General features: G+C 37.0%; 10 protein-coding genes, 1 long non-coding RNA gene, 3 other non-coding genes and 5 pseudogenes across 27 annotated transcripts; 7 read left to right on the top strand and 12 right to left on the bottom strand.

The window, feature by feature from the left end:
* The first annotated feature begins 30,250 nt into the window (after positions 1-30,250).
* LOC122481656 lies at positions 30,251-30,696 on the top strand (annotated as a pseudogene).
* A 19,722-nt stretch (positions 30,697-50,418) lies between these two features.
* BMPR2 (bone morphogenetic protein receptor type 2) lies at positions 50,419-252,329 on the top strand. The gene is made up of 13 exons (XM_043577513.1): positions 50,419-51,536; positions 165,818-165,988; positions 167,353-167,523; positions 207,814-207,924; positions 208,939-209,030; positions 210,887-211,117; positions 211,851-211,965; positions 216,252-216,412; positions 217,651-217,798; positions 224,109-224,245; positions 238,869-239,041; positions 241,249-242,528; positions 244,875-252,329. Exons 1-13 carry the CDS (start codon positions 51,461-51,463, stop codon positions 245,123-245,125), a joined length of 3,117 nt encoding a protein of 1,038 aa, XP_043433448.1. The 5' UTR covers positions 50,419-51,460; the 3' UTR covers positions 245,126-252,329.
* On the bottom strand, positions 175,511-175,634 carry LOC122482375. Its single transcript, XR_006297160.1, has one exon. It is a non-coding gene; the product is annotated as a U6atac minor spliceosomal RNA (small nuclear RNA).
* A 55,957-nt stretch (positions 252,330-308,286) lies between the features above and the next one.
* Positions 308,287-411,098, top strand: FAM117B (family with sequence similarity 117 member B). The gene is made up of 8 exons (XM_043577514.1): positions 308,287-309,119; positions 370,547-370,698; positions 384,596-384,688; positions 385,914-386,027; positions 397,141-397,284; positions 398,599-398,824; positions 400,876-400,996; positions 407,199-411,098. Exons 1-8 carry the CDS (start codon positions 308,528-308,530, stop codon positions 407,515-407,517), a joined length of 1,761 nt encoding a protein of 586 aa, XP_043433449.1. The 5' UTR covers positions 308,287-308,527; the 3' UTR covers positions 407,518-411,098.
* Positions 411,099-422,742: 11,644 nt separating this feature from the next.
* Positions 422,743-513,508, bottom strand: ICA1L (islet cell autoantigen 1 like). Its single transcript, XM_043577515.1, has 13 exons — positions 512,850-513,508; positions 501,647-501,814; positions 486,442-486,610; positions 483,182-483,254; positions 481,785-481,908; positions 481,034-481,232; positions 478,274-478,399; positions 476,803-476,901; positions 475,450-475,535; positions 473,195-473,238; positions 454,047-454,301; positions 444,253-444,342; positions 422,743-425,894 (listed from the first exon to the last, which is right to left on the bottom strand). Exons 2-13 carry the CDS (start codon positions 501,670-501,672, stop codon positions 425,779-425,781), a joined length of 1,407 nt encoding a protein of 468 aa, XP_043433450.1. The 5' UTR covers positions 501,673-501,814; positions 512,850-513,508; the 3' UTR covers positions 422,743-425,778.
* LOC122482413 lies at positions 450,767-450,870 on the bottom strand (annotated as a pseudogene).
* Positions 513,509-514,027: 519 nt separating the features above from the next.
* On the top strand, positions 514,028-516,842 carry LOC122481660. Its single transcript, XR_006296908.1, has 2 exons — positions 514,028-514,462; positions 516,647-516,842. It is a non-coding gene; the product is annotated as an uncharacterized LOC122481660 (long non-coding RNA).
* A 6,512-nt stretch (positions 516,843-523,354) lies between these two features.
* On the bottom strand, positions 523,355-549,079 carry WDR12 (WD repeat domain 12). Of its 3 annotated transcripts, none has more exons than XM_043577533.1 (14): positions 548,518-549,079; positions 547,848-547,961; positions 544,374-544,468; positions 540,976-541,070; positions 539,796-539,902; positions 538,598-538,713; positions 538,002-538,156; positions 536,246-536,291; positions 533,971-534,056; positions 527,597-527,737; positions 527,390-527,495; positions 527,093-527,225; positions 524,944-525,016; positions 523,355-523,966 (listed from the first exon to the last, which is right to left on the bottom strand). In XM_043577533.1, exons 2-14 carry the CDS (start codon positions 547,886-547,888, stop codon positions 523,889-523,891), a joined length of 1,272 nt encoding a protein of 423 aa, XP_043433468.1. In that variant the 5' UTR covers positions 547,889-547,961; positions 548,518-549,079; the 3' UTR covers positions 523,355-523,888. The 3 variants fall into 3 exon arrangements, with proteins under 3 accessions (XP_043433468.1, XP_043433467.1, XP_043433466.1); XM_043577532.1 differs by having other exon boundaries at positions 548,497-548,700; XM_043577531.1 differs by having other exon boundaries at positions 548,452-548,700.
* CARF (calcium responsive transcription factor) lies at positions 548,621-648,821 on the top strand. Of its 10 annotated transcripts, none has more exons than XM_043577523.1 (20): positions 549,292-549,565; positions 552,826-552,986; positions 565,775-565,892; positions 567,135-567,362; positions 571,170-571,290; positions 572,292-572,421; positions 573,689-573,773; positions 577,964-578,153; positions 582,747-582,867; positions 587,030-587,173; positions 590,160-590,393; positions 592,805-592,967; positions 593,947-594,010; positions 598,347-598,477; positions 598,851-599,223; positions 602,180-602,357; positions 604,464-604,492; positions 615,289-615,428; positions 647,268-647,702; positions 648,642-648,821. In XM_043577523.1, the coding sequence occupies exons 3-16, from the start codon at positions 565,815-565,817 to the stop codon at positions 602,296-602,298; spliced, it is 2,181 nt and encodes a 726-aa protein (XP_043433458.1). In that variant the 5' UTR covers positions 549,292-549,565; positions 552,826-552,986; positions 565,775-565,814; the 3' UTR covers positions 602,299-602,357; positions 604,464-604,492; positions 615,289-615,428; positions 647,268-647,702; positions 648,642-648,821. The 10 variants fall into 10 exon arrangements, with proteins under 10 accessions (XP_043433456.1, XP_043433458.1, XP_043433459.1 ...); XM_043577524.1 differs by lacking the exons at positions 647,268-647,702; positions 648,642-648,821 and adding exons at positions 630,259-630,312; positions 630,520-630,742; XM_043577526.1 differs by lacking the exon at positions 602,180-602,357.
* LOC122482219 lies at positions 562,629-562,734 on the bottom strand. The gene has a single exon (XR_006297025.1). It is a non-coding gene; the product is annotated as a U6 spliceosomal RNA (small nuclear RNA).
* Positions 576,370-576,828, bottom strand: LOC122482042 (annotated as a pseudogene).
* On the bottom strand, positions 585,599-587,017 carry LOC122481665 (annotated as a pseudogene).
* On the bottom strand, positions 635,417-637,438 carry LOC122481664 (annotated as a pseudogene).
* Positions 648,822-820,024, top strand: NBEAL1 (neurobeachin like 1). Of its 3 annotated transcripts, XM_043577516.1 has the most exons (55): positions 648,822-648,924; positions 673,048-673,139; positions 677,496-677,657; positions 679,108-679,189; positions 679,749-679,876; positions 686,710-686,792; positions 691,985-692,070; positions 695,406-695,712; positions 697,415-697,521; positions 703,949-704,035; positions 706,076-706,159; positions 709,260-709,358; positions 709,446-710,026; positions 710,746-710,878; positions 711,504-711,623; positions 713,239-713,542; positions 718,586-718,671; positions 724,025-724,114; positions 726,620-726,788; positions 727,247-727,380; positions 727,847-728,006; positions 728,116-728,218; positions 728,973-729,129; positions 731,073-731,231; positions 732,711-732,870; positions 735,955-736,043; positions 738,760-739,335; positions 739,683-739,858; positions 740,594-740,747; positions 741,040-741,168; positions 745,542-745,847; positions 745,939-746,088; positions 749,822-749,979; positions 752,530-752,654; positions 757,989-758,115; positions 763,722-763,870; positions 764,469-764,602; positions 766,876-766,977; positions 769,183-769,278; positions 769,674-769,798; positions 772,700-772,840; positions 776,134-776,264; positions 778,991-779,100; positions 783,077-783,194; positions 788,181-788,278; positions 790,617-790,733; positions 794,952-795,041; positions 800,855-800,964; positions 802,041-802,213; positions 803,211-803,305; positions 806,220-806,336; positions 806,775-806,936; positions 808,085-808,233; positions 809,878-810,013; positions 812,466-820,024. In XM_043577516.1, the coding sequence occupies exons 1-55, from the start codon at positions 648,874-648,876 to the stop codon at positions 812,565-812,567; spliced, it is 8,169 nt and encodes a 2,722-aa protein (XP_043433451.1). In that variant the 5' UTR covers positions 648,822-648,873; the 3' UTR covers positions 812,568-820,024. The 3 variants fall into 3 exon arrangements, with proteins under 3 accessions (XP_043433451.1, XP_043433452.1, XP_043433453.1); XM_043577517.1 differs by lacking the exon at positions 703,949-704,035; XM_043577518.1 differs by lacking the exons at positions 648,822-648,924; positions 673,048-673,139; positions 677,496-677,657; positions 691,985-692,070; positions 812,466-820,024 and having other exon boundaries at positions 809,878-812,143.
* Positions 666,660-667,540, bottom strand: LOC122481666 (60S ribosomal protein L17-like). Its single transcript, XM_043577534.1, has one exon. The coding sequence runs from the start codon at positions 667,188-667,190 to the stop codon at positions 666,735-666,737; it is 456 nt and encodes a 151-aa protein (XP_043433469.1). The 5' UTR covers positions 667,191-667,540; the 3' UTR covers positions 666,660-666,734.
* Positions 820,025-824,945: 4,921 nt separating the features above from the next.
* On the bottom strand, positions 824,946-825,050 carry LOC122482246. Its single transcript, XR_006297051.1, has one exon. It is a non-coding gene; the product is annotated as a U6 spliceosomal RNA (small nuclear RNA).
* A 682-nt stretch (positions 825,051-825,732) lies between these two features.
* LOC122479515 lies at positions 825,733-830,672 on the bottom strand (the record flags this gene model as incomplete). The annotated part of the gene is given in 2 exon segments (XM_043573370.1): positions 825,733-827,250; positions 827,253-830,672. Coding segments are annotated over 2 exon segments (3,732 nt in total), but the record flags the coding sequence as incomplete, so codon positions are not given.
* LOC122481667 lies at positions 827,025-833,442 on the bottom strand. Its single transcript, XM_043577535.1, has one exon. The coding sequence runs from the start codon at positions 832,150-832,152 to the stop codon at positions 830,809-830,811; it is 1,344 nt and encodes a 447-aa protein (XP_043433470.1). The 5' UTR covers positions 832,153-833,442; the 3' UTR covers positions 827,025-830,808.
* Positions 833,443-836,807: 3,365 nt separating this feature from the next.
* LOC122481668 (cytochrome P450 20A1) lies at positions 836,808-918,993 on the top strand. Its single transcript, XM_043577537.1, has 13 exons — positions 836,808-837,016; positions 844,317-844,366; positions 845,413-845,579; positions 847,923-848,065; positions 880,298-880,465; positions 884,249-884,327; positions 889,436-889,551; positions 890,594-890,648; positions 893,806-893,926; positions 899,167-899,278; positions 901,289-901,353; positions 918,505-918,594; positions 918,758-918,993. The coding sequence occupies exons 1-13, from the start codon at positions 836,945-836,947 to the stop codon at positions 918,906-918,908; spliced, it is 1,389 nt and encodes a 462-aa protein (XP_043433472.1). The 5' UTR covers positions 836,808-836,944; the 3' UTR covers positions 918,909-918,993.
* Positions 918,994-941,246: the final 22,253 nt, after the last annotated feature.

A 941,246-nucleotide genomic window follows, 5' to 3' on the forward strand; every position in this document is an offset into this window, starting at 1 on the left:
TCTGTTGAAATCATATGGTTCTTATCCTTTCTCTTATTGATGTGATGAATCACATTGATTGATTTGCAAATATTGAACCATCCCTGCAACCCAGGAATGAATCTCACTTGATGGTGGCAAATGATTTTTTTTTTAATGTATTGTTGGATTTGGTTTGCTAGTATTTTGTTGAGGATTTTTGCATTTATGTTCATGAGAGGTATTGGCCTGTAGTCTCTTTTTGTGGTGTCTTTATCTGATTTTGGTATCAGAGTAATGATGGCTTCATGTATGAATTTGAAAGTTTTCCTTCCTTTTCTATTTTCTGTAATAGTTTGTGAATAGATATTAACTCTTTTTATTCTTTCAATGTTTCTTTATTTTTGAGAGAAAGACAGAACACAAGCGGGGGAGGGGCATAGAGAGAGGGAGACACTGAATGCTAAGCAGGCTCCAGCTCCAGGCTGTCAGCACGGAGCCCGATGCAGGGCACAAGGAACTTGAGATCATGACCTGAACTGAAGTTGGACGCTTAACCAACTGAGCCACGCAGGCACACCAGTATTAACTCTTTAAATGTTTGGTAGAATTCACCTGCGAAGCCATCTGGTCCTGGACTTAATTTGTTGGGAGATTTTTTTTATTACTGATTCAATTTCTTTGCTGGTTATGGGTCTGTTCAAATTTTCTATTTCTTTCTGTTTCAGTTTTGGTAGTTTATATGTTTCTAGGAATTTATCCATTCTAGATTGTGCAGTTTGTTGGCATATAGTTTTTCATAGTCTCTTATAATTGTTTGTATTTCTGTGGTGTTGATTGTTATTTCTCCTTTCTTATTTATGATTTTATTTATTTTAGTCCTTTTTCTTGGAAAGTCTGGCTAAAGGTTTATCACTTTTATTGATTTTTTTCTTCAAAGAAATAGCTCCTAGTTTTATTGATCTGTTCTATTGTGTTTTTTAGTTTTTCTATCATTTATTTCTGCTCTAATCATTATTTCCTTCCTTCTGCTGGTTTTAGGTTTGTTTATTCTTTTTCAAGTTGTTTTAGGTGTAAGGTTAAGTTGTTTAAGGTTTTTCTTGCTTCTTGATGTATGCCTGAATTGCCATAAACTTTACTTTTAAAACTGTTCTTGCTGTGTCCCAAAGGTTTTAAACCATTGTGTTTTCATCTTTATTTGTTTCCATGTACTTCTTTATTTCTTTCCTTATTTCCTGGTTGAACATTCATTATTTAGTAGCATGTTATTTAACCTCCATGCATTTGTGGTCTTTCTAGATTTTTCTTGTGGTTAGGTTATATATAGTTGCATAGCGTGTGGTCAGAAAGATGCATAGTATGGACTTCCATCTTCTTTAATTTGTTGGGGCTTGTTTTGTGATTTTTTTCTTTCTTTATGAAAATGCTTTAAGAAGACCACTAAATATAAGAGCCTAAATGATAAACTCATGTTTTTTGGGCCTTGAGCTCAGTTTTCTATTATGTCCTATGGCCATCAACTGTAAACTTTATTGCTTTCAAATACAACTTTATAGATTATTTTTTAATAATTTTTCCATTAAAAACATTTCTTGTAGCAAATGTCAAATGGTGATTCTTCTCAAGTATTTATAGTTGTGCTGGGTTTGGTTTTAAGAAGAAATTAGAAGTAATGAGAAGTGGTTTTCAAAACTTGTGGGAATTACAGATACCTGGAGGACTTTTTAATTTTTTTAAATTTATTTTGAGAGAATATTTTTTTTCTCTTTAAGTTTATTTATTTATTTTGAGAGAGAGCACACAGGGAGGGGAGGGGCAGGGAGAGAGAATTCCAAGCAAGCTCTGCACTGATGGTGCAGAGCCGGATGCATGGCTCAATCCCAGGAACCATGAGATCATGACCTGAGTCAAAATCAATAGTCAGAAGCTTAACTGACTGAGCTACCCAGGTGGCCCGAGAACTTTTAAAAAGGTACATTGCTGATTTGGTAGATCTAGGATATAGGGCTCAAGAATATGCACTTTGGGGGCACCTAGGTGGCTCAGGTGATTGAACATCTAACTTTGGCTCCTGTCATGATCTCACAGGTTGTGAGTTCAAGCCCTGCATTGGACTCACTGCTGTCAGCCTGTCAGCTCTGAGCCAACTTCGGATCCTTTGTCCCTCCCCTCCTTCTCAAAATAAAAATTTTAAAACATTTTTTTAAAAAAGAAAAGGGGTGCCTGGGTGGCCTAGTCAGTTAAATGTCTTGACTTTGGCTCAAGCCCAGCATCAGGCTCTGTGCTGACAGCTCAGAGGCTGGGGCCTGCTTCAGATCTTGTGTTACCCTCTCTCTCTGCCCCACTTGTGCTCTGTCTCTCAAAAATAAATAAAAACATTTTTTTTTTTTTAATATGCACTTTGGAGGCTCCTGGGTGGCTCAGTCGGTTAAGCATCTGACTCGATTTCAGCTCAGGTCATGATGTCATAATTCGTGAGATCAAGGCCCCCAGTCAGGGTCTGTGCTGACATTGTGGAGCCTGCTTGGGATTCTCTCTCTCTGCCCCTCCCCTGCTTGCTCGCTCACTTTCTTGCTTTCTCGCTCTCGCTCTCTCTCTCTCAAAATAAATATAACTTTAAAAAAATAAGGAATATGCACTTTGACAAGCTGATGATGTTTATACATTGACCACTATACTAGGAGGATTCCCTTATATTGCAAACTAATACCTACTTTGATGGCCAAGAAGTCAAGCCTGTGCCTCTTATTAAAATGAGCACCACTGCAATACTGTCATTGGGCAGCAGTTGTGCTATTTCACTAGTTAATTTTGAGGAAGCTCCTGGGGCTGGGGACTTAATGTGTACAGTGCTTTTCCCACATGAAAGAGGCAAACTTTGGTTGGGTACAAGAAATAAAATTATCAACCTTCTTTCCTGTCTTAAGAGTTTGATTTTGAAGGAATCTAATTGTTGATTTTATAAGTGTTCTGTACATATTTACTATAAAAGTGAAAAAACTTAGCCTCTGTTTTATTAAGTTTGTGAGAATAAAACAGATTTAAAGCAGTACAGGGATGCCTGGGTGGCTCAGTTAAGCCTCCAACTTTGGCTTGGGTCATGATCTCACGGTTTGTGGGTTCGAGCCCCAAGTGGAGCCTGCTTGGGATTCTCCCTCTCTCTCTTTGCTTCTCTCTCTATCTGCCCCTCCCCCACTTGCACTCATGTGCTCTCTCTCTCGCTCTCTCTCTGTCTCTCAAATAAGTAAACAAAGCAGCACACACAGAGGAAAAAGCACACAAAAGCATCTCTGAAAGAAACATCAATGAGATCAATTTATGGACTAACCCCATATATGCAAGTGGCTGAGATTTCTCGGTCTTCCTTTGGTTGATTATAACCTTAAAAAGAACGCAAAATCAACGTTCATACTAGCATCATTATTTTATCATCTCCAAGTGTCTACTATTTAGTATTTTTCTTTGGAGTAGTTCTAGATTTTGGTTTTGTTTTTTCTGGCTGTTTCATTACAAAGCTGCAATGAATGTCTTTATACATTTGTCTTTATGTACTTGTGTTTCCTTAGGATAAATTTCTAGATGTAGAATTACTATATCAAAGATATACAAGTGTAAAATGGTATCCAGTTTGTGGGGCTGGCTGGCTCCATAGAGCATGTAGCTGATGATCTCAGGGTTGTGAGTTACAAGCCCCATGTTGGGTGTGGAGTCTACTTAAAACAAAAATGACTTAAAACATAGTGCCAGTTTGCCTTCAAAATATTCCAGTAAATTTATACTCCAACCAATAGGGTTAAGAGAAAGCCTTTTCATGAACTGTCTCATAATTGTCTATTAGCATCTACCGTAACCCCTTACTCGCTAACATAGTTTTTTACATAGTTAACTTTTTAAAAATACTAACATGAGGGTCTCCTGAGTGACTCAGTCGTTTAAGTATCCAACTTTGGCTTGGTCATGATCTCACAGTTTGTGGATTCAAGCCCCGCATCAGGCCCTGCTTTTACGGTGTGCAGAGCCTGCTTCGGATCCTCTGTCTCTCTGACCCTTCCCCACTGGCACTCTCTCAAAAATAAACGTTTAAAAAATATACTAACTTGAATTAAGTGGTTTAAAATCAGGTAATTTTCCCTTTCTGCCTCTTAAAATTCTGTAGTCAAGATGTACAAGAGGATTTATCAGTACAGAACTGAAATCACATTCAAGGTTTATACACTCCCACCCAATCTTGTGCTATTGACCCAAAGTGGGAATTTGTGTGGATAGAAAATTAACCCCTTCTTCAGAACACTGTACCACTAGGTGCCAGAAAATTGGCCTATGATTCAATGACTAGAACATGAATGCCCACCACCGACCCCAGATTTGTGTAAAGAATAACTTGCACAGTTGTAAGCACAGCCCTGCACTGCTTCTGTGGTTCTTAATTAAAGACTTTTTTTTTTTTTTTAAGATTTTATTAAGTAATCTCTATACCCAACATGGTAAACCTGCATCCCTGAGATCAAGAGTTGGGGTGTTTGGGTGGTTCAGTCGGTTAAGCATCTATCTCTTGATTTCTGCTCAGGTCATTATCTGATAGGTTTGTGAGTTCAAGCCCCACATCAGGTTCCTCGGGCTGTGGAGCCTGCTTGGGACTCTGCCTCTCCCCCACTCACATGTGCATGTGCTCTCTCTCTCTCAAAATAAATAAACGCTAAAAAAAAAAAAAAAAAGTCACACTCTACCCACTGAGCCAGGCTGGTGGCCCTTAATTCTGGTCTTTTATCATTTGTTGGAAAGTATAAAGTAGTAGGCTTAAAATAATTAACATTCACTGAGCACTTACCATGTGTCAGGTGCTATTGACTTCTAGTCTAACAACCCTTTCTAACAAATACTATTATTATGCCCACTTCACATATGAGGAAGCTGATGCATAGAGAGCTTAAGGAAAGGAACTTAGTCAATTCCACTTGAGTCGTTAGGAATGCCTCTTAATTTCTAATGCCTCTAAAGCTCTGTGATTCTGAAAAGCACAAGCTACTCTATGTTGGAACACTTTCTAAATAGCCTGGTGATAATTCAAATCTTGTTGAAATATCTGGCAGGTATATAGATTTTCATCATTTTCTCTTTTTTTTCCTGTATGCTTGAAAATGATCATAATTGGGCGCCTGGGTGGCGCAGTCGGTTAAGCGTCCGACTTCAGCCAGGTCACGATCTCGCGGTCCGTGAGTTCGAGCCCTGCATCAGGCTCTGGGCTGATGGCTCAGAGCCTGGAGCCTGCTTCCGATTCTGTGTCTCCCTCTCTCTCTGCCCCTCCCCCGTTCATGCTCTGTCTCTCTCTGTCCCAAAAATAAATAAACGTTGAAAAAAGAAAATGATCATAATTAAAAATCTTATTCTTTTTTTTTTTAACGTATATTTATTTTTGAGACAGAGAGAGACAGAGCATGAACGGGGGGAGGGTCAGAGAGAGAGGGAGACCCAGAATCAGAAGTAGGCTCCAGGTTCTGAGCTGTCAGCACAGAGCCCGACATGGGGCTCAAACTCACGGACCGCAAGATCACGACCTGAGCCGAAGTCGGACGCTTAACCAACTGAGCCACCCAGGCGCCCAAAAAATCTTATTCTTTAAAGCAGTAGCATTCTATTTATTTTTGCTTTAATTCTAAATAACTCTGAAAACTTCATTTTTATTTTTATTTTTTTAAGTTTATTGAGAGAGCAAGTTGAGGAGGGGTGAGAGAGAGGGAGACAGAATCCCAAGCAGGCTCTGTGCTGTCAGCACAGAGTCCAATGCAGGGCTCAAACTCATAACCTGAGCCGAAATCAAGAGTCTGACGCTTAACCAACTGAACCACCCAGGTGCCCCTAAGACAACAAAAACTTGTAAATTGGAACTTTACAACATTCTTGGTTAACACACATTTGCAGACACCCACCGTGGGCCAGGTGCTTGTTCGATAGAACTCAAGGAAGCAGAAGATGCAGCTGCTCTGCCCTCATAGTTCACAAAGTGAACCTCAAACGTTAGACCCTCCTGCTGAAGTCAGGTTATCATTTAAGTCCTTTCTTGCTTAAGTAAGGGGGAGCTCAGGGAAGCAACAAATAGAGCAAGAGCATGAGAGATGATGAAGACAAAAGCTGCAAAGTGGAATTTGAGTTTATGGAAGAGAAATCGCTCTCCCTTCCTCTGCTAGCTACACACTGAAGAAAGTAGAAAACAGAAATAACAGCAGCAAAGACCTATCCCTTGGCAGGTAATCGAGTTGTAAGTATAGCTGCATCCCTTTGTACCCCATATCTCCACCCTAAAATCACTTCCCAAGATCTTTTGAGCTCTGGCAGGTTGGTACCTGGAGCGCTGTGCTATGCTATAGAAGTGCACAGAAGCCATATGTGAGTCCTTGGGACCTCAAAACTGCTTTCCTAACCTTAGCCAAGAAGCAGAGAAGGCCTTGGTTTCTCGCAGAGGTGGATGTACCTGACTCCAGGAAAAGAATTGGTCAGACAACAAATGCATCTATTTATAACCTATAATCTGCTGGGCCAGCAACATGCTAATAACCAGCTGGATATGATGGAGAGGCCACAAGCCAACTGTCAGAATAGGAAGATCCTTGCACTAGTGGTCGGAGAAAAGGATATACATGAAAGGGCTGCATGAGCCAAAAAGCACTATAAAAAAAAGTCCTTGCTGTTATGAGCTGGTTTCACTACTCACTACTTCATGTCCTTGGGCATGCCCTCTCTGAGCCTCCATGTCTTCACCTATAAACTGAGCCTGAGTGGCTCAGTTAAGTGTCTGACTCTTGATTCATGGATTTGTGAGTTCCAGTGCCTCATCAGCATCCTCATGCACTGTCCTCACACTGACAGTGCAAATCCAGTCACACTTGGAATTCTCCTTCTCTCTCTGCCCCTCCTGTGCACGCTCTCTCTCAAAATAAATAAGTCAGTGTAAACAAAATGAAATGGAAATAATTCTCTATCTTACAGAGTACTTGGAAACTGAGGTAATTTATGCAAAAATTCCTTATAAACTGAACAAATACATTATTACTCAGAATCTGTTCTACTTAAAAACAAGAAGATCCAACAGCTAAGTATTCCAGAGCAGTCAGGAGGAGGGATTAGGGAAACTTCCCTGAAAGCCACTTAGCCAACCATTTACTGGACCCATTTTCTGTTAGTTCTGGGCACACAGCTAGACTATATTCCTCAGCTTTACCTGCAGTTAGATGTGGCCATGTAACTGAGTTCTAGCCAGTGGAATGGTAGTGATGTGCTGACGTACATCTCTTGAAGGCCTGCTCTGTAAAAATCCCCACTGCACCCAATGCCCTATCCCTGCTGCTACTGGCTCCATGCAGACAAATGGTAACTTTGGAGGCCTGGTGTTGAGATACAGAAGCTACAAGGTAAAAGAAGCTTGGGGCCCTGAGTCACCACCAGTGGCTTGGAGGCCAGCTACCCACTGAACTTTATAGAGGAAGAAATAAACTTACTACATTTGGGCCAGCTTGAACCATATGAACTTGCCAATATTTGACTTTATGAAGTAAAAAAAATAGGGATGTCTGACTGGCTCAGTTGGTAGAGCATATGACTCCTGATCTTGGGTTTTAAGTTCAAGCCCCACGTTGGATGTAGAGTTTATTTTATTTAATTAATTAATTTATTTATTTATTTATTGTTTATTCATTTTTGAGAGACAGAGTGTGAGCAGGGGAGGGGCAGCGAGACAGAGAAAGACACAGAATCTGAAGAGGCTCTAGGCTCTGAGCTGTCAGCACAGAGCCCGACGCGGGGCTCGAACTCACAGGCCGTGAGATCATGACCTGAGCTAAAGTCGGACACTTAACTGACTGAGCCACCCAAGTGCCCCAGAGTTTATTTTAAATAAGCCCTACATTGGGTGTAGAGTTTCCTTTAAATACATACATACATACATACATTTTTTAAAATTAATTTCATATGATTCTCCCTAATAGATCATTTGATTTGCTTTGGCAGCCACTGTAACAATATGCCATTTTAAAGGAAGTCTTTTTGACAGCCACATTTTCAAAGGTGAGAAGGAAAATTATTATTATTGAGCTCATGGAACAAAGATTATAAACTGCTTGCCTTTGATCCAGCTTTGGATGCAAAAATACATGATTTGCTCCACAAAATGTTGGCCCACATAGTTTTCAAAGGTTGAATTCAGAGCCAAATCATGCAAAAGTCAAAAATGTATTTTCTATGTCATTTGTTTTTTGACCTTCAGAATCAATGTAGCAAAAGACAAAACAAAACAAAGCAAAAAACCTAAAACCAAAAACTAAGGAAGACAAAAGGACAAAACCTCTTTAATAAACAAAGAATTAAACTATTTAGATCTTAAAAGAAAGACAGAAAAATTTATAATTAAGAGGTGAGGAAGGGAGCCTGGTTGGTTCATTGGTGGAACATGTGACTCATCATCTCAGGGTCATGTGTTCAAGCCCCACGTTGGGCATAGAGCTTACTTTAAAAAAAAAAAAAAAAAAAAAGGGAAAGAGGGGTGCCTGAATGTCTCAGTTGATAAGTGTCCAACTCCTGGTTTCAGCTCAGGTCATGATCTCACAGCTGGAGTTTGAGCCCCGCATCAGGCTCTATGCTGGCAGTGCAGAACCTGCTTGGGATTCTCTCTCTCTCCCTCTCTCTGCCCCTCCCTTCCTCTTGCTCTCTCTGTCTCTCTCAAAAATAAACATTTTTTTAAAAAGAGGTAAGGAATTTTTTCTAAAGTATATGAAATTCAGGGGTGCCTGGCTGGCTCAGTCAGTAGAGCATGCAGCTCTTGATCTCAGGGTCCTGAGTTCAGGCCCTACATTGGGCATAGAAATTACTTAATAAAAAAATTATAGGGAATTCAGAAAACATAAAGGAAATGATTGACAAAATTGACCACATAGAAACTTGTATGGCAAAAATAGTGTAAAATAGTCAAAATGTGACAAAGAGATGGTTTCTTTAATATATAAAGAGGTTGAATTAATAAGAAAAAGATAGAAGAAAAGACTGGGGCGCCTGGGTAGTTCAGTTGGTTGAGCGACCCACTCTTGATTTCAGCTCAGGTCATGATCTCACAGTCGTGAGATGAGCCTTGAGTCAGGCTGTGCACTGATCATGGAGCCTGCTTGGGATTGTCTCTCTCTTTCCCTCTGCCCCTCCCCTCTGTTCACGCTCTGTCTCTTTCTAAAAAAGAAAAAAGAAAATACAAATAATACATAATCTTACAAAAAGAGTGTACAAGGGGGGCACCTGAGTGGCTCAGTTAAGCGTCCGACTTCAGCTCAGGTCTTGATCTCACAATTTGTGTGCTGACAGCTCAGAGCCCAGAGCCTGCTTCAGATTCTGTGTCTCCCTCTCTCTCTCTCTGCCTCTCCCCTGCTTGTGCATTCTCTCTCTCTCTCAAAAATAAATAAATATTGGGGCGCCTGGGTGGCGCAGTCGGTTAAGCGTCCGACTTCAGCCAGGTCACGATCTCGCGGTCCGTGAGTTCGAGCCCCGCGTCAGGCTCTGGGCTGATGGCTTGGAGCCTGGAGCCTGTTTCCGATTCTGTGTCTCCCTCTCTCTCTGCCCCTCCCCCGTTCATGCTCTGTCTCTCTCTGTCCCAAAAATAAATAAACGTTGAAAAAAAAATTTTTTTTTAATAAATAAATAAATAAATAAAATAAACAAATATTAAAAATAAATTAAAACTAAAACAAATAAAGAGTGTACAAGGAACACCTAGCTGGCTTAGTCAGTGGAGCATGTGACTCTTGATCTCAGGGTTGTTAGTTTGAGCCCCACATTAGGTGTAGAGTTTACTTAAAAAAATAAACAAACTTAAAAAAATTGAAATAAAAATGTAAAATAATTGAACCTGTAGTCAAAAAGTATCACAATGTGGGGCACCTGGGTGGCTCAGTCAGTTAAGCATCCAACTCATGGTTGGACAGTGCAGAGCCTACTTGGAATTCTCTCTCTCCCTCTCTCTCTCTGCCCCTTCCCTGTTCACTCTGTCAAAATAAATAAATAAACGTAAAAAAAATGTTAATTAAAAATAAAACTATCATGATGTATGTTTTATCTGAAGCTATGACACTGGCTATTTGGTTTTTTGTGTATTGATTTGGTTTTTTTCTCTGCAGAGATCATGAGGGGTACATATTTTTTGATAGTATTGTGGTTTCATCAGTGTAATCATCAAGACTTTTCCAGTAAAGAACAAAGTGGAAAGTGGGAGGATAAATGAACAAATTATTTGAGATTCATCATTTCCCCACACTTGCCCTTACTTAATCCCCAATTACCAGTCTTTATACTTGAGGCTGAGAAATCACTCCATGATTTTGAAGGTTTTGAATGTCTCATCCCCATTTTGTAGAACTAGAATCATAGAAGAATTAAGGTAGGAGAATTATAACTCCAGCTTCTACCTGTTTAATGTATTTGAGAAACATGTTTGTGAAATGCTAGATCGAGGACCAAAGGGTTGTAAATATAAGTTAATACAAATGATCTGATTTCATCTTAAGTGATCTATAATGATTTGGAAGAGCACAAATAGATATTAAGATTTTGCTTCATTTTCTCCTTGTTCTAGATGTGCTTTTCTCTTTCCCATAGTCTTCCGTGGAGGCTTCCTCCATCTCTCATCAATTCTTCTCAAATCACAAATGTTTTCCCAGCCTGTGAAATCTAGTGACTGGCTGGCCAGAGCATTACGGCAATTGTGTTCTTCTGAAGGAAATCCTTTTTTTAACTGCCAGGAATTTCAGGCTCCAAACTTGGGGGGGCGGGGTGGGGGGGGGGAGACTTTTTGGCATAATGCCAGGTAATTGCCTTCTTTCCCTTTAGCCAACTGAAGGCGACTGGCTGGAGCCCAAGGGTAAAACCACAGTCTCCCATGGCTGCAAGGGACAGACTTTCAGGGATCCTGGGAGATTGAGACCAGTCATTTCTCCTTCCATACAGACAAGACCTCTTTCAAACCACAGCCTGGCAGAACTTGAATGCTTTCCAAGGAGAAATCATACGACTCTATTCATCACAACAGCATTAAAAACAATACAATAAAGCATTGTTTTTCGTCTAAAACAGAGCTTGGCAAACTTTTTCTGCTAAGGACCAGTAAATATTTTAGGCTTCACAGACTATATGCTTTCTATTGCAACTACAGCAAAAATAGCTGTAGACAATACCTAAGCAAATGAGCATGCTTTCCAACAAAACTTTGCAGGCACTTACCTGAAACTAATGTAACTACATTAGTGTATCAACTACAATAAAACAAAAACAAACAAACAAACAAACAAAAAACGGGTGTCTCAGTGGTTCAGCAGTTAAGCGTCTGACTTTGGCTCGGGTCATGATCTTACAGTTCGTGGGTTTGAGCCCCGCCTCAGACTCTACGCTGACAGCTGAGTCTGGAGCCTGCTTCCAATCTGTTTCCCTCTCTCTCTGCCCCTCCCCTACTCCCATTATGTCTCTGTCTTTCAAAAATGAATAAAGGTTAAAAATAAATAAATAAACAAACAAAACTTTGTGGACACTGAAATTTGAATTTCATTTAATTTTCATATCACATAAAATAATTCTTTTTTTCCCCAGCCATTTACAAATGAAAATTTTTTAGCTCATGGTCCATATAAAAACAAGCCTATAGTTTATTGACCCTTGATCTAAATTACTGGTTTTAAACTGCTTTGGCAAGTCCTCTGAGGGGAAAAAAGAGTTGGTTGGACTTGGCAATTCGCATTCAGGCTTTCATTATTGTAGCCATCCCCCTTTTTCCTGTTTTACAATTGGGGCTCCCAGGTTTGGGGGATTTTTTGTTTGTTTGTTTGTTTGTTTTGGGAGTTCTTAACTTTTTTTTAAATTGAAGTATAGTTGACATACAATATTATATTTGTTTCAGGTTTAAAACATAGTGATATGACATTTACATACATTATGAATGATCACCACAGGAAGTCTAGTTACCATCTGTCACCACAGAAAGTTATTACAATATTGCTGACTCTCCCCTACATTGTACTTACATCCCTGTGACTTATTTATTTTATAACTGTAAGTTTGTACCTTCCCAGGTTTTGTTTTATATATGGAGAGGTTTCCATAAAAAAACCAGAATCTCCTTTTTGCAATTTCAGCCCATTTTCTTTTGGTCTTCCCTCTGTGAAGATAGAAAATAGTAGCTAGCTTACTTTAAGGGCCTTTCAAAAAATGATCAGCAGGGGTGCCTGGGTGGCTCAGTTGATTAAGCATCCAACTTCAGCTCAGGTCATGATCTTGCAGTCTGTGAGTTCAAGCCCACATCAGGCTCTGTGCTGATGGCTCAGAGCCTGGAGCCTGCTTTGGATTCTGTGTCTCCCTCTCTCTCTGCCCCTCCTCCACTCACACTGTTTCTTTCTCTCAAAAGTAAACATTAAAAATTAAGAAAAAAAAATCAACAATTCAATCTTAAATAAGTCTTGTTCTTTCATCTGCCTTGTAAGTCAGTCACATTTTGCCAATGCTTTAGTTTGTATTTGAGATCTTTCTTTTTAAAAAAAAATTTTTTTAACATTTATTTATTTTTGAGAGAGAGAGAGAGACAGAGCATGAGTGGGGGAGGGGCAGGGAGAGAGAGGGAGACACAGAATCTGAAGCAGTCTCCAGGCTCCGAGCTGTCAGCCCCCGATGGGGGCTCAAACTCACAAACTGTGAGATCATGACCCGAGCCAAAGTCGGTCATCCAACCAACTGAGCCATCCAGGAACCCCTGTGTTTGTGATCTTTCTCTCCAAGTTCTCAAAATCCCTCAGAATTCCACAGACTGAAATAATATCTCACAGGGAAGAGCACCTTGCTGTGCATCCCCGCCATCTTTTCTCTATGAGTCAGGGTGTCCAACAGCACCCTGGCTGGAGGGAGAGCCCCCATTGTGCTTAGAAGGAAGAAACAAGTGGCAAGGCTAAGAAGACTGCTTGGGCTTGGAGTCTGGTCTGAGATCTAAGAGAGGTTTTTTTTTGTTGTTTTTTTATTTTTTATTTTTTTAAAGTTTATTTATCCTGAGTGAGACAGAGATGTGAGTGGGGGAGGGGCAGAGAGAGGAGACAGAATCCCAAGCAGCTCTGCACTGCCAGCACAGAGCCTGATGCAGGACTCCAACTCATGGAACTGTGAAATCATGTCCTGAGCCAAAACCAAGAGTCGAATGTTTAACTGACTGAGCCACCTAGGTGCCCCTAAGAGAGTACTTATGTGGGAAAAAAAGGCCTGAGGTCAGAATCCAGGAAAATTTTGAATAGACAAGAAACAAAGTGGGCAGTAAATGAGAACAAGCAATTTAGGATAGGTGCCATGAGTAACACAGATGTGCTTCAATATCATCTCCTATGCTGCATGTTTGTATGTATGTATGTATGTATGTATGTATGGAATAAATTCTACCCCTAATGTGGGGCTCAAACTCATGACCCAGAGATCAAGAACCACATACCCTACTGACTGAGGCAGCCAGGAGCCCCTCCTATGCCTCTTTTATACAAAAATAATGCATGTTCATCACAGAAAAAAAAAATTATATACTGGGGCACCTGGCTGGCTCAGTCGGTGGAGCATTCAACTCTTGATCACGAGGTTGTAAGTTCAGGCCCCACATTGGGTGTAGAGATTACTTAAAGATAAAATTTATAAATGAATGAATGAATGAATGAATGATTACTTAAAGATAAAATATATAAATGAATGAATGAATAAAATCTTTTGAAAAATTATATACCAGGGGCACCTGGGTGGCTCAGTCGGTTGGGCACCTGACTCTTGATTTCGGCTCAGGTCATGACCTTGAGGTTCATGGGTTTGAGCCCTGCATCAGGCTCTTCACTGACGGTGGGGAGCCTGCTTTGGGGTTCCCTCTCTCTTGCTCTGCCCATTCCCCAACTTGTGCACTCTCTGTCTCAAAATAAATAAATAAACAAAAAATTATATACTAGGGGCACCTGGGTGGCTCAGTCCGTTGACTGTCTGACTTTAGCTCAGGTCATGATCTTGCAGTCAGTGGGTTCAAGTCCGGCATCAGGCTCTGTGCTGACAGCTCAGAGTCTGGAGCCTGCTTCAGATTCTGTGTCTACCTCTCTTTTTTCCCCTCCCCTGCCTATGCTGTCTCTCTCAAAATAAATAAACATTAAAAAAATGAAAAAAAATTATATACTAAAGAATTAAAATCACCCATAATTCTGTCACTCAGAGATAATAACTGTTAACAATTTGGTGTGTGTCTTCCTAGAATTTTTTCTATGACCATACATATTTATAAATTAAAAAAAATTTTTTTTCAACGTTTATTTATTTTTGGGACAGAGAGAGACAGAGCATGAACGGGGAGGGCCAGAGAGAGAGGGAGACACAGAATCGGAAACAGGCTCCAGGCTCTGAGCCATCAGCCCAGAGCCCGACGCGGGGCTCGAACTCACGGACCGCGAGATCGTGACCTGGCTGAAGTCGGACGCTTAACCAACTGCACCACCCAGGCGCCCCTTATAAATTTTAAATTCTCAGTTGTGTCATTTGAATGTCTCATGAGCAATTCAGATTCACTGTGTGCCATAAAAGTTTCTTCATCTCTAAGCCTGTTTTACTGATACCCACTGCCCATTTCAAAACTTTGAAGTTCCTGGTCCTGGTTCTCCCTCACCACCATCCCATGGATCATTAACTCTCCCGGTTAGCTCTTCTTTTCCAAAGGTCAGAATAGTCACACTTTTACCCGTTCTTTCTAAAACATAAATCTGATTTTTTATTCTTAATATAAAACATTTTTATTTCAAAAGAGAGTCTTTGTATTTGCATAACTAAAAAACAGACTCCCTGGTGTAGAGTGGGCAGTACCTCTGCCAACTAATATCCTGTTATCTGCTGGACATTTGAAAATTATCCATTGTCAGGGATACCAGTAAAAGCTGGTGCAAAATAAATTCATTAATTAATTAAAATAAAAGCTGATGCAAAGCCATCGTTGGTCCCTACAAAGTCAGGCATCAGTACCTGAAAGGTGAGTTCTAGAGACAGAAGAGGTACCTTTGGATCCTAGCTCTAAAATGAGTTGGTGGAGCACCTGGGTGCCTCAGTGGGTTAAGCATCTTACTCTTGATCTCAGCTCAGGTCTTGATGTCAAGATTGTAAGTTCAAGCCCCATGTTGGGCTCCATGCTAGACATGGAGCCTACTTATAAGTAAGTAAATAAGAAAAAAAGTAAATAAATAAAGTTTTATTTATTATATTTATTACATTATGAGGGTTCCTGGTGGGCCCAGTTGGTAGGGTATGCAACTCTTGATCTCAAGGTTGTAAGTTTGAGCCCCAAGTTGGGTATAGAGATTTCTTAAAAATAAAATATTTAAAGTGAGTTGATTATGGAAGTGGAGGTGTCTGATGCTGAGTAAACCTGGTAATTCAGAATCTAAGGACTATTTGGAAGTGGGTAATTAATCTCAATTAACAGGAGTGCCTTCTCCTTAGGGTCTGAGAAACTCTGGAGAGAGGAGGTATCCCCAGATGGCAGGTATGCTCTCACAGTCTGCCATATTAATAACAGATAACACTGAGCACTTACTGTGTACCAGGCACTGCGCTAAGAGCTTTGTTTTCATGTTCTCTTATTCCTCACCCCAGCACTCTGAATGAGACATGTTTATCAGAAGAGGAAAGAGAGGCTTAGATGCTATGTTAAATAATTGGTCCAAGGCTAGAAAGTACAAGAGCTGAGATTGGAGCCCTGGCTAAGTGACTTCAGAGTCCTGACTTTTATGTCATTTGGCTGCTGCTGTCCATACTCAGGACTCCACAGTGAGGACTAGTGTCAGACAGAAGAGGAGGTTACCCAGGAGGACAACCCCTATGGTCTAGTAGAAGCTAGGGCCAGGGTATAAACCCGGACTCTGAAGGGAGTGAAATTCCTCAGGCCAAACTGTTACCCCAAAGCTTCTGTGTTTGAGCAAAGGCCTGAAACAGAGAGACATCCACAGTAAAACAAGCCTGTTTTAGGCTGTTGAAGAGACTCTGGGTGGGGAATTAGCTACCCTGGAGAATGAGGCCAGAAATCTGCCGTTATCCAGTCTGCTGTGTCCACTGCTGTCAGTGCAAATTCTTTACCTGCTGCTCATCCAATTTAACAATCCATAGACAGAGTTAACAGAAACCTTTGGGATTCCAAAACACACTTGTCACATTGTAGCTCTCACTTCAACAATATATGGCCCTTGCAAGTACTAGACACCTGAAGATCAGCTGTACATTCACTAGCAAGTATTGCTTGAGTACTAGCTTTGTTTTAGGCACTGTGTCAGATGCTAGGGATATGGCAGTGAACAAGAAAAATGGTCTCAGGGCACCTGGCTGGCTCTGTCAGTAGAGCATACAACTCTTGATGTCAGGTTTGTGAGTTCAAGCCCCATGTTGGGTGCAGATCCAATAAGTAAATAAGTAAATAAATAAATAAATAAATAAAAAGAAAGAAAATCTAAAAAAAAAAAAAAGATAAACAGTCTCTCTATTCATGGAGCATAGGGCAGAAAGCAGGTGACAGGTGGGTAATTTGTAACAAGGTGTGAGGAATGATGTGATGGGACAGTACAGTACTCTAGGAAAATACAGAGCAAAGAGATTTTCCAGCTTCGAGGTTAAGGAATGTCTCCTTGAGGAAATAACTTTTAAGGTGAGACCTAAAGAAATAGGTGTTAGCCAAGTGAAACGTGAGCCACCTAGGCAGAGGTAAGGTAGCCTAGTGGAAGGAGATGGAGAAGCTGCCAGAGAAGAGTGAGGTCAGCAGTTGGAAAGGGAAGTGGAGTTCAGGGAGGGGCTTTGGTTGTTGTTGATACGTTTATTTTGCAAGATAGGAGAGGTTTTACAAGATGGGAGAGAAAAAAAATGAGGGTAAAAATATAAACAATTGGTGGATTTGTGTAAAGGGTAAAGGGTAAATGGGAAAAGTTACCCCCTCCAAAGACAAGTGAGCAAATCATGTTCATTCCCTGCTTGTAACTAAGTCTCTAATGACTCCCCATGACCTGGAAATCAAAATTCATTAGGACTTCCAAGGTTTCTGAGATGTGGGCCCTGCTTATCTGTCTGGCCTTATCTCCTTTCATTCTGTTCTTCATCACAGCCTTCCAGCCACATGGATCCTGGAGCACTTTAAGCTCATTCCTGCCTCAGGGTCTTAGGACTTCCAGTTACCTTTGTCTGAAATACTCTTCCTCCAACTCAGCACAGCACGGATTTCTCATTCAGGTTGTAGTACATAGATTTCTTCCTCTAAGAAGCTTTCCCCAACCACATTTCTAACATTTTCTCATCCGTCTACCCCAGACTTTTCAGTCTCAGTTATGTCTGCCTCCTCCAGTAGACCGAAAATCCCCAGAGAGCAGGATCTACTTTGTCTTGAGCATCACCCCACCTCCTGCACCGAATTCAGTAGAAAAGGATCTACTCAATAAATAGTTTTTGAATGAATAAATTAACAAATGAGGAAGGAGATTGTTGCCAGAGAGCACATTAGTGAAGGAAGTGGAACAGTGTTGATGATGAGGTTCGGGTGTAAAAGTGGGTGTGAATCCCTCAGTGCACTGGAGGCAGCTCACTGAATAAATGATGAATGAAGAAAGTAGATATCTATGGAGCACAGAAAAATAATGTTGCATAGGAGGAAAAGACAGTTCCTATTGTTTCCCTATTTCCTTCCCGTCCTTGGTCCTTGGAAGCTGGAAAAGGGGCTGCCATGGATTAAGGCATTTGCTTCTACTCATCATTTGAATCTTTACTGCACTCCTGTGGTATAGAAGCTGGAAAGTAGCCCAAGGGAGTCAAAATCTTGACTTTGATTTATAAACATGTTTAAAAAAAAGAAAGAAAGAAAAAGAAATTGTGGTATGACCTACCCATAGTCAAGAAATCTCTTTGACTTCCATGGGTTTGGTATTAATGGAAGCCTTTTATCTCCAGAACTTTGTACTTGTGCTGCCAAGCGGAGGAGGGGAAAATGCAGAAAGCTCTGTCTGCATAATCACCCCCCTGCTGGCCCTCCCCAAATTCAGAGCTTGCTTGAAGGCTCACCCCCCGCCCCGCCCTGGTTCTCAGAGGCCCCAGGCTAGCATGAGAAATCAGTGGGAAAATGTTCCTTTAGATGTCAAAGCCACAGCTTCTACCAAAAAACTGGGGACAGATGAATAAAGCCCCGGGCAAGGACAGGCAGGTCCTTATGTTGCTTATGTGAACATTCTAAAAATTTCCTCATAAATGCTGAGCCTGGAGTTCTTAGACAAAATGCTAATAAGTTCTGCCGTAAAACACATTTATAAAATTAAAGGCACTTCACCCTCTCCCTCATGGCCTCTGTCTTTTGACAAGGCCACTTTCAAGGGGGAAATAGCTTATTTTAAAGTGTATTTTGCAATCCATGGCTCCCTCCAAAGAATTATCTTTTCTCCCATTTTCTATAAGAATTTTAATTTATTTTAATTTATCTTATTTTTTTTAACTGTTTATTTTTGAGAGAGAGAGATAAAGAGAGAGAGAGAGAAGGAGCGGGGGTAGGGCAGAGAGAGAGGGAGACAAAGGATCCAAAGCAGGCTCTGTGCTGTCAGTGCAGAGCTCAATGTGGGCTCCAACTCAAGAATCCTGAGATCACAACCTGAGCCGAAGTTGATGCTTAACCGACTGAGCCACTCAGATACCCTAAGAATTTTTAAATAAAAGTTTTAATTTTGGAATAATTTTAGACTTAGAGAAAAGTTGCACAGTTAGTACAGAGTGCCCATAAAATCCTCTTCAGTTTCCTCTATTGTTAACATCTTTTCTTAATTACTACAGTACATTTGTCACAACTAAGGAATCGATATTGGCCCATTACTGTTAATTGAACTCCACACTTTATTTGGATTTCATTAGTTTTTTTCCCTGATGTCCTTTTTCCATTCCAGATTCCATCCACAATATCATAGTATGCATCTTTTGGCTCCTCTGGGCTGTGACAGTTTCTCAGATTGTCCTATTTATTTATTTATTTATTTAATAAGCACTGTACCTGACTCAGGGCTGAAACTCACGAACCATGAGATTTTGACCTGAGCCAAAATCAAGAGTTGACGCCTAATCTTAACTGACTGAGCCACCTAGGCACCCAGAGCATGCAACTTTTGATCTCTAGTCAGGAATCTGAGCCCCACGTTGTGGGTAGAGGCCATCCTCCCCGGAAAAACCAGTGGAGGAGGAATGGGGTAGGACAAAGCATGGAGATCAAGCTCACCTCCTGGAAGAGGGAGCATTTACATATATTAAATGGAATTCTTTTGTCAGGAAGATTTGTTTCTTCTTCCCCATTTATTTATTCATTAATTCATTTTTATCTAAAAGACTCATACGAATTTTTACTTTGAGTTGTAAACCAACATGTATTAACTTTATTACTCAAATTGTTCTCATTTTGGCCATCTGGAGTTCTTTCAGGTTGGTCTTTGTGTCCCTTTGACATGTTCCTGTCTTATAAAAATTTTTAAATTTATTTATTTATTTTGAGAGAGACAGAACAAGCAGGGGAGAGGGGTAGAGGGAAGGAGAGACAGAATCCCAAGCAGGATCCATGCTATCAGCTCAGAGCCCGATACCAGGCTAGAATGACCTGAGCCAAGATCAAGAGTAGGCCACCTAACTAATTAAGCCACCCAGGTGCCCCTGTCCTTATAAAACTTTTAAAATATACAAATGAAAGCTGATCACTTATATTTTGAGGCAGTTTTTTCTTAACATTACATACAAGGTCTTGGCAATCCCCTAGTGACTCTAGAAGAGATTTCACTTTAAAAGGTAATGTTTTCCTAATCTGATTGTGCTGATATTATGAGTCATGGTTTAACTACTTTGATTTGTTTTTTTTTTCCTTGTTAAAAAATGTTACACTAGTAATCTGAGTTCATTGTAGAGAAATTGGAAAATTCAGATAAGAAATAGAAGAAATTAGCCATTATCTCATTATATCTTGCTGTATTTTTTTCCTTCCCAGGATGTGTATGTATTCATGTGCATATACCTCCAACCAGTATATTAATATCTTTCTTACATCATTAGATACATTTAATGGATATTTAACTTGTTTTCTACTTCTTTGCTATTATAAAATCCTTGTATATATTTTATTTTTATTTTTTACTTTTATTTTTTTTTAAATCAGAAAACATTTGCTTTTACTTGGAATACAAAGAAAAATTCATTTTTCACTTCTTGCTTTACTAAGGTAGTGGGAAATGGCCCACTTGATGGGGCACCTGGCTGACTGGGTTCTTCTCTTCCTAGCCCAAGCCAGAATTCATTTGATAGTCTCCAATACAGTTGGGTGGCCATGTGACTGTGTTCTGGCCAACAGAATGTGAGCAGGACTGAAAGGCACCACTTCTAGGTCCATAAAAACCTCACAAGCACACTCCTCACTCTTTGGCTATCCATTTTCCTGCTGAATGGAGAGGACTTTGAAGACAAAGAGAAGGGCGGAGCCACAAGATGGAAAAAGCCAGTGTTCTTGAATGATTATATGGGGCAGAGCCCCTTCCCCTCCTTGTCCTACCTCCTCCTTCCCCTCTCTTTCCTTCCCCTCTCTTTTCCTTCTGATTCTTCCTTTCTTTTTTCCTTCTTCTCTCCAGCCCCTCCACCAACCCATATTGGACTGTAAACAAGAGAAACAAACTTTTATTATGTCAAACCACTAGACTCTCAGGGTTCATTTATTATGACAGCTGAATTGTTTCTCTATGCAATACACAATGAACACCTGTTGGGATGAGCACTGGGTGTTGTATGGAAACCAATTTGACAATAAATTTCATATTAAAAAAAAAAAGAAATATACCTTTTGGGATATTTCCTTAACTGAGATGTCCTACTCTGAGAACATTTTCTCCTTCTGCACAAATGGGAGTGAGCCTGCATAGTGAAGAATTAACCAAACAGAAGTCTGGCCTTTGCACTGAGCTATCGGGAGCTAATTGCTAGGCTATCTTTACAATAAACTACCCTCTGGGAAGGTTTCTCCTGCTTGCAGTAGAAAGAACATTGGCTAAGATGCTATGTATATTTTTAAATATTTTGCATAAAATGAGGCAATGAAGTCTAGAGGGGAAAAGTGCCACACTGTCAGATCTGTGTTCTAGACCTCTTCAGCCACATCTGTGTCCTTAAACTTTCTTTCTTTTTTTTAAGTGTTTATTTATTTTTGAGAGAGAGAGAGAGCAGGGGAGGGGAGAGAGAGAGGGAGACAGGATCCAAAGTAGACTCCATGACCACAGACAACCCGATACAGGCCTCGAACTCATAAACCATGAGATCATGACCTGAGCCGAAGTCGGCCTCTTAACTGACTGAGCCCCCATGTCCTTAAGCTTTCAACATGTCCTAAGTTCTCGAGACCTCAGTTTTGTTATCTGTAAAATGTATGGTGGGACTAGACAGCTTTAATATTCTTTGGTTCTATTTCTTTCTTTTCTTTTCTTTTCTTTTTTTAATGTTTATTTACTTTTGAGAGACAGAGAGAGAGCAGGGAGGTGCAGAGGGGCGGGGGGATAAAGGATCTGAAGCAGGCTCAGTGCTGACAGCAAAGAGCCAATGCGGGGCTTAAACTCATGAACTGTGAGATTATGATCTGAGCTAAAATCAGATGCTCAACCGAGTGAGCCACTCAGGTGCCCCACCTTTGATTCTATTTCATGTGGTTCTCACACAAACTACATGCAGCAAGGCAGGTAAAAGAGAAAGGTTTAAATATTCATCTAAAGTTTTTGGTCCTAAATATCCTAACTTTTCCCCAGAGAAGACCCAAAGGATACCAGAGGTGTCATTTTATAGAGACAGTCCTCAGAAATGTGATTTGAAGAGCACCAGATATCCTTTTTTTTTTTTTTAATGTTTATTTTTGACACAGAAGAGACACTAGCATGAGCCAGGGAGGACAGAGAGAGAGGGGGACACAGAATCCAAAGCAGGTTCCAGGCTCTAAGCTGTCAGCACAGAGCCCAATGCAGGACTCAAACTCACAGACTGCAAGATCATGACCTGAGCGGAAGTCGGATGCTCAACCGACTGAGCCACCCAGGCGCCCCCAGATATCCTTTTTTATCTAAAAGTATCTCTTTTACCTGCCTCACACCTCTGCACTAAACTTGACTGCAAGCTCCTTTCCTTGTATCTGCCTTTCCTTGTATCTTTCCTTTCCTTGTTATGCCTGCCCCTCAAAGTCTTACCTGCTAACACCTCTACTCTTCACCTCTAAGAACACCAGTGCAGCTGTTTTCATATACAAATGTTTCCATCATAACATATGTGCTAACCCTTAAAGTGACAAGCATAATGGAAGCATGTGCAAAGGGTGATGGGATTCACAGGAGGGAGTAGCAACTCTTTAAGGAAAATTTGGAAAGGTTTCACTAGGAAGCTTGCAGGATTCTATCCATCCATTTCGTGGATGGATAGAATTTTGCCTGGTAAACACAAAGGTTTTTCCAGGTGAAGAGAATAGCATGCGCTTTTTTAAAAATTAAGTTTATTCATTTATTCTGAGAGAGAGAGAAAGAATGTGACTGGGGGAGAGGGAGAGAGAGAATCCCAAGCAGGGTCCATGTTGTCAGCACAGAGCCCAACTTGGGGCTTGAACTCACAAACCGTGAGATCATGACCGTGAGATCAAGGGTCAGATGCTCAGCTGACAGAGCCACCCAGGCACCCCAGCATGCACTTTAATTATAAGATACTTCTTTTGAAATAGAAATACACCACTAGAGATAACACATTAGAGATAACACTATCATCCTACTCTAAGTTAGTCTATTGACTTATTTTCCCAATTATTTGAAGGTTCCAGGGTAACATAAGAATTCTGGGTTCCTGGAAAAATGGGAAAAAAGATTAGAACTAGAAGTGTTCAAATCATTTTTGCAATCATTAATTTATTTAACTCTGACTGAGGTAGTGAGGAATAAGGACACTAAGGCTCAGAAAGAGTGTTTTGATCACTAGCTGAAGGATCACTTTCCTAACTAGCAGAGCTGGACTAGAATCCAGGCATCTTGACTATGTCTAGCATGCTTTTCATTGCACTTCTGGAACAAATATGGCCCTCAGGGCGACATGATGAGAGACCTTCAAAAGAATCCACAGGAAGGGATATATTCAATAATAGCAAGTTCAAGGCAAACATTGTGAAAAATTATAGTGTTCTGAAAAACAAAGGCTGAAACCATGTAATGTTGGATGATTGTTTTTGAATTCCCTTGATTCCCCATCAAGTTGGGTCCTGCACAGACATCAAATTCACTCTTTGTTTATTACTTGGCTTGAGTTACTAAAGTCAGTTGATCACATGCTATGGGATGCAGCCCAAACACCTGAGGGCTGATTTCTTCCCACCTCTGCTTTGTGATGAAAATTTCTCAAGTAAGTAGGTGTTATTTGCCAAGAGAGAACTTTACTTTAAAATGCTTAACAGGAAGCAAAGAGTCCTGGTTTCTTTTTCTTAAGAAACTTTTGAGTAAATAAGTGGGAAAATTTACCTGAAACGTTTTTTGTTGTTTTTTTTTATAACTCATTTGGGATTAACTTACTATTTAAGCATGTGATACTTCCTTTTACCATAGCTTTTTTTTTTTTTTTTTTTTTTTTTTTTTTTTGAGAGAGAGAGAGAGAGAGAGAGAGTGCATGAGGGGGGAAGAGGGTCAGAGGGAGAGAGAGAACCTGCGTGGAGCCTGATGTGGGACTAGATCTCATGACCCTGGGATCATGACCTGAGACAAAACCAAGAGTCAGACACTCAACCAACTGAGCCACCCAGGTGCCCCCATAGCTTTTTCTAAGCTAAATTATTTGAAGGTGAGCTAGGGTACTTCCCTCAGTAATATAGTTCTACAAAATGTACACATACAGAATATTTAAAGGGTCCTTGAAAGAATGAAGAATATATGAGAATACTTCCTGGTGTAGTACATATGAAGAACAGCTTAGCTGGGTATAGGATTCTTGGCTCAGAATCATTTTCCCTCCTCACATTTGTGGCTAATTTTTCCTGTCTTCTAGTACTTGGTGTTAAAGAGAAGTGTGATAAAATTTTATTCTTTTTTTTTCGAGGTAGATTTTTTAATAAAATGTCTCAATTTTTGTCAGATTTGTTTTTTCTATCCTTAAAATTGTATTAAATTCTGATTACAAAACCAAGATTGGAGATTTCAGAAAATTTGGAAAGTAAAGAAAATTTAAAGAAGAAAATAAAAAAATAAATGAAACTACTACCTCAAGAGAACTATTGCTAATATTTTTTTATATATTTCCTTCTCATCTGTATTTTCCCTTCTAAGGGGTGCCTAGGTGACACATTCTGTTGAGCATCTGACTCTTGATTTCAGCTCAGGTCATGATCTCATTGTCTGTGAGATATAGCCCCACGCTTGGCTGCACCTGACAGTTTGGAGCCAGCTTGGGATCCTCTCTCCCCCACTATCTCCTAAAATAAATAAACATTTGAAAATAAATAAATAAATTACACTAAAAGTAAGGTAAGATAATAATATATGGTTGACCTTTGAGCAACACAGGTTTGAACTGTGCAGATGCCCTTGTACATGGAATTTTTTTTTATAAATACAGTACAGTACTGTAAATGTATTTTCTCTTCCTTATGATTTTTTAAACATTTTCTTTTACTTTATTGTAAGAATACAGTATAGAATACATATACCATGCAAAATATGTGTTAATCCACTATTTGTGTTATCAGTAAGGCTTCCAGTGAACAGTAAGCTATTAGTAAAGTTTTGGGGCAGTTAAGAGTTACATGCAAATTTTTGAGCAAGGTTGGTACCCCTAATCCTTGTCTTGTTCAAGAGTCAGCTGAACTTATAATTTTACGTACAGTAGAGAAACTTTTAAAATTATGTGAATTTGTAAACAATTCTAGGATATTTAATTGAAAGACAATGGTTCTTAAGACTTACACCCATGGAAACTCATTGAGAATGTGATAAAATATGAACCCTCCAGACAATGCAGTATACATATACTTCCAATATTCTGTACAGAATTTCAAAGAGTTCATGAAGTTCCTCTATATATTACAAATTAAGACACCTTGATAATAATGTCTAATAGGCCAACATTTATTAAGTAATCTTTATATGCTAGGCACTCTTCCAAATGTTTTATATATATTAACTAATTTAGAGTTTGTTATAACTCCATGAGGAAGGCAATATTATTATTCCTACTTTTCATATAAGGAACTCAAGGCATAGACAGATTAGTTAACTGACTCAAGGTTACACAATTAGAAAGTGGCAGAGCTGAGATTTTAATCCAGGTAATTTTGGGGCGCCTGGGTGGCTTAGTCGGTTAGGTGTCTGACTTTGGCTCAGGTCATGATCTCACAGCTCCTGAGTTCGAGCCCCAGGTTGGGCTCTGTGCTGACAGCTTGGAGACTGGAGCCTGCTTCGGATTCTGTCTCCCTCTCTGCCCACCCCCCGTTGTGCTCAGTCTCTCTGTCTCTCAAAAATGAATAAATGTAAAAAAAAAAAAAAATTAAAAAAAAATCCAGGTAATTTAACTTTAGAGCCCATACTCTTAACAATGAATCTGTTATTAATCTATGTTGTCTCAACAGATTTGTGAAAGTACAATTGAAACAACTTTTAAATTCAGTTGAGAAAGCTCAACACCATGCCGTTACACTGAAGCTGACCAGGACATCTAGGAATCTGGATTTAATAGTGGCCACAAGTTTAAGGACCATTGTTCTGTACTATGTAGCAACCTTCTGCCTGACTCTGCCAGGTTACTGTTGGATCTGTTTCTGAAGTTTGAAGATGTTCGTTCATGTTGATTTTCTGGCTAGTTAAAAAGTTTATGTTTCTCTTTCCACCATCTTGGAACCTATGGAGGCCTGCTGGGAACAGGACTCCTAAAAAAACAAATATGTTTGGAAAGCTGTGGTCCAAGGCCATTTTTGCTGGCTATAAATGGGGTCTCTGGAACCAGAGGGAGCACATAGCTCCTCTTGAAACTGAATGTGTTTATGCTCAAGATGAAACTGAATTCTATCTAGACAAGAGATACGCTTATGTGTACAAAGCAAAGGATAGATAATACAGTGACTCCTGGTGGCAAACCAAGCAAAACCACAGTGATCTGGGAAAAAGTAATTTGTGCTCGTGGAACAGTGGCATGTTTCTTGTATTCCAAAGCAACCTTCCTGCTAAAGCCATTGGCTACAGAATCTGTGTGATGCTATACCCCTCAAGGATTTAAATGTACTAAAAAGTAAATAAATAAGGTGTAGACTTAAAAAAAAATTTTTTTTAATGTTTATTTATTTTTCGAGAGAGGGAGACAGAGTGTGAGCAGGGAGGGGCAGAGAGAGAGAGGAAGACACAGAAGTCGAAGCAGGCTCCAGGCTCTGAGCTGTCAGCACAGAGCCTGACATGGGGCTCGAACCCACAAGCCGTGAGATCATGACCTGAGCTGAAGTCAGACGCTTAACTGACTGAGCCACCCAGGCACCCATGTAGATTTTTTTTTTAAGTTTATGGCTTGGAAGACAAAGTACAATGAAGTAGAAGATTGAATTAACTTTTAGTTTTTGATACTATTGGGTAGAAACCTACATTATTAATGGTAATATGGGAAGACTTACACTAATTGAGCAAATAAACATACATGGTAGAGCAGTTTGCAAAGAAAGGGAAAACTTGTCACAAAAAGGTATTGTCAGCTAACTCCAGCTAACCCTAGCAGATGAATATCCAAATGCTAATTTTGACAAGGACACTAAGATACAACTCATATAATGTATTATAGTGTTTAATGCAAGTATCCTAGAATGAGTTCTACATGCATGGTCTACATTTTGTATTAGAACATATAATAGAGAGTAATTCTCAGAATTATAATTTTGGCCAGGGCAGTTAAAGCTAAATCAAATCGATGATTAATTAATTTTTGTAAAACATTAAGAGATGTTTTACAAAATAAGATATAGAATTTGCTTGCTAGTCAAAGTGTCTCACTTTTTGACTTCATGCCATACTATCAGGCATAAATAAGCAGGAATTAATAGGGTACTAATAGGCATGAATGAAAGTTGCAGTCATTTGGCACATAGACATAAAATGGGAGGAAAGTTTTCAAGGTAGTGATGGTAAACCAAGTGCTAATACATCTGATTCACAATCTGGTTTCTGGATGTGGGCATAACACTAAGTTGAAACTTATACTTGAAACTAATGATTCCCTATAGGTAGCAATCAAATATTACGGTGTTTGGCATCTTTTATGCCTAATTAGAGAAGGCAAGTATTCAGAGAGTCTGAAAATTCTATATCTTTTTGCATCCTGTTTCTAGACCACAAGACTGAAGTCAGTAAATAAAGTGCCTTTGAGAGGGATTTATTGATAATACTGCCATAGCAAAAGTCCTTAAAAAAAAAATCATGGGAGGGTTGCCTGGGTGGCTCAGTCAGTTGAGCATCTGACTCTTGATTTTGGCTCAGTCCATGATCCCAAGGTCATAGGATCGAGCTCCACGTCTCCTCCATGCTGAGCATGGAACCTGCTTGGGATTCTCTCTCTCTCTCTCTCTCTCTCTCTCAATCTCTCTCTCTCTCTCTCTTTCTGCCCCTCTCCCCTGTTAGCACTCTCTCACTCTCTCTGAAAAGAAAGAAAGAAGAAAGAAAGAAGAAAGAAAGAAAGAAAGAAAGAAAGCCAGGAAAGCCAAAATAACCTTGAAAAAGAACAAAGGGGTAGGAATCACACTTCTTGATTTCAAAACATACTACAAAGTGACAGTGAATTGGGGTGCCTGTGTGGCTCATTTGGGTGAGTGTCCAACTCTTGATTTCGGCTCAGTTCATGATCCCAGGGTGATGGGATCAAGCCCCATGTCAGGCTCCACACTGAGTGTGGATCCTACTTGGAACTCAGGGCACCTGGCTTGTTCAGTTGGTAAGCATGTGACTCTTGCCATCCTGAAGTTGAGCCCCACTTTTGGCATAGAGATTACTTTAAAAAAAAAACTCAAAGAAAAATTAAAACAAAACAAACAAAAGTGATGACTGGGCAACATCAAAAGACAAAATGACAGAAAATAAATCAGGGAAAATATATTTTCAAAATGTATTTAGAAAAAAAAGACTAGAAAGACTAAAGACTAAAAAGATTACTTTACAAAGATATTATAAATTTCAAGAAAAAAATAATGTTGAGAAGAAATTGCCAAAGAGCAAGAAAGAACATGCAGTTCTCAAAAGGAATAATACCAGTAGTTAATTAAGAGGAAGAAATGCCTATATCATTTAAAGAAATCCAAGTTAGGGGTACCTGTCTGGCTCAGTTGGTGGAGCATGGGATTCTTGATCTCAGCATTGTAAGTTCAAGCACCACACTGGATGTAGAGATTACTTAAAAATAAAATCTTTAAAAATGAAAAAGAAATGCAAGATAAAAAAATAAAGAAATGCAGGTTAAAACCAAAACAACCTATTATTTTTACCTTTTTACCTATTATTATTACAATTATTTTTTTTTACCTGTTTTACCTATTATTTTATCCACTTCCAAAGCTCTTAAAAATTCATAATACCGAGGGTTGGTCAGAGTGTTAGGGACCAAGCATTTATTTAAAAAGATTTTGTTTATTTATTTGAGAGAGAGAGAAAGCGGGGAAAGGGCAGAAAGACAGAGAGAGAATCCCAAGTAGGCTCCACACTCTAGTGTGAAGCCTGAACCCATGAACCTCGAGATCGTGACCTGAGCTGAGGTCAGATGCTTAACCGACTGAGTCACCCAGGCACCCCAGGGAATAGGCATTTTTTTTTAATGTTTATTTGTTTTTGAGAGAGAGAGAGACAGAGTGTGAGCAAGGGAGGAGCAGAGAGAGAGGGAGACACGGAATCCGAAGCAGGCTCCAGGCTCTGAGCTGTCAGCATAGAGCCCGACGTGGGGCTCGAACTCATGAACTGTGAGATCATGACCTGAGCCGAAGTCAGACACTCAACTGACTGAACCACCCAGGCACCATGGAATAGGCATTTTTGATGGGAGTAGAAATTAGAACAAATATTCTTCAGGGCAAAATGCCTTTAGTTATATAAAAAAAAAGTGCATCCTAGACTTTCACCCAGTTATTCTCTTTTAGAAATTTAACACAGAAATTCTAACACAAATAGGCACAGAGGTATATAACACAGATGCTCACTAGAAAATTAGAAACTAATGTCGTTCAAAGGATGTTTGGAGTTATGATCTATTCATTAAAGGAGATTATGCAGCCACTGAAAAAAGATAGTTCTATATGGGAGGATAAATTAATTGGGAAAAATAAAAAGCAAGTTGCAGGAGGAACTGGGACTAGGTGAGGCAAGGCCTAGGCCTCAAGCAGAACACCTAAGGAGATACTCTTAGAGTAGTAGGAATGCAGGGCTGGACCCTGAGAGTGAGTGCCTCCTTCAATTTTACATCCTAGTCTTTCTCTTCTCTTGCCTTATTCTAGTCTCAGCCCTGCACTACAGACTGCATAATATTGTCCTGTATCTGTTAATAACAATAATTGTGTATATAAATGAATATTTATAATTGTGTGTATTTGGTACAAACTTTTTAGAGGGCATATGTATGTGTGTTTTATTTTATTTATTATTATTTAAATTTTTTTCTTTAATGTTTATTTTTGAGAGAGAGAGAAAGGGAGACAGACCGTGAGCAGGGGAGGGGCAGAGAGAGAGGGAGACACAGAATCTGAAGCAGGCTCCAGGTTCTGAGCTGTCAGTACAGAGCCTGACGTGGGGGTCCAACCCACGAACCGTGAGATCATGATCTGAGCTGAAGTCAGATGTTTAACTGACTGAGCCACTCAGGCGCCCTCATTTATGTTTTAAAGTAATCTCTAGCCCAACATGGGGCTGGAACTCAGGACCCGGAGATCAAGATTTGGATCCTTTTCTGACCAAGCCAGCCCGGGGCCCCTATATATAAGTGTGTATATACACAGTATATATATTAGTGTGTGTGTGCATGTGTGTGATAGTTAAAGGGAAAAAACATTGAAGAATATATATCAAACTATTACCAGTGTTTTTTCTGGGGCATGGGATTTTGGGAGATTTTCACTTTCTCAGTCACATATTTCTGAAATCTTGTGTTAAAAAACAATTAACAGGTTTTGGCTTTTTTGGCTCAGAGGAGGTGAAGGTGCAACTGTCTTTGGTCATCCTGAATCCAGGTTCATCCATCACCAGCTGTCTCTACCATGCTGCCTGAGTTTGACCCCAGCGAAATCAAAGTTGTATATCTGAGGTGCACTGATGGTGAAGTAGGTGCCATGTCTGCCCTGGCCCTCAAGGTTGGCCCGCTGGATCCGTCTCCAAAAAAAGGTTGGTGATGACATCGCCAAGGCAACTGGTGATTGGATGGGTCTGAGGATTACAGTGAAAGTGACCATTCAGAACTGACAGGCCCAGACTGAAGTGCTACCTTCTGCTTCTGCCTCTGCCCTGATTATCAAAGCCTTCAACATTGCCCCACAGATGCAGCACCGATATTTAGTCAGACAACTCTCTGGAAACAATAAAGAGATCCTGGGGACTGTCCAGTCTGTGGGCTGCAGTGTTGATGGCCACCACCTTCATGACATCATAGATGACATCAATAATGGTACAGAGGAATGTCCAGCTAGTTAGGAACTACAGAGGAAAATATTTTTTTTTTAATTTTTTAAGTGTTTATTTTTGAGAGAGAGAGAGAGAGAGAGACAAAATGCAAGCAAGGGAGGGACAGAGAGAGAGGGAGACACAGAATCTGAAGCAGGCTCCAGGCTCTGAGCTGTCAGCACAGAGCCCTACGCGGGGCTCAAACCCACGAACTGTGAGATCGTGACCTCAGCCGAAGTTAGACATGTTTAACCGACTGAGCCACCCAGGTGCCCCAAGGAAAATATTTCAATATAAGATCATTTGACAACTAACCAACCAACCAACAAACAAACAACAGCAATCAATTAACAATTGCATATTTTTGGTTACAGAAAAAGCAAGGAGGATTTTCAAAAATAATAGGGTAATCACACAGAGTTCCATGTGCTATATGTGTTTGAATACTGAATTGAGCATTTTGTGTATCTGTGGTTGGTATCACATTGCTACTACGCGAAAAATGAAATAATGAAAAAATGAATGAGTATCATATGTTTCTGAAACATGTATTTAGAAAGTTGTATGGGGCACCTGGGTGGCTCAGTCAGTTAAGCGTCCAACTTCAGCTCAGGTCACGATCTCACAGTCTGTGAGTTTGAGCCCCGTGACTGGCTCTGTGCTGACAGCTCAGAGCCTGGAGCCTGCTTCAGATTCTGTGTCTCCCTCTCTCTCTCTGCCCCTCCCGTGCTCATGCTCTGTCTGTCTCTGTCTCAAAAATAAATAAAAACTTAAAAAAGAAAGAAAGAAAGAAAGAAAGAAAGAAAGAAAGAAAGAAAGAAAGAAAGAAAGTTGTATGACAGGGACCCCTGGCTGGCTCAGTTGGGAGAGCATGTGATTCTTAATCTCGGGTCGTGAGTTTGAGACCCATGTTGGGTGTAAAGATTACTTAAAAATAAACTTTAAAAAAAGTGTCAGCATTCCCTCTGCTAAATTACATTCTCGGCAAGTAGAAATTCAAGTTACACAAGCAAGAGCCAATTTTAGCTTCTATGTGAATAGTGTCTTCCCATGCATGCCGTACCCTTCTCCCTAGATAAAGATCAGATTAGGTGTCTTTCATATGGGAATTTCAAAGCAGTTTAAAGATATTAATTAGCTCTCACAACTCTGAAGTGGGTGTATATTATCATGTCTGTTTTCCATATGATAAGACTGATAGACTGTATGATTTCCCAGTATTCCATACCTCATATTGTTAGTGAAACTGAGAAAGCCATTCTTAATTGGCAATTTTTTATTTCTTGAAAAGAAATAAAGCAATTTGGGGGTGGATAAGTCAAACCAAAATAGCTATTTATGCACCAAACATTTTTAAGACACATAGGTATTTTTATTTTTATATTTTTTAAACAATCTGGAGCATTTTAAATTTATATTCCAATAGTTGGTTGGAATAATATTTTCTAAATTAACATTTCTACTTTAAAATATATAGACAGCCAGAGGTAAAGCTTTGTTGATCAGAGATCTGCTTTGGGTATTTTGTCAATTATAAGAAATGTACTTACAGATGATGTGTTTACAGATCACATCTGTAAATGTACTTACAGATAATGAATGTGGTTTAGTGACTTGGAGATCTACTTTTAAAGATCCTGGCCTGGCACACTGAAAGGGTACAATGAATTCTTGGAAAAGGGAGGATTAAAATACACTTCACTTGTGCCACTCCTATGCTAACAACTTTATTCACAGTATCTCATTTAATCCACAACATTGTACTTCTCATTTTACAGGTAGGGAGAGAGCCTGATTGTGAGACTTACCTAACATGAGTCATGTTAAAGAAGATAAGAAGGCAGGCAGGATTCCAAAAGTCAAGTCAATAACGCCAATTTGAAAAAAAAAAAATGCCTATTTGATCCTGCCATCTTCTCCTTTTTGTTTTTTATTCCCCCACTTGAATGAGGTGCACGATTTTAACCTACCATTTTGAACTCTGTATTTATGAATACACCCATTTAAACAATAGTTGTAATCTATTTAATTCTTGGTCAAATTTTTATGCAGTAATAGTGAAACTATTTCCAATTTTTTTTCTATTCTCATTTTTTATTTTACTGAAATGATTATGTCCAGGAGCAACTTTTTCCATGCACATTTTACATTGAGATTCATTTCAGTCATCAGCTTTTTATTCTCATCAAAATCTGTCCATTTAAACTACTGCTATAGTGACCTTTCTTTTGTAGCTATTATTTCCGTGAAACTTTATTTTTCCCTCTCATCCAAAGTATTTATTAGGTTAAAGAGGTAGGGTCAAAACATCCCTTTTTGCCTGGGATACAGGAATTCAATATAGGTCATTTCTTATGATAGTAATGATGAGACAAGTATTACCTGCTCCAGCCACCTCATCAGAGGGAGGCTCAAATGCAAAAATAGATGTGAAGGTGCTTTGTAATGTGTTAAAGTTAAGTAAATGTCACTTTAATTTTTGTTAAAACAAGTCATATAATTCATCTCCTGGAACTGTTCTAGAAGGCACACACCTTCCTATTCCTTGCTGTAATGTTATTTGCAAAATTGCTTTCAGACTTCAGCTGATTTTCTAAGTATATCCCAGTGAGCTAGTGACTTCACTCACTGTTCTCTTGTCGTTTGTTTTCCATTCTGACCTCATTAATTTTTCTTTCTCTAGCCCTTGTACTGAAATCCTCTGTGATGTAGAAACCAGCTTTGGTATTGTAATGGATTTGTACCATTGGTTATCAGTTTCATCATCCTGGTTGCTGTAATTGTTGCATGGAATTGAATGATAGTGTTACTGGCTAGCAGTTGTTTGAGAAAAATTAAAACAAACCTGTGACCAAATAGATGATATCTCAGCAGAGGTTGGAGGTACACTGTTATTATAAGAAATTCTCCTCTTATGACACCTCTGTCTCTTGCCTAATATACTACTTGCTTGTACAAGAGTTTTGAAGGAAGTAGAAAGGCTGCTGTTAATCTAAGCAAAGCTTAAAAATGTATTTACTTTAAGGTGTAAAGTTTATGGGTTCAGGGTTTTTCCCCTTTCTATATCATAAAACAGCTTAACATTTCACCATTGTTTTCAACAAGCCACATTATTTATAAATATACTGATAATATTAGGTAAAAATCCATGAGAAGTGATCCAATTTCATCATATTGATTTTATCCTGCTCCTAGTGTTAGTATAAGGACTAAGAGATTTTTTCCTTTAAGAATCTGCTGCATTTCTTGTGTATAGTTTTATTCTTAAAAGGTATCCTGCAAAAGAAGTAAAAGTTTGAGTGTTAGCAATGTAATTGTTACTGGCAAAATGCCTTTCAGTTCCTTTTTTTTTAAACCAGTTTCATTGAGATATAATTCACAATACAATTCATCCAAAGTGGACAATTCAATTTTTTTTAGTGTATTCATAGAGTTGGGCAACTATCACAATCCATTTTGAGACATTTTCATCACCCTAGCAGGAAACTCCTTACCTAGTACTTGTCTGTTCACATTTATTCCCAAGTCCCCTTTCCCTCCAACCCCAGGCAACCACTAATCCACCTTCTGTCTCTAGATTTGCCTGTTCTGGACATTTCATATAAATGGAATCATACAATATGTGGTCTTCTGTGACTGGCTTCTTTCACTCAACATATTGATTTCAAGGTTCATTCATGTTGTAGCATGTATTAGTACTTAATTACTTTTTATGGGTAGATAATATTACGTTGCATGGATATGTCATATTTATTTACCCATTTATCAGTTAATGGACATTTGAGTTGTTTCCTTTTTATGGTTATTATGAACAATGCTGCTGTGAATGTTTGTGTAGAGGTTTTCTCATTTCTCTTGGGTATATACCTAGGATTGGAATTATTGGATCATATGGTAAGTCAATGCTTAACTTTTGAAGAACTGCCAAACCTGTTTTCGAAAGTAAATGCACCATTTTATATTCTCATCAGCAATATCTCAGGGTTCCAATTTTTTCACATCCTTTCTGACACTTTTATCTATCTTTTTTATCTTAGCCACCTTAGTGAGTGTGAAGTGGTACCTCACTTAGATTTTGATTCGCATTTCCCTAATGGTTAATGATAATGAACATCTTTTCATATTTTTATTGGTCATTTGTATATCTTCTTTGGAGAAATGTGTATTTAGAGTCCTTGCCATTCCTAAGTTGGGTTTTCACTTTTAGTTTAGGAAATTCCTTTCATATCTTAAATTTCTTTGAAAATTTCTCCTGATGTTTTCTCTGCTACTTAAAAAATATGTTTGGGACTACTAGGTGGCTCAGTTGGTGAAGTGTCCAGCTCTTGATTTCCCCTCAGGTCATGATCTCATGGCTGTGAGATGGAACCCTGTGCTGGGCTCCATGCAGGGCATTAAGCCTGTTTAAGATTCTCTCTTCCTTTCCTTCTGCCCCTCCCCCATTTGCTCGGTCTCTCTTTGTCTCTCTCTCAAAAAGAGTGTGCTTTATGTCCATTCATTTATTTATTCAAATAAGTTCTGCATTTATTGAGGACCTAATATGTGTCAGATTTATACTAAATCCTGAGTCTAAAGTCCCAGGCCTTGGGTGGGTGTCTCAGTTGGTTAAGTGTCCAACTTCGGCTCAGGTCATGATCTTGCAGTTTGTGGGTTCAAGCCCTGCATTGGGCTCTGTACTGTTAGCTCAGAGCCTGAAGCCTGCTTCAGATTCTGTGTCTCCATCTTTCTCTGCCCCCTCCCTACTCATGCACAGTCTCTTTCTGTCAAAAATGAATAAACATTTTAAAAAATTAAAAAAAAAAAAAGTCCCAGGCCTTAAGGAATTCATAATCTCCTGGCTTCCTAAAGAGATAATATGCAATACAATGGTGTAAATGCTGTGTAGACCTCAACAGTAAAACCCTTGCAGGGATGTAAATAAGAAGGTTTTAGGTAATGCTACCGATGAAATATAATGGAGATCATGCTTTTTGCAATGAAAAAAGTCAAAGCATACAAATTATACATCTCATCAGTCAATATACTACTGAAATGCTGATTATGCCAAGTGTGAAGATAGCTGAGTGAGAGAAGCAGGCATGGAGCAGAACTTGCAAGGCAGAGGAGTGCCTGGGTGGCTCAGTCAGTTAAGCATCTAACTTCAGCTCAGGTAATGATCTCATGGTCCATGAGTTCAAGCTCTATGTTGGGCTCTGTGCTGACAGCTCAGAGTCTGAAGCCTGCTTCAAATTCTATGCCTCCCTCTTTCTCTGCCCCTCACCCACTCATGCTCTCTCTCTCTCTCTCTCAAAAATAAATAAACATTAAAAAAAAAAAGGGGAGGGGCGCCTGGGTGGCGCAGTCGGTTAAGCGTCCGACTTCAGCCAGGTCACGATCTCGCGGTCCGGGAGTTCGAGCCCCGAGTCAGGCTCTGGGCTGATGGTTCGGAGCCTGGAGCCTGTTTCTGATTCTGTGTCTCCCTCTCTCTCTGCCCCTCCCCCGTTCATGCTTTGTCTCTCTCTGTCCCAAAAATAAATAAAAAACGTTGAAAAAAAATTAAAAAAAAAAAAGTGGATCACTTTCCACCTTTAAAAAAAAACTAAAAAAAAAAAAGAACTTGCAGGGCAGAGCACAAGCCTCTTTGGCAATACAATTGATAATATTTGAGCATATCATTCAGAAATTACAGGTTATAGAAAATATCACTGATCTCAAAAGCCATCTTGCATGTCAGCCAGATCTGCATGGTTCAAGAACACATAAGACACATAAAATAGGAGCTGGCTCAGTCAGTAGACCATGCTAATCTTGATCTCAAGGTTGTGAGTTCAAGTCCCACATTGGGCATGGAGCCTACTTAATTAAAATAATAATAATAATAATAATAATAAGTGAAACAGATAAAAACACATAACACATAAAAGAAAATCAGCATTGGACTACACAAGAAAATAAATCAAAACAGAAAACATGACTTAGCCATTTGTAGCTAAGGGTTTTCACAAGTCGTATAAAGAAGAGGAGATAGAAATAAATATCAGAATCTTCTGCATTTCATTTGTGGTTTGTTGCACATAGACATACTTATGTTGACTGTGTATGGGAGCTCTTTTATACCATGCATTTTAGCCACTTGGTAAGTTGTTTCGCTGTCTTCGTGATCCCTTGCTCAGAGAAAGCACTCCCATCCCAGCTAAATATGTGGATCTGGTGGAACCCAGCAGGGACAATTAAAATTCTAGTGCCAGAATGGTTTATTTACATTGTTTCTATTTATATCCCATCAAGGGCTTGAGGAAGCTTACATAGATGATATAATACAATAAAATAGAAAAAAATTAAAATAAGAAAGATTGTCATAATCTAACCAGTAGTAAACCAGAGTACTAAATATAATATTAGCATATCCAGAATATTTAAATAAATATTAGGATATGATGCTGATGATAAAGTGTCATCTGTAAAATAATTTGTTTTATCATAATGTTCAGAGAGTTTGCTTAATTTTTTTTTCATTTCCTTACCATGAGTATAATATTTACTCTGGATACCAAAGACTACTTGTTTTGTTTTTTTACTTTTCTTTGTCTAGAACTACTATTTGAAATAATATTTTTTCTAATTAAAAAAATAATACATTGTAGGAGGTCAAAATGTATCAAAAAGTGTAAGAAAGAAAATAAAATAAAAAATCACCCATAATCTCCTCCCTTCCCAAATCAAAACCAGCAACAATAAAAACAGAAGAGGAATGTTATACTACTCCAGAGTGTGAACAAAGCTTTTTGTGAACTCAGAGGACAAGGCAGGTAAATGATGATCTGGGGATTGGAGAATGCTTAACCTTCCAATTATGCTATGTGTGTGGGTTGTTGTTTTTTTTTTTTAAGCTTATTCATTTATTTTGAGTGAGCTGGGAAGAGGGGCCGAGAGAGAGGAGAGAGAGAATCCCAAGCAGGCTCTGCACTGTCAGCGTATAGCCTGACCTGGGGCTCAGATTCACAAAGCATGAGATCAGGACCTGAGCCAAAACCAAGTCAGATGCTTACCTGACTGAGTCACCCAGGTGCCCCTGAAGAAAGAATAGAAGGTGCCTGGAGCAGGGACAAGGAAAGGCATTGAATGTAGAGGGAAAGATCTGTAGGAAATGACAGAGCCAGGGGCACCTGACTGTCCCAGTCAGTAGGGCATCTGACTCTTGATTTCAAGGTTGAGTTCAAGCCCCATGTTGGGCGTGGAGCCCACTTAAAAAAAACAAAAAACAAAATAAATAAAAGTAAAATATTAAAAAAAAAAAAAGACAAGAAAATGAGAGAGACGCTTCTCCCTTTTCCTTTTCATTAGAAAGAAGGTAAGTTTGGGGAAAGGCCCGGTATATTCAGTGAACTGTAAGAGGTTTAAGAGGGGTAAAAAAAGAGAGATAAAGCTTGTGAAGGAAAGATGGTGAAGGCCTTTGTTCATAAAGCTAAGAAGTTAGGGGGCACTTGGATGGCTCAGTCAGTTAAGTGTCTGACTTCATTCAGCTCAGGTCATGATCTCGCGGTTCACGGGTTTGATCCCCACATTGGGCTCTGTACTGACAGCTCAGAGCCTGGAGCCTGCTTCAGAATCTGCCCCTCCCTGTCCCTCTGCCCCTCCCCTACTGGCTCTCTCTCTCAAAAATAAATAAGCATTTAAAAAAAAAAAGAAAGAAAGAAAGCTAAGAAGTTAGGCTTTGTACCATAAGGATTGTCCTTAGCTATACTGAAATAGGGGAGGTAATGGATAACTGGAAATGTGATGTTGGTCATTAAACTTTTTTAAAAAAGATTTTATTATATTATATTTTATTTATTTATTTATAGATTTTATTTTTAAATGTTTAAAAAAAATTTTAATGTTTATTCTTGAGAGAGAGAGAGAGAGTGCAAGCGAGGAAGGGGCAGAGAGAGGGAGACAGAATCTGAAGCAGGCTCCAGGCTCTGAGCTGTCGGCACAGAGTGCGACACAGGGCTCGAACTCATGAACTGTGAAATCAGGACCTGAGCCAAAGTCTGACACTTAACCACTGAGCCATCCAAGTGCCCCCTAGATTTCATTTTTCAGTAATCTCTACAGCCAACATGGAGCTCCAACTCACAACCCTGAGATCAAGAGTTGCATGCTCCACCAAATGAGCCAGGCTCCCCTGGTCATGAAACTTTTAACTAGAAAATTGTTACTTGGCCTAATCATCCCATCATATTGTCCTCTATTTCCCTATTTTTCTATTACTAAAGCCTTGTGGCCAAGATAAAACAATCCTTATAGGGAGATGTAGGAAGGCAAGACAATGGCAAACATTTCTTACAGATGTTCTACATAAAAACTTGGCAAACAGAATGCATATGAGTAATCCTTAGCTGTGAAACCATTCTGGTAATAGTCTGTGTTTGGTATATTTTCTTAAAGGCACTTATTTTTGGAAATTTGGAAAGATTATTCAGTAATATTTGAAAGAGGAAAACCCCCCACAAGTCTGATAGTTCTCCTTTTTTATTCTGTGCTTTAAGAAGAATAAATGTGTACAGCCTATTTTTGGATAATAGCAGATACACACTGAGAAAATTGATTAATATGAGAATCATATAATGGAAAACAATCCCCCCTCAACCTCCAAGAGCAATGAGTTAGCCAGTAGTAGGCAATGATGGTTCTGAAGTAAAAGAAAAAACAGATATGCCCTGGGATGAACAGCTATAACCAGTCCACTTTTGAATTGTTATTTGTATAACTGAAGCTTGGATTTCTCCCCATAAAAAAAGAGTAGGTGGTCATCTTGCTTTTTGAACATTTAGACAAAGATTTTATCCTAAATTTTATTGTATGATTTGATTTCCTAGCACAAAAGAGATTTGGAAATTGGTCTTTTAGTTGAAGGGAAAGGGAACCCTTTTAAGTGGAGGAAGTTCAAAGATTAAAGCATGATTAGTTTTGTGTTTGGAAAATAAAATCATTACATTTTAGGTCTAAATATCTAATCAGTTCTAACCAGAGAAAATTCTAGATTAAGGAAGAAAAAGTAAGTTTTGATGTAGATATTTCTGTGTTCTAGAGTCCTCTAAAAAGGATGAATAAATATTTATCTTGGAGGAAGGTTGTGAGGATGAGTATTACAGTAGCTTCAGCCGCTCTTGAAGTTATTTGTGTAATTTCTACAAGAAGATAGTCTAGTGCAGTTATGTGGAGGTCATTATGAAAGGGCAGATAAATATTTATTAAAAGCCAGAAAAATGAAAATGCAAGGCCATAAGACAGTCTTACTTCAGTACATTTCAAATGCTTATGCAACAGCCTCAGCATCCAAGTGAGAAAAATGTTGACATGCTTAATAACTGGAAAAAGTATTGAAAAAGTTTTAGCGGTGCCTGGGTGGCTCAGTTGGTTAAGCATCTGACTCTTGATTTCGGCTCAGGTCATGATCTCACGGTTGTGAGTTTTAGCTCTACATTGGGCTCTCTGCTGTCAGCACGGATCGTCTATTCTCTTCTCTCTGCCCTTCCCCTGCTCAGTCTCTCTCCCTCTGTCTCTCTCAAAAATAAATAAACTTTAAAAAAGCAAATGTATCAAACATTTGTAGAAAGTACAGTAAAAAAATATATTCTATTATGCCTTTTTTTCTAATCCTTGAGATACAAATAAGCCTATGTAGGATCAAAATTTTTTCCTTGTTTTGTGTCCTCAGTTGGCTGACTTTTCATTTCAGTGACTACTAAACATTTTCTAGGTGTGCAGCAGCATATGATTTAGTCACTGTTCTCCGATATTATAAATCTTTCTGGAGAAATAAGATTTTTACACATTACAGGGCACCTGCCTGGCTCTACCAGTTGGTAGAGCATGCAATCTTTGATCTTAGGGCTATGAATTCAGTGTCCACATTGGGCACAGAGTTTACTTAAGGAAAAAAAAAAAGATTTTCACAATTAAGTAATTGTATGTGAAATAATTAAAGAGAAATAACTTTGCTTTTCCTCTTCTTATTTTATTTTTTTTAAGTAGGCTCCATGCCTAGCATAAAGCCCAATTCGGGGTTTGAGCTCACCATCCTGAGATCAAGACCTGAGCTGAGATCAAGAATCTGATGCTTAACCGACTAAGCCATCCAGGCACTCCATAATTTGTGCTTTTATCACTTCTTTGACAACATTGCATAACTATGTTATGTTCATCATTCTGAAATAGAGAACTTTTAAAACTTAATACTGGGGGCACCTGGGTGGCTCAGTCGGTTAAGCGTCCAATTTCGACTCAGTCATGATCTTACAGTTCATGGGTTCATGCCCCACTTCGGGCTCTGTGCTAACGGTTCAGAGCCTGGAGCCTGCTTAGGATTCTGTGTCTCCCTCTTTCTCTGTCCCTCCCCTGCTCCCACTCTGTCTCTCTCTTTCTCTCTCTCTCAAAAACAAACATTAAAAAATTTTTAAAAAGTTAATACTGATATAGCATTTGTACAACTCCAAAAAGGATTCAGTAAATGCTTATTGATTGATTAGTAGCTTTCACAAGTCATAGTACTTCTGAATAAATTGTAAGGGGTGATTCAGACCTTTCTGAGGATTATAAAGGGTAAATTATATACTTTGATCACATATTAGGAAATAAGTAGAAAAATCACTTGCTTCTACATTCTGACTATGAATAGTGGGAATCACATACATTAAGAAGAAAAGTGAATGGGGCGCCAGACTGGCTCAGTCGATGGAGCATGAGACTCTTGATCTTGGGGTTGTGAGTTCAAGTCCCACATTTGGTGTGGCAATTACCTAACAGATAAAATCTTTTTTTCAAGTGTTTTATTTAATTTTGAGGGAGTGCAAGTAGGGAAGGGGCAGAGAGAGGAGGACAGAGAGTCTGAAGTGGGCTCTGCACTGACAGTGTGGAGCCTGGAGCCTGTTCCCCTTTCCGCCCCTTCCTTGCTTGTTTTCTTTCTCTCTCTCTTTCTCTCAAAAATAAATAAGTGTTTAAAAAAAGCAAAATAAAATCTTTAAAAAAAGAAAGAAAAATTAAAAAAATAAAAATGTAAAAAACTGATTTTTTGCTATGAAATTGTATGAACTGAGAACTCAAAATTATACAAATAGCTTCAGCCGAGGAGGGGGCAGAGGGAGAGAGAGAGAGAGAGAGAGAGAGAGAGAGAGAGAGAAAGAGAGAGAGAGAATGTTAAGTAGCCTCCATGCTCAGTGTGGAACCTGACTTGGGGCTCAATCCTACGACCCTGGGATCACAACCTGAGCTGAAATCAAGAGTCAATCACTTGACTGACTGAACCACCCAGGTGCCCCGAGATTATCCCCCTTTTTAATCTAGTAGAGGAGAAAACAAAAGCAAGGAATCAAAATGCAGCCTGATAAGAACAATATTAGAAGCTTATAAAAAGCGTATAGAAATAATGCTAAGAAGGGGTGCCTGGCTGACTCAGTTGGTAGAGCCTATGACTCTTGATCTCGGGGTTGTGAGCTCAAGCCCCATGTTGAGCCTAGAGCTTACTTAAAAAAAAAAGTAATGCAAAGAGGGAATAATTAATTCTGTTTGGGGTTTGGGGTCAGGGGAATCTTCTTAGAGGTGGTACTGTTTGAGCTGAGTGTTGTATGGTGAACAAAAATTAAGGAGACAGCCAGAAGGGAAAGGATATTCCTGACAGATAAAATAGCAAGCACAAAGGCATGTATATTTGAGGAACTGTAAATTCTTTGGTATCACAGGGCTTTGCAAGAGCAGAGACTGTTTTGCTTATTGTATCCACAGTAGCCTAATACAGAGTCTGGACCACAATGAACAATAAATATTTGCTGAACAGAAGAATAAAAGAGACGGGGCCTTGTGTCATTCTGAGGAGTTTAATTTAATCTTATAGCTCCCATAGGCTGAAGCTGACTGGAAGCCAGTGGGCAAGGGAGTCTTGGAAATTTAGTTTGTAGGAGTCAGTCCCTGAACAAAGAAGAAAAGGGAAGGAAATGGAACTGAGAGCAAATAGTCAAATGATCCACACCCTTCTTATGACCTAACAGCTTTGTATCAAGTGGAACATGCCTGCCTCTCCCATGCTCCAATAAACTGGCCTCCTTTTCTTGTTTTCTTTTTTTTCTTTCCTGTTTCAGTTGGAAAACAATATACTTTTTAATTATTTTTTTATTTGGATATAGTTGATGCACAATGTTACATTTGTTTCACATGTAAAAACTGACCTCCTTTTTATTTCTCAAATATACCAAGATTGTTCTAACCAGTTTAAGGCCTTTGCTTATTTCCTAAGACAAAAAGAGTCTTCTACCAGATCTCTGCCTAGCAGAGATCGATACCTCAGGGGTCAAGTGATACCTCCCTAAACAGGACTTCCTGAAAAATCCTTTTAAGATAGAACAGCTGTTCCTCTCATATTGTCTCCCCTTTCTAAAAGGTAATGTGGTGAAATAACCTAAGGTCATCTCCAATTATCTACACCCTTGTAAAATCCTTTCCCCTTGAGTGTGGGTAGAACGCGTGGCTTGCTTCTAAATGACTGAATGTGGAAAAGGTGATGGGATGCCACTCCTATGATTATGTTATATAAGATTCTGTCTTAACACACTGGAATAAGAGAAACTCTCTGTTGACTTTGACTAAATAAGTTATGTTGTGAGAACACCTATGGAGAAGGCTACACGGCAAGGAAATTTAGGGGCCTCCAGGGAGCTGAGAGTAGCCCCTGGCACCTGAATAAGATTAAAAGAAGATTCTTCCTTAGTCAACCCTCCAGATGAGAATAGCAACTGGCTGATGTCAACCTTGATTACAACTTTGGGAGACCCTGAGCAGAGGACTCTGCTAAATCAAGGCTGGACTCTAGATGCATAGAAACTGTGAGATAATAAATATGTGTGGTTTTGAGCTGCTAAGTTTGTGGTAATTTGTTAAACAGCATTAGAAAATGAATACAGGTTGGAGCACTCAGTTGAGTGTCTGACTTGATTTCGGCTCAGGTCATGATCCCAGGGTTGTGGGATTGAGCCCTGCATCAGGCTCCATGCTGAGCGTGGAGGCTGCTTAAGACTCTCTCTCTCTCTCTCTCTCTCTCTCTCTCTCTCTTTATCTCTCTCTCTCTCTCCCTCTGCTCCTCTCCCCTGCTTGTGCTCTCACTAAAAAAGAAAAAGAAACAAAAAAGAAAAGAAAAAATTTGAATACAGATAAATACCATGAGAGGATGAGAGGAAGGAACTTGGCTGTCTTGTTCTTGCTATATCACTATACCTAGAATAGTGATTGGCACATAGTTTAATAAACATTTGTTGGTTATATAAATGAATAAAAAGAAGGTGGATTAATGTATGAATTTCAGCTGGATGGGAGAGAGGATAGGACTGAATCCTTGGAACATGGCTAGTGACCATCAGCTAAGGAATACTATTTTCAGAGATGGGGTTGGGGGGATCCATCAAGCAGGTATATATATGGTTCAAAGACTTCAGGGGCAGTGATAGGTGATATACTGTTTTAAGATTTCCTTTACTATATTATAGAGTTGACCCCTGAACAATATGGATTTGAACTATGCAAATCCACTTACACATGAATTACTTTTGATAACTATAGTATAGTACTATAAATGTATTTTCTCTTCTTTATAATTTTCTTTTTTAAAAAAATATTTTATTTTTTAAGTAATCTCTACACCCAACGTGGAGCTCGAATTCGTAACTCCAAGATCAAGGGTCATATGCTCTACTGACTGAGCCAGCCAGGTAGGTGCCCAGTTTTGTTTTTGTGGTTTTCTTTTTTTTTTTTTTCATGTTTTTAAATTTTATTTTTGAGTGAGAGAGAGAGCTCATGCATGTGCACACAAGTGGGGGAGGGGCAGAGAGAGAGGGAGACACAGAATCTGAAGCAGGCTCCAAGCTCTGAGCTGTCATCACAGAGCCCCACTTGGGGCTTGAACTCCTGAACTGCAGATCATGACCTGAGCTGAAGTTGAACACTTAACCAACTGAGCCACCCAGACACCCCTGTTTTTGTGTTTTTTAAAGTAAGTTCTATGCCCAATGTGGGACTGGAACTCATGACCTGGAGATCAAGGGTCATGGGGGCGGTCTACCAACTGAGCAGTCAGTTGCCCCATTTTCCTTATTATTTTCTTCTTCTTTCTTTGTTTTGAATTTTATTTGTTTATTTTGAGAGAGAGAGAGAGCATGAATGGGGGAGAACACACACACAGAGAGAGAGAGAGAGAGAGAGAGAGAAAGATTCGAAGCAGGCTCTGAGCTGTCAGGGCAGAGCCCCACATGGGGCTTGATCCCATAAACTGAGAGATCATGACCCGAGCTGAAATCAAGAGTCAGACACTTAACTGACTGAGCCACCCAGGCACCCCTCCCCCCCTTATGATTTCTTTAACATTTTCTTTTCTCTAGTTTACTTTATTGTGATAGTGTATATAATACATATATCATACCAAATATGTGCTAATCAACTGTTTATGGTGTTTATAAGGCTTCCAGTCAACAGTAGGCTATTAGTAATTAAGTTTTGGGGGAGTTGAAAGTTACATGTGACAAAAAAGTTATATGCACATTTTCAACTGCCTGGAGGTTGGCACCCCTAAACCCTGCATTGTTCAAGGCTTACTATAATTTTCCTCCTCCATCTCCTCCTCCATCTTCTTCCAATGTGTAAACCTTAGTAGAAAATTTAACCATATTTTGGGGTAGCTTTGAGAATAAATAAAGGATCTTTTTGTTTGGTGGAAAGCAGAGCTCAGTGTCTGGCACCACCAAGGAAAAGCTCTGATGAAGCATTAAGGAATCTACTCCCGAAATCATTGTTGCACTATATGCCAACTAACTTGGATGTAAATTTAAAAAATAAATTAAAAAAAAAAAAAAGATGTCAGTAGAAAAGTCCAGAGCAAATGAGGTAAACTTGTGGAAAATATAGTCTTCCTCTGGGATTATTTATTTATTTATTTATTTATTTATTTTTAAAGGAAGGATTTCTTCTTCTTCTTCTTTTTAATGTTTAGTCATTTATTGAGAGAGAGAAAGAGCATGCATGTGGGGCAGAGAGAGAGAGAGAGAGAGAAACAGAGGCTCCAAAGTGGGCTCTGGGCTGACAGCAGAGAGCCTGACACAGAGCTCAGACTCACAAACCATGAAATCATGACCTGAGTCAAAGTTCGATGCTTAAGCAACTGAGCCACCAAGGTGCCGCCCCCCCCTCCCCCCTCACTCCAGGGTCTTTTAATGCTTGGGGAGAAACTGGGTTTTCTTGCTGTCAGTCACTCAGAATGCGAAGTTCAGATGATTTTATTTCATTCTAAATGGAAGGAAAGGGAAGGGTGATTCCAGATACTAGGCTAACTAAAATTTCAAAAGTTAGACAAAAGGAGAAGGAAAGAAATGGGACAATAGATCTAGGTTCCAAAAGCAAAGCTTTATTATTATTATTATTGTTGTTGTTGTTGTTATTTTATTTTTAAATTTTTTTTTATTTTTTAAGCTTTTCTTGTTTTAGAAAGAGAGAAATTTAAGGTTACTTTTAGGTCCAGAGAATGTCAAGTTGGAGGTGTGGGTTTGTCAGTTTCCAACCTCATTTTCCTTGTACACCACAACTGGGTTTTCCCCTCTCCCCACAACTACACCTTAATGTTCCAAAAGGAACATTATGCCATGTCCCACTCCTCATTTTAGTCCTAAAGATTAAGTCCTAAATTTTCTAAACTGTTTTAAGTTGCTTTTCATTATTTTGACCCTGAAGTATGTCCCAGTGCTAACTTCTGGGTGTCTGTATTATTTTTTTTTCTAGAGTTGAGAGTTTTTATTGTATTTTTCTTTGACAACATCCTTTATAATGATAAAGCTTTTTCTTAGAAGTATTCAGTATCTGGGCACTTGGGTGATTTGGTCTCTTGAATGTCCAACTTCAGCTCTGGTTGTGATCTGAGTTCAAGCCCCATATAGGGCTCACTGCCATCAGTGTAGAGCCCACTTCAGATCCTCTGTCCCCCTCTTTTTGCCCCTCTCCTGCTTGCACTCTCTCTCACAAAAATAAGTAAACATTGAAAATAAAAGAAGTACTCAGTATCTCTGAGCTCAGGTAACTCCTATTTGTCCTTATTCATATAACAGGGATTCTGCCTTGGTCCTTATTCAAATGCTTGTTCTAATAATCTGCTTAGTCCTCTACATCTCTCTTAAGACCAGGGCTTTGCTTTTACAAATCTTCCACCTCAGAGGAAAGCTATAATCCATGAGGGGCCATAATACATAGTGAAGATCCATCAGTCTTATAGACACTATTGTTCCCTTGGATTTCTCTGTTGGCTCCCTTCATTTCTGAATTCTTACCCCGGAATTTTTCTCATATGTTAGAAGACTCTCCTCTCTCCTGCTTGGGCTTTGGTGACTAGAGTACTGTTGATTATTTTCCCCTCACACACACCATTGTAGTATTAAGGTTGTTCACAAAGTTTTATGTACCTCTTTTAGTAACATTGTATAGTATTACATTTCCCTGCAGTACTAGCAATTAAATTTTATGATGCCTACTGTAGCAATCTTTTTTTTTTTTTTCTAAGTAGGCTTATGCTCAATGTGGGGCTTAAATTCAAGGCCCCAATATCCAGAGTCACATGCTCTACCCACTGAGCCAGCCAGGTGCTCCCCTAATGTAGGAATCTAGAATGTATCTCAGTGAAGCCTCCAATAGTCTGGTGACCTCAGTGACTAAAATCAGCAGAATCCATGTAGTGGATGTTGTACTGAGCTCCCCAGATCCACCCTTTAGGACTGAAGGCACAACCTCTCTCAACTGCTGCACATGCTGGTGGCTGACAACTTTCAGCTGGGGCCCTCTCTGAGGGTTGCTCTTGACTTAAGAGAGCTCCTCTCGTCCCTTCCCTGGGTGCAGCCCATATCCAATGACAGGTTGATAGGAGGATAGAAGACCTAGCCTCCTCTCTCAATTTAGGACAATGTTAAAGGGCCATCCCAACTCCAGGGCTCCCTGCAGAACTGGCTGAAGCCTCAGTTGCAGTTGTGTTGCAGTTCAAGCTTTCCCCTTCCAGAGACTTTGTGACCCTTGGTCTCCAGAGATTGTTCTTGAGAGAACTACCCAATAACCTCCTGCATTTAAATCTCATGGTTTCCCAGTGAATCCTACTTGTAACAGGCTTCCTGATGACTTGTATCAAACATGTAACATGTATGAGAAATAAACCCTTGTTGCTATAAGCTGCTGAGATGTTTGCTACAAACTAGCCTATCCTGGTTTACAGATACCAAACCTTGGCTGCCCTGCCAATCCTTTGTTTTCACTAGAGCTTGACTTGTATTGTCTGTCTTGTCTTTGTGGACCGATTGATGGCCACGTTCTAGTTCTTCTCTGATGGTTTTTCTCATAGTGAGTGAACAGCCATGTCCCAACTGAGATATTACAAGGAGCAATACAAAAGGGAAGAGGGTTGCCTATCTAGTTGTCTACTAATTATTCCTACCAGGTCAGTGGCATATATTTTTTTCACATGAACTTCCTAGGACCCTTTCTTCTTTTTTATATATTTTACCACACATTTATAATATGTATAAGGGTACTTAATTTTTTTAAATGTTTATTCATTTTTAAGACAGAGGTGGGGGGAGGTGCAGAGAAAGAGGAGGATGTAAGATCTGAACCTAGCTCCATGGTGACAGCAGAGAGCCCAATGCGGGGTTGGAACTCACAAACTGTGAGATCATGACCTGAGTCAAAGTCCCATGCTCAACCGACTGAGCCACTCAGACACCCTGGTACTTAATGTTTCTTAGGAAAAATTTTATGCAAATAAAAATAGAATAACCAAGTAGTTGATCCCAATTTGAGAAAGAATAGTATACTACTAATTAATAAACTTTCTGCACTTCTAACTTACTAAAATCCAATTTCTTTGAGTGCTAGTTCTTATTTCTTGAAAGTCAAACAGTAAAACAATACCAGTTTCTTATTTTAGGCCTTTGGGGCAAAACAAAATATAGTAATAAAGCTAATGAATTAAAGCATATGCTCCTCCTAATTTATTTTTTTTTCCTTTTTAAGGGATCTTACTATAAGAAAAATTTCTTTCTGCCTGAAGGGTAAACAGTATAAAAATATTTCCACTAAAAAGTCTGAGAATCCTGGGTTGCTATTATCAAAACCCATAATTATACTAGATACTTAGTATGATAACAGCAACTAGTTTAAGGAATGTGGAGGTTTATTCACATCAAGTTCAGATAAAGAGATAAAAGGGGACTTGAGCAAGCAAAGAGTATAACTTCAGGAGTCTATCTGTTAATGTGTCTTTGGAACTGCCCTTATCCACAATGAAAGACCAGCAAAGCCAGCTTTCAGAATAGCCCTTCTGCTTGGTAGAAGGAAAGCTAGACTTCACTTCTAAGATCGCCCACCCACGCAAATTTTTCCACCTCGCAGCTGAGAATTAAACACAGACTTCCGATCATGGCGCCACGCACGTCACTTTCTCCCTTTTCCCCCAGCAAAATCCCACCCAAGTCGACCTGATCCCGCAGGAGGTGTGTAAAGGCTGCAGGGAGTGGGGGAGGAATTCCTTCCCCTATCCTGGTTGCTTAGGTTTCTGCAATTCAAAAAACCGACTAAACAGATCCTTTCCAGGAAGCTTGAGTACCAACAGGACCTCTTCATTTCCTTGGGTTCGAAGTCATTCTTTACCCTTAGGCAACAACTCCTCACCGAAATTTTCCTTTCACAGGCCCTAAAAAAAAGCCCCTTAGGCCCTCAGCCTTTGTGAATAAAGGCCCACCCTGGAAGTGGAAACCGAGCGGCATAGACAGATAGGCACATACAGTTGAACAATGCATAGGATTTTAAAAGAAAGTGTTTCCTTTCTGGCTTCGCATCCTTTCAAATGTTAAATATTTCTGTCAGCTAAGAAGGGCTACGGTAATGGGCGCTTGAGAGAAGCAGGACACCGATAAGACCAAAAATATCAATTTAGAGGTGGTCTTTCCAATTTCTGCTTTTGTTTGAGTCAGGGAGGGGAGCCCGAGGAGGCCAAGGTCTCCAGTTCTGGGAAAGGAGAGTTCTTCTGGATTCTTTGAGCTACGGAGAGGCAGGCGCTGGCCCCAGGAAACAACGAAGGCAGTTCTGCCCCTCAAGGCTTTACTCCAGGAGTCCCGGAGGAGACCGCGACGCCCCAGTCCAAGTCTAAATCAGCCAGCTCAGAACAGTTTGCCAAGGCTGGACAAAAGATGTGGCCGCTCTCTCTTAAACAGACACACACACACACACACACACACACACACACCCCGAGTGTGCCCGTATGGAAGGTATGTGTGTGTTAAGGAGAATGGCCATTGCCGCCCACTGCGGGCTGCCGGCCCCACCCTGCCCTCGGCGGCTCCACGGAGACACACCGCGCGAGGGCCGCGGAGTCCTTCTCAGCAAGCCCCGGAGTGAGGGGCGGGGCCGGGCGGGGCCGCGAGCGCGCAGGCGCGGTGTAGGCTTCCTCGCGCCGCCGCCGCTGTTGCCGCCGCCGCCCGCGCTGCACCACAGGCCCGAGACAGACGGGGCCGGGAAGAGCCGGAGACTGAGGAGGAGGCGGAGGCGGCGGCGGCGGCGGAGGCGGGGCGACTCCGGTGACCGGGAGCGCCGCAGACTGGCAGCTGCGGCGACTCCCCCCTTTGTGTCTGGTCTGCTCGGAACCACTGGAAGTGCTTCCCGGAGGGGTGCGGGGTGTCTCGCCGCCTCGCTGCCCACCCTTTTCCCCAACCAGCCACCTACCTCCGCCCTCCCGCCGCCCCCCGCCCTCGGCCCGCGACGCCCGAGCTCCGCCCGGAGCCCAGAGCTGCGGGAGAACGAGGCGGCGGCGGCGGCGGCGGCGGCGGCGGCGGCGGCTTCTTCAGAGGGGTTGTGATTCGCTCACAGGAGCCATTGACGGGAGAAGAGGCTTTTATTCGTGGAATTTACCTCAGGCAAGATCGAACGGCTGCAATAAAAGAGAGAGAGGAGCGAATCCAGGAGGGCTGGAAAGGGCAGCTCCCCGCACCTCCCCTCCGCCCGCCGTCTCGGGGAGCTCCGGGCCCTGCCTGCTGACCCCTCCCCTCCCCCCGCCTCGCTTCCTACTGCCCCTCAGCCCTCCGGCGGGGCCCTGGCAGAACCTCGAAGGATTGTTCGGCGAAGGCTTGAATTGAAGGCTGTGGTTTGACCATGGAGGCAGGCACCTTTTTCGATCCAGTCGATGAACAGGGTTTGTTGTTCTCGAAATCCGAGTGAAGGAAGCACCGAAGCGAAACTTAAAAAGGAATCCTGCCCTCCTGGAGCCACGGGCGATGCGACTTGTGCCGCCGGGTGCCGCCGCCGCCGCCCGCCCGGCTTCGCCCTTCCAGGCAGTCGGGAACTTGTTCTGACCCTCAGCCCCGCCATCGAATCTCCGCTCTCCATCCCCCTACACCCTGGATATGTTTTCTCCCAGACCTGGATATTTTTTTGACATCGTGAAACTACGAGGGAAATAACTGCGGCGCTTCTTTCTGTCTCCCTGCTTCTCCACACGGACATGCCTTCAGTTTGGGTGGCCGAGACACCCGCTTCTAGGCGAATGAACCTCTCCAGCCGCCAGGGAGAGAAATGAAGGGAATTTCTGCAGCGGAATGAAAGCTCTGCAGCTAGGTCCTCTCATCTGCCATTTGTCCTTTCAGACTGCATTGTAATACCGGGCCGGACAAGTCGGACGAGAGCGAGGACCAGCCTCCCGGCCGTATCTCTCGGCCCGTGTTTACTTTCCATATTTCTTTTCTCTGCTCTCCTGCTTCTCGGCTGGCCCAGGGATGACTTCCTCGCTGCCGCGGTCCCGGCGGATGCCGTCGCTCGTGTGGACCGTCCTGCTGGTCAGCACTGCGGCCGGTGAGTAGCCCCCGGCGGCGCGTCGGGCCACTGCCCCTGCCTGCGGGTGGCGGGCGGGGAGCCCGCAGAGGCCAAGGCCTGAGCTCGCCCTTCGCGACGCGTCCAGCGATCGCTGTGGAGGGAACCGCGTCCCGTACCTGCGCGCCTTCCCCGTTCCTTCTAGGGAAATAACCTTGCATGTTTTTGTAGTTTCGAATCCCTACTTCCATATCCCCCCTCACCCCCCACGGGGGGAGGGGAAAGACATACTGGGTGTGGTATCTTGACATTTTTAGCTGTGAGGTAATGCAAGGATTAAAAATAATATTTTAATCGCCAGTGAACAGTGTCTATTATGAGATCTTTGCAAACACAGCTGTAGATTTTTATTTTAATGTAAAGAAGCGGATTTGGCTTACATGAAAAAGAACATCAACTGTAGAACGCACGCTTGAACCTTATTTTTAGATTTAGATCACTCTTTGGGAGTCCATGTTACTTTCATTATTCAGAAATGTTACGGAATGAATTGAATAAATGTTGAGTAAACCAGAACTTTGAGATTCTTAATACATTGTATAAGAATGTTAATTATTATCATTGGTATTGTTTTGTCCCAAAGTATTTTAGTAATTATATTTCCATTTTTCAACCTAGATACACTCGTATTTTATATGCTTTTGGAATTACTCTTGGCCTTAAAAGCATTTTCGATAACTTTACATTTTAGTCCTCTGGCATCAATTGGCTTTCCTGTCATTGAGACAACTTTGACCTCACATTAGAGGTGTAGATTTGAGTCCTAAAAGTTCTTTGACATTTTACTAAGCTTAAAGGGAAACAGTAGTCATCCTTTCCTTAGGATTTTTTTTTTTTTAAGTTCTCAGATACCTGAGAGAAAGCGTCATGTTTCATCTGCAATTATTTTTCAAGCGGTCTTTTGGTGATACGCTCTTAGAAATTTTTGGGAGTGAACTGTACATATAATTCTTAAGTTTGGTGTAGGATGGCCAAATAGATTATGCATTTAAAAATGAGTGAAGGACAATATAACAGCTTTCCAGTTACTTTTTTATTTTTATAAGTGTATTTTTAACATTCACATTTCTCATTGCTATGTTAAACACAGAGGTTGCTTGCTTATTTCCATTTTAAGAGTCTGCATTGGGAAAATTCTGAAAGAAAATTTGAAGTTTCCTTTAGTGCCTTTGATATTGTTGATTAATGTCTTATGTCTGTGATAAATCTGTGTAGTTGTATTAAAAGAATTTGAACTTTTGAATTGAATATATTTTGAAACTGGTATTTTAAATTCTTAATCATCACAATTCCTTTGGGGATTAAAACAAACAGTTTTTCTCTAGATTTCTTCAAATTGTATTAGTTGTTTAAATTCTCTAGCTGTAAGTCTTGTGATTCCTGTAAAATATGAAGAGAATAAAAGGCCTTAGGCTTAAGCAGTCATTCTATGATCAGAGATCTCAGAACATAGACTTTTTATGTTCTTTGTTATTCTTGACCTTTTTAGAATGTAGATTCTCATTTATAGTTGACAGGCTTATCATTTTGTGATCAGAACTGATAACATTATTTAAAAATAATTTGTATTTGGTAAATAAAATATTAGAATAATGTCCTTTAAAAAGGAGGGATTGAAAGAATCACTACTTTAAAGTGGTTTTAGTCTTCATTAGTATTACATAGTAGCAGATGCCAAAATTTGTAAGCTATAACAATAATAGTAATAATAATAATGTAATAATAATAGTGTTTATTGAATGCTTGCTCTGTGCCAGCAACTATTCTAACAGCTTTCCATGTGTTTTCTCATTTGATCCTTATGACAATTCCATACTCCAGCTGTAATTATGTTCCTTTTACAGAGAGGGCATGTGAAGTGCAGAGAATTTAAATAACTCACCACACAGTAAACTGTGGAGCCAGGATTATAGCCTGTACCCTTACCTATCACATTAATGATAACAACAGTTCACTCTAATTGGGAACATAAGATAGAGTAGTGCCTTCACTAAATCAGCCTTTGAAAAGAAGTAGGGACACTTGACAGGTTCTTCATTCAGCACTGGTTATTGCGGATGTTATTCTAAATGTGAAAACTTTGCCTAATATTGGAGTGGCGAGTTCAGTTTCATTAGGTACAAGGTGACTAGAGTGGGCCTACGTGGACTTGGGTTACATAGATGTAATGATGTAACCAGACAGGTGCAAATAGTACTGCTGAACAGGAAAAAAATACTAGAAGACCTGCTGATATCACATCCCTCTTTGGGGCCATAGGTGAATCCTTTATTTCTTTTGAATCCCTCTTTTCCATTTAGTGTATCTAGTTCTTGGATTCCTTAATTCTAAGAACATTTTGTATGCAAAAAATTAGAATTTATTAAAAAAATGTGTTTGGTTTATAAATGAATTCTTAATTTTAATCAAAGGATAAAATACAATGCAATACTTACCGCAGACCCAGCTTCTATTAAAAAAATTCGGGGGGCACCAGGGTGGCTCAGTCTGTTAAGCATTCTGCTTGATTTCAGCTCAGGTCGTGATCTCACAGTTCATGAGTTTGAACCCAGCAAAAGGCTCTATGCTGTCAGCACTGTCAGTTTGGGATTCTCTCTCTCTCTCCCTTTCTCTCTGCCTCTCCCCTGATTGTACTTGTGTGTGTTCTCTCTTTCCTTCTTCTCTCAAAATAAATAAATATTAACAAAATAAATTTTTGAAAAAAAGTCTTCATTCTTCATTTAGGTTGTAATGGTTACATAGCTAACCCTATATCCCACCCTACCCCCCTGTGCTTGAGCAGGCTCAGCTACCTTTTCCTCCAGTCTTCTTCTCTTCTTTCTTGCCATCCTTGGTGGCCTGGGAGGCCAGGGAACCCATGGCATTTCAAATAGCCTTATTGTTGGGATTCACTCCTCGAAGGTTCTCCAGGACAACTAAGAAACTCAGGATTCTGCATCACATCATAATCCTCCTCCTCCTTGGCTGGCTTAGATGTGTCCAATGGCTGTCTGACATCAATGTTAGCTGAATCTTTATGCATTTGAAATAATTCACTTGATTGGATTTCTTTCTTTAAAAAATTTTTTTTTGTTGTTTTTTGAGTAAGCTCTATGCCCAACCTGGGACTTGAACTCACAACCTTGAGGTTAAGAGTCATGTGCTCTACTGACTGAGCCAGCCATGGTGCCACACTTAATTAGATTTCAGTCTTATATCTCTATAGGAGTACATTGTCTACAGGAAGATGCACCTATTTAGTGTTCTTGAGCATTGAAGTTAATAAATATTGTTGAGGAATTAGAAATTTAGTAATCTTTACTTTTGTGTTTCTTGCCATGTGAGCACTGCAACAGGGTCACCTGCGGTTTTTGATAAAATACGTATTTCTGGCACTATAGCGTAGATGTACTGAATGGATCTCTCTGGGATCTATACATTTTTTAAAACTTAAACCCTGAAAGATTCTCCCTTAGGCAAGTTTATATAATCAGTCGTGATTGTTTGGATTTTTAAAGTATTGTGATTTAGTCAGCTTTTGGTGCATAATAGCTGGTAGCCATAAAAATATAGTGGCATACAACAGTAAGCATTTATTCTGCTCCATTTGTCTCATTCTTGGGCCCAGGCTGGAGGTCAGGGTAACATCTCTCTGCAGGGAAGCTTGTCTTATGGCAATGGCAGAAGTACAAGAGGATAAGTTCAGTCCCTAGCCATTTTTAGACTCTTGTTCTTTTAACATCTTATTTGGCCAAGACTAAAGACAAGGAGTAGTGAAGTACACTTTGGCTATAATGAGGCCATGGTAATATATGGACATGTGGTACTATTGCTGGAGAATGAAGAATTGGGATCGTCAGTCTACCACATATGGTCGGGAAGATAGTCCAAACTCTTACTGTTTGAGCAGGGCCAGACTCTTTTTTTGTTTGTTTGTTTACTTTTTAAATAAGTTTTTAAAAAAATCTTTATCTATTTTGAGAGAGAGAGAGAGAGAGAGAGAGAGAGAGAGAGCTCAGGAGGGGCACAGAGAGAGGGAGAGAAAGAGTCCCAAGCAGGGTCTGTGCTGTCTGTACAGAGCCCAGTGTGGGACTTAATCCCACAAACCTTGAAATCATGACCTGAGCTGAAATCAAGAGTTGGATGCTCAATCAACTGAGCCACCCAGGAGCCCTTATTTATTTAAGAGAGAAAGAGAGAGGGGGGAGGGGCAGAGAGAGAGAATCCCAAGCAGGCTGCATGCCCAGTGCACAGCCTGACACAAGGCTCGATCTCAAGACTGTGAGATCATGACCTGAGCCAAAATTAGGAGTCCAGTGCTAAACCAGTTGAGCCACCCAGGTGCCCCAGGGCCAGACTTTTAATTAGGCCTTTGCATAAAAATTATACCAGCTTTGATCTCTCCACAAGCCTACCCTGGCATGTGGGGTGATGTGGTAGTAGTGGCGTTGGTGTTCCTGTAATATGAAAAGTGGGAATAGAGAGATTAATTTCAAATGAGGACAACTCTCATTAAAGACCAACTTTTCTTTTAAAAAAAATATTTTGGGTGCACCTAGGTAGCTCAGTCGGTTGAACATCAGACTCTTGATATTGGCTCAGGTTGTGATCCCACAGTTGTGGGAATGAGCCCGAGTAGGGCTCTACGCACAGTGTGGGGGTTTCTCTCTCTCACCCTCTGTCTCTGCCCTTCCCACTCTTGTGTGTGCATTCTCTCTCTCTCTCTTTCAAAATAAATGAATATTTTTAAAAACAGGATTTTATTTTTAAGTAATCTCTACACCCAGCATGGGGCTCAAACTCATGACCCTGAGATCAAGAATTGCATGCTCCACTGACTGAGCCAGCCAGGAGCCCTTAAAGGCTAACTTTAACACAGAAAGAGAAGAAATTGAATATTGATTTCTGATGGGTAAATTCTAACTAGAAAAGGTACAGAATGAAGTCAGAGTAAATCAGTCAATTTTATAAATGACCATACCACTTATTTTGGTACTTATTCACATATTTGTTGAATGTCAGTTTATGTATTTGCTTTGTCCTCCAAATTACTTTTTGAGGACAGGGTTCCTACCTTAAACTGTTTTGCAATCTATCATATTGTTGTGCAGATAAAAGATGTTTAAGAAATACTAAATGAGGGGTGCCTGGGTGGCTCATTTGGTTGAGCGTCTGACTTTGGCTTAGGTCATGATCTTAGCAGTTCATGGGTTCAGGCCCCGTGTCCAGCTCTGTGCTGACAGCTCAGAGCCTGGAGCCTGCTTCAGATTCTGTGTCTCTCTCACAGCCCCTCTCACACTTGTGCTCACTGTCTCTGAAAAATAAGTAAACATTAAAAGAAAATTAAAAAAGAAATACTACATGAATGAATAATAAAAAGAAATTGGAGCCAGGAAGTGTTCTAAGATTGCTCACTTATTCAAATGATGTATTAATTTATTCTTTCTTTGTTTTAATTCCTTCAACTATAAAGTAGTTTAAGTGGTGTTGTAAGAAGACCCCTGTCTTGAGTTAATGAGACCTGAATTCCGTGTGATTCTGGACAGATTACACAACTTAGTTTTCTCAATTGTAATACTATGGGATTGGACCAGATTATGTTTGAAATGCAGATTCCAGGCAACTACCCCAGACCTACTTAATCTGAATATCTGGACAGTGAGTTTGGGAATCTGCATTTTATTTATTTATTTTTAAAATTTTATTTATTTTTGAAAGAGAGAGAGAGGGAGGGAGAACGAGTGGGGGAGGGGCAGAGAGAGAGAGGGAGACACAGAATCCAAAGCAGGCTCCGGGGTCTGAGCTGTCAGCACAGAGCCTGATGCAGGGCTCTAACTCATGAAGTGTGAGATCATGGCCTGAGCTGAAGTCTGACGCTTAGCAGACTGAGCCACCCAGGTGCCCTGGGAATCTGCATTTTATTATTTTTTTTTTTATTAAAAAAAAAATTTTTTTTCCCTCGTTTTTATTTATTTTTGGGACAGAGAGAGACAGAGCATGAATGGGGGAGGGGCAGAGAGAGAGGGAGACACAGAATCTGAAACAGGCTCCAGGCTCCGAGCTATCAGCCCAGAGCCCGACGCAGGGCTCGAACTCACGGACCGCGAGATCGTGACCTGGCTGAAGTCGGATGCTTAACCGACTGCGCCACCCAGGCGCCCCCCGGGAATCTGCATTTTAAACAAACATTTCCCCAGGTAAATTTTATGTACCCTGATGTTTGAGAAGTATAGGATCTAAGATTTCTTTTAACTCTCAGATTTTACTTTATTTAATTTTTTGTGCCTTTCTGGATCTTTTATTCGGTCACATTAGTACAAACATTTCTTATTTTAAGCTTTAAGTAATTATCTAAAACCTTTTTCTTTTTTAAAATTAAAAAAATGCTATTTGTTTGTTTAATCTTGGTCTTAAAGGTGGTTTGCTCTTTAATAAAAAGTGCTTTGCTCACCTAATATTGTATATGTTCATTTAGCTTGTATTTTGACCATTTTATTTTCCTTTTCCTTCTTCCAAAAAGAAAAACTACTTGTTAGTAGAAATAAATGGTTTTACTTTTAGTAAATTTACATGAGAACGGTTGATGAAACATTTACAATAGAAATAGTGTTAAATTAGACTAGATAACATTGATTTGGTTTTAGTTACAAATTAGTATTCCATGGAGTAAGTACTCCAACTGGATAAATTGCATTTTTTAAATTTCTGTCCACCAAAGAATTATATTCTGATTTAATTGATGTCTGCTAGAAAAAAATTAAATATGAATGCTGTGATATCTCAAAATTCACTATTTTTTACCATCTTGCATAGTACTTACACATGTTGAAGAGACTCCCATATTACCAGACTATTTCCCCCTTGTAGTTAAATGGTCTAGTCTGTGAATCCTTTCTAGAAGCAATAAAGATGGCTTTAGTAGAATTTTGAGGGCAGTAGACTTGATTTGTTTTTGTTTTTTTTTAAGCTTTTTTTATTTTTAAAAATTTTTAAAGATTTTTTTTAAGTTTATTTATTTAGAGACAGTGCCTGCATGAGATCAGGTGGGGGAGGGGCAGTGAGAGAGAGGGAGAGAGAGAGAATCCCAAGCACTGTCAGTGCAGACCCCAATTCAGGGCTTGAACCCGCGAACAGTGAGATCGTGACCTGAGCTGAAGTCTGTTGCTTAACCAACTGAGCCACCCAGCTGCCCCTTTAACTTTTTTAGATCTGTGCGATGGATATGACAGTTAAGGCTGCTGGATTACAATAATACAGTTATAATTTATGTATGGTCTATGTGACATTAGAAATAAGGCTGTGGGTAAATGACATGAACATTTTATTTAAAAAAAATTTTATTTTTAAGATTTTATTTTTAAGTAATCTTTACACTCAATGTGGGGCCCGAGCTCACAGCCCCGAGATCAGTAGTCACATGCTCTACTTACTGAGCTAGCCAGGTGCCCCTGACATGAACATTTTAGAATACATTGTATTATCAGAACTATTAGAACACAACATTTATTTCTTGCTGTTAGTTGTACTTAATACGGTACGTGTTTAACTAGATGTAGTTTCTATTCCAATATGCACCTATGGGACCAGGGAGAGGGGTACGGGGGCATGAATAGGATAGATAACATGTGGAAGGAGAACTAAAATGTCCAGTCAACAAACATTTATTAGTGCTTCCTTTGTGCAGGGTTCTTTTCAAAATATTGGTGGATATAAAGAAAAATAAGGGCCTCCTCTCCTCCCCCAAACATTTTATGCCATACCCTATATCACTTTCTGAAAGAGAATTAGATTTCATGCTATTTGGCAAGAGTAGGTATTTTGCAAATCTTACTAGCATTGTATTATTTCTTCTCTGCCTTTCTTTCAGGATGAGAAATTCCTGAAGGTATTCTGCAACGCAGGAAAAGAGACTGTGTTCCTGTGTGTCTTCTAGCTGATCTCTACCCTCCTTTTATTTCTCTCTTCTCTGCCAGCCTTCTTGAAAGAGGAGTGAACACCTATGGACTTCTATATCCTCAACTCCTTACTTGTCCCATGTTGTATATTAAATCATCAGTGACTTTCTAATTGCCTTATCCAAGTGACTTTTCAATCTTGTTTTCTTTGACTTTTCTACAGAATTTGAGAATTTTGGTCACCCCTTCCTTCTAACTCTCCTCATCTGACTTTATTAACTTTGCATTTCCCTGGTTATATATCATCTCCATCTTCTCTTCTCCATAAATGTTTTCTTCTTCTTTTTTAAATCTCCCTTAGATTGTCTTAAGTATACTTTTTTCTTATTGCAACTCCTCTTCCTTGTTGATTTTCTTTTATTGTTACTCTTCTCCTAAGCTTTAATTATTCTGGAAAGTAGATGACTTCTAAGTCAAACAGGCAACCAGAATTGGAAGCTAGAAAGGTTTGAGTTCCTTCCTAATGGTACCATCAACTATTTACTTTGGGCATATCACTTCTTTTGGTCTCAATATCCTCATTGTAAAGTGAAGGAGTTCACCTGTATGATGTGTATAGTATTTATAGCACTTTTGCTTATGGTATGAGAAAAGAAAATATATTTAGTTAGTAGTAAGTGTATAGCATTTTGAATGTTATATTTTGTTATTATTGAGTATATATATATATATATATGTATATAGTACTTTGAATTTAGCTTAGATTGGGGAAATCTGTGGGATATTCTGAAATGGTAAAAGTACTGCTTTGAAAGAAATTTAATTTTTTGCAAATACATTTTATATGTTGGTTGTCTATGTTGAGTTAGGATCACCAAAGTGTTCTAAAGAAAGGCTGTATAAAGAACAATCCATAACTAAGAATAATCTATAAATATAAAGGATGCTTTATTTATTTATTTATTTATTTATTTATTTATTTATTAAAGGGTGCTTTTAAAATAGTTGGAATCCTAGAATTTTAGAGTTGGAAAGGACTTTAGGGTAGACTTTAAATAGTTTCAAGTTTAGTTAAGAAGTTTAGTTAGAAGTTAGTCTAAGAAAGTTAACTTTTATACAATGTCTTTTGTTTTAATTTAATTTTTTATTTTAATTTCAATATAGTTAACTTGAAGTGTTACATTAGCTTAGGTGTACAATATAGTAATGTGACAGTTCTATTCATTACTCAGTGTTCATCATGATAAGTGTACTCTTAATCCTGTTCACCTAGTTCATCCATCCCCCCCCCCCATGGTGACCTCCCCTCTGGTAACCATCTGTTCTCTACAGTTAAGTGTCGGTTTTTTGGTTGATCTCTTTCTCCTTTGTTTGTTTTTTTTGTTTCTTAAATTCCCTATATGAGTGAAATCATGATATTTGTCTTTCTCTGACTTTACTTAGCATTATACTCTCTAGATCCATCCATGTTGTAAATGGCAAGATTTCATTGTTTTGTGTGTGTGTGTGTATATGTACATGTATACATATACATATACATATGTATGCCACATATTTTTTAGAACTTTTTTAAATTTTTTATTAAAAAAATTTTTTTAATGTTATATTTATTCTTGAGAGAGAGACAGAGCACAGCAGGGGAGGGGCAGAGCAAGAGAGGGACACAGAATCTGAAGCAGGCTCCAGGCTCTGAGCTGTCAGCACAGAGCCCAAAGTGGGGCTTGAACTCACAAGCCGTGAGATGACCTGAGCCGAAGTTGAATGCTTTACCAACTGAGCCCACCCCGGTGCCCCTGTTTTTTTTAAATTTATTTAGTTAATTTTGCCACATCTTCTTTATCCATTCATCTATGGATGGACACTTGGACTGCTTCCATAATTTGGAAATAATGCTGCAGTAAACATAGGGGTGCATATATCTTTCTGAATTATTGTTTTTGTATTCTTTGGGTAAATACCCAATAGCAGAATTACTGGATCACATGGCAATTCTGTTTTTAATTTTTTGAGGAACCCCATACTGTTTTCTACAGTGGCTGCACCAGTTTGCATTTCCAAGCAGTGCACAAGGGTTCCTTTTTCTCCACATTCTCAGCACACCACATTCTTACCAATTACTGAATCTGTTGACTTGCATCTTTCTGATTATGAGTGATAATGAGTATTTTTTCACATGTCTGTTGGCCATTTGTATGTTTTTGAAGAAATGTTTGTTCATGTCTTTTGCCTATTTTTAATTGGATTATTTGGTTCTTTTGGTGTTTGAGTTGTGTAACTTTTTTATATATTTTGGAAACTAACCCTTTATCAGATATGTCATTTATAAATATCTTCTCCCATTCAGTAGGCTGTCTTTTAGTTTTGTTGATTGTTTCCTTTGCTGTTCAGAAGCTTTTTATTTGATGTAGTCCCAATAGTTTATTTTTGCTTTTGTTTCCCTTGACTCAGGAGACCTATCTAGAAAAATGTTTCTGTGGCTGATGTCAGAGAAGTTACTGCCTATGCTCTATTCAAAGATTTATAAGGTTTCAGGTCTCACATTTATGTCTTTAATTCATTTTGAATTTATTTTTGTGAATGGTGTAAGAAATTATTTTAATTTTAAGATAAATAATGCCAGGGGCGCCTGGGTGGCTCAGTCAGTTAAGTGTCCGACTTCGGCTCAGGTCATGATGTCACAGTTCGTGGGTTCAAGCCCTGTGTCAGGCTCTGTGCTGACAGCTCAGAGCCTGGAGCCTGTTTCAGATTCTGTGTCTCCCTCTCTCTCTGCCTGTTCACGCTCTGTCTCTGTCTCAAGAATAAATAAACAATAAAAAGAAAAAAGATAAACAATGCCAAAGTCAATTTCAGCGTAGCTTTTGACTCAGTTATCACACATTCTAAATCAGTTGAGATCTAATTAATGCCATTTTAACTTCTGGTAAGTAAATTTTGTAAAACAGCTTTATTGAGAGGTAATTCCCATACCATACAATTTACTCCTTTAAAACATACATGGGACGCCTGGGGGGCTCAGTCAGTTAAGTGTCTGACTTCGGCTCAGGTCATGATCTCACTGCTTGTGAGGTCAAGCCCTGTGTCAGGCTCTGTGCTGATGGCTCAGAACATGGAGCTGCTTTGGATTCTGTCTCCCTCTCTCTCTGCCCCTCCCCTGCGCGCGCACACTCTCTCTCTCTCTCTCTCTCTCTCTCTCTCTCTCTCTCTCTCAGAAATAAATAATAAAACATTAAAAAATAAAATGTGCAATTCATTGTTTTGGTATATTATTAAGTTAAAAATTATGGTAAAACAGGGGCGTCTGGGTGGCTCAGTTGGTTAAGTGTCTGACTTCAGCTCAGGTCATGATCTCACAGTTTGTGAGTTTGTGAGTTTGAGCCCCAAGTCAGGCTCTGTGTGGAGGGCTCAGAGCTAGTAGCCTGCTTTGGATTCTGTCTCCTTTCTCTCTGTTCCTCTCCCACTCCCTCTCCCTCTCTCTCAAAAATAAATAAATGTTAAAAAAAAATTATGGTAAAACATATATAGCATAAAATTTGCCATTTTAACCATTTTCCAGTAGACGATTTGGTGGCATTAATTGCATTCACAGTGTTGTGTAACACACATTGAAAGTGTGTCACCAAAATGTTTTCATCACCCCAAACAGAAACTTTAACAATTAAGCAATAACTCCTATTTCCGCCCTCCTCCCAGCCCCTGGTAACCTCTAATCTACTTTCTGTCTCTGAATTTGCCTACTCTAAGGTATTTCATATGAGTAGAATCATACAATATTTGTCCTTTTGGTACTGGCTCATTTTGCTTAGCATAATGTTTTTAAGTTTATCCATGTTATAGCATGTGTCCAAATTTCATTACTTTATAGGGCTGAATAATAGTCCATTGTGTGTATATGTCACATTTTGTTTATCCATTTATCTGTTGATGGACACTTGAGTTTTCCCCTTTTGGCTATTGTGAACAATGTTGCAGTGAACATTATTATACAGTATCTGTTCTAGTCTCTGTTTTAAATTCCTATGGATGTATACCCACAAGTGTAAATTGCTGGATCATATGGTAATTCTATGTTTAGTTTTTTTTGAGGAACCGCCAAACTATTTTCAATAGTGGCTGTACCATTTCACATTCCTACCAGTAATGAACAAGTATTCCAGTTTCTCTACATTCTTGCCAACACTCATTGCTTTCTGTTTTATTTTTGTGAAAAATTATTTATTAGAGCCATCATAATGGGTGTGAAGTGGTATCTCATTATGGTTTTGATTTTATTTGATTTTCCTAATGATAAATCATGTTGAGCATCTTTTTATGTGCTTATAGACAATTTGCATATCTTTTGTTTTAAGCTTATTTTGAGAGAGAGAGCATGCAGGGGAGGGGCAGAGAGAGAGGGAGAGAGAATTTCAAGCAGGCTCCACATCATCAGCGCAGAGCCCCAGCTTCAGGCTTGAACCCACCAACCGGTGAGATCATGACCTGAGCTGAAACCAAGAGCCAGACACTCAACCTGACTGAGCCACCCAGGTACCCCTATATATCTTCTTTGAGTAAATGTCTACTCAACTCCTCTGTCTACCTTTTTTTCTTTTGAATTTGTTTTTATTGAGATATAATTGATACATAACATTTATAAGTTTAAGGTGTACCACATATTGATTTGATACATTTCTATATCACATTATGATTACCTACATAATATTAGCTAACACCTCTATTACGTCGTGTAATTATCATTTTTGTGTCTGTGGTGGGAATAGTTACGATCTAGTCTCTTAGCAACTTTGAAATTTATAATATATTTGTCTATAATCACTGTGCATTGTATCCAGGATTTATCATCTACTAGCTGCAAGTTTGTACCCTTAAATAACATTTGTCTATTTTTTTAAAAAAATTTTATGTTTTATTTTAATATTTGAGGGAGAGAGAGACAGAGAGTGAGCAAGGGAGGTGCAGAGAAATAGAGACAGAATCTGAAGCAAGCTCCAGGCTCTGAGATGTTAGCACAGAGCCCAACGTGGGGCTCGACCTGAGCTGATGTCGGATGCTTAACCAACTGAGCCACCCAGGTGCCCCTGTCTATTTTTTTAATTGGATTGTCTTTTTGTTGTTGAGTGGTAAGAGTTCTTTTATATTATGAATGTTAACTTTCTATCAGGTAGATGGTTTCTGTATGTTATGGGCTGAATGTGTCCCCTCAAATTTCATGTTGAAATCATAACCCCCAAGGTGATGTATTATAAGGTGAAGCTTTTGGGAGTTGATTAGGTCATTAGGGTGGAGCCCTCATTAATGGGATTAGTGTTCTTATTAAAGAGACCCCAGAGAGATCTTTTCCTTTTACTGCTATGTGAGGTTACGCAAAAAGATGGCCATCTAGGAAATAGATTCTTACCAGTTACTGAATCTGCTGGCACCATGATCTTGGATTTCCCATATTCTAGAGCTGTGAGAAATGTTGTTTAGAAGACATCCAGTCTCCGGTATTCTGTTATAGCAGCCTGAATGGATTAGGGCACCAATGTTTTCTCCTATTTTCTAGGTTTCTTTGCTATTTTTTAAAATTGTCTTAATAATATTTTTTGATGTACAAAATTTTTTAATTTTGATGGAGTCCAATTTATCTATATTTTGTTGTTGGTGGTATGCATAATTTTGGTGTCATAGTTTAGAATCCATTGCCCAATCCGAGGCTGTGAAGATTTACTCCAATTTTTTCTTCTAAGAGCTTTATGATTTTAGCCCTTATGTCATTGATCCATTTTTATTTTTTTTATTTTTTATTTATTATTATTATTTTTTTAGATGTGGAAAGTTTTTATTTCATTATAAATAAAATTATAGCATCTGATATCAACCTGAAATTTGACAATCACTTGAAGAAGTGTCCTTGTATTAAAAAACAATCTCATAATGATTTTGTTTCTTTCCTTTTTTACATTAATGCTACGGGTCCATTCTGAACGATAGCTATGCTTTTTAGGAAGAATCTGGAAACTGCTGTTAGGATGCCATCTTAATAATGTGGGAAACTACTTGGTCTTATTCTTTTTTTTTTTTTTTTTATGAAATTTATTGACAAATTGGTTTCCATACAACACCCAGTGCTCATCCCAAAAGGTGCCCTCCTCAATACCCATCACCCACCCTCTCCTCCCTCCCACCCCCCATCAACCCTCAGTTTGTTCTCAGTTTTTAACAGTCTCTTATGCTTTGGCTCTCTCCCATTCTAACCTCTTTTTTTTTTTTTCCTTCCCCTCCCCCATGGGTTCCTGTTAAGTTTCTCAGGATCCACATAAGAGTGAAACCATATGGTATCTGTCTTTCTCTGTATGGCTTATTTCACTTAGCATCACACTCTCCAGTTCCATCCACGTTGCTACAAAAGGCCATATTTCATTTTTTCTCATTGCCACGTAATATTCCATTGTGTATATAAACCACAATTTCTTTATCCATTCATCAGTTGATGGACATTTAGGCTCTTTCCATAATTTGGCTATTGTTGAGAGTGCTGCTATGAACATTGGGGTACAAGTGGCCCTATGCATCAGTACTCCTGTATCCCTTGGATAAATTCCTAGCAGTGCTATTGCTGGGTCATAGGGTAGGTCTATTTTTAATTTTCTGAGGAACCTCCACACTCCTTTCCAGAGCGGCTGCACCAATTTGCATTCCCATCAACAGTGCAAGAGGGTTCCCGTTTCTCCACATCCTCTCCAGCATCTATAGTCTCCTGATTTGTTCATTTTGGCCACTCTGACTGGCGTGAGGTGATACCTGAGTGTGGTTTTGATTTGTATTTCCCTGATAAGGAGCGACGCTGAACATCTTTTCATGTGCCTGTTGGCCATCCGGATGTCTTCTTTAGAGAAGTGTCTATTCATGTTTTCTGCCCATTTCTTCACTGGGTTATTTGTTTTTCGGGTGTGGAGTTTGGTGAGCTCTTTATAGATTTTGGATACTAGCCCTTTGTCCGATATGTCATTTGCGAATATCTTTTCCCATTCCGTTGGTTGCCTTTTAGTTTTGTTGGTTGTTTCCTTTGCTGTGCAGAAGCTTTTTATCTTCATAAGGTCCCAGTAATTCACTTTTGCTTTTAATTCCCTTGCCTTTGGGGATGTGTCGAGTAAGAGATTGCTACGGCTGAGGTCAGAGACGTCTTTTTCTGCTTTCTCCTCTAAGGTTTTGATGGTTTCCTGTCTCACATTTAGGTCCTTTATCCATTTTGAGTTTATTTTTGTGAATGGTGTGAGAAAGTGGTCTAGTTTCAACCTTCTGCATGTTGCTGTCCAGTTCTCCCAGCACCATTTGTTAAAGAGACTGTCTTTTTTCCATTGGATGTTCTTTCCTGCTTTGTCAAAGATGAGTTGGCCATATGTTTGTGGGTCTAGTTCTGGGGTTTCTATTCTATTCCATTGGTCTATGTGTCTGTTTTTGTGCCACATTGATCCATTTTTAAATGTTTATTTATTTATTTTGTGAGAGAGAAAGAGAGAGAGGCATGGGCAGAGAGAGAGGAAGACAGAATTGCAAATAGGCTCTGCACACATCATGGGGCTTGATCCCACATACCGTGAGATCATGACCTGAATGGAAATCATGAGTCAGACTTGACTCTTTTTTTTTTTTTTAAAAGCCGTATTAAATTTTTTTTTTTTCTTAACGTTTATTCATCTTTGAGAGACAGAGAGAGAGACAGAGCATGAGCGGGGAAGGGGCAAAGAGAGGGAGACACGGAATCCAAAGCAGGCTCCAGGCTCTGAGCTGTCAGCACAGAGCCTGATGTGAGGCTTGAACTCACAAACTGCGAGATCATGACCTGAGTCAAAGTCGGGCACTCAACCAACTGAACCACCCAGGCACTCCAGGAGTCAGACTTGACTCTTATCTGACTGAGCTACCTGGTGCCCCATGCCATTAATCTATTTTTTGAGTTAAATTTTATATATGGTCTGAGACAGGGATCCAGCTTCATTCGTTGCACATGGGAATCCAGTTGTGCCAGTGCCATTTGTTAAAGAGACTGCTCTCCCCATTGAATGGAATGCCCACTCTTAAAAAGTCAGTTGGGCACAGATGTATAGATTTATTTCTGGACTTTCAGTTCAGTTCTATGGTCAGTCTTTGGACCTTTGCTTTTCTCTGTCTATACTTTGGTGATCTCATCCATTCTAATTTTTTTTTTAATGTTTATTTATATTTGAGAGAGAGACAGAGTGTGAGTGGGGGAAGGGAAGAGGGAGAGGGAGACACAGAATCCGAAGCAGGCTCCAGGCTCTGAGCTGTCAGCACAGAGCCTGATGTGGGGCTCAAACCCATGAACTGTGTGATCATGACTTAAGCCAAAGTCAGATGCTCAACTGACTGAGCCACTCAATCTTCCTGCTCTCATCCATTCTCATGGCTTTAAAAATAGCTTGTAGAGGGACACCTGGGTAGCTCAGTCAGTTAAGCATCTGACTCTTAGTTTTGGTTCTGGTCATGATCTCATGGTTCATGAATTCGAGCCCCACATTGGGCTCTGTGCTGTCAGTGCAGAGCCTACTTGGGATTCTCTCTCTCCCTCTTTCTGACCCTCCCCCAATTGTGCTCTCTCTCTCTCTCAAAATAAATAATTAAACTTAAAAAAAGTTACACTTTCCCTATGAAAGAAAATAGCATGTAGAGGTGAACAAATTTCAAATTTATTTCCATCCCAAACCTCTTTTCTTGAAATCCTGTTGTGTGTAGCCATCTGTGTATTCAGCATCTCTGCTTAGATGTTTGATAGTTATCTCACACTTAATATGTCCTAAAACAAACTCCTTTAGTTTCTTCTGTAGGTCTGTTCTTCCTGTATTCTTACCCAACTCAGCAAATGGCAATTCTGTCATTCTAGTTGTTTAGGCCAAAAATTGAAGATATTTTTTTCTTTTCTTTTCTTTTCTTTTCTTTTCTTTTCTTTTCTCTTCTTTTCTTTTCCTCTTTTTTTTTTTTTTAAGTGGACTTCAAGCTCAGTGTGGAGCCCAATGTGGGGCTTCAACTCACAAACCTGAGATCAAGGCCTGAGCTGAGATAAGGAGCCAGATGCTTAACTGCCTCAGCCACTCAGGAGGCCCTCAAAAATTGAAGATATTCTTGGGGGCGCCTGGGTAGCTCAGTCAGTTGTGCAGCCGACTTCGGCTTAGGTCATGATCTCGCGGTCCGTGAGTTCGAGCCCTGCGTCGGGCTCTGTGCTGACAGCTCAGAGCCTGGAGCCTGTTTCGGATTCGGTGTCTCCCTCTCTCTGACCCTCCCCCATTCATGCTCTGTCTCTCTTTGTCTCAAAAATAAATAAACGTTAAAAAAAAATTTTTTAAAAATTGAAGATATTCTTGTCTCTTTCTTTTTTTACACTCATATCCACTCTGATACCAAAAACTCGTGGTTCTACCTTCAAAATATATTTAGAATCTGACTACTTCTTAACACTTCTGTTGGTACCACATTAGTTTAAAGGCCACCATCTTTTCTTACTTGTAATTTTTCAGTGGCCTTTGTTTTCTCCAACACAGTCACTTTTATTATATTCGCTTTTCAATATAGTATCCTGGGTCACCTTTTCAAACAGAAGTCAGATCATGACGTTTCTCTGCTTAAAACTCTCCAAAACCTCTGCCTGTCATTCAGAATAAAAGTCACAATCATTTGATTCTACATAATCTGGCCCCTACTTCTTATGACTGCATCTGCTGATCTCTGCATGCTCAACTTTTATTGTGCTTTTAACTTTACACAGAAGAAAACATTTAGAAAATCAAATGTTTTAGAAGAGGTTAGATTTAAGATACTTTATTCTGTATAATTTGACAGTGGCTACATGTAATGAATAAATCTATACATTGGGAGAATAAAGGAGGAGTCAAATGAACATTTCTTGAGCCTCTAACATAGCCACTAAGTGCCTTACATATTTATTGTGTGATCTCATCCTTTAAACAAGCTAATCAGTACCATTATTCTTCCTTATTTTATAAATGAGTAAACTGAGTAAGTGGGAGACCTGGGATTCAAGCTTAGGCCTCTATAACTCCAAAGCAAAGCATTCATGAAATATATATCGTGTTAGCCTGAAGGTATAAAATACTTGAACAGTATTTTAGGCATCTGAATATCTTACTGGATTTTAATCATTCAGGAATAATTTCTCAGGCTGAACTATGCCTTGGTTATGGTCTCTTATTTTGCAGTAAATGATAACAGATGTTTTAGGTTTTGGTTTTGTGTGTAGCATTCAAATGTTGATGGATAGTAAACATTTTCATTAACGATTCAAAGCTTCAGTTTTGGAAAGGAACACTAGTTAGATCAGAAGAATAACGATGACATATTTAGTTGAGGATAAGTTTTTAAGGTTTCCATCTGTTGTTAGTGATTAGAATCCTTAGGGGCCGGTCTAGTGTAAAGAGCAACTTTTAAATTTAGTTACTACACAAAGGGCCATATTGTGATGACATGAAAGGCAAGATTAAAAACAGCCAAATGATAACAAGAGATGAATTTATTCATGTTACTTATTGAAATAAAGTTTTTTTTGTGAGAGATAACTTTTCTGGGATATTTATTTTTCCTTTGGCTAAACCAATGTGTTAGCTTGATGAAATGGTGTTAAGAATGTTAATCTCTAAATGAAGTTTAGTTTTTCGCACTAGTTATTATCCAGCTCTTCTGTAGGAATCATTGTTTTGTCCATTTACTTAGGTTTATGAAAAATTCAGTTTTACTGATCCTTGCTGCTAAGTCCCTCTACTAAGAGCAAGACAGTAGTCTTAGTTTATACTAACCTCAGATTTGTACACTAAGCAACTAATAGGCTGTATATTAATGAAGTGATATAGATTAATGAAAATAGATTAAATTCATTACCTGAAAATAGATTAAATTCTAGTTATTTGGAATTAAAAGCCAGTGTGTTAATGCGTGGTTTTGGAAGAATATCACTTGGATAGGCTAGGTTATTCTAAAACAGCAGTGGTTATTTCTTGCTCATACTGTATGTCCATTGAAGACTGGCAGGAGTATTCTGCTCATCATTCAGGAATCTGGTTTGATGGAATGCTACCATCTTGAAAGTTGATGGTTGCAGTGCTAGAGGTAAAAGAACGTATAAGAAGGTCTTTCATGGCAGTTTATATGCTCTGCCTAGAAGACCGTCCCATCGCTTTCACTTAAAACTCACTATTTAGTCTCCCCTAACCTCTAGATCTTTCCAAGTATCTAGAAAAGGAATTTGGGAAACAGGACCAATGATGACTATAAGGAAGTAATAAGACAAAGATGTGTTGGCTTTGCTTTGTATTTTAAGACTTGTTTTGGCTTTTAGATTTTGACTTTATATCTTTTAACAATCTTTCTTGTTTTTCAGAATCCTAAAGTTGTAATAGAAGATCACTGTAGGGGTATGTGGATGGCTTAGTTGGTTAGCGTCCCATTCTTGATCTTGGCTCAGGTCATGATCTCACAGTTCGTGAGTTTGAGCTCCGTATCAGACTATACACTGTCAGTGTGGAGCCTGCTTTGGATTCTCTCTCATCTTATCTCTCTGTCCCTCCCCTGCTTGCTTGCTCTCTCTCTCTCAGAATAAATAAGTAAAATAAAAAAAAAAAAATTTAAATATTGTAAAAACGATGTTAAATGATAATGAAATATAGAAAATTAAAAAAAAATTCATTTCCATTTTACTTTTTATCAAATTCTGTTCCCTAGATGTAACCACTGTTAATAGTTTGGTGGATAATTTTTCATACTTTTTTGTATGCACTATAAATAAACATCTGTGTAATTAGAGTTTGTTTTTTAAGTTTATTATTATTTTTATTTGTTTTGATAGAGATGGCATGAGTTGGGGAGGCACAGAGAGAGAATCCCAAGCAGACTTTGTGCTGTCAGCGCAGAGCCCGACGTGGGGCTCGAACCCACAAAACTATGAGACCATGGTCTGAGCCAAAACCAAGAGTCAGACACTTAACCGACTAAGCCACCCAGGTGCCCCTAGAGTTTGTTTTTTATTTTATTTATTTTTTATTTTTTATTTATTTTTTTAAATGTTTATTTTTTTTTTTTGAGAGAGAGACAGAACGTGAGTGGGGGAGGGGCAGAGAGAAGAGGGAGACACAGAATTCGAGGTAGGCTCCAGGCTCCGGGCTGTCAGCGCAGAGCCCAAAGTGGGGCTTGAACTCACGAACTGTGAGATCATGACCTGAGCCAAAGTCAGACATGTAACTGACTGAGCCACCCAGGCACCCCTTGTTTTTTAAATAAAGGTAGAATTATATTATATATCTTATGTACAAGTTTTTGTTATTAATCATGAAGGAGAGTTGTAGAAGTAAGATCATTTGGTCATAGTTTGCACATTTAAAATTTAGATATGATGTGAACTTCCAAATTTCCCCCCCAAAAGATTGTACCAGTTTCCATTTCTACTAGTAGTATATCAGTGTCAGAATTTTCGTTTTCTTTTGTTTTTTTTAAGGTTTTTCTTTTTTTAAGGTTTTATTTTATTATTTTTGCAAATGTTTACTTACTTGTGAGAGTGAGAGTGTGCCTTCACACGAGTCAGGGAGGGGCAGAGAGAAGGAAAGAGAGAATCCCAAGCATGCTGCATGCTGTCAGTGCAGAGCCCAATGAGGGGTTTGAACTGATGAACTGTGAGATATGATCTGAGCATAAATCAAGAGTTGGATGCTTAACCGACTGTGCCACTCTGGTGCCCCAAGATTTTATTTTATTTTTTTGTTTTTAACGTTTATTTATTTTTGAGACAGAGAGAGACAGAGCATGAACAGGGGAGGGTCAGAGAGAGGGAGACACAGAATCTGAAACAGGCTCCAGGCTCTGAGCTGTCAGCACAGAGCCCGACGCGGGGCTCGAACTCACGGACCGCAAAATCATGACCTGAGCTGAAGTCGGCTGCTTGACTGACTGAGCCACCCAGGCGCTCCCCCAAGATTTTGTTTTTAAGTAATCTGTACACCCAATATGGAGCTCAAACCCACAACCTGAGATCAAGAGTCGCATGCTCCCCCAACTGAAACAGCCAGGCACTCACAGAACTTTCATTTTCTTCTACCTTTTCCAAATGTTATATAATATCTTTTCAATTTTTGCCAAAGCCAAAGCATCATATAGTAAGACCTTGGTTTGCAAGCATAATTCGTTCTGGAAACATGCTTGTAATCCAAAGCAGTCATATATTAGAGCAAGTTTCAAGGACCATTGGCTCAGTTCTGATCATGTGACATTCAGCCTCACATACTACTCATATTGCAAGACATTTCTCATTTATCAAATTAAAATTTACTGGAAATGTTTGCTCATTTTGTGGAATACTCACAGAGCAAGTTACTTGCAATCCAGGGTTTTACTGTATTTTGTTTCCATTTGCAGTGCTTTAGTTGTTAGTGAAGCTGAACTTCTTTTCATATGGCTATTGTTCAGTTGTATTTCTCCGAATTACCTGTTTATATATCAGATTAATTTTTCTAATGATTTTTTTCTTTTTCTTATTGATTTAAAGGTAATATTTATATGATTTTATGCAATTAGAATTGTTTATTTTTTCCTTTATGACTTCTGGATTTTGTGTTATCTTAGAAAAGCTTTCTCTATATCCACAAGTACCAATTTAGTAGGTAGGTCTATAGTTTTTTTTTGTTTTTTGGTTTTTTTTAATGTTTAGATGATTTAATGCACCTTGAACTATTCAGTTGTATATATATTAACTCATAATAGTAGTATGAGACAGATAGTATTATTATCTTCATTTACAGATGAGGATTTTTAGGCATAGAGATATTAAGAAACTTGCCCAAGGCAACGTAACTAATAAAGCTGTAATATAGACATAGATAGCCTATGCTCTTAACTGCTGTGCTTTACTACTTCCTATATAGCCAAGTTGTCTTTTAGTTACTGAATTCCATTTGAATTCACTGAATTGTCTTTTAATGACCAAATTGTCTTTTAATCACTGAATTCCACTGAAAGGCACTATTTGGGGAAGTTAATTTGAAATGCATAAAATATACTTCTGTTAACATGTCATAATAGATTTTTTTGTTTGTCATGGTAAATAGATGTCTAATATCAATTGCTTGAAATGCCTGAGCATGGAACCCAGACATTTTTAGCTCTCAATTAGAGCCTTACCTATTACTTAAATTTAAAAATTTCTTAGAACCTTAGATGTTTGGGTTTCTAGCTTATAAAAATTGAGGGAATATCAAATAAATCAATAGATGATTAATATGAGTGGCTTAAAATGCATGCGCACGTACATACATTTAATGTATGTAGAATATTTTTGAGTTAGAACCTATTTTCTGTGGGGTGCCTGGGTGGCTCATTTGGTTAAGTGTCCAACTCTTGATCTCAGCTCAGGTCTTGATCTCAATCAAGCCCTGCCCTGAGTTGTGCTCTGCACTGGATGTGAATCCTACATAAACAACAACAACAACACCTATTCTCTGGAGTTGGTGTATGGAAATACATAGCATTAACTGGAACATTTTTGTAATCCTAGTTGTGTAGTCTAGTGGTTATATTTCATAGGATGTATATAGAGGTAGGAAAGAAGAATAGTAGCAAAAGGTAAAAGGGCAGAGTTGGAGGAAGTCTCAGGGAGAAGGGAGAAAAAGTAATTTACTTAATTTCCTCTTATATTGTGTGTCATTTTCCACCCAAATTCTCCCAGCTTGGTGTGGCTTTGCCTTTTTCTTTTTTTTTTTTTTTAATGCTTATTTATTTTTGAGAGAGAGAGAGATTGAGTACAAGCAGGGGAGGGGGACAGTGAGAGAGAGAGGCCCAGAATCTGAAGCAGACTTCAGGCTCTGTGCTATTAGCACAGAGCCTGATGCAGGGCTCAAACTCATGAACCGTGAGACCATGACCTGAGCTGAAGTCAGACGTTTAACCAATGGAGCCCCCAGGCCTCCTGTGGCCTTGCCTTTCTTTGATCTTTGTACTGGTGTAGGCTCCAAAGAAGCATACTATTCTTCATTGGGTAAGCTCTTGCAGAGTTTGTGAATTCAGACATTTTTAAACAGTAGCTATGAAATTGTAAAGTTTGGGGGCTATTACTTAAAGTGAAGAATTATAGTTCAAGTTCAGCTCAGGCCATGATCGTGTGGTTTGGGCTTGAGTCCTGTATTGGGCTCTGTGCTGACAGCTCAGAGCCTGGAGTCAGCTTTGGATTCTGTATTTCCCTCTCTCTTTCTGCCCCTCTCCAGTTCTCTCTCTCTCTCAAAAGAAAATAAACATTAAAAAAATTAGGGGTGCCTGGGTGGCTCAGTCAGTTAAGCGCCCAACATCGGCTCAGGTCGTGATCTTGCGGCTCGTGAGTTCAAGCCCCGCGACAGGGCTCTGTGCTGACAGCTTACAGCCTGGAACCTGCTTTGGATTCTGTGTCTCCCTCTCTCTCTGCCCCTTCCCAGTTCTCACTGTCTCTCTCTCCTTCAAAAATAAATAAACAATAAAAAAACTTTTTTAAATTAAAAAAATGGACTTTATAAAGCAAGAAATTATATTTGAAAAGAGAACTTTGAATAATTAAATAAGTGACTATCAGAAGGAAGTTAATATGGTTAAGAGTACTAAAATTACTGTGGGTTGCATTTATCATCCGGTTGATGAGCTGATTCCTGAAATCTTTTCAGCCCATTTTACTTACTTAGGTCACTAATTAGAGACTTTTGTTGTTTAAAACATGGCATCTAGTTAAGGTGTTTGGAAAGAGATTCCTGTGAGATTCAACTGAGTCATGACCTCAGTAATTATCTTGAAAATTGTGTTGGAGAAACAGTGAATTTCTGCAGCTAATGAATACTTCATTATTGTTTAAAAGAATCTGTTGTATAAAAGATATATCAAAAAATGTTACATAAGTAATACTTGAATACAGAGAACTATACTAGATAACTACTGAGAATAACAAAGAGAAAGAGAAATAGCTGTTGTTTAATAACTAACATCCCTCTTTATGAATGTCAAATGCATGTCCAGTGCAATGTTTTTATGTATATTTTTCCCTAATCAAAATAGCTGAAAGGTATTTTTCTTATTTTTGAATTAGGGAAAAGACTAACAGATTAAGTAGTTTGTTTAATTGTATGTACTTCTAATAATTACTGATTGCTTATTAAATTATTTATTGAGTATTTCTTTTTGACAGGTATTATGCTAAGGTTTTTACTTTATTTCATACGATTCTGATATCACTTTTGTGATACAGGTACTATTATTACTATTATCTTAATGTTTATTTATCTAGGGGGAGAGAGAGAGCATGAGCAGGGGAGGGGCAGAGACAGAGGAAGAGAGAATCCCAAGCAGGATCCGGGACTGCCAATGCAGAGCCTGACACGGGGCCCAAACCCACAAACCTGAGATCATGACCTGAGCCAAAATCAAGAGTTTGGCACTCAACAACTGAGCCATCCAGGCACCCCTAGGTATTATTTTTTTAATAGATAAAGAAACTGAGGTGGACAGAGGTTAAATAAATCACCCCAAACCATACACCTAGAAAGTGGAAGAGCTGGAATTCAGGCTAAGGACTTGATTTCTCAAAATCTCTGCTCTTAACCATATTTCCTTTTAAGATGTTCTCATGCTGTTAAAAAGAATCCATAGCAATGGGTGTTTTATGGAAACCAATTTGAAAATAAATTTCATATTAAAAAGAAAAAGACAAAAAAAGGCAACCGACAGAATGGGAGAAGATATTTGCAAATGACATATCAGATAAAGGGTTAGTATCCAAATCTATAAAGAACTTAGGAAACTCAACACCCAAAAAACAAATAATCCAGTGAAGAAATGGGCAAAAGATATGAATAGACACTTCTCCAAGGAAGACATCCAGATGGCCAACTGACACATGAAAAAATGCTCAACATCACTCATCATCAGGGAAATACAAATCAAAACCACAATGAGATACCACCTTACACCTGTCAGAATGGCTAACATTAACAACTCAGACAACAGATGTTGGCAAGGATGCGGAGAAAGAGGATCTCTTTTGCATTGTTGGTGGGAATGCAAGCTGGTGCAGCCACTCTGGAAAACAGTATGGAGGTTCCTCAAAAAACTAAAAATAGAACTACCCTACAAGCCAGCAATTGCACTACTAGGCATTTATCCATGGGATACAGGTGTGGTGTTTCGAAGGGACACATGCACCCCCATGTTTATAGCAGTACTATGGACAATAGCCAAAGTATGGAAAGAGCCCAAATGTCCATCGATGGATGAATGGATAAAGAAGATGTGGTATATATATACACAATGGGGTATTACTTGGCAATCAAAAAGAATGAAATCTTGCCATTTGCAACTATGTGGATGGAACTGGAGGGTATTATGCTAAGTGAAATTAGAGAAAGACAAAAATCATATGACTTCACTCATATGAGGACTTTAAGAGACAAAACGGATGAACATAAGGGAAAGGAAACAAAAATAATATAAAAACAGGGAGGGGGACAAAACATAAGAAACTCATAAATATGGAGAACAAACTGAGGGTTACTGGAGGGGTTTTGGGAGGGAGGATGGGCTAAATGGGTAAGGGGCATTAAAGGATCTACTCCCGAAATCATTGTTTCACTATATGCTAACTAATTTGGATGTAAATTTTTTAAAAATAAAAAATAAAATTAAAAAAAATCCGGGGCGCCTGGGTGGCGCAGTCGGTTAAGCGTCCGACTTCAGCCAGGTCATGATCTCGCGGTCCGTGGGTTCGAGCCCCGCGTCAGGCTCTGGGCTGATGGCTCAGAGCCTGGAGCCTGTTTCCGATTCTTTGTCTCCCTCTCTCTCTGCCCCTCCCCCGTTCGTGCTCTGTCTCTCTCTGTCCCAAAAGTAAATAAACGTTGAAAAAAAAAATTAAAAAAAAAAATTAAAAAAAAATCCATCACATTGAGATGCTTTTCAATTTTGAAATTCTATGAATTGTTCTCCTTAAAGCAGTAAAGTTAGGATAAATTAACATCTTCACATCAGCTGTATAATAAGAATATTTGATTCATTAGCAGAAAGACTATTACTACTGCTTGATCAGTTCTGCTTCTAAGTTAGCATGTATTCATTGAAAAAACAGTATATATGTATCTATATATCATAACTGTTTTAGGGTCTAGAGTAGTATGAATTGTGGTCCTAATATTTAACATACTTATTACTTACCCTATTATAGGACAAGAGCGTAAATACAATTGTGTATGCTCAACTGCTGATTGGATTTAAAAATCTAAATTTGAAATAAGATATACAGAATGTATATAGACAGTTATTTAAAAAATGTATGGTAACAATTTGGGCAGTGGATAGGTCATTGTGACTGGACAAGAGTGTAATAGAGTTAACAGTTCCCTTGAGGTTGGGCTAAGAGAATTGGCTTGATTATGAATTTATTCCATAGAAGAGCAGCCAGGTGGCCAAGGCATAGTGACCAAATGTGTGTAAACATAGGTGTAAGCCATCCTAAGGAGCAGGGACAGAGGCTGAGAGGTCTAGTCAAGTGGGCTGAACTGTACAAAAAGAAGGGGAAAATTCAGCAACCTGAGTTATCCTTTATCATTCCTGTGGCCACTGAGTTTTAGATCTGATTGACAGTCATCCTACTGAGTCCCTGGATGAGCTGGATGGTGATGAAGGCTGAAGTTATTTGTTATGTATTCTGCTTTATTTAAGTTGGCTTAGCTGTTGTACTCTGCTCTGAAGAGTTGAGATCTGGCTAATAGCATCATCCTTTGTGGGGGAAGGCTGTGAGGAGGTATAGATGGGCTAAGGAGGTAACAATAAAAGTAGCAGTCCAGGATAGAGACATGCATGCAAGAGCTCACTGATACTGTTTAGGGTTGCATTTACAGCCGCATTTGTCCCTCTACATTTATTCTTTTTTTTTTTTTTAACTTCTATTTATTGAGAGACAGAGCATGAGCATGGGAGGGGCAGAGAGAGGGGGAGACACAGAATCCAAAGCAGGCTCCAGGCTCTGAGCTGTCAGCACAGAGCCTGATGCGGGGCTCGAACTCACAAACCTCAAGATCTTGACCTGAGCCGAAGTCAAACGCTTAACCGACTGAGCCACCCAGGCGCCCCCTCTACATTTATTCTTGACAGTTGGAGTTTTGGGGATATCTAGTCACATCTATTTTATTTGACTACAAAATTTAAATCAGGTGAGAGGAAACACTTGAACTGAGATATAAATAATAAAAGAAGACAGAGAATGTCAAAGAGAGATGTGAGGGAAAAAACCCTATTTTAATTATTAGGTAATATATATATTAAATGGTTCATCATAGATACAGTCTGCTTGAATTTTGGGGGTTTTACAGATGCAGCAACAATATATTTCCTTGATGTGAGTGCTTTATCGTTTTCTTCAGCAAGACTTTTTAATGATATCTTACATCTTTAGCATACTAACGTTGGGATCAAGGTCACTAAGTTATTTTTCCCCTAAAAAACAACATGTTTCACTAAACCTATGAATTTTTTAAATCTATAATCTCATGTGTTTTAAGTTTATTTATCTTAGAGAATAAGCACGAGAGGGGGAGAGACAGAGAGGGAGAGAGAATCTCAAGCAGGTTCTGGCCTGCCAGCAGAGAGTCCCATGCAGGGCTCTCATGAACCGTGAGACCATGATCTGAGCCAAGCAATCTAGAGTTAGATGCTTAACCAACTGAGCCACCCAGGCACCCCTATATCTATAATCTCATTTAAATAGATCACAGTAGTAGGAGAAAATGATTCTCTGGTTTCAGTATTTTATGAGTACATTTCTAAGGAGAAAAGTATAGATAACTTAAAAATGCTTCTTCATATTGTCATCTTCAGAGATTTTCTTTTCCAGTGTTTTTGGGAAAATTTCTCATTCAGCTCTTTTCTAATTACATATGAAAAAAACTGGCTGTATAAGAAAAAGGGCTGTATGTGAAGCAAATTATATACTGTAATGCACCTAATGTTGCCAAGTATGCTTAATGAAGGAGGCAAGGCTAAATGGCCATCCCAGGGAGGCATAGTGCTTTTCTATAGGGAAGCAGTTAAAATAAGTGTGAAGACATCATGAGTTTAAGGATAAGAAGGCAAGTTTGTAACACTCATGAAATGAGATAAAGCACTCCCCTGCTCGTTTTAAAAATATTCCTTTCGGGGCGCCTGGGTGGTGCAGTCGGTTAAGCGTCCGACTTCAGCCAGGTCACGATCTCGCGGTCGGTGAGTTCGAGCCCCACGTCAGGCTCTGGGCCGATGGCTCAGAGCCTGGAGCCTGTTTCCGATTCTGTGTCTCCCTCTCTCTCTGCCCCTCCCCCGTTCATGCTCTGTCTCTCTCTGTCCCAAAAATAAATAAATGTTGAAAAAAAAATTAAAAAAAAATTCCTTTCTATGTTTTCTAGTATTTGAACACTATTTATTTTTCAACGTTTATTTATTTTTGGGACAGAGAGAGACAGAGCATGAACGGGGGAGGGGCAGAGAGAGAGGGAGACACAGAATCGGAAACAGGCTCCAGGCTCCGAGCCATCGGCCCAGAGCCTGACGCGGGGCTCGAACTCACGGACTGTGAGATCATGACCTGGCTGAAGTCGGACGCTTAACCGACTGCGCCACCCAGGTGCCCCTGAACACTATTTAATAGTGTTGTAAGGAGATATTGAGCAAAAGAGTAGGAACACTTACATTCTGTAATCTAGCTTTTAGATGTTATATTTATGAAGATTAAAAGAATGTCATAGTGTCTTAGAGCTAAGAACAAGGTGTTTGGATCCCTGCCTCAAATGGCACTTACATATTTGTTGAGAAGACAGATCATAGGTGGTAAATACGTAAATGCACAAGATAATTAGAGATTATGATAAATGCCACAGGGCTGTATTAGAGGGTAAATAGGAAGGCCACTTTAATTAAGGTGGTCAATAAAGCCTTCCTTGCAAGGTGATGTTTGAAGAATTTAAATGAGCCAGATATGTGACTAATTGCAGAAAGAACATTCCAGGTAGAGGAACAGAAAGTACAAAGGATGGGAGGTGGGAGAGGTTGGTATTTTATAAGATTAGAGAGGAGACTGGTGTGACTGAAGTATAGTGATGTAGGAAGAGAGATGCATTTCTAAAGTTTAGATAGGTGGGCCAGAGCCAAATCATGTGACGCCTTTTAGGCGATAGTATAAAGATGAAGAGTTTGAATTTTATTCTAAGATAATAAAAAATGCTTTTGAAAGATTTTAAGCAGGGTAATTTCATGATCTAATTTTCATTAAAAAAATACTTATTTACTTTGAGAGAGAGTGCAAATGCAAGCAGGGGAGGGGCAGAGAGAGAGAGAGAGGTGGGATGAGGAGGGAGAGAGAGAATCCCAAGCAGGCTCTGCTCTGTTAGCACTGAGCTTGACGAGGGGTTGAACTCACGAGCTGTCAGCACAGAGCCTGACTTGGGGCTCGAACTCACATACCATGAGATCATGACCTGAGCCTAAGTTGGATGCTTACCCGACTGAGCCACCCAGGTGCCCCTCAAGGACTCTACAAATATGTGTTAGTGTTATCTATACTTTTTTATTTATTTATGTCAACATAGAAAGTATTTTGCCTCAGGTAATAATTCAAAGAATAAGGGTAGAATCCATCCCCCTACATACCCTTTATGATGCAGAGAATACAGACTACAAGAATAATTCCTAGTTACACGGCCCTTTGTAAGTGAGGACTTTCCTGTTCATCCTGTTCTTAAAAGGCTTATTATTGCATTGTTTGAAGACTTGGGTCATGTCTCATTTGTATTCTCATTTAAAGTACAGGTAATGTTCAGTGTATCACTTTGAGATTTTTGTTGTTTTTTGTTGATGGTCTTCTACCCCACCCTCTCTGCCCCCATATCATCAGGAAGTCCTCATTCATATATCCTTAGTAGTTTTTTGTCTGTGAAACTTTTTCTCATCCTTAGGTACTTTCAAATTGGAGGCTGCTAGTTTTCATACTTGGACTCTGGAATAAAGTTGGCACGACTGCAGTCTCTAATGTCTCATCAAAAAACAAAACAAAACAAAACAAAATAAAACAAAACAAAACAAAACACCTTTTTTTCCCCCCAAAGTAAGCACACCACTCAATTAGGGCCTCGAACTCATGACCCCAAGATCAAGAGTTGCATGGTCTACTGACTGAGCTAGCCAAGTGCCCCCCACTAAAAATCTTCTAAGTAGACCTCAGATTATGAGCAATAACAGATTTTGACCAATGAAGATGTCTTATATTCCTATAAGTGATAGGAGTGATATGAAGTGATAGCTCCATAAGGAAATGGAATAATTGGGGGTAAAATTAGGGTGGAATTTAAATGAAATAAAGATTTTATGTCAATGAGTAAATGAAATATTGTCATCTCTGTTTTAAAAAGTACTGGAAACACACATAAGAATACACAGTGGTCAATAAGATCCCATACAAATATGTTACATTTAACAAATACGAAAACAAAATTATAATAATGGCTAACTGCAAGAAGACCTAACATAGCTAGCAAAGTCTGTTTTGCGAATCTGATACCTCAACAGCAGAATTTTACACAGTTTACTATTTTAATTTGTAGATACTTAAACATTCACAAGATATGTAGAATTAGTGGCTTTTTTTTCTTCTGTTATTTAAAAACTAGCAGATATACAGAGTATATATTTAAAAAAAGGTTTTCTATCAGTTTTCCTTTTTAGTCTCAGAAGAAGCTTTTCTACTCTGCAATATCCTAATATATTAAAATTCTTTTCGAAATAGTTTTCTCTATGGCAAGTTTTCCTATACTTTAAAAAATTGTCTTGAATTGGGGTACCTGGCTGACTCAGTTGGTAGAGCATATGACTCTTGATTTCAGGTTGTGGTCTCAAGCCCCACGTTGGGTATAGAGATTACTTAAAAATAAAATCTTTTTAAAAATATCTTGAATTAAGAGAATTATTTATAAGTTAGCACTTTTTTTGTGTGCAGCAGCAGCATTATTCATTTCTAAAGCCTTTAATTTAGAAAAATACAAGATTATAGACTCATAAAGAAAAACAAGTCTAAATAAATTGGAGATTAGCTATTAAGAGCCAAATTCTATCCATATTTGAATTTTTAAGGTATATGGTAAGTGCATAAACTTTAAGTACTTAGCATAATGAATTTTCATAGAGTTAATTTTTACAAAGTAAAAATGTGCATATAACCAGCATCCCATACATTAACTCTGGGAGCCCTATTGCACTTTTTTTTGTGTGTCACCATTCTGACTAAGCTGTAGCTTAGTATTGAATATAGGCTGAATTTTTTAAAAATATAATTTATTGGGGCTCCTGGGTGGCTCAGTCGCTTAAGTGACTGACTTCGGCTCAGGTCACAATCTCCTGGTTGGTGAGTTCAAGCCCCGCATTGGGCTCTGTGCTCACAGCTCAGAGCCCGGAGCCTGCTTCGGATTCTGTGTCTCCCTCTCTCTCTGCCCCTCCTCTGGTCACACTCTGTCTCTCTCTCTCTCTCAAAAATAAATAAACATTAAAAAAAAAAAAGTTAGATGCTCACCACTTCTGTTAATGTGTGTGTGTGTGTGTGTGTGTGTGTGTGTGTGTGTGTATAAATTTATTGTTGAATTGGCTAACCTATAGTGTGTACAGTGTGCTCTTGGTTTTGGGGGTAGATTCCTGTGGTTCATCACTTACATATAGCACCCAGTGCTCCTCCCAACAAGTGCCCTCTTCAATGCCCATCACCCATTTGCCTCTCTCCCCCACACCCCCATCAACCCTCAGTTCTCAGTATTTAAGAGTCTCTCATGGTTTGCCTCCTTCCCTCTCTGTTTGTAACTATTTTTTCCCCTTCCCTTCCCCCGTGGTTTTCTGTTAAGTTTCTCAAGTTCCACATATGAGTGAAAACATACTTGTTTTTCTCTGACTTATTTCACTCGGCATACCTTCCAGTTCCACCCATGTTGCTGCAAATGGCCAGATTTCATTCTTTTTCGTTGCCAAGTAGTATTCCATTGTATATATAAACCACATCTTCTTTAGCCATTCATCAGTTGATGGACATTTAGGCTCTTTCCATAATTTGGGTCTTGTTGAAAGTGCTGCTATAAACAGTGGGGTACATGTGCCCCTATGAATCAGCACTCCTGTATCCTTTGGATAAATTTCTAGTAGTGCTATTGCTAGGTCATAAAGTAGTTCTATTTTTGATTTTTTGAGGAACCTCCACACTCTTTTCCAGAGTGGCTGCACAGTTTGCATTCCCACCAACAATGCAAGAGGCTTCCTGTTTCTCCACATCCTTGCCAGCATCTGTTTCTTGAGTTGTTAGTTTTAGCCACTCTGGCAGGTGTGAAGTGGTATCTCAGTGTGGTTTTGATTTGTATTTCCCTGATGATGAGTGACGTTGAGCATCTTTTCATGTGTCTGTTGGCCATGTGGATGCCTTCTTTGGAAAAGTGGCTATTCGTGTTTTCTGTTATAGACTGAATGTTAATTCTTTGTTGTTGTTGTTGTGTGAGTAGTCTCTACCCTCAACATGAGGCTTGAACTCATGACTCCAAGATTAAGAGTCTCATGTTCTACTGACTGAACCAGCCAGGCATCCCTGAATGTTAATTCTTAAGTTTGATGTTCATCATGCTGGATTGCATTTACTGTAGTATTACTGTGTATCTTTTCTACTAATTTAGTCTAATTAAAAAAAATTTTTTTAGGGTTTGTTTTTGGCTTTTTTTGACAGAGAGAGATAGAGCAGGCTGGGGAGAGGCAGAGAGAGAGAGAGAGGGAGAGAGAATCCCAAGCAGGCTCCATGCTGTTAGTGCAGAGCCTAATGTGGGGCTTCATCCCAGGAACCATGAGATTGTGAGCTGGGCCAAAATCAAGAGTCCGATGCTTAACTGACTGAGTCACCCAGGTGTCCCTAATAATTAAAATTTGATGTGAATTTGTCTTAATAGGGAAAAGCAACTACTTTTTTCTCTTAATTTTCAGAGAATATTGACTATCCAACTTTTTTTTTTTCCCTGATAGCTTCCTTTTCTTTATTTTTCTGTTAGTCCTGCAGTTACTGTGGTTATTACTGTGCCTAGTTAAAGGTTGAACTTATCACTTAGCCTTCTTCCTGGTAATGAGGGACACAATACTTTAGTGAGATGACTTTTCCTTAATCCTGTTTTAAAAAGATCTCAGGGGGCACCTGGGTGGCTCAGTCAGTTGGGTGTCCGACGTCGGCTCAGGTCATGATCTCACAGTCCGTGAGTTCAAGCCCCGCGTCAGGCTCTGTGCTGTCAGTTCGGAGCCTGGAGCCTGCTTTGGATTCTGTGTCTCCCTCTCTCTCTGCCCCTCCCCCACTCATGCTCTGTCTCTCTCTATCAAAAAATGAATAAACGTTAAAAAAAATTTTTAAAAGATCTCAGACTCCAAGGTACAATAATTATTTCCAGTCTCAAAATGATATTTCATTATGATTATGTAGCTCATTAATTCACTCCATACTTATAGTGCTCACCAAAGAACCTTTGGGTTTCAGTCAAACAAGGTTTAGTGAAGTATAATTGCTAAAAAAGCCATACAGTGTTATTGATGTTCTCTGAAGAAATATATTTGGTATATATACCAAAATACCAATATATCGATACACCCAACATAGGGCTCAAACTCACAACCCTGAGATAAAGAGCCAGCCAGGTGCCCCCCCTATTTGGTATATTTTATATGCAATTTGGTTTATAATAAGTTATCAAAAGTTTGAAATATTTTATAAAGGACTGAAATGCTTGTGAAGTTGAGAGGATTTCCTGTAAGTTACTGGTTTTTTTTCCATCAGCAAGAGATGTTGAATTATTACTATACTTGTATCAGAACAAGACATCTGCATAATATACATAAAGGTTTTGGAGAATAATTGGTGCATCAAACTCATTTTTTCATAAACATTCTCACTATAGTATATACTCTTTTTGACTGCTTATTCTTCTGCTGGTCATCTGGAGTCACTGTATTCTTCTATCTCCTTTCCCCTGTTATCAACAGAATCATAACCAGGTCTCCCCATCCTTAAAAACATAAAAGCAAGGAAACAAAATAAACCAACACCAGACATATACACGTTAACTGTGTGGCCCCTTGTTTTATTGTCATTTTTACTACTAGATTTCTTAACCCTTTGCAATTACTTTTATAATTTTATTAAGACTATTTCTAGAAGTTACAAAATTTAATAGCCTTTATATTTTAAATTTACTTTTTACCAGAGTAATATTAGAGAAAATAGCCATCCCTTAAAACAAATACTTAAATTTAAAAGATTTTGATGAATATATCATGTTTAAAATAAAACAGACCTATGTCTATTTGAATTTCAAGCTTTTTCGTAATGGATGTAGATTTTAAATTTAATAACCAACTTTAGACCACCTTAGCTAGATTAGCCTAAGAAGTTTGAAATATTGGGCCATGCCATTGATTTAATTTTCACTTTCTCCTTTTCTTTTGTAGGCTTTTCTAGTTATTTTATTTTATTTCAGTTTTGTAAATGTTTATTTTGAGAGAGAGATAAAGCTTGAGAGGGGTAGAGGCAGAGAGAGAGGGAGACAGAGAATCCCAAGCAGGCTCTGTGCTGGTAGATGAGGGGCTCGAACCCACTAACCGGGAGATCACGACCTGAGCCAAAATCAAGAGTCAGAAGCTTAACTGACAGAGCCATCCAGGCACCCCTCTAGTTATTGTCATTAAAATTAACCTGTCCAAAAGGGGAAAGAGCTCTTTTTCTCTGTACATGTTATAAATTAGTGTTAAATGTTAGATTTGAAAAACTAACAACATATTAGCTGTCATTTTTTGAGTACTTAATACGTGTGAGATATTGTGCCAATTTTGTTATTTTAAAAAATCTTTTCAACCTCTATGACGTATAGAATCTTATTTAAGAAACCACAGCCTTAGGGGCTCCTCGGTGGCTCAGTCAGTTAAGTGTCTGACTTCAGCTCAGGTCATGATCTCATGCTGGGCTGGTGAGTTCGAGCCTCCTGGTGTCAGGCTCTGTGCTGACAGCTCAGAGCCTGGAGCCTGTTTAAGATTCTGTGTCTCTCTCTCTCTCTCTGCTCCTCCCCCACTCATGCTCTGTCTCTGTCTCTGTCTCTCTCTCTCAAAAATAAACATTAAAAAAAATTAAAAAAAAAAAGAAACCACAGCCTTAGAAAAATTATGTAATTCTCCATGGTACTTTAGCTAGTGATAGTGCAAGGGTTTGAATTCAGGTAGTCTGGTTCCTGAGCTCACCCTGTCATTGACAGTATATCAATGAGATTTTTCTTCTTCGTTCTTATAAAGGGTCTATGGGTCTAAGTTAAAAGAAACCAATACTTGGCTTTGATGGCTCAGTAGTACTGTTTTATGCTCAAGACCTGCCAATAATAATTTCCTTTCTTCTGGTAAGGTATCTTTGAAGAATAGGAAATAAATGAGTTGGGTCTGTTTTCCAGAGAAGAGCAGGGTCATATAAAAAATCTTTATCTGTGTGTTTATCTCCATCCAATAACCTGGATCTGGGGTAGGAACAGAGTAAGGTACCCACATGACTGGTGCTGCCCTTTACCGAGGTGGATAGAAGCAGGTGGAGCAGGACAAGTTGCAACCTGACCTCCACACGTCTTTTAAAATACATTTCTGATGCCCAGGACAATTTAAAAATGAAAAGATAGTATCCAAAACGTCAAGAATGTACCATTCATAAACTATGTGAAATAATTCCATGAAACACATCTCTGCTATAATTTTCATGAAAAGATGTAATTAAAAATTTTAATGAAAATTTTGCTTCACAAATGAGACTTAGTAGTGGTTTTAATTAATTAATTAATTAATTAATTAATTTTAAGTAAGTTCTACACCCCGGACACCTGGGTGGCTCAGTTGGTTAAGTGTCTGACTTCGGCTCAGGTCATGACATTATTCATTCATGATATTCACTGTTTGTGGGTTTGAGCCCCACATTGGGCTCTGTTCTGACAGCTCAGAGCCTGGAGTCTGCTTCCCATTCTGTGTTTCCCTTTCTCTCTCTGTGCCTACCCTGCTCATGCTCTGTCTCTCTCTCCCCAAAATAAATAAACAAAAAAAAATTAAAAATAAAATAAAAATTAAAGTAAGCCATACACCCAAATAGGGCTTGAACTCATGACCCTGAGATAAAGAGTTGGATGCTCTACTGACTGAGTCTGCCAGGTGCTCCATTAAGTTTCTTTTGTTTTTGTTTTTTTTAAAAGAGAATAAAGGTTGTGTTTCATTTTCAGATATTAACATTGCCTAAGTGTGGATTTATAAGAAATACTTAAAAATGTTTTCTCTAAAGTGACTCTACTTCTGTATGTTTGCTAAATTATGTAGGTAAAAATTTCATCATCTAAAAATTATGAGGATGATTTATAGGAAATGCTTAGTTTACATCATTTTTTCTCATAATGTTTTTCTCTGTGTTGATGGAGTTTCCCAGTTTCCTTTGATTAAAAAAGAAATGAGCTGTGGACACCTGAGTGTCTCAGTTGGTTAAGTATCCAACTTTGGCTCAGGCCATGATCTTGCAGTTCTTGAGTTTGAGCCTGGCATTGGGCTCTCTGTTGTTGTCTGCTGTCATTGCAGAGGCCCCTTCAGATCCTGTCTCCCTCTCTCTACCCCTGCTTCCCTCTCTCTCCGCCCCTTCCCTGCTTGTGCTGTGTCTCTCTCTCTCTCTCAAAAATAAATAAACATTAAAAAAATTAAAAACAAAAGAAATTAACATGAACATAATACCATTTTTTAAGAGACCTTCAAGTATCATTAATTGTTCCAATAATGTTCTTTATAGCCAAAGAAAAAAAATTTTCGGGTCCAGGAGACCAATTCAGGATCGTGTCTTACATTTAGTTGTTATGTTTATTTATACTTCCTTAATTTGTGACATTTCCTCAGTCTTTATCTTTTATGACCTTGACATTTTGAAAGAGTACAGATCGGTTATTTTGTAGAATGCCTCTCAATCTGAATTTGTCTGATGTTTCCTCATGATTAGAGTCAAGTAATGGATTTTTAGCAGAAATATCAGAGAAGTAATGTTGGGTTCTTCTCAGTGCATCATATCAAGGAGCACATGACATCAGTTTGCCTCATTACTGTTGTTGGTAACTTTTGTCACTTGGTTTAAATGGTATCTGCCAGATAAAGTTACTGTTTTTCCCTTTGTAATTAAAAGGCAACTTGTGAAGAGATATTTGAGACTCTGTGAATATTCTGTTTCTCATCGGACTAATCTGGGCATTCATAGATGATGCAGATGTTGCAAGTGGACATTGTGTGTTGTTATACAATTTTGCATGAGTAAAAGATCCTTTCAAAGGGCAAGATAAATGAGTGAATTTTATAGCAGTATAAAAAGTTCATCAATATATGGTTTTCTGATTCCATTTTGTAATTATTAAGAAATTGCTACTTGCTGAGTTTTGGTGTAATATCAAAAGAGAGTATCCAGGGGTTCCTGCCTGGCTCAGGTTTTGAACTACTGAAATGTAAAATTCTGCATTGAGACCAACAGCTTGAAAATACTTGTGGGTTTTTTTTTTTTAAGTTTATTTATTTATTTTGAGAGAGAGAGAGCATGTGTGCATGCATGCATGCACAGAGGCATGGACAAACAGGGAAGGAGCAGAGATAGAGGGAAAGAGATAATCCCAAGCATGCCCCGCTCTCACAACCACTGAGATCACGACCTGAGCTGAAATCAAGAGTCAGATGCTTAACTGACTGGCACCCTGAAAGTAACTTTGAATAGTTATGGTTGTTCTAGTGCCCACATGATTACAATTTGAAATGATTAGATTGAATGACTCAGGAGAGTATTTTACTCAGTCTTGATTGGTTTCCATCTCTTTTTGGCATACCTAGCTTAAAATAAAACAACTCCTGGATGTCTGAAAAGTCTTAAAAATTCATAATATTCTTAAATTTATGCCAAGACTGGGGAAAGTTATATAGTTAAAGTTACAGTTTGCCAAATTCCATGGGTAAAGTCCTTGAATATGGAAATGAACAAAACTGCCTTTGCTCTCAGGAGGTTTATAGTTTTGTAGAAAAGTCTCACATAGATGGATGAATGATGAGAACTGGGATCCAGATCTTCTAGAAGGTAATGATCCTATCTCATCAGTTAAAGATAATGGGAAGCCTAGAATTTTCTAAGCCCTTAATACAGTGATCTTTTGCTTATGCCAATGATGCTTACCTTTTTATTAAAAGTCATGTATTCCTGGGATGCCTGGGTGGCTCAGTTGTTTGAGTGGCTGACTCTTGGTTTCGGCTCAGGTCATGATCCCAGGGTTGTGGGATCAAGCCCCATGTGGAGCTATGGGCTGAGTGTGGAGCCTGCTTAAGATTCTCTCTCAGGGCACCTGGGTGGCTCAGTTGGTTAAGCATCAACTTCAGCTCGGGTCATGATCTTGAAGTTCAAGAGTTCAAACCCCACATCAGGGTCCTTGCTGTCAGCTTGGAGCCTGCTTTGGATCTCTTTCTCCCTCTCTCTCCACACCCTCCTCTCAAAAATAAACAAACATTAGAAAAAAAAAAGATTCTTTCTTTCTCCCTCTGCCCCTCTCCCCTGCTCATGCTCTCTCTTAAAAAAAAGTTTATGCATTAACATAAAATGGATAAAAACAACACAATTAAAAAAAAAGTCCTGTATTCCTCTAAGAATCTGATGAAATCTATGTACCCTCTCAACACATGACCTATATATGTGTACTTACATACACAGTCATACAAATAGACACTCAGAGTGGTGTCTAATAGGATTGATGTCCTTGTAAAAAGGGAAAATTTGAACACAGACATGCACACAGGGAGAGCACCATGTGAAAATGAAGGTAGAGATCTATAAGCCAAGGAATGCTAGATTGCCAGGAAATCACCAGAAGCTAAGACCGGACATGGAACAGATTTAACCCTCATAGTCTTTAGAAGGAACCACCCTGCTGACACCTTGATCTCAGATTTTTAGCCTCCTGAGCTGAGAGACAATGAATTTCTGTTGCTTAAGCCACCCAGTTTGTGGTACTTTTGTTTCACCATTCCTACCAAACTAATGCAGACCTCCTGACCTGGGTTGTAATTTTCACCCTGCCTTTTAAACACTGGTTGAAGCGGTTTTCATGTGATCTTTTTTTTTTTTTTAAGTTTTTATTTATGTTGGGAGAGAGAGAGTGTCAGTGAGAGTGTGCTTGCGTGCATAAGTGGGGGAGGGGCAGAGAGAAGGAGAGAATTCCAAGCAGGCTCTGCACTATCATCACAGAGCCCAATGCAGGGCTTGAACTCACTAACCGTGAAATCATGACCTGAGCTGAGATCAAGAGTTGGCTGCTTAACCGATCATGCCACCCAGGTGCCCATGATATCTTTTTTTTTAAGTTTATTTTAGAGAGAGAAAGAATGGGGGGAGGGGCAGAAAGACAGGGAGAGAGAGAATCCAAAGCAGGTTCCAGGCTAGGCTGTCAGCTTGGAGCCCAATATGGGGCTCCATTCTATGACCCTCGGATCACGACCTGAGCCAAAATCAAGAGTTGGACACTCAACTGACTGAGCCACCCAGGTGCCTCTCATATCTTTTTTTTATTTTAATTTTAAAAAAATGTTTGTTTATTTTTGAGAGAGAGTGAACAAGGAAGGGAGGGGCAGAGAGAGAGAGGGACAGAAGATCTAAAGCAGAGGATCCAAAGTTGGTTATTTTTTTAAGTTTATTTATTTTGAGGGGGGGTGGATAGCAGGGGCAGAGAGGGAGGAGAGAGAGAATCCCAGGAGGCTCCACACTGCCAGTGAGGAACCCAGTGTAGGGCTTGAACAATGAGATCATAAGCTGAGCTAAAATCAAGGGTCAGACCCTTAACCAACTGAGCCACCCAGGCCCCCCCCCCCCCCCCCCACCGCCCCCCGGTTAAGTGTCTGACCCTTGATTTCAGCTCAGGTCATGATCACACAGTTTGTGGGATCCAACCCCACGTGGGGTTCTGTGCTGATGGCGGGGTGACTTCTTGGGATTCTCTCTCTCCCTCACTCTCTGCCCCTCCCGTGCTTATGCATGTACACTCTCTCTCTCAAATTAAATAAACTTAAAAAAAAAAAAAAAAGTGGTTGAGGCCAGGTCCTTTCCTGTTTCTCAGAGGCCCACCATCTTCACCCCAGGTAGTCTGTGCTTGTCCTGGGCTGGTGAGGGGAGAGTGGAACTTTGTCAGGAATAAACTTCGTTCTGTGGAAAAAAAAATAAAAAAAAAAAAAAAAATAAAATATAAAAATAAAATAAAATAAAATAAAATGTAAAAATAAAATAAAAGTAAAGTATAGTAAAATAAAATAAAAATAAAGCAAAAATAAAAATAAAAATAAAATAAGTAGTTGAACTTGAAGGCCCTTTCTAACTCTAAAAGATACTTACTCCTATCTGACTTGATGAATTCCTTGGATAGTATTTTAACTTAGCCTCAGAAGCTTTAATGATTCTGTTTTTACATGGTTAGGCATGTATTTCATAGAATTGCTTATGGGAGTATATTTCATAGAACTTAACTTTTGGTCAAAATTTTTATTTTAATAGTACTAATTAAGTATAAAAGACTATTATGATTCAAGCTGTGTCAAGGCTGTCACCTTTCCTGACTGACAACCTTTTATCATGGTCAGACTATGTCTGGATACTTAACTCCATTTAGAGCATTGGTTCCCAGATTTTTCCTATTAGACTATAAATTGACAGTAATGAAGTTTTGTTTTCCTGAAGCCCGAAGAGAAAACCAGATACAGTAGTTAGTACTGTTTTCTGTCATTTCCTCTGCTATCATGTTTTTATTCATTCATAAGAAGTCCAGATATGGAAAGGTTGACTGTTGGCAGGGCAGTACATAATTGTGGGACCTAGGGCAAAATGAAAATGTGGGCCCTTTTGTTCAGAAAGCAAGAAGAAAGTGCTGTTAAAAATACTAAAATGTAGGCAGCTCTTCCTGCCCATGAGTCCTGTCCCCATGCTTTAATCAAACCACCTTTTTGCACCCTTCCCCCCCAAAAGATACTAAAATACACAACTTTTCCCTTTCTTTTGCAGTCTTTCTTTTGACTTATCATAAGGTATTTTTATCATTTAATATCATTCTAAGTAAAGAATAATTAAAAATTTAAATCATTAGCTTGACTTTTACCATTCTTTTTTGCATTGTGCAGTGTCCATTTAAAATGCAAATATGGGGGTGCCTGGTTGGTTCAGTCAGAAGAGCATGAGACTCTTGTTCTTGGGGTTGTGAGTTCAAGCCCCTCTTTGGATACAGAGATTACTTAAATAAAAACTTAATTTTTTTTAACATTTATTTATTTTTGAGAGAGAGAGAGAGCAGGGGAGGGGCAGAGAGAGAGGGAGACCCAGAATCCAAAAGTAGGCTCAAGGCTCCGAGCTGTCAGCACAGAGCCCGATGTGGGGCTTGAACCCACAAACCGCAAGATCATGATCTGAGCCAAAGTTGGACACCCCACCAACTGAGCCACCCAGGTGCCCCTAAAATAAATAAAAACTTAAAAAATAAAATAAAACAAGATGCAAATATAAGAATAATTAACTCATTTGTGCAATCACTGAAATTATACAATCATATTTTGTAGCTGTATTTGTATGTATAGTTTGTTTTAGAACAGTAGAAGCACTGTACAAAACTAATTCAGCTGCTTTTATTTTAATTTTTGATAAATGCATATTCTTCCGACATTCTGCCTTTGGCTGACTGATGAGTAAGGAAGGACTGAGAGGAAAAGGAATTATGGGTTGCCCTATCTTTACCTTTTCTTCTGTGTATCAAATTCAGCATAAGTAGTTGTCTAAGATGGGCAAGTAATAGGAGTAAGAAGGGATATGATAGAAGTTTTTTTGGTTGTTCATGTTTCATGTTGCCTTCTGGATTCCAAGTAAGTTGTATACTCTCAGAGCTGTGAGCACCCTCCTCCCCGGATGAGAAGTAACATAATTTTTTTTGTACTCTGTGGCTGGGTGAGAGACTATTATTTTTCTGAGGATCCTTGCTAGCTCTTTTGTATTGTCAGAAGGATCTCAGGTTATAACCAATGAGTTAAGGAAATTGATTATATACTATTAACCATTTGTACAGAATTAAATTGTTTAATAGGAATTTAAGAATCAGGTCAGAAGTCTAACTGTTCTGTTAGGAGTCTGTTCTGTTCAGGAGTCTAACTGTTCTGTTTTCCGGGACATGAACATCGTTTCATGAGTGTGAAATATTTTTAGCAAATTAAAATTGCTCTCTGGGTACACCTAACCAGTCCATTATGGTTGGACCCTGCTTTTTAGGGGAAACCATACCAAGTTGAATATCAGTGAATAAATAAACCTCTGTGCCAGAGACTGGCAAACTTTTTGGGTTGTGGTGTCATTCCAGGTTAGGCACATGTGAAAAGTTGTGAACTTGGTTAATTCACATGTTTCACCCTATCACTACTGTGCCCTGGCTGCTATGCAGGGATGGCAAGAATAGTCTAATAAACTTGAAGCTGTGGTGATGGTGTAATCAATGTTAGTAGTGACTGAGGTCTCGGTTAGTATGCCTGAGCAATCTGTTCAGGCATCATTCTCCATGCTTATATTTGTTCTGTCCATTTGAGGTACCTTGTTGGTTATTATAAATATTGGTGTGATCTAGTTAAGGTACTGCTTCTTAATAATGTATTCACATTGTATTCTGCATAAATATTATGCTCTGAAGGTCTGCAACTAGTGTTCTTTTGTTTTTTAAGTAGGCTCTATGCCCAACATGGGGCTCAAACTCATGACCCCAAGATCAAGAGTGCATGCTCTACTGACTTTGCCAGACAGGTGCCCATAGTGGTTTTTTTTTTTTTTAAAAGAAGTTCTTTTAACTTGGAATTTAATAAAACAGAGAGGGTTGATTGAGAAAAATTAAATTTACTTATTATATAAAAATAGTGTATAATTCTCAAATATAATTGTATATGAGATGATGTGTAAAAAGCTAAGATATAGTATATGGCTTGGATGTGATGTCCAAAAATTTTTGGGTTATTTTATATAAAACATCTTCAGTGAAGTGCTTTTTAAAAACTGTGCAGTTTTAAGTGGCAAAATAATTTTTTTAAGTTTATTTATTTATTTGGGGTGGGGTGGGGGGAGTTGGGGTAGAGAAAGGGAGGGAGGGAGGGAGGGAGAGAGAGAATTCCAAGCAGGCTCTGCGCTGTCGGCACACAGTCCCTGACAGAGTGCTCGGACCCACAAATCATGAGATCATGACCTGAGCCGCATGCTCAACTAACTAAGTTACCCAGGCACTCAAAGTGGCAAAATAATTTCATATGTTCGTTTCCTCTCAGAAACCATATATCTATGGTTGTTTCTTAGCTCTATCAAATATCCACCCATATGCACTATTGGTTAAACTGCTTCTCGCAAAAAAATTGGTCTTGACAAAATTTTTGCTGTTAGCTTTTCATTATCACCAGATGTACTGGCACAACAGTATATAAAATCTAGGGAGAAAACAAATGGTTGTGAACCATAGCAGAGTTAATGGGTCTTCCTTAAAGCTCTCATTTAAAGATAAAGGTGTATAAAGCACACAGAGGATGCTTCTAACAAGTGTTTTTAAAATAGATAAAAATTTAGATTCTTGTAAGCATTAGTATTAATTATAGTAAGGATTTTCAGTCACTGTAATCAGTCTTCTGATTTGAAAGAGCAGGAAATAGGGCGTAGGGCCTACAAGGAAACAGGAAGTCTGCCCATATTTTTATTTCACATTCCACTTGAACTATCTTGGAAACACAGGGTAAAGCATCAAACAATGGTTGTATAAGGTTTTTTTTTCTTTTTTATCTGTTTCTTTATCTACTTTGTATTATATTTTGATTTTAGTATAGTGGGATGGAGTGTCCTGTGTCTAGACATGTCTGGAATGTCTTGAATGGATTCATTAATACGAGGAACATTGTGAATGTTTCTTTGTCAAGGAGATAATGTTTTCTTCCCATTCTCATTCATTAGTCAAAGAAACAAAATAAAATATTCTTCTTAAGTGTTCCTTTAAACAGATTCATGATTCCAAAAATAAATAAATCAGATCAAACAGAATGTGGAAAGAACTCAAGAAGATATATAAATAATAACAAATGAACCTAATTATGTTATAAATGAATAATATCATACTGAAGGGGTGGAGAAAAAAAGAACTAGCTTAAGTTACTTTGAAAAACCATAAAAGACAAAAATATTATAAACAAATATTGTACTCTAATTAGTACATTTATTTTTCATAGAGGCATGGTTAATATTTCTTAATTGCTTTTAGCAATTCTACTTTAAGTGTATACTTGTCTTGAACTAATAACTAAAAATATTGTAATGACATCTAGGCTCTTAAGTCTCCACAGAGACAGCCTAGAAGTAATGATGCTACAGTAGCAATCTGTTGCTCAGATCTTGGTTTCTGAATAACACTCTCCAATAAAAGGAACTCAGAGGGAAAGGATTGATTCCAGGGCTGGAGCAAGGAAATCAAGATGAACTTGGAACATTTAATGGTACCAGAAAGTAAGGAGGTGCTCAAAAAATGGTAATGGGGGGGCGCCTGGGTGGCGCAGTCGGTTAAGCGTCCGACTTCAGCCAGGTCACGATCTCGCGGTCCGTGGGTTCGAGCCCCGCGTCGGGCTCTGGGCTGATGGCTCAGAGCCTGGAGCCTGTTTCCGATTCTGTGTCTCCCTCTCTCTCTGCCCCTCCCCCGTTCATGCTCTGTCTCTCTCTGTCCCAAAAATAAATAAACGTTGAAAAAAAAAAAAATGGTAATGGGTATGTTGGAAAGATACAGCCTGCTTGAAGCTACTTCTGCTAGCTAAAGCTGAGACCAAAAAAAAAAAAAAAAAAAAAAAATAGTATTGGATCAGAATCCATAGAATAAAATAAATATCTACGAGTCTATACTAACATAAACAAGGGAGAAGGGACAGCTTTTAAAATTAAATTTATTTTTTAATTAATAAACTTTATATTTTAGAGCAGTTTGTTTCATAACAACATTGAGGGACATCTCTTTTTTACGGTAGAATTCCAGTTAATAAATGGAGAATGAATGGGGAAATAAATAAGAAATTAGGTAAATACCACACAGGTTCTTGTTGCAGTCAAGAATCAGTCATTGGATGTTAAAATTAGTGGGTGAGAGTATGGTGAGAAACAGGATACTTGCATAGTCTCAAAGTATCTTCCCACAAGATATTTTTTAATTACAAAGAGAAACCCTAATTATAGTGGAGAAATCTGGAGACACCACCCTCACAGACACATTATCATCTCATATTCTTCCTGATAACGTATACTGAGAAGGATACAGCATCACCTCTTTGATATTCTTTTTTTAAAATGTTTTTTGAAGTTTATTTATTTTTGAGAGAGAGACAGAGCGTGAGCTGGGGAGGGGCAGAGAGAGAGGGGGATGCAATCTGAAGCGGGCTCCAGACTCTGAGCTGTCAACACAGAGCTGGATGTGGGGCTCGAACCCATAAGCTGTGAGGTCATGACCTGAGCCGAAGTCAGACGCTTAACCAACTAAGCCACCCACATGCCCCATCACCTTTTTGGTATTCTTGCTAGAAAAGCTTTCTCAATTTAATCATGAGAAAACAGTGACAAACCCAAATTGAGGAACGTTCTATAAAATAACTTACTATTTCTTTTAAAAAGTCTCAAGGTCATGGAAAAAAACATCAATCCAAGGAACTACATTTATTGGAGGAGACTAGGAAACATGACAATTTTTCAGATTTGGATTGAATCCTTGGACCAGAAAAAGGACACATTGGTGGGAAAATTAATGAAATTTGAATAAGGTCTGTAGATTAGTTAATTGTATTGTATCAGTATTAATTTTCTGGTCTCCATAATTTTACTCTGGTTGTATAAGGTATTGTATTAGGAGAAGCTGAGTTACGGTTATGCAAAAAGTGTACTATTTTGGCACATTTTCTGTGAGTTTAAAATATTTTCTTTTATTTTTTTAAGTTTATTTATTTTGAGAGAGAGAGAGAGTGAGGGAGGGACAGAGAAACAGGGGAGATAGAATCCCAAGCAGGCTTCGCACTGCCAGCACAGAGCCTGACATGAGCCCCACGTGACCTGGGGGAAAATCACTAGTTGGACGCTTACCCGACTGAGCCACCCAGGTGCCCCTAAAGTATATTCAAAATATAATGTTGAAAAGACAGATAGTGTCCCTTATAATTCTAAAAATATTTAAGGTGGTAGAAGGAGTTCTTGAGGTAAGAAAATGATGAAGTCACCAAAACTTAAGACTAAATTTCTATTAATTCTTTAGGCAGATTCTTTCATATTTGATAAATTTTATTTTAAAATTGTTATGAAAAGTATCCTTTCTTTTGGTGAAGTATTTTGTCCATGTAGTTATTATCTTAAGTTTTTTTGCACCATTAGAATTAAGAATTAGAAATAAAAAAGTTTTTTAATATAATTTATTGTCAAATTGGCTAACATACAGTGTGTACAGCATGCTCTTGGTTTTGGGGGTAGATTCCCGTGATTCATCACTTACATACAGTATACATACCCCGTGCTTCTCCCAACAAGTGCCCTCCTCAATGTCCATCACCCATTTGCCCCTCTCCCCCACCCCGCCATCAACCCTCAGTTCTCTGTATTTAAGAGTCTCTTATGGTTTGCCTCCCTCCCTCTCTGTTTGTAAATATTTTTTTCCCTTTCCCCATGGTCTTCTGTTAAGTTGCTCAAGTTCCACATAAATGAAAACATATGATATCTGTCTTTCTCTGACTTATTTCACTTAGCGTAATACCCTCCAGTTCTATCCACATTTCAAAAAGTTAAAAATAGAGCTACCTTATGACCCAGCAATAGAACTACAAAAAAAATTTTTTTAATGTTTGTTCATTTTTGAGGGACAGAGAAAGAGCATGAACAGGGAGGGGCAGAGAGAGAGAGAGAACCATAGAATCTGAAGCAGGCTCTAGGCTCTGAGCTGTCAGCACAGATCCCGATGCGGAACTTGAACCCATGAACTGTGAGATCATGTCCTGAGCTGAAGTCAGATGCCTAACCGACTGAGTCACCCAGGGACCCCAGGAATTAAAAATTTTGAATCTAAAATAAGTAACTCCTGGGGTACCTGGCTGGCTAAGTTGGTAGAGCATGCAACTCTTGATCTCGGTGTTGTAGATTTGTGCCCCATGTTGGGTGGTGAGATTACTTAAAAATAGAATCATAAATACATATAAAAATAAAATCATACATACATATAAACAAACAAACAAAATGAAAAACAAGGAACTCCCTCACCTGAGAAAAAATCATAGACATATGAAAGGTAATTTCAGTGGTGTCTGGTTGGCTCAGTCAGTGGAGCATGCTACTCTTGATCTTGGGGTTGTGGGTTCGAGCCCCACATTGGATGAAGAGATTACTTAAAAATCAAATCTTAGGAAAAAAAAGATAATTCCAGTTTTGGATTGACTCTTTACATTTGAGTCAAAAATTAAAACAAACCCTCTGTCCAAAATCATTGTGAATCGAGGTTATTTTCATCCCAGGGAGGAGGGGTGCTGTATTTGAGTAGAGAAAGGAAATAGTTGAGAAATGTCTGAATGGTTGAATTTCATACATGAAAGAGATTAATGACTAGGATCTAGTATAGATAGAATGATTTCAGGTTATGAGGAAAAAAGTAGGAACCTTTAACTTGTAGAGATTGCAGGATGGTAAGACGGGGAGTCAGTTAAGCTGTTGGGAAAGTTTTAAAATAAGACATGGAGAGGAGAGAGCAAGCTATAGGGGACTTCTGTGGTATGTGTTCATCAAGATGGAAAGAGTTAGCTTAGAGAAGTGGAATATATGTTTCTGTATTCTCTGTATATAATAGAAGCTAGTCAGGAAATTTCTAGGGGAATTGTCAGAAGTTTTTGCAATGGAAGTTTTGACTTTTGAGCCTGAATAGACTTGGTTCTTTTTTTCTGTCTTTTTTTTTTTTAATGTTTATTTTTGAGAGAGAGACAGAGTGTGAGTAGGGGAGGGGCAGAGAGTGAGAGAAACACAGAATCTGAAGCAGGCTCTAGGCTCTGAGCTGTCAGCACAGAGCCCGATGGTGGGGCTCGAAGTCACAAACCGTGAGATCATGACATGAGCTGAAGTCAGACGCTTACCCAACTGAGCCCCAATAGACTTGGTTCTATGTGAATCCTCAAATAGTTTTTCAGCCCTCAGGTTTAATCTAAAATATTAAGCATTACATCAGGAAATTAGATGTAACATAACTCTACCTAGGTGAACATGTCATACTTTATATATGGCTTCCCTTGTACTTGAACATACAGGTGTTTTTGTGCTGCCACTATGTCATTTTAGAATGGTTAAAATGAAAGCTTTCAAAAAATGTACTTTGGTATGGTATCTCTGCATAGAAGGAGAGGAAGCTTCCCAGTATAGTTAAGATTTTAAGAGCTTCCTTTTTGGTGCTCAGTTTCATAAATCTTGGTATCCCAAATGTTATTGATTTAATAGTTTCTAAAACTATTTGGTACGAGATTCATTATAAATACTGAATTTTCAGTTTATTTTTCATTCCTCCCCCACCTTTTTTTTTTAACATGGGTTTATTTTCAGTTCCATTTGAAATTTTACATTGAGATTCAGACTGTCACAAACATAGAATGATATTGTAGGGAAGAAAACTTCCTTCTACCCTTCTAGGTTCTCAGCTGGGGCTCTCTGACAAAAAATAGATTAATAAGAGAAAAGCATACAAATCTATTTAATATAAGTTTTACATGACACGAGAGCCTTCATAAGGAAATGAAGGCCCAAAGTGGATAAGCCTGAGCATTTTTTATACTAGGTTTGTCGAAGAGTAGAAAATCATGGAAAAATGTAATAAAACAAAAGGATATGAGCTAAAGGTAATAAACTGGGAGAAATGAAGCAAGGCCTGTTTGTTTGGATTCATGTTTATGGTAAGTTAGAACAACTCTTCACCTTGGAGTATGGGTCCAAAGATAGGTCATTTGAGTATAGCTGTTCTTCCATAATTTATGTATTATGAATTTAATATTATATGAAATAAAATTGCCCTATGTTGGTACCTTTCTTTTGAATACCTTTGGCTGCAGTTTTAAAGAGTTGAATTTTGGGGTGCCTGGGTGGCTCAGTCGGGTGTCTGACTTTGGCTCAGGTCATAATCTCGCAGTTTGTGGATTCCAGCTCTACAACAGGGCTCTGTGCTGACAGCTCAGAGCCTGGAGCCTGCTTCGGATTCTGTCTCCCACTCTCTCTGCCCCTCCCCTGCTCACATTTTGTCTCTCTCTCCTTCGAAAATAAACACTTTTTAAAAAATTTAGAAAAGTTGAATTTTGTTAGAGCTTGCGTAGAAATGCAAATGATAGTTTCTGAATATTCTTCATGGTGGGCCAACATATTCTGTTTGTTAAAATGTTATTTAAGTGTCTGTGAAAAAGGACAACAGCATATTTCAGGCTCCCCCATTACCTACTAACCTTGTTTTGAAATGGCTAATTTGTAACAGTGCTATTGTCCTATGGCTTTGTGCCAAATGGAATGAATTTTTTTCCCTTTAGCCTAGAATGTGTTCTGAGTTTTTACTATTTTTTTTGAAGTCATATAAAGAAAATACATATTATATCCAGGAGAACTTTACCAAGATCAAAGATTATCACTTTGAATTTTAGTTGTATTGTATTCAGAATGTTCTCACATGCATTTTCTCATTTGCTAGAGGTTATATCATTATTTTTCCTATGATGGGAATAGTAGCCCAATCTGTTATCACTTATGAGTTATGCTCTGTTATACTTTTAAGATATAACTTATATTTTGGTACCTAGAATTCTCAATAAAAATACAGGCAAGAATTGTTAGTTTTGTGAATTTTATAATCAGGTGATAATAAACCTTAAAAACTAGAGTTTATATAATCATTAACCACACTATTAAAAATTTTTTGGCATGCACACTTATTTTCCTATGTTTATACCTATGGTTGGTCCAATGTCTTCAGAAATTATTTCATTGGTAGCTCTGAAGTTATATCATTTAAGCAGAAAGAGGAAAAATATTCTTTGCATGTGTACTATATGTTGTGTTTGCGTATGTGTGTATATGTACATACACACAGTTGATCATTATTTATGGATTCCATATATGCAAATTTGCCTACTCACTAAAATTTATTTGTAACCCCAGAACTGATACTCATGGCAGTTTTGTGCTCATTTATGGACATATGCCATGCTGCAAAGAATCTGAGTCATCTGATACCCATGTTCCCAGTTGAGGTTGAACAAGGTGATACTCTGCCTTCATATTTCAATTTTCATATTATGAACAAGTGTCCTTTACATGGTCTGTTTAGTGCCACCTTTTTATCATTTTTATGCTTTTTGTTGGTTGTTTCACTGTTTAAAATGGCCCACAAAGTGCTGAAGTGTTATCTTGTGTGTCTCAATGCAGGAAGGCTTTTTTCCTTATGGAGAAAATACCTATGTTAGACAAGCTTCATTCTTATGAGTTATAATGCTGTTGGCCATGAGTTCAGTGTTAATGAATTAACAACATATATTAAATAAGGCATCTTTAAACTGAGACACACATAAAACAGTGTTATATATTGATTAGTTGATGAAATCAACTGTAGGAACCTAACTGTATTATCTCCTAAATGTTCAGTATTTGCTAATTTATTGTTTGCAACGACTTTGTAGAAAATACAAGAATCAACTGAAAAAAATCAACTGTGTGTATGATAACCTATTTGTATATTATATGTTAAACATTATATATTATTGATGATATTACATATGTTGTATATTAATTATATATGTTTAATATATATCCCTTCCTTATCTAAATCTGCAAAAACATCCATAACCTTATAGATGAAGAAAAGGAAGATAGATACAATTAGGTGAGTGATTTGTCCAATATAATAACCAGATTTCAGGATCTGGCTCCAAAGTCTATATTCATTTTAGATTATACTATCTGCTTTGCCTAAGAAATATAAAAGCACGTGTCTGGAGGCACCTGGATGGTTCAGTCAGTTGAACTGCTGACTCTTGATTTTAGCTCAGGTGGTTGGTGGGTTTGAGCCCGTGTTGGTTTCCATGCTGACAGTGTAGAGCCTGCTTGGGATTCTCTCTCACTTTCTCTCTGTCCCGCCCCCACTTTCTCTCTCTCTCTCTCTCTCTCTCTCTCTCTCTCTCTCTCTCAAAAATAAACATTAAAAAATATATAAAAGCACATATAAATATATTTTGACATTCATTGAGATTTCAGGAAGAGTAAGTTTTCCCCTCATCTATTTGAAAATTAAATTGTTTTCATTTTAAAATTCAACATACTTTTTTAGCAATTAAAAAATTTTTTTCTTTAGTGATTGATTTAAAAACCTTTTCCAGGTAGTTTTGTTGATTCTCATTTGGATTTATGTTTAAGTACAGTCTTGCCTGGGAAATGTGAAATAGAGTTTTAGTGTTTGTTTTTTTTTAATTTATTTTAGAGAGAGAGAGAGTGCACGAGTGTCCAGGGGAGGGACAGAGAGAGAGAGAGAGAGAGAGAGAGAGAGAGAGAGAGAGGGAGAGAGAGGGAGAAAGAGAATCTTAGGCAAGCTGTGTGCTGAGCTCAGACCCACGCAGGGCTCATCTGAGGACTGTGAGATCATGACCTGAGCCAAAATCAAGAGTGGGTCACTTAACCAACTGAGCCACCCAGGTGCCACTAGAGCTTTAGTTTCCTTGAGTATGATCTTATACGCTTAGAATGTCTACTGTCTCCAGAAGAAACAGTACCCTGTTAATTCTTGAGCTTTTCACTACTTTTTTTTCCCTCCGAAAAGCACATTGAGAAATTAGAAAAAAACTTTATTAAAAAAATAAAAGTACAGGGATGCCTGGTTGGCTCAGTCAGGAGAGCATGCAACTGTTTATCTTGGGGTTGTGAGTTTGAGCCCCATATTGGGGGTAGAGATTACTTAAAAATAAAATCTTTAAAAAAATACATATATCCAAAGAAATATTGAGCAATTGCAAAATTAAGTTTGAAGGGAATATCTTTACTAAATAGGACAGTAGAGTTAATTAGACTAATTTATATACAGAAACTCAGTGAATTTTATTGCTTTGCTTTACATAACCAGACCCCTTTCAAATATTGCTTCCAATTAAAGCTTCTTGATTTAAGTTGGAGGATGAGACCTGCTGGTATTCCTGAATATGCATTTGTTACCTATACACACATCCTGCCTGGGGTCTGAAAACACCTGTAGAAGGGTGAAGAGTTTTTAAGGCAATGCTTAGCAGTTGTGCTTTATATATGAGATCCAATTTAGGAGAAAAATATTACAAGCTTCATTAAAAAAAAAGCTGCATTTGTTTTTTAAACTAGGAAATTATGTATTTGCAGACCTACAGTTACCTATCACTGAAGGTTTTTCCTTCCTAGAATCTTAAGTCTGTGTAACTAGTACTCTTGCCATTTTCTATAGCATTTGGTAGCAAATCTGTCCCTATTTAACATGTTTCTAAACAAGTTTTTCATGATTTAGGATGGAGAGGTGCTTAGAGGAGAGGAATTTTAGGAATTTGGAGATAGTTGAATAGCATCAGAGTTCAGCCATAGGTAAGAAATTTCCCCCCTTCCCCCAACAACAACAAAAGTTCCACTAAAATTCATAGATGTTAGAAAAGCAGAAGTGGGGTAACTGTTGATTTTTTTTTTTGTACATGAAGGAGAATGCAGGAATTTGAAAAGTGAGTGTACACTAAATTACATGTACTGTCATTTTAAAGTTTATTAAATGCTTTTCTTGAGTTCACTTCAAAAAGCAGAAAATATTTCAAGAGAAACTTGTGAATGACAGCTGCTATTTATCTTATTCTTTAGCTAATTTGAAGTGCTCACTACAGAGTTCTTCAAGTTGCCATTTTCAGTATCTGATTGTCAGTGAAGTTTGCATATTGTGTTAAAAAACAAAATTCAGCTGAGTGAATTTGAAGATCTACTTGGTGTCATTCAGTGATTTATTAATCAGGACCATCCCATCTAGCAACAGGAAGGAGCTCTGAAGAACAAATGGGAGACTTTAATAGGCCAAAGGAGGCAGAAACAAAGAGATTACCTCATGTTTCTTTGAGGGACAGAGTCTATCAGGCAGATTACCTCACTAGTGCTGATCAGGAAATTCCAGATTTACTGGTTTAACATTGCATTCTTGGGAAAAGTTGAAACTGCAGTCAGGTTGTGTATTAGGTCTTGGTTTTGCTCATGTGGGGCTTGGCATAAGTGACTTCAGTTTGGGCGTGTGTGTGTGTGTGTGTGTGTGTGTGTGTGTGTGTCTTTTTTTTTTTTTTAAGTTTATTTATTTTTTACTAATCTCCACACCCAACATGGGGCTTGAACTAACGACCCCAAGATTAAGAGTTGCATGCTCCACCACTGAGCCAGCCGGGTGCTATTGTCTCTTTCTCTCTTTCTCTTTCTCTTTCTCTTTCTCTTTCTCTTTCTCTTTCTCTTTCTCTTTCTCTTTCTCTTTCTCTTTTAATGTTTGTTTATTTTTGAGAGAGAGCACATGAGCAGGGGAGAGGCAGAGAGAGAGAGGGAGAGAATCCCAAGCAGAGTCCTCATTGTCAGTGCAGACCTCAGTGCGAGGCTCAATCCCACAAACTGTGAGATATGATCTGAGCCGAAATCAAGAGTTGGATACTTAACTGACTGAGGCACCCAGGTGCACCTTGTCTCTCTCTTTTTAACAATTATTATAAAATCATAAAGATATTTGCACAAAAGTATCAACAAAGATATGAGTGTTATAGCAAATACTCAGCACCCAGGAAGGGACAAGCAACACGCACTCGGGGAATCAGGAAAGACTGTTTTTTACTGGTTTCGGCCCAGCAGAGTTACCTCCAAAGGCTGAGCATCTGGCTCAGTTTTACTGGTCTTTTATACATATGTGCTTCCCGGTTGGGTGGGACTAGTACAGTCAAGCTTCTGGTTCCTGGCTGCAGGCTGATACAAGAGGCAAGCAAGATTGCAGAAGGCAAAAGCATGCAAGGGGAATATCTGGCCTTGGACATCTGGCTGGCCCTTAAATCTGCTTTTTATCAGCTTTCCTTCTCATTCCTGCCTCTTGATTCTTAAGCTGCTGTAGCAGACTTAGAGAAGATCAGTTTGTGGGGGACAGGGAACCCTTTGCTGCCACAGGAAGAGGGGCAAAGACCCTTCTGGCTTCTTCCTGCTAGACAAGGATGTCGAAGGGAGGAATGTGACAGCTAGGGTTCTTTGCCATCAAAAGGAGAGTAGCGACAGCTGGAAAGGTCCAGCTGGAGCATCATCTGGAATTTTATAGCTTCTAGGTGAGAGGAAACAAATCTGGTTAGCATATTAAGAATACAAGGACCAAACAGGAGGGCTATGAAAAGCGTTAGGAGAGGACCAGCTAAAGGGAGGAATCAGGTTGCGCCAAGAGTTCCATGGGTCTGCTGATTCATGCCTCCATTTGATTATCTGTTCCTTTATCTCTAATTATCCCTAATTGGTTAACATAGAAGCAGCATTCCTCATTTAGGAAGAGACATATCTCCCCCCGCCCCCTTCTCAGCAGTTAATAGGTTTAGCCCTCTTCTATGTTGTAATACTACTGCTGCTGAAGAGTCTACCTGGGCTTGTAGGGTTACCAAGGAGTTTGCAACTTGTTCTATGTCATCTGTCGGATCTTGGGATAGTTTTGGTAAAAGGAAATAGATGAGGCTACTCCCCTGACTCCAGTACTTACTCTGGCAGTGATTCCCAGCCCAATTAGTAGAGGTATAGCTTGGATAGCTCATTTAGACCAGGTATGTGCAGCCAAGGGAGCTATAAGGGATTGGTTGTTGGGGAGAATATTTATTTGGGGGTTAGGAATGCAAAAGGTGCAAATTCCCATCCAGTTAGCAGGCATGCACAAATAAACATTAGTTACACAAACAAAGAATATTCTCGCAGGGAGAAGTCACCAGCATGACTCTTAGTTTTTACCTGTTTGATTGTATATCTCAGTTTGGTTGCATTGGTTGTTAGTTAAGTTACCTACAGGGGTTGTTCCCCATTGGCCCTTAAAACATAAGGAGGCCCGCCCTATTAGTTTTATATCAGTAACCACGGGGCCCTATTGTGACAGTTATGTTATCTGTTGACATGTTGTGGGGATAGCCATATTGGTTACGTTATCTGGGACTGCAGTGGCCTCATAATATAAGGGGGTTAGAGAGAGACAAAGCCAACAGTCCTTGGGTAATTTAGGGTTAGAGGAGTTGAAGAGGTGATGTGTTGAATTTAGAATCTGGTATAAGTGAGAGTTAAAGTCATAAGGCCCACTGCGTCTGATTTTTGGAAGCTTGGGTCTACTGGGCAGACTTCCAGAAGTCTGCTTTATGGAATTTTATGCCTCCTATTGGGTTGTCTCCTTACGGGCCTGGTCTTGGACTCCCCCTTCATCAGACAATCCAAAGTGGGTTTGTTGTGTCCAGCAGGCATATTTGTCTGGGGTTCCATGACATGATGTTTCCTGCCAATTCTTCCTTGCCAATAAGTTTTTCTGTCATGGGAACAGAGCAAGGCAGATTGATAACATTTTGCATGTTGATATGTGTATGTGATGAAAGCCTTGTTAGTTCCCTGTCCTAGGAGTTGTTTTAGGCAATTCAGGGCAGGGAAAAGGGAGGAGCTCATGTGATAGGTCTTGAAACAGTCATCATTACATTGAGGAGGGCCATCATTTCTTACGAGAGTATTTAGCATTAACAGGAGAAATTTCTTTTTTTTTTTTTTTTTTTTTTTAAGGGTAGGTTTCCAACAATTTCTTATTCCAAGTCGGGACAGCAATCATAATTCAGATCATCTACATCTAAGGAGAATAAGGCATCATGACACTAGTAGAGGAAGGCTAACAAGAGTTCATTACTGAGGCATCAGTCTGTGGAAGTAATTTGGGTAAGCCCTACAGCAAACAGTATAGCAACAAGTATGGAAAGAGAAATAGGTAGAGGATGACAATGAAATTTGAGAGAGAATGATTTGTTATAGTTAAGTTGCTTGGTGATTTCCTCAAGCTTTTGGTTTACAGAGAGTTTTCAGTTGTTGGCTACAGGCTGCTTATTGTCTGCTATCTTCTTCTTTTTTTTTTTTTTTTTTTTTTTTTAGTGTTTTTACTTATTTTTGAGACAGAGAGAAACAGAGCATGAGCAGGGGAGGAGCAGAGAGAAAGGGAGACACAGAATCCGGAGTAGGCTCCAGGCTCTGAGCTGTCAGCACAGAGCCCAACCTAGGGCTCGAACTCATGGACTGTGAGATCATGACCTGAGCTGAAGTTGGATGCCCAACTGAATGAGCCACCCAGGCGCCCCACAATGAATCTAGTTTCTTTTTAATGTTATTTATTTTTGAGAGAGAGAGAGAGAGAGAGCGAGCGAGCAGGGGAGGGGCAGAGAGAGAGATACAGAATCCGAAGCAGGCTCCAGGCTCTGAGCTGTCAGCACAGAGCTGGACGTGGGGCTTGCACCCACAAACTGTGAGATCATGACTTGAGCCAAAGTTGGACGCTTAACCGATTGAACCACTCAAGTGACCCTCATCTGCTATCTTCTTAAGGGTGATCTGTAAAGGATTATTCTGGTTAGCAGTTACTTTCCATTCCAAGTGGTTGTCAGGTGACAGGTGGGCTGCCTTTAATCGATAATGGATCCAGGCGGTTAGTCCTGCAACCTTGAGGACTGTGGGTGTGGTTAGCACAAGTAAATAGGATCCCTTCCAGGTAGGTTTGAGTGGTTCCCTTTTCCAATCTTTTATCCAGACCTGATCCCCAGGTTTGTGAGGGTGTACAGTTATTCCTAGGGAAATAGATATCCCATCTGTTACCCATCTATATATCTCAAATACAGTTTTTCCTAATCCTTTTTGTATTACTAAATTTTGTATTTCTAAATTCCCTACTGTCAGGTCCCCCTTGAATTTGACTAGTGGAGGGGGCCTTCCATATAGGATCTTGAATGGGGAGAATCCTATTTTTGCCCGGGGTGTACAGCATATTCAGAAGAGAGCTAGGGGTAGCCTATCTGGCCAGGGCAAGTTAGTTTCCTGACATAGTTTTGCCATGGCTGATTTAAGGGTCTGATTCATATGTTACACTTTTCTCGAACTCTCAGGCCGGGAGGCTGCATGTAAGTTCCATTGGATACCTAGGGATTTGGCTACTTGTTGCACCACGTTGGCCACAAAAGCTGGGCCATTGTCTGAGCCTATGGTTAATGGCATTCCGTGTCTGGGAATGATGTCCCTTAGCAAGGCCTTGGTTACTTTTCCTGCCTTGTTGGTGTGTGTGGGGTAGGCCTCAACCTTGGCCCAAAAACATGCAGATGAATACCAAAAGATATTTGCATCCTCTGCTGGGTCTTATTCCAGTAAAGTATACCTCCAGATAATCGAATGGTGCCTGTCCATAGCGTTGGATTCCCATGGGCCCAGTGGGGCCTTGTTTGGCATTATTTTGAGCACAGAGGAGGCAGCATTGAGAGACCGAGGCACAGAGGGACAGGAGTCGAGCAATTACATAGTAACAGGAGTCGAGCAATTACATAATAACCTCAATAAGGTGTCAAGGGCAGTTTTTCCTAGGTGGGTGAGCTGTTGGAGAACCACCTGGTCGGCTAGCTGCTCTGGTATGTAGACTCTTTGGTTTGGAAGTACTCACCACCCTTCTTTTGTCTGCCCTCCTTTTTCCTTTTTTGCCCATTTTGTTTCTTGGATTATGTACCTTGTGGAAGTTGGCAGTTCCAGGGCCAGCCTGATTTTTGAGGGTGTTGTTTGTTTTCCCGTTGCTTGTTTAGCTGCAGTGTCTACCTTTTGGTTACCTTCTGACACTGAGCTTTTTCCTCTTTGGTGTCCCTTGCAATGGATGACTGCTACTTCCGATTCCTTGACTGCCCTTAATAGTTTTAGGATTTCTTCCCCTCCTGTGGTCAAAAGTCCACTCTCCTTATATAGAGCCCCATGTACATGTAGAGTGGCAAAGGCATAGCATGAGTCAGTGTATATGTTGGCCCGTTTGTCTTTACTGAATTCTAGTCCTCTCGTTAGGGTCCACAGTTCTGCTTTTTGGGCTAACTATCCTTGTGGAAGGGCCTTTGCTTCTATGACCTCACAGTCAGAGACTACTGCATAACAGGCATATCTTTTGCCTATGTTCATGAAGCTGCTGCTGTTGGTGTACAGGATGAGGTCAGGATTTTGTAAGGGTCTGTCTGATAGATTGGGTTGGCTAGAATAGACTTCATCAAGTACCTCTAGACAATCATGCTTTGGGGCCCCTGCCACTGCAGGCAAGAAACTGGCAGGGTTTAGAGTTTTTATGGCTTTCCTTCTTATTTGTGGGTTCTCACATAGCAGTCCCTGATACTGTGTCATCCAAGCATGAGTTAGCCAGGGTTGCCCTCTGGCATCCATCAAGGTAATAACAGAACGGGGAACCTTAACGTTTAGGTTTTGCACCAATGTGAGTTTGTCTGCTTCCTTGATAAAAATATGGTGGCTGCCAGGGCCCTAACACGGGGGCCATCCTGCCACATCTGAGTCAATGAGCTTTGAAAGGTATGCCACCGGTCTTTGCCAAGGTCCGAATTCCTGGATGAGAATCCCCAGGGCCACCCCATTCCTTTTGTGTGTGAACATGTTGAAATCTTGTGATGTATCTGTGAGTTCCAAGGCTGGTGTTTCTGTGAGTTTTGTTTTTATGGTTTTGAATGCCTTTTCTTGATTAGAGCCCCAGAAAAGGGGTGCCCTTTCTTCCCCCTTTAGTGCCTGGTATAGCAGTCTGGCCAACTCTGAAAACCCTGGGATCTGTATCCGACAGAGTCCTGCTGCTCCTAGGAACTCTCGGACCTGCTGGAGGGTAGTGAGAACTGGAATGGCATAGACTGCCTGTTTCCTTTCAGCTTCCAGCTTCCATTTGTCTTGGGTAATTTTGAAGTCCAAATATTTAACTTCCCATTGGCAAATCTGTGCCATTTTCTTTGACACCCAGTATCCTGCCTCTGCTAGTAACCTGAATAGGGCCCTGGTTCCCTCCGGCACTGGATCCACATGGGACTGGCTAGCAGGAGATCATCCACATATTGGAGGAGGACACATCCTAGGTCCCATCCCAGAAACCTGGCTAAGTCAGATAACAGCGCCCCACCGAATAAGGTTGGTGAATTTTTGAATCCTTGCAGCAGTCTAGTCCAAGTGAATTGTTCCTTTGCCCCTGTGGTAGGGTTTTCCCCATTCAAAGTCAAATTGGGGTTGACTATTAGCCAGTAGCTGGAGGCAGAAGAAGGCATCCTTTAAATCTAGACATGTGAACCATCCTGCTTCAGAGGGTATGAGTCTAGTAGAGTGTATGGGCTAGGCAACGCTGAAAGCAGTGTGACGACTGCCTCTTTAATGTCTCTTAGGTCCTGTATAGAGCGGTAATTATTTGTCCCAGGCTTTTTCACAGGCAGCAGGGAAGTATTCCATGTGGACTGGCATTGTTTTAGAAGTCCCCATTGAGTAGCCTGTCCAAGTGTGTCTGGATCCCCAGGAGTGCCTCCAGTGGGACCATATGTTGGTGTATTTTGACAGGTTGGGCCCCAGGCTTTAAGTCAATTAATATTGGGGGTGGGGGTGCCAGACCAGGGGGATTTCCTTCTGCCCAAACTGAAGGTTCAGCTTCTAGCTCAGGGGCCATGATTGGCTCACCATGAGGGGAAGTATATAGTCTCCATTCCTCTTACTGTGGAATTGTTAGGGACAAAATCATGAGTTGGGCCTTTTTGTTTAGGTGCAGTTGAGTCTGTCCATCAGAAGTGACAGCTGTTTCTGGGCCCAACTTGGCTAGGAGTTCCCTACATAACAGTGAGACCGGGCTGTCAGGTAGATACAGGAATTCTTGAACTACTTTGTGACATCCCCCCCCCGCCCCCCCCACAGCCAGCATTGTTGGGGACCACAAAATAGCCTTTGGGTTTATGTCCCAGGGGCTCTTACGATGGTGGCTTCTCTACTGGAAAGATCTGGCCCCTACCTTAATTTTGACCATGGGCTCATGGGGGCATAGTTGGATAGAGCCCAGTCTTTCCTAATCAGAGTCCACTCCTCCCAGTCTGATCAGGTCAGCCTCAGGTGGTTCTGGTTGGTAGTAGCTGGTTGGAGCAGAGGTTTTTGGTTTTCCTTTTTGGTTGTTGGGGTATTCATTTTTCCAGTGTCCAAATTCTTTGCAATAGGTGCATTGATCCCATCCCAGTGGTGCCCTTCTTTTTTGTTTTGAATCCCTCGTGGTTTCCATGGAGGCCTTTCTGGAGGGTGTGGTCGCCCAAAACCGCAGCCAAGAGAGCTGCCTTTTGTTTCATTCTTCGGTTTGCCTCCTTTCTGGCAGCTCGATCCTGATTTACAAAAATCTTGTTGGCGATTTCCAGTAGTTCAGTGGCATTCTGTCCAGGGAATCCTTCCAATTTTTGGAGCTTCTGTCTAATGTCACCATGGGCCTGTCCCATGAAGGCAGCATTGACCATGCACTGGTTTTTGGGGGCCTCTAGGTCGAACGGAGTATGAACTCTGAAGGCTTTACATAATCTTTCATAGAAGTCAGCGGGACTCTCTTCTGGATTTTGTAGGACCTTAGATACCTTTTGCCATGTTGGGCTTTTGGCCCCTGCTTTTACCCCGTGGAGGAAGGCAAGTCTGTGTCTTTATAATCTGACCCTTCCTGCTTCTGTGTTAGGGTCCCAGTGGGCCTCCTCTTCAGGAGGAGCCGTACCCAAGCCTCAATGTCTGGTTGTCCATTTGGTACCTGAGTCTGGAGCCATTTTCTGTCTTTGGTGACAATTCGTCAACGCTCTTCTGTGTTGAAAAGGGTAAGCAAGAGCTGCTTACAGTGGGCCCAGGCAGGGCAGTGAGTCTGGATTCTGGATTCTAGGAGATCTGTCATCGCCTGCAGCTTCTCAAGAGTAGAGCGGCATGTGGTGCTTCTAGCCTAGGAGGTCAGTATTGGAGAACAGTTGCTAGTAGAAAACTGATCCCACCTCCTGTAGGGTCCCATCAGGGCCTATTCTCTGGCGACCCCTAATCATCTCCCACAGTGGCATCTTCATCGCTGTTGGGGGTCTTGAGCCGTGGACCTACCAGTTCAGGTGTCCCTGGTTGGGGCCGACTAGCTGCTGGCTGAAGCAAGACCGTCAGAGTGGACTATCAGGAAGGCAAAGTTCCCCTCCCTTGATTGATGGGGTACTGGGGGCATATGGTGGAGGAAATGGAAGGATTTCTAAATTTTCTTGGAGGATGGGGGGCGGTTTTATCTGCTCGAGGTCTCTTCTTGGCCCATGCCACTAAAACCCTACATTGTCCCTTACTGTTAAGGCAGAACTGGACCCAAGGAGGCTTGACTTGGACTATTTCCAGCCACTGATCCATGTATGGGAATTGATCCGGGTGGCTGGGGTCTCCACTATTTTATAAACAGCTCGGACTGTGGGGACAGCTAGGGTGCCCTCAGGGGCCAGCCTACACCAAACATAAGCCATTCTAATTCACAGAGGGTATGTAATTTCCTTGGGGTCAATTTGACCCCATAATCACCTGCAAATTCCTTTTTAAAATTCTTACTCATATCCTCCAAAACCTTGGTTTGAGGAATTTAACCTCCACCCCCCCCCCCCCCCCCCAATCCTGGTATCCTAGATGGATCCCTTCCAATGTATGGTCACAGGACAAACGCGAGGGAAGAGGCCACTTCATCTGTCTAGCTGCTCCCCTTGCAGGGACTTAGATGCCTCTTAGCACTGGCAGGTCAGTATAAACCCATGACTTGGATCAAGCCTCTGTGGACCTGATTCTGCTTGAGCCATAGGAGATCGTTACAGAATCTCAGGGTAGGATGCACTCAGGCTCCATAGCCGAACCGTGAAGTACAAGCACTCAAACACACATGCAGACAGATTGCAGACTTCCACCCAGGACTTCCGTGTCCTATTCGGCAAATATGTCACCTGGGAGGTGAGCAAGCTCCCCTTCTGCCTCTAGGGAGGACCTGAACTTGGTCCTGGAACCCCGGATACACTCACCAGATCCGAAGTCCTATTCTGGCAGAATTTTCTGATTCCCCCTAGGGTCCATTAGAATGAGGCAGCAGCTGTTTATTACCGGCCAGTGAGTGTCAGGGTTCAGTGAAACCACTGGTGGCAGGCCTTCCTTCCTGTCATGGTGCTTGAAATGCCGGTGCTCCACAGCTTCCCGACCAGTGCACCAAAATGTTACAGCAAATACTTGGCACTCAGGAAGAGACAAGCAATATGCACTCAGGGAATCAGAAAAGACTATTTTTCACCAGTTCTGGCCCGGCAGAGTTACCTCCAAAGACTGAGCATCTGGCTCAGTTTTACTGGTCTTTTATACATATGTGCTTCCCGGTTGGGTGGGACTAGTACAGTCAAGCTTCTGGTTCCTGGCTGCAGGCTGATACAAGAGGCAAGCAAGATTGCAGAAGGCAAAAGCATGCAAGGTAAGTATCCGGTCTTGGACATCTGGCTGGCCCTTTTTATCTGCTTTTTACCAGCTTGCCTTCTCATGAGGACCAGATGATGACTCAGGGACTGTTAGTGAAAGTGTTTCTTTGTGATTTGATATGTGATGCCTATTCCAAAAACAGCATTAACAGGAGTAATATTAAGAGATAACATCTAAGGTCAAAAACAAGTTAACATCTTCTTGGGATAGTAAAGCAAAGTATTGTGCATAACCAAATTATGGGGCTAGAAGTTAGCAATGATGAGCACAAACTAGATTCCTGTAGGGTTACTGGGTCCAAAAATGACCATGTAGGAAGATCAGAACCAAGGTCCCAGCTTGAAACTTTCTCCTTGAAAGGAAGCAAAAACAGTCTCCCCTCCCCCCTGACACCCCCCCCCCCAAAAAAAAACCAGGGGCTTAAGAATTTTTTAATAAATTGTGGACCTAAGGAATATGAGAATGAAGACACTCATCCGTATACCAGGAACTTAGCCAGGGTCACTGAATCCGTGACAAGATCTGCAATACTCCATGAATCTTTGCAGAGTTTGAATGTCAAAATGCCATTATAGGAACTAGTTCTGTACTAAGGGAAACACTTGAAAATATGCTGGAGAGGAGTTAGTGAGTGGGAATTGGAGAGAGCAAACAGAAACTCTGAGCCTGCAAACTCACATTCCAAAACATATGAAAAAAAAAAAAAAACATCTGATACTGAGGAAGGTCATTAGAAATGATCCAAAAGTGACATCTGTATTTATATGTGGGGGAAGAAAATCTGTGTAAAACTTAAAGAAGACATATGTTATAACCTTGGCTTAGGAAAAGATTTCTTTTAAAAGTTACAAAAAAATCAAAGAATAAAGGAAAATTTAATTGCATTAAATTTTAAAATTCTGTGCAACAGGAGATACTGCAGTGAAAAAGGAGCTACAGATTGAGAAAATAATTTGTAACAAATATAACCAATTAAGTATTATCTAAAATATGAAAAACACCTTTAAAAAAAGTAACAAGTTGGGGCGCCTGGGTGGCGCAGCCGGTTAAGCGTCCGACTTCAGCCAGGTCACAATCTTGCCGTCCGTGAGTTCGAGCCCCGTGTCGGGCTCTGGGCTGATGGCTCAGAGCCTGGAGCCTGTTTCCGATTCTGTGTCTCCCTCTCTCTCTGCCCTTCCCCCGTTCATGCTCTGTCTCTCTCTGTCCCAAAAATAAATAAACGTTGAAAAAAAAAAAAATTAAAAAAAAAAAAAGTAACAAGTTAAAGGGAAAGTGGGAAATTATTTGAATAGGCAATTCACAAAATAGGCAACCTGGATGGTTAATAAACATCTGAACAGATGCATCATTAAGCAAGGAAATGCCAGAAGGAGGATAAAAAAAATTCTGGAAGGTCTGACATTAACAATTAAATACCGTGGCTGGAATTAACACATCTCTTAAGTTCTGAGTCATCAGGATGAACAGAGCTTGCCTGTTGACCAGTAGGATATCGAACAAGATAAGAAATAAACCTTTGTTTTTTTTTGTTTTTTAAACTTTTGTTGTTTAAAATCATTGAGATTTTGTGATTATTACAGTATATAATCTAGTTTATTTTGATTGATAACAGAGAGGAAGTAAATGGCTTTAGGACTAGGATGAAGGGGGGAGACTTTTAAATATATTCCTGGTGTACCTTTAAATTATTTTGTGTATATATTACTTTTAAAAAGTAAAATTATTCTGGTTAGTGCATAGAGACTGGATTATGAGAGGATGTAGAGAAATCAGTAAAGAGGCTATCAATGTTTGTTCAGGCAAGAAATGATAACAGCCTAGACTAGGATCGTGCATTGGGTAGAGATTAGTATCTGTTATGTAGATGAAGTCTAGAGATACTTTGGAGGTAAAATTCATTGTATTTGGTGATTAACTGGATGTTATATATTTCTGCAATAGAATTTTGTGGTGAGCATGCAATACTTTTGCAGGCCAAAATAAAGTTACTAAGTAAAAAAGTAAAAAAAAAAAAAAAAAGAGGCCTATAACAGGAGCCTTAAAACTTTTTCATTCCTCAGGCACCTGGGTAGTTCAGTCGGTTGAGCATCTGATTCTTGATTTTGCTCAGGTGATGATCCCAGGGTCATGAGATGGAGCCCCACATCAGGCTCTGCACTGAGCTTGGAGCCTGCTTTGGATTCTCCCTCTCCCTCCTCTGCCTCTCTCCCTCTCTCTCCCTCTTTCTCTTCCTCCTTCTCTTCCTCCTTCTCCCTCTCCCTCCCTCCCTCCCTCCCTCCCTCTCCCTCTCCCTCTCCCTCTCCCTCTCCCTCTCCCCCCCTCTCTCTCTCCCTCCCTCCCTCCCTCCCTCTCCCCCCACCTTCTGCCTCTCCCCTGTGTGTACATGTGCTCTTTCTCTCTCTCTCTCCCCCCCCAAAAAACACAACAAAACAAAACCTTTTCATTCCTATATTATTTCTCTGAGGTACTTTGATTTCTTCACTTCACTTGCATCTTTATTTCCATTCTTACAGCACTTTTCTAATTAAAATTTTTATATGCCTCCATTGCATTATTATGAGAAACGCTTTTTATCGGGGTGCTTGAATGGCTGATTTCTTTAAGTGTCAGACTCTTGATTTTGGCTTAGGTCTGATTGCATGGTTTGTGAGTTCGAGCCCCACATCAGGCTCTGTGCTGACAGCATAGAGCCTTCTTGGGATTCTCTCTCTCTCTCTCTCTCTCTCTCTCTCTCTCTCTCCCTCCCTCCCTCCCTCCCTCCCTCCCTCCCTCCCTCCCCCACTTCTCTGCCCTCCCCCACATGCTCTCTCCTCCTCTCTCTCTCTTAAATAAATAAATTTAATAAAAAAAAAAGGAAACGCTTTTTATTGTTTCACCCACTCCCTATCTATTCATACTACACTTCTTCCACATTTTGAGCAATTGAATCTTCCCCAGGTGCAGTTGCAGTGTCATTTTTTACAGGCTCCAAGAACTGTAGCAGCTTCCTATCTACAGACCAAAGTTTATAGGACACACTGTAACATTCTACATTATTAACTTTGCGTTTTCCTGTTACTCCTTCCCTAACACACACACACACACACACACACACACACACACACACACACACTCTCTCTCTCTCTCTCTCTCTCTCTCTCTCTCTCTCTCTCTCTCTCTCTCTCACACACACACACATTCAGTCTCTGTAGTCATCAGAACTTAATAATTCATAGTTCCTATTCATTTGGTTCTGTTCATATTGTTCTTGAATGCCTTTGTATCTCTCAACATCTTACTTGGCGTTTTTGGGTGCATCATAAATTCTCCATCTTTCCTCATGCCTCTAGCTAGAAGTTTTTGCATGTGCCCATAGCATCTTATTTACTTCTGTCAGGGCACTTTCCTCTCAAAATTTTTCTTCCTTTATTTCCTGGCTAACTTATTGACACCAGTATTTACCCTCTTGCCCAGGCCACAAATACAGGGTGATCTTTGGTTCTTGATTATTCTTCTAACTTCCATGCCTATTTCCACCAGAGCATCCAACTAGATACCAAGGTAATCCTATCATTTCTAAGGAAATTAACATTATCTAGAAACAACTATAGCATACAGAAATTATTTTCTTAACACTTACAATAAGCCTTGAGTGATTTTTCTTATTCCCATTATATAGGTAAGGGAACAAAGTTCAAAGAGGCTAAGTAACTTGTGCAAAGTTAACTGTTAATTATTTGTGTGTTACTTCAAAGTCTGTGCTAGTAGTTCCATTTGGCCTCACAAATATTTCTTTAATCTCTTCCCTTCTTATTTCTCTCTGTTCCTGCCTTTATAATTTTTCTCTCTGGCTTACTGCATTAGCTTTCTCACTGGTATAATGCCTCTTCCTCTCTCCTCTCCCCCCCACCCGAATCTCTTTTTCATACTCTGCCAGAGTACTTCTCTAAAATACAAATCTTCATTTTGTTCTCCTGCTTAAAATTCTTCAGTGGTTCCCTGTGGCTCACAAAATGAAGTTCAAACTCCTTATCATGGCACATCCATCATCTAGTTCCTGCTTACATTTTCAGCATCATTTCCTACTACTCTCCCAGTCTGCATTCCAGCAACACAGAACTGTTGTTGGTTACTGGAACTTAACATGTTCTTTCTAAGCTTTTTGTTTTTGGAATTTTCCCCTTGCTTGGAATTTCCTTCTCTCCTGGCCTCCCTTGTAAATCCTTACTTATCTATCACAATTCAGCTCAAGCTACAGGTCTATGATGAGAATATTTAAAAATATTCCTTGACATTCTCTAGAGAGATGAATCAGTGTTAGGCTTTTCTTTCTTTTTCTTTTTCTTTTTCTTTTTTTTAATGTTTATTTATTTTTGAGTGAGAGAGAGAGCGTGAATGGGTGAGGGGCAGAGAGAGACACACACACACAGAATCTGAAGCAGACTCCAGGCTCTGAGCTGTCCGCACAGAGCCCAATGTGGGGCTTGAACCCACGAGCCATTGAGATCATGACCTGAGCCAAAGTCGGACACTTAACCAACTGAGCTACCCAGGCACCCCTGTATTTGGCTTTTCTAAGTCCTCTTAGTTTGCTTCTAGTAGAGCATTTACCACATTGTATTTTGTTTTTCTCACCTGTTAAACAGTGGAGTCCTTGAAAGGTAGAATTCTCTCTCTCTCTCTTTTTTATTTAGTAAACTCTACCTTCAGTGTGGGGCTTGAACTCATGATCCCAAGCTCAAGACTTGCATGCTCTACTGACTGAGCTAGTCAGGTGCCCCATGGGTAGAATTTTTTTTCTTGATTTTATAATGAATATCTTTTTTCTTTTTCTTTTTCTTTTTCTTTTTCTTTTTTTTTCTTTTTTCTTTCTTTTTCTTTTTCTTTTCTTTTCTTTTCTTTTCTTTTCTTTTCTTTTCTTTTCTTTTCTTTTCTTTTCTTTTCTTTTCTTTTCTTTTCTTTTCTTTGAGTGACAGTGTGTGAGCAGGGGAAAGTGGCAGAGAGAGAGACAGAGAGAATCTTAAGCAGGAACACAGAGCGTGGAGCCTGATGTGGGGCTTAATCCCACAACCTGAGGTCGTGACATGTGCCAAAATCAAGAGTCGGATGCTCAGCCAACTGAGCCATCCAGGTGCCCCCTAGAATGAGTATCTTTTTTATTCTAGTCTTAGTATAGTGTCTGGCTTAGTACATATTTGTGTTAATCTGCCTGGGATTCCATAACAAAGTGCCATAGACCTGGTGGTTTTAACAACAGAAATTTATTTTCTCTTAGTTCTGGAAGATAGAAGTCCAAAACCGTGTACCAGGATGGTTGAGTTCTAGTATGGGCTGTCTTCCTGACTTTTAGACAGCTACCTTACCTTCTCGTTGTGTGCCCCCATGGGTTTTCTTTGATATGTACATGTGGAGAGAAAGAGAAATCTCTCTCTTCCTCTTCTTATGAGACCACCATTGCTATTGGATTAGGACCCTATGACCCACCTCATTTATTATTTTTTTCTGTGGCCTCATTTAAATTAATTACCTCCTAGGAGGATCTGGGTGGCTCTGAGCCCTGCTGTGCATGGACAGCATGAAGCCTGCCTGAGATTCTCTCTCTCTCTCTCTCTCTCTCTCTCTCTCTCTGCCCCTCCCGCACTCACTCTTTCTCTCTCAAAATACATAAATAAACATTAAAAAAAATTACCTCCTACAAGCCATATCTCCAAATACAGTCACTTTGGGAGGTTACACTTAATTTGGAGGGATACAGTGAATTTGGGGGTATGCATCAATCCATAGCAGTATTTAGTATTTGGTAAAAGAACTGTTAAATTTTTTTTATGATTCACTGTTTACATGATTGTTTTTGCCATTAGATTATATATTTCTTTCTTTTCTTTTTAAAATAAACTTTAAAGCTTATTTACTTATTTTGAGAGAGATAGAGCATGAGCAGGGGAGGGGCAGAGAGAGAGGGAGACAGAGAATTCTAAGCAGGTTCCATGTGGTACCCCACACAGAGCCCAATGTGGGGCTCGAACCCAAGAACCATGAGATCATGACCTGAGCCAAAATCAGGAGTTGGACAGTTAACTGACTGAGCCACCCAGGTGCCCTTCTTTCTTTCTTTTGAAGTAGCCTCCACACCCAACGTGGGGCTTGAACACATCACCCTGAGATCAAGAGTCACATGTTCTACCAGCTGAGCCAGCCAGGCACCCTACATTATACATTTCTTTTGTTGTTGTTGTTTTAAGATATTATTTTTAAACAATCTCTACACCCAATTTGGGGCTCAAACTTACAACCCTGAGATAAAGAATCACACACTCTACTGACTGAACTAGCCGGATGCCCCTAGATTATACATTTCTTGAGAGTAGGGACTATTTCTATTTTTGTATTTCTTGGATTTTGAATATATGGATTTTGAAGAGTTGAATGAGCTAAGGTAATTGAATTATAGAATGAGATTGATGATGTGTTATTTAAGTCAGATAGATGCCTAAGCAGGGTTTCTGGACTATTGTGATTGATTTTTTGTCTACTGCATGTCTCATATTCTTTGTCTTCATATTTCAAGGCAACCATTATTACCAGTTTCTTATATATTTTTTCTTACACATTCTATTTACATGTGAATGTTATATATATTTATCACTGTAGGGTTTTTGTCATTACAGATAATAAATTCTATAAAAATAACTAGCTTGATGCAACACAATATAGATTTTAAGTCACAAATCTTAGTTTCTTTCCTCTTCTTTTCAGGAAGAGATGGCTTCTTAAGAGGTCATGCAGTCAGAAAATCCTTTTAGGTTTTGTTTTCGTTTTATAGTTTAAAATACTTTTAATTTTCAGGTCACAGTGGTTTCCCCATATTCACATATAAGTAGAAAAATAATTCATTATCTAACTATAGGTAATGAATTATTTCTTACTAGTTATTTGAGATTAGTCTCTATCATCATGTTTCCTTCCTTAGCATAGTGGTACTTAACCAGGGGCAATTTTTTTACCCAGGACATTTGGCAATGTCTGGAGACATTTTTGGTTGTTAACAACTAGAGGGTGTTACTAGGATTTACTTGATAGAAGTCAGGGATGTTGCCAAATATCCTACAATGCACAGGACAGCCCCCACAATGATTATCTGGCCCCAAATGCCAGTAGTGCTGATGTTGGAAAATAGTAGCATAAATAATAATGAATTGAGTATAAATCATGGCCTCTTTCATTCTTTCTGAAATTACAGTCTATGTTCACTCTTTACTTCATGATTTTCTAATTTTAAATCTCAAGTCATCCCTGATTAAGATGTTATCTAATGTGCAACAGATGTGTACATCTGTTTTTTTCTTAGATTCTAATCTTAAAATATTTAAAATGATTTCATCAAATACTGTTGGCATTTGCTTTGTAAGTTTTAACCTTAATTAAAAACATGCCAAAGACAGCGGAAGATAAAATTTTCTTAAACTAAAATGATAAAGTGATTCATTGTATGTTGCCGCTTTGAAGTTTGACCTGACCCTATTCCGTGATCCACTGAGGCTGAAGTTATAAAGTCATCTGCCAGCTGGTAAGGTAGCAAGCAACTGTCTAGGTTGTTTAAAAGTATCGTTTGCCAGATTGGAGGCAAGCAAGGTCTATGTCTAAACTTCATCTTTACTGGATACCCAGGCTCTTTAGGGATATTAATAATGTAATTTTTCTTTGGATATCGGCAATTTGACAGTGAAGGTGGTTCCTGATGGAAGTCAAATCATGAGGAGTAGGTGACATGAACATCTCTGGATTGAGTGATAATTTCAAGAAGATGCGTATTTCATAGGGAAGATAAGAGAATGTTTTAAGTCACTCATAACCTTCCCACTGTACTGTTAGTTACCATCTTCCCTCTATGCCCCCTATAACCTTCTTCACTTTTCCCATGCAAGAGGAGGAACAGATTAGAAACTGGAGAGAGAAGAGAAATGATTAATTGATTTTGGGAAATTCTTCATGTGAGATGGTTATGAATTACTAAGTTAAAATGTCTGGAACATTATTTGATACACTAATTGGGAGCTGAAGAAAAAGATTTCAGTTTGAGATTTGTAAGTCATTAGTGAACAGCTGGTAATGAGGCTGTTGAAGTTAATGAATTGTTCAGAGAAGTTTAGAGTGAATAGAAAACAGTTCAGAATAGAACACTGGAGATTACCAATATTTAGGAAGTCTATAGAGGTCAAGGGGCTTGCAACATAGCTAAGAACTGACCAGAGAGATAGGAAAACCAGAAGTAAAAATTAAGGTTAGGGGCACTTGGATGGCTCAGTCAGTTAAGCGTCCAACTCTTGATTTCAGCTCAGGTCATGATCTTACAGTTCATGAGATAGAGCCTGCTTGGGGTTCTCTGTCCCTTGCTCTGTCTGCCCCTTCCCTGCTCATTTTTTCTCTGTCTCAAAATAAATAAACTTAAAAAAAAAATTCAAAGCCTTTAGATTTAGAACCCCTGGGACAGATATTAAGATTAAGTCTCAGTTCATAAGAAGCAGTGTCTAATTATAGTGATTGTGGTAGAGCAGAGGACAGTAATCAACTTTTGGAGGAAAGAGTAAAGATGCTTTTGGGTGTAACATTCTCCGGATTGAGACCATGGCCTTGATCCTAAGTGTTTCTATGCTAGGGTCCAGGCAAAATTAATGTCTTGGTCTTTTCAATTGTCACTGTTAATTTTTTTTTTTTCTGATTAGGATAGATTATTGAATTTTTAGCAAAGGCCTAAATTTGTTATTTTCTGAAGAAAAGTAACATGGTGAAAGAGATAACATGTTGCAACTATGGAGAAAGAGTATAATTTAAGGGAAATTATTTATAAGTGATTGTGTTTCCCTACTGATAACTGGTTGTATTCATTCCCAAGAACATTTTCAGAAGTGGTTACACAAAGTTTATAGCTATGATCATAGACAACAGATATGTACAAATTAATTGAATGAAGTATCAATTCTAGGAAATAAATATCCATCCATCTATCCTCTGTGTATGGGTATAGGTGCCCGTATTGTACGTGTGTCGGGAATGGAAGATCACCTTCCACACCCTCACTTGTCCCAACAATTTTCTTTGGTATAAAAACGAATGCAGAGTGGTGCCTGAGTGGCTCAGTCAGTTGAGCATCTGGCTTTTGATTTCGGCTCAGGTCATGATCTCATGGTCAGGCTCGGTGTTGACAGGGCAGAGCCTGCTTGGGATTCTCTGTCTCCCTCTCTCGCTTGCTTGCTCTCTCTCAAAATAAATAAATAAACATTTAAAAAAATTGAATGCAGTGATAGGAGTTAATTTTAATTTGATACAAAACACAGCCACCTGGCAAAAGAGGGGAAGTGCAAAATCAGTTGCAAACAACCCAGCCAATAAATTGGGAGGAATAAGAATCCATGTTTACTACTGTGTTTTCATTCAAAAACATAATTTATACTAAGCTGTACTTCCATTGTGATTCAGGAGAGTTTTATCTTCTGTACTTCTGATTTGATTTGTGGGCTGTGACTAGCATTAAAAAAAAAAAGAATAGAAAATAAGAGTATATTGCACACAGTAAAAAAATTTTATGAAATTTTTGTTTCACATATATGTGTGTGTATGTGTGTATTAGGTGATGACTCAAAAGCATTTCTTATGCTGTTTTAAGTTAACTATATAATGACACATCATTGGTAATAGTGATAATAAATTGGCCATTTTCATGAAAAAACTATTTTGATAAAGAGATCTTATTTGCTTCTTGACCTTGTGATTTGAATTACAGTTTACCCTTGTACAACAGGGGTTTGAACTATGTGGGTCTACTTATATGTGGATTTTTAAAAATAAATACAGTATAGTATGGTAAATGTACTTTCTCTTCCTTATTATGATTGATTTCCTTAATTTTTTTTTTTTTTTTTTTTTTTTTTTTTTTTTTTTTTTTTGTCATCAGGGCACCTGTGTGGCTCAGTCGAACATCTGGCTCTTGATCTCAGCTCAGGTCATGATCTCATGGTTCATGAGTTCAAGCCCGGCTTTAGGCTCTGCACTGACAGTGTGGAGCCTGCTTAGGATTCTGTCTCTTCCTCTTTCTGCCCCTCTCCTGCTCATTCGTATGTGCTTTCTCATGCATGCATGTGTGCGATGTCTCTCTCTCAAATAAACTTAAAAAACATTTTTTTTGGTCTAACTTACTTTATTGCGAGATACAATATATAATACACATAATACAAAATATGTGTTAATCAAATGTTTACGTTACTGGTAATGAGTAGGAGGCCGCTACTTAAGTTTTCAGGGTCAAAAGTTACATGTGGAATTTTGACTGCACCTCTAACCTCCATCTTGTTCAAGGGTCATCTGTAGTAAGCTCCTGAAAAATTTAAGTAGATCATCTATTAGAGATGTTACATATAGGATGAATCTTATCTATCTATCTATCTATCTATCCATCTATCTATCTATCTATCTATCTACCTATCTATCTATCTATCTAGAGTACAAGTGGGGAAAAAAGGCAGAGAGAGAGAGAAAATCCCAAGTAGGCTCTATGTTCAGCACAGAGCCCAACACAGGGCTCAATCCCACCACCCTGGGATCATGACCTGAGCTGAAATCAAGTGTCAGATGCTCAACCAACTGAGCCCCAAATTCCAGCTTTTTAACAGAAAATTTGTCTTCCCTGGTTCTTTTCAAGTAATAGTTCATATTTCTAACTTATTTATGGTCCTATTCCTAGAAAATGATGTATTCTTTTTGTACAGCCTGGATCTGTGGGTGTGTTTTGCTTTTTATAGTTTTCTGTGTTTGCAGTTTTTCTAAGTTCAGTGTAGGGGAAAAAACAACATGGAAAAATGTAAAGCAAAGCTCTTTGGGCTTTAAGGATGAATTAGAGTTTAAGAAAACTTGCTGTGGCCAAGGAACATTAAAAGATTTGTCTCATCTCCCGCCACCCCCTACAATGATACACTCCTCCCCCCCCCCCCCCCGCCAAAGTGTTTCTCCAGCAGTACTGAAAATAACCTCAGCCTGAGTTGGCTTTGTCAGACTTGGCAGTTTTGCAAGACACAGAGCTATAGAATTTTTTACTAAATCTTTGCAAAAATATATTGTTTGCAGTAGGAATTGTGCTTCAGACTTTGCTTTTTCTTATTTCCATGCTTTACCATGTTATTGAAAATTCTTTTTTTTTTTTAAAAAAAAAAAGGTTTTTTTTTAATGTTTATTTATTTTTGACAGAGAGAGAGACAGAGCATGAGCAGGGGAGGGGCAGAGAGAGAGGGAGACACAAAATCCAAAGCAGACTCCAGGCTCTGAGCTGTCAGCGCAGAGCCCGACGTGGGGCTCGAACTCACAGACCGCGAGATCATGACCTGAGCCAAAGTTGGACACTCAACCGACTGAGCCACCCAGGCACCCCTGAAAATTCTTCTTTGTAGTAAATTAAAATCTCTTTTTGGGCTTCCCTCAAAAGCCTTAAATTTACCACTTTCAGGAATTTTAAATGATTTTTTTATATCTTTTCCTTGTCTATTTTCAGTTGTTGCAAATAAATTTTAACATGTTATGTATCGTTTAATAAAAGTGTAACATTTGCAGGTAATATTCTTTTCTGTAACAACTTTATGAGAAATAATTTACGTGCCATATAAGTTACCCAAATAAGAATTCAGCAATTCTTAGCATAGAGTTGTTCAGCTGTCACCACAGTCAATTTTAGAGTGTTTTTATCACCCCCAAAAGAAGCCCTGTACCCATTAGCAGGAATTCTTCATTCATTCCTTCCTCCAGCTCCTGGCAACTGTTAATCTACTTTCTGTCTTTAAGAACTTCCCTGTTCCGGGGGCACCTGGCTCAGTCAGTCAGTTAAGCGTCCAACTCTTTGTGTTGGCTCAGATCATGATCTCATGGTTTGTGAGTTTGAATCCCGCACATGGCTCTGTGCTGACGGTGTGGAGCTTGCTTGGGATTCTCTCCCCCCCACCCCACCCCCCACCCTACATATGCTCCTGCTCTCTCGCTCTCTCTCTCAAAATAAATAAATAAACTTAAAAAAAAAAAAAAGAATTTGCCTATTCCAGACATTTCATATAAATGGAATCATAAAGTATGTGACCTTTTTTGTCTGGCTTCTTTTGTTTAGCATAATGTTTTCAAGGTTTATCCATGTTGCAGTAAATATCATTGATTCACTTGTTTTTATTGCCTAGTATTCTGTTATGGATATGCCATATTTTATTTATCCACTCATCAATTGATAGACATGTAGGTTATTCATACTTTTTCACTATTATGAGTAATGTGGTCATGAATATTTGTGTACAGGTTTTTGTGTGAGTATATGTTTTTATATCTCTTGGGTATATACTTGGGAGTAGAAGTGTGGGGTCATAATTGACTGAAGTGTAAGAGATCTTTTTATATATATGTTTTTAATTTTTTTAACATTTTTAGAGAGAGCGAGTGGGGGAGGGGCAGAGAGAGAGGGAGACACAGAATCCGAAGCAGGCTCCAGGCTGTGAACTGATAGCACAGAGCCCAACACGGGGCTTGAACTCACGGACCGGGAGATCATGACCTGAGCTGAAGTTAAGATGCCTGACTGACTGAGCCACCCAGGTGCCCCAAGATCTTTTTATATTCTGAATACTAGCCTTTGATGAGATCTATAATGTGCAGTTTTCCCCCTCATTCTCTGAATTGTCTTTTCACTTTCTACATGGTGCACTTTGAAGCATTAAAGTTTTTAATTTTAATTAAGTCCAAATTACCTATTTTTGCTTTTATTATAATTTTTTGGTGTCATATTTAAGAAACTTGCCTAATTCAAGGCCACAAAGATGTATGCTTATGTTTTCTTTTTCTGAGAATTTTATAGTTTTTCTTAATATTTAAAGTCTGTGATCCATTTTGAATTAATTCTTGTATATGGTGTGAGGTGAGGGATCCAGCTTTATTTTTTTGGAATGTCCAGTTGCCTGGATATCCAGTTCAATCATTGTTGGAAAGGCTGTTTCCTCTGTTGAGTTTTTGACACTGTTGTCAACAATCATTTGGCCATTAATATGAGGGTTTATTTCTGATCTCTCAGTTCTCTATAATTGATATATATCTGTTTTTATGTCATTACCACACTGTCTTGATTATTTTTGCTTTGTAGTAAATTTTGAAATCAGGAAATGCAAGTCCTCCAACTTTGTTTTTTTCCAAGATTGTTTTGCCTATTCTGAGTTCTTTTCATTTCCATATGTATTTCAGAAGCAGCTTGTCAATTCTGCAAGAAAGGCAGCTAATGTTATGTAAGGATTGCACTGAACATGTTGGTCAATTTGGAGAGTGTTGCCATTTTAACAATGTTAAGCCTCCCAATCCATGAGCGTGGGATGTCTTTCTGTTTAGTGCTTCTTCAATATCTTTCAGCATTATCTTGTACTTTTCAGTGTACAAATCATGCATTTTTTGTTATATTTATTCCTAATAATTTTATTCTTTTTGATGCTTTTGTAAATGGAATTGTCTTAATTGCACTTTTGGATCATTCATTGCTAGTGTTACAAATATAATTGATTTTTGTATATTGATCTTGTATTCTGCAACCTTGCTGAACTCACATATTTGCTCTAATATTTCATCCATGTTAAGTAGCATGTATCAAGAGCTTTTTGCTTTCTTTTTTCCTTCCTACATCTTCCTTCCTTCCTTCCTTCCTTCCTTCCTTCCTTCCTCCTCCCCCCCCCTTTCTTTCTTACTTTCTTCCTTTTCTTGGCAAAAACATAACATGAAATTCACCCTCCCAACATTTTGCAAGTGTGCAAGTAGATGCAAATTGTTGTTCAGCCCTCTTTCCACTTTCCATTTCTATGAGTTTGCTTTACATACCTCATATAAGTGGTTGCCAGGGGCTAGGTGGAGGGGTGCAGAGGTGTTATTTCCCGGGTTTAGAGTTTCCGTCACGAAGGATGGGAGGGTCTGGGGATCTATTGCGCACTTGCAATAAGCATGCCAACCAATTGGATTTGAGCCCCACCCTAACAGTCTTTTTGTGACTGCTTTATTTCTGTTAGCTTAATGTCCTCAAGGCTGATCCATGTGATAGTATATGACAATATTTCCTTCTTTTTTAAAGGCTGAGTAATATTTCATTGTATGTATTTACCATGTTTTCTTTACCCATTCATGTATTGATGAACATTTAGATTGCTTCTACCTCTTAGCAACTATGAATAATGCTGCAGTGAATAATGGGTGGTATGGACTGAATTATGTTTTCCCCAAATTCACATTTGAAGCCCAATGCTTCAATGTGACTGTATTTTAAAAAAATTAAAACAAAATTTTTAATTAGTTTTCTTTATTTTTGAGAGGCAGAGAGAGACAGAGTGTGTGTGGGGGAGGGGCAGAGAGAGAGGGAGACACAGAATCTGAAGCAGGCTCCAGGCTCTGAGCTGTCAGCACAGAGCCCGATGCGGGCCGAACTCACGAACCGTGAGATCATGACCTGAGCCAAAGTCGGATGCTCAACCGACTGAGCCACCCAGGTGCCCCTTTTTTAAAAAATTTTTTAATGTTTATTCATTTTTGATGGGGGGGGAGGGGCAGAGAGGGAGACACAGAATCTGAAGCAGGCACCAGGCTCTGAGCTGTCAGTACAGAGCCCACTGTGGGGCTCAAACCCATGGATGTGATATCATGACCTGAGCTGCAGTCAGATGCTTAACCGGCTGAGCCACCCAGGTGCCCTCCATTGTGACTGTATTTGAAGACAGGGCCAGTAAGGAGGTGATAAAGGTTAGGGTGGGGCCCTTAATCCAATAGGTTAGTGTCCTTATAAGAAGAGGAAGAGCTACCAGAGCGTGCTCTCAAGTGCATGCGCTTCATCATGTGTTTCTCTCTCTCTCTTTCTGTCTCTGTCTCTGTCTCTCTCTCCACCCCCCTCTCTGCCACTCTGCCATGTGTGTACATGATGAGAAGGTGACTGTCTCAAGCCAAGAAAGAGAGAACTAAATTGCCTAGCACCTTGAGTTTGGACGTCCAGCATCCAGAACTGTGAGAAATAAGTTTCTATTGTTTAAGTCACACAGTCTGTGTATTCTGTTACAACAGCCTTAGCTGACTAATATAATGGTGTGTACATATCTCTTTGAGATTCTGTTTTCAGTTCTCCTGGATATATATTCAGAAGTGAGATTGGTGGATCATATGGTAGTTCTATTTTAAATTTTTTGAGGAACCTCCATATTGTTTTCATAGCATCTGCTCCATTTTACATTCCCATCAACAGTGCCCAAGAGTTCCAATTTTCCAGATCCTTAGTAACACTTTTTAACTTTCTTTTTCTTTTTTCTTTTTTCTTTTCTTTAGTTTCTTTGTTTCTTTCTCTTTCTTTCTTTCTTTCTTTCTTTCTTTCTTTCTTTCTTTCTTTCTTTCTTTGTTATAGTAGCCATTTTAATGGGCATGAGGTGATACCTTGTGGTTTTGATTTGCGTTTCCCTCCTAATTAGTGATGTTGAGCATCTTTTCATGTGCTTATTGTCCATTCCTGTATCTTCTTTTGAGGAATGTCTATTCGGATCCATTTCCCATTTTTAAATTGGTTAGTTGTGTTTTTTGGCTTTATGCATGTGTGTGTATGTGTGTGTGCTTGAGTTGTAGGAGTTCTTTACATACTGCAGATATTGATCCCTTATCAGAGATGTGATTTGCAAATATTTTCTCCTATTCCATAGGTTGCCTTTTTAGTCTCAATAGTTTCCTTTGCTGGGCAGAAGTTTTGAAGTTTAACATAGCCCCTTTGTATTTGCTTTTGTTGTCTATTCGTTTTGTGTCATACTCACGAAATTATTGACAAATCACATGTCATGAAGTTTTCCCCCTATGTTTGATTCTAGGATTTTTATAGTTTCAGGACTTATATTTAGGTCTTTACTTCATTTTGAGTTAGTTTTTTTATATGGTGTAAGGTAAGGAAGGGTCCAACTTTTTTCTTATGCATTTGGATATCCAGTTTTCCTAGCACCATTTATTTGAAGAGACTGTTTTTTCCCCATTGTGTTGTCTTGGCATGCTTGTTGCAGATCATTTGACCATATATGTGAGGGTTTGTTTCTGGGTGCTGTATTCCTATTCTTTTGGTCTATAAGTATGTCTTCATGCCAGCACCATACTGTTTTCATTACTGTAGCTTTGTAATGTTTCATAATCAGGAAGTGTGAGAATTCCAGATTTGTTCTTTCTTAGGATTGTTTTGGCTCTTAAGGGCCTTTTGAGATTCCACATGAATGCTTTTTTTTTTAAACCAAAAATCGATTGTATGGCCATATCACATTTTATTGATGCATTCATTAGTTGATAAAAATTTGAGTGGTTTGCAAGTTTTTATTTTCCTCTTATGACTATTGCTGCTGTGAACATTTGTGTACAAGTTTTTATGTGGATATATGTTTTCAGTCTTTTAGGTACATATCTAGGAGAGTAATTGCTGGGTCATGTGGTAATTCTATGTTTATCCTTTTGAGGATCTGCCAGACTGTTTCTCAGTGTGGTTGTGCCATTTTATATTCCCACCAGCAGTATATGAGGATTCCAGTTTCTCTGCATCCTTGCCAACATTTTTATTGCTTATAGCTATCCTAGTGGGTGCTGGAAGTATCACATAAAAAGGTTTTTCAGGATTGGTACAAGAAAGAACATGCCTTTTTGTCTGCTTTCCACATGGGATATTTCTATTGATATATCTCTGCCCACTAACTGAGAAGATATATTACATGTAATAATCTTGGAGCAAGGTTTTTCTACCTTGGCACTATTGACATCTTGTGCTGGATAATTTTTGTGTGTGTGCATGGGGGGGTGGGGGAACATATGTGCATTGTAAAATTTTTAGCAGCATTCCAGGCCTCTACCCACAGATGTCAGTGTCACCACCACCTGCAGTTGTGACAACTAAAATGGTCTCCAAACATTGTCAAATGTCCTCTGGGGAGTAAAATTGCCCCTAGTTGAGGACTTTACTGGCTTAGAGAAAGAAATACAATCATATCCTTTTTTGTCAGTCTAGATTTTGCTGTTTTTTGTCATTCACAGGAATGTTTAACTTTGCTCTGTAAAATTTTACAAAACTTTAATTTTTCTAGTAGGAAAACTCAGTTCCTGCCTTAAAATTTTGCTAAATAATTCTCAGGGAAGTTTTTCCTTAGTGAGTTTAAACTTAGATTCATAGAATAGAGAGAAAATTTTTTCATTTATTTTAATTTTTTTTAGAAAGTTTACTTTTGAAATAAAGTGATTTGGGCACATTTGCTTGTAAGGAAATTTTTAGAATTATATAAGCCAAGATGTTGAGTTAGATGGGGCCTTGAAGAAAGCTTAACATATTTTTTTGATTTTTAGATCGAAACCTAAAAAAATAATGTAATTTGTTTCAAGTAACCTTCTGATTGGTGACAGAGATAGAACCAAAACACAGAGGGGAGGTGGATTGAGGGTTAAACAGATGGTGGTGATTAAGGAGTGCACTTGTGCACTTGTGATAAGCACTGGGTATTGTGTGGAAGTGTTGAATCACTATATTGCACAGCTGAAATTGATATTACACTGTGTTAACTGGAATTTAAGTAAAAACTTAAAAAAAAAAAGACCTATGGTGGGGTTTTTTGGGACAGGGGAGGTTTGCTTGTTTTTTGTTTTTGTCCTTTAAGTGGTAAAGGTAAGTTCATTTGATATGTAGGAATGGAACGATTAGTTTGCTTTGGGGTAAAAGTCAATTTATAGTCTTATTTCAAATTATACATACAAGTAAGTGACAGATGGATTATAGTGATAAACAGTAAAAAAAAAAAAAGTTTAAAAAAAGTCAGGCAATGAAAATAGAGTAAGATAGAAGTCAACATTTTAGAGCAGTGAAAATATTCTGTATGATACTGTAATGATAGAGACATGTCATTATATATTTGTCTAAACCCATAGAATATACGACACCAAAAGTGAACTGTAGACTTTGGGTGATTATGATGTGTCAATGTAGGTTCATCATATGTAAGAAATGCACCTCTCTGCTAAAGCATATTGATAATAAGGGAGGCTATGCATGTGTGAGGGCTGATGTCTGCAGGAAATATCTGTACTTCCTCAATTTTGCTGTCAGCTTAAAACTGCCCTAAAAAAAAAAAAAAAAAAAAAAAGAAAGAAAAAAGCCTTAAAAAAAAGGAAGAACCAAGCAAATTAAAAAAAAAAAAAAAAAAGAAGCTAACACATATAAAATCTCTGGAAAGAAAAGGCCTTTCTGTATTTAATGTGATGGGAAAATAAAAGATCCTGATAGATTGATAATATAGAAAGTTGGGCCTTTTGCTTTTTGACAAAATAAAACTTTTGTATTCCATTAAATCCTTGGAAAGACCTGTTCTTTTGATTCCCAGGTTAGCACTTTCTCCATTACACTGTTTTACTGAGAGCATAAGTTTTCCCCACCCAATTTAATTTGCTCTGTTCTTTCTGGGATAGATTATACTATAAAAGACATAGTTGTTTATATAAATAAGTAGTTTGATATTAATTTACATATGAACGAATATCTGGGCAAAGTGAAAGCCTAGAACTTGGTTTTAAGAATTTGTATTCTGGCATGCCTGGGTGGCTCAGTCATTAAGTGTCAGGTTAAGTGTCCCACTCTTGATTTCAGCTCAGGTCATGATCTCCCTATTCATGAGATGGAACCCCATGTCACTCTCTGCGCTGACAGCTCAGAGCCTGCTTGGGATTCTCTCTCTCTCTCTCTCTCTCTCTCTCTCTCTCTCTCTGCCCCCTTCCCCCCACCAGTGTGCACATGCTGTTTCTCTGTCACTGTCTCTCAAAACAAAGAAATAAACTTTAAAAAAGGGAGGGGCTCCTGGGTGGTTCAGTTGGTTAAGCATCTGACTGGCTCAGGTCATGATCTCATGGCTCGTGGGTCAAGCCCCAAGTTGGGCTCTCTGCTGACAGCTCAGAGCCTGGAGCCTGCTTTGGATTCTGTGTCTCTGTCCCTCTCCACCCCTCCCCTGCTCACACTCTGTCTCTCTGTGTCTCTCAAAAATAAATAAACATAAAAAAATGGGGAGTGACAGGGTGCCTGGGTGGTTCAGTTGGTTGAGCATCCAACTTTGGCTCAGGTCATGATCTCATGGTTCATGAGTTTGAGCCCTTCAATGGAGCCTACTTCGGATCTTCTCTCCTTCTCTCTTTGTACCTCCCCTACTCATGCTCTCTCTCAAAAATAAATAAACATTAAAAAAAAAGAATTTATATTCTTAGATATTTGGGAGCAGATACATATACTTGTATGTCCATGTGAATATATGTATTATTGTAATGACATTTGACCAAATAGCATGCATATTTTACCTAAGACTTTGGAGATGTTTTTAGCGAGGTTTGTTTTGGTGGGTATTGGATAGTAGGTTATGGCTGGGTTGTTGGCTTGGTGTTTTGTTTTTGTTTTTTCTGTACAGTGTTGATGAAATTTAAGTAAAATAACATTCACCCTTTTAAGTATTCAGCTTGTTAAGTTTTGGCAAATGAGTATCATTGTGTAACCACTGCCATAATCATTAAGAACATTTTCATCCTCAGAATTTTTCCTCTTGCCTGTTTACCATTGCTTCCTGCTTTCACTCCTTGCTCCAAACTATCATCAGTGTCTGTCTCTATAATTTTGTCTCAATAATTTTATTTTTAGTATTTCATATATGTGAAATTGATTTATTAATTAGTATAATAAATTAACTTATATGGAACTAACTGTTCATTTAGAAGTATGCCTTATTGGGGCACCTGGATGGCTCAATCAGTTAAGCATCTGCCTTCAGCTCAGGTCATGATCTCACGGTTCATGAGCTCTAGCCCCGCATCAGGTGAGGTCAAGCCTCACTTCAGGCGAGTCTGAGCCCTGCTTTGAATGAGCCTGCTTCTCCCCCCCCCCCCCCCCCCCCCCGCTTCTCATGGGATTTTCTCTCTCTCTCCCTCTCTCTCTGCCCCTTGCTCACTTGCACCCTCTCTCTCTCTCTCTCTCTCACAAAAAAAAAAAGGTATGCCTCATCCTTTTCGTTTTTAAATTTTTTTTAAATGTTTATTTATTTTTGAGAGAGACAGAGACAGAATGCGAGTGGGTTAGGGGCAGAGAGAGAGGGAGACACAGAATCCGAAGCAGGCTCCACGCTCTGAGCTATCAGCACAGAGCCTGACGCGGGGCTTGAACTCATGAGCTGTGAGATCATGACCTGAGCTGAAATCAGACACTGAACCAACTGAGCCACCCAGGCGTGCCCCTATCCGTTTCATTAAAAAAAAAAAACAAAAAAAGACTTTCAATTTCATATTAAATTAGACATTTTTGTATTTGTGATATTCCACATATATGTATATGTACATTTAAAAAAATTTTTATTACATTTATTTATTTTTGATAGAGAGAGACAGAGCACAAGTTGGGGAGGGGCAGAGAGAGAAGGAGACACAGAATCTGAAGCAGGCTTCAGGCTCTGAGCTGTCAGCACAGAGCCTGACGTGGGGCTCACACTCACAAACTGCGAGATCATGACCTGAGCCGAAGTTGGACGCTCAACCAACTGAGCCACCCAGGCGCCCCTGTATATGTACATTTGTATATGAAGTTATACTATGCATAGTCTTTTGTGTCTGACTTATTTCATTAGTATGTTTTTTAGATTCAACCATGTTACATGTATCGGTAGTTCATTCCTTTTTATTGCTGAGTAGTATTCTTATGGCTATTTTGAAGTATTGTTATAAATGAATATCTTGTATACTGGTCTTTGTGTGAACATATGTTTTCATTTCATAGAGTACATAGAAGGGAAACTGCTAAGTAACATGGGAACTATATGTTTACTTTTATAAGGAACTGCCCAACTTTTCCAAAGTGGCTGTACTGTTTAGCATTGTCACCAGCAATGTATGAGAGCTCTGATTGCTCCACATGATTGTTCGGGTTGTTTTTTGTGTTTGTTTATATATGTAGTTATATCGTGATTTTTAGAGAGTTTAGTAAGTCTATTCTGTACGTGAGACTTTTTTGGGTAGAAATATTTTTTGTGGAGGTTGCCAGGTTTTTTGTTGTTTTTGTTTTTTTGTTTTTTGTTTTTTGTTTTCTTAGAGCACTAGACATGTGATCAACTTTGAATCAAACAATGCACTCTTTTATTTACCTTTTTTTACCTATAGAATTAACTCTCCATTATCTTATTATTATCTTATTATTAACTCTCCATATCTTACGCTTCTTAATCTTTAAAAAACTGAACCAAATAACTTCCTTGGGAATTAGACTTTTTCTTTTTTTAAAGAATAGTAAATATGTGAGATTCTTGCTACATTCCATCACCATAAACTTCAGGGTAGTGTGTCAGTCCTTTTATTACAGATAACTTCCAAAATATACAAACATAATTGTATATAAACAACTTAAAACTTGAAAATTAATATGCTAGTGAGAATTCTATATAATTAATTATGCACAATAACTTGTAGTTTCTAAACTTTTACATTTGCTTCTGTTTTTACTACTTGATCTGTCTGTAAACCATGGTGATGGGCCCATTAGTTGTGTATAATAAAGACTGTACCAGCAATGACAACTCATAATCTCACCACTTTTTGGAATATATCCTCCCAGATCTTTTACACACACACACACACACACACACACACACACACACACACACACTTTCTTCTCCCTTCCTGTCTCTCTCATACATAATGAACAAAAATGAAATTATGTTGTCAGTGTTTAATATGGTCTTTTCTATTAAAAAATATATTATAGTTATCAAATCTAAACAACTTTCCATGGCTTCATAGTGTTTTGTTTTGGAATATACTATGATTTTGATAGCCTAAATATTTATTTGAGAGAACTGATTATTTCCAATTTTTACTGTTATAAATGATGTTCCAATAAGTACACTCATACATATTTATGTATTCTTTTTTTTTCGTATAAAAATTTAAAAGAGAATTTGGGGCCTAAGGTCATTTACATTTAAAGTTTTTATGTAATGGGGTGCCTGGCTTGCTTAGTCTATGGAGCATGTGAATCTTGATCTCATGATTGTAAACTTGAGCCCCACATTGGGTATAGAGATTACTTAAAAATAAAATCCTTAAAAAAATTATGGAAAACACTAAGTTGCTCTCCAGGAAAGCTGTGGCAAATTATGTAGATAAAGGATATTTTTAGGATATTCTAAAATTTATTCTTTTTTTTTTTTATTTAAGAATAGCTACTGAGAATGACCACTGATTACAACATGGGAAGAAAAACTGAGTCATCCAAAGCCTTCTTATGAAATTCTTATGTATTTGTTTACAGTTTTTTGACTTGTTTATTTGTATGGGTACTATTATGTTGTATATGTATACTGTATCTTATTCTCACCATATCTCCAGACTTAGAACATTGCCTAGCATAGAACAGGCACTTAATAAATAGTTGACTGAATCATTAATGAGTGATTGTTTTGTCGGCCCCAGGATATATAAACCTCTTGGTGGTTTGAGCCTGGCTTATCTGTTGTTGTTGTTGTTATTTGTGGTTTACTGTTGTTGTGAATTAGGGGAGAACAATGTATCTCATTGCTGTTTGAGAGTGCTTGGATTACCTAACAGATTTTGTCAGCTCACAGTTGTTGAGTGTGTATGTATTTGTGTGTTTTAATCAGCTTTTGATTGCCTTTCTCTTTAGACATCTATGCAGAAAAGAGTTCATAACTGATAAGAGTGATTTATTATACTTAAACTGTTTATACGAATAGTATGGTTTATGTTGAGTACCTCCATTTCTTCTGGGAGTTTGGCATTTTGGTTTGTGCTAAGTAGAGGGTGCCTGCATGACGAGTCCCCCGATAAAAACTTCGGACACTGAATCTCTAGTAAGCTTCCTTGTTTAGACAGTATTTTATACATATTGTCATAATTCACTGCTGGAGGAATTAAGTGCCTCTTGTATGATTCCATGGGGAAAAGACTCTTGAAGCTTGTACCTCGTTTTCTCAGATTGTGCTTCACAGGGCTTTTCCCTTTGCTGATTTTGGTTTGTATTATTTTACTGGAAAAAATTACAGCTGTTGAGTATGAGTTCTGTGAGTCCTGTCAGTGAATCACTGAACCCATCTTAAAGATGCATCTTATGAAGATTATAATCTTCTTCCCACTCTGCTCTCTCTTTGACGTTATGGGAATGTCAGAATGACAGTTTAATCTGTTATAATCTGGATGCAGAAATATAAATTAAGGGATAATTGTTTAATTCTTGAAAGGATTGGAATAATAAAAGACTTCTGTACTTGATTATAATCAAATTTTAGAAATTTTTATACCAGATTTTATAGGGACATTTCTGTTACGTTAAGCCACTATTTCCCTTGGGTATTTTTTAATAGAATTGTAATGATACTCTGAAATCCCAGTTTTGTTTGTCCTAAGAAATTTGTGTTCTAGGAAAGGGATATTGTTGCTTCAACTATTCCATTATTTGCCCCATTACTGCAAGGTTCTTGTGTTGTTTATTTTAGATAGTTCATTTTGACAGTTAGATAAACAGAAGCCAAAAACACAAACATACCCAGAATTAGTCCCTGAACTTTGTTCCAGGGTAAAGATAAGACATTTAGACTTCTCCAGTACAGATAAATATTGTTACAGCTACTGAAAAATGGGTGTTATGTGACTCTTGGGTTGTTTGGACAGACAGTGAAGGTCTTAAAAAAAATCCTGCCAACAAAAACTAAAATGAGAATTTACGTTTATCCGCAGAACCCGTTTTTAAAAGGACTATAGACTTGACTCAATAAAACATCTCTATATATTAGTTATTTGCAACATGCAAAAAAAAATTTCTCTGAACTATGTTATCCTGTTCTTGTTCAGCTTTTTACTGTGTTTCTGCCTTTTAAAAAATGGACTGGAGTGCCTGGGTTTCTATTAAGCATTGGACTCTTAATTTCAACTCAGGTCATGAGATTGTGCTCTGTGTCTGGGCATCGAGCCTGCTTAAGATTCTCTCTCTCTCTCTCTCTCTGTCTCTCTCTCTCTGTCTCTCTGTCTCTCTCTCTCTCTGTCTCTCTCCCTCTCCCTCTCTCTCCCTCTCCCTCTGTCTCTCTCCCTCTCCCTCTGTCTCCCTTCCCTCTCCCTCTCTCTCCCTCTCCCTCTTTCTCTTGCTCTCTCTCTCCCTCTTCCTCTCCCTCTCTCTCTGCCCCTCCCTCGCTTGCTCACTCGAATGCTGTCTCTCTCTGTCAAAAAAAAAGTGAATAAAAAATGGACTTAGTTGAGGTATAAACTGCATGTGTTTAAACTGTACAGTTCGATGAATTTTTGTAGTTGTATACTCATGAAAGCCTCCCACCACAATCGGCATACAAAATATTTTCATCATCTCCCCAAAGATTCTGCATGTCCCTCTATATTCTGTTTTTACCTTTGCCCCTAGCACCAGCCAACCACTGATCTGCTTTAGATTACTCTGTATTTTCTAGGATTTCATATAAATGGAATTTTCATATTAATGAAATTCTAGGATATGTTCTCATACATAGTGTTATTCACAGTGATATCATTTTCACAAAGATATTGAGATTCATCCTTATTTGTTGCATGTATCAATAGTTTATTCCTTTTACTGTTTAGTAGTATTATATGAATATGTTACACTTTATTGACCCATTCACCAATTTATGGACTTGGGTTGCTTCCAGTTTGGGGGCTATTTTAAATAAAGCTACTATTATACTAGTTTTTGCATAGACATATGGTTTCATTTTGCTTGTATGCTCTTCCTTTTGTTCATTTGGAAAAGAAAAAATGGTTCTCATAATACTTTTTGTCCTTGGCAAAAAAATAGGGGAAGGAAACACATCAATCATTTACTCATTAAATAAACATATATTGAATGCTAGGCATAGTGTCATGTGCTAAAGACACAGTGTTGTACAAGAACTCAGACTCTGCTGTCATAGAGTTTATAATTTGATGAATTAAGCCAGGCACATTACAATAATAAGTGTGGAGATTTTGTGAAGAATCCAATCCTATAGAGCATATAATATGAGTTCCCCTTTCACTTGTCTAGGGTGATTAGGGAAAGATTGTTTGAAGAAGAAAAGTTAAAGTGAATAGGACTTAAGTAAGTGATACATTCTAGGTAGAGGGAGTAGAATTCATGAAGGCTTTCACGTGAGAAAGAATGGTACTCTGTGGCTTCTGTTGGGATGAAGGTAGAGGGAAGGATTTGCAGCTGCTAGATCATGCAGGCCCTTATACACCATCTTAAGGATTTGGGAAATGAAAATCAAGCAAAGCAATAACATGGTCCAGCTGTGGATCTCAGCTAAATTTATACTGTGGTCAGGTTTTTTGAATAAGTACTTTATAGTCAATTTATTTCCCCAAATTCTATCTTTCATCTTTAATTCTGCTGATTACCTTTAATCATAAATTTTAGTAAGGAATGCTGTTAATTTTAAGTTTTGGTAAAGAATGTCAAGAAGATGAGCAGAACATTGGAGTAAGACTGAGACCATTCCTCATGTTATTTTCTTATTTATTTCTGATTAAGCAGAATTTATTTATTTTTTGATTAAGTAGAATTTATCCTGGGTTTCCACCAAAAAACTGCTAGAACTGATCCATGAATTCAGCTAAGTGGCAGGATATAAAATCAATGCACAGAAATTGGTTGCATTCCTATATGCCAACAATGAAGCAACAGAAAGAGAAATCAAAGAATCGATCCCATTTACAATTGCACCAAAACCCATAAAATACCTGGGAATAAATCTAACCAAAGAAGTGAAAAATCTATACACTGAAAACTATAGAAAGCTTATGAAAGAAATTGAAGAAGATACTAAAAAATGGAAAAGTATTTCATGCTCCTGGATAGGAAGAACAAATATTGTGGAAATGTCAATACTACCCAAGCAATCTGCATATTCAATGCAATCCCTATCAAAATAACACCAGCATTCTTCACACAGAACAAACCATCCTAAAATTTGTATGGAACCAGAAAAGACCCCGAATAGCCGAAGCAATCTTGAAAAAGTAAACCAAAGCAGGAGGCATCATAATCCCAGACTTCAAGCTATACTACAAAGCTGTAATCATCAAGACAGTATGGTACTGGCACAAGAACAGACATTCAGATCGATGGAACTGAATAGAGAACCCAGAAATGGACCCACAGACATATGGCCAACTAATCTTTGACAAAGCAGGAAAGAATATCCAGTGGAATAAAGACAGTCTCGTCAGCAAGTGGTGCTGGGAAAACTGGACAGTGACATACAGAAAAATGAACCTGGACCACTTTCTTACACCATACACAAAAATAAACTCAAAATGGATGAAAGACCTAAATGTAAGACAGGAAGCCATCAAAATCCTCAAGGAGAAAGCTGGCAAAAACCTCTTTGACCTTGGCCTCAGCAACTTCTTACTCAGTACATCTCCAGAGGCACGGGAAAAAAAGCAAAAATGAACTCTTGAGACCTCATCAAAATTAAAATCTTCTGCACAGCAAAGGAAACAATCAGCAAAACTAAAAGGCAACCAACAGAATGGGAGAAGATATTTACAAATGATTATCAGATAAAAGGTTAGTATCCAAAATCTATAAAGAACATATCAAACTCAGGGGCGCCTGGGTGGCGCAGTCAGTTAAACGTCCGACTTCAGCCAGGTCACGATCTCGCGGTCTGTGAGTTCGAGCCCCGCGTCAGGCTCTGGGCTGATGGCTCAGAGCCTGGAGCCTGTTTCCGATTCTGTGTCTCCCTCTCTCTCTGCCCCACCCCCGTCCATGCTGTGTCTCTCTCTGTCCCAAAAATAAATAAACGTTGAAAAAAAAAAAAAGAACATATCAAACTCAACACTCAAAAAACAAATAATCCAGTGAAGAAATGGGGAAAAGACATGAATAGACACTTCTCCAAAGAAGGCATCCAGATGGCCAACTAACACATGAAAAAATGCTCAACATCACTCATCATCAGGGAAATACAAATCAAAACCACCAGGAGATACCACCTCACACCTGTCAGAATGGCTAACATTAACAACTCAGGCAACAACAGATGTTGGCGAGGATGCTGAGAAAGAGGATCTCTTTTGCACTGTTGGTGGGAATGCAAACTGGTGCAGCCGCTCTGGAAAACAGTATGGAGGTTCCTCAAAAAACTAAAAATAGAACTACCCTACAAGCCAGCAATTGCACTACTGGGTATTTATCCGAGGGATATAGGTATGCTGCTTTGAAGGGGCACGTGCACCCAATGTTTATAGCAGCACTATGGACAATAGCCAAAGTAGGGAAAGAGCCCAAATGTCCATCAATGGATGAATGGAGAAAGAAGATGTGGTATGTGTGTGTGTGTGTGTGTGTATATATGTGTGTGTGTGTATACATATATATATACATATATATATATGTATGTATATATACATACAGAGGGTTACTGGAGGGGTTGTGGGAGGGGCGATGGGTTAAATGGGTAAGGAACATTAAGGAATCTACTCCCGAAATCATTGTTGCACTATATGCTAGCTAACTTGGATGTAAATAAATAAATAAATAAATAAATTAATTAATTAAAATAAATATCCTGGCTAAGCCTGGCTGGCTCAGTCAGTGGAGCATGTGACTTTTAATCCTCGGGGGGCCATGAGTTCAAGCCCTGTGTTGAGCATGGAGCTTACTTAATTTAAAAAAAAAATTGTTGGGGCGCCTGGGTGGCGCAGTCGGTTAAGCGTCCTACTTCAGCCAGGTCACGATCTCACGGTCCGTGAGTTCGAGCCCCGCATCAGGCTCTGGGCTGATGGCTCAGAGCCTGGAGCCTGTTTCCGATTCTGTGTCTCCCTCTCTCTCTGCCCCACCCCCGTTCATGCTCTGTCTCTCTCTGTCCCAAAAATAAATAAATGTTAAAAAAAAAAATTGTTTTTGAGAATTTAAATATCAGGGGTGCCTGAGTGGCTCAGTCGGTTGAGCGTCTGACTTCAGCTCAGGTCATGATCTCACAGTTTGTGAGTTCGAGCCCTGTGTCGGGCTCTGTACTGACAGCTTGGGGCCTGGAGCCTGCTTCAGATTCTGTGCGTGTGGGTCTCTCTCTCTGCTCCTCCCCTGCTCACACACTGTCTCTCTCTCAAAAATAAATAAAGATGAAAACATTTTTTTTAATAAAAAATAAAAAAATAAAGAATTTAAATATCAAAATACTACTGGAATACTGGTGTTTTAAACTTCCATTTAGCTAAGAAAAGGCTATTTGCAGGAAACAAATTTGGCAAGAGGCCTGATATATAATGCTTGGTTATAGTCTGATGACCTTTTGTAACTTAGTAACACGTTATGATATTAAGAACTCTTTTATAGTATTTGATCTGAGGAAAAGGAAATTTTTATGGAGGATCAGGGTTGTTAAAATTGTGACAATTGTAACAGTTTACAATTGTACTTTAAAGAGTGGTGCCATGGGGCGCCTGGGTGGCTCGGTCGGTTAAGCGTCCGACTTCTGCTCAGGTCATGATCTCACGGTCCGTGAGTTCAAGCCCCGCGTCGGGCTCTGTGCTGACAGCTCAGAGCCTGGAGCCTGTTTCAAATTCTGTGTCTCCCTCTCTCTCTGCCCCTCCCCTGTTCATGCTCTGTCTCTCTCTGTCTCAAAAATAAATAAACGTTAAAAAAAAATTTTTTTTTAAAAATAAAGAGTGGTACCTGGGTAGCTTAATCTGTTGGGCATCCAACTTTGGCTTAGGTCCATGATCCCACAATTTGTGGGTTCAAGCCCCACATCCTCTGTGCTCACAGCTCTGAGCCTGGAGTCTGCTTCAGATTCTGCATCTCGCTCTTTCTCTGAGCAACCTTCCCCTGCTTGTGCTCTGTATCTCTCAAAAATAAATAAATAAACGTTAAGAAAAAAAATTGTACTTTAAAGAATAAAAACAAAAAGTGAGTATAATCTCATGCTATTTTTGTTTATATGTGGTGCCTTGTGTATATATTATATAAACTACTAGAGCTGCAGTATGTAATATGTACTAATATAGCCACTAAGCTGTATTAGTGAACTTGAGCTGTCAAAACACAATACCTTGATTGAATGGCTTAAACAACAGGAATTTCTTTCTCATGGTTCTGGAGGCTTGGAAGTCCAAGTTCAAGATACTGGCTCATTCTGTTCTCTGGTAAGCACTGTCTTCCTCATTTGCAGATGCCATCTTCTGGCTGTGTTCTCACATGGTAGAGAGGGATGAGTGAGAGACAGGAAGCCAGCTGTCTCGTTTCTCTTGTTATTAGGGTGTGAATTCCATCATGAGGTTCCCACCCTCAGGTTACAACTCAACCTGATTACCTCCCAAAGGCTCCATCTCTAAACACTTGAAGTTAGGGCTTCAACATGAATTTTGAGTGAGACATAAGTCCATAGCAGTATCTGTTTAAATTTACATTTAGGTGCACCTGGGTGGCTTAGTCAGTTAGGCATCCCAACTTCAGCCCTAGGTCATGATCTCGCTGTTCCTGAGTTCTAGCCTTCCACCAGTCTCTGTGCTGACAGCTCAGAGCCTGGAATCTGTTTCCAATTCTGTGTCTCCTCTCTCTCTGTGCACCTTCCTCATTCATACTCTGTCTCTCTAAAAAAATAAACGTTAAAAAATTTTTTTAAATTTACATTTAAATTAACTGAAGCTTAAAAAATATTAATTAAAATAAACAATAAAAAAATTCAGTGGCTTAGTTGTATTAACCATATTTCAGGTGTTGAATAGCCATATATATATCTATTGACTGTTTTATTGTACAGAACAGATTATAGAATATTTCTGTACTTGCAGAAAATTATATTGGATAGTACTGATTTAGAGAATATTTGGAGGCCTTTCAAGATCATTACAGATCATAAGAAAGATGTTAGTCCCATTTTGGGTAAGAGGCAAAGCTCTGATTGCTTCTGACTTGGAGTCTGCTGTCCTTCCTGAAAAACTATTATAATGAACTCTTTTAAAAAGTAGAGTTTTTTGTTTCGGTGCAATGATTAGTTTCATTTTAACGTTTTTGTTTTTTTAAACCTGCTTGCTGTATTATCATCATAGTGTATTCTTTTGTATAATTTTTACTTTAAAGGAGTATTGCTAATTACTTGTTTCAGATCTTATCAGAAAGATTGTTTCTATATGTATAGCACTTTTCAAAGCCCTTTCATATATCGCTGCAAGTCATGGTGAACCTGAGTTTGGAGATGGCATACAGTGTATGTAACTTCACTTGTGGGTATCTCCTAGATGGTGCAGTGTAGTATGAACTGTTCTTTCTGATAACAACAGGTGTATCAGGTCATTGATATTCTTTCTTCCCTCCCTTCCTTCATTTATTTCTTTAAAGTGCCAAATACCAATTTGTTCATTTTAGAGGGAGGGGATATACCATTCTAGTAACCCATATACCGGTGGTCTGCCACATTGCCCCTATTTTCAAAATAGATGTATCATCTAACTGTCTGTCTGTCTACACTAGTATTATTATTGATCCAAAATAATAAGTGAGATTTTCTTTTAAGTTGTATTTATTCATTTATTTAGGTAGTCTCTGTACCCAACATGAGGCTCGAACTCAGGACCCTGAAATCAAGAGTTGCATACTCTTTAGACCAAACCAGCAAGGTGCTCCAAAATAATGAATGAGATTACACTTCCTTATATATGTTGGGGTTTTGTATTTGTCGTGGTCACATCTAGTTCAGTTAATTATTGCTTTGTACTATGAAGGATTTTGTTCGTTGCTTCATTCCCAGTCACTGTGAAGGTGCTCTATAATTATTCATTGAACAAACTTAGAACCAATGACAACTGTCTTATAAATACTTTACAGTCTCATATAGCATCTAACACAATACTGTGTATGTATTGGCCACTGAGTCAGTTCTTGTTTATTAATGTGTGCTCCTTATATGTACTAAGACATCCATTTCAAGATTTTTCATAAGTGGAGATCTGGTTAAAATAGAGAATACTTTAAAAACTTTAGCCATTTCTTATAAACTGTCAAATAATAAAATTCTATAATAAAGTCCCATGTAATAGATCTTGATATTGGCTCTATTATAGGAATCTGTATTAGCATAACTTATTTATAGGGATATGAGTGAATAGTTTCTCATAACAAATTTTCTGGTGATTTCTTCAGCAATATACATTTATAATGATTTTTTTAGAATAAAAGAGTAAATAGAAAAATAATAAAGTGAGATATCAATTTATTTTTAGAAAGCAGCTTCATATTAAAAAAAATTACTACAGATAAGCCATTGAGATCTTTGGAAACATATGCTAATTCTCCTCTGTCAATCTTTCATTACTGCCCGCCCCCCCCCCCCCCCCCAGTATCAAACAGTGGAATGAGGCATTGCTACTCAACAACAAAAACATAGGTTACAAAGGGGGGCCTGGCTGGCTCAGTCAGTAGAGCATGCAACTCTTAATCTCAGGGTTCAAGCCCCCTGCTGGGCATGGAGCCTACTTAAAATAAAATTTTAAAAATGAAAACATGGATTACAAAGTTTCTTTGTTTTGTTTTTTTTTAAATAAATGACTGGACATCTTCAGCTTAAATGGCATATTAACACATTGCCAATTTTATATACTGATTCTTTTTTGCTGAAAACATTCATTTACCACATCTATAAAAATGATTTTTTTAAAAATTTGAATGCTTCATTCTCTTATTTTCTTTGTCAGTGTCTTGTGTTAGACTTTGGCCTCTATTATTGCAATCTCTCCTTTTTTACCCCTTCTATATCTCTGATTTTAACAGATATTCAAAGTAGATGCCAGCCAAGACATAATCATTTCTTTCCTCTTCACATTTTTCTTTATTTTAAAAAGTTGCCTTCATTTTGACATATGAATTTTTTATATTCTTTGAACCAATTTTCTTATTTATTTTGTTCTTCAGTATGTATCTGCCTATAAGTAAACTGATACTTATAACTACAATTTTCATGTCTGCCAAATCTCTCTAAAGTATAAATTGGTATTTATTTATTTATTTATTTATTTATTTATTTATTTATTTATTTAGAGGGGAAGAGAGAGCAGGAGTGGGGCAGGGGCAGAGGGAGAGAGTGTCCCAAGCAGGCTCCATCCATGCTCAGCACGGATCACTACTCCAGGCTCGATCTCCAGACCTTTAAGATCATGACCTGAGCCAAGATCAAGAGTTGGATACTTAACCAACTGAGCCACCCAGGCACCCCAGTTATCACTAAGTTTTAAAAAGCTTTTGTAGAGTTAGTTTGAAAAATCTGTTCTCTATAATTGTGTACAATTTCTAGAGTTTTACATTTATAGGCCTAGCTTGTGTGCTATATCTTGAAGATAGAAAAAGTGTAGGCTGTTCTCAAAATGTTGGACTGAGAAAGTAAGATGTCCTATTGCCAAAAATAAGGTTGTTTTCATACTGTCTTTGCTAGAATCCTTGCTTTTTTTCTTTAAGCATTTCCATTTGACTAAGTGAACTCTCTTCCTTTGCTTTCTAAAGTTCTAGTTTTTTGGAATCTTATCACTGTTTTTGTCAGCTACTACCTGGATACTCAGATCTAGAATGTTCACACCCCTTCTTTTAACCCATTTTTAGTTATTTGGCAAACATGATTTATTCAATAGAATTTTACTTAATTCTGTTAAGTAAAAGTAATGAAAATTGCATATCATGGAGAAATAGAACATTATTTAGAATTCTTAGAAATTGATTCTACATTTGAAAAATATATGAAGTTAAAGAGGCCAAAAAAAAAAAAAAGCCACAGTGTTTAAATTGGCATTAGAATACTCATGCTATTAAGAATCCTAAGAGTACTTTTTTCTTTCTTTCAAGTAGGTTTCACATCCAACATGGGGCTCAAATTTATGACCCTGAGATCAAGAGTCACATGCTCTACTAACTGAATCAAACAGGAGCCCAAGAGTACTGTTAAACAGAGAGGAAGAACATCCTTGTACTTACTTACATCTTGAAGGATGTAATTAAAAATTCAATAAACTTTGATGAATCTTACAAACAATAATATTTAAATTTAAAAAGTTCCAGGATTCTGTGAACTACTTTTCATGCAGATTTCTTTTTAAAGTAAACTCTACACCCAATGTGGGGCTTGAGCTCATGACCCCAAGATCAAGAGTTGCATGCTCTACCAACTGAGCCAGCCAGGCATCCCAATTTTATGCATATTTTAGTAAACACCCTCAAACAATGCCAAATGCTGTTTATGGATACATATATATATGTAGTAAAAATATGAAACCATAGATTTAAAGGTTAAATACAAATTTCATGAGTGCAGTTTCTTCTCAGGAAACAGGATCAGGGAAGGGTCCAGAGAAATTTCCAGGTGTACATGTAACATTTAGAGTGGATTCAAGCTATTTAAGCCAAAGTATTAACATTTGTTTTATTTGGATGGTGGGTGATGTGGTTTATGTCATACTTTTCTGTGGTTTGAAAATTTGTTTTATTAAAAGGAGAAAAAAATCAATAGGAAAAATAAAATTAGTATTAAAAGAAGTAAAAAAAAAAAAAAAAAACCCCAGACATGGTACATACTATAAGGACTGAATAATGGCCTGGAAGAATACTTCAACAAGCTCTCACAGGAGCAGAGGAAAAAATGAAAATAGTGAAATAGAATGTACTGATTTTGGAGACTATGGATTCATAATATTACTGTCATTTCTGAAGCAGAGATAAGAAAAAGGAATGAAAACTGTTACCAAAGCATAAATCAGTATTGTTTTCCTATTCTGAAAGAAGACCAAACTCTTTGCATTGAAAGGATTCAGGATATCAACAAACATATGATAAAAAGAGAACAGTACTTAGCTGATGCTAATAAATTGGTTGGATTAAAAAAAGAAGGAAAATCTATAAACATTTGTAATTAGTCCACCATTCCCAGGTTGGTGAAGAGGAACTAAAATCTAGCTTCACCTCTGAAAGTCTAATGCTCATTATGAGTTGTGCTAACAGTTCTGACACAAAAATGATTCCAGGATAGAGAGGAAGCAAGAAAATCTGAGTTGTTTTTTTTTTTAATTTTTTTTTAACGTTTATTTTTGAGACAGAGAGAGACAGAGCATGAACGAGGGTGGGGGCAGAGAGAGAGGGAGACACAGAATCCGAAGCAGGCTCCAGGCTCTGAGCCATCAGCCCAGAGTCCAACACGGGGCTCGAACTCAGACCGTGAGATCGTGACCTGAGTTGAAGTCGGACGCTTAACCGACTGAGCCACCCAGGCGCCCCAAAAATCTGAGTTTTAAATCAGAAGCAGCAGTTCATTTGGCAGAGAATTGATTGGATTCAGTTGACTACCTAATCTAAGGAAAATTAAAAATCACATTTTTTTTACATTCTCTTATTTGACAAACATATTCACATAATTGAATTAATTATGTATATTATATTTTCCTGTCTTCCTTTTAAAAATCAAGAATCATATCATAAATTTCCTTTGTACCTCCCTACTGTGGGGGTGAGATAGCATTTTGGAGAGGATGTTTCTTTTACCAGCAAAGCTTTTTTGCGTATTGCAGAATATTTAGTACCACTGACCATGGGCTTAAAGCTTAATGAAGACCCCCCCCAGTCATGTGACAATCAAAACAAAACAACAAACAAAATAAATGCGTACCTCAGAAATACTGTGGATTGGTTCCAGACCACTACAGTAAAGTGAATATCACAGTTAAGTGAGTCAAATGGGGGGGCACCTGGGTGGCTCAGTTAGTTAAGTATCTGACTCTTGGTTTCGGCTCAGGTATCTCATGGTTTTGTGAGTTTGAACCCCACATCGGGCTCTGTGCTGGCAGCACAGAGCTTGCATGGGATTCTCTCTCTCTCTCTCTCTCTCTCTCTCTCTCTCTCTCTCTCTCTCCCTTTCTCTTTGCCCCTCCCCCACTTGCCCTGCCTCTGTCTCTCTCAAAATAAACTTTAAAAAAATGAGTTAAATGAATTTCTTGGTTTCCCAGTGCATATAAAAGTTATGTTTACACTATATTGTAGTCTACTAAGTGTGCAATAGCATCATATCTAAAAACAATGTACCTACCTTAATTTAAAAATACTTTATTGCTGGGGCACCTGGGTAGCTCAGTCAGTTAAGCATCTAACTCTTGATTTTGGCTCAGGTCATGATCTCACGGTTGGTGAGATCCAGCCCAGTATTGGGCTCTGTGCTGACCATATGGAGCCTGCTTAGGATTCTCTCTCTCCTCTTTCTGTCCCTCTTTCCCCCGCCCCCACCAAATAAATAAATAAGCTTCAAAAAATAAAAATATTTTATTGCTAAAAAATACTGACCCTCTTCTGAACTTTCAGTGAGTTATCATCTTTTTGCTAATGGGGGGTCAGAGTGTCTTATCTTGATGTTGGTTGCTTTTGACTGATCAGGGTGGTGGTTGTTGAAGTTTGGGGTACCTGTGGCAATTTCTTAAAATAAGACAACAGTTTGTCTCATCAATTGACTCTGCCTTTCAAGGAAAAATTCTCTGTAGCACATAATACTTCTGATAGCATTTTAATCCACAGTAGAACACTTTCAAAAATGGAATCAATCCTCTCAAAATCTGCCACTCCTTTATCAGCTAAGTTTATGTAATGTTCTAAATCTTTTGTTGTCATTTCAATAGTCCTTATAGTGTCTTCATCAGGAGTAGATCTGTCTTAAGAAACCACTTTCTTTGCTCATCTGTAAGAAGCAGCTCCTCATCTGTGCAAGTTTTATCATGAGATTGCAACAATTTAGTCATATCTTCAGACTCTCCTAATTCTAGTTCTGTTGTATTTTTCACCATATTTGCAATTACTTACTCCGTTGAAGTCTTGAACTCCTCAGTTATCCATGAGAGTTGGAATCAGCATCTTCCAAACTCCTGTTCATTTTGATACTTTGACCTCTTTCCATGAATCATTAATGTTTTTAATGGCAACCTGAATGGCAAATCCTTTCCAGAAGGTTTTCAATTTACTTTGCCCAGATCCATCAGAGGAATCACTGTTTATGGCAGCTATAGCCATACACATGTATTTCTTTTTTTGTTTGTTTGTTTATTTATTTTGAGAGAGAGAGAGAGAGAGAGAGAGAGAGAATGAGCTTGGGAGGGGCAGGAAGGGAGAGAGAGAGAGAGAATCCCAAGCAGGCATTGCACTGTCAGCGCAGGCCCCTCCTTGGGGCTCAAACCCACGAATCGTGAGATCATGACCTAAGCCCAAAACACTGGTCAGACAGTTAACCAACTGAGCCACCCAGGCGCTCCACAATGTATTTCTTAAATAATAAGACTAGAGGGGTGCCTGGGTGGCATAGTCAGTTGAGTGTCTGACTCTTGATTTCAACTCAGGTCCTGATCTCACAGTTTGTGAGATCGAGCCCTGCAGTACAGAGCCTGCTTGGGATTCTCTCTTCCTCTCTCTGCCCTTTCCCTGCTTGTGCGTGCTGTCTCTCTAAAAATAAATAAATAAAGTTAAAAGAAATAATAAGACTTGAAAGTCAAAATGACTCCTGGATCTATGGGGTGTAGAATAGATGTTACGTTAGCAGGCATGAAAGCAACATTAATCTCTTTGTCCATCTTGATCAGAACTCTTGAGTGACAAGGTGCATTTTCAGTGAGCAGTAATATTTGGAAAGGTTTTTTTGTTTTGTTTTTTTCTGAGCAGCAGGTCTCAACAGTGCACTTAAAATATTCAGTAAACCATGTTGTAAACAGATGTGCTGTCATCTAGTTTTCTTGTTCTTTTATGGAATATAAGAAGATAGATTTAGCATAATTCTTAGGGACCATAGGATTTGGGGATTAGTCAATGAACATTGGTTTCATTTTGGTTACCAGCTGCATTAATTTCTAACAAACAAGAGAGCCAGCCTGTGCTTTGAAGCTTTGAAGCCAGTCATTGACTTCTCTCTAGCTATGAAAGTCTTAGGTGGCATCTTTTTCCTATATAAGGCTGTGTCATCCACATCGAAAATCTCTCTTTTTTAAAAAAGTTCACTTATTTATTTATTTATTTATTTATTTATTTATTTATTTAGAGCAGACATTAGCAGGGGAGGGGCAAAGGGGGGGAGTGAGAAACAGAGAAAGAGAGAGAGAGAGAGAGAGAGAGAGAGAGAGAGAGAGAGAGAAAGAAAGAATATACCAAGCAGGCTCGGCACTGTCCCTGCAGGGCTCAAATCCATGTACCATGAGATCATAACCTGAACTGAAATCAAGAGTCAGATGCCTGACTGGCTGAGCCACACAGGTGCCCTTGAAAATCTGTTGTTTGGTATAACCACTTACATTAATTATCTTAGCTAGATCTTTTGGATAAGTTGCAGCAGCTTCTACATCAGTACTTGCTGCTTCATCTTGCCCTTCTTTGTTATAGTGATGGCTTCTTTTCTTAAACTTCATGAACCAACCTCTGCTAACTTCCAGCTTTTCTGTAGCTTCCTCACCTCTCTCAGCCTTCATAGAATTAAAGAAAGCTAGAGCTTTGCTCTGGATTAGGCTTCGACTTAAGGGAATGCTGTGACTGGTTTGATTTTCTATCCAGACCACTAAAACTTTCTCCATATCAGCAATAGGGCCATTTGGCTTTCTTATCATTCATATGTTCAGTGGAATAGCACTTTTAATTTCCTTCAAGAAATTTTCCTTTGTATTCACAACTTGGCTAACTGGCATAAGAGGCCTGACTTTTAGCCTATTTAGGCTCTGGATACGGAGGGTAAATAAATGCTTAAGCATTTCTAGCTTTTGATTGAAAGTGAGAGATGTGTGACTCTTCTTTTCACTTGATCATGTAGAGGCTATTGTAAGGTTATTAACTGCCCTAATTTCAATATTGTTGTGTCACAGAAAATAGGAAGGTCCAAGGAGAGGAAGAGAGATGGGGGAACTGTTGGTCAGTAGAGGAATCAGAACACACACAACATTTATCAATTAAATTATCCGTCTTATATGGTTGCAGTTTATGGCAACTCAAAACAATTACAATAGTAAAAGCAAAGATCACTATTCAAAGTTCACCATAATGATTATATAATAAGAAAGTTTGAAATATTGTGAGAATTATCAAAATAAGACACACAGACATAAAGCGAGCCAGTGCTGTTGGAAAAATGGTGCTGAGAGCCTTGCATGATGCGAGTTTGCCACAAACCTTCAGTATGTCAAAAATCCAATATCTGCAAAGCTCAATGAAACAAGGTATGTCTTTATTGCTTCCACATATTTCCAATTAATTCTTCTGGACAAGTGGTCCTGCCTAAGTTAGAAACTGCTGTTCATGTGTTGATTTGTACTCAGGGTGTCGACCAGCATGTACCAATCAAAATACAAAGTGTAACTGTCTAAATCTTTTTAAAAATGTAATCATTGCAGTAATTCCATCTTTTACCTAGTTTTTCATCATACCTCTTCATCTCCCCCCATATATATATTTAAAGAGTGTCTATATTATTAATAGTTCTATGTTACCTGTAAAATTGAATGGAAAGTACAGAGAATTCTAATATACCCCCTGCCCAGACATGCCATCTTCACTATCAAAATCAAGTTGAGGATGTTTCCCTCTATTCCTAGTTTGCTGAGAGTTTTCATCATGAATGGGTATTGGATTTTTTCAAGTGCTTTTTCTGCATCTGTTGATTTTATCATGATTTTCTTCTTAGCCCAAGATTTAACAAGTGGTACATTTTGTCATATTTGCACTTGATTTGTTTAAAAAATGTTTGTGTGCATGTATTAGGTTAGTGAAAGCTCCACTCCCTAATTTCATTTCCTGTAGTCCTTACCAAAACTGATCACTGTCCTGAAGTTGGTATGAATCCTTTTTTTTTTCATTATACCTATAATTTCAGCACATATATGCATCCATAAACAATCTACATTATTATTTTGGGTTATTTTATTTTTCATAAATGATATCATACTGTATAATGTTTTTAAAAACCATTTTTAAAAAAATTACATGGAGAGTAAGATTAATATTACTCCCATATTTTGCACAAATTGATTTACACAAATATCCTACCAACCATCCATCAAATTAGGATATTTATTTTTATTTTTATTTAAAATTTTTAAAGTTTATTTATTTATTTTGAGAGAGAGAGAGAGAGAGAGAGAGAGAGAGAGAGCTCACCAGTGGGGCAGAGAAAGAGAGGGAGAGAGTGAATCCCAAGCAGGCTCCATACCATCAGTGTAGAGCCTGACACAGAGCCCATACTCATGAACTGCAAAATCATGACCTGAGGGAAACGAAGAGTTTATGCTTAACTGATTGAGCCACTCAGGTGCCCCTATTTTTATTTTTATTTTTTTTGGGTACTAATTAAGAAACTGAAGCAAGTAGGGAAATTGGGATTTGAATTCTGATTCACCCAACTCTGAAGCCCATGATTTATCATATACCAGGCTACTTACATTCCATTCTTTGATGATGCCAGGATTGAATGGCTACTGAAGCTTCTCAGTTATATATTTGCCTTAATTTGGGGCATTGTCAAAGTAATAAAAAATAGTTTTTCTTTTTAACATCAGCCTTTTAGAATCTGTTGATTTAGAAAATATGTAATGATAAAGAAACTTTGGAAGGATGCCTAAGTAACTTAGTTAAGAATAGTTGTTTCCTGAGGTGGAATGAAGGGACCATTTGAATAGGCAACTGGCAACAAAGGTATGAGTGAAACTTTTCACTATGTATCTTTATATTTCTGTATTTTAAACCATGCAGCGCATTGCCTATTTAAAAAAGATTTTAGAGGGGTGCCTGGGTGGCTCAGTCGGTTAAGCGTCTGACTTCGGCTCAGGCCATGATCTCACAGTTTGTGGGTTCGAGGCCACCTTCAGGCTCTGTGCTGACAATTCAGAGCCTGGATCCTGCTTTAGATTCTGTCTCTCTCTTTCTGTGCGCTTCCCCTACTCATGCTCTGTGTCTCTCTCAAAAATAAACATTAAAAAAATTTTTTTTAAAGATTTTAGAGAGAAAAAAGAAATATGTAATCACTGAATTTATCCATATTTTAAAATGGCATTTATTACTGGGCGCGTGGGTGGCTCAGTCAGTTGGGCATCCGACTTCAGCTCAGGTTGTGATCTCGTGGCTTGTGGGTTCAAACCCCATTCTGGCTCTGTGCTGACGACTCAGAGCCTGGAGCCTGCTTCAGATTCTGTGTCTCTCTTTCTCTCTGTCCCTCCCCTGCTCACACTCTGTCTCTCTCTCTCAACAATAAATAAACAATTAAAAAAAATTTTTTTTAAATGGCATTTATGACTCATAATGGCATCTAGTGTATTTGCAAATCAGTAATGCCTTTATTGTGGACAACATACTTATTCAGTTCACAGATGATGCTTGAGGAGCAGTTGCACCTGCTACAGACCCATTGGAACAATTCTGGAGTACCCCCCTGGTTGTAATCTGTCTAGCAGGCTGGTAACTTTGGTTCTAGGCCCACCTAGAGTCAAACTTATTTAATGATTCTTATCATTTATTAAATTTGACCTTCGGGGCGCCTGGGTGGCTCAGTCATTTGAGCATCCGACTTCAGCTCAGGTCATGATCTCATGGTTTGTGGGTTCAAGCCCCGCATTGGGCTCTGTGCTGACAGCTCAGAGCCTGGAGCCTGCTTCGGATTCTGTGTCTCCTTCTCTCTCTGCCCCTCCCCTGCTGGTGCTCTGTCTCTCAAAAATAAATAAATGTATAAAAAAAAATTTTTTTTAAATTTGACCTTCCATGATATATGATGAAAAGCAACTTACTGAGAAATGAGTTGTTTGTGTTTATCAAAATAACAAAATAATTGAAGGATAATTTTTCTAGTTATGATTTCATGGTGCAACAAGGCTGTTTGGAAGGCATTTCTTTGGGTATTTTATCTTTTGTGTTTCTTTGGGCATTTTATCTTTTTTAGTCTTGTATTGCTAGAAATATAAATTGATACTTGAAAATACTTTTTAACCAAATATCCATCAAAACATTACTATAAGTAGAGTATAATCATTACAATTTAAGAAGAAAAAGAGCCCTTTTAAAATTTTAGACCCTTTTAATTTTTTTGTTAAATTAGTTTTAAAATTCATTATAGAAATAATGCATGGTCTTCATTATAGAAAAAGAATTCAAAAGGGCACAGAAATCAAAAGAACATTCAGTTCTCTCCATCCAGAGATTACTGCTTATACCTTTGGTTTTTGCTATGTAAACAGTTTAAAATACAACAAATTGAATGAAAATAATTAGAAATTCAAAAGAAAAAATAATGAAAATAAAAATCTAAGTTTCACCTTAAACTAATATTACACTGAATTTTAACTAACTGGAATTCAAATAAAAACTTGAAACTGCATCAGAGAAAGATAAATATGTGATTTCATTCATGTGGAATTTAAGAAACAAAACGGATGAAATTAGGGGAAGGGAAGCAAAAGTAAGATAAAAAGAGAGGGAGGCAAACCACAAGAGACTCTTAAATACAGAGAACAAACTGAGGGTTGCTGGAAGGGAGGTAGGTAGGGAGATGGGCTAAATGTGTGATGAGCATTAAGGAGGGCACTTGCTGGGATGACCACTTGGTGTTATATGTAAGTGATGAATCACTAAATTCTCCTGAAATTTAAAAAAAAACAAACTTGAAACTACAAAAAAAATGAAATACATCAAATAAAATTATGAAACAATTAAAAAAACCCTAAAATTTCTGATAAGTTAGCCTAATATCTATTTGGCAGACATTCTGGAATCAGACAAACATGAGTTTGAAACTTTACCCTGATACTTAGCAGCTGGGTGATTTGGGATAACTTCTTTATTCCTCTGTATGTTTTAGTATCCTTCTTTGTAAAATTGAAATGATAATGCTCATAGGATTATTGGGAATATCGCAAAGATTCCAATTATAATTTCCATTTAATAGTTAAATGTATGTTTTTCTGTCTCAAGGTAACAAATATTTGCTATTAATTGAAGGAAGTTAGTTTGTTTTTGCAAAGGATGAAATGTTTGACCAAAGCTACGGGAAGATTTATACTTAGCATGTTTTATATTTTGAAATGTAATATCTATTAGGTGAGAATTGATTTTGACATTGTAGGATTATCATTGACTAGATTTTTTTTTTTTTACCACCTTGCCAATTTTCAGGAAGGAATTGATTGAAGGTAGTAGACAAATCTTCATTATTGTATTATAACTGTTCCTATTGATCCTAGCTAGAGAGGCAGATGAGGGAAAGTGGCAGTTCTTCCACTAGAAATAAAGTGGTTGTACATTTTAATGGCTGATGAGGGCAGAATTGGTTGAACATAAGCTGGAGACTGGTATTTATGGTGGTATTCTTCTCAACTTCTGATATAGCCATTGAGGTTTTTAGGTTAGGGATAAATACTTCATGACATTGACTTCCTCAGAAAATATATTCGGTATATTTCCTCAGAAATATATTCAGTATCACTATCTTGGAAATACTGAATATGAGCCAGCTAATTTTCAGAACTAAATTTAATTTGATTTGTTAAAGGGAACACACACAAAAAAATCCTCTTTAATTTGACATAAATAAATGGATAGATGTAAACACAATACGGGGTCACATGTTCCATTCATTAGATTTACTTTGTAGACATGACTGTTGAAGACTAAGCCTGGTTTATGTTAAGAAGAAGAATGTTTTATAGGAGATTTCTCTATCTGTGCTTCAGGTTTTACTTTTGTGATACTAAGTAGGGCTTGTATAGTAGAATTAAAAATTTATGTGATGCATCTCTCTGAGGAAATTGGCATGTTGAATATTTGTGGTTATGAGAAAAAGGTTGATGTGAGGAAGAGGTAAAACAAATAAATGGAGTGTGAGAAGGATAATGTATATAGTCTGATATTTTGGCTTGTTGTCTATCACTGAACGTTACAAAATTAAAAATGTTTTAAAATGCATGTAATTCTGCAGCTAGTGAACGGAACAAGCACTTAGTGTTGATTGCATTTGTTCTTTTCCCTTATAAATTATAGGTAAACTAATGAAAATTATCCTAAGTATAAAATCTGAATTTTCCTTATATGAACTATTGATAATTCTTTTATGTGCTAAAAAATAATATTCCACCATCAATAGGTTACACCATTCAGTCACCTTTTAGGTATAATTTGAGATGTGTGGCCACAAGAACCCTCACCCTCCTCTCACATCCTTGAAAATCATCCATACCAAGTTACTTTATATCTGAATTTTATGCATCAGAAATTTCTTTTTGAGATAAAGCATTGCATTTCTCAAAAGTACCATTTTTTTAAAATAAACTTAAAAAAATTTTTTTAATGTTTATTTATTTTTGAGAGAGAGAGAGAGAGAGAGAGAGAGAGAATCCAAAGCAGACTCCAGGCTCCGAGCTATTAGCACAGAGCCTGATGAGGGGCTTGCACTCATGACCTGAGCTGAAGTCTGACACTCAACCAACTAAGCCAACCGGGTGCCCTAAATAAACTTTATTTTTTAGAGCAGCCTTAGGTTCACAGCAAAATGAAGTGGAAAAGTACAGGCACAGCTGCCCCCACTATTGATATCCTGAACCTCTGTGATACATTTGTTAGAATTAATGAACCTACAGATAACACATAATTACTTAGAGTCCACAGTTTAATCTTGGGTTCATTCTTGGTATCGTACATTCTGTGGACAAATGTATAATGACATGCATCCATCATTACAGTATCATACAGAAGAATTGCACTGACCTAAAAATACTCTGTGTTCTGCCCATTCATCCCTCCCTTCCCCCAACCCCTGGCAACCACTGATCTTTTTACTGTCACCATAGTTTTGCCTTTTCCAGAATGTCATATAGTTGGAATAATACAGTATGTAGCCTTTCAGACTGGTTTCTTTCACTTAATAATATGCTTTCAAGTTCTCCATGTCTTTGTTTATCCATTCTTAAGTTGAGAGACATTTGGGTTATAAATAGTTTTGGGTGGCTACAAATAAAGTCATTATAAGTATTTACATGTAAGTTTTTGTGTGAACATAGATTTTCATTACATTTAGGTCAACACCTAGGAGTGGGGTTAATGAGTTAAATGTTAAATGTTTAACTTATAAGAAAATATCAAACTATTTTCCACAGTGGCTGTACTGTTTTACATTTTTATTAGAATTGTTTCCCCATCTGTGTCAACATCCTTGGCACTACTTGATATTGTCAAGAGGTTTCTGTTTTGTTTTATTTTTAACTTTTAGTCATTCTAATAGATGGTAGTACTGTTGTTTCATTGTAGTTTTGAGTATTTTAATGTGAAATTCACATTTATTATGTGAAAACTTATTTGCCAAATGCCTATTTACTTTTAATGTAGGGGAAAGAAAATAGAGATAAAGATTGATGGATCAATCTTGTCCTTGGCATGCTTCTAGGAAAAGCTGGCCAGCAGAGGTTTCCACATTAAACGGCCTTTGGTGTCCAGGCATCAGAAGGGAAAGAGGGCATACTTGGCCTGTTTGACCTCATTACAAAGGACCAGTCTTTGTTTAAACAACAAAAAAACACCCCGTAACTGGAGTCTCTCATTTCAGATATTTAATGCCATAATTAGCTGTTATTTATTTTGCCACATTTTACTTTGTTTATATGTAAGGACTACTACTTGCATGACTCTTTAAACCAAGATTTTGTAATACAAGCCAATTACTGACAGTGCTACAAGTACTTGGTCTGAGAAAGGGGATTTGAATGCTATGTAAGTTTTTAGTGCACAAAATGTATATGATGGGGCATAATGTATTCTGTTGGTAGAGCAAATGGTCTAATGTCAAGTTCCTTTTTGTAGACATCATACTTTATAGAATATTATTCTCGTTTTACTTTAAATAAAATTTCTGTTAAAATTGAACATGTACACAAATGTTCGTAGCAGTTTTATTTCTGGTAGCCAAAACCTGGATACTACCCAAATGACCTTTTGAAGGGTGAAAAGTTAGACAGATTGTGGTACATCCATACAATGGAATATGACTCCATAAAAAGTAATAAACTGTTGATACAGGCAGCAACTTGGATGACCCTTAAGGAAATTTTGCTTAGTGAAAAAAGCCAATCTCAAATGGATATGTATTGCATGATTCTCTTTATATAACAATCAAGAAATAACAATATCAAGCTGGATAACAGATTAGTAGTTGCTATTTTTTAGGAATGGAAACAGATGGTGATTATAAATGGTTAACATGAAGGAATCTTGGGATAGTAGAGTATTGTGATTTTGATAGAATGTAACAGAATCGCATAGATTTACACTCATACACATAGATTATTGCATGCATAACTGGTGAAATCTGAATAAACTGTATGAATTATCTTAATGTCAATTTCCTTTTTTTTTAATTTTTTTTTAATTTTTTTTTTAATGTTTTATTTATTTTTGGGACAGAGAGAGACAGAGCATGAACGGGGGGAGGGGCAGAGAGAGAGGGAGACACAGAATCGGAAGCAGGCTCCAGGCTCCGAGCCATCAGCCTAGAGCCTGACGCGGGGCTCGAACTCACGGACCGCGAGATCGTGACCTGGCTGAAGTCGGACGCTCAACCGACTGTGCCACCCAGGCGCCCCTTAATGTCAATTTCTTGATTTTGGTATTGTGTAGTGATTATGTGGAATGTTTGCACTGAGGAGGGAGGCATTAGACTTCAAAAAAAACCCCTCAAAACCTTCAAAATAAAATGGAGGGGCCTCTTGGCTGACTGAGTCAGAAGAGCATATGATGTTTGATCACACGGTTGTCAGTTTGAGCCCCATGTTGGGTGTAGAGATTACTAAAAAAATAATAAAAATTTTTTTAACGAGATGGGATAGGAAAAAGCAATTATGCCATATAGATATGCTTTTTTATATGTGCATTACAGAGTTTTTGTTTATAGTTCAAAACTTTTAAGTATGAATCTTTTGCTGTATCTACTTTACATCTAGAAATATGTTTGATTTTAACCTTTGCAATCATTTGTAAAGTTTGCACATTAGGATAGCTTAAAGAAATACTGGTATTAAATGTGCGAGATAACCTAGTAACTATAATTAAACTTGTCATTAAATGACTTTGAATATGTGGCTACATGTTGCAGAAATATGGTAGAATCATAATTACACTGATGTCCTAGAATTGGTTTTTATAAATAGGCTGTACTTTATTTTCTGGCTCTTTAGTTGATATTAGTAATATTTCATAGAAGACTGCCTAAATGGTTTTAAATGTGGAAATCAAGTTACATTTATTTTTAGTAATTATTCTTTGTGATTACTGAAATCAGTAATTACTGTGTATCTCCAAACAGATCATGTAAGATGCTTGAAGGGTAGAACTCTATATTACCTACTTGTGAATATCTTATTTGCCTTGCCTAATACTTTGATGGTGCTTCTCTTATGATAAATATGGCAGGTCTATGTGTCTAAATGGATTTGGGTATACAGTTCTTGGCTCTTTTATTTTTTGTTCAGAGTTTGGTGCTTAGTTTTGTAGGTTCAGAAAACATTATTTTCACAGATTATTTCCAGTGCTAAGGTGCTAGTGAATTAAGCCATAGTATATAAAATAAGATACACCCTTATCTTCATGTGTATCTTACCTCACTTATTTCTTCTTCTGAATAAGTCAGAAGCCCATGAGTAATAAATATATTGGTCATGTGTATTAGACTGTTATTCTGACTAGTCAAACATATTAGGAAAGTCAACTTTAAGAAACCAAATAAAGATTAGCTGTTGCTTTTGATAACCTTTTACTTCTTTGGTATTCTCAGCAATGTTGATAAATATTTGTTAACTGATAAGTTATGTGGCAAATATTCTATTAGAATTAGTTAAATCAGATTATGTATATGGAAAAAGATTAACTAGCATTGAAATAGATTGGTTGTTCCTTCAGCAAAAGGTGTGATTGAACATTTCTGTTTCTGGCTTTATATTGATTAAAAAAATTTTTTTTAAATATTTTACATTTAGGTTATTTCCAAAGTTTCCTTTTTTTTTTTTTAGTGTTTATTTATTTTTGAAAGAGAGACAGAGACAGAGCACGAGTGGGGGAGGGGCAGAGAGAAAGGGAGACACAGATTCCAAAGCAGGTTCCAGGCTCTGAGCTGTCAGCACAGAGCCTGATGCAGGGCTTGAACTCATGAACTGTGAGATGATGATCTGAGCCGAAGTCAGACACTCAACTGACTGAACTATCCAGGCATCCCTAAAAAAAATTTTTTTAAATTTAAATCCAGGTTAGTTATCATATAGTATAATAATGATTTCAGGAATAGAATTTAGTGATTCATCATTAAATATAACATCAAGTGCCCATCCCAACAAGTGCCCTCCTTAATGTCCATCACCCATTTAGCCCATCCCCCCACCCACACCCTGCCAACAACCCTCAGTTTGTTCTCTGTATTAAGAGGCTTTCATGGTTTGCCTCACTTTCAGTTTTTATCTTATTTTTGCTTCCCTTCCCCTTTGTTCATCTGTTTTGTTTCTTAAATTCCACATATGAATGAAATCATGATATTTGTCTTTGTCTTATTTTGCTTAGTGTAATACACTCTAGTTCCATCCACATTGTTGAAAATGGCAAGATTTCATTTTTTTGATTGCTGAATAATATTCCATTGTATATATAAACCACATCTTCTTTATCTATTCATCAGTTGATGGGCATTTATACTCTTTCCATAATTTGGCTCTTGTTGAAAGCGCTGCTATAACATTGGAGTACATGTGCTCCTATGAATCAGCATTCCTGTATCCTTTGGATAAATTCCTAGTAATGCTATTGCTGGGTTGAAGGGTAGTTCCATTGTTAATTTTTTGAGGAACCTCCACACTCTTTTCCAGAGCAGCTGCACCAGTTTGCATTCCCACCAACAGTGCAATAGAGTTCCTGTTTGTCCACATCCTCACCAGCATCTGTTGTTTCCTGAGTTGTTAATTTAGCCACTCTGACTATTGTGAGGTGGTATCTCAGTGTGGTTTTGATTTGTATTTCCCTGATTAATCCATTTACATTTAGAATGTGTACTGAAATATATGAATTTAGTGCCATTGTGTTCCCTGTAGAGTTGGTGTTTCTGGTGACGTTCACTGTCTTTGTTGCTTTAGGTCTTTTTGTTTTGTTTTGTCTTTTTGCCACTCAAAGAGTCCCCCCTTAAAATTTCTTGCAGGGCCGGTTTAGTGGTCATGAATTCCTTTAGTTTTTGTTTATCTGGGAAACTCTTTATCTATTCTTCTATTTTGAATGATAGCCTTGCTGGATAAAGAATTCTTGACTGCATATTTTCCTGATTCAGCACACTGGAGTATATCCTGCCACTCCTTTCTGGGCTGCCCCATTTTTGTGGATAGATATGCTGTGAATCTGATTTGTCTTCCCTTATAGGTTCAGGACTTTTTTTCCCTTGCTGCTTTCATAATTCTTTTCTTGTCTGTTTTGTGAATTTGACTATGATATGCCTTGGTGATGGTCGGTTCTTGTTGAATCTAATGGGAGTTCTCTGTGCGTCTTGAATTTTGATGTCTGTGTACTTCACCAGATTAGGAAAGTTTTCCACTATAATTTGCTCATGTAAACCTTCTGCCCCCTTTTCTCTCTCTTCATCTTCTGGGACTCCTATGATTTGGATGTTTTTCCTTTTTAATAAGTCACTGAGTTCTCTAAGTCTTGAATCGTGATCTTTTGCCTTGGTTGGCCTCTTTTTTTTCTGTTTCATTATTCCCCATAATTTTATCTTCTTTTTTTTTGTTGATGTTTATTTATTTTTGAGAGAGAGAGAGAGAACGAGAGAGAGAGCGAGAGAGAGAGAGAGCACAATTGGGAGGGCAGAGAGAGAGGGAGACACAGAATCCAAAGCAGTCTCCAGGTTCCGAGCATGAGTACAGAACCTGATGTGGGGCTCAAACTCACGGACCACAAGATCATGACCTGAGCTGAAGTTGGGAGCTCAACCAACTGAGCCACTCAGGTACCCCCATAATTTTATCTTCTACATCACTGATTCACTGCTCTACTTTGCCCATCCTTGATGTCATGACATCCATTCAAGATTGCATCTCAGTTACATCATTTTAATTTCAGCCTTATTAGATTTTGTTTCTTGTGTCTCCACAGAAAGGGATTCTCTGGTGTCTTTTACGCTTTTTTCAACCTCAGCTAGTATTCTTATTATCCTGGTTCCAAATTCTAGTTCAGACATCTTACTTATATCTGTTTGATTAAGTCTCTGGCTGTCATTTCTTGCTGTTCTTTCTTTTTGGGTAAATTCCTTTGGTTTGTCATTTTTGAGGAAGAAAAAAATGTATTAATAAAAAATTAAAATTAAAAAATTAAAAACAGTACAAAAATCAAATAAAGGAAGCTAGATCCTGGATATGTTTCAGTCTGCTTATTGAAAGAAGCTTGATAGAGTAGAGAAAGAAGGGAAAGGATAGGAAAAAAAGGCAAGATAAAACTTAAAAATTAAAAAAATTATATAATAGAATAAAATAAAAGAAAATGAAATAGAAGAAAACAACTTAAGCAAAAACAGAAGCAAAGAAAATGAACAAATAAGTGAACCATCAAACAGAATGAAAACTGAATGAACTTATATCCAGTTTCTCCTGGAACTGAAACTATGAATCACTCTATAGTCCATACACTAAGCAGGTGGAGTGACTTCTGTTGGTCTTCTGGGGATGTGCTTGGAGGGTGTAGTTGGGCAGGTGTTGATGTAATGGCTCCGTTCTCCATTGAAGTGGTGCTGCTTAGCTTACTGGGATGGATCCGTGTGGTGCGCTTATGGATGTGTGCATGCACATCATGGGAGAGGTGGTAATGGCTCACCCAGCTTCCTAGTCTCTGGTGCAGGAACTTCACACTCTCACTGAGCCTTGATCAGGCAGGCGCCTCTCCTTTGTCTTAGGCCTCCATCCACTTCCTGCTTCTATCCTGTCTGTGTCCAAGCTGTCCATTTGTCAGGTGGCACCTTCCTCCAGAGTTTTATGCCAGAAGGGGTTGTGTCTAAAAATCCCACACTTCAGAGGCCCAGCAGCTTGGACCTGTGCAGACTTTCTTGGGGACAGTCTCTCACTGGACAATGGCCGGGTTCCAGCTTGTCTCAGAAAATGTTCAGCATTTTCAGTGATTGTGCAGCAGCAAAGGTTCAGAGATTATGGCAAATCATAACACACAGCTAGTATCAGGTGTTGCCACAATCTGGCGTCTTTGTCCCAATATCAGTAAATATGGCAGTTTTCTGGGGTCCACTGGGACTTTTGCCTGTGGGGAGACCATAACACCTCTACCAGATGCACTCTAAGCAAGGAAACTGCTTCTCCCCTCTGTGGCACATGGACCCCACAGACCGGCACTGCCTGCTCTTGATGATTCACCCTACTTCCTCACCGGAGCACCACCAGGCACTGAGATCCTGAACTTCACACTTTGTGCTCCACTGTTTATAGAATCCTGGTGGTATTGAAAACCTCTCTTTTCTCCCTGTCAATGATTGTTGGGAACGGATTTCCTAGTCAGTCTCCTGCAAGTGTTTTCACTCTTTCTCTTTCTTTCTGTCCAGCTGCTTTTTGGGGGGATGCTTTTCTTGCACAGATCCCGATGCCCTGCACTCTTCCCCTTTCTCCTCTTTCCCTGTTCAGTCTCTGCGAAAGCAGCTTCCTTTTCTCTGCAGCTTTTCTATCCCCCAGTTCGTTCACTTCTCTGCACTGCGTACCTGCCACCCAGGTGCCCCAGTAAATTTGTTTTAAAAACTAAGGATATTAGGGGCGCCTGGGTGGCTTAAGTTAGTTAAGTGTCTGATTTCAGCTCAGGTCATGATCCCACGGCTCATGAGTTCGAGCCCTGTGTCACTGTGTGCTGACAGCTTGGGGCCTGGAGCCTGCTTCAGATTCTGTCTCTGTCTCTCTCTGCCCCTCCTCCACTCTCTCCCTCTCCCTCTCCCTCTCCCTCTCCCTCTCCCTCTCCCTCCCCCCCTCAAAAATAAATAAACGTTACAAAAAATTTTTTTAACAAATTTACTAAGGTATAATTTGTATACTATTTTAAGTGATGGATTATTTTTTTGTAAATTTACAGAATTGTGCAACCATTATCACAATCTAATTTTAGAACGTTTCCATCTGCCTAAAAAGAAACCCTGTACTCCACTGGTAGTCACTCTCCTTATCCATAGTTTACTGTGCCCAATGATGTATGTTTAGCTTTCTACAAATGACTTTAAACTATGATAAATGTGAGTCCTGCAGAATTTTACAAGATTATTTAGCCCTCTAGTTTATTAAATTGTTTGTTTTTATGTTTTAAAGTTTTGATAATTTAAACCATGAACTTTTAAAATGATATTTCTTTACTCACATACCTAAATTGTTTAATAGGAGAGTGGTGAGAATAATTTGTGTAAGAAGGGATTGATTTTGAGAAATCAGTTTTCAGGTTTGATTCTTCTTTGGTGCTAGTTAATGAACAGGAAGAAGTTATTGAATAAATATAATATTACAAATTTATTCAAGCCTTGATAGGGATTTAGTGGAAAATTTATTATGCCTTTCAAAATGACTAAGATTTCATAAAAGAATGCTTTGCTAAGATTGTCATAAAAATAAATTTGTCATTCTTTTATTTATTTTAGCTTCTCAGAACCAAGAACGTCTATGTGCATTTAAAGATCCCTATCAACAAGACCTTGGCATAGGTGAGAGTCGAATCTCTCATGAAAATGGAACAATATTATGTTCAAAAGGTAGCACTTGCTATGGCCTTTGGGAGAAATCAAAAGGGGATATAAACCTCGTAAAACAAGGCAAGTAATACTTTTCTTACCTGAAATAACTTTGTGTTTCATATCATTGAAATTTATCTAACAAGGACATGGACATAGATTAAAACCCTCTCTAGGAAAACAGTTTTAAAATATATATCCATGTATATATTCATCCATAAACTCCATATTTGTGAAAGGTAGTTAGATTTTAGCTTATTTTTATAATATTTTTCCTATTATAATGTTAACAATGTATTTTCTTTCTATGAAGTTTAGAAAATATAGAAAACTAGAAGAAAAACAAATGTCTACAATTCCATCCTCTTACAAGCTTTTTTACCATATTAGTTTATTCCCTGCAGGTATATTTTTTATGTACCTCTATGTTTATTATATGTGCGTATACTTATTTTTCAAAATTAGAATGATGTAGTATGTATAAACAATTTCATACCCAGTTTTCCCTATCTTAAATTATAGTATGAACATTTTCCCATATCTTTAAATATTCTTTGAGAACATTTTTAACCTCTGTACAATATTTCATTGTATACACACATATTGTGTACACACAATTTACTTACACATTACTCTGTTGTTGGACATTTTACTGTTTTTCAGTTTTACTATAATACATACGCTTCAGTAGATATCTTTGAACTTAAATCTTTGATTATATCTGATTATTTGCTTGGAATAGATTGCTAGAAGTAGACTTATTAAGTTATAAAGCATGAATATTTTAAAGGCTCTTTATAAAAATTGCCATATGGCTTTCTAGAAATGCTATATACATTTACATTCCCTCCAGGAGTATATGGGAGTGTTACTGAAACCTTGTTACAATTGTATATTATTTTTTTAAGCCTAGAACAATTTAATAGATAAAAATGAAATATTAATGTTACTTTAATAGTAATTCTTAGATTAATGATGAGGTCAAACCATTATTAGTGGCTTTTCTCCCCGTGAAATGCTTATTAATACTTTGCCATTTTTTTGTTATTTAAACAATGTGTATTTCCTATTGATTTCCAGGAGTGTTTTATAACATGTGTATATGTTATATGTGTATATGTATAACGTGTATGTTATACATATATATATGTTATATGTATATATGTGTATATGTTATATGTGTATATGTATAACATGTATATGTTATATGTATAACATGTGTATATGTTATAAGTGTATATGCTATATGTGTATATGTTATATGTGTATATGTATAACATGTATATGTTATACATATATATGTTATATGTATAACATGTGAATATGTTATAAGTGTATATGCACTTATTCTGTCACATTGATTATAATTATTAATTTGTTATTTTTCTTTAAATTTTATATATTGTATTAATCCCTAACTTGTTTACGTTAATATCAATTTGTAGGATGTTGGTCTCACATTGGAGATCCCCAGGAATGTCACTATGAAGAATGTGTAGTAACTACTACCCCTCCCTCAATTCAGAATGGAACATACCGTTTCTGCTGCTGTAGCACAGACTTGTGTAATGTCAACTTTACTGAGAATTTTCCACCTCCAGACACAACACCACTCAGTAAGTACTTTAAGTATCTTACTTTTCCTTGTTAATTCCTTTCTGCAAAGATTTGCAAAATTTAAAAATATATAAAATCATCAGTTTGGGCAGGAGTGAGAGGGAGAGTTCAAAACTTCATGAGACTACTCTAACTACCACCTGAAATCCAAAAGAGGTGCACCAGGATTTCTAAGGTATCAGTAGATTACCAAATAATTTTGAATCAAAATATGGTACTTTTCCAACACCTGTGGAGGAGAATTTGGCAATATTAAGAAAACTACATGTGTGCTTTCTTACTCTTTCATCCAGCACCCCCATCTGTAGGATTTTATCTTGAAGATATATTTCTAACAGTACAAAAATACATATGCATAGAGGTACCTGGCTGGTTCACTTGGTAGAGTATGCAACTCTTGATCTCAGGGTCATGTTCAAGCTCCACATTGGGCATAGAGCTTACTTAAAATATATATGCATAGAGTTATCCATTGCAGTATTATTTGTAACTGCAAAATATTGGAAAATATCTAAAGGTTCAGGAATAGGAGATTAGTTAAAATATACTCTGGTATATACATATAATGGAGAACTACCTATACATCTATAACAAAAAATGAGTAAGATCCCTGTGAATTGATATGGAGTGATTTCTAGAGATAATGTTAGGTGAATAAAAAGCATATATACTATGCTGTCTTTGGTGTAAAACAGAGCTTACCATAATTTACAAAAACAAAAAACAAAAACAAAAGATAAACCAGAAAATAATGAAGTTGGCTACTAACAATGGAAGGAGAGAGTAGAGTGGAAAATATACAAAAAAGAATGAAAGAACTTATGTAAGGATTTTGCAAACACAGTGTTTGATTATATATACTCTTTTGGACAAGATGGGATATAAGAGATGGAGGAGAATTGCAAACAAGTACTGAACTCTTTTAGGTTTGCTTTTTGGTAGTGTGGAACACAGCAATTCTGAAACAACTGTAGATGTATAATAGGATTAAGAAAAAATGAGTAAATGGTGTTGTTCTTGGGAGCTGGTGCTGTTACTGAGGGAATATGCACATACAATTATAGATGGGAAGACGAGAATATTATGTGAGTAGATTATAATTCAAGGTGTAAGTATGGATTTATGACTTTAAAAACATACATATGTATGTGTTACATGCATGGATAGGTGGCCATATAAATATGTGTATATATTTGTATGTGTATATATTTATATTCATGTGTGTAGTATACCCATACACATACCTATGTAGATTTCTTAGCTCTATTTGTTGAAAAGGACAAGAAGCATTAGCACCCCAGTAGCAGTAAGCAAATGTAATGCCCAGATTTAGACTTTATTTATTTGTTTCTATTTCTTTATTTTTTAATTCGTTTTTAAGTTTATTTATTTTTTGAGAGAGGGAGATACAGAGCATGAGCAGGGGAGGGCAGAAAGAGAGGGAGACAGAATCCAAAGCAGGCTCTAGGCTCCGAGCTGTCAGCACAGAGCCCAATGCGGGGCTTGAACCCACAAACCGTGAGATCATGACCTGAGCTGAAGCTTGACGCTTAATCCAATGAGCCACCCAGGCGTCCCTAGTTATGTACGTATGTATGTATGTATGTATGTATGTATGTATGTATGTTTATTTTTGAGAGAGAGAGAACGAGAGCATGAGCAGGGGAGGGGCAGAGAGAGGGAGACACAGAATCCAAAGCAGGCTCCAGCCTCTGAGGTGTCAGCACACAGCCCGATGTGGGGCTCGAACTCAGGAACATATGAGATCATGACCTGAGCCAAAGTTGGATGTTTGACTGAGCCAACCAGGTGCTCCATATTTAAAAAAAAAAAAAAAAACATCGGGGCGCCTGGGTGGCACAGTCGGTTAAGCGTCCGGCTTCAGCCAGGTCACGATCTCGCGGTCCGTGAGTTTGAGCCCCGCGTCAGGCTCTGGGCTGATGGCTCAGAGCCTGGAGCCTGTTTCCGATTCTGTGTCTCCCTCTCTCTCTGCCCCTCCCCCGTCCATGCTCTGTCTCTCTGTGTCCCACAAATAAATAAACGTTGAAAAAAAAATTAAAAATAAATAAATAAATAAAAAATTAAAAAAACCCCATTTTTTAAAATGTTTATTTTTTTTGAGAGAGAGAAAGAGCGTAAGCAGGGAAGGGGCAGAGAGAGAGACACACAGAACCCGAAGCAGGCTCCAGGCTCTGAGTTGTCAGCACAGAGCCTGATGCAGGTCTCGAACTCACGAGCTGTGAGATCGTGACCTGAGCTGAAGTCTGACGCTCAGCCGACTGAGCCACCCAGGTGCCCCAAGGTGCCCCATATTTTTAAAGTGTATTTATTTATTTTGAGAGACAGCGCACACATGCATGTGAGAAGGGGAGGGGCAGAGACAGAGAGAGAATCCCAAGTAGTCTCTGCACTGTCAGCCCAGAGCCCAATGTGGGGCTTGATCTCGGGAACTATGAGATCATGACCCGAGTCATGTCAAGAATCAGATGTTTAACCAACTTATCCACCCAGGCGCACCCAGATTTAGACTTTTATACCACTTCCCACTGAAAGGAAGTTGGGCTCCTTGGAAAAATGACTTATTCTAGGACGGGAGCAGGATAGGTACAAGATAAGCCCAAAGTGTCTTATAACACTAGAAAGTAAGAAAAGAAATGCCCCCAAATAGGTGGAGACTTGTTACAAAGGAGCTAGCTTGAAGTAACTCCTACTGGCTAAATTTGGGACAATTTGAATGCTAAAAAAGTACAGTAGCAAATTGCAAACCATTGGAGGGAAAATGAACTCATGCATCTATGCTGAAAGCAGAGAAGGTAGAAGAGAGGGTACTTGTTTATAATAGAATGCCAGGTTTCCAACTGGTAAATGAAGGAGTTGGAAATTATCCTGCAGCTATCATGGTAAAGATTGGATCAGACAAGAATAATAAAAATATCCTAAATCTAAGGGCATTTTCAATATGTAACCAGGATATTTGCATTGTTTTAAAGTCTCTCCCACATATTGCAAGGGAGAAATTAGTAATTATAAAGTGAGGGAATTGGATAACACCTTGACAAGGTCATTAAAATTAATATTATTAGTGAAGATGGTAGATGGACATCCATGATACCCTGAGAAGGACACAGTTTCACTAATAGAATACTATATTTCAGGTAAGATTTGCGTAACTGGAATCTAATCATGAGGCATCATCAGAAAAACCATGAACTAGGAATGCTCTGTTACAAAAAGGAGATTTGTCAAAAATGTCAGTGTCATAAAAGCCAAAGAGACTGTGGTAAAGATCTAGATCAAAGGAGGCTAAGGAAACTTGACAACTAAGCCATACCTAACTCTCCTATACTGGATATAAAAAACTGTGATAAAGAACATCGTTAGACCAGTTGACAAAAGAGACGATTAAAGAATTATTTCCTTTTTTTTTTAATGTTAATTTTTATTTTTGAGAGAGTTTGAGCCCAGGAGGGGCAGAGAGAGAGGGGGACAGAGGATCTGAATGAAGTAGGGGCTCTTGACCTGAACCGAAGTCAGATGCTTAACCAACCTAGCCACCCAGGTGCCCTAATTAAAGAATTATTTCAATGTTAAATGTACTGAAGCTGATATCAGTACTCTGGTTATGTAAGAGAATATCCATATTCTTAGGAAACATTCTAAGATATGTTTAGAAACATGGAGCTAGAATGTATATATATTAACTTTTCTGAAATACTTTTAAAAAAAGCGTGTGTGTGTGTGTGTGTGTGTGTGTGTGTGTGTATGTATGTGTGTATTCTAGAAAGAGAATGGTAAAACAAGTAAATGGGGTAAAATGGTAACAATAATTAAATATGGGTAAAGGTAAATATGTGGGTATACTTTATACTATTCTTATTCTTATAACTGTTCTGAAAGTCTTAAATTTTTTCTGAATAAAAAATTAATTTTAAGAAATATTTTTGAGATGTAACACATTTCAAGAATTCTCAGTCAATAGCTTTTATCAGTCCATACCCTGAGATCTTCATTTTGGGATTATTTCCTTTAATGTTTTGATGAAACACTAACTAAACTGAGAGCAATAGGAAGTTTTTTCATGTAGTTCCTATCTACTCAAAGTCATTAGCTTTTATTAAGAAATTATACTCTGGGGCGCCTGGGTGGCTCAGTTGGTTAAGCGGCCGACTTCGGCTCAGGTCATGATCTTGCGGTCCGTGAGTTCAAGCCCCGCGTCGGGCTCTGTGCTTACAGCTCAGAGCCTGGAGCCTGTTTCAGATTCTGTGTCTCCCTCTCTCTGACCCTCCCCGGAATTCATGCTCCGTCTCTCTCTGTCTCAAAAATAAATAAACGTTAAAAAAAGAAATTAAAAAAAAAAGAAATTGTACTCAATTGACTACATTTATTTTCCACAAAGAAATAAACAAAACAGGGTCTCTAAATTTCACTTTTACATCTAGGTAGTTGTAAGAAAAGTAAATAAGTTCTCAAGATTTTTATGGCCCATTTTAGATTTTTACCTAGATTTTGGTCTGCTGTAACCTTTTGAGCCAAAAGCAGAAGTGTTGCCAACAAAGAATCAATAATGTTAGCCCAATAAAAAGGGAAAATGTTTTAATTAAATGCTCTAATTTGGGAGCATTAACCCATTTGTATATTTTGTGGTAAACAAAGCAAGTAAATTTGAAGTTAGTGAATAAAATGGATATTATTTTTTTCATTAATCTCAAGAAAAATAATCATTATTATATAGAATATCTAACATTTAGTCTATAAATAATAGGTGCTTGATCAAAATAAAAAATCTGTAAGTGTTGAAGTTTAAAGAAATTAAAATATAGAATTAAGCAGAACTTTTTGTTCATGGTTATATAATAATACATCAGTAGAAAATTTGGTGATGGTGATTTTTTTTCTCCTTTAAAATTTTCTGTTATAAAAATATCATTTATTGAATATTTAACATAAATATTTGTTAAAAACATTTATATATGTTTAATTACTAGAAACACAGTGCAAACTTATCAGAGATGGAAAAGGGGGATAGTGCCGGGTGACTGTTGATGGGGAAGGTTACATATTATTCTCATACTCTTGTAGTCTTTTAATCTTTAACCTGTTCATATATTTGTGTACTACTTGTGTAAGACAATATTAGGGATACCTGGGTGGCTCATTCAGTTGAACAACGAACCCTTGATTTGGCTCAGGTCATGATCCCAGGGTTGTGGGATTGAGCCCTGTATCAGTCTCCTTGCTGAGTGTAGAGCCTGCTTGAGATTCTTTCTCTCTCCTTCTGCCCCTGTCCCCCACTTGCTCTCTCTCTTTCACTAAAATTTGAAAAAATAAATAAGGAAAATATTAAAGGAATACCTGCTTGTTAAATTAGAAAAATAGAAAAATGAGATAATTGATAAGGAGAGAAATTACCTATATCCAAATATAACCATTATTAATATTTTGAATGTTTGTTTTCTAGTGTTTCTCTTTAATCTTTGTATAGTTGTATTAGTGATAAAAACACATTTTAGGGGTGCCTGGTTGACTCAGTTGGTGGAGGATGTGACTCTTTGTTTTGGGGTCAGGAGTTAGAGCCCCATGTTGGGGGTAGTCTACTTAAAAAAGAAAAAGAAAAAAGAATAAGAAAAAAATGCATTTTAGATCCTGTTTTTTGTTTAGTAGACTAGTATTTCCTAGGTTATTGTGTATGTTTCATAGTCATCAGTTTTAATAGCTGTATAATATTTCATCAACTAGATATTTTCCTTATGCATTCCCCTGGTTTTGGACATTTAGACGGTTTCTGGTTTTTTATTACAATAGGCATCCTTGTATATGTAATATTATTAAATTACAGTTACCAGAATTATAATTTTTTATTAAAAATTTTTTTAATGTTTATTTAATTTTGAGAGAGAGAGAGTATGAGCAGAGAAGGGGCAGAGAGAGAGGGAGACACAATCCAAAGCAGGCTCCAGGCTCTGAGCTGTCAGCAGAGTGCGATGTGGGGCTGTAACTCAGGGACTGTGAGATCATGACCTGAGCCAAAGTCAGACGCTCAACTGACTGAGCCACCCAGGCACCCCCCCAGAATTTATAATTTCTATATCCAGTGGCATCAGTATTAAAATTCTTCGTTTATTGTCAGAATGCGTTTCCATTGGTGGAAACAGTTCACATTCTTCCATCAGTGATATACTAGAATGCATATTTCATCATATCTTTATCAGCACTAGTATTGCTAAATAAAACTTTGCTGAGATCATTTTGAAAAATGATTTGGATTGTTTTTATCAATGAGGTTCACATGCGTTGTTTTTTTTTTTTTTATGTTTTTATTTTTTTTTGAGGGAGAGAGGGAGAGGGAGAGACACAGAGTGGGGGAGGGGCAGAGAGAGCCGGAGACAGAATCTGAAGCAGGCTCCACGCTCTGAGCTGTCAGCGCAGAGCCTGACATGGGGCTTGAACTCACAGACTGTGAGATCATGACCTGAGCTGAAGTCAGATGCCCAACTGACTGAGCCACCCAGGCACCCCTGTTTTTACTGTTTTAATTTCCTATATTTGTTGTTCATTTGTAATACTTTCTCAATAATGAAACTAATTAGTTTTGAGAAAAATGATTTAGAATCATTGGAAATCTAGTCATTTCATCCCTTCTCAGTTTGTCTTGATACCATAGGGATGACAGGAGCTACATTTTAAGTAGTAATTTAACATGCATTTGTAACATTAAAAAAAAATTTCTTTTGAACCTTGGCCCTTTCTAAGGAAACACCCTTAATAGCTTTCATTAAAAGTTCAATGCTCATTTTATAGCGCCAAGTTGTACATTAATCAAGGTGTTAAAATAAAACTTACACTGAAACAGTATCTCCATACCTCACATGACATTTTTGTGATGGCTATTAAAGCCTTGCATTTGCATAATATTTTTAAATTTCATAGTGCTGTCACATCTATAAATTCTTTGAAGATGTCTCCTTAATATTTGGGTAGTTCAGTCAAAAATAAACCCTTTTGGGGGAGCCTGGGTGGCTCAGTCAGTTGAGTGTCCAACTTTGGCTCACATCATGATCTCATGGTTTGTGAGTTGGAGACTCCCATCAGGTTCGCTGCTATCAGTGCAGAGCCCACTTCTCTTCCCCTCTCTCTCTGCCTCTCCCCTGCTCATGCTTTCTCCCTCAAAAGTAAATTTTAAACATTAGATAATAATAATTAAAAAAACCCCTTTGTCCTATTGAGTAACGATGCCTAATACTCAGGTTGAATGGTCATTCATTGAAATGGTTGTCTTTAGCAGATTTGATTTACAGCTTATCTTTTTTTCTTTTTTTTTTAACTTTTTGCCTATTATTGTATTGACAGTAAATGTCAGATGTTACTATTTGGGGCCCAAACAAAAAAAATGTTTTAAACTTTTATATTTGAAGTTATTTCAAACTTATAAAAACTTCCATATACCTTTTATCCACAGATTCATCAGTTATTAAACACACTGGTATATTTGCCTTATTATTTTCCCTTTCTCTATATACATATGGATATCACTATTTTTTTTCTGAACCTTTTACGCAGAAGTTACAGGCATCATACCTAAATTTTCACATATTTTGTAATTGTCCCCTTGTCTCTTTTACTAGATTCATTTTTTAAAACATTTTATTATAGTTGACACATAATGTTATGTTTGTTTTAGGTGTACGACATAGTAATTCAATATCTCTATTTAATGTTCACCACAAGTGTAACTACCATCTGTTGCCATACAACGTTATTACAGTATCATTGACTCTATTCCCTATGCTGTACCTTTTATTCCCATGACTTAGTCATTCCATAATTGGAAACCTGTATCTCTTTCTCTCCTTCACCCATTTTGCCCATTTCCTTACTCCCTTTGTTCTGGTACCCATCACTTTGTTCTCTGTATTTGTAGGACTGAATCTTTTTTTGCTTGTTTATTCATTTGGTTTGTTTTTTAGATTCCACACATAAGTGAAATCATAAAGACGATAGTTTGGTGCCACAAAGTACATGGCAATGCCTTAAACTATATGTGTATTGTCAGGCCTGAGGGCCTCTTACATCTTTGTTAAGGAGAGTGCTAACTTATCCTTTCATACAACACTCTTCTATGAGATTCTAAAGTCTTTGGTGATAAGGACTTTTTATTAATGCCCCTTTGTCTCCATAGTGACTCATGCAGTGTTAGGTATGTAGTAGCAGAAGTGCAGTAAATGTTTGTTAAATAATAATTTAATAAACAAAGGGATATATGCTAATGTATAAGTTTGGAAATATTTTCAAATGCTTGAAAGGAATAGGATTTGTTATTATTTGTAATCTGGCAATAGTGAATTCAGTGGATTCACTCACGAATGGACAGTTATTTATGAAAGCTGGTTGCTACTTTCAAAAAGGACAAATAGTTCATGAGATACCAAGTGCAGACAAAAAACAATTATTAACTCCCTTATTTTAGATTCATCATGGTAAAGTACAAAAAAGCCCTACTTTTTCCTGTTCTTCTTTGCCATCCCAAAAATGAAACACCAGATTTTAATTTTTAAAATAATTCAGGAATATAGAAAATTTTTCCTAAATAGATGCTGTTACATGATCTTATATTCAGAGACCCTTACTCAAAACGTGCAATTGTGGCATATTTTAATACTGGTAAAGAAAATGATGCACAAGTAAGTTACGGCTTTTTAAAAGGTTATGTTCTAGGGAACAACAGAAGGTACTTAATGTTCTCTGTTTAGCTTATTCATTTCTCTCTCGATTGTTTTCAGCTGAACAGTTTACTTCCTGACATCAAACTATTCATTGCTCTTACTGGAATTATATCTTTCTCATCAAGTATGCATTTACACAATATCCAGAACCATGTTTACTTGCCCTCTTACTGCTTTACCTCATACACGGAGTAGGGTTAGATCTGGTGGCAGTGAAGAAATAAATATATGGGTGACTGAGAATAACAAAATATAGCTCTAGCTCTCTTTCCTTAGAAAAAGCTTGTTTTTTGTACCAACCTCAGTTGAAGCTGAAGACCATAAGGTACTTAGTGATAGAAACTAAAGCATATGAGAGCAGGGAATCTTTAAGGTGGGGCAGGAGTTGTCAGGGAAAATATGACAGACTAACCCATGGCCATAAGTGAATATCTGTAATTTTGCTGAGCCACAGAGTCTTATAATCATTTCAAGATTACTTTGATGTGGAGTTAGGGGAGTGGAGAAAAGTTATTCCACTTAACCTTTAGTTCTTAATTTTTTTTTTTTTTTTTACAGATTAAAGATTTTATGTAGCCTTATAAAACTGCCCTATATATATTTTTGGAGACAATGAGATAGGGCACAAATTAATTATTTAATGAGTTTTGCATCATAAGATACTTGCAGTAAACTTAAGATTCTTATAAAATGTTGTTCCAGATGGGATACATGTGGTAGTGAAATTTTAATTGACTTTATCAGGATTATAGACTTACTAGACTGAGCAGTCTCTTTACAATAAAAATATAAAAGAAATTCAGGCATTTAGCATATAGTGAAATCAAAACTAGCTAAATAATACTTTGAAATATTTATTATGTGTCAGATGTTGTTCTAAGTGTCGTCTATGCATTAAACTTTTACAATTAACCTTTACAGAAACATATGAAATGGTTACTGTTACATTCTTACTTTAAGTTGAGAACACAGATACCTAATTTACCAAGTCACACAGCTAGTAAGTGGAAGAGCCAAGATTCAAACCTAGGTGTTTTGACTCCAGAATATTTGTTATTAACCATTACTTTCTAGTGTTTTTACCTGGTACTCTTCATAATCAGTTGTTATTAATCATTACTCTTACACTCAAACGGGGGGGCCAGTTTATATTTGTTTGCTCATTCATTTGGAAGGAAGAGAGGTAAGATCATTTTGAAAATACTTGGTTACATTTCTTAAAATTTAAGGACTCTTCATGATTTTTTCACCATATCTCTGTACCACTGAGTATCATAACATGTTTTCTATATTCACATGACATATTACTTTATTATTTAATATTTTTCTTCAAATGATCTCATTAAAAATTTTATGTCCTTTAAAGGGAAACTTTCCGTTACTACTATAAATGGAAAGCCAATGTCATAAGTAAAGGTAACTTTAATTATTTACCTAAAAATAAAATAAGAAAACTAAACCATATTATATATACTAGGTAGCTGGATGTTGTTGTTTGCCAAATGGTCTGAAACTTGAAGCTTACTTTCTGTGTTAAAAGAGAATAGCAAATGTTTGAGAGGTAATAGAGATACATTGTCACCAAGTTGAGGTTTTCTTCTTTTATAATTAGAAGAAAGGAAGCTAACTTTCATTATTACATGTCCATGTACCACCTAAACCCAGAAGTCTGACACTTCAGCAAAGTGAACTGTATTATTCTGAGTCTCTTCAAACCATAAGAGACTTTGTAGTATTCATTTTGTTTAAAAAGAAAATCAGTCTTTAAGTAAATTAATGTATATTTATAGTATTTTACTTTCTTATCCCCTTAATTCATGCTTATGTGTTTGCAAATTCCCAGAGTTTGAAAGAAGTGTATAATTACTGTAAGGTTTGAACACTTATTTTAGAACAGCTTCTTGATAAGTTTTCTGGAATTAGTGTAATTAACCTCCCTAACTACAAAGTAAACAAAGTAATTAAGTTAGTAGAAAAGCAGACAAAAACTTGTCATTTTCTAAAAAATTAAATAGACTTAAGTTGTTGTATTTGATGTTCGAAGTTCTCCGATAAAAGTCAGTATAAAGATATAGAATACTTTTATTTTCTTTTATTTAAATCATTCATTAAGTTGATGGTTATATCAAATTGATGAGAAACAAAGATTGAATAAAGGTTTAAGAAGTCACATTCTAATTTATGCTGTGTGGTTCAGATTAAGTATTTTAACTTCAGTGTCTGGCAGCAAATGTCTTTATCTCACACCAAGCTAGAAAATAGAAAAGAAAGCCTACATTTGAAGAAGCTGACATATGGCATAGAGCCACAGATAGGTTTTTAGCTGTTGTGAATTTATAATGATTTTTCAGTTTTTACTGCTTCTATGACAGCATTAAAGTGATTAAATAGACAAAAGGGAAATAAGGATGGCTAGAAGTCTTTGCTTAGTACTTCATGAAGCATTTTAGCAAGAGACAAAACAAAATATGTTGTTCTTTTTTATACTTACTAAAATATTAGTGGGGTGCTTGGTGGCTCAATTGGTTAAGCGATCTATTCTTGATTTTGGCTCAGGTCATGATCTCATGGTTCATGAGTTCGAGCCCCACATCGGGCTCCGTGCTGACAGTGCAGAGCCTGCTTGGGATTCTCTCGCTTTCTCTCTCTGCCCCTCCTGTGCTTGCTCTCTCTCTCTCTCTCTCTCTCTCTCAAAATAAATAAAATAAACCTTAAAATTTTTTAAATAAAATAAATAAAAAATAAAAATATTAGTTGAGGGGCGCCTGGGTGTCTCAGTTGATAAAGCATCCAATTCTTGATTTTGGCGTAGGTCATGATCTATGTTTGTGAATTTGAGCTCTGCATCGGGCTCTGTGCTGACAGTGTGGGGCCTGCTTGGGATTCTGTCTCTCTCTCTGCCCCTTCTCCACTAGCATGCACTCTCTCTCTCTCTCTCTCTCTCTCTCTGTCTCTCTCTGTCTCTCAAAAATAAATAAACTTAAAAAAAATGAGTGGAGAAAGGGTGGTTCAAGAGAAGTAAAGTATGTATCTTTCAGAAAATATTAGTTTTTTAATGCAATAGTAACAAGATTTTCTCTTTCTTTCTTTCTTTCTTTCTTTCTTTCTTTCTTAATGTTTATTTTTTGAGAGAGAGACAGAAGCAAGAGGGTGAGCAGGGTAGGGGCAGAAGAGAAGGGAGACACAGGATCTGAGGCAGGTCCCAGGATCTGAACTGTCAGCACAGAGCCCATTGAGGGGCTCGAACTCACTGCCCATGAGATCGTGATCTGGCCCAAAGTAGGATGCTTAACCCACTGAGCCACCCAGGTGCTCCACAAGATTTTTTCACATATTATGTGGTGTTGGTCAGTTTTCATTCTAAAGTTTTGCTAGCTCTGCCCTATTGAATCTCACTTCTAATCCATACTTACATATTTCGTCCCTATTCTCTCTCTCGCAAAACAAAACAAAACAAAACAAAACAAAACAAAACGTAATCCTCCATGTTGGTGTTTTCAAAATTTTTATTATTACTTGATTGTCCTGATGAGCAAGGCAAAACCTGTGACTAATCTGGCTTTACTGACAAACTCAGTGGAAACATTTGATCTGTAAAATCTAAGACCCAAGCCTGTATGATGGAATTAACTGGTATTTAAAAATAAATGTCTTCTGAAATACTAGACAAATTTGGATGTAGAAGCAAGATATAATTTACGTGTGTGTATTTTAACATATGTAATTTTTCTTGCCTTTTATTTCCAATTCATGTGTGTTCCTCTCTACCTGCCTTAACTGTTTCTCATTTCCTTGTAGTATCTCTCTGATCACCGACAATTTTCTGTATATGTTCATGTAGAAAAACTGATTATCCATTTAATAAATATTTAGTGGTTTCATCTTCCAACATAACATAAGAAGTAGAGTCACAAAAACATGAAAATACTTCAAAAACATTCAAAACCAAGATGAAACTAGGCTTGATTTGAATAGCAACTGGCTTTATAGTAGTATGTTGTTTTTTTTTTAAGTTAAAATACAATTGGCATGTAACATTCTATTGGTTTCAGGTGTTCAATATAATGAGTCACTATTTGTATGTATTGCAAAATGATTACAGTAAGTCTAGTTAACATCTCTCATTGTGTGTAATTATAAAATTTTTTGTTCTCGTAATGAGAACTTTTAATATATACTCTCTTAGCAACTTCCAAATACGGAGTGCAGCATTATTAACTACAGTTTCCATGCTGTACATTTTATCCCCATGCCTTTTTTATTTTATAAATGGAAGTTTGTTCCTTTTGACCCTCTTCACCGCTTTCACCCACTCCTTTCCTCTGACAACCACCAATCTGTTCTCTGTATCTATGAGCTTGGGTTTTGTTTTGTTTTGCATTCCACGTGTAAGCGAGATTATATGGTACTAGTCTCTGTCTGACTTATTTCATATAGCGTAATGCCCTCAGGATCTGTCCATGTTGTAAATAGCAAGATTTCTTTCTATTTTATAGCTGAATAATATTCCTATGCACGCACACATGTGCACACACACACACACACACACACACTCACACACACACTCACCCATTGATGGGACATGTAGGTTTTTTCCAAATCTTGGCTATTGTAAATAATGCTGCAGTGAACATAGGGGTGCATACGTCTTTTTGAGTTACTGTTTTTGTTTTCTTCAAATACCCAAATCGAAATTGCTGGATCATGTTGTAGTTCTATTTTAAAACTGTTGAGGAACCTCCATAGTTTTTTCCATAGTTGGTCACACCAATTTACATTCCCACCAGCAGTGCACAAGGGTTTCCGTTCCCACATCCTCACCAACACTCGTTATTTCTTGTCTTTTTGATAAATAATATTTAATAGTAGTTGAACAGATACAGTTTTGGTTGGAAATGCATTGGCAACTCAAATACTGTTATAAGCTCTTCTCAAATTGTCTCTGTAAAAAAAGTACATTATGCTCTAGCTATAGTATAAAATAAGTTAGCCTGATCAGCTGCTAAAAAAAACAAGATCATCTAAGGGGGGGGGGGGAGTGCATTGTTTCAGAAATATTCACTTGATTCTTTGGGAGGTATATAGCATAATGATTAAGAGCTTTGGCTCTCAGTCTCAGTGCATGGGTTAAAAACCTTGCTGTTCTACTTGCTAAACATATCTTTAAACCGGTTACTTAGCCTCTTTCTATATCAGGTACCTCATATACAGAGTTATACTACCTATTTTATATGATTGTTGTATAGAACAAATGAGGTAGTGCATATAAAAAGTGCCTACCACATACTAAACATTTAATAAGTAATAGTTATGATTAGGATAGAACTGTCCTTAAGTCTTTCTAAAAACCAGCTGTTACAAACATCATTCCTCATTTAATTTTCCTTTTACCATTAAGGACATTTTTTTGCTCATTTTTATTTATTATATGAGAGCCTATATTCTGTGACCTTTTTTTATTTGAAGAAAGGATTGTTTTTTGAGTTTCTTGTGAAATGTATTCAGGTTCCTATGTCTTTCTCAGTTGAGAAAAAGAACAAAGATAATATTTTCTCATCTTTCATTAACTCCAGCCTCCACTAAAAAAAGAGCCATAAGGAGTTATCTCTGAAACAATGAATTATTCTGCTTTATTTTTCTGAGGTATATACTTTTTTTTCAGGGTTTTTAGCAATGAATAAAATAGTCTTCATTATTCTTGGATTCCATGTCTATGACTTCTCTTACTTGCTAAAAATTTATTTGTAACTCCAAAGTCCATACTCATGGCGCTTTCTTGGTCATTCACAGACATGCACATAATAACAAAAACTTGCCTGACATTCCTGTTCCCAGCTGAGGTTGATCATGGACATGTTCTTGCCTTCTTGCTTCAGCTTTCATACTGGAAACAAGTGTCCTTTTCAGCCTATTTAATGGATTTTTTTGCATTTTTGTTGGTGATTTTTCAGTCTAAAATGGCCCCCAAGTGTAGGGCTGAAGTGCTGCCCTAGTGTTTCTAAGCACAAGAAGGTTGTGATGTATCTTACAGAGAAAATAAATGTGTTAGGTAAGCTTCTTTTGGGCATGAGCTATAGTGCTGTTGGCTGTGAGTTCAATGTTAATGAATCAACAATATACAGTATATTAAAGAAAGCATCTTTAAATAGAAGCACATATAAGAGAAGGTTATGTATTGATGGGATTGGTGAATATGTTTTGACCAGAGGCTGACAGGACCCTAACCCTGTATTTCCTATAAGCACATTGGTTCAGTATATGCTAATTGAGTGTATGCAATGACTTTATATAACATAACTACCATAAATAATGAGAAACAAATATATATATACAGTTTTCCCCACTTTGTGAAAGTAGTATGTTCCTATGAAACTTTGCTAAGTTGAAATTTTTTGAGCATTCCAAGACCCCCAAAAATAACATCTCTTAGGCTTTCCTAGTATCTTAGGACACATCTTGCTAATGGATACACAGAATAAATCAAGATAAAGAACAAATGCTCATAAACACAGTTCACAGCTATGGCAGCTTGATGCTGAGATGCTGAGCGTATTTCCGGGGGAAAGAGCTTTTGGTGGAACCACTCTCACTGCTCAGGTTGTGTACTGTTCCTGTAACAGCAAATGCTGAATGCTATTTTCACTCTTTGACGTTTTTTATTTAAAAAAAATCCTCTCCAGATTTAATTTGGCTAGTGAAAACAGGTACTGTGTCTTTCATGAAGCAAAGTGATGTAATTCAAACTTTCAAAAAGTGGAGGATACCAGTATATTGTGGTAGGCAGCTTCTGACGTGGCTCCCAGTGATCTTGCCTCCTGGTATTCCCACCTCTGTATAATCCTGTCTCCCTGAATGTAGGCAGGGCTGAGTAACTTGATTCTAACAAAAAGAATATGACAACGGTGATAGGATATCACTTTTATAATTAGATTTTAAAAGGCTGTGAGTTCTCTCTTGCTGGTATCTTGCTCTGATGAAGAGGGCTGCTTGTCAAAGAATTGAGGTCTACTTTCTGCCAAAAGTCAGAGAGGAACTGGAGCCCAAAGTCCAGCAACCTGCAAGGAACTGAATCCTACCAACAACCACTGAGTGAGCTCAGATACTTGCCCACTTAAACATTGAAATAACTTTGGCACTGACCTAAACCTTGACTGCAGCCTTGTGAAAGATCCTGAAGCAGAGTACAGTTAAGCAGTGTGTGGATTCCTGAGACACACAGAAACTGAGATAATAGATGTATATTAAGTCAGTATGTGTTGGGGTAGTTTGTTATGTAACAATAGATAATTAATACATATGTAGTTAAATATTTATAGTTATGTATTAAGACCTCTGAACATAATATATGTTTATTGCATGTGATGGAGCATGCAATAAAAGGTAATACTTTTTAAATAAAAAGTGTTTTGACTTTTGTCAGCTTCTATTCTTGCCCCTCAATGTTAAATTATTATTTTCTTTTCACTTCCAAGTTTTTGACAGCAGTGACCACAATTCCTTTTTTTATTACTGCTTTTTCCTCTGAAATTTTTCATATGAATTTTCATATGAAAATTTCTGTATGTAGAGAAAAAAAATTAAGGCTATTACAAGTGTTATCTGATGTTTCCCTGTAGATTCAATAATAATTAACATTTTCAAGTTTGCATGGCCAAGGATATTTTTTAGTAGGGCTGCTATTTTGCATTTTGGATAATAGCTTAGTTGTGCAAGACTGTTCCAAATTTGAAGGATTTTATTTATCTATCTATCTATCTATTTATCTATTTATTTATTTTTAAATATTTCGAGAGAGAGAGAGGTTGGGGGCAGACAGAGAGAAGAGAGAGAGAATCGCAAGCAGGCTCCATGCTATCAGCACAGAGCCTGACAACCTGGGGGTTCGATCTTCTGAACTGTTAATCTCATGAACTGTGAGATCATGACCTGAGCTGCAATCAAGAGTCAGACGCCTAACCAACTGAGCCACCCAGGTGCCCCTAAATCTTGAAGGATTTTAAAGTCCCTGGTCTAAGACTCACTAAAGGCTATAGTCCTCCCATCCTAGTCATGTGGCTGCAGTGTCACTTGAGGTCTTCTCTGTCTGGCCTCAGTATCAAGGAGTAACATCTACTCAGAATAAGTTATTCTCATAGTGGATTACTTGATCACAAGGAGTACAAACACAATGAAAAAAGAGTTACTTTCAGAATTTAAAAGGCAAATTTCGGGGTGCCTGGGTGGCTTGGTCGGTTAAGCGTCCGACTTCGGCTCAGGTCATGATCTCACGGTCCGTGAGTTCGAGCCCCGCGTCGGGCTCTGTGCTGACAGCTCAGAGCCTGGAGCCTGTTTCAGATTCTGTGTCTCCCTCTCTCTCTGCTCCTCCCTTGTTCATGCTCTGTCTCTGTCTCAAAAATAAATAAACGTTAAAAAAATTAAAAAAATAAAATAAAAGGCAAATTTCTTTTAACACCTATTTATTTGTAGCAGGATTCTCACACAGAGAGTCGTGACACCAAGGCTTTTCTTTCTAGGAAACAACTTTATTTGTGCCGGCACTGCTCAGTTGGGTTCGTACCCAAAGAACTGAGCCCCGAACGCCACATGGAGTAGATTTTTTTTCTTTTTACTTTTTTGTCTCCCATATATGGTAACACACACAAACATGCAGTCTGATTAAGTGGTCTCATGTTATAAAGTCCTGAGGGATGTTGTCACGTATGCACATAGCCAGGTTACCTTGAGGGTTTTTTTTTTTTTCCTTAGTGAGGGGACCCTACCACATATTTAGTATTAACTCTGTTTTGTATGTTAAAAAGTGCTCACTCCTTTTAAAATAAAAATTGTTGTATATTAGAATGGACATCCAAAATGTACTGCAAATGATATAAATAAAAATTATTTTTCACTCTGCTAGCTTTTAATGCAAATGTCTTAGTTATGTAATTTTCTACATTGTTTAATATAGCCTGTCAGTTATTGAGGATCAATACATTTTTTTTGTTAAGTCAGTGTTTTTAGTTGATAACTTTTGAAGTGTTGGATCTATCAAAGGATTAGAGAGAGCTACATAACAATCATTTAAAAAGCTTACTGTGGTTTGTTTTGCAATTTGATGAAATACTAAGAGAGTTCATTTTAAACTTAAATTGCTTTTATCTCATCTTTATCATATAGACATCATAAGATCAGTAAGGCTTCTTTGTTTGAAAAGTTATATAAATTTGGATTAAAAATAGAACTTCCTACATTGTACAGAATGTCACCAGTGCTGCTTTTTTTTCATTAAAAAAATTTTTTAATGTTTATTTTTGAGAGAGAGAGAGAGCAAGCAGGGGAGGGACGGAGAGAGAGGGAGACACAGAATCCGAAGCAGGCTCCAGGCTCTGAGCTGTCAGCACAGAGCCCAACATGGGGCTCGAACTCACTAACTGTGAGATCATGACCAGAGCCGAAGTCAGATGTTTAACTGATCGAGCCACCCAGGCTCCCCATCCATTGCGTGCCTCTAAGGTAGGTTTGCAGACAGGAATATGTAAAGGGACAAAGAAAGGGACATAAAAGAGAAGGAAGGGTAAAAACAGAAGTGTCTGTGTTGGAGAAAGATACAGTACCAGCAAGAATTACCCTAACTCCCCTTTGGCCTTACCAGTGTCTCGGTATTTGTCACTTTACCTCCCTGTTCTCACCATCTAAGGAGTGGGGGTTAATAGGAACTGGATAAACATTCAGGGACAGTTTGGGTGAGAATATCAATAATGGTCTGATGAAGACCCTATTCCTTTTACTGTCCTTTTAAGAAAGACCAGATGTGCATGTTTAGAAAGGTCCCTTTAAAGAATTGTCAAATAAGATACTGTAGATATTTTGAGGGTAAGGGATGAGGGAACAATCTGAGAAATATGGAAAGGATGAATTAAGGGTTTCAGTGGTTTTAAATGTGGATTAAGAATGGTCTTCTGCAGGCACCTGGTGGCTCTGTTGGTTAAGTGTCCAATTCTTGATTTCGGCTCAGGTCATCATCTCATGGTTTTGTGGGTTTGGGCCCCGCATTGGGCTTGCACTGACTGCGCGCAGCCTGCTTGGGATTCTCCCTCTCTCCCTCCCTCTCTAACCCCTCCCTCACGTATGCTCTCTCTGTCTCTCTCAAAATAAATAAATAAACTTTAAAAAACAAAAGAATGATCTTCTGAACAGTGCTGATTTCATAAAGCCTTGTCTAAAAAGACACATTTTCCTCTGTCCTATCTCCCTATCTGTAAGCTTTTTTTTCTGCTCTGTTCCTACACTAGTGCATCTTTTAATAACTCTGGCCTTCTTGGCTGCTAGCTATTGCCTCTGCTGCCAAAACATTAGAAACAGCAAGAGGATACGCAGCTTTTCATTTGTCTACTTTGTTTAATATTTTTCTCTTGCCAACAGAATTGGGTACTTTAAAAGTATTAAATATAACTTAAATCCCAATGTATACATTTGTGGAATGTTTCTATGAGCGTAATAGAGATTAGCTACAATAATCTCCTAATTATCATTTTAAGTCACAGACTCATTACAAGGAAAAATAACTGCATTTGTTATATAGAAAAGCAACCCTGAATTAATTTCATGTGCATCAACAACATGGTTAAATCTTTAAAACATATTGAAAACAAGAAGCAAGACATAAAAATTCCATTTATATAAAATTCAAAAATAGGCACAATAAAACCCAAAACCTAAGCATACAGAGAATGTAATACTATTAAGAAGGGCAAGGAAATGATTACCACAAAAGTCAGAGTAGTGCCTGTTACTGGAAAAAGAAAGGCTGTTATGAACAAGAAGGAGCAAGTAGGAGGTTTTTATGATCCTAAATATTCTATTTCTTGTCATAGCTACATGCATGTTTACTTCATACTAATTCACTGAACTGGACATTTGTATTATAAACACTATTGTGTATATGGGATTTGTTTCATAATAAAAATGGTTAAAACATAAGAAAACATGGGAAAAACTAGAAAACAAATTTAATAGGCAAAAAGCTATTTTTCTGTACACGTCTTTCTTGCTTTCCTTATAATATTGAGCACATTACTATCATAATTAAAAGAACATCAAATGGGGGAAGTTATATGTACAATGCAACTCATATTTTGTTTTCTAGTAATCAAATGACTGGAAGATAAATTTCCACTTTTATACTTGGATTATTTCATGGTCATTTTCTGAGAACAAGAGTCTTTAGCATGAATTCTGGATTTAGAAGTATCATTTGTAGACCAGTTAGGAATTGAGTAGGGATCTCTGAGTGATTCACCTCTTTGGTTTCATTCTGTATTGTGAGATTTTAATTTTTTATTTGTTTTTGTTTTATTTTAAATACCAGATATTGTAATAGTTACATTTCCATGTTAATTTAGGCTTGAATTGACAATTCTTACTTATTTAGGTTACTGATGTTTTCTAAGAAGTATTAAATAATTATTTTCCAAAGTTGTTGCATAGAGTAACAACCCTTTTGTTTTATCATATCTATGTATAAAGTTAAAAAATAAAATATCAATAGAAAAAGGCAATTTGGCCTGGTGGAATTATATCAAAGATATTTTGAGAGCATTTTAAATGTTGTTTTCTTTATACTCTAATGAATCTTTTTTATGGTAGCATAGTGTAGAGATTAATCTTTATCTTCTGTTTTCTTGTATTTACTAAAAATTATTAATCTGTTTACCTAAATGCTATTTTATCCTTCTGTTATTTAATGACTATTCTAAGAAATATAATTAATTTTGTTAGTTTTAATTCATTCTTTAATGAAGGAAATAAAATACTAAAATTCAGTCTCTTCTAACCACAAAACAGCTATTTTAAAGAAATTAGAATCATAAATACTTACAAAGTTAAAAAAAAAAAGTTAAGAAGAATAGGCATTGAATGTCTTTTCTGTGTTTTCTTGTCAAATCTCTCTCCCCCCTTTTTTGGTTTAACTTGGATTGTTTCTCTTTTTCTTTCCTTTAGTTTTCCATTATTCCTTTTATAATTCAGCCGTAAAATGCCCGGACTCAGCAGAACATGAACTGTTTTTGTTTTTGTTGTTATTTATTGTGTTTGTTTCTTACAAGCTAGGTCTATTCACAGTGATTAAAGAGACAAGTTAAATTTAAAGTAGTCTTAAATATTCAGTATTACATACCAACTTGGAAAAGAAATAAACAAGAAATCTGCTTCCTCTTTGTTTTTTTAGACGTTAAACATAAACACTAATCTGATTATGATTACTATATAATTACCATTCCAAACATATTAGAATAAATCAACATTGTTTATTCCTTGTAAAAATATTTGTTCAAAACATTGAGCTGCAGAGTATATCATCATTACAGAAATGATATTTAGGAATCTGAATTATTTTGTTAAGGAGTTCATTTAACTGATCACATTGATTGTTTTGATTTTAAATGTTTTTCTGTTTTTATGAATAAGTACCTTGCTTTAAAAAAATGTTTTTAAACCTAATCCCTAATTTGCCTTTCCACACAGAGTTGTAAAAGATTAAGGAGCCAACAAAACCACCAGTGTGTTATAGTTAGGATTTCCTTTGTTGCTTGCTGCACATGCAACAATGTTGTTCTTTCTTTGACACAGACCCAGACAAAGGCTGAGTGTAGCAAGGAAGCAGACAGCACGCCTCCAGTAGTAGCCCCTGCCTGGCTCCAGGATTTGTAAACAGAAACATCCCAGACTCCAATAAGGCAGACAGCGGTTCCCTGTCTGTTCTGCATTCAGGAAGCGCTTGCTTGCATAAGCCCAGCCATTGCACACAGGCATACATAGCAGTATTTACATTTGGCTGAGTATTTAATTGAGAAAGCTAATAGGGAGGAAATAGAGGGTTTATTAGAGCTAGGGGAACAAAACAATTTAGGGTATAGCATATATGTTTAAAAGAGAAAGATTTTTAAAGAAACAAAAAACAAAAGTTATGAGTTTTCTAGTCAAAGGCCTCTTTTATTTCACGCATATATGAATGCACATATTGAAATATTTTTCCTGGCAGTTTTTCAGGGATCTCATATTTTTAGACCATATGACATATCCTGGAAAGTTTTTTATTTGAAATATTAACCATTGGCATGGTTTTTTAACATATTTAAAACAATTTTTAACACTTTTTTCATCTTCACTATTCTATAAATTAGTAATTCCTATTTCAGATTTTGGATGAATGAATATTTTTATGTAAAAGCTATATTGCATTTTCTTTTGTAAATTTGAGAATAAAAGCAAAGAGAATGCTAAACCTTCAGAAAAAGATTAGAAGATTCATACAGAATTTTGGAATTTGAAAGACCTTAAAAGTTACCTGTGTAACCACTTTTTAAAAACTAGTTTAATTCATTTTAATAGCAAACTTACAGGAAAAGTACAGAAGACAGACAACATTAAAAACATGTACTTACTTGTATGTAGGACAACTCAGAAAAGTGTAATGAATGGATGGAATCTACTGTATGATAAAAATGCTGCAAACACTACTTAGTTTCTGTCGGTAAGAAATTTACCTGTTTTTAGAAAATCCAAATGCTAGGGTTGTCCAGAAACATTTGCAGGTTTATTTATAATTGTTATAAACTGCTGAAACTTGTTCACTGAAACATTTAGACTGTGCCAATGCTTTCTGTCCCCTCATTTACATAAATTAACATACAGGGATGCCTGGGTGGCTCAGTTGGTTAGCGTCTCACATCATGATCCCAGGGTTGTGGGATTGAGTCCTGTGTTGGGCTTTCCACTGAGCATGGAGCCTACTTGGGATTCTCCCCCTCCCCCTCCCCCTCCCCTTCTCCCTCTCCCTCCCCTTTTCCCCACTCACACATACTCTCTCTCTTTTTTAAAAAAAAATCACATACAAATGAAAATGGAAAAACTACCAGTACCTGATTTTTGTCCCCTATTTTTCCCCTTTCAATTATATACTTAGGTAGGTACTGTTTTGTTTTATTTGTTTTTAAGGTAGGTACCTGTTGACCTTATGGGGGAAAATGTCTAACATTCAGAACTACCAATAACAGGAAGAAAGAAAAAAGTGGGTTTTTGTTGGTGTCTAAAAATGAAATGTTTCCGGGGCGCCTGGGTGGCTCCGTGGGTTAAGCATTGGACTTTGGCTCAGGTCATGATCTCACAGTTTGTGAGTTCAAGCCCCGCGTAGGGCTCTGTGCTGACAGATAGGAACCTGAAGCCTGCTTCAGATTCTGTGACTCCCTCGCTCTCTGCCCCTCCCCCGCTTGCACTCTGTCTCTGTCTCTCTCAAAAATAAAAAGAATGTCAAAAAAATTTTTTCAATGAAATGTTTCCTGTCATAGTGGATTCTTAAGCACATTCTCCACATGTGTGGTGTGCTACTTTGGCATAATTGTTACACATTTGGCATGGATAATACCCAGGCTGGTGTCTTCAAAAAAAGGACAACCAAACAGGCCTCACTTACCTCCTGCAAAGCACCAATGGCTACACGCTCTGGAAGTGCAGATCTGTTTTGACATGGTGAGCAATTTCTCACAGCAAATGCTGGAAAGGAATACTGGGAATCAGAATTTCATTGGATTCTGATAACATCTTAATTTCATGGACTATAACTGTATCAAGACTGTAATGATGAGGTCTCTTTAAGCAGCAAAGATGCTACAAAATTTTTGTATTAAAACTCACATAATTTTTAGAAAAATCTCTTTAGTCTATTTTCTTATACTTTACATTCCTTTATAACAAGTTAGTCCAGATTATAAAAAACATTGTCAAGTACATTGACAACATCAAAAAGAGCAGAAAAAGGATGAGATGGAAAAATTGGAAATCAGATGTAATAATTTAGAAAAACTCAGTGGTCCAAGAGTCCCTAATAGATTCTAAGAGTATCACTGTAGACCAAGTGCTATTCAGCATTATAAACCCAGTCATATAAAAAGAAATTTGCTTTAATATGTCTACTTTAAGAAGGCAGGAAAAATGTACATTGTATTTTTAAGAGTATTTTATACAAAGTGGTTCAAGTTTAAAAACATATTTAATTGCAGATACTCATTGGCTTCTTTTTCCAGCAGTTTTGTATCTTGTACTAATCATTTTTCAGTGACATTAATAGTCAAGGGAAATTGCCCCTTTTGGGGGATGGGTTGAAATAATGAGCTTAGTTTTGAGTATGTTGTATATATATCTCTCTAAAATATTCAATGAGAAACAAAGTATATTTGTTAAAGAAGCTCTGTACGTACATGAATTGATTCACGCAGTATTTAATCCATATATTTCAGAAATCAGTCCAGCTGCTGTATTTCCAAATCAAAGAGCTTTTCCTGGTACACACGTTTCTTCTTCCTTAGCTGAACAGTTGAGTCAGGTGGAAGGCAGAGACTTGTTTTCTTTGTTCCCTGTTAAAAATTATTCAGAGCTTTTGGGCGCCTGGGTGGCTCAGTCGGTTGGGTGTCTGACTTCCGCTCAGTTCATGATCTCATGGTTTGTGGGTTCGAGCCTCATGTCGGGCTCTGTGCTGACAGCTCAGAGCCTGGAGTCTGCTTCGGATTCTGTGTCTCCCTCACTCTCTGCCCCTCCCATGTTCTCACTCTGTCTCTGTCTCTCAGTAATAAATAAACATTAAAAATTTTTTTAAAATAAAATAAAATAAAAATTATTCAAAGCTTTTTAAGTTCCAGCTCCTCACTGTTGGTTTAGGTAATCAATATTTGACTCTCCTCTAGTTCCCTACTTAAGAATATCTTTTGTTAGACAAAATGTAAAATGTAGTACCTCACATTTCTATTCTAGTAGTTTTTCTCAAGGATTGTCTGTATATGACATGCAGAGGAGAAGATACCACTCAAGGCTATCTTGCCTTTTATTCCAAGTAAAACCAGCACTTACGTTCTTACGAAGCATGTTTAAATCACACCTTCTATGAGGTGCTGGGTGGCTCAGTCAGTTGAGTTCTGACTTTTGATTTGGCTCAGGTCACGATCTCACAGTTCATGGGATCAAGCCCCAGGTTGGGCTTAGTGCTGACAGTGTGGAGCCTCTTTGGGATTCTGTCTTTCCCCCTGCCCCTCTGCCGCTCCACTGCACGCACGCACTCTCTCTCTCTCTCTCTCTCTCTCTCAAAACAAATAAATACACTTTAAAAATACACTTAAAAGTAATCACACCCTCTACAACCTTTGTTTATGGAGAATAAGATGTCTTTTTTTTAGTGTTCATTTATTTTTTTTTAGTGTTCGTTTATTTTTTTTTTTTGAGAGAGAGAGAGCACGCTTACACACAGGGGAGGGGCAGAGACAGATGAAGACACAGAATCCCAAGCAGGCTTTTTGCACTGTCAGCATTGAGCCTGATGCAGGGGTTGAACCCACGAACTATGAGATCATGACCCAAGCCAACATCAAGAGACTGAGCCACCCAGGCATCCCAGGATGGCTTTTTAATTTAGATTGCTGGCCCCTGTTTTTTTTTTTGTTTGTTTGTTTGTTTTTTCAATGTTTATTTATTTGTGGGCCAGAGAGAGACAGCATGAACGGGGGAGGGGCAGAGAGAGAGGGAGACACAGAATCGGAAACAGGCTCCAGGCTCTGAGCCATCAGCCCAGAGCCTGACGCGGGGCTCGAACCCACGGACCGCGAGATCGTGACCTGGCTGAAGTCGGACACTTAACCGACCGCGCCACCCAGGCGCCCCCCTGTTTTTTTTTTTTTATGGGTGTTATCCATAAAGAGTTTGATACCATAATTTATTTTAAAGATAGTACCATGCTTGTTAATTTTGCTGAATAAAATATGGATCGTTTGCAGAAGAAAAGGGACCTAACTGTATATTTTGGATGTCTGTCATTGCTTTGTAATCTGGGGATGTTGTTAACAAAGCCCTTTCTTTACATATAGATAAATGCTGAAAAGGGTGCTATTTGAAAAGGCACACACATATGAGGAACATTCCTTGATTTACAAAAGCATTTATTCCTTTTGGAATCTGTTTGCAGTATTCTTGTTGGCCTCATGATCATCCCCAAGCTTCTGCTCATAAACAGCATTCCAGACCTTTTTTTTCATATCAGGCTGATCTATCTGCCTCATGGTTTTTCAATAGCCCATAATTACACACAACAGTTTAAGTGTACTTAAGAACATCTTTTAAGTGGTTTTTTCTCCCTTATTTACTTTTGTGGTTCATTCTAAAGAAATCATTTGATTATCTTACGTTGATGATTCTTCTAAGATTTAGATAGCCCAGTGCATTTGATTTATTATATGCCTGTTTCAGTAATCTTACCTTTTTAAAAAAACTTTTAATGTTTATTTTTGAGAGACAGAGATACAGAACATGAGTGGGGGAGGGTAGAGAGAGGGAGACACAGAACCTGGAACAGGCTCCAGGCTCTGAGCTGTCAACACGGAGCCTGATGTGGTGCTTGAACTCACAAACCGCAAGATCATGACCTGAGCTGAAGTTAGACGCTTAACTGACTGAGCCACCCAGGGACCCCAGTAATCTTATCTTTGAATATTTTGGAATAAGGAGCGAGCAGAGGATAATAGCTTCTCTTTGGGTAAACTTCCTGGCCATTTAATATGAACTAGGATTCAAAGGTAACAGTATGAAATTGCTGTGAAGTTGATAAGATGCCCGTAGTAAGCTTACATTTTGTAGACAAAGGAAAATAGGTTGAAAACTACCATTTTATTATGCAGTTTGTTTGGCATAGAGGGTAAGGAGGATTTGTATTTCTTCAGTAAATCTTATGTTATCATATACTAGAATTTCTAAACTCAGACTTTAAGAGAAGCTGGGACACTAAAAGTAAGATGTTGGAGGATAATTCTTTTTTTTATTTTAATTTTTTTTATTTGAGTGTAGTTCATGTACAATGTTATATTAGTTTCAGGTGTACAACATAGTAATTCAGATAATTCTTCATTGATAACAAAACAGGCACACTCTGTATCCCACTAATGAAAAGGACAACTCATGCACAAAAACTGGTATGACACTGTGAACCCCTAGAAAGCAAGAAGTGAGCTCTTTTAAAATGATGGCTGTTGGTTTTTGGTTTTTTGGTGTTTTTTTGTTTTTTTTTTCTGCTTAGAATAAAAATAGGGCAGGGTCATCTGGGTGGCTCAGTCGGTTAAGTGTCCAACTAAGGTCAGGTCATGATCTCACCATCTGTGAGCATCTATGAGTTCAAGCCCCACGTTGGGCTCTATGCTGACAGCTCAGAGCCTAGAGCCTGCTTCGGATTCTGTGTCCCTCCCTTTCTGTGCTCCTTCTCCACTCACCCTCTCTCAATCTCTCAAAAATAAATAAACATTTAAAAAATTTTAAAAAAGAATAAAAATAGTGCATATTATTGTAGAAAATTTAGAAAGTACATTTATAAAAATTGCTCAAAATCTTTGTTAACAGGGGCGCCTGGGTGGCTCAGTTCGTTGAGCGTCTGACTTCAGCTCAGGTCATGATCTCACAGCTCGTGGGTTCAAGCCCAGTGACAGGGTCTGTGCTGACAGCTCGGAGCCTGGGGCCTGCTTCGGATTCTGTGTCTCCTTCTCTCTCTGCTCCTCCCCTGCTCATGCTCTGTCTCTGTCTCTCTCAAAAATAAATAAACATAAAAAAAAATCTTTGTTAACATTTAGGTGCATTTTATTTTAGTCTTTTTTTCTGTGTGTGTTTTATAGTAAAACATATCATGTAAAACATAGTTTAACATGAAGTATCATCAAACCTGTGTCAAGGAGAATATCCCAGATGACCCCTGTATTTTATCTCTTCTTAATCACAACTCATAATTCCTTCCTAAGGATAGCTATTATTCTGACTCTTATGATAATCATTTCCTTGCTTTTCATAGCTTTTCTATGTTCTGATATATGCCCAAGTTTAATGTAGTTTAATTGTGTCAGCTTTTGAATTTTATATAAATTAAATCATAGCATCTTCTTTGGTGTCTTGCTTCACACAATATGATGTTTTAAAATTTTGTACTATTGAGGGGTGCCTGGGTGGCTTACTTATTTAAGTGACTCTTTTTACATTTTTTTAAGTTACTTATTTTGGGAGAGACCGAGTACCAGCAGGGGGAGGGGCAGAGAGAGAGAATCTCAAGCAGGCTGTCAGGGCTTGAATCCACAAACTGTGAGATCATGACGTGAGCTGAAGTCAAGAGTCGGAAGCTTAATCAGCTGAGCCACCCAGGTATCCTGATACTGACTCTTGATTTTGGCTTACAGCATAATCTCACAGTTCATGAGATCGGGTCCTGGTTCGTGAGATCGAGCCCCGTTTCATGAAATTGAGTCCTGCATCGGGCTGTTAACACAGAGCCTAGTTGGTATTCCCTCCCTCCTTTCTCTTTCTTTCTCTGCCCATACCCCACTTGTGCACACTCTCCCTCAAAATAAGTAAGCTTTAAAAAAATTGTGCTATTGAGAAAACTATAGTTCTTCTGGTATTTTTTGTTTGCGTTTTGTCTTTTTAAAAATATAATGAATACAAGTCAGTTCTGCTGTATAATAGTCTATTGTATGGCTATACCACAATTTACTTTTCTATTCTCTTGTTGATAGATATTTTTTTTTCTAATTTTTGTATACTATGAATGATTCAGTTATCAACATTCTTGAACATATGTCCTGGTTCACATATGCACAAAATTCAACAAAGTATATAACTAGGAGTAGAATTGCTTAGTCATTGTGTGTATGTATCTTCAGCTCTAGTAAATAAAGCTGAACTGTTTCCAAAACAGTTGTACCAATTTGGACTACAAGCAGAAGTATATTAAAGTTCTGTATGCCAATACTTTTGCTCTTAATAATTTTTTATGAGGTTTAAAAAAGGTATTAAAATATAAAACATCACCAGCAAATAATTGAGAGGGTTGGAAAAGTATTCTAAAGTCTTTCTATTGCCCAGAAAACAGATGGGCAAAGGCAAATTGTCTAAAATAAGATAATAGAAATAAACACAAAAATGTCACTAATTATCTTAAATGTAAATGAATTTAACACTCCAGTTGAAAGACAAAGAGTGTTTGGATTGATTTTAAAGCACTAGCATCCACTTGCAAAAGAATGGAGTTGATCCCTTACCTCACACCATGTACAAAAATTAACTCAAAATGGATCAGTAACCTAAATATAAAAGCCAAAACCATAGAACTTTTAGAACTTCATGGCCTTGGATTTAGCAGTGATTTCTTACCTATGACACCAAAAACACAAGCAAGAAAAGTAAAAATAGACAAATATGGACATCATCACATTTAAAAACTTTTGTGCCTCAAAGCATGTATCAAAAAATGAAAAGATAGCTCACATACTACAACATGGATGAACCTTGAAAGCACTGTGCTATGCTAAATGAAATAAACCAGACACAAAATAACAAATATTACATGATTCCACTTATATGAAATATTAGGAGTAGGCAGATTCATAGAAACAGAAAGTAGTTTGAGGTTACCAGGGGCTGGGAGAAGGGGAGCATAGGGATTTATTCTTTAATGGTTACAAAGTTTTTCACTGGAGTGATAAAAATGTTGTGAAAACAGGTAGTGTTAATGATTGCACAACATTGTCACTGTAATTAATGCCACTCCCTTTTACAATCATGAATGGTTAAGAAGGCAAACTTTATATATTCATCACAAGTTTTAAAAATTAGTAATGTAATATACCAAAAACCATTAAATTGTACACTTTAAATGAATGAATTGTATGCTATGTGAATTATATGTCAACAAAGCTTTTTAAAAAAAAACAAAAATTAAAAACACTAATAATCCTGTTTAGTTTATTTACAAGAGATACATATAAATCATAAGGATACAGAAAGATAAACAATAAATTGGTGGGGAAAATATATGAATATTAGATATATTAATATCAGATCAAATGGACCTTAAGGCATCAAACATTACCAGAGACAAAGAAGGGGTTACTTTATAATGACAAATATTCATTTAACGGAAGATAGAACAATTTAAAATTTGTATGTAGTTAGTAATATAGTTTGAAATACATGCACCAAAAATGGATACAACTAAAAGAGTAGACAAATTCTGTTCTTAATTATAATGGAAGATTTTAACACAACTTTCTAGTATTGATAAGCAGTCAAATATTCAATAAACAGAAGATTTGAACAACTCAATGAACATACAGAAAGATGTTCACAAGCTTTTTTTTTGGTAAGCAGTGTAGTATAAACAACATAAATTGGAGGGTTCTTTATGATCTAGGACGATGTTAATTGAAAAGAAGCAGACCACAGGGCGCCTGGGTGGCTCAGTCGGTTAAGAGTCCGACTTCAGCTCAGGTCATGAACTCACGGTCCATGAGTTCAAGCCCCGTGTCGGGCTCAGTGCTGACAGCTCAGAGCCTGGAGCCTGCTTCAGAATGTGACTCCCTCCCTATCTGCCCCTCCCCACTCATGCTCTGTCTCTGTCTCTCAAAAAAATAAATGTTGGAAGTTGGACGCTTAACTGACTGAGCCACCCAGGCACCCCTCAAAAGAATTCTTTACATCCACTAACATTTCCATTTGGCTTTTTTATATCTCATCTGATGTTTCCCATCTGTTCATTCATGTGTCCACTTTTTCCACTATATTTTTAAACACATTTATCATAGTTATTTTTTAAGTCTGATATTTTCGTCATCAGTGATTGTTTCTGTTGATGACTTACTTTTTTTAATGTTTATTTTTTTTATTTATTTTGTTTAATTCTTTTTTGAGAGAGAGAGGAGAGAGTGGGAGAGGGGCAAGAGAGAGAGAGACACACAGAATCCAAAGCAGGCTCCAGGCTCCAAGCTATCAGCACAGAGCTCAGTGCAGGGCTCAGACTCACGAACTGCGAGACCATGACCTGAGCCAAAGACAGACACTTAACCAACTGAGCCACCCAGGTGCCCCTTAATGTTTATTTATTTACTTAGAGAGAGAGAGAGAGTATGTGTGTGTGTGTACGTGAACAGAGGAGGGACAGAGAGGGGGGGAGAGAGAATCCCAAGGAGGCTCCACACTGTCAGTGCAGAGCCCCATCTCAGGAACCTTGAGATCATGACCTGAGCCGAGGTCAAGAGTCAGACACTTAACAGACTGAACCACCCAGGTGCCCCAGATGACTTACTTTTTGAGATTGAGCCAGATTTTCTTCTTCACATCTTTTGACTTTTGGTTTAGTAATGAACATTGTGGATAAAAGAAGAGTCTAAAATATTTATGTTCAGAAAAAGATACACTGTTTTGTCAAGCTACTACGATGAAGGGCTAAATGAATGTAGTCTGTTAGCTGTATCTGGGCTTTGCTGTTGGCTTAGTTTGATTCATTTCATTATAGGTTTCAAATGATTTGAGGGCAGGATGAACATTTGCCTAAGTTTGGTTTAAGACCTCAGTGCTTATAGGATTTGTTGTAGTTCTCTTTCTATGCCTTTAGTCTTTGGTAAACCCTATACTCTGGCACTTCAGGAAAGAACTCTCACAACTTTTTCTTTTTTTAATGTTTCATTTATTTTTTGAGAGAGAGAGTGCAAGCAAAGGAGGGACTGAGAGAGAGGGTGACAGACTAGCCAAAGCTGGCTCCACGCTGATGGGCTGACAGCAGTGAGCCCAATGTAGGGCTTGAACCCACGAATCGAGAGATCATGACCTGAGCTGAAGTTGGACACTTAACCAACTGAGCCACCCAGGCACCTGAAAACTCTCTAAACTTTAATACCCCTTGGCCAACCACAGTTGGACACTGTCTTGTAATCAGTGAAAGCCAGCATTGCCCAAAAGGTTTGTCTCAGCTCTCTTGCCCTTCTCAGGCTTCAGCAGGCCTTGTGTACCCACACTTAAGAGGGTTCTCTCAGTTCTCTTGTCCTGCCTCTATTCATACTTGTGAGTACTTGGTAAAGGCCTATAGAAAAGAGTTGGCAGGTGATTGTAAGCTCTTTTTGTGTTCACAGCCCTAGATACTCTTAGCTGTCATGCTATCCAGTACTCTTATGCTTTAAGAATTTGTTAAATGTTCAGCTGTTTCTTCCTACTCACATCTATGGGAGGTGTCCTCTTCAGCTCACTGCATCATCAAGGATAAAGGCAGTTTTAGAAATCTTCTGTCTTAGAAAAGGGTTGTAACTTACTAGTTTTTTTAATATACTGGTTTCTTTGTGTCATTAGCTCTTAATGAGCTTTAGAGAAAAGATTTTTTAGGTTTATTAAGTGACTTGTTAGGTGTCTTGGCTTGTTATTAGGGTAGAAGCAAAATTTGCTTGCATCCTTTTACATCTTAAGCAGAATTGGAAATAACTTTTTCACATTTAAGCATATCTGATGTGATATTTCATCCTATCTAAACAACCAATAATTGAAAGACTTATCCTTAGGATATAAGGGGGAGGGGTGTTTTTTCCTACCACTAAGAAAAACACTATCAACTAATTGTAAAATGCTGTCAATTGCTTGATGCATCCCACCTTAAGAGATTTTTAGATGAGATCAGTGTCAAAATTGATTAAATATGGTGCTTGCCATCTGCACACATGTGAACTTATTATCCTGGTAGATTATCCACTCAACATCAACTCCCCAGTGTTTCTGCCAACAGGCCATTTGAGGAAATCATAGGAGTTCTGTTGTTTGAAAACTCTACATTGGATGGCAAAAATGTTGATATTGCTAAGGTATAGTGTTGGGTAATTGAAGATTCTATGTACTTTCTACTTTTGTGTATAGTAGGAAGTTTTTATAATGAAAAGATTAAGAATAAACAAGAAATATGAACAAGAAAGCAACTGCATTGGGGTGACTGGCTGGTTTGTTTGGTAGAACATGGAGCTCTTGATCTTGGGGTTGTGAATTCAAACCCCATGCTGGGTGTAGAGCTTACTTTAAAAAAGCAAGCAAGCAAGCAAGCACCTGCCTTAACATTTTTAGATTGGATATCAGTGGTTGGTAACAAAATTCCAGAGATGATAGTGGAAAGCTCTCTTTTAAGACATGCTGTATTTTTCTTCTCAATTATGTTTTGGGATGCCTGGGTGGCTCAGTTGGTTGAGCATCCAACTTCGGCTCAGGTCATGATTGCATGGTTTGTGGGTTCGAGCCCTGCATTGGGCTTTGTGCTAACAGCTCAGAGCCTGGAGACTGCTTCAGGTTCTGTGTCTCCCTCTCTCTCTGCCCCTCTCCTGCTCGTGCTCTGTCTCTGTTTGTCTCTTAAAAATAAATAAACATTAAAAAGAATTTTAAAAAATTGTTTTAATGTTTATTTTTGAGAGAGAGGCACACACATACAGAGTGAGAACTGGGGAGAGGCAGAGAGAGAAAAACAGAATCTGAAGCAGGCTCCAGGCTCCAAACTGTCAGCACAGAGCCTGATGTGGGGCTCAAACTCATGAGCTGTGAGATCATGACCTGAGCTGAAATCGGATACTTAACCAACTGAGCCACCCAGGCAACCCCCCCCCCCAATTATGTTTTTAATGGCACATAAGAAAGAATGTGTGTTGAGTCATTATATTGCCTACCGAAAACTAACGTAATGTTAGAAGTAAATTATATCTAAATTAAAAAAAAAGTGTATGGAAAACAGAATATAGATGTTAGATTCAAAAAGAGACTCAGAAAAATCAGACTCTGTGAAAAGGTATTAGGGATACCTAAGCCAGTTTGTTTTTATTGTCTTTTTAAAGTTCACATAAACTGATTTTTTTTTATAAACTGATTTTGAAAAATCTATGACTCACCTGCCCTTCCTCTCCAGAAAAAGAAAAAAAAAGAAAAAGAAAAATCTATGACTAGATAATCTTAAGGAGTCATTTCAATAAATAAAAAATATATATTCAAGGTTATAAGTCATAGTTTGAGTTATAGTTTAAGCAGCATAATTTTTAGTAGAGTATTCTTTTCACTAAATAAAAAAAAAGTATGTAAGTACCATATGGTTAACATTTGTAGTGTGTTCAGGATATTGCTCTTCTTCATAGGTTGTGAAATGCTTCTGTTGCTTAAATCAGTGACAAAAACAGTTTTTTTAATGGGAATATTTCTGGAAACCTTACTATTTATATTATTATTACATAATTGTATCCTTTTTCCAGAAATTTTTGTAATGCTAAAATTACTATCTAGTAACAAGAAAAATAGACTAGGAAAATTATTCCTATTTTGTAATAAAAGTTTGATAGAATTAAAATATACATCACTTTAGCAGTATACAGTGTTTTCATAATGTAGTTAAAAATAAGAATATCTAAGGGTACCTGCCTGGATGGCTCAGTTGGTTAAGCATCCAAATTCAGCCTAGGTCATGATTTCACAGTTCATGATTTCGAGCCATGTGTCCAGCTCTGTGCTGACAGTGTGGAGCCTGGAGTCTGCTTGGGATTCTGTGTCTCCCTCTCTCTGCCCCTCCCGCCGCTCTCACTCTGTCTCTCTCTCTCTCTCTCACTCTAAAAAAAAAATAAATAAACATTTTTTAAAAAGTATAAAAACAAGAATATCTAACCTAGAAGGCCAAATCTTAATGTTCTATCTTTAATAATGTTCACTTGTGTTAAACAGTCTATACTTTTTTAATATACAATGTTATTTTAGAATAGAGAATGTATGCTTTGTTACATTTTAAATTTCAGTTTGTAATGTCACATAAACTAAAGAACATTAAGTTTTAAATTCTTAAAATTTTAAAGTGTCAACATATTTCAGAAATTAAAAATAGACTTTTTAGGGGTGTTTGGGTGACTCACCTAGTTAAGTGAGTGACTTGATTTTCGCTCAGGTCATGATCTCACATTGTGTGATTGAGCCCTGCCTGGGGTTCTGGGCTCTGAACTGAGCATGGAGACTGCTTAGGATATTCTCTCACCCATTCTTTCTCTCTCTCCCTCCCTCTCTGCCCTTCCCCTGCTCTCATGCAGCCTCTCAAAATAAATAAATAAACTTAAAAATTTTTTAAAGACTTTAAAAATAAAACTAGATTTCTCATGACTTCTTATTCCTGATTGAATTTAAAATACACTTTTCATATAAGTAGTGTACTTCAATTCTTTGGGGAATTACAACATTGGCTGTTCATTTGCAGAGATGGTTTTTCCATAATGTCACATTACTATTATAATTTTCAATATTTTATTATTATTTTCTTATATATATATTATTTCTTATATAGACTTAGAGAATCTTTTTTATTAACTCATGTATTTGAATTACACAAGAAAATTAAAACCCATTTTAAAATGCAGCCTTTCTAATTTGAAAATACCAAAACTTTGTTTCATAATAGACTTGTGAATTTTTTTGATCCAGGTAAAGAACAGCCTCACTATATGAAAAATATAAGTGTATTTTGTCTGTCACATTGGTGGTAAAATTTGGGGCAGGTTTTTTTTTTTTTTTTTTAATGTTAACTGAATGAAATTGGATTTAATTGTGTATAACTGTTTTTTTGTTTGTTTGTTTGTTTTTAGATAATAAATCCTAGTGATTTCCTAAGCTTCCACCTTAGGAAGCTAGAAAAAGAGCAAATTAAATCCCAAATAAGCAGAATAAAAGATCAGAAACAATTAAATTGAGAACAAAAAGTTCATAGAGAAAAAAATCAACCATACCCAAAACTGGTTTTTTTGAAAAGAACAAAAAGATTGATAAATATCTAACCAAGCTACTAAGAAAAAAAGAGAAATAAGTTGCTAATAATCAAGAATGAAAGAAAGGTCATCACTGCAAATCACATGAGTATTAGAAGGATAATAAAAGAATATTATGAACAACTCTTTGCCCACAAGGTTGGTAACTAATGCCTTGAACATACACATCTACCAAAATTCAGAGAGAAATATAGGCATTATCTATTAAAGAAACTCAACCAATAATCAATAACCTTCTAAAACAGAAAGCACTCGGCTCAGGTGGTTTCACTGTTGAATTCTAGCAAACATTTAAAGAAGAAATGATACCTAAGTGCCTGGTGGCTCAGTGAGTTCAGCGTTCGGACTCTTGATTTCTGCTCAGGTCCTGATCTCAGTTTGTGAGTTCGAGCCCCACATCGGGCTCTGTGCTAACAGTGTAGAGCCTGCTTGGGATTCTCTCTTCCCCTCTCTCTGCCCCTCCCCTGCTCATGCTTGTGCTCTCTCCCTCTCAAAAATAAATAAATAAAAATTTAAAAAAATAATAAAGAAGAAATGATACCAATTCTCTAAATCACTTTCAGAAAATAGAAGCAGAGGGAACACTTCCTAACTCATTCTGTGAAGCCAGCATTACCCTCATACCAAGACAATGAAAAGACCAGCCATACTAGGATAGAATATTGGCAAAACACATATCAAAGATTTGTGTCCTAAAATATGCAAAGATTTGTGTCCTAAAATATGTCCTATAACAATAGGAAAACAGGGTGCCTGCGTGGCTTAGTCCTTAAGCATTTGACTTCGTCTCAGGTCATCATCTCAAGGTTTGTGAGTTCGAGTTCCACATCTGATGAGCTCATGCCCTCTTTTGGGTGAGCTTGAGCCCTGCTCTGGGTGAGCACAAGCTCCATTCTGGGTGAATGTGAACCTCGCTTTTCTCTCTCTCTCTCTCTCTCTCTCTCTTTCTCTGTCTCCCCCTCTCTCCCTCTCTTTCTCTTTCCCTTTCCCTCTCTCTCCTTCTCTCTCTTCTTCTCTCTCTCTCCATCTCCATCTGTCTCCATCTCCATCTCTCTCTCTCCCTCCCTCCATTTCCCTCTCTCTGCCCTTGGTGGGATTCTCTGTCTCTCCCTCTCTCTCTTTGCCCCTTGCTCACTAGCACTCTCTTTCTCTCTCTGTCTCTGTCTCTGTCTCTGTCTCTGTCTCTCTCTCAAAAATAGTGTCACATCCTTTCCACCTTCATTGTAAAAGACAGTATTACAGGAGAAAAACAAATAGAAGTTTAACATATATACTTCCTGCATACATGAGAGATTCCTAGGAAAATTGAGTAAATCTCTGAAGTAGCCCAAGTAACCAGGGTAAATACTGTCTCCAGCTAAGCCAAAAGAAAATGGGGAAGGGGGAGTGGGTTAAGGAAAGACCAGTAACGGATTGTTACTAGGAAAAGCACAATAAACAAGTGTATGGTTGTTATGTAGATTTAAGTCCTTGTCTTCTCTATTGATAAAAGTTTCAAGAGTTTTCGGGGCGCCTGGGTGGCTCAGTCGGTTAAGCGGCCGACTTCTGCTCAGGTCATGATCTCGCGGTACGTGAGTTCGAGCCCCGCGTCGGGCTCTGTGCTGACAGCTCAGAGCCTAGAGCCTGTTTCATATTCTGTGTCTCCCTCTCTCTGACCCTCCCCCATTCATGCTCTGTCTCTCTCTGTCTCAAAAATTAATAAACGTTAAAAAAAAATTTTTTTTTTAAGTTTCAAGAGTTTTAGTCATTTTCGTCTTCCTAGTACCGAGAGGGAGACACCTTACAAATGGAGATTTTCCTTACAAATGTAAGTGCCTTTTATAAAAGGGTAACTTCTACTTGGTTTTCAGAGCTGCTTCTGTGTCTGGTGTTCCTTTTTTCTCTTAATTTTATTTTCAGTGTTTATTTATTTTTAAGAGAGAGAGCACAAGCAAGGAAGGGGCAGAGAGAGAGGGAGAGCACAGAGCCCTACACGGGGCTCAATCTCACGAACCGGGAGATCATGACCTGAGCTGAAGTCAGATGCTTAACCGACTGAGCCACCCAGTTGCCTCTGTGTCTGGTGTTTCTTAAAAATAACCAGCTCAAGATAGTCCTTATGCCAAAGAGGCATATTATGAGGTATTATATTCTGCCACCCTCACAGCCACAATAAAACAGAATAGACTGTGTGGCTTAAACAACAGAAATCTATTTTCTCACAGTCCTAGTGGCCAGAAGTCCAAGATTAGGGTGCCAGCCTGGTTGGATTGTGTTAAGAACTCTCTGGCTTGTGGATAGCTACCTTCTCACCGTTTCCTCACATGGCAGAGAGAGAAAGTCCTCTGACATCTCTTCTTATAAGGGCACTAGTCCTATCATGAAGGCCCCACTCCCGGGGCTCATCTAAACCTAATCCCAAAGGTCCCATCTCCAAAACCCATCACATTGTGTGTTAAGTCTTCACCATATGAATTTTAAGAGAACACAGTTCAGTCTGTAATACATTTTGTTTATTCATTCATCGGTTTATTAACATTCATGTTGTTTCCACTTTGGGCTATTATGATTAGTGTGCCATGAGCATTCCTGTAGAAGTTTTTGTTTGAACACTTGTTTTCAGTTCTTTTGGGTATATGCCTATGAGGGGAATTGCTAGGTCTTATGGTAATTCTATGTCTAACTTTTTGAAGAACTTCCAGAATGTTTTCTACTGCAGCTACACTATTTACATTCCCACCAGCAATGTACAAGAGTTCTAATTTCTCCATATTCTTGCCAACACTTTTTATTTTCTGTTTTTTTTTAAATTATGGCCATCCTAGTATATGAGAAGTGATATCTGATTGTAAAATGAGTTTTTATATGTAGCTTTCTCCCTATAATTTATTCTATAGAAGAAGGTACAATTATCATTATGTTAAATGATAAGTATGTAAATATACTGCAGATTAAAAAAATTTTTTAATGTTTATTTATTTTTGGGAGAGAGACAGAGTGTGAGCAGGGGAGATGCAGAAAGAGAAGGGGAGACACAGAATCCAAAGCAGGCTCCAGGCTCTGAGCTTTTAGCACAGAGCCCAACGCGGGGCTCAAACCCAGGAACCACGAGATCATGACCTGAGCCGAAGTCAAGGCTTAACCGACTGAGCCACCCAGGCGCCCCAAATATACTGCAGATTAAATGATTGTTACATATATTGATGAGTGCTGAGAAATACATAGAATTTTTGAATCATTATATTGTGTACACCTCAAACTAATATTAACACTATATGTTATACTTGAATAAACAAATAAATAAAAATTAAAAATAATAAAGTGACTCTGGGTTTACGTACAAGCCTGGAGTTTGACTTGCTAAATGAGTAAGTATTATAGTGCACCAGAAGATTCTTCTATAGAGATATTGTTTTGACATTGTAATATTCAGTTGTGTTTAATTTGACACAAATACATTCCTTTAGAACAGGAATGCACATTGGAGGAACTCTTTGTTATAGAAGCTTCTGACTTTTTCAGAGGCTTCTAGTTTGATACAACACATAATTATAATATCCAAAGTGAGAAAGATTTAAAATAACATATGCTTGAATTTGAATGTAAAGAATTATTATTATTTTTTAATGTTTATTTATTTTTGAGAGACAGAGAGAAACAGAGCATGAGCAGGGCAGGGGCAGAGAGAGGCGGGGGGAGACACAGAATCTGAAGCAGGTTTCAGTCTCTGAGCTGTCAGCACAGAGCCCGACACAGGGCTGGAACTCATGACCCATGAGATCATGACCCAAGCCAAAGTCAGATGCCCAACCGACTGAGCCACCCAGGCGCCCCTTGAATGTAAAGAATTATTAAATAATGATGCTATCAGTCATCAAGCCTACCCTCTGGTCATTATTACCAAACAGTGAATACCTTCAATTAAAAAAAATATATGAACAGCTATTTCATAGGGTAACTCATTCCATTTTAGACAGCTCTGTTTATCAGCCATAAATTCTTGTGCATACTGAGTTAAAAACTGCTGTCCTTGAACACACACTGATTGGATCTTATGTTCTCGCTAGCTGTTAAGTCCTTTTTTCCACATAAAGACAATTATTATATCTTCTCTAGTGTTTTTCTTGTTCCACACCAGACACTTCAGTTCTTTCTACCCATCACAATTTAGAGTTCTTCACTATTCTCTTCTGAATGTGCTCCGGTTTGTGGAAATCCATCCTAAAGTGTGTTTCATCTGGTCCACAGAATGGAACTAACACATAGTATAGTTTACATGCTTGTAATGGCCCTGTAGTTTAGATATGTGTGTTCCCTATCTGCAGGTGAATAACCTTTGGCTCAGACAGGTGAAGAAATTTTCCCAAGGTCATGCAATAAGTGGAAGAACTGAGTTTTAAGTCCACTTCAGATTTTATTGCCTGTAAAGCCATGTTCTTTTCATTAATAATCATAATATCAATATTGATAAACTACCATTTATTGCATAAATAATATATACTCAACATGGTACTAAGTACTTAGACTCCCATCTAAGCCTCACAGAAGACTTTTGAGGTAGAGAGTACTGACTTTATAAATGAGAAAATTAAAGATCAGAAAAGGCAAATAATTTGCCAAATTCCACTAAGAGTGGCATAGTCAGGATTTAGAACCAAATGTGATTCCAAAGACTGTTCTCTTAATATTGTATTATTCTGCCTATGCTGTTCCATGATGTAGTTGATATTCATTAATTAGCACAGCCAACAGGTGTTTCAGTGTTGTAAATCTATAAGATCATTTGTATGATTAAAAACACATAATTTGTGACCATCACAAATTTATTATTTTTCTTTAATTTCCTTTGATGCAAAAACATTGCTGATTGACTATATATTGATATAGCCTTTCTGTCAGTTCTTAACAAAATGATAAAATAAGAAATAACTGTGTTTTAAAATTTGTCTTCTTTTAGGTCCACCTCATTCATTTAACCGAGATGAGACAATAATCATTGCTTTGGCATCAGTCTCTGTATTAGCTGTTTTGATAGTTGCCTTATGCTTTGGATACAGGATGCTGACAGGTAAAAGTATCTCCTTTTGTTCTTTTGTATCAAATATACCATTTAGTCAGAATCAGTTTTTTTCCTTTTTAAAGTTTCTATGCTAAAAAAAACTCTGTGCTACAGTAGGTCCCATCCTCTCTTCGCAAACTTTTTTTCTTAGTTTTTATGAAAAGTTACAAGCATATACAAAATATCTATCACCCAACTTCAATGATTATTACATCTATATATCATCCATAGCCCCACTCACCACACCCTTCATGGTACTGGGTATTTTGAAGTAAATTGCATATGTCATTTATCTGTAAAAACTTTAGTATTATCTCTGAAATATAAGGACTTAAAATATATGTAACCACAATACTATTTTCACACCAATAAATAAATAAATCAATAAATCTTCAGTATCATCAACTGTCCAGTCAGTTCTTTTTTTTTTTAAATATTTATTTTAATGTTTATTTATTTTTGAGAAAGAGAGAGAGACAGAGAACAAGGAGGGGAGGGGCAGAGAGAGAAGGAGACACAGAATCTGAAGCAGACTCCAGGCTCTGAGCTGTCAACACAGAGCCTGACGTGGGGCTTGAACTCACAAGCTGTGAGATCATGACCTGAGCTGAATGAAATTGACGCCCAACTGACTGAGCCACTCAAGCACCCCAGTTGTCCAGTCAGTGCTAATAAATTTTAGGTTTAATGAGCTTTTTAGAAAATCAGTACCCATTCATTCATTTGAATCACTTTTTTTAAGTTATTAAAACCTTCTTTAATGTTTTCTGCAATATTTCTTCAAATTTTAAATTAGGTCTGTTACTGGAACTATCTCCCAAAATTCAGCTTTAATGTTATTATTCATCATTCATCTTCACTTATAGATAATTCTTAGTTTAGGAAATAATTTTATTCTTGGTGACATTGGGCATAAATCTTGCTGCCTGCCTTCTGTAGTTCTTCTTTTTTAGCAATTATAAGAAAAAGTGTAATAAAGATTTTAAGAGAACCGTACATTACTTCTTTTTCCTATTGTTATAGGAGACCGTAAACAAGGTCTTCACAGTATGAACATGATGGAGGCAGCAGCATCAGAACCCTCTCTTGACCTAGATAATCTGAAACTGTTGGAGGTAAGATTGCTTTTAGAACATATGGACTGTTCTTTCTGCTCTCATAGTATATCTGAGACAGATATATATACAGATATACTTCATTCACTCACTGCATCATTCATCCATTTATTCCTTGAGCATTTATTAACTATCAGTTTGGTACCAAGGCCTATTTAAGGCACTGCGAATATAGGTAAAAACTACAGAGAGCCGCCTTGAGACTTGTATTCTAGTGGGAAAGAGTCTACAAAGAGGTGAAACAAATAAATGTATATTACTTCTAGTAGTAGTAAGTGCTATAGAGAAAAATAAAACAGATAAAAAGAAAAAGATGGAAAGCGATTTAGTAAAGAAAGTATATTTAGAAAGGAGATGGAAAGTGTATTTAGAAAGGAGATGATCTTTGAGTATAGACTGCAATAGTGTACAGGAATAAAGACATGTGAAATTCTGAGAAGAATGTGCCATTCAAGCAACCCATGGTATATGCCAAATAGATATTCCTTGTCTGTGCATATATTGCATATTTTTATAGGTACATACAACTGTTATATGGTAATATCTCAGAACCTATGTTATAGTCTTACCATGATGAATGTTTTTATGATTATTATTAGAATAAATAAACTATGATCCCCATACTAGAGACTGTTAAATAATAGATATGGTAGATTTAGTTATATAAAACATTTTAGGAACCTTCTGTTTGGGAGAAAAATACAATAAACAAAGTTAAAATATTCAAAAAAGCATTTCAACACATAAAGTAGAATTGTTAAAGAGCTAGTATAAATCAATATAGAAGCAACAATCCATAAAAAATGGACCAAAAAGATGAAGTGTCAATTCATAAAAGATTTAAAGGTAGCTTTTGAATGCATAATAAGATGTTCAATTTACTAAATTGGAAAAAAAAATACTAGTTAAAACCACAGGATTTTATTCTGGACTGAGTAAAATACTCCCAAACATTGCTGATTTAACTATATATTGATACAGCCTTTCTAAAAGGCAGTCTGTTTATTAAGTAATTAACCTAGAAATAGTTAAATATGACAAAAATATTAAATAAATGATGGTAAATCCTTAACCTGTTTCAGTAAAGTAAAATCCCCAGAAGCCAAAAATGAAGAGAATGGGTTGCATTTTGCTGATTTTATTTTTTTATTGTGTCCTGTATATTGTGAATGTTATATTGAGGAGACCTTGTGTTCTGGTAGGTTTTTCTAAAGTGTGTTTATTTCCATTATTTGTTTTAGTAGGCAGTTAACTTGGTTGGACGTACTGTGAACTCCTTGTCTCTTAGATGGAAGCTCAAATCTCACTGCAATTGTTTTATCTTTAGCTGGAATTGGTCTCAAGTATTCATTTCATTTCCCCCTCTCTCACTCTTCTTTGTGGGATTCTCCTCTCCCTTTCCAGCATTTTTGGTTGCCCTAAATTCTGTCCTCTGGCTCCTAGGGCCAGGAAGACTATAGATTTTCTATCGCAGTTCTAACTGCACTGTGCAGTGTTCGTGTCAGCCTGCTTTCAGGCTAAAAGCTATCAAAATGAGTAGTTCACCCTATGGCATTCCTTTCTTTTAAGTGTTGACTCCCCTCAGAATCTACTTCCTTTTGTTCATTCTCTAGCACTTTTAGATTTCTTTTTAAAATTTTGTTCAGAGTTCATAGTTGTTATCTATGGGAGGGCTGGGTCTGATAGGAGTTTCCTAAGCCATATGAGATGTAGAATTTATTAGTTTCTTGACAGTGGAGTAATTTAAACTATAAGCAATAGAGAACTGTGGTATACATTTGGATTTACACTTTTCTAGAAAATTGTTCAGTTGTGATATGAATTAATACCTTGCTTTCTTCAAAACAAATTTACAGCTGATTGGCCGGGGTCGATATGGAGCAGTATATAAAGGTTCCTTAGATGAACGTCCAGTTGCTGTAAAAGTGTTTTCCTTTGCAAACCGTCAGAATTTTATCAATGAGAAGAACATTTACAGAGTGCCTTTAATGGAACATGACAACATTGCTCGCTTTATAGTTGGAGATGAGAGAGTTACTGCAGATGGACGCATGGAATATTTGCTTGTGATGGAGTATTATCCCAATGTAAGTTCTTTATAAAAATTAAACTGACATTTATATTAGCTGTCAATCAGAATTTTAGGAGGACTACTGTTAATGTAGAACATTGGTGTTTGCAAACTGGTTAATAATGGTTTGCTGTGAGATAAGGATCTCACATCAGAATGTGAATCAACCAAGTCACTAGCTAACTTTTTAGTTCATCTGTCTGTCTGTCTGTCTCTCCCTCTCAGCAAAACTTTCTTGATGAAGGAAACAGTGTTTTGACTGACGTTCATTCTTGTGCAAGCTCCTTATCCCTGACTGGTAAATACTTTGTGGATGAGCACCTTGAATAGCACTGACACATACATATTTATGAAAGCTTTCTGTTTCATACTTGCAAAACATAACAATTTAATTTGTATTTGTACTGGTAAGAGATACAGTATAAAGAAAGAATGTAAAAGAGTATGTTTTCTATCTTAATTTCAGAAACAAAAGAAACATTTAATATGAAATACTCACTTATACTTTTTAACATTGGAGAAAAAAATTAATAATTTTAAATTATCCTTTCCATCATCTTCTCCCCTCTCAACTCACAGAAAAATGTCTTACTGTTTTGAGATTTTGAAATGTCATAGTTCATTAAATCTCCATGGAATCCTAACCTACTTAAATACTTTGTCAGGCTACTGCTAATTTACCTCCTTATGTACAAGTAAATTAATTCCACTTTTTTTTTTTGTATTTGTGTATTTCTTCTTTTATATAGGGATCTCTCTGCAAGTATTTGAGTCTCCATACAAGTGATTGGGTCAGTTCTTGCCGTCTGGCTCATTCTGTGACTAGAGGTCTGGCTTATCTTCATACAGAATTGCCACGAGGAGGTAAGACAATGAGTAGAAGATGAATGACACTCATGTGGGGCAAAATTCACAAAGGGAAATTGTATTCATATCTTCAAACTAAGAGTATATTTTATATAATAGCAGATTTATTATTAGCCAGTTGTTTGAAGTATCTGGCTTGAGGAAATATATTTGAAATATAACAGGAAGAATAAGAAAAAGAACTTCGAGACCCTAGAGAGGTCATGGATCCTATTGAGATTTTGATTAAAGCTCTGAACACCTCTGTAAAGATACATGTATGGCAAACTTTTAAAAATGTTCTTTTGATTCTAGGGGTTCTCAGACCCGTTAAAGTCCATCAATGAACTTGGGTTGAGAAGCTCTTAGCTAGGCTGTAGTACATTTCCTTGCATTTATTTGCTTATTTAAATGAAATACAGTGCATTACCAATTCTTTAGTTTTAACATCATATGGATTTTTATTCTATATTTGACTGGTCTTTAGTATAAAACCTACACATATCTTTTTATAACTTAGTGTTTCTCTTAGCTAGGATTAGGTTTGGTCAAATCTGTCAGGGGGAAAAAATCACAGGCTTCAATAAGAATAAATTTTTTTTCTTTCTTATGTAAGAATTTAGAGAGAGTCTAAAATTGGTTTGGTGTAGCCTAAGCCTCCAGTAATAGTTCTCCTCCATTATTCTTTTTTTTTTTTTCCATTATTCTTTACATATGGCTTGCATTTTCAAGGTCACCTCATTGTCCATCATGCTATATTCTACTCAGTAAGGGAAAGGAAGGGAAGGTAGAAGGAATTGCCCCCTTCTGCCTCCAGAAGCCCTACTCTCATACGTATATTTTATTTTATAGAACTTAGTTCACACTTAACTACCACACTTAAATACAGTTGTTGGTGTTATTATTGTTGTTGTTTTTAAGCTGGCTGTGTTGGCTGTGTTGCTATATCAAATAATATTGGATTCTGTTACTGAGTAGAAGGAGGATAATGCATGCTGGGGAGTTGATCTTCGCCAGTGTTTCAGAACTGTGGTTTGTGTTCTTTGTCATAACTACAGTTTTCTTCAGCATCTGTGCACATTTTTGGTAGTTGTTCAAGACATCTTTTTAATACATTTACTTTCTCACTTTGTTTCAAAACATACATCACAGGCACATCTAAATTAGCTTTGTTGCAAAAATCAGTCTTAGTGCTTTCTCAAGCTCTCATCCCTTATGGATTTTCTTGTCATACTACAGCCCAGAATATTGTTTTTTCAGTTTCTTTGACCCCTGTAGATAAGAGAATCTTTAATATATCAGTTTCTTAGATCTTTGTTCTATTGTATAATAGTGTGGGTCATCTTTTCTAGCTGCTGCTTCATATATAAAAAATTTCTCCTGAATAATTTATCACTTCATTTATCTTGACATCTTGCTTTTCCTGAGTACAGAATTGACCAATGTTATCGCCTATGTCAGCAGTTTGATGCACTTATTCTGGTGCTTTAGGACACTAACCATTTGGACTATGCTTCCTTACTCTTAAGTATTACTATAATTCACTTAAAAAGCTGGCTTAGCGCAGAACTTAAAATACCATCCTCATCACCCTTTTCAAGACTTGCATGACTTAGCAAGGTTTCAAAAAAATGAAAAGAATGATTGCCATCAAATAAGAGTTTATTTAGATGTAGATGTTACTTTCAAATATTAGCTAATATCACTTAAACTAGTTAACCCCCCCCTTTTTTTTAGTTAACCTTTTTTTTTTAAACTGAGTATATACATAGTATTGCAAAAAATAAATAAATACAATAGCTATTTTGGGGGTTTTGTGGGTTTTTTTTTAGTATAGTAGCTATTTGAATTTATGCTTTTACCTAATATTTTAAAGGTATTGGAAATATACAGTATTATTTCAAAATATTTAAAGTGTTATTTCACTTTTTGTCAGAGAACACTATTTTTCATAGTATCTTCATTTTTTTAAATTTCTTTTTCAACGTTTATTTATTTTTGAGAGACAGAGAGAGAGAGAGAGAGAGAGAGAGAGAGAGAACACGAGCAGAGGAAGGGCAGAGAGAGAGAAGGAGACACAGAATCCAAAGCAGGCTCCAGTCTCTGAGCTTTCAGCACAGAACCCGACACAGGGCTCAAACTCACAAACTGTGAGATCATGACCTGGGCTGAAGTCGGACACTTAACTGACTGAGCCACCCAGGCACACTCCCTACCCCACCCCCTACCCCCAGTATCTTCAAATGTAACTTTGCTGTTTGGCATAGAAATTTTATGGTAAGAAATAATACTATTATTATTTTATTTAGCTGTTTTTAGCTTCAGAATAAGGAGGAATTGAGCCTGCTTATTTATTTGTAACTGTCCTCCTTATGAATTTTTCCTGATAATGTCAGTGAAACTTATTACCATACTCCCTCCTCCCCCCGAATCTAACAAAGAAAGAACATATTATAGATCACTCAAATCTAACAGAAAATTACTATTAACTATGTACATCCTTCTAAGTCCTTTGCTGTGTGTATGTATGTGTCCACAGAGACTATTTTTTGTTCAGGTTTTATTTTTTAACACAATTAAAATAATAGTATGCCCTGCTTTTCTTTGAAATATTTGCCTAGTACAGTGCTGCTGTCCAGGGCAAAATTATTGTATGTTCTCCTTTCTCTGCACTCCCTACCCCCAAATGAAAAGGATTAAAAGGAATACCGAGGAGAACTTTAAGGGGAAAAGTCTCTCAATAGGCAGTCTATAGTTCTACCCTTTACATTGGTAATGAAACCTATCTTGTTTCCTTTCTTCTCTTCCTTTCCCTTGTTTTCTTCTTTAACCCCTTCCTTCTTTGCTCCCCACCCCTCTTCTTTCATTATTTCATGTCTTTTTTTTTTCTTATATAGTAGCAGAAGGTACTACCCTATTTTCTTCTCTGGCTGTATCATTGACTCATTGCCCATTCTCCCCATTATTTTTGCCTAATTTCCTTAAGGGTGAGATCTTTAAGTATTGATTTGGTATTAATATACAAAAATTTTCCAAATATAGAAACATTTTTATATCTCTATAAGTTTCTTATATAAATATCACCTTGAGATTATACTATACGTACTAGTATTGTGGTTTTATCCAGAATAAGAAATGCAGCTCTTTTAGGGGCTGAGTGAGCCATGTTAGTACAAGCTTTGGAAGGCTAGACCAGGAGGTGAGAGGGGAGAAAATGAACAAGAAATCAACTCTTTTTTAACTACTATTTTTGTCTTCCAATTGTGACAGGAATCATTATCTTCTGTTTTTAGTTTCATTGTTGGTGAAATTATAGTCTGATATTCATTAATGAGAGTAATGAATGTAAATACTGAGCCTATTTGGGCCTAAATATAAATACTCAATAAAGTTATCATTGACTTTGTTCTGATTGCTCTGTTTCTTTGTATATCTAGAGACTTATTTTAAATTTCAGAAATTGTATAACAATTTTTTTCAACACAGGAGCTATAGTTTTGCTTAATATAATATTTATATAAGGTTTCCTTAAAGAGAGGAAAGAAATATGTTTTTGGTAAGGCAGCTTAGGTTAGATACATTCTTTCAGTCAGCAAACATTTATTGTGTGCCAAGCCTTTTGAATTCAGGTAAAACATGTTCTCTTTCTACCTTCATGGAGCATATAGTCTAGTGATAAGTAATGTGAGTATAATAGTGCTCTGCTTCTCTGTAAAATCAGAAAACAGGTTTTCATATCTTGTGAGATACCAGCTCCTCTACTTATTCTCCAGGTCCATTGTAAAACTTTTTCTAGTTTGATTTCAATAACTGAGGTGGGCTTAGAAACAGGGCTAACCCTGAGGGCAGAACTGGGATGTTCTGTCATAGGTTTGATCAGTGAAGCCATAGGAGAATAGTATAACATACAATATACAGATTTTGGAGGCATCTTGGCAAGTTGACTTTTTTTAGTTATTTATACTAAATATTTCTTTCTCTGTTGCCTCCTTTTGCTACCCTTAGAAAAAGGGGAAAAAAACAAGTATGTTTTAAAATTAGAAGCAATAGCATGTTGGCTATTAGTTGCAGCTAAATATTTAAAGCTTAATTACACATGCACCAGTAGTTTATGTTGTAAAATATAGTGAAAATAGTGATGATTATGAGTTGAAACTGCTTTCTTGTGTCCCTTTCTGTTATTAGAAAATTAAGTGGCAGAAAAATAATACAATCATCTATATTTTTGTAGTCCCTATTACCTGCATGTTTATGTCCAACAATGCTATTTAAGCATTAATAAATATTTGAAATTATCTAAACAGATCATTATAAACCTGCGATTTCCCATCGAGATTTAAACAGCAGAAATGTCCTGGTGAAAAATGATGGAACCTGTGTTATTAGTGACTTTGGATTGTCCATGAGGCTAACTGGAAATAGACTGGTACGCCCAGGGGAAGAAGATAATGCAGCCATAAGTGAGGTGAGTGTATACAAAAGGTATCACTCTGATGTACTTCGAGAAGATAATGAAGCATTAAAAAAATCTATCCAGGACAGTTACCCTTATATGCTACCAATTACAGCATATTAGGAATTACAAAATTAAGACCTACAGAAGACCTTGCATGAAGTTTATCACTTCTTTATGGAAATCACTGCTTGTTCCAACTCATTTTTTTAAATGTTTATCTATCTATCTATCTATCTATCTATCTATCTATCTACCTACTTATGTATTTATTTTGATAGAGAGAAAGCACAGGGGAGGGAGAGAGAGAATCCCAAGCAGGCTTCGTGCCATCTGCGCAGAGCCCTATGCATGGCTTAGTCTCATGAACTGTGAGGTCATGACCTGAGCCAAAATCAAGAGTTGGATGCGTAACAGACTGAGCCACCTAGGTGCCCCCCACAACTCATTTTTGAGAGGCATTGGGAGGAGGATTGTAGGAACTGTATTTTCTTTTTTAAGAACTGATTTTTGAAGCAGGAGTAAAATTTCGAAGTTTAAGACAGGACAGGACAGTCACCTTCTGATAATCACTGTTGAAATGTGGACCACATCCTTCCTGACCTTTTTCTCTGCATCCCCATACACGTCTCTCTCTCCATGTGTATGTATTTTTTTAATTAAAAAAAATTTTTTTTAAATATTAAATTATGGGGGTGCCTGGGTGGCTTAGTGGTTGAGCATCCGACTTCAGCTCAGGTCATGATCCCATGGTTTGTGGGTTTGGCTCTCGCATCGGGCTCTGTGCTGACAGCTCACGGCCCGGAGCCTGCTTCGGATTCTGTGTCTCCTTCTCTCTTTGCCCTCCCTTGCTCATACTTTGTCTGTGTCTCTCAAAAATAAATAAACATTAAAAAATATATATATTAAATAACGTACATACTATTGTACTTTTTATATTATACTATTGTATTGCACTTTTCTCATTGTGTCTTGCAAATGTTTCTTCATTGACATACATAGGATAGTTTAGCTTATTCTTTCTGATTGATGAATAGTATTCAATAGAAAAGATTTACCACAGTTTATTCAAGAAGGGTGTTTTGTAGGTAAAAAATTAGGTATAGAAATTTTCAGTGGTATACATAAGGTCAAATAATGTGTCATTGACATATAGTTGACATGAAATTTATGTCTAACTTCTGGTCTGATGTATGCATGTCAGAATATGCTACATTATGTTTCTGAAAAATGTCACTCTAATTTATCAGGTTGGCACAATCAGATATATGGCACCAGAAGTTCTAGAAGGAGCTGTGAACTTGAGGGACTGTGAATCAGCTTTGAAACAAGTAGACATGTATGCACTTGGACTCATTTATTGGGAGATATTTATGAGATGTACAGACCTCTTCCCAGGTAAGAGAATTGCTGTCAAAAATTGATACATGTTTTGAGTGAAGCAGTTATATCCTCTTTTTCGACTTTTAAATTGAGTCAACTTTTGTTTTTACTTTCACTTAAACCTTTAGTTTATTGCCATCTAGTGTTCAGAAACATTATTAGCAGAAGGATGTCAATTAGAAATAACTTTGTAAACAGATCCCAACTTTGCATCTGAGTGCAGGTGTTTGTTTGTTTTGATATTGATTTTTGAGAGAGATGGAGAGACAGAGTGTGAGCTGGGGAGAGAAAGAGAGAAAGAGGGAGACACAGAATCCAAAACAGGCTCCAGGCTCTGAGCTGTCAACACAGAGCCTGATGCGGGGCTTGAACTCACAAACTTGGGAGATCATGTCCTGAGCCAAAGTCGGATGTTTAACCAACTGAGCCACCCAAGCACCCCTGAATGCAATTTAGTTAATTGTTCATAATAGCTTATCTATGTTTTAGTTAGATTGCTTTAGCAGTCATTGTTGTCCTTATGCACCCTCTGAACATTTGATAAGCTATACTTAAAATATTCCCTGAATTGACCCAAGAAGTTAGAAACAATGAATTTACCATTGGAACACTTTTTTCTTTCTTTCTTCCTTTATTTTTTTCATTCTTCCTTCTTGACTTCCTGATTCCTGCTTTCCTTCCTTCCTTTCAATGAAAGAACACCCATTTAATATGAATGCTTATTTAAGGCTTATTTGAATTAACCAAATGAGTTTATAGTTTTTCTCTTTTTGTTAGGATTACATTACTCTCATTATTGTCCTATAAAAACTTTAACTACCAATATGTGTGCATTGTATTCTGCTAGATGGTGTACAAAATGACTTAATATATATGGCTTCTATCTTACAGGAATAATACCATTAAAAGTATAGAAAAAGGAAAAATGGTCAATTGAACCAGCACTGGACAAACTATATAATGGAACTATTTAATAATAACAAAGATTAGTAGTGGGGTTGAGGTGGTTTTTTTTGTTTGTTTTTTTTTGTTTTTTTGCTTTAAAAACTAAACATTTAGCAGTAGTTTATAATTCTAAAAATAAAATAAATTAATAATTACTTAGATTACAGGTTGGGCAGTTATTATTTAGAAGTATATTTTCTAGTTAATTGGAAGTACAGAGTACTCAGTTGAGGTGTTTTTCTAGGCATAGCAGAATTGCAGTAGTATCACAGCATTATTAGAACTTTGAAACTTTTTATTTATATTACTGGAATTTAGACCACAGATATTTTTATATATCCTAATTCAGAATTTTTGTTTTTTTAGAAACATGACTGACTAAAATTCTTAAACCAGCATTAGTACATTACCATCAGCAATATTTTTTCAACAATTACTGCATTCAAAGAATAACTATTGCTTTTGCCCTGATAAATAATATCAGGTGTATGAAAATGGAAAGGCAATTAAATCTTATTTGCAGAAGATTAATTTAGCAGATATGTAGTTTGAATTGAAATAGAACTAGAGGTGGTTTAAAAAGGAAAAAGACAGGTGCCTGGTTGACTCAATCAGTAGAGTATGCATCTCTTGATCTCTGGGTCAGGGTCACAACTTCAGCCCCACACCGGGAGTGGAAATTACTTAAAACAACAAGAACAATAGTTTAAAAGAAAAAATATAGGTAAGGCATGCCTAGGTGGCTCAGTTGGTTAAGTGTCTGACTGTTAATTCCAGCTTAGGTCATCGTCTCATGGTTCATAGGATCAAGCTCTGTGTCAGGCTCTATGCTGACAGCTCGGAGCCTGCTTGGGATTCTCTCTCTGCCTCTCTTTCTGCCCCTCCCCCATTCGTGTGCATGCACATGCTCTCTCTCTCTCAAAATCAATAAATAAGCATCTTTTAAAAACATGTAAAAGAATAAGGTGTTACTATTTTAATGGATGCATGGTTTCAGTTTGGGAAGATGGAAAAGTTCTAGAGATGGGTAGTAGTGATTGTTGCACATTATTAACATACTTACTGCCATAGAACTTACTATATACTTAAAAATTGTTAAAATGGTAAATTTTGTGTTATGTATATTTGACCACAATGAAAATAAAAATAAAGGAAAAAAATGAGAGTTGCATTAAGAGATCTTATAATCTTGGATATGGAAATGGAGAGAAGAAATGTGTGGTTCTGCTTAGCTATTGTAAGAAAATCTAAGGAACTGAGAAATATTAGGAGATCTAAGAAATAATGAGGGTGGCAGCCAGGAACTTAGGAAAAAATATTGGTTTATATTGGAAACATGAGTTTCTCCAATTATGAAGACTTTCAGATGGGGTATTGATGGACAGCTGAAGAAAGTTTTTAAAAATAATTTTTAAGGGGCCCCGGGGTATCTCAGTCGGTTAAGCATCCGACTTCAACTCAGGTCATGATCTGAAAGTTCATGAGTTCAAGCCCTGCCTTGGGCTCTGTGCTGACAGCTCAGAGCCTGGAGCCTGCTTTGGATTCTGTGTCTCCCTCTCTCTCTGCCTCTCACCTGCTAGTTTCTCTCTCTCTCTCTCTCTCTCTCTCTCTCTCTCTCTCTCTCTCTCTTTCTCAAAAATAAATAAAACATTCTAAAAAGTTTAAAAAATAAAGAATTTTTTAAATAAAAAGGATGTTGAGAGAACTAAAAGTGAAACGATTTAGAAATTGTTTATGTAAAGATGGTAAATGGGAACTTATGAGTAGATGCACTCTGCTAAGAGAACAAATGAAGAGTGCAAAAAATTATTGTGTAAAGACTGAATATTGGGGGACCTCCCTGTACCAGTAGGTTAGTTTAGAAGACTGTTGGTCAGAAAAATAGTGAGAAAACTAAGAAATTGTTGTAGGGAGTATGGCCGGAGTCGCAAAAGATGAGTCTGCAAACAAAGTGCAGTTAAGTGAATGTCCTCATACTGGAGTCCCAACTCCAGGATGAAGCTTCTTTTTATTAGGATAATTGCTAAAGACTATGTGCATAAAGTCAGCTAAGCAAGAGTGTTAATCAGTCTAATGGTTTAGCTTTTCAAGGTTACATTTCGAGTTAATTGGTTTCTGTAACACTAGGAAGGGCCAGTTGTGAAGGAGGATCGGCCCTGGACAATGTTAATGGCTCTAGGGGTTCCTTACTGCCACAGCCATGTTCAGCTGTGTAAACATGTCCTAAGGCCTTGCACCTTCTCCAGCCCTTCCCTTTTGGAGTCTTTTGCTTTGATGCTTCTCTCCTGCATCTCCCACAAGAAATCATAGTATCTTGGAAGTCAGTGTTAGAAAATGTTAAGAACCAAGATTGATAGCAGTAGATGTAATATAAGGTGAAAAGGAAATAGAACTGAAGAATGATCTTTGAATTTAAATAACAAGAGGTCATTAGTATTCTTAGAGGAGTTTCTGTGGAATAGAGAAGATGGAAATATCAGAGTATGGGAAGGAAAAGTATTAGGAAAGCACAGGAAGAAGATACAAGATACTCTTAAAAATGTTAACAATGAAACGGGATGGAAGTTGAATAAAAAGGAACCCTTAAACATATTAATAAGCATAGAGAATAGCATGTTATAATTATAACATTTTTGGAAAACATTTTTTTCAGATTTATATGATACACCTCCAAATGCAGTACATGCTTTATTATTAAATGTAATCCCTATGTAATGTAGACTGATTCTCTCTGTAAAATATATGCAGAATAAATGAATTAGATGTTTGTATTACAAAGAAAGAGTGAAATGCTGCAATGTTTATATAAAGAAGGAATATGAAAGGAAGATAAAAAAGGAAGGCAAGAGAAAGAAAAAGGAAGAAAGAATAAGCATAATTTAAGAAGGGAACTAAAACATTCCTAACTACTTAGAGACATAATTAACAAATAGCAAATGAGGTGATAAGCAGGGAATGGTATCTGATATTCTAGATATTTGATCTATTTTGGACAATTTGAAAGAAAGTGGGATTATAAAACCTCCCTTGAGCAATCCAATGTTTATAAAGTTTTAAGGAAATCCAGTAAGACTAATATAATTCATGATGATGATGTCATTAACATTCATCTTTGTGTCCCTAGTGCCTAATACTAAGTTAGCTCTAAACAAGTATCTATTGAACAATTAGATTAAGAACCATGAAGATTTCTTAGAAATTTGCAATTCTTCTGGGGCGCCTGGGTCGCTCAGTCGGTTAGGCATCGGACTTCAGCTCGGATCATGATCTCGCAGTTTGTGAGTTCGAGCCCTGCATCGGGCTCTGTGCTGACCGCTCAGAGCCTGGAGCCTGCTTTGGATTCTGTGTGTGTGTCTCTCTATCTGCCCCTCCCCTGCTCACACTCTGTCTCTCTCTCTCAAAAATGAATAAACTTAAAAAAATAAAATAAAAAGAAATTTGCAATTCTTAATGTCATTTCATTCACAAAACAAGATTGTATATCAATTTTATTTAGTAGGTTTTCTAATTATATTTTAGACCTGCTTAAAACAAATAAGTAAAATTATGAATTTTTAGTTATTCTACTTAACCAGCATTTGAAAAAAAAGTGACTAATAAATAATACTTAGAAGACATCTATATGTGTTGTGTATATGTCTCAGAGAAACAGATATGATGTACTAGTAAATATCTTCTGGTTCATAAACATTATGGATTAAGGTTTTATTAGATGAGGTTTCATGAACAAAAGTGATATACTAACTAGCAGGATTAAAACTTCTGGTTTTGTCTTTCAAGTTCAATATTGATGGTGATTGTCAACAGTAAGTATTTGCTTAGGGGTGCCTGAGTGGCTCAATCAATTAAGCATCCAACTCTTGATTTCAGCTCAGGTCATGATCTCATGGTTCATGAGTTAGAGTCCCGCACTGGGCTCTGTGCTGACAGTATGGAGCCTGCTTATGACTCTCTCTCTCTCTCTCTCTCTCTCTCTCTCTCTCTCTCTCTTCCTCCCTCTCTCGCTCTCCCTCCTCCCCTCCCTCTCCCTCCCTCCCCCCACCCAGCTTCTGACCCTCTCCCACTTGCACTTTCTCTCTCTCTCAAAATAAATAAATAAACTTAAAAAACAATAAGTATTTGCTTAAATCTTTAGAGTTACAAAATATCATTTGTATAGATACTGCAATATTCCAAAAATTTTGGGTTATGTTGCATAAATTATAAAATTAATCTTTGTAATATAATCTTTTTTAATATTGGTGGAGGGAAAATGTTTATAGGTTTTTGAATATCCAAATTGAAAATTGAAACATAAAACTTAAATAAATGTTTTATAAAGTATTTTCTATCTGGTCATCATAACTTTTGTATTATTTCCATGTGAGTGAGATAAGGAAGACAGACATTGCCATTTTGCTGACAAGAAAACTAAAACACAGAATAGTTAAATGACTTTTCCAGGGTAGAGATGAAGACACGATTGGAGCTTAAGTGCCTTATCCTGCATTCTGGTGTTCTTCCTTCTAATTTCTCGTGTCACTCTAATGGGATGGGGGCTGGGGCCAGCAGACAGTCTCTCTCCTCTGTTCTTTGTCAAGATTTTGACTAGACCACTGGTATTCTGACCCTTGTCCCAGCAGTCTTCTGTATGGCACAGTATGTTTATTAAGTTTAATTTGATCACATTTTGTAAAAATCAAAGCTTCTTATCACAAGCAGCTGATTGTGCTTAGGGGTGATAAATAGGGTTATTAAATAGTGGTAGAATAGTTAATGATACTTAAAAATCCTTGATCTAGATATTACTTCTTAGGGATTTTTAAAAAATCAGTATATTGAGTTTTCTGTCGTGGCCATTATCATAAAAATTTTTGTGACATTTGATACAATCTGGCTGGACTATAATAGAGCCAGTGACATATTAAGACATGATGACTATACATCCTAGACACTTACATTTGGTTCTACAGACATGTGTTATACTATATCCTGGGCTTTCTCCTTATATTCACCACCCTCAATCCCTGTATGGGGTAAGAATTCAGGCATTTTCAAGTATTAAATGCACCTTATGTATGTAATAATCCCCCCCAATTTAGTAATTCTAGAAGCCATTTAAAAATAGCTATGTCCATTATTGAAACTACCACTTGATTTATCAACAGACATTTAATTTATTAAAGACTATTTTAGTTAAAACCTTTATTAATTAATATTGTATTAAACCCACAAAAGGATCTCTTTTCCATTTCCAAATAGGCCCAAAGGATTAAAAAAAAAATAAAAAAGATTGTGACATAATTTCTTTGCTTACTTAGTATCAGAAATTCTGCTCCTGTTCCATCATTTTATAATAATTGAAAATTTTACTTTATTCATTTTAAAAAAAAATACACAGGTGAATCTGTACCAGAATACCAGATGGCTTTTCAGACAGAAGTTGGAAACCATCCCACTTTTGAAGATATGCAAGTTCTGGTGTCTAGGGAAAAACAGAGACCCAAATTCCCAGAAGCTTGGAAAGAAAACAGCCTGGTAAGAAAAAAACTAAATTATTAAAAAAAGGACTTATGGCTGAATATGTTTTAATGTTGTTTGAAGCAAAAATAGACTGTTAATGTTAATAGTTTTTAGAGTTGTCTAATGCCAAAAATCCTTGCTTGACTTTTATGATGTTATACAGTTTCAAAATTTTCAATATAAAAAAGTCCTCTTTTTGGTTCAGATGTAGTTTTTTCCAAGTAAAAATACTAGAGAGACTAAATTGTGTCTGAGCTTGCCAAATTGAATAACAGCTGGAATAATTAACAGATTAATATTTTTAAACATTATTGAAATTCCATCTTACTCTCTTGAGAGTGGTACCAACAATGTTAATTAGTGCAGACTTACATATTCAATAGAAATTTAAACTACCTAAAAAAGAAACCAAGGTATGCTTTAAATTCTGCCTATTAAAAAATGCATTCTAGGGCCTTCCTGGCTTGCTCAGTTGGTGGATCATGTGACTCTTGATCTCAGGGTTGTGAGTCCAAGCCCCATGATGGGTGTAAAGATTATTTAAAAATAAAATCTCAGGGGTGCCTAGGTGGCTCAGTACATTGGGCATCCGACTTCAGCTCAGGTCATGATCTCGTAGTCCATGAGTTCGAGCCCCACATGGGGCTCTGTGCTGACAGCTCGGAACCTGGAGCCTGCTTCCGATTCTGTGGCTCCCTCTCTCTGACCCTCCCCCACTCACACTCTGTCTCACTCTCTCCAAAATAAATCAACATTTAAAAAAAATTTTTTTTAAATATAAAATCTTTAGGGGTGCCTGGGTGGCTCAGTTGGTTGAGCGTCCAACTAGGCTCAGGTCATGATCTCACAGTTCATGAGTTTGAGGCCCACGTCAGGCTCTGTGCTGACAGCTCGGAGTCTGGAGCTTGCATCGGATTCTATCTCCCTCTCTCTCTGCCCCTCCCCCACTCACACTCTGTCTCTCTCTCTCTCAAAAATAAATAAACATTAAAAAAAATAAAATATTTAAAAAACAAATGTGGTCTAAAATGCTAAAATATCTACAAAGGCTTCTGCCATTTTAGTAAATTGTTGCTACAGCACTATAAATATCTTACAAAATTTACACGCACATGCACACACATACTCTCTCTCTCTTTGTCATATAATTTCTTTTAACATAAGTAGGATCATTTCATTATCCAGTATCATTTTTTGCTTATGTACAGTTTTTCATGTCAATATCTGTCATGTATCTCTTTATCCATTTAGTCAGTATTCTATTGTATGATATATCCTAATTATTGAATTACCCTTTATTGATGGTAGTACCTATATTTCTTATTTTAAACATTTTTTAAAGAATTATAAAGTTATACCTATACATGGTAAATCAAATTAAATAGAAGGGCATAAAAAAGGAAATGCTAGCACCACTCTACAAAAGTAACTCCTGTTAACAGCATTCTGAGGTTTTGGTTTTTGTTTCTAACTTTTTCTTCTGGAGGTTACTGTTATAACTGTGACTACCATATCTATTATTATTTCTTATTATCTCTCATTTGCTCTTTCCTAGTTTTGTAATGCTGTAACTATTATTAAATAATTTGTGTTTTGTCTACAGATTCCTCTATAATTCAAAATAAAAACATCAGAAATTGTAGAATTATGATTATGTAAACATCCACTGTACAATATAGTATTGTGCTTGGACTCATAGACAAGGAAGTAAAAATCCTATGTTAGTTAATATAAGCCTCTGCTGCTTGAGAAAGAATGTTTCAAAAGTCACCATCCACTGGATTCTCTTTGATATACATGGCGCTTTTTAATTTCTTTCTTCTCTATAGATTCTACCAAGAAGCAACATTTTTAAAAAAAAATCTCATTCTTTTTCTTGTAAGTCATTATTTCTTTGATGAAGCCTCTTTAAGTGATATGTGTTAGTATGAGCATGGCTAGTATGAATACCTGCACCCTCAAAAATGTTTTTATCTTGTCCTCATGTTTGTATAATAATTTGGCCAGGTAATGATTTCAAGATCAAAATCACAAAATCCTCATAGTGGTTCCTGTGAAATCACTACTCTGTTGTCCTCAAGCATTCAGACATATTAAGAATTCCAGAGTCATCTAATCTCATTTCATTATTTTTTGTCTTTTTGTTTTATGCCCTTGTTTTCTTGTCTCTATAAGCTTTTACACTTTTACTTTATTGTTGAAATTATCAAATTTCACCTGGACATATGTAGGCGTGGATCTTTTCACACATTTTGCTTTGCAGTAGACAGGTTTTCAGTTTGAAAACTCAGAAGTTTCTTCAATTCGGAGGGATTTTCTTGTATTATTAAAAATTGGGGCGCCTGGGTGGCTTAGTCAGTTAGGCATCCAACTCTTGATTTAGGTTCAGGTCATAATCACATGGTTCATGGGTTTGAGCTCTGTGCTTACAGTGTAGAACCTGCTTGGGATTTTCTCTCTGCTCAGCGCCACCCCCTCCCGCCCCAACATGCTCTGTCTCTCTCTCTCATTCGCTCTCAAAATCAATACGTAAACTTTAAAAATAAAAAAAAATAAAAATTATTTCTCCTCTTCCATTTCTTCCTTCTCAAAATATTGGTTCACTTGACACTCCAGGTCTCAATTTGTTTTTTGTATTTTCCATTTTTTTTTGTTCTGTTTTACATTGTTCAAGATTTACTCAGCTTTAGCTTTTAAATCACTCTTTCATTTTTCACCTTCACCACACTATTGGTTATCTGTTCATTAAAATTTTACTTTCCACTCTTATATTTATAATTTCTAGAAATTCTTAGTGTTTGCTTCTTCCATAATAATCTGTTCTTGTTTTAAGACTATGACAGAAATTTGTGGGGCACGTTGGTGGCTCAGTTGGTTGAGCATCCAGCTTCGGTTCAGGTCATGGTCTCACAGTTCATGAGTTCGAGCCCCGCATCGGGCTCACAGCTATCAGTGCAGAGTCTGCTTAGGATCCTTTGTCTCCCTCTCTCTCTGCCCCTTCCCCACTCACATGTGTGTGCACTCTCTCTCTCTCTCCCTCTCTGTCTCAAAAACAAACATTAAAAAAAAGAATGTGATAGGTATTCGATTATTTCTCAAGGTGTAAATCAGAATTTTTGATACTTTGTACAAATAATTTTCTTGACTATAGTTAAAGAACAAAAATGAAAAATTCATTAAGCAATTTAAATCATATTACTGTGTATTTTTGCATTTTAATTTTAGGTTGTCTTCATAGGATTAGCGTATTTTCATTCTTGATCCCCACTTATATGGGATGGCGGCATGTCAAAGAGAGACTAGAGATGTCATATTTTTCCATACAGAGTTAGACTGAATATTTTCTCCATTGGTCATCTCCACTTGTCATCTTGTCCATTGGTCAAGGAAGGCTTCCGCTTCAGATGAGATTGACATCTTCTTCAAGGCAATTGAAGACCTATTGCCAAAAACATATGCCCAAGATTGCCTCTAAACTGCAGTCCCTGTTTGGGAACTGGGACATATCTTTAAAAAGGCCTTGGCAGAGGTGAGGCTGAGTCCCGTACCAGGATTCACTAGATATGCTAGCCTCACAGTAAAGCATCTCTTAAGGAAAAATTTCTGTATGAAATTTTATCTAGTAAAATACTTCATCTTAATATTTTATTTCACCAAAGAAATTTGACTCATTATTTTCAAGTATCTCTTAATGACCTTGCCATTACAGGATATGCATCGTATTCATATTTACCTGAAAACTTTTTGCTTCCAATTTAGAGTAGGGAAGTAGGGAATAAGTAATACTTGGTTTACTTCCAGTGAATCCATTTAAGTCTAATGTGCTATAGTCAATATAACTGCTTCTCTGTAAACAAATCCAATACTAGAGAGGAATATAACAAATGCATAGTTTATAAAAAGAGAAAGATACCTCTATATCTAAAAGAAGATATTTTTGCTTCATAATTGCATTGAAATTTAAAAATATTTTATAATAACAAAACTCAAAATCTTCCAAATATAAATGAGTGTAAAAACTAGTTTTTAAAAACTGCCAGGGACCTAAAATAGATCAGGCAATAAAAGGGGGAAGGGGACGCCTGGGTGGCTCAGTTGGTTAAGTGTCATACTTTGGCTCAGATCATGATTTCACAGTTGATGGATTTGGGCCCCGTGCTAGGCTCTGCACTGACAGCTCAGAGCCCGGAGCTTGCTTCATATTCTGTGTCGTCTTCTCTCTCTCTGCCTCTCCCCTGCTTGTGTTCACACTCTCTCTCAAAAATAAATAGGCATTTAAAAAAGGGGGAGGGGAATAGTTTTCTTATAAAAAATGGAAGTATAGAAAATAGTCTGAGGGAAATACATGAAAATGTTAACCATAGTTATCTCTGAATATTGGATTTATGAATGACTTATTTTTCCCCCTGAACTTACAGAGTTTATATTAAAAATGAACTGTTGTAACAATCACACATACACACAGTTTCAATTGGAATAATAAGAAATTATAGGCAAAATTTATTTTTTAAATAGGTTTTTTCTCATACATAAAATGTCCAGATTATAATTTGTTTAACCACACCACCATTCTTCATATTTTTCATTCTTTTCCAAATTCTGAGCCTCTGTTTCTTAATCTCTTTTGAATACTGGCTTATTCTCTTTCCCCTTTTGAAATCATTTGTCTGGCTTATCTTTATTCCTTAGTCTTATTTCTGTATAACCTTTTTTTCTCAACAGTTTTATCTCAATGTTTGTCATGTAAAAGTTTGAAAGTTCCTCAGTTGTTCTTTTTTCCTCTAATCTTTTCTTTCTCCACCCATTAAATCCAGTCTTCTAACATATACTATGTGTCCCAGAAACTATCCCTCCCTTCTTCTTTTCATACTTATTTCAGCTTTTACTATTCTCTTCTTGACAAATCAGCAAACTTTTGCTATGATCTGGAATTTAGAATTTCCCATACTTTTTTCCCTCTCACACAGTCTACATTAAGAAATACACATGCACCTCATGATCCAGTGCCTTTAGGATTATACTTAACCTTACTACATACTCTATATTTTGGTATTTTCTATTCTAGCCTAGAGTATTCAGTTTGGGGAGACTGGTATAGTTGTTTGTTTTAAATGTTGTTTCCCAACCCACTAAGCTAATTTCATGTCATGACCCATCCATGAGCCCTCACTTCCGTTTTCCTGTCATTAGGTGGGAAAGATTTTAGAGTTTCTTTTCTTTTTTTCCCTACTTTTTCTGCTTGTTTTTCTTCATCATTGTTAATAATGATAACCCCTTTATCTCATTTACCCAAATGCTGGGTATCATTTATATATATTTATATATTTTATTTATATTATATAAATTTATATATTTGCAGTTAGAGTCCCTTGTTGAAGCACTCATCTGATTTTGCCTGAATATCTATATTTTTCTCTAATCTTATTTTATCTCCTCAACAAATTTTAACATTTAAACAGAGATCATTTATATAGATTAAACTGCACATATTAAGATACATAATTTGTTGGAGCACCTGGGTGGTTCAGTTGGTTGAGCATCCGACTTTGACTCAGGTCATGATCTCGTAGTTCTTGAATTTGAGCCCCCACATTGGGCTCGCTGCTGTCAGCCTGTCAGCATAGAGCCCACCTTGGATCCTCTGTTCCCTTCTCTCTGCCCCTCTCCCACTTGTGCTCTTCCCAAAATAAGTAAATATTTTTTTTTAAAAGATATATAATTCATTAAGTTTTGACATATGTGTATACCCAAGACCATCACCACAGTCCTTATTATGAACATGTCAGTTAGCCCCCAAATTTTTCTTGTGCCCTTTCGAAGTCTCCTTCCTGCCTCTCTCTATTTTCCATGAATCACCAGGCAACTACTGATCTGCTTTCTGTCACTAGTGATTTATATACATTTTCTAGAATTTTATATAAGTGGAATCTTACAATATGTACGTACTGTTGTTATCTGGCTCCTTTCACATAGCATAATTATTTTCAGATTCATCCATGTTGATATGTGTGTCTTAGTTTATTCCTTTTTATTACTAAGTAGCATTCCTTTGAATGGTTATGCTACAATTTGTTTACCCATTCACTTGGTGGTGGATACTTGGATTATTTCCAGTTTTTGGCTAGCACAAGTAAACCTCCTATGAACATTCATATACAAGTCTTTGTATGGACATATGCTTTCAGTCTCTTGGGTAAATACCTAAGAATAGAATGTAGTACATGTCTGTGTAACCTTTTGAGAAAGTGCCAAACAGTTTTCCACAGTGGCTGTACCATTTTATATTCACACCAGCAGTACATGAGAGTTCTATCTAGTCCTCCACATCCTTACCAACACTTGGTATGGCCATTCTTCTTAATTTTAGATATTGTAATAGGTATGTAGTAGTATCTCATAATGGTTTTAATTTACATTTCCCTGGTGACTAATAATATTTAGCATCTTTTCACTTGCTTTTGCCATCCTTCTTTGAGGACATGTCTGTTCAAGTCTTTTGCCTACTTTAAATTGGATTGTTTTCTTACTGTTAAGTTTTGAAGTTCTTTATATGTTCTGAATATAAGTCCTTTATCAGATACATGATTTAAAAATATTTCTTCCCAGACCATGGTTTGTGTTATTCTCCTAACAGTTTATAGGAACAGATGGTTTTAATTATGCTGGAGTCCAATTTATCAATTTTTTCTTTCATGGATATATTTTTGTTTTCATATTTTAGAAATCCTTGTGTAACCCAATTCTTGGTTAACACTCATTTTCTTTCAGCACTTTAAATATATCATTCCTCTGCCTTTTGGCTTTCATGATTTCTGATGAGAAATTGGCTATTAACTTTTATTGAGGATCCCTTGTGTATTTCAAGTCACTTCTTTCTTGCTGCTATCAAGATTCTCTTTATCTGTGGCTTTTTATAGTTTGATTCTAGTGTGTCTCAGGATAAATCTTTTCAAGTATTTCCTATTTAGAGTTCATTGAGTTTCTTGGATGTGTAGATTCATTTCTATTATTAAATTTATTATTATTATTAAATTATTATTAAATTTAAAATGTTTTTGACCATTATTCCTTCAAATATTCTTTCTGCCCCTTTTTCTTTCATCTCTTTCTGGGGCTTCCATTATGTGTATTTGGGTAAAATTGATGGTGTCTCACAAATCTTTTAGGCTGTGTTTATTTTTCTTCATTTCTTTTTTGTTTCTGTTCCTCAGCATATTTCAACTCTTTGTCTAGTAACCCCAGTATCTTTGTATCCTCAGGGACAGTTTCTTTAATTTCTTTTTTCCTGTGAATAGGCCATACTTTCTTGGTTTTTTGTTTTTGTTTTTGTTTTTGTTTTTGTTTTGGCCTGCTTTGTAATTTTTTATTTAAGACTGGACATTTTTAACATCCTGATGGGCAAAAAGAAAAGAAAAGAAAAAAGAAAAGAAAAGACTCTTTGGGTCTTTGCAGATTGACCTTGTGTTGAGGCCCTCCTTTAACATTTATCCGGACCTTTTACGATTCTGCTTTAGCCTTCACTTTCTGCTAGTGCTGAGCCTAAAGACAGCCAGTTATGAAAGCGTATGGTCTTCTCTGAGCATGCATCCCATCCTGGATATATGCATGACTTTTCTAGGTTTCCCAGTATATGCAGGAGCTTTTCAAAACCCTCATTCCCCCAAAGTCTCAAACACCCCAGCTTTTCCTCCCTCACTTTCAGCATTTCTGTTTTGTGGCTCAGTTGTTGTATTTTATCCCACTTGTTGTATTTTAACACTTGTTCATTTGACTTTCAGTGATTTCAAGGAATGTTCTCCATTTAGTCATATCTACTTCTCTTTCCTGAGAGAGTTCTGATTTAGGCAGAATAAAGACAGGCCCCTCTCATGGGTTCTTCAAGGAATTCATAGACCTGTCAAAACAGACAACATAATTTCTTGGAAACAATATTACTTTCCTCCCTCTGGGACCAGATACCCACGTGGGGAACACAGGCTACCATCTTCATATTTTACTTGGTTGCTATAAACATTTGAGCAACTTTCAGAGCTTCAATGAGGTTGATTCTGACAGTTTTTTTTCTTAAGTTGTGGGGGGTTTTAATGTTTATTTATTTTGAGAGAGAGAGTGAGAGAGCACATGCACATGCTGGGGAGGGGAAGGGAGGGAGGGAGAGAGAGAGAGAGAGAGAGAGAGAGAGAGAGAAAGAACCCAAGCAGGCTCGGCACTTCCAGCACAGAGCGCAATGTGGGGCTCAAACTCACAAATTGCGAGATCATGACCTGAGCCAAAACCAAGAGTCAGATGCTTCACTGACTGAGCCACCGAGGCACCCCAATTCTGACAGTTTTTACCAGGATTTTTGGTACTTCCAGGGAAGAATTTTCCCTGGTCTCCTTCCTCTGCTATTTTCTCTGATACCCTTATAAGTTGGGAAATATTCTTCCCTCTTTGATTTTCTGGAAGACCTGGGTAGAATTGCCATTAACTCTTTCCTGAATGTTTGGTAGAGTTAATTAACGAAACCATCTGGGCCTGGAGTTTTCTTTATGGGAAATTTTTATTATTTTATTTTATTTTATTTTATTTTATTTTATTTTATTTTATTTTATTTTATTTTAAATATGAAATTTATTGTCAAATTGGTTTCCATACAACACCCAGTGCTCATTGCAACAGGTGCCCTCCTCAATACCCATCACCTACCCTCTCCTCCCTCCCACCCCTCATCAACCCTCAGTTTGTTCTCAGTTTTTAAGAATCTCTTATGTTTTGGCTCCCTCCCTCTCTAACCTCTTTTTTTTTTTTTTCCTTCCCCTCCCCATGGGTTTCTGTTAAGTTTCTCAGGATCCACCTAAGAGTGAAAACATATGGTATCTGTCTTTCTCTTTATGACTTATTTCACTTAGCATAACACTCTCCAGTTCCATCCATGTTGCTACAAAGGGCCATATTTCATTCTTTCTCATTGCCACGTAGTATTCCATTGTGTATATAAACCACAATTCTTTCCATTCATCAGTTGATGGACATTTAGGCTCTTTCCATAATTTGGCTATTGTTGAGAGTGCTGCTATGAACATTGGGGTACAAGTGGCCCTATGCATCAGTACTCCTGTATCCCTTGGATAAATTCCTAGCAGTGCTGTTGCTGGGTCATAGGGTAGATCTATTTTTAATTTTTTGAGGAACCTCCACACTGTTTTCCAGAGTGGCTGTACCAGTTTGCATTCCCACCAACAGTGCAAGAGGGTTCCTGTTTCTCCACATCCTCGCCAGCATCTGCAGTCTCCTGATTTGTTCATTTTAGCCACTCTGACTGGCGTGAGGTGATATCTGAGTGTGGTTTTGATTTGTATTTCCCTGATGAGGAGCAACGTTGAGCATCTTTTCATGTGCCTGTTGGCCATCTGGATGTCTTCTTTAGAGAAGTGTCTATTCATGTTTTCTGCCCATTTCTTCACTGGATTATTTGTTTTTTGGGTGTGGAGTTTGGTGAGCTCTTTATAGATTTTGGATACTAGCCCTTTGTCCTATGACATTTGTAAATATATTTTCCCATTCCGTTGGTTGCCTTTTAGTTTTGTTGATTGTTTCCTTGGCAGTGCAGAAGCTTTTATCTTCATGAGGTCCCAATAGTTCATTTTTGCTTTTACTTCAATGGGAAATTTTTAAACTACGTATTCATAGATACAGAAACCATTCAAGTCATCTATCTGTTGTTTATGTCTTGTGTCTTTGAAGGAATCTGTCCATTTCATCTAAACTGTCAAATCCTTTTTCAATATTTGTTTAAAGACCTTAAACTAACTCCCCAGTGGTGACTTAATTTTTCTGTTTCTATACAGTTTATTTCCTTAATCTTCTCTTCTCTATTTTTTTACTTACTCTGGGACATTCAGTATTGCTTTACTTACTTTTAGAACAACCATCTATGACCAAATCGTTATTCAGGACCTCAGAATCCTGTTTGTAGTCAACCTCTTTAAATTCTCAGCTATTTTTCTTATTTTTCCTTCCCCTATTTCATTATATTAATTTACTTCTAAATCTTTACTTGTGTAAATGACTTACTAACCATTATTTATACTTTGTTTAGAACTTATAAAGATTTTTCTCAAAAAAAAATCAACTTACAACTTTTATAATAGAACCCATTTATTCACTAGGAACTGGCTGTGTTCTATCAGCATAGTTTAGAGGCATTCAACATACGATAATGTATGAACTGTGGAGCTATGCAGCTTGGGCTTTGACCTTAGCTTTGCCACTTACTAGATGTGTGCCCTAATTTCTCCTCTGGGTCTCTTTTCCTGCATATGAAAAGTGGGGATGATAATTCCCACTTACTTCAAATAAGAATTAAATGAATTAGGGGCTCCTGGCTGACTCAGTCTAGTGGAGCATACAACTCTTGATTACTGGGTCATGAGTTCAAGCCCCACATTAAGCATAGAGCCTCCTTAAAATATAAAAGAATTAAATGAGTTAGAACACAGTCTAGTACATAGTAAGATCTCAGCAGTTGTTAACCACTATGTATTATTATGCATCAGTGATGATTCTATCATAAAAATGGAAACTTCATAGAGGTAGAGACCAAGGTTTCTGTTTATCAAATTTTCATTACATCCAGGACAATGCCTTGATGAGTTGTCTTGTTTTGGTGGAGGGTGGGGTCTCTTTTTGAAAAAGTTTTTTGAAAATTATTTCCCAACTGTATAATGAAAAGTAATAAATAGAGTCTCATTCCATGTTTCTCTTAACTTCAGATACAGAGAACAGTCAATATACAATTTTTAGCTGCTTGGATTTTGGTATTTCTGAGTCTTCTGGGCCAGCAATTGGTGAATGGGACTCTGTGCAATAGACAGTGCTCTGTTTGGGGAAGAACAGTCTCTTTCAGTTTTATATGGAAAGCTGTCCAAATCTTTGCTTTAGAAAGATTTCACTGTGTACACTTCACTGTGTTACACTTTATGTTTAGTAATGAATGGAGTTATAAATTTGTGTGTATGACAGGTATTTGTTTGAAGAAAAATGTCATTAAGTTTCTCTGAAAGAATACCCAAGAAACTAGTAACATTGGTTGCCTATAAATTAGGAGAACAGATGGTTGATGGATAGGAACCTTTGTTAATCTTTGTTAATGTTATAGGTGAAAATGGATCTTGTTTTAATTTGCAGCTAGTAAATAGTAGAGCCAAGATTTGAAGCCAGGTTCTTAACTGAGCTGGCACTCTTGCTACAAAACCGGAACTAATATTCTTAAATACTACACTGTACTGCCTCAACATAGTGAATAAGATTAAACATGTTTGCATATTTTATAAGGCATTTGCACTTCTCGTTTATGTGCCCTTTGTCCATATTTCTATTTTGTGTTTACTATCATTTTTTAAATGTCTTGTAACTAGCAATCATCACAGAAATTCAGCCAACAAACATCAAGATGCCAAAAATGGTGGGTGAAAAGTGTATAGAGAACATTATATTTACAGACACTTTAAGTATTCCTCCCACCCCAAAAACACTGATGAAAGTTTTTAAAAAACCCACTGGTTGAATATAAAAGGGAAAAATGGAACTTTACAATAGAGAAAGAACCCTGGCAGACACCAACTCAGACATGTGATCAAGGTTAACTTCACTAGTAATGAGACAAATCAAAATTGTGAACCACATGATAAGATGCAGTGAGAAAAACACAGCATCCCTTCTGTGATTTTTCTGTCAAAGTTTCAAACTTTGAATCTAACCATGAGATTCTAAAAAGTAATTGGCCTATAATCCTCAAAAATGTCAAGGCTGTGAAAGACAAGAAAGTAAATTTGAAATTATTTCAAAATAAAAAGAAAAAATTCTCATTTCATAACTGGAGACAAACTCATTTTATCAAACCAATATCAAAATCCACTAAGATAAATGTATAACTAGTTTTTAGAGGTGTGTTTATTTAAAAAGTTAATTAAGTTGATTTCTGAACTTCCTTTGTGGTCTTCAAATCCAAGTCAGTTTTAAATCCATTACATACAGTCTTTTCTCATGTTTACAGATTTCATATTTGGAATATGACTACCTGCTAAAATTGATTTCTAATCCCCAAATCAGTACTCTGAACGCTTTTATGGTCATTCATGGATGTACACAGAGCAGCAAAAAACTTTAGTCATCAGATGTATATTTTCCCAAATGAAATCAACAAGGCACTCTGTCTTTTTGTTTCATCTCTTATACTATAAACAAGTGTCCTTTTTGGCATTTGTTTAGCATATTTTTCACATTTGGGGCATTTTGTTAGTGATTTCTGGGCTAAAATAGCCCCACATGTAGTGCTGAAGTGCTGAGTACAGTGCTCCGAAGCATTAAAAGGCTGTGATGTGCCTTTTGAAGAAGAAAAATGTATGCTAGATTTACTTTGTTAGGCGATTATGTAGAGTGCTATTGGCCATGAGCATAGTTAATAATTAATAACTATTTTTAAAGATGTCTTTAAACAGTGGGGCGCCTGGGTGGCTCAGTTGGTTGAGCATCCAACTTTAGCTCAGGTCATGATCTCTTAGTTCATGGGTTCTAGCCTCACTGTGCATGCAGACCTGCTTGGGATTCTCTCCTCTCTCTCTGCCTCTCCTCCCCCACACTTTCTCTCTCTCAAAATAAATAAACTTTAAGAAAAAAGATGTCTTTAAACAGAAACACAAATAAAACAAGATTATGTGTTGATCAGTTGGCAAAAATCTTGTGGCCAGAGGCTCACAGGAGTCTAACCCCGTATTTTCCCCAGGAACAATGGTTCAGTGTTCACTAATTCAGCATTTACAGCAACTTCGTAGAACATAATTACCATAAATAACAGATTCAACTTTACTTCTAACATAAACACCAAACTTCTACCTCAGGGAGGTTACACAGTTGCCCTTAAACTCTGTATGATCAGTATCTATTCTTCAGGCTCTTCTAAAATTTGAGAAATAGGTAGATTATTATTTAATGAGAAGATTATTAATTGATATCTATATTGTTTGAATTTTACTCAGTAGTCAGAGCCTGGAACATATATTAAAATAGATTTCAAAATTCAGTATAAATTTCAGGACACCTGGGTGGCTCAGTTGGTTGAGCATCCAACTCTTGATTTTGGCTCAGGCTGTGATTTCATGGTTTATGGGTTTGAGCCTTGCATAGGGCTCTGCACTGACATTGCAGAGGCTACTTGGGATATATTCTCTCTCTCTCTCTCTCTCTCTCTCTCTCTCTCTCTCTCTCTCAATAAATAAATAAATAAACGTAAAAAAATTTCAATATAAATTTCAGCCTTAAAAGATATAGTCTTGGATTTGTGCTGTGGCACTGAGGCAGGCAGCTTAGAAGACCCAAGGGAACAGGAAAGATGGTGTCAGGGGTGGGCCATCGTGCAGGTATTCATTTAGCCTATGCCCAGAATAAACATTATCAAATTTCCTACATGTTCGGATCTGTTTGTCAAGAACAGAGATTATTAGGAAAACACAAAAAATGTTGCCAAGATTGCTAACAAGGATTTTAGCTTAAAATAGGCTTATGAGATAAAATGCTCAGATTAAGCATTGCATGGAATATATACTAAAAAATATTTGTCAGTTATCTGAAATTAAAATTAAGTAGTATATTTTTATTTGTTAAATCTGACAACCATTACCTTAATTTTTTTGAATGTGTTTTAAAGGCACAAGAACTATGAATATCAGCAGGTGAAAAACTTTCAAGCTTAATAACAACAAATCCAAAAACAAGTCTGAAAGGATTCTGGATGAACAGTTTGTCAAATACACAAAATCTGTTTTTTACTTTAAAAAAAATTATTTTAATGTTTATTTTTGAGAGAGAGAGAGAGAGAGAGAGAGAGAGAGAGACAGAGAGACAGCATGGACAGAGAGAGAGAGAGAGAGAGAGGGAGACACAGAATCTGAAGCAGGCTCCAGTCTCTGAGCTGTAAGCATAGAGCCCGACATGGGGCCTGAACTCACGGACCACGAGGTCATGACCTGAGTCAAAGTCGAGCCCTTAATTAACCAACTGAGCCACCCAGGCATCCAAAAATCTGTTTTTTAAAAGGAAGTTCAAACCAACTTTCCCCAAAAGGGAGACTATTGTTCACTACTGATTTGGGTGAATACTACAGAATAAGACTGCTTTAGATACTACTATTGAAACTAGTTTAAAGAATAAGAAAATGCCAACCCTTTAAATTTCATAGTTAGAATGTAGTACTCTTTACTAATAGTAAAAAAGCTCACCTAGAGATTGAAGATAGCCTCATGCCAAAATTCCATCAAATTCAAAGCTCATTTTTGAAGTGAGATTAATGGTTATTGATCGAAATAACAGTCCTGTGAATGAATAATGACATAAACCTGTGACCTTGGCGAACCATGTAACTTTTTACAACTGCTTACATTTATGGGTAATTCTTTAGGAGTTTAAGTTAAACCCTGCTTGCTTAGCTGTTCCTCATCTTTTGAGAAATGTGACCCTTTACAAATCTCTGAAGTCTAAAATATTTTATGATAGCTGTGTAAAATATTGGTTAAAGAACATTCTTTTATCTCATGTCACTCAAAATCTCAATACTTAATTTTCTTTAAAGATATACTATTTGACATATACTTTATTACAGGCAGTGAGGTCACTCAAGGAGACAATCGAAGACTGTTGGGACCAGGATGCAGAAGCTAGGCTTACTGCACAGTGTGCTGAGGAGAGGATGGCTGAACTTATGATGATTTGGGAAAGAAACAAATCTGTGAGCCCAACAGTCAATCCCATGTCTACTGCTATGCAAAATGAACGGTAAGACTTAGAGGGCTTTGGCATTCATCAGTCAATATTGAAAATTGAGACTAAACAGAGAATAGGAAAAAAATTGCTATTAAACCAGTATAATAAGGCAATGATTAACTCATATACTTTAACATTGTAATTTTTCTTTCAATATGCCTGTTTTTTCACAGAGATTTTTGCTTGGTAGAAGTACAAGATGGAATCTATGTTTTTCTGTATCTCAAAATATAATAAAAGAGACTAGTCTTTACTAATGCTCCTACTTCCCTAAAATATAAAGGCAAAACACTTTCATAGTTCCAAAAGTTTATAAGCACTTCTACATAAATTGTCTAATTTATCGTTGGTTGTTATTATCCCTCTCTCTCTTGCTTTTTAAAATTTTTTTAATTTTTAATTTTTTTTTTTAAGAGAGAATAAAACTATGAACTCGCCTGTGTATCTAACCACTGTTTCACTGGAGACTAAGGTTTCCAGCCTTCCTATCCAATGCTCTTTTGTATAGAATATACTTCTATTACTTTTACATGAAAGCAATTCATAAGGTCTTTCTATCCCATCATGAATATTACTTTATGAGACATTTCTCTGTTAGAACTATGATTTTTGGTTCTAAATAAATGGGCTTTTAAAAAAATTTCTTTAAAAAATTGGAACTTTTTTTGTTCCATGTTTGGGGGGGGGGGGATTTTCCCACAAAGTTATCATTTTATTTAATACATGTTAAAAATTTTTCAGAAAAGCACCCAGGAAAGTGTTACCAGAGAAAACTGGGATAAAAATATACTTGATTATTGAATAATTTTTTTTTGCTATTTTCTATTGTTCTAATTTCTAAGAGCAATCTGTATTATGAATTGTAGACCCAAAATTGGGTTTATACTGCTTATGTTTAGATTGAATTAGCTTCAGCATGTGAACCCTTATTCCTTATGTATCAGCAAGCCAAGGAAGGTAAAAACTAGCAATTCTAAATATAAATTTTCTCACTCTATGCATACCTGGGGATAGTCTTCTACTTCTGTCTTCCCTGATCTCTGTATTTTCTTTATACTCTAGCATGTTACTTGTACCTCTCTCAAGAGTCAGTTGCTTTTATTTTTAAGTGCTTTTGAACTTTTCCTGAATGGTAAGAAGAAATCCTTGATGCTACTCCCCCCTCCTTGTATTGCCCATTTTTTGCCCCCCACAGTCCTTTGGTTCTATGCTTTACATGCTGTTTCTCATGTCCAGTCACTTCTAAATAGTTTCCCCTAAATCATGGTTCATCCCATAGTCATTCTACTCTAGGTTTCATTATTTTGAACCTTACCCAGACGTCCTTTCCTTGTGCAGTACAGCTGCTTTTTTGTTCTTCACCTTCCTGTCATTCCCCTCATAACTTTATTAGTCTTTCTTTATAGCACCTCTTTTCCTTTAGCTGCTGCTTTTCTCCTATAACATTTTGTATCTATTAATGTTGCCATTGTTTAATTAAAGCTAGTCCTGGCTTTTATTTTAAATAACCTAAATAAGTTACAGTGTAATGCTCAAAAACCATCCCTGTCAGCGGGTGTTGATGGCTGTGAAGAACTGGAGAGCAGTTCTGAATTGTTGTTCCTTTATCTGTCTCACTTTGCATTATACTCTTAGGCTGTAGGACTTTCATTGATATGGCTCAGTTTACCCCCAGGAAGATACATTCTATTGCTAGACTGCCTCTTAATGGAAGCACTTTAGAACAACCTAAACGCTTATATTCTTTATACCATTTGGCCATTGGAACTTAACTGGTAATGTATTTGTTGAGTAGCCACAATGATGTATCTAGGATTGTAGGAGTACAAAAGAAATATACACCATGGCTCCTCCTGTCATGAAACTTTGTCCGGTTGTGCAAGAATACAATTCATAAAAATATATTTGGTAGTGTTACAAAACTATAGGGGACATTTTTAAATTAAGTCCTATAAATCAAAGTAATGAACATCTATGAAAATCATATCTAGATCGACATAAGTTTTTCAGTAGTCTTAAATAATATAAAACTATCATTTAGCAAGTTATTAATTGATACTTGATTATGCGATCAGAATTTTAAAATAACTTCTAGAATAATATGGGTTAGGAATAAAATGAAGAGCATTTTATACTTTAAAATCAGAGGTCTTAAACTTGGAGGGTCAGTTTGTCATAAATTTACATTCTCAATGTGGCACTTTTTTTCTTTCTTTAAGCAACCTGTCACACAATAGGCGCGTGCCAAAGATTGGCCCTTATCCTGATTATTCTTCTTCCTCATACATTGAAGACTCTATCCATCATACTGACAGCATTGTGAAGAATATTTCCTCTGAGCATTCAATGTCTAGCACACCTTTGACTATAGGGGAAAAGAACCGAAATTCAATTAACTATGAACGACAGCAAGCACAAGCTCGAATCCCCAGCCCTGAAACAAGCGTCACCAGCCTGTCCACCAATACAACAACCACAAACACCACTGGCCTCACTCCAAGCACTGGCATGACCACTATATCTGAGATGCCATACTCAGATGAAACAAATCTGCATGCCACAAATGTTTCACAACCAATTGGGCCAACCCCTGTCTGCTTACAACTGACAGAAGAAGACTTGGAGACCAACAAGCTGGACCCAAAAGAAGTTGATAAGAACCTCAAGGAAAGTTCTGATGAGAATCTCATGGAGCATTCTCTTAAACAGTTCAGTGGACCAGACCCACTGAGCAGTACCAGTTCCAGCTTGCTTTACCCACTCATAAAACTTGCAGTAGAAGTGACTGGACAGCAGGACTTCACTCAAGCTGCAAATGGCCAAGCATGTTTAATTCCTGATGTTCCACCCACTCAGATCTATCCTCTGCCCAAGCAACAGAATCTTCCTAAGAGACCTACTAGTTTGCCTTTAAACACCAAAAATTCAACCAAGGAGCCCCGGCTGAAATTTGGCAGCAAGCACAAATCAAACTTGAAACAAGTAGAAACTGGAGTTGCCAAGATGAATACAATCAACGCTGCAGAACCTCATGTGGTGACGGTCACAATGAATGGTGTGGCAGGTCGAAACCACAGTGTTAACTCCCACACTGCCGCTACCCAGTATGTTAATGGGACAGTACCAAATGGCCAGACAACCAACACAGTGGCACATAGGGGCCAAGAAATGCTGCAGAATCAATTCATTGGTGAGGATACCCGGCTGAATATTAATTCCAGTCCTGATGAGCATGAACCTTTACTGAGACGAGAGCAACAGGCTGGCCATGATGAAGGTGTTCTGGATCGTCTTGTGGATAGGAGGGAACGGCCACTGGAAGGTGGCCGAACTAATTCCAATAACAACAACAGTAATCCATGTTCAGAGCAAGATGATCTTACGCAGGGTGTTTCAAGCACAGTAGCGGATCCTGGACCATCAAAGCCCAGAAAAGCACAGAGGCCTAATTCTCTGGATCTTTCAGCCACAAACGTTCTTGATGGCAGCAGTTTGCAGTGTAAGTGCAGGGATCATTTAATCTCTCCTGCTTGTCTTTTGGGACCATTTAAATAATTAATTAGATAAAATTAAAATGTGTTTCAACTAGCAATTACTTATTTTTACCACTTTTGGAAATAAAATAAACTACTTGGTTGAACCTCAAAAGTGATCAGACTATTGTAAAGAAAAAAAGTAGTTTTTTGTTGCTGATAATGAAATAGTCAATGTCACAATAGTCAAAATAATTAATTACCAACTTAATACATACCTTATATAGCTCCTGGTTTATAACGCAGTTTACATACTTGTTGTGAATGGTTGAGATTAAGTAAATACAAGTTTAGAAGCTTCAGGTAACAGGCACCTGGGTGGCTCAGTCAGTTAAATGTCTGACTTCGGCTCAGGTCATAATCTCACAGTTTGTGAGTTTGAGCCCTGCATCAGGCTGTCTGCTGTCAGCACAGAGCCCGCTTCAGATCCTTTGTCTCCCTCTCTCTCTTCCCCTCCCCTGCTTATGCTCTGTTTCTCTCTCTCTCTCTCTCTCTCAAAAATAAATAAACATTAAAAAAAAAAAAAGCTCCAGGTAGAATGATGCCAGTAGAACTTTTGAAACAGTTTGTTGAGTATATTAACATCTGTTTTAGACACACGTAGATGTTATCAGACTAAACTTAATAAATCTGAGAAGTCCAGAGAAAATTCAGAAAAAGTCACTATAAAAAAAAAACAAACTTGTGCTTGTTTTTTGTTTTTTTGTGTTTTTTTAGTGTCATCTTTTTCAAGAGTTACATGTTGAGCCTCCTACATGCCTACAGCATTGTGTCGTTGGGTCCCCTAGAAATCTAAACAAATAACTTGATACTTGGTTTCTGGCTATAAAGAGGTTACAACAAGACAGGAGAGCACACCAAAATCTTTAATAGTCATCATTATACAAAACAATTTATGTTTTAGACTGACAGCACTTTATGAAAAAACTCAAAGTCATATTATATGGTTGTTGCCAAGGACTACCAAATGGGCTGAAGGGATTTAGGTCTCAAAAATTAATCAGTAGTGGGGCGCCTGGGTGGCTCCGTCGGTTAAGCGTCCGACTTCGGCTCAGGTCATGATTTCACGGTTCGTGAGTTCGAGCCCTGCATCGGGCTCTGTGCTGATAGCTTGGAGCCTGGAGCCAGCTTCACATTCTGTAACTGCCTCTCTCTCTGCCCCTCCCCCACTCACACTCTGTCTCTGTCTCTCTCAAAAATAAATAAAACGTTAAAAAAGTTAAAAAAAAATTAATCAATAGAGGGGCACCTGGCTGACTCAGTCAGTGGAACATGCAACTTGATTTTAGGGTCATGAGTTCAAGCCTCATGCTGGGCATAGAGCTTACTTAAAAAATTAATCAGTAAAGGGGTGCCTGGGTAGCTCAGTCGGTTGAGCATCCCACTTCAGCTAAGGTCATGTCTCGTGGTTCACGAGTTCAAGCCCTGCATTGGGCTCTGTGCTGACAGCTCAGAGCCTGGAGCCTGCTTCAGATTCTGTGTCTCCCTCTGTCTCTGCCCCTCTCCCACTCATGCTCTCCCTTTCTCAAGAATAAATAATAAACATTAAAACAAAATTTAAAAAAAATCAGTAGAATCTAGCCCTTTGCTTGAGTGGCTTGTATCATAGATCATTTGACACACCCTGTGGCAGGGCTTCATATCAATAAAATGTCTTGTCAGTGTGGGAAGGGGGAATTACTAGAAAATTTGTATTATAGTATTTGTGTCATTCTTCTGAAAATATTATATGCCAGGTGCCTTTAAAATTTTATCTTTTTTGGGGTGGCTCAGTCTGTTAAGTGTTTGACTCTTGATTTTGGCTCAGGTCATGATCTCACAGTTCGTGGGTTGGAGCCCCATGTGGGGCTCTGCCCTTAGAACCTCCTTAGGATTCTGTCTCTTTCTCTCTCTGCCCATCCCCCGCTCACTCACACATATTCTCTCTCTCTCTCAAAAAATTAAAAATTAAAAATAAAGTTTGATCTGCTTTGAACATTAAGTAGAGTGATTAAATGCATTTGCCAAGTTAGGATCACTACCAATAACCAAAGGATTTGAGAATACAGCTGAGAAGTTTTCATTTTCTCCTCTGTTTTTCCTTGTCCTTATATAATAATTCAACCAGTTATAAAAACTTTGGACTTGAAGAGTCTCAAAATAAGTTGGTTAAGTTTTGCCTAGAGAATAATTACCTGGCATCATGAATTTCAAGTAATATCTATTAAAATCTCCTGTAGATAATTAGTCTATTCTGTTCTTAAGTTACAACCCTAAGTTTTTATTATTTGTTTCTTTATATATAGTTTATTTTTCTGTACCTTTATTTCCAGTAGGTGAATCAACACAAGATGGCAAATCAGGATCTGGTGAAAAGATCAAGAAACGTGTGAAAACTCCCTATTCTCTTAAGCGGTGGCGCCCCTCCACCTGGGTCATCTCCACTGAACCTCTGGACTGTGAGGTCAACAACAATGGCAGTGACAGGGCAGTTCATTCCAAATCCAGCACCGCAGTTTACCTTGCAGAAGGAGGCACTGCTACTACCATGGTGTCTAAAGATATAGGAATGAACTGTCTGTGAAATATTTTCAAGCCTATGGAGTGAAATTATTTTTTGCATCATTTAAATGTGCAGAAGACATTAAAACTGCTTTATCTTCCTGTCAGTATCCCCTCTCACCCCTGCAACAGGACTTGCTTTAAATAGATTTCAGCTATGCAGAAAAATTTAGCTTATGCTTCCATATTTTTTAATTTTGTTTTTTTTTAAGTTTTGCACTTTTGTGTAGTCTCCTTAAAGTTATATTTGTCTGTTATGACCACAGAATTATATGTGTGTGTATCAAAAGTGGTCTCAAAATATTTTTTTAAGAAAAAAAGCAAAAACAATGTATTGCTGATAATCAGTTTGGACCAGTTTCTAAAGGTCATTAAAACAGAAGCAAATTAAGACAGGTTTGACTGCAGTGGTGTCTGGTATCCATGTTTTATTTCTGGGCCCAAGCTAGTTTATATGTTGAACTGTTGTGAACATATTATCTGTTGGACATTCTTTTCTCTTGTGTTTTGTTTGAACGTGCAATAGTCTATAGTCCACAAATAAGCTTTCTTATAAGTTCTCTTCCTAACAGAGCACACATTCTTCCATGAGTACATTTTTCTGCCCCACCCCCCATACTTTTGGCAGGTCAGTTCTATGACAGTGAATTTTGCACAAGAGAAAGCAGCTACCTGATTTCTTGCTTTCTCTCTCCTAATGGAGAATGCAGAAACATTGTCTCAAAGGGCTCTAGAGAAGGAACTACCAAAACCTAATTTGAAATGCCATTTATTTTAACTTTCCAAGTCCTAAATGTTTCTTTCCAGGCATTTTAACAAACATATTTGGTTCTGGTTTTTGGAAGTTCATAAGAGAGCATAGAACAAAGTAGACAAAGTCAAATATTAGCCTTTTTTCATTTTATTTTATTTTTTGTATGTATGTTCATGTTCCATATTCATTTATTTAAGAAGCACATTTTTATCAGAAAACTTATAGAGCTATGAAGTATAAGAGCTATACTTATATGGAATTTTTTTAAGTAGGTAGATGGTTAAGACTACATAATGCTATAGCCTTCATTTTCTGAATAGGCCATCTTTCACTCAAATAAAATTACATTTCCCATTTAAAATAACTTCAAAAATAATTTGTAGTTTTGAACTGGTAATATCTTTTTATTCCCTTCCTAAGCAAAGCCTGGTGACTTTATCTGAAAATGAGTCCTCTTCCCATGACCTAAAACACTGTGTGGAAAAATCATTCATCTGGCATGCCACATCCATGTGGAAGGAAGGATTGCTGCCAAACCTATCATTTTTGAGCAGACTGAGGCTTACCTCTTTTTTCATAACTGTTTCTTCACTAATCCTATTTTCATAATTTCTCTTTTTGCCAGTTTTTCATATGATCTTTGATATGTGAGAAGCATTTATTATTTACATTATAATAGAATATACCTTTTAGTGATAACATGTTATATATCCTTCAAATCATATTGTCTTTTTAAAAGCTTCCTTTGCTTCTTTCATTACTGATAACTATCTCTAAACACCTCAGCATGTTTTTTTTTTTTAAATAAAGCACTTTATGTCAAATAAGGGACTTTTTTTTTATAAGCACAGATTATTTTCTATCAATTTGCAAACAGTGATGATCTCACTTAATTTTTCCAAATTCTCTATATAGACATTATTTAAGATCTAAGATTTCTATGGGAGGTTAAAAAGCTAAGAGGAAAACACAAATCCCCATATTCTTGCTTTTAGGTTTTTATCTCTTGAACAATATTTTCTCACTCATATTCTTCTATCTTCATTTAGCTAAAGACAACCTAAATTTCCCAATTTTCTGTCCAAAATATTTATGACTTACTATATAAGCCACCTTTTTTTTTTTTTTTTTTTTTTTTTTTTTTGCCATCTGCTATGATCCTTTGAGTTAGATGTTACATCACTTAACATTTATTCTATTTTTCTAGTGCCCAGGACTTCCACCTTTTATGTTTTATTGGCCCTTCTGTTGATTCAGATCTTTAACATATTTTTCAGTCTTCTGATACAGTTATTCTTCTGTCTGTGAAACAAATTATATCTTTCCCACCAAATTTTCACTTAGTTCTCTTGCCTTTAAATGTCTTTGAACTGCATTTCAGAATATTATTTTCAAACATTTGTAGGATATCTTTGAGTCAAAGTAAATTATATTCCTTCTCCAATTGAAAGCATTGAGGATAAATAACCATTGGAGGTCTAACATCAGTTAGACCTGATCATCTTTTCCTGACAGAAGAAGAGTTATCTTACATTCTGCTTTGTGTTTAGGCTAGTTGGTTTTAATTTTTCTAGCATTTTTTTTTTGATGTTGACTAATAAAATGCTTTCAAAAATTTATATACCAAATTAGAAGAATCCTTATAAGTTTCCCATTTCATGCAAGCATATTTAAAACAAATAATTTTCTTTCCCTAGTTTTTTTAGTAGACTCTGAAAAAAATAGAAGTAGAAAGTAGATCATTTTAATAAATTTTAAATTAAATCATATATCAGACTGATTCAGAATCTATAATCTACAAGCAGGCAAAATTACTTAAAATACTTGGTAACTTTATTCATCTAATAATAAATGTTTCTTGAAGCTAATATTTAACTGCTATCACAAAATTTTGCCTGTAGAAAAGCATTTGGGTGCTTTTGAATAAAATATTGAATGAAATAATGAAATAAAATATTTAATGAATAAATATTAAAATTCATTTTGCTGGTTTTACAACCTCAAAAGCATTGTAATTGATAACCAAAGTCTAATATTAATCCCTTAACTATCCTAATTGTGTATCAGAACCAAGTCATTGAAAGAACTTGATTTGAATTGTGTTTAAACAAAAATGATTTAATTATGAATCCTAACATTGTTCCCCCTTTTTAAATTCATAATTTGGTTGGGAAAACATCAGTGCAAAATGTTATGTGAAGGCACAGGAATTAAATAATACAATTTATTATATACTGAATGCTGGGGTATATATACACAATCTCTTGTAATCTTCATAGCAACAATTTTAGGATTATAGTTAATATTCCCACTTTACAGATTGAGAAAACTGAAACTAAGAGAAGCTAAGTAATTTGCCCAAGTTCCACATCCTAGTAATAGAGAAAGCTGGATTTTAACCTGGGGTTTACCTCTCCACATCTCTTTCATCCACACCACACTGCCTACACACTGTATGGAAGGATGTGTAATATACTGACATTTTGTAAGAAATTCAGTTACAACACTCCAATACAGTTGTGGCTTGTATATAAGCCAAACCAGATACCTTAATGCCTTTAGAAGTTAGGCAAACATAAAACATGTAGACATGTCTATACTGACTATTGCTTGAGAAATAATTATTAATTCAAGATAAAATTCAATCCCACATCTGCCATCATGATTCTTAAAATTGTTTCACTTTTCTTCACTCCTAATATTCTTACATTGCAGAAATAAAGGTAAAGCAAATTTTAAGGGAAAAGTGAAGGTGGCTTGTAGGAACAGAGACTTTCCCCTAAATTGATTCCATACTTGATTTGAAGGAATTAATTTAACGTGGACTCTAAGTGTTATCAATCATTTGACTTCATCTTGAAAATTTCTGCTTATAGTGAAAATTTTATTAATCCAGAAAACTAATTGAGGAAGATGTAGGAAGGATACAAGGACAATATCTTTCTTATGAAGGAGCTTCAATAACTTCCTTATATGTACACACTTATTCCAGAAAATATACATTGGTTCTGAATGTGAAAATAACTAAAGAAAGGTAAGAACACACAAGCAGTTACGTGTTTCAGTGGGAATTGTCACAAAATTTGACAAGTATTTTTATTTAAAATATTTTCAAGTTTGGTATCTAAAGCCAAATGGAATACCTGGTAGACTGCAGTTATTTACTGAATTTTACATTCTCTATAAACCTCTCTTCATACTCATTTGCTATGGAAAAATACGTCAATACAGTTTTTGTTTCTTTTTTTATATTTATGGAAATGAATATTTTATTGGAGTTAGCTCCTAGAACTTGAGATTACATTGTATTTCTATACAACCTTTTATAAATTTATGTTGAACTTAACGACCAGTTATGTGCAGGTGATTGTGTAACTATTCACGGATTGCTTTCTCTGTTACTTTAACTTCCAAGCTAACTTGTTAGAATCTGTACACATGTAAGTTGATTATCTAGACCTGTTATTCCAGAAATTGTGTCACACTCCCACATACACCCCAGGAGTTTTTTTTTTCAGACCGAGATGTTTCTAAATATACCTTTTGCTGTCAGTTTGCTCTTCAGCAGATAAAATTGCATTTTAATTTGTAGATTCTGAACGATGCAAACTTTAGCCAAAACTACCTGATCTACTCTTAAATATATTCTTTGATTTAGTAAGTCTGGCAAATCACTGTTTGAGCTAGTTACACAAATGTTATCAAAATAAGGCTTTTCTATAGCTTCTCAGATTAAACTAACATAGAAGAAAAGAGGAAATCTCAGGGTGCTCTGGTGCACCTACCCATTACTTTCGTTCAATCACCTCTTTCTGACTTACTCTGTCTCTTGGTTATCTGATTTGCAATCTTCTGTATCAGGAAAATTTTCTTCATGTCTATTCTGCTTCCCTCCTGTTTTGTTTTAAAAGCATTTCTCTTCTCCAGCAGTAAAAAAAAAAAGTGAGTTGTTATCTTCTCCACTATTGTTATTCTTCAGTATGCTTCAGGCTTCTCAACATCTAAGCCAGTTCTTCAGACAAAATTACTTTGGCTCCCTTAGTATTTTCTTCTCAGCCCTATTTTTAGAACTATTTATGCTTAAGAACACCTAAAATTATATTTTATGTTCTATTCAAATTCATTACTTCAGTTAAGTAATAGTTCAGTAGAATAGAATTAAGAATTAGGATGTACCGTTTGACAATGGATCCAACCATCAGATTGTCAGAAAATCAGTACTTAAGTTTATATTATCTAACATTTTCTATCGCGGAGTTTTACAGTTTTATATTCTCATTAGTTACAACTAAAAAGCCATGCATACAGAATTGTATGTAATTTTGCCATTAAGAATTTTAACCTATATTGCAGCAAGCTTAGCATTATGATTGAGCCACAACATTTTACATATTTCTTTGTATCAAATATTAAACACAAAATGCAAGATTAACTTTCAAAAACAAACCTTATAATAATTAGGTATTATCCATGAACATTTCTGCAGACCACTTTTGAAATACTTATTATTTTGCAACATAAACTGGACTATAACAATTTTCATTTAACTTTTAAGTGGCTGGCTAAAATTGAGTGTGCATATAAAGCAAAATTTAGGATTTTATCTCATGACTGATACATTTGAAAATAATTCAGATTTTATGCTGTATATTAAAATTGTGCCCCAAATCTTATCAGATCTTAAAAATTTCAATTCTGTTATTATTAGTATGATGTTCATAATGCTACTACTGATTGTAGTGACATTCATTTTTAAACTTAATTTGCAACCCAGATTCTAACATTTGGGTAAGAGAGAAGGAATCTTTAGACATAAATCATATCACTAGGGCATCCAGTTCATCATTGAATTTTTAAGCAAATTACTGGATTTTAAACAACTTCTTAAAAATGTTTCAAAAGGCAACATATAGATTTTTTTTCATTTTATTTGTACTTTTAGATTTCAGAAACATCTTCATGTTTTAGACGCACACTGTAGACCTAACATTACTTAAAAACTCAGGGCCCTTTTCATCCCTTTGCACATGAGAAACTTTAATTGGTAGCAAACAAGCAATTAGTCCAGTTGAATATTTAAAGTGTTTGTTGCACACACAGTTCCTTTAATGTTTCATCTTATGATTTGACTTAATTTTAATAGACATAACATCAGATTTCATTAATCATAAAAACTTGCCCCGTTCTATAATTACTGAATAGAGGGAAATGACTCAACTAATTGGCTACATGTTGCAGCATATTTAGGCCTTAGAGCTGAAACACCATCTTAAGACCATTTCTCTTCTTTGGGCAAATGGTTATACATGATGGGACAAATCATTTAATTTTGCTTTGTTTTTTAATGGGAGAACTTAGTAAAATAGTTCCTCTGAGATAAAATTTTCTTGAGGTAATTTAACATTATAAAACTGTCTTCTAAAAGTGAAATAATGAGTTTATAGTTTTAGTAATAGTTTGGATGGTTTTAAGAAGGTAACCTATGGTAAGCTATTTATCACTTTGTCAGAAACAAATGTTCAAGCTCCAAATTGATACGCTGTATACTTAAAATCCTAGCAGTGAAGTTATTTGTAACCAGTCTCTTGTCTCAGGCTCTCCACCTTATTACCAATTCTCTTGTGTATGATAGGGAAACATATTTTTAAAGAAGCTTAATAATAAAACTAAGTTACTAAAAGATGCAATTCAAAGATAGGTTCCAGTTAAAATTGAATTGCTTGGCTTCTGTGGCTTTTCTTTTTCTCATCACATTTATTTATTTAAAGTTTTTGTATGCCTTGTCATGTTTCCATGGAAATTATATTGTATAAGTGTTTGTATAAGCTGGAATCATCCTTAATTTTCTGTTGATAATTTTTCAAATAAAGATAAGTGGATAATTGTAAAGTACACTAACTCTTAGGGTGTTGTAGTAGCTGAAACATGGAGATGTGTAGCTGCCATGCTTTTTCTGAATGGACAGGAGAAACATAAGCTACAGAGTATTCATTTCTGAGGATGCTTTTCTGGAATAAGAAAGGCTAAAAAATATTGGCAATTCCTCAGAACCCTCTTTCTTGTTAACGGGTATCTTTTGTTGGTGTGTTTTGCTCTTACATTACAGATAGAATATCATATGAATTTATGAAAAATTACTTTCAGTTATTTTGCTTTTGTAAAAGCCGTCTGAGACCTTGCTATGCTGTATAAGTTGTGTTTGATGGATCAGTGTGAGTATGAAATAAAGCAAATCACTTTTCTTTTGTATTATCTATGGATGCCACTATGAAAGCTGACATTAAGCCACTAAAGAGTTTTTTATGAATAATTGTATGTAAATGCTTTGATATATATAAACCTAAATAAAAAGATTGTATTGCTACAGAGACATTGGAGAAGGAGATTTTAAGACAGTTCTTTAGGTTTAAAAAAGGCTTGCTGTAAAATGGTGCATTATTCCATTTATTAAAGATCATATTAATGACAACAATAATTGTATCTTTTGATTTTTATGAGGTCACCAGAAATTATGACTATTAGTGTGATATTTTAGGTGTTTTGTACCAGAGTAGTAAATGTCCTAATATGACTGTCATTACTCAGCATGATAACATAAACAATTATCTAACGTTAGAATAATAGTTGCATACTTTTTATTTGCCAGGCACAGTGGTAGTTTTTCTACATAGGTTGACAATTCCCATAGTAATCCTACAAAATACATATTGTCTCCATTTTTAAAAAGTTGTTGCTAAAGAAGTTAAATATATTGTCCAAAGCCACAGAACTGGTTTGAGATTCTAATGTATTTTGCATTTTGCTTTGAAACACAGTTTTCAACCTCTGATTATGCCAAGAGAATTCAAAAATAGAAGTGAAAATGGCCCAGTGGTTAAATAGAATAGCCTGGGACATACATGAAGCAATTTGCAGTTACTGAAAACCTAGCAGGTACCAAAACATCTCTATTGGCCTAACATTGTGTTTGTGCTAAACATCATCAAGTAATCTTCTCAGATCCTTGAATTTTTATAAGTCCTTGTTAAAATGCAATATGAGTTTTTGAAGGCAACACATTGTTTTTGATTCTAGGTGAATCCAGTGTATTAGCTAAGTGTCCGGAACAGGGACAAGCATGTTTTAAAAGAGTGCTAGATTTGGGCGTGTGGTTGGCTCAGTAGAGCCATGTGAGCCTTGGTCTTGGGAGGTGAGTACAAGCCCCAAATAGAGATTACTTTAAAAAAATTAAAAAATTGGGACACCTGGGTGGCACAGTCAGTTAAGTGGCTGACTCTTGATTTCAGCTCAGGTCATGATCTCATGGTTTATGGGATTGAGCCCTGTGTCGGGCTCTGTGCTGACAGCATGGAGCCTACTTGGGATTCTCTCTCTCCCTCTCTCTGACTCTCCCATGTTCATGCTCTCTGTTTCTCAAAATAAATAAATAAATAATAGAATTAATTAATTAATTAATTAATTAAAATATTACCCAAAAAATAGAGCAAAAGAGTGTTGGCCCTGTCTTATGTAGATGCCAAGGGAGTTTTTGCTTCAGGAGAAGCATAGCCTATTCTAGGAGGTTCTGTTGTCACCATAAATAATATCTTAAGGATAATAGATTTGCATGCACAACCTTACAATATAATGTTGCAGGCACTGCTGCAATTCTCTGCAGAACATTCAGGGTGATAACTAAATGTCCTTAGAGAACATATGAATACGTTGGCTTGAGAAAAATGTGTAATAATGGCCTACTGAAACTTTTAATAAGGACTTATCACAAGTAAAATTATTTTCATTTACACCTACACCTATCTGATCCATCTTCCTAGTTTACATCCTCTGCGAGTGACTAACTTAAGCTAGTGATTAATCTTTCTTTTTAATCCTAATGATGAGTCTTCCTCTTTATTCTCTAGGGTTTTTCAAATTCAATTCTACATTTGGACAGCTTTCATTTTATTGTTATAATATTCACTTTTTTTAAATTGAATCACCGTTACTAGATACAAAAAAGTATGATCTTATTCCTTCCCCCCAGGAACTTAAACCATCTTGTGGTGGAGGGAAGGCCTACACAAGAAATAGTTACATCCAAAGAAGATGACATGTAAGTCACCAAATTAGTGGTAAACTGTATGCTCAATACGTGTTTGAAGAGCAAAAGAAGACTTTTGTGAGGAAATGATTGCTAAGCAAGGTCTTAAAAGGATGGGTGGGATTTCAATAGGAAAAATAAAGGCAGAGTATTTGAAGTGACCAGAGATAAGGGAGAATAGGGACTGGAAATTAGGCAGAAGTAGTTCCAAACATCTTTTAAAAGCCAGACCCAGATGTCTAGACTTGCTGTCATAGACAATAAGGAGATCAAATTTTCTTAGTAAGGAAGGACCTTGACAGTAATTTGAAGAAGTTTGGACTGACAGGTATGCAGGATAGATTGGAAAGGAAAGTGATTGGACTGAAGGCATGAGAGAAACTGCAAAAAAATGCAGTTTCCATTGTGACCAGAAAATTCCTTTTTCAGAAGGGCATCAAAATATATTTTGTTTTTTGTTTTTATTTTTTTTATGTTTATTTATTTTTGAGAGAGACAGCATGAGTGGGGGAGGGGCAGAGAGAAAGGAAGACACAGGCTCCAGTCTCTGAGCTGTCATCACAGAGCCCCATGCAGGGCTCGAACTCACAAACCGTGAGATCATGACCTGAGCTGAAGTGAGACGCTTAACTGACCGAGCCACCCAGTTGCCCCAAAATACGTTTTGAACACCTAATATGTAATTGTAACAAGTACCATAGTAGAAAATAAAAAACACAGCCCCACCTTCAAGTTGCTCATAGATGATTTGGAGAAAATTATAGTACAGTTTATAAGTGTTATGGCAGAGTGAAAGTCCAGTGTATTACAGAAGTACATGGCAAAGATACCTAATCCACTTTAATTGAGTCAGAGATCATTTCTCCTTTTGAGAGAACTTTCTTCATTGTCTTAAAATATGAGTAGGTATTAGGCCCTGTAGAGGCCTGAGAGGATGCTTTTCCAAGGGGATGGGAGGATATCAGATTGGAGTAGAGTTTGGGATACTACGGGAAAGTATGAAGAGAAATGGCCCAGAAGAACCCAGATGATCCAGATGGGATTACATCACAGACAGGTTAGCATGCTATGCTAAGAGTCTGGACCTATCCTAGAAATCATTGGAAGAGTTTAAGCATAGGAGGTTCAAATTAGGTAACTCAGCTGATACTATAAAGAATGAATTGAGAAGAAGGGAATTAATAAACATGGAAACCAGTGTGGCACTGGCAAGAGATCATGAGAGCCTAATCCAAAATTGAGTGATGAAGGGGAAAAGGAAGCAGATTCAGTCAGGATTAAAGATAGGCAGTGGGACCTAGTGAACCATTAGGATGATCACTGTAGAGATGAAGATTGTAACTTCAAGGTTCTAATATGGCAAAGACTGAGAGAAATTAAAAATCTCAGAGAATGTGCAACTGTCTTTATACGTTTTCTAAACAGAACAGCTTTGATACCGTATATTCAAATTTTTGGTTCCAAAAATATATGCAGACACCTTTCACCTATTACCTGTAGAAATGCTTCAAGAGCAGAGCCTTCCCTAGGTAAGTCACACGGAAGTTCAATTTTATCTTTTTGAGTGAGTGCCTTGTTGGACCAACTTGTTGCACATAGTATTGTACTAGGGCATTGGGGGTAGCCCTCCTGATAAAAATGAGTATCAAAAGCAGCTGTAAAAGGAGCAACAGCAGGAGTGCCTGGGTGGTTCAGTTGGTTAAGTGTCCAACTCTTGATTTTCGCTCAGGTCATGAGCTCAAGGTTTGTGGGATCGAGCCCCACATCAGGCTCTGTTGTCTCCCTCTCTCTCTGTCCCTTTCCTGCTCTCACTCATACTCTCTCTCTCTTAAAATAAGTAAATAAATTTAAAATAAATGAATAAATTAAAAAATTTTTAAAGGAGAAACAGCAACTGAAAGATATCCTAAGATGGTAGATGGTGGAAAGATAACATAGAAGTTGTATTGATGGTAGATGTGTGTCCTTCTCTTGCCCAGTGTTTCCTTCTCCCATCAAGTCCTCAACCTACTTAACTTCTCAACCCTAGAGCCATGTTTCCCTCTCTATATAGTTAAAAAGGAAGATGGAAAAACACAGGAACTATTTCCTATTCAAGGAAGTAAGTATCCCAAACGTGTGGTTTGTTTTTAATTGGATAAATGGAACAGATAAAAGGGGAGGTTTTCTTTTGCTTAACAACCTTTCCATAGATTGAACCAATCCATAATTTATGTAAGACATCATGGAAAATATACCTCAATTCCTAAGAAAAATATGTTCAAGAAAACAAATTATTTTCTTTAAACTTAAAAAAATGTTTTTAATGTTTATTTTTGAGGGAGAGTGACAGAGCATGAGCAGAGGAGGGACAGAGAGAGAGGGAGACACAGAATCTGAAGCAGGTTCCAGGCTTTAAACTATCAGCACATAGCCTAGTGTGGGGCTTGAACTCATGAACTGTGAGGTCGTGACCTGAGCCAGTTGGACACTCAACCAACTAAGCCACCCAGGTGCCCCAACAAATTATTCTCTTTAGATGTCATGTAGAACTTCAGAACTACTTGGGTTGTTTTGTTTTTGTTTTTGTTTTTTTTTAATGTTTATTTAGTTTTGAGATAGAGACAGAGAGACAGAGAGACAGAGCACGTGCAGGGGAGGGGTAGAGAGAGACGGAGACACAGAATCCAAAGCAGGCTCCAGGCTCTGAGCTGTCAGCACAGAGCCCGATGCAGGGCTTGAACCCACAAACCGCAAGATCATGATCTGAGGTGAAGTTGGACACTTAACCAACTGAGCTACCCAGGTGCCCCTTGGGTTTTTTAAAATAAAAATTTAGTTTTTAAAGTACAAGAAAATAAGTTTGTTAAACTTGTTTATCCATGACACTAGTGATGCCCTTTAGGAGTCATATATTCTCACATATATAAAAGTAAACATTTTCAGTAAAATTTTAAAGTAAAAACTCTTATATGTATCTCCTTAACTCCCACTGCCCTTTTTTAAATGACATTTGGAACCCCACTGTGAGCTGTTGCAATAGACATTCAGTCTTTGTTTTTTTGTTTCTCCCTACTATAAAGCAATTTTATACTCTTTTGCCAGTCATCTTGTCAATATTCTTACCAAATTACCAATAAACTTGAAATTCCAAGTTGCAGCAATTTACTTTTTTTATCTTCCACCACTCTACTAAATAGTTTCTAGTTACTTCTTTACTTTATCTCCTCACTAGATTGTCAGCTTTTGCATCATGAAGGAAGTCTTAATTTTTTTCTGTGCCTCAAGTGCTGATTTTAATTGACTAATATGCTGATACCAAAATAGCTTTGTTTTGTAATTTTTAAGAAGAATTTCATTTAACTTCTGCTAATCAGGTTTCTTTTTCTTTCTCTTTTTAAATTTATTTTCAAGTTAGTTAAGATACAATGTAGCCCTGGTTTCAGAAGTAGAACCCAGTGATTTGATGGGCATTGAGGAGGGCACTTGTTGGGATGAGTACTGGGTATTGTATGTAAGCAATGAATCATGGGAATCTACCCCGAAACCAAGAGCACACTGTATACACTGTATGTTAGCTAACTTGACAATAAATTATATTTAGAAAACAACAACAACAACAACCAGTGATTCATCTCTTACATATGACACCCAGTGCTCATCCTGAAAAGTGCTCTCCTTAATGCCTGTCACCCACTTAACTTCCCACCCACCACCCGCCTCCATCAACCCTCAGTTTGTTCTCTGTATTTAAGAGTCTCTTACGGTTTGCCTCCCTCTGTGTTTTTATCTTATTCTTCCTTCCCTTCCCCCACCTTCATCTGTTGAGTTTCTCAAATTCCACATTTGAGTGAAATCATATGATACCTGTCTTTCTTTGACTGACCTATTTCACTTAGCATAATAAATACCCTCCAATTCCATCCACATTGTTGAGAGTAGCAAGATTTCATTTTTCATCACTTAGTAGTATTCCATTGCATATATAAACCACATCTTCTTAATCCATTCATCTGTTGATGGACATTTGGGGTCTTTCCATAATTTGGCTACTGTCAATAGCGCTGCTGTAAACATTGGGGTGTATGTGCCCCTTCAAATGAGCATTTTTGTATTCTTTGGATAAATTACTAGTAGTGCAATTGCAGGGTCATAGGGTAGTTCTATTTTTAATTTTTTCAGGAACTTCCATACTGTTTCCCAGAGTGGCTGTACCAGTTTGCATTCCCACCAACAGTGCAAATGTGTTCCCCTTTCTCTGCATCCTCACTGATTTGTTGTTTCTTGAGTTGTTAATTTTAGCCATTCTGACTGGTGTGAAGTGGTATTTCATTGTGGTTTTGATTTGTATTTCCCTGATGATGAATGGTTAATCGGACTTCTTAATCTGAGCTCTCTATGTGCTTGAAAGTTACTTAACTGCAAGTCATTCAGTGAAGTTATTCTGTCAGATTTGTGGCATATCTTTAGGGTTAAAACTGAACAAAATGATAAGCACTCATAGAATGTGTAGATGTGATATATATCTGGAGAGAGAGAGGATTTTAAAATTTAAATTTTAAATAAACAAGTTCCAATATTTTCCATAAACCACTTTCAGTAAGTATGGTTTTAGAAAAAGTGAGAGTAAGTGGGTTTGGAAAACAGGCCCTTTGGTTAAATGCTTTTATCTTTTTTTTTTTTTTTTACTACAGTGTTTTGTTTGTTTGTTTGTTTTTTTACTCCTTACTTTTTCAGTTATGTTAATAAAACAGTAAAATCACTATTCCTCAGGTACCAAAGCAACAAGACCATGTACCACTTTGACCACCAGGCGGCTCCCTTATTTCATGTTCTAAGAACTGGAGCTCTCCATTCTTTTCAATGTCTAGTTGTGTTTTGTTAAATTTGGTAACAATGTTTTCTTACTGAGTTTGAATAATGAACGAACAGGCCCCATAAACACTATTTAAATTAGAAGAGTCCAATGCTTTGCATTGGCAGAGAAGGTTGGGGCTACGAGGCAAAAGTCTGCAGGTTACCCCTTCTCTCAAGAACAACACAAATACCAAAGCCAGAACTTAACAAACAAGACCTTGTTACGACTTCACTTTAGTACTGCAATGAAACATAATTTACAATTCCTGCGACACTGGCAGAGGTGTCTAATCCAGAGTTGTTCGAACATTTTCATGGAATACTAGCATTTGCCAGGATTCTATCAAAGTTTAGCAGAGTTCTATGAAGGAAGGCATTTTGTAAGCAAAGTTAGGTTTTAGATTTTTTTTTTTAATTTAACATTTATTTATTTTTGAGAGACAGAGCATGAGTAGGGGAGGGGCAGAGAGAGAGAGAAAAACAGAATCTAAAGCGGGCTCCAGGCTCTGAGCTGTCAGCACAGAATCCGACATGGGCCTCGAACTGTGAGATCATGACCTGAGCCGAGGTCAGACACATAACCGACTGAGCCAACCAGGCACCCCTAGGTTCTAGATTTTTTAAAAACCATTATTGACTTTGGCTTTCTTGATAATTCATTTTTTGAGAAAACAATTTCTGATTATTTTCTCCCATTATTTTTCTCTTTGCTGATTATTTTCTACCTTAAAATTGCATTTAAATAATATTCAGAATTGTTGAACAGCCTTCAGAATTACTCTGTGTAAACTCAGGCAACAACAGATGTTGGTGAGGATGTGGAGAAAGAGGATCTCTATTGCACTGTTGGTGGGAATGCAAACTGGTGCAGCCACTCTGGAAAACAGTATGCAGGTTCCTCAAAAAATTAAAAATAGAACTACCCTATGACCCAGCAATTGCACTACTAGGTATTTATCCAAGGGATACAGGTGTGCTGTTTCAAAGGGGCACATGCACCTCAATGTTTATAGCAGCGCTATTGACAATAGCCAAAGTATGGAAAGAGCCCAAATGTCTATTGATAAATGAAAGGATAAAGATGTGGTATATACATACAATGGACTATTACCTGGCAATAAAAAAGAATGAAATTTTGCCATTTGCAACTACGTGGATAGAACTGGAGGGTATTGTGCTAAGCTAAATTAGTCAGAAAAAGATTAATTTCATATGACTTTACTCATATGAGGACTTTAAGATACAAAACAGATGAACATAGGGAAGGGAAGCAAAGATAATATAAAAACAGGGACCAGAAGAAAATATTAGAGACTCTCGAATATAGAGAACAAACAGAGGGTTGCTGGAGGGGTTGTGGGAGGGGGATGGGCTAAATGGGTAAGGGGCATTAAGGAATCTACTGAAATCATTGTTGTACTATATGCTAACTTGGATGTAAATTTAAAAATTAATTAACTAATAAAAGAATTACTGTATATTATCATAAAAAGGAAAAAAGTATCAGTTTTTTCTATTGTTACAAAATTTTTGTGTCTTTACGTTTCCATCAAGAAGCCTTCAGATGTATAAGGGTGCCTAGCCAGAAGAGCATGTGATTATTTTTAAGTTTGTTGTGTTCTTTTTTTAAATATTTATTTATTTATTCATTTATTTTAATTTTTTTTTTCAACGTTTTTTATTTATTTTTGGGACAGAGAGAGACAGAGCATGAACGGGGGTGGGGCAGAGAGAGAGGGAGACACAGAATCGGAAACAGGCTCCAGGCTCTGAGCCATCAGCCCAGAGCCCGACGCGGGGCTCGAACTCACGGACCGTGAGATCGTGACCTGGCTGAAGTCGGACGCTTAACCGACTGCGCCACCCAGGCGCCCCTAAATATTTATTTATTTTAGAGAGCTCACAAGTGAGGGAGGGTCAGAGAGAGGGGGATAGAGGATCCGAAGCTGGCTCTGTGCTGACAGGCTGACAGCAGCAAGCCCAGTGTGGAGCTTGAACTCACAAACCGCAAGATCATGACCTGAGAGGAAGTCAGACACTCAACCAGCTGAGCCACCCAGGTGCCTAGGAGCATGTGACTCTTGATCTAGGGATCGAGAGTTCAAGCCCCATGTTGGGTGTAGAGGTTACATTACCAAAAAAATAAAGAAAAGAGAAGAAAAATAGAAAACTTCTGATTTATAAACTGACAGGAAGTTCCCCAATTATAATGTTTATTTATTTTTCAGAGAAAGAGACAGAGCACGAGTGGGGGAGGGGCAAAGAGAGAGGGAGACACAGAATCCGAAGCAGGCTCCAGGCTCTGAGCTGTCAGCACAGAGCCTGAGATGGGGCCTGAACCCATAATCCATGAGATCATAACCTGAGCTGAAGTTGGACGCCCAACCGACTGAGCCACCCAGGCACCCTGGAAGTTCCCCAATTATAAGAACTTATTTGGAGGAGGGTCTGGGTGGCTCAGTTGGTTGAGCTTCGAACACTTGATCTCAGCTCAGATCTTCATCTCAGGGTCATGAGTTCAGTCCGCACACTGGGCCCCTCATTGGGCATGAAGCCTACTTAAAAACAAAAAAAGAACTTATTTGGAATTTTAGGTGGTAAATTCAGCTACTGATATCTCCTTTACTAAAGATGAAAAAATAATAGTGAGGGATGAATGAGACATTGCTACATCTAGCCTAATAAACCAAAATATCCCAAATGATGAGGGGAATGTTGAGCAATCATAGATCATAATCTGACTTGAATATGATTTCAGATTACCTATTTCGGGAATGCTAGATAATTTTCAATATTATTTTATTACCTAAATCAGAGCTATTATTTTCTCATGTTCTCAAGAGAGAAATAATTTCCCTCCATCTTCCAAACATCTGTCCTTTTAAATTTGAAGGCCGTTTCTACTATATCACATATATCAAGTCTTCCATGTGTTTCAAACAGGACCTCTTTCAACCTGAAAATTCTTAGCAACACAAAGCTGATTTGAAGAATTAAAAAATCAGAAGTACAATTCCTTTAAATCATAGATTTACTAAAATTCTAGAAATAACCTGTCCTAAAGTAGATAGACTCTCAGCAAATTATGTTCTATCTAGATATTACTCTTAACTAGTTTAGATTCTCTGTATTATTTACATATTTAACATGTAAGAGGAGAATACTTTAATACCTATTCTCCAGGAAAGGAGTAAAATCATAATGAGCCTGGAGCTGAACTCAGCCTGTCAGCTGTGTTTTGTTCAGCCTGTATAATATAGTTTTTTAAAATATTTATTTATTTTTTTGAGACAGAGAGAGTGTGTGGGGGGAAGGGCAGAGAGAGAGGGAGACTGAGGATTCAAAGCAGGATCTGTGCTAACAGCAGCAAGTCCAACGTGGGGCTCAAACTCACAAACCGTGAGATCGTGACCTGAGCCGAAGTCAAGAGTCAGATGCTTAACAGACTGAGCCACCCAGGTGCCCCTGGCCTGTATAATATTTAACATTTGATTTTATTTGGATGCCTTTGAGGTGGGACCTGGACTCTTCCAAAACCCAGCAATTCCTAATCTTTGTAAACTTTTGGTTTGTGCCCCCTGTTCCAGGAATTTCCATCTCAGGCATTACATAGATATAAGAGCCTAGAGGAAATGCTTGCCATATGGGAATAAACTCAGGAGGAGAGGCAGCCCTGGCTAAAACTGAAGGAAGGCTGCTCGTTTGCTCTCTCCACTGGTGAGCACTTTTCTTCTTCCATAAGAAGTCAACACTTACATCTTCATCCTTTCTCCATCTCCCTTTGAAACCTGCATATAAATATTCATGGGATAAATGACTAAATTTTTTAAAAGTTTATTTATTTATTTTGAAGGGAGAGAAGGTTTAAGAGAGGGAGAGAGAGACTCCCAAGGAGGCACTGCAGAGCCCAACATGGGGCTAGATCCCACAACCATGAGATGGTGACCTGAGCCGAAATCAAGAGTGAGACACTCAACCAAGTGAGCCACCCAGGCGCCCCACGACATAATTTTTTTTAGGCTGTGTTATTATGTCCCAATATGGCTTTCTTTAAACCAAAACCAAACTTTTACTATATAAGCATCACCATGCCAAATGGAGTAATCAGCAATCACCCCAGACTTGAACACTACTTGGTTAGTTTTACAGAGGCTTCTCTTTCTTAATGCTTTCTTTTTTAACTTGGTGGGAGAGATGATCAGCAAAAGTAGAAAAGGAAGGGGCGCCTGGGTGGCGCAGTCGTTAAGCGTCTGACTTCAGCCAGGTCACGATCTCGCGGTCCCTGAGTTCGAGCCCCGCGTCGGGCTCTGGGCTGATGGCTCAGAGCCTGGAGCCTGTTTCCGATTCTGTGTCTCCCTCTCTCTCTGCCCCTCCCCCACTCATGCTCTGTCTCTCTCTGTCCCAAAAATAAATAAACGTTGAAAAAAAAAAATTAAAAAAAAAAAAAAAAAAGTAGAAAAGGAAGGCTACTTTTGAGAAAGGAAAAGGAGACAGAAAGAGTTTCAATTCCTCCTTTTAGAATGGTAAAACCAGAGAGAAGAGGCATCCAGATATCATTTGTTGGCCAAGCCTCTTGCTTCGTGGCAAATGGAACCAATGATGTATGGAACTGTGTGCTTCAGGCCTTCTCAGAAACTCACCTCAGTGTCCTTTACCGTCTCACCTAAAATCTTTTTGGTGGTAATTCTGGGTTATTTATTTTTTTAGTCGCTCATGTCAAAAGAAGCACTTGGTGATATGCTTTCAAATAGATAAATCTCAGGGCGCCTGGGTGGCGCAGTCGGTTAAGCGTCCGACTTCAGCCAGGTCACGATCTCGCGGTCCGTGAGTTTGAGCCCCGCGTCAGGCTCTGGGCTGATGGCTCGGAGTCTGGAGCCTGCTTCCGATTCTGTGTCTCCCTCTCTCTCTGCCCCTCCCCCGTTCATGCTCTGTCTCTCTCTGTCCCAAAAATAAATAAAAAACGTTGAAAAAAAATTTTTTTTAAATAAAAATAGCTAAATCTCAAAGTTAATGTAAAATCTCCCCTATAACTTTTCTTCTCTAAACTATAAAATCTCCTTCACCTTCCTGTTAGCCTTTTTCTCAAATGTCTTATTTTGAAATGCTCTCCTCATTTATTGCTAATCTTTTTCTGTTTTGTTTCCATCTAAATTGTGGGGGCCCAAATCAGACCTTTAGTACTTTGAATAACTTACAATTTCATTTTGGGGAAGATTAGTAATGCTACTAACCCTGCAAAACTGGCCTTTCTAGAACAAAACAAGCCAGATTCAAAAGGTGTATGTTTTAATATACAGCATACAGATGTACCTCTCTTTAACCAAATCTGCTACCTGAAAACCTGGTTTTAGATATTATAAAGTGATTCTTTAATTAAAAGGATTTACCATCAAAACCATAATGAGATACCACCTTACACCTGTCATAATGGCTAACATTAACAACTCAGGCAACAATAGATGTTGGCGAGGATGCAGAGAAAGAGGATCTCTTTTGCATTGTTGGTGGGAATGCAAGCTGGTGCAGCTACTCTGGAAAACAGTATGGAGGTTCCTTAAAAAACTAAAAATAGAACTACCCTACCACCCAGCAATTACACTACTAGAGATTTATCCACGGGATACAGGTGTGCTGTTTTGAAGGGACACATGCACCCCCATGTTTACAGCAGCACTATCAACAATAGCCAAAGTATGGAAAGAGCCCAAATGTCCATCGATGGATGAATGGATAAAGAAGATGTGGTGTATATATATACAATGGGGTATTACTCGGCAATCAAAAAGAATGAAATCTTGCCATTTGCAACTATGTGGATGGAACTTGAGGGTATTATGCTAAGTGAAATTAGTCAGAGAAAGACAAAAATCATATGACTTCACTCAAATGAGGACTTTGAGAGACAAAACAAATGAACATAAGGGAAGAGAAACAAAAATAATATAAAAACAGGGAGGGGGCAAAACAGAAGAGACTCATAAATATGGAGAACAAACTGAGGTTACTGGAGGGATTGTGGGAGGGGAGATGGGCTAAATGGGTAAGGGGCACTAAGGAATCTACTCCTGAAATCATTGTTGCACTATATGCTAACTAATTTGGATGTAAATTTTAAAAAATAAAAAATAAAATTAAAAAAAAACCCAGTCATTTCCCCTTTCACCATACTGACTCAATGATATTCTTGAGTTCACTTCTCTCCAACAATACTTGAGTACATTCTCATTAACACAAGCCAGTGTTTTTTGAAGTGCAGGTAGCAGTCAGTCTATTAGCTGCAAAATCAATTTAGTGTTGTTTTTTTTTTTTTTGATTAAAGGAGTAGAGTACTATAGAGAATAAAATAAAATAGAAAATATCTGAATGCATCACATAGTAAGGATGTATTTTAATTTGTAAAACTTTCATTTGCATTTTATATATGAATTATGAAATGTGTTTATGCATGTAGTGAGTTGGGATGTACAATGTAATTTTCACTGTGGACATATCTCAAAAATGTTGAAAGCGTCTAAATGTATCTAGCTTCGTGGTGGTTTGTTTACAAATTATTCAGTGATGGTGATAAAGCTCTGGCCAATGAAATGTCAAGGGAAGTCTGGTGGGAAAGGCTGGGGTACAGGTGTGGGGTATGGGAAAAGATTCTTCACTCAAATCATGGTGCATGGTATAGCTACTGTCTTTTCTTTTATTGGATATGGTTGTATCTGTACATGCTTTCTAGAACTGAGGTACCATCTTGGAACCACAAAGAGAGTTCATAAGAGATCATGTTGAATAGAGCAAAGTGGAGGGAAGATGGAGGAAATCTAGGTCTTAGGATTATTGTTAAAATGTGATATTAAATACTTCTGGAACTATTCCAGCTCTGGACCTGTTACATGAGATAATAAATCCCCTACTGTTTAAAAAAAAATAAAAAAATAAAAGGATTTACCAATACTTTTCTTTAAAATAAGCTGTCCTCTGGTACAAATAGTCATTTTATTTTTTTTTCTTTTTTAAAGTTTTTATTTTTATTTATTTTTGAGACAGAGAGAGACAGAGCGTGAACAGGGGAGGGGCAGAGAGAGAGGGAGACACAGAATCTGACACAGGCTCCAGCCTCTAAGCAGTCAGCACAGAGCCCGACGCGGGGCTCAAACTCAGGACCGTGGGACCGTGAGATCATGACCTGAGCCAAAGTCGGACACTTAACCAACCGAGCTACCCAGGCGCCCCACAAATAGTCATTTTACAAACACATTTATTATGCAGATTGACATATGCTTGTATAATTTGAGAGAGTAAGAAGAAAACTGTAAATTGAAACAATATAAAAGCTGCCAACTTTATAGAAAGCAATAGTGTGTCTTTATGTCATGTTATTCTACCCTGCTCTTTTTCACACCTTTCTTAGAAAGTCTCCGAGCAAAAGCAAAATTTAAAGGGCTTCATTTCTATAATCCTCCAGCTTAAGTAATTGAACTCTTCAATACAGATAGTAGGTAAACAAATGAAATTAACTCTTCAATTAAAAAAGGAGAAAGCAAACCTATATAATGATCATCTCTCTTCCTTTTTCAACTTCAAAATAATTAGATTGATTTGGACTCTGACTCTTTATTTTGTAAGATTACATTTTAACTAAAATAGACAAAGCAAGAACTTCCCTTATAATTCAAACAGTTCCTTGAATTTTTCAGATAAGCTCCACCCTTGGCAGCACTGACATCTGAAAGGTATGAGCCAACACCCAAATCCCTTTTGTACTTGGGATTAGGGAACAATATTTCCGTGTATGTGTGCACGTGTGTGCACGGTGGGGGGAGAGAGAGGAACAAGAGTCAGAGACAGGCAACAAATTAAAACTGAGAAAACAGAACCAGTTACTAGAATTCATAAAGCTCAAAGCCCAGAAAACTTTTGATCCTTAGAGCAGTGGAAAATCCATTTCACTTACCTTATTACCTAGAAGTTAGATGTGGCAAAACATGGGGGACTTACAGTCCTCGAAACATAGCAGGCCACCAGGGTAAAGGAAATAAGTGGTTTGAGAGGGCTGCCCATTCTTTTCTGCTGAAAAACACCCTCTTTCCACTTTTTCCCATGGAGGTAACTATAGGAAATTCAGTGCTTCTCTCTGTACTCACCAATTCTACACCTTTGGTAAACTCAGGAGTCTGTGTTTTCCAAAGTGGGTCATTTACTGCACAGAATTTATGGATTATTTTTAAATTGTTGCTTTATGACTATGGTCTAAGTCAACCCTTGACTTCCTTGTCATATTTTATCCCAATATGGCTTTCTTTAAACCAAAACCAAACTTTTACTCTATAAGCATCACCATGCAAAATGGAGTAATCAACAATCACCCCAGACTTGAACACTGTTTAATTGTTTTTGAAATTTGAAATAAATGCATTTGTCTAGTCTTTCATCTTCTGTAAGGAGATACCAGCTAGAAATAAAATCATGTCTTTAGTTAGTAAATAGGCAAGTTATTTGGGAAAGAGATTAAATCCTTACATATTAGTTACTTTTAAAATTGACTAATTCAGGGGTGCCTGGGTGGTTCAGTTGTTTAAGTGTCAACTTTGGCTCAGGTCATGATCTCACGGTTCATGGGTTCAAGCCCCATGTGGGGCCCGGTGTTGACAGCTCAGAGCCTGGAGTCTGTTAAGATTCTGTGTCTCCCTCTCCCTCTACTCTTCCTCCACTCGTGCTCTGTCTCTGTCTCTCAAAAATAAATACACATTAAAAAAATAAATAAAAATAAAATAGACTATTTCATACATTCAGCAAACAGTTTTTGATCACCTACCATTATTGTCATTTCTCTTTTTTTAAAGTTTATTTATTTATTTTGAGAGAGCATGAGCAGGATAGGGGCAGAGAGAGATGGAGAGAGAGAGAAAATCCCAAGCAGGCCCCACACTGTCAGCACAGAGCTGGACGTAGGGCTCAAATCCACAAACTGTGAGATCATGGCCTGAGCCTAAATCAAGAGTCAGATGCTTAGCCGACTGAGCCACTTAGGTTCCCCCCATTATTGTCATTTCTAACATATTTTAAACCTGGATCAGATCGGTTTTTAGCACCACTCTTCTATATAACTATTTATTATTAATAAGAATCATAAAATGAAATGAATGATAAAAATGACCAGAAAAGGAACACGAGAACATCAGGGTGAAAATTTTGTTTTATTAAACACCATATGTATGTAATCATGACATTAATAAATAAATAATAAAATGAATATTACAGGACAAAAAAGGAAAGAAATAATTGATAGTTTTTATTTACATTAATGTAGTTTTTGGAAAATATTAAAAAACTTATGCCTATATATTGATTTGTTCATGAATAATTATGTTTTAGCTTATTAAATAATAAGAACAATAATTTTAGAAGAATAAATTAAACATTTAAAGATATTATTCAAATTCAGTAAAATAGTCCAGGTATGAACTGAAATATGAACTAACTGGATAAAAAGGTTACATCCTGTAGTGTGCATTCTATTTAACTATTTTTAATTGTGACCACAAATGAAACTTGAAATGATTACATAGAATGGAGAGAATAGAAATCATCATGTATCTTAATCTCTACAATCACATACTATCATTTCTTTTGAATCTACCATTTAAATTCAAGAATATGTTGTACTACAGGAGTCTGAGATACAAACTATCCCCAAATAAGCTACAATTCTAAATTGCTGTGAATGTACTCTTAAAATGCCTCTGTAGAGATTAATCTGCATGTCTTGAGAGCCTGCTGCATAACTGGGAATTCTCTGAATTAACTTTTATATAAAAATAAAATGTTTATTGAAGCATACATAACACAGATGTGCTAATTCGAAGCTTTCATTAGTGAATCTCAGTAATAGCAACAATCAGTATAGAATTTCTATCAACAAAAGAATTTGGGAGAGAGTATTCGATCACTGGCATTATTAGAATTAAATACTAATCATTATAATAAAAAGTAAACCAACTCCTAGTTTGTTTTTGTTGTTGTTTTAAAATGCATCCCCTTATTGACTGAACCAGGAAAGCACTACCGCTACTGCTCTTCCCTTGTTACAAAGCTGCCTACCATGAGCCAGGCATGGTGTCAAGTGTTGGCATGCCATGATGGGCATAACAAATGAACTCCTGTTCTTATGACACTTCCAAGTTAGTGGGAGATCAACAGAGAATAAGTAAACAAATAAGAATTTACAAAATTCAAAGAGCTATGAAGGAATTAATCAGATCCAGAGACAGAATTATAAGAAGTCTATTAGGCAAAGTGGTGAAAGAGGGCTCATGTTCTCCGTACTTGATGAGCAAGGGGGAGAGGAGTGCAAATTGAAACTGACAGATAGGCAGACACCTGACCAACTTTGAAAAATTAGGCTTTTCTTCAAAGTGCAGAAAAAAATCCAAGGTTCAAGCAATGGAATCACATAAACTTATGTTTCCAAAAGATTACTCTGGCTACTGTGTGGAGAACAGATTGAAATCTGGCAAGAATAGATGCTAGAAGACCTGTTAGACTATTTCTAGTCCTTGAGAAAGATAATCGTGGCTTGACCTCAAAAGATGGCAACAGAGATGGAAAGAATATCAAGTTGTGTCTTTGATAAGAATGAATGATAGTGGAGAATGAAGTAAGGGACGTTGTCAAGAATGATGCCCAGGTTTTTGGCTTGTATAACTAGGAAAATGCTCATGATTTTCACTTAATGGGAAGTTTGGTAGGGGGCAGGTTTCCTAACAATGACTTGATCTAACATGCATCTTTCTGTGAGTTTTTAGTTATTTTGTTTTTAAAAGACTTTATTTTTACAGCAGTTTTAGGTTACACTAAAATTGAGTAGAAAATACAAAGAATTCCCATAGACCTCCTGTCTCTCTTCCCCCACTGCCCACCTCAACCCCAGCCTCTCCCACTGTCAACATCTCACATTGGACTGGTACATTTGTTAAAATCAATTCATCTACATTCACACATCATTATCACCCCATATTAATACTTTGCATTAGGGTTCACTCTTCTTGTATGTTCTCTGAGTTTTGACTAATGTGTGATGAAATGTATCCTCCATTATAGTATCAAACAGAATAATTTCACTGCCCTAAAAATCCTCTAGGTTCTGCCTATTTATCTCTCCTTCTTGCTAACCCTTGGTAACCACTGAGTTTTTGCTGTTTCTATTGTTTTACTTCCAGAATGTCATATCATGAGAATTATACAATATATAGCCTTTTCAGATTGGTTTGTTTCACTTAGAAATATGCATTTAAGTTTTCTCTGTCTTTTCATGGTTTGATAGCTCATTTCCTTTTAACATGGAATAATATTCCATTGTCTGGAAGTATCACAGTTTATTTATCCTTGGTTGACTTCTTGGTTGCTTCCAAGCCCTGGCAATTACGAACAAAGCTGCTGTAAACATCAAGGTGCACGTTTTTGGGTAGACATAAGTTTTCAATTCATTTGGGTAAATATCAAGGATCACAACTGCTGAGTCATATAGTAAGAGTATATTTAGTTTGTAAGAAACTGCCAAACAGCCTTCCAAAGCAGCTGTAACATTTTGCATTCCCATCAACAATGAATGTTGCTCCACATCCTTGCTAGCATTTCGTGTTGTCAGTGTTTTGGATTTTCACCATTCTACTAGGTGTCTAGTGGTATCTTGTTGTTTTAATTCAGAATTACCTAATGACATGTTGAGCATCTTTTCATATGCTTATTTGCCATCTGTATATCTTCTCTGGTGGGATATCTGTTAAGGCCTTTTGCCCATTTTTTTTTTTAAATCAAGTTGTTCATTTTTTCTTTTTTTTTTTTTTTCCTTTTTTTTTAAAGTAGGCTGCACACACAGTGTGGAGCCCAACGTGGGCTTGAATTGACAACCCTGAGATCAAGACCTGAGCTGAAATCAAGAGTTGGACACTTAACCAACTGAGCCACCCAGACACCCCATGTTGTTCATTTTCTTATTGGTGAGTTTTAAGTGTTTTTTTTTTTTTGGTATATTTATTTTTTAAAGCATTTTAAACAGTTCCTTGTATATATTTTTTTCATTTTTAAAAAATTTAATTTCACTCTAGTCAACAAAGAGTGTTATATTAGTTTCAGGTATATGATATAGTGACTCAGCAATTCTATACATTAATCAATGCTCATCATGATAAGTATACTCTTTAATCCCCTTCACCTGTTTCACCCCCATCCCCCGCCTCCCCTCTGTAACCATCAGTATAGTTAAGAGTCCATTTCTTGGTTTGTCTCCCTCTCTCTTTTTTTTTCCCCTTTGTTCATTTGCTATGTTTCTTAAATTCCACATATGAGTGAAATCATATGTATTTGTCTTTCTTTCTCTGATTTATTTTGCTTAGCATTATATTCTCTAGCTCCATCCATTTTTAGTTTATTTTTGTTTATGGTATAAGAAAGTGGTCCACTTTCATTCTTTTGTATGTAGCTGTCCAGTTTTCCCAACACCATTTGTTGAAGAGACTATCTTTTTCCCATTGGATATTCTTGCCTCCTTTGACAAAGATTAATAGACCATATAATTGTGGGTTTATTTCCAAGTGTTTTATTCTGTTGCATTGATCTATGCATCTATTTTTGTGACTCTACTATACTGCTTTGATTACTACAGCTTTGTAATACAACTTTAAGTCTGGAATTCTGATACCTCCAGTTCTGTTTTTCTTTTCCAAGACTGATTTGGCTTTTCAAGGTCTTTGGGGGTTCCATATAAATTTTAGGATTATTCGTTCTATTTCTGTGAAAAATTCTGTTGGTACTTTGATAGGGATTCCATTAAATGTAAAAGTTGCTTTGGGTAGTATGGACATTTAACAGTATTTGATCTCCCAATCCACGAACATGGATTTATTTACTTAATTTTTAAAATTAAAGATGACACATTTGTTTGTGTCATCTTTTATTTCTCTCATCAATGTTTTATAGTTTTCAAAGTATAGGTCTTTAACTTTTTTGGTTAAGTTTATTCCTGGGTATTTTATTATTTTTGATGCAATTGTAAATGGGATTATTTTCTTAATTTCTCTTTCTGCTACTTCATTATTAGTGTGTAGATATGCAACAGATTTCTGTATATTGATTTTGTATCCTGCAACTTTACTGAATTCATTGATCAGTTCTAGTAGTTTTTTGGTGGAGTCTTTAAGGCTTTCTATATATAGTATCATGTCATCTGCAAATAGTGAAAGTTTGACCTTCCTTACTAATTACGATGCTTTTTAATTCTTTTTGTTGTCTGATTGCTGTGGCTAGAACTTCCACTACTATGTTGAATAAAAGTGGTGAGAGTGGATATCCTTGTCTTGTTGCTGACCTTAGAGAAAAAGCTGTCAGTTTTTCACTATTGAGTATGATGTTAGCTGTAAAATTTTCATTTGTGGACTTTATCATATTGAGATATGTTCCCTCTAGACCTACTTTGTTGAGGGTTTTTATCATGAATGGATGTTGTACTTTGTCAAATGCTTTTTCTGCATCTATTGAAATGATCATATGGTTATCTTTTCTCTTGTTTATGTGATGTATTTCATTGATTGATTTGCAAATATTGAACTACCTTTGCATCCCAGAAATAAATCCCACTTGATTGAGATTAATGATTTTTTAAATATATTGTTGGATTTGGTTTGCTAATATTTTGTTGAGAATTTTTGCATCTATGTTCATCATAGATATCGGCCTGTAGTTCTCTTTTTTGTGGTGTCTTTATCTGGTTTTGGTATCAGGGTAATGCTAGCCTCATAGAATTAATTTGGAAGATTTCTTTCCTCTTCTATTGTTTGGAATAGTTTGAGAAGAATAGGAATTAACTCTTCTTTAAATGTTTGGTAGAATTCACCTGTGAAGTCATCTGGTCCTGGACTTTTGTTTGTTGGGAGTTTTTATTTTTTTTTTAATTTTTTTTAAATGTTTATTTATTTTTGAGACAGAGAGAGACAGAGCATGAACGGGAGAAGGTCAGAGAGAGAGGGAGACACTGAATGTGAAGCAGGCTCCAGGCTCCGAGCTGTCAGCACAGAGCCCGATGCGGGGCTCGAACTCACGGACCGTGAGATCCGAAGTCGGACGCCCAACCAACTGAGCCACCCAGGCGCCCCTGTTGGGAGTTTTTAAACTACTGATTCAATTTTGTTGCTGGCAATTAGTCTGTTCAAATTTTCTATTTCCTCCTGATTCAGTTTGGGAGATTATATGTTACTAGGAATTTATCCATTTCTTCTAGGTTGTTCAATTTGTTGGCATATAATTTTTTATAATATTCTCTTATCTCTTATAATCCTTTGTATTTCTATGGTATTAGTTGTTATTTTTCCTCTTTCATTTCTGATTTTGTTATTTGACTCTCTCTCTCTCCTCTCTCTTGAGTCTGGCTAAAGATTTATTAATTTTATGTTTTCATCTATTAATTTGATTTTTTTGATCTTTTCAAAGAAACTGCTCCTGGGTTGACTGATCTGTTCTATTAGTTTTGTGGTTTTTGTTTGTTTGTTTTAGTTTCTATGTCATTTATATTTGCTCTAATATTTATTATTTCCTGCCTTCTACTTGGTTTTGGTTCTATTTGTTCTTTCTCCAGATCCTTTAGGTGTAAAGTTAGATTATTTATTTGAGATTTTTTCTTGCTTTTGAGGTAGGCCTAAATTGCTATAAACTTCCCTCTTAGAACAACTTTTGCTGCATCCCAAAGATTTTGGACAATTGGTCTTCATTTTCATTTGTCTCCATGTATTTTTTGCTTTCCTCTTTGATTTCTAGGTTGAGCCATTCATGGTTTTGTAGCAGGTTATTTAACCTCCATGTTACTTGTGTTCTTTCCAGATCTTTTCTTGTGGTTGTTTTTTCGTTTCATAGTGCTGTGATCAGGAAAGATGCATGGTATGACCTCAATCTTTTTGAATTTGTTGAGGCTTGTTTTGTGTCCTAACATGTGATCTATTATGGAGAATGTTTCATATACACTTGAAAAGGATGTGTATTCTGCTATTTTAGGATGGAATGTTCTGAATAGGGAATCTGTTAGATCCATCTGGTCCAGTGTATTATTCAAAGCCACTATTTCCTTGTTGATTTTCTGTTTGGATGATCAATCCATTGATGTAAGTGGAAGGTTAACATCCTCTACTATTATTGTATTAGTATTGATTACTTCCTTTTATGTTTGTTGTTAGCTGCTTTATTTGGGTGCTTTCATGTTGGGTGCATGGATATTTACAATGTTCATATCTTCTTGTTAGATTTTTTTTTTAACGTTTATTTATTTTTGAGACAGAGAGAGAGCATGAACAGGGGAGGGTCAGAGAGAGGGAGACACAGAATCTGAAACAGGCTCCAGGCTCTGAGCTGTCAGCCCAGAGCCCGACGCGGGGCTCGAACTCATGGACCGTGAGATCATGACCTGAGCCGAAGTCAGCCGCTTAACCGACTGAGCCACCCAGGCGCCCTCTTCTTGTTAAAATTTTCCCTTTATGATTATATAGTGTCCTTCTTTGCCTCATGTTACAGTTTTTTTTAAGTCTATCTTAGTCCGTATAAGTATTGCTATCCCAACTTTCTTTTGACATCCATTAGTATGATAAATATTCCTTGATTCCCTCACTTTCAATCTGTATATGTGTCTTTAGGTCTGAAATGAGTCTCTCATAGGCAGCATATAGATGGGTCTTGCTTTTTTGTTCATTCAGTTACCATATGTCTTTTGACTGGAGGGTTTAAGTCCATTTACTTTCAAAGTAATTATTGATAAATATGTACTTATTGCTATTTCATTACTTGTTGTCATAGTTTTGTAGTTTTTCTGTTTTTTTCTTCACTCGCTCTGTCACAGTTTGCTAACTCTCTTTACTGATATACTTGGATTTCTTTCTTTTTATTTTTTGCATATCTATTACTGGTTTTTGATTTCTGGTTACCATTAGGTTTATATATAACATCTTATGCATTTGTAGTCTATATTAAGCTAATGGTCATTTTAGTTTGAACCCATTCTTTGTTTGATCCCCTCTTTCCCATGATTTAGGTATATGGTATCATACTCTATATCCTTTTATTTTGTGAATCCTTTAACTGATTTTTATAGATATTCTTAATTTTACTGCTTTTGTCTTCCTACTTTTCTTGTCCCTACTTATGGTCTTTCCTTTCTACTCAAAGTGTCCTTGTAAATATTTCTGGTGAGCTGGCTTAGTGGTGATGAATTCCCTTAACTTTTTTTGCCTGGGAAACTTTTATCTATCCTTCTATTCTGAATGATAGCCTTGCTGTATAGAGTATTCTTTGTTTCAGGTTTTTTTTTTCTTTCAGCACTTTGAATATATCATGCCACTCATAGCCTGTGAAGTTTCTGCTGAAAAATCAGCTGAAAGCCTTTTGGGGTTTCCCTTGCATGTAACTTTTCTCTTGTTGGTTTTGAAATTCTCTCTTTATTGCTACTATTTGCATTTTAAATACTATATGTCTTGGTGCAGACCTCCTTGGGTTGATTTTATTGGGGGCTCTCTATGGCTCCTAGATCTAGATTTCTGTTTCCTTCCACAGATTCAGGAAGTTTTCAGCTATTATTTCTTTAAATAAATTTTCTGCCCCCTGTTCTCTTTCTTCTCCTTCTGGGATCCCTGTAGTGTGAATGTTATTACACTTCATGGTGTTGCTGAGTTCCCTTAGTCTATTTTCATTATTTATTATTTTTTTCTCCCTCCTGTTCAGCTCTATTGCTTTCTATTACTTTGTCTTCCAGATCACTGATCCCTTCTTCTGCTTCCTCTAGTCCACTATTTATTCCATGTAGTGTGTATTTAATTTCAGTTATTGAGTTCTTCATCTCCGATTGGTCCCTTTTTATGTCGTCTATCTCTTTGTTGAAGATCTCACTGAGATCTTCCACTCTGTCCCCAAGTCCAGTGAGTATCTTTATGACCATTACTTTCAATTCTCTATCAGACATAGTACTTATCTCTGTTTTGTTTAGCTCTCTTGCTGTGATTTTGCCCTGTTCTTTCATTTGGAACATATTCCTCTGTCTTCTCATTTTGCCTAACTCTCTGTGTCTGTTTCTTTGTGTTAGGAAAGTCAGCTGTGTCTCCTGCTCTTAAAAGTAGTGGCCTTCTGAATAAGAGGTTCTATAGTGCACTGCAGTACAATGTATCATGTTCACCAGAACCCTGGGCTTTAGGGGTATCTGCTATGTGTGTTGCATATGCCGTACTGTTATGGCTGAGCTGCGTTTGCTTTCAGTCCTATCATCTCCAATGGTTCTCTTTGCCTCTTGTGGGTAGGGCTTAGTCCCTGTGTTGTTAGTGAGCCAGTTTGGGGCCACCTTTGGCTTGAGTTGAGTCAGACCAGGTATTTTCCAAAGATGAATAGCACTGAACTACATGGTGATTTCCTTGTGTCTTCCCCTGAGAAGTTTTCATTGGTGGGTGGTGCCTGCAGTCAGACCCAATGTCTGCTCCCAGTCCACTGCTGGGGCCAGAGCTGGACTGGTATATGTGACTATCTTCCCCTCTCCCCAGGACAGGAGTCACTTTGGAGTAGTTCTACCCTCTGTTGGAGCTGTTTGCATACTGCCAGGCTTGTGGCACTTCCCTGGATCAGCTCTGGCCAAGGGATTATTGGAGGGGAGGTCTACAAAAGAATGTGGGGATGGGGAGTGGTGTGCCCATCCATGCTGATCCGCTGCAGGAGGGGTCTACAGCCACTTGGGAAAATTCCTGCCAAGGCCAGCCAGGTTGGAGGGGAAAGATCCATTAAAGGGCAGGCAGGTGAGTGCTGCTAGCAAGCTATGTGGAGAATGTGCTGCTGTACTGGTTCCAGCAGGTATCTGTGTATCTAGGCTGGGTGGGGGCAGGGCAGGGAAATGGCACTTGCCAGCTCTTTTATTCTTAGAGAAGCCTCCCAATTATCCCTGTCCCTCATGCTTGAAGATTAGTAAATAAATATTCTTCTCATATACCCAAGACATTTTTCAAACTGCTGCATCTATGCTGTATCTCAGTGGGGCTGTTTGTTGTGCAGTTTCTTTAAGGGCAGAGACTCAGTTTCTTATTGCCCTTTGGCTCTCTCAGGTTTTAAGCCCCACTGATTGTAAGAACTCACAAGGTTAGGCCCCTCTCATTTTCAAAGCCAAATGTTATGGAGATTCACCTTCCCAGTGCAGGTCCCCCATGCCTGGGGTACCTGTTGTGGGGTTTTGCTCCTCTCCTCTCTCCACACCGACCATGTCCCTCCCTCCTGTGGACAGTCCTGTGGGTCATTTTTATTACTGACTGGGTCTCTACCCTTACGATGTGGCCTCTTTTCTACATTTAGCTCTGGAGAGAATCTGTTCTGTCAGTCATCAGGTCATTTTCTGGATTATTTATACTGATGTGGTTGTTCTCTAGTTGTATCTATGAAATGAGATAAGCTTAGTGTCTTCCTACTTAACTATCTTCCCTGGAAGTCCCTTAGGTAACAGTTCTTTATGTCTTTGCAAATATTTCTTCCCAGTCTGTGGCTTGTCTTCTCATGTTCTTGATTAGCTTTCAGTTTTATCTCTTCAAACCACTGTTTCATGTTTCATTTTAATTCAGTCAAATATGGAAATCTTTTGTATTGTAATAGGCTTTCTTTTCCTTTTAAAAAATTAGTGTATTTTGGAGTGCCTAAGTGGCTCAGTCGGTTAAGTGTGATTAAGTGGTTCAGGCCATGATCTTATAGGTTGGGAGTTCGAGCCCTTCATTGAGCTCTGTGCTGACAGCTCAGAGCCCGGAGCCTGCTTCAGATTCTGTGTCTCTCTCTCTATCTGCCCCTCCCCCACTCATGTTCTGTCTCTGTCTCTCTCTCTCTCTCTCTCTCTCAAAAATAAACAAAAAAATTTTTTAATGAATATATTTTATTATTATAAAAGCAGTATGTATTCCTAATGGAAAATTTGAAAAACACGTAATTAGGAAATAGAGGAAAAACCTGTGAAAAACTCTGGCACCTGGACGACTAGTGGCCTTGGGAGTATCTGGAAACCACACCCTTGTCCTGGGCAATTTGACAATACATGTCAGAAGCCTAAAAAAGATACCCACCCTTTGACCCAACAGTCCTTGCTTAGACTTGTATTCCAAGAAAATAATTGGACATGTGCCCAGAGAGTTAAATACAAGGATGTTCTTAATTGGAAAAAATTAGAAACAACCTATATCAGTTTGCTAGGGTTGCCATAACAAAGCACCACAGACTGAGTGGCTTAAACAACATAAATTTATTTCTCACAATTCTGGAGATTAGATTCTGAGATCAACGTAACAGCAAGTGAGTCTTCTCTGTTTGGCTTCTAGATGGCCATTTTCTCCCTGTGTCTTCATATGGTCTTCATTTTACATATATGTGTGTCCAAATGTCCTCTTCTTATAAGGGGATGAGTCCTACTGGATTAGGACCCAACCTAATGACCTCATTTTAACTTAATTACCCCTTTAAAATCTAAATTCTAAATAAAATCGCATTCTGAGAAAGTGGGTGTTAGGACTTCAACATATAAAGTTTAGGGGGATGTGATTCAGTCCATCACACAACCTAATCCAAGAATTTGGAATTAGTTAAATAAAGCATAATGCATTCACATAATGGTATATCCATACATTTTAGTTCATGTATGAATTTTTAACTGCCATTAAAAATAGCCCTAGAGGGGTGCCTGGGTGGCGCAGTCGGTTAAGTGTCCTACTTCAGCAAGGTCACGATCTCGCGGTCCATGAGTTCGAGCCCCGCGTCGGGCTCTGGGCTGATGGCTCAGAGCCTGGAGCCTGTTTCTGATTCTGTGTCTCCCTCTCTCTCTGCCCCTCCCCCGTTCATGCTCTGTCTCTCTCTGTCCGAAAAATAAATAAACATTGAAAAAAAAAATTAAAAAAAAAATAGCCCTAGAAATTATATGGCATAGAAAGAATTTCATGATATATGTTGGTCAGTGAAGATAACTGGCTACAAAATAATATAGGTAATATGATCCATATTCTTTCTATGTGAAATAAACATACAAATGCACAGAAAAATAGCTGAAAAAGTTTAATATTAATTACATTTGGGGGATAATATGGATGGTTTTCTTTGTTTTATTTCTGTTTACTTATTTGTTGCTTAACTGTGCATTTATTTTATTTTATTTTTTATTATATTTTTTAAAGTTTGTTTTTATTTTTGTTTTTTTGTTTTACAGAGAGAGACAGTGTGTGAGCAGGGGGAAGGGCAGAGAGAAAGGGAGAGAGAATCCCAGTAGGCTCTGTGCTGTCAGTGCAAGCCCAACATGGGGATTGATCTCACAAACTATGAGATCATGATCTGAGCTTACATAAAGACTCAGATATTCAGTCAACAGCCACCCAGGGGCCCCACTTAACTGTGCATTAAGGTTTTTTTTCCACAATAAGTTTGTGCAATATTTTAAAAGAACCCCCCCCCCCTCCCATGACACAAACACCTACCGGGCCCCACCAAAAAATAGAAGGGGAAAACATACCCTATGCCTAAGCATTTTTTTAGATAATAATTCACTGCCATGGAGTTGTTCTGCAGCCATTTCTGTTTTCCCGTTCCTAAGCTGAGCTTTAGTGGGATAGGAAAGCTTGCTGTTTCTATTTGCCCCTATATAGTAATGGTTTGCTCATTTAATGTGCAGTGAAGTGCTCAGTGTACTTTATTCTTTTTTGGAGATTATTTGGAAAGGTTTTTGCCTAATCATAAGGCATCACTGAAGCCAGTGATATTATGAGTAGATGATTCATCTTGGTTTAGGGCTTATGATCAGATGGCTCTGGACTCTATTTTCAAATTTATGGAGAAGATTTTAAAAAACGAAGTGGGTTCCCAAAAAGAGAGGAGGGTGAATATGTTCAGAGTCCTGAGCTCTGTGATTTTTAGCTTAGGAGGCAGAAGATACCGATTCACCTCATTCATGAGAGAATAAACTATAGTCATTTTCTTCTAAAATCTGTTATTTTTTTCAGAGGCTGAGCGTACTACTCCAATTATTTTTTTCTAGGCCTGCTCCTCATCCCCACCCCCCTGCCCATCCCACTTCTGTAGCTTGGGTAATTTACGCACAAAATAGGTAATGTTTTAATAAAAAGACAACACCTAAGTTAAGACATCAAGTAATTTGAGACTACCTGTATACATGATTCCACATGTTAAGCTTTCACTCTGCATAATATACCTATATGGCCATGAAAATTTTTGGTGAACTGAAATGTAGTTACTCCCCTGGTTATTACATGGAGTAGTGATGGATTTAGCATCACGAAACTTGTACAAGCATGTGGTATACAATAAGAGCAGAACTCAAAAATTAAGTCTTATAATAAAGAAGGTATCTTATATTGAGCACCTTGTTTATACCTCTGACAAGTATTTAAAAAAAAATTTTTTATGTTTATTTTTGAAGGAGAGAGAGACAGAGTGTGAGTGGGAGAGGGGCAGAGAGAGAGGGAGACACAGAATCTGAAGCAGGCTCCAGGCTCCGAGCTGCCAGCACAGAGCCCGGCGCAGGGCTTGAATCCACAAACTGCAAGATCATGACCTGAGCCGAAGTCAGACACCCAACCGACTGAGCCACCCAGGCGCCCCAATACCTCTGACAAGTCTTAACAATACCTCTAGAATTAAGAATCCTCTCCCAAGGCACATATTTTATAGATCACTTCTTGCCCTCACCTTATCATACAAACAGAAATGCTTTTGTTGATTTGTCCATTTTTAGAGCAGAGTAATGAGCATGTACTTCAGATTCCTAGCATTTTGCTTTGATCCAGAATAAAATTTGATTAAATGACTGTTTACATCTATTATTTACACCACTGTCAGTGAGTAGCTTGGATTACAGTGTCTGACCTCCATGCTTCTAGCCAGTAAGTATGAATTAGGAATACTCTTCAGGTGGGTTCTTGCAAGGACCCGTTAGCCCTTACTACCTTGTAATGCCTGGGAGTTGAACATGTAAGAAGGGAAAGAAACCAGGAAGTTGCCTACCAACGTGTTACTGTCAAAACCCTCCTGATTTTGTTTGATCTTTGGTCAGACCCAGATAATACTTAGATAAGAGATTATCTGTGAATACAGGGTCTTATAGGTCTTTTCCCTAGACTGTCAGCTCCTCAAGAGTATGGGCCATGTCTTCTTTGTCTTGGGAGTTCTAGGCCTGGCATAGAACAAGCACGTAATAAATATCTGTTTGACTTAATTAAAAATCAACCACCTACTTACTCATCACCTTCATTTTATATATATTGTTCTGTTACTAACCTGGGATATGATAAAATCCTATTAGTTTCATGAAACTTTGAATACTGTCCTAATATTATGTTAAATTTTGGAGATGAATGACACATCTGAAGCTAATGTAACATTGTGTGTCAACTGTACTCCAAATTAAAAAAATAAACAAAAAATTTTTAAGTAGACTCCATGCCCAACGTGGGGCTTGAACTCAACAACTCCAAGAATACAAGTCTCATGTTCTATCGATTGAGCCAGCGAGGTGCCCCAAATACATATTTTTTACAAACATTAAAGATGAGGGGCACCTGGGTGGCTCAGTCTGTTAAACATTTGACTTCGATTCAGGTTGTGATCTCACGGTTCATGAATTTGACCCCCTGTCGGGCTCTGTGCTAACAGCTCAGAGCCTGGAGCCTGCTTCAGATTCTGTCTCCCTCTTTCTCTGCCCTTCTCTGGTTCACCCTCTGTCTCTCTCTCAAAAATAAATAAATATTTAAAAAAAAAAGTTAGAGATGAAAGAGGTCTTATAGATAATTTACTGTAGAATGCCTTTATTTTATAAATGGGAAACTGAAGTCTAAAGAGGTTAAATGACTTTTCAAAGCTGGTTAGTGGCAGAGATAAAGCCAGGAAAATCCAGGTCCTCCTGGCTCCCAGTTTGCTACTAAATACCCCTTACCCACTAAGGAGACTGGTTATACACTTTTGTTTTGGTTTTTCTATCTTTTTTTTTTTTCTGTCTCTCATCACATTTTTCCCCCTCCCACTTAGACATGAGATCAACATGCAAATCATAGAACTTGGAAGTTTTTAGAAAAACTGGAAGTTTTAGAAATACTGCGTTGTGGCCCAGTAACAACACAAACTTCATCTTTCCGGAAAGATATGTTTACTCATGTTCTCTGGGCAGCAGCTGACTGTGAGAGCTTTCCCCAAGCGCAGATATCTTTACTGTTCAGTGGATGTACTTTGCACTGGAATGTAAGGAGACTTGATCTTTCATCTTGGCTCTATCACCACTCCTGTGGCCTTGGAAGGTTAATTTTCCTCAGTTCCTCATTTTATAAAACATAGAACCTGAACCATATGAACTCTAAAATCCTATGATTCTACCTGTTTCCACTTCTGATTTATAAACAATTAAAATTTTTTTCCACATTTAAAGTAAAAGCCACACCTAAGCCCCATGGAATTTGATCATGCTTACATTTTTATGTGAATGTTGACAGACCTTCTCTGATCTGTTTGGTGTAACTGAGTGATTTAATTTTCATTTCAATGGCTTCAATTTTTATCTTCCATTTGTCATTCTACCAAAGGAGTAATTGACACAATGGTTAAAGTTGTTCTATGACTCAGTTCCTTTGAGTTCTATTTCAAGCATTACTTTGAAATCTCTAAACCTCCTCTTCTAGCTATCCCTTATCTGGAGTTACATGGTATCCATGGATCCTGTCTTTTTTGCTTCTAGTAGAGTTGGGAGAAAGGGCATAGTGTCTCCTCAGGATTAGAGATCCAGGGAGGGGCCTGGAAGAGGGAACATTAAGAATAAGGGGGAAAGCTGCCACGTTGCTGACTCTACTACAGTGGGTGACAAAGAGTTAGTTGCAACCTGACTCCTCTTCCCACCGTGGGGTTACTGGCTTTGTGTTGTCTTGGTAAAGTCCCCTAGACATATCATCCCAGCCTATCCCTTGCCTTCTTCTACTTACATGTCTACATGCCCAGGAATGGAGAATCAAGAGATCAGTTTTCTGGCTGCCGTTGAAAGGATGCCCTGTTTGTCAGAGGCAAGTGGCCTGACTTATCCTGAAAATTACCCTGATGTGCAAAGCTGCAGAATGCATAGCTATTTGTTACCTGCACTTAAAGGAACATAAGGCCCAGTGTCGCATTACTTTGTTTGCCCTAACAGACCTTTCTCTTTTTCCATCAACTCTTTCACACCATCAATCACTCAATAGCATTTATGAAACCCTTCCCTTAAGAATGAAGCAAAGTTAGGAAGGAAGAGAAACCATGATCTCTGGCCTTGAGAACTAAAACAATACCGAGAGGTCTGAGAATGCATGAAAACACTAAGTACTATAGAAACAAGTACAACTGAATGTAATGGAGAGTATTTCCAGATATGTTTAGGAGTTAACTGGCATGATCAAGCCTGGGTGAAGTTAATCAGAGAAGGCCTCTAGCTTCTTAGAAGAATAATCACTGCAAATTTAATTGAATATATTAATATACTCACCTAGAAAACCCAGGGACAATTTTACAAAGGATTTAAATAATTAAAGGGGCACCTGGGTGGCTCAGTCAGTTAAGCCTCCCACTTCAGCTCAGGTCATGATCTCACAGTTCATGAGTTCAAGCCCTACATCGGGCTCTGTGCTGACAGCTCAGAGCCTGAAGCCTGTTTTGGATTCTGCGTCTCCCTCTCTCTCTGCCCCTCCCCCACACTTGCTCTCTCTCTCTCTCTCTCTCTCTTTCTCTCTCTCTCTCAAAAATAAACATTCAAAAAATTTTAAATAAATAATTAAAGAAAGGCCCACCAAGTCATATTCCAGAGAATACAAAAGACACAAATGAAAAAAAAATCACATAGCAAGCTATGTGAGAAGGGCTTGAATACAGAGTGAATGGAGAAGCTAAATAGGCAATTTGTAGAAATATAGTTGAATGCCAAGCTGAGTAATGGGATCTGATAAAGTTTGGAATGGGGAGTCAATGAAGTTTCTTGAGAATGGAAATGGCATGTGAAATGATCTAAGGAAGATGAATCTTCCTGCTGTATATAAACTAACTAGAAAAGTTAGTGGCAAGACCCAGGTTAGGGCTGCAGCTGTAGGTTTGGACAATAATAGCCAACACTCACTGATTGCTTTCTTTTTTTTAATTTTTTAAAAATTTTATTTATTTATTTTGAGAGAGAGAGCACAAGCTGGTGAGGGGCAAAGAGAAGGAGAGACAGTATCTCAAGCAGGCTCTGTATCACCACCATAGAGCCTGACACGGGGCTCAAACTCAAAAACCATGAGATCATGACCAGACCTGAGATCAGAAGTCGGATGCCTAACTGACTGCACCACCCAGGTGCTGTCACTGATGGCTTTCTATGTGCTGGTCACCGGGCTGAGGGCTGGTCACACAAATTAATGAGTTCTAACCTCAACAGAACTATATGAGAATAAATTAAATAACTTGCTCCAGGTAATACAAGTATAAGTGAGGAACTGGAATTTGAACTCAGGTACTCTTGTTCTAAAGCAACTTAACTATTATGCTAGACTGCATCTCTGAAGTCAAAAAGTACAGGAGAAAATTACCTTAGTGCAAGGGTTGACAGTTTGACCTTTAGATTCAGACTCTTTGGGATTTTATCCTGCTGTAGCCCTTATTATACACTCCCAGATAGTCCACTTAAAATTCTACCCTTCCTTTTCTTGTCTATAAAAATGGGGATAAATAGCACCTATGTATAGGACTACTGTAAAGTATAAATGTGTTGTAGTGTGTTACTACTCATCACAGTGCCTGACACACAGTGAGTGTTAAATAAAAGTTAACTACTGCAATCCTTATCAAAATAATACCAGCATTCTTCACAGAGCTAGAACAAACAATCCTAAAATTTGTATGGAACCAGAAAAGACCCCGAATAGCCAAAGCAATCTTGAAAAAGGAAACCAAAGCAGGAGACATCACAATCCCAGACTTCAAGCTATATTACAAAGCTGTAATCATCAAGACAGTATGGTACTGGCACCAGAACAGACACTCAGATCAATGGAACAGAATAGAGAACCCAGAAATGGACCCACAAACATATGGGCAACTAATCTCTGACAAAGCAGGAAAGAATACCCAATGGAATAAAGACAGCCTCTTCAGCAAGTGGTGCTGGGAAAACTGGACAGCGACATGCAGAAGAATGAACCTGGACCACTTTCTTACACCATACACAAAAATAAACTCAAAATGGATGAAAGACCTAAATGTAATACAGGAAGCCATCAAAATCCTTGAGGATAAAGCAGGCAAAAACCTCTTTGACCCTGGCCTCAGCAACTTTTTACTTAACATGTCTCCAGAGGCAAGGGAAACGAAAGCAAAAATGAACTAGGGGACCTCATCAAAATAAAAAAACTTCTGCACAACGAAGGAAACAATCAGCAAAACTAAAAGGCAACTGACGGGATAGGAGAAGATATTTGCAAATGACATATCAGATAAAAGGTTAGTATCCAAAATGTATAAAGAACTTAGGAAACTCAACATCCAAAGAACAAATAATCCAGTGAAGAAATGGGCAAAAGACATGAATAGCCACTTCTCCAAAGAAAACATCCAGATGGCCAACTGACATATGAAAACATGGTCAACATCACCATCATCAGGGAAACACAAATTAAAACCTCAATAAGATACCACCTCACACCTGTCAGAATGGCTAACATTAACAACTCAGGCAACAACAGATGTTGGTGAGGATGCGGAGAAAGAGGATCTCTTTGGCACTGCTGGTGGCAATGCAAACTGGTGCAGCCACTCTGGAAAACAGTATGGAGTTTCCTTAAAAAATTAAACTCAACACTCAAAAAACAAATAATCCAGTGAAGAAATGGGCAAAAGACATGAATAGACACTTCTCCAAAGAAGACATCCAGATGGCCAACTGACACATGAAAAAATGCTCAACATCACTCCTCATCAGGGAAATACAAATCAAAACCACAATGAGATACCACCTCACACCTGTCAGAATGGCTAACATTAACAACTCAGGCAACAACAGATGTTGGTGAGGATGTGGAGAAAGGGGAACCCTCCTGCACTTCTAGTGGGAATGCAAGCTGGTGCAGTCACTCTGGAAAACAGTATGGAGGTTCCTCAAAAAATTAAAAATAGAACTACCCTACGACCCAGCAATGTCACCAGTAGGTATCTATCCAAGGGATACAGGAGTGCTGTTTCGAAGGGACACACGCACCCCAATGTTTATAGCAGCACTATCAACAATAGCCAAAGTATGGAAAGAGCCCAAATGTCCATCGATGGATGAATGGATAAAGAAGATATGGTATAGATATGCAATGGGGTATTACTCAGCAATCAAAAAGAATGAAATCTTGCCATTTGCAACTATGTGGATAGAACTGGAGGGTATTATGCTAAGCAAAATTAGAGAAAGACAAATATCATATGACTTCACTCATATGAGGACTCTAAGATACAAAACAGATGAACATAAGAGAAGGGAAGCAAAAGTAATATAAAAGCAGGGAGGGGGACAAAACATAAGAGACACTTAAAAACAGAGAACAAACAGAGGGTTGCTGGAGGGGCTGGTGGGGGGGGGAATGGGCTAAATGGATAAGGGGCATTAAGGAATCTACTCCTGAAATCATTGTTGCACTATATGCTAATTAACTTGGATGTAAATTTTTAAAAAAAGTACAAATAAAATTGTTATCATCCTATGTCTTGGATTCTGGCAAAATAGTGCAATTATTGCCAGAATAAGAAAAAGGGGAAATTTGGTTTAAGGTTATTTTCCTCTCACAAGTCCTTTGCTCTTAAGTTACAGTTTTAGGGATCAGTAGAATCACACTGAGGGAAGTAATGAGAAATGTAGTGATGTTCCTAAGAGAATAAATTAAAAAAATGCCAGTCTTACTTGAAGAAGAATCACGCTAGAAGTTAGGGAAAGGAAGGAAGCCTGAGACTTTGGTTAGTGTAGAGCCTCTTGGGTTGTACACAGGGAGGAATGGGATTGCCATTTTATTTTATTTTTTTTTTATTTATTTTTTTTTTTTAAATTTTTTTTTTCAACGTTTATTTATTTTTGGGACAGAGAGAGACAGAGCATGAACGGGGGAGGGGCAGAGAGAGAGGGAGACACAGAATCGGAAACAGACTCCAGGCTCCGAGCCATCAGCCCAGAGCCTGACGCGGGGCTCGAACTCACGGACCGCGAGATCGTGACCTGGCTGAAGTCGGACGCTTAACCGACTGCGCCACCCAGGCGCCCCTATTTTTTTTTAATATATATATTTTTAATGTTTATTTGTTTTTGAGACAATGTGAGAGACAGAGTGCAAGCAGCGGAGAGACAGAGGGAGACACAGAATCTGAAGCCGGCTTCAGGCTCTGAGCTGTCAGCACAGAGCCCAACGCGGGGCTCGAACTCACGAACTGTGAGATCATGACCTGAGCCCAAGTCAGATGCTTAACCGACTGAGCCACTCAGGTGCCCAGGGATTGCCATTTTATTAACTTACAGATTGAACATGAATTTAACTTCCCTTTTGGTTTCCTCTTTTTCATCCTTACTATTAATAGACTATAGATATATTGAGAAGTAATCTACGCTCCAACTCCTCCTCAGAACTGCATGCACTTAAAATGCAGTTAGTAGGTGAGATTTTAAAAGGACATTTCTTAAAAATACAAAAAGCAATAATATGATAGGTGACTGCCATTGTTCATAGGTTGGTCAGAGTGTTGCTGGCCCTCTGAAATCCTTTTTCTTTCTAGAGAGATCTCCAAGAAGAGGTCTTTTGCCCCATGTGTAATGACTTCTTAGGAGCTGAGTCAAACAAGGAGTCTTATTTTAGTTTTCTAAATACCAAGTCTGGGCAGGCCTGTGTTTTCACTACATGGGTGGAGTACAGAGTTAAGCTTATTTACATGTTAGCTGCCTAAGTCATCTCACAAAGTACCATGACCAGAGATAGCATAAATGGGGGGCTAAGCTACTTCCCATGGAGTATAACAGGAAGTAGTTATTTGACACCCTCCCCTTTGAATTCATTCTGTATTCTGACATGGCTAAGTGATATTGAGAAAAGATAGAGTAATCTTTGGTGGTTTTAGTACTCTTAAAATCATTCATTTGCAAATATTTATTGACAATGGTGAGTATCTGTATAGAATACAGTATCTGGAACATAGTAGAAGTTTATATTTTGTTGACTATGAGCTAGTTCTTGGACTGCACATTTGCCAATATAAAGCATTTAATTGCATTTCTTTTTTTATGATTTTATTTTTAAATAATCTTTACATCCAATGTGGGGCTTAAACAACCCCAAGATCAAGAGTTGCATGCTCTTCCAAATGAGCCAGTCAGATGCTCCTTAACTGCATTTCTTTAAGCAAAATTCAGTGATAGCTACAGGTAAGAAAGATTAGGTACAATGTAGATTGGATATATTTTCTCACTTTTGTTTCTTTGCTAAGAAATCCCAGTTCTGGGGGCACATGGGTGGCCCAGTTGGTTAAGCATCCGACTCTTGATGTCAGCTCAGGTCATGATCTCACAGTTTGTGGGATGAAGCCTTGTGTCGGGCTCTGCACCGATGGCATGGAGCTTACCTAGGATTTTCTCTCTCCCTGTCTCTCTGCCCCTCCCCCTCTCACTTTCTCTCTCTTATTAAATAAGCATTAAAAAAGAAAAGAAAAGAAAGAAATCCCAGCTCCAGTTTAGCAATGGTAAAGTGATTGCTATTACACAGCAGTGATTGGTGTCTATGAGCTTATGTTGTTACAGAATTTGAAAAGGCAAGGCATATTTCATGTGTTAGTCCTCAACTGTCTGCATCAAGTTGTCACCATAGAGACAGAAAACTTGAAGACTTCGTTACAATCATTTTGGAAGGGAAATGTCTATTTGTGGCTGAGACTTGGCCTCTCAGAAGTAGAGTTTATGAAGAGTTTCTTATTGTCTACTATGTAGCGAGGAATTTAGCACAAATATATGGAGTACCCTTATTGGGTAAGATGATTAGCAATTTTAAAAAAGCAAAAACCTCCTTTGATTAGCATACAGCTAGGTCATACAGGTCAGTTATGACCTGAATATAATTTAGGTACTCTAGCAATAACTATCTTCATGTTCTGTGGCCTGCCTTTCTCTGGTGTGTTATTGAATAGTTTCTTGCCCTAATTATTCTCATAACCTACAGAGAAAACACTGCTTTGAGATTAAATCTCCCATAAACACTGAAGTCATAAACTCAAAATCAGTGACTAAAGATCGTGTGGTTTAAGCAGTTTTTTTTAATCTGCTATTTCCCTAGGTCCTTATAGATAAATAAGACCAAGCACTTCTTTATAGATTTCCATTTTTGTTTCTACTGCTATACCAACTAAATGTTTTTTTTTTATTTTTTGGAGAATATAATTTTGTTTTCTAGAAAGATGAAGAATTTACTCTTTCAAACAACCTATGTTAGCACTAATTCTGAAGCAAAGTAGAAAAGAAGAATTTATTTCAGTCTATTTTACCACTTGGAAGATTAATTCCATAAGGAAAACACTTTATTAAATTCTTCTGACATTTAAAGCTTATAAAATGCATTTTCTTGGTTCTTTTAAGCCATGTTGAACTTCTTTCTTTGGATGTTTCCAAAATCACATTGGAATCTATCAAACTTTAAAATGCATATCCTTGGATACCACAATTTCACTTCAAGGAATTTCTTCCAGAAAAAATATTCCCATTAAATGAAAGTCCATTTTGAACTTGACGCTGCTCAGCCTAATTTCTGCCCTTGGCTCCAAGAATGCCAGACAAGAGGTTGGCAGATTCTCTTCTGAAAAAATTTAACAGCACAAGGGAAAAGATTTTTGGAGGCCCTACAATAAAGCAGGTGGATTCCTTTTTCATGACCCCAAAGAAAAGCTCACCAAGGTCAAGCCCCATTTGAGTACACAAAACCAACAACCACCTATTATGTGAAAGTCACTTGACATTTGAGGAATGTCTCTATCATGAAAGGCAGACACCAAAACAAAGGAATTTTTGGAAAGCATAGACAACGCAGGAAGATAAATTATATCTGTCAAACATGAATAAACAACAATGGAATGCTATATTAAAAAGGAAGATCAGAGAATAAAGGGAGCTCTTAGAAATGAAAAATATGATTGATAAATATGAAATAAGAAATTCATACAAGAGTTGGAAGATGAAGACAAGGAAATTTCCCAGAAGGAAGATCCAAGAGATGACATAGAAATGGAAAATAGATGAGAAAGTTAGAGGGTTAGTCCAGGAAGCTCAATATTTCTTAGAAAAGGGAGAGACACAGAGAAAGAGAACAGGCTATAAAAGAGTCCCAATAGCAAACCCAATTCACCCTCTATGGTGCAGATAAAGAGATTTTTAGCAAGTGACTACTTAAAGAAGTATGAGCAAGAAAAATTAGGGAACATACAGGGTGCTATCGTGTCCAGAGACTAGCCACAATGGGAAACTTATATTCCCAGGGCAGAAGTGGCTAGGTCAGAGGGGGAGGTAGTATAAATGAAGCCCAGTGACAACTTGAGCCCAGGAGCAAGGGCTTCCCAGTGGGAGATATAGCTACTGTGTGAGAGATATGGTTCTACATAAGGGATACAGCAGGGAAGAAATATTTTGACTTCTCTCTCTTCCTGTGATCCCCTGTGATCTCACATCAGCCAAACCTAACCAGAAACCAGCCATTATAATTATAGTCCACAGGAATTGTTCTCTCAGGGCAGGGCCAGAGAAATAAATTATTAAAGAATAATACAACAACACTTTCCCATCTGAAAAACATCTGGTGTCCATCCCAGGGAACTTAAAAAAACAAAACAAAACGTTCTACATAAGGCTCAACACAATGAAATTTCAATACGCTATTAACAAAGAGAATATCCTAAAATCTTCCAGAGAGGAAAAAATAGATCATATATAAAGGATAAGAAATCATAATGGCATTGGATATATCAACAGCAACATTAAATGCTATATGACAATGGAAGCAATGTCTTCAAATTTCTGAGGAAATATTCTTTCCAAGCCAAATCATCAATCAAGTGTAAGGATGAAATAAAGACATTTGCAAATATGTATTGAATGTAAAAAAAATTACCTTCTATACACCATTTCTCAGGAAGCTATTACAAAACAGAGGAGTAAACAAACAGTTAAATAAAAATGGAACACCCTGGGTTGAGGGAACATTATATATGCACAACCAAGAAGTGAATGTAAAGCCTAGGGAGTCAGCTGTGCAGACATCCTAGAACATATTTAGTTTAAACAGAGCAGGAGAAAATAAACCTCCATAATATGACTTTAAGGGAAAAAGGAACCATTATTCATTTTGGGAGAGTTTTAACCATTCTTTGGAGGGTTTGGGAAGGGCAACGGAAATGAAGCAAATGACTACTTAGGAAAATCAGTCTTCTACTTCACTCATATGAGGACTTTAAGAGACAAAACAGATGAACATAAGGGAAGGGAAGCAAAATTAATATAAAAACAGGGAGGGGGACAAAACATAAGAGACTCTTAAATATGGAGAACAAACAGAGGGTTACTGGAGGGGTTGTGGGAGGGGGGATGGGCTAAATGGGAAAGGGGCATTAAGGAATCTACTCCTGAAATAATTGTTGCACTTTATGCTAACTAACTTGGATGTAAATTAAAAAATAAGTAAATTATTTAAAAAAGAAAGAAAGAACAAAAGAAAGAAGAAAGAAAGAAAGAAAGAAAGAAAGAAAGAAAGAAAGAAAAAATCAGTCTTTCAGGGGCATGTGGGTGGCTCAGTCGGTTAAGTGTTCAACGTCAGCTCAGGTCATGATCTCATGGTTTATGAGCTTGAGCCTCTGCATTGGGCTCCACACTGACAGTGAGGAGCCTCCTTGGGATTCTCTCTCTTCCCCTCTCTCTCTGCCCCTCCCCAGCTCGTGCTCTCTCTCTCAAACATAAATAAACATTTAAAAAAAAGGGTGGGGGGAGCCTGGGTAGCTCAGTAGGTTGAGTATCAGACTCCTGATTCCAGCTCAGGTCATGATCTCATGGTTTATGAGATCAAGCCTGGCAACGGGCTCTGTGTTGACAGTGTGGAGCCTGCTTGGGATTCTGTCTCTCTCCCTCTCCCCCTCTCTCTGCCTCTCCCCCACACACACTCTCTCTCTCTTTCTCAAAATACATAAATAAACATTAAAGAAAAGAATTGATTAAAAAAAGAATTGCTAAAAAAAAGAAAATCAGTGTTTCAAAGCTATTTAATTTCTTAATTTGTGTATATATATTGCTTTCATACAATATTAACTTTAAAATAATCTCACATGAATGCAAAGTATACATGCAAAGATACCATTATATTACTGTATATTGTATCACAAAATTGAAAATACTCTAAATGTCCATCAGTAGGAGAATGATTGAATTATGGTACTGCCAAATAAAAGAACATTATGCATCCTTTAGAAAGAAGGAGAGAGAATCTAGATGTGTAGTTAGTGAGACCTAGATATATGTTTAAGGAAAAAAAAAACAGGTTTCAAAACTTCTCTATAATGTGATCCTTTTTTTAAAAGTAAAAAAATTCTCATATATATTACCTTATAGATAGAAAAACTGAAGATTGAGCAACTGTGAAGTTTTACTTTCTCATTAAAATTTTTTGTATTGAACTGTTTATAATGAGGATGGACTTTGTGTACTCAGAAAAATCAACACAGATGAATTTTTAATCAGATTACTTTAGGTCTTAGAAATCAATTTTCCCATACCTTCAGTTAACAATATTCATTCATCAAACTATTGTGTTTGGTATTGGAGAGACAGAGATGAATAAAATGTATTTTCTACCTTAAATTTTATGAGAGTCTGGTGGAATGATTTTAAAACTGCCCTGTGTTTCAGGGGTGGAATAAATGTTTGATCTGAATTTCATTTTCAAAATATATTTTAACTATTAAAACATCTGTAACAAAATCAATTAATTTAATATAATAAATTTTAATATATTGAGACCACCACTTGCTAATGTCTACTGTCAGGTAAACTATTCTTTTGTCAGACATAAATTTTTCCTGTAATTTTAAAGTATATATTTGAATTTATTGTAAACATGACATTATGTAGGAAGGTTGTCTTTACATTGGTCTTTTTAAAATCCAGTCCGTGTATGTCTGCTTATATAAAAATCTACAGGTGACTGGGGGCACCTGGGTAGCTTAGTCAGTTAAGTGTCCGACTTCAGCTCAGATCTTGATTTCACAGTTCGTGAGTTCGAGCCCCACATTGAGCTCTGTGCTGACAGCTCAGTCCCTTGAGCCTGCTTTGGATTGTGTGTCTCCCTCTCTTAGTCCCTCCCCTGCTCATGCTCTGTTTCTCTCTCTCTCTCTCTCAAAAATAAATAAACATTAAGAAAAAAATCTACAGATGACTGTGACCATAGCATAAGTGCTGAGCACAATTAAATACATAGCAAAGTTCATCTGGCTGATGTACATTCTTTTCTTTTTTCTTATTAATTAATTAATTTATAAGGTTTATTTATTTATTTTGAGAGAGAGAGCACGTATGCACACCAGCAGGGGAGGGGCAGGGAGAGACCCCAAGCAGGCTTTGCACTGACAGCACAGAGCCCAATGTAGGGCTTGAACTCACGGAGCCTGAGATCATGACCTGAGCCAAAGTTGACTCAGATGCTTAACCGACTGAGCCACCCAGGATCTCCTCTTTTGTTTTTTTAAAGTAAATTCTTATGTCCAATGTGGGGTTCGAAGTCATGGCCCCCGAGATTAAGAGTCACATGTTCCACTGACTGAGACAGCCACATGCCCCTTCATGTACATTTTTACATGCAAGAACAAATAAATGGATAACGTGTCAGGTAGCATGGGTAGAGTTTTGCAGATTCTTAAATTTAGAGCTTTATAAGTTTCCAGTGTTTGTCTGACTTTTATAACTTTTATAATAAAAGATATGAACAGTTGTCTATTTTTGTGAACCAATTTTAAAAAATATTTTATTATGGACACTTTGAAACAGATACAAAGTAAACAGTAGAATAATGAACAGCTCTATACTTATCACCCAGCTTCAAAAATTATGAATATTCTGCCATTCTCATGTCATTCTGTTTCCCTACTTGGTTATTTTTTCCCAATAAACATTTCCTATTACTCCCATTTCAGGTTTCTGAATCTGCCTAGTTGAAGACCAATTAAAAGAACTGTTGCCATTTGCAATCACTTAGCTTTATTGATCAGGATTTTCTCAATATAATCCAATATAAACAAAATACAGAAATATTTTGGATACTGAAGCTTATATAAGAGTGCAATTATCATTTACAAGTCCTAATTTCAAACTTTAGTGTTCACCAAAATAACCTGAGGTTTTATGAGATTAATTTTTTTACATTACATTTTTTTTTTTAGCTAAAACTAATACATAAGCATGCTTTAAAAACTTCAAAAATTGGGGCCCCTGGGTGGCTGAGTCGGTTGAGTGTCTGACTTCAGCTTGGGTCATGATCTCGCGGTTCGTGGGTTTGGGCCATGCATTGGGCTCTGTGCCCACGATTCAGAGCCTGGAGACTGCTTTAGATTCTGTGTCTCCCTCTTTCTCTGCGCCTCCCTGTCCCGCACTCTGTCTCTCTCCCTCTCTCTCAAAAATAAACATTGAAAAAAAGTATAAAAAAATAAAAACTTCAAAAGTTGTACAAAGAGTACGCATAAAAGAAAGAACATCTTCCTTCCCCTCCCCACCCAGTTCCTATTTTCAGAGACCAATTTCCAGAAATACTCTGTGCATACACATACAAGCATGCATACAACTATAATCCCTAAAAGAAAAGCCCTGCTGGCAGTGTGCATTGTTTTATACCATGCCTTTGTTGATTAATGTATCTTTTAATACACAGATTAGATCGAAGAGTTCCTGAAAAGGTACAAAAACTGCTGGTATAGGGAACAGCATGTAATCAACAAACGGAGGAGGGAGCCAATACATTGCTTTTGGGGAATAGAAAAAGCCATATGATATTTGAATGGAATCTTTATGGAAAAGCCTACATGGCTGAAAAGTAGAAGATTGTTATAAGTGGTAATACTTATCAGTTCCAAACCTAATATATTTGGATTTTCTTTCTTTCTTCGCGTGTATGTTAATTGATAGGTACAAAATATCTAGAGCAAATGCTAGCTTGTTGAAGGTCATCCCTACTATGGTGAAAGAATATTAGAATATAAGTCAAAAGACTTGGGTTCTAGTTTTAGGCAATCCATGTAACCTCTTTAGTTTCCTCATTTATGTAATGGGATACCATGTACTTGTCTGTCTCATTTAGCTTTTGAGACTATCTGCTGAAGTAGAGTACCATCCTATGGTGAAAGCAAATTGTCTTTGGAGTCTAAGAGACATAGTTTTAAAATCACTGTTCTGCTGCTGTGAATGGTAAAATTGCCAAATCATTCATTCCATTCACAGGAAGTTATTGAGTATCTGCCATATTGCAGAAACTGTCCCAGGCATGAGGATAAAAGGGTGAACAGGATAGATAGGAACTCAGTGTGTGCCAGCACTGTGGTAAAACCAAGAAGTAGTGGCAAATCCTTAGGCTGTCTCATTTACTCACACAACTGCAAATAACATCTATATGCTGAAAATTCCCAAATTTATACCTCCTGGCCTGACCTCTCTGAAATTGAGTCTTACATATACAACTGCCTTTTTGATGACTCCTTTTAAATAATTAATAAGAAACTCAAACATAATACTTCCAAATCTACACTGATTTTTATCCCAAGGCCAGCCCTCCCTCCTCTCTTTCCTATCTTTATAAACAGACCACCATCCACCAAGGTGTTCAAGCCAGAGATCTGGGGGATATCCATGACAGCTCTTCTCCCTTACATCCCACCACCTGCGAAACAAATTAGTTCTACCTAGAAGGTAGATCTTGAAATCCATCCACTGTTTCTCTCTCTGCAATCCCCCTTGCTCAGTCTTCTTTGCAATAGGCTCCTCATTATTTTCCTTGCTACTTCTTGCTCCCCGACAAGCCATTGGCTACAGTGGCCAGAGTAGATTTCCAGCATGAAAGGAGCAGCAACAGTAATGATAACAAACACAAACAAAACAAATTAAACAAAACTGAAAATATAAGAATTCTTTTATTTCCATATCTTTCTGGGAAGAATCCCACCCCCATCCCACCCCACCCCCACCACCTGCCCCAAATCTGGGGCTTCCCTTGTGCTTATGAGGATAAATTGGTTGAGATGTAGATTTAGGTCAAAATGGATAGATTGACTTACGTTAACAAGGGCAGGGAGGGAGTTATTCAAGAGTGGAATCTTGAAGATGAGAGAATTAAGCCAAATAAAGAAGAGCCAAAACCAGGTCTGGCCTACTTTTGGGGGGTAATATTTAGAAAGAAGAGAGATCGGAGAGTGTTGTTGTGCAGTGCTGAGTAGAACTTAGGAGATAGATGAAAACAATTTTAAGTCATGTTTACTGAGACTCATACACAGAAATTTTCCTTTCATGCTTATTTCATAGACTTCAGTAAATATTAGACTGCTTTTCATTTTTATGTTCAGTATCTGTTGTTTCTTTTGAATGAGATGTTATGCCAAAACAGGCAATGAGCGGGCTCAGCTTTATTCAAAATATACCACTGCACTTAGAATAAAATCTAAATCCTTTACCAGGGCCTAAAAACTCTAAATCATCTAGCCTCTATTTACCTCTCCAATCTTATATCTGAACTACTTTCCCCTTTTCTGACACTGGTCTTCCTTTGGTTCCTTAAGCACACAAAGCCTTTTACTTTCTTAGTCTCTACACAGCTATTCCCTGTTTAAAATATTCTTTCCATGCGTAGACTATTCTTATCTTTTAGGTCTTGTCTAAAATGTCACCTTTTCAAACATGCTTTCTACCTAAGCAAATTTGGGTCTCGATTGTTGTCGTTGTTCATGGCACACTATGGTTTCCTTTATAGAACTGTGCAGGTGGTAATTTTTTCACATGTGTGGTTATGTGTGTGTGCACACATAACTGTTTTGCTCACTATCTGTCTCCCACAGATATAAGTCCAAGAGAACAAGGAGCTTATGGGTTTGTTCATTGCTGTAGATCCCATGCCTCACAGTGCTCTGCACAGAGAAGGCTGCCAATGAATATTTGTTGAGTGAAAAAATAAGCTCTTATAGAGCTTAACATCAAGAATACAGACACTGAATAGATAACTGTATTATGATGACTACAACAGTGCTACTGTAAACCTGAGGAAGCTAATTTAAGTGGGGAGCAAGACAATCCAGGCCTCCCTGATCTGAGAACTGATCCAGAATAGGCCTAGTGAGGATAGTGAAGAGTGTTCCAGGCAGAGGAAATAACAAGTGTGAAGGCCTCAGGAGGAGAGTAGGAAGTATTTGGGGGAAACCAATGAAGACCAGTATGGCTGGAGCCTAGAGAGGAAGAAGTGGGCCCAGGGAATGTGTGGTAAACCTTAGGATTGGGAGATTATTCCTAAGAGAAATGGAAAGCTTCAGGCAATAGAGTAAGGCAGTTAAGTTTGTGGTTTCAAAAGATCACTGTAGATGTATGGGGAATGGGTTAAGGTGAGGAATAGGGAGCTTGGAGAAGTAGGCTGGGGTAGAGACAAGGGTGACTGATCAGGTAAGTGTAAGAGCATAGGCCAGAGATGATAGAGACCTGGCTGGAGCAAGTGATGAGTTTGGAGAATAGTAGTATATTTGCAAAATATTTAGAAGCTAGAATAGTTAAGATATGGTGAGTCTTTGGTCTTGCCATAATGGAACATGAGAGCCACGATGACTTCCAGGGTTCCAATTTAGACCATTGAGTAGATAGTGGCACCATTTATTGAGATAAGAAAAAACTATGGGGTGCCTGGGTGACTCAGCCAGTTAAGATCTGACTTCGGCTCAGGTCATGATCTCACAGTTTAGTTTTGTGAGTTCAAGCCCCTCATTGGGCTCTCTGCTGTTAGTGCAGAGCTTGCTTCATATCCTCTGTTCCTCTCTCTTTCTGCCCCTCCCTCTCTTTACTTTCTCTCTCTCTCAAAAAAAAAAAGCATTAAAAATTTTTAAAAAAGAGAAAACTGAAAGAGGAGCCAGTCGTATGTGGGTGAATGGAGGGAAGATGACAAATTCAGCTGTGGACAAAGTTTGAGGCAGCTGTGAGGTATACAAGGAGGAATGTCAAGCAGGCAGTGAAATAGATGGCACTGTGATGCTCAGTGGAACTCTTCATACAAATGAAGCCATCTGCCTAAGGAGTGAGTCAAGTGAAAGACTTGGAATAGAGTCCCAAGGTACTCTTACCATTTAAGTGCCAGATTGAGAAGAAGCCAGGAAAAGTGACCAAGGATTAGAGAGGTAAGAGCAACATCAGAATGTGTGATGCTATGGAAGGCCTTGATGAAATGGTCTTAAACAAAACTATCCATGAAGTAGTAGTCATATTTTAAGTAGAGAACATCACTCAGCAATTAAAGTTCTGATATTTCCCCTCCTTCATTAGGAAATTGTATACAGTAGGCCCTTCTTACCAAAGTGGATACATTCCAAGACACCCAGTGGATATCTAAAACTGTGGATGGTATCAAACTCTATGTATACTATGTTTTTCCTATGATAAAACTTAATTTAGAAATTAGGCAAAGTAAGATATTAACAATAAGAACTATTAATAAAATAAAGCAATATACTGCAATGAAAGTTCTGTGAATGTGATCTTTCTCTCAAAATATATTGTACTCACACTTCTTGTGATGATGTGAAATGATAAAATGTCTACAAGATGAGATAAGGTGACATTAATGTCATAGGAATTATAGGCTATTATTGATCTGACCATTTGTCAGAAGTGGGATCATGTGCTTTCAGACTGAGGTTGACTATAGGTAACTGAAACCATGGAAAACAAAACCATGGGTAAGAGGGGCTTATTGTATCAACATTTCTTGGGGAAAAAACACCTCCTCAAATCGCAACCTTAAAAATGACTATTTTTTTTTCATATTAGTATTTTATACTTCAATATTTGTTTATTTGTTTGTCTATTAGGTAGGGTTCACACCCAGCATGGAGCCCGGCGAGGGGTTTGAACTCACAATCCTGAGATCAAGACCCAAGCTGAGATCAAGAGTCAGATATTTAACTGACTGAGCCACTCAGAACCCCCTTCAATATTTGTTTATAATGCATAACCATTATTGTACTGTTGGAGTTATAATAGATGTATTTTACTTTTCCCTTTTAAAGTGAAAGGAATTTATGACTTCATAATTATCATTTTAGTGGCTATATAATGTTCCATTTTATAGCATCTTAGAGATTTATAAAAGGATATGGCTGACTCCACTAAAACTATAGGAAGAAAAAAAACTACAGGAAGATAAAGTTTTTCTCATAACCCACTCTCCTTTACCGTAAAGATCATTTTTTTTTTCAACGTTTATTTATTTTTGGGACAGAGAGAGACAGAGCATGAACGGGGGCGGGGCAGAGAGAGAGGGAGACACAGAATCGGAAACAGGCTCCAGGCTCTGAGCCATCAGCCCAGAGCCTGACGCGCGGCTCGAACTCCTGGACCGCGAGATCGTGACCTGGCTGAAGTTGGACGCTTAACCGACTGCGCCACCCAGGCGGCCCATACCGTAAAGATCATTTTAAAGAGTTAAAAAAACACAGAAGCAAATGCGCCTATCAGTAATGTCTTCTGGAGTTTAAATACAGATAAACAAATTCCAATATGTTGCATTTTCAACTTCATACATAATTTGAATGACATCCTAAGAAGAACAGGGTTAAACCAGAGGGAGACATGTTTATTCTGTTGATCCTTGAAATACAAAGACTCGGTTCATAGCTAAACTAGGGAACTGAAGACCAATATATCACCTTGATGCACATTGTTCTGAATCTTCAACAACTGATAATGAAGTCAAGGGCAAGAGTAAATGATGCTTTTATGTAATGCCATTAAATCTTAAAAACTATTAAAAATATTTTTCTTTAATTATTTTCTACTATATTCTTTTCTTTATGTAAAATTTTCAAATTCTATTTTACTTCCATCATTTCATTTTAGTCTACTTCAGTGTATTCATTTTTTCCAAATCCTCAAATGATATCCTTCCCCCCCTTTTTTCTCTAATCTATCAAACCACTATCAACACTCAGACCAAAACACACCTAGGATCTAGCATCATTTATTTGATATTTTCTGTGTGTGTGTTTTTAATTTTTTAATTTTAATATTTTTTTAATTTTTTTTTTAATTTTTTTTTCAACGTTTATTTATTTGTGGGACAGAGAGAGACAGAGCATGAACGGGGGAGGGGCAGAGAGAGAGGGAGACACAGAATCGGAAACAGGCTCCAGGCTCTAAGCCATCAGCCCAGAGCCTGACGCGGGGCTCGAACCCACAGACCGCGAGATTGTGACCTGGCTGAAGTCGGACGCTTAACCGACTGCGCCACCCAGGCGCCCCTATATTTTTTTAATTTTAATTTTTCTACCTCATTGATTTCTTTTCTCCCTCCAAAATGATGAAACAAAGACATTCACCCCAAAAGAAAGAGCACAAAGAAACGACAGCCAGGGATTTAACCAACACAGATACAAACAAGATGTCTGAACCAGAATTTAGAATCACAATAATAAGAATACTAGCTGGAGTCTAAAATAGATTAGAATCCCTTTCTACAGAGATAAAAAAAGTAAAAAATAGCCAGAATGAAATTAAAAATGCTATGACTAAGCTGCAATCACGGATGGATGCAGCGGCGGCAAGGAGGGATGAGGCAGAACAGATTATCAGCGACATAGAGGACAAACTTATCGAGAATAATGAAGCAGAAAAAAAAAAAGAGAGATTAAGGCAAAAGAGCACGATATAAGAACTAGAGAAATCAGTGACTCATTAAAAAGGAACAATATCAGAATCATAGTGGTCCCACAAGAGGAAGAGAGAGAAATAGGGGTAGAAGGGTTATGTGAGGAAATCATAGCGGAAAACTTCCCTAACCTGGGGAAAGACACAGCCATCAAAATCCGGGAAACACAGAGGACTCCCATGGATTCAACAAAAACCAACCATCAACAAGGCACATCATAGTCAAATTCACAAAACTCAGGCAAGGAGAGAATCATGAAAGCAGCAAGGGAAAAAAGTCCCTAACCTACAAGGGAAGACAGATTAGGTTTGCAGCAGACCTATCCACAGTAACTTGGCAGGCCAGAAAGGATTGGCAGGATATATTAATGTGCTGAATCAGAAAATATGCAGCCAAGAATTCTTTATCCAGCAAGGCTGTCATTCAAAATAGAGGGATAAAAAGTTTCCTAGACAAACAAAAATTAAAGGAGTTTATGACCACTAAACCAGCCCTGCAAGAAATTTTAAGGGGGACTCTCTGAGGGGAGAAAAGATGAAAAGATAAATAAATAAATAAACACATTCATACATACATACCAAAGGCAACAAAGATTAGAAAGGACCAAAGAACACCACCAGAAACTCCAACTCTACAAGCATCGTAATGGCAATAAATTCCTATCTTTCATTACTCACTTTAAACATCAATGGACTAAATGCTCCAATCAAAAGACACAGGGTAACATAATGGATAAGAAAACAAGATCCATCTATATGCTGTTTACAAGAGACCCACTTTAGATCTAAAGATATCTCCAGTTTGAAAGTAAGGGGACAGAGAACCATCTATCATGCTAATGGTTGACAAAAGAAAGCTGGAGTAGTCATACTTATATCAGACAATCTAGACTTTAAAGACTGTATCAAGAGATACAGAAGGGCATTATATCATTATCAAGGGGTTTATCCACCAAGAAGACCTAACAATTATAAACATTGATGAGCCAAATGTGGAGCACCCAAATATATAAATCAATTAATCACAAAAATAAAGAAACTCATTGATAGTAATACCATAATAGTAGCAGACTTCAACACCCCACTCACAGCAATAGACACATCATCTAATCATCTAATCAAAAAATCAACAAGGAAAATGGCTTTGAATGAGACACTGGACCAGATGGACTTAACAGGTATGTTCAGAACATTTCATCCTAAAGCAGCAGAATATACATTTTTCTCCAGTGCACATGGAATATTCTCCAGAATAGACCATATACTGGGACACAAATCAGCCCTCAGCAAGTACAAAAAGATCAAGATCATACCATGCATATTTTCAGACCATAACGCTATGAAACTCGAAATCAACCACAAGAAAAAATTTGGAAAGATAACAAATACTTGGAGACTGAAGAAATGCTACTAAAGAATGAATGGGGGGCGCCTGGGTGGCGCAGTCGGTTAAGCGTCCGACTTCAGCCAGGTCACGATCTCGCGGTCCGTGAGTTCGAGCCCCGCGTCAGGCTCTGGGCTGACCGCCCGGAACCTGGAGCCTGTTTCGGATTCTGTGTCTCCCTCTCTCTCTGCCCCTCCCCCGTTCATGCTCTGTGTCTCCCTCTCTCTCTGCCCCTCCCCTGTTCATGCTCTGTGTCTCCCTCTCTCTCTGCCCCTCCCCCGTTCATGCTCTGTCTCTCTCTGTCCCAAAAATAAATAAACGTTGAAAAAAAAAAAAAAAAGAATGAATGGGCTAACCAAGAAGCTAAAGAGGAAATTAAAAAGTACATGGAATCAATTAAAATGATAACACTACAACCCAAAACCTCTGGGATGCAGCAAAGGCAGTCATAAGAGTAAAGTATATAGCAATCCAGGCCTTCCTAAAGAAGGAAGAAAGATCTCAGATACACAACCTAACCTTAAGCCTTAAGGAGCTAGAAAAAGAACAGCAAATAAAACCCAAAACCAGCAGAAGACAGGAAATAATAAAGATTAGAGCAGAAATTAATGCTATCGAAACCAAAAAACAAAACAAAACAACAACAAAAAAAACAGTAGAACAGATCAATGAAACCAGAAGCTGGTTCTTTGAAAGAATCAACAAAATTGATAAACGACTAGCCAGTTTGATCAAAAAGAAAAATGAAAGGACCCAAGTAAATAAACTGAAGAATGAAAGAGGAGAGATGACAACCAACACAGCAGAAATAAAAACAATAATAAGACAATATTATGAGCAATTATATGCCAATAAAATGGGCAATCTGGAAGAAATGGACAAATTTCTACAAACATATACCCTACTAAAACTGAAACAGGAAGAAATCGTAAATTTGAACAGATCCATAACCAGTAAGGAAATTGAATTAGTAATCAAAAATCTGCCAAAACACAAGAGTCCAGGGCCAGATGGATTTCCAGGGGAATTCTACCAACCATTTAAGGAAGAGTTAACACCTATTCTCTTGAAGGTGTTCCAAAAACAGAAATGGAAGGAAAACTTCCAAACTCTTTCTATGAAGCCAGCATTACCTTGATTCCAAAACCGACAGAGACCCCACTAAAAAGGAGAACTACAGACCAATTTTCCTAATGAACATGGAAGTAAAAATCCTCAAGAAGATATTAGCCAACAGGATCCAACAATACATTAAAAAAATATTCACCGTGACCAAGTGGGATTTATACCTGGGATGCAGGGCTGCTTCAATATCTGCCAAACAATCAATGTGATTCATCACATCAATAAAAAAAAGGACAAGAACCATATGATCCTCCCAATAGATGCAAAGAAAGCATTTGACAAAGTACAGCATTCTTTCTTGATAAAAACCCTCAAGAAAGGAGGGATAGAAGGAGCATACCTCGAGATCATAAAAGCCATATATGAAAGACCCAATGCTAATATCATCCTCAGTGGGGAAAAACTGAGAGCTTTCCCCCCAAGGTGAGGAACAAGACAGGGATGTCCACTCTCACCACTGTTATTCAACATACTATTGGAAGTCTTAGCCTCTGCAATCAGACAACACAAAGAAATAAAAGGCATCCACATCAGCCAGGAGGAGGTTCAAACTTTCACTCTTCACAGATAACATGACACTCTATATGGAAAACCCAAAATATTCCACCAAAAAACTGCTAAACTGATCCATGAATTCAGCAAAGTGGCAGGATATAAAATCAATGCACCAAAATCAGTTGCATTCCTATACACCAACAATGAAGCAACAGAAAGAGAAATCAAGGAATCGATCCCATTTACAATTGCACCAAAAGCCATAAAATACCTAGGAATAAATCTAACCAAAGAGGTGAAAACTCTATACACTGAAAAGTATAGAAAGCTTATGAAAGAAATTGAAGAAGACACCAAAAAATGGAAAAAGATTCCATGCTCCTGGATAGGAAGAACAAGTATTGTTAAAATGTTGATACTACCCAAAGCAATCTACATATTCAATGCAATCCCTATCAAAATAACACCAGCATTCTTCACAGAGCTAGAAAAAACAATCCTAAAATTTGTATGGAACCAGAAAAGACCCCGAATAGCCAAAGCAATCTTGAAAAAGTAAACCAAAGCAGGAGACATCACAATCCCACACTTCAAGCTATACTACAAAGCTGTAATCATCAAGACAGTATGGTACTGGCACCAGAACAGACACTCAGATCAATGGAACAGAATAGAGAACCCAGAAATGGACCCACAAACATATGGGCAACTAATCTTTGACAAAACAGGAAAGAATATCCAGTGGAATAAAGACAGTCTCTTCAGCAAGTGGTGCTGGGAAAACTGGACAGCGACATGCAGAAGAATGAACCTGGACCACTTTCTTACACCATACACAAAAATAAACTCAAAATGGATGAAAGACCTAAATGTAATACAGGAAGCCATCAAAATCCTTGAGGAGAAAGCAGGCAAAAACCTCTTTGATCTTGCCCGCAGCAACTTCTTACTCAACACGTCTCTGGAAGCAAGGGAAACCAAAGCAAAAATAAACTACTGGGATCTCATCAAAATAAAAAGCTTCTTTCTGCACAGCAAAGGAAACAATCAGCAAAACGAAAAGGCAACTGACAGAATGGGAGAAAATATTTGCAAATGACCTGTCAGTTAAAGGGTTAGTATCCAAAATCTACAAAGAACTTATCAAACTCAAGACCCAAAAAACAAATAATCCAGTGAAGAAATGGGCAAAGGACATGAATAGACACTTCTCCAAAGAAGACATCCAGATGGCCAACTGACACATGAAAAAATGCTCAACATCACTCCTCATCAGGGAAATACAAATCAAAACCACAATGAGATACCACCTTACCCCTGTCAGAATGGCTAACATTAACAACTCAGGCAACAACAGACATTGGCAAGGATGCGGAGAAAGAGGATCTCTTCGCATTGTTGGTGGGAATGCAAGCTGGTGCAGTCACTCTGGAAAACAGTATGGAGGTTCCTCAAAAAACTAAAAATAGAACTACCCTATGTCCCAGCAATTGCACTACTAGGTACTTATCCAAGGGATACAAGTATGCTGTTTCGAAGGGACACACGCACCCCAATGTTTACAGCAGCACTATCAACAACAACCAAAGTATGGAAAGAGCCCAAATGTCCATCAATGGATGTATGGATAAAGATGTGATATATATATATATATATATATATATATATATATATATATATACATACAACGGAGTATTACTCAGCAATCAAAAAGAATGAAACCTTGCCATTTGCAACTACGTGGATGGAATTGGAGGGTATTATGCTAAGCAAAATTAGTCAGAGAATGACAAATATCATATGACTTCACTCATATGAGGACTTTGAGATACAAAACAGATGAACATAAGGGAAGGGAAACAAAAATAATACAAAAACAGGGAGGGGGACAAAACAGAAAAGACCCATAAATATGGAGAACAAACTGAGGGTGGGAGGCGTTGTGGGGGGGGTGGGCTAAATGGGTAAGGGGCACTAAGGAATCTACTCCTGAAATCATTGTTGCACTATATGCTAACTAATTTGGATGTAAATTAAAAAAAAAAAAACTTAAAAACTAACTGGAGAGCTCTAAGGTATCCAAGAACCTTACACACATATGTATATATGTATAACATATATGTATATGCATATGTATGTATATAGCATTCTGTTGATTTCATACCTTCAAAGTTTTATTTACAAGCCATCACAAATACCCTTTCGTACAAAGGGGCTGAAATGGTTAATACCTGCTTCAGTTAAAGTGCTTTCATTTGTTTAAAGTTAAGCTCTAAACTGATGAGTGAGATAAGCTGAAAAATAGGCATTTTATGGAACTGTGGAGTTTTTCCTATGGGAAGCATGACTAGAAGCAAAAGGTAAACTCATAATTGAGCTAAGGACTTGTAACTCTTTGATCTAATGAAATTATGTTCTGAAATCAGTACTTTAGCTCAGAAAAGCTGAAAGTGTCTTGTCACTGACAAATAACTCTCTAGTTTGGTGACATCAAAAGTAATTTATCAGGTACGCATGAAAATAATATAACATTGTGTATCAACTAAGTCAAATAAAATTTTTTTATTTAAAAAAAGGAAAATAAATAAAAGCACTGAGGATGGAGGGATGCATTAAAAGGGTAGGCAAAAATATAATAATCTTCAACTCATAAGGAAAAGTAACTGATCAGGAAGTTCAAAACAAGAGGGCTGTTGAACTCAGTTTAATTCAGTAAGTATGTATTGAGCTCCTACTTTGTGCAGTACAAAGTGTCTAATACAGCATCCATGACATCTTTTTTTTTTAATGTTTATTTTATTTTTGATAGAGCAGGGGAGGGGCAGAGAGAGAGAGGAACAGAGAGAGGATCCCTAGCAGGCCCCATGCCAATAGCAGAGAGCCCAATGCGGGGCTTGAGCACACAAACGGAGAGATCATGACCTGAGCCAAAGTGGGATGCTTAACCAACTGAGACACCCAGGCGCCCCAACATCTTTATGTAAAGGTTTGTTCTCTCTTATGCATTAAGATGGGACTTCACTCTGCACGGATCGTGTTGGCAGTTTCCTGTGTCCTGTCTCATGAGAAGGTATTTTTGTCTTACCACAGATTGTGGGGTTGGGTAGTAATGCCAGATATATCCAGAGCACTAGTCAACTTAAGGCAGTTCATTAGCTAAGGACTTGGGTGCTTTTTGTGGTAGGGGAGAGAGGAGGAATGGGTGATAAGGAGAGATGTGGGCCTCTGAATCACATGGAGACTCTGGAATTATTGAGGATCTTACACACCATATTTTCATTTTAACCCTTGATTAAAAATCACAATTGTATGAAGGGGATGGTTCTGTATTTTTCAGATAAGGAAACTGGGTAGTGATCTATCTAAGGTCACAGAGTAAGTGGTGGGTCAGGGATCTGAATCTCGTCTCCAGGTCTTCAAAGCTTTCCTCCAAGTGCACAGGGTCCCAGTAGAATTTCAGGTCCAGAGTGAATCATATTGTGCCCTCCACTCTCACATTTTTACAAGACGAAGTCTGTCTAGAATGTACATCTAATAAAGTAGTAGAAAGTGATCACGTACCGGCAGTTTATAGCCTGAGAAGTGAATATGTGGTGTAATAAGTCTTTTTTTTTTTTTTGTCTTGATGAGGCTCTCCCAACGTTATTTCAGGCCAGTGTTACTGCCTGTCTTCCTAAATGCTTGCCCATACTACAAAGACGTGTTTCCCCCGTTAGACAAAAATACTAATGTCTGGTCCAGTTCTGTCTCAAATAACGATGTGAGGATCAAATAAAGCCCTTTGTAAACTATGGCACTTTACAAACTTGTAAGGTAGCACACATTTTTCCAAGGTATCAAGAAACTGAAGTAGCTGATTAAGGTAAATTCTTTATTACTTGAGATACAGGAGGGTAGCAATAGCATTTGGTTACTGGACTTCATAGAGACAATCTAAAACCACATTCTAACTAGCAATTTTAATCTGAGATTTGGCTTTTTGTAGAGGTTTTTAAAAAAGGAGACGAGATGTAAAATGCCAATACACTAAATTTCTCCTTTGAGCTCTGTCCAAACATTGACTTTGGACAGAACAAAAAGACGCACTTACACATCCTCTGCACGTTAAGACTGAGGTAAGGAAATGAGCTATGGGGGAAAAGACTTCAGACCTCCTTGGTGACCGTTCTCGTTCGGGACGTTCCCTTCGGCAATACTCCAGAGTATGAGTCCCTAGGGCTCCCCCCAGTGGGAAGGGAAAGACGCGCGTGGCCAGGCTCGCGTACGCGTACACTCACGTGTACACACACACACACACGCACATAGACACACGCTCGCGCGCGCGCGTACACTACACATACACACCGACTGTTTCCTCCACTCCCCCTCCCCCCCGGGGGGCGGGGTCTCTTTCTCTTTAAAGAGCAGACGGTCTTATTGCAAACCCTGGCTCTCTAAGGCCCTGGGGGCCCGGGACCCGAGCTGCTCGCAGCCAATGGACGCGGTGGAGCGGCTCGAGCGCGGCTGACGCTACACCAATGGGCGTTAGCGGGGGGCGGGGGCAGCGGAGGAGACACTATTGTTGATGAGGAGGAGCGGCGGCGGCGGCGGCTGCTGCACCACCTCGTTGCTGCCGGCCGCGGCCCGGGCGCCCCCTGCTCCACGGATTCCGGCCTCGCCACCCGTCGCGGGGACCTTCCCTCCGGCCTCGAGAATCCAACCCCTGCATCCCAACAACAACAAACCTCCCCCCGTCTCGCCCAGTCACCGGGGAGGGGGGGGACCATGTCCCAGCGGGTGAGGCGCAATGGGTCCCCCACGCCGGCCGGCTCCCTCGGGGGCGGTGCGGTCGCCACGGCTGGGGGAGCCGGGAGCCGCCTGCAACCCATGAGGGCGACGGTTCCGTTCCAGCTGAAGCAGCAGCAGCAACATGGCAGCCCCACGCGGAGCAACGGCGGCGGCGGCGGCAACAACGGCGGCTGCTGTGGTGGCGCCTCAGGCCCCTCAGGCGGCGTCGGCGGCGGGGGCCCGCGCACCGCCTCGCGCAGCACTAGCCCCACGCGCGGCGGCGGGAGTGCGGCCGCGCGCACCAGCCCCACAGTAGCTACGCAGACGGGCGCGTCCGCGACGTCCACGCGAGGAACCAGCCCCACGCGCGGCGCCGCGCCCGGGGCTCGCGGAAGCCCCCCACGGCCGCAGCCCCCGCCGCCGCTGCTGGGCACTGTTTCGTCTCCTAGCTCCTCGCCCACCCACCTGTGGACTGGCGAGGTGAGCACGGCCCCACCCCCAGCCCGCGTCCGGCACCGGAGAAGGTCCCCGGAGCAAAGCCGTAGCTCCCCAGAGAGGAGGAGCCCAAGCGCCCCGGTTTGCAAAGCAGGTACGTGCTGGGAGCCGAGCGGCTACGGGAAGGGAGTAGGAAGGGGTCCGGGGCGCGCGCCGCTTTCGTGCGGGGATTGCGGCGCTACAGCGTAGCCCGGGCGGGCGGGGGGCGGGGCGGGGGGCGGGGCCGGGGTGGTGCGGTGCCGCCTTCCCCGGGCAAGCCCCGCGCCCTCTCCACCGCTCCCTGTTTGTCTCATTCATTGCTCTGCCGACCTTGCGCGGGTCTCTGATAGTGCAGGTGCAGCTGCTAACCTTCTGCTTGGGCTGATATGTGTTAATGATAAACCTGGGATTCTGGCCACCCGTTGGTTACTGCTAACCCTTTCTTGGGGGTGAGGCTAGGAGTGGTTTGTCGCTTTGTTTTAGTGACCTGGTTAATGTTACTATAGCACATGTCTGCTGCTAAGTATTTCTTTTGTAAAACAGTTTCAGATTGTAAAGACTGAATTCATTAGCATAGCAAATTTGGATCCTTGAAGAGACGTGAGACTGGCAACGTGTTAGTATTTCCTTAGACCTGATACGTGGGTAGCAAGAAAACTCTATAAGCTTTGTCTTAGAGTCCGGGTGTATTTCTGATATACTGATTTTATTTAGATGTAAAGCCATTTATTTAAAAAAAAAAAAGATCAACGTTTTTCTCTTATTATTTTAGGGACAACTCCCCCCCCCCCCCAAAAAACAAAAAACAAAAAACAAAACAAAAAAAAACCTGTTGTTTTTCTGTGTACTTGGAAGCTTTTTTGGAAAAGGTCCTGAATGGGACTGTTGGGTTTCACTGGAGTCATTCATAAAGAGTAACTTAAAAGATTCAAATTATGAAAGTGGAAAGAAAATTTGTCATTCAGTTGTCTTTCTGTTAGAATCTAGTGTAAAAAACAAATGGATGGTTTTTGGCTTATGCAGTTATACTGATGATATATACCTTTGTTTTTCCCTTGTCTGGGGGAATTTCTTTAGAATCTTTCGTGCAGAATTGCTGTGAATTTCAGGAAATTTAGTACAGAAGTACTTCTCAACCAAATAAAACAGATTAAGTGGCTTCAAGGGTTCATTCAGAAATGCAGGGAGTAGGATGACTCTTACTGTTTATTTTATCAAAGATTTTAGATAGTGGATACATTTTTGGGAGAGATTGGCCTAAAAAATGATCAGTAGTGTTTTCTAATTAGAATGAGAATATGGTTTTAAACCCGTTTGAAAATGCATTGTTGTGTTTTCTTTAAACTTCGATTGTTAGAGGTACTAGAATCCTCCTTCCCCTCAAAATATAGTTATCACTTTACTGAGCTCCTACTGTATGGTTGGTAATTTACCTACAAGATCTCATTTTAACTTTCACAGTAGGTTTTAGAGAGATTAAGTAGCAAGTAACAAGATACTTGAATTTTGCTGGATGGTACTCCAAAACCGTGTCTTTCACATTATATCAAGGAGGTAGGTTCATGATGTATAAGACAGGATCTGGGATATATATAACATACTAAAATCACATGTGCTTTTGAAGCAACTCTTAGAGGTATCTGGTGAACGTAATTACTTCAATTTACCTTCAACCTTCTGGAGCTGGTATAGTGTGGCAAGTGGAAGGGAAGAAGGGGGTGGTGACTGCAATCTCATAACAGAATCTGGCTGCCCTCTCAACTATGTGACCCTTAAAGCAGAGCAGAAACCTGAGGAGAGCCCAGTTAAGTATTGGCAAAGAGTGGAAGAAGGTGGTCTTTTCTTTTTTGTTTAGGATTTATTTTCTCGGATCTTGGTCTCATGTGCCCACTCTTCATGTTTCCCAAAGCTCCCTTGTCTTAGGCTGTCATTCCAGTCATGCTATAAAAGTAACCTTTCTCAAAAGCTTCCCGTCCCCCACCAAAAAACTTCCCAGAAAATAAAAAAAAAAAAACATTTTCTTCTAGTATGGTATGCTCAACTATGTGTGAAAGGAATAGTGTGGGTCATTAAGTTTTACTGAAGTGAATGTCTGATAGCTTCTTTCCTTGAAATGTCTCATTTCACTCTAGTGAACTTTCATGCAGATAGGACTTCCGGATTTTATATTTCAAGTCTTAATAGCACAAACTAGATAATTTGCTATTTTTCTCAGACTAAATCTGGAAAGAGAGAAGAGGGGGAAAAAGAATCTTTTTGATCCCTGGGACTCTTTGATTAAAGGGAAATTGTCACCAGTTTGCAGCCTTAGTGAAATGTAGAAGTCCTTACTGGTAGAAGGGAATGGTCTGTAGTTCTGTAAACCTCATATGACTCAAATTCCAAGGATCATCTAGATACGGCCGCCAACTTCAAGGTGTCTATCAGATGAACTGGATGCTTTAATCTTTGTTTAGGGATCCAATATCTGAAAGCCTCTGAGTTGAAGGTCTTAGAATCTTTGGAGGGGAGTCTCTACTTTGCCAGGGTTAGATGTAATAACTGGCTAACCCAGAATTTTTTCTCGTGACTACTATTAAGGTAAACCAAGCACCTATCCCTGACATATTTTAAACTTCTCACCTTCAGGGCCTGCCATCTCCATGGCAAAGTGGCTTGCCATTAGGAACTGATCTCAGTTAGAGAAGGTAACCAGGCAACAGTGTTAACTGTAGACAAAATGAGGAAGGAGGTGAGGTTTGTTTTTGTGCTTTCTCTCCTTTTGTCTTTTTTAAAAAATTTTTTTAATGTTTATTTATCTTTGAGAGAGAGTGTGCAAGGCACGCTGCAGGCTCTGAGTTGTCAGCACAGAGCCCAGTGTGTGGCTCAGACCCATGAACTGTGAGATCATGACCTGAGCCGAAGTTGGATGCTTAACCAACTGAGCCACCCAGGCGCCCCCTACTCCTTTTGTCTTGATAAAATGACAAGTGTATTACGAATGGAGAGGTGGCATATTTGGAGCATAGGCTTTGAATAGACAGTCTAGGTTAAATATTTGTATTCCACCACTTAGAAGGCATGTGATATGGGGAAGTGAATAACTTTGTAACATTTAACTTACTTTTTAAAAAAATACTTTTTTATTGTTATTTTTAACATTTATTTATTTTTGAGAGACAGCATGAGCAGGGGGAGGGGCAGAGAGCAAGGGAGACACAGAATCCGAAGCAGGCTCCAGGCTCTGAGCTGTCAGCACAGAGCCCGATGTGGGGCTCGAACCTTACGAACTGTGAGATCGTGACCTGAGCCAAAGTTGGATGCTTAACTGACTGAGCCACCCAGGCGCCCCAGATTTTGTAATTTTTTAAAGTGACCTCTATACCCAATGCTCAGACTCAAAACCCTGAGATCAAGAGTCATATGCTCCACCAACTGAGCCAGCCAGGTGCCCCTAATCCTTAACTTTCTTATCTGTAAAATAGGTGATGATCATTATATCTGCTTCATATGGTGGTAAAGATTAAATGAAAGAAAATTGAAAAATCCTCAGCATAGTACCTCAGTATGAAAGTTAGCTATTGTATATCATATTAGTTTTGCTTCTAGTTTTAGTGGATTTAACATAAATTGCCAGTGTAGGCTTAGTTTTCATGGTTGTATGAAATTTCAAATTGGAGAGAACATTGCCTTTGAACATCCAGAACTGTAGCTCAAGTATGGTCTGTGGTTTGTCTGTATCAGAATTACTTGGGGTCCTTGATAATGCAGACTTTGAAAGCCCCCATCCTCTGATTTTGATTTTACTCTGTATTTGAAAAGCAGTCACTAGAAGCACCAAAGAAAAATAGTTTGAAAACTCATTACAGAAAAGAGTGTTACTACAGTATGTATTTTTGCAGTATGTACTTTTGCAGTGTGGCTGGTATGTAGATAGCAAGTTGTGTTTTTGCTGATTTTTCCCTTACTTGATATGTATTATGTATGAATTTGGTTGTTTATTAGGGTAGGAGACTGGCAAGAGCAGAAACAAGAAGTGGGCTTCTCTGGACTAATAATCTGGAGGTAGGTTACCAGGACTTCATATTTGTGGCATCTTAGACTTCTGCTTTCTAGTACTTTGTGAAGTACACAGCTTTAAGAACTCAGTGTTTCTCTAACATTTGGGAGATTGATGCTAGCTTCATCAGGGGAATCCTTTTGGTTTTTATGTCTGTATTTTACAGTTGGAGATGAGGCAAAGTGGAGTCTTACTATTAGTTCAGTATCTTGGTTAGCAGAATTTATATTTAATTCAGTTCTGTAAGCTGTGATTGAACTACTCTTAGTAACTGCAGTACAAAGATGTAGAAGACACAGGGAACTCCAGAGACTCACAAACCAGCTATGTAAGACATGTACAAAAGCATATAATATGATGAGTGCTCTGGGCTCATAGAGAAGTGAGTAGTTCTGTAGGGAATGGGTATAGAAGTTCAGCCAGAGGAGATGGCTTTTGATTTGGCTTGGAAGGGGAAAAACAGAACTTTATATTTGGATCATAAAGGTGTGAAAATATATATAGGATATTCAGACTTATATGTCTTAAAGTGTAGAGTATTGGATGTAGGAGAAAAGAGGGAACAGTAGAAAAGAAAGTAGAAAGGTAAGTTTTCAGAAAAGCCTTGAAGAGAATATATGAATTAGAATGTATTCCATGGTTAAAAGCTCTGGAGGCAGATTTCCAGGGTTCAAATGTTGGCATTACAACTTGTTTAATTTTAAGTAAATTCACTTCACCTTTAAAAAGGGTATACTAGATAATAGTGTTTACAGTAGAGGATTATTAGAAGGATAAAATGCTTATAATCTCTGCATGGGTATAGAAATCTCTCAGTATTAGCTGTTTTCATATCATCTTTGCATTCCTCATCATCCAAGGGTTTAGACATTCAAGGTTAATTTGTTAGTAGTGGTAGTATTTACCTTCTTAGAATGTGTAGAGTCTATAATTACTTATAATTTATTTTTATTTTTTTAGAGTGTGAGCAAGGGAGAGGGGTAGAGTGGGAGAGAAGGAATCTTAAAAAAAATTTTTTTTTAATGTTTTCTTATTTTTGAGAGAGAGAGAGAGAGACAGAGAGACAGAGAGACAGAGCATGAACTGGGAAGGGGCAGAGAGAGAAGGAGACACAGAATCCGAAGCAGGCTCCAGGCCCTCAGCTGTCAACACAGAGCCCAACGCAGGGCTCAAACTTACGAACTGCGAGGTTGTGACCTGAGCCAAAGTCAGGTGCTTAACCAACTGAGCCACCCAGGCGCCCCAAGAGAATCTTGGGAGATTCTCCCAATAAATATAAATTCTGCTAACCAAGATACTGAATCTCCCAAGATTCTTGGGAATCTTGGGAGAATCTTAAGCAGGCTCCATGCTCAGTGTGGAGCCCCCTGTGGGGCTTGATCCCACAACCCTGAGATCATGACCTGAACCGATATCAAAAGTCAGATGCTCAACCAACTGAGCCACACAGGCAACCCAGAGTTTATAATTACTTACGATGAGTAGAGCACAAATTTGAGATGAGAGAAACTGTAGGATAATAACTCACTAAGGCATAGAACACGTGAATTTAGGTGCAGTGGCAGTGGGAATGGCAAGGAAAAGAGAGAGTGAAGAGACTTTGATTTGGTAACCTGTTGGACATAGAGATTGAGAAAGGGTCAGTTGAGGGTAACAGGTTTGGTTGATGATACTAATTGTGATAAGCAACACAGTAGGGAATGCAAATATGGGAAAAGAAAATGAACAGTGTTTTAGACCTGTTTAGTTTGTACTCTCAGGAAATCCAGGTAATTCCCTAGACTGGAAAATACAGTTTTAGAACTCAGGGGTCCAGTTTGAATTGGGGGCAAGAAATTGGGACTCATTGATTTCAGTAAACATTCATTTAACATGTACTTCAGGCTAGGCATTTACATGTGGGCAATATGTGAAATGATTAGAAGGGATAAGATGATGGGGAGAATGCTGAGGATAGAACTCTGGGAGAAAACAAGCATTTTAAGGGTAGAAAGAAAAGCCAGTGAAGAAGGCTGATCGTGTGGAAGGAGGAGAAATGGTGGAATAGTGTTGAGAAAGCCAAAAGAAAGATTGGATTTCAAGGAGGGGATGATAAAGATTTTCAGATTCTGCCAAGAGAGCAAGTAGGCTGACCTTGGAGAATAGGCTTTTGAATTTGGTATTTCCATCAGTTGATGATCTCTGAGAGAGAGTAGTTTCCGGGGTACACAAGTTGGATTAAAGTGGTGGGTGAGAAAGTAGAGGTAAGGATTATAAATTACTCCTAAGAAGTGCAGGTTACTCTTATATCACTGAAAGGAAGGAAAGTGACAAAACAGGATGCAAAGTTGAGCTAAGGTTCATTTATTTATAGGATAGGAAAAACTTAAGCATGTTTCATAGGTGTGGGGAGGGGATTTATTAGGAGAATGAGACTGCAAGTGTAAGAGAAAATGGAAGTCGTAGATGGAGCAAGGTCATGGAAAATGTGAGAGGCAGTGGGATCCAGCACATGGTAGAGTCTGGAAATCTCAGAAACAACTAAGGACACTTCTTTCTCTGAGGATGGGAAGGTGGTAAGGGTGGGTTAAAATGATAGATAACTTAGCAATAGAAGGGAAGGAAGCAGAAGGGAAGGAAGTTGAGAAAGACAGCTACTTCCATTTCCAAACTACTTGAAGAAAAAAATAGCATGTTTGTCTTAATACTATATTTTTAAATTTAAATTTTGTTTTTATTAAAGTACATGTATGTAATTAAAAATATCAAAGAGCACTGGGGGCACCTGGCTAGTTCAGCTGGTAGAGGGTGCGACTCTTGATTTCAGGGTTGTGAGTTCAAGCCCCGTGTTGGGTGTAGAGATTACTTAACAGATCTTTAAAAAGAAAAATAACACTGAACTTACAATGAAATAAAATGTTTTCCTGACACATCTCTCTCCACTCCTACTTCCTGCCTCCTAGAGACAGTCACTTTCAACTCTTGGTAGTCTTTGTTTCTGGGAAATTTTTTCTATCATTTCTCCTTTCTGTTATCTTTTTTTTAAATCTTTTTGGAACCCCTGCTATATGGGACCTCTTGAATTGAGCTAGTACTTTTTAAATTTCTGCTAGTTTCCATCTCTGTACCTTTTTGTTCTTCTTTCGAGCAGATTTGTTTTATCTTCTGTCTTTTCAATTGATTTTTAAATCCTGGTCATTATAGTTTCATTTTTCAAGAGAACTTACCTTGCTGTCTTATTAGTCCTTGTCTTGTCAGGATTTTCTAAAAACGTTTATAAAAGGTATAAATACCATTAAAGTTATTATTTTTTTTGCCCTCTGCATTATCTTCAGAGCTCCTTTTGTCTTGAGCTTTGTCATGTTGAAACTGTCATTCGTTTTCTATTAATATTTAAATAAGAGACAAAAATGCTGATCAGGTGTTCTTTTTGACTAGGTTAGGCTGGTAGACTGGAGGATCTTAAAGGAGAATGATGATGCAAGGACTCTCTAATGTAGGGTTTTTCTGCCAGCTTTCCCAGGGGAGAGTCCTACAGTATCATGCCTGAGGATATGTCTGGTGTCTTCAAGTCCAGAGCCTGCCTAGTTAATCTCTCTAGAGCAGTTTTTCCCATCTTTTCGCTCTGGAGAAACCCTTGGAATAATTTTCCTTTCTCAAGAAACCTCTGCTTTTCATGATCAGTAAGTTGAGATACAGTGGTGTGGTGGTAATCAGTGATCTTCTGAGTACAGATTGATTTCTCTGTGGATCTACTTGGCCAGCGTATTATAAGCTTATTCATTTTGTGTAATTTTCCCCTCTACCTCTTCTTGGGAAAAAACATAGTTAAGCTTAGCCTCTTTTTTCTTCTCTTCTCTTCCTTTCCTTTCCTTTCCTTTCCTTTCCTTTCCTCTCCTTTCCTTTCCTTTCCTTTCCTTTCCTTTCCCTCCTGTTCCTTATGCTCTATACCTAATGTGGGGCTTGAACTCATGACCTAGAGATCAAGAGTAGCATACTCCACTGACTAAGCCAGCTGGACGCCCCAATCTCTTTCCTATGCATAGATTTTCAAAACTCATAAGGCAACCGCAACACATTTTGATTAAATACTTGGGTTAAACCAATGAGATTAATTTTTCTAAAGGTAGACTTAGTAGATTTATTTTTTTGATAAATGTTTATTTTGATAGGGAGAGAGAGAGGGAGAGAATCTCAAGTGGGCTCTGCGCTGGCAGCACAGAGCCCAGTGTGGGGCTTGATCCTACAGTGAACTGCGAGACCATGACCTGAGCTGAAATCAAGAGTCAGATGCTTAACTGACTGAGCCACTCAGGCACCCCTCAGTAGATTTAATTTAAATAAAGTTAATAAAGTTAGTTTTTTACAATATGGAAATTTATTGACAAAGTTGTATAATAAAGCTATGGAAACCATAAGCCAAGATAATATGAAAAAAATTTAGTCTGAGACAATTTGCATAATAGTTTGAAAAAATTCTGAGTAACATGATCTGTCTCAAATATAAGTTATGCAGAATTATATATGTTTGTTTCTTGGTATCTTTTATGTAGACTTATACTTAAAAAAGTGATGTTTCAAAAATAAAAACAAAATTTATCTCTTTAAGGCAAAACATTTGCTTGAGTGTTTTTATTTTGCTGTACAAATAAAACTCAATTTGGAGTTGAACTTGAAATGAGCACACTCACATTTCATTTTCAGATGAAATGAAACACTTCTTTCCTTGCTTTTGATGCTTGTTAAACAAGAAAAAGTTTGTTTATTCATATAAGAAGTTGAAAATGCAGCAAATTATTCATTGCTTTCCTTTGAATGGCAAGGCACTTTTTTTTTTGCACAGACATTTAGAACTTCTACCAGCCAGATCAAGAAACCTTGGGTTGAGCTTATAATTAGACTGCAGCTAATTTACCACAAACATTTGCTTTCAAAACTTTGTTGAAACATCTTTCCTACTGTTGTCTCTTTTCCTGTCTGTTGTCCTTCATGGGTTATACCTTTTTACTTCTTCAGTATTCTAGGAAGTCTTTGATACTCTTTCTGTTAAAGGTTTGCATGCAGTGGAGGTGAAATAACCTGTGGTTTATTCCCCACGATTTCTACATGACATTTTAAATTGACCATTCTTCTTTATTAACTAGTTAATTTTTAATATTTTTTTGGAGTTCTTGCTCTCAAAGAGCTGATTTTGTAGTTGTATGCTATAGTCTACCTACCAGCATGTATTCCTTCCCTCCTTCCATCCTTTCTTTCTCTGCAGATAATATATACACATGATAAAAATTATAAATGATAAAAGAAAATACAATAAAAAGTCTTCCCCCTACTTTAAGTTCATTATTCTCAGAGAAATCCAGGTAGCTGTTTCTTTTATATTATTCCAGAATTATTCTGTGCATATACAAATATGTAGATATGTTACTGTGCATTTAGGTTTATTATGTACCAGACATTATTTTATCAGGCTTTTGTTTGAACAGTTAGATCATTTCCAATATTTTGCTGTTAAATGGTTTACTATGTTGAATATTCTTGTTTATACTTCGTGTACTTATATATATGAGTTTATCTGTAGGATGAATTCTTAGAAATGAAATTTCTTGACCAGAGGTACACATTTTTCTTTCAGTTGTCAGATATATTTCAGGACTTGACATCAGCTCGTAGTTGACTTCCAGCCTATGTTTTTCTCTTCTATCTTTTGAGGTTTTTTTTTTTTTTTTATGATTCTGTTTTATCTCCACTATTAGTTTTTAGTTATCTCTCTTTTTACTGTGCTGTTAGTGGTTGCACTCAAGCAGTGCTGTCCCAGAGAACTCCCTGCAGTGATGGATATGTTCTGTCTGTGTTGTCTAATATTTCATTTTAGAATCTTCCGTTCCCTGCCTTTCATCCTTTGTGCTATCATTGTCAAATATTTTGCTTCTCCATTAGAAGTCCTACAATACATTATTACTGTTTTTACTTTAAATGATTAATTATCTTTTATTAAGCAATTAAAAGTAAGAAAATTTTATATTTACTCATTTTTATCATCTTGAGCACTCTGTGTGAAATAGAGTGGTTGTAGTGTGAATGAAAAAGGGCTTATTTGAGAAGCAAAGAATTGATAGGATTTGTTAACTCATTACATTTGAAGGATGAAGGAGATGAGAGAGCATAATGATGGCTGAGGTTTTGAACCTACTTGGGTGATAAAGTTAATAATGTTGTCATTAACTGGTTTCATAACTGCTTTTATATTCTGTATGCATACAGAGTAGATCATAAACTTTTGGAGCATAGTGCACTTACTTTTTTTTTTTTTTTTAATTTTTAGAGACAGTGAGAGCAAAAGCGTGTGAAGGAGAGGGGCAGAGAGAGAGAATCTTAAGCAGGCTCTGTGCTCATCATCAAGCCTGATGCAGGGCTTGAATCCCACGACCTCGGGATCATGACCTGAGCCAAAATCAAGAGTCAGACGTTCAGCTGAGCCTGAATATATTCGAAAGTAATATAATAATACAGACATTTTGAAAGATAAAGAACAACTTTTTTTTTACACATACTCTTCTAATTTACTATTCTTTTCTCTCTCTCTCTCTCTCTCTCTTTTTTTTTTTAAGTTTATTTATTTTGAGATAGAGCAAACAGGAGAGGGGCAGAGAGATTGGGAGAGAGAGAGAATCCCAAGCAGGCTCCATACAAAGCCTGATGTGGGGCCCAGCTCATGAACCATGAGATCATGAACTAAGCCAAAATCAAGAATCAGATGCTTTAAGTGACTGAGCCACTCAGGCGCCCCTCTAATTTACCATTTCTTAAAAATTATTTTACTTGGTGTTATACTAAGATTTACTGAGCTCTAGTTAGTAGTTTCTGGGAAACCATTTCACATTAATCATGTTTTCCCATTGTGCATGTACTGATATTTCTAAAGATAAGGATGAATGATGTCTGTTTATATTATTTTAGAACTCAAGCTCACTCTGTGTAGAGCAGCTTATAAGGTATTAAGAAGACATCCCTGACCTTACAGACTTTAGAATTAAAGAGAGAGGCAATGTAGAATTTTGCACACTTCAGGGGTTAGCAGTAAAGACAAGAAAATACATAAGATTAGTAAGGAGTAGTATTTAATGGTAAAAGCCTGATAATGGCCATATGGGACTCAGTTGTGAGTCAGAGTGCTTTATGTGCAGTCAGGGATTGCTAGGTGATTTGTAGGTAGACATTTTTCACTTCTCTAGAAAACAGTTGCCATTATTGATATCCCTAAGAATTCTTGGAACATCTGCTCCTGGAAATCGATTCATGTCATAGCAACACACCTGATCTACTTCAGAAATGTTATGTTTCAATTGTATAAGAAAAGCTTAGGACCCACACCTTTGGACGGTCTTTCTACCAATTAAATTTTTTTTAATACAGTATGACTCACCCAGTACCTCTATTGTAATGAATCTGTTCCTTTCTCTCTTCCATTGAGGTAGGGAGAACTTGCAAGATTTAAATGAGACCCAGTAAAAATTTTGTTCGAATGAATGGATGGATTCCTGTCTTTAAAAATATTTGTGACAACCCATGCCCCTTCCTCTATTTGTCTTTTGTCTGTTTTTTCCCTTTTGGTTTGGAAGTATTGGGTATCGGTGGATTTTACTTGACTTGAGTACTGTTGTTGTTGTTGTTGTTGTTGTTGTTTTTTGTCTAATAAATGAACTTTTTGTGTGAAGATTATACTGCTAGCTCACTGTCGAGTATAGTATCTTCTAAAATCCTTGGAGTCCCCCTGTTGGAAATCCCTTTAATACTGGAAAGTTGGCATATTTCTAGCAACAGTTGATTAGATGATTCTGGTCCATCTACGCACTCTTGCCTGATCCTTTTTTGATTAATAGTATATTTTTAATTGCCAGCTGGGTTCAAGGCTAAGTATGTATAGTAAGAGATTATGGAACAGTTTAGCCCATTGTAAAGCTTTTAAATGTAAGTCTTAAAATTTTTTTTTTTTCAACATTTATTTATTTTTGGGACAGAGAGAGACAGAGCATGAACGGGGGAGGGGCAGAGAGAGGGAGACACAGATACAGAAACAGGCTCCAGGCTCTGAGCCATCAGCCCAGAGCCCGACGCGGGGCTCGAACTCACGGACCGTGAGATCGTGACCTGGCTGAAGTCGGACGCTTAACCGACTGCGCCACCCAGGCGCCCCTAAATGTAAGTCTTAATAAAACTCTATAGAATTAGAGTCAGATTTGCATCATATTCTAACTATTTAAAAAATATTTGTAAAGTGACACAAATTTCTTGAGTCTGAACCTTCAAATAAGAGGTAAGAAAGTATAATATGTATGCTATTATATGTAAGGTTGAAATCTCTACCAAGTTTATACATTTTGGCTTAGTCATTCTCCTTTTAAGTGGACATTTGTTTCTATTTTCCTCCTTGTAAATTACTTTAGTAAAAATCTTTGTAAATGTATGTGTTTGGGTGTGGTATGAGTGCACATTTATATGTATCCTCTTTAGGAAAAAAAGTCCCAGGATTGAGGTTATTTTGTGAAGTTTTAAATGATGTGATGCTTTGTAGTATTGCTTTCCAAAAAAAGGATTGAATCACTTTACCCTGTCAAACAGAAATGAGCTTGTCTTGTCTGCCTGTTGCTGTGAAGCCTTGTCAGAATTAGAGTTCATACCTTTTCTTTAGTTTTACCACTTCAGTGTGTACAACAGAGTACATCGTAGTTTTCATTTGTATTTCCTTAGGTCATAGTATTTGAGATGATATACTTAGTCATCCTAGTATAGTAGCTAATTAATACCATTTAATAAGGAAATAATGTTACTAATAACAGGATCGATATTCTGGTTTCTCTTCAGATCGAATAAATCTTTTCGCCTTTTACTAATAACAGGACTGAATATTCTTTTAAAATGCTTATTTACTGTTTATGTGGAGTCTATTAACTCTGTGTCTGTTGACTGACGCTTTATTTTTATTTTATTTGTTTTGTTTTGTTTTGTTTTTTTAAAAGGTCTTATTTTGGGAGCACCTGGGTGGCTCAGTCTGTTGGGCGTCCGACTTCAGCTCAGGTCATGATCTCTCAGTTCATGAGTTGGAGCCCCGTGTCAGGTTCTGTGCTGACAGCTCAGAACCTGGAGCCTCCTTCAGATTCTGTCTCTATCTCTCTGCACCTCCTCTGCTCACTCTCTGTTTCTGTCTCTCTGTCTCTCAAATATAAGATAAAGCATTAAAAAAAATTGAAAATCTTAAAACATCTTATTTTTAAGTAATCTCTACACCCTGTGTGGGGCTTGAACTCACAACCCGAGATTAAGAGTTGCATGCTCTACCGACTGAGCCATCCAGACACCCCTGACCCTTTTATTCATTGAGGATGTAACTAACATTTTTAACTGTTCCTGTTTTTAAAAGGCTTGCCTCATTGGTAGGTGTGTGGAGTATTAGGTTTATTGAGGTATAATTTACATACACTAAAATTCATCCTTTTTGATACATAGCTGTATGAATTTTGATAAATAACACAGTTGCATGACCACAACCATGATAAAGGTATAGAATATTTCTGTTACCCATAAATGTTTCTCATGCCTTTTTAAGCCATTTCTCTCCTTTTACCTTTAGGCTATAGCAACCACTGATTTGTTTTGGTTTTTATAGTTTTAATTTTTTCAGAACATAATGTAAATGAGTTACACAGTAACTTGTCTCTTGGGTCTGGCTTCATTGACTTAGCATAATGCATTTGATATTCATTAATGTTATTGCATGTATCAGTAGTTTATTCCTTTTTATATCTGAGTAATATTCCTTTATATAGATGTGCCCCATTTTGTTTATTCATCCACCAGTTGAAGGATGTTTTAGGGGTTTTCATTCCTGAGACTGGAAATCTGTCTTCTCTCTCTCTCTCTCTCTCTCTCTCTCTTTTTTTTTTTGTAGTCAGTCTGAAGTTTATCATTTTTGGATCTTGTCAAAGAACCAGCTTTTGGTTTCATTTATGTTGTTATTTTTATGTTTCATTGATTGCTGCTCCTGTCTTTATTATTTTCTTTGTTCTACTTGCTTTGGGTTTAATTTGCTCTTTTTCTAGTTTCTCTGATAGAAGGTTAAATTACTAATTTGAGACCTTGTTTTCTAATAGCATTTAATGCTATACATTTTTCTCTGAGCAGCTGTTTAGTTCCACCCCACAAAATTTGATATTTTGTATTTTCATTTTAATTCAGTTCAAAATATTTTCTAGTTTCCCTGAGGTTTCTTTTTTGGCTCACGAATTATTTATAAAACTTTTGTTCAGTTTCTAAATATTTGAGGATTTTCTAGGTAGCTTTCTTATATTGATTTTTAGTTTGATTCTGTGTCAGAGAACATACTTTCTATAACTTCATTTCTTCTAAATATTTTAAGGTTTGTTTTATGTCCCTGTATGTGATCTGCCTTGACAAATGTGCCCTTGTGTATTCTGTTGTTGGGTGGAATGTTCTGTAAATGTCAGTTAGGTAAAATTGATTGATAGTTTTCAAGTCTTCTGTATTGTTGCTGATTTTCTATTTGTTTTATCAATTACGGAGAGGTGTTGAATTCTCCAAATAAAATAGTGGATTTTTCTTTCATTTCTATTAGTTTTTCATTTATTTTGACACTTTTTTTTAATGTGGAGAAACAGAATCATTATGTTTTTTGGGATTGACTTTTTATTATGCATTTTTCTTTATCTCTGATTTTCTTCTGAAATCTGCTTTGATCAATGTTTTTTTCATCCTTTCTGTATTATTCTATATTTCCATCTTACCTGTATTGTATTTGGAGGGTTTGTCTTGTAGATAGCATATAGTTGGGTCTTGGGTGTTTTTTGTTGTTTGTTGGCCTTTTTTAAGTGGGCTTTAAGCCCAGTATGGGGCTTGAACTCACAACCCTGAGATCACGGTTGCACGCTTTGCCAACTGAGCCAGCCTGGTGCCTAGGGTCCTGTTTTATTAATTCATTCTGATGATTTATGTTTTTTAATATGTTCAGATCATTTATGTTTAGTGAAATTATTATGTTTGGCTATATGTCTGTTTTATTCTCTGTTTTCCCTTTTGTTTTTTGTTCCACCTTGTTTATCTTCCTTTGGATTACTTGAATATTTTTTGATAATCCATTTTTGATTTATATATTGGCTTTTTGGCTCTCTCTTTGTATAGGTTTTTTGGTGGTGGTAGCTATGGGGATTACAATGTAGATAACTTTTTACATGCTTGAAATGAAAGGTAGCAGTTCTTTAATCAGTTGTGTCTCTATATTCTTTCTTTATGTTATAGTCGTATCTATTACATCTTTAATACATTGAAAACCTTATACAGATCATACATATGATCTTATGTATGTATCTGCACAATTTGCCCTTATAAAATTGGGTATGATAGTAATTATTGTTTCAGAAGGAAACTCTTGATAATAAAGGTTCTAATTGATTAAATTTTGATACACTCAAAAGAAGATTGAGTGTTGTAAGCTTTGTATTGAAAGCAGTTGAAATGAAAGAAAAATGGAAGCAAAATAAACAAGATTGGAAAAGCAATTTATTGTCTTTAGTAAGTTAATCAAAAAATAAGTTGACTCAGTAGAGTTTGCAATGGAAAATACTTTGTAAAAAAAATAGTGTAACTCACAAATACACATATAACACATACATACACTCATAGCTTTGGGTTAGGATGGTAGGGGCAAAAGACTTGGACTCAGAGAAGCTCTAATTGCCACATCTGTTTTTTAAAAAATATTGTATCTGCGTTTATATTCTGAAAATCATTTTTACCTGCTAGTTGGGTTTCCACTGATGGGATGGGGGAGTTTAGCACAGATAACTTGCACTTTTCTACATAAACAGTTCTGGGTTTTTTGAGTACTTTGAAATAGAGTATTTCATTTCATTAATAAAAAATTTTTTTAATGTTTATTTTTGAGAGAGAGAGAGATAGAGCCTGGGTGGAGGAGGTGCAGAGAGAGAGGGAGACACAGAATCTGAAACAGGCTTCAGGCTCTGAGCTGTCAGTACAGAGCCCGATGTGGGCCTCAAACCCACAAGCTGGTAAGTCATGACAGGAGCTGAAGTCAGATGCTTAACCAACTGAGCCACTCAGGCACCCCGAATGTTTCATTTCTATAATAAAAGGGCTAATAAAAATCTATTGGTATTATAGCAGTAATTTACAGTGTAGTTAAGTGTTTAAAAAAAGGATTAAAATACAGTATCAGTGTTATTTCCACTTGCTCCAGTCTCTATTTGGACTGTTTCTGTAAATTTTTCTCTGAGCTGGCTTAGAGAAAGTTTCTTCTGTGTATGTGTACTCTAGTTTCATAGAGGTGAAGTTCTGCAGGCGCCTGGGTGGGTCAGTTGGTTAAGCATTGAAGAGGTCTGCTGGGTGTGTTTCTGCTAGGTTTCCATCTTGCGAGGCCTTTGGTAGTGGCTAGTGAGCATATGTTGTGAAGTAGACATCTGGCATGGCTGACCCACATAATAGAGTAGTGGATGAGGTTATGGAATAATACAGAGGACAGTGGTAGAGTTAGAAGTAAAATCACTATCAGGGGTGCGTGGGTGGCTTAGTTGGTTAAGGGTCCAACTCTTGATTTCAGCTGAGATCATTAACCCAGGGTTGTGGGATTGAACTCTGCATTGGGCTCCATGAAGAGCTCTGCATGGAGCCTGCTTAAGATTCCCATTCTCTCTCTCTGTCTCTCTCTGTCTCTCCCTCTCTTTCCCTCTCTCTCCCTCTCTCTCCCTCTCTCTCCCTCTCTCTCCCTCTCTCTCCCCCTCTCTCCCTCTCTCTCCCTCCCTTTCCCTCCCTCTCCCTCTCTCTCCCTCCCTCTCCCTCCCTCTCCCTCCCTCTTCCTCCCTCCCTCTCCCTCTCTCTCCTTCTCTTTCCCTCTCTCTCCTTCTCTTTCCCTCTCTCTCCCTTTTTTCCCTCTCTCTCCCTTTTTTCCCTCTCTCTCCCTTTTTTCCTCTCTCCCTCTCCCCTCCCCTCCGCCCCTCTCCCCTGCTTGCAAAAGAGGAAAGAAAGAAAAAAGTAAAATCACTGTCAAATCAGCATACATAGGACTGACTGGTCAAAATAACTAGGTCCTAAAGATTTTATTGAGAAGCACCCATCACATCAAAGTGCAAAAACTTTAGTTTATCTAGAGTATCTAAACATTTAGGAAGTATAATTTTTAAAATACTCTTTTTTATATATGTATTTTTTTCTGTTTTATATTTTTATTTTTTTTATTTTTTTTCCTTTATTTATTTATTTTAAAAAAAAAATTTTTTTTTTCAACGTTTATTTATTTTTGGGACAGAGAGAGACAGAGCATGAACGGGGGAGGGCAGAGAGAGAGAGAGACACAGAATCGGAAACAGGCTCCAGGCTCCGAGCCATCAGCCCAGAGCCCGACGTGGGGCTCGAACTCACGGACTGCGAGATCGTGACCTGGCTGAAGTCGGACGCTTAACCGACTGCGCCACCCAGGCGCCCCATATTTTTATTTTTTAAAGTTTATTTCAAGAGAGAGAGCACAGAGGGGGAGGGGCAGAGAGAGAGATGGACAGAGGATCAGAAGCGGGCTCTGTGCTGACAGCAGAGAGCCCAGTGTGGGGCTTGAACTCACTAATGGTAAGATCATGACCTGAGCTGAAGTTGGAAGCTTAACCAACTGAAGCACCCAGGTGCCCGTCTGTTTTATATTTTTAAAGAGAGATTAGTAGTAATCCTCATCTGACATAAAGATTTATTTAAGAGCATTATCTAAAGTGTAGTACAGAGCATTGGATTTGGGGTCTTTTTTTTTTTTTTTTTAATTTTCTGTATCAGCAAAGAAAGAGGAAAGGAAGTAACATTTGAATCCATGCCTCTTGCATTGGATGCATGCCTCCAGATTAGGCTGTATTTATTCCCATTTCATAAATGAGAATTCTCTGGCCCAGGGAGTTAAGTCATTTAGTATTTCAGAATTACTAGATGTCGGATTTCAATTCCTGTCTATTTTGTTTCGAGGCCTGTGTTTTTAAATCTTGTCACAGTTTTATGTAGTATAATTTGGCTTACATTGAATATTTATTATGAATAGATATCATTGTAAGCTGAATGGTTTGAAAGAACAAAAAAATAAAGCATAATGTATACCAGAAATTCCTCCCTTCTTGCTTCTGGTTGGAGGAATGTCTAGTAGTGAGTGCCTCTAAATTGGTAAAAGAGTAGTCTTAGGGGAAACATAGAGAATAAATACACTGATAAATCAGTGGATAGAGTGAGCTGGAAAAATCTGAAGAACAGGTTGGAAAACAGGACATTTTAAGTAGAAATATTTTTCAGCATTTTAAAATCACGTCAATATTTGGTAAACACAAATATTGTACTGTAATGTTAGAAATTTCAAAACAGACAATTTCAAAAATAAAGCAATAGTAATTCAAGGAGAAAATATAATTGATAAAAGTATGGGGGCGCCTGGGTGGCTCAATTGGTTAAGTGTCCAACTTTAGCTAAGGTCATGATCTCACAGTTTGGGAGTTCAAGCCCTGCATTGGTCTCCTTGCTGACAGCTCAGAGCCTGGAGTCTGTTTCAGATTCTGTGTCTCCCTCTCTCTCAGCCCCTTCCCAGCTCACTCTCTCTCTCTCTCTCAAAAAAAAAAGTGTTTTTTGTTTTTTGTTTTTTTTAACAGTTATGATGTAATATCAGCGTGTTTAGTAAGCCAACAAGTTTGTCAGTCCCACATAGTGTGGAAATCTGAGGTTTTTTTACTTACGGGAATCTTTGTTTTTATTGCCAAAAGTGCAATAAAAAGTACCAGCTTTGCAAAATAAATAATAAAGAGAGGATAGTTTACTTACTTTGGAAAGCAGGAGAAGGGGATAGGAACTAGAAGATATTTTCCACTGAAAATATTGTGATTGTTTTTTTGAAAGTTACTTTGTTAACTGAATCAAGCCTAAATTATATAAACTATTCTTGGAGATATTTTGGCCAAGGGGCCAAAGAGAGATGTTCTTTTTTTTTTTTTTTTTTTTTTAATTTATTTTTATTTTTTTTTCTATTCTATTTTTTTTTTTTTCTGAAATTTATTGACAAATTGGTTTCCATACAACACCCAGTGCTCATCCCAAAAGGTGCCCTCCTCAATACCCATCACCCACCCTCTCCTCCCTCCCACCCCCCATCAACCCTCAGTTTGTTCTCAGTTTTTAACAGTCTCTTATGCTTTGGCTCTCTCCCATTCTAACCTCTTTTTTTTTTTTTTTTTTTTCCTTCCCCTCCCCCATGGGTTCCTGTTAAGTTTCTCAGGATCCACATAAGAGTGAGACCATATGGTATCTGTTTTTCTCTGTATGGCTTATTTCACTTAGCATCACACTCTCCAGTTCCATCCACGTTGCTACAAAAGGCCATATTTCATTTTTTCTCATTGCCATGTAATATTCCATTGTGTATATAAACCACAATTTCTTTATCCATTCATCAGTTGATGGACATTTAGGCTCTTTCCATAATTTGGCTATTGTTGAGAGTGCTGCTATGAACATTGGTGTACAAGTGGCCCTATGCATCAGTGCTCCTGTATCCCTTGGATAAATTCCTAGCAGTGCTATTGCTGGGTCATAGGGTAGGTCTATTTTTAATTTTCTGAGGAACCTCCACACTGCTTTCAAGAGCGGCTGCACCAATTTGCATTCCCACCAACAGTGCAAGAGGGTTCCCGTTTCTCCACATCCTCTCCAGCATCTATAGTCTCCTGATTTGTTCATTTTGGCCACTCTGACTGGCGTGAGGTGATACCTGAGTGTGGTTTTGATTTGTATTTCCCTGATAAGGAGCGACGCTGAACATCTTTTCATGTGCCTGTTGGCCATCCGGATGTCTTCTTTAGAGAAGTGTCTATTCATGTTTTCTGCCCATTTCTTCACTGGGTTATTTGTTTTTCGGGTGTGGAGTTTGGTGAGCTCTTTATAGATTTTGGATACTAGCCCTTTGTCCGATATGTCATTTGCGAATATCTTTTCCCATTCCGTTGGTTGCCTTTTAGTTTTGTTGGTTGTTTCCTTTGCTGTGCAGAAGCTTTTTATCTTCATAAGGTCCCAGTAATTCACTTTTGCTTTTAATTCCCTTGCCTTTGGGGATGTGTCGAGTAAGAGATTGCTACGGCTGAGGTCAGAGAGGTCTTTTCCTGCTTTCTCCTCTAAGGTTTTGATGGTTTCCTGTCTCACATTTAGGTCCTTTATCCATTTTGAGTTTATTTTTGTGAATGGTGTGAGAAAGTGGTCTAGTTTCAACCTTCTGCATGTTGCTGTCCAGTTCTCCCAGCACCATTTGTTAAAGAGGCTGTCTTTTTTCCATTGGATGTTCTTTCCTGCTTTGTCAAAGATGAGTTGGCCATACGTTTGTGGGTCTAGTTCTGGGGTTTCTATTCTATTCCATTGGTCTATGTGTCTGTTTTGGTGCCAATACCATGCTGTCTTGATGATGAAAGCTTTGTAGTAGAGGCTAAAGTCTGGGATTGTGATGCCTCCTGCTTTGGTCTTCTTCTTCAAAATTCCTTTGGCTATTCGGGGCCTTTTGTGGTTCCATATGAATTTTAGGATTGCTTGTTCTAGTTTCGAGAAGAATGCTGGTGCAATTTTGATTGGGATTGCATTGAATGTGTAGATAGCTTTGGGTAGTATTGACATTTTGACAATATTTATTTTTCCAATCCATGAGCAGGGAATGTCTTTCCATTTCTTTAAATCGTCTTCAATTTCCTTCAGAAGCTTTCTATAGTTTTCAGCATACAGATCCTTTACATCTTTGGTTAGATTTATTCCTAGGTATTTTATGCTTCTTGGTGCCATTGTGAATGGGATCAGTTTCTTTATTTGTCTTTCTGTTGCTTCATTGTTAGTGTATAAGAATGCAACTGATTTCTGTACATTGATTTTGTATCCTGCAACTTTGCTGAATTCCTGTATCAGTTCTAGCAGACTTTTGGTGGAGTCTATCGGATTTTCCATGTATAATATCATGTCATCTGCAAAAAGTGAAAGCTTGACTTCATCTTTGCCAATTTTGATGCCTTTGATTTCCTTTTTTTTTTTTTTTTTTAAATTTTTTTTTTTTTTTCAACGTTTATTTATTTTTGGGACAGAGAGAGACAGAGCATGAACAGGGGAGGGGCAGAGAGAGAGGGAGACACAGAATCGGAAACAGGCTCCAGGCTCCGAGCCATCAGCCCAGAGCCTGACGCGGGGCTCGAACTCACGGGCCGCGAGATCGTGACCTGGCTGAAGTCGGACGCTTAACCGACTGCGCCACCCAGGCGCCCCACCTTTGATTTCCTTTTGTTGTCTGATTGCTGATGCTAGAACTTCCAGCACTATGTTAAACAGCAGCGGTGAGAGTGGGCATCCTTGTCGTGTTCCTGATCTCAGGGAAAAAGCTCTCAGTTTTTCCCCGTTGAGGATGATGTTAGCTGTGGGCTTTTCATAAATGGCTTTTATGATCTTTAAGTATGTTCCTTCTATCCCGACTTTCTCAAGGGTTTTTATTAAGAAAGGGTGCTGGATTTTGTCGAAGGCCTTTTCTGCATCGATTGACAGGATCATATGGTTCTTCTCTCTTTTTTTGTTAATGTGATGTATCACGTTGATTGATTTGCGAATGTTGAACCAGCCCTGCATCCCAGGAATGAATCCCACTTGATCATGGTGAATAATTCTTTTTATATGCCGTTGAATTCGATTTGCTAGTATCTTATTGAGAATTTTTGCATCCATATTCATCAGGGATATTGGCCTGTAGTTCTCTTTTTTTACTGGGTCTCTGTCTGGTTTAGGAATCAAAGTAATACTGGCTTCATAGAATGAGTCTGGAAGTTTTCCTTCCCTTTCTATTTCTTGGAATAGCTTGAGAAGGATAGGTATTATCTCTGCTTTAAACGTCTGGTAGAACTCCCCTGGGAAGCCATCTGGTCCTGGACTCTTATTTGTTGGGAGATTTTTGATAACTGATTCAATTTCTTCGCTGGTTATGGGTCTGTTCAAGCTTTCTATTTCCTCCTGATTGAGTTTTGGAAGCATGTGGGTGTTCAGGAATTCGTCCATTTCTTCCAGGTTGTCCAATTTGTTGGCATATAAGTTTTTTTTTTTTTTTTTCTTCAACGTTTATTTATTTTTGGGACAGAGAGAGACAGAGCATGAACGAGGGAGGGGCAGAGAGAGAGGGAGACACAGAATCGGAAACAGGCTCCAGGCTCTGAGCCATCAGCCCAGAGCCCGACGCGGGGCTCGAACTCACGGACCGCGAGATCGTGACCTGGCTGAAGTCGGACGCTTAACCGACTGTGCCACCCAGGCGCCCCTATAAGTTTTCATAGTATTCCCTGATAATTGTTTGTATCTCTGAGGGATTGGTTGTAATAATTCCATTTTCATTCATGATTTTATCTATTTGGGTCATCTCCCTTTTCTTTTTGAGAAGCCTGGCTAGAGGTTTGTCAATTTTGTTTATTTTTTCAAAAAACCAACTCTTGGTTTCGTTGATCTGCTCTACAGTTTTTTTAGTTTCTATATTGTTTATTTCTGCTCTGATCTTTATTATTTCTCTTCTTCTGCTGGGCTTAGGCTGCCTTTGCTGTTCTGCTTCTAGTTCCTTTAGGTGTGCTGTTAGATTTTGTAGTTGGGATTTTTCTTGTTTCTTGAGATAGGCCTGGATTGCAATGTATTTTCCTCTCAGGACTGCCTTTGCTGCGTCCCAAAGCATTTGGATTGTTGTATTTTCATTTTCGTTTGTTTCCATATATTTTTTAATTTCTTCTCTAATTGCCTGGTTGACCCACTCATTCGTTAGTAGGGTGTTCTTTAACCTCCATGCTTTTGGAGGTTTTCCAGACTTTTTCCTGTGGTTGATTTCAAGCTTCATGGCATTGTGGTCTGAAAGTAAGCATGGTATAATTTCAATTCTTGTAAACTTATGAAGGGCTGTTTTGTGACCCAGTATATGATCTATCTTGGAGAATGTTCCATGTGCACTCGAGAAGAAAGTATATTCTGTTGCTTTGGGATGCAGAGTTCTAAATATATCTGTCAAGTCCATCTCATCCAATGTCTCATTCAGGGCCCTTGTTTCTTTATTGACCGTGTGTCTAGATGATCTATCCATTTCTGTAAGTGGTGTATTAAAGTCCCCTGCAATTACCACATTCTTATCAATAAGGTTGCTTATGTTGATGAGTAATTGTTTTATATATTTGGGGGCTCCGGTATTCGGTGCATAGACATTTATAATTGTTAGCTCTTCCTGATGGATAGACCCTGTAACTATTATATAATGTCCTTCTTCATCTCTTGTTACAGCCTTTAATTTAAAGTCTAGTTTGTCTGATATAAGTATGGCTACTCCAGCTTTCTTTTGGCTTCCAGTCGCATGATAAATAGTTCTCCATCCCCTCACTCTCAATCTAAAGGTGTCCTCAGGTCTAAAATGAGTCTCTTGTAGACAGCAAATAGATGGGTCTTGTTTTTTTATCCATTCTGATACCCTATGTCTTTTGGTTGGCGCATTTAATCCATTTACATTCAGTGTTATTATAGAAAGATACAGGTTTAGAGTCATTGTGATGTCTGTATGTTTTATGCTTATAGTGATGTCTCTGGGACTTTGTCTCACAGGCTCCCCGTTAGGATCTCTTGTAGGGCTGGTTTAGTGGTGACAAATTCCTTCAGTTTTTGTTTGTTTGGGAAGACCTTTATCTCTCCTATTCTAAATGACAGACTTGCTGGATAAAGGATTCTTGGCTGCATATTTTTTCTGTCTAGCACCCTGAAAATCTCTTGCCAATTCTTTCTGGCCTGCCAAGTTTCAAAAGAGAGATCAATCACGAGTCTTATAGGTCTCCCTTTATATGTGAGGGCACGTTTACCCCTTGCTGCTTTCAGAATTTTCTCTTTATCCTTGTATTTTGCCAGTTTCACTATGATATGTCGTGCAGAAGATCGATTCAAGTTACGTCTGAAGGGAGTTCTCTGTGCCTCTTGGATTTCAATGCCTTTTTCCTTCCCCAGTTCAGGGAAGTTCTCAGCTATGATTTCTTCAAGTACCCCTTCAGCACCTTTCCCTCTCTCTTCCTCCTCTGGGATACCAATTATGCGTATATTATTTCTTTTTAGTGTATCACTTAATTCTCTAATTTTCCCCTCATACTCCTGGATTTTTTTATCTCTCTTTTTCTCAGCTTCCTCTTTTTCCATAACTTTATCTTCTAGTTCACCTATTCTCTCCTCTGCCTCTTCAAGCCGAGCTGTGGTGGTTTCCATTTTGTTATGCATTTCTTTTAAAGCGTTTTTCAGCTCCTCGTGACTGTTCCTTAGTCCCTTGATCTCTGTAGCAAGAGATTCTCTGCTGTCCTGTATACTGTTTTCAAGCCCAGCGATTAATTTTATGACTATTATTCTAAATTCACTTTCTGTTATATTATTTAAATCCTTTTTGATCAGCTCATTAGCTGTTGTTATTTCCTGGAGATTCTTCTGAGGGGAGTTCTTCCGCTTGGTCATTTTGGATAGTCCCTGGCGTGGTGAGGACCTGCAGGGCACTTCCCCTGTGCTGTGGTGTATACCTGGAGTTGGTGGGCGGGGCCGCAGTCAGACCTGATGTCTGCCCCCAGCCCACCGCTGGGGCCACAGTCAGACTGGTGTGTGCCTTCTCTTCCCCTCTCCTAGGGGCGGGATTCACTGTGGGGTGGTGTGGCTCCTCTGGGCTACTTGCACCCTGCCAGGCTTGTGATGCTGGGGATCTGGCGTATTAGCTGGGGTGGGTAGGCAAGGTGCTCGGGGGCAGGAGGGGCAGGCTTAGATCGCTTCTCCTTAGGTGATCCACTTCAGGAGGGGCCCTGTGGCAGCGGGAGGGAGTCAGATCCGCTGCCGGAGGTTTGGCTCCGCAGAAGCGCAGAGTTGGGTGTTTGCGCGGAGCGAGCAAGTTCCCTGGCAGGAACCGGTTCCCTTTGAGATTTCGGCTGGGGGATGGGCGGGGGAAATGGCGCTGGCGAGCGCCTTTGTTCCCCACCAAACTGAGCTCTGTTGTCAGGGGGCTCAGCAGCTCTCCCTCCCTTTGTCCTCCAGCCTTCCCGCTTTCCGAGCAGAGCTGTTAATTTCTGACCTCCCAGACGCTAAGTCGCGCTTGCTGTCAGAACACAGTCCGCCCGGCCCCTCCGCTTTTGCAAGCCCGACTCGGGGGCTCTGCTTGGCCGGCGAGCCGCCCCTCCGCCCCGGCTCCCTCCCGCCAGTCCGTGGAGCGCGCACCGCCTCGCCGCCCTTCCTACCCTCTTCCGTGGGCCTCTCGTCTGCGTTTGGCTCCGGCGACTCTGTTCTGCTAATCCTCTGGCGGTTTTCTGGGTTATTTAGGCAGGTGTAGATGGAATCTAAGTGATCAGCAGGACGTGTGGTGAGCCCAGTGTCCTCCTAAGCCGCCATCTTGTCGCAACTCAGAGAGATGTTCTTCACATTGTTTCAGATGAAGTTTTCAGGCATGTCATTGTGAAAGTGTTTTCTTAAATCATCCTTCAGAAAAAACAGATGACTATTGCTTTTTTTTCCCTTTGAAATCCTTAATCTTTCAGTATTTTATTAGGCCATAAATGAAGAAATGTTAAAAGCACCAATTTGTTTTATCCATTTTCTTGAATTTTCCTTTGTTTGCTTGCAGTAACATTTTTCTAGACTCTTGGTTGCAAATAACAACCCAACTTATACTAAGTAGAATAACAATAGAGTTGAGAAAATGCTAAATAACCAATAACTTGGATAGATCTGTCTACAAGGATGGAATGTTTTCAGGATACTTTGTCACAATCCCTTAATCTTTCATCTGTGTCTGTTAGCTTCACTCTGTCCTGCTGTCTCAAACTAACAGGTATTTATTGAGTATCTGCTAGGTGCTAGACATGATTTTAGTTGCTGGGGAAACAATTGAAATAAATGAGATAAAACAGAGTAAGTCTGTGTCCTCCAGAATCGTACTTTCTAGCACAGTAACTTTCAGTACATAGCTGGGAACAAGGCCGGAGACCATTCCAGACTCATATTTTCATCTGCAAGACCCATGAAGCAAGGGGCTTCTTCCCCATCAGCACCAGCTACAGAAATTCCAAGGAAGAGTACTATGTTAGGTTTTGTGCCCATTCCAGAACCAGTTACTGCACCCAGAAGGATGAGGTACTATTACTAACCGAGTCTGGGTCATTTAGACATGCTGTACAGAGACCAGAGTCTGTTATCAAAAGAAGGAAAGGAGGGCGGAGAGAGTATATACTAGAGAGGCAAAGATGGTAGCTCTTCCTTGGTGTTTTCGTTTTGAAGTTTGAGTCCTTATATTCAGTGTTTCAAATGAACTTACCAAGTATGTCAACACTTAATTAGCTTTGAAAGCTTGAAAGTGTTGGTTTTCTCTTGGTTTCTAAATCTAGGGTAATGGTGATCTTCAGTTTGATGCCCAAAGAGCCAGACAAATAATTTAATGATACAGTGTATTATTTCCCAAACTATTTGCCATATTGACAAGCATGTTGTAATCTTATAGATTATAAAGGTATAGTTTTGAACATTAATATAACATGGTGTTTTAGTTTGGGTTCCCCAGGAGAAGATCCTGTTTGGTTTAGGAAGTAGGGAAGAGACAGGGAAGGGACAAAAGCCAACAAGGATGCATTGATAAGTACAGTGGGCAACTGGAGCTAAATCTTAATGAGCACCTCTGGAGATTATATAGAAATACCTCAGAATTGTCCCAGTGTGGGAGGAAGCTAGGGTATTTATCCACCTCCTCTTGTTCCTTAGGGGTTGAAGATTTTAAGGAGTTAACCTTAAAATCTAGGGGTTGACTCCTAGGCACTTTCTGCTTGTCCTGTTGCCAAGTTGAGTATACTCCTTCATGTTAGAGAAAGCTCTCAGAGGCATGGATGCTTAAGAAACTGGAGAATTGTCTGTGCCTCCCATAGTGGCTATGAATGAATATGGGTAGGACACTGATAAATTCAAGTATAAATGGTGAAAGATATTGTATATCCTCAAAGTAGATATATTTTTCCTATGATTTTTCATCAAAATTCCCATGTATTGCTAGAATAACATCAGTATCTACACTAACCGTGCTTCTCCCACCTGAGTCTCCCATTATTTACACTGCATTGTGGTAGTTAACACTATCTGCTGAAACATACCCCTGAAATTTCAGTGACTTAACACAACAAAGGCTTATCATGCCTCTCTCAGCTGATGACTCAGAGACCCAAGTTGAAACTCCACTGAGAGTCCTTTCTGTTCACCATGTAGACAGAAGAAAGCTTGGATACAGTACACCCATTCTTACATTGTCATTGGACGTGTCACTTTATTCATAGCTCATGGCTAAAACCAGTCATGTGGCTCCAGCCTAACTGGAAGGTAGGCATTAACTATCCCTACCCAGTTGGCAATGAAGAATTTTCACTTAGCTGTCAAGATTTCATTAATTTTAACGGTGGTCTCTGAGACCTGTAAAGTGCATTTTTTCCACTTAATTGTATATTGAGCATATATAATTACTGTTTCTTTTATTGATATATATACATCACAAACTGTAAAAATAAGAGGAGTTACTTAGTTTTTACAAAATTGAAGATTCTTACCTAACTAATTAGTCTATCTTTTAGCAAAGAAATGCAGTTGCAATTTCTTAATTTTGTCTTTAAAGTTTTGACACCACTTGGTGTATAAGTTTTCAAAAAGATTTTTCCAGTAGCTAATTTATTCTATATGATTAGAAGTACAGTTTAATATAAAACTTTTAACAATTTTCATGGATTCCAGTATGTTCTCTAATCCAATCTAAAAAAAATTTTTTAATAAGGCTTGTGTTAGTTCCATTAAATGGGGGTTAAGATAAAAGGCCTTTGTGTTTAGGATATTCAAACACACAATGCTGAGGAAGAGAACACCTCACCTTTGTCCAATATACATGAAAATCCTGCCCAGTTAAAGTTGAAAAATGATTCCAGGAAGACATCCAGTAGACTGTGTGTTGAATATGAGGCCTCAGCTCAGGATACATTTTTATGTTTCTTTATGTGAGTTCCACATTGAATCTTATTTTTAAATGAAACCTGTCCTCTTCAAAATAGAAAATATCTATAATTATGTTAAGAAAGTATGAACTGTCACGATCTTAGTAGAATTTTGGTTTCTGTAGGAGACTATAGTTATGAAAACAATATATATTGTTTTATATACCAAATAAATTATAATATTAAGTGTATATTACTACTCTGGAAATTCTGATATTCCCTGGCCTACTCAACTTTCAAATGACTGCGATTATAGAAAGGACTATAAAGAAAACTCAGGGACCTTATGCCAGATATTAGACTTACCAGGAGTGGGTAAACCTTTTCTAGAAAGGGCCAAACAGTAAATATTTTGAACTTGTGTGCCATATAGTTTTTGTCACAACAAACATCTCTGAGGTTATAGCAGAAAGCAGCTATAGGTGACATGTAAATAAATGAGTATGGTTATGTTCTAAAAAAATTTTATTTAAAGACACTGAAATTAGAATTTCACATAATTCTCACATGTCACAAAAAAATTTTTTTGGTTTTTTTTTCCCTAAATTTCTAGAAATATAAATACCAATTCTTAGCTAGGTGGTTCATGGTCATACTTTGCTGACCTGTGCTGTACTCTATAATTGACAAAGGAGACATGGATCTCTTCCTTCAAAGATCTTATAGACTAGTGTGAGAAACAAGTAGTTGAGTTTATAGAGTGTATGGCAACTGTTCAAGTGCATACTCAATTCTGATATGAACACAGAAGAAATATACTTGGCCCAGAAAGTTGGGGAAAGTTTCTTGGAGATGATACTCGAACTAGATCTTAAGAGTGGATGGGCTTTCATCAGGATAAGAAGAAAGGAAGTTAACGATACTCTTTATCTCTGTGGCCTTGCCATATGGACTGTATTTTGATTTCATGAGAAAAAAATACTCTTTTCTGTCTCATGTCCTTTGCACATTCTTTCCTCTTAGCTTGAAGAACTCTTCCTACCTAGTTAACTCATGCTAATTCTTCAGGTCTCAGATTGATGACACTTCCTGTTTCATAAGCTTTCAGAGCAATCTCTTCTTCTCCCTGCCTAAGACTCATTACACTTCTGATTGCTTGTTTAGAACATGCCTATCCCAACAGACTGTAAATGAATATAGGGCCTGGCATATGTTGGTTTCCAATATTTTTTAATTTTTATTTTTTTTTATTTTTCTTAATTTTTTTTAAATTTATATCCAAATTAGTTAGCGTATAGTGCAACAGTGATTTCAAGAGTAGCTTCTTTAGTGCCCCTTACCCATTTAGCCCATCCTGCCTCCCACAACCCCTCCCGTAACCCTCAATTTGTTCTCCATATTTATGAGTCTCTTCTGTTTTGTCCCCCTGCCTGTTTTCATATTGTTTTTGCTTCCCTTCCCTTATGCTCATCTGTTCTTTGTCTTAAAGTCCTCAGGTGAGTGAAGTCATATAATTGTTTCTGACTAATTTTGCTTAGTATAATACCCTCTAGTTCCATCCACATAGTTGCAAATGGCAAGATTTCATTCTTTTTGATTGCCGAGTAATACTCCATTGTGTATATATACCATATCTTCTTTATCCATTCATCCATCGATGGACATTTGGGCTCTTTCCGTACTTTGGCTATTGTTGATACTGCTGCTAAAAACATGGGGGTGCATGTGTCCCTTCAAAACAGCACACCTGTATCCCTTGGATAAATATCTAGTAGTACAATTGCTGGGTTGTGGGGTAGTTCTATTTATAATTTTTTGAGGAACCTCCAAACTGTATTCCATAGTGGCTGCACCTGCTTGCATTCCTACCAGCAGTGCAAAAGAGATACTCTTTCTCTGCATCCTACCAACATCTGTTGTTGCCTAAGTTGTTAATGTTAGCCATTCTGACAGGTGTAAGGTGGTATCTCATTGTGGTTTTGATTTGTATTTCCCTGATGATGAGTGATGTTGAATATTTTTTCATGTGTCTGTTGGCCATCTGGGTGTCGTGTTTGGAGAAGTGTCTACGCATGTCTTTTGCCCATTTCTTCACTGGATTATTTGGTTTTTGGGTGTTGAGTTTGATAAGTTCTTTATAGATTTTGGATACTCACCCTTTATCTGATATGTCATTTGCAAATATCTTCTCCCATTCTGTCCGTTGCCTTTTAATTAAAAAAAATTTTTTTTTAAATGTTTATTTTTGAGACAGAGGGAGAAAGAGCACAAGTGGGGACGGGCAGAGACAGAGGAAGCCACAGCATCCGAAACAGGCTCCAGGCTCCGAGCTGTCAGGACAGAGCCCGATGCAGGGCTCAAACCCATGAACCATGAGATCATGACCTGAGCTGAAGTCGGATGCCTAACTGACTGAGCCACCCAGGAGCCCCTTTTTGCCTTTTAGTTTTGCTGATGGTTTTCCTTCGCTGTGTGGAAAGAAGCTTTTTATTTTGATGAGGTCCCAATAGTTCATGTTGCTTTGGTTTCCCTTGCCTCTGGAGACTTATTAAGAAGTCGCTGTGGCGAAGATCAAAGAAGTTTTTGCCTGCTTTCTCCTCAAGAATTTTTAGTACATGTGCTGCTGAAGTGAGCACTCTCCTTGAGGATTTTGATGACTTCCTGTCTTACATTTAGGTCTTTCATCCATTTTGAGTTTATTTTTGTGTATGGTGTAAGAAAGTGGTCCAGGTTCATTCTTCTGCATGTCGCTGTCCAGTTTTCCTAGCACCACTTGCTGAAGAGACTGTCTTTATTCCATTGGATATTCTTTCCTGCTTTGTCAGAGATTAGTTGGCCATACGTTTTTGGGTCCATTTCTGTGTTCTATGTTCTGTTCCATTGATCTGAGTGTCTGTTCTTGTGCCAGTACCATACTGTCTTGATGATTACAGCTTTGTAGTATAGCTTGAAGTGTGGAATTGTGATGCCTCCTGCTTTGGTTTTCTTTTTCAAGATTGCTTTGGCTATTCGGGGTCTTTTCTGGTTCCATACAAATTTTAGGAGTGTTTGTTCTATCTGTGTGAAGAATGCTGGTGTTATTTTGATAGGGATTGCATTGAATATGTAGATTGCTTTGGGTAGTATCAACATTTTAACAATATTCTTCCTATCCAGGAAATGGAATCTTTTTCCATTTTTTGGCGTCTTCAATTTCTTTCATAAGCTTTCTATACTTTTCAGTGTATAGAGTTTTCACCTCTTTGGTTAGATTTATTCCTAGGTATTTTATGGCTTTTGGTGCAATTGTAAATGGGATCGATTCCTTGATTTCTCTTTCTATTGCTTCATTGTTGGTATATATGAATGCAATCAATTTCTGTGCATTGATTTTTTTGATTCTGCCACTTTGCTGAATTCATAGATCAGTTCTAGAAGTTTTTTGGTGGAATATTTTGGGTTTTCCATATAGAGTGTCATGTCATCTGTGAAGAGTGAAAGTTTGACCTCCTCCTGGCCAATGTGGATGCCTTTTATTTCTTTGTGTTGTCTGATTGCAGAGGCTAAGACTTCCAATAGTATGTTCAATAACAGTGGTGAGAGTGGACATCCCTGTCTTGTTCCTGACCTTAGGGGGAAAGCTCTCAGTTTTTCCCCCTTGAGGATGATATTAGTGTTGGGTCTTTCGTATATTGCTTTTATGATCTCGAGGTATGCTCCTTCTGTCTCTACTTTCTTGAGGGTTTTTATCAAGAAAGGATGCTGTATTTTGTCAAATGCTTTCTCTGCATCTATTGAGAGGATCATATGGTTCTTGTCCTTTCTTTTATTGATGTGGTGAATCACATTGATTGTTTGGCGGATATTGAACCAGCCCTGCATGCAGGTATAAATCCCAATGGTTGTGGTGAATAATTTTTTTAATATATTGTTGGATCCAGTTGGCTAATATCTTCTTGAGAATTTTTGCATCCATGTTCATCAGGGAAATTGGTCTGTAGTTCTCCTTTTTAGTGGGGTCTCTCTGATTTTGGAATCAAGGTAATGCTGGCTTCATAGAAAGAGTTTGGAAGATTTCCTTCCATTTCTATATTTTGGAACACCTTCAGGAGAGTAGGTGTTAACTCTTCTTTAAATGGTTGGTAGAATTCCCCTGGAAAGCCATCTGGCCCTGGTTTCTTGATTCTTGGGAGATTTTTGGTTACTAACTCTATTTCTTTACTGGATATGGGTCTCTTCAAATTTGCGATTTCTTCCCGTTTCAGTTTTGGTAGGGTATATGTTTCTAGAAATTTGTCCATTTCTTCCAGATTGCCCATTTTATTGGCATATAATTGCTCATAATATTCTCTTATTGTCTTTATTTCTGCTGTCTTGGTGTGATCTTTCCTCTTTCTTGATTTTATTTATTTGGGTCCTTTCCTTTTTATTTTTGATCAAACTGGCTAGTGTTCATCAATTTCTTGATTCTTTCAGAGACCAGCTTCTGGTTTCATTGATCTGTTCTACTGTTTTTTGGTTTTAATAGCGTTAATTTCTGCTCTAATCTTTATTACTTCCTGTCTTCTGCTAGTTTTGGGTTTTATTTGCTGTTTTTTTTCCCAGCTCTTTAAGGTGTAAGGTTAGGTTGTGTATCTGAGATCTTTCTTCTTCTTTAGGAAGGCCAGGATTGCTATATACTTTCCTCTTAAGACCAACTCTCCTGTGTCTCAGAGGTTTTGGGTTGTGGTGTTATCATTTTCATTGGCTTCCATGACCTTTTTAATTTCCTCTTTAACGTCTTGGTTAGCCCATTTATTCTTTAGTAGGATGTTCTTCAGTCTCCAAGTATTTGTTATCTTTCCAAATTTTTTCTTGTGGTTGATTTCGAGTTCCATAGCGTTGTGGTCTAAAAATATGCACGGTATGATTTTGATCTTCTGTACTTGCTGAGGGCTGATTTGTGTCCCAGTATATGGTCTATTCTGGAGAACGTTACATGTGCAGTGGAGAAAAATGTATATTCTGCTTTAGGATGAAATGTTCTGAATATATCCGTTAAGTCCCGCTGGTCCAGTGTGTCATTCAAAGACATTGTGTCCTTGTTGATTTTTTGATCAGATGATCTGTCCATTGCTGTGAGTGGGGTGTTGAAGTCCCCTACTATTATGGTATTACTATCAATGTGTTTCTTCATGCTTGTGATTAATTGGTTTATATATTTGTGTGCTCTCACATTTGGCACATAAATGTTTACAATTTTAGTTCTTCTTGGTGAATAGATCCCTTGATTATGATATAATGCTCTTCTGTATCTCTTGATACAGTCTTTATTTTAAAGTCTAGGTTGTCTGATTCAAGTATGGCTACTCTGGCTTTGTTTTGTTGACCATTAGCATAATAGATGGTTCTTCATCCCTACTTTCAATCTGAAGGTGTCTTGAGGTCTGAGTGGGTCTCTTGTAAACTGCATATAGATGGATCTTGTTTTCTTATCCATTTTGTTACCCTGTGTCTTTTGATTGGAGCATTTAGTCCATTGATGTTTATTTTTTATTTTTTTTTTCATTTTTTATTTTTTTTTCTTTTGTTTTTTTTTTTAGTATATGAAATTTATTGTCAAATTGGTTTCCATGCAACACCCAGTGCTCATCTCAAAAGGTGCCCTCCTCAATACCCATCACCCACCCTCCCCTCCCTCCCACCCCCCATCAACCCTCAGTTTGTTCTCAGTTTTTAAGAGTCTCTTATGTTTTGGCTCCCTCCCACTCTAACCTCTTTTTTTTTTTTTTTCCTTCCCCTCCCCCATGAGTTTCTGTTAAGTTTCTCAGGATCCACATAAAAGTGAAAACATATGGTATCTGTCTTTCTCTGTATGGCTTTTTTCACTTAGCATAACACTCTCCAGTTCCATCCACGTTGCTACAAAGGGCTGTATTTCATTCTTTCTCATTGCCACGTAGTACTCCATTGTGTATATAAACCACAATTTCTTTATCCATTCATCAGTTGATGGACATTTAGGCTCTTTCCATCATTTGGCTATTGTTGAGAGTGCTGCTATAAACATTGGGGTACAAGTGCCCCTATGCATCAGTACTCCTGTATCCCTTGGGTAAATTCCTAGCAGTGCTACTGCTGGGTCACAGAGTAGGTCTATTTTTAATTTTTTGAGGAACCTCCACACTCCTTTCCAGAGTGGCTGCACCAATTTGCATTCCCACCAACAGTGCAAGAGGGTTCCCGTTTCTCCACATCCTCGTCAGCATCTATAGCCTCCTGATTTGTTCATTTTAACCAGTCTGACTGGCGTGAGGTGATACCTGAGTGTGGTTTTGATTTGTATTTTCCTGATGAGGAGCGATGTTGAACATCTTTTCATGTGCCTGTTGGCCATCCGGATGTCTTCTTTAGAGAAGTGTCTATTCATGTTTTCTGCCCACTTCTTCACTGGGTTATTTGTTTTTTGGGTGTGGAGTTTGGTAAGCTCTTTATAGATTTTGGATACTAGCCCTTTGTCGGATATGTCATTTGCAAATATCTTTTCCCATTCCGTTGGTTGCCTTTTAGTATTGTTGATTGTTTCCTTTCTGTGCAGATGCTTTTTATCTTCCTGAGGTCCCAGTAGTTCCTTTTTGCTTTTAATTGCCTTGCCTTTGGGGATGTGTCAAGTAAGAGATTGCTACGGCTGAGGTCAGAGAGGTCTTTTCCTGCTTCTCCTGTAGGGTTTTGATGGTTTCCTGTCTCACATTTAGGTCCTTTATCCATTTTGAGTTTATTTTTGTGAATGGTGTGAGAAAGTGGTCTAGTTTCAACCTTCTGCATGTTGCTGTCCAGTTCTCCCAGCACCATTTGTTAAAGAGACTGTCTTTTTTCCATTGGATATTCTTTCCTGCTTTGTCAAAGATTAGTTGGCCATACGTTTGTGGGTTTGGTTCTGGGGTTTGTATTCTATTCTATTGGTCTATGTGTCTGTTTTTGTGCCAATACCATGCTGTCTTGATGATTACAGCTTTGTAGTAGAGGCTAAAGTCTGGGATTGTGATGCCTCCTGCTTTGGTCTTCTTCAAAATTACTTTGGCTATTCGGGGTCTTTTGTGGTTCCATATGAATTTTAGGATTGCTTGTTCTAGCTTCAAGAGGAATGCTGGGGCAATTTTGATTGGGATTGCATTGAATGTGTAGATAGCTTTGTCTAGTATTGACATTTTGACAACATTTATTCTTCCAATCTATGAGCACGGAATGTTTTTCCACTTCTTTATGTCTTCTTCAATTTCCTTCATAAGCTTTCTATAGTTTTCAGCATACAGATCTTTTACATCTTTGGTTAGATTTATTCCTAGGTATTTTATGCTTCTTGGTGCAATTGTGAATGGGAGCAGTGTCTTTATTTGTCTTTCTGTTGCTTCATTTTTAGTGTATAAGAATGCAACTGATTTCTGTACATTGATTTTGTATCTTGCAACTTTGCTGAATTCATATATCAGTTCTAGCAGACTTTTGGTGGAGTCTGTCGGATTTTCCATGCATAATATCATGTCATCTGCAAAAAGTGAAAGCTTGACTTCATTGTTGCCAATTTTGATGCCTTTGATTTCCTTTTGTTGTCTGATTGCTAGAACTTCCAACACTATGTTAAACAACAGCGGTGAGAGTGGACATCCCTGTCGTGTTCCTGATCTCAGGGAAAAAGCTCTCAGTTTTTCCCCATTGAGGATGATGTTAGCTGTGGGTTTTTCATAAATGGCTTTTATGATGTTTAAGTATGTTCCTTCTATCCCGACTTTCTCGAGGGTTTTTATTAAGAAAGGGTGCTGGATTTTGTCAGAGGCCTTTTCTGCATCGATCGACAGGATCATATGGTTCTTTTCTTTTCTTTTATTAATGTGATGTATCACATTGATTGATTTGCAGATGTTGAACCAGCATCCCAGGAATGAATCCCACTTGATCATGGTGAATAATTCTTTTTATATGCTGTTGAATTCGATTTGCTAGTATCTTATTGAGAATTTTTGCATCCTTATTCATCAGGGATATTGGACTGTAGTTCTCTTTTCTGCTGGGTCTCTGTCTGGTTTAGGAATCAAAGTAATACTAGCTTCATAGAATGAGTCTGGAAGTTTTCCTTCCCTTTCTTGTTTTTTTTGGAATAGCTTGAGAAGGATAGGTATTATCTCTGCTTTAAACGTCTGGTAGAATTCCCCTAGGAAGCCATCTGATCCTGGACTCTTATTTGTTGGGAGATTTTTGAGAACTGATTGAATTTCTTCACTGGTTATGGGTCTGTTCAAGCTTTCTATTTCCTCCTGATTGAGTTTGGAAGTGTGTGGTGTTTAGGAATTTGTCCATTTCTTACAGGTTGTCCAGTTTGTTGGCATATAATTTTTCATAGTATTCCCTGGTAATTGCTTGTATTTCTGAGGGATTGGTTGTAACAATTCCATTTTCATTCATGATTTTATCTCTTTGGGTCATCTCCCTTTTGTTTTTGAGAAGCCTGGCTAGAGGTTTATCAGTTCTGTTTATTTTTTCAAAAAACCAACTCTTGGTTTCATTGATCTGCTCTACAGTTTTTTTATTTTATTTTATTTTATTTTATTTTATTTTATTTTATTTTATTTTATTTTATTTTATTTATTTTTTTTTTTTCAACGTTTATTTATTTTGGGGACAGAGAGAGACAGAGCATGAACGGGGGAGGGGCAGAGAGAGAGGGAGACACAGAATCGGAAACAGGCTCCAGGCTCTGAGCCATCAGCCCAGAAACTGACGCGGGGCTCGAACTCACGGACCGTGAGATCGTGACCTGGCTGAAGTCGGACGCTCAACCGACTGCGCCACCCTGGCGCCCCTCTACAGTTTTTTTAGATTCTATATTGTTTATTTCTGCTCTTATCTTTATTATTTCTCTTCTGGGTTTAGGCTGTCTTTGCTGCTCTGCTTCTATTTCCTTTAGGTGTGCTGTTAGATTTTGTAGTTGGGATTTTTCTTGTTTCTTGAGATAGGCCTGGATTGCAATGTATTTTCCTCTCAGGACTGCCTTCGCTGCATCCCAAAGCGTTTGGATTGTTGTATTTTCATTTTTGTTTGTTTCCATGTATTTTTTAATTTCTTCTCTAATTGTCTGGTTAACCCATTCATTCTTTAGTAAGGTGTTCTTTGACCTCCATGCTTTTGGAGGTTTTCCAGACTTTTTCCTGTGGTTGATTTCAAGCTTCATAGCATTGTGGTCTGAAAGTATGCATAGTATGATCTCAATTCTTATATACTTATGAAGGGCTGTTTTGTGACCCAGTATGTGATCTATCTTGGAGAATGTTCCATGTGCACTCGAGAAGAAAGTATATTCTTTTGCTTTGGGATGCAGAGTTCTATATATGTCTGTCAAGGCCATCTGATCCAATGTATCACTCAGGGCCCTTGTTTCTTTATTGACCGTGTGTCTAGATGATCTATCCATTGTTGTAAGTGCAGTGTTAAAGTCCCCTGCAATTACCACATTCTTATCAATAAGGTTGCTTATGTTTATGAGTAATTGTTTTATATATTTGGGGGCTCCCGTATTCGGCACATAGACATTTATAATCGTTAGCTCTTCCTGATGGATAGACCCTGTAATTATTATATAATGCCCTTCTTCATCTCTTGTTACAGCCTTTAATTTAAAGTCTAGTTTGTCTGATATAAGTATGGCTACTCCAGCTTTCTTTTGACTTCCAGGAGCATGATAAATAGTTCTCCATCCCCTCACTTTCAATCTGAAAGTGTCCTCAGGTCTAAAATGAGTCTCTTGTAGACAGCAAATAGATGGGTCTTATTTTTTTATCCATTCTGATACCCTGTGTCTTTTGGTTTGGCGCATTTAGTCCATTTACATTCAGTGTTATTATAGAAAGATACGGGTTTAGAGTCATTGTGATGTCTGTAGGTTTCATGCTTGTAGTGATGTCTCTGGGACTTTGTCTCACAGGATCCCCCTTAGGATCTCTTGTAGGGCTGGTTTAGTGGTGACGAATTCCTTAGTTTTTGTTTGGGAAGACCTTTATCTGTCCTTCTATTCTAAATGACAGATTTGCTGGATAGAGGATTCTCGGCTGCATATTTTTTCTGTTCATCACATTGAAGATTTCCTGCCATTCCTTTCTGGCCTGTCAAGTTTCATTAGAGAGATCCATCACGAGTCTTATCGGTCTCCCTTTATATGTTAGAGCATGTTTATCCCTAGCTGCTTTCAGAATTTTCTCTTTATCCTTATATTTTGCCAGTTTCACTATGATATGTCGTGCAGAAGATCGATTCAAGTTACGTCTGAAGGGAGTTCTCTGTGCCTCTTGGATTTCAATGCCTTTTTCCTTCCCCAGATGAGGGAAGTTCTCAGCTATTATTTCTTCAAGTACACCTTCAGCACCTTTCCCTCTCTCTTACTCCTCTGGAATACCAATTACGCGCAGATTATTTCTCTTCAGTGCATCACTTAGTTCTCTAATTTTCCCCTCATACTCCTGGATTGTTTTTATCTCTCTTTTTTTCAGCTTCTTTTTCCATAATTTTATCTTCTAGTTCTCCTGTTCTCTCCTCTGCCTCTTCAATCCGAGCCGTGGTCGTCTCCATTTTATTTTGCCACTCATTTTTTAGCTCCTCCTGGCTGTTCCTTAGTCCCTTGATCTCTGTAGCAGTAGATTCTCTGCTGTCCTCTATACTGTTTTCAAGCCCAGCGATTAATTTTATGACTATTATTCTAAATTCACTTTTTGTTATATTGTTTGAATACTTTTTGATCAGTTCGTTAGCTGTTGTTACTTCCTGGAGATTCTTTTGAATGGAATTCTTTAGTTTCGTCATTTTGGATAGTCCCTGGAGTGGTGTGGAACTGCAGGGCACTTCCCTTGTGCTGTCTTGAATAACTTGCGTTGGTGGGTGGGGCCGCAGTCAGACCTGATGTCTTCCCCCAGCCCACTGCTGTAGCCACAGTCAGACTGGTGTGTACCTTCTCTTCCCCTCTCCTAGGGGTGGGATTCACTGCACACTGCCAGGCTTGTGGTGCTGGGGATCTGGTGTATTAGCTGGGGTGGATCAGCAAGTGCATAGGGGTGGGAGGGGCAGGCTCAGTTCGCTTATCCTTTGGAGATCTGCTTCGGGAGGGGCCCTGCGGCACCAGGAGGGAGTCAGACCTGCCACCACCAGAGGAATGGATCTGCAGAAGCACAGTGTTGGGTGTTTGCGGGGTGCAAGCAAGTTCCCTGGCAGGAACTGGTTCCCTTTGGGATTTTGGCTGGGGGATGGGCGAGGGAGATGGCGCTGGCGAGCGCCTTTGTTCCCCGCCTAGCAGAGCTCTGTCGTCTGGGGCCCAACAACTCTCCCTCCCATTCTCCTCCAGCCCTCCCGTTCTCCGAGCAGAGCTGTTAGCTTATAACCTTCCAGATGTTAAGTTCCGCTTGCTGTCAGAACACACTCCGTCCGGCCCCTCTGCTTTTGCAAGCCAGACTCAGGGGATCTGCTTGGCCGGCAGGCTGCCCCTCTGCCCCGACTCCCTCTCGCCAGTCTGTGGAGCGCGCACCGCCTCTCCACCCTTCCTTCCCTCTTCTGTGGACCTCTTGTCTACACTTGGCTCCAGAGAATCCATTCTGCTAGTCATCTGATGGTTTTCTGGGTTATTTAGGCAGGTGTAGGTGGAATCTAAGTGATCAGCAGGACACGGTGAGCCCAGCATCCTCCTATGCCGCCATCTTCTCCAAAGTCCATTGACGTTTAAAGTGAGGAATGAAAGATAGGAATTTATTGCCATTACGATGCTTTTGGAGTTGGAGTTGCTGGTGGTGTTCTCTGGTCCTTTCTAGTCTTTGTTGCTTTTGGTATTTTGTTTTCTTTTCTTTTCTTTTCTTTTCTTTTCTTTTCTTTTCTTTTCTTTTCTTTTCTTTTCTTTTCTTTTCTTTTCTTTTCTTTTCTTTTCTTTTCTTTTCTTTTCTTTTCTTTTCTTTCTTTTCTCCCCTCAGAGAGTCCCCCTTAAAATTTCTTGCAGGGCTGATTTAGTGGTCACTAATGCCTTTAATTTTTGTTTGAGAAACTTATGATCTCTCCTTCTATTTTGAATGACAGCCTTGCTGGATAAAGAATTCTTGGCTGCATATTTTTCCGATACAGCACATTGAATATATCCTGCCACTCCTTTCTGACCTGCCAAGTTTCTGTGGGTAGGTCTGCTGCAAACCTGATCTGTCTTCCCTTATAGGTTAAGGACTTTTTTTTCCCTTGCTGCTTTCATGATTCTCTCCTTGCCTGAGTATTTTGTGAATTTGACTATGATATACCTTGTTGATGGTCAGTTTTTGTTGAATGTAATGGGAGTCGAGTCCTCTGTGCTTCCTGTATTTTGATGTCTGTGTCTTTCCCCTGGTTAGGGGAGTTTTCCACTATGATTTGCTCACATAACCCTTCTACCCCTGTTTCTCTCTTCCTCTTCCAAGACTCCTATGATTCTCATGTTATTCCTTTTTAATGAGTCACTGATTTCTCTAGTTCTTACATCGTGCTCTTTGCTTTAATCTCTCTTTTTTTCTGCTTCACTATTGTCCATAAGTTTGTCCTCTATATCGTCGGTTCTCTGTTCTGCCTCATACATCCTTGCCACCGTGGCATCCATTCAAGTTTGCAGCTCAGTTATAGCATTTTTTATTTCATTCTGGCTAGTTTTTACTTCTTTTATCTTTGCAGAAAGGGATTCTAACCTTTTTTGATTCCAGCTAATATTCTTGTTATTGTGATTCTAAATTCTGGTTCGGACATCTTGCTGTATCTGTGCTGGTTAAGGCCCTGTCTGTCGTTTCTTCCTGCTCTTTCTTTTGTTGTGAATTTCTGCTAAATTCTGTGGTTCAGGTTGTGCAGATTGTTGTGCTAATCCTCAGATCAGTTTTCTAGGTGTGCAGGATGGTTTAGTGTTGATTTGCCTGTATTTCATGTTTGCGAGACACATAGAAAACTTCCATGTTGTTCCTCCATCTTGGTTCCTCCCCCAAATATTTTTTAATTTTTAAAGTTAGTAATATGTGTACTTTATTTAAAAACTTGTGCTCCATTAAGGGATTTAAAATGAAAACGTAGGGGCACCTGGGTGGCTCAGTTGGTTGAGCGTCCAACTTTGGCTCAGGTCATGAGCTCACAGTTCGTGGGTTTGAGCCCCGCGTCTGGCTCTGTGTTGACAGTGAAGAGCCTGGAGCCTGCTTCGGATTCTGTGTCTCCCTCTCTCTCTGCCTTCCCCTGCCTCGCTCTCTGTCTCTGAAAAATAAACATTAAAAAAAATTTTTTTTAATGAAAAGTAAATAATTTTCTCCATGGCCCCTTATTAACAATTGTTTGGATATTCTTGCAGAATTTTTATATAGGGATACACATACACTCATGCACACATACCCCAAACACAGTACATATATTTTATAAACTTTTGAAAAATTTAGTAGAATGATATACTGTATAGAAAGTTACACATTTTTACTGTTAATCTTGGAGAGTTTTTTATACACAGAGCTACCTGTCTTTTGGAAGGACTATATGTATTCTTAACTTGTTTTGAGGTATAACTGATTTACATCGAGTACACCTCACTCATTTTATTGAAATTGTACTTAATATGTAGATGTATCATGATCTGAAAAATTTAATGGATATGTAAACGAGGAGGTTGCAGGAGAGGTATATATGTGTATAAATACTTGAAATTATTTTCTTACAAAGTATGTATAATGTACCATGGGTGATTTTAAATGCTCTGCATAGATACTTTTTAAACACTTTTTACAACAATCTTAAAGTATCATAATTATCCCCATTTTACTGGAGAAACTGAAAGTATAGAGATGATATAAAGTCATACATGTGGTAAGTGATAGATTAAGGTTTTTAATCCATACAGTCTGGTGTCAGAGCGTTTTTTTTAACCACCATATTCTACTGGCTCGTAGGAGCAACAGGTAAAATAGAAAGTACAGGCTGAGGCAAATTTGGAGGAGTGTTCAAATGCCAGGTTAAAATGATAGATTTTATTTAGTGTGTTTTGTGGAATCATGAAAATTTGAGTGAATTAGTAACATAAACCAATGGTAGCAGAGTGTAGGATGGAGGGAGGGAGAAACTGAAGGCAGACTAGTTTGGTGCAGCTGTTAAAGCAAGAAGTGATGAAAGCTGTAGTAATAGATATGGAAAGGAGGGAATGGCTAGAAAGGTATTGTCTTGGTTTGGTTAGGAGGGTTATAGGAGAAGAAAACGTTAAGTGATTTTGGGAGGCCAAGAGTGCTTCTACTTCAGGGCTTTTTCAACTTATTCTCCCTAGCTGGATCACTCCTCAGATGTCCTTGTCTCTCTCCTGTGTCGTTCTAAGTTCTCTATGCACAAGTCACCTTTCTAGAAAGGCTTTCCCTAATTTCTGTGTATAATGGCAAACCCCTACAGCATGCCCCCAATTCTTTTGCCCCACTTGGTTTTTCTCTATTTTTAGTATGTAACATTATTTGTTAGTTTATGATTCACTTTCTGTATTAGAATATGTTTTCCAGTAGCAGGGACCTTTCTCTTTTGTTCATTCCTCTATAATAGATACTTAATAAATGTTTTTTGAATGAATGCTGTGGAAGGTAGGCAACATAGGATGAATGGAGAAGGCAATAGAAATGATAGGTTCAGGGGCATCTGAGTGGCTCAGTTGGTTAAGCGTCTTACTCTTGATTTCAGTTCAGGTCATGGTCTCACAGCTGTAGGATCAAGCCCTGCATTGGGCTCCCATGCTGAGAGCACAGAGCCTGCTTGGGATTCTCTCTCTCCCTTTCTCTCCTCTCTCTCTGCCCCTCCCTGCTTGTGTTTTCTCTCTCTCAGAATAAATAAACTGGAAAAAAAAATGATAGGTTCAGAATAGCTTGTAGGTCACCTCTAAGCATATATATGGCAGGCAGTTCAAATTCATGTCTCATGCGAAAGAGAGAGAACAAGCTAATGGTATGGATTTTAATAAGCACAATATGTGTGTACTACTAATAGATATTAAAATTCTAAACTACCTTTTGAAATAGGAAGTTTAAGTTCTATTTACTTTTTGTATTTGTTCATTTATTGTCACTCTTTCAAGACTGCTATTAGCAAGTGTTTATTAGTTGCAGATGGATCTGTTTTAGTGTGGGGTGGGTTTTTGTTTGTTTTAAAGAGAAGTGAAACACTACAACTGGGAGCCCAGAAAGGAGCTATGGCATACTTCTGAACTAAGCATAAACTTTGTTTACAGCTGGCTGATACTGTATATGCTAGAGGGCTAAGTCCTTGTTTCACCTTTTCTCTTACTGTTTGTTTTGGACTTGATTTTAGTGTAAAAAAGTTGCTAGAGCCAGCTTTAGAGTGAATTAAAGGTCAGTCATTCCTTCATAAAGTTTTTACTTTATTTCTTTCTCTTCATAAGGAACTTTTATTAAAGGATGGTGTCTAACTTTTCACTTCCTATTCATGCCTCAGACTATCCAGTGTGACTTCTGCTTGTTGGCTTTATTGAAACAGCTTTTGAAGGGGGTACATGCTAGGTGTTTTATGTATTTCTGTTTTTTTTTTTCTTCATTTTTTGAGAGAGAGACAGTGTGATGAGTGGGGGAGGGGCAGAGAGAGAGAGGGAGACACAGAATCTGAAGCAGGCTCCAGGCTCTGAGCTGTCAGCACAGAGCTCTACGTGGGGCTTGAACTCACAAACTGTGAGATCATGACCTGAGCCGAAGTCGGATGCTTAACTGACTGAGCCACCCAGGCGCCTCAGCGTTTCTTTCTTTTTAATCCTCATGGCAATCCGGAGGCAGTGTCTTTCTCAAACTACTCTTTCTTTGCAGACCTCTGGAATATTCTTGTTTCCTAGGGTTCCGGTCAGTACTCACTTCTTGTTTTGTTTTGTTTGTTGTTGTTGTTGTTATTGTTTGTTTATTTTGAAAGAGCCAGAGAGAGTAGGAGGGACAGAGAGGGAGGGAGAGAAAATCCCACACAGACTCCATGCTGTCAGCACACAGTCTTAAGTGGGGCTTGATCTCATGAACTGTGAGATCATGACCTGAACCAAAATCAAGAATTGGACACTTAACTGACTGATGAATCACCCAGGCACCCCAATACTCACTTCTCTTATACGTCATCAACTGTTTGTATACCAATAGCTTTTTACACAGATTATTTACAGATTTGTCCTTCTGACACAGAACTGCAGACACACTCTGTAACCACACTAATGTATAAAACTGTCCATTAAGTCTCAATTTAGTATCCTATACCTGTATGAAACTCAGTGGGTTTGAAACTGAAGTAATTATATTATGGTTGCCTATGCCTGAAGCTTTTGGAACTAATAATAATGCTAGATGCTATTTACTATGTCCTGGCTTTGTGCATAAGCATTCTCGTTTAGTCCTCAGAGCAACCCTGTTTATTTTTCAGATGCATTAAGAGAGGTTCAGAACAGTTAAGGACCTTAACCAGGTGGCAATATAGCTGATAGAGCTGGATTTGAACAGGGTCTAGATAGTTTCAAATGCCATATTCTTGCCACTGTGCTGCACTTCTGTCCGTCTCCCTTCACCATGAATACAGTGCACATAGACACCCCTAAGGACTCAGTACTATCGATCTCTTGAATTGCTCAGAAATATTTCATGTTTCTTGATTCTAGTTGTCTTGCTTACTTGGATTATTGCCACTTGATAAATCTTCCTGAATTAGTTTATTCTCCATCCATACTGCTGCCTAAAAATGTCTTCTAAAATGAAAATCTGGTCATGTCATTTCCCTTAAGAAATCTAAAATTTTTGGCATAGTGTTCAAGACCTTCTCTGGCCAATTCATAGTCATATTGCATGGTTCTTTTGTTTTAGCTATTATAAGGTATAAGGTTACATGTAGTTCCTAGAGCTATATTTCACCATCTCCCCCCACCCCCTCCTTTGGCATGTCCTTTCCTGTTCCCTCAGTGTCAAAATCCCCTTTTTAAGAGTTGGCTCAAGTGCCCCATCTGTCACAAAACCTCTGCTCTTCTAGGCATTTCCTTTTCCTCTTTCATTTGTGATTACTGCTACTTTGGTTGTACCTCTGAGATGGCTCTCAGTTGGTTCCACTTTCTGGTATTCACACCCTTGTAAAATACCCTCCCCTTGAATATGAGGTGGACTTAGTGACTCAATTCTAATGAAAGAATATAGCAAAAATGATGGGACATCATTACTGAGATTATGTTACTGAAAGGTTGTCATTTGCATCTTGCCATCACTCGCTTATTTGCTCTCTGTGAGTCCTCATTCTTATGGGGTAGAAACTTGTTATACTTAAGTAGAGCAAGGGAGAGGCCCAAGTGGAAAGAAACTGATGTCTGTGGCTAACAACAGTCAACAAGGATATGAGGTCTGCCAATAGTTCTGTGAAAGAGCTTGGAAGCAGATCCTTCTCCACTTAAGCCTTGATAACTGCAGCCCCAGATGATACCTTTGATTCCATCTTTGTGAGAGACCCAGAGTCAGAGACACTCAGTTAAATCAAATGTAGATTTCTGAGCCATAGAATCTGTGAGATAATGAATGTGTGATATGTTAAGCCCAGTAAGTTTTAGAATAACTTGTTTTGCAACAATGATTGACTAATACAGATTTTGGTAACTGCAGATGGGGTGCTGCCATAACAAATATATGTGAAAGTGGGAATGGCTTTGGATTCAGGCAGTGAGTGGAGGTTATAAGAATATTGTTGATCATGATGGAGCAGTTTCTTTGAACAGACTATACGTTTGGGCTTTGAGGAAGCTGCAAATGAGGGCTCAAAAAAAAATGAGAAATGTATTGTTGTAAACTGGAGAAAGGGGGTTCCTTGTTATATTGAGGCAGATATCTTAGTAACACTCTTGCCTTCAGTAACATGGAAAGTAGGAAATGTGCCTTATGAACTGGGCGATTTAGCTAAGGAGATTTTTTTTTTTTTCAACGTTTTTTATTTATTATTTTTGGGACAGAGAGAGACAGAGCATGAACGGGGGAGGGGCAGAGAGAGAGGGAGACACAGAATCGGAAACAGGCTCCAGGCTCTGAGCCATCAGCCCAGAGCCCGACGCGGGGCTCGAACTCACGGACCGCGAGATCGTGACCTGGCTGAAGTCGGCCGCTTAACCGACTGCGCCACCCAGGCGCCCCAGCTAAGGAGATTTTTAAGCAAAATGTTGAACAGATTTCTTCTTGCTGCTTCTTAGTAAAATGTGAGAGGTGCTCTGTGAGCACAAAAGTCAAAGTCATTAAGTCTCTTCTTAATAATGTGGACATAATCACTTTTCCAGTATTTGTTATAGTATGTTGTATGTACCTAATTACCTGTATTTCTTAGTAGACTGTGAGTCCTGTGACAGGCCTTCTAATGTAGTAGTTAAAAAAAATAATTAATTTATGAGAGACAGAATGAGACAGAGCATGAGTGGGGGAGGAGCAGAGAGAGAAGGAGACACACAATCTGAAGTAGGCTCCAGGCTCTGAGCAAGCGTTCAGCACAGAGCCCCGCATTGGGCTTGAACCCATGAACCGTAAGATCATGACCTGAGCCGAAGTCAAGACACTTAACCAACTGAGCCACCCAGGCGCCCCTAATGTAGTACTTTAGATCTTGCCCAGAGTCTAATTTTAAAGAGACTTAGTCTTAAGCCTTGGCTCTGCCTCTTTTTTTTTTTCTTTCTTTTCTTTTCTTTCTTTCTTTCTTTCTTTCTTTCTTTCTTTCTTTCTTTCTTTCTTTCATTTTTTTTGATTTTTCTAAATGTTTATTTTCAAGAGAGACAGAGCCTGAGTGGGGGAACGACAGAGATAGAGGGAGACACAGAATCCAAAGCAGGCTCCAGGCCCCAAGCTGTCAGCACAGAGCCCAACGCGGGGCTCGAACCCACAAAACTTGAGTTGATCTGAGCTGAAGTCAGACGCCCAACCAAGTGAGCCACCCAGGTGCCCCTCTGCCTCTTCCTTTGTAATGGTGACATGTTACTTAACTTTTCTAATGCTCGCTCAGTTTTGTCATATGGAGGTTGGGATTAATGTTGATAAACTCCTAAGGATTATGTGTTTTGACTTTGGTACTCACCACTATATCATCAGTACCTAGAAATGTCTAGTAATATGTGTTTAATAAAGGTTTATTGGATTAATGAATTGAGTATTCTTCACCTCAAAGTGTTACTGTGTAGTTTAAATGAGGTAATGTATGGAAATCAATTAGCATAATGCCTGATACAAATTGCTTAGTCAGTGTTAGTTGTATGTAGGTATTTCATTTTCTCATTTTTATTTTCACCTTTTTCCTCATTATTTTATGTAGTTTTATGTGCATTAAAACTACCCCATGAATAAAACAATTCATTAACCAAAAGATTTGTTTATATAGTTCTGGGTGATACCTCAGGAATAACTTGAGTTTAAAGTATGATTATTTGGAGAGGAAGAGATTTCTGCTTTTGACCATGAGGAGAAGCCATTTCTGGACTTAACCTCCTTAGGTAAATAATGAGCAAATTGGATAAAAGATGTCAAACAACTATTTTTAGATACTGGACAACAGGCAGTGTGGGAATGTGATTCCTGAGAAGAGGGGAACAAGTAAGATGATTGCTATAATTGCCCTGTATTTCTGCTGGAAAACACATTTCAGAGCTTGGTGCAGGCAGGAGGAGTCTTGGTTGGTGCATGATATCTGGTTGAATTGATAAGATAGAGATTATAGTTCAGGGAAGTTGAAGTGGCTGAAAATTGCTGCACAGAGTTTCAGAGAAGAGGGAGCTATGTGGAAAAAGAGTTCTAGAGATCTGCATAGGGGTTTTCTCTAGCCTTTGTTAAAGGAGTGTGTAGAATGTGTGTATGTGGAGTAAAACTTTGTGAGACTGGACAAGGATTGACTGGAGAGCTGTAAGTTGAGTAATTTCCAGAGCTGGGGAATTGCTGAAGCATTGAGCAGACAGAGGTGAGACCTTTTTCATTACCTGGAATGTTCCATAGAGACCCCAACAGGCCTATGTCTTAGTAGTAGGGCTAAACTAGCCAAGAGTAAAATCTACCCGCAGTCTGTCCTAAAACTTAAACTTCAAAGATCAAGCTGATCCACAGGTTACTTAACTGATTTTCAGAACAAAACCTAAAAATCTTTAAAGGAAGATAACAAAATCCAGACATTTAAAAGTATATCATTCTGTATAGCACCCAATAAAAAATTTCTAGAATCAGGAAAACATGAACACCAGGAGAAAACTAACAGTGAAAACAGACTAAGATAATAAAGGTGGTAGAATTAGCAGACCAAAACTTTATAAATATGCTCAGTGTGCTCAAAGATAAAGGAAAACTGTAATGAGAAGAAAAAATAAGTTTAAAAAAGACTGAATGGAGTTTGTACAGATGAGAAATACACTAAGTGAAATGAAAAAATTAACTGAGATTAACATTAGTTTTTTTTAAATCTGATGAAGAAAAGATCAGTGAAGTTGAGGACATAGCAATAGAAACTACCCAAAAATTAAACACAGAGAAAAGAACGGCATAAATAAATAAATGAACAAAACTTTTGTGACCTGAGGTATAATATGGGTGTAATTTTACTCCAGAGCAAGGGGGACAGGGAGAAAATTTTTAAAGAAAAAGTGACTGAAAATTTCTCAACTTTGTAAACACTATAAACCTACTGATCCAGAGGGTTCAGTATCCCAAGCAGGATAAGCACGAAGAAGACCATAATCAAATGGCTGAAAGGCAGTGGTAGAGAAAAAAGTTTAAAGCAGCTGGAGAAAAATGACAGAGGGACAAAAAAATGATGGCAGATTTCTTGCTAGAAATAATATGTATCAACATAATGGAATGACATCCTTTTTTTTTCACTTGAAATTTACTTGACATGCAGTGTTAGTTTCAAGGGTATAACATAGTGATTCAAGAATTCTGTACGTTACACAGTTTCATCACTGTAAGTGTATATTTACCATCTTTCACCATATAATAATACTAATGACTATATTCCCTGTGCTTTACTTTTATCCCTGTGACTTATTTTATAACTGGAAGTTTATACCTCTTAATCTGATGGAATGACATCTTTTGAGTGCTGAAAGATAAAACTGTAAACTCGAAATTTTTATATCCAGCAAAAATATCCTTCAAAATGAATTTTCATATATACAAAATCTGATAGAATTATTTACCAGCAATCTGGCACTGCAAGAAATGTTAAAGCAGTTCTTCAGGTGAAAGGAAAATGAACCAAATAGCAAATTGGGTCTATACAAAGAAATAAAGAACACTATCAATAGTAAGTGTAAGTGAGAGAGAGAAAAGACTTTTTTGTCATCATTTGATTTCTTTAGAAAATAATTGCTTTAAAGCTAAATAGTAATATCATATATCAGTGTATAATGTATACATAAAGTACATGACAACAGTAGCAGAAAAGACAGTAGGCAACAATTGAAACATGCAGCCCTAAGAGTCTTCTGTTATATGTAAAGTGATATAATTTGAAGGTAGAGTGTGATAAAGTAGGATGCATGTTGTAAAACCCTACAGCAACCAAGCAAAAAGTAAAAGAGATATAGCTAATGTATCAGTGGAGTATATGAACTACTAAAAATACTCCAGCCAAAATTATTTAGGAAAAGAGGGAAAAAAAACCCAAATGGAACAAATAGAAAATAAATTGGTATACACATAACAGTGTTAAATGGTCTAAGCACTTTAGTTAAAATACAGAGCTTATCAGACTGGAGCAAGATCCAATTATGTACAACCTAAAGACTTTAAAGAACCAGATAGGTTGAAAGTAAAAAGGTGGGAAAATACACACTGCACAAAACTGAGTATAGAGTGTAAGAAAGCTAGAATATTAACTACTCTTTAAAGTAGACTTAAGAATAAGGAAAAAGAGAGATATTTCATAATGACAAGAGGATCAATTTATCAGCAACGTGTTCTTTAGGTGTGTATGTTTCCATTAGTAAAGCCTCAAAATTCATGAAGCAGAGGTCAACATTCCTTTCCTAGTAATTGATAATACAAGTAGACAGAAAATAAGTAAGCAGTTAGAAGACTTAAGCAACATTATCAAGAAACATAACCTAATTTACATTTATAGAGCATGTAATAGTAGCACAGTACACATTCTTTTCAACTACACATGGAACATTCACCAAGATATACCATATGTTGAACCATAAAATAAGTCTCATTTACTTCAAAAGAATGAAATCATATAGAAGTGTTCTCTGAGCATAACAGTTAAATTAGAAATCAGCAACAGCTATATGGAAAGTATTTGGAAATTGAAAAAACAATTGTAAATAATCCATGGATCAAAGAAGAAACCACAAGGGAAATTAGAAAAAAAAATTTTTTTTTTAGTTTATTTTGAGAGAGAGAGCAAGGGAGCAGGGGAGAGGCAGAGAAAGAGGGAGAGAGAGAATCCCAAGAAGGCTCTGCACTGACAGTGCCCACTGATGTGGGACTTGATCTCACAAATCATGAGATCATGACCTGAGCCAAAAATCAAGAGTTGGATGTTTAACCAACAGTCACCCATGTGTCCTGGGAAATTAGAAAATATTTTGGATTGAATGGTAATGAAAGCAGCATAAACTATTTGGGATACAGCTAAGACATGCTTAAAGGGAAATGTATAGGTTTTTTGTTTTGTTTTGTTTTGTTTTGCAGGGGGTGGGGATGTATAATTTTGAAAGATGCTTGTATTAGAAATGAAGAAAAATTTAAAATCAGTAATTTTCTAAGCGTTTATTTTAAGCTAGAAAAAGAAGAGCAAATTAAACAGAAAGTAGAAGGAAGGAAATAAAACCGAAATCAGTGATTTAGAAAATTGATAAAATAATTGAGAAAAATCAGTGAAATCAAAAGCTGGTTCTTTGAAAGGATATATAAAAATGATAAAACTTTAGTTAGATTGATGAAGGAAAAAAAGGTACAAATTAACAGTGCCAAGAATGAAAGGGTATTACTACAGATCATGCATAAATTAAAAGTATAATAAAGGATCATTGTGGACTTTATGCCAGTAAATTCAGCGATTTAGATGAAGTAGACAAATTCCTTAAAAGAGACAAACTACCAAAACTGACACAAGAAGAAATAGAAAACCTGAATATCCCTTTAACCATCCTTATATCTATGAAATAAATTGAATTCATAATTAAAAACTCATAAAAAAAAAAACTGGCCAGATAGTTCAAATGTGAATTCTATCAAAATTTTAAGAAAAAAATAATAATGATTGTCCCTAAACATTTTCAGAAAATAGGAGAGATTTTTCCCAGCTCATTTTATAAGATAGTATAACACCAATATCAAAGCCATATAAAGCCATTTTAAGAAAACTACACAACAGTATCCTTCATATACAAGCATAAAACTCCTTTACAAAATATTATCAAGTCAAATCCAGCAGTATAAATATGATGATATATCAGGATTAAGTGGAGTTTTTGCCAAGTGTGTAAGTTTAACAGTAAAAAAAAAAATAATAATAATAATAATACAGTCCTTACTATTCAGAGATTCCACATTTGAAAATTTGCCCACTAGCTGAATTTTATTTGTAACTTAAAAGTCAGTACTTGTGACACTTGGGATCACTTGCAGACATTTAATGACAAATTTGAGTCACCCAATACACATATTCCCTACTGAGGTCAAAGCTCTCTGCTTTCTTTCAGCTCTCCTATTGTAAACAAGTATTCTTTTCACAGTCTATTTAGTGTTACATTTTTCCCATTTTTTGGTTTTTGCTTTTTTCTTTAAAATGGCCTCCAAGTGTAGTGCTGATGTGCAATCTTGTCTTCCTAATCACAAGAAGGTCGTTATGTGCCTTATGGAGAAAATATGTGTGTTAGATAAACTTTGTTTAGGCATGAATTATAGTGATGTTGGCCATGATTTCAGTGTTTATGAATCAATCCTGTGTATTAAGTAAGGTGTCTTTAAACAGAAACACTTAAAGCTGTTTATTAATTAATTATTACAAATGTTGTAATCAGAGGCTCATAGGGGTCTAAACTTGGGTATCCACTAGGAACAGTGGTTCAGTGTTCACAATTTCAGTGTTCATTGGAGACTTTATAGTACATAATTACCACGAATAATGATACTTGACTATTTCACCCTGTTATCTAAGGGCAAAGAAGGAAAATCACTGTTATCTCAGTTTATGCAGAAAAACGTGTTTGACAAAATTAAACATCCTTGTTAAAAACTCTCAGGAAACTGAGAATAGAAGATAACTTCATTAACTAAAGCCTGCTTTATTGTCTTATATATAAGCGTATAATATATGTTTATATATAATAGCCTGTAGCTATGTTAGCCTACAGCTAACATCTTTCTTTCCTCAAGATCAGGAATAAACTAAGTATTTTACCTCCTATGACTCCTATTCTGGTCTTAAAATTTACATTAAAAATACATAAAATTTGATTTTTTATTATTAAATTTTAGAATTATACAAAATTGCAAAGACCTAAAATTTATATTGAAATGCAAGTAGACAAACAGTATTGAAAAACAGCAATTTAAAGTTGAAGAACTTATACTGTACTGCTTGTGGACAGAGATATAGATGAGTGGAGCAGAGTAGAATATCCAGAAATAGCCCATATATTTCAGTAAAGATTCCTTAAGTTAGTTCTGTGGGGGCAGATATAATATTTTCAACAAATGGTTTTGGAATAAATGGGTGGGGACTGATAATCCTTGATCAGATTATACACAAAAATGAAATCTAAATTGATCAAAGATCTAAATTTGAAAGCTAAAATTGAAAAATGTCCATGGGGCACCTGGGTGGCGCAGTCGGTTAAGCGTCTGACTTCAGCCAGGTCACGATCTCGCGGTCCGTGAGTTCGAGCCCTGCGTCAGGCTCTGGGCTGATGGCTCGGAGCCTGTAGCCTGTTTCCGATTCTGTGTCTCCCTCTCTCTCTGCCCCTCCCCCGTTCATGCTCTGTCTCTCTCTGTCCCAAAATAAATAAAAAACGTTGAAAAAATTTAGAAAAATGTCCAGAAGATGACTTAGAAGCAAATCTTGATCTTAGGGTAGGCAAAGATTTCTTAGGAAGTAAAAAACACAAACTGTTAGAAGTAGCTGATAAATTTATTATAGTGAAATTAAAAATTGCTTTTCAGAAAACATCATTAAGAAAAGGAAAAGACACACCTCAGACTAGGCAGAAATTTTCAGCTACATATATTTGACAGAGGACTTGGATCCAAAATAAAGGCATACCTTGGAGATTTTGCAGGTGTGGTTGCAAACCATCCCCATAAAGTGAATGTTGCAATAAAACAAGTCAGATTAGTTTTTTGGTTTCCCAGTGCATATAAAAATTATGTTCGTGCTGTACTGTAGCTTATTATTAAGCTGTGCAATAATATTATATATTTTTTAAAAGGTACATAATTGAAAAATATTAAATTTTTTTTCCCAAGTTTTATTTATTTTTGAGAGGGAGAGCATGAGTTGGGGAGAGGCAGAGAGAGAGGGAGACACAGAATCTGAAGCAGGCTCCAGGCTCTGAGCTGTCAGCACAGAGCCCGACGCAGGGCTTGAACTCCCAGACCGTGAGATGATGACCTGAGTTGAAGTCGGACACCCAACTGACTGAACCACCCAGGCGCCCCTTGAAAAATCCTTTATTGCTAAAAAATGGTAACCACCATCTGAACTTTCAGAGTCGTCATCTTTTTGCTTGTGGGTCCTGCCTTGATGTTAATGGCTGCTAACTGATCAGGGTGGTGGTTGCTGAAGGTTGGGATTGCTATGGAAATTTCTTAAAGTAAGTGCTTCATTGATTGACCTTTCATGAATGATTTCTCTGTAGCCTGTGATGCTTTCTGATAGCAGTTTTACCCACAGTAGAACTTTTTTCAGAATTCAAATCAAACCCTGCTGCTGCTTTATCAACTCCGTTAATGTAATGTTCAAATTATTTTGTTGTCATTTCAACAGTTTTCATAGCATCTTCACTAGAAGCAGATTCATCTCAAGAAACTACTTTCTTTACTCATCTGTTCAAGTTTTATCATAAAATTGCAGCAAATTAGTCATATCTCCAGACTCTACTTCTAATTCTGGTTTTGCTCTTTCCACCATATCTGCAGTTACTTCCTCCACTGAAGTCTTGAATCCCTCAAAGTCATCCATGAGGGTTGGAATCAATGTCTTGCAAACTCCTGTTCATATTGATATTTTGACCTCTTCTCATGAATCACAGATGTTCTTCATGGTGTCTAGAATGGTGAATCCTTACCAGAGGTTTTCAATTTTACTTTACCCACATCCAACAGAGGAATCACCATCTAGGCAGCTATAGTGTTATGAAATGTATTTCATAAATAATAACACTTGAAAAGTCAAAAAGACTCCTTGACCCATGGGCTACAGGATGGATGTTGTGTTAGCAGGCGTGAAAACATTAATCTCATTGCCTATTTCCATCATAACTCTTGAGTGATCAGGTGTATTCTCAGTGAGCAGCAATATTTGGAAAGGAGTTTTGTTTTTTTTTTCCTAAACAGTAGGTCTCAACAGTGGGCTCAAGATATTAAGTAAACTATGTAAACAGATATGCTGTTATCCAGGCTTTGTTTGTCCATTTATAGAGCACAGGCAGGGTAGTTTAGCATAATTCTTAAGGGTCCTAGGATTTTCAGAATGGTCAGTGAGCATTTGCTTCACCCTAGTTACCAGCTACATTAATTCCTAACAAAGACAGTCAGCCTCTCATTTGAAGATTTGAAGCCAGGCATGGACTTCTTCTCTCTAGCTGTGAAAGACCTAGATAGCATCCGTTTCCTGTATAAAACTGTTTTATCTACGTTGAAAATCTGTTGTTTTGTATAGCCACCTTCATTAGTTATCTTAGCTGGGTCTTCTGGATAACTTGGTTGCAGCTTTTACATCAGTACTTGCTGTTTCATCTTGCACTTTATGTTATAGAGATGGCTTCTTTTTTCTTTCTTTTCTTAAACATTATTTTTATTTATTTGCTTTTTAAGTAGACTTCATGCCCAATTGGGGCTCAAACTAATGATCCTGAGATCAGGAGTTGCACACTCTACCAACTGAGCCAGCTAGGGGCCCCAATATGGCTTCTTTTCTTAAACCTCGCAAACCAATCTCTGCTAACTTCCAACTTTTCTTCTGTAGCTTCCTCACATCTTTCAGCCTCCATAGAATTGAAGAGAGGGCCTTGTCTGGATTAGTCTTTGGCCTAGGGGAATGTTGTGACTGGTTTGATCTTATATCTAGACCACTGTAACTTTCTCCATATCAGCAGTAGGGGTGTTTGGCTTTCTTTTTATTCATATGTTCACTGAAGTAGCACTTTTAATTTTCTTTAAGAATTTTTCCTTTGCATTCACAACTTGGCTAACTGGTATAAGAGGACTATCTTAGCGTATCTAGGCTCTGGACATACCTTCCTCACTAAGCTTAAACATTTCTAGCTTTTGATTGAAAGTGAGAGATCACATGGAGGCCATTGTAGAATTGTTAATTGGTCTAAGTTCAATATTGTTGTGTCTCAAGGAAGGCTCAAGGAGAGGGATAGAAAGGGGGAACCTGCTGGTCAGTGGAGCAGTCAGAGCACAAACAACATTTATCAACTAAGTTCATTGTCTTTTATGGGTGTGGTTTGTGGTGCCCCAAGACAATTACAATGATAATATCAAGGATCACTGATCACGGATCATCATAACAAATTTAATGATGAAAAAGTTTGAAATACTGAGAGAATTACCAAAATGTGACACAGAGGCATGAAGTGAGCAAATGCTGTTTGAAAAATGGCACAGACTTTTTCAACTCAGGGTTGCTACAAACCTGCAATTTGTAAAAAAAAAAAAAAAGAAAAAAGAAAAAAATCAAATCTGTCAAATGCATTAAAGCAAAGAGCAATAAAAGCAGGTCTGAAATAAAATTTCCAGAGATATTTTGAGGGAAAGAGGGGAAGAGAGAGAGTGTGTGTGTGTGTGTGTGTGCGCGCGCGTGTGTAGGAAGAAGTTTAGACAGTGGATAAATAGGCATATACTTTTATAAGAATTTAATCATACTATGCATAGTATTTAACATAAAATTAACTGTTTTACTTAAAAATAATGAGAAAAGGAAGCTAAAATGAAACTGAAGGAACCTCCTTTAAATGTTTCTTCAACAGAAGAAAAGATCTCTATAAAATTAAAAGAGAGATCAGGAGTAATATTTAAAAATACTGGTAATGTATAAAAAATATAAATTGCCAGTAAAATCTGAGTTATTTTATAACTTAGTAATCAAAATACAAATAAAAAGGTATTTTTAATCTTTTTTTAGATTGGCAGAAAATGATAAAGTACACTGCAGAATGTGGGTAAATGAGTATTCTTGTGAGGGCAAAATCCTTTCTGGTGGAAGGCTGTGTGGCAGTACTTAAAATTTTAGTATATGTGTATCCTTGGATATATAATTTGACGTCTAGAAATTTTTTCACAAAGAGATAATTAAATATAAAAAGATATTGATCTGCCTCTAGAAATGTCTATCATTATGGGATTAAGTATATCCATTCAATATGATAGTATACAGCTATTAAAAATGGTGATGTATTATAGATTTATATTTATTGCAATGGAAATAGGTCCTCAACAAGCTCATTTGACTTCTCAACAATAAGTAATAGCATGCCTAATGGAGCCTTATTTATATAAAATTGTGTGTGTGAATGGTAGACAAATCTCTGAGATAAATACTCACTAAAATGGTTATCTCTGAGTGGTGTCCTATTGGCATTTATTTGTGTTGTTAGATTTCTTTACAATAAGTATTTTATCATTTTTGTATTTGAAAAAGGTGAGACTTTTTTTTTCCCTCACTGAACAAATGAATATGAATACAACCTTTAAGCAGTACCTGATTAAGTTCTACAAATACCTAAATCTGACAAGGTCTATAGAATCTGTTAATGTAATACCCAGGGGCTGTGCTTTGGGATGCTCTACTGTGGCCGGTGAAGTTACTCAGGAACCAACAGAACTGGTCACAGATAGTTGGGGAGTTCTGAACTTTAGAGCCCAAGGCATTGACTGCTATTTTTAGTGCCACACCCTGCAGTAGTTAACTTCTTTAAAGATTGTTAAAAAACAAAGTCAAGTTTGAACCTTTGTTTTGTTGTTTTGATTTAGTTTTATTTTTAGCTTCATTTACATATAATTGACAAAGTTTTAACATATTTAAAGTGACTTGGTGTATGTATACATTGTGAAAGGATTCCTCTAATCTGTTTAAATAACATTCATCATCTCACATATGTATCTTTTCATTTATTTATTTATTAATGTTTTATGTATTTTTGAGAGAGAGAGAGAGAGAGAGAGAGAGAGAGAGAGAGAGAGAATGAGTGGGGGAGGGGCAGAGAGCGAGAGGAAGACAGATTCCAAAGCAGGCTCCAGGCTCTGAGCTGTTAGCACAGAGCCCATTGCAGGGCTCAAACCCCCGAAATGTGAGATCATGACCTGAGTTGAAGTCGGGCACTTAAGAGACTCAGCCACCCAGGAGCTCCTTTAAAGTTCTACATGCAGTAAATTTTAATTGTACAATACAATGATAATTAAGTATAGTCACCATGTTATACGTTAGATCTTCAGACTTTATTTATTTATTGTGCAGTTGAAAGTTTGTACCCTTTCATCAACTTCTCCCTATTTCCCATGCCTTGGCCATCACTTTTCTTTTTCCTTTTTTTTTTTTTAATTTTTTTTTTTTTTTTTTTGAGAAAGAGAGAGAGAGCAGGGGAGGGGCAGAGAGAGAGAGAGAGAGAGAGAGAGAGAGAATCCCAAGCAGGCTCCACACTGTCAGCACAGAGCCTGATGCCTGGCCCGAACTCACAAACCATGAGATCATGACATGAGCCAAAACCAACAGTTGGATGCTCAACCACTGAACCACCCAGGTGCCCCCTGGCAATAATTTTTCTATGAGTTTGACTTTTTTTTTTTTTTTTTTTTTAAGATTCCACATGAAAGTAATACCAGGAAGTATTTGTCTTTGTTGTTTTACTTTGGATTAACAAGAGTGTGGTGCACGCTTGCCCTTGTTTATGAAGAATAGTAACATTAGAAGGCATTGTCTTCTCTGCATATATATCAGGTACCATCTTAATCATTGGGTTGGAGGGGAAGTAAAATTCCTGCCCTCCAAAATTTCATTCTTTAGTAGAGCACTGAACAGTCAAGGGACTATTTCTGTGAACCGCGCTATGGCAGCACAACAGTAGGACTTTTGACTTAGATGTTGGTGTGGTTCTTGGACTTGGGTGGCTGTTCAAGGAAGATCTTCCAGGGGAGGGGTGCCTGGGTGGCTCAGTCTTAAGCGTCTTACTCTTGATCTCCACTCAGGTCATGATCTCACGGTCCAAGCCCCACATTGGTCTCTGCGCTGACAATGTAGAACCTGCTTGGGATTCTCTCTTTCTCTCCCTCTCTCTCTCTCTGCTCCCTCACTCATGCCTGTGCAGGCTTTCATGTGCGTGCATGCTCTCTCCCAAAATAAATAAATAAACTTAAAAAAAAAAAGGATTTTCCAGGGGAAATATCTGAACTGAATTTTGAATTTCAGTTTAGACATCTGAACTGAAGTTTGAAAGGTTAAACATGAATTAGCCAAACCAAAGAAAGAGCTATCTAGGGAAATCTAGGTAGAGACAAAGGCATGGAGGCATGCAAAGCACAGTACTTGTTGGGAACTGTAGGTCATTCAGCCTGGTGTAGAGATTGAGGTAGTACAGGCAACAGAATGAAGCTAAAGAGGTCTGATCATGAAGGGTCTTGTCAGCTGCCAGAGTTTTTTCCTCTGGACTTCTTTTTTTTTAATTTTTTTTTTCAACGTTTATTTATTTTTGGGACAGAGAGAGACAGAGCATGAACAGGGGAGGGGCAGAGAGAGAGGGAGACACAGAATCGGAAACAGGCTCCAGGCTCTGAGCCATCAGCCCATAGCCTGACGCGGGGCTCGAACTCCCGGACCGCGAGATCGTGACCTGGCTGAAGTCAGACGCTTAACCGACTGCGCCACCCAGGAGCCCCTGGACTTCTTATAAATACAGCCTTTGTTTAGGTAGGATGGGAATCTTTGAGTCATCTTTGACTATTGAGACTCCCTCCCATCCTTAAACTCCCTTATAATTAGGCACCAAATCCTGTCAATTTTGGGAACTTGGATTGAAATGGAATCATGACAAGCTAGATGTAGACTGTGTTCCTTACTGTAACTTAAGTCTTTTTAATTTCTAGGTCTTTGCCTTGGCTCACAGACCCTTAGTAAATGTTCAAATGAGTGGGTTATAGGAAGGGAGTTCTAAAAAGAAAATGTTTAGTATTTTTACACATGATGATGTATAATTTTTCTATTCTTCATTTCATTATAGAATATTTAAAAGTGTTTTGTTTTTGTTTTGTTTTTTAAATTTATTTTTGAGAAAGAGAGCATGAGCGGGGGACGGCAGAGAGAGGGACACAGGATCCAAAGCAGGCTTCAGGCTCTGAGCTATCAGCACAGAGCCCAATGCATGGCTCAAACTCCCAAACCATGAGATCATGACCTGAGCCAAAGTCGGACACTCAACCAACTGAGCTACCCGGGCGCCCCTATTATAGAAAATTTAATAGTCTTAAGAGGCCTCGTTGAAAAGTCAACTCTTCAATAATTAAAAATCTCCAAAATGGAATCAGACCGATTAGTAAGATCTGCTTGGTCAGTGCACTGGTGGGTGACTGAAGCAGCATCATGGTAGGAAAGAGGTACCAGAAAGCTTCTGATGATTTGATTTTGCTGAATATACTCCAGATCACATAGTGTATGTCTTTTTTTTTTCCTAGCTGAGAACAGTCATGTGACTGTCCAGTAGAGATTAATTTTTTAGTTAGAGGAAATTTATGAACATGTACATTTATTGCTTTTTACTTGTCATAATAATGTGAGAATGTGCTTTCTTGAACTTACGGACACATACAGTGTTTATTTTGTGTTTACTATAAAAGGAAGACTATGCAGAGATGGTTAGTATTTGCAACAATTAGGCATTGTTTCAGTGAAATAATTGTGCCATTTTGAAAGCAAATTATGTATCGGAGGCATATCTTTGAAGCAGCTTTATGATTATCAGCAACACAGGTGCTGTAACTATTATTTTAGTGGAATTGAATCTTTTGTTATATGGGTCACATAACCAGGAACTGAACTTTTACACTTGTTAACTGTGCAAGACTCTTATTAAGACATAATGTAATACAAACAGAAGATAGGTGTCTCAAAGTGTTTTTGTATATGGGCTTAAGAGCACAGGTATTTATCACATAGAACTAGAATGATAGCATTATAATACAGTCCAATTTATGCATATGTTTAGTATTTTAAAGCCTTTCCTTTGTTTCCTTCCTTCTTAAAGTATAAATTAGCTAAGCCTATTTCCTTCTCCCATGAAAGAAAAAAAGGAGATACAAAGGTGTTTCTTCTGTCACCTCTCACTTCCCATTACCTAATTTTTAAAGTTTTTTTTTCCTTTTTTTAACTCACATTTAAATCTATATGCTGTAGCTTGAAATGAAAAAGATTTTTGCATATGTGGCTTCAATGAATGTTCCTATAGCCTGGTTAATATGGTTTTATTGTGACAAAATCTCCCTAAGATGTGTGTTATATAGAGCTGATTAAAATGGAATTTTCCCTGTAACTTTATCTTAGCTGTCTTATATCCTCTTGAGTATAGGTGGTATAATGATAAATAAGTATTTTGTTTCTTATACTTATTTAATCTTAAAACCAAGATGAACATTTTTAAAATGGGTAGATATACATTTGTCTTATTTTCTTTTTTCCTGTAGAGATCATTACAGTTGTAACAAATAATACAGGTTTTGTACACTTTGCCCAGTCTCCCTCAGTAATAACATTTTGTAGAACCATAGTACAATATTACAACCAGGATATTGACATTGTATAATCTATTCTTATTACTTCAGATTTTTCCAGTTTTACTTGAACTCATTTGTATATGTGTATAATTGTATACTGTTTAATCTCTGTATGTTTTTGTATCTATCACTACAGTAAAGCTGAATAGCTCCTTATCACAAGGGTCCCTCTTGTTGCCCTTTTATAACACCTGCTTTTCTTCTGCCAGTTCATTGTTCCTCCCCATCTCTGACTCCTGGCAGCCAGTAATCTCTCCTCCATTTCTAAATGTTTTGTCGTTTCAAAAGTGTTATATAAATGAAATCATATAGTATGTAACCATGTGAGATTGACTGTTTTCACTCAGTATAATTCCCTGGAGATTTGTCCAAGTTTGTATGAATTAGTCACTTACTCCTTTTTATTACTTGTTTTTTTTTAAGTTAGAGAATTTCCACATAGTTTAGTACTTAGTTTCTACTTTGTTTCCTTCCTAATCTATTTTAAAAATACATATATTTGTCTTAAATCTAGGTGACAAAACACGACCACCATCCTCAAGCCCCTCTAGTATTATCCGGCGCACTTCCTCTCTGGATACACTTGCTGCTCCATACCTTGCAGGGCACTGGCCTCGTGATAGTCATGGGCAGGCTGCTCCTTGCATGAGGGACAAGGCTACACAGGTAGGTTTATTAAAATTCTTTTTTTTGGGAGGTGGGGAAGGGCGCCTGGGTGGCTCAGTCGGTTAAGTGTCTGACTTCAGCTCGGTCTGTGAGTTCGAGCCCCACATCAGGCTCTGTGCTGACAGCTCAGAGCCTGGAGCCTGCTTCAGGTTTTGTGTCTCCCTCTCTCTCTGCCCTTCCCCCACTCGCACTCTGTGTGTCTCTCTCTCTTTCTCTCTCAAAAATAAATAAACATTAAAAAAAAATTTGTTATGGGGCACCAGGGTGGCTCAGTCGGTTGGGCAACCAACTTCGGCTCAGGTTATGATTTCACGGTTTGTGAGTTGGAGCCCTACGTCAGGCTTTGTGCTGACAGCTCAGAGCCTGGAGTGTCGGATTCTGTGTCTCCCTTTCTCTCTGACCCTCCCCTGCTCACACTCTGTCTCTCTGTCTCTGTCTCTCTCTCTCTTTCAAAAATAAACATTAAAAAAAGGGGTTTTTTTAATGTAAAAAAAAATTTTTTTTTTTTTTTTTTTGAGAGAGTACACATGAGCTAGTGCAAGCAGGGGAGGGGGCAAAGGGAGAGGGGAGAGAGAGAATCATAAGCAGACAGGCTCCACACTCAGAGTCTGATGCTTAACTGACAGAGCACCCCCGTGCCCCCATTTTGACCATTTTTAAGTATATAACTTAGTAGCATCAATTACATTCACACTCTTGTGCAACTATTGCCATTATCTGTTTCAAAACTTTTCATCACCCAAACAAAAACTCAGTAAGTCCTCATTCTTTTTCCAGCCCCTGTAACCACTATTCAACTTTCTGTTTCTGTGAATTTGCCTGTTCTAGGTATTTCATATAACTGGAAGCATATGATATTTGTACTTCTTTATCTGACTCGTTTTGCTTAACATAATGTTTTCAAGGTTTATCCATGTTGTACCATTTGTTTTCATGGCTGAATAATATTCTATTGGATGGATAAACATGTTTATCCATTTCTGGTTTTGGACATCGGGGTTGTTTACAAATTTTGGCAATTGTGAACAGTGCTGAAACAAACATTGGTGTGTAGATATCTGTTTGAATCTCTGCTCTCAATTCCTTTTGGCGCGTATGTAGGAGTGAAATTGCTGGGTCATATATTTAGCTTTTAGAGGAACAGTCTGGCAGTTCCTCTAAAATATATGGCTCAGCAGCTGCACCAGTTTACATTCCCTCCAGCAGTGTATAAGGACTCCAGTTTCTCCATATCCTCACCAAAACTTAACTATTTTTCTGTTTTCTCTTCAGTATAGCTATCCTGGTAGATATGAAATTATATCTTGTGAGTTTTATTTATATTTTCCTAATGACTGATGATGTTGAGCATCTTTTCATATGCTTATTGTATATCTTCTTTGGAGTTCAGGCAATTTTTAACATCTCTGTGCTTTTGTTTCCTCTTTGTAAAATGGGAGCAGGACACCTGGGTGGTTCAGTCAGTTAAGTACCCCACTCTTGGTTTTGGCTCAAGTCGTGATCTCACGGTCATGGGATCAAGCTCTGCATTGGGCTGAGCGTGGAGCCTGCTTGGGATTCTGTTTCCCTCTCTCTCTCTGCCCCTCCCCTGCTTGCACACGCACACACACTGTCTCTCTCAAAATAATTAAATAAACATTAAAAAAAAAATAAAATGGGGAAAAGAATAGTACCTGTCTTTTAAGGTTATTATGAGGATTAAACAAGGATTAAACAAGGAAATATATATAAAACACTTAGAACAGTGGCTGGCACATAGTAAGCATTTAATAAATGCTTGCCATTGAAATTACTACCTTTGGTTATTGTCACAACAAGAATGGCATGTAGATTTCATATCCTGTGTAGTTGGTTAACTGCTATTAGCTTCCCTGGAGGATTATGTTGAAAAAGATTCAGGCTAAAGATTATTGGGACTGATTAGCAGTTTTTGCCCATGTTGAGAGACTTGGGGCTCTTTTATCACCCCTGATCCAGACAGTGCTAGAGCAGACAATATGATGGAAGTAATTTATCTTATAGTGTAGATGGGTGCTTGCAGGAAATTCCTGTTAGACTTTTGACAAAACTTTTCATGTTATGACTCTGAGCCCTGGTTCTTCATTTAAAAAAATATGTATGACTCCAAGGTCTATCTCAGTATTTCAGGGATGAGTGGGAATGAGAAGCAGAGGTTCTGAAAAATACAGAGAAAGGCAGCATCAAAAAAGTTTAGGAAGGGATGCCCGGGTGGCTCAGTCGGTTAAGCATCTGACTTCAGCTCAGGTCATGATCTCACAGTTTGTGGGTTTGAGCCCTGTGTCATACTCTGTGCTGACAGCTCGAAGCCTGCTTTGGATTCTGTGTCTCCCTCTCTCTCTCTGACCCTTGCCCACTCATGCTCTTTCTCTTTCTCAAATATAAATAATAAACATTAAAAACAAAAAGTTTAGTAGGAGTGTGGCAGCAAGTTTTTAAAGATGTTAATCTCCTCTCCTGCCGTACCTCCACCCCATCATTGCTTTGGTCATGAGAATGAGTGCCTGATTAAGATTTTATTGTACGTGATTATTTGTTATCCTAATTACTTGACACAAAGATAGCAAAAATGTGGCATCATTTCTTTTTTTCTGTGTCTCTGGCAAGACATTGCTTATTCCCTGTGAACTCAAATTGCCTGAGAGTCTCTCTAGTGCAGTGCCTTAGCTTGCCATTGCCAGTGGAGCAGGGCTGGTCGATGAGACCATCTGCCAGACTCATCTACTATTTCTGCTTCAGAGTTTGGTACACTACTAAATACTACATTGCCACCAACCTCTACCTCCTGGCCCCCCTCCTCTCATGTTCTTTTAATGATTCTTTTAAAAACACCATTTACCAGCTTGCCCTCCAAACTTAGACCAATTTGTATTTCTAGCATTATCTATGTTGTAATTCCATTAATTTAATTTAATTCACCTAATTGGCAAGGGGTGCCTTTTGAATTTTCTGACTATACCAGTTTGTGGGAATGAAATGAAGCATGTATGTATGGCTGGATTCTTTGACATTCCTTTGACTCAAAAGGTAATCTCTTCCCAACTTTCCTAACCACCTACGCTTCTTCACAGGGGACATGTGAATATGTGAATTTGTGACTCATGTGATTGGTGTCTGGTTTACTTTATTACATAAACCAGTCATCTTTTCCTTTTAAAAATCTTGTTATTTTCTCTCAGAACTCCTACATTTCAGAGGCTATTTTTCCCTCTTCAGGGGTTTATTTTGATTAAGAGCTTGTTTTCTTTTTCAGTTTTTGCACTGGCATGAAATTGTAGTCCAAGTTCAGAAACTATAAGATGGCCTGTTATTAAAACCTAATAAAATTATATACTTTGTAAATTAGAGACTACAATAATGTAGAATTACTGAAGGTAGCTATTTATAAGTCTAGTGTTAGAAATGAAAGTACTAAAGAGGTAGATTAGCTTTTAAAAAAAATACTTTTTGAGTAACTTGCTCTTTTGTATAAAACCTTGGTCCATTGGTTAAAATTGGATTGTAATATTAAGAGAGAAGAAAAGTGTTAAAAATCTTTTTTTTTTTTAAGACCTAATATAATAACCTCTGTATAAGCTCTGTAGTTGCTTCCTAGTAGCTTTGACTTTCTTGGTTAAGCCTAGGATTCTGAAGTAATCTAAATTTCCATGGGGTGCCTGGGTGGCATTGGTTAAGTGTCTGACTTCGGCTCAGGTCATAATCTCACAGTTGTGAGTTTGAGCTCTGTGACAGGATCTGTGCTGACAGCTCAGAGCCTGGAGCCTGCTTCAGATTCTGTGTCTCCCTCTCTCTCTGCCCCTTCCCTGCTCGTGCTCTGTCTCTTTCTGTCTCTCTCTCTCTCTCTCAAAAAATAAATAAACATTAATTTTTTTTTTTTTTAATTTCCAGATGCTTCACCACTTGACTGGTGTTCCTGTTTTTTGGGTTTCTTTTCCCACGTTAGATTAGATTTCTCTAGGCCAGTGACTCTATACATTGTTTTTTAAATAGGCTGGGCTGTAACAAAGTAGGATTACATCATGGAATCCTTTAAAACAAATACAGTTTCTTGACTGTGTAATTGATATTTTTTTTACCTGTTAAAAATAATTTAGAAAATACACTCCAGCTCTCAATAATGGACTTGCAGTGCCCTGTGTACTCTGTTCACTGATGCTTCCCAGGATTTCTATTTTGTATGGAATGCTTTCCCACCATTTGCTTAGATAACTTATACTCTGAAGCCTCCCCCAATTTCATAAAATCTTGCCTACCTGCTTCCCTGTCCTTCTAGTTCTGGTTTAGATGCCTTTCTTAGAGGGAACTTCTATCATCACATGTGGCTATTTATTGTAACATAATTGGATATTTATCCTTTCTCTCCTAGAAAAAACTTCTTGAAAATAAGAACTGTGTTTCCTCTCTAACCTCAGTACCTAGTCCAGTGTCTGACATGTTAGTAGTAGATACTTAATAGTTTTGTGGTATACAGTGCAAGGCTGAACAAAAATTGAAATGTACTTAATTAAAACTCAGTTTTACTTTTTATTAATATCTAGAGTGTCTTAAAGGCACAGCTTCTTAGTGGAACAAAGAGAACAATTATCTTTTGAGTTAGGAGTTTAAGTAAAATCAGTGATTTTTGCTAAGTAATTTTTCTTGTTTGACCATCTTACAGCTGAAATTAGCAAAGCTGTTGCTCTTCATGTTTACTTTTATTTGTCTTAATACTCTTGTTCTCATTTTAATTTGTTCTTAACAAGTCTATAGGAAGTTTTTACATTCTTTTGCTTTTCCTCGAGTTAAATCTTACACTTATTATATTTAGACTTCCCTAATTAAAAAAAAAAGTTGTATTTTGAAAGTCTCATTTATAGAAAAGTTGCAAGAATAGTAGATTGAACACCAGTAGACTCCTCACTTATATTCACCAAATATAAACATTTATATATGAACATTTTAATATGTATTTTTATTTTTTGTGTGTATATAATTGCTGTTATTATTGTTACTATTTGCTAATTGTTAGTAAGTTGAAGACATTCTGATTCTTCAAATAGTTCAACATGTATATATGAACAAGGACTTACAAAAATTACCAAAGTACTTACCAAATTCAGGAGATTTAACATTGATTGATACCATGCTATTATTTAATATGTTGTAAATAGTCAAATTTTTTAAGTTTTCTCATTGTTCTCTGTAGTAATTTCTCATGTAAGCCAGGATCTAGTCAAGAAACACACTTGGCATTTAGATGTTATGCTTATTTGGTATTCTTTATTCTGAAACCGTTCCTTAGCTTTTCTTGGTCTTTCATGACATAGATATATTTTTTAAGAGTGCAAGCCAGTATATTTGTTGAATATTCTCAACGTAAGTCTCTGTTTCTTCACAATTAAATTCAACTTACTACATTTTTGGCAGGAATACTGTATATATGTGATGTATATATATCCTTCAACCTTGTTTTTTATTTAAGGGCATCACTCTATCCATATAGAAAGATTCCCCCTTAAGTAGGGATAGAAAGATCATACGTCAACTCATAAAGGCTTTATATGAAAGGCCCACAGCTAATAGCATCCTCATTAGGGAAAAACTGAGAGGCTTTCCCCTATGGTCAGGAATAAGATAAGAATGTCTGCTCTCACCATTACTATTTAACATAGTACTGGAGCAATCAGACATCAGAGAGAAACAAAAGGCGTCTAAATAGGAAAGGGAGAAGTCAGACTTCTTCTATCTGCACATGAGACTCTATGTAGAAAACCTGAAAGGCTCCACCAAAAATTTCTAGGACTAATACATGAATTCAGCAAAGTTGCAGGATATAAAATCTATGTACAGAAATCTGTTGCATTTCTGTACACCAATAATGAAGTAGGAGAAAAAGAAATCAAGGAGTCAATCCCATTTGTAATTGCACCAAAAACAAGAAGATATCTAGGAATAAATCTAACCAAACATGTAAAAGAATTGTACTCTGAAAACTGTAGAACACTTATGAAAGAAATTAAAGAGGACACAAAGAAATGGAAGAGCACTCCATGCTCTGGATTAGGAAGAACAAACATTGTTAAAATGTCTATACTACCCAAAGCAATCTACACATTTAATGCAGTCCCTATCAAAATACCACTAGAATTTTTCACAGAGGACTTTCACAAAAGTCCCCTAATGGCCAAAGCAGTCCTGAAAAAGGAAAACAAAACTGGAGGTGGCGCAATTCTAGATTTCAAGCTATATTACAGAGCTCTGGTCATTAAGACAGCATGGTACTGGCACAAAAACACACATAGATCAATGGAACAGAATAGAGAACCTAGAAATGGACCCACAACCATATGATCAACTAATCTTCAACAAAGCAGGAAAAAATACCTGGTGGAAAAAAGACCGTCTCTTCAACAAATGGTGTTGGGAAAACTAGACAGCAACATGCAGAAGAATGAAACTGGATCAATTTCTTATACATACTCCAAAATAAATTCACAATGGATGAAAGACCTAATTGTGAGACAGGAAACCATCAAAATCCTTGAGGAGAACACAGGCAGCAAACTCTTTGGCCATAGCAACTTCTTACTAGACATGTCTCCGGAGGCAAGGGAAATGAAAGCAAAAATGAACTATTGGGACCTCATAAAGATAAGCTTCTGCACAGCAAGGAAGTAATCAACAAAACTAAAATGCAGCCTACAGAATGGGAAGTGATATTTGCAAATGGCATATGTGATAAAGGGTTAGTATCCAAGATCTATAAAGAACTAATAAAACTCAACACCCAAAAAACAAATAATCCAGTGAGGAAATGGGCAGAAGACATGAATAGACACTTTTCCAAAGAAGACATCCAGATGGCCAACAGACATATGAAAAGATGGTCAACATCAGTCATCGTCAGCAAAATACAAATCAAAACCACAATGAGATACCACTTCACACCAGTCAGAATGGCTAACACTAACACAAGAAACAACAGGTGTTGGCAAGGATGTGGAGCAAGGGGAACCTTTTTGTTGGTAGAAATGCAGCCACTCTGGAAAACAGTATGGAGTTTCCTCAAAAAGTTAAAAATAGAACTACTCTATGATCCAGCAATTGTACTACTAGGTATCTATCCAGAGGATACAAAAATACATATTTGAAGGGGTACATGCATCTTGATGTTTATAGCAATACTATCAACAACAGTCAAACTATGAAGAGAGCCCAAATGTCCATTGACTGATGAATGGATAAAGATGTGATGCATATTATATATATACATATATATACACATATATATGCGCACATACAGTGTAATGTTACTCAGCCATCAAAAAGAATGAAATCTTGCCATTTGCAGTGACGTGGATGGAGCTAGAATGTATTATACTAGGCAAAATAAGGCAGGGAAAGACAAATACCATATGATTTCACTCATATGTGGGATTTAAGAAACAAAACAGATGGATGTATGGAAAGGGGCAAAAAAAAAAAAAGAAAAAAAAAAAAAGAATGACGGAAACAAACCATAAAAGACTCTTAATGATAGAGAACAAACAGGCTTGTTGGAGGGAGGTGTGTAGAGGGTTGGCTAAATGGGTGATGGGTATTAAGGAGGGCACTTATTATGTATGATAAGCACTGGGTATTGTGTGTAAGTGATGAATCACGGAATTCTGTTCCTGAAATCAATATTGCACTGTATGTTAAACTAATTAGAATTTAAGTAAAAAATTTTAAACATTAAAAAATAAATAAAAATACATTTCTCAAAAAAAAAAATTCCCCCTTTAAAAGTCACCCCCCACACCTTATATAGAGAGTATTGTTTTGAACAGGCTGTACATTCATTCTTATAGTACAAAAATCAAGAAGTACATAAGTATAATACAGTGAAGGAAGGATCTTCTTCCCATGAGGAAGCCACTGATGTTTCTTTTGTTACAATGTATATTCTTGTAGAGATACTTTACATATATGTATGTTCTTTATACTGGTCCTCTATAAAAGTAGTTGCTATACATACTATACTGAGCCTTGAGTTTTTCACTTAATATCTCATAGAGATTATTGTGAACTTCCTTATTCATTTTTAATGGCTGAATAAGTATTTTGTTGTAAAGATATACCATAATTTATTTAACAGATCCTCTATTTACATTGTTCTAATCTTGTAAAAACAGTGCTACAGGGAATAATATGCTGTATCATTTTGTGCATAAAGATAAACATTTTGTACATCTGCATGATAAATAACCAAAAGAAGGGTGAGATAAAGGGTATGTGCATTTGTAACTTTGACAGCAATTGCTGAGTCTCCTTCCATAAAGGCTGTACTAATTTACACTTCTACCAGCAATGTAGGAGAGTATGAAATAAAATCACCCAGTTTGTGGTTTTAATTTGCTTTTCTCTTATTATGGGTGAGACTGAGCATATTTTTTTAAATTTTTTAATTTATTTTTTTAATTTACATCCAAGTTAGTTAGCATATAGTGCAACAGTGATTTCAGGAGTAGATTCCTTAATGCCCCTTACCCATTTAGCTCATTCCCCCTCCCAAAACCCCTCTGGTATCTCTCTGTTTGTTCTCCATATTTAAGAGTCTCTTATGTTATTGTCCCCCTCCCTGTTTTTATATTATTTTTGCTTCCCTTCCCTTATGTTCATCTGTTTTGTCTCTTAAGTCTTCATATGAGTGAAGTCATATGATATTTGTCTTTCTCTGACTAATTTTGCTTAGCATAATACCCTCTAGTTCCTTCCACGTAGTTGAAATAGCAAGATTTCATTCTTTTTGATTGCCGAGTAATACTCCATCGTATGTATGTATGTGTATATATATATATACACACACATATATATGTATATATGTATGTACATATATGTATATATATATACATATATATGTGTGTGTGTGTGTATTTATATCACATCTTCTTTATCTGTTCATCTACTGATGGACATTTGGGTTCTTTCCATATTTTGGATATTGTTGATAGTGCTGCTATAAACATGGGGGTGCATGTGTCCCTTCAAAACAGCATACCTGTATCCCTTGGATAAATGCCTAGTAGTGCAGTTGCTGGGTCGTAGGGTAGTTCTATTTTTAATTTTTTAAGGAACCTCCATACTGTTTTCCAGAGTGGCTGCACCAGTTTGCATTGCCACCAGCAGTGCCAAAGAGATCCTCTTTCTCCGCATCCTCACCAACATCTGTTGTTGCCTGAGTTGTTAATGTTAGCCATTCTGACAGGTGTAAGGTAGTATCTCATTGTGGTTTTGATTTGTATTTCCCTGATGAGGAGTGATGTTGAGCATGTTTTCCTGTGTCAATTGGCCATCTGGATATCTTCTTTAGAGAAGTGTCTATTCATGTCTTTTGCCTATTTCTTCAGTGGATTATTTGGTTTTTAGATGTTGAATTTGATAAGTTCTTTATAGATTTTGGATACTCACCCTTTATCTGATATGTTGTTTGCAAATATCTTCTCCCATTCTGTCCATTGCCTTTTAGTTTTGCTGATTGTTTCCTTTGCTGTGTAGATGCTTTTTATTTTGATGAGGTCCCAATAGTTCATTTTTGCTTTGGTTTCCCTTGCCTCTGGAGATGTGTTGATTAAGAAGTTGCTGTGGCCAAGATGAAAGAGGTTTTTGCCTGCTTTCTCCTCGAGGATTTTGATGGCTTCCTGTCTTACATTTAGGTCTTTCATCCATTTTGAGTTTATTTTTGTGCGTGGTGTAGGAAAGTGGTCCAGGTTCATTTTTCTGCATGTCGCTGTCCAGTTTTCCCAGCACCACTTGCTGACGAGACTGTCTTTATTCCATTGGATATTCTTTCCTCCTTTGTCAAAGATTGGTTGCCCATATGTTTGTGGGTCCGTTTCTGGGTTCTCTATTCTGCTCCAGTGATCTGAGTGTCTGTTCTTGTGCCAGTACCATACTGTCTTGATGATTACAGCTTTGTAGTATAGCTTGAAGTCCGGGACTGTGATGCCTCCTGCTTTGGTTTTCTTTTTCAGGATTGCTTTGGCTATTCAGGGTCTTTTCTGGTTCCATACAAATTTTAGGATTATTTCTTCTAGCTCTGTGAAGAATGCTGGTGTTACTTTGATAGGGATTGCATTGAATATGTAGATTGCTTTGGGTAGTATCGACATTTTAACAATATTTGTTCTTCCTATCCAGGAGCATGGAATCTTTTTCCATTTTTTGTACCTTCTTCAATTTCTTTCATAAGCTTTCTATACTTCTCAGTGTATAGAGTTTTCACCTCTTTGGTTAGATTTATTCCTAGGTATTTTATGGCTTTTGGTGCAATTGTAAATGGGATCGACTCCTTGATTTCTCTTTCTATTGCTTCATTGTTGGTGTATAGGAATGCAACCGATTTCTGTGCATTGATTTTATATCCTGCCACTTTGCTGAATTCATAGATCAGTTCTAGAAGTTTTTTGGTGGAATATTTTGGGTTTTCCATATAGAGTGTCATGTCATCTGCGAAGAGTGAAAGTTTGACCTCCTCCTGGCTGATGTGGATGCCTTTTATTTCTTTGTGTTGTCTGACTGCAGAGGCTAAGACTTCCAATAGTATGTTCAATAACAGTGGCAAGAGTGGACATCCCTGTCTTGTTCCTGACCTTAGGGGGAAAGCTCTCAGTTTTTCCCCACTGAGGATGATATTAGCATTGGGTCGTTCATACATGGGTTTTATGATCTCGAGGTATGCTCCTTCTATCCTCCTTTCTTGAGGGTTTTTATCAAGAAAGGATGCTATATTTTGTCAAATGCTTTCTCTGCGTCTATTGAGAGGATCATGTGGTTCTTGTCCTTTCTTTTATTGATGTGATGAGTCACATTGATTGTTTGGCAGATATTGAAGCAGCCTTGCATCCCAGGTATAAAATCCCACTTGGTTGTGGTGAATAATTTTTTTTAATATATTGTTGGATCCAGTTGGGTAATATGTTGTTGAGGATTTTTGCATCCATGTTCATCAGGGAAATTGGTCTGTAGTTCTCCTTTTTAGTGGGGTCTCTGTCTGGTTTGGAATCAAGGTAATGCTGGCTTCATAGAAAGAGTTTGGAAGTTTTCCTTCCATTTCTATTTTCGGAACACCTTCAAGAGAGTAGGTGTTAACTCTTCCGTAAATGGTTGGTAGAATTCCCCTGGAAAGCCATCTGGCTCTGGATTCTTGTTTTTTGGGAGATTTTTGATTACTAATTCAATTTTTTTTCTTTTTTTTTTTTTTTTTACTGGTTATAGGTCTGTTCAAATTTCCTATTTCTTTCTGTTTCAGTTTGGTAGGAATGTTTCTGGAATTTGTCTATTTCTTCCAGATTGCCCATTTTATTGGCATATATTTGCTCATAGTATTCTCTTATTATTGTTTTTATTTCTGCTGTGTTGGTTGTGATCTCTCCTCTTTCATTCATGATTTTATTTATTTGGGTCCTTTCCTTTTTATTTTTGATCAAACTGGCTAATGTTTATCAATTTGGTTGATTCTTTCAAAGAACCAGGTTCTGGTTTCATTGATCTGTTTTTTTGGTTTCAATAGCATTAATTTCCACTCTAATCCTTATTATCCTGTCTTCTGCTGGTTTTGTGTTTTATTTGCTGTTTTTTTTCCAGGTCTTTAAGGTGTAATGTTAGGTTGTGTATCTGAGACCTTTCTTCCTTCTTTAGGAAGGCCTGGATTGCTATATACTTCCCTCTTACGACTGCCTTTCCTGTGTCTCAGATGTCTTGGGTTGTGGTATTATCGTTTTGTCTGGCTTCCATGACCTTTTTATTTCCTCTTTAGCTTCTTGGTTAGCCTATTCATTCTTTAGTAGGATGGTCTTCAGTCTCCAAGTATTTGTTATCTTTTCAAATTTTTTCTTGTGGTTGATTGCAGTTTTACAGTATTGTGGTCTGAAAATATGCACGGTATGATCTTGATCTTTTTGTACTTGTTGAGGGCTAATTTGTGTCCCAGTATGTGATCTATTCTGGAGAACATTCCATGTACACTGGAGAAGAATTTATATTCTGCTGCTTTAGGATGAAATGTTCCAAATATATCTGTTGAGTCCACTTGGTCCAGTGTGTCATTCAAAGTCATTCCTTGTTGTTGTTCTGTTTAGATGAAGAGATTGTGCATATTTTTATGTACTGAGAACTCATTTGTATTTTTTTTTCTGATTTTTAAATTCTGGATTTTGTATAACCACTAAGGATTTAACATTTTTGAGGCTACACTGTGCAGATTTTTAAATGTTTTTAAGTTTATTTATTTATTTATTTTGAAAGAGAGTGAGCAGGGGAGGGACAGAGAGGCAGGGGCGGAGAGCCCAATGTGGTACTAAATCATGACCTGAGCTGAAACCAAGAGTCATTGCTTAACCAACTGAGCTACCCAGGTGCCCCTGTTTGCAGATATTTATTTTTATTAAAGGTTTTTAAAAAATTTTTTAAAGTTTATTGAGAGATAGAGCATGAGTGGGGCAGGAGCAGAACAGAGAGAGAGAGACTCAGAATCCGAAGCAGGCTCCAGACTCTGAGCTGTCAGCACAGAGCCTGACATGAGCCTTGAAATCACAAACCGCAAGATCATGACCTGAGCGGATGTTGGATGCTTAACCAGCTGAGCCAGCCAGGCGCCCCAATTTTGCAGATATTTAAAGCAAGACTAGACATAGAACAGAGGTTAAGATTATGAACTCCAGAGTCTTAGGTTATATCTTAGCTTTGCCACTTCTTAGCTGTGACACATTAGGCTATTTACCAAGCTTCCTTGTCTGCAGAACTTGTAGAACTTTTGTATGTATTAAATCAGATGATACTATGAAGACCTTTCACTATGTTTTCATAAAGTAAAGTGCCTAGCATATAATAAGATCACAGGAATGTTAGCTATTATTAGTATGCATTTGTTCAATAAATGCTATATTTACCATTATGTAAAAATAATTAAGTTTTTGTAATAATAGAAATGAAGGAAATAAACTAAAATATGATAATTAAAGCAACTGGTGCTAAAGGAATTTTGGGTCATTGTGTTATTTTAAATATTTCTAGTACTTAATTTTTCTATAATGGGAATGCATTGTACAATAGAAAAATATATACTTTTTTAAGAAATGAAATTATTTTTCAGGTTTATTGAGATATAATTGACATACACAATACTGTATAAGTTTTTGTACAGTATAATGACTTGAAATTCTTATATTATGAAATGATTACCAAGTAAGTTTAGTTAATATCCATTACCTCATATAAATCAAATTTTTTTTCCTTGCGCTGAGAACTTTTTTTTTTTTTTTTAATTTTTTTTCAACGTTTATTTATTTTTGGGACAGAGAGAGACAGAGCATGAACGGGGGAGGGGCAGAGAGAGAGGGAGACACAGAATCAGAAACAGGCTCCAGGCTCTGAGCCATCAGCCCAGAGCCTGACGTGGGGCTCGAACTCACGGACCACGAGATCGTGACCTGGCTGGAGTCAGACGCTTAACCGACTGCGCCACCCAGGCGCCCCGCGCTGAGAACTTTTAAAAGGATCTACTCTTTTAGCAATTTTCAAATATACCACACAGCAGTATTAACTATAGCCATCATGTTATATATTACCTCCACAGTACTTAATCTTATAGCTGGAAGTTTGTACCTTTATACCACCTTCATCCAATTCCCCTTCAGGTGCCTCCCCCAACTCCTACTGTCTCTGATAACCGTAAATCTCATCTCTTTTTCTCTGAGTGTGTGGTTTAGATTTCACATGTGAGGTCATTCAGTATTTGTCTTTCTTCACCTGACTTTTTGATTGTGCACAATGTCCTGAAGATCCATCCATTTTGTTGCAGATGTGGTGTACATTATCGTTAAATGATTAACATACCCCTTCCTTCTTTTTCCCATTATAGACAGAGAGTGCATGGGCCGAAGAATATGCTGAAAAGAAGAAAGGGTCTCACAAGCGTTCAGCATCATGGGGCAGTACAGATCAACTTAAAGAGGTCAGGAAAATGGTCCCAAGGAAGTGGGTGTGGAAGTTTGATTTCTTCCCTGACTAGTTCCTTGAAGTTGTGGGCAACAAGGATTTGTCTGTTTGCATTGTTTTGTTTTGTGTGGGTGTTTGTTTGTTTGTTTTTGGTTTTGTTTACTTGAGAAATAACGAAACAGTTCTTACATTGATTGGATAGAGATTTGAATGGGGGAAATACACACATTACTTACAGATTATGTGTTTTTCTTTGTCTTTTTTCTTATTAAATGAGAGTCCATACCTGTTAATCTAAGTGTCAGATTTATAAAATTATAGTGATACAACAAATTCACGTTTATTATTTCTGTATTTAATGGTAGTGTTTCTGAAATTGATTAATCCAGTAAACCAAATTGGTTATGGTCCTATGCTGATTACTATTTTCTGTGCCTACACTTACGATATTTGCACTTTACATACAAAAGAAAGATTCAGTCAGGGAATAATATGGGATATTGATTGAAATTGTGTTTGTTATTTAAAGATTGTATCTGTGAATACATTTCATGGCTTGAATTGATTTTTAAGTACTGTTTGATTTTTGGAGCTGTTGAAGGTTAGGCGTTTAAAGAAATCTAAATCTAAATAAAATATGGCTCATTGTTAGGACAATGAGAATTATTTTCATTAAAATTCTTTGTGAAAGCTATAATGTAATTCATTTACTCTAAGTGCTGAAACCTTCATTGGTTTAGTATTTGGGAAGCTTGAAGGCTCTGAACAGTGTTGGAATGTAATTTTGTTTCTCTCTAAAAGAGAGATACACATTGGGGCGCCTGGGTGGCACAGTCGGTTAAGCGTCCGACTTCAGCCAGGTCACGATCTCGCGGTTCGTGAGTTCGAGCCCTACGTCAGGCTCTGGGCTGATGGCTCAGAGCCTGGAGCCTGTTTCCGATTCTGTCTCCCTCTCTCTCTGCCCCTCCCCTGTTCATGCTCTGTCTCTCTGTCCCAAAAATAAATAAACGTTGAAAAAAAAAATTTTTTTTTTAAAAATAAAAAAAAAGAGAGATACACATAAGTGCACACTTGTGTATGTGGATGTGTGTATATATATAAATTTTGTGTAGTCAGATTTTGTGATAGGGTTTTAAAGGTCAAAAGATCTATTAAGGCTGAATTGTACTGGTTCTTACTAAGCAAGGATATATTTTGTGTATCTTGGAAAACTCTGATACTCTTATTTTTCCCCTTCTCAGATTGCAAAATTACGCCAACAATTGCAGAGAAGTAAACACAGCAGTCGACATCATCGAGATAAAGAAAGACAGTCTCCATTCCATGGCAACCATGCAGCTATTAACCAGTGTCAGGTAGGAGCCCAAATACCACACAATCCAAATAAGGGATTTGTTGTTTTCCTGGTGATATGTTATTTTATAGGTAACTGATTAGGATAAAAATGTCCAAAAGCATATTTGAAACCGTGATTAAATACTGAATTAGCGTCCATAAAAAATTCAAGATACTAAGTTGACAAAATGATATTTTCCTTTAGTGATCTGTGATTTGACTTTTAGGAGACCTAGCTAATTACATATTTTGATTTACCATAATTTTGTCTTTATCAATTCAGTATATTGAGGCCAAATAATAGAGAGGTAAGCATTGGCTATAGAACCAGACCCTGGATGAGCAGTCTGTTCTGAGTTTCAGTTTCTTCATCTAAAGATTGAAGATAACGATGATACATCTCATAAAGTCTTTCAGTAGGGGAAAACCTTTAATTGCTTGATTCCTTTATAGAACTCTATGAACTGCTTTCAGTGGCTCACCCAGGAAACATTTCTCTTAAACTGAATTAAAATTGGATTGGGTCCCTTGGCAAAAAGAGCAAGAAAAAGTTTGCCAACCCTTTTTTATAGGTGATAGCTTCTGATGACTGCCAAGTATATGTGGATTTTTTCAAGAGAAAGTATAAGTAGAGGGGCGCCTGGGTGGCTCAGTAGGTTGAACGTCCGACTTTGGCTCAGGTCATGATCTTGTAGTTTGAGAGTTCAAGCCCTGTGTTGGGCTCTGTGCTGACAGTTCAGAGCCTGGAGCCTGCTTCAGATTCTGTGTCTCCCTCTCTCTGCCCCTTTCCCTTGCTCTGTCTCTGTCTCTCAAAGATTAATAAACGTTAAAAAAAAATTTAGAAAGTATAAATAGAGGTATATATTTTTTCAAATTAATTTTGCCCTTAAATGTTAATACATGGGTCAAATTTAATTTCATAAATTTATAGTTTGGTTGTAGTTTCTAATTGCTCTTTTCTATGTATAAGGTATTTTAATTATAAAATATGAATATAAACTAATACCTTTAAAAACATAACCAAACTGGATTTATGTCTGGAGAAATAGAAAATGTAAAATTGACAAAATAAGAAATGAAAAATTTGAATAGACTGATAACTGTCAAAGTTGGAATACTAATTAAAAACCAAACTCCTTCACTCTCCAAAGTGAAGCTTCATAGGTGAATTTATAGGTGGCTTTACAGGTGAATTTGCCAACCTTTTACTCCCTCTAATTTATCCATTAATAATTTGTAATGTATTTCTAAGAGATAGAGCCACTTTTTATTTCCACTCATATTTTTATTCCTAAGTAGAATGAGGATTAAGGTTGAACTTTAGTGAATTAAGTGATAGATTTTAGGAGTTTATCAGTTTTTGAAGTGATTTAAAAAAATTATTTATTTTGACAGAGAGAAAGAGAGTGCATGTGGAGAAGAGGGAGAGTGAGAATCCCAAGCAGGTTCCATGCTGTTAGCGAAGAGCCCAATGTAAGACTCGATCCCACAAACTGTTAGATCATGACCTGAACCAAAATCAAAAGTTAGATTCTTAGCTGATGAGTCACCAGGTGCCTGTGAAGTGACTTTTTTAAAGTTGCATTAAAATCAGCAATTAAAGTAGTAAATTATCCAGAATTTTCTTTTTTTCCCCCCTTGTAAGTTGAATTTGCTTAATATTATTGGAGCTTGCACAAAGTTCATATTTAACTTGAAAACCTCTCTTTTCAGAGAAGATAAGGACTAGAAAATAGGGTAACTTGAAAAATAAATTTATGTAATTTGAGTTTTGTACACTTGGCACAACAAACATCTTGACTACTTGACTTTTTTTTTTTTTGAGTGTTAATAGCCAACCAGAGATCAAACACATGCATCATGATAACTACAACAGTGGTATTCGTGTTTAGTTGAAACTTTCATACTATTAGCATGAAAATACTAAGTTATGGGTATGGCTGAGTTTTAGTAGGTTCTCTCTCTAGTGGAGAAAAGTACCACTTAGAGATTGGGTACTTTTGAGGTCGTTGCTCTGTCTGCACAATATCTATCCTATGGCTCATACTGTAGTACTCATTAGGGGATACAATGATAAATGAAATATTGGGGCTTACACCCCACCAAGTCTCAGACAGATATAAGTAAACAATTATTACACAGTGTGATGAATGTGTTGATAGTGTTTGGCAGAGTTTTACACTGTTATAGAAGGGGTATTTATCCTTGGATTGGTTCTGGAGCCATCTATAAAGGCCTTTCAGAGAATGTGGTATCTAGGTGGATACCTGAAAGCTGATTTAGTCATTCTTCTAGAGGTGGAAGAAATCGTGGCTCCAGGTAGGAGTAATAGTAAGAGGTTAGGCTAGAGAGTTAAATAGCAGCCAGATCTGAAAGTCTTCATGTCTCAGTTGTTAAGAAGTTTGGACTTTGTCCTAGAGGCACCCCAGAACTATTTTTTTTTTAACACAGGGGATTGGTTTTAGAGTGGTCATTATGAGTTCAGAGTAGAGAATGAATTTGGAAGAGGACAAGATTAGAGGCAGGAAAACCATTTAAGAATAGGGTTTGTAATCCAGGTAAGAAATGACAGTGGTCTAAAATAAGATAGGAGCTATGGAGTTGGAGAGAATGGCCAAACCTGAATGATATTTAAAAAGTAATAATTAATAATTGAAGTCTATTAAGTGCTTACTATATGGCAAACACTTTATTTAGCTTTTGTATGTATTACTAGCACTTAATCCTCATCTTTGAGGTAAGGCTTATTACTATTGAGGCCCAGAGAATTTAGGTTTTTTTGTCCTAGGTCATACGAATCTAGGTTAGAGCTAGTATTCTAACCCCCAGGCAATTTGACTTCAGAGTCTGAATTTTTTAAACTATGTTAGCTGATGATTGATGAGATGGTAACAATGGAGAGATAGGAGTAAAAGGGTAATGCCAATTCTAGCCTTTAAAACATGACTTTTAATTTTTTTTTTTAACGTTTATTTATTTTTGAGACAGAGAGAGACAGAGCATGAACGGGGGAGGGGCAGAGAGAGAGGGAGACACAAAACTGGAAGCAGGCTCCAGGCTCTGAGCCATCAGCCCAGAGCCCGACGCGGGGCTCGAACTCACGGTCTGTGAGATCGTGACCTGAGCCGAAGTCGGACGCTCAACCGACTGAGCCACCCAGGCGCCCCAAAACATGACTTTTAAAAATATATCCTTCAAGGAACGGTGGCTCAGTGGGTTAAGCACCTGACTTCAGCTCAGGTCATGATCTCACAGTTCATGAATTCAAGCCCTGAGTCAGGCTGTATGCTGACAGTTTGGAACCTGGAGCCTATGTCTCGGTCTCTCTCCGCCCCTTCCCTGTTTGTGCTCTCTCTCTCTCTCTCTCTCTCTCTCTCTCTCTCTCTCTCTCTCTCAAACATTAAAATATGTATATATATATATCCATTAACCTCACACCCATGTACAAAAGTGATTTAAAATGGATCAAAGGCCTAAATGGAAGAGTTAAAACTAAAAGCTCTTAGGGTTAGATTAGGCAATGGTTTGTTAGATACGACACCAAAAGCACAAGCAACAAAAGAAAAAAAGTAGGTAAATTGGATTTTATAAAAATTGAAAACTTTTGTGCTTTAAAGGACACCACCAAAAAAGTGAAAATACAACCAACAAAATAGAAGGTACTTACAAGTCACATTATTTGATAAAGCACTTGCATCTGGAATATATAAAGAACTCTTGTGGCTCAGTAATAAAAAGGTAACCCAATGGGCAAAGGATCAGGGCGCCTGGGTGGCTCAGTCCGTTAAGCATCCGACTTCAGCTCAGGTCATGATCTTGTGGTTCGTGGGTTCAAGCCCCATGTCAGGCTCTGTACTCACAGCTTGGAGCCTGGAACCTGCTTCAGATTCTGTGTCTCCCCTTCTCTCTCTCTGTTCCTCCCTTGCTCACACTGTGTCTCTCTCTCAAAAATAAAGATTAAAAAAATTATTTTTTAATGGGCAAAGGATCTTAATAGAGAGTTCTCCAAAGGAGATATACAAATAGTCACTATGCACGTGAACAAGATGCTAACCATCATTCCCGACCATAGGGAAATGCAGTAAAAAATTCCAATGAGGTACTATTTTATACTCATAAGGATGGCTAAAAAAGAAAAGGTAGCTAAGTGTTAGGATGTGGAGACATTAGAACGCTTGCCTATCTTTTGCTGATAGGAATGTAAAGTGCAGCCACTTTGGAAAATAGTCTGGCAGTTTCTCAAAAGGCTAAACATTAGGGTTACCATATGACTCAGCGCTTTCTCTCCACAGTATGTATCTGAGAGAATTGAAAACATATGTTCACATAAAAACTTGTACACAAATAAATGTTCATAGCAACATGGTTCACAAAATTCGGAAACAATCCAGATGTTCATCAGCCAATGAATGGATAAATAACATGTAGTATATCCATACAATGGAATATTATTCAGTCATGAAAAGGGAGTACTGATATGTGCCACAGTATGGAGGAACCTTGAAAACATTATGCTAAGTGAAAGAAGCCAAATACAAAAAGACACATATTCTATGATTCCACTAAAATGTCCAGAATAGGCAGACCTGTAGAGACAGATTATAGATTGGTGGTTGCCAATTGCTGGCAGAGCAATTGGCTCCAGCCAATTGCTGGAGGGTTTTGTTGTTTTTTTTTTTTAATTAGTGTGCTTCTAAAATTTATTATAATGGTTGTACAACTCTGTTTAGTAATCATTAAAACAAAAGTTGTACACTTTAATTGGGTGAGTGGTAGGTATTGTGAATTTCAATAAGCTCTTATAAAAAATATCTACTAACATTAAAAACAGATATATAAAATACAAATTTAATTGTCTGGAAATAACAGATTAGATGGTAAAAAACAAAAAGTAAACCAGGAGGTCATATAACAGTATAGAGAATAAGTACAGGTGCTCTGAGGTCAGACTCTAGGTTAGATATGATTCTGCCACTTGTTAACTGTATGAGGTTCATCAGGTTCTTTGCATTATAATATTACCTGTTGTGTTGTTCTAAGGTTTAAATGGGATAGAATATTATAAAACACTTAATGCAATTCTTGGCACTTGATAATTGCTCAGTAAATCTTAGGTCATTTGAGGTAGGATCTAATATAAAAGAAGTAAACCAGTTGGGTTTTTTACCAGGCTTTTCTGCCAATTTAATATCAAACTTATTTTTAAAGCTTTTATGCTATCTTTTTAAATTTTGGGCTATATTTTATTTTCATTATTATTATTTTTTAAAGCAATCTCTGTACCCAACATGGAGCTCAAACTCACAACCCCAGGGTCAAGAGTCACATACTCTACTAACTGAGCCAGCCAGGTGGCCCAAGTTTTTATCATTAAAAGTATTTATATATGGGGTGCCTTGGTGCTTAAGCATCCAACTCTTGATTTGGCCCAAGTCATGATCTCAGGGTCATGAGGTTGAGCCCTGCATCAGGCTCTGTGCTGAAAGTTTGGAGCCTGCTTGGGATTCTCTCTCTCCCCATCCCTGCCCCTCCCCCCCACACATACACGTGCACTCTGTCTCTCAAAAGAAACCTTTTTTTAAAAAAGCTTCCCAGAAGCTTTTTTATTAAAAAAAAAGTATTTATATGCTTATCACAGAAATTTTAGAAATGAAAAAATATCAAATAGAAAAATATTTTAGGGACACCTGGGTAACTCAGTTGGTTAAGCATCCGACTCTTGATTTAGGCTCAGGTCATGATCTAACGATTTGTGAGATTGAGCCCTGTGTTGGGCTCCGTGCTGACAGCATGGAGCTTGCTTGGGATTCTCTCTCTCCCTCTCTCTTTCCCTTTCTCTCTCAAAGTAAATAAATAAATATTTTTTAAAGAAAAATTATATCTTAAAAGTGTTATTAAAATACATTAAATAGAAAAAAAGCATCGAGTCTCATTCTGAAGATAATTTTCTTTTTTCCTTTGTGTTCCTTTTTGAGATCATACCATATCTTATTTTTTATGTTGTTTTTTTTTCTATTTAACATGGAAAAATATTTATGTTATTACAACTGCTTCAGGAACATTTTTAATATTTCCAATTCTATAGAGCATTTCTCAAATATTTGCCATTTAGTTGGGTCCAGTGTGTGCTTAAAGCTTTTTCTGCATTTTTCCTTTTCTGGTGATAGATTTTCCATTATTTGGTTAGGAAATCTGAATATTTTAGGGGAGGGATCTTTGAACTTTCTCTTTTTTGGGGGGTGTGGGGGGGAAGGCACAAGTGGAGGAGGTACAAAGGAAGAGAGAGAGAATCTTCAGGCTCCACACTCAGCGTGGAGTCCAACACAGGGCTTGATCTCAGGACTTCATGTGAGATTATGACCTGAGCCAAAATCAGGACTTGGATGCTTAACCAACTGAATCATCCAGGGGTCCCTCTTTGATTTTTCTCTTGATAGACTTTCCAAGTTATTAAAATGTTTTCTTTGTATTTCATGATATGTAGATTACTTCTAGGGAAATTCCTTTAGTATTCCTTAACAATCAGGGGAACAGTATTGCTCTTCTGATGGTAGTATAGTCTACAACCACTAGTTAACAAAAGGTCTTTTCCTTGGGCTTACAATGGATTTATTATAGTTAGAAAAGAATTCTCACATACTTTTTTGAGTGGTTCTTTGGGGGGTGATTATTTGTTATGAAGAATAAATTCTGGCAAGTTTCTTAGAATCTTTCACATGTCTCTGGTTTCCAAAATTGACAAAGCCTTTAGATGCTTATAATGCCATATTTTTAAGGAGTATTTCAAGAAATACTCCCATTAGAAAATATACCCAACACATTTCAGAATTGTTTGGGGATTAGAATTAGATGTTAGTAACAGGAGAATGGGAGATGCCAGCATCTTCACAGCCACATAAACTACTTTAGAGGTGAGAATTAAAAAATCATGCAGGTGTTTTCTGTTTGTTTTAGCCTCAAGCAAGAAAGCCCTCCCGTAGGATTTTCTTATTTCTTCATATGAGCTGGGAACACTATAGTTTTGTAGCACCCTATGAGGGTTTGAGAGCAAAGTGGTAGTGAAGAAGAAAAGGAAAAAACTGGGGTGCCTAGGAGGCTCAGTCAGTTAAGTGTCCAAATTCGTCTTGTGATCTTGCAGTTTCTGAGTTCAAGCCCTGTATTAGACTCTCTACTGTCAGCACAGAGCCCACTTTAGAAACTTTGTCCCCCTCTCTCTCTGCTCCTCTCCTGCTCTCTCTTTCCTTCTCTCTCAAAAATAAACATTAAAAAAAAAAAAGGAAAGGAAAAAACCTATTTTCATCTGAGGAATGAAGGGCATTGCACTTTAAAAATAAAAATTGCTGCTCTGCACTAGAATCTTGATATGGCAGTCTAGGACATGATTGGTATTCTTAAATTTTTAAAGATTTTACCACTTAGAAATCAAAAGAGTAGGTACTTCCGCTGCGTCCTTTATTAGAGAGTATAACTGCAGCTTAAAAGATCTAAGAGATGGATACCAGATGAGAGGACAGAACTACATTTATGTCGACAGAACAGGAGGCATCAAGGGCACGTGGAGGCTCCAAATCAAAACCTCTTAAGATAGGAAAGGGTTTTTTTCTGATTCATTCTAATTTTTTTTTTTTTTTTTTTTTTTTTTTTTACCATTCCAAACATCAGTTTTCCCATCCCTTTTGTTATATTAGGCTCATATTTGTTACATTCTGGCACATATTTCTCTCAGAGGTCTCTGTTGAATTACTGAACAGATCTTTTTCTATTTTTTTCCTTTGAAAATTTAACTCTATTTCTTTTCCCTATTCAGCTACTGCTTCAGTGGGTATTCTTCCCATCTTTCCTGACTGTTGTACACAGTCTTATCCCCACACTTTGAAACAGGTATTTAAGTTATAATGTAGATTCATCTTAGAAGATTCAGTATTGACCAAACCTCTAGGTCGTCTTTCTTGGCAGACTCTCAGTTTTTAGGCTATTTTAGAATTTAGCTATGTAAGGAATGTGTGTTTAATGAGGAAAATCCCTGACAACTTTAGTGGATTATCATATAACTAGTTTATTTAATTATAGTTGAACCTTCGCTTCGTTTACCTAAAATGCTGTGTTGACCTTAGGGAAGTGGCAGTTTTCTGTTCCTTATTTTCTTTCCTTTGCTTTAATTAGACTAAACTGTTGATAAATACTTGCTGCTGTTTAGATTATATTTGAGAAAAACTTCTTACCAGATGTGTAGAGTATGACTTCTTTGCTACCTTGAAAAGCATTAACCAGATGTACTGTTAGTTATTACACTGGCAGGTTTCTCTGTATGTGCATTTCCCAACATAACACCCAGAAACCTTAAGCTTTCTGTTCTTAAGATATTTATGGTTATAAAATCCAGAAAGGTCAGCCTTTTGTAACAACCTTGTCAGAGCATCCTCCTCTTCTAGTCTCCTTCATTTCTGTAACTTAACAGTTACAAACCAAATGCATGTCTGAAAGCAGCCTGAAAATGGCATCCAGTGCAAGCTGTTGTTTGTTTTGTGACATTTAGAAGAGAAAATTAAGCTCAGAGTTGAGTTTGTTATATATATACTAACTCCTGAGATTTTTCTTAGTCTGTACCAGTTCTCTGCCATTGTTTCCTGACACAGGATGAGTCCAAGCATAGGTAGGATGAGTGCGTGACAGAAATGTTCTAATATGCTCTCAACTCCATGCTCATGAGCTGTAGATTTCTTTTAACCCTTTACTGCTTTAGTCTGAGTCTGTTTCTTGTCACCTCACTATTTCTTTTCTTATATTAGACCGGGGCCTCATCCTTATGTAACCTCAAAATTTACTTCCTTACAGCTCCCTTCTCCAAATAATAGCCACTTTGGGGTTAGAACTTCAGTGTATGAAATTTGAAAGGGGACACAGACATTCACTTCATAGTACAAGCCTTGTTGAATAAGCATCATGTCTGTTCTAGGCTCTCTTTTGAGAAGTGGCAATAAGGAGATGGATAAGTGGCAGCACTTCCTCATTGCTTACTGTTGGGCCCCAGAGTCTTACTTTTCTCACATGTAACAGGGGAACCACTGCAGCCCACCTCAGAGAATGGTCTTGAAAACGAAGTGAGAGGGCATGTGGTATCTGGCCCACACTGGATGGATGCTCAGTAAACAGTAGCTACAATTTTTATTTTGTGTTTTCCCTATTATGTATTTTATTCTTAAAATAATTTCTTGTCCTTTCACATTCTTTTTCAAATACCATTTTCTGGGGCGCCTGGGTGGCGCAGTCGGTTAAGCGTCCGACTTCAGCCAGGTCACGATCTCGCGGTCCGTGGGTTCGAGCCCCGCGTCGGGCTCTGGGCTGATGGCTCAGAGCCTGGAGCCTGTTTCCGATGCTGTGTCTCCCTCTCTCTCTGCCCCTCCCCCGTTCATGCTCTGTCTCTCTCTGTCCCAAAAATAAATGTTGAAAAAAAAAATTAAAAAAAAATACCATTTTCTTCTAATAATGTCTTCTGATTTCCCCCCCTTTAATTGCTCTGTTCCCCAATCTTCTCCTCATACCCTCAAGCTTCTCATATTATCTATTCCCTTTTCACTTCCATCTTTTCTTTCTGTCCACTCCAGATTGAAGCTTCCCTTTTGCTTTTTTCTCACAAATTTTCCAAGGATGGAAATTTGCCTTTTCCAAGGATTGTTGATGTATTATGCTTATTTCTTTTTTTTTTTAATTTTTATTTAACGTTTATTTATTTTTGGGACAGAGAGAGACAGAGCATGAACGGGGGAGGGGCAGAGAGAGAGGGAGACACAGAATCGGAAGCAGGCTCCAGGCTCTGAGCCATCAGCCCAGAGTTCGACGCGGGGCTCGATCTCACGGACCCTGAGATAGTGACCTGAGCTGAAGTCGGACACTTAACCGACTGAGCCACCCAGGTGCCCCTGTATTATGCTTATTTCTAAAAAAATCTTGCTTATAAAGGTGAGCAGGAATAAAAGAGGAGAAATACAGCTTTAACACTAAGTTCTATATCACAGAACAGGGATCTATCCATTGAATGGAAACTAGTGATGATTGGAGGCCCTGTTACCTTTGTCTCCTTGCCCACCTTCCCCTGAAAGAGAGGTTTTTCAAAGAAACCCCTCTAAATGAAGGGTGGGTTAATCACATTTCTTTACTAGACCGCAAGACGATATACAAGATGATCTTCTGGCACACTGTTGCTGTTGACTTTAGCAGATACCTTTACAATTCTTATTCATATTTTACTTTGAGTATCTTGTCAGGAAACCGTGTAATATCCTTTAAGTATATATAATCAGTTATTTCTTTTCAAAAGCAATAATGTGCCAGTGGAAAAAGAAGAATATGAATTATATAATTTTCTTAACAAAATGTAATAAAATAATTACAGTGAAATTATAAATAAATTTCATAGGGAAATTATTCTTATGTCTACAATCTTGTTATTATATGTGGACTTTGACACTGATTTTGTTTTTCTAACCAAAATGTGTACATATTTTTTGATAAATTGCCTTTTAAAAATTCCTTTCCTCGAGTATAGGTAATTGTGGCACTAGAGGACTTTTACGTTGTCTAAAATCTGATCTCTGAGGGCACCTGGGTGGCTCAGTCGGTTAAGCGTCTGACTTCGGCTCAGGTCATGATCTCACGGTTTGTGAGTTTGAGCCCCGTGTCGGGCTCTGGGCTGACAGCTCAGAGCCTGGAGCCTGCTTCAGATTCTGTGACTCCCTCTCTCTGCCCCTCCCCCACTCACACTCTGTGTCTCTGTGTTTCCCTCTCTCAAAAAATAAAAAACAACATCAAAATCTGAATTCAGTTATAGTCATAAAAAAATTTCTGAGATAGACATTCTTTTAGTATTTTCCTTTATACCTCCTCTCTTTACAGTCCCTCATGGGTGTGAATTAACTTCTGAAATTCTACCTTGATTGGGATTTTGGCTTTAAATTATATTTTGTGTTTATCAAGGAGCATGTTTGGTTACTCATAACTTTTTGTGAGGCCTCTAAACTTAATTTTGAAATATTTTAGAGTTATTCATGTCAACTAGAAGTATGCTTCAAACTAAAGAGTTGAAAGGTGGTGTATTAAAGCCCTTTTCTCCCTTCTCCACCACTTTTTCTTCAGGCTCCTGTTCCAAAGAGTGCACTTATTCCAGTAATTCCCATCACTAAATCAACAGGTTCCCGGTTCCGAAATAGTGTGGAAGGATTGAATCAGGAGATTGAAATAATAATTAAAGAGACTGGGGAAAAGGAAGAACAACTTATAGTAAGTAATCTTGTATCTTAAAATTGTCCTTCCACATTAACTGTTCCATTTATTTTAAAAATTACAATTTCATTTTCCATATGTACTTAGGTTTCTTTCCTCTCATTGAAAGAGAATGAAAATTTATCTCTTTTGAAAAATTTTGACCTTGGCAAGTTAATGAAAAGTTTTAATTTCCTTGCATCTCATAGAGACAACTGATAATGACTTAAATTTGGATCCTTGAACAGAAACTGCTTTTTGCTTATCTTTAAAGATCACTAGATAGGTATATACTTCTCATTTGTTACAACTCCATGTAGCATAAGTTTAGATTAAAACTGGTTGGGGAGGGAGGGATAGGACTTTAGAAACTTTATAAGCATGAATCTACCTGTTCCTTATTGTTTGTGAGTTATTGTTTGGTTGACTTTATCATCATGAAGTACACTTCTGTTTACCTATTATCCGCATAAGACATAAGAATGATTCATCTATAAGACACAGAAAGTTTCCTGTTTATATTGAAAAGCATGTTACAGAGTATATTTAAGCTTTCATTCTTCAGTGAAAGAGGAATTGGGGGGTTTGCAGTATTATTTTTATTGATGCTTAAGATCTTCTCCCTGATATTAAAGGTTGGTTAAGCTTAGAGAAAACACAATCCCCCCACACCCTCTTGTCCATACTGCATGATGGGAGTAACTCCCTGATATAATAAAGATAAATGAACTAAAGGTGTACCAGGGAGCTGGTTTTCCTGCTAAGTGAGCCACGCAAGCTTTCCTTTTAATGTTCTCCTTGATGTTCCCCTATAATTAGCATTGCTACCATTAATCTTTCCCTCATTTAGGAAGCTTTCTTTGGAAAAACTCTTTCAGGGGGAAGTGGGCAGAGGGAGAAGGTAACAGGACCTGTCATCAAGTATCACTAGTTCACACAATGGATAAACTTTTCTTCTAATATAGAACCTGGTGTTACACCTAGATTTCTCCTCATTTACCATGGCAATTCTTCACGATTTAAAAAATATTTACTACAAGATAACTAATTCATTGCAGTTTATCATTCATCAAGCACTGGCCATCTGTCATATACCAAACCCTGCGAATACAGAGTCTTTGCATATGCTGCTCAGTGTTTAGTAGGGCAGTCATATTAGATAGGGATGTCACTAATGGAGCAGCACAAAGGTTTTTTTCCTGCTAGACCTAGTAGGGCATTTCTGATCTGTGAGTGATCTGGAACAATAGGGGAAGGTTGATATTGGGTGCATTTCTGGTGAGTTTCAAAATCAGTGATAAATATATGTATGTTTAAAAATTTTTATAACAGCCACAAGATATTCCAGATGGCCATCGTGCACCTCCCCCCCTCGTACAGAGAAGCAGCAGCACACGCAGCATCGACACACAGACCCCTGGTGGGGCAGACAGGGGAAGCAACAACAGCAGCCGCTCTCAGTCTGTGTCCCCCACATCCTTCCTCACCATCTCAAATGAAGGTAGCGAAGAGAGCCCTTGTTCAGCTGATGACCTGCTTGTTGATCCCAGGGATAAAGGTACAATGAAGGAGGAATTTGTTGCCAGATGATAAATGAACACCAGCTATTTTATCATTCATTCTATTCATTTTCTAGTAGAACACACACACTTAAGGCTACTAAGGTAATTACTTTGACATACGTTCATAACATAGATTTTTAAAAATTAAAGTATACAACAGTAGGTTTTACCATGGTGCTCAAGAGATGGTCTGGTTGGGTGGGTGTATGGGCTTTTATTTTTGTACCTTTTTTTTTTCCTTTTCTCTACTTGTTAATTCACGTCTCTTATTACTGAGAAACATTCTTTTTGGTATAAATGAACATTGGTCCTGAAAAAGCACTTTGTTTTCTCTCGCCTTAGTTGTCTTGTTTTTACTACCTTACTACTTTTAATTGAACTTGAAACCTTCAAATTAGTGTTTGTTTGTTTTTTTTAAGAATCTCATTTTGTGAAATTTCTAACAAGAATTAGGCTGATTTATGTCAATGCAAAATGAGTATTGAAGGCAAGCCTACAGTAAAAGGTTGGAGGGCTTCCTTATAGTATTGAACTACTTGTGCAACTTAAAAATAACTTGGAGACATAAGCTATTTGAATATTAATTTCTAATGTTCTTACCTTTTAAAACAACTATGAACTTTCTTCTGTCTCTATCAGGGCAATATTTGGTAGCCTAACCCAAGTTACTGTGTGTACTTGAGAGCAATAATATATTTGTAAATTCTGCAGCTCAGTTCAGCAGTCATTTATTTAGAAGCTGTTAATCACAGTGTGTTGAATGTTCCTAAAATGTTACAGTTGGCTATTACTATCAATTCCCTAAATTATTGAGACTGTAACAAGTGCAAAGAACATAAGATTTCCCAAAGAAGTCAATTAAAGCCATAAGCAATTGTAAATGTTACTATTTGGACCCATTTTGCCAGCTTCTAGGTTAAGTAATATATAGTTATTCTAGGCAAACACCCTGGAGCAATTAAATTACAACCCCTGGGGGTGTAGAGTACAGGTACTGGGAGTGTTTGATGCTCCCAGGTGACTCCAGTGTGCATCTAAATCTGAAACTGAATTAAATCTTTTGGTTGGGCCGTGTGTTTCTTATCAGGAATCTGCATTTTAACTACTATCTGTACTTTTAGAATTAAAAGGAGTGGTGAGTGTAAACCATTTAGCATGGCTCCTGGTACTCAGGGCTCATACTTTCTACTTTTACTGCAGTAATAAGTAGGAACCTCATGAATTTTGTGTAATGCTATATTTGACTTTAAGACAAAGTTTTTTTTTTTAAAGAAATTTCTTTTATAAGAAAATAGAACCACAGTGCTACTGCCAGCAAAAAATTTATAGCTTAGTTGACACAAACTGAAAGTTTTAGAACACTTAGGTAACATATCAAGAATTTTTAAAGTATAAACTGAGGACATCAACATTGAACAGGAATACCAGAGTAAAGAAGCATTCACTTTGATAAGGTTAATTTGAAAGGATTTCAAAACTTTGAGCTAGACTTTGAAAGAAGTTTTGGCACATGAACAGAGATGGACCTCTTAGGTATGGAGACGTTCATAGGCCCGAGGAAGTCTTTGGTGTATAGTGCACAGATGGCTCCTAACTAAGTGGAGCAGAGATTGTAACCAGAGGAGCAGAGAAATCGAGAAATTCTGAAGGGCAAGCTGAGAGTGAGTGATAGGCAACCAGTGAAGAGCCACCTCAGTTACATGTACTGGGAAGCAAGGAAGTGGCATATGAGTCTCTGCTGGGTGTATAAGAAATAAGGGGGCAAGATAGATCAGTATTCAGTGCCGTGGATTAAGTGATACAGGCTTAAGCTGTAGTACTTGTAAGTGGAAAAGAAAAATTTTTTGTTTTATGGATTTAACAAACATTAATTATCTCCTCTTTACCTGGTATTGTATTAGATCTTGGGGGATGATGATGATGATAAAACACTGTTCCTACCCTCAAGTAGTTCATGGTGTGGGGGAATGTCATGAACAATTCAATTTAGTATGACTGCATTTATGTGGTAGTGTTTGTTAGTAATCCAGCGTGCCATTTTTTGCAGAGAATGGGAACAACTCTCCTTTGCCCAAATATGCAACTTCACCAAAACCTAACAACAGTTATATGTTCAAAAGGGAACCTCCTGAGGGCTGTGAAAGGGTCAAAGTCTTTGAGGAATGCTCGTAAGTACCCCTCAAATAACTTTTCATATGAATTTTTCTTTTTTTTTTCTTTCAATATATGAAATTTATTGTCAAATTGGTTTCCATACAACACCCAGTGCTCATCCCAAAAGGTGCCCTCCTCAATACCCATCACCTACCCTCCCCTCCCACCCCCCATCAACCCTCAGTTCTCAGTTTTTAAGAGTCCATATGAGAATTTTCAAATAAGTTGAAGAATAGTACAGTGATCACCCATGTATCCACAGCGTAGACTCTAGTTAACGTTATGTTATATGTGCTTTGTGTGTGGTGGTGGTAGTTTTTGCTAAAGTGTTTGGAAGTAAGTTGCAGACATCATTACACTTAAGTACAATTTAATATTGTTTCCTAAAAGTAACCATAGTACTCCTATATAACTACAGTACCATTATCACATCAAACGAAATTAACAGTAATGCTTTAATATCAACTGATACCCAGTTGTTTTTCACATTTCCTCTGTTGTCTCCAGTGTGTCATCTGTGGCTGTTACTTTTGAACCTGTATACAGTCAACATCACACATTGAATTTAGCGGTATATTTATTCAAGGTGGACCATGGCTCTCACCTAGTATGTCTTCCTTCTTTTAAGGGTTGAATTCCCTTCAGTTTTTATGTACTTTTGGTCTCTAATTCTTTAAAAATTATTAGAAATATTTTGTCTGCCAGTATAGGAAACAGAATTCTGTTACTATTATAGTAACAGACTCCTGTTCCTGTGATAAAGCTAACATAAGAAGCAGGTAGGATTTTAAGCAGTATCTAGTACTGTTGGTATGTGATCTCTTATATTTCGGTTGGCTGGTACTTTAGTCAAGCACTGCAATTTTAGACTCAGAGTCTCAAAAGGTATTGTAGCCTTCATATTTTCATGGCTTCTTGCTTTGTGAGTGATGGCTATAGGATGGTTGGTGTGTGTGAGATAGCAAATTAGGTGATGAACATTATTTGGGGATGTGCTGGTAGTTCTTAGCCCTCACCTTCCAGTCTCACTATGGCTGCATGTATAAGAGTCAGCCTTCTGGCTTTTTCTCACTTATGAAACCTGGAACACAGTGTGAAGATTGTCCAACCTTGTCTGACTCAATGTAATTTATCTTTTCCCCCCATTATGAACATCTTGGAATTATTTTGGAATATGGCATCCTTTTGTTCCTCTGTATGCTTCTCCTGTCACTGCTTCCTTTAATCTAAATTCTGAATAATTTTGCCACACAAAGAGCATTGTTTTTGAATCCCCTTAATTTCTATGCTAGGAAATCCCAGCTCTCAGTCTCCTATCTGCTTTTGTGACAGTAATTGAAAACTCTGTTTTAGCAACTGCTATGTCACTGTCATTCTAAAAGCTTGACTGTAGCAAATTGAAAATTTAAGTAGAATTCTCCAGATCTGTTTCATGGACTCCCTGAATCATAATCGTCTGGAGTAGTAGTTGAAACTGCAGATTCCCAGGCCCCATCCTAGGCCTAATGCATAAATGTGGAGATAGGACCTGGACTATATATCTCTGACAAATACCTCATATTTTTTATGCCCAATTTGCAGATGCTGGCTTAGACTTTCCCATGAGAGTTCTTAAGGGATGCCTGGGTGACTCAGTTGGTTAAATGTCTGACTTTTGACTTCGGCTCAGGTCACAATCTCATGGTGCATCAGTTTGAGCCCCACGTTGGACTCTGCACTGACACTCTTTTGATGCCCCTTCCCCACTCACACTCTCTCTGTCTCTCTGTCTCAAAAATAAACATGAAAGAAAGAAAGAGAGAGAGAGAAATGAAGGAAGAAAGAAAAAAAATGAAGGAAGAAAGAGAAAGAAAGGAAAGGAAGGAGGGAGGGAGGGAGGGAGGGAGGGAATCATTCTAGGGCCGCCTGGGTGGCTCAATTAGTTAAGCCTCTGCATCTTGGTTTTGGCTCAGGTCATGATCTCATAATTCATGAATTCAAGCTCTGCATCAGGCTCTGAGCTAATAGGGTAGAACCTGTTTGGGATTCTCTCTGCCCTTCCCCTACTTGCACGTGCACTTTCTCTCTCTCAAGATAAACTTAATACAATGATCCCATTTTTTTTTTTTTTTTAAGTAAAAATCAAATGGTCCAAGTGGACGTTTTTGGAGTTGAGCTCTTTGATTTACTCATTGAGATTTGCCCAAATGCAGAGAAATTGTCGGTTGGCTCAAAAGTAGTTTGAATTTCTGTAATAAATGACTTTGTGTGAATATTTGTTATGTAGGTTGGTGTCCTGTGGTATCTGCCTTAATCTCTTGGATTTGGAAGTTTTCTCAGGACTTAATGTCTGAGTTATGTATACACTGCTACATTATTTGTGTCTAAAGGGAGGGAAGAGTATGTGTGTGTATATAGATAGATAGATGGATCAAAGAAATAGAAGATAAACCCTGACATGTTACATGTTTTATGGCACATGCATCTGTTATTAGAAGGTAAACTTGCGGGACACCTGGGTGGCTCAGTCGGTTAAGCGTCCGACTTCAGCTCAGGTCATGATCTCATGGTTTGTGGGTTCAGGCCCTGCGTTGGGCTCTATGCTGACAGCTTGAACCTGGAGCCTGCTTCGGATTCTGTGTCTCCCTCTTTCTCTGCCCCTCCCCTGCTCATGCTGTCTCTCTTTGTCTCTCAAAAATAAATAAATGTAAAAAAAAAAAAAATTAAAAAAAAAGAAGGGTAAACTTGCTCTTTTTATAGTGTACATAGTTTGTTACAAATTATACTGATACAAAGGATGTCTAGCATTTTTAAGCATTTTCATTATGTACCAAAACAAAAATTAATAGCAGTAACCCAAGAGTGGATTTCTTAGAGGTAATTTTAACTTTTTTATCAATAAAACAAATTACTCAAAGTCTAAAAAAATTCGTCTCTTTTGCACTACCTCTGTCAAAATGAGAGCAAAATCCACTGGGCACACTAGCAACAAACAAATATAGATTATTGGTCCAAATTAAAAGTTTTGAGTTTATTTAATCATTGTTTGAGGAATACTCCTCTTTAACTCTTGGTTTGAAGGAAGTAACTCTGATAGGAACTGGAGATTGGAGTGGGGTGAGGCTTGATCTCTGGTTTCTAGAAATGTATGTTTATTTACCTGAATGCAAATAGGTGGTTGTATTTAGACCAGAATTTATACCAGATTTTGTATTTCTTTCGGTCTCTATATTCTTTGTGTTATAGCACATACCATAGCCATGTTGTCTGCACTTTTTCCTTTTTTAAAGGAAGTCTAATATGCTGTTTCTTCTGCCAAACTAATGAATTCTTTGGCCTTAGTTACCTTAGACTCCTAAGTATTTTGGCCTTTTTGTGGTATAGAAGTATTTTAAAAAATATAACATGATCCTCCCTCTCTCCCTTCTTCCAATTATAAGTAACTCGGACCCAGCATTTTCTTTGCTGATAATTAATTCCTGCATTAAAAAAAAATTACATAAGGCTTTTAAAACAGATAGGAAAGAATTCCTTGCATCAGTATAAGAATATCTATAATTATTATCCAGCCTATCCCATCAGTTTTTCAGAAAGTCAGCTTGTAAACAGTTATATCTATTTTGAGACACAATTTTTTTGGAATAATCCTTAAGGAAAAATAAAAATTTTAAATTAGTTCTGAGATTTTTTTTTTTTTTGTATTTATAGTTACTAAGTTGAAGCTTTGAAGTTGTATTAGTACTTGCAGCTTCTATTAGCATAGGTATAGGTCATGTGTGCCAGGAGTGGATAACCTCTTTCTTGGTTAATAATTAAGCTCCTAGAAAAATGTTAGAGGTCAGGAGTGATTCCTCTTGGTAGGTTGGGGTGGCGGCTGGAAGAGGGGACCAAAGGAAGGTGTTTTGTTTTTTTGTGTGTGTTTTTTTTGTTTGTTTGGTGGGGGAGGTTGGTGCTTCCACCTTCAAAAGAAAATTCAAGCATAATTTAATAATAGAAATCTAACCTCAGCTTCCTATCTTCTTTAAGGAATTGAAAACCACACTCTCTCATAGTAAAAATAGGGCAGTGTGTGCTCTTCTTACCTCTCATCTACCCAGATACACTTGTGGTCCTAAAATTACTTGATGTTTCCATTGTATATAAGAAAGAAGACTGCACAAGTAAAACATCAGTTAAATTATTTCTTTGTTCTTAAATTATTGTATTTATCAAAGCTGTCCTTGGGTAGTATTCACTATTAATAAAATCTGCCTATCAAAAGCATTGTCTGCTTGGAGGTTTTGCTTTTCCTTTTTTTTTTTTTTTGGCACGCATTCCCCAGGACTGTTGCTTATTAATTTTTTAAGACCCAGCTCAGATGTTACTTCCCTTGTAAGCCTTCTTCCTACAAAATTCTCCCTCTTCCTCTGCCACAGGTTATCCACTCCCTTGTGCTACCTTTAAACCCCTTTACAAGTCATTTTTATCACATTTGTCAGACCTCTTACAGGACTTCTTGAGCTTTTTTGTACTGTGAACACCTTTGGCAGTCTGGCAAAGATTAGGGATGCTTTGAAGTAATTTGTAACTTCTCTGAATAATGTTTTTATTATTTGTTTTTTTTAACTTTTAAAAAATGTTTTTATTTTTATTTTTGAGACAGAGACAGAGCATGAGCAGGGGAGAGGCAGAGAGAGGGGGAGACACAGAATCTGAAGCAGGCTCCAGGCTCTGAGCTGTCAGCACAGAACCTGATGCAGGGCTCGAACTCACAGAGTGTGAGATCATGACCCGAGCCGAAGTTGGACGCTCAATCAACAGCCACCCAGGCGCCCCATTTGTTTTTTGTTTTTTGTGTTAAGTTTATTTACTTATTTTGAGAGAGAGCATGCAGTCAGGGTAGGGGCAGAGAGAGAGAGGGAGAAAGAGAATCCACGTTGTCATCGCAGAGCCTGATGTAGGGCTTGAACTCCCAAACTGTGAGATCATGACCTGACCCCTGATAATGTTTTTAAATGCATAAAACATGTAAGATTACAAATGAGATTAATTATGTTGAGATACAGTCCTATTCCCAGCATCTCCCTCCCCCCACGAACTACATATTTAGTCTGTCTCCTTATAGATGGTTTCATTTTTGGATCCCCAGAATCTGGTGCAGACTTGGCGCACTTAAATTTTAATTTTTTAAATTTCATTAGGAGAGATGAGAATCGTACTTTCATCATATGATCATATTACATTGTTCCATCTGAATCTTGATATATTTAGGTTCTCCCACCTTTATTTCTTTTTAATTAAAAAAAAATTTTTTTTTAACGTTTTATTTATTTTTGAGACAGAGAGAGACAGAGCATGAACGGGGGAGGGGCAGAGAGAGAGGGAGACACAGAATCTGAAACAGGCTCCAGGCTCTGAGCCATCAGCCCAGAGCCCGACGTGGGGCTCGAACTCACAGACCGTGAGATTGTGACCTGAACTGAAGTCGGACGCTTAACTGACTGAGCAACCCAGGAGCCCCAATTTCTTTTTAATTTTGTGGCATTTCCATGTTACTTTAACAGTTGAATTTTTTAATATCTTTATTTTCACAAAATATCAGTAATACTTAGTATCTTTTTCCAACCATTTGGGTGAGTTTTCAGGAGCCCCTGGGGACAGGAAGGGACAATGAATAATTTGATTTTGATTTTATATTTCCATTATGTTTCTCAGAAAACCATCATGGTTAACTAAAAAAATTGTTCCAAAGAGATTTTTAAGCACACTTGAAAACTCATGCCCACTGAAGTTGAGTCACACAGGGGTGGAATTTAGCAAAAGATGGACATTGTATGTCGTTAATTTACTTGCTTTCTCCCTTCAAAATAGTACAGGTTTTGGAAAAAATGTAGTGGAACATATTTTTGTTTTTAAACATCTAGAATTTCTTTTGCTTTAGGAAATTCTTTATTCATAATGGCTGTCTTAAATCTTCATTGAGATACAGTTGGTTGTCAGCCTGAGTCACCTGAATGCTGCAGGGGGCTCTCCAGGGAACTGAAAGCAGCAGAGATGAATGATGTACTTCTGGCATTCTAAGATACTTATTTTGAATTAGGTGTGTAATTCCACTTTGGCCCATAACATTTGGAGCTTTTGACATAACTTGAGTTTTTATATTCCTTTCATTATCTATCAGTTATCTGTTTAGAAAAAAAAGAATTACTTCCAGTGTTCTGTGACTTAAAATTACTGGGTTGTCTGTTCTATGCCTAGGCCAAAGCAGCTTCACGAAATCCCAGCCTTTTACTGTCCTGACAAAAACAAGGTGAATTTCATTCCTAAAAGCGGTTCTGCCTTCTGCCTCGTCAGCATCCTCAAGCCACTCCTTCCCACACCAGATCTTACTCTCAAGGGCTCTGGGCACAGTCTGACAGTTACCACTGGTATGACAACCACTCTGCTGCAGCCTATTGCTGTGGCCTCCCTGTCTACAAACACAGAGCAAGACCGGGTCTCTCGAGGAACAAGTACAGTCATGCCATCGGCCTCTCTACTTCCACCACCAGAGCCAATTGAAGAAGCTGAAGGATAGGTCACAAGACTGTGTGGCCATTTTTCTGGGCAACTGAGAACCTCCTCAGATCATTTCATTGTGATGGCATCGCGCACTCCCAGTCGGCTGTGATGTGCTCCCACTTCCCATGGTGATGTGTCACAGTATGACTTCTGGAAGAAAGCAGCGCCCTCTGATGGCTTTGCTCACTCATGAAGGCCAGACCTCCTTGCTTAGCCTGCTTTTTCTGAAAGCACTGATTGAAACAAAAAAGGTCTCATTCTTTACTTTTGGAGGGCCAATATCACATTGTTTTTTGTTTTCAAATTAAACTTCTTTAAAAACAAAAACAAAAAATTGATCCCTGCAAACATAATTCCTGAAGGGAGACGTGAATGATGCTGCAAGAACCATCTTTTATATGAAAATGACTATTTTATAATACCAATGTTACATTTTCTGAAACGTAGCAGACAGGATGTTCAAAGATTCTTTGGTGGCCTCTTGTTTCTTGTTTCCCTTTCTAGATGTGTGCTTTTCTCAGCTGTTTTCAGCTTTGGGACCAAAGGGATTGTTGACATTTTCCCAGCAATCTTAATCTCATGACTATGTTCTTCTCCCAAACAAGAATTGATAGGTAAATGCATTGAACAAATATATAACCAGAGATAAAAAGCAATATTAAATAATAGTACATTATGTGATTTATGTTTTTGGATGTCAGAAGTTTGTGCTTTGGGTGAAATACTTGTAAAACTGTTGTTTTCTTCACTACTCCTGTACACATTTCACCATGTGGTCAGAAAAATTATAGTCTGGAGACAAGTGCTTTAATACTTTCTCACCCATTGTTGGAACTTGGTTTAAAAGTCAGTGAGCCAGAAGGAAACTACCCAGTGTTGATTGCTAGCTAGGAGTAAGGAACCCCTTTGGTTTTCTGCAAAATATTTTATCACATGCTCTCCCTTTATCATCACTGTATCATAGTTCCAAGAGGTCCTAAAATGGCTGTGCATGGATTTCCTCCTTTGCTTTTGTGATGTTGTTGTCTCGTGGATTTGGTCAGGGTTAGTAGTTTGCCAGGAGTGTAATCCATTGAATAGCAATCCGTAGTCACAGAATCTTGTGACTGACATTTTCTTTATGGTGGTTGGCACTGAGATATGTTGCTTACAGGTTTTGCTAGTTTTCTCTCCAGCATTCCACACAGTGCGGAAGACAGGCAAAGAGAGCTTTGGAGCATATAAACAACAGGATTCTTTGAAAAATCCATACGGTTTTGGATTTAGGCTCATCTTAATCACTGCCAATATCACATGACAACACTATTTCATGTTTGTGTATGTGGTAGTGAAATTAAGGAGCAGCTCTTTTTAAAAATGAGTTCCAGCAAACACTGTTGATAAAAAGCATCCTTCTAAGACCTTCATATACTACCTATGATGCAATAATTTAATATTCCTATACATATAGGGAGAAAAAAATTTTAATACTTGTAAAAGGAATACAGTTTAGAGGGTTAATACGTCAATTTGTTCAGACATATACCATCAAAGAAAACTTAGTGGTAGCAATAAATCTGAAAGGACTTCTTATACTCATGCACCTTTAAAACATCTGAGTATTTAAAATTATGCCCTGTGAAGTTTAAAATGGCGATGTATTTATACAGATTAGATAAATTCAAACATTTGAATAAGTCTGTCCGGTTTCACTTGGTAACACTGATAAATTTTGGTACCTTCTCCATACAAAACTAATTTGCTTGGAATTAGTGCTTTGTGGCTTCTAAATTAGTAAAACTCAGTTATTCAGGGTCTGTATTTTCTGGTTGGTTGGTTTTTTTGAGAACCTTGATTCTTTGCCTTATATGTTATGTCTTTTGACTTAACCATTTCACCACTGAAAACTGCTCTATCAAAAGTACAGAAGAAAAGCTGAAACTCCTCAGGTGAGTTGGTATGAATGGTAAGAGGAAGAAGTTAAAAACAAGTTTTTAAAAAAATCCTCAGTTTTTAGATTACTTGAATTCCATTAAATCAGTGTTCTTTTCCTTACTTTACACTTACTTCTGTCCATTCCTATAAATCACAAGGGCATTTTACAACTAAAATGCCACTTTATAAACAATCTTTCTCTTTGTTGTGCATGTTTGTATAATTGACATCTTTCTATAGCGTTTCATATATCCTTTATCTAAAGTAATTTAAAACCAGAATGGGAGAACAGGTTTAAGAGTTATTATTTACAGAGTCTTATAAGTAGAACTTTTAATGTTTGGTTGTAAGGAGAATGTGAATTTGCAGGTAAATGCATTGTATGGTAACCAAACATACCCCTTGGGTTTGGGAGAAATAGAGCCTGAGGTTTGAAAGAATAAAAAAGGTACAAGGTACAGACAACTCAACTGCCAGTGCCAAAGGGCTAATTTTTAAGCATATGAGCTTTATTGCAGTCTTTAAAAATATTAACCATAGGTCCCATTCAGCTCTTGCTTAACCCTTAGTTCACAGATGGCTGATTTTTTTTAAATGGACCTACTCCCAATAGAATATTTTCTAAAATTACATTCCATGATTATCTTGTATTTCTGTAGAAAACTATACAGAAGATAAGTTAGAATAGCTTCAGTGGGAATATAATTTAAATTTTTTTAAGTTTTAAATAAATTTACTTCCATTGCAGTAAAAGAAATAGCCTATATATTTCCGTAAAAGTATTTTCTGGTTATTTACTTTGTCTTAAGTTATTTTTTACTCTTGATTTTTTTCCTTGTGATGATAAAAACATAAAATTTATTGTTTCTGATCATGACTAAGTCTTACTACTTGTCGTGGCTTTTGTTAGCAATTATATTTTTAAAATATCTGTTTTGTCTCTGGTTAATATGGTGAGCATGGATGCCAAAATTATTTCTTAACTAGAATCTTCATTTTGTTTAAAATACTTCTTACACTTATGAGAGGCCAGATCAGCCTTTTGGAACGTGTTATTGCTAACTGTGGAATAACTGGCAACAAGAAAGGCTCCCCCCCCCCCCCCATTTTTTTCTTTTAAATGGTTGGCTTTTACTGGGAAAGATATTTTAAAAAAAAATGGCAGAACTTATAGCCTTCTGTATGTCCAAGATTAGGACTGGGTTGTCAAGATTTTCTTTTGTTAAAGGAAATAAAAGAAAAATTGACATTACTGAATTTAGTTCACTGTTCTAAACTTAAGATTCATTCCTTAATGCTTGGAATTTTGATGTCTCAAAATCAGACCAGTGGAAGTGCTGAATTTGCATTTAAAAAGCTAAGAATTCTTCGCACTTTAAAGTTTAACTCTGCTTAAATTAACAATAAGTAGAGAAGCCCTGAACAATACTTTGTTTAAAAAATCCTGTTGAATATAATTTATGTTTTTTTAAAGTCTGTATCTTTCATCTGTTTAAGCTGTGTAAATCTTTTTAAAATGCAATTTTTTAAAATTTTGTTTTTCTAACAAAAATCTCCCAATAAACAGCATTTCCAATGGTGATAAATATTGTTATTATGTACTTATGTATTCCCTGTATCTGAACACTTATTGCTGCCTCACAAGAAAATAGAACATTTATGTTAAAAATAAAGTCTGTTCTTCTTGAGAATTTTTTTCTATGTGCTTTTATGAATGTTGCCTCAATTCAGATTTTCTTTTCAGACACATGTACCCTGAAGTAATTTACAAATAGAATATTCTTTTTCACAAATGTGTAGGAAAATGAGTGTGTTAAGTAGCAGGACATATAGTATTACCAGTTATTATTACTTCCTGACTATTTCTTTACTTGCTCTAGAACTTAAAGTACCTGATATTTGTGGTAAGTGGTAAGCACACTGAAAGATAATGCATGTTTATAAGTAATTCCATACTTCATAGTTTGTTAGAGATTTAGCTGAGACAGTCACTGAATTTTATCCTGAAGTACATATAGAGGATTCTTTTCTTTTTGTTTTGGTATTTATTCTTTCTAAATCAGCTATGTTCTTCCTTTGATACAGTGGTTTATACATGCAAGATAGTTGTTTACGTTCAGAGATTTAATCTGTATGCACAGAACAGAACTAGTCAGATATGTCCCAGTGAAGGCTGCAGACCTAGAAAGCACCTAGGAAGCACGTAGAAAGCAGGGACACCATTTAAATGAAGTAAAAAAGTTACCACAGCAGTCGGTCATGAAAAGTCATCTAATTACATTGTAAAAAATTTTTTAAATTATTTCTGGGGGATAAAGTTTACGAGAATTTGGAGATAACTAATGAATATACATTTACACTATAATGTAATATAGCATCAAATGCAAAGAGAATCTCAAATTGGTTCCAAATTTTCCTCCCGTTCTTTTCTCTTAAAGAGGTTGACAGGAGAAAATTTAGATCTCAAGTTGGGTATACCCCTCTTCCCCTATTTATTTGATTTTTTTTTTCCTTTGCTTTGCTAAATATACCACACACAAAAAAAACTTTTTAGGTCTGTAATGCCTTTTCCCCTTAAAAAAAATTTTTTTTTTCGTTTTTATTTATTTTTGGGACAGAGAGAGACAGAGCATGAACGGGGGAGGGGCAGAGAGAGAGGGAGACACAGACTCGGAAACAGGCTCCAGGCTCTGAGCCATCAGCCCAGAGCCCGACGCGGGGCTTGAACTCGCAGACCTCGAGATCGTGACCTGGCTGAAGTCGGACGCTTAACCGACTACGCCACCCAGGCGCCCCTGCCTTTTCCCCTTTAACTGCTCTTAAGTGTTTGGCTGTGAAATACAGTATCCTCTTATTTATGTATTTATTTAAATGTTTATTTTTAAGAGAGAGAGCATGAGCGGAGGAGGGGCAAAGAGAGAGGGAGACACAGAATCCAAAGCAAGCTCCAGGCCTGAAGCAGTGCTCAAACCCACAAGCCATGAGATCATGACCTGAGCCAAAGTCGGACACTCAACTGACTGAGCCACTCAAGTCACTGAGCCATTCAGTCTTTAAGACATTGTTTCTACTTCCCTTTAATAAAGTATCTCCAAATTGCTGGTTTGGTAAAAATAAAATACTCATCTTCTCTGCAATTTGCATCTTCCTCAAACTGAGAATTTACTTCATTTGATTTTGTATGCTAGTATGGATTAGTCTTCCTAAATCATTAGGTTTTATAGAAGATTATCATGGAGGCTCTCTTGCTTCAAAACCAGGAATATAAACATTCATCTCAATTCCGTGCCTTAGCACAGTTATTTTTGAGATCATTGGGATAATTCAGAGGAGATGCAGAAAAAGACCTGGGTTTAGGGCCACAGTTTGGGTACAGTTCTGGCTCAGCAGCTTAATGGTCATGGGACCTTGAGCAAAGAAGTGAGCTCTTTGAGCCTCCGTTTTCTTATTTATGAGATGAAGGAAATGCTGATAGTGCTATCCATTAAATGGCTACTAGAATGTGAAAATAATTCAACTTATAAAATTGGAAGCAAACATTTGTTCTCATCTCCTTTATATTTTGTTAGGTAAGTTTATTCATTCCCTAAGAAAGCCAAAACTTTTCAGTCATAGAAAATGGTCCCATATAATTCATTTTAGCTTATAAAGTGATAATACAGTTAACCCCTGAAAAACACAGGTTTTTTTTCCCAATAAATATATTGGAAAACTTTTTAAAGGTTTTTGACAATTTGAAAAAACTCACAGATGAACTGCATAGCTTATAATTACCAAAAAATTTTGAGAAAAAATGTATCTCATGAATGCATAAAATATTTGTAGATAGTAGTCTATTTGATCATTTACTACCATAAAATACACACAAATTTCTCCTAAGTTAAAACTTATCAAAACTTAGGTGCACGCACAACTATATATGGTGCCATTTGCTGTGAAGAGAAAGGTAAACAAATAGGAAGATGCAGTACCAAATCGTAACTGCATAAAATTATAGTACATGCTGTATTACTGTAATAATTTCATTTACACGTATTGCTATTGTGGTGAGTGGAAGTGTTGCAAGTATCCTCTTAACACGTTGTGTGACACTAACATGAGCAGTTTGTCTCTCCAGTAAATTGCGTGTGGCAGTTAAAAGTGATCTTGCAGTTCCCATGTATTTTTCATCATGTTTAGTGCAGTACCATAAACCTTGAATAACACCATGGGACCCATACAGAGTGCCACTAGAGATGCTGGAAGTTCTCCCAAGAAGCAGAGAAAAGTGGAATTGATTGATAATGTGCCATAGATTGAGGTTTGAAGCTGCAGTGGTAACCTTTTCAAGATAAATTAATCCAGTATAAGGACCATTATAAAAAAAGATGTGAAGCCATTGTAGTTATACCAGCAGACACGAAAACCTTTCAAAACACCTTTTTTGTCTCATATTGAAAATGAAGCTTTTCTGTGGATGCAGGATTGCTATAAGAAGGGCATATCTGTAAACTAATACGATACGTGAAAACCCGAAGTCATTTTATGAAGGTAAATGTAGGCTCTAAAGTTAGAGAATTTAATGCCGGTAAAGGATGGTTCAATAATTTTAGAAAGTGGTTTGGGTTGGGGCACCTGGGTGGCTCAGTTGGTTGAGCTTTCGACTTTGGCTCAGGTCATGATCTCAGGTCACGGTATGTGAGTTTGAGCCCCATGTTGGTGACACTGCTATCAGCATGGAGCCTGCTTCAGATCCTCTGTCCCCCTCTCTCGGCCCCTCCCCTGCTCACACTCTCTCTCTCTCTCTTCCAAAAATAAACATTTAGAATGTGGTTCGACTTAAAAAATGTAAAGATAACAACTTTTGATGACCTAGAGGCAGCAGATGAATTCCCAGACATCAAGAAAATAATTGAGGAAAAAGGATATCTGCCTGAACAGGTTTTTAATTCAGATGAAAGTGGCTTATTCGGGGACGGGGGGAATGCCACAAATGACATTTAATGGTAAGGAAGTGAGCACCAGGATTTAAGGCAGAAAGGGATAAGCTAACCCCACCGTTTTGTGCAAATGCAGTTGGATTTATGATCAGGACTGCCCTTATCTATAAAGCTGCTAATCCCCAAGCCTTGAAGGGAAAAGAAAAATACCAGCAGCCAGTCTTTTGGTTGTACAAGAAGGTCTGGACAATGAAAACCCTTTTTCCATTGGTTCCAATGGTTTCATTGATGCTTTGTCCCTGAAGTCAGGAAGTAACTTGCCTTTGAGGGACTGCCTTTTAAAATTCTTCTGATACTGGACAATGCCCCTAGAGCCCTATGAGTTCAACACCAAAGACATCAAAGTGGTTTACTTGCCCCTCAACACAGTGTCTCTAATTCAGCCTGTAGATAAGAGTCATAAGGACTTTCAAGGCTTATTATGCACTGTACTTAATAGAAAGCACTGTCAACACTATGGAAGAGAACCTCAATAGAACCTCATGAAAGTCTTGAAGGATTATGCCACTGAAGATGTCTGGCATCACTGTTACAGAAAAAGTGGTGAAAGCCATGAAACCCAATAGGATAAATACCTACTGGAGAAAATTACGTCCAGATGTTGTGCATGACTTCACAGGATTTATGACGGTCGAGGAAATAATGAGATTTTGGATGTTGTAAAAACGATTGTGTGTGTGCGTGTGTGTGTGTATAAACAGTTTCAATATTTGGATCTTGGAGAAATTCAAGACCTAATGGACACAACACCAGAGAAATTAAAAGATTTGATGGAGATGAGTGCTACCAAACCAGTGCTAGATGATGAGGAAGAAGATGTAGAAGAAGCAGTGCCAGAAAACATTGACATTAGACCATCTGGCAGAAGAGTTCTGGTTATTCACGACTACTTTTGACTAATTTCATAACCTGGACCCTTCTGTGATACAGGCACTGAAACTAAAGCAAATGGTGGAAGGAGGATTGATACCATATAGAAATATTTTTAGAGAAATGAAAAGGCAAGTCAGAAATTACAATGTATTTCCATAAAGTTAACACTGAGTGTGCCTAACTTTCCAGCCTTGTTCCACCTCCTCTGCCTCTGCCATCCCAAAGGCCATGAGATCAACCCTCCTCATCTTCCTCCTCAGCCAGTATACTACTCAATGTGAGATGAGACTTTTATGATGCTTTCACTTAATAGTAACTAATCATGCCATTACTGTTAATAAACTTATCTGTTGTGTATGTTGGGTCTTCGTGAAAATCTTGTATGGCAAGAACTGCACGAGATATTTTTGTCATCATTATATTGCCTAAGTATTGTGTAGAACATTGTGTACAAGACTTGAAATGGATAACCTATCCTTACATAGGCATTAAGGTAAGTGATATTTAGTATAAGATTAATGTGTTAGTTTTGTTTTATATCATTGCTTTCAAAGAATTCCATTATAGTATGCCTCTCATAACTGAAGCAACTATATCAGCCTATCATCACAGGTTAAGTGGTTTTTAAAAATGTACTCTTTTCCAATACTGTATTATGAATGACACTACTACTTAATATATGCCATAAAAATATAAGAATCCATTCATTATAGGCTAGGCTACTGTGAAGCAATCATATGGATTATACTAGGCTACTGTAAATCTATCATACTGATGCTGTGTCATTATCAATGCGTGAACTGTTATACATATGAATATGAATTTTTTTACACTATCTTCATTTTTGATGTCTAGTGTTAGTATTACATTGCATCTATGGTGTTTTGTGTAAGACTGCTGATGTAGGTACTGACAGATGATTAAACTTGTAAACACATGACTTATGGTATCAATACGTTATAGTACTCTACTGTACAGTACTGTAAATGTATTGTCTCATGAGTTCTTAATATTTTCTTTTCTGTAGCTTACTTTAAAGAGTACAACAGATAATATAACCTATATGACGTGTTATTGGCAAGCCTTCTGGTCAATAGTAGGCTATTTGTAGTTCAGTTCTGGGGGACTCAAAAATTACACACAGACTTTTCACTCTATGTAGGGGTGGGGGTAGCTAACCACCCCTCATTGTTCAAGGGATAACTATATAGTCAAGGATATTGAACTTAAATCAATAAATAGGTAACACTATCAGTAGCTTACCAAGTACCAGCCACTTTATATATTAACTGTTTACCCTAATCTTTACAATAATCCTATAAAGCCAAACACTGCTACTTTTACTATCTTGTGGATGACCAAATTGGAATTAGACAAACTCTTCCATGGTCATCTGAGAAATGTCAAAGTCTGGCTTTGAACCGAGTCTGACTGTAGAACTCAAACACAAAGCCTCACTGCTACTTCCGGAACAGTAGCATTAATAAAATACAGGCATTCAGTATCATTGCAGATTATGTGCTATTGGGTCATTGCCTCGTTTTCCTTTCTCATCCTTTTTGTTACTTTAGCTGCTGTGTAGCTTGGTTCAGAGGGTGAAGAGAAAGTACCCAAGTTAGGCACCAATTCCTTACCAAAGAAGTTACTGACATGAATTTGCAAGCTCTGTTAGTTTTAATGTTGCACAGGTGCAGAAATTTCAAGAAGTATTTTAATTTGGAAGCACAACTTTTAGAGGCAGAGCTGACTTCAATCAGTTTTGGTGTTTTTTTTAACCTGACATTTCGAGGAAAAGACTTACAAAAGTATTTAATTTTTTTTTATCATTATAAGCGTACTATTTAATCCCCATGCCCTGTTCCCCCCCCACCCCCACCCAACTCCCTTTTGATAACCATCAGTCTATAGTTAAGGCTGTTTCTTGGTTTGTCTCTCTTCCGCCCCCCCCCCTTTTTTTCTAAAGTCCACATGTGAGAGAGAGCATATGGTATTTGTCTTTCTCTGGCTTATTTTACTTAACATTATACTCTATGGCTCCATCCATGTTGTTGCAAATGGCAAGATTTTATTCTTTTTTATGGCTGAATAATATTCCATAATAAATATTTTACACACACACACACACACACACCCACACACCACGTTTTCTTTATCCATTCATCTATCAATGGACACTGGCTGCTTCCATAGTTCAACTATTGTAAACAATGCTGCAGTAAACAGGGGTGTATATATCCCTTTCAATTAGTGTTTTTATATTTTGGGGGTAAATACACAGTGTGATTATCACATCATAAGGTAGTTCTATTTTAAATTTTTTGAGAAACATCTATACTGTTTTTCACAGTGGCTGAACCAGTTTACATTCCCACCAATGGTGCACAAGGTTCCTCTTCTCCACATCCTCGCCAAAACTTGTTTCTTGTACTTTTGATTTTAGCCATCCTGACAGGTGTGAGGTGGTATCTAATTGTGGTTTTGACTTGCATTTCTCTAATGATGACTGATGTTGAGCATCTTGTCATGTGTCTGTTGGCCATCTGGATGTCTTTGGAGAAATGTCTGTTCATGTCTTCTGCCCATTTTTTAATTGGGTTACTTGTTTTTTAGGTGTTGATTTGTGTAAGTTCTTTGTATGTTTTAGATACCATACATTTATTGTATATGACATTTGCAAATATCTATTCCCATTCAGTAGGCTGCCTTTTAATTTTGTTGACTGTCCTTTGCTGTGTACAAACTTTGTATTTTGATGTAGTCCCAATAGTTTGTTTTTATTTCCCTTGCCTCAGGAGACATATCTAGAAAAATGTTGCTATGGACGAGGTCATTGAGATTACTGCCTGTGTTCTCTTCAAGGACTTTTATGGCTTTGAGTCTCACATTTAGGTCTTTAATCCATTTTGAGTTTATTTTTGTGTATGGTGTAAGAAAGTGGTCCCATTTCTTTCTTTTGCATGTTGCTGTCCAATTTTCCCAATACAATTCGTTAAAGAGAATTTTTCCCATTGGATATTTCATTCCTCTTTTGTTGAAGATTGATCATATAACTATGGGTTTATTTATAGGTTTTCTGTTCTATTCCATTGGTCTTTTTTAATGCCAGTACTATACCGTTTTAATTACTACAACTTTGTAATGTAACTTGAAATTTGGAATTGTGATACCTCTAGTTTTTTCTTTTTCAAGATTGTTTAGGTATTCAGGGTCTTTGGTGATTCCATACAAATTTTAGGATTGTTCGTTCTTTGAAAAATACTGTTGGTATTTTGATAGGGATTGCATTAAATCTGTAGATTGCTTTGGGTAGTTTAGACATTTTAGCAGTATTTTTTTATCAGTGTTTTTATAATTTTCAGAGTCTTTCACCTCTTCAGTTAAGTTTATTCCTAAATATTTTATTGTTTTTGATATAGTTGTAAATGGGATTGTTTTCTTCATTTCACTTTCTGCTGCTTCATTAGGGTATAGAAATGCAACCGATTTTTGCACACTGATTTTTCTATCCTTTGATTTTACTGAATTCATTGATCAGTTCTAGTAGTTTTTTGGTGGAGTCTTTAGAATTTTTTATATTTAGTATCATGTTATCTGCAAATAGTGAAAGTTTGACCTCTTCCTTACCAATTTGGATGCCTTTTATTTCTATATTTCTAATTGCTGTGGCTATGGCTTCCAGTACTATTGAATAAAAGTGTTGAATAAAAGTGGTGAGAGTGGAAATCTTTGTCTTGTTCCTGACCTTAGGGGGAAAGCTCTCAGTTTTTCACCATTGAGGATGATGTTGGCTGTGGCTTTTTCACGTATGGCCTTTATTATGTTGTGGTATGTTCCCTCTAAACCTACTTTGTTGAGGGTTTTTATCATGAATGGATGTTTTACTTGGTCAAATGTTTTTTCTGCATCTATTGAAATGACAATATGGTTTTTATCTTTTCTCTTGTTGATGTGATAGATCATGTTGATTGTTTTTGCAAATATTGAACCACTCTTACATCCCAGGAATAAATCCCACTTGATCATGTGGGAACATTTTTTAATGTATTGTTGGATTTGGTTTGTTACTATTGAGGATTTTTCCATCCTTTATTCATGAAAGATATTGGCCTGTAGTTCTCTTGTTTTTTGTTTTTTTTGTTTTTTCTGTGTGTGTGTGTGTGTGTGTGTGTGTGTGTGTGTATGTGTGTGTGTGATGTCTATCTGGTTTTGGTATTAGGGTGATACTGTCCTTATAGAATGAATTTAAATCGCTTCTCAGCCTTTTGGCTAAGATCAATTGTAGAATGAATTTAGAAGTTTCCTTCCTCTTGTATTTTTTGCAGTATTTTGAGAAAAACAGATGTTATCTTTTTTTTTCAAGTTTATTTTGGGAGAAAATATGTACAAGTGGAGGAGGTACAGAGAGAGAGAGACAGAGACAGAGAGACAGAGAGAGAGAGAGAAAATGCCAAGCAGGCTCTTCACTGTCAGAGCAGAGCCTGATGTGGGACTTGAGTTCAAAAACTGTGAGATCATGACCTGAACCAAAGTCAGCCACTTAACCAATTGAGCCACCCAGGCGTCCCTATTAACTCTTCTTTAAATATTTGGTAGAATTTGCCAGTGAAGGCATCTGGTCCTGGACTTTTGTTTTTTGGAGAGATTTTTGATTACTGATTCAATTTCATTGCTGATAATTTCTCTGTTCAAAATTTCTTTCTTTCTGCTTTAGTTTTGCTAAGTATATGTTTCTAGAATTTATCCATATCTTCTAGGTTGTCCGATTTGTTGGCATATGGGTTTTCATAATACTGTTATAATTGCTTATATTTCTGTGGTGTTATTTCTCCTCTTTCATTTGTGATTTTGTTTATTTGGGTCCTCTCTCTCTCTTTTTTAATGAGTCCTGCTAGAGGTTTATCAATGTTGTGATCTTTTCGAAGAAACAGCTTCTGGTTTTAGTGATCTCTTCTATTTTTTTTTTAAGTTTTCTATTTTGTTTATTTCTGCTCTAATCTTTATTTCCTTCCTTTTGCTGGGTTTGGGTTTTATTCTTATTTTTCTAGCTCCTTTAGGTGTAAGGTTAGGTTGAGATTTTTCTTCCTTCTTGATGTAGGCCTATATAGCTCTAAACTTCTCTTTTAGAATCAGTTTAGCAGCTGTAAACTTCTTTTAGAATCAGTTTAGCTGCATCCCAAAGAATTTGGACCATTGTGTTTATTTTCATTTTTTTCCATGTAATTTTGATGTCTTCTTTGATTTCTTGGTTGACCCGTTCATTATTTAGTAGCATGTGATTTAACTTCCAAGTATTTGTGCTCTTTCCAGATGTTTCTTGTGGTTGATTTCTGGTTTCCTAGCATGTGGTCAGAAAAGATACATGCTATGACTTGGACTTTTAAAAATTTGTTGAGACTTGTTTTGTGGTCTAATATGTGATCTACTCTGGAGAATGTTCCATGTGCATTTTGCTATTTAGGATGGAATGTTCTGAATATGTTAAATCTATCTGGTCCAATGTATCATTTAAAACCATGGTTTCCTTGTTGATTTTCTGTTTGGATGATCTATCAATGTGAGTGGGGTGTTAAAGTCCCCTACTATTGTATTATTGTCGATTATTTCCTTCATGTCTGTTATTAACAGTTTTATGTATTTGCACACTCCCACGTTGGGTGCATAGGTATTTACAGTTGTTATATCTTCTTGTTGGATTGTTCCAACACTTTATTATATAAAGTACTTTGATTACTATTTTTGTTTTAAAGTTTAGTTTGTCAGGGCAGGGGCTGGCTGGCTCAGTTGGAAGAGAAAGTGACTCTTGATCCTCAGGCTCGTGAGTTTGAGACCCATGTTGGGTGTAGAGATTGCTTAAATAAACTTTAAAAGGAATAATATAGTTGGTCTGAGACAAGTACTGCTACTCTGGCTTTCTTTTGACATTCATTTGCATGATAAATGTTTCTCCATTCCCTCACTTTAAAAATGCAGGTCTTTTGGTCTGAAATGAGTCTCTTGTAGGCAAGTATACAGATGAGTCTGGTCAAAATTAATTTTTTTAGTGTTTATTTTTGAGAGAGACAGAACATGAATGGAGGGACGGGGGGAAGGGGGTGGGGAAGAACACAGAATCTGAAGCAGGCTCCGGGCTCTGGGGTTGAACCCATGAACTGTGAGATCATGACTTGAGCTGAAGTTGGATGCTAAACCAACTGAGCCCCCCAGGCACCCCCAAAATTATTTTTTTAATCTTAATTTGGTATGGCCATTTCAGACAGAGGACAAAATGAAATCACCTGGATCATAATTTAATGATGCACCTGGGTGGCTCAGTTGGTTGAGAGTCTGACTTCTACTCAGGTCATGATCTCACAGTTTGTGAGTTCAAGTCCTGCACTGAGCTGTATGCTGACAGTGCAGAGGCCTGCTTGGGATTCTCTCTCTCTCTCTCTCTCTCTGCCCCTCCCCACACACACACACACTCTCTCTCTCTCAAAATAAATAAACCTAAAAAAAATATGTGAGCCCAAATGCACTATAAAATATCAGTATATAATGTCCATAGTTGTTATTTCTGGATGGTAGGGCTGTAGATGATTTTTCTTAAATGAATGGATATTACTTTGATGTGAGGAAAAAGCAAACTTTTTTTTCTTTAAAAACATGCACTTCAAAATCTTATGTATTACCACCACCAGGATCTCTCCTTTTGGTATTTACTTTTTGGACTTTGATCATTTATTTATACCATTGAGTGAAGAACCATGTTTTGACTTTAAATGCCAAGAACAGTTTTTGGTTTTCTTTAAGTTTACTTATTTTGAGAGAGAGTAGGGTAGGGACAGAGACAATCCCAAGCAGGCTCCGCACTGCCAGCATGGAGCCAGATGTGGGGCTCAAACCCATGAAATCATGACCTGAGCTGAAATCAAGAGTCAGATGCTTAACTGACTGAGCCACCCAGATGCCCCACCAAGGATAGTTTTTAATTCAACTTTTTAGTCTTTTTAAATGGCACATAAAAATGAGATATTTTATTAAAGCTTGGCATATTGATGTGACTCATCCTGTTCCATAGGTTTTCATTGCCATATTTAAACAATTTACCATTGTATGTTTTAAGTGCATTACTTTCAGTACTGCTGAATTAATATTTAAAATTTGTTTTTCCTTCATAATTTAATTTCAGTATCCCAAGATTCTTGGGCTGGCTTCATTACTCAAAGAAAACACAGGGCCCTGCCAATACTGTGGAAAACTGAAATAAATTAGATCAGTACTGCCTTTCTTCTTTTTATTCCTGCCTTCAGCAATTCAGGTTAAATACTATGCTTATATTTCATTGGCTGTTTCTAGGCTCAAAATTTTGATATTTTTATGGTTTGTATTTTGTTACTGAGTGTATTTACACACAAAAAATACACATTCTGTTATTTCCCATATCTTACAAAGTCCCTTCTGTAATGAAGTTAAAAAGAATCAGTCTCACAAAGATATTAATTGCCTTGGTTTTATTTTCATTTTGTGTTATCTATAGCAATTCAAACTACCTTTTTACTACTATGGTCCTGAGGTAAAACCTAAATTTTTGAATAGGTTAACAATAATTGTGTTTGTGTTGAATATTTCAGGAAATAAACTTTTTTGTTTTATGCCATCTTGTAATCTCTATTAAAAGAGGCTCAGTAAAATAGAGCACAAACTTCCTTTTGTTCTTAAGCTGTAAAGACCTCTACATTTCCAGATGGTCTATAAAGATAGTTACGTGAAATAAATATCTATAGTTGAAATGCAAACACTTTTCATTGTGCAAATACTGAAACCTATTTTTTACAATACAGTTTGTTTCTAACCATATCAGAGCTATGTTTTACAATTAATGAAAGATTTCAAAAAAATACAAAGTTACATCAATCTGATCTTAATATGCCCTGGTATTCCTGTCTAATTTGTAAAGTGGTTGTAAGAAAGATTAGACAAGTTTTAGTTCTTCAGGGCTTTTCAAAAGTTAAATGCATTCTTCTTTGGAATTAAAAAGTAGGAGATATTATTTTCCCCCATTTAATATAAAAACGATACATTTACTTTGAGAGAGTTCTCAGCTTACCTTTGGTTAAGGTTAATTAATTTACTTCTTATTGAATGTTTGATCTAGATTTAGGCAAATAGCAACTGATCACCTGTGTATTCTATGTCTATCCTGTCCTTCCTTTCACTCCCTACTAAATATGTGGTTTGTTTCCTTTATTAGCAATGTAGGTGTAATATAGCCAGATTTCTGCTTCTGGCCTGTAATGACTGAACTTCAAATAATTAATACTGAAAAAAATATGGTTACCTTCATTTTAATAACAAAGTTTTCAATGTGCTCTTCAAAAATGGAGTTGTTAGATTTGTTGAAATTATAACTGAACTTGCTAAGCCAGTTAATGTTACTTTTGGGTTAAAGGAACAAACACACACTCTGTATTGAGAGAAAAAATTTTAAGAGAATCTCAGAACTGAATAAGATCTATTGTGTGTGAGGGTTTTTTTTTTTTTTTTTGAGGACTTTTGTTCTTTCTTTGAAAATTGAAGTCATTATCTGTACACATTTATAGTCTGAGATTCAGGTTCTGGCTTGGCGAAACCAGTGGTTTTCCTCTTTGGTGAGGTGTCTTTGTTTATACAAGATAATGTGCATGTGAAGGAAATACACAAATTATTTCTGAACTAATGCATTAGTGAAAGGAAATTAGTTAAAGACAAATGGCACAAACTCATGATATAAAGTTAGCAATTTCTGGAAGTAAAGTTGAGAGCATAGAGTCACCATAGGCATAGAATTTAAATTATGATTATGAATCACGACCCTTGGTGATTGAATTTGGCAGAACACTAACAGCACTAGTGCATTCTGGAGAATTTTACTGAATAAAAGAAATCCTTCTGAAAGGATAACCAAATAAAAAAATGGAAATAAGCATGAAAAGATTACATAATCTTTTCCTGAGTCCATGTTTCTGATCCTCAGGTAAGGTCTTTCCAGCCTCTGCAGTATTGCAACATAGTAGCGATTTTCTGGAGAGCTCCTGGGTGGTTCAGATTGTAGCTAGGCCAGAATGCTATGCATGGAGGTGGATGGCACTTTACCCACCCTGTTTCTTCTATATACAGTGACTCAGACATTACAATCCATTCTTTTGTAAACAATCAATAAGCTTGTTTAAAACTAGGAGCACATGGAAACTGCTGTGAACAACTTAGTTAAAATGTTTCCTTATGGAGATGCAATGAACTGGATGTCAAAAATAAGAATTTCTTATTCTGAAGAAATTGTCTCAAAACAGAGGGTGGGCAAGAAAAAAGAACAGGATATTGACTGACACATTTATACAGTGGCTATGTGTTCATTAGCTTACACTAACTTCCCTCCAGTAAGGATAACAGTTTTTCCATAGTAATCAGAGCCTCAGATGATGTCACCCACAAAAAGGAAAAAAGTGGAAAAATAAGACCAGTTCTTACTGATCATGTAGAGCCTTCTATGATGGCCAGAAAATCTTGGTTAAATCATGTCAAGAAAAAGATTGTAAGTGAATGTGTAAGGATAGATGTACCCTTACATGTATAAGGATAAGTTGTTTAGCATTTTTCCCTCATTCAGAAAGAAGTTTCTGGGTAATTTCAGGAATACTATTGCCACTTGCTTAGGGATTGTCCTCCCCTTGTTTTCTTTTCAAAAAGAATATGAATACTGTATATTACAGTAGCAATGTGTAAAAAAAAAAAAAAAAGCAACTAGGCCCGGAGACACCTGTACAATGTCTTGAATGTTACTAGACATTCTTGTGGCTTAGGAGATGGGTTATGTTTCTACAGAGGATGGATTTAGCAAACAAATCATCCTGCTACTTCCCTATGAAAATTCAATCATGGAATTGAGGGGTGTCCATGATTCTGTATGAAGGAAAAAAACTAATACTACATTTTAGCCCCCAGGTGGAGAAAACCACCAAGTTCTCTGTGATTTCATGAAAGCAAATTGAGTTCTCAAATCTTAATCTACTTTTCTAGCTAAAAACAAAACTAGTCTGGTTCTAGTGCTATTTTCCACAACAGAAAACTCCCCCTGCTACGGTTTTATTTAAAAACCAACCCCAAATCACAACCCAATTTACATGCTGTCTTTATCCACATATAGAAGTCTCACAGTCAGCAAGGCAACTTGAACATAAAAGGCTTTCCAAAGAAAAAAGCCCAACTCCTTATTTACAGAATTATTCCTTCCTGTTATCTTGAAACAAATTTTGATATCCATTTCACACTCAATAGTTTGTAATATTTTCAACATATTATCAAGATAGCTGCAGATCCAAGATATTAAAGAGATACTTAATCTATTCAGATGTAGTCCTTACCATCTGTTTAAAGTTGGCTAAAAAGTGTTATATCCACAAACACGATGCTTTTGTGTATGTGTTACAATATAAACTCCTTTCCACAAAGGCAGTATGTTGTAAAACTGATGTCTCAAGGCCACATAATTTCAATCAAGCATTAAGAAGTTCATCATCTGAGTGTCCAATAGCATCTGGGTTTGAAAGTGGATCCAAGTCTGCAAATAGATTGAACCAGGCTGACATGTCTTGGTTACCACTGCTGGGAGCTATTAAAGAAGAAAAAACACAATGAAGAGTCTCATATTTTTAAAATCACATTACCATTTACATGATTTTAAAGTAGATGCTTCTTCTGAATACAAAAATTTAAGACAACTGACAAGAATCAACTATTAATTACATCTCCTTGGTAATTCTGAGACGTGAATGCAGGTACCTTGTGCTTTGCTGGGGACCTTATATGTAAGTATTTTCATGTTGCTCTGAGAAATGACTAAAAGTGAAAAGGCAAATGAGGCGCCTGGGTGGCTCAGTCGGTTGAGCGTCTGACTCAGCTCAGGTCATGATCCCATGGTTCATGGGTTCGAGCCCCATGTTCAGGCTCTGTACTGACAACTCAGAGCCTGGAGCTTGCTTTGGAGTCTGTGTCTCCCTCTCTCTGCCCCTCCCCCGCTCGTTCTCTCTCTCTCTCTCTCTCTCCCTCCCTCTCTCTCAAAAAATAAAATTAAAAAGATTTTTTTTCAATTAAAAAAAAGTAAAAAAGGCAGGTGGTAGTAAAGGCTTCTTAGAAACACTGAGATGGACACGTGGGTGACTTAGTTGGTTAGGTGTCCAACTTCAGCTCAGGTCATGATTTCACAGTTCATGAGTTTGAGCCCCATGTCAGGCTCTGTGCTGACAGCTCAGAACCTGGAGCCTGCTTGGGATTCTGTGTCTCCCTCTCTCTCTGCCCCTCCCTCACTCACATTCTGTCTGTCTCTCTCAAAAATAAAAAAAAAAGAAACAACTGAGATAGTTTATAGAAGTCTCTCAGGTAAGGTTGAAAAGTAAAAGTAACATTTGTTCCTACAAAGTAGGAACATTACATTTGTAAATGTGTTTTAAAAATCTACATGATAAAATACTGAAATATTAAACATAAGGGGAAGAAAATCCTTCCGATCCTATTACATTAACATACCCAACAGTTCCTATTTTGGATTACAGCAGTTCCCTTTGTCTTTTCCATGTGCACTTTACAAATTCTTGATGAACATCTTATAGAGTGGATTGTGTTCAGGTACAACTTTCTGTTAACCAATTCCCTCTTACCTCTCTGTGGAGACTAGAAAACCATATATATCAATAGTCTACAGGTTGTACTGGGGCAAATATTTCAAGGATATACATTTAGACTCAAGGCTGAGACTAGAAAAAGAATGCACATTGGCACACAAGTGAGTCATCTCAGAAGGCTACGCTCTTGAAGGTCAAGGGGTCCAGTAGCAGAGTTAAGACCCAGGGGACAATATGAAAACCTAGATATGAAATGAGTGACTCAGTGAGAAAAGAATGGAAAGAAATCATATGCAGAAGAGTCTAGGGCAACCCTCTTTTACAAACATGGTTCCCACTTTCCACAAACCAGTGGACTGTAGTTTGGACTGTGGAGGATCCTATTCCTCAAAGATAAGGACAGAGTGAAAGGCTTCTGTTTATGTCCACTTCTATTTCTAGAAAACTCCCAAGTTAGTGTCAGTTCTGGCCTTGAGTCCTCAGCACACTACCTACTAATAAGTAATTATGGCAAGTCATTTAACCTCAAGGGCTCTTATTTACTCATCTGTAAAGTAGTAATAATTTATCATTAAACTAGGATACCTGAGAGTGAACAAGGGGCCCATTATTAATAAGTATCCTGGAAAAGAGCAATACAGACCTACCTCAAGAAGCAAGAAAATTTTCAAACAACCTAATCTTACATGTAAAGGAGCTAGAAAATGAAGAAGAAACGAAACCCAAAACCAATAGAAGGAAATAAAGATTAGAGTGGAAATAAAAGAGAAACTAAAAAATCCCAATAAAACAGATCAAACTGGGAGCTGGTTCTTTGAAAAGATCATAAAATTGATAAACCTTTAGCCAGACTCATTAAAAAAAAAAAAAAGGACTCAAAATCAGAACTGAAAGAGGAGAAATAACACCACAGAAAGGATAAGAGAATATTATGAAAAGTTATATGCCAAAAAATTGGACAACCTAGAAGAAATGGATAAATTCACAGAAACATATCTCCCAAAACTGAATCAGAGGAAATAGAAAATTTGAACAGACCAATTAACAGCAATGAAATTGAATCAGTAATTAAAAAAAAAAAAAATCCCCAGACCGGATACCTTCACTGGCAAATTCTACCAAACATTTAAAAAAGCGTTAATACCTATCCTTCCCAAACTATTCCAAAAAGTACAAGAGGAAGGAAAACTTCTAAATTCATTACGTGCATTTGTAAATTCATGTATATGTGATATACATGATAAAGAAAACACAAAAAAAGAGAACTACAGGCCAATATCTCTCAATATAGACGCAAAAATCCTCAACAAAACACTAGCAAACTGAATCCAACCATACATTAAAAAAAAAATCATTCACCATGATCAAGTGGGATTTATTCCTGGAATGCAAGGTGGTTCATTATTTGTAAATCAATCGATGAGATACATCACATCAATAAGAAAAAGGATAAACACCAGATGGTCATTTCAACAGATGCAGAAAAAGCATGTGACAAAGTAAGTACAATATCCATTCAGGATAAAAACCCTCAACAAAGTAGGTCTAGAGGGAATATAACTCAACATAATAAAGCCCTTATATAAAAAAACCCATAGCTAACCTCATATTCAATTGTGAAAACTGAGAGCTTTTCCTTTAAGGTCAAGAACAAGATAAGGATGCCTACTCTTACCACATTTATTCAACATAGTACTGGAAGTCCTAGCCACAGCAATTGGTCAACATAAAGAAATAAAAGGCATCCAAACTGGTAAGGAAGAAGTCAAACTGCCACTATTTGTAGATGACATGATTATATATAGAAAAAACCCAAAAGACTCCACCAAAAAAGTACTAGAACTGACAAATGTATTAAAGTTGCAGGACACAAAATCAATGTATAGAAATCCATTTCATTTCTATACACTAATAATGAAGCAGCAAAAAGTGAAATTAAGAAAATAATCCCATTTACAATTACACCAAAAATGATAAAATTCTCAGGAATAAACTTAACCAAGGATGTCAAAAGCTGTACTCTGGAAATTATAACACACTGATGAAAGAAATTGAAGATGACACAAATAAATGGACAGATGCTCATGGACTGGGAGAACAAACACTGTTAAATGTCCATACTACACAAAGAAACCTAATGCAATCCCTATCAAAATACCAACAGCAGTTTTAACTGAACTGAGAACAAATAATCCTAAATTTGCACAGAACCACCAAAGATCCTGAATAGCCAAAGCAATTTTGAAAAAGAAGAACAAAACTGGAGACACCACAATCTCAGATTTCAAGATATATTACAAAACTGTAGTAATCAAAACAATATGGTACAAAAAAAAGAAAAAACAGTATGGTACTGGCACACCAAGAAACACATAGATCAATGGAACATAACAGAGAACCCAGAAATAAATCCACAGTTATATGGTTCATTAGTCTATGATAAAGGGGCAAGAATATGCAATGGGAAAAAAATCTCTTCAACAAATGGGCTGGGAAAACCGTACCACCTTCGTACCATACACAAAAATAAACTCAAATGGATTAAAGACCTAAATGTGAGACTTAAAGCAATAAAAATCCTAGAAGAGAGCATGGGCAGTCATTTCTCTGACATTGGTCATTCTAGCTATGTCTCCTGAGGAAAGGGAAACAAAAGCAAATATAAACAATTAAGACAATATCAAAGTTAAAAAGCTTCTGAACAACAAAGGAAACAATCAACAAAAGAGAAAGACAACCTACTGAATAGGAAAAGATAAATGAAGGGCTAGTATCCAAAATACGAAAAGAACTTATACAAATCAACACCCAAAGAATAAATAATCCAATTAAAAATGGGCAGAAGAGGGGCGCCTGAGTGGCTGGGTCGGTTAAGCGGCTGCCTTCAGCTCAGGTCATGATCTCACGGTTCGTGCATTCGAGCCCCACATTAGGCTCTCTGTTGTCTGTGCAGAGCCCACTTCGGATCCTCTATCCCCCTTTCTCTCTACACCTCCCTCCCCCACTGGTCCCTCCCTTCTCTCTCTCAAAAATAAATATATTTTTTTAAATAGGCAGAAGGCATGAACAGATTGTTCCAAAGACATCCAGATGGTCAACAGACACATGAAGAGATGCTCAACATCAGTCATCATCATGGAAATGCAAATCAAAACCACAATGAGATATCACCTCCTAACTGTCAGGATGACTAAAATCAAAAACACATGAAACAACAAGGGTTGGTGAAGATGTAGAGAAAAAGGAACTCTGGCACACTGTTGGTAGGAATGCATATTGGTGCAGCCACTGTGGAGGTTCCTCAAAAAATTAATCAGATGATCCCACTAATGGGTATTTACCCAAATAATGAAAAAACTAAGCCCAAAAGATGTATGTATCTCTATGTTTACTGTAGCATTATTTATAATAGCCAAATTACGGAAGCACTCCATGTGTTTATCAATAGATAAATGGATAAAGAAGATGTGGTATACAGGAAAAGCATGGAAATTTTTTGTGTGTCTCGTGTCCGTGAAATGCGCCAGACCAATACTAAACCATCCTACACACCTAGAAAACTGATTGGAGGATTAACACAATAATCTGCACAACCTGAACCACAGAATTCAGCAGGTATGTGGTGTGTAGAGGTGAACTTGGGAAGAGAGAAGCTGGTGGTGGGCAGGGAGCCACCTTTGCAGGTGTAGAGAGGACGGAGACTGGGGTGGGGGAGAATATGGGAAAAGCATCCCTCCCCAAAAGCAGCTGGAGACAAAGTGGAAAATTGAAACAGCCACAGGGACTAAACTAAAAAGGGAGAAAAGAGAAAGGAGAGGGTTTAAATCCCATTAAGACGGTAAACAAGGGGAGTGCAAAGGCTGAAATTCTGCAGCTTGATACCTGGCGGTGCTCTGGTGGGAAGGGGGAATCCCTAGGAACAGAGTGGGGTCCAGGAGGTTCTTGGGCCACATGGAGAAAAGCAGATCCACTGCTGGAAGGACAATTGGTAGAGACTGTTGAAGCCACCTGGTCCCAACAGACCCCAGAAAACAGCCATTTGCTGGTGCTGGAACAAGGTCGTTAAGTGTGAAGCCTGGTATCAGATGTGTGTTGTGATTTTCCATAATCCCTGAAAAGCTGCTGCTACACTATCTCACGAACTTTTTCTGGGGCGGGCTGGCCACAGTCTTGGGGCACTGGTAGGAGGAGGGTCCAGCAGGCGTTCCTGGGTGGAGCTGGCATTCAGCCATTGTTCAGTGAGACCCTCTCGCAGAGGGACAGAACGGGTCAAAGCCACAGTCCTTCAGAAGTAAGGGACCGGGGAAAACAGCTGCATCTGAGACAAGACGCGGGAGAGGGGTACTGCTTGGTCATGGACAGTGAAGCAGCAGCGAGTGGTCGAAAGCTGAAGACAGAGGACAGTGCACGATTGCTGATAGGAGAGAATGGAGTTCCCATACTAGAGACTAGGTAGCTGGGTGATGCCATTTTCACCGCTCCCGTGCATGCACATATGGCCTACGAGCGCTGCAGCAGTCAGCCCCAGTGGACTAGAGTGCCATCTAGTGGGGAACAAAGCTGTTACACTGAGCCCTGCCCAACTGGGCCAACCTCGCCCTTCAAGAACACAAGTCTCACAGCCTACTTAGTTTATGACTATGAAGTGCTACATAGTCTGACTTCTAGGGGAAAAACGAAGTAATTTCAGTCCTATTTCAATATGTTAGGAGGTCCATCTATTCAATTTTCTTTCGTTTTCTTTTTTCTTTTCTCTTTTACACTATTCTTTTTCTTGAATACAGAAAGAAGAAAATCATTTTTATTTTCACTTATTAAAAATTTTTTTACTATATTTTTTACTTTTGTGTAAATTTTTTCAAATTCTATCTTACTTCCATCATTCTGTTTTAGCCTACTTCAGTGTATTCACCTTTTCAAATTTGCAAACGATTTCCTTGTTTTTTTTTCTTTTTCATTTTTCTTTTTCTTGAATGCAGAAAGTGAAAAACTTCATTTTTACTTTCAATTTCTATTAAAAATATTTTTCTTTAATTTTTTTACTACATTTTTCTCTTTATTTAAATTTTTTTCAAATTCTATTTCCATCACTTTCTTTTAGTCTACTACAGTACACTAAAAGTATTCACTTTTTCAAATTTTCAAACAATTTTTTTTCTCTTTTTTGTTTTTTTAGTTTCTTTTTCTTGAATATAGAAAGAGAAAAAAATTCATTTTTATTTTTACTTTTTATTAAAAATATTTTTTCCCAGGGGGCTTCTGGGAAGATGGCGGTGTAGGAGGATGCTGGGCTCACCGCATCCTGCAGATCACTTAGATTCCACCCACACCTGCTTAAATAACCCAGAAAATTGCCAGAAGACTAACAGAACGGATTCTCCAGAACCAAGTGTAGACAAGAGGTCCACAGAAGAGGGTAGGAAGGGCGGAGAGGCAGTGTGCGCTACACTGACTGGCGGGAGGGAGCCGGGGCGGAAGGTGGCCCACCCCCAAAGCAGAGACCCCGAGTCTGGCTTGCAAAAACGGAGGGGCCGGATGGAGTGTGTTCTGACAGCAAGCGGGACTTAACATCTGGAAGGTTATAACTTAACAGATCTACTCGGAGGGCGGGAGGGATGGAGGACAACGGGAGGGAGAGTTGTTGAGCCCTCGACAACAGAACGAAGCTTGGCGGGGAACAAAGACGCTCGCCAGCGCCATCTCCCTCGCCCATCCCCCGGCCAAAGCCACAAAGGGAACCAGTTCCTGTCAGGGAACTTGCTTTTACTGCGCAAACACCCAACGCTGTGCTGCTGCGGATCCATCCCTCCGGTAGCAGGTCTGACTCCCTCCCGGTGCCGCAGGGCCCCTCCCTAAGCGGATCTCCAAAGGAAAAGCAAGCTGAGCCTGCGCCTCCTGCCCCTGTGCACCTTGCCAATCCACCCCAGCTAATACGCCAGATCCCCAGCACCACAAGCCTGGCAGTACACAAGTAGCCCAGACAGGCCACGCAACCCCACCCCACAGTGAATCTTGCCCCTAGGAGAGGGGAAGAGAAGGTACACACAAGTCTGACGGTGGCCCCAGAGGTGGGCTGGGGGCAGACATCAGGTCTGACTGCAGCCCCGCCCACCAACGCAAGTTATTCAAGACAGAATAGGAGAAGTGCCCTGCAGTTCTGCACCACTCCAGGGACTATCCAAAAAGATGAAATGGAAGAATTACCCTCAAACAAACTTCTAGGAAATAACAACAGCTAATGAACTGATCATAAAGGATTCAAACAATATAACAGAAAGCAAATTTAGAATAATAGTCATAAAGTTAATCGCTGGGCTTGAAAACAGTATAAAGGACAGCAGAGAATCTATTGCTACAGAGATCAAAGGACTGAGGAACAGCCAGGAGGAGCTAAAAGATGATATAAATGAGTGGCAAAATAAAATGGAGACGACCACGGCTCGGATTGAAGAGGCAGAGGAGAGAATAGGGGAACTAGAAGATAAAATTATGGAAAAAGAAGCTGAGAAAAAGATAAAAAAAAATCCAGGAGTATGAGGGGAAAATTAGAGAACTAAGTGAGGCCTAAAGAGAAATAATCTACACATAATTGGTATTCCAGAGGAGTAAGAGAGAGGGAAAGGTGCTGAAGGTGTACTTGAAGAAATAATAGCTGAGAACTTCCCTCATTTGGGGAAGGAAAAAGGCATTGAAAGCCAAGAGGCACAGAGAACTCCCTTCAGACGTAACTTGAACTGATCTTCTGCATGACATACCATAGTGAAACTGGCAAAACACAGGATAAAGAGAAAATTCTGAAAGCAGCTAGGGATAAACGTGCTCTAACATATAAAGGGAGACCGATAAGACTCGTGACGGATCTCTCTACTGAAACTTGACAGGCCAGAAAGGAATGGCAGGAAATCTTCAATGTGATGAACAGAAAAAATATGCAGCCGAGAATCCTCTATCCAGCAAATCTGTCATTTAGAATAGAAGGACATATAAAGGTCTTCCCAAACAAACAAAAACTAAGGAATTTATCACCACTAAACCAGCCCTACAAGAGATCCTAAGGGGGATCCTGTGAGACAAAGTACCAGAAACATTGCTACAAGCATGAAACCTACAGACATCACAATGACTCTAAACCCGTATCTTTCTATAATAACACTGAATGTAAATGGACTAAATGCGCCAACCAAAAGACACAGGGTATCAGAATGGATAAAAAAAAAAACCCAAGACCCATCTATTTGCTGTCTACAAGAGACTCATTTTAGACCTGAGGAACTTTCAGATTGAAAGTGAGGGGATGGAGAACTATTTATCATGCTACTGGAAGTCAAAAGAAAGCTGGAGTAGCCATACTTATATCAGACAAACTAGACTTTAAGTTAGAGGCTGTAACAAGAGATGAAGAAGGGCATTATATAATAATCACACGGTCTATCCATCAAGAACTAACAATTATAAATGTCTATGTGCCGAATATGGGAGCCCCCAAATATATAAAACAATTACTCACAAACATAAGCACCTTATTGACAAGAATGTGGTAATTGCAGGGGATGTTAATACTCCACTTACAACAATGGATAAATCTTCTAGACACAGGATCAATAAAGAAACAAGGGGCCTGAATGATACATTGGATCAGATGGACTTGACAGATATATTTAGAACTTTGCATCCCAAAGCAACAGAATATACTTTCTTCTCGAGTGCACATGGAACATTCTCCAAGACAGATCACATACTGGGTCACAAAACAGCCCTTCATAAGTATACAAGAATTGAGATCATACCATGCATACTTTCAGACCACAATGCTATGAAGCTTGAAATCAACCACAGGAAAAAGTCTGGAAAACCTCCAAAAGCATGGAGGTTAAAGAACACCGTACTAAAGAATGAATGGGAAAAAAAAAAATGAATGGGTCAACCAGGCAATTAGAGAAAAATTTAAAAATATATGGAAACAAACAAAAATGAAAATATAACAATCCAAACACTTTGGGATGCAGCAAAGGCAGTCCTGAGAGGAAAATACATTGCAATCCAGGCGTATCTCAAGAAACAAGAAAAATCCCAAATACAAAATCTAACAGCACACCTAAAGGAAATAGAAGCAGCGCAGCAAAGACACCCCAAACCGAGCAAGAGAAATAATAAAGATTAGAGCATAAATAAACAATATAGAATCTAAAAAAACTGTAGAGCAGATCAATGAAACCAAGAGTTGGTTTTTTGAAAAAATAAACGAAAATTGATAAACCTCTAGCCAGGCTTCTCAAAAAGAAAAGGGAAATGACCCAAATAGATAAAATCATGAATGAAAATGGAATTATTACAACCAATCCCTCAGAAATACAAGCAATTACCAGAGAATACTATGAAAAATTATATGCCAACAAACTGGACAACCTGGAAGAAGTGGACAAATTCCTAAGCACCCATGCACTTCCAAAACTCAAACAGGAGGAAATAGAAAGCTTGAACAGACCCATAACCAGTGAAGAAATTCAATCAGTTCTCAAAAATCTCCCAACAAATAAAAGTCCAGGACCAGATGGCTTCCCAGGGGAGTTCTACCAGACATTTAAAGCAGAGATAATACCTATCCTTCTCAAGCTATTCCAAAAAACAGAAAGGGAAGGAAAACTTCCAGACTCATTCTATGAAACCAGTATTACTTTGATTCCTAAACCAGACAGAGACCCAGCAGAAAAAGAGAACTACAGGCCAATATCCCTGATGATTATGGATGCAAAAATTCTCAACAAGATACTAGCAAATCGAATTCAACAGTTTATAAAAAGAATTATTCACCATAATCTAGTGGGATTCATTCCTGGGCTGCAGGGCTGGCTCAACATTCACAAATCAATCAACGTGATACATCATATTAATAAAAGAAAAGATAAGAACCATATGATCCTGTCAATCGATGCAGAAAAAGTATTTGACAAAATTCAGCATCCTTTCTTAATAAAAACCGTCGAGAAAGTTGGGATAGAAGGAACATACTTAAACATCATAAAAGCCATTTATGAAAAGCCCACAGCTAATATCATCCTCAATGGGGAAAAACTGAGAGCTTTTCCCCTGAGATCAGGAATACGACAGGGATGTCCACTCTCACCGCTGTTGTTTAACATAGTGTTGGAAGTTCTAGCATCAGCAATCAGACAACAAAAGGAAATCAAAGGCATCAAAACTGGCAATGATGATGTCAAGCTTTCACTTTCTGAAGATGACATGATATTATGCATGGAAAATCCGATAGACTCCACCAAAAGTCTGCTAGAACTGATATATGAATTCAGCAAAGTTGCAAGATACAAAATCAATGTACAGAAATCAGTTGCATTCTTATACATAAAAATGAAGCAACAGAAAGACAAATAAAGACACTGCTCCCATTCACAATTGCACCAAGAAGCATAAAATACCTAGGAATAAATCTAACCAAAGATGTAAAAGATCTGTATGCTGAAAACTATAGAAAGCTTATGAAGGAAATTGAAGAAGACATAAAGAAGTGGAAAAACATTCCGTGCTCATAGATTGGAAGAATAAATGTTGTCAAAATGTCAATACTAGACAAAGCTATCTACACATTCAATGCAATCCCAATCAAAATTGCACCAGCATTCTTCTTGAAGCTAGAACAAGCAATCCTAAAATTCATATGGAAATACAAAAGGCCCCGAATAGCCAAAGTAATTTTGAAGAAGACCAAAGCAGGAGGCATCACAATCCCAGACTTTAGCCTCTACTACAAAGCTGTAATCATCAAGACAGCATGGTATTGGCACAAAAACAGACACATAGACCAATGGAATAGAATAAATACTTCAGAATTGGACCCACAAATGTATGGCCAACTAATCTTTGACAAGGCAGGAAGAAGAGCCAATGGAAAAAAGACAGTCTTTTTAACAAATGGTGCTAGGAGAACTGGACAGCAACATGCAGAAGGTTGAAACTAGACCACTTTCTTACACCATTCACAAAAATAAACTCAAAATGGATAAAGGACCTGAATGTGAGACAGGAAACCATCAAAACCCTAGAGGAGAAAGCAGGAAAAGACCTCTCTGACCTCAGCCGCAGCACTTTCTTACTTGACACATCCCCAAAGGCAAGGGAATTAAAAGCAAAAGTGAATTACTGGGACCTTATGAAGATAAAAAGCTTCTGCACAGCAAAGGAAACAACCAACAAAACTAAAAGGCAACCAACGGAATGGGAAAAGATATTCGCAAACGACATATCGGACAAAGGGCTAGTATCCAAAATCTATAAAGAGCTCACCAAACTCCACACCCAAAAAACAAATAACCCAGTGAAGAAATGGGCAGAAAACATGAATAGACACTTCTCTAAAGAAGACATCCGGATGGCCAACAGGCACATGAAAAGATGTTCAGCGTCGCTCCTTATCAGGGAAATACAAATCAAAACCACACTCAGGTATCACCTCACGCCAGTCAGAGTGGCCAAAATGAACAAATCAGGAGACTATAGATGCTGGAGAGGATGTGGAGAAACGGGAACCCTCTTGCACTGTTGGTGGGAATGCAAAGTGGTGCAGTCGCTCTGGAAAGCAGTGTGGAGGTTCCTCAGAAAATTAAAAATAGACCTACCCTATGACCCAGCAATAGCACTGCTAGGAATTTATCCAAGGGATACAGGAGTACTGATGCATAGGGCCACTTGTACCCCAATGTTCATAGCAGCACTCTCAACAATAGCCAAATTATGGAAAGAGCCTAAATGTCCATCAACTGATGATGGATAAAGAAATGTGGTTTATATACACAATGGAATACTACATGGCAATGAGAAAAAATGAAATATGGCCTTTTGTAGCAACGTGGATGGAACTGGAGAGTGTGATGCTAAGTGAAATAAGCCATACAGAGAAAGACAGATACCATATGGTTTCACTCTTATGTGGATCCTGAGAAACTTCACAGGAACCCATGGGGGAGGGGAAGGAAAAAAAAAAAAGAGGTTAGAGTGGGAGAGAGCCAAAGCATAAGAGACTGTTAAAAACTGAGAACAAACTGAGGGTTGATGGGGGGTGGGAGGGAGGAGAGGGTGGGTGATGGGTATTGAGGAGGGCACCTTTTGGGATGAGCACTGGGTGTTGTATGGAAACCAATTTGTCAATAAATTTCATATATTAAAAAAAAAAAAAAAAAAGAAAGGACCAGAGAACACCACCAGAAACTCCAACTCTACAAGCATCATAAATGGCAATAAATTCATATCTTTCAGTAGTCACTGTAAACATCAATGGACTCAATGCTCCAATCAAAAGACACAGGGTAACAGAATTGATAAGAAAACAAGATCCATCTACTTGCAGTTTACAAGAGACCCACTTTAGACCTAAAGACACTTTCAGATCAAAAATAAGGGGATGGACGGGGCGCCTGGGTGGCGCAGTCGGTTAAGCGTCCGACTTAAGCCAGGTCACGATCTCGCGGTCTGTGAGTTCGAGCCCCGTGTCGGGCTCTGGGCTGATGGCTCAGAGCCTGGAGCCTGTTTCTGATTCTGTGTTTCCCTCTCTCTCTGCCCCTCCCCCGTTCATGCTCTGTCTCTCTCTGTCCCAAAAATAAATAAACGTTGAAAAAAAATTTTTTTTTAAATAAAAAATAAAAAAAAATAAGGGGATGGAGAAGCATCTATCATGCTAATGGTCAACAAAAGAAAGCCGGAGTAGCCATACTTATATCAGACAATCTAGACTTTAAAGACTGTATCAAGATGCAGAAGGGCATTATATCATAATCAAGGGGTCTATCACCAAGAAGACCTAACAATTGTAAACATTTATGCACCAAATGTGGAGCACCCAAATATATAAATCAATTAATCACAAACATAAAGAAACCCATCAATACTAATACCACAAAAGTAGGAGACTTCAACACCCCACTCGCAGCAAAGGACAGATCATCTAATTAAAAAATCAACAAGGAGGGGCGCCTGGGTGGCGCAGTCGGTTAAGCGTCCGACTTCAGCCAGGTCACGATCTCGCGGTCTGTGAGTTCGAGCCCCGCATCAGGCTCTGGGCTGATGGCTCAGGGCCTGGAGCCTGTTTCCGATTCTGTGTCTCCCTCTCTCTCTGCCCCTCCCCTGTTCATTCTCTGTCTCTCTCTGTCCCAAAAATAAATAAACGTTGAAAAAAAAAATTAAAAAAAAAATCAACAAGGAAACAATGGCTTTGAATGATACACTGGACCAGATGGACTCAACAGGTATATTCAGAGCATTTCATCCTAAAGCAGCAGAATACACATTCTTCTCCAGTGCACATGGAATATTCTCCATAATAGACCATATACTGAGACACAAATCAGCCCTTAGCAAGTACAAAAAGATCAAGATCATACCATGTGTATTTTCAGACCACACTGTAACATTGAAATCAACCACAAGAAAAAATTTGGAAAGATAACAAATACTTGGAGACTGAAGAACATCCTACTAAAGAATGAATGGGCTAACCAAGAAGTTAAAGAGGAAATTAAAAAGATCATGGAAGCCAATGAAAATTATAACACCACAACCCAAAAACTCTGGGATGGTCATAGGCAAAGGTGGTCATAAGAGGAAAGTATATAGCAATCCGGGCCTTCCTAAAGAAGGAAGAAAGATCTCAGATACACAACCTAACCTTAAGCCTTAAGGAGCTGGAAAAAGAACAGCAAATAAAATCCAAAACCAGCAGAAGACAGGAAATAATAAAGATTAGAGCAGAAATTAATGCTATTGAAACAAACAAACAAACAAAAAAAACCCACCAAAGAACAGATCAATGAAGAACCAGAAGCTGGTTCTTTGAAGGAATCAACAAAATTGATAAACAACTAGCCAGTTTGATCAAAAAGAAAAATGAAAGGACCCAAGTAAATAAACTGAAGAATGAAAGAGGAGAGATCACAACCAACACAGCAGAAATAAAATCAATAATAAGAGAATATTATGAGCAATTATATGCCAATAAAATGGGCAATCTGGAAGAAATGGACAAATTTCTAGAAACATATACCCTACCAAAACTGAAACAGGAAGAAATTGCAAATTTGAACAGACCCATAACCAGTAAGGAAATCGAATTAGTAATCAAAAATCTGCCAAAACACAAGAGTCCAGGGCCAGATGGCTTTCCAGGGGAATTCTACCAACCATTTAAGGAAGAGTTAACACCTATTCTCTTGAAGGTGTTCCAAAAACAGAAATGGAAGGAAAACTTCCAAACTCTTTCTATGAAGCCAGCATTACCTTGATTCCAAAAGCAGACAGAGACCCCACTAGAAAGGAGAACTACAGACCAATTTTCCTGATGAACATGGATGTAAAAATCCTCAACAAGATATTAGTCAACTGGATCCAACAATACATTAAAAAAATTATTCACCACAACCAAGGATTTATACCTGGGATGAAGGGCTGGTTCAATATCCGCCAAACAACATGATTCATCACATCAATAAAAGAAAGGACAAGAATCATACGACCTCTCAATAGATGCAGAGAAAGCATTTGACAAAATGCTTTCTTGATAAAAACCCTCAAGAAAGGAGGGATAGAAGGAGCATACCTCGAGATCATAAAAGCCATATATGAAAGACCCAACACTAATATCATCCTCAAGGGAGAAAAACTGAGAGCTTTCCCCCTAAGGTGAGGAACAAGACAGGAATGTCCACTCTTGCCACTGTTATTCAACATACTATTGGAAGTCTTAGCCTCTGTAATCAGACAGCACGAAGAAATAAAAGGCATCCACATCGGCCAGGAGGAGGTTCAAACTTTCACTCTTTGCAGATTACATGACACTCTATGAAAAGCCCAAAATATTCCGCCAAAAACCTGCTAGAACAGATCCATGAATTCAGCAAAGTGGCAGGATATAAAATCAATGCACAGAAATCGGTTGCATTCCTATACACCAACAATGAAGCAACAGAAAGAGAAATCAAGAAGTTGATCCCATTTACAATTGCACCAAAAGCCATAAAATACCTAGGAATAAATCTAACCAGAGGTGAAAACTCTATACACTGAAAAGTATAGAAAGCTTATGAAAGAAATTGAAGAAGACACAAAAAAAATGGAAAAAGATTCCATGCTCCTGGATAGGAAGAACAAATATTGTTAAAATGTTGATACTACCCAAAGCAATCTACATATTCAATGCAATCCCTATCAAAATAACACCAGCATTCTTCACAGAGCCAGAACAAATAATCCTAAAATTTGTATGGAACCAGAAAAGACCCTGAATAGCCAAAGCAATCTTGAAAAAGAAAACCAAAGCAGGAGGCATCACAATACCACACTTCAAGCTATACTACAAAGCTATAATCATCAAGACAGTATGGTACTGGCACAAGAACAGACACTCAGATCAATGGAACAGAATAGAGAACCCAGAAATGGACCCACAAACATATGGGCAACTAATCTCTGACAAAGCAGGAAAGAATATCCAATGGAATAAAGACAGTCTCTTCAGCAAGTGGTGCTGGGAAAACTGGACAGTGACATGCAGAAGAATGAACCTGGACCACTTTCTTACACCATACACAAAAATAAACTCAAAATGGATGAAAGACCTCAAGACATGAAAGACAGGAAGCCATCAAAATCCTCGAGGAGAAAGCAGGCAAAAACTTCTTTGACCCTGGCCGCAGCAACTTCTTAATCAACAGAGGCAAGGGAATCCAGAGGCAAGGGAAACTAAAGCAAAAATGAACTACTGGGACCTCATCAAAATAAAAAGCTTCTGGACAGCAAAGGAAACAATCAGCAAAACTAAAAGGCAACCTACAGAATGGGAGAAGATATTTGCAAATGACGTATCAGATAAAGGGTTGAGTATTGAAAATCTATAAAGAACTTATAAAATTCAACACCCAAAAAACAAATAATCCAGTGAAGAAATGGGCAAAAGACATGAATAGCCACTTCTCCAAAGAAAACATCCAGATGGCCAATTGACATATGAAAACATGGTCAACATCACCATTATCAGGGAAACACAAATTAAAACCTCAATAAGATACCACCTCACACCTGTCAGAATGGCTAACATTAACAACTCAGGCAACAACAGATGTTGGTGAGGATGCAGAGAGAAAGGTTCTCTTTTGCACTGCTGGTGAGAATGCAAGCTGGTACTGCCACTCTGGAAAACAGTATGGAGGTTCCACAAAAATCTAAAAAGAGAACTACCCTATGACCCAGCAATTGCACTCTAGGTATTTATCCAAGCGATACAGGTATTCTGTTTTGAAGGGGCACATGCACCCTAATGTTTATGGCAGCACTATCAACAATAGCCAAAGTATGGAAAGAGCCAAATGTCCATCGATGGATGAATGAATAAAGAAGATGTGGTGTGTGTGTGTGTGTGTGTGTGTGTGTGTGTGTGTACACGTACACACACACACACACACACACACACACACACACACACACATACCATGCAATGGAGTATTACTAAGCAATCAAAAAGAATGAAATCTTGCCATTTGTAACTACGTGGATGGAACTAGACGGTATTATGCCAAGCTAAATTAGTCAGAGAAATACAAATATCACATGCCTTCACTCATATGAAGATTTTAAGACACATAACATATGAAGGGAAGCAAGGGAAGGGAAGCAAAAATAATATAAAAACAGGGAGAGGGACAAAACATAAGGGACTCTTAAATATGGAGAACAGAGGGTTACTGGCAGGGTTGTCAGAGGGGGTACGGGCTAAATGGGTAAGCTGCATTAAGTAATCTACTCCTGAAATCATTGTTGCACTATATGCTAGCTTGGATGTAAATTTATAAATAAACAAACAAACAAATAAATAAATAAATGGAGGATAAATTCTGTTTTGTATTTTCTACTACAACAAAAATGTGGAGGGAGTGCTGTGGTGAGAAAATCTTTTATTTTTTTTTTTATACCACTCATCATTGTAAAGACTGAATCACACAAAAAGCAACAACAATGGATGCTACATCTAAGTAGAAATTCTGATTAAGACCTGGACTTGTGTGCTGTCGCAAAGTGTCTCCTCAGAGACTGCTTAATAACTGCATGAGAGGATAAAATAACATAAAACAGTAATTATTTAAGAGAAAAAGTACACAACACTTTGAATGGGTGGCCAAAATTAACATTATCAATGAAGGAGAAACAGACTGCAAAAACCTTACATCTGGAACCCTGAGACAGGAGGGTCACCTGTGTAGTATTCCAGTCAAGAATGAAGAACCTGAATTTAATCACAATAAAATTCAGATAAAACTGAGATAAGAAATATTCTACCAAAGATAAAAAGCAGTGGAGCAGAGGGACTATATTGTATTAAAATTCCCATGTTCAAAAGTCAAAGAAAAACTGTGGAAGTGTTTCAGAATAAAAGGGACTAAAGAGACATAGCAACTGAATACATCATGACCCTAGACTCTCGGTCCAGAGGGGGAATGTGCTACAGGGGACATTATTGGGTCAACTCACAAAACTGGAATACAAATACATGGTTCGCTTTGTACAAAATACATTAACATTAAATTTCCTGAAGTTTACAAACCATACAGTGGTTATGAAAGAAAATATACCTGTTCTTAGGAAATACAAACTTAAGTATTTTAGGGTAAATGGTCATGATGTATGTAACTCACCCTCAAGTGGTTGAGAATAAAATAACACATGAATCACACACACACACCCTACATAAAGCAAAATACTAACAGTAGATGAATCTGGATAAAGGGTATACAGGTGTTCTTTGAGCTATTTTCACTTATGTAACATTTGTACATTTGAAATGCTTTCCAATCAAAGTTTTAAAAAATCAACATTAGTGACTAAGATTATCATGTATCTAAAATCCTGACAGAGTACCTGTTTTCTATGCATACCCTACATAGTAACTACAACATGGACCAGTTCTGCAGACAATAATATGGTAAGTACTCAACAAATGTTAGCAATTACTATGTACCAGGCCCTGTGCTAAAAGCCTGAATGCACTCTTTGTCAATGGGCATCTTGTAATCAAAGAACACCTTCTATCTTAATGATATTATCCATTACCAACAAACCTTAGCACAAAATATTTAAAAAATTAAAGTATAGAATTTACTATGACAAGTTCACAATTTCTATTCAATTTTTTCCATTCTGAGGGATAGCCAGGTATAACTTTCATTTTAATTCATTATGAACAAAATATTTTCCTGGACAATATGAGGCAAAGACTATAAAGTAATTCTTTTCTAAATTTATGTGACTGCAACTGATTGTTAATATGATAATAAAGAATAGAAATAAATAACTTACACTTTGTTAATTTCTTTGGACTCTGTGAAGGCACTGGCTGGTTATCAGTGTGTGAAAGAGGAACTTCTAATCCCCCTTCAGAGGCCCAGCCTAGCGGGGAGGGAAGTAAGGAATTATCCACTGTTAGTCAAATAGGAAGTAGCATCAGAAAAGACAAGAAAACGTAAAAATATCTAATGAGTACTTTAATCCTTCTACTAGGGTGTGATTCTACAATATAAGAGGCAGAAAATACTTAAAATGTATCTGCAATTATGTAGTCAAATCATCAAGTTTAGTTCCAGGTAGAATTAGATCAGACTTCCTAACAGTTTTCAAAGTGGTTTTGATATAAATATACAAGTGTTCTTTTTAAATAATTGCAGATATATAAGGCATAGAAAGAGAATTTCTAAGGAGTTGGGAGAGAGGAAATACACCTGACAATTAGAATCTTGAAACCTTTAACTCAGTAATCCTATTACTGGACTCAGTAATCCTATTCCAGAAATTTACTTAAAGGAAGTTATTTAACTGAAGGAAAAAAAGTGCATGTATGATGAAGTTTTTTGCAGCATTATCTATATAATGAAAAAGTCAAAAAACCAAGGAAGGAATTTAGCAGATTATAGAAGATAAATGTGACAAAATGCTATGCAGTTATTAAAAAGTATCATTATGAACAAACTCAACACCCAAAAAACAAATAATCCAGTGAAGAAACAGGCAAAAGATATGAACAGACACTTTTCTAATAAAGACATTCAGATGGCTAAAAGACACATGAAATGATGCTCAACATCATTCATCATAAGAAAAATACAAATCAAAACCACAATGAGATATCACTTTACACCTATTCAGGAAACAGCAGATATTGGTGAGGATGCGGAGAAAAGGGAATGCTTTTGAAATAGTGGTGGGAATGCAAACTGGTACAGCTGCTCTGCAAAACAGTATGGAAGTTTCTAAAAAAATTAAAAATAGAGCGGTGCCTGGGTGGCTCAGTTGGTTACACCTCCAACTTCAGCTCAGATCATGATGTCACAGCTCGTGGGTTCAAGCCCCATATCAGGCTCTATGCTGACAGCTCAGAACCTGGAGCCTGCTTTGGATTCTGCAACTCTGTCTCTCTCTGCCCCTGCCTGCTCACACTCTGTCTCTCTCTCTCCCTCTCTCAAAAATAAACAGTAAAAAAATTAAAAATAGAAACACCCTAAGGCCCAGCAATTGCACTACTATGTATCTACCCAAAGAATACAAAAATGCTGATTTCAAGGGGCACATGTACCCCAATGTTTACAGCAGCACCATCAATAATAGCTAAGTTATGGAAAGGGCCCAAATGTCCATGGACTAATGAATGGCTAAAGAAGATGTGATATATACACATACATACAATGGAATACTACTCGCAATCAAAAAGAATGAAATCTTGCCATTTGCAACAATGTGGATGGAATGAGAGTGTATTACGCTAAGTAAAATAAGTCAGAGAAAGACAAATATACAATTTCACTCATATGTGGAATTAAGAAACAGATGAACATAGGGAAAGGGAAGGGAAAATAAGACAAAAATAGAGAGGGAGGCAAACCATATGAAACTCATAAATACAGAGAACAAATTGAGGGTTGCTGGAGGGGAGGGGTGGGAGGATGGGCTAAATGGGTGATGGGCATTAAGAAGGGCACTTATTGGGATGAGCACTGGGTGTTATATGTGAATGACGAATCACTGGGTTCTGCTCCTGAAACCAATACTACACCATATGTTAACTAAATGAAATTTAAATAAATTTTTTTTAAAGTATCATTATGAGGGGCACCTGGCTGGCTCAGTCAGTGGAGCGTGAGACTCTTGGTCTTGGGGTTGTGAGTTTGAGCCTCATGGTGGATGTAGAAATTACTTAAAAATAAAATCTTAAAAGTAAAAAGTATTATGAATATGGTGAAATATTTTCTGTAATATGAAAAATTATTTAGTTTATAATTAAAACACAGCACTAGAAAGGAATATAAATTATCCTGTCTACTACCTTCCTTGTACAGAAGAGATCATTTGAAGCCCATGTTCTTACTCAGGGTTCCTAGAACACAGATCTTCTAACTCAGGGCAGCTCACTTTCCTGGTTTACATTATAGGAGAGAAAGAAGTAGACAAAGAAAAGGTGAATCAAGTAGAAAGAGTCCTGTACTAGGAGGCAGAAGACCAGATTTTGGTTCCCTCTTAATTGTTTAAACTGCCTAGTTATCTTGAACAAGACACTCATTAAACACTGAGTATCAACTGCCTCAGTCATTGCATGGGAACGTCTGTCAGCCTGCAGGCAGGGACCAGAACAGATGTTCTAAGTGATAAAGAAATATTGTGGATAATGTATTGCCAGAAAATAAGAAAAGAATTCAGTGCTGCTAGAGATGTGGCAAGTTAAGGAGAAAGAGCAATAGGTATTCCCGTGGAGAATGAATCTGTTTGTAAATCTTTATTAGGTCAGTTAGATATGTATGCAAGAATAATTGTTTTCTAAAATTTTATAGCAAAACATCTGAATTATCCTAGAGTGCCTCTTTATCAAATAATACTGTCCTTTCTTACTTCTAGGTTAAATTCTTACTGAGTGATTTAACTGATTTTTATTTTATCTTAGCTTAGTTTATTTTTTATTTATTTTTAAATATGAAATTTATTGTTAAATTGGTTTCCATACAACACCCAGTGCTCATTCCAACAGGTGCCCTCCTCAATACCCATCATCCACCCTCCCCTCTCTCCCACCCCCCCATCAACCCTCAGTTTGTTTCCATATCTCCGATATGTCATTTGCAAGTATCTTTTCCCATTCTATTGGTTGCCTTTTAGTTTTGCTGATTGTTTCCTCTGCAGTGCAGAAGCTTTTTATCTTGATGAGGCCCCAATAGTTCATTTTTGCTTTTAATTCCCTTGCCTTTGGGGATGTGTCAAGTAAGAAAGTGCTGCGGCTGAGGTCAGAGAGGTCTTTTCCTGCTTTCTCCTCTAAGGTTTTGATGGTTTCCTGTCTCACATTCAGGTCCTTTATCCATTTTGAGTATATTTTTGTGAATGGTGTAAGAATAGTTTCATCCGTCTGCATGTTGCTGTCCAGTTCTCCCAGCACCATTTGTTAAAAAGACTGTCTTTTTTCCATTGGATATTCTTTCCTGCTTTGTCAAAGATTAGTTGCCCATACTTTTGTGGGCCTAATTCTGGAGTTTCTATTCTATTCCACTGGTCTATGTGTCTGTTTTTGTGCCAATACCATGCTGTCTTGATGATTACAGCTTTATAGTAGAGGCTAAAGTCTGGGATTGTGATGCCTCCTGCTTTGGTCTTCTTCTTCAAAATTACTTTGGCTATTTGGGGTCTTTTGTGGTTCCATACAAATTTTAGGACTGTTTGTTCTAGCTTCAAGAAGAATGCTGGTGCAATGTTGATTGGGATTGCATTGAATGTGTAGATTGCTTTGGGTAGTATTGACATTTTAACAATATTATTCTTCCAATCCATGAGCATGTAATGTTTTTCCATTTCTTTATGTCTTCTTCAATTTTCTTCATAAGCTTTCTATAGTTTTCAGCATACAGATCTTTTACATCTTTGGTTAGGTATTTTATGCTTTTTTTAAATAAATCTAGGTATTTTATGCTTCTTGGTGCAATTGTGAATGGGATCAGTGTCTTCATTTGTCTTTCTGTTGCTTCATTTTTAGTGTATAAGAATGCAACTGATTTCTGTACATTGATTTTGTATCCTGCAACTTTGCTGAATACATATATCAGTTCTAGCAGACTTTTGGTGGAGTCTATCGGATTTTCCACGCATAATATCATGTCATCTGCAGAAAGTGAAAGCTTAACTTCATCTTTGCCAATTCTGATGCCTTTGATTTCCTTTTGTTGTCTGATTGCTGATGCTAGAACTTCCAACACTATGTTAAACAACAGTGGTGAGAGTGGACATCCTTGTCATATTCCTGATCTCAGGGAGAAAGCTCTGTTTTTCCCCATTGAGGATGATATTAGCTGTGGGCTTTTCATAAATGGCTTTTATGATGTTTAAGTATGTTCCTTCTACCCCGACTTTCTCGACGTTTTTTATTAAGAAAGGATGCTGAATTTTGTCAAATGCTTTTTCTGCATCGATTGACAGGATCATATGGTTATCTTTCTTTTATTAATGTGATGTATCACGTTGATTTGCGAATGTTGAACCAGCCCTGCAGCCCAGGAATGAATCCCACTTGATTATGGTGTATAATTCTTTTTATATGCTGTTGAATTCGATTTCCTAGTATCTTATTGCATCCATAGTCATCAGGGATTTTGGCCTGTAGTTCTTTTTGCTGGGTCTCTGTCTGGTTTAGGAATCAAAGTAATGCTGGCTTCATAGAATGAGTCTGGAAGTTTTCCTTCCCTTTCTATTTTTTGGAATAGCTTGAGAAGGATAGGTATTATCTCTGCTTTAAATGTCTGGTAGAATTCCCCCTGGGAAGCCATCTGGTCCTGGACTCTTATTTGTTGGGAGATTTTTGAGAACTGATTCAATTTCTTTGCTGGTTATGGGTCTGCTCAAGTTTTCTATTTCTTCCTGTTTGAGTTTTGGAAGTGCATGGGTGCTTAGGAATTTGTCCATTTCTTCCAAGTTGTCCAGTTTGTTGGCATATAATTTTTCACAGTATTCTCTGGTAAATGCTTGTATTTCTGAGGGATTGGTTGTAATAATTCCATTTTCATTCATGATTTTATCTATTTGGGTCATTTCCCTTTTCTTTTTGAGAAGCCTGGCTAGAGGTTTATCAATTTTATTTTTTCAAAAAACCAACTCTTGGTTTCATTGATCTGCTCTACAGATTTTTAGATTCTATATTGTTTATTTCTGCTCTGATCTTTATTATTTCTCTTCTTCTGCTATGTTTGGGATGTCTTTGCTGTTCTGCTCCTATTTTCTTTAGGTGTGCTGTCAGATTTTGTATTTGGGATTTTTCTTGTTTCTTGAGATAGACCTGGATTGCAATGTATTTTCCTCTCAGGACTGCCTTTGCTGCATCCCAAAGTGTTTGGATTGTTGTATTTTCATTTTAGTTTGTTTCCATGTATTTTTTAAATTTCTTCTCTAATTGCCTGGTTGACCCATTCTTTAGTAGGGTGTTCTTTAACCTCCATGCTTTTGGAGGTTTTCCAGACTTTTTCCTGTGGTTGATTTCAAGCTTCATAGCATTGTGGTCTGAAAGTATGCATGGTATGATCTCAATTCTTGTATACTTATGAAGGGCTGTTTTGTGACCCAGTATGTGATCTGTCTTGGAGAATGTTCCATGTGCACTCGAGAAGAAAGTATATTCTGTTGCTTTGGGATGCAAAGTTCTAAATATATCTGTCAAGTCCATCTGATCCAATGTATCATTCAGGCCCCTTGTTTCTTTATTGATCCTGTGTCTAGAAGATTTATCCATTGTTGTAAGTGGAGTATTAACATCCCCTGCAATTACCACATTCTTGTCAATAAGGTTGTTTATGTTTGTGAGTAATTGTTTTATATATTTGGGGGCTCCCGTATTTGGCACATAGACATTTATAATTGTTAGCTCTTCCTGATGGATAGATTGTGTAATTATTACATAATGCCCTTCTTCATCTCTTGTTACAGCCTCTAACTTAAAGTCTAGTTTGTCTGATATAAGTATGGCTACTCCAGCTTTCTTTTGACTTCCAGGAGCATGATAGATAGTTCTCCATCCCCTCACTTTCAATCTGAAGGTGTCTTCAGGCCTAAAATGAGGCTCTTGTAGACAGCAAATAGATGGGTCTTGGGTTTTTTTTTTATCCATTCTGATACCCTATGTCTTTTGGTTGGAGCATTTAGTTCATTTACATTCAGTGTTATTATTGAAAGATATGGGTTTAGAATTATTTTGATGTCTGTAGGTTACATGCTTGTAGTGATGTCTCTGGTACTTTGTGGTCCTTGCAACATTTCACTCACAGAATCCCCCATAGGATCTCTTGTAGGACTAGTTTCATGGTGATGAATTCCTTGTTTTTGTTTGTTTGGGAAAACCTTTATCTCTCCTTCTATTCTGAATGACAGACTTGCTGGATAAAGGATTCTCAGCTGCATATTTTTTCTGTTCATCACATTGAAGATTTCCTGCCATTCCTTTCTGGCCTGCCAAGTTTCAGTAGATAGATCTGACACTAGCCTTATCGGTCTCCCTTTATATGTTAGAGGGTGTTTATCCCTAGCTGCTTTCAGAATTTTCTCTTTATCCTTGTATTTTGCCAGTTTCACTATGATATGTCGTTCAGATCGATTCAAGTTACGTCTGAAGGGAGTTCTCTGTGCCTCTTGGATTTCAATGCCTTTTTTCTTCCCCAGATCAGGGAAGTTCTCAGTTATGATTTGTTGAAGTATACCTTCAGCCCCTTTCTCTCTCTCTCCCTCTTCTGGAATTCCTATTATACGGATATTGTTATGCTTGATTGCATCACTTAGTTCTCTAATTCTCCCCTCATACTCCTGGATTTTTTTTATCTTTTTCTCAGATTTCTCTTTTTCCCTAATTTTATCTTCTGATAAGAACAGATACTACACTTGATCTTAGCCAAAAGGCCGAGAAGCGATTCCATAATTTTATCTTCTAATTCACCTATTCTCTCCTCTGCCTCTTCAATCCGAGCTGTGGCCGCCTCCATTTTGTTTTGCACCTCATTTAGCATTTTTAATTCATCATTACTATTTTTTGGTCCCTTGATCTCTGTAGCAAGAGATCCTCTATGTCCTCTACGCTTTTTTAAATCCCAGCGATTAATTTTATGACTATTATTCTAAATTCATGGTCTGTTATATTGTTTAAACCGTTTTTGATCAATTCATTAGCTGCCACTACTTCCTGGAGTTTCTTCTGAGGAGAATTCTTCTGTTTCGTCATTTTGGATTGTCCCTGGGGTGGTGCCAAACTGCAGGGCACTTCCCCTGTGCTGTCTGGAGTAACTTGTGTTGGTGGGCGGGGCTGCAGTCAGACCCAATGTCTGTCCCCAGCCCACTGCTGGGGCCACAATCAGACCGGTGTGTACCTTATCTTCCCCTCTCCCAGGGGCAGGACTCACTGTGGAGTCATGTGGCCCCTGTCTGGGCTACTTGCACATTGCCAGGCTTGTGGTGCTGCTTTGATGGGAGCTGGCGTATTAGCCAGGTTGGATCTGCAAGGTGCACAGGGGCGGGAGGGGCAGGCTTAGCTCACTTTGCTGAGGGTGGTCCCCTGCAGGAGGGGCCCTGCAGCACCAGGAGGGAGGCAGACCCTCAGAGGGATGGATCCACAGAAGCACGGCACTGGGTGTTCGTGAGGTGCAAGGAAGTTTGGTGACGGGAACTGGTTCCCTTTGGGATTTCGGCTGGGGGAAGGGAGAGGGATATGACGCTGGCCAGCGCCTTTGTTCCCCACCGCTGAGTTGATCTCTGTCTTCCAGGGCTCAACACCTCTCCCTCCTGGTGTTCTCTTGCCCTCCCAATCTCCAAGCTGTCCCAGTGTTGACTTATAACATTCCAGATGTTAAGTCCTGCTGGCTGTCAGAACTCATGCAGTCCAGCCCCTCCACTTTTGGAAGCCAGAATGGGGGCTTTGGCTTGCTGGGTGGGCTGCCCCTCCACCCCTCCCCCGGCTCCCTCCCACCAGTCTGTGTAGTGCGCACCACCTCTCAGCCCTTCCTACCCTCTTCTGTCAGCCTCTTGTCTACACTTGGCTCCGGAGAGTCTGTCCTGCCAGTCTTCTGGCGGTTTTCTGGGTTATTTAGGCAGATGTGGGTGGAATCTAAGTGATCAGCAGGACACAGTGAGCCCAGCATCCTCCTACGCCGCCATCTTCTCCCCTATTCTCCTTAGTTTAGTTTTTTCATGTTTATTTTTGAGAGAGAGAGAGACAATGTGAGTGTGTATGCATGCACAAGCAGGGGAAGGGCAAAGAAAGAGAGGGACAGAGGATCTAAAGTGGGGTCTGTGCTGACAACCAAGAGATTGTAACCTGAGCCAAAGTCCAACACTTAGCCTACTGAGCCACCCACGCACCTCTATTTTATTTTAAGTAGGTTCTATGCCCAATGTGGGGTTTCAACTTATGACCCTGAGACCAAGAGTCAAATGCTCTAGCAATTGAGGCAGCCAGGCTCCCCTAACTGATATTTATTTTATTTATTGAGCTAACTTTATGCTGCTCTCATAGAAAGGACAAAGATAAATCACCATACAGATTGTGTCCTTGAAATACTTGCAGGCTGGACAAAGTATGATGGTGTTGCAGACACAGTATGAACAAAGTATTTTAATACAAAGTATAATGCATTAAGACACTGTTAGGTGCTGTGAACCATTTTCTCAAGGATAAAATCTACTAGGGGGTGAAAGATAGGGACAGAAGGCAAGATGAACTATGATTACAGCCATGAAAACATATAAAGCACTACGCGAGGCCAGAGGTGGCAGAAACCACTCCACTGGACAGTACTGAAGAAGTATTCAAGGGTTGGTTGGCCACCATGGAGAAAATGCTGGACTGGGAACCTAAAACACAGGCTCAAGCCTATGCTTTATTACTGAACATCATAAGTCCAAGCAGCAACACAAGCAGTGATGTCTCAGAGGGATCTAAAAATAGTCAATACATTTACAGAAAATGCAAAGGATTGTGGGTGCCTGGGTGACTCAGTTAAGTGTCTAACTCTTGGTTTTGGCTCAGGCCATGATCTCATGGTTTCGTGAGTTTGAGCCCCATGTTGGGCTCTGTGCTGACAGTGTGGAGCCTGCTTGGGATTCTCTGTTTCCCTCTCTCTCAGCCCCTCCCCAACTCATGTTCTCTCTTAAATGAATGAATGAATGAATGAATTAATTAATTAATTAATAAATAAATTTAGAAAAGAACATAGAAGTATTTTGAAGTAAGGTAAGAGAGAAGAGTGGAAATGTAGGCACGGGTTTTACCCTAGAGCCCATGGTCCTTCATTTTAATGTAAGCAGGGTGCTGACATCAGAATCTGCTTCTTGGAGAAAGAACTCTTCCATGAAAGCATGGAATATGACCTGGGGTTTGGGAGGTCTGGTAGGAGGACTCTTACAGCAGCCCAGAAAACCAAACAAGGCTCTAAATGCCTCTGATAATAGAGGAAGAAAGGAGAAGCATGAAATTGGAGACATATTTTAGAAATAGAATTGACAGCACTTAGCAATAAATATGGAAGTGGGGAGCAAAATGACTCCCAAGGTGCTAGGTTGATTACACGTTGCTGGGACAGCAGGTCAGTAGAGGGAGTCCCTGACATAAACACAAAGAAGAGGGCCCTTTCCTCAGGAAAACACCCTTCCCCGGCTTTCTACCACAACCCTCCAGTCCTGCTGCCTTGCCCAGGAGTTGCCAGGATCTACTCTAAACCCACAGGAAGAGAATACACCAAGCTTTGCTAGATGGAAGAAACAATATGACCTGCCATAAGTAGGGATAACTTAGCAGGTCAAGAGTTTAAAATAAGACACTGATTTACTATGTTGAGAAGACATCTGGGAAAGTCAATGCAGAAAATGTGGGGTTTGGAGGAGGTGGGAGGAAAGCAGCCTTTTTTTCAGTCTTACTGATATACTCCAGTAGTAATATTTGTTATTTTTTTCAGTTGATGCGTGTGACTGCAGATTTTATCTAGTAGTACTAAAGTTAAAATCAATATCCTTGTTGATTTTAGCATCCACATGCACATAGTTTTGCTTCACAAGGATAAAATAAGTCATGGGTGTCCAAATGTTTCATAGACACTTACTGTTGAAAGCTCCAACAGCATGAAGGCCAAGATCAAAGAGCTGTGAAGGAAGGAATCGTGAAGAATGAGCAAGAGGCTCAGACCCCACAGAAGGCTCCTGGAATGTGAGGCTGGTGCCGGGGCTCCCAAAGGCAGTCTGGCATTCTTGGGTAAATTCACTAGTACTTGAAGAACCAGGACTTAGCAGGTTGTTCAGAAATGAGAATTCCTTCTCAAAATCATCTTCCAGTGAATCAACAGGTAAATCTTTTGCAACTGTTGAATGAAAATAAAAACAGAATGGCTCTTTTCTTTTTGAGGAAACAAGAGTAAAATGTAGGGCAAATCAAATTTGGTTCACTGTTCTTATACATTAACATAATTTTTTAACAAAATTTTAGTGAACAATTAAACTGACTGGAAGTTTACATGAAATTATTTGTAATTGGGTAGGCTATAGATCAAAATGACCACATTTCACAATGAAGATACAATAGTTATGAATATCTAAGTGTGAAATAATGAAGCAGCCACTATTTAGGGCAGAAACTACAGGGGATGCAAGAAGTAGAAACAAATTAATGATCATAGAATTTAATTATTTAATTAATTACTCTCAGTAAAAAACAGTAGATTTTAATATACCACTCTCAGTAAAAATATGCCCAAAAGGTAAAAGTAGAGATATAAAAAATCTAAACAGAGTAATCACTAAGATAGGTTTTGTAAATAAACCTAACAGAAAATACACTTGGACTGCCTGGCTGGCTCAGTCAGTAGAGTGTGTGACTCTTGATCTCAGGGTTGTGGGTCTGAGCTCCACAGTGAGTGTGGAGATTACTTAAAATAAAATCTTTAAAAAAATGAAAAAGAAAATATATTTTCCTCTCAAGCACACATTGAAAATTCACCAAAATTATACTAAAGCAAACACATAAAAATCAATGAGTTTCTTAAAGTCGAAATACTACAAACAACATCCAAGAAAGTGAAGTAATTTAAAAAATGAAACTGAAAAACTAAAAGGCTCTTCCACTTGTAAACTTAAATACATTCTATTAAACAACTATTGGTTGAAAGGGCAATGGAATTTCTGAAAAATAATAATAAAAACATTTCATGTTATAATCCATGGATACTTAAATAGCAATTAACAGAGAAAAAATAATCCTGAACACCTTTACTGATAAAAATGAAAAAGGCTTCCAGCATGATAGAGTGGGGAAGTCTATGGACAGGCATACCAGTTTTTAAATAACTGGTGAAAAATGTTTAAAAAACAATCATTAAAGTCTCTAGAAATTGTTCCAAGGACACACATCAAATGAGGAAACACCTACTCAAGAAAAGCTATTAAAATTCAGACTATGGTATGTGAACTAAGAACCATTCCCTTCCCAGTTAAGCAAGATGGAAATTCCAGTCTCACCCTGTGTAGCCAAGAACATAGGGCTCCTGCTCCCACAAGTCTCAGTCAAGAGTTATGTTCCCAGGAGGGGCAGGGTATCAGCATTTCATATCCTGTCCTCACTTACCTATTGGCTAAGTCTGGACAGTACAATCAAGAGGTGCAAGCTCCCATTTCCAACGCAGATAACAAGACCCCAGTCATAAGATTGAGATTATGATTTGGGTGTGGCATGCTGAGAATACAGGAGCCCTGGGTCATGTGACCCTGCTCATAATGTGGTAGTTTCATTCGGGAAAAGGCAGGCCAAAAAGACCTGAGATTACCATCACCCTCCTCACTTAGCATTCAGCTCCCAGAGCAAGGATCTTATACAGAAACATGTCATTGTTTTCATTCCCAGATAAAGCCCTAACTTAGAGATTTTGCCTGGAGAGAGAAGCAGACTATGAAATAGCTCCAAATCTTGTCCCAAAGAACTGACTTCCTTTGCAACAGAGTACAGAGAAATTCAAGCCTAAGGATACTCCCCAGAACAGTGAAGGCTGTGGTGAAAAGCAATTGGGAAGAGACTGGAAGACTCATTGGACATACAGGCTAAAATGTAGGCCAACTAGTTTGCCTGAAAGAATCAGGGAAAAAGCCAATGGGGACGAGCCTACCTAGGTAGGGTAAGAATAAATCTCAGTGACCTTGGAAAATATCCTCTCACAGGAGTCCAAATTTTATTGGTTTTGTTTGTAGAACAATTTATGATCCAGAGCATTCTTAAAAAATAATAAAGCAATGATATGGAAATTAGTGGTGTTTAACAGCTGGGTGTGATCAGGGAAAGGGACTGTCAGGGAGAACCCTTACCAAAACAAACTGTCATCCTAGGGTGACTGTGGGTAAACCTAATTCTGTATCCCTGTTCCACTGTTGGGAGCTGAGGGGCTGGGGAAGGGGGGATAGACTTCACCAAAATAATCCAGCCTGTCACTAAAGAAATAAAGCAAGCAAATAATAACAACAAGCCCCAAAGGAGAAGACCAGTAGCCAAAGTTGCTAAAATGTATTATCTAAAATGTCCAGTTTCCAACAAAAAACAGTAAGGTAGGCCAAAACAAACAATAAATAGTAAAGTATGACCAAACAATGGCAAGAAGGCAGGAACTCAAACTGCCTGTGAGAGCAAACCAAATGTCATATTAACAGGCAAAACCTTCAAAGCAACCCTTATAAATACATTTAAAGAACTAAAAGACAGTATGATTAAAGTAAAGGAAGTGTGTTCATAGATAGGGTAATTAACTAGATGGAGAGAATCCTCTCACAAGGTAAACATTATATCAGCACACTTCAAACATCTTACAATTTTATTTATCAATTTTACCTCAGTAAAGCTGAAAAATTTGTTAAAGCAATCTTTAAAAAGCAAAGGAAGGTGTTGTGACAATACTGTATCAAATAGAGAGTATCAATAAAGAGTCAGAAATTACAAAAAAAGAACCTAATAGAAATTCTGAAGTTGAAAAGTACAGTAACTGGGGCATGTGAGTGGCTCAGTCAGTTAAGTGTCCGACTCTTGATTTCAGCTCAGGTGATGATCTCATGGTTCATGGGATCGAGCCCCATGTCAGGCTCTGCACTGGCAGTGTGGAGCTCTCTTGGGATTCTCTCTCATCTCTGCCCCTTCCCTGCTTGCATGTGCACGCTCTCTTTCTCAAAATAAATAAACTTAAAAAAAATTTGTTTTAAAAGTACAATAACTGAGGGGCACCTGGGTGGCTCAGTCAGTTGGGCATCCAACTTCAGCTCAGGACATGATTTCACGGTCCGTGAGTCTGAGCCCCACATTGGGCTCTGTGCTGACAGCTCAGAGCCTGGAGCTTGCTTCTGATTCTATGTCTCTGTCTCTGCCCCTCCCCCACTCACGCTGTGTCTGTCTCTCTCAAAAATATATAAACATTAAAAAACTTAAAAAAAAAAAAAGTACAATAACCGAAATGAAAAATTCACTGGTGAGGATCACCAGTAGATCTGAACTAGCATAAGAAAGAATTAGCTAACTTTAAGATAGACTGACAGATTATGCAACCCAAAGAACTGAGAAAAGAAAAAAGAATGAAGAAAAATGCACAGTATCTAAGTGAAATGGCGGGCCAACATCAGAAGTAAGAGTTTCAATAAGTTTCAATTGAATTATTCAATAATTCAATAAGAGTTTCAATTTGAAACAATAAGAGTTTCAAAAGGATGGCGGGGCAGAATTTGAAGAAATAATGGACAAAATGTCCCAAATTTGTTGAAAACATCAATGTACTCATCCAACAAGCTTAATAAAACCCAAGTAGAATCAATGTAAAGAGATCCATATCTAGATACTTCATAAGCAAACCACTGAAAGCCAATGATAAGGAAAAAATCTCCACATTCACAGACTGGAAGGAACAATATTGTCCAGATAGCAATCAACTCCAACTGATGTATGAATTCAACATGATGATTGTAAAATCTATATGGAAATGCAAACAAGTTAGAATAGCCAAAACAATTTTGAAAAAAAACCCAATGCTGTAGGGGCGCCTGGGTGGCTCAGTCGGTTAAGCGTCCGACTGCAGCTAAGGTCATGGTCTCGCGGTTTGTGTGTTCGAGCCCCACCATGAGGCTCTGTGCTGACAGCCTGGAGCCTGCTTCCAATTCTGTGTCTCCCTCTCTCTCTGCCCCTCCCCCGCTCACTCTCTGTCTCTCTCAAAAATAAATAAATTAAAAAAAAAAAAGAACAATGCTGTAGGAATTATACTACTTAATTTCAAATTTTACTATAAAGCCACAGTAATCAAGACAGTAGGGTACTGACCAAGGTTAGGTATATAGATCAGTGGCACAGAAACTAGAATCCAGAAACACACCCTTACATTTTTTTTGGTCATTTGATTTTAACAAAAATGCCAAGAAAATACAGTGAATAAAGGAATATCTTTTCAATAAATGGTACTAGTACAAGTAGATACACATATGCAATAAACAAAAACAAAAATAAACCTTACCTACCTCACACAATACATTAACTCAAAATGATCATAGTCCCACAGATAAGAGTTAAAATTACAAAACTTCAAGAATACATAAGAGAAAATCTTTGTAATCTTGGGTAGGGAGATCTAGATGTGATACCAAAAGAACAACCCATAGAAGAAAAAAAATGTTAAGTTGAACTTCATAAAATTTAAAAAATTTTGTGTTTCAAGAGGCAAAATTGAGAAAATAAGATGACTGGAATATTTACAAGTCCTATGTCTGACAACTTGTATGAAGAATAATCGTGCAATTTAATTATAAGGTAAATAACCCAATTAAAAAATTGGCAATAGATCTTAACAGATTTGTCAACAAAGATATACGAATGGCCAATAAACACAGGAAAAGATACTCAACATCATAAGTCACTAGAGAAATGCAAATTAAAGCCACAAATTAAAAGCGCTAGAATGTACATGATTAAGAAGATAATACCAAATGTTGACAAAGATGTGGAGAAACTAGACCCCTCATACTTTGCTAGTGGGAATGAAATAGTAGTAGAGCCATTTTGCAAAACCATTTAGCAGTTCCTCAGAAAGATAAAGTCAAACTTGCCACATAACCTAGCAGTTCCATTTCTAGGGATCTAACCAATAAAAATAAATCTTATGTCCATACTAGGAGAAGTACTTGAATGTTCACAGCAACAGAATTACAACAGCCAAAAACTGTAAACAGTCCAAATGTCCATCAACTGATAAATGGATAAATATAATGTGGTATATCCATACAATGGAATACATTCATAAATAAAAAATAATAAACTATAGTTAGCAAAATGTAGTGTATACATATAATGGAATATTATTCAGACTTGTAAAGGAAGAAAATTCTGCAATATACCACAATATGGATGGATCTTGAGGACATTATGCTAAGTGAAATAAGCCAGTCACAAAAGGACAAATACTATATGATTCCACTTACATGAGGTACTTGGAATAGTCAAAATCATAGAGAACAAAGGAGAATGTTGGGTGTTAGGGGCAGAGGTGGGGGAATGGGTAATTATCATTTAATGGATACAGACTTTCAGTTTTATAATGAAAAAAGTTAGAGATGGATGGTGGTGATGGTTGCACAATTTAATACCAGTATACACTTAAAACGGGTAGGATAGTAAATTTTATGTGTATTTTTCAATAAAACAATTAAGGGGGGGGGGAAGTAATGAACTACTGCTATTTGCAACAACATGGATGAATCTAGAAAAACATTAGGCTTAATGGCAGACATAAAAAGCCAGACACAAAAGGCGAACTTTTGTACAATTTCAGTCCAGGAAAGGGAAATTTAGAGAGACAGAAATCAGATTAGTAATTTTCTAGGACAGAGTGGGAGCAAGGATTATAAACAAGTACAAGAGGCTTTTGGGAAATATTCTAATATTCACTGAGGTGATAACATGCACAACTCTATAAATTTACGAAAAATCATAGAATCTTACACTCAGAATTGGTAATTTTTAGGTATTTAACTTACACCTCAATAAAGCTGTTAAAAATCAAGATTTTATACAAATCTATACAAATATCTGACAATCTAGACAAAACGAATAATTTGAGAAAAATATAATTTGCTGAAATTGATTTTAGTACATATAGAAAGGTTAAACAGAACAATTTCCATTGAGAAGAAAACACAAAAAATGCACTAGGTTTAAATGTCTTCACAGGGAAATCAACTGCAATGCAGAATTAGTAAATAAAATATCAACAGATTAATGCACAATGACAAAGCTGGACTTATAACTGGAATGCAAAGATGGTGTAGTATCAGGAAACCTATTAATATAATTTATCATATTAATACACTTAAGAAGAAAAATCAAATAACTGCTGGCATAGATATGGAAAAAGCTGTTGGAAAAATTCAACAACCATTCCTAATAAAACTCTTAAGAAATTAGGAGTGTATGGATACTTTCTTTTTTTTCTAAGTTTATTAATTTTGAGAGAGAGAGAGACAAGGAGAGAGAGACAGAATCCCAAGCAGGCTCTGTGTTGTTAGCGCACAGCCCAACATGGGACCCAATCTCATGAATCATGAGATCATGACCTGAGCTGAAATCTAGAGTTGGACGCTTAACAGACTGAGCCATCCAGGCACCCCGTGGATACTTCTTTAACGTCACAAAATCTATAGCTCATTTCAAAAGCCAACATCTTAATTAATTCAGAAACATTACAGGAACTTCCACTAAAATTAGGAAATGCCCACTAATATTCAACTGGTTCTGGAGGTAGTAACCAATGCAATTAAACAAAAGAAATCAATTACAGTAACAAGAACTGGTAAAGAAAAAAACAGGATTATATCTATTTGCAGATGACATGATGGTATACCTGGAAAACTCTAGAAAATCAATGATAAAACTAACTCAAACTATAAAAAAATTCTAGGTAGCAACATATAATATTAACATACAAAAAGTCAATAGAATTTTGGGGCACCTGGGTGGCTCAGTCTGTTAAGCTCTCACTCTTTGATTTCCACTCAGATCATGATCTCACAGTTGTAAGAGAGAGGCCCATGTTGGGCTCCATGCTGAGTGTGGAGACTGCGTAAGATTCCCTTTCTCTCTCTCCCTCTGTCCCTCCCCAGCTTCTGCTCTCAGTCTCAAAAAATAAATAGATAGATAAATAAATATCAGAAGTTTAAAAAAATCAACAGCATTTATTTATATACACAAATTAATAACCAGTTAAAAATATAATGGAAAGGGGTACCTGGCTGGCTTAGTTAGTAGAGCATGTGACTCTTGATCTCAAGGTCATGAGTTCAAACCCAACATTGGGCATAAAGATTATTTATACACACACACACACACACACACACACACACACACGTTATATGTAATGGAAAAGAAAACCTCACTTACAGTGACAACAAACAAGATAAAATACTGAGAAAAAACAAAACTGTTCAAAACCTATATTTTAAAAAACCTGTATATAAAAGATACACAAGAAAATTTTAACAAATAGGAAAAATGTCCCTTGTTTCTGGTTACGGTGTCTCAGCACCATCAAGCTGTCAGTTTTTCACATTTAATATAATCACAATAAAAGGAATAATAGGTTTTATGCAGCTGGACAACATGATATAAAATTTATATTGAGGGGCACCTGGGTGGCACCTGGATGCTCAGTTGAGCATCCGACTTCGGCTCAGGTCATGATCTCACAGCTCGTGAGTTCAAGCCCCACGTTGGGCTCTGTGCTGACAGCTCAGAGGCTGGAGCCTGCTTCGGATTCTGTGTCTCCCTCTCTCTCTACCCCACCCCTGCTCACACTCTGTCTCTCTCTCTCTCTCAAAAAATAAACATTAAAAAAATTTTTTTAATTTATATTGAAAAATAAACATGCAAGAATAGCTAAGAAAATAATTAAAAGGATACTAGCCCTACCAGATATAAAAACACAAAAGAAAATTTCAATAATTAAAACCACATGGCATTGGTATATGCACACATCAATAAAATACAAATAAAGTCCAGAAACAGACCTAAATACAAACAGAAACCTAGTATATGATTGGAAGTTATCTCAAATTACTGTGGCAAAGATGGCATTGAAAAAAAATGATATAAAAGGATGGCCACTTATAAAAGATAACATTTAATCCACTGCTAATACCATATGGCTAAATAAACTCCAAATGAATTGGAGGTCTAAATGTGGGGGCACCTGGGTGGCTCAGTCGGTTAAGTCTGACTCTTGATTTTGGTTCAGGTCATGATCTCAAGGTTCGTGAGATCAAGCCCTGAGTCTGGCTCTGTGCTGACAGTGCAGAATCTGCTTGGGATTCTCTTTCTCTCTCTGTCTGCCCCTCCCCACACTCATGCTCGCTCCCTCTCTCTCACCTCTCTCTCTCAAAATAAATAAACATTAATAAAATAAATAAATGTAAAAAATAAAAGTACACAAAACTAGAAGACACCATCAACGAATTTTTCTAACCTGATTCTTCATATGACAAAAATCAAATCCAATAAAAGAAAAGACTGATAAATTTGACTACACTAAATTATTTTTAAAAATTTATAAGGCAAGAAACAACTACATGAAAAGTCAAAAGACAAATGACAAAATGGGAGAAAATATCTGCAACATAACTGCTTGGGGAAGATATTCAAGGTAGTTTCTACTGAGTGTCCACAACTGCTGGATAGCGGAGGTACACTAGACCGTAAGATAGACATGGTCCTCACAGTTTCACAGATACATCTGGACAAGGGTCCAAACACACAAAACAAATAATGACTTCAGTTCCACTTCAGTGTGCTACAAAGTAGAAGCACAGGTATTGGATTCCTGTATAGAGAGACCTATACAGGTTTTAATGTTGAGGAATTAAGTATTAAATTAAAAGTAAATTATCCATTTATATGATGAAATTATAATTTCTTAACCATTTTCAGAGTTAGAAAACTGAGGTGCTCCAAATTCTCTTATTTGATAATGTTTTTCCTTGTGATCTTTGGCTGCTGAAACAAAAGCACATAAAAGGTAAGTTGAACAAGGAGAAATTTAGCATGCTTATTTACTGTAATATTTTGTAATTATTGGTTTAAGTGTTCAATTGGCCAAATCAGTTTATAATATATATAAAAGGGAGATGTAAAAATTTAAAGAGCCATATATAAAGATTACATTTGTGTGTGTGTGTGTGTATGTGTGTATACATGTATATATGTGGGTACATATGTATATATGCACATACACACACACAGATGGTTCCCTACTTACAATGGTTTGACTTACCATTTTCTGACTTTATGATGATGCAAAAGAGATACACATTCAATAGAAACTGTACTTCAAATGTTGAATTTAATATTTTCCCCGGGCTAGTGATATGCAATACAATATTCTCTTACGATTCTGGGCAGCAGCAACAAGCCACAAATCCCAGTCAGCCATGTGATCACAGGGTAAACAACTGATACACTTACAAACTTCTGTACCCGTAAAACCATTCTGTTTTCAGTTTCAGTACAGTATTCAATAAATTACATGAGATATTCAACACTATTATAAAATAGGCTTTGCGTTAGATCATTTTGCCCACCTGTAGGCTAAAGTAAATGTTCTGAGCACATTTAAGGTAGGCCAGGATGAGCTATGATGTTCAGTATGTTCGACGTATTAAATGTATTTTGACTTACATTTTTTTTGGTATAGAAGAGAACATACATTTTTGATTTTTTGATTTTTAAAAATGTTTTCATTTATTTTTTATTTTAATTCCAGTATAGTTAACATACAGTGCTATATTAGTTTCAGTGTTCAGCTTACAATATTTTCAATTTATGATGGGTTTATCAGGATGTAACTACACCTAAAGTTAAGAAAGATCTTGGGGTGCCTGGGTGGCGCAGTCGGTTAAGCGTCTGACTTCAGCCAGGTCACAATCTCGCGGTCCGTGAGTTCGAGCCCCGCGTCCGGCTCTGGGCTGATGGCTCAGAGCCTGGAGCCTGTTTCCGATTCTGTGTCTCCCTCTCTGCCCCTCCCCCGTTCATGCTCTGTCTCTCTCTGTCCCAAAAATAAATAAACGTTGAAAAAAAAAATTAAAAAAAAAAAAAGATCTGTAACACAATAGATACAACTTATATATATAAATATATATATATATACTGTATATGTGTATGTATGTAACATGTGTATATACATATTATATGTATATGTATGTATACACCTATACATACGGGGCTCTGTGCTGACAGTGCAGAATCTGCTTGGGATTCTCTTTCCATCTCTCTCTGCCCCTCCCCACACTCATGCTCGCTCTCTCTTTCTCTCAAAATAAATATTAACAAAATAAATAAATGTAAAAAATAAAAGTACACAAATACTAGAAGACAGCATCAATGATTTTTTCTAACCTGAGTTTTGCATATGACAAAAATCAAGATCCAATAAAAGAAAAGATTGATAAATTTGACATTAAATTATTTTTTAATGTAATTGTAATAATTATAATTATTCAGGTCCTTTGTTATATCTGTGTTCCCTTGAAAGTTAAAAGTTTTCACATTCCATGTAAATTGGTATAGCCATTATAAGGAAAACAGTATGAATATCTCCATATTAAAAACAGAACCACCATATGATCCAGCAATGCCACTTCTGGCTATTTATCTGAAAACAAACAAATAAACAACTATCTTGAAGAGATACATGCATCCCATGTTCATTTTTGGCATTATTTACAATAACTAAGATATGGAAACGACCTAAGTGTCCATTAATGGATGAATGGGCAAAGAAAATGTGAGATATATCTATATACATATACATAGATATATACACACACATACATGTACATATGTACATATATACGTACATGTATGTATGTATATACATACACAATGGAGTATTAATCAGCCATTTAAAAAAAGAATGAAATCTTGCCATTTGCAACAACATGGATAGACCTTGAGGGAATTATACTAAGTGAAATATGACAGACAAAACATTTCCTGTATGATCTCACTTATTTGTGGAATTTAAAAAACAAGGAACGGGGGCACCTGGGTGGCTCAGTTGGTTAAGTGTTTGGCTCAGGTCATGATCTCACAGTTCGTGAGTTCAAGCCCCGCATCCGGCTCTGTGCTGACTGCTCAGAGCTTGAGGCCTGCTTTGAATTCTGTGTCTCCCTCTCTCTCTGCCCCTCCCCTGCTCACGTTCTCTCTTTCTCTCAAAAATGAACATTTATAAAATTTTATTTTAAAAAAAAGGCAAACTAAAACCAAGCTCAAAGACCAGATTTGGAGGTTGCCAGAGGCAGGGGATGGGGGTGGGGGGGGGTAGGCAAAATAGGTGACTAAAGTGGGGTCACCTGGGTGGTTCAGTAGGTTAAACATCTGACTCTTGACTTTGGCTCAGGATATGTCATGGATTGTGAGACTGAGCCCTGCTTCAGTCTCTGCACTGACAGCACAGAGCCTGCTTGGGATTCTTTCTCTCCCTCTCTCTCTGCCTTTCCCCCATTCATTCTCACTCTCTCTCTCTCTCTCTCTCTCTCTCTCAAAATAAGTAAACATTTAAAAATAAATAAATAATAGGGATGTAATGTCTAGCATGGCAACTAGTTAATAATACTGTATTGCATATTTGAAAGTTGCTGAATGAATAAATCTTAAAATATCTCATCACAAGAAAAAATTTTTGTAACTATGTCTGGTGACACACGTTAACTAGACTTATTGTGGTGATCATTTCACAATATATACAAATATCAAATCATGCTGTGAATCTGAAACTAGTGTATCATTTATATACCAATTAATAAAAAAGTTTTCACATTCAAAAGCTTATCCCCTCCCTGGTGGACCTGTGTCTAATTCTGCATTCTCTGAAAGTCCATTTTATATTTTGTTCTGCCTGATTTCCATGTCTTTGCACAACAGATATTCACTTTATGTGCACAGTTGTAAGCAGCTTCTCCACATTCCTCACCTATAACAAAGTGAGAGTAGTAGTGATTTCATACCAAGAAAAAGATCAAACATATGTGCTAAAAGACAGCATACTCTCAAGGGGTTTTTTGAATGTTAAAAACCAGGGGCTCAATAAGTTAAGTGTTCAACTCCTGATTTTGGCTCAGTAACGATCTCATGGTTTCATGAGTTCAAGCCCTACATTGGGCTCTGTGCCAAAAGCCAGAGCCTGCGTGGGATTCTCTGTCTCCCTCTCTCTGCATGCGCTCTCTCTTTCTCTCTCAAAAATAAATAAACATTAAAAAAAAATTAAATGGGAATGCAAGCTGGTGCAGTGACTCTGGAAAACAGTATGGGATTTCCTCAAAAAACTAAAAATAGAACTACCCTACGACCCAGCAATTGCACTACTAGGCATTTATCCAAGGGATACAGGTGTGCTGTTTTGAAGGGACACATGCACCCCCATATTGATAGCAGCACTATCAACAATAGCCAGAGTATGGAAAGAGCCCAAATGTCCATCGGTGGATGAATGGATAAAGATAATGTGGCATATATATACAATGGAGTATTACTCGGCAATCAGAATGAAATCTTGCCATTTGCAACTTCGTGGATTGAACTAGAGGGTATTATGCTAAGCAAAATTAGTCAGAGAAAGACAATTATCATATGACTTCACTCACATGAGGACTTTAAGAGACAAAACAAATGAACATAAGGGAAGAGAAGCAATAATAATATAAAAACAGGGAGGAGGACAAAACAGAAGAGACTCATAGGGAACAAACTGAGGGTTACTGGAGGGGTTGTGGAAGGGGGGATGGGCTAAATGGGTAAGGGGCACTAAGGAATCTACTCCTGAAATCATTGTTGCACTATATGATAACTAATTTGGATGTAAATGTAAAAAAATAAAAAATAAAACAAGTTAAAAAAAAAAAAGACCCTACAAACCAAAGCTCTTCAGGCAGAAAAAAATTGTGTTTTTTTTTTAAAAACTATCTCCAAGTATGAGGTGTATATTGAGACAAATTATGCCCCATTATTAATTCAGGAGCCAGTTTCTCACATAATACACCTGTACCTCATTTGCAACCTAGTAAAAACAGAGACCAGAAACAAAAACAAAACCAATAACCAAACAAAAACAAAAAGCCCAAGATTTTGACATCTTCAACTATTATCAAGGGCATTTTTCAAAAAGATAAATGAAATGTAAATGTCTCCTATACACAACATGAATAGTGTTGCTGATGTATAGTGAGCTTAGAGGGTGGAATACATCTAAGGACAAGGTAGTAATATCTGTACTACACTTTTATAAAATTTGATGCTCAGTTTGGAAAACTCAAAAGAAAATAGAAAAAATTAAATCAACCAAAGTAATCAAAAGAAAAACTAAATCAAAAGAAAGGTGTAAGGAACTCAGGGTTATTTAGCAAAATATATAGAAGAAAACAAATACTAACAAAAATATAAACTAGTTAAGCTAAGCTAATGTCTTACAGAGGAAACTTTAAGCCAAGAAGTCTTATTAGGACAGAAAGGGTCATTATATTGATAACAGATTAATTCACTGAACAGATATAAGAATTCGAAATTTATATTCAACCATCACTTCAAAATCCTCAAAATATAAAAAATGAAAAACTATAGAGAGAATGAAAATCCACTTCAATAGCAGGGATTTCAAAACACATTTCCCAATTATTGATACATCAAATAAATTAAAAATTAGTAAAGATATAAAAGACTTAGAGCAGCACAAATAATAAGCTTGATGTAATAGACACACAGGCTTCTGCATTCAAGAGTTAGAGAACACATATTCTTCTCAACCACATGGGATAATTAGAACATCTGGCTACTTTTTAGGCTATAGAGAGCATCCCAGTAATTCAAAGAATCAGTATCACAAAGATACATTCTCTGACCATAATGAAATTAAGTTAAAAATCAATGACGGGGTGCCTGGGTGGTACAGTCGGTTAAGGGACCAACTTTGGCTTAGGTCATGATCTCGCAGTTCATGGGTTCAAGCCCCATGTTAGGCTCTGTGTGGATAGCTCACAGCCTGGAGCCTGCTTCGGATTCTGTGTCTCCCTCTTTCTGCCCCTCCCCTGCTTGTGCTCGCTCTCTCTCTCTTTCTCTTAAAAATAAACATAAAAGTTTTGTTTTTTTTAAATCAATGACAAAAAAAAAATTTCAATATCTCCTTAATTTGGCAATTTCAGAAACACAGCTTAAAATCACTCATGGCCATAGATCACAGAAGGTATTAGCAAAAGTTTAAAACAATTTAAATCAAATGATAATGAAAATACCATATATCAAAGTTTATGGACATCCATACAATAGATTAAGCAATAAAAAGGAAATACCAACACAAATTATGTCAGTGATGAACTTCAAGAGTGTTACATGAAGTGAAGAAAGTCAAATACATATTACATGATTCTAGTAATATAAAATGTCCACAAAAGGCAAATTTATACAGAGAGAAAGTAGATTAGTTGTTGACTAGGAATGAAAATGGGTATTACAGCAAATGAATGTGAGGGATCTTACTAATGAGAGGATGAAAAGGTTCTAAAACTGATGTATAGAGATGGTTAAAACAGTAGTAACTAAAAATTACTGAAGTGTACAACTGAATGAGTTTTATGATATATAAAATATACCTCATAAGGTTTTTTTTTTAAAAAAAAAACTTGTGGGATACAGAAAAAGGGAAATTTTAGCCTTAAAACACAAAAAAATAATAAAAGAAAATAATAAAGAACTAAAATTAATGAGACAGAAACAAAGATTCAATAGACAGGATTAACAAAACCAAAAGTTGATTTGTTGAAAGAATAAATAAACCTTTAGCAAAATTAATTAAGAAAAAAAGAAAAGGAACAAATAAACATTTGGAATTAAAAAGTGGATATAACTACTGATACAGCAGGTTTTAAAAGATTAAATAATGCTACAAATGAATGTTAAAACTACACCAATATCCATTGTATTTCATTTGGAACTTTAAAAAAAATGTTCTCTACCTGGGTACTGGATTATGTATACAGAAGTAGCTAACCTTTGGAACATACATTTGAAGCTATGTTAAATATATAATTCCATAATTATTATGGCTTCTTAAATTGTTTTCAGTACGATCTGTATTTATGTGTACACTTAAAAATGCCTCTCACATGGAGCACCTGGGTGGCTCAGTCAGTTAAGTGTCAAACTCTTGGTCTCAGCTCAGGTCTTGATCTTGGGGTCATGAGTTCAAGCCCTACATTGGGCTCTGTGCTGGACATGTAGCCTACTTTATAAAAAAAAAAAGTGCCTCTCATATTTACTGTCACCTATCCTGTGCTATGTAGTTTATAAATACTATCTCTAGCCCTAATGTCTCTGTAAGGTAGGAGTATATGACTCCTGTTTCAGATGAGAAAAATGAGGTATAAATGACTTGTTTTAAAAAGCCGGCACTCAAACCCTGATTTTTCTGGCTCCAAAGCCACACTGATTGAATATATATGATTGTATATATAACATGTATTTATAAAAAAAAGAAAGAATATGAATTTAAATGTGAGGAAGAGCTTGAAACTTAATTATACAACTATGAAATAAATGTCTACATTAGAAGTCCTTATCTTAGAGAAAATAAAAATTCCCTTAAGAAAACAAGTAGACCCTCTGATTAGGTACTCCTAGAAAGCTAACTCACTGCTGAGCATAGCCTCCAGTCCCACATGACCAGGAAGCCTGCAATGAGACCCTGGGAAGTTGCAGGGCATATCCTATCACCCACCCACCCAGAGAAGCAAGTCAGCAGCACCCCCCAAGCTGGAAGCATAACCTGCAGCCTACCTCACTAGCAAGCTCTAATGGTAACCCTGGGGAACATCACGGCCCAGCTTACAGCACTGCTTAGCAGCAAACTCCAGTCTATAGCTCTGCCTGGCACTGAAGCCCAGCTGATGGCTATGCCCAATTGTTGAGTACAGCCTGCAGTCTCACCCAGGCAGGAAGACCAGTCAGTGACCATACCCTCTGTGAAGCAGAGCCTCAAGCCCTACCCAATGGAGTACAGCATGAGGCCCGCCCAGCTAGGAAGCATGGCTAGCAATCTTGCCCAACAGCAGAGCACAGCCACCATTCTGCCTTATTTAGAACTGAGCCTCTGCAGTCCTGCCTAATCACAAAGCACAGGCTGAGGCCACATCAGACCATGAAGCCCTGCCTGCAACCCTGCCTGAATGAAGAGACTGGGCAGTGGCACCATTTGGCCAAGGAGCATACCCAGTAACCTTGCCTGACCAGAGATGACTGTGAAACCCTGCTTAGTGACCCTGCCTGACCTCAGAGCACAGCCCTACCAGCCAACAGCACCGCTTAAACACACAATAGAGCCAGTGGGCCACCCCCACCTCAGCATGAACAGCAGCTTCACCTAGTCAGAGACAACAAACCATTATAATTATGCCGTCAAAAGTCAAAGATAGAATTTTGAAAGTAGCAAGAGATAAGTGACTTGTCACATATGAGGGAGCCCCTATAAGACTGTAAGCAGATTTTGAGGGAAAACTTTGTAGGTCAGGAGAGAGTGGTAGGATATATTCAAAATACTGAAAGAAAAAACTCAGCAAAGCACACTATACCCAGCAAAGCTCTTTCAGAAATGAAAGAGAGATAAAGCCCTTCCCAAAGAAATGGAAGCTGAGAAAGTTCATCACCACTAGACCTCCCTTACAAGGAAGGCTAAGGATAGTCTACAAACTGAAATGAGAGGATGTTAAATAAACCCCGTAAAACTGCATGAACGTATACAACTTGTTGGAAAGGGTAAATATATAATCAAAGTCACATTCTATAATATTGGAATACTGGTGCATAAATCACTTTCAACTCTAGTTTTTTTTTTTTAATGTCTATTTATTTTTGAGAGAAGGGAGAGCACGTGTGCACACACAAGTGTGAGTAGGGGAGGGGCAGAGAGAGGGAGACAGAATGCAAAGCAGGCTCCAGGCTCTGAGCTGTCAGCACAGAGCCGACATGGGGTTCAAACTCACAGACCAAGAGATCATGACCTGAGTGTAAATCAGACACTTAACCGACCAGCCACCCAGGTGCCCCTTTCAACTCTAGTTTAAAAGTCAAAAATAAACCTTAAAAATAACTATAACTATAATAATTTGTTATTAGATACACAATGAAAAAGATGGAAATTATAGTATTAGTAACCTAAAAGGTGAGGGAGAGAAATGCATAGAGTTTCTATATGGTATTGAAGTTCTTATCAGCTTAAAATAGGATATTATTTCACATAAGCATACAGAATGGAATATTTCCCAGCCATAAAAAAGAATGAAATCTTGCCATTCATGACAATACATGGGCCTAGAAGGTATTATTCTAAGTGAAACAAGTCAGACAGAGAAAGATAAATACCATACGATTTCCCTTATATGTGCAATCTAAAAAAAAAAAAAAGCAAAACAAAACAAACAACAATAAAAAGAGACACATAAATACAGAGAACAAGTGGCTGCCAGAGCAGAGTGAGGTGGAGGCATAGGCAACATAGATAGCAGGGATTAAGAGGTACACACTTCTAGTGATAAAACAGCTAAGTCACAAGGATGGAAAGTACAGCACAGGGAATACAGTAGATAATATTATAATAACTTTGTATGATGACAGAAGGTGACTACGCTTAACATGGTGAACATTTTGTAATGGACATAGTTGTCAAATCACTGTGTTGTGTACTTGAAACTAATGTATGTCAACTATCTTTCAATTAAAAATATATTAAAAAAAAAACTAGGGAAAACCATTGTGACATTAGTGCTGGCAATGATTTTTTGCAAGCGACACCAAAAGCACAAGAAACAAAAGCAAAAATAAAGATGATTCAAACTAAAAATCTTCTGCACAGCAAAAACACAAAAAATAACCATAACAAAACAATCAACATTCAAAAACCCAATCACATTTGCCTACAGAATGAGTAAAATATTTGCAAACCATGTATCTGATAAGGGGCTCCTATCCAAAACATGTAAGGAATTCAAACTCAATAGCAAAAATACACAAACAGTAACAGTCTGTTTAAAAAATGGGCAAAGAACCTAGATACACATTTTTACAACCGAAGAAGACATATACATGGCCAACCATACATGAAAAGGTGCTCAACAACACTATTCACTCATCAGGCAAATACAAATCAAACCACATTGAAATATCACCTCACACTTTTTAGAATGGCAGTCATCAAAAAGACAAGAGGTAACAAGTGTTGGACAGGATGTGGAAAAAAGGATGTGTACTGTTGGTGGGAATGTAAATTGGTGTAGCCACTACAAAAAGCAGTATGGAAGTTTCTCAGAAAGTTAAAAACAGAAATACTATATGTTCCAGCAATTCCACATCTGGCTATATATACAAAGGAAATGAAATTACTATCTTGAAGAGGTATCTGCACCCCCATGTTCAATGCAGTATTATTTACAACAGCCAAGACATGGAAACAACCTAAGTGGCCATCACAGATAAATGGATAAAGAAAATGTTATATATGTACATATACAATAGAATATAATTGAATGTTATTTAGTATTAAAATATAAGCAAATCCTACCATTTGCAATAACATGGATGAACCTGGAGGGCATTAAGCTAAGTGAAGTAAGTTAGAGAAAGACAAATACTGTATGATCTCACTTAAATGTGAGATCTTAAAAAGTCAAACTCGGAAATAGAGCAGACTGGTGGTTACTAAGGTCTGGGAGGTGGAGAAAATGGGGAAATTTGGTCAAAGGGTACAAACTTCCAGCTATAAAATTAAGTTCTGGGGATCTAAAATATAGCATGGGGACTATAGTTAACAATATACTTGACAGTTGCTAAGAGAATAAATGTTGTATGTTCTTGCCTCCACAAGATATATAGTAATTATGTGAGGTGATGGATGTTTTAATTTTATTGTGATAATCATTTCAAATACATCCATCTATCAAATCACACTATACACCTTAAACTTACACCGTGGTATACATCAATTATAACTCAATAAAGTTGAGGAAAAGAAGCTAACTCAAAAGTGTACAGAAGAGACTTACAAAATGACTTAACATGTTTTCTAATTGAATGGATATTAATACAATCTGTTTTAAAAGGTTGTGACAAACTGTTTTGACATTTAAAATGTGGTCATTTCATATTTTAATGAATTTACCATCTTACCTGGTTTACTTCCCAAGCTCACTTCCTCATCTGACAAAACTAACCTAAAGTAAAAACCAAAAAATGCAAAGAATTTGGTTAAAACACACTTGGGATTCATATTCTACAGTTTTATATGGTTAAAAAAATGTTTTTAACTGAGATGACATATAAAATAGTTGTCCAGTAGATAGATCTCCTAAAATCTGAGGCAAATGTCACTTCTTCTCTAGATCTACATAGACCATGAAAACAATCCTCCATCCATTATTCTTTTAACAACATATACTGAGTGCTGATGAAGCACCAGGCACCATGTTCAGTATTACAGGCACTGTGCTAAGTTAATACATCATAAAGAACGTCTATCACCGAAGTCACTGAGTATAAGGTTTAGTTTTCAAGTACTGAAGGGTTTGCTCAAGAATACTTGAAACCTAAATAGAGGGAATGAAGAACTGCAGAAAAAATGTAGTACTCTATTTTGGAACAGGAAAGTGATGCTTGCAAAAGAAGATACATTTGCCTAAAATGTTCTCGGTAAATACTAATTTTGGATATTTATATCATCCATCTGGGATGATTATAAAAAATTAGACAAAGAAATTGAACATAGATTTAGGCATTATTCCTGGGGTGTAACCTCACAATTCTAGTATTGAAGGTTGTTTTTAATAAATCCTTAAAGATCCTTAAAAATCATTACAGGTATCCCCTGCTTTTTAGAAGTTTGAGTTATGCTTCTTTGGAAGACCTACGTTAGCACCTGTCTTTGCTAACTGAAAGAAGTTCGAAGAGGATTTTCGCTTTTACAAAAAAGGCAAAAAGCAAAAATAGCGTTAAGTGTTTATTCTGCAGGGAGCCCTCACAGAGGCCGTGTGCACCCTGAGCAGCAACAGTAGCACCACCAAGCTCCTTCCCTGGGAACTACACTCAGCATCTCAGTATTAAGCCACTACGAACTGTGTGTGCATCTGTGCTTCATCTCCATTTATTTTGGGTATACCTTAGCAAGATGTGCCCTAGGGTGTCAGATAAGACTAAGAAAGGTTATTTTTTGGATCTAAGAATACTCAAAACATTTTCCACAAAAATTAATTGTAATTGCTTCTTTGCCTCACACTGTATTGGCTTATGAAAAGTTTCATTGGAACACTCTCAGATATCAAGGGAAACCTATATGGTATTTATTTGCAAAAAAACACACAAATAGACTAAATATATACTAATGACTTGGAACAAAATTTCCAATGACCGTATATGTGCATGATTCTTTAAATAACTTGGATGGAAGATAAGGTAAAAAGCTTTGGTATCTGTTAACTCAAAAGGAAGCTTTCAGAATGGTGACTATGCATGAGAGGATTGTGAATAAAACTTTCATGAAATGTGATAATGGAAAAAGTTTACTAAATTAATATATTTAATGTAACATGATTTTAAATATCAGTGTATAAGTAATAAGTTTAATCTATAACTATACATTTGATATTTATTTAATCTACATCCTAAATTGTTTATATATTCAAATTAGGCAAAAAAATTTGTTTGGATTTCCCCATAAAGAAAAGAAGGAAATGCTTATATTCTGGATCACCTTCCACTCAACAATATATGGTTTGTCACTGTTCTGGTCTTATTTCTGGGTTTGTTATTATACTCAGTGCAATCTACTTAAAATGAGAAGTAAACAAAGGTAAGATGTAATAAAAGGGAAATAGGCAAAATGATGGATGTGCACAGCAAGAGCCCCCATTTCCAGGTAACCAGACCCAGTCCCATTTGTGTTGCTTTGGAGACAGATTTTCAATAGCTTCTGTTTCATAGCTGCTGGTACCTGTCCCTTTCTGTTTCAAGTTGCCCCTTCTGGGTTTCACTAGGCAGAGGTTCTTAATAAAAAGCTCAGTCTCCCCAAATACAGAATTTGGAGTTATCACCCTAATCTGTTCTGTACTCCTATCATCAACTTTGCCTACCATGTTAAAAATGGGGAGGGGGTAGATAAGGCTTTAAAACAAATGTTTAATATTAATTGGAAAATGGGGTGCCTGGCAGGCTTAGTGGGTAAAGCACCCAATTCTTGATATCAGGGTCATGAGGTCAAGCCCCACATTGGGTGCAGAGCTTACTTATAAAAAAAAAAAAAAACTTTAAAAATATTAACTGGAAAAATGACATAGAAAATATTCACTAAATTGGAAAAGAAATAACTCTTTCCAAATATATCATATAACAGTATCTAGGACTTCCATAACCCCATACTTCTGCCTGCTTACTTATTGAGGTTTTCAGTGAGAGAACTGTTGTCTATTTGTTCTTCTTTGTGGTCTTCAGTAAGCTTGCTTGGAGTGTCTTGTAGTTGCTAAGGATAAGAAATTCAATGTTAAGTAGATGGAATCTGTTTCTCTCTTTGTGCAAATGAGATGAGAATAAAAATTCTGAAGAACAACATAAAATAGGGATAGTTCTGAAGTAGAGAGTGAGAGATATGGGAAATGTATGATAATGCAATTTGACCTGGGCCCTGGGTCCCCATTTATCCTGGCTACCAATGACAATCACACAGACTATAACATGGGCTAGCAACAAGCTTCACAAGTTTGTGGTATGCCAAAGAAGACTTACACTGTGTTACTAACTTCTACTGCAATGCTCTAAATACAGCTGAAGATTTTCAACTTCATCTGAACAGGAATTACATGTTAAATTTGCCTAAAAACATAGTATGCTATCCAGTGAAGCATTAATATAGAAAAAGTAAAGAAAAAAACACACACACAACAAAAATATAATGACTAATTCAAGGGTATCTATTAGACTGGAAGATGCTATGTCAGAACATGACTTAAATATCTATACCAAGCCCCGGGAATATACAGCTGCAAGAGATCAATCCATCATAGATACTACATCTAGCTTGAGCAATCTCAACAATAACATTTTCAAGCTCTATTGAAAACAAGACAGAGTGATAAGGTCAAAGGCACTGAAACCCAACCTACCAGAATTAAAGAAATGATTACCATAGTGTGACTCTGCTGGATAAGTCATATGCAAAGGTTGACAGAAAGATATACAAATGTTAAAAGCATTATAATCAAAGCCCAAGAGTACCTTTTACATGTAGGTATTACAGAAAGAGCTGATCTAATATAATACAGTAGTCTCTTCAGCTGCAGTCACCCATTATTTTTGCATCATGAATCACATCTATGACATGAGTGTAAAAGTAAAGCAAGGAAATTTTTCTTTAACTTCTAAAATTGTTGGGTAGGTACTCTGGTTGTTTTTGAAAACCAACAACCATTTTCCATCACTTGTTCCTCTTAAGTTTTTCTTTTCCTTGGCTTTTTCTTATCTCGTTTACACTTTGATTTTCTTTTCTCTTGCTCCCTCTTTTTCTCCCCACCCCAGTATCTTGAGCCCACAAGCAATATTCTCATGTATTTGTTTAGTGTTTCTGGTAGCACTTGGAACCAGGGAAGTGCAGAAAAATAACTGGCTGAAGGAGTGTAGAAAAATGTTTCCCATGTTTTGTAAATTCAAAATTAGGCTTAGCACAAAATAGTTTCAGTGTTATCTAAATGAAGTATAATATATCTAACAAAGGAACTTGGAAACAAATGTACCTTGAGAGCTACAAAATCATACAGATGAAAGCCAGTACTGGTCCCATGGATCTGGGACATCAATTGAGCTGTTTTCTCCCAGAATCCAAGCAGTGTCCTCTGCAGAAAAAGAAAGGTTGTCACTACAGTTACGATTTTTTTCACTGCTATTTTTCCTCACTAGCGTAGTAGATGAATGGTTGCTGAATAACAAGCAGTAGGAAGTAAAATCAACTTCCAAGTTTCAGGAACAAGAAAGCAATATAAATAGTAATTCTGCACAAGAACTTGCAACTGTATCGGCATACACACACATACACACACACACACACACACACACCTATCTGTATACAGCACTGAAAAGTACACTGGAATCAGCTGGAGAGTAATACTAGTGGATTAGAACACCTTTGGAAGAGTCCAAAAGAGAAATGTTAAAAAGCACAAAAGACCGTATCTGTATTAAGGGTATATGTATAAATCTTTGTGTTGGTAAGCACATATAAGCCTTTATTAATTGGAGAAAAATAATATGCACCACTAAACTAGTCTTTCGTTGAGGGCTCAAGAGACTCACCGAAAAAAAAAAAAGTGTTCTTCAGCTAATTCAAGTAACTGGACATTTTCCTTGCTGCTTCAGAGTTCCTATTCAAAGTGAGAGGGCTGAGCAGAGAGAATAAAGGAGAACTGAACTTACAGCTGTTGCTTTTCAGGCATATGCTACATGGATTGCCAGATACTTTTATTTTCAAGTGCATCCTTTCTTTACTACTGAATTCTATCCACAGTACTGCACTGAATCAGGAAGATTTCCTACAAGCAGCAGTGAATGTCCATTCCCTTTAGTTTATTATTCTTAAGTAAATACAGTTCATTCTATTTTGCCATTTAAAAATACAAGTTAATATCAGTACCTGCTACTAATTAACATCTGACTTATTCACTGTGTGCCATTTATGTGTGATCTGGGGTAACAGAAGCACAAGTGAGAGACTGCTGATATGAAAGGGCAGAATGAAAAGAACACACGGCCTAGCATGAGAACACAGGTTTTCAAGGCCAACATTGCCGTTTACTTTAATTCTCATAGGGTTTCACTTTCCTCAGCTATGACCAGAAAGTTTTACACTTTTGGGCCCCAGCATCTTTGCTTCAAATGAAAATGTAGAAGTTCAAAATGGAGTAGCTCTGGGGAACCAGGGCTAATGGGCTGTGAACCCTGCCTCAACACTTCCACTCAAACCTAGATGGCCCCTAAATCTCTCCTAGGACCCCAAGGGGAATAATGTGAAGATACAGGAGTAGGCAATCCCTAAGGTCTTTTTCAATTTAGAATTCTATGATTCTCTGTCATAACCTCAGTAGGTCAATTTTCAAAGTCAAAGGAATTTGATTAATTATGCAATTTTTTATATCCATTAGACAACTTTTAAAAAGGAACCTCACCACTCATCATTTACTGCAAGGACATGCTGACCATGGAGGTGGGTACCTGGTAGGTAGTGAGTGAATGAGATAACATATTGCAGCGACTAGCTCCAAGTAAATCCACTTTCTGACAAACATCCATCTTTAACTTGTCGAAAGAAGCTTTGCTATTTCTCACTTGGATCTGTACCTGCAACCACAATAATATTTATTATTATTATTACTGATAATACAGGTATAAATATACCATAAGGGTTCATGGTACATATTTTCAGACACATGAAATAAAGAAGCTAATTCCCTCTCCTTGTATTATTATTTCACAATTACTGGTAAAGATTTTGGCTATTTTTAGTAACTGAAGGAGATTCTTTCCAGCAGGTATCTTTATGCTGAGAAAGTATGCAATGATAAATGGAAAGTGCATAGTTAAGAAGAAAGACCCCTACAGACTCCAAATAAAAAGAAACATCCAAAACTACTGATAGGTAATATTTAGCTAATAGAAGAACACATGGAAATGAAACAGTTAAAGTGTTGAGAAGCATTAATAATAACTCTGAATCATGGAGATACATTTATAAATTAAAATATATGCCTATCATATTTCTTATACATAAGGTAAGTCATATGTCATCAAGTAGCATGAGTATTCAAATGTAAACATACTAATTTATTCATTCAACAAATATTTATAAGGTATCTATTATGTGCCAGGCACTGGGATATTGTGGGTGAAAAAAACAATGTTCTTTCCCATCATCTCTGAGTGAGGAGGCACAGGAAAAAGCAGCAGTAAACAAATATATAAGAGCATCTCATGTTGCAAAGATAACATATAAGTGAAAAGAAATGACTACTTTTGGGTAAGATGATTAGGGAAGCCTTTGGTGAGCTCATGCAAGATGTTTGAAATGGGACAGAAAGATGATAAGCAGGCCATGCTAAGATTCTGAGGAGAGCATTCCAGGCTCAGAGAAAAGCAAGGACAAAAGTCCTGGGTGTGGGAGGTGAAGAGCTTAACAGGCTTGCAGGACAATACGGAATAGGCTAGACCATATTCCTTCCTGGGGCATGGAAAGGGCTAGAGTCTAGAAAGTACAAGATGTGGCTGCACAGGCATCAGGGACCAGACTGTGCAGAACTATTTGGGTCCAGATACGTTTAGAATGCACTCTTTTTTTTTTTTTTTTTAATTTAGGTGTGGGGCGCCTCGGTGGCTCAGTCGGTTGAGCATCTGACTTCGGCTCAGGTTATGATCTCGTGGTTCACGAGTTCGAGCCCTGTGTCAGGCTGTGTGCTGACAGCTCAGAGCCTGGAGCCTTCTTCAGGTTCTGTGTCTCCTTCTCTCTCTGTCCCTCCCCCACTAGTGCTCTCTTTCTCAAAAATAAATTTAAAAAACAATAATAAATAATAAAATTTAGGTGAAATTCAGGTAACATAAACTTAATCATTTAAAAATATATAGTTCAGTGACATTAGTGCATTCAGAATGTTGTTCAACAACTCTCTTGGATTGTATTCTAAGATTATAAAGGGGAAAGATAACAGGTTGCTGTGGTTTATACGGCTGGTATAAAGTTTCCATCAATATTAAATATGATTTGTATTACATGTACTCTAAATATTTATGAAATGAAGGACTGAATGAATTTTAGTATTCATGTATGGTGAACTTGGGGGATACAATTCAAAACTAGTTTATTTAGGGGCGCCTGGGTGGCTCAGTTGGTTGAGCATCTGACTTCGGCTCAGGTCATGATCTCACCACTCCTGAGTTCAAGCCCTGCTTTGGGCTCTGTGCTGACAGCTCAGAGCCTGGAGCCTGCTTTGGATTCTGGGTCTCCCTCTCTCTCTCTGCCCCTCTCCCGCTCATGCTCTGTCTCTCAAAAATAAATAAACATTAAAAAAAATTTTTTTAAATAAATAAATAGTAGTTTATTTAGCAAAAACATAAGTCCATACAGTTACTTTAAAAGTCTGTGGTCGGGGCGCCTGGGTGGCGCAGTTGGTTAAGCGTCCGACTTCAGCCAGGTCACGATCTCGCGGTCCGTGAGTTTGAGCCCCGCGTCGGGCTCTGGGCTGATGGCTCAGAGCCTGGAGCCTGTTTCCGATTCTGTGTCTCCCTCTCTCTCTGCCCCTCCCCTGTTCATGCTCTGTCTCTCTCTGTCCCAAAAATAAATAAACGTTGAAAAAAAAAATTTTAAAAGTCTGTGGTCAAGGGGAGCCTGGGTGGCTCAGTCGGTTAAGCATCTGGCTCTCGGTTTCAGCTCAGGTCATGAGTTCAGCTCAGTTCACGAGTTTGAGCCCTGTGTCTGGTTCCACACTGACAATGTAGAGCCTGGCTGGAATTGTCTCTCTTTCTGCCCCTCCTCCATGCACTCCCTCTTTCTCTCTCTTTGAAAACAAATAAACTTTAAAAAAAGTTTGTGGTCAAACTATGTACTGTAGTAGAATAAAAATCTGATAATCTTCACTTTTTCTTATAATAATCAATTTACCTGAATTTTTACTTAAATTATTTATTTTTTCCTCACTAATAAACTCTTTCTCTCCTGCAAACAAATCCCAAAAGTCCAGGGAAGCAACATTTATATTGTGAAAAGGATAAAAAAAAATAATAGAAAAGGTTGATTGGGTCGGGATGTCACTTAAAGATTAAAAAAAAAGTGTAACAACCTTTTGCACTTCAAAGATCTCCAAGCAACCAAGATTTTATAACATTTTTCAAAAACAGCCTGATATTTTAGGATCTTGATTAAATTATTCTGTGTAAATTCAATAGATTTGTGTACCAAGAAAAGGAAAGGATGCATTTTCATACTTTTCGGAACTTTTCCATTTGTTTTAGGGTGTCTGGGTCCAGTTCTTGGGATACATCTTTCATCCACAGCAGAGCTCCTCTGTATTCTGTGCGTGCTTGCTCCATCCGATTAATTGTCATCAAGGTATCAGATACTGCCCTTTGACTGAATGTTGCTACTTCTTGCTTAAGACGAGAAAGAGGAGTATATAGGGCCAATCTAATGGCAGAGAGGTAAAAATCAGAGGGATGTACATCCCATAAACAAACAAAACAAAAACAAAGGTTTAAAACAACCACATATTTTGGCTGTATTTAGTAACTGTTGGAGATTCTTTGCAGTAAGTATCTTTATGTTAAAAATCTGTAAAGTGATAATAAGTTCAAAATAAATAAGTAGGAAAAAATCCCCTCCACCTATAAAGAAGAAAAGTTCTAATGTACTCCTAAATAACATAATATCCAAAAAAGCAATAAAATAATTAAAATATACATATTTTTATATGCATGTGCCTCTGTTACATTAAACCACATTAAGGAGTTTAAATATAGGCTTAAAGCCTATTTGTAGGAATTAAGCAACCAGAATGTCAATTTTTAAGTAATTACTTTAAAACCAAATAAGTAAGAGGCATAGAAACAATTATATGCTGTATTTCTCTTTGAACCCTCTACTGGAATGATCAGTAACCTTTATAAATATGCAACTTTAGGTACATAGATCAAAACTGTCATAAGGACTACAGATTGAGGATGATGCAAAACTGTAAACCTTTGCTTGGCTGAAGAACAGAGTGCCTTGCCAGTAGCATCCATCATTTTACCAGCTTGTGTTGTATCCCGTTCTGCTTGAAACTTTAAAAAGAGCCCTAGTTCATTTTCTTCCTCTGATATGACTAGGAAAAAATTACAATACAGTTAACTGTTTTCTTTCATCATTTGTTAAAGACACACAGCTAAAATTCTCACAGCAACAATTCTCTATACATAAGAATTACTTGAGGGAAGAAGAGAGACTTATTTTAAAAATGCATATTCCCAGGGTCTATTTCCAGAGATTCTGATTTTACAGGTCTGAGGATCTGCTTCCCCTTACCCACAAGTACTCCAGATGGTTTTGATATAGTGAATTCATGGACCTTGCTTTGGGAAGCAAGGAGGGGGAAAGAAAAGATTCCAAAATGACAAAACCACAAATGCATTTTCAAATGTGCAGACATGCATTTTAGGATCACTGTCTCTAACAAAGTCTTTGTTTTCTATTTAAACTTAACTTAATCTTGACTCCCACCCTGGTTTCAGTATCTATGCTCAGTATCCCAGACCCACAGACATCCATGGTTTTATTGCTGAAACCATAAAATTTGTCAGTCATGTAGTACATTACTACTCAGTGTTGTCCACTGACCAATTCCAGTCCACAGTCATTTGTTAACAGCCTGTAACAAGTACCGAAACGAAGAAACTGTTTAGAAGCTTACTAATTTGATGAGTATTTTATATCTGTTGAATCTAATAATAAAGTGTGCCTATATTTTGTGTGTCTTCTTTAATTTCATTTGTGTTGAAATTCACTTTCATTGTATTTTATAGAAGTGTCAGTTTACAACAAATTGAAAGTAAAACACAAAGCAAAAAAGTGGTCTTTGACCACAAAGTTTTGGAAGTGTGACCCTCTAATCACACACAGTAAGACTAATAAATGGGGAACCCATAAAGTATTCAAATTATTAGCTTAAAGTGAAAAATGACAAATGTCATGCCTAATTTCACCCTGGTTTACTGATGGAAAAACTGAAGTTAAAAACTGAAAGGGAAAGGGGTGCCTGGCTGGCTGAGTGAGTGGAGCATGCGACTCTTGACTCAGGGTTGTAAGTTCAAGCCCCATGTTGGGCAAAGAGCCTACTTAAGAAAAAAAAAAAAAAGAAAAGAAAAACACCTCACAAAACAAACTGCAAGGGAAGTCTCTCAGCACCTCTGAGGTGGCAGCCCGCTCACTTACTAGCTCCACACTCACACTGCTCCTTACTGTCACTTCTTTGTCACAAGGAACCATTCACATAATAGTTCAGTAAACTATTTTTACATTAAATCTTTCATTCTCAAAAATGCAAGTAAATTATTTATTTTAAAATGGGAATTACTGAATAGATATATAGGATTTCATACCATTAAGTCTTAGTTGATATTTCTCAACTATCTTCAGAAGTTCAGTGCATGTCTCTTGAATAGAGTGAAAAACCTTTGAAATATAAATTTTATTAGGACCAAATTTAAAGAATCATAAACATAAAATATCTGTTATAAGCACTTCAAAAGCAGAACATTTTCTTATAAGTATTATGTTTATTTTCCTTGACTTTGAAGTACTTCTGCATTGGCTTTATATAGATGTAGAAAGCACTTTTAGATTCCCCCTTGAAGGCTGGAAAAAATGGAGATAAATACATGGGAGCTAATAAAGATTTATAACTGTGAAGTGTGTCCTCCCCTCAGCTCCAAACTATCTAAATAGCAAAAATGTAAATCCAATATAAACTGCATCAAATATTGTCAATTTCAGATGAAAAGAGTATAGATAACCTTAGAAAATGTTAACTCTCAATCTGGTTTTTCTACAATATTATCCTAAGCAAACAGGTCAGTTAATTACCATAAAAACTAAATAATGTATTACAACATCATAAATAAATTACTTTTGGATTGTTTTTATTTGGAATTTTCCCTTCATTACTATTGTTGCTAATACCTAAAAGTAAAATAACCAGTAGACACTCATTTCAAAGTAAGCACATGAAAATTTCATATTAGGACACATTATACACATGAGGTAACTCTTCACACACATCTATAAATTTAGGTTTTCCCAGAGAGATGAAGTGTCATAGGTTTTAGGGTATAGCCGTCTTCCCACAAAATCCTATGCCAAAGAATTGTTACAAGACTTTAGTTTAAAAAGACCTTTGCACTGTAGCATAGTCTTAGGTCCTAATCCTTTGATTATCAAATAAATTTCCAATATCACCACTGAGCCTAAATATTCACTCTCTGAAACAGTTTTGTTATTGTTTAGATATATGATCAGACCTAAGGAAGATTAGTGACAGACACTAAAATCTAAATGGAGGAGCAACTATCAACTTTCCACATAAGTTTAGGTATGTTTGAAATGAATTTGGTATATGGATTTTGCAACCTAAAAAGCTGTTTTAAATCCATATGGAAGAATAGAAAAGGGTACAAAAATGAGAGCTCTACTATGATGAAGTGATTATGATTGATTTTGTTCCCCCTGGGTCTTTGGAAGATTTATATAGAATTGCTTTTTAATTTTACAATGACATTTTTTTTAAGTGTGAGTGAAGTATAATATAATTAAAGTGTACGAAACGATGATTTAAGTAAATATATAATAAAAAATTTTCTCATTCTTAAAAAATAAAGTACAAAAGTCAGAGAAAGTACTTGGGTGATTCCAAATATTTGACTAATGGATAAGAATATAAAATATGTCATACAGACTACCTAACGATGTAAAACAAAACAGAAAAATCTATGTCTATGGGAATATATGTTGAAATAGTGAATCCTTCCTTTAGCCTTAAAACATTTATTGCTTATAATCAAGTCCCTTCATTTTTTCCACATGTCACTGAATCCTAAGAATACTTTTCTACACAAAAAGCTTGTTAGTTTGTTATCTATTTCCATATTTGTTATGGCAATGACATAAATTTACTTTTTTTATAATAAAAATACTTAGTAGATTAAGACCTATTTAATTAGGCCTCTACTTTTAAGGATTGCAAGAAATTATTATACTTCAAGCAGAACAGAAATCCTACTTGGAAATATTTGTAAAAGGCATCTTCAATTAGTATACATACATGGAATCAGTAAACTTGCATTTAAAAACCTAGACCTATTCATTAATATACATGAGACTTTCCTCTAATTAGCTTAATCACTTAAAAGTATAAAACACTCACAGGTTTAAAGTCATTTCATGGCAATGACTTTATTTAAAATGAAAAACATGGACAAAAAAAAACACATTATAAAATACTTCAATAACTTTATCCCTTAATTATAGAAACAAAAACTCTAACTTATAAAAATCTTCACTCAGGGGGGCCCTGGCTGGCTCCATTGGTGGAGCATGCAACTCAAGCTCCTGAGTTTGAGACCCACGCTGGGTATAAACTTCCTAAATAAATAAATAAATTTTAAAACATAATAAAAAAATAGGGGCGCCTGGGTGGCTCAGTCGGTTAAGCATCCGACTTCAGCTCAGGTCATGATCTCACAGTTTGTGAGTTCGAGCCCTGCGTTGGGCTCTGTGCTGACAGCTCAGAGACTGGAGCCTACTTCAGATTCTGTGTCTCCCCCTCTCTCTACCCCTCCCCTGTTCATGCTCTGTGTCTCTCTGTCTCTCAATAATAAATAAACGTTAAAAAAAAATTTAAAGGGGCGCCTGGGTGTCTCAGTCAGTTGAGCATCTGACTCTGGCTCAGGTCATTATCTTGCGGTCTGTGAGTTCGAGCCCCGTGTCAGGCTCTGTGCTGACAGCTCAGAGCCTGGAGCCTGCTTCAGACTCTGTGTCTCCCTCTTTCTCTGCCCCTCCCCTGCTCATGCTCTGTCTCTCTCTGTCAAAAATAAATAAACATTATAAATTTAAATAAAATTTTTTTTAAAAAACATAAAAAAGTATATAAACCCTCAGTATTTGATTTCAATTATTTTCAGTTAGGCACAAGACTTCATGTAAAAGTAGTACAAAATAGGGGCGCCTGGGTGGCGCAGTCGGTTAAGCGTCCGACTTCAGCCAGGTCACGATCTCACGGTCCGGGAGTTCGAGCCCCGCGTCGGGCTCTGGGCTGATGGCTCAGAGCCTGGAGCCTGTTTCCGATTCTGTGTCTCCCTCTCTCTCTGCCCCTCCCCCGTTCATGCTCTGTCTCTCTCTGTCCCAAAAATAAATAAACGTTGAAAAAAAAAAATTTAAAAAAAAAAAAAAAAAGTAGTACAAAATATTTTGACATAATAGAATTGCATATAACATGCGATTATAACTTACACAAGTAACAGGCAAAAAGATTCATGATATTTATATTAATTTCAATTAGGAGACAAAGGTGATAAAGCTATTATGATATTTAAATAATGAATGGAAATAAATTTATTTAACTAATCTATTTGTAGATATCTAATCAACATAATTGATTAATATTTAGCTTAAAAACTTATATTTATTACTTACCTAACTTATAAATACTAGTTCTGCCAATTCTCAATTCGTGCAAATTGTGACCTCCTACTCAGATAAGATTGACAGATGAATACAATTAAATATTCCATTATCAAATTTGCAAGCTCTTCAAAGTCCCAAATAATAACCAGTTATATGCAATACAAAGAATCCTTAAATTTACCTCAAGTTTAGCATCCAGTTCAGCATCAGATGCCACCACGTGCTCATCCTCCTTTTTTCCTGTTGCTTTGATAAAGACCTGTTTGGTTTTCCAGTATTTCTTTTGCATTCTGCTAACTACTGACTGGTTATCTTCTGGTCTGGGTTGCCCAAAGGAATCCATGAAGTGACTACAAGGAACAGACTAAAATTTCTTAAATTTTTTCAATAATAAATATCTAGTCAGTCAGTATTTAATCCAATTGAAAAAGTGAAAAAGATACTAAGTAGAATATTCATTTTAATAGCTAAACATTCTAATATTTGCTCTATAAGTTCTAAACTTATGTTATAATTATAACTTGCACAAATAACAGGCAAAAAGATTCATGATATTTATATTTCAGTTAGGAGACAAAGGTGTTAAAACTATTATGATTTTGCAATAATGACTGGAAATAATTTTATTTAACCAATCTATTTATAGACATCTATTAGTTTCTAATTTTGCTTTTGTAATAATACTGCAAAATTAATTTGTACATACATCTTTGCATATTACTATCATTTCCTTAGAAAAGCCTCCCATAGTTTTAACTGCTGTGTCAGAATACACATTTAATAAATATTCTCAGATACACAAGGATTCAGATACATACTCTTTAAAAATCACTCAAATAAATGCTTTAATATCAAATAAATAAGCAAAAATAAAGATCTCAATAAACATTAAAAAACATTGTTTTTTAATTATAAAAGGGGTGCCTAGGTGGCTCAGTCAGTTAAGCGTTCAGCTTTGGCTCAGGTCACGATCTCATGGTTCACAAGTTCAAGCCGCATGTCAGGCTCTGTACTGACAGCTCAGAGCCTGGAGTCTGCTTTGGATTCTCTGTTTCCCTCTCTCTCTGTCCCTCTCTTGCTCATGCTCTCTCTCAAAAATAAACATTTTGTAAAAATTTTTAAAAATTAGGGGCGCCTGGGTATCTCAGTCTGTTAAGCGTCCGACTTCAGTTCAGGTCATGATGTCACAGTCTGTGAGTTTGAGCCCCACGTCAGGCTCTGTGCTGACAGCTCAGAGCCTGAAGCCTGATTTGGATTCTGTGTCTCCCTCTCTCTCTGCCCCTCCCCTGCTCATGCTCTGTCTCAAAAATAAATAAAAACATCTTAAAAATTTTTTTAAAAATTAGAAAGATCTCAGGCATAGGGGAGTTATGTTAGAAATAAAGATGGAAATTATAACCTGTGAACTTGAAAACTAATGTTTAAGTAATTCTTCTTAATATGGTTAACACGGCTATGTAAGGAAATGCAAATGTGAAAAGTGTTCCTTAAGGAGATTAAAAAAAAAAAAGAAAGAAAGAATAATAATGGTTTTTAAAGCCTAAATTATTCCAATAAATGGTGGGAGGCAGGAACACAGGGAGATATTAAAGTATGTGATTGATTCATCATTTTCAGAATCAACAGATAATTAACGTATTATTAATCTTAGTAAAGAAATAGGTTCACCTACTTTTTTAAAAAGTAATTACTAATTAAATAAAAATAGAATGTTTACTTTCCAAATTACTAGGGGCAAAACAAAAGAGCAAGGAAAACTAGCAAAAGCAACAGCAGGGTGGGAAAAACAGGATCAAGGCAACATAACAAAAAGTATAAACTAGGATGACAGAATAAAACAACTACACAATTTAGTATGATAAATGCAAACTTCCTCTCAAATATAAAGAATTTCAAACCATAAAAAGAAAAAACGATATCCAACTACACACTATTTGGGGTCAACCTCTAACAAAATGACACAGGAAGAATTAGTTAAGATAAGCCAGGTAAATACACACAAAATTAAAGCAGGAATAGCCATACTAATATCAGACCAAGAAGGTTTAAATAAGTAGCATTAAATAGAACACAGTTAAAACGTAAAGTCCACAGGTGACCACTCTTCCAGATATCCTCTGAACATTCTCCTTTGGATATTCTCCTGGATTCCTGGCAGTTTAGATTAGCCACCATTTAACTGCAGAACCTCTCCTATGCTATGCTGGATAACTTGGCTAGACATAGTTGAGATGGAAAATAGAAAGAATTTAACCTTGGTACAGAGTGAATCATCCTACTGTTCTGACACATAAAAAGTCTTGAGGGAAAACTTGCAATTTATCTTTGAAAAATGCCATATTATATACAGGGCAACAAAAATACAAATTACAGGCAGTTTCTCAACAAAACCAACAAAAGTTAGACTACAATAAAGGAATGTACTTAGGGTAATGAGTTAAAGAAAAACTGTCAATCCATAAATCTGTATCTATCAAAACTGTCCTTTAAGAAATGAAAGCAAAATACATTTTCAGATAAAGAACTGAGAGAATTCATGGCCAGGGAACTTTCAGAAATGCTAACAAATTCTTCAGGCTGAAGGAAAATTACAACAGTGATTTGGATCTACAAGAAATAATGAAGATAATCAGAATTGGAAAATGTCTGGGTAAATATGAGTTTTTTCTTTCTTGATTTCTTTAAAAGTTATAGTTTAACATATGCAGAGAAAAATAAAAATAAAAGCTTAAGTGTCAATATTGTCATTTTTAGATCATTTATACCTTCACCTACTCCCTTACCACCTCATTCTATCATCATTATCATTACTATATGGTAATATTTACATGCATGAAGTATACAGTTTTTAGCTGTATACTTTTCACAAATGAATAGATATTACAGTATAGGACATTTCTAATGCCCCAAATAGTTTCCTTATATCCTTTTTCAGCCACTGCCCAGCCTATAAGTAATAACTTTTGATTTTTTTCATCTTTGATTAGTTTTTCCTTGTCTAGTGTGTTTTTTTATGTTTATTTTTATTTGAAAGAGAGATACTGAGTGAGCAGGGGAAGGGCAGAGAGAGAGGGAGACAGAATCCCAAGCAGGCTCTGGGCTAGCAGCGGGGCTCAAACTCCTGAACCATGAGATCACGACCAGACCCAAAATCAAGTCCGACACTTAACCAACTGAGCCACCCAGGTGCCCCAGTGTGCTCTTTTTTTTATTGCTGAATAGTAATCCACTGCATTAATGTAACACTATGTTTTCATTTTTTACTACTATAGATAAAGCTGCTATGAACATACCTAAACAAGTCCTCTTGTGGACAAATGTTTTTATTTCTTTTGAATAAAGACCTAGGAAACGATTCTGTCAAAGAATTAATGTATACTTAACTTTATAAGAAATTGCCATTTTACATTCCAATTAACAATGTATGAGAGTTCCAATTGTTCTACATCCTCACTAACATTTAATGTTGGCAGTCTTAGTAGTTTTATTCACTCTAGTCATTGAATAATGGTTTTTCCTTGTGGCTTTAATGTCAATTTTACTGATGATGAGCACTTTTTCATGTGTTAATTTTCCATCTGTATATATTCCATTGTTAAATGTTTGTCTTTTGCCCATTTTTAAATTGAGTTGTCTTTTTTACGATTAAGTTGTAGAGTTCTGAAATTTAGACTGGAGTGGCATTGAATCTACAGATGTTATTTATTCAGGACTGGCATCTTAACGATACTTTTTTTTTTTACTATTTTTTTTTAGTGTTTATTTTTGAGAGAGAGACAGAGCACAAATGGGGGAGGGGCAGAGAGAGAGAGAGAGAGAGAGAGAGAGACAGAGAGAGACAGAGGGATTCACAGAATCCGGAAGCAGGCTCCAGGCTCTGAGCTGTAAGGACAGAGCGCGACACGGGGCTTGAACTCACTCACCGTAGGATCATGACCTGAGCCAAAGTCGGACTCCTAACTGACTGAACCACCCACGTGCCCTTTAACAATACTGAGTCTTTCAATTCAAGAACGACAGCATGTATCTCCCATTTATTTAGGTCTTCTTTAATTAATTTTGCTCAGCAGTGTCTGCAGTTTTTAATATAGAAGCATACACATATTTCATTTAATTTATTCCTAAATATTCTGTGTCTATCGATGTTATTATAAATATCATGCCTCCTAAACTCAACAAAAGCCTTTACATCTGTATATTTTTTTACACTTAAATTCTGTACTTTTGTTTCTCAATGTACTCATTACATGAAATGTTACAGTCTCTGAGGGGACCTATTAAATGGCATCCCTTTTCTCTGCATTTTTCTAAATAAGTTAAGAAACAAGTAATATAAAGAGTAGTAGCTGAAGGCCCAAATCCCATTTTTTGTTACTAACAATGGCAAAGTTTATGGACATAGCTTAGTGTGAGACCTAAATGGTCCTCCTCACTGAGCATCAAGGCTAAGCAAATTTGCCAACCAGTCAAAGGTAACTGGATTAGGGCAAGTTTCCCCATATGGGAAGAGGAAGAAGGATGGCTAACCATTATTTCTTATCTCCCAAATTTTCCTTTTTTGCTTTTGAAAAGGCCCATTCTTTAACAGTTCTAATGAATCCTGTGGGTAAAAAAAAGCTTGGTCTTGGGATCTATGAAAGTCTATTTTGAATTCATTCATATTTATTGTATATAAAAATCTAAACTAACAACTTTTTCCCTTTTTTTAGATACAATTTTTGGTCCATGCAAGACTCATTTTCTTATGTTTGTTCATTTACTTGTACATTCATTAACTCCTTCCTCCTTTCCATCTGTCCTCATAATCATTCTAATGTGCTTCATGTGTACTTTTTTATTTGAATGCATTCTTAATAAAATGTGTTATGTACATGTTCTAATATACACAAATGATAACTGTTGTATCATTTATTTCTGACTTTTGGGGTGTTTTTTGCTCAGCCCTGTTTTTAAAGTTCTATATATGTTGCTATCTGTTCTGTTGCTTCTATTGCATAGCATTCTTTAGTGTTTCTTGATTCTTTGAAGATAGAATCCCCATGTCTTAGGACATCTATTGTAGTCAATGAGAATTCTGGGGTGAAACTATCTAAGTAAGCTCTTACTGTCTTTTGAATCTTGTAGAGCGTTCTATTTAACCTTGATGCCTTCAGGCTCTCTACAATATGTTTTGGTAGAGTATTGTCATTCTGGAGATTCAGGTCTTCCAGAAAATTTTAAGTTATTATCCCTTCAAATATTTCTTTTAACCCATAATTTCTTCTTTTATCTGAATCTTCTACTGGTGTTATTCTTTATAGGTCTTAATGGCTCATTTTTAGATCTGTTTCTCTGTGCTATATTTTGGGTAAATTCCTCAGTACAATCTTCCAATTTATTAATTCTCTTTTCAATTCTGTCTAGAGTTGATCCCAGCTATTGAGGTTTACTTTTGTTTTTGTTTAATGTTTATTTTGGGAGAGAGAGAGAAAGAATGAGAAGGGGAGGGGCAAGGAGAGAGAGAATCCCAAGCAGGTCTATGTTCAGCGCAGAGCCCAACACAGGGCTTGATCTCACAACTGCAAGATCATGACCTGAGCCAGTATCAAGAGTCGAATGCTTACCGGACTGAGCCACCCAGGTGCCCCAAGGTTTATTTTTTTATATGCAGTGACTGTTTCTTTCTGTCTTTTGTGATTTCCAAGATTTCTAATCAGCTCTTCTGCAGATTTTTCTAGTTTCTTGTCCTTTTTTAATGGTTATCATTCTATATTTTTTCTCTTTGGCATCTTAAATGTATAGAATTCTTAGAAAAAAATTATTTTCACCTGGAATGAATTCATGTCCCAAATGTTGATTTTGTTGAATTATGTAGGCTCATTGTGAGTGCAGAATCTTTAATTTTTTTCCTTCCTTCCCTCTGTAGTTATTCCTCCTCACTAGTAGTTATATAGTTGCCACCAATTCACCTTCAGGGCTCCCACTTCCACAGCATCTTATATTGATTATTTTAATAATATAGTGATATATAATGATATCTGAAATACTATTGATCTAATCATGTTTGAAGGAATGCTGCATAGGAACACTTTTAATTTCTAACAACCTGCAGAAACCGAACTCCTAGATGCCAGAGCCTACTTCTATACTGAAAGCTCAGCACATCCATCTCAGCCTCACTCACTATTTTATCTTTCTATTGTATTGTTGGTCCATGTTTCTCTCTCTTTTATTTTAGAGTGCATGCACACAAGATGGGGAGGGGCAAAGACAGAGAATCCAAAGCAGTCTCTACGTTGTCAGCACAGACCTGACGTGGGGCTCAGTCTCACCAACGGTGAGATCATGACCTGAGCCGAAATCAAGAGTTAGACACCTCACTAAGTCACCCAGGCACCCCTGGTTTATTTTTATTTCATTAGCTAGCCAAGACACATCTTTTTGGGTTTGCTTCTTAATTTCTTTTATAAATACTATGAGTAGAGAGCAAATGTTACTATGCTGTCTTAACTAGAGATCTCCTTTATTTGCAATAAGAGTAGTTTCTTTTTTTTTTTTTTACGTGAACAGTAACCACAGAGAACACTTTATTCCTTTTTATACTATACTATTTAAATTTTTTAGCTATCTCCTGGATTTGGAGTATAAATCATAAATTATGACAAATCAGTATTCTCTTTAGAGGTAGCTCTGTACTCACTTTAACATCTCATTACTGTGACATCACTAAAAAGGAAGCAAAACAGACTGACGGTAATATGCAAAATGAAGCAGTGAAATCCCATTGAAAAAAATAATCTGTAAAGACTTTTGACTAAATATAACATAACTGTTTGATGCAATTAAGAAAATACATTAGACAAGTTTGCTGTTTAATATTAATGTAGTACTCCTGATTATCCTGGCTCCTAATCCATAACTTTTCTTACAAACACAATCAGCATTTCCTCAAAGAATCAGTGTGTTAATGATTTCAACTAAGGACATGGAACACTCCAAAATGTCAACAAAGTTTTCTCTGCAGTAGGATAAAGGGTGACAGTTTCCTGTAGTCTCCAAATTTACTACAATTACCAGATATAACTAACTACCTTTTGTATAACTATTATTATTTTCAGAAATGTCTACTTGATTATCTAGCCCAGTTATATCTTTTTGGTTTTGTCTTTTTCATATTTTATTTATTATTATTTTGCAGCACTAGCAAGCCCTTATCCAAAGGTAAGAGTTACTCATTCATTCATTGTTAAATACACATTAGTTATTATTTTATATAGACTTTTTTCCTATCTGAAATATAACTCTTCTTATAAACACCATATAAAGGATATAAACAATTACATACAGAAAATATATTCTATATAGAGTTAAGAGTGAAACGTTTACATTAATTCCATCACTTAACAGTGCTATAAAGGGCTTAGAGTATTATTTACCCTCATTTGTTACAAAATAATTCACTAGATACATTAGCAAGTGCATTAAAAAAGTCTGAGAGTTAAAGTTATGGCAAAGACTAGGTATTAAAATCACATATATATTATTTATAAGGGAGTTCCTATTCCCCTCTTGCCAACAATCTCCCACTTGTTAACAGAAGTAAGATTAGAATTCAGGCATACTATGTGCCATAATTGAAATATTGAAGAAAAACAGAGATCTTAACAGCATGAGACAAGGAAATGTCATTCCAAAAATAGGCTGAAGAAGAAAAAGGTAGATTGATGATAATTGTAGAGGTCTCTATATTTCGTTAATAGGTAAGGTGGAGCTAAAAAGGTTTTTAAGCAGCAGAAAGACTAAACAGAAAGTTTATAGCAATCTATCCACATTCCAGGCATAATGTAATAAGAATCAGGACCAAGAACCATTACCATAAGAACAAATTTGAAGGAAGACTCTACAGAATTTGGTTAGTAATGACTTAACAGTTTTGCCCCTGAAAAATAAAAAAAATTAGAAGTGCGAACAAAATGTATCTGACATGTGAAATTCTGAGTCTGAAATGGTAAGTGGCATCTGAATTTACAGAAATATCTGAAAGCAATTACAACTGTAGTAATCAAGATTGTTTCAAGCTTGGGTCTCTAGTCAGACTGCCTCGGTTTGAACCTAATAACTCTACTACTTAGTAGATGTGGGACCCTGTATGAGCTACATTAATCTCTCTGATCTTTATTTTTCTCATCAGTAAAATAGCAATAATAAAGTAAATATCTTGTTTTGAGAATTAAATGAGAAAATACATGTAAAGCACTTAGAACAGAAATTGTGGGTATTTAAGAATGAATATTTTATATTTTTTCATTTAATTTTTAGTGCAGCTCAGATTAGAAATGGTAATTTGGGAGTTAGCTATAAAAAGACAGTTAAGGGGCACCTGGGTCACTTAAGCGTCCGACTTCAGCTCAAGTCATGATCTCGCGGTTTGTGAGTTCTAGCCACACATTAGGCTCTGTGCTGACAGGTCAGAGCCTGGAGTCTGCTTTGGATTCTGTCTCCCTCTCTCTGTGCCCCTCCCCCACCTGCACTCTATGTCTCTCTCAAAAATAAATAAACATTAAAAAATATATTAAAGGGGTGCCTGGGTGGCTCAGTTGGCTGAGTGTCTAACCTCAGCTCAGGTCACGATATCATGGTTTGTGAGTTCGAGCCCCATGCCAGACTCTGCTGACAGCTCAGAGCCTGGAGCCTGCTTCAGATTCAGTGCCTCCTTCTCTCTCTGCCCCTCCCCTGCTGACACTCTGTCTCTCTTTCTCTGTCTCAAAAATAAATAAACATTAAAAAAATATTTAAAAAAGACGTTAAGCAGTGATAACTGATGAGACCTTTAAAAAAGAAAGCAGTCCACAAAACAATCAATGTGATTCATCACATCAATGAAAGAAAGGACAAGAACCACATGATTCTCTCAATAGATAAAGAGAAAGCATTTCACAAAATACAGCACCCTTTCTTGATAAAAACTTTTAAGAAAGTAGGGTTAGAAGGATCATACATCAAGATCATAAAAGCCATATATGAAAGACCCAACGCTAATATCACCCTCAGTGGGGGAAAAACTGAGAGCTTTCCCCCTAAGGTCAGGAACAAGACAGGGATGTCCACTCTCGCCACTGTTATTCAAGTCTTAGCCTCTGCAATCAGACAACGCAAAGAAATAAAAGGCATCCATATTGGCCAGGAGGAGGTTCAAACTTTCACTCTTCACAGATGACATGACACACTATATGGAAAACCCAAAATATTCCATCAAAAACCTGCTAAAACTGATCCATGAATTCAAATATAAATATAAAAGGATATAAAATCAATGCACTGAAATCGGTTGCATTCCTATACACCAACAATGAAGCAACAGAAAGAGAAATCAAGGAGTCGATCCCATTTACAATTGCACCAAAAGCCATAAAATACCTAGGAATAAATCTAATCAAAGAGGTGAAAAATCTATACACTGAAAACCATAGAAAGCTTATGAAAGAAATTGAAGAAGACACAAAAAAATGGAAAAAGATTCCATGCTCCTGGATAGGAAGAACAAGTATTGTTAAAATGTCGATACTACCCAAAGCAATCTACATATTCAATGCAATCCTTATCAAACTAAGACCAGCATTCTTCACAGAGCCAGAACAAATAATCCTAAAATTTGCATGGAACCAGAAAAGACCCCGAATAGCCAAAGCAATCTTGAAAAAGAAAACCAAAGCAGGAGGCATCATAATTCCAGACTTCAAGCTATATTACAAAGCTGTAATCATCAAGACAATATGGTACTGGCATAAGAACAGACACTCAGATCAATGGAACAGAATAGAGAACCCAGAAATGGACCCACAAACATATGGGCAACTAATCTCTGACAAAGCAGGAAAGAATATCCAATGGAATAAAGACAGTCTCTTCAGCAAGTGGTGCTGGGAAAACTGGACAGTGACATGCAGAAGAATGAACCTGGACCACTTTCTTACACCATACACAAAAATAAACTCAAAATGGATGAAAGACCTCAAGACATGAAAGACAGGAAGCCATCAAAATCCTCGAGGAGAAAGCAGGCAAAAACTTCTTTGACCCTGGCCGTAGCAACTTCTTAATCAACACGTCTCCAGAGGCAAGGGAAACCAAAGCAAAAATGAACTATTGGGATCTCATCAAAATAAAGGCTTCTGCATGGTGAAGGAAACATTCAGTAAAACTAAAAGGCAACCAACAGAATGGGAGAAGATATTTGCAAATGACGTATCAGATAGAGGGTGAGTATCCAAAATCTATAAAGAACTTATCAAACTCAACACCCAAAAAACAAATAATCCAGTGAAGTAATAGGCAAAAGACATGAATAGACACTTCTCCAAAGAAAACATCCAGATGGCCAACTGACATATGAAAACATGGTCAACATCACCATCATCAGGGAAACACAAATTAAAACCTCAATAAGATACCACCTCACACCTGTCAGAATGGCTAACATTAACAACTCAGGCAACAACAGATGTTGGTGAGGATGCAGAGAGAGAGGATCTTATTTTGCACTGCTGGTAAGAATGCAAACTGGTGCAATCACTCTGGAAAACAATATGGAGGTTCCTCAAAAAGTTAAAAATAGAACTACCCTATGTCCCAGCAATTGCAATACTAGGTATTTATCCAAGCGATACAGGTATTCTGTTTTGAAGGGGCACAGGCACCCCAATGTTTATGGCAGCACTATCAACAATAGCCAAAGTATGGAAAGAACCAAATGTCCATCGACGGATGAATGGATAAAGAAGATGTGGCACATATATACACAATGGAGTATTACTTGGCAATCAAAAAGAATGAAATCTTGCCATTTGCAACTACGTGGATGGAACTAGAGGGTATTATGTTAAGCGAAATTAGTCAGAGAAAGACAAATATCACATGCCTTTACTCATATGAGGACTTTAAGACACACAACAGATGAACACAAGGGAAGGGAAGCAAAAATAATATAAAACCAGGGAGGGGGACAAAACATAAGAGACTCTTAAACATGGAGAACAAACAGGGTTGCTGGAGGGGTTGTGGGGAGGGATGGGCTGAATGGGTACGGGGCATTAAGGAATCTACTCCTGAAATCATTGTTGCACTATATGCTAACTAACCTGGATGTAAATTTAAAAAATAAATTAAAAAATAAAATAAAATAAAAAAGAAAGGTGAAAGGTGGTAAAATTTGGAGGTTTGAGGAAGGTGAATCAAATTTGGGCCAGGCTCTTGGTACTATGTTATGGATTCACCATGATATGAATAGGTTAATAAGAAATGCGTTCTCTATATAATAGACATTTAAATCACATAATAAAAAGAAATTAAAAAGAACTTCAGAGATTATCTAGTTCAACTTTCTATTTTGACTCAAAAGGGATGGAGACTTCCATAAAATGACAGACCAATAGAAGGCTTATAAAAAAGCCTTATCATAACTGAGGGTATAAAATAATTACATACAGAAAATATATTCTATATAGAGTTACAGTGAAAAATTCCATCACTCAACAGTGCTGTAAAGAGTATTATTTACCCTCAGTTGTTACAAAATAATTCACTAGATACATTAGCAATCAACTGCATGTACTTATTAGACAGTTTTCATTAATAATATGTGACTGATCATGGGGCACCTGGGCGGCTCAGTCAGTTAAGTGTCTGACTTCGGCTCAAGTCATGATCTCACAGTTCATGAGTTCGAGCGCCGTGTTGGGCTCTATGCTAACAGCTCAGAGCCTGGAGCCCGCCTCAGATTCTGTTTCTCCCTCTTTCTCTGCCCCTCCCCTGCTCATGCCCTCTCTCTCTCAAAAATAAATAAACATTAAAAAAAATTTTTAATAACAAAATAATATGTGACTGATCGCTATGAAATTGGTAATGGTAAACCATTTTTGACCAACAAAATCAGCAGTTTCATATGGTTTAACCTAATAAAAGGAACTCAAGTTACCAATGTGATCTAACTCCTCTCTGAAGAAAGTGCTTTGTGGGCAAATGATCTGCCTAACCAAGAACACATCTCAAGTCAGGGATCTAGGCTGACTAGCAAACTGGCCTGGAGAAAAATTAGTTCTGAGCCACTCTTTGCTACAACAGCAGAGATAAGTAGATCCACCAGACTGAATGCCCCACAAAGCCATAATTACTGAGAATATGACATTTTACACATAAATTTTACAGACCCCTGATCTAGACCATGATTCTCAAAGTATAGTCTGAAAAATAAGTTTCTTAAGCTCTACTGTTTGTAATAAGACAATATCTATTCTTTGCTCATATGTACATACTATAAATATATATATATATACACACACATATATATACATATACATTATATATATCATACATAATTTTTAAAGACACTACCTGACTAATCTTTCATCAACTGTCCATTAATTTGGGAATAGTTTTTAGCTCTAGCCAATCAATGAGTAGACTGTTTGTCTCCTTTCATGGATGAAGATAAACTGAAGCCCACTAAGATTATTAGGGACTACTGATATCAAAGAGAAACTATCAAGTCACAGATTGAGAATCTACCCCCGAAACTGCCCTAAAGGTATATTTTATAAAGTACCAGCTTTAATATTGACTAGAATTTCATGAAGGTTATAAACATGAATTCTTTCAGACACATAAATTTAACTCTTGTGTAGTCAAACATGGTTTGGTTACTGAGATACTAGAAGCATTACAGAACTACAGTAGTTGAAATTAACAAATACAATGGACACTGGAACTAGTGCAGTATTAAATTAGCTGAAATTTCCAAATAGTCCTAATAAGGAAGTCAGTTTCACACACGTATTAAACACAGGCTTTGTTCTAGGTGCTACAACTTGGCACTACACTCATAACACCAATAAGACACTAATATGAGAAAATTAAATTAAATTAAATTAAATTAAATTAAATTAAATTAAATTAAATACAGGGCACCTGGGTGGTCCAGTCAGTTAAGCATCTTACTTTAGCTCACTCAGGTCATGATCTCACGGTTCATTAGTCCAAGCCCCACTTCGTAGGTGAGTCCCACTTCTCTCTCTCTCTCTCTCTCCCTCTCCCTCCCTCCCTCTCTCTCAGTCCTTGCTCACTTGTACCCTCTCTCTCAAATAAATAAATAAATAAATAAATAAATAAATACATACATACATACAGACTTGTGTTTATCTAAAACAGAAGTATTATGGCAATTACTTACCACCATTAAATCACAGACCCAAAAATCCCATACTAAGCAAGTAGGTTGCACACACAGAGGTTACCACCTTGACCAAATATTCTTATAAAAGGACTAGAGCTTAATCATTATTCTACAAGAATTCAAAATTATATAAAAGACAAAGTCTTAGAGGAGGCTTAAGATACCTAGATGTTTCTGATAATCTTAGTATTACTACATACTAAAGTAATTATACTTGTAGAGCTCTTGACAATTTTTAAAACATTTTCACATTTTATCACCTTTGATCCTTATGATAACCCTGAGAGCTAGAAATGGTAGATTTTATTATTCTAGTTTCAGAGAGGAGATCATGGAGGCTCTGTGAAATGAAGGGAGCTTTCTCAAGGATACACATACATTAAGAATATCTTGAGGGGCGCCTGGGTGGCTCAACTGGTTAAGCTTCGGCCAGGTCACGATCTCATGGCTCATGAGTTCAAGCCCCATGTCGGACTCTGTGCTGGCAGCTCAGAGCCTGGAGCCTGCTTCAGATTCTGTGTCTGCCTCTCTCTCTCTCTCTCTCTCTCTCTCTCTCTCTCTCTGCCCCTCCCCCACTCATGCTCTGTCTCTCTCTCTCAAAAAATTTAAAAAAAATTTTTTTTAAAGAGTATCTTGATACTTAGCACACATCCAGGTCTTTCACTCCACAAGTAGTGTTCTTTTCCATTTTGAAGGAAGAAAAAGTGAGATTAAAGTTGTTTCCTAATCTTATAGTGGATTAACTATTTAGTTCCCAATTTTCAGGTAACCTACTTCCAAAAACCCATAGGTCTCCAAGAATTAGCGAGGCACATAAAAATCGTTGTTTATATGAATTAAAACAAGAGAGACATGTCGTTAACAAAATTGACAAGTTTATATTGCAAACTACATTCAAATTTCTAGTAATAATAAAATTTATTTTTATATAACTAGCCTATAATTTCAGTAGTCAGCATAATTTTAACCTGTAAAGAAGTCATTAAAAAAGATAAATCAGAGCTCATTTTTTTTCCAAAAGTGATGCTTTAGGATTATTATCTATTTTTCGACTTTCTGTTTAAGAATTTACTATAATAATATAATTTACTTATACCACTTTAGTCATATCATTTCATAAAGAACATATGAAAAGCATTTAAAATAGATCATTGGAGGGTCTGGGTGGCTCAGTCCCAACTTCGGCTCAAGTCATGATTTCACAGTTTGTGAGTTCAAGCCTCACACATTGGGCTCTCTGTCAGTGCAGAGCCCGCTTCAGTTCCTCTGTACGCCCCCCTCTGCCCCCCCCCTAAAATAAATAAACATTAAAAAAATTAAAATAGGTTATTGAAAAATAAGACTTGAAAAATGTTGAAATCAGTAAGACCATTCAAACTATAAATAACGTATCAAGGAAAAGGAAGTGAACTACAAAAGAAAATATCATATTTTTGAAAGTAGCTAAAAAATTATATTTCAAATGTTTTTAATAAAGTATCAACACTAAATTCTTATGTTAAAATGGTATTAAAGCTAATCTCCTATGAAACTTAAGAATATTTCCAACTTTACTGCAGATTTCAGGCGAATACCTCTTCCAGTCCTCTGCTATGCCCAAAATTTCCAAGTGCTGAGCCTCTCATACTATGAGGATCAAATGGGATAACATATGCAAAACTGCTTTGAAAAATATAAAGTTGTGGGGGGCCTAGCTGGCTCAGTTGGTAGACCATGTAAGCCCCACATTGGGCATAGCACTTACTTAAAAAAACAGATGAAGTTGTATGCAAGTATAAGACATTCTTTTAATTAACAAATAGCCTGTAAACAAAAATATATATGATGTAAATTTTTAAAACACAAAATTTTTTATTTAACTGACATAATTTTAAATCTCAACACTGAGAATAACCTGGAAGAGGTTTGTGCAGATATTAAAATACAGGGTGGACTGTTAAAAATGCAGACTGACCACATGCACTTCCCCCGCTTTCCCTTCCCTAATCTACTAATGGTAAAAGTATAAAACAAAAAGCAACCAATTAACTCATAAGTATAAGGAGCATAAATATAGTGACAAGAGCAGATGAAAAGACTACAATACATTTTTGGAGAGAAAGTAGTAACCTAAGCAACTAAAAGAGGAATGTTAATGAATAGTGAGTCAATTACCTTGCAGACTATCTGAAAGACTCACCATTTGGAAGTGGAAGGAGGATTCATTGAAGTCTATATACAGTTGGCTAGACCCTGAGGCTGTTTTCTAATCTGTGTCACTCAATGGGAGTTGAAGAAATTGAACCAAGAAGGCGCTGGACTTGGGCTACAGTCCAACACAGCAGTTGGACAACACAGAAGATCTGGCCTGAAAACAAAATAATTAAGTGAAAGTTTACACACAGAACTGTTAAATGTCAAGCTCTTTTCCCATTCTTTGTTCACCAGTAGCAAAGCATTCTCACTTTCTCTCTCTCTTTTTCTCTTTCTCACACACACACACACACACACACACACACACACACACACACACCTTTCCATTCTTCAGAAAAGTCTGTAACATTCTTTTCTCTGGAAAGAACTAAAAGCTACAGAGAAAAGCAGGATACCATTTGGACATTCTAAAAGGATGGGTCTTTGCCTAATCACTCTAGAGCAAAATTTACCCGTTGTACATATAAATCTTCTGAATGGCTTTATTACAGTCTTCCTCTTAAATATAAATGGAAAACCAAATGTCAAGAGATATCTGAGGGAAGTCTCCACCAAGAAAGACCTCTTACTTGGGGCACCTGGGTGGCTCAGTCGGTTAAGTGTCCGACTTTAGCTCAGGTCATAATCTCATGGCTTCTGAGTTTGAGCCCTGCGTCAAGCTCTGTGCTGACAGCTCAGAGCCTGAAGCCTGCTTCAGATTCTGTCTCCCTCTCTCTGCTCCTTCCTGACTCTCTCTCTCTCTCTCTCGCTCTCTTAAAAATAAATAAACATTAAAAAAAAAACCTCTTACCTAAAGCAAAAAATAGAAAAAAGAAAATAGCTGAAGGGAATTAATATAATATAGGGAGGAAACAAAACAAAACAACCCTCCAACTAATATCCTCAAAGAGGAATAATAAAATAAAAAAGGACTCTTGAGGAAAAAACAGGATAGCTGAAATTTTTTTTTAATTGAATAGAAGGGTTGAAAAGTAACTGAAGAACCAAAATCTCCATCCAAAAAGAGATTTATTCCAAAATACATCATTGTGAACTTTCAGGAAACAGGGCGGTGGGGAGGGGGGGAGATCCTGGAAGTTTTAAGAGATAGAAAGTAGATTATATACAAATCATTGAGAGTCAGAAAGAGAGCAGATTTCTCAAAAGTAGCAATGAAGTATAAAAGACAAAAATCGAACCCAGAAGAGCTATGAAGGGAAGGCTCAAGATGACAGCTGGACAGAACAAGCATCTCAAATTTAAGCAGAATGATGGACTCTGGAAAGGAGACCTCTAGGAAATGTAACTGGTATGTTTCAGCATACTACTCATGGTCATATAGCAGAAATGTTAGAGCAATTGGTATTCAGAAAATTAAGTAAATTGAAAAATAAAGCCATTATTGGGGCACCTGGGTGGCTCAGTCAGTTAAGCATAGGACTTTGGCTCAGGTCATGATCTCATGGCTCAGGAGTTCCTGCCCTACATGGGGCTCTGTGCTGACAAATCAGAGCGTGGAGCCTGCTTTGGATTCTGTGTCTCCCTCTTTCTGCCCCTCCCCCACTTGCACGGTCTGTCTGTCTCTCTCTCTCTCAAAAATGAGATCAGGAACATGACAAGGATGTCCACTCTCACCACTGTTGATTAACATAGTGTTGGAAGTTCTAGCATCAGTAATCAGACAACAAAAGGAAATCAAAGGCATCAAAATTGGCAAAGATGAAGTCAAGCTTTCACTTTTTACAGATGACATGATACTATACATGGAAAACCCGATAGACTCCACCAAAAGTCTGCTAGAACTGATATATGAATTCAGCAAAGTTGCAAGATACAAAATCAATGTACAGAAATCAGTTGCATTCTTATACACTAATAATGAAGCAACAGAAAGACAAAGAAACTGATCCCATTCATGATTGCACCAAGAAGCATAAAATACCTAGGAATAAACCTAACCAAAGATGTAAAGCTCTGTATGCTGAAAACTATAGAAAGCTTATGAAGGAAATTGAAGAAGACATAAAGAAATGGAAAAACATTCCATGCTCATGGATTGGAAGAATAAATACTGTTAAAATGTCAATACTACCCAAAGCAATCTACACATTCAGTGCAATCCCAATCAAAATTGCACCAGCATTCTTCTCGAAGCTAGAACAAGCACTCCTAAAATCTGTATGGAACCACAAAAGACCCTGAATAGCCAAAGTAATATTGAAGAAGAAGACCAAAGCGGGAGGCATCACAATCCCAGACTTTAGCCTCTACTATAAAGCTGTAATCATCAAGACAGCATGGTATTGGCACAAAAACAGACACATAGACCAGTGGAATAGAATAGAGACTTAAGAATTGGACCCACAAAAGTATGGCCAACTAATCTTTGACAAAGCAGGAAAGAAGAGCCAATGGAAACAAGACAGTCTCTTTAACAAATGGTGCTAGGAGAACTGGACAGCAACATGCAGAAGAATGAAACTAGACCACTTTCTTACACCATTCACAAAAATAAACTCAAAATGGATAAAGGACCTGAATGTGAGACAGGAAACCATCATAACCCTAGAGGAGAAAGCAGGAAAAAACCTATCTGACCTCAGCCACAGCAATTTCTTACTTGACACATCCCCAAAGGGAATTAAAAGCAAAAATGAACTATTGGGACCTCATGAAGATAAAAAGCGTCTGCACAGCAAAGGAAACAATCAACAAAACTAAAAGGCAACCAACAGAATGGGAGAAGATATTTACAAATGACATATCGGAAAAGGGCTAATATCCAAAATCTATAAAGAACTCACCAAACTTCACACCCAAAAAACAAATAATCCAGGGAAGAAATGGGCAGAAGACATGGATAGACACTTCTCTAAAGAAGACATCCAGATGGCCAACAGGCACATGAAAAGATGCTCAACGTCACTCCTCATCAGGGAAATACAAATCAAAACCACACTGAGATACCACCTCACGCCAGTCAGAGTGGCTAAAACGAACAAATCAGGAGACTATAGATGCTGGCGAGGATGTGGAGAAACGGGAACCCTCTTGCGCTGTTGGTGGGAAGGCAAAGTGGTACAGCCACTCTGGAAAAGTGTGGAGATTCCTCAAAAAATTAAAAATAGATCTACCCTATGTCCCAGCAATAGCACTGCTAGGAATTTACCCAAGGGATACAGGAGTGCTGATGCATAGGGGCACTTGTACCCCAATGTTTATAGCAGCACTTTCAACAATAGCCAAATTATGGGAAGAGCCTAAATGTCCATCAAGTGACGAATGGATAAAGAAGATGTGGTTTATATATGCAATAGACTACTACTTGGCAATGAGAAAGAATCAAATCTGGCCATTTGTAGCAATGTGGATGGAACTGGAGAGTGTTATGCTAAGTGAAATAAGTCAGTCAGAGAAAGACAGATACCATATGTTTTCACTCTTATGTGGATCCTGAGAAACTTAACAGAAGACCATGGGGGAGGGGAAGGGGGAAAAAAATGGCCAGATTTGATTCTTTCTCTGACTTCAGCACAGGCCATGATCTCACATCGAGCCCCTCATCGGGTTCTCTGCTGTCAGTGCAGAGCCCACTTCAGATCCTCTGCATCCCTCTCTCTCTGCCCCTCCCCACTCTCTCTTCCTCCCACTCTCAAAAATAAACATTAAAAAAAAAGGCAAGAAGTATTACATATTGGGCTCCCTAAAACCTACAGTTGCCGTGACATTTTCAATTTTTCTTGTCAAGAGTCAAAGCATGGCTGTAGAAAAACAAAACAGTAAGCTAGTGGTCAACCTTGCACAGCAGACGAAAGAAGATCAATCAGAGCTATATCAGCATTGATCTGTCTCTGGAATGAATGATTAACACATGCTGTGGGAACCTGCTTAGAGATAGCATATGACGACTATTGTCAGCCAACAGCCAATTAAAGAATAAAGATCACAACAATGTTCAGTCTCCTATCTCAGTCTCTAAGGTAGCTATTCCAATGCCTTATACCATTCTTGGGCAAAGAGCAGGCCAAAACACAACTGCCCTTTTCAACAATAGATAACATATAAAAGTAACTCTTCAAGAAAAGGAAGAGGGACCATATGTGGAAAAGAGAAAAAAAAAAACACATTTGAAGAGCTAGTGCATAAAATAGAATCTTAATAGAATTTTTTTTTTCTTCAACGTTTTTTATTTATTTTTGGGACAGAGAGAGACAGAGCATGAACGGGGGAGGGGCAGAGAGAGAGGGAGACACAGAAATCAGAAACAGGCTCCAGGCTCCGAGCCATCAGCCCAGAGCCCGACACGGGGCTCGAACTCAGGGACCGCGAGATCGTGACCTGGCTGAAGTCGGACGCTTAACCGACTGCGCCACCCAGGGGCCCCGAATCTTAATAGAATTTTAAAGAAAACTGGTTTGCATCAGATAATATATATAATTATATAGACTATATACAGTATATATAGTTATATAGACTAACTATATAGTTATATGAACTATAACATATATATAGTTATATGGACTATAACATATATATAGTTATATGGACTATAACTATATAGTTATATAGAATATGACTTGATGAAACAGATTTTTGAAAAGAACTGAAAAAGCAAAAGATACAAGGGGAAAAAAATACCACAGAACTTGAAATCGTATTAGAAACAGCTCTGGGGGGCGCCTGGGTGGCTCAGTCGGTTAAGCGTCCGACTTCAGCTCAGGTCATGATCTCACGGTCCGTGAGTTCGAGCCCCGCGTCGGACTCTGGGCTGATGGATCAGAGCCTGGAGCCTGCTTCCAATTCTGTGTCTCCCTCTCTCTCTGCCCCTCCCCTGTTCATGCTCTGTCTCTCTCTGTCTCAAAAATAAATAAGCGTTAAAAAAAAAATTAAAAAAAAAAAAAAGAAACAGCTCTGAGTAGAATAGGTAATTCAGAAAACCAAGTTAACTTGGATGGCAAGCCATCGAAAATCCTTCAGAATAAGTATTACAAAATAAAGGTGGCTAGATTCTAACAAAGTAGTTAGAACAAAGATGATCGATTTGTAAGACAGACTACTGAGATCTAATGTAAGTAATACTCTTTTTTGGACAGAAAGACAATAGGAACATAAAATTTTCAAGGATATAGAGGTAAAAAACTGAAAGGTCTTATGTTTCAGGAAAAATTAACAGGGAATGATCAAAATTTAGATATTGTATAGAATTCTGCCAAGTTTTAAGGATAAAGAAAAGATGCTATTAGCATCCAGAAGAAATAAAATAATTTATGTTGGCCTCATCCATCTCCTCAGCAACATGAGACAACGGATAAAAGTGAGTACTGTGTACAACGCAGAGTGAAAAAGAATATGACATGGGATTTTCTACTTAGAAGAATATAATTTTAATGGATATTTAACATTCCATTTAATGGTTGTACTATAATTTACTACTATGGTCTATTATTGATACATATTTAGATTGTTTCTGGAATATCATTTAAACCATGCTGAATAAAAAATAAGAAAAAAACCATATATTATTTAAAATACATGCAAGTTTACCTATAAGATAAAATCCTGGAAGTACAATGGCCGAATCAAAGGTTACATGCATTTAAAATTTTCATTCTGCTAAACTGTCCTGTATAAGAGATTGTACCAGTTTTTTTGCCCACCAGCAATGGAGTAAAGTGCTTGCTCACTGCAACTCAGAACACTGTGTTATTAGATTTCTGATCTTTTTCAGGGCACCTGGGTGGCTCAGTCAGTCGGTTGAGCGTCCGACTTTGGCTCAGGTCATGATCTCACAGCTTGTGAGTTCGAGCCCCGTGTCACGCTCTGTGCTGACAGCTCAGAGCCTGGAGCCTGCTTCAGATTCTGTGCCTCTCTCTCTCTCTGCCCCAACCCACTCACGTTCTGTCTCTGTCTCTCTCAAAAATAAACATCAGATTTCTGATCTTTTTCAACCTTAAAGATAAAGCTTATTTGGGGTGCCTGCGTGGCTCAGTCGGTAAAGCATCCGACTTCAGCTCAGGTCATGAACTCGTGGTTTGTGAGTGTGAGTCCCACGTCGGACTCTGTGCTGATAGCTCAGAGCCTGGAGCCTGCTTCAGATTCTGTGTCTCCCTCTCGCTCTGCCCCTCCCCCACTCATGCTCTGTCTCTGTCTCAGAAATAAATAAACATTAAAAAAATTTTTTTAATTATTTTATGGTAACCTAATAATTTGGAATTATCTTACCATATTTCATCAGTTGAAGACACCATTATTTAAAAGGTATGCCATTATTTTACATACCTCTAAACACGAAAAAAATCTACAAAGTAAACTGTGCTTTCAAATCATCCATTTTCAAATACATGAAAAATTCTGATTTCAGGGGTACCTGGGTGGCTCAGTTGGTTAAGTGCCTGTCTTTGGTTCAGGTCATGATCTTAGGTTCTTGAGTTCAAGCCCCACATTGGGGTCTCTGGTGACAGCATAGAGCATGCTTGGGAGTCTGTCTGTCTGTCTACCCTTCCCCAGCTTGTGCTCTCACTCGCTCTTTCAAAAATAAATAAACATTAAAAAAAGTTCAGATTTCAGAAATAATTTCAGAGATGTGAAAATATGAACAGGTGCTTCTTAGAATCAACCAGATACGATATATGAGAAAGGCTGAGTATCTGAAAACGATTTTTTTTAATATGCAACAATCAGGAATACAACACAAATATATGCTTCCCAGAGCAAATAAAACAACAATTAAATTATTTGAAGCCACAATCCATACAACTAAAATGTATTTAGTTTTATTATTTTAATTATTTTATTTTTTAAGTTTATTTATTTTGAGAGCAAGAGAGACAGCACAAGTGGGGGAGGGGCAGAGAGGGAGAGAATCCCAAGCAGGCTCCCCACTGTCAGTGCAGAGCCATAGGGCTTGAACTCATGAATCCTGAGATCAAGACCTGAGCAGAAACTAAGAGTCAGGCACTCAGCCGACTGAGCCACCCAGGTGCCCTTACAACTACAATGTATTTAAAAATGTGGGGCTGCTGGGTGGTTCAATCGGTTAAGCATCTGACCGGCTCAGGTCATGGTCTCACAGTTCGTGAGTTTGAGCCCCACATCGGGCTCTGTGCTGACAGCCTGGAGCCTGCTTTGGATTCTGTCGGTCTGTCTGTCTGTCTGTCTCTCTCTCTCTCTCTGCCCCTTCCCCACTCACGCTCTGTCTCTCAAAAAATAAATGCTAAAACGAAAATTTATTTTTTTTTAATTTTTTTTTCAACGTTTATTTATTTTTTTAAGACAGAGAGAGACAGCATGAACGGGGGAGGGGCAGAGAGAGAGGGAGACACAGAATCGGAAGCAGGCTCCAGGCTCTGAGCCATCAGCCCAGAGCCTGACGCGGGGCTCGAACTCACGGACCGCGAGATCGTGACCTGGCTGAAGTCGGACGCTTAACCGACTGCGCCACCCAGGCGCCCCGAAAATTTATTTTTAATGTATTTAAAAATGAAGAACTTGGGGCGCCTGGGTGGCGCAGTCAGTTAAGCGTCTGACTTCGGCTCAGGTCATGATCTCACGGTCCGTGGGTTCCAGCCCCGCGTCGGGCTCTGTGCTGACAGCTCAGAGCCTGTAGCCTGTTTCAGATTCTGTGTCTCCCTCTCTCTGTGACCCTCCCCCATTCATGCTCTGTCTCTCTCTGTCTCAAAAATAAATAAACGTTAAAAAAGAAAAATTTAAAAATGAAGAACTTATTGGAGTACCTGGCCGGCTCAGTTGGTTAAGCATCAGACTTTGATTCAGGTCACTATCTCACAGGTCACTATCTCACTGTTCGTGAGTTTGAGCCCTGTTATGGGTGAGCACAAGCCCCACTTCAAATGAGCCCCACTTCTCTCTCACTCCCTTTTTGCCCCTTGTGGGATTCTCTCTCCCTCTCTCTTTCTGCACCTCGCTCACTTGTGCCCTCTCAGTCTCTCAAGAAAATTAAATAAATAATAAAAAAATTTAACAATGAAGAATTTATAAAATGGAGAAATGGTAAAAAGGGATTTAATTCAGTTAACTCTAAATGTGATTGTAACAAACAAAACAGAATTGTTATAACTATTAAAATAATAGGTACATGTAAAAAATAAGAAAAATTTGATGAAAATTATCTGTGATAAAAATTCCTGAACATACCATTAAAATATTAGCAAAAAGTATGTTAAGTTATTCATCTCTCATGATAAAAAGGTATTTAATAAAACTTAACATCCATCTTTTTTTTTTCTTTTTTTAATCTTTCAAAAGCACCTGGCTGGCTGAGTCCATAAAGCATATGACTCTTGATCTCAGGATCATGAGTTGAAGCCCCATGTTGGGCACAGAGCTTATTTAAAAAAAATAACCTAGGGGCACCTGGGTGGCTCAGTCAGTTGGGCGACCGACTCATGATTTCAGCTAGGTCATCATTTCATGGTTCGTGAGTTTGAGCCCTGTGTCAGTCTCCACGCTGACAGTGTGAAGCCTCCTTGGGATTCTCTGTCTCCCTCTCTCTCTGCCCCTCCCCTGCTTGCTTGTGCATGCTCCCTCAAAATAAACAAATAAATATTTTAAAAAATAATAAAATCGGGGCACCTGGGTGGCTCAGTCGGTTAAGCACTGGACTTTAGCTCAGGTCATGATCTCACGGCTCATGGGTTCGAGCCCTGGGTCAGGCTCTGTGCTGACAGCTCAGAGTCTGGAGCCTCCTTCAGATTCTGTCTCTCTCTCTCTCTCTCTCTCTCTCTCTCTCTCTCTCTCTCTCTGCCCCTCTCCCATTCACACTCTGTCTCTCAAAAATAAACCTTAAAAAAAATTAATAAATAATAAAATAAAATTCACTAGGAAAACGACTGTAAGAATACCAGAAAAAATCTAATTAAGAGTAATAAAAAGATTTTAAGCAATATCAATTCAATCAGTATTGTACTGGTCTTCCATTTCCACTTCAGAAAGTTGCAAGAGAAAATTAATTCCATCCTAACACTGAGGATAAGTTAGATAATCTATAAAATTTAGTGTTTTCTGAAAGTACATAAGAGGGCTGAGGATGCAGGAAAGCTCATGATCTGAAAATCCAGAAAATGCTTAGCCCTAGGACTGAAGAGATTCCTGACTGCTCTCATCTTGGGAGAAAAGAGGAAGAAGAGGAGGCTACTTCACAAAATAAAGGAGAGCAAAAAACAAGCAAACTGTATCTTTAAGTCCTGGAAAAAAAAAAAAAAAGCTGGCCAAGAATTCTGTATCTAATAAAAATATCCTTCAAAAATGAAAGCAAAGTAAAACTTCAGACAGATACAGTTGAAAGGCCACAGTGACCTGTGTTACAAAAAAAAAATCTAAATATTCTTTAGGGTGAAGAAAAATAACATAGAAACTCAGCTCTACAGGAAGCAAGAGAGAAAAAAGGGTAAATATATTGATAAATACAAAGGAATTTTTAAACATTACATATATACATGCATCTTTAAATTTCACTAAAAGATTGATTCATTACATTTTTAAAAATATAGGACACATGTAGAAGTAAAGTATGTAAGGGCACATAAGGTGAGATGGTCATTACAAGTATAAATGATAATATTCTTACACTGCTCATAAAATACTAAAATAGATTTGAAAATAAGCTATGATAAATTTAAGATACATATGAAATCTCTAGTACTACCAATAAAAAAATAACATGAAGAGATAAAACTAAAAAGACAGGACAAGAAATATTTTTCTAAAAGCTCAGTTCATCCAAAAAGGAGGCAGGGAAGAAGACTAAAGAATAAATGAAAAAATGGAAAAAGAATACCAATATACTTAACCCAAACACAGAAAAAAGTTATAAAAATAAAAAATGAACTACATACCACTATTAAAACACAGAGGTTGTTGTGAGACTGGATAAACAACTACAAACCAACTGTATATAGTTTATAACAAACACATTTTAAACATAAATACACAGATGTGTTAAAAGGAAAAAGCAAGAGGCAAACATTAAGCTTGTATTAATGTCATACAGGACAGGCTTCCATGTAAAAAGTATTTTTGGGAATAGAATGGACGTTTAATAATGATAAAGTGGTCAATCTATCAAAAGGACACAGCTGTCTTAAATGTGTATGTGACTGATAACACTACCAAATATTTTTCAAAAACTGACAGAACTGAAGGGGAAAATAGATAAATCTACAATCATAGTTAATCATAACTAAAACTTAACACTTCTCCCAGAGTAACTGATGGAATAAAGAGACATTAAAATGTGAAGATAAAAGGCTCAAGCAACACTCTCAACCAGCTTGACCTAAATGACATTTAGACTATTCCATCCACCACCAGTAGAATACACATTTTCCCCCAAGGGTAACTGAACACTCACCAAGACAGACCATAGGTTAGGCAAGGAAAAAATTCTCGATAAATTTAAAGGTATTGAAATAATACATGTTTTCTGAGCACGACATTGTTAATTTAGAAATCAATAGCAATGAACTACCTAAAAAAATTCCAAAATATTTGGAAATAAAATAGCACACCTAAATAAATAAGGGATCATAGAACTTAAACTTTTAAATATTTTTAACTAAATGATAATGAAAATATCCCATGTTTGTGGGATGTAGCTAAAGCATGCTTAGAGGAAAACTTATAGCTTTAAATGCTTACATAAAAAGGAAAAACTATATTATTTATGCTTCCACCTTAATAAATTAGAAAAAGATGAACAAATTAAACACAAAGTAAAAGAAAAAAATGAAAATAGGAATCAAATATGTGAAATAGAAAACAGGCAAATCAATAAAATCAACAAAGTCAAAAATGTAAAATATAGGACATACGACACGATAAAATCATGAAGTCTGACAGTGAAGTATTTGGTACCAGTTCAGTCACTGGTACAAATTTTGCTTTATTAATTGCTTTATAATAAGTATGTATAAAAAAAATGTGGCTTCCTAGTTTTCCCAACCAGTCTCATGTTTGCAGCTTTCACACTTGATCTCTGAGCACCCATTTAACTCCAAAATTATGATGATTTGTCTAGCAATTATAAATTACTGATAATTAGAACAATGTCTTGCACATTGCTGTTTCAATGGCTAGATGCACAATCATTCTGAGTTATTAAATACAGACATTTCAAAGAATACTGGTAATGATGGGCACAGATAAATATAAAACGATTAAAATTTTTCATCATATAAAAAATGTATACATACCATCAGATGTTTATTTGGTCTATAAATGCGTAATTAACTCCTATTAAAAGATGAGGCACCTGTGGCTACTTCATAAATACTGATGTTAAGATGATGTAATATCGCCTTACAGTACGTTGTCTAAGTCTAAACTAAATAAATCAATACATAAATGCTTAAAGAAAATCCAAAACCATGGACAAACGTGATCTTCCCAATAAGCTATTTCCCAGTGACCCATAGCTTATAACAGCTTTCATGCTCTGCGCATTAACATCATCTATTACATGAAAAATAATCCCACCCCCTCTACCGGCAAACCCACAGCATCGCGGGTTCGTTGCCAGATCGGATTTTTTTCCTCTCTCCCATCTTTCTCAGGCATCAGGTATCTGACCACTGACATCATTTCGGCACCCGACCAGGTGATCCGCGTTTCCAAGAGCCGGATAGGTGCACGGGGCTGGGTTCACGGCCTCAGGCCGCAGTATTTGTGCGCGGAACCCCTCGGGAGCTCTAGCATTCCGCGGTTCGCCTTACGCCGCACATTCACTTATGTTTTGTTTTTACCAAACGCTTGCCACTTCGTTTCTAAAGAAGGCGTTTCCATCACAAAATAATGACATAAAAATAAACACAACAGAAAAAAGAGGTCAGCAGGAAAGCACCTAAATGCTGTGAACACCTGCCTCTAATGGAAGCGATCTCCACCTTCCAGAGAAATCACCCAAATAAGCCTCAGGCTGGTGCGCACGTTCGCTACCGGGGCGGCGTGAAAGAAAGCTCCTTTCGTCCGGAGAGGACCCAGCCTCTCCAGAAACCACTCCTTGCGGGTTCTGCCCGGAGGAGCGCGGACCAGGACTTCGTCCCAGGGGGAGGCCGCAGGGGCCGGCGAGGCCTCGAGAGACAGCGTGCGCGCGTGGCAGGCGCCTCCCGCCGCGCTTCCACCTCAGGGCGTCTCCACGGAAACGAGGGTTTGGCCTCCGGCCCGCCAGGCCCGGAGAGGGCGCGGCCTGACCGCCACTGGGAGGCCGCAGACTCTCACCGCGACGCTGGAACCGCGACGCGCCGGTCCTCCGCCACCTCGGGTCGCGCTTAACTGCGCGGAGGTCCGTCACAGCACCCGTTCCCGGCGCCGCCACCCGCGAGCCCCGCGACGCTACCGGGCCACTCCCGCAGCCCGTGCCCCTCCGCACCCGTGCGTGGAGGTGTCGGGCTCCGGCTGCGGGAGGCGGGAGATTTAAACCGGGCGGCCTGGCGCGCGCGGAAGCCGCGCTGCCTTCGGCATCTCCGTCCGGCGTCCGCGTTCTCGCCCTCTCCGGCTCTTCCCGAACCCCACCGAAGCCCGGCTCTCGGTCCGTTTTTTGATGAACTCCTAGACCCTTTCTGTTCCTTCGCTACCAAATTCGTTTACTAACAAATACCAAACCGGTCAGAATATCGGAATTAAGGAACTGTTTGTGAGACCTCTGAGGCATTCCCTGTTTCCTTTCCTAAACCCGGGTCCCTCCCTGCCTCCGGGGCGGCACCGCACCTGCCAGGCCCTCCGAGAGACCATCTCTACCGGGCTATATGCTTCTGAGCCTCAGTCATTCCTGAATCGGGGCGCTTCTCAGTACCAGTGCCCGCACGCGGTAACTGTTCATGTGTTATATTTTAACTCTTAAAGGTTTAAAGATGATTAAGTTAGCAACTGTTAATAACTGACCTCAAATGCACATACACATAGCCTAAATTTGTTGTCATAAATGAGTCTTCAAAAGTAAAAGGCAAAATTTAAGCCTAAAAATTGAAGAAAAAAATTGGAAACAAGGCAAAAGTAAATTGTTACTGGTGTAAGATAATATAAATTCAAAGTGCTTTCTTTTTAAAGGTGATTCAAAAAATCCTATCAACTTTTCTAAAGCTCCACAAAGTATGAACTACAACTGTGACATAGGCTAGCGAGGAAAAAAGCTTACACTCCAGGTGATAACTAAAGTCTATAAGATCATGAAAGATGGAGTGAGATTCTATAATATTACAAAATACTTACCTAAAAAACCAGAAAGTGGTTTTAGAATAGGAAAAAGAATAGGCTATTTATACTAGAGTTAATTTGGATTGAAAAAAATTGAGATATCTTTAGACTAGGGATTCTTACTGAGATACATGGGGTTTCAACGAACAGGTGAATACCTGAAATAATAATCAAACTTTCGGTATCTTTTTTTTTTCTAATTGTTGGAAATGTAACCAAAGCCAAGTTCCACTGCCCAAAGCACACAAAGCCAATCACTGAGACGTCATATTTGCAAGGAAAGGGTTTATTCCAGAGGCAGCCAAAGAGATAAAAGGGCAAGCTTCAAATCTGCCTCCTAGAAGGGGTTGTGATTACATATATGCTGATGAAAAAGGTGGAGAAATTTATGGTAATTCATGAGGAAAGATGGGGCATGCACACTGAGCATACTCACTTTGAGGTGGAGACTTAAAATGAGGCACAATTCAGCCTCTACTGTCAGGAGGTCATCTTAGGACACAGGGGCTATGGGCATGTTCCAAGAGAGCCTAGATCAAAATGGATGGGGTCTTGGGCTCATTATCTAGGGTAAGGAAGACAGGGCCTTGCTGTTCATAGGCGGGAACTTATCTGTGACTTTTTAGCCCAGGTCTCCCTAGTGGATTTGTTAGTGGGGTCTGAAAACAAACGATAGCTGATTAGGGAGAAACAGGCCTCTGAAAAACTTTAGATTTCCTGTTAGTTTCAACCTCATTAACCCCATGGGGGGCAGCAACCTCAGAGAGAGTCCACAGCTTTCCTCAGATTCTCAAAGTCCAGATCCTTAAAAGGGTAAGAATTAGCATTTGGCAATAAAGATAACTGCTGTACTTCCTCAGATCTTTCCTGACTAACTCGTGCTAAGTTTGGCGTCCCACGTAAGGACATACCTCTGCTCTCAATAATTGTAATTATTTCTCTGTCTTCCCCATTGGATCCTTAGCTCCTCCAAGGTACATTTAGGCTGTTTAGTAGCTTTATCTCTTTTAACACAGTGCCTAATACATACTGCATTCTGAATGTGCATTCAATCAATAAATGAACAGAAGCAAAGACAGCTAATTGACAACTGAAGGATACTGTATAAAATACCTGAAAAGAATTGAACACCTTTCTTCCCAAAGAATAAATTATTCTAATAGAGTAAGCAAAACGACTTTCATAATGTTATCATGAAACATATATTAAGTTACTTGGGATATTTTAGAAAATGCTTGTTCCAAACAGGATGAAGTTTAACTTAAGAGGATATGAAATAGTTTTTCAGCCCAATCTGAAGCAGAGAAAGGCCCTCCAAGAAATATACCAGAAAGTCAGAGAAGTGACTGTGGGCAAGGGGTGTTGGCTTTGTTCACTTACTTGGAGAAAATTACTTAGATACACAAGACACCATAAAATGTAGCATTCATACATAATCACTTTTCCTTCACAGGTCACTAAGAAAAGCAGGTAAGTGGCAGCAGAGTATAAGAATGGTTTCAGCAAACAAGGTTAAGCTACTGACACTCTTCGAATCAGGTTTCCTTAATCATATATTTGATAAATGTTTGTAGAGTGAATTAATCCTCCTTTAGCTGTTGGTAAGAAAATATTTAAATGCCTTGTACTAGTTAGTACCTTAAATAAATAGGCGCCCACAGTAGTTAAAATGTAGTGGTTCATAAATAAGTTTTTAGAAAACAATTTAACACCATTAAAATATTTTTATATGGGAGGATTTAATTTCATCTAGAAGTACAAACAGTTATAGAAGTGTTATTTAATTTTCTATCAACAGATTTATCGTAGTGTAAAGTGTTTTCCTCCACGGTAGGCTTCTACAAGTGAACTAGAAAAGACGACCATTAGATATCTTGGAATATGGAGCTTCACAAATCTGCAATCCCAGAGCAATAAACAGCAACGATCTTTTGCACTATCAAGCAAACCTCTGGTTTATCTCTTAAATAAAACTTCAATTGATATTTAAAAACGTACTAAGAATTCTATACTTTTGTACTGTTTTACTTATTTGTTTTGAGAGAGAGTTTGTGGGGGGAGGGCAGAGAGAGGGAGAGAGAATCCCACAGAGGCTCCATGCTCAACCCTCAGATGTGGGGCTCAATTCCACTACTGTGAGATCATGAGCTGAGCCGAAATCAAGAGTTGGATGCTCAACCGACTAAGCCATCCAGGTGCCCCTGTACTGTTTTACTCTCATTAAGGATTAGGGATTTACTGAACTTGATGCCATGGAAATAGCTCCATTTCTTCAAGGTGTTCTACTTTCTCAGTAATTTGTTTGATCTTATCAAGGAAGTCAGAAGTAACAGGTCAGTTAACAAGTCAGGTAGTTAGTGAGGGTATGGTGAGCTATCTTCCCAGATGCCCACACTAGTATTTACTTACATGTGGCTAGCTAAACATGCTCTCTCCCATATTGCATTTGTGTTGATTCAAGTAAGGCTACAATTAGAGACATTAGGATGATTTTTTTAAATGTGAAGTGTTATAGACAGATTTTAAAAAGTATGGTTTCCTCCCCCTGAAACAACCATTGAACTTAATTTGGTATTAGTAATTCCCAGGCATGTTGTCTATACTTTTACTAACTATCCATAGAATTGACATGTTTCTCAACTTTCTATCAGATTGTACCTAACAAGATCATTCTCTGTAGTCTTTTTTTTTTTTTTTTAACATTTATTTATTTTTGAGAGACAGAGACAAAAGCACGAGCAGGGGAGGATCAGAGAGAAAGGGAGACACAGAATCTAAAGCAGGCTCCAGGCTCTGAGCTGTCAGCACAGAGCTTGACATGGGGCTTGAACCCATGAACCATGAGATCATAACCTGAGCTGAAGTTGGACACTTAACTGACTGAACCACCGAGGCACACCCATTTCTCTGTAGTCTTTATTACTCAGAGGCATGTGTCCTATCTTCATCAATTGGCTGTACACCTTCATACTCGATATTTAAGCTGTCTGGGTTGTGGTTTCCTTTAATAACATGAATAATGTGATAATTCAAATGACATGAGTGAATAACAAGATAATTTCTAAAGTTTCCTTTTGCTCATACAATTCCTATATGAAAAGAAATGAATCTTTAAAGAACACATATATTATTATGCATATAATTATTATGCATATATTACATTTTGTGGGATACTAATATGGAAATCAATTTTAAAGGCAAGAACATGCAAAGCTGAACCTAACATGGTAATTTGGTACCAATAAATGCCACTTAAATTTATATATAACCTTGTATATGAAGACATCTCCAAACTTATTCTTCACATTTATAAATACATCGTTCTTCTGGATGCCAATTGGCAAAATATATACTAGTTAAGAACTTGACCTCTAGACAACGATACATCCAAATTCAAATTGTGACTCTATTTACTGGCTGCATGAAATCTCGTCAAGTAACTTGACCTCTCTGACACATATATTCCTGCTTTAAAAAAAACTTTTTTTATATTTATTTTTGAGAGAGTGAAGATGAATGGGCGAGGGGCAGAGAAAGAGGGGGGAAAGAGGATCTAAGCAGGCTCTGTGCTGACAGCAGAGAGCCCCATGTAGAGCTTGAACTCAAACTGCAAGATCATGACCTGAGCTGAAGTCAGACACTCAACCAACTGAGCCACACAGGCACCCCTCCTCCTTTAAAATAAAGATCATTTAGTCATTTTAATGTCAAAGGATTGCTATGGTGGATTTTTTTTTCTTGCCATTTTAATAGACTGCCAGAAAATAATTTACTTCTTCAAATCTGTGAATATTGGTGGATAATGGAACAAAAATAGTCTATCTAATTCAATTAAGCAATACCATCCCCCCCCCCCCAATTCTAAGTTACATTAAAGATATACTTAGCTTAAAATAAAAAACACAAGAAAAGGCAGGTGTTGGGGAGGATGTGGAGAAAAAGGAACCCTCTTGCACTGTTGGTGGGAATGCAAACTGGTGCAGCCACTGTGGAAAATGGTATGGAGTTTCCTCAAAAAGCTAAAAATACAACCACCCTACAATCTAGTAATCACACTACTGGGTATTTACCTCCAAAATACAAAAGCACTAATTCAAAGAGATACATGCAATCCCTATGTTTGTTGCAGCATTATTTATAATAGCCAAACCAAGGAAACAGCCCAAGTATCCACTGATAAATGAAGATGTGAAATAGATGTGTATATACACATATACGTATACATACACAATGACATGTTATTTAACCATAAAAAGGAATGAAATCTTGCCATTTGCAAGGACATGGATGGAGCTACAGTATAATGCTGAGTTAAATTTTAAGTCAGAGAAAGACAAATGCCATGATTTCATTCATATGTAGAATTTAAGAAACAAAACCAACAAGCAAAGGAAAAAAGGGCAAACTAAGAAACTCTTAACTACAGAGAAAAAACATGGTTACCATAGGGGAGGAGGTTGGGTGGATGGGTGAAATCGGCGATTTAAGGTGTACACTTGTGATGAGCACTGGGTGATGTATGGAATCGTTGAATCACTATATTATACACCTGAAACTAATATAACACTATGATAACTATACTGGAGTTAAAATAAAAAGCTTAATAAAAACAAGGAAAAGAGATAAAATATTAATTACACATTAAGGTTTATTTTTTAATTTTAACGTTTATTTATTTTTGAGACAGAGAGAGACAGAGCATAACGGGGGAGGGTCAGAGAGAGGGAGACACAGAATCAGAAACAGGCTCCAGGCTCTGAGCTGTCAGCACAGAGCCCGATGCGGGGCTTGAACTCACGGACCGTGAGATCATGACCTGAGCCGGGGTTGGCTACTTAACCGACTGAGCCACCCAGGCGCCCCTTAAGGTTTATTTTTTTACTTGCTTTCTGAAACCTGATTCCATTTAGTGGCTTTTTTGTTTATTTTTATTTTAGAGAGAGCGTGCATGAGTGCAAGAGGGGGAGAGAGAATCTTTGTAAGTTTTTAAAATTTATTTTGAGAGAGAGAGAGCGAGCACGAGTAAGTGAAGAGCAGAAAGAGAATCCCAACCAGGCTCCGTGCAGGTTAGCACAGAGCCTGACACGGGGCTCAACCCCAAAAGCCTGGGATTATGATCTAAACTGAAAACAAGAGTCAGATGCTCAACCAACTGAGCCACCCAGGCACAACCACTCAGTGGCTTTTAAAATAAAATAAATACTAAATGAATATTGCTTGTATATGCAGTCTCCAAATGAATTTTTTTCCTTTTATAAGATATAGTAGTATAAAGATGATTTCTCCTTATATTTGCTTTATATAAGCAACTGATTTTTCAAAATTAGAATACATCAAAAGATTTTTTGTGAAAAGATTCAATGTTATCATCAGAAGTTCCCAGATAGTATTTCATTTGCAGGGTTATTTGCTCATTTTGCGATTATGTGTATTTTATATAAATCTAAGTTTTAATTTGTTTTCCTCAACAGTGTTAGGAAGCATTCTGATAATATTATTATGCATTGATGACAGTAGTTCCAAAATGGTCATTCTAAATTCAAAAGAAAAGGATATGACAAAACAAACACTGGTCATCTATTCATAGAAAATCTACTGTTTTTCTGCATTCTATGTAGAATTAAAAATCCTATATAACTCAAGTTTCTACCCTAATAATCTCTGAGTAATCATCATAGCCAGGTTTTGTTTTCATGGTTCTCAAAAAGATCATCATGTCTTACCATGTTTTCACCCATATGTGGATCCTGAGAAACTTAACAGAAGACCATGGGGGAGAAGAAAGGGGGGGAAAAAAAGTTAGAGAGAGGGAGGAGACTCTTAAATACTGAGAACAAGCTGAGGGTTGATGGGGGGTGGGGGAGAGGTGAAAGTGGGTAACGGGCGTTGAAGAGGGCCCTTGTTGGAATGAGCACTGGGTGTTGTATGGAAACCAATTTGACAATAAATTATATTTAATAATAATAATAAAAAGATGTCTTAGATGAGACCTGCAGGCAGTTTTACCTAAAAGAGGAAACAAAATTAAACTTCTTAGCATATGAAGAAATATGATTCCTTCTTTCCTCACATTATTTCTAAGCTATCATTTCTGATGGTTTGTGCTCTGGCAGAGGGAGCATTTCCACCCCCAACCAGTATCTGTCCAGATCTGTCTGGCTCAAATATTACTCTTCTATGATGCCTTTCTTGACATCCAACTTGCTCCCCACAAAGCTAATTGCTCCCTTCTCTATGCCACCTCTCTACCTTACATTTACATCTTTCTTTGCACTTAGGTCACTGTTACAATTCTTTTTTTTTTTTTAAGTTTATCTCTTTATTGAGAGAGAGAGCATGCAGGTATGTGCACACAGCAGAGAAAGGGAGAGAGAGAATCCCAAGCAGGCTCCATGCTGTCAGCACGCAGCCTGACACAGAGCTAGATCTCATGAACCGTGAGATCATGACGTTAGCCCAAATCAAAAGTCAGATGCTTAACCAACTAAGCCACCCAAGTGCCCTTGTTGTAACTAATCCTTAAATGAGTATTTCCATGCAAGAGTGTTATCTTTTTGGAGGTAGTGTCCATGTCTTACACATTTTTCGTTTTTTCCCCCCTTTTCTCCATTCCCAAAGAAACCCTGGTACGTATTAGAAGTTCAGGCATTTTCCTTGAACTAACAATTAGGTATACTTTGAGTCTAATTTTTAGTTTTAGGAAGTTTATTGTTAAACGGTAAGAAAGGAATTTCTTAAAACTTTGTTTGATGAGGTTTAAGAGCAAGCATCAACCTGTTTATGGACCTCATTACTATGGCAACAAAGCATAAATAATCCTCTATCAGTCGGCATGTACTGAGCACTGCACTATCTCATTCCTAACTTCACCCAGCACTAGGAAAGCAGCAACACTCATTTTCCAAGAGAACCTTAAGTGCATTTAAGTGCATGTAAAGCCCTTGTCTCTGGTAGAACTAAAATAGAGGAAAATGGACCATCGAAAAGGAGTCTCCTACTTTCGAGTTAGGGATAGGAGAGCAATATATTGTAGGCACTCAGTCTTCTAGGCTTCTGTTAGCCTCTCATGTTTTTCCTGTTTGAGGAGTAAGATCTAACCGCCTGAGTTATACAAGGAGAGAAATTTGAGTTTCACTAATGTTATGCCCGTCCTAAGGGAGAGTGCCTGAACCATGAATGCATCCTACCTTGGAATCAGGGTCAGTTCTAAAAATTTAATTTATAGGCCTCTTTACCTTTATTTCAACCACTTTGTATATGCAGACTACAACTGAAAAGCCCAGATTGGGGAAGTTAAGAAAGACATTTAAATAACTCTGTCCTTGGCTCATTCAGAGACCATCCAAAACAAGAATAAAAATTCTTCTTTATCCTGTAAAAGTTTGATTTCGAGACAGTACAGATATCATGAAATTTATACCAGTCTGCACTAAATGAGAAAAACAGTCTGCATTTTCTGGCTAACTTTATTCAGTTTTTTAACATTAAAATATACTTCCTTTAAATGATGTAACAACTATAGCTCTAGCTCTTGTGTGAAATGAGAACCATGTCCTAGGGGTAGAGGGAGTCTGGGTCTCTAATGAGTGTAGAACAAAACCACTCTCCCAGCCCTGGAATGCCTCTGGATTTCAACTTATGAGAGAACTAAACTCCTAACTGGTTTAATCCACTGTTAATTTTGTTCTCAACTGCAGCCAAGTATTATTTCCTGGACCCCTGTAATAGGAACATTTTCTGAGACACACTGCGTTAGTCTTGTGAGGAGACCAAACTTATTTTCCATATATTACTTAGAGGCTGAAGCGCTCTGCTTGAGGAATAACAATCCATTAAAGATGGAAATCATACTTTAAGAAGATATTTACCTTAAATATTTGGTATATAATAAATGCATTAAGATAAATGCTAATGATATAAAATTTATAGAATGTTTATTATCTAATACTAACTGAAAGGTTTTGTCTACAAATTCTATTCTTATCTGCATACCAGGATAAGATAGGGAGAAAGATTCCTGGTTACCATGAAATTTGTATGTATGCAAATGCTGTCAATATCTTAAAAAAATTTTAATATCTTAAAAATTTTCAATATCTTAAAAAAATTTTTTTTAATGTCTACTCATTTTTGAGAGACAGACAGAGCACGAGCAGGGGAGGGGCTGAGAGAGAGGGAGACACAGAATCTGAAGCAGCCTCCAGGCTCTGAGCTGTCAGCACAGAGCCCAAAATGGGGCTCAAACTCATGAACCATGAGATTATGACCTGAGCCGAAGTCAGACGCTTAACTGACTGAGCCACCCAGACACCCCTGTACGTATGTAATTTCTAAAGCATTGTGACGTACCTTTTTTTTTAAATTTAAAGTAGGCTCCATGCCCAACACAGGGCTCGAACTCATGACCCTGAGATCAAGACTCTGGTATCAAGAGTCTCACACCCTACTGACCAAGCCAGCCAGGAGCCCCAGGATTCTACCATATCCTTAATACAAAGCACTTCACTTAAAATACTCCAGCAAACTCTTAATTGGCAGCAGGATCTATATGTTTTAATGTTGAATGCCCACAAAATCTTATGATAGGTTAGACATCACTTATTTTACCCAAAGCAAAGTGTTATTTCTAATTTTTTCTAATAGAATTTATTAGTTTTCTTAAGATACTTTTCTTAAACAGCTAACATAGGAATACTTAAGTGTCCCCATCAGAAATAAAAATCTGGACAATTACTTTAAATATATGCTTTTACAGCATTTCAAAAACAAATCTTAATTCAAACCAATACCTCTAAAAGGAAATAAAAAATTCAGTTTAGTTTCAAGAGTTTGCATATGGCTGAGAAGGCAGGTCACTTTTACATTTTAACAACACACACTACTATATAATAAATACAAAATAAAGAAATAGTGATAGTTATCATCAAGGATGAAACTATAAACTTTAAGAGACTGCTTTCTGAACCGTCACTGATGCAATCTGAGGATTCTCTATTTCATTTACAGACACAATCTCTGTAGTCAAATCTATCATTCACTTTCAAGCCCCAACATGAGAAGTGGTAGGTGAGTATCTATAGGAATATAATTTATTGTCTGCTCCTCCACTCAGAAGTAACTGCGTAAAGGGAGAGAAAAAAAAAAAGCACAAACATATAAGTAAATATAATTATTTCATATGATAGTTAAACACAGTTAAATACCGATGATTCTGATTTACAGAAGGACTTAATGGATAAGCAATTAACTCTCATTGAGAGTTCATACTTAAATGGACCCATTACATCAGTTTTCACTACCATATTATAATACACTATATTAAAACCATAAGAGACTCTAAAAAACTGAGAATAAACTAAGGGTTGATAGGGGGTGGGAGGGAGGGGAAAGTGGGTGATGGGCACTGAGGAGGGTACCTGTTGGGATGAGCACTGGGTGATGTATGGAAACCAATTTGACAATAAATTTCATATTAAAAAAAAAAACTTTAAAAATGATCACTTGAATTTGGTTGGGGTGTGATACACTACTACTGTACTTTCCAAGAAACATTTAAGAAATATAATAAAATTTAAAAGTCTGAGGGAAGATATAGTTTACCTATTTAAGAAAATTAAGTTTTATAGGAAAGTATATTAACTATTTGCAGGTAAATGGATATTACAAATTATTCAAGTAGCTCTAGGATCTGTATTTGGAAAGAATTCTTAGGCAATAAGAGCTAATATTTATACGTAAAAATAAGTAAATTGTAATCCTTTAAGCAGACTTTATGGTCTAGACTTATTCTATAAGATTTTTTGTAAGTAGAAAATACTTAGATCCAGTAAGTCTGACGGAGCAAGTTTATGGAGTTAAAGCAGTTCATTACAATACTAGAGAAAGAAACTGCTTAAAACTTTCCAAATTTTACTACTCCTAACAGTAAAGGACAAATATGTTTCTTCTTTGAATGAGATGTGAGATTTTATGAATAATATCAAGGGGAACTTAGAATACAGAATTATAATTATCAGATATATTGAAAGTAGTAACTCTCTAAATATAAGCACCAGATTTATTCTTTTTTCCTTTCACCAAATAACAAATTCTTACCCCTGTGTCTGTCCAGTCTACACTCAGAACTTTGTCTTCATGAGCAGCCAGATCATAGAGAGGAGCCTTACAACTGAAAGATCAAAGTATTACCATGTTATATGCAATTCAAAGTATTAAAAAACATACATGACTAATCACATATAATTTTCTGAAAACTTTACCGACTTTACCATCCTTGCCCCAATAACCAGTTAATCTTAAAAATCCTGAGTATTTACTTGATTGGCTCTGTTGATTTTCCCCTATCGTTAGCAGAATACAGAGATTTATTGCAATAAATATTCAAGAAAAATGCTATTTATTTATAAATATTTATTCATAATTAGGCCCATTTTCATATTCCTTGACTATTTTCCTTTTACCCTCAAACCACGACTTTATACATCCTTTGTCCATCCATATGTATGCTGATAACTCTCATATTTGTATCTTTAGCCCAAACTTCTCCCCTGATTTTGGTATGTATATCCAATTGCCTGACATGTGGTTATCCCATGGGCACTACAAATTTATTTATTAAAAAAAATTTTTTTTAATGTTTATTTATTTTTGAGACAGGAGCGTGAGCAGGGGAGGGAGGGAGAGAGAGAGAGTGAGGGAGACACAGAATCTGAAACAGGCTCCAGGCTCTGAGCTTCAGCACAGAGCCTGATGTGGGGCTCGAACCCATGATCCGTGAGATCATGACCTGAGCCGAAGTCAGACACTTAACCGATTGAGCCACCCAGGCGCCCCCGGCACTACGAATTTAAAATAACCAAAACAAAACTCTTGATCTTCCCTCATAAACCTGTTTCTTTTACTCTTTCCATCACAGTAAGTTGTACCACTAATGGCCTGATTGCGCAGGTAGAAAATATGGCCATTATTCCTTGATTCCTATCTCTATATTCCATCCATAAGCCAATCCTGCCAAAGAGTGGTCTTCAAAATATACCTAGAATCCAACCTAGGAACTCTCTGCTTCCATTCTTCCCACCCTATTTAGAACCCACAAATCCTTCCCCATAACATTTAGAATGGAACCCAAATTTCTTAGCTTGGCCCCTAAGGTCTTGCTCAGTATACTACTACCTGTCTCATGTCCTGCCATTCTTCTCCTCGCTTACTCCACTCCATCAACACTGACCCTTTTGGTATTTTATCAACATGCCAAGATTTTCCCTACCTTATCTGCTGTTCTCTCTACCATGATTTGTGCATGGCTGATACCTTCCCATGTTCAATTCACTATTATAAAATCACCTTCAAGAATAGCCCACCCCTAAAGAGGCGTCCCTCTACTCTGCTTTACTTTCTTCATAGCACTGCTATCAGAAACTATATAATTGCTATATCAAGTATCCAACTAAATGTAAATAACCTTCTAGGTATTAACAAATCATGCATCATAAGGTAGTATCAGGATGTTAAAATGCAGATTTCGGTAAACAAAGAACAGGTATTTGATTAATGCCTCTCCATTCTACCTGTAAAAATATGTAAATACACTGTGTGTGCATTTCACTGGGGACACTCATATATACTAGTAACAAAAAACTTTAGTATCTAGTTATCTTTTAAAGTATGTATTTCTATGGGGCCTGGGTGGCACAGTCGGTTAGGCACGCGACTTCAGGTCACGATCTCAGTTTGTGAATTGGAGCCTTGCGTTGGGCTCTGTGCTGACAGCTAGAAGCCTGAAGCCTGCTTCCAATTCTGTGTCTCCCTCTCTCTGCCCCTCCTCTGCCCACGCGCTCTCTCTCTCTCTCTCAAAAATAAATATTGTAAAAAAATTTTAATATGCATTTTTATTTAATTTTCTATTAATATATAATTTATTATTTGTGCCATTTATTATAGATTATATTTATTATATAGATTATAGTGCCATTTATTTAGAGACCATTGCCTTCTACTTTTATAATATCACATTTATATTAAGGTTCAATATAAATTTTTTCAGAATGCAAAAAATAACCTATCAACATGAACCAAATTCCTTTGCTCCTGGCTTTTCTTTTTGACACCAATATTTATATCAGGTCATAATCAAAACTTTTTTTACTCTTCTGCTTTTGGATAATCTTTTCAGCATTCATTTCATTTTCTCTGTATATAATAGTTATTTCAAGTATCTTCTTTGTAGATCATAAATAGGATTTACCTTCTTGTATCCCACAGTTTCACAATGTTATCTAAAGAACCTGAAATCAGCTGCTGCTCATGGGTAGGAGACCACTTTAATGATGTGACCCAGCCTGTATGTGAGGTTAGGGACAGCGACACCAAAGAACCATCTGAACAAAATTTAAAAAATAATAATTATTGAATTTTAGAAGAGAAATAGGAGAACCAAAAACAATATTTGTAGAAAATTATCTTTTTTTATACACATTTCTAGTGATAGGAGAAACTGATGTTATTTACCCATATTTCTCCTCTAGGATTTTACACACCTCACCTTTAGTTCGGGGATCCCACAGCCTGATATGCCTATCTGTACTTCCAGACGCTAGACGTTTACAAAGCGGAGAATAGGAGATACAATTAAACACTCTATTTCCTGTCTGAAAAACAAGGAGGAAAAAACATTTAAATGGTGAGCCAGAAATAACCATCTCTAGAAGCTCAGAGTTAACCACAGAGTCACTGGATTTTGAAGCCTTACCAAAGTTGACTTAAGACTGCCAGACTCAACATCCCACACTCTAATTGTGTGGTCCCAAGATGCACTGCAGATTTCTTCAGCATCTGACCACAGAACGGATGAAATTGCTTCTTTGTGCCCAGAGAGGGTCACTATGGGAGTCTAGAGATGAAAAGATACCCAAAGGAAAGGCATTTTTAGTTTAGAGTAATTGCAACAGTAATAGTATTTACTTCTGAAGCCCATACAGCAGATGCTTTAGCTTTTATATCTTGCCTTATTTCTTCTTTACAACAATCATCCAAAACATATATCTGATTTGATTCCATAAATGAAGACAGGGAAAGTGAGAAAGATAACTTGCTCAAGGTCATACAGTTTATACATGGCAGACTGAAGTTTGAACCCAAATATTACTTAAAGCTTTGTAGTCTTTACATCCTACTGCTTTTCCATCTGTTCTTTTTATTTTGAGAAGTATTAATATTAACACTAACTTAACTCTTTCATATGTACATGTTACATGTAGAAGTTAGTTGAAAAAGATCTGGGGTCAAAGAGATCTAGGTTTGAGGCAAGGTGCTGCCATTTTCTTCCTAACTCTTCCAGGTAAAAGTATCTCAATAGATTACTCTCACCATTTCCTCAGCATCTTCTAAGTTATATTGTCCAATCTTTAAATAATGCCCATGGTCCATTTATTAATACTACAAAATCTCTAATGTTTTTTCTCAATTAAAATCCCCAAACTAGGTGTAATATCTATCTTTTTAAAAAAAAAATTTTTTTTTTTTCAACGTTTATTTATTTTTGGGACAGAGAGAGACAGAACATGAACGGGGGAGGGGCAGAGAGAGAGGGAGACACAGAATCGGAAACAGGCTCCAGGCTCTGAGCCATCAGCCCAGAGCCTGACGAGGGGCTCGAACTCCCGGACTGCGAGATCGTGACCTGGCTGAAGTCGGACGCTTAACCGACTGCGCCACCCAGGCGCCCCGGTGTAATATCTATCTTAAAGAACAAGTGAAACAGAGAAAGAGTTCTGAAATGGAAGACAGTTAATCTACGTTTGTAACTGCTATATTTAACCTCCTTAAATATCATTACCTCATCTGTAATGTGAGTGGCTTATATTAGATCAGATATCAGCAAAGTTTCTCGGTAAAGGTTCAGAAAGTTAAGTATTTTAGCCTTCTAATGTCTGTTGTATACTCTTGTTTTTAAAACCACCTAAAATCGTAAAAATCATTCTTAGCTCTCTGTAATACAAAAATAGGTCACAGCCAAATCAGCTGTTAGGCTATACTTTGCCAACTCCTATACCAAATGATCCCTAAGTCCAATCTTCTAGCTCTAGAATTTTCCTGAGAGAAGTAAAGAAGCGTAATAGAGGAATGAGGAACAGAACGACCTCGGTTGTGATCCAAAGCAAAATAAAAAGGTAAGAAAGATAATCCGGCAGAGACACTGGGATAGAAAACAGCAAGGTAGCGGTGCCTGGATGGCTTAGTCAGTTAAGTGTCCGACTTCAGGTCATGATCTCACCACTTGTGAGTTCTAGCCCTGCGCTGGGCTCTGTGCTGACAGCTCAGAGCCTAGAGCCTGCTTTAAATTGTGTCTGTCTTTCTCTGCGCCTCCCCTGCTCACACTCTTTCTCTCTCTCAAAAATAAATAAACATTAGGGGTGCCTGGGTGGCTCAATAGGTTAAGTGTCCAACTTTTCCTCAGGTCATGATCTCATGTTCGTGTGTTCGAGCCCCACATCAGGTTCTGTGCTGACAGCTCAGGGCCTGGGGCCTGCTTCCGATTCTGTGTCTCGTTCCCTCTCTTGCACTGTCTCTTTCTCTCTCAAAAATAAACATTAAAAAAAATTAAAAATAAACAAACATTAAAAAAATTAAAGAAAGAAAACAGCAAGGTAAAAACAAAATGGGCAACACGAGTTTTAGGGAATGATAAACTGTTCTCTACCTTGATGATGCAGTGGTTACATAGTCTATGCATTTATCAAAACTCAAAAGTTATACACCAAGAATACAAAATCAATGTACAGAAATCTGTTACATTTTAATACACCAATAATGAAGCAGTAGAAAAAGAAATCAAGGAATTGATCCCATTTACAATTGCATGAAAACAGTAAGATACATAGGAATAAACCTAACCAAAGAGGTAAAAGATGTGTACTCTGATAACTATGGAACACTTACAAAAGAAATTAAAGGGGACACAAAGAAATGGAAAAGCATCCCAAGTTCACGGATTAGAAGGACATTGTTAAAATGTGTATACTACCCAAGCAATCTACACATTTAACGCAATCTCTATCAAAACACCACTAGTATTTTTCACAGAGGTAAAACAAATAATCCTAAAATTCGTGCGGAACCACAAAGATCCTGAATAGCCAAAGCAATCCTGAAAAAGAAAAGCAAAGCGGCAGACATCACAATTCTTGTATTTCAAGCTATATTACAAAGGTGCAGTCCTTAAGACATTATAGTACTGGCAGGAAAACAAACACATAGATCAATGGAAGAGATTAGAAAACCCAGAAATGGACCCACAACTATATGTTCAACTAATCTTCGACAAAGCAGGAAAGAACATCTATTCAATGGAAAAAAAAAGTCTCTTCAACAAATGGTTTTGGGAAAATTGGACAGCAACATGCAGAAGAATGAAACTAGACTACTTTCTTATACCATACACACAAATAAACTCAAACTGGATGAAAGACCTAAATGTAAGACAGGAAACCATCAAAATTCTAGAGATCACAAGCAGCAACCTCTTTGACCTTGGCCTCAGCAGCTTCTTACTAGACACATCACCAGAGGCAAGGGAAACAAAAGCAAAAATGAACTACTGGGACTTCATCAAAATAAAAAGCTTCTGCACAGCAAAGGAAACAATCAGCAAAACTAAAAGGCAACCTTTGGAATGGGAAGAGATATCTGCAAATGACATTATCTGATAAAGGATTAGTATCCAAAATCTAGAAAGAACCTATCAAACTCAACATCCAAAAAACAATAATCCGGTGAAGAAATGGGCAGAAGATATGAATAGACACTCTTCCAAAGAAGACATCCAGATGGCAAACAGACACATGAAAAGATGCTCAATATCACTCATCATCTGGGAAATACAAATTAAAACTACAGGGGCGCCTGGGTGGCGCAGTCGGTTAAGCGTCCGACTTCAGCCAGGTCACGATCTCGCGGTCCGTGAGTTTGAGCCCCGCGTCAGGCTCTGGGCTGATGGCTCGGAGCCTGGAGCCTGTTTCCGATTCTGTGTCTCCCTCTCTCTCTGCCCCTCCCCCGTTCATGCTCTGTCTTTCTCTGTCCCAAAAATAAATAAACGTTGGGAAAAAAAAAAAAAAACCAAACTACAATGAGATACCACCTCACACTTGTCAGAATGGCTAAAATTAACAACTCAGGAAACAACAGGTGTTGGTGACGATTCGAAGAAAAGGGAACACTTTTGCAATGCTGGTGGGAACACAAATTTGTACAGCCACTCTGAAGAACAGTATGGAGGTTCCTCAGAAAGTTAAAAATACAACTACCCTATGATCCAGTAACTGCACTAATAGGTATTTACCCAAAAGATACAGAAACACAGATTCAAAGGGGTACATGCAACATGATGTTTATAGCAGCATTATCAACAACAGCCAAACTACAGAAAGAACCCAAGTGTCCATCAACAGATGAATGGATAAAGAAGATATGGGGTGTGTGTGTGTGTATGTGGATGAACATAGGGGAAGGATAAAAATAAGAGAGGGAGACAAACCATAAGAGACTCTTAACTACAGAAACAAACAGGGTTGCTGGAAGGGAGGTGAGCAGGGTGATGGGTTAACAAGGAGGGCACTTGTCTTGAGCACTGGGTGTGGTATGTAAGTGATGAATCACTAAACTCCACTCCTAAAACCAATATTACACTATATATTAACCAACCAGAATTTGAATAAAAAATAAAAATAAAAAATAAAGGGCCAGCACTTAAATTACACTATGTAGCACCAGAAATCGACAAAATGATACACTTTTTAATACTAACTAAATGTAAACATAAATTATGTGTTAAATAAAATCAGTTATGGCATTAAAATTTTGGCCATATTGAGTGCTGGTAAGGATGTAGAGTAACTTTGATTCTTTTTATACTTTCAGTGGAAGTATAAACTGATATAACCATTTTGGAAAACTTTTTGCCAGTATCTAACATTTGAAAAACTCAACCTGTGCATACCCTGAGACCCAGCAATTCTAGTTTTGCAATTCTACATATGCAGAAATTACTGTATAAGTACACCAAAAGAAAAGTAAAATGACTAAAAAAATTTTTTTAATGTTTATTAATTTTTTTTTATAGAGACAAAGCACCAGTGGGGGAGGGGCAGAGAGAAAAGGAGACAGAATCCCAACCACGTTCCAGGCTCCAAGATATCAGCAGAGTCCAACTTGGCACTTGAACCCACAAACTGTGAGATCATGACCTTAGCCTAAGTTGGCACCCCTAAAATAACTTCTTTTAATGTTTATTTTTGAGAAAGAAAGAGCACATGCATGGGGGGGGGAAGGGCAGAGAGAGAGAGAGAGAGAGAGAAAGAGAGAGAGAGAGAGAGAGAGAGAGAGAGAGAGAACACGCCAAGCAGGCTCCACACTGTCAGTGCAGAGCCCAACGTGGGGCTTGAACTCATGAACCATGAGATCATGACCTGAGCCAAAATCAAATCACTTAACTGACTGAGCCACCCAGGCACCCCAAGTATAGGAGCTTTCTTAGCAACGTTATTTATGGTAGCCAAAACTGGAATCAACTTAAATGTCCATCAAAAGAAGAATGGATAGGGGCGGCCTATCCATTGGATTAAGCATGCAACTCAGGTCATGATCTCATGGTTCCTGAGTTCGAGCCTCGCATCAGGTTCTGTGCTGACTGCATGGAGCCTGCTTGGAATTCTCTCTCCTCTCTGCCCCTATCCAACTCATGCTCTCGCTTTCTCTCTCTCAAAATAAATAAATAAACTTAAAAAAAAAAGAATGGATAAATTCTGATATAGTCAATGCAAGAGGATGCTATACGTTAATGAAAAGAACTATTACGTGCAGCAACATAAAGCGAATCTCACAGATTATCACCTGAAGTTTAAAAATTAATGTAAGGTGACACAAGACAGAACAGTGATCACCTTTATGGGCTACCAATTGCAAAGCAGACCAGAGGGAGTCTTCTAGGATGTTGGTAATTCTCTATGCTTTATTTGGGTTGTGATTACTCGAGTGTATGTTTGTTAAACTTCACTGTACACTTAACTGTACGTATGTCAAACTTTAATTGAAAGAAAGGAAAAAAAGCTACCTTCTGAGGGATTAACTTCTCTAATTCAAGAAATCTTTTTCTACTCAGATATTCTTTAAAGGTTGACCAGAGATATGCATCAGTAAATTACCACTTATCCAATTGGTGAGGCATTTATAGCTTTAACTTAAGACTAAGTGATAAGGAAATTAAGTAGCTGACAGATCATTCCTCTTGCAATTCAGCAGTCCATGTTTAAATGTACTAAGAAATCATAAACCACTTCTTTCAGTTGGAACTGGTTAAGTGCTATTTTTTATTACATTTTATGTGACTCTGATTAATCATTTTATGATCATACTTTATTCCTCCTTTTCAACCGTTTTTATAAAATATTTTGTTATTTGTAACTACAAGAAATAATGTGCAAATGTGTTTTACTGTACATTCATTACAGCTGTGAGAAAATGAATGGAAAACATGTCTTCCTAAACTTGATTCAGTATTGTCCTTCTCATTTTGCGTATTAACTTGGGTCAGATCATATTATGACAAATATTTTCCTAACAAAACAGAACAAATAAGAATATGGGTGAACTTTCTGACTTTAATCTAACTGGACTAATAGCTAAATGACAGAATCAAACTCAAATTAATTTTGACTTTCTATTGATTTAGGAGATATAATTAGCATTCCTAGTAAGAATTATATTCTCAGTGTATGAAACAATATCATTAAACAATCGAGGTATTAAAATGTTTCACTTAATTTGGATTCAAGCTTTCACAATTAAAAGATTCTACTAAAAACTGCATCATGGGATCAAATATAATAGCTAAATAATCAACCTACCAATCTGTAAGCCTGGCTAAATACCACTACATTCAAAGACTCAGATAAATGTAGCACACTACAGTATTTGTAATAAAAATTTACCAATCTACTATAAGAAAGCCTAATTATGGTTGACAAAGCAACGCAAGAAAAAGGGAAATTTAAATAGAAAAGATTAAACTGTCATACATTTGTCAGTACAGACCTCAGCTAAATATAGTAAGTTCTCAAAAATACTTACCCTTGTCAGTCCCAACTGCTCTGTTTTCTGTTTCTTTCTTGGTCGATTTGTGGATTCCTCCATTTCATCTTCTTCATCTGTAGGAACTGTATCACAGAGAATTAGATTTGATGTTTTAAAAATTTAGGGTAAATATTAATTGCAAACAGTTTTAAAAGAATTCTTACATTTCTGGGTATATGTTTTCTTAACTGGTTAGGGAATAAATATTCCTCCTTATTTTGGTTAAAGAAATTTACATATAAAAACGATACCTGGGTTATTAGTCTTCCAAAAGGAGAAAGCAAAAAATAGAGTACATTAAAATCCTAAAGCCTAACCAGTTTGATATCTTCCTATGTCTTTAAGATCATTATGAATATTCATCACTTTACCATATCTATGAAAAATTGCTTACTATTAGTTATAGGAGAGTTCTTTTTTTTTTTTAAACACTTTTTTAATGTTTTTATTTATTTTTGAGATGGAGAGAGACAGAGCATGAGCAGGGGAGGGGCAGAGAGAGAAGGAGACACAGAATCCAAAGCAGGCTCCAGGCTCTGAGCAGTCAGCACAGAGCCCAACGCGGGGCTCGAACTCAGACTGTGAGATCATGACCTGAGCCGAAGTCAGATGCGTAACCCATGGAGCCACCCAGGCGCCCCAGGAGAGTTCTGAACACACTGTATTTTTATTATGACGAATGGAATAACAACAGGGTGCCTGGGTGGCTCAGTTAGTTAAATATACAACTCTTGGTTTTGTCTCAGTCATGATCACATGGTTTGTGAGATCAAGCCCGTATTGGGCTCTGTACTGACACCAAGAAGCCTGCTTGGGATTCTCACTCTCTCACTCCCTTTGCCCCTCCCCCGCACACATGCAGGCACACGCACACTCTCTCTCAAAATAAATAAATGAACATTAAAAAAAAGAAGGGAATGACAGGTAAACAAACACATTACATGGAGATACAATCCAGTTATGCTTATTCTTCTTGACTATTTCACTTTTATTAACAATGAATTAAAAGTATTTCAGATTACAAAATATTCCACAAAAGGAAAATTATCCAAACAACTTTCTGCCTCAAACCTGTTTGCTTTAAGCATTACTGAGAAATCTACTGAAATTATCTACTGACTTATCTTTAAGTCTACTTATCTTTAATCTACTGACTTATCTTTATTTCCTACTACTGACACTGTTTAAGCTTTTCTTGATCCCCCAATTCTACTTTGTGAACTGTAGTTAGGGTATTATACTATAATAAAGCAATTCCCTCAGAAGTAATAGGGATTCTGCTCTATTTACCTAGGCAATCTGTGGGTCTTCCCCCTCTTTTCTCCTCACTACTCTCAAAGCACCTTCCTTTAAGAGTCCTCCTTCCTCCAACTCTTCCTCCAAATTATCCCTTCTATGTTTTCAAAGTAAAAAAATTAAGTTTGGCAAAACTACACCGCAAAAAAAAATTAAAGGGGCACCGGGTGGCTCAGTTGGTTAAGCATCCAACTCTTGGTTTCAGCTCAGGTCATGATCTCTGTTTTGTGAGTTCAAGCCCCCTATTGGGCTCTGCACTGGCATCGTGGAGCCTGATTGGGATTCTCTCTCTCCTTCTCTCTGCCCCTTCCCTTCTCTTCCCCCTCTCTCTGCCCCTTCCCTACTCACACTGTGTCTATCTTTCTCAACAGAAATAAACTTATTTTTTTAAGTAAATTAGCTTAACTATGAAGTTTCTCTTTTTCATTTTTTTAAAGTTTATTTATTGAGAGAGAGAGCATGGGCGAGGGACAGGCAGAGAGAGAGGGAAAGAGAATCCCAAGCAGGCTCCACGGTATCAGCTCAGAGCACGACATGGAGCTTGATCTCACAAACTATGAGATCATGACCTAAGCTAAAACCAAGAGTTGGATGCTTAACCAGCTGAGCCACCCAAGCGTCTCTTAACTAAAATTTCTCTAACAGTGGAGTGTTATCAAAGTGACTCAAGCTATTTTGGCTTATTTCCAGGTTCCTGAATAAGAGAACTCTGAGAACTAAGCAGTTATGTCCCATTGCACCAATCATGTTGTTGAGTTACATGCAGCAATTCAGTCACATGGTTCAATAAATAAGGGGGTAATAGATAGAAACACATTTTGAAACACAAAGCGTACTAATTTTTCTCGATATGTTCCTTTATTTGTATCCTAAAAAGCTCTGATTTATTTTTATGGATCAAAATGGGGGTTAAAAAGTCTTCTTTCACTGGAATTCTTGGAACATTTTTAGTAAGTCAAAATAAACTAATATTTACCTGTAGACCAGATCTTTAGCATCTTGTCCCAGGAGCCACTGCAAAACTAAAAACATACATGAAGAGAAAGAGGATATAATATAACCTATCGTATTATTTGCCTTGATTTTTCTATTTATAACTTCAAACCTTTACTTTGCTCTGAAATCCTTTACTACTATTGTACCATCTGCATAGCTTTCTTAGTCTCCTGGAAGTTGTATCCACAATCTCATGACAACTGAAGGCATTGCCATTCTTACACGGCCCTGTGCCCTGGCTTTGGTTGCATAGATCGAGGTAGGCAACTGATCTACAGAGTACCAATAAGTCTCTCCCTCCTTCAGGACCTTTTTATGAAAGCCTATGTTCCAGAGAGTTGAAGTTCATCTTCTCCAGGAACTGATGGTAAAGGGTGTGAAACCTAGGAATACTGAAAGCCAGGTTTTATTGTCATGTGGAAAAAAGCCAGTTTGGGGGCACCTGGGTGGCTCAGTCGGTTAAGCATCTGACTTCGGCTTAGGTCATGAGCTCATGGTTCCTGGGTTGAAGCCCCACATCAGGCTCTGTGCTGAGAGCTCAGGGCCTGGAGCCTCCTTCAGATTCTGTGTCTCCCTCTCTCTGCCCCTCTCCTGCTCACGCTGTCTCTCTCTCTCAAAAATAAACATTAAAAAATTTTTTTTTTAAAGAAAAAGCCATTTTGAAGTGAAAGAGAAGAAGTCAACTTAGGGAGATGAGCGAGGAAGGGAGAGGGATGTGCTGGCCACATTCAAGCTCAACTCCATTGGTTCCTAAGACTCAAACGCATCCTCACCCAGTTAGTGATGTGATTGTTTATTCCTTCCTGGATCTCACAAACTTTTTTTTTTCATTTTTTAAAAAATGTTTATTCATTGTTCAGAGAGAGAGAGAGACAGAGTGCAAGCAGGGGAGGGGCAGAGAGAGAAGGAGACACAGAATCCGAAACCGGCTCCAGGCTCTGAGCTGTCAGCACAGAGCCCAACACGGCGCGCGAACCCACGAACTGTGAGATCATGACCTGAGCCGAAGTCCGACGTTCAACCGAGTCACCCCGGTACACCTGGATCTCACAATCTTTTCAGCTGAAAAAAGTTCAAGATGAGTTTCTATCTCTTATAGCAAAAGGTAGAGTACAGTTAATTCATTTAAGTTTGGACTCAACAACAGGTAAACCTTCTTTATGGCTGAATAATCATAAATCTTTACCTTTGAATGCATCAAGCGTCCTCTAATATGCTTATTGGCAAAGAAATGCTGAAGAAATACTCTTAAACCCAACACAACTCAATGTGGTTTAGGAAACTTTCAAACAGCAAGAGAATTTATAACTCCTCATATGTCAATAGTGTTGTACTCAGGTTTTTTTCTTTTTTTACCATTTTGTCACGATAAGAGTAAATCAGCAATAATAGTAAAACAACCTCTATTAACACAAACCTTGAGTATGCTAAGGCTTAGATGATCAACTCGATTTTTTCAATTGATGAAAGCACTGAGTAGCTAGAAGATTGAAAATGTCAATCACTATGATTAAAGTTAAACTGCTGGTTTACCTGATTTCTTAGAATTTCTGCAGTAACCAGAAAAACCCAGACTGAGGAAGTGAATTATCTCATTGAAAGAGTATTTACTTTGGGTTTGAAATCATATTCTTTAATTACCAACTGTTATGATTGTAGGACAATGAAGAAAAAATTGTTTGCATAAGAAGCTCAAATTCTAATTGAACAGTATTAGTAACACACTAGCTACTTACTTTAGTTCCTGTGCTATCAACAGCTATAGAATCCACACTTCCAGCATGACCTCTGCAGCAGTGCAGGGCTTTCACTTTGTTTCTCTCTACATTCCACTCCCATAAGAGAATAGTCTGATCCATAGAGGCACTCAATAGTAGGCAAGACAAACTGTCTGAAGAAAGGAGAACACAAGAACAAATTAGCACAAAAATTTTAAATACATTAAGTTCTAAAACTGAAGAACTGATTTTTTTGTTGTTGAAAGACATTAAGAAGACAAAAGAGCTATATGCCAGCTTTGAAAAAGAAGTAACTTACAGTATAAAAGGATGATCCTTCAAAAATGCTATAAAACATGAGTTTAACACAATATTAACTTGAAAGTGCACATTATCTGCTATGATTTTAAAAATGTATGGATTGAATTCTACCACTTATGGATTTTCTTACATAATCTTTTTCTTCTTCAACACTGTATTTTTGAAAGACCTCACAATAACCAAGGCACATGGCACTTCCTACCCCATCCCCATTGTGCCCCAGCACTGAAAATGGCTTATTTCCGGTTCCCTGTTCAGGATTACTTTCCATTCAGGCAGAATGGAGTCCTAACCTTTTTTCACCCAGGCCACATCTTTTACAACATCTGTGTGTCCCACAATTGTCATTATTGACTTTCCTTCCAAGGACCAGATCCTCGAAGTCTTATCATAAGAACCAGTCAAGATCCTATGAAAAGAAAAAAACCCTTATGAAATCAAAAAGCAGCTTTTTCAAATCCTGAAATCAATTATATTTCTTTTTTAGTGTTTATTTTTATTTTTGAGAGAGAGAGAGAGAGAGCATGAGGGGAGGAAGGGTAGAGAGAAAAGTAGACACAGAATCTGAAGCAGACTCCAGGCTCTGAGCTGTCAACACAGAGCAGGATGCAGGGCTCGAACTCACGAACTGTGAGATCATGCCCTCAGCCGAAGTCAGACACTCAACTGACTGAGCCACCCAGGTGCCCCAATTATATTTCTAAGGCAATTAAATAAACCTTGAGATTATACTTTAAAAAGGTTTTTAATATGAAGACTAAGATTTTAAAAGACATTAGATCAGATCTTACCTGTGACTTTTTCTGACCTCCTAAAAATAAAAACATAAGTAAAAAGCCCTAGACTTCGTTTTAATTACTATTGTAAACACTACAACTCAGGGAAATTGCTTGTAAAGCCTAACTGCCCTTTGTACTTAACCACTGAAAATCATTCAACAGAAAAACAATAAAACCATCTAAGATAAAAGTAAAACCAGTAAAAACATCACTTGTGTAACAACTCCAGGAAGATATTCTTTTAAAAATGTAAGCTTGTACTATGATCCAGTCTCAAGATGCTTTTCAACAAGTAAGGCCACTGAGGGTTTGTTCTGAGCCATCCATACCTTCTCAGATCCAGTCTGCCCTTTTTAGCCCTATACCATGATCTGCATCTTCATGGTAGTAAGCCAGGAGATCTGTGGTTATAAGAGGGTTTTTTTTCCCCTCTATGGAACAAATTATATCTTTGGTCTTATAAGCAACACACAAAAATAAAATACTCTAAGACACTTGATTTATTCATGTATAGACAAATGTCGCTCCAACATCTTGGGAAGGAAAAGATATGCTTCTTCTTGAATAAATTGAATATAAAGATCTTGGGCATGGACACTGATACATATATCACAAAATTACTTTTACAAATAACACAGAATCAATCAGAGAAAAATATTCACATAGTGCAATTAAAAAGACTGATGGAAGTGGCATAATAAAATGGCAATACCATTCTTCTGCCCCTCTGACTGAACTGATCCAATCATCATGGAACAAGCATTGTTCTGGCTGAGGTGCAGTGTACTTCTCCACATATTCTAGTTCTACAACCTCTTCCTAGTGACAGAGAAAAAACAGAAATCAATCAGGCAGTAGTTCCAAAGTAGTATACTACAAACATAAAGGACCCCTTGTTTATTACGTCTCTTTCATGTAAGTCCCCTTCATAACCCAGAAATTTGGAGCCATGCAAAAGGCGAAAAACTTTATCTGACCTAACAGTGTGCAAACAGTAATATTAACGAATATTAACAACCTTGGAAAATTTATGCTGAAAGGGGGGTGGGGGATATAAGGAACTTTAAAAAATAAAATTATAAAAGCATTCTACTTAATGAGGATGATAACAGTCCTGGATATGGATAGTCGTGATAGATGCATAATATTGTGAATATACTTAATGCCACTGAATTACACACTTAAAAATGATTAAAATGATAAATTTTATGCATATTTCATAATTCTAAAACTTGTCAAAAAATTATAAACGCAATTACAAATTACATTTTAAATTATAAAAGCAGTATCAAGGAACTTTGAAAATTAGAGGAAGGGGAACCGCTATAAATCACAATTGTCTAACCCAAAAGTTTTTATACGTGCACAATCATTTTGTGTATCTTTTTTTTAAGGTTTTTTTTTTTTTTTGAGAGAGAGAGAGAGCGCACATGCATGAGTGGGGGAGGAGCAGAGAGAGGGAGACACAGAATCCGACGCAGGCTCCAGGCCATCAGCACAGAGCCCGATGTGGGGCTTGAACTCACGGGCACCGAGATCATGACCTGAGCCGAAGTTGGACGCTCAACCGACTGAGCCACCCAGGCACCCCTCATTTTATACATCATTATTGGTAATAAACATGTATTTGGTATTCCCTTTCTTGATAATTCTTCCACAAATATGAAGGTTTTTTTTTTATATTCATTCATCTACATTTCTTGAGTAAAACAGTCTCAGAAGAGGGGATTTCAAAATTGAATATACAAACACTGAAGTTTAAGTTTCTAGAAAAAAAATACTAATTAAAAAAAAAATCTTGGTTGCTAAAGATTCAGTCTGATTCTAAATGTTTTCCTACATTACCTGAGAACACCTTACATAAAACAGAGCAGGTAAACATTTGAACTTACCGATGAGATGTTTTCCAGTTCCATGTGTTTGAGTAAGGGCATTCGCAGAAACTGGCCCTTGATGAGGAAATCAAACTCCACATGTTTGTGTAACTCTAAAGAAAATGCATAATAAAATGATCGTTCTTAGAACCTGAAGTGACATTGGCAGAGGGATATGAGAAACCCCAAAACAAACAGGTATTTATTATTCCAGTGTGGCCTCTGAATTTCTCCAGAATTTCTTCATGCCATAATCAGGCCATGTATTCTATTCCAGTACACTGTGTGATTTTTAGGAACAGAGGACTTTGTTCTGTTGGTGTAATTTTTTACTATTGTTGTTTCTATTATTTCTATTTAAAATTTATTTACTGTTATTTATTTCTATTTAAAAAAATATTATTTCTACTTAAAAAAACTTTTGGGGCACCCAGGTGGCTCAGTCGGTTGAGCATCCAACTTCGGCTCAGGTCATAATCTCACAGTTTGTGAGTTTGAGCCCCACGTCGGGCTCTGTGCTGACAGCTCAGAGCCTGGAGCCTGCTTCAGATTCTGTGTCTCCCTCTCTCTCTGCCCCATCCCCACTCATGCTCTGTCTCTCTCTGTCTTAAAAATAAATTTAAAAAAAAATAAAAAAAAAACAAACTTTTTATTCTATGGAAAATTCCAAATATATATAAGAGTAAAAATAACATTATGAATTCCCATCACATACTTTGATAATTACCAACTCACTGACAATCATCTATACACCTCTCTCCACTCCTCTGCTGGTTTATTTTAAATCAAACCTTGGAAATGCTATCATTTTTATCTGTAAATGCTTTAATATGTATCTCTAAAATAAAAGGACCTAAAGTGATATTAAAAAATTTAATCATTATTGCTTTTAATATCAAATAGCCAATGTTCATGTTTCCTTCTCTTTACAGTGAGCTTTTTATTTTTATTTTGTTTTAGGTGTATTTATTTATTCAAGTCATTTCTATACCCAATGTGGGGCTCGAACTCATGACCTAGAGAGGAAGAGTTGCATGCTCTTCTGACTGAGCCAGAGAAGTGACCTACAGTGAGCTTTTCAGAATCAGCATCCCAAGTCCACATATTATATCTGATTAATATGTTATATTTAATCTTTAAGAGTTCCCCCTCCTTTTTTCCCCGGTCATTTGTTTGTTAAAGAAACTGGGGGGGCACCTGGGTGGCTCAGCTGGTTAAGCATCCGACTTCGGCTCAAGTCATGATCTCACAGCTTGTTGAGTTCGAGTCCCATGTCAGATTCTGTGCTGACCACTCAAAGCCTGGAGCCTGTTTTGGATTCCATCTCCCTGTCTCTCTACCCTTCCCCTGCTCAGTCTCTGTCTCTCAAAAGTAAATAAACGTTAAAAAAAATTTTTTTTAACAAAAAAAAGAAATTAGGTCATCTGTCTTCTAGTATTTCTTACATTCTGGTTGATTACATCTCCACGGTGTCCTATAAGATGTTCCTCTACCACCTATACATCCTATACACCAGGCAGACCTAAACAACTGATTAGACTTCAGGTTAGCTTTGTTTTTCTGGCAAGAATATTTATACATAGTATTATGTGTTTCCTATTGCATCACATCAAAAAATGCATTGTGTTGTTGTATGTCTTTCTATGATGTGATAATCTACATCTGGACTCTGATATTGTCAGCCTGGTCCCATCCATCCTAATATTCTCTATCAGCCTTTCAACACGTAATAAATAGTTTTAGTAGCTACTGATAATCACTACTTAAACCCATTATTTCATCTGGAGTTACAAAATGCTAAAAATTATTCATTCTTTCTGCATTTATTAGCTGAAAGAATTATTCTCTCATTGGATTATTTGGATTGTTGCCTTTTAAAAATCTGAAATCTGAATCATTTGCATCTTCAACTCAAGAGCAATCAATGACTTATTTGATTATTCAAAAAGAAACCAACATTCAATCTACAACTTTAGAAAAATATACAACTCTCTGGGTAACAACAAACATCCACACACTGGTATTACAAAGATTCTATTACAAGAATAATTCTTATTCTAGTTCAAAGACTTTTTCAGCAAGAATATATGGCAGTGTTGTAATTCAGAAGTAAATATTTATCAGAATCTTTATACATCAACTGGATGAAGTAAAGACAAGGACCTATGGGAAGTGTTATGTGAATATCTCTCAATCAAGAACAATAGCTTCAATACCTTGCTAGTAATGAAAAGACCGCAGACTCTGCCCCCTCCCACCAAAAACAAAAACAAAAAACTGTTCATAAACATCATCTCAGGGGTGTTTGGCTGGCTCATCTGGAAGATCATGAGATTTCTTCTTGGGGTCATGAGTTCAAGCCACAAGTTGGATACAGAGATTACCAAAACAAACAAACAAACAAACAAACAAACAAAAAAAACACCTCAAACTTAAAAAAAAAAGTTATAGGATTATTAGAAGACAGAGAAGAGGAATATATTAGGCATTAGTTTCTAACTCTCAACTTCTCATTCCTCCAACTAGGGTGGAATCAACAGAAACATCTGGGTAAAAATGTTTGTTTCTAAATGGTGACTTCATTGACAAATTATATTTTTAAAGATCATGCTTCATGTTATTTTCAACCTTTCATGTTTAAATCTTCTATTTTATGTATGGTTCCCTTACTTTTCAATATACATTTGATTATAGACAATTTCAAACATATGCAACAGTGAAGAATAATATAGTAAACTTTCATATGCCTATCACCCAGTTTTAACAATTATCAACTCCTGGCCAATCTTGTTTCATCAATATTTTTGCATACCTTGTTCATATGAATTTTATGGGCTAATAATTTATTTTCATACAACAGCATGTTTAACATTTATATCTCTTAAATGTTTTACTTGATACCCTTGCATGTTTATAAAATTTTACCATTAATTTTTCAATGAATTCTAAATACTTAAAAAAATACTAGTATTAGTATTGGCATCTGTTATTACACAAAATACTCAAATAGTGACAATGTCATTTTGCTTTGTAGGATTGTAGCAACTGGGGCTCAAGCACCTAGATGCTTGTTCTATGCTTACCAATTCCAGATCTCCCTAGGAAAACCACAGTGTCATAACTATTACAACAAAATCGTATTCCTAAATGCCAATCACCTTATATCCATATTGCCTTTAAAGCAGATTAAACTGAAATAAATAAGAAAGAATTTTTCCTGAGAACTTGTATTTCAAAGCATTTAAAAAAGTATCACGTAGCAGGGAAACTCATAATTTATAAATTTTACCATTACAAAATGCATACAGTATTTTAAAATAAGGCTTAAAAAAAGGAAACAAAATAAAATGTGGTAGATTTTAGTGTAGTTAGTGGCAATACACCCTCTCCTAATTTCTCAGAGCATGTATACCTACCATTTTTGGCCTCCAGCAATTTATTGATGATGTTACTAAGGTCAGCAATTTCAGAGGCTGCAGGAATTGAGAAGGGAACATCATCTACCACATATCTATAAAAAGGAAATGATATGTCAAAGTCAAGTCTATGGATGATTTTAACAAATGTGCATTTATTCATTCAGCAAATATTTACTGGGTATCTAATACATGCCAGACATTTTGCTACATGGGGTTACAAATGAAGCGACCCGGGTTCCCCTAGTTCCTCTTTATAATTTCTATGTCTTTATTGATATTTTGCTCATGTATTATTTTCCTGGTTTCCTCTTATTCTTTGTCCACGGTTTTCTTTAGCTCTTTGAGCATATTTAGGAGTATGTTGGGCTAGTTGACCTGCCCTGCAAGAAATGGTAAAAGGAATTCTTCAGGCTGAAATGAACAGACATAGACAGTAACTAAAAGCCATATGAAGCAGTATAAAACTCCAATACAGTTAACTACTGGGGTGTCTGGGTGGCTCATTCGGTTAAGCATCAAACTTCAGCTCATGTCATGATCTCGTGGTTTATGAGTTCAAACCCTGCATCGGGCTCTGTGCCGACAGCTCAGAGCCTGGAGCCTGCTTTGGATTCGGTGTCTCCCTCCCTCCACCCCTCCCCTGCTTGTGCTCTCTGCCTCTCTCTCTCTCAAAGTTAAGTAAACATCAAAAAAAAATTTTTTTTTAATGCTTACTTTTGGGAGTGCACAAGTGGGGGAGGAGCAGAGAGAGGGGGACAGAGGACCTGAAGCAGACTCTGCGCTGACACGCTGACAGCAGTGAGCCTGATGTGGGGCTCGAACTCACGAACCACAAGATCATGACCTGAGCTGAAGTCTGCTCAATCGACTAAGCCACCCAGGCACCTCCCCCCCAAAATTTTTTAATTGTCAAAAAGTTAAATATGAAATTATTTTTCATATTTATCTAAGTATATACCCAAGTATATACCCAAGAGAAATGAAAATATATGTCCACACAAAAACTTACACACAAAAGTTCCCATCACCACTCCTTGTAACAGCCAAAAGGTGGAAACAATCCAAATGTCCATCAACTTAAAAATTGCAAACAAAATTTGGTATGTGGTATATCCATACAATGGAATATTATTTGGCCCTAAAAAGGAATGAAGTACTGGTACACATTACAGTGTGAATGGACCTTATAAACATCATTCTAAGTAAGTGAAAGAAGCCACTCACAAAAGACCACATACTATAAAATTCCCTTTATACGAATTGTCCAAAACAGACAAATCCACAGAGATAGAAAGTAGATTAGTGGCTGCCTACAGCTGTAGTTGAAAGGATTAGGGGGTAATACCTAAAGGGTGATAAAAAATGTTCTAAAATTGTACTGATGGCTGTTCAATTCTGCAAATATACTCAAAACCACTGAAATGGAGATTTTAAAGTATGAATTCTGCTCTAAGTGAATTATATCTCAATAAAGTTGTTACCACAAAAAAAAAAAAGTCTAAAACATGAATTAAGGCTGTAGTTGTGGGGAATGGAAGTTTCAAAAGATGTTAAGATAGAATCTACGGCTCATCAAGACACGGTATAATAAATCTCTTTTTACTACAATGGGGTAGGGTTAGGGAAGGGGGCTTCAGATCTTGTTAAAACGTACATCGTAAAACAGTAGGTCTGAGGTGGAATCTGAGATTCTGCTTTTTCTAAAACCTCCCAAGTGATGTTGATGCTGCTAATCTTCAAACTATACTTTGGGTAGTAAGACTACAGCTCTATTTATATGTATCATGCTTAAAAAAAATGTAAATAGTAATTTAGGATTCCCAAAAGATAACAAAACCTAGAATTAAAGTTTTTGGTTTTTCCTTTCACCTACTATTTGGTCAGTAAAATGAGAGGGTGGGGGGAGTAGCATAATTCACATACACGCGTATATGTAAATTACATACATATATGTGAAAAAATTATCCCCCTCTCCATTTTACTTACCAGAACATATAATGTATAAGAAGCAAGAACTTAATTTTTAGGTTTTGTTAACTTTTTGAAGAATTTAAACACACACATACATATATGTTTATCTATCTATCTCAGGGTTAAAACACAATGGTCTATTATTTCTTAAAACTTAATGTGAATCACCAATTATCGCAATTAAAAACTTCAATTAGAAGAAATACTGTGGTCATGCTATTGCACCACATTCCTTGAGAAATATGCAGACCAAGTATATATACTCATGTGCATTGATAATACAATTTATCTATACCGTAAGTAAGAATACAAGAGTGAATATGATTTACTAGGTCAACTCATACAGCTCCAACACATAATTTTAATTGAAGTGGGAGTTATCTAGCTTACAACTGGCGATAGCTTGTTAATACAACAAATATTCACTATTTATCATCAGTATGAGAAGAACTTGACAAACATTTGTTGATTTCGTCAAACCAAGAAGAGTAATACAGTCCCTACCATCAAGAGACTTACAATATAGCTGAAAAGACACTAAGAAAAGTTAGTAGTGTAATGTACACCACAAGACTGAATACAATTAGATTTCAAACAAATGCTACTGACCTGGGGACCACTGGTAAAAATGTTCACATATACACACACACATGTATATACATACACACATACAGACCTACACACACACGCATACATGTGTAAATATGTATATGAATATACACACCTGTAACTGAAAGAACTTCACACTATTACCAAAAATTAGTTCTATTGGGGTGCCTGGGTGGCTCGCCTGGTTAACGGTAGGACTCTTGATTTCTGCTCAGGTCATGATCTCATGGCTCCTGAGATCTAGCCCCTATTGGGCTTTGCACTGACAACATGGAGCCTGCTTGGGATTTTCTCTCTCTCTCTCTCTCTCTCTCTCTCTCTCAAAATACATACATACATACATTCATACATAAATCTCTCAAAATAAATAGACAAACAGACATTAAAAAAAAAAGTTCTACCAACCCCCATTCAGAGCTCCACTTTCTAGCCTGGTTTAGAAAAGCACTGTCTATTATCTACCTAAAAAAAAATAATAGTAATAAACTTGTGTTTTGAGAAATGGTGAAACATCCCTAGCAGGCAGCCCGTAAGGACTCGGTCCATTTTTCATTCTTAAAATCACATGTGCTTCATTCAGGAATCAAAGGTGAAGCCCCTCAAAGCCCTCTACAGTCACAATTCAAATTATATACAGCCTTAGAAGCCAGGCAAAAAGGATCGGTGATATCAGATGTAGATCCCTGAGAAATCCCGGCAAGGTATCGCTTCCGCTTAATCGGAAAACGCGCTCAAGCCAAGAGTAAAGCCAAACAAACAAACAAAATAGGAGTTGGGGGAGGAATTGTGGGCAAAGACAACCGAGGCTCCACAAAGTCATACAGAAGGAGTTCTTGGAAAAGATCCCAGGGAGGCGAGAGGAAGAGAGTAAAGAAAAGGACGCTTACTTACTTCTTATTGTCAGTGAAGAAGCGTGCCTGGAGCTGAGCCATGGCGAGTATACACAAGACTTGTCTACCGAAACGAAAGGGGGTAATAGACAACAGGCGCTCTGGTCTTTTAAGACTACAAAAAGAGGTAACTCAAAATTAGCTTGCATAGGTACGCAAGAAGCTGCCGTGTTCCGGGCTTCGGTTTTCTTTCCTCCGGCCTCCTCAGCAACCACGAGGTTGCTCACACACCGAGACCCAGCCCACAAACATCAACTACCTATTCCTAGATACAGGAATCATCGATAGTAAAGCCTGTCTTAAAGACGGGGTGTCCCTAATTTTTTTAAATTTTTAAAAAAATATTTAGAACTGTTATCGATTAAGAAGATACAGAAAAGGCCCAATTTAAACTGCTGCTCTATCTTTTTAATTGTAAGACGCTGTCTTCAGACCTGATACTTCAAACACAACTCCTAGACACTACCATTCCCAGAAAGCAGCGCTTCTCAGACGCAGTAACCACTGGGAATGGTAGTCTTTTTTTGCCATGCTGTCCTCAAGATAAATTTTATCCGTATTAAACCTTCCCAACCGCAGCCAGATATCTATTGTATTTCCTCTACCTTCAGCTTTAATTTGCTAAAGACTTTTTGGCTTTATTTTCTTACGCATACCCCCAATCACTCTACCGAGTCTTTCGGAGTACTCCGGCCTCCGGCTTCAGGCTCTAGATCCAGTGAGAGTAGGAATACGCGTGCGGAAAGCGAATCAGAAGACGAACGGCCGACGGTGGCCGACTGTGCTCTTGTCTCATAGTACTACGCTGCGCGTTCTCAGAAGGATGCGCCTGCGCATTGTGCTGGTCTCCATGGCAGGGCCTCGGAGCCAAGACGAGGTTGAGTAGACTCGTTTTGAATTTTCTCCCCTCTGCTCCTGCACTTTGTGGACTTCCCTCCTCGCCCTGTAGGGCTCTCGGAGGCGGCGGGACTAAGGGAGTCGGAGGTTTGGCCGAGCTGTCTGCGCCCACCGACCGGACGCTGCCTCCCAACCCCCATTTCTTTCCTCCTGCCTCTTCCTCCCGTCACCTCCTGACCCTCCTGCTCTCTGAGCAACCGCCGGTCTCCGCCCCCAATCGGGCCCGGGTGGTGCCTTCCGCGCCCCGCCTCGGGGCCTTTTCGGGGTCCCACACAATGAGGCCTACTACCCCTCTCCCAGGACTGCTCTCGCGGGCCTCGGGAAAGCAGGCTGGAGAAGGTGGAGGTTAGGTGTCTGGAGGAGGGTTGCTGAGCTTCAGGACGCGCCACCGTCGCGGAGAAGTATCCAGACGCCTGGGCGGGAGCGCCCGGTGTGTGGTCCTTTTAGCAGCCACGAGCCCCAATTTTTAGGTTTTTTGTTTTTGGTTTTTTGGTTCTTTTTGTTTTCCCTTTATGAGCCCCATTTTATCTTCTGTTTAGAAAGGGAAAGGCGTCCTCCCGTACATTCTCAGACTACGCTTTTTGACTTTTGGTGTTAAAGTTACCCAAAGGCCTATGTCTTAACTCTCAATGGTCGGGAGAATTACTCTAATTAAATTTAGTTGTTTCGCTGTGGGAGGATGGATGGAGAGATACTATCCAGATTTCAAAGTCACTTTTTAAGTCGTTCGCCAGAAAAGCTCCAAGAGGGGGACTTCAAGAGAGCAGTTTAGAATCAGGCAAAACTGGATTGCAGAATTTGTGGGCAGAGCAGTATGTGCAGGTGAAGACAACTAAAGCTTTCCTTTACGTTGCTTAAAGATGTGCTACAATTAAGTAGACACCTGGTATTTAAATCAACCATAGACTATGAGAAAGTACACAATTGTAAGCGAAGAACAATCTTTTATTGGAAAGTAATGATAATGAAAGTAGGACTATTTTCAATTCACTCACCTTTTTAGAATGCGGCCTCTCGAACCTGAATGTTTCAAGTACATATTAAATCTCTGCCACACTTGGGTCACTGTGAGAATTAAATGCCACATAGTAAATGTTAGCTATTGTTACCATCACGATCATTTAGATGTCCAGTTTGACTAGAAGTTCCGCCAACGTGAATAAGAGAGAATAGTTTCGTGGTTAGAGAAATTAAAAAAAAAAAAAAACAAAAAACCTCTATGCTGAAATCCTAGCTTGCAAATAGAAACTGTGGTCATTTAACCATGTGATTCATTGTAATGGTGAGAATGATATGCCTTAAATAAGTTAGATCACGTGAAGCTTGAACACTTTCTTAACTGAAGTCTTGCTCTTTGTATTTTCTGAATCTGGTAGTCGTGGAAAGAAATTTGACAGTTTTAAACATTCTCCTTTAGTTATAAGTGATTTTTGAGTTACAGCAGTAAAATTGCCTGAATTAAAATTCATAGGGCCTGAAATAATCTTCAAATAATTAGGTTCTTTTTCAGATAATTTTTTTACTATTGATAAAGTATTGATTAAAATGTCTTTTAAAAACATACAGGGGAGCCTGGCTAGCTCCGTCGATGCAGCATGCAGGTCTTGATCTCCGGGTAATAGGTTGTAAGTTAGAACCTCAGGCTGGGTGTAGAGATTAGCTAAAAATAAAATCTTAAGAAAAACAACAGCAAAAAACATATAGTAAGATTAATAAATTTTAGTGATTGTTATTTTGAAATTTACCATAATAAGAAAGTACAATACCTGATGGTACAGATTGATCTTAATTTTAATTGAAAAATATGACCAGTAAGATACAGAACCTAAGTATGCTTAATAAGATAAAACTTCAATTTGCCAAGCAGAAATGTTGAATTCACTAAAATACCTGTCTTCATTTGAGACCTTCCTTTGGTTAAGGAAAATTATAAGTGTTTCAAAGCAACTCAACATCCACTGTGATGGCTTTGGTGTTTTTTCAGTAGTGACTTGTATCATACTTGGTGTTCCCTCCATGCAGTACTTAGGGTAGTTAATGCTTTTACTTTGAGTGGTCTTTTTACATTTTTTTAAATGTTTATTTATTCTGGTGGGAGAGAGGGACAGAGCTTGAGAGGGGAAGGGCCAGAGAGAGAGGGAGACACAGAACCTGAGGCAGGCTCCAGGCTCCGAGCTGTCAGCACAGAGCCTGATGCGGGGCTCGAACTCAAGAGCTGGAGATCATGACCTGAGCCGAAGTCTGACGCTTAACCATCTGAGCCACCCAGGTGCCCCTGAGTGTTTTTCTTAGAACGTTAACTTCAAGCTTTTTGTTCTTGATGATTTCCTACATGATTCATTTACTGTGGTCCTTGTGAAGACATATTGTTATCTAGAAAATCACAGCTTAGAAGATTTGTGTCTCTTTATTATAGGTTTCTTTTTTCAACATATAATGGCATGGTATGGTATGATCTGAAGACTGTGTATGGGCTTTGCAGTGCAGTTTGTTTTTTGGGTTTTTCCAGCTTAGTTTTGAATCTGAGCTCTAATGCTTTCTGTGATTTTAGGCAAGTTACTTGACAGCTTTGGCTTTCTTCTCTATAGAGATAAAGATCCAACTGTTACTGTGAGGATTAAATGAAATAATCTGTATAGCTCTCAAAAAGCATAGAGGTAAAAAGAGGTATTATTTACAGGGTAAGAAATGGGTAGATACCAAGATTATAGGCAAATTTATAGAAGAGGGCAAACCTTAGGTAAAAGAGACATTGTGAACACTAGCTTTAAATTTGTTTAAGTGAAAAGTTAAAAATAGGTTATTATTTATACATATTTGCATACATTTAAATTTTTGACTTAACACATTATAACTTTCCAAATCCACCTTTAAAAAAATAAATTGTTCTATCAAATATTTGTGAACTAGGAGTCTTGATTTAATTTTTGACACCACTGATTCATAGTAATTTTATATACATCATAAAAGGAGCATAAAAAGAGCATTCATTTACTTTAAAAGACAAGAATAATTTTATTTTCTAAAGTACTTTTGAGCAACATTTTTTAATGTTAATAAGTTACAAGATCTGGCACTGATATTGAATATATTTCAAGATCCTTTAAGTCGTAGGATGCTAACAAGGTACCTAGAATTAGGAAAATCTTTTAAGACTAAACTAAAAGTGGTTTCATCCTTCAGTTACCCTGTTTGGGGATTTATTCTCAGGTAATTGGTTTTAACAGATACATGTTAGTATGCAAAAGTCTTTAGAGGAAGCTCAACAAAATAATCAGTTGTTAAGACAGAATTACCTCTAAAGTTTTTAATAAAATTCCTGTTGAACAAAATCAAAACGGTATCCCAAATAAGGTCCACAGAGATATGACTGCAGTCTGAATAGTCTTTTCCTCTCTGCCATGCATTCAATATTTATAAACAATAAAATTCTCCCTTTCCCTATAAAACATCAAACTTCTAATTTAACAGTTTTCTTCCTAATCTTTGCTTTTGATATAAGGTAAAGTCCACTTTTCTAACGTGATGTGAAACATTCTAGAAAGCAATTTGCCAGCAAAATGTGTGTGCTCTGAACTCCAATCATAAACTGTGTACACATGTAATACTTTCTTCTTTGTTCTCTTTACATAATCCCAATACTATTTGCTTAAGAACTGACGTTGTCAAATCAATTCCATGATTTTATAGAGGGTGTAGTTTGGGGAGGGGAACCTTTATTCTCAAGCTTTTATGGTTACAAAAAGTGCCCTGTTAGTAAATATTTCATGGGAGAAATGTACTTTACTGGAGGTCTTTGTTTTAGTAGTAGGTATAGAATGTGAGTTGAAACAAAACCTTAGTCCAAATCCTTGATTTGGACTGAGGAAACTGAATCACATGTTAAGTCATCTACCCCTGGACACATGCAGTTATCTGTAAAGTCAGTCCTGATCTTTAGTTTTCTTCAACTGAGTCAATTGATGGTTCTACTGTACTGGGCTGGTTACAGTTGTTTTATAATAAAACCTGCATAACAAAATCTAGTAGTTTTCTTTATGTGTAGAAAAAGAAAATATACATTGAATACCTTCTCATTACAGAAAAAATGCCGCTGTGAAGACATAGTTATAGCTCTCACACAAATGAAGCCTATCATGATTTAGTGTCCCCGAAAGGAAGAACTTCAGTGGACAAGAGAGGGCATTTCTGGCAATAGTAGAATGCTTGAGGCCTGAGTTTAAACTTGAGCAACTGCCTGAAGGTAACACTTTTATTTCAACTAATTGAAAGTTACAGCTGTGTAAAAGTTTGTACCTATTACATATTAATGAAAAGTCAAATTGCACTTTGTATATAGGTATTTCATTCTATTTGTATTTACCAGTTGGAAGAAAGCATTTTATACCTAGCTACTTGATATCTTCATCCTTAAAAACTTCACTTTGACATAGTTAATTGAAAGCTATGGATCATAATTTCCAGCATGTACTGACCTTGAAGTTAGTTGGGAAAATGTCACCCTGCAGTTGTCAGGGTTGAAAAGTGTAATGCAAAGTGATGGGGCAAGTAAGGGAGGAAGGAGTAATACTTTTGCTTCATTCAGATTTTGTCTTTTGAAAAGGATGTCTGTAACAGAAATGTACTTTCAGCCTCTGGTTCAATAGTAGGTTAGTCAATAGATATTGAAATCCATTTTTCCATGTAGAAACTACTTTAAGTAGTATTTTCCCAATGTAACACAAAAAAAACTTCTTTAACCTATTGTGTAGATGTACATACTGAAAGGAAAATCTTGAGTTTTGAGTTCCCAAAAGATAGTATAAAAAGAAATTATTTTTGGCAAAATCTCAGTGTGAGCAAAGCCCTGAAGTAGGTGGTTTATGTTTGACAGTGTTCCTCTGTTAACAACATCCCCACCACCATCCTGTCCTCTTCATTGCAGTGTTTAGCTCAGACCTCTGCAAAATCCCTTTTACATGTTCTGAGCTTCAAGTGTACTTGCTTTCTCATCTCCAAATTAAACTTTGCAGGGTAGCTATTCTTAACTTTTCTTAAAGGAAGAAAGCTATCCTTACATAAATTTACACTAATTTGTTAATGGCTGATACTCTGTCCAGAGTTTTTTCTTTTTAACAGAAAATGCTTATTAACACCAGTGAAAATTTCAGCTAGGGTAAGAGAAAGTAAATAAAATGAAAAAAAAAAAAAAAGGCCAATAGGGTTAATTTGTGATGGGATCAGGGCAGCTGTTAGGAAACTGGGAGTAAGTTTTTAGAATTCTTTCCCCTAAACTATTTGCACTTTGCACTTCTTCTTCCCAAGCTCCACTTTTGAATCTATTTGCAGAATGTTTTCTCAGTGACTGCAGTGCCTGCAAGATTAGAACTCTAGCTTTTTCATGGGATCAGAGATGTTTAGATTGTTTACAGGAGGGCTTTGGAGCTTTAGGGACTGACTCTAATTGAATTTCAACCAAGAAAAGTTGAGAACCATAATGAACAAAGAATTTTTTTTACCATCTAGAATTTGTTAACCTATCAGAAAAAAGGAAAAATATTTAAAGCCACGACTAATGAAGGAAGGAAGGAGTTTTTTTTACCTTGAAAGAGTTCCTATAGTAATAATAAAGAGTGGGCTTTGGGATCAGCACCTGTAGGCTTGAGTCCTTGCTCAGCCACTTAGTGTATTTGTAATCTTGGGAAAGTTACTTCATTGCCTGAGTTTTATTTCCTTTTATGTAAATTGGAGCAAGTAACTGAATCACTTGCTGTTGTTGAAAGGATTGCTGAAAGGATTATATAAAATGACAGATAGAAAACACTTAGCATAGTGCTTTACCATAGTGCTCAATAATTGATAACCTTGAGCAGTGAGCCTCAATTTCCTTTTCTGTAAAATGGTGATAATAGGTTCTACATCACAGAATAGTAGAGTGATTATTAATAACCCTAGCTAGTAATTAAGTATAATAAACATTCAATAGACATTAAATTTTATAGTTATGACAAATTCATAATCTTCATCTATTTTGTCATTGATAGTGCTTCATATTTAAACTCAAAAAACTCTAAAATATTTCTTAATATTGATGTCATCATATTTAGCCAGTGAATATTTCAATATATTTAATTTGCTTTAAAAAATTAAATTGTATTCTGGACACCAGTTATTACAGTTTTAATACATCTCTCAGTAGGACTTCATTTTCAGTTGAATCTAACATAAGAATTTTCTTTTTGAATAGTATTCTTTTATTTTTCTACTCTATACATTGGAAGTCAGTCAATAAACAATAAATGAATTTAAAAAAAATTTAATGCTTATTTATTTTTGAGAGAGAGACAGAATGCGAGTGGTGGAGGGGGTAGAGAGAGAGAGAGGGAGACACAGAATCCGAAGCAGGCTCCAGGCTCTGAGCTGCCAGCACAGAGCCCGATGCAGGGCTTGAACCCACGAACTGTGAGATCATGACCTGAGATGAAGTCAGACACTCAGCCGACTGAGCCACCCAGGTGCCCCAACAATAAATGAATTTTAAACATTATCAGGAAAATCAACTGTTAAAAACAAAACTGGGTGGGATCTTAGGGATCATCAGGACCAACTCTTCATTTTAAAGAACTGGAAATTCAAGTTCAGAAAAGTTTAGTTTGGATATTTTTCATCAAATCTAGACTGACTCCATGTACTCTACTACATTTATGAAATGTGTAAATTTTTAAATTAAGACTGAAATGAGAGTCTATTAGGCATCTTAAAGTATACAATTTTAAAATGTTTTCAAAGACTGTATAGAAAAGTATATTTAGAAGTTTAATACTGGGGCACCTGGGTGGCTCAATCGTTTGAGCATCTGATTTTGGTTTAGGTCATGATCTCACAGTTTGTGAGTTCAAGCCCTGCACTGGCTCACTGCTGTCAGTGCAGAGCCTGCTTCAAATCCTTTCTTCCCCTTTCTGTCCCTCCCCTGCTCACCCTCTCTCTCTCAAAAATAAATTAAACCTAAAAAAAAAAAAAAAGTTTCATACTAAGCCCAGATAAGTTTTGATTATATCAATTAGATGACTGATGTTTAACAGATCTTTGCCCTAAAGAACCAGCGAATTTGGGGCACCTGGGTTGCTCTGTCCAACTCTTGATTTCAGCTCAGGTCATAATCTTGTGGTTCATGGGTTCAAGCCCCGCATTGGGCTCTGCGCTGATAGCACATAGCTTGCTTGGGATTCTCTGTCTCCCTCTCTGCCCCTCCCCTGCTTGCATGCTTGCATGTGTACGCTCTCTCGCTCTCTCTCTTTCTCTCGGTCTCTCTTTCTTACTCAAAATAAGGCTTAAAAAAATGGGGTGCCTGGGTGGCTCAGTCGGTTTGGGGGTCCGACTTCAGCTCAGGTCATGATCTCACAGCTCATGGGTTTGAGCCCCACATCGGGTTCTGTGCTGACAACTCAGAGCCTGGAGCCTGCTTTGGATTCTGTGTCTCCCTTTCTCTCTGTCCCTACCCTGCTCATGCTCTCTTTCTCTCAAAAATAAAATAACCATTTAAAAAAAAAAAAAAAAGAACCAACGGGTTTGTATTTAGATAGGTGAAATTTTGGCCTTCATTTGCATGATTATAGGTAGTAAAAATTATTTATTTAACATTGAACAGTGTATTGGGAATTGCATGATGCCCTTTGCATACATTATTTTATTTAATCTTTATAACAACCCTGTGAGGTAGATGAATATTATTCCTATTTTGCAGATGAGAAAACTAAAGCTCAGAGTGGTTAACTAATTTGACAAATAAGCGTAAAGTTGATTTTCAAATTCCTACCATATAACTACGGAACAGTTCAACTATTTTATACAGTTTTACTAACAAAACTCTGTTTTTATTTGAAAATTTAATGAAAATATATTTTCTTGTATATCCTAATTCCAACATTGTCTGAATTGTGGTAACTTAACCTAAAGTTTCAAGATAATTTTAGAATTCATGTACTGTTATTTGTTATTGGCTTTAGTTTACATTCTGCTTTTTTTTTGTAAACTAAAGGACTTTATTTTTTTGCATAGTTTTAGACTTACGGAAAAATCAAGCAGGGTATACAAAGATTTCCATATTCTTACACCGCCCACTTCTTTCCTCTACCTGCTAGCACACAGCTGTCTGTGTTGCTAGCATTTCGCATTAGTGTGGTACATTTCTTTCTTTTCTTTTTTTTTTTTTTTTTTTTTTTTTTAGGTTTTATTTATTTATTTTGGAGGACTTGTGCTCACAACCCTGAGATCAAGAGTTGCATGCTCCACCTACTGAGCCAGCCAGCCAGGCACTCTTAGTGTCCTATATTTCATAAAGTTAATGAACCCATATTGATATGTTATTATGAACAATAGTCTAGTTTACATTAAAGTTCACTATTTGTGTTGCATATTTTTATAGATTTTGACAAAATCCATTTCAAAATGTCATGTATCCACCATCAGAATTGTTTCATCACCATAAAAATCTCTCAACCTCTGGCAACTATTGATGTTACTGTGTCTATACCGTTTCAAGAATGTCATATATTTGGGGTGCTTGGGTGTCTCAGTCAGTTGAGCATCCTACTCTTGATTTCAGCTTAGGTCATGATCTCAGGATTTGTGAGTTCCAGCCCCATATCAGGTTCTGTGCTGACTGTGCAGAGCCTGGTTGGGATTCTTTCTTTCCCTCTGTCTCGGCCCCTCCACTGCTCGTGCACTCTCTCTCTCAAAATAAATAAAATTAAAACAAATTTTTTTTAAATGTCATATATTTGGAATCACATAGCCTTTTCAGAGTGGCTCCTTTCACTTATAAGTATGTATTTAAGGTTTCTCCATGTCTTTTTGTGGCTTAATAGCCTTTTTTTTTAATTGAAGTATAGTTGACATATAATAGTTTGAGGCATATAGCCTAGTGATTTGATAATTAAAAACATTGCAAAATGCTTACTGTGATAAATGTAGGTACCATCTGTCATACAAAGTTATTACAATATTATTGACTGTATTCTCTGTGCTGTACTTTTTATCCTCATGACTTTTCTGTGGGTGTGACTTGTTTTATAACTGGAAGTTTGTATCTTCCAATTCCACATATAAGACAGGTCACAGGGCATTTGCTTTTCTCTAGCTAGCTGTGTATCTTCTTTAGTAAAGTGTTTAATTCAGATATTTTGGCTACTTTTTATTGGGTTGCTGTCTTATAATTAGGTTGAAACAGTTCTTTATAGAGTTGGAATACAAATTCCTTTATCAGGGATGTGTTTTGCAAATATTTTCTCCCAAACTGTCATGAGCAAAAGTTTTTAATTGTGATGAAGTCCAATTTGTAGACTTATATTTCATGCTTTTTGAGTCATGTTTAAGATATTTTTGCCAAACCCAGGCACCTGGGTGGCTTGGTAGGTTAGGCATTCAACTCTTGATCTCAGCTCAGGTCATGATCTTGCAGTTCGTGGGTTCAAGCCCCACATCGGGCTCTGTGCTGACAGCGCAGAGCCTGCTTGGGATTCTCTGTCTCTGTCTCTCTCTCAAAAATAAATAACTAGACTTAAAAAAAAAGATATCTTTGCTAAACCCAAGGTCACAAAGATTTTCTCATATGTTATCTTCTAGAAGTTTTATAGTTTTACAGGCCATGATCCATGATTCAAGTCAATTTTTTTTTAATATGGTTTGAGGTATTGGTCAATGTTTATTATTTTGCATATAGCTATTGTTTTAGCTGCATTTGTTGAAAAGACTGTCCCTTTTCTCTTAAGTACCTTGGCACTTTTATCAGAAAGCAATTGACTATATGCATGGAGGTCTGTTTCTGGATTCTTCTATCTCATTGATCTATTTGTCTTTACACTAATACCATACCATCTTGATCATTCTAGCTTCATAACAAGTCTTGAAATCAGGTAGAATTCCAAATCTGTTATTCTTTTCCAAAGTCGTTTTGGCTATCTTAACCTTTGACTTTTCATATGAAGTTTAGAATCAGTTTGTCAATTAAAAAAAAAAAAAAAGGCCTGCTGGAATTGGGATTGGGATTGTAGGCAATTGATTGTAGATCAGTTTGGTTATTTTAACAATACTGAGTCATCCATTCCATAAACACACAGTATGTAACTTTTATCCTTTTAGGTCTTCTTTAATTTCTCCCATCTAAGTTTTGTAGTCTTCAGTGCATACATCTTCCATATATTTTGTTAACTTTATCCCTAAAATTTTCATATTTTTTATGCCATTGTGCTATTTTAGGTAGTTGGTATCATACTGTATTTATACAAAATTCTAACTTAGTCTCCACATTGGATTTACTTAAAGCCAATGACATACTTCGTTTGATGAGATGCATTATTTTTATTATATGTTGCTGGATTTTGTTCACTGAGATTTTATTTAAGGCTTATTTATATGTTTATGATTGTTTCAAAATACTCTTATTTCTCTTTAGATATGGTGAAGTCAACGAATCAGGAGGTGATTGCCACTGAAAATTAAGATAGTTTATTACTCACAGTAACAAAGAAGAGGGTAGGCATGCCACATAGGGCCACAAAAGAAAATATCAAGGTCAGTAGTAGGCACAAAGAGAGAAGATATCAAATCCTGGATATCATCACATGATATAATTTCATCTACAGTATTATTCCCGTACCTAAAAACACACCAAAAATTTTTAAAATAAATCTCTAGTCCACATTCATATTTTCCTGACTGCCACATATACATAACACACACACACACATACACACACATGTATATACTTATATATGTATATTTTTTTTCTTTTTGGTAATAAATTTAAAAAGCTGAGGTGAAATTCATGTAACTTAAAATTAATCATTTTAGATGAACAATTTAGTGGCATTTTCTACATTCACAGTTTTATGTAAATACCACCTCTATCTAGTTCCAAAATATTTTCATCAACCCCAAATAAAATCTTGTGCCCAATTGACAGTTTTTCCCTATACTCTTCCCACCCCCCAGACCTTTGTCATCTACTAACCTGATTTCTGTTTTTATGGATTTACCCCTTCTGGATATTTTTATATAAATGGAATTATGTAATATATGACAGTTTGTGTCTGGCTTCTATCACTTAGTATGTTTTTGAGATTCATCTATATTGTAGCATGTATCAGTACTTCATTCCTTTTTATGGCTGAATACCATTTATAAGGGCATAGCACATTTTATTTATCTGTTCATGAGCTGATGAAAATTAGAGTTGTTTCCACTTTTGGTTCTTTTTTTTTTTTTTTTTTTTTTTTCATTTTTTAACACTCATTTGAGAGAGGGAGAGCACGAGGAGGGAGGGACAGAGAGAGAGGGAGACACAGAATCCGAAGCAGGCCCCAGGCTCTGGGCTGTCAGCACAGAGCCCAATGCGGGGCTCATACCCACAAACCGTGAAATCATGACCTGAGTTGAAGTCGAATGCTTAATCGACTGAGCCACCCAGGTGCCCCTCCACTTTTTGGTTCTTATGAAAATTGCTGCTATGAGCGTCCGTGTACAAATTTATGTTTGAACACTGATTTTCATTTCTTTGGGGTATATACCTAGAGTGGAATTGCTGTCATATGGTCATTCTATGTTTAACTTCTTAAGGAACTGCCAAACTTTTGCACAGCACTTTCACCATTTTACATACCCATCAGCAATGCACAAGGGTTCCAATTGCTCTATATCCTCATCATCTCTTGTTTTCTTTTTTAAAAAAATTTGTGATTGGGGCACCTGAATGGCCCAGTCGGTTGATCATCCAACTCTTGATTTCGGTTCAGGTCATGATGGCAGGGTTGTGGGATTGAGCCCCACATCGAGCTCCCTGCTGAGCATGGAGCCTGCTTGGGATTCTCTCTCTCTCTTTCTCTCTCTCTCTCTCTCTCTCTCTCTCTCTGTCCCTCTGCCCCTTTCCACCACTTGTACGCATTCTCTCTCGCTCAAACAAAATAAATATAATTATTCTAGTGGGTGTCAACTGGTACCTCATTGTTGCTTTGATTTGCATAATCCTGATGACTAATGACCATAAACATCTTTCTTTTTTTTTTTTTTAATGATTATTTATTTTTGAGACAGAGGGAGAGTGAGCACGGGGAAGGGGCAGAGAGAGAGGGAGACACAATCTGAAGCAGGCTCCAGGCTCTGAACTGTCAGCACAGAGCCCCACGTGGGGCTGGAACTCATAACTTTGAGATCATGACCTGAGCCAAACTCAGACATTTAACTGACTGCGCCACCCAGTCGCCCCTTCTCTCAGTTTTTTTTTTTTTAATCTTAAAGTATCTTTCTCTCCCCCTGCTTTGTGAAAAAATAGTTTTGAACATATATAATCATATACTGATTATCACTTTTTTTTTTTAATTCTCATGACTTCCACCATTGTTGCTACTGAGTAGTCTGCTTTCTACCTAATGTCAGTACTCTGTGGGTGATATGATCACTCTAGCTACATTTTAATTTTTTTTTGTTTATTTATATGAGAGAGAGTGAGCTCCGTGCAGGGTAGGAGCAGAGAGAGAGAGAGAGGGAGATACAGAATCCGAAGCAGGCTCCAGGCTCCAAGCTGTCAGCACAGAACCCTATGCAGGGCTCAAACTCACTGAACCATGAGCCAAAGTTGGACCTTGACAGAGCCACCGGGGCACTCTGTCTCTCTGGCTACATTTTAGATTTTGCTTTCTCTTTAGAATTTTGTGCCTTTACTACACTGGGTGTGGATTTCTTCTGATTTATTTTGGTACATTTTGTGCTTTATCTGTGGATCCATGTATTCAGTTTTGAAAAATTGATAGCCATTATCTCTTCAAATATTCTCTGATCCATTTTCTCTTTTCTGTTTTTCTGAGACTCCAGTTATAAATTTACCATGCTTATTCTATTTTTCCTAGTTTTAGGTCTCTCTTTCATTTTTTTATCTTCTGTTTTTCCTATGATGCATTCTGGGTAATTTTTTAAAAATCTGCCTTCTAATTTAGTAGTTCTTCTGCATCTAACCTTCTATTTAATGTTTCCAACTTACATTTTTTTTTTTTATTTCTGAAAGTTCTGTTTGGTTCTTTTTCATATTAAACTTTTCAGTCTCTTGTTTGTTTATTCCTGTGATTCACTCATGTTTATTTCTTTGAATGTTAAATGATAACTTTATGTTCACTATTAGATTGTCCCAATACTTGAAGTCCGTAGGGGAGTGTCTTTGGTGTTTTTGGCACTCTGATTATAAGCTTATATTTAATATTAATGTGGAAGGAAACTAATGCTTTGGTTGGGTTTGTGTTCCTCCAAATAATAATTCTATTTGTTTGTACTAGAAGCCAGGCTAAACTATTGTCTCAGGACCTTTCAGGTTCCTAATTCTATTTTGGGAGTTTTTGAGTTCTCCTCCCCCAGGAGCTGCTTATCTAAGCCTGGGTTTCCCAACCATAAAACCTGTGTATTAGCACTGCGCTTGCAGAAATTTTCCTCTTTGCTTGTGCTTATTACTTGGGTTGTAGCTCACAGCTTTTGCTTTTTGTTTTGGAGGGGGAAGAGACATAAGGGAGAACAGGGAGTGACCTTTGATTTTTGTTACTTCCTATAGTAGCTCCGTGTAGCACAAAATATTCTGTTTTAGATCAACTTTGTATTTTTTTGTTTTCTAGCAAGAGAGCCTTCTATGTTATCTAATCTGCTATATTGCCATTAGTGGGGCTTTCTTTTTATTTTATTTTTTAATTTTTTATTTTATTTTTTTATGAAGTGTAGCTTTTTATTTTTTTATTTTTTTTCAATATATGAAATTTATTGTCAAATTGGTTTCCCTACAACACCCAGTGCTCATTCCAAAAGGTGCCCTCCTCAATACCCATCACCCACCCTCCCCTCCCTCCCACCCCCCATCAACCCTCAGTTTGTTAAAAATATGGAACGCTTCACGAATTTGCTGTCATCCTTACGCAGGGGCCATGCTAATCTTCTCTGTATCGTTCCAATTTTAGTATATGTGCTGCCGAAGCAAGCACTTTCTTTTATTTTGTTTTTTAATTTTTTTTTAATGTTTATTTTATTTTTGAGACAGAGAGAGAGCATGAATGGGGGAGGGACAGAGAGAGAGGGAGACACAGAATCGGAAGCAGGCTCCAGGCTCTGAGCCATCAGCCCAGAGCCTGATGCGCGGGGCTCGAACTCACGAACCGTGAGATCGTGACCTGAGCTGAAGTCGGACGCTCAACCGACTGAGCCACCCAGGCACCCCTCTTTTTATTTTTTAAACCATTCATAAAACATATTATTCTGAAGTTTTATACGTATCATCTAAAAAATTAAAAACAGAACAAAACCAGAACATTATAAGATAGAATTGCTCTTACTTGAGAGGTAATTACAGGTTTTTGAAATTCTTGTAACAAGTTAAATTAGAATACAAGTGATAATTTAAAATCTTAAAACGAGAGACAATTTTAAGATATAGTTATATATTAAAAATAAGACTGATTTTTAGCCTATTACATTTTATATTTGAGTGGAACTATTTATAATATTGTGGAAATATTAAATGGCAGACCTTGTAGATTTTCTGAAATGTTTAATTTTACAAATATATATGTGGATGCTATCACAGAAAAATAAGTATTCAGTGTGTTCAAATATGTACCAACTAAGTCTTAACTACAAGGTATAAGTTTATCTTATTTTTAAGAGAACATTTTGGGGGGGGTGGAAATGATTTTATTTATTTATTTATTTATTTAATATAATTTATTGTCAAATTGGTTTCCATACAATACCCAGTGCTCATCCCAACAGGTGCCCTCCTCAATGCCCATCACCCACTTTTGCCTTTCCCCCACCCCCCATCAACCCTCAGCTTGTTCTCAGTATTTAAGAGTCCCTTATGGTTTGCCTCCCTCTCTGTAACTTTTTTCCCCCCCTTCTTCTCCCCCATGGACTTTTGTTAAGTTTCTCAGGATCCACATATGAGTGAAAATATATGGTATCTTTCACTGACTGACTTATTTCACTCCGCATAATACTTTCCAGTTCTATCTGCGTTGCTGCAAATGGCCAGATTTCATTCTTTCTCATTGCCAAGTAGTATTCCATTGTATGTATAACCCACATCTTCTTTATCCATTTGTCAGTTGATGGACATTTAGGCTTTTTCTATAATTTGGCTATTGTTGAAAGTGCTGCTATAAACATTGGGGTACAAGTGACCCTGTGCATCATTACTCCTGTATCCCTTGGTAAATTCCTAGCAGTGCTATTGCTGGGTCATAGGGTAGATCTATTTTTAATTTTTGAGGAACCTCCACACTGTTTTCCAGAGTGGCTGCACCAGTTTGCATTCCCACCAATAGTACAAGAGGGTTCCCGTTTCTCCACATACTCTCCAGCATTATAGTAAGAAAACATTTTTAAAAAGTTTTTGTTTGTGGGGCGCCTGGGTGGCGCAGTCGGTTAAGCGTCCGACTTCAGCCAGGTCACGATCTCGCGGTCCGGGAGTTCGAGCCCCGCGTCGGGCTCTGGGCTGATGGCTCAGAGCCTGGAGCCTGTTTCCGATTCTGTGTCTCCCTCTCTCTCTGCCCCTCCCCCGTTCATGCTCTGTCTCTCTCTGTCCCAAAAATAAACGTTGAAAAAAGTTTTTGTTTGAGGAGAGAGAGAGAGAGTGCAGGGGCGGGGTGCAGAGAGAGAATCCTAAGAGAGAGAATCCTAAGTAGGCTTCACACTGTCAGCATGGAGTCAGACTTGGAGTTTCAACCCACAAACAGTGAGATCATGACCTGAGCCGAAATCAAGAATCCAACACTTAACTGACTGAGCCACCCAGTTGCCTGAGAAGGCATAATTTTAAATTAGGGTTTAGGATGATTGAATTATTATATATCCTGGTTGTTATGGTGGTTACATGTGTTAAAATCCATAGAACTACACACCAAAAAAGAAAAAAGTTCAATTTAATGCATGTTAATTTAAAAATAGAATTTTCAGGGACCTCTGGGTGGCTCAGTCGGTTAAGCATCCTCCTTCGTCTCAGTTCATGATCTCACAGTTCGTGGGTTCAAGCCCCACATCAGGCTCTGTGCTGACAGCTCAGCTCTCTCTCTCAAAATTAAAAAAATTAAAGTTAAAATTTTAAAGTTTAAAAAAAGAAAAATGTGTGTGTTCTTAAGATTCTATGCAGTTTATTTTAGAAGTTTTTCAATGATAGTCTTAACTAGTTTCATTTTGTCCTTACTCCAATTTTGAGACTTAAAACATCATTCCTTTTAGCTAATAGAGAATCCAGTATTCACTATGATATATTAGGCCAGGGTTTCTGAACCTAAGCATACTGACATCTTTGTTGTGGGGGCTGTCCTGTGCATTGTAAGATATTTAACAGTACCCCTGGCTTATATTCTAGTAGCACTTCCCTGTCCATTTTGACAACCAAAAATGTTTTCAGATACTGCCATATGTCCTCAGGGGACAGTAGTGTGTGTGTGTGTGTGTGTGTGTAGGGACAAAATTGACACCAGTGTTAACCACTGTATTAGGCCTGACTGGCTCAGAATTTTTGGAATATATATTTCTTAATTTTCAAAGCTTGTCAAGCCAGTATTAAGTGGTATGATGTATATTATGGTAAGAGCTATGTTTATATAATCAATATTTACACCAAAACATCTTTTCTAAAATTATCTAATGCTACAGTAGGGCATTCCCAATTCATAAAATTAAGACCTTTATTTGTATTAAATCTTTGTAAAATGAGAATTTTATAAGTATTTGAAAGGGTGAAAAGTACCTGTCACTTAGCAACAATCTTATAAAAAGTACATGAGTGTTATTAAGGGTAGGATGAGAGAACTATACAATGGTAATTTTTGCTCTGTCTTGAATGTATTCTGGTGCCTTGGCAAGTCATTTAAGGAAATGTTTATTTTCTTAATCTATAGAATGGAAATGATTTAACCTAAATTGTATGGGGTAACACCATAGGGGAAATAAGAGATTTAGTTAAGACAAACATTCTATAAAAATGTTAAGTGTTTTAAACAGATATTTAAATTTTTTCAGCTATTAAATAATAAAAGAAAATGGAATTGAATATATCAGCATGGAACAGTCTAATGATTCATTAAGAGTCAACCATAATGATTCTGAAGAATCAAAAACAGATTCTCAGGTATTTGAGGTAGGAATTCAACTGGGAACTTTTTTCCATTACATTTAACAACTTTTTAGTGGATAAGAAATAGTGTTATATTTAATATATTCATGACTGTTAACATTTATCCACAATGCTATCATATATTTGATTTAATAATATAGAGTTTACTCAAAGTAATATATTCATAAAGATCTATATATAAAGAAAAATATGTTGAATTATATATCAAGTTGTATTCCCATGTACAACTTTATTTCAGTAAAATTGAAATAAAATATACAAATCAACAGTGTCACTTAAAAACTGCTTTCTATGTTAGTCTGTGTGAATTGACAACTCTTACAAAAAATAAAGAGGATAATTAACTGAAAATGAATCTTTCCATTTTTATTATAACATGCTATTTTACTTTAAGTTTCAGTATAGTTAACATACAGTGTTATATTAGTTTCAGGTGATTCATATAGTGATTCAAGAATTTCCATACATCACCCAGTGCTCATCACGACCAGTGCACTCCTTAATCCCCATCTCCTATTTAACTCATCCACCCACACTCCTCCCCTCTGATAACAATCAGTTCTCTATTTACTAAGAGCCTGTTTCTTGGTTTCTCTCTCTCTCTCTCCGCTCTTCCCCTCTCCCTCTCTTCCTTTGCTCATTTGTTTCTTAAATTCCACATATGTGTGAAATCATGTGGTATTTGTCTTTCTCTGACTGACTTATTTCTCTTAGCATTATCCTCTCTAGCTCTACCTATGTTGTTGCAAATGGCAAGATTTCATTCTCTTTATGGCTGGATAGTATTCCATTGTGGATATATAGCATATCTTCTTTATCCATTCATCAATCGGTGGACATTTGGACTGTTTCCATAGTTTGGCTATTATAAATAATGCTGCTATAAACATAGAGGTGCATGTATCCCTTTGAATTAGTGGTTTTGTATTTTTGGAGTAAGTACCCAGTAGTGTGATTACTGGATCATAGGGTAGCTCTATTTTTAACTTTTTGAGGAACCTCCATACTATTGTCCACAGTGCCTGATAAATGTTCTATTTTATTTATTTTTTTATTGTGACATTAGGGGCAACTGGCTGGCTCAGTGGGTAGAGCATGTGACTCTTGATATCAGGGTTGTGAGTTCAAGCCCTGCATTGGGTGTAGAGATTACTTAAAAATAAAATCTTTAGAAAAAAAAATTTTTTTTTAATTGTGACATTATGTTTTACAAACACCCAAGTGCTTTTTTTCTCTTTGCAAAAGCATCTAACCTGTATGGACTCCAGGGATCCTTCCTTTGGACAAAATGGTTCTCCTAGAATTTTACCCATCACCTCTCATGAAGTAGATAATTCACTCACATCACAGAATATACCAGGGACCCTGACTCAGACACAGACTCTTTCTACAGAACAATTCCATCTAGTGGACCAAAATGGGCAGCCTATTCAATATGAACTTCAGTCATTGGGGGATTCTAATGCACAAATGGTGAGTATATTTTATAAATAATAAGTTTTACCCTATTTAGCAAATGTATTAACCTTACTAATTTCTTGAAACTGGACTTACATTGCTTTGAAAATACTATTTCTGTGACATTCGTTTTTAAGTTATGTGAAGATTTTAAAAGATTTCCTTTTAGAACTACTAACAGTACATTAAAACAATACTTCCCAGCCACTATGTCTAGGCATGATGTGACTTTGAGATTAGTTGGAAATGTGTCATAACCTGTAACTAGTGCCAGAGTTTACATGTAACTTACATTTATTTTTGTATATACATTTGAATTCAAGGTTATTGCTTTATCCACATCTCAGTCACTAACTTGCATGCCATGTGCCACTGTGCTTTCTTGAAGCAAAAGAAAGCTATGGAAGTACCAATGATATACTGGCAATCAGACATACCTTGGTAATGGGCAGATATGTGTGTGTCATGTGAATAACAATGTATAAAGATGAAATTCCTGCTTTAATCTATTAGCTAAAGTATTTATGATTAAGTTTATAGTTTGAGTAGAAGAAATAAAAGATGGTTTTGATTGAAATGAGAGAATTACTGAGCAAAACTTCTCAGTTGCTCTCTGATTAATAAGAATATCCTTACATTAGTAATAATGTGAAGAATAATGTATTTCTTGTTTACCTGTATTTTTAAAATTTTCTACAATGGGTATAAATTTCATAATAAAAATTATTTTAAAAATTATAGCTTCAGTTATAAATTATACCACAGGTGAGCAACCATTTTACCTAAAATTAATCCCTGTTTTGATTCTAGTCTGGAGAATTCTAGAGTTGTTCTATTTCTATTGTATGAAGGGCTATCATTTTACACATGGTAGTTGTCTTAAACACATTAAAGTCACTTATTTGAGTCTAAAAAGTGTTAGAGTTCCCATTCTCTTTGTAATTGTATTAAACTTTCTGTACAAAATGATCTTAAAGATGATTTTACATTGTTTGGGGTAGGAGATGATAGGGGTAGGAGAGAGTTACCTGAAGCTATGAAATAGGAAACCCATAGCATGAAGCATGGAAATAAATGTAAGACACATAGAGTATAAGGAACCAAAGATTAGAAAGTGGTGATGTTTGGGGAAACTTAGTGGAGCTTTTGGGGGCTTGTTTTAAATAGATTTTAGTTTTTAGAGCAGTTTTAGGTTCAAAGAAAAACTGAGCAGAAGGTACAGTGATTTCTCATAAAGCCCCTGCCCCTACACACACATAGTCTTACGCATTTTCAACATCCCCCACCAAGTGGAGCTTTTTTAAAGAAATGACTTTTTTTATATGATTTTTTTTAAATGTAGAAGTTAATCAAGGAACTAGTAAAGCTTCTGTAGTGGGTGAATCTGTAACACATGAAGAGGCTTTAAAGTGAAGCAGGGGAAAAAAAATAAAGTGAAGTAGGGATGGTATTTTGGATTTATTAGGAATATTGTATAGTACACAAAGAACCCAGTAAATATGACTACTTATTAGCCAAGGTTTTCTGATAATATTCATGATCTGCCTCAAATAGAATGTATTGCAACAGATGACTTTTCAAAACGGTTTTGTTTTCATAGCAAAGATTAAAGATAATTGATTTTTTTTTAAATAGGAAAAGTAATATTGTCACCATTATCAAATTACATGAACTGAAATAGTTTTTTAGCTACCAAGTAGAATAAGCTAAGAGGAGGAGGAGGAGACTCTTCTCTACCATGCATAGGAAATATATTTCAAAATTAAGAAGATACTCCACAGATCATTTTTTTTTAAGTTTATTTATTTTGAGAGAGAGCAGGAGCACAGAGGAGGGGCAGAGAAAGAGAGGGAGAGAGAGAATCCCAAGCAGGTTCCATGTGGTTAGCACAGAGCCCAACATGGGGCTCAAACTCATGAACCATGAGATCATGACCTGAGCTGAGATCAAGAGTCAGACGCTTAACCAACTGAACCACCCAGGTGCCCCCCACGATTGTTTCAATTATGATATTTTCATATGATTAAATTATAAATATATGTGTTTTGTTAGGATTTAGTAATAACCACAGCACTATTCTTCTTTAAGAATAAATGAAATATTTTTCACAAATCTTTAATCTCATTTAAGGAGGAAAGTATTTATTTTTAAAATAACATATACTTTATTTTACTTTATTTTTTTTAAGTTTATTTATTTTGAGAAGGACAGAGAGAGCAAGCAGGGGAGTGGCAGAGAGAGAGGGAGAGAGGGAGAATCCCAAGCAGGCTCTGCACTGTCAGCACAGAGCCCCGTGTGGGGCTTGAATCCATGAAACTGTGAGATCAGGACCTGAGCTGAACTCAAAAGTTGGACGCTTAACCAACTGAGCCACCCAGGCTCCCCTAAGGAGAAAATAATTTAAAACCATGTTATTACTGTTGCCTTTTAAAGTCCAGCAGTGTTTTTGTATTATTTTTGCATTTTTTAAGTTGAATAACATGATCAGATAATGGGAAGCAGTAGTTGTTTGAATTTGGGTTTGAATTTCAACTTATCACTATGTAACTTTGTGTTATTTTGCATGAGTTGTGTAACCTCTTGTGACAATTTCCTCAAGTATAAAATGTATATACTTCATATACATGTGATAAGGATTAAATCTGGTAAGGCATGTAAAGTCTTGCCATTTTGTATGCTCTCAACAAATGTAAAGCAATTGTCATCATCAGACTTTACAATTGCTTTTTCATAATGAATTGGTAAAAGGTATGGCAAGATATTTTTCTCTCAAGAAACGATAAACATTAGGAGAGGGTATCAACTACTACTCTTAATTTCTGGGAAATGTTTATGATTATATTTAAAGCATTCTACCTTGTTGAAGTTTTTTTTTCCAATTTAATTTTTTCTCAAATTAAAATTTTTTCAATTGACCCTCTTGAAATTAGGACTACAGTCTCTCTCAGACATCAGCAATGTTTTCATGTTTTATATAGCAAAAAGGCAGTCTTGGAAAGTGGGTTGTAATGATTATGAAGAGTTACTTGTATTAGGGAGAACTGAGGCTAGTGGACTTTGGGTAAAAGAATAACACTATGTCAATAGAGGAGTAGTGTGTTAGGTAATAGAGTTTACACAGTGTCCCAAAAGTCTGGAAATATAGGATACACTTATTTTCAAATAATGTATTAGTTTTATGTTCAGATGATAGGCATTAAAGTGTTTTTCTTCAGCTTCAAACACCCTTTTCATTGACCTCTAAATTCGAGACAATGGATTCAATTGTTAAATTGAAGGAAAAAAGTAATCTATGATTTTTCCTATATTTTCAGACTTTTGGGGCATTCTATGGTATTCCTTATGGACCAAGATAGGATATATATAAATTCAGAGATATAAAGATAAATTCTGTTTAATTAGACATCTAACAAGGTACTGTTTTTACATGTGACAAATGATTACCACACAAATAATTCAAACACATAGGGATATAATACAGTAAGGAGAAAAAAGTAAATATATTAAGTCCAATCAGAGCCTTGTTCATATTACTAAGTAATTAGACCTCATCCAAGTGTAATAATTAAGAGCATAGGTGGTTAAGATCATAGGACATATGGCTAAATTGCCTGTTTTTAAAACTTGGCTTTACCACTTACCAGGTGTAAGACTTTGGAAAAAAATCTTTGTGTACCTCAGTGTTTTCATGTATAAAATGAGGGAAATAAATAGTAACCACCATAGAGGTAGGCATGTCTTTAATAATTTATTTAAGTAATAATTCTGTCAAATCATTGCTGGCTTATGCATTTCATTTTTTTTTTTTTTAATGCTTCCAAGATGATTGTTCCTAGCCCATCAGAAAATGGACAGGTGCTGCGTGTAATTCCATCTACCCAGACAGGAATGGCACAAGTAATTATTCCTCAGGGGCAGCTTGTGGATGTGAATAGCCCTCAGGGTAAGTAATGTTGGGATATAGGGGATTTTAGATTTAAAAAATGTACATTCCAGAAAATCACCTCATGAAAGTCAGTGCTAATTGGTCTCTTTGGGTAAGATTTTGAACTGAATAATTAGAAAAAGTTTCTTAGCCCAAATAAATTTCAAGTTCATTTTTCAACCCCTGTCTAGGTTAGCTGTCTATTTCATTTTGGAATTCTATGAAGCTGGTTGACTCTTGCTTCCTTCCAAATGACCAGTGAGCATAATAAATTCTTCTTAATTATAATAACAGTAATAATAACAGCAGCAATAACAAGAATATAATGTTAATAGCTACTGGAGAAATTTTTACTTTTGTATTTTTATCGATACTTTTGTTAGCCATGTGACTCATTACTCTTTTGTTTAACTATTCTTTTCATCCTCTTTGCTATTTCCCTCTTTGTTCCTTCAGATTCAGAAAGGAGAATCATGCTCCCCATTTTTTTTAATTCTTTACCTATTTGGTAATATCCCTGTTAGTTCTTGTCTTTTGCTTCCCTTCCTTTTCTCTTTTCTAACACCATAGCTACACTGTTTCATTGTTCATTCATAGCTAATGATTTAGAGTAGATATTTTTACCTTAGTGTTATGATTCTTTGTCTTTGTTAACAGTTAAAACTTAGAGAAAAGAAAGTTTGCAGAAAAAAAATAAACATGGCTTAGAAATGAGTTTTATATTTTCCCATTACATTATGAAACAATTAACATAACAGTTCTACTGTTTTGTTTTATATCCTAGCTGTTCAATTTAAGCTTCAAAAACTTAATTACAAAATTTCAGTAGTCAGTATTATAATTTGAAACTAAACAAGTTTATTAGAGAAATTCTCAATAAAGCGTTATAAGTTTTGTTATCTTTATCTTTAGAGCACATCTTGCCTTTCCTATTTTAAATGTATGAGTTCTAATTAGTTACCTTGTCATTGTCTTATTCAAGATATTGATGTTGCTTTGTTCTTTTTATTGCTGTTAAGATGTCTCTGAAGAGAAACCCGGTGACAGAAACTTACCAACCATAAGAGTGGATGTTCTAGCAGACAATACCAGTAATTATACCCTTCATCCACAAGCATCCCTCACATTGCCCAAAAAGACCGTGGCCAGGTGAGTCAGTGGGAGAGAGAAGTTCATCTTTTGAATTCATCATGGAGATCTTTTTTGAAATTACCACATCTAAAGCTGGCTGGCTATAGAAAAGATCAGAAATTCAGGAAATAGAATAAACATTAACCTAATTATCAAATATCTTTAATTATTTTAATGGCATCTTGGCAACAAGGAGGCTATCCTAGAAGCTATAGTGTCTGAAGTATTACCTTTCCTCAGTGACACTTGCCTGTTATCTTTTGAAGCAATCTGAAAATATCTGACACTCATAGGGTTTTTAGAATTAAAAAAAAAAAGAAAGAAAGAAATATCCATTCTAGTTCCTAAAATCATCTCTTATGCATTTAATTCCTCTGTGGTAAAGTGTTTAAATGTTTCTTATTAATATCTATTTCAGCTTTTATTTTTGCCTTAACATTGTTTATAATAATTTAGGGAAATATAGGTTTTGTATTATTTATTTTCTTTTAACTGTTTATGAAAATATTAAAAATTAACACAATGTTTATGACATTTAGTCTTAGAACTTGACATAATATCATGTTAACTCTTAAAAAATCACCTAAAGATGTTTTATTCATTTTTTTGTAAATGAAAAAAAAATTATATAATGAGAAGACAGCAAAGTAAGTGTTGAGGGAGATATATAAACCACTTAAATTTATTGGGACTACAGATATTTGGAAGAAGAAACTTAGGCCTTTGCTTTAGCAGCTAATAAGATGGTAATGTTTAAAGAAAATTAATACATCCATCACTCTATCATTATTATTACAATTTTTTAAAGATTTTATTTATGTATATATGTATGTATGTAAGCAAGCAAGCTCTACACCCAATGTGCGGCTCGAACTCATGACCCTGAGATCAAGAGTCACATGCACTACCAACTGAGCCAGCCAGGTGCTCCTACTATTACAGTTTCTTTTCTTTTCTTTCCTTTTCTTTTCTTCTTTAAGATTATTTATTTTGAGAGAGCGTGCATGAGCAGGGGAGGGGTAGAGAGAGAATCCCAAGCGGATTCATCTGTGGAGCCAGATGCAGAGCTTGAACCCATGAACTGAAATATCATGAACTGAGCAGAAATCAAGAGTCCAACACCCAACTGACTGAGTCACCCAGGCGCCCCTACAATTTCTTATTGATGACCTCAATATATTGTCTTTAACACTGGCTAAGGGGATAAAGCAGTTGAATGTCATGTGTGTTTGTGTGAATGCAACTTACAATATGTGTTTATATACATATTCCTCCCTTTTCCCAGAATGCTTGAAGAGCCCTTTCTGGCTCCTCTCCAGCCACTTTCTTCTAACACACCTATGTGGGCTTGCCGTCTTAGGAGCTGTGAGGTGAGTTAAAGATAATCCTTACCTAGATTCACTAAATTGATTGTAATGCATCCCCAACTGTCCACTTTTGAGTCCAACTAATGGAGACTATCTGTTCTGTAATTTTTGTTCATGTGTATGCTAACTCTGATCTCACCTATTCTTTTATTCCTTAGAGATTTTAAGCTCTGTTGAAACAGAGATCATACAGATCCCTTCATGCTTCACTATCATGTCTTCTCTTGCAACTCTTTTCCTTTGTCTCATGAAACTTCACTATCATGTTTCTCTACTTTTTATCTTTTGACCATTCCTTCTCTTTCTTTGCTTGCATTTATTTCTTTTCATGTTCTCAATGGAAATTCTTTAAGTTAAACTGTTTGACCTTATTTATCTACACTTTATCTTTTGAACTGCTGATCAACTTTGCTAACTTTCGACTCTCACTTCTATAAAAATGATTTCCAAATATATATCACTGGTCCTTTAATTGTTGCCTTGCTCTTGTCTCAGATCTCCAGCTACTTTCTTGTAGCTTTACTTGAATTTCACTTCGAATTCACCATATGCTAAACTTAAATTACCATATCACAACTAGCTGTACTTCCTAAATCCCTTGTCCCTGTAATGATAAATACCATTTCTTTAGACATTCCAGCACAGTATTTTAGACTAATTTCTTTCTTTCCCATATTCAAGTAATCACTTGAGTCTCACAGTTTTTCCTTTAAAACCTCTCTCTTTTTGTGAGGCAGTTGGGGCTGCCTCTTCCACAGATCTTTGTTATTTCAAACTTAATTACAGTAACAGCCTTCCCTCTAAGCTCGTTGACTCTTCCATTTCTGGTCCCCACTGTCTAGTTTTCTAAAACTACCTGGCTTTAAATATTGCTTTCATTATTTTTTCTCACTGCCCAACAGGTTCAGTGTTATTTTTTCCATATCATTTACCACTGTACATAACTTTTAAGGTTTTTCATTATCTGGTATTACCTTATCTTGTCCTATTTTATTTACTAATTTTCCTCTACCTCATCTTTTATTCTTGTTAGCCTACTCTTCCTACTTTGTACAGACACTTCAGAATCTTTCTTTAACTCTGCCTTCACTTGTCTTTATTTCCATTTCCTAATATGTTTTCTTTTCTTCTGTTTACCTTTGTAACCATTCTTCAAATCCCAGTGCAAGTTCTATATATCTTTTCTTTAAATAATCTAATGATTATTTTAGCTTTTATATATCTCTTTAAATTCTTTGGTATTTATTATCATTACCATTATTTTTTTAAAAATCTTTTTTTTAAGTTTATTTGTTTATTTTGAGAGAGAGGGCACAAACAGGGGAGGGCAGAGAGAGAGAGGGAGAGAGAGAACCCCAAGCAGGCTCTGCATAATCAGCATAGAGCCCAGTGTGGGGCTTGATCTCACAAACCGTGAGATCTTGACCTGAGCTGAAATCAGGATTGGATGCTCAACCAACTAACTGAGCCAACCAGGCATCCCAAGAAAATTACTTTTTTGTTGTTGTTGTTAACTTTTTTTAATGTTTATTTTATTTTTGAGAGAAAAAGACAGGGTGTGAGTGGGGGAGGGGCAGAGAGAGAGAAGGAGACACAGAAATCTGAAGCAGGCTCCAGACTCCAAGCTGTCAGCACAGAACCCAATGCGAGGATCGAACTCATGAACCTCAAGATCATGACCTGAGCCGAAGCCTACCACTTAACCATCCAGGCGCCCATCCCAAGGAAAAAAATTTTTTTAAATTTTCTAATGCTTATCTATTTTGACAGAGAGAGAGAGTGAACAGGGGAGGGGCAGAGAGAGAGGGAGACACAGAATCCGAAGTAGGTTCCAGGATCTGAGCTGTCAGCACAGAGCCTGACTTGGGGCTCAAGCTGACAAGCTGTGAGATCATGACCTGAGCCGAAGTTGGATGCTTAACTGATTGAGCCACCCAGGCGCCCCTGATGACGGTTTTTAAAATCATTATTATAAGCTTAACAGAATGCTACAAAAATTAAAGCATTAGCAATTATGTGGCCAAATCACCTTGTTTTACAACCATGATACATTGTGTGTGGCTTCCCTAATGTCATACATCTTGTAAGAAACTGGTTAAAACTGCCCAACAGAATGTTTTTCTTTGGGCATTTATTAGATTTCACCAAAATGTAGTAGTTGGATAAATTTCAAAACTGTATTAAACTTTTATCTCCTGATAGAGGCCTGGTTATATTCTACTAATTCTGAATTTTTCCTTTTTTTTTTTTTTTTGGCAATATTATGAACTCTGTTCATTTTATTTGTTTAAAAAATGGCATAGCTGGACTTCAAGTTTCTACTTTTATTGGTAATCAGTATTTTGGTGAAGGTATATCTAGGCTAGAAAAAAATTTATAAGTCTACACATTTTATTATTTTTAGGGGAAATTGGAGATAATGTATTGCTTGGCATCAGATTATCTCTTCTTATTATGGCCCAAAGTACATCCACAGCAGTATTGTGATAATTTCATCTTGTTAAATGTATTCCTGTAGGGTGAAATAGTTAGTCTAATACAGTAACAAGATTCCTAATCCCATATCTCTGCTCTTATTCCCTCCATTTTTTTTGTCACATTAAAACACAATTGAAGTATTTTTATTTTATGTACAATGAGTTGGCATTAAGGTAGGTTATCTTGGATATCTGCAGTTAAAGTAGGTATCTTGGATGACCCATTCAAGGAAGTTCACGTAGTCCAGCTTAATGAAGCCTGTATCCTTCACGTACTGACAGAAACACTGGCGGCACATGTTGAGGCTGTATTCACACATCAGACCATGCTGGTTTGAGCAGATGCAGCAAGAACAAGCACCCTGGCCAGGTTTCCTCAGTGGCTCCAGCAGAGCTGCTGCTGAACCAATTTGCACTCTCAGATGCAACGAGGCAAAATGTTGCTCTTGTTCCCTTTAATGAGGAAATATTCATGGAGCCAATTTCATGGAATTCATGCATTTTATGTAAGAGATCACAGTTAACAGATTTTCTCTACTGGTGTAGAAAAACCTTCTACTTCTGTTGAGGGATACTCCCATGGTTGTGAGTGGATAGTATCAATTTATTTACACGATTTACTTATACCTTCCTTGTTTTAGGAAGAATGAAGACAGCCTACAAAAATACATAAAATATATTAGCAAGGTAGAAATTAAAAGAATAAAAAACAAGAATGTAATGATAAAATGGAAGTAAGAAATGTATATCTTGGGGCACCTGGGTGGCGCAGTCGGTTAAGCGTCCGATTTCAGCCAGGTCACGATCTCGCGGTCCGTGAGTTCGAGCCCCGCGTCGGGCTCTGAGCTGATGGCTCAGAGCCTGGAGCCTGTTTCCGATTCTGTGTCTCCCTCTCTCTCTGCCCCTCCCCCGTTCATGCTCTGTCTCTCTCTGTCCCAAAAATAAATAAACGTTGAAAAAAAAAATTAAAAAAAAAAAAAGAAATGTATATCTTAATGAACTGTACATACACACATACACACACGCATACATATGTGCGCACACACACACACACACACCCTTGTCTATAAGCATCTACATTTCAGAATGGGAAAACCCAGTTAGTTACTAAATTCTGTGTCCATTAGATAAAAGTAATTAAGTTGATTTCCATAAAATAAAACCATTAACTATTTTTGGTTCTAGGTTCAGACAGGATTTTCTTTCAGAGAAGGATCTTCATAAAAAGAATCTTGATATAATGAGCAAATTCTTTGATGTCATTTCAATATGGGAGATACATCACAATTTTCATAGATTTTCAAAAATATTTGTGTCATGTCAAGATTAATTTCAATAAAAGAAACTCCACAGGGAGCCAGTACTTCATGGCTAGTTTGTGTTGATCTGGTTGGATCTAAGGGTAAAATTTAAATATATGGAAGAATGGATACATAATGTATTCTTCAAGCTGTCCTCCCTGTTATTTCTCTCAAACAAGATTTTGATACTATGGTATGACCATGAGTTTGAAATAATCTCTAACAAATACTTGGAGAATATTTACTTGAAATCAGATCAGATACACTGGTTGTAATACACCATTGATCTGACAGGAGAATGACATTCTGTTTTAAAAACTGATGAGTTTTTTATCTTGGAAAATCACTTCATTAAATTTTTGGTACAGTGAAACATTTGCTAATAATTTTGTTATTTAATTTCTATAATATGCAGAAAATTGGAGATTCTTACCGTGGCTACTGTGTAAGTGAGACTGAATTAGAAAGTGTCCTAACATTTCACAAGCAGCAAACTCAGAGTGTTTGGGGGACCCGCCAATCTCCAAGTCCAGCCAAGCCAGCTACACGCTTGATGTGGAAATCTCAATATGTTCCATATGATGGAATCCCATTTGTCAATGCAGGTACTTTTTAAAAGAAAATTTTTTTAAAGGTTCACCACACCCATGATACACTGTGAAAATGTGGTTTTCCTAAAAGTTTTCTACCAAATTTTTCACTTTGGTGGATGACAGCTGAATGTTAATTGATGAAAATGCATATTAAACTAAAAATAAAACAAATATAACCAATTATTTTTATTATAAAATTGTATTATGTTAGAATAAATAATGCTTTCTTTAGATGTGTTGATAAATAGAAAATAAAAACATTAACATAGCAATTTTATGATTTTAAAAATGTGTATCTGTTGAATTTTTTTTTTATGAAATTCAGATAGTCTCTTCTTTCTCTTGATTTGTCTTGTGGGACAAATATGTGTTCATTTTATGTAACTCTGGACTTACTACATAGAATTTGTATGCGATCTGGAGTTACTAAACAGAATTCTAAGACTAGGATACTCAAACATCAGATGTGTTACATATGGTATTCTCAAATACCAGGCTAGTGTGTATTAAAGTGGTAGAGTTTTGGTTTTTTTTTTTTAAGATTTTTAAGTCATCTTTACACCCAACATAGGGCTCGAACTTACAACCCCGAGATTAAAAGTCACATGCTCTACGAACTGAGCCAGCCAGGTACCCCTGAAGTGGTAGGGTTTCAAACAATTCCCAGAGATTTATCCTAGGACTAGTCAGACTCCCAAGAACATAAAAATAAGTGATTTATTTCAGGACTATGGGAATACTGAGTCAGCTGGAGGAGTTGCAGTCTTATCCTGGACCTCTGAGGGTAAAAAAAAGATACTTAGAAGAAGATGAGATAAATGTAACCTCTTCTGCCCAGGTTTCATCACTATCTTCTAAAAGAAAGGCAACATTTCCCCCCTCCCTAGATCTTATCCCCATGTTAACTCTCCACAGGCAACCACCACATAAATTTGGTATGTATCTTTCCAGTCTATATTTGTATACTTTGCCATACATGTATGTCTTTATTATAATACATTGTTTTGAATACTTTTAAATATTCATAAATAGTAAACTACAGACATTCTTATGTAAATTTTCACTCACACTTATTTCTTTTTTTTCCACCCTTATTTCTTGAAATCTGTACATATTGATACTTACAGACCTTAATTTAACTAATATATAACATTCCAGCATATCACCAGTAATATAAAAAATAATGCCACTAATGATCATTTAAGATGTTTCTAACCTTTCAATATTACAAAGAATGCTGTAGTCAAATCTTGACAGTGTACATTTTCTGTTGAGAAGATGGAAACAAGATAATGGTGTATGCTTTAAAGTGGAGATGCTGAGTTGTAAAATATGCCCTTTACAAGATTATTTCAAGTTGTTCTCTAAAGTGGCTGTACAGGTCCAAGTCTCCTCTCTAAAATTTTTTGGCCACATGTATTTCAGAATTTTTGGAATGTAGCATGATACTATTACAGAATAGTCCTAGCAAGTATTCTGTAGACACTATCACATAATCAAACACAGTAATACTTTATGGATAGTCACACTAGGAAGGATAAACAAAAGAACATAAATAGCCTTGTAAAATTCAGGTCAGGTTTTGTAGTCAAATGAGTTCCAAAAAATTTGTTTTCTGAACTTTTTCTATTTCAGAATTGTACATGAGGGAATGACGACCTGTACCAATTTTTACTTGTTTCAACAATGTATGAAAATTTCCCTTTCCTTCATTCACTTTATGACTTAGCATTGTGGACTTTAAAAATCTTTATATATTCTGGAAATTTTCTCATATATATACACACATATATATATATATATAGATATATATATGTATAGAAAGATATATATAACATATATAACAATATATGAAATCCCATGATTCCATGTATTCATCATCTAGCTTCAACAACACTTAGCATACGGTCAATCTTGTCTCATTTATATCCCTCTTCTTCATTCCTACCTCCAAGATGATTTTCCAGCAAATTCCAGATATCCCATTGTTTTATGTGTAATTACTAAAGTATATATTATATGCTAAAGTATATATCTCTAAAAGATAAGGACTCTTTATACACATGCATATGTTAAGTGAAGTTACATTATTAACACTTTAAAAGAATTAACTAATTTCTTAGTGTCATAGAATGTCCAAAGTTCACATTTCTTTACTTATCTAAGAATTCTTTTTCTGTAGGTTTGTTCAAATTCACTTCCAGAGTTCACAGATCACATTTGTGTTAATTTATCTCTTAAATTTTTCATCTAAAAATTTATTTTCTCTTTTCCCCCAGGTAGTTTGTCCTGTAGAGTTTGTCATATTCTGAGTTTTGCTGATCCCATCTCTGTGATGTAGTTTAGCATGTTTTTTTTTTTAAATCTCCTCTATTTCCAGTGAACTATTAGATCTAGAGGCTTGATTAAATGAGGATTTAATCTCCATTAAAGTATTGTACAAAAACACTTCATAGGTGTGCTGTGTACTTCTTATTGCTACCTATGTGCAACACCTTTTTGTGATGTTAAGATTGATCAGTGGGTTCAGTTATTTTAGAGTATCGTTAAAAATTTTTTTTGCCAATCCAAAGAGTGTGAGATGGTATTTTACTATTGCTTTAATTTGCATTTCCATATTTAGTAATAAAGTTGAACATCTTTTTATTTGTTCATTTAATATCTTATTTTTTCTTTCTGAATTACCTATTAATAGTCTGCCCATTATTCTGTTTGGTTCTTTATTTTTATTTTTTAAAAATTTTTTAGTATTTATTATTGACAGAGAGAGAGAGACAGAGAGACAGAGCATGAGTTGGGGAGGGCAGAGAGAGAGGGAGACACAGAATCTGAAACAGGCTCTAGGCTCTGAGCTGTCAGCACAGAGCCCGACGTCGGGCTCAAACTCACTGACAGCAAGATCATGAGCTGAGCCGAAGTCGGACGCTCAACCGACTGAGCCACCCAGGTGCCCCTGGTTCTTTAGTTTTAAAGCTTATTTGTAGTTCTTTATATTCTGCATATTCTTTGTTATATGTGTTGTAAAATACTGTTTTTTAAACTTTTTTACCTTTATGGTGTCTTTTAAATTAAAAAATTTTAATTTTTAATTCATGTCACCTTTTTCAACACTTTTATTTATGACTGGTGTTTTTTATTTTAAATTTGAAAAGTTTGCTGTGCTCTGCTATATTCTACATGGAACTGGATATTTGACTTAAAGTCATAAACTTTATAGTTTTCACATCCACTTATTTGTATTCTTTTGCTATGTAACAAATTACCCAAAACCTGATGGCTGAAAACAACAAACATTTATCTCATTGTTCCTCTGGGTCAGGAATCCAGGAGCTGCTTAGCAAGGTAGTTCTGCCTCAGGTTCTGTCACAAGACTGCTTGCTATTAAGGTGTTGGTTGGAGCTACAGTCATCTCACCACTTGGCTGGGGCAGAATGTGCTTTCAAGCTCACTCATGTGGCTTATTCCTTGCCACATGGGTGTCTCCACAGAGCTGCCTCACCACAGACAGCTGATTTCGCCCAGAGAGAGCAATCCAAGCAAGAGCAAGAGAGAACCCAGGATGGAAGTCACAGTCTTTTTATAACCTAGTATCAAAAATAGCATCTTGTCACTTCTGCCATGTTCATTAGAAGTAAGTTAATAAGTCTAGCCCATGCTCAAGGGGAGGGAATTACACAAGGACATGAGTACTAGGAAAATAGGGATCACTGGGGGCCATATTATAGGCTGGTTATTACATAATTGTAGTCCCCCCTTATCCGCAGTTTCACTTTCCAAGGTTTCAGTTGCCTGTTCTCAACCTCAGTCTGGAAGCAGATGATCCTCCTGACATTTTGTCAGAAGGTCAGTAGTAGCCTAATGCTACATCACAATGCCTACGTCATTCACCTCACTTCATCTCATCACATAGGCATTTTATCATCTCACATCATCACAAGAAGAAGAAGGGTGAGTACAGTACAATAAATTATTTTGAGAGAGAAACCCCATTCATGTAACTTTTATGACAGTATATTGTTATAATTGTTCTATTTTATTAGTTATTGTAATCTGTTACTGTGCCTTAGGTTATTAATTAAACTTTATCATAGGCATATATGTATAGGAAAAAGCATAGTTTATATAGGGTTTAGTACTGTCCATCATTTCAGGCATTCACTGTGGGTCTTGGAACATATCCCCCGCAGATAAGGGGGGACTACTGTATTCTAATAGTACAAATAGAAATAAGGAAATAAATAGTTATAAAATGAAATAAAACTTTAAATGACAATATTTACTAACAAATGTACCTTTTACTAATTTCTACTTATAAGGTGGCAAATTTTATTATTAAAAATTATATGTATGTAAATATCAGTTAACATTCAGTAAATGTGGTATTATCAAATTTCTTTACCATAATGTACATTTGGTAAATATTACAATAAACTCTTAAATTTATATGTTTATACATCTTAGTAAGACTTACTGATGTTTTCTTTCCTTAAAGTTGCATAATCGAAAGTGTAAATTTTGACATTGCCACCACTAAGTTATTTTTATTCTAGTGTCCAGAACAGATGGATACTTCAATTAATATCAATAGTTGGTTTTGGCCTACAGGGAGTAGAGCCGTGGTAATGGAGTGTCAATATGGGCCAAGGAGAAAAGGTTTCCAGTTAAAAAAAATCAGTGAACAGGAAAGCAGGTCTTGTCAGCTCTACAAAGCCACTTGTCCAGCCCGGTAAGCTTTATTTTTTTTTTATTTCCTTTTTTTAAATATTTCATTTTTAATAGCTAATAGACACATGTCTATTAAGTTTAAACAGTGCCAAAAAGTACACAGTGAAACCTAAGTTTCCTTTTATCCTTAACCCTATGTCTCTTTTTAAGGCAACAACTCTTAACAGTTTCTTGTGTAACCCTCCAAAGATATTCTGTGTATATGCATACATATATATCCTCCTTTACACTCAAAAATGTTGAAATCTCAGTAAAACTTATAATATTTTCTTTCCTTAAAGTTAGGTAGTTGTATACATTCTTTCCTTCTGTGAATTCACATTGCTTTATTTCCATTCTGAATATCTATTATGGTTATTTACTGCACAACTGTTTTGCCTCATACTAGTGTGGATGCAATGACATATACTACTCTATGCTTTGTTTTTGTTATTTCATTCCCAGTGTGTCTCAAAGCTGCCTCCATATTTGTACATAAAAACGAACTGATTCCTTCCTTTTATTTATTTATTTTAAATTTTTTTATGGTTTTTTTTAATTTTTTTTAACGTTTATTTATTTTTGAGACAGAGAGAGACAGAGCATGAACGGGGGAGGGGCAGAGAGAGAGGGAGACACAGAATCGGAAGCAGGCTCCAGGCTCTGAGCCATCAGCCCAGAGCCCGCCGCAGAGCTCAAACTCAGGGACCGTGAGATCGTGACCTGAGCTGAAGTTGGACGCTCAACCGACTGAGCCACCCAGGCGCCCCATTGTTTATTTATTTTTGAGACACAGACAGAGCATGAACGGGGGAGGGTCAGAGAGAGAGGGAGACACAGAATCCGAAGCAGGCTCCAGGCTCTGAGCTGTCTGCACAGAGCCCGACGTGGGGCTTGAACTCACGGACCGTGAGATCATGACCTGAGCCGAAGTCGGACACTTAACCGACTGAGCCACCCAGGCACCCCATTATTTATTTATTTTAAAAATTGAAATACAACTGACAGATACCATTATGTTAGTTTCATGATTCTTTCAGTAGCCATACAATATTACATTTATGGATGAATTGTCATTTACAAAATTAGTCCTCTGATGATGGACATGTAAGCTCTGAAAAGTATTCTTTATTATTGTATATAAAACTGCAGTATAACATTATGCCTGTTTGTATACTTGTGCAAGAATACCAGTAGAATAAATTTCTTGAAATGAAATTGCTAGAGCAAAGGTTATATTCTTTTAAATGTTGACAGGTATTGTAAAGAAAGTTGTTCTTTAGAGAAATTTTACGAATTACATTCATACCAACAATGTACAAAATCAACACAGTACGTTTTAAATAGAATAGAACTACAGACTGGCCATTGCTCTGGGTGAGAGTGAAAAATTTGAAGCAATAAAAGGTTTTTATTATGTTCTTTTCTAATATTTCTTTTTCAGACATTGAAATTTTTAAATTATCAAATAAATAAAATTTAAAAAGATAACATATAAAGGCAGGGTTTAGTTGATCTTTGGAACATTTTATTTCATTATCACATGTCATACACAAACCTCTGCATTCTCAAGAAATTTTTAAAGCCAGTTCAGAAGACTTTTCATATTTAATCTGATAATGTTAACTTTAGGCAATATTTAAACCTGACTGTGAAACAAAACTTTCAACTGCTTTTAAATACAAGCAACATAAAATCTCAGGTATAACTTAAGAGAAAATCTCTGTGTATAAAGAAATAATTTTATTCTCTGTTATTCTACAAGTACTTTTTCAGTATCTACTCCATGCTCAGCAATACATTGGGAAGGAAGGAGACTGAAAGAGTCTTAAGATTTTGCTTACTCTTGGGAAACTTAAAATATTGTGGGGGTACCTCAGGAAACAGAAAACTGTGGGAGGGGCACACGGGTGGCTCGGTTAAGTGTCCGACTTCGGCTCAGGTCACTATTTCATGAGTTCGAGCCCCACATCGGGCTCTATGCTAACAGCTCAGAGCCTGGAGCCAGCTTCATATTGTGTCTCCCCCTCTCTCTGCCCCTCCCCCACTCACACTCTGTCCCTCTCTCTCAAAATTAAATAAACATTAAAACAAACAAACAAACAAAAAACTATTGGAGAACATAATAGTAGTACCAAATGTGTCAATTAGCTAACTCATCAGAGAAGAAATATATTCATGCAAACTCATTAGCAGGAAAAGTACAAATTAACCTGGATGCTGAAGTTTAGATTGAATTTGGGTAGGTAGAGAATTAGAAGATAATTGTTTGTAGACCAGGAGCATTCTATAAATAAAGATATGGTGTGATTGTATTTTTGGTATCAGAGAAGGAACATTGAAATGATAAACTTCACAGAAAAAGCAATTTTATGTTTGAAGTACTTGAAAGTAAGATTAGGTGAATAAGGTAGAGTCATATGGAATGCCTTGAATGCTGCCAAGACATATGTACTTGATTAAAGAGCAGATAAATTCTTCAAGAGAGAACTACAAATGTGAGCAATTATTGTAGCATTGATATATCAAGTGGGTTTAAGGAACAAGGCCCAGAGGACCAGAAGGAGGCTATTAAAATAATCCAGGCATGAGTTTTTGTTTTATTTTTATGCTTAAGATCTATTTATTATTTATTTTTACAAATAGCAAAGTCCCTCCATTTTTTCTAGCTTAATATACATGGATATAAAAAGCTATTGATTTTACCCTGCCTCCCACCCTGACAGAATGGGGTAAGAGGAGGTTGTGAGCTCAGAGCAGCCTCTTGATGCCAAGGTGGTTCCTTTTTACCTCAGACTTGAACTCTGGTGCTCTAATCAGTTAGACTTTTGCTGATTTCTTTTCAGTTTAAGAAAATCTATGAGTTTGTGAGCATTCTCCCCAGTGTTCGGGTCTACAAAGTCCTTGGGAAGTTGGTTACTCAGATAGGGACTGGGTTGAACTGTTACTTCACTATTTGTGCAGCTGAAAGCTGGAGAATTCTGCTCCAGGGCATCTCTTTCACTAAAATCACCTTTTAAGTTTCTCCCAGATATCAACTCCTCCCAAGTACACAGCAGTGAATCAGTTAACTTCACCAAATGGATTAAAATCAATCAGCTACACCTTCCCACTGCTGTTTCTAGATACATCCAACACAAAGTCTTCACTTAAGAATTTATACTGTGTTTCTTGGAAAACTCTTGTATGCACCTGCAAATCTTTTCCTTTTGTTTAGAAATATGATCATAGTATTGTGTATAGTCCCTTTGAAAAATACCAGTAAGCTTGTTTTCCTTAACAAAACATCAGAACTCAGCCCCAGAAATTAATTCACACCATTGTTGAAGAACAAGTTCATATTCTGTACGAGGATCTGGAGAATCATCAGTGCAATGAATAAATGGTTGAGTGAAGTCAAGAATGATGAAATCAGAACTCTTGAACAATGGAAAGTTGTCACTGAATGTTTTACATTTCAGAGAACTGTTCATTGCTATCCAGTTTGCATCCCTTGGAGCACTCTAGTTAAGCCTAGGAAATACACTGCCTCCACCCCCACCTCACCCTCACCCCACCCCCACCCCTCACCCTGGGGAATCCATAGCTTCATGGACTTTAGTGGTAAACTTGGGAAATTCTGGTGCCATAAGCATAGCCATGTTCTCATCATCCAACCACTACATTTCTTCTGCCTCGTCATCACTGGCTGAGAATGTGTTGGCGGATCTTCTCTTCCTGAAACCACCAGAGTTCCATCATGGAGTAAATAATCCTTCACATTCTGAGGAAGTGGAAGAAGACACACTTGATGGTAAGGCTTCAGAACAGTGGATACCACGTGGAGAAATGCCCCGTATTCATCCTCCAGCTGCTGCTGCCGCCACCTCCCCCACCTCTCCCAGCACCCTCCTGGAACTCCCAGGCAGGAGTTTTTTATGGCTTTCAGAAGAATTGAGAAGAGGGAAATCCAGAAACAAAATTACTATCCATAAATATTCAGATACTTTTATTGACATCATGAGTATTGTTCATTTGCTAAGTATTATGCACTGAAATATGGCTTATTTTTCAACATAATCCTCTGAATGCTTTCTAATTTAATTTAATTTTTTAAAAGTTTAATACTTAAACTTTTGCTTGATAAGTTAGATTTTCTTAAGATTATAATATAATGAAACAAATTCTTCTTTTTTTATAAAAAGGATTTACATTAAAAAGGTACAGAAGTTTCCTGAATATAGAGTTCCTACAGACCCCAAAATTGACAAGAAAATAATCCGAATGGAGCAGGAAAAAGCCTTTAACATGCTAAAGAAGAATTTGGTAGATGCTGGTGGTGTTCTTAGGTATGACATTTATATCATTTTTTTTTATTTTTACAAATTAGCTCCATTTACAAGATTTTTTTGCTGTAAGAGAAACTATAATTATGTTTTCTAATTATTTCATTAAGAAAAGGTTTTTATAGGGGGCATGTCTCACTAGTGATTTCCTAGGTATTAAAGCAGTTTGTTGCTGTATAAGCCATTGAGTTTATCAGCCAAATGTTTGGATAATGCTGACCAAAGAATTGCATATACCATATGGAAGTTTTTCCCCAAAATGACAAATACAGGTTTAATAACACATATCATTATGTATTTCACACTTTGTTTCTGACACTTCATTGGAACCGGACTTGCAGTCACCTGTATGTATTTTTTTTTACCCATCTTTGATTATCTATGACAGCCAGAAATTAATTCTAAGCCCTACATATAATTCTATTTTGTACTTTTTGGGCTTCAGGTTTTATATAAGAAGAAATATTAGCCTTCCTTCTTTCCTTCATATGCAGTCTAGGTGAAGAATTTACAGTAATGCAATGGGATTAAATATACGGAATATAGTTTTTGTGTGAACTTTAGAAAAACTTTCAGATGTATAGAAAATGAGTAGTCAATAATTAGATCATCCAGGCTAGAGAACATTGCATGTAATTTTTAAGTAGGCTCTATTTCATGCAATATCAATCATTGCAAGCACTTTGTACAAAAGTATCAATTAAAACAGTATCCTACCAGATCATTTCATTTTCCTAGCATCTGTTTTTTGGGCACTGCACTGCTGTATGAAAGATCTGTATCCATCTTCTAGTTAATTCTCTTGCTCATTGGGGCAATTGGAGATGGGGTGCTGTTAGAGGCAGTTTATTGAGTTCCTGTCCGAGAAGATTCTCTCACATAACTCAATAGGCACTGAATTATAGCCACTCTTTGTTTAGACAGATTATAGGTGGAACACAGAAGTTATAATCTGGGGACAAAATAGGAAAATGGGAAAATACACAATTTAAAAGATGATGACTTTAGGGGTGCCTGGCTGCTCTGTCAGTTGAGTGTCTGACTTTGGCTCAGGTTATGATCTCACAGTTTGTGGGTTTGAGTCCACATGGGGCTCTCTGCTGTCAGCAAAGAACTCACTTTGGATCCTCTGTCCCCCTCTGTCTTTGCCCCTCCCTCACTTGTTCTCTTTTTCTCAAAATAAATACATACACTTTTAAATGCACAAATAAATAAAAGATGATGACTTTAAAAGTCTTGTTATTTTGAGGTAAAATTTACTTAACATGAAAATTTTTTTATCATGTTTCAGAGCTGGCTTTTTTTTTTAATTTATTTTTTAAATTTACATCCAGGTTAGTTAGCATATAGTGCAACAATGATTTCAGGAGTAGATTCCTTAATGTCCCTTACCTATTTAGCCCATCCCCACTCCTACAACCCCTCCAGTAACCCTCTGTTCTCCATATTTAAGAGTCTCTTACATTTTGTCCCCCTCCCTGTTTTTATATTATTTTTGCTTCCCTTCCCTTAGTTCATCTGTTTTGTATCTTAAAGTCCTCTTATGAGTGAAGTCATGTATTTGTCTTTCTCTGACTAATTTCGCTTAGCATAATGCCCTCCAGTTCCATCCAGTAGTTGCAATTGGCAAGATTTCATTCTTTTTGATTGCTGAGTAATACTCCATTGTATATATATATACCACATCTTCTTTATCCATCCATGGACATTTGGGCTCTTTCCATACTTTGGCTACTGATAGCGCTGCTATAAACACTGGGGTGCATGTGTCCCTTCGAAACAGCATACTGGTATCCCTTGGATAAATACCTAGTAGTAGAATTGCTGAGTTATAGGGTATTTCTATTTTTAATTTTTTGAGGAAACTCCATACTGTTTTCTAGACTGGCCGCACCAGTTTGCATTCCCACCAGCAGTGCAAAAGAGATCCTCTTCTTCCACATCCTCACCAACATCTCTTGTTGCCTGAGCGGTTAATGTTAGCCATTGTGGTTTTGAGTTGTATTTCCCTGATGACGAGTGATGTTGAGCATTTTTTCATGTGTCAGTTGGCTATCTGATGTCTTCTTTGGAGAAGTATCTATCCATGTCTTTTGCCCATTTCTTCACTGGATTGTTTTTTGGGTGTTGAATTTGATAGGTTCTTTATAGATTTTGGATACTAACCCTTTATCTGATATGTCGTTTGCAAATATCTTCTCCCATTCCATCAGTTGCCTTTTAGTTTTGTTGTTTCCTTTGCTGTGCAGAAGCTTTTTATCTTGATGAGGTCCCAGCAGTTCATTTTTGCTTTTTCCCTTGCCTTTGGAGACATGTCAAGTAAGATGTTGCTGTAGCTGAGGTCAAAGAAGTTGCTGCCTCTTTTCTCCTTTAACGTTTTGATGATTTCCTGTCTAACATTTAGGCCTTTCATCCATTTTGAATTTATTTTTGTGTATGGTGTATGAAAGCTGTCCAGTTTCATTCTTCTACATGTCGCTGTCCAGTTTTCCCAGCATCACTTGCTAAAGAGACTATCTTTATTCCATTGGATATTCTTTCCTGCTTTGTCAAAGATTAGTTGGCCATACGTTTGTGGGTCCATTTCTGGGTTCTCTATTCTGTTCCATCTGAGTGTCTGTTTTTGTGCCAGTACCATACTGTCTTGATGATTACAGCTTTGTAATACAGCTTGAATTCTGGAACATGAAATTTAAAATATGATTTTCATATATATTTAACTCCTATACCCCTCCTTTACTTTAGGGCCAGAGTAAAAGTCTATAAAGGTTCATAAAGATTTTTATTTGAGTATAGAACCAACTTAGAACAAGCAGAGGACATTTTAAGATTTATTTATTAGTTTTAAATTGCTAATTATATTCATTTAATATGATATCATATAATCTTTTCTTAAAAGGCTATTCTTTTTCTTGATGAGGTTTAACATAAGTAACTATGATCCGTGCCTTTGTTTAATAGCATAATTTTAAATATTTCCACTTCTCAGATGGTATGTACAGTTACCTACAAAGCAAGCTCATCAGTATCATGAGTTAGAAACTTCCTGCCTTGCTTTGTCACCTTCCCCTTTTCCTGTGCCTTCTCTTGAAGAAGAGGAAACTGCAATTAGGGATGAAAATTGCGCATTACCCTCACGTCTACATCCTCAAGTAGCACATAAGATTCAAGAATTAGTGTCACAAGGAATAGAACAAGTGTATGCAGTAAGGAAACAGCTAAGGTATGGTAAAAACAAATTGTTCTTTTACATTTTTCATTTTTGTTTGTTGGTTTAAATAATACACTTACCAGGGTGCCTGGGTGGCTCAGTTCGTTAAGTGTCCAACTCTTGATTTCAGCTCAGGTCATGATCTCACAGTCATGGGATTGAGCCCTGCATTGGTCTCTGCATTGAGTGTGGAGCATGCTTAGGATTCTCTCTCCCTCTCTCTCTCTGTCCCTCTCCCACATACATGCATGCATGCTTTCTCTCTCTCTCAAAATAAATAAACATTAAAAATAAAAAAATAATAACACTTTTATTATCATAGACATTTTCCAGTATGTATGCTATCAGAGTAGATAAGGATTATAATTTATTAATTTATTAAAATAATCTTATTATGAACTGATTATTTTGTAGCAGATCTTTGGCAAGCCATGAGTAATGATTCAAATTACTCATTTAAAATATTCCATAATCAGATTTAACAAATTGGACTATTTCTGAATGATATATAAATTGAATTATATAATAAATACCTTTAAAAAAAAACCTTTGTAGAACCAAAGATTTTAAAACCTAGGCCAAGATACTTATTTAAGCTATTTGAAATGCAATTAAATGTATTACAACAAAAGAACATGGATAGTTCTTTTTTTTTTTTACTAGAAAGCATTTTATTAACGGAAGTTATAAAGCAATATTCATTTAAGTACATAGATCTTTGTATGATTAAATTATATGTAGCACTCTGGTCCAATGTCATTGATACTCAAGATACAATAATTATTATGTGGCGCTTACTATGTATGTAACAGATATTGTATGCACTTTATATGCACGATCTCATTTATTCCTGCAACTTTATAAAGTTGATATATTTACCTCCATTCTTCACATGAGAAAATGGACACTATGAGTGGTTAAATAACTGGCTTAAGAGGTAGAGGCAGAACTGAAATCTAGATCTAATTCTATAGCCTGTGCCCTTTACCATGATTTCTGATATTTATTCCTGGCCTTATTCCTACTAGTTATAGTGTAGTTATAACTAGTTACAGTAGTCTGATCTGAACAACACAGTGAGTATTTCCTAGGATTATTTCTTAATTAATATATGATTTTTCCTATTTAACAACTTTCTTCGACATTTATATTCATTTTCATTGGGGCATTGTTAGAACAGACCCCAAATTTGGTAAAACCATACATTATTTACTAAACTTGAATCTTAAGAACAGAGGTATAATACAGCTCTGCAGTATGGTCTATAGAATGTAATGCACGAAGCATATAAATACTGCACTTTATCATTTCTTTTTTTTTCCATTTAATTTAATTTATTTTTTTAATTTACATCCAGGTTAGTTAGCATATAGTGCAATAATGATTTCAGGAGTAAATTTCTTAATGCCCCTTACCCATTTAGCCCATCCCCCCCTCCCACAACCCCTCCAGTAACCCTCTGTTTGTTCTCCATGTTTAAGAGTCTCTTATGTTTTGTCCCCCTCTCTGTTTTTATATTATTTTTGCTTCCTTTCCTTTGTGTTCATCTGTTTTGTATCTTAATGGACTTTATCATTTCTTTTATGTATTTGTATACATTTATATGTCAGTGCTGTCTTCTATTTCTATACTCTCTTTTATCTACTTATAAAATTGGAGCAGATCACATTTTATATAGTAAGTGATGCCTTTTGGCAACAGTGTAAGATGATGTAGGCCCAAGCTTTCTTACTTACTGGCTAGATGTATAGCTTTGGCAAATTATTTAATGTCAGCAGCCCTCAGTTCCCTCATCTGTAAAGTGAGAATGATAATTGCACTTTCTTCACAGGATTATAGTAAGCATTAATGGAGATCCTTGATGTCAAATGTTTAGTACACTGCTTGACATCATTAACATTCAAAACATATTATGCATAAACTGAAAATAGTGATTCTTTTAAAAATTAATAAAAATGTCAAAGCTCGGGGCGCCTGGGTGGCGCAGTCGGTTAAGCGTCCGACTTCAGCCAGGTCACGATCTCGCGGTCCGTGAGTTCGAGCCTCGCGTCAGGCTCTGGGCTGATGGCTCAGAGCCTGGAGCCTGTTTCCGATTCTGTGTCTCCCTCTCTCTCTCTCTGCCCCCCCCCCGTTCATGCTCTGTCTCTCTCTGTCCCAAAAATAAATTAAAAAAAAACGTTGAAAAAAAAAATGTCAAAGCTCACTCTAAGATACATAGGTGTTTAATGAAAATACTCCATTTTTTAATCCATATGATTTCTTTGATTTAATGTATGAAAAAATTTAAACTGGAAAAATATAAATTATAAAGCTATAAACCATGCTTTACAGAAGTTTATGCTAAAAGAGAACCTTTTTCTCACTTTATCTGAAGTATATTGCTAGATTATTTATGTTTTTATTTTGTTTTATGCTCTCCACAGAAAATTTGTGGAAAGAGAACTATTTAAACCTGATGAGGTGCCTGAAAGACATAACTTATCCTTTTTTCCAACTGTAAATGATATTAAAAATCACATCCATGAGGTACAGAAAGCCTTGAGAAATGGAGATAATGTGTATAACTCAGATATTATTCCAGCAACGGTATGATTACAACTGTAATTCTTTGTTTTATTATAGAATCTTTCTCTATTACTTTTGGCCTTATAGTGGTGGTTGTTAATAGGCCATATAAATGATTGTGATGAAAGAAAAAAAACTCTCTTAAAATGTAAACACTGTGAACCCTCAGATGATGATTTGACTGAAATTTGTATATTGCTGTCACAAGAAGAAATATAAGTGAATAGCCATCTCTGACTATAATAACAATAGTAATCTTCATTTAAAAATCAACATTATTTTATCTCTGTATAAAGTGTATTTTATTCATCTAACATATATTTGAGTATATACTGTGTATATCTCCCTCTCTTTTTAAATAGGTTGACAACTTTCAGTACAATAGTTCAGACTTGAATACACAGCATTTTTGTATCTACAAAGGGATGATGTTGGTTCTGTATGCCATCTATGGATATCAGTTTTACGTCAATTGTGATGCTTTAATTACCCCTGAATATTGGTCATTTCTATGAAAATTTTGCTTACTCTGAAGGGAATAATATAATTACTCAAAAACTAATTATAGTACAGACAGTAATTGTGACATTAAAATCCTAGTAGCAATACCTTTTGCTCTCCATGTTTTTACTATCCAAATTATGTCTTCTTAACTGAATAGATTCAGATTTTAAGCTAGTCCTACTATTCTTTTCCATCCAAAATTCTCTTGATTATTCACTGTCCAAAGTTCAGGAAGTAAAATGGATTTGTTTAGTGATGATCTTTGCCATCTCTGCTTGCTATCCGAATTTTTGCTATCTGAACTTGGGAAGCTTATGTATTTGGATGGTAAAGTATACTTGTGCTTTAAGAATATAAACAAGTGAAGAGAGTAATCACTGAATAAATCACAATTGTACTGTCATTGAATAAAATATGACAGTTGTATTGATGTTTTAAAATATTTTGCAATATAAATTCTTTATTGTTTTTACTGAAATAAATGTTTCCATTTCAGCTTCAGTGGACTACAGATAATGGGCATATTCTCAGAGAGACTGTGACAGTTACATTTGCAGAAGGTATGTTATCCTGAATATCTTTAAAATATAAAATCAGTGTCAAAACTGGAAGATACTTACTTTTTTCAATTTTTAAAAAATGTGTATTTTGAGAGAGAGAGAGAGAGGGAGGGAGGGAGCAGGAGAGCAGGAGAGCATGAGAGGGGGAGGGGCAGACAGAAGGAAAGAAAGTATCCGAAGCAGGCTCTGCACTGTCAGCACTGTCAGCACAGAGCCAGACATGGGGCTTGAACCCACAAACTGTGAGATCATGACCTGAGACAAAATCAAGAGTCAGACATTTAACTGACTAAGCCACCCAGGTGCCCCAAAACTGGAAGACATTTAAGGTATTATCTCATCTAACCAAATTTTATGGATGAGGAAACCATGGCCAAAAGAGACAAGAGCAACTATGTTAGGTTTTGTCAAAATATAATTCCAGCTGTTTAAACTTCCTCATGTGTATTATTCAGCCATAAAAAAGGATGAGCTGTTGCCTTCTGTGACAACATGGATGGACCTAGAAGGTATTATGCCAAGTAAAATAAATCAGACTGAGAAGGACAAATACCATATGATTTCCCTCATATGTGGGATCTAAAACCAAAACAACTGAATAAACAAAAAGCAGAATCAGACTTCAAATACGGAGAACAAACTGATAGTTGCCAGAGGGGAGGGATGGTAAGGTAATGGGCAAAATGGGTGAGGAGGAGTGGGAGATACAGGCTTCTAGTTATGGAATAAATAAGTCATGGGAATAAAAGGCACAGCATAGGGAATATAGTCAATAATGTTGTAATAGTGTTGTATGTTGACAGATGATAGCTACACTTGTGAGCATAACATAACATATAAAGAAGTTGAATCATGTGTTATACACCTGGAACTAATGTAACATCATGTGTCAACTATACTAAAACAAATTGAAAATAAAAAATAAGGGATGCCTGGCTGGCTTAGTTGGAAGAGCATGTGACTCTTGATCACGGGGTTGTGAGTTTGAGCCCCACATTTGGTGTAGAGATTAAAAAATATGTATATAAATAAACTTTAAAAAATAAAAAATTTCCTCACATAATCAGCTTTTATTCTTTATGATTAAAATTTTGAGGCTGACTACTAGTACAGTTTACTCTAAAGTTAGGCTAATTCCAGTAGTAATAACCCTAAGGTACCTTGATCAGGAAGCTATTGTCCATTTTGTATGGTTTGTTTTTTCTCATATGTGTACTCTTATACTCTCTTACTGGTCCAGATTTATTTCACCTTTTTTTTCCCCTTTCTTCTGAAAACATGTTTTCTCCACTTCTATATGGCAAACTTCTCTCACCAATGAAATCAGTCTCTTTGGCTTTAAGTGTTCTCTTAACTTTACCTCCTGTATAAAGTTACACATTCACTCTTTGTACTTACCTCTGCATTTAACATGGTATCCTTTTGTTTATAGGTCTGTATCTTTCGTTATGATTTGAACTTCTCAGGGGCAAGGATTGTATTTTATTCAAGTTAACATACCTAGTTCCTAGCATAATGCCTGCTACAAAGTTAATATCTAAATAAATGCTTTAGAATAAATTAATGAATAGCTATATACAGTACAATTTTTTCTTTATTCTTTGATTGATTAACCTTTAAGAGAGGCTGTGCATAGAGAATAACGTTCAAATTCCTTAACATTATTCATTTGTTCTGCACATATTTTACTCACTGTGATAAATGTTGGACATAAAAAAGAACAAGTTTCTTGCTCCATTGAATTTCAAGTTTAGCAAGAGAAAAAGACACTATAAACAAATATATTCTAATTACTGTTATAAATAGTGCCATGAGAGAGTTGTGCAAAATTTTGTGGGAATAGTGATAAAGACATAACTTAATCTGGAGAGTAGGGAAGTGACACTTGAGAAAGTGGCTTTTAAACTAAGGACTGAAGAATGGTTAGGAATCTGCCAATCAAAGGAATAGCTTTCAAAGCTTAGCAACAGAGAGCTTGGTCATGTTCAAGGAACTTAAAAAGCTGGTATGGTTCTAAGGGTAGAAAATGCTTGGGGATAAAAATGGGTATGCAAAATGGGCTTAGGAGGCCCTTTCAAGCTGTCCAAATGAAAAGTGATAGTGGTTTGGTGTGCAGTTGGTGGCATTTATACTATAATTGGACAGATTTTAAGAGTTTTTTGAAAAGTAGAATTCAAAGGTTTGATTGTTGATTAAATAGGTGTGAGAGGTAAAAGAATGGGAATGATCTGGGATGACTCATGAGTTTCTTCCAAGAGCAACTGACTGATAGTAACATTTACTGAGTTAGGCAACACTGGCATAAGAATAGGATTTGGTGGTGGCAGGGGAAGAGAAAAGAAGCTCATAAGATCAGGTTTGAAAACCTTGGGTATCAGAGCCATTTCAATGGAATGGATTAGGAAGAAGCCATCTTGGGATGGTTGAAAAGTAAATGGGTGATGAATGAAGAAGTAGAGACAGTGTGCTGTGAAGGGAATATGGAGTTGAGGGAAGGGATTTTCAGATAAGAAATATCTGAAGAGATAGATGAAGATGAAGGTACTTGATAGCTTTGGTGATGGGAAGCTGAGGAAATTTCTGATAGTTTCTTTTCTCTTTATTTTTTTTTTCAACGTTTTTATTTATTTTGGGGACAGAGAGAGACAGAGCATGAACGGGGGAGGGGCAGAGAGAGAGGGAGACACAGAATCGGAAACAGGCTCCAGGCTCTGAGCCATCAGCCCAGAGCCTGATGCGGGGCTCGAACTCACGGACCGCGAGATCGTGACCTGGCTGAAGTCCGACACTTAACCGACTGCGCCACCCAGGCACCCCATCTTTTCTCTTTAAGTAAAAGTGCTAAGAATGAAAAAGATCTCAGGAAGTGTGGCCAAGATTGGACATTTGAAATCCTTTATAACATAGAGTGAGAAGAACACTGTAAGGTTGTCAGTATAGCTGAAGGTCCTGTTGAAGTTGATGATCATGAATTGGTATTAGTAGTAGTAGCAAGTTTCTTTTTCAGTGGCATTCAACTTCGCACATATAGGCACTGGAAGCCATTTTCATTCAATGTTAGGATTTTATCAGGGGTTATAACAAAGTACAGAGAGGCAAAGGAGTTTAGGGTATTTGCAAGGAGTGACTGAAATTATAAACTTAAGACTCTACTAAGCTAAATGGGGAGAGAATTTTATTAAGGAAGAGGTTGATCTGAAGAAAACTGAGAAATCAATGGACTGGAGGGTCACATGAGGTTGAACAATTGTAGTGAAGTACTTGAGCAAAATCTTTGGAAAAATAAGAGGCTGTGATCAAAGAATAGGATATTTGAATTAGAGATTTTTAGATTTAGAATAGATGAGGTTATGACAGTAGTAGTAGCAACAGAGTGAAGTAGAATGACAATTAGAAATGAAGAAGCCAAAAAGTGAAATAAATCAGACAGAGAAAGAAAAATACCATGTGATTTCATTTGTATGTGGAATCTGAAACCAAAACAAATAAGCAAATGAAAAGCAGAAACAGACACATATATACAGAGAACAAACTGATGGTTGCCAGGGGGTCGGGCGGTACAGGGATGGGCATAATGGGTGAAGGGGATACAGGCTTCCAGTTCTGGAATAAACAAGTCATGCGGATAAAATGGAATATAGTCATTGGTACTGTAATGGCATTGTATGGTGCCAGATGGTAGCTACACTTGGGGTGAGCATAGCACAACATATAAACTTATTCAGTCACTATATTTTACACCTGAAACTAATGTAACAATGTGTGTCAACTATACTTCAGTTTAAAAAAGGGAATGAAGAAGCCAAGAAATGTGAGTGTTGTTTAATCCTCTTAGCAGTCCTTTGAAGAAGATTTTTATTTTGCAAATGAAGAAACTGAAGTTAGAAACCGAGTTAAGTAGCATGTTGAAAGTTACAGAGAAAAGCTAGTGCTTAAATCCATCCTTGTCTGACATTAGGGCCATTTTTTAAAATTACTTAGTGTGAAAACAGTAAACAGTTGCTGATAATTGGTTTTTGATGGACTGAGATGAATTTATTTGGGTTAGTACATAAAAATTACATGAGAGGAACTACATTCCCTAAGGACAATTACTTTAGCAATTGAAGTATTAAGAAAACAGAGATTTGTACTCCAAATTTGTACTCCAAAGATTTGTACTCATTTATTCCAAAATGAGTTATTGAAAGAAATTGAAAGAAAGTACTGTTATTACTGAGGACCCACTTTATGTCAGGCATTCCAATTGTGATAGTAAGTGTTGTAATAAAATGTAGCATGCTAGAAGCCATAAATGTTATTTTATTTTGACGGCTTATTTTTTTATATAACTTAGGAAATTCACCAGGAGAATCAGTTAGCACCAAAGTGGAAACAAATCAGACAAGGGGTTCTTTGTCTCCAGAGCCAGCCCACTTGCTCTCTTCACTTTCCTCATTTCAGCCAAAAGTATTTACTCAACTGCAGGTAGGTAGCCAGTGAAATAAACAAATTTGAAGCCTTTCCCTTTCTTCCTCAATCTCTCTTCTTCTAGGTATTTTGTAGAATTGTTATAGAATCGTAAAAATGATCAAAGATGTTTTTATTAATTTCCTGACTTTTTTGTATCTTGATATAAGATAATTTAAACACTACATTTTGAAAAAGTTGGAGTTTACCATGCATGCAATAAAATTTAGTTGTACTACTATTCCTTTGATTCTTGTTTCTGTCCTCAATATTTGTTAGTAACCGTACCATTATATTTTATTCTAATTGTGTGTGAAAAGAATAATATATCCTATGAAAAAATTATACTTAGTAAATTTAAACATTGATGTAACTCTTTTCGGTTTAAAAGGGTTTGCAGTTGCAACCAAGATTCACTTCTCCTGATGGATCACCGACTCTGATATCAGTAAATAACCACCCTTCCTCCAGTCCTTCAAGACTTCTGGACTCATTAGAAAGTACTGTAATGAATAATAATTCTCTACTGCTTGGTCAAAGTCATAGCCTTCAAACAGATACATGCCTGACCCCAAACAATAGCATTATTACCTCTACCATGGGTAACCTTCCAGGACCAGATCAGAATCTAGCTGCAATGGACCAGCTGGTGCAAGTTGGAGATGTTGAGGATACAGAGAATATGGAAGGAAGTGTTCATCGGATTCTGTTGGGAAATGTGCAAACCATCCCAATACAAATTATAGATAACCACCCAGCTATTAGTAAGTTAAAAGCAACTTGTGATTTTATTTTTTTTAACCTTCATGGACTATCAGTGCTATTGTTTTTAATTTAAATTTGAGTTAGTTAACAGTGTAGTATTGGTTTCAGAAGTAGAATCCAATAATTCATCACTTCCATATAACACCCAGTGCTCATCCCAGTAAGTACCGTCCTTAATGCCCATCATGCATTTAGCCTATACCCCCACCTACCTCCCCTCCAGCAACACTCTGTTCTCTGTATTTAAGAGTCTCTTATGGTTTCCCTCCCTCTTTGTTTTTATCTTTTCTTCCCTTCCCCTGTGTTCATATGTTGTTTTTTAAATTCCACAAATGAGTGAAATCATATGATACTTGTCTTTCTCTAACTTATTTCACTTAGCATAATACACTAGAGTTTCATCCACATTGTTGCAAATGGCAAGATTTCATTCTTTATGATTGCCGAGTAATATTCCATTGTATCGTTACTATTACACTACAGAAAAAAACTGTCATTTCTACTCGGGTTTATTTTTTTTTTTTCAACGTTTATTTATTTTTGGGACAGAGAGAGACAGAGCATGAACGGGGGAGGGGCAGAGAGAGAGGGAGACACAGAATCGGAAACAGGCTCCAGGCTCTGAGCCATCAGCCCAGAGCCTGATGCGGGGCTCGAACTCACGGACCGCGAGATCGTGACCTGGCTGAAGTCGGACGCTTAACCGACTGCGCCACCCAGGCGCCCCTACTCAGGGGTTTATAATACATAAGTTGATAAAGTAAAACTACCAGAAAAAGGGAAAAATGTCAAGAGCATAATAATTTTTAAACTTTAAAAATTTTTTTGTCTCTAGCAAAGTTATTCATTCTCTGATCACCTCAGTTTACATGGAAAATCTGTGGTGATATGAAATCAGAGGGTCATTTTAGAATGTATGAAAAAAATGAGAAACTTTAAAAGGAAAAGATTTAGTGTAAAGGTTATTATGGAAAATTTGTTAAAAGGAAAAATGGGATGGGGTGGGCAGCTATAAAATTTTTAAAATTTTGAGTTCTAGACTTAAATATAGAGTTCTGTAGAAATTGAAAGGAAACTAGTTAAGTCTTAAGGACTTAACTTAATCCAAGACTTTGTTACATTCACTTTGTAACAAACCCAGTCAACCTAGTAATAAATTCTAACTCCTACTTGACCTGTGTCACTTCCATTCACACAGATTGTTCTGGATTGGGCACTTTTGTGGGAAAAGATTTGCATTTTGCTTTGAAGAACATAAATTTTCATAGAAATTATCCTTAGAACATACAAAGTATTTACTTTCCATTCTTAGTCATCATTATTTTGGGTAAGGAAAAGTATAAAATACTTCCTTCCAGAAAAGAATCATTATATTTTAAATTTATTGGAAACATTACTTTTAAGAAAATTTATCCAGAGGGCTGTGACAATAGATGAGAATGAAAAGGAATATATGGAGACTAATCCTCACAACCGCATGAAATAGTTGATGATGTCCCCATGCTACAGATAGGGAGACCAAGGCTCAGGAAGGTTAAGTAATTGCCTAAAGTGATAGAGCAGAGATTTAAACCCAGATCTATCTGCCTCAAAAGTTTCTTTACATTCTAACATGCTTCCTCCCTCTGTATTGTACCAAGATATTTCTGAGAGCTCTAATTCAGATTGCTTTAAAGGAGACCCTCTTTGGATCTGAACCTGCATGATTTATCAAGTTAGATCATGATCTGAGGGACTCCCTCACCTGCATATGAATTCTGAGGGTCACTCAAATCCATCTTCTATTGGTTTTCTCTATGGTGTGGGCTAAACTCTCCCAATACACTCACATGTGACAAGCATTAGGTGTGTTCAGCACACTTTCCAGAGCAAATTTTGGTCCCCTTAATCTCAGTTCCCTGTAGCAATGGAAAAACTGATATCCCTGAAAAAGAAAAAGATTTCATCTTAGATATCCCACCTGCCTGTTCAAGATAATAGTGTTTCTGGTATGCTACATTCTGATTAATTTGGTCATAAGTACTTTATTTAAAATCAGAATGGTAAGTGCATTATGCCGTGTTTCAAGTAAGCAAACACATAACTTATGTAGGTAAGTCAGAGCTATCCATTAAGATGTGGCATATTTTTTTCTAACGTGCTAATGTAGTAGAGTTTCTTTAAGGAGGGAAAATTTTCCTTGGTATATGATCACATATGGAAACCATATGGGGGTAGTAACATATTGGTAAATTTGTAATATATATGCCTGCTCTTTGCAGAACATCATTTTCAAATAATGGGAGGCTTCCTGACTTTTATTCACATATATTTTTATTAAAGGCAATTAAGTTTATTTTTAAAAAAGTATTTAAGTTATTTATTTATTCTGAGAGATAGAGAAAGCATGAATAGGAGGGGGGCAGAGAGAAAGGGAGAGAGAGGATCCCAAGCAGGCTCCACACTGCCAGTGTGGAGCTTGATGTGGGGCTTGAATTTACGAACCGAGAGATTGTGACCTGAGCAAAAGTTCAATGCTCAACTGACTAAGCCACCCAGGCCCCAGAGGCAATTAAGTTTAAATATGAAATACTCCTCATAATTTTATAAAATTATGGACTGCTTTTTTGTCAAAGTATCTTTAGAAGAAAGTAACTATGATTTTCTTAGTCTCTTCTTTTTTTCACTACCAGAAGCATTAAAGAATTTTTTTTTTACTTCTCAACATTTTTCTATTCTTTTTCTTTTAGTTTTTTTATTGAAGTTTAGTTGACACACACTGTTACATTAATTTAAGGTGTACATATACTGAAAGAATTATGAATGACTATTAAGATATCAGAAGTACTGAGTTCTCAAATACACTGCTTTTCAGAAAACTACTATTTTTTGCTTTGCCTCTAAATTCATATAAAGATTTCAGTGTTATAAGTTACATTAACCTTTAGGGTTTTTCTTTTATGTTTGGTTTTAAAGTTGGAGAAAATCCAGAAGGTACCGTTTCTGTGAACCAAGTTAAGCAAGAACCCAAAGAACCAGCATTGTCTATGGAAGCAAAAAAAAATTTGGACTGTAAGAAATTATCTACTACATAAATTATTGAAGCTTTTCAGAATTTACAACTGGGGTGACTTATAATGTCATAAAAAAGAAGGTGAATATTATCAAAGCGCAGCATTGTGATAAGTGAACTGAAGACCGGTTCAATGAGCAACTTTGATTTAAAACCGATATGTTTGTTGCCAAGTCCATATTTTTGGAACCTATTTTATTCCTCTTATTTTGTATAATTCTTATGCTTTTTGATTATCTGATAAGGCCAGTATTTCCAAAGATCATCTGAACTTATCCATGACAATATAGTCTGAACACAAATAGTTATCTAACTAATCCCTTGGAAATATCTGATTTGGGTTCTGAAAAGACAAACAAGAACAACAACAAAAATAGTGTGTGAGTTTGTGTGTGTGTGAGTGTGTGTATGTGTGTTGACTTTTTTTAAAGTTATAAAAGAAATTATTTCCTCTTTAAAGTTGTGAAGAAATTCTTTAAATTAGCACAGGGGAGAGAATATTTGTAGTCTGTCTCATTAGGAAAGATAAAACCATTGTAGATTTTACGTCATAACATAAAGCTCAGTATTCACATCTGTGGAAACTGTAATTGCATTTTGGCTTCTTCCATTATAATTTTTATACTTATAACTACAAACCAATAGCATACTAATAGTTATCTAGTAGAAATTTAAAATGTCTTGGTAAGTACTTAGAGTTTTAATTTGAATTAATCAGATAAGCAACAGAAATAAATGTATATTGCATGGATTTATATAGTATTTTAGGTAAAACACTACATGTGGATAGAAAACTATAGAAATTGAGAGAATTCAGAAAGAATAATAAACTTCCCTGGTGTTGACAGATAATTTGAGGAACTTTTTGATATCCACAAAAGATTTTTTTTTTTCCTACTTTGTATTGAAGATTCAGCTCTGGTTAGAAAATAATTTGAGTTGTATTTATTTTTCTATGCCAGAGCTCTTACTGAATTAGTGGTATTAGAATTTATAGTATTTCAAGGTAAGTATTTGTAGTTTAAAATTTAGTTCATATTTAAAACAACTGATGTGTTATATTTGCTTGCTGAGTAAGTATATTTACTTGAAATACTGAATAAGTACTAATCACTGTATTCATTATAAGCTTTTGTTTTCTGGAAGGTTGGTGAACTAGAAATGTCAATTATAAGCTGTCAAGAAATCAATTTAAAGGGTTTTTTTCACCCCAGGGACCGTTTGTGGGTATATTTAAGACTTTATTTAAAAGTAATAAGGATTTCAAATGGATGTTAATATTTATATTCAAAGTATATGGAATGTAATATGAAATTTAACCTTAATATTTTACATGACTGAATCCTTTTTGGCTTTTCTAAAGTCCAGTCTCCCATTCTTAATTCACTTTAATTGTTGCAAGTATACAACATGTACCTAAGTAAAGCATTGTTAAATTAGACGTGAGTGGAACTCTTAAAAATCCGTGCTCTTTAGATTTATACCCTATTTAATATAAAATTTATTATTTATACCCCTATTTAATACAAAGTTGATATTTAGTTACATATATGATTTTTAATTAGAATAGCTTTTCTTTTTCCTAAGAACTGAAAATATTTGATGTCAGCATTTCAGAGGCAGTCTGCCAAATCTGATTATGTTACTCTAAGTTAAACATAGCTCTTAGTTACCTCAAACCCAGCTTTCTCGTAGTCTGTGTGCACGTAAAGGGTATAAGTCTGAATTTATAGTTTTATTGCATTTGTAGGTAATATTCTTTTAATTTATTATTTCTAATTTTTATGGAAACTTTTTTCAGGATTTTAAATAATATTGACTTTTCATTAATGGCAATAGCTTATTATTAAATATTTTACCAATTGAAGTATATTCCTTTGGAGACATTCTTTTCTTTTTGATGTTGAGTTGCTAAGGAGAAATGCTTGTTAAGATACAAACTCTAGTCAGTTACCTGTGAGGATAAGAGATGTTAGAGAGTTCAGACTTTGGCATTTGAACAAGAACAAAATATAGTTTTAAAATATTTCTCTCACTTCATTCTTTGTGAATGTCTCTTTCTGGTACTGTTTTTTTCATTAGGAGGAGGAAAGTTACAGTGCATCCTTCCCACAAACAAAAAACAAAATTAAAAAAGAGCATGAAGGAAGGTTTAAATCCCTAATTGTATACTCTTTTGGTTTTTAGGTAGAAACTGGAACTATCAATATTTTCATGTAAGTATTTCAATGAGTAGCTCTTTAAAAATGGTTTCTAAATTTTTAAAAATTCATTTCCCCTCTAAGTGCATGTTCAGTCACAGTATATCAGTATTGTATTTTAAGGGTGCTTAGCATCGCTTTTATAAAAGTGTGTTTACATATTTTAAATATTTGATTAATTTTTAAATGCACAGGGTGTTAATTACAAGTGCATAAAATTTTCAGTATCTATATTTGGCATTCTCCTAACAGCTCTACAGCAAAGTTTGATATATGCTCTTTTGTGTCATGTATTACAAGGTGTAATATCTGTAGTAGTAAGTTGGACATTCAAAATAAGCAGTTAGAAATTTATAATTACAGTTGAGCTTTTTTCATCATTGTAGTTTTCATGTTCCAAAGCCTCCCAGTGAATTTTATATATGCTACAGTGAATTATAGATAAACACCACCATGGTGGGCTTTTCCCTCAATAATAATTTTCTCCACAAGCAGTTAACATGCTTAAAAGAAAAAGTTTTTACATGAAGTACCTTGTCTTATCCAAGGTAAATGTTTTCTAAAAGTCACAAAAATGGTAGAAAATGGGATCTGGTCCTGCATTAGAGTTTCTAATTTTGAGGCCCACCAGCTTGTGTTTCATCTTTACATCCTGTCAAAATACTTAATCATGTGAGTATGAGAAAGATGTCATTTAATTTGTACCAGGTTTTTTAAAAAGTTTTAAAATGTGTGTATATATATATATATATATATGTATATATTGTAACAATGTATAGTGTCTTTGTTATAATGTAATTTTTTCATTAAAAGAATCCTGTGGTTTTTTTTCTTAAATTTGTTAGTTTTCTTTTTAATACTTTTTCTGGGGATAGTGGTAGTTTTGTTCATCTTTAAGATGCTGAATAAACACCTTAAATACCTGAGAACTTTGGCTAGAGATTTATGTTCAATTTGGAACCTGAAAGTTTTTCAGCATAACTACCAGTAACTCCTATTATCATTACATTAGGTATATATACACATTTAGTACTCTCAGCTCAGCCAACCATCAACATTTTAAAACAATCCCTGTAATATTAGTAATTCTTTTTTTCTCACATCTTGACACTGGACATCTTTAAGTACAGCTTTATATTTTTGGTGTAATGACAGAAGTATGTGATTTAAAAAGGAGAGATCATTAATGTTTTTCCTCTTTGCTTCTTTTGCTTTATTCCTCCCTGCCTATTTTATGGGACCATAGAAAATCTGACTCTCTCCAGAAGGAGCACTCTATTAACTGTTCCCCATCAGCTAATTTAGGCTTTAGACATTTTGATTGGTGTATTGCTTTGATATCTAAGTATCAGTAATTCTACTTAATTAATTTAGTTGTAATGGCAAAGCCTTAGTGTAATTTTGCCAAATACATGTTAGCTATGAATACAGTCATTAAATACAAATATTAATTGCTCATTGAATTCTTAAAACTTCAGGAATAGGGGCGCCTGGGTGGCGCAGTCGGTTAAGCGTCCGACTTCAGCCAGGTCACGATCTCGCGGTCCGTGAGTTCGAGCCCCGCGTCGGGCTCTGGGCTGATGGCTCAGAGCCTGGAGCTGTTTCCGATCCTGTGTCTCCCTCTTTCTCTGCCCCTCCCCCGTTCATGCTCTGTCTCTCTCTGTCCCAAAAATAAATAAACGTTGAAAAAAAAAAATTAAAAAAAAAAAAAAAAAACTTCAGGAATAAATCAGAATTAAAGAAAAATTCGCTAAGGGATTCTAAATTTTAAAAAAATGTTAACGTTTATTCATTTTTGAGAGAGACAATGCGAGCAGGGGAGGGGCAGAGAAAGAGGAAGACACAGAATCTGAAGCAGGCTCCAGGCTCTGAGCTGTCAGCACAGTGCCTGATGCAGGGCTTGAACTCACGAACCGTGAAATTATGACTTCAGCAGAAGTTGGTCGCTTAACCAACTGAGCCACCCACGTGCCCCTAAGGAATTCTAACTTTGATTCATTAGAAAAATAAATAGTATGGTTAATATTGAAAACCTTTGAAAATATTATATGGGTACAAACTTGCAATTAGTAAATACATCCTGGAATTCTAATGTATGGCCTGGTAATTATAGTCAATAATACTGCATTATAAAATTCAGAATTGCTCAGAGACTACATCTAAATTGTTCTCACCACAAAAAGGAAAGAATAATTCTGTGTCATGATAGTGATGTTAATTAACACTATGGTGGTAATTATATTGCAAAATATAAATTACCTAATTGACATATTGTATACCTTAAACTTAATGTTATATGTCAATCATATCTCAAGAAAATAAAGAATTTTAAAACCACAGTACAAAGTAGGAATCAGATACCAGCAGAGGGTTTTAAAACTTTTTTTATTGAGGTATAATTGATATACAACAAACTGTACATATTTAAAGTGTACAATTTAATAAGTTTGGATAAATGTATACATCTATGAAAGCATCACCACAGTTGAGGTAATGAACATATCCATCACCTCCAAAAGATTCCTAATGCCTCTTAGTAATCCCCTTCTCTCCCTGCCTCCCACTCACACTTCACCATTCCCAAACAACTACTGATTTGCTTTCTGTCATTAGAGATCAATTTACTTTGTCTATAATTTTATAAAAATCATATAGTATGAACCTTTTTATATATGACTTTTGTAACTTAGCATATATGAGTTGCAAATGTTGCATATGTTTTTTTTTTTAAGTTCATTTTGAGAGAGACGGAGACAATGTGAGTGAGGGGGGCAGGGAGGAAGACCAAGAATCCCAAGCAGGCTTCACACTGTCAGCACAGAGCCCCAAGTGGGGCTTGAACTCATGAAACCATGAGATCATGACCTGAGCAGAAACCAAGAGTCAGACACTTAACCAACTGAGCCACCCAGGCACCCCCTGTCACTCAGCATAGTTATTTTCAGATTCATCTGTGTCGCAAGATGTCTGAATAGTCCGTTCCTTTTTACTGCTGAATAGTATTCCATTGTATGAATTTTCCATAATTTGCTTATCCACTTACCTGTTGATGGACAGCTGGGTTGTTTACAGTTCTTGGCTATTACAAATAAAGTTGCTATGAACATTTGTATAAAAGTCTTTGTATGAACTTATGATGCTTTCATTTCTCTTGAGTAAATATCTAGGAGAGGAATAGCTGGGTCATATGGTAGGTATATATTTAACTTTTTAAGAAACTCTCAAATGGTTTTTCCAATGTGATTGTACCCCTTTACGATCCTGTCAGTAGTGTATGAGAGTTCCAGCCAATGCTTGGTATGGACAGGCTTTTGATATTGTAGGCATATTACAATGCTGTGTAGTCTAGTAGTATCTCACTGTGGTTTTAACTTCCATTCTACAGTCACCAATGCTGTTAAACATCTTTTCATGAGTTATTTGCCATCTGTATATCTTCTTTAGTGAAGTGTCTGTTTGGATCTTTATCTCATTTTTAAATGGAAATGTTTTCTTCTTATAGAGGTTTAAAAAGTATATTTTAGATATAAGTCCATTTTAGAAATGTTATTTACAAGAATTTTCACCTGATCTGTAGCTTATCTTTTCACCTTCTTTTTTAAAACATTTTTTATTAACGTTTATTTATTTTTGAGACAGAGAGAGACAGAGCATGAATGGGGGAGGGTCAGAGAGAGAGAGACACAGAATCAGAAGCAGGCTCCAGGCTCTGAGCCATCAGCCCAGAGCCCGACACGGGGCTCAAACTCACAGACCGTGAGATCGTGACCTGAGCTGAAGTCGGACGCTTAACCGACTGAGCCACCCAGGCGCCCCTCTTTTCACCTTCTTAACAGAATATTTCAAAGAGTAGAAGATCAGAAGTTCTTATTGTGATTAAGTCCAGTGTACCTTTTTCCCCCCTTTATGGATCATACTTCTGTGTTGTATCTAAAAGACCTTTGCCTAATCCAATATTAGATTTTCTCCTGTTTTCATCTAAGAAATTTTATAACTTTTGAGTTTACATTTAGGTGCATGATCTATTTTGAGTTAATTTTTATATACATAATACAAGACTTTTTTTGGCATATGAATATCCAGTTGTTTCAGTGCCATTTTCTGAAAAGACTGTATTTTTCTATTGAATTAAATTTATACCATTGATGAAAAATCCACTAATCACATACATATAGGTGAATTTCTGGACTCTGTTCTTTTTCATTGATTTATTGTTTATCTCCATGGTCTCAACCAGGGCAATTTTGCCTCTAAAAAACATGGGGCAAAGTCTTGAGACAGTTTAAATTCTCATAGCTAGGGAGATATTGATTTGTGATAGAAGCCAGAGCTTCTCTTCAACATTGTACAATGCATAGGACAGCCTGAACAACAAAGAATTATCTGGCCCAAAATGTCTGTAGTACTGAGACTGAGAAGCTCTGGTCCCTCTTGATGCCAATACCACTGTCTTGATTACTATAGCTTTATAATAAATCTTGAAGTCAGGTAATAAAGTCTTTGAACCTTATTCTTCCTTTAAACTTTGTTTTGGCTATTCTTAGTTCTTTGTTTTTCCATGTGAATTTTAGAATCACCTGATCAGTTTCTTTTTTTAAAAAAGCCTGATGGGATTTTGATTGGGATCATGTAGAATATTATAGATCAATTTGGGGATAATTGAAATCTTAATATTGATACTTTGTTTTTTTCTCTGCAATGTTTTAGAGTTTTTAACGTATAGGTCTCACATGTCTTTTATCAGATTTATCACTAAGAAGTTATAAATGACATTGTTTTTTAATTTCAATGTCTTATTTTTGCATTAATATAGAAATACAGTTGATTTTTTATATGGATCTTCTATCTTGCAACCTTGGTAGCTCATTTATTAGTTTTCATAGCTTTTTGGTAGATTCTTTTAGATTTTCTACGTTGACAGTTATGCTATTTTACATCTTCTTTTCCAATCTGGATGGCTTATATTTCTTTTTCTCAACTGTTATACTGACTAGAACCTAGAGTACAATTTTGATTAGAATGGCTTAGGGTAGACATCCTTGCCTTGTTTCTGATTTTAGGGGAAAAGCATTTAGTCTTTCACTGTTATGGTGTTAACCATAAGTTTTGTATATGTCCTTTGTCAAATTGAATGAGATTCTTTCTGTTCTTAGCTTATTGAGAATTTTTATTAGGAATGGATATTTGATTTTGTCAGGTGCTTTTCCTGTGTATATTGATACGATCATTTTCTTTTTTTTAGTCTCTCAATATATTAAGATTTGATTAAATTTTGAAGGGTAAAGGCCTTGTATTCTTGCATTCCTGGAGTAAATCATACTTGTTCATCAGGATGCATTATCCTGTTTTACATATTTTACATATTTCACAAATGTTGGGTTTCATTTGCATTTAATGTTATTATTGAAATGGTTGTGTTTATGTCTTCCCTTCTATCTTTCTATTTGTTCCATCTGTACTTTGTTGTCTTTTTCTGTTCTTTGGTGAAATTGCCCTTTTATTATGATTCAATTTTACCTCCTTTATTGACTTGTTAGCTAATTATTGCTTTAGTGTTTATGCTGTACATCTTTAACTATCCCAGTCTACCTTCAAGTAGTATTCCATCATTTAACATGCAGTATAAGAATCTTATAATAATATACTCACATCTTTCCCCTTCTTTGTGCTATTGTGGTCACACATTTTATTTCTATATAGATTACAAACCTGACAATGCATTGTTACTATTTACACTTTAAATAATCAGTTATCTTGTATATATTATTTTTATACATTTTCCTGCTTTTTTGCATTTCTGGTAACTTTTGATTGGATGTCAGACATAACTTTCACCTTTTTCGAGTGCTGGATATTTTTGTATTCTTATAAATATTCTTGAGTTTTGTTCTGGGACACAATTGAGTTTTTTGGAAACAGATCATTCCTTTAATGTTTGCTTTTAAGCTTTGCTAGGTAGGACCAGGCAGCATTTAATCTAGTGTTAATTTTGTCTCACTATTGAGGCAAATCCCTTCTGAGTACATTGCTTTTGAACTAATGAGGTTTTCTACTCTGGCTGGTGGAAGAGGTATTCTTCTGAACCCTATGAACCTTAGAGGGTTGTTCCCAAATCCTTTCAGGTTGTTCTTTTCCCTAGTCTCAAGTAATTTCCTTATACTCATGCACTGATCATTAGTATTTTGAATGCTAGAGAGTGAATTTCTGCAGATCTCTGGAGTTTTCTATATAGCTCTCTCTTCTCCAGTACTTTGTCCTACAAACTTTAGCTGCTTTGGCCTTCCTCGATTCCAAGTTTTATCTCCTCTGCCCTGAGAGGTTCTGCCTGGTTTTCTACCCCATGTGCCACAGCCTAGAATCTCTTTGGACAGCTCTCTGGGATAACATAGGCCTCATCTCATCTGTTTTATATCTCTCAGGGATCACTGTCCTCTCTCATCATGTGTAACATTTTGAGAATCATTGTTTCATATATTTTATCCAATTTTATAGTTGTTTCAGGCAGGAGGATAAATCTGGTTACTTTTACTCCAGCTTGACTAGATACAGAAGTTCTCCAGACAATGTTGATGCCATGTCACGTTTGGGTTTCTGCAGGAGCAGTAGAGTTGGGAGAATAAGTAGGAGGTTATGAGGGAAGCACAAGGATAGATTACAAGATGGAGTAAGGTAAAACAAATCTGAGTGAGACAAGTAGGTATATAATTGTGGAATTTAGGGTATAGGATTGGTCCAAAGTAATCTCCAGAACTGTCTGATTGTATAAGGACCACCTTTGATAGTATAGTTTCCAGTCTCCACTGCCATGGCTCCACCACTCATGATTCAGCCTTCTTTAGGATGTAGGCCATGTAAGATACCAAAATGAATGATTTAAAAGTTTACCTTACTGGAACGTAGTGTCTATTACATGAGATATATAACTTTATACAAGATAGAAAATGGTAAATTTGAGGGGTGCCTGGGTGGCCCTGTTGGTTGAGTGTCCGACTTTTGCTTTTGGCTCAAGTCATGATCTCACAGTTTGTGGGATCAAGCCCCATGTTGGGCTCCACATTGACAGCATGGAGCCTGCTTAGGATTCTCTCCCCCTCTCTGTGCCCCTTCCCCATGCTCACACATATTAACACATGAGCATACTCTCTCTTAAGTAAATAAACTTAAAAAGAAAATGGTTAATTTGATCATAGGAATATGGATAAAATTATATAAGAGTGAAGAAGAAAATGGGACACCTTGGTGGCTCAGTTGAACATCCCACTCATGATTTTAGCTCAGGTCATGATCCCAGGGTCATGGGATCAAGCCCCATGTTGGGCTCACACTGAGTGTAGGGTCTGCTTAAGATTCTCTCTCTCTCCCTCTGCCCCTGTCTCCTGCTTGCGCTCTCTTTTTCTCTCTCAAATAAAAATAAAATAAAATAATTAAGAAGAAGGTGATGACATTACTTACAAGGAAGAGAACTGACATTTCAGTAAACACCAGACATTGTACTTGGTGCTTTACATTGTTTGGTTAAAGCACTTGGCATTTCACCTGGCATAAATAGTTTCTTATTATTGTAGCTTGGACTGGTGGTTAAGAGCCTGTGCTCTGAAGTCAGACAGATTGGAATCCCACTTCCTCTTTATTAGCTGTATAACTTTGGACAAATTACTTGAACTCTCAGTTTTTAGTATTTTTCTTTCCTCTGAATGAATGGTAGTAGTAGCTACTTAATTGAACTGTTATGAGGGTTTAATGAGTTAACCTATGTTGAGATCTTAGAATCTGTAACAGGCCACTCAGTATATGTTCCTTTTTATAATTAATATTAACAAGGAAATTTTAAATGCTGAAAGGTAAACATTATCCTTATTCTCAAAGTGATGTGTCTGTTAGGTAGCATCTTTGGCTGTGTGCAACAGAGACATGATTATGGTGGTTTAACCAAATAAAGAGATCTTATTTTTTTATGAAACCAAATCTGGACATTCTCACCAGGGATGTATGGTGGTTCCATAGGCTACCAGGAACACAGCAACCTTTAATATTTTCATATAAGCATCTCTAATGTGACTTTCATCTGCATACTTGTTGCTTTTTTGTCCATGGTGGTTGTTCCACCTCCAGCATTGATCAGAGTTCAGACAAGAAGAATGGAATGAGCAAAGGGCCTGTGCTGGGTGAATGAACCAAAAGTCTTTCTTAGGAGACCCATCTGCGACTTCCCCTTTTATCTTATTGGTCAGAACTGTTATATGACCACCCTGGTTACAGGGGATGCTAGAAAACGTAATTCTTTTAAAATTTGGGCACCACTCCAAGAAAAAATATATTTTAGTAAGACAGAATTCACTCAACTATTGTTGAGGCCACTAATGGTGACTCCCACAAATTGGAGAACTATAATTCAGAAATTGAATAACTTGCTTGAGGTCATTAAACAATTATTAACTGATAATATTGGTAGCAAGGTCTGTCCAGTACCATTCCACATTCCTTTTGCCACACAGTCCAGAAAACAAGTGATCTTTTCATTATAGAATCTTTGAGTTGGATCTTTAATGACAGGATATGAACATGAGATTAAAGTGCAGATGTCCAGAATTCAAGGAGCAAGTAGATGGAATTATATAGCTCATTGGGAGTACATTTTAAAGTTCATTTTGATCAGAACTTTAAGATTCAATGAAGGAATGAAGCTGGGATAAAGATTGGAATGGTAAGAGAGGTTAAATGGTAGAAATTCTAGAAGGCCAGACTAAGAATTTTACGTTTTGCTTAGTGTGTGTTACATTTAAAGTCTTATTGAAATGATTCATTAAAGGAGTCCATTGAGTCAAAAAGCTTTCCTAAAATCTGGGTGAAACTTTAAATGTTACAGATTTCTGAAAGTAGATATGATGACCAAATGGAAGTGATAGAGTAATTTTTTGATGACTATAATAAAATTGTGTAAGTTTCTGGCCGTGACTTGCATCTATAATTGCTTTATAGAAGCTGTTGGGTTTTTTATATTTATATTCTACAAAGACACTCTAAAATCTTAAATATGGACATTCATTCATTCAACAAAACAGACATACTTCCTGCCCTTTTGGAGCTTACAGTCCAGCAGAGGGAGATAGATAATAAAAAATAAACATAGTAAATAAGTATATATAAACATAAGCTCATTATACATATTTGTATGTAAGTAATATATATTATTTATATGTAAGTATACGTATTTGTAAGTATATATATATTTATATGTAAGTATGTTATATGTATGTTATACACTTATATGTTAGGTTGACAGGCTCCATAAAAATGGAGCAGGGAAAGAGGCAAATATGGGGTTAGTATGGTAAGAGTTACAATTTTAAATAGGACAACAGAGTGGGCCTCATTGGGAAGGTACATGCAAGCAAATTCTTAGAGTAAGAGTCATGCAGATACCGTGCAGAGTAGTGCAGTAAGAGGGAACTGCAGGATTGGGAAGTGCTTGCTGTGCCTGGAGGTCAGCAAGAAGCTAATGTGTCTGGAGTGGAGTGAGCAAGTGAGAGAGTACTGGGAAATGAGGTCAGAGAGGTAATAGGGAATCAGATCATGTAAGGTCTTACAATCCATCATAAAGATTTTGCCTTTTACTTTGCGTGCAAATGGGAAGCCACAGCATGTTTTGAGCAGAAGAATGACAACATAATATGACTTACCCTTTAAAAGGATCATTTTGGCCATTGTGTTAAGAATACACTTTATAGTTTGTCTCTCTCTACTAAATTATAAAATTCAGGGGTAGGGATCTTTGTCTTTTTTTGCTCATTGATCTATGACAGTGGCAGATGCTTAGAAAATATTTTTGAATGAATGACCATCCACATTTAAGATTTTAGAGTGTCCTTATAGAAAATAAATGGAAAACAACCTAAAGAGAGAAGGGAAAGTTGTCAAGGGGAGAAAATTGCTGAAGAAATGTCTTTGAGAAGCAGAAAGGAGATGGGATCTAGTGTCCAAATAAAGGGTTTGACTCTAGATAGGACCATGGATACCTCATCTGTGGGTGGATGACAAGGGAGACTACATGGGTACAGATGCTACTACTGTACAAGTGACAGTCTGTGGAAATCTCTTTTGATTGCTTCAATTTTCTCAGTAAATAAGAAGCCAGGCCCTTAGGTAACTGTGAATATGGGTATGCTGGGGGGAAGTGTGTTGAGGAGAAAAGCTAGTATGAGAGTAATTAGGCAAATGAAATATAGTATTATTAATGGGTCTACTTGATTAAGGGTTCACTTAAAGTTCATGTCCATCAATTGAAAATCAGATTAGTCAGCATGTTTATGTGTTTTTGTCCAATCATAATCAACAGTGGCTGAGTGTTTATTGAGAATCAGACACTGTGTTACCTGTTGGTTATACAAAAGATTAATAAAACCCAATCCCAGCTCTATGGGGGCTTACAGTGTAGTGGCAGACAGTTTTTTAATCAATTTGTAAAATGGTGTGATAAGTACTATCATTTCAAACAAAGGAAAAAACATTGTAAATCAAAGAAGTTCCAAAGTGAACAATTCAGGTTATGGAAGGAACAACAGATTAGTCTAAGAAAGCAAAATATTGTGAAAGAATCACTTTCAAAGTGTTACTTCCCAGTCTCCAATCAAAAAGGTGTTATGTATAAACTTTGTGTAATTCCAATCAGATCTTCTGCTTTGAAACTTAAACTAGATCCCAGAACTCCTAATTATTGCTTCTCTGATATCCCCTGTGAAATGCTAAGACTATCCAGATAGTATTCTCCCTTACCACAGGAAGCAAAAAACTCAGTTTTGCTTTATCAACAGGTTATTTTGGAGGTATTTTAAAGGAGCCAGCATTTGACGGTCATGGAGGTCTTATCAAAATCTGGTCACCTTGGAAACAGCATGCTTTTCTGAGGCCCTTTGAGCCTCCTACACAGGGTCTCTCCAATAACAGTGGTAAGGTAAGTTCATGTTGGGTTTGAGCTCTGATTTCTAATTTTTTTATCAAATACTCCAAATGCTTAAGTTTGTTTTGTTTAGTTTGAGAGTAGTGTCTAGGAATAAACTCCATTTATTGATAATGTTTGAAAAACTTTTATTTGGTAGAAATCTGCGTTATTACTGTCAATACTGTTTGTCCTGGTAATTTCTTCATTGTGCATCTATTAAGAGGAAGTTCATAGGGATAAAAATGGGTGTAAACTTGTAGGTTCAGAAGGTTTCTTTTCAAACTGGCATCCTTTGGAAAAACTGTCTCAAGTCATTTATGAAAGTTTAATGAGAACTTTGCCCACTCTTGTTTTATCTTGTCCGTGAGGGTCTGGTTCTCTTTAGGAGAGGGTCCCTAAGATTCAAGGTTCACATTTGACTGTATATTATCAGACTCATAGGTTTATCTTTAGTCTGGTTCTATAGCCATTCTGGGCTGGACTCCTGCATCTTATATGTATTTATACTAGAATCAAAATGTGTCTTGTTTACTTTCTTTTATTTATTTTTATTTATTTAGATAGAGTATGTGAGTAGGGAGTAAGGGCAAAGGGAGAGAGAAAGAGAATCCCAGGCAGGCCCCCCCGCCCTGAGAATGGAGCCTGATACTGGGCTCTATCCCACCTCATGAGCTGAGGTGAAACCAAGAGCCCAACACTCAACTGACTGGCCACCCAGGCGGCCTGTGTATTACTTTGAAAATGATAAAAGGATTATTTGGAATTAGAATTGTTTTTTGGGGGAACTTCTCATATAAACAAAATTGTTCTTTTGGGGACGTACTTTGAAGCAAAAAGAAAACAATATCTCAAATATACAGTTGTCTACATTTTTTTAATGTTTATTTGTTTTTGAGAGAGAGAGAGAGACAGAGCATGTGCGGGGGAGGGACAGAGAGAGAGGGAGACACAGAAGCAAGCTCCAGGTTCCTAGCTGTCAGCACAGAGCCTGACGTGGGGCTCGAACTCATGGACCATGAAATCATGACCTGAGCTGAAGTCGGCCACTCAACCAACTGAGAGCCACCCAGGCGCCCCTACAGTTGTCTGCATTTTAAGAGGAAACTTTCAATATAATCAAGAGATTATGAAATTGCCTCCTTAAAAGATTCTTTGGTAAAGGCAAGAAAAAAATGTGAAAAATTTAGAAATATCTTCTCTAGATCCTTTCAAATCACAATTTGAATATGATGTCCTTGATTGTTCTATTTCCTCATCCTGTGTTCCTGTTTCTCTCTGTACTGTCTCTCCTTCTAACTTTTTCTCCTTCCCTTCAAAATACCCCATAAGGATATAGTCTTGTTGGTCTAAAAGAGAAAGATCACTCTGTTCAATGTAAGAAATACGAAATACCCCTTTCATTTTTATACTTCAAGTATTAACAGTTACTGGCATTTTAATCAAAGAAATCAAATTGTCTAGGGGGCCTAAATTAATCTTTAAACCAGCTGTAATGACTGACTCTTCCTCCTGCTTCCTCACCCTCTCTTATGTGCATGTATTTCAAAATAGGTTTTCTTGCATCTAAACTTTCCCCTGTCTTTAAGTAAGGAAAGATAATTAGTCTTTTCCGGTGCTAATTTTGTATTTGATTAAAGTTGGCTCCCTCTCATTTTTAATTCATATTCCTTTTCTTCTTTTCCCTCCCTAGGGAAACATTAGAGATTAATTGACAAAAAAAGTTATTCTGTCATTATGTACTCAATCTAGAAATATCTAATGAATTTCTACAATAGAAAGAAAAATTATTAAACTGTTTTCTGTTTCTTTTTTTTTTTTTTTTTAATTTTTTTTTTCAACGTTTATTTATTTTTGGGACAGAGAGAGACAGAGCATGAACGGGGGAGGGGCAGAGAGAGAGGGAGACACAGAATTGGAAACAGGCTCCAAGCTCCGAGCCATCAGCCCAGAGCCCGACGCGGGGCTCGAACTCACGGACCGCGAGATCGTGACCTGGCTGAAGTCGGACGCTTAACCGACTGCGCCACCCAGGCACCCCCTTTTCTGTTTCTTTAAAATTGCTTTTAAGAGGGGCTCCTAGATGGCTTAGTCCGTTGAGTGTCTGACTTCGGCTCAGGTCATGATTTCCTAGTCTGTGAGTTCAAGCCCCGTGTGGGCTTGGAGCCTGGGAGCCTGTTTCGGATTCTGCGTCTCCCTCTTTCTGCCCCTCGTCCACTCATGCTCTGTCTCTCTCTCTCTGTCAAAAACAAATAAACATTTTTAAAAAATTGCTTTTAAGAGATATTTCTGGTTAAAACTAAGAAAAGAAGAAAAAACTTGTTGCTTCCAAGATGAAAGGCTCTGAACCAGGATTTAAAGGGTTTTTATTATCATTTCATTTATAAATACAAAGTTTATATATTATACAGAAAATATTCATAAAGTATTCCTGATAGAATGAGTTAATCATATTGGTTTAAAGGATTGAAAAACAATTATCTTCCTGACTTTAATATATGAAATTAATGCCAACACAGTATGCTAGTTATACAGGAAAATTGAATATCTCATAATTTAAACTTTATATATTTGTTACATTGGTTTTTTTTTAATTTTTTTTCTAATCTTACATTGGTTTTATGGGACAAATTATTATTATCATTATTTCTATAAATTAAGTTTACAAAAATTTAGATTCATGATTAACTAGATAAAATTGTAATGATGGATATTTTTAAAAAGTTTATAATCTCAAGTTATTTCTATAATATCAAAATTCTTGGGATGCCTGGCTGGCTGAGTCAGAAGAGCATGTGGCTCTGCATCTCGGGTCATGAGTTCAAACCCCATGTTAAGTGTAGAAATTACTTAAATTAAAAAAAAACAAACTTAAAAAAACTTTAATATCAGAGTTCTTAAGAACTTTATACTTAACTAAAACTTCAATTTCTAGTTCCTCAGCTAACTTAAAAACCTTAGACAGGGGCACCTGAGTGGCTTAGTCGGTTACGTGTCTGACTTCGGCTCAGGTCATGATCTCACGGTTGGTGGGTTTGAAACCCGCGTCGGGCTCCGTGCTGACAGCTTGGAGCCTGGAGCCTGTTTCAGATTCTGTGTCTCCGTCTCTCTCTGCCCCTCCCCCACTCGTATTCTGTCTCTGTGTGTCTCTCAAAAATAAATAAACATTAAAAAAAAAAAACTCAGATAAAGGTTAAACTGAGTTAATTGATACATAGGCTTTGAATACTTGGACAAAATCTAAAGAAAACAATGAGTGACATTGGTCACTAAACATTATATTTTACTGTTATTCTTCTTTTTAAATTTTAATGTTTTATTTTATTTTTGAGAGAGAGAGACAGAGTACGAGTAGGGAGGGGCAAAGAGAGAGGGAGACAGAATCTGAAGCAAGCTCCAGGCTTTAAGCTGTCAGCCCAGAGCTCCATGCAGGGCTCGAACTCGTGGACTGCGAGGTCATGACCTGAGCTGAAGTCAGATGCTTAACTGACTGAGCCACCCAGGTGCCCCTTTATTGTTATTCTTATCTATTTAAAAATAGATATAGATTGGGGTGTTTGGCTGGTTCAGTTGGTAGAGTAAGTGACTCTTAATCTCGGGATTCTGAGTTCAACCCCATGTTGGGCCTAGAGCTTACTTCTAAAAATTGAAAGGAGGAAGGAAGGAAGGAATAGATTTATAGGACATGAAAATATTTTTGGATTTTGTTATATACATAGTTTCCTTAAAATTCATAAAGACAATATGACAAACATGCTCATTAGAAAAATAACTATGCAGGGCGGCTGGGTGGCTCAGTCGGTTAAGCGGCCGACTTCGGCTCAGGTCATGATCTCACGGTCCATGAGTTCGAGCCCCGTGTTGGGCTCTGTGCTGACAGCTCCGAGCCTGGAGCCTGTTTCAGATTCTGTGTCTCCCTCTCTCTGACCCTCCCCTGTTCATGCTCTGTCTCTCTCTGTCTCAAAAATAAATAAAACGTTAAAAAAAAAAATTAAAAAAAAAGAAAAAACTATGCTAAGTGAAATTAGTCAGAGAAAGACAAAAATCATATGACTTCACTCATATGAGGACTTTAAGAGACAAAACAGATAAACATAAAGGAAGGGAAACAAAAATAATATAAAAACAGGAGGGGGACAACAGAAGAGACTCATAAATATGGAGAACAAACAAAGGGTTACTGGAGGGGTTTTGGGAGGGGGTATGGGCTAAATGGGTAAGGAATCTACTCCTGAAATCACTGTTGCACTATATGCTAACTAATTTGGATGTAAATTTTAAAAAATAAAATTAAAAAATAAAATTAAAAAAAAACTAAGTAATTCCTCATTTTCTGTCTTCTAGTTTTGTCTAGGGAGAAATAAAAGTTGATCATATAGGTTAAATGGAGAAAGTAAGACTATATTCAGTTTAATTACAGAGAGATATTTGTTTCTTAAAGAAATTTTTGCACCTAGGAGGATACATTGATAGGATGCTGAAATGGCCTTCTAAAAGCAGAGCTTCAGCATTAACTCAGAGGCAGCATTCTGAAAGGGTGGATACCATCCTTGAAGAGGTAATATATGCATAAATCAGAGACCTCTGTATAGTGCTGTGTTTCCAACAGGAAGAATACATGGGTCCAGTAACCATGGGACAGAAGCAGGAGTAGCCCCATTTACCTTAATTTCCAATGACACACTGGGAGATTTTGTTTCCCATCCTTTTAATTCTGGGCTCTGTAGGTTTGGAGGTCCTGGTCCCCAAAGCGAGCATACTCTTGCCAGGGGGAACACAAAGTTTTTATTCAACTATAAGGTAAGGCTGCTGTCAGTGCACTTTAAAGTCCTTGTATCCAGGCACCAACAGGTAAGAAGAGGCATCAGCATACTGGCAGGAGTGATCAGCCCAGATCAGCAGAAGGACTTAGAGCAGGGGGACTACATGTGGAGCCTAGATGATCCATTTGGACACCTTTTGGTCCTCCTGTGCCCCATTGTAACTGTGAATGGATGCATGCAGCAGTGTCTGCACAAGAACAAAATGGTCACTCAGTCCTCTCAGGAATTAAAATTTGAGTCATAACACCAGTAAGGCTCCAAGACCTGGTGAGGTAATACCTGATGGTGAGGGAAATTAGAATAACTCCTGGAAATGGGAGAACATGAATACCAGTTTTAGCTCCAGAGATCAACTGCAGCATCAGAGGTTCCTTCTGAGCATCAGAGGTTCCTTCATTTCAGGAAGATGGGCCAGAAGAACTATGGGAGACTGGCAATCTGACCTGTGGGGAGAGAGAAATCTATTCAGCACAAGAGGTAGGCCATGGCAGCAATGAAAATGAGCCCTCAGAGCTCCTGCTGCAGATGGAGTGATTAATAAGTGGCCCCAGCTGCTGCTCTGGATCTATCATGGTGCCTGTGCAGAAGCTATGCTTCTCACAGGCTGCTCTCAGCCAATGACTGGGCATGGCAAAGGTACTAAGATGGTCCCACTTCTGTGAGGAGGACTCTGATGGGTAACATGACCTGAGTTTTCCCCATCAGCCTTGTAGACTTTACGCAATACTAATGGGGCCCGTGCATTGAAAAACTCAAATTAGACCCCCAAAACCTCATAAATATCTTATCTTTGTCCTTCCTCCTCAGACACACTGCTAAGATCTGTCAAAGTAGTATTCTCCTTACTATAATAAGCAAAAAACGTAGCTTTGCTTTATCAACAGGTTATTTGGTGGTATTATTAGGCAGATAGCATTCAACAGATGAAAAGGAGCCATCATTCAGAAAGCAGAGAGAAGATCTTCACAGGTAGGAGGAACAGTAAATGCAAAGGCCTTGATGTGGAAAAAAGGTATTTAAGGGCAGAAAGCAGAGCAGTGTGGCGTTAGCTTAGGGGCAATAGAGAAGATGGTGTGGAGTCAGTGGTAATCATAGTGTCAATTTCATTCTGAGTAAAACAGAACCTATTACAGGATTTCTACTGGAGAAGTGATATACCTGGGTTTATATGTTGTAGAAGAATATGTTATACAGGGACATGAATGGAAACAGGGAGAGCAATAAGGAGGTTATTAGAATGGCACACACATGAGAGCTTAGGTGATTTGCATCTAGAGTGATAGTGATACAGGAGGCAAAGAGAAATGGAAAAATTCAGGTTATATTTTGGAGATAGAATCATCAGGACTTGTTGATTGGTTGGCTGTTGGGGAGGGCATGTGGGGATGTGTGTGAAGGAAGGGAAGGAATGAAGAATGACTCCAGCCAGGGTTTTACCTGTGAGCGACTGTGTGAATGAATGGTAGTAAATTTTACTGAGTTGAGGAAGACTGATGGGAAAGAATAGACTTGGAAGAGAAAATCAAGAGCTCGTTTTTGAACCTAGTTAGTTTTGACTTCCAAATGGAACTGTTAAGTTGGCACTTACAGACACAACTCTAGATGTCAGGATTGGACATAAACATTTTTGTGATTTATCAACATATAGATGGTAATGAAAAACTAGAGAACAGAGAGATCACCTGAGGAAAAAAAAATGCGGATAAAGAAGAGAAGAATGCCCAGGATCTAGCCCTGAGGCCCTCCAACATAAAGGTTAGCTAGAGCAGGAAATATGACTAAGAAGTTAAAAGGAATACCACGAATGCTTAGAACTGGTCAGTTGAGTCCACTTTGGAACCTGTGAGGAAATGTCAGGGCAAGAAGTATCTCAAATTAGATTAGTTGCAAATTAAAGCAAATTCTCAGTCCTTTAGTTAACAAATACATATTCAGTGTATTATAACAGTGGTGTTCAAAAGACATTACAATATAAGGTGGTAAACCCTTAATATACCAAGTATATGTGTAACGCTCCCCTACAAGTGAGGGATATCAGATCTCTAGACTTGATTATAAAAATATTTCAGAAAAGTCTTTCTGCTTTCTATCTAGTCTTTTTAAAAGCAACTACCTAAAAAGATCAATTTTTGTTTTTTTTATACATTCAATTTTAGGTTTAATAAACATTAAACTTCTTAAACTTATTTTGCTTTTACCTAAAATATGGTTTTAGGTGGAAGTAATAAATTCTGGCTTTAAAAGATGATTAGAATTACATAAATATATTAACTGTTCTTAAGAAGATCCTTCCTCTCTTTTTAGATTTGATTAACATTTGACAATACATTGTAATGTTTTGATATTAGAATTAGGTGAATCAAAACTATGAGTGTATTTGAACTTTCAAGAAGAATTTAACCAAAAGATATAGGAAAGAACAAAATAAAACAATGTGGTAGATATAAAACAATTTGTGGTTTTCAGAGTAACAGACTTCTATATCAGTTGCATAATAGTAATTATTTATTCATGAAGTCTTTTTATTTCCATGGAAACACTGAGATCATTTTAATTTTTAATTACATTAGAGTTTACAGTTCCATAGATTTTAACTGTAGTAGCAAGCACAAAAGCTAGAGCTCTACCCATTTCTACTGTAAAAAATATAAAGGAGGAAGAAAGGGTTTAAAATGATGATGAATTTCACTTAGTTACAACCTTTAACTGTATATTGATTATTTCTAATTTCTCCTAAACCTGCCCTACAATTTTATGTCCAATTAATTTTTCCATTTTTGTCTATACCCTTCAGGTAAAAGTATTTTCACAGGAAAAAACTGCAATGCAAAATTGAGCAATGGATGCTGGTAAAATAGGTAGTTTGTGAGATAAGTAAAATAGTTGTGAGGTAATAGAAAAAGCAGAGAACTAGCTCTGCCACTTAGCTGAATTATCTCAGGTGAATCACTTCATTTCTCTGGCCCTCAATTTCTTCATCTGTACCCTGAGAGAGTGAGGTTGAATGATAGAACTCAGTGGTTCTATGTAAGTGATGAATCAATGGATTCTACTCCTGAAACCATATGTTAACTAACTTGAATTTAAATAAATTGAAAGAGAAAAAAAAAGAATTCAATGGTTCTGTGAAATGGCTTGGCTGTATGGAGTCCAGGACTTGTGGGAACTATCCATGTGGGCCCTACAAATATGTTGATAATATTTCTCATGATATGAGCATTTGTCAACAGGGACTGGTTTGAAGGTTTTTTCAAAATGTCTTTAATTGATGCATAATATTGCATAATATTTTTTTACATCTATTTTATTCATTCCCAGATTGTTGAACATTTAGATATTTTCAATATTTTTAACATCAAATGTCATTTTTTGCATCTCTGACTACTATGTTTTTGGTTTGGATTCCTAGACATAAAGTAACTAAACAGCATAAGCATTTTTACTCTTGATAATATTATCAAATTTCTTTCCATAAATGTTATATTGTTTTAGTCTATCTCAAAGTAATTTTTTTTTTTTATTTGAGAGAGAGAGTGTGAGTGAGGGAGAGGGATGGGGGTGGGAAGAGAGACAGAGAGAGAGACAGATAGAGAGAATCCCAAGCAGGCTCCATGCTCAGCATAGATCCTAACAGGGGGCTCCACCCATGACCCTGGGATCATGATCTGAGGTGAAATCTAGAGTGGGATACTCAACTGACTGAGCCCCCCAGGCACCCTATCTCAAAGTAATTTTTGATTGTGCATCTGATCATGTCCTCATGAGAATTAAATATGATAATTTAAAGACTTTTCTAATTTGAAATACTTTACTTTTTTCAAATTAACATTTTTTATTAGTGAGGTGTTTTCATATATATTTTTTATGTGAAATACAATCTTTTCATTAGCCCATTTTAATACTGCAATTTAGTTTTTAAACAAAATACATTTCTGTTGGCCTAGTACTTTTTAAAAAATGTTTAGGGATGCCTGGGTGGTTCAGTCAGTTAAGCATCTGACTTTAGTTCAGGTTGTGATCTCATGGTTTGTGAGTTCAAGCCCTTCATCAGGCTCTCAGCTCTCAGCGTGGAGCCTGCTTCGAACCTCTCTCCCCTTCTTTCTCTGCCCCTCCCCACCTCTCCCTGACCCTCCCCCATCTCTGCCCTCCCCCACTATGCACATGCTTCTCTCTCAGAAATAAACATTTTAAAAAAGGAAAAATATTATAATTATTTGCTACCTAGCAATGTGCACTTTCTTTTTAACTTGCTTGCCCTATCCTTTCCCAAATTATGTAGCATGCATACTATCAGTAATGGTGGAACATAAAGTCATTGTTCATTTTGATAGAGTAGGCAGTTAGTTAGGATCTAGCAGGAGGCCTAGAGGCCAGCAAAGAGGAAGTACAGCTATCTGGAAAGTCAGAGGCCTGTCCTAGCAGCACTCCACAAGAAGCTGGATCAGACCAGACAGATCCAAGATGGCAGGTGCCATGACAGAAAACCCCTGACCAAATAAGGAAGAGAAGGCTCAAAACCCTGCTTCTAAGAAATCCTCAGGCCAAGCAATCAATATCCCATGCCCTAGTTAACAGCTGTCAATAAGAGATAGAAACCCAAACCCAATATCACAGTTCCTGTGCTTGCTCTTTCTTTTGTGCTCTTTTTTTTATTTTAGTTTGAGTATAGTTAATATACAGGGTTATAATAGTTTCAGGTGTACAATATAGTGATTTAACAATTCTATACATTACTCAGTGCTCGTCATGATAAGCCACGTATTTCACCCATCCTCCCACTCATTTCCCCTCTGGTAACCATCAACTGATTCTCTATAACTAAAGAGTGTGTTTCTTGGTTTGTCGTCTCTCTCTCTTTCCATTTGCTCATTTGGTTCTTAAATTTCACATGTGAGTAAAATCATATGGTATTTGTCTTTCTCTGACTGACTTATTTCCCTTAGCATTATATCCTCTCTAGCTCTATCCATGTTGTTGCAAATGGCAAAATTTCATTTTTTTATGGATGAATAACATTCCATTGTGTATATATACCACATCTTCTTTATCCATTCATCAATCAATGGACACTTGGACTGTTTCCATAATTTGGCTATTATAAATAATGCTGCTATAAACATAGGGGTGCATGTATCCCTTTGTATTATTGTCTTTGTATTCTTTGAGTAAATATCAGAACTGTGATTGCTGGATTGTAGAATAGTTCTATTTTTAACTTTTTGAGGAACCTCCATATTGTCTTCCACAGTAGCTGCACCAGTTTGCATCCCCACCAACAGTGCACAAGGCTTTCTTTTCTCCACATCTTCACCAACGCCTGTTGTTTCTTGTCTTGCTGATTTTAGCCCTTCTGACAGGTATGAGGTGATATTGCATTGTAGTTTTGATTTGCGTTTTCCTGATGATGAGTGATGTTGAGCGTTTTTTCATGTGTCTATTGGCCATCTGGATGTCTTCTTTGACGAAATGTCTGTTCATGTCTTCTACCCATTTTTTAATTGGGTTTTTTTTGAGGTGTTGAGTTGTATAAGTTCTTTATTTTGGACACTAACCCTTTATCAGATATATCATTCGTAAATATCTTTTCCAATTCTGTAGGTTATCTTTTAGTTTTGTTGATTGTTTCCTTTGCTGTGCAGAAAGAAGCTTTTTATTTTGATGTAGTCCCAAGTTTATTTTTGCTTTTGTTTCCCTTGCCTCAGGAAATGTAGCTACAAAAAAGTGGCTACAGTTATTAGTGTCAGAGAAATTACTGTCTTTGTTCTCTTCTACGATTTTTATGGTTTTAGGTCTCACATTGAGGTCTTCAAGCCATTTTGAGTTTAGCTTTGTCTATGGTGTAAGAAAGTGGTCCCGTTTCTTTCTTTTGCATGTGTAGCTGTCCAGTTTCCCCAACACCATTGTTGAAGACTGTCCTTTGCCCATTGGATATTCTTTCTTGCTTTGTCAAAGATTAATTGACCATATAGTTGGGGGGCTTTCTATTCTGTTCCATTGATCTATGTGTCTGTTTCTGTGCCAGTAGCATACTGTTTTGATTACTTTGTAACATAACTTGAAGTCCAGGATTGTGATGCCTCCAGCTTTGCTTTTCTCTTGAAAGGTTGCTTTGACTATTCAGGGTCTTTTGTGTCCCATACAAATTGTAGGATTGTTTGTTCTAGTTCTGTGAAAAGTGTTGGTATTTTGATAGGGATTGCATTAAATATGTAGATTGATTTCAGTAGTATTGACATTTTAAGAATATTTGTTCTTCCAACTTATGAACATGAAATATCTTTCCATTTCTTTGTGTCATCTTTAGTGTCTTTCATTAAAGTTTTATAGTTTTAAGAATAAAGATCTTTCACCTCTTTGGTTAAGTTTATTCCTAGTATTTTATTGGTTTTGGTGCAATTGTAAATGGGATTTTTCCCTTTCTTTCTTTCTTTCTTTCTTTCTTTCTTTCTTTCTTTCTTTCTTTCTTTCTTTCTTTCTTTCTTTCATCTTAGTGAGAGAAGCATGCAAGTAGATGCAAGAGAGGGGCAGTGAGAGGAAGACAGAGAATCCAAAGCAGGCTCTATGCTAACAGTAGACAGCCCAACGTGGGGCTCAGACTCAGGAACCATGAGATCAATACCTGAGCTGGAGTTAAATGCTTAACCAACTGAACCACCCAGGTGCCCCAGTGAGATTGTTTTTTTTAAATTTCTCTTTCTGCTGCTTCATTATTGGTGTATAGAAATGCAACAGGTTTCTGTATATTGATTTTGTATCCTGTGACTTTACTGAAATCATTTATCAGTTTTGTAGTTTTTGGTGGCGTCTTTTGGGTTTTCTCTATATAGTATCATGTCATCTAAAAATAGTGAAAGTTTTACTTCTTCCTTACTGATTTGGATGCCTTTTATTTCTTTCTGTTGTCTGATGGCTATGGCTAGGACTTCCAGTACTATGTTGAATAAAAGTGGTGAGAGTATACATCCTTGTCTGATTCCTGACCTTAGGGGAAAAGCTGAGAGAAAAGCATTTCCCTGTTGAGTGTGATGTTAGCTGTGGGTTTTTTATATTGGGGCTTTATTATGTTGAAGAATATTTCTTTTAAACCTACTTCGTTGAAGGTTTTTTATAATGAGTTGATGCTGTACTTTTGTCAAATGCTTTTCCTGCATCTCTTGAAGTGATTATATGGTTTTTATCTTTTCTCTTATTGATGTGATCTATCTCATTGATTTATTTGGGAGTATTGAACCACTGTTGCATCCCAAGAATAAATCCCACTTAATCATGGTGAATGATTTTTTTTTATGTTTTGTTGGATTTTATTTGTTAGTAATTTTTGAGGATTTTTGCATCTATGTTCATCAGAGATATTGTCCTGTAGTTCTCTTTTTTTGTGGTGTCTTTATCTGGTTTTGCCATCAGGGTGATAACTGTCCTCATAGAATGAGTTTGGAAGTTTTCTTTCCTCTTCTATTTTTTGGAATAGTTTGAGAAGAATAGATATTAACTCTTCTTGAAATGTTTGGTAGAATTTGCTTGGAAGTTTTTTTGATTACAGATTCAATTTCATTGCCAGTAATCACGTTGTGTTCAAATTTTTTATTTCTTCCTGGTTCAGTTTTGGGAGGTTATGTGTTTCTAGGAATTTATCCATTTCTTCTAGGCTGTCCAATTTGTATAATTTTTCATAATATTCTCTTACAATTATTTGTATTTCTGTGGTATTGGTTGTTACTTCTCCTCTTTCATTTGTGATTTTTGTTCTCTCTGTTTCTCTTGAGCTAGTCTCCTTTTACATCTCAAGAGTGTACTTTCAGTTTAATGAACTTTCCCGCTTGTGTCACTCCTTTGGTGTGCTGTGTCTGTCCTTGAATTCTTTCTTGGGATGAAAACAAGAACCTTTGGCAACCTCTTTGGGTTGGGCTGGGTGGAGGCCCTAGGGCCTGGGGTCTCTGAAATTCACCCAGCAACAATTAACATATATTTACTTAGTTCTAAAATATGGTAATAGATAACACTTATTGAGTGCCAGATGCTTTATATTTATCATTTAATCCTCACACCTGGCCTGGGTTTTATTATCCCAATTTTATGGAAGAAAAACAAACTCAGAGGGATTGAATACTTTACCCGAGATTATACATAGCTAAGAAGCCAAGAATCAAAAATGTAAACCCAGGACTTTTTTACTCCAAAGTCTGTGTTATAATCAGATTTCACTCTAAATTAAATAATTCATGAACTATCAAAATTCACCATGAGGAAGAGTATGCTTCCTGCCAACCTAGAGTGTTTATAAATTAAAAGATAAGGGACTGTAGGATATAGATTAATATATTAATGGGGGAGCAAATATTTTTTTCAGAGTAGTATTAACGCTTTTATTTTCAACCCACCTTGATCTTTGAAATCTCCTGAAACAAAATATTTAATTAAAAAGTTGTTATAAAGATCTAATAGAGGACGGTATTTAAGTTTTCTTTTTTTAATGTAAGTTCTTCACCCGACATAGGGCTTGAATTCACAACCACAAAATCAAGAGTCACATGCTTTACCTAGTGAACCAGCCAGACACCTTGAGGGACAATCTTTAAGGAACATTGGCTCTAAGCCATTACTGTCTTAGATTTTGTATACCAAATAGTTCAGAGGATATTTAAATTGGAAAATAAGCATTTCATTCTGTAATTCATACACATTTGGAGCTGTCTAGATTCCAGATCTTTTCTAGTTTGTCAAGAATTTATATTACAAGTGGATGTTGACTTTTGTCACATAATGCATCTATTGAGATAATTGTATGGTTTTTCTCCTTTAGTCTATTAAATTGGTGAAATGCATAGACTGATGGGTTTTTTAAAGTTTTATTTTAATTCCATTTAGTTAACATTCAGTGTATATTAGTTTCAGGTGTACAGTATAGTGATTCAACCCTTCCATATATCACCCTGTGCTGATCAAAAGTGTAATCCCTACTTTGGCTCAGGCCATGGTCTCACAGTTCAGAAGTTCAAGTCCCTCATAGGGCTTTGTGCTGATAGCTTAGAGCCTGGAGCCTGCTTTGGGTTCTGTGTCTCCCTCTCTCTCTGCCCCTCCCATGCTCACACTCTGCCTCTCTCTCTCTCTCAAAAATGAATAAACATTAAAAAAATTAAAAAAAAAAAGTGCAGTCCTTGATCTCCGTCACATGTTAACCCAGCTTGTTCTCTATATAGATGGATGTTTAAATGATACATGTCATACATATTTTTTGGTACACACATGCACAGTTTCTCCAGCTCCATACGAAGTAGTTGGATCATTGGATATACATGTAGCTTTACTAGATAGTGCCAAACTGATTTCCAAATCGATTGTACTAGTGTATACCCTCACTAACAGTGTATGATAATTACAGTTGTTTCATATCTTTAAAAATACTTTTTATTGTCAGACTTCCTAAATATATAGTGGGTTTTAATTGTGGTTTTAATTTGCATTTCCTTAATTGCAACTGAGTTTGAGTACCTTTTCAATATTGGTTCACCATTTGTATTTCCCTTCCTGTGAATGGCCAATCTAAATATTTTGCTCATTTAAAAACTTCTAGGGGTGCCTGGGTGGCTCAGTTGGTTGAGCGTCCAACTTCAGCCCAGGTCATGATCTCATGGTTCATTAGTTCAAGCCCAGAGTCAGGCTTTGTGCTGACAGCTCAGAGCCTGGAACCTGCTTCAGATTCTCTGTCTCCCTCTCTTTTTGCCCCTCCCCTATTCACGCTCTGTGTCTCTCTCTCTCTCTCTCTCTCTCTCTCTCAAAAATAAATAAAAACATTTAAAAAATTAAAAACTCCTAGATAGTTTCTATTACTTTTTTTGTTGGGATTCTATACATATTCCAAGTAAGAGTCTTTTATTAAAAATATGTTTTACAAATATATTTTCCTTTTCCAAGGTGTCTTTGCTCTCTCTGTAGTGCTTTTGAGGAACAAGCTTTTTAAATCTTATTGTAGTGAAAGTTATCAATTTTGTCCCTTATAGCTAGTGCTTTGTTTCTTGTTTCAGAAATCACTGTGTGGAAGCTTAAACGAGCCTGTGCAGAGAGACCACATTTAACAGGTTTTGTGGGTTTTTTGTTTGTTTTGTTTTTGTTTTTAGAGAGCATAAGCAGGGGAGGGGCAGAGGGAGAGAGAATCTCAAGCAGGCTCCATGCTCAGTGTGATGCAGGGCTCAATCCCACAACCCTGGGATCATAACCTGAGCCGAAATCAAGAGTCAGATGCTCATCTGAGCCATCCGACCGAGCCATCTATTTTATGTTGACAGTCCAATGAAGTTCCAAGTCAACAGGCAGCATCAACCACAGACATGTAAGTGAAGATGTCTTCAGATTATTTCAGCCCTCAGCCATTGAGTCACTCCCAGCCTTTGAGTCTCCCAGCTGAAGCCCCAGACACTGTGGAGTAGATACTAATCATCTCTTCTTTGCTCTACCCAAATCCCTGGTCCATAGAGTCTGTGAACACAGTAAAATTTTTGTTTTATGCCACTAAGTTTTACTAAGTATTGTTTAATGCATAGCATAATTTTATTTTGTTAAAAACATATACTTGCATCATTGAATAAATTTAGAAAAGTGGGGAAAATACACATAACTGAGTTGTCATGGTTATCTCTGGATCATGCATATTTACAAATAATGACACAAAGTTAACTGAAAGGAAGAGAAATTTCATTCAAATTTATTTATTTTTTTTAAGATTTATCTTTAAAAAAATTTTTTTTTTCAACATTTATTTATTTTTGGGACAGAGAGAGACAGAGCATGAACGGGGGAGGGGCAGAGAGAGAGGGAGACACAGAATCGGAAACAGGCTCCAGGCTCTGAGCCATCAGCCCAGAGCCTGACGCGGGGCTCGAACTCACGGACCGCGAGATCGTGACCTGGCTGAAGTCGGACGTTTAACCGACTGCGCCACCCAGGCACCCCTCATTCAAATTTAAAGATACCTGAGGATCTTTCCAAATATTTGTTTTTTATTAAATTTGTTTAAACAAAACAATAGCAACAGTTCATCTATTTCTTCCACCCTCCAACCCCTGCCTCTGGCAACCACCAATCTGTTCTCTGTATCTATGAACTTGGATTCTATTTATTAAAAAAAAAAAAAGAGAGAGATCATACAGTGTTTGCCTTTCTCTTTCTTATTTCACTGAGCATAATGCCTTCAAGGGGCACCACAAGGTCTTAAGATGATTTGTTATGTAAGAATTGTGGAATAAAAAGACCATGGGAACCTTTAAAAAAAAAATGTTGTGATAGATGCAACCTAACAGTTTTTAGTGTCTGGAAATACTGATATTATAAGAGAACCAAACAAACTATGCTCAATCACCTGATGATGTTGGGAATAGGGTAGTGTTCAGACTACACATTGTTCTCCCCAAATCCATTTTCCATAGTATTACCTAGGTATATGGACTCCTAGTGAGAAATAGAATTTTCCAGTATCCTTTCTAGCTAGATGTAGGTGTTGACTAAAGTCTTGCTCATGGAATTTGAGAAGTGAGTGCCACTTCTATGTAACCAAAAGGAAATGGTCCTTCATTTCCACTTTTTCTTCCTTCCTGTGAGCTGGTTGATAAGGACAATATCCTGTGAGTTCAAAGAGCAATGAGAAGGGGAGAACTGGGGCCCTTGAATCTCATTGTGGGATCGAGGTGCGCTACCTACCTTAAGACTGTTAGAAAGATATAAAATTCCCATCTTATTTAATCCACTGCATTTTACATCTATATTACATTAAGCTCTCCCTCCACCCCTTAACTTACACAGGTAGTTAAGAATAGGAGGGGAGAGACCGAAAGATAATAGGATTTGTATGAGCACAGCCTAGGAAGTTGGCAATGTTGGAAATTATCAAGATACCACTTTAAATCAAAATCTGTAAAGGGTGGATCAGGAATCTAAAAAGGAAAGGAAGTTGCTGTCTTTAATCATATGTTCACTCATTTGGTCAGTTATTGGTCACTTAAGTATCTGGAATTTATACTCCCTTCCATAACCTCTCTTGTTTTTAATAGCTATTACAACATTCTGATGAGAAATAAAATTTATAATGCCTAAATTATTACATAAATGCCTATTTTGGCTTTTAGCGTTTTTTGCCTTTTTTTTACCATATCCTAGTCAAGTAAAATAACTGCACCTTTCTTTCTTTCTCTCTCTGCTCTCTCTTTAATGATAAACTATACATAAGGTAAAGTTTACCATTTTAACTATTTTTAAGTGTACAGTTCTTTGCCATTCAGTACATTCACACTGTGTGCAACCATCTCCAGAACTATTATCCGTCTCCAGAACTTTTTCTTCATCTCTAACGTTAACTCCATAACCATTAAATAATAACTCCCCATCGTACACTGCCCTAAGTGGTTCTCTTTTTTGTAATAAAATACCCACTAAAACATCAGAAAGCTTTTAATGAGACTGAGTGGATAACTGCAAACAATAAGATATAATTGGGAAAGTGGGCATTTGATGTTAATTTTTTTTTAAAGAGAGAAAGAGAGCATGAGTTTGGGAGGGACTGAGAGAGAGGGGGACAGAGGATCTGAAGCAGGATGTGCTTGACATGGGGGCTCATACTCATGAACCTTGAGATCATGACCTGAGCTACAGTCAGAGACTTAAGCAGCTGAGCCACCCAGGTACCCCAAGAAAGTAGGCTTGTGTATGCCACTTCTATTTGTAAAATTATTCAACTGAGGGTATTTTCTTTACAGTGGCTGCTTGATTTCTTATCTGGAAACCTAAAAGCTAAATGGAAATTTTTTTCTTTAGTTTTCTATTCTTCCTCTTAATTTGTACTGAAACAAGCTTTTGTTTCATTCAACTTATTCCTTTAGGGCACTATTTTCCATCTGCTTATTCGAAACTGGAAACCATAATCTTCTTGATCTCCTAATGTGTGTCACCATGATGAATCATATGATAAACAAAAGCTAATGATCCTTTTGGCAGGAAATAAATACAGGAATGGAATGCTCAGTAAACAAAGATCTTTCTCCTTAATTAAATACATTACAATAAAATAGGAAAAGTGAAATAGGTAACTTTTTTCAGAAATGTCTTCAGAAAACTGTGAAACATTTTGTGTTTTCATCATTGTTGACTTGACTGCATTTAATATGTATTAACCTTTACAAACTACCTGAACTCAGATGTTTTAATAAGTGTTACTATTTGATTACTATTAAAATTTTGTGGTAATATGAAAAAGTAAAGCCCTATGAGTCAGTCGTAGTTGTTTACCCCTGACACTCTAGATTTCATAATCTTAATTCCAAATACACTGATAATCATTAATCCACTTTATTACTGAAACAGAAAAAATGTAAGGAGCCAATAAATCAAACGAATATACAAATCAAAAGAATTATCAAAAAAACCCAGAAAACTAGTACCAGATGCAGTTCCTAAGAACTACTAGATTAATGTTAGAAATATCATATTCTTTTTTTTTAATTTCCTTTTAATATTTATTTACATTTGAGACAGAGAGACAGAGTGAGAGCAGGGGAGGGGCAGAGAAAGAGGGAGACACAGAATCCAAACCAGGCTGCAGGCTCTGAACTGTCAGCCCAGAGCCTAACGTGGGGCTCGAACCCATAAACCATGAGATCATGACTTGAGCCAAAGTTGGACGCTCAATGAACTGAGCCACCCAGGGGCCCCTCATACATTCTTTACTGTGAATAATGTAGGGGAAAAAAAGTAATTGAGATGTGTGGTTGTACAGCATACATGGGGTAGAGATTACATAGAGGTGTTTTTTTTTTTAATTTTCTTTTTAATTCATATAGTATTGTATTGCTGTAAGAAAGAAATAATCCTTGATACATAACAGTAAAGAGATCTCAGATACTTGAATTTGAATTAGAGCAATTGGATTTCAAGAAAGCTGCTTTCTTAGAAAATCTCTCCCAGCCTCAAATTTTTATTTTATTCACATTTAGGTAAAAGGAAATAATAATTTTAGAAAGAGAAATTGCTACTTTATAAGTAAAATTTTCCTGTAATTTCTTTTTTCTTCTTGATTAAAGATTTTTTCTCTACTGTAGACTTTGGAAGTCTTAACTTTCAATTAACTTTCCAGCCACCATTGAAAGTTTATTTTACGTGAAAGTGAAGTGGCTTTCTTTCATGTTTCAACTGAATTTTAATTACTGTATTCTGTGTGTTAGAAAGAGTGTAGGATTACATGTTGCCTTGGGAAAGATATCACAAGATGTAGGACAACAAATATAATTTTATTCTTGTCATGGCCTTGCTTAAAAACTCTAATTTTACACAGAATGAAATCTAAATCATTGATCCAGCATTCAGGACCTACTGTGAGCTAATTGCAACCTTTATCTTCCCAACCTCATCTCCTTCCTATTCTACTCTAGCTAGACTGCTCACGTAAATCACAGCCTCTTCAAAATTTAGAGGAGAATTTTCTGAGGAGTCAATCTTTTACCTAAGCAGTCTCTTTTCAGAATTCTTTTTTTTCTGGACACTCAAATTCTGACATTCCTTCAAGGTCTAGCTCAAGTACCACTTTCTTCCTTAAGCATAGTAATCATTTGGTAATATCTCCCTGCAACTCTCCGCACTGAATGTACCTTTACCTCTTTAAGAATTCTCTTCATTCTATTTATATTCTGTTCTTTATCTTATGTTTCAGATCTGCCTCTTCAGTCCTGAGTAATAAAGACGTTGTTAGAGGTATACTCAAGTAGAAAATACATGGGTGTTAAATTCAGATATAGCTAATTGGTGTGTATGAATTTTGCATTTCCCTCTTGCTAGCTAGCTGTGTGACCTTGTGCCAGTTAAACTTCTATACCACAATTATCTGTAAAATGAAGAGAATTCCATCTGTCTTGCAATGTTAATTTGATAGTTAGAGATAAAATATGTAAAGCATATGGTACATGTACATAGTAGGTGCTCAACAAATTATTATGCATAGTTGATTTTTAATCCCCATTCAAGTGGTAGCCACCAATAGGCATCCCTGTTGAGTTAATTTGCACTTTTTTTGGGGGGGGGGGTCATTTTAATACTTACAAAAAGTAAAACAAGATTATATCAGATAGACTGTGTACAGTAGCTGTGGCTTACAAAACATACCAGTAATTTTTACCTGGTGAGTATAAAGAGAACCAAGGAGGATCAGGTGTCTTTTACAACCAAGGGTGTACCCAGGGCATCACCACATTCAAGGACAAAAAAATTCACATTTTCTACATTGGAAAAAAAAAGCACAGATCTCCAAATGTCTCTGAAGACCGAAAAAGTCAAAGTTTTCTGAAGGGTGGAAAAGAAGAAATCTGAAACGAAACTCTAAATGTAAAAAGATTTTTACTTCACAAGACCAATTTTCTTGGCTTCTGTTTCATATATATCAACAATCTCCACATTTTGACTATAAAAACTTCTGCTTTTTCATCAAGTACCATGGCAACATCATCTAAAATGCCCTGAGGTGAATTATGAACCATAACCTTAGAACAAACAAAATAAACTATTGTAGCTTCTTCTTCACCTATGTATTTTATAATTTTCTTATTAATCCATGGTCTAATCCATCGTTCCATCAATATAGAATCCACAATAGACCAGTCCAGGGGATAAGCAAAGAGCCCAGGTTTGGCCATAGGGATTTTCTCAATGAGACCTTAATGTGTTTGAGCTTTTCTTCAGTGTTTACAGTGCCTTTGGCAGCATTTTTATCATCTTCACCATAATCCAAGGGAACTAGTTTCCTTTTTAGGGATACATCATCACTGTCTTCATCCTCAAATTTGTTAAAGACACTATCTATGGGGAGTTTCTTTCTCTTCACAGAATTAGGTTGACCAGGACTATTGGAAACACCCAGTTTAAGACTTAGCTCTATTTTTGGCCCATGTTCCTCAAGTTGCTGTTGATCTGGTGAATTTTCATGAGGAATAACAGTACCACAAGGAGACTCATCCCCAACAGTGTTGGGGGTTGCATTGCCACTGGCAGAGGAAACAGATGGAGCAGAACTAATGGGCCTCAGAGTTGGTTTGAGACAGGGCTTTTGCTCCAACTCTTCTTCCTCTTCCATTGGTTCCTCCCATTTTTCTTCTTTTTCTTGTTTTTCTTCTTCCTCTTGCTCTGATACTGGTTCTTGCTTTATCTGTGATTGTCTGCACAATTCAGCCTCTTGTTCCATCATCTGGATCCAGGTGCCCTTCAGCCAGAAAGGCACTGCCTGATTTCCTCTAGCTCTTCCTTCTCTTTTTCTGTCCCATTCATCTGCTTCCATTTCCTTTTGCCTACCAGGCAACCTTCTCTGAAGACCGCTTCCTCTGTAATATTTGGGATCGTCTCTATCATCATCATAATCTTCTAAGAATTCTTTTAGTCATTTAGCTTCTTTTGCCATTTATCTTCTTCTTTCTTCTCTTTCAGCCTCTTTCTCATACTCCTGGGTTTTCTTCTGTTCTCAGATTTCCCAATTCTTAAGGTACTCTTGGTAAGCAGCTTCTTTCTCTCAGAGTTTTCTTTCAAGTTTTCTTTGTTCATAAGCATCTTCTTTGTCCTCTCCTCAGTCCCACTTCTTGTCTCTCTCTCTCTTTCCCATTCCTTTTCTCACTCTCACTCCTGTTCTCTCTCTCTCTCTCTTACCTGCTCCAGTTCCCTTTCATGATCTTGCTCTTTTGTCTTGATCGACTCTGATCTGATCATGGTCCTGATCGTGTGCGGTCACGATCCCCATCCCATTCTTATTCCTGCCCTCGTTCCTTCTCTTTTTCTATATCATATTCTTAAAGTTCTCATTTGACTGTTAAGTTGGATCTAACCTGCCTCTTAGGGGGGTCCTGAAGGACATCTTGTGTGACTAGGAAATCCTAGTAACCTAAGGTTCTCAAAGGTGATGATTTTGCCCCCAGTTTTGCCCCCAGGATATATGGCTTTGTCTGGAGACAGTTTTATTTGTCACAGCTGGAAGATAGTATTTACTGGGTAGAGGCCAGGGATGCTGCTAAATAGTCTATAGTGAACAGGACAAAAAATCCAGTCCAAAATGTCAATAGTACTGAGGTTGAGAAACCCTGCTTTAAATTCATTGTCCTTTGGACTCTGAAAAGACAGCACAGTCAAAAGTCTAGGATTAAGGAGTTCTGGGTTCTAGTTTCAGTTCTGTTGACTACAAGTGGTGCACTGCAGGACAAGTCACTTAACTTACTTCTCTATCCTCTGTGCTTCCTACAATGTAAATTAGCTATGGATCTGTCCAGTACAGTAGTCATTAGCCACATGTGTCTTTTAAGTTAAAATTAAATAAAACTAAAAATTAATTTCCCTGTTGCACAAGTCCCATTGCAATTGTTTAATAGAAATATATGGCTAATGGCTACTGCACTGAACAACACAGATGTGGAACGTTTCCATCGTTGCAGAAATTTCTTTTAAAAATGTTTTAATCTTTATTTATTTTTGAGAGAGAGAGCATGAGCAGGGGAGGGACAGAGAGATGGAGACAGAATCTGAAGCAGTCTCCAGGCTCTGAGCTGTCAATAGAGCCTGATGCAGGGCTCGAACTCATGGACCCCAAAATCATGACCTGACCCGAAGTCGGACAGTTAACCAACCGAGCCACCCAGGATCCCCCCATCATTGCAGAAATTTCTGTTGAACAGTGCTTGTCAAGAATTTTGGTTACATTCAAATTCAGGCCTTGATTTTTCAATATTTAAAACGGACATATTGAATTACATGATCTCTAATGTAACTTCCAGCTTTCCAGTTTTGTGATCCCAATTTTTTTAAGTAAACTCTATGTCACATGTGGGGCTTAAACTCACGACCCTGAGATCAAAAGTCACATGCTCTGCTGACTGAACCAGCCAGACACTTCTAGTTTCATGATTCTAAATGAGAATATGTAAGTAATGTACCTTAATAAAATAATTATAAATGGGTGGCTAAGGAATTTTGGAAACACCCACGTTCTAATCAGTGTAATCATAGAGTGTTTGTATTAGCATGTCTGACACTGAAGCTTAGACAATTTTATGGTACCTACCGAAAAGGTATGGACAGGACTTCCAGTTTCTGGATCAGCATGTAAAGATCTTGAAAGTCATCACTCCATCCTAATACCAACTGAAAAGCTGAACAAACAAAACAGCTTAGCTCCATCAGAGATGTGAGGTTACAGGGTAAAAAACTACCCCCAAAATTGGAGCGACAGGCAAATACTGAGAATTACAGCTTACCAGAGCAGAAATCCTGAGCAGAACCCTCAACTGGAACCCATACTGTGATAGGAAAATCTAAACTATAATTGATGAATTGCTGGGGGCTCAAAGCGGGTAAGTCTGAGAGTTAAAAACTCTAGGGGAGTGCAGTCATGGTGGGGGGCATAATTTTGTGAGTTTTATTTCTAGGAGCTCAACCAACTTCTCAAAGTAAATATTGTAGAAAAATCCCCTCATGGCTCTGGCAGGGGAAGGGGGAAAGGAACCCTTTTCAAATAACCAGAGCATTCTTTCTTTTCTTTTTAACAAGGCCCACCATCAAGAGAAATTATTTTACCAGAGCCTAACTGATCCGGGGGTTAGGGAAATACCCAACTCCAGCCCACTCTAGCCATCCTTTCCCACTTAAGTGGGGGAAAAACTTAGAAACACTTATGAAGTTCACAGTTCAAAGGCACAAGCTCACTAAAGACTGAGACCTAATGATAGGACTATAGAAAGCTTCCCTTACCCTAACATCTTACCACCTCACTAAAGAAAAGTCCTATTTATTGCAGTTCCTTTTACCCAGCACATCACGTCTGGATATTAAAAATTTACAAGGCATACTAAAAGGCAAAAAACAATTTGAAGAGACAGACTAAGCATCATAACCAGACTCATAATATGGCAGGGATGTTGAGAATTATCAGAAAGGGAATTTAAAAAATTGTGATTAATATGCTAATAGGTACAAAAAAGAGATATACAGCATAAACAGAAAGATGGAAATTCTAAGATTCAAAAAGAGATGCTACAGATCAAAAGCACCATAACAGCAATGAAACATGACTTTTATCAGTAGACGACATGGCTAAGACCCTTTGAGCTTGAGGATATGTTAATAGAAACTTCCAAAATGGGAAGCAAACAGAAAAAAGACTGAACAAATCAGAACAGAATATCCAAGAACTGTGGGACAACAACAAAAAGTGTAATGTGTGGAATGAGAATACAAGAGGAGGAAGAAAGGAACAGAAGAAATATTTGAAGCAATGAAGACTGAGAATTTCCCCAAAGTAAGGACAGACACCATATCACAGATCCAGAAATCTCAGAGAACACCAAGCAGGATAAATGCCCTCCCAAAAAAGCTACACCTAGGCATATCATATTCAAACATTAGAAAACCAATGATAAAGAAAAATCTTGAAAGAAGCCAGAGGGGAAAATATACCTATCTATAGAGGAGCAAAGATAAAAATTGCATCTGACTTCATTTCAGAAACCATGCAAGCAAGTAGAGAGTGGAGTGAAATATTTAAAGTACTGAGAGAGGGGCACCTGGGGGGCTCAGTCGGTTAAGTGTCTGACTCTTGATTTCAGCTCAGGTCATCATAGTTCATGGGTTCGAGCCCACATTGGGCTCTGCACTGACAGCGTGGAACCTGTTTGGGATTCTGTCTCCCTCTCTCTCTCTGTCCCTGCCCCTCTTGCTCTCTATCTCTCTCAAAATGAAGCTCAAATGGATAAACATTAAAAAAAAAACAACAAAAAGGAAAAAGAAAAAAAATAAAGCACTGAAAGAAAAAAACACAGGTAGAATTCTGTACCTGTGAAATTATCCTTCAAAAGTAAAAGGGAAATAAAGACTTTCTTAGACAAAATAAATACATAAATAAATAATAGAAAAGGGAAATTCTTCCCTTGCAAGAAATGTTAAAAGAAGTTCTTCAGAGAGAAGAAAAATGATAGAGGCCAGATACTCTGGTCTACATAAAGAAAAGAAAAGCATCAGAGAAAGAATAAGTGAAGGTAAAATAAAACTTTGTTTTTCTTATTTTTAATTGATCTAACAATTGTTTAAAATAATAGCTACAATATGTTCAGTTATGTGTGTTTATGTATATATGCATATGCATGCTTATGTATAAGTGAAATGAATAATGCAAGGGATGGAGAGAGGAATTGGGAAATATTTTGTTATTATAAGGCTCTTGCAATGCCTGTGAAAAAGTATAGGGTTATTTAAAACTGGATTTGGATTAGTTGTAAATGTATATTGCCAACTCTAGGCAACCACTAAAGAAAAAAATAGAGGAGAGGAAATGGAATTATATAAACTATTCAGTTAGGGGCACCTGGGTGGCTCAGTTGGTTAAGTGTCTGACATTAGCTCAGGTCATGATCTCACGGTTTGTGGGTTCAAGCCCCGCATCGGGCTCTGTGCTGACAGCTCAGAGCCTGGAGCCTGCTTTGGATTCCTCTCTCTCTCTCTCTCTCTCTCCCTCTCTCTCTCTCTCTCTCTGTTCCTGTCTTGTTCCTGCTCGCTCGCTCTCTCTCTCTCTCTCTCTCTCTCTCTCTCAAAAGTAAACGTTAAAAAAATTAAAAAAAAATAAAAGAAAATATTCAGTTAAAACCATAAAAGGAGGAAAAAGTGGAAGGAAAAATAGGAACAAAGAATAAGGGCAACAAATAAAATCCAGTAAAAAAGATGGTACATATTAGTACACAATATCAATAATCACTTTAAATACCAATTGGCTAAATACACTATTTAAAAGACAAAGATTGTTGGGGCAACTGGGTGACTCAGTTGGTTACGAGTCTGACTTTTGGTTTCAGCTCAAGTCATGATCTCACAGTTTGTGGGTTCGAGCCCCACATTGGGCTCTGCACTGACAGTACTCGGAGGCTGCTTGGGATATTCTCTCTCTCTCTCTTTCTCTACCTCTCTCTGCCTCTCCCCCCTGCTCATGCATGCACTTTCAGTCTCTCTCTCTCAAAATAAATAAACTTAAAAAAAATATTTTTTTAATTGTCAAAGTGGATCAAAAAATAAGACTCAACTATATGTCATCAAAAAGCAACCCATTTTAAATACAAAAAGACCCATATAGATGAAAAATAAATGTATGGAGAAAGATAAACCATCCTAACACTAAATAAAAGAAAGCAGGAATAGCTATATTAATTTCAGATAGAACAGACTTCAGAGCAAAGAAATTTATCAGGGATAAAGAGGGGCATTACATAATGATAAAGGGGCCAATTATCCAGGATATAATAATTCATAATTTGTATGTTCTTTTTTAAAATTTTTTCCTAATGTTTATTAATTTTTGAGAGAGAGAAACAGAGTGTGAGCAGGGGAGGGAGAGAGAGAGAGGGAGTCACAGAAACTGAAGCAGGCTTCAGGCTCTGAGCTGTCAGCACCGAACCCATCAACCCAACATAGGGCTCAAACACAAACTGTGAAATCATGACCTGAGCCAAAGTCACACGCTTAACCAACTGAGCCACCCAGGCGCCCCCATAATGTGTATGTTCTTTTTTTTTTAATAAAAAAAATATTTTTTTTAATGTTTAGTTATTTTTGAGACAGAGAGAGACAGAGCATGAATGGGGGAGGGTCAGAGAGAGAGGGAGACACAGAATCTGAAACAGCCTCCAGGCTCTGAGCTGTCAGCACAGAGCCTGATGTGGGGCTTGAACTCATGGACCACCAGATCATGACCTGAGCTGAAGTTGGACGCCTAACCAACTGAGCCACCCAGGTGCCCCCATAATGTGTATGTTCTTAACAAGAAAACATTAAGGGGCATCTGGGTGGCTCAGTTGGTTGTTTCCAACTTTGATTTAGGTCATGATCTCACATTATGGGTTTGAGCCCCAAGTCGGGCTTTGTGCTGACAATGAAGAGCCTGCTTCAGATTCTCTGTCTCCCTCTCTCTCTGTTCTTTCCTGACACACTCTCTCTCTCAAAAATAAATAAATATTTTTTTAAAGGGCGGGGGAGGGGGGTGCCTGGGTGTTTCAGTCTATTTGGTTAAGTATCTGACTTCAGCTCAGGTCATGATCTCATGGGGCTCTCTGCATCGGGCTGTCTGCTGTCAGCCCAGAGCCCACTTCAGATCCTCTGCCTCCCTCTCTCTCTGCTCCTCTCCTACTCCCTCTCTCTCAAAAATAAATAAATAAATAAATAAATAAATAAATAAATAAATAGAAAACATCAAAATATGTGAAGAAAAACTAATAGAACTGGAAAGAGAAATAGATAAATCTGCTCCAAGTATATAAAAAATGGACAAATCCATCAGGCTGACCTAAGGACATAGTTGAACTCAATATCACCATGTTGATCATATTGGATATAGTTGACATCCATCAACTGCTTCACAAAGCAACAGCAGAATACATATTCTTCTCAAGTTTACATGGAAAATTCACCAAGATAGACCTCATTCTGGGCCATAAAACACACCTTAACAAATTTAAAAGAATAGAAATTAGTGGAAAAGCTTTCTCCCTAAAGTCAGGAACAAGACAAAGATGTCCACTCTAACCACTTTTCTTCAAATAGTACTGGAAGTCCTCACCATAGCCATCAGAAAACAGAAAGAAATAAAAGCCATCCAAATGGGTAAGGAAGAAGTAAAACTTTCACTATTTGCAGGTGACATTATACTATATTAGAAAACCCAAAAGTCTTGACAAAGAACTACTAGAACTGATAAATGAATTCAATAAAGTCACAGGATACAAAATCAATGTACAGAAATCTGTTGCATTTCTATACACCAATAATGAAGCAGCAGAAAGAGAAATTAAGAAAATAATCCCATTAAAGTGCACCAAAACCAACAGAATACCTACGAATAAACTTAACCAAAGAGGTGAAATGTCTCCAACTCTGTCCAAGGGAAACTGTATTCTATCTACTACAGTTGAGTATCTGCTTCAGTTGGTAGGTTGTCCATAATGGGAATGGTTGCATGTAGGTTATTATATAAGATATCACTACTTATCAAGTTAATCTAATTAATTTACTTGCTCTGAACCATGATGAAAAAATAACTCAAAGATTATAATTTACCTATGTTAGTCATTTTTTTTAAGTTTATTTATTTATTTTAGAGAAAGACAGGGAGAGAGGGGCAGAGAGAGAATCCCAAGCAGGCTCCACACTGTCAGTGTAGAGCTAATGCAGGGTTCGAACTCATGAACTGTGAGATCATGACCTGAGCTAAAATCAAGAGTTGGATACTCAACTGACTGAGCCATCCGGATGCCCTGATCTATGTCATTATTTCTTTGAGGTGATAATCCTCTGACTGATTTACATAAGTAGTCCAATTGTCTTGGCAGATGTAATTTTCATTGTTAATTAATTTAGTAACATTCTAAGGTTATATAGGTGAAGTGAACTGAGACTCTTAACCCTGTTATCAGAAGAGAAACTATTTGAGTACAGGACCACCTGGTAGATTAGAGAGGGCCATTTCAGTTCATGAGTATGCCTTGGTGAAAATAAAGTGAAACTTTACTAAAATAGAATAGGAAGGATAGAAAGGGAGGTTAGAAATGAGAGCCATACCACTCAACATCAAATTACAGGAAGAACTGCCAATTATGGACCCCAACAGAAAAATCTTAAATTGGAAAGAATCACCAATTACAGTCCCCAGTGGGGAAAGAGGTACATTGCATCTTCTACAAGAAATCAACTACCCCTGCAACTCAGCTAATGAGAAATTGTCATCATGAAGACCCCATGCTTTTGTCCAATCAACTTGCATTCAGAACATTCCTTCCCAACTTCTTCCTGCTTCTCCATAAAATAATATTCCTCTCCTTTGTTTGTTGAACTTACCTATGGTTTTGCCATATTTTGCATGTTCTGAATTGCAATTCTCTATTATTCCTGGATAAAGACATTTTTACTGGATTTGCTTTTAAGGTTAACACATTTTGTCATGAAAATTAGGCCAGAAATATGATTTTAGTATAGCAAGGCCATGTTGTTTCAGAAGGTGACTAACAATTTTACTAAGGAAATATGTTCTTCAGGTGACAAATGTGTTGGCCTTGAGGTCTGCCTGAAGAAAAAGTGGCTATAGCTTCACTGGCGGAGACACCTAAGTGTTGATAAAAGACTCACTCATAAAACCAAAGCTTACCCCCACTCCAGGGAGCTACCAGAAGTCTCAGCACAGGAAGACTTTTGGCATATAGCTGACACTAGATGCCATCTAAATGCAGAATTTGGGGGGCACCTGGGTGGCTCAGTCGGTTGAGTGTCGGACTTTGGCTCAGGTCATGTGATCTCATGGTTTCGGGTTCAAGCCCCGTGTCAGGCTCTGTGCTGACAGCTCAGAGCCTTGAGCCTGCTTTGGATTCTGTGTTTCCCTCTCTCTCTGTCCTTCCCCTGCTCATGCTCTGTTTCTCTCTGTCTCTCAAAAATAAATAATAAAAAAAAAAAAATTGAAAAAATTAAAAAAGAAAAAAGAAATGCAGAATTTGGCAGACTCAAGAAGGGACATGGAATAATAGACATATAGTGAAATAGATAATTTATTCCTTTTATTTTATAGTCTGCAAATATTTATTGGGTGTCTCTTGTGTATAAGACACTATTCAAGGGCCTGAAAGTATATAGCAGTGAATAAACTCCCCGTGTTCATAGTGCTCCCATTTTACTAGGGGGAACTCACAATAGACAAATTATATGTCAGCTGTTAAGTGCTACAGTGAAAAATAGAGAAAGGAAGGGAAAAAAGGACGCTATTCTCTAAAAGAAGGTGAGGGGATGCTTTACTGATGTCTTAGTATGTTTGGGCTGCTATAACAAAATACCACAGACAGTAGATTACAATTTCTTTCTTCCTTTTCTTCTTTTCTTTTTCTTTCTTTCCTCCTCTTTTTCTCTTTCTTTTCTTCCTTTCTTTCTTTCCTCATTTCCTCCCTTCCTTCCTTCTTCTTTCCTTCTTTCCTTCCTTCCTCCTTTCCTCCATTCCTTCTTTCTTTGTTTCCTTCCTTCCTTCCTTCCTTCCTTCCTTCCTTCCTTCCTTCCTTCCTTCCTTCTTTCTTTGTCTATAGGCTGGAAGTCCAAAATAGGGTGATTGTGTGAATGCCATCTTCCAGACTTGTATTCTCACAGAGTTGAAAGCTCACATAGGGAGCTCTGTGAGATCTATTTTATAAGAGTACTAATCCCATTCACTAATGCTCCTCCCTCATGATCTAAGTACTTTCAAAGGCACTGCTTCCTAATACCATCACCTTGGGGGATAGGATATAAATTTTGAGAGGACCCGAACATTCAGACTATAGCAACAGATAAAGTGATTCTTCAGCAGAGGTTTGAAGATTGTGTGTGGACATTTGGGGAAGGAGAATTCCAGGTAGAGGGACAGCTTATGTAAAATCCCTGAGAATAGAATATGCTTTGTGAATTTTAGAAGCAGCAAAGAAGCCATTTGTCTGGTCTGAAATAAGGGGAGGCCAGAATAGTTGGAGAAGGTAAAGAGGTAAGTGTGGGAGGAAAACACAGGTACTTTCTGGTTGTTTCAAGTGGAATGGGAAACCACTAGAGAGTTTTTAGCAGAGGAGTACGTCTTATTTCTATGTTAAAAGACCACTTTGCTTACTGTGTTGAGAATAATGCATGGGTAGGGAGAGTGCATAGGCAGAGGCAGGATGACAAACTGGTTATGAGATTATAATAATCTACAAAAGATTTAGTGGTAACTCACATCAGGGTGGTAGTGGTGGTGGTGTAGGAAAATGGTTAGATTCTGGATATATTTTGAAGCTATAACTGAAAAAATTAGATTGAATGTGAAGTATACGGGAAAGATGGCAAAGATACTTCTTAGGTTCTTGGACAGCACACCTGGAAGAATGGAGTTGCTAATTACTAAAATGGCAGATCCCAGAGCAAGAATAATTCCTCTCCGTTTCCTTGAAGTTTTCATATATTTTCACATATGTTCTTCACAACCAAAGAGAGATGCTGAAAAGGCATAATTGGGAAATAACTACTGGAAATAACTCTCAACTTTGCCCTCTTGCAGTGAAAGCAGGTATTAATAGTAAAGGGGGAGCACATAGCTGGCTGAGGCAGAAGAGAATGTAACTTTTAATCTCAGGGTTGTGAGTTCACGTCCCACATTGGGTCTAGACCTTATTAAAAAAAAAAAGGCTATTAACAAACAAAACTGTAGAGGAATGGGCATGGCTGTGTTTCAACAAACTTTACAACACTAAAACTTGAATTTCATCTAATTTTCAAATATTACTAAATACTATTCTATTATTTAAATAAAAATTTAAGTTTATTTATTTTGAGAGAGACAGAACGAGAGAGAGAAAGAGAGGGAGAGACAGAGAATCCCAAGCAGGCTCCACGCTGCCAGTGCAGAACTGATGGAGGGCTCAAACCCTCAAAACTGTGAGATCATGACCAGAGCTGAAACCAAGAATTGGAGGCTTAACCAACTGAGCCACCCAGGTGCCCCACTCTTATATTATTTTAAAAATACGTACCAAGCAAGACACTCTGCAAAACCTAAAATATTTACTGTTCACAGTTTGCCAAGTTTTGGTACAGATGAAAAGATGGGACATTAATTAGTTGATACTCTTGGTATGTGGGGTTTCATTATGCTAGTTTACTTTTGTATAGAGTTGACATTTTCCTAATACAAAGTTTTTTAAATGTTTAGGTGTACCAAAGGTGATTTATCTTGTATGTCTTCCTTCTCATCCCCTTCCGACAAAAATCTCCTGAAAGTTGTCTATGTCTAGTAAACGCAGCCGTTTGTCTTGTTTTTCTGAAAAAGCAAAAACTCTTCTGAAGCCTTCAGTAGTGTTAAAATAAGCACTTTGTATTGAACATTTCGTGACTGCGGAAGTAGAAAGCACAAGCGAGATTAAGGAAAAGACTTTGTTGTTCTTTTTCAGGGTGTGGGGATAGTTGTCTGTTTTCTTGTTATTATACACTACCAAAACCAATCCCCTTTTTACAGGAAATCAAAACAAACCCCCCTTTAGTGAGCACTCCAGGATTCTCCGCCCTCAAATGAGTCCCGGAAATGACGCCATCAGCCAAAGGCTACCTCTGCCCGGCCCCAGGAGTGGCGGTGTATTAGCGTCAGCACGTCTGTCATCCTACTCGTCCAGCCTGGGAAGACTGACTGGAACGTCCCGGCTGGCGCCAGCCCCCGAATCTTCGGGAGCCCGGTCGACTGCGAATGCGCAGGAATGCTGGGGCGGGGCTTCAAGTCACTCTGCCCCCGGCCTGCGCGACCAATGAATAGCGACTGCCCCGGGGCCGGCTAAATCCTTAGAGGCCGGAGTTATTAGCCGAGAGGAAAGCCCCGCCCTTGTTTCCTTCAGGCCCTCGCTCCCCGCCTCGCGCCGTCGTCGCCCCGCCTCCTCTCGCCCGCCTTCCCTGCTGCGAGGTGAGGTGACACGGCTGGGGAAGGGGGCGAGGGAAGTAAGTTAGACGTCGGCCTGGCGGCGTTGGCGTAGCCCCCAACGTGAGCGTGGTGACGGGGAGCGGGTCGTAGCGAAGAAGTGGCCGCGTGGCAGACGTGGGAGGGTCCCCGGTGCGTGGTGGGGAACGCGCTGTAGAGTCTGTGGCGGCTATGAGGGGGCGAGGTCGACCCGGGTGTGTCCCAGTGCGGTCTGCAGGGCGTGGAGAGCGGGTCGGAGGATGCGGAGGAGCTCGCACTGCACCATTTCCAAAGCTTCTCTTGGCAGCTTGCACACCTTCGGTTTGCCTCTGTTTCCGTTGTCTGGGTTGCGAGGAGGAAATTTAAAGATCCCTAAAAACACTGGGAAGCTTTCCCGGGGTGTTTACCTTGCCAGTGCGTGCTCCTTTCTTCCTGAGGTAGAGGTAGAGAGGCCAGGTGGGCAGGTTGGCTTTCATCCTGCGAGAATTGTTAAAACAAACAAACCAGGAATTCCTCACCCTCCTCCCCACGCCCTGCCCTGCAACTAAACGACAAACATTCCCTGCAAGTCTTAAGCAGACTAGAATATTCTAAGGGATTCTTTGTCTTTGAAATACAGCACTAGTAAGTGTGGCCTTCTTTTTGTTTCTAGAAAATATGAATGGCAACGGTGTTTTGCGGTTTATTATCACTGGACGCATTTTTGGTTATGAGTACTTGTCTCAGGGTCTGCGCTAGAGAATTCTAACTTTATATTGATGTGAAGTATTGTGTTAGCAGTGATGTTTCCCCGAAGCACTACTTTCTGTAAAATCAATCAGTATAAAAGCTTAGCTGGTTGTTTGCAGGAAGTGAAGTAGATAAATCTATAGTTCTGATAAATCTACAGTTTTTATTATGGCCCCTTTTTCTAGCAAACTTTTTGCGTATTTTTGTCTTTCACAGATTTATTTAATCGCCCAACTACCATGATGAAGATAAGTTGGAGTGACTGCTAGAACTGAATTTTATTGATCAGAAGACAGCCCATTTGATTTCACTTATTTTTGTTTTCCCTTCTGCTTTGAACTTTACTGTAATGGCTGAAAAACTTGGAAAATAAAATGAACATGCTGTGGTCGTGAACATAATTTTTTTTTTTTGGAGGAAAAATTAAAGTGCCAGAGTGAAAGCCAGAATGGCATCTAGAGAGAGGCTCTTTGAACTTTGGATGCTTTATTGTACAAAGGTAACTGCTTTCCTTTTTATTTCTAAGTTTTAAAGTACTTTGTTGTAAAATTTTGTGACTGGCCTTATCACTTTAATGCATAGTATTATAGTAATGACCCAGAATTTAACAACATGGATTTTTCTATTTTCCACTTTTCCCAGGTTTGAACACATACACGATACTGACACCCTTTTTAAACCTCTAGGGTGTGGTTTTTATTTTTCTTCAGTGATTTTAAGTTATGTAAGTAATATGACCTTAGCAGAAAAATAAAATATTTTTATTTTTGTGTTTTTCTTTTTCTCCCACAAGTAGGGGTAGGATAGAGATATTTTTATGAGAAGAACATTCAGCATTTTTCCTATAATTAACCTTTTAAATAGTATAAAAAATGTTATTCATTATGTAAAAATGTTATTGATTTGAGGCGGTTACTACAAGCTTACTGATAGTATATTGTCTCATTTAATCCTCACAACAATCCTGGGAGGTGGCTATTGTACTTATCCCTTTTTACTGGTGAGAAAATTGATGCAAAAATTAAAGGGGCTGTTGAGAAGCAGAACTGCCTGAGTCAAGTCCATGTTTTTATCCAGGATGATTCCTTAATATTTTTTATTTTCTCATTCAAAAATAATGTTTTCTGTCTTGGTCTTTATGTGATGTTTTACATGTTAACTTTGATATTAAGGAGAAGGGTACTGAAAAACATGTTTTTCAAGAGAGGAGCTACATTACTGCTTTGAAGATACTGGCAAGGGTCAGAGAAACATCTCTAATTTACTGCTTAAGTTACTTTAAGTCTGTGGTGAAGTTCTCAAGTCTCAGCTTCTGTTTCTGCATTATCCCCCTTCAGACTCCTTTTTTATACTTTCAGCTTTTTAAAGAACAAGTTATTCTTTAACAAATGATCTTAGTTATCTCTAATACTAAATTTTAGAGGTCACCCTGGAATTTTCTTTGACTTCCTGGTTTGGTATTTCTTATAATTAGTGAAGGATATACTTTGAAATGTTTGATACGGATTTTTAAAAAAGCTTTGTAGTCTTGTGTAATTTAATGCCAGAAATGTGTTTTTAAAAATAGACCACTCTTCTAATAAAAAAGGAATTGAATTCACCACTTTTGGAAATAGTCACTAACACGTGTCAGCCAAAAATTAAAATGCATTTTAGTATGAGTGGTAGTTTAAAAATGACTTATTTAAAAATACATCAGACATACTAGATTTTACATTTTCAGAATGACAAAAGTTAAATGCGATTACATTGTCTTATTCATTACTTTTTTTGTTTCTAGGTGGAGTTAATGTTTTGTCACTGTGCTTATTCAAAAAATGGTATAGGGGTGCTTGGGCTGGCTTAGTCAGTAGAGCATGCTACTTGTGATCCCAGGGTTGTGAGTTCGAGCTCCACGTTGGGTGCAGACATTATTTAAAAATAAAATCTTTAAAAAAAAAGAAAAGATAGTATAATTTGGCATATACAGGTTTATTCTTTATAATTTTTAATATAAATATGAATCCTTACTCTTTTATGAAAATGTCTAAGTAAATAATGAAGACCCTTCATGGTCAAATTTTGAAGCCTATTTTTGGACAGGAAGATAAATCCCATTTTTATGTTTGAGTTCGTTGTGTACTTATTAAGATTTAAACTTTTTCAGCTTTTTTCAAAAATTGTTATTAAAATAATGATTTTTATGTTTCATTAGTTCATGTTTAAACTTGTAAGCTAGATGACAATTTTCTTTTCTACAAACACTTTGAATTCAAGTAGTTTCCAAACATACCTCATACATATAACACTTCTGCTCCCTGGTGAGGATGATTGCCAGATACCCAGTTGTTCTCCATACTTCTCTCTAGTCTTAGTGCTCACTCAAGCATATTGCCCTTCTAAACACGGGATTGTTTTTTTCACCTAACTTTTAAACTCTCTTTTTACACCTTTGATGGGCTTTCAGACTACTTCAGGACTCCTCAGATACTCTTTTAGCTCCAACTTAGACTCTTTCTGGGCTTGCAGTTGTGAGGTCTAGTTTTGGCTCTGCTCCTGTTTTGTTTTGTGACCTTGAGCAAGACTTACCTCTTTGGGTCTCACAGTTTCTCATTTTTCACGTAAGAGTGTGTGTGTACATATGTATGTGTGTGTACAGCGAGAATGCTTGCCTAATTTATCATTAAGGTTTTCATTTGTTTTTTTTTGACCTCTGAGGGACATGCATTTATTTTGTTGTCCTTCTTATGGATTGTCATATAGACCTTTTTAGTTCATCTTCCTTTTTAAGTTTTTTTAATGGAAGATTTGAAGTGGGCATAGAGAAGATAGTATAGTGAACTCTTTTGTATCTGTCACCCTGCTTCAGTAATTACCACTTCATGTTCAGTAATGTTTCATCTGTAACCTTCCACTACCCCTGAATTATTTAAAAAAAATATATATATATATATATTTTAATGTTTATTTATTTTTGAGACAGAGAAGAGACAGAACATGAATGGGGGAGGGTCAGAGAGGGAGGGAGGCACAGAATCCAAAGCAGGCTCCAGGCTCTGAGCTGTCAGCACAGAGCCCGACGCGGGGCTCAAACTCACGGACTGTGAGATCATGACCTGAGCTGAAGTCAGATGCTTAACCGACTGAGCCACCCAGGTGCCCCTATATATATATATTTTTAACATTCGTTTTTGAGAGACAGAGAGTGTGAGCAGGAGAGAGGCAGAGAAGGAGACACAGAATCCAAAGCAGGCTCCAGGCTGTCAGCACAGAGCCTGATGTGGGGTTTAAACTCACGTACTGCGAGATCATGATCTGAACCGAAGTCAGACGCTTAACCGATTAAACCACCTAGGTGCCCCTAGATATACTTTTAAATATTTATGGATAAGATGATGTTGTCTGGGATTTGCTTTAAAATAATTCAGGGGTAGGGGCACCTGGGTGGCTCAGTTGGTTAAGCGTCCGACTTTGTCTCCGGTCATGATCTTAAGGTTCGGGAGTTTGAGCCCCCATCAGGCTCCGTGCTGACAGCTTGGAACCTGGAGCCTGCTTTGGATTCTGTGTCTTCCTCTGTCTCTGCCCCTACTCTGCTCACATTTCTCTCTCTCTCTCTCTCTCTCTCTCTCTCTCTCAAAAATAAAAATAATAAAAACATTGAAAAAATTTAAAAAAAGTGTATCTAGAAAACAACTCTTAAAAACATAAGCACAATACAGTAATTCTTTAAGTCATCAAATATCTGCACAGTTTAAACTTTCCTGGTAGTATCATAAATGTGTTTGTTTTCCTGCTGTTTGACTCAATATTTAAACAAAGGATACACATCATAGTTTGTTGAAAATGTCTATTAAATCTTTTAATCTATAGGTTCCCCCTCAGCATACTTTTTATTCCTTCTATTTATTTGTTGAAGAAACCAGGTTTTGACATTAAAGTTTTCCTCAGTCTCAGTTTTGCTGGGTTTAATTCCTTCATTTTAATTAATTGTTTCTTTTTTCCTGGTATCTGCAAACTGGCAGATATAGAGACTTGGCTGATTCACATTCTGTTTGGTGGGGGGAGGCTAGAATAATTCATGTGTCTCCACTATCAATGAGTTATACCTACATGTGGTAATTATTTCATTAGGAGTTTACAAAACTGATACTTCAATTTTGTTATTTCATTATTAGCAGAACATATAGAGAAATGTCCCCTCATCAGTTGATGACAGTTCCTTAAAGGGAAGGCAGGCAAGATAGATACTTGATTCTTTCTCTTTGTTTTCAGAATAATGACTTGATTTACTTGCCTCCTCCCAAGTTGATCGGTTATTTTTCTTGAGTATCAAATTCATCTTTACTGATTAAAATTTAAATATTGTCTACCATTTTTCTGCCCTAGTTGGTGTGTTATCCATACCAAACATTATATACATATCTGATTAAAGAAGATGGCTTCAAAGACTTATGAAGGTCAGCTTCCAAGCAATAAGGTTAGGACATCCTCCATATTTGTCACAGTGCTGACCAGCATACGTATTTTGCAGTGTCTTAGCCATAGATCAATATTAAGGTACTATCCTACTGTTTCTATATAAGGTGATATTTTAAAAGTTGCCACTGAGAATTATAAAAGTTGAGTAGTTGTTTAAATAGGGTTCTATCAGAAATAATGCTTGGATAATACTGCTTAGGCAAAAGAAAAGAGAATGTATAAATATGTTTTCTACCTGTTAGTCTGGGTTCATTTGTAAACCTTAATGCTAATGATTAAAGTCTTTCAAGTATGATTAAAGTAAATTACTGGTTTCAGTTTTTGGCAGATGGCTTCTCATGTATGAAACTTCATATTTGAAAATAATTTGGGTACAAAACTTGGCAGTTTGTTTTTTTAACCAAACTTTTCAGGTCTAACTTTTCACTTTCTCCTTCCAGGAACACGATTTAATTGCATTGTTAGAAACATGCATCTTCCTACTAGGTTATTTGTTAACCTCGTGTAGTTATTGTATAATATAGGCTGGCTGATTTCTGAACACCCAGTATTCCTGCTTACTATAGATTCTTTTACCAGCTTATGTAGTCTGAACTTTTCTTGTCTCCAAATGGTCACCCAGAGTCAAGGATTTTATTAACAGTGCATTTCATATAGCTCTTATAAGTTAAACATTAATTTGAACATGTTTAATCACGTATCTGGATTTTAGTTTAGTAGTTAACTACTTGTTGTCTAAGCATACTTTTCTTGTCTGAGTATATTTTTCTTAAGTATTGAAGGCAAATTTGATTTGCTTTTTAATATCTAAAGATTTTTAGGGGCGCCTGGGTGGCTCAGTCGGTTGAGCGTCCGACTACAGCTCAGGTCACGATCTCGCGGTCCGTGAGTTCGAGCCCCGCGTCGGGCTCTGGGCTGATGGCTCAGAGCCTGGAGCCTGCTTCCGATTCTGTGTCTCCCTCTCTGTCTGCCCCTCCACCATTCATGCTCTGTCTCTCTCTGTCTCAAAAATAAATGAAAATGTTAAAAAAAAAATTAAAAAAAAAATCTAAAGATTTTTAGTTCATACTATCTATAGTAGACATCATGTTATTCCCTGTATCCTTTCACATTGTTTTTTCACATAATGTGTTTATGGTAAGAGAGACAGTGCTGAGAATGATTTTCATCTCTACATCATCCTACATCATCCTTTTTGGAATTCATATATTGCAAATAACGACATGTATGTATCATAAAGTCCATATCTCAACTCCCCTTGGATAGGCATTAAGATATATTTCTGTTAAACATTTAGTCTCTTGGGAATGCTACAGTTGATCACCAGACTATGCAGAAGAAAAACTGAGCCTCTCAAATTGTTTGGTAAGATTAAGTTATTTTTGTTCTGTGTAACAGTGGAAAGTATCAAATACATTAAGTCACTAAAAAGATACAGGGTAACTCAAAAGCATCATGACATTCGAAATGTGGCAGTGTGGGTTAAAATTCAAGGTTCATTTTTGTCATTTGCCTTTTTTTGTTTTGTTTTTTGATGCTAATTTTACACTGAAAAATTTTATGAAGCTACAGAATTAGAGCCAAGATTTAGTCCCAATTCTGCATCGGATCTTAAGGAAAAACCTAAAAACAGGTTACATAATTTCTTCTTGTTTTAGTTTTCTCATCTGTCAAGGGGAAAAAAATAACTGTTTTTTCATCTGTTTCAAAATTGTTGAGAAAAAAATGAATTGATTTTATTTAAATGTACTGTAAGGGTAAGAAACATAAAATGTAGTCTTTATTAGTAGTTTTAAGACACATATATGAGTTCAAGAGTATGTATCATTACTTCCATTTTGCCTTTATTTAAGATAATAATAGAGAATAGTATTCTCACCTTTTTATCTAGTGATGAAGGTATACCCCTCAGTATCTTAATTTTTAATCATTTTTTTGTTGTTTGTTTTGTTTTTGTTTTTTTTCTTTCAAGCATAGTGCTTAATTATTCCTAATAATAATATGAAACTTTTTTACTCTAAACCAAGTTTGTTTTGAACCTCGGTGATGCTCCATTTCCTGCTGTTGCCCTTTGTCCTGCTATATCTGGAATATGACTGAAATAGATAGTTTTGCAATGAGCTCAGAGTAAACTTCCTTTTCAGAATAAAAGTTTTGCTTCATAAAGAAAATAGAATATAGAAGTATTTTATTCAGATAAAAAAGCAAGTACTTCTTTTTATACATAGATTTGGAAAAAATGAACATAAACTCTTCTAATGAAAAAGTTACAATTTAATTATAATCCTAAATGAACTATTTAGTAAGATGCCTTAATATACATCAACCCTTATAATTAGTCTACATTTAATAAGTCTCCAGTATATGCAAAGTATAAAATGGCTTTTAATTTTCTGTGGTTTAATAATGACTTTTAATGTAAGGAAAGTAATGTTTGACCTTAAGCAAAACAGAGAAAATTGTTAGCAACTCAGTGGTAGTGCTTACCAATTACGTGTTTGTTTTAGGAAATGTGAAAGCAAAAAATGAATATTTTATATTAGCAGACATGGAAGTGGCCTTTAGGAAAGGAATATTAATTACTTTTGTGATTTGACTTGAGCTTATGTACTACTATAAAAAGTTTTAAGATGCATGAATATTTCTTATTCTTTCCTTTTGAATATCAAAATTTAAATTTCCCTGGTAGAAAGTAGAATTGATAGTACTTAAATGTGTAGAAAGAGCATGAGTGAAAGATAAAACTCTAAAATAATCCTCAGAGTTTTTTGTTGGCACATTCAGGTTTAATTGGCAATTATTGATGAGTTATATGAACATAAGAGAAGAAGGCCATAGTCAGGGAGTCCTACAGAACATTATCATTTAAGAGAAGGATAGAGGAAGAAGAGTTCGTAAGGAGTTTGAGTGGAAGGACAACCAGGAGTGAGTGGTTGCCTCAAGTAGAGGGCTTTTATACAGAAGAGAGTAGTCAGTACTGTCATTCAATCTGGCAATAAATAAAAGCATTATGGAGCATATATTGGATTTGATATTTAAGAGATTATTACTGGCTTTAGCAAAGTAGTTCTTCAACAAGTGGGGATAAAGATGTTAAGAATACAAATCGCCACGTCATTAATTTTTAAATTAATTTCAACAGGCTTAAAATTACTGCCAAACTGCTGCTATTAAAGTTTGAGAATGTTTACTTTTGACTTTCTTCTCTAGCCAAGGACTTTTATTGGTCTCTGTACCACACTTTGCGTGGCATGATTTTAGAACATCTGAAAATTTTCAGATTGCCAAGATGTCATCTGTAATATGAAAAATACAGCTCTACAAATTGAGTAGTCACTGATGATCATTTAGTAGCAATGTGAATGTGACCACTGAAATTGAGTACTAGTTACAAGGTAGTCAACTTTAATATGTTTAAATTAACTTGAAAATTAATAGAAATGAGAACACAAACTTAACAAATTTTTATATGAAACTTACGGACCCAGAACTATTTCTTATAACTCCCAGAGTTCTTGGACCTGTTTCAGAAACATAAGCCTTGATCACTATCTGACATAATGCTGCTACTTTGCCTTTTTTCCATCTTCCTTTCCCTATTGCAAAATTACATGGCAAATTTACTACAAGGGAGTGAAATTTGGAACTAAGAATCTAGTTTATCAAAGTCTGATTTTTTGGTTTCAATTATTCATCTCTCTTCTATATACAAAATCTACTTCATGCCCAGTTTAAGAACTTCAAAAGTCTCATCCAATCATGGTATCAGTTGAAATCCAAGATCTGGCTCAATTCTGGTTTTTATTGATACTGAAACCTGTGACCTCAGAAGATGCTATTGATATGTACCACCCATAAATCGAATATAGAGTGGTGAAACTGATATGGGAATGCCACAATAAAGACTCTTGAAAAAGAAAGAATGGGAGGCATATAGGAGGCTTTGATCCATAGCAGTTCTGAAACCTGGGCAAATGTTGCCTGGTCCTTTTACCTTCAAAGAAGGAATGTTTCATGATTTGATTCTGGTTGTTTCTTGGGAGTGGCTGCACAGGCTCCTGTTCTCTATTGATCTTCGTGCTATACCTTTTCTATCATTCTTTTGGTACATCCAAAGGGCATTGGAGACTGTAGTTTCTTGTGACTGAACAACTTCCTCATCTGGCTTCTTGCATATAGGAAATCCCTTATAGAAAATGGGGAGTCCACTTTCTAATTCTTCTGCCTTCACTTGTTTTCTCTCGTCTATGTTGTCCAATAATTCCAACATGATGTTCTGTAGTATTTGAAATAAAAGACATACTTGTCTCCTCCCTCACTGTAGTGGGGAAAAGGCTGGGATTTTCTATTTGGTTAGCTTCAGACTTTGGGACTGAGATGTGTATGTATAACCTCTTTTACTCATAGATGACATTTATGGTAGATAAATGATGTTTTACTTTATTCATTTTTAGGTATACTTTTGACATTTCTATTGCAGATTTGCTCAATTACAATATATTATAAAAGTACTTTTGTGTGTGTGTACATGTTAAGATGTGGATGATCAGACTATTCCTGAGTTCCAGAAAAATAGTAAGACTTAGTGTGAAAAGATCATAACTTGCTTTAATCATTGGTAGGTAGGAGTTGCCATTTAAAAATTCTCCTTCATTAGAATCATTATGAATCATTTGGAAGCAGGTGCTGCTGCATTTAATTCTCAGTAGTCCTTCATTTTAAAATACGTAAAATACAATGCTTATAGGTCAAAGTTTAGTGCCTTGTAGTTTATGAATTTAAGTGTTTGGCCTATCTACTTTTCTGTTTATACTCAGAGGCTTTCACAAAAACTTTTGATATATTTTGTGAAAATAGAATTTTTTTCTGACAATTTTATTCTGGTCATTCAAAATTTTTAAGATGTGGGTTATTATGTAAAATGATTGAAATCTGCCATAATTCCTTTGATGATGTCAGAATTCAGACAATAATTAGCAACACTGATTTCCTCATCTTTTCCTCATCTTTTACTACAAAGAATGGAATTCACTTTATAATATGCCACTTCTCTTTTATTGGGGAAGCTCTGCTTTTACATATATTTATATGGACTATACTGTCCTTTAATGTTTATTTGTTTTGAGAGAGAGAGAGCGTGGGCAAAGGGTAGAGAGAGAGAATCCCAAGCAGGCTCTGTGCCATCAGCATAGACCCCAACATGGGCTTAGTTCGAACCATGGATCATGACCTGAGCTGAAATCAAGAGTTGGACACCTAACCCAGGTGCCCCTGGACTATATTGTCTTCTAAAATATTGAAAATAACTTGTTATTACCTATAAGGAGTATCAACATTTTCTTTTATGTTTAGATTCAAGCTCGTACTCACAGTGAACCAGAGGATTAACTGATCCATGCATTTATTTGTCACAAAAGTCATTCAGGCATTTCACAACAGTTTCTTCTGTAAAAAAAAATGTAGTTTTGGGACACTTGGGTGGCTCAGTTGGTTGTGTCCAACTCTTGATTTGGCTCAGGTCATGATGTCAGTCATGAGATTGAGCCCCACATCAGGCTCCATGCTGGGCATGGAGCCTCCCTAAGATTCTCTCTGCCCTTCTCCCCTGCTTATTCTCTCTCTTACATGCACTCTTTCTCTCTCTCTCAAAAAAAAAAAGTATTAAAAGTAGTTTTGTATTATACATTTAACTACATATAATCTTTCCTGACATTAAACATTAAACATTTAAGTAGTAGGAGAGATCATTTCTATTTTAATTTATGATATCATTATGAGGTGAATTATACATTTATTGAATAATTTTGACTTAGGATTTTTGTCAAAATATATTTAAGTACAGTTTTAAAATTTTAGTTTTCTTAGTTGAACCTCATTTTAGGGATAAAGAATATGAATTTCTAATTTATTATGAAAAGTAGTAATGTTTTATGCTGGGATTAAATTGTTTTTTTAATTTAAGATACAAGTTAATTATGGAAAATACAAACATATAGCAAGTAAAATTTCATTCAGAGATTTTCAGTTAAAGTATTTTATGGATGTGATTGAAAAGTCTGTGTTAATTATATTTACTACTACAAATAATATTAAGATAATAAGTTTGAAAAACTTCAACCTGACATGAAACTTCAACATTATTTTAAACTTTTAAGCTCCACTTAAAAAGTATCAATGTTATAGTTAGTTAATACATACATAATGGTAGGCTCTTCTTTTTTAAAGAATTTACTGTAGTCAGGGTCACGTGGCTGGTTCAGTCAGAAGAGCATACGACTCTCAGAGTTGTGAGTTTGAGCCCCATGTTGGGTGTGAGCTTATGTAAAAAACTGAGTTAATTAAAAAAATCTTAAAAAAAAAAAAAAGAATTCAGTTTAGTCCAAATCAACTAGTTACTGGGTACCTGCTGTATGCACATGTTATTTACTGTAATTTTATCCCTTTAAGGGTATATTTTCCTCTTAAAAATTTTTGTTTAATAAACTTTTGGAGCAGTTTTAGATTTATAGCAAAATTAAACAGGAAACTACAGAGAGTTCTTTTGTATTCCTGTGTATGCACAACCTTCCTGGCTGTCGACATCCAATCACTTGACTGATTTCCCAAAAACACCTGAACCAGAAATTTCTTTATCTACCATGTGTGAAACTTCAAGATGAACACAAAATTAATGCAACAAATCATGTTCTACTTAACATTTCAATATTCCAGACGTTGGCTTTTTCAAGTCTTGCTAATTTTAACTGTGCATTTTCTATATTATGTTGGTCAAACCTGGAACTCCATCAGTTATCTGAATGACTAGGTTTTTTGTTGTTGTTGTTTGTTTTGTTTTTTTGTTTTTTAAAGAAATACCTAAAGTAAAATTTGAAACCGTTCTCTCTAGGGATTGGTGTATTTCTAAGCCTACTTTTTATGTAGACCTCTATTTGAATATTGCTTCTTATTTTATGTTAAAATGACTTCCAAATCTTTCAATATATGACAGACTTGCCTCTTCAAAATTCTGTATCTTTTATCTGTTTAATTGACTGACTTCATCTGTGGGCCTGCTTTTCCAACTAAAGTCAGTTTTCCACTTAGATTGTAGGCCTTGATGTGAGACCTTAGGGAAAATTGCTTAGAGAGATAGGATTTTGTCAAGATTTTAAAGAATAGATAGTAGTGTAATAGTCACAGAACATGTTCCAAGCACATATACATTATACAAAGGAAAAGTGACCTAGTAAAGACAATCCTTTTGGTAGTAAATTAAGCCAGGTTGTTGGACCAACCCTTTTTCTGAAAGTCATTTACAATTCTGAATAAAATTTAAGAAGCATCTTAATGGCATTGAAAAGCTTGCAAGCCTGTAAGGCATTATGAAGCTAAATCTTAGTGAAAGCAGGAACTTAGATACATGGAGAATGGAAGCCACTTTTCCTGGTGAACTTGAGCCTTTGTTTTCATGGTCTTGTGGATGGAAGAAAGCAAAGCCAAGGGGCTAATCAGAGTGAGAAGTCTAAGATTTCCCCTTATGACTCTCAAAGTTGTACACCCTTGGGGTAAAAATCAACTGAAAGCCAACCCACCTCACTCTTCCACCTTCACTTTGGGGACTCCAGGGAAAAATGTCTTTGTGTTAAGCAGAGTCAAAAGGTGAAAATCCCTGAGATGATGTTCCCACAAGTTGATGCTTTTATGGATTTGCAAATCAGATGTATCCTTTGTTCTAGTTCAAAAAGCCTCAAGTCATGCAGACTAGTCTGGTGCTTGGTAAAAGCAAGTGCAGTCCCTTTGGAAGAAGAAACTTTGAGTGCAGATACCAAATATTTTTTCAAATTGCAGCTTAATACTTTAATTCATGATATATGAATCAACCATACCAGGCTCTCATTGCCTTGAAATTTCTTTCATCTTTTCCAAGGGATTTGGCAGATACTCCTGTCTTCATTTGCATTAATTGGCATGTGGTAGCTAATTCTTTGGCACGTATTTCTGTTTCCTCTGTTTGAGTATATCTCCCATTATCAACTTTGTAAAGCACTTAGCGGTTGCCTTGCCATAAAACATAAAATTGTGATTATTTCTACAGTAATGAATAGTTGTATCATTAATGTCAAATTATACCCTGCTGCTCTGTTTTCATGCCTTTTTTGCATACACAGTAACTTCATTTTATTGCCTAATCATAGTATAATTTTTTTAACATTTTGAATAGCAGTTAAACTCAACATGTAGTACTATGTACACAAATCTAGTAAAAGGTTATCGATATGAAACACCTGTTACTAGTTTTGCACAGGCATTGACAAATGTCTTAACAGCAGTCTCTCAGCAATTGTAAGATGTATTTAGATTTCAAAGATACCAAAACGTAAAAGAATTTTAGAATCAAATGTGATATAAAATGTGAACTTTTACAAAGAGTTTTTAAAAAAAGAATAGACTGTCTAGAAATTGGAGGGGAAACCCAATAATTAAAAACCAGTGAATGTGGTTAATATGAGTTTAGACAACTGAAGAGAATTAGAGAATTGGAAGGGGGAATCCTAAATACTTTTTGAATATAACCTAGGGGACACCTGGCTGGCTCAGTCAGTTAAGTGTCTGACTTCTGCTCAGGTCATGATCTTGGGGTTCCTGAGTTTGAGTGCCATGTCAGGCTCTGTGCTGTCAGCTCAGAGCCTGGAGCCAGCTTCAGATTCTGTGTCTCCCTCTCTCTTTGCCCCTCCCTGGCTTGCACTCTTGTCTTTCTCAAAACTAAATAAACAATATATATATTAATATATATATTATATATATTATATATATTAATATATATATTATATATATTATATTATATATATTATATATATAATTGGACTCTGTAAAGGAGAGGAGATGAAGAATGAGACAAATGTAGTATTTGAAGAGATTACAGGTGAGAACATTCCAGGATTAATGAATATCCACTGAATTTCAAACAGCATAAGTAAAAATAACTCCATTCCAAGATACAGCATAGTGAAACCGTAATGGTTTTGCAGAAAACCAGAGAAAGGGAAAAATCTTAAAAACTGCCAGAGAAAAATTCTCTTCAAAGGGATGACAGATTAATAGCTGATTTTTCAGTAATAATGGTGGAAGAGGAAAAGGTCAACATCATTAAAGAAAAAACTTACCAGTCTGTTATTTCCAATCAATGAAATTTTTTCAAAGAGGAAAGTGAAATAAAGCCATGTTCAGCAAAACAAAACTGTTCAATTAACCAGGAAAATATAACAATTTTAAATTTGTGTATACCCTATAAATAGTCTCAAAATAAAACAGGCATTGACAGAATTACATGGGTAATTCTGAACATTACCAAATTCTGAACCCAAATGAACATATGGGTTTTTTTTCTATTTGACTTGATTTAGTAGTTTTTTTTAAAACTTCAGTAACTGATAGATTGAATAGACAAAATATCCATAAAGATACAAGATTTAAACAATAGGATTGACAAATTTGATACAAGGGATTTATGTAGAACACCATACCCAATATACATTCCTTTCAAGCACACAAAACACTTACAGAAATGTTACAGGAGACCTTAGAGCAAATTTTAACAAATTTCAAATGATCAAAATAATAGAGTATATTTAACAATGAGAAGGAAGAAATCAATAACAAAATAGATTAAAAAGGAAAATTTGGAGGCCATGAAACACCCTTTTAAATAAACCTTTGATGAAAGAAAAATAAAAATTAGAATTTTGGGGGACCTGAATGATAAAACTATGTATTTTAGAACTGATAGGAAGCAGCTATACATTACTTAGGAAAATTTATGGCTTTAAATAAATACGTTTTTTAAAAAGGCTAAAAATTAATGACTTAGACGTTTGAGGTTGCCAACCTTAGAGTCCTCTCCTATGTTGTACCAGGGTTCTCTGGTGACCAATAGAATTTGGCAAAAGTGATGGTATGTCATTTCTGATATTAGAAAAGACACTGTTATTTCCATCTCAGTTACTCTTTGTTTTCTTGGATCATTCACTTGGGAATGCCAACTGCTATGTCATGAGCAGTCCTATGTAGAGGCCCATTTTGTGAAGTACTGAAGCCTTGCCAGCCACCACATGAACGAGGTTGAAAGTAGTTCTTCCAGGGGAGCCTGGGTGTCTAAATTGGTTAGGCGTCTGACTTGGTTCAGGTCATGATCTTGTGGTTCGTGAGTTTGAGCCTCGAGTTCAGCTCTGCTGACAGCTCAGAGCCTGGAGCTGGCTTTGGATTCTGTGTCCCTCTATCTGCTCCTCCTCACCTCACGCTCTGTGTCTCTCTCTCAAAAATAGATCACATTTAAAGAAACGGTTTTTAAAGAAAGTAGTTCTTCCAGCCCAGTCAAGCTTTGCTATGACTGCAGCCCTATTTGACATCTTCATTGTGATGAAGGCTCATGAGAAACTCTGAGCAGGAACCACCCATCTGAGCTGCTTTTGAATTCTTGATCCAAAAAACTGATAAGATATTGTTTAAGCTCCTAAATTTAATTTGTAATGCAGAGATTTATTATTAATATGCCATCCATTTAAAGAAGACAAGAATAAACCCGAACAAAGTAGAGTGAGGCAAATTGTAATGTTATTTTTAATGTGAAAATTCTCATTTATTTTTATTTTTTTATATATTGCAGGAAATAATATGCATATAAGAAGGCTGACATAAAAAGGGGTGTATTTAAATTTTTTTAAGTTTATTTATTTTGAGAGAGAGAGCACACATGTGAGCATGGGAGGGGGAGAGAGAATCCCAAGCAGACTCTGCACTGTCAGCATGGAGCCCGATGTGGAGCATGAACCCTTGAACCATGAGATCACGACCTGAGCTGAAATCAAGAGTCAAATGCCTAACCAACTGAGCCATCCAGGTGCCCAGGAGTACGTTTAATTTTGATAAATCGTTATTTATTATATAACATCTTGGGATGAATGGCATAAACATAATGTGTAAGTGGATATAGTCTTACTTAAGAACGTGGAAATGAGATTAAGTTAATAGCAGTTTCTTTTGCAAATCTTTCTAGTAGTAATGGTGATACAAGGAAATTAGGAGGTTTATTATAAAAAAATTACTCATAAAATACTAGATCTAGAAAATGATGATCAGATGTACCTTCTGTATGTCAGGACATACATAGCAACACCTATGTAGTATTTTTTGCCAAAAAAAAAAGAACCTAAATTTGATAGTTTCTAGATCTACTAATGAATTGGAAATATAGAGGGCCGAGGAACATGTCAAATGACCTAAGAATAAGCAGTCAGCAAAGTCCTAATGTGAGAAATACTATTTCACAAATGACCCAGTGTCTTCAACCAATAAATTAGGCCAAAAAAAAGTAAATGTAATGGAAACCCATAGGTTTAAATAGAGCTAAAAATACACCAACCAAATGCAATTTGTGGACTTTATTTGGGTCCTGATCTTATCAGACTGTTAAAAAAAGAATATTTGTAAGCAAATCAGGAAAACTTGAACAGTAACTGATATAAAGGAGCTGCTGATTTTTTCAGATGTGATAATATTTCATATTTTTTAAAAATTCCTTTTAGGAATGTGTTTTGAAATATAGATGAAATGAAGTTGTGTTTGTTTCAAAATGATCTAGTTGAGAATGGGGATATAGGTGAAACATTGTTCATGCATGATTTGATAATTAAAACTAAGTCATTATACAATTCTCTCTACTTCTAAGTATGTTTGAAATGTTGTTTAATAAAATTTTTTTAGAAATTAATGAAATAATACATGTAATGGAAAAGATCAACCAAATAAGTTGTGTCTTTGATAAAACTAATGAGTCAGGAATATAAGGTTCATGGTTATATAGTTCTTAAAAATTTCACATTATAACTACCACTTCCAATGCCATTCACAAGGCATATTTCATCTTTTTAAAAAAAGTTTTGTTTAATCTTTATTTATTTTTTGAGAGAGAGACAGAATATGAACAGGGGAGAAGCAGAGAGTGAGGGAGATGCAGAATCTGAAGCAGGCTCCAGGTCCTGAGCTGTCAGCACACAGCCTGACGTGGGGCTCGAACTCACGAACCATGAGATCGTGACCTGAGCCAAAGTTGGATGCTCAACCGACTGAGCCACCCAGGCGCCCCAAGGGATATTTCATCTTAAAGATAATATATTGTTAAAAATCGTGTTTAATTTTGCTTAACTAGTGCTTCTCAAACTTGATTAAGCACAGCCATCTTTGTTTTTCTCCTTTTTTTCTTATTTTTTTTTCAACATTTATTTATTTTTGGGACAGAGAGAGACAGAGCATAAACGGGGGAGGGGCAGAGAGAGAGGGAGACACAGAGTCGGAAACAGGCTCCAGGCTCTGAGCCATCAGCCCAGAGCCCGACGCGGGGCTCGAACTCACGGACCGCGAGATCGTGACCTGGCTGAAGTCGGACGCTCAACCGACTGCGCCACCCAGGTGTCCCTTTTCTCCTTTTTTTCTAACTTCACATTGTATTTGCCATCATAGTGAACAGTGTTCCTAAGTACTTGCTCAGGAAATTCTGACTTCTCCAGTTTTATTTATTTATTTAACAGAACTAGGTCTTGTACATCTTTGATAATATCTTGATGTTTTCTATCTGTCTGGAATTCCCTCCTCCTTGAGTATATCTGCTTATAATGATCTGTGAAAAACTTTTGAGTGGTTCTGCTACTCAGTTACTTATAATTTTGAGGGTCCATAACTCCCTTTTTATTATTTCAGTACTTTTTATAACTGCGTCACTTCTTGTGCTATTTTGCATTTATTTGTTTATGCCTCTTTTCTATGGAACAATGAGCACTTTGAGGATAAGATTACGTATTTTTTTGAGGTATAATTGATTTAAGATTATGTTTTACTTGTGATAGCCATAGAGTCTAGTACTGTTAATTAGTTGGTATGTATTTATTAAATGTATTTTGAGGTAGCTAGGTTCTGTCAGAAAAACTTGACGGATGGCCTGAAAGATGAATTACCATTAATAATGTTTCTTTGGGGGAGGGCGCCTGGGTGGCTCAGTTGGTTAAATGTCCAACTTCAGTTCAGGTCATGATCTTGTGGTCTGTGAGTTCGAACCCTGCATCGGGCTCTGGGATGACATCCCAGAGCCTGGAGCCTGCTTCAGATTCTGTGTTGCCCTCTCTCTCTTCCCCTCTCCCACTCACTCTCTGTCTCTCAAAAATGAATAAACATTAAAAAAAATAAAAGTAATGATTCTTTTGGGGGGCAGGATTTATCTTCTTTTGGTAGGATGTTAGAAACTATAGGGGCGCCTGGGTGGTGCAGTCGGTTAAGCGTCCGACTTCAGCCAGGTCACGATCTCGCGGTCCGGGAGTTCGAGCCCCGCGTCAGGCTCTGGGCTGATGGCTCAGAGCCTGGAGCCTGTTTCCGATTCTGTGTCTCCCTCTCTCTCTGCCCCTCCCCCGTTCATGCTCTGTCTCTCTCTGTCCCAAAAATAAATAAACGTTGAAAAAAAAAAAAAACAAGAAACTATATTATAAATGTACCTGATTTAAGTGAACTTTTACAATGCAACTCATGCAAGTGGGAAGCTTCACAGTATTGGCTGAAATATGTATATGCATTTAAAAGTTTATGGTTTTATTTATTTTTATGTATTTAATTAATTAATTTATTTTTAATTTGTTTTTAATCAGTTTATTAAATTAAATTAAATTTATTTTTTCAAAACATGTTTATGAACCAAAATTAGTGGCACAGTGCTAACAGAATAATCTAATTCTAATCAGAAGAAAACCTATTTGATCCATTTTGTGAGGATACTTGAAATATGTTTAATAATAAAGACAACCAGTGTTCTGTTTTTACTTTTATTTGCATTTATTTGTTGCATAATTTACTCTTGGCCATAAGTTTTTGTTTCTTCAGTTTCTTCTGCCATATATTTTTCTTCTGTGCAACTTCCTCTTCTGGTTTAGGAACAATCTGCTCTTTTTCAGTAAGGATCGTCTCAATGTGGCAGGGAGAGCTTATGTATGGGTTAATCCGACCATGAGCCCTGTAAGTTCTATGCCGCATTTTGGGGGCTTTGTTCACCTGGATGTGCTCAATGACCAGAGAATCTACATTTAAACCCTTAAGTTCAGCATTACTCTCTGCATTTTTAAGCATGTGCAGTAAAAATTCAGCAGTCTTTTTGGGCCAGCGACTCTGTGTCCAGCCCCACTGTTTGGCCTGGGCACATCTACCAACTCCACCATTGTAGCGTTGGAATGGCACCCATTGCTTCTGCAAAGTGACAGCTTTCAGATACTTGGTGGCTTTTTGGATATGCATACCCTAGATGGCCTGGGCAGTTTCACATGTATTCTTGAAGTGAACACGAAGATTTGAACCTCTTGATTTGCATGAATTTGTGGGCTTTTCCGGGTCATGTGAATAGCTAACCATTTTCAGAGATCACCTTGGGCCACTTACAGGAAGAGCAAAAGTTTATAGTTTTAAAAGTTGAAAGAATACTACAACCCAAATATCCTTGCATGAAGGAAGTAAGGTATTCCCTTATTCTTACCTGTACTTACCCCTTAAGAACTAGGTGAAATTGTATGGGTCTCCCTTTTTTTTCCTAATTTTTTATGTTTATTTTATTTTTGAGAGACAGTGCAAGTGGGGGAGAGGCAGAGAGAGAGGGGTACAGAGGATCTGAAGCGGGCTCTGTGCTGACAACAGAGAGCCCTATGTGGGGCTTGAACTCATAATGGTGAGATCATGACCTGAGCTGAAGTTGGATGCTTAACGAACTCAGCCATCCAGATGCCCCTGTATGGGTCTTTTAATTCCCTTTCCTACTAAAGCATCCCCACCGGAGAGTGGATCTTAAGATGTAATTTAAGTAATCGCATTTGTCTAGTGGCCACCCTATTGGACAGCACATCTCTCTCTCAGTGTTTAAACCTCATGCTGTGGTAATGGGGAGCCATCGAAAATATTTGAACAGGAGAGAAGAAATGACTAGATTTAAATTTAACAAATCCCATTAGTAGCTGTGTATAGGGAGGAGAAATTGAAGCTATAAAGACTAGTACATAGGGGGTGTATAGCTCAGTGGTAGAGCATTTGACTGCAAACACTAGTACATAACTACATAACAGTTCAAATGAAGGACTATCTTAAACAATGGCAGATGGTTGGACAATGTTTGCAAAATCAAAGGTGATTTTGTAATTATTTCATAACTACTTATTACATTGGATTATGACCAGCTTGATAGCAGAGTCTGTATCTTAATGGTAACAAACATTTTGAGCAATTGCTAAATGGCAGGCATTGTTGAATGCTTTACATATATTATCTCATTTAGTGCCTTCAGTACTCTATGAGGTAGGAAATATTATAGATGAAGAATGGATCAGAGAGATGAAGTAACCTGCCTAAAGTCACACAGCCCATAAATACAAAGATTTGATAGGAAAAGAATACAATTAAAATCATTAGGCAAGGGGCATCATGAAATATTTAAATGTGTTGTCCAGAATATTCCTATTTTATGTGAGTTTCCTAGTTTTTGGCACATAGTAGGTTATAAAAATAATATTAATACTTGAGCATATACTTTGTGCTAGGCATCGTTCTAAGCCCTTGAAATAGATTATTTAATTTTCACAAAGATACTATCAGACTCATTTTTATAGAGGATAAAATTGATGTGCAAACATAGGATAACTTGTTTAAGAAAGTAGCAGGGCAAGTATTAAGAGTCTACGTAATTGGACCCCAGTGTTCCTGCAGTATATAATACATTTGTGGGTTGTATTTAATTAATAGTGTACAAATGGAGAGAGAGACCATACTGTGGTGTTTCAGTATGCCAAACTCTTAACCATGAAAGTGACTAAGCTGGAAATTTAATTAATACGGTTTCTGGGTGTGTGGAGATCTTTCTTTTTATGGTTTTTGGCAGTAAAATGTAGATTCTCTAAGAATTTTGTCAGGCTGTGTGGAATGTGGCTGGCTGTATTATGTGTTAAATTGTTTATGGCCCTGAGTTTACTGACCCTAACTCTTTTCCTCTTATTTGCTCACTAAAGTAGTGCTTATAATTCAAAGACAGTATAGTGTAGGGGAAGGAGCACAGTTGGAGTCATATATGTTGCACTTTAATCCCAGCACTATCAATTACTAGCTATATGACTGTAGACAAGTTATATATTCTAGAACACCCCTTTTCTACAGAATGGGGAAATGAAACCTCTGGATAGGTTTAAGGAGTAAATGGGATGATACATATTTTTTTAAAATACCTGCTGTAGTACTGAGCACATGGCATGTGCTCAAAAAACTGTAACTGCCTTACTTTTACTAAACAAAACATATTCAGATTTAAGTACCATTTCTTTCCTTATGATTATTCAAATTCCTAGAAGAACTCTGTACCTGACAACCAATTGGTAACCCTGACCTTTAGACTTTGAACCAGATATTGTAGAGTTCCTAAGTAAACTATGAGGAGAAATGCATGAATTCTTTATGGTGTTATGAGACTGTTTTGTATTGAACTTTTACAGAAAGATAATCCTATGCTTTATTAAAAGCAACAATGGTAAGGAAAACTCCACCTACTTGTATTTCTGGAATCCTATCCTGAATGGATAAATGAGTAAATGAATAAATGAATAATGTGCTAGTTGAAAATGAAAATAACAAGTATTGGAACCCTTGAGAAAATTTCTCATATGAGGTAGTTCTTTTTCTGAGATATTTCCATTTTCTTTCTCAGTCATCATGTAGATAGTGGCAATTCATGATCTGATTTTGGAACAGTATATAAATAGAAAAAATAAATACACAAAAGGTCAGCAATCTCTGCATATTCTGGGAACATTCTTTTAGCAATTCTGATTTGTAGTGTAATGCTTTTATTTTAGGGAAATAAATTACTTGAGTTCCCTTTATCCAAGAGCACTGCCTAACTAATAATATTTAATGACTAAGTAGGACTTCTGAGTATCATTGAAATTTACTGCAGTAAAGAAGTATTGAGAGGAAGGAAATAAATCTGAGCATCATTTTTAATGATGCAGTGTATATTTAACGACATTTCTGAAGAATCCTTTTTTCTTTAAATAAACTTTGAGATCTAACTTACAGACCATAAAATGCACAAATTTTAAGTGTCAGATTTCATGTTTTGATATAAACAAACATTTGTGTAACCACTATATAAGAGAACATTTCTATCACTTAGGAAAGTTCCCTTTGTGTCCCTTTGTAGTCCTCCGAAGGACAACCAGCCAGTGATCTAATTTCTGTCACCATATAGTCTGCTCTAGAAGTTTGTATAAATGAAATCCTACAGTGTCTAAACTTTAATGCCTGGTATTTCTTGCACAATATGTTTTTGAAAAATTTTAGATCTTTTTTTAATGTTTATTTATTTGTTTTGAGAGTGCGAGTGCATGAGTGGGGGAGGGACACAGAGAGAGGGAGAGAGAGAGAATCCCAAGCAGGCTCTGCACTGTCAGCACAAAGCCCAAGGTGGGGCTCAAACTCACGAAACCATGAGATCATGACCTGAACTGAAATCAAGAGTGAGACGCCTTAACCCACTGAGCCACCCAGGTGCCCCTGTTCTTGAAATTTCTATTTGTTGTTGTATCAATGGGTGTATTAAGTGTTATTCCTGAATAGCATTCCACTGTATGAATATACCACGATTTCTTTGTCAGTTAACTGGTTGATGGAATTTTGGGTTTTTTCTAGCTTTTGCCTATTAAAAATCTGTGAATATTTTTTTTTTTTTAATTTTTTTTTCAACGTTTATTTATTTTTGGGACAAAGAGAGACAGAGCATGAACGGGGGAGGGGCAGAGAGAGAGGGAGACACAGAATCGGAAACAGGCTCCAGGCTCTGAGCCATCAGCCCAGAGCCTGACGCGGGGCTCGAACTCACGGACCGCGAGATCGTGACCCGGCTGAAGTCGGACGCTTAACCGCCACCGCCACCCAGGCGCCCCAAATCTGTGAATATTTTTGTATGTTTTTGTAGTTATATATATTTTTTCTCACAAGGAGGGGCCGTGTGGTATGTCTGTGTTTAATTTTAAAAGAAACTTCCTATTTTCTAAATGATTATACCATTTTATACTCCTACCAGAAGTGTGAGTTCTAGTTGCTCCACATCTCCAACACTTGGTGTGGTCAGACATTTTAGTTTTAGCCATTCTAGTGGGTGTGTAATAGGTATTCCATTTGATTTTTATTTGCTTTTCTCTGGATAACTAATGTTGTTGATCATGCTTTCTTACACTATTTGGTCATTTATGTATTCCCTTTTGTAAAGTGTCCGACCATTGTTGAGTTGCTGTCCTTTTAGTATTGATTTTTAGGAGTTCTTTATATATTCTTGGTGTAAGTCCTTTGTTAAGTGTATGTATTAAGAATATTTTCAGCTCATATATGGCTAGCCTTTTCATCGTCTTAATGGTGTCTTTTGCTGAATAGATGTTTTTAATTTTGATTACGAGTTATTTATTTATTTAATTTATTTTTGGTTTGTGATTTTTTTGTGGCCTAGCCAAGAAATCTTTGTCTACCCCAAAGGTGCAAAGGTACTCCCCCTATATTTTCTTCTAGAAGAGTTTAGTTTTAGTTTTTATGTTTAGGTTAATGGTGTATCTCTGATTTTATTTTATTTATGTATTTTGTATTTCTCATTAATTCATGAACAAATATTTATTGAGCACCTGGTCAGTGCCAGGCATTGTTTAAGCACTTGGTATCCATTAGTAAACAAAAAGAAGTCGCTCATGGTAAGCCCTTAGAAAGGCCTTGCACTTGTGAAGCCTACATTTTAGGGGAAATGACAGACAATAAATTAATAAGTAAATAATATGTTATGGTAGAAGGTGAGAAAGCACCACAGGCTGGGGAAACACAATAGGGTCAGGTGAAGGTTAGTAAGAAGATTTGCAGTTTTAAGAAAGGGTAAAAGTAAGCTTTCTTGAGAATGCCATTTAAGGAATGACTTGAAGAAGATGAGGGAGTTAGCCATTCATCTATTTGGGGGAAGAGGCTTCTGGGTAGAGAAAACAGCTATTAAAAGACCATAAGGTGGGAGTATGTCTGGCATGTCCCAGTAACAGCCAGGGACATGAAGTAGAGGGTGATAGTGGATAAGATCACAGAGATAGGGGAGGGAAAATTTTTTAGAATCTTATGGGACATTGTTAAGAGTATAGCTCTTTGTGTGAGTTACATGGGAAGTCATTTGAGGGTTCACTATACTTAAAAGACATTTTATTTATTTTTCTTTTTTAATATAATTTATTGTCAAATTGGCTTCCATATAACACCCAGTGCTCATCCCAACAAGTGCCCTCCTCAAAGCCCATCACCCACTTTCCCCTCTTCCCCACCCCCCATCAACCCTCAGTTCTCTGTATTTAAGAGTCTCTTGTGGTTTGTCTCCCTCCCTCTCTGTAACTGTTTTGCCCCTTCCCTTCCCCCATGATCTTCTGTTAAGTTTCTCAAGATCCACATATGAGCGAAAACATTTGGTATCTTTCTCTGACTGACTTATTTCACTAGGCATAATGTTCCATCCATGTTGCTGCAAATGGCCAAATTTCATTCTTTCTCATTGCCAAGTAGTATTCCATTGTATATTTAAACCACATCTTCTTTATCCATTCATCAGTTGGTGGACATTTAGGCTCTTTCCATAATTTGGCTGTTGTTGAAAGTGCTACAATAAACATTGGGGTACATGTGCCCCTATGCATCAGCACTCCTGTATCCCTTGGGTAAATTCCTAGCAGTGCTATTGCTGGGTCATAGGGTAGTTCTATTTTTAATTTTTTGAGGAACCTCCACACTGTTTTCCAGAGCGGCTGTACCAGTTTGCATTCCCACCAGCAGTGCAAGGGGGTTCCCGTTCTCTCAGCATCTATAGTCTCCTGATTTGTTCATTTTAGCCACTGTGACCAGTATGAGGTGGTATCTCAGTGTGGCTTTGATTTGTATTTTCCATTAAAAGACATTTAAAACCACACTTATGTTTTCCTGAATATCACTCAAGAGATTTCATATTATTGTTTCTTTAGATTTGTCACTTCATATCTGCTTAATAGGAATGAAAGTATGGTTTTTTTTTCCTGACACGTACATATATTTAATATTGGTTTTCTTATTCCAGAAAGATCCGGATTATCTGAAGCTATGGTTGGACAATTTTGTTTCTAGCTATGAACAATTCTTAGATGTTGACTTTGAAAAGCTGCCTACCAGGTATGTAGAAACAGTGCCCTCCTTAATGCCTATTGCCCATTTAGCCCACCCCCACACCCAATACCATACCAAGCAACCCTCAATTTGTTCTCTGTATTTAAGAGTCTCTATGGTCTGTCTCCTTCTCTATTTTTATCTTATTTTTGCTTTCCTTCCCATATGTTCATCTGTTCAGTTTCTTAAATTCTTCGTATGAGTGAAGTCATGATATTTGTTTTTCTCTGACTGATGAACGCACTATGCTTACAAGTATGGTTTTATTATAGAGGCCTTAGAAAATATCGTGGAAGAGGCGAAGTTTTCAAAGCTGGATTTAAATATCATAAAATGGGAGAAAAATTCAAATTTTGTGGAAAAGTGCAAGTGAAAGTTTAAGATCACTTCCCAGGTGAAGTTTTTACTGTATATGAAACCATCTTGAAGACCTTGCAGATGTTAGGTAAGAGAGGTCAGGTTGGCTAGGGTAAAAAGCTGGAGAAATGAGGAGGCACTAGACACTTTTAGCCACAAAAGGAACTCCATTTTATACACATATTGATATGGAAGGGGAGAAATGGGTGGTGGTTGACGATGAGAAAGAGTATCGAGAGAATTAAAAATCTTCAAGGAGGAAAGTGCAGTTTGGGGATGTACATACGCAGTAAGAGGATGGGCATGGATGAGTAGAGTCTGGAGAATCAGGAGCCAGATCATGAAATGCCATGCATGCATTGCTAATGGACTTTGATTTTTTGTGATGGAAGATATGAGGCTCTACTATTTTCTGCATGAGATTGTCATGGTCAAGTTTGTTTTTTAAAAGTCCCTTTGGTAGCAGTAGGAGGTTGAATGGAAAGAATTGAGACTGAAGACAGGGAAGCCCAGTTAAGAGGCAATTTTAATAATTCAGAGAAGAAATCATTAGAGCTTTGGACCAAGGCACTGAACTTAAAAGATGTGCTTAATGCTCAGAAAGCACTAGTGCTTCATTATTTATAAGTATCGTTTCAGAGTTCTGTATTAGACTATTTATAACAGGGTTTAAATGTTGAAAAATGTTAAATCTTGAGCTCAAAATAATATTACATATTATTGATTTCTACTCTTCAAAGAGTATTTTTATAGTTTGTGCTTAGAAGTGCTTTTATTTTAATAATTTGCAGCTCACATTAAAACATGAGCCTAACAGGGCACCTGGGTTGCTCAGTTGTTTAAGTGTCCGACTCTTGATTTTGGCTCAGGTCATGATCTCACAGTTTGTGAGATTGAGTCCTGCATCGGGATCTGCACTGACAGCTCAGAGCCTGCTTGGGATTCTCTCTCTCCCTCTCTGCCTCTCCCCTGCTTGCATGTACATGTTCTCTCTCTCTCTCTCTCTCTCTCTCTCTCTCTCTCTCTCTCTCTCTCAAAATAAATAAGTAAACATGAAAAGAAAAATAAATCATGAGCCTAAGGATTTAATGGGAGTCAGGATTTGGGCCTTTGAATGCTTGGAATATTGGAATGAAGTCTTCTCAGGTTTGTAAGATGCATTTGTTATACATGTCTTCTTTCTTGGGAGGTCATTTCTAAAAACATTGTGTAGAAGTATATCGCCACTATATTTAAAATCAGATGAAAAATGCCAGCACATTGCTTTATTCATGATTTAGTTGGCTTATTTAAAATTTTATTTCAAATCTGCCAGGAAACTACACCATGAATTTAGATTTTACTAATAGAAAACTTCTAGTTTTCAAATGAGTACTTTGTGGCAGATGTATAAAACCAGTCAATTCATCTTAAAGATAAGAAACTCATAGATAATCCTCATTTAAATTAAACTGACTTTCTAAAACTTCTAAGTTAGGGAATTTATAATGCAAGATAAGGAGTGCTTTTACCAGAATTTAAAGCCTTGAGATCTAAGCTGGACTTTTTCCTGTGTTAGATGGAGACAACAATGGGCAGCTGTTTAATACAGACATTCAGTAGCCAAACAGAAGAGTGGAACAGATTTCTGGAGATTGGGAAATTTCAGCAAAAGGAGCTTAGTATTTGGAGGCAATAAAGTACTGGTGGTGGGAAAATGCTTCCAAATTCTTAAATCTTCATCACATTAGGAACATGGCCAAAAATTTCAACTTAACCTCTAAGTTATGTTCTGACCAAGCCCAAATTTTATAATGAGTGTTAGTAAAAACAACAATAGATTTCTCTTCTAGAAGCTAACTTTTTTCTGTCTAGTAAAATTTTAAAAAATGCAAATAGAAGATGGGACGACTCAGGAAAAAGGGAACTATAATCCTTTAAGTAACTAGGATTGAATATTAGGAAGTCTCATGTTTCTTTGTTGACTTATGTTTTGGGAAAAGTGAATAGGAATAGTTTAGCTTAGTCTTGAAAATCAGTTATATTTTTAAATTTAAATCTTTATTATTTTGAAGTTAAGTTACTTTGAAGTTTTGGTCTTTCTAATCACCTCTTTTTAGCTCTTTAGCAGGAAAAAAGTGTATATAAAAATGAGTTTTTCTGGTACCACCTATAAATAAGAGAGAATGAAAGAATCCAGAATACAAGTGAAGTGATGCCCAGATTAAAATGAAACATGTGTTTTTGTGATGTGGTTATAGAATTTGGCAACCTTGATAATGTGCTTTGTGAGTTCTATATAATTAAAGTCAGGTGTTTATCTTATAAAACACTTTATGTTGCAGGGTGGTTCAGAAAGAGGCTAAAAATATTAACATATATATTTATGAGACTATTGGTAATGTGCCTCAAATTTTTCTGGCTACAATGAATAAAATAGCTTTATATTCAGTATAAAAATAGTAGTAAGTCTTCATATTAAGCCTTATCTGAAGAAGAGACTATTATCAAGTATAATTGTCATTTAATTATAGGAGCTCTTCATGGTGCTTCTTTGCGATTGGGTATTTTTCTTTCTTTCTTTATTTTGAGAGAGAGCGCGCACACATGGCGCGAGCGTGAGTGGGGGAGGGGCAGAGAGAGAGAGAGTCCCAAGCGGGCTTTGCACTGTCAGTGCAGGGCCCATTGCAGGGTTTGATCTCACAAATTGTGAGATCGCACGGTTTGGGAGATCATGACCTGAGCTGAAATCAAAAGTCTGACACTTAACCAACTGAGTCACCCAGGCTCCCTGTGATTGGGTATTTTTCTTAATAGAGATAGGAAAATTAGTATTTAGTGGTTTATGAAAAGATTCTTAGGCTTTAGTGATGGTATATTTAAAATATATTACATTTTTATAGTTCTTTACATATAGCTAAAAATGTACATTGACTTTTGGCTTCAGAACCCTGTGAAATAGGGCAGATGATATTATAATTTTAGAGATTAGGGCACCTCAGAGATTAAATTAATGCTTCATGGGACAGAGGTGGAACTTAAGTACACAGGTCTTTTCACTTTGATTCCAGGGGAATTGTGAGAGAGAGTAGCCAGTCATATCCAGTGTTGTTTTTTTCTGTAAAGAAACTGATGGTCGTCTTATCCAAAAACCAGTTGTCACAAAATATTGAAATGTTACTTAAACAAAAAAACTTAGAAAAAAATTGAAATGTTACTTAAAAATGTATTAATGTGGGGTACCTGGGTGGCTCAGTCGGTTGAGTGTCTGACTTTGGCTCAGGTCATGATCTCGCAGTTCATGAGTTCAAGCCCCGCGTTGGGCTCTGTGCTGAGAGCTCAGAGCCTGGAGCCTGCTTCAGATTCTGTGTCTTCCTCTCTCTCTGGCCCTCCTTGCTCATGTGCTCTCTCTCTCTCTCTCTCAAAAATAAACATTAAAAAAATTTTTTTTAATGTATTAATGCTCCTGCTTGGGGTTCTCCATCTGTTTATCTATTCATCTGTTTATCTGTTTATTTCCTTTCCTTGTGCTGGTTATCTTCTCTCCCTCTTCTGACCACATAGCTTGGGAACCTATAGGTAGCTGAATATTGTTTATTTAGTAAAGCAGTTGACAGATATTAAATTAGTTATAGGTACTTCATTTTTATTTGCTAGTTATTGTTTCTTTTAGAAATGGTATACACACATACATATATACACATAGATTTTATTTCTAAGTAGACGTTGAACTAATTTACATTCTAAAAATTTTATTTGAAAATAGCACAATTGAAGGTAGTAAAGAGACTCTCTTTCTTACTCTCTTTTCTGTAAGCCTCTTCTGAAGTAAGACTACTTACTCTGCTCTACTAATCTTCTAGAGTGTCACACTGATCTTCTGGTGGTGCCTTGCAGAGAAGGCACTGAGCACCTGAAATAAAAGAGCTTCTTAGGAATTTGAGGTGAAAATGCAATTGTTTTAAACTGCCAAAGATTTTCTTCCTGTACTTAATCACCCTTCTTACTTTTTCCCCTTAATTGTAGGGTAGATGATGTGCCTCCAGGAATATCTCTACTTCCTGATAATATTCTGCAGGTTCTAAGGATCCAGCTACTACAGTGTGTTCAGAAAATGGCAGATGGGTTAGAGGAACAGCAACAAACTTTGTCAGTTTTGCTCGTCAAGTTCTTCATTATTCTTTGCAGGTATCTGTATAAAAAAACTAGCTATCTGTTTTAAATAATTATCAAAAAAATAATGCATTTATTATTATTAATGGTGTTTATTGCTCATTTGGAGCTTTAAAGATTGCGTGCACCTTCTGTGAAAGGCTTTTGATTTATTATATTGGAAAACCATTTATTTGTTTGTTTATTTATTTATTTAGTTAGTTAGTTAGTGGGTTAAAGTAGGCTCCATGCTCATTGTGGGGCTTGAACTCACAACCCGATACCAAGAATCACATGCTCCACTGACTGAGCGAGTCAGATGCCGCTATTGGAAAGCCTTTTAGTTACCATACTTAGTTGTACAGAGATTCAGCCAAGATTAAAAAAATGAAAATTGCTGTAAGGACAGTGATGGGAGTTTTTACCTAACCCAAGAATTTGTTGCACCTGTATTTTCTGTGTGGTCCTCACCTGTAAACCATACATACATTTTTAGTGCTGTGCATTATCATTTGTGAAATGTATTTTTCTAATCTTTAATTTTATAATTTTGCCAAAGAAAGTATAATTATTTTATAGCCTATATTTTCCGGGTTGATAGCTGATTAGGTCTGTGGTACTTAAATTTTGGTGTGTATAAGTATCAACTGGGAAGCTTAATAGGAATACAGAGCTTGAGCCTTACTTATGAAAATTCTGACTCCAAAGAGTTTAGGCAATCTAATTTTTCTTGAATTGAACATTAACCGGCATGTATAAATTTAAGAACGGTTGGGTTAGGGGCACTGTATGCCTCCTCTCTTGTTTTTGGAATACATTTCTTATAATATGTACTATTTTTTTAATAAATATTTTAGAATTAATTAGTAGTCAAACAGGGACTTAATTTACTGTGCATTTATTCACCTTTCCTTCATTGTTCATTGCATTTGATTGCAGGAATCATGGAAAAATTGAGTAATTATTGCTAAAACGTTTCTTTCTTAACTTAGGCTCTTCCAGAACTGTAGACACTTTGCTGATTTTGTGCTCTTTATCATCCTTAAAATTTAGAAAAATAATACAAGAATTAAAACAGTTGAGGAAAAAGGGTTTACTTAGGTGATAAGACATGAGTTGGTATGTTGATTTTTGTCCTGTTAACTACTTAGTACAATTTTAAAGAAATCAGATATCCTGTAGATAAATAACTGTTTCTCTTTTGTTTCTGCTTTGTGATATTTTTCAACTTTTCTATAATAAATAAATGTTGATCAGCATGTACTTCTTAAATGTTTCTGCTTATAGTAGTAGTTAAATGTTGCATGAGGTGTATTTTACAGTTTTAGTGGGAAAGCAGTTATATAACCATATTGATTTTAAGTTTTAATAAATGTCATTTACATTTCATTTGCCAACATGTATTTTCAAAATTCATCTTGAATACATGAGCATACATTTTTCTCATTATTCATGTGTAATAAATATTCTTTGTTTTTCCTCACAGAAATCTGTCTAATGTGGAAGAAATTGGGACTTGCTCTTACATTAATCATGTCATCACTATGACAACACTCTACATTCAGCAAGTAGGTGTGAATTAATATATTCCTTTTGTTGCTTTACTGAGAGTAACTAGGTTTTCCTTTTTTTTTTATATTATAATTAGTAAAGTTAAATGTTTGTAGAGGAGGTAATAATTGAGAAGAGAATTAAAGTTACCATTAGGAACTATATATTTTAGACATCTTAAAACATATTATCTAAAAGAGAAGCAATTGTTAATATATTTTATTTTAATCAAAAATTACTGTTTTATAAATGGCTTTTTACAATGATATAATTTGTCAACTTATGTATTATTTATCATCAAATATTCCTCTTATAGAAAACATATTCTTTTTTGCAAAGATGATTGGGTATCCATTTGAAACTCTTCCTAGGCCATATTTAACATTTGAAGGGTTATATCTAGTCTATATGATTAACTGACTCTTTTAAACTCAGTTGGAACTTAGGTTTATTTGAATAAAAATGATTTATTAGATGATCAGTGAAAGGTGTTGTCTTTTAATGATGTAGATAAGAATGTTAAGCAGTTTTAACATTTTTAACTAAATACAATTTTATGTTTAACTCTACTTTCAGTTAAAAAGCAAAAAAAAAGAGAAGGAATTGGCAGATCAGACATCTATTGAAGAATTTGTAATCCATGCATTGGCATTTTGTGAAAGTTTGTATGATCCATATCGGAATTGGAGGCATAGAATTTCAGGGTATGTCTTATAATGTTCACTTAAAACCTTAATGTTGTAAATATATGTAATTCTTCAATGCAGGTCTTATTCTCTATGAAAAAAATTGGTAAGATGTGTATAAGACCCCTATCTCTATCTCAGATAGAAAGCTATATTGGAAGTAATGAATTAGTAAAAACTGCCACTTCCAGATAAATAATTTACTCAGAATTTTTATTTTGTAATGCAGTTGAATGCTAATAATCAGATAGTGGCGGAGGGGCAGAGAGAGAGGGAGACCCAGAATCCGAAGCAGGCTCCAGGCTCTGAGCTGTCAGCACAGAGCCCGAAGCGGGGTAGATCTCACGAGTGGTGAGATCATGATCTGAGCCGAAGTCAGATGCTCAACTGACTGAGCCACCCAGGCGCCTCTCCAGGTTCCACTTAATATTCACTATTGGTGAACCCAACAGTTGAGTACCTGGAAAAAGAGAAGTATTGTGTGCAGAGTGCCTGTCACAGCCTTACAAAACAGATAGAATATAGGATGATGGGTTTGCAGCTTAATGACAATAGTTAATGACCAGTTCAGGGCTCAAAAAGAAGAGTGCTCCATTTATAGTCTTTCTACTCATTCATCACTTTGGTTCTTGACTAATCAATGTTCTTTCCACCCCCACCCCTCCCACCACCAAAAAGGCTTTATTACATACAGAGAGGATGGGTTCATTCCTTCTTGGCTGCTGCTTTCCTCATGGCTGCCAGGTTGCTCATCTCTCTCTTCCTCTTAGTGTGTGTGTGTGTGTGTGTGTGTGTGTGTGTGTGTGTGTGTGTGTGTGTGTGTGTGTTTCCCTACCCTTTTCTTTAAAAAAAAAAAATTTTTTTTTTAATGTTTATTTATTTTTGAGACAGAGAGAGACAGCATGAGCAGGGAAGGGGCAGAGAGAGGGAGACACAGAATGTGAAGCAGGCTCCAGGCTCTAAGCTGTCAGCACAGAGCCCGACGTGGGGCTCGAACTCCCAAACTGTGAGATCATGACCTGAGCTGAAGTCGGACACTTAACCGCTTAACCCACTGAGCCACCCAGGCGCCCCTCCCTACCCTTTTCTTGATGAACCTGAGGGCATTCTTGTCCTTGGAGACCTTGAGCAGCTCTATGGCAGCAGCTGTGCCTTGGCTTGCTCACATTCTTAGTCACTTTGTGGCCTTTGTTGAGGCCCATGTGGCCTTTGTTGAGGCCCATGTCTATAGGGTGGCTGCTGCTCCGCAGTACTCAAGCCATGTTCTCTCTATTTTGACATTTATGCCAGGGATTGCTTAAGAAAATGGCATCTCTTGCTCTCACTCTTGGTACTTCTGCATCTTCCACCTTAGATATGTTAGTAATGGCAAATCTAAGATAACGTTTTAAGTTTTGAAACAATGACAGTTTTTCTTTGTAAACAGCAAGACATATACAGAAAGAGGAACATAAAATCAGTCTGAAAATGACAGGAGAGGTTTTTAAAGGAATCTTAAGAACAAAATAAATTTAAGTTGGGAGAAGGAGGGGCGTCTGGGTGGCTCAGTCGGTTAAGGGTCTGCCTTTGGTTCAGGTCCTGATCTCACGGCTTGTGAGTTTGAGCCCCATGTTGGGCTCTGTGCTGACAGCTCAGAGTCTGGAGCCTGCTTCTGTTTCTGTGTCTCCCTCTCTCTCTGCCCCTCCCCTGCTCGCTCTTGCTCTCTCTCTCTCTCTCTCTCTCAAAATTGAATAAACATTAAAATAATTTAAAAAATAATAAAGTTGGGAGGAGATAAGATACAAAAAAGTAGATGTGACAACAAACTAAAACAAATAAAATTGGTAAAAGAAAACAAAAACAACTTTTGAAAGCCAACAACAAGAAGAAATTTAAACACTGTAGCATAGAAAGAGAATTCTACGTATATAAGATGACAACAGGAAGAGGAACAAAGAGTAGGGGATCAGTGGTGGCATTCATGAGTGTGTGTGCAATATACATGCCAGGAATTATGCTGGAAGCTGTCCATGTATTATCTCTAATAAATGTAATAACAATTTTGTTACTAATGGTAGGAACTACATTAGAGGTAGATGGTAAAGCAGAGGTTCAGACTCCGCTTACTTTGACTTTGATAGGGAAATGAAACATACTGCAAATAAATACTGGAATTAGGAAAAATTTATAGCTCATGGGAGATCTATATGAGGGAGCTATAGCAGTAACTTATACCTTATAAATTAATCTGATTCTGAAGTTAAGTGGAAACTTGGAATGTATATATTTTCTTATTTATTATTTCTGTTTGTTGCTTACAGAGGCATTTAAAATATCTTGTTTCATAAAATATATAGATTTTTTTCATATCTCCATATGCAATTTGATTTAATTGAATAGATTTGATTAATCTATTGCTTCAGTTTTGATTCTGTTTGTAGCATTTTACTGATTTAGAAAGATTTTGTCAAGTGTAACTAAAATAGGTGTAGGGAAAGAATTCTTCCCTAAAAAGGACTTACTCAATTCAAGCATTTATGTAGAAGTATATTTATTAAGTTTCTACTTTGTGCCCAGTGTAAGTTTAGTAGGACTCATTACCTGCCCAAAGATAAAAACAAGTTAATTAGATTTAGTTATGCCCTGGGGCTCCTACTGGCCAAATCTAAGACAATGGATACATGAAAATAATTAATTGTTGTAAAGAATTATAAACTGACTCAATTGGTAGAGCCTGTGATTATTGATCCCTGGGTTGTGAATTTGAGCTCCACATTGGGTGTAGTTGAGTTTACTACTAAAAAAAAAAAAAAAAAAAAGAATTGGGGCACCTGGGTGGCTCACTTGGTAAGTGACTTACTCTTGATTTTAGCTCAGGTCATTATCTTATGGTTGGGAGATGGTGCCCTGTATTGCTTTCCCTGCTGAGTGTGGAACCTGTGTATCGTTCTCTCTCTCCCTCTACCCCTCTCCCTGCCCCCCCACCCCCTCAAATTAAAAAAAAAAAAAAAAGAATTATAAACCATTCAGAAAAAAAGAATTAATGAGTCCATACCAGTAATAGATGATAAGTAGATGATAAGTAGGGTGGATGGAAGGATGGATGGATGGATGGATAGATAGATAGATAGATAGATAAAGGGAGAAGGGAGGACACTTGTTTACAGTAGAAGGCCAAGTGCCAATTAGTAAATGTATAAGGGGTGTTGGGGAAAAAATCAGCATTTTACACAAATTATAAGGGAAGATGTGGATCAGGATGCTAAATCTAGGGAAGTTTTGGTAAGCAGCATGATTTTTGCATGGTTTTAAAATGCTTCGCCAAAGATTACTTCTTCATTGCAAAAGAAAAATTAGTAATTATTTTGTACAGTACTGGATAGTACATTGACTGGATTATCAAAATTAACATCAGTGAGAAGCACATGCATCTGGGCCTCCAACTGTGGTGCTCCAAGGACACGTTATTGCTTTTATAGTATTCCAACCAAGAGTGCATAATCTGAATCTAATTGAATGGAAACATTAAAGAAACCCCAAATGAAGAACATTTTAATGAATAAAAGGAGGGAGTGTGGGACAGCATTCTTTAAAAATATCATAAATGTTTCAGGTTGAAGGAGGGAAAAAAGCCATGACAGCTAAATGTAATATCTGGATAGGAAGCTATACTAAGAGGGGGAGAAAATGCTATTGAGGATATTCTTTGGTCATTTGACAAAACTGAATTATGAATGGTAGGTAAATGTATTATGTTACATGTATAGAAATTTATAATTATACTGTGTTATTGTGTAAGATACTATCCCTTTTCTTAGCAAGTATTCACTTAAGTATTCAGAAATGCCAGAATGAACATAATTTCCTTTTAAATGCTCTGAAAAATGTTATATGTGTGAATATATGTATATATAAATACATGTGCACTGTATATATGGGGAGAGAGTAAGCAAATGATAAAACATTTGGGATAAAATTTTAACAGTGAACCTGAGTAAGATATATTTGAAGTTCTTTGTACTATTTTTATTCTTGCAACTTTTGCGAGAGCTTGAATTTATTTCCAGATTAAAAGTTTAAAGATTAAGAAAGATAGTTATGTCCTAGGCATGATGGCAGCACAAAAAAGAAGCACAAAATAATTGATCAAAGGACACGAACTTAAAAAACTAAGATGCAAACTCGTTTTGCAGTCCTTAGAAGATTGGTATGTATTAGCATGTCCTAAGTGCTAGATGCTTGACCTAAATATCAGGTAATGATGAAACAAGTAGGCTGTGTTCTAAAAATGGTACAAGACTAAGTTCATTTTTAGTTCTTCTGTCTTATCCTATTGAAAACATGTAGTGCAGACTACTCATGCTTTAATGTTTTTGTTATGTATAACGGTTTTCATCCCTTTTATTTATGTTAACATATTAAATTTTGCTACAACAATAACGGGAACTGTATGTTCGTAGTTACATTTAATACAGCGCCTTTAGAATGAGTCATGAATCACAAATTGTGGGAGTATATTTTTATTGTGTTACTAAAGTGACAGCTTTTATTGTTTGTAGCATAGTAGTTGGATAGGATATTTGGATAGGATATATCCAGTCTATTAGTTCATACCATAACTTACAATAAATAGGCAAAATGTAAATAATCTCATGGAAAAACCTAACTGAAAGGTAAATCATCCTTTTAAAATTAATTTTTCTATCACATTACTGAGTTTTTTTTAAAGGCGTGGCTAAATTTTTAATTTGAAACTCTAGTAATATTTGTGTTGTCTTAAAGGTATACAAAAAAATCTCAATATAGTATTATTTAAATAGAGAGATCCAATAGGGTTTGAATTTAAAATAAATACAGGGGTGCCTGGGTGGCTTAGTTGGTTAAGCATCTGACTTCGGCTCAGGTCATGATCTCACAGTTCATGACTTTGAGCCCCATGTTGGGTTCTGTGCTGACAGATCAGAGCCTGGAGCCTGCTTCGGATTCTGTGTTATCCTTCTGTTTCTGCCCCTACCCCATTCACGCTGTCTCTGTCTCAAAAATAAACATTAAAAAAAAAAATTAAAATAAATACAAAATGTGATAATTCTTCTGCCTTCTCCACAATGAAAATAGGCACAGATTTGGAAAGCAGTGCAGTACCAGATGGCGTCTGATATGATTTCTAGCAAATCTGGATCTTAGAACTCTTTACTCTGCCATTACTGAGTCCAGCTGTGTCTGTCTTACTGGCTTTTTCTGTGGTCAGTTGACTTTTCTTCCTAGCTTTGAATATAAGGAAAGTAATTCTAATATCTCAATTATGGTTGTTAAGAAGAAGTCATCTTAATCCATTGCTTTATCAGTAGATCATATTTAGATGTATGGAATTTTCTCTGTGGCTGTTTTTCAAAAACTTTTCATTTTTGTTGTCTTTCTCTAACAATCAATGTTAAGAGTTTTTTCAGGGCATTAAAAAAATAAGTTTTTGGGGCGCCTGGGTGGCGCAGTCGGTTAAGCGTCCGACTTCAGCCAGGTCACGATCTCGCGGTCTGTGAGTTCGAGCCCCGCGTCGGGCTCTGGGCTGATGGCTCAGAGCCTGGAGCCTGTTTCCGATTCTGTGTCTCCCTCTCTCTCTGCCCCTCCCCCGTTCATGCTCTGTCTCTCTCTGTCCCAAAAATAAATAAACGTTGAAAAAAAATTAAAAAAAAAAAAAAAGTTTTTTTATTTTTGTTTTTTTAATTTTCAGCAGTTTACCAGTTGGATGTATCATTGTAACAATAGCCTTTATACTCCCAAACCCACACTGCATTGTCCATCTAAGAGACTCATTCTGTGTTGAAATGTTCTTGGTAAAAACACATGCTATTTGTGTTGGCCCACCGAAGTCTGTAGAAAATTTTCAGCCATCAAGACTACTGGAATTATCATTAAAATAAAAATTAATCCGAGCCAATACTAGATCTACATACTTAAAATGGAAGAAGACCATGGCATGGATTCTTTGTGTCCAGATGAAATTTCAGGAAGTGGCAAAGCGTGGCCTGATTTCTGATGAATTTAGCTTGTACTGTGGTAATAAGCTCCACAGCCTTAGATGTCAGATTAACAGTACTGCTGAACAAGTTCTTTTATAGATTGGAGATTTTATTTTATTTCAGTTTATTTATTTTGAGAGGGAGAGAGAGAAGGGGAGGGGTAGAGAGAGAGGAAGAGAGAGGATCCTAAGCAGGCTCCACACTGCCAACACAGAGCCAGACATGGTGCTCGAACTCATGAACCATGAGATCATGACCTGAGCCCAAACCAAGAGTCAGACGCTCAAATGACTGAACTATCCAGGGGCCCCTACAGATTGGAAATTTTATTTAAAAAAAATTTTTTTTTACTGTTCATTTTTGAGAGAGAGAGTCACAGAGTGTGAGTGGGGAGAGGAGCAGAGAGAGAGAGGAAGACACAGAATCCGAAGCAGGCCCCAAGCTCCAGCTATCAGCACAGAGCCTGACATGGGACTCAAACCCATGAACTGAGATCATGACCTGAGCTGAAGTCAGATGCTTAACCAACTAAGCCACCCAGACGCCCCTACAGATTGGAAAACTTAAATGCCTAGTTCCTTTTTCTATTTCCAGTTGTTTAGAGACTTAACCTGGCTGCTGTGTTTCACCATGAATCATTTAAAATTTTTTTTCTTAATTCAAAAGAAGAAATCCTTTCATTGGTGAACATTTAAATTATTGGCTAGACTTCCTTTTCAAGATTATGCCAGTCCTAGAGATGTATTTTTCAGTACCTAAATAAGAAGTAATATACTAAATTTATATTGTTTCTGTAATTATGCCATCTCTACTTGCTCATGTTATAATTTGTTATTAACTTCTTTTTAATAATAGACGAATCCTTAGTACTGTGGAAAAGAGCAGACAGAAATACAAACCAGCTTCTCTCACAGTGGAGTTTGTCCCTTTCTTTTATCGTAAGTATTAGTCCTAATTTCTCTTTGATTTTGATGTTACTCTGATCATTATTTATGCTTAAATTCTTTTTCTGATTGTGCTTGATTCAGCTTTGTGTATTTGTAAGATAAAGATTGTAAGGACCTATCACTGGAGTATTTGATTCGTATTTTGCTGTGATTAGTGTTCTTCCTCTTACTTAATTTACTGTTCTGAAAGTGTTTTTATTTAGAGAAGAGCTTAATATTTTAATGACTGTAGTATAGAACTTCAGAATTTTTACAGAAATAGAGGGGCGTGGACGCCCAGCCAGTGCATGACCACTGCACAGGAGCCTGAAACCAGGGCCTCCTGCCCAGGTGATAAATACCTGGCTGGGCTGTGAGCTGGTGTTGGCCTTGGGGATGAGGCCTTCCTTTTGCGATTGGGGCTTTTCAAAGCTTGAGTGCAGGCTGGGCCCAGGCTGCGTTTCGGGGAGGGGACCAACAGGTTTGCTCACCCCACAGGTGGATGGAGTAAGGGCAAAAAGAGCTTTGCATTTTCCTTCTCTTCCACCTCTGATACAGAATTGGATGCTGTGGTTGGATTTTATTATCATGGATTAAGAGTTCAGCTATTAAAGAAAAATTTTATGAACAAGCACTCCCAGGAATTTGAAGACATGGGAGAGAATAAATTCACCTGCACACCTATTTGTTTTTTGTTTTTGTTTTTTTTAGTGTTTATTTATTTTTGAGAGAGAGAGCAAGTGCACATGAGTATGAGCAGGGGAGTGGCAGAGAGATGGGAGACACAGAATCCAAAGCAGACTCCAGGCTCTGAGCTGTCAGCACAGAGCCCGATGCTGGGCTCAAACTCCCCAGCCATGAGATCATAACCTAAAGTTAAGTCAATGCCTGACCGACTGAGCCACCCAGGCGCCCCATCCTACCCACCTATTTGTAGTGAATACAGTTCTTTGGTAGAAAAGTCAGATTCATGGATTCAACATGGGGACTTACCTGCACAGCAACTTTACAGTACCATAAAGATGAAGTGGCTGGTGACATATTCAACATGCTGTTCATGTTTATGGATTTTCTGGCTTTTAAAGAAATGTTTCTGGGCTATGGAACAGAAGGAGAAGGCTGGGTACTGGGTTTAAGCAGTGGTTTAGTGGTGAGTTTGTTGTGCAAATCATCTTCTTTGCCAGCTTCCCAGAGCAATCTGAGGCCCAAGGGCCCACCTCTGGGCAATGAAACCTTTCTAGATTGCCAGCTCACTAGACTAGAGGAGGCTAATGCTAGTATGATGTTTCCAAGATGAAAACATCTTGGAAAGACTGACTCTGTTCTGCAGCTGTTCATTAATGTTAAGTATTGGTGGGTCAGAAAGAAAATTACCTGACCCTCCTGGGACCTTTTTCTCCTGAAACACTCTCTTGTATTCGGTGATCCTGTTACTTTTTCTGGGGTAGACACCTCTCTCAGAGGCTTTTGAGTCAGGCTCCTGTAGAGCAATCCCAAGGCCAGCATTCTACCTGGGGGACCCCTTCCCCAGCATACATGTAGGTGTGTCAGCATTTGAAAAACCGACCGTCACCACCTCTCTTTGGCCAACAGTTTTTGCATTTCCCACTAGGCATTTTGTACACTAAGCTTTTTATATTCATCAACGTTTCAATCCTGTAGCCTTAATGGGGTTTTTGACTAGGAGTATTTATCCAGGGTGTTACTCAAAGCCAGCTGCCCATCTTGAAATTTCTGAAGCTCCTACTATCACAATTAGTCTTGACTATAGGAATCAACTAAGAGAGGTGTCCTTTACCCAAAAGCTACATGTGAAAATCAATTTCTTATCTTAATATTTGCTTCACAATCTTCTGCTAGTCCTGATATAGTCTCTCTGTTTCTTGAATTCTCTTTTAAGCATTTTTGAAAAAATGTTTTTAAGAAGATGAACATTCAGGCTAACCTAGTGGATGTAATGTTGGAACTGCCATGATTACCCACTTAAATTTCAAATTATAATATGCTGTGTGCTTTTTAGTTGTTAGTACTATGAAAGCCAAAATCCTTTCTGTCTTGGTGTTTCTATTTTATTTTATTTTTTTGTTATTATTATTTTTAGTGTTTATTTATTTTTGAGGGAGAGGGACACAGAGTGTGAGTGGGGAAAGGGCACAGAGAGAGGGAGACACAGAATTCAAAGCAGGCTCCAGGCTCTGAGCCGTCAGCACAGTGCCCGATGTGGGGCTTGAACCCATGAACCATGAGATCATGACCTGATCTGAAGTTGGACGCCCAACCGACTGAGCCACCCAGGTACCCTGGTGTTTCTATTTTAGTGAACACCAATGAATGTGTACTTATGCTGAAAGTAGGCTAAAAGGTATCTTTTTCTTACAGCAAGTTAAGGTTTGCTAAAACCCTTTCTGTATAAATCAGTTCATTAGGTTTTCTGTTGAGGTAAGGAGTTCCTTCTTCCTATCAAAATCTACTAAGATGGTTTCCATGGGTGTAAGCAGTTCAGCATCAGTAGGATATAGAGAACAGCTTTACTGGTCATTTGTTTGCTTTTATTCAGTACAGTGGTTGAACATTACTGACCAGAAAACATGATGTTACGTCTCTAGAAAGAAGAAAAAACATAGTAGTTGAATTCCCAATGTGTTAACTTTCTCTTTCTAGCTATATATGGTTACGTTTATTTATTATTTGTTACTTTTTAATATTAAAAAGTAAAAATAAAATTCTGAACTGACTTTTCATTTGGCTGTTCTGGAAGGATGAGCTACAGGTTATGTGTTTTTTCTGTACTGATGTGGCACTTATTGAATACTTTTGTACCATGAGTTAAAAGAAACTTAAGAGAATTGGCTACTCTATGTGTGTCCTATGTGGACTTTAGTTTTCTTTCTTAAAAAATGATTATGCCATAGTTCAAGAATATAGAAAATACTGCAAAATATATAAAAGGAACACCTTGTGCTTCCCACTCATTTGTCAGATCTTAATATTTTGCCATATTTGTTTTGGTTCTCTATTCTTTTTTTCGTAAGAATTAAAACAAGGCAGAAATAGTCCTTTGTTTGAGTGCTTGGTGAAGATGATTGCAAAGCCCACTCTGTTTGACCACCAGTAGCTGATTTCTGGATTCTCTTTTTTTTGTTCACATACCTGCCCTTACTATATTATCACACTGTATTGATTATTGTAACTTTATGCTAAGTCTTGAAGTAATTCCTCAGCCTTGTTATTTTTCAGAATTTTCTTGGGTATTCTGAATCCCTTACATTTTTATATACATTTTAGAAGCCAATTTAATTTTTTAAAAATGGCTGATTTTTAATATTTTTACAAAAAGCCTTGCTGGGATATTGTTTGGAATTGTATTCAATCTATGGAAGCATTTTAGGAGAATTAACATCTTAAGAATACTGAGACTTCCAATTCATGAATCTGATAGATCTCATTATTTTTTTGTTACTTGTTTCTTCAATATTTTATAGTTTATAGCATGTAGATTGTGCATATATTTTGATAATTTATCCCAAAGAAGTTATCACAAGTACTTATAAATATAAAGGTCTTTAAAATAAACTAGACTTTTTAAAAAGTGAGTTTTATTTTCATTACCTGTCTTTGATAAAGACATGTCTGTCCCTTTCTACCAATGGTAGTATTCCTTGACTTTCCTTCATAATATTTCTTGCCTGCTTTGTCAGATGCTAATAAAACCACTCCATCATTCTTATGATTAAAGTTTACATGGTATATATCTTTTTATATCCTTTATATGTGTTTTCTGTGTGTCTCCTGTGGGTGAGTAGAAGTCTGTCATCTTGCAGCTCAGTGTCAAATCTGATAGTCATTCAACTTGAAACCTCTTGGTAGGTTTTTGCTGGTCTTGTGGGATTTCACTTTGATTCACAGTGAGCCCTGTATTTCTGGAGTACTTTCCCTGTATAGCTTCTTCCACTCCAGTACTACTTCACAAATTCTAGTTGCCTAGGCCTCCCCAAACTTTATCTCCTAAGTCAGCAAATAGCGATATTCTTTTAGGGTTCCCCTTTTCTTGGTAGTTGTCAGAACATGTCTACAACAGGAAGCTGAGATAATCCTTGGGCTCACTTTGCATCTATTGAGAGAAGGAAAATTTCTAGGATGTATAAATTTCTACTTACTTTGTCTAATTTTCTAGTTATTTGTAGTAGGAAGCCACATAAAATGATAGTTATTCCAACATAGCAGGAATCATTTAACTTTTTAAATGTAAATTGCTATCAATACATTTACCTCAAAGCTGTTTCTTATTGGTAATGTTTGTTATGTATAAAATTGGAAATAATTCTGTTGTTACAGTCTTGTCTGTGTGTGTAATGATACATGCAAAAAGATATTCATTACTGGGTTATTTGAATATTAAAGAAGAAAATCATAAAAGTTTATCAGTAGAGAACTGCTTAAGTAAATTAAGGTACGCCATTGTAATGGTCATGAAAATGAATAAGGAAGATGTGTATGTTAAGATGTAATAATACCCAGTGTATATTATGTTAAAACAAAAAAAAACATGATGCAGTAGGATATCTATAGCCTTTTTTTTTTTAAGGTGTGGAGAGCAGGGTAAATTGAGGCATAGGTTTGAGGGAGACTTATATTTGCTTGTCAGTTCTTTTATACTATTTTAATTATTCTTCGTCATGTGCATGTATAACCTTTTAAAAACAATACACTACTTTATAAATTAAAAGGAAGATTGCTGTTGGTACCAGAACTTTAGAATGTTTGCCCTGGAGTAAACCCAGAAAATCCTTTTGTCCAACTCTTCTAATTTTATTATTGAATAATTATTGTCAATTATACTAATAAGATGCAGTAGTAGTAGTAAAAAAAAAAATCTAATTTTCTGTCAGATTTCAGTTAGCTTCTAACTTTGTCACTTAGCTCTATAACTTTAGGCAAGACATTCCATTTGCTTATTTATAAATGGGGGCAAAATACCCTCATATGGAGTATTAGAGAATTAAATGAGATAAATAGGTTATCTAAAATACTAGCTGATAGGTGGTTTCTTTTCCTTTACTATGAAAAAATGCATATCAACCTTGCCTTTTAACAAATTTTAGCCTTTTCATAGTTTTTAATATTTCAGTGTCAGACATTCCTTACAGATAAATCATACTGTGAAAGAGAAATCTTATTTGTTTATTTGTGTATTATATTCACAGAGTGTTTTCAGGAAAGCGAACATCTCAAGGAAAGTCTTAAGTGTTGCTTATTGCATCTCTTTGGAGCCATTGTAGCCGGTGGGCAGGTGAGGAAAGTGTTAAAAGTTAATATTTAAAACAGTAGTTAACAGTGCAAAAAGTTTTCCATGGATTATTTTAATGTATTCTTTTTCTTTTTATAATTTCATGAACCACACAAATATTTTTCTGAGTTTGTGTCTTGTTTAAAACTACTCTTATTTGTTAAAACTTCTTCAAAAACCTAAGTAATAATTTTACTTAAAATATAACAATATATAATAACTTATAATAAACTAACAATAAAATTACTGCATAAATAACCATATTTAACAATTTTTTATTTTAAGCTCTTAGTTGTATTGACTTTCAGCTACTAGTTCTTTCTTTAGAGCATAGAGTCAGCCCTGTTAGTCTACATGGTGAAATCAACTCAAAATTAAATATACATGAATTAATCACTGTTCTGTCAACTTAATTACTAAATGCATATATACAAGGCTTATATGCACTTTTTCAACAAACTCAGCTAGTTTTTTTATTACTCACAAGAAGGAAATTCTAGTAATACTTGTTTCTTTATGTTTGAAGGTGTCTGTGGTAGACTTTGAGTGTAACTACTAGTTGAAAACAGGATTATAGTTCAGAAAGAACATCCTACATGTTTTCTTTAGGCACACAGTTTAGATCAGAATTTCTAACACTTTTTGTAACACATATGCCCTCTATAAAGTCCCTTGTCAGAATGTTTCAAATGCATAAAATAAAACACATAGGATCACAAAGGAAACTAGTTACGCTGAAATCAGTTACTAAAATACTAAGATAAATTTCTAACATAGTAATATGTGCTTAGAACACACTAAAAGAGATACAGCATCAAGTCTAGTAACAAATGCAATTTCAAAAAAAGAGACAAACCTGGTATTTTGAGATATTACTGTAACTGTAATATATGAAAATTTATATGATTTCTATTGATAACAGAGTTACAGCTGTTGTTAATAATACTACTTTTTTCCTAGTGGGCTACCTTGGCTTTCCCTCTTCACTCTAGTAGAGGAATCTGTTTTTTTGTGAGAGTGATGGTGGCTAGAATCTTATTTTTCAGTTTGTGTGCTCTGTCATCTTCCTTTGTTAGCTCATATCCTTCTTTTGTATCAGTATCTCCCTATTTCCATCATTTCTCCACTACTAAGAATAAGAATTAATGAGTATACATGAATAAAATTGGAAATGACATTGTTTTTGACTATTGGAGAAGCTGATCGGATCCCATTACCATTTTGAACACACAGAGACTTGTTCTTGTTAGTGCCAGGGGTAATCAAGCCCTGAGAGACCTCTAGTGATTAAAATTAACATAGAAATCAAGTAGATACTAGAAGGCCAATTTATTATTTTATGTACTGAAAATATTCAAAATCCTTCTAATCAGGTTATAGCTATAGTTACAGCTGTTTTGAGGTCAGAAGGTTATTTATTGAATATAGGGATAGGTACCAGGATATTTAGACGAATGAAATATCTAAAGATATAAGAATGGCCTTGTCATAAACAGCAGAAAAACTGAAGTCCCATGACTGGTCTTCCTTCTCAAAGCATCGTGCCTGGGCTTCCCATTGGCATATTTGTTCTATTTTGTGTTAAGAGGATGGGCTTTGGAGCCAGACTGACATAGGTTTGAATTCCGTGTCCATCTCTCATTAGTTCTGTGACTTTGGATGAAAACTATTTACATGTGTTTTAGTTTCTTTATTTATAATATGGAAATAATAACACTATAAGGTAGTCATAAGGACCAAATGGTGCATAATATATGTAAGGCATTTGCTTGTAAGAACTAATTTGGTGGCTCTAGGATCTTCAGGGACTCAGGTTCCTTTGAATGTCAATTTGTTACTATTTCTTTTGCTACAAGATTAGTTTTTAGAGTTTTGGCTCTCTGCATTGTGTCTGTATTTTGGGCACAAAAATTGGGGGGGGGTGGTGAGGGAGACAAATGGCAACTATCTTTAAAGGAGATACTGAAAAGCTGATACACGTCTTTTTTTTTAATCTCATTTTCCAAACTCCATGAGATAACTACAACAAAGGAAAATATGTCTAGATAAAAAATTGGGTAAAACTTGCTTCCTCAGCTTCCTTGGCAGCAGGGGAAGTTAGGAAATGTAATTTTTATTCCTGGTAGCCACATGTCCAGTGAAATATCAGGGGTTCTTTTGATAAGGAAGTGGAGGAAATGGATGTTGGGTATTCTATAGGCAGTTTCTTTTAATTTTTTTTTGTTTAATGTTTATTTATTTTTGAGACAATGTGAGACACAGAGTGCAAGCAGGGGAGGAGCAGACAGAGGGAGATACAGAATCTGAAGCAAGCTCCAGGCTCTGAGCTGTCAGCCCAGAGCCCGACACGGGGCTTGAACTCATGAACCATGGGATCATGACCTGAGCCGAAGTCAGATGCTTAACTGACTGAGCCACTCAGGCGCCCCTATAGGCGGTTTCTTTCAAAGTAGCATTTGTTATTATTGATATTACTTATTTTGTTGGTAATTACCAGTTCTAATGGCTTAAGTGCTATTATTTTCAGATTATTTTTGCATAACTGTGTTTGATTCATTATCTATCAGTTTAACAGATTTGGACAAAATATATGGTTTTTTTTCCAAGTTTAATGGGTCACCCTGAATAGCTACCAATAACTTAGAATTTCAGAAATGTTTGCAGAATCAAAGTCAAGCCAGTTGTCTTATTTATCTATATCATTTGGGATGGGTTTGCTATAACCAACAGGAAACCCTAGAGAAGCTTAACCAAATTGAGATGTTTGTTTTTATTCTTGCATAACAAATCCAGATGTAAGCAGTTCTGGGCTGATATAGTAACTCCATGGTATCATCAAGGACTAAGTCCTTCTGCATTTTCTATTTTCTCTTTAGCCTGCTACTTTAATTCTTGGGTTTGTTTCTTAATGATTTAAAGGTGGCTCCAAGCATCATGTCTGCATTCCAGGCAGGAAAAAGGTGAAAAGGCCAAGAGCCAAGGGTCCTTCTATTTTTATTTGTAAAGTTATGTTTTCTTCATAGCTTTCTGGCATATGTTCTTGACCAGAACCATGTCACATGGCTACCACTAGCTGCAAGGGAGGGTGGTAAACACGTTTTCTATGTGGGCAGATTGCTATCTGAATAAAATCAGAAATCTAGTAATCTAGTGAGGAAATGAAGACTTAATCTGCATAAAACACTAGCATTGCCCATCAAAGTATATGTTTAAATTTTTTTATATGTTGATTTATTAAAAGAAAAAGTCCACACATTTATTAAACTCTCTTTGTTTTTGCAAACATACAGAACTTCAGTTAGGTTTGGATTTTATTTTTATTATCTCTCATGTTTCAGAGGAATGCTTTGCAAGCAATTTCTCCAGCTACCATGGAAGTTCTTATGAGAGTTTTGGCAGACTGTGATTCCTGGGAGGATGGAGATCCTGAAGAAGTGGGTAGGAAGGTAGAACTTACTCTGAAGTGCCTTACAGAAGTGGTACATATCCTTCTCACTAGCAGCTCTGACCAGCGTCAAGTGGAAACCAGCACTCTTTTGGAGAACTATTTTAAATTGCTAAATTCAGATCATTCAGCTTTACCTAATCAAAGGAGGTCGAGACAGTGGGAAAGCCGATTCATAGCTCTACAGATAAAAATGTTGAGTAAGTATTACATAAAGTTTATTACACTCCGTTTTCTCTGAATCTTTTTTTTAGACTTATTTGAAATTCAAGACCATTGTATAGGAAGTATCGATTGTTTAATTCAGCTATTGTGTGACTTTAGATTTTGACTTCAAAATAATTAATATGGAATTGATTTGTTAACAGCGTCTTTGCTTTAACAGTGACAAAATTGAGCCTTTATTAATTTTTTGAAAGCGTAATCCACTAAAATCATCAATCTTAAGAAAGCTATTATTTTCAAATTCTAGGAAAAGTAAATTTTCAGGAGGTGCCATTTGCATTATCTGACCTATGGCAAAGAGTCACATATGATCAATTTTATATGTGCTTCTATAAATCTCTATAGGGGTCAGTTTAACATCTGTCCTTTCTCTAGAGGGCCTCTGTTTTGTTTTGTTTTGTTTTGTTTTGTTTTGTTTTGTTTTGTTTCTTCAGAGCCTCTATGTATGTTTCTCTTGTTTCTCTTGCTGTCTCTTTGTGTTTTTTGGTTTGTCATTCTTTGCTTATATGTCCCTATCTCTGTAAACTCTATCAATATATGTGATTTCTTATTGTATTCCCCTGTTACATTGATAGATACAAGTATTATTAATTGAGTTTCTTTTTATAGAAGTAAAATATTTTCATTACAGCTATCCTGGGAAATTTGGATAAGTAAAAAGAAAAGCTTTTTATATCCTACCACCCAGACATATCCAACATTAATGATTTATTGTGTAGCTCTAGAGACTTAACGTGCTTGTGTGAGGGCATGTGTGCTGTCTAATTTAAAAATATTGGACACCAGAATCTTGATGAAACTTGATCTCTTACAACTGTTTCTGTAGGAAAATAAGATTCATTTTATCTAGTTTCTGTTATTTTATATGATATGTTACATTTTGTAATTGTAATAAATTATAAATTTATAAGGAAGTTTGAGTCTATATTAATGGACTTCTTATTTGTTAAAAACTATCACATTACTTATGTAGATTATCCCTAGATTTCTGAATGAGGATATCTTTTCAGTAGGAAACAAGAACAAACCATCATTACAAATGGATTAATTCCCTAAGTCTCATTTTCTTAATGGCCACATGCTAATTTTTTACTGTGTGATGAGACTGTGTTGCAAAACATAACTAGATGTTGCTTATTTGTTAGTAGCAAGCTATACTTGAGCATTATAATAGAATAACAGCTATTTAAGTCTCTGGGAAATATATATCACTCTTAGGTATAAAAACAAATATTGTCAATAATAAATTATAAATGTCTACTTTTCTTAACAAGTAATAAGTACAGTTTTGTTTTGTACTCTCCATCCCTATTTTTTCCTAACTAATTTTACATCCCTTTGTCGACTGAAAAGCCTAAATTAAAAATACGGCCAAAGTATGGGGCACATGGGTGGCTCAGTTGGTTGGTTGTCTGACTTCGGCTCAGGTCATGATCTCACAGATAATGAGTTTGAGCCCCATATTGGGCTCCGTGCTGATAGCTCAGAGCCTGGAGCCTGCTTCAAATTCTGTGTCTCCCTCTCTCTCTGCCACTTCTCTACTCATGTTCTGTGTTTCTCTGTCTCAAAAATAAATAAACATTAAAAAAATAAAAAAAATATATGGCCAAAGTAAATGTTTCTGTGATTCCAAATTTCCCACTTTATAAATGGACTATTTTGTTTTTATTTTCCCAGATACCATCACAGCCATGTTAGACTGCACTGATAGACCTGTTCTTCAGGCCATTTTTCTTAACAGTAATTGCTTTGAACATCTCATACGACTGCTACAGAATTGCAAGGTATTTTTCTGTTATTATTGTGTTTGGTTTTAAAAAGCTATCATTTTGTTTATGCTTTGATTCAAATTTGAACATATTACTAATTTTCTTTTTTATTGTGATAAAAAGCACATAAAATTTACCATTTTAACGGGTGTAGTTCAGTGGTATTAAATGCATTCACATTGTTGTACAACTGTCACCACCATCCATTCTTCATAAGTCTACATCTTATAGAACTGACTCTATATCCATTAAATAATTCCACATTCTCCTTCCCCTAGCCCCTGACAACCACCTTCCTGTCTCTAAGTACCTCATGTAAGTGGTGTCATACAGTATTTGTCTTTTTGTGACTGGTTTATTTCACTTAGCGTAATAGCCTCAAGATTCATCCATGTTGTAGCATATTGCAGAATATTCTTCCTTTTTTATTTAGGCTTAATAATATTCCATAGGATATACATACCACAATGCTGCTATGGAACATGAATATACACATATCTCTTTGAGACTCTGTTTTCAGTTATTTTGGATATATTCCGGAAGTGAGATTGCTGGATCATATAGTAATTAAATTTTTAAAAAGTTTTTGAGAAACCACCTTACTGTTTTCCATAGTGACTCTGCCATTTTACAGTCTTGCCAACAGTGCACAAGGGTTCTGATTTCTTCACATTTTCCTTCACAGTTATTTTCTTCTTTTTGATAGTAGCTGTTCTAATTGCTGTGAAATGGTATCTCATTGTGATTTCGATTTGTCTTTCTTTAATAACTAGTGATACTGAGCATTTCCTCATGTGCTTATTGGCTATTTATAAATATTCTTTGGAGAAATGTATATTTAAGTTATTTGTGTGTTTTTTAATTGGGTTTGGTTTTTATCGTTGACTTTTAGTCTTTTGTTGTGCATTGTTAAAATTTGGTGTGAGCATTTGATGCATATAATTTTGTGCTTGTTTCATGTAAGATGATTTTGTTTGCGTTTTTCTGTGTTATGATTTTAATATCTACATAATATTATATTAAGTGGATGTATCATAATTTACATAACTATTCCCTATTGGCTGATACTCAATTTACTTCTAATTTTTTTGTCATTACATAACTCTTTCAAGTTTCATAGAACAGAATTCTATTCCTAGTAGAATTACTAGGTCAAGGGGCATAAAATTTTGTGCTTTTTTAAAATTAGGGAAGTGGGGTGCCTGGGTGGCTCAGTCAGGTAAGCCTCTGACTCTTGATTTCAACTCAGGTCAAACATTAAAAAAAAAAAAATGAAATTAGAGAACACTGCATAAAACAACTTGTAAATAATTGGGAAATATAGAAAAGCAGAATAATAGAAATAGTGTTAATGTTCTTGATATATCCTGCCAATTTTCTTATTATTTTTCTTATTTTTTACTAATTTATACTTTTGACAGATTTGTGTGTATGTAATAACTAATGTCTCTTACTATATAATATTTTCATAAATTTCAAGATTGTATCAGATATTTTTTACAGAGCTTCTTGAAAAGCCTTTGAAAATAAAACTACGGGGTGCCTGGGTGACTCAGTTAAGCCTCTGACTCTTCATTTTGGCTCAGGTCATGATCTTATGGTTGTGGGATTGATCCTTGCGTTATGCTCTGAACAGAGTATGGAGCCAGCTTGGGATTCTGCTCTCTCTCTCTCTTTCTCTAAACCACCCTTGCTTATGCTTACTTGCTCTCCCCCTCAAAAATATATAAACTTTAAAAATGCCTGCAAAATATAATTATATTTAAAAAAAAGAAAGAGAAACTACTTCAGATAATTCTTTCTGTTTGAGGTATCCCTTTCATGGACTCTTTGCTAAAAAATACTAGGGTTTCATTCTGATTTTTGAGAATATTCCAGTATAAGGATTTTAATATCAGCTCCTTGAATTTTTCCACACTGTTAGGAGAGATATCTCTGAAAGCATTTATGTCACTATATTTTTTAGCTTATAGTGAAATAGTAAAGAAATAGCATAAAATAATAAAGAATGTATTGATGAAGTCAATAATGATGAATATTTATGAAGTCAATGGAAGTACTAATCTGTCACTAGGGAGTGAAGATGCCTCCCCTACCTTTTAAAAATAATTTCTTGGGAATGTATTCCTAGGAAGATTAAAAGAGTATAAAATAGCTGTTTATAAAACCTTTTGTTTGTTGTAAAAAAAAAAAAAAGTAGTGTGGCTTTATCAGTTATAAAGGCAATTTCAGTGATAACGACAAAATGTCCCATGTGTAGAGACTCTACCAGTCACACATTATAAAAGAGTAAATCACTAGGATAAAATTTAGTTCCTACTAAAATTGATTAGTGTTTTTCTTCAATATATGACAGTCAGATATATTAAAAATCTCTATCTTATCATGGTCAACAGTATCTTTTTTAAAAGTGCACAGCTTTTTGGCATAGCTGTAATGATGTTGAGCTAATAATATAAAAGCTCTTCCTACTGTAGTATAGGAATTTCTTGTAATTTAGATCTTGAAACTTGCTGATAGTCATAATGTTTTAAAATTTAATTATTTTATACCACCTATCACACTTTGTTTTGAGATAGGCAATGCTAGAAAAGAAACCCATTTCAGAGGGGAAAGCCAGGCTTTGGGACCCCATCCCTCTCTGCTGCAGGTGGTCTTCTTCTAGGCAGGAATTCTAGTCAGAATCACTAAAAGCTCATCACCAAACATTACAGTGATTAAGTCTGAAAAGTGTGGGGGAACCTTTGAAATAAACTGCCCAATTCTTTTATTCCACAAATGAAGAAATATGTCATAAGAGATTAAATGATTAACACAAAGTTAGTACTAGTACACAATGGAGGTAGATTTCTTACCCAGGTATTCTGACCCTAAGTTCACTGGTTGTATGTAGTTTTGTTGTACTGGTACTTAAGGTCAGTAGAAAAATGTTTTCTTTGTGTTAAATATAGGGGAAGTACAGGTTTTATTGATTAAACACATTTGATAGAGATAGGTTAATATGATTCTTAAATATATAAAAATATTTGGTGTCTTGTGAAAACTTAATTCCAGTTGAACTTCCAGTTGAACTTAAGTTCTTAAATATATTACAGGATGCTATAGATGTCTATGATTGACTTTTTATTAAAGTATTTTGCTGTAAGGAATGAATAATTTTTTCTGTTTTATATAGTAATACAGAATCAAGACAATTATTGTTTGAATATTCAGACCTAGAGGAAACATTGTCAACTAAAGCTTAAAGTGTCACAAACATTTTATGAATCACATGGAGAACTTTAGGCTGATTGCTGTAGTTTCTGTGCTTTTCTTTTTCTGTGAGATTCACCAGCCAGTTTATGCATTTATTTCCTGAACTATTTGTGTAAAGACTTCCGGTTTGTCTAAATGAGTTTCATCATACTGTAAAGTACTTAGAATATATTTCAGTAGAATCATACATTTAACTTTTCTGAAAGCTGTGATGAACTTTAAACATTTAAGAGTTGTTTTGTTTCACTATATTACATTTTGGAAGGGGGACGTGCTTTGGATTAATGTAAAAATTATTTTTAAAAGCTGTCCAATTCAGTATTTGAATTGAGAAGAAAATAACAACAAATTTCTAGTAATAAAGAGGAGGGTTCAAAACCATTACATATACTTTAGCACTCTGCTTGAAGTTTTAATCAGTTTTTTAAAAATATAGATGTTGCAGCATATTATAAATGTGTAAAGGTCTATTTGAGGACTAAGTCATAAGATTCTGGAAAGCTGTTGATATTTTGGTCTTGTTTGCATCCCTTATTTTGTTCTCTTCACATTCTTCCTTTCCTTCTCCACTTCTGCCCCTGAAAATCAACTAGAACAAAAATTTAGTATCAAGGCAGTAGTAAAAATGAAAATTTATAAAAGGAGCAACTGAGGGATGATTTGTGGAAAAGACTGTTGGAGGTGGATATAAAATGGTATAATTCAAAGCTGGATTTTGGGAGTTGGCACCTGCCTGGATTCATACACACTGACTATTTGAACAAATTTCTTTTCATTTTTTAGAACAGATTTTTATTTAGATTCTTAAGCAATAATCAATTATAGATTTTGGAGGAAAAGATACATAAAAAATATATTTTCTCAATCTTTTTATAAAACATGTATGTATATATAAATATTTAAATTTTAAAATTGTGGCAAAATACACATAATAATATTTTTATATATATTTTTTAATGTGGATATATTTTCCTTTACAAATTTGGAATACCAGTGAATATTTTTGTATCCTGCTTTTAAATGTATTATATCCTGACTCCTCCCATATACCATCATATATTTTTCAAAACAGTATTTTTTTTAATGTTTTTATTTATTTTTGAGAGAGAGAGAGAGAGAGCAGAAACAGGGGAGGGGCAGAGGGAAAGGGAGAAACAGATTCTGAAGCAAACTCCAGGCTCTGAGCTGTCAGCACAGAGCCTAATGCAGGGCTCGAACCCATGAACTGGGAAATCATGATCTGAGCTGAAGTTGGACACTTAACTGATTGAGCCACCCAGGCACCCCAAAACAGTATTTTTAATGACTACAAATATTTCAACCCAAGGTTCTCAAAGTATGGGTTCCCCAGAATCATTTTAGGGAATCTGCAAAGTCTGGTCTTAACATTTCAGTTTGAAGCTAGATTGTTTTTTCATAAACTTGAATCAAACAATATTATCATAACAGTCTGAATGTAAAAGTAAATATTAGAATTCATTCATCTTCTATCAAGTCAGACATTTAAAGAAATTATAAAACGTAAAAGAAGTGCCAATCTCAGTTAAGTATATTTGGAAAATAGAGTGGGTTTTTTCCCCATAAATGTGTTACTTATGTCAGCCTGTAATAGGTTTATTTTTTTGAATGAATAAGCAAATATTTTTTTAAATGTCTTTATTTTAATTTCTTATATGGTGAATATTGATAGATATAACCCACATAAAGAGAATTTCTTTGGGGTTCTCAGTAATTTTTAAGACTGTTAAGTGGTCCTGAGGCCAGAAAGTTTCAGGACTTCCCTTTCAGTCTATGGATGAACCATAATTTATTTAAGTATTCTGCTATTTAAGGATATTGGGGCAGTTTCTTACTTTTTGCTGTTGTAAATAAAGCTGAAGTGAGGATCTCGATTCTAAAACCTTTTCTGACCATTTTTTAGGTAAATGTCTAGAAATACAATTATAGATTTAAAGAGTAATTTTAGGATTCTTGATATGGATTGCTTTCTGGGAAGACTTCACTCATTTTTGCTTTCATCAGTTTTTAGCATTCCTGTGTTCCTGTACCAGATAATATGGAATACTATTGTTTAAAAAATTTTTGTTATTAATAACAGCTTTCATTTACTAAACCCTATTATGTGTCAGACATTGTATTAATAACCTAGCATGGATTATTTTATTTAATCTGCACAACTATTTCATGAGATATTCTTTTCCCTTTTGAGAAAGTAAGCTCAGAGAAGTTAAGTAGTTTTCCTTAAAACCAGACAGCTAATAAGTAGCAGAACCAAGATTCAAATCCAGGTTTCTGATTCCAAAGCCTGTGTTATGTACACTAATCTATTTTTAGGTTAAACTTTATATATGCTCTGCATATCATATCATGCCTTATCTTTATCTGTTTTATTTTATATTGCCTTATTTCAGTATATTACTGGACTTTTCTATTTTCTGAAATGATAGAACTTCCTAAGAAGAACTTCCTTCCTTGGATGCTCTTGATAAATTCTTTTATAAGTCTTTCTTTTCTTTCCCTTTTCACTTTCATTTGAATTAACTTTTTATCCAAAATGTGACTGAGATCTTTTGGAATGCTAGTTTTCCATACTTAAACAAAAATACTTGATTCCCTTAGCAATCCTCATGTTTATCAGAGAAAATCCTTAATCCCCCTTTTATAGAAGCTAATATAAATTATGCCCAACTCTTGATAATTTGAAAAATATGTATACCTTTTTCAAAGTACAGTAGCATATTTGAGAGTCTGAGAAGCATTTTCAAAAAGAAACTTTAAAAGGTAGGTTAGCTTCTACAAATATACTTGATTACAGAATCCTCACTGTACATTATTTACTACAGTATCTTTAATCTGTCTCACTAACAAATTTCCTTATCTATGAGACATTTTCTGCTAATTCTTTAAGAATTTAGGAATATTAACTAATTTACTTGTTGCTATTATTATTTTAGTAATTTTCAGTTCCAAGAGAGAAATAAATACCAATTTATTGTATAGTATATGACCTAATGTTAGTTTGTAATCCAAAAAGTGAATAGTTGATTGTCAGTTTAAAATAGTATTCTTCACGAATGGATTCTTGGATTTATTTTCAAGAGACATGGAAATCCATTAAATTTCATTTCTGCTTATAGGTAACAATTTAATGTTCTTTCTCCATTATTCTTATCTCTGTTTTTAACAGCTGTTTTTAAATGCTAACAATAAGGTGGCAGACAAGAACGAGAAAGACCTTGCCAACAAATTACTGACAGAAATGAATGAGGACCAGGTATCTACAAAGCCTGCATCTTGTTTCAGCTGAAGTCCAAAATCAGTCAATGGGAGCAACTATTCCTGTACTTTTCTTCTTATGTCTTAAAATACACCAACACTATCTAATCCTAATGTTCATTAATTATTTTTGAAAATTGTTAAAAAAATTAAAAATTTTTTTCATCTAAAAGATAAATCTGTTGAAATCTTGGTGGTTGATGTAAATGATCAACAGTATTCCATCTTTGTATGTGTGTATTCTTGTCAATTTGAGGAGATATAAAGTACAGGAATGGGATCCCAATATCAACGTGGTGGTGACTTCATATTTTGGGAGCTTCTTTTTCTAAGCATTGTGGTGTATTGGGACCTTAGGGCTTTGTTTGTGAATATGTATGGTCAGTTTTAATACCTTGATTCTTTGCTTCTTGTTGACAAGTAATGATTATAATTCAATGGACAACCTGAATCCTGGAGGAAGGGAAGAAGACGCTGAACTCTTTTTAATTTAGCATTAAACTTAACTGTTGTCTTTTGTAGAAAGTCACCTCTATGTGGGTAAAAGGCAGAAATAAGCAGTTTTTGTTGCTTTTCTGCATTAGGTAATTCATTTTGGAAAAAACTACCTATAAAAATTGCTTTGTTATTTTTCTTTCCTGAAATGTTTGTGAGAGAGCTTTCATGATGTCTTTTATTAATATTATCTTAATATCCAGGTTTATAAATAGAGCTATGGTATAGATATGATGATTATTTTCTGTTCTGGATGTAAAATACCAATTACAGAGTACCATTTTAGATTTCTCTATAAATGTTAGTCCCTCTCAAGGCCTATATAGATTAATAAAACAGTTACAATGATATTCTCAGAGGTTTATGTTAGTATTCCTAATTGTAGGTACTGTGATGACTAGTCTTTGGACAAAGTGTAGGAAAGATCTTATTTATAAGAAATTCTCTATACAGAATTATTAATGCATAGTATGTTTACTACACACATAATAGGTATACATAATAATGTTTAATAAACAACATCAACAAAAATCAAGATACTGGCTTAAATAACTTGCCTAAAATTGGTAGAGCTTAGCTTAAAATGACAAAGATCTAATCAGTCCCTTAAATCATTTTTAGTGGGAGGGAGAGAGGAAAATCCTACTCATGAAGTGACTGACTTTAAGTCATAGTAATATTACCAAAAGCAGATTTTTGGAACTGTTAGTTTTTACAGCTTTCTAGTTCTCATGTAAGGCTTTCATGGTTCATTAAGCCTGATGATATAACCCAGTCATATTCAATTTTTTAATGTTAATGTTGTATTTTGTTTTCACCTTTTGTCTCTAAATGCACTGTTCTGAAACTTAACACTTCTCTTTATGATGAAGCTTATACAAAATAGACAAAATGAAGCTGCTTTTTATTTTTTCTTACAGTTTTTGGCATTAAAGCTTGCCTACTCAAAAACATGATAATACTTATAGATACATATTTCATTTTCTGTTCTACCTCAAATTCTGCATCTTATGTAAAAATAGGTATACCTTATTGCTTGCAAGTGTGATTGATTGGTAAATAAATATACCATTTCAATTATAACACAAGGCTTGGAAACCAAATAGACAACACCATTTTAAATACCTTATTATACATGCTAATGAAATTTAAAGCTAGGAAGTTCAGTGTATTTTTGAAGGGAAATTAAAATATAATAGAATTTTCAATGATAGATCTTTCTCCCTTCCTCTGGAGATTGTCCATTATTTTTAAAAGCATGTGTTAAGCTTGTGTTCTTTTCGGTTTTTGGTTTTTTTCCCAAAACATTTCAAAGTGATGAGTGAATGTAGCTTTATCCTTCTTGACACATGGTTTATTTTCGTCAACTAGGTAACTTTTCTTGCAGGTATAGTGTTTCAGAAATCTATTTTATTGTAAGAGGAATGTATTGCATGTTAAGTAATTATTCTTTCAGGTTTTCAGAACAAAGGTTTCCTAACTAAATACAAATCTTGAACACGTTGTTAATTTCTTTCCTTTTTATTTTTTTTCTCTCTGATAGGTGTTTCAGGGGCAATTGGATTGTTTGGCTATATCAACCATTAAGGCTTTGACAGCAGTAATGAATAAATCTCCAGCTGCTAAGGTGAAACATAAAATCCGCAAGCTCAAAAATGTTATCCTAGATATGCCAGTTTTCACTATGAAATCCCCAAAGTAATGTATGAAAGTATATATATAATACATTTGGTGTTACACCTGAAGTGAAATAGTTCACAAACTATCTCAGTATAGGAATCATTTGCTGTTAACTTTTGAGACAAACACCTATGGGGACTGCTTTGGATTATAAGATAGGCATATAATTATATGATAGAACTGTAAGCTAATAGAGACTTACAGTGTCAGTAAACAAAGATAGCACTGCTGTTGAAAAGATCATTTTAAGTGATTCTATGGTTAGTGAGTTTAAAAAATTAAATTTTATATCATAGTTTTTCTTCATTAATAAAATAATCACTCTTTCACTCTTTGCTCAGTTTATGACTGCCTAGACTGTGAGAAAATTTTTCACATGAATAGCCCTATCAGTTTGGTACTTGTTTTTCACAATGGCCGTGGAAATTCTGCTTCTTTGTTACCAAACCTCAGGATTTTCTTTCTGTCTCATTCACAACTACTAACTCTGTCCTGTTGTCCATTTATGCTGATTTGTGCTAGTAGTTTCGTCATTGAATAGTTTTAAGGATTAGTGAGATCATCTGTGTAAAGTGGTAAACCTATAGTGCCAGGCACATGGTAAGTGCTTAATAAATCTCAGTGTCGATGATGATGATGATGATATTTTACCTTCTGTTTACCACCTGTAATGTATTTCATGCTTTACCTTTTAGTAGCAGACATGAATGTTATTCCTGGTTTCCTAAGCCATGCCTTCAGTAGTATTACTAACTTTCCGTTGGTTCCACTAGGACACTAATGTTTGCTCTATAAATGTTGCCATATGTAGCTTATGGTTAGATGCCTACTAGACAGCTTTTACAATTTTACAGGCCTGCTTGGGAATCTAATTCTAATTAAAATAGTTTCTGTAAGGGAAAAAAAATCATTTTAAGTTCTAAGTAATTGGTTTATGAGTATAATGAATTAGCTGTACTGTATTATGAAACTCAAGTCTCAAGTGATGTTCAAGTCTTAAGATATAATTTTTTTATTATGTAATGCATGGTTTAAAATTCAAAAGGTTATGTTAAAAATACCTTTTTAAAAATGATAGGTATTAGATTTTTAAGTTTTAATTTAAATTCCAGTTAGTTAACATACAGTGTAGTAGTATTTTCAGATATACAATATAGAGATTCAGCAATTCCTTACAGATACATTTACTACAGATATAATACTCAGTGCTCATCACAGGTGCACTCTTTAGTCTCTATAACCTATTTAACCCATCTTTCCACCCATCTACCCTCTGGTAACTATTAGTTTGTTCTCTGCCTGTTTTGTTTTCTTAAATGCCACATATGAGTGAAATCATATGATGTTTGTCTTTCTCTGACTGACTTCTTTTGCTTAGCATAATACTCTCTAGTTCCATCCATGTCGTTGCAGATGGCAAGGTTTTATTCTTTTTTATGGCTGATTAATATTCTGTTTCGTGGGGTTGCCTGGGTGGCTCAGTCAGTTAAGTGTCCAGCTTCAGCTTAGGTCATGATCTTGCAGTTTGTGAGTTTGAGCCCCATGTCGGGCTCTATGCTGACAGCTTGGAGCCTGGAGCCTGTTTCAGATTCTGTGTCTCCCCCTCTCTCTGCCCCTCCCATGCTCATGCTCTGTCTCTCACTGTTTCTCAATAATAAATAAACGTTAAAAAAATTAAAAAAGATACTCCATTTTATGTATATACCACATCTTCTTTATCCATTCATCAATTTATGGACACTTGGGCTGTTTTCATAATTTGGCCACTGTACATGAAGTTCCTATAAATATAGGGGTCCATGTATCCCTTTGAATTAGTATTAAAAAATACCTTTTGGAAAAAAATGTTCTTTCTACCACTGGGCTCACAGCCAACTAGTTCCTCTCCCTAGAGACAACCAGTCTTACTCATTTTGTTTAAATCTTTTGATTTTATAATAAAAGTGTATACATTTTTGCCTGATTTACTGGACTAGTTTAGCATTACTAGATTTTTGTTGTCTTTTTATTTTACTTTATGACTTTGTGTGCCCACTAGTTCAAAAATACATATGACTTAGACCTTTCTAAAATGAACTTGATGTTTGAGATAAATTCAATCCATTTAGATACAAAAAGAAGAGAGAAAATTACCCAGTTTTTTCTGTCACCACTCAAAATTGCCAGGACTCTAGTCTTTTGAGATTGCTGCCTGGCTCCTGTTACCCCCAAAGTCTTCTCATTTTTTTGCCATTTTTGTTTTGACTTCATGTAATACTGTACTAATTACAAATCAAGTGAAGATGAAAGTGGTTGTACCCTAATCTGAAATTTATATAATATTTTTATAATATACAATTATACAATTATTGCTAATTTCATTTATTTTACATTTGGTAGGTTATTGTCACATCATATTTCAGAAGACCTATGGAATCTATTTTAGAGGGTGCCTGGTGGCTCAGTAAGGTTAAGCGTCCAACTTCAGCTCAGGTCATGGTCTCATGCACGGCTCATGGGTTCAAGCCCCACATTGGGCTCTGTGCTGACACCTCACAACCTGGACCCTGCCTCAGATGCTGTGTTTCCCTCATTCTCTTTGCCCGTCCTCCACTTGTACTCTGTCTCTCTCTCTCTTTCTCTCTCTCTTTTTCAAAAATAAATGAACATTAAACATTTTTTTTAATTAAAAAAAGATGAAGATGTGATTTAAGAAGCAAATACTGTACTCAGTCTTTTCAGTATTAACTGAAATGGGTATTATTCAACATTTTAAAATTTTTTTTTTTTTTTCAACGTTTATTTATTTTTGGGACAGAGAGAGACAGAGCATGAACGGGGGAGGGGCAGAGAGAGAGGGAGACACAGAATCGGAAACAGGCTCCAGGCTCTGAGCCATCAGCCCAGAGCCTGACGCGGGGCTCGAACTCACGGACCGCGAGATCGTGACCTGGCTGAAGTCGGACGCTTAACCGACTGCGCCACCCAGGCGCCCCTCAACATTTTAAATAATCAGCAAATTCAGTCTTTGAAAGTATGTTTTGATGTGTTTATTTCCCTTCCCTTAGGAAGTATTTAAAGAAAGAATTGGTTATACACATATGTTTGAGGTTTTAAAATCCCTGGGTCAGCCACCGCTAGAACTACTTAAAGAACTTATGAATATGGTGAGTTTTTTTGCTGTATTAAACAAGTTCCATTATCTCCATATCCAAAATGGTTACTAACCTTTTGTCTTTTATGTTGCTTTATAGGCTGTAGAGGGTGACCACACTTCAGTTGGGATTTTGGGCATTAGTAATGTCCAGCCTCTCTTGCTTCTTATCCAGTGGCTTCCAGAGCTAGAATCCCATGATCTGCAAATCTTCATTTCTGATTGGCTGAAAAGAATTTGTTGTATTAATAGGCAGAGTCGAACTACTTGTGTCAATGCAAACATGGGAATTCACATCATTGAAACCCTTGGTTCCCATTCTTCCCTCCATCGAACTTGTGCTGAGAACTTGATTGCACTTCATGGTTCCTTGGGGAGTCAGTCAGTGAGCTCAGAAGAAATACGTCAGCTGCTAAGATTGCTGAGAGTGGATGAATCTGAGTATATTCACCCTTATACTACTCCTGTGACTCGAGCAATTCTGACAATGGCCCGAAAACAAAGTCTAGAAAGCGCACTGCAGTATTTTAATTTGTCACATAGTATGGCAGGAATCTCTGTGCCTTCCATACAGAAATGGCCAGGGTCTGCCTTTTCTTTCAATGCTTGGTTTTGCTTAGATCAGGATCAGTTGACTCTTGGCAATGCTAACAAAGGAGGAAAAAGAAAACAATTGTACAGGTACTGATACAAGTTATGGAATATAAATGAAACTGTCATAACAATATATGTTGTAATTCTCAAACAGGAAAAAGCTTTTCAAGCATCTAGTTTTTAAATGTACAACAGTTTAGCTGAAACCGCTTTATCCTTAGGGCGTACACAGTTTAATTATAAGTGTTTTATCGCTTTCATGATATTGATTACATACATCAAATATTTTGGTAGGTCTTTGGTTAGTTTGGAAACAAAGTTCCTTCTTAAAAGTATGATAAAAGTGGAGAAAAAAGTGTAATAAATTTTAAAATGAATGGTGATCTCTATGTTCCATTAAAGGTGCTCTATATTTATATGAAGGATCACAAAACCTATGTGTATGTACATCCAAACTTAGTTACTTTGGTAACTGATAATTTTAAATAAATTTAATGCCTTGTGATTTTTAAGACATTTATTCATGCTTTCTGAATCCTATTTGAAAGAATTTTGAAATCTTCATTTTACTTTTGTTTGATAATGGAATTCCACTCTTCTGGCTACCTTTTATAATTTGTTAAACCATTAAGCCCATAAAAGATTTAGGAATTACCATTGATATGAGGTTGGACTGATGTGTGGCAATAGAATGTAAGCCACAGCATTATTGATAAAGATATTCATGATGATCTTACGGTTTTGTGTGTATTCAGTGATAAAACTGAACTGACTTCAAAAGTTCTGATAATATATATTTTTGTTAGCTTTTTTACAGGAAGTGGCATGGGTTTTGAAGCTTTTATTACCCATTCAGGTATGCTGGTTGTTGCAGTGTGCACAAAAAGAGAATATGCTGCAGTTATGCTTCCTGACCACAGTTTCTGTGATTCCCTCTGGGTAAGGTTTTAGGACATCACATTTAACTCTTTGGTTCTTTTCTTTAAAGTCACACATTTGGTGAATGTACATCAGGGATTATCTCCTTTTTGAGCATTGATTAATTTTCACTTCATAATTCTGCTTATGTTGAAATTTATAAGGAAGTTAATAGCATTATCATCCTCATTATAAACTCAGCGATAATAATTTTTCTCCTAAAAAATTAAAAGTAAATATTTCCATTTCTTTCATGTTTTCTAGAATCAGATTTGGTTTAGGAATTCAGTTTAAAATGAGAACATAAATTATTAATAGCGATGCATCTCTCTTGCTTTTTCTTAAAGTATAAAATGCTTCTCATTAGGAAAATTGATTCTAAAGAATACTCAGACTTGGAAAATACAGGAAAGATACTTTGTTACAGTTGTGTATAAGTTGCTAGAACAATATATAAATGTTTTTGTAGTACTACAGAAAAAATTGTCATTCACTCTTACAAACAGAATTTTAACCAGCATTTAATTATGCTTAATCTCAATGTTCTGCTATTCACACAAACTAATTGAGTAATACTCTGAAAACACTTGTCATTCCAAAGATTTAATGTAATTTTAGTCTTTAAATGTATGCTTTACTTTACTAGCACAACATAACCATTGTTCACATGCCTGGAAAAAGACCCTTTGGTCAGAGCTTTGTCTATATCTATGACAACGGACAGCAGAAGGTCTCTGCCCCTCTCAGATTTCCTGCCATGAATGAAGTAAGCACACCTTATCTACTTGTTATGGGACCATGGGATTTTAAAATGTTTTGTATGTTCTAAGATATAGTAAGTTAATATTTAATACTGTTAGCCTATCATTATTAGATGAAGTTGGATAACATGTGATAAAGAAAAACAACTCAAAGAAGAAACAAATGTAATAAAAAACTTATGGAGAAAAAGACCTAAAATGGGAAAGCCAAAGAAATTTAATAGAGGAGAGCAAAGGATCATTTAATAAAGCCCTCCATGGGATGTCTGGGTAGCACAGTAGGTTAAGCGTCTCATTCTTGAGACTCTTGATTTTGGCTCAGATCACGGTCTCATGGTTCCTGGGGTTGAGCCTGGCAAGTGTGGAGCCTGCTTAGGATTCTCTCTCTCCTTCTCTTTGTCCCTCCCTTGCTAGTGTGTTCCCTCTCTCTCTCTCTCTCTCTCTCTCTCTCTCTCAAAATAAATTTAAAAACTTTAAAAAATTAAAAATAAATAAAATCTTTAGAAAAATAATAATAAAGCCCTCCCAAGTGTACAAAATACTTAGAAACTATTATGATGGTCTCTTTTCCATCCTCACTGAATTTGAAACAGTAATGAAGAAACTTTAAGCCTTTACATTGTAGTCAAATATAAGATGGAACTTATTGAAATGATTCTTAAAGAATATTATTGTAGCAGTGATTCACACGTCAGGGTTGTAGGATGTAAGCTTGGGAAATAGCACACTGATTTGTTTTCAAAAATTTATTTGGGGAAAAGAATCAGAAATAAAAGCTGCAATTTGTAATAGCTCTGTTTAAAAAATCAAAAATAAAGATTGTTTACATATTGTATTAGAAATGGAAAAAAAATATTATTGTAAAAGTTCTTTGAGAATTCTTAGATAATTTTAAAAGAGCCTTTTTTGAAGGTAATGAAATCTGTTATTTCCCAGGTGCTTCTCTGATTCTAGTAGTTTCTTATTGATGTTCATCCTGATGCTCATTTTAGGATAGCCTGTAATTAGTGTTATTATACTAATGTGTAGTTCTGTTTATAAATTTTAAGGGAGAAAAGTAGTTTCCTTTATTTTAGAATATAGTAAAGTTGTTAAAGTTTTTAAAAATACTCATTAAAATTTCAAAATTTACAGAAGGATATAATGTGAGTTATAAAAGTAACACATGCGGGGCGCCTGGGTGGCGCAGTCGGTTAAGCGTCCGGCTTCAGCCAGGTCACGATCTCGCGGTCAGTGAGTTCGAGCCCCGCGTCGGGCTCTGGGCTGATGGCTCAGAGCCTGGAGCCTGTTTCCAATTCTGTGTCTCCCTCTCTCTCTGCCCCTCCCCCGTTCATGCTCTGTCTCTCTCTGTCCCAAAAATAAATAAACATTGAAAAAAAAAATTTTTTTTTTAAAAAATAAAAGTAACACATCCAAATCCCATAGGCCAAAAGTAACATCTCTCATTGGCTTCTTATGTATGCACACACATGCACACATTATGGTCCAATAAAATTAAAACTTACAATTTATTTTCCATCTATTTGTTTTTTTAATTTTATGTGCTGTTTTATTTTCAATCTGAAGATCGAGATATAATTAAAATGGTGTAATTTATTTTGTTTGTTTCTTAATTTTTAGCCTTTTATTTCCTGCTGCATTGGTTCAGCTGGGCAAAGAACCACCACTCCTCCACCATCCCAAATCCCAGATCCACCTTTTTCTTCCCCCATTATCCCTCATCGGACATCATTTGGTGGAATTCTGTCATCAGCCTCCTGGGGAGGAACACTTGAAAAATCAAAATTGATTACCAAATTGATATCAGCTGGAACTCAAGATAGTGAATGGGGATGTCCCACATCTCTGGAGGGCCAGCTAGGGTCTGTTATCATATTTTATGAAGGACTACAGCCTCCTCAGGTGAAGGCATTGTATTTAGCAGGTGAGCATGTACAGTCATACTGTTTAAACTTAGTTTTTTTTTTTTTTTTGCTGCCTACATATATTTTGAAGAATATATTTGATCTGAAGAGTGTATTTGTATTTGTAATGGAAGCTGAAAGGGAAGAAAAATCCCACTACATTCCCTGTCCGCCCACCCTCAATTGATTGGGATATTATTGACATAAAACATACGTAAGTTTAAGATGTACAGTGTAATGATTTGATAGATGTGTATATTACAAAATGATTGCCACAAGGTTATTTAGCACCTGCATCCCTCACATAATTATAGTTTTACATGTATGTTGATAATATTTAAGAACTGACCTGTGAGTTTGAGCCCCATATTGTGCTCTGTGCTGATGGTGTGGAGCCTACATGGGATTCTCTCTCTCCCTTTTTCTCTGCCCCGTCCATGCTCTCTCTCTCTCTCTCTCAAAATAAATAAATAAACTTAAAAAAAAAACACACACATGGAATGGTCAATACTGTTTCCTCCTTTTATTGATGTAAGGTGGAACCTTGTTTGAATTTGCATTTCTTTTTTTTTTTTTTTTTAGTACTATTCATTTACTATTCAATTTCTGTGATATCTTTTCACATTGTTGGTTATTCTGTTATTTTTTATTTTAAATTTAAATTACTTAACATTAGATAAATTAATAGGTAAATTTTGTTATATTTGATATTAGGTTTTTAATGCTGTATAAAGTTTCCTTTCTATAGTGGAGATTGAACCACCCACAACTTTTCTAGGTTTTAGATGAATTGAAGGTGATACCAAAATGAAGTTCATTTTGGCTAGTATGGTTTAACTGTGTTGAATAGCTTGAAACAGCTTAATTTTATTTATTTATTTATTTATTTATTTATTTATTTATTTATTTATTTATTTAAACAAGCTCTCTTTAATAAAAGGAAAAACAGAAAAACAACCAAATATCATGTACAATATTATCTGTGTCATTCTCGTTATTCATCTGTTAAAATTGATGGCAATGTTGTATGTATAGCAATTTACAGAATTCATATTGTTAAATAACTTTAATTTTATTTATTTTTATTGTTTTTTAAAAATTTACATCCAAGTTAGCATATAGTGCAATAATGATTTCAGGAGTAGAATCTAGTGATTCATCCCTATATGTAACAAACACCCACTGCTCATCCCAACAAGTGTTCTCCTTAATGTCCCTTGCCCATTTAGCCCATCCCTCCACCCACAACCCATCCAGCAGCCTTTAGTTTGTTCTCTGTATTTAAGAGTCTCTTATGTTTTGTCCCCCTCCTTGTTATTATATTATTTTTGTTTCCCTTCCCTTATGTTCATCTGTTTTGTATCTTAAATTGTGCATATGAGTGAAGTCATAGGGTATTTGTTTTTCTGACTAATCTCATTTAGCATAAACACGCTAGTTCCATCCATATTGTTGCATATGGTAAGATTTCATTCTTTTTGATTGCCGAGTAATACTCCATTATGTATATATACCACATCATCTTTATCCATTAATCTGTTGATGGACACTTGGGCTCTTTCCGTACTTTAGTGCTGCCAGTGGCACAGCTATAAACATTGGGATGCATGTGCTCTTTTGAAACAGCACATCTGTATCCTTTGGATAAATACCTACTCATACAATTTCTGGGTTATAGGGTAGTTCTATTTTTAATTTTTTGAGGAACCTCCATATTTTCCAGAGTGGTTGCACCAGTTTGCATTCCCACCAGCAATGCAAAAGGGTTTTTCTTTCTCCGCATCCTCACCAGCACCTGTTGTTGCCCAAGTTGTTAATTTTAGCCATTCTTACTGGTGTGAGGTGGTATCTCATTGTGGTTTTGATTTGTATTTCCCTGATGATGCGTGACGTTGAGCATTTTTTTCATGTCTCTTGTTAGCCATCTGGATGTCTTTTTTTTTTTTTTTTTAATGTTTATTTATTTTTGAGACAAAGAGAGACAGAGCATGAACGGGGGAGGGTCAGAGAGAGAGGGAGACACAAAATCTGAAGCAGGCTCCAGGCTCTGAGCTGTCGGCACAGAGCCCGATGTGGGGCTCGAACTCACAGACCGTGAGATCATGACCTGAGCCGAAGTCAGCCGACTGAGCCACCAGGCGCCCGTATCTGGATGTCTTCTTTTTTAAAATGATTTTTTTTTTCAACGTTTATTTATTTTTGGGACAGAGAGAGACAGAGCATGAACGGGGGAGGGGCAGAGAGAGAGGGAGACACAGAATCGGAAACAGGCTCCAGGGTCTGAGCCATCAGCCCAGAGCCTGACGCGGGGCTCGAACTCCCGGACCGCGAGATCGTGATCTGGCTGAAGTCGGACGCTTAACCGACTGCGCCACCCAGGTGCCCCTGGATGTCTTCTTTAGAAAAGCGTCTATTCATGTCTTTTGCCCATTTCTTCACTGGATTGCTTTTTTGTGTGTGTTGAGTTTGGTAAGTTCATTGTCAATTTTGGGTACTAACTCTTTATTTGATATGTCATTCTTCTCCCATTCCTTCGGTTGCCTTTTAGTTTTGCCGATTGTTTCCTTTGCCATGCAGAAGATTTTTATCTTGCTGAGATCCCAGTACTTCATTTTTGCTTTTGTTTCCCTTGCCTCTGGAGAACGTGTTGAGTAAGAAGTTGCTGCAGGAGAGGTCAAAGAGGTTTTTGCTTGCCTTCTCCTTGAGGATTTTGATGGTTTCCTGTCTTATATTTAGGTCTTTCATCCATTTTGAGTTTATTTTTGTGTATGGTGTAAGAAAGTGGTCCAGGTTCATTCTTCTTCATGTTGCTGTCCAGTTTTCCCATCACCATTTGTTGAAGAGACTGTCTTTATTCTATTGGATATTCTTTGCTCAAAGCTTAGTTGGCCATACGTTTGTGGGTCCATTTCTAAGTATTTTCTTCTGTTCCATTGACCTATGTGTCTGTTTTTGTGCCAGTACCATACTGTCTTGATGATTACAGCTTTGTAATACATCTTGATGTCCAGAATTGTTATGCCTCCAGCTTTGGGTTTTTTTGTTTTTTTTTTTTTCAGGATTGCTTTGACTATTCGGGGTCTTTTCTGGTTCCATACAAATTTTAGGATTATTTGTTCTAGCTCTATGAAGAATACTGGTATTATTTTAATAGGGATTGCATTGAATATGTAGATTGCTTTGGGTAGTATTGACATTTTAACAATATTTGTTCTTCCTGTCCAGGAACATGGAATATTTTTCCATTTTTTTGTGCCTTCTTCAATTTCTTTCATAAGCTTTGTATAGTTTTCAGTATGTAAGTTTTTCACCTCTTTGGTTAGGTTTATTTCTAGGTATTTTATGGTTTTTTGGTGAAATTGTAAGTGGGATCGATTCCATGGTTTCCCTTTCTGCTGTTTCATTATTGGTGCACTGATTTCTGTGCATTGATTTTATATCCTGCCACTTTGCTGAATTCATCGATCAGTTTTAGCAGGTTTTGATGGAATCTTTTGGGTTTTCCATATAGAGTGTCATGTCATCTGTGAAGAGTGAAAGTTTGACTTCCTCCTTGCCGATTTGGATGCCTTTTATTTCTTTGTGTTGTCTGATTGTTGATGCTAGAATTTCTAATACTATGTTGAATAACAGTGGTGAGAGTGGACATCCCTGTCTTGTTCCTGACCTTAGGGGGAAAGCTCTCAGTTTTTCCCCATTGAGGATATTAGTGGTGGGTCTTTTGTATGTGGCTTTTAGGATCTTGAGTTATAATCCTTCTATCCCTACTTCCTTGAGGGTTTTTATCAAGAAAGGATGCTGTATTTTGTCAAATGCTCTCTCTGCATCTATTGAGAGAATCATGTGGTTCTGTCCTTTCTTTTATTAGTATCATATATCTCTGATTTGTTTGCAGACACTGAACCAGCCCTGCATCCCATATAAATGCCACTTGATCATGGTGAATAATTATTTTAATGCATTATTGGATCCAGTTGGCTACTATCTTGTTGAGAATTTTTGCATCCATGTTTATCAGGGAAATTTATCTATAGTTCTGCTTTTTAGTGGGGTCTTTGTCTGGTTTTGAAATCAAGGTAATGCTGGCCTCATAGAATGAGTTTGGAAGTTCCTTCCATTTCTATTTTTTGAAACAGCTTCAAAAGAATAGAAGTTAACACTTCTTTAAATGTTTGGTAGAATTCCCTTGGAAAGCCATCTGGCTCTGGACCTTGTTTTTGGGGAGGTTTTTGATTACTAATTCTTTACTGGTTATCAGTCTGTTCAAATTCTCTATTTCTTCCTGTTTTCAGTTTTGGTAGTTTGTATTTTTCTAGGTATTTTCCGTTTCTTCCTGATTGCCCAATTTGTTGGAATATAATTGCTTATAATATTCTCTTATTATTGTTTGTATTTCTGCAGTATTGTTTGTGATCTCTCCTCGTTCATTTTTTATTTTATTTGGGTCATTTCCTTTTTCTTTTTGATCAGACTGGCTAGGGGTTAATCAATTTTGTTAATTCTTTCAAAGAACCAGCTCCTGGTTTATTGATCTCTTCTGTTTTTTTGATTTCAATAGAATTAATTTCTGCTCTAATCTTTATTATAATTTCCCATCTTCTGCTGGTTTGGGGTTTTATTTGCTGTTCTTTTTCCAGCTCTTTAAGGTGTAAGGTTAGGTTGTATATGTGAGACCTTTCTTCCTTCTTTAGGAAGGCCTGTATTGCTATATACTTCCCTCTTCTGACCGCGTTTGCTGCATTCCAGAGGCTTTGGGCTGTCGTGTTATCATTTTCATTGGCTTCCATGTACTTTTTTATTTCCTCTTTAATGTCTTGGCCATTCATTCTTCGGTAGGATGTTCTTTAATCTCCAAGTTTTCATTTTCTTTCCAAATTTTTTCTTCCGATTGATTTCAAGTTTCATAGCGTTGTGTCTGAAAATATGCATAGTATGATTTCGATCTTTTTGAACTTGCCTGAGGGAGAAACAACTTAATTTTAAATTTTGTTCTGATTACACAGAATCAAGGAGGCCAAAAATATTCAGTGATGTTTATGTACGTGTGTGTAAATAATTTTCAGGTCCAAACTGTTTAAGCCCTTGGAAATTTCAAGAGTCTGACATGGCTGACCTGTCTGGTAACATCCTTCTTCACTATACTGCAAAGGTGAGAGTAAATGCATGGACTGTATCTACTTGTAACTGTGCTATGAACTAAAATTCCTTTTTTGTTCCTTTTGTCATTTCAGTGGTTAATTGAGAAGGATAGTCTTGAATTAAATTTAAAAATTACTCATTTTCAAAGGGAGAGGAGGTGCAACTCTCAACTAGGATTCAAATGTTTTGATTATGTCATCCCAGTAGTATGAGTGAGGAATCATATAGTATGAGTAGGAATCGTTATGGTGGGAAGTTTTACTAATGAATTGACTTCAGTAAATGAAACTGTTTATACTTGGATTATCCCACTTTTTTGGAAGGAGAGATTAAACAGAATTATGGTTAACATTTTTTTGTTTATTTTTTAAATGTAATTCTAGCAAGAAAACAAACCAAAAAAATGAAATGTTTACTTCAGAAGGAGAAGAAAGAAACTACCTATATGCATAGCATGCATAGTCCTTTTTCCTTCAAAGACCTACCTAGTGAAAGTAATTAAGGTCCGTAAAGTCTGAGGGAAAGAACTGGGAGAAGAAAAGGGAAAGTGGCATAAACAGTATCAGTTGCCTTAATTGTACTAAATGTTAACACTGACACAAAAAATGCTTTTATTTGTGGGATTATGCACTATAGAATTTTTTTTCTAGTTTAGCCAGCTAGTACATGGTCATAACTTATTACTTTAATACTTATTTGTGATATCTGACCTAATAAAATTCACCTATCATTTGTATTCCCCGTGACTTTTTATTTTGAATAATTTCAAGCTAGAGAGGAATTGAAAGAATGGTAAAGTGAAATCATGTATACTCTATACTCTCCACCTGAATTCACCAATTACCAATTTTGCCACACCCGTTGACACCTGTTGCCTGTCTTTTGTGAAGGCACATTGACATAGGTATCAATGTAGCTATGTATTTATGTAATTATTAACCTACCTGGGAAAATTATCAATAATTTATGTACTGTATAACTCATTCAAATTTTCTCAGCTTTCTCAAAAATATTTTGTTTAGCCTTTTAAAAAACTTAAATCTGGATCAAGGTTCATGCCTTGCATTGGTTATAAAGTGTCTTAGGACCCTTATTTTTTTTAGTGTTTGCCTTTTGTAACACTAACGTTTTTCCAGTATGTTTGTTTACTGAACTAGACTTTATTTTCTTGGCAGGGGCTAGATCATATACTTATTTTCTTTTTACTGTTATTATTAAATATATAGGAAATAATTGAATTTAATCTCACTGATAATAGCATGTCCTAGATACATGTTAGTTAACTGAGTCTTTGTGGCATTATGTTTATCATATTTATTCTCTTTCCAGATTTAAACTTGATAACATTAGGTTGAATTTTTACTGTTGGAACTTCCTTCCAGTAGTTGGAAGATCCAACAGTAAAAATTCTCTAATAAGAAAATAGGTATTATTGTTTTTCCGCAAGAAACTCAGTATGACAAATACTCAATAAAACAGTTTTTTGGAGGAATATTTCTTGAAACAGTGATATATCATGATAAAAAGTGTTCTGTGGTTAACGGAGTTTGGGGAAATGCTGTATTCTGTATATCCATTTTGGAGATTGATCATATACTTGAAAAATCTTATTAGAAAAAACTTAGTTTACTTTTGTTTTATCCTACTCTTTGACCAGTTATTTGAACATAGAACACATTCTGTTTTTTCATCTCACTTATTTAACAAATGCTAGTTTGAGAAAAGCTGCTCTTGAAGATTTTCTGAGAGTCAACAGCTTTTCATTTTTGTAATCGCTTGTAAGAGGTGTTGAACCATCCATTGTTTATAATTTTTTGAGTGTCTTCTCCATGCCAAGAATTGTGCTGAACTTTTAAGATCTAAAGATGAATTCAGTGTCTGGCTTTAAGAAACTTATAACTAGGGGCGCCTGGGTGGCTCAGTCAGTTGAGTGTCCAACTTCGGCTCAAGTCATGATCTCACAGCTTGTGAGTTTGAGCTCCGCTTCAGGCTCTGTGCTGACAGCTCGGAGCCTGGAGCCTGCTTTGGATTCTGTGCCTCCCTCTCTCTCCCCCAACCCACTTGCATTCTGTCTCTCTCTCTCAAAAATAAACAAACATCAAAAAAAATTAACAAAAAAAGAAACTTATAACCCAAACTGAAGTAAATATGTAAAAAAAATGAGTGCAATGTAATTTTATGAGCATTTTTCTTTTTAGCTACCATTTATTGGGTATTTACACTAATATTAAGCACTATGCTAAATGTTTTATATGTATTATTTCACTTAACCTTCATAAAAACTCTAAGGGATGTATGGTATTACCCGTGTCTTTTATGAGCTGTGGTTTTCTGAGGCTCAGTAAAGATAAGCAACTTGCTTAGCCTCATAATTTTAGTGAATGGTAGTGCTGGAGTTAGAATTCAGTCTGTTCAGTGCATATCCTTAACCACTATACAGTATTTCTGTGTTGGAATTGTGTATAAAATATAGTGAGAATATAAAGGCGTGAGTGGTTAGTTCTTTCAGATCATAGCAAAGATGGTTTGATTTGTGTTTTAAAAGGCAGGGTTGAGGACGGATGTGCCACATGTAACAAGCAGCACCTACAAAGGCATAGACTTTAAAACTGGGATCTACGTATATTTGGGTTTAGGGCACTAAGCAAGTAGGAAGAGAAGATGGCAGGAAATGAAATTAGAGGGCACATAGAGGCCAGATTATAGCAAGCCTCCTATGGCAGGCTAAGTAGTAGGCAGTGGATAGGATTTTAAGCAGAAGAACAAAATATGATAAGGTTTACATTTTAGAAAAAGGTCTCAAGCTGCATTGTGAAAGTTGGATTGGAGGGATAGGAGACGGGAAGCAGTCATGCCATTAGAAGTTGTATTGTATGAGGACAAGTCATAGATACACGCTACCCAAACTGAGGTAGTAATTGGAGAAAGACATTTCTGTCTTTGAGACTAATATAGTTTACATTGAGTTAAGTGTAAACTCAGTTTCCATTTGTTTTATTAAAGCATTTTTTCTCAGTTGCCTTAAGAAGAAAGCAATGATGCATCATTTATGCTAAAATCTGTAGTAGTTTTTTTTTTTTTTTTTTGAATGGTAATTGGATTCAAGGATGCTTCATTATCTGCAAATTCACAGATTGGATGCGAAGTTATATGCTTTATAATCCTTCATGGAAGTTAACAAATACATTTGATAATTTCTAGAATTGCAGACTAGACTCTTAATATGAATATATCCAGAATTGTCTATAACATGAAGGAAAAGTCTTATGCCTGTGATTAGAATTTTATATCATATGTTTTTCTGTTTTGTGATTTTTTTTTAAGGTTTATTTATTTATTTTCAAAGAGATAGGGTAGGGGCAGAGAGAGAGAGAGAGAGAGAGAGAGGGAGGGAGGGAGGGAGGGAGAATCCCAAGCAGGCTCTGCACCATCAGCATGGAGCCTGATGCAGGGCTTGAGCCCACAAACCGTGAGATCATGACCTGAGCTGAAGTCAGACGCTTAACCAGTTGCCACCCAGGTGCCCTGTTTTGTGATTTCTGTATCTCACGTTTTAATCACATAATTATGTGTACCAGTGAAATTATGCCTAGGGAAATACTCAATGGGAATAGAACACTGAATTTGTTAAAGACTCAAAATCTTGGGCCACCTAGGTGGCTCAGTTGGTTAAGCATCCAACTCTTTTTTTTTTTTTTTTTAATTTTTAAAAAATATTTATTTATTTTTGAGACAATGCGAGAGACAGAGTGCAAGCAGCAGAGGGCAGACAGAGGGAGACACAGAATCCGAAGCGGGCTCCAGGCTGTCAGCCCAGAGCCTGATGTGGGGCTTGAACTCACAAACTGTGAGATCATGACCTGAGCCGAAGTCAGACACTTAACCGACTGAGTCACTCAGGTACCCCTAAGCATCCAACTCTTGATTTCAGCTCAGATCATGATCTCATGATTCATGGGATCAAGTCCCACTTGCCTCTCTCTCTGCCTCTATCCTGCTTGCTCATTCTCTCTCAAAATAAATAAATAGCCAAAAGCTGTTTGCATAAGTTGGTTTAAAACTTTAATTTTTTTTAACTTTATAGGATTTTTTATTTTTTAAAGATTTTTTTTGATGTTTATTTTTGAAAGAAGGAAGAGAGTACGAGTGTGGGAGGGCCAAAGAGAAGGAGACACGGAATTGGAAGGGGGCTCCAGCATAGAGCCTGATGCAGGGCTCGAACTCTTGAAGCTCAAGGTCATGACCTGAGCCCAAGTCAGATGCTTAACTGACTAAGCCACCCCGGCGCCCTCCCAAAATTTTTTTGAAGTTTAGTTGACACACAATATTACATTAGTTTCAGGTGTACAACACAGTGATTTGACAAGTCTGTATATTGTGCTGTGCTCACCACAAGTGTAGTTCTTGTCTGTCACCATAAGCACTATTACAATACCACTGACTGCATTTCCTGTGCTGTACCTTTCATCCCTGTGGCTTACTCATTCCATAACTGGAAGCCTGGATCTCCCACTCCCCTTCACTCATTTTGCCCATCCCTCCCCACCCTCACTCCCTTCCCTTCCCCTCTGGCCACCATCAATTTGTTCTTAAAAGAGAAAAAATTGTAAACTCCAGTGATGGGTGAGTAACTTGTTGCTATAGCTCTTCTATCAGGTGACAAGTAGAAGTGACCTGCTTTTGATGAGTGAGTCCTTTAGACTCTAGTCCCTTACAGGAGTGCTGATGCATAGGGGCACATGTACCCCAATGTTTATAGCAGCACTTTCAACAATAGACGAATTATGGAAAGAGCCTAAATGTCCATCAATTGAGGAATGGATAAAGAAGATGTGGTTTATATATACAATAGAATACTACTTGGCAATGAGAAAGAATGAAATCTGACCATTTGCAGCAACATGGATGGAAATGGAGGGTATTATGCTAAGTGAAATAAATCAGTCAGATTTCACTCATATGTGGATCTTGAGAAACTTAACAAAAGACCATGAGGGAGGGGAATGGTGAAAAAAAAGTAACGGGGAGGGAGGCAAACTATGAGAGACTCTTAAATACTGAGAACAAGCTGAGGGTTAATGGGGAGTGGGCAGAGGGGAAAGTGGGTGATGGGCATTGAGGAGGGCACTTGTTGGGATGAGCACTAGGTGTTGTATGGAGACCAATTTGACAATAATTTATATTTAAAAGAAAAAATAGAATCTAGTCCCTGATTCTTTTAAGAGGCAATGAGAATAACAGTACTAAACTTAATATTGTAAGCATTTTATCATTTTAAATTATGGTGAAATATTTCATATATAAAGTTATTTTTTTGTCCTCATTGTGCTTAGCTGTTGGCCATATTTTCCTTTTATTCTTAGGCTTGCAAAAATTCAATCTGTCTTGATTTATCTACTAATTGTTTGCATGGAAGATTAACAGGAAACAAAGTAGTGAACTGGGACATTAAGGTAAGTTAATGATGAGCAACGTCTTATGTAAGTTTACAGATCCTTTTAAAGAATTTGTCTTTTTACCACCACCAGGTTGATCTGAATAATAAGTCTCAGTGAAAATGTTTGCAAGCAAGATATACAGTTTGAGGTATAAACAATTAAGTAGTTGAAGGACTAATTTGCTTGAAACTTACTTACCTCCTTAAACTGTTTAACAGTTTCCTTAAGAAAAATAATACTACCTTAAAATCATTGCTCCACTTTTAAGGTATTTCATTCCTAAAACTATGTGACAGATTTCATCCCTTACCTTCTCAGAGACTTCATTGATTATCCCTTTTCTCCTGTATCACATGCTTCTGTCAACAGTCTCCCGTCTATTAGCTTTTAACATACTTTGATCTTTCCTCCCTAAGGCTAAAGATGAGTGACTTTTCCTCTTCCCCACATCCCCCTCTGGAGCTGTCATATCTTGTCTGACTTCTGGATGTGCCTCATATATATGTGACAGTTGGACATAATGTCTTTGGTTCTATATAGAGGCCTCTGCTTATTTTCCAAGACTGAGTTAACTGCTCTTGTCATGAATACTTACAATAGTTTATCATTTCACTTAGTGTGATGAATAATAATTTGCTTGGTAATTTAGAGCTTGATTCTCCAGTAGTCCTTAAGAACTTTGAAAAGAGGTACCACTGCTTTTTTCACCAGTGCCTGGTACAGGGATATGCAATAACATTTTGACTGACTAATAAAGATTATTTAGATTACTATGAAAGTCAAGTCAGAGATATCCTATTTCTAAAAGATATTTCTTAAATAGAAATTATAGCTTAAGTAAAATCAAAAGAAATATAAAAGATATTTTAAGGGGACTTGCTGATAAATCAGCAAAAAATCCGTTTTATCTTGTCCTCAGTTAACACCAATCAAATATGCTTATTGTTTCAGTGGAACAGACATTATTAGGATAGTTCTGCCTGTATAAAAATGAATCCATTAATTAATGTTAGTCTCATGTTATGTGGTATAAAGTATTTTTCTCTTTGTGAGATAAGACCACTTAATCATATCTGTTAAAATAGTAAGATATGTAGCATTTGCCCTTTCATAAGTTAACTTTTGCTGTCACTTATAAGATTGGTTTTACAAGGCTAGTTCTCATGTATTACTTATATATAGAAAGCTGATTATTTGTGCCATACATTATACTTAAAAATCAAAGTAATTTTTGGTGCCTTGAGGTACAGCTATGGGGAAATCATATGGGATCAGAGTTAACAAGAAAAGGATCATTGTATTTTTATACTGCAGCACAATCAAACACAAAAAAAGTTACATGACAACTGAAAAAAAAATACTTGCCATCCAAAAACTTAATTTGCTTACTATATACATAGCTTTTAAAAATCAGCATGAAAGGGGTGATTGAGTGTTTGACTTCAGCTCAAGTCATGATCTCGCAGTTTGTGAGTTCAAGCCCTGCATTGGGATCACCGTTGTCAGCATAGGGCTTGCTTCAGATCCTCTGTCCCCCTCTCTCTCTGCCCCTCCCCTGCTTGCGTGTGCTCTCTCTCTCTTTCTCTCTCTCTCAGAGATAAAATACTTTTTTAAATGTTAAAAAAAATATCAGCATGAAGACAAAAAGTATGAAGAGGGTTGTGTAAAGAATGAAACTTTCTAGATGGCAGATCAGAATATTTTAGCACTTAATAATGGCTAACCTTGGGTGGGTAGTACCAGTTCATTTTCATTTATTAGCTTACTTAATCCTGGTAACAACTTTACAAAGTGGGAATTATTATCCTCATTTTACAGATGAAGGAACTGAGGCCAGAGAGATTACTAACTTGTCAAAGAATATGGACTGTATTTTGTTAAGCTATTCAAAATAGTCATTTTGACATTCAGAGGCACCCACTTCAACTTCTTTGTTAACTAAAAGTAGAGGAGTCAGTCATATTTCTACCACCAAATGATTTTTTTCTTTATTTATTTTGTTTATTATACTTAATTGCCTTATGACAGTTGTTTCCTCATATCATTAGTGTTACATTATAAAGTCTACTTATGGGGTCGAGTTTGGATTGCTTGTGTTTGGAATCCCTAAACTTTGGAAAACAAAGGTGTGGTAAAAATGGTCTGTCATAGTGTTTCTTGAGTATTAATTATGGTGATACCCCTAGCTACATTTTTTTTTTTTTTTAAGTAAGCTTCATGCCCAGCATGGAGCCCAACATGGGTGTTGAACTCACAACCCTGAATCAAGACTTGAGCTGAGATCAAGAGCAGGACGCTTAACCTACTGAGCCATCCAGGTGTCCCCTACCCTGTGCACCTTCCCACCCTGTGGCTACTCTTCAAAGCATCTCCCTGAATTAAGGTTCCTTTAGCTTAAGGCTATCTTGTACATTGCCTGAAAGTTCAGCACATTTTTAATGTCACACATGCTGTGCGGGTGTTAAATGACAAAATTGCTCTTGTTTTATAAGATTAAAAGATTGTAATTTTCTTTTTCAGGACATCATAAACTGTATAGGTGGATTAAATGTACTGTTTCCTCTGTTGGAACAAATCAGCCACTTTGGTGAAGGACAGATTTCTGAAGGAATGAATGAAAGTACAGTTTCTGAATTGGTAACACCTGTAGAAGGAGATTGGGTGGTATTGACCTCCACAAAGGCTTCAGGTATTAAGATGAAATTAACACACAATAGTCATTGAGAAATTTGAGAATTAATTGAAAAATAGGTTAAAATGTCTTGCCACCCTTAGGAAGAAATTTAACCATTTGTAGCTGAAGCAGCCCATCCCTAATTTTACTAATGTAATTCAAAAAGTTCATTAATACTTTAGTCAAAAAAATTAAGATGTTGGCTTTACTCTTGATTGTCCTCAGTTTCTCCCGTTAATGGAAATATAACAGCATTGCTAAACTTATGGTAGAAAAAAATGTTTCCATGTGCATGCAAGTATACAATATGCAGTTGCTGCTTTCTCTGATATTTGCATTCTGCAAGGGACCTTTGGAGGCAAATTGCTCAACCAAATTCTTGTTTGTTACTATATGCATTATGATATAGAAAATGTGTTATAAAAATTATTTAGAGTAATATGATCATTAATGACATGTTCACAATTCCTCAGAGTCAAGATTAGAGAGAAATCTAATTGCAACATTTATCTTGATTGTGAAACACTTTATTCAAAGACATCCCATCAACCAGGACAATCTTATTCACTCCCATGGAGTTGCCACTCTTGGTGCCTTACTTCAGAAGGTGAGCACAAATTTAACAAATTTGCAGATGTGGCTAATGATTGTAATTAGCAGTTTGTCTTTAGGGGTTTTTTTTTCCTACTAGGTAAATATTATTTTAAATTACACTACTATGGCTTCATTTATATTAGTGGATGTAATTTTATTTCACAAGCAGGTATTTTATCCTACTCTTAAATCACATTTTTACAAGAATTAGCAATCTTACATAATAGTGTATAATTTTTATACATAGGGCTTTGTTAACATTGGTATTTGGGATCTTTGTTAAATATGATTTTAGGAATATGACATTAGGAAAATATGTTCTAGCAGACATTGGAAAAATTAAAGTTTAAGTTGTTTATATTTTTGTAACAGAGATTTTCATACTTAGTAGATATTCTGAATTAATCATTTGTAATTTAAATGTAGCTTAATGATAATTAAGCTGAAATTTACAGAGCCCTCATCTGTTTGGATTTCAGGTGCCAAGTGCCTTGATGGATGTTAATGTATTGATGGCAATTCAGTTACTAATTGAACAGGTATCATTAGAGAAAAATATGCAGCTCCTGCAACAAATGTATCAGTATTTACTCTTTGACTTTCGTATTTGGAACCGTGGAGATTTTCCCTTCCGAATTGGTGAGAGAGCAGGCTGTTGGATCAAATTTTACAATTGTTTTAGAAATTTGTAACTATTTGTGGGATTTTATTTTAGGCATATCATTTAAGAGTGAACTTTGTATTTTAGGTCATATACAGTATCTTTCCACCATCATCAAAGACAGCAGGAGAGTTTTCCGAAAGAAGTACGGTGTGCAATTTCTCCTAGATACACTTAGGATCTATTATGGGTATGATGTCCTTGTTCCTTCTCAGTTCAATACTGTTTTCTGCCTGCCACTGGGTTGGAATTTCTAGATTATTTATTTTCCAGAAATTCTAATATCCTTTAACTTCAGAGAGACAGGAAAATGTGGAGGTTAAAATGATGAACAGTGTATCACATATATTGGGTTTGAATCTTATGTTTCATCAACTGGTTGTAGGTAACTTACTCAAATTTCTGTGCTTAAGTTGTGTCTGTGACAAGGAGATAATAAACCTGTGACACCCTATGGTTGTTTTGAGGATTAAACTAAAGAATTAAGAATGTGTAAAGCACTTACAACTGTGTCTTCTCCTTAGTATTGTTTAAATATATATAAACTATTTAGGGGCCCCTGAGTGGCTCAGTCGGTTGAGCGTCTGACTTGATTTTGGCTCAGGTCATGATCCCAGGGTCACAGGATCGCTCTCCGCATGAGGCTCCACTGAGTGTGGAGCCTGCTTGAGATTCTCTCTCTCTCTCCCTCTCCCCTGCTCATGTGTGCTCTGTCTCTAAAAATATAAATAAGTAAGTAAGTAAATAAATAAAAGAAGCTGTTTTAACTATTTTTATCTTTGTCATTGCAACTCCTAGCTTTAAAAGGTTTTCCTTAAAAAGAAAAAACAGATACCATGAAACATGGACACATCTTTTTTTATACTATGAATTCTTGTGTATAAAAAAGCACTAAACTATAAAAATTTTAAATTGCAATTCTCGCATTTTACTTTCTTTTCCAGGAGTGATTGTAAATACAGTGAGCTGTCTGTAGATGACATTCGAACAATAAGGACTTCTTTGTTTGGACTAATTAAATATTTTCTGTGCAAAGGTGGAACTCATGAAGAGATACAAAGTATTATGGGTTACATAGCTGCTATCAATGAAGAAGAACAGGTATCGTGCTCCAGATAACTTTTTTCCCCCACACTTAAGTTGCTACATCATCTTTTAAAATTACATATATATTAAACATACGTTAGGGGCACCTGGGTGGCTCAGTCGGTTAAGCGTCTGACTTCAGCTCAGGTCATGATCTCACACTCTGTGAGTTTGAGCCCCGTGTCAGGCTCTGTGCTGACAGCTCAGAGCCTGGAGCCTGCTTTGGATTCTGTGTCTCCTTCTCTCTGCCCCTCCCCTGCTCATGCTCTGTCTCTCTCTGTTCAAAAATAAATAAAAACATTAAAAAAATATTTTTAAACATACTTTAAGAGTAAAATGTTTATTAGCTATAATACAATATTATGCAGTTGAAGAAGTAAATTTTATCTCCTAACTATAAGTTTAATAAAGTAGTTGGTAATGTAATAAAATATTTTAAGTAGCTAGAAAGTAGTATCTGGAAGTAGTTGCTTTGGCACTTCTGAAGACTATTTTTATAGGCCACATAATATACGTTTACCTGTTATCAAAGATACTGGACAGATTTCTAACATGAATTTAACATAGGTTTATAAAAATCTTGCATAAAGAGTAAATTATATTTCTATTTTTAGGTACTTTTGTATATACATTATTCATTTCATTTATACCTCAGAACTACTCTGTAAGACAGTGGTTCTCAGTGTATGGTTCCTGACCATAATTACCTGGGAACTTGTTAGAAATGCAAAACTGCTGAACCAAGTCTTCCAGGTGATTGTGGCACATGGTAAAATTTGCAAACCACTGATATAAAATATACAGACAAGGGAGCACCTGGGTGGCTCAGTTGGTTAAGCATCCAACTTCAGCTCAGGTCATGATCTCACAGTCTGTGAGTTCAAGCTCTGTGTCAGGCTCTGTGTTGACAGCTTGGAGCCCTGGAGCCTGTTTCGGATTCTATGTCTCCGTCTCTCTCTCTCTCTCACTCTCTCTCCCTCCCCTTCTCCTGCTTGTGCTCTGTCTCGTTCTCAAAAATAAATTTAAAAAACATAAAAAAAATTTTTTTAAATATACGGACCAGGAAGTAACCTTCCCATTTGCACATTTGGAAGTATATATTCAGAAAGATTAGGTGACTTAAAAAGTCATACAGCTGACAAACCTAGGAATAGAACCCAAGTATATCTACTGCTATTTCTGTGCTCTTTCTCAACACCAAACTTGAGCAGCCTTAATTTATATTGACTCAAATATTTTGTGCTTTTCGATGAAGTATTCTTTGTGTACTCAGTGCTTACAGGACTTCATCATTAATATTATATAGATGAGTTAACTTATGCTGTTTCTCTGTAAGGTTAGACTACTTCAGAAGCTTGTTTTTATTTAGAGTAATAATAGCTACCTTATTTCATAATAGCTGTATTGCCACCTGCTGTGATTCATTGCCAATGATGTTTTCTTGGTCAATTTAGTCAAAGAGTTATTTACTGAAAGCTTACTTACACAGAATCATAGTAAGATATTATAGGTATATAATATTGAGTTATATCACTCTTTTAGCCTAATGGAGGCAAGGGTAGGTAAGAGAGCTTTATAAATAATCTTGAAACAAACAAAAAAAGAATATAATAATATTTGTAAGAGAGATACAAAGTCCTATGAGGTTTGCATAAGAGAATATTACATGTTGAGGAGACCAGGAAAGGCTTTACGGAAGACATGACTTTTCATGTGGTTATAGCACTATAGGTATATTCAGCAGGTGAATATGTGGGTTGAGAGGATTACACAAAAGGAAACAAGCCAAAAGCATAATGGAGGTAGGAGGCAGGGCTATTTCATAAGACATCAGATAGTCCAGTTAAGCTACAACGTTAGGGTATATATGATTTAGATAAATTACTGTGGTTTATGACTGTATTTGTGCTTCCATGTATGAATGTGGTTGTTTGTTTTGTGTTGTTTAATTTTAAAAGCTCTTTGGAATTTTGGATATGCTCTTCAGTCTCCTGCGTACCAGCCCAACTAGAGGTCAGCTTTTCTTACTGCTGTTTGAACCAGGAAATGCTGACATACTTTATGCCTTGCTCTTAAATCAGAAGTACTCTGACAGACTAAGAGAAATCATTTTTAAGGTATAAACATTTCTTAAACATCTTTATATTTGGGGATATTTGTGAGTATATGAATTGTAAATATTCATTTTATGAATGTAAATTCTTTTTTCATACCTACTTCTAATTTTAAACTGTTCAGTTTGTTTTGATACATATTTTTTGTGTTTTTATTGTTTGAATATTTAAAAACTATGGATATCTGATCAATTATTTCAGTGGAAAATCCACTTGGTTATATCATTCTCTGTATAAAACATCCGTTTTTTGCCTTCTTTAAAAAAAATTTTTTTCAGCATAATTGACACAGTATTACAATAGTTTTAAGCATACGACGTAGTGATTCTACATGTTTATACATTATGCTTTGCTCACCTCAAGTCTAGCTGCCATTTGTCAGTATATAACGTATTACAATGCCATTGGCTATATTCCCTGTGCTGTACCTTTTATTCCTGTGAGCTAACTGGAAGCCTATACCTCCCACTCCCTTTCACTCGTTTTGTTCTGTCTCTTGACTTACCATGGGTCTTCATGGCAGGTCAGACATTTTAGCAGTTAATAGTAATAACTTGACTTTATGTAGCACCACTATTTGTCAAGCAGTAATATATTCTTCATATATTAGCTATCTTAGTCCTTGCAAAAACCTTATGAAGTGAATATTATTATTCCCATTTTACAGATAAAGAAACTGAGGCCAGAGAGGTTGGTAACTTGTCAGAGGATATTGAATATTTTGTTAAGCTATCCAAAGTAGTCAGTTTGAGCTTCGGTTGAAGCTACCCACTTAACCTTTTTTGTTAAAAAATAGAGGAATTGGTCCTATTTCTACTTTTCATGATTTATTCTACTCATTATGCCTAATTGCTTGTGGCAGTTGTTTCCTCTTATATCATTAGTGTTATGTTATAAAGTCTACTTATGGGGTCAAGTTTGGATTGACTGTGTTTGGAATCCCAAAACTTTGGAAAACAAGGGTGTAATAAAAATGATCTGGCATAGGCTCTCTTGAGTATCAATTATGCTGCCCCCCATGGCTGTTCTTCAAAGCATCTGCCCAAATAAGCTTTCCTTTATGGAGATTAAATGTTATTTCTCCAAAAATGACCTTATATGGATTGTTCATGATACTCTGCCAAAATTACCCTGTACCTAGGGTTTCAGTGTTTCACTTTTAAATGTTGATCTCACTGCAAGAGGTATGGGATTATTAATTCATTCTCCCATTTTAGTATATGGTTGTTTTCCTTTACAAAATGTTTCCTTGTTCTCGAAAATTATTTTGATAACTGTTACATAAGTGTTATACAAATTATGAGATTGATCTAGAAGTATCTTTTTCTTCTTTCATAACATATCTTTGTTCTTCTTGGAGGCTGTAGGGTTTGTTTCCATCTAAGCCTTAGCCATTAAAAAGGAAATTTTAAATTACTTTAAATAGTGACAGACTGTCCTTAGTTCTCTGTGTTGAGAAAAATATATTACTGTTGTAACCAGGTTATGGAACAAATGTTGAAATGCACGAATGTTTATGAACGAAGTAAACAGCGCATTCGGCTCAGAGAAGTTGGCTATTCAGGATTGGGACTTCTTCTTAATGAAGCACCCGTTAATGCCAATCTCATTAAAAGCCTCACCAATCAAATTATAAATACAGGTATGACTAAGGCTGATAATACTGATATATTTAAGAAATGTTCTTCATAGTAGCATAATTGTATGTGATATTCTCAGTTTTTTTCCTGAAGGTTTTTTTTTTTCCTTTCCTTCCTCAGGTTACTTTTTAAATTACCTGTTATTTGATTCAGCAGGGCTTTATTAGGTACTATTTTTTATCTATCTTTTTTGTTATTATCTCCCCAGGGCATAGCATAGTGCCATAGGCCTTCAGTAGAAATTTACTGATTGATTAGTAAATAATTGAGTTCTCTATAAGGAAAAGATGCTAGAGAAAATACATACAAAACATTTTATCTTTTTCTTTAGGGAGCGTAAATCCTTAATTTCAGATATTCTTTTTTGCTTCTCATTTTTTTTAAGAAAACTTTTTTTAGTACTTAGGACAAACTGTAGTGTTTATGTCAGATGCTGGGGGTTTAAAAGGTATAAGATAAGGTTCTTTGCTTTGATTGGTTTACCTTCTCATTGATAAGACAAGTACATAAGATACAAGATATGTACATAAAAAGATAAATAATATGGATATTATAACAGTATGGATAGTATTTTCAGGCAATAAAAGAAAAGAACAGTTAGGGCTTACTCAGGAGAATGTCAAACATTCTAAATCTATTTTCTTTGCAAGATTTAAACATATGTATAATCCTTATTTTAAATGAGAGTTATTTCAGCATTTATGTAACTGTTACCCCCAGTTCATTCTTTGAGAGAGAACTTCAAAAAGAATGCAGCTGGAGGCATCATGGTTCTTGATTTCAAACTGTTAGAGTAATCGAAACATACATACACCATTGGAACAGAATTGAGAGCCCAGAAGTAAAACAATGTATATCTGGTCAATTAATATTTGACAAGAGATCCAAGAATACTCAGTGGAGGAAAAATAGTCTATTCAATGAATGGTGTTGGGAAACTGGATATTCATATGCAAAAGAATGAAAATGGACCCCTATCTCACACTACTCACAAAAATTAACTTGAAATGGATTAAAGATTTAAATGTAAACCCTGAACCATATAACTCCTAGAAGAAAACATAAGGAAAAGCTCCTTGACATTTGTCTTGGCAATGACTTTTTGGATATGACCCCAAAAGCACTAGCAACAAAAGCAAAATAAACAAGTGAGGCAATATCAGACTAAAAAGCTTCTGCACAGTGAGAAAAACTACCAACAAAATGAAAAGGCAGTCTACAGGGTGGGAGAAAATACTTGTGACTCAAATATCTGAGAGGAGGTTAATATCTAAAATACGTAAGGAAATCATATAATATAATAGCAAAAATAAATCCAGTTAAAAATGAGCAAAAGAGGGTGCCTGGGTAGCTCACTTGGTTGAACATCTGACTCAGTTTCTGCTCAGGTCACACTCTCATGGTTTGTGGGATCCAGCCCCACGCTGGGCTCTGCATTGACAGCTGAGAGTCTACTTGGGAGTCTCTCTCCCTCCCTTTCTGTCTTTCCCTCACTTGCGTGCACATGCACATGTGCACGCTCTCTCAAAAAATAAAAAAAATGTTAAAAAAATGAGCAAAGGACCCGATGAGACTTATTTTAAGTTTTATTTATTTATTTTGAGAGAGAGAGAGCACAAGCAGGGAGGGGCAGAGAGAGAGGGAGAGAGAGAATCCCAAGCAGGATCCATGCCAACAGCGCAGAGCCTGAGGGGGGGCTCGATCCCACGAGCTGTGAGATCATGACTGAGCCACCCAGCTGCCCCCTGAATAGACAGTTTTTGCATAGAAGACATACAAGTAGCCAGCAGGTAGATGACAAGGTGCTCCACATCTTTAATCATAAGGGAAATGTAAATCAGAACCAGAAGGAGATAGCAGGTCTTACATGTTAAGATGGCTATTATCAAAAAGACAAAAGATAACAAGTGCTGGTGAAGTTATGGAGAAAGGGGAACCCTTGTCCATTGATGCTGGGAATGCAAATTAGTGCAGCCATTATAGAAAACAGTATGGAGGTTCCTCCAAACATTAAAAATAGAACTATCATATGATCTAGCAATCCATCTTCTGGGTAAATATCCAAAGAAAATGAAATCACTATCTCAAAGAATTATCTGCACGTTCATTGTAGCATCGTTTATAATGGCTAAGACATGGAAATAGCCTAAGCGTCTGCTGATGGATGAGTGGATAAAGAATGTGTTATGTGTGTGTGTGTATGTATATATAAAAGAATATTATTCAGGGGCGCCTGGGTGGCTCAGTCGGTTAAGCGTCCGACTTCAGCCAGGTCACGATCTCGCGGTCCGTGAGTTCGAGCCCCGCGTCAGGCTCTGGGCTGATGGCTCAGAGCCTGGAGCCTGCTTCCGATTCTGTGTCTCCCTCTCTCTCTGCCCCTCCCCCGTTCATACTCTGTCTCTCTCTGTCTCAAAAATAAATAAATGTTAAAAAAAAAATTAAAAAAAAAAAAAAAGAATATTATTCAGCCACAACAAAGAAGGAAATCCTGCCATTTGTAACACATTAACCTGCAAGACATTATTATGTTAAGTGAAATTAAGTCAGAGAAGGACAAATACGGTCTCACGTATGTTGAGAAATTAAAAAAAAACAAACTCCTAGAAACAGAGAACAGATTGCTAGTTGCTGGGGTGGGGTGGGAGGTGGGGCAAATGAATGAGGTGGTCAAAGGGTACACGCTTCCAGTTATAAGATGAATAAGTTCTGGGATCTGATGTGCAGCATGGTGACTATAGTTAACAATGCTGTATTATGGACTTGAAAGTTGCTAAGATCAGATCTTAAAAGTTACCACCATGATAGGAAAATGGTAACTATGTGAGGTGATGGATGTTAATTAACCTTATTGTGGTAATTATTTTACAATATATATGAATATCAGATCATCATGTTTTACACCTTAAATTTATGCAGTTTTATGTCAATTATATCTTAGCAAAGCTAGAAAAAACCAAAGGCTGTCTATTGTTGACAGCAAGAAAAATAAAATAAAAATGAAAACAGTTATTTCATTAACCATCACTCATAGTTCTTTGGCTATCTCTGGAATTTAATTTTAACTTTTTGTTTTTTCCCCACCATAGATCCTGCTATTAATTTCAAAGATCTGTTGTCCATGGTATATATATCTCACAGGACACATATAAATGTCAGGGTGGTTATCTGCAGAAAGGTTAGTGAACTTTTAAAATATACTTTAAAGGGGTGCCTGGGTGGCTCAGTTGGTTAAGCGTCTGACTTCATCTCAGGTTATGATCTCGTGGTTCATGAGTTTAAGCCCCATGTCGGGCTCTGTGCTGACAGCTTGGAGCCTGGAGCCTGCTTCAGTTTCTTTCTCCCTCTCTCTCTGCCTCTCCCCCATTCGCACTCTCTCTCTCTCTCTCAAAAGTAAACGTTAAAAAAATTAAAATACACTTTAGAAGTAACAATATTGTCATACTGTGAATAGCTTTTATATTGAGTATTTTATACCAGGTATAAGTTTTAATATCTGTTATTTTATAAATGGCACGATTTTTAAATAGTTTCCTTTTTTGAGGTGAATTAACTTCATGTAACCACAAAAATGTGTTCTTCTTAGCCTCATGTAGTCACCTGGAAATATGCCCTTGCCCCAGTAAAAGATTTATTACAAGAGGATAGTTTGTCAAGAACTTTCAAAGATAAAAACCATTTCTAATTCATATACCATATTTTAGAGTTAATCTTTTGAACTTGGTGGAAAAGCAAGAGTGACTTAGCAAGGAGAATGTACTCCTTTAACTTTTAACTAAGTCAAGAACTAGTTATCCTGTGTGCTTCTTCCTAATTATAACCTTCTGTCTTCCCTGCTGTTAACCTCTGACCACTGTTTAATTTATTTTCTTGTTTTTCTTTTTAATTTTACTCCTTAGTTATGTTACAGTATTTTTCCATTATAAGTCTGTATGTGTATCTTTCTCTTTACTGGCCTCATAGAGTTTTTCATTCTATGACTATTGTATGAAGTATTACCTGGTTCCCTGTACATGGACATTTAGATTGTCTCCTACATTTATATGTTAATAAACTTCCGTTAAGAACACTTTTTTACATATACTTTTACCTGTTTTTGGTAATATATCTGTAGGACCTAATCCATGAAAGGGAATTGCTGTCTCAGAAGGTACTCACATTTTGCATTTTGATGGATTTTACCATATTGTCCTTGAAGCAGGCCATATAGAGTGATCCTTTCCTTTCAGTTTGAAAACAACTTTTGATGCAGCCTAGTTTTTATCCATTACATGTATATAAAATGAACATAAAATAAGTAATTTTATGGATATTTTATTTTAAGTTTATTTTTGAGAGAGACAGTGAAGGAGGAGGGGCAGATAGAGAGAGGGAGAGAGAGAATCCCAAGTAGGCTCCATACTTTTAGTGCAGAGCCTGATGGGGGGCTCAAACCCACAAACTGTGAGGTCGTGACCTGACCTGAAATCGAGTCAGACACTTAACCAACTGAGCCACTCAGGCGCCCCTTATGGAAATTTTAAAATTATGAAATCACTAAAATTTCTTTGCTGTGGGGAAAAAATGGTATTTTCTATCACTAGAATAGTGGTAGCTCACCTATCACAACGAAGGAAAGGAAAACATCACATTATTGTGACTCATTGTGACTAATTGCTTTCTATATCAGCATCAGCATGCATTAGAGCCATTGATATTAAAGTCCCTATCAATATTATTCATCTCCTATGAAACTTGTCAGAGATAAAAGAGATTTTCTAAATACTGGGAGCAAAATTTCTTTTCATCTACATAGAAGTTTATTGTCTTTGTGATAAAAATGTCTTAAGGGTCTTAACTGAATACCTGACAGTGTTTGAGAACCTGTTTTAATCCAAAAATGGGAAATGAGTTGGATAGTAGAGATTATACTCATTGACATTTCTGTGTGTATTCTTTAATTTCAGTTTCTATTTCCAGCTAAATAGCAGTATCCATTTTATTGGAGTTATTGTTTTCAAATTAAAATATAGTTTTTTTGGTGCCTGGGTGGCTCAGTTGGTTGAGTGTCTGACTCTTGATTTCGGCTCATGTCATGATCCCAGAGTTGTGGAATCAAGCCCCATTTTGGACTCCATGCTAAGTGTGGAGCCTGCTTAAGATTCTCTCTCTCTCTTTCTCTCTCTCTCTCTCTCTCTCGTTCCCTCCCTCCCTCCCTCCCTCTCTCCCTCTCTCTTTTCCTCCCTCTTCCTTTCCCCCCTGCTTGCGTTCTCTCTCTTTCAAATAAATAAAGAAATAAAATACAGTTTTTATTTTGTTTGTTATTCAAGATAGAATTAATGGGAAAAAAAGTGTTTTTGCAAAAGTAGCCATTTACTTTGCCCATAAAAATAAAATGAGATGGGGAAACATTCTTGGGATATCTAGGTTCTATTAAAGTATTTGTGTGTCATATTTACTCTGCTAACCTTAGGGCCAGAACAGGGCCTGGTACATAGTAGATATTCAGTATTTGCTAAAGAAATGCAGTAGGCTCATGGAAGGTATTTAGTTGAGAGGATATAACTTTATTACATTTTATATGTATCTTCATTCTATGTATATTTTCTCTCTGACCAAATTAAATTAATAACATGAGTGTTGACATGTGGAGGATCATTTTATTTTTTTTCTTTTTATCTTTCAGCAAATGTTTAAGTACTCTGTACAATGAGTAATATGCAGATTAGTTAAAAGCACAGTGTGTGCCTTCCAGATAATTTGTAATCCAGTTAAGAACATAATCTTTTGGAAGTGTATCTTCCCACAGTTTCTCATTAAATTACTTTGTCATTAAAATAACTAGGAAGAAACTGGTTTTGATGTGAAGTACTGTGTACTTTTTGACGAGTTTTGTATTCTTAATCTCTTCACAGATTTTACAGATTTTGCAGTCCCAGCCAGATGCAGCACATCAAATATCTCAACAAGTGGGTTGGCAAGACACTTTGGTTAGGCTCTTTTTAAAAACAAATTTTGAAAATGGAAATACTCTTCATAAGCACAGTAGAGCTCTTTCAATGAAAGACAATGATAAAAATGTGGTAGGTGAAGATCTTAAGAGGAACTTCGACGAAAAGACTGATGAGGAAAAAATCAACTCTTTTGGCTCAGCTAATGTGTCTTCTGATCAGTGGAGTTTAGAGGATAGACACTCTCTAGACTCAAACACACCATTATTTCAAGAAGATAGTTCTGTGGGAGAATTAACTTTCAAATCAGAGAATCAAGAAGAATTCTGGAATAATAATCCTTCACATTTGAGTTTAGATTTCAGTGGAATAGACTCGTGTGAACTGAGCGACAGTGGAAGTCACATGCCAGACAGCTTGCCTAGTACACCATCCCCAATAGAATCTACTAAATCATTTTCTGTGCCATCTGACAAAGAGAGCAGCATCACAAATGATACGGGGTTTAGTGATGACTTGTCGTTACTTGAAAGCCAAGAGGTAAAATTCCTTATTTGTCCAAAAGCTGTTTTTATTTTCATGCATCTATGATATATTTCTAGTCCTTAGAATTGTGTGATTGTTAACAATTTCATATTATACTCATGTTCTAAGTCTCAAGATATAAGATTTTGGAAGCCTAGAAGTCACTAAATTGTGTCTTGAGAGCAAAACCGGTGTTGTATTCATCCTTGTATTGCTAGGGCCTACCTAGCAAAGTTCCTGGTTCATAAGACACATTAAAAGTATGTTAAATAATTACAGTCACTATATAGGATGGTTCTTTTAATGTGCTTTTAATACTTCCTCCTTCCAATAATTTAATATTACTTTATCTTTCTTTACAGAGATGTGAGGAGGAGCTTCTTCAATTACTGACAAATATTTTGAACTATGTAATGTGTAAGGGACTAGAAAAGTCAGATAATAATACTTGGATTGAACGAGGACAAGTGTTTTCAGCACTAACTAAACCAGGAATATCCAGTGAACTACTTCGACCATCAGATGAAATAAAATTAATGTAAGCATTTATTTGGTGATTTACCCTCTCCTTTTGGAGTGGTCTGGAGTCTAAGATAATATTATTTATTGAACATTTATTCAGGATTCAGTAGGTGTAGTGAGAGAAAAGGAGAAACTTTGTACTCAGCTCCTTTTCCTCTCTGTTGCCATTTTAGTGGAATCTAGAGAGAAGTCCAGAAGTAATTCCAACTTTAAAACTTTAGTTTGGGCTTAAGGGATTACATATTCCTTATTGTTTAAAATAGTTTTGATAATATCTAAGCACTCAGTGAATTGTGTTCTACAGTCTGTCCAAATTTGAGGATTTCCATGCTAAAGGAAGCAAATAGTGTTTTCATAGATATTACTTCTCTAAAGCATTTAGAGTTCTCTGCAGGGCTAGACCCGCTGCAAGACATAATAAGCCGTTTCTTGCCTTCCCAATTTAGAGCTTTAAAGAAACTTTTAGTTATCTTATAGAAACTGGAATTTGAAATATTTTAATAGCTTTTTTATAGTCAAGTAGAACAGATAACTTTTACTTTGCCTTTGTATTATACTTATTGAGGGTAGATACTTCAGAGATTAAAAAGTTGCTTCATTGTTATTAGATACCATCTACAATGTCCTTGGATCCCTGTCTGTGATAGTGTATCTTTAGGAATACAGTCATATTAACAAATAATTGACTTTTTCATGTTTTACTATTTTTCTAAGCTGAAAATGGTTTTAAGAGGATTTGTTTTGCACTTAGTTTGCTACAGAAGATGTTAGAATGGGCAGTCATGGAAAACAGAGAATCAAACACGAATCCAGTAACTGCTGAAAATGCCTTGCGGCTCATCCTGATCATACAGGACTTTCTGCAGTCAGAGGGGCTTGTTAATTCAAACATGTGGACTGAAAAGGTACAGCAATAAATAACACTTTGAAATTACTTTCTGTAGTCAAGCACTTTATTCAAGGAAAAAAACTTTTGTACCCCCTTTTTGGAGCATTAAAATTTAATTGGATTTAACAAACATGGATAAACAGTTAACCAATTTCATTAGCTATTACTAAGATAATTCTCTTGGCTTTTTCCATTTGTACATTAAACTAGTTTTGAAAACACTTATAATGTATATTACTGTTGGGGAGAACTCATCAGTTGATTCTAAGATGGAATGTTTTTATTTCTCAATTTTTCTCTTGTGATAGCTTTTAGAGGATCTGATGCTGCTCTTCGATGGTCTGTCAGTTTGGTATTCTGAAAGTTCAGTATTGGCACAACTTTCTCAAGTTCAAATCCAGTTACTTCTAGGATTCATTGGAATGGGTAATGTGCAGGTTTGTCAATTCATTTGCATTATTTTTTGTACTTTGTATGCAGTATAGGAATTATTTGTGTAATAACTAAATGGTAATATATTAATATATTAATATTTAATAATTTAATATTAAATGGTAATAATTTTCAGCATTTTAATTTTTTTTATTAGTTCCAAAAGCATATATGTTTCAGTTTTGTTAATCAGAAAGAAGCTTCAGAGGCAGCTCATTGATGGTTTCTTCCTGATTCAATATAATTTCAACGTTGCCTTTTAAAGGATTTATACATAGCTTATAGTAGGAGGTATTATATCATCTGTAGTGTAGCTAGGAAGTACACAACCTGCTTAGACTATTTATACTTGTCACTCATACATGTGAACTTTAGGGCTTATATTTTGAGGAAAATTGAGGTGTTTTTTTTTTCTTTCAAATCTTTTTCTGTTACTTCACTAATCCACAGTTTTACATTATATCTCATTTTTTAATTAATCAAATGCTTACTGTGAATACCTACCAAGTTTGAGCATTGTGCTAGGTTTTCAAAACACAGATAAATAAAATATGGACTCAAGGAATATTTATTATTTCTATCTTTAATTAAAAATTTTAAAGGTTGGGGAATGTGCCTGGGTGGCTCAGTTGGTTAGGCATCCATCTCTTGGTTTTGGCTCAGGTCATGATCCTCTGTTAAGCTCTGCCCTCATGATTTTCTCTCCCCTTCTCTTTCTGCCCCTCCCCCATTCATTCTCCCTCTCCCTCTCCCTCTCCCTCTCCCTCTCCCTCTCCCTCTCCCTCTCCCTCTCTCTCTCTCTCTCTGTCTCTCTGTCTCTCTTTCTCTCTCTCTCAAAATAAATAAACTTAAGAAAAAACTCTTTTAAAAAATGTTACAGGTTGGAAAATTTGCAATGAATTTTAGTCTGTCAACTTTCGGTTTATATTGGAGAACTTGGGTTGAGTTAATCATGACATGTATCTCATAACTACTTACCTGGCCCTTTTAATTTCCTTTTGATTTTGGAATTTCAAGTACTTGGGGCAAAGGGGTAGGGTTGGGGATGGTTTCTAATATATATAAACTTACTGTAATGTTGATAACATGGACAGGTTAAAATTCCATAAGGTTGCCATATTTTTAAAAGGCCATATTTTCAATAGATATTTTTTCCTAATTGTAAAAGTAAAACATGATCATTATGGAAAATACACAAAAACATAAAGAGAAGAAAATAAATCCATCATCCCATAGCCCAAGAAGAAATAACTGTCAATATTTTTCTATGCACTTATCTTTTTCAGATGATTGAAAACATCATATATTTTGATAATTTTATTTTCTTTTTTTCTTACAATTATATTGAATTCCTTTCCCCATATTACTAACTTTTTAAACATTGGGTTTTTTGGAGGGCTCCTGAGTGGTGGCTCAGTCAGTTGAGTGTTTGACTCTTGATTTCAGCTCAGGTAATGATCCCAGGGTCATGAGATCAAGCCCTGCATCAGGCTCTGCACTGAGTGTGGAGCCTGCTTGAGATTCATTCTCTCTCTCTCTCTCTCTCTCTCTCTCTCTCTCTCGTTCCTCCCTCCTTTCCCTCTCTCCCCCTCTCCCCCCTCCCCCAGTTGTGCGCTATTTTTATAAATAAAAATAAAATTAAAATCACAAAAGAAATTTTTTAAAATAGTGGGGTTTTTTTCTTAATCATAAAAGTAACATATTCATTGTAGAAACATGGAAAACACAGAAAAGCTAAATAAATAAGATTTGCTTGCTGATACATGGATTGTGGAACCTTGAATTATGTATCCATTCAAATGTAATTTGAAAATATATGTATTTAAAAAAACAATCACACTCTTTGTCTAGTATTTCTAGTCTAAAAGTATATCCTAAAATAATAATGTAAAATACCAAACAGCCTTGATGGATGTTCATGGTGGTATTCTCAGGTTTTTTCTACCGAGAGATAGAATGAAAATAGTTTTTGGGGCCTTTTCATTAATATTAGCCTGATGGCTGTTAAAGCAGTTGCAGCCAGCATGCCAGGTGGATATGAGAACTCTTGGTTTTGGGGTTGTTGTTTTTCCCCCACTTATAATTACTCTCAGTGTTTCTCTTTAATGAAATTTCCATAAATACCTATTTGTTTAATTTGTTCACCATTAAATATTTCAATGCCTGTCCCATAGTAGGCCTCTATAAATACTTGTTAAATAAAGAGTATAGAACCTATGGATTGTTTACCAGTAGTTAGTAACCTAAAACATTTTTTACTGGCTAGTTGTTTAATTTTATTCTCTCAGGAATAAAAACACGTTTCTCTGAGGTTATTGTACATGTTAAAGGCTGGGAAAGCAACTTCTTCCCTTATAGGGGTTATAATAAAGGTTCTTTGCCATTCTGACTACAAACTTGTTTTGTGTGGCTCATACTTACTAGTTAATTGCCTGTGTGTATGTATTAGAAGATGTCACATAAATGTCAACATTTCCTAGCTTGTCTCTAAAGTAGGACTAGGTGGTTGCTGATTTATTTAGATGCAGCATATGATCTCCATTTTTCTGGTTTCCTCTTCCCCCAGTTGTCTTACATGAGCCAGTGATGAGAACATGAAATTACCTTGTGGGGCATCACCATAGTAATTATATTAGAAAGGAGGAAATAGGGCATCAGTATTTTTTGTAGTTTCTCAAGTGACCCTCATGCAGTGCTCTTTATAATGGGGGTAGGGGGGATCATATGTATCTGTATGTGACATGTGTACTTATCCAAAATTAAGGCAGTGGTCAAGTAAATTATCTTGTATTCATTGAAATATCTTTATACTTCTAAATAAACATATGAACATTATTTAATACCATGATATTAAGTTAAAAGCAAAGCACTAGATGTTTAACTTTTTGTATAAACGGTATTTTACTTAAAAAAAATTTTTTTTAATGTTTATTCATTTTTTGAGAGACAGAGACAGAGCATGAGGAGGGGAGGGGCAGAGAGAGAGGGAGACACAGAATCCAAAGCAGGTGCCAGGCTCTGATCTGTCAGCACAGAGCCCAATGTGGGGTATGAACCCGTGAACCGTGAGATCATGACCTGAGCCAAGTCAGACGCTTAACCGACTGAGCCACCCAGATACCCCAATATAAACAGTGTTTTAAAAAACACATAGTAGGGGCGCCTGGGTGGCTCAGTCAGTTAAGCATCCGACTTTGGCTCAGGTCATGATCTCGCAGTTCATGGGTTCGTGCCCCATGTCAGGCTCTGTGCTGACATCTCAGAGTCTGGCGCCTGCTTCAGATTCTCTGTCTCCCTCTCTCTCTGCCCCTCTCCTGCTTGCGCTCTGTCTCTCTCTGTCTCAAAAATAAACATTAAAAAAAAAATTTTTTTTTAAACACATAGCAAAAAAGCCCAGAATTATTAGTTCTGGTATTTCCTGTATGATAAAATTTTATGGCCTTTTTTCTTTTTTTTAATGTTTGTTTATTTTTGAGAGATAGTGCATGCTGGGGAGGGGCAGAGAGAGAGAGGGACAGAGGGTCTGAAGCGAACTCTGCACTGACAGCAGCGAGCCCGATGTGGGGCTTGAACTCATGAACCCAAAGATCATGACCCGAACCAAAGTCAGATGCTCAGCTGACGGAGCCATCCTGGTGCCCCTATGGCCTTTTTTCTTATATTTGTTGGTCTCTATTAGAATTAAGCTGCTTTAGTCAGATTCAAAAACTAAAGATTTGGAAAGTCTGAGGAGAATGGAAAAGCTTCAGCAGTAGAACCTTAAGTTAAAAGTAGAAAAGTTAGGGTTGACTGGCTCAGTTGAGTAAGCATCTGACTGCTGTTCAGGTCAAGATCTCAAGGTTGGTGGATTTGAGCCCTGCATCGGGCTCTGCGCTGACAGCTTGGAGCTTGAAGCCTGCTTCAGATTCTGTGTCTCCTCTCCGTCTCAAAAATAAATAGATAAACATTAAAAAAAAATTTAGTATAATTCCTCTGTCCTTGCACACTATTAGGAAGAGTGGAATAGATGTTTGGGTGATTAATTATCCACTATACCTTTTCTGTATATTCTGCTTTTATAATTGATTAAAAAAAACAAACAGGGACACTTGGGTGGCTCAGTCGGTTAGGTGTCCAACTTCAGCTCAGGTCATGATCTCACAGTTCATGGGTTCGAGCCCCACGTTGGGCTCTGTGCTGGCAGCTCAGAGCCTGGAGCCTGTTTCAGATTCTGTGTCTCCCTCTCTCTCTGCCCCTCCCCTGTTCATGCTCTGTCTCTGTCTCAAAAATAAACAAACATTTAAAAAAATTATTAAACAAACAAAACTTGAAGAGCCAAAGATCTTTTGCTAAATGTCTGCTTTATTTTGTTCTTTCTCACCTGTACTATTTTCCTCAGGTTTGTGCAATGGCATCAGCTAAGCTAAACACCCTTCTTCAGACCAAAGTGATTGAAAATCAGGATGAAGCATGTTACATTTTAGGGAAGCTGGAACATGTTCTAAGTCAGTCAATCAAGGAACAGACTGAAATCTACTCATTTCTGATTCCCCTTATCCGTACCCTGGTTTCCAAAATTTATGAGCTTCTCTTCATGAACTTGCACCTGCCTTCTTTACCTTTTACCAATGGTAGTTCTTCATTTTTTGAAGATTTTCAAGAATATTGCAGTTCAAATGAATGGCAAGTTTACATTGAAAAATATGTAAGTTTTATCTATTTTGAGTGAATTTTCTATTGTCATTTTTATTAGAAGTATGTATTAAATTTTGTGTATATATGTATATTTTTGTAAGATTGTGCCTTACATGAAGCAATATGAAACCCTTACATTTTATGGTGGTCATGAGAACATGGCACTTTATTGGAAGGATTGTTATGAAGCCTTAATGGTGAATATGCATAAACGAGACCGGGAAGGAGGAGAAAGCAAGCTTAAGTTTCAGGTAAAAATTATTAAATGTTTTTAGTGTCTAGTTTTTTATATTGATTTCAAGCATTTGATATTAAAATGAGAGTAATAAGTCAACTTTGAAAACAAATGCAGTTTCCTATTTGAAAATTATTTCAGAATTGAAAGAAAAAGACTAATCAGTAACAAAAAAGTTAATATCAAAATGTTCTATGCATAGTGGATATGTAAAAAGTCTATTAGGCTGATAGTTCATATCTCTAAGGAGGCTGGGTATATATCAGTGCTTAAAGAAAATTGATGGTACTAAATACTTGCTTTAGAAAAGAAGGCCTCAGATTAATAATTTATGTATCTACCTTAAACTAGAAAGAAAACTAAACTAGTTTCTAAATAAGAAACAAACAAAAATAAGAGCAGAAATCAATGAAACTGAAAGCAGGAAAATAATAGAGAAAATTAATAAAACCAAAATCTACTTCTTTAAAATGTTGATAAAATTGGTCAACTTCTAGCCAGATTAACAAAACAAAAAAAAGAAAGTGAAAAAGTACCATTACCAGAAATGACAGGGGAATATCACCACTCAGTCACAGACATCAACATGATAATAAGGTACTACCACAAACCAATCTATGCACATAAATAAGATGACTTAAATGTCTCAATTTCTTGACAAATCCAGATTTCCAAAATTCAATAATAAGTTGATAACCTAGTCTTTTACCTATTAAAGAAACTAAACTTACAGTTTAAATATGTTCCAAAAGGGAAGACTCCAGGCCCAAGTGGTTTCACTGGTGAATTCTGTTGAACATTTAATGGAGAAATAACACCAATTCCTCACAGTCTCTTCAGAAAACAGAAAAATGGAATCACTTCCAACTCATTATGTGAGGACAGTGTTATCCCCTTATTGAAACCATACAAAAATAGTGTAAGAATACACCTGAAGCTCATATAACACTGTATATTAATTATACTGGAATTAAAAAATCACAAAAATGGAACAGGAAAACTACAGATCAATATCTCTTAGGAACATTGATGGAAACCAGATCCAGCAATATATAAAAAAGTAATACATCACACCAGGTAGAGTTTATCCTAAGAATGCAAGATTGCTTCAACATTTGACAGTCAGCCAATATAAGGGTAATGGACTAAATTCATATTTATTAAAAAGAAACTAATCATATCAGATGTAGAAAAAGCATTTGACAAAACTCATCTGTTTTATGATCAAAGCTCTCAGAAAACTGGAAATAGAATCTCAACAAAAATCTTACAGCTAGCTTCATATTTGTTTTTAAAGTTTATTTATTTTGAGAGCATGCATATGTATGTGCATATGTATGTGCACATGTGAGGAGGGAGAGAGAAAATCCAAAGCAGGCTCCATGCTCTCATTGCAGAGCCTGTTTTACGGCTCTGGCTCAGGAACCATGAGATCATGACCTGAGCTGAAATCAAGAGTCTGATGCTTAACCAACTGTGTGGCTCAGGCACCGTGCTAGCTTTATATTTAAATATTTAAAGGTGGAAAACTGAGTGCTTTCCTTGTAAGCAGAGAACCGGCTGAGAATGTCCACTCTCACCACCCTTCCAGTCACTGTTGTACTATATATCCTAGCAAATGCATTAAGAATAGGGAAAGAAATAAAAGTCATTTACATTGGACAGGTAGAAATAAAACTGTTTGCAGATAATATTATTATGTAGATGATCCTAATGAATTTACCAAAAATCTCCTACAATTAATGAGTTTAGCAATACTGCAAGACATACAATATACAAAATTTAGTCATATTTCTATATACCAACAATGAGCAATTGTAAACTGAAATTTTGAAAAAGCACTACTTACAATATCTCTAAAAAGAATAAGATATTTAGATATCAATCGAATAAAATATGTACAGGCAAAACACTGATGAAACAAAGATGATCAAGTAAAAATACATTTATTCCTTAATAGGTATAAAAAGAAACATTTGTAATCCACCACTATTAACATTTTGGTTTTTTTAATGTATATAAAAATGGCACACTTTTCATTTACTGCTCCTTTTCTTATTGTGAGCATCTTTCCATGCCATTATATGACTGTGTAGTTTTCCATTATATTATGTATTAGAACATAATTAAATTTATGTCCCAATTTTGGACCTAATTTATCAATGTTCATTTTAAGTAGCATTGATCATCCTTATAGTCATATTTTTATGCTTATTCAGGATGGCTTTACTAGGATAAGTGGAATTACTGGATGCAGCACTGCTTAAAATACTGTTCTATTGCTCTCATAGAAGTTCTGTTAGTTTCTTTTTTTTTTTTTAATTTTTTTTTTCCACGTTTATTTTTTTTTTTTTTTATTTTTGGGACAGAGAGAGACAGAGCATGAACGGGGGAGGGGCAGAGAGAGAGGGAGACACAGAATCGGAAACAGGCTCCAGGCTCTGAGCCATCAGCCCAGAGCCCGACGCGGGGCTCGAACTCACGAACCGCGAGATCGTGACCTGGCTGAAGTCGGACGCTTAACCGACTGCGCCACCCAGGCGCCCCAGAGTTCTGTTAGTTTCTATTCCAACCAGCACTTTCTTTGTAACTTCATCCTTAGCTTTTCTGGGTAAAACTAACTTTAGAATATTCTTATTGCTTGAACTTCACCAATTGTGAAATTGATGTTTAATTATAATGGAGTTGTCATGACTTCTTCAATTTTCTTAGCATTGACCTGTTTTAAATATTTAATAATACCAAATCATTGATTTCACAAAGGTCTAGTAATTATAGTAACAATTATAGGAATAAGAGCTACAGTTTATTGAGAGCTTGCTACTTTTCTGGCACTGTATTAAGTACTTTAAATCTTAATCTTTTTTGATGACAAATATTGTCAGCCTCATCTTAGAGATGAAGATACTGGACCTCAGAGAATTAAGTACCTAAGATTTGTACCAGGCCTAACTCTAAACTCTTAACTGCACTGTGCTGTATTGCCTCTCTAAAAGATGTCTTTTAAACCCACATCTAAATCCATGTCTTTAACTGTTCTTTTTAACATAATTCAGTATTGATTTTGTGAAACAAATACTGTTATTTTTAGTTCCTGATAGATGAATATCTGTTTGAGTCAGTCTTACTACTTTTCTTTTTGAAAACTATAAAACTTAATTTCAGGACTGAGTTATATCTTGATAGAGTCTATTATCAGTGAATTTTATCCTGAAAACTGGAATAAGTTTGTGAATTCATTTGCTGACTAGGATATTATTCAGAGAGCAGCAATTCAAATGATGAAGTTTTTCATTGTGAGAGATTTTCCCCTATGGATTTCTTTTGTCTTTGGCCTTGCCTTTTAGATCCCCAGTAGTAGCTGTGGATGTGGTTACTCTTCCTTCTACTTTATTTAAGAATGAGTTTCATTCCAGCGCCTTAAAAACCAAAAGACTCCAAAGGAAGATCATTTTACTTGACAGTATAAGGTTAATAAATCTGAGTTTTAAAATTCTGTATTGAGGTACATCATTTTTGAAGCTCTTCACATGTTTATTGTTGTTTAGATTTTTAAAGTTTTACAAAATACAGGTTACAGAGTAGTATGCTTCATGAAAGAAAATTATCCTAATGAAAATAAGAAAATACTGTTGGTTGTCAGCTTCTTTTCCATGATTGTATTGGAATAAATTTTTTAAATTATGGCATTAAAATTTAAATATACCTGTAAATACAAGATTCAAGGCTATTATTTATTGCTATCTCAGGAGTTTTTTGTGGAGCCATTTAATCGAAAAGCACGCCAAGAGAACTTGAGGTATAATAATATGCTTAAACAACTTAGCAGTCAACAGTTAGTCACTCTGAGACGCTGGAAGGCAATACAGCTCTATCTTACATCTGAAAGGGGACCTTGGGCTGAAAGGTAGGAGGATATCATTTATTAAATATTCTTTCCTCATTATAACTTCTGTCTAGAACTTTTTGAGCCAGTGACCTCTCCAATTCAATTTTTAAAACATTCAACTTACAAAAAATTGCTTTTAATTAATTTGGTTGTCTTTTGTGAATTACAGGTCTGGGATGTTCAGAGCTTCATATATGTGTTTTCACCATGGAGTTATTTCCCTTCTTTTTACACTGTGATATAGAGTTTAAGTCTTGAATCAGTTTATTTCTTTCTTCTTGATACTGCCTCTTTGAGCTGGAGTTAGTGATGTTATATGTTTGAATATTTTACAGTTTATTTACTTGATCCTAAGTCATACTTTGCTGAATCAGCAAAATAGAAGTGACTTAGGATCAAGTAAATAAACTGTTAAAATATTGTTGGCTGTCAACTTATATACACACACATATATACACACGTATATATACACACACACACACACACACACACACAGACACACACACACCTTTCTTATTGTGGCAAAATACACATAATATAAACTTTACCATCTTAACCATTTAAAAATACACAATTTAGTGACATTAAGTACATTCATAATGTGCAATCATTACCACTGTCCAGCTTCAGAACATTTTCATTACTGCTGAAAGAAACCTGGGACCCATTAAGCAGTCACTCTCTATTGTTCCTTTACCCAGTCCCTGGCAACCACCAGCCTGTATTCTGTCTCTATGGATTTACCTATTCTTGATATTTTATATAGATAGAATCTTACAAATGTGGCCTTTTGTGTCCAACTTATTTCACTTGCATAATGTTTTCATTATATTGTATCATGTATCAGCACTTCTTCAATAGCCAAACCACATTTTGTCTATTCATTCATCAGATGGTAGACATTGAGATGTTTTCTTGTGGCTTTTGTAAACAGTACTGCTTTGAACATTTGTGAACACTGTTTGTTTCCAAACATCTGTTTTCAATTCTTTTAAGTGTATACCTATAAGCAAAATTACTAGGTCATGTGATAATCCAATGTCTTACTTACTAATTGCCAAACTGTTTTCCACAGCAACTGCATCATATAACATACCATCAGCAATGTTTGCGGGTTCTAGTTTCTCCACAACCTTACCAGTATTTGTAAAATTTTTCCAATTTTTTATTATGTGATGTGAAGGGCAAATGGATGTGAAGGGCTATGTTATGGTTTTGATTTGTATTTCTTTTTTTTTTTAATTAAAAAAAATTTTTTTAATGTTTATTTTTGAGAGAGAGACAGAGACAGAGACAGAGACAGAGACAGAGCATGAGTGGGAGAGGGACAGAAAGAGAGGGAGACACAGAATCCGAAGCAGGCTCCAGGCTCTGAGCTGTCAGCCCAGAGCACAACGCTGACTCGAGCTCACAAACCGTGAGATCATGACCTTAGTAAGTCAAAGTCGGACACTTAACCAACTAAGCCACCCAGGCACCCCATTGATATGTACTTCTTAATGACCAGTGACATTGAGTATCTTTTCATTTGTTGGCTATTTGTATATCTTTTTTGGAGAAATGTCTAAGTTCTTTGCCCTTTTTTAAATTGGATTGTTTGATGTTTTTTGGTTGAGTTGTAAGAGTTTTTTCTCAGCAATAGACCCTTATCAGATCTATGATTTGTAAATATGTAGATTGTCTTTTTCACTTTCTTGGTACTAGCGTTTGGTACACAAAAAGTTTTTAATTTCAAAGTCCAGTTTGTCTTTTTTCTTTTGTTGATTGTGTTTTTGGTATAATATCTAAGAAACCATACCCAAGTCCAAGGTCATGAAAATTTACTCCTATCTTTTCTTTCTTTTTTTTTTTTTTTTTTTTTTTTTTAATTTTTAACGTTTATTTATTTTTGAAAGACAGACAGAGTACAAGCCGGGGAGGGGCAGAGAGAGAGGGAGACACAGAATCCAAAGCAAGCTCCAGGCTTTGAGCTGTCAGCACAGAGCCTGATGCGGAACTCGAACCCACAAACTGTGAGATCATGACCTGAGCTGAAGTCAGATGCTTAACCGACTGAGCCACCCAGGCGCCCCTACTCCTATCTTTTCTTCAAAGAGTTTTAGCTCTTACATTTAGATTTGATCTATTTGCAATTATACTCTCTTTATTTGTACTAAAATTATTATTTTATTTTGAACAGTGCATTTGGAATAAACTCATTGTATACCTAGTTAAGAACTATCATTGAACAGTTAAAAAGTAAAATCTATCAAGCTGTAAGGTGAAGATTTATGTTCAGTTCTTATTTCTGCTACCTGTAAACAACATAGCATTTCAGGCAAATAATTTAGCCTGTCTTAGGTTCTTCATGTATAAACTGAAACTGTGCATATTCTCATTAGTTTTCTTTCAGGGTTGTTTGGGTCAAATGAGATAATGAATATGAATGTTTTTAATATGAATACTTTCTTACTTTGTTTCAATCAATCAATCTTTGTAACTTTCTTACTTTCTTACTTTGTTTCAATCAATCAATCTTTGTAACTTCAAACTAAGTAATTTTACTTGTTTACTTATGAATATTCATAGGAAACAAAATCCAGTTCACTGGAAACTAGCTAATGTAGAAAATTATTCCCGCATGAGACTTAAATTGGTGCCAAATTATAACTTCAAAACTCATGAAGACGCTAGTGCTTTGAGAGATAATCTAGGTGAGTTCCAATGGCTGTTTAATTATTTCTTGAAGATAATGAGGGTATGGGTGGGTTGTTTGTTGTTTTTATTGTTTCAGAATTGCTTACTCATGAAGGAAGGGGGACATTTTGTAATTATTTCTTTTTCAGAATGTTAAAGTTTTACATACAAAGCTTTGTTGTACACAATATAGTTGATTTTTAAATGGTTGTGTATGTTAAATGCTGTTCTTTGGCCTAAATCTAAGATGATTCCTATTTTAATTAATTGTAATTTTTCAAAGAAAAGCATAATTTGCAATCATAAAATTATACTGTAGTTTATGTGCAGTGCATTGTCTCTTGTATCCATTATGGTACATTGAAACAGTACCTTAGTCTTTTGCTTTAGTTCTTTTCCCTTAGTCTTTTGCTTACCAAGACTAGGGCTAATATTAGATATATTTAGAATTCTTAGCAACCGTTTAAGTTTTTGTTTTATAACCTATTCTTCTTGGACCCTTAGGATCTTAGGCCAGTATCTTTTTCTAGAAAAAAACCCTTCCTTTCTGGCCACCTTTCTGACCCTACCTTTCTGACTTGGTATCTCCTTTTTTGAAGACAGGTCTGTGAAATACCCAATATAGTTGATTGTTGAGTCATTGGCAATCATGTGTATACTAAATTGTGATTGTTTTATCGTAGCCACCTGTTTTTAGTGGCCAAGTTTTACATGGAATTCAAGTACCAGTTTTTAAATCTTTTTAAAGCTGCCTTAATATATTGGCCAATACATTTGATGCTGTAAATTAATCAAGAGTGCTATCTATGATACCTACCATTTATCTTATATTCTAAAATAAATCAGACACAGTAACCTATTTTCCTTAAGGCAAAATAATGGTCCTACCCCTGAAAGAAACTCTGACTTTAAGAATATCTTTTATAGGAATAGTCACTTACATATAGCTTATCCTCCCTGTACATATCTTGAGACCTATTATACTTTCTCTACTCATTGAAATTCGACTGTGCTTATTACTCAGCAAATATCTATTGGTGAATGACTTGAATCTAGTAATACTTAAAGAATGGTGTCCCCTGTTTTTTCTTTGTTTTTGCCAAGAAATCCCACTTCAGGAAATTCCCTGTTCCTCTTCCTTTCCTCACCCGTTTATACTTGTACATAGGTAGAATTTTATGTCCCTTCTCCTTGGTTTTAGTTAAGTATAGGAAAACTAGTGCTCTTTCTTTTTTTCTTTTTCTTTTTTTAAATTATTTAGTTAAGTAATCTCTACACCCCATGTGGGGCTCAAAACTCACAACCCTGAAATCAAGAGTCACATGCTTTCCACAGGCGCCTGGGTGGCTCAGTCAGTTGGGCATCCGACTTCGGCTCGGGTCATGATCTCACAGTTTGTGGGTTCGAGCCCCGTGTCGGGCTCTGTGCTGACAGCTCAGAGCCTGGAGCCTGCCTCAGATTCTGTCTCCCTCTCTCTCTGCTCTTTTCCCAGTCATGCTGTCTCTCTCACTCTCTCAAAAATAAAATAAAACATTAAAAAAAAAAAAAAAGTCACACGCTTTCTGGACTGAAGCCAGTCAGGTGCCCCTTCTTTCTTTTTTTCATCTCTCAGTTTTTCTCCTTACCCAATGTTCAAAAATACCCCAAGTATAATAGTGATAGTGAGATAGTACAGAAGAAAAAAAATTTCATACATTTCAAAGTGAAACTGGAAATAGTATAAAACCAGTGGCATCAATCTCTAAAGCTCTTTAAAGTTCCCTGAAGTATCCTTCAGAATTAATTGTAAAATGTTCTACCTACTCCTTTTTATGTCTGTAAGTATTTTCATTAGCTTCCAGAAATCATGGTATTCTAAAAAATATTTTGTTTTGTTTCATTTACCCCAGTTCTGCTTTGTAACATCGCACTACAAATGTATAGGATAGTTTTGACACTGTGGGCTAACCTAGAAACTTATCCATTATCTGTAACATTTTTTTGATGGAAAATTATTTGTGAATTCCAAACAAGTGATTTGTGAAGTATCTTTTGGAACACAACCACTTGTAAATTGTGGAATTTAAACAGTCAGAAATAAAGTGTATTCTTAAATATATTATTAAAAATACTTGGTTTTAGAGTTTTGTTATGTCTGCTTTTATTTTTTTTATTTGGTTTTATAAAAAAATTTTGTCCATACTTTTTCATTAGCAATACTCTTTTCTTGGGGCACCTGGGTGGCCCAGTTGGTTGAGTGTCCGACTTCAGCTCAGGTCATGATCTTGTGGTTCATGGGTTCGAGCCCCACACCGGGCTCTGGGCTGACAGCTCAGAGCCTGAGCCTGCTTTGGATTCTATGTCTCCCACTCTCTCTGCTCCTCCCCAGCTTATATTCTGTCTTTGTCTAAAAATAAACAAACATAAAAAAATTTTATGTAAAAAAAGAAGTGGAACATGCAATTCTATTTTTTTTTTTTAATTTACATCCAAGTTAGCATATGGTGCAACAATGATTTCAGAAGTAGATTTGAACATGGAATTCTTGATCTTGGGGTTGTAATATTGAGCCCCACATTGGGTGTAGAGATTGCTTAAAATCTTTTTTAAAAAAGTACTCCTTTCTGAGTATTTGCAACAACTTGTTTTTATTTCTTACAGTTTCTCTTGTCTCTGAACCATTTGGTAGTTATCCTCCTCTATAACTATATTTTTCTAGCAATGCTGCTTAACCTCCTAGTTCTCTTACTAATATTTAGTCTTGTTCACCTTTTGAATGATTGTATTCCCAGATCCATGCCTAGCCATCTTGCCTTTTGCCTATTCTCTCTATGAAGTGGTGATCTCATGACTTCACCACTGTTTGTATATGAAATGATGCTTTCCCACGTGTGTTTCTATTCTAACCTGCCTTTTGAAGATTTCCAGCTGCCTGTCTTGTCTATTGGATACCTCCTCCACAGGAGGGCTTCCATGTAAAATTTCTGAAACTGAATTCATTATGTTTTCTCATTTGTCTACTCCTCGCCCTAGACTCTGCTTCTCTCACATTTTGTGTTGTAGTTTCATTTTCTTCATTTATTAGTTACTCAGATTAAAATAATATTAGCCATGAATCTGTCCTCATCCCTCTTAATCCCCTACATAATAATAGCTCTTTAGGTACAGTGTCCTCTTAATTATCCCTTACATAGCTTTTGAATGGTTTTCCTTATTTTCATTCCCTTTCCTGTTGTCATGTCTTAGTTTGGTGTGCTATCTTTTCCCAAAGTTACAGTAGTTTCCCAGCTGGCCTCTTTGCCTGAAGTGTTTCCCATCGTCAGTTTATTCTCCAGTCTTTCATCACATTTTGAACTTACACTCTTTTTTTTTAATGTTTATTTTATTTCTGAGACAGAGAGACAGAGCATGAGTGGGGGAGGGGCAGAGAGAGAGGGAGACATGGAATCAGAAGCACGCTCCAGGCTCTGAGTTGTCAGTACAGAGCCCAACGTGGGGCTCGAACTCACAAACCGTGAGATCATGACCTGAGCCAAAGTCGGTCACCCAACTGACTGAACCACCCAGGCACCCCTGAACTTACACTCTTAATGGAATAGTGTCATCCAGCTACATAAAGTCTGTTTTCTCTTTGTGTCACATTACATAGATTCCTGATTTTCAGTTTCATCGCATTCTCATGTGCTTTACTTACATGCTGAACAATAAATACTGCCACCTGCAATAAATTAGAACATATGAAGAAACATATTCAGTAACTAGGAAAAGTGTGAGCCAGTACTTCTTATCTATAGACAAAGGTGTGATCAAAGCAGATTTACACAGAAAAATGCAGCTGTACATTAGGTTGATTCATTTTCTATGTCTGAGCAATGATAACCATATGAAAAATTAAGGGAGGATTTGTCGTCTTTATAATGTTTTGTTAGTTGGTATGAATTATTTTTGTTTCCCACAACTGAAATGTCTTTATTCATAGTTACATACATAACTTTTTCCCAGTCCTACCTATAAATTGTGCAGTTATTTTTATTACTACTCTTATACCACTCAGATAATTGAGAAGTAAATGTACAATTATAATAGCTGCCATTTATTTTATACTTAATGTAATGTGATGTATCTCCATTACACAGTTAAAAAAACAAAGATTCAGAGGAGTCGTCTATTTAATAAATGGCAGAACCGGATTTGAATTTAAGTTCACCACCTCACAGCCTTTGTTCTTCCCATTATATTAGCCCTGTCTTCTTACAAAATGTATATTTTATAAAATCCATTCATTTATTGTGTATATATGTATCTAGAATTACTTTTTAAATTCCATGTGCTCCAGAAAAGAACACTTCAGCTTTTGTATTATGTATTCTCTTCCAATTAAAGATAATTTGTCACATTCTTACTTAATATTTCTTTAGTACAAATACTCAATAAAAATAGTTTTATTAATACAGTGAGAATAATTCTTTCTTTGACTTACTGGCATATGTCAGAATTAAATGAATTAAAGAGATGAGTTGACCCATTTTGAAACATAAATAGTACCATCATTAAAAATAAAGGACAGAGGCACCTGGGTGGCTGGCTCAGTTGGTTGGGCATCCACCTTCACCTCAGATCATGATGTCACGGTCCGTGAGTTCGGGCCCCTCATGGGCTCTGTGCTGACAGCTCAGAGCCTAGAGCCTGCTTCAGATTCTGTGTCTTCCTCTGTCTCTGCCCCTTTCCCTCTTACACCCTGTCTGTCTCACCCTCAAAAATAAACAAACATAAATAATAAATTATAGACATATTTTAAAAACATTTATTCCTTTTTTTATACATGTAGTAGTTTTTAAAAATCACAAACAACCCAGATTACTCTAAATCATGTATTAAAAACTTTTCTGTAGTAAATATCTTTTCTATCTTAGAAAACTTTACCTCCCAAGGTTTTTTTCCAGTTTTATAAATATAATTAATATACAATACTATGTAAGATCTAGAACATAATGACTTGAGATATGTGCATTTTGCAAAATAATTACCGTAATGTTTAGTTAACACCCATCATGTCGTGTAGTTAACAAAAATTTTTTCCTTATAATGAGAACTTTTAAGATCTGCTCTTGTAGCAAGTATACTATATAGCATTGTTGACTATAGTCATCATTGCACATTATGTCCCCAATACTTATTTATAATTGGAAGTTTAGACCTTTTGAATACCTTCACCCAATTCCCTTACTCTCTTCCTTTACTTAATATATATATATATATATATATATATATATATATATATATATAATGTAATTAATAGCCAGAAGTTACAGGACTATAATAGGATTATTTTTTACTGTGTTTAATAGATATTTTGTATTTATTTTCGACAGGTATCCAACACTCACAGCCTTCTAGTGATTCATTGCTTTTGGAAGTAGTGAAACAAGTAAAAGTTAGCAATATGGAAGAGGATAAATTAGACCTTCCTGAAGAAGACATAACAGCCAGAGTAAATATGTATGTATAAGTATTTGAAAGGAGTAAACATTATTTTGTTCTGGGGGAGCGTGGGTGGCTCAGTCAGTTGAGCATCTGGCTCTTGATTTTGGTTCAGGTCATTATCTCAAGGTTCGTGGGATTGAGCCCTGCACAGGGCTGTGCGCTGACAGTGTGGAGTCTGCTTAGGATTCTGTGTGTGTGTGTGTGTGTCTCAATATAAACATTATATTGTTGTATTTTAATAAACATTAAAAAATTTTGTTCTGAAAAACGGGATTATAAAATCATGGAAGGTATTTGCTTAAAATACTAAGTACAGTGACCCTTGAACAATAAAGGTTTAAACTGCATGGATCCACTTATATATGATTTTTGTCAATAAAAACAATATAGTACTGTAAATGTATTATATCTTCCTAATGATTTTCTTAAAACCTTTTTCTTTTTTCTAGCTTACTTTATTGTAAGAATACAGTATATAAGATATACAAAAGATTTATTCATCAACTGTGTATATTATTGGTTGGTAACAGTTACTGGTCAACAGTAGGCTGTTAGTTAAATTTTTAGGGAGTCAATTTTATTTGTAGATTTTTACACCAGCTTCAGTGCCACTAACCCCTGTATTGTTTAAGAGTCAACTGTATTTGCAGGATCCATCAATTACTGTTATATCAGTTGTGAGTAGTCTATCAGTATTAACTGACATTATTGAGGCATGCTTTTTAGAACTGAGATAACTTTGAGCTGGACCTTGAAATTAGAAAATATTTTTAGCTGAATGATAATGAAAACATAACCTATCAAATTTGTGGGATACAGTTAAAGCTTAGATAGAATGTTTAGATAAAGTTTAGATAGAAAGTACAGAATAAAATATAAACTCTTAAGCAGAAGGAAGAAATTATAAAGATGAAAGCACAAGTCATGAAAAGAAAATTGGAAAAGGAAAAAGACCAAAGAAAACAAAAGCTAGTTATTAAAAAAATAAAAAAAGATCTCCCTCTCTCTCTGCCCCTCCCCCGTTCATGCTCTGTCTCTCTCTGTCCCAAAAATAAATAAACGTTGAAAAAAAAATTAAAAAAAAAAAAAAAAAAAAAAAAAGGGGGCGCCTGGGTGGCGCAGTCGGTTAAGCGTCCGACTTCAGCCAGGTCACGATCTCGCGGTCCGGGAGTTCGAGCCCCGCGTCGGGCTCTGGGCTGATGGCTCAGAGCCTGGAGCCTATTTCCGATTCTGTGTCTCCCTCTCTCTCTGCCCCTCCCCCGTTCATGCTCTGTCTCTCTCTGTCCCAAAAATAAATAAACGTTGAAAAAAAAATTTTTTTTTAAAAAAAAATAAAAAAAGAGCTAACAAAACATAAACTCCTTGCCAGACTGGTCAGGAAAGAAAGAAAGGCCACATAAATTATCAATATTGGGAATTAAAAAGGAGAGAACACTAAAAATACTAAAATGATTAAAAGAAATACTAAATACAACTTTACCAATAAATTTTGACAACTTAAATGGACAAATTATTTGAAAGATACAAATTAGCAAACCTCCCTCAAGAAGAAAATTTAAAATGAATAGCCTTAGATACATTTAAAAATTTTGAATTTGTAGTAGAAAATTTTCCCAAACATAAAAGATATTGGTTTCCTTATCTCTCCTTTGTATTAATTATCATAAATGCAGACTTTCATGTGTTTTAAGGCCAACAATACAATTTTGTAGTTACTATTGTATGCACTTGTCTAAATCAGTCAAGGGAAGAATAGAGAAAACTATATAACTGTACTTTTTATTTGCCTGCAAAATTACCATACTTACATACTTTGTTTATTTGTGCACATTCAAATTTCCATCTGGTGTCTTCATCTTCTAGCCCGAAGGACTTCTTTTATTTTCATGTGAGGAATGTCTGACCACAGATTCTCTCAGGCTTTGTTATCTGTGGTAGTCTTTATTTTTGCCTTCATTTTTGGCTACTTTTTAACAAAATTTTAGTTACATATCTTTTGAAAATTGAGATTCATATAATATAAAATTTACTCTTTTAAAGTGTAACATTCCATAGGTTTTAGTATGTTCACAAGTCTAATTACAGAACATTTTCATCACTCTGAAAGGAAATCTTGTACTTTTTTAGTAGACACTCCCAATTTTCCCCTTCCTACATCCCCTGGAAATCACTCATCTGCTTTCTGTCTCTATTGGCTTTGTCTGTTTTTGACATTTCATTTATTTCTTACAATATGTGGCCTTTTATGTCTAGCTTATTTCATTCAGTATAATGTGTCCAAGGTTCATTCATGGAGTAGCATGTAACTTGACTTCATTCCATTTTATGGTTGAATAATATTCCATCATATGGATATACCACCTTTGTTTATCCATTCATCAGTTGATGAACAGACAGTGTTTCTACTTTTTGGTTTTTGTAATTTATACTTCCATGAATATTCATGTACAGAACTTTGTGTCGACATATGTTTTTAATTGTATTGGGTATATACCTAGTAATGGATTTGTTAGTTATATGGTAAATCTATGTACAACCTTTTGAGGAATTGTAAAATTGTTTTCATACTGACTACACCATTTAACATTCCCCCAAGTGACATATAGGGGTTCAGATTTCTCCACATCTACCCCAATTTTTGACATTTTGTGTGTTTATTTATTACACTATTCTATAAGATTTAGAATGATACCTTGTGATTTTAATTTGCATTTTCCTAATGACTAATGAAGCTGAGCATCTTTTCATGGATTTGTTTACTATTTATATATCTTTTTTGGAGAAATATTTATGTAAATCCTTTGCTCATTTTTTTTAATTGGGTTGTCTTTTAGTTATTAAGTTATAGTGGTTCTTTATTCTAGATACAAATGCCTTAACAGATACATGATTTGCAAAAATGTTCTCCCATTGAATGTGTTTTCCTTCATTTTGTTGGACAAAAATTTAAAATTTTGAGGTCCCATTTATCTTTTTTTCCCCTAAGAGTTTTATATTTTATCTCCTACATTTAGGTCTTTGATCCATTTTCAGTTAATTTTTGTATGTGGTATGAGGTAGGAGTCCATATTCATTCTTCTGCATGTGATTATCCATTGCCTGAGGACCATTGCTTTCTTTTTTAAAGGATGATTTTGTTGGATATACAGTTCTTAGTGGACAGGTGTTTTTTCTTTTCTTTTTTCTCTCTTTTGTTTTGTTTTGTTTTCTTTTCTTTTCAGCATTTTGAATATGTCATCCCACTACATTTTAGCATCCTGTATTGTGGTGGTTTTTGTACTTGGCTTTCAGCACCTTGGCTTTATGTCCATGTGTGGATATCTTTGGATATTCATAGAATCTTCCTGGATGTGTGAATTATTATTTTTTTTTTTATTTGGGAAGTTCTCAGGCATTATTTCTTCAAATATGTATGTTTGGCTCTTTTTCTCTGTCCTCTCTGGGAGTCCTTTTACACATCTGTTGTTTCCCATGATGGTAACACTCTGAGGTTTTTTCATCCTGCTTCTTTTTTCCTTTGTGTTCTTCAGGTTGGACAGTTTCTTTTGAACTGTCTTCAAGAGTCCTGCTTCTTTCCTCTGCAAGTTCAAATATGCTATTGAGAGGCAAGTTCAAATATGCTATTGAGGGGTGCCTGGCCTGGGTGGCTCAGTCGGTTAAGCATCCGACTTCAGCTCAGGTCAGGATCTCCCAGTTCGTGGGTTCGAGCCTCGCTTCGGGCTCTGTGCTAACAGTTCAGAGCCTGGAGCCTGCTTTGGATTCGGTGTCTCCCTCTCTCTCCGCCTACTCCCCTGCTTGCGCTCTGTCTCCCTCTGTCTCTCAAAAACAAATAAACACTAAAAAAATTTTTTAAATGCTATTGAGTCCTGGTAAAATTTTCATTTAGTTATTATGCTTTTTGATTCCACAGTTTTCCATGTGGTTCCCTTTTTAAAGATTATGTAATTTCTGTCTCTTAATTGACAGTCTTTATTTGACTAGGCTTTGTTGCCATAATGAATGCACTTTAGTTCTTTAAACATAGTTTCCTGTAGTTCTTTTAATGTATTTACCATAGCTACTTTGATGTTTTTGTCTGCTAATGTGAACATCTGAAGTTCCCCAAAGACAGTTTCTTTTTACTGTGTTTTTCTTTATGGCTCATAATTTACTTTTTCTTTGCATTTTAGATAATAAATTGTAACCACTCTGGTTTCTGATCCCCTTCTTTGATGATGGTTATTATGGTGGTATTTTTGCTTAGTGACTTTCCTGGATTAATTTTGTGGTGTATGTCTTACCTGCTCTGTGTTGCCAGTGATGTCTGTACTCATTGGGTTTTTGTTTTACTCGTTTTGTTTTTTTTAATTTATTTTTATTTTTTTAAGTTTATTTATGTTGACAGAAAGAGAGCACAAGCAGGGGAGGGGCAGAGAGAGAATCCCAAGCAGGCTCCACGCCATCAGTGCAGAGCCTGACATGGGCTCAATCCCAGAAACTGTGAGATCATGACCTGAGCTGAAATCAGGAGTTGGATGCTTAACTGACTGAACCATTCAGGTGCCCTTACTTTGTTTTGTTTTTAAACAAAAAGCCTGTTTTTAAAAAAAGTCTGGCCCTTTATAAAAAGTTAGTATAGGTTAGTGGTCAGGCAATAATTAGTATTTACACCCCTTGTTCCAGAAGACTGCCATTCTTTGCCAGTAGATCTGTGTGTGTGCCTTAGGGAACGTGTTCAAATTTCATGATTTACACATCTGCCCTGACTTTTACTTTCTATGTTTGTAAAGCCTCAGCCAAAAATGAGTACTCAAGACCCAAATACATAATTTATTCTGGACATCACTTTTTTTTTAGATTATAAACTACACATGGCAAGCATTTCTTTGGAACTTACTTTAATGTTACAAATTGACCTGGTTCAGTAGTAATCTTCATTGGCATAAATAAGATTTTTGTTAATATAATTTTAATAATTTCTGAAGATTTATAATTTATAAATTATAGTTTATGTTATTTATAATTCTATTTAATTATAAATTATATAATTATGTTGTAATTACTGTTATAACTTATTTTTATTGGAGAAGATAACAGTCCTCTTAATACAAGATGACTTTATTTTAAGTAAGGTATTGCTATAGTAGCCCTTTGTATTATCTCCAGTTCCATTGTAGAGACATTATGATGATGTTGTTGCTCTAGATTTAGTTGCTCTTGAAAAGTCTCATTTTACAGTTTAAGAATTAGTCATAATTAGTGCTTCTGATAATTATTCATAAAACATCACTAATGATGCATTCCTTTATTCACAGATTCATATATTCCCTAGGTCAACTCCTCTCTCGCAAATATAACTAAAATGACATGACTAGTATTGCTGTATGTTCGAACTGTCCTCTGCCAGTAGTCTTAAAGATTCACTATATTTTGTTTTAATGGGCCACATACAATTAAAATATAAAACTTTGTGTTTTTTTTTAACTGAGTTATTGGGAAATAACATTTTGGACAGTATTTAATTAGTTTAATATTCAGTGGAATATTTTTATAGGTAATTCAAATACTCTTTCTTGATATTCTTTTCCATTTACACAGAATACGTTGGATGGTTTTTGTTTGGTTGATTTTTGTTTTTACAGTGATGAAAAAGAAGAACAGGATCAAAAAGAAAAATTGGTGTTGTCAGAAGACTGTGAGCTCATTACAATAATTGACGTTATTCCTGGCAGATTAGAAATTACTACTCAACACATTTACTTCTATGATTGCAGCATTGAAAAAGAAGATGGTGAGGAGTTCTGGGGGAATAATTTCTGTTGTTCAATAGTTAAGTATCCAGCTTATTAATCATTAATGAGAAGAAAACAGTGACATAGGATTGTGGGATTGTGGTCTATTATGTAAGAGGAGAAATGGAAAGTCAATATGGAATTAAATTTCAACAATGTATTGGAGGGAATGCTTTTTTTGTTAATGTTTTTTAAAGATTTGGTAAGAGGGATTGCTGTAAACTTGTGTTATAAAATGCAGTCTTAATTTTATTTGCACATTTATTTCTATCAGCTTTTCACATAATTCATTATCTGAAAATTAAACGATATTTAAATCTAAAGTGCTAACATAAAGAGAAAAGGAAAAATGTTTTTGAGATGTAATGATCAGGATTATTCTGTTTTCATGAGAAGAAAATAGAATAGCTATAGAATTTAAAAATACTTTTAAAAGAAACCATCTGAACGTCCACTAAATTTATCAAATGGTTTTTATGAAATAAATGTAATTCCTTTTCCCTAAGTGCTACTTTTGTTAGGAGCTAGGAGATATCTTCTGCATAATACAAGTAACTTCATATGGTACTCTGGTCACAAGATTTCTTCTGTTTTCAGGAGTAGGCTTTGATTTCAAGTGGCCTCATTCTCAGATTCGAGAGATTCACCTGCGGCGTTACAATTTAAGGAGGTCCGCCCTTGAGATTTTTCATGTTGACCAATCCAACTACTTTCTCAATTTCAAAAAGGAGGTATGTAAGATGCTGCCTTTCTGGAAGCCTCCAAGTATTAGCTTGAAATAATTTTCCACCTAGTGAGCTGTGTAAAACTTTGGACTCATTTGTAAAGTCAAAATATTAGAGGAAAAAAATCTCTGCCTTAGGGGCTAAGTAATATATGAATTTTTGTTGGGATTTATGTTTGAGTATTTTTAGGTTGCTTGTTTTCAGTGTTTATTTATGAGTAGATAAATCAGTAGAATATTGAGTGTCAGCCAATAAGTGCCTCACAGTATCCAGTTGTGAAATAATATGCAATATATACTATTTGACAAATTTATGAAATTGGGTTGGGTTCAGTTAAATAATAATGGGGCAGGTATTTTTTCCAGGAGTAGAGTATATTCTTTTTTTCCCCCCAAAAGTTAATTTATTTATTTTTGAGAGAGAATACAAGCTGGGGAGGGACAGAGAAAGAGAGACACAGAATCCAAAGCAGACTCCAGGCTCTGAGCTGTCAGCATAGAACCCAACATGGGGCTCAAACCCATGAACTGCAAGATCACGACCTAAGCTGAAGTCAGATGCTTATGGACTCAGCCACCCAGGCGCCCCAGGAGTGGAGTATATTCTTGAATAGTGTAAGTGGTTAAGTGATTACCACTGAAGCCAGATTATCTAGGTCCAGGTACTAGCTCTGCCAATAGCTGTGTGTCTTCAGCATATTACTTAGGATTCTTACTCCCAACCTTCCTTCCCTCTTTTTTTCACAGTGATGGAGTCACACTTCTATCACTGTCTGACAACTCTTGATCTTGCCTAGTTTTCTTTCCATTTTCTCTCACAGGCATCTTTCCTGATAAATTCCTTGAATGTTCAATTCAGTTTTGCTGTAGTCTGTAACTAAGTTTCTGTTCATTTGTGGGATCCAGGTTTACTTGTAGATGATTTTATTCAGATGTTTAAAGGCATTTTGTATTTTTATAAAATAATACTTTTTTACTATTAAAAATAAATTTTCTCCATAGGAATATACAAAGCTTATGTTTTTAGGAAGGTGTGTCAAACCAAGCATGTTCTTGTTGAATACTGTACATTTGTATAACTTTAGAGGTTTTACTATTTTTTTGGTGTTTTTTTTTTAATGTTTACTTATTTATTTTGAGAGACCAAGAGCACGAGTATGAGCTGGGGAGGGTCAGAGAGAGAGGAGAGAGAGAATTCCCAATCAGGCTCCACAGTCAGTGTGTGGAGCCTGATGTTGGGCTCAAACTCACAGACCATGAGATCATGACCTGAGCTGAAGTGTGATGCTTAACCGACTGAGCCACCCAGGCACTTGTAGAGGTTTTTTATTTTTTTAAGTTTATTTATTTACTTTGAGAGAAAGAGAGAGAATGGGGAAGGGACAGAGAGAGGAAGGGGAGAGTGTGCAGGGGAGGGGCAGAGAGACAAGGAAAGAGAGAATCCCAAGCAGGCACTATACTGTCAGCATAGAGCCTGACATGGGGCTCCAATCCCACAAACCTGTGAGATCATGACCTGAGCCAAGATCAAGAATCGGACGCTCAACCAACCAAGCCACCCAGGTGCTTCTAACTTTAGAGTTTTTAAAGCACATTTATATGCAGTATCTAATCTTCATAACAACCTTCAGATTAGATATGGCAAATTCCATTATTCCTTTTTTTTTATAGATGAGGAAACTGAAGTTCAAAGATGAATTTTATTACTTTACATTTGGGTAGCCCTGAAAAATTCAGAAAACTGTAAGGATAGAGACAGATGAGACTCAGTAAATTAATGATTTGCCAGTATGATAAGTAAATGACAAAACTAAATTTGAACTGGACTTGAGCTAGTTTTATGATTTAGTGTCTGGTGATCCTTCCAGTATACACTAACCTTTTCAAAATTTATATGGCCTGACTTCACCAAACCTAGTATAGTAGAGAAGTTAAAACCGTAATCCTCTATTTATGAGAACTGTCCAGAATAGGCAAATCTGTAGAGGCAGAAAGGTTAGCAATTGTCGGGGGATGAGAGGGAGTGGGAACTGGGTGGGGGGTGATGGCTAGTGAGTGTGGAGTTTCTTTTGAGGATGATAAAAATGTTCCAGAGTTAGATCATGTTTGTGGTTGCACAGCTCTGTGAATATACAAAAAGACCCATTGAATTACATACTTCAAAGGGTAGATTTTGTGACATGTGAATTGTATCTCAGTAAAGCAATTACAAAAACCATAATCGCAGTTTGTTTTGATCAATTTTTAAACTATAAAATGCTGTTTGTTTGTGTTTTTTAGGTTAGAAACAAAGTATATAGCAGACTATTGTCACTTCATTCTCCAAATAGTTACGGAACCAGATCACCACAGGAATTGTTCAAAGCATCAGGATTGACACAGGTAGGAAATTTTAACAGTCACTTTTTTTTTATGTTTATTTTATTTATTTTGAGAGAGAGAGAGAGAGAGAATATACATTAGCAGGGGAGGCGCAGAGAGAGGGAGAGAGAGAATCTCAAGCAGGCTCTACACTGTCAGCCCTGAGTCTGACGTGGGGCTTGATTTCATGGTTCAGGAGTCTCCTGACCCACTTAACTGGACTGAGCCACCCAGGCGCCCCTAACAGTCACTATTTTTATGTTCACTTTATATCTCAGGCTTTTGCTTAAACGTAAAACTTTCTCTTCTGATTATTTTATTTTTATTATTATAACCATTCTTCCATTCAAATTGATGTTTTGAATTATCTTTGAATCTTCACTAATGCATAGTACCCTGTCCTCCAGCTCCCATATCATTTGGTTCCCACGCATATCTTATGAATTCTTCTAATAATTTTATCTTTTAAAAATATAGCAGGTGACGGGCTCTGGGCTGATGGCTCAGAGCCTGGAGCCTGTTTCCGATTCTGTGTCTCCCTCTCTCTCTGCCCCTCCCCCGTTCATGCTCTGTCTCTCTCTGTCCCCAAAATAAATAAACGTTGAAAAAAAAAAAAATTTAAAAAAAAAAAAAAAATATAGCAGGTGAATTTGCTGGGTTTTTTTCCTAATAATAAAAGTTATCCATACATGAAGTAAATAAAAAGTGGGAAAATACAAAAGACACTATGGCAAAAAAAGGCAAAAAATGACCAATTCTTCCATCTGCCAAAGCTAATTAATGCTGTTTTTTATCCCCACCTATATTCCAACATCTCTCTTATATTTCTGCTACCAAAAACCAAGGAAAGGCCATTGTTTTTTGCTCTCCAGGACTATCAGTAGTCTCCTAACTCAGGTCTCTGCCTCCTGGCTCTTTCCTTTCTCTTACATATGCATTAGTCTTAATCTTAAATGTGGCTCTTGTTCAAAAGCTATCATCAATCCCTTCTTGTTGCTTATGGAATAAGCTTTACTTAGTGGAGTACATTTCCTGTTTTTTTGGAATAAACTTTATTCATTAGAGTATTTCTCAGGTTAGCACTCAAGAATAATTATAATTGGGCTTTCTGTAAAATCTCTCTCTCTATATATATACATTCATTTCTCACCATTTCCCATGAGTGTATCTTTTGCTTAAGGCACTTAGTAAACTTAAAGGTGAATGTTAATCTGTCAACAAAATTCTTGAGAATACCCATACCGTGTAATTAACAGGTTAGGTACAATGAAGTGATTAAAAGAAAACAGTGATTATGATTTTCTTTAGAAAATTTGTATCTAATGTAGCAAATTCTGATCTGCTGTTGCTCTGGCAAAACAGTTCTCTGAGGATAGTTAACATGAAATTTATTTAAAATTTGTAGATCATTTTAGTACATTAAGATGCTTTTTTTTAATATGTGCACTTATGAAAATTTCAATTTATAACAAAATTTTCTTTTTAAAAAAATTTATTTATTTATTTTGAGAGAAACAGAGACAGCACGAGTGGGGGAGGGGCAGAGAGAAGTGGGGGAGAGAGAGAGAATCCTAAGCAGACTCCATGATGCCTGACACAGGGCCCAAACTCATGAAACTGTGAGATCATGACCTGCATGGAAACCAAGCGTCAGATGCTTAACTGACTGAGCCACTCTTGCGCCCCTGTAACAAAATTTTCAATGTTGGACAATCCTTCAAAAATTGATCTTATAAAGGTATTTAAATAAAATAATTTAATTCAAAAAAAGTCTTAGTTCTTATGAAGTTTGACTATAATAAAAGATTTATGTTTAATTTTCTGTACCTTTTCTGAAGACTGATTTTTAAAAGGAAGTAAATTTAGGAAAAAATATATTGATTTTATTTCCCTGTTAAACTTTTTTAAAATCCCCATTCCTTTTATCAGAAAGACACCAAGATAATAGGAACAAAAGATTCTGTTAGTGGGTGCCTCGGTCGCTTATTTGGTTAAGTGTCCCAACTTGGGCTCAGGTCATGATCTCACGGTTTGTGGGTTCAAGTCCTGCATCAGGCTCTGTGCTGACGGGTCAGAGTCTGGAGCCTTCTTCGGATTCTGTCTCTCTCGCTCTCTTAAAAATAAATAAACATTAAAAAAAAAAAGATTACCTTAGTACTATCAGTAATACAAACTTCGAAGAGATATAGATTAATTTTGATTTTGTTCTTTTTTTGTGCTGTCTAGAAATGGGTGAACAGAGAGATAACAAATTTTGACTACCTCATTCAAATAAATACAATGGCAGGACGAACATATAATGACCTTGCACAGTATCCAGTGGTAAGTTTTATAGAAATCTCATACATATGGAATAGCCTTTCAGTTCTATAATACATAGAAATGTATGTGTGTATTATGGTTATTTTTCATCTTTCAAACCATAAAACTGTTTTTGCCTTTGTGTATATTTTCTCCCTTGCTATTTTCAGAAAGATTATAAACACAAAGAATAATTAAATAATTAAAGCTTTTTTTTCACTTCACTAAAATATTCCAGTGGAATTATAGGAAGTAATGCTTCTGGTTATGGAACTGAAGCTGAATAAACATTTGGAACAAGGAAAATATTTCTAAAGACTATCCCTTTTTGTCTTAAATAAGCATTTGATATTATATATGGGGATAGTAGCTTCTCTGGTAAGGAATGTCTGAATTGTAAATTGTGGCTCTTTTAGTTTCCCTGGATTTTACAAGATTATACTTCGGAAGAGTTGGACCTTAATAATCCATCTGTATTTCGAGATCTTTCCAAACCAATTGGAGTAGTTAATGATAAAAATGCCAAAGCCATGCGAGAAAAGTAAGTGTCTTTTATCCCTTTTGAAAGACACCCATCACGTGCACCTGGGTGGCTCAGCTGGTTAAGCATCCAACTCTTGATTTTGGTTCAGGTCATGAATCATGAGATCGAGCCCTGCGTGGAGCCACGCACTGGGCGTGGAGTCTGCTTAAGATTTTCTGTCTCCCTTGCCCTCCCTTTGTCTCTCTCTGTCAAAAAAAAAAGATACCCATCATTTTTTATGGTGTTTTTGAATTTGTATTGATTTCTCTTATGGCCAATCAAGTGTTACTTTTTTTAAATGCACAACTACTTTTGATAATCAGAGTCTGATAATCCCTTCATGATGTTTTTTTTGAAAATATATCTCTTGTCCTTCAAGTATCTTAAATATATATAGGCTGTTTGTTTCCCTTTTTTGCCAAATTTAAGTTGATATTGTTTAGAATTTCTTTCACCTTGTCATATGTATGTGCCGAAAGATAATTTTTCTTCCCAGGTATTTTAGACTTAATAATTCTCTAACATGCAAAAACCACACTTAAGGGGCACCTGGGTGGCACAGTCGGTTGAGCAACTGACTCTTGGCTTTGGCTCGGGTCATGATCTCGTGGTTTGTGGGTTTGAGCCCCATGGCTTAGGATTCTCTATATCTCTCCCCTCGTCTCTCTCTGCCGCTCTCTGCCGCTCCTGTGTGTTCTCTCTCTCCTCTCTGTCTCAAAATAATTAAACTTTTTTAAAAATCCAGCAAAAAAAATACCCACTTAATATAACATTTTTGTAGATACAAAATTAACACTATTATTTACAAATAATGTGAATAAAGAATAGTGAAATGTGTAGAAAGTTACTATTTTAATTAGGAAAGGAATTTTTATAATTCTGTATGTTTACAATTGACCCTGTAAATGTCTCACGTTTTTTTTCAAAGCAAGTTGCTGACAAGTGAAAGAATAGTCTGATTTTAATTTCCCTTTTTCTCCACATGAATTTGTGGATGACTTGTCAGTTATGACTTCTAATAATAAGGGCAAAAACTGTTTTGCAAGCAAAATAGGTTTATTTGAGAGTAGATTGTACATTTTTTTTCTTTTATTTGCAAATCTACCTTAGGACTTTTTGCAGTGTTTAATATTTGATCTGATCTACTAATAGAATTCTGCCATGTGTTACCTCAAAGTTTTTCTGACAATAACAAAAGAACAAGGTTTATTTGTTTGTTTTTTAACACTGTTCAAAAGGAAATAATTGTTTTAAATTTCAACAGTTGGGGCATCTGGGTGGCTCAGTCAGTTAAGTGTTTGACGTTTGATCTCAGTTCAGGTCTTGATATCAGGGTTGTGAGTTCAGGCCCCACATTGCGCTCCTTGCTGGGCATGAAGCCTACTTTAAAAATTAATTAATTAATTAATTAATTTAATTAAATACATTTCAGTGGTATATGTTTTTGCATTGGTACAGATGACCTGAAAACTTTTATTCCCTTGAATATTGATTACTGTGTAACAGGAAATTGGCCTCAGCTTGATGAATTAATTACTATTTTGGTTTGAAAGTTTAATGTTTATTTCCTCTAAAAAACTTCATTCTTATTCAGATTTTATACCCACTAATTCAGATGTTACTATTCAAACCACCATTCAGAAACAATTACACACTGGAAGTGCTTACAGAATCACTATATATATCCTTTGTTTATTTTCTGGGTTAGGTCATCTTCCTACCCATAATCTTCCTTTCTTTTCTACCTTCTTCTCTTACCTTTAATTGTTAAGCATTCATTTTCACAATTCTTGACTGATCCTCCATATTTTTCTTCCATTACCTTGGCCACAAAGGGATGTCTCATTATCACATTGCTTACAACAGCAGAAAAATAGAAATAGTCCTTAATATCTAAAAGTAAAGAAATAGTTAAATTGTTATACATTCATATATGTCACTGTTATAAATACCACGTGCCTATTAAAATAGATTATTCAGTTATTTGGAAAGACATAAATAGAAAATGAAAGCCTAGGTTATGAACAATATATTATGTATAGCGCTTTTATACTGAAATATATTTGTGTATTAACTTACACATTAAGGGTGGCAAATATTCATCAAAATGTTAATGTTGGGGGGACATGGGTGGCTCAGTTGGTTAAGCATCTGACTCTTGATTTCTGCTCAAGTCACAATCTCACAGTTTGTGGAATTGACCCCTGCCAGCAAGGAGCCTACTTGGGATTCTCCCTCTCCCTCTCTCTCTCTGCCCCCTCCTCAACTTTTGCATGCATTCCTACTCTCTCTCAAAATAAATTAATATTTTTTTTAAATGTTAATGTTATCTCTGTGGTTGATTTTAAGTTTCTCCTTTTTTGGTTCTCTGTGTTTTCTTTCTGTTTTTTTTTTTAACTTTTTTAATGTTTATTTTTGAGAGAGAGAGAGAGAGACAGCACATGTGGGGGAGGGGCAGAGAGTGAGAGGGAGACACAGAATCCAAAGCAGACTCCAGGCTCTGAGCTATCAGGACAGAGCCTGGCTCACAGCTTGAACCCATGAATGGTGAGATCATGATCTGAGCCGAAGTTGTATGCTCAACCAACTAAGCCACCGAGGCGCCCCTTTGTGTGTGTGTGTGTGTGTGTGTGTGTGTGTGTGTGTGTGTGTGTTTTCTGATCTATCTATAGTAAATATGTATTATCGTATGAGACTGTTTCAGAATCCAGTTATTAGTGATACTATGTTCAGAAAGAAGTATCAATGGATAAAATTTTTTTATTTATTAACATGGTGTGATGATATGAATACATACATAATGAATAATATTAATAAGGAATTCTTAAAAACTATGTTTCTAACAATGCAATACAACCTTAATGTCCTCCTAATGTAATTTTACTGTTGTGGTTACAAAACTTTAGTTTATTTTTTTAGATACGAAAATTTTGAGGATCCTATGGGAACTATTGATAAATTTCATTATGGTACCCACTATTCAAATTCTGCTGGGGTTATGCACTATCTTATTCGCACAGAACCATTCACCACCCTTCATATCCAGCTTCAGAGTGGAAGGTATGTTTTGGATACATAAGCTGTTTTCTTGAGACTGCATGTTAGTGTTGAAAATTCTTTGCCTTCGTGTCATGTACTGTATAATAGAGCCTTATCTTTTTTTATTCTCTGGTATTAGGTTTTGATTCATTTCATAGCCTCTAGATAAAAATAGCCAAACTAGTTTGAGAATGGATTAGTCCAATTGACTTACATAAATAACCTTTAAGGAGAATTCCTTTTTACTGTTATCTAGTGTACCTTTGTGATTCTTACTGGTTTTAGGAACCTACTAGAGATTTAGAGTTTAAACTGATTTCAACCTAGATCCAAGATATCTGCCAGGAATTCAAACCTAACCAATGCTTATGTATTTCTCTTTAAAATACTTATTAATCACAAGGATTACATTATTAGCAATAACTGACACAGGTTTGTAATGCCATTGTATTATATTACCTGTCAGAATTATAACTTACTATGTTTCACACTTTCCTAATAATTCTAAAGAAACAGGCTTCTTCATGAATCCTTGGTTTTCCAAAGTATCCTCTAGGTAGCTCCCTGTTTATTCACATTTTGTCTCCATGTTGCCTTATTCTTTAGCATTACTATTTTGCCTTTCCTACCCACCCAATCAAGCTATTTAAGCATTGCCTATTCTACTTTCTTTGCTTACAGTTTTATCTCTCAAAATTAACTTTTACTCCTATTTTTGTACAATAAACCTTGGCTTTCAAGAAGAGATTCTGTCCCCAATATCATATTAACCATCTCCAAATGTTACATTTACCATGATAGCAGGTAATTTTTCCCACATTAAAGTGTAAGTGGGTCTTTTCAGCTCTTAGTGACTTTTCAGCTCTTAGTGACTTAGTGACTTAGTGACTAAGCTTAGTGACTTAGTGACTTAGTGAAGCTTTATTACAAAGCTTCAAAAATAGATAGTGACTATTCAAACTTTATTACAAAGCTTCAAAAATAGATAGTGACTATTCAAACTTTATTACAAAGCTTCAAAAATAGATAGTGACTTAGTGACTTAGTGACTAAGCTTAGTGACTTAGTGACTTAGTGAAGCTTTATTACAAAGCTTCAAAAATAGATTCTGTGCTTCAAAAGACATCATCAAGAAAGGAAAAGGACAACACATTCAGGGCGAGAAAATATTTGTAGATTGTGTATCTGATAAGGGACTTGTATCTAGAAGTGTACAATGCAATAAGAAACAGACAAATGACCCAATTAAAAACTGAACAAAGGATCTGAATGGACATTTCTCCAAGGAAGATATACAAATGTCCAAGAAACATATGAAAACATTCTCAATATCATTAGTCATCAGGGAAATCCAAATCAAAACCAAATTGAGATACGTCTCCAGACCTATAGTGATGGCTATAATAAAAAAGACAGATAATACCTAGTGTTGAAGAGCATTTTGAGAAATTGGAACCCTTATATACTGCCTGTGTTGGAAATGTAAGATGATGCAAACTCTGTGGAAAACAGTCTGACAGTTCTTCAAAGGGTTAAATACAGCATTATCATATGGCCTAGTAGTTCATCCCTAGCTATATAGCCAAAATACTTGAAGACATAATATTCACACAGAAACTTGTATACAAACGTACATAGCAGCATTATTTGTAATAGCCAAAAACTAGAAACAGTCTATCAGCTGATAAAGGAATAAATAAAATGTGATATATCCATACAATGGAATATTATTTGGCCACAAGTAGGTAAAAGGAATGAAAGATTGATACATGCTGCGACATGGATGAACCTTGAAAACAATATGCTAAATGAAATAAGCCAGACATAAAAAGTCATATGTCGTATGACTTACATGAGATGTCCCAAATAGGCAAATCCATAGAGACAGAAAGTAGATTAGTAGTTGCCAGGGAATGGAGATAGGGTGAATGGAGAGTGATTGTTAATAGATCCAGGGTTTCTTTTGGGAGTGATGAATCTCTTCTAAAATTGTGATGATTATAGCCCAACTCATTAATATACTGAAAACCACTGAATTGTGAATTATATGTAAATTTTATCTCAGTAAAGCTGTTCTCCCCCACCCAAACGAAAAATTCTACCATTGAAACTATATTTCCTTGAATTTGGATGCACCATCGTTAGACGTTATTGATGACCCAATCATTAGCCATAATTCAGAGTTCTGCCAAGTTCACTTCCACCTCAAAACAAGATTGGTAGGAATAAAGTGTCAAATTAGTCATCAGTGTCAGTAAGTCATTACTAAGTAAATCCAGGAAGATAATATCAAAGGAGATGAAACAGAAGATGCTTTTTGTGAATAGAGAAAGTATAATAAAATTGCAACATGACTACTTGAGCTTGTTTCAACTACTGTAGGCCTGTGATGGAACTTAAAGTGAGCAGCACCTGGGTGGCTCAGTTGGTTGAGCATCCGACTTTGGCTCAGGTCATGATCCCACAGTTCATGGGTTCGAGTCCTACTGTCAGCTGTCAGCTCAGAGCCATTTAGGATCCTCTGTCCCCTCCTCTCTCTGCCCGTCCCCTACTCATGCACTTTCTCTCAAAAATTAACATTAAAACACATAAAATAAGTTAATGGTATATGTGAATAAAATATAAAAGCTTTAGCCACAGAACTATTTCCCTAACTCACTCTCTGGTTTTTAGCAGAAGAGTTTGTAAAGGTATTTATACAGAGAGGATTAAATCAGCATTGCTATGGATGTTGTTAATCACGTATGTTAATAATGATATTTAAACTCTGTGGTTTTAAAATATCCAAATAATGTTTATTCACTCTCTGTAATGAATTTACCTCAGCAAAAATTAGACCATCCTTTAAAAGTCTCTTAGAGACTGTTAAAAACTGAGAACAAACTGAGGGTTGATGGGGGGTGGGAGGGTGGGTGATGGGTATTGAGGAGGGCACCTTTTGGGATGAGCACTGGGTGTTGTATGGAAACCAATTTGACAATAAATTTCATATATTAAAAAAAAATAAAAGTCTCTTAGATTTACATTTAATTTAATTATTTGAAAATTTTCTCTAGTGTTATTTGGTTTTCAGCTACTTTGACTAAGATGATACTTGTGATTAAAATTACAGTATTAGTTCTTGGCAACAAGACTTGAAAGATAGGTTATCATAAGAAGGAGAGCAAATTGTGTTTTTAGACATGAAGAGAAAAATTAATGAAAAAGAAGCTCTAACCATTAGGAAACATGGGGAGAGTTTAAGGTTTGTTTCATGGTTGTTGTTGCTCTCCTTCAGTATTCATTCACTGTTCTCTTCCAATCTCCATGTGCAGGTTTGACTGTGCAGATCGACAATTCCATTCCATCCCTGCCACTTGGCAGGCTCTCATGGACAATCCATATGATGTGAAAGAACTTATTCCTGAATTCTTCTATTTCCCAGAGTTTTTGGAAAATCAAAATCGTAAGAAATAGATTAAAAATTTACCTCAACGGGTCCCAGTGGAGGATCCTGAAAAATACCTTTCTGGATATTTTTGTGAAATTCTGTAGATTATTTAAGGTTCATTCTGTCTGTACTATTTAGTAATAGGGTTTAACCAATGCCCAGTTGTAGTCTTACTTTTCCAGGAAAATGCTACACTGGCCTATGATGAATCAAATTTGAGTTGGTGAGAGAATTTATTAGAGTACAGTGTTTACTAGAAAGGAAAAATGCCATTGCTCTTTCAGCCATATAGCTAGCCACTTAGGTTAAAAGTGTTTGAGTTAGGGGCGCCTGGGTGGCTCAGTCGGTTGAGCGTCCGACTTCAGCTCAGGTCACGATCTCGCGGTCCGTGAGTTCGAGCCCCGCGTCGGTCTCTGGGCTGATGGCTCAGAGCCTGGAGCCTGCTTCTGATTCTGTGTCTCCCTCTCTCTCTGCCCCTCCCCCGTTCATGCTCTGTCTCTGTCTCAAAAATAAATAAAACGTTAAAAAAAAAAAATTTTTTTTTTTAAAAAAAAGTGTTTGAGTTAGATAAGATGAAAATTTAGATCAGGGGTTAGCAAACTATGGGTCCATGGATTAAATCCACAGGCAAACTCATGTCTTTTTAAAGTTTTGTTGGAACACAGCCCAGCCAGTTCATCTACATACAGATTGTGGCTGCTTTCATAACATAACAGCAGATTTCAGTAGTTGCAACAGAGACCATGGGGCTCACAAAGCAAAAAATATTCTTTGACACTTTATAGAACAAGTTTGCAGACTCCTGGTTTAAGGCAAATTGAAAATAATGACAGGGTGTAAATTACCACAATATTTGAAAAATCGTATTATGTTTTGAAGTAGAGAATTAAGGAGCCAATACAGTCTTTAAAAATACCCAAATACTTCCTCTGTGAAGTAGTTTGAGATCTATTTTTAAGCACAATAAGATAATGACAAGATTGTTACTACTGGTGTTCTTAAGGGAAATTGCAGTGTCAAAGGACCATTTCCAACTTCTTTTTCCTCTCCTAGTGTGTAATGTTAATGTTTGACCCTTTGCTTTTTCAGCAGAGTTATTTGCCGTGCTAGGGAGAGCGTATCCAGGGCTTTGTGTGCTCTGATCATACATTCTGGGACATGCTGTTGGCATCTGATTTCTCAGAATAAGGCAGTTAAAATTGGTCCCTTTCAGAAAATCAACTGAGTCTGTTAATGGATTCTGATCCTAGACTCTTACCCATAGGAGCCTCCAAAGCAGGATATCTGCACTAGGAGGGCTGAGGAGATTAAATTTGGATGTAGAAGTTATACTCTTAGCTTGACAATTTCTGATGTGCACTAGAGCAGTTTGCTGTCTCATACTACTGTCCTACTGGCCTCCTTTTCTAACTGTGAGTTGCTTCTATGTTTGAAATGAGCTAGGTGGGAGAAAGCAAAGTACATTAATTAGAATGTCAACAAATAATAATATTAATTAGTAAAACAAATATTAGTAAAGTCAACTTAGAATTGTACAGGCAAGAAAATTTTAGTATTTTCCATAATAAAACCCCCAAGTTATGATGGTGTTCAGGTAGTTTTTAACATCATCATCAAAGCTAAGTTCTTCTTGTATTTTCATTCTGCTCTTCTAAGTGTTTTGACTTTGTCCTTGGCTAGTCGCTCTCATGGTTACAAATGACTGAAGCATTTCTAGGCATCATAGGCAGATACAATAGAAGTAGATTGTAATTTTTTGTGTCATTTCTTAAGAGTGAGAAATTCTTTCTTATAACTTCTCCCTATTGTCCAGAGCTGAGTCGTATACCAACCCCTACACCAGTCAACTTGTTACAGGCATAAAACATAGGGCAAGGATGGATACTTGAATAAAATCAAGATTCTGTTACCAAATAAGGAGGAATGGTTAGCACATTGGCAACAATGTCTGCTACACAGTAGTGGGGTTAACAAAGCCACAGGCCCTGTGCATCCTGTCATTCTATGACATTCAAACCTCTCTCCAGCTTTGGAACACACTGATATTTTAAGGCAGCTTCTTTTATGAAGCTCTTTTGTCTTAACACTTTTCTTTCCTCATATAAACAAGAAAACCTCATCTTTGGGACACTTTTGTCAAAATACTGCATTTTAACTATATGAGCAAATCTTTATGATGTCAGTATCTACTTAGAATAGTGGTATGTAAGTATATTTTTTCCATATGACAAATATAACACTTCCATTGAGTGAATTTAAAGTATAAGTTACACCAAAAAAGTTCTAAGGAGTTGTATTTTGTAAATTAACCACTAGAAGGACTATATTAATTAATTTAAATGTAAGAAGAATACTGAATATTCCATTTTTGTGTAGATTAAGGTTTTGGTCATATCTATAGTTTTCCCCACTTCTCAACCCCAAATCAATTAGTTTTCTGATTTACCTTATAATAACTAATTTAAAACTAATAATTACCTTGTAATAACTAATTTCATTTTATTTTCATTTACCTTTTTAATCAACTGATAAAATACATTTCCAATATGATAAGAATTGTTTTTACCTGTTAAGTAAACTTAGATCAAGAGAAGGGAGCTTGGTTCTCACATTTTACTCTTAATTAAAGAAGAAAAAAACTAAAAATCCTTAGTTTTGCTAAGGATTGTGCCCTCATATTTGTTTTACTTGATTTATTTAAATCTAAATGATTTGATACATTTATTTTCTACTTGTCTTAGAATTTAACTTGGGTTGTCTACAAGTTTCCAAAGATGTAGTAAATGATGTCATTCTCCCCAAATGGGCTAAGTCAGCTGAAGATTTCATCTATAAACACAGGAAAGCTCTGGTAAGATTTTTGTGTTTAGTTATTAGACAGATTACTAAGATAGAGATGTATGTGTTTTCCGAAGAATGGACTAAAGAAACAGTCTAACAGTCAGAGGAAGTATATCTGACAATTACTTTTCTAGATTAACTTGTCATCTGTTATATATGCTGTTGTAGAAAGTATAATGTAGTAATTTCTTTTGAGATAATGAATCTTCTGATATCGTGAGAATATAGTATAGTCCAATGGATGTATAGCAAAAAAAAAAAAAAATGCAATTCAGTTTTATAAGGTACCTGCCTGTTATATTTTAAAGTATTCTAACGACCAAGGTGGTGTAGTTTAGTGTTTTTCAGTTCCCACATTTGTTTCAAATCTAACAAGAATGAGCACATTTTTGTGTCCTCTGAAGGATTTTTGTGTTCTCTGAAGGATTTCAGTAAGTTTTTAATACAACTGCTAAATCCTAAATTCCACTTTAAAAAATAGTCGTTTTTAGCTGAATTTCCAGCTTGGTATTAAAGGAGTAGTGAGAGTTAAACACTGATAATCGTGTCATTTTGTAAATGATGTGGTTTTTTTTTTCCTTTCAATAGTCCACTTAGTTCTCTTTCTAAACTGAAATGTTTCAGACTCTGAAACTAATTAGGCCAATACTTGGAAACACGCCTTGTCATTAATACATAGTATGTCAAATTTACAAAATTCAAGAACATTATATATGAATAAGGAGTTGGGAAAAAAACTAAGCAACTCTGAGAAATAATCTGTTACTTACTAGTTAGCCAGGAACTTCTCAGATGTATTCCTCTATAGTATCTATGACATGAAGTAAGGGTCCAGGATTTTAGGAAGACACGCTCCTTATATTAAAATATTAGAAACCTGTGTTTCAGTTATGTATTGCTATATAAAAAACTATCCAAAATTTAGTGGCTTAAAATATACCCATTTTATTATCTCTCACAGTTCTGTGAGTTGGCTGGTTTCATTTGAGCAATTCTCATCTTGGTGAGGTTCTCATAGCCTTGCAGGCATATAACAGCTGAGGTTGAGGTCATCTGGAGGTTGCATTGAGACACTGGAATGCTGGACTTTTCTCTCTTTCCATGTATTCTCAAGATATCTCCTCTTCATGTAGTCTCTCTAGCTAGGTAGCCAGATATCTACATGTCCACAGCTCAGAAAAGAGTACAAAATTGTAAGGCTTCTACCCTTTCTGAAAGCTTAAGTCTGTGAACTGTCACAGCACTTCTGTCACCCTGTCAAACAGTAATAGGATCAGTACAGATTCAAGAGCAGAGAAAGTAGGGCCAACCCATTAAGCATCTGACTTCGGCTCAGGTCATGATCTCATGGTTTATGAGTTCGAGTCCCACATCAGGTGAGCACAAGCCCCACTCAGGTGAGCTCTGCTTCTCTCTCTCTCTCTCTCTCTCTCTCTCTCTCTCTCTCTCTCTCTCTGCCCCCCACTCACTTGCACCCTCTCTCTCTTAAAAAAAAAAAAAGCAAGGAAAGTAAACTCCATTTCACAATGGTGGGAGGGAAAAAGAATTTGCAACCATATTTAATCCACCACACGCAGTCTGCCCTCTGACTACAAATTATTTACATTCCTCCTATGTGCAAAATGTACATACTTCCTCTTAAGACCCTCCCAAAGGCTCATGTCAGGGACTTTTACGTCAGGTATCTACAATCTTTTTCTATAAAAAAGGACCAGATAGTAAATATTTTTGCTGGCTTTAAGGTCTGTGGCAAAATTCTGCCACTATAGTGCAAAAAAAATTAGACGTGGCTGTGTTCTACTACTCTAGAAATTTTGAGCTAGTAAAACTTGGTCCACAAGCAGTAAGTAGTGTGCTGATACCTGCATTAAAGCATGATGTCTGAAGTCCAGAATCTTCTTAGTAATCTAAATGAAATCTATTTGTGCACAAAACTATACAGGTATGTCTCCTCTTGCATCTGAAGATTGTGGAGTAAAGAAACAGGTTATATGCCCCCACATACCAACAGTGGTGTGACCAGGACAGGAGAACTATAATAGACACTCTCATTCAAAAGTGAGATTAAAAAGGGCACCTGACTGACTCAGTTGGTAGAGCATGAGATTCTTGATCTTGGGGTCATGAGTTTCAGCCCCACGTTGGGCAAATAATTTAATTTCAAAAAGGGTGGGGGAGAGAAAAACAAGGGCTATGTAACAGTAATTGGTTTATAGCAATTCAGAATTCCAACAGGGACATGCTTTCAGTTCCTTTACCAGGGCCCAGTGCTATTCCAGTGGTTCTTTGTGGCTCTTTTGTTTTACCCTTTGGCTCTTAGCTTCCTATTTTGAGTCATTCTCTCTTTTACCTCAAAAAAAAAAAAAAATTGCATGAGTATCTTTGTCAGCCTCTTACCTAACCACAGTAAATTGAAAATCAAAGGTCTCTCATCTTTTTTTTTTTTTAAGTTTCTACTTACTTCAGTCTGAACTAATATAATTTCTTTTAAAATTTAATGGGTTTCTTATGCATCAGTATTATCAGACAAAAACCATTTCACATTATTTTAGAATACGATCCATTATTTCCTTTGGGCCAAGCTGGAAGCTAATGTGGGAAAATACCTTTAAGATTCTTAAGATATTGGGGAGCCTGGTTGGCTGTTGGTTAAGCGTCCGACTTTGGCTCAGGTCATGATCTCACGGTTTGCGAGTTCAAGTCCCGCATCGGGCTCTGCTGACAGCTCAGAGCCTGGAGCCTGTTTCAGATTCTGTGTCTTCCTCTCTCTCTGACCTTTCTGGCTCAAAAATAAAATAAAACGTTACAAAAAGCAAAAAAGATTCTTAAGATATTCTCTTTTCTAGTTGAGTGGGTCTGTGTGGCACAGCCTGAAATCTTTGAGGTGTGAACAGATTGCTTCACAGCTACACTCTTGAACTAAACGTTCACCTGAGACCGTATTTTACAGGTTACACACTGATTTCATCATTGACCTTGGCCATTTCTCACTTCAAGAGTCTTTGCTCTCTAGTATCCTGAAAATGAGAAATAATTTTATTTGGAACCCAGCAAGACCTGCTGCTTTATATTTTTCTTAAATTATGCTTAAAATCCAAATAGCTCTTTTTTTAAACTCATGTTACTCCTTCTACGCTTTATCACAGGCAGTTAAAAGCACAAATTACCAGTTAAAAACATTTTGCCCGAAAATCCCCATCCCCATACAATACCCAGGTGCTCATCACAACAAGTGCACTCCTTAATTCCCATCACCTATTTAACCCATCTCTCCACCCATTGTATGGAAGTGTTGAATCACTATATTGTATACCAGAAACTAGTATTATACTGTATGTTACCCAACTGGAGTTAAAATAGAAACTGAAAAAAAATCTCTACCCCAGATTCATGAGGTAATTAGGTACTCTTTCTCTCTTTGATAGAACTAAACTTGAATCCCCTTTTCTCCTGTCTCCAATAACAATTGTCATATTGTCTTTCAAACCGTCACTAACAGGCTTCAGGAGGTCCTTCAAGCCTCTCTGCCTGCCACCCAGTCCACCTTTTTAGTGGGGTGGTATCAAGTTGGGTAGGTTGGAGGGGATGATTTCAGCCATCTTTAATCTACCCCAACTCGTTTGTTTCTTTGAAGTGAGTTTCTAGATGGCTATGTGAATGGAAATTTAACAAGAAAGATACATCCATAGCCATCATTAAGTTTTTTGTTGTTGATATTTGGACTATTAGAATATTTGAGTTATTTTCTTTAGCCATTAGTTAAGAGATATTTTATATTATTAAATATTAATAAATATGTTCATATTGTACTAGATAGAATATATGTAAAATATGTAGTAGATGCTGATCAAATGTTTAACATGATTTTGACATAATTTTCTTTATAGTTGTAACATTTTTGGGTAGAAATGCTTGATTTACTTTTTAAAAAGACTCATATTTACATTGTTGTTGGAAGGTGTCTCTATTATTTGTTCTTTTTCTAGGAGTCTGAATATGTTTCTGCTCATCTTCATGAATGGATAGATCTGATTTTTGGCTATAAACAGAGGGGTCCAGCTGCAGTGGAAGCACTCAATGTTTTCTATTACTGTAGTTATGAAGGTATAGCCTATATACTTTTTATCTTGCATTCAATCAATGGAAAGTATTATTTAATAGGTGGTTATATGTGGTATTTTGGACATGAGAAAGACTGCATTTAAAAATAGTGTAAATGATCTTTTTTATTTGAAAGGTTAAGAGATTGATGTGTGTGTGTGTGTGTTTTAATTTTTTTAATGTTTATTTATTTATGAAAGAGACAGAGCACGAGTAGGAGAGGGGCAGAGAGAGAAGGAGACAGAATCCAAAGCAGACTCCAGGCTCTGAGCTGTTAGCACTGAGCCTGACTTGGAGCTCAAACTCACAAACTGTGAGATCATGACCTGAGCTGAAGTTGGACGCTTAACTGACTGAGCCATCCAGGTGCCCCTGATGTGTGGTTGTTTTAAATAGTAGTTAGGAGTATATGTGCAGATCTTCACTTTGCAGAGCAAAGGAAGCCATCAATAAAACAAAAAGGCAACCTATGCAGTGGGAGAAGATATTTGCAAGTTATATATCCGATAAGGGGTTAATATCCAAAATATATAAAGAATTTATACAACTCAGGGCGCCTGGATGGCTCAGTTGGTTAAGCGTCCGACTCTTGATATTGGCTCAAGTTGTGATCTGCCAGTCATGGGATCAAGCCCCATGTAGGTCTTCACGCTGGGCATGGAGCTACTTGGTATTCTCTCTCCCCTTCCCCTGCTTGTTTGCTTGTGTGCACGTTCTGTCTCTCAAATAAAATTGAAAAAAAAATTTATACAACTCAACACCAAAAAACAAATAATCCCATTTTTACAATGGGCAGAGGACCTGAACAGACCTTTTTCCAAAGACAACATACAGATAGCCAACAGACACATGAAAAGATGCTCAGCATCACTCATCATCAGGGAAATACAAATCAAAACCACAGTGAGATATCACCTTATACCTGTCAGAATGACTAAAATAAAAAAACATAAGGATAGCTGGGAAGATGGTGGTGTAGGAGCACGCTGGGCTCACCTTGTCCTGCTGATCGTTTAGATTCCACCCACATCTGCCTAAATAACCCAGAAGTCCACCAGAAGGCTAACAAAACAGACTCTCCAGAGCCAAGCATAGATAAGAGGAAGAGGGTAGGAAGGGCAAAGAGGCAACGTGTGCTACACGGACTGGTAGGAGGGAGCCAGGGCAGTAGAGGGAGAGCCCACCAGGCAAGACAAAGCCCCCAAAGTCTGGCTTGCAAAAGTGGAAGGGCCGGACTCCGTGAGTTCTGACAGCCAGCGGGACTTAACATCTGGAATGTTAAAAGTCAATAGCTCTGCTCTCGGAGAGCAGGGAGGGAGAGTTGTTGAACCCTGAATGACAGAGCTCTGCAGGGGGAACAAAGGTGCTGGGAAGCGCCATTTCCTTCTCCCATCCCCCAGTTGAAATTCCAAAGGGAACCAGTTCCTCTCACCGAACTTGCTTGTACTGCACAAACCCTCAACACTGATTCTGTGGGTCCATCCCTCCCACGGACCTGCCTCCCTCCTGGTGCTGCAGGGCCCCTCCCACGGCAAGGCTAGCTAAGCCTGCCCCTCCCGCCCCTGTGCACCTTCCAGATCCACCCCATCTAATATGCCTTTGGCCAGATCCCATCAAAGCAGCACCACAACCCTGGCAGTGTGCAAGCAGCCCAGACAGGGACCACAGCACTCCACAGTGAGTCCTGCCCCTGGGAGAGGGGAAGATAAGGTACACACCAGTCTGACTGTGGTCCCGGTGGAGGGCTGGGGGCAGACATCAGGTCTGACTGCGGTGCCGCCCACCAACACAAGTTTCTCCAGATAGTACAGGGGAAGTGCCCTGCACTTCCACACCACCCCAGGGACTACCCAAAATGACGAAACGGAAGAACTCTCCTCAAAAGAAACTCCAGAAAGTAGTGACAGCTAACGAATTGATCAAAACCGATTTAAGCAATGTAACACAACAAAAATTTAGAATAATAGTCATAAAATTAATGCTGGGCTTGAAAAAAGCATAGAGGACAGCAGAGAATCTAATGCTACAGACAGCAAGAGACTAAAAAATAGTCATGAGGAACTAAAAAATGCTATAAATAAGGTGCAAAATAAAATGGAGGCGGCCATAGCTAGATTGAAGAGGCAGAGGAGAGAATAGGTGAATTAGAAGATAAAATTATGGAAAAAGAGGAAGCTGAGAAGAAGATTAAAAAATCCAGGATATGAGGGGAGAATTAGAGAACTAAGTGATGCAATCAAATGGAACAATATCCATATCATAGGAATTCCAGAAGAAAAAGAGGGAGAGAAAGGGACTGAAGGTGTAGTTGAACAAATCATAGCTGAGAACTTCCCTGATCTGGGGAAGGAAAAAGGCACTGAAATCCAAGAGGCACGGAGAACTCCCTTCAGACTTAACTTGAATCGATCTTTTGCAAGACATATCATAGTGAAACTGGCAAAATACAGAGATAAAGAGAAAATTCTGAAAGCAGCTAGGGATAATCAGATCCTAACTTACAAAGGTAGATACATAAGAGTAGTAGCAGACCTATCTACTGAAACTTGGCAGGCCAGAAAGGAATGGCAGGAAATCTTCAATGTAATGAAGATTTCAATGTAATGAACAGAAAAAATATGCAGCCGAGAATCCTTTATCCAGCAAGTCTGTCATTCAGAATAGAGGAGATATAAAGGTTTTCCCAAACAAACAGAAACTGAAAGAATCATCACCACTAAACCAGTCTACAGGAGATCGATCCCTAAGGGGGACTCTGAGTGAAATGTTGCAAGGACCACAAAATAGTATGGAAGTTCTTCAAAAAATTAAAAATAGAAGTACCCTTTGATCCAGTAATTCCACTAGTGGATATTTACCCAAAGAATAGGAAAATACTAATTTGAAAATATCTGTGCACCCCTATGTTTATGGTAGCATTATTTATAATAGCCAAGATATGGAAGCAACTGGTGTCCATTGACAGATGAATGGATAAAGAAGATGTATATATTTTTATATGTACTGTATGTGTACTATATGGTATATTACTCAGCCATAAAAATGAAATCTTGCCATTTGTAACAATATGGATGGACCTAGAGAATGTAATGCTCAGTGAAATAAGCCAATCAGAGAAAGATAAACACCATGATTTCATTCATGTCGAATTTAAGAAACAAAACAAGCGAAGTGAGAGGCAAACCAAGATACAGACTCTTAACTATAGAGAACAAACATAGTTACCAGAGGGGAGGTGTGTGTGGGAACGGGTGAAATAGGTGATGGGATTAAGAAGTGTACATGTCTTAGGGCGCCTGGGTGGTTCAGTCAGTTGGGCGTCTGACTTCGGCTCAGGTCATGATGTCATAGCTCATGAGTTCGAGCCCCACTTTGGGCTCTGTGCTGACGGCTCGGAGCCTGGAGCCTGCTTTGGATTCTGTGTCTCCCTCTTTCTCTGCCCCTAACCCACTCGCATTGTGTCTGTCTCTCTTAAAAATAAATAAACATTTAAAAAAAATGTTTTTTAAAAGCACAAGAGAGAAAACAAATGAACAAAGAAAAAAGACAAAAAGACTCTAAATACAAAGAACAAACTGGTGGTTGCCAAAGCGGGGAGGTAGGTGCAGGGAGGGGTGAAATAGATAAAGGGGATTAAAAAAAACAGTATGTATGGAAAATCTGATTGTAAATGTCACTTATTGGTGTCATAAAAGTTTTTGATCTCTGACCATATGTGTCCTATTCAGTCAGGTCCTACAGTAAGTATTTAGTGTTGAATTGTTAGCAGACTTTGAAAGACCTTTAGTATTATAAATAACAAAGTCTTCAAATAATAGTAAGATGACATCATTCCAGTGTTTAGCTCAAGATGAAGAACATTTTCTGAAGGCTTTGAAATAGTGTTTTCAGGGCGACTGGGTGACTCAGTCAGTTAAGTATTTGACTTCAGCTTAGGTCCTGATCTCACTGTTCGTTCATGAGTTTGAGCCTGGCATTGGACTCCCTGCTGTCAGCACAGAGCCTGCCTCAGATCCTCTGTCTCCCTTGTCTCAGCGCCTCTCCCACTCGTGCTTTCTCTCTCATTCTCTTCCAAAAATAAACATTAAAAAAAAAAGTAGTTTGTTTTCTTTTTTAATCATTCAGTAGATCTAATCCTAATAGTTCTAAAGATTGTGAATAGTGTGAAGTTATGTAAATATGAGCAGAGTCCATATGCCTTTTGGTAAATAAACAAGCATGCTCTTGCTTTGCCATATTCATTTGATAATAGTTTTGTAGAGAGGTAGTATCCATGTTGGTTATGAGCATAGGCTTGATTTGAAATCAGACTTACCTAGTTTGGCCAATTACTAACCATATCAAGTATGGCTGGGTATAATCAGTTAACCAGAGTGTTACCTTTCCTAGTATTTGTTAGATAAATGGTAATTTATAGTATTTTGTGTGATTATTACAGTTTGTTTCAGCTTGATTATCATGAAGAAAACAAGTATACCGTGAATAATTTGTACTTTTCCAAGAGAAATTTTTATGGACTTCCAGTTAACTTTTGTTTGAAACATTTTTGTTCTAAATAATGGATGGAATTTTTTGTTTTTTAAGAGAGAGCACAAGTGAGAGAGAGAGAGAGAGAGAGAGGGAATCATCTGGAGCAGGCTCCACGCTGAGTGTGGAGTCCAGAGCAGGCCTTGATCCCATGACCCTGGGATCATGACCTGAGCAGAAATCAAGAGTTGGACACTCAAACTATTGAGCTACCCAGTTGCTACCCGCCCCCCACTTTTTTTTTGTTGGAGAATAATAGATGGAATTTATTTTTATACATATTTAATGTTTGAGGGTTCGCTGTTTTTTTTTTTTAAGTGACCTCTCACAATATTCTTATAAATTGAAGAACGGAATAATATTTTATTGAAAATATATTCATCAGTCCCCAGTATATTTATCAGTTGTGTGTCTTGCTGATTTGTTTTCACTCTGTAGTGAGTTGACTTTTCCTTGTTTTAGGAGCTGTGGATCTAGATGCCTTAACAGATGAAAAGGAAAGAAAAGCCTTAGAAGGGATGATTAATAATTTTGGGCAAACACCTTGTCAACTGTTAAAGGTAAATCATAAAAGTTATTGATTGCATCAGAAGTCTAGAATTTTAATTGCTGAGGAGCAGTATTACTGGTGTTTTTAAGTATTTTAATGATTTAACGCTTTATCTCAGAATTTAGAATTTGACAAAAATTATACTGTCATTATATTATTAAAAAATAAATAGATTTAAATGTTCCTATTTTGAAATAACAAAATATTGTAGTCAAAATCCACGTATATAGTCAATAACTCTTAAATCACAGAGGAGTTATATTTACTCAGGAAGCCAATCATTTTATTGTGTTTACATGACTAAAATGTGACTGGAGCAGGATTTGGATGCATGACTAGCTAACTCAAAAGCCTTTCTACCATGCCACGTCTCCTCTGAATATTAGCCATAATCCCCCTTATTGAACTACATCACTTTCCGTGTTCTATGGGCTATTATATATATCCTAATTATGACATTTTCTGCCTTAGTTTTATATTTATGCATTTGCCTCACTTTATTATAACTATGTTACAGGCAGCAACCTTTTCTTAATCATTTTATATCTTTCTTGCATATAGTATGTGTGCAGCAAATATTTGTGAATTGAAATCTCCACAGCTGTTAGAGCAAGAGTGGATCTAAAGTCTGGCTTATAGATCTTTTGTACTTCTGTTAAGTCAATTATCACACCTAGCTTTGTAATTGCTACTATCCCTTAGAGTTTATTTAAAGCCTCCAACATGGGTTTTTTACAAAATAGTCATATTTAAAATCAGTGCTTTATCCCTATCTGCTGTGCAAAAGGAACAGAAGACAATAGAACACTTGAGTTTTGAAATAGATTCCATATTATTTTTGTACTGGCTGTACTTTTCTTTTTTTTATAAAACAAGTGCTAATTAGTTTTTATTACCATAAAAAATGACAGAGAAGTCAGCCTTTGATTTAAAATAAAGTGAATAAGAAATGCCTGGGTGGCTCAGTCAGTTAAGCATCTGTCTCTTGATTTTGGCTCAGTTCATGCATGATCTGGTGTTTTTTGAGTTCGAGCCCTGCATTGGGCTCTGTGCTGAAGGTGCAGGGCCTGCTTGGGATTCTCTCTTTCTTCCCCCTCTTTCTATCCCTCCCCCACTTGCACCATCTCTATCAAAATAAACATTAAAAACATTTTTTTTAATAATAAAGTGACTAATATATGGATTGAGAGCTAATTGAGTACTATTGAAGTACTTATAGCTGTCATACTATTTTCTATAATTGAATATTTTGTGATGGAGATAGAAAAATCCCCTATAGATGGAATTCTGTTCTGCATTTTAACTATGCCTTCTGCATGTTAATTTGATTTGCCGTTTACTTCTTATTTATAAAGGTAACACTGTTCTGTGTCTCTGACATTAAAGTTAAGGAAGAATAATTTATTTGAAAACAAATGCAGCAATATGTATGATAGGATTCTGATAGTATTGACATTTCTATCTTATTTCAGGAAATAAGGATTCACCCATGTAAATTTTGACTTCTGAGCAATTCATTTAATTTTACCAAATACTTATTAAGCCTCTGTCATACTCAATATAACAGGTATCGAAAATCCAAAAATGAGTAAGACTTGTTTTCTGACTTTAAGACTCCTACTTCTGGGGCACCTGGATGGCTCATTTGACTAAGTGTCTGACTTCAGCTCAGTCAGGAGCTCACGGTTCATGAGTTTGGGTCCTTCATCAGACTCTGCTGGCAGCACAGAGCCTGCTTCAGATCTATCCACCCCCCACCCCTCCCCGCCCCGACTCCTCCCTGCTGGTTCTCTCTCTGTCTCTTAAAAATAAATAAACTAAAAATAAAAATAAAATTTTTTTTAAAGATACCTGTTGCCTAGGGGCCCCTGGCTGGCTCAGTCAGTATAGCATGCAACTCTTAATTTTGCTATTGTGAGTTTGAGCCCCACATTAAGTGTAGAGATTATTTTAAAAAATAAAATCTTAAAATTAAAAAAAAGATAGATACCTATTGCCTAGTTGGAAAAGATAGACCATAAACAAGTATGTAATCCAAATTAGAAATAAGTAACAAATAAAATACTAAACAAAGTAATATGCTGGTGAAGATAAAGAGAATAATTAATTCTGGCTTAGAAATTCAAGATAGACATCAGTAATAAAAACTTTAAAGTAGAAGTAGGGTTTCTTTAGAAATGAAAAGAGTAGGAATTCTGCTGAGGGGAGTACTCTGAACAATGGCCTAGAATTGTCAACAGTGCATGGTATATAATCTGTTGTAACTAGAGCCCAGTATGTATGAAAGAATACAGTAAGATATGTCTTAATATAATTACGGAATTATTTTTCTTAAAATTATTTTGAAGGAACCACATCCTCCTAGATTGTCAGCAGAGGAAGCAGTGCAGAAGCAGGCCAAAACAGACACTTCAACCCTGAACCTATTTCAGCACCTCTCCGAACTCAAGTCATTTTTTATAGAGGTAATATAAACTTGGTAATATCAAAGCATTTTCTCTATGAATTCTGTACACCTCAATGCTCCTTTTATTCTCTATAGGGAGGGGCATCATAAATATTTAGTCCAAAGTCATAAATAATGTTGCAATAATATGTTCTTGAATTTTTAAAACAATTTTTTCTTTATTGTTTATTTTTTTAAATATATTTATTTTGAGAGAGAGAGAGAGAGAGAGAATGAATCCCAAGCAGGCTTTGCACCATCAGTTCAGAGCCTGATGCGGGGCTCAAACTCAACAAACCATGAGATCATGACCTGAGCTGAAATCAGGAGTCAGATGCTTAACCAACTGAACCTCCTAGGCATCCAGGATTTTTAAAACAATCTTATTGGGAGTTTTGTTTGCCGCTGAGTGGTAGTGTGAAATGTTTCTCTTAGCTTTCTTTTATTTTACATTTTCTTGACAAGGAAGAATAAATAATTTGATTTAAATTCCTTTTTATGACAGCTGAGATGATAGGTAGAGGGTGTGTGAAATAACTCTTAATTACAGTGTCTGCATATTTATAAAATATGGCCCAGCAAGTCAAATTGTTAATTGCTAATATCAGAAGGAATAATGAAGTAAACAAGGTAGTTAATGCTATAATTGAAAGAGTGCTTTAAATTCAAATGTTTATACATGTTGAATTACTTAGCATGGTTCAGAATATGAATGCATTTATACCTGTGAATTTGGTTAGGACAGATAATATTAACTCTTGGCAAGAAGAAAAAATGATAATGAAATGTTATTAAGAAGGGGTGCCTGGGTGGCTCAGTCAGTTAAGCATCCAATCCTTGATTTCAGCTCAAGTTATGATCTCACAGTTGTGAGAGCAAGCCTCATGTCTGGCTCTGTGTTGGGCAGGGATCCTGCTTGGGATTCTCTCTGTCCCTCTTCTTCTGCTCCTCCCCCACGCATGCATCTCTTCTCTTCTCTCCCTCTCTGTCTCTCCCTCTCTCTCTCTCTCTCAAAAAAATGTTATTAAGAATAGTTTGGGGGGAAAAAAAGAATAGCTTGGAGATGTGTGGAACAAGCAGTAACTCATGCAATACAGTAGAGTTTGGTAAACTTTTCTTAATTTAACCAGATAGTAAATATTTTTGGACTTTGTAATCCAAAGTCAAAATCAAGAATATTATGTAGGTACATAATTACCTCTTAAAATATAACCATTTAAAAATTGGGGTGCCTGGGTGGCTCAGTCGGTTAAGCATCCGACTTCAGCTCAGGTCGTGATCTCACGGTGTGTGAGTTCAAGCCCCGCATCAGGCTCTGTGCTGAGAGCTCAGAGCCTGGAGCTTGTTTCAGATTCTGTGTCTCCCTCTCTCTGCCCCTTTCCCGCTCATGCCCTGTCTCTCTCTGTCTCTCAAAAATGAATAAACGTTAAAAAAATAAAATAAAAATTAAAAACCATTCTCAACTTACAACCTATAAAACATGTGGTAGGCAGGACTTCAACCATAGGCCTAGTTTGTCAAACCCTGCACCAGAGCATCATTATAATGTGTTTCTTAGGTTCAGTACCATGGGAAGTCTTTAAAGAATTTTTTGATAATTTGGTATAACAAATTTTAAGTTTGTTATAGTTAGCTTTAAACTGACTTTTACTCAAATGAACAATGTTGTAGTAAGCTCTACGGTATTTTAACATAAATGTTTTCACATGTCTGTGAAAGCACTTCATAATTAATCTTTGTCACTCCTTTCTTAAATTCATGTTTAATGAGATAGTTATTTAGTGTTTAATAATACAAATTCCCCAGAATCAGTTGTTTTCCCAAAGTATCTAAGTCAGTTGCCTGAAATTCAGCATAAATAGAAACAGTACTTAGAAATGATGACTAATTTGGGGCACCTGGCTGGCTCAGTTGGTGGGACATGGGACTCTTGATCTTGGGGTCATGAGTTCAGGTCCCAAGTTGGGCAAAGAGCTTACTAAAAAAAAAAAAAAAAAAAGATGATGACTAATTCCCAGATGTGTTCTGGGTCCCCAAGACCACCCTCAGGTTTGGTGATTTGCTATAAAGACTCACAGGATTCAACCTATTATTATACTCACAGCTAAAATTTATTACAGTGAAAGGATACAAAACAACATCAACAAAGGGCAAAGGCACATCGGGTGGAGTGCAGGGGAAACCAGGTACAAGCATCCAAGAATTAATCCTATCCCAGTAGAGTCACATAAGATGTGCTTAATTCTACCGGTGATGAAATGTGAAAACAAATTTGTCTACCAGGAAAGCTCATTAAAGACTCACCACCCAGGGCAGGTGTTGTGTTTTGTTCTGTTTTGTTTTAGACTTTATTTTTAAGTAATCTCTACACCCATTGTGGGACTAGAACTGACAACTGTGAGATAAAGAGTCACATGCTCTACCAACTTAACCAGCCAGGCACCCCAACACCCAGGGTTTTTATTGGAGGCTGGTAACATGAACAACCTCTGCTTAGCACATGCTAAAATTCTAGACTCCAAGTACAAAAGCACATCTTCAGCACAAGCCATATTGTTTGCACAAATAATCTAGAAATAATGAGCCACTTTTATCATTGAAGACAAGTTTTATATCAGTGTAAGGAACTCTGCCCACCAAGTTCCCAGATACCAGCCAAGGGCCGACCTTACAAGAAGGCGTTTCTAAGGAGAGCTGTCTCAGGATGGCTGGGTGGCTCAGTCAAAGTGTCCAACTCTGGCTCAGGTCATGATCTTGAGGTTCGTGAGTTTGAGCCCTGCATCAGGATCTGTGCTGACAGCTTGGAGCCTGGAACCTACTTCAGATTCTGTGTCTCCCTCTTTCTCTGCCTCTCCCCCACTAGCGCTCTGTCTCTCTCGCTCTCTCTCAAATATAAAAAAACATTTAAAAAAATAAAAAAAATTAAAAAGAGCTGTCTCAATCCTTCTGTGTTAACTCTCCACTGCACATAGGGCAACCCATAAAACCCTATTTATCCTATAATCTGATGGACATGTAATACTATATTTATTATGCAATGGTGATAAAATGATTTTACCATGTCTAATCATGTGCAACTTTGTTTTTATAGAATAATACATTCCAGGTTGCATTTGCAACTGCAGTGACATCTGTCCCTCTCTGTACCCACTGTGTCGCAGGGTAGCTATCCTTGGGACCAGTATCTGGAGCAGGATAAAAAACACAATAAATATCCTTGGGTACTAATAATTTGTTAATCCCTTTACATCATCATAGGGGAAGGTATTTCCCCACTCATTCATATGAAAAAAGGTCTCTATAGGTCATCTCTTCCTAGTTAAAATGGTGAAGAAAACAGGTAGCAGTGAAAGCAAGGGCCTAATAAATAGTTTTATTCAGACACCATTTTCATTTATGCTTGTTCAAATGTAAGTTCTTTTCTTGATCTACAGAGTGAAGAGAAAAGATAGGCACTAACTTTTTATAGTTTATCATTGATTATTCATATGAGGCTCTTAGAATAGCACCTGGTACACAGTATATACCCAATAATATTAAGTTATAATTTACCTAATAAATGTTAGGTATAATTTATGAACCACTGTCACAAAACTTAATTCAAATCATTGTTCCATTTCACATTATATAAGATAAATGCCAATTTTCTGAGAACTCTTTATTTTCTCGTCCTATTGTTACGGCTTACAGAGATTGCCTCAGTTAATGGGATAGATCTGTGTTTTGAAAGTTAAACCCAAAAGGAAATTCTATAGAATATAACCAGTTGTCTCATTTGACTTATTTGAGCAATGTACTCTTATATGGTCTATATTTTCTACTTTATATTAATGCCAGTATGGCAAGGGAAAAGGAAAGATTCTAAATCACTGGCTGTTTAAATGGTTGATACTCCTTGAAATCTGCATTTGTTTCACAGTGAAGTAGTAGAATACAAGAAAATGATGGGTTTGAGAAGTTTCAAGTATGCCATCCAAACATGGTATATAATTCCTTTCCTACATTTTTTAGCCTTTTTAAAGAATTAAAGTACATTTAACACACACTGTTATATTAGTTTCAAGAGTACAGCATAGTGATTCTCCTTTCCTACATTTTAATTAAATGATATGTTTTGATAGAGTAAAATGCTGTATTACCAGGTTCATTCTTGTTTAAAGAAATCGAAGTTTTCAATAACTTGTAACTAATAAAGATAACAGAACCAGCCACTAAGCCTCCGTCTTTTATTTTATAGGGAATTAGTGATGGTATTCCACTAATAAAGGCCATTGTCCCCAAAAATCAATCTCGCTCTTTTATGTCTCAAGGCAGTCCTGAGTTACTGGTAAGTAGATTTATGGCTTTTTCTCACTGCTATGTTTGTATACATTACAAGTCATCAAAAAAACTGAGAAAATATGGGGCATCTGGGTGGCTCAGTCAGTTAAGTGTCCCAACTTCAGCTCAGGTCGTGATCTCACTGCTCGTGAGTGGGAGCCCTTCAGATTCTGTGTCTCCCTTTCTCTCTGCCCCTCCCCCACTCACACTCTGTCTCTCTCTCCTTCAAAAATAAAAATAAATAAACGTTTTTAAAAAATGAGAAAATAAAAAAAATTTAAAGACTTTTTAAATAATAAAGACAATTTTTATGGAATTATTTTGACTGAGTATAAAAAATGTATCTTCTAGATACACAGCTTTTATTTCAAGTAGTTAACTGTAATACACTTTTTTTTTTTCTGTCAATATGTCTTGATTTATTTTTTGCTTTTGGTCAATTTTTAGAGTCAAAAAAATTTTTTAAGTTTTCATTTAAATTCCAGTTAGTTAACATAGAGTATACTACTAGTTTCAGGTGTATAATATAGTGTTGTGTACATCACCCAGTGCTCATCACAACAAGTATAACTCCTTAATCCCCATTACCTATTTCACTCATCTCCCCACTCATCTCCCTTCTGCTAACCATCAGTTTGGTCTCCATAGTTTCTTGGTTTGCCTCTCTCCCTCTATCTGTTTCTCCCCCTTTGCTCTTTGGTTTTTTAAATGCCACATATGAGTGAAATCATATGGTATTTGTCTTTCTCTGACTTATTTCACCTAGCATAATGCTCTCTAGCTCCATCCATGTCTTTGTAGATGGCAAGATTACATTCTTTTTTATGGCTGAATAATATTCCATCATTATCCATTCATCAGTTGATGGACATTTAGGCTATTTCCATAATTTGGTTATGGTATGTAGATAATGCTGCTATAAACATCAGGGTGCTTGTATCCCTTTGTGTTAGTACTTTTCTATTCTTTGGATAAATACCTAGTAGTGTGGTTGCTGGATGGCAGGGTAGTCCTATTTTTATCTTTTTGAGAAAACTTCATACTGTTTTCAGAGTGGCCATACCAGTTTACATTTCCGCCAACAGTGCAGGAGGGTCCCCCTTTTCCACATCTTCACCAACACCTCTTGTTTCTTGTGTTGTTGATTTTAGCCATTCTGACAAGTGTGAGGTAATAATTCATTGTAGTTTTGATTTGCATTTCCCTGATGATGAGTAATGTTGAGCATTTCATGTGTCTGTTGGCCATCTGTATATCTTATTTGGAAAAATGTCTATTCATGTCTTCTGCCCATTTTTTAATTGGTTTATTTGGTGTTTTGAGTGTTCCATTTTATTAAGTTCTTCATATATTTTGGATACTAACCTTTATGAGATATGTTCTTGGCAAATATCTTCTCCCATTCCATAGGTTGCCTTTTAGTTTTGTTGATTGTTTCCTTTGCTGTGCAGAAGCTTTTTATTTTGATGAAGTCCCAATAATTTATTTTTGCTTTTGTTCCCCTTGCCTCGGGAGACATATCTAGAAAGAAGTTGCTGTGGCCAATGTCAAAGAAGTTACTGTCTATGTTCTCCTGTGGGATTTTTATGGTTTCAGGTTTCACATTTAAGTCTTTAACCCATTTTGAATTTACTTTTGTGTATGCTATAAGAAGGTAGTCCCATTTTATTCTTTTGCATGTAGCTGTTCAGTTTTCCCAATACCATTTGCTGAAGAGACATTCTTCTTCCCATTGGATATTCTTTCCTGCATTATCAAAGATGAGTTGACCATATAGTTGTGGGTTCATTTCTGGGTTTTCTGTTCTGTTCTATTGATCTGTGGGTCTATTTTGTACCAGTACCATACTATTTTGATTACTACAGCTTTGTAATATAACTTGAAGTCTGGAATTGTGATGACTCCAGCTTTGCTTTTCTCTTTTGTGTTTCCATAAAAATTTGAGGATTGTTTGTTCTAGTTCTGTGAAAACATGGTGTTGACATTTTGATAGGGATTGCATTAAAACTGTAGGTTGCTTTGAGTAGTATGACTTTTTAAAAATATTTTTTCTTCCAATCCATGAGCATGGAATATCTTTCCATTTATTTTTATCATAAATAGATGTTGTCGTTTGCCAAATGCTTTTCCTGCATCTATTGAAATGATCATATGGTTCTTTTCCTTTCTTTTATTAATGTGATGTATCATGTTGGTTGATTTGTGAATATTGAGCCACCTTTGCAACCCAAGAATATCCAGCTTGATTGTGGTGAATGTTTTTTTTTTTAATGTTCCGTTGGATCTGGTTTGCTAGTATTTTTTAAAGAACTTTTTCATCTATGTTCATCAAGGATATTGGCCTATATTTCTCTTTTATATGGTATCTTTATTTGGTTTTGCGATTAGGATAATGCTGGCCTCATAGAATGAAATTAAGTTGTTCATCTTTTTCTGTTTTTTAGAATAGTTTGAAAAGAATAGGTATTAACTCTTTTTTAAATATTTAGTAGAATTTGCCTGTGAAGCCATCTGGTCATGGGTTTTTTGTTTGTTGGGCGTTATTTTTGTTACTGATTCAGTTTCTTTGCTGGTTATTGGTCTGTTCAAATTTTGTTTCTTCCTGTTTCGGTTTTGGTAATTTATGTGTTTCTAGGAATTTATCTGTTTCTTCCAGATCATCCAGTTTGTTGGGGTATAGTTTTTCACAATATTCTCTTATAATTGTATTGCTGTGATGTTGGTTGTTATTTCTCCTCTCTCATTTGTGATTTTATTTATTTGAGTCCTTTCTCTTTTCTTTTTGAATAGTATGACTACAGGTTTATCAATTAATTTTTTCAAATAACCAGCTCCTGTTTTCATTGATCTGTTCTATTGTTTTTTTTTAGTTTCTATATCTTTTATTTCTGCTCTTATCTATTATTTCACCTCTTCTGCTTGCTTTAGGATTCATTTACTGTTCTTTTCCTAGCTCCTTTAGGTATAAGGTTAGATTCTTATTATTTATATAAATGATCTTGCTTCTTGAGGTAGGCCTGTATTACTTTGTACTTCCCTTTTAGGAACACTTTTGCTGGATCCCAGAGGTTTTGGACTGTTGTATTTTCATTTTCAGTTGTTTCCATGTATTTTTTTTTTCAACATTTATTTATTTTTGGGACAGAGAGAGACAGAGCATGAACGGGGGAGGGGCAGAGAGAGAGGGAGACAGAATCGGAAACAGGCTCCAGGCTCTGAGCCATCAGCCCAGAGCCTGACGCGGGGCTCGAACTCACAGACCGCGAGATCGTGACCTGGCTGAAGTCGGACGCTTAACCGACTGCGCCACCCAGGCGCCCCTCCATGTATTTTTTAAATTTCTTCTTTTATTTCCTGGTTGACTTATTCATTGCCTAGTAGCATGTTATTTAGCCTTCATGTATTTGTGGTCTTTCCAGATGTTTTTCTTGTGGTTTTCTTCTAGTTTCATAGCAATGTTCAAGTAGTTAGCTATAATTCTGATGTGAAAATACTAGAACATTTTATTATTTTTATTTTTTTAATCTTTTTTTCCACATTTATTCATTTTTGAGAGAGAGAGAGAGAGCATGCGTGCACGATTGGGGGAGGGGCAGAGAAAGAGGGAGATACAGAATCCCAAGCAGGCTCCAGGCTCTGAGCTGACAGCATAGAGCCCGACGCGGGGCTTGAACTCATGGACTGTGAGATCATGACCTGAGCCAAAATCAGACGTTCAACTGACTGAGCCATCCAGGTGTCCTAATACCAGAAAATTTTATACCAGAAAAATAGGATGTAACATCTTATTAGATATTACAATATGTCATAAGGCAGTATAAGTAATAAAAATGAGAAATAATACAGAATTGAGGAAGGTATAGATGCGGGAGATGTTAGTGAGTAGTTTACACGAAGTTTGTAATTTAATCCTGTTAGATGGGCACTAATAATCCTGTTAGATGGGCACCATTATTATTTCCTTCCTATAGTTTAGAAACTAAAATTCATAGCTGATTTGCTCAGGGGCACCTGGGTGGCTCAGTCAGTTGAGCGTCAGACTTTGGTTGAGGTCATGATCTCATGGTTCGTGAATTCAAGCCCTGCATCAGGCTCACTGCTGTCAGCACAGAGCCCACTTAGGGTCTTCAGTCCCTCTCTATCTGGCCCTTCCCATTTGTGCTCGCTCTCTCAAATATAAATAAATCTTTTTGTTTTAATGTTTATTTTTGAGAGAGAGAGAGAGGGAGAACATGAGCGGGGGGCTGGGGGGCAGAGAGAGAGGGAGACACAGAATTGGAAGCAGGCTCCAGGCTCTGAGCTGTCAGCACAGAGCTCAACACAGGGTTTGAACCCACAGACCATGAGATCATGACCTGAGCTGAAGTTGGACACTCAACCAACTAAGCCACCCAGGCACCCCAAAAATAAATAAATCTTAAAAAAAGAAAGGTAATTTGCTCGAAGTCATAGAACTAGCAAGTAAAGGATCTTGGATCTGGGACAGGTACATGGACCAAACTTAGGTATGTCTTATTCTCATTTTGTCAGGTACAAATTATAAAAACAGAGTATAGCATAGTGAACAGTAGAGATTCCAGAATTAGACTTATCTTTCTAATTACGCATATTGTGTGTTTGTTTAGGAAAAACATCTAGAAAGATAAACAAAAGAAAATGAAAGTGCTTTTCAATGATGGAATCCTTATGATTTCACCTTTAATACCTGCATTTCTTTAAGTTATCTTTTTTTTAATCTGTTTTATAATCAAGGGGGGGAAAGTTTTTCATTTTTCATTCTTTGTTTTTTTAATGTTTATTCATTTTTGAGACAGAGAGAGACAGAGCATGAACAGGGGAGGGTCAGAGAGAGGGAGACACAGAATCTGAAACAGGCTCCAGGCTCCGAGCTGTCAGCACAGAGCCTGACACGGGGCTCGAACTCACAGACCACGAGATCATGACCTGAGCCGAAGTCGGCCGCTCAACCGACTGAGCCACCCAGGCACCCCAGTTTTTCATTTTTAAAACAACGTTCACTCTTACTGTCACTAAGATGAGAGACCTTCTTAACAATTTGTCATAAATTGTACTTCTGATTTATGTTCTAAATTATATATAATATGTCGTATTTTTATGGTAAGACTTGACCCTTAATTTCTTCTGACTGCCAACTAAAATGCTAATACAGTTTGAGAAATGACGAGAATTCTCTCATTAAAGAAAGATTCATTGGACAGTTTTTCTTGCAATAACATAAAAGATAAAAATAAGAAATGACTTTTTCCATTTTAAGACTTTATTAGTATTAAGACTACTCTTTTTAAGAATTAAGATGTAATTAATGAGGGATGCCTGGCTGGCTCATTTGGCAAAGCATGTGACTCTTGATCTTGGGGCTGTGATTTCAAGCCCCACGTGGAGTTCAGAGATTACTTAAAAATAAATCTTAGGGGCGCCTGGGTGGCGCAGTCGGTTAAGCTTCCGACTTCAGCCAGGTCACGATCTCGTGGTCCGGGAGTTCGAGCCCCACGTCAGGCTCTGGGCTGATGGCTCGGAGCCTGGAGCCTGTTTCCGGTTCTGTGTCTCCCTCTCTCTCTGCCCCTCCCCCGTTCATGCTCTGTCTCTCTCTGTCCCAAAAAAAAATAAACGTTGAAAAAAAAAATTAAAAAAATAATAATAAATAAATCTTAAAAAGGACTAATGAATTTTGTGTTTTAAGTACACAATCCCACATTACTCCCTAAATGATAAATGCTAACATCATGTGAGCATTTGGTTATTCTGTGCTGCTTTCTTTAATCTTTTATTTCATATTTGTCTTCATATGTTCTCTTCCAGATAACAGTAAGCATGAATTATGTTGTTGGAACCCATGGATGGCTGCCTTATGACAGAAACATTTCTAATTACTTTACATTCATCAAAGATCAAACTGTGACAAATCCAAAGTAAGTAAATGAACATTTAAAGCAAAACAGGTGCAGCTGGTACCTTATTGCCAGGAAAAACAACTAGATTGATTGGTGTCATTTTGATAGTAATACAGTAGACCTCCAGATTTTCTTCCCTCTCTCCTTCTCTCTTTTGTTCTTTCCCTCTTCCTGACTTGATACTGGTTTAAGGATAAAACAACTTATATAATATCATAGGGAAACAAATTATTAGCAATAATTTTGAGGCTTAATTTTATTTTTATTGTACAGTGTTGTTTATAAATAAGCCTTATGTATTTATATGAGAAGAATTTATTATTTACCTTAATTTGTTAAGTATCCAAAGGTTACATTTTAAGTTAAAGTGATGTTTCCCTTACTCAGAGTTATTTGAGCTGTTTATTAGGAGCAATGTCTTTTTTCCTTCTTATCCCACATAGGTCTTAGTACTCTTTGTGTTTGGCACAAAGCATGCCTTCAGCATATTGATATTGAATAATAAAATTCTAGAGCTGAACTGTCAGAATTGGCCCTCATTCTCTGTATGCATGCTAACGTGCAATTACTTCTTTGTATCTTTCTGCAAAATCTGGGTTGACTGAGTTCACAGTCAGTTCACTGGGAAACAGATAAAACCAACATGCTTGCTTTGGTTTGAGTGAAGAATTATCTTCATGAATATTGTTCGATACACATTTAACTGCTTATGAGGTAGATTTCTGGTTTGAGTTGATTTCCAGTTCCTCATCCTGTCATATCCTTCTTGTGCTTAATAGTTTGATACTACATTTTACAGAATCAACAATCTTACTAAATTGGCTTTGAAAGACAAGATTTAAATCTTTTTCACACCTTCACCAGTCTCAACTTCTTTAGCTTAACCCTTGAGATTATTATTATGTATATTTTTATTTGATGAAAAATATGAATAAGATTAATTTTTTCTGAAAATCTTTATCATTCACTAATGGTCATTTCAATTGAACAGTTAAGATTTATTTTTATTTCTTTTTTAAAGAGATTTAAAAAATAGTTGATATCGGTATAAATGGTCTTTTATGGAAAAGTCTAATATTTAATTATGTTTACAGAACTCAGCGTAGTATGAATGGTCCTTTTGCTCCAGGGCTGGAAATAACTTCTAAGCTATTCATAGTATCACATGATGCAAAGTTGCTTTTCAGTGCTGGACACTGGGATAATAGCATTCAAGTGATGTCACTTACAAAAGGCAAAACTATCTCACACAATATTAGACACATGGGTAAGTGTTAACTTTTTTCTCCCAAAAAAGCAAAGTTTCCCTGTGTCTTCTAACTACAAAAGTAGTACATCCTCCTTATAAAAAACATTAGTATTTACCTTTGAAGCTGAGTGAACTTTTTTTTGATAGAGCAATGTTATGAACATTATATGCTTTCTTTAAGAGTATTTAATGTTTTGGGATATACTAAATACCATATAAATTAAATACAGCTTCATAGTATCTGAAAGATGTTAGGCTAAGCCTTTTTTAAAAAAATTGGTTGATACAAGTAAGAATTTTAAGACAAAACTTAAAAAAAAATCTGTCGTTGTTGAAGAAGACATCACCTGCCCTATTACTTAGTTAATAGTTAGGCATGAAAGAGGTAAATTATTGAATGTGGTTTAACCTGGTACTTCTTAGGCTGTTCATTTTAGTATAAGAATAAGACATGGTGTAGATTTCCTCCTGATAAACCTATTACAAAAGGGAAATGGGAGTCTGCTACTAATTCTGTACCAGTGGCTCCTGAGATGCCACTTAGCTCAGGTTTTTCCCTTTTAGTAGAAATGTATTTTATATTGTGTGAATTTGCAGTGTAATATGTACTTTTTTGATTAGGGGCATATATTCCACAGGATTTCAGTTCTTAATGGGAGTAGAAGGTAAATGGGGATGAGAGAGTAAGAGAGCAGAGAGGCCTATCAAAACTAGCTGGGGATCCATTTCAAGCCTCCTAACCCACTAGCAGGACTCTAATGGACATTTCCCTGCCCCGTGTGTACTCTTAACTCTCAAAGCTGGGTGACCTCAAAGAAAGATCCTCTACATGAGTTTAGAAATGCTTGTTTCCTGTGTTATTCTTCCCCAGTGCTTTTCCATTGCCGTTCCTACATTTCTCCTGCTAGAACAACCAATTTAGTAATAGTTTGACCATGAACTAAAATTGCCCTTTTAGTTCTGTTCCAGCAAAACCATGCCATTTCATTTTTTTGTAATTCCTTTTTTCTTACAGATATTGTTACTTGTTTAGCTACAGATTATTGTGGAATACATTTGATTTCTGGTTCGAGAGACACTACATGTATGATATGGCAAATAATACAACAGGTTAGTTACACATTTAAATAATCTTCCTTTCTGGTGGGACTACTAGAAATTACAGATTTATAATTTTTATCAGCCATATTATACTCATTATGATGTTGCTTCAAGGAAGTAAAGTGTCTTTTTTATGGCTTTTAGATTTTCTACTTGACAGGCTTTCTTCTTCAAATTTATTAAAATAATTACCTAAAAATTTTCTTATAATATTTTTCTTAACTTTTTTTTTTTTTACATTTTAATCTTCAATCCTTTGGTAATTAATTTTTCTTTTTATAATAGAGAATAAGAGTATTATGTATATAATATATAGATATATATGATAGGGGCGCCTGGGTGGTTCAGTCGGTTAAGCGTCTGACTTCACCACAGGTCATGATCTCGCAGTTCGTGGGTTCAAGCCCCGCATCAGACTCTGTACTGACCACTCAGAGCCTGGAGCCTGCTTTAAATTCTGTGTCTCCCTCTCTTCTCTCTCTGCCCCTCCCCTGCTTGTGCTCTCTCTCTGTCAAAAATAAAGATAAACTAAAAAAAAAAATAGATATATAGGATAGAATATATAGAGTATGTAATATATATTCTATAATAATATAGAATATTAAAATGTATTATTATGTTTACTTTCAGTGGAAAGTCATTTATGCCAGCATAAATGACTACCTACTGAATTGGATCTTCTTCTAGATTCGCCATTTTGTTTCTATAGCAACACCAAAATATTTTCATTTTAATATTTGGTAAAACAAATCTCCTCTCGCTATGTTTCTTTATAAAAAATGTTCTCAGCTAGTCTTATATTAGTATTTATTCTTCCATATGAACTTAAAAAATATTTTAACCATATCTTCCTCACAAATCTCTTAATCTTGATGAAATTATATTTAATTTATATATTAATTTGGTATGCATTGGCATTTTTATAATCATTCCTATCCAGAAATAGGACATGTCTTTCCATATTTGTTTTTGTTCTTTTTTTAATGTTTTTCAACAAAATCTTTTAATTATTTTTTTCCATTAGGTTCTGTACTTGTTTATGTTTATTTCTTTAAAAAAGTTTTTTTTAAGTTTATTTTGACAGAGCAGGAGTGGGGTAGGGGCAGAGAGAGGGAGAGAGAATTTCAAGCAGGCTCTGTCTGCACTGTCACCACAGAGCCCAACGTGAGGCTCAAGCTCACGAACCATGAGATCATGACCTGAGCCAAGGTCAAGAGTTAGACGCTTAACCGGTGTCTCCTACCCCAGCACCCCTATTTAAGTTTATTTCTGATTATTGCATTATTACTATTTTGAAGGGACTTTTTAAAGTCACTTTTACTTCTTTTTGATTTTGAGAGAGAGCACACACAAGCTGGAGGAGGGGCAGAGAGACAGGAGAGAGGGAATCCCGAAACGGCTCTTCACTATCAGCACAGAGCCCAGTGCACAGGGCTCAGTCTCATGAACTGTGAGATCATGACTTGAGCTGAAATCAAGAGTCAGATGCTTAACCACCAACCTATCCACCCAGGCACCCCTAAATCACTTTTACTCTAAATGATTATGGCTAGTGTAAAAAAAAGCTATTGATTTCGATACAGTTATCTAATTGGTTTACCAAATCTTCTTATCCAGCTCTTGTAATTATTAGTATCTTTTAGGTTTTCTGATAACAAAGTAGATAAGATATATAATCATATGATCTGAAAGTAAAAGTGGATGTCTTTATCTTTTCCAATATAATGATTCCAATAAAATGATTTCATTTTATCTTATTACATTATTAGCTAGTGTAATAGAGTAAGAAAATTATAGTGAGTATCCCTGTCTTATGTCTGATTTTGATGAAAGTGCCTTCACCATTGTGCCATTTAGTATACCATTTGCTGTTGCATTTCACCATACATTGCTGTTGGGTTGTGGGGGTTTTTTTTTGATATTTAAGTAGTTACTTTCCTTCTGATTTTTTTTTCTTTTGGTAGCTTTTTAGTAGTTTACAGAAAAGTTACAAAAATAGTACATTTTTGCATTTGTCTTATTATTCTCTCCTAATGTCTTTTGCTCCCAGCATCTTTTTTTTTTTTTTTTTTTTTTTAACAATTTAAAAGTTGTAGATATTGGGGCCTCTGGATGGCTCAGTCAGTTAAGCTTCCGACTTTGGCTCAGGTCATGATCTTGTGGTTTGTGGGTTTGAGCCTCACATCAGCCTCTCTGCTCTCAGCACGGATCCTGTTTTGGATCCTTTGTCTCTCTCCCTTTGCCCTTGCCCTCTCTCTCTTTCTCTCTCAGTAAAGATACTGTGTTCGTTTACCCCTAAACACTTTAGTGTATATTTTCTAAGAACAAGTCATTCTTATATATAATCACAGTTCAGCTATCAAAATCAGAACACCTATACAATATATAATATATATAGTTATCTAATCCACAGTTCATGTTCTAATTTTGCTAATAGTTCCCATAATGTCCTTTTTAGCTATTTTTCACAGTTTGTCTTCTTTTATTTGTAGTTTTTCTCTTATTTTCTCTTAATGTATTATGTTGAAAATTCTCCTAGGCTTGAACCATTCTGGAATTCCTATAATAAAACCATATAGGAGCACCTTGGTGCCTCAGTCAGTTATGTGTCTGACTTCGTCTGAGGTCATGATCTCACAGTTTGTGAGTTCAAACCCCGTGTCAGGCTTTATGCCAACAGCTCAGAGCCTGGGCTTGCTTAAGTTTTAGAGCCTCAAAAGGGGCTGAGAATTTGGGAATTCTCCAGGAATAATTTAGGAATCCAAGGAAAAACACAAGAATGAATACTACTATAAATAGATGCAGTAGTAAGAACTTGTTTTGCAATATTCGTTTGCGATTAGACAATTTAAATACAGTATAAGCCTTTTTGTAGAAAATAGCCGACTACAAAATTACCTTTGTTTCTATGTTTTAACACTAGGGAGGTGTTCCCGTGGGCTTAGCATCGAAACCCTTTCAGATTCTGTATGGACACACTGATGAGGTATTGAGTGTTGGCATCAGCACTGAACTTGACATGGCAGTGTCAGGATCAAGGGTAAGATTTCACCTTTAAGAACTGCTAGTTTTTTCTACAAATTGTGAAACAATATTTAAATTTAAATTCTTTTCATGCTTGCTTTAGAAGCACATATGCTAAAATTGGAAAAATAATTTTTTTTCTAGAATTGGTAAAAGCATAGAAATTCTTTATTGTTTGTGTATGACTTGCAGAAGTAGGATTAATCCAGAAAGAAGAAACTTAAACAGACTGGATTCTATTTTGGGATTTTATTGGTCTTATAAGTTAAGGAAAGAGGGCATTTTATGAAATAAAAGACTATTTCAAATTTCAAGATTGGAATTTTTCCTAAGGTACATGTGCCTTGGTAGAATAATCATTTTCTAAGTTCCTTTCCTGTATTTATTTATCTGGCCCTCTTTCTTTTTGTGTTGTTCTGTTTCTTTTTTTCATATTCTAATATTTTCTGTGTAGGATGGCACTGTGATTATACATACCATTCAGAAAGGTCAGTACATGAGGACTTTACGACCACCTTGCGAGAGTTCTCTACTCCTCACTGTTCCTAATTTGGCGATATCTTGGGAAGGACATATTGTCATCTATTCCAGCATTGAAGAAAAGACCAATCTCAAGGTATATAACAGTTTCATACAGTAGGGCTAGACTATCTATAAGCCCATCTTTTCCTTTCCATATTATACTGTATTTATGAGATATTATTTTGTTTTAGGGATTTATATGGACTTATATAATGCATGATTTCAAAAAGAATTTCTGATTATGTGGGACTTCATAAACTTAAGTGGAAATTATAACCAAATTAAATTCTTTTTGCACAGTCTGGGTATGAAAAAACAAGCCATGAATTATGTTTATTTTTCTTTCCATGATAAAGCTATTTAAAAACTAAGAGAATCTTGGGGCACCTGGCTGGCTCAGTTGATAGAACATGAGACCCTTGATCTCAGGGATGTGAGTTTGAGCCCCACATTGGGTGTAGAGATTACTTAAAAAGTTAAAAAAAAAAAAAAAAAACTTACAGGGGCACTCAGGTGGCTCGGTCAGTTAAGTGTCTGACTTCAGCTCGGGTCATGATCTCATGGTTCATGAGCTCGAGCCCTGCATCAGGCTCTGTGCTGACAGCTCAGAGCCTGGAGCCTGCTTCAGATTCTCTGTCTACCTCTTTCTCTGCCCCTCTCCCACACATGCTCCCTCTCTCTCCCTCTTTCTCAAAAAAAAAGGGAGGGGGGAGCACCTAGGTGGCTCAGTCAGTTAAGCAACTGACTTTACCTCAGGTCATGATCTCACAGGTCATGGGTTCGAGCTCCATGTCAGTCTCTGTGCTGACAGCTGAGAGCCTGGAGTCTGCTTCAGATTCTATGTCTCCCTCTCTCTCTCTGCCCCTCCCCTGCTCGTTCTCTGTCTCTGTTTCTCAAAAATAAATAAACGTTAAATAAAAATTAAAAAAAAAACTTATAGCTTTAAAAAAAGTTAAGAGAATCTTTTTGTTTTATGTTAAGAATGCGGGGTTTTTTAGACTGGATGAGATTTTAATTCTTTTGGAGGGGTGAGAGTTCTTGTTTAATATTGTTTACTTAGCAATTATTTAGTTATTAAATATTTTCTTAAAGTATGAAATTATTTCTGATTTAAAATCACTTTAATAATATTGTCTACACACTCTCTTTATACATAACTGTATGTTTATTTCAACATTAAATTTGAAATTATTAAATCATTAAATTTTGAGATCATTAAATTATTTTCATCTAACTTTATAGGATAAGAGTGCACTACATCTGTTTTCTGTAAATGGCAAGTATTTAGGGTCTCAAGTCCTGACAGAACAAATATCAGATCTGTGTATCACTGGAGAACACATTATCACAGGCAGTTTACAAGGTTTCCTGTCCATAAGAGATCTCCACAGGTAAATATAAAGAATTGTTGAAATCTCACTTAAGAAAAGGTGGTAATAGGGCACCTGGCTGGCTCACTTGATGGAGCATGCGACTCTTGATCTTGGGGTTGTGTGTTCAAGCCCTACATTGGTTGTATAGATTACTTAAAAATAAAATCTTAAAAAAAAAAAAGGAAAAGAAAAAGTAGTAATACTTTCAGCCTAGAGTGGAAATCAGGAATCAAAGATTTCTAATCTTTTGGTTTATCATTTATTATGAACATGTCTTTTATTTTGGTAACTCTGAAAAAAATTGAGAAAGCTAAAGAATTTCTGGATTCTTTAAGTGAAGTGAAATTCTTTAAGTTTAATTCTTTAAGTAAGTGAAATATAGATGTACATTTTTTAAATGTAGGATATTTTATGTTATGTATATTTTACCACAAGTAAAATTTTTTAAAAAACAGAAAAAAAATTTCATAGTGCCAAGCCTCAATTATGGATTTGGAAATTTGTTAAATTATAGTTTGAATTTTTACAAACTAAAGTTAGGGTTTAATTTTTTTTTTAATTGGGGTAAAACAAACTAAGGTATTTTTAAGACTAATGTATGTGTTCATGATTGTGTGTATGTGTGTGTAAAATGGGTGGGGAGTCTTGTTATTAAAGTGAAGGGAAAGGATGTTTAAGTAGTGGATACGTTTTTGAGCTTTGTATTCTTCGTATTTACTAGTTTATGTATACAAAGCACTGTTATTTCCTGTATTTGTATTTGTTATGCCCAAATACATTCTTTTCTTCCATTTTTAAAAAATTTATTGTGGCTTATTTACACTACTGAAACTATCTTGGCCCCTCCCAAGCCTTTCTTTTCTTTTCTTTTTTTTCCCCCCAAACCTTTCTTATAAATCATTTCCTGATCCATTGTGCTCTATCCTACCACATTCATGTCAGAATCATTTCTGTACCAACACCCGTCCCTGTTTTTGTATGTCCCTTCCCATTTTTGTCATTCTTTCTCCTGTGGAAGAGCACTGAATCCCTATTTGAATCATATCTTTCCAACATTTTGTTTTACTCAGGGTATTATTAAGAGAATCTCAAATCAGGAAAATGAATGAGATCTTATAGCAGGTTAGTCTAAACACAGTATGTACTTCAGAGGATTCTTCATTCTGTAATCCTAAAAGCCATGGATATTTTCCATAATTGAGTTATGTTTTTATATCATAACCATATATTTATGGTTTTAAATATTATGTATTATTTTATATTATATATTTATACATATATCTTCTAAGACAAGGCAAATAGACCGATTTTATTGACCTTACCCCCCAACACACGCACACTGTTTTAGCTTTTTAATCAACAAGATGAAAATCTTTTAGTGAGAAGATTTTGGTTAGAAGAAAAAATATATATATATTTGGTTGTATATATAGTTAGAAGAAAAACAGATGTTGAGAATGAGAAAAGATAGATTAAGTATTTTAAGTAATGCTATAATGTAGGCCCTTGTGTGAGCCATTCAACCTTTCTGAATCTAAGTTACACATCTGTAAAATTAGATTGGAGAACCAGGTGATCATTAAATTATCTTCCAGGTATTAAATTCCATGAATACGTTATGTATCCATGTAATTATGTGTGTGTGTTTTCTTTCTTTTCTAGTTTGAATCTCAGCATGAATCCATTAGCCATGCGGATGCCTATCCACTGTGTTTGTGTAACCAAAGAATACAGCCATATTCTTGTAGGATTAGAAGATGGCAAATTGATTGTAGTGGGTGTTGGCAAGCCAGCTGAGGTAAAACATAGCATCAAGAACTTCTTTTCCCGTACTATTGGGGATTCCTTTGGTTCTCCTTTGTTCCAGCTGAATCAGAAGTCTCCATTATGGATGAACAAATTAACCAAATTTGATTTTTCAAAGGGCAGTAAATGAAAAGGCGATAAAGCTAGTATTCAAGAGTGATGCTTATATTATGCTTCAATTGAAGGCATACATTTGACAGTTTCTGTCCTCTAAATGAATAAGAAAGTTCTTTTATTTTCTGTCTTTCCAAATCTAGATTCAAGACACGACTTGGATTTTTAATAAGTAAGAGCCTTTATAAAAAATTAAATACAGGCTCAAACAATAAAACTATTTACTTTGATTTCAATAAATACCAGTATGACTGTATGTCAATTATCCTTTTGTAAAAGCATCATTTTTTTACTTGGAACTACAGATATCCCCATATAATATCCTAATTCTCGGTGAGTTTCCTGTAGTTACTGTAAACTTATTTGCCAGTGGTTTATCAATTACTGAACATTCAGATATCATAAATCTGATACTGTTCCTTAGAAAACTTGGTGGCTATACTCCAAGTAATATAGTGATTCTGTTAGAAAGTTAATTGTATTACATAGAGTCAAATTAAGCATTATCAATTTTTATTGATACCATCAGTCTTTTCTGAGAAATCTAAAATATGGCATCTGTAGTAGTTGTTTCAAGAGAAGTCATTAGTGAATAACACAGTGTCACTGCTTTTAATAAATCTACCACGGATCATAGGAACCTTTTTGCTAAGTTTTCATCAGTTCTTATACCTGTTCAGGATATTATTATAACAAAAGAGAGGTCTTATTAAATTAAAGTGATTGCACCATTTACCTTCAGTTGTAACAGTCCCCCAAAGAATGTCAGCAAGTCTGTATCTTGGTATTTCACTTACATTTAAAACATTTTAGGCATTTTTTCTCTTTGAATACGTTTCACTTTCTGTGGATTACTCAAGTGCCCTTTAAATTTGCCTGCATCTTCCCCACCTTAAGTAATTTTTCAGTTTCTGATTTTACTGAATTTTTTTATATGAAGTGACCATTATGTGCACACTTTTCTTTTAAAAATCGATTGGAACAAAAATGCCTAAGCAACTTCATTTTGTAGGCTTAAATCAGTGTTTTGTACTGTTTATTAAGTAAGTTTTTTGTCCTCCTTGAAAGTTTTATGTAGTCTACAACACATAGAATCTGAATTGTGTGCAGATTTGGAATAAAAGTATTTTTTATCTGTTTTACATCTTTGGATGTATCAGTTGAAGTATGGATCTACTTTAGTACATAATCAAATACTTAGAATCTTGCATAATTAAGATATAATTCCATATGACAGTATGATTAAAGCTTTAGTTATGAAAAGATCTTTATGTAAAGATCTAAATTTATCATAAAAGATCAAAGTCTTGATTAATGTGTACTTTAAGCCATGTATCAGTTTTGTATATTACACTGTCAGTATGAAATTCATATTTATTAATCATATGGTAAAGTGATAATAGATTAATGGAAATAATGTTTCTGGAAATGAAAATGCAAAACAAGCATGCTATAGTGTATTTGCATGAGGCTTGGTTTTTTTTTTTTTTATCCCTTTAATAAATGTACCCTAGAGAAGGGTAACCATTAAAAAAGGCTGGCAGACAAATAAAAAATAGATTATACTTGGGAAAGTAATTCCAACAAGTCATATTGTTAGTTTGAGAAATGTGTCCCACATGGATTCTTTTTTGCCTTACCTAGAATTATAAGCACTTTTAGAGGGGTATTTATTTACCGATTGGATTAATATTTAATTAATAATTGTTATGTGCTGAGAAGCGTGCTAGGTGGTACAAATTTAATGGTGAACAAATGTGATTCTCACCTTCAGAGAGCTTATGCTATACTTGTTCTCTAAATTATATTTTATCATTTTGTTGCTAAATGTCATTTTTTGAAATTCTTATATCAAAATACTCTAAAATTATTTTGTTTCCATCAGAACACTATTGTACTTTCTTATTATCCTTGTGATTAGCATCAATAGTACTTTAAATATAAAAGGAGAAAATCCTCAAAATTATGTGTCTTATTAGCTAAAGTAAAATTCAGAAGATTATTTTAATGAACTGTGAAATATATTTCTTTAATTTATAAAGAAAAGGACTGATAATTTGGACAAACTGGGACATTTAATTTTAAAATTTACACATTGCCATTAGACCTTTCTCAGTTGAAAGACAATTGGTATAGAGAAGCCTTTCTTTAATTATTATTAATCAAGAATCATTAAAATGTTAATATGAATGATTCTGCTAACAAAACTTACATTCTTACATTCTGCATCCTACAAAATCAGTGTCTTATATATCAGTCTCACTTCTTTTTTTTCTTTCTTTTTTTCTTAATCACATCTGTTGTTCATTTCTCTGGATTACCTTAAACAGATGCGTTCAGGTCAGCTTTCTCGAAAATTGTGGGGATCTAGCAAGCGGCTCAGCCAGATTTCAGCTGGAGAAACTGAATATAATACTCAAGATTCCAAGTGATTACTATTTCCATCTTCTGTCATGGATAACTGAAACTTGATTTATTGCTTTGTCACTTTAACCACATCTCTCAACTATCTGAATGTTTCAGGGCTTTTATCACTGAAAATCATTTAGGGATTATCAAAATTGAATATGCAATGTGTATAAAGACATAGGTTGTATTATTAGCCACTTTAAAAATTTCTGGCTAATATTAAATCCAGTTGTATTGATTAATTATTGGTCTACACTAAGGTGGATTTGAGAAAATACATTTGAATTCGATTTGTGGTTCATTCCTAAAGATCATTAGATCCATTAAAAAAAAAAAAAACTTCTAAAAAATAAAGAAATACCATATGATTCCCTTATTATTCCAAACAACAAAATTTAAGGTATTTCTAATAAAATAGTACAGATGATGGGACAGTTGAGAGACATGGCTTTTAATATATTCTTTAGTTAATCATTTTCCTATTTACTGACCACCATATTTAAAAATATATCAGTTTATTTATGAAACTCCTGATTGGAGGTAATATTTTAAAGGCATCTGTTGCACACTTAGATTTTTAAAACTCAGTGTAAATTCCAGGTTTTCATGATAAGTTGACTATAAGACTATTGAAACCGGTACATTGGGTCATTCCACTACTGCTAGCATATTATTAATGAGAACTTATTGAAATGTATTATTATATGCTTAAATAATAAAGGTTGAGTAGGAATAAGAGAAGCTGAGATATATTTTGCAGGTGTATTTCATTAGTAGTAAATTAAGGAAAAATGCTGATTATGATTTTGACAGTTGGATCCTTTAAGTAGCATAGTTTATTATCTGCAAAGTTCAAAATTTCTTGGTTTATTCTTTACTAAGCAGATACTGTGTTTCCCCAATAATTAGAAGTGTTAGCAATGATACCCAAATACATTAACATTTTTACCTAGAACTTCCATGTGATTGATACATGAATTAAAAAGATAATGCATCATTAAAGTAGTCACTTAGACATAGTAATTGTTAAAGACACGTTTGTATTTCATGTTATGTATAACTTTTAAGATTATAATTAATTTTATTATACATAGTTAAGTGTTACATTATGTTTTACTGTTCGAAATTTTAAAGTAAAATGCTGATAAATTTATTTTGGAATTCAAAGTGGTTGATAAGCCTAGTGCTTTTATAAGGTCATCCTTTTGAGTTAGGTCAGAGAGCTTTTACAACTACAAGTGTCCTTAATCTGAGATACCACGGGTTTGGGGTAATTTATGAATCCCCTGAAATTGTGTGGAAATTCTGTGTGTTAACTGCAGTTTTATTTTTTCAGGAGTGAGTGAGTGTGTGGCTTTCATAAAGGGGTTTCTGATCAGAAGGGGGAAAAAAGATAATAATAGCTTCTTATAAAATAATATTCCTTTTTATTCCACAAATCATAGATTTCCTTACATCCAATTCTCTTCTCCATGGAATCTTTGAGAACCTTTCCCTCTGCAATTCTTCTGTTGCCCCCAGTATCTATTGCCCTTTTCTTTATAATTCTATGAATGAGTAAAAAATTTATGAGAAGTAAAGGATTCTGTTTAGGGAAGCTTTTTGAATAGATATGATCTGTTCAAGTCAGGACTAATAAAAATTTATAGAAGAATTTTCTTTACAATTATTTAAAATCCTCTGTTTGATTCAGTGAAAACAAAAACAAAAAACCATGTTTTAAATAAGTAACACTGAAACAAACTGGTGCAGCAAGTATAAAATAGAGCACATGTAAATGTGAAGATTTCCTTTTTAAGGGTTTCAGGAATTTGTGATGAAAATGTCTCAAATCAGTAAAGATAATTATGATTTATTGAATTTATTGCTTCTATTTATTTCATTTTATTTTTTCTATTACATTTTTTAGAAGGTTTCAAGTCAGCAAAACCAACATGATTGATTTGGGGTATTTTAAATGTTAATTTTTAAAAAAACTTTTCTGAATCAAAACCTCGGAAATTTTTCTTTTGCTTACTTATCCATTGACTGTGGTATAGTGTTGCCTTCTTTATTTTAAGGTTACTTAATAATGGTTTTAGAATTATTTTGGAAAGTTATAAAGAAGTTTAACTGAAATTATTAGGGAAAAATTCCTAAATTTATGATGTTTTAAAATTACCAGGGAAAAATTCCTAAATTTATGGTGTTTTACTTTGCTGCTTTTTAGATTGAAGAACCAAACAAGCAGTATTCATTTTATATCACAAATAGAAGACCCTTTGTTCACAGTAAAATAAATATCCTACCTAGACTAACAATAGATGTTTAGAGCTATGGAATTCTTCCTTATATTACTTTTTCCAAAAAAGTGAAAACCAAAAATGTAGGATTTTGAGGAAAATCTGATAATACTAGCAACAGTCTAAAGGAATTGAAGTTAACTTTATCTATTAAACAAATACAGTAGAACCATTAGTTGAATAATATAAACCTCTTTTAAACAGTGTAGCCCACTGAATTAATTTAAAAAATGACCAGATAAAATCACTGAAAAGATATACTTTGGGGATTCTGGTGTATTTAGATGTTATCCATAGAAACGGTTTCTGCTTATATAATGGGAGAAGTGAACAACAGTGTGATGAAAATGGAATAACAAGTAGACATTTCAGTTGATAAATACAGTATCTCAACTTGGCTGCTATGAAGTTTGTTGTCTAAAGAAACTTTCATCTGCTTTTGTTTCTTGACACTGGTAATGATGGAAATAAAAATCTCAGCATCCTGTGATAGGAAGAGATTTATACTAAAATAATGATTTTACTTTTAGAAAGTGAGATTTAAAATATTAAAGCATATAATACCTGTGTTCATTTAGAAAATAAAGCAAACTTTCAACTCTCCAATCAGTATTCTGTCATTACTTAGATAAAATTGGAGGAGAGAAGGAAAAATAGATCAGGGCATGGGAATTAGAAAAGTATATAAAAATAAAGCTTGTCCAGTTGGTTTAAAATCTTTTTAAGCCTAGGAAGCTTGTGTCAGCTATTATTAAGTGTCTATCTATTAACTTCCATTAGGTCACAGTGGTTTTTTTTTAGGTCACAGCCTTTTGTCAGAGAGAAAAATGCCAGATATTCATGTGTCATCAACAAGAAACATCAGTGAGGCTTCCTTTTTTTCTGTTAGGCATACAACAATTATCCTTAAGAGACTGGTATTGAAAGTTACTTTTACATTTCTGAAGCAATAAGTGTACCCTCATAATTAATTAGAATTCAGATTTGAAAGTTAAATCTTAAGCTAAGATTTTTTTTTATATTTTACTTGAATAGGAGTAAGCAGAGAAAATTTTAACTTGAATACCAGATTCTTATTTAATGATGATCAACACATGGCCTTTGTCCTGAAGTGTATTTTATATTGTGACTAAAGAAATCACTCATGAAAATCTTCTAGTTAAATTTAAAGAGGTTAACTCCTTTTATATATTTACTTTCACGAAATGAGTAGCATTGTCTTTATCACCTTTCCAATGAAAAGATGCAAGTACATGGACTATATTAAACATAAATATTAGATAATATGTACTATCATAGGGTATGTGTACGAGTGAGTGAAGGTTGGTCTCTTCAAATACATCAGTAAATTTGTCTTCCATTAATTCTTAAACCTGTCTGTAGGATGTAATTTTTGATATAAGAAATGAAATAAATTATTTTTCTTTTCTAAATCTAATCCTTTGTTTTCCTCTATCAGCCAGACTCCTAGCTTGTCCTAATTTACTGTTCCTTTCATCCACTGACTCTGTTCTTTCCCAGTAAGTAGCCAATCTTAAATATTTATCACTCTCAACAAATATCCACTCTCAGTATTCTTTTTTGCCTAATTCGTTTATCGTATGTACCCAGCATTTGGTTTGCTTTAAATTTGATCCCATCCAGAACATTGTTCTGAAGAGTTTTTCTGTATCAGAGTCCTGGTGGTGCTTTTTCTGATGACATTGTTGCAACAACAGTACAGTGTTACCAGTCATCATTTCAATATTGTTAAAATGTTGGCCACAACTTTAGTTCTTTAATTTGAATCCAGCATTTTCTAAGCCAGTGTTTCTTCATTGAGATTGTAGATCAGACTTGTCCATGAAGATAGATAGATAGATAGATAGATAGATAGACAGACAGACACACACACACACACACACACACACACACACACACACACAAGTTTAGGCACTGTTCTGGACTTTCTGAATCTCTTGGTACAAAAAAAAATTATCCCAGAATTTATATGTTGTCTTAAAATATTTTCTGCTATAGAAATTATATCCATCCATTTTTAGGAATCATTGCATATTCACAGGCTTATATGAAACTAGGTTTAATCTTTGTCCTTGGAAACATTTTGTCTAAAATTTGCTTGGAATGGTTTTCCTATCTTCGTTTTGCTTGCCACCACAACAACCAAATTTCCTTTTCAGTTGCATCATTCTTATAATTTTCTTCAAACCTGTCATATTTGAATATTCTAATAGTGGTTCCAACAAAAAAGATATTATGCTGTTTGCTTATATTAGTTCCTAGTGACTGTTAGTGAATATTTTTGCATATTTGAATTTGGTAACATTTTCAAGTATCAATAAAAAGCATGATTTACAAAATGCTAGGTTTAAAAATACAGTTGGATCTCTTACAGCCTTAAAGGAAATGATATAATTTTTCTAATTAAAAAGCATTGGGTATATATATTCCCTAAGTACTTCTGATGACTTTATGGAAATAATCTTTAATTTTTTTTCATATAAAAAGTCCTAGTATTTCAGAAAATAAAGCATTGACATTTAAGATATTTAGGCATATATTGGAAACAATGCAATTTTCTACATTAAAAATATAAGGCCATCCTAGATATAGGAGTTACATGATTTTCTTCAGGATAAGAACCTATGTAAAAGTGGCTATATTATACATTTTTTGGTTAGATTGTATAAATCATCAGACATATCTTAGGTTATCTCACTGATATTTGTTACATGTGGGTGATTTCTAAACAGGATTTGGACCTATGAAGCAAATGGCTGTAGTAAAAATTAAAAGGACAGAAATCAACTGCGTTTACGTTTGTCTTAATGCCTATAATCTTAAGAACTGAAAATTCAAAGGAACAAGTAGAAAGTTACTAATCTAACATTTGTTTTCTGTGGTATAGTTTTAATGTTTCCTTGGAAACTTACTTTGTAAATATTACCATAATAACACTAACAACAGCACAGTTATGTCATTGAAAGAATTACCCATTCAGTTTTCAAAGTTGACTATTAATGGAGTTTGGGGTGTGTTTGTGTGTGTGTTTTCACTTATAATATAATGGCTGTCACATTATTTAAAATTTATAACTATTTTTGAACATACAAAATGATTATCTCCTTATTCCAATGTAGCATTGTAATTTGAGAACAAAAAAACAAGTTAGGATTTAGGTAGAGTTGAAAAATAAAATTATATTTTATTGTTTTAAATAAAAACTTTAAAAATCTTATTCCAAGTGGACGTTTTAAAATTTTATTTTGGCAATAATATCTTTCAACTTAATATGTATTAAAACCAGAGGTTCTCTGATAGCCAGTGTATTAACTAGGTAATATTAAAATGCTATTTTTTATGTTCCTTCCCTTGGAAATATTTCCCACACCATCCAAGCAATGTGTTTTAAGACTTAGGGGGCTCAACCTACAAATTCAACATATGCACATCTTGCATTTTGAAGGAAAAGAACTTATCTGTGATGGCCGCCATTTTGCTCTTCAGAATGCCAAAATTATATTAATCAATAAATACTTCAGAAAATGGTTCTGGTAAGGAGATACCAGTTGTCACACTTAACTGAAAAAATTCAGCCTCTTAAATTCTTATATAGGGATTAAAGAGAATAACTGTTTCTTCCTCTGGGGTTTTGATTGCTTTTTTAAATATTTATAATAGTGTCTACCTTTTTCCAAAATTATGGCATATTACAGCAAAGATCTTACTATCAAAGATCTTTCACATTTTAGACTTTTTCTTCCGTATTCTGCATTTTACTGTTTTCTGTGATTCAGAAATACTATCACCAAAAATATCTTTGGATTCTGTTTATTTTATAGTTAGCTTTATGTAAGAAAAACTGTTACAAAACTGTATGGCTGCTCTGTTGTCTTCAGAAACTCTTAAGGAGTATGGCTTTCTTTTCTCCAGTTGTACGCTTTTTATATAGTTGGAGTAAAACAATTAGCAAAAAGTAAGCAGAGATCTAGCTAGACCGTCCTTTTCTATCAGATGCTTTGCTACAGAAATGAATCGATTAAGACTGAAAACTATCAAACATATATGTTTGTCTCTTATGTCAGTTTTTCTGGGACCCAGATTAAACAGGAACATTTCAGTGTTATCACAGATGGTGACAGTGACTTGAATGCATATATATGCACATAAAGGAGGATAGCTGAAAATTCGGAATTACTTGTTATAAAAAAAAACACTTGCAAATTGTGCTGCTACTTAAATATTTAAGGAATTCAGAAAGTTGTGTAGTTATCATAAAATGGTCCTTCTCATTTATATTACTGGAATTGACCATGAGAAAGAATATCAAGCCTTATTTATATCTAATTATTGACTGCAAACTGTGACTCAATATTTGTATGCCAAAAAAAAGTGGTCTTAAAGTTGAGAAAATTTTAGATTTAATAAAAATGTGTAAATTTTGATTAGTCTTCTCATTAAAATGAAGTTACTGTTAATTTGGTGCAATACATTCTTTCCTTCCTCATCCTTTTAAGTTTAAATATATAAGTTGTATATTTTATTTTGTTACATTGAGTGCTGTTTTAAATTTTTCAGTGTGTATATATGAGCTAATATTTGTTTCTGTATAGCATGATTGAAGATAATTGAGAATTTTGCACTTTTTTTAGTCCTTTGGAAATTTGTATTCTAACAGCTTTTAAGAATGTACATTTATTTTGTACATAATACATTAGCTTTGTGTATTAAATGGGTCTAAATCAAATAAAAAAATGATGTTACTTTCTTCAGTTTATCTGCAATTGTCACTTCATGGTCTGATTAGAATTTAGCCATGGCTAAATTATTTGGGCAAGGGATTGAATACAGTTTTTGTTAAGCAGTAAGCACTGCTGCTTTCGTTGAGAATCTCTTCTGTAGTCCTATGTGTACAAGATAAAGATTATGTTAATTGACCAGTTTTTGTCATACATAAAACAGATATTAAGCCTTTGGTTATAAATCTCCCTAGAAACATAGTTACGTTTTCCTCCCTCGGTTAATGATCATAAGAGATTTCCATTTGTAGTTAAATAATACATTGAGCTGAGTTTTTTTAAACTTTTATTTCCTTTCATATAATTAAAATCTTTTATTCATCAACTTTTGACAGTCTAAATGTTGACCTAATTCTCCTGTGTTTGTTAGGGTTAATAAAATTTAATCCATAATAAAACAGAATTCTAAGCTCTGTTCTAGTACTTTTTTAGTAGTTTAAGGTTTTTAGTACTTTTGTTTCTAGATCTAGAGTAATGACACAACAGAAATGAACATTAACCTTTTTGTAGCCTAATACCATCTTTGCATGATACTACACTTTTAGTCACAGGACAAAGCCGTGTTATTTAAAGGCTTAATTAAGGCTGCCTTGGGACACCTGGGCCGCTCAGTCCATTGAGTCCAACTTCGGCTCAGGTCATGATCTCCCAGTTCGTGGGTTCGAGCCCCGCCTCTGGCTCTTTGCTGACACCTTGGAGCCTGGAGCCTGCTTCAGATTCTGTGTCTCCCTCTGTCTCTGTCCCCTCCCCTGTTCATGCTCTCTCTCTCTCAAAAATAAATAAACATTAAAAAAAAATAGTAAGACTGCCTTGCTTCTCTGAAATAAGTCAATAATGCCATACCAAGCATCAAACAAATGTATTTATTTTATGCAGTTATACTGGAGTTATATTTTCTCACCATGTATCATTCATTTGATGAGAAATTAAACCATTTTTTGAAACCTTTTATTATGAATTTTTTTTACTACTTTTTTCACTACTAAACATATTAGAATAATTTTGACAGTCTATTCAATACTTGTAAAACTCTTTACCTCACAGTATGTTTGGTGCATTTTCTAAAGTTGTGTCAGGGGCACCTAGCTGGCTCAGTTGGTTAAGCATCTGACTTCGGCTCAGGTCATGATCTCATTGGTTCATGGGGCCGAGCCTTGTGTCAGGCTCTTTGCTGACAGCTCTGAGCCTGGAGGCTGCTTCGGATTCTGGGTCTCCCTATCTCTCATTCAAAAATGAATAAACATTTTAAAATTAAAAACAACAACAACAACAATAGAAAGTGTCCCTTCAAAAGTGGTTCTGCAAAGTTGTAGCTTTGCAGAAATTGGAGAGTGAGAGGAAGGCCTCAAAAAATTTGTGAATTAGCATTTTTCATGATCTAGTGATAGAAACTTCTTTTTGAAAGTAAGTGCCTTCTTACAGTATTCAACTTTAACTTATGTCCCAAATCATTTAACAAATCATGGATTCTCAAGCGTGCCTGGGTGGCTCAGTCAGTTAAGTGTCTGACTCTTGACTTCAGCTCAGGTCATGATTTGACAGTTTGTGGGTTTGAGCGCTGCATTGGGCTCTGTGCTGACAGTGTGGAGCCTGCTTGGGATTCTCTCCCTCTCTCTCTTCCCCTCCCCTGTTGGCACACTCTCTGTCAATAAATTTTCAAAAAATCATGGATTCTCAGAAGAAAATAGTGTGCCAAGCATTCCTATGCATATGGCATGATGATTAAAGAGAAGTAAAGATGGGTTTAATTATTTACCCTAGAACAATAGTTGCAGAATCCTATTTAAGCATCTTTGGTCAGAATACTTCAAGCAACATCACAGAGGCATTTACATATGGGAAAACACATAAGAATGTGTTTAATGAGAACTTGAACAGTGTCAAACAGGTTGAAAATGGACATTGACAGCTTAAAAACGATCAGATTTTACATCTGAAAGGGAATATGTGGGTCATCAGGAACTTTTATTTGAGAAGACAATCTAAATTTTCATTAAAACCCAAAATCATTTTGAGAGGTTGTGTTATATGCAAATACTTTTGTTTTCCCATACTGACTAAATGAATAGAATATTAACTAACAGTCTTATTAATTAGAGCCATAGTCACATGGGGAGATTTATCCAGGTACAGGCTTTCTCCAGATGGTGTTACCGTGATGAACTTGTGATGGTTTGGGAATCGGCGCTATCACTATCCTAAAGAAAATCAAACTTGGGAATGCTAATTGACACAAGTTCACAAGAGTGACCTATATAAGTTACAGTGCAAATTCACTAATTTATAATGCAGTGTTTTCTAGTGGTTTCCTTCCTAAGACAACCTCATTTTTTTTTTGAGAGAAAGATTGTGCGCCCAAGTGGTGGAGGGACAGAGAGAGAGGACTCAGAGGATCCCAAGCAGGCTTTGCAGCAATAGCAATCAGCCCAATGAGGGGCTCGAACTCACAAGCCTTGAGATCATGACCCGAGCTGAAGTCGGATGCTCAACTAACTGAGCCACCCAGGCATCCCAAGACAACCCTCATTCTTTAATTTCTCACCATTGTCTTACATACTGTTAACAGACCCTAATGTACTAAGGTCACTACTATTTTTTTAAGTATATTGAAATGGGAAATTTTGATCTACCCATCAATATTGGTCAAGATTCTCAGATATTATCATATGTCTTTAATAGAATGGGATCCAGTGAAAGAGCTCAGGTCTGAAACAAAAGATCTGGCTTCAATTTACATTTCTCCTATAAAGTACCTCTATGACTTAGAGTAAGACACTTAAACCTATCTGGTTTTAGTTATTTCATGTGTAAAATAGAGTGTCAATGATGTTTAGGGATCAAATGAAATAACATTAAAGGATCAGAGGTAAGAAACACACTATTAGAGGGCACCGGGCTGGCTCAGTTGGAAGAGCTTGTAACTCATGGTCTTCGGGTCATGAGTTTGAGCCCCATATTTGGGTGTAGATATTACTAAAAAAGTAAATCAAAAAAAAAATCAGAACAAGAAAATAAGGGATCATTGACTTCCCTGTGAGTGTAAATTGTAAGTCCAGCACATCATTAATCAGAGCAGACACAGGCAATCATCTGAAGGATGTGTGATGAGATGTAGTAGGATGCTTGTTAGGTAAGCTGTGATTCATAAGATCAGAAACCAAAAAATTTTTTAAAAAGAAATACACTGTTGTAATACATAATTTTAATTTCACTTTAATGAAAGTAGGCCAAATGACATACTGGTTGTAGGGATCCAGATTATTGTGCTACATATGTTAAAGTGTTAGGTAACAAGTATGGAATTCTTCATAAAAACGTACCAAAAGATTAATAATAAGTTATACACTATTAAGGGAATATATGATACATACAATGTTATGGCAACACAGACTAAAATAAAGAGACAAATCTTATTCAAGGAGATCAGTTGCTTAGATAGTCTGACACAAAAGAGAAATTACTTCCTTGGCAAGGAGTAACCTTTTAGTAAGAGAGGCGAAGTAAGTTTCTTTGAAGTGAATAGCTAATACCCTGAATCTAATTACTATAAAATAGTACTTAACTGATAGATATTCTTTAAGTTGTGTCATTTTATTTAAAGGTCATTATACTACATTCCTGTTGGTGCTATAACAAATTGGCACAAATTTAGTGGTTTAAAACAACATAAATTCACTTTTACAATTCTGGAGGTCAGAAGTTAGAAATCAGTTTCAGTGATTCAGTTCAGTTTCTGTTTCTGACTTTTCTTGTGTCCTTCCTATTAGGACTATTGTGATTATGTTGAGCCCACATGAATAATCCAACTTGATCTTTCCATTTCAAGAGTTTTAGTTTAATCACCTCTGCAAAGTGTATTTTACCATGTAAAATAACATTTACAAATTCCAGAGATTAGGATGTGGACATATTTGGGTGCCATTATTCAGCCTGATACACTAATGAATGTGAAAAATAGTCCATAGCAGTTATGCATTCTTTTCTTTTTTGCTATCTGAGCCAAATTATTCCCTACTGTCTGAACAAAGAAAATTTCTCCAATTGAAAAGAATTTAAAAATTATCCTGTATATGTATTATGCCTCAATAAACTTGAAAAAAAAATTTTTTTAATTTTTATTTTTTGAGAGAGAGAGAGAGAGAGTATGAGCAGGGGAGGGGCAGAGAAAGAGGGAGACACAGAATCCGAAGCAGGCTCCAGGCTCTGAGCTGTCGGCACAGCCTGACGTGGGCCTGAACCCACGAACCTTGAGATCATGACCTGAACTGAAGTCGGACGCTTAACCGACTGAGCCACCCAGGTGCCCCTGAAAAGATTATATTTAAAAAAATCTATCCAAGAAATACTATGACCCAAGATAAGCTAATTTGGCATTACTGCCAGGAAAACACTGCCAGGAAAAAAAGATGTGAAATCTTGATTATAAAAACAGAGATACTGCTGAAATGAAAAATTAACTTTATAAAACAAATAATTTCTGAATTATGTGTCTATATTTTATTTTTCATCCAAACACACTAGACCATTCTAGAATACCTAGGCATGTGCAATAACTAAGTTCACCTATCTTTGTTAGTTTATTGACTTTCAATCATAAAAACCATAGTTTACACATATTTTAAATTTGGCATTATGAAGGTATAATTTTAGGGCAGAAAGATAGAATATCACTTATGTAACAGTTTGTTAACTTCCTTTGTGAGTTCTAAAGTATTTTGACATGTCAACAAAATCCATACCAACATTCCCATCTCCCTAAATCTGTAGATTTCTTTCCCCTACAGCAGGGACCCACAAGCTTTTTCTGTTAAAGGACCAGATAATATTTTAGGCTTTGAGAGCCATGTGGTCTCTATCACAACTATTCAGTTCTGCCATTGTGGCATGAAAGCAGCCATAGACAATACATAAATAAATGAGCATAGCTGTCTTCCCATAAAACTTTATTTACAAAAACAGATGGGGCCCCAATTCCTTAGTTTGCTGACTCCCTGCCAGGAAATATCTGGCATCTCAACTTGAATGACTGTTGGCCAGTGTTCAATCCAGGCTTCAGTTAACCAAGCACATTCAGATCCAATATCAGGTGCTCAATGTAACACTAAAATCTCAAATCCTGAATGAATGAAACCATATAAATATACTTGCCCTTCCTAGCCTTTATATTTTATTCTCTTTAAACAGACATGCCTAGAATCCACCTATGTTCTCTCTGACACAAATTAACAAGGCCTTACTGTTTGTTTGATGTAGTGTTCTGCTCCAGGTTCAGACAAAAGGGGGTGCATTGTGTGTACAGAATTTTATTTTTATTATTTTTTAAAATATGCAACACTTCATGAATTTGCATGTCATCCTTGCTTAAGGGCCATGCTAATCTTCTCTATCATTCCAATTTTAGTATATGTGCTGCTGAAGTGAGCACTGTGTGTAGAGAATTTTAAAGCAATAATAAACCAACTAAATGTCTTCTTTTTATTATCACCATGTGCTGGAAATCATAAAAATGTCAGTAATAAATTCCTCCATTCTGCTGGGGGTGCTCCACCACTAGCCTCTTTTTGTTGAAATGCCACTGTTAGGTTATTTCCTCTAGGAACTGATTAGGCATTTCTCTTTGTCGGCCATGAGGAGTTTAACTCTCTCTATAAGCCTGGAGATAATGAGGGGATATGGGAGTTCCTCCGGATAAAAGGCAATCTCTTGTGATGTAACTGACCCATGTAATGCCCGAGGTCGCGAAACCCCCTCACAAGAGACCACCAGAGTCGTAAGTCAAAGCCAAGCGGCAAGGGTCGTTTACTGCAGGTTCGAACCTGGACCTCTGCGCACTCGTCGCCAGTGACGAGTAGAGGCCTCGATCAGGGTTGGTACAGCGTTTTTATAGACAGAGACAAATAGCACAGGGGAGGTTTCAAATTATGAGGGGCCTGATTAGTTGGTTTTAAAGTAAGGACATTTGTTGTTCTCTGATTGGGCGTCCTTTGTCTGTTCTTTGGCGGGAAGGCTTTGTCCGTTACTTGTGGCAGGAGGAAAAGGGGGAAGGGGCAAGGGGGTAGAGGAGGAATGTGTTAAGCAAGCAGGTTTACAGAAGCGAGAGATGCCGGTTAGTTCATGTACAATCACTTATTCTATTACATACCAGACTACATTTAGGAAGTTTCACAACTTACTCTATTACATAGCGAGTTACATTCAGGAAAAGTTTCACAATGCTCGTAGCAAACAACAAGCAAAACAGACTTCTCAGCAATTGTATTTTTTATCAAAGATCCATAATAAGCAGAAAAGAGAACGTAGCTTTAAACTAAGACAGGGCTGTCATTTGGATTTAAAGCTGTTCTTTTCATTCCCCCCTTTTTCTTGTGCCTAAAGAGCCAATCTTGGATCTTCAATTTTCTATTTGTAATGTCTCGAGCGGTTGGTACTGAGTTCGTAATACCATTAATTGTATAGCATTGAACCTGTCTTGGACAAAATTAATAATTTTGTTTATGATGCAGGGGCCTAATGTGAGAGCGAGAAGTAGAATGGCCAGAGGCCTGAGTAAAGCGGAGAGCAGGGTAGTTAACCAAGGGGATGCGTTGAACCAGGATTCAAACCACCCTTATTTGTGGACCACGGGGTAGTATTAGGCTTACTTGTGGGCCATACTGACTGGTTTGGCCCTATTAGTGTTGGTGAAGCTTTGGGTTTTATTTTTAATCTTATCTGAATAACAGTTGCAAAGTAAGGCGGTCCCCGATACAGGTAAATTCCCCAATTTAGTCCCGTAATCCATCTTGTCTCCTTTTTTCCGTCCTCTAGGAATTTGATACGAATAAGGTTACAGGCACGGGTTTGCTTGGGACAGGGGCTGGCAAATTTCATGTCAATATAATGGGGTTTTACCTCCCATTTCCAGCTTCCATCATTGGTAGTAACACAACTCCAAGCCTTACAGTAGAAGGATTCGATTCCTCCACAGGTTTTTTTCATTGCTCCTGTTCTGAACCCGGGACATGCATAAAACCCACCAGATCTTATGCGCTTTTTTTCATTTTCTGGGGTTCCGGTCCATGACGGATTAGGACGCTGGCGGCTTCCGTTGGAGGGAAGTACCCCCATGGTTACAGCTACGTCCTCCAGGTTAAAATATAGATCAGGCCACCAGGCATTTAGGGGAGTATCGTCTGCTGTGGTAGTATTATAGACTTCCTGGGTTTCCAAATTAGAAACCTCCCAAGTTAAAATATAGGGTATATGGGGGTTGCTTGCAATACTTATCAGTCCATAGGAGGTGAGCAGGAGCACGCTAATGAGTGTTCCTTCGATCATTGTGGGTCCGGAGCTGTTGCAACAGTCTTGATATGGGACACCCAGGCCTTTGGTCTCAGCCGGTTTTCGGGGCCAGGTTTTCGACGCAGAGTCAATTTTAAAGGATGGGTCTTACTCTGGTCAACCGTCCAGGCGGTGTTGGCTTCCGGCACGAAGTCTTCTCGAACCGCAAAGGGATCAGCTGGTCGGGCGTGGGTGTAATGGATCCAGGTAGCAATCCCGTCGACTTTGAGAGCAGTGGGTGTGGTTAGGATCACAATGTAGGGTCCCTTCCACCATGGTTGGAGGGTCTCTTGCTTGTGTCTCCGCGCATGTATACCCAATCTCCGGGTCGGTAGTGATGCGGCTCAGGAGGGGGCCCGTTCTCATAAATGGCTCTCAATCTGGGCCAAACTTCCTGGTGGGTGTGCTGGAGTTCCCTCAGGGAAATAAGAAGTTTATGATCATCAAATTCAGTTAACACATTAGACTGTAGGTTGGGAATTATAGGGGGGGGGGGCACTCCATACATGATTTCAAAGGGGGTTAATCCCAGTTTGTAAGGGGAGTTCCGCACCCTGAACAGAGCGTAGGGGAGTAAGACTACCCAGTTAGCGCCAGTCTCCATGGTCAATTTAGTTAAGGTCTCTTTTAGAGTTCTATTCATTCTTTCTACCTGTCCTGAGCTTTGGGGTCTATATGCACAATGTAGTTTCCAATCAGCCCCAATAAACTGCGCTATCCCTTGTATTACCTTTGAAATGAATGCTGGTCCATTGTCTGATCCTATTAGGGTAGGGAATCCGTACCTGGGCATGATGTCTTCCAACATTTTCTTTGCTACTACCTGCGCAGTCTCATGCTTGGTGGGGAAGGCCTCTGTCCATCCTGAAAAGGTATCTATAAACACTAACAAATATTTATATCCATATTTTCCAGGCTTTACCTCGGTGAAGTCTACTTCCCAATAGGCTCCCGGCCTGGTTCCGCGGGTTCTGGAGCCAGGGTTTTTCCCGTGGTTGGTGGCGTTAGTTAGTTGGCAAGCTTTACAGCTAGTAACTATCTGCTCAATTTTTGTCCTGGAGTCTTTAATGGTGATTCCAGCATGCCTTATTAAGTCTTGCATTTTTCTTGTGCCCATATGAGTGGCTCAGTGCATCTTGGATAAGACTTTATTTCCCATTTCTTCTGGGAGAATCATGCTACAGTCTGCTGCCCTCCACCATCCGTTAAGGCGCTGAGTTAAAGGTAATTTTTGGATCCAGTTTAGGTCTTCTTTAGTGTAGGCGGGATTTTCTGGTAAACTAGCTGAACCGGGGTCTGGTAGGGTGGTCATTAAAGCACAGTCCACCTGTAAGGCCGCCTCTCGGGCCACCTGGTCAGCCAAATTATTTCCTCTGGCCACCGGTGTGATCGGTTTTTGGTGGCCTGGGCAATGTATGATGGCTAGTCGTTTAGGCAGCCAGAGTGCCTTTAAAAGAGCCAATATTTCTTCTTTGTTTTTGATAGTTTTCCCCTCTGCAGTTAACAGTCCTCTCTCTCTGTATATAGCTCCATGTATGTGGGCCGTAGCAAAAGCATATCTGCTATCGGTATACACGTTTAGTCTCCTGTCTTTTCCCAAAGTCAGTGCCTTGGTTAAGGCCACAAGTTCAGCCCGTTGGGCAGAGGTGCCAGCTGGCAAAGGCTCTGCCCAAACAGTCTCAGTTTCAGTTGTGACTGCTGCCCCCACGTACCTTTGACCCTGATGTACAAAGCTGCTGCCGTCAGTGAACCAGGTAACCTCGGAGTCTGGTAGAGGGTGATCCTGTAAATCTTCCCGAACTCCATGAACCTCTGCCAATATCTCAGTGCAGTCATGGAGGGGGGTATCTAAGTCCGGGTCTGGTAACAGGGAGGCAGGGTTTAGTGTTCGGGGGGGAGCATAAATGATTCTGAGGGGATTTAATAATAGTCCCTGGTAGTGAACCAGTCGGGCGTTACTTATCCATCAGTCAGGAGGTTGTTTGAGGACTCCCTCAATGGCATGAGGGGTTGTAACATGTAACTCTTGTCCCATAGTTAACTTATCAGCATCCTTTACCATTAGAGCTGTAGCAGCGATCATATGGAGGCAAGGGGGCCAGCCAGCCGCTACTGGGTCTAGTCTTTTTGAAAGATAGGCAATGGGCCTGGGCCATGGACCAAGGAGTTGCATCAGCACTGCTTTGGCTACCCCCTTATTTTCATCTATGAAGAGATGAAAGGGTTTGGAGACATCGGGGAGCCCTAAGGCTGGCGCCGACAACAGGGCGAGTTTAATTTGCTGGAAAGCCTGCTCAGTTTTCTCTGTCCACTCAAAGGGCGCCTGTTCTCGGGTGACCAGGTAAAGAGGCTTAGCCATCTCGGTGAACCGAGGTATCCACAAATGGCAGAACCTGGCCGATCCCTGGAATTCTCTTACCTGCTTTCGCGTTGTGGATCGGGGGATGCAGAGGACGGTTTCCTTCCATGCATCAGTGAGCCATCGATGGCCTTCTCTTAACAGATACCCCAAGTAGGTTACCTCGGATCTGCAAATTTGGGCTTTCTTTGCTGAAGCCCGGTACCCCAGGGCACCAAGTGTCCGGAGGAGGTTCCTGGTGCCTTGCAAGCAAGCTTCGGCAGTTTCAGCGGCGATTAAAAGATCATCGACGTACTGCAAGAGAGTCACTTCAGGGTTTTGATTCCGGTACTCACCCAGATCCTCGTGAAGTGCCTCATCGAACAAGGTGGGTGAGTTTTTAAATCCTTGGGGGAGCTGGGTCCAGGTGAGTTGCCCATTTATGCCCCTCTCAGGGTCGGACCACTCGAAGGCGAAGAGCTCTTGGCTTTTGGGGGCCAGAGGCAGGCTGAAAAAAGCATCTTTCAAATCAAGGACAGTATACCATTGTCTTTCTGGGCTGAGGGCACTTAGGAGGGTATAGGGGTTGGGTACTGTTGGGTGTATGTCCATGACTCGGCGGTTAACTTCTCTCAGATCTTGTACTGGATGGTAGTCCGCACTGTTAGGTTTTCGTACAGGCAGCAGGGGGGTGTTCCAGGCTGAATGGCAGGGACGCAAGACGCCTAAGTCTAGGAGACGACGGATATGTGGCGTGATGCCATTTCTGGCCTCCATTGACATCGGGTATTGTCGGACCCGAACTGGATCTGCCCCCAGTTTCAGCTCTATGAATAGAGCCGGGTGATGTTTAGCCAACCCCATACCCCCGGTTTCAGCCCATGCTTCTGGAAACTGCTGGAGCCAGGGCTCTATGTTTTGACTTTGTGAGGGTGGCTCCTGATGGAGTCGATATTCATCTTCTAATCTTAGAGTAAGTATGGTCATGGGTTGGTTGTGAGGGCCAGTCACTTGGGGGCCCCCTGGCGTAAAATGAATCTGGGCCCCCATTTTAGTGAGCAAGTTTCTTCCTAATAAGGGGCAGGGGCTGTCGGGGATGACTAGGAAGGAATGGGTGACCTTTCCATTTCCTAGGTCCACAGTCCTCTGGGTGGTCCAGGGATATTTTTTTATTCCGGTAGCCCCTTGGACCCAGGAAGATTTTTCAGAAATTTTTCCATGGGGTCTGATCAAGACCGAATGTTGTGCCCCTGTGTCGATTAGGAATTGAACTGGGTTCCCCTCCACTTGTAGCGTTACCCTAGGTTCGGGGAGGGGATCCGAACCCCATCCCCCTATTCCGCATCTTGAGTGAAGAGGGTGGGTGTGGTTTTTGGCTGCCACGGTTTTTTATTATGATGTGGCTTTTTCTTTTTAGGGCATTCTTGGGCCCAATGGCCTTTTTCTTTGCAATAGGCACATTGGTCTTTATCCAGGGGCTTTTGGACGACGGCGGCCAGGACTTTGGTCATTTTTTTCGGTAGCTTTAAGTTGCCTGTCCTCTGGAGTCTCTATTATTATAGACACGCTGGGCAATGCGGAGTAAGTCCTGAATCTGTTTTCCCTCCAGGTCCTCTAGTTTCTGGAGTTTCTTTTTAATATCAGTGGCTGCCTGATTTACAAAGGCCATTACAACAGCAGCTTGATTTTCGGGGGCCTCAGGGTTCATGGGGGTATACTGTCTGAAGGTTTCCATTAATCTTTCTAAATAAGCGGCAGGGCTCTCTGTCTTACCTTGTATTACTGTAGTGGGCTTGCGTGCAGCAGCCCGGAGACCCGCCATTAGAGTCTGGCGATAAATGCGTCGCCGTCCCCTACCTTCTGCCGTGTTGTAGTCCCAGCCATCCTGTGGGGGTCGGGTCAAGGGAAAAGCTCTATTAATGAGATCAAGGTTAGCAGTGGGTTGGCCGTCATCTCCAGGAACCAGCTTTCTTGCTTCCAATTGAATTCTTTCTGGCTCCTCGGTGGTGAACAGGATTCGGAGGAGTTGCTGACAGTCATCCCAGGTGGGTTGGTGGGTGAACATAACGCTGTCCAGGAGAGCTATTAAATCTTTAGGGTTATCAGAAAATCGGACATTCTGGGTTTTCCAGTTATATAGGTCACTGGTGGAGAAGGGCCAGTATTGAAGCCGGGGGTTCCCCGTATCATCGGGAGGCCCTATTTCCCGTAAGGGTAGAGCTACGGTGGAGTCAGGAAGGCGGAGTCCTGGCTCATGTGGGGCCCGCCTACGGGTACGTCCAGCCGGCCTTTGGATTTCGCCCCCACTAGGCATGGGCGCGGGTTGAGCCTCCCTATTTTCTAGTTCTTCCATTGGCTGGGCTACTGGAGGCTCTGCCGGCGCAGGGGGAATGGGGTCGGGAGCAGGGATGGGGGCAGCTTGAGGAATAAGGGGGGGAATCTGGTAAGGGAGAGGGTCAAGGGAAAGTGAATCTTGGCTGTCGGGGAGAACAGGGGGTGCATTCGGAGTTTGTGGCTTGGGAGGGTTGGTAGGTTTAGCCGCTAGAATTTTGCATGGCCCTGTTGTTAAGAAAGAGGCCATCCAGGGAGGTGGGTTTTCTACTAAATCTTGCCACACCAGAATATAGGGAATCTGATCCGAGTGACCTTCTTTCCCTGGTAGGAAAATTTTTGATTTTACTTTAAGGACCACAGGGAGGCAGAAGGTTCCCTCTGTAGGCCAATTGACCCCAAAGGTGGGCCATTCAGAGCGGCAATAGGTGATCAACTTCCTTTTGCGATTGTCTAGGCTTAAGCTGTGTCCTCTAGCTCTTACATCTTTGAAATTGGTGAGGAGGAGGGAGAGAGGGGTGCTCTGCGTTTGGCCCATGTTATGATTCTGAGGAAGAGGAGAAGAGAAGGGGGCGCGGGCAGCACGGACGCGGGGGGGGGGGGGGCGCCGCTGGCCAGGGGGCGGCACGGAGGGGGCCCTGAAGCGGCTGAAATTAGCGGTGGAGGAGTTCGCGCAGGCGACCTCCGAGGGTGAGACCCCCAGCGGCCTGGCTGGGCCCCGGGCGGAGGGGCGGGAGGGAAAGCCGCAGGGAGCTGAGGAAGGAGGAGAGACGAACAAAGGATGGAATAATTAATTCTGATCAGCCGAGAAAACAATTCCAATAAAGCATCTGACCCATGAAAGAAAAACAAGAACTAACAAGAATCTTTCGCAGCGGTTCCAACTTTCTGGTGCTGTTTCGGCCAACCCGGTAGAAAGGGTTACGGCTAGGATGGTTATTATTACAAAGGCCCAGGGGTGACAATACATTTAGACTGACACAGAAGCACTCGAGTACTCGTCCGTCCGCGTCCCTCGCGGGAGCTTAGGTGCCTCTTAGCATAGGCGGGCAGGTGTAAACCCCCCGCTTGGATCAAAAGATTTTGACTGCCTTAAGCCATATGAGGATCACCGCGGAAATCAGGTTAGAGCCCACTCGAATCCCGTAGCTTACGCCGTGGGACTACACATAGGGTAAATCAGGCGCGTGCCCCTGACTCTCAACAATCATTCCAGTCAATTCAACAGACAGACACACAGACACACATCACATCAGAATACGGGTAACAATTGAAATGCCTAGATGGTTTTTCTTTTAGACGCCTAGAGATATTTTTTTAGCACTCTGGAAGTTCATAGAGAAAAGGAAAGTATTTAGTTCGCAGGCGCGTTGGGCGTAAGCAGCCCACAGAAAAGAATCCTGATGGGCCAAAAAGGCCCCCCGATGGACCAAGAAGGTCCCCTGATGGGCCAAGAAGGCCCCCAGATGTCAGTGGACGTCTCCAACTGACCCCGGCCGGGTGCCCTATAGCGCGTCTGCCAGGGTCACACCAGCTTCCAGACAGAACCGGTTCTCCAGAGAAGAAACACAGATCAGAGAAAAGGAAGAACGTTAGAGCCGGCTTACTTACCGATCGGAATCAGATACGACCCGTTGACCAGAAGTCTGGTGGGCTCGGGGGAAATCTCGGTGGAACCTCCAAATGTAATGCCCGAGGTCGCAAAACCCCCCCACAAGAGACCACCAGAGTCGTAAGTCAAAGCCAAGCGGCAAGGGTCGTTTACTGCAGGTTCGAACCTGCACCTCCGCGCACTCGTCGCCAGTGACGAGTAGAGGCCTCGATCAGGGTTGGTACAGCGTTTCAGGGGAGGTTTCAAATTATGAGGGGCCTGATTAGTTGGTTTTAAAGTAAGGACATTTGTTGTTCTCTGATTGGGCGTCCTTTGTCTGTTCTTTGGCGGGAAGGCTTTGTCCTTTACTTGTGGCAGGAGGAAAAGGGGGAAGGGGCAAGGGGGTAGAGGAGGAATGTGTTAAGCAAGCAGGTTTACAGAAGCGAGAAATGCCGGTTAGTTCATGTACAATCACTTATTCTATTACATACCAGACTACATTTAGGAAGTTTCACAACTTACTCTATTACATAGCGAGTTACATTCAGGAAAAGTTTCACAATGCTCGTAGCAAACAGCAAGCAAAACAGACTTCTCAGCAATTGTATTTTTTATCAAAGATCCATAATAAGCAGAAAAGAGAACTTAGCTTTAAACTAAGGCAGGACTGTCATTTGGATTTAAAGCTGTTCTTTTCACCCAAGAGAAATTTCTAAAAGACTTTTATGTGATGAAATGATGCTCAACATCACTCATCATCAGTGAAATACAAATCAAAACCACAATGAGATACCACCTCACACCAGTAAGAATGGCTAAAATTAACAACTCAGGCAACAACAGAGGCTGGTGAGGATGTGGAGAAAGACGATCTGTTTTGCACTGCTGGTGGGAATGCAAACTGCTGCAGCCACTCTGGGAAACAGAATGGAGGTTCCTCAAAAGTTAAAAATAGAACTACCCTATGACCCCGCAATTGCACTACTAGGTATTATCCAAGGGATATAGGTGTGCTGTTTCAAAGGGGCACATGCACCCCAATGTTTGTAGCAGAGCTATTGATAATAATAGCCAAAGTATGGAAAGAACCCACATGTCCATCCACAGATAAATAAAGATGTGGTATATATATACAATGGAGTATTACTCGGCAATCAAAAATAATGAAATCTTGCCATTTGCAACTACGTGGATAGGACTAGAGGGTATTATGCTAAGCAAAAATAGTCAGAGAAAGACAAATATATGACTTCAGACATATGGACTTTAAGATACAAAACATGGTCTGTGTCCCCCCATCTCTCTGCCCCTCCCCTGCTCATGCTCTGTCTCTGTCTCAAAAATAAAAACATTAAAAAAAAAAAAGATACAAAACAGATGGGGGAGCCTGGGTGGTTCAGTCAGTTCAGTGTCCGACTTTGGTTCAGGTCATGATCTCACCGTTCGTGGGCTCGAGCCCCGCATCAGACTCTGTGCTGACAGCTCGGAGCCTGGAGCCTGCTTCAGATTCTGTGTCTGCCTCTCTCTCTGCTCCTTCCCTGCTCATATGCTCTCTCTCAAAAATAAATAAAGATTAAAAAAAATTTTTTAAGATACAAAACAGATGAACATAAGGGAAGGGAGGCAAAATTAATATAAAAACGGAGGGGGACAAAACATAAGAGACTCTTACATACAGAGAACAAACTGAGGGTTGCTGGAAGGGTTGTGTTTGGGGGGGATGGGCTAAATGGGGAAGGGGCATTAAGGAGGAGACTTGGTGGGATGAGCACTGGGTGCTATACATAGGGGATGAATCACTGGAATCTATTCCAGAAATCATTATTGCACTACATGCTAACTAACTTGTATGTAAATTTAAAAATAAATAAAAAATAAAATAAATGCTCGGTGATAGTCATCACATCACTATGGTATTTAAATTCGTTTTCATACATTTAAAAGAGATACAATAATTTCAAATGTGAATATTTACAATACACTGAAAATTTAATCCTTTTAAGTCAAGATAAAAATTTTAGATGTCAACATCAAAATGTGTGAAAGTATATACATGGTTTCATAAAATATTTTTAGGTAGGGGCACCTGGGTGGCTCAGTCGGTAAAGCCTTCGACTTCGGCTTAGGTTGGTGGGTTCCAGCCTCGCGTCAGCTCTGGACTGACAGCTCAGAGCCTGAGCCTACTTTGGACTCTGTGTCTCCCTCTCTCTCTGCCTGTCCCCCACTCGAGCTCTGTCTCTGTCTCAAAAATAAATAAAACATTAAAATAAATAAATAAATACATACATACATACTTTTCTCTTTAAAAAAAGTACAATTTATGCGAAATAAAATATCAAATAGCAACATTTATATTTGCTATAGATGCCAAAAGCCTTGGCATTTTCAATGAGATGTTTCATGCTTACTCGAGAAGTCATTTATCACAGATGTTCTAAAATGCAATCTCAAATGATTCCACTTACTGAATTGCTGCCTTTGTGTGTGAATGTATGTGTGTCTGTGTGTGAGAGAGACACACACTTTATACTATGAAAGCTATAAAAACCATACATACTTTGAGTGTGCATTCACTAAATGGAACACCAGTAAGTAATGGCCTTTGCCTTACATTATACATATCAAAAATTCTGAATCACGGCTTGGGTGGCTTGGTTGGTAAGGTGTGGGACTGTTGATTTCAGCTCAGGTCATAATCTCCCAGTACGTGGGACAGAACTCTGGGACTGGGTCCACGCTGACAGTCTGGAGCCTGCTTAGGATTTTCTCGCTCTCTCTTTCTCTGCCTCTCTCCTGCTCAAGCGCTCTCTCAAAATTAACAAACAAACAAACAAAGCCTTCTGAGTCCTGTGAAAAAGAAGAGGGATCCTAGGATATTTTTATGTTCAGAATAACTAGTGCTAAATACTAACGAGCATTTTGCTAGGAACTGTATTAAGTACTTTCCATAAAATACCTCATTTATTCCAGCAGGCAACTCTGTGTGGTATTATTTCCATTGCTTTATATATAAGGAAATGGAAGCTTAGAAAATTCAATTTTCTGAAACTCTAGCAGAGTCTGGAAATCTTACCATAACTGAACAGTTCGCTGCCTTCAATCACGACAAAGTGTCAAGGAATCACATTTATTAGCACTTCAAATAATTTTTCGAAACAAGGACCATCTAACGATGCTTGACTCTTAGACACTCCTGTCCAGGTTAGCTTGGGTCAGTGGTTCTCACGGTGTTTAACAGCTTTGTTAAATAAAGCACAGACTTGCGGAATCCCTCTCGCTCCCAGGGTGGGGTAGAGAATCAGAATTCCTAGCAAGTTCCCCGATGCTGCTGCTGCTGCTCCGGAAGCTACGCCGTAAGAATCTTTGGTTTATGAGTTTTAATCCTAAACCCATTGGGACAAGTGTTGGTCTGGGCAGAGCGATGGTAACTCCTAACGTGTTTCAGAAGCCTAGACTCCACTTTCTCCTGCGACAGGAACCCCACCTCACGGGCGTGCCCCGAGGCCTTGTCCGCCGCCAACTCCGCCCTGGGGTGTGGCTCCGGCCCCGCCGCGGGCCTCGGCACTCCATTGCTCTCCCCGCCAGCCTCGCCTGGCCCCGGCCCCGCCCCCGGTGGGCCCATTGGCTCGCAAGGTCCACAGGGCGCCTCTGCCCTCACGCCCATTCCGCAAAGCTGGTCAGGCTGAGGCGCTGCTGCCGGAGCGCGGGGTGTGAGACGTGGCTCGTCGGCGGAAAAGCCATGTTGGACTTTGCGATCTTCGCCGTTACCTTCCTGCTGGCGTTGGTGGCAGCGGTGCTCTACCTCTATCCGGTAATCGCCGTCTCGGCCTCGGGGACTCTGACAGCCGCCCCAGCCTCTGTTGCCGCATCCGCGTCGCTCTGCGCGCAGTGGGCCGCAGGGAGCGGGCCTGAGAGGAGGGCTCCCGCTCTCGCTTGTGTTCCCGTTCCCGCATCGCGCAGCTGCAGCTTTCGGGCACGTGACGCCTCGCGGGGTGCGCGCGGGCTGCGCTGGGAGGAGAGCGGAGCGGGCGGCTGGAGGACCCCTCTGGCGCGCACGGCCGGGGACGCGTTGCCGCCTGAGGGCTTAGGGCCGTTCTTCTGGGTCCTGCTGCCTACCTGCTCCCGGCACTGCCACCTACCTGCTCCCAGCACTGCCACGCCTCTGTCACAGGCTGCGTGAGCAGTACTTTGGGGTGACTTTTGGGCAGTAATCCTGCCAAACCCAAATTCCATTTTCCAGGGTGTCTGGGAGGAAACTTGAGGGTGCGAGAGTGCTCCACTCCTTTGTCCTTTTCTGAGGATTCTCCTGGATTTTATTTTTTTTTTCTCCTTCGTGTCCTGCCTTTCGATCAGTCTTTCCGTCTGTTAACGAAATCCGAAGTCCTCACGGCCCAGATCGGTCTTGCTTTTCGCAGGGCCTCGGAAGCAAATGGAGCTGTGGAATGAGCGTTGTGGTGGGTTAGTTCCTGAGCTTGAAGTAGCGACTTTGCGTTAGCTCTGAATCTTGTTCTACTAGACTTATCTGCTTGCCTTTATCAGCCTCAGGGGGTGATTCTGAGAGGGAAAGGAGCTAGTAGATGAGCAATCATCTCTTAACCTGTTTACAAAAGACGGTGGTGTTTTCGTGGAAAAAGTTAAGTAGCTGAGCTCCCCAAAACCTCACTGATAATAATGAGGGAACACCTTAAATGTTCAGAGATGGTAAATGGAGTAGATTGTAATATTGCAGCTACACAACCTGTAATGTCCTGTATCCTATTTATCTAGAAACTAAAGGTTTAATGACTCCAGATACTGAGGTGTTTTTTTTTTTTTTTTAAACGTGTGTTTATTTTTGAGAGGGAGAGACAGCACAAACGGGAAGGGCAGAGAGGGGGAAGGGCAGAGAGAGAGAGAGAGAGAGAGAGAGAGAGAGAGAAGAGTGGGAGACAGAATCCGAAGCAGGCTCCAGGCTCTGAACTGTCAGCACAGAGCTGGTTGCAGGGCTCGAACCCACCTGCTATGAGATCGTGACCTGAGCCGAAGTTGGACCCTCCAACAACTGAGCCACCCAGGTGCCTCTCCAGATCTTGAATTTTTGATAATATTTAAATGAGATTGCCCTTTGATTAGTCTCTTGGAAGGAGCACTGTTTAGTCTTTCAGCCAGATACGGTTCCATGTACTGGCTATACAGCAGTGAACAAACCAGGCAGAATATTCATATTCTGGTGAGGGGGAACAGATAATATAAACAAATAACACTAAAATACTAGTATTAAGTATTATGGAGCAAAATAAAGTTGGGAACAGGTAGTGTTATTTTAAAGTAGGATGGTCAGTTTTTTTAAGGAAAAATATTCCAGAGTGGCTGCACCAATTTGTATTCCTACCAACAATGCAAGAGGATTCCTTTCTCTCTACATCCTTGCTAACAGTTGTTATTTCTTGAGTAGAACTATCCTACAATCCAGTAATTGTACTACTGAGTATGTAACAAAAAATGCAAAAACTCTAATTCGAAGGGATACATGCATCCCTATAGAGCATTATTTATAGCAGCCAAATTATGGAAGTAGTGCAAGTGTCTGTCCATAGATGAATAAAGAAGATGTGGTGTATATTTACAATGGAATATTATTCATCCATAAAAAAGAATGAGATCTTGCCATTTGTAGTGACATGGATAGAGCTAGAGAGTATAATGCTAAGTGAAATAAGTCAGAGAAAGACAAATACCATATGATGTCATTCATTTTTGGCATTTAAGAAAGAATAAATGAGCAAAGGGGGGAAAAGAGACAAACTAAGAAGCAGACTCTTAACTATAGAGAACAAACTGATGGTTTTGAGGAGAGGTAGTGGGAGGATGGGTGAAATAGGTGATGGGGTTTAAAGAGTGCACTTGTCACGGTGAGCCCCACATGTTGTGTGAAAGTGTTAAATCACTATATTGTACACCTGAAACTCACACGGTATATTAACTATACTGGAATTTAAAATTAAAAATATTAATAAAATAGGATGACCAAGAGGTAAGGAGAAATTGGAAAAGAGACCTGAAGGAGATGAGGGAGGGAGCAAGCCATTCAAGTATCTGAGAAAGCATTCCAGACAAAGAGAATAGCATATGCACATCTTCAGGGGGAAACATCCTAATGTGTTCCAGGAAAACAGAAGACTAGTGTGGCTGGAGTGGAGTGAGGAAGAAACTAGTAAGAAAGATAAAATCAGAATGATGGGGAGGAAAGGCAGGTTTTTGTTGTAGGCCAGTTTATGGACTTGGCATTCATTCTGAAGTAGGCCACTGGAGGGTTTCAACAGAAGAGTGACATTTTAAATTTAAGGGAGTTAAAAATTTAATATTATTAGTTAAATCTTAAGCAAATCATTTTGACTGATATGTTAAGAATAAACTTGTGGACCTAGGGTAAGGGTAGAAGTAGGCAGGGTAGTTAGGAAGCTGTTAAAATAATTTTGGTGAGATCTGGTGCTAGCTTGATAGCAGAGATAGTGTGGAGGGAAGAGGGGTATATTTCATTTGGAGCATAGACAATTTAATAGGAGGGAAGGTGGAATATATCGGCATACATGTAGGCAGATGATAGTCATGGTGTGGAAGTTATTTCCTGATTGCTTTCATTTTTTCAATGGAAAAGTAGCAAGATCAGTTACTGGTGGGGATAGGGGATTTAAAGAAAGAAAAGGAGCAGAAGAGCCATCTAGAAGTTTACAGAATGATAGACTAGGGAAGTGTGTGATTTCCAGGCAGTTCACTGGGGGTTCATGAAATTAAAATAAGACTAGTCAGCATGGTTGTGTTTCTCTTCAGCTGTGTGGATTCAGGGACAGTTTGTCAGATGTTGGATTTAATTAGAATTGGGGTTTTGCTGGGACACCAGGATGTAGGGCAAAAGGATACAGGACCAAGGAATGTTTATAATGACGTACCATGGAATCTAACCTGAGTAAAGTGGAAAATGAATATGTAAGTGGGTGTGTTAAAAGTACTTTTGGGGGTAAAAATAGTTTTTGGAGTGAAGATAATAAAAATAGTTGAGAAGGAAAGATAGGAGGTGCTTGGAGATTTGGATGCTTAATGTTAAAATTCTGGAGATGTTGAAGTTATTGGTCATGTAAAAATCTAATTTATGGGGACGCCTGGGTGGCTCTGTTGGTTGAGCGTCCAGCTTTGGTTCAGGGCATGATCACGTGGTTTGTGAGTTCGAGCCCTGCGTTGGGCTCTGTGCCTACGGCTCAGAGCCTAGAGCCTGCTTCAGATTCTGTGTTTCCCTCTCTCTCTCTCTGCCTCTCCTCCATTCACACACTCTCTACCAAAAATAAACGTTAAGAATTTAAAAAAAAAAATCTAATGTATGACCATGGGAATGAGTTGCTAAGATAGGGTGGAGGCTTGAATAGGGGAGAGATGGGTCAGGGAAAGAGGATAAACTTCTGTAGGTATAGGAGTCTGGGGATGAGAGAAGACCAAAGGTTGGTAGTCCTGGCCTTTGTGTGGTGTCTAATATAAGTAAGGAAAAAGATCATAATAACACTCTGGATAGTCTCAAGGCCAATGGTAGTGGTGAGGCAGTGAAATGGGGAGATTGAAGTTTTGCAGGGTTTTGTCCAGGTGCATACCAATTTTGGGATCCCTCTCATCATTTTAGCTATTTGGGAGATGTGGATGTAGTAAAGAGTGGGAGAGCATTTTACCTGGCATTCTGAGGTTCACTCTTCTTTTTTGCTGATGAAATGTGGCATTTGCTATAGGAACCATTTTATCCAGAGGATGCACAGACTTCTAATGCTCCCTCTTCCTGTTTGCTGATGGAGTTGTGGAAGCCAGGATTAGGTTAGTGGGGAGGGATTGTACTTAGTATTTCCACATCGTTAGAGTTTATTCACCCCTGCGTGTCAGTAGTTTTTTCCAAATATTCAACATTTCTGTCGTAACACTACTCTGTGAAGGTGTCCAAATATTCAAAGACATCAGTTGCATTTTCTTTAGCATGAAGATACACATTCTGGAGCCATCCATCTTCCTTCCCCAGCTGGTACTGGTTATAGTCTCCTTCAGTTTAGCTCTTGTTCTTTTACTATCACTGTGGGTATTCTCTTCATCTGTGTTATGTACCCTATTTCCTACATGCCTCACAATCCTTTCTTGTTTCACTTGCTATATATGCTGCAGTGCATCATTTTACAGTAGCTTCCTAAGAAAGTGTGCATGGAAAATACATTTTATGAAACCTAGCTTATTTGAAAGGTTTCTGTTCTAGCTTTACACTTGAATAATAGTTTGGCTTCGTATTAGATTATAGAATATTTTCCCTTAGAATTATAGGTGCAACCACTCCCCCAGCCTGTTTTTCCTGAATTTGGAATCTTGAGGTTTACTTCCAGAAGGATGGTAATCCGAGGAATAAAGAATCTGTATGCCAACTTTTTAAGAATTGGTTAAGTCTGTGTCTTACCTTATGTCTTATCCAGGCTTTCTGGTTACTGAGTGCAAATCTGATTGCTTTTTTAGGAATCCTCCTTCTTCCTCTGCAGACTCCTAGAGGAGGCCTCTCAACTGTGTCAATTAATCACTTCTCCAACAGCTTAACACTTTCAGAAATTTGTTGAATTGTTCATTCTGTTATTTCCCCTCCCTTTCTCTTTATTTTTGTTTTCTCCTTTCTTATTCACTTTCATTTAGTGGGATTTCAGAAGGAACAGATAATTGATGAATGTTATGGATCTACCATGTTTAAAGAGAAATCAAGAAGCTTGATTTATGATTAATAATTTTATCCCAGGAAATTGAAAGTAGGATTTTTTATACCACTGGGTTTATCTTTTTTCTAATTTCCTCCCTATTTAAAATATTAAACTTGACATTATTGATGACTGTAGGACAGAATTATACACTGTAGATTTCATTGTTATCAGCTAAATACAAGTGACACATACTACGCATACTATTACCTAGATAGCATTCTTGTAGTATTTAGCAGAAACTGAAAAACTCTATAGTTAGTACAGTTCAATCTAGTATTTCTCTTTTGGCATATATACCCCAAAGGAGGAAAAAAGTAAAGTTTTACAAAGATTTTTATAGCACTACTTATATTAATGAAAAAACAAAAGAAAGAAAGAAAAAATAGCTGAGATGTTTTATAGCAGTATAGTAGGAAAATGATTAAGCAATTTCCTTTAAAAATTTTTTTTTAAATTCAATTAAAAAAAATTTTTTAGTGTTTATTTATTTTTGAAGAAGAGAGAGACAGAGCATGAGCGAGGGAGGGGCAGAGAGCGAGGGAGACACAGAATCCGAAGCAAGCTCCAGGCTCTGAGCTGTCAGCACAAAACCCGATGCGGGGCTTGAACTCATGAGTTATGAGATCATGACCTGAGCCAAAGTCAGATGCTTAACCAACTGAGCCACTCAGGTGGCCCTCAATGTTTTTTTAGTTTTTAAAAATGTTTATTTATTTATTTTTGAGAGACAGGGAGAGTGCACAAGCAGGGAAGGAGCAGAGAGACAGAAGAAGATACAGAATCTGAAGCAGGCTCCAGTCTCTGAGCTGTCTGCTCAGAGCCCAATGTGGGGCTTGCACCCAGGAACTGCAAGATCATGACTTGAGCTGAAGTCGAATACTTAACTGACTGAGCCACCCAGGTGCCCTAGGCAATTTCTACTATATGATGAACATAGTTTAGCCTTTAAATGTTCAAGTATGTTGAATCACTATGTTGTACACATGAAACTAATATAACACTGTATGTTAACTATATTAGAATTAAAAATAAAAAAGGAAACCTCTTCTTTTAATTAAGATATAAAACAATAAATGCTCAAGTAAAGAAATATTTATTCATTTACTTACGTAATGTTAATTAGGAAAAAGAAAGGGGGCAGAATGCTAGATAGATAAATGCTGACTAATATTAATCAAAATTGTTGACAAAATTCAGAATTGATCCTGGAGTAAATATTTCATGTTATTTTTTCTATAAATATTTAGTTTATTTAAAAATGATAAAAAGTTGGGGAGCCTAGGTGGCTCAGTCGGTTAAGCATCCGACTTCAGCTCAGGTCATGATCTCATGGTTTGTGACTTCGAGCCCCGCGTCGGGCTCTGTGCTGACAGCTCAGAGCCTGGAGCCTGCTTTGGATTCTGTGTCTCCCTCTCTGTCAGCCCCTCCCCACACACACTCTGTCTCTCTCAAGAATAAATAAACATCAAAAGAAAATTATAAAAAGTCATATTAAAGAATAATATGCTTATCATAAGATAAAAACTAAGAAAAAAATAACATTGATCCCAAAACATAACAGCTGTAACCCCAGTATAAAATTGTAAATATTAAAATTTTACATACTTTTCCCCAGCTCATTTTAGAGGTTGTTACTTGAACAATTTGCTATGAATTATTTTATTATTTGTATGCCACACACCTCAGTGACTGTATGACCCTGACAATAATGACTATATTTGGGCCGTCTGAATGGCTCAGTCAGTTAAGCATCTAATTCTTAATTTCAGCTCAGGTCATGATCTCGCAGTCATGAGATTGAGCCCCAAGTCAGGCTCTACGCTGAGCATGGAACCTGCTTAAGATTCTCTCTCTCCCTCTGCCCCTCTCCCCTACTTGTGCATGCTTTCTCTAAAATAATTTAAAAACTGACTACATTAAAGCAAAAGATGAATATCATATTGTATTTTGGTAAATTCTTTGGCTAGAAAGAGAACAGTTTTAGGAATGAAACTCTTGTAAGCATGACATTGATTTTTTTTTTTTTATAAGTCAAGCCAGAGGGACCATACGTAGACTCAGAACAACAACAAAAAAGGTACTTTGTTATATATTAGTTGATGTAGAATGGAGACTAAAACTTTCAAACTTGTTAGTTTATTTGACACAGAGGAAGAATATTAAGATTATTCTTTTAAATACAAGGAACCCAGTTTTTGTATTTTAATATAGAAATAATTCTTGATATTCAACCAAATTGGAAAGCCATCACTTAGTCCTGCAGATGTCTTGGCAAAACATCTGACTTATGGGTTATGTGATTATACATTAAGTTATATGTTATACATTAAGTCATTATACTAAACTATTTTAAAATTTCTCCTTAAGGCTTCTAGACAAGCTGCAGGAATTCCAGGGATTACTCCAACTGAAGAAAAGTGAGTAGTTATTATTGTTATTATTATTATTTTTTGGAATTCAGTAGAGTTAACTCTTATTTAATTTTTGGTATCAAAACGAAACCATATTTGTAAATTACATAGTTTATTTAATTCCTTTATTTACTCTAAATTTATCTCTGGGCCTAAACCTGAACTTTGTTAAGAGCAGAAAGGAGAGCTGTATAAACAAAAACTTTAATTGCTTTCAGGTATCTGGCTGGCTTATTCATTAGAACATCCAACTCTTGATCTCAGGGTTGTGAGTTCAAGCTTCACATCGGGTGTACAGTTTACTTTAAAAAATAAATAAGAGGGGCGCCTGGGTGGCACAGTCGGTTAAGCATCCAACTTCAGCCAGGTCACGATCTCGCGGTCCGTGAGTTCGAGCCCCGCGTCAGGCTCTGGGCTGATGGCTCAGAGCCTGGATGGAGCCTGTTTCCGATTCTGTGTCTCCCTGTCTCTCTGCCCCTCCCCGGTTCATACTCTGTCTCTCTCTGTCCCAAAAATAAATAAAAACGTTGAGAAAAAAAAAAAATTAAAATAAATAAATAAATAAATAAAAAGTTACACACACAAAATCTGAAAAAAAAAACAAAACTTTAATTGCTTTCACTTTCTCTAGCCAGAGTATTGAAAATAAAAAACAATAATTAAGATAGAAGGAAATTAGAAAAAAATGCCAGAACTGATCTGATGATTTAAATCAGCCTATGATGATGTTCATTGCTATCTCAAAATGAGATGTTGCAAAAATGGGATTATTTTCCATTGTGTAAGTCAGATGTTCCTTGTGTAGCTTTTTTCTTGGTTTGAATTGTTACAAATTCTCAAAATATCAGAAAAATCCATATCTAAATATAACTACAGAAAGTAAGGAGTCAAATTTAATTAAGTTTTAGATTTTGCAATAATTTGCATTTCATTCAACTCTGCTCTCATCTGTTGACACAGTTAATTCAGTATCAGTTATTGTTTTTCTGATTCTTCCAAGTTAAATTTCATATTTTTCCAAGTTATTTTTTCAAATGTTGTTCTTTTCTCAGAGATGGTAATCTTCCAGATATTGTGAAGAGTGGAAGTTTGCACGAGTTCCTGGTTAATTTGCATGAGGGATATGGACCTGTGGTCTCTTTCTGGTTTGGCAGGCGCCTTGTGGTTAGTTTGGGCACTGTTGATGCCCTGAAGCAGCATATCAACCCCAATAAGACATGTAAGTTTAATTTTTTTTCTAATTATCTGATCCTCATCTTTTACGAATAAACATCTATACATGAAGAGCCACACATTGTTCATGGGTAAGACTAGCTAACATTTGTTGAATGTTTTATACTATATGCCAGGCATTATGCTAAGGTCTGTATAATTAGTACCTCACTGAAGTTACAGTATTGTAAAATGATTATTTTTCTCCTCAGTTTATAGATATATACAGTGGAATCCCAATATAAATTCCAACAGGATTTTTTTGAAAAAAATAGATCCAGGGTGCATCTGGAATAGTAAAGGTACTTGAGCAGTCAGAAAACATCTAGAAAAGAATATTCATGAGGGGAATACTTATACCATCTGATAGAGCAATGTGCTATAAATCTAGATTAATTTAAAGAATCTTGTATTATGATAAGACTAGACAGATTGATGAAGTAGGTAGTCTGGTAGACAAACCAAGTATACATGATAAAGAGAGCATTTTATGATAAAGGGAAAAGGTGATAAACGGTTTTGGAAAACTGGTTAGCTATTTGGAAAAAATAAATCTGCATCCCTGCCTTGCTCTTTATAGCAAAATAAATTCCAAATGATTAAAATTTAAAGTCCTAAAAAGTATTAGAAGAAAACGTGGTTAAATATTAAATTGAGGATAGGTGTTGATAAACCTTTTCTTACCATGAGATCTAGCAGCCATCAAGCACAAGATAGGTAAACTGTCTTAAATTTTTATGTAAATCTATATAAAAATGAGAAATTTCAGTACAATAAAAAGCACAGATTACTACCCATGATGTGTAGTTGATTACTATATTTCTGTAAAATAAAAAGGTACCCTGAAAAAGTTTAAAAGAGATGGGGAAACTATTTACCATCCATATATATAAGTAAAAACTAATAAGAAAATAAAAATAAAATGGAGATATAGAAAAATGGGCAAAAACAAGGTAAGTAAGAAAGAGGAAATAAAAATGGCCAATAAATAAATGAAGATTTCAACCTGTCTAATAATTAGTGGGATGCAAATAAAAGTTTTACCTATCTTACTTGGAAGATATGAAAAATATTGGCAAAATGCATTGTTGCTAAGGGAATAGGCAAACATGGAGTGTAAATATTTTATAAACTTGGGACAGAGGGTTGGCAGGATCTTTGATTTAGCAATAATATCATAAAGAATTTATCATAAGTTGATATTCATATAGTGAGAAAAGACATATTAATATTATTTACAATAAAAATTTGAAGCAAAGTTAAATAGTGGCTGAATGAAAAAATATAATCAGGCCTTAATATGCTGATGTAGATTTATTTTGTTTACCAAATATCTATATGGCCTACTATATGCCAATACTATTATAAGCCATTTACAGATATTAACTCATTTAATCCTTAGAACAACCTTATGAAGTAGACATTAGAGAAAACTGAGGTGCAAAGAGGTTAGGTCACTGGCCCAAGATCACACAACTTATTAGTGATAGAAATGGGACTTGAAGGTAAGCAGTCTGGCCTGAGTTTGTGTTCTTAATCACTAAGCTTTCCATAACATGGAAGGATGGCTCTGTTTCTGTTTTAACAGCTATAAAACCAAAACAAAACAAAAGCAGTCTTATTGGGGCAGCTGCGTGGCTCAGTTGGTTGAGCAGCGACTCTTGACTTCGGCTCAGGTCATGATAGCACAGTCATGAGATTGAACCCTGTTTGGGGCTCTGAGCTGAGCGTGGAGCCTGCTTGGGATTCTCTCTCCCTCTGCCCTCCTCTCTCTCTCTCTGTCAAAAAAAAAAAAAATGCAGTCTCAAAAATGTGTAACATTATCTCTCTGGTGAAATTTAGACGAATTTTCTTTTGTATTTTACTGTTGTTTTAATTGTTTACAATGACAATGTATTTTTTTTGTATGAAACAATATAGTCATTAAAGAAACACTTAAAAAATGGATGAAAGAGAAAAAAGAAATTTCTGCACTCAGCCAAATAATTTTAACTGTAATACTTAACCTTTACACACCAATAACAATTTTGCTTTAAAACCAGTGGAATGAGCTTTTTTAAAAATCAAAGATATTGTTGTCATGTAGGTAGAATATTTATGTTAAGTATTAATTATTTATAGTGTAATTGCCAGTCAGGATATTGTATTCTTAACAGTTTTTATTGCCTCTTGAACTGTTCATATTTAGGAAAGATAATGAAGGGAGTTGGGAAAAAAGTTGGGATGCTGTTAGCTACAGTCCCCTACCTCTTTGATCTCTTTGTTTTGTGCTAGGTTTTTATAGTTGTTTTCTTTGTTTTCAGTTCTGTTGCCCACTTGGACTCAGAAATGCTTAATTTGTCTGTTTCAGCGGACCCTTTTGAAACCATGCTTAAGTCATTATTAAGGTATCAATCTGATGGTGGGAATGTGAATGAAAACCACATGAGGAAAAAATTATATGAAAGTGGTGTGACTAATTCTCTGCAGAGTAATTTTGCTCTCCTCCTAAAGGTAAGGTGATGAGAAGTGTGGCCCAGAATTCTTTAATACAGATGATAGTATATTTTTGACTATTAGTGTGTCTTGTCTTTGCTACTTTTTTTCTTGTCTTTCTAAGCTGATTTTTATTCTCCTGAAATTCTCAAACAAAACAAACAACAATAAATAATCTTCACACCTGTACTCTTCTGTGTAAGTTGGAATGATGGGAATGGAGAGAACCTGAACAAATTTTCTGTGTCAACAGATTTGTCCTTTGTGTTCAGGCCAGACTCTAAACCAGTCCCAAAACCTGATCTAAGCTCACTTAAAACACATTCTCTTGTTAAAACTGCAGATTTACTGGGCCTCTGCATAGACAAAACTAAATCATACTGCAGAGGGATCTGGCATTTTTTTTAAACAATTTTTAAAATTTATTTTTATTTTATTTACTTATTAAAGCGTTTTTTTAGATGTTTTATTTTATATTTGAGAGAGACAGAGAGAGAGCATGGGCAGGTGAGGGGCAGAAAGATGGAGACACAATCTGAAGCAGGCTCCAGGCTCCGAGCTGTCAGCACAGAGCCCAATGTGGGGCTCAAACTCATGAGCAGTGAGAACACGACCTGAGCCACAATCAAACGCTTAACTGACTGAGCCACCCAGCAGCCCCAACAGTTTTTTTTTTAATTTTTTTTTAATGTTTATTTATTTTTGAGATAGAGAGCGCGCATGAGTGGGGGAGGGGAAGATAGGAGTGGAAACACAGAATCTGAAGTAGGCTCCAGGCTCTGAGCTGTCAGCACAGAACCTAACACAGGGCTCACTCAAACTCACAAACTGCAAGATCATACCTGAGCCGACGTCCGATGCTTAACCAACTGAGCCACCCAGGCGCCCCTTAATTTTTTTTAATGTTTATTTATTTTTTGAGAGAGAGTGCGAGTGGGTAAGGGGCAGAGAGAGAGGAAGACACAGAATCTGAAGCAGGCTCTAGGCTCTGAGTTGTTAGCACAGAGCCCGATGGAGGCTCAAACCCTCAAACTGTGAGATTGTGACCTGAGCCAAAGTTGGACACAACCAGCTGAGCCACCCAGGCACCCCTAGGGATCTGACATTTTTAAGATGTTCCACAAATGACTTATTTACAAAGTTTGAGAACGATAGTAATCCATACTATTTACTTTTTGTCCCTAAAGATCCTTAGCTGAGCCCTATGTGCTGACAGTTCTCTGTGTCCCAATAGCACTGTTCCAAACCTTCACCCTTATTCTAGTATTGCTAACAAATCCCTTTGCTTGCTGTAGGTGGCTTTGCCTCCTGGTTTGCTGAGACCATAGTGTCCCTTATCTGTAAATTCCCTCAATATCCTATTTCCCCACAAACAAACTCTATCCATCTCAATCTTGTTCTTACTTATCATTTTAAATCTTAAAGAACCCTTTCTTCTGTACAAAACTAATCCATTCATTTGTGCTCTTTAAAAACAATGGAATTGGGGCACCTGGGTGGTTTAGTTGGTTGAGCGACCGACTTCGGCTCAGGTCATGATCTCACAGTTTGTGAGTTTAAGCCCCACATGGGGCTCTGTGCTGACAGATTAGAGCCTGGAGCCTGCCTCAGATTCTGCCTCCCTCTGTCTTTGCCCCTCCCCCACTCATATTCTGTCTCTCTCAAAAATAAATAAACATTAAAAAAAATTTTAATAATGGAATTTATAAAATTAATGTATGGTTGCTGTAGAAAACATTTTATTTTTTATTTTTTTTAATGTTTATTTTTGAGAGAGAGACAGAGACAGAGCACAAGTCGGGGAGGGGCAGAGAGAGGGGGAGACACATAATCCAAAGAAGGCTCCAGGCTCTGAGCTGTCAGCACAGAGTCTGACCTGGGGCTGGAACTCACGGACTATGAGATCATGGCCTGAGCTGAAGTCGGATGCTCAACCAACTGAGCCACCCAGCCACCCCGGAAAAACATTAACTTTATTATTATTTTTTTTATAATGTTTATTTTGAGAGAGAGAAAGTGGGGGAGCGGCAGAGAGAGAGAGAGGATCCCAAGCAGGCTCTGTGCCATCAGCTCAGAGCCTGATGTGGGGCTCAAACTCACAAATTAGTGAGATCATGAGCTGAGCTGAAGTCAAGAGTTGGACATTTAGCTGACTGAGCCACCCAGGTGCCCCAGAAAGCATTAACTTTAAATAAATCATTCATAATATCACTATAGATGTATGTGTGGTTGAGATCATACTGTATGTATAATTTTATATACTTTTCACCTTAAAACGTATCACAAACGTTTTTCCATGCCATTAGAATTTCCCCCAAAATAACTAAAATTATGTTTACTTTTTTCTGATTCATTTTATAAAATATGGAAAAATTTAGGAAATCCTAAGGAAAAAAATAAACATTTTTAATGCTATCCATTACTCATTGATAACCATGTTTAACATTTTAAAATGCTTTCTATCATTTTATTTTTTCTGTACACATTAGAATTTTAATCAGCATCATACTATATTGATAGTTTTAGATTCTGAATTGTTTTTAAGATTTTATTTTTAAGTAATCTCTACATCCAAACTCACAACCCCAAGATCAAGAGTCACATGTTTACTGACTGAGTCAACCAGGTGCCCCTAGATTCTGCATTTTTATTTCCATTTTATTATAAGCACTTATAACATTATTCTTTGATAATTACATTTGAAAAAAGTCTCTACTCTCAATTTTACCTTCCAAATATCTTTCAAATTGATCTTCTTCTTTCAATCAGCACTGCCACCATCCTAGTTTAAGCTTCCATAATTTTACCTCGATTGCTTGTTTTTTTAACTTCTCTCTGCGCTTCTCCCCTAATCCGTTTTCTCTTCTGCAGGGATTCTTAAACTCTTCTTATGACACATATCCCTTGTACCTTTAGTGAAACCTATGGAGTCCTTCTGAGAATAACATTTTAAAATGTGTACCTACAGGGGCGCCTGGGTGGCGCAGTCGGTTAAGCGTCCGACTTCAGCCAGGTCACGATCTGGCGGTCCGTGAGTTCGAGCCCCGCGTCAGGCTCTGGGCTGATGGCTCGGAGCCTGGAGCCTGTTTCCGGTTCTGTGTCTCCCTCTCTCTCTGCCCCTCCCCCATTCATGCTCTGTCTCTCTCTGTCCCAAAAATAAATAAATGTTGAAAAAAAAAAATTAAAAAAAAAATGTGTACCTACAGGGCTGTCTGTGTGGCTCTCAATTGGGCATCTGACCCTTGATCTTTACTCAGATCATGATCTCTTTGTGAGTTTGAGCCCCACATTGGGGCTCTGTGCTGATGGCACAGAGCCTGCTTGGGATTCTGTCTCTCCTTCTCTCAGCCCCTCACCTGCTTTTATACTCTCTCTCTTAAGATAAATAAATAAACTTAAAAATATGTGTAACTACAAGGGAAAATGATATACTAATAAGAATATTATTTTTTAAAAGTTTGTGATATTTTAATGTATGTACCTCATCTTCATTATTTTTTTTAACGTTTTATTTATTTTTGAGAGTGCAAGTGGTGTAGGGGCAGAGAGAGTGGGGGACAGAGGATCCAAAGCAGCCTCTGTGCTGAGAGCAGTGAGCCTGATGCGGGGCTCAAACTCTCATGTGAGAGCATGACCTGAGCCGAAATCGGATGCTCAACCGACTGAACCACCCAGGTGCCTCTATACATCATTATTAATTCATTAAATAACAAGATCTAGCAATGTTTCTAAAACTTCCGTAATTTTAATTAAGTTTTTACATTTAATGGATTCTATTTTAATTTTTTATTTTTTTTTAAGTTTTTATTTAAATTTCAGTTAACATTAGTGTTATATTAGTTTCAGGTGTATAATATAATGATTCAGCAATTCCATAAATCACCTGGTAGTCATCACAAGTGCACTCCTTAATTCCCATCACCTATCTCCCTTCTGGTAACCATCAGTTTGTTCTGTACAGTTGAATCTGTTTCTTGTTTTGCCTCTCTCTCTCTCTCTCTCTCTCTCTCTCTCTCTCATTTTTTTCCCTCCCTTTGCTTCTTTGTTTTGTGTTTTAAATTCCACATATGAGTGAAATCATATGGCATTTTCTGATGGAAAATACTGTCTTTTCTGACGGACTTATTTATCATAATACTCTCTCACTCTACCCATGTTGTTGCAAATGGCAACAACAATGCAAAAGATTTCGTTCTTTTTATAGGTGATTAATATTCCGTTGTATACATATACACCACATCTTCTTTATTCATTTATCAATGGATGGACATGATCTATTTCCATAATTTGACTATTGTAAATAATGCTGCTTTAGGGCCGCCTGGGTAGATTAGTCAGTTAAGCATCCGACTTTGGCTCGGGTCGTGATCTCACGGTTTGAGCCCTGTGTCAGGCTCTGTGCTGACAGCTCAGAGCCTGGAGCCTGCTTTGGATTCTGTGTCTCCCTCTCTTTCTGTCCCTTCCCCACTTGCGCTCCTGTCTCCCTCTCTCTCAAAAATAAATAATAAACGTTAAAAAAATTTTAAAAACAAAAAATAATGCTACTTTAAACATCGAAGTGCATGTATCCTTTTGAATTAGTACTTTTGTATTCTTTAAATACCTAATAGTGTGATTCCTGGATCATAGGGTACAAAACTTTCATAAATTAACTAACTGATGGATTGGGGCATGGAGCCCAATACAGGGGTTATACCTTGAGATCAAGACCTGAGCTGAGATCAAGAGTTGGATGCTTAACCAACTGAACCACCCTGGTGCCCCAAAACTTCCATAATATTAAAGTAATGGCATTATGAGGGACAAAACCATTATTTTGAGAGTTTTGTAATAAGCGTCATATGATGTGTACATATTTGAAATTTGTATCGATGACAGAGTCAAAGGACCTATATTCACAATTAAAAGAAATGCTAAATTTCAATCAGGGGTGAGTAAAAAATAAAGATTTTTCTCCTTCATTCAATTTCATGAACTCCTGGATTCTAGGTAGAGACCCTTTTGTGTCTGTGGACTTGAGATTCAAAACCTGTGAGAATAGGTATTTTCAAAATGCAATTCTTAGTTTAATTTTTTAAAAATGTATTTATTTATTTTTAATTTTTTTTAACGTTTATTTATTTTTGACAGAGAGAGACATAGTGCAAGCAGGGGACAGGCAGAGAGAGGGGGAGACACAGAATCTGAAGCAGCCTCCAGGCTCCGAGCTGTCAGCACAGAGCCTGATGTGGGGCTTGAACCCACGGACCGTGAGATTATGGCCCGAACCTAAGTCCAGTGCCCAACCAACTGAGCCACTCAGGCACCCCTGTTTTTATTTATTTTTGAGAGAGAAAGAGAGACACAGAGCGTGAGTGAGGGAGGGGCAGAGAGAGAGGGAGACACAGAATCTGAAGCAGGCTCCAGGCTCTGAGCTGGCAGCACAGAGCCCAACGCAAGGCTTGAGCTTGTGAACCATGAGATCATGACCTGAGCCAAAGTCGGACACTTAGCCAACTGAGCCACCCAGGCGCCCCTGCAATTCTTATTTTATTATTTCCTTAATCAGAAACCTCCACTGGCTTCCCTTTGCTCTTGGGACAAATTCCAGAATATTTAATGTAAGTTTTAAAGGCCATTTGTGATTTAGCTTGCCTACTTTTCCATCCTCATTTCTCATTCTTATTTGTGCTTATACTCTAGCCACATTGGTTTTCTTTTAGTTTTATACCTTGTTCTCTCCTGTCTCAAGGCCTCTGTATATGCTGTTCTCATTGCTTAGATTGTCTCCTCTAACTACTCACATACCTAGTAAATGCAAGTTCATCTTTTAGCTCTTAGTTTGAATGTCACTCCTCAGGGAAACCATCTCTAATTATTCCACTGTCCCCTTTTAGATGCTGTCATAACAGTCTGTACTTTTCCTTCACAACACTTTCCATTTTGTTAATTACATTTTGTGTAATTCTTTGAATGTCTGTGTCCTAAACTGTATGCTCTATGCAGGGAAGGACTATTCTGTATTAATTATGTCTATATACTTGGCTCTTGGTGTAGAATAGACTCTTAGTAAACATTCATTAAAACTAACAAGGTTGGGGCACCTGGGTGGCTCAGTTGGTTAAGTGTCCAGACTTTTAAAAAAATTAGCAAAAAAAACCCAAACAAACAAAACCTGACCAGTTTAAAGTTCTTTAGTCATTGTCTCCTTTGTTTTCTCTATGAGTCAAACTCATCTCTCTATTTAAAAAATATGTATTTTTTTAATGTTTATTTTTGAGAGGGAGACAGAGTGCAAGTGGGGGAGGGCAGATAGAAAGAGGTAGACACAAATCCAAAGCAGGCTTCAGGCTCTGAGCTGTCAGCACAGAGCCCAATGCAGGGCTCAATGCGCTAACCCTGAGATCATGACCTGAGCTGAAGTCGGATGCTTAACTGACTGAGCCACCCAGGTGCCCCATCTTCTCTCTTAAGAAATAGGTTTCTCAGGGCGCCTGGGTGGCTCAGTCGGTTAAGCGTCCGACTTCACCTAAGGTCGTGATCTCGTAGTCCGCGAGTTCGAGCCCCACGTCCAGCTCTGGGCTGATGGCTCAGAGCCTGGAGCCTGCTTCTGATTCTGTGCCTCCCTCTCTCTCTGCCCCTCCCCCGTTCGTGCTCTGTCTCTCTCTGTCTCAAAAATAAATAAAAATTAAAAAAGAAAAAAAAAAAGATTTAAGAAATAGGTTTCTCATGTTGCCTGGCCAACTCTACTCTAGTATCCAGTTTAGTTATGTACCCTTCTTCATGCACCTTCTTTAAACTACAGTAACAACCTGACATGACAAAATTAAATTGATTTTCTTATCTTTCTCCCTTCTTAGATTGTGTTTTCCATCTCCTTTTTTCTTATCTTTGTGCTTCAAAATGTAGTTATTTATTTTGTTGTATGTTTGATGTAGCTCCTTGGAAATAGGATTATCTTACAGTGTGAAGATTAAGCTTGAGCAAGAAGCTTTGAATTTTGCTTCTACCATTTAGTATCTGCATGATGGTTTGTATGTTACTTGGCCTTTCTGAGCTTTCATTTCCTTATCTTAATAACATCTACATTACAAATTTCCTGTGAGGATGATGTGAAATAATGATTTAAAATTCCCGGGACGCCTGGGTGGCGCAGTCGGTTAAGCATCCGACTTCAGCCAGGTCACGATCTCGCGGTCCGGGAGTTCGAGCCCCGCGTCGGGCTCTGGGCTGATGGCTCGGAGCCTGGAGCCTGTTTCCGATTCTGTGTCTCCCTCTCTCTCTGCCCCTCCCCCGTTCATGCTCTGTCTCTCTCTGTCCCAAAAATAAATAAACGTTGAAAAAAAAAATTTTTTTTTAAAAAAAAAATAAATAAAATAAAATTCCCAACTACAGGTCTTAGGACACAGTAACTACTACTCAAGAAATAGCTCTCTTTTTTGTTTGTTTGAAAAGTAGATTTTCTTTCTTTCTTTTCTGAGGGATGGGGGACAGAGGGAGAGAGAGAATCTTAAGAGAGATGCACGGCTCCATCTCACAACCACCATGAGATCATGACCTGAGCTAAAATCAAGAGTCAGATGCTTAACTGACTGAGCCATCCAGGTGCCCCCACATGGGTCAGTTTTATTTTCTTTACCTTCTCATCTTCTATTACTTTGCTCATTCCTTCTAAAAATGTTCTTAAATGCACATTATAAGCCCTTCTGTAACTTTTTTGAGTTATAGAATACCTGAAAGCCGTTAAGAGGATGCATAATTGACTCTTAACTACTTTTTAAAAATAACATTTAATAAGTACTTAATGCCATTTTTTCCTTATCAGAGTTTTGTTTGAAACTAATACTTTCTATTCAAGACTTGAGGCTGAAAAAAAAAAAAAAAACTTGAGGCTGGCTTGCTGAGTTTACTGGAAGCATTAATACATTGACTCCTCTGCACAGTTTTCCTCCTAAAAACAGACGAAACAAGGCCTTTATCCATGGCTGGATGTTGATTAGTCTCTCTCCTTCCAGTTCCTATTTCTACTGGCCCATCAAGAGACTTATATACCAAATCTCCACCCTCTCATTGTTATCATTCCTGTTTGGTGTGTCAAACAAACCTTATTAGCTTTGTTCACATCAAGTTCTCAAGGCCTATTAGGCTTCCCACTTGGGTTGTCCTGCCTGTTTTGTCATCCCTCATTGTCCTCCCTGGAAGCAGTTAGGTTGCCTTTCTCTGAACATTCACAAGTCAGAATCTTCTTTTCTGTTCTGTTTAAATACCTAACATTTGCCAGTAACCAACATCTTTTCGTATTTAATTGTATAGCTCCAGGGAGTTTTGCCCATTTCTCCTTGCTTTGCTTTCAGTGGTGACAGAAATACCTTTTTTTTTAAAGTAATATTTATTGTAAGCCTTAATTATTCTTTCTTCTGTGCTTCAAACTAAGTAATTCTAACTTTTTAATCTATTATCATAGGCTCTATTTCCCAAACTTTCTTCTTTGCTTTTGTTCTGTATTCCAGATTTTTCTCCTCCTACCTGATTAAAGGCAAATCAAGATGAAAAATTATTTCCAAATTTTCATGTTTCTTGCCATCATAGTTTTAAGTTTTGGTTCATAGACTGGGCCCAAATGTGAGAAATATATTTTGAGTTTATATTGTCAATCCCGTAGTACAAGCAAGTTACTTAGTCATCAGAAATACTAGTTAAATGTTTAATCAGGAAGAATATGACTAGAGAGTGCTGCTGTCAGAACATCTTCCTTTTCCTTACCAATATTTTTTCTTTGAGGGAAGAGTGCTGTTACCAGAGTTATTCCCCCCCAAAATAAATGTTACTTTATATTCACATAATAATCTTTTTGCCTGTTTTTGTTTTTGTTTTTTTGCCCAGATCTGAGTTCTTTGTTCGGATTCTTCTCTAATCCTTTCAAACCTCATCCTTTGACTTCTGGTTCCTTCCTGTCCTGACCATCTTTGCTCCAAGGCTGTGTGTAAACCTCCACTTTAATTCTGTGAGTGTAACTTCTCTATTCTCTGTGCTGAAACCCCATATTCTCCTGTCACTTGTGGGAAAAATTCTGATTTAATAACTATTTCTGGATTTGTAATTTAGGACTCTTATCCAGAATCTTCTTAATTGACAGCTTAGTAATAGTTAATAGTGAAAATTGTTGAGTTTGTTGGTCCAGTGGATTGTATGAACTCATTTAAGCCTCACAACAATTTTATAAATAGGTGTTGTTATTTACCCCTTTTTACAGATGAGGAACCATAGAGCAGTTAAATTAACCAGTCCAAGGTCATATAGCTCGTAAATAGTAGGATCAGGATATCATTCCAGTCTGGCACATTTCTTCTCTGGCTTGTTCTGCTACCCTGGGATGTAGTTTTGCTTGGCTAGGTTTTTTTTTTTCCCTTTTTAAAAAAATCTTTTTTAAGTTTGCAGTCACAATAATAACCTAATGCAAGGTGGAATTGAAAATCATTTGCTTCTCTGAAATTCTAATAATTTCACAATAATTACCTAAAGACTTTCTTTTTTTAAAGATTATTTATTTATTTTGAGTGAGAGAGAGAGTACAAATGAGGGAGACAGAGAGTGGGAGAGACAGAATCCCAAGCAGGCTCCATGCTGTTGGTGCAGAGCCTGATGTGGGGCTTGATCCCATGAACCATGATATCATGACTTGAGCCAATGCTCAACTGACTGAGCCACACAGGAGTCCCCCCCTGGATTTAATTTAAATGAAAGATCCCAGGATTCCCTTTTTTTTTTTTAATTTTTATTTTTGAGATAGAGACACAGCACGAATGGGGGAGAGGCAGAGAGAGAGAAGGCAACGCAGAATCTGAAGCTGGCACCAGGGTCTCAACCTGTCAGCACAGAGCCGGACGTGGGGCTCAAGCCCACAAACTGCGAGATCATGACCTGAGCCAAAGTCAAACATTCAACTGGCTGAGCCACCCAGGTGCCCCCTCGGATTTCATTTAAAAACCAACTACATATAAAATCTTTTATACATTATTAGAAATATAAGCTCCAGGGGCACTTTCCCTCACTTTCTCTCTCTCTCTCAAAAATAAATAAACATTAAAATAAATTTAAAGAAATATAAGCTCCAAAAGAAAAATGGCTAAAGATGTGAACATGGAATACATTGAAGAAAACATGTTAAATGGCCTCTAAATATTTGAAGCTTGTCTAAACCCTACCAGTAATTAGCAAAATAAGCCAATTAAAGCCATGTTGAGATATTTTTTACCTGTTAGGCTGACAGGGTCTTTTTTTTTAATGACAACACCTACTTGTATCAGAGGTGTGGGAAATGGGTACTTTGATAATGCTGATAACAATATAAATTGATAAGTGCTTCTGCAAGGCAGCATGGCTATATATATCAAAAGCTTTAAAAATGATTACTATTTAACTCAGAAATTTCATATGTAAGGGAAGCCAAATGGAAATAGATGTATGTACAAAGATGATTACTGAAGCATTGTTTATTATAGCAGAAATTGGAAATACTTAAATGTCCAATAGTAGAGGATTGTTTAAATGATAGTGAATCCTTACAATGGATCAGAACAAAGACATTAAAAAGACGGCAGACGTTTATTTATTAATATATGGGGATTATTTTAAGATGTTGTTTGTTTGGGCTGGCATAACAAAGTATCACAAACTTGATGGCTTAAAAAACAGAAATATATTGTCTCACAGCTCTGGAGGCTAGAAATCCAAGATCAAGGTGTCAGCAGGGTTGACTCCTTCTGAGGACTGTGAGGGAGAATCTGTCTTGTGTTTCTTCCTGGTTTCTGGTTTTGCTGGCAATCTTTGGTGTTCTTTGGTAAGATGTATCACTCCATTCTCTGCCTTCATGTTTATAAGGAGGTCTCCATGTGTGTATCCTTTTTTTATAAGGACGCAGTCATATTGTATCAAGATCCACCCTAATGTGCTCATCATCTTGCACATCTGTAAAGAGCCTCTTGCCAAAAAAGGTCTCATCCACAGGTACGTGGGTTAGGACTGTAAGATTTTTTTGGGAGGATACAATTCAACCCATAACATAATGGTAGGTGAAAAAAACAGCATACAAAACAGTTTGTATAGTATTAGTACATTTTCCAAAGTATATCTATATACACACATGTATGCACATTTATAGATGGATACTCATCCCATAGAAAAACATATGAAAAGCTAGGTACAAAAATGTTGTAAGTAGTTATCTCCATCTGGGTTAAATTTAGGGTGATTTAAGTTAATTTCTATATTTTCATTTATATTATTTTACTCTCTTTTCATTGACTTATACAATTCAGGAAAACCGAACTCAGCTATCAGAGATAGTCTGAATATTTGAATTTTCATTAGGAACAAAGCTTAATAATTCATTGAATAATTAAAACCAAAACTGAGTTTATTCTAAGAACAAAGCCTTTTATTTATGGACTTTTTAGGACTGTATATTTGGTTTCCTTTATTTTTCTGGAAACTGCTAATATGCAGGAGTTGATTTGGGAAGAATTATGTTCCTTGCTGGTTACTGTGTTGTTCAGTATTTTTCATCAGAGTTGTTTTTTGTTTTTTGTCTTTTGAAAAATTAAAAAAAAACTGTTCTTTGTAAAAAGCCAAATTTTATGAAATGAAAGATCTGATGATCAACCACTTTACATTTAGTTACATTTACATATAGTTGGGACATATATTACTAGTAAGACAGACTTGAATATTTAAAGAAGTATCTATTAACTTCTGAGAGAGTTCTCTTAGTCTTGTCAGAATAACTTACTCTTTGTAGTAGATACAGGACAGTCATTTTGAAAAAGAGAGTTGGTTATATTCACTAAAAATTTATTGAGCATCTAAGATTTGCCAGACACTGCTAGGTACTAGGATTGATTACCAGTATAAAAAGCTACCCTCAAGAAGGTTTATGTCTAATGGTTATCAAGTACTGGGTCTTTAAATAATATAGTGATGCTACGTAAATGCATTCCTTTTGTTAAATGTTGGAACCAGTCTCAAACTGAGTTTCTGACAGCAAACTTTTTACCACTTTCTATTTCTCTTACTCTTAAGTCTACTCTTGGCCTATATCCTGACCCTTAATCTCAAAACACCTTCTGTTTTTGAAGTTCCAATTGTCTTCTGATTTTAGTTTCCCAACAAGAACATAATTGGTTAGTCTAAGAGTATATGTTCTTACCTTTTTTACTTATATAAAGAGAAGCATAATGGTTGACAGCTTGGACTCTTCATCACACTACCTGGGTTGGAATACGAATTCTTTGATTTTTGTTGTGTAGCCTTGGGCATGTTACTTTTTTGTCTGATACATTTCCTCATTTATAAAATGAGGGTAATAACGGTTACTTGTCTCATAGTATTAAGGATTAAGTGAATTCATACATTAGAAGATGCTTCCAAATAATTTTCCAGAGTAGTTTTACCACTTACAGTCTCATGGCAGAGTATGAGCATTCTCCTTTTTCTGCATCCTCACTGTTCCTTGGTATTGGTAGATGTATAGAGGTTTCTCATTGTGATTTTAATTTGTATTTTCCTGATAGCTAATAATATTGAACTTTTTTTTCTTTTGTTAACTTTGAGGTAGTGTTACTTAAAATCTTTTCACCATTTTTCTTTGGGGTCTTCTCTATTTTTAATTTTTAAGAGGTCTTAAAAATTTCCAAATTTAAGAACTTTATTGAAATATTAATTATCTTCCTCTGTGGCTTGGTTTTATATGCTCTTAACTTTGTCTTTTGATGAACAGATACTAATGTTAGTGTAGTCAACTTATTATTATTTTACCTTTTTTGTTACTGCATTTTGTGTCCTATGTAAGAAATTTTTTTTTAATTTCAAGTTTTTATTTAAATTTTGGTTAGTTAACATGTTTATCCTAATGTTATGAAGATATTCGTCTGAGTTTTGTTTTGAGGCTTTTACTGTTTAATTTTTACACTTAGATCCGTAATACATTTGGTGTTTATTGTGTAAATACTGAGGAAGGGAGTTAACATTCATATTTTTCTAGGCAGTTATCCAGTTGGTCCAGCATAACCTATTGAAAAGATCATCCTTTCTTTATTATACTGTAATGTTACCTTTATCATAAACCAGGTGATTGTATAGGTCACTTGATTTATGTAAAGTTATCTTTACGTGTTATGGAATCTTCTACTCCATGAACATGGAAGAGTACACTTCCACTTATTTTGGTCTTTAGTTTTTCTCAATATATATATTTTTTACTTTTCAGTGTAAAGGTCATGTCTTTTATTAAAGTTACTTCTAGATATTTAGTGGGGCTTTGATGCTGTCGTAAATGGTACTGTTTTTAAATTTCTTTTTTTGCTGATACATACAACTGATTTTTTTGCATATTGACCTTGTAGTCATTAACCTTGCCAGATTTCCTTATTAACACTAATGGTTTATCCTGGTATTTGAGATCAATGGACAGTTTTCTTTTCCATTTCTACTACCTTTTCTTTCTTTTCTTGTTTTCTTGCCAAACATTCTGTTATATTTTTAATGTCCTTAGGCTCTGTAGTACCTTCCCTCTCTTGTTTCTTTTTAAAAAAAAATTTTTTTTAATGTTTATTTATTTTTGAAACAGAGACAGAGCTTGAGTGGGGGAGGGACAGAGAGAGAAAGGGAGACACAGAATCTGAAGCAGGCTTCAGGCCCTGAGCTGTCAGCACAGAGCCCGACATGAGGCTTGAACTCGTGAACCCCATATTTTGTCCTATGCAATTCAATTCTTGATTAGTGTTTCTAATGGTCTTTATTTTTTTTTTCTTTTTAAGATTTTTATTTATTTATTTCTTGAGGGAGAAAGAGACAGTGTGAGTAGGGAAGAGCAGAGAGAGAGGGAGAGAATCCCAAGCAGGCTTCACAATGCTAGAGCAGAGCACTACGTGGGGCTCAAACTCAAGAACCATGAGACAATGACCGAAGCCGAAATCAAGAATCAGCTTACCTGACTGAGCCACTAAGTCTCCCCTAAAGATCTTTATTATTGTGGGTCCAGTCAGGAGAGAGAAAGCACACAATTATTTAAATAGGAAAAGTTTAATATAAAGAATTATTAGCTATAATGGGACTGCAGTAATGAGAGGTTGGCTAGTCAGAAGTAAATGGAACTCTAAAGAATATAGGATAGCAGGTATAGGAAGCAGTCACCAATTCTAGGGCTGAGACAGAGGGCCCATGCCCCCAGGACTGAGACCCAGACTCTGTTTTAAGGGGCACAGATGTGAATGGGAACTTTTGAAATCAGATTCTTTTTTTTTCTTTTTTTTTAAATTTATTCTCAGGTTAGTTAATACACAGCGTAGTCTTGGCTATGGGAGATTCATCACTTATATTTAACACCCAATGTTCATCCCAACAAGTGCCCTTCTTAATGCCCATCACACATTTTCCCCATCCCCATCAACCCTCAGTTTGTTCTCTGTATTTGAGAGTCTCTTACAGTTTGCCTCCGTCTCTGTTTTTATCTTTTTCTTCCATTCCCCTATGATCATCTGTTAAGTTTCTCAAATTCCACATATGAGGGAAATCATATGATATCTTTCTTTCTGTGACTATTTTGCTTAGCGTAATACTCTCCAGTTCCATTCATGTTGTTGCAAATGGCAAGATTTCATTCTTCTTTATCACTGAGTAATATTTCATTGTGTATATATCTTCTTCATCCATTCATCAGTTGATGGACTTTGGGGCTCTTTCCATAATTTGGCTATTGTTGATAGTGTTGCTATAAACATTGGGGTGCCTGTGCCCCTTCAAATCACCACTCCTGTATCCTTTGGATAAATACTTGGTAGTGCAATTGCTGGGTCATAGGATAATTCTATTTTTAATTTTTTGAGGAACCTCTACATTCTTTTCCAGAGTGGCTGCACCAGTGTCCATTCCCATCAACAGTGCAAGAGGGTTTCCCTTTCTCCACATCCTCTCCCACATCTGTAGTTTCCTGAGTTGTGAATTTTAGCCACTCAGAGCGGTGTGAGGTGGTATTTCATTGTGGTTTTGATTTATATTTCCTGATGATGAGAGATGTTAAGCATCTTTTCATATGTCTCTTGGCCATCTGGATGTCTTTGGTAAAGTGTCTATTCATGTCTTCTGCCCATTTCTTCATTGGATTATTTGTTTTTTTGGGTGTTGAGTTTGGTAGTTCTTTATAGATTTCTGATACTAACCCTTTATCTGATATGTGATTTGCAAATATCTTCTCCCATTCCATCAGTTGCCTTTTAGTTTTGTCTTTTCCCTTGCTGTGCAGAAGCTTTTTATCTTCATGAGGTCCCAGTGGTTCATTTTTGCTTTTGTTTCCCTTGCCTTCGGAGACGTGTCAAGTAAGATATGGCTGTAGCTGAGGTCAAAGAAGTTGCTGCCTCTTTTCTCCTTTAAGATTTTGATGATTTCATGTCTAACATTTAGGTCTTTCATCCATTTTGAATTTATTTTTGTGTATGGTGTAAGAAAGTTGTCCAGTTTCATTCTTCTGCATGTCGCTGTCCTATTCTCCCAGCACCATTTGCTAAAGAGGCTGTCTTTTTTCCATTGGATACTCTTTCCTGCTTTGTCAGACGTTAGTTGGCCATACATTTGTGGGTCCAATTCTGTGTTCTCTATTCTATTCCATTGGTTTATGTGTCTGTTTTTGTGCCAATACCATACTGTCTTGATGATTACAGCTTTGTAGTAGAGGCTAAAGTCGGATTGTGATGCCTCCCATTTTGGTTTTCTTTTTCAACATTACTTTGGCTATCTGGGGTCTTTTGTGGTTCTATACAAATTTTAGGATTGTTTGTTCTAGCTTTGAGAAGAATGCCAGTGCAATTTTGATTGGGATTGCATTGACTGTGTAGATAGCTTTGGGTAGTATTGACGTTTTAACAATATTTATTCTTCCAATCCATGAACACGGAATGTTTTTCTATTTCTTTTTGTCTTCTACAGTTTCCTTCATAAGTTTTCTATAGTTTTCAGCATACAGATCTTTTACATCTTTGGTTAGGTTTATTCCTAGGTATTTTATGGTTCTTGGTGCAATTGTAAATGGGATCAATTTCTTTTTTTTTTTTTTTTTTTTTTTTTTCTGAAATTTATTGACAAATTGGTTTCCATACAACACCCAGTGCTCATCCCAAAAGGTGCCCTCCTCAATACCCATCACCCACCCTCTCCTCCCTCCCACCCCCCATCAACCCTCAGTTTGTTCTCAGTTTTTAACAGTCTCTTATGCTTTGGCTCTCTCCCATTCTAACCTCTTTTTTTTTTTTTTTTTTCCTTCCCCTCCCCCATGGGTTCCTGTTAAGTTTCTCAGGATCCACATAAGAGTGAGACCATATGGTATCTGTCTTTCTCTGTATGGCTTATTTCACTTAGCATCACACTCTCCAGTTCCATCCACGTTGCTACAAAAGGCCATATTTCATTTTTTCTCATTGCCATGTAATATTCCATTGTGTATATAAACCACAATTTCTTTATCCATTCATCAGTTGATGGACATTTAGGCTCTTTCCATAATTTGGCTATTGTTGAGAGTGCTGCTATGAACATTGGTGTACAAGTGGCCCTATGCATCAGTGCTCCTGTATCCCTTGGATAAATTCCTAGCAGTGCTATTGCTGGGTCATAGGGTAGGTCTATTTTTAATTTTCTGAGGAACCTCCACACTGCTTTCCAGAGCGGCTGCACCAATTTGCATTCCCACCAACAGTGCAAGAGGGTTCCCGTTTCTCCACATCCTCTCCAGCATCTATAGTCTCCTGATTTGTTCATTTTGGCCACTCTGACTGGCGTGAGGTGATACCTGAGTGTGGTTTTGATTTGTATTTCCCTGATAAGGAGCGACGCTGAACATCTTTTCATGTGCCTGTTGGCCATCCGGATGTCTTCTTTAGAGAAGTGTCTATTCATGTTTTCTGCCCATTTCTTCACTGGGTTATTTGTTTTTCGGGTGTGGAGTTTGGTGAGCTCTTTATAGATTTTGGATACTAGCCCTTTGTCCGATATGTCATTTGCGAATATCTTTTCCCATTCCGTTGGTTGCCTTTTAGTTTTGTTGGTTGTTTCCTTTGCTGTGCAGAAGCTTTTTATCTTCATAAGGTCCCAGTAATTCACTTTTGCTTTTAATTCCCTTGCCTTTGGGGATGTGTCGAGTAAGAGATTGCTACGGCTGAGGTCAGAGAGGTCTTTTCCTGCTTTCTCCTCTAAGGTTTTGATGGTTTCCTGTCTCACATTTAGGTCCTTTATCCATTTTGAGTTTATTTTTGTGAATGGTGTGAGAAAGTGGTCTAGTTTCAACCTTCTGCATGTTGCTGTCCAGTTCTCCCAGCACCATTTGTTAAAGAGGCTGTCTTTTTTCCATTGGATGTTCTTTCCTGCTTTGTCAAAGATGAGTTGGCCATACGTTTGTGGGTCTAGTTCTGGGGTTTCTATTCTATTCCATTGGTCTATGTGTCTGTTTTGGTGCCAATACCATGCTGTCTTGATGATGACAGCTTTGTAGTAGAGGCTAAAGTCTGGGATTGTGATGCCTCCTGCTTTGGTCTTCTTCTTCAAAATTCCTTTGGCTATTCGGGGCCTTTTGTGGTTCCATATGAATTTTAGGATTGCTTGTTCTAGTTTCGAGAAGAATGCTGGTGCAATTTTGATTGGGATTGCATTGAATGTGTAGATAGCTTTGGGTAGTATTGACATTTTGACAATATTTATTTTTCCAATCCATGAGCAGGGAATGTCTTTCCATTTCTTTAAATCTTCTTCAATTTCCTTCAGAAGCTTTCTATAGTTTTCAGCATACAGATCCTTTACATCTTTGGTTAGATTTATTCCTAGGTATTTTATGCTTCTTGGTGCAATTGTGAATGGGATCAGTTTCTTTATTTGTCTTTCTGTTGCTTCATTGTTAGTGTATAAGAATGCAACTGATTTCTGTACATTGATTTTGTATCCTGCAACTTTGCTGAATTCCTGTATCAGTTCTAGCAGACTTTTGGTGGAGTCTATCGGATTTTCCATGTATAATATCATGTCATCTGCAAAAAGCGAAAGCTTGACTTCATCTTTGCCAATTTTGATGCCTTTGATTTCCTTTTGTTGTCTGATTGCTGATGCTAGAACTTCCAGCACTATGTTAAACAGCAGCGGTGAGAGTGGGCATCCTTGTCGTGTTCCTGATCTCAGGGAAAAAGCTTTCAGTTTTTCCCCGTTGAGGATGATGTTAGCTGTGGGCTTTTCATAAATGGCTTTTATGATCTTTAAGTATGTTCCTTCTATCCCGACTTTCTCAAGGGTTTTTATTAAGAAAGGGTGCTGGATTTTGTCGAAGGCCTTTTCTGCATCGATTGACAGGATCATATGGTTCTTCTCTCTTTTTTTGTTAATGTGATGTATCACGTTGATTGATTTGCGAATGTTGAACCAGCCCTGCATCCCAGGAATGAATCCCACTTGATCATGGTGAATAATTCTTTTTATATGCCGTTGAATTCGATTTGCTAGTATCTTATTGAGAATTTTTGCATCCATATTCATCAGGGATATTGGCCTGTAGTTCTCTTTTTTTACTGGGTCTCTGTCTGGTTTAGGAATCAAAGTAATACTGGCTTCATAGAATGAGTCTGGAAGTTTTCCTTCCCTTTCTATTTCTTGGAATAGCTTGAGAAGGATAGGTATTATCTCTGCTTTAAACGTCTGGTAGAACTCCCCTGGGAAGCCATCTGGTCCTGGACTCTTATTTGTTGGGAGATTTTTGATAACCGATTCAATTTCTTCGCTGGTTATGGGTCTGTTCAAGCTTTCTATTTCCTCCTGATTGAGTTTTGGAAGCGTGTGGGTGTTCAGGAATTCGTCCATTTCTTCCAGGTTGTCCAATTTGTTGGCATATAAGTTTTCATAGTATTCCCTGATAATTGTTTGTATCTCTGAGGGATTGGTTGTAATAATTCCATTTTCATTCATGATTTTATCTATTTGGGTCATCTCCCTTTTCTTTTTGAGAAGCCTGGCTAGAGGTTTGTCAATTTTGTTTATTTTTTCAAAAAACCAACTCTTGGTTTCGTTGATCTGCTCTACAGTTTTTTTAGTTTCTATATTGTTTATTTCTGCTCTGATCTTTATTATTTCTCTTCTTCTGCTGGGCTTAGGCTGCCTTTGCTGTTCTGCTTCTAGTTCCTTTAGGTGTGCTGTTAGATTTTGTATTTGGGATTTTTCTTGTTTCTTGAGATAGGCCTGGATTGCAATGTATTTTCCTCTCAGGACTGCCTTTGCTGCGTCCCAAAGCGTTTGGATTGTTGTATTTTCATTTTCGTTTGTTTCCATATATTTTTTAATTTCTTCTCTAATTGCCTGGTTGACCCACTCATTCGTTAGTAGGGTGTTCTTTAACCTCCATGCTTTTGGAGGTTTTCCAGACTTTTTCCTGTGGTTGATTTCAAGCTTCATGGCATTGTGGTCTGAAAGTAAGCATGGTATAATTTCAATTCTTGTAAACTTATGAAGGGCTGTTTTGTGACCCAGTATATGATCTATCTTGGAGAATGTTCCATGTGCACTCGAGAAGAAAGTATATTCTGTTGCTTTGGGATGCAGAGTTCTAAATATATCTGTCAAGTCCATCTCATCCAATGTCTCATTCAGGGCCCTTGTTTCTTTATTGACCGTGTGTCTAGATGATCTATCCATTTCTGTAAGTGGTGTATTAAAGTCCCCTGCAATTACCACATTCTTATCAATAAGGTTGCTTATGTTTATGAGTAATTGTTTTATATATTTGGGGGCTCCGGTATTCGGTGCATAGACATTTATAATTGTTAGCTCTTCCTGATGGATAGACCCTGTAACTATTATATAATGTCCTTCTTCATCTCTTGTTACAGCCTTTAATTTAAAGTCTAGTTTGTCTGATATAAGTATGGCTACTCCAGCTTTCTTTTGGCTTCCAGTCGCATGATAAATAGTTCTCCATCCCCTCACTCTCAATCTAAAGGTGTCCTCAGGTCTAAAATGAGTCTCTTGTAGACAGCAAATAGATGGGTCTTGTTTTTTTATCCATTCTGATACCCTATGTCTTTTGGTTGGCGCATTTAATCCATTTACATTCAGTGTTATTATAGAAAGATACGGGTTTAGAGTCATTGTGATGTCTGTATGTTTTATGCTTATAGTGATGTCTCTGGGACTTTGTCTCACAGGGTCCCCCTTAGGATCTCTTGTAGGGCTGGTTTAGTGGTGACAAATTCCTTCAGTTTTTGTTTGTTTGGGAAGACCTTTATCTCTCCTTCTATTCTAAATGACAGACTTGCTGGATAAAGGATTCTCGGCTGCATATTTTTTCTGTCTAGCACCCTGAAAATCTCTTGCCAATTCTTTCTGGCCTGCCAAGTTTCAAAAGAGAGATCAGTCACGAGTCTTATAGGTCTCCCTTTATATGTGAGGGCACGTTTACCCCTTGCTGCTTTCAGAATTTTCTCTTTATCCTTGTATTTTGCCAGTTTCACTATGATATGTCGTGCAGAAGATCGATTCAAGTTACGTCTGAAGGGAGTTCTCTGTGCCTCTTGGATTTCAATGCCTTTTTCCTTCCCCAGTTCAGGGAAGTTCTCAGCTATGATTTCTTCAAGTACCCCTTCAGCACCTTTCCCTCTCTCTTCCTCCTCTGGGATACCAATTATGCGTATATTATTTCTTTTTAGTGTATCACTTAATTCTCTAATTTTCCCCTCATACTCCTGGATTTTTTTATCTCTCTTTTTCTCAGCTTCCTCTTTTTCCATAACTTTATCTTCTAGTTCACCTATTCTCTCCTCTGCCTCTTCAAGCCGAGCTGTGGTGGTTTCCATTTTGTTATGCATTTCGTTTAAAGCGTTTTTCAGCTCCTCGTGACTGTTCCTTAGTCCCTTGATCTCTGTAGCAAGAGATTCTCTGCTGTCCTGTATACTGTTTTCAAGCCCAGCGATTAATTTTATGACTATTATTCTAAATTCACTTTCTGTTATATTATTTAAATCCTTTTTGATCAGCTCATTAGCTGTTGTTATTTCCTGGAGATTCTTCTGAGGGGAGTTCTTCCGCTTGGTCATTTTGGATAGTCCCTGGCGTGGTGAGGACCTGCAGGGCACTTCCCCTGTGCTGTGGTGTATACCTGGAGTTGGTGGGCGGGGCCGCAGTCAGACCTGATGTCTGCCCCCAGCCCACCGCTGGGGCCACAGTCAGACTGGTGTGTGCCTTCTCTTCCCCTCTCCTAGGGGCGGGATTCACTGTGGGGTGGTGTGGCTCGTCTGGGCTACTTGCACCCTGCCAGGCTTGTGATGCTGGGGATCTGGCGTATTAGCTGGGGTGGGTAGGCAAGGTGCTTGGGGGCAGGAGGGGCAGGCTTAGATCGCTTCTCCTTAGGTGATCCACTTCAGGAGGGGCCCTGTGGCAGCGGGAGGGAGTCAGATCCGCTGCCGGAGGTTTGGCTCCGCAGAAGCGCAGAGTTGGGTGTTTGCGCGGAGCGAGCAAGTTCCCTGGCAGGAACCGGTTCCCTTTGGGATTTCGGCTGGGGGATGGGCGGGGGAAATGGCGCTGGCGAGCGCCTTTGTTCCCCACCAAACTGAGCTCTGTTGTCAGGGGGCTCAGCAGCTCTCCCTCCCTTTGTCCTCCAGCCTTCCCGCTTTCCGAGCAGAGCTGTTAATTTCTGACCTCCCAGACGCTAAGTCGCGCTTGCTGTCGGAACACAGTCCGCCCGGCCCCTCCGCTTTTGCAAGCCCGACTCGGGGGCTCTGCTTGGCCGGCGAGCCGCCCCTCCGCCCCGGCTCCCTCCCGCCAGTCCGTGGAGCGCGCACCGCCTCGCCGCCCTTCCTACCCTCTTCCGTGGGCCTCTCGTCTGCGTTTGGCTCCGGCGACTCTGTTCTGCTAATCCTCTGGCAGTTTTCTGGGTTATTTAGGCAGGTGTAGATGGAATCTAAGTGATCAGCAGGACGTGTGGTGAGCCCAGCGTCCTCCTAAGCCGCCATCTTGCCGCAACTCCTCCGGGATCAATTTCTTGATTTCTCTTTCTGTTGCTTCATTATTGGTGTATAGAAATGCAACCGATTTCTGCACATTGATTTTGTACCCTGCGACTTTGCTGAATTCATGTATCAGTTCTAGCAGGCTTTGGGTGGAGTCTTTTGGGTTTTCTATGTAGAATATCATGTCATCTACAAAGAGTAAAGGTTTGACTTCTTTGTCGATTTGGATGTCTTTTATTTTGTTTTGTTGTCTGATTGCTGAGGCTAGGACTTCAAACACTATGTTAAACAACAGGGGTGAGAGTAGGCATCCCTGTTGTGTTCCTGATCTCAGGGGGAAAGCTCTCAGTTTTTCCCCATTGAGAATGATATTAGGTGTGGGTCTTTCATATATGGCTTTTATGATGTGAAGGTATGTTCCTTATATCCTGACTTCCTTGAGGGTTTTTTTTTTAATATGAAATTTATTGTCAAATTGGTTTCCATACAACACCCAGTGCTTATCCCAACAGGTGCCCTTCTCAATGCCCATCACCCACTTTCCCCTCCCTCTCACCCCCATCAACCCTCAGTTTATTTTCAGTTTTTAAGAGTCTCTTATGGTTTGCCTCCTCCCTCTCTGTAACTTTGTTTTGTTTTTCCCCTTCCCCTCCCCCATGGTCTTCTGTTAAGTTTCTCAGGATCCACGTAAGAGTGAAAACATATGGTATCTGTCTTTCTCCATATGACTTATTTCACTTAGCATAACACTCTCCAGTTCCATCCACGTTGCTACAAAAGGCCATATTAAGGGTTTTCGTTAAGAAAGGATGCTGTATTTTGTCAAATGCTTTTTCTGTATCCATTGACAGGATCACATGGTTCGTATCCTTTCTTCTGTTAATGTGATGTATAATGTTGATTGATATGCGAATATTCAACCAGCCCTGCAGTCCAGGAATGAATCCCACTTAATCATGGTAAATAATTCTTTTAATGTACTGTTGAATTCGATGTGCTAGTATCTTGTTGAGAATTTCTGCATCCATGTCATCAGGGATATTGGCCTTTAATTCTCCTTTTTAGTGGGATCTGTGTCTGCTTTTGGAATCAGGGTAATGCTGGCTTCATAGAATGAGTCTGGAAGCTTTCCTTCTTTTTTTTTTTTTTGGAACAGTTTGAAAAGAATAGGTATTGACTGTGCTTTAAATGCCTGGTAGAATTCCCCTGGGAAGCCATCTGGCCCAGGACTCTGATTTGTTGGGAGGTTTTTGATAACCAATTCAATTTCTTCACTGGTTATGGGTCTGTTCAAATTTTCTATTTTTTCCTGTTTGAGTTTTGGTAGTATGTGAGTATCTAGGAAATTGTCTTTCTTTTAGATTGTCTAGTTTGTTGGCATATAATTTTTCATAATATTATCTAATAACTGTTTGTATTTCTGTGGTGTTGGTTGTGATCTCTCCTCTCTTTCATTTGTGATTTTATTTATTTGGGTCCTCTCTTTTATTTTTGAGAAGTTTGGCTAGGGGTTTATCAATTTTGTTTATTTTTTCAAAACACTGACTCTTAGATTCATTGATCTGTTGTACTGGGTTTTTTTGTTTTGTTTTGTTTTTTTTTTGGATTCTTTATTGTTTATTTCTGCTGTAATCATTACTGTTTCTCTTCTTCTGTTGGCTTTGGGCTTTCTTTGCTGCTGCCTTTTCTAGCTCCTTTAGATGTAAGGTTAAGCTGTGTATTTGGGATCTTTCTTGCTTCTTGAGATAGGCCTGAATTGTAATGTATTTTCCTCTTAGGACTGCCTTTGCTCCATTCCAAAAGATTTGGACTGTTGTGTTTTCATTTTCATTTGCTTCCATATATTTTTAAGTTCTTCTTTAATTTCCTGGTTGACCCATTCATTCTTTAATAGGATAGTCTTCAACCTCCCTGTATATGGGGGCTTTCTGAATTTTTTATTGTGGTTGATTTCAAGTTTGATAGTGTTGTGATCTGAAAAATATGCATGGTATGATCTCAATCCTTTTATAGTTGTTGAGGGCTGTTTTGTGACCTAGTACGTGATCTCTTTTGGAAAATGTTCCATGTGCACTCAAGAAGAATGTGTATGTTGCTGCTTTAGGATGAGAAGTTCTGAATATACCTGTTAAGTCCTTCTGGTCCAGTGTGTAATTCAAAGCTATTGTTTCCTTATTGATTTTCTACCTAGATGATATGTCCATTGCTATAAGTGGAGCATTAAAGTCCCCTACAATCACAGTATTATTATCTATACATTTGTTTATGTTTGTGACTAATTGATATATATATTTGGGTGCCTCCACATTGGGGGCATAAACATTTACAATTGTTAACTCTTCTTGATGGATAGACCAATTAATTGTATGTATAATTTTATACACACACACACACACACATATATATATACATATATGTATATATATGTATATATATGTAATAATGCCATTCTTCATGTCTTGTTATAGTCTTTGTTTTAAAATGTAGTTTGTCTGATATAAGTATGGCTACTCTGGCTTTCTTTTGACGTCCAGTAGCATGATAGACAGTTCTCCATCCCCTCACTTTCTTTCCTTCTTCTTCTTCTTTTTTTTTTTTAATGTTTATTTCTGAGAGACAGAGCATGAGCGGTAGAGGGGGAGAGAGAGAAGGAGACACAGAACTCCAGGCTCTGTGCTGTCAGCACAGAGCCCAATGCAGGGCTTGAACCCATGAACCATGAGATCATGACCTGAGCTGAAATCTGACACTTAACCAACTGAGCCACCCAGGTGTCCCATCCATCCCCTCACTTTCAATCTGTGGTGTCCTCAGGTGTAAAATGAGTCTCTTGTAGGCAGCATATAGATGGATCTTGTTTTTTATCCATTCTGATACTCTTTGACTTTTGATTGGGTCATTTAGTCCATTTACATTCAGAGTGATTATTGAAAGTTATGGATTTAGTGCTATTGTGTTATCTGTAGGTTTCATGTTTGTGGTGATGTCTCTGGTCCTTTGTAGTCTTTGCTGCTTTCCACTCACAGAATCCCTCTTCAGATCACCTGCAGGGCTGGTTTAGTGGTCATGAACTCCTTTAGTTTTTGTTTGTCTGGGAAAGCCTTTCTCTCTCCTATTCTGAGTGACAGCCTTCCTGGATAAAGGATTCTTAGCTGCATGGTTTTCCTATTCATCACATTGGATATTTCCTGCCACTCCCTTCTGGTCTGCCAAGTTTCAGTGGACAGTTCTGCTACCATCCTTATGTGTCTACCCCTGTAAGTTAAGGACCATTTTTCCCTAGCTACTTTCAGAATCCTCTCTTTATGTGTTTTGCCAGTTTCACTATAATATGTCGTGGTGTTGATGTGTTGTTTTTGTTTTGTTGATTTTGAAGGGAGTTCAGTGTGCCTCATGGACTTGGATGCCTGTTTCCTTCCGCAGATTAGGGAAGTTCTCAGGTATAATTTGTTCAAATAAACCTTCTGCCCCTCTCTCTTGCCCTTCGTCTTCCAGAACTCCTATGATACAGACACTGTTTCATTTCATAGAATCACTTTGCTCTCTAATTCTCCCCTTGTGATCTAGTAATTTCCTTTCCCTCTTTTTTCAGCTTCATCATTTTCCATAATTTTGTCTTTTGTTTTACCTGTTTTCTGCTCTGCTTCTTCTTTACTTGCTGTCACTGTATCTAGTTTATTTTGCATCTCATTTGTAGCATTTCTTAATTCATTGTGACTAGTTCGTAGATCTTTAACCTCTGCAGATATAATTTCTCTGCTGTCTTCTATGCTTTTCTCAAGCCCACCTATTAGTCTTATGACTGTTATTCTAAATTCTTGTTCAGAAATATTGTTTATATTTGTTTTGAGCAATTCTCTGGCTGCCATTTCTTCCTGAATTTTTTTCTTTTAAGGAGAGTTCTTCCATTTCGTCATTTTGGTTAGGTTTCTGTCTTTTATGTGTTTTCATAGCTTGTTATGTGTTCTGCACCTGCAAGTACCACTATATTAAAAAGGGGTCATACACTGTCCAGGGCCTGGCACTTCAGAAATGTTTCTGGAATGTGTTGCGTGCACTCTGTTGTGTTTTGGCTGCTCTATGGCACTGGTCAGTCCTCTGCAAAGCTCCTCCTTGCTTGTAGTAGTCGAGTGTTTGGACCTTCAACCAAGTGCACTTTGATTTGTTAATTGAAGTAACCCTTAAAAAAAAACGGAAAAGGGTGGTGGGGGAACCGGTGGTTGTGCTTGTCTGGAGGAGATGCCTGCTGCCTTGGGTCAGTTAGTCATCCTCTAGTGGATAAGCTGTTGCCAGGCATGGAGGAGTGGGGTTTGGTGTAAGTAGGTCCTGCCTCCATTGGGGGTTGCTGTGATGCTCTCCAAAGTCCCACTGTATTGGTATTGGGGAGAAAAATGGAGACACCCCAGTCTCTCTTCCCTGGACTGGATGTCTCAAACCACACTGTTCAAGCAGCCCTCAAAGAATAGCACGGGTTCAGTTTGCCCTGCTCCACAGTAATCCCGTGTCTTCTAGGTGCTCAGCCTGGGATTCAAAACCCGATGTCTTAAAGGGCCCTGTACCACTCAGACCATGTTCTGGTGTAGCACCCCTCAATCAGCTGATAAAAGGCCTCTTTTGTCCTTGGGGAGGCAATAAACCCTCTTCCCACAGTACTTGAGGAAGGGGACTGTTCTCTCCCAGTGTGCTCCTGAGATCGCTACAGAGCCCAGGGGCTGGCTGTCTACCCACCCAGGCATGCGCATAGGGTAGCAGATTCCATCTGGAGAAAGTCGAAAGAAAGTCGCACATTTTGCTACCTTGAGTTTCAGCTCCTAAGGCTGTTTGCAAAATAGAAACTGGCACTCTATGTATTTCTCATTCCCCAGTCCGTGGTCTGGAGAGGTTTTCCTCTTGTGCTAAGTTGATACCAAAACCCTCTCACTTTCTCTCCCTTTTGTCTCTCCACAGAAGGGGTTCCCTCCCTTCCCTGCCTACTCTGTTTTATCTCTGCCAGTTCACACACACACACACACACACACACACACACACACGCACGTTGATCCTGCCAAGCTGTCTCCCTCCACCTGTGGAGATCCTTGTGCAACTCCACAAATTGATTTCCTGGGTGTTCGAAGTGATCTGACCTCATTACAGCTGTGTTTGAGGGACAAGGGAAATCCCGGTCCCCTTACTTCACCATCTTAACTCCTCCCTCAAAATCAGATTCTTTACCTTCCTCAGAGGTTCTTCTTGCTGTTTGTTGTGCAGCGTTGCTGTTTGCTTATTTAGTGCCTTTCCTGTTTTTGTAAGGTCTGTATTCTTCTCATGTATGGCCACTGGAAGCATCTGTTCTGTTAGCTTAATGGTCAGCTGGTGTTGACAGATTTACCTTAAACACTTGACAAAAGAAAAGAAGAAAAGTAAAAAGAAAAAAACTCTTGGGGCACTGGGGTGCCTCAGTTGGTATAGCATCAGACTCTTGATCTCAGCTCAGGTCTTGATCCCATGGTCATTAGTTCAAGCCTCAAGACAGGTGCCACACTGGGCATGAAGCCATTTAAAAACAAAACAGAAACAAAAACTCTTCCAGTATTTGTAGACTGGCTTTGCATTTGGGCCCTCCTTTAACATTTATCTGGGCCTTTTATAAATCCACTTCAGCTTTCACTTCCTACTTGTATGGAGCCAAAAGACCTGTCAGCTGTGAAAGTTTACTCTTCTCCAGCCTTCTCTGAGCATATATCCTGCTCTTTGGCATGTGCATGGCTTTCTTAATAATCCTGGTATATGCAGAAACTTTCAAAAGATCTTATTCCCACATTTATCTCCTCTCCTAACCACTTCCTTCCCAGGCTTCTTAGTCTGTTATTTGCTTGTCTCAAATGTGGTTTCTTGCTCCAGCTGTTGTGGCCAATACCTGTGCCTTTAAATGTTTTCAGCACAAGCTACCCAAGAATGTGTCCTAGGAACACTCTGAGAATGTAGAGTTGTGCAAAATAAAGGAAAGCCTTTGCACCAGTCCTTGATGGGAGCTGCCAGGCAGATTGAGACTCACAACTACAGTTCTTTGAGAATAATGCCTGTATTGCTTCCTAGCACTCTGTAGCAGGAATGTGGACTGCTATTGTCATAGCTGTTGCCTGTCTGGGGTTTGGAGATGGTAGGAAGGTTGTTTAAAATGCCACAGTGCTTACCGCAAAGTAGCAGCTTCTTTCTTCACCAGGCTTTCCCCTGGCTGCTGTAAGTTTTTGACGGTGTTATAGAGTTTTTTGGAAGCTGATTCTGAGTTTGGGCCAGCCCATTACTTGCTTTTGGAGAAGGAGAGAGTCTTGGGATTCCCTACCCCATTTTCAGTGACCATTTGATAACCAGTGGTGATCACGCTTTAATAACACTCCAAAGATGTCAGGTTTCTGCGTTGTCTGCAATGCTGTTGGCTTTTGGCTACCATGCTACTACTGAGCTGGAGAGAGAAGGGAGATGGAAATAACCTTAAGTTAAAACATCACAGGGGCAGCTGGGTAGCTCAGTCCGTTAAGTGTCTGACTTTAGCTCAGCTCATGATCTCTCGTTCCGTGAGTTCGAGCCCCACAGCAGGCTCTGTGCTGCAGCTTGGAGCCTGGAGCCTGCTTCAGATTCTGTGTCTCCCTCTCTCTTTACCCATCCCCCACTCATGCTCTATCTCTCTCAAAAATGAATAAACGTAAATTTTTTTTCTTTAAAGCATCACAGACCCCACTGTCCTACTGAGGTTCTGTAGTTTTTGTTGACTAGATACTTCTCAGTGGGCACTGGATTCTGGTTAATTGCCACCGTGCTGAAATGATTGATTTTCATTGTTTCATTGGTGTGCATGTGTTAGCATTGTTTTAGAGGAAGAACAATATCAACAAGGCCCTCACTCCACCATTCTGGAAGTCATTCTTCTGGAACATTTTGAAAGAAAATAATAATAGGACACATTATAAACATAAAATAAATTTTCGAAGTTATGATAGTGGCATATGTGTAGTCAACAAAATAGACAATGTCCAGAAAAAGTCCCAAGTTCATGTGTGAATCTAGTATATAAAGAGTGAGTGGCATTTCAAATTAGTGGAAAAAAGACATACTTAATGGTTAAACAGAGTGTAAGCATTTTCAAAATTAAATGGAAAAATAAATAAATGGAATTCACTGTTAATACCAAAGTAAATTCTACTTTATTATGATTTAAGAGTTCGGAATCCTACTCGTGGCTTTTTTTTTCTTTTTAATGTTTTTTATTTATTTTTGAGAGAGCGAGCACAAGCAGGGTAGGGACAAAGAGAGAGGGACAGAAGATCTGAAGCGGACTCTGTGTTGACCACAGAGAGAGGATTCGAGGGTTGAACTCATGAGCCGTTAGATCATGACCTGAGCCGAAGTCGATACTGAACCAACTGAGCCACCCAGGCGCCCTGTAAATTCTTTAAATGCAAGGATCGGGGTGCCTGGGTGGCTCAGTCGGTTAAGCATCAGATTCTTTATTTTGGCTCTGGTCATGATCTTGCAGTTTGTGAGTTTGAACCCCGCATCAGGCTCTGCAGTAACAGTGCAGAGCCTCCTTGGGATTCTCTCTTTCTCCCTTTCTGCCCTTCCCACACTCAGGCTCACTTGCTTTCACTCTCTTTCCTTCAAAATAAATAAATACATTTTATTAAAAAATTAAAATGAATGTAAGAATCAAGGTAAAGGCTCAGCATTGACATATGATACTTGGAATAAATTCAAACAAATACCTCAACACTAAGATTGTAAATGATGAGGTTGTAGTTTTGTCACATGGCATTGGGCCTGATGACTTACTTAAAAAAGGATTAGATATTTAGGAGTAGATGGAGTGATGAAAAAGGTGCAGTCTGGCATTGTAGTCTGAGTGGGTGAACACTTAACACACAGTTAGGTTTCCCAGTTCTGTGCATGAAGCTGAGATGGTTGCAAGTTACATAGTTGTACTAGAATTGTTTTGAGACAAAATCTCATGCATACTAAGGAAAATAATGTTTTCTGAAGGAAAAAAACTTTCATGTTTAGACAAAGGAAATCTTACTGGTTTATCTTATATCTATTAATATGTTTTATTTTTTCCACAAAACTTTTAAAAAAACGTTTTTATGTTTATTTATTTTGTGAGAGAGAGCGCACACAAGCAGGGGAGAGTCAGAGAGAGAGAGAGAGAGAGAGAAACCCAAGCAGGCTCCGATCTGTCAGCACAGAGGCTGACATGGGTCTCGATCCCAGAAACTGTAAGATCATGACCTGAGCTGAAACCAAGAGCTAGATGTTCAACTGACTGAGCCACCCAGGCACTCAATCTATAATACCCCTAATATTTAGTTTTCATGTTTGAAACTTCTATAATTACCCATAAGTCAAACTTATATTATATAATGTACCCCTAATATTTAGTTTTCATGTTTGAAACTTCTATAATTACCCATAAGTCAAACTTCCATTAGCTCTTCCAGTTTTACCTAGAAATATTGTCACTTTAATGGTTTGTTTCCAAAATCTTTTTTCACCTTTTATTTTTTTTTTAATTTTTAAAATGCTTATTTATTTTTGAGAGAGAAAGAGAGATCAAATGTGAATGGGGGAGGGGCAGAGAAGGAGAGGGAGACACAGAATCTGAAGCAGGCTCCAGGCTCTGAGCTGTCAGTGCAGAGCCTGATGCAGGGCTCGAACTCACAGACTGCACAATCATGACCTGAGCTGAATTTGGACCTTTGACCAGTTGAGCCACCCAGGCGCCCCTTTTTTCATCTTTTAGTATGAAGTTATGTAAACTTGAGTAATAACTGTAGAATTCTAAGTTTTTAAAGTATCTGAGATTATTTTGTCCATAACATGAAATTAATTAAAAAATTTTTTAAAGTTTTTATTTATTTTGAGAGAGAGAAAAGACATAAGCAAGGGAGGGGCAGAGGGGTGGGGGGAGAATGAGAATCCCAAGCAGGCTGTGCATTGACAGCAGTGAGCCTGATGTGAGGTTCCAACTAATGCACCATGAGATCACAACCTGAGCTGAAGTTGGACACTTAACTGAGCCACCCAGGCGCCCCTGAAATTTATTTTTTAATAATGTAGCTCTGTTTTAATAATTATCTTCCTGTTTTCTTCATCTTCACCCATCTCAAAGAGATTTTTAAAGTATATTTGGGGCACCCAGTTGGCTCAGTCAGTTGAGTTTGATCTTAATTTAGGCTCAGGTTATGATCTCGTGGTTTGTGGGATTGAGCCCCGAGTTGGGTTCTGCACTAATAGTGTGGATCCTGCTTGGGATTCTTTCCCTCTCTCTCTCTGCCCCTCCCCTGCTTTCACATACATGTGTGCTTTCTCAAAGTAAACTTTAAAAAAGGTATATTTGTTAATCTTGATACTATGGAATCATTAAAGCTTCCCTTCCCTTTCTCAAAAAAAAAGTACTCCAGATATGTTACTTTAAGTTGGTATAAACCTACGTAGTGCTAATCTTTTCATTTTAAACATTTATTCTATTTCTCACATTTAATTTTAATCCTTAATACTGTGACAAAACTTTCATGAATTTCACATGGGAAAGGAACTTAAATTCATGTATATTACCTTACAAAAACTCTTCCTGCATTATATGATGTGGTTATAATTACCATATCACAGCAGCCATTCAAGGTAGATGTCATCCATATATAATGGTTGAGACACCTGAACCTTGGAAGAGTTAAGCAAATTGCTCAAAACCACAATGCTTCTAAGAGATAGAGCCTGAAGTAACACCAAGGTTTTTCTACTCCAAAGCTTTTGATCTATTTACTACCCATTGTTTTTATTCCACAAGGGATTTAATAAATATTTGTTGAATGAAGGAATGACGAAGAGACTATGAGAGGTTTCTGTCACTGGAGCATGTCTAAGGTTTTACATATTCATATATTTATCACAGGCATTCTGTGATGAACCTTTACTATTTTTAATTAGAGACTAAGATTAGGCTTAAGATTCTACCAGCTCTTGAATTTGTAATTTATATTTTCTCTTTTTATTATTGTGGTGGTTGTTTTGTTTTGTTTTGCAAATCAACCCTTTGACAGAATCTGAACCTGAATCCTTGAAGATATAATTACAGGTGGAGCCAAAGTTGCCTGACAGTTGAAATAAACACCTGAATGTTTATTTTGATTACAGAGTTGCACTGTGAAATTAATCTACTTGCTGAATTTTTCTAGCAAGAAGAAATAGTAAATCATTGTGGTTTTCTGTTCTCTTCCAGCTTTCAGAAGAATTATTAGATAAATGGCTCTCCTACCCAGATTCGCAGCATGTACCCCTCTGCCAGCATATGCTTGGTTTTGCTATGAAGTCTGTTACACAGATGGTGATGGGTAGTACATTTGAAGATGACCAGGAAGTCATTCACTTTCAGAAGAATCATGGCACAGTAAGTCTAGGGCCAAATTTAAAATTATTCTTTCAATCAAATTGGATAGTTGAATAATGTAGACTTTGCCTCTACACTACATCCTGTAGTATAGAATTTCCGTTTGGAGCTAAATCAACAATGCAAGCAAAGATAATTGTATTTTTCAAAAATGTAAAAATTACTTTTTTTCAGCAGTTACTTTTTGAAATGTAAAAAGTGGGTGACTAAAGAAATTTCCTTTTAATACTTAGAAGAATGTTATAAAATGATACTGAATTCTAGAATAAAGAGAAAAACTTTAATAGAACTAGACTATGTCCCATATAGAAAGAAATTAAAGCCAGTAGAGCATTAAAATGAAATGAATATGATTTGAAGAAAGACTAATTCAGTCTAAAAATTATTTATTTTCTGTTTTTTTCTAGATTCACATATGGAATTTATTTTCTTCTGTATTTTTATCAATTTCAGCATTCATGTGTTTAATCCCAATATTAAATTAATTTATTCAATTCAAATCATACTTAGGTCATTGGCCACATTTTGGGTCTCTGAGAAATTAATTATTCCTTATTTTATTCAAATCTATAAAAACATTTTGGTTAAATAACTGGGATAATGTGTTTAAAACAAAAATCACTAGAGGGGCACCTGGGTCGCTCAGTCGGTTGAGCATCCGACTTCAGCTCAGTTCATGATCTCGCGGTTCATGGGTTCAAGCCCCCATCAGGCTCTGTGCTGACAGCTCAGAGCCTGGAGCCTGCTTCGGATTCTGTGTCTCCCTCTCTCTCTCTGCCCCTTCCCCGATCACACTCTGTCTCTCAAAAGTAAATAAACATTTAGGGGCGCCTGGGTGGCGCAGTCGGTTGAGCGTCCGACTTCAGCCATGTCACGATCTCGCGGTCCGTGGGTTGGAGCCCCACGTCGGGCTCTGGACTGATGGCTCAGAGCCTGGAGCCTGTTTCCGGTTCTGTGTCTCCCTCTCTCTCTGCCCCTCCCCCGTTCATGCTCTGTCTCTCTCTGTCCCCCCCCAAAAAAAAAAAAAAATTGAAAAAAAAATTGAAAAAAAAAAAGTAAATAAACATTAAAAAAATTTTTTTAAACAAAAATCACTAGGAACTGTGGTTTGATTCCCTGTTATTTAATATGCTTTTTCCCATTAAAATGGTTTAATTTTTATGCCTGATGACTAAAAAATGTATGTTTCTTAGGGCGCCTGGTTCAGTTGGTTGAGCATCCGACCCTTGATTTCACCTCATGTCATGATCCCAGGGTCATGGGATCGAACCCCACATTGGGCTCCATGTTGAGCTTGGAGCATGTTTAGGTTCCTCTCTCTCTCTCTCCCTCTGCCCCTCTCCCCTGCTCGCACTTGCTTTCTCTCTCTCAAAAAGAAAAATATATGTGTATATTATATTTATGTGTGTGTGTGTGTATATATATATATATATATATATATATATATATACACACACATTTTTATGAAACATCCACATACTCAGGAGTGTAAAAATAAAAGTAGAAAAATCACTCTAAATTCCACTTCCTGGAGTAAACTAGTTTGTATACCCAGTCAAAATAAATTGATTAAGGAATTCCTAAAATGTTTTCATATTTTAATGAAGAAACAATTTTTTTTAAATTTTTTTTTCAACATTTTTTATTTATTTTTGGGACAGAGAGAGACAGAGCATAAATGGGGGAGGGGCAGAGAGAGAGGGAGACACAGAATCGGAAACAGGCTCCAGGCTCTGAGCCATCAGCCCAGAGCCTGACGCGGGGCTCGAACTCCTGGACCACGAGATCGTGACCTGGCTGAAGTCGGACGCTTAACCGACTGCGCCACCCAGGCGCCCCAGAAACAATTTTTGACTCAGTTATTTTTGTCTGATTTTTTTTCATATTGACAAGACAACATTTTTAAAAAAATTTTTTTCTTTTAATGTTATTTTTGATAGAGAGAGAGACAGAGCATGAGCACAGGGTGGGCAGAGAGATGGAGACACAGAATTCGAAGCAGGCTCCAAGCTCCGAGCTGCCAGCACAGAGCCTGATGCGGGGCTCAAACCCACGAACTGCAAGATCATGACCTGAGCTTAGGTCAGTATCCCAATGACTGAGCCACCCAGGTACCCCATATAAGACAGCAGTTTTTAAGAGACCTCCACTGTTATTTATAGGATGACCTGTTATTTCTAGTATGTTTTCATGCTGATATTTTCTTTTTCTTCCTTTTTCATTCTTTCCTTATAACTTTAAAATAGAAATAATTTAAAACTTACAGAAACTAGTTGCAACTAGTGTAAGGAATTCCCATATATCTTTTACTCAGGTTCACCAGTTGTTTACATTTTGCCCCATTTGCTTTTGTAATTCATTACCTACCTCTTTCGAACCATTACTGAAACCATTTGAGAAAAAAAGTGGACATTTTGTCTTTTTTCCCCCTAAATACTCCAGTCTGTATTTCCTAAACACAAGGATATTCTCTTATATAGCAACAGCATAGTTTTCAAACTTGGGAAATTGAACATTCATACAATACTGTTCTCCACAGTCCATATTCAAATTTTTTTATGTTTATTTATTTTTGAGAGAGAGAGAGAGAGTGTGTGAGCTAGGAGAGGGGCAGAGAGAGAGGGAGACACAGAATCCGAAGCAGGGTCCAGGCTCTGAGCTGTCAGCACAGACCCCGATGTGGGGTAGAACCCACGAACTGTGAGATCATGACCTGAGCCAAAGTCAGACGCTTAACCAACTGAGCCACCCAGGTGCCCCTCAAATTTCTTAACTTTCAGTGGCAGACCTCTTTTTTTATTTAAAAAAAAAAAATTTTTTTTAACATTTATTTATTTTTGAGACAGAGAGAGACAGAGCATGAACGGGGGAGGGGCAGAGAGAGAGGGAGACACAGAATCGGAAGCAGGCTCCAGGCTCTGAGCCATCAGCCCAGAGCCCGACGCGGGGCTCGAACTCACGGTCCGTGAGATCGTGACCTGAGCTGAAGTCGGATGCTCAACCGACTGAGCCACCCAGGCACCCCGAGGCCAGACCTCTTTAATGTGGAATAGTTCCTCACCTTTTCTTTGTTTTTTGACATTACATTTTTTTATTTTACTTAATTATTTTTTTAATATTTATTTATTTTTGAGAGAGAGAGAATGAGAGTGAGTGCAATCAAGGAAAGGACAGAGAGACAGAGAGAGACAGAGAATCCCAAGCTGGCTCCAGGCTCCACACTGACAGCATAGAGCCCAGCATGGGGCTCAAACCCATGAACTGTGAGATCATGAACTGAGCTGAAATTAAGAGTCATCACTTAACGACTGAGCCACCCAGGAGCCCCAAAGAACTTTGACTTTTTAATTGTAATTAGTTTAAAGTACCTTGACTGAAATTATTAAAATATATTTGAACTCTATCTTCAGAGACTCTGGAGTGAATGACTGGCCCACTTTTATTTAAAAAAAAAAAATTTTTTTTTAAGTGTTTATTTATTTTGAGAGAGAGGGAGAGGCAGAGAGTGAGAGGATCCCAAACAGGCTCCACATTGTCAGCACAGAGCTGGATGCAGGGCTCAAACTCATAAACCGTGAGATCATAACCTGAGCCAAGATCCAGAGTTGCATGCTTAACTGACTGAGCCACCCAGGTGCCCCGATTAGCCCAATTTTAAAAGGGAGAGCTTAATTATCAGATCTGTTGGTAAGATACGAAATCCTCAATTATTAGCTTAGATTGCGTGTCATTCTTTAGAAAATGTACTTTATTAAGATAATAGGTATGTTTTTCTATTTTCAGGTTTGGTCTGAAATTGGAAAAGGCTTTTTAGATGGATCACTTGATAAAAGTATAACTCGGAAAAAACAATATGAAGATGGTAAGTTTTACTACTCTTAAATTATAGTAAGGACAAAAGGATATGTGCCCCAATTTTAATAAGGTTGTCTCTGAATCATGAGATTATAGGTCATTTATATTTTCTCTCTTTATATTTTTCTCCTGTGTTTCCTATATTAAAGGTTTTTCTTTAACAAAAGAGGAGAAAGCAGTGAATCAGTAAACAAAGCTCTAGTACTCACTGTAGAATGAGGTTGGTATAGCCTATAGGAAAATGTAAGGGTACAGTCCTGGGAAAGCAATTTGATAACACATATTAAAGTCATAAATAATAAATGAAATTATCTAAAAGAAGAAAAAAATCATGAATATTTTTTTGTAGTGCTTTGTAGTGCTAAGTAGAAAACGAGAAGCAATCTAGATGTCCAACAATGTAGGAATTACTAAGGAAATAATATCAACTTAAATGTTGTATAGATTTTTTGTAAAAAAATGTAGCTATGTAAAAAGTCTTGCTATTATCACGTTGAGTAAAAATATTTTCAAAATTGTTGGGCATTGGTTATAACTTTATAAAATTTGCACAGAAAAATAACAATTTTTTTTTATTATTATTATTTTTTTTTTTTTTTTGGGGGGGGGGGACAGAGAGAGACAGAGCATGAACGGGGGAGGGGCAGAGAGAGAGGGAGACACAGAATCGGAAACAGGCTCCAGGCTCCGAGCCATCAGCCCAGAGCCTGATGCGGGGCTCGAACTCACGAACCGCAAGATCGTGACCTGGCTGAAGTCGGACGCTTAACCGACTGCGCCATCCAGGCGCCCCGAAAAATAACAATTTTAATTTATGAAAGCTGCACAAAATTATTCTCCCTTTTATTTTGTCAGTAATTTTATGATTGTAATACTTAAAAAATTTTTTTTTAATGTTTACTTATCTTGGAGAGACAGAGCACGAGCAGGGGAGGGCCAGAGCAAGAGGGAGACACAGAATCTGAAGCAGGCTCCAGGCTCTGAGCTGTCAGTACAGAGCCCGATGCAGGGTTTGAACTCGCAAACCATGAGATCATGACCTGAGCCGAAGCTGGACGCTCAACCGACTGAGCCACCCAGGCGCCCCTATGATTGTAATACTTTAATGCCTTTATTTTCAGCTGCTTTGGTTCTTTTTTTGAAAGTAGGGTAAATTAAAGTACATGGGCTATATTGAAAAAATGGATTATTTTTCATATATAATAGTGTTGCTTCCCAGTAGTCTCTTCCTACCTTCTCTTTCTTTTATTTCTAAAGATTTTATTTTTTAAGCAATCTCTACACCCAACATGGGGCTTGAACTCATAACCCTGAGATCAAGAGTCCCACGCTCCGCTGACTGAGCCAGCTAAGTGCCTCTCTTCCTTCATTCTTTTCAACAAATGTTATTGAGGCATTATTTTGTGTGAAGGAGACAAAAATCCCTGCCCTCATGGGGCTTACCATTCTAGTGATTCCTTTGAGGTCCAACATAAGCCCCCAAAAGCCAATTTAACAGACATATTTTCTATACTCTGGTTTTCAGTATCATTGTGATTATCTTGATGGATGCATTAGGATTCATACCCTTTAATAAAAAAAAGTATTTCACAAATATTGGTTCAATTTATACAAAATTAAAATAATTTACATTCTTTGATTCTAAATAAAAGTAGATTGTCTAACATGATGCGTTACTTGGGTTATAACATTGGCATAAATAAAGTTTGAGCTTTTATTGAAAATGAGTCTGTGTTGGTTTATGTGACTGGGATCCCATGGCTGGATCAGTGCATCCTTTGTTCAAGTGAGTAATTTCCAACCTGGTCTATACATTAAAATCACTTTGGGAACTTAAGACACAAAAGTGAAGATCAGGCCCTACCCTAAGCCAGTTTATTTGGAGTCTGAGAGAGAGGTGCCCTGGGCATCAGATATTTTTATGAAAGCTTTCTGGGTTATTTTGATGTACCTGTAGGTTTGAGAACGGACAGAAATAGTTCCCAAACTTCGCTAAACATTGAATCTTTAAAAAAATATAAGGGATGCTGGCTCAGTCGGCAGAGATATGGCTCTTGATCTCGAGGTCATGAGTTCCAGCCCCACACTGTGTGTAGAAATCACTAAAAACAAACAAACAACTATTTAAAAAAAAAAAAAAAAAATATATATATATATATATATATATATATATATATATATATATATATATATATATACTGAAGCCAGGCTTCCATTCCTAAACATTCGGATTTAATTGGTATGAGGTATGACTTGTACTTTACGATTTTTTAGAAAAAGCTTCCTAGGTGATTCTTACCTGTAGCAAAGTTGGGAACCATTGCAGTACAGTGTTAATAATTTCTCATATTAATCACTAATGTGTTACATTCATGTCACTCTATAACTATTTACTGAGTATCTGTAATATTCTGGTATGATTTTGGTGCTGGGGAGATGTCCATGAACAGAACAAACAATTCCTGTCCTTGTGGCTCCACATTCTAGTGGGAAGAGGCAGCCAATTATTTTATTTCATTTCATTTCATTTCATTTTATTTTATTTTACTTTATGTATTTAAAAAATTTTTCTTTTAACGTTTATTTATTTTTGAGAGAGAGCGGGGCAGGGTCAGGGAGAGAGGGAGACACAGAATCTGAACCAGTCTCCAGGCTCCACGCTGTCAACACGGATCCCGATGCAGGGCTTGAACTCACGAACCGTGAGTGAGGTCATGACTTGAACTGAAGTTCAGATGCTTAACTGACTGAGCCACCCAGGCGCCCCCAATAATTTTAAATAAGTAAACCGAATAATGTGTTAAAAGATGAAAAGTGCTATGGAGACAATTAAATCAGGAGGGGGAATAGGGCGTGCCAGGGATGAGAAGGTTGCAATTTTGAATAGGGTTAGTTATTAGGAAAGGCCTCACTAAGATTAGGTGACTTATGAGCTAACACTGGAAACCAGGCAATGCAGATCATGTGAATATCTCCATATCCAAAGGAAGGAGATTCCATGTAGAGGGAAAGTAATTACAAAGTCCTTGAGGTGGGATTCTGGTTTATTTGGTGTACAGGGAACTTTGTGGCTGGAGAGGAGACAGTCAGAAAAGGAATAGAAGGAGATGAGACCGGAAAGATTGGGGAGAGGAACAGGTTTTGTCAGAGTTATAGATCATTGTAAACTAGGTTGTTACTATGAGATAGGAAGCCACTGGAAGGTTTTGAACAGTTATAATCTGAGTTATGTTTGCTTTTTTTCCTTAAAGATTTTATTTTATTTTATTTTATTTTATTGAAGATCTTACTTTATTTTACTATTTCTTAATGTTTATTTATTTTGAGAGAGAGAGAAAGAGAGAGACTCCCAAGCAGGCTCTGCACTGTCAGCACAGAGCCTAATGTGAGGCTCATTCCCATGAACCATGAGATTATGACCTGAGCTGATATTAAGAGTCAGACAGTTAACCAACTGAGCCACCCAGGGGCACCCAAAGATTTTATTTATTTATTTATTAAAAAAAAATTTTTTTTCAACGTTTATTTATTTTTGGGACAGAGAGAGACAGAGCATGAACGGGGGAGGGGCAGAGAGAGAGGGAGACACAGAATCAGAAACAGGCTCCAGGCTCTGAGCCATCAGCCCAGAGCCTGAAGTGGGGCTCGAACTCCCGGACCGCGAGATCGTGACCTGGCTGAAATCGGACGCTTAACCGACTGCGCCACCCAGGCGCCCCAAGATTTTATTTTTAAGTAATCTCCACATCCAACATGGGGCTTGAGTTTATAACTCTAAAATCAAGAGTTGCATGCTCTACCACCTAAGCCAGCCAGGCACCCCAATCTGGGTTATGTTTTTAAAGGGTCATTCTGGCTGCTGTGATGAATTATAGGCACCTAGAGCAGAAGCAGGGACTAATTCAGGGGCTATTGCAATGAAACAGGCAAGAGAAATAATGTGGATTGGACTAGGTGGCAGGCAACAGAAAATATAGAATTAAAAAAATAGTAAGGGAGAATAATTCTGTATTTTGGAGGTAGAACACCAACATTAACTGACAGATTAGTTGTGTGGTATAAGAGAGAAGGTGACACCAAGGTTTTAGGCCTGAGTAGTTGGAGAATGAAGTAGTTGGAGAATGAAGGAGAAGGGGCAGACTGTAGGACGATCGAATTTTGGTGGGGAAAAATCAAGAGTTCATTTGTGTATATGTTATGTTTAATATGCTTCAGACATCTAAGTGGAGAGGTTAATAAGTTGGTTGTTAGATATGTGAGTCTGGAGTTAAGGGGAAAGAGTTCCTGACTATAAATATAAATTTGGGAGTGTTCAGTCAATAGCTTGTATTTAAAGCCTTGAGACTAGTGACCATCAAGATAAAGAATGTAATAGTAAAAGAGAAGAGGTCCAAAAACTCGGTCCTGACCTTGGACATTATATCATTAAGAAATTCAAGAGAAGGAATCAACAAAAGGAGACAGAATGAGCAGGCAACAAGGTAGGGTAAGTATGGAGTCCAGGAGAACATTGGAACCCCAAGATTCAAATGAAAATTTTACACCTGGAGGCTATGTGATCAACATCATCAAATCCTGTGATGGGTCAAGTAAGATGGAGACTGAGCAATGACTTCGGGATAATTTTGACTGTTGGATATCAGTTATTTATTCTGTATCCTTCTGGTTTCATAAATCTACTTTTCTGATTATTTTACATCTGTTTCTGTTCCTAAATGCCTGATGTGGGAGAGGAATGGAGTTAAAAAGACAGAATTTAGAAGGAAAGTAGATAATATCATAGGAGAGGTTTATGTGTGTGGAGGCCTCCCAGGTGCTGGCATTAGTTCTACTTCTTGATGTAGGTGGTGCTGTTATGGGTGTTTGCTTTATAATTATTCCTTAAATTGTACCTACATGCTTTAAACAGCTTTTTATATGTAAAATTTAGCAAAAAATAAGGAAAAGAAAGTTCATGAATTTAAGCATAAATTAGCTTTTTAAAAATTGTCGGTTACACCTCTTTTACTTTTGAAAGCTTTGTTCGGCACATAGCAACAGTGTACAAAAATATTAAAAAATGTTCAGTCTTTACAAATGTTTATATTCTAAATTTTTTTGGATTTCTTCTCTAAGCTCTTATGCAACTGGAATATATCTTAAAGAAAATCATAAAAGAAAGAAAAGGAAGGAACTTCAGTCAACATATTTTCATTGACTCCTTAGTACAAGGGAACCTTAATGACCAGCAGGTGATGTAATTGTTCAGTGTTTACCAAATAAATGATAATCACACATGTATAGTATGTTTTTTATTCACTTTAATCCAGATTCCCTCCTAAAATTTAGTGGCTTCTCTTTTATTGTACATCATCTATAAATAGTATAGGTATTTTAGTCTCATGTCAGTACAGGTATTTAGATCTTTGAATCAGCTGTATATTAATTAATATTGAGTAAGCAAATACTGAATCAAAATTCTTCTATCATAAAAGAGGAGGACTTGTATAAGTCTTTTTTTTTTTAAGTTTATTTTTGAGAGAGAGAGAAGAGCACAAGTAGGGGAGGGGCAGAGAGAGAGGAAGACACAGAATCCGAATCAGGCTCCAGGCCACGAGCTGTCAGCACATAGCCTGATGCGGGGCTCGAACTCATGGTCTGTGAGGTCATGACCTGAGCTGAAGTCGGATACCCAACCAACTGAGCCACACAGGTGCCCCGTGGACTTATAGAAGTCTTTATCAGCCAAGCTGCTCTACCTAAATGACTAGATACAGCAGCTTGGCTTGTTCCCAGGGTGCCTCTGTTACGCCCAGCATACCACTGTGTGGTGTTGTCAGGCAAAGAACAAGAGTCCACACCTGTTCTTTATAGGAATCTTCTGCCCACTCTATGCATGCAAATTTCAGAGATAGAATGGTTTGCTGGGTATGTGTATGGGTGCAGAAATTGAATAAGGCTCCAAGGACAATGGCAGCTTCTTCTCCATTGTTCTTGAAGCTTTGCTGCTGCATCGGGCCAAGCCAGAAAGATAGGATTGAGCCAGTGATATTTGCAAAAAAACATATCATGAGCCAGTGATATTACTGATAAATGTTTATTGCATCAAAAAATCGATACAGTATTTAGATTGGTTTTTACATTAGACTTTTTTTAAGTGAAAACATTGTAAAGAAATAATAGACTTTTTTTCCTTTCCTTGACCCTAATTCTATACTACACATTATTTTAATAGGATCTAATAGAGGCCACCTTAAACATTTTACACTTTCTAAACTTAGTTTTCTTTCCTAGATCCTTGAAGACAGTATGATATTTTCTCTGGCCAGTTGCATAATAACTGCAAAATGTAAGTATAAACTGATTTTTTTTGAGAGATATTATACACAGGGATAAAACAAAGGAAACATTGTTTGCAAGACCTCTTTATAATTTCCTGTCTCTTTTCTTCTTTATTCTTGTTTGAAAGGCTTGATTCACACAGCTGCCTTTTTTTTTTTTTTTTTAAACCCCAGGTGCTCTATGCCACCTCTGAACATTGCCATAAATTTCTTGACACAGTTTATGGATTGTGAATTCTAGTTAGTGCCTTTAAAATGAACTGCTATTGACACTTTTCCAACCAGAGCAGTGAGATTTTCAATTTCCTGCTGCGGCTTTTCTCTTTGACTCCAATCCAGTTTGCTCTTATTAAGGTCTACCAACAGAGGATATAGGCCACAGAGATCACAATTTAAAAGAACTCCTCTCTTGGTAGAATTGAAGATGATTTTTACTTAAAATTCTAAAATGTGTGATATGTTTCTATGTTTCCTTACTGTATTTTAGTTTAGCAGAGTACCATTAATTCATATGGTGTTTATAAAAATCTGTGTATGTTTCTAAAAATATACTAGTATAAAATGTTAAAGGAAATACTAAAATAACAGTTTGAAATAGAAAAAAAATTGTATATTTGAAGGATTTCACTTACAACTTTGTTTAAAAACAATGATTCAAAATGTAAACTTCCCATACATTTTTCTTCCTTATAAAATTTTTGACATCTAGAGTTGTGGAATTTAGGTCAAATGTGTCAAAAATAATGTATTGAACTTTTTTTAAAAGTACTTAACTTTTTTTTTTTTTTTTAACGTTTATTTACTTTTGAGACAGAGAGAGACAGAGCATGAACAGGGGAGGGGCAGAGAGAGAGGGAGACACAGAACTGAAACAGGCTCCAGGCTCTGAGCTGTCAGCACAGAGCCCGACGCGGGGCTCGAACTCACGGACCGTGAGATCATGACCTGAGCCGAAGTCGGATGCTTAACCAACCAAGCCACCCAGGCGCCCCAAAAGTACTTCACTTGTTTTAAAAATTTACTGCATTAGGGGCACCTGGGTGGCTTAGTCAGTTAAGCATCTGACCTCAGGCCATGATCTCAGGGTTCCTGGGTTCCAGCCTGAGCCCTACATCCTGAGCCCCCCTGGGGCTCTCTGCCCTCAGCATGGAGCCTGCTTTGGATCCTCTGCCCCTCCCCCCTCCCTGCCTCTCCCTTTCTCTCTTCCCTTCTCCTGTTCATGAGTTCTCTCTCTCTACTCACACTTTCTCTCAAAACTAAAAATAAACATTAAAAAAATTTACTATATTAAAATATATCTTTGCTAAAGACCTTCAAAAAAATCTAAATTGGTTGTGCTCTGGATACAGAACACAATAAGTGACCATTTCCAAAGTCAAGTTAATGTTTTAATGGTATTGCAGTTTTTAGGGGGGATTTTAGCCTATCACTCACTGTTTCTTTGCACATGGGTTGGTTATTTTTTAAGGTATCTCTAAAGTTTTTGAGAGTCAAGATAGTAGGAAACTTTAAAGTCCTTCCTCTACTACTAATTAGCTTTGAGCAAGATACTTGCCTTTACATTTTTCCCTTTTCTAAAATAAGAGTTTAGCTCTAGATGACCTCCTAGGTATCTCTCAAATATACAGTTGTGTCTTTGGTTCAGTATCATAATTAAAGAACATTCAGTGACTTAAAATCTTACATTTAAGTTGTGCTCAGTCATATTTTTTGATGGAGTTCTACAAAAGAACCAATGTTTGAGATTATTAAGCTTATATAATTATATTTTAAGTGATGATACAGTAAAGTGGGGTATATGAGTACCTACTGTGTGCATATCCTTGTACTCTTTTAGTGTTGTATATTACTATATATTGTAAAAATGCATACATATTATGCACTGTCTGTACAAGTTTTCATGTCACTTGTAAAATACAAATTCTGTAGTTCACTCAAAAGCCCTAATAAAGAAGTTTTTGTAGGAAAAAGCTAAGGACAGGCAGTTACTCATGTGCCTTTTATAAACTCTGGATGTGAGTAAAAAAAAAAAAAATAACTGAGTACCAGGCAGCTATAAATTTTAATGGTAATAACACTTAGAAAGTGAGTACGTCCTTTCAGGAATCGGAATTGGATAATATGTGAATAAAGCAAACATTTAAAAAAAAGTAACTTTGAAACAAATTTAAGACAGCCCTTAGTTAAAGAAAGAGATAATTAATAAGTGGAGGTAGAAACTACTTAATGCATTTTTTGAAGTACTTGACATAGAAAAAGTAGTATAGATCGAATCATCTCAAGCATAATCTAGGGCAAAAGGTACTATGTATCTGAATGGTTCCATGCTTTGAATAGTTTGTAATCCTAGTGGATTTCTAAAGGAAATATAACTACTCTTATTACCTCTGTTTTATGTTCATCATGTAATTTTCTTATCTTCTCATTTTCTCAGTGAATAATCTATAAACCATTTTAAGCAAAAAATAAGTCCATAAGTTTAATAATCTTCCAATCCTGGTGTTCGTCAAAATAATTGTTATTTGTTGGAAGTATAGATGCATGGACTCTCCTAAACCTGTTGAATCAGAATCTGCGAAATGTGGGGTTGTGCTATCAATCAATTCCCAGGTGGTTTTTGAGAACCTTGAGAACCAACCACTGTCCTAAGCAATAACTGGTACCAATTCTTGAGCCATTGTATCTACCATTACAAGTAAAAATTTAGAATATTGATTTATAGGTAAATCTCCTGCTACTTTGATTTGTATGAATCATTTCATTAGGGTTCCTGAGTGAACTGATAAATCAGTATTTTTATTACACAAAGTTGGATGAACCAGACAGTCCGTTACAGTTGTCAGCATTTAACACTCCTTCAGATGTGAAGTTTATTTATTATCATTACTATTTTTACTTAAGTTAAAATGCATTTTTGGCTTCAGTTACTTGCCAGTTTTTAAGAAAGAAATTTTCCAGATTGTATTATATCTTTAGGAATGTTCTATAAATATTTGTGTTCTGTTCAATGAAGTACAAATCCTGTGAATAATCTTGTTTTATTTTTTGGTAGCATTTAGGTATCTTGCCTATCAGAAAAAAAGGAAAATACAGGAACAAAATAATAATAGTACCCAAACTATGAGTTAGCTATTTTCATTGTTATTAATATAAATTTTTACTTAGTGTGCACCTGGGCAATCTGTTTTTTAACCACCTCTGAAGAGGTTCAGAAAAAACTTTATGAAGAGATAGACCAAGTTTTGGGGAAGGATCCCATTACTCCAGAGAAAATTGAGCAGCTCAGGTAAGAATACAATAAAAAGAAGAAGAGATGATTAAAAGGTAAATTTGAATTGGTTTAACTATCTTTTTTTTTAATTTTTTAATTTTTTTAATGTTTATTATTTTTGAGAGAGAGAGAGAGTGTGAGTGTGAGCTGAGAAGGGGCACAGAGAGAGGGAGACACAGAATCTGAAGCAGGCTCCAGGCTCTGAGCTGTCAGCACAGAGCAACGCAGAGCTTGAACTCACGAACTTCTTATTCTCACTAATAAGTTTAACCAGCTTATTTAAAGCTAATGATAATATCTGGGAAAGGTATATATTTTTATAGGACTTAGATAATTTAATTTGCTCTTTAAAATCATAAGATAGGGGTGCCTGGGTGGCTCAGTCGAGCATCCAACTTTTGATTTTGGCTCAACACTCGGTGTGGAGCCCACTTGTGATTCTCTCTCTTTCCCTCTGCCTCTCTCCCCCGCTCACACTCTCTCTCTTAAATAAAACAAAAATAAAAACCATAAGGTAGTTCTGGGAAACCTTTACATTAAACTGTGTAAAATAGTATCATTGATGTTCAAATAAGTGGAACCTTAGTGATGGGAATGCAAAATGATACAGTCCTGTTGGAAAACAATGTGGCAGTTAAACATACACTTAACCATATAGCCCCCAAATTCTCCCAGGCATTTACCCAAGAGAAATGAAAAAATATGTCCACACAGAGAACTTTATGCCAATTTAACAGCAATATTATTCATGATAGCAAAAAGTAGAAGCAGTCCAGATGTTGATCAACTGGTAAATAGACAAATTGTGTTATCTTGAAATATTACCAAGTAGTAAAAAAAAAATATCATAATATATATACAACAATGTGGGTAAATGTCATTCTATTAAGTGAAAGAAGTCAAACACATACAGTGTGCATACAATATGATTTCATTAAGGTGAAATTCTAGGAAAAGGAAAAAACTGTAGTGATAGAAAGAAGATCAGTGGTTGTCTGGGGCCAGGAATAGGGAGGGGATCAACTAGGAGGGAGAATGAGAAAAGTTTTTAGGGTGAGGGAACCGTTCTGTATTTTGCTTGTGGTTGTGGTTAGACAGTTATACACAATGACTAAAGTTCATTAAATTGTACAGGTGAGATAGATGAATTTTTATATGTAAATAATACCTTAATTAAAAAGATTTAAAAAATTTGTTTTAATGTTTATTTATTTTTGAGAGAGACAGAGACAGAATGTGAGTGGGTTAGGGGCAGAGAGAGAGGGAGACACAGAAACAGAAGCAGGCTCCAGGCTCTGAGCTGTCAGCATAGAGCCCAATGCGGGCTCGAACTCATGAACTGTGAGATCATGACCTGAGCCAAAGTCGGTCGCTCAACTGACTGAGCCACCCAGGCGCCCCTAAAAAGATATTTTTTTAATAACAACTGTGACTGAGGTGTTGAAGTCTGAGTCTGGATAGCAGGTGACCAACCCTACCTTTGTATTTACCTCTTTTAACTATAGAAAAGAAGATAGGGAGACTTATCTTACAAATTCTTCAAAATGTTGGAAGTTTTATTCATTACCTTAAATTTAACCCTTTCATTTTATTTTTTTAAATTTTTTGATGTTTATTTATTTCTGAGGGAGTAAGAGAGAGAGTGCAAGGGGAGAAGGGGCAGAGAGAGGGGGAGACCCAGAATCCAAAGGAGGCTCCAGGCTCTGAGCTGTCGGCCCAGAGCCCAATGTGGGGCTCGAACTCACGAACCATGAGATCATGACCTGAGCTGAAGTCACACGCTTAACTTACTGAGCCACCTAGGCTCCTCATAACCTTTCATTTTGAAAGTAATACATAATTGTCTTTTGAAGTTTTTATAATACAGAAGTGTATGAAGTAGAAGGTGAAAGTTTTTTGTAAGTGTACACTTAAGAGATAACAACTGTTAACTATTTTTACTATTTTTCCAGCTTTTTCTGTGCATATATACATATATATTTAAAATAAAAAATTTCAAAATATTTTAAAATATAAAAATATAAATCTTCTGTAAATTTAATTTTTTCTCTAAATATTTTATGGACAGTGTTTTTATATATGTATAACTCCACCACATCCAATCAGTTATTAGGTTTGTTGTTTGTACTTTCCAAACACATTTTAGTTGGAAGTTTGATTTTAATTCTTTTCATCGCCCCCACTCTACTCAGACCACCATCAACTTGCGTGGGATATTTCAACAGCCTTGGATCTTGGTCCCCTCCAGTCCATTTTCCAAGTTGCTACTGGAGGCTGTGACTACACACTGTAAACACTGGGTGCTTTAAACATACAGATAACCTAGGACCAATTCTATACCAACCATCTCCAGGCATCAGTTTTCAAAAGCTTCTCAGATAATTCTAATGTTGAGAATTACTGTGCTAGTGATTTTTCTATACCTAGGGAGTCAGCATCTGGGCAGATGACTCCCTAATTTAAAAGCCTTCAGTGACTTCTGGTTGCCCCTAAGATAACATTTAAACTCACCAGTGTAGCTTATGAGGCATTCTAAGAGCTGGGCTTTGTATTCTTCTCCCATCTTTTCTCTTATTATTTGTACCTTTTCATATCTAGGATTTAGCTATACTAAAATTCTTTTGTTTCTGCAAAGCTGCAGTAGTCTTTCTTATCTTCTGGCTTTTGCAGACTACTCCTTTGTCTAGATTCTCTCTTCCTTTGTCTTCTAGCTAACGCCTTTTTTTTTCCCCCCTGGCAGGTCTCAGCCTAAAATGCTTATTTCTCTGCAAAGTCCTTTCTTTAGTTAGGTGCTCCTGCTATGCCATATGTTATCCAAATCCCTGAACTTCCTTTATCATAACCATTAGTATGCTTTTTAAATTGTCATCCTTGATGTCCCTACCTCCTTCTCTTTCCCTACCAACTAGACTTTGAGTCCCTTTGTGGGTGTCTGTCTTGTTCACTGTTGTAGTTCAGTATCTAACATGGTGCTTCTAATGTAGTAGGTACCTAATAAATACTTGTTCAAAGAGGAAAGGAAGGATTTGCCTCCTTTGTTTTTGTTGTTTTTAGACATTATAAACAGCCAACTTTCCTACACTTGTATTTTTGTTAATATTTCCAATTGTTTCTATTAATAAAGTCCTAGAAGTGAGATTATTATTGAAGGATATATACAGTAACTTAGCATTTACGATAAGGGGCTGTGGACTAAGACAGACCTAGGTTTGAATTCTGTTGACACCACTTCCCTGCTGTGTTGATCTTAAATAATTGCCTCATTTTATGGGTCGCCTGGGTGGCTCAGTCTGTTGGGCATCCGACTTCGGCTCAGGTCATGATCTTGTGGTTTATGGGTTCCAGCCCCACATTGCGCTCTTTGCTGACAGCTCAGAGCCTGGAGCCTGCTTTGGATTTTGTGTCTCCCTCTCTCTCTCTGCCCCTCCCTTGCACTCTGTCTCTCTCTCTCTCTCTCTCAATAAAAAAAAAAATCGAAAAAAAACTAAAAAAAAAAATAGCCTCATTTCTAAAAATCTGTAAAATTAAAATAATAATAGCATCCATGAGGTTTAAATAAGGATTAAGTGAGGTAGTGCATAGAGAATATTTAATAGAACTGGCTTATGATAAGATTTCAATACATTTTAGCTTTTATTCTAATTGTGTTGTACACTTAATATTTTTATACATTGCCAAATTATCCTTCAGAAAGGGTGTACCAATTTATATTTCCAACAACTGGATATAAATGTCTTTTCCCCATTTAAAAAACATATTTATTTTTGAGAGAGAGTGCAAGCCAGGGAGGGGCAGAGAGAGAGAGGAAGAAAGATGATCCTGAGCAGGCTCTGCACTGATAGTAGTGAGCCTGATATGGGGCTTGAATTCATGAACCCTGAGATCATGACCTGAGCGAAAGTCAACCCACTGTGCCACCCAGACACCCTTCTTTTCCCCATTTTTTATTAGTGTTGTCTAATGTCATTCTATTTCATCTTTGCTGATCTGTCAAGTAAGAAAAAAGTTGCTATAGGTGTGCCTGGGTGGCTCAGTTGGTTAAGCATCCGACTTTGGCTCAGGTCATGATCTCACGGTCTGTGAGTTCGAGCCCCACGTCAGGCTCTGTGCTGGCAGCCCAAAGCCTGGAGCCTGCTTTGGATTCTGTGTCTCCCTCTCTCTTTCTCTCTCTACCCCTCCCCCACTCATGCTCTGTCTCTGTGTTTCGAAAATGAATAAACGTTAAAAACTTTTTTTAATTTGCTATAATTGGCAATTTTTCCACCATTAAAGAGGTTGAGTATCACTTCATATGTTTGCAGGACATTTGTATTTTGTTGTATGTGAATTACTTTTTATGTTTGTCCATATTTCTGTCAGGGTGTTTGATGATTTTCATTATCTATTTTTATTTTTATTTTTATTTTATAAATTTTTGTTTATTTTATTTATTTATTTATTTATGAAATTTATTGACAAATTGGTTTCCATACAACACCCAGTGCTCATCCCAAAAGGTGCCCTCCTCAATACCCATCACCCGCCCTCTCCTCCCTCCCACCCCCCATCAACCCTCAGTTTGTTCTCAGTTTTTAACAGTCTCTTATGCTTTGACTCTCTCCCATTCTAACCTCTTTTTGTTTATTTTTTAGGGAGAAAGAGATAGAGAGAGAGCGAGCACGAGCTGGGGTGGGGCAGAGGGAGAGAAAGAATCTCAAGCAGGTTCCATGCCCAGTGCAGAGCCCCCATTGGGGCTCTATCTCATGACCATGAGATCATGACTCCAGCTGAAGTCAGGCATTGGACACTTAACTGAGTGAGCCACCTAGACACCCCAATAATTATGGATTTTTAAAGAGCTGTTACGCATTGTGATAATATTTTTCCTGGTTGTTTTTCAGTTGTACTTACAATTTCAAATATGTTACATTTTCATACTTGGATTATTTGTATTTTTCGTTATGATTTCTGTCGTGTCAATATTTTTATTTTTATTTTATTTTAAAAATAAAGGATTTTTGCACTCAAATATAAAAATAACTGTTTTGAGTTTTCTTCTGGTACTTTTAAAGTTGTTTTCATTTGTTTAAATTTATACCTACCTGGACTTTATATACCTCTAATACATAACTTATTTTAAAACACATTAGAATTATGATGTGACTATTTCAAATTAGGAAGATTATTAAAGTTGTTGAATGACATTTTAAAATGTATGTACATTTCAAACTGCCTCTCCCAGAGTAAAAATCTGTAAAAGTGTTTTTTTTAAACAGATATTGTCGGCAAGTACTTTGTGAAACAGTTCGGACTGCCAAACTGACTCCAGTTTCTGCCCGGCTTCAAGATATTGAAGGAAAGGTTGACAAATTTATTATTCCTAGAGAGGTAGGAAATATTTGTTATACTTACTAACTCATCTAGTTGTTCTTTTCAACTCTTTTAGTGTGTATTTTTAAATTGTATTGTCTAAAATGTCCAATAAATTATACCTGTTATTAAATCAAAGACACGGGGTACCTGGGTGGCTCAGTCGGTTAAGTGTCTGACTTTGGTTCAGGTCATGATCTCATGGTTCGTGGGTTCAAGCCCCATGTTGGGCTCTGCACTCACAGTGTTAACCGTGCTTGGGATTCTTTCTCTCTGTCCTCCTCTCTGCCCTTCCCCCACTTGTGCTCACTCACTCTCTCAAAATAAATAAACTTAAATAAAATAAATGAAGCGGGGCGCCTGGGTGGCGCAGTCGGTTGAGCGTCCGACTTCAGCTCAGGTCACGATCTCGCGGTCCGTGAGTTCGAGCCCCGCGTCGGGCTCTGGGCTGATGGCTCGGAGCCTGGAGCCTGTTTCCGATTCTGTGTCTCCCTCTCTCTCTCCCCCTCCCCCATTCATGCTCTGTCTCTCTCTGTCCCAAAAATAAATAAACGTTGAAAAAAAAAATTTTTTTTTTAAAAATAATAAATAAATGAAGGACACAGTTATTTTAAATAATAATAACATATGCTGTTTTAAAGTCTAAATAATAGAAAGGCTTCCTTCCTCATGTGTGCTACTATTAATACTAAAGTATTTTTGTAGATCTTTTTCTATGTATGTATATTCCTCTGTGTGTGTAATATACATATATGTATGTATTTTTTTTTTTAATTTTTTTTTTCAACGTTTATTTATTTTTGGGACAGAGAGAGACAGAGCATGAACAGGGGAGGGGCAGAGAGAGAGGGAGACACAGAATGAGACAGAGAGAGACAGAGCATGAACGGGGGAGGGTCAGAGAGAGGGAGGCACAGAATCTGAAACAGGCTTCAGGCTCTGAGCTGTCAGCACAGAGCCCGACGTGGGGCTCGAACTCACGGACCGTGAGATCATGACCTGAGCCGAAGTCGGCCGCTTAACCGACTGAGCCACCCAGGCGCCCCCATATATGTATGTATTGTAAAAACTGAATTTATATGTGAAAGGTTGTTTTTCATATATCCTTCATTAATTTGCTTCTTTAATTAAGTGTATCATGACTATTAGTACAACTGGTGTTTAATACAGATCCAACTCATTATTTTTAATGGATGTAGAGTATTCATTCCATTGTATGAGTGTGTTATGTAGTTTATTTAAGCAGTCTCCATTGGTTGAAATTTAGATTGACATCATTTGTTTTGTTATTACAAACTGTATACTTGTATAGGTATTGAGTAGAGAGAGCCTTAGAAATAAGAGTTTTGGGGTCAAACTGCTTATGTATATTAAATTTAAGTTGCCCTCTAAAAAGCAGTTTATATTTTTAGCAACAGTGTATGAGAATGCTTTTTCTGTCCATATCCTTACCACTTCAGGATTTATGAACTTTTTACACATTTCTTATATGACATACTATATCATTATTTTAATTTGCTTTTCCCTGATCATTGGAATGATTGAGCAGCTTTTCATGCATATTTAACAGTTTGTATTTCTTCTTTTGTGAATTACGTGCTTCTAACTTACTCTTTCTTCTAGTAAGCTTAAATGTCTTTTTGTGTATTGTACATACTAACTGTCAATTATATGGGAAATGTGTTTTTCTTATTATTTTATTTATTAAACACTTATTATGTGTTTCTTATTATTTATCTTTCACTGGTGATTTTGGTCTGTTTTGTTTTGTTTTAACTGGATGCAGGTTTTAAATTTTCATAGTTAAATCTGTTATTCCTTTATGACTTCCAGATTTTGACAAACTTAGGGAGGCCTTCCCCACTATAAAATCATCAAAATAATGGCCTGTGTTTTCTTCTTTTACTTTCTATTTTTATTCTGTATTCATTATCTGTATTAAAAGAGCAATTAGGATGAGTCGGCTTTCTGGCAGTCACTTCATCTCTGTTAGACCTTTACTAACTAGAGTAATTTTTTTTTTTGCAGACTCTTGTTCTTTATGCCCTTGGTGTGGTACTTCAGGATCCCAGTACTTGGCCATTACCACACAAGTATGAAATATCTTTTTTTATCCTTGTGATTATTGATTCTCATGTGTTTGCATGTTTTGCATTCCTTTTCTAAATTTTGAGGAGAAAATTTAATATGTGACAGTGATATAACATAAGAAAGCCACTGCTTTCTCTTTATATCTTCTGTTCACTATTTCATTCATGAATCTGCTATCTGTTTCTCTTTGTCTCTCCTATTATCACTTTTTTTTAAGGTTTATTTATTTATTGAGAGAGAAAGAGAACGCTAGTGTGAGCAGGAGGAAGGGCAAAGAGAGAGGAGGGAGAGAATCTTAAGCGATCTCCATGATCAGCATGGAGTTTGACACGGGGCTTGGTTCCACAACCCTCGGATCGTGACCTAAGCGAATTTATTTATTTATTTATTTATTTATTTATTTATTTATTTATTTATTTAACGTTTATTTATTTTTGAGACAGAGAGACAGAGCATGAACGGGGGAGGGTCAGGGAGAGAGAGACACAGAATCTGAAACAGGCTCCAGGCTCTGAGCTGTCAGCACAGAGCCCGACGCAGGGCTTGAACTCACTGACCGCGAGATCGTGACCTGGCTGAAGTCAGACGCTTAACCGACTGAGCCACCCGGGCGCCCCTCTAAGCGAATTTAAAGAGTTGGACACTTAAGTGACCGAGCCACCCAGGTGTCCCTAAATCTAATGCTCTTGAGGTCAACGTAATATGTTTCCTATCATTTTAGAACTGCATAGTATTCTATTATATGGATATACCAGAGTTGTTCAACCTTTCACCCACTGGAGAACATTTGAGTTGTTTTGGTAATGAAGCTGCTTTGAACATTCATGTAAGGGTTTCTATGTGAACATAAGGCTTCATTTCCTTGGGATAAATGCCCAAGAGTGCAATTGCTGGGTCATATGGCTAGTGCATGTTTAGTTTTGTAAGAAACTGCCAGGCTGTTTTTCAGGGATTCTCAGTAGTTCATTATGGTTTTTAGAAGTTTTCTTTTTTAGTAACTGATGTTAACACATTCTCCCTATAGAAAAATGTCTGGATATGATTTATTTATAAAAATAAATGCATAGAAATACATTATTACTGTTACCATATTGGCAATATGTCAGAGCAAGAAAATCCGGGTCAAATTCTATGATTTTAATGGACAATAATGTAAATACTACTCTATAGTAAAGGATGAAATACTATCAACTTTAAAAACTAGACTATTACAAAATTCTCAGCTGAAAAGAATGAAGACAAATGTCAAAACCTCAGTGTGGACTGGGACCAAATGGTGACATAGCAGGCTCCTGAATTTCCCTCCAGAAACATGGCAGCACTCAATGTTGCCATTCATGGAGCAAATCCCTCTGAGAGAAATCCAGAAACTAGCTTAGTGACTCCAACACAATGGGGCAAATGAGAAAATATCCACATTAAAACGTGTAGGAAAGGATGAGGCACACTCTTACCATAAACCTACCCCCAGCCCAGTGCCATATAATTGGGAGGGAACCCCCAACTGCCAGCTTCTCCCTGAGGATCAAAGGGTTTGGACTGTACTCTTACTGCCCCAAATTGAAGACTCTCACCTGAGATTTGGGTTTCCAAAACATGTAGCTCTAAAAGCCACCAGGGCTTGTGTTGATGAGTCCCACAGGCTTATACCACAGAAGCAGGCTCCCCCCCCCCCCACCTCCAAGAAACAATTCTTAAAGGTGCACAATGGGAGCATAGCACTTGCTGTGGCTTTTCCTCTAGGGCTCAGCACAGAGGAAGGAGTTTGACTGAAAATTTTAGAAGCTGCTGCCTGAGGGTCTAGCTTTTAGTTAGCACACATCTCCCTGTAATGGCCATGATCCTTCCTGAAACCTAGGGGAGCAAGTGGGCATGACCTAACCCCACTTCCAATTCACCCCAACAATAAAACCACGTCAGAGGACTCTCCCTTAGCACACATTTAGTGGCCTAACTTTTACAGCTGCTATCTGAGGGATATGCCCCAAATTACCTGTGATAGCTTGGGTTCTTGTATTCATAATTTCCATAGGATAATAGCAAACAAAGAAGTAGTTTTTAATAGGCATGCAGGTACTTACTGTGGCTAGCTCCCAGAGTTCAATCCAAAGGAGGTGGGCAAATGCCCATATTTCAGTCTTTATCTGGAAGGGGTTTGACTGCTTTCACATTGACAAAGTGTGATCCATAATCAAAATACCAATATTATTTTACACAGAACTAGAACAAGTAATCTTAAAACTTGTATGAAATGACAAAAGGCCTCGAGTAGCCAAAGAATATAATTCAACATAATAAAGTCCATATAGGACAGACCCACAGCCCACATCATCCTCAGTGGTGAAGAACAGAAAGCTTTCCCTCTAAGATCAAGAACAAGACAGGGGCACCTGGGTGGCTCAGTCGGTTAAGCATCTGACTTCAGGTCAGATCATGATCTCATGGCTCATGAGTTCGAGCCCCACATCAGACTCTGTGCTGACAGCTCAGAGCCTGGAGCCTGCTTCATATTCTGTGTCTCCCTCTCTCTGCCTCTTTCCCACTCATGCTCTGTCTCTTTCTCTCAAAAATAAATAAACATTAAAAAAACAAAGAAAACAGAGATGTTCAGTCTCACCACTTATATTCAACATAGTACTGGAAGCCCTAGCCACAGCAGTCAGACAAGAAAAATAAATAAAAGGCATCCAAATTGGTAAGGAAGAAATAAAACTGTTGCTATTTGCACATCTCATGATATTATATGTAGAAAACCCTAAACACTCCATCAAAAAACTACTAGAACTAATAAATTCAGTAAAGCTTCAGGATACAAAATTAATATACAGAAATCTGTAGCATTTCTGTACACTAATAATGAACTACCAGAAAGAGAAATTAAGAAAACAATCCGATTTACAATTACATTAAAAAAAACAAAAAAACAAAACTAAAACCTAGGGATAAATTTAACCAAGGATTGAAGGACCTATGCTCTGAAAACTATAAGACACTAATGAAGGAAATTGAAGATATATAAATAGAAAGGTGTATCATGCCCATGGACTGGAAGAATACTGTTAAAATGCCTATACTACCCAAAGCAATCTAATTCAATTGAATACCTATCAAAATACCAGTAGTGGGACACCTGGCTGGCTTGGTCAGTGGTGTGTGCGGCTCTTAATCTCGTGGTTGTGAGTTCAATCCCCATGTGGGGTGTGGAGATTACTTAAAAAAAATCTTTACAGGGGCGCCTGGGTGGCGCAGTCGGTTAAGCATCCGACTTCAGCCAGGTCACGATCTCGCGGTCCGTGTGTTCGAGCCCCGTGTCGGGCTCTGGGCTGATGGCTCAGAGCCTGGAGCCTATTTCCGATTCTGTGTCTCCCTCTCTCTCTGCCCCTCCCCCATTCATGCTCTGTCTCTCTCTGTCCCAAAAGTAAATAAAAGTTGAAAAAAAAAATTTAATAAAAAAATCTTTACAAAGCGGGGTGCCTAGGTGGCTTTCTGGGTTGAGCATCCGACTTCAGCTCAGGTCATGATATCATGGTCTGTGGGTTTGAGCCTCCTTTTGGGCTCTGTGCTAGCAGCTCAGAGCCTATAGCCTGCTTTGGATTCTGTGTCTCCCTCTTTCTTTCTGCTCCTTCTCCACTCACAGTCTCTCTTGCTCTCTCAAAAAATAAATAAACATTAAAAACAATTTTTTTTATTCTTGAAAAAAATACCAGTAGTGTTTTTCACAGAACTAGAATAGATAATCCTAAAAGTTGTATGGAATGATGAATAGCCAAAATAGCCAAAGCAGTCTTAAGAAAGAAGACGAAGCTATAGGTATTACAATCCCAGATTTGAAGTTACAACAAAGTTGTAATAATCAAAACAGTTTGATACTGGCACAAAAATAGGCACATTGATCAATGAAACAAAATTGGAGGTAGAAATAAACTCATACTTATGTGGTCAATTAATCTACAATAAAGGAGGTAAGAATACCCACAGTGGGGAAAGACAGTCTCTTCAATAAATGATGTTGGGAAAACTGGACAGCTATATGCAAAACAATGAAACTGGACCACTTTCTAACATTTTTTTAACGTTTATTCATTTTTGAGAGACAGAGCGTGAGTGCGGGATGGACAAAGAGAGAGGGAGACACAGAACCTGAAGCAGGCTCTAGCCTCTGATCTGTCAGCACAGAGCCTGATGCGGGGCTCGAACTCGTGGACGGCAAGATCATGACCTGAGCCGAAGTAGGACCCTTAGCTGACTGAGCCACCCAGGTGTCCCAAAACTGGACCACTTTCTTACACCATACACAAAAATAACTCAACATGGATTAAGGAACTAAATATGAGACCTGAAACCATAAAAGTTCTAGAAGAGAGACAGGCAGTAATTTCTCTGAAATTGGTTGTAGCAGGTCCTCCTAGATATGTCTTCTGAGGTGAGGGAAACAAAAACAAAAGTAAAATATTGGGACTACATCAAAATAAAAAACTTCTGTACAGCAAAGGAAACAACCAACAAACTAAAAGCCTACTGAATGGGAGAAGATATTTGCCAATAACATATCTGATAAAGAGTTAGTATCCAAAATATGTAAAGAACTTCTACAACTCAACACTCAAAACCCAAATAACCAACAAATGGGCAGAAGGGGCACTTGGGTGGCTCAGTTGGTTAAGTATGCAACTCTTGATTTCGGTTCAGGACATGACCTCAGCGGTTTGTGAGACCAAGTCCCAGGTCAGTCTCCTGTGCTGACAGTGCAGAGCCTGCTTGGGATTCTGTCCGTCTCTCTCTCTCTCTCTGCCCCTCACCCCGCTCACACTCTCTGTCTCTCAATATAAACATTAAAAAAATAATTAAAAAAAAAAATTAAAAATGGGCAGAAGAAATGAACAGATATTTCCCCAACAAGACATACAGGTGACCAACAGACACATGAAAAGATGTTTAACATTACTCATCCTAAGGAAATGCAAATCAAAACCCACAATGAGATATCACCTTACACCTGTCAGGATGGTGGAAACCAAAAACTCAAGAAACATCATGTGTTGGCAAGGATGTGGAGAAGAAAAAAAACCCTCTTGCACTGTTGTTGGTACTGTAAACTGGCACAGCCACTGAGGAAGACAACATGGAGGTTCCTCAAAAGATTAAAAAAGGAACTAAATACCCTATGATCCAGTAATTCCACTACTGGGTACTTACCCAAAGAATACAAAAACACTAATTCAGAAGGATATATGTATTCCTGTGTTTATAGCAGCATTATTTACAATAACCAATGTATGGAAGCAGCACAAGTGTCCATCAATAGATGAATAGATAAAGAAGATGTGGTATAGATTGGAGGAGCCAAGATGGTGGAACAGCATGAAAGTTTTTTGTGTGTCTTGTGTCCATGAAATACAGACAGACCAACACTAAACCATCCTGCACACCTAGAAAACTGATTGGATGATTAACACAACAATCTGCACAACCTGAAGCACAGAATTCAGCAGGAATTCACCCCAAAGGAGCTCAAAGAAACGACAGCCAGGGATTTAACCAACACAGGTATAAGCAAGATGTCTGAACCAGAATTTAGAATCAAGATAATAAGAATACTAGCCGGAGTCAAAAATAGATTAGAATCCCTTTCTGCAGAGATAAAAGAAGTAAAAACTAGTCAGAATGAAATAAAAAATGCTATAACTGAGCTGCAGTCACAGATGGATGCCGCAGCAGCAAGGCTGGATGAGGCAGAACAGAGACTCAGCTATATAGAGGACAAACTTACAGAGAATAATGAAGCAGAAAAAAAAGGGAGATTAAGGCAAAAGAGCACGATTTAAGAATCAGAGAAATCAGTGACTCATTAAAAAGGAACAACATCAGAATCATAGGGGTCCCAGAAGAGGAAGAGACAGAAATGGGGGTAGAAGGGTTATGTGAGGAAATCATAGCGGAAAACTTCCCTAACCTGGGGAAAGACACAGACATCAAAATCCAGGAAGCACAGAGGACCCCCATTAGATTCAACAAAAATCGACCATCAACAAGGCATATCACAAAATACCGTATCACAAAAGTCAAATTCACAAAATACTCAGGCAAGGAGAGAATCATGAAAGCAGTAAGGGAAAAAAATTCCCTAACCTACAAGGGAAGACAGATCAGGTTTGCAGCAGACCTACCCACAGAAACTTGGCAGGCCAGAAAGGAGTGGCAGGATATATTCAATGTGCTGAGTCAGAAAAATATGCAGCCAAGAATTCTTTATCCAGCAAGGCTGTTATTCAAAATAGAAGAGATAAAAAGTTTCCCGGACAAAAATTAAAGGAGTTTGTGACCACTAAACCAGCCCTGCAAGAAATTTTAAGGGGGACTCTCTGAGGGGAGAAAAGATGAAAAGATAAATACATACATGCATGCATGCATACATACATACGTACCAAAAGCAACAAAGATTAGAAAGGACCAGAGAACACCACCAGAAACTCCAACTCTACAAGCATTATAAATGGCAATAAATTCATATCTTTCAGTAGTCACTGTAAACATTAATGGACTCAATGCTCCAATCAAAAGACATAGGGTAACAGAATGGATAAAACAAGATCCATCTATTTGCAGTTTACAAGAGACCCACTTTAGACCTAAAGACACATTCAGATTGAAGATAAGGGGATGGAGAAACATCTTTCATGCTAATAGTCAACAAAAGAAAACCGGAGTAGCCATACTTATATCAGACAATCTAGACGTTAAAATAAAGACTGTATCAAGAGATGCAGAAGGGCATTTTATCATAATTAAGGGGTCTATCCACCAAGAAGACCTAACAATTGTAAACATTTATGTGCCAAATGTGGGAGAACCCAAATATATAAATCAATCACAAACATAAAGAAACTCATCAATAGTAATACCATAAAAGTAGGAGACTTCAACACCCCACTCACAGCAATGGACAGATCATCTAATCAAAAAATCAACAAGGAAACGATTTCTTTGAATGACACACTGGACCAGATGGACTTAACAGATATATTCAGAACATTTCATCCTAAAGCAGCAGAATATACATTCTTCTCCTGTGCACATGGAACATTCTCCAGAATAGAACATATACTAGAACACAAATCAGCCCTAAGTAAGTACAAAAAGATCAAGATCATACCATGCATATTTTCAGACCACAACGCTATGAAACTTGAAATCAACCACAAGAAAAAATTTGGAAAGGTAACAAATACTTGGAGTCTGAAGAACATGCTACTAAAGAATGAATGGGCTAACCAAAGCAGTTAAAGAGGAAATTAAAAAGTACATGGAAGTCAATGAAAACGATAACATTACAACCCAAAACCTCTGGTACGCAGCAAAGGCGGTCATAAGAGGAAAGTATATAGCAATCCAGGCCTTCCTAAAGACAGAAGAAAGATCTCAAATTCACAACCTAACCTTATGCCTTAAGGAGCTGGAAAAAGAACAGTAAATAAAACCCCAAACCAGTAGAAGACAGGAAATAAACATTAGAGCAGAAATTAATGTCATCGAAACCAAAAAACCAGTAGAACAGATCAATGAAACCAGAAGCTGGTTCTTGGAAAGAATTAATAAAGTTGATAAACCACTAGCCAGTTTGTTCAAAAACAAAAAGGAAAGGACCCAAATAAAATCAAGAATGGAAGAGGAGAGATCACAACCAACACAGCAGAAATACAAACAATAATAAGAGAATATTATGAGCAATTATATGCCAATAAAATGGGCAATCTGGAAGAAATGGACAAATTCCTAGAAACATATACACTACCAAAACTGAAACAGGAAGAAATCGCAAATTTGAACAGACCCATAACCAGTAAGGAAATCGAATCAGTAATCAAAAATCTGCCAAAAGACAAGAGTCCAGGGCCAGATGGCTTTCCAGGGGAATTCTACCAAACATTTAAGGAAGGCGTTCCAAAAAATAGAAATGGAAGGAAAACTTCCAAGCTCTTTCTATGAAGCCAGCATTACCTTGATTCCAAAAGCAGACGGAGACCCCACTAAAAAGGAGAACTACAGACCAATTTCCCTGCTGAACGTGGATGCAGAAATCCTCAACAAGATATTAGCCAACCGGATCCAACACTACATTAAAAAAATTATCCACCACGAGCAAGTGGGATATACCTGGGATGCAGGGCTGGTTCGATATCTGCAAAACAATTAATGTGATTCATCACATCAATAAAAGAAAGGACAAGAACCACATGATCCTCTCAATAGATGCAAGGAAGCATTTGACAAAATACAGCATCCTTTCTTGATAAGGACCCTCAAGAAAGTAGGGATAGAAGGAGCATACCTCAAGATCATAAAAGCCATATATGAAAGACCCAAACGCTAATATCATCCTCAATGGGGAAAGAGGGAGAGCTTTCCCGCTAAGGTCAGGAACAAGACAGGGATGTCCACTCTCGCCACTGTTATCCAACATAGTATTGGAAGTCTTAGCCTCTGCAATCACACAACACAAAGAAATAAAAGGCGTCCAAATCGGCTAGGAGGAGGTCAAACTTTGACTCTTCGCAGATGACATGGTACTCTATACGGGAAACCCTAAAGATTCCACTGAAAAACTGCTAGAACTGATTTGTGAATTCAGCAAAGTTGCAGGATATAAAATCAATGCACAGAAATAGGTTGCATTCCTATATACCAACAGTGAAGCGACAGAGAAATCAAGAAATCGATCCCATGTACAGTTACACCAAAAACCATAAAATACCTAGGAATAAATCTAACCAAAGAGGTGAAAAATCTATGCACTGAAAACTATAGAAAGCCTAGGAAAGAAATTGAAGAAGACAACAACAACAACAAAAAAAAAAAATGGAAAGAGATTCCATGCTCCTGGATAAGAAGAACAAATGTTAAAATGTCGATACTACTCAAAGCAATCTACATATTCAATGCAATCCCTATCAAAATAACACCAGCATTCTTCACAGAGCTAGAACAAATGATCCTAAAATTTGTATGGAACCAGAAAAGACCCCGAATAGCCAAAGCAATCTTGAAAAAGGAAACCAAAGCAGGAGGCATCACAATCCTGGACTTCAGGCTGTACTACCAAGCTGTAATCAAGACAGTATGGTACCGGCACAAGAACAGACACTCAGATCAATGGAACAGAATAGAGAACCAGAAATGGACCCACAAACGTATGGCCAACTAATCTTTGACAAAGCAGGAAAGAATATCCAATGGAATAAAGACAGCCTCTTCAGCAAGAGGTGCTGGGAAAACTGGACAGCAACATGCAGAAGAATGAACCTGGACCACTTTCTTACACCATACACAAAAATAAACTCAAAATGGATGAAAGACCTCAATGGAAGACAGGAAACCATCAAAATCCTCGAGGAGAAAGCAGGCAAAAACCTCTTTGATCTTGCCCGCAGCAACTTCTTACTCGACATGTCTCCGGAAGCAAGGGAAACCAAAGCAAAAATGAACTACTGGGATCTCATCAAAATAAAAAGCTTCTTTCTGCACAGCGAAGGAAACAATCAGCAAAATGAAAAGGCAACTGATAGAATGGGAGAAGATATTTGCAAATGACCTGTCAGATAAAGGGTTAGTATCCAAAATCTACAAAGAACTTATCAAAGTCAACACCCAAAAAACAAATAATCCAGTGAAGAAATGAGCAAAAGATCTGAATAGACACTTCTCCAAAGAAGACATCCAGATGGCCAACCAACACATGAAAAAATGCTCAACATCACTCATCATCAGGGAAATACAAATCAAAACCACAATGAGATACCACCTCACACCTGTCAGAATGACTAAGATCAACAACTCAGGCAACAACAGATGTTGGCGAGGATGCAGAGAAAGAGTATCTCTTTTGCACTGCTGGTAGGAATGCAAGCTGGTGCAGCCACTCTGGAAAACATTATGGAGGTTTCTCAAAAAAACTGAAAATAGAACTACCCTACGACCCAGCAATTGCACTGCTAGGCATTTATCCAAGGGATACAGGTGTGCTGTTTCAGAAGGACACATGCACCCCCATGTTTATAGCAGCACTATCCACAATAGCCAAAGTATGGAAAGAGCCCAAATGTCCCTTGATGGATGAATGGACAAAGAAAATGTGTTATATATATACAATGGATTATTACTCGGCAATCAAAAAGAATGAAATGTTGCCATTTGCAACTACGTGGTTGGAACTCCAGGGTATTATGCTAAGTGAAATTAGTCAGAGAAAGACAAAAATCATATGACTTCACTCATATGAGGACTTTAAGAGACAAAACAGGTGAACATAAGGGAAGGGAAACAAAAATAATATAAAAATATGGAGGGGGACAAAACAGAAGAGACTCATAAATATGGAGAACAAACTGAGGGCTACTGGAGGAGTTGTGGGAAGAGGGGTGGGCTAAATGCATAAGGGTCACTAAGGAATCTACTCCTGAAATCATTGGTGCACTATATGTAACTAATGTGGATGTAAATTAAAAAAAAGAAAAAGAAGAAGAAGATGTGATAATACCCAACCATAAAAAGAACAAAATCTTGCCATTTGCAACAATGTGGATGGATCTAGAAAGTATAATGCTAAGTGAAATAAGTCAGCCAGAGGGAGACATACAGTATACACTCATATGTGGAATTTAAGAAACAAAACGAACAAAGGAGAAGAAAAAGAGACCAACCAAAAACTAGAGTTTTCTTTTTTGTTTTTTTGTTTTGTTTTTTTGAGAGAGACAGAGTGTGAGCAGGGGAAGGGAAGACAGGCAGACACAGAATCTGAAGCAGGCTTCAGGCTCTGAGCTATCAGCACAGAGCCAGATGCAGGGATCGAACTCAGGAACTGTGAGTTCATGACCTGAGTTGAAGTCAGACACTCCTCCGAGCCACCCAGTCACCCTCAATAACTAGACTCTTAACTGTAGAGAACCAACAGATTTTTACCAGAGGGAAGGTGAGGAGGATGGGTGAAATAGATGAAGGGGATTAATAGTGCACTTACCTTGATGAGCACTATGTAATATATGGAGTTGTTGAATCACTGTATTGTACACCTGAAACTATTATAATACTGTATATTAACTACACTGAATTAAAATTTTAAATTTATATTTAAAAATTATTTAATAAATTAAATTAACAATCCTTTAATTTTCGTAAAGAAAAGATACATGCACTCCTATGTTTATTGCAATATTTAAAAGATTTTTTAAGTTTATTTATTTTGAGAGAGAGTGAGCAAGCAGGGAAGGGGCAGAGAGAGAGGATCCCAAGCAGGCTCCATGGTGCCAGCACAAAGCCCAGCACAGGGTTTGTTCCCATAAACCATGAGATCATGACCTGAGCCAAAACCAAGAGTCACATGCTTAATCAACTCAGCCACCCAGGTGCCCCTATTACATCATTATTTACAATAGCTAAGACGTAGAAGCAACCCAAATGTCTACTGATACATGAATGGATAAGGAAGATGTAGTGTATGTACACAATGAAAATTACTCTGCAGTTAAAGAGAGTAAAGTCGTGCCATTTGTGACAACATAAATGGACCTAAAGGGTATGATGCTAAGTGAAATAAGTTAGAGAAAGACAAACACCAAATGATATTTACTTGTAATTGGAACCTAAAAAAATAGAACAAATAGTTATGGACTCATAAATTCGGAGAACAAATTGGTGGTTGCTGGGGTTGGGAGGGGATAGGCAAAGAAGGTGAAAGGGATTAAGAATACAGACTTAGATTTATAAGTAAGTCATGGGGATGGAATCTACAGCATAGGGAATATAAGTCAATAATATTTTAATAATTTCTGTGGTGACAGATGGTAACTATACTTATGGTGAGCGTTTCATAATGTATGTAATTGTCAAATCACTATGTTGTACACCTGAAACTAATACAATATTACATGTCAGCTATACTTCAATTAGAAATTTTTAAAAAGGTTATCTAAATCAGAAAGAAGTAGGGGCGCCTGGGTGGCTCAGTCGGTTAAGCCTCCAACTTTGGCTCAGGTCATGATCTCGAGGTCCGTGAGTTCGAGCCCTGCGTCGGGCTGTGTGCTGACAGCTCAGAGCCTGGAGCCTGTTTCAGATTCTGTGTCTCCCTCTGACCCTCCCCTGTTCATGCTCTGTCTCTCCCTGTCTCAAAAATAAATAAAACATTAAAAAATTTTTTAAAAATAAATAAATCAGAAAGAAGTAAAGTTGTCTCAATTTGCAGATGACATGATATTATATATAGTAAACCCTAAAAATTCTGCCAAAAATTGTTAGAAATAATAAACTCAGTAAAGTTGCATGACACAAAATCAATATGCAAAAATAAGTGGCATTTCTATATGCAACAATGAATTATCAGAAAGAAATGATATAATCCCATTTACATCAAAAAGTAAAATATTTAGGAATAAATTCAATGAAGATGAAAGATCTATATACTGAAAACTAAAATATTGATGAAAATAGTTGAAGTAGGAAAGATAATCTATGTTCTTGGATTGCAGTAATTAATAATGTTGAAAGTGAAATAAGGCAGTCAGAGAAAGACAGATACCATGATTTCACAAATATGTGGAATTTGAGAAACTTAACAGATGACCATAGGGGAAGGGAAGCAAAAAGTAAGATGCAAACAGAGAGGGAGGCAAACCATAAGAGACTCCTAAATACAGGGAACTAACTGAGGCTTGATGGGGGTGGGAGGTTGGAGGGTGGGGAAAATGGGTAATGGGCATTGAGGAGGGCATTTGTTGGGATGAGCCCTGGGTGTTGTATGTAAGTGATGAATCATGGGAATCTACTCCTGAAGCCAAGACTACACTGTATGTTACCTAACTTGACAATAAAATAATAATAATAATGGCAACATAAATCTACAAAAAAAAAAAAAAAAGAATAATGTTGAAGTGCCCTTAGTAGCCAAAATGATTTACAGATTCAAGACAATTCCTTTCAGAATCCTAATATCGGCGTGCCTGGCTGGCTCAGTCAATGCAGTGTGCAACTCTTGATCTCAGGTTCGTAAATTTGAACCCCACATTGGGTATAGAGATTACTTAAAAATAAAACCTTAAATGCTTTTTCAAAATCCTAAGGTCATTTTTCACAGAAGAAATAAACAATCCTTATGTTCGTGTGGAACCACAAAAGACCCAGAATAGCTAAAGCAGTCTTGAGAAAGAAGAGTAAATCTGGAGGCATTATACTTCTTAATTTCAAACTATAGTATAAAGCTTTAGTAATCGAAATAATGTGGTACTAGCATAAAAACACAGATCAGAGACGCATAGACACATAGTCCGTAAATAAACCCATATATATGTGGTCATTTTTTAAAAATTTTTTTAATGTTTATTTATTTTTGAGAGACAGAATGCGAGTGGGTTGGGACAGAGCGAGAGGGAGGCACAGAATCCGAAGCAGGCTCCAGGCTCTGAGCTGTCAGCATAGAGCCTGATGCGGGGTTCGAACTCACGAGCTGTGAGATCATGACCTGAGCTGAAGTCGGACATTCAAACAACTGAGCCACCCAGGGGCCCGTATGGTCAGTTATTTTTTAACAAAGGAGGCAAGAATAAGCAATGGGGGAAAGGATAGTCTGTTCAATAAATGGTTCTCGGAAACCTGGATATTCGTATGCAGAAGAATAAAACTGGACTCCTAACGTACACCATGCACAAACACAACTCAAAATGGAATAATACTTAAGTGTAATAGCTGAAACCCTAAAACTCCTAGAAGAAAACATAAGGGGTAAGATTCTTCACGTATATGTTGGAAGTGGTTTCTTGGATTTGACACCAAAAGCAAAGGCAGCACAAGTCAAAATAAATATATGGGACTACATCAGAATAAAAAGCTGCATAGTAAAAGAAACCATCAACAATATGAAAAGGTAACTTATGGAGTGGGAGAAAGTATTTGCAAACCACACATCCAATATTGGCTTAATAAAACTATTTAAGGAAGTCATACAATTCAATAGCTGAAAAAGAATAACCCAATTTTAAAAATGGGCAAAGGACCCAAATAGACATTTTTCCAAAGAAGACATGCAAATGGCTGAGAGGTACATGAAAAGGTGCTTAACATCACTCATCAGAAAAATGCAAATATATACCACAGTGAGAGATCATCTCACATATGTTGAGATTCAAAAAGGTAAGACATGACAAATGCTGGCAAGGATGTGGATAAAAGGGAAGCCTTGTATACTGTTGGTGTGAATGTAAATTGCTACAACCACAGTGGAAAATAGTATGGGTATTCTTCAAGAAATTAAAAATAAAACTACCATATCATCCAGAAGTGCCACTTGCTGCATATATATTCAGAAGAAATGGTGTTGTCATCTTGAGATATCTGTACTTACGTATATCGCAGTATTATTTACAAGTATGAAAATGACTTAAGTGTCTGTCAGTGGGTAAATGGATAAAGAAGTGAATAGTCCACTCTATCTATATATCTGTATGTCTATATATAGATATATATATGTAGATATATTCCTCTCTCTATATATACCTGTATAGATAGAGTAGAATATTATTGAGCCCTAAAAAAGAAGCAAATCCTGCTACTTGTGCAACATGGATGAACCTGGAGGGCATAATACTAAGTGAAATGAGCCAGACAGAGAACTGCATTGTAGCACTTACATGTGTAATATGGAGGGGGGCGAGGGGGAAGGTCAAACACATAGAAGCAGAGAGTAGAATGGTCCTTTCCAGGGACTGCAGGTAGTGGTAGGGGAAAGAGAGCTGCTGGTAAAAGGGTACAAACTTTCAGTTATAAGATGAGTAAGGTCTGTGGATCTCCTGTATAATGTGATGACCATGTTTGATAATACTGTATAGTGTCATTGAGATTTGCTAAGATAGTAGAAATTAAGTGTTCTCCCCACACAGACACAAAATAGTAACTCTGTATTGTGGGGGGTGTGCTAATTAACTTAAGGGTGGGAATTCTTTCAAAATGTGTACATATATCAGATCATATTGTATACTTTAAATACATAACATTTGTCAAATATACTGAAAACTAAAAAAACCAAAATCCCTCAGTATTTAGGATTAAACTATTTTTAGTTTGGATTTCATTTTATTCTTAATCGTAAAAATTGTGAGGTGTTTTATAAAGTAATTGGAAAAATCAAGTTTTATTCTTTTTTAAAATCTAAGAACACATAGAGGTACCTGGGTGGCTCAGTCATTTGAGCATCTGACTCTTGATTTCAGCCCAAGTCATGATCCTGGGATCGTGGGATTGAGCCCCATGTTGGGCTCTATGCTGAGCATGGAGCCTGCTTAAGATTCTTTCTCTCTGCCCTTTTTCCCTACTCATGTGCTCACGCTCTCTCTCTCTCTCTCTCTCTCTCTCTCTCTCTCTCTCAAAATTAAAAACAGGGGGTGCATGGGTGGCTCAGTTGTTTGAGTGTTCAACTTCAGCTCAGATCGTGATCTTACACTTCATGGGTTTGAGCCTGGTCTTGGGCTCTGTGCTTACAGCTCGGAGCCTAGAGCCTGCTTCAGATTCTGTGTCTGCCTCTCCCCCCGAATTGTGCTCTGCCTCTCTTAAAAATAAATAAATAAACATTAGAGGGGAAAAATAAATAGAAACCGGGTATTTAAAAAAAATAAAATAAAAATAAAAAATAAAATAATTTAAAAAATAAAAACATGTAGATACCTTCAGGTAAAAATTTAGGGTCTCAGTTTTTAAGATAGTTTATAAAAGGTAAAGCTAATTGGGGTGCCTGCCTGGCTCAGTCTGAAGAACATGTGATTCTTGATCTTAGGGTCACGAGTTCGAGCCTCACCTTGGGTGTAGAGATTACTTAATTATAAATTTTTTATTTTATTTATTTTGTTTTAAGTAAGATCTATATGCAACATGGAACTTAAACTCACAACATTGAGGTCAAGAATTGCATGCTCCACCAACTGAGCCAGCCAGGCACCCCAGAGATTATTTAAATAAATAAATAAAAACTTTAAAAAAAAAACAACAAAAAAAGGAGGGGTGCCTGGGTGGCTTAGTCGGTTAAGCGTTGGACTGTTGATTTTGGCTCAGGTCATGATCTCATGGTTCATGAGATTGAGCCCCACATTGGGCTCTACACTGACAAAACAAAACCTGCTTGGGATTCTCCCTCCCCTCTCTTTTTGCCTCTCCCCTCTCGTGGTCTCTCTCTCTCAAAATAAATAAATAAACTTAAAAAAAAAGAAAACTTTAAAAGAAAGGAAAAGCCGATTTAATTTGATATAATTGTTACATGGACTGTAATGTAAGTCTGGTATATTCCAATTGTGAAACATAATTTACACTTTTTTAAAAGAAAATGAAAGCAGAATTATTTTTTTCCCACAGTATGGTTTAGGTCTTTTATTTCTCTATTTATTTTTAAGTAGTCTCAACACCCACCGTGGGGCTGGAATTCACAGCCCCAAGATCAAGAGTCCCATGCTCTACCAGCTGAACAGCTAAGCACCCGTGGTTTAGATCTTTTAACACTTGTGTGTTTTGTTTTGTTTTGTTTTGTTTTAAGAGAGAGAGAAAGCGGAGGAGGGGCAGAGAGAGAGAGAGGGAGAGAGAGAGAAACACAAGCAGTCTCTGCACTGTCATCGAGGAGCCTGATTTGGGTCTAAATCTCTCAACCGTGAGATCATGACCTGAGCCGAAATCAAGAGTCAGGGACTTAACTGCCTGAACCACACAGGACCCCACGAAATACATTTGAATTGTAGAGACATTGTAAGATGCTTCACATTTTGATGAGATGGTCTTATGTAACAGATGTTTTTAATGCTCTTAAATTTAAATAATTCATTATGTGATTTTGTATGATTTAGCCTTATATCTCATAAAATGATGTACACCCAGTTACACTTTCATCCCTTGCTGATTCCAGAGAAATGTATTTTGTATCTATTGTGTAGAAATAATAAATTAAGCAGAAAAAGACTCAATATATGTTTAATAGTTTGAGAACATAATAGGTGAAATTGAAATACAATTTTGACGGCAGTTTTTATTTTTAACATTTTTCAGACTTTGTTAGATACCTATCTATGTTTTTATAGTACAAATAAGTAAGATGCCAGTGGAGCTGTTTTGATCTGCCCAAATCTTCTTTTTAGATTTGATCCAGACCGGTTTGATGACGAGTCAGTAATGAAAACTTTCTCCTTGCTTGGATTCTCAGGCACACAGGAATGCCCAGAGTTGAGGTGGGTGATAGAGAAAGGAAAGTAAAAGGAAAGATGCCAAATTTTATACTTAGAATTTTGATGATTACTGCTGAGGAGAATAAGCAACCTATATAATTATGTATAATTATATAAAAATGTAATTGTTCATCTTTAGTAATTGGTTGACTTTCCTCCTGTCTAGGTTTGCATATATGGTGACCACAGTACTTCTGAGTGTATTGGTGAGAAGGCTGCACCTACTTTCTGTGGAGGGACAAGTTATTGAAACTAAGTATGAACTGGTAACATCATCCAAGGAAGAAGCTTGGATCACTGTCTCAAAGAGATATTAAAATTTTATACATTCAGCTTTCTGGAGGAAAATGATGGTTTAGAAAAATCTGTATTAAATCCTTTTATAAACTAAGTAATACTGTGGAATATAAATACATACTAGTACTTCATTATGTAAATTTGGATTTTTGTATATCAGATTTTCTTAATTCATGATATACATTGATTCTTATTATATCAATATAATGATAATTTTAATGGGAAGCTCTCTGCTTTTTTGTTTTATCACTTTCTTTTTAAATTTTTTTTTTTCAACGTTTTATTTATTTTTGGGACAGAGAGAGACAGAGCATGAACGGGGGAGGGGCAGAGAGAGAGGGAGACACAGAATCGGAAGCAGGCTCCAGGCTCTGAGCCATCAGCCCAGAGCCTGACGCGGGGCTCGAACTCACGGACAGTGAGATCGTGACCTGGCTGAAGTCGGACGCTTAACCGACTGCGCCACCCAGGCGCCCCTGTTTTATCACTTTCTATGCCATTATCTTCATATTATTTTTCTTTGATCTCTAATGCTCTTTTTTAAAATCTCTAATATTCTTGAAGAGAGACATTATTTTTGCACACTTTGGCAAGTCATGTTTTCTAAATATTTATAAAAGGGAAACATAATCCTAACTTCTTTTCATACTTCCAGTAAATCATTTTAATGGGGGAAAATAAGAACTTCCCATTATGTTATTTCTTGGGTTAAGATTTTTATTTTCTGAGTATAAATTAGTTTGTGTTTAGTCGTTATTAGTAGGTTTGAGTAACCTACCTTGTATTTGCTTATTTTTATACCTCCCCAGACAATACTGTTCATTTCATGACTTATACAAGGATCATCATTTTGAGCAGTTCTAAATCATTTGGAAACTACTACCATTGTTTTTGAATGTGTTTTTGAAGCGCCTCTCCTAAGGGACAAACTAAGATTGAGGCTTGTCTTTTCTTTTGTTTGGCTGGAAGTATTACTGGCACTATATTACTTCACCAATTCTCATTTGGGGAAACAACTGAATTCTACTTTGTTGTTATTATGTCATGTACTAAATATAATGAACTTCAATGATTAGGAAATGAGAGAGCACTAACCAAAAAAACAAAACCAAATTAAAAAGAAAACAAAACATGGATGAAAATAATTTGCAAAACATCTGATAGGGATAATATCCATATGATATATAAATAGCTCTTACAGATTGGTGAGAAAACATAATAGAAAAATGGTCAAAAGACATGAATAAACTATTCTTAGAGGAGGAAATAGCTATTAAAATTTTAGAAAAAAGGGTTAGTCCAACTAGTAAGTAAAGGAATTTGGGGGCTATTTTAAACACTTTAAGTATCTTTCAAAATTTTACTTATTTACACTGATAAGTTTTATATTTAATACTGTTTTATTGATAGCATTATAGTTTTGTCCACCTTTTCTGGTTACATTGTTCTTGAGAATTCTTTTAAGACAACAACTGAAGGAAATATGGCAAGTGCAGATAGAGAGGAAAGGAAGAAAAATGATAACTATTTGCAAATGGGTTTATTTTTGACACTGCTGAATTCCACTTGTAATTTTAGTTTCAAGATTGTACCCTAGTTATTGAGTTATTTTATGCTGTGTTTATGGTCAGATTGCCAACATTTTAGAACTAGCTAGGAGTGGTTAAGATAGAATTTAAGTAATTAGATGCAGCTTTTATTTCTGCCAAAAATATCTAATTTATGGAATAATTTAAATTCCAAAACTTTAAGTGAAATGTATTCTTAGTTTCCAGCATCATGTTGTTTCCAAAAAGGCACACTGTTAAGTTCCCACCTATCATTTTCTATGGTTTTGTGTGTATCCATATTTTCCTTTGTTATCCCAGTACCTTGATTGGTTTGGAAACTGGCAGTGGAAAGTTAGAGTAGGCAATTGATATGTAAACCAAGTGTCAGTAAAATCAGTTTGAGGTAAGTTGTATTTTAAAGCAAGTGAGACCTGATCAGCAATCATCAAGGCAAAAACAGAGTAGTTGAGCCAAAGGGTCAAGGAATTGGTATATTGCCAATATACAAGCCAATGTATTAATTACTACTGGTTTGAGTCAACGAAAATAAAAGAATCAGCTGAATAAGCACATTTTTATCCATGGTTATATGGCTAACTTAAAACATTACAAATAAATTATCTTCTAGAGGATTTTTTTAAAATAAAAATATTGTTAATTATGTATGAAATAGGTTATCCATTCACTGTTCTTACTTGACCCTTTGTATTTATCAAAGACTGAAATTATAGTAGCCTCAGTGTTACTCATGGCTAGTAACATGACACTAAGCAGGACTCAAATTTTGTAGCTTTTTGGATTTTTAAAAACTATTTATTACCTGATTTTGATCTGCATTCTTTTTTTTTTTAATTTTGTTTTTTTTAACGTTTACTTATTTTTGAGACAGAAAGAGACAGAGCATGAACGGGGGAGGGGCAGAGAGAGAGGGAGACACAGAATCGGAAACAGGCTCCAGGCTCTGAGCCATCAGCCCAGAGCCCGACTCGGGCTCGAACTCAAGGACCGTGAGATCGTGACCTGAGCTGAAGTCGGACACTTAACCGACTGAGCCACCCAGGCGCCCCTGATCTGCATTCTTTTCAAATGTTAATAAGTTTATTGTTAAAAACACCAGCACAACACACATTTTTTATGGAAAGAAAGGATTCTTCCACACTTCGTGCTAATAAAATTCAAGACAGAATTAATTCTGTGCATGGGAAAAATGAAAAACTCACATACTGTTATATCTGGCCCACAAATGTGCAGTCCCATTTTTTTTATATAAGTAGATTCTATCTTATTTATAGACCCTATGTAAAAATGTGTTTGTCTTCTTAAAATATTACATATTTTAAAAACAAAATGTTCTATTTTTGTTATGAAAATTATATAAGTTTACTGTAGAAAAATCTTGGAAATACAGAAACAAAAATAACAAACTTAGTCACCTATATAGTCCCACTACTTGAAGTAAGCCAGTATTAAGCTTCTGAGGTAGATGCTTCTGTTCTTTTGTATCCACATATACTTTTTACAGACTTGTTATACATAATGTTCTCTTCATGTAATATATTATGAACCAGTAATGTTTTCTACAGCTGGAACATTCATATTCTTCTCACTCAGAATGTAAGCACAGATTTTTGTCATTCTTTTCCCCCTTTGCAGGTATTGTTATTCTTTTCAGCTTTAAAAATGGCTTTACTTCCTCATCCATTTGTCAAAACAGTAATTTATATATTTATACATCTGAGTTGCTAAAGTCATAGAAGTCTAGGTGTTACAAAGAGCATTTAAGAAATGAAATTACTCTTTTATCCAAAGAAAAATATAATTAAGTTCAGATCAAGGTGGCATTTCAACTGTTTGGTTTTGGTTTTGTTTTTTTTTCAATGTTTATTCGTTTCTGAGAGAGAGAGTGACAGCAGGGGAGGGTCAGAGAGGGAGACACAGAATCCAAAGCAGTCTCCAGGCTCTAGGCTCTGAGCTATCAGCACAGAGCCCAACGTGGGGCTTGAACCCACAAACCATGAGATTATGACCTGAGCCAAAGTTGGACCCTTAGCCAGCTGAGCCATCCAGGTATTCTGGCATTTCAGCTTTTAAGAGGAAATCTTAAGAATCTTTGTTGTTTTGGAGTCAAACAGACTAAGATTCTTCCCTTGAAGCCATCGTGATTTTTTCCTCAGATCCATGAAAAGTGCTGTTGACCTATAAAATGTACTTTTTCCATATGTGGTTATATTGACAGATTGAAAACTGCTTAAACACAATTCTACCATGTGTAACTGAGGACATGACCAATAAACATCAGAGAGTAAGTTTAGTAGCTTTGAAAGAAAATTATTATTCTTTCTTTGAAAGAAAACTATTTTCAGGGGCAGGTTTGTATAATATCAACAAATTGATATGAGCAACCTTATTTTTCTTCTTGGCCAGTCCTATGCCTGTTTCCTAAGTTACTAAGACCAATGATTAAGGTAGAAGGTGAGGATGGAGGAAAGTGGGGTATAATAACAAAGCAGTTACTGTTACACTGGAGTCAGAGGAAATCGGCACAGCCAAAAAGGCTTTATACAGTGTTGTTTTGAGGCACAGTGAGTGACCCCCCACTGATAAAAGGAGTGAGAGTGAAACTCACAGCAAGAGTTAAGCTGAAAGTAGAAGAGGGGAGTGGAGGGAGCGTTTGTTATAAACTAAATACTTTATACACTTATTTAGTCCTTTAGAGCATGACAGTAGTGACAAACTAAAATACTTTTTCATTCCTGCTAGAAGAAATACTATAAATGAATACTGGCATATACTTGCAAAGAAATATAAAAAGATCTAAATTTCAAATTATCTTCATATCTTCAGGGGGGGTTCATTGGTATAATTTGTTACTCAAGAGGGGATCAAGCAATAGTTTCAAATGATGTAGTGTTCATAATAGCTCAAGAAAATGACTAAAAAGAGTATTGTAACAGCAGTATTAAAAGATATCCTAAAGAAAACTAATGCTGCCAACTCAACCATCATCTGTATAACTGTCTAATTTTTTTCCTATTTCCACATACATATATTTGTAAACATTTCAATCATAATATAGTTTGCTTTTCACTTAATATATTTTAAACATTTTCCTTTGTTACTTTTATAAGGGTTTTGGGGAATAGATTTTGGGGGGTGGGATGGAAAATAGACTTAAAATCTGTAAATCAAATACTAAACTTATTTTGATGACACGGAGTGAATGGATACTTGTAAAATTGGAGTTGGGAGCCATTTTGTAAAACATCCAGGCAATAAACAAAAGGGCAGGAAATGACATTCTTCTTCCAGTTCTACTCCCTGTTTAGTCGGTTTATAGTTTGGTGGCTTTCTAGAGACTGGGAATGGATCTTGTTATAGCATGTGATAAAACGTCATGAACAAATAAGATCCTGTCTGGCAATTAAAAAAAAAAAACCACAAATGTATTTTTATCTAAAATACTTGCACATTTTTGTTTTACTTTTTTAACACATGATAGGAGCAAATAAAACTGTTACATTACCACCGTAACTATGTTATAAAGTTGTAAAGTGTCTGTCTCCAAAAAGGTCAATCAATAAATATTTTTAAATAAATGAATGAAATCCTCATTGAGGTTTTCTGTGTATGTAAAGTAAAGGTGATTACCTAATAGTTGAAAAAGATTTCCAGGTAGCCAAACTACCTCTAATGCTAATAGTACTTTGTGATATGCTAAGTGTATCCCATTACTAGAAATATTTAAGAAGATGTTTTATGGAAATCTTTCAGTGATTAGTGATATTAGGTTTGAACATAGACTTATCAGTGATATTAGGTATGAACACAGACTCATGATAGGCTGTAGTTACACAAAACATCAATGAAAATAGTTGGTAAGCAAGTAGTCCTTTCTTTATATCATATCACCAGATCATCATTAAATCTGGAAATGTTTAAGGACCACAGTTGTTTTAATTAGTGAGAGCATTATTTCCCTAAGTATGTTCCATGGACTGCTATCCTGTGAAATACTCTGAGGAAAAGGTTATTTGATCATACTTTCAGATTGTATATACTATAATCTTTCTCAGATATTTATAATATGTATTAATATATCAGAAGTGCTGAGAGGTTCAACTGTAAAGGAGCCTATTTAAACTTGATAATTTTGAATGTTCCTAATGTGTTTTGATGAAGGTTCCCCTTTTTTTCAGTTACATCTTTTATTATAAAAACCACTGTTGGATAATATTCAATAATATAAATATTAAACATAATATTGTTTTTATACCATTAAAAAAAAAAACACACTGTTTCATGGAATGAGTCTTCTATAGAACAGAACCCATTTTGTCCAACATGACCTAGAGACAAATAGTCTCAAGGGATATCTGTCTTGTCTGGTTCCTTAAACTCTGCATGGTCCAGAGCTTCTCTAGACTAGGAACAACCATAGTCTTAGAACCAAACCACCTGAATTCCAAATTCTCTCACTCCTTATCTCTACCTCTTTTCTCTGTGAGAGCACAACACCCTATAGCTCTACTGAGTCTTCCTTATACTCCTGTCCTGACTTATATACCTATCCAAAGAGATGGGACTTATTTACCCTGGCAACATTTTTTTTTAATTTATTTTTTAAAATTTACATGCAAGTTAGTTAGCATATAGTGCAACAATGATTTCAGGAGTAGATTCCTTAGTGCCCCTTACCCATTTAGCCCACCCCCCCCCTCCCATAACCCCTCTAGTAACCAGCCCTCTGTTCTCCATATTTAAGAATCTCTTATGTTTTGTCCCCCTCCTTGTTTTTATATTATTTTTGCTTCCCTTTTGTTCATCTGTTTTGTATCTTAAAGTCCTCATATGACTGAAGTCATATGATATTTGTCTTTCCCTAACTGACTAATTTCACTTAGCATAATACCCTCTAGTTCCATCTACGTAGTTGCAAGTGGCAAGATTTCATTCTCTCTGATTGCCCGGTAATCCTCCTTTGTATATATATACCACATCTTTTTTTTTTTTTTAATTTAACAATAGGTCAGTTTATTAATTGGTGGCATATCGACATAATGGCACACAACAGGAAAGGCAGTGTAATATACTAGAGGATGGGCTTTCTTTTTTTTTTTAATTTTTAAAATTTATATCCAAATTAGTTAGCATATAGTGCAACAATGATTTCAGGAGTAGGTTCCTTAATGCTCCTTACCTGTTTAGCCCATCCCCCCTCACACAACCCCTCTAGTAACCCTCTGTTTGCTCTCCATATTTAAGAGTCTTATGTTTTTGTCCCCTCCCTGTTTTTATATAATTTTTGCTTCCCTTCCCTTATGTTCACCTGTTTTGTCTCTTAAAGTCCTCATATGAGTGAAGTCATATTTGTCTTTGACTAATTTCATTTAGCATAATACCCTCTAGTTCCATCCACATAGTTGCAAATGGCAAAATTTCATTCTTTTTGATTGCCGAGTAATACTCCAATGTATATATATGCCACATCTTCTGTATCCATTCATCCGTCGATGGACATTTGGGCTCTTTCCATACTTTGGCTATTGTGGATAGTGCTGCTATAAACATGGGGGTGCATGTGTCCTTCTGAAACAGCACACCTGTATCCCTTGGATAAATGCCTAGTAGTGCAGTTGCTGGGTTGTAGGGTAGTTCTATTTTTAGTTTTTTGAGGAACCTCCATACTGTTTTCCAGAGTGGCTGCACCAGCTTGCACTGCCACCAACAATGCAAAAGAGATCCTCTTTCTCTGCATCCTCGCCAACATCTGTTGTTGCCTGAGTTGTTGATCTTAGTCATTCTGACAGGTGTGAGGTGGTATCTCATTGTGGTTTTGATTTGTATTGCCCTGATGATGAGTGATGTTGAGCATTTTTTCATGTGTTGGTTGGCCGTCTGGATGTCTTCTTTGGAGAAGTGTCTGTTCAGGTCCTTTGCCCATTTCTTCACTGGATTATTTATTTTTTGGGTGTTGACTTTGATAAGTTCTTTGTAGATTTTGGATACTAACCCTTTATCTGACAGGTCATTTGCAGATATCTTCTCCCATTTTGTCAGTTGCCTTTTCGTTTTGCTGATTGTTTCCTTCGCTGTGCAGAAAGAAGCTTTTTATTTTGATGAGATCCCAGTAGTTCATTTTTGCTTTGGTTTCCCTTGCTTCCGGAGACGTGTCGAGTAAGAAGTTGCTGCGGGCAAGATCAAAGAGGTTTTTGCCTGCTTTCTCCTCGAGGATTTTGATGGTTTCCTGTCTTCCATTGAGGTCTTTCATCCATTTTGAGTTTATTTTTGTGTATGGTGTAAGAAAGTGGTCCAGGTTCATTCTTCTGCATGTCGCTGTCCAGTTTTCCCAGCACCTCTTGCTGAAGAGGCTGTCTTTATTCCATTGGCTATTCTTTTCCTGCTTTGTCAAAGATTAGTTGGCCATACGTTTGTGGGTCCATTTCTGGATTCTCTATTCTGTTCCATTGATCTGAGTGTCTGTTCTTGTGCCAGTACCATACTGTCTTGATGATTACAGCTTTGTAATACAGCTTGAAGTCCGGGATTGTGATGCCTCCTGCTTTGGTTTCCTTTTTCAAGATTGCCTTGGCTATTTGGGGTCTTTTCTGGTTCCATATAAATTTTAGGATTGTTTGTTCTAGCTCTGTGAAGAATGCTGGTGTTATTTTGATAGGAATTGCACTGAACATGCAGATTGCTTTGGGCAGTATTGACATTTTAACAATACTTGTTCTTTCTATCCAGGAGCATGGAATCTTCTTCCTTTTTTGTGTGTCTTCTTCAATTTCTTTCATAAGCTTTCTTTGATTTTCAGTGTATATATTTTTCACCTCTTTGGTTAGATTTATTCCTATGTATTTCGACAACAGTTTTTTATTGAGCACTTAATGCATGCCAGGTCTTAAGCTAGGCACTGGGGATAGAGCAGTGAACAAAACAGACATGACATTATAAATGTGTTCTCTCTCCTCTGTGCTCCAACCCAGGAGAGAGAACCCTAAAGTTTCACATCCCAATGCTTAGCCTTCTAGCACTCAGAGCTCTCTAGGTCCTGGGTGTGGAAACAGCTCAAGAATCCTTTAAGTTAGTCGCTGAAAGGAACTTAGGAAGGAGCTTGTAGATGATCACATGACAACATGGAAGGCTTCAATTATAGGCTGTAGTGGGGGAAGAAGCACAAGGAACTGTTGAAGGTAAACCATTATTTGTGTATTTTTTAGCGTATGAGCAAGAGAAGAATCTAGGTGTCTTATCAAGGAAAACTGTCAACATTGATGCTAAATAGAAAGAATAATAGAACTTTCAGAGTGAGATGAAACAATATTAAGAATTGGTTTGACTAGGTTAAGGGAAAATATTTATTGTAGCCATTTGTGTGAATTGTTGCTTAATTATACGGCAGCACTAGGTGTGTTCAACTTTCATGATTTGTTGCTTGCGTTGCAAGGTCTTCAGCTAATAGAGAATTGATTTTTAGAGGCTATAAAGACCTTGTAGAGATTATATGGCATAGCCTGCTCACAATTTTAATTTTTTTTTTTTTTACACTTTTTTTGAGATACAGAGTGAGACAGACCACAAGTGGGGTAGGGGCAGAGAGAGAAGGAGACACAGAATCTGAAGCAGCCTCCAGGCTCCGAGCAAGTGTTCAGCACAGAGCCCGACGCAGGGCTTGAACCCACAAACCGTGAGATTATGACCTGAGCCGAGGTTGGTCACTTAACCTACTCAGCCACCCAGGCGCCCCAGCCTGCTCACAATTTTAGATTTTAGAGGGAGAAGCTTAGGGCTTCTGGAACTAGTAACATTATTGGGCTTTCACTTTGGGTTTTTCTCCTATCCTTCTGAAATGTGCTTAAGTATGCTGCTATTGTATTCATAGGATTTTATTAAGCTTTCAAAGAGGTGTAGCTTTAGAAGCAATTGGGAAATTTAAAAAAATTTTTTCTTGATACAGAACTTTTGAGGTAGATGCAAATGTGTTTTGAATGTTAAATTTACTTAGATTTAAAAATACATATCTTCAAGCAAAGTTGCCATGACAACCTTTCTTAATGTGTGTATAAATTTTATGTCTGTCTCTGAGGTTTTCATCTTTTCCAGTATAGGGTCTAATCACAAGAATCACTGTGGAGTATTTCTGTCTGCATGGTGCCCTGTGGGAATTATGTAATTTTGGAAAAGGCAAATCAAGCAATAGGGCAGTACTGTAGCACAGCATTCCCATCAAGATAAATGTCATCTTGTTCTCTCCATGATCAGAAATTGATCTGGTTTCAAACCCAAGGTGCAATTTTGGATTGAAGTAGAACAATGAGTCTGTTACGATTTTCTGTTTTTTCTAGAAGATTTATAGGAGGGCCTGAGAAGTTGGGAAATTCTGGACCAAATCTCTTAGTTAACCCCCAGACTGATCTAGTCTCCCTGGGATCATCTAAATCTAAACCACAGTTGATATCATAGGTCAACTCAGAACCAGAAGAGACTTCTCTACAGTGGCCAGGCATGTGTACGCACAGAGACACCTCATAAGTTCCTTCTGGCCTGAACTCCAATCCAGCACTGCTAGACAGATACCATTATTAGACCTCCTTTTACCCCACTTCATATATCCTTGTCTGTCAAGCTCAATTTTGGACATTAGGGGCCAAGAGAAGAATAGGAAGATTTGGGGGACCCGAAGTTGAGGAGGAAGGAATTCTCACCCTTAATTCTGAAAATGTGGATTTATTAAGCAGTGGAAGAAGGGGGTAGTTTTTGTAACAACAACTATGACTGTTACTTAACTTAATTTTAACATAGATACCTGAAGTTTTGAGATACTTGCTAAAGAGCTATGTGTTTTGTATTGTAGTTTCTCTGTGGTGCAGTTTTTAAAAATTAATGTTTATAGTAATTTAAGAATCCCTGAAGACAGCTAATTAACTAAATTGAGGTCAGAAGTATGATCTATTAATTTTTTAGCTTTGATTCACTTTAGTCTTAATAGGTTTGGTAATACTATGGTACATTTAAGAGAATCCATAGAAATTTCTAATCCAATCCCCATATAGAAGGGGGAAATTTAAATTGAAGGGTTATTTTATATGGGAATATGCTCAGGCTTATACTTTAAAAAAAAAACATGTTTTGATTTCCTTTTTTATTTCATCTTATTCTCTCAAGGAAGAATTATTTTTAAAAAAGGAAAAAGCCCCTAAGCAAAAAGAACTGGCTAAATTAGTGTACTATGTATTGATAACTGAGAGAAACAGGATAATAGTGTCCTAAAAACAAACAACACTTGAAAAGAGATGTCCCACAGTCCATTCTATGATGTCTATAAAGATTTTTTAGTTTGATTGTGGGAGGCATAATTAGGCCTGTCTACAAAATTTGTTGGACCCAGTGCAAAATGAAAATACGAGGCCTTGGCTGGGGACAAAGTCAGTCTCCCCTCCTATGGACTTGCTCTTTGAAACTGTGGTGGATGAGTGACCCCTAAGGGATCACCTGAGGGATTGAACTCTGCACCAGGATGCATTACTTACCTGGATCAGGGGTAGGCAAGACAGTCCTGATCAGTGAACATGCTGTAGTGTGTGGCCAGCCCAGGGCAGGAATGACTGCTTCTTTGCCCTGCTTCAAGATGCTCCAAACAAACTGCTTGTGGGACCCCAGACCTCCCTATGGGGGGGGTGCACCCCAGGCCCCCACTGGAGGATGACCATGGCAAAAAGTGGGCCTCCCTCACCAACTCCCCTGCTAATGTAATCCTATTGCTGCCCTGAGCAAAAGATGGCACTGCTCACCAGCAAGGGTAGGGAGACAAAGGTCAGGTGGGGCCGAGGACACCAGGCAGCAGGGAGCCGGTCACTGAGAACCTGTCAGGGAGACAAGAAAGGTAGGCATGCTACATGATCCCAAGGGACTCCACTTACAAAACACATATTGAAAAGTAAAATTTTTAAGAATTTGATGACAGTGCCCTCAAAGTATTATACTCCAAGCATATGGCCCTCTGAACAGTGGGATTCTGTGGGACCGCACTGTTTGCAACCCATGAAGCCAGCCCTGGACACATCTGACCTTAACATGGCATGGGGCCGTGACTCAGTGATTTTTGAGAGCTATGCTTTCTGATTGTATGCTAGTTGTCCTTGCAAATACCCATTAATGTTTTATTTATTATTTATCATTGAGTGGTTTAAAATTCTGTTTTAAAATTATATACACAACAGGCAATAAATAGATGCCAAACTTTAAAAAAGGCAATTTCGTAGTACGCATATATATTAAAGTTGCAAAAGTGTTCTAATACAGTAAAAATCTCATCTTGAACCTCCGTTTCACTGATGGAACTTTTACTTTTCCTGTATTTTAATCACTATTGCCAAAGATTTTTCAGCTTAAAGGTAAAATGGAAATTTTCTGTGAAATTGCATAAAATCCTAGGAAATATTTCAGTGATATGAGTCATTTACTTATTCATAGGGGTAGACATTTAGATAATAGAAGTAGCTAACAGAAATCTGTGAGAAATATATTGTTAATTCCTGTGGAGGAGGAAGGAAGAAATCCTGCTGATGTATTTTTAAGTGTAGTTAAATTCAGTGTTCCCTGCCATTTCAAAATATCAAAATTATTCTGTTCTGCGCCTTTCTTTCCAAGAGGCTACATAAAATTACTTTGACAAAATTATGAATAATTTTTCTTGCTGTTAACCTCTTTTACATTCCATTTCATGAACATAGCAATCAGTGGTCAAGAATATCCTTATTTTGGGGGCACCTGGGTGGCTCAGTTGGTTAAGCATCCGACTTCAGGTCAGGTCATGATCTAATGGCTCATGGGTTACAGTTCCGGGTCAGGCGCTGTGCTGACAGCTTGGAGCCTGGAGCCTGCTTTGGATTCCGTGTCTCCCTCTCTCTCTCTGCCCCTACCCCACTCATGCTCTGCCTCTCTCTCTCTCTCAAAAATAAATAAAAACTAAAAAATTTTTCAAAAAGGGAATATCCTTATTCTTATCAACCTTGCATTGCATAAGTAAGACTTACTAATGCACTGTGGTATTTAATTAGCAATTTTGTCAAAGTATAACCTCTTTATTTACATTACTGACACTGACAAGAAACAGATTGTTTTAATTTTTTTTTTTAACGTTTATTTATTTTTGAGACAGAGAGAGACAGAGCATGAACGGGGGAGGGTCAGAGAGAGGGAGACACAGAAGCCGAAACAGGCTCCAGGCTCCGAGGTGTCAGCACAGAGCCCGACGCAGTGCTCGAACTCACAGACCGTGAGATCATGACCTGGGCGGAAATCAACCACTTAACCGACTGAGCCACCCAGGCGCCCCGAAACAGATTGTCTTAATAAAGCGTTGGAAATCATACATACTGTAGATCAGTTAATATTCAGCAAAGAGGTTCTAATGGTATTAATGCATAATCAACTGGTACGTTTAAAACTGTTAGCAACTCATGTTATTAAATGAAAGTCAGTACTGTATAGTTTTCAGTAATAAAAACCCAGTTAGTACATTTTGAGGCTTGAAGTTTTATGAAATCTTTAACATAATTTAAACAAAAATGTGAACAAAAGTAAGTAATTTTAGAAATCAATTTTTGTGAACTGACTTGTAAGCTGCTGTGAAAAAACTATTACCTGTTTTATGTTTTAGCTCTGAAATTCAGTGTTTTTTGCAGGGCAGGATACATAAAGCCTATTTTAGTAAGGACTAAAGAACAGACGAATTTTTATTCTTTAAAAACATATACCTTTCAAGATAAACTGTCTACCCCGTGATTTTACCTATACACAGAGATATATTACCATGAATAAAATTCAGGCTTATATTGTCCACTTTCACAGTTTAATGGAAGAAGTTATTTTCTCCTTAACTATAGAGAACAAAATGATGGTTACCAGAGGGGAGGTGGATGGGTGAAATAAGCGATGGGGATTAAGGAGTGCACTTCTGATGAACACCTGGTGATTAAAATAAAAACTTAAAAAATATTTTTTCTCTTTTTATATTTCACAAGGAGAGGAGCTATTTTGTTGTCTCTGAAAGAAAACTGTTATATATTACTAAGTATTTAAGTAAAATCCCTCCAGGTTGTATTCTGGTATATGATATTCCTTGTCTTTATTAGAATAATTTCTTCTTAAAAATATTTTTCACCGGAATTGGATAGTATGAGAGGATTATTACTGACTTTGTTTGGTACACTAAGGATATTATGATTACATAGCAAAATGTCCTTATTTTTAGAGATATATACTAAAATAAAGGAGGGGTTAAATGTCATGTTATATATGCTTAACATTCTTCAATGTCATGTTATACTTAAAATTCTTTAGTAAAGAATACTATGAGAAAATAAGGTAAAATAGAAGCTATTGTTATATCTAATTAATGGGTATTTTATATTCATTATACCATTCTCCATACTGTATATTTATAATTTGCATAATAAGGAAACAAAAAATATGACTTTCAATAAAAATGAAACAAAGAATGTGTGAGATTCATGGGCAACATAGCTACTGACTTTCTGAAAATGAGTTGTCTTTTTGTTTTGTTTTGTTTTTTTACAAACTAATTTCAGAGGATTAGTATTTCTTTCAATAATTTTAAAATTATATAATAAAATGTATACTCATACAAAATACTGTAGTACATTTTTAGCCATTAAATATCCCTGAAATTGAGACCAAAGTTCATATTACTAAAACTAAAAGTTTATATCAGTCACTACCACAGGGTTCAGATGAAAAGCTTTCCTAAAAATGTAAAGCTTAGGGGCACCTGGCTGGCTCAGTTGGTGGAACATGCGACTCTTGATCTCTAGGATGTAAGTTTAAGCCCCCTGTTGGGCATAGAGTCAGCTTAGAAAAAAATGTGAAGCTTAGATTCCAGTCATTTATCTTTTGACTGTATATACAGAACATTTTTTTCAAAGGTTTAAAATGCCCAAGTTATATGCACTTGGTATTAAAATTTCCTGATAGTCTTAAATGTAATTAAAACCCCAAAATGCATATAAATACTATGAACATATTAATCACCAATAATTTTTTTTCTTGTTTGGGGGTAAGGATGGGAACTCAATTAACCATGTAATTGTTTAAATAAACTCTGCTTGCAGAAAAAGCATTTGACAAAGTACAATATCCACTCATGATAAAAATCCTCAACAAAGTAGGTTTAGACGGAACATACCTCAGTATAATAAAGGCCATATGCGAAAAGCCCACAGCTAATATCATCCTCAATCGGGAAAAAGTGAGAGCTTTTTCCCTAAGGTCAGGGACAAGACAAGTATGTCCACTCTCACTTTTATTCAATATAGTAATGGAAGTCCTAGCCCCAACAATCAGACAACAAAAAGAAATAAAAGGCATCAAACTGGCAAGAAGAAGTAAAACTTTTGTTCCTTGCAGATGACATGATACTATATATAGGAAACCCTAAACTCCACCAAAAAACTACTAGAACCGATAAATGAATTCAGTCAAGTTGTAGGATATATCAACATACAGAAATCTGTTGCATTTCTATATAACAATAATCAAACAGCAGAAAGAGAAATTAAGAAAACTCCCATTTACAACTGCACCTAAAACAATAAGATACCTAGGAATAAACCTAACCGAAGAGGTGAAAGGCCTATACTCTGAAAACTATAAAACACTGATGAAAGAAACTGAAGATAAAACAAAGAAATGGAAAGACATTCCATGCTCATAGATTGGAAAAACAAATATTGTTAAAATGTCTATATTACTCAAAGCAATCTACACATTTAATACAATCCTTATCTAAACACCAAAGGCATTTTTCATAGAGCTAGAACAAACAATCCTAGAACTTACACGGAAGCACAAAAGACTCTGAATAGCCAAAGCAACCTTGAAAAAGAAGAGCAAAACTAGAGGCATCACAATTCTGGACTTGAAGTTATATCACAAAGCGGTAGTAATCAAAACAGTATGGTACTGGCATAAAAATAGACACATAGATCAGTGGAACAGAATAGAAAACGCAGAAATGAGCCCATAATAATCTTTGACAAAACACGAAAGAATATCAAATGGGAAAAAGAATGCCTCCTCAGCAAATGGTGCTGGGAAAACCTGACAGCAACTTGGAAAACAATGAAACTGGACTACTTTCTTACACTCTACACAAAAACAAATTTTAAATGGATTAAAGACCTAAATGTGAGACCTGAAACCATAAAAGTCCTAGAAGAGAACACAGGCAGTTACTTCTTTAACGTTGGCTATAGCAACTTCTTTCTAGATATGTCTCCTGAGGCAAGGAAAACAAAAGCAAAAATAAACTACTGGGACTACATCAGAATAAAAGCCTTCTGCACAGTGAAGGAAACAATCAACAAACTGAAAAGGCACCTATAGGATGGGGGGCGCCTGGGTGGCTCAGTCAGTTAAGCGTCCAACTCTTGTTTTTGGCTCAGGTTATGATCTCACAACTTTGTGGGTTCAAGCCCTGCTTGGGATTCTCTTCTTCCTCTCTCTCTGCCCCTCCCCGACTTGTGCTGTCTCTGTCTCTCTCAAAATAAATAAACTTAAAAAATAAAAGGCAACCTATGGAATGGGAGATTTGCCAATGACATGTGATAAAGGGTTAGTATCCAAAATACATAAAGAACTTATACAACTCAAAAAAACAAGTACAAGTAATTCAATTATAAAAGGGCAGAAGGCATGAATAGACATTTTTCAAAAAGACATCCAGATGGCTAATAGCCACATGAAAAGATGCTCACCATCACTTATTATCAGGAAAATGCAAAGCCAAACTACAATGATCACCTCATACTTGGCAGAATGGCTAAAATCAACACCACAAAAAACAGGTGTCGGCAATGATGGGGAGAAAGGAGAATCCTCTTGCACTGGTGGTGGGAATGCAACCTGGTGCAGTCACTCTGGAAAACAGTATGGAGTTTCCTCAGAAAGTTAAAAAGAGAACCACCCTACGATCCAGCAATCACACTACCGGGTATTTACCCCCCAAAAATACAAAAACACTAATTTAAATGTATACATGTACCCCCATATTTATAGCAGCATTATCTACAATTGTCAAATTATGGAAACAGCCCAAGTGTCCATCAGTTGATGAATGGATAAAGATGTGGTGTATAGATATAGATACATATACATATACACGTATATAATGGAATATTCGCCATAAAAAATGAAATCTTGCCTTTTGCAATGACATGGATAGAGCATGAGAGTATTATGCTAAATTAACTAAGTCAGAGAAAGACAAATACCACATTAAATTCCACTCATATGTGGAATTTAAGACACAAAACAAGCAAAGGGAAAAGAGAGAGACAGAGGCTAGCCAAGAAACAGACTCTTAACTATAGATGATGGGGATTAAAGAGTGCACTTGTGATGAGCACCGCGTGATGTATGGAAGTGTCGATTACTATATTGTGGACCTGAAACTAATACTACACTGCAAGCAAACTGGAATTTAAATAAAAACCTAAAAAAACCCCTCTGTTTGCATTTCTCCTATGTACTGTGTAATATCTCTAACAGGAAACATAATTGCACAAAAAGGAATTGTTTTACATTTCATTGAAATATATATATTCCTTCACTGAAATATGTTATTACATATATAAAATATGTATACATATATATCCAACTTGGTATTGCCTGAAAAAATCATATGGCAGCCAGAAAACTAGTTTTGAGTTTCTCAAGGTAAAAAAGGAAAACATCATGGGGCACCTGGGTGGCTCAGTTGGTTATGCATCCGAGTTCATCTCAGGTCATGATCTCACAGTTTGTGGGTTTCAGCCCTGCGTCTGGCTCTGTGCTGACAGCTCGGAGTCTAGAGTCTGCTTCAGATTCTGTATCTCCCTCTCTCTCTTCTCTCCCCCCACTCGTGCTCTCTCTCAAAAATAGATAAACATTAAAAAAAAAAAAGGAAAACATCACAAAAGTATCTTCATGAAGAAGGAAGACATTCTTATTTAATAGTTTCCAAGCATTTAATGTAAAAAGAAGAAAATGGACAATTATTACAGGAAATACTTTGTGCAGATAGGAAACAGCTGGTTTTATTCTTTAGGTGCCATAGATGCTACTCTTTAATAGATTTGAAAAATTTATGAGAAAATCCATTTACACTAAGTACTGATTGACATTCTTAATAATATTAAGGATACTAAAGCTGATAGGTTGATGCCATTTAAAAGAGAGAGGGGTGCGTTGGTGGCTCAGTCGGTTGGGTGTCTGACTCTTGATTTCTGCTCCAGTCATGATCTTGAGGTTTCATGAGTTCCAGCCCCATTTCAGGCTGTGAGCTGGCAGCACGGAGTCTGCTTGGGATTCTCTCTCTCCCTCTGTTTTCTGCCCCTCCCTCACTTGCACTGTCTAGTTCTCTCTCAAAATAAATAAATAAACTTAAAGAAAATTTCAGGGCAAAGAGTTAATAGTGAAAACAATGGTTATGGTTAATTAGCATGTCAGTGGTGTGCAGAAAGAATCTGAGTGGAAAGTCTGGAGTGAATGGGTATGTCTCATAGATGTTGTAAGATGAGCAATGTAAACAGTTCAGTTAAACAACATTTATTTCTTTAATTTCTTAAGAAATTAACAAATCCTTAATTTCTTCACTTAAGGATACCGTTACTAGAATGATATACATCAGAGGAATTCCACATAGTATGTCTTTATTCCAGCAGAGGAATTTGACACTTTTTCACCAGTCTTATGACTACAATGATGAAATATTGAATAATTGTGAATCCCTTAAGGTCCATTTAGAACTGGCCAAATTTAAGGTACAGTCGTTCCCCCTATCCACAGTTTCACTTTCTGTGGTTTCAGTTACCAGACATCAACTGCAGTCGGGAAGGAGATGCCTATTGCTACATTGCAATGCCTACCTCATTCACTTCACTTCATCTCATCACATAGGCATCATCTCACATCATCTTAAGGTTGAGTACAGTATAACAAAATATTTTGAGAGAGACATAGCACATTCATATACCTTTTATTACAGTATAATTGTTCTATTGTTACTTGTTATTAATCTCTTACTGTGCCTAATTTATAAATTAAACTTTATCCTAGGTATGTCTGTATAGGAGAAAATAGTATATGTAGGGCTCAGTACTATTCAAGGTTTCAGGCATCCACTGGGGGTCTTGGAAAGCATTCCCTATGGTAACAGGGGACTACTGTATACTAACAGTAGTCTGAACAACTAAGTGACGTTTATAAGGGTAAGCCATCAGGCTCCTCTTTTTTGCCTTGATTTGTTCAACATGAGGGTATGATGAACCCGAAAGTTTTGCTTATCAGATCTGTAGATGATGTAAAACAAGATTATTTATTTCCAGAGACGGTAATGAGGATTAAAGTTTTGGCCAAAGCCAAGTTATAATTTATTGGTTATAGAGAACTGCAATTTGGGGCACCTGGGGGGCTCAATCTGTTAAGTGTCCAACTCTTATACCAGCTCCGGTCCTGATCTCAGAGTCCTGTGTTTAAGTCCTGTGTTGAGTTCCTGTGCTGGTGTGAAGCTTACAAAAGAGAGAGAGAGAAAGAGAAAGAAAAAAAGAAAGAAAGAAAGAAAGAAAGAAAGAAAGAAAGAAAGAAAAGAAAAGAAAAGAAAGAGAAAGAAAGAAAGAAAGAAAGAGAGAGGGAAGTAAGAAGGAAGGATTGCAATTCGATTTTTAAAAGAATCAACTGTACTTGGTATGACTGGATTAATATGTAAAAAATCCAGGAATATTTAATGCTTACTTTGAATCAGTGGGGTGCCTGGATGGCTCAGTAGATTAAACATCTGACTCCTGATTTCAGCTCAGGTCATGACTCAGGGTTCGTGAGTTTGAGCCCTGCATCAGGCTCTGTGCTGACAGTGCAGAGACTGCTTGAGATCCTTTCTCTCTGCCCCTTCCCTACACTCTCTCTCTCTCACTCATAAAATAAATAAACATTTTTAAAAAAACGTTTGGGCACCTGGCTGTCTCAGTGAGTTCAGAGTCCGATTTCGACTTGGGTCATGATCTTGTAGTTCATGAGTTCGAGCCCCACATCGGGCTAGCTGCTGTAAGCACAGAGCCTGCTTCAGATCCTCTGCCCCCCTCTCTCTCTGCCCCTCCCCTGCTTTCTCTCTCTCCTCTCTTAAAAATAATAAATGTTAAAAAAATCTATACTGCTTACTTTTAATCAAGCTGATGATAAAATTGTTTTAAAAATGTTACCTTGGGGGGCGCCTAGGCAGCTCAGTCGATTAAGCATCCAACTTCAGCTCAGGTCATGATCTCACAGTTCGTGGGTTCAAGCCCCAAGTCAGGCTCTATGCTGACAGCGTGGAGCCTGGAGCCTGCTTCAGATTCTGTGTCTCCCTCTCTCTCTGCCCCTCCCCTGCCCATTCTCTGTCACTCTCTCTCTCAAAAATAAAAAAATGGGGGTGCCTGGGTGGCTCAGTTGGTTAAGCATCTGACTTCGGCTCAGGTCACGATCTCATGGTTTGTGAGTTCGAGCCCCAAGTCGGGCTCTGTGCTGACAGTACAGAGCCTGGAGCCTGCTTCTAGTCCTGTAATCTCCCTCTGCCCCTCCCCCACTCACATTCTATCTCTCTTTCAAAAATAAACATTAAAAATAAAAATAAAATATAAAAATATTTTAAAAATTTAAAAAATTTAAAAATGTAAGCTTGGGCAGTATTAATAAAAATATTTGCTCTAATTTTGGGAGATAATAGTTTCACTGGACTCTTAGAAAAGTAATCCATGTTTATTTTAGGAAAAGGATGAAATCAAAAATTCTTATAATCCCACCACTCAGATAATATATATACACACGATACATATATTTTTATAGAACTTCTAGTTGTCTTCCTTTTTGCTTAAATTATCATGGTGGCAGCTGATATCTATCTAAATACTTGGATCCTTAGATTCTGCTGAGTGGTTTTTAAGTTTTTATTTTAATCCCAGTTAGTTAACACAGTGTTATCTTAGTTTTAGGTGTATAATACAGTGATTCAACAGTTCCATATATCAACTGGTGCTCATCAGGACAAGTGCACTCCTTATTCCCCATCATCTATTTAATCTGTCCCCTCACCCACCATGCTTCTGGTAACGATGAGCTTGTTCCCTATAATTTAAAGACTCTGTTTCTTGGTTTGTATTTTTTTTTCCCTTGGATGATTTATTTCTTAAATTCCACACATGAATAAAATCATGTAAAATCATATGCTATTTGTCTTTCTCTTATTTCACTTAGCATTATACTCTCTAGGTCTATCTATGTCATTGCAAATGGCAAGATTTCATTCTTTTTTTTTTTAATGGTTTAATAATATCCCATTGCGTGTATGTTTGTATTACATCTTTATCCATTCATCAATTGATAGACACTGGGGTTGCTTCCCTATCTTGCTTATTGTAAATAATGCTGCTGTAAACATCGGGTATACTATCCCTTTAAATTAGTGTTTTTGTACTTTTTGGGTACCAATACTACAATTACTGGATCATAAGGTAGTTCTATTTTTAACTTTTTGAGGAAACTCCATACTGCTTTCCCCAGTGGCTGCACCACTTGGCATGCCTACCAACAGTACAAAAAGGTTCCTTTTTTCCCACATCTTTGCCAACACCTGTTGTTTCTTGTGTTGTTGATTTTAGCCATTCTGAAAAGTGTGAGGTGATTCCTAATTGTCTGCTCAGTGTTAAAAGCTCCTTGCTTAGTGGTGATTCCCAGCTGCCAGAAATTACAATCATACACCTTCAGAGCCAGAAGGGCCATTTCATCAGCATTACCTGGGCCAGAACTATAAATTGGGTCAGACCAACTGAATCAGAATCTCTGCGGGTGGGTGCTAGCAATCCTATTTTTTAAAAATTCTTTTTAATGTTTATTTTTAAGATAGAGAGAGAACACGCGAGCGAGCACAGGCACGAGCAGGGGAGGAACGAAGAGAGAAGACAGAGGATCTTAAGTGGGCTATGTGCTTACAGCCCAAGGCAGGGCTTGAACTCAGGAACCATGAGATCATGGCCTGACCCGAAGTTGGATGCTTAACTAACTGAGCCACCCAGATGCCCCAACAATCCTCTATTTTTTTTTATTTTTTATTTTTTAATGTTTATTTATTTTTGAGACAGGGAGAGACAGCATGAACAGGGGAGGGTCAGAGAGAGAGGGAGACACAGAATCTGAAACAGGCTCCAGGCTCTGAGCGGTCAGCAGAGAGCCTGACACGGGGCTCGAACTCACGGACCGTGAGATCGTGACCTGAGCCGAAGTCGGAAGCCTAACCGACTGAGCCACCCAGGCGCCCCCAACAATCCTGTATTTTTTTTTTTTCAACCTTTTTTTTTTTTAATTTATTTTTGGGACAGAGAGAGACAGAGCATGAACGGGGGAGGGGCAGAGAGAGAGGGAGACACAGAATCGGAAACAGGCTCCAGGCTCTGAGCCATCAGCCCAGAGCCTGACGCGGGGCTCGAACTCACGGACTGCGAGATCGTGACCTGGCTGAAGTCGGACGCTTAACCGACTGCGCCACCCAGGCGCCCCACAATCCTGTATTTTAACAAGCCCCCAAAGTGATTCCAATCCATGCTGAAGTCTGAGAACAACATACCTGAGTTAAAACCTTTGTTTTTTCAGATAAAGAAGAGCCAAAGAGGTTGTCACCAGTCAATTTAAGAAAGTACCAGTATTTTCAGGCAGTGATTCCTAGAATAACCATTATCCCTCAGGGAGATCTGTTTATTGGACTAATTGCTAAGAAGTATT

Source organism: Prionailurus bengalensis, chromosome C1 (assembly GCF_016509475.1).
Source record: "Prionailurus bengalensis isolate Pbe53 chromosome C1, Fcat_Pben_1.1_paternal_pri, whole genome shotgun sequence".
Lineage (NCBI taxonomy): Eukaryota > Metazoa > Chordata > Mammalia > Carnivora > Felidae > Prionailurus > Prionailurus bengalensis.

What these genes read in the sequence shown, in the direction of transcription:
- LOC122481667 (XM_043577535.1), bottom strand. Translation starts at nt 832,152, where the DNA reads ATGGGCCAAACGCAGAGCACCCCTCTCTCCCTCCTCCTCACCAATTTC.
- LOC122481666 (XM_043577534.1), bottom strand. Translation starts at nt 667,190, where the DNA reads ATGCATATCCAAAAAGCCACCAAGTATCTGAAAGCTGTCACTTTGCAG.
- FAM117B (XM_043577514.1), top strand. Translation starts at nt 308,528, where the DNA reads ATGTCCCAGCGGGTGAGGCGCAATGGGTCCCCCACGCCGGCCGGCTCC. An exon ending in TGAGGGACAAGGCTACACAG is followed by an intron (nt 370,699 to 384,595) that starts GTAGGTTTATTA and finishes TTCCCATTATAG; the next exon opens with ACAGAGAGTGCATGGGCCGA. An exon ending in TGTTGATCCCAGGGATAAAG is followed by an intron (nt 398,825 to 400,875) that starts GTACAATGAAGG and finishes CATTTTTTGCAG; the next exon opens with AGAATGGGAACAACTCTCCT.
- NBEAL1 (XM_043577516.1), top strand. Translation starts at nt 648,874, where the DNA reads ATGGCATCTAGAGAGAGGCTCTTTGAACTTTGGATGCTTTATTGTACA. An exon ending in GACCTCCACAAAGGCTTCAG is followed by an intron (nt 726,789 to 727,246) that starts GTATTAAGATGA and finishes ACAATTCCTCAG; the next exon opens with AGTCAAGATTAGAGAGAAAT. An exon ending in CTATTACTGTAGTTATGAAG is followed by an intron (nt 783,195 to 788,180) that starts GTATAGCCTATA and finishes TCCTTGTTTTAG; the next exon opens with GAGCTGTGGATCTAGATGCC.
- ICA1L (XM_043577515.1), bottom strand. Translation starts at nt 501,672, where the DNA reads ATGAATCCTCCTTCCACTTCCAAATG. An exon ending in ATATCAACTAAGACTTAATG is followed by an intron (nt 481,909 to 483,181) that starts GTATGAAATCCT and finishes ATTTTTTCCTAG; the next exon opens with TCATATCAGAGGAAGAAAAT. An exon ending in AAATGGAAAAGTTCCGAAAA is followed by an intron (nt 478,400 to 481,033) that starts GTATGAAAATGC and finishes TTGTGGTTGCAG; the next exon opens with GTACAGATCCAAGTGAGAAA.
- CARF (XM_043577521.1), top strand. Translation starts at nt 565,815, where the DNA reads ATGGAACAGTCTAATGATTCATTAAGAGTCAACCATAATGATTCTGAA. An exon ending in GGATGTGAATAGCCCTCAGG is followed by an intron (nt 571,291 to 572,291) that starts GTAAGTAATGTT and finishes ATTGCTGTTAAG; the next exon opens with ATGTCTCTGAAGAGAAACCC. An exon ending in GACAGTTACATTTGCAGAAG is followed by an intron (nt 594,011 to 598,346) that starts GTATGTTATCCT and finishes TATATAACTTAG; the next exon opens with GAAATTCACCAGGAGAATCA.
- LOC122481668 (XM_043577537.1), top strand. Translation starts at nt 836,945, where the DNA reads ATGTTGGACTTTGCGATCTTCGCCGTTACCTTCCTGCTGGCGTTGGTG. An exon ending in TTGCATAATAACTGCAAAAT is followed by an intron (nt 890,649 to 893,805) that starts GTAAGTATAAAC and finishes ATTTTTACTTAG; the next exon opens with TGTGCACCTGGGCAATCTGT. An exon ending in CAGGAATGCCCAGAGTTGAG is followed by an intron (nt 918,595 to 918,757) that starts GTGGGTGATAGA and finishes CCTCCTGTCTAG; the next exon opens with GTTTGCATATATGGTGACCA.
- BMPR2 (XM_043577513.1), top strand. Translation starts at nt 51,461, where the DNA reads ATGACTTCCTCGCTGCCGCGGTCCCGGCGGATGCCGTCGCTCGTGTGG. An exon ending in GCTGGTCAGCACTGCGGCCG is followed by an intron (nt 51,537 to 165,817) that starts GTGAGTAGCCCC and finishes TATTTATTTTAG; the next exon opens with CTTCTCAGAACCAAGAACGT. An exon ending in TACAGAATTGCCACGAGGAG is followed by an intron (nt 211,966 to 216,251) that starts GTAAGACAATGA and finishes TTATCTAAACAG; the next exon opens with ATCATTATAAACCTGCGATT.
- WDR12 (XM_043577533.1), bottom strand. Translation starts at nt 547,888, where the DNA reads ATGGCTCAGCTCCAGGCACGCTTCTTCACTGACAATAAGAA. An exon ending in TTCTTCACTGACAATAAGAA is followed by an intron (nt 544,469 to 547,847) that starts GTAAGTAAGCGT and finishes TCCTTTTTATAG; the next exon opens with ATATGTGGTAGATGATGTTC. An exon ending in GTGGGATCCCCGAACTAAAG is followed by an intron (nt 527,226 to 527,389) that starts GTGAGGTGTGTA and finishes AATTTTGTTCAG; the next exon opens with ATGGTTCTTTGGTGTCGCTG.